A 1105792-nucleotide genomic window follows, 5' to 3' on the forward strand; every position below is an offset into this window, starting at 1 on the left:
TTGGCCTTCCGGAGTGGGTCCCGCGGAGGACTTCGCGTTTAGAGAGTAGTACTGCAGCCTTTAGCTCTGCATAGGTATTGTATACCCCTAGAGATAGGAGCTTGTCCGTGACTGTATGCTTGAGAAGACCAAGAGCAGCTCTGTAAGCATTCCTGAGAATGACTTCAGCATTATCCTCTTCCGTCTTGTTTGCATTGTGGTGCGAAAGGCTTTATCTGTCTCTGTTTAGCACTAGTACGTGAACGAGCCTAAGAGTGTCCTCTTCCTTTATGTCTGTCCGATGACTGGTTATCCTTTTGATCATTCTGGCAACTTGCTTCGTGATTGTGTTTAGCATGTCTAGAGTGTGCCTGGCGCATCCATGCGCTGGATCCAGAAACCCAGGTTGCGTATAAGATCCACTTTCTTGACTGTGTGTCCATCCACTTGGATATTGATGGGACCATTGCTTCCTATTGTCGGTTGTGGATGCGTATCACCTCCGACTTCTCTGCTGCGCATTGGAGCCCACTCCAATGGCCGACAGAGCATTTGATGCTTGTTGAAGAGTTTCTTTCTTGTACCCGAGGTCTTTCTTGTCTAGAGAATGATATCGTCAGCGTAGAGCGTGTAGCCTAGATCTTCTATTTGGTCCAAGTGTCTGGTTAGTCTTTTCATGGCTCTCTAGAATAGGAGTGCCTGAGATAATGGAGCCTTGAGGTGTACCCTTGTTGGGCATGTCGAACAGGTCCGATCTAGTTTGATGCAGTCCTATAGTCGCCGTTCTTCCATTCAAGAAGGATCTGACATCGTTATATATCCTCTATATAAATCTCGCCATATATGTGTGCGTGTGTGTGCGTGCGTGTGCGTGCGTGTGTGTGTGTGTGTGCGTGCGTGCGTGCGTGTGTGTGTGTGTGCATGCGTGTGCTTGCGTGCGTGTGTGTGTGTGCGTGCGTGCGTGCGTGTGTGTGTGTGTGCGTGTGTGCGCGTGTGTATGCGCGTGTGCGTGTGCGTGTGCGTGTGTGTGTGTGTGTGTGTGGCACATACCGAATGAACCATGTTGGCGGAAAAGAGGTTAATTAAAGGCAGTTACCTAACCAGTGACAAATCTCCAGTGACCCAAGTTGGTCCGACATTTGGTTTCAAACTGTACACTCAGAACAATAACTAAGTTTGTGGTAGTTTATCGCACGCGCGTTTATGTATATGTGTTTGTGCTTTTAATTTTATAGCGAAGCTATATTTGGCTAGCCGATTCGTCTGTGCGTCCATCTGTCTGTCGTCTGTACGCCGAAAGCTCCTCCGGCGTCATCTCATGCGCCTTTGCGAAAACGAAAAAGAAGGAGAGATGCGCAATTGGCTGTGCTAGTAGTGACGTTGTTGCTGCCCTTCGCAGCCGAGCGTGCGCGCAGCACTTTCTCTCCGGCTCCGAAATGGGTAGGCCACGCGTCATACGTAATCCGGAGGAGCAGGCAGCTTTCGATCAGCAACGTTATGAGCAGAACCGGGAACGAGCTCGTCTACGCCGTGCCTAGGCTGTAGCCCGGGCACAAACAGGATCGTGCAGCCGAGCGCAAGCAGCAACTGCGTGCCGATGATCCGGCAGCCTACCAAGCCGTTGTTTAATAAACCATTGGGATTACCCAGTGATAAACACCGGGGCCACAAATTTCAGCTTCGCTGGTTAACCATCTGTACCGAATGCTTGGGCGGTGATTTCTGTTTCTTTCGCTCTCGTTCTTTATCACTCACCATAACAGCTGGAGTAGCCATGGGAAGCCCACTGCTCTATCTGTCGCTAAGCTAACATCTCCAGATACCGTTGAAGTTTCTCCATGTCGCTCTTTCTGCCGGCTTTACAGTTTGCGAAGCAACTTCTAAAAATAAAGATAGGAATAGCTTTAGAAGTAAAGGCGAAGTCAGTAGAAGCGACCTCGTGGAGCAGTCACTAACCAGTGTGTGCGTTGCATGTCCTCCTGGCAAATCGATGGTGCTGCGGACGCACTACTTCTAACTAGGTCTGCTTCTGCCATGTTACTCCAGAATTCGGGGAAACCCATTACAGGAGCGGATATAGACCGGCATTTCCTGCGTTCAGCGACCGACGACGCCAAGAGCGCCGCAAACTCCCCCCTGTATAGTTCGGTGTGCCGAGTATCGCGCAAAGAAGCGCGTTTAAACCAACTCCAAGGAGCGTGGCTACACTGTAGCGTGGTGATCAGCTCTTGCCGCAGCGCGTGCGCACGGGAGTGCGACTAGCAAGAGCTTTATCGATAGATGAAGGCGATAAATTAAGCTCATCTCACTGTGGCAAACAACTTTAAAAGATTTAGTCATCCCATTCTGTGAAAGAGGATGACCAGCGAAGCTGTTTAGCGCACTAAACAGAGGTGACCCAGAATATTGAACAAAGGTACGAACATATTTATTGTCCTAATCTGTGGTCATCGAAGCGATATACCCCCTCAAGCGATGGCTCATACACACGTTAACGCGGGCTCCCCATTACGACGACAGAAGAGAAGTGAAATTCTAGGCTGGAATGATGAGCGGCAACGGAGCCAGCTATGGAAGACGAAGACGCTCGAGCCATTGCTGATGATTATAGTTTTTTGCACAACGGAGCCAGCTGTGGAAGAAGACGACGACGAACGCGTGAGCAGTGGCACTAGCGCATTTGTGCGGTTGGCGCCGAAAATTCTTCAAAAGTCCTTTTTGAAAAAGTGGTACGAAAAAATTTTTTTTCTTCAATTCATCTGTTCTTACCCTTGTGCCTGGGGCCTCTTTGGGTCCCACGTGTAACAAGGGTAGCTGAAGGGCACGTTACAGATCCCAGAGCCTACAGGGGTATGTGCCGTTGAGCTTGGACCCCTTTTGCACTATCACCATAATCGACCCACTTGATGATTTGTTTTCAACATCTCAGACACATTTTTTTCCCATATCCTAGCCATAGACAGCTTCGCTGTAAAAAAAAAGTTCCGGCACAAGCCATTTTACGATTAATGTGCACGTTAATACGATTAACTCTTCACCAATCTAGTGATAGACCGTACTGGAGCCACAGAAACCTGTCATGCATGAGGCGTGTATGTAGCTTTCTTCTATCTGAACGCGCTGTGCTAGATAGGATGCTAAATTAATCCGCAGGGACTCTATGAGCAGCGTAATATTGTTGCCATCATTGAGGGGCAGCAGCTACCGATGTAGATTGAAATATGTGCCGGAAAGTAATTATTTAAAAAGTTACTTGTTGTAATTATCTGACTTATTCAATTAAGCATTATTGATTTCTCGTAACAGGAATAACCTCCTCGTCGTGTAATTTAGCTCGAGTTAGAATCGTGCTATCTGCCACAGGCATTTTTCTTTAATTTGGTGCAGTTTAAAAAAAAAGAACGCCTGGTATACTCCCCCTCCTCCTTATCATCCTTTCTTGAGTGTTTCTTGCGAATTTGTGTGCACTTGCGTATATGTGAGTGTATTTGTTTTTCTTTTTTGTTGCTGTTGTTTCATGCTCATGAACTGTTCCTTTTGTGGGGCAAGTTCGCGCAATAAGCTCTCCATCTCTGAAGTCCTTCACACCCGCCACGGTGGCTTACCGGCTATAGTGTCGCCCTGCTAAGCATGAGGTCGCGGGATCAAATGCCTGCCACGCTGGCCGCATTTCGATGGGGGCGCGTGCAATGGGAGCACGTTAAAGATCCCATGATGGTCAAGCTTAAGCCGTAGTCACCCACTACACCGTGCCTCATAATCAAACTGTGGTTCTGGCACGTAAAACCCGAGAATTCAAGCTCTTCACGAACCCTACACGTCGGTACAGGCACCCATCACCTCCTCTGGAAATACCTATAGACAAAAATATCGGCAAGAAATTGCGCATATTTCACGCAATGTGCAAATCGATGTTGTGCCAAGCATTTTGCAGGTATCTGGCTACCCAGGCTTGCTTGGGTTCTGCAATGCAAGATTGACCAATGTGTCTGTGTAAGGCGGGAAAAATGTGTGTGACGCGATAGTCTGTCTAATGACTGTGGCAAGACGACAAAGATGACGACGGCGATGGCATGATGACTGATTTTGTATGAATATTTGATGTTTAATGGCGCAGGGCGCCAGGTATGGCCAAGGAGTGAGACGCTATGACCATTTATTGACTGATTTTATTCGCCATGACTGATTTTATTTACTCCGGTGAAGAACCGTTGAAAACCATTCCATTAAGACCAAGGCCGGACCCGAAGGCGGTACAGACTAACACAATGTCTCAAAGTGCTAACTGTCACATGACAAGAATGAGGGAAACGGGCACCATCTTGCTTTTATAAGCAGCGCGACGAGACGCATGCGAAAGCTAGCAGTAAGGTTGACTGTCATTCGCGTGTTTTATTGCTGCATCTGTAACCTAATAAAAATTGGCGTCTGTGCAGGTACTCGCGATTGCACTCACGTGCTTTCACACGTGCTTTACCATGTGATGACCTCGCCAACCATCTCAAAAAAGCTACCTACTTGGCGTTGGCGCAACAGAGGAATGCGCGTGGTTTTGGCGTAAAGGTCGCTAAATTAGCGCAATGGTTGGACTGCTCTGCTTGTAGAAAAAAGTTCGATCCCACCTTACTATAAACTTTTTTACAGCCAAGCTGTATACCTCTACCGTCCAAGGAAATTTTCGTGTCGTTGTAAGCAAAAACTCCCCATACGTGGGCCGATACCGAAGATAGTGCAATACTGGCTCGACCCGCGGCGGAGGTGAAGCAGGCGTTAAGCACTCCCCATGCGTGGGCCGATCCCGAAGAGAATTTCAATGAGAGACATGACATTCTCCTGTCGGATATTTCTGCGCGCGCAAGACTGTCAGAATGATTACATTGTTTTCAACTACGTCTTTTGTCATCACACGTCTAGTTAGAGCTCCATTGTCGGCCTCTGTAAACTTTTGTGAGGTCCTAACGGTAAAGGTATTACCACTGCGGCAAGAAAACACCCTTAAGACTGTAAACGTTTTTACATTATGCGGCCGTGCTCAAGATATGTCCAAATAGGCATCCTGATGGATAAAGCTGGTCACGATGGACCCTTAGTTCAACACTTAATGCAACTGCAAGATAACGTCAATCTGGTCGAATTGGTTATAAATGAGTAGTATGCACTATTTTATCATTTTTTGTTACGCGTGCCGGGTTGGTGATTGCTTAACTTGTTTTATTAAGAGCCTTTATATAGCACCTACGTAGACGACACGCGCACCTATAGTGATTAGCCGATATCATGGAAATCCCAGACCATGACTTCCGAGATTGTGAGCGCACCGCGAGCGCCGCCTGATCTCGAAGGTTGTGCCAAATTAAGGCACCACAATGGTTGCCAACGCTCTGGGTCTTGTGTAATTTTCAGTGAGCGGAATTGGCGACATTTCCTTTTATTACGATTGCAATTATATGGACACTCAAGGCGCATTTTTGCCGTCGCCGTCGCCGTCGCCGTGATATTCTGTATAAAGTGCAAGTGCGATAAGACGATCGCCGCGCGTCGTATGCTGTATGTGCAAGTGAGAACACGCGAGGGAAGCCGATGATCGCGGCTCAATCTGTCGCACGCGAAGGAAGAAAGCGGAGAGCAAACGCGCAGTCTTACGTCGCCCGAAAGGCCGTTGTGGAAGGAGAAGGAGAGAGAGATGGGGGGCGGGCAGTCGGCGTTGTTCTTCGACAGCACTTGCGCATTTCGCGACGGGGCGCAACGGGAACTGGCGATCACGGTTTAATCTCCCGCGCCATATATAGAGGAAAGCGGGGAGGCAGCACGGGAGGCACGTACTTTGCATCGCCGCTCTTGGTGGCACGCGCCGTATATTGAAAGGGATCTGCAGACGGTTAGAGGTGTGCGCCGATGATGATGATGCAAGGTTTACTCGGCCCGAAATAAACCGGTGGTGCACGCAGGCACCAGATGGGGTGGTTCCCTAGTTACGGGACCCGTATGTTCCCAGCCGCTCCTGGCCCCTGTCCGTCAATGCGAGCTGAATCGGTAGGGCGGGGCTGAACAACAAGGTCTCCCATCGCTGAAGGGGTTGGGGATTGGGGGTGTTGGTGGGAAGGGGAGGAGGGGGGGGGGGGTCTTGAGTTCTGTGCACTATGCCAAGACGTGCGGCAGGGTGCCCTTTTCTCTTCTGCAAAAAGGACAGAGCATATCGTATTCCACAGGGTACATGAGGTTCATCAGTACGGGATGCGCGAGCGATCCCGCCTGCGCTCGACACAGGATCCTCTGTTGTTGCCTGGTGAGTTTGGGGTGCGGTTCTGGCAGTCTGCACCTTTCCTCTCGGTACATCCGGGTAATGTCCCGAAAGCTGGTAACCGGGTGCGGTAGCTCTTCCGGCTTGTGCTCGGCCCGGATTGACATTTCTCGGGCATGGTAGTCGGCGATGGTGTTGCCTGCTACCTGCGAGTGAGCCGTGACCCACACGAGCTCTATGGCTCTTCCCGGAGGCTTGCGCTTGGATAGAATGGCTCGGGCCGCGGAGGAGATTACCCCCCTGCGGAAGCTTCTGTAGGTTGTCTTTGAGTCGGTGACTACGGTGTCTAGGCTCGGCTGTGCGAGTGCGAGGGCCACGGCCGCTTCTTCGGCAACTGCGGGGTCTGTTGTCTTCAGGGACGCGCTGACGATCAGCCTGTCTATTCACGTAACCACCACCGCTGCACGGTCACTGTGTTTTCGGAGCGAGGCGTCCGCGTAGAGGACCCTGCGGTTCTCTTCCAGCTTCCGGGCTATGGTTTTGGCTCGCGCGGTACGCCTCTCGTCGTCCTTGCCCTGCGTCATGTTCCGGGGAAGGGGATTGGTCTGAATGGTCGTCTTCCAGCCTTCCGGAAGGGCCGTCTTGATGGGTACTGGCTCGATCTGCCATCATATATTGCGTAGGACGGCTCGTCCGTGTTCTGTGTGACTGAACCGGATTCTCTGATTAGAGAGGTGGGCTTCGATGAGCTCCTCCACCATGTTGTGGGCGCCCATGTCTAGCAGTCCTTGCGTGGACGAGTATATGGGCATGCCAAGTGCTTGCTTCGCTGCCTTACGAAGCATCGTATTTAGGGTGTCCCTATTCGCCTTCGTCAGCTGGAGATACGGGGCGGAGTAGGTAACCCGTGACACGACGAACGCGCGTACCAGGCGCATGGCATCGTCCTCTTTAAGGTTTAGGTTTCTGTTAGATACCCTCTGAATCATACCAAGTATCTGTTCGGTTGTAGTCTTGATCTTTGTGATGTCGGCGTGTGCCTTCGCGTCGCTCTGAAGTAGTAGACCGAGAATCCTAATCTGCTGTGTTGGCTTGATGGTCGTTCCGGCGATGGTGATAATCACTTTCGGCGGCAGCTCCTTCTTGGGCTTTCACGGTTGGATAATGAGCAGCTCTGATTTCTGGGGAGCACAGCTCAGTCCGCACGACTTTGCGTACTCGTGCATGGTCGTTGCCGCCCGCTGCAAGACTTCCTCCATCCAGGCATCAGATCCGCCTCGGGCCGTCCACACCGTAATATCGTCGGCGTAGAACGCGTGGTCCACGCCTTCGATTTGCTTGAGTAGATCGGGAAGGGGGGGGGGGGGGGGGGGAGGCAGGAGGGCCACATTGAAAAGCAGGGGCGACAAGACCGATCCCTGAGGGGTGCCCCTATCGCCGAGCTCGACAGGGTCCGACTTCTCCTCCCCTATCCTGATGGTCACCGTTCAGTTTGACAGAAAATATTTTATGCAGCCGAATGTCTTTCGGCAACACCTGGTCTTGTTCAGATTGTGCAACACGCTCGCGTGGGACACGTTGTCAAACGCTCCCTTCAGGTCGAGGGCGAGTAACCCGCGCGGCGCGTGCCTCGTTGGCGGCTTGACGACCAGTTCGTGGAGTTGGATCATCACGTCTTGGGTGCTGAAATGTTGCCTGAAGCCGCACATCGCCTCCGGCATCTGATCCGTTTCTTCGCCGGCGAAGGACCATGCGCTCCATCGCATGGTCCTTCGCCGGCTGCAGAAGCGCCGAGACGTTGGCGGTGGTGGTGGTGGTGGTGGTGGTGGTGAAAACATTAATAAGTACTTGGAGCCTTATGTTTACATGCTAGTATTGGGCTGGCTCTTGGTCACATGGAGTGACCCGCAGTTGCTGGCGCTCGGCGACTTCTAAAGCCCAGCGCACCAGCTGTTTCTGGGCAGCTGGGTCGGAGCTGCACACCACAACCTCCCATCGATCTAGGTCGGTGAGTAGCCACTCGGAAGGTGGCTGGAGCTCAGGGCATTTATAAAGGATGTGGTGGAAATCTGCTTTTTAGGCTCCGTGCGGATAGCACTCAGGCGAGAACAGCCCCGTGTGTACAAGTGCTAAGTGGGCAGTGGAGAGAAAGGTGTGGGAATGTAGCTGGCGCCACGTCGCCCGCTCCAATTTACTTAAGGATTTACGAGGTGGTGGATAATGAAGTATTTGTTCCCTGAAATGGAGTGAGATTTCATGGTGCGCCGATGCCACCGAGGCAAACTGATCGGCGCACCGCTGCCGCCGCCGATGTTTCTTGTCGGCGAGATCGGCGCGCCATTTAAGTAGGAACAAAGATTTCTTTCTTATGTCACTCCAGCGTCGTTTGAGATTTTGTTTTGCCTTGTTTAGTTCTTTTGCCTCTCTCAAGTATAGAGTCATGTCAAGCAGGGGCGCAATGAACAACACAATACAAATAAAAGTAACCTGCTCTCCACGCGTCTGCGCATGCGTGTCGTCACAAGTCAGCGCAACGGGGGATTGTGAAACTTTTCCTTGAAAAGCGTAATATGGCGCAATGAGAAGAAACAGGGGCCTCGGAACGTCGGAATCATGGCTTGAGGGTCGTGGGCACTGTATTTGCGTGTAGAATCAGCGATATGTCTGATCGCAGCAGTAACGCGAGAGATGCAAGTGTCATTTGTTTGTTAGCTTCTTATGCTATGTAGCAAGATAGAAATTTCTGGCCCCGATGTGTTTAAGATGCCAGTTGGAAGTATTCGCATTATTCCGGCCGTTGCATTCGAAGGAGATATTCTGTGAGAGCAGCATTCCGGGCAAGTTGGTAATCCATTACTCAAGTGATATTGCACAACAAAAAACGACATGCACGTAATGGAAGAAGACACACCAAGCGCTTGGTGTGTCTTCTTCTCTAACGTCCGTGTCATTTTTTTGTTGCGCAATATCACTTGAGTAAAAGATATTCTATGTTTCGGCATGTAAAAAAATTTTTTTTACATGTTTATTTATTTATTTATTTATTTATTTATTTATTTATTTATTTATTACACCCTCAAAGTACGGTTGTACATTGCAGAGGGGAGGGGCAAGGTAAAAATCGAGGCAAATCACACAATAGTTGATTATAGGAAAAAAATAAGTACAAAGAAGCAGAAACTCTCGAAGAAAGCGCCAAAGCTAAACACGTGGAAGTCAATAATTAATATAAAGAACAAGGAAAAATAAGGAAGGAAGGCAACAACATGGCAAGAACATCGTATACAAAATAATAAAAATAAGAACATACGAACATACGAATAAGAACATACCATATAAAAATACAAGGCATAAATTAAAATTATGCCATAAGAGCAGTTATCATACAGAACAAGCAAACGAAACATTAATTTATGACATCAAACCTTTAAGTGTGGTTTTAAAGTTATTGGTGTCAGTTATGCTTGTAAGTAATGCGGGTAAGTTATTCCAATCTTTGCTCGTTTGGGGAAGAAATGAATATGAAAAGCCGACGGTGTTGCAGTGCGGAATGTTTACCTTTTGGCGGGGGTCAATTTAACTCCTACGGGGACGGTAGAGTATCCGTCTCCAGTGCAAGAGGACCCTGATTCAAATCCCGGTGCCGCGCTATTCTCCACCGGAAAATACAAAAAAAAAAAAACCGTGTGTTGAGAAAATTGCACAAACAGGCCTGGAGTGCGGCCTGATCCCGGTGACCAGAACCGGTAACGCACTCTCTCACCAGAGCAGGATTGGCCACCCTGGTGCAGTACTTGGCCACAACCTCCTATATGAATACAACAATCGAACCCCGGCCCTCAGTCCCCAGCAGCCGCGAAGCAACTGACCACGGCGGCGGTCAGATCTGTGACGCTGCAGAGGGTGCTAAGAATACCTGGCTCCGGACAGGCCGCCATTGGAATCTGAACCTGGCAACGTTTAACGTTAGAACGCTATCTAGTGAGGCGAGTCTAGCAGTGTTATTGGAGGAATTAGAGGGTAGTAAATGGGATATAATAGGACTCAGTGAGGTTAGGAGGACAAAAGAAGCATATACAGTGCTAAAAAGCGGGCATGTACTGTGTTACCGGGGCTTAGCGGAGAGACGAGAACTAGGAGTCGGATTCCTGATTAATAAGGAAATAGCTGGTAACATACAGGAATTCTATAGCATTAACGAGAGGGTGGCATGTCTTGTTGTGAAACTTAATAAGAGGTGCAAAATGAAGGTTGTACAGGTCTACGCTCCTACATCTAGTCATGATGACCAGGAAGTCGAAAGCTTTTATGAAGACGTAGAATCGGCGATGGGTAAAGTCAAAACAAAATACACTATACTGATGGGCGACTTCAATGCCAGGGTAGGCAAGAAGCAGGCTGGAGACAAGTCAGTGGGGGAATATGGCATAGGCTCTAGGAATAGCAGAGGAGAATTATTAGTAGAGTTTGCAGAACAGAATAATATGCGTATAATGAATACCTTTTTCCGCAAGCGGGTTAGCCGAAAGTGGACGTGGAGGAGCCCGAATGGTGAGACTAGAAATGAAATCGACTTCATACTCTGCGCGAACCCTGGCATCATTCAAGATGTAGACGTGCTCGGCAAGGTACGCTGCAGTGACCACAGGATGGTAAGAACTCGAATTAGCCTAGACTTGAGGAGGGAACGAAAGAAACTGGTACACAAGAAGCCAATCAATGAGTTAGCGGTAAGAGGGAAACTAGAGGAATTCCGGATCAAACTACAGAACAGGTATTCGGCTTTAACTCAGGAAGAGGACCTTAGTGTTGAAGCAATGAACGACAATCTCATGGGCATCATCAAGGAGTGCGCAATAGAAGTCGGTGGTAACGCCGTTAGACAGGAAACCAGTAAGCTATCGCAGGAGACGAAAGATCTGATCAAGAAACGCCAATGTATGAAAGCCTCTAATCCTACAGCTAGAATAGAACTGGCAGAACTTTCTAAGTTAATCAACAAGCGTAAGACAGCGGACATCAGGAACTATAATATGGATAGAATTGAACAGGCTCTCAGGAAAGGAGGAAGCCTAAAAACAGTGAAGAAGAAACTAGGAATAGGCAAGAATCAGATGTGTGCGTTAAGAGACAAAGCCGGCAATATCGTTACTAATATGGACGAGATAGTTCAAGTGGCTGAGGAGTTCTATAGAGATTTATACAGTACCAGTGGCACCCACGACGATAGTGGAAGAGAGAATAGCCTAGAGGAATTCGAAATCCCACAGGTAACGCCAGAAGAAGTAAAGAAAGCCTTAGGAGCTATGCAAAGGGGGAAGGCAGCTGGGGAGGATCAGGTAACAGCAGATTTGTTGAAGGATGGTGGTCAGATTGTTCTAGAGAAACTGGCCACCCTGTATACGCAATGCCTCATAACCTCGAGCGTACCGGAATCTTGGAAGAACGCTAACATAATCCTAATCCATAAGAAAGGGGACGCCAAAGACTTGAAAAATTATAGACCGATCAGCTTACTGTCCGCTGCCTACAAAGTATTTACTAAGGTAATCGCAAATAGAATCAGGAACACCTTAGACTTCTGTCAACCAAAGGACCAGGCAGGATTCCGTAAAGGCTACTCAACAATAGACCATATTCACACTATCAATCAAGTGATAGAGAAATGTGCAGAATATAACCAACCCTTATATATAGCTTTCATTGATTACGAGAAAGCGTTTGATTCAGTCGAAACCTCAGCAGTCATGGAGGCATTACGGAATCAGGGTGTAGATGAGCCATATGTAAGAATACTGGAAGATATCTATAGCGGCTCCACAGCCACCGTAGTCCTCCACAAAGAAAGCAACAAAATCCCTATAAAGAAAGGCGTCAGACAGGGAGATACGATATCTCCAATGCTATTCACAGCATGTTTACAGGAGGTATTCAGAGGCCTGGAGTGGGAAGAATTGGGGATAAAAGTTGATGGAGAATACCTTAGCAACTTGCGATTCGCTGATGATATTGCCTTGCTTAGTAACTCAGGAGACCAATTGCAATGCATGCTCACTGACCTGGAGAGACAAAGCAGAAGGGTGGGTCTGAAAATTAATCTGCAGAAAACTAAAGTACTGTTTAACAGTCTCGGAAGAGAACAGCAGTTTACGATAGGTAGCGAAACACTGGAAGTGGTAAGGGAATACATCTACTTAGGGCAGGTAGTGACCACGGATCCGGATCATGAGACTGAAATAACCAGAAGAATAAGAATGGGTTGGGGTGCGTTTGGCAGGCATTCTCAAATCATGAACAGTAGGTTGCCACTATCCCTCAAAAGGAAAGTGTACAACAGCTGTGTGTTACCAGTACTCACATATGGGGCAGAAACCTGGAGGCTTACGAAAAGGGTTCTGCTGAAATTGAGAACGACGCAACGAGCTATGGAAAGAAGAATGATGGGTGTAACGTTAAGGGATAAGAAAAGAGCAGATTGGGTGAGGCAACAAACGCGGGTAAACGACATCTTAGTTGAAATCAAGAAAAAGAAATGGGCATGGGCCGGACATGTAATGAGGAGGGAAGATAACCGATGGTCACTAAGAGCTACGGACTGGATTCCAAGAGAAGGGAAGCGTAGCAGGGGGCGGCAGAAAGTTAGGTGGGCAGATGACATTAAGACGTTTGCAGGGACAACATGGCCACAATTAGTACATGACCGGGGCAGTTGGAGAAGTATGGGAGAGGCCTTTGCCCTGCAGTGGGCGTAACTAGGCTGATGATGATGATGATGAATGCGAGATGAAATGTATGGTGGCGGTTGAACAAAGATAGAACGTAAATATGCGTTGTGGTAGTAGATGTTATGGAAAAGACATATGCGAGATAGTTTTCTACGGGTTGATAACAGCGGGAGGTGTAGGAGAGCTTTCATGTTAGTGACACTCGCAGTTCTTTGGTAGTTGGTGAGAATGAAACGAGCAGAGCGATTCTGTATTGCTTCTAGAGACTGTATGAGGGTGTCATGACCAGGGTCCCATACTGACGATGCGTACTCTAGCTGTGGACGAATGTAAGTTGTGTACAATAAGAGTTTTAGCGATGATGGTGCTAGAGAAAATTTCCGGCGAAAGTATCCCAGTGTACGAGTGGCTTTAGATGTTATGTGATCAATATGAGTTTTCCAGGATAAACTGCTGGCAATGTGAACCCCCAAGTATCGATATGACGTTACACATTCTAGTGGGATGTTATTTAGCGTATAGGTGGGGCAGATCACGTTAGTACGAGAAATTCTCATAGTCTTACACTTTCTAATGTTTAATTGCATGCGCCACGTACGACACCATTCATTTATGTTATTGAGATCCTCCTGAATTACTAGAATATCTGAGGAATTAGTTATTTTACGATACAAGACACAGTCATCCGCAAATAGACAAATGTTTGAGGAAACGTGAGTGGGCAAGTCAATATAAATTAGGAATAATAAAGGACCGAGCACGGACCCTTGCGGGACACCGGAGTCAACTGGAGCTAAAGGTGAGTTAGCGTCATTAGTGGTTACAAATTGAACACGTGATGTCAGAAACGCGCGAATCCAATCAATTACGGAGTGGTCTATGTTTAGAACGTTTAATTTATGAAGCAGCAATGCATGGCTCACTTTGTCAAACGCTTTGGAAAAGTCGAGAAATATACAGTCTGTTAAAAAACCAGAATAAGGCATGTAGGTCATTAGTGAAGAGGATGAGCTGAGTGTCACAGGAGAAGTTCTTACGGAAACCATGCTGCATAACTATGAAAAAGTTGTTATTTTCAAGAAAATTAATTAGATGGGTGTATATTATATGCTCCATAACTTTACATGGTATAGATGTAAGTGAAATGGGTCTATAGTTATGTGGATCATGGGTTGGTCCAGTTTTGTGAATGGGGATTACTTTGCCAATTTTCCAATCATACGGTAAGGTGCCAGAGTTGTAAGTTTGCGAGTAAATACACTCTAGTATGATTGAAGAGTATTCCACTGTGTTTTCTAAGAATATAGTATTGATTTCGTCTACCCCACATGATGATTTAGGTTTTAATTTCTGTACTATGGCTTTGATACCGGTTGAGTCGAAAACGATGGGATCCATGAAGTGGTAGTTAGTTGAATTTATCTCAGGCATCGGATCAGGGATCTGAGGTGATGAGAATGACTGAGTGAAGGTATTGTTAAGCACAGTAGAACACAATAAGTCAGGTACTGGGTCCCCAGAAGTTGTCAGCAATGATATTCCAGTTTTATGGCTATTTCCCCGTATGGTTTCCCAGAAGCGCTTTGGATTAGTCTTCAATAAATTTGGAAGTGTACAATTAAGGAATGAAAATTTGGCTGACCTTAGGGCCTTAGGATATGAAATTGCTGCGTGTTTATATGCTAGCCAATGTGTCTGTTTTGAGGAATGTTTCGCTGTACGGAATAAACGTTTTTTCTTGTTTGACAACCTATTCAGATATGTGCTGTACCATGGTGCTTTATTGTTAGCATAGACGGAACGAAGGGGCACGTGTTTGGTGATTAGCTCACTGATTTTATTTTTGAAAATAGACCAGTTCGTTTCTACGGAGCGTTACAGATGAAGGGGTAGGAAAGTATCTAGAAATATGCACAGTTCTCTGTTGATGGCTTGATAGTTAGCTTTTTTATAATCTCGGAACTTTTTCGCTGTCGGTATGTTTTTTGTTGTGCTGTTGTAAGTGTAAAATGCAAGATATCATGATCGCTCAGTCCGGGCATGTGTGTCACCGCTGAAAGGATATCGGGCGATGACGTTAGAATGAGGTCGAGGAGTGATGATGTGTTTTGTGCTACACGTGTTGGAAGTCTGATGATCTGCGATAAGCCGAAGTTAGAGCAAATGGAAATGAACCGATTGGCCTCGGCCGACGAAGGATTAGAAAAGGGATTAACATGTGACCAAACAATGTTGGGAAAATTAAAATCGCCTAATAGTATAATTTCAGTTCCAGGGTAACTCATGGTAATCTTAATTAAACAATCATATAAGTCATCGCAAAAGGATGAGTCGCTTGATGGAGATCGGGAGCACACACCTAGTATTATGTTTTTTAACCTAATAGTTATACAGCACCAAATTAGCTCTAAATTCGTATCAATGGTGACACAAAAACTGTTCATACATTCTTTAACGGCGAGCAAAACGCCACCACCAATTCTACCTGTTCGGTCACTTCGGTAAACAACGTATTGGTTCTCGCACTCAAACAGTTCGGGGTTTGTTATTTTGCTATTTAACCATGTTTCTGAGAGTACAATAATGTCAGCATTACAGTCATTAATAACCGCACATAATTCGCCTTTCTTAGAAAAAAAAACTACGAATGTTAGTAAAAAGAACTGAACACCTGCAATATTTTAAGGCACGTGCGTCCCCTCGGATGGCCCTAACTTGGCTCTAAGGTACGGCCAGAACGAAGAGTTGTGCCAGGTGTATGCGTTCTGCGTATTTCATAAATACTTTCATTGGCTTCGTCATATGCGTAGCATTTCCCATCCAACGTTAGTTTTTTATATCGTAGTTTGAAAAACGTGCTTTTTGATTTGCCATATTCTATTAATTTTTTTCTTATGTTACGAGTTGCTTGGCAGAAATATTCACTCATTGCTGTGTCCGTGTTTTTTAACAAACTTCGCTTTGAAGAGACGAGCTCCCTGGCTTTATATTTTTCAAATTTAGTTATTGGTGGTCGAGTTTTCGCCGAATTAAAGCGACCAATTCTGTGCGCCCGGCATATGTCAGAACCCGTGATGTCCACCTTCAAAGTATTATTCAGCAGGTTTAGTATCTTGCTTTCTGATTCTGATGAAGTTTCGTCTGCGGTGTCCGGTATTCCATAAAAGATCAGATTGTTTCTTCGAGATCAATCTTCTGCCTCATCAAGACGTGAGTGAAACGCACTCGTGTCTTTTTTGAGGCGCTCTACCGTGGCGTGCAACTCTTTCATATCTTTTTGGCACTGCTCGAAAACGGAAGTTTGGGTTTTAACTTTCGCTAGTCTGTCCTTTATTTCGGACGTCGCTTCTAAAACAGACTGCTGCTGTTGCTTTACTTCAGCTACTGTTTCCAATATTGTTTTTTGCGCTGATTCTATTCTCTTTGTACGCTCATTCAAGTCATTCATCGTTTTCAGAACTTCTGCAAGATTATCGGGGCCGGGGTTGCTTTCGACATCCCCACAAAGAAGAAGCAGCAAGGAGCAAAAAGGCAATATGACTGCTTCAGGGCACGGAAGCACGATAGTAAATGGATCATCTGATCTGAAGCTACGACAAGCTAATTTAGAAAGGTAACTAACCTGCAGGACGAAATAAAGAGGCGTGTAAGCCTTTGGTTCTTCCGCACATCGTGCCTCCGTGCGCACTGGAGCGATACTGTTCGATGCTTGGTCTTATCCTTTCCAGACGTGATGACGTTGACGTCGCAGCTGCTCACTGGCGGAATTGCAGATGGCGCTCGATGCGCTCTGTTGGGTCCACGTAAGCTGTTGCCAGCAGGTGTGGGTCCGGAGCAGAGGCGGCATCACAAGTTCCGTCCAAGGGTGGAAGGTTATCCCGAACGCCAACCACCGAGGCCGCGAGGACAACGATGAACTGCAGGACGAAAAAAGAGGTGTGTAAGCCTTTGGTTCTTCCGTACATCGGGCCTCCGAGCCCACTCTACCGCATACCGCATATGTCTCTACCCTCTACCGCATATACCGCATGTCTACCGCATAGCGCTGGTTTTTTTTTCTTTTTTTTTTTGTAGCATTCACATAAAAAATATTGAATGCGACTGACACCGATAGCCGCACTGAAATATAAGACATATATACTTTCGGCGTGCAGGTTAAAAAAGAACTCTCTCTCTTTTTTTTCGGAAGTACTTGTGCATCTGAGCAGTGCCTGAATTTCTACTAATCCACACTTCGTTCATTCAATCTGGTGATGAAGAGTTAACAAATTGAGCAAATTTGTTTTCTACCGCATCATAACATATCTTTTCGTTTGTCAGTTTCGTATGAAAACGCGTATCTATGCGATCTTCTGGTGCATGACGCATCCACTCGGGTTCCAAACCTAAGATTTTGCACGGAGACTGTCCTACATCTATACACAACCTAAAGCTAGGCTTATTACGCTGCCCGAAATTGCACTCTAATTGGTTTTTAACTGCTCCCTTCACCGTTACGCAAATGCGCTATAGTCTTTGCTGTCTACATGTACAAACAAAGATGGAACTATTTCTTTTGTTTTTTCATCTCTTCATTTGGGTATTTAATGATTTAATTTGTTTGATGTAAGAGACAGCGAAAAAGAAGGAGAATAACCAAGGCTATTGAATATATTAATGTACAAAATGTGCATCCATCTCGTCATAGCGGTCCATTAATAGCAGAACAAGGGTGCTGTGCAGGAATCTCCGAGTTCGGCGCGAGCCCAAGTTTCATTCGAATTTGCGCTAGGGTATTTACTGAACAAGGATAGCGCAGTGGCTACGATTAAATAACTACAATTAAATTAACAAAATGCGCAGGAAAAGGCACGTGGCCCTGTGCCAGGCTGAGCATACCTTACATGGACCGCCTGCTCTTTCTGAGCAGAGAGGGCAGGCGTTCATAGAGCTCTCCTTGGGACTCGGCGCCTTCCAACGTGAAAGCGCGGCTCAACCTCCTAAGCATAGTAAAGCGACAGCGCACTGCTTATATGCTGACTTGCCGAAAGTTCTTTGTCCCCCGTTCTCTGGGTTCTTTCTTTTCGAAATATATTTCGCTCTACTATGCATGGTGGATGGAAGCGTACATATTCAAAGGCAACACGTACACACTTGGTGCATTCTTTGGCTTCATTCGAAGGGGTTAAAACTTGACTGTCCAAGTTTTCAATAATTTCTTGAATGCAATCTGTTTATCCAGTTTCAAGTGTAGAGCACCTATTCTGAAGAGCGAAGTTTGTAGCAAAAATGCTAGCAAAATCCCAGCAAACTCCTAAAATGTCTGCAGTTTACGCCGCAAGCGCGCGTGTGTGTGTGCGTTCGTATGCTTGGTGTGTGTGTGCGTGTGTGCACGTGTGTCTGTTTGTGTCCGTGTGTCTGCATGTGTGTACACACGCACACAAGCGAACAAGAGTAAAAACCCCAGTGTTCCTAATTTTTTATTGACCAGAAAGTCGGGGTCGACTGCATCCCTCTAGGAAAAAAATAGGAAAATTAAAGCGATAATATAGCATCAAAAGAGTTCATAAATATGCCCACTTTCGCCCAATCCGTAGTATTAAATTTATAGCAGCTCTAACCCTCTCCAGCATGAGTCATGTGAAAACAAGAGAAGCGGGATAAACTTCAACAGCTGAAAAGATGAACTCCGCCCTTTTAAATCAACTTTCGCTGTGACTGGCTTTAAGTGTATGAGAGCGTTTATCGAATCAAAAAGGATCACGTTGAAAGGAAATGTACTGAACAAAAACATTTCTAGAATTTTCGAAATTAGTTGACAGGCAATTCTGATTTCGTAGTATGTTCGTTAAGGTCATGCAACACTACAATTTTTAAGCGATACAGCCAATAATCACCTATCGGGCCTTTTTATTTGTTACAATACTCCAAAAGTGATCGTGTGCATTTGTGCGACTGCGATCCTCAAAAGATTACCTCAGAAGATCTTCCATCTTTTCAGACTCTACTTTTCTCGCTGGTCATAGCAAAACCCCAGGCACGTTCTAAAATGAGCGAATCTTCGCCATAACACACTGCTTCATAAAGCTACATATGACGCAAGTTGCAAGAAGCTTCATTTATTAAACAACGTTGTGTATTAAATTATTTAGCGGTTTCGGATATTTGTTTCAACAGCCTGTTATCCATTATTAATATTCGTATTGTTCTGAATCTCGTAGTTGCACATTTGAACGAAAAGCCAGTGTGATAGAGCGATAGAGATAAAAGCTTTTTTTTTTTTTTCAGCTGCCGCGCAGTTGTTCTTTTCGTTTTGCGTGAAGGTTGTTCGCAACACTGGAGCGCTAAAGTGCTCGCTCGCCGCGTACCTGTGCGCACGTGCCGAGGCAAAAACTGATCGCCACGCTCTTTGGTGTTAGTAAATCCGCGCTCCTTTGGGACACGCTGGGCATGCCGAATCATGACGGGGGGGGGGAGTTTTTGCGCTCTCGGCGTCACCGGCCGCTGCTCGGCACGCCGGAAATGCCGGACTACATCCGCTGCTTGAAAAGATTTCCCCCGCAGTCTGGAGGAGCACGGCAGAGGCCGACGTAGTTAGACGTAGTGTGTCCGCAGCAACATCCATTTGCAAGAAAGACAGGCAACGCAAACTCTGGTTAATGACCCCCTCCACGAAATGGCCTTTCCTGGGGTCACCTTTACTTCTAGCGTTCTTCCTATCTTTATTTTTGTCATTTGCTTCACAAACCCGTGAACCCGGCATAAAGATAGAAGTTCAGAAAGCTTAAGGTACCTGGAATGTTTAGCCTAGCGACAGTCGTCGCATGCAATTCTAGGCGAGATGATGAGAGATGAAAGAAAGGAAGTGAGGAAAAAATAAAATAAAAAGTGCAACCGCATTATTACATGCGTGCGCGCGAAATAAACTTCCACAAACTTCCACAAACTCTCACTGAGGCCAGTATCCCGCAAGAATTTTTCTGCCTTTAAGTGCCTTACTGGGCCGAAGTTCCGAGCCAAGACCATGCCTCGTCCTGAGAAGGTCCCGCAGCTAAAGTCACGTGTCGTGTCTCAGGTGGTGAGCTTTCCTCAATACAGCCATTATGGTTGTAGAGTGCCTGCAAATGCAAATTTAGTGGTCCAAGTCCCCGACTACCCTGCAGGTAGGATGCTAGGCAAATAAATTTCAAATAAGTAGTGCCTCGCGTAAGCAACATTCAAGATGCGATGAAGGCCCGTTCGATCACGCCTATCACTGCCATATCATGAGGAGCCAACAAAGACACCAAAGACAGCATAGGGGAAATGAAATGTGCTTAATTATTGAATTAAAGAAATTATAAATTAATGGAAATGAAAGTGGATGAAAGAAACAACTGGCCGCAGGTGGGGCACGATTCCCACGTCTTCGCATTACGCGTGCGATGCTCTTACCTATTCAGCTACCACATGGGTTCGTGTTCCATTTGCCGCCAGTTGTTTTTTCATCAACTTTCATTTCCATTAATTTATCATTGCTGTATTTTCAATGAATAAGTCCACGCAATTCCCCCTAAGCTGTCCTTTGTGACATTGTTTGTGGGCTTCTCATGATATATATGACTAATAAAAAAATGACCAACCCTTCCCCCACACGAAAATGGGGGTAAGCGAAGCTTGTCTTGCGTGCACCTGACCTTTGTCACGGTTAATTAACCTACAGTTAACGGTACCGGATTACTTCGGCCTCCCGGTATCTCAGCTCTGGATCTTCTCGATGCTGTCGGATTGTCTGGGCTCCAGCGACTCTAAAGGTACGTTTATTGTTCAACGTTGTCGGCGCGCGGGCGCGCTGCTCGACGCAGGGTGCGCCAGAGCACGTTGGCCGCTTCCGGTTATGTTCGTTGCGCCAGTGCGTTTAACCATCGGTCGAACTATAGACGCTGTTGTTCTCGTCAACGTGACGTAACGTGTGCGCGCACTCACCCTACGTCGGACTATATTTAACCCTTAATGGCTGGACCAGCGCGCGAGCGCAGGCTGCCCGTTCCTCGGCGAACTCCCAACGGATGGCCGTCTCATCCGCTTCCCGAAACTGAACTAAGCGGGGGAAAATCCGGCAGAGCACGCGCGATACCCATTCCTGCCCTTTCCCTACCCGGCGGAAGCGAAACGGCTCTGATTGATTGCGCGCGTGGCGTAAGCGCGCGCCTATGCAGCTGGAATACTTGCTAATGACTCACGCTCCGGCACCGGCGCAGCTGTCAACTCATCAAACCACCCTTTCGCGCAGCTGCTCTGCTCTGGGAGCAACTGTTCTTTTTTTTTTTTCGTGACCACGACAACACCGCTTGTGAGCCAACACAAGCTTCGCTTGAAAATCGGGCCCTCTTTTTTTCTTTCTTCTCGTCTATCAAGGCCATGTGACACCTGAAAGTTACAGTTGAGGTCGAAACGATTATGTGGTCCGTATTTCCATTGTGCGTCACACCAGGCTAGGCTACGAACGTCACGCAACCGCTGAAACATGCACCACTGCTTGTCAATCTGATAGGAAGCATGTGCAGAGCAATGCGAACGTCACTTGGAGCGAAGAAAGAGTCTCTGTCGATGCATGTGCTCAAGAGCTACAGGCGCCGCGCTTCGACCACTGCGGTAACGTGCTTCACGAGATGAAACTTATTACAGATAACAGTTGAAGTCTGTCAGCGCCCAATACGAGTATATTATCTGGTCGCTTGCGCCCAGCTAAGTGTTCCATGTTGTGCCATAGTCGCTAATGTGCTCTGCTTTAAACGCACTATATTTAGGTTAAAGAAGGTGTCCCAGGGCGGGACACTTTCACTTATTTGCTCACCTTTTAATCAATATTCTATTGTTTAATTTCGAATTTGTAATTTAATTCTACTACCTTGTGCGCAAAATACCCTTTTTATTGAATATTATATATCACTTCCATTTTATACTGCCGAGTGCATGGTTTTGTTTTGTATATTCACCTTCAATTATCTATTCAAGCAGCTTAGAAAGTTCGCCTATTTTCGTGTTGCACTTATAAGTGTTTTATTATATTACTATTTATTTATTACTATTATATTACTAGCCTTCTTGGACAGTAATCACATTTTTCGGCCTTCACAACATGGTTTTCGCAAACGTTTCTCTTGCGAAACTCAATTAGCTCTTTCTGTTCATGGCTTGCATACTAACCTTGACATCAATGTACAAACTGACGCAATCTTTTTGGATATTGCAAAGGCATTCGCTACTAAAACTTCAACTGTTGAACTTGAACCCTAATGTTCTAATCTGGATAAAGGAATTTTTGTCTAATCGCACACAAATGGTTTTAGTCAACAATAACCTATCAAGTCCCCTCCCAGTAACCTCTGGCGTGCCCCAAGGATCTGTTCTTCGTCCCGTGTTATTTTTAATATATCTTAACAATTTATCTCAGTGTGTCTCCTGTAATATCCGCATGTTTGCAAACGACTGCGTCATCTACCGCTCTATCAATAACTCTTCTTACCATACTGTTCTCCAAAATGATCTTAGTAGTGTTTTAGAATGGTGCAGCAATTCGCTGATGACCCTTAACGCGAACAAATGTAAATTTGTGTCCTTCTCCCGCCGTCGCAACCCTTTCTTCTTCCCATATACAATTAATAACACACCATTAGAATCAGTACAATCCTACAAATATCTAGGTGTAACCCTATCTCACAATTTGTCTCTCCTCCTCCCCCCCCCCCCCCCCTCGCGCGCACATGTCACTAGCATTATTTCCGCAGCTAACAAAAACTTTAGGTTTTCTAAAACGGAATCTACGGCACGTCCCACCAGATGTAAAATTACTGGCATATAAGTGACTTGTCAAGCCGAAACTGGAATGCGCGTCAGCCATCTGGAACCCGCATCAAGCATATCTCACCGACGCATTAGAATCAGTTCAAAATCATGCTGTTAGATTCATTCATACCTCATACTCATACAACGTCAGCGTTTCATCTCTGAAATCAGAATCCGGCTTGTCAACGCTTTCATGTCGACGTCGCATTTCCAGTTTTTCCTCTGCCACAAGTTATTCTTTTCTTCCCTAAGAGCCTTACATCACAGCAGCAGGACGCATATCTCATTGCACCAGCCATCCACTTCAAACAGCGCGCCCACGTGCACGGACAACCACGTTCACAGCCTCCTTTTTCTTCCGTACCGCCACAGACTGGAACGGCCTTCCCACCAACATCGCTACTACCACTTGTCCATCTTCGTTCACCGAACTTCTAACCGACCATTTAGTTAAATGACTATTTCTCACGATGTTTTCGCTATTTTTATTAAAAAAACCACCCCTTATGTAATGCTCCTACGGGGGACTTTTAAGGTAATAAACTGAACTAAATTATCTGTGTAATTTTAGTTTTTGTTGCGGCTGTTGATGAGTGCTACCAGCCTGTATGTTTTGAAGTGGCTTGTTGTTTTCGTGTTCCCCCCCCCCCCCCTTCACTGTAATGCCATGAGGCGCTGTGGGTATGACGTAAATAAATAAATTAAATAAAGATGGTGCTGCTTCTCGCTCCTGTTCTTCTGGAATCACACACGTACTTGTGTGTTTCCTTGTGTCTTCGTGTTTTTGTGGCTCTCTAGTTTACGCGTTAGGAAGTCTTGTGCTTCGAATGTGACCCAGAGAGACCTCATTTGCAACTACCGAAGGACATTTATATTTTGTCTGCGCGAACATTAAAAATGATGCCACTCTGTTTTAAAGCAAAGCATTCTTTTACCGTAACTTTTCCCGCTGACTATACGTGGAAGAAGTGACCAGCTGTAATGTTTGATTACGTATAAACCTGTTCTTTTTGCCGCGGCGTAAAGACAAATCTTTTAATTTTCGTAGTGATTGGCTATGTTCATTTCTCATCATTTGTTGCAGCTTCATCTTATGGCATTTGAAATGTACTTCGCAAGCCTTTTTAATGACACGACGGCGTCATATATTGCATTATCAATGTACTTTTGAAAAAAAGATGCGACAAGATTACAATATTATTGATAAAATTGCACCGCGTACATCTAGCGTTATATTACTATAGAATTTTTTTGTTCATCGCATCTAGTATATCTTTTTTTAGTGTAGAAGACAATGTCCCTGAGCATGGACATACGCGTCCAGCCTTATTTATTTAGTAGGCTTTTATTAATAATTTTATTATTTATTTATAATCTGCGAAGGAGCCCTGCACTTTTCCTGTAAATTGCTCCTCACAAGGTAGCGACTGGTACGTTTAGACGAACCAGACACGACGCGCCATCTAGCACGCTGTTCCGCAACTGCAAATTTAAAGGTGGTCTGACGGCACGAACCTTACTCCTGGCGCATAACAGGGACGCTTCTAAACAGACTGTCCTCTTCAAAGCATGTGAAATGATATTGAGAAATGACGCCCACAGAAGCGGTCGGGCCCCTATATTGGCACGTGTACTTGTTTATCTGATTTCTTTTTTCCTTCAACGTGAACACAATATTTATGTGCTAGTTGAAGAAATACAAGCGATCAAAATTACTCTGGAACCCTCTACTCCAACGTTCCTCTTAGACAACTATGCAGTTACATTTCTATGAAAGTTATATCCGTATGAGATAACGTTGGACGACAATGTTTTCGTTTCGTACTCCCAATTCGTTCTCCCAGTTCGCTAATGACAGCGTGAGCCTTCGTATTTATCATAAATCTGCGCATTGTCGTACGAAACAACGCAAAATGTCTATATCCTTTTATGCAAATGCGTCGTCTTAGTTTGTTTGTCCTTGTGTTCCCTATCCTACATCTTCTCTGCCATTGATGAGCGAGCTCCTGGCAGATATGACAACCAAATGTTAGTTCATTAATGGAAACAATATTAGTCTACCGGCATCACTGGGGCTCGAGCCTTTCTCATCAAAGTAAGGGCTTTCTTGTTTTTGGTTTTTTGGTTTGTCTTGCCAGAATACTCATGGTATTTTCAATTCATCGTCGCATACCACTCCGTCGGCGCAAGAACAATCGTGCAATGGTAGCTCAACCACTAAACTATACTGGCTCGTACAGCGATAGCGGAGCTGAATTATTATAGTTAGGATGAGCTTATGCTTGCAGTAGAGTTTGAGTGCTGTTTGACACCACCTGTGCAGCGCTGCCGCATCGTTCCTAAACGACCACTTCAACAAATAAGTAAATAACAATAACTGTGTCCACGTTGAGTCTCGCTTTACTTATGTTCTAAAGCAAAGGGCTGGCTCACCCATTGCTACAGTGTATTTGCTTTGCGTGATAGGATACATTGGGCCCACTGCGCATGCAACACTTCTCCACGAACCGTTACACTTCCCGAGATATTAATTTTTCAGCCTAGCGTTTTCGCATGCGCTAGAGCGCAGAAATAACCGATTGTAATTATGAATTCAAGAATTATGCCACTAGAGCTTTCCGCAAAGCCAATGCGTCACAGTGCTGATGATGATGTCTATTGGCATCGTCTTCGAAACGATGCATAGCAGTCTAGCATTTTGCCTATCTCTTCTTGAACTTTTCTATCGTCATAAAAACCGCTATCACTATATCTCTATAGTGTATACCGTTACCTATGCTTGTAACGACTCTGGTTATATTAATCTATTCCCTGCATATTTTCCGCCAATACTCTAAATGTCTTTTGCTTCTGTCGAGTGCTGAGTTAATACTTCCATCCGCATTCAACTTCAGCGCTTCTCCAAGCGCACCCTTCCCTCCCCTTTTCCCCTCCCCCACTGTAGGTTAGCCAACCGGGCTCAGTACTGGTTAACTTCCCTGCCTCTAATTTATCATTCCTCTCTCTCTCTCTCTCTCTCTCTCTCCCTCTCTGGAAGGTGGACGTTTTCCACCAGCATTGATGGGTGAATATCTCTGCATTCCATTACGATGCGCTGAGCCGTTTGCGGACTTTCGCTGCAGCAGAAAAATGCCTCATATTCTTCCGAATCTTGGCTCCGGTATGTTTTTGTCCTGAGGCAGCCAGCTCGAGCCTCAAATCGCAAGGCGCTATTGTTACCCTTTGTGTTATCGGACAGATTTTACCTCCCGATTTTTTTTCTCACCGCATTTGTAAATCTCCATGGCCATCTTTGTTTCCACCCTTTGCATCCAATTAACCGTCTCTGTTTCCCTCACTTTATTTTTTATGACTCCAGCTTGTCAATGTAAACTTTCAAGTACCTTATACTTGGTTGCCAACATTATTTACCTCTTCCTACATTCCGTGTACACGCTTTTGCAGCACATATATCTGTGCACTTTTGCTGGCCATTTCCTTTCATGCACGTTCATTAGTCTTTCTTCAAAAGTATTTTTGCTCCGCGCTTCTCCGACTTCAAAACAGGCTATACCCATGTCCCCCTGCACTGCATAATTCATAGCTTTACTGTGGGCATCAATTCTAATTATCCCACCGGCCTTTAGTTAACTTCCAACTCGGACAAGATATCTCATTTTACGCACAGAACGCCATTTGCGAAAGTTCGCGCTGGCACCATTGCTCCTTTCAAAATTCCTCGTACCACCTCATGCTTATTGTAGGCCCAAATTGTTCTAAGTTTCGTTATTGGTGCATTGCGCTTCCCCTTCAATCTTAGATTATCTTTGTGGATGCTTGAGGTGGTTCTTTCTTTCGTTTATATATACACCCAGGTATTTATATTGCTTGACAATGGGCCTGACTTGCTGCTGAAATTATACATCGTCATTACTCGTATCTTAATTAAGGATCATAATTCCTGGGGGTTGAAGTAAAGATCGGTATGTGTCTCTTCATTACCGTAAGTATTCGCAAGTCTCTGCGAATTCCTTGCATTGTCCGCTAGCAGCACTATGTCATCTGCATACACAGTGATTCTTCACACACAGTGATCTACACAGCACAGTGATTCTTCGTTGCACCCTTTGCCTATTATGGATGTAAGATAATTCACTCTAATTCACAGTTTTCCTGTGGTCTTCTATGCGCTTAACATAAAGCTTGAACAAGAATGGCGAACAAAAAGGGCGTCCAGGCTTCAGTACTCAGTGAAATTCCACTAGTTCATTGCATTTCTGGCCATCCCACAATATTTGTATTCGGTTGTCCCTATATATATATATATATATATATATATATATATATATATATATATATATATATATATATATATATATATATATATAATATACCGTCTACGCTGCCATAAACTCCCTTAATATCTAGAAATGCTATCCCAAGAGGTCCAATCTGAGCTACTTTAATTTCAATGCACTGCGTTCGCATGAAAATATTATCTTCTATGCGTCGGCCTGCTCTGAAGCTATTACAATATGTCATTTTTCTCCAGCCCCATCGACAGCATTAATTTTCTGCTTTGCAACTCCACTCTATACTGGGTGTGTTTTTTAGACTATACAGTATTTTTACAAATCACATACGGCAGATAGCATAATAAAATATATATCGAAGTTTATTTGTAGCGCAAGAGAAATCAAGCATACACTATCAGCAGTACATTAGAAGGCCCCAAAGTAGAACTGTCCGGGGGACCTCCTGTTTCACAATGCATACATTTTAATGGTATAAACAGCCGTAAGATGCATTCAATAAACAATTATGCACAACAGATTGTTTTATAAGTACAAAATACCAAGATAAAACAATAAAATAAAGAACTGTGCTAATAAAGAAAGGCTATTTCACTATGATAAGCTAACAGAGGCATAAATACAGAATATCAAGATTGTTTATCAAGAATTTATAACAATACAACACGAAAGTATTTGCTTAAAACCAATATAAACAATAAGAGTGAGGAAATTTATACATAGTAGAAATTGCTACAAACATACTTAGAAAACGCGCGTTCGCAAAAAGAAAGAAATCGGCAACAACAAACAAAAAAAGACAGAAAAAAAAATAGAAAGATCACAGTGCAAGCTGCTCTCCTAACAATTTTATTTTTAATTTTCGTTTAAAGGAACAGAAAGAAGAGGTAATCTTAACGCCTCCAGGAATTTCATTCCAAACAGCTATGCCACCAAATCTGACGGTAAACTTTCCACAATTAGATGTGATTTTGGATAAAAGAAGGCTATTCTGTTCAGAAAACGAAGTGCTTTATGAGTTAACGATGTGACAGAAAGAAAAGACATCCGTAGGTATGTGAAGATACCTACAACATGAGAGGTGATAACTTATATTGAAATAAGTACCGAAGGGGTAGAATACGAAGATGTTGGAAATATGCAAGGAATAGAAGCATAGCAGCCTAAATGTCATGAGTTTCATTGCTTGGTTTTGAAGACGTTCTAAAGGCTTGGGGTGAGTAGGAGATCTGTCTCTCCTTGTAGATAAACAATATGTTAAATGGCTAACTATGTATGCATGATATATCGAAGTAGGAACAGGTGGCGCAAAGTATGCACGTGTTTTGGTGAGAACCTGAATACCAAATGACACATTGTGCAGCAATGAACTGACATGACACTGGTATTTTAGGTGCTTGTCAAGGATAACACCAAGAAATCTCACTGTTTCATATACTGGTAGTTCTCAATATTTCAAAGAAATTGTTATGCGAGTTACTATTATTTCTGGTGGACTATGGAACAGGACAAACGTTCTTTTAACTGGATTTATACGCAGTTCGTTTAAAGTGCACCACGTGTGGACGTTGGAGAGGTCAGTATTGAGTGTCGCTTGCAGAGCGGTTAGTGTGTGCTGAGACGAGTATAATGTTGTATCGTCGGCATATAATAGGCAGTCTGAATCGATCAGTTTATTAGGTAAGTCATTTATGAATAATAAGAAACGCAACGGTCCTAAAAGGGAACCTTGAGGAACGCCACCTGTAATTAGTTTATTGGCAGAGTAATAGTCGTTGATCTGGATTACTCAAAGAGGCGGACACTACTTGCGCGAGAAATGAAGATGTATAATTGGCTAATTATGAAAAACGACCTAATTACTGTTATAATTAATTACCTCACAACGTATATCGTAATTTACGAATTTACACCCGCCGTGGTTGCTCAGTGGCTATGGTGTTGGGCTGCTGAGCACGAGGTCACCGGATCGAATCCCGGCCGCGGCGGCCGCATTTCGATGGGGGCGAAATGCGAAAACACGTGTGGGTACTTAGATTTAGGTGCACGTTAAAGAACCCCAGGTGGTCTAAATATCCGGAGTCCTCCACTACGGCGTGCCTCATAATCAAGAAGTGGTTTTGGCACGTTAAACCCCATAATAAAAAAAATTACGAATTTACGAATTCACCAAGTTCACAAGTCGTATTCACCTGTGACGAATTTTAAGGATGACACCAGTTTCAAGATATTCCAAAAATGCGCGACGAAATACATGCGCGGTCCAGTTATTTTTGCGCTTTGTATATAGCCGCTAGTATGCCTTACGGCATAAACTAAATAAAAAGCTGTAGGTCTGTTTAAAAGCCCACGCGTCCAGCGCCAGTGCGAGCTTCGTGAAGGCCCGGACTAGTCCCCAGGAGGTGATCCAGCGTTGCCTCCGTGGCAGAGACAGTGTAGAAGGGGCAGACCAGTGGGAGAGGCCATACACCAGACGTACAAGTGGTCCGGATGACAGGAGTCAAGGCAGCGCCCACGTGGATTCTCCTGAGCGCAACCTCCTCTCGGCGAGGGATGAGTGCACGCGTGGAGCGCCGGAGTGATTCTTTGCGCAGCGGATAGGTGTGCTTTGGGGACACACAAAGTAGAGGCAGATGGTTTTGGACTTCCGCTGGATGCCAGGCGGCATCTGCGTCCAGTTGGGCAGCTTCAGATCGACGGATCCACAGTACCCTGGCAGAAAAGGTGCACGAGTCGATAAGGCGGTGCACGTCTGAGGCTATATCTAGGGAGCATGTCCCCTTTTGTAGCTCTAGAACAGCCTGCGTGGAGTTTGCCTATATAAGCACTCTATTGTTGTGTTTCAACGAATAAAACGAAGGTTTGTAAAAAAAATTACGTGTGACAACATGCAATTTTCACCGCAAGAATCACGGCGCATATCTCGAAGCCCACGCGATCCTTAGAATTCATTCATAGTGAACATGTTTTGCAAACTCATTGGCTTCAATTCGTAAGTTGCAATGTCCCATTGGGCCATCAACGTCCTACAGATGGCCAGCAGAGATCCGAATCGGGACATTCGAACGTCCCTAGGACATATGCAAGGAACATGCGGATCATTCTTGGATGTCCATGGGATCGTCCCATGCACGCGAATTGGCTTTCACAGAGACGTCCCACGAACGTCATAATGGCATATTCGGACGTCCAAGAGATGTTTAATTGTGGATTATTTTTATTACATAATCCCGTGTACGTCCTAGGGACATTTTTTCAGGATGTAGGCTGCTTCTGGGACATATCATGTTACCAATCGTCCAAAGTACGTTTGTTGGGACATTTGGTTGTGGATTTAAGATATCCACAGGGCGTCTATATTGATTATATATTACCATAATTAGGACTTTCCTCAGAATGTGCCCTAGCAGTGCAGCACGCCTGCTGCATTTTACATACCATTAACAAAGCTTGGCCTGGTTTTGTGTTGGCTTGTGGGGCAATGATTAAAAGAAACTGCACGGCTCTTGAATATCCATCCCAACGATCCAAAAGGCGACCAAATATTTTTAATGCAAAAGCTAAAGTACCAGGAGACAGGCCAGGAATACAGCCCACCGCATCTCAAAGCACGTTAAAAGAAGGCTGCAGTGCAGCTAAGCATTGTGCACATAATTCCCTGCTATGGTACGCTAATGCATTACCCGCCACGGTTGCTCAGTGGCTGTGGTGTTAGGGTGCTGAGCACAAGGTCGCGGGATCGAATCCCGGCCACGGCGGCCGCATTTCGATGGGGGCGAAATGCAAAAACACCCGTGTACTTAGATTTAAGTGCACGTTAAAGAACGCCAGGTGGTCGAAATTTCCGGAGTCCTCCACTACGGCATGCCTCATAATGAGAAAGTGGTTTTGGCACGTAAAACCCCATAACTTAATTTGAGCTAATGCATTACATACAACTTGATAAAAATGCATTGATTAAAACATATAGACATGCAAGCTATACTTTGTGCTAATAGGAACGAAGCTACAGAACTACGTTCTGCAGGCTGCTTAATCATTTGACAATCTCATTAAAAATACAGTATTTATTTCAATAAAACAGTTGCAGGAAGATCACGAGTTCTACTCTCAAACGCACTCAGCAGTTTCCAGTAAAGCGCATCAATGCAAACAAATAAAACTCAATAATTTCATCCCACAAGCTCAGACATTAGGAGTTATGACGCACCATGGTTAGTAAAAGTGCATATGAATGAAACCATTTACAAATGGACACTGGGTAGGAAGAAAATTTAAGTATTTGCAGTGGGGCCACTACGTAAGTTCTCACGAGGCTTGCGGTATGCTTCCTTCCGTGGCCGCAGGCAGATCAATGTAAAATTTGCTGAACAGTTCAGATATGTTAGCCATTTTAAGTTGCCAGAGCCTTTCCCTAGGTCATATTGAGTAGTTACACACACTAACATGAGTTATGCTGAAGATGTCACAGCTACATTAGGTACTAATGAAATTACTTGAGACTAGTTCAATGGTCATATATAGACACAAACAGCTGCTATATGATCATCCATTTATAGAGCAAATGTGCTATGCATCCATAACAAGTTCTGGTAAAGGTCACGACAACAAACGTTGACAATTTCGTGTAGTGACGAGACCATTTCAGTTGAGCTAATAATTTGCAGATGTAAATCGGCCAGTAAAAGAACTTTAAAAGGCCTCTGAAAGGGTGGGGGGTACAAAGGAAGTTAGTAGGAGGGATATACTGTGGGCTGGCTCACTTCAACGGTCGCAGGCAGATAAATAAAATATTTGCTGGAAAGTTCACAGGTGTCTTAGCAATGAAGGAAGCTACTCCAGACTTTCTGCAGGCTTGCTTCAGTGGTCGCACACAGTAAAAGTAGTAAATATTTTATAGACACACTGGGCATAAAAAAATTACTAAAGGATCACTTAAGCAGTTGCAAACACGAACATTACTGGAGAGTTCAGATACAAAAGCAGTTACAAGACACTTGCTTCAGCACAATACCAAACTGATTTCACAGGTACCAGAAGTTACAAGACACTTGCTGTACTGGAGTGGTCACAAACAGAAATTCACCATAAGTTTTCGTAGGCTTGAAGGCCTCTAAGCAAGTAAACAGAAGCTGAATGGGGCCTTTCCGGGGTCACAGCCAAATATTGTAGAAGCCGTCACAGGTACCTTGGTGATTACACAATTAACTGAAAGCTTGCAGCATGCTCGTTTCCGCAGTCATAGACAGAAAAATACAGTATAGGAGTTCACCGCTACCAAAAGCTAACAGAGGATTTGTGTGCGCTTGCTTCAGCGGCCACACACAAACACAAGCTCATCCTAAAAATTCACGGGTATTGGACAGCCTCGATGGAAGTTACCAGAGGCAGAGCGTGGCTGTTCTTCCATAGCAGCAGATACAAATACTTCTGAAAAGATCACAGGTATCTTGGCGACCAAACATTTTACTAAGGCTCACTGCAGGCTGGCTCAGCGATTGCAGACAACTACATTGCAGTTCACATGTACTAAGAAATTTAGTGGTGCATTTTTGTGGACTTGTTGAACAGTGACGGAGACAAAAATTAACCCAGAGTTCACAGGTACATCGGCCCATAAGGAAGTTACCACACACTGTGCGCAGCGGGTGGTAACTAACTCCCTGAGCTAACAGTTATCAGACAAGAAGCTGTAATGATTTCAACTCTGTGCAAAGATAAAAGAAATTCTCCTAGTCTATACGTCAGCATAGCTATGTCAAGCGAGCTCATAACAGTAAATAATGTCGCAGTTTCGTCCGAAAGGCGAAGCAGTGATTGCGACAGGAAATTACCAGTCAGCTATAATTAAGCAGCTGTACGTGCTGTCGCCACTGTAAATTACAGTAAACCTTCGCTTCCTTGTTAAATTAACTTCGTGTCGTGGCAAAGCGAAACATGAACACATCTCACTGACGGTAAACGTGCTGTAGGAACGCTGACGTGATGAAGCGAAGTAGCAGCGACAAGCGATCGCTTCTTGCAGCTTCCAGCCACAATTCATTTCCAGAGCCAAGTTTACGCGACCTTCGACACAACAGCTGCGCGGAAACAGCGCTCACCAAGCCATAACCCACCGCAGCGCACGTCCGCATCAGCGGAATTTGTGTCCCTACAATTTCTATGTCAATAAAAAAAATCAGGCGAATGTCGACTATACACTAAGAATACAAGGACAATATGGGGATGCAACAGTCTCGCAATCATGCCCAGCGCGTCGCGCACACATGTCAGCACACACGTGGCCCAAATGATAGCAAATGCGAGAATAAAACTGAAGCAGCGTGGTTGGTCAACCGCCCTGTGTGCGAGGCGCTGCCATTGAATTACAAATGCCTGAAATATAGTTCCGTTATTAGGAACTTCCGCGGTTGTACAATTGATCTTGCAATAATGGTTGTGCAAAGAAAACTCACAGTAGACGAAGCCTAAGCAACACGGTAAATCACCTGTCAGAAATTTAATTAACAGTCAACACACACAAACGTTGTCCATTACTAAAAAATTAAATTATTGGGTTTTACGGGCCAAAAACACGACCTGATTATGAAGCACGCCACAGTGGGGGACTCCAGAATAATTTGGACCACCTGGGGTTCTCAACGTGCGCCTAAATCTAAGTATGCGGGTGTTTTCGCATTTCGCCCTCATCGAAATGCGGGCGCCGTGACCGGGACGACATTACTGAAAATACGACAACGTGCGAATTCGGAGCAATAGTGTAATAAGCGTAAACGTTTCAATCGTTACAGACAGCTGAGACGTAGGCTTGACCTCACCAACATACTAGCATGCACCCGAGAACGTGCAAATAAGCATCATTTCACAAGAAGTCGCCCAAAGTTTCGTTATTCCTAGAACCGAAGGTGTACGGCATTGTTTGACAGAAACGCGTGGGAAAATTCAGCAGCGCGGCCGGCCAACCATCACGTGCAACAAGTGCTGCGATCGCGATACAAATGCCACAAATGTTTAGTTATTTCAACCATACGCCGTTTTAAGATCGCTATCGCAGTCGCGGTTACGCAAAAAAAAAAAAATAACTTAAACGGCAGACGAAGCTCAAGCGAGATGGTTATTCAGCGAGGGCGGGCGCGTCACACAACTTTAGTAGTCAACAAAGATTGACAAACGTTCCCCATTACTAATACGAAACAATACGACCACGTGCGAACGAGCTATGGTATAAGTAGCGTAAATGTGTCGATCACTACAGGAAGTTGAGACCTAAGCTTGATCTTATTACCATCATAATAGCATGCATCCGACCACATGCAAATAGGCAACAGCCTAACAAGTCGCCGACAAGTTTCGTTATTACGAAAAATGTGCTCGGTACTGTTCGGCCCGAATATATATATATATATATATATATATATATATATATATATATATATATATATATATATATATATATATATATATATATATATCGCGCGTTCGATACCGGACGCTGTGGTCGCATTTCGATGGGGAAGAGATGCAAATACACTCGTGTACTTAGATTTCGGTTCACATTAAAGAACCTCGGATGGTCAAAATTAATCATACAGTTTTTTTTAATCTGAAGTTTCCAAGTATTGTGGTCGCTCACCAGGCTTCGCGCCCCCTACTCGGCTGTCGACTACCTTGTCATGCCTCAGGAAACACTCTGTAAATTTTGATATTCCTGGCATTTGAAGGAAGGCTAACTTGCCGTGGGTAGCTCTGAAGCAAGTCATTTTACAGCACTTATTTAAGTCGTACTCACGATTACGTATTTGTGTAAAGATATGGTTGTAATACTGCAAAACAATTTGTGCGATGCTATGGTAATGCAATCAAGATTGGTGTCGAGCAGGCTTAAATTGTATACAGACTTGAAAAGACCAAGATGAAGAAGGAGTGCACAACACGAGCCGTAACACAACATCGACATGATCTTAACTTGCGGCTCTCAGAGGCGTTATTGGCTGCATCCACCAGCAGTGACCTAACCGGCGGATCATACCCTGATCTTAGGTAGCCCTCCAGACCTGCAGCCAGCCTTGCATCATGGTCCTCACACACAGCAGGCATGCAAAAATAAGAGAAGCTTACCACCTCGCTGTTGTAAATGTGCACACAATCAATTTCAGTGGATGTGTGCCATTGCGTTATCATCGGCAACTAAAGGGCCGAGACGAAGCCGCGTATTCCGCCCATCAAAAGGTTTACTGCTCCCAGTGCATTATAACAATGTAATTCAGGGGAATGTGCTAACTCGACACTGCAATCTCTTGACCCGTTACTGCGTCTGCGACAACAGCGTGGTCTATTTCGACCCGATACAAATTTACTGTGTCGCTTGTGGCAAGGAATCGCTTTACAAATACCCACTGCTTTTGCATCGGCATGATAGACAGCACCTCGTGCTACTTTTTTTTCTTCTAACTAGACAGTAGAACACATTATCTAATGCCCTTCTTTGATGACGAAAGACAGTCCTTGCGCGCTGCTTTGAGATGTCTAGATGATAGAACGTTCACAGAAGAAAATATATTCGTAGTATGAACTAGGCTGTCATGCGCAAAGAAAGCCAGGAGAGCCCTGCTGTACTTTATAAAGATGACTGGACTCAGTGTAGGATATCAAACCACGTGCAGCTTGCTAAACCACTATGTATTTGCTCCTCCATCTTTTCCTCTACATTTTAATATCATCATAATAATTCCGATCGGACGTGTTGATAAAGATAGCCTTCTAGGATTAAAATTTACAGTAGTTGAAGAAACACCATACGCCAACATATGTCTTGTCTCGCGCTGCACGGAACAAAAATCAAAAGATGTATAGCGAGGTTGATTGCGCATACAGTACAATGTCTCCACCTTTTGGTCTCCACAACTTGTTGCCTCACATCTTAGCAGAACCATGTTTTTTTTTTGTTCTTATGCGCATATTTGCTCATATTGCGGCATTCTCTCAGACAATGTCCTTCATGTAGCCATTTATGCTTTATCGGTATCTAGTGACACATTGCAATTTCTATGCACAAATTTTATTCTGAAGGGAGGCTGTTCTGATTATGACTTAAGTCCACGCAGAAGCACTATCAGCGAAGAATCCAACTCTCATCGCAGATCCAGTTGAAACAGCCCGAGTAAAACTTCCAATGGCTGCGAGAAAAAGATAAACAATACTCCGAACTTCGAGAAAGAAGCAGAGTTTGGCAAAGGTTAACCAATCTCAAAAGTTTTCCCCATGCCTGAATTACTTCAGAAGAAAAGATAGTCAAGTTCGCTTTGTCACCTTCCCATCTCATGTAGAGACCCCATATTGCCATTCTCACCATGGCTAACTGCCATGCCAGGCTTCAATTCAGTAAAAATAACACAAAAAAATAAAAAAGCCGGGATTTTATCAGCCAGAAGCATCATCTGATTATGAGGCACGGTATAAGGGGAGGGGAGGGGGTTAGGAATCAGTATAAATTTTCACCACCAGCTGTTCTCTAACAAGCACTCAAGCTGACATGGAGCTCCACGCATTTTTGTCGACATCGCGTTTTATCATTAATGGCTATAACTAGCACGAAGACACCTTCACCGCGTTATTCCAATAAAAGTATTAAAAAAAAGAACAGTAAGAATCGCGGGGAAAGGAACTGATGCACCATGCGCAGTATTGTTATTTTATCTCCTTCTTCGTCCCCGTCTTTTCTCACAGCCTGTATAGCCATTCGTGATGAATCAACGTGCCCAACAGCGGTCATTGTTGCAACCCATTCAATGGCGCAACTGATAATTTAAGAGGACGACGAAAGTATACCATAGAGTAACATAGTGAACGACAACAGTGGACACTCGAGCGTTTCGCGGGCGAGCTATGAAGATTCGCCCAATCCAGCAGGTGGCCTTATGTGTTTCCCGATGAGGTGGTTGCGGCAATGGCTACGGCTGCGGCCATAGCTGGCAGCTTGACAGGTGGCATGACCCAGCACGAGCGAAGCCCAGTCAGACCCCGTCGCCGGTCTTGCGACGTCGTTACTCTGTGAAATGTGCGCGAGGATCGTTGTTGGGTTCTTCTCCCAGCGTCTGACAGAACTGCTTCGCCGCCGTTTCATGGTAACGCCACAGGAAGTTCCTTTTGCACTTTGTTAAAGACATATTCTATTCGTATTTTGTTGTGTCACTGTTAGCCGCATGAACGAGTAACGCAGGGGGGCATGGCGGACTTGAAGCCATAAACGGCTGCTGCCCATTTGTACCGTTGAATGTCATTCTGCATTCTTGTTTTGTTTTTGTTTTTAATCATTCACAGCAATGAGTGGCAACGTCAGTGATAACAGCGACGCAGCAGCGTCCGAGCTGTGAGGCACGTTCGAAACAATGGCGAAGTTCAAAAAGAAAGGAAAATGAAATGGTTCGCTGATAAATGCGGCCAATGAACACATGCTGTTCGGTGCAGAGGGCTTTATGTTGATTTTTTCGACAAGGTTGACCGCAGCGGCTTCTGAAAAAGTATGGTGCGGCAGTTTTGCAAAAGAAATATGGCTGTTTATAAAGCCGTACACGTGAAACATTTGCAGTATGCCAATAATGCGCGCTGTCTCAACCTCTATACCATGCTATGTGCGCTCGAGTGTTGTTAGTTGCTTTGAAATGCGCTGAACGTACGTGTTTTCATGTTTTAATTGTGTATAGAGTCCTTACCATAGAAAGTCATGTGGCATTAAACCCTACATACATACCAACCTTACCATAGAAAGTTTCTTCTTTCTTAGCGTTTATAACAGTGCTCTCTACAGCCATCCTTTTGATGACATACATTAATACTAGAGACAGTCGTTGTGTTAGAACATAAAATTTGGCAGTCGCTTCAGCATACGCTAAAGATGATGAAGGCGAAAGCCTGCGCGCTCATGAGACATTAATTAAATTAAATTAAATTCATTAAATTCTCATTCCAATGCGTTGTTACTTCCTACTGCTTTCTTCCACCAAAGGTCGTCGGTTCGACTCTCGACCTTCCCGATGTCAATTTGAATACAACTTAGAGATAACACCTGTTCGCCCATATCTCCAAGTGGGTTCGACTCCAACCAAAGGTCGAGGGTTCGACTAACACCAAAGGTCGTGGGTACGAGTGCCTTAATTAACTCTATTTTATTTAGCTGTGCCTTAATTAACAGTGCCGTAATTAACACCAATGGTCATGTGCTCAATTCCCGCAAAACGTCGAGGGCTCAACCCCCAGTTTTGGTGCCATTGAATGTGGGTGCCATAACGCCGGACGGTCAAATTTTCGTCTCATGAGCCGTCATAGGCTTTCGCCTTAAGATATGCATTACACGAAGGCACAGAGCATCTACATTCGAAAGCTTTGAAGGATCCAGTATTGCTTACCTTCTACCTCTGTCAATCTACGTATTGCAGGAATCTCCACTATTCCTTTCTCAAAAATACTCTACTACCAAAGGACATTATGCATAATCATGGGAAAATTTCCAAGCATCAGAAGACAACTGCAAGGCTTCGAAAACAGCAGGTGTAGACCCCCCAGCACACTCGAAGTTCTTAATTGACTGAGATGGCAATATCTTGCAGCTGTTTAATGAGAGACTCACTGGATTGCACATTAGAGGGGATGATGTTGGTGCGTGTCCAATTGTTTGTGCAGCCATTTTATTTTGGCACGCAACCATTCACATAATATTGCTGCCTTAATTCGCCCTTCTTTGTAGAAGTACAAGAAACGGCGTCATATTTATTCGTTCTAAAACGATCCTCTTTTGAGTAAATTAATTGCTGGCTCAATTGCTTGCGTAGTTTTTTTTAATATCTGAATACTTGCAGCACGTCTTCTGGGTGTTATAGCCTGTGTAAAGTTTATTCCCATCACGCCATTCCTTTCCGAGTATTCTCCATTACTAGCATTTCGCAGTTTCTTCCCGTCTTCATGTGCCTGCCACATTTCTCACAATCTTGCTGCAATAAATTATTGTCTGCTATTTTTGTGTTCTTGGCTGTCCAGCAACTTGATTGATATTGAAGGAACTTGGCACATTTATCTACAATACTTCTTCTGGTATAAATTATTAGTACAATATCACAAACGGTAAAGTTCTAATTCCTCATTGACAGTTGACATGATTGTGGCGCTACCTTACAGCATGAAACTTAACGAATATTAATTTAAATAAAACTAACAGAAAGGGATACAGAAGGGTTAAAGTACGGGCCAGTTGTTACATAGTTGAAGGAAAAAAACCAGTCACAAAAGACAAAAGACAAGAAGAGAAGTTCACACCGCAATGACGGTCGTTGTGGTGTGAACCCTTCTTCTTGTCTTTTGTCTTTTGTGACTGGTTTTTTCCTTCAAGAAAGTGAAACAATAGCTTTGTGGGCTCGTCGTCGCAACATATTGACACCATGATGTGTGGCTCCCGCACCGCCGGACGGCGCGCGCAAAGGTCGCCGCCATGAAAGACGATGAAGCGCGTGAGCTGCGCGTTCTTCTCCTGGCCCGCCATTAAACAGAAGCGTCTATTTTGTAAGACTCCGTCTTCAATCTACGTTACATTTTTCTGGTGGAGGTGCAGGGTACGTGCTACCACATCCAGATCGAACACCGCCTACAAGCTCAATGCGAAGTCCGGTCGAGCTGACTCCAGTTCACATACGGACAAGCCGTCGACTTCAAGGACTGCCACCTGAGCACGAGCCTCTACCCATTCGAGTCATAAGGATGAGTACCTCAGTTCCGTCTTCTTCCTCAACCGCACCGACCGAGGTCGTTCTTAACCAGCCGCGAATCCCCACATCCTTATATGGGGACACCTTCGAAGATGTTCAGGACGGGCTCGATCACTTTGAGCGTGTCGCAGAATTCAACGGCTGGAATCCAAAGCGCAAGCTACGCAACGCCTACTTTGCCCTCGAGGACTATGCGCGGACATGGTTTGAGAACCGTGAGGCGGCCCTATCAACATGGGACGAATTCCGACGGCAGCTAATCAGCACATACGCCAGCCTCGATCGCAAGGAGAGAGCTTAATCTGCAATTCAGGCGAGAGTGCAGCGGCCGAACGAAAGCGTCGCAATGTTTGTGGAAGATATGTGCCAACTTTTCCGACGCGTGGATCCATCCATGCCGGAAGAAAAGTAGCTCAGGAACTTGATGCACGGTGTCAAGCAAGTGTTATTCTGAGGACTAATACACAGCCCACCAAAGACCGTTGCAGAGTTTCTCGCGGAAGCCATATCAATGGAAAAGGCACTGCAGCAGCGAACAAGGCAGTACAACCGCGACGTGTCGACACTATTGCGTGACCCTCTCTCTTTGGACAATACCGACGCCTTGCAGGAGCTCATTGCGACGCCTTGCGGCGCTGACCAAGCGCAATGTTTATCCATTGCCACGCATCGACGACGCATTGGATCGTCTACAACATGCTTTTTTTTTTCTTCGTTGGATCTTAAATCAGGGTATTGGCAAATCGAAGTCGATGAACAGGATCGTGAAAAAACAGCGTTTGTGACACCTGACGGGCTTTATGAGTTCAAAGTTCTCCCCTTCGGCTCTGTTCCGCACTTGCCACCTTTCAGCGGATGATGGATACCGTGCTTGCTGAACTCAAATGGCAAACCTGCCTCGTATACTTGGACGACGTCGTCGTGTTCTCGAGCACGTTTGACGAACATCTCGCATGACTCGAGAGTCTCCTCGCGGCGATCCGTACTGCCTGCCTCACCATCAAGCCTGAAAAATGCTACTTCGGGTTCCAAGAGCTCAAATTTGTTGTCCATGTCGTTGGTCCTAAAGGCGTCCGACCAGACCCCGACAAGTGAGCTGCCGTAGCCGAGTTTTCGCCACCCACAGAAGAGCAGGCTGTCCAACGCTTCCTTGGTTTGTGCGCATATTATAGGCGCTTCGTTGAGGGATTCTCGAGAATTGCTGAGCCTCTGACACGGCTCACATGCGACGATGTGCCTTTCATTTGGTCGGACGAGCAGCAGCAGTCGTTCAATGAACTGCGCAAGCGCTTGCAAGCGGCCCCAATACTTGCTCATTTCGACCAAGACGCTGACACTGAAATTCATACTGACGCCAGCAATACGGGTCTCGGCGTAGTTCTTGTGCAGTGGCAAGCTGGTGCGGAACGCCCCATTGCTTATGCAAGCCGCAATCTCACCAAGGCTGAGAAAAACTACTCAACCACTGAAAAAGAATGCTTAACGGTTGTGTGGGCAATTGGTAAATTGCGACCCTACTTGTACGGTAGACCCATTAAGGCTGTCAGTGATCACCATGCCCTGTGCTGGCTTGCAACCTCAAAGATCCTTCAGGCAGACTAGCCCATTGGAGCCTGCGCTTACAAGAATACGACATTACAGTTGTCTACAGATCTAGAAGGAAGCACAGCGACGCCGACTGTTTGTCACGCGCACCACTGTCCTCGGACCCTGATCATGACTTGCCATTTGTCGGCGTTATCGACGCCATAAAGATGGCTGAGCGCCAGTGCGCTGACCCTGAGCTGCTGCCGCTGATCGAGCACCTTCAAGGAGCGGAAGGTGTCTTACCTCGGTCGCTCGTGCACGACTTATCATCGTACTCTTTGCACAACAACATTCTTTACAGGAAAAAATGACTGTGGCTTAGCTAAGGTTAAGCCCAGGATGCGAAGCATACTAGCCTTTATTTTAGTTGTTGAACCACTGTTTAGCCTGGTGAACTGCTGTTGCTTGGCTATATTTGGTTCGGCTAGACGAAGAAACAACTCATGCGTTACTCTGCTTCGCCTTCAAGAGTGGAACGCGACAGCGTTCCCGTCGACCCGCCAAGGGGTGTAAGACAATGGGCTACGGCGCAGCGACTACGCGCCGCGCATTGGACGCGGTGAGCGTCGAGCAACGCAGCATTCGGCGCGGCAACGAAATGTGCGCCTGAGCAAGCGACGCACGCCTGAGCCTTAGAAACAGCTCGTTTCTAAGGCAACACCGCATTCACTAGAGGCGCTTTTGTACCGCTTTGAAGCATCGTACTCGTGGCTCAGTGGTAGCGTCTCCGTCTCACACTCCGGAGACCCTGGTTCGATTCCCACCCAGCCCATCTTGCAAGAGTTGAGCCAAAGCCACCTACAAACAAGCGCAGCTGCTTACATACCGCCGCGACGCCGCGAGTGACGGCGCGAGTTGGAGCCCCGTTTCTCCTCTGTCGTGACGTCACGGTGTCACGTGGTCAGCCTTGAAGGCGACGCCGCGAGCGACGGCGCGAGTTGGAGCCCCGTTTCTCCTCTGTCGTGACGTCACGGTGTCACGTGGTATGGCATGGGGTCAAAGGTCATTGAAGGCGACACCGCCGCGCCTGAGGAGCTGGGTTGAGCTCTAGTAATATGCTTCGCATAAAACTGCGGGAGCGGTTCAAATACGTACCTCCTTGTCATGCCGTCGGCGCTGCGGCAAGACATTTTGCAAGCCTGCCATGATGAGGCATGTGCGGGACACCTGGGATTCGCTAAGACATTAGCAAGGATACGCCAGAAGTATTACTGGCCCAGGCTTTTTTCTTCTGTGCAACGGTACGTGAAGACGTGCCGTGATTGTCAGCGCCGCAAGAAACCACCAGTTAAACCAGCTGGCTTTCTCCACCCTGTGGACCCTCCTCAAGCACCGTTCCAACAAATAGGAATGGATCTACTTGGGCCATTCCCAGTGACCTCTTCGCGCAACAAATGGATAGTCGTCGCTACCGACTACTTACCCCGGCACGCCGAAACCGAATCTATTCCGCAAGCAAACTAGTATGAAGTGGCCAAGTTCTTTGTACGCCACATCGTCCTACGACATGGTCCACCGTCTGTTCTCATCACCGACCGCGGTGCAGCATTTACAGCCGAGCTTATGCAGGACGTTCTCCAGCTGACGCATTGCTTTCGCCGCAAGAGCACTGCGTATCACCCTCAAACCAATGGATTAACTGAACGTCTGAACAGAACACTGGCTGATTGGCTCTCCATGTATAACGACGTAGAGCACAAGACGTGGGATGAGATATTACCCTATGTGACCTTCGCATATACCACTGCTCTACAGGAGACTACACAGTCTACGCCGTTCGAACTTTTATACGGGCGCCACGTCACGTCAACACTTGACGCCATGCTACCTCTGGTTGATAATAGCCCGACCAGCGAACACGCGGAAGAATTCGTACAAAGAGCCGAAGAAGCATGCTAGCTTGCTCGGCATCGTGTCTGGAGCCAACAGCATACCGACACCCTCGATACAAACAGGGTCGACGCGACGTCCATTGCAATACCGGCGCCTTCGTGTGGGTCTGAACACCCATCCGTCACCGTGGACTCTCGGAAAAGTTGCTCCGCCGGTATTTTGGTCCCTACAAGGTTACACGCCGCCTCAGTAGCGTGACCTACGATGTCGACCCTTGCAGTTCTGACTCCGGTTCGCTCCGTCGTCGTCCTCGCGCTGAAGTTGTTCATGTAGTGTGCATGAAACCATGCTATGCGCGTACGTGAACGCTGACATGCCCCTGAGGAGCTCCATTTCTTGTCGCCGAAAGAACTTTTTGACGCGACCGAGACGGTCGCTCTTCGCATAGGGGGGGGGGGACGCAATTGACGCAATGATGTCACCGCGGGACGGCGCGCGCAAGGATCGGCGCCATGAAAGACGGTGAGGCGCGTGAGCTGCACGTTCTTCTCCTGGCCCGCCATTAAACAGAAGCGTCTATTTTGTAAGACTCCGTCTTCAATCTACGTTACAATATAAACAGCGGTGCAAGCGCCTGCATAATCTCGCTCCATGATGCGAGCAGCGTTACTGGTCCCCCCCCCCCAAAAAAAAAAAGAAAAGAAGAAAGAAGATAAATAAAAACGAAATTGTGGCCTCCGAGATTCGGCGGTAGGCGGCAGTCATCTTGGAGGTTGCAGTGTTTCGCCGATTCCGCTAGGAGTACTGAGCGTATAAGTCGGCCCCTGGGGCCTACCGGTAGTGTCCACTCTTTACGTTTACTATATTACTCCATGAGTATACTACATACCCACAGGAAGAGTGCTCTTTCTCCCGTGCATGTGTCCTCCGTTTTTATCCCTCCGTCTCCTGATATGTGCGACGTCATATTAACATGCCCACTTGTTGCACGTCCTGACGGGGTGCAGGTGTACGTAACGATGGATAATGTTCTCTACCGGCCATGCTAAGGTGTCCTTTCTCGACAGCCCAGATGCGTGACAGCAGCGGTGCTGTTTTCGCGATCAGATTCCAATGTAAACCAGTGGAGCCAGAATAGAAGTGTATGTAAATGAACTTGCCATGTATAGGTCATAACCTGTACCATAAATACCTGCTCAAATTGTTCAGTTTTCCATCTGCAGCTTAAAAAGGCAGCTTAAAATGCAGCTTAAAAAGTGTTGACAGCAAAACCACAAAATTTGCAGTTAATCCTGTTCGCCTCCTGCCTCCTTTTCCCGTGTCTACCAATAATTTGTATCGTGAGGCAATATGCTGTGACAGCATATCACTCTCGGAGAAAAAAAAGATGTTCCGTTTTTCTGCGTGTACATTGTAATCAAGCTTGATTTTCCTGGCAATGCGCCGCGAAGTGCCTATAAATTTATGTCTGACGCATTGTAGCATCACATTTGTAGCCCTCGCCTATACTTCGTATTTCTTTATAACTGCATCATTTCTCGTAGTGCACTCAAGCTACCTACTGCATGGAACTTAATAGGGTGTATCTGTTTTCCATGAAACCAAGATACATTTAGAGGAGGAAGTGAAGAAAACCGGGACAAGTTCTAGAAGACAACAAATTTGGCCCGTATTGTGTCCTTGAACTTCTTCCCGTTTCCCCCCCCTTTTCTGCACTAAAAATAATTTCCTATTGCATGTGCTAGGATTACAGTTCCGTAACTAGTAAGTGCGAACTTAACCAGTGTATTAAAGTGTCTTTTGCCGTATCCTTTACACTACCATCGTTTTAAGCCAGAAGAAACTATTGCGCTGTTGTCATCGCCATTGATAGAGAATAGTAGGGATGTGGGGATAGTAATATTCGAGGCGGAAAATAATGCGAATAGTGCCGAAGCAGAATATAATCTAACTGAATACCGAATGCTTTCGAATAGCTTTTGAATAATCAGCAGCCGTTTTGACCATTCATATAAAGAGGTCTTTACAGCTTACTGTAGTAACAACGTTAGCCCGTTTCTGTCATTACATCGCACGTTATGAAGTGTTTGCTTCTTAAAAGCAGAAACGGAGCATCAGTAGCCAATGAGATTCTCATACTCAGACATCATTAGGGATTGTGCATGGTTTAGTCGGAAAAGTCGGGCTCCCTCAGCTTCGTAGCATATCCTACTACGTAACTTCTCGTGTTTTATGTCTACTATGGCCAGAGGGACTAAATCTGCTCGCACATTTGCTCCAGTTTTATGCTTCCTCGCGCACAGTTTGCAATTTCAAATATTCGAAAATTACTCAAAAGATGCTCGTGTCTACAAATAGTGACTATTCAATCCGAAGACCGAATCGAATTGACCAATATTTGATTCTTTATTCAAAAGTGTAAAATATCACCACACCCATAATAATGATCTAACCAGCAATGTACAAACTGACATATATAACACGCTTGTTCTGCAGGATGAAATAGACCAACGCGAGGAAATAAGTTCTGGATCAAGGGATGTGCGCCAGCACTTACAACCTTCAACTACTGTACACTGTAAACGGAAATGAGCCGAAAAAGGCATTTTAAGGGATGTGACCTCCCTTGAGACTACGTGCCTGAAAACCGTGCTCCCTTAGAGTGGTGTAGAAATGCTCAGCGTCCTCCATTTCTCTCCCTCGCAAAATGCGGATGAAAGAAGGAGACAGAACCTCAATTCTACATCCTTTTTAAGAGGGAGTTTAGAAGATACAGGCTTCCCTTTAGCGTAAACGGAGTTCTGTTTCTTATTTTATGCGTTATTTTCTTTTCTTTTACACATCTGTGAGAAGGAAACGAGAAAGGAGAGATATATTGTCCAAGTGGTTCTTCTTCTTTTTTTTTTCTTTCTGCAAATTTATACATTTCCGGAGTGCAAGCCAACTTATTTAGGGCGATATAATAGACGCTTTGTTCGTCTCGTCGACCACAATGTTCTGTCGCGCTGCCAGAACCCCCGGTCGGCATCTGACGAGCTGTCTTCGGAAGCGAGACCATGCAAAACTTCGACGGCTTAGGCCGCAGAATGTCCTCGCTTCTGTTCGTCTTCCCATCAACTAAAAGTGAAACTGAAGGCAAAGCTCGCAAAGCGCCACTGTCGTCGGCGCCGGTGACGGCACCTGTTTTGCTCATCGTAGTTCTGCGTGTGTGTCTATATGCGTGCTTACGAGGTAATTTTGGCGGCCGTCGGAGAGTGTTTCGTGTAGTGTGGAACCTCACAAGAAAGCTACCTGCCCCACTGCGCAGCACGGCGGTGATCGGCCACCGCGTAGTCATCGCTTTGACGTGATCTGTGTACTACAATACACTTTCGTGGTTCGCGCGGCCGTGCTCGGGTATTCCCTCCTGCGCCACGATATGACAGCGGTTAGTGAAACCTCACCCACAGTCCTCACAAAATCGGACCGCGTACGGTGTCGACTGCTTTTGGAAACGGCGCGTTTCGGATTACCGCTTGCCCAGTTGCCTCATGTTTGACGCGGCCTTTTCAAGCTGCGGTGGTGAGTACGGCGCGGAAGCATTGCGCTATGCGCATAATGCTCACACCTTTTATGTCGCGGTGTTGAGACTTACCGGTCCTCTCAATAAAACTCAAGAAGCCAGTGCCGCACAAAAAAGAGACGTTTCAACTTTTGTCTTTCTCTTTTTCAATTTAATTGTCGTGTTTTACGTGTCAGAACCATGATCTGTTCCTGTGACCTCGTGCTTAATACTAAGCACAACTCCAAGGACGCTTATAACAACCACGGCGGGTCAAAGAGTATTGGAGTTTCGTCATCAGGTGTGTTTGATAACCACTTCGCCTTAAGTGTCGATATAGGTTGTGACAGCCCACTTGAAAAACACAACAGGAAATTTTAGTCTGTCGTTCTGTTGTCCGTAGTGTGACGTCCTGTAGTTCTTGATCAATATTCAATTAAAAATTGACAGAGACCTCTTTAAGGCTATGTAAATTTGTTTGTAGAAAAAAGAAAAAAAAAATAAAGGAAAAAAAAATCTCCCTGCAGGGGATTCGAATTCCGGACTGAGGCATCCCGAGCCCAGCATCTTACCACTACGCCACGCCGTAAATGCATCCTGCAGCATATTTCAGCTATACAAACACTTTGCGTTTATGTTTACATTTGCATTTTAAGAGTCAACAGGCGCTTTCATTCCACCGCGTCAACTGCCACATCTCTAGAAAAGTAAAAGTGTTCTTACCATCGACAGGTACATTGTGTAGTGCTAGAACATCGATTTTGCTGTAGGATATCCATATTAAATAAGAAATACAGAAATAGACAACGGTGACCGGGGACACTGTTAGGTTGTTACTGCTAATTTCGACAGTTGTCTCTCGCTCTGCACTTTTGAGCGCGCATATAATTCTGTGTTCAATGCAAGATAGCTACATAAACATTCGTGGATGATTGTTCATTCTGACAGCATACTGGCATCTCTCGGCAGCGCTGTACCAGAATAATGAGACCCGAGCGAGACAGCTTTTCACGCAACTTTGTGGAACAACCCAAAACTTCTTTTTCGCTTTGTAAAAGCTTATGCAATATTTCTGGGAAGTTAACTGTGTCAGTGTAACGGCACATGTAAGTCCACAGGCCTGTGTGCCACATCTTACCAAATAACACAAAACGGATACGCAGCCATTCCCGCAGATGATATGATTTTCATCAGCGGCCGATTTTGAGGAGGCCGGTAGGGCATTTATGGTGCTTCGTCGTCACGGCACAATTATAACAATTGGCCACTTCGACTTTAATACCGGTGTCTGTGCTATCAGCATTGCCGGCTTCAGAGAAGCACGATTGAATACCGCGCAAGAGAAAAGTACACGGTACACCACCGATGCGAAATTGACATACAATTTTAAAGCGTCGCGACTGACAGCGCTTCTGTCGCGGCGTGAGAAATTATGTCGCTGCGACAGAAAGTGGCACATTTCTAACGCCACGACCGAAAATGTGTAGTCCCGACAGAGAGTTCCTGTTGCGACGTCAGAATCGCTGTTGCGATAGAAAGTTGCTGTTGCGACTTCAGAACTCTTGGTCTTCACGACAGGATGATTCTGTTGGGACATCAGAATTTCTGTCATAATGTCAGAAATGTCTGTCGCAACTACAGAAACATCAGGAACTTCTGTCGTACAACAGAAATTTCCGTAGTTGCGACAGGAACTCCTGTTGTCTTTTTCAACTGGGAGCGATTTGCGTCACAGCAACATTATTTTTAAGGCGGCAAATTACTGTTATGCAGCATGAACAATGCGAACAGCCAGCCTGTTTCTGTGTTAAATGGAGGCACGCAGTGTGTGCACACGATTACGCTCATTGTGTCAGTTTTGTGAAATAAGCTTCAAACTGCATGCATTTTCACTGGGAAATCTGTACCAGCACTTCCTTGTATCAAGTTGTCTATGCACAAAGGTTTGTGCATTAGAAATCACAGTTTCAGGCAGTTACAGCCTACAATTTCTTTTTTTTTTTTGTATACAGACACTAACTGTGTTTTCATAGTCATGTATTGCACGTTTGACCAGTGCTGAAAAGGACAAATGGAATAAATTCAAATAGGCCTGCGAATTTGTTTGCTTGGTCAGGATTTGATGTATTTTAGTAACGTGTTCATGTGCAGATGTCGTGTGAATGCATACTTGGACTTTAGTTACGTTTCACTGCATCAAAAGAAACCACCCAGCCAATCTCAATTTCCTTCCTTGTTTCTTGCCCTTGGTGTCCACATACCTGAATGTATTCTGAGTTTTTGTACCAAGACAACAGCAGGGCATCACACATGCTAGAAACATTAAGACAAAGAACAAGGAATGTGGCACAAATGATCCACAGAGTCACAAAACAAAAAAGAGGCTTCAAAGAAGCGGAGGCAGTCAGACTTGTGCGAGCATTAATTATTAGCAGGGTGACCTATAGCCTCCCCTTTCAGAAACTAAATAAGGCTGAAATGTCTAAAGTGAGCTCCATCATCAGGGCAGCTAGGGCTCCCAAAAACACATGTGCCAAAAAGCTGGAGGCTCTTGGTATTCACAACACATATGAAGAACATGACACGGCATGTGGTCATGCCTCAGAGAGAACATCTGAATTCTACAAAACAAGGAAAGGCTCTGTTACAAAAGGCAGGATATCCCCTGATAGCGCAGTATGGCTGAGAAAAAACAGTTTTGCTACCCAGACAAACAAGAGAGGAAATTCTAGTTTCACGAATCCCAAAGAATATGAGCACGGAACACCACCAAAGCAGAAGAAAAGTGCAATCAAAGGCTTTACAAAAGAAATGTGAAAGAAATCCAGACGTATACTACACAGATGCATGTAGAGTGGCAACAGACAAATTCAAAATAGTGGCCTTCAATTGGTCCACAGGGATAACAACTTCCATTCGGAACCCTTTAACCTGCACCGTGGAGGCAGCAGCCATAGCGCTGGCCTTTCGAGATGCAGAAGCAAAAGAAACAATCTGCATTGGCCATGATGGACTCTAAGGCAGCATGCTGTTCGTGCATGACGGGTACCGTCCCATACAAAATTCACAGAATTGCACCAGGTGGTAATTTGGTGCCCGGCGCACTCTGGACTCGAGGAAAATGAGAGGGTGAACCGAACTGCTCGAGCAATAAGCATCCGAGCACTAGTCAGTCCTTTCAAGGAACTCCCATTGACCCACACGACACTTCGAAAACCAGGAAAAGGAGAGACAAAAATACAGCCGCCCGCACTCCAACCTTATGAAAGAACAGGCCAGGGATTCGCGCTGTGTACAGACTAACACATATTTACACCTACATATACTCACTAAGGTACACCCTGCATTCTATGAAAGTATGTGTTCTTGGTGCGAGGAGCTGCCAACTCTTGCCCACGTAACATGAACGTATAAACTACAGCCTCCAAATTCCAATTCGCCCCTTATGGCGTAAGTGCCAAGTAACAGGCACTGGGATGTTTGGCTTGCTAGTGAAGATGTAGAGAGCCAGAGAGCTCTTCTCGATCAAGCCCAGCAAACCACAGAGATCAGTGGAGCCCTGGACTGAGGGACGCACCGACCGCCCAAACCACTAAGAGAAATAAACTTTATACTACTATTACTTGCCCTTAGTGCTATCAGCCATCAAGTTTACCTACAACTACAAATGAGCCACATGTCACTTGATTCATTCAGATTCCATTTCACTCTTTGTAGGAGGGCATGCATGACTGATTGCGTATGTGCAGCATTTTGTTGCCACAGAGGGGTATGTAATATGGAAACCAACATAAACATTAATACACTCTGTAGTAACTTGTTCTGAATTGAACTTTTAAAAATAAAGAGCAATTTCAATAAATGACAACATGTGTTTTTTTTTTTTTAGCTGGGTGAGTAGTGTGCTACCGTCTGGGATTTTTTTTATTCCACGTGGTAGAGGTGTGTGGCTGTCACTGTACTGCTTTCAAGCTTCTGCATCAAGTGTGCTTGTGGGACCTGGGACTAATTCTCAAAGCAAATATGCTTCAGGTAATTGTGAATTCTCATCAAACATGACATGCATATTGTATGCATATTGCTGTATTTGTCTTGGAAAATTTATTCAGAAAAGCAGCTTTTATAGCTTCAGTAAATTATTCATTGTGGCCAATTCAGGTGACCCTTTCCGAGATTGACCATTAATTTTACAGCAGTGGCTTTCTATCATTCAAGTATTCAGTGTGTATACTGCTTCTTTTCAGATATGTTAACATCATACAAGTCTGCATTCCTAAGAACATAAACAGCCAGAGGCCACATTTCAAAGACAGGGATCTGAGTATCAAGAAAAGAAATCAGTAATAAAGGTAGCAAGAAGTACTCACAAGCAAATGTTTGTTGTCAGAGGGATGCAAGAATAATACAGCCCATCCAGGGGGTGCGCGAAAGCCAGATAATGGCCACAAAAAACAAAGCCTACTCATATGTCACAGCCATTTTAATCAATATTGACATTTAACTCCAGGGTATGCATATTGAAGCCTTGCTAATTATGTAAATTTACTAGCACTACCGTCCAGTACTGCTGTGCTCCTGAATGGTGGCTCACATTTGCAGGCAGCAATAGGTGCAGCGACATCCATCATTCGTGCATCACTCATTTTGGACAATACACACCTTGCTGCAAGGAAAAGTAGCCACAATATAGCTTTCTAACAATTATTGGCAATTAGTTTGAGAAAGGCGTTTCCAACCACACCAGGCTAGACCGGCATTGCTTTGCAGCATGCTCTACACCGGGAACGTAACTCCTTGCCCCCGAACCCAACATGTCTGTTTACCTGGCATAGGACAATGTGCAGACAATGCTCACCCCCCCCCCCCCCCCCAACACATGCACCAATATATTCCTGGCTACCGGCACTGGTCCTTGTTACAAGAAATAGAAGTACGGATCCTTGGTCTCGATGTTCGCCAATCCGGAACAAGATCAAATTGGCTAGGCAAAATAAAGAAGACACCAATGTCAACCTTCCACCTGATATGAAGGATTGCATCTAAATGTGGAGAAGATTGTACCGAAATAGCCAGTAATGCTGTTTGGTCTGTACTCCAGCCACATATTATTTATCAGGCTCAGTTTTACTGGCCCTCACTGAAGCAGAGGGACCAGATTGAGATAATTATTCAGAACGTGATGAGGGCAATAGCTGCTCTCCCTCTGTTCGCTCAAGAACATGCCCAGGTGAACACCACGGCAGCATTGCTAATTCAATGTGAATGAGCATTTCAATTAAAGAGGTTGCATGTTGCAGTCACTTCTGATTGCTTGGGTGCAAGAACAGACTTAAGGCCATGGCACGGCTGTACACTGATGTTCCTTTGGACCAATGTACATATTTTGTACAGACGCTGCTATTACAAGAGATGGAAGCATAGTATCAGTCAGCCTTAAGTACTTCCCTCTTTATAAAAATCAGGAATCTACAATGGATGTCTGCAACTCTACTTGAGCTTCATACCATACATGACAAGAGTCTGCAGAACGGGGCTGGTACACGGTAAAGTCACACATGACACCAATGAGGCAGCCTCATTTTTATCAAACTTCACCCAAATACAGACACACCAATTCCTTGAGTGCCATTTAGCAGCTGAAGCAAGACAGTAAAGCCACATAGCTTTGTCAGAAGATAAACAAGCTTCACAACTACTCACTTTTAATGCTTGCTTACACTAGGTACAGGGACACATCTCTGGCCTTTTCAATGCCATGGCAGATAACAAGGAACACAACAACATCAAGAACATGTATCTACCCGCACCTCTTGTGCCAGGCTCACTTACCGTCTTTCTACCCTGAAAAGTTTGCTCTGATGCGACACATGCTTTTACGCTCAAGTTTGACAGCCATTGCTGCATCAATTTTGCAAGCACTGTCAAGGACGCAGTATTCTTAACTGCAATTTATTATCAGGAAATACGTAATTTTAATAATGTGAGCACAGGCATCTTGACTCACTTATTATGAATGGAAAGAAATGTCACTGCTGCCTGAATGAAAAGAGTAATCTTCTGCAGTTGTAGAGAGTCAGTGTAGCTTCATGCAGTACTGTTTCACAGCAAGTTTGTACAAAGTATCATTACAGGCAGGGAATTATAGGCCTAATTGTGCTTTTCACTTGCTCTGAATGTGACCTTAAACAAAGCATTGTGTGTAAAAAGGGCAAATGTTCTTTGATATGAAGCATCTATCAGGGAGTAGCATTTTGCCTTTTGAGACTTTTTAGCATCCATGGGGGAGAGATTAAATTGCCAGTGTATCTCTATAAGGCATGCCTCTAAAGATGCACATGGCGTTTAGGAAGGTAAATTTTTTTGAACCAGGGAGGGACGTACGGAAATAACTTTAATGAGAAAAGGATCTGCAAGGTTTCCAGCCCAGGCTCAGGCCACCCGGGCATTATGTGCGGTGAGGCATAGCCTTTCCACTGCTGCCCGGGCCCACTGGATAGCCCATAGTTGGTCGTGTAGTTCCGAGCTAGTCAGAGCGCTTAGCTATCGCTCCTCGAGAAGGTCCTGTTCTATCTTGTCCTCTAGATATATCGATCTGATCTGTGTGCACTTCCATGAGATCTGTGCATTGTATGCGGGTTCGTGCTTGCAGAGCTTGCAGCTCGCGTCTGGGTATTGTGTTGAATTTACTCTGTCTAAATGTACTGGGTTTCGGAATATTCTGGTTTGCAACCTCCTCCAATCTGTTTCTTGAAACCTGTCGAGTTGTTTGCGGGGTTGTGGGTATGTTTCTCCTCGTTTCGTATAGTGTGTCAGTATGTCGTGGTACGTGACCAGTCTGTGCCTGTTGTTTCGTATCGCTACTTCATTGTCGTTGCCTCCCCGCTGTCCTTCCCCTTTCCCCGGGGGTTGCGGGGTGTTGTGCCGTCACTGTCCGAGACGCGGTGGATTAGTTCTCGCGCGGCTCGGTCGGCCTTCTCATTGAGGTTGGGAGGGCAATTCATGGTTACTTCTCCCATATGTACTGGGATCCATTCGAGGTATTTGGGTCATGTCAGAGAAACACAAATGTATTGTTCCAAAATGGTACAGTGTTACTCCGCTGCTAGAAAGGTGATTTAGAAGAGCTCTCTAACTCCATTGACTAAATTTTCAGAGGTGATTGCAATGGGTGATTCCCCTGTTACTCTGGTATTGCTAGTCTGGTGCTTACTGTCAGTGATATACACAGCATGCCAGTCTTGGAGCTCAACTTTCAAGAGCCAATTAAGAGGCATGTCATGGGTGACTTAATAAGCTTATTAGGCTTCTTTTTAAACAAACAATTAATTTATTCTTTATTTTTGCTGTCATTTTGATGGCCTGTCTATGCTTTTTGTTTTCAAAGGCCATATTATTTTCATAATTATGGCCTTCAATGTTTAATTGTAATATCCCTTATAATCCACAGTGATTACTCGTAAAAGAGAAATCAATATAGAACAAACAGTAGATGTGGGTAAATGTATGTGCATTGACTTGAACAGTCACCTGCAAAAGTTTAAAGTCAGGTTGCTCAATGGATTGAATAATCTCAGTTGGAAAGCAGCACTAAGTGTGTTCATATGCCCCTCACTCATCCAGTATACGTAAATGTAACCAAATGTAGTATATGTAACCAACACACTCTCAGACTTTAGCGCAATAAGTTAATATGTTGTGTTATGCTGTTGAGTTGAGACTGTGAATGGAACGATTATTAAAATGAGCAAGCTAGAGACAACTATTGCAGTGTTTATAATTTGTGGTAATTGCAGCATGATATTGCAAAAGAACATAAATAATGCTCCTCTCAATGTTTCTATCTATGCCTTTCGTTCATCTCTTAGTCTCTCTGAAATTAAGCAGCGGAGCATGGCACAAGCACTGCTGCTTACGTTTATAATGGAGTCATCAGTGGGTTTCAGACAGAGGCAACTCCTGTCCCTTATGCACATATGTTTTGGTATTTTCAAGACTGTTCCTGTCATACCAAAGCCAAGGCTCACTGGCCCCTCATGGTATTGAAGCTTGCTCACCAATTACTCAGAGTGGATGATACATTTTCTGGATTTTGTCAGGTGCCATCTGTCTTGCCCTAATCATGGTATGAAAGGTAGGTCCTGCTGGTCCAATGCAGCTATCTTAATAAAAAAATATTATAATTTGCATGTTTCTTCTCTTGGCCACCGAAGTGCATCATCCAAACCAAACACAAACACTTTTTTTCCTAGGCGCACTCTTGAAAACAAAGGCTTGCAGCCACATTCAGAAGAAAGTACAAAACAAATTATGCAAATTAATGCTCTGCAGTGTGCAGATTATGCAATGTGTACAGTAACTAAGGCTGCACCTCTAATGCATTAACTGTATTCAAGATTATGAAAGCTTTTTGCTAATTAAGCCATGTTCTAAAATTGGATTGCATACCCTAGCTGCATATATGACTAAAAATGTGGTAGCTCAGTTGAAAAAGCTACAAGTGGCATTCCTGTGGGGTATGTTTGTTCACTTGAAAAGCAGATTTTACTCAGTTGGTCATATGACAAGAAATTTTGTTGTTGTGTTCTTAATACTTCATTCCTACATTGCATATTACACTACACCCTAAAGGTCCACACAGCCCACATATATCATCATTAAATTAATAAAATGTGAATACCATGTGCACATTTGTAATGTTCCTCTTCAGGCGAATATGTACTGTACCTATATGCCGCCCTCATCATTCGTCTACACGCTAATAGGAAGTTCGTTTACATAGTTGTGTGCGAGAAAAATACTAAACAGCACTTCATCGGCATGTCGTCGGCGAGCATATCTCATGAGAGCCTCTCAACTGTACGTGCCAATTCGACCGAGTCATACATACATACATACGGTGCGATTCGGCAAACATGAACCTATCTCCAGGGCCAGTATGTCAATGGATTCCTTTCTCGGGGTTATCGTTATTATTATTACCTACCGTCCATATAAACGACCTATCGTTGATAGTGTACGCGCAGCACGGCAAGGAAAGGCCCTAGCGAGTACGGCACCTCGATCCGGCCTGCCTGCTCTTCATTACATAGCATAACCGTCGGAATAAAGTGATCGCAATCGCACCTATTGTGTAACACAATAAGAAAAAAAGGCTAATGCCAACAGAGCTGTGATACGGAAGCGATCGACGTTTCACGTACCGTCAACACGCTAACTTAATTGTTGACAAAACACGATTTTACTACTAGCGCTGGCCAGACAGAAAGCGTTGTCGGCCGCATATGCCAAACTCGGTCCAAGGATGCTCGGGGCGGCCAAGCAATTGCTGACTCGGGCCCGGGCCGGGCTTGGACCTAGGAGCGTCTGGCCGGGGAACATTCATTGGCAACAGACGGGAAGTCAGCGAGTCGTGGAAAGTTCTTGCGCGAGCGAAACGCAAGCGAAATTAAAATATGTTACAATGTCCACCGTCTACAATCGGGCAGCGCGAAGCATTGGGCCGCGCAACAGCTACGCAGTTAATCTGAACCCTCGGGCTAATCACAGGTCACATACCGAACCCCGCGTCGTAAGAATGGGCTATTTTCCCATGCCCTTCACCTGCGGGGTGCCCTCACGCAGCGAGCGTACTACCATCCAAAAGTCAATCTATTATTGCCCGGCCGGCACCGCGTACGGCGGACGTGAGGTGGCACACAACGACGGGAGCTTTGCCCAAGCCGGATTAGCAAACGTTAAGAAACTGCCGTATTGTAATAAGTCGTGGTTATCAGCGCGTCAAATGACAAGGAAGAGCTCAATCATAAACTACGCTTATCCATGCCGGCCTGGTCGCTGTGGAAGCGGATATAACACATAGCGTTACAGAAAAGTGTTCACAAACCATTAACAGCCCTGCTCGTGTATTTAATAACGTTTTCTACTCATCGTACCTTTGCGCTAGCTGTTACCAAAACTAAGATAAATCCTAACCAATTCGCCCACCTTGCTGTCTTGCTGACATAATATGACTGGTGAAAGTTATTCTAGTGCATGCACATATATCGTATTCACATGTGCATATATTGATTGTTTACTTCAGCATAAAAAAAGAAGGATGCTCCATCTGTATAATTTCACAAAATTACATTTTCCTTGCTTTCTTTCCTTTTTTTTACTGTTGCAGTGAGTTGAGTACAATATGTACAAATAAAATATGTCACTTTCACACTACTCCATCACTTAGGAACAGCAAATCAGCAATCAGGATGACAGATATATTTATTTTCTTATTAATTTTTTAAAATTTGTAGTCAGTATGAGACAGCTCACACTAAGCTTGCTTGGTTTTTAACAAGCTCTTGGTCAACAACGACACATACGTTTGGGACTCGGAAATAAACTGTGCAGTGCGTCTGTCTCAGCATGCTTTAAGAATGACAAGCCAAACCTTCATCTTATGCAAGTGTGGAAACTGACAGTTTATGCAACCACACACCCATAACACGTCTACAAACCTGTCATTCTTATGCACTAGAGGTTGAAGTTTGATGTCAAAATATATGTCACTTTCATCACTCATTGATTCATGCGTGACATCTCTTCTTGTACTAATCAAGACGTGGCTAAACGATACCATCTCCTATAAAATTTTTCTTTTCACATCTGCATGCAACACTTTTTGTTGTGAATGATGCAACTGCATAGAAGGTGGCATGCTCATAGCTTTAAAAAAATAAATTCTTGCAGTTCCAACTGGCATTCGTTCATTCCTAGAGCACATTTTCATTTCACTTCAATGCTCAAGCAGAATGTTCTCATAAGTGCATACTACTGCCCTCCGGATGTAAATTGTGCATTTTCAAGCGAGTTTCAAAACATTCTAAATGAAGTGCATATGCTATTTTGGCATTCTACTGTGATCATTTATGGCAATTTTAATTTCTCCATTATTAACTGGACAACAGAATCTGTCACAGCTGCTCACGCTCAATGGCATATTTTCCTTCATTCCTGTCTACACTTCATGTTACCTCAACTCATTACTCTCCCAACCTGTTCATCATGTACACTGGCCAATATTCTAGATCTCATCAGAGGTAGAAAAAAATTAACATTCAAATATGCAAAGCCATCAAAACTGCCCTGGGCCTACCATCTACAGCTTTGACTATGAGACTTCTCAAGACGGGCATACACAACACCTGGCAAGAATTAGCCGAAGCTCGTAAAGCCAGTCAGTTAGAATGACTTAAGCTCATGCCCACCGGGAGATCAGTGCTGCAACGGCTGAGCTACAGTGAAACCTTTATAGGCCACCACGGACTGAAAAGAAAGAATTCCTCCAAACATCTGCAAATCCCTGTGCATAGCACCAATTGTACCACAAGGAAAGAAGACAAGCCCAAGTGGATGCCCTACGGCAAAGACACAGGCAAGGTCCGGATGCCAGATGCACCGACACAGTCAAATACCCGCAAAGAAATGCTTACGCCCTGAACGTCACAGATTCTAAGGGCAGAGAGCTAGCATCTGCCACAGTCCGTGCGCAAAGCTCTGAGACTGCAGAAGAGACAGCGATCGCCCTAGCAACTACCACGTGCAGACGCAGCTGTAGTTCTTTTCGATTCTGAAGCAGCTGTCAGGAACTATGCTAAGGGTCTAGTGTCGACAGAAGCACTAAAGATATTGAAGCACGACAGCGCTTCGATCCGCTACACCTGCGTGACCTGGGTTCCTGGGCATGACGGGCTGGAGGGGAACGAATCAGCACATGCCGTGGCCCGAGGCCACACCTGCCGGGCCAACCCTTCCTACTCTCAAGATGCCGGTCTGCGTCAGCAGGGGCAGAGACCGTACCCATCACCTACTCAGCGATCCTTCAATATCACAGGCTGGAACGCAGGCTGCACCCACCACCTCACCCAAAGCTCACCGAAGAAGAAAGTACCACACTCAGAAGACTACAGAGTAACACTTACACCCACGGAATACTCATGCACAGACTATACCAAATGCTACAAGGAAATACTCATGCACAGACTATGCCCAATGCTACAAGGATACCGCTGCCCAATGTGCGGCTTACCATACACCTTGGCGCACCTGATCCTCGAGTGTCCATGGCATCTAGATACAGACGCATCGCCTTCACCGAAAGAATATGACGCCAGACAAGAAAGCGAAGACCTCATTGAAACGTGAGAGGCCAAGCTCGTCTCCGAGGGCCTGGAGCAACAATGACACCTCGTCGCTAGGGCCAAGGAGGCAGTGAAGGCCAGAGGATTCCTGGAATGAGGAGACCTCCCACCTAGAGTAGAACTGGGGCTTAACCCGGGATACTGTTTCAAAAATAAATGTTTATTCCTCCTCCTCCTCATCTCGACCAGCGATCCTCTAATCTGTTCCGGCATTACTCGCCTGGACGGGCTGTCTGATCATGCAGTTATAGTAGGTCTGCTTAACTTCTCTTTAACAAAAAAGAAAGCACTACTAAACACATTAGGTGCTACAATAGGGCCAACATTACTCGGCATAATCGTTAATTAGCCACCTTTGCAGACACAGTCGAGCTATTGAAGAGAACTGGTTATGTTTAGAGCCACCTTTGGAAATCTTATCAAAATGTTCGTCCTTTTTCTCAGCATTAGATGCAACAAAACGTTCAATAAACGCCTGCAGCACCTCATAAATAAAATGAAGCGCTCTATAGAATGGCAAATAAAAAAAAAGCCAAGACATGGCAAAGATACATATTATGTGACAAAGCATGCCAGATGCTACTAAAATCCACACGTCAACAGGTTTACAGCTATGATTTATTATGAATAACAGTGATTATGGCACGTAATAAACCCCTATTCACAGCCTGACATAATCCTAATTCTGGTGGTGATGTAGTTCCTGAGTTATAGTGTGTGCAGTTACTAAATGACATGTTTTGTTGAGTGTCCAAATGTGAAGACATCACTGCATGCCCTGACTTCCCCATGCAATCTGACATGTCTGAAATTGTTATTAGTGGGTCGGGCATTTTTACCTTACTAAACAGATTAAAAACTTCATCTACAACAGGTCACAGCAAATTTAATAACAAGCTGCTCAAGAATGTGTCCCAGCTAGTGTCGCAACATACCCCCTGGGTTCATTCTTAAGACTGGTGAGTGGCTAAAGTCATCCCATTCTACAAATCCAGCGAGTGTTTATCACCCTCTAACTACCAATGAATATTGTTAACCAGTACAATTCGCAAACTTATGGAACACATTATTAATTCACAAGTCATCGACTATTTCGAAGATCCCAGTTTAACATTCAACTACCAGCACAGGTTTTCATTTACATTACGACTTAGCATGAAACCACCACATTTACTCCATCTTTGCAGCAGCTCACCACTCTCTTGGCATCATCAAATTAAACCTAAAGCATGCTTTTGTCAACATACATAAACTTGCTTACACTACACTAATCCACACAAAGCTCGAATACGCATCGCTAATATAGCACTCTGGCAGGTAAACATTGTTGACGAGATTGCATTTGTTCAAAACTGGGCTGCTCACCTTCATATTTTCCGACTATTCATCTTACACTTCCGTGTCATCATTAAAAGCACGTACTGATTTACAAGCACTATCCCTTCGCCACAAATCAGTGCGTCTTTGCCTGCTTGACAAACTTTATAATCGTACTTCTCTTCACAATGATTTCTTTCACTCACCACCTGTCGTATTTTCATGCCGGGATCACCACCTCATATTTAAGCGTACACCATCTCGCACGTTACAATATGCATGCTCCTTTATACCCTGCACCATCACTGAAGGGAACTGCTTTCCCTCTGATATTGCCACAGAATCTGACATTAAAATTTTACGACGTGCTACGCACTGTTAATTAGTTGCCTTTTTTATTACATTCTTGTTTAGTTGTTTTTGTGAGTTACTAATAAATACCTGTATTAATACCGTAGTTTATGTGTGCATGCATATTTTCAACATTTTATTTTGCTGTGTGCATAACGTTTGTTTTGCAATTCTTATGATTTCGTACATTCTGTTTCTTAATACCTAAACAATGTTAGCATACCTTTGTTCTGTACTTTGTCCTATTATTTGTTGTAACTATTTCTTTGTAATCTCATTTATGTTTGTACTCCCCCTGCCCCTGTTATGTGATGGGCGCAACTGATGCCTTTAAGGGCACCATTGAGCGCTGCAAAACTGCTACTTTGATGTAGCAGTGTTGTGAGGCATTTTGCTATCCTAGGTAAAGTCAAACTACTGCACTCCTCTCCACTCTAGCACCAAATTTAGGTGCACCATGTGAAGAATTTTAAGACACATTGTAAGGCATTATAGTAACTAATATGGGAAGAAAGTTGGTACACAGGTTTCCAGGCATCACTTCATTGTTCTTTCAAAAGTCAGTCATCCATAGTGCATTTGAAATTGGATATTTTACGGAATGCAACATTGTCCTTTGCCATTGTTGAAATGTAAATGTTAAAGGGGGGTGAGGAACGACTAGATGCGATGTGCCCATCTAGAGCTGCCAAATCTAAGTGGCCACTTGTTTTGCCTACAGCACAATATACCTCTGCTTGGTTGTGTTGCTGGTCAGAAATATACATACAAAATAACAGAAGGTGCTGCTGTGCCAATATATTCACAACAGTCTTACATGATTATACAGGTGCCATCCATTAGCATCAAAACATGGCCTGCACAACAAGCACAGTATCTTCAGCGGAAATTGTAGTGTTATATCTTGCATACAGAAATGCAGAAAAGTGTAAACAAGGTGCACTCTGCTAAAATTTGTCTTGTGAATGCCTACTGTGCCAACTGTGCAGATTGATGGCATATAGTTTGATCTGGGAGCTAGCCCAATGCACATGTACACAAAGGAAAATGATTCACCTCTTAAATATGTGAAATGATGCCCAGGTAGGCACAGTAAATTTTCAACTTTGTATGCTTCAGTGTTATGCTAGAAGAAAACGTTTTTTTAGTGTGTTGCTGATTCACAATTATATACCAACTATGCATATAGGAGAAGAATCTGCAATCTTTTAGGCTGCGTGTTAAAATACCATGTATACAAACCCAGGGAAAACATGGGGAAGGCAGGAAATGGAAATTCAAGACGATGAGCAAACCGAGAACAAGATGAAAGCAGGAGCCAACGTTTCAACAAGTGGACTTGTCTTCTTCAAGGCGACATATGCTTTCCTCGCCACAGTTACAGATATTAAGAATCAATTTGGTTGATGCCCAGCCTGATACTCCGTGATTATACTGATAGATATGCATACAATTGTTTATCCTTTTTCTGTGGATTGCATTTCACCTACTAACAATTGAAAGATATCAGTCAACGTGAGATGCAAATAGTGTTGTACTTTGCAGAAGGTATGTATATATATATATATATATATATATATATATATATATATATATATATATATATATATATATATATATATATAGCACCAGCAATTATGTTACGACCTTTGACGAGTCATGTGACGCGCTTGACACACCATGCTCGCCGCTGGGTTGTTGTGCTTTGAGTGCCACGTGTTTTTCTGAGCACAGGTTTGACCGATAAAGATTTAATGCTGTGAAGTGATGTTTCCAGTGATGTCACAACAACGCAACAATGCTCTGAAGTATATATTTATTGATTTGACAGCAAGAATTCCATAGACATTTTCTGTAGCATGAAGGAAGGAGATGCAGATATGGTAGCAGATCTGAATCATTATTATTATTATTATTATTATTATTATTATTATTATTATTATTATTATTATTATTATTATATACATAATATTACTGTATTAATCATTAATATACATCATTGTACTGTGTGGTAGTACAATATATAGTATACCACTCAACACAGTCAGTGCTCAAAGTTAGCCAGGGCTCGAGAGAGTTCGGCCTCTCTTCCATTTTCTAAGCAGGGGTTCGGCCCCGTCTTTGCAGGTCAACTGTAGCACTGCGGCACCCATTCGACAAGCACTGTAGGTGATTTTATTGCCAATAGTGCCTTGTGAGGGGAAATTCCAACTCTCCAATTTTTTGGAATAATGACTTAAATAAACAACAAATCGGTTTACTACCTCTGTCCAAGCGGCGTGATTATGAATGCCTTAAATTGTTGCATAATTCAAATAACACCCCACACTACTCATTAAAGAACAACTATCTGTCTCCTGATAATTTGAAACCTACTAGGAATAGCCACAAACTTAACCTTGCTCCATTTCAACTGCATACTAACCTGTTTAAGTATAGCTTTCCTCATACAATTGAAAAATGGAACTTACTCCCAGGTGAAACTAGGTAAATTAGAAAAATCATTGTATTTACTTGATTCATGCTGCGTTTATTATACTGATTGTATCTTTTATATTGAAGTTATCATGTTTTTTAAGGCATTGAAGTTGATTTGTGCAGAAAAATATTTTGTTATATGCAATGTACAAACCCACTCCTGCGATAGCCCAATTGGACTACAGTATGTGAAAATAAAAATAAATGTAATCAGTTGATAGGGCATGAGCAAAGACAGAGCAACAGCTATTGTCCTACTTCTGCATGCATTTCCCCAAGGCATTGCACATGACAGTCACCACCCTTAATTGCTCGACTAATTAAGATTCTTGGCACAGCTAGCATACTGTTTCATGAGTCAGTTGAGTGTGAACCTACCTGTTCGTGAATTATTGAAGGTTCACCTTGGTTTCTTAGTTTACAAATTAATTTTAATTCGTTTATTTTTGCATTACGAGTACAGTGCTATACCATGCATGTACTTTGTACACTTTTGCAGTAAGCAGGTGTGAAACCATGAAATATATTCTTGTAGTGCCCTGAGGTTCTAGGTCCTTTCGGCTCCCCTTATTACCACCGGTACCACTATAGCCGTTACCACCAGTGGTGCGGCCGGTATGTCGATCGATACCGCCGGAATGCTTTATTGAGCGATATATGTGTGAACGTGACACGCGCGGCTTGCCCGTAAATCCGTTTCACTTGCGCGTGCCGCGTCAACAGAAACACGCCGCTTTTCTTTCTTTCTTTTTCTGGTGGAAATGGGGCACAACATCGAATAAACGAAGCTTTGCACAACACGTTTACAAACGGACAAACACGAAATAACAACCACTCTGACTCATCATTAACATGTCTAATTGACCAACGATTTGGCGGCTGTCCATTGTATTTGTTAGGTTGTTAATTATGCTGTTTCTCACTGGTCAACCAAGCGAGACTGTACTAGTAATCATGCAAGCCGTTCGTTTTCTTGCATTTCGTGACTTGCTCGTCCGGCTCCTTTTGCCGACGAGAAGCAGCCTATATTTCTCGCTTTATCCCCAGCAGCAATACTCTACAAAACGAAATATTGTCCCTCCATTTAAACCCCATTCAACCAGGTTTAATGTCCTCGACATTGAGCCACAATATGTAAGGAATATCGTTTAAAGGCCGCAGGCCAGCTGACAATGGACATAAATCGGAGGGGCCGAGGGGCCAAAGAAACTAAACTGAAACATTGTTTGCCGTGAGTATTTTCTAAACAGCATGTGCCTTATATCTTAAATAAATAAATATAAAATAATCTAGACGGACATATGTTAGAACTTTGTTTTGTTTTGTCCATATTCAAACACTTCTAGGTGGCGCCCCAACAGCTCATCGAAATGCACGCAGCGCGAATTCGAATCCACAGCGAGATTTGAGCGCGGGAACCTGTTATGTGCCAGTATGCTGGGGTAGGCTTGACAACTCAAAATTTTCTATTTGTACTTACGAAGCAGCAGTATTTGACAGAAAAGAATAATACTTTGATGCTCTTCTCACGCCTACAAGCGAGGGCGGCGTGATTAACAACACAGCGTAATGCGCAACGGTGAACGCCAACGAACTGCGTGCCGCCACCAACCTGGACGAAGCATTTTGGTAAGCTCGTATTTTATTTCTTGTTTGCAAAGTTTGTTGCAGGCAAACAATTTCTTTATTTCTAGAAGGATCGCATTTGACTTCGCTATCGTGAGTCTCACGCCGTGAACAATGGCTTCTGCGATATCCAGAACGTATTGATGTGCTCAGTGCGCATGCATGATGTAAGACGATAGAATAAGCAGAACTGTGTAACCTCTATATCGTACAAGGGGGAGAAGGCGCGAAGATTATATGTCAGTTGAATAAAAAGGACACATCTCGTTTGTACGCGTCCTTTTGTTTTAGTTACTGTATATTTTGGTAATGTATCGTCATATGGGTTTACCAGTCATGGCCGGACTTGGTGCTCTCGTTCTCGCGTGCAAATGTGCCACTTGGCTGAGGTGGCACTGTGAACAGCGCCAGACAGGGCGCGATTCCCCCGGTTCTTGAGCCCCTGGCCAAAAACTTATTTCTGGTATAGGAAAAATTTTCACAGCTGTGCACTGTACCCACCGTGGTTGCTTAGGGGTTATGGTGTTGGGCTGCTAAGCACGAGGTCGTGGGATCGATTCCCGGCCACGGCGGCCGCATTTTGATGGGGGCAGAATGCGGAAACACCCGTGTACTTTGATTTAGGTGCACGTTAAAGAACCTCAGGTGGTCAAAATTATTTCGGAGTCCCCCCACTATGGCGTGCCTCATAATCAGATTGTAGTTTTGGCAAGTAAAACTCCATGATCTATTTTTTACCTCCGCACTATGTGTTTTGAAATGTTCTCCCTTGTTTAGGCGTGTTGGTACAAGCCTTTACCGTAGTTTTAGCTTTAAGATTTGACCATATTCTCTCGGTGCGTAATGCCTTTATATACAACAACCGCGGATAGAAGTTGCGACTGTTTGAGATCGTAGCGCCTTTCCTCTAAGTTGTAGTGATTAGATGTCATTGGAAATGTGTAAGGTTGGAAATGCTTGTTTTCATCCTTCACATTCTAGAATACAAATTTATACTAGGGTAATTAAAACTTGCAAAATGCAGTGTGAAACTTCATACTAAACTTTATTTATTCAAAGAAAATAAACAATATTTTCAATGTCCCTTTATAATAGCATCATTGTGCACTGTGGAGGTGAACTGGTTCGAAGGCACAAACTGACTGAATGGATTCTTGTCTTGCTTTAGCATAACTCAGTTTGAGTATGGAAGAAGAAGTACAGGTGACAGGATGAGCACTAACTTCTAACTGGTCTTATTCCACGACCCTACTGCACATTATATGCGCCGCTCATAGCACACATGAGAAAAACAACTGAAACAACAACCTTACAAGAAGCAGACGGCTGCAGTTCACTGAAAGCGTGCCGACCAACTTAGAAAGTAAAGTTCCTTGCCTGATAAAGATAAGGAGGGTGTACTCACGCACACCCTAACGTATTTGGCAATGGCATTAGCCTGATCAGTAATCTCGCGCATCAGTTGAATGTTACTGCATCCTATGATGACACATTCTTTAAAAAAACTAGTTTGCATCCACAAGTCTTGCAATGCATGGCAAGGGGCCTACTTCGTTAACTTTTATGAAGGTTGTAACTATGCTCGCCCAAGCAATCGTTGATACCGCATCAGAACGGCAAGTTGGGCCAGTTGGTTGGGATTCATACTAAGGTTTGTTACAGCACAACCTAAGACAAGGACAACAGAAGGTACAAAACAGCGCCGTGTCGTCATTTTGTACCTTCTGTTGTCCTTGTCTTAGGTTGCGCTGTAACGAACCTTATTATGAATCATTGATACCCCTTCCTGTCTGTCTAATGTAGACGCCCTTGCACAACAAGGGAAACTTGTATACCATAGCTCAAGTGCAATTAACATGCCCGTTCATGTCTTTTTTTCCAACCAGTGTGTCAAAACAGATATAAAATACTCGCAAACATGCAATGACCGCTACGTCACTTCACATTTATTCTGCGATATTCTGCTATCTCAACTGCAGGTTGCCAAGAATGAAAAATTACCAGAGTGCACTACTCGAATGGTGTTCACTGTATCTGATGAGTGTCTTGATTTACCTAATCGATGAGATGTCAGTGAAAAGCTTTGTATGATGGTTACCAATGGCCGGTAACAGCATTTAAGACAGCCTAGGATTTGTGAAGGCACGAGAATGAAAGCCCGTAAAATAAATAAAAGGTGAAAATAAACTGCCCTTACCATGACAATGCTTCTGCGCACTATTGCATCAATCTTTACAAAAACTTTGTCAAATAGGGGCACTGGGAAAGAGCAGCTGCAGTTTTTTCTCGACATGTCAGCAGTTTTGGCGTGCAAGTACAGTCCCTACCAAATGCGAAGTAGCGCGATCTTGGTAACAGTTCGCTTTGCGAACCTTTACAAGACTGTGCCCCAGGTTTGCACATTCATAATATATGCAGTGCACTGATGACACTGTTTCTGTCTGAGACCACTTATATTACTGATGCGGAGCGCATTGTCACGTGAATTTCTAAAGAAAAATTCGCTTGTTTGTTTGTTTGTTTTCGAAAAAAAAAAAAAAGACCACACATGAACTAGGTCGTTGTAATGCTGTTATCGGTCATTTCTCGGCGTATTCCACAACCTTTGCATTGGCACCATATTCGATAAGTAAGGAAATAAACATTCATTACAAGTACATATTAATTGCTTGTTCACAATGGAAAAAAAGAAACTTGAGTAGCACAAACATAAACCTATCAACATAGAGTGGGTGATGTTCACGGAAAGCACTCATTAATTTTTTTCTTGGCCACAGTTAGTTGTCACATCCAGTATGTAATTTAATGGTGGTTTCCGAGAAACCTGTACAGGTCTCCTTCGTAGCTTCATGCTAAAGTAGGGTGGGTGAAAATTTTTCCTGTCATGAATTTTACTTGCCTTGCAGGCTTCCACAGAACTGATCTGCCATAATCAGATAGTGCTCTGTAAAGTAAAATAAGGAACACCTTTTCTTCATATACCTGTATTTCACTCATTGACCTTTACCAAGCTACTCATGTAAACATGTATTTACTGCTCGAAAACGGGCAGTTCATGCTCCAGTGTGTCAAATTTGCCACCTCCCAGAGCTGCTCCAAAACTTCTTTGACTGCTTCCATCCCTGTATGAGTGGCCCATATAATGTTTAATGAAATTATCACTGGCATCCCAGAAACTTCAACATTTAACATCCGCCTGCCAAAGTGTCTACATCTCAACATTTTGGTTAGAACTGATCACTTTATTTGCTGCAGGACTGAAGCTGTCTTGATATCTACAATACATTGGACACTGCATGCAGGATTATGAATGGATACCTGAACACTGCTTGAAGGAGCAAGCTCTACAGCATCACTTATGCTCCTTTCCATGGGTTGGCAAGAGGAACCGTGGCACGCAACTCTACAGGCACCTGTGCTCTTCACTACCTTCGGAGGAGAGATGCATTGGTATGCTGTACATATATTTGACTGTGGGTTCCAGCTGCATCTCTTGCATTGTCATTCGATGTGCAGGTAGAGGAGTTACCTATTGGGCGCACATGTTGGTTAACGATACAAAAAGGAAGGTGCTTCTTTGAACACCGATGACCCTGTCCTCCACTTATTTATTTTAATTTTCTTGTAACCTTATTTTTGCTGATTATATAAAGGTCGCAGGCAATTAAGCCAAGAAAAGCGTTGGTGTAATTATCTGTGGTTGAAATTGAAATGTAGAAAATATTGAAAGAAAGTCATGAAAGCAGACGAAAGGACCTTGTCTGTGGTGGTGACTGAACCCACAACCTTTGCAGTACACACGCGATGCACTACCAATTGTGCTAACTTGGGTATTTATGGTATTTATGCCCTGGGAGTGTTAGCCAGCGCCATTTAGAGCCATGGTGGGCAGATGTGGAACATCTTTTTTTGCACGATGGTGTCGCGTAACACCTGAACTCAAGAGAGCAGGCATGTGGCTAATAAACCCATGCATGCTACCTAAAGGCATCAAAGCTGTGAGGTTTCAAACCCTCGCATGAATGAATGAGAAGGAAAACGGGCTTCATTTTTTTAAAATCACGACCATGTAAAGCCAGCAGGCAATGAAGCCAAGAAAAGCATAGGGGTAACTAGCTGTGGTTGAAACTGAAATGTTGAATTGGCTCTGCGGCCATCTATCAAATTTCACCGCAATGCATTATCATAACTCAATGGGCAGCACGTTTAAAAATTATAATTCAGAAGACTGCCAGAATTTCAACAAATGAGCAGTTAGCAAGAATGATAGTGTATGCCCTTCTAATATTCTTCGTATTTATGGCACTTATTCGTAACTTTTCCGCTGTGTTATATCAGTGTTTTAATTCGGACCAAAACTGTGCTATAATGTAGCAATGAGGTTATGGTCTAGTGGCGTAAATGTGCATGTTAATAAGAGGGCAAATCGCCTTAACGTTAACTGAGAGTTGTTTAAACTTGGGCAGCCTTCCGAAATATACTTTTTTTGAAGTTGCTGTCCATTGAGTTACACTGGTGCACCGTGTCATGCGAGCTACCGCAACGAGATGGCGCTGTGTACACGGTCATGTAAGATGCGGAACAACGCCTCTGGGAGAGCGGACCAGACCGTGTAAGCCGAGCCGGCATGTAGCCGTGCTTGTTTTGCATACACAACCTAGTAAACAGTTCCAGTTAACACTTACGTTTTGTCAATCACGTATGCTCGTCACCCGACCATGACATGGAGGCAACGGTGGGATACTCGACAACGCTGTGAGAAATGCACCACGCAAGTAGAAGTCTACATCACAGCGCACTGCGGTGAATACGAAACTTTGCTACCCATGGCTTCACCTACAGTGTCCACAGCACAGCACGCAGCTCCACTAGACTCGTTCGTCGTCAAACTGCCGGAAAAACTTGATTTTCGGCAGCCCGAGGAGTAGAAACAGTGGCTCACGAGAAGGGAGGGCTATAGAGCTATCTCCAGACTAAAGACGACGACGAGACGCAGGTGAACACACTCATTTATGCCATGGGTCGTGAAGCCAAAGACGTCCTAGCCTTGCTCAGGCTCTGTGATGCTGAGAAACTCGACTACAACACAGTAATGCAACTGTTCATAAAAAATTTCCTGACACGGATGAACATGATATACGAGTGTGCAAAGTTCAACAGCCAGAAGCAAGACGTGCATGAGACAGCCGATATGTTCCATCACTGAACTCTTCAGGCTCGCTGAAGCCTCTGAGTACAGCGCCCTGAAAGAGGAACTGATCTGTGATAGACTCGTGGTCGGTCCCACAGACACGTAGGTAAGTGAGAAGCTGCAACTTAATGCTGAGCTTACTCTGGAAGCCGCTGTCAACGCTGCTCGCAACATGGCGGCAACAATCAAACAGCAGCAAAAGGACCTACGGCCACAGCTACAATCACTTGAAGCTGTAGACACCATGCACAGCTTCTCGAAGAGCAAAGGAAAGTTAAATGATTCTAGTAAAAACCAGCGTGACCAAACTGCGCTGACATGCAAGTGGTATGGCTCAACAAGACACCTATGGTTCACCATCACACACTATGTGCACGGCGAATGGCAAAACATGCAGTGCCTGCAGTAAAAAGGAACACAGCTGCCATATGCTTTTCCGCTTCCAAAAAGCAGAACAAAATGCACATACCAAGCTGTTTTGAAAGAGGTTTACTTGGACAATTAACTGACCAACAGGATCCTGGGCCATGAAAAATCAATGTGATGGTCAATGGCTTCAAGGTAGACACTGGTGCAGATGTGACTGCCATGCCAACAAGCCTCTACGACGAACAAGTCACGGGAAACCTGAAGCAAGCAAAAGAACAGCTGCTCGGACCCGGCAGGACCAAAAAAAGCAACGGTTAGACTGCTACCGTGTGCTGAAATGGCTGGTTGTGTCAAGAACAAATTTATGTAATAGACAAGCTGCATGACGCACTTTTTGACGTCCCCCCGCAATCAAATCCTTCAATGTTCAACCAAGTCTCCTAGAAGTAGCGGAGTCAAAAGGCAAGGTCAGCGACCCAGCCAACATTTTATGCCACTACCTCTACCTGGCTACAGACCTGGGCCTACCTTCTCAGGACCGATTACAATATATCGCTACTCCCTGATGCCAAGCGGTGTGCTATTATGTACTCGGGGCGAGTACCTCTGCCCATGTTGCCGAGTGTCCAAATGTGAGTTGGAGAGAACGGAGAGCCTGGGTGTCATCATAAAGGTCGAAGAAACCACAGAGTGGCATGCACCTATGGTAGTGGCTAAAAATAAAGGAGGCGAGCTTCAAATATGCAGTGACTTTGGAGGGTTAAAATAGAACATTCTGTGAGAATGAGTCTTAGTGCCCACCATCAATGATTGCCTGGCCAAACTCACCGGAGCTGCCTGGTTTAGCAAACTTCATGCTATAGCCGGATATTGGTTACTGGTTACCCGAGTCCCAGAGGTACAACACTTTCCTGATGCCACTTGGCCATTTTAAGTTCCTCTGATTGTCCTTCAGAATTTCCACAGCAACTGAATTTTTCCACTGGGAAATGCTAAGACTGCTAGAAGGCCTGGACGGCCAAGCATGTCTGCAAGACGACATAATAGTGTTTGGCCGCACGAAGACAGAACATGATGCACGACTGCACAAAGTACTTCAGCACCTGCAAGAAGCTGGCATCACCCTAAACGCAGGAAAGTGTGTACTACACCAGCAGTAAAAAATCGGGCCCCTTGGTTAACCCCCTTCTCGTTCATTACATAACGAGGGTCTCGAATCCGGCAACATTGGTGCCTTCAGGTACTACGTGTGGGTTTATTGACCAGTTGCCTTCATCCAAAAAGATCACATACTCGTGATGCCTGCGACAGAAAGGATGCTCTACATATCGCCAAGGTTTGTGAGTGGTGGCACTGGCTAACAATCCCAGGGTTAGTTCTAGTAGTAACATAAATACCCCAGAAAATAGATGGGAAGACGGTGCTGTGTTAGCTCGATCGGTAGAGCATCACACACGTAATGCGTAGATGTGGAATCGTTCCCCACCTGCGGGAAGTTGTTTCTTCATCCACTTTCAGTTCCGTTAATTTTCCCTGTGTTGTCCTTGGTGCCTTTGTTTGTTGGCGTCTTATGATTAATAAAAATCGGGCCCCTCGGTTAACCTGCTTTCTTCTCGTTCATTACATAACAAGGGTCTCGATTCCGGCAACATTGATGCCTTCAGTTGGCATGTGGGGCTTTATTGATCAGTTGCCTTCACCCAAAAAGATCACGTACTTGTGATGCCTGCAGCAGAAAGGATGTTCCACATCCACCGCGTGTGTGCCATGTTTTCTAAGAAAGCAGGAACTATTCATATAATCTCTCTGGAAGTTCATAAAAGAGGGGGAGGGAGGAAAGATTGCAAAGAAGGGAACAGGGTCAAACAAATCGAGGTGTAGCAACCTGTGTAAACCGAAAGCAAAAAACATTCATACACATACTTGTGAGAAATAGAAAAAAAAAGAATAATTACACAGTCATTGTTTGATATTAAAAGAGCTTCTGATATCAGTTGTGAATTCATGTTTCTACTTCTGCCAAGAATGTATTTCAAGTTGTGGATGACAAGTGCATGTGTTACAATGCTCACCTACATTGGTCTTACTTTGTTTTTATATTCTGCAAATGTTCTCTTGCCCTTTCATCAGTGCAGCGTCCAATTTGGCTTGTGTAGAGCTTACCAGAAGTAAGAGGTTATTTGGTAAACCATTCCAATGGCACAATTCATGAACGGTGTTGCATGCCTTTTGTTAAAAGCAGCTGTATTTTTACACTCAAGCGTGGGAAAAAAGCTTAGATGGCTTCTTCGGAACCAGCAGCACGAATGGGGCCCCATATTTGTCATTAACCTTCTTCAGTGAGTGCAACTGCTGTGCTCATGAGGCAGTGCCTCTGGCTGCTTCAAACTGCGCACTGTTACCTTTGCTGCTTTCCACTCCTGAAGTTTTCGCAGTAGGGATTCTGAGATTCCGATGATGAGAGTGAGGGAGGCCAGCTGTTATGAACATGCCAATGTGAGCACAAAATCTATTGCGCCTTGTGTTAATACACATTTTTAGAGCCTATTCAAGGCACATTGGGCAATTGTGGGCTTAACATGGATTTAGGCTGGTTCATACAGTAGCTAACCTTTCTTTGCTCTTAGTTGGTAACTTCAGGAAACATGCGTTAGGGTGAGCATCAAATGTTTACCTAAGATATGCAGCATATTGTCAATGGGTTAATGAAGTTGAGTCTGACGAAGTCTTGTCCGGTTAGGAAGAGTCAAGGGAAAAAACAGAACTGACACCGACCAAAGTGAAAGATTATTTAAAGACACGTGGGAGCCTTGCTTACAATGCTTTCACCATGAGTGTCTCATGTGTAAAGGTTAGTCCTTTTCCGTGCCCATTAAAGACATTTCAAATGTTATCTACCGTATTCTCATGTGTCATATTAGAGTTAGGTTGTAAAAGAATCAAGATATCGATGTGTGTAAAAACACTTAGAACCACGGCGTTGTCAAATATCTAGTGATGTAATGTCACAAAGCACAGGAGCATTGCGATTATCACATCTCAAAACCCCTACTGCAAAAGCTTAAATTCCAAATGCAATGAAATTTCACTTTGGCTATATTGGTAATAAATTAGTAGTAAATACTACTAGTCATCTTGGCAAAGCTGCGGGGCTGGTATCTAATTTTCTTTTTGATATTCTTTTAATACTGTATTAGCAGACGACACATGAACCTGGTGGTTAGTGGCTATGACGAGAGTCCACATCGCCTTCAGGTTTTTATCACTGCAGGCAGCTGCAGGTGGTCCCTTATCTCGTAGGCCACACTAAGGTGCCCTGCAATCTGAGTCATGCCTCACTGCCAGTTACTGGTAATTGTGGCATTAATTTCAGTCTCGGTATCAAGATTGCTAGAATGCTGTTTTGTATTTACACTGTTTGAATCATTTTTTTATGCAGCCCTAACTTTTGTTGTGGTTGGGCTTTAAGGGCTGTAAAACAGCAAAAGCCAGCAGTGCGCACACTTTAAAGCAGCTGAAGCAGCTGGAAGTACTGCCTCATGAGCACCAAGTGATGCACTCACTGCAGAAGGTTGCTGACAAGCATGGGCTCTGAGTTGGGCTGTTTGGTGTTGCGCTGCCAAGCCTGATGGTGGATAAGCTGCATTTTGATAGGTGTGAAATGCAAAAATGCATGTGTGTTTTGCACTGTATGCACAGTAGAGTAACCAAGGGGGTCAAAATTATTCCAGAATCCCTCGTACTTCATGCCTCATAATCATATTGTGGTTTTGGCAAATAAAACTACAGAATTTGATTGAATATATTAGTTGGTGCCCTTTGATGTTCCAGTTCTCTAATTTTCTTGCTTATAAAAGCTCTGTTCTTGGTATAAATGATGAATTTGTTATTACAAAAGGCTAACCTTTAATCTAACTTAACTCATTAATTTCCTTTAGTGTCCCTTTTCCATGCATTAAAAGCATGGAACACTAATACATTTGCATTAATTTTTATTTGACTCGTGCTCAACAGCTAGATGCCATAGAAGAGAACTACTAATGTGGGCTTCAAGTTGATAGGTTGCCGTATAAAAGCTTGTCTTTTCTTTTAGAGATAAAAACACCTGAGCCTAGTTTTCTGTCTATATCGACTATTGAGATAGGCAAACACCACTTGCATGATAGATCAGTGATTAGTTATGTGTTCAGTTTTTGCCCCCACCCCAAAAAAAGAAAGTGAACTTGTGGGATCGTTCTCCACCTGTGGCAAGTTGTTTTTTCATCCACTTTCATTTCGATTAATTTATCATTTCGTTATTTCATTTATTAAGCTCAAGTAATTTCCCCTATGTTGTCCTTGGTGTTTGTTGGCTTCTTATGATATTACTAGTAAAAATTGGGCCCTCGGTTAACCCTCTTTCTTCTCATTTATTACATAACGAGTGTCTCGAATCAGGCAACATTGATGCCTTCAGGTAGCATGTGTGGGTTTATTGACCGGTTGCCTTCACTAAAAAAAGATCACGTTCTCGTGACGCCTGCGGCAGAAAGGATGTTCCATGTCCGCCGCCAAGGTCTGTGAGTGGTAACGCTGGCTAACACTCCCAGGGTTCTACAAGGAAACATAAATACCCAAGAAAGTGGATCGGTAAACGGCGCCGCGGTGCTCAATTGGTAGAGCATCGCATGCGAAATGCGAAGGTTGTGGGATCGTTCCCCACCTGTGGCAGGTTGTTTTTTCATCCACTTTCATTTCCATTAATTTATTGTTTCATTATTTCATTTATTAAGCTCAAGTAATTTCCCCTATGTTGTCCTTGGTGTCAGTGTTTGTTGGCTTCTTATGATATGAATAATAAAAATAGGGGCCCTCGGTTAACCACCTTTCTTCCTGCAATAACATTTTTCATGGAGGATAACAAAAGCACGCTTGACTTTCTTTAAAAAAATATGCTTCATGTAGACAGTTTCTACGTCCTTGTCTGTTTGCAACCTAAAAACATGAAAAACAGCTAGTAAAAGGCAGCAGAAAATTTTAAACGAACTGCTGATATTGCAGTAATAAAAACTCTTCACAAAGAATAGCTAATAAAAATATTTTAGAAATTTCAGTGGTTTTCTGAAAATAAAGTTGGCATGGAAAAGGTTAATCTTGTATGGGGCACTAAGAACAGTAGTCAAACAAATTAGTCACCTAACGCAATCTGTGTAATGAATTGAGGATAAATGCTCTATAAACAATTACATGTTTTCGATGAGAGATGGTGATTATTTTCCGACACATGTCGATCTTTATTTGCTAATGTGGAAAACCACAATCACTTCCCTCTCAGCTCTCTCGGGGCTCTGCAACTAACCTCATGTGCTGGAAGATAGGGAAACACCCACGGCTCATATGTTCAGCCATGTGGCTACTGTAGTTATTTGTGCAAGTTCTGGGTTCACCCACTCCCTCATTGAAACATTGTTAATGATTACGATTACTAATACTCGTTTCCATCCAGGAGCCAAATCAGCTTGTAGTTGATGCTAGTCCTGTTGACAGGTCTTTATCCTTGTTTCTTCCTGCTATCATACTCCTAAGAATAAATAATCTTGCATACTATTGCTGAAAGCTGGGAGAGTTGGTTACTGGCATTAGGAAACATAGTTACTACACTATAAGATGAAACACATGAAATGCACAGGATGAGCACTACACATGAACTTGTTTTAGTACATGAGTGCGATTATATGCATGCATGAAATGCTCAAATTTGCAGCAAAATTTGACTATACGTGACATATAACATACATCACTCATTCTATTTTGCATGTACCGTACATCTTTTTCAAGTAATCAATTTTTATATTCGAGATTTCAATAGAAGGTGTGCTATTGCATTTATCGGTTTGTCTGAGAAGGCCCTTATATATCAGTGTGGAATTTTAGCCTTACATTTTCTGAGTATGTTGTGCTGTTGTATTTTGCCATGTATTGACATCTTTTACAATGTCCTGCAAGTGTTTCAGGCCTTGCTGACATGCTAACCTGCGCAGAATGCTCAGCCTGTCTTTGAGGCACCTTTGAGTGCCTTTAATGCCTTCAGCAGCAAGTGTTATACCCGTCACACGAGCATGCCAAAGGTCCTTTGAAGTTAAGGAGCATTGAGCTTTCAAAGACATTAGTTAAACGGATATATGTCGGTGCTACATGGTCTCCAGGTAGTCTCCGTTGAAGCTTTTAACAGAGACCGCAATGTATCCTTAGCGCTACCATCACCTTGAAAGTAATAAAAAAATATAGCCCAATGCGTCTTATAATAAATTTGTCACATTTTTTTCAGCAACATTTATTTTTCCTAATACATAGAAACATCAAAACAAAATGCACACGTAGTAAAGGCATTACTTTATCACAAACAGATGTATTTATTGTAATGATGGCCACCATGTGTACCGCTTCGTACACCGCACATTGGCGTCGATTATTCATTGTTGCCTTTGCTTCAGCTGCTTTGTTTCATTCGTTGTGGCTAGGTAGCGGTAGGTACACGTAAACGCTGTAAAAACTAAAAAACAAAAGTGACAAGGAAAGATGTGCAGAAAAAAGCCAAGGAGACTGGGATGCCTAGCAGCCACTAACCAAAGAACCAAATCGCACATGGCAACCATGTTGTGTCGAGGTTGCTGCTGACGACAGGCCGTACCGGTGTTGCTGTACCGGCGCTTTCTTGATGGAGATTGCAGGTGTCCCGAAAGTGTTTAGTACTTTAGTAACAGTATTCAGTACTTATAAGCTTGTTCTGAAGAGGTAAAAATTGAACTTCCATATCTTTAGATTATTTTTTCTACTGTCAGACGCCCTCTAGGCTTGGGAGTATTCCCTTGAGGTTTCAAAGGACGAACGCGCACTCCTTTGACTCAAAGCCACCTTCCAGTAGGGCTCCTTTGCTGTGCCTGTGTGACAGTGCACATTCTCCCTTGAAGTAAAGAATCTTTGGTTCAAAGGACTTTGAAAGTGCCCGTGTGACTGGGGTATTATCTAGGATAGACCAGGATTTGTGGTAATGGCAGGCTGCAGGAGCATTGTGCACAGATGTAGGTGGTAACAGCATCTGGATATCTCACAAAACATTGCAAAACATGCCAAACTGTGACTGTACACATGCAGTTTGCAAATATAAGGCAGGGAAGTGCAGATTTGTATACTAGGTATTTTCCATCCAAGAAACCAATAACTGCATTAACAAACCTTCTACAGGGGTCTTGAATAAAGAAGTTGGTTACTTGAACAATATGATGTATGACATGGGTGCATCATGAATCACATAGTTTATATGTCGTGTATTGTGAAATTTCCTGCGAATGTGTCGTTTTTATGTATGTAATCATTGTTTAGTGAGGTTGCTTGATGTCCAGCACCCATTCTCTGCATATCATGTTGGTATTTTGTTTTGTCTTAGAACTGTAATTATGTTTCATAAAACCTTACATTGCTAAAATTAGACTTTGGGGCAGTTTGGTCTTTTCATCCACATTCTTGTTTTTGTCATTTCCCTTACCATGCAAGCATTTTTCTGGAGCACTTGCAGTATTTCGTCATGCTCTTGCGTTTACAAGCCAGATGTCTGTCTGTGAACAGCTCAAACCACTTGTAGCATGCAAATCTGATGCATCCTCAATAGAACTCCATAGTGAATGTATTGCTAAAAATATTTTTCAGGGTATGAAGCACTTCTATAACTACAGAGTTTTGCAGCAATAAAGAAGCAGAATGCTTGCATCTGTGTAATCTATATATAATATTTTCTTTGTATCATCTTTTATCTGACTGTCTGTCAGCATGGTAACATTGCATATTATCTTCTTAACATTCATGAGTTCCAAATAGCTACTATAATCTTTTTGTCCTCACATTTTCTGCAATATCCTTCACCGGAAGGACAACTAGCAGTTTACTTGATTTACCACTTACAGGCAACAAATTAATCATAATAGTAGTGTCATGCCTATTGCTTAAAAGCTCCTAAACGATTTTGCACATCTGAAAGTTCCTTGAATTCATGCAAGCAGGTGCTGCTTATATGATGGCTGAATGCTCATGTGATTGGTTTTTAGGCCAATGTGAAAGAAAAACGCCAGTACCTATGTGTTGCTTTATGATGTTGACCTGTATTTATTATTACGTTGGTGAACTGTGTGTGCACTCTGAAGATATGCACATTACTGCTGGTGTTTTGTATAATCTGTGTATAATAAAACAACATATATTATCAAGAACACATTCATTTTATTAGTTTTTGTAATATGTTGTCATGATTTCCTTTCATTGTCAGTGCTGCAAGGCGTCCTAATACCTAATTAAAGAGCTTCTGCAAACATAAAGAGTTGATTCAAAATTTCAGAAGCTTTTAATCACTGCAGCTATAGGTTTTTTTAATATAAGCTTTCTTCACTACAAAATGGGGGTTCCTAAATTGGTTATTTGCGCCTATAGACCACCCGAGCTGGATGAAAATACTTTTCAGAAATTGCTCGAAGGTCTATTATACTTAAGTCAGAATAAGAAGATACTCTTTGCAGATAAAAAACATTAATGGTCTATCTCACATAATGAAACATTCTGGAAGGCCTTGTGGTCATTCGTAGAAACACTTGTTTGTAGCTTTGTCAGTGCCGTGATGTTTCAACCTTAGCCTACAAGATAACGATACTCACACCATGTGAAATTTTCGCAAAGTAGTCTGTTTGTGCATTCTGCGACTTAAAAGGAAGAGGTCTGGACACTGACCAATATGGTTTAAAGTACTTATTTGAATTTTTGAAGTTATTTGAATTTATTTGAATTTGAAAATGTAAAAAACTATTTTAAACATTTTGGTCGGTGTCTGGACCTCTTCCTTTTAGTATGCATCATCCCGACCAGACGGGCTTTCGTCATACTCTCCACTTCATCCAGTCTGCAACTGTACAATGGGCTGTAATTTTTCCTAAAATCTGAGGTGGCCAAGATGCACTTGGAGTGGTAGCATTGAATGGCCCAGCACTGTTGAATAATTGGTGATGCTATGTTTAAATATTCATGCGGTGTCTGTTCGCAATACAATAGTACATAATCTATTTTGTTTGGTTTTCCAGAATGCTCCCTATCATGCACTGCCATCTCAACAGTACCATGGCTTTTTGTGTGGATTCCTTCCCTTTTGAAGGCCACCACTGTTTGCACAGCATCACAGCCTGCCTGCCTTGATCTTGCGGAAGAAGAAAATACAAAATGCCTATTTTTTGAAATGCATGCATGGCTTCATGCAACACCACCTGTCGTCGGGGTGTTAAGGCTTTTTGCAGAGAAAATGTAATGACGCCTTATGTGTGCCCTGGTGGCAAAGTGTTTGCCTCTTTGCCTGTGTAAAAATTTCACACTTATGGATACTGTTAAAGGTTCCTGTATCATATTTTCTTTCACATCCTAAGAAATTTTTGTTTCATTATAAAACTAAAAATTATAGTTGAATTGCTGCTTTGTGTGATATGCAATATTCAGCTGAAGGTGATCAGCAGAGGTCGAACAAGTGTTATGTCAGGTGGAGAAATTTTTTTGAGAAGTGGACTTCTTCGTTAGGGTAACAATCGTTTTCCTTGGCAGTATTTATATAGTTCACTTTTCTCCACTCCATGGATATCCAGCAAAATGAGTGAGTGCATAGAGAAGGTGAGGTAAGTTTAAATGCTCACCATGGGGGTTTAGTTGGGGTAGCAAGGTGTGTAGAAGTATGGGAGTTTGGCAGGTTGCTGGCACCAATTTCTATGAGTGATCTTGTTGTTTGTGTCTATGTCAGTTATATAATGCGAGGCGTCTTCTGATGCCAGAAATTTTGAAAAAAAAAAACTCCTTATATTTGTGGAAATTCAGTATGTGCCCCGGGGGCTACTACGAGCACTTGGGGCCACTGGGTAGATGCAGCTCTCCAATGAACTTTTTTGACACAAACTTGTGTATGTACGCTGGGTGTGTGCCACTGCATATGTGCCACTCTTTAATGAACCTCTTTGATGCTGACTTAGGTCATGGGGCATCACAACACAAACCTATGTAGCGACATCTGTGTATGCAAGTAAGTGTGAGCTGGAATTGTCTGCTTGGATTTTCTTTTCCTGATGACGACTAGTCCCCTTGTTGAATTAACTTCAGCCTGAGATATCACCTGTTTGTCTACTGTTATAACATTATGCCCATTTTGCTGTGAACTTGTCATGTTCTCTAGCTGGCAAGCTTGAATTTCAGGTGCTGCACGCTAAGGAAATTGATTCAGAGTGGGTGGTACCACTTCTGCTTTTTCTTTGCAGCTGTGTGTTACATGAGTTGTACGTAGATGTCTATTAGAAATAGCATAGTTATTCAAAGGTACTTTCATTATGTTCTAGGTCATTGGTGCTGTCTGGCCTCCTTTGCATCATTTTTTGTAGCATGCTTTTTACATGCAAAAACAAATGTGGCCTGTTCTAATGCATGCAAGGACTGCCCAATAGCTCATGATGTTTTGAGCCGCTGAATTTCAGTCTTGGCTGCACTTGTGGATTTTCAACTGTACTGAAGCTTGCAATATGCTTGAATTTCCTGTCAAACTGGTTTGCTTGTTTGTATCCAATTTATTGAATTATTTCACTTTCATTATGCTAATAGTCATTGATTGTACTATCATGCTGGCACATTTGATTCTGGAACTGCAATAAATTTCCAGACATTTTATTGCTTTGTCATGGTTTTTGCACTCGTCAGACACAATCTACTAAACACACACACAAAAAGAACTCCCTTCAACCTCGTAAAATTCCCAAAAAGTGCATAATAAACTCCCAGACCTACCTGTAGAAGCCCTAATAAGGAGCTAAAATGCACTCCCAAAACATCTGTTTAAAGCTCCTTTAGTAAAACAGCTCCCTAAAGCTGTAAAAATTCACTCCCAAGCATTCTCGTATATGTTCCCATAAAAAGCAAAAATCGAACTCTCAAAACTATCCATAAGCGCTCCCTTAAGCAGAGCTCCCAAAATATGGGAACGGTTGCTCCCAGGTTTACACCTAAGCACTCCTACAAGGAGGTAAAATAATTTCCCAAAGGTATCCTTCAAAACGCCCTTAAGAAGCCAAACGTTTCCGAAAATATGTACGTAAGAACTCCCATCGCTTCTCCTATAAATTCCTATAAGAATCAAAATAAAATACCCATGTCAACTTGTAAAAGCTCCCAAAGCTCCTCATAAGAACTTCCATAGTTCTGGTGTTCAAAAGAGGAATGAAAAACTCCCAACGTTCCCCATATAGACTCCTGCAACCACTCGGGGGTTGGTGTTCAAAGGAGAATTAAAAACCTCCCATAATTCTCCATATAGACTCCTGCAACCACTCAGGGGTTGGTGTTCAAAGGAGAATTAAAAAACTCCCATAATTCCCCTTAACACCACCAAACACAAGGGTGTGAAAAAAAACTCCGTTCGAATGGAGGATATTGTCCTCCCTTAAGGGCTGAAGTTATGCAACGAGGCCAAAACTCCCTAAAAGGGTCAAACCTGTTTACAGTGTAAGGATCTAACAAAAAAATGATCTAACGCCCTTGCTTTTCACTGTAAGAAATATTCGGTGATTGCATTTTGCACGCGCAGCCTTCAACTCAAGTTATGTTTCTCAGACGTACAAGAACTATTCTGCTGCACTTCTGAAAAAATTCACGTACGCTGCAGTTTATCCTTACAAACCGCACGCCTGAGCAAAGTCATTCGCAACATATCCAACAGATGAGCTCACACTACTGCCGCGCATAGCTCCCAAATCGACGATGCGCGCCGTTGTTCCATTCCCCACCACACATAGTTCGGTTTGTGTTTCTCATTGAGTGACATTTCGCCGTCAATAGTCGAATTCGACCTTACGCTAGGTTCATGTGCACACATGACAGAAAATGCACAGTAGACGACCCTTAAGCATGGCTTGAGCACTGAACGGCTTCCGTGGCACAGTTACGTAAGCACTAAATTATTAATTATGTGGTAATTATCGAACCTAGTTTTCCATTTAGCTCCAAGGCGAGTATTGCGAAACTGATGTCCATCGGTGCCATGAACCCTGGCTAGAAAAAATTATGGTTTCGAACTCCCAGGGTTAGTTCTAGTAACAACACATAAATACCCCGGAAAGTGGATGGGGAAACGGCGCCGCGGTAGCTTAATTGGTTAGAGCATCGCACGCGTAATGCGAAGGCGTGGGATCGTTCCCGCCTACGGCAAGTTGTTTTTTCATCCACTTTCAATTCCCTTAATTTATAATTTCTTGATTTGAATTAGTAAGTACAAGTAATTTCCCCTGTGTTGTCCTTGGTGTCTTTTTTTTTTGTTGGCTTCTTATGATATCATTAATAAAAAATCGGGCCCCTCGGTTAACCCCATTTATTCTCGGTTTCGTTATGAAAGAGAGACAGAGATAGATGAACGGCAGGGAGTTTAACCGTATGTTAGTTTCCGGTTTGCCCACCTGCACTGGTGCGGGAGAGATGGGAGTTGGAAAGAGGGCCGGAACAGAGAATATAAAATTAAAAAAAACGAAACAGGAAGGACGTTTAAATTATAGGCGTTCACATAGGCCGCTGGATTGCAATAAGTGCAATAACGCTTTTATGGCCATCTGATGTGATAGCAAGTCTCCTCAATGCTGTAGAATAATTTCTCCCCAGAACATGCACACGGAGCACCACAAGGAGCGACGAGAGGGAAAGAGCGCGCCACACTGAGCGCAAATACCATGATGCAGAGAGCGTGGCTTACGTAGACGCAGCGGAATATAGAGAACGCAAAGAGATGGTCGTCATAACGGTAGGCGTAGACGAAGAACCCCTAGCTAGCGGAAACGCGAAAACGGACAACCCCGAAGTAGCGGAGGAATCCGCAATAGCATTAGCAGTGGCCTCCACCAAAACTAGAATTATCATAAGCGACTAAAAGATCACAGTTCATAATTTAGCAAAAGGACGCATCTCGCCTGAGGCGCTCAAATTCAAAACAATAAGAGCGACCATCATCGCGGGACGATCCAAATTATTTGGGGGCCCGCGCACTCCTCTCTCCCCGGCAACTAGGCGGCTCACAACGTAGCTCGAGGGCTACTGGCCGAGCAAGTGAGCCAACCCAGCCGGGAACGAGAGGAGACCGTACAGTCAGCTACAAAGAAATCACCGATTACTATCGGCTGGGAAGGAACCGGTACCCATCACCTCATCCAGAGTTAACCAAGAAGCAGGCGGTATAGCCTGGCGCCTCCTGCAAACAAATATGTATCCTAACCCGGTGGCCTGCAGCAGATTCTGTCCAGGGCAATATAATGATCAATGTAAGTTATATATGGGTAGGGCGGCTCTGCTACATATTCTGTGGGCATGCTCGAAGGAGGCTCCTTTCGTGAGCTGCAAAATTCAAATCCGGCAGCAGTGGGTGACCCTGCTGCTCAGCTCAGACCAGCGAGACCAGGGGCGGCTTGCACGAACATTTAATAACGAAAATAATAACAAATTTAAGAACGCGTTCTTAGAGGTTCCATAGACAACACCTAGTCCGCACAAGAACGCGTTCTTAAATTCGGCATTACTTTCGTTATTAAATGTTCGTGCAAGCCGTGCTGGGCCGTCCAGCTAGCCGAAGCAGCCGCTGAGATCCAGGGGATCTCGGCCGTCTGCTAGGCGGAGGGAGGCTGCGTCCGCCCTCGTGATTGCTGACATCAATAAAAGTTGACTCACTCTCTCTCCCAACAGAATTTATTGATCTCCTATCTTTAATATGAGAGGTAACCGTTACTGAAATAACACGTATTTAACGAACACTTCCTTTTCGTGTTGCGTTTGCAAACCGTCGTTGTCAGGCCCCCTCCTCATCCTCGCCCTCAGTGCATTGGTCGAAGCAAAACAAAAGCCTGCGCACCACCGCCTCTTGCGATCTAATTTATGCCCAATGCGGTAATGTGCAGATGAGAGCCGGACGCGCTAACCTGCGAGCTATTGCACCAGATTCGCTCTTGGTAATATATGTACGGTGGGGCTAGTGCCCCGCGACATGTTTTTTTGTCTTTCGGCGGCTATCTTTCAGGTTGATAAAGAAATTGCAGAGAAAATTGTAGAGCAACATGAAAAAATCCCGATAAAGCTTTCTGTTGCTCAATATATCCTGCATAAAAGTGTTTTGCGAGCGTGAAAGAAGCCCGCAAATGCACGCAAGATTGCCGTGCGTCTTACCGCTTGAGGCACATTGCGTGTATTCGCGGGCTTCTTTCACGCTCGGATAAACGCTTTTATGTAGCACGTATTGAGCAAGAGAAAGCTGTATCGGGAGTTTTTCATGTTGCTCTACAATTTTCTCCTTGACATGTTTCATCTAACAATAATATTTCAGAAGTTGATTAATTAATTAAGACTAATACTCTAATTACGGGGCATGAAAAATAATCTGAGCATCTCCAAGCGACGGCAAACAACATTACTTTGGTTCTGCCCAGCTACGTGGCAGTTGTATATCTTTAGTGTTTGGCTGAAGTTACGTGGGACACCGTGTACACTACGATCGTGCCACTTTGTATAGTGCTCTTTGATTGTGCTGTCTTTTTTGCTATGCATAGAAGTGTTCTTTGTGCAAGTATGAAGACGCAAGAAACGCACTGCCCTCGATCGTTCCTTTCCTCTGGAAGTCCAAGCAGCAGAAGATCAACAACGGTGTTTAGCTCCGTTGATTAGGAGGTGTCTATAATACAACTCTACAAGCGTATTAGCCGTTGGCTTGACCTTACCCACTATTGTCAAAAGATGGAAGGCGACATATAATTTACGGAAATATTAGCGCAAGGTTGTCTTCGCGGGCAAGTTCCTTATCGCGTTCAGGTTCAGACGCCTTTGCCGCGTTTCTCGCTCCAGTATGAAGAAAGGTTTAATGAAGTGTTTGCTTCGTGAGCCTTAGTTCACTTGTGTGCGTCGCGGACGCCAGACACACATTTACCTAAGATAGAGAGAGAGAGAGAGAAGTGATAAGGGAAGGGCAGGGAAGTTATCCAGGTTGATCCCCGTTGGTTACCCTGCACTGGAAAATGGGGGACAAGCAGGTGAAAGTTGAGAAGAAAAGAGAAGAAATGTTCTCCAGTATTTGCGTACACCCATGAAAAACGTACAGCGCCAGTAAAGAAAAAAAAGGGACGACTGACGCAGTTGAGCTCTTTTCTTTTAATCAAACAGTTGATAATTTGATGGCGGCTGAGAAGTAAGCAATGAACCTAAACTTCAATATGTTTGATTAGAAGCTGCAGATAAGCTCATCGGCAAAAGTATGGCGCAATGCGTTTAGTCGATTGGTCAAGCATCACAGATTTGGTCCATTCTGCATCTCGTACGTCCCGCTAGGGCATCTAACACTTTTGCTTCGAGAAAGGCAGATAAGATTCTTTGGAGTGAATCTAGAATTGCAGAGGTGTTTTAGACATAAGTGCATTTCAATGCACTTGAATAAGCCATGCGGAGAAATGAAATAGTCAGCTGTCACGTCTATATGTTAAACGAAAAAACAAGAAATAAATGTGCACGGCAGTCGTCCTTTTCTTTTTTTTTTTTTTCGGCGCGAAGATTTCTTCTGCGTTGCGTCCTATGATGATTCCTTCATAAATGCAGTACTTATGGAAAACAGGAACATTTATTCAAACAAGAGTATTCACCGTCGGACAAGGTCCTTCATGCGACCACCAAAGATGGACCGGCCTCTTGTGACGCGTTATCTTTCGTGATATGCCCAAATTTCATTTCGAAGCGAGTTTGTTTTAAAAAGATGATTGAAGTCCGCTGACAGGCAGTGTTGGTGAAGAATCCAGCTCCTCTTTGTCCGTCGCAGACCCGGTAGGAGCAGGATGAGGCAAGCTACTATCCTAGGGAAAATAAAACGGGAAGAATCGCTTATTTACTGACACAGGCACACACAAAACAGGCACGAATTGTTTCAAGATACGTTATCAGGCAATGCTCATTCAGGTATTTAGCTACACTCTGGATAGCGCTTCTTGTATTTCTTAAAGATTATTTCCCTTTCCTAAGTGTAGGGCATACAACTATGCACGTCCTCGGTTAACCTCCCTTCCTTTCCCTCTTTGTTTTTCCTCTCTCTTAAAAATTGATATACACAGTTATTCAACATCATTTTCGGTATCACATCTGTAAGTGCATTTTTATTAACCAAGTGATAGAAAAAACTGCATATTCTGACAAAACTGTTTACGAATAAAGAATAAATGCAGCGGAAGCTTTCTAAGTACTTAGGTGACTAGGGCGTTACTTTATTTGCACTAAATGCCTATTTGAATTCCTTTGAATCCAGGCAACCATTCGCTAGACGTTCTGCTGCTCTGGCTGGATAGTCATGATTAAAACGCAATACTATCTGGCGCAGTTGAAGTTCAAATCTACGATCACCCTTATCACAAGTCAGGTAATTAAACACTATTAGGAATATCTGGATGTGCTGCAAGGTGCTCTTTTGATACGGTTTATCTTTTACCGTGCTTACGCACTTGCACATGTTCTCATAGATTGTTTTAGTCTAGTCTGTCAAGCAATAATTGGTTAATTGGCATTTTTATCTTAATAGTCTTCCAACGTACACAAACACATGTACGCACAACACATACAATGTAAAGGTGATAAGCTAACCGCAACACAGAGGACCACATTAGGGGACCCTATCTCTACAAATTTCAACATTCCGTATACATTTGAGTAGCATACGAACATATGGTGCCTTTTCAGACGCCCTAACCATCCGTATGACCATTTAAATTGGGCCTGTAAGTGACGAATAGCAAAATTTCCAACTTACTATGCGGGTGGTGGGTTTCAGACAACGAGGCCTCCGACGCCTGCGACGTGTTGGCCGCCGTACTGTCCGCCGACCGCTCCTCCTTCTTGGGCCGACTTCTCGTAGCCAGCTCCGCCAGCCTGGTGTCCCGCACCATACGCGCTGCCGGCGTTTGCCTGCAGTCCGTAAGTGGACGTCTGACCGTAGGTAGAAGTGTGGCCGTACACGCGCTTCTGGGCCTCGCCGCCGCCGTAGTTGAAGCCACCCTGGCCGTAACCGCGGCCGGCGCCGTAGTATCTGCCTCCGTAACCACCGTAGCCAGCACCACCGTAACCGAGGCCACCATAGCCCAGACCCCCATAGCCGACTCCGCCGTAGCCGAGACCACCGTAGCCGAGCCCACCGTAACCCAGACCGCCGTAGCCGGGACCTCCATAGCCGAGGCGTCCGTAGCCAAGACTTCCGTAGCCCACGCCGTATCCTGGTGCGTAGCCGAGACCACCGTAGCCAAGACCACCGCCGTAGCCGAGGCCTCCATAGCCGACACCAGGATAGCCGTAACCGCCGTAGCCAAGACCAGCGCCGTAGCCGAGGCCGCCGTATCCAATGCCTACGCCAGGTCCGTAGCCGCCAAACCCAGCTCCAAAGATGCCACCGCGACCCTCAACCTTCTCCTTGCCTTCGGTCTTCTTATCTTTGTCGTCGACAGCCGGCTCGGCGACCGGCTGTTCAGTGCTGGGCGCAGCCGGTGCCTCGGTGGAAGCGGTCTCCGGCTCGTCGGCGCACGACACGAGGGCCAGGGCGGCCAAGCTGACCGCGAGGACCAGCTGGAAGCAACGGACGAGACAGCGTTATAAGACTCCTGGCCAATTACATTTGCTTGCAATGCCCCTTCGAAACCTCGACTATATTACCCGCGATGGGCGGGTTTTTCAGTGCAAAAGGTATATCTCTTAAACTGACAAACTGGAACCTTTAACGCAGTGTGATATAATAGTCTTGTGCTCTACGCATTATTTCGACTACAGCAGCACTCGATGAAACGCCATCACACGACAGCTTCTTGCAGTATTGACCTTCCTTACACTTTCAGAAATGTGTTGCGTGTTGTTCTTCGACAAGTGTCCGTATTTTGTGCTTGGTGACTTCCTAAACACAGGTGATACGTTCATTAAAAAAATTATTTTGATTTTATTTGAAAGTACATTGCAGTGCCCATTATGAGGCATTTGGATTAGTGCTATCAGAGTGACTTAACATGGAGAATAACTGTGTAATTTGAGAATATAAAGCATATTAGCAGCATGCAATGCGGAAAATGGACCCATCTCGCGCAAATGAGAAATAAATTTATGAATAAAATAAAAGTAAACTAAAATACAACTAATGATGACTCCTCATGTCGAGAAGGCAATCTAGCTACACGAGATCAATAAGATAACTGGTTGTGACGCATTAGGTATTAATTTGAGGAGTTGTGTAAAAGTCATGCCAATCAATTCATAATACAAGATAGAGGGGTTCAATATGTAATATTATACTTCTTGCTTAGAACTCACGGTCGATTCGTAAAAAAGCAACGCAACTACGTATCCATACATATGACGCATGCATCGCAATGGTTACATAGGGATTATGTTCCTTCGCGTGTAAGCATGGCCTACAAAATGATGCTCAAGTGTAAGGCCCACCCTGGAATAAATTACATCTTGATGATGTATAATGGTTCCTGACCTGACTTATGCTCCTTTTTTCTCTACAAATTATAGCTTACACATTGGCATTTCTCTTCTCCAACAGCTTACTTATATAAGTTCCAGGATTCCACTTGACCCGCCTCATGCTGCCACTGGCCACTGTTAACCACCCAAAACGTCATCTAAATGAATGACAATAAGGAATATAAATGAACAACGCTTGGTGAAAGGCCAACATTTGGTTGCGTCTGTGCTCTGACCTACAACTCCCTTCTTCGGTTGGGGCGAATTTTGCCCATAATAGACTGCGGCGGCACTTATGTGACACGCGAGTGCCTGTGAGCAGCTCCTCAAGCATGTGTCACGTCACTGTGTTCAGTCAGTAAGGTGGTGGAACTACGTAAAATAATTTGCGTTTGACAAACAAGACAGCAGATGGAGACCTCAAGGGATCATCGGTGGCAGAACAAGGGATGTTTCATGAGCCATCGTCTTATCAAGGGTTCTTGTCTTCGTTACGGCAGAAATTGACGAGAACAAGACCCCTTGTCAAAACGTTGGCTCCAGAGACTTTGCTTATTCCACCGCTGTTGATAGCTTCCCTTTTGCCCGGCTTCGGGAAGTTCAATGTTATTTTTTTTCTTTGGAACATGGCTTCTGCTTCCAAATAGGCCTATAACTGTGTGCCATGAGCGGCCTTTTCGCTTAGTATAGGAAAGGAAAAGGTAAGATAAAAAAGAGGAAAACTGCAATGTCATGCGGCACGTTTTGACAGCTTTCAAAACTTGAACAACGTGAACGCGGCTCCCGAGATGTGTAATTATGGGTGCGATCTCGGAGGCGATTACGTGAACCCGAATGCTGCACTCGCTAAACGTAAAGAATTAGCAGTGGATTTCTCTAAATCTTTGCAGTCCCCGGAAATATAAATGATCAGCTACCATTTGCTGATTTTCAAAGATCTACGCTCCAAGTGAGAACATAAAGCGGCCATGGATTTGCGATCACCGTAGTAGCTCCCGGCATTCACTATTACGACGCCATCATCACTTAGGAAAGAAAACATTCCGGTCATTATTACATCAGAACTTCAAAAGGATTAAGGTCCTTCGTAACGTCAAACAGACGCCAATAGCTGTCTACAGCGTCCGATTCCATGTTTCATAACATTAACGTCGTGGAATGACCTTCGGTGTCCCATACTCTAAAGCGCGTGGGTGGGGTTATGGGAAGCGCGTTTAACGGTGTTTCGGATCATCAAATGAATCATCTTGGCGCACCAGCCAGAACGGCGTTAAGAAAACACTTCCTTTATGCGTGGCTTTCCGCTGGCGTTTCATCCAAGGCCGTTGGCGATGAACGAAGTGCGTTATTCGTTAGAAGCTGTAGCATTGCAATATCGCCCCATCACCAGCTCTTCGAAAATAGCATTACCGTGTCTTGAGGAAAAACAACAACAGTTCGAAGAATTTCCATGTTCCAGCTCCTAAGTCAAAAAAAGAAAACTCGCATTTACAAATAGCTGCGTCCATTCCCAGCGTACTATTTTTCAAAGTACTTACGAGTATCTTACGAGTATCTTACGAGTATTTTACGAGTAGAAAGTTCAAGCTAAGTATTTTTGGTCCTGTCTCCAATAAGAAAGGAATAAATGTTGTTGCTTGAACTTGCTGCCCGCGCATCCTTGTGAACAATTGTTATGACGTTGTGTTCCTGATTCTGAGCACAAAAGTCGGGGGTGGGGGGTGATTGACCTTACGTCGTGGTAGATGCGTTACGCTATGAACACAAGGCGAAAAACACTGTGAGAATAAGATTTCGCTGATGTGAAACTTAAAGAAGCCCTATAATAACCGCAGCCTTGCGTAGCAGCTTCTTTCCTATCCAAACGCAGCTTTTTCACATAAAGTTCCGTCAGTTATTATTACCGTTAAACAGGCAACACGCGTCACACGCAGACGCAGTTACTTTTTCGTGAACGTTGGCTATAATGTAATTCTGAATTGTTCGAGATGAACTGGTAGTTGTACTAACTGTGCTGATTGTTTTACTTGCTACTTCAGGATGGTGCTCTAGCATGGACGTCATAAAAAATGTAGGAAATTTTGCATTTGGTCAGAACACCTTCGTTTTTGCATGTTAGCATACAAGCGGTTGCCTGTTTTTCATGGAGACTGTTACTGCTATTATTCTTCGCGATTTACTTAAATTATTTATGTAATATTATCGCTCTGCTGGTGATAGTGTCTTACAATTGAGATGACTAAGCATTCGCGGTTGGTGCAGGAGAACTGAAGATTGCTGGGAAAAGCCTTCGTCCTGCAGTGGACATAAAATGGGCAGGTGGTGATGATGATAAATCAAATACTAATCCACAAGCGCCGGTCCCTGCTCGCTTGTTGTAGTTCCTACCCTGTTGCACTTGTAGTACCGTGAAAATAAGTGACTGCCTCCTCTTACAAATGTGTTATGGTGATTTACGATGGTTTAACAAACATTGCGCATAGCTGACATATGAAACTTGATGACAAAGTGTCCAAAACCCCCTGGGATGATATTTTGCACTCCGTATGATGAACGTTCACTGAAATATTCAGTGCTCTGTAGAGCTAAATGTTTCCGATAGGTGAATTAGAATTGAATGATCACTAAACAAACAGTACAGCATTTTGCTGTGTGGTAGTGCATTGTTGAAGCTGCTTATTTAATCACGTCGAGCAGTTGGACCTCAGTAACATTTTTAGCCTTCTTAACTCCTCCATCCAACGGCGATATACGGGACAAAGGTTCTGAACGCAAGGATAACTGGAGATGTTATTTTGACCAGAGGCTTTCCAACGAAGGATACACAAAAGAAAGCGAGATGCTGGCGATAGATATTTTTTCATAAACTGTCTTTAACGTTGCTGAAATATAAGGAGATTAAAGAAGCAAGTTAGGGATGACGAAATAAAATATCGTAAATTTCGTATGATACCCTGGCATACGAACTGGGAAGTTACATGTTAAATTAAGTGATTAAACTCTGAAAGCCGTGATCTGATTATGAGACTACGAAACAATTTTGACCAACCTGGGGTTCGCTAACGCGCCCCTAAATCTAAGTACATCAGCGTCTTTGCAGTTGGCCCCCATCGAAGTGCTGCCGCCGCGGCCTGCGACCTCGTGCTCAGCGGCGCGACGCCATAGCCACCGAGCTACCGCGGCAGGTCAAGAAACGCATCTTTTACCTGAAAACTTAGTCGAAAAAGTTCGCAATGGCTCAAAAGGAACCATTCTTCAGACCTTCGGCATTTATATTTCACGTCGACCAGCCTTGGTTGCTCGGGTGATACTTGTAGTGTAGAGGCTTCTAGCTGACGGCGCTGAGCTCTTTTTTTTCCACCAAGGTTCAAGAAAGCCCTGTTTAGGTTCTGAGACATGTTTGCGAACGCTAGCCATGGTATGGTTCAAGTTCTACCTCTAACATGGTGCGACTCTGACGTCTAGCCGCGGAGTACCACTGAACCGCACGAAGATCGCCTGCCTGCTATTGAATCACACGCTGCTATCGCGATGAATGGCCGTTCAAGCATTTCTGCTACTCGTTAGAGTATTTCAGGTTTTTTGTCATTCCTGGATGTAAGGCAATAAACGCGCCAATATTCGTGTTAAGTTTACGGCACTCCCCAAAGACAAAGTGAAATTCAACTTTCTAAGTAATTCTTTTACCTGCCCACAACGAACTAGTAGTTTGCTTTGAGCAGGTCCTTAAGCTGGCGTAAGACGACCGACCGCGACTCCTACTCTGACAGAGCTGTCGTTAAGTCATTCTTATCCAGCAAGGTAAAGCTCAGCTCGGCTGCTGAAATGAGCCTCGTAAACTGCAGCGGTGAAGGAACGGGTGCACGAACACGAAATTTTTCGCACCAGTGCGTTCCTTTACTTGTCCTGTCAGCTGCAGTGTACGAGACGTGCCCAGCAGTTCTAGAAGCGGGACGCGAACGCACATATAGCCAGCAATCCGCTGCGCTTACCGCTGCCTTCATCGCGTCGTCGGTCTGTGAGATCACACGAAGAAAGTCGACTTGACCGAGGGTGCCGCGTTGGGGTAGAGCAAAACCTTTCTCTTCGAACCGCTGGCCTGTGGTGTCCGCTCGGAGGTTACCCCGGCTCTTATATACAGCTCACGCCGCCTCATCGCACTCGCACGCACTCGTACGCGCACATGCACGCGCGCACGCACATACAAGGTGGCTTTCACCCGTTTCTTGTCTTTTTCATTCAAGGCTGCTGCCGGTGGAGGTGGCGGTGGTGCCGACGGACGCCGCCTCGCCTTTTCTTGCGCTCTCTCCTCCTCAGTGGAGTCGCTGTCCTCCTCGCTCCGATAGTATTGGCACGGCCAGCGCCATTGCACCGTGATCTCGTCGTCGGTTCGGGGGCCCCCCTCCACCTCGACGCACCTCGGCGCCGTTAATAACACTCGGAAGAGAGGAGGAGCAGTCGGGGATTGTCCCGACCGCTCGTTTCCAACTCGCGCGCTGCGATTCGGCGGCGCGGGCGCTGCCGAGCGGGTGCGCGGCACGAGAATTCGGTTGTGTTCCCTAGAAATGGGCAGGATGCGAATAATGACAATTGCGCGAAAGGCCCCGACCAACCGAAGTGCCGGAGCTGCTCTTCGGAGCCCGCCTGCGCAACGACCCTCGTAATGCGGTACACTTGCGTGATTAGCATTATTATCGCCTGCACGCAAAAAAAAAAAAAAAAAAAAACGTAACATATTTTTAATGTGGACGGAATTGTGTCTCTCGTATGCTTGGGCCTTCTTTACTTTTCCTAATGAAGTATTACTTTACTAAAAAGTCCTTTACGCTGTAAGCAAAACTTTACACTTTTAATTTGCATCCCATTTCTTATTTCTTTCATATAAATACGAACTGTTACCTTCCTTTATTTCCAAACAATTTTTTCAGCCTCCTCCCGTTTGCCTTTTCCTTATTTGCTTTTTTTTTACTTTTTAGTGACTCGCGAGACGTGCCAAACACTCAGAATATTTTTTAATTTTTTTTTAAGAATTTCTTGGTGCGTCGCATTAAATGAATGCGCTCTCTTATAAATATTTTTTTTTTGTTTATGAGCTATAAATTCATCTGCATAAAATCATAAGCGACTCGCATGTGTTTTCACTCTGAATGTCGCAGAAAAACGTTGACGCGTAAATGTAAGGCTGATTTGTAGCTCAAGGCTTCAGAAACCCGATGAGCTCAGTTGCATCTGTAGTACCGTTCATATCATTGTCCTCATACCTATAGCCTCTGTAGTTGGTATTATCAGCGTGTTATTAGCAGGTACAAAATGCTACATTTGAAGACATTTGTATGACAGCGACCATTAACGGAAGGAGACGTGCTACTCAGCGAAGACAGCCCAAACGATGCACAAAAGTTCTGAAACAACTGTCTCGTGAAATTTTACAATCTCCTAGAATAGCCCTAACTTACACACTACACAATACGCTCTTCACGAACGAGTTGTGTATATCCTTTGGTTCGTACACAGCACGAAACCATATGACTCCACTTCTAAGTACCTCTGGGATCATCCAACTTTCAAGAATCACCGCTTCTGGTGGTGGGGGTGGTTTCTAGCAACACGTGGGTTCAGCCTGGCGATCGAGGTGGGCAATATATCCACCCAGGCGACTCTTGCAGTGCCACTGGGGTATGTTACCACTCTTACAGTTGCGTTCAATAAGAGCTCCAACACGGGTGCTCGGGGTCGAAAGAGCTCCAAGACTGCACGGCGGCGCTTACGTGCGAAAAATTGGTTTAATAATACCAGTAATTGGAAATGCATCTTTTTCTGCAATTTTTTGTTTGTCAGCACCGTTGGCACTCTTGGAGCCCCTTAAGCCATGGACACAGGTGTTTCAGTTCATATTGAACGCAATAATACAGATAGCCAAACTCTCTTAGGAATGCAGTAAGAAGACGTGAAGCTTCGTCTCAAGTTATAAAGGACCCTTCGGGAAACACAAAGTGCTCCGACCATGGTTGTGAGAGACCTTTTTTTTTTTTGTAGGTCCTCAAGAAGAGCCTCTGGTAGATTGGGCGTTCGATGTTTCCTGTCTCGTTGCATGTAGTACAGTTCGGAGAATCGATATGCCCCGCCTTAAATAGCCATGCTGGCGTATTGGCAGATTCTGTTTTTATCCAATGCTTCCTTTCGACAAAGCTGCTTAGTTACGCCGGCAGCATGTGGCGGAATCAGAAAAATCGAAAGTTAACACGTATGTCTCATTTCGCTCTTTGGTACATTCGCATTAGGGGTATGCGAGAGCGTTGCTTCTGCAAGAGGCATCAGCTGCCTCAATGCCCAGCAATACCATTGCGGGAGGCGGGAGTCGAGTTCTTTCGGAGACTGTAATGACTTGCGCGAGAACTTGCTCGACGGTGCCTCATGGAGCTTACTGGACGGTGTCTCGAGATAAAGTTGCCGCTCTGCGCCCTTCAAGTAGGAGTACTACATTCTGAATATGCAAAGTCTTAAATTTGCGTAGAGCAACAGGTGTTGCTGCACCTTCGACACCGACATTTTCCTCCACCCTTGGCATCTGGGAACACAGTGCAGACAACATTTATTGCGTAGCGTCAAGTACGTGCATTGTACGCCAGTACTGCAGCTCTGAAGATGAAGGTACACGTTTCCAATCAATCGAGTGCTGCAAGCTCTACAGACGTCCAGGTGATTGGAATCGGGACCCTACGCATGCTCGATTCGCGTTGCCTTTTTGTTCAATCCCTTATGCTTACATCTTTCAAAATGAGCATACAGGAAAGCGACAAACATGTTGATACTGATTTGAGATGACAGATATGCACCGTATATGTGTCAATGCTGTTATAGCGCCATGTGTTACATCGATCAATCCATCAATTAATTTACTGAAGGAGTTTAACGTCCCGACGCAACAAGCGGGCTACGAGCCGATTTATTGGGGCCCACCGTTATAAGTTCGACCTCATGAGGTTCTTTAACGTGCACCCATATCGCCATTGTAAGTTCCTGAAATAATTCAGTTCTTTCAGCAGTGATCGTACTCAATATAATTTTATTGGCACCAGTCTTGCTCAACTTATGTAAACACATACTTTTTTAACTAATGTCAGTCACCAAAGGATAAATATGTTCTAATATTATTGAAAGATTATCCCTTCCTTTTCGCCCTACTTTTCTTTTAAGCTACCAACGAGCGAAATATTATTAGCTAGTAGAACTAACAAAAATTTGAAATACAAGAACCTGTGATGCAGGCAACCTACGCAAGGAAAAAAAGAAGCCTAGGGCCTTATACTACGATACAATCGCCGGCATGTTTCGTTATGCGGAAACTTTCGGAGATTTAGTACGACATTCGCGCTTATTCCCGGTCAGGCCCTCATAGTTTACAGCAACGTACAGCACAACATATAGCAGTACTGTAGCGATAGCAATCAGATAGTGTAAGACGACGCTCCGAAAGGCCGGCGTTGGTATGCTGTCATCCTTGCATTTATTTGTAAATACCAAGAGCGAGAACGGGAGCGCGTTACAATTGTTGCTCGCGACTCGAGCCACGCGAGATGCGCGGGACTGATGATGGCACATGATGATGCACGGTGATGACTATCACGCTACATTAGCGTACCCATCTCGTATTCTGTGCTTACTGAGTGTTACCCAAAGTTGTTTCACTAAGCGCAAGTGCGGTCGAAGGCCGTAGTTCTCCAGGAGGGAAGCACTTGACGAAGGCACTACGCTGTCTCCGACCGTTGTGTCATCCATTTGGTGAATAGTTCCGCAGACGACCAATTGGCGTATACCTCGGAAGCCATTTGAGCGCCCTTCATATTCCTTGGGTCCGCAAGTTCGTTGGCTTGTTGATCCTCAGGGAAATGGCAGCAAGTATTTTTTTAATCATGCAGCTTGCCCTCTGTGGGTATCTGCGTGGCTGGTTTTACCCGTGCAACTTTTTAATGTCCATTCATCCTGTCATTCTGGTCTTTTTTGAAATTATGGGGTTTTACGTGCCGAAACCACTTTCTGATTATTAGGAAGGCCGTAGTGGAGGACTCCTGAAATTTCGACCACCTGGAGTTCTTTAACGTGCACCTAAATCTAAGTACACGGGCGTTTTCTCATTTGGCCCCCATCGAAATGCGGGCTCCGTGGCCGGGATTCGATCCCGCGACTGGTCTTTTTTGCTTGTTTGTTTTTACGTACAACGTAAAAACATCTTGACATGTAGCCAAGCTAAAGCTATGCTCGCAGTTGATAACCTGCAGTCAATAAAACCCACACGATAATGCCTCTAAATGTTCCTTTATACCCCCTGGCCTCTACAGTGCGAGGAAGAGCTAAAGCCTGTGTTCTGTCGATGATCGTCACCGCTATATGAAAGATCGGACGCCTAATGGTACATCGACGAAATATGGACGCTCAATTGGTGCATGAATGTGCTTATTCGGTGGTGGCAGTGGCAGCGATATGTTAACTGCTCAAACGGAAAACAAAAACGTGGACAAGAAGTTCTTGCAGTATTTTATGTAATAAAACATGACGAAGGTTATATATTACTATCCCATCAATGTTCTCAGTGTGCAAAGACCTTGTTTATTGACATAACTTCGCACTTTTGTTTCACTTATGCGGAAGTGATAACCTTTAGCAAAGCTTATTTACCATGGTGTTATACTGCTAAGCACGACTTGTAGAATTTGACTTCCGACTTGCTGGCAATATTTTCACCATGGCGGAATGCCAGAAACCCCGTAGACTACAACTTCGGGTGCTGTAAAGAACGTCATGAAATCAAATTTCATCCCAAGAAGCCTCCCACTACGGCAGGCGAAGAGAGAGAGAAAACAAGGATAGGAAAGGCAGGGAGGTCAACCAGAAGAGCATCCGGTTTCGTACCCTACACGGGGGTGGGGCAAAGGGGAATAGAAAGAGGAAAAAAAAGGAGAGAGTAACCACTGAGTGCGTGGGGGAGGGACACTATGCACTATACAGCAGGCGAATCTGTGAATTATGTAGACGGGATCTTTGACTGTTGGTAAGAATCGGTGTTCATGCTTAAAGAATTTCAGGCAATGATACAATATGTAAGACGGGCACTCTATAGCAGTTATAAAGCTGTGTTCGGTCGCAAAGACATGTTTTGACAAGTGCCAGCGACATTCCTGAACACTGCTAGACAACTGCCCCATCAACCATGACAACATCTATATACGGAGCCTAATGGCGCCACTTTCTCCAGCCATGGAACGGAGTAGCGGATGTACCAAAGACCGAATATTGTTCGCGTAACACGAAATTTCATTTCCTTTCATTTCCTTTGCATTGACATTGTAGATTGTGTGCTACTACTGCAGTGCTTTTTTTCCCGTTGTGTTTACTAGCTGGAAATGCCTTTATTGTTGCTTTATTTTGCCTCTTTTGTCTATGACATGTACTTTTTTATTATCGTGCTGTTGTTAGAGCTTCAGAACTGAAGCCAATGAAACTTATGTTGAGTGTACCACCTGTTTTATGCCCCCTCCTCTAAGAATCCCAAAAGGGATTGACACTATTGCGAAATAAATAAATAAATAAATAAATAGATCAACAAGAGACAAACTTCAGGCATCTCGACTGCATTGAGAGGCTGTGGCATTAGACGCGTTCTGAAGCTCACAAAATGTCTACCTCAAGAAAAAAGAAAGAAGGGAGGGAGGGTTTCGCTTCTACCGCTGAAGAGCCATTGCGTGGAAAAGTTTTTTTTTTTCTTCTCTCATTTGAAGTGGGCAAATTTGTATTTTCTAAACTTCGTTCCAAGACGTTTTCGCTACGTACCCATGAAAGGCGAAGTACGCAACACATTTGGCGTTAGAGCAGTCCAGGCTTACTTTTGTTACCCGGCTCTGATAAAGGATGGTGGCGTGATGTGCGAGTTTACCTCAATAGTTGATTTATTTACTTTAGAGCTACGTTCATTCGCCTTGTTCTTTTTTTATGTGATGTGGAATAATGTATTTGGATTCATCTTCCTTGCTTTTCTTTCTTTTCTTTTTACTTTGAAGGCAATTCCAGTTTCACCAACCATTACCATAGTGAAGTTGGTGAACCAGACTACACTCCAAGTGTCTTAAGAGCACTGCCTTTTTGAGTCCTTCTTCTTGATTACTGCTTCTTCTTACTCCTTACTCCTTTCCTTCTTTTTTCCCTTAGAAATTTCTCCTTACACAGCACGTCTTAGCAGTGCCCCTTTGCGGAGTCCTATGGGAAGCAAATATCAGAAAACTTGGGCAACAAGTAGGAGCGTTAACGCGGTTCCGTCTCCGACATTGAGCTCTATTGGCGCGCTTGTTTCAGGGTAACTTCACGGTAACTTCATTTTGATGACTTGGGGCTTCTTTGGCTCTGTTTCTGCTAAGAAAACTTACCTCTTGGTGCGTTGCTCAAAATTTCAACACCTGCCCTGGCTCTTTGTTCATGCTCTTAAAGAAAAAGTAATAAAAAGCTACTTCATAAGTGAAAATCTTTCAGTAATGTTTCCGCATTTATTCTTGATTACAGAGAGCCCCGGGCAGTATGACTGAAAAAGAAAATTCCGGTGGAACCAATCTCACGATGAATGTCGACATTAATGCGATCAGCATTCAGTCAGTACAGCGGCACAACGTATTATCACCGCCGTGTACTGCCACCGGGCTCCTCTCTCGCTTTTCGATGATGATGATTTATTGGCATCGCCTTTGAAACGGGGTGGGGACAAATAGTCACCTAGCCTGCTTGATTTAATCAGGTATGCTATACACGCTTTTCATACTAGCATGTTTGTATAAATCTTAAACTTTTTTCTCTTACTCAAGCTTCTCTACATCCCTTGTATAGCTACCTATGCCAGAAACGGATCCGGTCGTTCCCTGCTATTTTTTACCACTACATACTCTAGACGTATCTTGCTTATATCGACTGCTGACCGGTTGATGCTTCTGGAATGTTCAAATCCAATCGCTTCTGGAAGGTGCACGTTACCTACGCATTCCACTGAGTGAATCCTTTCGCATTCCATTAGGATGTGCCGAGTCTCGACATTTTTGCTGCAGCATACAGATGCCTCCTGTCGTTGCGAGTATTTGATCCGGTATGTTCTGTCGAACCCCAAATAGCAAGGTACTGCTTTTTCTGTTATCGTGCAGATTTTCTCTTAATTCCTTTCTTCCCATTGCTGTAAATATCCATGGTCGTTTTTATTTCCTTTCTTTGTATTCAATTCGCTGTCACTGTTTCTCTCACTTTCTTTTTGATGACTTCGGGTTGTCAGTTTACACTTTTAATTACCCTGCACTTGGTTGCTAACTTTCTTGACCTCTTGCTTCATTCTGTTTCCATGCTTTTTAGGCACAGATACTTGTGCTCTATAGCCGCCCATTTATTTTGATCCATGTTTCGGAGCCTTCAAAACTAATCTTGCTCTGCGCTTCTCTGACTCCAAAACAGGCTAAACCCAAGTCACCGCGCACTGCCTCACGTGTGGTTTTACCGTGGGCTCCCAAAGCCAATTGGCCTACCGATCTTTGGTTAACTTGCAACCCCGACGAGATATCCGATCTTAAGCACAGAACGGCATTTGAGAATGTCTAGTGCTGACACCATTACTAATTTCTTGCCTTTTGCACACACCGCGCCATCCAGCAGCGCGCCTGCGAACTGTGCGAGAAGTCCCCGTCTTTTTGCGTGGCCACCGAGATGTGTGACATGCGCATGCGTGCTAACGCTAAGAATTAATTCCTTGCTGCTCGACGGCATTCGTGGCGCAGTGCTAAAGCGTCAGGCTGGTGTGCCTGAGGAATCCCTGTGACGCTGGTATACTTCCGGCCAGATGCGGAGAAATCATCTGGAGGATTGTTTTTCCATTCCAAGAGGCGCGTAATGAGACTATATATAGAAGGCTGTACAAATGTGTAGATTAACAATGCTATTTGCATTAAAAATTATGATCACCAGGTTAAACACTTTATTCTTGTAACATTAACCTCGTCGTTCTTTATATGTAGTATTTTCTATTCTCTTCTTCCTTCGTTTTCCTGTTCAGATTCATTTTCTTCTCTTTCGCACCCAAACGATGAAGGCATGCAAATGGCAGTGTAGCCATTTATTTCCATTTACTTAGACTAAACCAAGCACATGGTGATTCTTTTGCGTCTCATTTTATCTTTCTTTTTCGGGTTTTCTCGGTTGCGAAAATTATATATAGGCTATAAGAGCTACGGCAATGTTTATTTCTTCCAGAGCTGGTCTGTTCCGGCCCCGGGAAGTCCCGCTAGCAATAGGACAAGTAACGAAAGCACTCGTGCCCAGACTTCGTTTTCAGTTCCTGCGTGCGCTTTCTTTTATTCTTTCGAAGAGGGGATTTATTTATGCATGGCACAATTCTGCACTGCCACGCATGTGGGCGGTCATCGTCGCGCAGCTCCCGCAACTCCTTCCATCCCCGAGTTAGATCGTTTCGCATCTTCGCGTGCTCGCCAAGCCACGCCGCGGGAAGCAAGTGTTCTCGAAGTGATTAAAAGAAAGGATGAAGGAGGAGGACAAGTTGCGCGGTTGGCCCATTTGTCGTTTGCCCTGCGCGCGTCCGGTGGAGAAAAAAAAAACCCAGGGTGAAGTAACGTGGGTGCCGGTGCGCAGTGGGATGCGAGCATCGACTCGCACTGGTGACCGACCATGCATGGGGATGCGCTTTTAGAGAGCGGGAAGAATGATTAGCGCGACAAATAAAAACAGAAGGGGCCTCAACACTGCGACCCCCTGCATCGTCAATCAGCTCGCTCTCAATTCTGCGCAGACGCTCCCTGCGCAGCGTGAGAGCGCGATGAGACGTGATTTTTCAACGGCGCCGCTTTCAGCGTAGCCCCAAAGCGACATTATCTTTCTCTTCTTTCGCTTTATTCTTTTTTTTTATTGCGGCTTCGTGTCGGTAACCTAAACGTAACTTGTGCTTACACTGCAATTATTCGCGGACGCGGTTCGGAAAATACCGCAAATTCCCCGTAAATAATATCCCGCAGGAAGAAGGCACCTTTCATCTGAGTTCCTTTACTCACTGTGGTACCGAGGTGGCAGGTCCGCGGCCAGTGCCTGAGAGCATTTATATTTTGTTCAAGCTCATGTGAGTCATCGCTACATTGTATGATTTTTTTTTCCTTTCGCAAGCTTGAGACATTTATTGATATGACTATTTCTCATCAGAAGAGGAAGTTTCTAACGCTGAATCGTGAACACGGGTAACGCAGGGAAAACATAGTCAGTGCTACGTGCGTTCATGTCTGTGATTTTCCCCTAATTTTTCTTGCAGTACATATGTCCCATTTGTGTTATAACCACTGACCGCGACCACTATTCAATCGTGAACTATTGCGGAAGTAGAGCTCATGCTACAGAACCGATATCGTCGTTCAGGACTTCTTGCTTTTGAGGAAAACAAACGAAATGCCCTCTCCTTGGATGCCACTTTCGTTTAGATCTGCGGTAGAATCTTATCCTTTAGTTTCTGCATTATAAAAGGTTCGTAACTTCGTTTATATAACTGCAGGAATGTCTGAAGCGATCACCGCCGAATTCAATATCCGACTGGCCCCTTAGTGCTCTTGCTACAAAATTTCTTGAATCCGAACTTTTGTTTCATTTATGTGCTCTAACTTCTTTTTGCATTTCACCAGCCTACGGAACTAGATATTGATTATTGTACGTGAGTGAGTGAGTGAGTGAATAAACTTTTATTTGGTCCAGCGAAGCGCGATAAAACGAGCACCCGGCTAATCCCACGACGGGACTGACAGATCTAGTCTGCCGGCCCGATCGCGGGCGCGCTGGACGGCCAGGATTTGATCCTCAAAGACAGGACTTCGCAGGAGGGCGTCCCACTCTTCCTTGGTGAACTTCGGGCCCAGCGACCCGCACTCCCAGAGCATATGAGGCAACGTAGCTACCTCACCACAGGCCACGCAAGAACAATTCGGATAAATCTCTGGATATATGCCATTAAGGGACGCCGGATTTGGGTACGAGTTCGTTTGCAGAAGTCTTAGTGTGACCGCCTGCGGCCTGCTTAGCTTGAAGTGAGGCGGGGGGAAAATCCTTCTCTCTAAGTAAAAGAATTTCATGATTTCGTTGTGTGTGAGAGGAGCGTCTCTGTGTCCGGGGAGAGAGTCGCCCGATCCGAGGGCAGCGCGGTCGGTAAAGCCACGCGCAGCCTCGTGGGCAGACTCGTTGAGGTTCAGAGGAACCCCCTCAATCGCCCCGACGTGTGCAGGGAACCAAAGGATCGAGTGCATGGAGGTGTTGCCCTGTTTGGCGCCTTTCAGAATTTGAACTACCTGCCGGGCTACCCGGCCTTTCTGGAATGCCCTGATGGCGGCTTTCGAATCGCTATACACCCTGTCTCTCCGACCGTCTTGCATGGCGAGTGCAATGGCCACTTGCTCGGCCACCTCTGGCCACGATTATTGTACGTCACACACGTTCTTTCACATTTTGGTATGTTTTGCCATGACAGCTGCCAAGGTGATTTTCTTTCATCACCAGCTATTTTAGGTATCGTTGAGATTACCCTTAGAGCAAATGAATTCCCGGTTTCAGACATAAATGAGAAAAATCTTTCCCCAGTTATTGCCTGAAAACTAAGAGTAACCTGTCGCCGTTTCTCTCGAGTAAGTCGGGACAGTCGCACCACTTGTCCACGTCGTTTCTGTCGTCCGTGTTCTTACTGCGGCACCACATTTCTGTTCAAGAAACATGCATCAACTAGCCCAACAACATGTTTTATTAATTAACGAAGTTATGGTATTTCTCAGCGCTTCGATTCAGTAAACCTCTTTCTACTTATAAAAGCTGACCATCAAAGAATATTTGCGTCTTCTTCTACTCAAATCCAACATGAACCAAGAGACTGCTGATGTACACGTTCCAGCAGACTAGCCACAAGTTCTTATTATTTAATTAATTAACAAGTTCTCCGGAGTCACGCAGTGGCAGCCGAGGTTGTTGTCTAAAGTGTTTGCTCGGCCATGGAGGGATTTATCTTTACTGTGGCATACAACTGTGGCATACAACTGTGGCATGCAGTGTGGCATGCAGTTTCTGAAGTCGACGGACCTCCGTGGCCACCTTTAGTCTTAATATTGCGCTTATTATTTCTTTCTTTTCATCTTTCTTTCTTTTTCATCTTTCTTTCTTGCTTGCTTCCTTCCTTTCTTCCTTTCTTTCTTTCTTTCTTTCTTTCTTTCTTTTTTTCTTTCTTTTCACCCCATAATCCCCTAATGCGGGTAGCGAACCATACGCACGCCTGGTTGAACTGCCCGGCTTTCTTTCACCGTTCTCTCTCACTCTTTCTTTCGTTTCATGCTCCCCTATGTTTTCTCTTCTTCCGCCCATTTCCTCCTCCCCCGTATTTGTTTAGAAATGCGTGTTCACGTTGAGAGCGGTGAGGTTGTTGAATTAGCTGGCTCGCAGATGCTATTTCTTTGATTCATGTACTCATTTTCTCTATTCACCTGCGTACTCGCGCAGGCGAATAGTTTCGGGAGGACAACCGTCGCCTAGCTCAAATCGTAGAGCATCACTCGTGTAATGCTGAAATGTGCGTTCAGCTCCCATCGGCAGCAAGATTTTTTTTTTTCGTCCACTTTAATTTCCCTTTTCGTTATTACATGGACAGTCGAGCAAAAAAGTTTGCGGACTACAAGATCTCAGAAAACGTTGAATTTCTGAGTAGCTTGTATCAGCAGTTAGTAAAACCGTTTATCATAATGTTGTTAGCGTATACCAGTAGAGGCTGAAAATGCGAATACCAGGCTAGAATGTGAGGGTGCGGATATACTCAGCTCTTTCTCGATCACATGGTCCATAAACTTATTTGGTCGGCGGTACATTTATACTGAAACCGTCGTTAATTTCCTCTATGCTTTCCTTGGCTTCTTGTGACTGTGTCTAACAAAATATCGAGCCCCTCAGTTTCCCATTTTGTCGCTCACCACTACTAGAAGTGTTATGCACCCAGGCTTTGACAACCTGGCTAGAACTGACTTGGTGCGGTATTGCCACGGTGTTCCAGGAAAGCTGTTTTGGCGAGGCACTTAATAATCATGAAAGGTCGACAGGCACAATTATATAGGCACAATGCACAATTATATTCAAGAAATCCCTTATTAGTGCATAGACATTTCACGTCATCTGTTTGTAGTGGTCAACGCCCGAAATTTGACAAACTGAAGCTTTTGTGTTTGCTGTGACCATAGCGTAAAAGAAGTTTACGAACCTAATTTGAAGAGCGCTAACATGGACCAAGTTGCGAAAGTTGAAGTACGTTGGAAGGAAATGAAATCTCTGAATGGCTCAAAGATTCTGTATCAGTCACTATTCCAGTTTCCTCGCTAAGGACGGTGGTGAGGTGTTGCTTTGAAAAGTGCATTTAGATCGTGCTCCTATGGCCACAACAAGCCTGATTAAGGAAGGCAGGGGGCGATTGTATGTTTACAGGTAGATAAACTGCGCTGATGCACTGACCAGCCGGTAGCTAGGCACATCTGGAAGTTGTACAGTAGCATACTTACCCGAAGCAAAATATACCCCACACCGCGCGTCACCGACTGGTGCTGCTCGGTTTAGAGGCGTGTAGAACCCGAGAGCTCGCTGAGTGTTCCAGCTCGTCTCGAAAGAGCGATTATGACTCCTCGTGGACGATGTCTCTAGGGGTCACGCCCTGCCGCGTTTCGTCAAACTTTCGTTTATGAACTGCCCCCTCGCCTCTTTTTGCACGAGTGGCACGTAATCTATTCCTGGTTCGCGTTCCCACGTTGGGGTCATGCTTCCCAGTGGTAGACCATAATCAGAATCGTCGGAAGCAGCCGTGAAGCAAGTTTCAAAACACGAGACGCCGCGAGGACGGCCAATGGTCACTAAGGAGGAGTTAAAGGGCCGCGCTTGGCTGAGCTGCCGCAAAGAGGATCAGCTGTTACGGCTTTCATCGCTCTTGAACCGGTTTCCTCTTTCGGCATGCCCATGGTCTGCGCGGCCGCTTTCGTGACGAGAACTGCACGGACGCCGAAAGCAAGAAAGGGTTTCCTCTCCTTAAAGGATGAGCTTTGTTCTCCCGTGCACACACGCTCACTCTTGTGCCTGCGAGGAGAAAGCGGTTTGCGTCGGAGAGATCCGGACTGGGCGGGGGTATTTCGCACACGAGTCAGTGGCCTCGTGCAAGTTACATTGCCCCCTGGCATAATGCAGCAGACCATTTGTCCGAGCCGGCCGCTCTAGAGTGTCCTTTGTTTTTACGGCAAGTGAACTGGTTACTTGCGCTAGCGATTACGTTTGCTTATTCCGGCGGGAGCTATGCGAGATAAAGACCTCGTTTCTATGCTATGGCCGATGGTATCGGGCATATACGACGCGGAACACTGGCTGTTTGTCGCAGAAATCGGGCTAGCCGTATACGAGGCCAGAACCTTGTGCTGGCACCCCTTCTTCCGTCCCCTGCCTCTTTCCACAGTGCTAGCTGCGGCACTGGCAATATTCTCAAATCAAGTGTTTTCTGGAATGATTGGCCGGTACTGAAGGAATCGATTTATTTATTTCAACGGTTGCCACCATGGAATTCGCTAACTCACGCACCGACCTTCAATATACCGGTATTTCTACGATGATACCGCCGTTAAGTCGCGTTCTCCCTAAAGAGGCAAGTTCTCGTCACTTTCAATCATTATGTACTTTGCTGCGCCAGCCTAGTATTGTGAAGAGGCTTCACCACACAGCGGCCTACTAACAATGCCGAGTACAAAAAATATCGGCCTACTCTCCAGCATCGACGTTTAAGGTTGGGTGTGCCGCATCCTTATGTTGCACTGAGTACAACAAAATGTGCGGCGCGGAGCACTTCATCTGGACCTGCCAGTGCTTCCGCGCTTAAAGGAACAGACTGCTCGATAGAATATAGCTTCCTCGCGCATGTGCACAACTACTAGTTTTGCTGGAATTACCACGGACAGCGTGCAACGAAGTCTGGTGCCTTATATTTCTGCGATAGACTGAACTGGTGGACACATGATGACACATCGTGAAACCGAGATAGGCACTCAGCCGCAACATTTGCCGCCCTAGATTGCCAAGCCTACCCTGCCTCCTGAAGCCTTATCACCACCACCTTGCAAAGAGCAGTTGCTGTTAAAGCAAATTTGCACCCCCGCTTAACCAACTCGCAGAGGGACGCTGACCTTTAGGTGCTCCCCATGCGTGAGTGCACCTTCATATTTTACCGTTTATTGGTCCAACCACGCTTCGTTCCTGCACAAAGCGCCAACTTTTGAGTCATGAAATGCTTGTTCGAGTGACAGCTGCATGGGTAATAACAGGGTGTTACTCCGACACCAGAACTCGTTATGAGCTTATGTGACGTCCAGTTAACAGGGCGATGTCATGAAAGCAGTGTCGGTGCAATTTTGTATATGTCGCAAGAGCAATCCAATTATTCCGGCGCAGTGCGCCACACGCCATGCAGCATTTGTTTTTTCTTAAGATATTAGGATATTTCTTTTCAATGTCAAGAGTACGTGCTTCAACTGACGCTTCTCAAAAAGATGTTAAAAAATACAGGCACAATACAGGCAGCTATATGCTCGTTAGTCTAGTTAACACGCTGCTCACGCTTCACATTTACATAATATTTTTCTAGTAGCAATATTTCATTATCTTAGCTGTGAGAGTATTGGGATCAAAAGAAAGGACAAACCATGACACCATTCATTAAACCATTTTCATGGCACTAGATAATTATATTTTTGTAGTAACTTGAGGCAAGCGGACACATTGTGCTGTGATAAATCTGTATGTATACATATGTTCTTTTATTCATTCAAGAAATAAATTAGTGGTGTGACTGTTATCTGGGAGAGAAGGTCGGTGAAGTGTGGTCCCGCCGTCGGTAAATACGCGCTGAGTGTGAGTGGCGCGGTGTAACGAAAAAAAAAAAAAGGTGCTACAAAAGCGATCAACCACCGAGGTCCGTCCAGTGGCACTCCCAGTGATCGCCGAACTGTACATATGCGCTGCGATGACGAAGGTAAAGTGGCAGCAGGAAGCGATGCGAAGATGGTTTTGCAACTTGCACCACTCGAAGCTACTTCGAGCTTGATGAGACGTGAAGTGGGGCTCCAAACCAGCGGAACCTGTCCGAAGAAGGCGACACGGAAAACGTTGCTCAGTACTTTGAAGAAATCAATCAATTATAGTTTCTCGGCACACTTATTACCAGCCAAGAAATATCACGGTATGATTAACATGGCTCCGTCTCTCAGAACGGTGGTCGAGTGGTCCACAACACAGTGTCATTCCTTTGCATTGTCAACCACATCGGAGTGTTCGAGCGCCTCAGTTACACCGTTACTAAAAGAAGGGGGACGTATAACGCCATGGCATCAAGAGCAGGGAAGGGGATAACAGTCAGATTCACTGAGGGGAAAAACAAGGCAAGAGGTGACGCAGTAGTGTTGGAACGTGTTTTCTTCTATTGCGCAGTTAGCTGCACGCGCTCCAAAACGTGGCATCCAAGTTCGTTTTTTTTTTTTTCTTTATCACAACGAAGGGGAAAATGGTCTGATAGTGATCGGTACATAGTATATAGCTCCGGTCGCGCGCGGACGAAATCCGTTTCTCGTATTTTATTCCGCCCGTACACGAGGAGTGTGTGACTGTACCGCTGCTTCCGAGCAGGCAGATCCAACTGCCTTCGCCTGGCGCACGCGTAGTTTCGTTTCGTCATGGTACGCGCCGAAGGCCCCCCGCAGCTACACACCAGGAACCATGACGTGTGAACGTTCGGGAAGTCTCGGCCAGCGTGTACAAGGCTATTCTCTTCGTCGCAACGACGGGGGAAACCACCCCGTGTGTACGCGGTGTGTGTCCTCGTTCGATGGTTCTCGTTCTCTGTCAAGGACATCGCGTTCTCTTTCTTCTTGGCTTTGTTTTCGCGTCCGTTCCCCGTTGTTCGTTAACGGTGTCGTGCTCGTTCTACCGGGGAGGTCTGCTCGCGATCACCGGCTAATGCGTAGATCTGAGGAGAATAAACGGCTAAATTCTTTCCTGCGTGGCCCGAAATACTTTTGCCGAAGCCGGCCCACATAGTTTAAGCCGAACTTGGCCACTCTTGCGCAGATGACGCCTTCTACAGACATGACCCGCTTGCATGCCCCCGTTATGTTGTGCGCGGTTTCACTCACGATAAAAACGAAGCCGGAACTGAAAGACGCCGGCTGTGACCATGTCTCGCCGAGAGTACGTGACTTGCCTACATTCGTGGCACAATAAGGTGGTTATTTGCGCTAACGCCGGCGTGGGCGTGTTGGTTTCTCGAGTGATTAAAATGACGCACACATTTCAGCCCGTGATATTGAATGCACCGCGTCAACATTTCCAGAAACATTGCTCCCGCATGGGCAATGGTCGTGGAAAGAACAAAGCCTGGTAAACGGACTACGGAGAACGTTTACATTTGGGGGCGCTGGCATTTTTCTGTAGAAATAGTTTCTTGCTCTATTCCAAGGAATAAAATATGCACTCGAGATAGCCACCACTCGTTGATGACGCGCAGTTCAGTGTTGTTGGATGAAATCCTTACAGCGACATTGTCTGCGATAGTTTGTCCGGTACTCAACTTGCGTTGTTAGCCGATTATGTAATATACCCCACGCGGGGAGTACAGAAACGGTACTAAATATATTCTGACGTACCAGGAGTTTGAACAAAGGTTTTATCGCTCCACATCACTCTCGTATATTTGTACGGGCCCCACAAACATGCGACCACACCTCTGGAACCACAAAGACCAAGTTGTCTCATAAAACTTCCTTCCGCTAGTGCTCGAAAGCTTTATACAGTCATTTCGCGCTATGTTTCCCAGCTCCCCGGAAAGATTCCTCTTTACACCGAGCAGCATACCACAATACTTTCTTTAGTAATTAATGCAGTATACTGCTCCCCTCTCTGACGTTTACTGACACAGTAGGCAAACGCTCGAAACTTGGCTGGCTGTATGTCGGGCGCCCTTTCCGCTACACTGTCTCGTCCCAAACTACCTCCTCATTCTCAGCTTCAGTCTTGCCGTAAACGGCGACAGAAAACAAAACTTTGCCCGCCACTGGAGTTCCAACCCATGGAAACGTCCCGTTGGGAGCGGGACGCGATCACCGCTGAGCTGTCACGCAGCAGTGACACTTCGTAACTAGTGTGGTTTTTTACAAGCAACGTATACTCCCACAGTTGTGAGGTCCGTGCATGCATGTGCGTCAGAAGCCACAGCAGACAATACTGTAGCGGAAGACGACGACGTTGCGCACATTGCAAATAAATTTTTGAGAAAGTGGCAGTGTCCGTTGCGAGTGCTCTGTTGCTGTCACAGTAAATATGCTCATAGCCGGTGGAATCGTTCCAGTGATCATATTCTTTTCTTTAACTGTGTTGTCACAGCTCAGTGATACGCCATCAATGCTTACAGGTGCGAGCGGGGAAAATAAATGTACTACACGAGCTTAGTATATCTTTTTTTTTCCTGCGATGACTAATCATCTAATACGACAGGGATGCATACCTTGGTTATGATTTTGAAGGCAGCTTTCCGATATGTTTTCTGTTTTTGTTGTTGTCGTCTTTTCTTTAGAGGCGTTACTATTTTATTATTCCCGAACGATCGTACATACCATGCCTTTTGTTAACACTGTTACATACTATAAGACACAGCTTTAACTGTTGCCACCCGTATTCACTGACTCCCCCGGCTCGCTCATTCATTCATTCATTCATTCATTCATTCATTCATTCATTCATTCATTCATTCATTCATTTTAAAAGCATTTCAGGATGTAGAATAGCCCATGTTTAGCACGTCAGGCGCATCTTGTACGTATATTCATGTCAGGTGGGAGAGCAATCAAAACCCTCTCACGAGGCGCAGCAAATCAGTGGCCGCGGGAAAGTTGTTCCCTTACCTCACGGAATGCTGAAGAGTATACGACGCTTTCACACGCAGATGCCCGGCTATGCGTGTACGTGCGTCATTCCTCCAAGTTTTGGAAAGGTCGCCGGATGAGGCTTCCCAGGTTGGCGATGCCGGTGGCGATGACGGGCCGCAGGTTGAGAGCTGGCCGGATCATGCTCTGAATGGCCGGCCGCTGAAGCATGGGGCGCAGCACCTGCGCGCCAACGTTCAAGTTGTGGGTCACCGCATTGTGCCGCTGCTGGCCAGACCGTGTTGCGCGCACTGAGGCGTCAGAGCAGCGCAGCCTGCAGCTGCACTAGATCACAAGCTTGGAAACACAAATTCTCATCTTGTTGTTTTACAGCGAAGCTGTTAGCCTCTAGTTGGCCGAGATTTTTCTCGGCATTGTCCTCGTGAAAAAAAAAATACCTTCATCAAAGTGCATACATTCTTTGACATCACGTCTGCATCATACGGAAAAGGATTTGTTTCAACAAAAAACAAGCACGCGAACCACATCATTGATGATAAGGCGCTTTTGATAACAATGTGAAGCCCGTGCGCTGTAAATATTACTGTTGCGCAAGCTGCCACGGCGATGGCAGCTTGTGATATGGTAGGGACGTTACTAGCCTAACATATGTAAAAGAACCAGCCTAGCAACTGATTTCATTGTTGTTACAGCACCACTATGCGTAGGCAACGCATAGTTAGGAATCTCGAGGAACAGCGTGAATACGAGGCGCGAAAAGGGAAAAGAAACGGCAATACTACCAGCGGCGGCTTGCTGTAGCTGGTCGTATTGCCGTGGAATTACAGCACAGGGGAAGTCCGCAGGTCCACCATTTCCTGTGTCTGAATAATGCGCCGGAGTAGGAATTGAGCAACAAAGCATTGCATAGCTCCCTCAGCAGTTTTAGTGGTGGTCGTTAACAGCTTCGCTAGACATCCGCTTTTGCAGGGCCGGGATGGCGAGTCAATTTCATTTTCTTTTCTTTCTTTTTCCTTTTTTTACCAGGATGAAAGCAGTATATTCATAATATCGTTATTTGTTAGGCACTAGCAGCATACCTAGCGGTAAAGATGGTGTAAATGAGTAAATAAAAGGGAAAATATGGGACGGTGCACGGAAGCCAGCATGCGCTTGTAACGGAAATATTCCTGGATAAATTTGTTGCTGGTTACTACAGCTTGTACCGCGCTTCAGAACACGCTTCGACGGCACACAAAAAGCGAGCGGGATATGACAGTACTATTCGATGCCGCTGATATTCCACGCTCTTCCGTTTTGTCCTCTACCTAGCAGTGAACGCAAGTGGTGCCGCTTCGGTATAGCCGGCTGTTTAAGCCTGCGTTCGTAATTTCATCGCGTAATAAACAACGCCAACGATCAGTAGGTAACCTAGCATGATACAGCAGATGTGCCGTGTCGCACTGGTTTTATTTTAAATCCTTGTGAAATCATATGCTTAGAAATAAATCTGAGCAAGCTAAATGACAATGCGTGGCTTTCGCGAATAATTATGATGGTCCATGAGGATAAATGATGAAAACAGGCTTCGTTGACAGCGGCTATCATGAAGTACGACAGGTAAATTCAAGGCGAAGCTTTCTTCAGTTGTATTCGCCTGCATCATCGGACCTACTCACATGCCGCGGAATGCAACGCTAACGAATATATATTGTTCATGAGGCGTTTGAAACTTATAGCTTTTATTTATCGTGTCCCCAATGAACATTTCGAGTAACTATAGCAATGCACCAAAAGAAAAAAGGCTTCCTCTGTATTTAACACTTGTTCGAATTAGAGCTTCTGGCAGCCGCAGCCTGTACATACTCAACAAGCTTTGGGAGTTACATTATCTAGCCAGCTTTGTCGTCGTGCGCTGAAAGTCACCATGTTATCAATACTCGATGAAGCGAGCAAAATGGTCACGTAGGCCATTACTTACCGATGCAACTTGAAGACAAGCATCACCATAATTCCTATCAGCCTTCAGGAAAAATTGGTCACATTTTAGGAGGCTGCCATTACTCTACTTTGGGCATCATACTGAAAGCTGGCATACCTTTGCAAAGTTGGTGTTGGACCTGTCGAACTATTTGACATTGACCGCTCCTACGTATGCAGCGAGATACATCTATTGTGCGTTATTCGATGTTGCATTCAAGAGCGTCCTATAATTCAGGCGTATGATGACTTACAGGGCTGCAAGATAAATGCTGCGTCTTGGTTTCCAGCGAAGGGTCCGCCGGTTCACGCATAGTGGCTGCAGTAGAGTTCTCAGTTGATATAGGCCCCGGGTAAATGACTTCCGCTCATCGAATATTGGTCGCAGGCCTGGCATGCTGCCCCGGTTTACGGTTGAATGGTGAGGTGACACGCTCACCGGCTTTATGATTCTGCTATGCACCGCCGCCTAAGCACCTAAGATCATTAAGCAAATATCCTGACGTGCGGTCCAAGCCTTATTCCCTGGGTCTATGTCACTTGCCCTGTTTCATCAGGGCGATTACCACCCCAAATCTTTAACTTCAAAATTTTCCCGTTCGAGCGAACTGTCGCAAGAGTCAAGAGCGGTGCAGGTGCCCGCGGCCTAAGCTTTACGAGAAAACATCAGACGCAGAGCAATGAATTAAATCGTAGCTCAGGCTGCGGTCACTGCACTGCTGCAAAATCTTTGCTACGCCGATCAGAATAAGCTGCGTCAATTGCCGCCGGTCGCACAGCAGCTGCATGCGTCCAATTTTTAGCTCCAGTACGGGATATGTTAAATTAGTTGGACTGACTTAGTGCAACACAGCGATTCATCGTTGTCATCCTTGATTCGCGGATAAAAGTTTCACCCAAACAAGTGTTGATACCTTGAAATCAATGTCGGCAAATGTTCGCAAGAGATACTTGCGATATTTTAAAAGTTGCGTGCTCAGTTATTTATGCCCTAACCACCCAATCGCGGAGAAACGTAGTGTCACTCAAGTCATGCACCTGTTCTTTTTGCTTATGGTATGCGTCGCCATGCTTCCATTGCTTACGATCGTGAGACTCCTTGCGCTAGACATTCGCAAAGGCTTGTACGCGGGCTCCCCCAACACCCTTCGCTGCCCTTTTTCCCCAGTGTAGAGTAGCAGGCCCGAGCAAGCTATTGCACAGGCCGACCTCTCTGCCTTTCTGTAAATAAATCTCTCTCACACACTCTCTCCCGACACCCTGTTTGGTTCTCTTGCGTACCTGTTGCAGTCCTGGCCGCAGCCTGATGGCGTTAGCGCTGAGTGCCGGCAGGAAGTTCGGGCGTGTGAAAGTGAAGGTAGGTCGTCTGATCCATCCGCGCAGCGCTTCGAGCAACGGCGAGGTCCGGTACTGGTTCCAGGGCATGAGCAGCTGCTCGTCCTGGCCCATCACGCCGCTCTGGGCCGCCGCCAGCAGAACCACAAGGGCCAGTGCCAGGTAGAAGAACTGCGCACCGAATAAGCGAGGGCCGTCAGCTCACGCGAGAAATACGTCAACTAAGTTGTGGTTCAGTCCACTGGTTTGTCCTTCTTTTCATTGTACGCAGTACTTCAAGCTCCTCAACTGATGAAGGCTTTCAGTGTGAGGCAGAACATAAGAGAAAGCAGTAAAAGATTACCCTGACACACACCTGGTAGGCTGTCGGCAAAGTGGCGAGTGGAATAAAGTGAAGAAATGGCACTGAGAACATGCATGTATTCAGTCATATTTAAAGTATCTAACGACTTATGTTCTGGCTACTAGAATGCCTTGTCCATGAGGCTAAAACTACCAATAAGTGCAAGAACTTTTGCACTGGCATATGAGCTGTAGGCCAGTGTCACGATTATTTTTAGGCAGTGGTTCGTCTTTAAACGCCGTTTCTCAATGTGGCTATGATCAGATGTGTGATGCTGAATCTAATTAGCTCACCGAAGTTGACACAACGTACAGAAATAGAAAAGTTTACTTGTGGAGATGCATTTATTTATCTAATGCGAAATGAGCACTGAAAACGTTCAAGGTCGGAAGCGAAAAAAATCTGAGGACACCCAATCACGTTGTATGAGTTGTGAATGCGAAAGCATTAATGTCCAATTGAACGCCGCTGAGCTATCCTTCGAGTTATGAACACCTCGCGGGCAAGCCAGCGCATTGAGACGCTTGGCCAACGCCTCCTAGATAGCACAAGGCCGGCGCACGTCGATCCGTGACGTCATGCTACCGTGTCCGACTGCCATAGGATCTAATGGGGACGCTCTCGAGTAAGCCGCGGTGATTTTGACGTAATCACTTTCGTCACGCCGGGCTGGGCAATGGGCAATTCGCGTTCAAGGACCATGTTATAAAGCAGAGTGTATAAGCCTGCTATGTAGGAGGCGCTGGTTAAGCCCAGTAGGTAAGCCACTCGGCTTGTGAGCGTGGGGTCGTAGATTCGAAACTTACTACCGCCAACGTTTTTCCTTTCGAATTTATTGTGTTTTTATACATTAATTTCTCTATAGCGATTACCAAAGCGCAGTTAGAACACAGGCGAGAGCTTGCGCGGGCAAGGAACGCGCGGATAATACAGGCCTCCGAGAGAGAAGGTGACGTGGCGTCACGACGATGCCCTCACACCTCAGGCAACACCCAGCGCGCCAACGTAGCAGCAGGTGTTCCCTTTCGCCCGCTCTGCTCTGTCGAGGCGCGCATGTGACGTGGTGTTGCAGCCAATGGGAATTCAGGTGCCGTTTCGCTGCTACAGACGCCGGCTTTTTCGCTCAGTGGGCCGTTTGAAGCTTTCGCATCAAAATATGATCACGTGAATATCTAATCTATTTCCATAGTTGGCAAAGGTTCCTTGAAACGTTGTAATAGCGTTATGTGAGTGCTCCGTTTCTTATTCATGTATTGTGTGTGCCTTGGTGGGTTAAAGTGTATATAAATAACAATGCAGTGCAAGCTTCGAAAAAGTAATTCATAAGAACTGTCATGACATACATGGCAGCCAAAGGAACTCATCCTTAATCGCGGTGGAACCCCACGACGATGAAATGGCAAAAATTGAATGTTAAAAAAGTTACAAACACTCCAGCTATGCGATTAACAGCAAATAAATTAAAAACATTGAAACACACATCTCCTGTCTCTAGCTGAAGTACTCCTTTGATATTTTGGCTTAATAACACTGGAGTGGGCAGACCTGTGGTTGCATATATTGTAGTATTCATTTTAAACACTTTGTGTTTTGAGAGTTATCAGGTATCAGACCACTTTCGGATGGCAAGGTGCGCGCTCGTAAAAGTCGTATGTGCAAACGAATATCCAGGAGAGTCGGCCGAAAAATCACCGAGTGATGCGTCTTTCTTTTTACGCTCGCAGCCTTTTTACGCTGTCTTCCAGGTACGTGTACTGTGGGAAGCTAAACGCTGCTGGCGATTGATGGATGTGCCAACACGACACACACCGCTCCAACTTCCGCGGAGTCGCAATATTGTCGCACTCGGGCGCTTCGGAGACAGAACCAGTCTACAAGAGCGTTGCGCAATGGATGAGCCTGCGTACTAGCGCAGGGATTGATGGGGTGGGCGGCCGTACGTCGGTGCGGTTTCCTGTGCCATATACAGGTTCTCGCACGACTTCCAAGGTTCGAACGTCCCAGACATAACGAAAAGCTTGGGCTTGGTCTATCAGTTTCTTCATAACACGCGGATGTGCTCGCAAAGATAACCGTCGACAGATGGGGCTGCTATGCCACGGCGGCTTAGAACGGGTGCTCCAGATGGGCTGCCTACAATCCTCAAATGAAGCAATCCACTAAGTATATTTTAAGTTCGCTTTCTTTTCCACATGTACACATGGGCCGCATTTAATACCCTGTGCAACAGCACCGGCGTCACTCCGGCTGTGGCTGTGTGCAGTCAGCTGTATAGTATGAAAAATATGGCATGAGAAATAGGGGGGGAGAGGGGGGGGAGGATATGAACAAAACAAAACCTGAAATAGGATGACCACAAAACAAATACTGAAAACCCGAAGCATTTGCGCTGATAATTCTACGCGGCGCCACGACGTCCCCGTGATCCGTACTAAAACGCGTGACCCAAATTTAAGCGCACTTTCAGTGGAAGGCAGTAAAATTGTGAGGCGGTTTTCGCCTCACACACCGCTTACGTGCCACGTGAATGGTAACTGCTATTACAAGGGGAAGCATTCATGTTTCAGTACTGGCGCTCTTTGGCCATGTCTGACCCTTGCACCATAAAACCCTTTATGATCGCTATCATGTTTCCGTACAACATTCAGCGAGCATTTAATCAAGTAAAGACACATCAATATCTGTGACCTTTACGAGACTTATCTGGCAAGAGCCTTTCGCAGTGGCTCAGTAAGAATGCTCTGCTGCTGAGCACGAGTTCGTGGGTTCGATATTTGGCCGCGGTGGCCACATTTCGATGGGGGCGGAATGCACAAACGTTCGTGTGTACTGATTTATACGTATGCATCAAAGGTGGGTAAACTCAATTCGGGGCCTTCCATTCTCGCACCGTAATGCACAGTCTCGCACCGCAATGCAACCGCCAGTGTTGCGTTACGGCATAGAACTCCCATAACACCCCACCCCTCCTTTCTCTCCTTCTACGAAGTAACCAACAATTCGGCAGGTGGGAGTTTTTTATTGAAGCCTGCTGTAGCAACTAGTCGCTCTACCTACTATATAATTAGATAATGTTGTAGGGCTTGCCAACATATCACGATGTGATAACATTTCGCGTTGCTTAAAACTCGGAGTTATCTCTCTTCATTCGAATACGTTCAAAGCAAAAGAATCAGTCTGCACAAGTGTACATGCGGCGTTATTTTTTTTTTTTTCATCCATCCTCAGTATTTGCCGCCGCTGTAGCTATGTTAATTTCGTAACGTTTAACGTTGATCTTGGCTGATTTATATATTGCATATGAATGTCGAACCCGCTGTTCGGGGTGCATGGACGCTGAAGAAACATGAAATGGCAACTGTTTTCTATCTACTGTCCTCTCTCATATTTCAAAGCATGGGGTATTCACAAGAGGCGAGCCAACGCTGCGGGAATTGTACCTTACCAAAGTACGACATTCGGGTGTTTGTGAAATTGCCTCTGGCACGCACGATACACTCTCAGAGCAATTATCAGCCAAATGAAAGATGAAACTCTTACTTCGCATATGCTGTTACGTGCAATGTACTACAGACACTCACGCGCACTCAGCACAGTCAACCGTTTCGGCTACACGAAAAATGTGACCCCAGCAGACCAGTCCGAGTCCCAACATCTTTTACTGTCCTTGTCAAAGCAACTACGCATTAGACACAAATTTTCTTTTGTGGTCCTAAAAACTTGGCAGTTTCCTAAGAAGGACGAAGCATTGAAAGTGATAGCAACGTTCAGAGTAGCTCTGAAACTTCTCGGACGGGTGTTCTAACAATAAGCGGAGGCGACATGTTCGCGCGACACAACTGCTTCTGCGCCGGAGAAGCAACGCCCTGGTGTATAGATGCCCGTCGTCTCACAATGATAGGGGTATGGGGTAAGCGCCGCCAACGACATTGAAGATGTCGCATCTCGATGGTGCGCAAGATGAGACCGAAGAAAAAGAAAAAGTTCGCTTTGTTCGTACGTTGACGTTTACTGAATGTTCCACTGAGACTATAATGCATGCATGGTGTGGCGCATGCGCGCAGCTGCTCCGGAGGAACGCCAGCGTTGGCCTTCACAACGTTCATGCCACCAGCCGAAGGCGGAATGCTGCCCTGGCTCTGTTGCTTGAGCTTATTGAGCGATATCTGATGGTGCGTCCAGCCGGGCGCCTGCAGCCAAACGCAGTGCGCATCTCTCGCGTCTCTCAAGACCACCTAAACCTTCACACGCGCGCCGCGCATGCGACATAAGTTCCATGACAGTACGCCGACGGAGCACCTACGGCACGAATGCGCTTCCAGTGTCCGTATAATTGCTATCGCGGTAAAAGATGCGTTCTTGCCAAGAATTGGTGCTAGCAACTCATTGTCGGCTATTTCCGCTCACGAGAGCACACCCGTGAAACTTAGATGATGACCTATCAAGCTTCATTTACTTGAGGAAACGATCAAAATTCGGTGTAGCCTGGATCGGATGGCAACTTGTACAATTTTCCCCGGTTCTCGTAAACGTTGGGTTCTCATCTACAGAAAACATTATGTAATGTTTGATAGATGAGGGAATTGAATTGCTGAGTGGCCTACTTGAAGCAAGCTAATTCTGTAAGACCCTCAAACAGATTAGGTCACAAACGTTAATCTTCTTTTAGAGTGCGCTCAGAATACATGACACACAGGCCAGCTGCAACTGTACACAAGTGGGTAAATTGTAAGAGTCTACATATTCCACCACTCCCAAGTCATGTAGAATCACGCACTCTCGCTGTTCTCGGTCAGCTAGCGAAGGTCAGGGCGTGTAATTTTGTGAACGTAGTGTCAGGGATGAAGGTACCTGAGCCAGTCTGTGCATCAAGCCAACCTCTTCTCAAAATAATCACATGCCACAGTAGATATACATTCGAAATAGTGCCATCTTAGCCATTATTGTTCTAATAACACTGAAGATGCTTATCGCGAACTTTGCTTCTTTGGACCTCGTAAAGCCCGGCAGAAAGAATTTCTGTTAATAAACCTTTATTTCATCTCTCACTACGAAAAACGTATTGCCAGTCTACTAGCCAATCATATGCGTATATTTGGCTGGTCGCTTTAGTTGTCTGCATCGAAGCAGCAAAATGCGGAGCCACTCTCGGTCGCAGTCGAGCAGAATGCCCAGTCGAACATTATTGTGCTTTTTATAACACTGGGATAGTACGAGAAACTATACCACTGACAGGTAGCATCTGCAAGCACCCGGCCTCAACGTCACCAAAAAACACGCCTTCAAACGATGGCAATCATCGACAGCGTGTGACGACAGGCCAGATTTGAAACCAATGTCAGATCACATCGGAGTGTTCTCTCAAAGAGCTGACGGTGCAGACTGAAATATAGCCGTTTATATATACGTTTCAACCAAGCAAACGTCAAACCGTAATTTCGGAGCGCTGCGGAGCAGCTGAAAGCACTCGGCAGACGACACATTTAGTTAGTGCTGTTAGGAATGGCCGGCCGGGGTGGCAACGTGCCAGCTATTTCAGCCCGCTGCCCGTGCTTCGACCAACCCGCGGTGGCGGCGCCCTTCAGAGAACGAGCGAGGACGACAACCGACCACGCGCCGCGTTTGGAGGATCGGTGGCGACAGCAGGGCTGGCCACGTTTGGCGCCCCGTGCATTGTTGGTTAATTTGCCGGGTCGTCATGATCTCTCTGCGGCAGGGGGAGCTCCCTGGCAAAAGGGTGCTTTGCGGTACGGGGGCCCCCGGATTCGTCACAGTCTGCTGACACACGTGGCGACTACAGGAAAAAGGCAGCTCTGGAATTTAGCGGCGCCGGCTGGGGTCGGGCGTGACTAACTGACTACGGGGACGCCAGGCAATGGATAACACGACGACTGCGCTGCAAAGGTCGTCTGCCTATAGTGTACTAGAATAATGTCCTAGTGACGCGACCGGGAAGGAGCGCGCGTGCCCCTTTCCGTTGACGCCACCAGGTGTCGCCACTGCGACCTTTTCTAGCAGACCTGCTGCTCTCATAATCGCTACTTTTGAGGCGGTCCGCGTTTCTAAGCGTTTCTTACGGACATGATTCTTTCATTATGACAGACAACGATTGTATTTAAGAAAGTATTGTGTAAAGGAAGTTCTTGAAGGCCACATCGATACTGTAGCATTGACAACTTCGTCTGCTAGCGAAGTCCGGCGCTTTGATTACGCTCGTGGCATCGCATGTGCCAGCTGGCAATTCACCGAGCTTATTTTTGCTCACCTACTGCTTGAAAGCTAGTATATCTGAGCCTGTTTTGCTTCTATGCAGCTATATTTACTCCATTTAAGTCACGTGCTTATCACGAATGACACGAAAGTGCGTAGCGACTTCGGCGTTGTGCTGGTAAGTACGAGGGCGTTGAATTAAATAACGGTCTCGCTGGCTGCATTTTCATGGTGGCAAAATGCAAAAATATCCGTGTTGTTGCCAGTTATAAAACCCCACATGGCCAGAATTATTCAAGTGCCCCTCCCCCCTTTACTGCATGCTTAATAATTAGATTGTAGTGTGCTTTGCGCATTAAACGCCGGAATTTATTTTGGACTATACAATTGCGGGAGGGGGGGGGGGGGGCACATACAAACTCAAAATGTTCCCCGAAATTTGAGCTCCTAAGAAATGCGCCATCCGCCGCATCTTCAGCACATACTGTTAGAGCGACTCTTGGAAGAAAGCCAGGTTAGTGCTTTTTCTTTTATTCACAATGGAAATGGCACAGCTATAAAGGAACCCTAAAGTGCACCTTCCCTAGACACCGAGCATCTAATCACAGTATGACTATTACTGTTAAGACACAACCAAAAACACCTTGTAGCATGGAATTCTAGGTACATCGACTGAGCTTAATATATTTCGATGCCTGGCGCCTTCTTTCATTACACTTATTCACGCTCTTTGTGAAGAAATGTAGCCTGGTTGTTATGTAGAAGGCAGTGAGTTCTGCTGTCATAGATTCGCAGTGATCAGAGAAGCCAAGCTGATGCTGCCGCCTTGCTTTAACAACATCTAAAACATCTAAAACACTGTCTGCGTGCAACTCAAGAAGACTAAAACAAGTTGTGAAGTCTTTCTCCAAGTTGCCCACAAGCTGGTACAGACAGGAGGCAGGACATAACAAACCACCGTTGTCTTTCATATGGGTAAACTCTGCAAGCCTCAAATTTCCTGCTGTCTCTTTGGTGATCAGTAGCAAGTTCAGGCAGGCTTCGCAGCCTGTCTTTAAAACGAACACTGCCGCTTTCGGAGCACCCGGATAACCACTGTGGCAGCCCGGAGCGTAGCAATGGGAGTCCGTCTTCGTTTTTTGCATCGCGCCTCCTGTGGTGCAGTACATGCAGAGAGACGCCTTCTTTTTCAAAACATCCATTGTTTTTCACCAGAATGACCACGTTGAACGTAACACAGCTCGGCAAACACACGGAGCAAACAGCCGCGCACCGGCAGCTAGAAAAATAAAGCCCCTCAATCTCCCAAAGTAGCGCCATTCGCTTCCCTCCTCCTCCGCTCGGCGAGGCCTCGACGGTGGCGCCGCCGGTGGTGGGCCTGCCGTAGCAGACGACGGCTAACACGCTACGGGAGGAAATCCGCAGAAAAGTTCGTTCGAGCCCTGCGGAGCAGTTTTTTCAATCGAGATCTTTCTTCGTCAGTCGGTAACTGGCCTTTAGAATTTCGTGTTAGAATTGCGGAGGAAATAGAGAAAATGACCATTATTCAAGGCGTATTTAAGGCGTAAAGCGCGCGACGTTGAGAGTTCGTGTTGCTGAAACACGACGCAAGCACGCGGTGTACTCAAACACGCGCGTAATTACCAATGTTTCAGGTGTTGACAGCGTGAAAGTATGTGTACGTGGTTTCGTAGGTTCATTCACGTACCTGCAGGACACTTTTGTTCGGTCGGCGCGTGAGAGATTCCGGCTGTGTGCGGTCAGCAATGCCTGGCAACAGGGCCGTTTTTTCATTGCGGGGTGCTTTGGTAATCGTGGCGATATCTTGTTTTTTTTTTTACAAGTACTGCTGCAGGAGGGCACATGTAATGGCTAACGGAAGCCTCTGAGGAGCACGTAACATTACACTAATGCAGACGTCGCAGGGAGTGTTCGCATACAAAATTGGCTGTCCGCGATCTTATACCCCCTTGGCATGCACAGGCTTCGGCGAGCCCCATCCAACGCTGGTTCTAGCTTTGGTGTTGCCGTTGCCGCTTTGGTGCCCTGACGGCGCCGTCAATAACACGAAATAATGACAAGTTGTTACACTAGTAAATAAAATTTATTGAAGAAATACAATCGCACCGAGGCGCCAACTTCTAAAGCAGCACTAGCGCACGAGTATTATGAAACGCCAACGAGGAATTTACCGACCCACGTACGACTCTACGATCAAAGTGCACGTTAAACATCCCCAGGCGAGCTAGATAAAGTTATCCGGAGCCATCCACTACGACCTCCATCCTAGCTTTAGTCGCTTCGGAACGTTAAAAACTAAATTAATCACCACAAACCAAATCAATACATGCGGGCGTACATTCGAAGCTAAAAGACTGCATCGTAAGTCATAGTGAGCCTTGCAATAGCGTTGAGAATGGGCTAACTTCTGGTGAAGCTCAAAACACACCCTGAATAAAGTCGCTTTTATGTCACAGGCCAGCTGCAGATGCGTGCATTTCACCGCAAGACGATGCTACATGAAACAAAGAGAACACATTCGAAAAAAGAAAGTCAAACAACGCGCTAAAAACCACGCAGAGCATGAACACCCACTTTTTCGAAGCGGAAAGCGTTAACTAGGCTCAAAATAAGAGGTTGTGAGTAGCCGTGGCCCTTACTTCACTAAGCCGTGCGCTCTTTGCCACTCCCTCGAAGTCAGCCCGCCCGATCCTGCGAGTCCACACTTCTTGCGTTGCGCCCGCCGGACGGCAAAGCAAAAAGCTTTTTGCCCTCGCTGTGTCTGTTGCGGCAACCGAAGGTGCAGCAGCATGGCATCGCAATTAAGTTCTCGGCCCTGCACATTCTATTACGCTAACGCACTCCGTCAGTCCGCCTGCCGTACTTTCGTCGCGCAGGCCCAACAATGGAGGTCGGCGCGCGCTGGAAAGAAAAAATATACAAAAGCGCGGCGCCTGCTCCACGCTGGAAAGAAAAAAATATACAAAAGCGCGGCGCCCGCTTCCACGTGACACAGATTGGCCAATGGGGGAGCGGAGGAGGCTGGGGCGACAGGAGGCGTGGAGGAGGACGCGCCAGGGTGAGCGGGGTGGCGGAAAGATCTAAGAATGGCGCTACTTTTGAAAGATTGAGGGGCTTTATAGAAAAAGGCGCAGCAGCGCCACCGGCGGCGGCTACTGGCATTTGCTTCAACCGGCTCATTGCCTCTCCGTCTTGTTCGCGCCACTAGGACATTATTCTAGTACACTATACGTCTGCCCTCGAGAGAGCACTGAAACCTGTGCGGCACTGAAACCTGTGCGGCACGTGTGTGTGAGCCCTCGTCCTCCAAAAAGGCGTGTGGTCTGCGATAACGTCGAACGATGACGTCGAACGGAGTGCTTATAAGCAGCGATTGTCGGCTGCTAGGGGGTGCTCGTCGTCGTGCTCTGTGCTCGAAATGTACTCGTGAGCTGTGTGCTCGATTGCTGTATGCTTCGTCTTGCGGGCTCCATTTGGGAGCCACGCTAGACTGTCGATGTATGTCTTGTTTAAACTGTAAATAATGTAAATAAACCCTGTTCACCTAGTTCCTCCCAGGTTCCTCTCTACGACCTTCAACTCCTTCAAATGGTGGCAGCGGCGAGATCGTCCGACAACTCCTACATCTGGTTGACAGCGGTGGGATCGTCCGACGAATCTAATAGTGCCATCCACGCTAATAGTGGAGTTGTTAACGAATACATCGTTGTACGCTTCCTCTGCAAGGCGGCTACGTGGAGTTCGCGAGAGCGAAGCACCCCACGTGCGCTGACTGGCGGGAGGGAAACAATGACTGGATTTAATTGCACACATGAGTGAGAATTTCTTTGGTGAATAATTCTTTGACGAAATTCACCACACCAGAGCCAATTAGCAGGCCAACAGTATAAACACTTTAACGCCCTTGTGGGCGTATAAGGGTGTTTTGTTTGTCCCATGGCTAACACCCTCACCCTTAGAGGATAAGATTAAATCGTTCATGAAGGCAAATACAATTTTTATTTTTAGGTGATCTTTTCCGGCACGTAAACATCATGATAGGTGCAACAGACGATACGAAAACTACATGAAATAAATTTTATTGAGTGTCGCTGACACACTCTTGCGTCAGATATCTTGGTTCGCGCGAGGTGGTCAGAATCAGTAGACAGTTTTCAGCTATCGCTTCTCCAGTCACAGGTGTAGCTTGAGCTGGCTCTCCTGTACAATATATTTTTATACCTTTAAAGGTAAAGTTATATAACCATGGCACAAACTAGCACCCTTAATGGTGCAAAAGGTTTTGGTGTTTACTTCAGGCAACGCTACTTAGACAACAGAAAGCCGGCAGGGTTTGAGCCTTGACGCCACTAGGATAGCCGAGACTATTGTTACGTCTCAACACGGCCAAAGGCATTAATTAGACGTTTGACAGGAGGCAACGGCACCTATCCATCAGCGCCTACCAAGAAGTAAGCGCAGAGTTGACGCCGGCAGCTGACGGGCCCACAAAAGGAACCCTCCCCCACAGCCCACACGCACACATTGTTAGATATGGAGATGTTTCCTGCGCCTACTTCGAGTTCCCCGGACCACATCGAATCACAGCACATTCCAGAGGATCGCTCGAGCCAACAAGTTCACGTGCCAACAAGTTCGTACGCCGCGGTAGCTATTCAATGCTTGAGTTTTCCAGAAAACGAAGGGATCGCCCGGCATTGTTGCAAGGAAAGTGGGTCCCGAAACATGACGGCTGCGATGTTCCGGGAAGGCCTGGCAGCGTCGCACCGGTCGCCTTTGAAGAGGGCATTTGCCACCTCAGCGGGGTCGTACCACCGGGAGCAGGTGAGCCTCGGACAATGGAGCCCAATCGTGCCCCTTCTCCGCTTTTGAAGAGAGCATTGCACCACAGCAAGGCAAGACTGCGGGGAGCCGCCGGGTGTGACATCACCGCACGGGTGCCTACCATTGGCCGAAGGTGGCGTCATCTGAGCGGGCTCTCCCATTGGCCGAACTTGACGCGACTTCCAGTCCTCGAAGGGTTTAAAAGAAGCATTCCAGAGAGACCAGAGCCTTCCCTGATTCGTCTCTCGAACTTCCCGCCGCGGGCCGCAGCGTCCGAGTTGCTGCCGGCCCGTAATGACTGTACAACTGTTACTTGTCTCTCACCTCTCTGTATATAATGTAAAATAAACCCTCCCAAGTTTGTTTTTCATCCCGAAGTCCGTCCCTCAACCCCTACAACATACACTCCCTGACAGCCTGAACTAATGATGAAAAGGACCAACGTCAAATTATACCGAAGAACGGCGTCCACCTTGGATTTCCAGGTTGCCCCCATCCTGTCCCTTATTCCATACCATCGGATGTGCAGGTGCTGCGGGACGAGGCGATATCATGGACGTGGTATCGCAACCGATTCGCCGCGATACAATCATCAGATTCCCTAGTCGAATCTTCTAAGAAAGACGACGGCATTAAAAGCGGCGACTTTAAGTGCAGTGAGGCCGACGTGTCCTGATGTGAGCTGGGACGTTTAACATGCTCCTGCATGGAGTGGGGCTTCCGTAACTGGAGCCGTGTAACTAATGTCAAATAAACCCTTTTTACTTCATTCCTACTACCGGACGTATTCGTCGATGGGTGGATTCTTTGCCCTAACGCCACCTCGAGCAGCAACACTATACATTGAGTTAGCGGGGAAGGCGGGCGACGCTCCGTGATCCCCACTTTTTCAATGCTTTGCTTTGAGTGGAGTGTCGACCTTCCTAAACGACACCAAAATCACAGTACGACGACCTTCTCTTACATGTAGGATGTGTTGCTTCAGGGCAAGAATTGAAGTGAGAGTGGTAACTCTCTAAGTGCCCAAAGATAAAAACCGTTCTCGCTTCGAATGCAAAAAGTAACCGAACAAGTACGAACTGACATGAAAATACGAAGTTGAATCTCTATATATACGGGGGTGCCTGCAATGTCAATACCACTTGATTGCTTTTCTTCCCCTCCTTCTCCCCCTCCCTTCTCTCTAACCCCTTTTTCCCCACCCTATGTGCAGGGTAGCAGGGCATGCTTATGGTTAATCTCCATGCCTTTCCTCTCTGTATATATCTCGCTTTCCCTGCTAGCACATCATTATATATTTGGCAGGTTATATATTCTTTGTGACTGTCCGCGATACAAAGTACAGAGGCGATAGCTTGTGACTGTGATACTTCGCATTGATGACAGATCATTGTCAGTGCAAACAATTTTGGGTTGCCAACCTCAAAAGCCGTTGCAGCAGAGGACAACGAAGGCATTGTTACAATTCGTGAAGAGCAACAGGCCTGCACAAATGGCTTTAGCATTAATTGGCGTCAATTAAAATCCTTTGCTGTGCTCGTGAACGGCTGTGATCACGCACCGATGCTCGGAGTTTACTTCCTTCTTATCCTTCAACTTCCCTCGTCGGCCAGAGTGGGAAGTCAAAAAAAAATTTTATCTCTGGTTTCTCTTTCTCCATTCATTCGTCTCTTCTTGTTACGCTGGTACACTCTTAAGCAAAATTACACCCTTTTGCCACACAACAATACTCGTCATCTGTCTTGTCCGCATTTCCTTTGTTTAACGCGGCGAGCCCGGTACTTTCCAATAACGAACGGCATGCGCGTTATCAACATGACATAGCACTCCCGACATGAAAGTAGCGGGCGCGGCGTTTTCAAGAAAGGAAACGCAAGCAAGGCAGAAGAAGATCATTGTTGTGTGGCAGAGAGAAACGGCTGTTTCTGGCAATAAATTGACAAGCTGCTTGAGTGTAAACACCTAGGTGCCACTCTTATCACCGACCACTGCAAAGAAAAATAAAATATTATACTAGACAAGTGGTAGCTCGGGAGCTGTAATACGAAAATAATGTGTACCATGTTCTTTCCGACATAAAACACTAGGGGAAGTAGCAGCGGGCCACTGCATCTTATGACTCGTTGTTTGTATTGCCCTTGCTGAAAGCGTTCGCCAACTACTGGGTTGAATTTGGCGTCGGTCAGTTGCTAAACCGTGAGTGTATGCTCTAGCACTTACGTTTCATAACACAAGCCGCTACCATTTTTCGCATGCAACAACTACACCTAGCTTTTTTGTGACAGTCCAACTAGATTTTTTTATAGCATTGGATCGAAGTATCTATAATGCAAGCTATCAATTTTGTTACATCAATAGCTGGTACCATGTGATTAATATTGTTTGCGTATTTGAATATGTGTAGGTAGGTTGTGAGAAATGGGCATAAACAGTACTAGAATAATGCAAACAGTATTCATCAATCAGTCTTGGGCGCTGTGTTGTCCCGGCGTTATGACTGAAATAACCTGCCACCACACGGCATAGCTCTTCTGTTCCGCTAAGTGAAAGAAAAAATTGTGAACAGTGCTTCGGATGTTTCGAAAAGAAACTGACTTCGGTATCGCTGCGTAAAACTCATATAGAACATCAGGAAAGCTACACCATTTACGACCAGCGGCAAACGTATATATAGCGACGAAAGTCCGTGCGTCCAACGTGCAGGTTACGTCAGACAGCGGAGCCTTTACAAGAAGAATCGAGGGTGATTCTCCTAGCCAGCCATTCCACTGTAAACACGTTTTATAGTGCCCAGCACGAAGGCCGAAGTCTATTTTTGTTTCTGTGTTTTGTATGAGCGTGTCGCAAGCTCCTTTATTATTCGGTACCACCACATACGCAGAGTGCGAGAGAGCGCTCCGAATGACACATTTTCGGTCTCCCTCCACTGCGAGATGGCAGGGGCGATAATACGCTGTACCCCGATGCTTCCCCGCACATCCCGCGCGTGGTGCACCGGGGCGCACGCCCCGTAATTCGGGCCCTTTTAGCTTCTGGGTAACCTAACCTGCTCGCCACGCTGCTCCAGTATATAGGAGTTACGAACGAAAGGACGAGACGCGACAAAATAAAGAGAAGGGCCACGCAAGGAAAACCTGCTCTCTGAAAGGGTCGCTACATAGATGAACTGTATAGCCAAGGCGGCGATGGCCGGCTTTATCTGCAGTCCTCGTTCTTAAGTTTCCACTGGGTACAGTTACCGTGTTCCTTTTCTTTAAGGAAAAAAGAACACCTATCTATTTCTTGATACGAAGCGTTCAAGATCTCTTGACGGCTCCAGCTACAATGCGAAAGCAGCAACGCGAAATAACAAGCAAGAGAGAGAGATGCTTGCCACAGTTTCTTCCCGATTCGCGCTACCGTTTGGAGGTCTGACTACCACGCTAGCGCCGGTGCTGAGAGGATAAATAACGGAACGAACCTAACATAAGAATCCCTCGCCTGCCCTGGGGCCGGTCGAGGCGCCCGTTGGGCCATCGTTCCTATGCTCACCCCGGAGCGGATTCGCCGGCCACCCCGCTTGCTCCTCCCGCGCTGACCTTGCACTGAACTCCTTCGCACGCTCGCTATCGTTCGCAGTGCAGGCCTCCCGCGGGCTCGGAATGCGGTCACGGGTGGCGCGCGCTTCGCCGCGGTGCCTCCAAGATCGGTCTTTCCTTTTATACTTTCCGCGTTATTACGTACAACGGTTGGCCAAATTGCGTAATTACTGCACTGTCGCCGGCCTGCGCCGCTGCAGTGACGCACGGCCGAGATGCTTTGCTCGTCAAGTGCGAGTGTTTCTGAGAGAGGAACGCAAACGGCGACGGCCGGCGCAACGCGTAGCGCGCAAATGCCGCTTGTCGGTGAAGAGAGGGGCGCGGAGGCAAATAGAGCGCAGAGTGCCGTTAGCGCGCTGCAAGTGGAATGTGCCACCGATTGCTAAACGGTGTTGAGGGGAGGCGCTTCGGTGAAACGCCGTGCGTCTGTAATGTCTCAGGGACGAAACAAGACGAGACCAATATGCTAGTTAAATCCGATGGCAATCTACAGATACGGTCCACTCTATACAGGAACACCTGAATTCTGACACCTCTCCTACATAGTAAAGTCAACATAACTGCAATATGTCTTTAACGTGATAGGAAAAAGGTAGCTTCTATGATTGGTTAGAAAGGTGTGTGCTATTCATAAAACACTCCGCATGCTTTCATGTTATAAATGCGTCCTCCGAAGCAATGAAAGGGCAGTGCACAAAGGTATAACGAACTTCGACAGCGCAAGGGGGCGTTGATTCGTGCCGATCTATCCCTGCGAATATTTCTTTAGCTTTTGCAACAAATTTCTCTCGCGACTGTTGCGACATCTCCAACAAGTGACGTCCACATATTTGCGGTATGATAAAGACACGTGAATGGACGGGGGTGGCGACATCTACGTTATGTGCTTCTTTTACGACTATAGCTTGAACACGGTAACTGCAGAAGTGTATTTCCAGCTCCAACGCGTAAGACATTGCTGACAAATTTTATGCTGTAAGGTAGATTACTTTCCGTCTTTCTTTTGCTGCTGCCACATCCTAAGCCAAGTTGGAAATGATCGTCGCCGTCCCAGAGGCTACTAACTCCTAAATATGTTCCTTGCTGAGTAGATCAGTACGCTACCGTTAGGCGCAATACTCGAAACGAACTTGTTCAAAAAAATTAAATTATGGGGTTTTACATGGAAAACCACGATTTGATTGTGAGGCACGCCGCAGGGGACTCCGGGAATTTGTACCATCTGGGGTTCCTTTAACGTGCACCTAAATATAGGTACACGGGTGTTTTCGCATTTCGCCCCCATCGAAATGCGGCCGCCGTGCCATGGCCGGGATTCGATCCCGCGACCTCGTGCTTAGCGGCTCATAGCCTCTAAGCAATCGCGGCGGGTAAACGAACTCGTATTACGCTACCTTTCAGGATGTCCAGGGAACGACTTCACGAGCAGTCTCCTTTGTAGATCACAGAAGCCGACTTTTGTTCTATAATTGGCAAACGAGCGGCTAATGAATTCATGCATGCTCTCTTGCAGGCATGGTGCCCACAATAAATGGGCTTCCTCTCTCGAGGAGTTATTGTTTGCTCTTCCATGCGAGCGAACTGCGCCGCAGCCATGCGTAATATTGGCCTCGAAAGGGTGTCTACCCAACTGTGTTCTCTGAAGAACTCGGATGAGAACGAGCGCATACCGAAGACCTGTTCACGGTCGGCCGCTGACGCGTGTTGCTGTGCGCACGGGACTCCTCGAAGCAAAGTTGCCTTCTCTGTTTGGCCATAGCTTCAAACAGGTCTAATCTAAAATTCCACAAGTACGGTAGGCACAATTATACTTCCCGAATTTTAAATTAAGCTTTATGGTATACATTCGTGTCTTTTCGAGGTGAGACAGACGCCTGAAAAGTCGGAACAAAATGACAGGAAGCGGTCCCTGCGTCTTCTTTTGCCACCGCCCTAAGTCGTGCGAATCGCACCTAGCCGGACAATGACCCCTGCTAATGTGCATACGCGAAGTACGTTCGGCAGCACGTTTACCGCATGACTCGAGACGAGGCTTTGCCTTATCGTCCTCGACGGAGATGAGTCAGCTGGCAGCTTGGGGGTCCTGCACGAATACTGGAAGTCCTCAAAGAAGGCCATTTCTCACGCTGTTAGAAACAGCCGCTATTTATGCACGTTTACAGTGTTTCACAAGCATCTGGTGCAGGAAACAGCACGACAGCTTTCTACATTGTCGGTAAATAGTGTGCTGCGATACCACTGTCTTTTCGTGGTTTAGTGGTGCTAATCGGAACAATATTGTAATATCCGAACAATTCGCACAGTCTCTGCAAAGACTTTACGACGTATTTTTTGCACGTCTATAACTACCCGTCTTTGCTCTTGCTGCTCGTTGACATTGAAGACGGGAAGATTGGGAATCGTTTTTCGAGCTACCGGTTCACGTGAGAATGAGTGTGATACGGCTTGTGTTGAGGACAATCCACACGTCCTATCCGACACTCTTTCTTCACGCTTAGAACTACACGAAGAAGGCTACGCATTTTCGCCCGCAGCATCTCTCTAACGCCGCGACAGCAGAAACTACGCGCATGAGATATGTGCCTTGGACTAGACGCACTTGAAGCAACCCGACGCAGTGTTGCGTGCACGTGGATGCTGCCGGTCCCGTCCGAGACCACCCGGGCTGCATCGACTGTAGCCTCTACACGCGTCAAGAGGGCTGCGTCATCATTACCACCGTAATGTTCGCTCCAGCGCGCACCCGTCTCCATGCAGATTTGATTAGATGCGCATTACACACCCGCGTTTCTCCCCCCCCCCCCCCCCCCCCACTCTCACACCTAACGTACCGGAGCCTAATTATACGAGGCGCGTGCGCCATCGCGCATAACTTAGTGCGTTATCGTGGTGAAGCGCAATGACCGACGTATGGTTACAGCATCTTCATCCCTCCGCCTGCACACAAGCGCACACTCGCGCGCGAATAGTTGTCGAGCAAGCCCGTGCGTCGTGCGATTCTCAATTCGAAGCGCACTGTCGGCTTGTTTCCCGTTGGTTTCGAGAAAAGGCATGTTCTCAATCTCAAATCGCACCCGCCACGCTGCTTTAGAAGTATGCGGTTCAGGTGCGCCCATTAATATAAACGAGGCTGCAGCTTATGTTCTGCCATGCGCTCGCACTCTCACGACCGTTGTATCCCACCGTCGTGTGTATACTATACGGTCGCACGGGCGGGCGCCGCCGTATAATACATACGAAGCAGCACGCGGTGGGGCGCCAACTCTTTTGAGAGATCGCCGATGCGTGTCGGCGCAGTGAACGCGCGCGCTGAGGTGGCTTCTCCTGCTAACAGCCCACCTTCAGTTCTCCCCGGCCGCCGCCACACGCGTTCACCGCCGGCAAGCGTGGTCCGTGCGCAGACGGCGCTGCTCGTCTCCATCTTCTCCGTGTTTGGCGGCCGCCCCGGGGCGTCTCTCGGACCCCTCAAAAAGCGGTAGAAAAAGTAAGTAAATAAATAAAGGCGGCGGCGGCGGACCGCGAAATCGGGGCATTCCTCCGCCCGAGGGGCCTTGCAGCATGGAGTGACCGCCGCCCGCGATCTCTCATTGTCACCATCTCATTGCCCCTCCTTGTTTTACGACTTATGCTGAAAAAAATATCCTTAATTATGCTTAATTTTACCATTATCACATCGCTCCCGATTTGTATGGAATAGGAGAGCATAGACATCTGGCTCGTGCTGTTGCGCTTTCGCCTTGGGAGAAAAAAAGAAAGGAGAAAAAATTTTAGCCATAACCGTAAATATAGCTGTGGAAGTCAAGCTGCTTAAAGACATTCAAGTCGTAACACAACGCAACAACCTCGGGGGTGTAATTAACTTACGTTACCCCTAAACACGCAAGAAATAGAATTGGACTTCTGTGCCGCAATAATCTAAGAATTCTGTGAAAAATTGTTTTCTCGCTTCGTTAATGGTCCGAGTGGCGCCCTGCCTACGTTATTGCCAAGATAGGGTATCGAGAAGGATAAATTATAAGAAAGAGAAATGTAATAGACTGAAATTAATCGTTAAATTATACCGACGCTGTTCACTTCTTCTTTAAGAGAACGCTTTAGAACAAAAGCCGTCTATCTGATTTTGCAGTGTAGAAGCTCACGTACAAACACACCGACAGGACACTATGCGCAATTGAACGGAAGCTATTAGTAGTCTTATGAAAAGTTTTCATGTTCACGCGCTTCACCTAGCCTCGAAAAAAAAGAGAAAATAGCGGACGCTTCTTTCCTTCCTTTTCTTCGACGTTTTTATTTTTTCCTTGCTGCCTTAAGCACCAGTGCTAGAAGAGGCGATGGTTGCAAGTGATTGCTATCAGGGAGTCTTCTCAACAAAGGTTGCCCCTGCCTGTACTAAGTATAACTTATCTATCTAAGCAGAAATGCGAGTTATACTATACGTCAGAGGCAATAGCCTTATATAGGCGACATCGGTCACTAGGGTTTGCACTAGGGTCACTAGTTGATAACGTAGTGCGAACTTGGGATGCCTGCTGCTTCTGTTCCTTCCTCGTAAACGCACGCTGGAGCCGCGAGCACCGGTCGCGCGGCCGTCGTACGCCGGCAGCCCGGCATTTCACTCGCCCCGTTGCTCGGCGCCCGCGCACCAGGCAAGCGGGAGGATGCCCTCCTCCTGCGCGGCCATCTCGAGGCGCGACGTTCGCATAACGGAGCCAGGGGTGCCCCGAGGTACCCAGCTCTTTTCTCTATAGCATACACGGGAGCAGCGCGCCACAGCTGGCTACGTGCATGGTTGCGGGAAGGGGGGGGGACGTCGAATGCCATTGAGCTCCTTTGAGGTCGTTGGTCCGGCGGAGGGAAGGCGCGATTTTTTTTCGGGCGGCCCGCATAGCTTGCCGACGCAACTAACCTTCGGGGCACTCGGCGTGCCGATGCTCCTGATTGCGATGCTGCCTCGCCCGCGGAGCAGACCGCCTGGCGCCGCGGCACGTGCAGCTCCGCGCGCGCTCAGGATTCCCGGCCCCGATTAATGCCTCACCCGGCTCTCGCCCTTTCTTTTCCTAGCTGAGATTATTCGTGCGTTTGTTTTTTGTCGTTGAAAGGCGTTTGTTGAAGTATTTTGCACATCCACCTGACTTTTCCCGTTGGCTGAGTGGGCTATTACGCCCTTTGACATGCTATCTCGCTCGCCTCTGCATAGGCTCGTGCTCGATCACGCACACCTCATGTTTCCTTCGCACCCGCGATGGGACGCGTATTCCATCTTTGAAGCGTTCACTCGCCCTGTGGCACTTTGTTGCCGTTAACGCTTCGGTAAGAGACGCAACAGTAACTAAACGCTGAAAGCTAAAAACCGTATTAAGAAGGATATCGCTTGCATCCTTTGACTGCCATAGATGAGCTCAAATGCAATTATATACATTTATATTTCCGTTTGTGAAGTATGTGCTAAAATATTGGTAGATGTCCCGACTGACAGAAAAGAAAATAGTGAACAGGCAAGAAGAAGGTCCTTCTCTCCGCGGCTTGCAGCTCCACTTTTAGGCGGCGTTCTTATAAGAATTCTGAATGACAATGGCCCGTATTTGCAAACTTTTTTTCTCGCGTGAGTCTCGTCTGCGGGTGGTCATCGCTGTGGCGATCATCTCGTTATTGCGCCGGTCGCTAGCATCAGTGACGGGCATTTCATCACCCACCGGCCATTGAGTAAACTCAACTAGCGTTATGCAAGTGCTGCGAATACAGACCCTAGGCTCGTATTCAAAAGCAGTTCTTTCGCTAGAGCTTTTTGTAGAACAGGTGGCGACCAAGGGTAACAATGAAATGTTAGTGAAAGCGACCGGTCAATGACAACTATTCTTGCGAATGTAAGGGGCTCTTTTTCTTTTTTTCTTTCTTTTAGTTTCAGGTTATCTTAGAGCCAGCCTCAGTCGGCACACAGGTGACCGTCAATATGTCAAGCGTGATTGCTTATCAGTTTCTCCTGACCATTATTATCAACGTCGAAGAATATACCGTGTGTCCCTGTCAACGTTATCAATGCTGTTCATAAAAAACTATAAAATAAAATGGTGCAACATAGATTTTTAAGACCTACGGTGTTCAGTTGTCAGACCACTGACGACTGAACCTCGTAGGTCTTATGACTGTATCTTGCACCGTGTATTTTAAATCTTTTTTATGTTCGGTGAACAACTTGGCTAACGTTAGCTGAGGCACCCTTTAGATAGGTGCCTTAAGTGGGGTGTGTGCACGCGACAGCAGCTACCTACGAAGCCTGTCTACACGAAAGCCCTATACAAAACGCTGACTCGCAGTGAAACTATTGTTCGCTATCAATACGTTCAACTTAAGAGCCACTTGAAATGCCACTCAATGCTCTCAGCAGTGCTGAATTGAGCTGAACTGTCGCTCTTTCTTTGTGACGAAAAACTTGTGCTGCAGAACATACTAGCTGCAGGAATTTCTTTTGCTGAAGAATACCTTACCGTCATCTTATAGTGACTGTTTGCAGTAGCTTATAAAGCTAACGTTCACATAGACACGACGCGATGCAAGAAACGAAGGGCAGCATTCACATCATAGGAAAGATTTCTCCGCGAAGTCTGACCGGTAGCGAACGACGACAAGGACATCAACGGTAAAGTCCTTCAGGGGTAATCCTCCAGCAGCTCTGGGGTTACAACGGCGTCTCGAAGGGATGGTGCTTCGCACATGCGTGCATGTTTTCTGTTTTGGTTCCTGGTACGACAGAACAGACCACCTCTATGAATTCAAGACATAAGGGACTCCATATTTCAGAGAGTAACTCATGGATAATGTATTTGCAGGGGTTGTTAGTGTGAGTTTCTAGCGGAAGAACAGAAAAGCAATTCTTGCCAAGTGAACGACAGCGGCGCACCTACACGCAAGATACACCTGCCTGTGCAAGTGCGTTCGCTTTCGTTTGCGCTCGCTCAGAAACAATGCATTAGCCGGAACTACAGTTTTTGCATCTTTCGTACTTTTTCTTCACTCTTCACACTCATGATGCTAACGTAAAAAACAACCTTACTTAAGAAAAGTGTGCCCGTAGTACATTACCAAGTGCAAAGTCGATGGCTGGTTGTACACGTACAGCAAAGTTTCAGTTTGCAATGCTGTTTGCAAATACGGGCACTTTAGGACTACTTTACAAGAGCATGAAACAGTAACCTCACTTCATAGAATATAATTGGCGACTCATCAACGTAAGCTACTTTTTAATTCTGATGCTTTATCTGTACGTGTGTTCTTTTTTTTTTTTTTACCTTTTCCGTGAGAAACAAGTTCGGTAGAACGTGCATCATCTCTCGTCCGTCTAACACAGCAGTGTATAAGACCCACACAGAGAGGTTGACATGGATTATGTCGTTCCTCAAAAAAAAAATCATAAATAGACGTCTCTATTGAAATGACATGCCGTCATTTAAATAGTAGTAACACCCAGCAACATGATGCGTATAACTTAATGCCTTGATTTCTGTTTAGATCCTCGTTAGCGTGTAAGCAGTCGTTCTGGCTTACATAGGCGCTTGCAAACACCGTTTGCTGAGCTAGACGACCTGCTTAGTTCAGCAGCTTAAGGACCGACTCTTTATTACACCAATTTGAATGCGTGTGCGCTAGGAACGCCACAGACAAATACAGCGGCGGACATTCCACACAGTTCCTCGTCGCTAGAGAAAGTACGAGAGATTCCTCGTAAATAACGCCAGTGAAAAATGTTTCTTAGTTTCTTAAATATTACCAGGAGGTTCAGACGCCGTAGAAACATTTTTCAGTGGCTCGAAACAGGAGTAGAGCATCATACATCACTGTCCGCGCGCTCTTGGGCTTCAACCGTATTTTGACGCCTCTTTCCTCAATCTACATGTATTTCAAACTTAGGCAAAAATCATGGTGACTGCGACACACACTCGAATCACAGAAAGAGATCGCTCACCTTCATGTTGTTTCGAAGTCCAACGTTGCCCGTGTGCTTGATAAGGTGGAACAGGGAGCGGTATTCGTAGAAACGGTACCAGCAAAGGGAAGCACAGTCACGGTGAAAACAGAAGGCGATCTAGTCTGTCTATGGCGGAGTCCGTACAAGTCCCGGTAGTTATAGCTGCTCCAACTCACGCTGCTGAAACAGAAGTAGGCGTGCTTTTTTCCAAAGCTGGATAGGAAAGGCGGCTCGCAGTGTGAGCAGGCACACGTTGCTCGGCTGTCGTGTCGCGACTACGGCTGTGCAGACAAGCGGGGATGCCGGTGGGATGGGAGAGCCGTACAGCGATGGCGCAGCGGTGCGCCTGGTTTCGGACGTCGCCGCACCGGGGTGAGTCGAGGAGCACACGACAACGAAGAGCGCCGAGCACGGAGGAGCGATGAGCGGTGGTTGCAAGCTCTCTTGTTCTGCTCCGAAATAGGACGATACGCGCCCGTTTCATACCGGGCGAGAACGCCAGGGAAGGCGAATTTCTCTGCTGCGGCGCAGCTACGGCACCCTGAGGCAGGAGGAGGGAGGAGAAGCAGGGGGGGGGGGGGGGCGGTAAAGCAAATTACAAAGTGTGAGAGAAGCCAAGAAAATAAAACTCGTCAAAGAAAGATGCTGGGCGGCTAAAAAAAGAAAACTTGCCTCCCCCTCCTCCGACTCCGCTCTGGTGGAAGGGGATGCTGCATGCATGCTTCACGGCGGAGAGGCGGCCGCTGCGGCGGTTCAGATTTAGGGCAAGCTCGTTTATCGAAAACTCTCTCGTTCCCGACGCCGCCACTCGCTGCTGCTACTACTACTACTACTACTACTACTGCGCTTGGAGCGGGCGGCCGTGCACGCCAAGCCACAGGCAGGTGCTTCGCTGTGGCCGTCGGCCAGCGCTGGAACGAGAGAGAGAAAGAGAACGCGCGCGTGTGCGTAGCGTCGGCCTTCCTGCACGGCCCCGAGCCCGTTGTGAGCGACGTAACGGACGAGCCCAACGTACAGGGAGACATCGCCGCGCTTCTCACGGCAAACGTTTATTTCTTTCTTTGTTTCTTTTTTTTTTATCTTTAAACGAGAGGACAAATTACAACACCAATTCACGACGACCTGTAGGGAAATGCATTGCTGTCACATTCCAAGTGTTTCTTTCTTTCTTATTTTTGGTTTACTCCTCGGCGACAGGTGTCAATGCATGTGAATGCGTTATTGGAGATACCGACTACCTATTACTGTCTTAATTTTTCTACTTGCAGACACCTCTTGACGACAGCGGCCGTCTTGTAATTAAAGGACAAGTCGTCGAACGTGCTCTTGAAAAGAAAACGCCAATGTTTCTCTTTTGCTGTCGTTTTTTCTTTTTTTTTTTTGTAGTAATCTCGGTTTATGAGACGATAAAATCACAGCTGATGCCGGCTACGCCTTTTCACTTAGCCACGCAAAACATAGCAAACGAGTTATTTGTTCTGTTTGTTTTTTTCATTTCCGAAACAGAAAACAAATATTTCCAGAGAAGATACCTGAATTACCACATATAAAATTGGGGCGGTCTACTTCAGGAAGCAAACAAAGTCAAAGACCCGCCGCGGTGGCTTAGAGGCTATGGTGTTGCGCTCCTAAGCACGAGGTCGCGGAATCAAATTCCGGTCGCGCCGGCCCATTTCGGTGGAGGCGAAATGTAAAACGCCCGTGTCCCGCGTATTGGGGCCACGTTAAAGATCCCTTGATGGTCAAAATTAATCCGGGGTTCCCCACTACGGCGTGCCTCATTACCAAATCGTGGTTTTGTCACGTAATATCGCAGAATTCATTTATTTATTCATTCATTGATTCATTCATTCATTCATTCATTCATTCATTCATTCATTCATTCCAAGTCAAATAGTTCCAGAAAACTGGATAAAACAATTTTGATGCGAAAGCGTCAAATGACCCATTGAGCGAAAAAACCTCACGTCTGTCGTCTATAGCAGCAAAACGGCACCTAAGCTCCCATTGCCCTTGGCCTCGACGTCACGTCACGAGCGCGCCTCTACGGAGTTCCGATTGGCTGTGACGCCATGGTAAGAGCTCGCCTGGATGGAGCGGAGTGGACGAACGGGAACACCTGCTGCCGCAATAGCGCGCCAGGTGTTGCGTTAGAGGAGAGGGCATCGCCACGACGCCACGTCACCCTCATTCTTAGAGGCCTGTGTTATGCGCGCGTTGCTTGTCTGCGCAAGCTTTCGCTTGCGTTCTAACTGCGCCTCGATAAGGCCAAATCGAAACGCTCCAATCGCCTCAACGCGCTCGCTTGCCCGCGAGTTCATAACTAGAAAGGCCGCTCAGCGGCGTTTATACATTAATGCTTTCTCATGCTGCTGCTGCTTGCTGGCTCGGGCAGCACGTACCGCTATGGTACACTACTTGCAGCGCAAAACTCGAACGACTGCTCAGCGCCATTTAATTGGGCATTAATGCTTTCGCACTGACACCTCATAAGTTAGGTGCCTTCGAATTTTTTAGTTGTTATTACTAGCAGTTTAATATTACTATTTAAGCGGTGTGACGGTTCTCGCACTTAGTTTCCTCTCTAATATTAACTTTCTCGCTTCGCGCCATCCAGGGAAGCGTCGTGAACTCGACACGGTACGCACGGTTGTCGCCGTGTGCGACATGCTACACTCGCACTCCTCGAGCCACGTGAACCCTGGGAACGTGAACCCTCGATGTTGTCAACAAAGCTGAGCCTCAAGAGCGAGAAAAAAAAAACGACATGAAGTCCTGAGCGAGAAAGCGGAGCGAGACCGCAAAAGGAACGAGAGAAAAGGAACAATCAATAAAACAGAATATCACGTAGAATCATACGCCGTTGGAAGGAAAGAAGAAATAAAAACAAAGTTCTTAGCAAGACGGCACAGAATAAGTATCTAATGGTTTCACCGCGACAAATGGCCGGCATCTCCTGACTCGTTGGAACACCAAAAGGCATCCCCCCTCCCCCTGCACGCACACGCACACACAACCGCGAGAAAAAGCAGCAACAGGCGAGAGCAACCGGAGCGGCAAGCCTGTGCGTGGTGTGAGCGTGATTCGTGAGTTGAGGGCGCATGCGTAGGTGCACGTGCGCGATGCAGCGCGCAGTTCGTAGCAGAGAGAAAAAAGCGCGCGTTGGTTTCGGTTTCGCCCGTGCGCTGGCGGTGGCTGGCTTCACCGCAGTGGCGGCTGCCGGTTCGTTCACACCAAGACGCGCTCGCGAGCCGGCGCACGCCCTGCCAGTCGCCGGCGACGCAGAGATGTAGGTCGGCCGGGTTGCAGCTGGCCTGCCCCCATCCCCGGCTCCTCGGGAGGAGGGGGGGCGGAGGGCAGAGAAGCCTTTCCTGTTCTGTCGCGTTCGCCTCGTGTCGGCGTGCCTCGCGTGAATGCCGCGTGTCGCGAGCGAGAGAAGAGACGCATAAAAAAGAAAGAGCATAAAGAAAGAGGAGGAAACGAGACAGGGAGACTTGCGCGTATGTCGAAGTGTCACGTCTCCCAGGCGAAGAAAGGTTATCCAATATTTGCATGGAAAAGGCCGAGACCGTGACCTTGCCGACACGCAGCGCTTGCTTTATGAAGAACGCCCGGGCGTTCACGCGCCACCCTCTCCGCGCTTCTTTTCTGCAGGCGATGCGACTCGAGCTTGCACGACACGACAAAAAAAACTGAAATAAGGAAGGGAAAGGAAATACAAAAATGCCGCGAATCGTTCGTGAACAAGGAGGGAGTGTGTACGATAACGCGTCGACGTCTGATGTCGTTGCTCCGAAGAACACGCGATGCCCGCTCGAGTGCTTACATGCGACGAGTGGCCTCACTTCACCGCTTATAGTTATACGCTGGGTTCTTCGCTTGCCAGACGGTAACCGCCCCCCTAGCGCGTTTCACATTCACTTTCCTTCGTGCTTGGCAAATGTGTGGGGCCTTTCGCTTTGGAAGACAACACAGTGCGAGGAACGCGCTGTTTCGTGGTTATATACACAAATCACGCCGACTAGGGCGCATAGCCGTGGCAAGCGCTCCTCCAGTGTCGCATCAACCTTTATATCAGGAGTGCGCAGAAGGCTGGTTGTGAGCGACGCTAAGCTGCCCCATGCCGCCCTTATCAAGGCTACAAAAAATAGAGCTGTAATATTACGCATATGCATTTGACGCTATTCCGTGTGCGGCATTTATGAAATCCACAGACGCTACAGCAATTCGAATAAAGCTATATTCAATGAGCGATGTGGATCTGTTATGTAAATGCAACAATAAAGACGTTGGAAATAGCTGAAAAATAAGGTCTACATACATCAGCAATGCATAAAAAAAAAAGGACCAGGGCACGTATTAAATTAGAATTGAACGTATTATTAGAATTACTCGTAAGAGAAAACCTTAGCCAATTCTGATGCTGGATATATGATGAACGAAGGCGGCAGGTCAAAACCAAAGAGCAGTTATGAACGAACAACTTCGCTAATTCGACCCCCGACCTTTTCCTCCGATCGAAAAGTTAGATGTTGCGCTTGTTATTATGCTATTTGAATAATTATTCTTTAGAAATCTTAAAAAGAAGCGTATTCTGGAGCGGTACCCTCGCACGACGCTCCATTAGTAGTTTTCACTAAGATAATACGTATGGAAGCCACACTTTGTAATACTTTGAACTTATAGCTCCTCGTTATATTATCTGCCTGCATGAAGGCGTACTTTCATTCGTTATACCAAAGGAATCCTTTTCAATATTTATTTTGCAACGAGCTGCTGTTCACCAGGCTAGCGGTACTCCTTTCATTTTTATGCTTGTATATTAACTAAATGAAAAAATTCATAACAGTTTTCTGTTAATGTCCTCTGAAGGGAAAAATGCGAGCGAAAAAGAAAACGTAATGTATAAGAAAGAGATCCTCTAATCACTTTCACCGCAGTAATTTATTCAGATGTTATTGCTGCATACTTCCTTATATCCGCTACGTTTTCAGCTTCTTCCAAAACGATAAACCATAACACACTCACCTTGACTGCGCCAAGCACGCACATTCTCAATCTTCCTTGTCTCCGTACCAGTTCTGACACGTCATAAAAACTTCTTCCTTCCCTTTTGCACCCTCGAGCGTAGATTACGTATATACACAATGTCTGTTTTGTTTCCTCGTTTGTTTGTCTGGTTGCTTGTTTGTTTGGTGGGTTAGTTGTTTGTTTGTTGGTTCTTTTCTTTTATGGACATAATGCTATTCGGCCTGATTTATGGCAAAATAACATCTCATTGCGTACAAGACCTCATTATTTCCCGAAGTTATTTTTTTATATATTTATTTCTTCAGACCACCGAAACAAGTCTAGGCATCATCGCCGAGCAGGACAACATTACCTAAGTGAACAAGCCCTCTTTTTCTTTATTATCTTTTTTATCGAGTCAAACCGGGCCGGCGGGAACCAAAATGCTTGGTTGACCGGCTTCAGAGCTCCAGACAAGTAAAAGAAACATACAAGCCATGTCTTTCTTTTTAATATTTCACTGCAGACGCCTCTTCTTCTTCGTATTTTTTTTTTCTTTTTCTGCGTAAGAGCTACCTCTACTTCCAGTGGGACAACTCCTTGTCGTAGCAACTGATTTCAGCAACGGCAACTGAGGAAACGCGCTTTGCATCCTCCTTTTATTTACGTCAATGATTTGGCCTACTTACGTGATTTCCTGTAGAACGTTCGGTGACCTAATGTGGAGCATTTGACGAAGAGCTGCATGCGGACACGTGCCGGTGGTCCGGTCAATTCAATTCGACTCTCGGTAGACAGAAAACCAAAGCCACCGAGAAGATTGCGCCTGATTATCTCGCCCACTATATGCGAGCCGAAGCCGACAGATGTCCAACTTTCACTGAAATTATAATCGAAGCGTATTTGTCGCCGTAAGAAGCGTCGGTCGCTACTCTGGTCAACTTAAGATTTCGCACTAATAGTAAGTAATATTATGAAGAAGAATCAGAAGGAAAGCAGCGATGTCATAAAGCTGGAAAATTACGCAGGTGTCTAAATATGTAAAGATTGGCGATGAACGAACCGGAGGGAGCAGGCGCGAATTGGTGCTGCAAGCATTTTGTAATGCAAATGCGACTGATGAAGCCTGAAATTGGGGTAGTGAAAGGTTTGACGAAAGCTCGTTCTGTCGGTAGTAATCACAATTCAAAGGTTAAAACGAACTTGGACCACAAAAAGAAAGCGAAAATACAAGACAGATCCGCTGCAGACATGCGAGCTGGAACGTCTTGTATTTTTGTTGTGTGGTCGGGCGTTCATATTTACCTTTGAGTGAAATAACGAGTCAATGAGCTATTACACGCTGCACTATACGCACAACGCTTATCATTTCATGAGTGCTATATGTAATTCCATCATTGGCTCCCATTACTTGTCTGAGAATATGCGCATTGCACACGTAGGTGCAAGATCTCGTATGAAAAATTAAGTTCTCTAGTTTTACGTGCAGAAACCACGATATAATTATGACGCATGCCGCATTGTGGGGGTCTCTGGATTCATTTTGACCCCCATGGGGTTTTTTAACATGCATCCAATGCACGGTACATGGATGTTTTTGCATTTCGCCCCCATAGAAATGCGGCCACCACGGGCGGGATTTGATCCCGCATCTTCGGGTTTAGAAAACGGCTTCTGTATAGTAGCATATGCGTGGTGTACGTGGTCGGCACTGGCGGAATGAAAGAAGATCACTTTCTTTCACTTTTTTTTCAAGAAAAAGAAACTTACACTGCAGGTAACATTTCCTTTTGGCAATTTCTACAAATCACTCCATGAGTAATCGAAGAACGTTTTCATCGTCATTGATAATATGTATTGTTTCTTACTGCAACACACTCTTTGAAAAAGAATGGTCTATTCCGTATACAGAAGCCGGCGTAAGAATAAAAGGCTGAGTTAAATGACGTCATCAACGTACACGTTTTACTAAAATTATGAGGTTTTACGTGCCAAAACAACTTTCTGATTGTGAGGTACGCCGTAGTGGAGGACTCCGGAAATTTCGACCACCTGAGGTTCTTTAACGTGCACCTAAATCTAACTGCACGGGTGTTTTCGCATTTCGCCCCCATCGAAATGCGGCCGCCGTGGCCGGGGTTCGATACCGCGACCTCGTGCTCAGCAGCCCAACACCATAGCCACTGAGCTACCGCGGACGCGTTTTTCTACCCTCTCGTCCTACATCATGGCTATGATGTATATGTATATACGTACATCAAGTGTCTGTGCGAAATTGTGGTTGTGTAGGAAACAGGCGATGCTGTAACCGTCCGCTTCCTGCGTAGCATGGCACGCGACAGGCTCCGCTACCTCCCACTACCAGTTGTTACGGCGTTGCCCGGACGAGGAGGACCTCCCAGCCGCTGAGAGTCGCGTATCCCCCGGAGATGGCTGTTCACTTCGCGGAAGCGCCGGCTTATTCGTGTCTGTCAGTTAGCGGGCACTGCAGCAGGTAACTGCAGCTATTTCCGTCTTGTTTCGAAATGTAGTAATCACTTCGTCTTCCTCATTGGTAATTATTGGGGGTCGCTGTAATTTCACTACCTTCGGATAGCATCAGTCATGTATGTGAGAGCGTATGTCATTCGCCCATTGCCTCCTAAGTATGTACTTGCGTGACGCCGCACTCGGAAGCTGTGTCATGAACGCTCCCCGCACCACACATATATTTTCCAAGCACGTCTATCTACAGCTTTGGCGATAGCTCATGCATCCCTCTCTCAGCTATACGCCAGGGTGCAGAAGGCTGGCTTTTTGTTGTTGTTGTTGTTGTTGTTGTTGTTGTTTCAAAACACGGCGCTTACCAACGAGGGGAATTGGCCACACTTGATTGATTGCAAAGTACACCCAACAACGTACCAAAAGGGGTAAAGACAAACATTCAAAATCACGCATTGAGCAACTCAATGCTAACACAAATTTTGAGAGGATCTATACATAAAGTTAGGACAAAAATAAAATAAAGTGTCCCATGGTCGGTACCCCAGCAGCGTGACCTTCCGGACGCTTCAATGAGCTTGTGTAGAGCAGTAATCATCGACAAATGGCTTGTGCCTAATTGACAGGCACCAAAGGACAAAGTGTTTGGTGTTGCAAGTGCTAAACCCAGATTGCCTGTTAGAAATATGAGGAACATTCGGCGCAGAGGGGTGAAGCGGCGACAAGAAAGAAAGAAATTATCAATAATTTCTGGTTCATTAAAAGAAAAGCAGAGGTTTAGTTATAGATAAGCCAGATCTATGAAGGGAAAAATTTAGCCGGGGAACTCTACAGCGGAAGCTTGATAACGTCACCTCACATTGGCGTGAAAGGCATTTGCACGTGTTCCACCGAAATTTTAGATGTCAAAAATCATCTGCGAAAAGTAGGGATGATTCATTAGAATTTAGTAAGAAAGTTAAATCTAGCTCCTTTTATAAAAGCGAGATCATTAAGAACATTTAAGACTGAACCATTTAGCGACGATGATGCGAGTGAGTCAGCTGATTCATTTAAAAAGGTTCCACTGTGTCCGCGGACCCAGTCAAACAGTCCGGGGACCCAGTCAAACAGTCCGGACGAAGTGCCGAAAATATACTCAGCAGGTGTGACCGATTATTGTAAGTTAAATGTGTACAGACCTAAAGCACATCTGTAACAATTATTACTTTAGATTTTTGTATAGCCAGTTTTCTGAAGGCCAGGATAATTGCCTGATATTTTGCAACAAATATTTTGGTGTAATCAGTGAGAGGGAGCGCAAAAGACCAGTTAAGCGGATTGGAAAATATGCCAAGTCGGGTGTCCTCGCAAATTGTATTGCGTCCGCAGAAAAAACAAAGTGAAAAGTAAATTGTCTAAGATGACCTTGAAGGAGCCTTCAAGTATGCGCTCGAAGAAGTTATGCGTGTTTTGAAAAAACTATCATAAAACGTAAACTTAACCTTCAATGAATTTGTTTTTGGGGAAATTATATGAGGTCGACTGACTTGAAGTTTTGGTAATAGCGCCTGAACAAAAACAACCAAACGAAAATAATGCCACCAACATGCTCCGAAAAATGAAACAGTTGAAGTGATGAAAACGTGTGCGTTTGGGGGGGGGAGGGGGGGGAGTGGATGCACAAACTGGAGGGGGATGCATCGTAAAGCTTTAGGAAAGTCATGACAGTAAGTTATGTTGCAGCTTAGCGTGGCGCTAGGGCAATGAATTCCCCAAGCCCATCGACTGCTACGTCACGTTGGAAAAAAATGAAGGAAAAAGGGTTTATTGACTTAGTTACACGGCTCCAGTACGGAAGCCCACTCCATGCAGGGGCAAGTTAGACGTCCGAGTTCACACTAGGAACTTCTGTCCCCTGCTCGAAAAGTATCCGCTTTTAATACCGTCGTCTTCCCTAGGCGAGTCGACTAGGGGATCTGAAGACTGTCCAGCAGCAAATCACCATCGTCGACTCCGTTGCGATACCACGACCATGCTCGCAACACTCCGCGGTAACTCCGCCGCCGAAGCCCGGTGGTTTGGAATATGTGGCAAGAAAGCAACCTGAGAATTCAAGGTCGCCGTCGTTGTTTTCCCCTTGTCTTCGAGGTACTGGTGGGGTGATGAGCTTTCGTGGGACCGGTCAAGAGTCCGTGTCCACGCTGCGTTGACGCCTGGATAGGTGCTGATGCATTAGTGGTGGTTTGACTCGTTGGAGACGTCCAATTAACGCCTTAGTGGTGTGGCGACGTAACAGTTGCTTAAATCTAGGCTCAAGCGGAATAATTCCATCCTCCAGATAAAGCAAATCGTTCGCCACAAAACTTGGCAGCCCATGAAAAAGACGCAGTATTTGCCTCTCCAGTAGTATTAAAGATCTTAGCTTGTATGTTGCAACTCCTGAAAAAAAAAAGAGCTCAGTTGAATTCAAGAATGTGGTTGACGTTTAGAGATCATCAGTAACTTAGCCCTACGCATACCCGTGTTTTTATTACTGAATCAGCGCAACAATCCCACTGCACGTTCTCCTTTACTAACATTTGCTTCGATTTAGGGCTGCCAGTTTAGCTTACCGTCATATGTTATCCCTAAGTACTTCAAGCGCCAACTTGCGGTATCGGCTCGTTTCGATAATGAAGAGAAATAAAAAGGGGAGTTGACAATGGAAACACAAGTAACGAGCGTTTCTTGACGTGAAGAGAAACAGACAGGCCATCCAGCCAGGGCTAGAGTTCAGACAAATATGATTGTAAAATTTCGTATAACGTATTGATATACCGTGATGAGGAGAAGAATGCAATATCTTCAGCATAGAGATAGAGTTGCACATCCTGATGAACTGAGACAGAAGATAACAAGATATAAAAAAATCGGTGAAATAACTGATTGATCCCTGTGGTACGCCTCACGTCGGTTTATATGCACCCGATGTAACTCCATTCTTGAAACAAAATAATTGTCTACCGGGAAAGAACTCTTGTATCCAGACCACTAAATTATCTGGAACGGCACAGTTTGCTAATCTAGAAATTAAAATTTCATGTTCGACACTGTCATATATATCTCAAGTTACCAATGCTGATACCTCTCCTGATAGTACTGCGAGTCGAATTCAGCTTTCTAAATCAACGTGAGCTGACTATAAGGAACATTGAGGCATAAATCCTATTTGTCTAGACCACCTAATACCCTGACAAGAAGTAAATTCATTAAGCCGGGCATGGATTACTTTTTCTATTATTTGGCTAGATTTGATGGGAGAGCAATTGACCGAATATTGTCAAAGGCATATCCGAGGTTGTGATTTTTACGTAAAAGCACAATATTTGTAATTTTTCCAAGTGGTCGGAATCCATGTATATTGTTGTAAACGGTTAATTATATTCAAACGTTCATTAGGGACAGAGTAAAACAATAGTTTAATCATGGGGGAGGGGTGCAATTGTAATCCGGTCCAGCCCAGGGGCTAATTTATGAGTAGTTAAGAGGACATTGGATAATTCTGTCATGATAACGTCTGCAAACTCTGATGTTGAACGTTAAAACCTCTTAAGTCTAGGACACTGCGATGAAAAGCGTGCTTGAAGGCTTTTCGCGATATCACCTAGGGAATCCGCAGCTTCTTTGGGGGTTAGAACAATAGAATGTGAACGTCCGGACCCTTGAAGAGACTTTTTGCTCCGTAAAAACCTATATAGTGCTAATCTTCTTTCTAATTTTGATAAAAATTAATGCAGTCCGTTTTTTTTTTTCGGTTGTCCGTCTATAGCTATTGCAACAGTTCTTTTAAACACAGCTGCATAGAATCCATCCAAATTTTCGGTGAATTATTATGTTGGGGAATTTTCCATGCTACTTTTCTTCACCTATAATCCCGTGTACATGTTTCATTCCACCAAGATGAGTTTGACGGTAAGCTGCCAGACATGACCCTAAACTCAGCGGGCGCAATAGCAGAATGTAAAAGCGATACCACTGAGTCAACCCTCCGTTGTTCACCACAAGTGGTCAACGCTAATAACTTTGAATTTATAGCTGATTTATAAGTATTGTAAGTAATGATCCGCCTTTGCTGTACCAAAGGAGCCTGACTTGAAAGCACAATTTCAAATGTAATGAGTAAGTGATCGCTACTTGTTTCGTTGTCAAAGGTGCCCCATGATGCAATAGATATCTGAACAGAAGAGAAAGTCAGGTCTATTGCAGATGAGAACCGCCGACGTAGAAAAGTAATTCGACATGAATGGTGACACTGAAAATTGTTATCATGCACCTAATTCCACAACCTCTTTTCACAAACATCCGTTTTCACTTCCCAAGAAGTTTGATTAGAATTAAAATCTCCTGCTAGGAACATTGCATTTGAACAATTTTGACACAGCGAGTCCAGGTGATCAATGCACTTCACTCTGTTCGGGACGTACGCATTAACCACTATAAACGCAGCGCAACCAAACCTTGATCCTCGGCTTAGTTGTGGTTTGTTTTTCTCTTGAATCAGGGTTCATACCCACTATGGGAGATTGACTAAGGCTCGGGTGGATAAAGCTAATGATCGGAGAAATTAAATTCCACTAGCAAATATCAGAAAAAAAGAAAACTGCATGTGACGAATGCCAGGAAATTATGAACGCAACCTAAATTGAAATTTACTAAAGGTATTAATACCAAAAAGGAAGATCGCCGCCCCGCTTGGAAACCGAAGGTTTTTTTATTTCCTTGTCTTCTCGGTATAGTGAAAATATAACGTGCGTTGGATTTTATTGGCAACTCTACTTGGCGATTCTCATCGGAAGTTAGCTTGAGTTGGATGAGCATGTATGGAATGGCCCTGTAGAAACAAGCATTTTAAACTTTAAAGTTGCTATAGAGGAGCAGAGGAACAGCGAAGGAGTACGGCGAGTGAGGAAAAAAGAAGACCGACACAAGGCTGTACTTTCAACGAACATCTATTTTTCCCGTGCACTGGTTTCTTATACCTATCGCCATAGCAAAACAAGAAAAAAGAACAGGTATAAATTCTGTTCTTTTGTAGCGATCAAAAACCAGCCAGTTGAATTCAAAACGCTGCTAAACTTTAAAGTAAGTGCTGCAAAGGCTCGGATAAATACCGCAGCTGCACTTTTAATCTTGTTCCACTCTCATTTAAGCTAAATAAGCGGAAGACGTTTGAAAACGCAAGTATCGTGTCCGCGTGTAGAAAAAAATCCCGACTATAGTGCAATACCGGGCCGACCCGCGGCGGAGGTGAAGCAGGCGTTAAGCACTCCCCATACGTGGGCCGATCCCTAAGATAGCGCTGTATACCGGACCGACCAGCGGCGGAGGTTAAGCAGGCGTTAAGCGCCCACAAACACAGCTTCGCTGGTCATCCTTCTTCACAGAGTGGAAGGGCACTGAGCTTTTTTGTCTTCTCCCTCATTAATGAAATTGTAATTATCGATTGACTAACGATTTAATTACGGTATTTACGGCAGACATGTCAACATTAGGTGCTAGATCAACTTCGAAAGCATCAATTTCGATTGTTTGCGACATGCTATATTTTTCGCAGCTAATTTTTCCGCGTGTTTCGCGTATCACTTGGTATATTGTTATATCTTTGGCGGGCTTTTAGAAATTATTTAGAAAGAACGCATCAAAATAGAGACACTTCATCAGGTTGCTGCTAACGACATGCAATTAGTTTCATCCGCACGGAAGGCGTCCGATGTTCTTTTTAAAGAAAACTTGGGCGCAAGATAGCTGGGACACCTTATATATATATATATATATATATATATATATATATATATATATATATATATGTGTGTGTGTGTGTGTGCGTGCGCGTGCGCGTGCGCGTGCGTGCGCGTGCGTGCCTGTGTGTGTGTGTGTGTGTGTGTGTGTGTGTGTGTGTGTGTGTGTGTGTGTGTGTGTGTGTGTGTGTGTGTGTGTGTGTGTGTGTGTGTGTGTGTGTGTGTGTGCGTGTGCGTGCGTGCGTGCGTGCGTGCGTGCGTGCGTGCGTGCGTGCGTGCGTGCGTGCGTGCGTGCGTGCGTGCGTGCGTGCGTGCGTGCGTGCGTGCGTGCGTGCGTGCGTGCGTGCGTGCGTGCGTGCGTGCGTGCGTGCGTGCGCGCGTGCGCGCGTGTAGCAGTGTTAGTCATACTTATACCGGGTAGCAGGGGCTATTTCACTGGAATACAGGTCCATAAACGGGGCGAACCGGCCATACCTCTAAGTTGGATTCCCAGTGGCATTGTGAAAATCGAGAGAGGGACCCACCACTCGTGGTGTTAATTCAAGTAAAGTTGATTAAGGTACAATTAATTAAGATACAGTTCATTAATGCACTCGAACCCGCCACATTTGGTGTTAATCAGGGAGACTTTCAATGGGGCACAGGTAATTAAGGTAGAGTTAATTAAGACACTCGAAGCCACGGCCTTTGGTGGGAGATAACAAGTAATAGGAAGTAACGCATGCGAATGAAAATGTCACGTAATGTAATGCAGGTTCATTGCGCGCAGGCTTTTGCGTTCATTCTATTTAGCGTATGCTAAAGTGGCTGTCAACTTTTCTAAACAAATGCAAAATGAAAATTTAGGCAAGCATTGCCTAAAGCAAAGCGCTATGCTACGGAATTATGACGGTCAGGTTTTTATAATTTTTTATGCTACCTTAGTACACATTGAGCAAAACGAGAACAAGGTGAAAGCAGGAGCCAACGTTTCGACAAGTGGACTTGTCCACTTGTCCAAGTCCACTTGTCCAAGTCCACTTGTCAAGTGTGTCAAGCGGACTTGTACCAGTGGACAGGGACAGGGCGCCAACAAAGTAAGAGGCGCATATTTGAGTGTTCCCTTTAACAGTGTACCGCACTGTATATGTAGCCCACTGCTTTCCTCAGCTAGTGAAATCCTGTGGACAGGATCATGCCTCAATAGAGCTTGCGCTTTGCTCCAAGAAGTGCTAAACACTAAATATTTCGAGTTTCTGACCTAGCTAATCAAGAAGTTAATCCTCATTTGGGATTGGTGAACCCACGCACGTGCGTGCTCGAATAAGAAGCCGCGGTAAACTTGTGTACCGAAAACTTATTGTAACGGGTCAAGTAATCTTAGTTCACATCCGTACGAAAGCAATGTCGGTTTGACGTTCGGATTATTTCGAGTTGTACGCGTTCGAAAGATGCTCCTATATATGCCGCGCCACAGCTTCTGCCTTTCTATTACCCTTACGTGGTTGAATATTTACGAAAAAGGAAAAAGGAAAGCATCGCGGCACGTCCGCTATATCAAAGACGCTATTGCAAGCCACGAACAATATCAAACTCAGCTTTCTACAAACAAAGCTTTCATGACTTCTAATGTACGGGAACGCGGACGGTTTTCACAAAACGCCTCTGAAGGAAAATCCTTTCCTTATTAGCCGACGTTCCATCGCCCGCCACTAATGATAGCGATAGCGGTACTAACGATACGATCGTTTTGGCCAAGGCCAATCACTGTTAGCACTCACGTAAGTGAAAAGGATAAGATAAACAGAAGGGCTCGATTTTTTTACAAGTTGCAACCATATGAAACCATATCAAGCCAACGTAAAATCAAGGTGGGGAAAAATATTGGGGAAGTTAACTGTTACATTAAGCGTGGTGCCGTTAAGCCCAAGGGCACGGAATCAGATCTCTACCGCGATGGCTGCATTTCGATGGCGTCAGATTGCAAGAAACCTCTGTTTACCGTGTATTGGTTACAGGCTAAAGAACCCTATAGTTTGTCCAAATTATTCCGCAGTCCCCCATTGAGCCGTGCTTCATGATCATATCGTGGTTTTGGCACATAAAACTCAAAAATTTAACTGCTACTTTTAATTGAAATACAGGAATATTAAGGATAAGGAAAATGAAAGTGTCGGGAAAGCCAACTTGCCGTCTTTTCGTACATTGCGAATACAGGCCTTGCGAATAAAGGCGCAGGTTTCTGGGCAAGAATGTTTCGCCTATACCTACTTGAAGTGCAAGGCTCTTAACGTAAAATTATTTTCCTTTCAATGACTGATCATCGCTGTCTGAAAATTTGTTACGACGCAACTGAATTCGCGTGCGCTTGCCTAATTCTTGTCCCTTTGCCAGATGAATACCGTCGGCACTCAACAAAGCGTTCAAAACATTTTCTGACTCGGGAGTCAGCATTCACGGGCTGAAGTAGTTCGCCGTAAACTGAAAATGGTGCTATTCGTCTATACAGGACACACAGAAGGAGGTGGTGCGTTGAAATTTCGAAGAACGTGAAAAAAGGAGAGAGCGGTTCTCTATATGCGTCAAATTGGCCATATGTTAAAATCCTTAATTTTAACATGAAAAGAGCATTAAGTGTTGTTTTCGAAGTCAATTGTTAACATGGTGGACTGAGCGCAAATATTACGTCCGGTGCATCTTTATGCTTGGTGTGCAGATACGTACACCATATGGTTTGGTTTCTCAGGAAAATGTGCCACACAGTCTCGTTTGCATGGACATACACGTGGTATTATTATTATTATTTCTTTGACCGCGTTCACGCCGAACACAGCTGAAAGATCGCTGCTGAAGGTTTAGCTGACGCGGCCTCCTTTGTCACAGAAGATAGAAGATACACTTGCGCTAGCTTCCCCTGTCTTCGAAGCAGGCTGCGGAAACTGCCACTTTTTCTCTCTTTTTTTAAACCTTCCTAGTGCGGCCTTTATCTCGTGCTTCCCCTGAAATAACGATTGGGGAACCCGAAAGCTGAGAAAACGATTGTTTTCGGGTTGGTGCGTGCCGTGACGTTGATGACTATTATAGCGCTATCGAAATCGAGAAACAAAATGCGAGAAGTCCCATAACTTGTAATTCACAGCACTTAGCTGCTTGTGCTTTTGAACACTTGCTCAGTGTTATCTCAAGAATACCGTATAAGAAGGAAAGCAGTAGGCTAAAGACATGCGGCCTAAATTGATATAGCTATATTCCGTCAGAACTGAAGCTGCCCGAATCAAACAGGCTCTACGCGCTTCATTTAGACGACAGGCAAGAAACAGACGTGAAATTGCCAATAGAGATGTCATCCAAACCAAATCGTGTGGGTTATGCAACGAAGTGAAAGCATGTCACAAACCTGTTGAGCAACCTGGCCCTTCGCAATGGCCAACGTCAGCCCATGAACTGTAAACGAGAAGACAATTAAGTTTGGATCATTAAGGTTTCACAAGGTACATTAGTGGTCACAAGGGCCATTAAGATTTCACAAGGGCTGTGATTGCATTGCGAATTGTTCAGGATTAATGCTTTCGTTCTCTTATTCCTTTCTTTGTTTCTTTCTTTGTTTCTTTCTTTCTTTCATTCATTTATAATTTTTCTTACTTGCGTAGTTTCCGGCTTGGATGACAGCGACGGCTGGACGACCCTATCTATGCGGGCTAACTTTACGGCCGAGAAGTGTATGCGTGTACACTCTTCCTGAAACTTTATCCCAGGCAGACCAAACGGCGCATGCGCAACAACATAGTCAAATTGATTTCATTGTTTCCAAATATGAAGTCCATTGTAATTCCAGTACCCCACCTTCGACTCTGTCTCTGTGTTCCTATCGGTTTTTTCGTCTCCTCTGGCGTTCCTTTTTTTCTGCTTGTTTTTTTTTCTTTCTTACCATAGCTTATTTCTACCGGAAGCAAAATCCAAGTTCGCCTCGTTAAAGATTGACGTCACTTGTCAGCAACCCTGCTGCCTTGCACGGCTCACAACAGGGGCTCGAGCTCCCGGACGCGCACGCCTCAGCGCATCAGTCGGAATCCATTGGGACGCTGACCAAGAGGATAAACGAGCAGCGCCTCGCGGAACTGCCGCGCTAGGCATGCGGCCGCCGGTCGTTCGCGCGTGCTGCCTCCCCCTCCGTTAGGTTACGCCGTCCCACGCTTCATTTCTTCCGCGTACACACAAACGCACACGCTCACGCTAGCCAGCGCATCGTTGTGGATGCAAGCCTGTCTTGGCTAGTGATTTTGTTCTTCCTTTTCCTCAGCGGCCTAACGATGTCGTTCGCCTTCTTCTTTTTTTTCTTTTTTTTTGTCCTGTTGGGCACGTTCCTTATTTCTCTCTCCTGTTGAAGCTGGCTTATGCAATGTTCTTCACCGAGGCGTGCTTTGCACTGTTAGTCTTCTCTCGAATAGATGCAGGGGAGTGGCCCGAGAGCCACCACGCTCGCGCGGGCGAGGAAACTAGCGGCCAAATGGACCCGCACAAACGAAAGCACCGTCGTGAAAGGAAGACTTTCTCCGGCTTGTTCAATAGATCGGCCTTGGATATTAGCGTGCAAACGTCACCTCTCTCACATTCATGTATGCATCTCAAGATAGGCTTAGAAAAGATTACATAATAGCGTCCCACGAACCAAAATAAGTGGCCATAATAGAGTTGCTATTTAGAGTGGTCACATGAGCGACGTAAGCGGATGCAGACTTAAAGTTAGCTGCGGAGGCAACCGTCATTAACTGACTCTCTTGCGCCGCGAATGCAGATTGATTACGTCAACCAAGAGACGAACTCACTAACCCGGCCGTAAGCCTGGCCGTAAGCCTGGTCGTAAGCAATTGTTCATGCAAACAGGTCCCGGCTGAAAGTGAGTGCAAACAAGGAAATCGAGGGTTAGCGGCGGACGTCAAAAATTCCAAGGGAGTGAGCACGAAACAGCTATGACGGCAAAACGAATGATGAGGTTTAACGTCCCGAAGCTGTAGAGTGAGTTAGGAAAGATGCGATATTGTAATATTCCAAATTACCTTTGGTTAGTCGGGGTACCGTAACGTGCACCAAAAGCTGGGTATACGAGAGGTTGCGAATTCCGCTCCTACCGGAATGCAAACGCCACGGCGGGAAGTCGACGGGCGACCACTACACGGAAGCAGAGTGCCATGGCCACTGAGCGGGGTAGCGCAACTTACCGATATTGACACAAGGTTATTAGAATTTTTGTGTATGTCTCACACTTTAGTGGCACGATGGATAACCCAGTTCTTTGTATATGTCACCAACTCCCTAGCTATACTTTTCAAACCCCTCACTTCTCGCGACAACATTTATGACAAAGAAAAAGTAAATCTTTAGTATCGCAAACGAACAAAATCAGTAGTTGTAGTGTCGGTGGGCTCTGCAGCATTACCGCACAGTTATTACTCCCACAATATTATCGACACTCTTTCACTCGAACCGTTGAAACCGCCTCAAGAGATCAAAACTGAATTCATATTAATCGGAAAGCTGACGAACCGGGGGCGATGGCCATTCAAGATTAGTGTACGAATATATAGGCGAGATTCGCCATTTTTTTTACGTTCTACCTCATACATGAGCGTAAACAGAAGCACCGAATGTCACAAACCCCATGATCCCAGCTTCGCTGATAGCAATAGGCGCTCTTCGCGCGACAAACGCAGTAACCATTACCTATACCTGTATTACCCGACGGCGCAGCACACGTCTTTTAGGATTCCCTTGCGCTCTGACTTATCGACGAACCGGACGGAACGAGAGCCCTCGCTTTGAGTACGCTCGTGCATCTGCGTACACGTGCTGTGCACCACCAGGAGAGATGAAGTGCCCGCTTCCGTATATGTTGGCGTCTTTACTTCCGGAGCTGCCGATTTCGTTCGCGTAATCCCCACCGGTGCTCATCTCTGCTCGCTCCACATTGCGAGTGCTCCTGTTTCCGGTTTCCGGTTATACCAGCCGCCTGTTCGCGCGCGCATTTGTGTGCTCTCGATTCCAAGGAAAGTAGGAGCTGCGAATACGCGCTGATTTGCATCCTCTCACGATGCTCTGTCTTCTCATGCGGCTAGCTTTCTCTTTGCTACCGGCCGTCTTCCGCTTGAGATGGTAAACACCAGTTCACCTCTACATCTGGCCCATTATACGAAAGGAGAGAGAGAGTTCTAGGGCGGCAGCACAAACCACTCGTCGTGTTGCGGGTGCAAACAGGGACAGCGGATGCGCGCTGTATATCTCGAGGTGCCGTGCGCTCTATTTTGGCGCGATAATAAACTGTCGCTTTGTGGAGGGCACCGGAAGGCGACGGAGGAACACGTTACTCCGATAACAGCAGTCACTATTGCCTGTATGCGAAGCAGTGCAAAGTGAGAAGGTGTGCGTTTATAGGGTTAGGGCAAAGTTTACTTGCGCGCGCTGCTATTTTGAGCACGGCATCCAAAGCGCCTATTCGCTAACTACCTACGTTTAAGTGCCATTATTGCGCAAGTGGCAATTATGAAGTTCTTCTGCGCTTCAACTTTCTTTTATTGTTGGTCTGATTTTCTTCCTTTATTTCATCTTTTAGTGGATGCATGTCACTGCGTTGAGATACACTTCCTGTCTGCGAGCGAATTGTCCAGCATATCTGACGCTGTGTTTCCCACTCCTTGTGGCGCGAGTACGTAGGCAAGAAAACACGCTGCGGCAGCGGAGAAAGTAAAAAGCCGAGCGCCTTGCGGACATATTAGCAACGATAGCACTCATGCTGGAAACGCAACTTCAGCAGTTTAGGCAGACAAAGCGCTAAGAGGGAAGGGAGCCGAGGGAGATGTTCTTTATACTACCTTCCAGAAGTGCCCGCTTAGCCATGAACATGAACTTCCTTATGTCCCGCACACGAATATGATGCAATAAAACGTTGGCAGTAAGAGCGTGCGATTATTCATTGGTGTGCGGCCGCTAAAGTGGCACCTTAATATACTCCCTCCACCTCCACCTCTTCCTCCGCTCTGCGCGCTGGGTCACTGCACCCCCATTGGCCGAAACCATCTGTACCTGGCCTTGTGGTGAAGCATAGGAAAAATGAGCATTTACGGCTAAAACCAACGGACAAATATAAATATACAGAAGGTACGCTTCGCCGTTGCTAGGCGACAGCTGGCTGCGCAGAGCACACGCAAAACGGGCCCTTTCGGGAACGTACTGTAAAGAATTAACCTTTCCCGCCTAGCGAGCTTGTTCTTTAGTGTTGCTTGTATACCGTATCTACTCGAATATGCACCGATACCTTTTCTTTAAGTTAATGCATGCGAAAGTATAGGGTCGGTTTAGATTGGAGGATGTGGTTTGGCCGCAAGCGGCAGATAAACGGTCACCTTGCGGCCACAATATTATACTTGGCCGAAGAAAACTTAGCTTGAAGAAAACAGCGCAAGTGAGACTAGGACGAAAAGAAGACAGGTTACAACGGAATATTATAGCCCGTAGACGCTTTTCGGTGCGCTTCCGTGGGCGCCGCTATTTTTGGTCACGTGATGACGCTTTGATCGTTGCTTGTCTCAGCCTGCCTCCGTTGCCTCTGTTCACGGTGGCAGCGTTTGACGGTGGTGCGGGCAACAAGCAGCTGTTTCGGTGACTGTCGTCCACAGTGACTGGGTGAACGAAGCGAAACTTTTCTCTAAAATTCAGAGGATATGTAAATTTCGCATATCAATCTCTCCCTGCTCATTGCGCCTTCTACAAATGACACAAGGATTGTCGTACGACGTGCGTACTATGGAGAACAGAACAAGGCTAGAAGCTATTCTAAGACATAGCTGGTGCACACTTCCCATTTGTGAACTAAATCTGGATCTCTCTCTCTTCCTCTTTGTTTCTGTTTAATTTTTTTCATTTACCAATCATTTTGAAACCACAGCTTGTCATATTTTTGGATAAATAACCTTTTTGGGGGCGATGTCACCTGATTACTCATTTTCTACCTAATCACGCGCAAGTGCGCCCAGTTGCGGTAGATTTAATTGCCGCGCTCCAGGCTTGGAACATAAATGTCTTGAACTTCTTTAGCAGCTGGCAGAAAAGATGTAATATCCATCATCACTTGTTTACGTCGTGACGTAAACAATCGTTATGTAACTGATGCGAACAGCACATTTGTCGGCATATTCACACACGAGGGCGCTCATTTCAAATGTGCGAGAGTTTTAATGGGCGTCAGGGTGAGTCTCATTGAAATTGAGGGAGTGGGAGCGGACGGGAGAGAATACTCCCGCAAAGCAATATTGAATAGTTCTGCTTCGGCAAAACATTGGCCTAAAGTATGTGCATGGTTCAACATTTTATTCCGTGGTGTCGTGGCACAAAGAAACAAGCACGAAAAACACGCATCAGAGCAGGATATGCCATCAAGAAGAGTTAGAAATAGGCAACATTCACGAGTGGTCCTGAGGGATATACATCTTTCTTCACAGCTTTTCGATTGTGCTGCAACTGCCAGCCCACTAGTCAGGAAGCAGCGTTACTGCTGTATACATACGTGCAGGCACATTTACCAAATTACGTTAAGCAAGTTTATGTATGTTGAATTTAGGTTAAGCATTCGAACTAGTAAGGGCTACTACACGCGCTGCACTAAAGCCACTATTCACCTGTGTTTCAACTGTCCATGGTTATACAGGGTGTTTCAGCGAACACTTTCAAAATTTTTTGAATGTTGCCTGCGGCAGATATCACAATTCTTGATCGTTAGCTGGTCTACTCGAAGAGGCGGACATAACTTGCAAAAAAAAATTGAAAGGCATAATCGACTAATTGACAGAAATTCACAAATTAAGTTTATAACTAATTACATTATGGCCCATATTGCTATTTACAAATTCTTGCCGAGGAGTTCGCAAGGCGGCTCCACTTGGAACAAATTCTCAAGATGAGACCAGTTTTGAGACATTAATTCCTAAACTTTGCGCACAAATGCTTTGGTGTTCCAGGTACTTTTGTGTTTGAACGCATAAAAACGACGTTCTTTTTTTTAAAGGTAACTGGAACGCCAATGCATTTCTCCGCAATGTTCGGAAATTAATATCTCGAAACCGAGGTCATCCTGAGAATTCGGTCCAAGTGGATCCGCCTTGCGAACGCCACGGCTACAATTTGCAAATTGCATTTCATTATGGGCCATAATGTAATTATTAAAAAACATAATTAGTGAATTTCTGTTAATTAGTTGATTATGCATTTCAAGTTTTTCTGCAAGTTATGTGCGCCTCTTCGAGTAGACCAGCTAACGAACTAGAATTGTGATATCTGACGCAGGCAACGTTCAAAAATTTTTGAAGATGTTCGCTAAAACACCTTGTATAGTTACGTAGTGTCCACCAGCTCCACCAATGCAAGTCGTTCAGCAGTAGTGTGAAAACACATAGCTTTTCCTTATGCGGTGACGCGGTTTGGAGAATCATTTTGTCAGTGCCCGAGGGCGGGGTATGCAAAAGCTGTCGTTGTATAGGTGCACGAACGCCAGCTCATCTATGAAAACATAAGCGCAGTAACTTGTACCATGCATGTGTTTGGCTTTTCTTTTTTTTTCGAATTTCGTGCGCACATAGCGTGGCACGACCATTTGTCAACACCAGGCTACCTTGAGTTAACCAGATACCACTGCCAGGCGACACCACAAACACACGTTTTGACAGCGGTGACATTTCGGGCTCTCAATTAGACGTTGCATTTGGCCATACGCGTGAAATAAAAGAAGAAAAACAGAAACTGAAAAGGTTCGGCAGGGTGTTGCGCTCTCGTAACACAAGAAGGCGAAAGCCTGTTGCACATTTGGTAATACATTATGTTATACATTTGGGGTTAGACTTTTTGTAAGACATATTCGTAATGCATTAGGTTGTACAATCGGGGCTTGACGTCTTGCAAGACATAACGAGCCGCAATGGGCAAGTACACGTGTGGCGACCTCTTCACTCAGGGGCAGCGGCACGCGCTTCTTCCGCAGTGGCGTACTTGCGAGGCCGTGCTCGCCAGCTGCGAGCGCGCTGCTCCATCGTTCGCCGCCGACAACCGCCGCCGCTCCGACTGTGACGTCAAAACGCAGAGCGCGGGCGCCCGCTTTTCTGCGCAACAACACCTGGCGCTACAACAATTACTAAACTTAAAATTCGGCAGACACTTAAGACTGCTTGCGTGTGGGAATGCGAAAGCATAATACCGTTTGTAGACCTCGGAACGTCATCAACGCGCTCATTTTATGCCCTCATGACGTGGTGACACCACCTCCGTACTATCACGTGCGCCGCCCAATGAAGCGAGATGGCTGCGACGTGACGTGTGCAATCAGGCACGCACTAGGCACACCTTTAGTAAGCGAGAACCGTGGGGCAACCGTGGCTTCAGGGAAGTGTGGTCGTCTCACGCCCCGGAGGCCCGGGTCCGATTCCCGCCCAGACCATAATGTACCAACTTTTCGTTTCAAAGCCACTAATTTGCTTTGTTACAGGAACCTCCCTGAGAAACGTAACGTCAGTCCGAGCAATTTTTGTCGTGTTCTTACTCTCTGCGGCGTCGGCCATTTTTCGTCACGGCGCACTTTCGCCTAGGGCACCGCGAACATAGACACCTGAGGCTTTCGCCTTAAAAGTGAGCAGGACCCATGACTATCCTCTCTGTAAGGAAAAGAGTGAAATAAAAATTTGTTAGCAGACAGTATTCGGTCCATCGCGCGTTTTTATTGCGCACACGTCCGCCTACGCGCACATCGACAAAATACGTGCACGCGCACGCAGGAGCACACAAGCGATCTGCATCAGCTATCTCCACTCCCGTATCGACGTTCTGCAATACGCAATGGCCACCGTTTCAAGGTTCACGAATCATTTACGGTCGCCTTATCGCTATCAATTCTATCTATAGCAGCCACCCCCCAAAGGCGCGTCCGCGTGGTTTTATGCTTCGCCCTCTAATGATGCCTTCAGCGACAGGAAAGACGAGAAGCAGGTGATTTGATCTTTGGGCAAACTCACCTTCCGAATGCCAGATTAAAACGTAGGAACTGAGGTATCATTGTCTACGTCTGCGCCCATCGATCGCAGTGAATCAGGTTTAAGCAGGTTCTTAGATTTCTGTAAGAAGTTTCAGCATAGTATTCGAAAAGTCTCACTTGAATTGCAACGGTGACCTTATTTGAGGTAAACTTAGTTTGTACTCCTTCTCATTGCCCAACCTCTATCGCTAATTCCCTAAAGCTATTTACGAACCCACTCCTTGTTGAAACCGTGCAAACGCTCACTACTTCATTTATTTGCATGGTCATGGCTTCCTTGCAATTTTCAATATCACTGAAACGTTGATATTGCGAAGTCAAAATGAAAAACAAACTGTATAAATCCGCTGGACGAGGAGCAGGGGGAAAGTAAGGGACCAGTGCCAACTGCAGTGAATAGGGTGAGCGGCCTAACATGTGAAATCAGGGGCCTATCTGAAATCGACTTTTATTAGTCGGGCGCTTATGTTCAAAATTCGAGTTTACGCATTGATTAGAAAGTGATGCCTATTCTTAGTGATATTTTGCTAGGGAAAGTGGACAAAGCTATAGAAAGTTATTCGAACGCACTCGCAAAGAAAATTTTTTGGTACATAGACGACTATAATGTTTTTGTAGACGGGCTTAATGTTAGCAATAAATGATAAATATTTTGAAAACCTTCAAGGAACAGCGCCTCGGCTTAATGCTGACATGCGCAATGCCTTAAGGGTGTGTTAGAGTTCTTAAATTTAGGGCTGCTCTTTGGTAAAACACACAGTTGCTGGGAACACCACCCTCGTTTTTCAAAGCGCTGCTTTGCTTCAACTCTACCCACTGCAAGGTCATAAAGAATGACATCACCGCTTTAAACATAAGGTCGTTGATGGCCAAGTCGGGTGAGCACAAAATGGCCGACAACGTAAAAGCACGGATTTCAGACTCAAGGAAACCAGGTACCCAGCCAGTGTGCTATTGTTAGCTTCTGAGAAATTTGCCCTGGAGTGTAAGCTTGCCATGGAGGGTAAAAATGGAAATAGAAAGGAATATGGCTATTATACCCTACGTCCATTAGCTTTCACACAGGTTAAAAAAAGGTTTGAACCCGGCATGCCACCGACGTAGTTTCTTCTCCCCGGAAGAAAGTGGGTGGTGTCTCCGCAGCAGTCCCCCCGAGTGTAAAACAAGGCCTGGCGGCAAAATATACCTGCCCAGTAAGGCACGCTAAGTTTGTGAACTGCACCACTGCCGTAGTATACAGCATCCCTCTCACATGCGGCCGAGTGGGCGTAGGACAATCAGCGTGATGTTTAAACGTGCGCCTCAGCGAGCCCCAAAACGCGCTAAAATGCCCACTGTGTTCCTCACACTTGGCAATGCATTGCCGTGACTGCAGGTATACAGCGGAATTAGCGCGGACCAAAATTATGTTTCGCCATCCAGACCAATTGACGCGAGAAATTTGTGAGGCGTGTAACATACAGAAAGCAGGGCCAAGCTGTGCGAGTCAGCCCTCAGTAGCCCTACAGGCAAAGAAAGTTCTTTCCTAGATTACGCAAATCGATGATAGTCGAGCGCCACACTGATGTTGTTGTTTTGTAACGCCTTTCCTTTTTTCTTTCGTTGAGCAGGTATTTTGTGTTGACTGATTTAGCCATTATCTCTGTCATGTTCCTTCGGAGCCTCGCAAGCACATGCGCGATTGAAGTGCATATTAACTGGCTCGTTTGCTCAATAGATTTTCCAGTTGATAGTCAGTGTTTGTGTTGTGGGTGTACGCCATCTTTCTTCTTCGTTTTCAGTGCTCTGTGTTATTAGCCATGAATAAGACAACCGGTTGATCCTCTACCGGCACTTGATTGATATAAAGTTCACCGACGACTACGATACTCCCTAATGAGAAATTTCAACGCAGTTCTATTCGTGTTTTCATTTCGCGATATATTGACTGGCGCGGACAATCTGTCTCGTTCGGCACATTACAAACAGAGCGAAGTGTGGTGTGATTGCTTCTCTAATCGGGAGATCGTGAGAGGCAGCGCGTGGGTGACGTGTGGGCTCGATTCACAGCAGCCACCGCAGACAGACCTCCTCTCATGCGGCGCTTTCTTTCCATATATGGTATCGGTGGACGCGCTCGCCGCATGCCTTATCCATGGCGCCATCGGTGAACAGACAACAGCGCGCTAGTCTGGCACCATCTCGTAGCGGTGGTCGCTACAGGGCCCGTCTTGTGCGGCACTACGCTTTTTTTCTCACGCTGTCGTCATGCCCTCCTCCTGCGCTTTCGTTCTCGCGCTCTATTCGCTATCGCCGTCTTTCATCCCCCGCTACGCTCCGCGCTCGCTCTTTCATCCCTCGCTGGGCTCATTCGCTCGGTTATGCCGAGGACGCGGAGGGACGCCGATGCTCAACGCATGAACGGGCCCCTAAAAGCTGAGCTCTAATATTGAGGATTTTAAGAAAGTCTTGCCTACCCGCCCGAGTTCTGCGTGGCGTGGTGGCTGCTGCTTCTGCTGTTGCTACTGTTGCTGCCGATATCTCGGCGGATGCATTAAACCGAACAACAGACTTATGGTTGGTCGGTTTCACATTAGGGCAATGCAAAAAAAAAATCCTTAAACGGAACCAATTTTTTCAGCCTCAGGAAAACAGAACTAAAAATATTATGGAAACTGAAACTCAGCGGCGAATCTCAGCGGCATAGGCGACAGCCAGCACTGTTTGCGCCTTTTCGGATTTCCTCGCCAATTATCTACGTTATCGCGAAGCCGGCTTTTTCTGGCTTTTGTTACTGTTTTACTTAGTGTGGCTCGTATTGCTGGACGCCACTTCGCCGCTCGCCGAGCCGGGCGCAAGTGAAGCCAGCGGGAATGCGCCGTCGTGGGCGGCTCATCCCGGAAGTACAGAACGTATGCTACACTTACTAGTGCGATTGGTCGGATAATATTGCGACCGTAACAATTTTTCTTCATGGTTTTCTGCATTTTAAGGGTTGTTCCTGTCTCTACCTCTCCGATAAGAGCTTTTAAAATAATTTTAACCCGTATGCGATAGTTTTACATAAAGCGTTTTCTGAATCACCAGTGTTTCCAGCGCGCGCCACTGATTCAGCGACGATCTCGGCGATACGAGGTAATATTTTTGGCGTTTTTCCAAAAGGATTCTCCGGCCTGCATTGGTAGTTTACGGCGAAGAAAAGAAAAAATGCGCACTTCCCGTGCACGCGAAAAACCGCTACAAAGTCAGGAAGCGCCAACTTCCGGGACAAGGCTGGCTTCGGTCGAGGGCGCCGATGCGCTATCCAGTCCCCCATAGTAGAGATCCGTGGGCTCTACAGTTGTCGTGGCTAGCTGTGGTTTCTTTGTGTCAGAAATGCCGATGAGGTGTGAGTTTAGTTAGCGTTTCCGATGGCGGGACACAGTGCGCTGAAGCAAAGATGGAGATAAAAGTTATCAATGACTTCGAGAGTGACTGTTTCACTAAAATGACTACATTTTTACTAAATGGCTATTCTTCTTTCTGTAATTATGTGTTGTCCGGCAAGCTCTAATCCACGGTTGCAAAAGTTTCTATAAAGTAGAAACATTATAAGAAGAAGCGTTGTAATCGGATCTGTGGCACCTATTATCTGCTCTTGGCAATAAAGTAAATGTTGTTACGTTTCGCCTACAACGCGCGGTAATGCCGGCGCGGATGCAACGGACGCCGGGGCTTCGTTCAAAGCGGCGGACATTTTGGCCCGTTCGACGCCGCCGCAACGCCTCCCCGCCAAGCGTGTCCAGGCGTGTTTCAGTGCCACGTGTCTTCGTATGTGCGTGTGTGTGTGTGTGCCCACGCTTGTCAAAGCGCGGCAGCCGGGGAGCGGAGCTCCCCAAGTGAGGTGCCAGCAGGTCTCGTCGGCGGGTTGGCGATGCGATTCCGTCGGCGGGTTGGCGATGCGTCACTACACTCGGCTCGACCGTGCGCGCCGTCGTGGGCTCATGCTCCGCCGTCGCGTGGGCTCATCCCGTGACCTTCCTTCTGGCCCGCGACGCCGAGAGTATAAGAGCAGCTGCCCCCGGACGCCAGGAGAGAGGCTCCGATTTGTACTGTTGAGTTACGTGCTCTCCCGTCTCTCCACTTCGGTCGACCTGACCGGCCGCTCTTTTGCTATGTTAGAATAAACAAGTTGTTCTGTTACCAGTCTTCTCATGCTTTGCCGGGACCTTCGGATGCTTCCAGTGCCCCAGGCCGCCAGGCCAACGCTACCCTTGGGGCTTGCGACCCATTGGCAATAACGGGCGTCAGCACCGAGTCCCCCCCCCCCCCCCCCCCCCCCAACTGGTTGCCAGCGGTGAGATCGCGACAACGGAGGCCAGCAGCGAAGAGATGCGGCTGAATGTATGCTGAGCAGCACAACGACCATCCGGGAGCAGTGCAACGAGCCCTGTGTGATGACTGGTTGCCTGCAGCGGAGCGACTGCGCTGAATTCTTGGCTGCGAGGTTTGGTGAGTGCGGGACTTTCTTCTTCTGAGTTTTGCCAGGCTTTTGTTAGTGTCAGAAACAGAGCTGGTAATTGTGGTTGTCGTTGCTGCCGGGTTAGTTTGCGGCAAGACAATAGTAGGCAGTAGAGAAAGCAGCATTCAGAGCAGCCATGGATTTGAAGTCGTTGCGCAAACCGAAATTGCTGGAGCTTGCAAGAGAGTTGGGTCTGGATGTCTCAGACAAACTCAGAAAACCAGAACTGCTAAGGGCTATTCTTGAGTTAGAAGCTGAGGATGACGAGCTGTCGGAATGCCTTGAGACCATTGAGGAGAGGGAGACGGCAAAAAGACAGGAGCGCGAACTAAAAGAACAAAAAGAGAAAGAAAAAGAAGAGCGCGACCGTCAACACGCATTGGAAATGAAGCGTCTCGAGTTAGAGATGGAACGCGCTCGTAATGGAAGTCAGGCACACGGTGCAGGAGAACGAGTATTGTTCAAAATGACTGACCTGATGCGGCCGTTTAAGCTTGGAGAGGACATTGGTTTGTTCCTGGTTAACTTTGAGCGAACGTGCGAGAAGCAGGGGTTCTCTCGGGAAACGTGGCCACAGCGCTTGCTCACTTTGCTACCCGGCGAGGCGGCCGACGTAGTCGCTCGCTTGGAGAGAGAGGAGGCAGAGGATTTCGACAAAGTGAAATCGAGTCTGCTAAAAAAGTACCGGCTGTCAGCGGAGGCGTTCCGTCGGAAGTTTCGGGAAAATGAGAAAGGCAAAAGTGAGTCATATACAGAGTTTGCGTACAGGCTTATGTCAAACATGCAGGAGTGGCTCAAAGAAGAGAAAGCGTTTGGTGACCACGAGAAAGTTCTGCAGTGTTTCGGGCTAGAACAGTTTTATAGTCGGTTACCTGAGAACGTGCGGTACTGGGTCTTGGATAGGCCAGACGTTAGTACGGTGGCTCGAGCCGCTGAGCTAGCCGAGGAGTTTGTGACGCGTCGGGCTCGCGGAGCTAAGGACGGTCAAAAGGGTGAATTTGGCTCCAAGTTTGAGAGGCCGAAGTTCACGCCCATGAGAAAGCGGTTCGAGACGAGGCGAGCGCGCGTGTGTTATACGTGCCAGAAGCCGGGTCACTTTTCGGCGCAGTGTCCGACCGAACGTGAGGAGACGGCGGCAGCCGAAGCCGAACGCAGAAAGCGGTTCGAGATGAGGCAAGTGCGCGTGTGTTATACGTGTCAGAAGCCGGGTCACTTTTCGGCGCAGTGTCCAGAAACAAAAACACAAGTCGTGTTTTTGTCTTTATGCAGCACTGACGAGAACATGAAGCTTCTCGAGCCTTACATGCGAGACCTCCTCGTGAACGGGAAAGAGTGCCGAGTGCTTCGCGATTCCGCAGCTACAATGGATGTAGTTCACCCCTCTTACGTAGAACCCGATATGTTCACGGGCGAGTGCGCATGGATCAAGCAAGCAGTGGAAGCTCATAGCGTGTGTCTGCCGGTAGCAAAAGTGCTTATTGAAGGACCTTTCGGAGCACTTGAGACGGAGGCCGCAGTGTCATCTATGCTGCCCCCCCAGTACCCGTACCTATTTTCGAACAGGTCCGATCACCTCCTGCGCGAGAAGGGGCTTTTGTTTGGTGAGGCTAGCGTTCAGGCCTTAACCAGATCGAAGGTTCGGGAGCTCGCTGCAAAGGCGGTAGTTGCGGGACCGACATTGTTGAACGATGAGAAAGGGTCAGAGGCGCAGCAAGCTGGTATTCAGAGCACGCCCGAACGGAATAAAATTGAGCCTGTAGCGTTAAAGGCACCAGATACTGGAGAGGAAAATCCCGACACGGGAAAGTTAGAAGAGCTGTCTCCAGATTTGCTCATCGCGCCTACGTCAGACGGACTTAACAGGTTGCTAAAAGTCAGCCGGTCGGCTTTGATAGCCGAGCAAAAGAAGGATGGCAGCCTAGAAAACATACGCTGCATTGTCAAGGAAGGTATCGCCAAGAAAAATGCTCGCTTTGTGGAAAGAGGTGGGGTCCTGTACCGGAAGTATCTAGACCGCAGGGGAGTGGAGTTCGATCAGCTGATCGTGCCTCAATGCTATCGTCAGGATATGTTGCGCTTGTCGCATGGGGGTTCGTGGTCCGGACACCTAGGAGTTAAGAAAACTAAGGACCGTCTCTTGCAAGAGTACTATTGGCCAGGGTGTTTTCGGGACGCAGACCACTTTGTGAAGACATGCGACACCTGTCAGCGGGTGGGCAAGCCAGGGGACAAATCGAGGGCGCCGTTGAAGTTGGTACCTATCATTACGGAGCCTTTTAGACGGCTCGTTATTGATACAGTGGGACCTCTGCCGGTAACAGCCACGGGGTACCGACACATTTTGACTGTGATCTGCCCAGCGACAAAGTTCCCTGAAGCAGTGCCGCTTAAAGAACTCAGCTCAGTTGAGATAGTCAATGCACTACTGTCCATATTTGCGCGAGTTGGTTTTCCTGCAGAAATCCAGTCAGATCGGGGCACAGTGTTTACTAGCGCTTTGACGACAGCCTTTCTCGAAAGGTGCGGGGTAAAGCTGTTACACAGCTCAGTGCACCACCCCCAGTCGAATTCCGTTGAGAAGCTCCACTCCGTCATGAAGCGCGTGTTGAGCGCATTGTGTTTTGAACATCAAACTGACTGGGAGCTGTGTCTGCCTGGAGTGATGTTTGCATTAAGGACCGCGCCGCATGCGGCTACGGGGTTTTCGCCAGCTGAGCTGGTGTACGGTCGCTCGCTGCGATCTCCGCTTCGCATGCTTCGAGAATCATGGGAAGGCAGGGGCGACGACCCAGTCGTGGTAGAGTACGTGCTTAAGCTCCTCGAACGCTTAAGAAGGGCACAGGAGTTGTCAGGTGAAGCAATGGCAAAGGCCCAGCAGAGGGCCAAGGTTTATTATGATCGGACAGCCAGGACCCGTCGTTTTGAGGTGGGCGATGAGGTCATGATATTGCGCACATCGCTAAAGAACAAACTCGACGTGCAGTGGGAGGGCCCAGCACGGATTGTTCAAAAACTGTCGGACGTTAACTACGTGGTGAGTCTGCCAGGAAAACGGAAAGCACAGCAAGTTTACCACTGTAATCTGCTCAAACCCTATAAGCAACGGGAAGCAGTGGTGTGCATGATGGTAAACGTTCCCGAAGAGCTTCCGGTCGAGCTTCCGGGACTAGGCTCAGTGACGAACAGGAAAGACACCGATCAAGTCATTAGTGACTTAATAAGTAAAGCATCGCTGTCGCCTGAGCAGAAAACGGAACTACACCAGCTCTTACAAGAGTTTCAAGGTCTGTTCTCTGAGAGGCCTGGTAGGACTTCTGTCCTTACTCATGACATAGAACTTACCTCCCCAGAGCCAGTACGATCCAAGGCGTACCGGGTGTCACCCCGCCAGAGCGATATTATGGAGGCTGAGGTAAAGAAAATGCTACAGCTCGGTGTTATTGAAGCGGGTGAGAGTGATTATACCTCCCCTTTGATTTTAGTTGAGGTACCGGGCAAGGAACCTCGTCCTTGCGTCGACTACCGCAGGCTTAATTCCATCACTAAGGATCAAATTTATCCGATCCCTAACATCGAGGAGCGCCTTGAGAGAGTGAGTAGCGCTCAGTTTATTTCCACCCTAGATCTTGTCAGGGGTTATTGGCAGGTTCCACTTACAGAAGAGGCTAGTAGGTATGCGGCATTCATTTCACCAATGGGGACATTCCGTCCTAAAGTTTTGAGTTTTGGTTTGAAGAACGCGCCATACTGCTTTTCAAGCCTCATGGATAAAGTGTTGCGGGGACAGCAAGAATTCGCTTTACCGTATCTAGACGACGTAGCGATATTCTCCGCATCCTGGCCTGAGCATATGGCCCACTTGCGGGCAGTGCTAACCCGCCTGCGCGATGCGGGCTTGACAGTCAAGGCTCCCAAGTGCCAGTTAGCACAGGCCGAGGTTGTCTACCTCGGACACGTGATTGGTCGGGGTCGTCGCCGCCCCTCTGAAATAAAGGTGGCCGCTGTGCGAGACTTCCCGCAACCGCGCACGAAGACCGATATTCGGTCGTTCTTAGGTGTCGCCGGCTACTATCAGAGGTACATCCCCAGGTACTCTGATATCGCGTCTCCCCTAACGGATGCTCTAAGAAAGACAGAGCCGCAAACAGTCGTCTGGGATGAGACAAAGGAAAGAGCTTTTAGCGCCCTAAAGAGCGCCCTAACAAGCCAGCCTGTGCTACGATCGCCCGACTACACAAAAGGGTTCGTTGTTCAGTGTGATGCTAGTGAGCGAGGCATGGGCGTTGTACTGTGCCAACGGGAAAATGGAGGAGTAGAACACCCCGTCCTGTATGCTAGTCGTAAGCTGACGAGTCGTGAGCAGGCGTATAGCGCCACCGAGAAAGAGTGTGCGTGTATCGTGTGGGCCGTTCAGAAATTGTCATGTTACCTAGCTGGCTCGAGGTTTATCATTGAGACGGATCACTGCCCTCTCCAATGGCTGCAGACCATCTCTCCCAAAAATGGCCGCCTCCTGCGCTGGAGCCTCGCTTTGCAACAATATTCCTTTGAGGTGCGTTACAAAAAGGGGAGTCTCAACGGTAACGCCGATGGCTTAAGTCGAAGCCCCTAACGTGGGAATCAGCCTCAAAATTGCTTGTTACTGATGTTTTTCTTCCTGAGGCAGGATTTTTAACCTATTGCTTTCGTGTAGTGTTTCAAAGTGATGATGTGCTTTCTAGTGCAATTTTCCGATTTGTGGACGCGTTCTGAGTGCTGCTAAACTACTGTAAGGAACTAGGCAGCAGTATAAAAGGGGAAAGAGCCTGGCAGGGCTTAGTGAGGGTTGTGCCGTGCTTGCTGACTGAGCGGTTGACTTTCGGCGTAGTTCTAACGCTTGCCGGAAACGAGAACAAAAATGTCAACTCTCCCGAAGTCACTTTGCAGTGTCCTGTTTGCACCTGAACGTGAGAACGAGGCCTTCTCTGTGCGCTGCGCTCAAGAAACGCCAAAGGACGCCCGACTTCGGTTATGAGCATCATCGAGCGACATCCCTCCGGACAGCGGATGCAGTCCCCTGACCATCGGGATCTCCTTCCCCCGGCGGGGCGGTCTGTTACGTTTCGCCTACAACGCGCGGTAATGCCGGCGCGGATGCAACGGACGCCGGGGCTTCGTTCAAAGCGGCGGACATTTTGGCCCGTTCGACGCCGCCGCAACGCCTCCCCGCCAAGCGTGTCCAGGCGTGTTTCAGTGCCACGTGTCTTCGTATGTGCGTGTGTGTGTGTGTGCCCACGCTTGTCAAAGCGCGGCAGCCGGGGAGCGGAGCTCCCCAAGTGAGGTGCCAGGAGGTCTGTCCGTCGGCGGGTTGGCGATGCGTCACTACACTCGGCTCACCATGTCTCTCGGCTCGACCGTGCGCGCCGTCGTGGGCTCATGCTCCGCCGTCGCGTGGGCTCATCCCGTGACCTTCCTTCTGGCCCGCGACGCCGAGAGTATAAGAGCAGCTGCCCCCGGACGCCAGGAGAGAGGCTCCGATTTGTACTGTTGAGTTACGTGCTCTCCCGTCTCTCCACTTCGGTCGACCTGACCGGCCGCTCTTTTGCTATGTTAGAATAAACAAGTTGTTCCGTTACCAGTCTTCTCATGCTTTGCCGGGACCTTCGGATGCTTCCAGTGCCCCAGGCCGCCAGGCCAACGCTACCCTTGGGGCTTGCGACCCATTGGCAATAACGGGCGTCAGCACCGAGACTCCAACAATGTTCATTTGAAAAGAGCACCTAGCATATCCTCGAGCTCAATCTTTCACTAAGTGGGACTCCTGATAAACGTAATTTAATGAACTGCATGGTGTCTTGAGGTTCTGTTTAACGAACGAGAGAGACAGAAGAAAAAGGAAAGGCAGGGAGGTTAACCACAGGAGAATATCCGATTTGCTACCCTACACTCGGGAGAGAGGGGAGGGGGAGGCAAAGTGGCAGGAAAATAGAGAGACTGAAAGAATGGGAGCACAGGATACAGAGTCACAGTCGGTCACTGCCATCGCATGCTATCACCGTACGCCACAATAGCATTTACAGCAGTATAAACATCAGTCCACACTGCAGCCGCTTGTCCAAGTCTGTTGACCTTAAAAACCGAAACAGTGCCCTCGTCGCCCTCCGCGGCTATAGCTTGTAATGTCGGCATCCTAAATTTATTTGGTCAAAACGCACTATCACGATTGCGAGCGATCGTCTCTGTAAATTGTAGCGAGGGCAGTCACAGAGAAAGTTTTGAAGAGTCTCCTCGCTACCACAGTCATCACACGAGGCGTCATCAGCCCATCATATTCGGAATGCAAAACATTTCGTAAAGGCCACTCCTAGCCATATTCGACAAAGCAGGGTAGCTTCGCGTCGGCAGAGTCCAGCTAGGATGCGAAGGCGGAGAGAAGAAGAGTCTATGTAGCGCAGCTGGTTGCTGTTTAACGAGTCCACTGTAAGAATGTGTGTGTGTGTGTGTGTGTGTGCGTGTGTGTGCGTGTGTGCGTGTGTCTGTGTGTGCGTGTGCGCGCGCGCGTGTGTGTGCGCGTGCGTGCGTGTGTGCGCGTGCGCGTGTGTGCGTTTGTGCGTGTGTGCGCGCGTGCGTGCGTGCGCGCGTGTGCGTGCGCGTGTGCGTGCGCGTGTGCGCGTGCGCGTGCGTGCGTGTGTGTGTGTGTGTGTGTGTGTGTGTGTGTGTGTGTGTGTGTGTGTGTGCGCGTGCGCGTGTGTGCGTGTGTGCGTGTGTGTGTGTGTGTGTGTGTGTGCGCGCACGAAAGTGCTGTCATGCATTACTGACCGTGCTGTACAGTGCAAACTGGCGCCGAAATTTAATGCCAATCCAGACAGCCCGGAGCGGCATGTGATGTACGTAAGTGCCCCGACGTGAGCTCCTACACAGTTACGCCACTGTCTTCATTCGTCGTTATCATTTAATCACCTTCATTCCGTTGTGATCAGTCCTTCGTTGTCATGCCATCGTCATCTTTCCGCCATATTCACTCTGTCGTCCGCTGTGTTGTCAATTCGTCGTCATCACGCCGTCTTCGTCATTCCGTCGTCACAATTCGATCGTCATCATGCCGTCATTGTCACACAGTCGTCATACAGTCGTCATGCAAAAGTGAACTGGCGCCGTAATGCCATCGGCACCATTTTGACGTAATGCCATCGTGGTCATTCTACTATCGTCATTCCAGCTTCGTCATCACATTTTCATCGTGCCAGAGTCCTTATTCTAGCATCGTCACTCCATTGTCATCCTGACGTCGTTGTTACGTTGTCGTCATCCTGTTACGTTGTCGTCTTTCCATCGCCGTCACTCCTTCATCGTCATCCCATCGTCATCATTGCATCGTCGTCGTCATGCCATCGTAGTCGTTTCATCACCGTCATTCTATCGTAGTCATACCAGCGTCGTAATCGCGTTGTTCTAATGCGATTATCGTCATGCCATGGTCGTCCCGCGGTCGTCATTCTTCCCGCCATTTTCGTCATACGATCGTTGTCATGCCGTCGTGGTCGTTCAATCGTCGTCATTCCAGTGTCATCATGACATCGTCATCACGCCATCGCCTCCTGCCGTCGTCGTCATTCTTTCGTCTTCGTACGTGGGATCCGCATGTTACAGTGCCACAAGCTTATGTTGAGCGAGGAGTTTCCCGATGGAAATGCGTCTAACTTGATTGACAGAGATAGAACAAGGGGTGAAATGCAGAGAGGTTAACCAGAATAACTGTCCGGTTGGGTAATCAGCACAGGGGGTCGGGTAAGGGCAGAAAATATAAGGAGAAAAGAAGAGAAGGTTAAGAAATTTCTCTGCACAACTATAGTTTTTCAGAGTTCCGAAGCAGTTATGGCCGAGATCGGCTGGTATCAGGGTCCAAGAATTCTGGCTTCCGTAAGGGGATGGTTATCAATCTTGGGGTGCTGAGGCCTGTTATTTGTGCCCTGAAATGACGAAAATCGCACAGAAGTTGCCCATCGTCCCTTTGCACCCCCACACTCTAGCTATACACTCCATCTACGCACCAACCCCAGCTACTCCAAGCCACAGACGACAAATGATAATTACCTCCCGTCGTGGTAAACCGTGCGGAAGGTAGAGCTTTATTTTGGGTTCCAGGGAACAATAACGCTGGTTGGTAAAGTCTGAAGAATTCCACTCGACCAACGTAAGCTCGCGTGCAAGAGCACGGAGCTATCCCGCTGCATCTGTTCTTGACGTGGGGATAGCAACGCAATCACCACCGTCATGGGCAGATGGAGCGGCTGCATCTGCTCTCTCGTTTCCACCAATACCACAGTGACATGGCAACCATTGACAGGCAATGTCATGTCCTTTCTCAACTGCCCGATGGTAAATTTCTCTTGTTTCCCCGCAAGTTGTTCGTGGGGTCCATGGCGTGCTTATTTATGCTCATTCACCGTTTCAATAGAGAATAGCTGACAACAACAAGCGGGGCGCCTTCGATTACGCATCTGCGGAGCAAGATGCACCTCAATTTCAGAAGATCACCATACCGGACGCAAGAGAGAAAGAGTACACAGCTACCATTTTGCATAAATAAAAATGTTACCACTATTATCAACAGAGAAATGGCAGATATCAAAACTTGAATCTCAGACTCCGTTGCATACAACTTGAACAACACGCCGAAGTTCAGGGCCAATCACGCGATATAAGGGACAAAAGCAAAACAAAAAGATAAAAAAGAATGGGACCACGAATGGCAGCTCAATTAAACTATCAATTGCCGTTGAATACAGCGGCTGCAGTCCCGGTAGAGATAACTACCCCAGTGCGTGGGCTTCCCTGAATCTTGGCGGTGCCTTAGCCCATGCAAGATTTAATATTTATTTTACATTTGCCATGGCGATGTTGCTATGACCACATGGAGATATTCCAGAAGAGCATGCTGCTGGCCTAGTTACGTTCGCTAAAGGACGCAAGGAGCGCTAGAGAGACGAACTCGGAGAAGGAAATGCATTAGCATGCATTTCTTGCTCGATCACACATATGGACAGTAAGTTCTAACTGGTTCTTTAAGGTACCACAACCAGTGCTTATCGGCATAACATCCAGCAGGGCCCTTAAACGGATGCATTACCGATGAAAGAACCCATAACATATGTCGCTGGAAAGTCCATATAGCTTTGAGGAAACCTGCTTTTTCTATCGTATAGGGCAAATAGCTTCGAATTATGAGGTACACTGGTGTAGTCGCAGGCACAACTGCAGTGCACCTTCAGAAAAACAAGGGGGAGAGAGTTGCTGACTAGCACTACATATTTAACTTGTTTACAGCGTGACATACTACTCCCGGTACTGGGTGCAACTTATCATATTCACAGTGATCAAACAAACACCAAAATGGCACAAACACCCTCACACACGCACACACACTTAAAGTATTCATAAAGCCTCATTAAGGCCTTTACTTTTAAAAAATATTCAAAGCATTTCGCTGCGGCCATTAGCAAGCAGGGTTTCTCCACGGGCCAAGAATGTCCTACAGTTTCAAGCTCTAGTCGCGGAAATAATAGCGTAAGAACGCACACACATCACGGGCATACAGGTGCTGTGCGTTTTAATGTTATTGTGTTCCCGTCTGTCCTGCACTGCAGCCCAAGTAATGCTCAACCAACTAGCTCACCAACTCGAGGAAAAGTATCTACATAAACTGGTGCTGGAGTGCCGCAATTTTGTTGTTGTTGTTGTTGTTGTTGTTGTTGTTGTTGTTGTTGTTGTCTCGGCAGCCTTGAACGACACTGTAACAAAAGTTATCGTAAAAGCAGCGAGATATTGCAGTGTAACTTGCGAGTTATACAAAATTAAATTACTGCCAGCGCAAGTTGCAGTGCAGCATGGCCTAAACGAGGGCTTTTCGGCTGCATTAGACCACAGTAGCTCAGCGCGGAGATTGCGCCGCGGGAATGCGTGCACAAGGCGTGTACAATAACTATAGCAGCAATAAGTTTAGTCGTTGATTAATTGTAATGTAATTCACGGTGGATTAACGCATGCTGCGTTAGCAGTACGTCGTTTTCCAGGAGTCAGGTTTGCGCAAACACCAATCTCTGAACACCCCGTTTTCATCTTCAGGGCAGCAATTGGCTTTCTAGTTTTGTTTCTCTCTTTTTTTTTTAATCTTTCTCTTCTTCCTTATCATTTTTTTAATAGCGGCTATACCTCCGCTGCTCCTCGAAGTGGAGCAACGGGCCAAGTGCCAGTTCTTCTTTATCTGAATAGCCGCGGGCGTAAAACGTAAACAGTGGCCGGCTCTGTAGCTCTGGTATTGCGGCTGTGGCAGCGGCTTGGGGCCTGAGATAGCGTAACGCGCAGACGCCGTGGCCGCAACTGCAGGCGTACCGCGTCTATACGTCTCGTCTGGTGTTTTTTGTTTTTCTATGTCTTCTCTCCCGCAACTTCCTCCGTATCCTCGTCGTCGTATCGTTATTCTCGCGTCTTCTGAGAATCCCATGTTCCTCTGCTGAGCATATTCGATTCTGGCGGAAGAACCAATAACACTTCCTCAACCATCTTTCTTCGCTGCTTGCATCGGTATCTGCATAAAAAGAAGAGAGATCAAAAAAGAAAAGAAAAAAGAGAAGCTATATGAAATTTCTTGCTAAATTCCACTGTCTCTCCTTGCACAAAGCTTCTTCGACGACATTTTTCTTTCTGTTTTTTTTTTTTTGCTTTTTTTATCACTTGAGAACTGAACTTGACTCGTGCCGTGCATGAAGCGGAGGAAGAAGGCCATCGCACCCCAGACCACGACAAATTATCTGGGCCAAAATTGCAGGTCCCCTACGCTTAGGCAGAAGGTACCGAAACAACGTGTTTCACCGTGCATCCTGCATTGCTGTACTGTGTTGCTTTCGATGGCGTGACATGGAGACTGAAGGTCGCCTTCAGCACAAACTTCCTTTCCCGTCTCGTCCTCCTTTCTTCTTTCCTCTTTCATCGCAACCCCGCTGCGCACTTCATGCGTCTTCGTTCTGGCTGTGCTTATCCATGACAACGCATTTATATTCATCATTTTTACGTCAGCGCTTCTGCGGATGAAGCAGGATTTTTGTCTGCGTACATGTATAACCGTCCACTTTAATTTACTTGAGTGCGGCGCTACATGAAAGTTTGGCTTGTGTTATCCGATGTCGAAATTACGAGAAATGTTCGAATCCATTGGAGCATGTTGGAACCTGGAAATGCGATCCAGTTAAACGGGCGTTCATAATAACTGGTGTCGAACTAAGGGGAACATTTGAGTTCGTGAAGAACATGGCCGCCAATTCGCATCTTCGGACACTAAACGAGTACATAAAATTACATTGCTGTGGCAATGTCGTAGTTCCACAAGGGCCGGTTTGTCGTCGTTATAACGTCTTTTATTATCAGGTGTACGTATATGTTTTCCTTTATTTTTTTCTTTATTTGTGCTATTACTAAGGTAGAAATCTATTAGTGGCCGTTTGGATATCTCAAACATGGTCTCAAAATGTTTAAGCACCTCAGAAAAAAACCGGGAGTGAGTCTAATTTAATGCATATGTCTGTTTCTGTGTAAGTATATATTTCATAAGAAGCCAACAATGACACCAAGGACAACATAAGGGAAATCACTCGTACTTACTAATTGAATTAAAGAAATGATAAATTAATGGCAATGAAAGTGGATGACAAAAAAAAAACAACTTGCTGCCGGTGGGGAATGACACCACGTCTTCTTATTATGCGTGCGATGCTCTACAAACTGAGCTACCGCGGCGCCGTTTTCCCATCCACTTTCTTGGGTATTTACGTTTTACTATTATAACTAACCCTGGAAGTGTTAGCCAGCGCCACTACTCCCAAACCTTGGCGGCGGATGTGGAACATCCTTTCTGCCGCAGGCGTCGCGAGGACGTGATCTTTTTGGGTAAAGGCAACTCGTCAATAAACCCACACATGCTGCCTGAAGGCACATATATATATATATATATATATATGTGTGTGCGTGCGTGTGTGCGCGTGCGTGCGTGTGTGCGTGTGTGCGTGTGTGCGTGCGAGTGTGTGCGCGTGTGCGTGTGCGTGTGTGTGTGTGTGTGTGTGTGTGTGTGTGTGTGTGTGTGTGTGTGTGTGTGTGTGTGTGTGTGTGTGTGTGTGTGTGTGTGTGTGTGTGTGTGTGTGTGTGTGTGTGTGTGTGTGTGTGTGTGTGTGTGTGTGTGTGTGTGTGTGTGTGTGTGTGTGTGTGTGTGTGTCTTATTTGCTGATGAGATTTCATGGGAACAGTCACTTGTATCACTATTGCAAGGCTAATACCGCCTGTATCCGCCTGTATTTGCGCGGGTGTACCGCCTGTATCCGCCACACGCATAATTTGCGCGGGTGTCCCCTGCAACGCTACTTACTATCATTTCGTTGATGATAGTTGTGCGTCAGCATGCACGGAAGCATTACTGACGACATGTTGCATGCGTTGTCGCCACTGACGGACATCTTTCAGTGCTCCTCTTTTGCTAATAGTGGCATTCATTACAATCACCAAGTGCGAAAAACATTAAGAATGGTATTGTGGTATAAAATTTGTTCGCCCACAGTGCATTCTGCAAATGAATATGTGGTAGCGAACAATTGTTATAATATTAGTGATCCTCAAGTGAACTAGGCACAGTGCAGCCAAAAAGCTTTATGGGTTCGGAAGCCAGTTTTCGGATTCACGGCCGAGTCGGATCGAGTAAGCGACGTTGCGGGTCGGGTCAACTCGCGATGCAAGCAAAATGACAATGTGGGTGAATTTCATTAAATTTCTTTGATTTATTTATTTGAAATTAATAAATCATTACATAAACAAATAAATAAATAAATAGCGCCCGAAGGCACTATTGCATGAAAGGGGATGGGGGAGGACAGTGTTTGCGTGAAGCTGGCGTGGAGCAAATAACAAACTACCGCGCATGCCGTTATACATTCAAGAACAGAGCTCCAAACGAGACTTCAGTTCCCCATTCAGTAATTTGTTGTGGCGGTTGATTCCATTGACTGATGATGTACGGAAAAAATTAGTCATTATAGACATTCGTTCTACAATTAAATTACCTTATTTTCCATTGATAATCACGTATTTGCGATGTGAAATGTGGGGGTAAAAGGTTTTTTTTTTTTTTGTCTAATTTAACCACGGCGCAATAAATTTTGAAAAGCCTCGCTAAGTGGATGTTTTTTTTTTTCTGCGCCTGCTTAATAATTCTCATCCCACCCATGCTTAAGTGTGGTAACACTAAAAGTAAAGTTATAATTAGTAGAAACAAATCGAGCTGTGCAGTTTTGTACGAGTTCAAGCATATTGGAAAGTATTTTAGTTTGCGGGTCCCAGACTGCAGAGGCGTGCTCTAATATAAACCTTGCATTAATATGGACCTTGCATTCCAATTACCGTTGTTCTCTAATTTTGGGAGCCGCGATTCTGGAGTTACGTTTGACGAAATTCAGCATTCTGCAAGCTCTCGCTGTTACATGTTCAACCTGCTTAGTCCAAGGTAGTTCGGATGAAAAATAAACCCCAACGTATATATACTTACCCACGCGCCACAGCTGTGCAGTATCTAATGTACAATCAAACAAGTATGGATTGCGCTTACGAGTGAAGTAGATGAACTGACACTTATAGGGGTTCAGAGACATTTGCTACCGAAAACACCAGCGCTGTTTACAGTCCAAATTGTGTTGCAGATACTCGGCGCCAGCGGGACCCCTAAGGCAGTGATAAACCACGCAATCATCGGCATACAGATGTATTGTGCGTTGCACTTCCTGAGCAATATCATTGCTGTACACCAGAAACAGCAAGGGTCCCAAAACGGATCCCTGCAGCACTCCTGAAGTAATCATGACATAATTAGATTGTGAGCTATTAATTACAACACGGTCCATGTCATCCTGTAGATCACACTTAATCCAATCAATTAATGAAGGAGGCAGACCAAGGAAGGATATACTGTAACAGAATGGATAACTGTGCTAGTTCGTTTACTTGCATCTTGAAACTGTAGAAGCGGACAAAGACGAGAACGAAGAGAGTGGACAGGACGAAGCATTTACTCATACTCCGTTCTTGTGTGCATATATTTATTTCCTTTCAATAAAATTTTTCAGTTGTGGGTAAGCGCTTCGTCCTGTCCACTCTCTTCGTTCTCGTCTTTGGGCGCTTTTATATTTTCAAGATGCAAGGAACAATAATTCCAGGAATATGTCATCAATATATACACCAAGGTCAAATGAAAGAAAAAGATAATGGCTGAATTCTAAGAGCTGTGTCGAGCAATAATGTCCAGCCTTAAAACCATGCTAGAATTTCGTAAAAAAAGTTACGTTCTTTTAGATGTTTTATTACTGCGCTGTACACTATGTGCTCCATTGTTTTGCTACACAGTACTTGTTATAAAAATTGGTGTGTAATTGGAGACAGTATTTTTCTTTCCAGTTGTATGGATGGTAACTACGTTCGCAAGTTTCCATTCTCACGGCAAAGATGAAGAGCTCAGCGATTTTTCAAGTAAGTAAACAAGGTAGGGGGCAATTATGTCGGAACAAGACTTTAGCACATACGAAAGTATGCCATCAGGACCATTTCCAGAGGAGGCATTTATATTGTTCGGTATTTGAGTACATCACTGTATGTTACAGTAAGTTCGGGCATAGGTTCGAACACAACGTTACGGACATCCCGAAGTTCATGTAGGCAGGAAGTTGTGAAAGTAGACTGAAAATAGGGGTTAAAGCAGGAGGCCTCATCAAAGTCACCAGTAACAATTACATTGCCGTTGTTTATACTCGGAACGCCTGCAGATTCTGTGGTGTTTGTTTTTAAGCACTTCCACATTTCTTCAGGGTCGTTTTTTCACTTATGGCCCAGTGCTAAGAATTATTTTTCTTTAGCGACTTTGTTTCATACTTTTGTATTCTTTCCAAGACAATTTAGCATTCCAAGTATTGTAGGATTACGATGCTTTCTGTAAGCATTTAGGAGACGATGTCTCTTATGAATCGAGCGTTTGGTCTCCCGAGTCACCCACGGTTTGTCTCTACGTCTTTTTGCTGTCACAATTTTGTATGGAACGTGTGTGTCAATTGGTTGTTTTAAGGTGCAGCTAAATGTCTCCCATAGGCTACTGCAATAGAAGAACTGAGCTAAGTGGCTGAATTGCTGCAGATAATTAGCAAGCTCATTAGCTAACGAAGTATAATCACCCTTATAAAGATAAACCTTCCTTGGCTGATTATGTGGGCATGAGAAGGGGATGGTTCGAGCATGGGCTAGAACGCAGTCGTGGTCACTAATACCCGGAATGACGACGTTATCAGACACAAGCGACGACCGGTTTGAGAAAAACAGGTCTAGAGAAGAAGAGCTGTTAGGACCACGCCTATAGTAGACTCGGTAACAAATTGATAAAGATCATTTAGCACTATTCCCTGGCGAAAGGCCGGAGAAAGTGCAGGAATAATTACCAAGGACAGGTTTATTGTTCGACCCGCATGCATGTCGGACATAATGAAGTCACCGTCGATAAGACAGTCATGGTCAACTGTAGACAGAAAATCAGAAAGGGATCGAAATAATTCAGAAGTGAAAACGGGAGGGCGGTAATGAGAATCAGCTGTTCGTAACTTCCGATGGTCGAAACGGATATTGCACCAGACAGACTCGGGACGTTCAGTTGGAATCACCAGAGGAGACGATTGCAAGCTTGAATCAACAAGAAGAAAGATATTGCTACGGAACAGCCGCCACAGTGTGGCTGCACTGAGGAGGACGAAGACGACGTGTGTGCCGGTTTGATATAGCGTCGCCATTTTGGCCTCCGTGAGCTTACCTGTAAATAAATTGTAAATAGTATTCGGCTTCAGCTTCACGTAACATTAATTTGGTGGAGGTGGACGTTCCCCGTACCCGTCATGGAGCTTCGCAGCGGTCGCAACGGCGACAATGCAACTTCGGCTCCTGCTGGCGGCACTTCATGTGTATGGCGATCGGAACGGTATGGACGTGAAAACCTGGAAGAAAACTTCGGCACTTCCAGTAGATTCAGCTAGCCGAGACTCTATATCTATAATAAAATGGGGTTTAACTAAAGAGGCCAGAGTAGCGAAATCATCTGTTTTGTTTTTTTATGCTTCTGCAGTTCGCCACCAAAACGATAAGCTCTGAAATTCGGCGAGCCGAACGCCCTTTATGACTGCTTCAATTTAATGGTTCTAAACAACAGAAGTAGAAATGGACAGGACGCGCGCAGACTTATAACTGAATTTTATTGGGTGAAATATGACATATATATATATATATATATATATATATATATATATATATATATATATATATATATATATATATATATATATATATATATATATATACAATAATCAAAATGACGTCATCATACCGATAGGCCATTCAAAATCGCTGCCGTCACAATCTTGCGTCCAGAAATTGCACCCCACAATCAGCAAGTACATTGGAAGGATCGCTAACACATACACGCGCTTTCTTCTTTATAACGTAGGCCTCGAACAGCTCCCGTGTACGACGATCCCTATGACGGTATAAAATTTGAGTTTTTTCTAGACGCAGAAGGCACACCATCTTTGTGTCTTTTTCACAAGCCCTGCAATGTTTTGCTACGTGGGAATGCTCATGTCGCCTTTCAACCAATAAAATTCAGTTTTCAGTCTGCGCGCGTCCTGTCCATTCTACTTCGGTTGTCCGCGTGTTTGTAGCGTAGTAACCACCGTATTACAAGATGAAAGTGTCATTACCAGAGTTTTGTCACCCAGATCATTTGAGGTTTCTTTTGAGTTGCCTGTACCTTTTCACTTAAAATTTTATTGTGGCTAAAAGCTTACTGCACCATTGTTGGCGCGGACATGCACGGCATTTAATTCATACTTTCGCTTTATTTATGCACATTCTAACAAAAAGGAAAGTTTCATCATGTACTCGCTCACCATGGTTCAATAACATGTTAAAGCGCATGCGCAACAAAAAGAAGCGGATATCTCGACGCGCAAAATTCACAGCCAGAATAGACCACTGGTCTTGCTATCAAAAATTTAACAGAGAATTCTGTACTGCGCTCTCAAAAGCCAAGAAGGAATTCTTTGATAAAACTCTTCCTTTGCTACTTCGTTCTAATCCCCGTAAATTTTGGAGCATTATTAACGGTACTAAAACGACACACATTCAGTTAATCCAATCTGATGTCCCAGTAATTCAAAGCGAATGCTGCAATGTTCTGAACAATGTGTTTGTTACTCATTTTCATAAGAGCACTCCCACAGTATTTCCGCATATACCAAGAACCAACTTCTTCCCTATGGATTATATCGCTATTGATGCAGTTGGTGTCGAAAGGCTGATTGTCAACTTAAAAGTGTCTTCGTCGGCCGGTCCAGATTGTATTTCATCAAAAATGCTGAAGTGTACACAAGTTTATTCTGCACTGATATTGTCAAAGCTTTTTCAACAGTCATTACAGATGTCTACACTGCCCTCTGATTGGAAGATAGGGAAGGTGGTCCCTGTGCATAAATCTGGTGATGTACATTCCCCCAATAATTACCGCCCCATATCATTAACATCCATTCCAGTAAAAATCCTAGAGCATATAATATACTCGCACCTCATTGAATTCCTCGAGTCCAATTCCTTCTTCAGCATTTATCAGCATGGATTCCGTAAGGTAGTTTCGTGTGAAACGCAATTGTTATGTTTTACTAACGACTTGTTCATTAACGCGGATCATGACTTTGATACTGATTGCATATATTTAGATTTTGCTAAAGCATTTGACTCCGTTTCACACGATCTACTTATCTTCAAGCTTAATCAACTTAACATAGACCCCAATGTACTTGCATGGATTAAGGAATTTCTCTCTAACCGTAGTCAGTATGTGACGGCTAACGACTTCTCTTCACGTAATTCTGCCGTAACATCTGGTGTCCCGCAAGGGTCAGTTTTGAACCCTCTGCTCTTCTTGATTTATATTAATGATCTTCCTACTTGCCTTTCTTCCTCAACTGTCCGACTGTTTGCAGATGACTGCGTGGTTTATCAGAAAATTACTAACCATGACGATTATCTAAATCTGCAACGTGATCTAGATAGGGTATTTGAATGGTGCAGTCAATGGCTCATGACACTTAATACAACTAAATGTAAAAGTATGCAGGTTTCTCGCCACAGCACTAATCATTGTCCGCGTACTTACCGCCTCAATAATATTCCATTACCATCTGTTGACAGCTATAAATACCTTGGTGTTCACATTTCTTCTAATCTATCGTGGAATACGCATGTAGAATTTGTAACTAACAACGCCAATCGCATGCTTGGTTATCTGCGTCGAAACTTTTTTGATGCCCCATCGTCCCTGAAGTTAACACTTTACAAAACCTTGGTACGTTCTAAATTAGAGTACGCATGCGCCATATGGGATCCTACTCAGACTACACTCATTCAAACTCTTGAAGCCATTCAGAATCGCGGCGCACGTTTCATCTTGTCGAATTATTCACGTCATTCCAGTGTCGCATCTATGAAGAAAACCCTAAACTTGCCTGACCTTTCGTTGCGTCGAAAGTCCTCTCGCCTTAGCCTTTTTCATAAAATCTATTATTATAACAACGAGATGAAGGACGTTTTGTTCCATCCACCTCATTACATATCTTCAAGGACCGATGTCGCACAAAATTGTGTAATGACTCTTTTGTTCCTAGAACAAGTGTCGCATGGAACCACCTTCCCTCCACAATCGCCAGCATTGCTGATGACCACCAGTTCAAGATCGCTTTACAAGACGCCTTGTAATACTTCTGTTTGTTTGTTTGCTGCATGCCTTGCCATTTCTTCCCCACTCCTTTCTGTAGTGCCTTTGGGCCCTGAAAGTATTTTAAATAAATAAATAAATAAATAAATAAATAGGAGGACAAGCGCATTAGAAGCACCAGCGGCGGCTACCTTATCCGTATTTTCTCAGTTCAACATTGTTTTGAATTTCTACTGTAAACACTATGTGAATACATAATATATTTAAATATAAACACAGGACAAAGTTTATTATATTTTTGAAAGAGAAGGCTGTAGCCAGTTAACAATTATTCGTAAAGGTATGAATAGCCCATGCCTACAGAATGAATATGCTGCTGTATGTTTACCTTGCTTCAAATTGCTCTGCGTGTTTTTTAAACCCCGAAAAAAAAAAAACCTGCAGACTTGAGTGCCTCTTTTAACAACGGCATGTGAAATACACGTGAATGATATGTCTCAGTATTGCCTCTTTCCAGTAAGCAATACTAACGACTCAGGAAAAAAAAATTAAAATAGAAAGAAAAGCTCTTTTAATAATTTACAACATTTATTAGGCATGGGAACATCGCTACTTGCATGCGGAGTTCATAAATACATATAGAGGGTGTCCCAACCATCCTGAACTAAGCTTTTTAAAAAGAGATTTTTTTTATTGAAATGAATATTAGGAGAGGTTGGCGCCTTTATGGTGGCCCCGGCTACTCCTTGTTACTTGGCAAAGGAAAGAAATTTGTGTAAAAAGAGGGAATAATGACACAAAATATTACACTCAGTAGAACATTGGATGATTAAAAAATATACAGTCCAACAGTTCATGAGTCGCAAAGTTCTTTGCATTAGTTCAGTCCACGTACGCATATATAAAGGCAGATATTTTGAACAGCCAAAACACACAACACATGTAATACACTGCAAGTACAGAACAGAATCATACATATTGTGTAAAAGTTGCGATCACCACATAAATCAATTTTGAACCCAGAACAACATTTAAGTTACTCATTTAGCGTATTAGGATCACCTGAAACTTGATATTTTTACAAGATGTTGGTGTCCTCTAAAATCTTTTCCAGAGCAAGAAGTGCTCTTTTCTGAAGGCCCGCAATAGGCCATGGGCCAAGTATCTTTTTTAGAGTGAATGGTCTTCTGTCTAATATCAACAAATTTGCTCTCAGTACCCTTCTTTTTGGATCGTATTACGTGCACTCGAGGAAGAAATGATGCACATCTTCGTCTGGATGGCCACAAGAACAATGCGAACTAGAGACACGTTTTATCCTGTACAAGAAGTGTCTCGTAAATGCAGTACCAAGACACAGACGGTGTACCACTGTTTCAAATTTTCTGTTGTCTCTTAGATTTTCCGGCATTGATAAGTTTATACGTGGGTCTATAAAGTATAACTCCGCGTTCTTAGTTTGCTGATCAAGCCAGGTAGTTTTGCTGAGGCGGCAGGAAATCTGTCTCAGGATCAGACTGGCTTCACTACGCAACAGGGGAAGATTGGTTGTCTCAGCGTTATTGTGGGCCCGATTCACAGCTGCGTCCGCTGCAGTATTACCAGGAAGATTGCAGTGCCCCGGTATCCACTGAAATGGAATTACGTGGTTCATTGCGCTTGCTTTTGTAAGTTCTTTGAGCGTCTCATACAATAGCAAAGTGCTCAAAGAATTTGTCTCATTGCTCTGTAGTAAATTGAGTTACTCGAAGAAAGCCTAGCGCATATTATTTCCAGTAGAGCGGAGTAGCCACCAGTAATTATTTTGTTACTGAGATTTAATTAGGCCATTGAAACTAATTATCTAACTCGAGACGTACTGTCCTAATTATCAAAGTGTCAACGAGGTGTTCAGGTGTTTCTTTCACAAACGCCTACTCATTCCTAATGGGAGTGGCAGACAGTCCCAACCCCAGCAGATGTGATGTCGAAAGAACGACCAAACATCTCCCGTGTGACTGCCCTACATACGAAGACGAGAGGAGCTTCGTACAGCTTTGGGGCACTTAGACGACCGTCTTTTCACAGAGGAGAAGATCTTGGGCCCGTGGCCTCGTGCGTCTGCTATGCGCAAGGCCACAAAGGCGCTGGTGCGTTTCTTGAAATGCACCAGCTCGTATGACACCCGGTGACTGACTCAGTGGTGCACGCTTGTGTACGCAACAGTGGATACTGCGTCTTGTAGGCACAGCCAATGGATAGCTAACTGCGGCATTTTCAGCAATGTACTAATTGCGTACTGATTTTCTCCGACTGATAAATGAACGCAGCGAAATATGCAAAATACCACGTGACTGCTATATATTATATATATGGGATTCGTAATGCTTGTCGGGCCCCAGCCCCCCCCCTCCCCCCCTCCCGGAAAAATGAACACTTTCGGCCTATGGTCGGTATCGAACATAAGCCAGATATTGAGCCAGCAACTCAGCTTACGCCGAAGTCCCGAAGCGGTGCAACATACAGGAACATGCGACAGATGTAGCATAGAGTATAGAGTACTGTGAAGTACTACAGATGTACTCGTGTATATTGAAGCGTCCCTATAGAATCGGCTATAACGAAGGAGATGTAGCGTATATAGTGAAGCGCTTGCTAAGACTTGAGTAGAAGTTGGGCAGTGGCAAACTAGACCCGTATGATTTCCAAACTGCGTGAGAACTCCTTTATACAGCTTCCGCTATCTTTAATTCACGAGTCGCTCGGGTTTACACACATCGGCGACGGTTTTCGTACTTGCTCCGCCAAAACAACTCTTAAAATCCGCTGTAATCCACTAAGCAACCTTGTTAATCCGGTAAGTATTCGCCATGAAATATTTCACTGAGAAATGACGAAGAAAAAAAAAGGAGATGCAATTTTTTTAATCTTCTTCCTCTTCTCTTTTCCTTCTTATTTTCTTTCCTGTTGATTCAGGTCGGCGTGCTGTTCCTATCAGGATACAAGTGCAAGCCTGTTTCTCTTTATTATAATAATAATAATAATAATAATAATAATAATAATAATAATAATAATAATAATAATAATAATAATAATAATTATAATAATAATAATAATAATAATAATAATAATAATAACAACAACAACAACAACAACAACAACATTCACATATTGTATATCGGCAGCAGTGGCGCGAGGACGGTGACTGTGCCCTCTCCAGTAGTCATTGTTCGTTTTGTGCTGCGTCACATAAACGAAGCACTAGAGTACGTGCTTGGCAAAACTGGTTTCAGTCATTCCTAGATGCAGTAATGTGGCAGGGCGCTCACGGAAAAAGAATTTCACGACCAGTTAGAGGAAGCCGCGTGCTTCAAGTGACGAGGTTTCCGTGCGCGCTCTTAGCTCCAACCTTGCCAGGAAGTTCCAAAGTAAACTTCAACTCTGAGTGCGACAGTCGTATTCCGGTGCTATGCAATCGCTTGCTTCCAATCTGCGTGTGTTGAGTTTAATGCGGCGCTACAAGAGGGAACCTCCTTTGAGGTGGCTCAGTAGCTACCACGTCCGCTGAGTCGTGTGCAGTATTGCCTAATTTGTTGAAGCGCGTCGCTAAAGTGAAACGAAATGTTCGCGAAATTTCCGCTTAATTTTGCTGCAACGTCGCTAAAGTTGCCGCTATAACTTTAGAGTAAATTTTAGGTAACATAAGCGTTTTGAAACAATATAACATACGCTAGCATGGCGTAAATCAGCTACCGCAGTGTCTCACATTTGTCTTGGTCCGTGTGAGTCAGGAACAAGAAGTGAATTTACCAGCCGTGTGTAGTGGGCTTTTACTTTACTATTATACTTGCATAACGGCGTACGATGACAACTGAAGTTCGGTGCTTATTCTCAGATGATGACGTTCCAAATGTCGCACGATTCAAAAGAACGCAAACAATTTGATTATCCTAGCACGCAGGGGCATTTCGTCCCACATTATCCCCGAAAATTCTATATATCTCTCGGCGCTCCTGGAAGGACCGCGCAATTTTGCAAGACGCACGAGTTCGCATGTTAACACTGCGATGACAATTACGTGACCTTCATGCACGTCACATAGTATACGCTTCCGCCCCTTGGTCTACTTCAAGGCTTTTCGCAGTTCTAATTTGTCCAAAACTTGTGCGATAAGGAAGCAGTTCGTTAAGGCTATCGCGAACCAGCCCAGCAGTTGCTATGTGTACGCCTGTCTACAGTCGATCTATCTTATTATTCCCCTGCTACGTCCTAAATCTCCCAACAAAATTTGTAAATGTCCACTAACCGAGCGCATTCTTCTTCTCATCCATCTTCGTATCTGCTTTCGAAAGTGCAGTACCCGGAGCTTTACTGCCCATTCAAATCGGTTTCGTAAGGAATAAAAAAAAAGCATGCATTTTGTGAGCACACTGTCAATCCAGTGAACGCAATTATTACTTTATCATGGCCACAGAGCATACGCGCCATATACAGCCGATTTCGGCTGCTCACATCGGACTTTTTAATAATGAGGTGCGCTTTAGAAGGCTGTTTTCAAAGCAACTTTCCTAATTTCGAAGTCACTAAGGTGTCGCCAAGTGTTTTGTCACGTCGCTAAAATACAGTTGCCGGTCGTTAAATTGAAAAATTTGTCGCCAAACAAAAAAGCCACTAAATCTAGCGTCAAAAGTGCTAAAATGACAACACTGGTTGGATGTTTGATTATCGGCCGCGGCGGCCGCATTCTAGTACGTCAGTGTACGCTGAAATTTATATGCATACTTCAGAACCCCTGCATGGTGGCCAGAAGTAACCCGAAACGTTGTTCTACGGCATCCTCACAGTTAAGGTGCCCCTCGGAGACGTAGGACACTTAAACGATTAAAACCAAGTAGCGAATAATTGCTGCTCCCCGTTGTCGAAGTCTACTTCGAGGGAGAGCTTTCAACAAGGCGCACCATGATCTAAAACGAAATAAGCTCAGGATAGGTCTCAATATTACGAATACGGGTTGCCGAACTTTGTCAGCAGAAACGACACGGCCACGGAAGGTTCCCTCATTCTACGGCCGTTCGTTGGTCTCCGTTCTCTTCGAGGATGTAGCTCGCGAAACGTCGACACACGCACGCGCTCGCTCGGCAACCAATACGTGTCTGTGTGTATGTGTGTACGCGCTGCCTCTGGCGTGGGTTGCTTTATCAGAACGTTCTTTCCCGAAACCGAAAAGGACATAGCGACGAGCTAAAAGCGATGGCTTGAACTTTCACCTGTCTCGAGAAAAAAAGTCGAAAGTAATAGCCCCGCGCCGTTGTTTCTTGTCGGGCGTGCTCTGCGCCAAGGTGACCTCGTTTGCTCTTCATGCCTTTCACGTCTAAAAACAAAAACAGGGGGAAAGAAAACCAATTTTAAACGAAACCATCGCGGCGCTTTCTAGCTCGATGCGCTATGATTCATATTCATTTCTTTGCTCGCTTTTTTTTTTTCATCTTCTTTCTGTGGCAAATTTTTCACTGTCACTTTTTTTTTCTTTACTGGCCTTCACACGTATTCGCTTTTTCCGACAGTCTCTCAGTTTTTTTTTTTTTTCTCTTTCACTCAAGCTATCAGTTCGCCGTCTCGCAGCCTCGCCACAAGCTTTCCTCGAGTGGCAGCCGTGTGCCGCCCCTTGACTCAATAAACGACCCGTCATGTACACAAGGCAGCGGCGATGTTTCGAAGCAGCCCTGCAAAGTATCTTCTTTCGACCAAACCGCTCCCCTACACCGACCCAATCTTTCTTTTTTTTTTTTTTCAGCTCCTTTCTCCAGAAATAACGCGCCTCTCAATTTCGCGGTACGCTGCCGACGGTCGGTCTTGCACAGCGCTATATCGTATAAGGTCAAGAGACGACGCCTGTTGATGGCCCTTCTCTTTTCTTTCTGCCCATGCGCCAGCCACACCGGCAAAGAGAATGGCGCGTGTGTACGATGCTCAGTCGCGGCAGCGCATTGACGTTTCCAAGGTCAGCGTTCCGCATTACGGCAGAGAATATCCAGCGCCGCGGACAAGGACGCGACTCCGCGAGGTTTCCTTAAAAGTGGTGATTGCTGAGATCTCTTATATCGTTTTCTTTTATTCATTTTTGGCCAAGAAAATTTGTTCCTTATTCGCCTGCGGAGGAAATAGGTAAAAAAACTTGGCTTACACCTCCTGTCGAAGGGTGGTTGCGCCGTCGCGTGGCACGCACGAACTGTGTCGCGATTGGCAGCGTTGATAGCCTGAGTAGGGAGACTGTTACACTGCATGGCGGAGAGTATAGAGTCGGCATGTATTCCCATTTGTGGGCGAACGATCGCGTATACGATATGCAAGGGTCGCAGTGGTAGAGGCTCCTCGCTACGCGGAGGGAATTATTGAAATTGCAAACCGGTGGGACGTCGCCGCCTTACTTTTGCGTTTAGGGGTTACCTTGTGGATATCGGCGACCGAGCGCCATGTGAATGAGCCGCTCACTCAACAGCTCGTTGCTGTGCGAGCGCATTTATGCGACCCACTCCGCTTAATGTTGTCACGTTTGCCCTCAGAGGAACACCGAGCAGATTCGAGCGGCTGGCCTCACTGTGATGGCGACACAAGAGCCAGGAGCCGCTGCTGGGCGTTTTGCTTAGGGTGAAGCGGCACTCGTCGAGGTGGCTCACTAGCTATATGACATTCTCGTACTGGAATTAAGGTCGCCGGTTTGATTCCCGATTGCGAATACCGGGAACAAGAGTTCCGCGGAACGCAAATCCTGTTGTCTACCGAGCTTTCGGTGCGCGTGAAATAAAAGCCGCAGGGGAACGATATTGATGTGGAGCACTCCGCTGTGCCGTCTCTCATTGCCCCCTATGGAATGTTGAACTGCATCTACCAATCACTCAGAGCAAAGCGAGGATTCGTTCCTCTCGTTCGCGCCTTGCCCAGCGTTCTCCCCACGCCCAGTTAGTCGTTGAGCGCACTGAGCCTTTATGTAAAGCGCTAGGTTGAAGCAGCTAGATAGGCAGACTGGACTTTCCGCCTGCTCCGCTCATGTGCCGAACGAACGCTCAAATGCGCATGCTAAGAATGCTCACCCGACAACCTATATATATATATATATATATATATATATATATATATATATATATATATATATATATAAGCGCATATACGCCTTCTTGAGTATCTAGTATTTCAGTGTACACATACCTGTACACATAATTTCCTGCAATAATTACTAGAAGGGCCTCTGGCGCTGCGTTCGTTCAAACAACGTGGACATGATGGTTTGTAGATGGATTTGTCTTATCTTTGTGCTTTCGGCTTCAGACGTTGTTGTGGCTTCCTTCATTATGCTTTATCTTGGCCTAAATTACAAAGCAGGCTATACTTTTGTTTTAATGCAGACGGAAATAAGACTCTGGCGAACACGCATAATCGTAGCTAATTGCAGAGGTTCTGCTTGTCCATGCGTACCTAGCGTAGCTTCCTCCCGTTCCGAACGCTCCCGTTCCTGAGTGTCTTTCGCAGCTGGACGCTTGTTCTTGTTCGTCCGATTTGCACTGTAGCAAGTGTGCGTTTGTTTTTCGTGTGTATGCCTTAATGTAATGTAGACAACATTACTCATATTTCCATACAATAAAGAAAAAATTCGTCCGTAGCGTAATGGTTTCAATATCGGGCTTCTGTGCCAAAAGTCCTGTGTTTGAATCCTGCTGTTGAAATTTTTAATAATATTTGATGATTATTTCTAACGCAGTACTTTCTTGAAAATGATCAGTTTGGAAAGTCGCCAAGCTGTATAGAACCGGACGCATGAAGTTTAGGCAAATCCTTGTACTAAACATCATTTCCATGCTGGCTGAACCGCTCTGTCTGCGGTTCAGTATAGACACTAGCGGCCACAGTTCTCTCTAGTAACTGTATGAAACTGTACGCCTTTACAGCTCTTGTATCGATGCTCAAAACGCGTGTTGACGGCGGCCACATAGATAACTTGAGTCTGTGGTCGATCTATTCAATGTTTCATTCAGGCTTGTTATCAGTGAGTGGCAGTTTTAACTGGAACTGAGCAAGATGACTTCTGAATCAAAAGAAACACGTATAACGAAAACCTAACGCCTTTCTTTTTGTCCTGGTTCTTCTTTCCGTCTTTACTTCCCTTCTTCCTTTCCCTTGTGCAGGGTAGCAAACCAGAGGCTTTAACTCTGGTTAACCTTTCTGTCTTTCTCCCACTTGCATCTCTCTCTCTCTCTCTCTCTCTTTCTCTATAGGGTCCTCTGACGACCCAGCAAGGAGGGCAGCTTATCATGGTGGAGCCCTCGAGTACACAAGTGCTTGTTCTAGTGCCAAGCGCAAGTTATACGAAATTAACCCTGCCGTCATTGTTGGGGACTAACGCACGCAAATTTTGCCATGTCATCAATGGCGATAACGGAAAATGAATTCAACTAACACTTGGTAATAATAGAAGCGTACCCTGTGAAAAGGTTCGTACTATTCTTAATGCAACTTTCTCAGCTTCTTTTTCAATCATTTCATCTTTGCTACTAGATGTTACCGTGTGTGATTTCTTCTTAATAGAACTTCTTATTTTTGACTGGAGTGGCACATGCAACCTAATTAAAATTTTGAATGTGCATTCTTCTCCAGGTGAACATGCTGTAAGTCCGAAATGTTGGGAAAACACCGACACCTTTTAATTCTGTCTAAGCACATCTCGCCGTCCCTGGATTCCTGCGTGCTATATACCGGACGTCTGGAAGGTTAGAAAGCCTTTATTCCGTTGCACACAAGGAGGAGGAAAAATAGACGGAAAGACAGGGAGGTTAGCCATTTCTCAGACCGGCTGGCTACTCTGTGCTGGGGAAAAGGGGTAGGAGGAATAAAAGATAATGGAAAAGAGATGGTACAAAAAAAAAAAGAAAATAAGGTTCACACAAGTTACTACTTCTAAAACTGGGCCTGCTTGACACTGACCATCATGTCTTGAAATTGATCGAGTGCTTTCTTCCTAACCGCACGCAGTTCATAATAGCTAACGATAACTAATCGCCTTTGAACAAGGTAACATCTGCCGGGCCGGAAGGCTCGCTATTGGGAGCCTACCATTTCTTATCTACATTAGCGACCTTCTAAATAATATTTCCTTATGTATAAAACCTTTGGCAGACGACTACGGTATCTATCGCGAAATTTTAAACCACCCTAACCATCTTGCGCTTCAAGCTGATCTAAATAACGTTGCTGCTTGGTGCGATTGTAGTTTAATGCAATTTAACATAAATACATGTACGATGAGAGTTTCGCTTCGTATTTCCAACAATGAGCCTTGCATGTACTTTCTTGATAAAGCTAGTTTAACGCAAGTGAACAATTGTAAATATATCGGCGTGTATATCTCTGACAATGTTTCCCGGCAGACTAGAAATGGAGCGTGTTCAGTGACTCCAAGGCTGCTCTTCATTGTTTGGTTTCTGCCTTACGCCGAGGACCCCACGAACAACTAGTTCTAGAAACCAGACTGCTGCTTCACCAACTCGCAACCAACGAGCAAGGACACGACATCACGTTGCAGTGGATTCCAAGCCACTGTGGCATAATGGGCAATGAACATGCCGACGCAGCGGCACAGTCTGCACATGAGGAGGGCTTGCAAGACTCCGTTCCATTCTCAAGAACAGACGCTGCAATGAAAATTCGTGTGCTTGCAAACGAAGCCATCAAAACTTCATGGAACACACCAAGCTTGAAGCATACACGTCTACACCGACTGGACCCATCCCTTCGACTTCGACCCCCAGCTGGACTCTCTCGACTCGAAACAGCAGTACGTTGCCGACTGTGGCTTGGTGTCGCCTACACAAGATCTTTCGCCTTCCGAGTCGGTATGGACGACAGCGCGGCTTGCAGTCACTGCGGCGGCGAGGAGACTATCGAACACGTGCTTTGCCACTGTCCTCAATACAGCGTGCACCAGCTGTCACTAGCGACCATGTTGGCACGCCTTGACGACAGGCCACTTTCAGAATAGTCAGTTTCGGAATGCCGACATGAACTGTCGTCGCAGCGAAAGTCGGTCAAGGCTTTGTTGACTTTTTTACGTGACAGTGGCCTATTAGAAAGACTAATGACCCTATTCCGTTCTTTTTCATATTTTTTTTCACGATTTTATTTTTGTCGCGCTCTTCTTTCCGTCTTTACTTCCCCTTTCCCTTCCCCTAGTGCAGGGTAGCAAACTGGATGTTTTAACTCTGGTTAACCTCCCTGCTTTTCTCTCTTTTGCATCTCTCTCCCTCCCGGCAGACTCATATTGATTATGTAATCAGTAACGCTAACCGTGCTCTTGGCAACTTTCGGCGGAATTTCTTGTTTGCGCCCGCGAATCTTAAACTACTCTTATACAAAACACTCAGACGATCCAAACTTCAGTATGTTTCATCCATCTGGGACCCACATATTAACACGCAGATTATTAAGCTCTAAACCATTCAAAATCACGCTGCTCGCTTTATCTTATGTAACTATTTTCGCGCTGCTAGTGTTAGTCAACTGAAAGTAAATCTTAATCTATCTAACCTTTCACTGTGCCACAAAGTCTCATGCCTTTCTCTTTTTTATAAAGTTTATCCCTTTAACCTAAGTATAAGCGATTTTCTTTTGTGCCTTCACTGTACATGTAGGTTCGCAGTTACCGCCATTTCAAGGTTGTGCCCAACACTCGCACCAACATGAAATTTAATTCCTTCCTTCCAAATAATAGCACTGAATGGAACCACCCCCCAGCCTCCGTCGCCTCCATATCCGAGGTCAATGCCTTCAAGACAGCTGTTTTCGATCATTTTGTGTAAGTTTGTTTCCCTTCTTAGTAACCTGTGTTATGTACACGTTGCTAGTTTTTAATATATTTATGTACTTCTATGACCCCTACTCCTCTTAGTAATACTTCGGCCTTGAGAATAAATAAATGAAATGAAATGAAATGTCATGACACAAAGAGCTGTCGTAGCAACAAGAATCTTGTCAAGTATTTGCTTTTGTTTTGCGGAAGTTACCTCATGATCCATAACCGGATGGCGCCGATTGTTAAGAGGTACATCGCCTCCTAACTGTACGAAAGAAACTTTTGAAACATATTTGCTGTGTTGGTAATCTTGTGAGGCTGAGCTCAGGTTGAGCATAAGTGCAGTTAACCTCAGGAGATGTTCTGTGAAAACTGAGTATGTGTGTTATGGTTCTCTCCACTCAAAGTTAGTCCGCTAAGCTCAACAGAAAACACTATAGTTCAGGTTTCCTATAACTGTTTTTTGGGAAAACGCAAACGGAGCAGGGTCCGCCCATAAGCACAGTATGTATCTCTCTTCTCCTTTCATTTGCATTCCTTGTGAACTTTGACATTCACAAGTGCATGCCCAGAAAGGTTATCCTGAAGCACAACCGTAAATAAAAAAAAATATAAGCAAAGCTGCTGAGCACACCTTACCAACTGGCTCAGAGCAAGGACTGTAGCGAGCAATAAACTGCCCATAAGCAGCTTCATTTTTTCTTCACGTCACGGGGTTCTCGTTCTCAACGAACGCTGTCAAGCGTGCATCAGCCTCGCTAAGGTAAGGATGCACTTTATCAAGCGAGAGTTTCTCAAACTACGTTTCGGCACGCTTGTTTACACATCCGTACGCATGTTTATATATCTCAGCGGCCAAAACACGCACCGTCGTCTGGGAACGACGTACTTCAGTCAAGTGTATACAGCGGGCTAGATGCGAGCTCACATAACCCCTTTTCACACTATATAGTTTACCTTATATCTAAGCCGCCGACGCTATTCTTTCGCCACTAATGGCACGATAGGCTCGGTAAGAAAGGCCCGCCCGTCCAATCTGCTCTCCCTAAGAACTTCAGTGCAGATTTGACCTGACGGGATGCAAATTAACTCGAACCGTGGGCCATCCGCAGCCGATGTAATTTTGCCGTAGCATTTTTGTCATTTATAGGTAAAAAAATGCGCCGGTATTCGAACATATAGGAGAGTTATTGTTAAAAGTGAAGAAAACAAGAGCGAATGTGATTATTGTTGTACCTGCCGGCAAAACAAGACAGAATCTAGCCATCTTGATTTCTTCACTACTCATGCACAAAGCGGCCATGTGTGGCTAGGGCACACAGCACATGCGATTCAGTTTTAGCACAGTTAATTATGCGCAGAAGGGCACTGGTCTAAGCGTTATTCGACTGGAAATAATTTGTTATGATTCCTTTTTACAGATATGTGTCAATTTTTCCCTCCCGCCCGAAGCCACTGTCAACCTTCTGCATGCGATGATTCTTTTTTTTTTCTCTCGCAGCAAGCAGTTTGCAGGAGTAAACTTTTGCAAACGAACAGAGGTTACCTACACACGCGTGCGTATAACCTGGACTATATGCAGTTCAAGTATACTAACTGTACTTACTCTCCGTCGAATATTTCGGAGATAGGCTTAGTACATTCCATATAGCTATGGTCACTGAAACCTGCAAGCGTGCCGGCCGTTGTGTTGCCCATCTGCGCGCCGGAGGCCAGTACGTGCGCAAAAACCATGAGAGCCTGAACTTGACCTTCCTGACCGCGATTGTTTTGCTTTTTTGTGCAACTGCAGCTTTCACTCCCCTTTCGTTTTCTCTAGCTAGTAAAAGCCCTTCATACCTACCCCACCGCCGCTTGCTAACCTCCCCTCCCCCTTTTTGTTCTTAACTTTTGCATGTTACTTGCGTCAGCAATAACAGGAACGCGAGTAGTACCAGGGAACGGCAGGAGGTCGGTCGTTAACAGCGCGGGTGCCTGCCTAATTCAAATAGCGAGCGGCGAAGAGAGGCAGAGACGACGGAGGAGGGGAAGGGGGTGGGAGGCTATAGAAACACGGCTTTACAGCCATGTCCGTGGCTCTATGCGGCAAGCTGCGCTCATCTCTGGCTTTCTTGTTTATTTGCTGCTCATCTTACTGGGCTGTGAGTTCGGGAAACAACGCAAGAGGTTCTCTTTGCACCACGTGGCCACAACGCTCTCTCTGCTCTCGCCGCTGGCGGTCGCAAATGACCGGCAGTCTCTTCTCCTGACGGCCGCATATGTAATCAGGAACCCAGAAGGCAGCGAAGAGGCAACGAGCGTACTGCTGTGCAAAGCGGTTATCGAAAGGGAAAAAGAGAAATGGAAAATAATAAAATGCTTAGCTGCCTGTAGCGAAGCCCCTACTGCGACCCTCCCTCTGTTCACTTCGCTCTCGCTACTCTTTCCACGGGCCATATATTGCTATTGTTGTTGCTACAGTTGATTTCTTTATATCTTTCTGTTCTTTTTTTGTTTTCTTTCTGTGAAAGGTTCATTACGTTCCAAGAAACGAGCCCACTCTTGGCCGAACATTTTCCAAGCATGCATCGTGACAAGGGAACAAGGAACCTTAAAGATCGTGTTTTGTGCATTTACTTTAGCTCACAGCCATCTAGTTTGCGCATAAAGCGACTACCCGGAGGAGCACCGAACGTTTTCGGGCAGGCGACACTTAGAAAAGGCGAACGCACCAGCGCTGTGCATCGGCTGCAAGCGGTAGCTTGGCAGGAAAGAACGACGCACATGCGTGGGCTGCTTGCCCCCCTCCACTTCGGTCGTGCTTTGCGTCTGTTTTCTTACGCCCGCTCGTGGCGGTGCCCAAAGGGCCCGCAACTTTGTCCGACCTGAGGACACGCTGGGGGAAAAACCCTTGACCGCAAACCTGTTTCGTCCGCCAACAGAACCGAGGATGTGGTAGTTAGGATATACCATGTTTTTCGGGGTTTCCTCGCTGACTGCGGAGCCGGAGAAGCGCGCAATGTTTCACCATAAAAAGGTGCCTGCACAACCGGCATCGTATGCTTAGCGTGGATGAGTATGAACACAAAGCTGGTATCTTTTTCTCTCATTCATTTATTATTTGTGTACGACACAGTAAGGTAATCCGCGACACAGGTGCGACCGATAGCCTTATCGGTTAGTCCAGGATCCACAAAAGAATTTGCGTAAACACGGCAGACCTTGCATCACTAAATCAGTTCCCATGCAAAGTTAAGGCAAAATAGTGTGCTTAAATGCTTGAACATTGTTCGAGTTCACAGAGTGAGCTAAAAATAATGCGCGAGAGGTAAATGTACAACAATTACACCCTTATATAAAGAACTCAAAGATATTATCCAGGACAAAACGTTTCCAGTGACTCAAGCATAAATTTGATCGACGATAAAAAAAAATTCCTGAATTTTCGAATGAAATTTCTGGGCATTTCGTTCCAAATAATGGCTCCAGCAAATTATATACGCCTCCGTTTATACCCGTTGTGACGTGGCGCTAAGTTAGTCATGGACCGCAGCTCTGGTTTCACGAGTTGGGGGTCTAAATAGTGAAAGGGACAGTGGGTCATTGGGCATCATAATAGTGTTAACTGTATTAGCCAGCCTTATCTTATATAACTTACTGCTTTGTGGCGCAATCGGCACTTGTGTCGAATTATGTCCGTTCTATCGTTTCGACCTGGTTTGGGACTTAGTGATCACCAAGGGATACTACCTGTCTTTCCTTATTGTATATCTGTGCACTTTCGTGGCTATATTTCGCACTTGTCAGAGCCAAACTTGTCACCATTTCCTTTACTTGCATTCCACATTACGTGAGTACGAAGAATTGTTTCAGTCACCGAAGGTATCTTGTCATGGCATAAGCAGAAATGCATAGTGTCTTTTTTTTTAAATTCGAACACCTGCTTTAAAAAAAGCCAGCAAAGTTACTCTACTTACGTCACTACAGATTATCCACCACGTGCGCATCATTTACAAGATACCCCAATGCAATCAATTCGCTAGTTCAAATAATTAAATTAATCAGTGTCTTAGTTACAAACTTTACGGTACATGTTTATATTGGGACGTGGAATGGCGTCATTATAAAAGTCTAGTTACGTGTTTTGGAGCGCAGCTCTTAGGCGCCCGTTCCTGCGGCGAGCGTTGGCGTAACCGAGCGAACGAGCACAACAGCGAAGGATGAAAGAGTGAACGCGGAGCAGGCAATGAAAGACGTGAGCCGCGAACTGTCGAGACCAATGAGAGTGGCACCTTCAGTGGCGTGCGCACGGGAAACTGGTGTCATGCGGATCCACCCAACCGCTCGATGCGTACTCGTAATCGGCCTCAGCCGGACCGCGCGTTTCGTACGATCGTCTGCTCGCGTCTGCTCTCGCTCGCGCTTGTTTGGTTTGGTCTCGTTCGCGCTTGTTTAGACTGTCGTGGTTTGAGATTGTTCTTTTCAATGGTGAGTCTAAACCTAGATGTCCTGATGGCAAGGGTTTTGGAGACAAGGTGTCATATCTGATTCTGTACGACAAGCTGGACCCAAGGACGCGGAGGCGACACCCAGTACCTCATTCTCCCTGACTTTGGAACGCGGCGACGCCGCAGCAGAAGAGATCACACCAACATGATTATGATCGGTGACTTCGACGTCATCTTCATGAGACATGACTCGCGTTAAGAACGAAAGGCGAAGAACGTAAACACAGCGCCGACCTGTCAGCAGACGAAGGAAAAAGCGCACGACATCTCGCACCTACAGAGACGCGGCGAGATTTTCAGGCTGTCACGTGACTGCTGCAGCAGCTCGCCACCAGTTGGTGTGGCGGCGATGCCGCTGCTGCGTTTTAACGCCGGCGGCGCGCCGCGCGCGTTTTACGCTAGTACGTGTAAACTGCCACCTGGAGCGCAGCTTGCCGCTAGTGCGTGTTTTACCGCTAGCGCGTCGTCTATTCACCGACGACGCCATCGATGAGGCATGCGGTGAGCGCGTCAAAACAAACGCGCTGCATGAGCAGAGGTCTGCCTGCGGCGGCTGCTCTGAACCGCGCCCAGGCGTCACCCAAGTGCTGCCTCTTGCAATCTCGCGATTACCTAGGCAGTCGCGCCCCACTTCGCTTGTTTGCAGCGTGCCGCACGAGACAGATTGTCCGCGCCAGTCAATATATCGCGAAATGAAAACACGTATACAGCTACGCTCAAATTTCGCATTAGAGAGCATCGTTATCGTCGGTGAATTTTTTTTACATTTCAAAACGGCCATGTAAACCGGTATAACGGGCGTCAAATTATTCGTCCAAATTACCTTATAACGCACGCAGCCCTGCGAAACGTGGCTCGCAGTGCAACCCCACTGTGTCCGTAATGGGACAGCGTAAAATGCAGTTTCGCTGCGTGACAAAGAGGTCCCTTTCGCCCTTGCTCCTGAAGTGACAATGCAACTAATTGATAGTTGCGCACAGCGGAAATCGGAATAACATCGTCGGAAGAGACGGAAGTGCGACAGAGCTTCATCTTTCAAGCCATGCTTTCGCATCACACAGAGGTTGGACAGAGAGGTGCTTTTGGCGGGGTGGCGTGCGTAATAATGTAAATTCAACGAATAGTTCTACGCCAGTGACTCATTTTATTTTATTTCAGTTGTATTCTCTCAGGGCCGAGGCGTTACACAGAGGAGCGGGTGGTATCAAATATATATATATATATATATATATATATATATATATATATATATATATATATATATATATATTAGCAGCATAGTAGCGTTACAACGCGTTGTTAACAAGGGCTTTTTTGAATTCGTTGGCATTCACGATTGAAACAACAGAAGCGGGAAGGTGGTTCCAGTCGCCGCTTCTTGTGAGAATGAAGGAATTGAAATGAAGGTTAGTGTGGCAACATGGCACGTGACCCTTGAACTGAAGATCATTTCTGGAAGAAATGTACGATGGTGGTAACAAAAGTGAGTCGCTTACAGTGGGAATGTAGTGATATATTTTATGAAATAGAGAGACACGTGAAATTTTGCGACGAAGCGACCGGTTAGGCAAATCAAGATTGAATTTCATTGAAGTGACACTTGCTGTACGGAGAATAATTAGATAAAACAAAACGTGCGGCACGGTTCTGAATGGCTTCTACGCTGAGGTTAAGTGAACTGACATGAGGAGGTGGAGGAGGAGGAAATAAAGAGAGAAGGCAGGGACGTTAACCCGAAATGCGTCTGGATGGCTACCCTACTCTGGGGGACGGGAAAGAGGGAATAGAAAGATGGGATATAGAGAACTAAGGGAGGGGGAGGAAAGCCGCGGTGAGCTCGCGCACGCACGCGGAGGGCCTCAGCTATAGTCAAAGACGTTCACATAGGCCAGTCGCCCTCAAGAAAGACAAAAAGGCCTTCACAGTTTTGTGGGCCGACGAGCAATGGGGACGGTCTTCAAGTAGCACCTGCACAGACAACGGCCGATCGTCCAGTCGTCGCAATGCGATAGATAATGTCTGTCTTTCCGACTGAAATCAATTACAATGACACAATAAATGTTCGATGTTCTCTTCCACGCCGCAGACGTCGCATGCAGCACTGTTGGTCAATCCTATCAAAGTAGTGTACGCCTTCATGAAAGCCCCTTTCAATCACAGTCGGTATAGAAGTGATGCCTCACGTCGGTGAAGCCCAGGTGGAGGTCGGAGTTGTAGCGAAGGGTTCAGTTCGTACAAGCTGGTGTGCCTTATATTTGCGGTGTTCCACTCTGTTAAAGAGAGCTTACGTGCCAGGTGACGAAGCTGCCTTGCAGTGTCTGTCCTGGAAAGGGGAATGTAAACGACGTGTTGTCCTTGATGTGACTCTCGGGCAGCTTTGTCTGCTTGATCATTTCCAGTGATCCCGCAATGGCCAGCTAGCCCAATGAGAATCCTAAATGGAAGATGCTTATTCAAGCTTGGGCCTAAATAGTGTTTTATAAAGCAAGAGTTTTAAGTTGGTGGGAACTAAACTAAAATTATGTTTGAACCAAGAGTACGACTAGCATTACTCGTTATGTGATCAACATGAGTTTGCCAGGAAAGGTCCTGAGAAATATAAATACCAAGGTGTCTGTAAATGGAAACCTGAGTTAGGAGAACGGTATTAATAGAATAAGTACATGGTGTGTCTTGAGAAGTACGGCGAGTAACTCTCATTGCCTTACATTTATTAATATTCAGTTTCATTAACCAAGTCTCACACCATGCATTTATATTACTTAGGTCCGATTGTAGCGTTAAAGGGTCATTAGCGGTTAACATTTCACGATAAATAACCCAAACATCCGCGAACAGTTTTATGGACGAACAAATGTTGTTAGATAAGTCATTGATGTAAACAAGAGCAAGAGTCCTAGAACTGGTCATCTTGAAATGCATAAGCGTGGAACTAGACTATTATGCCGACTCCCTTCAACTTCTCAATATAAGGTGTGCCGTAAATTGCGTAATTAGGAAGATAATTAAATTAAGTAGCTTAATTGTCAGAATAGTGGCTAGCCGGGCTTGTTGGTATGAACACATTCTTTAGAAAACAGCGCCAATAACGGGACACAGAAAAGAGGCACACGACACAGGCGCTGACTTCCAACAAGTATGTTTATTGCGCGAGCGCAGAATATATAGGCAGAGAAGTAATAGTAAAAACATAAAAGGCGTGATAACATGAAAAGAATGACTTGAAATTGCAGGTGGGTGGAGATCGGTTAAATTTGCAGATAGGCGATTTCCTTGTCTAATAACTGGGTGGATGGTGAACAGGTGCATGAAAGACCCCGTTGGGTGATGGCAAATGCTTCGATAATTTCACACGTACGCTGGTCAGCGTGCTTTTGGACGACAGTGATTTTTCTAAAACAGGGGATGCATTTACACGCCCTTTTCACGCGTTTAAAGTTTTGCTAATACTTCTCTGTCTCTATATTTACCTGCGCTTGCGCAACAAACAGACGTGTTGTTTGAAGTCAGTACATGTGTCGTGTGCCTCTTTTCTGTGTCCCGTTATTCGCGCTGTTTGCTAAAGAATATTTATTGTCATGTTTCACTTCAGTTGGCAGTGAAGTTTGATGAGTAAAACGGGCTCAGCTGTGAAGTGTAGTGTACTGCAGACTTTGGACGATTTAATTAATTAATTATGGAGTTTTACATGCCAAAACCAGCTTCTGATTATGATCACCGTAGTGGGGGACTCCAGAAACTTGGACCACCTGGAGTTCTTTAACGTGCCCTTATATCTAAGTACCACGGGTGTTTTTGTATTGCGCCACTATCGAAAACAACGGCCGCCGTGGCCGGGATTCGATCCCGCGACCTCGTGCTTTGCAGCCCAACACCATAGCCACTAAGCAACCACGGCAGGTAGGCTTTAGAATAGTGAAATGCTCAGACTCCATACACTTTGTCAATGTCTGTTGCACACCTCATTGCTTCCGTCGATGAAAAGACTCTTCAAAAACAGCAGACGCTCCGGAGGTATCAAGTACGACGCCATATTGAAAAGGCCGCATGACGACGATTTTGTTTGTTTCTACGATTGGCTGGCGGAGTAACACAAGCCCGCATGGTCCGTGTGCCTTGGTTGCCAACTGCTGCTTTTTTTTTTAATTTGTATGCTACTATAGAAATCTTTATTTTACACTTTCGCTTGTTTACTTGTTCTTGGCAGTGTTCTTCCTGCGCGCTTTTTTCCTGCGTGAGTCCATGTGATGTGGTTCCTTGTTTGCCAAGTAAAGGAGAGGTGTATCTCAACGGCGTACCTGTGAGAAACACCTTATTTCATTTCTCTTTTGCGGGTTTACGCGTCCTTATGGCGAATGGCAGCCGTGATTCACATGTGTATAATAGTAAAGGTACCCCCCTCATTTGCATAGAAAAGTTACCTTGGGTTACCCCACCTCCCCCCGAAGAAATATCCTGGGTACGTGCCAGCTCTAAGCAATAATAAAGGTGACTCTGTATAAAAGCAAAGTAAAGTATCTGTAAAACTTGTGGGTCAAAACATTGACGGGCTTTTGAGAATACATGACAACCATACGCCAATTTGGAACATACCTTACCAATTTCATATTTCCAACGCATATCAGATTCGAACCAAACACCTAGATACCTGTAGCGGCATGCTCTGCTCAACAAGACATTATTCAAAAATATAGACAGGGAGTCACAATTCGTTTCCTTCCTCCTGGCCTGGAGGACTACAAAACTGGTTTTTGTCGATGTTCAGTGTAAGCTTATTCTGCGTGGACAATTTCGTGACACGACCTAGTTCTTGATTTATTTTGCCCTACAGTTCTTCAATAGTGTCCCCAATAAAAATTAAAACCCTATCACCCGCGTATAATAAAACTTCAGAGCACGTTAATTAACACCGACGGAAGATCATTGACGTATAGGGAGAAGAAGACGGGCCAAAGGACTGAGACTTGCGGAGTCCCCCTCAAAACACTGTGTGAGGCTGACATGAGGTTATAAATTACAACATACTGCTTCCTGTCAGAGAGATAACTATTTCGCAGATCCGATATTCGCCCCCTAAAAGCATAAAGTATACAAATTATGAAATAATATTATATGATTAACCGTATCAAATGATTTTTTTTCAAGTCTAGAAATACAACAACGGCAATCTTATTATCATGTGATGCTGTATTAATCAATTGTGTAAGTGCAAGAACTGCAAATGATGTGGATCTATGAGGAGGAAACCCATGCTGATTAAGAAAAATAATATTATGCTTACCTAAAAATTCCTGCATGCGTACACAAATTATTTTCTCAAACAAAGTATTAAATATGCTCAAAACAGATATTGGTCTATAGTTGCTGGGGGCAGAACGATCTCCTTCCTTATAAATTGGTACTACCTTTGCTATGTTGAGGGCGTCCAAGGAGGGATTAAACATCTGCAACAGATGAATACCTAATAAGTCTGTATTATCTTTCAATAACCTGAAGAGAACTCCATCTAGTCCCGCCGCCTTACTTGCAGAAAGGTTTTTCACTACCATTAATGTATCCACCAACTCTACACCATGCATCACGAAGCTATCACTAACAGACTGTATTGGTAAGGAGGGTTCATAAGCGAGAGGAAACTGCGCTGCTAGTGACGGCCCTATGTTAGAAAAGTAATCATTAAAAGCATCTATCGTAGCTTGATCGACTAGTTCGGGCAATACAGGCTGATTTGAGTGATTACCGATTACATCATTTACAATAGTACATATTTTGGCGTGTTTCCGTCGGCCTGCTGTACCATCGAGGAGTAATATTTTTTTTTCGTTTCCGCATAAGAGCTATTTCTTTATTCCTCACCATTTAAATTGGCTTCTGTATAGGAGTTAGGCCTGTGTTCCTTCCATTTGTGGTACCACTTATCTTTTTATTTCAACACAAATATAATTTCCTCGGTCATCCAGGGATAGATGGGCTTACTGTAATTATTACGCGTTATCGGGATGCTACCTAATATTTATCAGATTTCTAAGGATTTCTTCAAATTTCAGATATTCAGTGTAATAACCGATGGACGCAGCAGCAGCCTTTGCAAGCTTTCTTTATTGCACAAAAAACAAGGGTTTATGTAGGCACGGTGCATCGCTTATCGGCACACGTGCGATAGGTTTAACACGGAAGATATGCGCACAAGATAGCCAACTCAGTCACGTCGCTCTGTTATCACATTCAGTGTTAACGTCACTGTCATACAAGAGGTAAAAATCAGATTGTTCGAGGTTTCTGCGAAGAAGCTTATAATCAACCTTCGTACGTATATGTTCAACCGGCGACTTCTGTCTGGGTGGATTGGATTGTATAATGAGAAAAATAGGTAAATGATCAGCTATTACATTAGAGTAAGTTCCAGCAAACACCTCAGTATCTATACTGCATAGAGCGTGATCTAATAAGGTGCTAGACGTGTCAGTAAGGCGAGTAGGTTCTGTGATAAGACTGCGTAAGGCAAATGGCTGGAGAAGTAACGTATAGCTGTTCTGCGTATCACAAGCTAGATCAATGTTAAAATCACCTACCATAACGATATTTCTACAAGGCCCTCGAGATAGTTCTCCCAGAATAAACTCAAGCCTGCTCAGGAAAGGTGCCATCAACGAGTCAGGAGGTGGGTAAACCACATCTTCAATTAAACCGAAATCAAGTCTTATAAATAGCGCTTCCATATATTCATCAGTACTTGAGAGAGAAGGCAGAACTTGAAAATGGATGTTTTCTTTAACAAAAAATGCGACGCCTCCCCCTCGCGTACGAGAATCGCGGGGTTGCGACAAGAATTTGTATCTATGAATATAGATTCTTTCATTAGACTTAAGTCATGTTTCCGAGACAGCAATTAGGTCAAACAATGGTTTATTACGTGAAATACTTGCAACTAAGCAGTTTAAATTGTTATGAATACTGCGAACAATTACGTTAGCCCTCCAAGTAGAACAAAAGTTGAAAAAAGTCATTCTTATTCCATTCCCATTGGAGAGACAAGATGTTCTATTTCCAATTTCCTTATACTACCGACCGAAGAAATCAGCTAAATCTAGAATTATTCTGACCATGCCTTGCTAACCGTGCAAATCCCGACAGCAGAAGTCGCTGGCCCCCATGTGGTCCGATCAACTTACATAGCAGGACTTTTCCATTCCCACCCACGACGCGCTTACCCAAGTTTCGGCGAGGTTTCTTACAAACTGTGAGTTTCCAGGACAGATTAACCTCGTGCATGCGACTACTTCTTCCATACCTGGGCTGCGAGGATGGTTTCGAGGCTGCGCCTTGGCCACGGGCGACACGCAGGGGTGTAATTACGTCATGCCCTCATATCCTCTGGTACTTCAGGGGGTGGTTCATTGCTTAGCAGCTGCGCATCGCCTTTGCTGCCAACCCTTCCCTTTGAGTGAATGAGAGCGGGGACGCAAAGGCTAGCAAAGCGCGACGGTGCGATGCAACAAAACGAGAAGGCAGAAAACAATCCTAAGCTTTATTCTTTCGTTTTCCTTACCTCTTTCGTGTTCGCCTCACATTGCGCAATCTGGCGGACGGCAGATGCTACTACGGGACCGCTCCGTTCCATCCATCTCGCGAGGTCTAATTGCGGCTGGCAGGCCCCAGAAAGATCGCCGCCAGATACGGTGGCCGAGGAGAGGGTGAGCAGGCCCTCCAGCTGCGCCACACGGCGGCCATAGCCCGTGCGATTAAGACAACTGCGCGAACGGTGCTGCGTGGCTGCGTGCTCGAGCGCGCCCACCCCGACACCACGTAGCCAACGTCCTTCGGAGTTGGCCCACCTAAAGACAAAAACAAATGGGGCTGCGACCTCTGTGCACTTCACACTACGTCCCTTCCGAAAAATAAATCAAGAAAGAGTGAGGCAACGTTCCCATAACGGTACAAAACCAAAGCGAGTCCAACGGCGTCACAATGAACTGAATATAGCAGGTTAATTATTAAGGTAACAGGTTCTTTAAATGAATATACCAGCTCAACGTTTTCTTCCTTCTTACTTCTCATAATTAGTGTAAACAAATATACATGCAGAGGGCCACGTAAAGGCATGTCGTAAGAGCAACCCAGAACCGTGATAGGTGGCCCAACAAAAAACAAGTAATGCAAGATGACAACAAAAACGACGATGACGGACTGACAACGAGGATACCACATCATGGAGCTGCGATCTAATCCTGAGAGTGGACAGAGCTTTCCCTCTTTCTCTCTTTTTTCGCTTTTCCCCTCCCGCCTTCTTCCATGCAGGGCATTTTAATGTGGATATATAACGATACTATAACGACAGCCGCGACGAAAACCAAATTGAGTAAACTCAAGGAGTTAACTGTAACGCTGTAGAGTAACACTGTAGTTAATTGATTAAATGTTTATTGGTAGAGGATGGTAGACGGCCTAATAAAAGGCCACAGAAGAACTCAATGCCTCGCACCTATTTCCAGGTAGCCATCTGTGAGAGCTCACGTCACATCAGCTCATTTTATTTTCTGTTACAGTGCTTATAAGTATTTTCGTTCGTTCGAGAATAGCTGCGCACCGATTGATTCGCGAGCTGATCGTTGCGTGAGTATGTGCGTACTTGCGGGTGCATGTCTTTCGAGGAACACAGCGCTGTGGATTGATCGGCACGTTCTGTGCTTGGAAAGCAGTGGAAGCGTGAACAAAGTAATGATAGGCTGATTCCAACGCTTCGAAGCAAACAAGTCAAACATAGCAAAGGAAAGAGCACGCCCTTCTCCAATAACAACTGCTACATCCCGACGCCGCCGAGCAGCACGTCTTATTAAATGGGCCGCTGCACTTGTCTACTGTTTCTGATCGCGAGTATCATCCTGCACACGATCCCGTACTACACAATTCTTTTTTTTATTGTTTGCTTTCCTCGCAGAAGACGCACGCCGTTCAAAGTTAAATGAGTGATTGCTGTACAGAAAGCGAAGTCGAGGTTATTGTCCGGCCGGCTACAGAGTTCGTAACGCACGCTAAGAGAGTCTGAAGTAGCGAACGATCCAAGACCATTTTATTCCAAGGTTACTGAAGCGTATCGTTCGTAATTATGTGAACAATTTGCGTCGTGATCCGTATAGCAGCGCGTTTCGGGGTATCTTATTACATACGTATGACCCTCGTTTCGGGCGAGTCGGTGTTATCCCTTACGGCAATGCTGCTGACTCATTCGATAAGACTGTGAAAGAAGGGAGAGAGAGATACAAGCTTTAATTATATGCTGGAGATGTTAGCCTGGCTGTTCACCTGACATGCTACTCCAGGTGCTGGGTAACGATTATGATTATAAACACTTAACAGTACATACAGTCACACACACACATAGGTCACCATTATGACCGTATAGCATGCGTAGCGGCTAATGTTCTCTGTCCGTCGACAGCAACATAACAACAGGAAAGCATGCTTTCCCGCACGTAAGTATAAACGCGCAAGGTCAAAATAACTGAACATGCTCCCATCTTCCCAAGAGTGAAATCTATTCTCTTAAACGCATTGATGTCGAAGAGTTGACCTGTCTCCGATAGTCGTATACTGCAGCGCTTGACAGAAAGGACTGAATATTGCATTGCTGTCAACGTTCTCGCAGAGAGTAACGGTGAAAAACAAAAGCATGAGTGCAGATTGAAATATCCATGATATTCTGGGGTCATTTTTGCTGTTGACCTGACATATTTTCCAGCGTGATATTTTTCTTTCCACAGCCAAATGGCTATTGCATCACTGCATCGGCAAATGACATAATTAACAGACTAAATACTTAGACAGTTAAAAATTCCTTATGCATTATTTGTTCTAGAAGAAGAGCTGTTCTTTCCCGGGCCAAATCCACGGAAGAAAAACTGTGTTCTACCTAAACAAAGTTAAATTTATAACGACATGGTAGGGGACCGAAAGAGACTGGCCATGGACGTCTGAAGTCAAAGGGCAAGGCAGTTACGACGAGTAGCTTTGCAAAACTTAGCAATTTATTTACATGGTGCAGGTGAGAAGCAGTAGTGAGCAGAAATCTAAAGAGGGAGGGGGTGATTATATTAAAGGATGGATAGGTGGGGGGGGGGGGGGGGGGGGAGCTAGTTGGTAACCATAACGCTTTGCCACTAAGGTGTTCGGGTGGCATTTTCTGCACCACACAGGCTTAGTCGCATTTGCTCGATTGTGCACAGAAGGGCACAGATCACGTCAGTGGGGGATAGAGGGTGCAACTAGAAACATGTTAATTATTTTGTCGATTGTATCTCAGGAGTAGTAGACATAATTCCCTAACCTGGGGTCACATGTACATTGGCCAAACAGGCAGATGTGTCAACATACGCTAAGAGAACACAGAAATTCACTAAATGGCGTGCCATCCTCTCATCTCGCCTCACATTGTAAATAATGTCTGTGTAAAGCCATCTTCGAAAGCACAGTCATTCTGTTCTGTCATCCTAACCAAACCACACGAGAAATCTCGAAAGCTTATCATATCATTAAAAATGCCGCGCTGTGTGTAAGCCAACCATCCATATTACTACGTGACAAAGAATTCAATTTTATTAATCGATATTCACGCGTGCCTTAGATGCATGCTGTTTTTATGCTTCAACTTGACATGCGCGAGGCGTCCACTGTCTATATATGTATTTTTCCATACGTGCATTAAACATCAGTTGTGAGTGAGCGCGTGTGGCGTGTGTTTCTTTCTCTGCGTCTTTCGTGTTTTTAGCGCTCTAAGTTTTTATTAATAGGTGATTATTTTATAGCATTCGAGGTCCCCGAAATGTCCCCAGTCCTCTGAACAGAAAAATCACAATGTTCTCGGAATGCCTTTTCTTTCGTTGCAAGGTCGACAGTCCGGGCCAATCCCGCCGGAAGCGGCGCACACTCCACGGGCTGCTACAATGCCCTCAATGTTATCGGAACGACGGAGTGCAGCGCTTTGCGTGCGACCGCAACCATCAGCCTGCTGCAGGCGATGCCCATTCTTGCCTTCTTGAAACGCCAGGACGACGGAAGTATTTTGCACTGTTCAACACGGATGTCGTCACTGTCAGCGAAACGCCTGGCGAAGGGCGCACACAGCATAATTCACCACTGAAACTTCGTCATCTTTGGGGTGAGTGGTAGCAAATTGGATTTTCGCCGACTGCAAATACACTGCAAGGTGTCTCGTTTCTTGAGTATGGTCTGTGAAAACCAACCCTCAATATAACAAAAGAAACATTGCAATATCTTGGGCAAAATACACAGACTACTTGTCTGTGTCTGTGTTAGAATACTACACAGACACAGTCTGTGTTAGAATACTAACACAGACACAAAAACTTACAATAAGCAGGCTGTTTTCTCTCTCATTTGCACTAGTGCTACTTGGCTCGCGCTACCGGCACTATATGAGGTCATTCAAAAAATTAGCCGTATTACAAAAAAGCGTTTTGTGTTTCATTGCTAGTTTGTCGTATATAACGAGCCCACGTCGAAATTACGGTAAATATTGCGACTCATTATGAGCAACTCCTCTTGACAGCATTTCGATCAGAACTATTTCAAAATAGCCGCCACATGCGTGCTTCAAGAAATGTATTAATTAATCTCACGTCTCGCATAAGAAAATCTACAGAACATTCGCATATTTTTCATATTTGTACATCCACCTTACCCCGGAAAGGACAACATGGCCTCGATATCAATAAGTCATAAAAGAAGCACACTGCAAATATGAACTGCGGATGCATACATAAAAGGACTTACATTGACTTCTTCCCCCCGGTGTGATAAGTGACCGTCTCAGGTACAGGACTGCCGTTTCGGGAAGCATGGTGCCCGTAGAGACACTGTGTGCTAGTTGTTGCACGTCCGTGCGTGTATAGTGCTTGCGGATATTCTCGTTTTGCGTTCTCCTAATTTTTTTTTATTTACCCGACTAATGTACTTGGGACTTTGGGATAGCTAGCACTAACGAAGCCTACTTTCCCTTTTTTTTTCATTTTAAATTAGTTTTTAAATGATATATCTCACGTCCACGTATAGTGTGAATCCCACATGTCTATAGTGATCGAGCAGCCGGCTGCTGACTGCGATAGCAAGGTCTAGAGATAGCCAGTGCTGTCGAATACGAGTGCATGGAGCTCTTATGCCGGCATGGCCACGTGTAGACTACTAATAGCGTTGGTCAGTACTCATTCTCGCCATCGAGGGTGAACGAATCAACCTCTTGACCACTCTGTACGAGTGCGATTGATACTGTACTGACCATGACCTGCAATTGCTGTGGTCTTGTCTGCACAGCGTACTAAATGCTCGTAAGTTAAGTTGATGGACGGACGGCTGTGTTTCTTATTGACGAATTCCCTATTAGAAGTGGTGCCCTAAACTTGCTGTTCTTATGTATTCTTTTTTTTTGTACTTCCGGATCAGAAAATTGTACATTGTTTATAATCTGTGTAATCCACTGCGGATTCTTTTGTACCGTGTGCTTCATTGCTGCCTTTGTGGCCTGAGGGTGCCGGGTTAGCCAAGCTGCCAAAGCGCAGCTTTTTTCCGTTATCCAAACCACTAATGTGCGGCTTATTATGTAGTCATGTGGTCAAATAAACCGATTTACAATTCAATTCGCATAATGAGTCTTAAGAGAGCACTTACGAAAAACCTTAACCAAACTTCATTTAAGACTTGGGGAATTGCGACAAGGTCAGTCTTGCCGTGAGCGGAATGTTTGCGAGTCAGAAAGAACTCAAAAAGAAAAAGTGGGGAGGCCACCGTCTTGAAATCCACGCGCCAGCTTCGCGTTACGTTAGAGCTATTGGCAGCGTCTGTTCGGTTCTATATAACTGTTTAACAATAAAACAACCAATAAAAAAGCTGATGGCTTTCGACAGCAGGCATTGACGTAACCCGACAACTTTTGTGCAATAGTTAGGCGCAAATAGGTCATAACTACGTGAAAATGCTGTGAAATCTGGACATTAAACTGATATCACAGGTGCTGTGATAAGAGCGCGAAATTCAAGAAAGTGAAGTGCTTTTGTCTGGGTCTTCTTTTTTGCTTGGAATCAACCGTTGTTGTTCTTGTCGTCATAGCAGCAGCAGCAGCAGCAGCAGCAGCAGTAGGAGTAGTAGTAGTAGTAGTAGTAGTAGTAGTAGTAGTAGTAGTAGTAGTAGTAGTAGCAGCAGTAGTTGTAGCAGTTTTGATGCAGTGTTGTTGTTGTTGTTGTTGTTGTTGTTCAAAGTTGGAGGCTGTCCCGGAGCAGCAGCATACACCTAGCAGCATTTATGACCCATTGTGCCATTTTAAGATGACATGTGGACATGACAGGCGCGATCGCGCATGTATTCACCGTATTCGTCTGAACGCCGCCTATACAAAATACTTATTGTGTAAAATTAAGCGGGTCGGATTGCCGCTGTGCTATGCGTGCAATGTATGAGAGGACATAGTAAATTTAATCTGCAACTGCAACCGCTTTGCACTCTGAAGGACCATCTTATCGACGGCACTAAATGTACACTATAGCGTTCGCACCTCGAGCCACAACATGTAATTTAACCGTTGACTAGCCCCGCCTGTGAGTCCCGTGCTACGAAGGTGCTTTTATCTTATCTGGGAGACACTCCTCTCAACGAGACACTTTAATTCGGTATGTTGTGTTAGTGTGTGTTATATGTAGCATGCCCTGCGGGTATTATTTCATTTATCATCGCTGTCACGGGGAGTAGCACGCTAGTCGTACCGCCAAGCAAACCTCTCCTGTTTTCATTAAAGAGCCGCTCTGTCTACCAGTTCAAACTGGTTTAGTGTTTTTGTTTAGCATTGATGTAATATATTTCAAAAGTTATTAATGTTGGCTCTAAAAAATACAGTAATCAGACATTTCGTTTAAACGGCAGTAAAGTTAACTTCCAGGGCACCCTCTTCCCTGGTTTGTGCGTCTGCACCGACTCACGCTTGCCCATTACACACCTCTTCGAGGCATTGCCTAATAGCACGTCATTCGCGAACGAGATCGAAGGGCAGAGCGGGAAAATTTTCCCGGGGTAGGCATGCTACGGGCCCTTCTTTTGGAAATATTCCAACTATATTATCGGTAGCAAAGAAGGTCACGTATCATTCATTATTAACTAAAGTAAACAGATCTTATATCGTCTACAGGACTCGAATACAGGACCCCAGCTGTAAAGAATTATTGAATTCACCACTTGAAATCTTAATTTCCGCATCATTGAGCCATATAGAAACGATCGTACGACAGCCACGGGTGGCAATTCCTCATGCATAAGAGTGTACACTGGCTATAAGTCTAAATGTGTTTGCTAGAAAATAAGCATGGCACTTCATTTTCTTTAATGTTCTTATGCTAACCATCTGCAAAGCTTCACGTGTCAGCCTGTTTCGTTTGTGAACAGAAGCACTTACCGGTAAAACAAAGTGCCGGCGTTATTATTTATCCCGCCTGTTGACCCTGCTCAGCTAGCAAATCGGGTGAAGGTTATAAAGAGAGCTGACAGAAAGTTGATACCAATGGCTGTCGTCTTCAAAGATAGCTACATCGAGCGCTCGTTTAAGATTGCAGTCCACACTGTTAATGAATTTCCAGGACAAAGACCTTTCTGAACGTTCGATGCCGTTCCGACTGTTTTCGAACATTATCATCTGCAACTTGCCTCAAAAATAACCGAAAAAGCCTATGTGAACAGGAACCATCATATAAACAGAGGAAGCGTAACGAGGGATCCCAGTCTGACGAATCGTGTTCGCCTGCAGATGGAGAGTCACAGAGCCCTGAGGACACTTCGTTCTATTACTTCACCAGTACTGCACAGCGTGTGCTCTGCGTGCATTTTTCTGCTAGGTTAAAATATGCTCATGACTGTGTCCCCATCGCAGATTGTTTTCAAGATACGGCCATCGCGTATCGCTTCAACGCGAACTAAGCGGCGAGAACACAGCGCATACGAAGCTATCAGCATCAATACTTTTTTTGTGCGAGTTGGTTGTCTCTAAACATATGAGTAACAGCGCAAACAGACGTGTGTACGTGTCTCCCTTCTTGTGGTCGTCTGTTTGCACTGTTACTCATATGTTTCACGAAGCTATCAGCACTCTGCGCACTCTGCGCCAATCGCAGATCGCTTTCAAGATAGGGCCCGCGCGGCCGCGCCATGCCGCGTCATCCACAGCCACCGCCGGAGTACGGTTGATCACGGTTGATAAGGATTCGACGCGGATGGATAAGGCACTCAAGAGCGATAGCCGCTTATCGTGATCGGCTTATAGTGTAGTCACTCCTAGTAATCACCTTGTGCTTAGCAGTAATCGAATAGATATAACAGAAAGTTTTAAATCACTTGGAGTTGTTTTTGATTCCTCAATGAGATGGAAAAATCATACAGCTTGTATTGAAAATAAATCTTTGTCATTCGGCTGGTTTCCTTTCTAGTCGTCCATTTGATTTCCCTACGCGACTAAAGCGTTGTATCTATCATGCTGTTTTTAATATCCGGTTAATTACTCTCATTTTGTCTGGAACACGACATCAAAAACCAACCCTAATAGACTACTCCTATTGCAAATGAAAGCCGTGGGGCATATTGCTGGTATTAGTTACACAGAACACACCAGATATCTTTTTTGTTCAATATAATATTATTCTGATTACCACTACTCCTGAATATCGGCTACTCTATTACGTTACATTTTAACCATCTGCAGTGACTGAGTTTCTGAAATATATTGCTGTCTTAACTTTAAAGGATAACGTACGTTGTTCGTACTAGATGCGTTGAAGAGTGGACTGTTCCATGTACCAGAATGAACTATGGTAATCAAACTTTGCAATTCCTGATGACAACGATACCAAATACATGCGAAACGAATGAAAGTAATATATTTACCCTCACATTTAAAAAATTTAAACGATATTTTCTAATGTCCAGTATATAGGCTTTTCTTTTACGTAAATTGTTCACGAGGAACTTATAGAATGTTTCATTTATTGCAACTTGTATTCCGAAATTTTGGATTTTGTGATACTGTTTTCAGATGTTGAAACCTTTTAAATTCATGTACATGGTGTTTCATATAACTTGAACCAAGCATTTCGAAAAAGTGGTTAAACGCAGCTGAATGAAACCAACGACATATGGTATGCCGTCATGTGGTGCTCTTAGAGTATTCTTTATATTACGCTTAGTTAGTTAATGAACTAAGGTCAATTATGCAATTTTTTTTATATTCACGTAAGGTCCAAGTGCGTTTCGGTCTGTTGCAGATGAGGTTCAGAAACGACCGATCCAATTTCTTGTGGTAATGTATATGGCTGCGTGGCAATTTTTTTCGGTGTTTAAAGAAAGCCCGCGAAATATGAACTAAAACCACGCGACTGCGTTCGTGCGCTGTGGTATTGTAACGCTCTCAACCATGCGTCGAGCCTATGGCTTATCTGGGACGACGGCGCTTCCTTTCTGTGAGCCACCGCCAACGATGATGTCGCACTGTGAAGCCAATGCCTAGAGCCGTGGCCGCTCACTTCGCCACGGTGCGCTCGCACGGTCCTTTCGCACGAAGCGCGGTTGAGGGCGCTGCAATACGATAGCGCATGAGCGCAGTCGCGTGATTTTATTTCATATTTCACGGGCTTTCTTTAAACACCGAAAAAGATCGCCACGCAGCATGTACATTGCTACAAAAAATTGGATCGGTTGTTTTTGAATCCCCTCTACAATTAACGGACCGAAACACACTTGGCCCTAGAGTGAATATGAAAAACTTTGCATAATTCAACTAAATAAGCGGAATATAAAAGAAAATATTCTAAGGAGCGCCACGTGACGCCTAACCATAGGCCGTTGGTTTCATTCATCTGCGGCTAACCACTTTTTTTTTTTTAATTCTTGGTTCAAGTTATGTGAAACACCCTGTATATGAATGTTTGCTCTTTCAATTGCTATTCGTTTGAATATAATATTGTGCGTGTGTATTATGCTAAGACTTTTATTGTTTACTACATTTTTGCTTCTCTACCTTTTATTTGCTTATGTTGGGCCTCAGACACATTCAAGCTACACTTTTTTAGCTGTCAATCTGTGGTCATTTGCCCTATTCCGCTGTATGAAAAAAAAAATAAAGGCAATTTTCAATTTTCAATCTCCAGCGTCCTCAGCTCACTGGCGCCGCCACCTGTAGTAATTCACCTTGTGCCGCTGTCCGCAGCAGTTCATGTCACCGCAGCGCTGTCGTTTATACAGGTCGTATCACGTTTCATGACATTGATAACGACACCGGGCTGCGTGGAGATCAGCAAGTGGTACAGTGCGCACGCATACTTAGACAACGGCCAGAGGAGTTTCTGCGTGAATTTTTATTGCGATAGCAGTTATATGGACACTCCAGGTACATTTCTGCCATTGCCGTGATGTTCCATAAAAAGTCCAAGGGTGATAACATCGTCGCCACGTGCCGTATGCGTTATGTGCGAGTGAAAGCGTGCGAGGTTGCGCTGCCGATGGTCGCGCGTGCAAGAGAGGAAAGCGGCGAGGAAGTTCGCCGTCTTCCGTCGCGCTCAAGGCAACGGGGAGAAGGGAGGGAAGTGGAATTTATACTCCGGCGGCGGCTTAATGCGCGCGCCCTATCTCAAAAACGATTTGCTATGCATTAGGCAGTGTGCGTCGAGTGCTGATACCTTCGTATGCGCTGGGCTCTCGCCGCTTCGCGTTGAAGCGAGAGGCAGCACGAATGTCAGTTCGCTCGCTGCTGCTGCCACGCTTTCTCACTCTAGCGTTCTGACAGCGAGTGTATGCGCGGTCATCGAGTGAGATGTGTTCACTTTTGCTTGTGCGCGCGTGACACTATGATTGTTAATTTAGTTAGTAAGCGAATGTTTACAAGTTTACACTGCCGATAAACTACTGTCCTTACTTCGTACAGTTATGTACTAATTTGCTATCGCAATTGATGTTTCGCCTTCCGGGAGGAACTGTGACTTTTTCCAGATCCAAAAATTTACATCGCTTATCCGTGGGAAATCGCTTCGAATTCCCCATTAAGATGAGCCCACTGCTACTAAACGTTTATAAATTGATTAATGTAGTTTTTTGTAAATTAACGACTAATTACCTTGTGTCACCCGTCACCCCGTGGTCGCCACCACTAGCAGCATATCTCCGAAAGAACCGTCCTGTTATTTCAAAACATCGATTTTTAAATACTGCTTAAAGTCTTCGTAAAAACACCCTCTATAGCTCCTTAGGGCGTGGAACGGACGTTTGTGTTGTGTTGACGGCATCTCTTGAACAATCTGTAGAGAAAACCGGGAGTTTATTCATAACGGAACTCTGTCCAAGGTAGGGCATCGACACGAGCCGATAGCACGTGTCACGCGTTATGCGTGTATCTTGCGTCATTTTAACTTTCTCCAAGACTATCTAAGCAAGGGATACAAATTTACAAATTAGCCTTACGTCCACCCACTACAAAGCTGCCGCCATGTAGGCGTAAATACCACCCCGCAAATTTATCAGAAAATTATAACAGTGGTTGGACAATACTGGGATGTCACACGGATGTTGAAGGGATGTAAAGAGCTTAAAGGGGGTATAGCGAAGCGTATCAATGGCAATAAAACGCGTCAAAATTGGTACGTTCCAAAATTACGTTCCAAATACGTTCCAAAACGTGCCAAAATTTGTGCGTCTTGCCTTTGCTTCGAGTAGTTGGCAAATTCGACTTCGCCCTGCCATCTGCTAGCCGCCTGGTTAGCTCAGATGGTAGAGCGGGCTGCCCCGAAAAGGCGGTGGTCCCGGATTTGAGTACCGGACCATGACGAATGTTTCTTCAACTGCGAAGCTTTTCTTTCGAGGGACCCATATGGTTTTCCTTCGTAGCAATTGCTACGATTGGGTGGAGGCCTCATTTTTCCTTAATTAAAAAGATGTAGTTTACTTTTACTGTTTAATCGCGTAATTATGTGAACGAAGAAGAGCTGAACGTCCTCTTTGCATGGACATGTCATTCCGAACATGTGTAGCAGACCCACACGCTCCCGTACTACAGAACATAGAGTTCTATACAATAACTACCAGAGGGACCCTGGCGCTAGTGTCTACGGGAGCTGCAATGGGAGCGGTTGAGCCAGCATGGGCAGCACATGAATTTGCCTAAACTTCGTCCTTCTGGCTTCAAACGGCTTCGTGACTTTGTAAACTCGTCATTTTCAAGAATGTACTACGTAATAAATAGTTAAATAAACATTATTAAGATTGTTCGAGGGCAGGATTCGTGCACAGGACCTCTAGCGCAGAAGTCCATTATTCAAACCATTACGACGCGGACGCATGCGTCGACAAGCGATACGAAAGGACCTTATGAAGTTATCGCGGGCAAGCCAGTGCCTTGAGACGCTTGGCGCGTTTCTATTTGGCCACCACGACAAGCTGAACCATTGCAATTGCATGCGTGTTCGCAGCGTCTTCTGCACTTGGAAAAGTATAGCGTGCTCAGAAATCTACAACGATGAAGGCATACAAAGCGTAATGAACGAATCAGCAAGAACTTCTGAATCGACAAGCACGAAGATCAGACAAATACATGTACTTCGCATCATTCTCATGGTGGCTCAGATATTGCAGAGTCAGAGTTCCTTCTAGTATATTGTAGGAAACTATGCTGCAGCGCACCGTATGGCAGGCGTTACTCTCGATGCCACCACGGCGCTTGCGCTCAGCGCAATATAGGCAGTATTATTCGTTTCATCTGCTCCTGCTGCTCTCTGCTCTCGCCACTTTGGCGAGAGCATGTGGAATAATCTGTCGAATACGACACATGCTGCCCTCTAAAGTATAACTCACGTTATCTAACAGTATCTTCCTTTCACATTTAAGCTATTGTAACCTAGTGTGGCGTACGACATCCCAAGCAAACATTCGAAGCTTAAAAACATCACAAAAGAAAACTGTCCGATACATTTTTAACGCACCGTTTGATGCTCATACACTCGAGATATTTCGCGTTCTTAATGTGCTTCCTATTGAATATTTTTATGATTATAACCTAGTCTTAAAAATTAAAAAATGTTTTCGCTGTAACAACAAGGCTTTCATAAATTTGTGTAACTTGGTCAAACAAAGGAAGCGTTACATGAATTCAGAAAACGGAGCCAGTGAGTGTTTCCTTTCACAGGAACTAATTATGGTTTCAGGCGATTGCAGCACCAGGTGCCGAGAATATTAAACGTGATATGTGCTTCCCATGCCGAAATAAACGCTGTGACGCGAAAGGTACTCAAACTAAATTTGCTCCCCGAGGTGCAGAAACTGACTGAGCGAGCACTGCGCAGGCGTGAAAAGCACGGCGAGCGGGGTCTTCTACGGCGCCGGGCACCATGTGACGTTACGAAGTGAAAATTTCTTGCTCGTAAAGAAACAGCCTGCTTGTCTGCTCCCGCTTATCCGATGTTCAAGTGGCACGTTCGCGGGTGTTGATTATGAACTAAACAGCCGAGCAGCTTTTGCTAAGAAGCAGTGAATTTAGTCCCGCAGCAAATCGCACTGCGCTTGGTGCTGTATCTGACGGTACGGCGGAGGCAGTGCTTGCCGAGCTCTTCGTCCAATTCGTGCGAAGGTGCAAACGTCGGCGCCAGCATCTGGCGCTGAGCGAGCCACGCGTACCTTTGTCCCTACTAAGTTTTCTTCTCTCCGCACTGCACACAATCTTCTAGGGCAAGAAATGATGATGCACAGCTGCCCAGTAGCTTCAAGCTTTTCAAAGCTAGTCTTTCTGTAATGTGTATTCTGTAGTATGAAGAAGATAAAGAATGTTAGACAAACAAGTTCGATTGGAAAGTCACGGATCAAGATAATTTAGCTGTAAAAAAACTTATCCCAAGTACATATTCTCAGCCAGCAATACCAAACTTGCCACTTCAATATTTATTTGCTTACAGGTACTACCAGCGTTGTTACCAGGGGAGCTATTCTGTAAGAGTCCACCTAGTCGACATGTCCATTTCGTCTGCTGCTGAAGTGCTGATTGGCTGTGGCGCCTCGCTGCCGTGGATGCGCAGCCCTGCCCAGCCAATTAGAACTTCAACAGCAGAAGAAATGGACACTAGGTAAATTCTTACAGAACACCTTCGTAGGCCTTAGGTTTCGGGCCTAGTCAGCCTTAGGTAGCGGTTTGCACCGGCAGCCTTGACACCGTAGACTTGGCACAGGCAGCCTTGACATGTACGATCCTGAAACACTTTTGGAATTGAAACGCCTTGAGGACAAGTGGTCGAACGACTTGTCGGAAGTGACCGATTTTGACATGCAAAGGGATGGCGTCGCCCTTGAACACTATCTTCACGCAGCGGCTGTTTTCAAGGCGGCATACGTGCGTTACGACCACTCCTTCATACGCCGGTTCGATAAGAATAGGCAGGTCCGAGTTCGCGATTGCCAGGTCAATGTCGTAGATGACGCCGGCAGTACAGGTACCTTCAATTGGTATAACGTGGCGCACTTTGACGTCCCAATTCTGTAATCTGTCGGAGCTTGTCTAGCGCATTTCCACGGGTCGTGTCGACAGCCAAGACATTCTTCCACGTGTTTAGTCGTACCTCCTTAATTTCCTTTGGCGCTATTCCCTCAAGGAAAACGGAGAGAGCTTGCCTGCTTAATCCTCGCAGGCTGGTGGAAGAGTCCACAGGTATGAAGAGGATGGTGTGCGGCCAGCGCTCACGCTTTGCCTGCAGGATTGATATACTCCTAGGTGATGACATCTTGATAAGCCTCCTTTTGGCCTTTCGACTCATCACCTACACAAAGGTGTCATCAGACGAGTCATCGCCTGAGACTGAGTAAACGTCAGTACCTCGCTTCCTTGAAGAGCTTATCAAAGTAGACCTCTGGCCTGCCGGGTTGGCAAGCTCCACGTCCATGGCCACGAGAGCAGGAGCCTCAGTAGAGTCTTCACTGCTGGTGGACCAGGTGGCATGTGTCAATAAAGAGCTCGCTGTCGTAGTCCTCTGGCCGTTCGGGCCTGTGGGAGGCTTCGCAACCATAGCCGCAAGACAGGACGCATAGAGTGCCGCGGAAATCGTGTAAAATTGGACAAAATATAGCTAGCCGAGAGAGATAAGTTCCAGCAACGAGCAACTTTTCTGGATGCAGATAATCATTAAGGTTTAAATGTTATTGCTGCGGGTGCGCAAATGTTTCAGCGGGCTTTCAAAGTGAGCTTTCAGAAATTTTGCTACATCAAATCTGTGTCTTATTAGAAACAGTTGTGCAAACTTCAAAGGGCGCAGTTAAAATTTAATTTAGAACCTTTCAACTGTGAACGTTACTGCACAGCTACACCATGCTGCCGCAGGAAAACTGATAGGGGATGGCCACAGCTGTCACTTCTGATGCAACGCCATCCACCGCCAAAACCTCCTCACTCTTTACGCAGTCTGTAAACAGCGAAAACGCTTGAGCTTCAAGAGTTGCTCTGCGTTATTTATCGTATACCCCATGGCTCCGCTTGGTTCGTTGTTTCAACAGACACGGTGGGAAGTAACGAAAGATTGCTCTTTACCCTACGGAATGACGATTCATATTCACGAAAGACCGCACAATGGAACGCTCGTAGTAATGTTTTTGAACATCAACGAACGTCTTTGAGCACTTGCTGACTGGACATTTTCAGCAACAACTGCAAAGATGCTTTAGTTTCAGCCTAATTTCGGAATTCGCTAGAAAACAAACATTTGTCATCGATCAGAATGAAATCCTAGGTGTGCGACGTTGCCGCCGTTCTTTTTACCGTTGTTGTCGTGTCTTCTTGTGACATTGTCGTCGCCGTTGTCAGCGGTCCAACTACCATTGAATTAGGTGAAATGCAGGGTTTCTTTTGAATATGTTCTGAATTTTACGTTCTGCAAGCATTGCAGCAACGTTCGTTTGGTGCGCACGCCAGAATTCAATACCCGCGCAATCAAAGCATTCAAAAAGCTTAGTGCTCCGGCATTGCTTCAGCTGGCGTGTACGATTTAGATTAAAAATAAATCTAGTAAGCATAAATAGCTGGTCTTACATTGTGAAACATGGCGGCAAGGCGGGAAAAGGTGAAACTAGGAGAAAGTCTCAAATTTGTGCCGCAGAGAATCGGGACAATGTGTCGTAACAACAACATAGACAGTGACGACCTTGAGGCGAAGCGCAACAACCATTTGGAAGCCGTCTTTGCCCATTACCTTGAACGAAACAAGGTCGCCAAGCCAGATAATTGCCGCAAGTGTCTGCCGCTATAGCATTGCTCCCGAACTATGTTTTGTAGTTGCTGGCACCTGTAGAAGCAACTAGAGGGGCCTTCTTTCCGACTTCCATCGTTTCACGCTCTTCCCTCAGTTTCTTTTGCCACCGTCCTCCCCTCTCTTTTTTTACTCACCTCGTACAAAACGGTCCATCGTCTTGTTGCTTCTGCTGCGATTTCCTGCATGGAGATACAAGAAGAGAAAAAAAATCAATTTCCGGACGAGCAGGATCCGTTAGCGCAATGACGGAAGTCGACAATTTCCTTGGTGAATCGACCTTCCTGTGCTGGGCGGAGTAGAAAACAAGACGCGGGGGAACATCCGTTTTCCTGGGACGATATGTGTATACGCAGTCATCATTGCCACCTTACGCGAGTTTCCCGGACTCTGTCCCCCATTCTTTCTCCACCATTTGTCACAGTTACCAGTTCTTTGAGGAACATCACGAGCATATAGCGACCTTATATCCTTCCTGACAGCGCTGTCAGGAGTCCCTCTACTCGAGTGCACTTGATTCAAAGGAGCTCTTAGACTGTTCTCGCCGACATCGCTACAATATGCACTGGCCACGGGCATTGCGGTGAGGGAGAAGACAAAATTATTGTCTACGGTCATCATCATCATCATCATCATCATCAGCCTGGTTACACCCACTGCATGGCGAAGGCCTCTCCCATATTTCTCCAACAACCCCGGTCATGTACTAATTGTTGCCATGTCGTCCCTGCAAACTTCTTAATCTCATCCGCCCACCTAACTTTCTGCCGCCCCCTGCTACGCTTCCCTTCCCTTGGAATCCAATCCGTAACCCTTAATGACCATCGGTTATCTTCCCTCCTCATTACATGTCCGGCCCATGCCCATTTCTTTTTCTTGATTTCAACTAAAATGTCATTAACTCGCGTTTGTTCCCCTCATCCAATCTTCTCTCTTCTTATCCCCTTCACGTTACACTCATCATTCTTCTTTCCATAGCTCGTTGCGTCGTCCGCAATTTAAGTAGAACCCCTTTCGTAAGCCTCCAGGTTTCTGCCCCGCACGTGAATACTGGTAAGACACAGCTGTTATACACTTTTCTCTTGTGGAATAATGGTAACCTGCTGTTCATGATCTGAGAATGCCGGCCAAACGCACCCCAGCCCATTCTTATTCTTCTGATTATTTCAGTCTCATGATCCGGATCCGCAGTCACTACCTGCCCTAAGTAGATGTATTCCCTTACCACTTCCAGTGCCTCGCTACCTATCGTAAACTGCTGTTCTCTTCCGAGACTGTTAAACATTATTTTAGTTTTCTGCAGATTAATTTTCAGACCCACCCTTCTGCTTTGTCTGTCCAGGTCAGTGAGCATGCATTGCAATTGGTCGCCTGAGTTACTAAGGAAGGCAATATCATCAGCGAATCGCAAGTTACTAAGGTATTCTCCATCAACTTTTATCCCCAATTCTTCCCACTCCAGGTCTCTGAATACCTCCTGTAAACACGCCGTGAATAGCATTGGAGAGATTGTATCTCCCTGTCTGACGCGTTTCTTTATTGGGATTTTGTTGCTTTCTTAATGGAGGACTACGGTGGCTGTGGAGCCGCTATAGATATCTTTTAGTATTTTTACATATGGCTCGTCTATACCCCGATTCCGTAATGCCTCCATGACTGCTGAGGTTTCGACTGAATCAAAAGCTTTTTCGTAATCAATGAAAGCTATATATGAGGGTTGGTTATATTCCGCAAAGGGAACCAAGTGTATCTCGGACTGCAACTGTGCTGTCACGAAGCTAGCACCGTAGATCGCCGCAAGGAGCACCCTCTGTTCAGCGCGTGCCGACTGATCGGTGTGACAAGCATCGATCAACCAATCGGCGTGGGCCAGCTGTTGCCCTGGGTCTTTAAAAGCAGACGCACCCTCATCTGTCCTCTTAGTTGGCAGCAGTGCGCAGGCCGCGCGAGCATCTACTGAAAGTATTCTGCCTTTGCAGGTAAGCACCCACTAGTAGCAACTTCTTCTTTTTACGCACTGCGCACTGCTGCCACACTTACAGTTCCCACTTTTTTTGTTCAATTTGTCATTCTTCTTTTTCTAATATGTCTCAGGACTTAGCTAAAGCCTTCGACGATTTTAAGCGTGAAATGAGATTAGAACTTCGTTCTGTGAAAGACAGCATGAAATTCTGCAGCGACACTTGCGATGAGACGAAGAAGATCACCTCTGAGGTTAAGGCACTGAGAAAAGAAGTCAGCGAACTTGTTAAGTGTAATGAAGGTTTGAGGAGCGAGAACAAGCGGTTGACACGACAAGTTGAAGAGCTACAACAGTACACGAGGCTCAACAATTTGGAAGTAAAGGGTGTCAAGGGGAATTCAGAGCCTGTTGGTATCATAAAACAAATTGAAGTTGTTGGCGAGCCAGTCAGTGCATCGGACATCGATACATGTCACCGCATTCCCACTCGGAACTCGGACGAGACGAACATTATAGTTCGTTTTGTTCGACGAGAAAAAAGGAACACGTTCCTTTCTAAGGCAAGGAAACAGAGACTTAATAACAGTATGCTTGGTTCCTCGGATGGAGGGGCTGTCTATGTTAATGAGCACCTATCTCAGTTTAATAAGCAGTTGTTAGGTGCTGCCATTGCACGTAAGAAATTAGTGTCATGGAAATATGTCTGGACTATAGGGGGTAAGGTGTTCGCACGTCAAAGTGAACTGACTGACGCTCTGAGGATCACCGATCATGGTGATCTGGAAAAAATGACTAGGTAAGGTCTGTTTCCTAAGATGGACTGTCGCACCCCCATGAACTGCGAGCCAACTTGTGCTGGCTATAATGTTGAAGATTTCAAAACGAAGCTCGGCTCTCTAAAGAAAGGGGTCAGTGCTATTCACTTTAATGCTCGAAGTATTAAACACAAGGGTGACCATCTGAACTTGTTTTTTGCGTCCGTAAAGCATAAATTTGATTTTTTGGTGTTTACAGAAACATGGCTAACATCCCATGAGGATCATCCCCGCTTTGACAATTACACTTATAATGGATTATTAAGCCTTCACTGCAAGGGTGGTGGTCTTGCTGTGTACGTAAATAATTTGTACAAACATTCTGTAATAGATGAATTTTGCATAATAGATTCTAATGTGGAATGCATTACTGTATCTACTAGAAATGTAGTGGTCGTTGCAATATACAGACCTCCCACCGGTAACAAACAGCACTTCTTCGACTTCCTTGAAAATTTACTCGTGTATCTCACTTCTACTGGATGCGTATTTATTATTATGGGTGACATAAATATTAACTTATTGTCGAACGATTCATGTGCAACGCAATTGAATGATACCGTTGCATCATTTGCCTGCTGGAATTGCATATCTTTACCCACAAGGGTAACTGTGGAAACAAGTAGTCTACTAGACGTATGTATTACAAATCTGGTGTCTAACAACATTATCTCTGGTGTCCTGTCCCATGACCTCAGCGATCATTTGCCAATCTTTTGCTTCCTGCCTGTCATTCACGACACAGATGTGAAGGTCCCACGGTTATACAGAGTAATTAATGCTCACACGTTGAGTATGTTCAAAACATTAGTCGAAAGTTCAGATTGGGATAATGTGTACGATACAACTGACGTAAACAAAGCATATAATGCATTTATTAATCAGTTTCTTTGGTGCTACGACACTGCCTTTCCACTAAAGGAAACTAAAACTTGCAAAAAGTTTAAAAAGCCTTGGATGACTCGGGAACTATACAAAAGAATTAAAACGAAAAACCATTTGTATCACAAGTTTATCAAGAGCCGTGATGCCAATACCCTCATTGAATTTAAAAAATACAGAAATAAACTTAACCAGGACGTTAAGATAGCTAAATCTACTTACTATATTGATCGGTTTACCAAAGTACATTCTGACAGTAGAAAAGTTTGGCGTGAAATTGCCTTTTTAACTAATAAATGTAATCCGGATCCGCCCCTTACTATTATGACAGTCAATGGCGAACTTACAGGCTCTGATCTCGCAACCACCTTCAATGATTTTTTCATTAATGTAGCTGATTCTGTATGTGCGTCATCAGTACCAGACGCACATTCTAATCTAATCACTCCCTTACAAAATTCTATTGCGCTTATGCCAACTACTACTCATGAAATAGCTCCATTAATACATAAGGTAAAAAATCATGTTTCACCAGGGCATGATGGTATACTAGCGGTACCTTTGAAGCATGTATCTTCTTTAATATGTGACGTCTTGTGTTACATCGCAAATCGTATGTTAGAAAGCGGAGTGTACCCAGATCAGCTGAAGATAGCACGTGTATGTCCAGTTTACAAAAGTGGGGGAAAGAATGACATATCGAATTATAGACCCATTTCTGTTCTACCCGTCTTATCAAAAGTTTTTGAAGGTGTCATTAATACTCGTCTCGAGAATTTTTTCCATAAGTTCAGTGTTATTACTTCCTCGCAGTATGGATTTCTGAAAAACAAATCAACAGAGCAGGCGCTTTTAACAGTAAAAGAAAAAATTATTAAGAATATCGAAATGAAACAGTACACTCTTGGTCTTTTCTTAGATTTCCGAAAGGCATTCGATTGCGTTCATCACAACACCCTACTACGCAAGCTCAACAGTTATGGCATACGTGGTATTGCATCTGACTTGCTAAAGAACTATTTAAATAACAGATTACAGTATGTTCAAGTTAATGGCATACCCTCAGAGAAATTGGCAATTCAGCATGGTGTTCCTCAAGGATCTATATTAGGACCGTTATTGTTTTTAGTATACATAAATGATATCGCTAACATATCCGAATCGCCTAATCTGGTCATGTACGCTGACGATACGAATATATTTTTGTCATCCCACTCCTTGTCTCAAATGGAGGCTACGGCAAATGCATATTTAAGAAAATTACATAACTGGTTATTGACGAATCGGCTAAGCCTCAATTTATCAAAGACTAACTACATAATTTTTCAGCCTATTAATACAGTAGAAAGTATCACTCTGAAAATTTTCTACGAACATACTGAATTAAAACGTGTTTCAAACCAGAAATTTCTTGGTGTTTGGTTCAATGAGAATCTTTCTTGGAATTTTCATATCACCAAATTAATGTCTGATTTAAGTAAAACAGTCGGCTGTTTGTATAAGGTATCTCATTTGTTGCCCCCCTGGTTAAAGATATCCATGTATTACGCACTTCTCTACTCAAGGTTATCTTACTGTATCCTTGTATGGGGAACTACGACGTCCAACAATTACCTCAAATTAATTTCAATTCAGAAACGCGCTATGCGTGCCATTGAAGGGTTTCATGGCAGACCTTCAGATTTACCTACGTTACCGCTATTTCAGAAATATGGCATCCTTAAAGTAAAAGAAGTATATAACTTCTGTCTACTTAAGTACATCCATCATCATAGATTGTTCTTTTCATGCCCAGATAATTCCAACAGCCGTTATGCATTTCGTACGAAACGTAAGCTTGTTCCTATCACACGCAGCAATTATGGCAAGCAAACACTATGCTACCAGATTCCCACGGTAATAAATACCTTTCCCTTTGAAACTGAGTATTACCTTCCACAAAAACGCTTTAAATCTACAATTAAAAAATACCTATTGGAACAAACGGAATGATACATTTATTTAGTCGACATACTTTGTATTTATTTGTATTCAATTTACTACCTTTCAAATGTTTTTTTTTTCTATAACGCACATGTTGTAAGCTGTGATATTGTTTCTTTGTTTTAGGACTGATATTTTTATGTTTGTGTCAAAAAGATATTGTGTCTTTACACCACTAATACGATAAGTTGTGTATTCAATTTATTCTTTTCTTGTACAAATTTTGTGCATGTTAACTTACTGCTTCATGCTTTTACAATGCTTGAGAAATTCATTGTGTATTTGTTGTGAAGTGCTTATGCACAATGCCAGCTGTTTTACGGGTGACCGGGACCTTGTCAGGCTCTTGCCTTTTGTCTTGGCGCCCTCTTTTCGTTGAAAAGAAAATAAACTTTCACTTTCACTTTCACTTTCACATTTTTCTATCACCTGATTGATAGTGGGAATATGGTCTATCGTTGAGTAGCCTTTACGGAATCCGGCCTTGTCCTTTGCTTGACAGAAGTCTAAGGTGTTCCTGATTCTACGGTAATCTCAACAAAAACATTTAGCGTGGAAGCTTGGGCTTGTTGGGGATTCATAGAAAAAACACACAGCGCAAAAAAGACAAGGATAGATAAAAAGGTGATAAAATATTTTTCTCACTAAAGTAAAATCCGAAGCCAAGAGGTATTGCAATGCACATGGCCTTGACAAGAAGTCAGTCGAAAAATCAGCAAGGCTAAGTTTGTACTTTCTTTTTACCACCAAAACTCACAAGAATGACTGTCCTCTACGAATAATTGTAACCGAAAAAGGGACTTGGCAGAAATCTGTCCCCATATTTCTGCAGAATAAGCTTTATCTACTAACCATTGACGACCCCTATCTGATAAGAAACTCGGACGCTGTAATAAGGTTTTTAAAAGGAAACAATAAGGGTCTGAGGGCTTTTTCGATCGATGTAAAAGACCTGCATTACTCCCTGCCACATGATGAGATGCTAAGACGTGTAGATTGATGCATAGACAACCTTGGATTGCTAGCATTCCAGAACGAGACAGAAATTCCAGTTAGTGGGTTTTTAGAATTGTTGTCGTTTTATCTTAAATCTACCTTTGTCTCTAGGGAGGAAAGCCAGTACATTAAAAAAAGTTGAATTTGCATAAGTTCATGTCTTGCTCCTCTCATAGGCGATATTTACCTGGCACATAAAGACCGCATTATTCAAACTTTTCTTGATATGACCCTGGTTGCAAAACTGTGCAGATATCTAGACGACCTTTTAGTTCTCACTCAATATCCGGAGGAGGTGTCTGAGCAGGCTGCAGGAAAAGTATTAGATGTATTCAGTAAAAACCTGGCATCTGTTAGAGCTGACGCATGAGCTACCCGAAAATAACTGTTTAAGGTTTTTGGACGTCAGGCTGTGCATGTCTAGTAGACATTTGTGCTGGTCGTTCGAACCAAGGAGCGGGAAGCCGCTTCTCTCTTTCCAGTCAGCCCATTCGAAATTAGTCAAAAGAGAAATCGTTAATGTGTGCCTTGTCAAGGCCCTCACAAGGTCATGTCCATATTCTATGCAAAAATGTTTTGATGCCGAGGTTGACCGCTTGTTGTCTGCAGGATACACGAAGGGTATCAGCTGTCGCGGAAAAACTTTTTAAGCAAATCAAGTAGGGTGAAGCTGATCGAGCACCACATCCGCCAGTGGAAAAGAAAAACTTGCAGTGCTTCTGCATATACACGATCTGTCCCACAAACTGAAGAGGGTAGGGCAACGCGATGGTGTTGCGGTGGTTTCTTCCGCTCCAGAAAAACTAGCAAAGCTTTGCAATTTTGCTTCAAAAGCCAGGCGTGGCCATTGTATTGTGAAACACTGGAAGGGCTTAGTGCCCTGCATCACTGGCGTGGTGTATGTGATGCCTCTTTCTTGTGGAAAAAGCACGTGGAACAAACAGGAAGGTGCCTCAGGGAGCACCATAACAATGTATACAACATGGGACAGATCCATCTGGGCATTCATTGCCGCGACCACGGGTGTAAGCCCTACTTTGATAAAAGCGAAGTGCTGGCTAAACATAGTTCACAGCTGACACGAGAAATCATTGAGTCCGATTTGATTAGGAAGTTTGGTAGCTCGTGCGTCAGTTTCCCTTTAATTGCACTTTCATCTCGGGAAATGACGTATCTTGAAAGGGTTTGAATGGCAAGCATTCCGTGTTTTAAAAAAAATGCAACGCCGTGTGCGTGTCACTCTCTCGTGTCTTTGTCTTTTTTGTGCTGCGTCCTTTTTTTTCCTATAAAAACATTTACCCGGTTTTAACAGACGGAAGGAAATGTTAGTGTGCCAACTGCGGATAGGAGTTTATTTCACCAACGCCTACTCATTCCTAATTGGAATGGCGGACAGTGGCACTTGCAGCAGATGTGGTGTCGAAGAAACGACCAAACATATCCCGTGTGACTGCCCTACATAAGAATACCAGAGGAGTGCCTTTCGTGCAGCTTTGGAGCACTTAGACGACCGTTCTTTCACAGAGGAGAAGATATTGGGCCCGTTGCCTCGTGCGTCCGCTATGTGCAAGGCCACAAAGGCGCTGGTGCGTTTCTTGAAATGCACCGCCCTGTATCACCGCCTGTGACTGAGTCAGTGGTGTACGCTTGTGTGCGTAACAGTGGAGACTGTGACGTTCTTGCTTTCTTCTCCTCTTTCAATCCCCTGTCCCCCTTCCCCAGTGCAAGGTAGCCTGGCGGGCTCAGCCTGGTTAACACAATGGCAAGGTTAACGCAATGGCAAGCGCAATGGCAAGGTCGATTCACGCTGGTCGCGAAGCTTGCGTACGATAGGCGGTCCCGAACTACTACGACTCTGCAAAAAAAAGTGAATTTTGAAATAGACATTAGGTTGCGTTCCAGCTTAGACGGGAATTCCCAATAGTAATTTTATAGAGGCGTAGTTACCAGGTACTGGCGGTGTTATTTGAAAACAGTGTGTGCATACGCACGTGTGTGGTGGAGGGGAGAGAGAGCGGTTATATACACATATAATTAAATTTATGTACATGTATTTGTGTTACAAGGCTTTGTAATTTATTAAGCCTTCTAAATATAAAAATCTGGCATTCTGGCTGCACTGGCGAAAGAAAAAAGAGGTTGGCGAAAGTGATTCCTACTTTATTCTGCAATAGTTCAAAGTGTTCAACATACTATATGCTTTCTCAAATGACTGCTCAAGTACTTAGCAGGGACCAAAATTACTGGTGTCAAGTAAGACCATTTGACATCATTAAAACGGCCAGTGGGGCACAGATTGGTTTCTAAGACTTGTCATTGGGGCGTTGCAAAACTCTTATGGCGCAGCCTGTGTTTCTTCATCCCTGACTCGCTTTGTTTATACTTTTAGTTTCTGGTTATAATGTAATTTCAGCTACACATTTTTTCCGGAAAAGGCTGCTTAGGCACAGCCATGGCATCCTGTACACCGTAACCGGTACTATAGAGAACTCCACAGTCCAGATATATATCAAGGATATGATTGCTATAACCTAAACTATTCTGCGCGTAGCTTACAGGGGCGGGCAGAAGTAATTGTAACGCTGGAGCCAAAGCAGGCCAGTCGAACTGAATTTTCGTGTCCTAACTACACTTTGATAACGATCACCGCTGGACACGAATCCAACAGCTGAAGGCGCACCGTTGTTTCTTTATCGATAAATTCAATAATTCTGTAAAATAAAAGCTCGAAGCTTGATAAATACAGCTGGGGATAAAATGCAAGCAAAGTGTTAACATTCGAAATGTCCCTTTAACCGTAACCAGCAGTAACCATTAACACGGTTACTGCTGCTGGCTTTGCAATGACGCAGCGTCTACTCTCGCGAGCGGGGACTGCCACCGAGCTGTCTGCTCTCGCCGTGGCGTATCGTCTGCGTTAAACGCGAGATAATGCCGCAGGCCATAGAGGTTCATGCAATTACTGTAGGGAACTGTGGCGGTAGTGTGTCTAAGATGGCTGCAAGCAAGACAGCTTCAGCCAGCATGGGAATGATTACATAGATTTGCCTAAACTTCGTCATTGTGACTTTAGATGGCTTCGTGACTTTGTAAAGTGATCATTTTTAAGAAAGTACTGCCTTATAAATAATGAAATAACATTATAAAAATTGTTCGCCGGCAGTATTCGAGCACAGTACCGCTAGCACACAAGCCCGATACTGAAACCATTACAAACGGACGCATGGACAAGCGGAACCACTACAATTAGCAGCGGTTATGTGTGCTTCTAGAGTCTTACTACCCTCTGCATTCAAACAATGTATAAAGTGCATTGAAATTTAGGTCAATTTATGCTCAGATAAAGCGCAATAAACGAAGCTATAAGAACGTCTGAAGCATCAAGCACGAAGATCAGACAAATTTATGTACTACCCATGATTCCCATCGTGGCTGAACGATCGCAGCGCCAGAGTTACCTCTAAGGGTTATGGGAACCTCTGTGCAGCAGACAGCAGGAGTGGCGTGTATGCCGGTGTACTGTGGACAAGACAGTTTTGCGGCAACAACGGATCAGTAAACGACGTTTCTTTCTGTTCTGTTTTCTCTCTGTTACTCGCCGTTACCCTTTGTACGCAGCATTAATGGCCATAACTTATCCTCTGTTACAGAATATAAATACCTTGGTTTAGTAATTACGTCGGACCTTAGGTGGAATAGTCATGTAGCTCACATTAAAAAAGAAGCCACGAAGAAGCTCGGATACCTGAGGAGGACCTTGGCTAAATCTAGAAGTAATATAAGATTATTAGCATAAAAGACTTTCATCAGACCATTATTAGAGTACGCTACTCCTGTCTGGGACCCTTACACCCAAGCAAGCATAAATATTATTAAAAAAATTAAATTATAGGGTTTTACGTGCCAAAACCACTTTCTGATTATGAGGCACGCCGTAGTGGGGGACTCCGGAAATTTTGACCACCTGGGGTTCTTTAACGTGCACCTAAATCTAAGTACACGGGTGTTTTCGCATTTCGCCCCCATCGTAATGCTGCCACCGTGGCCGGGATTCGATCCCGCGACCTCGTGCTCAGCAGAAATATTATTGAAATGATACAGCGGAAATCATTTAGGTTTATTTTTAATTCCTACCGCCGTCATACATCAGTTAGCGCTCTTTTACAGGGGGCGAACTTGAAAACCCTAGAGGTAAGACAGTATCGAGAGGCTCAAAATGTTATATGTAATTCGTCAGAAGCATGTAAAGCTAGATAAAAAATTGTATATTACCCCTTGTAGCCGGCACCCAACGCGTTCGTCACATTCATTCAGGTTAGACGAGTATTCGCACCATACCACTTTATTTAAGCAGTCGTTTTTCCCACGAACCATCCATGACTGGAACGCCCTGTCTGAATGCGTTCTTCAAAGCTCAACCTTATCGTCCTTTGTGCATGCTCTCATTAATCTATGACCCGAAACGTTCCCCACAATCTCTGTCCTATTCCATATACTATGTGATATAGATCATATCATATTAAGGGCACCCGTATTTTTTTGTGTATAAGCCATTGTGTAAACATGCGCTGTATTGCAGAATTCTTTGATATTGTTGTTTCTTCTTTTTTTTTTTCATTGTAACAAGATGACGCTTTGCTTGTTTCCACCTTTTTTTTCTTGTGTTTCACATGTTATTAGGTTGTTAAACCCTTTATGTATATCCCACTCCTGCCTAGGGCCTCTAAAACAGGCTGGCAGTGCGAAATAAATAAAATAATAAAATAAATATATCTGGGCATGCAATTATCGGGAACTTCCTGCCTAGCCGTGAATTTTGGACTAATTCAACTATAACCACAAGAAGCCATTTCACCTGGCTTCTTCCGAATTTCTTCCGAATTTGAAAGAACGAAATGTATACATTATCTTATTCGTTGTAGAGTCGTCACTTAATTTGCATGCTAGAGCTATTAGCCTGTTGCGGTATAAGGCAAAGAATGAAATTATTTTGTCCAAGAAACAGAAGTATAAACAGTTCGAGATGCATTTTCTACGCAAGTGGCTGGATGCATCTGAAGGTATGCACCTACGTTTAAAGTCACGTTTCTGCTTTTTTTTTCGTTCTAACGCTTGCATCGACATCAGCTTGGTCAGTGAAAAGCTCCATGCACCATAACGTGCCGCGTTTTATGTTGTTGCAACGACTGGACGCTCAAAACAAATTTGAGCAATAGTCATGGGAAGTTAAAGCGTATCAAATTGTGTGACCTCAATTGTATGGTTTTGTTATGTGACAGCACCCTTCGATTTTTTTTTTTCTTACCGGTTATCTGAGTACACCTGCTCCACCTCAGCAGTTCCGTGCAGGGATGCGAAAGCTACAGGATAAACTCGCGACGAACATATTCAGAAGCCGCAGGAATGAATTACCGGCTTCTCTACGGACTCGTAGCAACGGCAGTGCGCAATGGGGGCGCCAGTTACGCATTGATACAAAGTTCTGAAGGATTCCTGGAGCTCCAAACACATTAAATGAAAACCCGAGAAACACGAACCAGCATACCGTTGAACCATGTGTGCTTCGCCTCTCTATATTAAGTATTTTTTTCACATCGATGTCAGCAATTTATTGCAAAGAGACTTTTGAATTCTTGCAAAGGTGTGCAGATATTCTCCTGTAAATGTTTCCTGTCATATTTATCAAAACAAACGAGAAATCATTTGCTGTTTTACTTACTCGTTTCTGTATCCGCCTGCTGGTATACAGAGCAAAATCCGAAAGGTGAAATAAAACGTTAAGTGAACGGTGACAAGAAACAGTTTGAATGTGGCACCTGCTTTCGCGTCTTCCTGCAGTCCCAAACGCGATGGCGTCGCCCGATGGGTATTAGCGCGCTGCCATGTTTGCTTCAATAGCCCCTACAAACACGAGGCCATGGGGTGCTGCGAACGCTGATCTCGGGGTCTATGAGAGTATAGAAATTTTCATCAGCTTGTTCGAACTGCATCCTAATTCCCTCTAGCAGCCGTGAGGCTGCTAGAGGGCCATTGGCATTCGCACTGAACTCCTATGGTCGCGGGCTTGTGCGCATGCGTAATTTAATTTATTTTTCCCCTTGAGGCTGCTAGAGAGAATTGGGATGTAGTTCGGTTGCAGCTCCCGTGTTCTAATTACTTTTGTCAGCACCTGTACATCTAGAAATCTCAAACGGATCACCGTGATGATTCTAAAAAATCGAAAAATTCTTAGTTCTTTTCTCTGCTGGCACCCGTCAAAAAGATTGTCGTTAACCAAAGTGTAACAAAAGCGCAGCAAAACTTTTTGCACGAGTATCGATACGATAAATAAAACATAGGCTCATTTGTTTTATCAAACGTGTAATTACTTGAATAATACCAGCAGTAGCGGCGGACATTCAAAGCTTTCCTTTATAGTTTGCCGCAAGAAACCTTAATCATTCCGGATTCTTAGTCAGTACTTCAATTTGTATTCTGCTGCCTCAGCTGCCATTGTAACTGTTGTTGCGTGTTGTTAACCTACCTTGACAATGACTGGATAACTTTATTCCTTTAAACGTGATCTTAAAGAAATTAGAGAAATGAAAGTTAGTACGCATTTCTTCAAGAAAGAGTTTGAATCTTTGAAAAATGAGGGCACTTAACTAAAAAATGAAAATGCGTCCCTGAGAGCAACGAAGGAAATGCTCTTGCAAGAACTTGAGGCACTGAAGAATAAAGTTAAAGAAAACGCCCTAAGTGTTACGCACGGGAACAATATTCTAGAAATAAAACATCGAGGTCAAGGTGGTTTCGCAGGAATTGAATGAGAACCTCCAAGGTATACTTGGCAAAGTGGGCGATATAATCGGTGAACCGATTAGGAAAGATGATATTGAAATTTGCCGCCGGTTTCCTGTGCGAGGTACTGATTCTGACCCGAACATTGTAGTCGTTTTCAACAGCCGCGCTAAACAAGATGCTATCATTCAAAGGGCAAGAAAAAGTAGGTTCACTACATCAGACATCCGCTATACAAGAAAAGTAGCCTGTCTATGTTAATGAGCATCTGTGCCCGCGGCTGGAGAAACTTCTCGGAATGACTATAGCAAAGAAAAGGGAGTTGATTTGGGCTAAATGTGGCAAAGTTTTGGAGCGCCAAACGGAAACATCCGCTACGTGCGGAATTGCACGTGAGGCTTACTTAGAAAGAATGTTTGACCAAACGGCTACTCGCTAATCGCGTCACTGTCGGTGCCACAATTTCTCAGATTTCTTGTGATAACTATGCTTCGTAAAATACAAATGGCAGACCGTGGCGACTATCTCAAATTTTTGCATTGCAATGGGCAGTCCGCGAGAAATAAATACGAGGAGTTGACTTTGTATTTTGACGGGTTTTCTTATAAATTTGATGTAGTAACGTTATCACAAACTTGATATAAATATGAAGTTGACGTACTTCGTGTCCTCGGTTATCAAACTTTAATTTTAAACAGAGCTACACGTCGCGGTGGGAGCTTGTGCAGTTGGTCTCGAATGAATTTTCATGCGCGATGATACCAGAATTATTCCTTATAACGCCAGACTATGACGTCTTAAGCATACAATGCAAAAAAAAAAAGGTTTTCATCGGGATGTACCTCCCACCATATGGGAATATGGATGCATGCCTTTTTTTCCTTTACTTGCTGCTAAGTTTCTTTTGCCTAAATGACCTACCTGTATATATCGCGATCGGTGGTGACTTCAACGTTAACCTTCTGGATACTGCTAAATACGCGCGTGATTTGCAAATTCTTCTTGAGTCATATTATTGTAGAAATGTGATGACAACACCCACACGCCTTAGCCACACTTGCGATAGCCTTTTTGACCTTTTTATAACAAACTGTTCTAACGTAGACGCAATATCGGGTACTAGCGTGGCTGATATTGGTGATCATTTATCCATTTATATATTCTGTCGGTTCGGTGCCGATTTTAAGGGTGCTCGTCACTCCGAGACGTTTCTTGTCCAGGAAATATACTGCGAAACACCAAGCATGTTCCGTGATCAAATCGCAAATGTAGATTGGGCACCTGTGTTTCAATGCCATATCAGATTATATAACACGTTCTTGCGCATTTCGAAAGATGTATATGAGAAGTGTTTTAAGTTTAAAACCTTTAAAAATTGTTCTAAAGTTCGTAAACTGTGGCTTACTAATGAATCCGTCGTCATGATAAGGAAATAGAATTCATTATGCAATAATTTTGTAAAAACAAGGGATCCAAGTGATCTTACAGTGTTCCTGATATATCGCAACAAGGTAACGAAGTATTTGAGAAATGCTAAAAAACTTGATTTTGAAAACCTTTTCAGTCAAATAAGAAATCGGAGTGACAGGCTATGGTGCCAAATTAACAAGGTATTATACCGCAATATTTGCCAGACTGATGAGCTTGAACTAATTCAAAATAGCAGGACCCTAAAAGGCGCAAAAATTGGACAAATTTGACGATTACCTTACCAATTTGGAGAAAAAAAAATGATCACAATGCGGCCGCAACTGCATTTCTAGGTCCGCGCAATGTACATACAGTTTCATTTTCGCCAACAACTTCAGATGAAGTCTCTTCCACTTTTATGTCCTTGAAGAATAACAAAGCATGTGACATAAATGGGTTAGAGATAAGGCCAATAAAGTTTTGTCCTTGACATCTCATCAACTGCTCTTGCCAACGTTTTTGGCATTTCAATATCTGCTCGAATCTTTCCTTAAGAAATGCAGTGTGTGAAAGTTAGCGTCAAATTCAAAGCTGGGGACAAAAATGTTTTCTGCAGTTATCGGCCAGTGTCCGTCCTACCCGTCATACCAAAAGAATTGGAAAAAAAATTATTTGGAAAAGAATAACGTCTTTTTGCGAAAAACACTCAATCATAATGGCGCAGTAGTTTGGCTTCCATGAAGAAATGTCAAGGGAACTGGCTTTACTAACACTAGAGGAGATAACGTTAAACAGTTTGGAAAACAAAGAAATTATGTTAGGTGTCTTTATTGACTATTCTGAAGAGTTCGATAGACTTAATCACCAAAACTTATTTCAAAAACTTGAGCATTACGGATTTCGTGGTGCGCCTCTTGAGTTGTTAATTTCATATTTAATTGTACAGAAAACAATGCGTTGTCATCAAGTCAGAACAGCCTGACGTGAGAGAAATAGCTCAGGGAGTACCACAAGGTAGCATACTATGGCCGATACTGTTTAATATCTACATCAATGATATACTCGTAATAAACATTTCTAAAGACGCCCACTACATAGTTTATGCAGATAACAGAGGCGTTTTTTTTACAACACGCGATATCAGCAGCCTTTCGGTCATCTCCGATACCATGCTAAAGCACTTAGCTGAATGGAGCACAGTTAACTCGCTAAAACTGAATACTACAAAAATTACAGCTAACCTTTTCCCCCCGCCACAGCGACATATCAATGAATAGTTGAGCTTGCAGCTTGGACCTGATAGTATAGAACTCGCATCAATTACCAAAACCTTGGGAGTTATTTTTACTGATCATCAGACCCAGAATGCTCACGTAGAACTTATCGCTACATGTTTAGCTAAAGCTTGCGGAATGCTCTGTAGATTGTGATACATTCTGCCACGTAACGTTAAACAAATTATTTACAACACCCCATTTTTTCCTCACTTAACGTATTGACACTTAGTATGGGGTAATATCTACAAAAGTCAATTTGCAGAAGTCTGACTGTGCTACAGAAGAGAGCAGTTCGCCATATAGCAAATTCCCAGTATGATACCCATACTCGAGAGCTGTTTTCCGCCCTTAAAATTTGCCCCCTGAAACATTTTTATAATCTTTAACCTTGCTCGAAAATGCCAAAAATATTTCCGCTGCAACAATCATACATTTTTGCAGTTGCGTAACTTTACTACACCCATAGGTATCTCGTATAACATTAGAGAGAGAGAGAAACGAAGAGCGAAAGACAGGGAGGTCAACCAAGGACGTGCCCGGTTGGTTACCCTACACTTGAGGAAGGGGAAAAGGGAAGAACAGATAAGGAGAGAAAAGAAAATAATAGTCATTCACTCACAGTCAGTCGCAGATGAATCTTCACTGTCACAAGCGTTCATACAATCCAGTGTCCTTCAAGAAGCGCAGAAGGGCTTTTGTGGCAATATTGCAATATTGCATAGGCCAGGGTCCAAGGAGCTTTTCTTCTGAGTGCTCTACACTCTAAGAACAGTTTACACCCTTTGGAGTGCCCCTTCTGCCACACAACGATAATCGTCATCTGCCTTGATGCGTTTCCTTTCTTTAACGCTGCGAGCCCGCTACTTTCCAGTAACGAACGGCATGCGCGTTATCAGCATGATAGCATTGCCGACAGGAAAGTAGCGGGCACGTCGTTTTCAAGAAAGGAAACGCATCAAGGCAGATGACGATTATTGTTGTGTGGCAGAAGGGGCACGCCAAAGGGTGTAAATTGTTCTTAGAGTGTATTATCTAGCAGGTTGAGTTTCGCTTGCAAAGTGCGTCGTTGAGTGTCAAAAGATGGGCAGTGACACAGAAGGTGCTCTAGAGTCTCATCGTACCCGCACAAATTGCACGCTGCACTGTTGACCGTTTCTATCAGTAATGAATAAAAATGTGTAAATGCTACGCTTAACCACATACGACATAGTAAAGCTGTTTCATGACGGGAGAGTCCTGGTGATAGGCGAAGACGCAAGTTAGGGTCGAGAGAGTGCAAGCGTGAGGTTGGCGAAAGGCGGTAAATTCCATCGTAGAAGTGTGATGTGGCGAGCAAGTGATTGAAGTGGTCGTGCAGCATCAGTTCTTGAAAGTGGTATAGGAACCCGCTGATGTTTTTGGTGATCGGAAGGCGCAGCTTCACGTGTGCTGTCGTTGCCGACAACTCCCCAATGGCTTGGCAACCACTGAAATAAAATGTCGTGGCTTTTCTATACGACGTCGACAGCAGTAGAACTTGCGGCTCTTCAAGGTTCTATCAATTACGTGCTCCAGCAGCCACCGAATCGTTGGGCCATTTTCTGCGATTCCAAAGCAGCCCTACAAACTCTGCAGTTTGCCCTACGTCATGGGTCACACGAGCAGCTAGTGTACGAAATAAGGCACGCTCATCATCACGCGCGTATAACATTAGAGAAAAAGCGAAATAGCTGTCACCTTTCTCACATATCAAATATAGGTTCAGTAGATTATCATATTGTGTATCAAGCTTGCTCAATAAAATTTATAGAATTGACATAGAAAAAACTTCAAGGAGTGCAATAAAACAGTATATTATTGAACACCTGCCTTAGAAACAATAACATGTATTTATTTGTATAAAAGGTAGTATGATGGATTGGCTGTAGTGTGCTTTGTCTTGAATCTTTTGAGTTTTCTTTTGAGTTTCTGAGATATAGGCTTTTGCATTTTTACATGTTTTCCGCTTGCGTAGTTATGGTGCTTCTGTATATAATAAAATAAAATCATCACCATTTACTATACATATGACAATCCTCGTAATGTATGTCAAACCTGCACTTAGATATTTGAAAAAAAAAATTAATGCATTTTTCATTCTAAGAAATTGTATATTCTTCCTTTGTTTGTGCAAAATTATAACCTTGTTTATATATTATGTGGGGCAACGTATTTTGTTAGAACAATGTGGGTATTGCTAATTGACATATATTTTTCGATGTACTTTCTTTTGTACCTTAATATTCTGGTTTTGCATGTACTTTAGTTGAGCCAAATTGGTATATATGTGAACTAAAACATGTGTACTTATGTAATGTATTTACGTGCGCTGCTGTTTTTGGCTGCTAACGGTAGGAGCAAGAGCCATGGGGAGCTGCCCCGTACAAAAAAAATTATTGAGAAGGCATTGAACTCTCGTTGGTCAATGTTGAGTTGTTTATTGAGGAATTATTGAGAGTTTGTTGGAGAATTGTTGGGTTGAGTGTTGAGGACTCTTGAATATTGGCCACTGAAATTTAATTGAAACACCATTGGGTACCTCAATGTTGAATAATTGTTAAGTTACATTGAAAGTCCATTGTGCTTAGACGGCCCGTTGTGTTCGTTTTGTTGAATGGTTCTTGAGTTACCATTGATTCTCCGTTGAACTGACGTGATAGTTCTGTTGACCTGTTGTTGAATTATTATTGCCACAGCACTGAAAAGCACATTGTGGCACAGTTGAGATGGCATTGAGATTGCAGAAGTCGCCATTGAAATGTGATTGACGTTTCGTTGGGCTAGTGTATTTTTATTCATATATTGAAATTGCTTCGCTGTTCACACTTGCATGCCCCGGTGCCTGCTCGTAACTTTCCCAAACACAAACAAAATCAAAGGAGAGACTGATCAACTTGAAGTACCTTTATTTACACTAAAGATGCGTGCACGTGAAACATTATTACAGTACATAAGGCACCACTACATCGAACCTGGAGACATAGGCTAGTACCTACAGCGCTCTAGCAGTGTAAATACACCTGAAAAAAACCTATACATATGAATTTAATCAAGGCGATCATTGTGGTCTTCACTTTCGAATTAAGTTTATGACTAGAAGGCAAAGCGACTCAAAAGGCAGGGCTTAAGCATACCCTTGTAACAACCAACTTTGAACACATGAACATTTGAAGCTGCTAGCGTGTGAATACACAAAATACATCTGAATATGTTACATTAAAATGTTTCGTGCACTAACACATCACAGGAAGAGCTACAGCTGACTGTGAGAAGGCAAAATAACTTGAAACAAATGACTTCACGTAAACATATACAAGCTTTATCACGTCTTTCACTGCGATTAAAACAACAGAGATGAGAGCTTGCTAGTGAATCAGCCACATATCAACGGGTGTCTCTTGCACGACGCCAAGGTGCTTTTGGCGTAGAACACTTTAGCACCTGGGAATTTGCTGCATGCGTGACCTGTGAGAAGTGAATGTGGACAGAAAATGAGATTACGCGGATTAAGAATCTGCCACATAATGCACATAACTAAGCACGAAATAGAAGTACACACTATACTGGCAAGTAAAAATTTGCGACTCTGTACGAGTGCCGTCGAGAAAAGGAAGAAATGGGTTGCTACGGTAAATGTTAACTAAAACACGCACAGCGATGTTTCCCAGCGGGGAAAAATATTCCCGGCTCTCTCGCAGAACCAAAGACCACGCGACAGTGCATAGCCGATACCAAGCAGATATGGAATCTTTGTGTAGAAGTCCAGCAGAAGGAATGACCTAAAGATACGCCGAGAGCGATTCGAGCGTGAGCGTGCCTGTACGAGTGAGAACATGTACCGCTTCTTTAAAGCTAGCCGCTCCGGCGTGGCTCCGATCATCCCGCGCGATTTGTGTGCAGAACGTCGCGTACACCCCCTTGCGCGTTTTGCGCGGTAGCGTCCGCGCAGTGAGCTAGCTTCATGCACGCGTCATTCTTCACCGCGCAAACGGTACTCGAGTGCGACGCTTAGCTCGAGGCGACAACGCGCCGACTGGCGCTCCTTTCGCTTCTGGAAGCAATGCACATTCGGATCGGTCCAACTCAAAGAGGCAGCAGAGAACGGTGGCATGTTTTGGTTATCGCCTATTAAAATTGTACAGTACGCCTTCAACGGCAACCCGCCGCGTTAGATAATGATGCTTACTGCGGTAGTTTTGGCGGTGATAGGCGATAAGGTGAGCCCGTCGGCGGCTGTGTTTCTTGCCGACGTCGTCACCACACCTCTGTTCATTTGCGCTGTGTATCCGTGTACAGTCACCGCGCGGAAGCTGTGACTAATCGGTTGGCCGTTCTCCGCAAATCCCAGAAAGGCGAAATATATTTCGCGGTGCGCCGCATCATTAGCCGCAACCTAAATCGAGGCGCGCTTAACCGCTACGGCACAAAAGGCGATCACACTAACCGTATGGTATACGATGAGCCACTACGAAAAAAAAAATTCTAATGTTCCACGTGCCAAATCAACGATCTGATTATGATGCACGTCGTAGTTGGGGACTCCGTATTAATTTTGACTTCCTGGAAATTTTTACGTGCATACAATGCACAATGCACGAGCGTTTCTGCATTCCGCTCCTTTGGAATGCGGCCGCTGGAGGGATCGTATCCACGACTCGAGCCCCAAATGGCCACGGCGGCCGCCATAGTTACGAAATCTATAAGCGTGAAGTGCAACACTGCCTTCCGGTACGAGTGTGGTACAAGCGCAGCACAGCTGCACACCTGCAGCACGATTATTTGTCGCGGTTCTCTTAAGCTCGTAGTACCTGCCTAAATACCTTGAAAGGCAGCGCGCCTCTCACGTATCGGAACGCGATAACAAGCGCTTAGACGGCCCACGTGAGCCCCCATGAAAAATGACGTGGCCACTGTACAAAATTATCACTGCGCAGAGAAGCCGATCCTTATGTTCCGATTGTGTTCTCTCATACAAATGAAGGAAACGTTATTAGACAGGAAGAAATGAAGCAAAGCAATTTTACGCACATGGGGCGCCGCTGCCTCTTCGCCTACCATTGTATCAAACGAAGTGACGGCGGCAGCGAGAGTTAATATCGCGCGCATTTGCTCCGGGGCATGCGGTTTGCTAGAAGAAAGTGAACGGTGTGCTTAACGCCTCACGCTCGTCAATGTCAAAATAGAAAAAGAGGCTACGTGCCCAAGAAAACGAGATTACTTACCTATCTTCAGAAGTGAGGCTGCGACTGTTTCGGGGTGCCTTCTCTCCAACAGGCATCAAGACCTCTGCCGCCCAACTCATCAAAACAACCAGGCTCGCACATCAGTAGAAGACTAGTAGCTGGGTGAGCCAACCACTTCAACGGATAAACGTCCCACGTATCGTCGTTAAAGCATTGCACTAAAATGTGCGTCATGATGTCCGAAAAGAAAAGAATACTTTCATCAAGAAGCACGAGGCGCGAACCACCGCACAACTGCAACCGAATAACTGAGTCCGAAAGCCGTTCACAGCTTCACTATCGTATTCAGTTATAAAAACCTTTCAAACACAACACAACGGCACTTAAAAACCGTCAATTAATTAGCGATAATTTTTCATCAACTAACCTCTATAAATTTTTAAGAACAACCTAATTTGTAGCGTAAACAACAAATACTACGACCAAAAACGCGACTACGAAACTAGCGGTAACCGTGTGTATTGTTGCAAAAGTGTGCGCAAAACAAAGCTCGGTTGCGCCCACTTGCGCGCACACATACACACCCGAACGCTATCTTGACGCTTGTCGCGCCACCTAAAAAGAAAGATTACTACTAGTTCTGCAATTTTTACAAAAATAAAGCTTCTAAAATAGTTTTTAATGCCTTTGGAGATGACGAGGTGACAAGTAGGGCTTGATAAGAGTCCGTTACCTGTATTTATTTCATTTCCCTTTGGTGTTATTAACTGAGCATACGAGACCTGCAGGCTTGGGAGACGAGACGACGACAGTTCGGCGAGGCTCAAATAAAACGCGTGCTTCTTGCAAGGCAAGAGACGGGAGCAGCCGCAGATACAGCGATTAGCTGTGATACTGTTGCGGCCGTTGCTGAATCTGAAGCTCTTTGAAGTCAATGGTTACAGCGGCTGCACGCTGCGATCTCAAAGCGCGTTCGTTCTTTGATCTCTAGTACCACGCACATTGGATAAAAAAACTATATTTCCTTTGCGGACAGAGGGTACGTCGTAGGAAATTCGAAGACCTCACCCGTGTATGTATGTAGCGTGTGTGCGCTTGCATCATACGGTTCCCACAGCGCGTCCGATGCTCGAAGGTAGCGTCGTCGCCTATCGGCACCTGTCTTATCGCCGGCCGCGCTGCCGCCGTGTCTACTTTTGGGGAACTCCAGATGCGCGTAGTCACCGTGTTTGAAGTGAATTTCGCATTCTTCTGCTCCCCGAAACGTGCTCATTTCGAATCGTACCAATGGTTATGTCATCTAGCGTATGTTAAAACGACGATGGCATTTGTACAGCGGCGAAGAAATAAATCGTTATGAACTTGGGCGGCCATGAATCTAGTCTAACGTTGCAGTTTTTACGTAGCGAAAATGGCTACGAAAGTGGGGCGGTCCCGGAGATAGGCGCTTCAAAGCGCCAGCTGTAGCGACAGCACCAGGAAGTGGCACGCGGCGCACGCGCCAAGCATTTCAGAGCTTACTGCCTTTCGAATGAGAGGAGTATGCGCGCGCTCGTGGCCTATTGGTTAGAGTACCGGGCTCGACGGCCGACCTTCGATTCCACCCCATCGGTCACACATTATTTTCTTTTAATGAAAGCGAGGCGAAAGACGAACCTACCTGCCGCAAAGTGACAGGAATGAAGTTGGAACGCATCGCAATAAATGTTTGGAATGTCTTCATATGCGAGTCCTAATTATTGTATACTGGACTCAACTGCTACACAACAAAAAAACAACTAGAAAAATCAACACCAATTACCCAATAAATTGTTTACTGAGAACACTCAACGGTAATATTGTTGTGCAAGGGTTGAGAGAATTCAATTGCTCTTGAAAATTTGTTGAAGTCCGTTGTTTCAACAATTCCCCAACAATATACCAATGGTTAATCAACAGTCATTTTTGTACGGGGCTACTGAGCAGATTTTTGCAGTTTTTTTTGTTTTTGTTTTTATGGGGTTTTACGTGCCAACTTTCCACTTTCTTATTATGAGGCACGCCGTAGTGGGGGACTCCGGAAATTTCGACCACCTGGGGTTCTTTAACGTGCACCTAAATCTAAGTACACGAGTGTTTTCGCATTTCGCCCCCATCGAAATGAGGCCGCCGTGGCGCTTTTTGCTGTAGCGGCTTTTTTATCCTCGCGTTCGTTATGTGCAGATGATGTGATGAATGCCTAATAAATTGATTGATTGATTGATTGATTGATTGATTGATTGATTGATTGATTGATTGATTGATTGATTGATTGATTGATTGATTGATTGATTGATTGATTGATTTTTTAACTCTTGCTACAGGTCATTTGTATCTAATAACATAAATTCAATTTGCTTGCTTCCGGTCAATTGCAGTTGCTGAGTTTTTCATGCTTAGTTTATGCTGCATATGTATTGTGCAATCATAAAATTGCTTATTGCCCGACCATAACTCCCTGCAGCGGTTTATTTTGTTCTCATATGCTTACCACGAGTAATGAGATTGTTTCACTAAAAACTTCAATTTCCCTATAATATTTCGGCGCCTAAACCAACAATGCTGAACCGTATATAAGTTAAACTAAATATGTACAACGAATCAACGAAATATAGACTGCTAAGCGTCCTGACATGCACGGTATTTCCATTAAATACGAGGTGCCCCAAGTACGGCGACACTATCACAAGACCGCCGTCGGCAGGGTCGAAATAAAACACTTTCGTCATGACGCGATTTCATTATGCGGCGCACTAAGCCCTCTGTAGCTGAAGCCGCAGTTTTCTGCCGCGACAGGCGCGAAGTGCATGTACTCCATATTTATGCGCGCAAGTGCCTTGTTCCAAGTACTTTATACCACCCCGGGCGACAAGCTCTACACACAGCGCCCTTGGCAATAAAGACGACAAGCCTTTTGCGGTTCGCCCAAGTTCCTGATACATGGCAAACTTCACAGTCTCGCTGCTTCGGGACAACAGCGCATCTTCTTAAACACAGAGACGTTCGCGTCTTCGCCAACAAGGGGGAAGCGCGTAGAAAGAAGCTGCAGAAAGACGGGCACCACTCGGTGAACCGCGAAGAGGAAACCAAAAGCAAGCGCACACGCGCGCGCGCGTGCGAGCCAAGCAAGATTGAGAGAGACCCCGTTCTGCCTCTTTACACGGTCGGCTGGACGCGCGATCCGCATCAAACGCGCCCGAGACGATGCGACGACCGACGTCTCGCGGGGCCACTTTCTCTCTCGGGTACAGCGCTCCGCAGCCGCACATCGCTCACTCGCGGTCAAGTGCGCCCGAGCGGTCGGGGTTGCGCACTTGAACGAGAAGGAAAGTCTCTACCTGCGACCGTGCTCGCCGTGCTATGCACACAGCGTGACGCGCATACGTCTCCGCGTTCCTCCTCCCTCGTCATCCCTTCATTCCCTTTTCGCTTTTGCTTGCTCGCCTATCTTGCGTTTCTCGGCCGCCTTTCTCGCTTTGTTTTTCACTGACGTCTCAATGCATTCTTGTACGTTTGCTCGTGCGCTTCAACTTTCTACTGTTAGAAACTCCTCTCTCTGGAAAGCCAAGGAGGCAAGTGAGTTCAGGCCAGCGGGGGCGGGTAGAAACCAGGGGGTGTGGGCAATTTTTCTGCACCACTGACGTAGACCATCGTTCGGGTGGGCAAATTCGCAATTCTGAACAAATGACGCGTTTGCTGGGACGTAATTAGTAGCGGTGAAGCTGTTCCGCCAGGGAATCGTGGCCCGGACAGAGTAACGTGACACTGACTCCTCGAGCTGCCTCCACTTACCAAAGCCGGGGACCCACAAATTCTTGTAGGCGTACATCTCTGCCATTCAACATTCCGGGAAACCCTTTGCATGATGCGAAAAGACTTACAGGAGAAGAGGGAGTATAGTATGCAGCGCATTGCTGTCATTTCTATCGTGGTAAAGCATAAAATGAATCTGGCTACGTTGAAATTACTCCAAGTATAATGAGTGGACGCTGTCACCCCGCATTGTGGTCGTATCGGTAATGTGAAAGCAATTATGAAGTGATCACGTACGAAGTGTCGAACGATATGCATGAGCACACTGCCATATGTATCGCTGTCAGTGCACCACTGCAGAGGGCACGTAGATTCGAGTACGAGCTTCAACGAATCCACACGATCAGCGTAATCCCTGTTTTGATTTCGGTGCGTCCCAGACCACCGTTCATCGTTCCCTCATTTATTGCCAGCTGCCCGTATTCATCGTTAGGAACAAGCCATAAAAAGACGGTGGGGTCTTTGGTAGAGGTTTAACAGAGTTCCAGCTGGAGAGATTTAAAGCAGCAACTACTCGCAATCGCTATTTAGCTTATCGGAAAATAGCAATTCCCGCTTATTCCCGTCGTAGACAGCATTCCGACTGCCCAACTCGCCGTTGTTCTAAAGGCCGCATGCATATTTTTTGGCTACGCGCTCGATGTTAAAGAAGTGCTAGGGTACAATGTTCTCCTTGCTTTCTCCTTGAAAAGAACCAAGGGAGGCACTGGTCATTCAGCCATTCCTTGGTTGGCTTAATTGTATCTTGACTTCTTATCATCTTCGTTACTACTGTTATTCCGGGAGAACTTTTGTAACTCATACTCTCGAAGCGTGCATTGACATCTATATATATATATATATATATATATATATATATATATATATATATATATATATATATATTATAGAAGAGCGCAGAGTGTCCCTCCAACGCGTCGTCTGAGGATTTCATATACGAATTGAGCCCGCGGTCCAAAATGTAATTCCGAAACGTCCCAAATTCCACATTTTCTATCAGAAGCTCGTTATCGGCTTTATGCTATCGTGTGCTGTGCTTCGGGAAACGGGGGGTCGTCGCCCCGGGTTTTTCGTTAAAACGGCACCGCCGTCTCTGTGCCGATGCACGGCACAGATCTAGGCAGGCAGCTATATAGGTACCATTATCAATTGTTCCTCGGTCGAAGTGCGGCCTTATGGCTGGCAGCCGGCACGGTACCCTGAAACATTCGGCCGAGCCAATTGCCCTTGAACTTTCTTGTAATATCATTTATCCTAATGCGCCCTACTTCTGTGCTCCAGCAGTTCTCTTTGTGCGCGCGCTCCCTCTCATGCAATTGACACTCTCTAGATTACAGCGTATAGTTAATCCACAGTTGCATTCTCGGCTGTGGTTTTTCTGCTCGGTGCACCGAACTCGTCGCGATGGCTGGATGCCGTTCCCCTGGATGAGAGAAGCCCCGCGCCCGCAGCGTCGCGCGCTTCTGGGAGGAGGAAGTAGCCCTTCTTCTAGGTCAGCATCCCGCACGGGGCGGCTGCCCGCCCCCGAAAGGTCGCGGGGCCTTGGCCTCGCACGGCGGCCGCAGAGCACGCCGCTGCCCTACGCGCTCTGCTCTCCGTGCCGCGTATATATTAGATAGACGCGCGCGCGCAAAGAGATGCGCCCAGATACGACGCGCGGGACCGAGCGCCTGTGGGCGCCCCTCCTCCTGGAGCAAAGGAGTGCGCGCGTCTTCCACGAGGCTCTGTGCGTTTTACGGGGAAGTGATGCTGCGTTGGGCTTTTCCTTACCGCATGGGCTCAGCTACAAGACGCTAAAAAAAAGTTGCAGCAGCCAACGAGAAGAAGAAAATATGCGTGAATCGATTGATAATAATGTGTCCAGGAGGACTTTGTAAGACCTCCCCTCCCGGGAAATAGGAATATGCAATGAAACTACTCGCACTAAAAGAATGTTTGAAACAGAGAACCATAAGCTGGTCGCTAGAAACAATACTCACGGGTATCGCGGTAAGGTAATGCTTGTGAAAATATCACCAAAAGACACTCCTGCGCCTCTTCCGGGGATGGCCATCGCCTACTTTAGACATACCCTGGCATAATGACGGTCTGCGAAAAGGCGCACATGGTTGGGAAGTTTAGAAATGATCATCATGAAGGCATAAGCGATGGCTCACGGGCAATGCATTTAATAAGGCTAATAGAAACAAAAGGTCAATAGAAATTTAGTCCAAAATAATGGAATTCGAACAATCGAACAAGTCCTCCGTTCAGCTTATGTCAAAGCGAACAAAAGCTTTACGAGAGAGAACACCAGCTCGAAGTGCTCGCCAGTGTAGCATATTGCTGAAGGGCAGTTCTTGTGCGTTGGCGCGGCGTGCGCGGCGTAATCTTAGATACTTGCATGAGATATATTTCAAAGCGTGAGGCGACAGCTAGTAGCGTACATAGGTTCAGGTGATGCATGAAGCATGTTACCATTACATAAAATGGGAGTTGTACATCTTTTGTCAATGTCGCCGCACTGAAGGAAGGCAATTGCACTTCTGCACTGACAATGAACAGAAGCAGCCGCTAAACCAACAAAAATGCTCGTATGTTTATACCCCCCACGTGCAAAACTACACCCACGAATCGATTTTTCATTCAGAAAAAATTATGATGCATACTATATTACTTTTCGTCTTTGTAACTGGCGCTCTTTGGCCATGATTGGCCCTTGCGACACAAGACATCACATTCATCAGCATCATCTGCGTATTTGTGTTATAGAGTCGTTATTGTTGTTTTTTTTCAACAGATATATTTTACAAAATGGGTATGACCGTGAGACACCTGTCAGCTTCCCAGACAAGCTCTACGGCGAAGCGGAAACACTTTGCCGCTGCTTAAGTTACTCTGAAAACTCCAATTAACAAAAACTTGTTAATTATTTTTTCATTGTTAACTTGAGGGCCGTTCTTTATAAGCAAGGATAATTAAGAAGGGTGTAAGATTGGGCTTGTTGGTAAAACATGCTTTAAAGTTCTATTAACAGCGCAAGGACAACAGAGGGGCGAGAAGAGAGAACAGAGCAGCTCTCTTTTGTCCCATAAGGCGTATTTGCGTTGTCAGTCGAACTTTCAAGCATGTTTATAAGGAAAACTTGGAGGGCGCCACAATTTATGGCATACGCATTTCTGTTTCGAAATCTAAGCTATCGCACGCAATTTGAGACATTCATCTTCGAAATTGGAGGCCAAATCGAGGAAATATGGGAGCAGAGCGCGCGGGGAGCGCAGAAAAGGCGGCGGCTTTGTTACGTCAGACGGAAACGCCCCGTGTTGAAGAGAGGGACGAAATGCGAATGAAGGCACGTCGCGACTGAATCTTGTCGGGTAAAACGGCGAGCCATCTGCGGTGCACAAGTGGACCGCGTATCCTTCGCACGCGATGTCTGGTGCTTATCTGATTCTCTCCGAACTGAAATATATAATAAGCGCAAGGCACTCTTTCTGGCTGCGTGCATGCAGGGGAAAACGCCGCAACGGCTACTACCCCTGGAAGCTTACGCTAGTCTGCGAAGGAAAAGATGGAAAGGGTCGTGGTGTGCACGGAAATGAACGGCAACTAGGCTCCCGGGTCCAGCCATCCCTGCGCAGGCCACAATTTCGTCTCTCTACAAGCACTTCCACCCTTCGTTGTTGCTTAGTGCCTTTGGCTTTCCGCTGCTAAGCACGAGGACGCGGGATCAAATCCCGGCAGCAGCATTTCGATGGGAGTGAAATGCGAAAACGCCCGTGCACCGTACATTCGGAGCCCGTTAAAGAAGTCCACGTAGTCAAAATTAATTCGGAGACCCCCACTACGACGTGCCTCATAATCAAATCTTCGTTTTGGCACGTAAAATTCAAGAATTTATTTGTTTATATATATATATATATATATATATATATATATATATATTTTACGTGCACTTCGTCAAAGTTCGCTCGATGTGCTACCGGAGGCGTCGGAAAGGTGTCGTCATGGATGAAAATTTTTGAGAATGCGGTTACGGAAAATAAGTTAATCTAGGAAAGTTTGGTATGGGTTATGTAGGGATTGTATAATTGCGTGTTTTTTCTCCGAGATCATATATATTTGATGTCGTTATACGTTAACGTGACCGCAGATTGAAGATTCGGGCTTTGATTTTGTAATCCATCATCATAGTATAGCGCTGTTTGCAACCAATGAGAAAATGTGTTCATTCAAACGCGCAGGCTGAACGACGTACTTTTCAAGAGGCTTTCTGGTAAAAGATAGCCGCTCTAGAGGTAAGAAGCAAGGACCCATTTCTGGCGCCGACACAAACTGGCGTACTTTATTTGCTATGCAATTTTAAGCAGTGAAAATATGGTCACATTCAATTCGAAACAAATGAAGAGAAAAGTGACTTTATAGAAAAATGCTCAATATACGTTCCTGCCCCGATACACAGCATGAGCCTTCTGTTCATTGAGTCCACAGCTCTGCGGATCATTTCTGGGCTAATATCGGCACATGCGGTGACGGTTCTTTGCTTCAGGTCCACAAGGCTATGTGGTTCTGTAAAGTTGGCTTTTAACATAGTCAAGCGGCATCAGGTGAGGAGATATTGTGGGCCAATACATACGACCTGAGTGGAGTGCCCGATCCAAGGGCCTGGAAATTTAGTGTCAAGTTACGCCCTATCGCGCCCCAGGAAAATGGGGAGACGTGCGCCACCATGCTGGAACTAGATTTCCGGGTAGTCTCCTAGTGGCACTTGGCTTGCAAATTTCTCAAAAGCCTCACTCAATATATCCGATATGAAGTCTTTCCAGGTGAGATTCCCATCGAAAAAGTAAGGTCCAATGATTAGGTCTATAAATATACCACACCATGCGTTCACAGACTAGCGTATTTGATGAGTGTGTTGTGTCAAACGCGCAGGGTTCTGCTCAGACCAGTAGTACGCGTTGTGGGTGTTGACATTGCGGTCCCGAAAGAATTTCGCCTCATTTGTCCAAAGAACCCTGTGGGAGAAGCTTTATTCGTCCTGTTCTTTCATATTGAAGGCCCGGTTACGAAATCCCGCTCTTTTCTCGAAGTCGGCATCCGTGAGATAAGGATGTCGGCAAACGGCGATAAGGGGCATGACTATGCTTTTTCAATACCTTCCACACGGTGTACGCGCTGAAATCTGAGTATCGGGCAGTACGGCGTACACTTGCTTGAGGGTGGGCTCCCACGCACGCACGCCACAACAGCAATGTCAAATTTTTAATCCACGACGACACCTTTCCGACGTCTGCGGTATATAGCAGACGCAGTCAGCTTTGAGGAAGTGCTTATAGAGAGATGAAATCGTGACACTACGGTCCTCCACTACGGTGTGCCTCATAATCAGAAAGTGGTTTTGGCACGTAAAACCCAATAATTTAATTTTAAATCCATCTTTTCCTTCGCTGAGTAGCGTAAACTTCCAGGGGTAGCCATTCCGGCGCTTTCTCCTGCATGCACGCAGCCCGAAAGAGTGCCTTGCGCTTATTATAAACTTCAGTTAGGATACAATCAGATAAGAACTAGACATCACGCGCGAAGGATACGTGGTCCACTTGTGCACAGCAGATGGCTTGCCGTTTTACCCGACAAGACTCTGCCGCGACGCGCGTTCATTCAAATTTCGTCCCTCCCTTCTTCACGGGGCGTTTCCATCTGACGTAACAAATCGGCCGCCTTTTCTGCGCTCCCAGCGCGCTCGGTTCCCTTATTGCCTGTATTTGGCGTTTAATTTCGATTATGAATATCAGAAATTACGTGCGATCTTTTCGATTTCTGAAAAATGGGTAAGCAAAAATTGTGACACGTCCTACAAGTTTTCCATATAAACAACTACCCTCAAGTTAGCAATAAGAAAGTTAATCAACAAATTGTCCTTAATCAGTCTTTTAGAATAACTTAAGCAGCTACAAAGTAATCCGCCTCGTTGTAGAGCTCGTCTACGAAGACAACAGGTGTCTTACAGCATTTTTATAAGTAAATCTGTATTGTCTAAAAAAAAATACACCCTTGTAGCTTGCGTACCATAGCATGTCAAAGGATTCTGGAGCCGTATTTTCTAACAATTCAGTTCATTTTTGACTTTTTTTTCCCTCTATGACCGACTCGGACACTGTCGCGTAGCCGTTATCACCATGATCGGCCACTCGTTGTGATGATTGAAGAGGGAAGAAGAATGGAAAGATGGAAAGTCAAATGGATCGTAACATATAGAAGCAAGAAGGAAAAAAAACCATGAGCATTAGAACAAAAGTCATGGTGAGTGCTATTCGTATCGCTATGGATATTTTTCTCCTCAAGGTGTTTCTCTCTTTACCGCACGTCGAAACAGAGGAGAAGCAACCGCCCTTACGAGGAGCCAACATCTCCCCTACATGTATCTAATAATAAAAAAGTGCGGCTGCATGCCTCAGCGACTAACATATGACGTCGTCCTTTACTGAAATTGTTATATGGTGCACTGCAGGCCTGTCAGAGAGGTGTCGAAGGGACAGCGGGTGGTGAAATAACGTCAAGGATAGGAACACCGACTAACCGGACGCGCGCCGTTCTGTCGCTCTGTGTTCCCTCGTCGTTTTGCACCACCTGTTACCCTTCGACATGAACGACGAATTAACCTGAAACAGCATTCTACTTATCGGAGAGGCTCGTATGCCTATATCAATATTGTTGCCATGTGGACCGTTTCGACGTCATCGCGGTGACATAGGCGACATGTTCCTTTGTGAAACCTTTTAATCCATTCACACCTTCACTTTTCTCTTTTTTTTTAGCGCGCAAAAAATTGTTCTTCCCGTTTTGTATTGCTTTCCCACCGCCAAGAAACTGAGATATAGTTACTATACTGGTGAGTATCCCAGCAGTATACGATATGACGTCATGTCCTATGACACTAGTGCTTAATGGTTGTAGAAAGCAATACAAAAAAAATCGAAGTTGCAAATCATTTTCCCAGCGAAGCTGTGTACCTTTACCGTCCAAGGAACCTTTCGTGTCGTTGTTGGCGTGGTAAACAAAAAACTCCCCACACGTGAGCCGATCCCGGAGATAGTGCAATACCGGCCCGACACGCGGCGGAGGTGAAGCTGGCGTTAAGCACTCCCCATACGTGGACCGATCGCGAAGGTAGTGCAAGGCGGGACCGACCCGCCGCGGAGGTGCAGTTCGCCATTAAGGGCCCACATACACTGCTTCGCTGGTAATCCTTCTTCACGGAGTGGGAGGGCACTGAGTTTTTTCAGCTTGTTCACAAATTTAAATTCTGTAAAACTAGCATGATTGTGAATAGACAGAGGTAAGTGCGCGTGAAAGCCTCTAAAGTAATTCTTTGCGCTCGTTATGCACACGTCTGCAGTACACTCGAACGGCCTCCTTGTACGTCGTACTTATTTTGGTCATACAAGTCCGTGGCCTGTAGATGGCCGATTTCTCATCCGCTGCGCCGTAATTACTGTCGCTCACGTCTGTAAGGGCAAGCTGTTTATCCTATCCTTCATCGTCGTCTTCTACCTCAGACACGCACTGTTCCAGAAGTGCAGCAAGCGTGTTTGGGTCCTTCGCAACGGACGTTTCGCTATAGCAGTACTCTTGCCGATTTTTCGCCTCTGTAGGATTTCCCGCCAGTGGCTGTCAGATCTCTGACAGCCACTGAGCCCTGGTCATGATCATCATCAGCGTGGTTACGCCCACTGCAGGGCAAAGGCCTCTCCCATACTTCTCCAACTACCCCGGTCAAGTACTAATTGTGGCCATGTTGTCCCTGCAAACTTCCTAATCTCATCAGCCCACCTAACTTTCTGCCACCCCCTGCTACGCTTTCCTTCCCTTGGAATCCAGTCCGTAACCCTTAATGACCACCGGTTATCTTCCCTCCTCATTACATGTCCTGCCCATGCCCATTTCTTTTTCTTTATTTCAACTAAGATGACATTAACTCGCGTTTGTTCCCTCACCCAATCTGCTCTTTTCTTATCTCTTAACGTTACACCCATCATTCTTCTTTCCATAGCTCGTTGCGTCGTCCTCAATTTAAGTAGAACCCTTTTCGTAAGCCTCCAGGTTTCTGCCCCGTACGTGAGTACTGGTAAGACATAGCTGTTATACACTTTTCTCTTGAGGGATAATGGCAACCTGCTGTTCATGATCTGACAATGCCTGCCAAACGCACCCCAGCCATTCTTATTCTTCTGATTTTTTCAGTCTCATGATCGGGATCCGCGGTCACTACCTGTCCTAAGTAGTTGTATTCCCTTACAACTTCCAGTGCCTCGCTACCTATCGCAAACTGCTGTTCTCTTCCGAGACTGCTAAACATTACTTTAGTTTTCTGCAGAATAATTTTTAGACCCACCCGTCTGTTTTGCCATTCCAGGTCAGTGAGCATGCATTGCAATTGGTCCCCTGAGTTAATAAGTAAAACAATATCATCAGCGAATCGCAAGTTACCATGGTATTCTCCGTTAACTCTTATCCCCAATTCCTCCCACTCCAGGTTTCTGAATACCTCGTGTAAACACGCTGTGAATAGCATTGGAGAGATCGTATCTCCCTGCCTGACGCCTTTCTTTATTGGGATTTTGTTGCTTTCTTTATGGAGGACTACGGTGGCTGTGGAGCCGCTATTGAAATCTTTCAGTATTTTTACATACGGTTCGTCTACACCCTGATTCCGTAGTGCATCCATGACTGCTGAGGTTTAGACTGAATCAAACGCTTTCTCGCCCTGGTACCCTATATTTAAGGCACGTAGATCTTGACGTGCTGCGGGCAATGCGTAAATGAGAGGCAAAACTTCCCGTTATACAGGAACCCTTGAGCATCTTGTAAAAAACAAAGAAACTTACGATTATTACCGAGACAGGAAATATTGAGTACACTATTATCAAAATATGCAGTTACTTCTGCTGTTGGCATACCGCCTTTTTGCTTTCACCACTACGGCTTTGTGAGGAAGACAAGGCTGAAGAAACTGCTGTCTGTGTTGGCGGAAATGCATTGCGATTAGCTCAAATTTTCATATAAGTATATATATATATATATATATATAGCTTTAATATATGCCTCTGCACTCTAAGACGACGGGACCAAATACATGTTACTCACTTTAGTATGTTGTGTCACGCAATTGTTTGTTTTTTGATTAATTAGATAATTAGTCAAGAATAATTAACCAACTTCTGAAGCAATGAAGCCAGGGAAAAGATCCAATTAGAAAGTTGCAGACCAGTTTGCAAAACGTCCGAATAAATGGTTTCTGTCTTTCTATCTATTAAGTATGTTTTTACGGCGGCCGCATTTCGATGGGGGCGAAATGCGAAAACACCCGTGTACTTAGATTCAGGTGCACGTTAAAGAACCTCAGGTGGTCGAAATTTCCGGAGACCTCCATTACGGCGTGCCATCTTAATCAGATAGTGGTTTTGGCACGTAACACCCCATAATAATAAATAATATTAGTGTTTTTCAGCTTACTGTGGAAGCCCGCAAAATACAAAAAGAAACGCCACGTGACATGCCCCCTTGCGCGTCGTGATTACGCGAACGAAGGATGAAGGACTGGAAACTATTTACAAAATACATTTACAAAGGATTATGCAGCGCTGGCCAGTTCAGCCGACAGCTCGAGAGCCAGAGAGCGTTCGTCGTCTTCGTCGGGGCGCCCGCGGGCATCGGCCATAAGAATATGCATGTATCATTATCCCCGGTGGCAGAAGCACCGTCCCGGTGCGTCTAAATATCGGTGAGAGCAGGAGAGTAATATGGCTTGAGGCGGGCGACATGCACAACGTCAGTGGAATTCGTGTGTGCGCGCGTGTGTGTGTGTGAAAATTATAAATACCTGCCGACACTTTTCCAGCTAAGTACAGCAGCATTCCCTTGAGTTTTCGATCTGCTACTGAGCTGACGATGCTGCACTCATAATATTTCTTTCCTTTGCCTCACGCGCCGTCTGCCTTCCTTCTCGGGCTGTATACCCGTGACTCCGGTCACGCGCTGGAGTGCTTTTGTTTTCTTCTTTTTTTTTCTTTTTTGAACCACTTATGTGTTCTCACCAAGGGTGCAAGAGGCGCCCAGATACCTTTGCAAATCAGTATAGGGTCCCTATTTCTTATATACTAAATTTGAGAGCAGTAAATTTGGAGAACGAATTGAACACAAATTATATAATGCCGCAAGCTTATCAAATCGAACAATTTTCAAATAGTTTTCTAATATTTAACGGACTTTTCCTGCGCTAATATAACACAATGTTCACGTCACACTATTCACGACGTTAGAAGGTTTCTGCCATTGTGCTGCGCATTATGAAACGTGGTTTATTGAAGCACAAATTAAACATTAGGTGCCAATAATAGATTCCAAATAACAAAGCATAGGATATTTGATTCGATATACAGAGGTCGATCCTCTTGAATATTCGCATTTGATTTGATTCGAGGATTTCACTATTTGAACACCTTTATGAATTTCCTAACTGAATAGTCCCGCTTCCTTGTCTTTTTTCGCCCCCTTTCCTTATCACATACAACTTTCGATTGCTATTTCACAGCACGAAATTTCTTCTTATGCACCCTGTAGGTACCAAATTACAGGCTTGCGTGCGCTTCGGGGAATTGCGCAAGGTAACTCCTTGAATGTGCAATTCACAAGGCTCCCTCCAAGCATTAGGTGTTTACTTCTGTAGTTGGGTTGCAGCTGTTGGATTATCGTGCCATACCGTGAGTTATTTCTAGCCACCATCGGTTCGGTATGACTTCCCCGCTGCCCTGCAGCAGGTGGCAAGCTTTCTGTTGCTTTGTCATTGTCGAATGGATGGCGTATGTTCATGTCTCTTTCAGTAGATTGTTGATTCCAATTTCAACCGACTCGGTTGCTTAGCGGCTATGTTGTTTCGCTGCTAAGCACGAGGTCGCGGGATTGAATCCCGACCACGGCGGCCGCATTTCGATGGGGGGCGAAATGCAAAAAACGTCCGTGTCTCTTGCACTTAGAGCACGTTAAAGATCCCCAGGTGGTCAAAAATTGTTCCGGAGCCTCCCACTACAGCGGCGTGCCGAATAATCAAATCGTTGTATAGGCGCGTAAAACCCCAGAATTCAGTCGATTCTAACGACCGAAGCCGCTCAATGGGTGGCGACGACGCATGCCGGCGCGTAAGGTATTTTGCGTTCTTTGCACTGATGTGATGGCTATAATATAAACGACACGTTGTGTCCCATAATAGGAGATTTTACGTGCCACGTCCACTATCTGATTATGAGACACGTCGTCAAGGACTCCGGATTGATTCTTGTACATTTCTCTCGCGGCGAAATGCGACTGCCGAGGTCGGCAGCGTGCCCACGACTTCGAGCTGCAGCAACGCAACACCATAGCCACTGCGCTACCACCCGCAGTGCGCTGTGTCTCTTGCAATGGAGATTGTCGCGGAACTGTATTGCAGAAATTAAAGAAATGTAATAAATGCACGAGAACAAGAAACGCGCGAAAGGCGAACACAGGCATAAGCTAACAATGAGGTTCTTCTTTTTTTACGAAGCATGCAGTCAAAGAATTCGTTGAACCTCCTCCCCGATGCTTTAGGTGCCAACGCTTTGGGCATGTAGCTAAAGTTTGCATCAAAGATCAACGTTGCAAACGACGCGGTGGCGCCCACGATTACAAAGCCTGCAAGGCAGATTTTGCTTGCGCTAATTGTGGTGGTGACCATCCAGCGAGTTTCGGTGGCTGCCCCTTCCGTGTAAGCGCCTTACACCGCCGAGTGTCCTTCATTAGTGGTCCCAAACCACAAGCTACTGAGAAGCGGATACCTGGAAGTGACGAGTTCCCGGCGTTAGATTCGGAAGTCGAGTTCCCTGCGTTAGAGTCGGAAGTTCGTAGCGTGGTAACAAGCAACGTCATGGAGCGACCTGAGCCTAGCAAGACGGCAAAGTCCTCTGTGGGTGAGTCGGTTGTTCGATCTGCTGCAGCAAAAAGTGTCCAAGTTTCTCAGCGACCAGATCACAGCCAGACTCGACAACATGGAGGACATTCCCTCGCCTCAAAAGAGATGAAGAAACCAGCTGCAGTGGCCAAGAGTGGGTCCCAGTCCGCAATCTTTGTTGAAGTTGTGAGGCAGTGCGTACAGCAAAATAAAAAGCTCAAAAATCAGGACCTGTCCGACCTTCTGCGAGTTTTGTTTGAAGTCCTACGTTCATATGTTCAAGCGATGCAGAATGGCACCCTGAAGAACTTTCTACAGCTCGTTCTTTCCTTTGAGCCCATGATAACCACCTTCGCAGCGACCTTTACCTTATAATATGGCTATTCTTCAACCTCGTGCAACAAAAAATCACCGAAAAGTGCCGTTTATTATGCAATGGAACTGCGCTGGGATTATAAGTCGATTCATCATCATCATCATCATCATCAGCCTAGTTACGCCCACTGCAGAACAAAGGCCTCTCCCATACTTCTCCAACTACCCCGGTCATGTACTAATTGTGGCCATGTTGTCCCTGCAAACTTCCTAATCTCATCCGCCCACCTAACTTTCTGCCGCCCCCTGCTACGCTTCCCTTCCCTTGGAATCCAGTCCGTAACCCTTAATGACCATCGGTTATCTTCCCTCCTCATTACATGTCCGGCCCATGCCCATTTCTTTTTCTTGATTTCAACTAAGATGTCATTTACCCGCGTTTGTTCCCTCACCCAATCTGCTCTTTTCTTATCCCTTAACGTTACACCCATCATTCTTGTTTCCATAGCTCGTTGCGTCGTCCTCAATTTCAGCAGAACCCTTTTCGTAAGCCTCCAGGTTTCTGCCCCGTAGGTGAGTACTGGTAAGACACAGCTGTTATACACTTTCCTCTTGAGGGATAGTGGCAACCTACTGTTCATGATTTGAGAATGCCTGCCGAACGCACCCCAGCCCATTCTTATTCTTCTGGTTATTTCAGTCTCATGATCCGGATCCGTGGTCACTACCTGCCCTAAGTAGATGTATTCCCTTACCACTTCCAGTGCCTCGCTACCTATCGTAAACTGCTGTTCTCTTCCGAGACTGTTAAACATTACTTTAGTTTTCTGTAGATTAATTTTCAGACCCACCCTTCTGCTTTGCCTCTCCAGGTCAGTGAGCATGCATTGCAATTGGTCTCCTGAGTTACTAAGCAAGGCAATATCATCAGCGAATCGCAAGTTGCTAAGGTATTCTCCATCAACTTTTATCCCCAATTCTTCCCACTCCAGGTCTCTGAAAACCTCCTGTAAACATGCTGTGAATAGCATTGGAGATATCGTATCTCCCTGTCTGACGCCTTTCTTTATTGGGATTTTGTTGCTTTCTTTGTGGAGGATTACGGTGGCTGTGGAACCACTATAGATAGCTTCCAGTATCTTTACATTTGGCTCATCTACACCCTGATTCCGTAGTGCCTTCATGACTGCTGAGGTTTCGACTGAATCAAATGCTTTTCCGTAATCAATGAAGGCAATATATAAGGGTTGGATATATTCCGCACATTTCTCTATCACCTGATTGATAGTGTGAATATGGTCTATTGTTGAGTAGCCTTTACGGAATCCTGCCTGGTCCTTTGGTTGACAGAAGTCTAAGGTATTCCTGATTCTATTTGCGATTACCTTAGTAAAAACTTTGTAGGCAACGGACAGTAAGCTGATCGGTCTATAATTTTTCAAGTCTTTGGCGTACCCTTTCTTATGGATTAGGATTATGTTAGCGTTCTTCCAAGATTCCGGTACGTTCGAGGTCATGAGGCATTGTGTATATAGGGCGGCCAATCTTTCTAGGACAGTGTTCCCACCATCCTTCAACAAATCTGCTGTTACCTGATCCTCCCCAGCTGCCTTCCCCCTTTGCATAGCTCCCAAGGTTGGTTTCTTATGTACCAGTTTCTTCCGTTCCCTCCTCAAGTCAAGGCTAATTCGAGTTCTTACCATCCTATGGTCACTGCAGCGCACCTTGCCGAGCACGTCTACATCTTGTATGATGCCAGGGTTCGCGCAGAGTATGAAGTCAATTTCATTTCTAGTCTCACCATTCGTGCTCCTCCACGTCCACTTTCGGCTAACCCGCTTGCGGAAAAAGGTATTCATTATCCGCATATTATTCTGTTCTGCAAACTCTACTAATAACTCTCCTCTGCTATTCCTAGAGCCTATGCCATATTCCCCCACTGACTTGTCTCCGGCCTGCTTCTTGCCTACCCTGGCATTGAAATCGCCCATCAGTATACTGTATTTTGCTTTGATTTTACCCATCGCCGATTCCACGTCTTCATAGAAGCTTTCGACTTCCTGGTCATCATGACTAGATGTAGGGGCGTAGACCTGTACAACCTTCATTTTGTACCTCTTATTAAGTTTCACAACAAGACATGCCACCCTCTCGTTAATGCTATAGAATTCCTGTATGTTACCAGCTATGTTCTTATTAATCAGGAACCCGACTCCTAGTTCTCGTCTCTCTGCTAAGCCCCGGTAGCACAGGACGTGCCCGCTTTTTAGCACTGTATATGCTTCTTTTGGCCTCCTAACTTCACTGAGCCCTATTATATCCCATTTACTGCCCTCTAATTCCTGCAATAGCACTGCTAGACTCGCCTCACTAGATAACGTTCTAGCGTTAAACGTTTCCAGGTTCATATTCCAATGGCGGCCTGTCCGGAGAACTGAACTTAAATTATTTCTGAAAGATACGTGTGTTCCGGTATTAGCCCTCTCGGAGGCTGGCTTACCAAGGGGGAGATCTTTGACTGGATATGTCGCCCATAAGAACTGCAGCATAAAGTCATTTCCCGCAGGAAGTGCCACCCTTTACATACGAAGAGAGATTCCTCATGTGGCTTTGAACGTCACCGATCTTTGCACCCATAGTATTGAGGTAGCGGCTGTGAGGATACGGCTTGGCTTCCGAACTCTTTCTGTTGCATCCGTATACGTGCCTCCGCGGAAGAAGGTAGCAATGGACTTGTTTTTCCAGCAGCTTTGTGACCGTTGCCCAGCGCCCCGAATTATCTGCGGGGACATCAACGCCCATCACTCTGTCTGGGGTGACAGGAACACAGATTCCCGCGGACGCAAACTTGTAGAAGTTATCGACAGTTTGGACCTGTGCGTGGCCAATGACGGAAGTCCCACTTTCTTCCGGCCTCCAGCCTCAGCCACATCCATAGACCTAACCTTGCATTCATCTGACGTCCGCGTGAAGTGGTCAACTGCACCTGACCGCATGGGAAGTGATCACTATCCAATTTTAGTGTTTACTGCCGACTTCCATATGCGCGGCTCTAAAATTAGCCATGTTGTTAATTGGGACAAATACAGGGAGCAACTTGCATGTGTTTCTGGTGATGTGATAGCCAAAATGATTTCTGGTAAGATGGCTGAAGTTACCTAATCATTTTCCGACTCCGGATTCAAAACTCAGGAACCTTTGCGCAGCGCGCAGAAGGGCGGAGCGACAACTGATGCGGAAGAAGGACGACAGATCCTTGAAGACGACCTTCAATAGGCTTAACTCTGCCATTCGACGCCATACGAACAAGCTCTGTAGGTCCCAGTGGGCGTCCTTCTGCGCTAGCTTGACGGTTTTCTCACCGATGACGAGAATTTGGCGAGTGATTGGCAGTCTTGCTGGAGATTCTCGTCCTAGTAAACCTTTCGAAGCGCTTGCACTGCACAAGCAAAAACCTCTCGTGTGCTTGGCAGAGGAATTTGCAGATGCATTTGTAAGTGTAAGTTCAGGAATTCATCCCTGCGCTCTGCCTGCAACATCTACGTCTGTGATGGACGCCCCGTTTACACTTCGAGAGCTACAGACAGCACTCAGCAGCCTGTGGCGTCGATGTGCACCAGGTCCTGACGGCATCACCAACCAGATGATGCAGAACCTACCTCTGGAACACCGAAAGATGCTCCTAAGCTATCTCAAACGAGTGTGGGAGACTGGCGACGTTCCTCCTTCATGGAAGGTGGCTTGCGTTGTCCCAGTGCTGAAGCCTGAAGCAGAGGATCTAGTGCAGCTGCTTTTCACATTCCCTCTTTGAAGTATGATTGGTCCGTTCGCTTCACTACAGTCGTGTCCTCCACAACGGCCGAAAGCGTTGCCATTGGGGCAGCTCTCAAAAAGCTACGGTTTTGTACGCCTTAACCTGTTGTCATTCTTACAGATTCGAAATCCGCCCTTCAAAGGTTAGAGCACGGGTTCCCTACTGATGCCTTATCTCTAAGCTCCCTATGTTCGGTGCAAAATCTCCGTGTCAAAGGCTTCTCCATACGATTCCAATGGTTGCCATCACACATAGGTATCATAGGCAACGAGATGGCGGACAGCCTCGCCCATAGAGCGCTGTATGGGAATCCTTTGAGGAAAGTGCCTCAAGAAGACAAGAGACTCTTCAGAGAAGCGGTGTCGGGCCACTTCAGTTCTTTGTGGAGCTCACCTCACAAGCCATGTGTGATCAAGGGTCTCAAAAGAAACCAAGCCACCTTACTGCTCCGCGTTCGCACGGGCTCTGCTCGTACCCCTGCGTGGATGTATAAGACTGGCCTGGCATTATCACCATTATGTTCAACGTGTGGTGTGTGCGGTGACATAGAACATTACCTAATGTGCTGTAGTGTGTATAACGCGGAAAGGAGGGTGTTAATCGGGTCCCTCAAGAACACAGGATTTCCTCACAGTTCTCTTCAGGACATTGGTTTCCGGCGCGGGAACCGGTTGTGTAGGAAGGAGGTCGCTCGTCTTCTGTTAAATTACCTACAGGACACGGATTTGGCTTCCACCTGGTGAACTCAGGAGTGACCATTTGTAATTGGGAGGTCTGTGTCTGATTATGCGATTTATTTATTTTAAGTGTCGCTACGGTGGAGCAATTGCCGGCAGAAACTACAAGGCTAATCCCACCAGTAGCCTACAACAACTCAACTCAACTCAACTTTTTTTTTTCATAAAATTTCACTTCTGTATACACTCTGTCCCAAAAACACTCCCAGGTGCATGTCAGAGAACATGTTCTTTTTTTCTCTCTTTTTTTTGCTAAGCCCGCCTGTCGCCTATATAATTGGAATGCATCATGTAACCGCGCAAACAACGAAGGACAAAGAAGGAAACACATAGGACAGGCGTGGAACTTCAACTGAGATTTACTCCGGGAAATCCCACATTTATACATGTATCATAATCACACTTGCTAATCATCAGACAACCATCACTCGACGTTGGCATGCGGGCGTGAGTGGCATAAATTTGCATGTAAATATTTGAATTCTTTATCACTCAGTGACACTGAAGAGCTGCTTACGCAGCTGCCAGATTGCATTTTTATACAGTAAGCTTCATAGATTTCTCGGCTCTTCAAGACATCTTCAAGACTTTAGTGTCGCGGAACCTAGGCGTGCAATTGCGACAGTGGCGACAATGGTCAGCCAATTTGCCACCCCCCGCCAATCCTTCTACCCCTGCGCGGTGCTCCTGCAGTCTCACGTTTAGAAACCGTCCCGTCTGCCCTATGTAGTTGTTGCCTCAAGAGAGGGGTATCTGGTACACTACCCCTATTCGGCATGGGACGAACCTGTCAACGTGCTTGATACCACATTCATTTCTTTTTTTCTTTCCCTGCACCATGTTGCACATGCCCGCCAGTTTCTTGGGCGCCGTGAAAACCACCGGTACTTCACATTTCTCACACATCTTCTTGAGACGGTGAGAGATTTGGTGGTAGTATACGGGATGGCAACAGGTCTACGGCGTTGCGGTTCTACGCTTGGGCGGAGCTCTGATGGACCCCGCGCTTCCTTGTCAAGGGTTTCTAGCACCGAGGTGACCATCTCATACTGAAATCCTGCGCTGTGCAATCTTTGCAACTGTAGTAACACGCTATGTTACATTTCATGCTGGCAGGACTTTCATGCTGGCAAGAGCAGCACGCAGGCAGTTTTTCGCAATTCCCCTTTTTACAAGCTTCGAATCAGCAGACTGGTAGTTTAAAATACCTTTTTTGATCGAGGCTGATACCTCCAGCCCGCATAGGATCCAGCAATAATAATGCAAATGTCCAGGAACTGCAGGCATCCATGCGAAGGCAACTCAAAAGTGAAACTCAACCCAAAGACGCTCTCTCGGAAAATTTCAAGAACACGGTTTACTGCAGTTGAACCGCCTCCCTCCCCTAGCCCTCTAAAAAAAATGGCATAATCGTCAACATATCTAAATATCTTAGCCGAGTAGGCTGTGTCAAGGCGTTCAGCAATTCGCTTGTCACCAATATGATAAAAATATATCACTTAATAAAGGGGCAATACAGGAACCAATGCACACTCCGCGCTTTTAGACGAAGTTCTTTCCCTGGAAATTGACGATCGTCGATGCCATATAAAAACGAAGAATTTCTAAAACGTCGTGCACACTTACGCCACATGCGTTCTGAAAGGCCACTGGGCCGTAGTCATCAATGGAATCCCTAATGGCGCATAGCAAGCTGGACTTTTGCCACGTCCTTCGAGGAGAAGCAAAGCGGCGAAAAGAATGAGGGTCGATCATGTTATGGTTTAACCATATTATTATTATTATTATTATTGTTGTTGTTGTTGTTGTTGTTGTTGTTTTTGTATTAATGTATTATTAGCTATATTAAGCATTAAAGATTAATGTCTGCCATATTACGCCGGAGGAATAGCGGGGACCGGCAGACCGCTTATCCTCCCACTACTCCGGTTACGAAAATACGACTCGCTCATCTAACGCCAAATGAAAAGTATCAAACGCAAGATATATTTAACGCATTTCTTTTCTGTATTATTACAACAAGAGAGAGAACAAGTATAAAAAAAGTAATACAGCACTTGATATTTGCTTTATCCACAAAGTGATAACATTGAAGGTGAAATTCTGTCACCTGAGTCTTCTCGAAGGAAGACCTGTCGGATAACGAGCAGCAAAATCAGTTAAACCGTATTTTTTTCTCATATAGTACTTGGTATCAATTTCACAGAAAAAAAACACCTAAGGAGGCGGCCTCGCCTCTGCATTACCGCCAGCCAAAGGTAAAACAGGAAGGGGCATTATAACCAGTCGCCAGATTGCACGAGCAGCCTTTGTAATTTGACCGCACTGATGTAAAATACAGGCATACTGAAGCTAATGATTAAAATACTGAAGCTGTTGATTTGTATAAATATTTACCACTCCTATCTGTAACGCCTCAACGGCTCTGATAGTAACCAAATAAATAAATAAATAAATAAATCGAAGGCATAGGGAAGGTTTTGTTTCTCTTGTTGTTCCATTATGTATAGGAATAGAAGTGTATCCGAAGGCACTTGCCTGAAGGGAAAAGTCCTAGGTGAGGCATGTAAGTGCTATAAATGCCGTCATATAACCATGTAGTGAACAAGAGCACGCGTGAATTAAATGTGCTGTAATATGACATTTGTTTCCGTCAGCAAACGGGAAATTAAATGGAGGAATTTAATACAGGCAATCAGCGCAATCACAACAAAAGCCACACCGAAGAAAACGTAGGCACAGTGCTGACATTCAGCCAAGCTTTACTTGAATTTTAACGGTTGCGCACTGGAAGATGTGTACGAATATAAAATATATATGTCTTTATTTTACTAGCACCGTGTCGTGGTCTCCTCATATAAATTATGTTAGCAACAAAGCACTGCAAAAGCTGGATTACTTACGGCGTACTTTGCGTACAGCTCCCCTAAATACTAAATTAGGCACTTTCAAATCAGTTATCCAGCCACTTCGGTAGTATGCGCAGTATGCGCTTTTAGTACGGAATCCATATAAAAAATTTGATGTTGAAAAGTTGGAAATTATTCAGAAAAAGCTATCCGTTCATCTACCGTCCTTATGATAGCAGCTTTTATCTGTCTCTTAAATTTTTTGCGTTAAATCTGACTACTCTCAGCACCTGTCGCTACATATAGAATCGCTAAACCTTTTGCACGCATTAATTAACTCACCGAAGTTTTCCTCTCTTAGCACATACATAAAATTCGCTGAACCTTCCTCATCTGGAACCCTACTGGTCACGAACTGAAGCGCTTAAATACAGTTTTTCAAGCGAAGCTTGTATTGCCTCACTTGTGTCGGCGTCGATGTTGGTGTGGCCATACAAAAAAAAAAAAAAAAACTCAGCCGCGCGAAAATAAAAAGCGCTTGGCGGGCTGCGAGACCACCACGCTTCAGCCACTGTCGGTTTTTTTTTTCTTTATTACATGAAAAACAAAACCGAAGATATATTACAGAGCGGCCACACCTACACACTCAAAACTCTAGCAAACACACACATGCGTCCAACAAGTGCATCCAGTCTGGCGGAAGTTCCCGCACAGCGTACACACTTCTCGGCTCGTCAACGTCACTTCTCGGCTGGTATTTCAGCTTCTCGGAAGCTGAAACACTTTTCGAAAAGAATGAGTTCCCTGCGGCATTCTACAGCTTTGAGTCCACTGAACACGAATATCTCGTTTAAAAGGGGCGGAAACAAACGCAGGCGGCTGTTTTTTGCAAGAAAACGCGCACCAGCACCTCAGGGCATCGCGCGAACGCCGCTGTTGTGTCATGTTGTGACCGCTGTGACGTCATTCACGGGGATCGCCGGTCGGCGCCGCCGTTTCAGATCGTAGCACGCTGTTCTGTTCTGGCTTCACAGCTGAGTTGTAAGCATTATTAAATGTTCTCGCTGTCTCGGAGAGCTTGTATTTTCGCCGTACATGTTCGAACCGACAGCCGATACAGAAAACGATGGCGGCAACGGGGGCAGCGACGATGCTGAATGTGCCAACAGCGAGAGCGATGTGTGCACCTTCTCGCGCGTTGGAAATCTTAGCTGGTACATATGTATTTTCATGTAGCTGCACGTTCCAATGACGGGAGAAAAAACGCGCTAAAGTGTCACTGGGAACTTGCTGCTGGAAGAATGCCGAAGCACTAACATCTCATTAGATTGTAAACACGGGTGCAATTCCGCGATGTCATGCACCTTGCCGCTGCTTGTCTAAAGTTCCGTGGTTTTTTTGCGTGTTGATACACGATCGCGAACATAAGTGCAGCGTTTGGCTACTTCAAACTCTTCGATTGGTGATGGTAGTGGAACAGGTTCATCAGGGGCTCGGTTCTCAAGGTGCTCTGCTAGAACCTGAAAGGGTGCAAGGCATGGATGTCATGAATCTCAGCATATCATGCATATCAGCAAACATGACAACAGTTGGATTAGTTACAGTGATCGAAATACTTTTTCAGTAATTTATGTGATGGATTAGTTGTCTAGTGATTTAGTAATGTCAATTAATTATTTGGCGTCTGTAATTTCATCGCTAAAGTAATTTATTAGTTGCGTTAAATATGCACCAGTAAGCTGCGTACGGCGCCAGAACGTTGGTAGTGTCGTGAGGTGTCGTGGAGGAACATGGGGGAGAGGGCATGAAATCTTGGCAAGTGTATGTTACCTTGAAGAAAGGTTGCCGTCCTTTTATACTTTGCTTTTTGCTTCTTGTATGCATGAAAACTTTTTGGAAGCAATCGTAAAGTAATACTATTACTTTTTTGAAAGCGGTAATTGGTAATGTAAATCAAATCAGTGAGCCTAATAAGAAAGTAATGAGTAATGTATTATATTTACTTTCAAATAATAATTTTCCCATGCGTGATGCATAGCTAGTTAAAGGCAAGAAAACATTTTTTGTCCAGCAGCGATTCCTGTATTTGGCTAGACCACGTCGAACGCTGACAAGTTCAATACCTCACAACGCTACTTCATTATTTGAGCCCGTTCGCCTTGCCACGGGCGCGGCTGTGCCGACGCTCATTTTTGCGGCATTTCGCTGCTAATAGCAAGCTGTGAGTGCGAAATCTACGGAACTAAGTTTTTACACGCCGAGTTCAACTACTCTAACGCGAGCATGAAAATATTGCCGTAACGCCTCATGTCGTGCGATTTGAACACGAATGCTGAACAGCTAAACCTGCGGGCACCGCGGGGTAGGACGAATAGCAAATGTCACTGAATGCGCAAGCGTACCCCCGGCCAGTTATTTCACCGTATAAAAACAGCGCCGAACAAACAACCGTAGTACAGTGTTCCGTGACAAAGCGGAATGGAAAAATAGGGTGAAAACGGCAAGCACTTTGCACGCATGTGCATATTCCCGGCTGTGCCTCCACCTCGCTTCGTCATAGGCCGCTGTAAGGCCGTTTGTTCGACACTCAGGTTATCATCTGTTTAAAAAATAGCCCTTGTGCACATTAAAACCCTTACCTCACCCTTTCTCCTCTTGGCAAAGGCCGCTCTTGGAAGTGGCGAGGTGTTTCTCTTGTGGGAGAATATAGACGAAATAACGCCGGGCTTCAGTCGCGCCGATTTGATTGCAATACCGATTGCCCGCATCGTTATCAAGCTCCGATGATAATCATTGTCGCGGAAATGGTCCGAACACAGCACAGTTAATTTATTCGGCAAGAATATATCTCTCCTCACCGCACGGACCCAGTGCGTCGCAGGTTTCTTGTACTTCGGGAACATGTGAAACACCACATCGTCTCGCCCGCCTGTGTTCGCACAGCCGAATGCTGCACAGAACGAGGGCATTTGGGCGCCCTTGGCTGTAGGCACTCACGCAGCACAGAAAGGAAGCACAGTTCACGAAAATCGCAAAAGAAACAAACGTGAGCGGCGGCAGATCTCTCGTAGCGTCGTTTAGTAAAGCGCAGAACGGAAAGAAACATGCCAGCACATGCCAGCACGCCGGTCCGGCAGTGCGGTCCCCGGGAATGACGTCACTTTCGCCGGTTCTCTCCTCCGGCTGCCTCCTCACCCGGCGCTCCGGGAAGCGACAGGGGCGTGTCCGCGGGGGGGAATTAGAAAGCGATTTCGGCCCCTTATATTAACAAAACAAACAAAAAAATTTTTGAACCGTAAATTAATAGGTCTGTTCTTCCCAACCCCAGCAAGTCATGTAAATTGAAAACCATTTCAGCTTCCCTTTTAAAGCGGGGTTTTGTATGCATGAAGAAGGAGACGCAGGGCAAGGCGCGCGCCAATCAAAGGCGTTCCCTCCCTCCGGAGGAGGGAACGGGTGTGATCGCGTGTTTTCTCGCCTCGCGCCCGACGTTTCCCGCCAATTCAGCCCCGGCAGACAGATGGGCGTGCCGCGTTTGGTTCGTTCTGCCGAAGAGCAGGCTGCGCTGAAGGAACGGCAGCGGGAGCAAACCGCGCGTCGTGAGTTCGGCCAAAGAACACGCAGCGTTTGATGAACGCCGCCGGGGACTCGCTCGAGAAATGGCTCGTCGTCGGCGTGCAGACCTCGCCGTGAGGGAGCGCGAAGCCGAGGCGTTACGACAACGAAGAGCCGCGGATCTCGAGCTTCGCTTGCACCCCTCTTCACAGTAGTGGAAGGGCGGTCAATTTTTGAACCTTGCTTACACGATATTGGACTATAGGCTTACTGTTTTTCCATATATTATTTAGAAAATTGATCTGTGCCTATTCGTTCATTTATCACGTAAATCGGCATCATCGCGTGCGTGGGGAGTGATGTATGCAAAGAAATTCAGCATTTGAGAGAACTTTTTGCCACTCTATTGAATATTGGAACTAATTGCTGCCTGGAGTCATTCGTTCTCATCCCTTAGACAATTTTCTGCTCAAACTTGCGTGTAACTCATCTTTTTTGGTTTATGTATTTCTCTGTAGCGCTATGTATACTTGTACCATGCTGCACAACTGTATAATTCCCCGCTCCTGTCATAGCCCTGAATAGGGCTGCAGTATGTAAAAATAAATAAATAAATAAGTTATGCATCACACTTATGCAAGTTATGAGTGTTGTAAGTTAAATCCTTTCTCATACCAAAGAAACGAAGCAAACAGTGCAAGAAAACGTTATCTTTCTAGATAACTACGGTCTGATAAGTGACCATGTGTGTCATATCCCTTCTACGCGTGCTTTAGCGTATCACTTTTTCTCCTTGTCTTTCTTTTTGTGTCTCTGCTACCTTGTTTTTTTTTACCTATTCATCACCGTATAGCATATAGTATAAGTGCGATGCATTATTCAAGTGAAGATTAGTTGAAAGACGGCGCTGTTTCTATGTCTTTTCTGTGAGGTTCTTGTAGTGTTTGCGCTTGTCTGTCATGGATTCGCCTATTCCAACTCGCCCAAATCAATACGATGTTCAAGCGGATAAAATTAGCGGGAGAAGACAACACGGCCGCAGGCTGAGGCCTCTGAACATCGCGTGCAGCGCGCTATACTGAATCGTTACGACGGCGGCGCTCCTCCTTAATGCGTTGCTCCATGATTTGTGCGCATGTATATGTAACCTATATCCCGGAGGGACGTATCTATAGCCTCGCTCCTGTTCATAGTAACGGACGCGAACCATCCTATTAGTGCGGCTTAATAAGATGTTCCACATATGCGCCACCCGATGGTCGGCAGTCATGGCCGTGATCGAGGCAACACGATCACGACCCCGACCGGACAGCACGCGGTAACAAATGTTTGATCTTCGAAAATGTAATGTGCTGCATAAATCAGAAGTGCGCGCCTCACGTGCAATTTGGATGAGGCTAAGCATGAAGGACGCGTCTCGCCTTACAAAGCACAATGGTTAGTGAGCCGCCGACTCAAATTTAACTAAATAACTCTTTCTTTGTTCAGTATGGTGCACACATTCAAGTGAGACAAACCATTCCCGATAAGAAGAGGTACTGCAACTATGGAAATTTGCCGCAAAGAACACCCATTTCCTGTCCCGAACTACAACCAAAATATTTCGGTATAGTTTCACCTAAAGCCTCTGAAAACGGACACGTGCCAAACATTCTTGCAGGCGAAAACAAAAAACATGGCCTCATTATTAATAAGATAATAATTCTGTGTTTCTTGATTATGTCTGTTCCCTGCTTGTTCTACTGGCGAAAAAAAACGACAGAAAAAGTTACTATTCCGATACCCGCCGCGGTGGCTCGGCGGTTATTTACAGCATTCTGCTGAAGCGAACGAGGTTCGCGCGTTCGATTCTCAACCAGAGCTGCCGCTTTACGCCACGGATGAAATGCGGAAATGCACCAATACTGAGCTGTAGGCGTATATTAGAGAGCCCCAGGTGGCGTCAAGAGCCCGCCAGTATGAGGTTTTCATAGCCTCTGTATCGCTCTATAAGACTCTAGAGCAAATCGATCAATCAATCAATCTCCATCGTGTTATTATTACACCTATACATTTTCTGAGCATGAACAAGGGGAGCCTCTAGCGACCGCCATCTGGAACTGGCGCGGCTTTTAAGAGAAGGCAGCTTCTTTGGCGTCTCACAGCCAACGGACTTGTATGAAATTGAGGAAATCTATTCCGCACTGGCACCCATCAATCGCGGAAGAAGCGGTGCCGAATTACGGAAGTCAAAGAAATCTTCAAATTTGGCTCAGATGAGTGGAACGTGAGAACTATGGACAGCATGGCACTGGAACTCAGAGAGAGGTATATATATATATAAGAAGGAAAGACATGGAGGGTAACCAAGTTCAAACCTGGATAGCTATTCTACACGTGGGGTGAGTGTAACGGGGAATGAAAGGTAAGAAGGAAGAAGGAGAAAAGGACAGTCACTGTGGCGTGCACCCGCAGATGAATGTTACAGCCACAAGCACTCGTCTAGCACGGTTGCCTTTGACGCACATCAAAGGATATATAAATGTAGTCGTTGACCTCGAATACTTTCTTGTACATTGTATATTTACTTTCCAAATAGTTGTAAAAAAGAAACGTTGATTTAGTTTCTAAAATGTCGTATTGCATCGATTTTCCACATGAAGTAAACCATATGCATACAGGTGTGCTTAGCAAAGTAGAATTCGCGAACTGCATGTATATGGCCACCGAGGAGGTTGGAGAAACACGAACGACATGTAATTACGACAGGAAGAGAAAATCTAGATTTCTTAGTCTAGATGTTTCTAAACACGAAATAGAGCTCTTAGATACCATTCTCCATGTAGATATGTGTAGATACTGCTCATTTGCGGACATTCTTTGTAATGTATATGTGCCTGAGCAGAACATACTGACGGGCCAGTCGAGCCACGCACTACGCGACGTGTAGCGCAAAAGGGGCACGCTTGGCAACAGTGAAGTCTACGTCTTTTCTTATGTGCCCCATATGCGCTATGCATTACGTTCATACTATATGTCTAAGTTTTAATCACCCTACGACCAATAGGGCAGCTGTTTTTGTTCTTGTTTTTGCAGTCGCATATGACATATGTAACGCCAGACTTCCCACGCTTAGCATACGCAGTGATGAGCCCAGCGTTGACCTGTATAACATGCGCCCACAATTCTATCGATTCAACGCAGTTGACGCGGTCTTGTGGTAAGGCATAACAGCAGTGACACGTATTGATTGACTGTCAGGTCCTCCTGGCTTAGCTGCAGCATATGAAGCCGTATAAAAGAAAGTGATTAGAGCATGTCACTCGGGAAAGCAAGGACAGGAGCTTTAATCCTGCTGTGGGGCTTTTTTTTTTTTTCAGCCGAGTGTCCTTTTTATGATCGCATGATATTGTGGATCGTTCTGATATAGATTAATTGCGATTGTTGATGTAGAATTTATTTGAAAACGTAAATAAAGAACCAAGAAGGTTTTCAAAATCTCCCTTCAAGAAGTTTTCTAAACCTCTAATAACGTGGGGTTAGCACAGCTACAGGAGGTTTTCAGGAAGGGTACAATCAAACAACGTTTAAACTGAGACTTCCTTTAAACGTTGCGCTTATCTTTTAAGGAAGTATTTTATACGTTCTTTAGCTCTTTCTGTGGGCCATTCGAAGCCAAGTACCCAAGCTAGGACACAACTCCATTGTTGTCCCTGTTCTTTTGTCACTGTCTGTATTGTTCGCCTTACATTCAGTGATTACCTATCTAGATTTTTCCAGCCCAGAACTTGCCGCAAATGCAGATTTCATTTTGAGCTTCTCGCGCTTGGAACTATGATCTGCCTATGTCAGTACGTGCTGTTTTCTTTGTAACGTTGTCACGCTCGTCAAATACTGATCTCAGAAGTCTCCTTTGAATAACATGAATTCCAAGCGCAGCTTACAGGCTAAGTAGGCGAAGACAGGCAAAGACAAGCGAAGACTAGGCGTTGCAGCGCCTCGAAAGCCTCACATGCCAGTAGATGACGATGGCCATGATGATTTACTGTGATTCCCTTCGAAACGGGGCAGTGGCAAAAGATCACTTAGCCTGCTTTAGCTAATCAAGTAAGCTTTACATGCTTATCAGTCTAGCCATTATGCCTACATATCTCATTAATCTTTTGTCTCTTCCTTAAAAACTATATAGATACCGTGTACAGTTACCTATGTTTGCAACTGATCCGGTCCTATCAGTCTCTTCCATGCTTTTTTTCCACCTACGCTAAATATATTTTGCTTATCTCGACTGCTGACTGTTGAATACTTCCATTAACTTTAACCCCAGCTCTTCAGGAAGGTAAGTGGAGGTTTCGCTGGTCTGGAGGTATGTACAGGTCTCGTTGGGTGAGTACATAGACATTCCATTAGGACGTGCTGTGTTGTCTCTGGAATTTTGCTGCAGCATACACATGCATCATCCCGATGAGAATATTTGATCCGGTATGTCTTTATCCTTAGGCAACCAGCTCGGGCCTCAAATACCAAGGTACTGCCCTTTGTGTTAGCGCACAGGTTTTCTTTTCTCATCTCTTTTTTGCCATACTTGTAAATCTCCATGGCCTTTTTTTTTGTTTTGTTTTATTTCCATCCTTTGCTTCCAATTTACTATCTCTGCGTGTATGTAAGCAGCGCCGTCTACAGGAAGACGCCAGCAAACTGCGCTAGCCTACTTCAACGCTGCCTCCAGAGATGGCGCAACAGCCGTCATCTTTCCGTGTCTAAAATGCCAATCGGGGCCAAGGCGCCAGACTTAAAAATCTCTGTTTGCGACGTGTTACTTCTCTTCTTTCTTTATTTGTAACGCCAGACGCCCTGTAACTTTTCGCCACCGATATAATGCAACACCGGGGCCCGAAAGCTTTGAGTGCATGGAGAGGAAGGTGTGAAATTTTTAAATCTTGTCACGGCTTCGCAAGCCAGCCTGAAGTACAAGGACTGGCATGTTTCATTTCTAGGGCGGATGCGTTGACTGTGGTGCAATTTGATGTTTATTTTGTATTCTTGCGGATGTCTTGCTCCGTAGACTTTTTTTGCGGTCAGGGTCGCAAGAACGTAGGAACGGGCGAGCGTGTCTTCCACTGCGGCCTTTGCAACACACAACAACGCGAAAGTGCAAACTGAGACAACGTTTACGTTTCCGATTGACGATCACAGCGCTTTGCGGCCGCTGTCATAGATTGGTCATTAGAGAACGGTCTAGTCGCTCTGATTATTACTTTATGTGACTGTTCTGACACACGTTTGATCAAAATAAAGTGACTGGCGATGATACGTACTCACATGTCGAAACATAGGTGCTCCATTTTCTGGTACACTAATTACCTTGCTTCAACTTCCCTTCCACTGTGTGCTCGCCTCCCCCCCCCCGTTCTATGGCCTGCCTTCCTGAATTTATTTATTGTGGTATTGGAAGGTGGCAGCAAATACACCGCCGTACGTCTCGACTTCAGACAAACAGTACATAGCAGTAAGCAGCAAATAAGTTTTAAATCGATGGCACAGACGCTCTTGGCGTTGCAGGAGTGCTTAACGCCCATCTGATACTCATAATTAAAATACTCATATTTATTACACTATGAGTATCGCAGTTTGAGCACTCAGTGGGAAAATAGTCGTGCACGCAGATAAAAATAGTTTGTGACGACTCTGCCAAGCGGTCTCCGTTAAGAGGCCGTGTTACACACATGTGCAACCTAACCATGAAGCTTCGCAGGCAGCAGGTGTAACCTTGCAGTTCTCCAAGTCATCGGAACTTTTACACACAAGATGATGAAGTATACTTGCAGACAGTGTAGTGTGTTGGAAGGGAAGGGAGTGATACTATGTAGATACAGGACTTTTCACAACATATATGCAAAATGGCATGACGAAACAAAGTTTTGCTGATGATCCGATAATTGTGCTATTGTGCGTTTAAACTCTGGCATTGCATATTTCTGCAGCAATTAGTTGGTGGCGCGATCACATGTAGGTTTCTGCACAGTGCGATGCTACTTTAAGGGGGAAGGTAATTTTTCTAAAAGGAACAAATCGACTCGTATGCTTACTACATTGAATTAAAATTTATTAGTCAGAGGAAAATATTGATAACCGCTAAATATAGAAACCAAGATGTCTAAATAAACAGCTACACAGTGCGTTAGATAAGGTTTTCCTCCCATCTGCAGTTTATCGCGGCCTTAATTACGCCGTTGACAAGCAAAACAGCAGCCGGTTTAAATGAGTAAACCTGAAGCACACTCCGTTTCCTTCTCGAGAAATGAAATAATTATCTCGAAGGACACCGGAAAATTGACGTGAGATAACTTTTGTGTACAAGTGAGCGTGTTTTGAAGAAATTATTCCCATCCACTGGCACTTTCCTTGCCTGATTTCTTCGCACTTCAAGAACCATAGTCGCAAACGCTTTACATGTGTTTTCGTATGCGTTTCGAGGTGGATACCTCGGGGAAAACATGCACGGTGTGAGCATCTTTTGCCGCGCGTCATCATAGCTGCTCGCGCGTCCCGCAACACATGTCTGCTCAGGCTTCGATATACAGGGCGATCATGTTTAAGTTTTATGGAATTTTAAAAATATCGCCTGTGACAGATAACATAATTCTTGACCTTGAGCTGGATCATTCGAAGAGGCGGACATTACCAGCACGAGAAGTCAGAACACATGTGCGGCTAATTAACACAAAATTTACTAATTTACCTCTTAATTAATTATTTTACAGCAAATATTGCAATTGACGGATTGTAGCCGGTGAGCTTGCAAGATGCATCCACTTCGAATGGATTTCCAGTATGACATAAGTTTCGAGAAATTATTTCTCAAAGTGGGGGGGGTGGGGGGGTGGAATGAAATACATCAGCGTTCCAGTTAATTTTGTGCTTCAATACACAAGAGAGCGTTTTGTTAAAAAGATAAGTGGAACAGTGCATTTTTACGGCCACTTTGTGTCTCATATCTGCAAACTGGTGTCATTCTTGAAGTTCATTCCAAGCGGATACGCTTTGCAACCTCACTGGCTACAATTCGTAAATTGTGATAAGTGCCATAAGGTAATTCGCGCGTTGTGCAAAAGCGAGGTCTGTGGGCCACGTCCAGTCGTAAACGTTGTAAATAAATTATGGGGTTTTACGTGCCAAAACCACTTTCTGATTATGAGGCACGCCGTAGTGGAGGGCTCCGGAAATTTCGACCACCTGGGGTTCTTTAACGTGCACCTAAATGTAAGTACACGGGTGTTTTTCGCATTTCGCCCCCATCGAAATGCGGCCGCCGTGGCCGGGATTCGATCCCGCGACCTCGTGCTCAGCAGCCCAACACCATAGCGTAAACGTTGTAGAAGATCCATTCGAGAATTTGATAAAGCATACGTCACACTGTGCAGCCTAATGACAGGAACTTGCTAATGTAGCAAAGGTATATCGATTCTGGGATGTCAAAACTGTTTATATTAATGGTAGACAAGGCTGTTCCTCATACGAAAGCTTTTCGAAAAGCATTGGATATTCAATACCAGTCGCTTTTGACACCATTTGATTCCTATTCGATTCGGTCTCCAAATTCCTATTCGCACACCCCTAGATACTTGCTGTCCACGCAACGACCTAGATCACACAACGAACTAGTGCTTAAAATTCAAGAGCTTCTATATCATCTCGCTGAGGTAGAATACGGCATCACTTTTCAGTGGCCCCCAGGAAACTGGCATCATGGGCAAGGAACATGCCGATGAAGCTGCGCGGTCTGCTAACGGAGAAGGAGTGTTGGAAACCATCCAGCTGTCAAGAACCGATAAAACAAGAACAAAAATTTTGGTACTCGCGCATGATGTTACATGATCCATGTACACACCGCCAAGTATCCGGCGTACCCGCCCCTATCCTGTGAATCCTTCCCTCCGATTCGGTCTCCCATCTTATTCCGAACCGAGACAACTGCTCTTCCCTGCAGTCTGTCGATTGGTTTAGCTTTAACTGAAAGTGGACGACCGTGACAGTGAGGAAATAATCGAACAGCGAGGAAATCTTGGTGGTCGTTGTCATCGCTGTAGCGCGCAGAGGTGGTCATTCGCGACCGTGCTAGCTCGCTTGGATGAGCGGCCGCTTTCGGAACAGGTAATGTTGGTGAGCTACATATTCAACACAACCGACGGTGATCATGACGCTTCTAAGCTTCTTACGGTCAAGCGACTTATGTAAAAGATTATGACACTCCCGCGATGTCATTAATTAACGTAATTGTTTTCTCCACGTTTCTTTTCTTGTTTTCCGTTTTATCATACCCCTCTCCCAGCGTAATGGTGCCAAGAAAACGTGCACTCGCTAAGAATAAAAGAAATTTTTTTCTTTTATTTTTCTTTTACTATTATTTTATTATTGGCGAGTGCACGTTATCTTGGTACCAATATGTTTCCTCGCCATACGAGTTTTCGTCGAACACTTGACTATCTCCCAGCGTAAGTTAGAAAGGTAGATGTTTCTATTCTGATTAACCTCCCTGCCTTTCCCATCTTAGTTATTTCAAAGAGTCAAAGAGTCAGAGAGTTTGTTCAGACAACGTGTGGTACAGTTGCCTAGGGCGCAGACCAAAAGGCAAGTGGTTGCCTGACAAGGAGTCTGTGCCCTTGCTCCCATTCGAGAGCACAAGACATTCAGCGCATAAAATAAACACTAAACGAGATGGAAATACAGAGTGGTTGGTAACATTGAAACGAGAGTTATTTCATATTGAATATTTATGTACAATTGGGGAAAATGCTGTAAGAAACAACAGAAAAAACAAAACAAAAGGAGTGGTTATGCCTGCAGTGACAATAGATACATAGTGATGCTATTTTTTAAAGCTTTGAGTGATTTACTTTCTTGGATAATGTTTACAGCAGGATGGTGATCGTTTAAAAAACTGGAAATTCTGTAGCTAAGTTTCTGGGTGCCGTAGTTTGTACGTATTTTTTCCTTATTGTAACATATGTGCCGGGTGTTGTAGGCAGTGGCGTAGCAACAGGGGGTAGCCGGGGGGCCGTGGGCCCCGGGTGCAAAGGGCCAGTGGGGGGGGGAGGGGGCTGTCATATACCTCTGAAGACACCCCTCTTTCCACCGGCTACATCCGGGGGGAGGGGTGACAGAAGATCAATGGGCCCCGGGTACCAGACGACCTAGCTACGCCACTGGTTGTAGGTGTGTGTTTTCGTTAGATATTGTTGAAAAAAAGCCGTAGGATCGGAATGCATTTGTAGGTAACTAGCTAACGCTATCTTTTTGTTTATAACATTCCACAGTGTAAGCAGTTGATGTTTTCTAAACAGTGGGGCAGTGTGGCTAAGGTACGGTGCATTATCTATTAGGCGCAAAAATTTCTTTTGTAATAAATATATGTTTTCTATGCTTGTTTTAGGTGCTGTGCCCCAGACAAGAAGGCAATAGTGGAAACGCGAATGTACCAGTGTGTAGTATAGTTGTTTTTTTAGCCAGATAGGCAAAAGGCTCTTCATTTTATACTTGATACCAATGGACCTAGATATACCAGTGCGAACTTTTTCAATGTGAGGTGACCAGTCAATTTGCTCGTGAAAGATGACACCAAGAAATTTATGTGCTGGTACACGTTCGATAAATTCATCGCGAAATTGGATAACTATTTCTTGTTTTATACACTTGTTACGAGCGCGGAATATAATGTACTTAGTTTTTTTAGTGTTTAACTCTAATTCATTACCGTAGAGCCACGTGGACAAATTTTCCAGCCATACATTGGTTTCTACTTGGAGGACTTTTAGGTCTTGTCCGCAGAAGAATACATTGGTATCATCAGCGTACATTATTATTTCTGGTGTAGAGGGCACGTTAATTATATCATTTATATAGAGCAGAAATAACAGCGGCCCAAGGATTGATCCTTGTGGAACTCCATAATGTATCTGACCTAAGCTGGATTTTGCATTCGTAATATTCGTGTACTGGTGACGATTTAGGAGGTAATTCTTTATTAATGTGAGAGCCGTTCCTCTAATGCCATATTTATATAACTTGTACAGTAAAACAGGGTGCTTAATGGAGTCGAATGCCTTTTTAAAGTCTAGGAAAACACCTATTGGTATATATTTTCTGCTCAAAGTTGTCTATTATCTTATCCTTAATTTTTATTAGCGCTATTTCAGTAGATTTCTCTTTCTGGAATCCGTATTGCTGCTCGGCGATGATATCGTTTCGCTTGCAGAAGTTTAGTAGCCTGATGTTTATAACTTGTTCAACTACTTTCGAGAAGATTGGTAGGACTGAAATTGGCCTATAATTATTTATGTCATTTCTATCACCTCCCTTGTGTATGACAGAGATTTTTGCAATTTTTAATTTATCTGGAAATATTCCGGTACTCAAAATCAGGTTGCATATATGCATAAGTGGCTGACTAATCATGTGACTGATGGATTTTATAGGTTGAACTTTAATATCATCAGCACCACATGCACTGTTATTTTTTAGGTTTTTGATTACTGTACAGATTTCTAATTCTGTAGTGGGAAACATGAAGATTGAGTTTTGGATGTTGGACGTGATATACGTTGTAAAATCACAATTACTTGCATGAGGTTTACTTGAAGCCCCTGATATAAGACAGTGCTCATTAAGTTTGTCAGCAAGCGACGCCCCTGTGTAAGGCACTCCATTTATAACGAGTTCAGAGATGCCGTCTCTTTTGTTGTTGGACATTAGCTGGTTTACTGTATTCCATACTTGTTTAGGGTTGTTGCAGATATCAGTAAACTTATGTTCGTAATAACTAGTCCTGGCTTTTTTAATATCAGAGCTTAATTTATTACGAATTTGTTTGTATTCAGTCAAACAGTCCATATTTTTCGTTCTGATAAAAGAGGCAAATAGTCTGTCACGTTCTCTAATTCTTTTTAGAAGGTCGGTATTTATCCATGGCCTTCTGGCTTTTTTACACTTATTGATTTCTACGGTAGGGAAGGCTTTATTGTAGAGCTCAGTAATTGTTTTAATAAAGACGTCATATCCTGCGACGGGGTCAGATAGTTGAAGAATATCTGCCCAGCTTGTTTCTGCTACTAAGTTTCTAAATATTGTGGTCTTAGCTTCATTAACGATTCTGTATGTAAAGGGTGCACATGTTTTGGAAAGACTCTGTGGTGTACAGTAGGGTTTAAAGAACATAAAGATAGGTAAGTGGTCACTAATATTAGCTATTAGTACACCTGCTTGCACATCATCTTTTTTGTAACTCGTAAAACACACATCTAGTAAAGTATGGCACATGTCTGTCACTCTAGTTGGCATATGTATTACATTTTCACAACCAAACGAGAAAAAAATATCAAGCATTCTTCGTTGATTACAATCAAGCAATAAAAGATCGATATTAAAATCACCACAAATAACTAAAGGCAACTTAAACTGCATGCACTGTTCTAGCATGTTTTCAAGAAATTCTAAAAAAGTAGCCTGTGATCCCGAAGGCGGCCTATATACAACGGCAAGTATGGTACCAGCGCACTTTAACATGAGACATTCAAAGTGTTGATTTATTATACAAAACTCTTCTATGGTGACATAATTTAGGTAGTTCATTATATAAATAGCCACACCTCCCCCTCTCTTACCACTCTTTGAAATTGATACGCATTTGTATCCTGGAAACCGTATAACATCATAATCGTTGGTGAACCAAGTTTCAGTGAAAGCTAAAATTTCAAATTTATGGTCTAATTCATTTAGGAAGATTTCCACAGAATCCTGTTTCTTCCGAAGGCTTTGAGCATTGAGATGCAATAAGGAAAATTTTTTTTCTCGTAGGTGCTTTGAATGTTTGAACGAATCAGCATCATGATAGGAATATGTGAACGGGACTGTCATTTTCAAGGGTGTCAGTGCTATCAGTTACCGCGATGCGCGTACCGCCCGTTTCTCAACGTATCTTGTCCAGATCGTTTGTCGTCCTAATCCTGATAGCTCGGCTGCGGGGGCCGCGACGAACAAAAATTTTTCCATTCTTTAGCCAGGCAAACGCATACTCTTTTTCTTTCGCCATTTTCTTCATTTTCCAGAAGAGCGTCTTGTTTTGTGCTGTCAGGTTTTCATTGAAGAAAATTTTAGATTTCGTTTTCTTTAGTTGTCTTTTTTTTGCAAGCCATGCGTCTCTGGTTGAACGGGATACGAAGCGAACAAGAACAGATGCAACCTTCTTAGCACTCTCTTTCTATCTCTTCTGAATGATGCTGACGTCTTGAGCGTTCTAGTAGCATGGTTCAGAGACAAGCACACGTCACCTTTTTTTTAAAGCCAGAGGCGTTTCTTGTAGTTCCACTTGACGAAAATAACGAACATGAACTAACATACATCGTGAGAGGACAAGCGTGGACAACCAGATGATGTCAGCGGCAAAGTTTCCTCTGCAGAAAGCTCTCTCTGTCTCTCTTTTAGTCCGCTGTATTAAAGTGAAGCTTTCTTTGCCTGACCCATCGGTGTTTGGTGAACGTAAGTGCGTAGGTAACGTTTTTCGCCGACCCGCCGCGGTTGCTCAGTGGCTATGGTGTTAGGCTGCTGAGCACGAGGTCGCGGGATCGAATCCCGGCCACGGCGGCCGCATTTAGATGGGGGCGAAATGCGAAAACACCCGTGTACTTAGATTTAGGTGCACGTTAAAGAACCCCAGGTGGCCGAAATTTCCGGAGTCCTCCACTACGGCGTGCCTCATAATCAGAAAGTGGTTTTGGCACGTAAAACCCCATAATTAACGTTTTTCACCGAACAGACTACGTATGTTAACTTAATGTCGACTGACCAAGTTGTGCCAGTGAGCACACTCACCGTGCTGCATAATCAAACAAGAAATCACGACATAAAACATGCACATATAATGTTGGCTCGTCAGTATTTCTGAAGCGCACAGACTTCGTAATGAAATAGTGCGTGATATTGAACTGCTTCCTTTATTATCGTTATATTTAGGCTACCAGTTTCTTAGTCAAATGGCCATTTGCCACCGGACGCTTCGGCTAATATAAAATATTGGCCCTCAGTGCTTACTCTCTCTTCTTTACCTCTTTATATTCCCCTTTCCTTCACCCTCAATGTAGAGCAGCAAGCCGGGTGCTCGTCTGGTTGACCTCCCTGCCTTTCCTGTCCTTACTCTCTCTCTCTCTCTCTTTTTTGACCGACAGGGTAGTGCCAGTGAGCACACCTTTCTTCGGCGGAATGAAGCAATACGTCACATAAAACCTATACATTATAATGTTGGTTGTATATCTAAAGCACACAGACTTCTGAATGAAATAACATATGATGTTCAACGGCTTCTTCGTTTTTCATGAGTTTTTTATACTTGGTCTACTCCCACATATCACAGAATGGTTATGTGGAACCGTGAGACAAGAGATATATAAGCCATAAATGTGTTTAGATATGTGTCGTATTTTTCTGCACACATCGCTCATCAACATTCTTCGCTTGACAAGCATCATACATTGTCTTCCTGCTCGTGACACTTAGCGCTGACAGCGACAGCTATAGGTGACAAGGCTGTCCGCGTGTCATCCGTTACTGATGCAACTTCGCTAACTCGACCATCCCTCGCGTCCGTTAGATTACAAAATTCTGTTCGATCTGCCTGGTTTTGTACAAATGAACTTAGTTTTCGTTCTTTGCAGAAAGGCAAACTAAATTTGGTCATTCACCCGTAAGTAGCACGAAGTTACAAAGGAAACCCCTTCGGGTTTCTCTAAAAAATGTAGCAGTGTTCTGATGGTTATCTGTGCAGGTAACGGTCGAGTCCGTGGTACCAACAGTTTTCTTCCTTGAACGCTCTGTCATCCAGTCGGCTTAAAGAGGCACGCAAAGACTGTCTTTTATCATCAAAAGAAGGTCAGTAGATGAGGACATATATTATGTGGTCTCGTCTTAACCACAAAAGTAGCACGAGGCACTGTCAATGATGCCGAGAGGACGACAGTAGGGGTTTGTAATATCCACGCCCAGCCACAAGTGAAGCAGTAAGGTTAAGTAAAAATGACTGGGCTCTGCGACCGTATTTTATTGCGTGAACGCTGTTATGTGTGCTCCGCGCATCACTTTTTATGCATTTTCATTGTCCCCTTCCTGCAGGGGTATAGCAAACCAGGTGCAACCTGATTAAATTCCATGCATTCCTTTTCTTTCTCTCTTTCTATCACACTGGTTTCTCAGAAAGAAAACTTCGCAGTTGAAGAGAAATTCGTCCTGGTCCAAGGATCGACATCTGAGCTGACCATGAAGCTAGCAGATGTCAGCGCGAGGCCGACCTGCTTCCATCACAGGAAGCGCGTGAACATTGAACAAAGAAAACAGTTCTGCGGAAATCCGCAAGGTGGGTCTGAGTTTCATGAAATGGAAAAAATTGCAGATTGCCGTGGAACTGATCTGCAAATTTTTTCTAATATTCTCTCATCGTATCCACTCCGATATTCTGCGTTTTGTCCAACGCCACCTACATTGACACTTCAGAGGCTACCTTGGACCTGTGGACGTTCACATCACATGCCGCAATTCCTTCATTCTTTTGTCTCAACACACACCTGGTAGTCTCATGCACGAATTAAAATATACTTTATAACATTCATTACACGCCTGAGCATGCATATGTGCTTTTTTTTTTTTTTGAGGCGCAAGGATTTCAGATTTAACTTTAAAAAGATGGGTATCAAGTTCGAGCATCAATGGACAAGCAGCATGCTGAAGATCAGAGTACAAAAAAGCTCGTTGTAACTTCAAGTGCGCCGCAGCATGCTCCCGGTAAGGCTTAACTTCTTAGGAATGAAACTGTACGGAAGAATTCGTGATTTTGTTTACACAGAGATGGGGCTCTCGCTACACACGCAACAAACAGAGAGGGCGAGAGAAAAGAAAAAGGAACGCCGCCCTAATTCTTTGCCACCATGCACGGCTTTAGACGCCGTGTGGAAACGAGCAATTATACCACGTATCCAAGCGCCCAGCAAATTGCCGTCATTAACCTTCAAAGTCTGCCTCCTCAATTCTCGCCATTGTGCCGAGAAGCGCGTTTTCACCTGGGCAGAGAGAAAGAAACGAGGTCTGTGTCGCGAATCAACGCATCGTCGCTATAGCCGTGGCACGCGTCGCGCGAGCATTTCAACAAATCGACTTCTCCGGTCTGCGAGGAGTAAACAGCGAAGGAAAAACGAACGAACGGAAAAGAAAGAGCCAAGAAGAACGGGACCCCGCGTTGGAAGCGGCAAGAAATTATGAGATATTTAGGACGCGCGCCCTAACGACGCCGTTAGCGCGTGAGCGTGTGCCAGGGATAGTGGCTTGGTATAAAAACCTTTCGCCAGACAGGTCGTCACTGTCAACGCGTCTTCGACAGCCCCCGGGATACGCGAGTTCGGTATGAGGCTGTTTTCGGTGAGTCGCCTCTCGCATATATTGGAGTTGCAGCCCGCACGTTACAATGCATGATCTCGGCAATTGGCATATTTGCACTGATTCTGCCCTTTAGGGTGTCGGTTTGAATGTTTCCTGCTAGTCCGTTCAACGAAATCCAGCCGGCTTTCTAAACCCTGGCGCCAGTCCGAAGGGTTCTTGAAAAACAGGCGGTTGAATTAACTTGCGCAATTCAGGCGCATGTGACACAAGCACGGCGTACCATTAAGCGCAGATTTACACTAGCATTCAATGTAATCGGTGCACAATTTGCCAAAGCCTTAGCCCACGGCGAGTCTGACACCGTCGACGCCGCGAGCTCGTTATCGATATGTTTTCGTGGTGATATTTTCGGGACTTATTAGCTCGTATTTTTTGTTCTTGTATCATTCTGGTGCTAAAATGCGTTACGATATATAGCAATAATATCGAGGAGTATCATTTTTAGAAATGCCACATGCGTTGTCTTTTCCAACAGGTTGCTCTACTGTGTTATTGTCGTAGTAGTTACTTCTGTGCACGTTATATATAACGTGCACAGAAGTAACTACTGTAATATATACTGAATACTGAATACTGTAACATATATGTTACAGTATTCACTTTTGGAATTTTTGGTAAATATAAAGAGATAGCTAACGACATAATAAATTTATGTGCTCCGACAAGCTTATTCATGATCAGAGCACAGTGGGCGCTATGCGTCGAAGTCCGCAAATAGTCTTAAGCTGCTATAATGGAAACACCGGAGTGTTTATTCTACGAAACGAAACGACGTGACCTGGGATATTGCCGACTCGTTTAGTCAAGCTTGCCATCGTAAAACGCCATATGAAAATATGCACATAAGCAGCAACAAAGGACAAGTGTATTCACAAGTTGGAAGATTAATAGGAGAGCAATTTTACTTATTTGGTGTGTTCGAGGAGAAATAGGTAACTCTGGGAGGCGCTGGTTAATCCTCTTATATGTGAAAGGAAGCTTAAAACCAATCTTACAAGCAAATTAAAAAAACGAGGAAGTCAAGCATACTGCTTCCTAAGTTCACAAATGTTCTCTGATAAGAAGCAAACGTGCTTTTGCATAAGCGTCACAACCTAAACAGATTATCTATGTGCAGGGAAAGAAGAAACGCAGTCTGTTGTCCCAACAGAAGCGTCGAAACATGTCACTCTGAACACTTTGCATAAAACAAATCATTGAAGACGTGCCCCTGACACATGTCACATAATAAATGCACCCACATAAACGTCACTACAAACGTGAAATCAAAAAGTTGAAGACTGTAATAGAGATTTATTAAGGGATAATATAATTCAAGGTTTATGTTACATATAACTTGTTACCAGCACATTTCAGACAGCCTTAACTATGAATTGGGTAGTGCATTGTGGGCTGTTGTCTTGTTCTGGTGGCACCGACTATCACTTACATAGGACGTCAATTTTCTAAGAGAGAGATAAAAGTAAAGACAGGGAGATTAACCAGATGATATATCCGGTTTATTAACCTTTACTTGGGAAGGAGTACGAAACATGAGGAAACATGGAAAAAAGAAGGGGAGATTAAACAACATGCGATTATATGTGTGGGCAGTTTCACATAGTCTATCAACTCTCCACATATTCACACACAGTGTCAGGGTCACATACGCAGACACGCAACTTATGTGACGCTGACAGAAGTCACAATTTGTCATATAAGTTATCGTTATATAGCGCAGTAGCGTGTTTGTAGTAGCTCGCGCTGATGTCCGTATAATTTATTCGACTGTTGGCCATTCCGATGATATATGAGTACGCGTTGGTAAGTGTTGCCCCAAGCCATAGGCGAGCTTTGAGCTTGAAGGGCGCATGCAGTCACGTCGTGAGAGGATGGACGGGGACTTATTACATAATGCAAAAAAACTATTTGAAATGTGTAAATTTATCAAATTTCTTACTGTGCTCCGGACATCTGGAACCAAGCATCATTCGCGAATTAATGGTGTATATGTATGCATGAACGTTAAATGTTCTTTTTTTGTTGCTGCCGCTCCGCAGTAAGATCTTGGTTGGAACAGTCGTATAGTACACTATTTTCTTTAACACTCTGGAAGCGGTGTTGAAATGTTATAACGCAATGCATTCACCAAAGAAAAGTATTCTACTTCCCTTGTAAAAAAAATTCAGCGACGATTACGATCATACTCCCTATCGCGCATTTCGAGCGCAGCTGTTTAGGTGTTTTGAATTCACGATATATTGTGGCAAAGAATTTGATTCTGAACGACAGGGTGTTCTCGGCGGCGGCGCTGAGCATCTGCTCAGGCAGCTGGTTTAGCAGCAGCGGCCGACGAAGCACTTTCACCGGTTGCATCGCTCGTTGTTCAGAAAGAAAGCTTGCACACGGGAACGCGTGGCTCGCGCGGAGCACATTCTGTGACGGCGGCGGCGGCGCCACAGGCGAAGTAGCGCATGCGCTGTGGGTCCGAAGCCCACGCCAGCGCTATGTGTGTGCTGTGTTATGTGATCTTTCTCTCTCCCTTCCCCATCTTTCCTCCCACCCATCCCGCTCCCATGGGTAGGGTAGCAAACCGGTTGAGCTAAACTGGTTAACTTCCCTGCCTTTCCTTCTCCACTTTTTCCTTCCTTCCTTCCTTGTTCCCTCCTTCCAGTGGTGACCGCACGGCTGGTCGCCACTGGCTGCACTGGCCCTTCGTTTTCCTCCTCACCCTTTCGCCATACCCTCCTCCGCTTTCCTGCTCATGTTTCCGCTGCACCATTCTCTCCGCTTTTCTCCTCGCGCCTCTTCTCTCTCAACGCATTTTTCATCCCCCGCTGCGCACCGCGTTCGCTCGCGTCTTTCGCTGTGCTCGTTCACTCGGCTACAAGTGACGCCGACGCTCGCTGTGGGAACGGGCGCCTAAGAGGTGCGCCCTGAAATAGTTTTCAAAAAAAAAACTCATCGGAGATACCTTTTACGCCTGCCTATAGACAAGGGTATTGCTTATTTTACGGCTACGCAGTTCTTGGTTGAGTTGTGCTATTGTTAAGAGACGAAGAAGCTTAATATGACCTAGACAAGGTAATCTGTGAGTTACTCTTAGCCTTGTCCTTCTCGGGCGAACTGACAAACCCATTTCGGCTTAAGTTGCAACGAGGTCGTCGTTGAGTAGTGTGAAATGCGTGCATGCGCTGTCACCGAATATTACCTCGCTAAAATAGTGTCGGAAATGTTTTGCATAAGGTAAGAGACGCTTAAATGAGATTTTTAGCTGTTCCTAACAACGTCGGTAGCACCCAATGGCAACGACCCCAGTGATGTTGTCTCACCCACTGACGCACGTCGATCGGCGGGTGATGATAAACCTGGTGAAGCGGCAAAGTTACTCTGGGGGCAAATAAAAGCTTGAGAAAGATGATGCGTACTAGTTTTGTCTGTTTCACGTGGTGCAAAAAAAAAAAGAAAACACTTTTTTTTTTATGTATACCATATATTCCATAATACTCATTTACTTCAGCTCTTTCGAGCCAAACCGAGTAATTCATGGTCGCGCTCGTTCCGTCACCCGTTCGCAGGTTGCTGTCAAGGCATTTCAATCTGTTTCTCTCGATGTTTCCTCGTCTTTTTGTGCGTGGTAGACCAAGTTCTGATACAAAAGCGTCGAATGGCCCATTGAGCGAAAAAGCCGCCGGCGTCTGTATCAGCGAGAAAACGGCACCTAACTTCCCATTGGCTCGCGATTACTGGTTCGGGCAGCACGTACCGCTGTGGGAGTCCGAAGCATCTACATCGTCGGCGGCCGCAGCCTCGGCAGTAGCGTAACATTCCCGTCCACGCCAGTACACCGCAGACGAAGGAAGGGAGCGGAGGAACGCAGCAAAACGAGCGAATTATTATTATTATTGCTATTATTATTATTATTATTATTATTATTATTATTATTATTATTATTATTATTATTGTTGTTGTTGTTGTTGTTGTTGTTGTTGTTGTTGTTGTTGTTTCAATGCCCAACGCGCGCGCCGCTGACCTGCGCACCTAATAGGCTTAGGAACGTTGGAATCCCCATGGCATATGTTAAGAAAGCAGGAATTTATTGTGCAAACGCCGTGGTAGAGGACCGGCGACGAAAATGTTTAGCGACATCAAGTTATTGTGAGCGCCACGCTAACTGCATGCGTGACAGACGAATGCGCATATTGTGACGCGAGTGGCTGGCACATATGAGCACCTCCGTGCATGTTCGCCACTTGACACAACCGGTTGGGAAGTTGCAGCTGACCGTAGGCACGTGAAGTATACTTTTCCGTCACAATAATGCCTATTGCTTGAATATAATACGGCAAACATGCGAGTAATGAACACCTAAATTTTCCTCTTCTATTTTTTTTTTTTTAATGCAAGCTTATCTCGAACTTGAACGTGCGTGAGGCTGTAAACAGCCAAGTGCTTCGGACATTGTTGGGGACACTTATGATTCTTTAGCTGCCTGATTTCCTTTTTCAATCATGAATAAAATTATCCACATACACAGATTTCTTTGACGATAGTTATAATTTTAGATTCTGGAGTTTTACGCGCCAAAAGTACAATCTGATTATGAGGCACGCTGTATATAGTGGGGGACTCCGGATTATTTTAACCACACGGGGTTCTTTAACATGAACCGAATGCACGGTACACGGGAGTCTTTGCATTTCACTCCCGTCAAAATGCATCCGCCGTGGCCGGGATTGCATCCCGCGACCTCATGCTTAGCAGCGTAACGCCATAGCAGCTGATGATGAATTCTTGTAGCAAGATATATGGCTCAGCTACAAAGTAGCTGAAAGCTACTTTGTAGCCTACAGCTACTGTGTTAAGTCCAGAAGGCTACAAAGTAGCCTTCTGGACGTAAACCTCAGAGGTGCGCACAACGCTATAGATACACATATTGTATTTCGCACATCTTTAAATTATCTTATCTGCCGCGGAATGCTATTCTTAGTCCACACCATGAGGACTTGGACTGCAAAGTGGCGCTAACGTCGTGGTCGCTTATACCGTGTGTCTCACGTAACTCGTGCCAATGTGTATATATATATATATATATATATATATATATATATATATATATATATATATATATATATATATATATATATATATATATATATATATATATATATATATATATATATATATATATGAGTGTGTGTGTGTGTGTGTGTGTGTGTGTGTGTGCGCGCCACGAAGCTGGACAGAGCCAAGATAATCTTGTTTGCCGTCGCTTGGAGCAAGTTACACTATTTATTGTATTTCACCTAATTACATAATCAGTGATTATTACTTAATCTTCTGAAATATATTCAGAGCAAAAGCCAGCGACATTTTTTTTTGTGTGTTTTGCGGGCTTTCTTTCTGGCTTGGAAGAATATTTCATGTAGCTTGTATCGAGCAAAAGAAAGCTGGATCTGGTGTTTTTCAGGATGGTCTGCAATGTTCTCATTAACACTTTAGCTCTGAATATAATATTTCCGAAGTTGGTTAATTAATAATAACTCATTATGCAATTAAGCGAAACACAAGAGACAGTCTGATCACTCGCTCCAAGCGACGGCAGACAATATTACCTTAGTCTAGCTACGAGGCACTTGCATATATATATATATATATATATATATATATATATATATATATATATATATATAATTTTGGCACGAGTTACGTGTGACGCGTATATACGCCTCGCTATAGTACATGCCGTAAATACCTCTGCTTACACTATTGTAATTATTCTGCTATCTCATCCAACTTCCAGCCATTTGTAAAATGAAGCCCCATCTCTATTTCCCTCCCTGCCTTCTAGGAATTCCTGCTGCTGGCCTCGTTTCTCGTTCGAGGCAGTCGCAGCCATCAGCCCGTCTTCCATGCTCCCCACGTCGTGAGCCTGGAGCCCATCGGCGCGGCCGCACCCGCCTGGCTTCATGGCAGTAATTACGCGCACACGCAGATACTGCCCTCGGGACCAAACTACGCGCTTCGGCGCATCTTCACCCACGGACCGCCGGTGATTCACTACCCCCAACAGGCACCAGCCATCGTCACCGTCCACAAAACTGGTGCAAGACCTCTTTTCTACAGTGGGTGGCAAGCGCCCATCGCGGCTTGCGTCAAGCCAGCCACCATCGAGACGCACGTTCCGGCGCCCGTCTTCACAGCCCTGGCATTCAAGCACCCGGTGACTGCCACCAAGTTGTTCCACACGCACCACCCCCACCACGTGGTGACGGCATCCCATGCCCAGACGTACGTGCCTCCGGTTCCCATCGGGCGCGCCATCGTTACTAGTTACTTCAATGTACCCGGTTCGGGTGTGTCGGGCGCTCCCGCAGGCTTCCCGTCGTTGGACACCAACGACCGTACCCCCACCTTTTCCAACGCCAATCCGCAAGCCGGTTCGGTGTCCATTGGTGACCGCAACGAAGATTACAGCCGCCGCGGCTGGATCAAACCTTCGGCACCTGTCTACAAATCGCTGAGGGGTGTACGCGCCGAAGACAACAGAGTTCGTGGCTGGACAGGACCGTCTGGCCCAGCGTACAAGCCGGGGAGAGCGCCTCCTTTTGCCGGACTAAACGACCAGGAACAGTCATCCATGAGGGAGCACCCGAATTTGGAGACGCCTTCGAGACAAGTGCCGAGCTATCCTGTGCCTACAAGGCTCGACGAGTCGTCGTCGTGGCCCGCATCCTTGCAAGACGATTCCCAACTGGCGCCATTCGGCTCCAGGGTGCCCCGCGGTGCGGCGAGACGACGCGGTGAAGGAGTGAGCCCCGGCTTTGAAGACCGCGGAAAACTGCGTTGGCCTTTCGAAATCGACTTCGACGCCCTTAACAAGCAAGCAGCAGAGGAAGCAGAGGCCCGTAACAAACCAGAAAAGGCAACCTCTGACAGGGACAGCGCAGAAAGTTCTGCGTAGTTCTTTTTGTTGTTCCAGTGCTGTAATTATCAGAGACGCTATAACGCGAACGAAGTAGGCGTTTAACATTGGCATATTACCGTGTCTCGTTAACTGTGGCAGCGAACGGAAAGAATGAGAATGCGTGGCGCAAAACATAAATGCAAACCCACTCGAATTAACCATGCAATTCAACCGCTTGAGTTTCCGGACGCTTTCCCTATAACTATCTTACGTGTAGTCTGTTACCGCTCCCTTTATCAGGCTTTGACGAGCCGATACAAACGTGAAGCTGAACCGGAGCCATCACTACCGTGATTGCTATAGCAGGATACAAATTTAAAAAAAAACAGCAGTTGGCAGCCAAGGCACATGGACTGCCCGGGGTTGTTACTCCGCCAACCAATCACAGAAGCAAACAGAGTAGTCGTCATGCGACCATTTCAAAATGGCGTCGTACTTGATACCTCTGGAGCGTCTGCTGTTCTTGAAGAGTCTTTTCATCGGGGGAAGCGATAAGATGTGCAACAGACATAGGCAAAGTGTGAGGAGCCTCAGCCTTTCACTCTCCAAAAGTCCGCCGTACAGTTCATTTCACTGCTGACCCCGTTTCACTCATGAAACTTCACGGCCAACTGAAGTGAAACTTGACTATAAATAGTTACAGCGAAGCAAGCATTTTATTTCAGTTCAATAAAGAATTAGGCTTTCACCGTTCCTCTATAATAGACGATAAAAACGCATAAACTTACACACTTATAATTTTATTTTTGTGCTTACCGCCTTATTGAGGTAACAGGGAAAGTTCCAAGTACGAACTATTTGCAGCATGGTGGAGGAACAGTGGCTGGCTGTTATAAGGGTGTGGGCGAGGTTTCACTGCAGACTTGAGTTGTACCCAACTATATATATAAAAAAAAAAAACTTGGGCTGATCAACCGAGTATGTTAGACGCAATACGCCCAGTCTCGCCTTGTGGTTCCTTTCTATACAGTTCACTAGCTGATAAGAATATTCAACAATTGCTTAGTTGTATGAGCTAATACGGTATTTGTATGTTCAGTTTAGCGTTAAGAACTATCGTGTCAGTTATTCTATAAGTTGACGCTTGCAACTCAGGAATCGTATATTTCGCCCCTTATTCATTTTATAAGAGAAGCCTATGAGCTCAGCGCGCAACAAAACTGGAGCTCAGAACTGTAGATGTTGCAATAGCCCACCTCGTTAATAAAAGAACAGAGAGAACTATGAAATGCATGAAAAACATTTTGCTTTTATCACTATAGGAACGCTGGATTGCACCAGCATGATAGACTATTCATAGCGTTCCGACTGGTCACAAGGTTTGCTCCATTCGTTGCCACGGGCACCTTACTTTACACCAACACTTTTTTTGTATGCGTCAAATAAACAATGAACTAATCCTACCTTGTATAGAAACGAGAGATAAAGGATGCATAAAAATGCAGGGAGGCTTAACCAGAGGTAGTTGCATCTGGAAGGATGAAAGTAAAAGAACGAAAAACTGTGCGGTCCTTCGAGGGAGGTCAGGGTTGGGAAGAAAGTGCTGTAACTATGCCTCACTTTAATTTCACATCCACTTTCTTCCCTATGTATCCATTCCTGATAATAATCGGATCATCTTGCTTTCTGGCTGTTTCATCGGCTCAGAAGGCAATGAAGGCACTTTTGTGCTTTCTGAGAACGTATGGCTTGTGCGTGCGTCTTTGACTATGTAGTGCGGTCCGTGCACATCTCTGTACCCCACTCTCTCTCCCGTCTTTCTTTCCCCCTCTCCCGTCCCCCAACGTAGGGTAGCCAACCAGACTCCTGACTGGTTAACATCCCTGCCTTCCTTTCATCTCTCTCTGAATGTTTTAAATCAATTTTCTACCATTATTTGCAGAAATTAAACGTTAATATCTATATACATTATCACCTACATAATTCATCTTTGCTGGTGATCTCCATCAACCTGATTTCAGATTTTGTTTTCACCATTCATTTATGATTTTCAAGTTGGACGTTTAAGCAGTGGTTACGACTTCTCTGTACTTCAATGTAACTTTGCTAAATAAATGAAATAAATATTCGTCGTCACTCGTGTTTCTTATTAAAAAAAAAAATATGTGACCACTTAGTGGTTCCTTCTTCTTAAGAGTTGAATTTCCATAAATGGTCTTCTCGGCACATTTACCTTCTGGCAATTAAAATTTTCACTCGATGACTTGAGTGCAGAAAAAAATTAAGACTGAATAGGCATTGGTATTTCCTTGTTCTTACCTAGAATGCCATAGTCACAAAATGAGTGGTGATCTCTACTAATGGGGCATTGACTTAAGCATTTCAAACACCCTAATCATCTTAGAAATTAACACATACGAATAGCCTCAGTGAACTTACCTGAAATCGACATCATAACACACATCAGTAGGTGAGCTTTATTCCCTTTCACCACAGTCTGCAGGTCTTCGGTGTTTCAGATGGAGACAACCTATCCAGGATGTAGTCACATTCTTCCAGTGAGTTCCTCCTAACGTTTACATACCTGTTGAACAAATTGATTTTGTAGGCACACACGAGGCTTCTTCAATTCACAATACCCACAACAATCGACAATTACGAAAGCGTTCACCAACGACAGCAAGCAGCGCGAAACTTAGCTCCGCTGAAAAGATTATCTTGCTCTACGCAAAAAAAAAAAAAAAAAAAAAAAAACCTTCTGGGGTTTTACGTGCCAAATCCCCAATATCATTATGAGGAACGCCGTAGTGATTCATTTCGGATTAATTTTGACCAGCTGGTGTTCCTTGTCATGACCCAATACACGATACCCCCAGGGGCGTTTTTGCATTTCACCCCTTTCGGAATGCGGCCGTCGCGGCCGGAATTCGCTACACGTAGAGTGTGCTCACGAAGACAGGGAATGAACTCGTCACACACTTGCCGTTCGTGAACAGGACGGCTGATCTATGTATTACAAGCAAAGAAGTTGACGCCCGCACGAAGGCGCTCCTCGATTTTCTCGCAGAATGTCATCGCATCGGCGGAATCCTGTTGGTATGCAAAGGCGGAGTGATCTGTGACGCGATGCTGTCAGCTCTAAAGACTTCGTGGCTTCCACACAGAGAACGTGATGTTTCGAGTCAGCACGAGAAGTATTCTGCCTTAGTTGCACCACGCTCTATCATGTTGCACAATCATCAAGCATGCTTTACGCTATTTTCTTGCAAGCAGATCTCATTACTGCAAAAATATTGCTTGTTTAGGTTAGCAGAGGACTATTTCTGTTCAACGCACTTTCATACTATACCGGAGACCACTCGGAAGACATGACTTTGTCAGCGTAGCAATAAAAATATTGTTACACATAAAAAAAGAAAACGCGGAAACGCCTGTGAACATTTTATTGCGCCTTTGTACGCATACCCTTCCCCCGCCCTCACTGCTCCTTTTTTTTTTTTCCTAGTGTGTTTCGCGCTCCAGCTACTTATTCGGTGAAGTACCAGCCAGCCTGAACTTCTCCACTTTCTTGTTTTAGTTTTAGATACATATGATGTGCTTACAGAACAAAGTATATTGAAAACGATGATCTAAGCAAAGGCTGTCGCCTGGTTTGTTCTTTAGCGCTAACTCTCATCGCTGGACGAACCTCGCCCGGAAAACGTGCTCGCTACCCATGGAAGGAGCAAAGAAAGAAAGAGTTACGCTGAACCGAATAACATGCAGGGGCGAGCTGTGTAACGATGGAAGTAATTAAGTTCAGTTAAACTGGATCTTGTGAAGTTCAGCACAGCAGCACAAGACTGCGTAATTTTGTTTGTCCCTCTAGTTTTTTCGGCCCTGCTATCAGACGACCTAGACCACATTTTGAGCCAATCCTGCTAAATCAGTGCATGCATTAACGCGGCGCAGCGACCACCTCGTTTTCTGATAATGGCATCGAACGTCTTTCGTGATTTGCTTAACACGTTGGGCAGCAATAAAAGTGGAATGTCTGTGGCCGACGGAGCGGGCAACAGAACACAAAGCGCGCTCTGGACAGACAAACACATGCAGTATTACAGCGCAGACGCAGTAGCTGAAGGCCAAGTGCTGCAGTTATCGTCGAAAAAAGGCCGACAAATCACTATGAGTGAGCCGCGACAAAGGAACACCAATGACGAGTAACCAACACCGTACACGCATGTATACACACTGATGACCATAGCAAACGGTGCCAGAAGCAACCGACACTAAGTGTGGTGACGACGGCGACTCCGCTCGATTTAGCAGGAAATAGTTCCTGGAACATTCCGTATATACCGTTCTACAAACCTGCAGACTCGCATTTCAAAAACTCGAGCAGAACAGGTCGGCCGACAGCGCCAAGTTGCCTCCACGCGGCAGCGGAGTACCCCTCGGACGTCACACGCGAGAGGGCGCCACTCAAAGTTCTCGAGGCTAATAAAGTCTACGAACAATAAGATCTCGGCCGCGCGCCATATGCAAAGGTGAGCCGAGAAGGATGGTGGCTTGATGCATGGCGTCTTTTCGCGCGCTCAACGGGGGCAGCGAGGAGATGAACGTGCGCGAGGGGGGGAAGGGGGGGAGGGGGCAGGCTAGCGCGCGTCTCCTCTTAAACTCCGGCCGCGGCTGCACATGACGTGGCTGAGCGCGCCCACGCGGCCCATCTTGGAGGTCATCTGCGGCGGGTGCAAAGATTGGCGACCCGAGATGGCTGATGCCTTCGTGTGCGATGTTCTCGCGCGCTCCTAGTTCGTGTTAAAGCGGGAGGCAGCACGAAGTGAAATTTGCTCGCCGCTGCTGTCGCTTTTCATCACTCCAGCGTTGTGACAGTAAGTGTTCGCGATTATCGTGTGAGACCTGTTCATGTTTGCCTGTGTGAGCCTGACACCTTGCTTGTTAAATTAATTAGTATAAGCGAATGTAATGTGCAATTTCCACGGTCTATAAAACTGCGAACCTTGTTTTGTGTAATTGTCTAATACTGTGCTATCGCTATCGATGTTCCACCTTTCGGGCGAAACTGCGACTTTCCCTAGTTTGTATTCACACGGGGCACAGCAATTTTTTCTAGACAAAGTAAGCAGAAAGATATCCCCTAGAAATTCTTGAAATGAGTAGAAAAATAATGCTTACATAGGGCATCAAATTTAAATTGTTACTCGACAAACAACATGTCACACCGATTGTACGTCTTTACAGAGGCATGCGTTTGTCTCCTGAAATCCTAGAAAAATGATTGGCCACGTTTTGCAGAAGTCGCATTTTATGGTCCGGGTCGTTCAGTATGACTTACTACAGTTACTTGCTTCGTTTGTCCAGAGAAAAACTGCCAATTTATCTTCGTCTGCACGCCTTTCAGTGAGTAATGTTTAAAATGCGGTTATGTCACTTCCGCCGTCTACAATACGGCAGAGCATGGCCCTCGGAATTCGCTTTCACTGATTGCTCAGGAGTGCATCCGAGAGGTGCAGATGAAGACATATACACAGTTTTTCACTGAAAAACTAGGCAAGTAGAAACACCAAGTGTTATGTTGAACAATTCGAGCCACAAATTGCGATCTTTCTGCAAAATTTGAGCAAGAAGAGAGCTACGGTGAACGCAAAATCGTTTTTCTATGATTGTATGCACATTGTGAAACTTCCAGTGGGACGCTTTGCGAAGTAGAAATGAGGTCATTAATCATCGCGCATTGCCTTCGCTCAGACAAATAGCCTTGAAACGAATGGCGCACTACAACTCTCAAGCCATACTTATATGTGTTTTTGCAGTAGTATTTAGTGATCAACAGTGTCCAAAGCTTTATGTCTAGAAAGGTTACGACGGCAATTTTATTATGACGTATCGCGGTATTAATAAGTTGTGCAAGTGCAATAACAGCAGAGTACATAGGTAAAACTCTTGCTTGGGCTAGTTGGTTCATGCTTGAATGAGTAAAGGCAAGGCGCAAAACACAAGGACTGAAGAAGGACACAAACGACAGGACCGTTGTTGGACTGGTGTTGCGGAAATAAACTTAGTTGTGAGTGGCGCCAGTCCTGTCGTTTGTGTCCTTCTTCAATCCTTGTCTTTTGCGCCTTGCCTTTACTCATTCAAGAGTACATAGATCTGCGTGGGCTGAATCCATGCTGATTTGTGCAAATATCAATGTGCTTTCTTAAAACGTACTCCACACGTTTGCAAAGTATATTTTCAAACAAGGTATTATTTACACTTAGAAGCGATATTGCTCTGTATATAGAGATTCGTCTCCATCTTCTTAGACGGGCACAACTTTTGCGCCCTTTGGCACCTCATATTCACATCTATACCTGGCATCCAGAAGAAAGTAGACTCGTCATCGCCAGCTCTCAAAAGTCTTACCATGCTCCTCTTATAAGAAATATATAGGAGTACATGCTCATTCATATACAGGATGTCTAACGTAGCTTGAGTCAAACATTAAATATATGCAAATGCCGTGTAGCTGGACAGAACCAAGGCAATGTTGTTTGCCGTGGCTTGGAGATACACGGATGATTTCTTTTTCATTCCGCCTTATGAGACAATTAGTTTTAAATAATTAATCACCTTCTCAAATATTATAATTAGGTGAAAGTGTCAATGAGAAAATTCTAGAGCAACATGAAAAACTCCCGATACAGCTTTCTGTTGCTCGATAATCACTACATAAAGGTTTTTCCGATCACGAAAGAAACCCGCGAAAGCACGCAAAGTGCCTCGAGTGGCGAGTCACGCGGCAATTTTGCGTGTATTGGCGGGCTTCTCGCGCCAATTGTATCAAAGAGCTAGTTGGCGCTGGCTCGAGAGAAGTGTACATAGGATTAGAGCATAGGGCTGTGAGTGCGGAAAGAGAAACTATTGTACAGAGGCAGGCATGAGCCAATCGAGTGCATGCATTCTCGAAAATGAAAGTCTAAGACAAGAACAGTAAAATAACATTTGCTTTGCGCCAAGCACGCTTGTATTACGAAAGAAACTGTTTGCATAAGGGCCAGCACCCAAGAATTGAAAGCTGGGACAGTTGGCAGTGGTTCATGATGTAGGAGAGAAAGAAACAGAGGGAAGGCAGGAAGGTAAACCAGATAAAAAGTCTGGTTTGCTACCCTGATCAGGGGGAAAAGGAAAATGGATTTAAAGACATAGGTAGGGAGAAGTTGAGCAGCCGATTACCCTTTCGTGACGTAGGGTTGTGCAAAACACACGGGGACACAAAAAAGAAGGCACGTACGACTTGAGCGTAACTTTGAACTGGTATTTCCATTTAAACGCACTAATGCAGATGACGGCAACGACGGCGATTTGAGCCAACCCCTTTGAAACGGAATGGGGGTGCACTTTGTAGCATGTGTGCTTACGTTTGTTGTTTACGCTCAAGAGATGCTACGTTCAGCATTTCATTCGCTCCCATTGAGGCAGTCACTTGTGCAAGAGATAGCCTTTTTAAGGTTTTAAGTTCAAAGAATAGCATGAGAAAAGAAAGAATAATTTGAATCCACGGCAAAGCTCAATGATTGCTCCCCTCTGGACTTTCATCTCCTTCACATGCCATGAATGAGGTATCATTTCCGTCTCATCAACCTCGCCTCAACGCCTCATCTTCGTTGGATTGACCTTCAGCTTGACCTTCATCTGCCCCTTCCACGCATATGAAGCTCGCAATTAATATCGCCTGTTCTTCTGCAGGGTAGAGTGTCTTGCACGTATATAGTCTAAAGTTTTTGTTTTTCTGCAACTACGTTGTTCAGAAAACAGAAGAAAAAAAACAGGCTTTATTAAAACACATTGGCTAAAATGGTGCCCTTCTGGGCAAGGAGGTCTATTTAGGGTGCCCTGCATGGCGCTAGCTCTAGCGTTAGAGCAAATCTTGGTCCCTGCATGGTCCTCAGCTTGAAAGTGCCTTTACACCATGCATGACGCGGTTTCTCGCTGATCGCTTTCACCCTGGCTTCATTATAAAGTGTGTGTCTCGGAGCGTATGATCGTATTTCTCCCACCTTGTTCTTAAAGAGGAAAGCAAAAAAGGGAGTGCATGTAAAAAGAAGGGGAAAAGGAAGAAAACGATCGTCTTTGAGTTTTAACGGAAAGTGTAATGTCCCCTGAATAAAATTATATTGACTTATTATGGTGTACCAGTGCGAATGGAGGACACATAAAGACGCATGACTAGCCCCTACGTCCTCTGCCCAAGTTTCTACGCTTCGATTTGCTATAAATTAACACTAACTCGCCTAAAGCTGCACCTTACTGATTTATTATTGTCATTATTTCGTATTCTGGAAGTCCACTTCGTTCCGTTCCCAGCCTGCTCCTTTCGGTGTTGTGACCGCCCGAATTACACACGCAGGTCAAGTACGCACTCTGGCGTCGCGCTACTATGCATGCGAGTGTTGCTTCGCACCGCGGGCACATGGCCGAATCGATACCATTCAGCCTGGCCCGCTCTGGTGCGATGACGCACGCTTGGTGCGTCAGCAACCGGGGCGAGTCGCACTTGACCTTCAGCTCGCCGCGGCCAGTTTACGCGACCTCCTGCAAGCGTTTCCTTTGGCGATTGCACTGCGAGCGTGAGCCTATCATATCCGCGGACTGCACGAACGAACCGCGCATGCCAATGCGCCAAGCGGAGACCTCCACCAACGCTCGGCCACGGGCCTCATCTCAAGCGGGCTACGCTCCGGCGACCGCCATGTCCTGTGGCCGCCCCTGTCGCGGTATAGCCGTACTGGTCGGTGGCCAACACGAAGGTGGAGTGGCGGTGCGACATTTAACTGACGTGCGCGTATCGCGGGAGCACTATTTGTTTTGTCTCCCACAAATCGTCGCGCGAAAGACTTCCCGGCTACCCGGTCATCACAAAACTAATTCAAAGTGCTGGTTAGAAAAGCTATCAGTTTTTAAGCGAACTTATTGGAATCGTACGAATCAAACTGTATAGTTCAACATGCCCGATTGCGTCTTTTCCACGAATTCACAATCATCAAAGCAATAAATGGGGCTAGTTGGTTGAGATGCTTCGTGGTGTTTCGGGGGAAAAGCGAACGTCAGGCCCTGGAAGAAAGAAACAAAAGCCGGTAATTATCCCATATATTCGCAACACAGCGCGTAGGCTCAAAAGATAGCTGGCAAACATGAGGCAACCGTCGCATTATCCGCGCCGCAAAAAATTGACAAGTTTGTGTAATAAGGTCAACGGTAAAAAAAAAACTGATAGGAGAAGGTAAAAGATGCACCGTTGAACATGCGAAGAAGTTTGGTGGGTGTCAAGTTGAAGTCGTATACAGCATACCACTAACATGTGAAAGGCAGTATATCAGACAAACGTCAAGATGCATCAACGCCGGAATTAGAGAGCATAGAAACAATTGTAAGCAGGTAACCCATCCCGGAACCCTACTCCCGCCCTGTAATCGATGCTAATGTGCACCGGAGTTTTCCAAAACAAAAATCGTTGATCGAATAAAAGACGACAAGGAAAGAATGATTTTCTAATCCGCAGTCAGGGGCTTCACCCGGGGGAACAAGAGATGTGCGAGTGCACCATCTATCTGCTCATCGCATGTGGAAATTGATTTGATTGCCGGAGTGCGCGGAAAGACAATATGGTGTGGGGGTGTGCAGTGATGTTCTATCGCTTTCTGCCCATCATGTACCAATATAAATTTCACAAACGTAGGAAAAATAAACAGTTGTTAGTCGTGCTTTGTCCTGTCTGACTGTGTTTCCGTCTTGTTTATTCGTGTAGTGTTTTTAAGTCAGCGCGTTATTAAAGGAAATCGCAATCACCACACGTTGACGAAACGACACATCGTGGGCTACAACGTTGTTTAGCGTACGCTTGCCTAGAATATGTAACCTGTTAACGTCAAATGGACATTCATGATTGAAGAAAAGATGGCACCACGTACCACAAAGCATCCATTCTTGACCGCTTTCACACTTGCGTATAAAATATAATTGATTATTACTTTCATAACGATCCTCGCATACACGGCCCGAGATTGTCGATGTAGTTTGCAAGGGCACTGCAACCATGCCAAATTGCAAAATCAAACGGGAGTTGGCATTGTTTAACGCTACGGACGCCTTTGTTGGGAGCTCGGTTTAGCGGAGGCAAGGAATGCACGTTTTGACTGCTTGAGAACGGAAAGTCTACTGGCTTTATTCAAAAGAAAAAAGCAGGTTTTCCGAGTGGCTGTGGCGGCGCCCTCGTCGGGCGAGCAAGGGGCAATGACCCCCCACGGCGAAGCAAACTGGATTTCCGAGGACCAGGGACGACGAAGTGACGAACGGTCACTATACATCGTTTGAACGCTGAATAAGTGTTTAATTAAAAAATTGTAGCTCGAGCAGGATTAATCAACATCAATGTGGCTTGGCCTACTCCTAATACTACGGCTCTTGGTAGAAATGGAGTCCGCGGGCAACGGGAATGGCCCGATACCAGATTTCCGTGGAGTTATTACTTTAATCCCGTGATGTTTAAGGTCTGCACAACAGTTGATTGCCACATAAAACTGAAATAATGTGAAATGCATAGGTCGGCGCACTCAGTCATGAGTCAGCTTACTCTGACTTACTTACTCAATGCCACCCGTGAGTCTGAGTCTGAATGAGCCCAATTAAATACGAGGGGGGGTGAGTATGAGACCGATGAGCCCGACTGAGTCTTAAGACGTACAAGTCGGAGTCTGGGTGAACCAAAGTGAGCCCAAGTGCCCATGTAAGTCGGTGAGTCGAGATAAACCGGAGTAATAATCTGAGTCATTATTTAATTAATTTTGATTTAGTAATAAATTTGCCCACCGGCTGCTCCGCAAACTATATATAAATTATTCAGGGGCGACAACAGTACAAACTGAGACATTCAAGTATGAGCGAAAGGACAAGCGCTACTTTTATAAATTATTCAAAGATCAAAGCATGATGACATGAGGTGAAATAAGCACATTCCGGCAATAAAGCAATTCTTACAAATGCGCATGGATAGTCAATTGAAAATGTAACAGAAAGAAATCGCAATGAAAAGCAAAAAAAAACATTCAGTGGCTTTACGTGAAAAAACCACGATCTGATTATGAGGCAGGCCGTAGTGGGCAGCTCCGGAAAAATGTACAACTAGTCGCAGACATCCGACTACTCCACCATCAGGCAATCAACAAGGGGCACAACATCATCTACCAGTGGATACCAGGTCACTGCGGAATTTCGAGAAATCACAGTGCGGATGACGCCGCCCGATCGGCCCACGATGTTGCCCATGTTATACCAATACCACTGTCACGAACAGATGCAGCCACAAGTCTTCGCTCCCTCGCCCGCGAGCTTACGCAGAATCTGTGGAACACCAGTGAATTCATGAACGCACGTCTCTACATATTGGATCCACGTCTGCAACTCCGTCTACCACCAGGGTTTCCACGAGTGGAAGCAACACTTCTGTGCCGCCTGTGGCTCGGCGTGGCATTCACGAACTCCTATTCATTCCGCATTGGAATGGTCGACAGCCCTACTTCCGACACCTGCAGCTGCAAGGAGACGATTGAGCACCTCCTTTGTGACTGTCCCCGTTACAAAGTGCCAAGAAAAGTGCTCGTGACCGCGCTCGAAAAACTGGACAATCGCCCCTTTACAGAGGAAAAAGCTCTAGGACACTGGTCCAGACGGGCTTCGGCACTCAAGGCCTTAAGGGCTTTGCTGAAGTTTTTAAGGACATGCGAATTATGCGACCGTCTTTGAGTGTTGTATACCGCGTAGTTTCGCGTTACTGTGTGAATTTTCCGGTTTCCTTCTTTTCCCCTCTTCTTCTTCTTTCTCCTTTGATTCCCTTTACCCCTTTCCCCAGCACAGGATAGCCAGCCAGTACTTACACTGGCAAACCTGCCTGTCTTTCCTCCACTTCGTCTCCCACCCTCCGGAAAAATGCTGACAACCTGGAGTTCTTTAACATGCGCGCAAGGCACGAGTGTTATTGCATTTCGCCCGCATCGAAATGAGGCTGCCGTAGCCGGGATTTGATCCGGCGACCTCGGACTTAGTAGCGCGACGCCAAATCCACTATACGCTACCGCGGCGGGTATCTTCATTACTAGAACAACATTAGAGTACGCATGGGAAGTTTGGGATCCGTTGACTGTTAAGACTAACATTGCTGCCTTGGGGATGATCCAATCAAGAGTTCTCCGATTCGACGTAATATTTCTGCGGAAACCCGCAAGGTGGAGAGTAGTAATTTTTTAAGGGAAAATTAGACATCCACTCATTCGTAGCAATCGCTACAAAGGAAACCTTTGTAGCGATTACCACGAATGGGTGGATGTCTCATTTTCCCTTAATTAATTACTATAGTCAATTTTTTATGCGAGTGCCCCCTGGCACGCTTCGGCCTCTGCGGCCCCAACCCAAAGGCCACCCTGTTTCCAGCTTTGTTTCCCCCGCTACCTCTTAGGTGCCCCGGAGATCCTGCGCCACCTGCTTTATTATAACCTCAGGTGCTCTGCTGGGGCCTCCGTTTGCCGGTTACATGCGCCCTCCTGGAGCAGTGCTTGTAACATATGCAACTATCGTCGCGACGAAAAAAGCGACCCACGACTTTATACAACACCAGTCAGAACCTTGCCCCTTCAGACACAGCGATGACCAAACGGGGCGTCTGTGCCCACTGCCTCACCGCAGGGGCAGCCAGCGGCGGAGCGTAAACAAACTCAACCGCACTCTGCAATGCCGGCATGTCTAGGGGACAAACGATACAACACGCGCTAAGAAACCTCCTCCGTAGTGCCTATGCAGAGTCACATATTCAAGGAGCAAAGGCCCCCAGATTTTCCTTCTCGCACCACTCTAACTCGCGCCTGAGCAGAAACGTCGAGCGCCGCGAAAAACGCCAGGCCCCGCTGTACCTACTAGCAATTGTAAAAATGCTCCCCGGTGGAGGTATCCGTGACCTCACACGAAGAGGTTCGCTCGGCTGCTTAGTCAGGTTGCGGTTTCGTTTTTGAGCTTTTTTGCTTATTTAAAATTATATTCGAATTTGCGGAACAATTCTACTATCAGGCGCGTGACAGGGGGGGGTCTCGGGAACCTAAATGGGCTATTACCTTGACATGGTCAAAAGATCGACGGACTTGCACTTTAAGAACACTTTGAGCAGAAGTCGGAATGCGTTCGCTGCAATAACGACAATGCGGCTAGACAGAGCAACATACGCGGTAAGTTTTCATTTTCCCGGGGAGGGGAAACTTTAAATTGCCGCACGACTGGCCACTCGAGGCACTTTGAGTGTATTCGCGGGCTTCTTTCACGCTCGGAAAAACACTTTTGTGTAGCACGTATAGAACAACATAAAACTGTATCGGGAGTTTGTAATGTTGCGCAACAATTTTCTCATGGACATTTTTCATCTAATTATAATATTTTAGAAGTTGATTAAGATAATTATCTAATTAGGCGGAATGAAAAATAATAATCTTGAGTATCTCCAAGTGGCGGCAAACATTACCTTGTTCTGTACAGCTACGGAGCATTTGCATGTCTTTAATGTTTTGCGCAAATTACGTGGGACGCCCCGTATATACGTATATATTACATTTAATAACAACTGCACTTGAAGGAAACTTCATGCGTGACCTCGCAGTATCGTTCCCTTTAGTTACGGCCTTGTATGAGTATTTGCAAGACCTCATAGTAGGATACAGTCCCCGTTCCCCGCCTGTATCTCCTCGCGCCACTAAGAGACTGGCATCTCTCGGATAAGCCATGGTACAAGCTGATTCACTTAAACACGTTAGGGAGATAGATGCGTTTTGTGCGGGTTAAGACGCACAAATTTACCGTCAACAGCAAAAGTTTACTGGGCGCAAGATCTGCCAAGAAGCTGAATTCTGGCGAAGCGTGGTCACACAGCTTCGAATTAAATGTTCGAGCATGGCTTTGCCACCTACACAGTGATTCATTAAATTAGAAGTGTCATGCCTTAACAGTGCAGAAATTCACATTTGCAGGGGAAACCGTATCCAGTAAACTTTTGCTGTTGGCTGTACATCAATGAAAAAAGCCATGTAACGCCTTGTTAAAGTTTTAATACGCAAAAATACAATCAAGAAATATTTTCCTCGCACCGAACGTGATTGCTTCGTGGTTGGATTTTTTTTTTTTTTTTCAATATTGGCTGTCAAGTTGGGGGTGCGTCCCTTACACTCATTTATACGGTAAGAACCCTCCTTCGGGTAACTTTTTCTTATACTTCGCTGTCACATTCGCGTTTCCGGCGAAACTGCAGCCTCTCTCTCTCTCTCGCTCTCTTCATTTTTTTCTGTGAGTCCGAGTATAAGTGCTACTGCGCGTGCTGCTGTTGATTCTGATTTCAAGTGAATCCGGCTTGGCCTCATTTCAGTTACTGAGTGAATAATATATATTTATGGCCTCTGCATGCAAGTGGCGATGTTTCCATCCCTAATAAATGTTGTAAATTATTAGATTATTTTTTCTGTTTTTGTTTTTCATGAGTCGTTAGCATTGACTACTGGAAACAGAAACAATGCTGATACACATATGATCCATGTGCATTTAAAACTCCGTTGATAAAAGGCTCTGCCGAAAACGCTCACTGAAGTCTGTACATCTTTTTTATTTTTCAGCGTAAAAAAAGCACGTAAAGCAATTAGAAGTGAGAGGTGAACACACAGCAACATATTCATTATCTAGGCATAGGCTATCTATACCATCAGAAATAACTGTTAGATGGTTCACTCCTTCTATTTAAAAAATATAATGAACTGTGTGCTGTATATATATATATATATATATATATATATATATATATATATATATATATATATATATATATATATATATGGCACTCACAGCGAAAATTAAAAAAAAAGTTGAAGGGAATATATACGGATGGAGGTAGCCGCCGCTGGTGCTTCTAATGAGCTTGTCCTCCTATTGTCAAGAATTCCTGAAATAAAGCGAAAGCATGAATTAAAATCTATGCATCTCCGCGCCAACAATGATGCAGTAATCGAAAACAGTATGTTTCCTTTAATGATCACTGTTCTCGCACAGTACCAGTTGAGTCTGGTGTCCCTCAGGGCTCTGTTATCGGACCCTTTTTGTTTCTTTTATTTATAAATGATATAATACAAGACATACCTGTAAAAGTAAGGTAGAAGGATGCACATGACTGCATCCTTTACTCGGAAATCGAAAGCCAACAAGATCAAATTAATTTGAATGAAGCACTTCAAATGGTCGTTCGTTGGTGTGATAAATGGCAAATATCTATTAATTTTGAAAATACTTGTTTCATGAAATTTCCCATTAATAGAATCCTCTTCATTACACATATTCAGCTTGTAACGTCTTTCTGTTGGAACGGGAACACTACAAGTATCTTGGTCTTTGGATTTCACATGCCCTTAGCTGAACGAAACACATAAACGCGGTAATCAGCTCATCTAGCTATAGATATAAACTCTTTTATCTAAGACGAGCTCTCAAACTTTCTGCTTCTGCTGTTCGCCTTACTGCGTTTAAGGCGATTGTTCAGCCAACTTTAGATTACGCATCTATGATTTGGTACCCGTACACTCAGAAATATGTTAACCAAATTGAAAAAAAAAAATGCAAAAGAGAGCGGTGAGATTTATTTATAACAGCCTTGGGCGAACTACGATCACATCATTATTAGTAAAAGGCGACCACCCAACGCTAACGCAAAGGAATCGCTTTTGAGATTGAAACTTTTGTTTCAGTTAGTTAAATTAAGGTTATTATAAGGTAGCTATATCGCAGACACTTTCTTTACTTTCTTTTTCTACAGGATATGTCATAAGGCAGAGACACACCTTGATCATAACTCCTTTTTCCACTCGAAATAACACTGTTAAGTATTCGTTTTTTCCTAGGACAATAACTGAATGGAATAAACTTACTAATGAACTCGTTTCAAACCATCCGTAAACGTTTTTGCTGTACACCTACAGCAGTGACTTGTCTCGCATGTCACACTAAGCTTATTATGTGCTCTTGTATGTTCCGGTACATCATTGTGTTTACATCGCCAAATTATGTGCTTCTTTCCCGTGCATTTCTTTTATTGTTAAAATTGTTTGCCAATTTGCAAAACCCACTGAACCACAACTCGGGGTTGCAGTATTTTTAAATAAAGAAATAAAATAAATAAAGATAGCAAGCTTTTAGCTACACTGAATTTTTTACTGAAAAGGTAGAGTCAACTTAAAAGAAACCTCAAATTATGTGGGTAACAGAACTCTGGTAATGAACGAGAAGAAAGGGAGTTAACCGAGGGGCCCGATTTTTATTAATCATATCATGAGAATCCAACAAACAAGGACACCATGGAACACATAGGGGAAATTACTTATACTTACAAATTGAATTAAAGAAATTATAAATTAATGGCAATGAAAGTGGATGAAAATCTACTTTAGGGGAAGGGGGGCAACGGCATCGCCGGAGGGGGGGAGGGGGCTCTGCTCCTTCCCGGAAAGCTTTGGAGGGTGCTCAGACCCCGCAGGCTTCTTTCACGCTCGGAAAAAACACTTTTATGTAGCACGTATCGAGCAACAGAAAGCTGTATTGGGCGTTTCTCATGTTGCTCTACAATTTTCTCACTGACACTTTTATCCAATTCTAACATTTTAGAAGTTGATTAATTAATTAAGAATAATTTTCCAATTAGGCGGAATGAAAAAAGAATAATCTCAGTATCTCCAAGTGACGGCAAACACCATTACCTTGGTTCTGTCCAGCTACGTGGCATTTGCATATTTTTAATGCTTGGCTCATGTTACGTGGGACACCCTGTATATGCGCAGACAGCTCGTTCAACGGCTACAGTTTCGCTCGTCGTCATTGTCGTCGTCATCTTCGTCTATGCGACGGCGCTGATACTTTTTTTCGACAGGTACGTAACACGTTATCCCCGATGGCCAAAGTACAGTCGCCCACTGTTGCGGATGCAGTCAGGAGATGCTTGTCTCCTCTCAGCCACAGAAGTCACATTTTTGCTGACAAGTCGAATGTTTCATGACCTATCTACTCCTAAGCGGCAGCGGAAATGGTGGATGTCGTTGTGTCGACAATGGCAGGCGGCTGCGTCACGTATGATGGACTGACCTGCCGTTAATCCCAAAGGGACGAGCTCTCTTGAGTTTCTCCGGTGATATCTTGAGCTCTTGTAACAGGCTTAACTCCTTCCTATGAAGACGACACCGCTAAAAATTCGGACTATGTCCATCTGCACCTTCCCCCTGCTCCTCCTCCGTTTTGCCACCTTCACACTCTCAATGAAAGAACATGCAGCATTCTCGCGACAAGCTCTCTGGGCATGTGCATATTCCGGTACGTCCGGTCCAGGCACGCTGATGAAAGTGAGAAAGCCCGCTCCTCAACGGCAAGAGAAGGCGGGTCCAAATAACAAGTAAACGATTCCCTTGTAGTGACGAGTTAAAACTGTGTTTTCTTCCTCTCCTTTTGGTTTCTGGCGGCCAGAACCACTGTTGCACTTCTTTTATATATATATATATATATATATATATGTGTGTGTGTGTGTGTGTGTATAACTGCGCGCCTACGCACAGATGTGGCTTTCCCATGGACTTCACGTCGACCGCAATCGCGCCTAATCTACTTCGCGCTCCGGGCTGCACGCGGACTCACGGTCCGGTCGCGCGCCCTGCTTGGCTTGTCATGCGCCCTGGGTCGATCCATTAGCGGAAATGGCGCAGCCAACGGACCCTGCACCGCTGCTGCCACGACCGCGGCTTTGCACTCCAGCGGTGAGCAGGTGTACGCTTCCACAGAGCCAGGAGAGACTGTTAGTTTGCCTCACTCGTTGTCCCTCAGGTGGAACGGTCACCTTGGCGCTGCTGGTGTTGCTGCTGTTGCTGCCGCGTGGCTGTACTCTCAGTCATTTTTTCTTTCTATCTATCTGTTCATCTTTCTTTCTTTCTTTCTTTCTTTCTTTCTTTCTTTCTTTCTTTCTTTCATTCTTTTTCCACCCGACCGTGTTGCGTTTTCTCGATTCGCCTAAACTGAGCCGCCACTGCGAACCCCGCCGTCCCCCATCTCTTCTATACCCTCGTCCTGCTCCGCCCCCCCCCCCCCCCGCCCCCTCTCACGCCCAGCTCGGCTCGCAAGCGGTTGTCGGAGAGTGCACAGTGAGAGGAGTACGTGAGCACACAGTTCATTTCGTGCACTGTCAAAAAGAAAATAGAGAAGCGGGCTCGCGCTACTGCTGGTTAAATGTGGAAGGGTGCCCTTAATGATGTTACAGCTGACTGACACGTTTGATCCCTTTAAAACAAGTGGGCTTAACGCTTACTTTGTTTTTAAGCTTTCTTTTAATTTTGGACTATCGTTTAGGCACATTTTTCGTCGTGCGTCGCTGCGTCACAATTATTCTCTTGATTCTCCCTCACGCCGTAGAAGAGGCCTTTCATTTGTGCTATTTAGTATAGAGGCTGGGTTCGCTTCGTGTAGTATTTCTCTCTTTCTTTCTTTCTTTCTTTCTTTCTTTGTCTATGTCAATATTGAAGTATTTTTCTTGTTCAGGGAAGAACGTTCAGGTCATAACCGTAAACATGCGGTTGCACATACATACATACATACATACATACATACATACATACATACATACATACATACATACATACATACATACATACATACATACATACATACATACATACATACATACATACATCTTTATTTCAGCAGCTCACAACTTATTACACATATCGTGCCCGCACAAGCGCAAGGCGCTTGTGGGCGGGTCACGGCAGATATGAGGTACTGCTAGCTCGCTACTAGCAATAGTACAACGTATATTATACATATCGCAACAGCTTGAAAAGAGCACTAAACATGAATATTTTACTGTGTTAGTAGCGTGAGAGAAAAAAAGACTGATTTGATAAAACAAATTTCCCGCTGTTTCTTCGAGAAAATGGTAAAGAAATACATATATAAAAAGAACACAATCTTTTTGTTTACAAGACAATAGTGAAAAATAATGATAGGAACTGTTTATCTTAAAAAAAGAAAAAATAATAACACGCATCACAAAAGCTTTTCAAGATTGTGTACGGATACAAGTGTACACGTGCGCTCTTGAAGTGTGGCTGACCGTCTGCCAGGAAATACCGTATTCTAGACCATACAACAAGCGCTGTCTTTCGTGCCGTCACAATACCTGGAAAAGTGAGTCCGCATTTACGAAGTATTTCTTAGGCCATTAGATCGGTTCGTGTAAACAGGCACCGATGAATCGTGATATAGCGAACGTGGCATATCAGCGGAGGCGCAACCGGCAGATGAAAAAAACACTTCTTATGACTGAAAAGATCTGTGAATTCGTCACTTTGCTTGCTTGTCTATTCCAAGAAACGAATAGTGAAAGTACGCTACCATACTCGCCGGCCCTCGTTCATGTTTTTTTTTTCCTTCTCTCAGAACCCCCAATTGGTCAAAATTAATACCGAGTCCCCCATTGTACGGCGTTTTGCCCGTAAAATCCAAAATTTGAATTTTTTTTTCTCTTGCCGCCCATGGCTCCCTCGTTGTCCACTCTGACTACCGGCACAGCCCGCTAATGCTTGAGCGAGAAAGCGACCATGCTTTGTCTCGGCCATCCCAGTATTCCGTTCGACGTTGCTTCATGCGGTTGTCACACTATTGCGGAGGTGCAACTTCCTATACACGAAATCACATCTCCTCCACTCAATGAGAATTGCCAATATTTGCTACCATTCAGCTAACAGGAAACGTATTCTCGGACGGTTGTTTTCGAAGACATCACTTTTCAGTGCACGCTGATTGACTGGTCGAGCCGCTCGAATCACACCGCTATAGAAATCATGCGACGCGCCGTGTACTACGTCACGCGAAAGTGATAGTATCGCCGAATGTGAATCGCCCGAGAATACGTTCCCAAGTGTTTGTGAGTTTCTCAGTGCAATACCGCCCCTGAAACGCCCGCGCGGCGGTGCACGGTATTATAGAAAACCAGACAGTGGATGAAATGGTTTCCCTATATAGCATCAATTATAAATTGTGGAGTTTGATACCCCAAAAATTGCACGCGGGTTATGAGTGACGCCATAGTGGAGGGATCTGAATTACTCTTGACCGTCTAGGTATTCTTCAATGGGCACCCAATGCACGGTACATGCGGGCGCCTCGGTGGCAAGAGGAGGACAGCGGGTGTGAAAGCATTGTATCGGGTATTTTATTTTTATTATCATTGAAACTAATCTGGTGCAACAAATAGAAAAAATGGCAATTTTGCTGCATCTTGCGCAATCTGTCCCACGAAAAATACAAACGTGGCAGCTTGGCGCCAATTCGAAAGAGCGCCTTTTTTCTTGACTGTTTCAATTATTTCGCAGCCATGGATGACCGCGTATGGGCCAGTTTTTGTTTTACTTTTTTTTTTTTGTTGGGAACCCATGTATTGCCCCACTAAAAAAATCGGCAGCATGTTACATTTCTGTAACACATGAAGGTGAAAGTCTGGTGCAAGAAATAGAAAAATTGGCAATTTTGCTGCATCTTGCGCAATCTGTCCCACGAAAAATACAAACGTGGCAGCTTGGCGCAAATTTGAAAGAGCGCTTTTTTTCTTGACTGTTTCAATTATTTCGCAGCCATTGATTGCTGCGTATGGGCCAGTTTTCGTGTTACTTTTTTTTTTTTTTGTGGGGAACCCATGTATTGCCTCACTAAAAAAAAATTCTGCAGCATGTTACATTTCTGTGCCGTCTCGCATTGTCGCGTTGTTGCTTTCGCAGTTCGGCTTCTTCGGTTCATTTTCGACGCTTAGCTGCGGCTTCGCGCGTTCGTATAGCGGGCTCAGACTCGCATCAATGACGTTTCTCTTGGACTTTACATTGCATGCTCTCAGCAGGGGACTGAAACGTATGCTGTTCTGTGTGTTGTATGGGTGATTTCAATGAATGTATGCACGGTTCACTTCACTTTTCTGAGCGCTTGTAGCCTCCGCCTTACGCGGGTATGAGCCATTGCATTTGTTTGCTTGCTGACGGGGGTATGAGCTATTGAGAAGGTCACGTGGATATTAAAGATCTTCTTTTTTTTTATCGCTCGACTAGATGCCGCGTTTCCGTACGGTGTATGAGTGATTCCAATGAATGTAAGCACTGTACGCTTCACTTTGATGAGTGCTTGTGGCCCCTGAATTACGAGGGATGAGCCATTGCATTTTTTGCTCGTTTAGGGGGTATGAGCAATTGCTGATGATGATAGTTTTTGTACTATTGGAATGGACGACGCGATTTTTAGGCCATCGGAGGTATGAGCTCCTTAAGGTTTGCGCCTTAAAGAATAAAAATAAAAATGTGTCGTTGCGACTATGTATGGTTGCGATGTATACGGGCAATCTAACCCTTTTTCTAGGAAAGGGCGGTATTGAAGAAAATTTTATTGTTTCGATACTTTCTATCTATAATTGCTTTACATTTTTTAAAGCTTTAAATTCGAGTTCTCCTTCAGACAGGCACTTTTAAGGTTACTGTTCCTGTTTTAATTCGATGTTATCGATAAAACGGTTGAATTTGTTGCTGAGCAACAGCCCCCACACGCTTTACGCATTCTCGGCGCGGAACTATTAAATCACTTCTTACAGTGGCTCAGTGTATCTGGCGTTCTGCTAGTGAGCCCGAGGTCTTCGGTTCGATTACAGGCCGAGGTGGCCGCATTCCGATTGGGACAGGACGCAAAAACGATCGTACACTGTGCCTCGAGGGAAGAAAGAGAGAGAGAGTTTAGGCTGTCCACTGAAAAATGAGTCTGTTACGATGCTCGTGGCCTTGCCCTTTCTTTTTTCTCTTCCTGTTTTCAATGTACTTGTGCGGCTGCTACAACAAATAATCCGGAGTTCCGCATTTCGTCGCCCTTCGTAGCCCATGAGTCGCTACGAGACCTAGAGGCCTGTAATTTAAATGTCGCAAATGAAATATGGACGCCTTTGAAGGAACACTTGTCATAAGTTCATAAATCAGGGTCGTTCGCTGCGATCAGCGAGGATTTGTTTGCGCGGCAGCAAAGTAGTTGCGCTTCTTCGCACCGGCGTCATACCGTTTCCAACAAAAACAAAACGAAGCGCAAGTAGCGTGACAGTACCTTTCCCCTCACTCAGCCGTGGAAACAACGGGGACAAGCCACAACCCACAACGTGCTGCCCTCGCACTTGACTAAATGGACCTCGGTCGTGATCCCACTCCTAACAAACACCGAGCCCCGCCAACCGCACTCTGGAGTGACGTCACCTCACTCCTGGCCAATCGCTCGTCGAGGGCAGCCAACCTCGAAGGAGCGAATGCTGGGCGCTCTCTACTTCTACATTTCGGTTTTCTGATTCAGCACTCTGCCACTCTTGTGACTCGATACGAGTTACGTCGCGCTGAGAGTTGGGTTTCGTCTACTACACGAAACGCGAGACAGTCTCGATCGCTGGGCATTTTCTCGTCGCAGGAGTTAAAACAGGGCATGAGCAACCCAGCAAGTAATTTGACCGACTCCTCTCGGCCGAACAGTGGACGGAGGCCGCGCAGCTCCGTCCGACCCACCAGCGCCGGTCGTCCGGCCTGGAACACGGCACAGCTCACGCGCGAAGAATCGCGAGACTTGGAAGCTTTCGGCGCGAACGACCAGTTCGAAATCGTCGACGACAGCGAAGTCGTTACCGTTCCCGAGCAGAAAGGATGCTTCGTAAGCTGCTTGAGAGGCCTTCGAGGTGAGTGCACGTTTGCCCACTCTCTTTCCCACGGCTGCCCGCATGCACGGCCACGAAGCAAACGATCGTTCGCTTCTTGACCTCTTTGCGCGGCGATAATGCGCTGACAAGTCGATGCAATGCCGCCTTCCGAAAGCTATGCGCAAGTCTGGCCAGAGCACAGTTCGAAGAAGCGCGCTGCCGTTTACGCGCGGTAGCGATTCAACGATTGGCTGGCGCCTGAGCCGCCGTATCGGTGACGCCTTGCGATAGCAAGTGGCGCGGACTTCGAAGGAGGAGAAGCACCTATATCGGCTGAAATGCGCGTCACTCGAAAGAGCTGCGGTCTGCAGTGATGCATTATCTGCTATTGCGCTCTGTACGGCTTCAAGAAGCGAGATAGGGGTTCTCATCGGGTGATGTGGTTGGTTGGTTGAAGGTTTATTTCCGCAACTGGTGTTGCGAGGACAGCCAGGGAAAAAAAAAAAAAAAAGTGGATTGTAATTGTAAGAAAATGATTCCCAGCAGGTGGTCCGTTCGCCTCAGTCACCATTGTCATGCTGCATCTAGTACAAGTACGACAGCGAGAAACCTGCCGATGTCGAATCGCCTTAGTGTTAAAATATCCTTGCGCATGCCAGCGGACATACTTGCACGAAGAGAGAGCAAATAAAGGAAATGCAGGAATGTTAAAGGGGTTAACTGGGCGTAGGTCTGCTTACCACTTTGGGAAATGGATAAAGGGGCAAGCGCGTGTCAAGCCTTCGTTTTTACACGCAAATTTATACGGGATCGTAAAGCTTGGCTGTATGATTAAGGAAGGATATGGTGATCAAGGAATGACGAACTGTTCATCACGACTTGAATGTGTTAGATAGATGGAGCATAATCTGGTCGCAGCATAATAATGAGCGCTCCATTTGCGCACACGCACTGCTGTCAACGTTCGCGAGAGATAGTAAAACTTTAGAGACACGACTTGCAGCATTGCAGAAAAAAAAAAAAAAAAAACGAAGCTTGACCTCTGGTTTGGGCCTCCACCAGATGCCAAAATTGTTTTTATTTTTAATTTTTGTGGTGACTGAAAGGAAGTCCCGTCAGTGGGCAAAGTACATTCGCATAATTGGAAGTCACAGCATGTGTGCGTGTGCGCGTGCGTGCGTGCCTGTTTGTGCGTGTTTGTTTAAATGTATAGTCTTCATGGGAGCTTACAGGTCTCTCTAATGCGCCATGATTCATCTGTAACATCAACAGCAACGATGTAACCTGTTACCGACCATAAGTACGTACAAATATTAATTAAACGCAATATTTAAATCGGCAGCCACCATCGAAAGCCGCGCATTTTGACAGGTGCTTTAAATTATTGCCGCAAGAAGTGGTGTCCTGTCGGGACCATTTTATCGTTTCGCGCGGTATAAGGGGAAATAATGGTAGCACCTGAGCACGACCTGAGCAAGAGCTTCGGAACTGCAAGACCAAACTGACAGACTCCTATATAGAGCAAGTCAGGCAGCTACCTTATACGTGAGGTTGCTTCGGATTTATTAATATCTTTTTTCAAATACGCTAAACAAAGACTAGAGATTCTTTGTAATCTCTAAGTGGCTTCACTTCGCGCTAGCATGGTAATTATTACAAATGGCTACATATTTATTCCCCAGTGAGACGGCATGTGCTCAACAAGATAGGTTGCTCAGCGTTGCCACATTTGCATAAGCCGGCAATAATTCTCGAAACCTTTAATATAGTAGTGTTTCGTAGCGGTGTTCAGAGAACCGAAGAAAACTTGCCAATATAACGGTATCTTTTCGGAAATGAAGTTCTGTAATTTGTACGTCTCGAAATACACTTGCTCTGTAATAATGCTTCATCCTACTTCGCTATTCACATGTAAAATAAAGAATACACAAATAACGAGCATGTTGTGTATTGGTGCCGGCAGCATTCACGAAATGCGAAGCGCGAATCTTTTTTTCAGATCGCACTATGAACGGAAGATGCATTCGTCGGCGTTTCAAACAGGTCTTCCCGTTGCTCTACAGAGTTTCTACCGGCAGCGACGTCGCTTGTATCACAGAATGCTTCTTGCTTCTTTGAGAATGTTTTTGTCTCCGCAGGCATTTTAGTTACGCGTTGGTAATCTCGTTTTCAGGTCCGATTTTCATTGCACAAAATCATTTTCGCCAATCAAAGGCGATGTGATGCGACCGCGGTAGCTGTGGCCTCCCATCACAGGCGCCGTGATGGAATGTTACGAGAGATGTATAAGATTCTAAAAGACCCCCATGTTAGGGCCTCTATCGCTGCTTTCGCCAGTGCCGATTCGAGGAACGCAGCTGAGTGCCGTTGATCTTGGCGGCCTGAGCCAGCCACCTGGCGGGGAAGTTGGGGTGGTGTTTTTGAGAAGAGGAATGCGCAGTACCGAAGTGTGTTCTCTGTGAGGGGCATTCTTTCGGCATTGCTTAAATTTAGGATGTGATGTGTACGCTGAGACGCGGATGTGGCGGAATCTATCAGGGGTATTGGGTTGTGCTTGTCTTATGAGGGTGCCCTGTCTGCGTTAGACAGGGGGCTGAGGCATTTTGTAAGTGTCCACTTAAGTGGACTGCCCATTTCAGCACGCGCTGAATGGATAGGGTTGAGAGCTGGCGTTGACGATTGGCGCCTGCCCAATTAACTCCGGGCTCCGTGCAGTCAGTGCGCGCTGAAATGGACAGACCACTTAGTGGATACTCACAGTCTCCATATTTATGGAAATACCCGTCTGGTCTCTCGATATTGCTTTAATGTGAGGCGCCAACAGACCTGTATGTTCTCTTTCTTGAGCGGTATTCTGTATTTGCCAGTGCAGACTGATTCACTGGGTTTATAACGTATTGTAGCGACACAGTTATGAGAGATTGCGTAGCGGCGGCGGACTATAGCTTAATTTTGACCACCTATAGGGGTTTTGTAACGAGCCCCCAGTGCTCGGTGCACAAGCGTTTTACAGATAGCCACAGAACCACCGCGGCGGGTTTTGAATTTAATTGAATTATGGGGTTTTGCGTGCTGAAACCACGATCTGATTACGAGGCACGCCATAGCAGGGGACTCCGGATTTATTTTGACCATCTGGGGTTCTCTAACGTGCGCCTAAACCTAAGTACACGTTGAAAGGTATCTGTATAGCGCAACAAAGCAAGGACACAAGAAGAAACGAAGACGAAGACAAGCGCTTTGTTGCGCTATATACAGATGCTTTTCAATGATGACCGACCAACAGGCCCATATCGCTACCCTTGTCTAAGTACACGGTAGTTTCTTTTTTTCTCCATTTCACCCCCATCAAAATGCGGCATCAGTGCACCGCGACAGATGATTGCAATTATACGACAATCGGGTTCATACATGGAATACATTACTTTGTAGGCTATATTATGAAGCGATATAAGAAGAAAAGGAAATCAGACGCACAATTTTTATCTGCAGTGACGACAGCGTTAGTTGGACCTTTTGTGTGCACAGTCGTAAATATTCGAAGCCTCCCTCCCGCCGCGGCGGCTGCATTCCCTTGGAGTCGTTGCGGAATGCAAAACAACTCTCGATCGTGTACTTAAATTTAGGTGCATATGTTAAAGACCCCTACGTATTGAAAGTTAATTCGGAATCATCCACTACAACGGCTCTTGAAAACAACATCTCCAAATATCAGTAAATGTTTGTTTATAAAAATTGCTTCCGAAAGAACTATAACTCGTAAAGTTATATATAGTGGTCAGCGTTGTCTCGATCTATCTTCAATTAATATTCGGTGAGAAGGTCGTGTTGGGAGGCAATGCTTGAAACTCCTTACCCCTCCCCTGTTTGTTACCCTGTCCGTCATCTAAAATCAAAGTATTATGGCGTGATCATAGGAGCCTTTCTTATGGACGAACCAAAGAGAATCAAAGCGTCCATTTTTATGCCCTTTAAATAACAGCAGAAGGTGGTTGAAACAGTTTTGAAACAATATAGTGTCCGGCTGGGTATAAAGGCCACAATGTGAAATTATTTCTAAGCTTTTCTTTGCGCTGCGTTGTCTTCTGAAGAAACACAAACGCGTCGCCCGAACTCGTACCGATGACACGAGTTGTCAAAAGTTGCTGTCCCGACATTCATTTTGGGGGTGAGTCAACACCGTGCCCCCTGGGTGGTGTTCGGTGAGGGGACGCCTGTTTGTCTATATACGTGCTTCGGTGAGACAGCGTCATTACAGCAGAAAAGCGCCAACTTGAAGGCGCAGATTTGCGGCATCTTTTTATTGATTTTTATCGTTTTTTTTTTTAAATATATGTGTGTTTTTGTGTGTGGGCGTGTGTGTGTGTGTTCCATTTCTCTGCTTGTTGGAACGTAGGCGGTGGGTAAATATAGACTGAAAGCTTTCACAAATTGCGCTAGACTACAATTTTTTTTTTGAAAAGTCCTTCGATTTTCCTTAGAGCCTCAATCATACATCTCCTCGCTGACAAAAAGGCGTTGTGGCACGTGTGGTTTCTGCTCATGCCGGCTCTCTCGTGGTGCGTTGTTGCGCGCGACCCCGAATGAGAGCCGCAGTAACGTGATGCTTCTTGTGGACCTGCCCATAAGTAGTGTGCCAGCATCCGCAAAGCTCCTTTTTCAGATGACGAAGTACACTTCTATAAGAGAAGTGTAGTTCATGAGCATTCAGTCGACATTTATAGTCTCAACCTTTTGTAATCGAAGGAAAGTTTTAAGGAAGCTATATACGTAAAAAATTACTGAAAAGGAGAATGTATGATCGGCCTCTTCCTTTTAATTAACTTCTCTCGTTTGCGTAAACATGCCAGATCTTGCTTCATGTAGCGTCGCCATCTCCATTTTTCGAACCTTCGTACAAAAATATATGTTGCATACTTTCAAGGCGGCGTGATCGACGGTGCTTTCATGCGACCACAGCGTTAAAAAGCTAAAATGCTCACCAACTGAAGTAAGGGTTAGCCCGATTTTATTGCACGTCCTGCACTGCGCACCTTAGGTGAAAATTATTTTTATTCGACAACGACGACGAGTTTTTGCTCTCTTCGATATCACAGTCTTGTTATTGTGCTCGATTGCAGAAACTTAATTATTTGCTAAAATAAAGTCATATCTTCTTTTTTTCTCCTTTTTAATTTGTTAGCTCGTAACAAGGCTGTTTTTATGAATCTCCTCCGAGACAATGCAGCCTGGAATTAAACATTTAGCACCGACTCGCATAACGTACGTGATAATTGGTTGGCACATCGTCTTTTCATTTATAGTTCGGCAAATCGCACCTCTGTTCAACATATAAACAAATTCTAGCTTTGTAAGCAACCTGGTAGAACGTACTTTCACGTGAAGTCAAGCGCTCTGGTAGCCGAATTCGCGAAGCCTTGGATGTGATAGAACGAGGCTTTGGTTTTGATTTCTGACACAATGCAAGAGTGGTGTGCTGGCCCACCTTACACGAGTGTCACATGGCGCACTTTCGATCGCAATTGAGCCCGACCGAGATGGAATTTCTCGGTGGCAATTGGCTCCTTTGCGCAAGCTGCGTGAGGGAGACAATCACGGTCGAGAATTTCGATCCCTATTGGGCCCGATCGCAATCGGAAGCTAAAGGCTGTGTGACACCGGTACTACACGCCAGTTTCGATCATCATTTGTTTTCCCCGTGCATCTGCGGCAGGGCTGCAGCAAGGAGGTTTAATTTGAAAAAAAGAAAAAAAAAGTTTTGAGTGGAGATGATGCCCGAAAAGTGAAGCCGACTGCCGCCATACAGCAACTGTAGACAAGTGCAATGATTTTCTTTTCGCTTCCTGCGGCTTTATTATGGCAAATTTTGCCGTATATATATTTCTTGATGTGTCTGTTTGTGCCGCTGGTTTTAAGATGAAACTTGCAAGAACGTCTTGGCGAACAATAGGGGAGATCGTGATATCGCTATTTATCAGTCAATGTTAATAGTTCAGCGCGAAAGACTGAACTTTAATTTCCCTGGAATTTGCACTAACGGAACAAGGGCAGTTAAAATGTGACCGATCGCGATAGTATGGGAGGCGGGGGAGGGGGCACGCTTTGAGGTGTGAAGTAGAGATAAGCGCGGGCTTTACCTCTGCTGGTAAGAGTCTGTGGGAATTTTATTTTAACCTTCTTGGGCTGCAGCTGTAGGCCAGGAACAAACCGGAGAAAAGTTCGATCATGTCCTCCTTTGTGACGCTCAGCAGGCTTCGTTCCAGTAAAATTATTTGAAATCTTTGGTAATCTTCAGTTGTAATTATTTGTTAAAGTCATAGCATACGAATGAGCCTTCCAGCATGGCGGTGTTTGATGACGTCAGACACAGTGCGCTTTTGCTGGTGGCTACTAAATGGATGGGTTGGATGGATGTTATGAGCGTCCCCTTTGGAACGGGGCGGTGGGTTGCGCCACCAAGCTCTTGCTATTATACTGCCTAATGTCCTGCCTAGATTATTAAACAATTAAAAAAAGAACACTATGAACTTCCACAACCAAATTTTCTGATCCCCTATTGCGAACTGTGCTTTTGTACGTCTCCGTTTTTTTGTCGTTTCCCTACTTTTCTTCCACCAATCCTCCAATCGCCTCTTACTAAAGCCCCTCCATCCACGCGCCAGTGACACGGCGGCACATTCGCATAAGTATTCTTGATGAGGCAGGACGATGAACTCAAAATTCCCGCGCAATGTCGTATTGACCACTCCGCTGAATTTGGCGAAGTTTGCGGTGGCGCACAGCTGAAGCCGTCAACATACACGGGTGCGCTGCCCTTCGCAACTTCACGCAACGCGATGGACGGCGCGTTTCTTGATTGCGTGGGAGTAGGGGCGCAGTCCGAAGAAGAGGAAAAGGAAACGCGGGATAAAATGCTAGGACCCAGCTTTATTGGAAACACAAAGCTTCAATTAGCTGTTCTACATGTACGGCCACAAATTATCCGTGGGAACGAGAGATCAAGTCTGGATCCAGTCCGGGATATGTAACGATGATCTATTTTCCAGTTCCTTTCCTTTTCGCACTTTGTGAGTGATCCGAACCGTACATAGTCCGAACAACACTCTACTTACATAATCACCAGGATCGGTTTGTCATAAGCGATGTAGGATAATGTGATACCCCAGTCCAATGCCTCTTTGCTCAGTCACACGGGCCATGTTCAATCATCTCGATCGCGATCAAGCTCGATTGAAAGTGCTCCGTAGGACGGGGAGTATCGAATCAAGTGAAAAGAATTGGCACTACTAGACGAGAGTGACAAAGGCAGCACATTAACAGAAAAACACAAGTTGCTGTGCAGATGAGCGACTCGAGAGCAATATTCCAATTTATTTTTGTAGTATATGATACTTTCCCGTTTGAATCGCTACACGTGACGAATTTGTTGCTTGTTTGTTTGTTTCCTTGCTTGCCACCACCAGGACCGCTAAAAACATCTGCAGCAACCGCCCGTCCACTCTCGCGATCGCTGTCACGGTTTTTGAACATTTCCACTTGCCTTAAATAACGTAGGCCGCAGCTTACATTTATAAGGCTATAAGCTCCTTGTCCTTGTGGGAGATGGAGCTGTATAAGTCCTTCCAAGGAAAACAGCCATGTGAACCCTTGCCAAGGCTAGTCAAGGCACTGATTCTCTTGTCAAAATTGCTGCCTGACTGACCGCTTGAGGCAGTTGGCGTGTGTTTGCGGGCTGCACTCACTTTTGGAAAAACACTTTTATGTAGCACGTATTAGCAACAGAAAGCGTATATCTAGTTTTTCATGTTGCTCTACAATTTTGTCATTGAAAATTTTCATGTAACTATAATATTTGATAAGTTGATTAATTAATTGAGACCAATTGTGTAATTGGGTGGAATGCAAACAAATCATCAGTTTCTCCAAGTGACGGCAAACAACATTACCTTGGTTCTGTCCAGCTAAGTGGCATTTGCATATTTTTAAAGTTTGGCTCAAGTTATGTGGGACACCCTAGATATATGTATATAGTAAGATACTCCAACTTGTTTATAGCACAGCTGTTTATTCTTATCACCAATTAAGGAAGGACTTCACTATTTTTGGACTAGTACAGCCTTTACCAGTATGATGTTTATCCTCAGGCTGTCCTTTATTTTATTGCAGGACTCTGGTCCACCCGTCAACTTGGAGGGGCCAAAGCAGATCGAGAATGGTACATTCGAACGACCCTGCGAGAACTATTGATTTATGTTGTCTTCCTCATAGTGCTCTGCATATGTAAGTTGTTACACTTATTGGATAATGGTTAAGATGTTGACAAGATATTTGCTGTACGCAAGAAGTGCTAATATGTGGTCAGTTTGCCAGAGGATATATTCTTTTAGTGTAAACACATAAAATTAAAACTTGTAGCCCCAGGCTGTCTCACCTTCATTGTAGCTGTTTTGATCACTGGACGATAGAAGCATTAATTCACATTTCAGTGAAACTTAAAGGGCCCCTTACCAGGCCCCATTGCAAATTTTGGTTATTCACTGGAAGATGTAAAAAGATATCTAAGAAGCATTTTAACGAAATAATTTTTTAGATCAGTTCATTATTAGGAGATAAAAGAAATTAACGGCCCTGTTACCATAGTGTCGGGAGGCTACGTCACTGCCAACAGAGACACTCTCTCTCTCTGCCTCTAGTAGCATTGCCAAGTGGTGTTCCTTCCATGCCTTCTCCCATACCGGAACCGAGGGACATACCGCAGTGTCGAGTCCCTTGTCTTTTCTTGCACCGTTGTGCCTTCCGCATTGGATGGCTAGTAATTGCAAGTGACGAAACACACACCGAGAAGAGGCGGGTGTGACCATAACTCTCTGGGCAGGGAGCAAACGCCCTCAAGAGGGAAGGAGCGCGGCGTTTGGTTTAACATATCAGCTGTCATTGCACCGTGCAGCATCATAATACTTTGCAGAAACAACTATCAGCACGTCATGTATACAGGGTCCTGAACATTTGGCTGCGCGTGTTCAAAAAAAGATTTTGCGCTCACCGCTGCACTGTTCTTGCTCAAATTTTGCAGAGCGGTCGCATTTTGGCGTCGACTTCGTTTAGTATAACACTTGGCACAGTTAATTGCCTGGTTTCTAAGAAAAAAAAAATTGAAATTTGCCTGCACTTATGGGGATGCAAGCTGCTGCTGCGACGGTGCAAGCATAAACTTGTGTCGCCAACTGTCGTCATCTGCAGAAAGCAGTGTTTCAGGGAGGGCAGTCGCCTGTTCCAAGAGTAGGCAACACGTGGCCCTCCCTAAAACGCTACTTTCTGCAGATGACAGCAGGTGACACAAGCAAGCGACAGGTGACTGCAGGTGACAAGCAGGTGACAGCAGGCAACACAAGTCTGTGCCAGGGCCGGCTTTTCAGATGCCATTTTTCCCATAGACGAAAACAGTTTCTCATATTTGTCTTAAAAAACAGGCGATTAATCGTGCCAAGTGTTATACTAAACGAAGTCGACGCCAAAATGCAACCGTTCTGCAAAATTTGAGCAATAACGGTGCAGCGGTGAGCGCAAAATCTTGCTAATGAACACGCGCAGCCAAATATTCAGGACCCTGTGCACTATGCTTGTTTGTTAAAGATGGGCAGACCTGGCGAGGAAGATTCGAGTAGCAGGGTTCCTTTGTAGCAGTTGCTACGAACCGGTGGATGTCTGATTTTCCCTTTATCAAAATTCCAGTGTTCACATTGGTTGTTCTCCTTCTGTTTAGGTACAATTTTTAGAGTCTGCAGTGGAACAGTTTCTTGTCAATACCTACTTATCTGTTCTGTCTTGTTGTAGTGTAGTAGTGTAGATAAATTTGGGTTGCGATAAAATGTTTAAATTCAATAGAAACACCTGCTTAATTATATCACATATCTGGTTCACAGTAACAGTGCACAATTTTATGTTCAGGAGTTTATTGCTAACTGCACTATGTGTAGTTGGCTGTCATCATTGTGTAATAGTTAGCAAATAAAAATTATAAATGTTGCAAGTGATACCTCAACTACAAAATTCGATTTAAGAACTTATTTAGTACTCTCATGGGTCTATAAAGTAAAGATCTATTGCTTCTAACTGGTTTGCCTTCTAACACAGGCCACTTCACTTCAAATCAGTGATACTGATTTTTGATTATTAAGCTACAGTTGCATAGTCTTTGTTTTTGTTTTTTTCTTTTGTTTTTTCTACCTGCAGGGAGGGCAGAAAAAATTGAAAAATGAAGAGAAATCTGCCAATGGCCATATCAACTTAAGGGAGCTATTAAATGTTGTTGTAAAGCTTAGAGATGTTGGCTTCATGTATCTCAAAAACATTTTTAAATGGGATCTCTATCAAGCACACTTGATATTTATGCACATTTTCTAACACCAAACAACCCAGCTTTTTACACTCATAAACGGGCTAAGTGTTCACGAAAGAACTAAGGTATGCCCATTCACTTTAAACAGTTTGGTCTCCATACCTTAGCTTCCAGTAGATTGCTTTGCACATCCTGTTAGTCAAAGGTGGCTTATTCATCCGTTTACTATTAGTGCAGGAGGAGGCCCTGGAGTGCCAAAACTGTCAGGGGGGACCTCATATGAGTATAAACTACATGTATAACATGTATATACGTGTAGCAATGTTCCGTGGTGCAGTGAACCATGTACCAATGCACTATGTTATACAGATGTGTATTATATCTCCTTACAGTGACCTTTGGCATGATGAGCCCTACTATGTACTACCAAACAAAGGTTATGAGCGACCTCTTTTTGGACTCTACCTACAAAGACAACACCAGCAACCTCAGGGGCTCGACTAGCCTTGATAATTTCTGGTCGGTATGTACATTTTTCTGCTGTTCACATCACCTTTCAGTTTATAAGGGATACCAGTTATATGCATGTAAGAAGAATGCTTCTGTATAGGGTGTGAAGTGGGCACAACGAAAAAAAAACCTAAGCAAATGCACCTCACTAAAAGGCGCATATAACCGTAGCACTCTTATGGCGCTGAAAACTGTGAGAGAAAAAACTCTGCAATTTTATTGACAGCTATTGCATGAACTTGTGAAACTCGTAAGTAGTATTTTTATTCCTAGAGGAGTACTGGTGCAAAATTTTGAGGTTCAGATATCAGTATTGTTCAATTTTTCCTTGTCCTAAAGTCTGTGTAGGTGGCTGTCTTCAGACTGCAGAACCTCATGATATGGACATGAACACAGCAACTTTAAGGCATCCTGTGATGTAGACAATGTAACTTCTGCAATTAGTTTATAGCGCGCTACTACATGCCACAATGGTCAGGTCACAAAAGATGACGAGGACATGCCCAGCACGGTGACGGTGCGCGAGCGATGGAATCGGCGGAATCAGGCTTCTGTCTGATTGAGCGGGTTTGGCTAAAAAATATAATTTGTGGACATGAGGCACCAGCGTCTGTCTGGTTTTTATTCACCTACAAATTGGTGACCTGGACGTGATTGCCTGGCATTCCAGTCAAGTTGAGGAAATGAATACTGAGCCGCCCGAGCTTGCCTGTCTGAACATCCACAATGAGGCTGCTGTGTGGCACAACCTCTGGCCTTCTACTGCACCTCCCACCAAATTCTGGTTCTCAAATCTGCATCGCTTGTTAAAACTTGTCTCGTCAATAAAGTAACTGGTTACATGTGTGATTTTATGGGTGAGAGGCAGGTAGGCAGAGTGGAGAGGATGCAGGTATGCATGGATGCTAGGGACAGCAGATTACCTGCTGCCATCATCTCCCACTCAGGCTACGCCTTTGCTTTGAACTTGGGCTGCCCCCTCACTTTCTCTTCCTTTAAAGGGGCCCTGAACCATCCCTTGGGCTTGGTGAAAAAATAGTCTGCAGATAGCATACTCTGCTGTGAACATCTCAGACAAATATTGCAGTCATGCGTGACACATGGATCTCACAAGTGGAGCACAAATTCACCTTTCTCTCAAAAGTTCTCTTTTCAACAGAAACCTGCTCCTTACTCTTTTCTGAATACTTTATTTCGTAATACATCAGATTCCCGTATACAGCTGCTATTGGCCAATAGCCGACGTCAATCAAGAAAGGTGTTTCGATCAGTGTGCTTCTTCCTACTGTTACTGTGTATATGTATTGGTGCAGTTTGATAAACAGGCTGCAGTAAGCGAAAATCTGCTTTTTAATTTTGATAATAATTACGTACTTCTGGGAGAAGCCCACTATCATCTGCTCACACTCGACCGCGGCCGTCCACATAGGAATTAAACTTTGGCCACCCTGCTTATCAGTGTTGTAGCCACCGGGTCGCACTAATTTTGACTAGTTTTGAACACTCGACTAGCTTCGAATCACATGAAACTTAAGGTCAGACCACACGCACACTTGCCAGCATGCGCTCACTCCTGGCCGTTCCTGATTAAATGCCTTGGCAGACTTTGCTCCGTAATGAGCGCTTCAAAATGCGCAAGTTGGATGTGGCTTCCATTCATCGGTCAAACTCGTGCAGGACAAAGCCGGTCCACACCACGTAGCACAGCCAAACAGTAGCATATGAGCGCGAGCGCGCCCTCTAGCCCTGTCATGTGCAAAGCAAACGCTTCCGTTCCACGGAGCTGTGGTCTGCTATGTAGCGTAGATACTGCGGCCGCCGCAGGGTGCCGTGACGAGTCCACTGGCTAGGCGCACTGCGGCTTGCTGAGGACAACAACCACATTTGGTGCGTCATAGGCGCCAAAATCGGAAATAGCACGGCATATACGTAAACATCAAAAATCAAATTTAAACTGCGCACCATGGTGACGTTTAGTAGGCGGAGCGTTATGGGCACACCCCGCTCCACCGTAGCCTTCACAGTGCAAATCATTGAAGAAGCAGTGGAAGCAGCGTAAACAGTATGTTTGATTGCCAGCAGCTCCACTTCTGCTGAATGCATTGAACTTTTTGTGGCAAAATATTTCTGAAATAGTCTAAAATTGTTGTAAAGTGACGTCATTCGCAATCAGACTGCCTTGCAAGCGCTGACGGCACGTGCGTTTATTATTTGATATCTTTCCCTTGTTCTCCCTTTCCCCTTCCCCCTCTCTGTTTCATACGCAACAGAGAGGGGGAACGCGGATGATCCTTGGTGCGTCTCATGCAAAAGGTATAAGATGCGACGTCACGCCTCCATCGGAACGACTACTCGCCGGCCCCAGTATAACAACCCGTGGGCCAAAGAAAGCTTCAATTTCTTGTCAGAAAAAGGTGCAACACTGGTGTTCAAGCCTTTCGTGCAGGGCGGCCAACCGTTCTTAGTAAATCGCATAACTTGACTCAGAGCAGGATCACCAGCAGTTAACTGCTTTAGCTCCTCAACTGACGCAGTTCCCTCATCGAACACAGTCAATGCCAGCAGATAATCTGGTGGGTCCGCTTCTGGTGGCTTCGACTCAGACATCCGTTATGGCAGTTTACTAAGGGCGTCAGCGTTGAGCAGTTGTTTACCAGGAGAGTATTGAAGCTGATAGCGGAATCCGCCTAAGTACAGCGCCCAGCACTGTATTCTGGCGGCTGGCAATGCTGGAGTTGGTCGATCCGCCTTCAGAAGGGCCACGAGCGGCTGGTGGTCGGTGACCAATACGAATTCTCGGCCTACGAGGTAATCACGGAATTTAGACACTCCAAACACAAGAGCAAGGGCTTCCCTTCCAAGCTGGGAATAATTTTTCTCAGCCCTTGTTAGCGTTCTGGAACGGAACCCGACAGGTTTGTTTATTTTTCCGAATGTATGGAAAAGCATGGCATCTATTCCGTCCTGTGAAGCGTCACACTCTAGCTTGAGGGGTCTCTCGGGATCACAGTGAGCCAGCACAGCCGCTTCCCGAAGGCATTCTTTTGCTTCACGAAACGTTGCTTCTTGCGCATGTCCCCAGAACCAACATGTGCTGTTCTCTAATAACTTGTACAGCGGTGCAAGTACGGAAGACATGTTGGGCACGAACTTCGAATAAAATGTAATCATGCCCAGAAACGACCTCAACTGCTGAACATTTTGTGGGTTGGGGGCTCGCGTGATTGCTTCAACATGCTTCTCTATTGGATGCAGACCCTCACGATCAACGTTATGACCCAGATATGTCACTGCCTCTTGGCGAAAGCTGCATTTCTCAAGTCTGAGCTTCACTCCATGCTCACAAAAACGCTGCAGTACTTGTCGTAACCTGTCGGTGTTACCAAGTTTTTCTGATACCAAAACGACGTCAAGGTAAGCCTGAACACCTGTCAGGCCCTGCAGAACTGCTTCTATTTTCCGCTGGAAGATGGCAGGCGCGGAAGCTATGCCGAACGGCAGTCAGTTGTAGCAAAACAAACCACGGTGTGTATTGGTTACGCACATCTTCCTTGAGTCCTCTTCGAGGGGGACTTGGTTATATGCATCTCTTAAATCCAGCGTGCTGAAGCAGTCCCCACCGTTCAGGCATGCGAAAATGTCATCAATAGCTGTCAACGGGTACTGCTCCAGTTCACAGACGGGATTCAAGGTCACCTTAAAATCAACACAGATTCTAACTGCGCCGTTTTTCTTCATTACAGGCACAATGGGAGTAGCCCACTCGACGTGCGTTAGAGGTGACAGTACTCCAAGGGTTACGAGCCTATCAATCTCTTTCGAAACTTTGTCGCGTAAAGCAAATGGAAGGGAACGGGCCTTACAAAATTTCGCATGGCGCCTTCCTTGAGCTTCAGATGCACAGGGTGTCCGTCGATTAGACCCAGCTCGGGGCTGAAGATGTCTTTGAACTCTGACAGGACGGCATGCATGGCGGTGGTACGGCTGCTTCCTGGACCACAGCTTTGTTGCACTGATACATTCAACACCGAAAATCCTGCGTCATTGAACTTGGAAATCAACTCTCATCCGCAGAGCCTTGGACCTGAACAGTTCAGGACCATCAAGGAACTCTTGACCTCCTTGTCGTTGTAGCACACTGACATGCTCAATTTCCCAAATACTCGAAGTTCTCCAAGATAACAGGACAGTTTAATGCATGCGGGTTCTAATTGTGGCCACTGTTCACGGTTTTTCTCAAAAATCTCTTTGGACACAACACAGATGGGTGAGCCGGTGTCCACAATCATAGGTACATCAATGCTACACCATGTGAAAGTACGAAGAATAGGTGGTGGTAGCCGACCATTGGAGGGTGCGGTTAGTGTCCAAATGTGTGCGCATCGTCTCCATTTTCCTCAGTGACATCCGCTGTTACTGCAAACGCTTCTCCTTGCCTGCATTGTCAACGTGCTTTTTGGCATCCTTTCCGCACGTCGCTTTGGCACATCTTTGCCAGATGGCCGTATCCACCACAGCGGTAACACCTCGCTTTCGCCCAGCTGCAGGCGTTTCTGTTGTGTTTCTTACTTCCGCAATGCCCACATACTGATACTAGTTCATCAGCTTGTCGTGCACTGACCTTGAGCACGGGTTCAATGTCAGATGACATCTTCTTTGCATCTTCTTCCGCTGCTTCAGCTGATATGGCAATTGTTTCAGCCTCCCTCAACGTCAAATCTGTTTTCGCTAATAGCTGCTTCTGAACGGCGCTTGACCTCAATCCACAGGCGATCCTGTCGCAAAGCATCCGGTCTAGCATGCCACCGAAATTACAGCCATCCGCAATCCGGCGAACTTCAATGATGAACTGTTAAATGGGCTCACCTTCCAACTGGCAGCAATTGAAGAACCAATAGCTCTCCGTTATTTCACGACGCTTGGGGTCGAAGTAGTAATCCAAAACTTCGACTGCTTCCTCGTACGTCAGCGAGTCTGGCTTCCTCGGTGCAACCTGTCCTGAGAGCACTTGCACGGTGCACGCACTTAATGCTGCTACCAGCAACGCCCTCTTGTTTCCCGAGTCGCTGACGCCAGTTGCCTCAAAATAAGCTTCTGCCTTCATGATGTAGGCCTTCCAGTTGCCGGACTGGTCATCGTATTCCAGTAGTTGATGATGAGCCATGGTCAGTATTTCCGCAGCTGCTGTTTCCTGCTTAACTGCCTGACTTAATTCGTTTTTCACCTCGAGGGTTCTGTCTGGCCTCGTCGCCACTGTTACATAGTTACGACACACGTGGCATGTCTTACCATATACGACAGCATGCCGTTCGAGGGTTGGAACATGAATCTTTCTTGCTTCCGTCTCGGAGCGTATATATACGAAACAGAGAGGGGAAAGGAAAAAGGGAGAACAAGGGAAAGATATCAAATGATAAACGCATGTGCCGTCAGCGCTTGCAAGGCAGTCTGATTGCGGCTGACGTCACTTTACAGCAAAATTAACTTCAAATTAATTTCTCAACTTCGATAAAAAGTGGTTCAGGGCCCCTTTTAAGGTGGCTTAGCATGTGTTTTCAAAATGCAAAGGAACTTGGAGTGAAGCATTTGGGTAACAATTACTTGTTCGTCTGTCAATGTGCTTTAAGGCCGATTGCAATGTAACTTTAAACCATGTAAAAAGCCTCATTTTAGATAGTATAGACATAGGGGAACTTCTATGCAAAATGTTATTTTTAAAATACAAGTTAATATACCAGCAGTCATAGAGGCATTACATAATCAAGGAGTACAGACCGCCTACGTATATGTCTTGGAAAATATCTACAGAGATTCCACAGCTAACTTAATTCTGTACAAGAAAAGTTGGAAGATACCTGTAAAGAAGGGGGTCAGACAAGGAGACACAATCTCTCCAATGCTATTCACTGCGTGCTTGGAAGAAGTATTCAAGCTGCTAAACTTGGAAGGCTTGGGAGTAAGGATCGATGGCGAATATCTCAGCAACCTTTGGTTTGCTGATGACATTGTTGTATTCAGCAATACTGCAGACGAGTTACAACAAATGATTGAGGACCTTAACAGAGAGAGTAGTGCAAGAGTTGGGTTGAAGATTAATACGCAGAAGACAAAGATAATGATGAATAGCCGGGCAAGGGAACAAGAGTTCAGGATCGCCAGTCAGCCTCTAGAGTCTCTGAAGAAGTACGTTTACCTAGGTCAATTAATCACAGGGAACCCTGATCATGAGAAGGAAATTCAAAGAATAATAAAAATGGGTTGGATCGCATAAGGCAGACATTGTCAGCTCCTGACTGAAAGCTTACCATTATCATTGTAAAGGAAGGTGTACAATCAATGCATTTTATCGGTGCTGACATATGGGGCAGAGACTTGGAGACTGACAAAGAAGCTTGAGAGCAAGTTAAGGACCGCACAAAGAGGGATGGAACGAAGAATGCTAGGCATAACGTAAAGAGACAGGAAGAGAGTGGTTTGGATCACAGAGCAAACGGGTATAGCCGATATTCTAATTGACATTAAGAGAAAAAAATGGAGCTGGGCGGGTCACGTAATGCGCAGGTTAGATAACCGTTGGACCATTAGGGTTACAGAATGGGTACCAAGAGAAGGGAAGCGCAGTAGAGGACGGCATAACACTAGGTGGGGCAATGAAATTAGAAAATTCATGGGCGCTAGTTGGAATTGATTGACACAGGACAGGCGTAATTGGAGATCGCAGGGAGAGGCCGTCATCCCGTAGTGCACAGAATGGGATGATGATGATGAGCTCATGGAAAACTAGCAAATATATATGTTCTTGGTTCTAAAACTACAGAAATACTTTTGCATGACATAATGATCTGTACAACACTGCAAAGGAGTTATGGGCATCATGTTTGCTGGTTATATCCGATGAGTGCACCCTGAAAGTGATTGACAGAATACAGCCCCTGTTGTACTATTAACCAGGTGCCCTGTGGTGTCATGCTGTTGTTAATCTTCAAAATCAAAACGAAGACTGGCTACAATGAAAGAGGATGTAAATAATCACTCATCATATGCAAGAGAAAATGAGGTGCCATGCAGTGATTACTGGTTTAATAGCTACAGATTGCAGCAGAAAAAAAAAAAAACTCTCTTGAACATTTGGGCTGGTACTCCTCTAAGGAAAACCCAGAGACATCGTTATGGAGATAGTACAGGCAGCAAGAGCTACTGGAGGGCTCCAGTGTTGTCTATAATTCAGCTAGAAATATCTTAGGTTGCACAAATTATATCTGTTTCAAGGTGCCAAAATAGTTGTTTGTTGCCTAGAATGAATACTTATGTCTCGAGATAAAGTGAGCAGTGCTGTACCGATAAAATAGCTCTGTGCAGCAGAACACACTCGCAGAATGAAAGAAACCGCCATTTTGAACAGGACCAAAAGTCAGATGACACACATGAGTGCTGGTGTTCTTTGTTTTATTGAAAAAACTAATTTGTTTCATTTTTGTCTATTTCTCAAATGCAGTTTGTAGAGGATGTGATGCTGGGTGCTCTGTACTGGGAGAACTGGTACAACAACCAGAGCACATTAGCTGATGACCGCAACATCCTGTATGAAAATCGGCTTCTGGGGAGCCCCCGTATTCGTCAGTTGCGTGTGCGCAATGACTCGTGCAATGTCCACTCGGACTTCAAGAAGGCCATCACCCAGTGCTTTGACAACTATTCCCCGCACTTTGAGGACAAGGGACCCTTTGGGCTTATGAATGGCACTGCGTACGTATCTCTGCATTTGACCTGGCACTTCTCTATATGGCTCTCTCCAGTACCTACTTCTGTAGGCCCAGTCATTCTTTGCAACCTTTGACAAGTACCTTATTAGAGACACTGATGCCATGGACTTCATCACGCTAAACTGGTTCAGTAATTCTTTAGAACTCCCACAGCATTTGTTCAGTGAGAAAATTTGACGTTGTCAGCAGAGAAATTTACACTTTAAGGCTGAACCTGCTAATATATGATGACAGTGATGTCATCATTTTGGCGCTTCCCATATTTTACAGTCTTTTTAGTGTTGAATGCTGTTTGTACATATGATGCATATTTTTTTTTTGCGTATTATTTGTGCATTATGATTGCTTCTCACAGCACCTGTCACATCTGTGGTTTCTGGGGATTATGTTGTGTGTGCACTTTATTACATACTTTCACATTCATCAAATTTCGAGCAGTAAAATGGGGCACTGATATATTGCAGTCGATAATGGAGGAGAGCTTTTATCTTTTTTTTCTAAAAGGTGTTCAATGATTTGTGTATTTTTTCGCATTAATTTTACAAGAAGAATCATTAGTAATAATAAAAGCTTACATTTTGTTCGATTTTATTTTCACGATTGACGTAGAAAATGTTAGTCCAAGAGAGTATTTTACAACTGACATGTCTTGCCTTTATTGCATCTTTTTTTTCCCCCCCAGCTTCTTCCGACACACATTATGAGTTCCCAGACAGGCCTGCGATCAGTGAATAGTTGGCTTTGGAGGTTTTATAAAGTCATACAGATTAACTGCTTGTTTTCATACCTTCAGATCATTTTTATCTTACTGTATGCCATTGTGTATCCTGGTTCGAAACTTAAATTTGCCCCAAAGTCCTTAAGCAAAGCTTACTGATGGCATGGCATGATTTGATAGCAGTGATGGGACAGCCTTGACCTTACTGTGTTTAGTCAGTTGTTTAGAGTTTGGGAATAGCTTCCTGGAGTTTAATGTTGATACGGTGGTCAAAGTGTGGCAGCAGAAATGTGCTATACCAGATTGTTGTTCATAATATTAAGATTGGCTGAATCACATCCCTGACCAAGACTTTGTAGGTTCAAGAGCTTTCATTCTTGGCAATTTAATGACTGTGTTCTCTGGGGCGCAGCTCCAGGGAAGAAATTGGGATTAAGCTGATTTGTATAGCATCGGGCTGGGCTGCAGTAGTTAGGAAGACATGTACTCTTACACCAAATGAAAGGGTCCACTCATGTCCATGCCTTTGTGCTGACCATTCTATTCTACTAAGGTCGATTGGAACTTTGGTAGTTGGTTTAGGATTTACCACACTCTTTAGGACACTGATCAGTATGCCAGAATACACACAAATTCTACTCAGTTCCTACAAAAGATTATCTTTTATGCGTCTTCCGTTCCGCTTGTGGTGATCATTTCAATATTGCCTGCTGGTTTCTGCTGAACGAGCATAGATGAGTGCGTATGGGGCATGTCACCAGGCCCCATTGGAAATGTTTATTATACACTGGAAGTTGTAAGGTGCCGTCTAGGAAGTGTTTTAAATAATTTTTCAAATAGGTTCATTGTAAGAGGAGTTGAATGTTGCATTGTATGCTGCCAGGACGCAAGCTTCACTGCCAACATAGGCACTCCGCCCATTCCCTTGACTAGGGCCCACAAGCGACTCTCTTTCCTTGCCTCCTCCTATACAGTAATACTGCAGCCAAGAGGCCACACTACTTTTACGTCACAAGTCGCGCCTCCTTTCTTTCTTTTCTTTTCTTTCTTCCCCCCCCCTCTTTCTTTTTGCTGTGCTGCGTACCTCTTGTTGCCGGTACTGCATGTCCTGCATTGAATGATTTACCAAACTCGCATGCCATAATCGGCGACAAAACAAGCAGTGCATTTTATGTACAGGCATTTGTGCATGTACTTGACTCTTTGGCTAGAAGTGGAGCTCCCTCGAGAGGAAGGATGTGCAGGTTGTGTTTGAAATTTTTTCAGCGGGTTTGACACCATGCAGCTTTTTGCAAGCTTTCTTTAAATGTCGGTAAAAGCACCACACAGGAGGTATGTTGGCACAGAAAATGGGATCGGTTGTTTCTAAACCCCCTCTTCTACAATGTAATGAAACACACTTGGCCCTAAAGTGAACATTAATTTTTTTTTCATAATTCATCTTAGCTAATTAACCAATTAAGTGTGATATAAAAAATACCCTGAAGAGCACCACATGATGGCAAGCAATATGTTGTTGCTTTCACCCAGCTGCAGTTTACCGCTTCTTTTTAAATCCTCGGCTCAAGTTACGTGGAACAACCGGCATACATTAGACTCCCATTAAGACGAACTCAAATTGACCATGAACATCTGCTCGTCTTAGCAGAAGTTTGTCTTAACAGAACTGATCCACAGAACTATAAATCTACTATTCTTGGTGTACCCAGATATACATGACATAATACAATAAATGAAACAGCATTATGACAAAAAAGGCAGATGTAAAAAGGGATGTTTATTTTAGTTGCATGATACAAGGCGCTGCTTCATGCACTCTTGTTTTGGCCATTGAGTAATTGTTGCTTGGTGGCACTGAGCAAACCTGTGCATTGAGACAAAATGCTGGCATTTCACCTAGTTTGCTGAAAAATTCTTCACTGCCCATCATGTTGCTAAAAGAAATGGACCAAAGTATTCAGGGCTTTTTCTGCATAATGTGTAAAGACCGCCAGTGGTTGTGACTCCTGTGCAGTGTCCTCACCATAATTACCAGCCTGCAGAGGCACATCGAAGACTTCCCCAATTATTGTTTATATGGTGTCTGCCCTGCAGGTTGCACATCATCATCGACAGTGGCATTGCCATTCGTGTCCACAGAAACACCATTTGCTTCTTGTGTAGCTAGCAGAGTCCCCTCCTCCAAATCTACCCATGGGGGCCTCTCTATGAGCTGAGTCGCAGGCATCAGTGACTGGAAGTTTGGCTTAGCCAAATTTACAGCTTGTGTTGGACAGAATTTAAATTTCGTTTTTTTAGCATTTTGTCTAAAACTAACCAAATAGATGTTCGCACAACGTTCCTCATAAATGGCTTATAGAAGTACTGGCATGATATTTTTGACTCTTCATTTTTTTGCATTAAGTAAAAATTCTAGGCCTATAAACCCTAGAAAAAATACGGGCAAGGCTCAGAGCATCCCTAGTAATTTAATGCACCATGTTTTCCGGACTATAGGCCACACACTATACAAGTTGGAAAGTTGGAATTTCACGTGGTACAGACTATACATTACTTTATTTCTTCAGATTGGAGATGCACTTGAAGATAATGAAGCCAGATTGTCCCTGTGAACATTTCCTGTGCTAAATCACCTAGTAAATAAGCTCTGCAATGGTCGTCGTTGCACACAAGCAATATTTCTTACTAATTCCGGCAGTATGAGATATTGTTAGGGTGTATAAGATATATGCCATAAAATATGGAACACCATGGCTATATTCAAGCGAATGCGCACTGTCACGGCATTGCTTAAGCTCAGTGTAATCAACCGTGTGCAAGAACTAAAGATTCTGAAGCCGATAACAACATGGAGGAGCTTTTCGTCAAATCCAACATGCTTGACTTGTTTTTTGTTCTGGCAGCCTCAACAAAAGTGGTTTTGGTGGCTTTTAGTATTGACTCCTATATGTACACAGTCTAATAAAGGAACCAGGTTTTCGCTAGTTGAAAATAAAATTTTTGTGTACCTACTGTTTATTTGTTGCACACGAGCTAAAACATTTAATGTCTGTCGAAGTTCGTCCTTGCGGACTATATAGTGGGCGCGGACTCATCATCAGCAGCAGCCTGTTTTACGTCCACTGCAGGACGAAGGCCTCTCCCTGCGATTTCCAATTACCCCTGTCCTGCGCCAGCCGATTCCAGCTAGCCCCCGCGAATTTCCTAATTTCATCGCTTCACCTAGTCTTCTGCCGTCCTCAACTGCGTTTCCCTTCTCTTGGTACCCATTCTGTAACCCTAATGGGCCAACGGTTATCTGACCGGCGCACTACATGACCTGCCCAGCTCCATTTTTTTCTCTTGATGTCAGTTAGAATACCGTCTATACCCGTTTGCTCTCTGATCCAAAATGATGCAACATAATGAATGCGGACTACCTAAGAGAAACATTTCATTTTAAGCCCTAATTGGCACTGGGTGCGGACTATAGTCCAGAAAATACAGCAATAGACAGTAATACAGTAACAGCTTTTCTACAGCCAGTTTCGGTTTCACTTGTCATGCCGTCATGATGCTGAAGGCTGTCACATGGAAGTGGGACATTGCGACATTTTGACACTTGGTGCGGCTCGCTCAGTCACCTCCTATGCTGCTACTCAATGTGAGGGCTGATGTGGCAGCATAGCAGACAACCGAGCAAGCCGGAGCGAGTGTCAAAACATAATCTTTATAGGATTTTAGAGATCCTGGGCCTTCATTTACTGCAAAAAGAAAAAAAAAACGAAGAGTCAAAAATATAATGTCAGTATTCCTTTAACCGGATTCTTCTTAACAGGAGTCTACTGTATTCTTTTGCCCCAGGATGTTGCCTGCACTCACTTTGTAGCCTGTACTGTGCTGAAAACAGCTTGCGAGACAAGAGTTTATAGAATGCATTTCTATTACTAAGGAATGCACCCATAAGTGAGTCACAGTTTAAATCCTTGTTTTTCTTTCTTCTCCCAGTTGGACATACCACACTGAAAAGTCGCTGAATGGGGCGGACCACTGGGGCCTACTATCATCTTACAGCGGGGCTGGCTACTATGCTGACCTGGGCATCACAAAAGAGGCAGCAACACAGGTCATGGCCGAGCTCAAGGAGAACCTCTGGATTGGACGTGCCACACGGGCTGTCTTTTTGGACTTCACTGTCTACAATGCGAATGTCAACCTCTTCTGTGTGATCAAGTACGCATCCTTTAGTTCCTTGTCTCACGAAGATAAAATGAACGCCTTTTTTGTTTGTTGAATCTCATGTTAATTTTGTACCCGCTGTGCTTGCATAGTGGCTTTGGTGTTGCACTGCTAAGACGAGGTCGTGGGATCGAATCCCGGCCATGGTGGCCGCATTTCGATGGGGGCGAAATGCAAAAACACCCGTGTACTTAGATTTAGGTGCACATTAAAGAACGCCAGGTGGTCAAAATTAATCCGGAGTCCCTTACTACGGCATGCCTCATAATCATATTGTAGTTTTAGTAGGTAAAACACCATAATTTAATTAATAGAAATTAATTTCATGATGCATAGCTTTTCTATCCAGCCTGTTTTCTGCACATTTTGATGAAAGAGCACTTCTGTGAAGATCTAACACTTTCGGTGAATGTGAATTAACTTTTAAATGTCAGCTAAAAATCCTAAAAAAGCATTCACAAAATGACATCTTTTGTAATTATTCATCTGGATAGCAAATTTTTTGCAGATTCGGAATATGTATACTATGGGGGTAGTCAATTCACAGCTTGTGCCTGAGGATGCGAAATAACAAGAACCATGTGTGGTGACTAGATGTCAGAGTTGATAGGGTTTAGGTTCCGTCGCAACTGCTCAATGCTACAAGTATATTTTAGAGCAAGCATTTGTTGAGAAAGACTTGCAAATGCGAAAAGTCAGAGTTCTCGAAGGGTGGTCATGGGGGATTAGAATGTTGCTTTCATATGATAGATGTCAAAACACGGTACGAGGCAAAGTTCCATACCACACTCCTTATGCCAGAAGCATGCTACTTTGCAGACTTTATTATCATTGTTGCTTTGGCTTTTCCAACAGACAATGCACCACCTTGTTGAACGTTCTTTGCCAGTAGTAGAAGAGATAAAGTCCACGAAGTGCTGTGCCGTCAGACGAGTAAGGCCAGCTACTGAAGAACAGGTGCAGCAACATGTGGCTGGCAGCTACTATATTTTAAACCTCTGTTGGATCAGTAAAGTCCGTAGGGGACTTAGCAGCCGAAGAAAGAACTCTCTAGAGCTTAAAAATGGATTGGAAAATCCCGATCCCTTTACCGGTACTTAGAAAAAGCACCCAAACCCAAAATTTCGGCCTTATCTGCACGGCCACCACTTTACGGTCGTTACTGACCACCACGCCTTGTGCTGGTTGGCGACGCTAAAGAATTTAGCGGGACGTCTCGGCTGTTAGATACTTTGTTTAAAAGAATACGACTTCGACGTCACCTACAAGACTGGAAAGAAACACCAGGATGCCGATGCTCTCTCTCGTTGTCCCCTACCACCGTCTTCAAACGCTGCTTGCTTACCACCTTTCGTGAGCAAACCGCAGGGCGCGTCGCCTGCATTCCCTTCGCTCGCTGCTCTCGACCGGCTCCCACCCAGCCATTCTCATACGTTTGCCTCTAGCCAATGTAATGACTCCTACTGCCACTCCGTTATGGAACGTATTCGCGGATCATCTTGCACACCTAACGCTCGGCTCCGTCGACAGTTGAAGAACTTCAAGATCGAAAATTCGATATTATACCGGTACGTGTTTCATCCCGAAGGACACCGTTGGGTTCCCCGATCACTTCGGCCCGAGATATTGGAGACCTTTCACGACGATCCCACTGCCGGTCACTTTGGTTTCCATAAAACCTACGAGCGAATTCGCAGCCGCTTCTCTTGGCCTGGACTTGCAACCAGCGTAGCGAAATACGTGGCTTCCTGTTCGCTCTGCCAACACCGCAAATGACTGACCTCACCTCCGGCTGGACTGCTCCAATCTGTCCCGTGTCCTGAAGCTCCTTTCGCAGTCGTTGGTATCGACCTCTATGGACCGCTACCCTTAACCACCGGCGGCAAATGATGGATCGTCACAGCTGTAGACCACTTGACATGGTATGCTGAAACAGCCGCACTGTCTTCGGGATCCGCAGCGCATGTTGCAGCCTTTTTCTTGGAAGCCATCTTTTTACGGCACGGAGCCCCATGTATCCTTTTGAGTGACCGCGGCAGGACCTTTCTCTCTAAACTTCTCGACGATGTTCTCCGTGCGTCCAATACCAGCCATAAAGCGACTTCCAGCTACCACCCTCAAACTAATGGTCTCACAGAGCGCTTTCATCGCACGCTGTCCGACATGATATTTATGTACATCAGCCCTGACCACACCAATTGGGATGTCATTCTACCATTCGTCACTTTCGCATACAACACGGCCGTCCAACGCACTACGGGGTACTCGCCCTTTTTCCTTGTGCATGGTCGCCAACCGCTCACTATCCTCGACGTTTCTTTCTTCGGTGTCCCCATGCCTTCATCCACATCAGTGGGTGAGCAGTTCGTTTCGCGCATTGCCCGGTGTCGCGAACGTGCCCGCCTCAACACCGACGCCAGTCAACAAGACCGCAAAATTCGCTATGATGCATCTCACCATGTTGTTTCCTTCCACCCAGGAGATGAAGTATTACTGTGGACCCCAGTTCGTGCTCCTGGATTGTGCGAGAAATTTCAGTCCCGTTTTATCATTGTTCGGGAACAGACTTCGCCAGTGAACTATCGTGTCACTCCAGTTGTTCCGCCTTTGGACGGCCGCTGCCGTGCCACAGAGATTGTGCATGTTTTGCATTTAAAGCCTTTCATACGGCATTTCCCGTCATAACCAGCAGCCAGGTTGGCCGCTGCCACACGCGGGGGAAATTGTGTGAGCATTATATTACCCCTTCATCTTCTTCATCTGTATATATTCATCATCATGGCCAGTGTCATCTTCTTCACCGCGCGAGCTGCGAAATAAACCGTTGAGGCTTAACAGCTGTCTCGCAATATGATTTGTCTGCTGCTTGATCTTGGCTGCAGACCATTGTGGGCCATGAAAACCACATGCATTTATCAAGTGAGTCATGTTGCTGGAATGCACAGCATGCCACAGGATGGTGAAAGCATAGAAAGTGCCCACAATGGGCAGTTGGTTGCTGGTCCCGTGGCAGCTCTTACAATTACCAGGTTCCTCCATTGATAGCACTTCAGCATTGGCCCTAATCGTTCCGACTAGGTAGGTAGTTGCAAGGTTGCCATCTGGATTGGTAAAGTTCATCTCATCTGCAAGCTAAGGTTCCTCTCAGTGTTTAATGGTCAAGGCTTGACCATGCTGCGGAAACTGTTGCCACTTGCTGAACACAGTTTGAGAGGTTGGCTGCATCGACACATCCCCACACTGTGGTGTCGAAAGGGACAGCATCTAACAGACTTGCCTTTACGATTCCATTCTTATAAATTTCTTCAAGGGGATGGAGCACAAAAAGCCCAGGTTAAATGAGGTGAATAAAATGCATTACAATGCCACTCTGAGCATTGCACAGACCAGTTATGACACCGACAGCATTGCCCATTGTGGTGGCTCACGAGCTTGGTCACTCATGTCACCACTTGCGGCCTGGTGAAATGTTGGTTTTGTAAATTGCCCATCATGCATTATGAATGTGAAATCTTGAAAATCTGTGCCTTTCTAAAATTTGTATCAGTATAATGATACAGTCAAGATTCTGCTTTATTGCTCGTCTGTCACATTCTCACAGCTAGATACCATTACTAAATCCTGATTTCACATTGTTGACCTTGTCAGCAATGGTCAGCCATTTATAAGCGTTCTTATACAAATGTAGTTTTCGCTGACTAACATCGAACCCTGGAACTTAGTAGCACTGATACAGAAGAATGTGCCTGCATCCATGGTCACAAGCGCGAATCTAGATAAAAAAATTTTTTTTTTTCAGCTGTCTTACCTTGATGTGAGCTGACACTGCCTTTTGTTCACAGGAGCTGCACTATTTTTCTTTTAAACCCTCTTTTAATTCTTTGCTTCTTTTTCTGTAGACACTGTGACTGAGACAGGTGATGTGGCTTGGGTTTCCAGAAATGTTTACGGCTGTAGTGTGAACAAAGTTTCTTTCTCTCTGTGTGCAGGCTGGTGTTTGAATTTCCCGCCACGGGAGGAATGATTCCATCGTGGAGCTTTCGCACAGTCAAGCTCCTACGATATGTGTCAGTTAGTGACTACTTCATCATGGCTTGCGAGTTCTTCTTCACGCTGTTCATTCTCTACTACATCGTCGAAGAAGTCCTTGAGGTGAGTGTCTTGCTGCTGAAGTTCGCACTTGGTCACTTGAGTATATATAGTTCAAAAAGTTTTTACAACGAATAGCGGTTAACAAGCAGTTTGCTTGTCCTGTTACATGGAAAATGTAGACTTGGCTGTCATGATGATGAAACCATGTGCAACAAACAAGCCTCAGCATGTGCAGTTAGCAGTTCATCTTCATTGAACCATGAGCATGGTGCAGCAATCCGCACCAGATCTGTCTAACCATACTCTTATGAAGAGATCTGATCAACATCATGTCATCCTGATGATAATAAAATATAAGACTTAAAAAAAGAGACTCCACCAAATCCAGTATCGAATGTGGGACCTTGTCCTCTTAAAATTGATGCCCAAGCTAATTACGCCACTACAGTATTGATGACACATCAGGGCTAAAAGACGATGAGCAAAACGAGAACAAGGTGAAAGCAGGAGCCAACGTTTCGCCAAGTTGACTTGTCTTCATGTCCACTTTCACCTTGTTCTCATTTTGCTCATCGTCTTGAATTTCCATCTCCCGCCTTCCCCGTGTTTTCCCTATGAGGGCTAAAAGTAATATAATGGGTCACAGGGTACCATTGTGGTACCCTGTGACCACAAATGCAGTGTAGCTGCTGTTCACGAATCCCTCAGCCTCTTTACTGAGGGTAAAGGGGAGCTGTAGTACAGCCCTTGCTCCTCGTTGCGTCACTGTGGTACCTGAGATGGTCATAACCAGCAACAAGGTGAAAGAAGTTTGGTGGTACTGGCAGCTGGGTTATGGTGTGTACGATGTGCAGCTTGTATGATGTGCAGCGGCTGCAAGCTGCACAGATAAATATTGAAGGCAATTTTGTCACATGCTAGGCCTTGGGCAACAGGCCCTTTTCAGAAATGTAAAGCTAGCTTTTTGCCGAGGCAGTTAGCCAATCTAGTGGTGGCTTAGTTTGTTCTTGCAGTAACTGTGTATAAGCAGTTTGCTTGTCCTGTTACATGGAAAATGTAGATGTGGCTGTCATGATGATGAAACCATGTGCAAGAAACAAGCCTCAGCATGTGCAGTTAGCAGTTCATCTTCATTGAACCATGAGCATGGTGCCACAATTAGTTGGGCAAATGTATAGCGCAAAGAAGTGCACTTGCAGATTAGGAAAAAGTATCTGTATTATTACTGCGAAAACTGCTCAAAAAGAGTGCAGCTATTTCATTCAATGCTAGGAAAATTAATTGGTGGGGTTTTACGTCTCAGAGCTGCACAGAGGGCTATTAGGGACACCTGTAGTGGAGGGCTTGAGATAAATTTCGACTGCTCGAGATTCACCTAAGTATGCTTAAAAGAGCTTTTTTGCACTCCACCCCCGTCAGAACTTGGCCATCATGGCTGAGAATCGAACCTGCATCTTCATGCTTAGCAACAGAATGCCATAACGAACCAAAAGAATAACTATTCATTCATGGACCCTTCAACAATTCATATTGGACTTCCTGCGTGAAACATATCTGTTTGGGTGCACTTGTAAACATTATCCCTACAGGTAAGCCCCTGAAGGAAAAATAAAAGAAAACTACGAGAAAGAAGGAAGAGGGCAATATGCTAGTTTGTGTGAGCCAAGCAGTTAGGCAGACCCTTAGCACTGTCTCCTGTTCCTCATCCTACCTATCTACAAGTTATTATTTATACCTTTGGCTCTTATGATTGTTGATGCCTTGTGTATCACTTGAGGTAGAAACAAGCTGGTACTGATTGTTGATTTATACTACTTATGACACACAAGGATGGAGTAGGTATAGTGCATTTTCTTGCATGCAGGTAATGTATTCTTTTGATACCTCTTGACAACCTAACCACCATTTGCACGCACAGCTATTTTACAGGAGCATCGTGCACTATGTCCACATGTATTTCTTGGGGATCTCTTTTTTTTTCAGATCAAGAGCAACAGGACTAGTTACTTCAAGTCTATATGGAACATCCTTGACATCCTTGTCATTCTGGTAAGCTTGAAGCAGCTGTTCAGCTTCATTTTAATTGCTGCATCTGGTAATATGCTCCAGGCCATGTATCAAAGCTCATTATCCTTAATTATAAGTACAAGGCCTGTCTGAAAAGTATCCAGTCATATTTATTCTAGAGAAAGCTATAGGGCATAATAATAATATTTGGGGTTTCACGTGCCAAAACCACTTTCTGATTATGAGGCACGCCGTAGTGGAGGACTCCGGAAATTTTGACCACCTGGGGTTCTTTAACGTGCACCTAAATCTAAGCACACGGGTGTTTTCGCATTTCGCCCCCATCGAAATGCGGCCGCCGTGGCCGGGATTCGATCCCGCGACCTCGTGCTCAGCAGCCCAACACCATAGCCACTGAGCAACCACGGCGGGTCTATAGGGCATAGGTTGGCCACACTGGGCAATGTAGAAGGAGGGTCCATGATGTCTCTAGCCTTCAGTTGTGTTGGCTATTGTATAGGAGCGCTTGTGTTGAGTACTGTCATGTCATCTTGGCATGATTTTGAGGGAGCGAAAATGGCAGAGTGAATTTAACAAAGATACTGCATAAATTTATGCGCAAAGCTTGGTCATTACCAAGCAGATGCAGTTTGGAAGGTCTAAACAGTGTTTGTAGATGATGGTATGGTTATGAATCAAATTAAAATGAGGTACAACTGCTTTAAGGAAGGCCAAACATCTGTGGAAAGTGAGCTGCACCGTGGGAGGTCTTCAACAAGCACTAATGATGCAATTCTTTATGAAGTGCAAGCCACAATCAGAAGAGATCATCGGCTTATTGTCAGAGAAATTGCTCGGCTGGGGATAGCAACAAAGATGCTATGGATGCCTTTTTAAAGACGAATTGCGTACAGAGCAGGTGCCAACAGAATTTTGCCAAAGATTTTGACCGAGGAATTAAAAGACCTGGCAACTGCACCAGGATATCGCCCCTGTTTGTGCGGCTCAAATTATTCCATCTCTTTTGGCATGGCACAGAATTTCGTTGTTTCATCAAACTTCCTAGCCTCTGGACATAAGCCCACGTGATGTTTGGCTCTTCACAAAAATCTAAAGGCAGCTGAAAGGAGCACACTTTCAAGCCCAAGAGGACATCAAGTACAACACGACGGCTGCCCTAGCAGCACTTCCTGAGGAAGGGCACCAGAACTGTTTTGAAAAAGGGAAAGGGGCCTGAAACTTGGTGTGTGGAAGCAGGAGTTTGAAGGGGATTAGGATGACGAGAACACGAAGTGATGCTTCTATTTTTTAGGTAGCATGGTCGGATACTTTTCAGACAGGCCTTGTATGTTTTCTTTGAACGCTTAAGAATTAATGTTGTGAGAGGTAGCAGTGCACATGGCCTTGTCTACTTGACACAGGCACATTTGGTTGGGGGTTCATCTTTTAGGGCACTGTAAATGTAAGATCCCTTGTTTTCAGGTAAAACTTGATTTACCCTGATTTGTGCACCCTCAGTGATCCTTGTAAGAACTAGGATAAACCGAATTCCTTGCTCAATGACCACCTTAATAAAGATGTAATTGTCAACAAGGAGACTTCCAGAAAAAATTGGCAGTTTTGCTAGAACGGTGAAGCACTGACTACAATGGCAAGGTTTAGCGTTGAGCTTGAACTTCTCGGACGATGTTCTAACTATACACCGGTCCGGCTAAAGCGGACACAACATAGAATGTCAGAGGCAGCTAATAGAATGTAACGCATGGTCGTAGAGGTCACAAAACATGTTTACAAGACACACATTAAAATGCTCTTCCTTGAACTTAGGCAAAGTACCCGTACACGAAATATTGCACAGACGTATCAAGGTCACATAGAGGCATGTCTTATGGAGCTTTCGGCCTATCCTTCTCTGAATCCGATGCTCTGCATCCAGAAATGAGTACCTTTACGGCTGAGGCCTATGCAGTTCTGTTAGCTGTGAAAAATATCAAGAAAAGAAAGATAGACAAAGTCATTATACTACACTTACTGACTCCTTAAGTGTTGTACAGTCTTTAATGTCTTTCTGTGAACTTAAAATCCCTGTACTAAATGACCTGTATTCTTTCTTGTGAACAACATACATGTCTAACCAGCGTGTCACAATATGCTGGATGCCTGGGCATGGAGGCATTGAGGGCAATATGCTTGCAGAAGAAACCGCGACATCAATAGTCATAAAAGCCAGCAACTTCTCTATAGCTGTCCCTGCCATAGACTTGAACTCTTTCCGATGGAAACGTCTTATAAGCATCTGGCAGCACTTGTGGAAACTGAAACATCTATTAAGCTGCATGTCATTAAGCCACATTTAAGAAATTGTCCACTCTTACTGAAAATATGACAAACTGAGGTCATCACCTGCTGACTTCGAATATGCCACACTTATAGCACACTCTTGTACCTGTTGACTGGTGATGAACCACCTGTCTGTGGACTGTGGTATCCATGGCAAAATGGTGACTGTCCTCCATGTGTTGCTGGGATGTTGTGAATTAGAAGATTACAGAAAAAAAGCACTTTCCTTTACCATACCGTCAGCAAATTTTCCTTCACCCAGCAATGTTCCTTGGAAATGACTCGCTTTTTGACAGTATTATGTAATTTAGTCATTGCTTTTTAAAATGATGTTCATGTATACTGCATGTTATACTACACCCAAGCAATCCATAGCACAGCCCCTCATCAGAGGTTGCTGCTGCGATAGTACTATTTACTTTTAAAGGGACCCTGAAACAATTTTTGAACGTAAAAAGAAAGCAGGCACGTACCCAGGGGGGGGGGGGGGGGGCAGGGAAATCCCCCCCCCATCTTGCCCACGACACTACTGCTCACACACATTCCTAAAGCGCCGCCAAATGAATCTTAGACTTGACAGCTATTCTGCGGTCAACATTTTGCTGCCTTTTTCACTCTTTTTGGATGGCAGTATTTGTCAGTATCTGGGGTGTGAAGGCCAGTTTTCTCATTGATATGGTGCCCGCACAATTAACTCGAGATGCGTTCAGTTGTCACAATCTATTCAACGGTCACATGCATCGCTGTTGCTTCGTTAGTTCAACCTTCTTTGTTTAACTGATCGAGGGACCAGGAAAGGGATTCAGTTCGTAGTCAGCTGGTCTGTAAGCTCGTGCAACGAGTTGCACGAGCTTACAACGAGTTGTGGCTGGTGAAAACGACAGTTGTGTTTAACTTTTCCTTTTGCTTTATTATTTCCTAGAGTGACAGCTCACCACGACGCTGGCAGATCCTCGAAGCTATACACCCGCGATAAGGGTTACATAAGGTGGAAAACAAAATAATGCGAAAAAGCGTCCATGATCAAACCTTGCAATAACCGTTAAACCCATAACCAATGTGACTGTCACCCGTTACCTTGTCTGGTTTTTCCCTAATTGTACAGCACTTTTCGTGCAAAATTGGCAACTGGAAACAAGAGTCCTAAGGAGTTGAAAAATTAAGTGATCTACTAAGGTAGAGAGCTAAGGCAACAGCCAAACGGGAAGAAAAAGTGCAAGTTAACAAATTTACCCATTATCTAAAAATATTAATGGATCAACATCTTTTTATTTAAAAAGAAAGTAGAGAAAACGCCACCAGAAGTGAAGAACAATTCCGTGTCTTTTGAATCACGCTTCTACAGTTATCAGTCAATCTGCTTGACGTAGCCACTTCTCTGCTGTGCTTACATGCGTGTTTTTCTTTTTTGTTTTAAATTATGGTGTTTTACGTGCCAAAACCACTTCCTGATTATGAGGCACGCCGTAGTGGGGGACTCCGGAAATTTGGACCACCTGGGGTTCTTTAACGTGCACCTAAATCTAAGTACACGGGTGTTTTCGCATTTCGCCCCCATCGAAATGTGGCCGCCGTGGCCGGGATTCGATCCCGCGACCTCGTGCTCAGCAGCCCAACACCATAGCCACTGAGCAACCACGGCGGGTGCGTGTTTTTCTAACCTTCTGCGGTGGGCGAAGTACGTCTAGACCGCAGCGTCCTGTGCTCTACGCGGTTGTATGGGACTGGCAGCCACGCATCATTACACAACTTCCCAAATAACAATACGAATCGGTTTTGGCGCTGGACTTGGTAGAGCAGTAAACGAGGGATCCAAAAGAACTGTGATTGTTCCGCAAATATATATTTCTCTATAATTCTTCCACAGCTAATTCAAAACACGCTACTAGAAACCTTTATTTTACACTTTCGCTTGTTTACTTGTTCGTGACAGTGTTCTTCCTGCGCTTCTTTCCTGCGCGAGTTCATTTGATGTGGTTCCTTGTTTGCCAAGTAAAGGAGAGGTGTATCTCACAGGCGTACCTGTGAGATATATACACCTTATTTCATTGCTGTTTTGCGCATTTACGCATATTAATGCCGAATGGTGGGCATTATTCACATTACAAATGTACTAGTGAAGGTACTCCCTCCCCTCATTTCCATAGAAATGTTACCTTGGGTTCCCCCCCCCCCCCCCCCTGAAAAAAAAATCCTGGGTAAGTGCCTGTAAGAAAGCATTGCCGATCAGTTAACGAGACTCCTGGGAACATGTGAGCCAAATGTTATTGCACTGAATGCAGCAGAGAATTTAGGATCTCGTGTCATAAGCAGTGAAATATTGCTTGCTCTCACTTCCGCAACGTCGTTATGCGGCGTCATCGCAAGCATCTAGACCCACAACAGCTATTGGCTGATTTTGTGATTGCAAGAACATTATCAGTAATACAATTATTGCTAATTTTAGTTAAATAAGTAAAAAATATATATGTCTCAAATCTCAAAAAGACAGAAAAGCCATTTCATCTTTGCATTGCCGGTCTAAACACGACAGTTGCTGCATCTGCTGTGTGTGGCCTCGGTGGTGAAAAGCGTAGCATAGATATTGTGGCTGCCAAGGGGTGCCGCCACGAGCTATCTCGCATTCAACCTTTGGACGGGGCCAGCGTGGCACTGCTCTCTTGTGCCCCTTTGCCATCTCCCCTATGTAGCTTTCCAGCATGCTAGTGAAAATGAAAGGAGACAGAAAACTGCTGATTGGTCTGATAAGTACGACTAACTTTGCTTGTGCATGAAGGATGAAAAAAATTTTTTGCCAGGAAATTCGTGAGGTCACGTAATCTATTAGTCATATCATTCCGTGATTAGTTATAAGCGTGCTTCAGGGCTCCTTTGAAGACAGCACCGGGAAATGGGACAAGAAAGCATTTGTGTGTGTCTCACTGTCTTGTCCTGTTTCCTGGCACTGTTTTTCAATTTCTAAATCATGTACCAACTAGCCCAACAGCAAACTCTCCCAAAGTAGCATTTAGAACATGTGCTTCTCACCCTTGCTTTTAATGTCCCGGGTGAGGCAATAATGCTACCAACAAACTTCTATGACTACCAAAGTTTTTAACTTACAATCATTTTGCAACATATCTTCTATGTCCATAGCACACCTCGCCTGTCATGGTCATGTTTTTAATGCATATATATTTGACACATTTATACAGGAACTGATTTTAGGTCTCTGTACAGCCATGTTACATCCACACTTCATGTACCATTGCCAATTCATTATTCTGCTTCTGGCACTCCTTATGCCAAGAAAACCCATTAATGAATAAAAAAGTGCCATTTGCTTGAAATTACTTTTTTTGTGCATAGAAATATTGTGCATTGCACTTGAAAGGCATTTGTCTTGTACTTGTCTAAGATTTGGTTGTGTGCCCATGAAAAAAATTCAGTGGCGCTCATTAGCCTTTGCCAAAGATCCACTTGTTTGCTGTTAAGTTCCTGTTTGTCTGAACTGGTTGCCATCAAATTTTTTACAAAAACTAATTGAACCCATGGCTCTAGTGTGCTCCATGATGCACATTGGTTTGTTGATATCGAGCAGTGCTTGTTGCACATTTTTCTTCTTTCTAAGACAGAAATGGGTAAAGGTGCATGAGACACACCTAGCTGCATGGAAATTTTGCCATCCCACAGCTGGCATACACAAACCATGTGCAAAAACGTGTCCCATGTCCAGTTTCGCCATAAGCAGGAACTAAAGTGTCGGGAGTTTCTCCATAAAATCTTGAGTGTTCCATGCAAATCTGTACATTTGTGCACTTATCTTATTTGCCTCTTGCCCATTCCAAATGTCAGTTTTAGAGCGCAGCTCTTACGCGCCCATTCCTGTGTTGAACGTTGCTGGTGCAATAGCTCGTAACTGAGCAAATGTGGAGCACAGCGGCAGATGAAAGAAGTGCACACGAGGAGGAAAGTGGAGGAAGTGGCTACAGTGAAAGTATGAGGCAGGAGCGGAGGAGAGACGGCCAGCAAACGCACTGAATTGCCGGTGGCTATGGCATCTTCAGCCATGTGGGCGATCTCATCTGCGCTTCCGACGGGGGGGGGGGGGGGGGGGGGGGGGTTGAAGGGTGGCGTGAAGTGGAGAGGGCTACGCTCATCCACGGCATCAGCTGCTGAAGTCAGTCCATGGTACCAGCGTGTGTGACGGGGATCACTGCTCCTGCCAGGGACGATGGCAAGCGGCTATGAGTAAGGCTCGATGTGACGCTCCCTTGGGTGTGGTCGCCGCTGACACTGGTGGCACGATTTCCCCACGATGAAGGGCCGCTCTCATCATTGGGGGAATGAAAGCGTGCGAAGAAAAATGTAGTGCCGCGCAAGATTGACTGTGCGATGACGATGGCTACGATGTGGCACCAGAGTAGCGTGCATTGTCTATATAGAAACAAAGCGCTGTATGAGCTGCATGGCGACTGCTGTGAATCACACCCAAGCGGCACCCACGCACTGCCTCTCCAGATTAGTGAGGTGGTCGCACCACACTTCACTCCGTTTCCAGTGTGCCGCATGAGACAGATTGTCTGCACCAGCTACGCTACTCACAGCGTTCTCTAATAAAAACTGTGTACTTATATAATCATAAGACAAAATATTGACACATGAAATGAAAACACATATGGAGCTGCGCTCAAATTTTTCATTAAGGAGTATCGTAATCGTCGGTGAATTTTTGGAATGGGAAACAGAGCTGCCAGAAAATACCAAAACCTTGTTTGGAGTGGTGGCGCAAGTTTTATAGTAGCTTTATTGAACTGTATTATGGCCATGACTTGCTCACAGGATCATGAGCTGTATGCTCATGTTAGATCACAGAAAAGACCATCAGCCTGCAAAATCCCTTATGAGTTTCTACGAGTAAGCTGAAAAGCCAATGCAGACCTAAGACCTAATTTCCTGAAACTAGTTTCAATTTTGCATGTGAAGTGAGAAGTTTAAATAGTATAGCAAGCATTGGCTTTACAGAGCACTGGCAATCACTGTCCGCATGTGTAGATGGCTCCCACTATTACTTTGCTAGGTGGTAAACCTTGCATCATTCAGTTGGAAAATCAAAATATTTTTGGGAGACCAGCTTGTGCTTCGTGCTCATGCTGCACACCGTTATTTGTTTTGAGGCAACATTACTCAGGAAGGGAGCAGAAACACAACTTGCCCTTTGAGGAGTAGAAATATGGAAATTTCACAAATTTACTGAAGGTCCTTACTGCTGCAGCATGGCCTTAGTTGCTTTTGCGCCATTAAACTCGAATTAACTAACTAGGGTCCTTGCATTCCATTAAATGTCTGCAGACATCCATAATGATCGCTGTCATTAAATATTGATTCCAATTACGTCATTCGTGAAAGTTTACCAAACACGTCTAGATTCAGCGAACACTGTGATCTTACAGAACCTTGCATCTTTTCTCGATATTTCTGACTGCCCCATGAATACAAGCTGTCTGCACTGCTGAGCACAAGTGCAATGTGTCTGCTGCCCAACATATGGCTCAGCAATGCATCTTCCTGGCCACTTTCGAGTGAGACGTTCTCGCATAATTGCTACATACACTTTGTTAACTTAAAATTGATGCAAAGTTACTTTACTAAATTGAAAGCAATAATATGTGGCCTTACATGGAATCATTGTAGGAGGATGAAAAAAAAATTTGATTGATAGTTATGTTAGACTAAAGCTCATTAAATCAACGTTTGACTGTATATCTATGAACGAAAACCTCAGCGAGGGCAGCACTGCAGCCATGCTGCTATTCAAGGTCGAGGCAGTGCTACAACCTGGTCATCTTGTCCCATTTTGAGGCACAATGAACTGTTGTTGCCAAACCTTAATTCAGTGATAACTGGAAAAGGTAATGATACAAGGTGTATTTTATCACTGATATGAAAGAGTGCCAGAGTATACAAAAACAGTGGCCTCTGAGAGTTCTGCTCTAAATCATGCATCAAATGGGCCTTTGTCACAGCATGTAGTGTGTACAATGAAAAAGAAAAATTCTCCCAAACTGTGGAAATAGTAAAGTGCATACCTGTCCTGATCCTAATTTAGGAATCTCTTCTGTCTGTCCTGGCACAATTTGAAGCCCTTTGGGATTAGTCAAGGCAGGAGTAGCTTCACTTTTAGGTGTGTTTGAAGTGTGACTATTGAAGCAAGTCTTCAAAAAGCAAAACCCTATGTTCCCCTTGATTATTTCTATTTATTTATTGTACTAATATTTTATTGGTGTAACTGCATTTTGCACCATGATATGTGAAGGATTACTGTTGTAAAGCTGTTCTATGTGTTATGTGGTAGCTCTGATAAGCTTTCTTTTTACTGCCAGTTCATTTTGTATCTAAAACCAACCCAAAGCCAGGTCTGGGACAGCTTATTGAAAAACTTGATTTTTCTGCAATCAGCTGGGAAAATGGTACTTAATATTTGCGATTTGAGTGTAAGGAAGTGTGGAACCTGGAAAATGAAGAAACCTTATGCCCTAAATGAAGATAGTTTGCATAAGCATCAACTCCCTCCATGCACAATAAACAACATGTCCCACTGCCTGCATTGATGTGTTATAACTGTAGAAGCTGCTCTAAGTTGTATGCAAATGAGCCCACGTGTGGTGCCTTTGCTTCAGTTGCATAGCGGCTAGCAATGATGTAATAGTGCCGATGTGCTTGTTGACTGTCGTACCTCATTAGGTTTCAGCATATCATTGGTGCATGAACAGCTGCTGTCAGACTTGACCCAAGCAATGAATATGCATCTATTGTGACTCAAATTTATTTACAAACATGTACTGTAAGAAGCAAACATCAAATGCTTTGGAAAGAAGATGAAGCTAGCACATTCCAAGCACCCGAACCATAAATCTCCAGCACCCTCCTCCTTTTTCATGATTTTGTGTTATAAAAATGTTTAGAATGTTTATTTCAGCGTAAAAATGTTTGGAATGTTTATTTCAGCATAAGCCTGCCAAATTATTGTTTTACTATTCATGTTGTTTACATGTGCCATTTTACATGCAAACCCCACCCCATATGTAATGCGATTGGAAGGTCTTTAAGAGAATAAAAACTGAAGTGAAATACTACTTTTTGTAGCAAAATCTCAAAAATATTTACCAATGTGACTGATAGCATGCCATGTTTGTTCTCTTCTTAGATCTCTCTGGTGTGCATCGGATTCAGCATCTATCGTACTGTTATGGTGAATAAGCTTCTGGCTGGCCTGCTGGACAAGCCGGATGAGTTCGCGGACTTTGGTCGTCTGGGTTTCTACCAGACACAGTTCAACAATGCTGTAGCATTGGCAGTTTTCTTTGCTTGGATTAAGGTCTTCAAGTACATCAGCTTTAACAAGACCATGACGCAGCTTTCATCCACCCTTTCTCGGGTAATGCTTTGGCCATTTCACAGCCTACCATGTTGGGCTTCTCACCTGTCTTTTGTGCCTCCTTTCCTTTTTCTTGGTATTTCGAAATGCAACCATTAGTCACACATGCGTTTATCTAAAATGTTCCTTAAATGTGCTTCACAAGTTGCCCATTATATGAAATAATATGTATACAATTTCAACTTTAATCTATGAAAGCATTTTATGTCAGCATACTCCCAGAAGCATCCTTGTAAAGCACCTGTAGCTTATCTTTAGCTACACTATACATTTTAGATACCTGTTTAAGCATTACAGTAGGATGAAGTTTTCCTAAAGCCTTGTTCTTTCTTTAAGCTATTATTATCCATAAGGCGAGCAATACTATTCATTATCGTCGTCATCAGCCCATTTTATGTCCACTACAGGATGAAGGCCTTTCCCTGCAATCTCCAATTACCGCTGTCCTGCACCAACCGATTCCAACTAGCGCCCGCGAATTTTCTAATTTCATCGCCCCACCTAGCCTTCTGCCTTCCTCGAATGCACTTCCCTTCTCTTGGTACCCATTCTGTAACCCTAATGGTCCAACGGTTATCTAACCTGCGCATTACATGACCTGTCCAGCTCAATTTTTTTCTCTTAATGTCAATTAGAATATCGGCTGTACCCGTTTCCTCTCTGATCTAAACCGCTCTATTCATGCACCCTGACAAATTGGCCTTGCAGTCATATTGACACACATACTCACAGTTTCATAAGTCTCTGTAACTCATTCATTACTCACAGTTCTACCACTGTCTGGTTCTTCACTGTCACTACAACATGACAATATACTGGTTGCATAAAATGTGTTTGGCACTTAGACTTTGGAATGTTGCAGAGAAAGAGAAGACTTGTGTTATATATTTTAATTCCAATTTTCGTAGTTCAGATAGACTTTCAAAACAAAATTTTTGTTGGGCAAATTACCTACTGTGAGTTAATCTAAAATCACTGGTTTTGTAATGCTGCCTCGTTCATATACAGTCTGCGCTCGTTACAACAGACCTGTGTACAACAGACTTTCGAATATAACGGACCAGATTTCAGCCTTAGTTTATTCTACCTATTTTATTAATGCAACGAAGTTCGCTTTTAACAGACCGTGCTACAACGGACTATCGACAGCTACAGCGGATGCAATTAGTGGTAATTTTCAAAATCGGGCGTATAAAACATACTTTTGCCGTGTCGACATGGGCTGACAATTGACTTGCAAGGGTCAGCTGATGATCACGGCTCAATATCGCATGCACTAGGCACGGGGGCGGGGGGTGGGGATGAGAGGGGGGTTCTACTCCGGCAGATGCTGCTTACAGTGTGGCCGCCATACCTTGAAAGCGATCTGCGATGTAAACAAAGTGCGCGCCCCTGTGGGCCTCATCTTCAAAGCAATCTGCGATGTGGACAACGTGCACCCAGTGCCAGTAGCTTCGTATGAGCTGTGCTTTCAACGTTTAGTTCGTGTTGAAGCGAGAGACAACACAAAGGTCAATTTGCTCGTTGCTGCTGCCAAGCTTATCGTGTTTAATTTGCTATTGCAATCGATGCTTCGCCTTTTGGACGAAACTGCAACTTTTTTTGTTTGTTTTTTTACTTTACGTTCGTCACTCACGCTTTGCAATAAAGTTGTAGACGTCGCAATGAAAGTTTCAGAAGTGAGGAGTTTCAGATATATTACAGACTTCGAATAAAACGGATGCTTTTTGTAGGATTGTCAGGGTCCGTTGTAACGAGAGTCGACTTATAAACAGAGGTTGTTGTAACTGCATGGATTGTTGAATATATCAACACACTGTAAAAGATTACAAGTGAAACAACTGTAGGAGTATGCTGCATAAATGTGTGAAATTGTTTTGTTACAGTAGAATCTGTTGAGCAAAACGAGAACAAGGTGAAAGCAGAAACAGACATGTGGCCTTGTCTTTTTCAAGGCCTTGAAAAAGACAAGTCCACTTGTTGAAACGTTGGGTCCTGCTTTCACCTTGTTCATATTTTGCTCATCATCTTGAATTTACATCTCCTGCCTTCCTCGTGTTTTCCCAGTAGGACCTGTTGTGTTACAGTAGTAGCAGTGAACTTTTAAAGGTCATATTGCTAAGAAAGGCAAACTAGCATACATATGCGAGACAGCATTTAACTATCATATAATTTAGAAGCTAATCCACATACTGTGAAAGAAGACAGAAATTTACCAGGTCAGCCAGTGTTATAGAATTTAAAATTGTACTTTTACGTCACCACTGGCCACATTTGAATCATCGTGCTCTTAGAGCTTATACACTATTATACTTTGAAATGCTTAGCAAGCGCTTATCACACATATTAGCTTTTACATTAATTTATTTTGACTTTGGAACTCAATAACCCTGCACTTTTTAAGTTGTTATTGTTCTTCAATAGTTGATCAAAATGTAGCATCCAGTGTAGATGAGATAAGCATGTCATTGTGTGCTGTAATGTACACCTTCACGAATTCTGACCAGTACAGACACATGAAAAGCAAATAAGTGATCATATCACATTGAACTTGAAAGATGAAAGAATCAAAGTTTACATCTTTCGTTTGGTATCAAAAGGTCACATTTAACAAGCGTTCAAGAATAGGATAAATCATTTCTTCTCTTTCTGTTGGCATGACTACTTAAACTGGCTCTCAAGCAGTATGTCTGTTCGCATTATTCGATATCCTTATACGAGTCTGTGAGAATTGGAAGCTGTCATCTTCCTTGTTTACATTCACAGTTTTGTGGTGAACACAACTGTGCATTTGCACTGAGAGTGCATTTGCATTCTTTCTTTACAGTGTTCCAAGGATGTGGCTGGCTTCAGCATTATGTTCTTCATTGTGTTCTTTGCTTTTGCCCAACTGGGCTACCTTCTGTTTGGAACTCAAATCCAAGGTTTCAGCTCCTTTGTAAATGCTGTGTAAGTGCAAAGCTTTGCTTATACTTTATCTTGCTAATCTTCATGTTTTCTATGTTATATTTCTTACACAAACCACTAAAGTACACTGGAGAACTAAACACCAATTCGTCTTTAGCTTACCTTTCTATTTTTGTTATTGCATGTGGTAAAAATTTGAAGCACTTTGCTCGTCCTTAATAATTGCTACATGAACATGGCAGTTGGTTGTAGGTGATGAGTTTCTTCATTATCTTGCCAGCGCACTTCTCAGTGTTTTTGAAAACTACACTTTTGTTGTTTAACAAAGAAATGTTGGCTTTTTATGTCTGCAGATTTTAGTATTGCAGTGTACTTTAGCAAACAGATAATGTATGACAATTATTCCCCTCTTTACTAGAGTGCTTTTATAGTAATGGTGGCAATAGCCCTAAAATATTGTCTGAACATGATAAATAAAGCAGCCTAGTTGTTCACCCATACCTGCATAAACATCTGAACCAATAGTAGTAGTGTTACCATACTAGCAAGGCAGCAAATCTTCAATATTTCTCTAAAGTTTGTTTGCTTTTATCCATGCCTCTAGAAATCCCTGTCATTACTTCCTACTTAAATCATTAAGCCTCTTTCTTGTGCTGACAGTTTTGATGTAGGGAATGAAATCTCTTGCATGTGGGTTTAATTCATCCACAGCAAAGTCAAGGAGACATCAGAATTTTTTCAGTAGCCAAGTTAGATGAAATCACTTAAATTCCAGGTTCTAGGTCTAGGTAAGCTTTCACCTGCATATCTGCATTTTATTTTAGCACTTGTAACACCCTAAAATTTTGTCACTATTAATAACAGAGAAGCAGAAGAATACATCGTCTGTTTAGGAATAATTTTGTTTGTGATACGGGAACAGATTCTTTGATTTGTAGAATGCTTGCTGTCATAATGAAATTTTCACTCTTTCTGCACATTTCACTCGCTTAACTTGCTTCTTGTACAGATTTAAGTGGGCATTTCTGAGCAGTGATTGGATTTTAGTGGCAGCATACCAATCAGCTCTCTCATGTTCTTTGATTAACCAAACAGGTTCACTCTTCTGCGCCTGATCCTGGGTGACTTCGATTTTGAGGAAATGGAAGCTGCCAACAGAGTTTTGGGCCCTATTTATTTCCTCAGCTACGTCTTCTTTGTCTTCTTCGTGCTCTTGGTTTGTACTTCTGCTTCTTTTTAAATTCTGAATATTTGCTGCAGTTTTTATTGCAAGCTAATGTTGTCTCCCTGAGCTTACTCAGTTTAAATGGAACACATATTATTATAACCTGGTCAGTGTGTATGCAAATAGTATTTTTATGACTTGCTTTTTCCTACCTTTTAATAAAAAATTGCCTTCATTTTGTGACCACCATGACTGAATGAATAATATTTCTGTAGCTATATAATTCTCCTGTATTGGATGCCTTAAAAGCTAGGCTGTGATAGCTAATCATAACACAAGCACAGCTCAAAAGACATGGAAAAGATAGAAAGTCACACAAGACACTGACTTCCAACCTGTTTGGGTTGGAAGTTAGTGCCATGCATGTCTTTCTGTCCTCTCCCTGTCTTTTGTGCTGTACTTGTGTTATGATAGATTATCAACATACCCAAGCCTCTACCCTTGTCATATAATTAAAGTTTGATATTCATGGTCCATTAATTAACTAATTATTCACTCATAACGTCTTGCTAAAATCACCAATACCTGTGTGCAGCTTGGGCCCTCTTTTTTTCTCTTTTATTTCCTTTCTTAGTTTGTGCGTGTGCGTGCGGGGGTGTGTGTAAAAACATATCAGGTGTTGTCTTATGTGGTGAAAATGAGCATAAGAGTTTGTGTATCAAATCTCTTGCTCTGTCTAGTACCTGTAGCCTAGTGCATTTAGTTTTACTGAAAGCTTGTAGATACTGTATTCATAATAACTGCAGTTCTTAAATGATATGGAATGAGAAATTTTCAGAAAACGAGCTATAAAAACTTTCTGTCATAAACTTGTTTACTCTAATGGAGATGTTATATTAAATTCTTGCCTTGTTTTTCTGTGATTGATGGGTTATTACTCTATATTTTTTATCCTCACAGAACATGTTCTTGGCTATCATTAACGACACCTATGCTGAAGTAAAATCGGAGATCTCGCAGCAGAAGAACGAGTTTGAGATTGTTGACTACTTTAAGAAGGTAAGCCTTTCACTTTTTCTCATTCTTTTCTTGTCTAGCCCAAACTTAACCCTTTCAGGGTCGATTCTTTTTGCCATATGCGACCGCCCAGGGTCGATTTTTTTATTGCAGATTTAAATTATTCAGAGGGACGTATTTCGAAAAAAAAAATTTTACTGTAATTTTTCTAGGGTGACCGTAACATGAGAAAAAAATAATTTGCATTGGTATATATGTACTGTTTATTCATGAATAACAACAATAAAGAAAGGAAATAAACTTGTAAGAATTAAACATTTGATGCATTGTTAAACACATAGTAGTTCAAGGCTTAGAAAATGCGCACACAAGAATATTTCGCAAGTCTCAAATGTTCCTGCTCTTACACTAATGTTTGTCTGTAGCGTACTCGAACTGCATAGGTAGCGCACTCAAGAAAAATGCAGCTGTATGCCTGTCAAAAATGCAAAACATGTGACAAACTTCCACTTATCTTCATCTTATATCACCAACCAGATGCAATTAGTTTTCGCGAGTCTCCAAGAAAAAAAAAAAAGAAATGCATGCATGGTGGCATCCTTCGTATGCACACCCCTCTAATCAATAAACGAGTAACAGGCGGTCGCCCTTGAGCGATTAGTAACAAGATAGCCATCAGTTTTGCGAGCACAAGCAGCCGAAACCGCCCGTGGAACAAAACCCAAACTATCTGCCGCCTGCCCGCGCGCGTGCCAATGCGCGAGCAGTAGTATATAGACGCGCCGGAGCAAACAAACTATGCAACGAAAACTGAGAGAGGGAGGCGCGAGAAATAAATTCCCTGTATTCCCGCATAGTGGCAGCACACGGCAGGAAAGAAAAAGTTAGGAAATTGGCGCGCTTTTTAAACGTGCAGACGCCGCCGTAAATATACGGCATCGACCATTTTGGACTTGTTCGTGGTGCCGTATATTTACTGTGGCAGCCATTCTCCCATTGTGATGGCAGTACTGCAGCCTCCTAGATCAGGCAGGCGTTGGAGGGTTGCGCTACACGATGTTGAGGTCATGTGGACTAAAGCTCAGCACAATGATAGGGGAAGCACAGCAAATATAGTCATTGACCCTGAAAGGGTTAAAGGGCCCTGCAACAATTTGTTGACATGGCACGTAGACTCGCTTAGTCATTAAACAATACTGTCATGAATATCTGAGCCAAATATTACTGTACTCGCAGCAGTAGGAAGCCTACAGTTTCACTGCAAGAAATGTCTGCTCTTTCCTTCTTGCTGAAATTCCTGCTATTTTTCATGTGTGTTCCTATGAACTTTTTTTTCAGGCATCATGACTAAGCAGTTCTTCCAGCAAAAGCATAAGTGAAAAATCTTGTCAACGATGGGACGATGGCACTGTTTGGCAGTAAAAAAAAATGATAGCACTATGACGATGAGTGTGATGAATAAGGGGATCTGAAGCACTTGGTTTTTTGTTGCATAGGGGAAGTTAAGTGTTACATTTAATTGAAGTGTAGAAATACTAATTAGGTAAAGGGAAATGAAAGTGAATGAAAAGAAGGGTGGGAAGACAGGTGGGCAGGTGGGAACTGAACCTACATCTTCCGCATTATGTGTTCGGTGCCTTACCAGTTAAGCTACTGTGACAGCCATCCCTCCATCCAGCCATCCAGTACTGTAGCCTCCTAGATCAGGCAGGTGTTGCGGAGGGTTGCGCTACACGATGTTGAGGTCATGTTGTCTAAAGCTCAGTGCAATGATAGGGGAAGCACAGCAAATATAGTTCAGTAGTATGGGAAGATGGTGCGCCACAGGTTCTAGTGTAGCTTGAACAACAAGGAGGAGAGAGGCAGGAGAATGTGGCAGTAACAGCATTTGAGTGCCAATAACTTTGTTCATAGGGGGCACATTCAAAACCTTTATGTTGGAAAAGATTCACAAAGAAATGCTGTTTAATGACGTGCAAGTTCCACTTCTCTCAGAAAAAGCATTTTTTTTGTGTCCTTTTCTTTGTGTTTAAAGAAGAGTCCGTGTATGTCTCATGCAGACATGGAGATATGGCTTGCCTCTGCAGTGAATAACAAGCACACCTCTATCAGGCATGTACAGCCAGAAGAGTAGGAAGGATAGTAGCTGGTGCCGCAGATGATAAGATTTGCTCCACAAAAGAATGTTCAAAGTGCTGATAACTGTTGCAGCGTCAAGTAGAGCTGGTGAAGAGACCACGCCCAGACATGCTGCTATGCTCGTGGACAACTTTCTGTGACAATGAAGGAATAGCTACAGGGTGGAGCTTGTGCACATGTATAAGTACAGTAGAATTTCGTTGATAAGATCACTTTACGCACGATTTCCTGGTGCCGATGCTTGCGATAGAGAACACAAAAAGATACCCAATACAGTTACGCTTATTTTTTACTGGTTCATATGTTCGCTGAAAACACAATCTTTCATGACCAATGTTCAGTACATCACCAAACTGCGATCGTATGATACGTCTTCCTGCTGCTAGATCACATTTAAAAGAGAAAATGGGCAAGGCGTGCACGATCAAGAAGAGTAGGTACCTGCCGCGGCGGCTTCACTGCAATACTCGCCCACCCGCCTCTTGTGAAAACGTCCACACGCATTCGGTTTCTTATTCCGGTACCAGCAAATCCCCTCCCGGGTTGTCGCACACCGCATTCACAGCTATCGCCACCGACCCTATATTGCAACAAGCATATTCAACTATGTTTCACAGCACATTGAGCCGTTAGAAGTGTACTGTGCGCTTTTAATAAGCCGTTACCCAAATGCACCATCGTTTCCTGCTGCAGACTGCGATCGTATGACACGTTTTCCAGCGGCTAGATTCCAGCGGCAAGAAAAGGTGCAAGGCGTGCCCGGTCGAGAACAGTAGCCACCTACCACATTAGCTTCCCTGCAATACTTGCCTGCCCGTCTCACGTGGAAACGCCGATGCGCACTCAGTTTCTTATTCCGGTACCAGCAAATCTCCTCATTCGTCATCGCACGCCGCATTCACAGCTATCACCGCTAACCCTATTGGGATAAACATCTTCACCTATCTGTTCTACATTCACGTGGGGCATCGTGCCATTGGAAGCGTGCTGCACGCTTTTAGTTGAAGATAACCTAAACACGCCGCCATTCCCTGCTGTAGGCGGCGCTATTAGAGCGTCACTTTCGCTCCAGCGGCATCTGGCGTTGCCTACCATCTCGATTTCTTTCCGGTTTCCTGATGCTATCTGAAAGCGCCACACAATAGGAAAACAACACGTGTCTCAGGCCACCAGAGCCCCACCACTTTGATGCATGTTGGCATCTCGTGCCGTAACATTTCGCGCAATGCTTCGCATTGTGCAGATGTCAACTACAGTCGAGTCTGTCATATGTTTTAGTTACTTCGGATCGTATGTTTCCTGGTTAGTACGTCTTCTTGCACATTTTTTTCCCCAGGACGTATGAACGAAGTTCTGCTGTATTCTAGCAGCGCTTGACAGTGTTCTTGGTTTCTTGGAACAGACACTAAGTCAGAGTAACGTCCATGTGCGATGGTTTTGCATTTGCCCAAACGGAAGGAAAAATGCAGAAAAAAAAGTCAGATTTAAAGCTAAGTGGTGTATTCTGCCTTATTTTTCCTGTTGTAATTAAGACGTTTATGTTTTCTCTACCCTGGCCTAAGGTAGTGTGGATAAGAATGTGGGACTATATTCAGGAGTGCACTTACTTGCACGTCCTTTGCCTCCGTATAGCTTCCCCTTCCTCGCTACAGATACTAGTGGTCTGTGAGTTTAGCCTGGCGTGGACGCTTAGCACCGAATAGATTACAAACATACGCACACAGAGGCAGTACACAGTGCTGGGCTGTGTGCCTTGAAAGAGGTAAGGAGTGCAATGAAAACTTCTTTCTCGTATTTGCCCAACCCAACAACTTCCCAGAGAGAAATCCGGTGATTCTTGCTGGGGAATTGAAATGTGCCTTTGCCTAAGTACTATGGAGGACGATGCATTTTGCTTCGCTTAATGGATGCCTAAACTAGCGTCCAAACGAGAGCATAGTAGCTGGTAGAGTCTGTAATGGCATAGTGTCACTTTTTTTTCGTCACTGTGTGGCCCACGTCACTGAGGCACAGATAACATAAGGTTTTACCGCTTTGCACTGTGTCTTCGGTGCTCTGCCAGTAGCACAGTAATCAGCAGCAGATGAGCACGCTCTGTATACGTGCCACCCAGCCATGAGCAAGAACTTCAGTATAACCTGCAGTTGAATATCTAACGCTAAAAATTTTTGCAATAACAGCGTGTTACCCGCCATGGTTGCTTAGTGGCTATGGTGTTGGGCAGCTAAGCACGAGGTTGTGGGAACGAATACCGGCCATGGGCAGCCGCATTTTAATGGGGGCGAAATGTGAGAACTCCCGTGTACTTAGATTTAGGTGCATGTTAAAGAACTCTAGGTGATCTAAACTTCCGGAGTCCCCACTACGGCGTGCCTCATAATCAGAAAAGTGTTTTTGGCATGTAAAACCCCATAATTTAATTTTTTTAACAGCGTGTCATTATTAATTGGTCTGCGGTCACTAAAGCGGCATCTACCTAAGTCCCCCCCACCTCTTCATTTTGCTCCCCTTGACAAGAATCCTCCGTGTCAGGTCTGGCAGTGAAGCACAAGAAAAGAACATCTACTGTGGAAGTCAAAAGGGGAAATGATATAACAATGCAAAAACAGAAAAAGGAAGTAAAACAAGTTTATAGAACATGCAATACTAACAGAGAACCTCCCTGTCACGAGTGCAATGCTTCCGTAGTATTTATACACTGTTGCATAGTGCAGCTCGGCTAGGGCCAAACTGAGCAAAGCCCATCCTTCTCGGTGGTGTAGTTCAGTAGTACATAGGGAAATGCAGATTTCGAGAAGCAAATCTGCACAGATGACTCTTGCACAACTCATGCATACGTACAATGGTCACGCAAATGCGAGGCAGAAGGTGTCATAGGAGTGTGCTTCCGCAGGGGTATTCTGTAAGAGTCCACCTTGTGGACTGCTCATTTCAACCATGGCTGATTGGCTGAAGCATTACGAGCAAGGAGGAAACTGGCTGGGAGCACCTCTTTCTCGCTAGTACAGCGCCTGCCAATCAGCAGTGGCCGAAATGGACAGTTCACCTGGTGGGCTCTTACAGAATAGCCCCCCAGATCTACCAGCAGAGGAAATACATGACAGGTCACTCTAGTAATTAAATGGGAACAAAAATGTGTGCACATGCTGGGAGATGGTAAATGAACAGATTACCTGGTCACTATTGTAGATTTTCCTAAATTTACCAACGTGACTTCTATTTGCTGTTTATTTTTCATGGTATCTCGGCACTTCTTTCCTTAACATGAAGGTTCCGCTGCACATCAGATTATTCTAGGTTAATGACAAGATGATTTCTCTGGTGGAAGTCTTTTGGTAGTCAACTCGAAAACTTTCATGTTAAAGGCATTTACCCGCTGATTCACCATTCAGGGAATTCAGCACATTATGTTATGCAGTGCACGTGTGGAGGTTGACAAACATTATTTGTTCATTTGTGCATTGATGCTTGTCACTGAAACTGTTTGCATGTTGCTGTAGTGATAAACTTATTCACTTCTCTTTTTATTACATGTCTGTGTCACATTCATCTAGCTTGTGCGGTACGCTGAGTTTACAAATGCACACCTGCTTAATACATGTGTGTTAGCAATAGAACAGTAATGTATTCGGTTAACATTAGATTCTAAAGTGTAATCTTAGACTGTCTCACTTTTCTTTTTCCTGAATTTATCTATTTTTTTGCATCATGTTACATTGTCAGTTTAAATGCTTTGCATTTTGTTTCCAGGGCTACAACAACATTCTTGGCAAGTTGGGCAAGCGTGATCAAATTGTGGACATTCAGAATGCACTCAAAATGGCAGACACCAACCATGACAACAAACTGACCTTTGATGAAGTCCGCAAGACACTCAAAGCGTAAGCCATTGTCTACTTGGGAAGTAGATAGGCTGGCATTCTGTTGTGCCTTCTTGAAGATAAAAAGTTATTAAATGAGAATGGGAATTTTAACTAGGTAATTAAATACACTTGCACAAAATGGTGTGAAATTTGGCTAGTTTGGCTTTGTCTCGAATGACAGGCATCTTGTACAAAAATTGGGCAAGCACAATATTTGGAAAAGGAAAGCAACACATCATTTTCAAATAAAGCTATGATAACAGCTAGTGGTGAGTTGAGCCTCTGGTCCGAGGAGTTCAGTGTACAAATTGTCTAACCAATTAATCACGGTAATAGAACATGTGATGTTATACCTGTGTCACGTAGCTCATGTAGCATCAGTAAAGTAGCAAGTGGATATGGAGACTGACTAACTGGTTTAAAGATGCTTTTGCAGGAACTAACCTAATCAAGTCTCTTCAGCAAAACATATATACCAATATGTGTGCTGACCAAATTCGTGAAATCTCTACACCTTTACATTTAACATCAAGTAAGCTGATGTACAAGCTGCAATAGGACATTGTTCATACGTTTTGGTAAAATATGCGAGAAGAAATATAATAGCCGGGAAAACGTATGACCTGCAGTCATAAAAAAAAATTGGCAGACTCTACAGTATTGACGTCTACGTAATGTGAAGCATTGTGCAAATTATTGCAGCAAGAAACGAGACGCCTACGCACACTGAGCTAGTGGGGCCCAAGTGGCCCAAAGCATGCATTGTTGATTTTGTGGACTTGGCAAGCTTACGTTTGCACTCCTCGAATTTGTCCTGGATCAGCAGCTTCTTCGGGCGGGGCATTTTGGCGGGAAGTTTTAACCTGCTCATTTGGCAAAAATTGTTGCAGCACATGGTGCTGACGCACATCGAGCTGGTGAGGCCCAAGCGACTCAAGACACACTTTGTTGTTTTCCTATTGCGTAGTGTTTTAAGAGAGCAATGAAGGGAAACCGAAACAAAATTGAGCCGGTGGGCAATGCCGAAATATGATGCCGCTAGAGTGAAACCTGATGCTTGGTTCATGCCGCCTGCAGCAGGTAACAGTGGTGCATTTGGTTTATCGCATTTTAAAAGCATGCAGTATGCTTCCAACGGCACTATGCCACATGCTCGGTGAAACAGGTGGGCAAAGGTGCTTATCGCAATAGGTTTGGTGGCGATAGCTGTGAATACAATGTGTGATGAACTGATAGGAGATTTGCTGGTGCAGGAAGAGGACTGAGTGAGTGCCAGCATTTTCATGTGACATGGGTGTACTGCGGGGAAGCTGTTGTGGTGGGTGCCTTTTCGTGTTCACATGGAATCTGGTGGCTGGAAAACGTATCATGCAATTGCAGTTTGTCGATTTACTGAACGTTGGGGCCGAAAGATTGGGTTTGCCTGGAATGTATTCACCACTAAAAGAGAAGTGCAGCTGTATAGGGTCATTTTTTGTGTTCTCGATCACGAATGTTGGTGCCAGGAAGTCGTATAAAACGGGATCGTATCCACGAGTTTCTACAGCACCATATTTTTCAAATCCTAAGTTCCTTCTATCTTAGGACAAAAGAGAAAGAAAAAAGCTTTTTCATGAACATAAGCACCTTTCTGTCCTCTAGTGTTGGCTATTAGTGCTTGATCCAATGTCATATGGTGACATATTACAGGCTTGTTGGAACAGGACAGTTTATTATGGAATACTGGTAAACAATTGAAACTTGAGAAATGGTACAAATAACTCTGTGCCAAGTGACAGTGCCAGTCAGCTGCCTTTAGATAAGTGTGGCGATGGCAAGCGAAGGGGGATTTACCTAGCCAGCCATGAATTTTCTTATGTTTGAAATGACATTGAGCTGTCTTACTGGAGTTTGTCTATGACAACATTATGTTTCTTGACCGGGCGTCACAACATTAGTTTATTTGCTTGAAATCTAAGCACTCTCCTTCACTCTGACCATTGTTGACTCAGTTTCAATTAAAAGAAAATGCACTCACCATAATTACTTTACCTGTGAGAAGGCTGCATCTATGAAACTGGTCCTCTAGTTTGAAAGAAAACGAAAAGGTCAAATCCATTGTGAGAGCAGGTGTATGTTTATGTATGTTTCTTGCCCTGCTCTCGTTACTGAAACTGAATATTGTCTGCATGCAGACAAAACTTCAGCGATATGGAGATTGAGATGCTGTTCTCCAAATATGATGTGGACGGCAACCGTGAGCTGAATGAGCAAGAAACAAAGGAAATGATGGCGCACCTTGAGGGACAGAAGGTTCTGCTTGACGAAGAGATTCAGCGTGAAAAGACCTCTGGCAATGACAGTGCTGGTGGTGGAGGTGGCAATGGTGGTGGTGGTGATGGGGGCGTCTCTTCTGACGAGTTTAACATGTAAGTATTGAGCATTATGCATTCCATTTGTTCTCAAGAGTAGTAGCAGTAGCAGAAATTGAGAAACCAAGTGATTGCAGAGAGGAAGAGGCGCTATATATTGCACCCCTTTAGGGAGCATGGCTCAGCACCTAGGGAGAGGGAAGAAGGGCATGTAGAGCACAAAAAGGAAGAAGAAAAAAAGGTTGTCGCTGTCGCAGAACTCGTGGCTGGCAGCAGCAGGCAGGTGGGACATTTAGAGCTTAGACACCAGTTCTGTGTCCTCCAGGAAACGAAAGAGGTGCCTGAAGGCAATGCTCTGGCTGGGGAAGAGAAGTTATGACACCAAATCTATAGGAAGGCCCAGGCATTGAAACAGTGCGGAAAGAGAAGCCCTTTTCATGGAGTAAGAGAGGCAGGAGCATAGCAGGGGCTCAATTGTCTTTGTCACACCACATGATGAACAGGAGGGAGATGGAGCGAGGCCCTTGTTGTATCTAGTAATTTATTGTTTTCCAGTAGAGAAAAAGCCAAAGGAAATAGAAAGGCAACGGGCATCCTAACTATCTCACTTTTCAGTGGACACCTGAACTGTCTCATGGCCATGGAGGAGATGCAGGGTAAAAAAAATGCAGGGTGAAACTATAAATTATACTAAAGCAATATAGTTTGTTCTCAATAGTTTGTCACTACATAGTTGGTCCATGACTGGAGAAAGAACATTAACTTCACAAAGGGATCGTGAAAAGATCAGCGAATGCATACAGCCTTAATTTCAGTGTCCCAGGCCAAAATAACACCACGGCCATATGGCCGTGGCGCACACCCATATGGGCTGGACCCGAACCATTGTGACTTATCGTGGAGGGCTAATGGCCGATTTGGAATAAAAAGAGATTGGAATAGTTCTACATTACACCGGCCCTGGTCCCATGTGCTTACATCTCCATCCATCTTTTATTTCCTCTGCATCTTGCCCAATCTGTGATAACATGCATTTGCTGTCTATTCACAATGTGGTACACCGATTCCCATGCAGTTTTTATTGCATTTTCTCAAGCTCTGTGAAGTTTGATTTAGGGAGGTCGTCAGCATTTCTAGTGATAAGTGAAATTTTAGCAGTTAAGTGGTAGAGAGCATGTTAGGTGGAGTATGCTGTTGATAGAAAGGAAGACATGATGCATAACTTTTAAATTAATTCAGCTCTTGTCATGTGGCAGTCTCATTCCTTTTCACATAATGCACTTTTGCATAGTTGTGGGCTGAATCCTCTTTTGAGAGTGTTAACTACAATAATTGGAGCCGTTTAGTACATAGCATGTTGCGTAAAAATTCTTAGCTCTAGTGTCTTTGTAGCTTTCTATGCGTGCCAGTAAAATTGACTTTCATTCTTTCATCCATAGTTTCCTCGAAGCAAAATATTGTTCTGCCTGTCTGCATTTTCTGTTTTCAAACTCATTGAACAGTAGAGAAATTTGCAGACCTTGCTGTGTTCTTCCTGTGTGATAGCATGCAGATGCATGCTATCACTAGCTTTAAAACTAGCTTTAATGAAAGCTGGGTGCCATGCTTCTACTTTTCTTCTCTCGTCTTTGGTCTATGTTGGAGACTTTACCAGAGAGATCACACAAGTCTACAAAAGTTTGCACGGACTTTGAGAATGCTCTCCACCGGCTACTTTGAGAAGGCCTTTGTGGTGTCCATTCGTTCTAACAAGGTCAATTAAAAATTTTGGCGATTAATTTTGGATTTTACCACACAATCTTTAGGGTGCTGACCAGTATGCCACTATGCACACAAGCTCTACTCAGTTCCTTTGAAAGTTTAGCTCTGATGTGTCTTCTCTTCTGCCTGTGGTGATCATTTCATTATTGCTCAACGGGCATAGATGAATGCTTAACAGCTGACACTGCCACATGAACATGCCTTGTATGTGCGACATGGCACCAACATAGTAGTAAAGCCAGACAGGAAAAGATAGGATGCGACTGGTTTAGGGATGGATGAGATGTCACAGCGCAGGTGGTCTTAAAAAATGATGTAAAACTTGTGCTCAACTGCTCCACCACAACGTCGACAAAGCATCAGCACTTTGTCAATGTTATGGCGACTTGGCAGCAGTGAATTAGAAATTAAGGCAATCATTGTGTTATATAATATTATGGAGCAGGTATAAACTGGCACCAAGGACACAGAAGTTAAACAAAGCTTCCAGAACAAAGCAAACAGGAGCCAAAAAAGTTGAAGGCAAAGTGATGTGTAGGGCAAGAAAGGGGAAAAGAAGCAAAAGCTGTTGTTCTCCACACATACATACAGTGCCTGACAATGATGCACAGCTTCTTTCTGTGCTGCTTCAAATGTTTTGTGCAACTTATGGTACATACGAAACACTATGAGTCTTACGTACTGCATGTGGGTCATTTCTGTGCTAGCTGTTGCTGTCGGCGCTTCTCTTTTGACAAAACTTCAACATTTTTTACATACCTGTATGTCATCAACTTGTGACAGCTCAAAGCCTATTTTTGACAGCATTCAAGCAGTGGAAAGGGTGATGGAAGGTTGTTAACATAGTAGATTTTTATAATTGCATTGCATGTGATCTCTATTTCTTTGAGGCTTGATGTATGTCCATGTTGTGTGCAGTCTGACCCGGCGTGTGGATCGCATGGAGCACTCCATTGGTAGCATCGTGTCCAAGATTGACGCGGTACTGGTCAAAATGGAAGCTATGGAGAAAGCCAAAGCCAATCGGCGAGACACTATGAGCAAGATCCTTGACACCATCTCAGAGGTCAGATAGCCCCCTTTGACTCTTCTTCCGATTGTGAACAGATGCCACTTGCACGTAAATTGGTGCCCCAAGCATACTGAAAAGCAAGTCTTATGATGCAGTCAAAATGAGATTAACATTGTAGTTCTTGCAATAGAATAGTTGATGTAGCTTAAAGCAAACTGCACTATGTCTGCTGGCCAGTGGATGGCATCAGCATGAATGTGGCAACATGCTCAAAAGCCTTTTCTCTTTTACTTGTGCCTTTATGCTACTCCGACTGGTGTCATTATGCTCATTATCTTACGTACTGTATGCAAGTGTAGCCCTACAAGGGCTATGGCAGGAGAGTCAAGCAGGATTCTTGTAACGAAGTAGTATGAATCAAGAGAAAAAGGAATCTGTGAATAGAAAAAGCACAGTAAAAAGAAGGGATGGGAACAAAGTCAAGAAGACACAGAGGTGACCTTGTGCTACTTATAGATTGCCAACTCGCCCAAAGATTTAACCTAACGAAATTTCATTTAGAGAGATGGGAAACCTCTTTATACTGAAGTTCAAGGGTGAGCCAAAATTACTTCATTAAAACCATTACTTCGTCGGAACTGTTGTCTGCTCTCATAGCCAACATTGCTTGCCAGAGTAAGGGAAGTTACAACTGAGTAAACTGAACCTCTTGTAGCATTCCGCTGCACACCACTGAAGGACCATGAAAGAAAGAAGAAAAAAGAAAAGAGTGCACATGTGTTAATTCATAATTCTAAATTGTGATACATGCTCTTCCTGACTGAGTGGCCACGATAAACTGCTGCATACGGGCAGTCAAGTCAATGTGCGGCTCGTTGCTTTGTGTCCTGCTCTTACATTCTAGCGGCTGATGACTCGGATTGTCAATGTTTCATGACTGGGCCGACAGAATGCTGCAATCCTCTGATTTCCTACTGAACTTATCATTGGATGCAAGCAGATGTTGCTAGTGACAACGAAAAAGCAAAATTTTTAACTGGCCTCTAGTGATGACCATTGTATGAGATCAGGGGCTTCCAGCACTCTATTGGCACATTCACAAAATGCTGGTGAGCTGAGTCATGGCCAGTAAAATATGACACAAAGGATGCAAACCCCTTAACTGTGCATGTGGAGCAGTTTATCGCAGCCATGGTTAGCAGTTAGACTACAAAGTATTACACTGCAAGCCGCATGCTTGGCTGTTTGTATTTCGTTCCATGATCTGGCATGATGGCGCACGACATTCAACCATGGTGCAGCATGTCGTGTGCACAGAGTGCGGCAGTCGGTGGTGTCAGTGGGGAGGCAGTAGCGGTGGAGTGTGGGAGTGGAAAGATTAGAGTGCATAAGTAATGTTTTAGCTAGCTTGAAACTGCAGCATGAGGCGATTAATTAGCAATGTCATGTGCTGCTTGATTTTGGACCTAATTAGCGTAGACCTATCAGCGAGTCTTAGTTATAGATTAAAGAAAGGTTCATTATGCCTATTAGTAGAAATTTTTTGCTTTGTTTTAATGGGAATCGAAATGCGTGACTTTCCATGAAAAATTCAACGGGAGTTACAATTACTTTGTTATATGGATCCATTAGTTCATTGTAATCCGTGTTATTGTAATGAGGTTTCACTACATGATGAGCAAGAAGGCTGGATAACACTGCAGTCAAAGCTGAACTGCTTTGCTGCAATGTTCTCTGGCACGGTGCCTACTGTCTGTGTCTGCTGTCATTGTAGTGGTGCCCAGTAATTTGCCTTGAATGTGCCTATTCGACATTCGACAGCATGGGAATGCATTTTTTACTACTGCTCCAATTACATCCAGATGTTCCATGGGACATAGATCAGATAGTGTTATGTAGGGCAGGATCACTCAAAAAGATGGCTAGTGATACAACACACGTTGCTGTACAGAGACCCAAAAGATGTAACTGTTGATCCTTTTCGCCTGTGCACTTATGAACTGGTGACTCACAGAACAGTCATCATTGCTTAGCACTACACATGTGAGATAAATCTCATCATTGTGAGTCATGTTACAATATGTGAAGTCTGGAATCTTGTTTTCCCAAGTATATTTGGCATGTGATCCAGATTATTCAAATCTTGAGTGCCTTCTGTTTATAATTGTGCCATGTGCTTGCTGGCTTGCAGAAGTCAGATCACAGACAGAGAAATAGAAATGTTGTCTCCTGGTGTGGTAGTTGATGAAATGTTGTTGTGATTTTATTGTTTGCCAATGCAGAATGAGGGTTTGGATGAGAAGGGCAAGCGTCAGCAGATGGAGAAACTGGTTCGCGAGGAGCTTCAGCATTGGGATTCTGATGCCTCATTGCACACTCCACGGAGGGTGAGTGTTTCCTTCACGATACAAAGCAATGATAGTGTACAGCAGTTCCCTTTTTGCATTTCTTTTTCTTATGATAATGTAATAAAATGATTGCCTCTAGTACCATGGCATTATGTATTACATAGCTTCCAACATACTACAGTACGACCTTGCTAATACATTCTTCGCAAATTATTTTTGCCAGAAATTCAATGTCAATAAACTCCACTCCTCATGACACTAACAGCATTTTCATGATTTTTCACACAAATGTAGATACAATATTTTTTTGTATAGCCTGCACCAAATACTACAAAAATTTAACCGTAAAGTCAGAATGCGGATCATATGCAAATTTGACCTTGAGGTGTGGCTTCACATCAGCGCTGGGCATGCTGCCGTGAAGTCGCATCTCATGACAAAATTCGCCGGCATCTAAAGTTTCGTTATCTCCTAGGGAACCCCACTCCTATGTGTTGAAGCTCCCCTTCCCCTCTTTCATGTTTGTCCATTCTCCATGTCTTTTCAGATCGTCATTTTGCGTCTTTGCTGTTTTAGCATTTGGCGAATAGTGCACGTGGTGCAGGTGAATCAGAACTAGAATTACTTGAGATGCACTCTACGAGAGTCCTTTACCGTGTAGCAGAATATTATCAGCATTGCAAAGAGGTGGGGAACAGAGCTGCTAGCCGAAGATATGACATGGAAGAGCTACACATCCGTGAGATTGTTATTATAAAGATTCAATTGAGTGTCGTTGTGTGCTGTTATTTCTGGTAGTTATATGCACGCATTATTTTTGTTTCTTTTCAGGGCGTTGTAATTGAGGGTGTGAGTTATATGAGGACGCAGGCTATCCATGGAAAAATACGGCGAAAATTGTGATATACTATAGGGGTTCAGACTTTCAGCTGAGTTTACTTTATAGCCATTGTGACATACATCAGCATAAGTTTAAACGCAAACAAGAAAGAAAAAAAAAACTAATGTGAACACTTCTTATGAGGTGTTAATATTCAAATTCCTATTACATTTGGAATGTAATGTGCAATCACTCCTTAGCCAGTTTCTAAGCATGGTGCAGTCCCAAGTATACAATTTGGAGCCTAAATTAAGCCAAGGCTACAAACACAAGCAAACCTGCAAGCACAGCAACGCACTCTAGTAGGGTAGTCTTCAACATTTTTGTGTTTGAGTTCATGCTGACATGGCACATAATGGACAGGTACAAAGATATCAATGGTAAGATACCTTACAAAAAAAAAAAAAAAAAACTGTGAAAGTGAAGTGTGTAAAACAGAAAAGCAGAAAATATGAAAGAGGCAGCACTATAGGAAACAATAACCACATGCTTCATTCTGTTTGATGCAGCCCTTGCGGAATAATCCTATTTTTATTTTTTTGCTGTATAGTACTAGTATTGGATTCGCACATACACAGCTGTCTTTCGAGCGGTTGATCTTCATAGCCTCTATGATTTTTCTGGTTGTCGGTTAAGGTGTTTAGTAGTAACCATGAACTTTTCAAAGGGGAGCTCCTGTCAGTGGATTCTTAGGTGTCCTTTGCTTTGCACAAATATGTCTGCATTGTATAGTAAAAGCCTTGTACCAAATGAACACACTAATACATTGAAAGCAGTCATTATATTACTAGTCCAATATACTATCAGGGCTTACTGCAGAAAACATGTAAAAAGCAAAGACAATGGAGCCACTAGCAGTTGCAGTGAGGCACCGCTTTATGGCAATAAAGGAGGGAGAACTGCTTCCTTTGGCACTGCAGCGCCTTGGGGAGTGTGTCCCAGGATATTCTGCTGGTCCCAATACTTCTCGGCAAATGTGAACACACAAGCATTTGTAAATAAGAGGTGTTTGCAATCTGTTATAAAAGCCTTGTGTCACCTTGAGTAAGCAGTATGGCATGAGATGTGGCACAAGGCAGCGCGAACTGTGGACTGGTGTGGGCACTCGTGGTTAGTGTGCCCCGAAGTGCATTCCATCATGCTGCGATACCCACGAAGCAGCTGCTTCCCAGCCGTTGTGTCAGCCAGTGTGCTCACAGACATACGGTTGGCTGGCCACGTAAACAGCTGTGGTGAGCCATGCTGCCATCGACATACATGTATGCCAGTGGTAGCACATTATTCGGCATGTTCACGTAATGTTTTCCTGGCTACTATGTTCTGTTTATATGCTTAAAAAAATGTGTCAAAGTGGTTCTGCTCTGTAATAAATGCTGCACCGCCATAAGAATGTGCTTAATAATAGCCAGTAAAGATGTTCATGTCCATAACTGGGCTGACATGCTAATGCTGTGATTTTCTTCTTGTTTTAGGAGAGGAGCAACACACCTTGAGGCTAGACTGCTTTCGTCAAGCTGAGCAGGCGTGAAGAGAGAGAGAGAGAGAAAGGCATCTGCCTTGTGCAGAGCGAACAGCAGATATTCGCACGAAGCATCAATCTCTCGTGAGCTTTGTTGTGGCAGGCTCTCTTTAGTACGCTACCTAACACTGTTGCTCACAAGCATAAATGCTTGCTTTGCCAGCTTGCAAATTACTATGTGAGAAAAGTTAACTGAAAGTTTACTTTTGGAAGAATGTATACTACCAGTTTATGTGTGCTATTGGCAGTTCCTCTATTACATAGTTCATCTGTTTCAGCCTAGCTGACAGACCTCCGGTGTTCTGCCATGGCATTATTGTCAATGGCCCAGTAGGGTGCCATTAGTACCATCAGTAACACATTTTGCCTGAAAGAGTTGTGGTAGCTTAGGGTTAAATCTGTACTCATTCAAAATGGGCTCTTGCTGCCCTTATTGTTGGCACTTTTACAGAGTTTACAGGTTTGATGCATCGTGCAATGGGGCTTTGGTCTGCCTCAAACTTCTGAACTTTCTTTCTGCTTTATTGAGAGAGCACCTGGATTTGCACTACTGAGCTGTACTGTTTGTTTGTATTTAACTAGTGTAGCTTGAGCCTTGGCAGGCTGCATTGCCAAGTGGTCGTAGTGCAAACCAGTCCCAACTTTAGTGTGTCCATCGTGTGCTTCTCACCTAGCTGATTGAAATATATGTCCCGTATATCACACAGCAACGTAAGTGAAGTTGGTGATAAAAAAAAAGAGATTTCTTCTTCTAAAGGACCTGCAAGTACAGTAAACATGAGTGAAAAAGCATATGCTAAACACCATCTACAGCATTTCAGCAATTATATGCATTCCTGTTTAGATGAGGCAGCTTTGCAGTCACAATTGCACATTGTTTTGGGAGCCTGAGTTTTTAGTAGATGCTGTTACCTGCTTTTGATGTGTGCTGGTTTTACTATAGAGGGACAAAAAGTACCATTCTCATTCTGGCTTTGCATGTATATTCCCATTTCCCCCACACATTTGCCTTGGCGCATTATAGCCTGCATGGCTGCTACGCCATAAAAATCCCAAATCATCATCACCCTCACATTTGCTGTCATTCACAATGCTAGCAAGTTACAACTGATAACTGTAGTTGTGGGAAGCCTGTTATTGGACAGCTTTTGCCTTGTAACATTGTTTGAAGTTGTTCATTGTTTGCTTTTATTAACCCCTGCTGACTGTTGCTGCTGTTGTCGCAGAAGCAAAAATCGGCCATCCCTTATTCGTCCAGTATTGGACTCAAAACTGCTGACCTTGAAGGTTCAGCAGGCACAACCACCTGACCCAATAATCACTACACCATCCTATTTATTTACTTACTCTTTTATTTACTTATTTACTTAATAATTTATTTATTTATTCTGCATGCTAAAGCTTCAAAGGGGCTATTAGAGGAGTAGAGAGCGTGAAGTGCAATGCATGAACAGATTACACAACCAGACATGACCGTGGAACCTGTTGGAACGTTGGTAAGGCTAGATACAGCCATATTTATTTCTATGGGGCCTCGCAACACTGTGCCACACAGGTGTAAATATTTAAGTCAAACTGGCTGACAAAACTGATTATTTTTGCATTTCCATTTGAAACAGTCAGCAACTACAAAAAAATTGCTCCCACACGGCAGTTAAGACAATTATCCAGATGCGTTAGTCAGTTAGTTTCACCTGAAGTAGTACTTGAGGCAGTTGTTGTGGATGAAAATTGAGGCAGATCGATGAGAGATATGAGCTACAATGTGTGCTATCCAGCTCATAAAAGAGATCATCGCCTTCTTCCAGTGGGCACATGCACATGCAAGTGTGCTCCCGTGTGTGAAAGTAACAGACCCCCTCCTTCGGTACTAATTTAATTTTTTCGTCAGCTAGAAAAGGTGTCATTATTTCAAGTTGAAAATGTCCTTCAAGCATGTGAATGTGTACAGCCTAAGCTAGAGTGGACAGTAGCCGTTTCATCAAGTGATGCCCAATCATGGCTTGAAAAATGTTGGAGGGTATTTTACTTTTGCTCACAATAGTACATCCTTATCAAATTTCTACCCTGCTCTACGGGACAGTGGTGTGATATGTCACCTTGGTTCGGGGCCAGTTACCTCTTTCCTTACCGCGCCATAGATGACCAGTCGATTTATTTGATGATTTTAATCATGCTGTGAAACAAGGTCAGAACGATTTGTGCACCACGTGCCGCCACGTGCATAACCTGAAGGCTACCATGTTTACTCGAAGATGGGCTGAACGCAAAGATGGGCAGACCCCTATACATTGAATTCGCCGAGAAATAAAAAAATTATAATTCAAATGTAGGTCGACCTATATCTTTTTAGAAAAACAAAAAATTTAGAGCATGACGCACCTTTACTTACCGCAAGCTCGGCTACTAAGTCTTGCTAGTCGATGCGACAAGCTGCATCCTCGTCAAAAGTGCCAGAGAAGTCATCCTCATCAGATGCTTCACCGGCATCCTCGACACAGCGAATGACGTCGCCCTCGGCGCATTTGTGTGTGTCGGGTATGCAGCATTTCCTAAAGCCAATCTGAATAATCTCCACACTGGTTCTATGGCGAGTGCTACAGAGAAGCTGCGTTAGCTCGCTACTTTTGCTTTGTTCACGAATGTAGGTCGATGCTAATTTTGGGTAACATTAAAAAAGAAAAAAAAAGGTCAGCCTATATTCAAATAGATATGGTACTCTCTTAGTTTTCGCATCATTTGTTATCTATAAGTACATGGAGGAGAGCAAAGAAAACTGCAGCTGGATGTAACCACTTTCGTGATGAGACAAGAGCCCGAAGTGTAGTTTCCGGTATAAAAAGAAACAGCACACACCCTGCACTTTGGATAACTGCTTCAGATGCAGCAATCCAGCATATTCTTTTGCTGGTCCTTTAGTGTGCGAAGATTCAGCAAACTATGTTTTTTTACCAAATTCACAGCTCCCGCTGCTATGCTTTACTTACCCTCTATGGGACAGCAATACATATACATTTAACTTATAGCCAGTAGTGGTATCGGGTTTTGCACAACTCGTAAAAGTATATAAAGCCTAATATGTCACGTTGCTATCTGCTGAATGCACAGTGCATCTATTGGTAGGGTATAGGACTTTTGCCTTTGATCAAGTCACATTGGACATGTATAGGCTCCTGAAGTATGAGCTTGTCCTTGGTTGGAGCAAACCAAACACTGTGCACCCTTGTTGAATGGCATGGCAGAAGAGTCAATAAGCATACAATAAGTATTTGTTGTTCTGCAAGTTTCTATGATGATGAAGAATTGCACATGTTAAAGGTGGCACTCAAATCCTGCAGCTGCCTTATGGTATTTACATTGTAGCAACATATATGAATTCACCTTTATCCCTTGCCAGTGTCCCTTCTTTCTCCAAGTTTGGCTTCTCAGTATATTATAGTGCTATTTAGGAAAAATTGATGGCTGAAGATGAGCTTACAAGCTCCCTTCAGCATTCGAAGTCATCAAGAAAGTGATGTGTGCAGCAAATACACTAAAAATCCATCTTCTGGACACATAATCCAGGAATTCCCAAAGTAGCTCATGGTGTCCAGCTAGACCAGCTTGCTTGCATAGAGATGCTGATCGAGTGGATCTTCAGTCATAAGACAGGCGCATGCTTTCGGACCTCGTAATCAGCGCATAACAAGCCTGAAGGAGGCAGAACAAATGGGACTGGAAGCTCTGCTACGCAGCAGTAAAAAATATATGCTGCACAATATTGCACAGAATGTTTCACAGTATTCTCTACAATGCTGCACAGCCTTGTGTTCTATGCCAATATTTCACGACTAAGAAATGGCTACTTGACCCAATGACACAGACATCGCATTGGTAAACTTGCCCACGAAAAATAAAATGGCATGATGTAAGCTGCATAAGGTAGAAACCATAGGCACACACACCCCATATCTGCACAAACACTTCCTTGCACAAGGTTACCACATTGCAAAAACAGCTCACACTATGTTTGAAGCCATGCTGCAAAGAGTATAATGCAAGGTGCTTTTCTTCTTTTTTTTTTTTGCCTTAAGATACAGGAAACTGAACTGCTAGTGACTGACGTCAGCGTGAGAGTCGACCTCTCGATTTCCTAGTGAGAATGAGGCTCGCATGCGCAGAGTGGAGTGTGGATTAGTGGAGAAGGGAAAGCACAACAAGGAGATAGGGGGAGGGGGAGGTAAGTGGCACAAAGCAGCCTTCGTGTGGTGGGTTTGAAGGTGTCGAACATTTTCACTTAGTATGATGTGCAACTTGTTATCGCAGTGTACCCTGCAAAATTCCCCAGTACATATGCAGGTGGCCTGTGTAGGTGCTCACACACACAATTCTGAAGTGTTCTAGTCTAAGCCCATGGCTTTTGTCACACTCAAATTGTTAGTTTGTGCTCTAATTTTGATACAATACTTTTTCTGAGTTGTCAAAAGCCCCCCCCTCCCCCTGCCCTGACATTCCAAATAATTGCTCAAAAAGATTTGACTGCTTCTGAATTGACTACATTTAACAGGCAAATGATTAATTTACGCTTTGATATGTCACATAACATGTTCTGGCTAGCATTTTTTGAAATACTACTACTAATAAAGTAAAATTTAAACCCTCTGAAAATCAGCATCTTTGACTGTGGTAAGGAAAGAGTTAACCATACAGTCCAACCAGGTGTTTGTTTCGTGTGCTTTTGTTCTGTAGCTTGCTTACTGTGGCCTGTGTACTTCAAGTTGTGGTGTAAACATGATTATGGTACTTGTGGAATTTAAACTGCATATACTTAACTGCCACTGAGAGACCATCGCTTCCAATTTTTTAAATATATCGAACAGAGGTTGGGTTTGCATGCGGCATATGCACAAATTTGTAGCATCTGAGAACCAAACAAGAACTTATTGGAGCACAATGTATTGGAATGTGGTTGTCTAATGGAAGCATTTTTTTCATTTTGTACAGTATTTATTCCATATTTATTGCTCTGTTTGTAGAGTTGACAGCACATCAATGACGTGTAAGGAAATCAGTCCCTGTGGAAAGCAGTATAGAAGAGCGTTTTCACACTGCTTGATTGACCAAGTTTTCTGCATAATGTTGAAAATGTGTTTTGTTGCATGTTTCATTCCTCACAAGATCTAGGCAATATTGTACAATGCTATAGTATTGCCATTAGCTGCTGGTTTGGTTCATTTCTGCCACTGACACGGTATATAATATCTAGTGCTTTCATGTCAAAATACGTAGACCAGTGCAGGAATGCATACTACAGAGCCCACAGTCGGGCATTAAAGTTGACACATATGGCATAACATGGCACGTCTTCCTTTTTCGGGAGCATAATCTTTTTTTCTTTTTTTCTTTCCGTAAACCAGCTCCAAAGAGGCATGGTGACACATAGCGTAAGCAAAAACCGGTTGACTAAGCTGGCACTTAATTTCATTGCTGTACACCAGTTCGAACAGTGAACTTTTCTGATTAACTTTGCGAAAGTTGCCCAAGTATTAATCTTGCCTTAGTATTAAGTAGTATTAAGCATTAAGCTTGTCAGAAGTCTGTTTTGCTTATGCTGAAATGCGGCCACTTGTTCGTGACAATACGTAGATCCACAGCTTGCCTGTAGCACTCATTAATGGGGTCACTGCATGAAAGCAGCTCACATGGGACTGTATATATTCGTCAGTGCCATGAACCATTTGTAGTAAGGCTGCTGCTTCTAACGGATAGAGTTTGAACTTTCTGGCATATATTATGTCATAAATAGCCAGTTCAAGTCTATCTGCCTTAATTGCTTGCAGTGATACTGTTATTTATTGTGCCATCTTTGACATGATGACACAGACTGTTCCAGGCATCACATATTGTACTGGAATTGTTTTTAGTCGTATAAGAGAGTTTTAGCCTGTCTGTACATGCATTGCATTTTACGGAAATAGGAGTACGTCAGGCACCTGATAATGGCAGCTGTAGCACTGGTAGTGACCTGTGGTTCAACCACAAAGCATCAAAAATGTTTTTGTATTTCATGCTGTTCTCACTAAAGGAAAAGAAAAGAACCACTCTACATTCACGATTGTGTTGCTTCTAATGTCTCTATGCCAGCAGTCAAGTAACACAGGCCTGTCATTGCAGTAACAGTTTCATCGCAAAATGGTGCCACTAACACCACTGCTGATAATGTATTGGTGCCTTTCCTTTTGCAATGAGTGATTGTCAGATAAATTTTAGATTTGGCAAATACAAAATGTCCTCAAAGTCACTGGTGGCAAGGTACTATAGACTGGGTGTGCCTGACCCTGCAAGTCTCTTGCACGCCACCAGTGTTCCAGTCTTCTTCTGGATTTCTCTGCTGCATCCCAGTACAGTTTTTATGTGGGCTGCATCCCAGTGTCATATTGAATCCCAGTACAGATGTTTTTTATGTCAGCTCCTGGAAACCCTGCATCACCGCTAGCAACCACTGCTTCATCAGGCAGGTTCATGTTCCCATGCTTAGGCATGTCCCCGGTGAAGCCGTGCAGTTTGAGTGCTGAGTGATGGAGTATAACATGTGGTATAGACTCCTCAACCAGGCCGCAGAGCAGGCACATAGCGTCAAAGTTGTGTGTGTACATTGCTCACAGCACTCAAGTGTACAGAATTCTGGATGTGGCTTCATATGGGAGCTTGCTTCTTTTTGAGTTTTTGTATAGCGGTTTTCATTCAATTTTTGGTTTGACCTTATATGTATAGGGACTCAAAGCGAGTCTCCTTGCTGCTGTCACCTTCCTTTTCCTTTTCAACATTGACGCAGTCCCGCACTTTGCCTTGCCTATCTTTTTGCGGTGGTTCCATGAGGTGGCTTGGTAGAACTCCATACGGCTCAGCAAGACGATCCATTTGGTGTTTCTGCATTTCAGGTGGATACATTTTAACGCTTCACGCACCCAGCACCTGTCCGGTATCTGGCTTAGCCTTGGCGCATACCTGAGCTTTGAGACTGTATCATGTGCCTCAAAAGAGGACCATTCCATGTCTCCTCTGTATCGCTTCCTTAAGTACCCCACCATAAACTTCTAGGGCCGTCATACCCGCTTCTCTCTATCGTGTTTCTAGTCATTGGCTTGTCACATAAGACAGGCACAGCACAGAGTTCACGAACGTCAAAGCTGGTGCTGCAACTGCCTTCCAGAGCTCTCTGGCGACTTCAAGTTTGTTGGAGGGCCAGAGTGGCCCTGGAGCTCAGAAAGGTACACTTTGAGATAGCTTTTTATGTCAGCTCAGTTTGATAGTGTCGACCGTAGTTCATTGCTGGAGACAGTGTCACTCCCATGCGTTTGTGGCAGGTCGTACATTTATCAGTGTTGCCCTGGAGTATGAGCTTCGTTTTTGTACATTGAGTGGTCCTTTCGTGATTCATCACCATGCATGCTGACTTAGCACAGCTGAAGAGTAGGCCAAGGAATTGTGCCTCCTCTGAACACATGTCCAACAACCGCTGCAGGTTTTTTGCATTGCTGGCCAGAAGCACGGATGTCACAAGCATAGAAGAGGGCAGGTAGGCAATGAGGGCAAACAGTTCCCTGATCACAGTAGCTGAAAGCAAGACCCATGTCACATTCCATCAGCTTCTCCATGCCAGCAACAAAAAGCATAAAGAGCAGAAGCAAAAGAGGGCACCTCTGGCACAGCCCTTTGAGTAATTGTACTGGTTACATCCTTTTGCCTTCTCAGTGGATTACAGCTTCATTACTCCTGTATAGTGCTTCTAGGATTTTCTATAAGTTTGCAGGTATAGCTTGTTCCTTTAGCAGTGCCCACAGCAGGTAATGCTCCACTGAGTCATAGGCACGTGAGATATCCAGGAAAGCTGGTAGTACAAGATCCCTTTCCTCTTTCGCCACGATCTCAATAGCTTGTGCCACCACAAACACATTATCTTCCAGGCAGTCTCCCTGTCAAAAGCCATTTTGGAACTCGCCAAGAACCCCTTCACCACAGATGCCCATACATCTCCACATGATATGGCAAAGGAGCTTGTACAGCGCCAATGTAACAGCAATTGGTCAGTAGCTGTCCTCTTGGTTCTTATCGCTACTTTTCTTCAAGATAAGCCTAATATGGGAGCACTTCCAGCTTTTGTGGATTTCACCATTCATCAGAACCATGCCACCAGTGTTCTGTAAATGGTAATGCATATATGGACAAGCTAAAACTCTCTATAGTTAGCACATGGTATTTACACAGGTTGTAGGTTTCTTAGAACAGTATATTTGATGAGAGATTATATGTGTGTCTTGAAGTTGAAAACACAGGAAGAACAGTCTGTTACCAGCAGTTAAAGTTTGTATGTAAAAGGTCATATTCACAACAGAATGTTGGTTTCCTCCAGCTCCAGCTTTAACCAAATTTTCCTTCATTTTCGTTTCATGCAGAGGTGGAGGTGCAGTAATCGTTTTCAGTAAAAATTTGTCTTAATGGCAACTTTAAAACATCACAGCATCTGTGCACTTGTTTCAATATGCCATTTATGATCAAAAGGAGCAGGCATATTGATGATACCGCATTTTCTTTCCCAGCGTGTATTCACTCGTCATTCATTAATGTGACCGTGCTTTTAATATGACTTGTTGCACTGCTGAGAATGAGGTTTTGGGTTTGATCGAGACTATGGCAGCTGCATTTCGATGGGGGCAAAATGCAAAAATGCATGTATACTGTGCATTGAGTGCACTTCAAGAAAAACCTCAGCTGGCCAAAATTAATACGGAGCCTTCCACTACGGCGTCCTTCTAACCCACTGTGAGGTTTCAGAATTTTAAACCCCACAATTTTTTTTTTCTATTTAACCATGTTTGAAGCATTACATAAAACTAAAGCCCCCTAATACTTTTACTTTGAACTCTGGATCGTTTGGACCTGCTTTGCATGCTGTGCATGTTGTAGGAGATTGATAGTGCTATAACTGGTGCTTCAAATTTGATTGTGCTTTTGAAGTAAGAACTGGAGAACTTGATGTTTTTGTTGTACCTATTGTTCCTTGATCTGTGCATGCTTTTTAAAAGCAAACTTGCATTATTTTCATATATATGAGGCAGCTTTATTCTTGCAAACATCACTGACTGCTCACAATGTAATAAGAGAAAAACATTTGAAAGTGTCATGCCGCATTCTTTCTTGAAAATAGAGCTGTATTGAAACACCCACTGAGCAGCATGTTCCTTTGGCTAAAGGGGCATGACACAGTTATCCTACTATTCTCAGTTTATCATTGTAACTGTTGTAACTGAGAGTAGAGGGGCCAATATGGCTACACACGCACAAAAAAACTGAGCTTTCAGTGCACATTTAAACTTGAAAATTTCAATTTCAAATCGCTGCCTTGTAGCCCCTCCAACCGACAGGGATCACCATTTTGGCCTATTGACTGTGTGATGTTCGGAAGTGTGGGCCCACCGCTGTGTTGTCTGCTCCGAAACAGTCCAAAATCACATCAGCCATCTTGCACCGAACGCTCTTGCACACAATGGTGCAGCAAGGGCAACACCGTTGAATTGTGGCCACTATTATTTCACTTTTGTGATAAAAGCAGCATAAACTAGAGAATTCATGCAGGAACTATCTGGGCTGATTGTGGAGATGCACATGTGAGAACAAAAGGATGCATGGCAACCATGATGTATTTCTGGCTCCTACAATCAATTCTGGCACTTGCAATACAATATAAACATGGCTTTTGAGATTGGCTGCCATTACTTCGAGGAAGCCATTACTGGGGATGAATTTTCATTTCATCACCAGTTAGTGTTGCCAGACTGCTGTGTGATTGAACTGTGGTATAAAAAATTTCAAATATAAACTTTCTGCTGCACTGAATGCACATAAATTATGCCAGTTGCTGTGCGACTCATACAGTTTAACGTGCAATGCATAATTTAAGCTAGAAAATTTGGTGTGATGGCCCCTTTTGTTACCCAATTCCTGTGTTACCCACTCGTTTTATATGCCTTTTTTGTGTGAGGGTCATAGTTTAATGTGCCTGCATGCTGATATCACAGATATGTTCTTGCTATTGAAGCCTGGACAAATTGAAATGTTTGTGATTTACATTACTGTGATCATTGTTGTTTTATGTACGAGTGATGCAGCTACATGCCCTAGATGCTTGACCAGTGCTCAGCACTTTATGGTCTTGTAGCTGCACATGCTTGAAAAACACTAGTCTACTGCACATGAACATTCTCACTCAGAAATATAGCTCAGACTTGTGTCCCTCTGTACATAGTGTTGATTTCATAGCCATGAGCAACCATTTTACACTAGCTGTATATGTAGATACAAATCGCATCACTGACAAATAAAGTGGTTCTTCACTGCAGCCTTCATTGATTGCTCTAAGTGCTCTTGTGTGTGGGCATTCTCCGACACTTACTGTAATAGCTGCATCAGCGACATTTTTCATTTTTGCTATACTACTAATGCAGATTGTGCACCATAACCTACATAGTACCCGCAAGATTCATACTCAAGTCCTGCAAACTGGAATGCTGGCCTGGCCACTTGACTAGGCCAAATTGAGGCCCTTTGCAGCAATTAGCGAGATTATCCTCGTGTGCCTTACTGGCAATAGCTTAGGTGAAGGGAGTGCAGAGTCTCTGGCGAGCTGACAGTGGCATGCGCCCACTCTAGACAAGTTCACGTGCATAGTTATAAAGCACATGCAGAAAAAAAAAAAAGCAAAAGCTTGTGTGCTGCTGTAAGGCTTCCGATTTAATTTCCAGAGCAGAACACTGGGCCATATTTGGTAACGATTCTTTCTGTGTAGTTGCCCCCCATGTGACTGCTTTGTATGCCACTGCACCACGGCCACATGCTGCAACAGATGGTAAGAATGTGCCGTATTTACTCGCATAACGAGCACACTTTTTTCCCCCAAAACATGCAGAAAGCTGGGGGATGCGTTCATTATGCGGGGTAAAATTTTGAGTGATTTCTTTTTCCGTGGCCACCTTTAAGAACCTCAGTTTCGCCTGAAATGCAAACCATTGATTGCTATAGCAAATGTGTAGATAGCTACATGAAGTAAGGATAGTATTTTTATCAGCCGTATAACTTGCAAACATTCACTTCGATGCAAACTGATTGGCGAGAACGCAGCATGCACAAAGGTATGAGGCACCATCATGGAGGAAGGAAACTGAGGAGAGGCCCTACCCCTTCCGCACGCTAGGAGAAAAGTGTGGAGGAAATGACATAGTAGGTTCTCCTTTGTTTTGCTGTTTTTTTTTTCTTTGCTGTAGTGGCCCCGCCTTTCGGGCCACAATGGTGGCTTTGTTATTGTTCTGTGCGCTCACACGTGTTGCTCCGTAGGTTTCGTACCGTGGCAAAGGCGCCGTGCGGGCAGGTTTGCGTTGGTCTCCGTGTTTTGTTGCGCTGCGTTACCTGGACCATGCTCTACCGGATGTTGCTGTGGCCAGATGGGACAGGAGGAACTAAAGTTCGTGAAATGAACGCGCATGCAACGCTTTACGCAATGTACCGCGCCACGGCAATGGCAACGGACGAAGGAATATCCGCGGGGAATTTTGCCCTCTTTGGCGGAATCATGCTAACGTGCTAACAATTGTTTAGTATTGCTGCGGAGCGCGCGAGTCCAAGCAGCACGGTTGCGCGAGAAATGTAAACAAGAGAGGAGAGCTGGCCCGATAGGCGGAGCAACGCCATGAGCAACGCCAACTTCCGGCTTCACTTTCGCTTCACAAAGAGTGACGTCAGGGCCTCTCCTGAGTTTCCTTCCTCCGTGGTACGCAAGAACTAGGGGCGACGGTACTGCGCATGCGCAGTACCGTGGCCCCCAGTTCTTGCCTACGCAAGCCGCTTGCGTCCCCTAATCTAAAACTCTCTATTGCATTTTACATGGAAGAAAAATCTTGGTGTTTGGTGTCAACATATCCGTGTTAGAAGGACACTGCCCAGCGAAGCTGTCATCATTATTCTTATTACTCTGGTAAGTTGTTCTAGTCAAATGTGGCCACTTTATTAATGCGTAAAAGAAATAGGCGCGCATTTTGTATGAGAAAGTTAGCTGTTACTTTCACCGCTTTCTGAAACAGGCCCCCTTAAAACGAATTGCTCTTGGCTTCTAACACGACAGCGCGTCATATATAGAGTATTTACATATATAATTAATTCACAAATACCATAGTAGCAATCACGTGAAAGAAAAGTTTCGTGGTTAAGATCGAGAGCCAATCAATTGCAAGCAATGAAATGTTTCATGGTGGCCCTCAGCAGGATTTATCGAAAATATGGCACACCCCTCACGCAACGGTATAGCAACTGACTGTCGTTATGGCGAGGCACGCATTCTTTGCAAAACCCATCAGTACACTACAACTTTGATTTGAAACCACGAAGCAGTTTTTTACAGCGCCAATTCAATGCCTAAAGTATAGTCGAGGTACTACAGCGCAGCTTAGGGTGCCTAGAAAAGAAAAATTCAAGCACCTTCTTCCTCACTATGTCTCGATCCAGCATCGTTTAATTATAAACTGAGAACTATTCGCTTCGTCAGTACATAAAAGAAAACCTCGCGAACCTTCATAGAGGGTATTCTGTAAAAGTCCACCTAAAAAGCTGTACGAGCGAGGAGGAGACGAGCGGCCCCAGCCAATCAGCGCGGCCGAAATGGACAGTCCACTGGGTAGACTCCTACAGAATACCCCTACAGGAAGACACCCCAAGCCTTACATATTTCACTTGATTTTTTAGCTCTTCAGCAGTGAATTATAACATCTTCAATATGTCCCATACTACTAATGAATGACGCTTCAGCTTCTTTCTGGCTGCAGCCATACGGCCCATAAGGCATATTTCACTAAAATATTTGGGCCGAGCAGCCTGTGTCAGTTCGCCAAACAGATTCGTCATGTATATTCCTCAAGCAACAAACACCAGTAAATTGGTCAAGTCAGCTGAACGTGTAGCACGGAAAAGGAATTTTATATTGGTACATTCCTTTCCGTATTCTGCGAGCAGCTGTAAGCCTCAATTAGCTTTACTTCAAATTACCGCCACTTGAAATAAACACGTGAAGAGCCGCCTAATTTTGAGAAGCAGTTAAAGAAGCAAGTGGTGCGGGTAGAATTTAAACCGCAGTGCTAAGTGCTCTTGTTACTGCCGAGCGTTTCTGTGAAGAAATGCAAAAATTCGATATATCATGAACTACTCGTCGTCAGCAAAGCTGTTTTAGCGGATAAAAGTCAAGGTAACTGTTGTCGAAGTCATATATAGCCAGCGTTTGTGGCATACTTGTCGCACCGCGCCAGGTGTGGTATCATAACTGGATTCTTATATGCTATGTTCTTGCGGTTGTCGATGCGCTCGTGAAAAACCCGCAATGCATGGGCTGGTCTGCGCTCCTTCGGCTGGCGCTGTAGCGTTGCCTTTGAGAACAGTATTGTCTAAGAAATAGGCTCTTTGAATAAATTTTCGCGAACGAAGACGTCTTAAAAATATATTTGAGACGACCGCCATAAGTATACAAGCAGAGGGAACGAGAGCGAACAAACGAAAACACTGCAGAAGGCGCCCGGACGCGTTTTTACAATTGCTGGTAGGTACAGCGGGGTGTGGCGCTTTTTACGGCGCTCGGCGTTTCTGCGCAGGCGCGAGTAAGAGCTGGCGCGAGAGAAAATCTGGGGGCTTTTGCTCCTTGAATATATGACTCAGCCTAGGCACTACGGAGGAGGTTTCTTAGCGCGCGTTGTATTCGTTTGTCCCCTAGTCATGCCGGCATTGCGGAGTGCGGTCGAGTTTGTTTAGGCTCCGCCGCTGACTGCCCGCGCTGTGAGGCAGTGGGCGCGGACGCCGCTTGGTGATCGCTGTGTCCGTAGGGGCAATGTTCTGAATGGCGTTGTATAAGTCGGGGGTCGCTTTTTTCGTCGGGACGATAGATCGGATTTTTTACAAGCACTGCTCCAGGAGGGCACATGTAACCGGCCAACGGCGTTTTTCCGCGCATGCGCGAGTAAGAGCGGGTGCGAGAGAGGAAATTTGGGGACTTTTGCTCCTTGAAAATATACTCTGCCTAGGTACTACGGAGGTGTTTCTTGGCGCGCGTTGTATGCGCTTGTCCCTAGGCGTGCCGGCAGAAGTCGCGGGGCACGGTAGTGCTGAACTTAGCATCGCAAGTTGGCGGCTCGACGCAATTTATATTTATTGAATCATGTTTTTACTAATGAAAACAACGCGTCATTTCGCATTATTGGCGGCGCCTCCAGGACACCAAAGCGGCAACGGGGACATCAAAGCTAGAAGCTGGACTGGCCCGTGGGTTGGGGCTCGCAGAGGCGTGCGCGTGCCAGGGGGTGTTCGCATACGCCAGGGGAGTATAAGATCAGGGGAGTATAAGAGTGCAAGGGGAGTATAAGATCGGCTGTCCGCTATCGCGGACAGCCAATTTTTTATGCGAACACCCCCTGGCACGTGCAGGCCTCTGCGAGCCCCAACCCACGGGCCGCCCTGCTTCCAGCTTTGATCCCCCCGCTACCGCTTGGGTGCCCCGGAGATCCTGCGCCACCTGCTTTAATATAACCTCAGGTGCTCTCCTGAGGCCGCCGTTGGCCGGTTACATGTGCCCTCCTGGAGCAGTGCTTGTAACAAATCCGATCTATCGTCGCGACGAAAAAAGCGACCCCCGACTTATACAACACCATTCAGAACATTGCCCCTTCAGACACAGCGATCACCAAGCGGCGTCCGCGCCCACTGCCTCACTGCGCGGGCAGTCAGCGGCGGAGCCTAAACAAACTCGACCGCACTCCGCAATGCCGGCATGCCTAGGGGACAAACGAATACAACGCGCGCTAAGAAGCCTCCTCCGTAGTGCCTAGGCCGAGTCATATATTCAAGGAGCAAAAGCCCACAGATTTTCTCTCTCGCGCCCGCTCTTACTCGCGCCTGCGCAGAAGCGTCGAGCGCCGTAAAAAGCGCCACGCCCCGCTGTACCTACTAGCAATTGTAAAAACGCGTCCCGGGCCCGTCCTCTCTACGGCAAGGAAATCTCGCCGTTCGCGAGCAAAACCGCCTCTCTACGGCAAGGAAATCTCGCCGTTCGCGAGCAAAACCGCCGTCGCCTGAGAACGGCAAGCGGCGTGCGGCGAATTTCCGTGCCGGTAACGTGGACGGGCCTTCACATTCAGAAAGGCCAAGCGAACGAGAGACCGCTCCGAGCTGCCGAACTATGCGACTATGCGAGGAGATAAGCGGACAACACGAACGCCGCATATCCTGGGTCCCTTTCGGAGCCGGCCGGACACTCAACGGGTCGCAACTCGCCGCACGCAGTTTGCCGTTCGCGGGCCGCCGTGCGGCGTTCGTGTTGTCCACTTCTCTCCTCCTGTGTCCGTGTCTGCACGCCTTACGCCTTCTTTGCATTAAGAAAGGATTTCTATATGCCTGTAGCTCGGTCATAGTGGGGGCTATGCTCGGTCGCTCGTATCAGCAGGCTAAGTAATCGGCATTTCATCGCTACTCATCATACGTCACGTTTTTGTGCTAGTGTGCTATGACTTCAATATTTTCGTTCCTCCTCTGTGACGTCATAACTGCCGCGCTAGCGATGGCTCTCAACCACGAGAAGGAGCTTTTAATGACTTTTGGAGCTGAATTAAAATTATTTTGAAATGTTTGCAGCGTCCAATACCTCGTTGTGGGTGTCCTTGCATACGGAAGCAGCCTACAACATACTTTCTATAGCCTCAAGATTTGGTGTTCCAACCCCTTTAACTTGCAGGTCATGAAGATATGGGTTTAAATGTTCCATATTCTCGTATTTTTCATCCACGTAGGAGAAAACTACGCTAGGCTTCCCGCAGTTTACAGCGATATGTCCGAGTCTGTAGCACTTATAGCAGCGGATCGGTCTAAAAGATTCGAATTTTCTTTTCTGCTCTATTTGTACAGTTTCCCGTTTGATTTCTCCTCGCTCTTTTCTGAGGGCTTTTCCTCCACGTCTACAGGCTCCGATCGTCTAGTCTGCGAACCCTTCTTGAACGGAAATGGTTTCCGCGGTCCATTTCGACCGTCCCAATTTCCGTCCTCGGCGTTCAGCTTTCTACGTGTTGCATACTCTTCGGCTAATTCAGCCGCCCTTTTCGCAGTGTTTACATTTCCTCTGTCTTGCACCCACAGCTTCACAGATTGTGGGATGCTTCTGTAAAACTGCTCTAGACACATGCATTCAATAATCATGTCTCTGCTCTCGTACGCTTCTGCGCTTTTCAACCACTCGACTAGGTTCGCCTTTAAGCTATATGCAAACTCTGGATGTCCCTCACTATCCTTCTTGTCTGTGCTTCTAAACCTTTGCCGAAAAGCTTCGGCTGAAAGGCGGTACTTCTTCAAAAGGCTAGCCTTAACTTTCGCATAATCATATGCCTCCTGTGCACTGAGTCTGGCGATTACTTCCGCAGCCTCACATGGCAACGTAGACAGCATCTGCTGTGGCCGAAGCCTCACTCGGACCGAAGTTCTTCTTCTAGCAAATCCTTTCAAAATTTCCTAGGAACAAGCCTATGTCGTTCCCGACCTCAAATGGCTTTAACAGCCTGTCCATGCGGTATGATTCTGCCTCACTTGATCATCCCAGAGCCCCTTTACTTCCTTGAGACAACTCCAAACGTTTTCTTTTAAGCTCAAGTTGCATTTTTCTCAACTCGCGTTCCTCTCTGTCCGGTTCTTCTCTCTCTCTCTCTGTCCCGTTTCTCTCTTTTTGTAAGAAGTTGAAGCCCAATTTCAATGTCCTCCTCACTGGCCTTTTCGGAAATCAGCTTCAATAATTCCCATTTTAGCATTTCCTTGTGTAACTCTAGACGCAGTTCCTCACCAACAATCAACAATTCGTCTCTCAGCAGTGTCTTTAACTCCATGATTGCTGCTTTGCTGCCTTGGTCCTGCTCACTAAACTTACCTAGGTAAACACAACCTAGCTAACAATTAACAATCCAGCTTCGCTACTGTTCTAAACAGAACAACCACAAAATGAAGCCTAGAGAGTCAAAGCAAGAACCAAGCACTCACCGCAGACACAGCACCACGTTGCAAAGTCCGTCTCACCGCTGTCAGCCAGTTGTAAGGCTTGGGGTCTGGCATGAAATAGATGGTAACTTGCCCATGCCTTCGTCCAACACATCCACGCTGAGGACGTTGTTGAAGGGAGAGACTTGTTCTCATCGATAACAAGAAATATGGGATTTATTTACAGTATCTACATGAGAACGTTGCAGTTCATCAGTCTAGCATGACTGAAAGAGAATGCACACTCAGCAGCCGCGCCACGGCTGCTTACAAACACTCTGTCCTCCCTAGATCCCTAGGTGAGGGAAAAAGGTCGTTCAACCATCAACCAATTCGGAGCTTCCAAAGTCATCGTAGCTGACCCGCCTTTGAGGGGGAGGGTTCACACACTCATTTCAGCACAGGTTTCACTGAACACACCAAGGTGAGAGGGTTTTCGCAGACACGGATCTTGCCCTGAGCAGGCGCCTCTTGGTGCCAGAGTTGACCCCGCAGACAGTGGCCGCCGCGTCTGTCCATTGACTGTGACGACGTGTGGGGCCCGCGAGAAAGCACCGCAAAACATCCTTTTCTAGGACTTCTCTTGCTCCAAGCAAACCGTGAAGGCGAAAGCGAATCAACTAACAATACTCGGTCCGCCGAACGTGGCTAGACATGCCGGCGCCATTGAGAAGGCGCATTGTTGTCTTTACAAAGCGCGTCGTTGCAGCGGGCCGGGAAAATTTCGCAGGTCGGTACTCCTGCAGGCCGATCGTAACAGCGCATGCCTCGCAGATAGTGAACCGAACCATTATTGCGAGGGGTGGGTTGGCTTATTTTCATTTGACTCGCCCTCGTGCATTAGCAATGCGAGGATACAATGGAATATACAAATGCAAAGATACAGCTTGATAAAGGGCAAAAAAGTATCACTGAAAGCAAAGTTCACTGCACGTATACACAAAACCTAGCAACAAGATATTTAAATATACGTATAAGTCTCCAATTAATCTGGGACCTCCCAGCCTTCATCTGAGGCGGCGGCACCCGCCCCCTGGCCTGCGTGTCGGGGGGTGGGTAGATCCCCTTATCCGTTGAAAAATAAAGTTTATTCTATCTATCCATCTGGTGGGCGGGGGCTAAAGCCCCATAAGCGCTCCCCCCCCCCCCCCCCTGGCTACGCCCCTGATGACTACCGGAAGCTGAACTCCGTAATGGTGCTCGACCTCTAACTCATTCCGCGAGTTTACAATGTTCTTGACCAATTAAGAAATGCAACATTTCTTACTACATTGGATGTAACTTACGGACGCTGCCATGTCCGAATGCATCCAGATGACATTCAGAAAATCACTAGTCATGTCTAATTGACATTATGAATGGCTGGTTATGTCGTTTGGGTTAAAGAACACTCCAGCTACATTTGAAAAAGCCATGAAGTCAATAATTTCAAAACATCAGCTCAATATAGTAATCAACTGCTTTGATCTTATCGTGTACAAATAGCCATTCGACGACCATCTGCGAAATCTCAAACGACTGCTGAAAGCTTTCAGTGTCAAGAATGTAAAATTAGAAATGCTGGAAGTGTCAATTTTCCAAGTCCAGCATTGAGTATATGGGCCGAAAAATAACGCAATGAACTGCGACAACTAATCAAAGCAACGTTGTTGCGATAATCAATTTCGCAACACCCAAACGAAAGAAAGACTCCCACCGTTTTCTTGGCCCCACTACCATCAGTAAATCCTTCATTTCAGCGTTATCGTTCTTCCACTCACAAAACTGCTCTACAAAACCACCAAATGGGCATGGACAGAAGCATGCAAACAAGCCTTTCTGGAACTTAACAAATACGTAACTAAAGAACCAGTGCTTTGCATATAATAACCCTTGTTTTGGGGTTTTATATATTTTTTAATTTTCATAGAGGGGGAAAGAGGTTAGAATCGGGCGTTATTTTTAAAGAGAAAAGCTTCGCAGAAGCCGAGCGTTTTGTTGAATGGCAGCCCAAAGTTTGAGATTTTAATTGTAACATTAACAAACTATTTATACAAGCATTTCTCTACTTTTCGACATGAAGATTCTATTTAAACAAGCAAAATCACTAGTAGTAGTATGTAGTGACAACGAGACCTGCTCATAAATCTTAAGACGAACTAATCAATTTAAATCGTTGTTGGCAGGCATTATTAATACTCTTTAGATAAAGCACAATAATGAAAACAATAAATAAAGGAGTATTTGACAATCCCTTCTTCGTTATCTGCACATTTTAACAAAGGAAAAGGTACAAAGAATAGTGCACACAGGCATGTTTTGCAGGATGTGTGATGCTTTTCCATATCTTACAAGCCTTTGTAGATGTGCATTATCATTATCATTGTAAGGATTTCTGTGTCCGTGCTAGACCTGATGAGTCTTTGCTCCTCGTCTATTATCGTCCCATTTTACTGGTTCCCACTATGGTTCCCGCGTTTGATTACAGCTGCTAGTATATATAGGGTGATTACAGTGATGCAAGCAGGCTTTATCCGAAAATTCGTGCAACGAACACAAGCCGCGATGCATATAAGTCCCCTGAGTTTTCACAGAGCGCCAAGGCACCCCGTCACAGCGATTGACACAACGTTCATAAACAGACATAACAGAAGAGGTCGTGATACAGTGATATTTGGAGCACACTATCCTAAAGGACGCGACAGCAAACGTTCTTGGTTCTTTGTTTTGGTTCTTATGAGCTGTATTCACGGCAGTATCTTTTTTCTTTTTGTTTATTTATCTTTTTTTTTGGTTGGGAGGGAGCACAGAAATCGTAGTATCGCCTGAAATGCGAAGCATCGATTGTGATATCAAATTATTAGACAGCTATACCAAATAAACATAGTAGTTTTAACGGCCATATAATCTTGAAAACGTTCGCGTACTAACTACATTAACAAGCATTATCTCCCGCGCGCACAGACAAAAAATAAACGCATCTGACTCGATGACCACGGATAGTTAAACGTGAGGACGAGCGGCAGCAGCAACGAGCGATTTGGCATTCGTGCTGTCTTTCGCTTCAACGCGAACTAAGTATCGAGAACACAGCGCACACAAAGCTATCAACCCTCCGTGCGCCTAGACCCTATACTCATTGCAGATAGCTTTCAAGATAGGGCCCGCGCGGCCGCGTCATACGCAACCGCTGCCGGAAGGTGGGGGGGGGAGCTCCACCACTGGTAAAACTGGCGCCGCCGTCGGCGTGACGTGGTATGAGGGATCACCTGGACACAGCGGCAGCGTCGGTTGCTTCGAAACCGCCGAAGCGACCTTAAAACAAAATTTTAAAGTCCCACATGCGCTGCGGTTCTGATTAAGTGGGGAGGTTTTCCCGCTTAGGGGCGTGTTCTTGACAACATTTGAAAGTCATATTATAGGTAGTGACTGCCTTTGAAGGCGTCCAACATGGTAGGCTACTGCTCGGTGCCACAGGGCCGGAGGTACGCAACGGGGCCTGGTGTCAGCCTTCACACGTATTCGCAGGACAAGAAGCTGCGTGAAGCTTGGATCGCGAAAAAAAGGCAGCCATTGGCGGCTTTTTTCGGTTGTGCAACTCGGTTGTGCAGCAAGCAGTTCCGCGAGGAAAATTTCTGACACGGCATCGGTGCTGCGATGTTCGGTGACTTCATTGTAAAATTCGTAACAGCGCAACACAAGACATGAACAAAAAACGACGACATGGCGCTGACTCTCAACTGTTTAGAACCAGCGCCGTGTCGTCCTTTGTTTCCTTACTTTTTGTCGGTGTCTTGTGTTGCGCTGTTACGAACCTTACAATGAATCCTCACCAACTGGCCCAACATGCCGTCTTGATGTTCGGTGTGCAGCAGAAAGCGCGCACTGGGGACGCTCGCTCGCCCGCGCTGCACGGTTAATGTCAAGAAGCTTTAGTCTATGAACTTGTTGATGCTAGATACCCCTAAGTTCGCTGGAATGGAAAGCATATTAAATAAAGGCATGGCATATGCCCGTGTTTGTGTAGCACCAAACAATGAAATGTACTGTATTATTTGAAAGAGAAGCAGCGGGCTGTAATTGCTCGCAGAGAGGACCGATAAACATAGTGCGACGCAACTTGAGAAATAATATTGAAAAGTCCAAGACTTTAGAAGAAAAGAAGAAGAAAAGGCTGAATTGTTGCGACAGGGCATCAGTCGCCGTCGTAGGCGTCGAAGTCCCTATAGTTGTAACGAAATTATTTTTCAACAGCTCTGATAGTGTCCACGCAACAGTGGTTGCTTGGGTACTGTCATATGCTCATATACTGCGGCCTAAAGCTCACGGCACTGTACGAAAACGCGCTCGCAACGAAAGCGAAACATTGTGTGCGGACATGCATGCAGACGCGCAATGGGTCGCCGTGAACACGTGCGATCGCTGCATTGAGGCTTCCCCCTGTTATGCTCCATATGACTATACAGACAGCCCACTAAGAATACATCTCACGTAGTTCGCTCTCAGCGATTGCCGACTTTTCAAGCAAGAAGCCGGTTCGGGTGACTCCATCATGGCGGCTGCGCGCAGTGGGCGTTCACTGTACGTATTCGGTAAAGAGAGTGTGTGTAAACCATTCTGTGCTTTCTGTTTGCCCAAGATTATTAATCTCACAGTAAAAATCTTCCTTCGTTTCGAAAGTATTTACAGAAATGCCCAGGAGCTAAAGCTCCCGCGTGGGTGTTTTATTGAGTGCCGACAGCCAAACCTACGAGAAGCACGCCGCGTTATCCCTCATAGTACGGAAGCGATGCGCTTTCGACAGATGGTGACTCCCCAAGTCCTCGCCCCCAATCGGACGCCCCCCGGTGCCTTGCGCGCGATGGTAGACGGTGCACTTTATCCCCGCCTTCCTCCCTAGCGCGCGCGAGATCGAGCCCCATCTTCGGCTCGATCTAGTACTAGTGCGCTCTACCCACAGCATATGGCGCGCGGTCACAATGTTATCGCACTTGGACTTTGTACAGAACATCATGGCGACGCCAACGATGACGTCGAAAATGTGCCTGGAGTGTCCATATATATGCTATCGAAATAAAACTGGACAAGAACTTGCGTCGATCTAGTTGCCATCGCTGCGGGTACAACAGGGGCCTGTACTAAAGGCCTTACGCGTAGCACACTCGACAAAGGAAAAAGAGCGACGCAGAGCACACACATACACGGTGCTAACTTTCAACGAGTTTATTTCTGGGATCGGAGCAAACATATACACCTCACTAGGTGCGTAACAGAACACGTGCTCTGAGCATACTGACAAAGCAATATCACGACATGCATTATTCCTATTCTATGACTAACATTCATAGTATGCTCAGAAATTTCAACTATATTGTTGATAATAAGCTTAATGATTCGCTGATACATGCATCACTATATACTGCTGTGTGTTGTGCAATAGCCAGGACAAATCGTTCGCGAGTTAGCCCACAACAAAGGGACCCTGAAACGATTTTGGCGACTTTCTACAAACTTACTGAGTCGTTAGAGTAGGTCCTTCTGATCATTAATTTACGCATCTAAGTGCTCCGCGTAAAGCGTGTAATTTATTATAAGGGTTTAAAAATGCACATCGCTGCCGATCGCAGTACACTGCTCGGCGGAATTTTTAGCCGACCCTACTCATATGATGTAAATCACCCATATGACGTCATGTGGGCGAGCTATCCGATTGGCTGCCCAGTGCGCGCCATCTATAATTTTTCCACCTTTATGGTGAACAAATGATGTTCGTAATAGTTTGAATGTTAGTTAACTTGTTTCTATAAAAAGAAAGTAACTGAAAGAGAATGCACAAGAACAATTTCTCACTACACTTAAACACTTCTGGCACAAAGCAAGTGTCGTCTGCTTGTGTTACAACGTGCTCCATTTTGACGTGAGCTCCGCCGTCAGAGAAGGTCTCAGTATTTTCACGAGCACTATGATTCGACTTTGTTGCGTTGTGGATTGCAAACGTAGCGATGGCAATATGTCAAGCTGCGACATCTTGTCACTCTGCAAGGCAGCAGACGAGCGGACTGGCTGCAGCGCATCGGACTGCCGCTATCCGATCGGCGCCAGGATTTGCGCGTTTGCGGTCGTCACTTTACACCGGAAGATTACTAACGCATAGCGTTTCGCGAGTCCGGTGTTAGGGTAAACGCAAGCGCAAGGGGACAGGGCCTGACCGTGTCCCCTTGCGTGTTTTTCACGGGATGAGCAGAAGCGCAAATGTGAATGGTCTTCATGGTGCAGCCACCAGGTGGCACAGAGCTCAACCACACACAGTCGAAGTAAAAAAATGTATTCTTCTTTGCTGCTGGTGTTAATTTTTCGCAGGAGTGTAATCGTAACACGTTGTTCTTGTAAATGTTTAAAAATGTTTTACACTTGGTTAGAGCAATATTAGCTCTTTGTTTGGCTGGTTAAGCTCTGTGCCAGCGGGTGGCTGGACCGTGGAGACCGATCAGGCCACTCACGTACGTCTACGCTAAAGTTCCTTCATTTATGCCGCCACCGTTCCGTCGAAACGCCCGGCTAGCCTGTGGTTACTGGAATACCAGACACGTTCGGCGCTGCGACAGAATGCTCGCAACGCACGCTACTTCGATGGCTCTCGCTTGGGGTCGACTGCCAAGCAGCTGCCGGAGAGCTTGGAGAGGCTTCGCGCGCTCGCTCCTAGAGAACCGGAAGTCGACGACACGACGTGCCATCATGACGCATGGCCAGTGAAGACGAAGCTTAGCCCCGATCACTCGCCGAACGAGTTGAGGGGAAAATGCATGTCTGTGGAGGAGGGTAACTTGTAGTTGTCCGTAGCTCTCTTAATATGAGACGTTTCACACAAATTGTGGTGCGAATGATTAACTTTAGCTGTACCCTACGCGTCTACAAAATTTGTCCGAACCGTTTCAGGGGCCCTGTAAAGAGAGATCGGCAGGTGCATTTCTTGCAGTGAGGAGGATGAGTAAATTTTAATGAAGAGAAATGTAGGACAAACTTGGGTTGAGCAGGCATCAAGCAAGATACATTGTAGCATCCTCTTGCGCTTCCACTCGCTCCACTCTCTTGCCCACAGCGCTTGCCTCTTGTCCACGCTTAAGCCCCCAGCCTACTTTCAGCAAGCGCGGAGAACTACCCATTTTTCTTATCAAATCAAATCATGGCGTTAAGCATACAGAAGCAACAGAAGGTCCATAGTGTGGGGCCCCAGATAATTTCGACAATCCTGCGGTTAAGGTTATAGAGGTATGACTCAAGTTCGCGCGTGCGCACCTGACCCTTTTCTAGATCACAACGTGCCGGCAGAGCGGCAGTCGCTCGTTAGCACTTTCACAGCAGCCCTAACCGTTAGAGCTGTCACCCCTAACCCGCGCGTCGCAGTGAGTTACGTCCACGGCGGGTTCAGGCCCGGGGGTCAGGGTGAGTCTTTGACTTAAGGTGTTTATTCACTTTATAGTTACATGCGTACCAACAAAGGCAACACCAGCAAACACAAACAATACAAAATCACAGCGTCGGAGCGTTCCGAACGTCTGAGGCGAAAAACCGCACAATGTGGAAACCATAAAAGAGGCTGATAAGTGTTCAGTTCACCCAGAGTGGATCCGCGCTCGGGCCCTGGGGCGGTCAGTCGCTTACGAAGGCCGAGCACTGCAGGGGGACGGCTGAATTGAGATGCGGCCAGTCGCAAGCTCCTCAGCCGAAAGACGAAGACGTATGAGGGGAATCGCGCTTCTTCCCGCGCGGCGGAGAGGGAGTCGCCCTCATTCCCCGGTTCATCATGTCAAATTATGTTTTTTGCTTCGGATTGTTGCTTCCCACTCCTGTATTGTAAAACAAGTTTGTAAGGGCTGTTTTTGTCTGTTGATGTCTTAATCGCTGAATGCCAAATCTCTTTTAATAGATCTGTGCAACTTATTAAATTGAATAGTGAACTATGCGTGTAAGTGTTGTTATTGTATTATTATTTGCTCTAATGCGAATTTTTTTTACATAGATCTGTATAATTTAAGTAGCCTCTATTTAGAGGGAACACGGGCCTTTGTGAAGCCGCGCTCCTTCGGCTTTTTACCCATGTTCCTGACATTGTGTGATCATGATGTCGAATAAATCTATCTGTCTGTCAAGAAGGGGGAAGGGAGGGAACGGAGTGCCTGGGCTGCGTCGTCGCGGCCAGGCGCTAAGAGCAGCGGGAGCGAAATGTGCCCTCTCCCCGCTACCCTCCGCGAGCAAGCACGTGATTATCGCGTGATAATCACGCGGCCGCTCCGGAGATATCGGGATGCGCATGCGATCCCACAAGGTGCACCTCAATCCAGAAGTACAGAAGTGTGTTTGCATTTTGCGCACATCAAAACACGGCTGCCGTGAATCAAACCTCCGACCCAGCGCACAGCAACAACCCGCCGCTGTCACTGGACCACCGCGGCGCATCTTCTTCATACAGTCACGATGATTGTGATAATAGTCAAGTTAGTCAGGTATCCCGGCTGCTGCATTGTTTACCCCTATATTCAGATGGCACAACGTTTCAATTTGCGTCATCGCATTCGCCAAAACTTTGCCCCCAGTGATGGTTTATGACTTGTTGCACAGCAGTGCGGGCAACAAGGCTTCCCTCGAGAAGTATTGCTGCTCTTTATGCCTTGAACTTTTCCGTAGCACTTAATACACACAGTTCATTTGAGCGTAAGCTGACAGAGATTTGAGCGTAAGTGATAGACAGGCGCGAAGACGGTGATGCGAATTTTCAGGTAATTTATTTATATATCAACTATTATTATTCAACGAAACCACGAAATAGCTTTATCGAAGACCTGTCTAGAGGCGCACTCATGCTCTCCCACAAAGTCCCGAGCGGGTCGAAAATGCTGCTTTACATGCCTGTTGTTCAGAGCAGATCAATACGCGACACACACCGCGTTGGGCTCAAGTGCTCGAAATTCCGAGACTGGGCCCATCTCCATGATGGGCTACAGGACGGGAGTTGTGCACAGGACGTCCTTATATCTCGTTGGACAACTGCCACCACCAGTGCGCTCCTGAGCTTGCAGCAGGGCGTCTTGGTTACCAGACCCGTTTTCCAGCTCTCGCACCTCAGCCTCGACTACAGCCTTCCACATTTCCACCTTCTAAGGCTTACGCTAAAGGCCTTCCACCTTCTCATTTTACTCCTCTAAGAGCGCACTCTCTGTGCATAGACATGCGCACGTTCACATTGAGCACAGTCTTCTTGGCCCGCAGCTCGATCTTCATGGCCCGCTCAGCATATACTACAGGGTGTTATACGTTTCCGTGAAGCTGAGCTTCAACGCCGTCGCTGTCCCAATCAAGAGGGTTTTGCCCGAGGCACCGAGCGAGTCCTTGAGGATGTGGGTCAGCTTGGAGTCCTGGTGCGGCACTTGCTGCGTCCAGTTCTTCGAGCAGGCGTTGATGCAGTTGCCGAGGCCCAGGAGCGACAGGTTGAGCTTGGTATCCTCGCGCATCTGATCCTTTATGTTCCTACTGGCCGCAGCTGCGCCCTCCAAGCTGGCAAGGTCACTAGAGCACATCGAGGCGCGAATGTCTTTGCTCGGGCTCGTCACATACTCCGCCAATTCGACGTAGCTTTGGAAGATGGCGTGCGACCATGCAGATTCAGCATTCGCATCGGTGACATGATGCGTCCGGCTCTTGTTTCCTTTCAAGAGCAGCTGGAGGAGGGTGCCAGCGTCCTTCACCTTGTGTTTGGTGAGGTTCAATATGGCAATGGTCTTGGCCGGGTCAAGGTACAGCAGGTCTCGAACAACCTTGTTGTAGACTTCCAGATAGGCGACTGCTACGTCGCATGTCTGGCCCTCTGACCGGAGCTTGTCCACGCGCTGGTACAACTCGCTGGCTATGAAGGAGACCACTCTGGGGCATTTCTCGGAGCCCAGCATTGCGAAAGTTTTGCTGGTGACGGTCGAAATGCGCGTGTATACAGAGCAATCGCACTCTTCAATGAGCATCGTCAGCATGTCCTTGGTGGTGCTCTCAAACGCACATACATTGTATTTTGGTTCATCAACGAACTGACCAAACATGAAGCCTTGGCCTTCATTGGGCTTGACGAGATCCCCACATGTCCGCTGTTCTTGAAATTGGAAAGACTCCGCCTCGCCCCTGAGGCCGAACACATGGCACCTGCCGTCCACGACGCGGACGATGCTGGCGATCTCAGAGGCACGATCGCTCAGTAGGCGCACGCGCACTGCCACGTTCGCCCGTGCCCACGGGGATGGCGGGTCTTTGTTCGATTGGCGACGTTTCAGGCCTGACGACTGCGCAGTCTCGTTAGAACGCCGGTTTGGCGCCACCATTGTAGATTCCTGCGTGGTAGCGTACCTCGATGTTGCGGGAGTCGGCCTGACCATGGACGCGGGCGTGATGACCACGCAGACGATGCTGGCGGTTTCAGAGTCACGATCGCTCGGCAGGCCCACACGTACTGCCTGTGTCCAGGATGGCGGTGGGTCCTTGTCCGAGCGGCGGCGTTTCGGGGCTGACGACTGCACCGTCTCCATATAGAACGCCTCTTGAGGTTTGGCGGCACCAGTGTAGATTCCTCTGTGGTAGAGTGCCTCGATGTTGAGGGATCCGGCCTGACCAAAGACGTGGACGTGGGGATATAAGATGGCGATCGTCCAGTCGGGCGCGGGCGCGTTCTCTACCACGCGTGCTCGGCTAACTTCGTCCTCCTCATCACCGTTGGATCAGTGGCACTACAGACGGGCATCCCAAGCCCGCCGTGCCTTTCAGGGTGGCAACGATCACATCGTTTGCTACTGCGTCGGTCATATTAGTGCACAGCGCATGGGTGACGCTCGGATATAAGGTTTTCATAGCAAAGAAAAATATTTTGTGCGCAGAACAATGGCAGTAAACTGAACAGGCAAACGTTAGCAGGTAAGGAGTTCAATTGTTGGCAGTGCTACAATTTTACAAAAATTGTGAAACAACAGAATTAAATTTTTCATTGCATATCTAAGGAATCCTCGTGCTCACAGTCCACAGCCTACTTCCACCCCTCTTTTGGTTTTACTACGTAGTTTTAAGTGAACGCAAAGCAACGCGGTGAAGTACTCTAGTTACCCACTCTTTAAATAAAGAATAATGGAACTAAGCACCAGCATTTCCGGTACTAAATGAACATTCTTGTACCGCTCTATTTATTGCAAAGATGGCGGCGCATCCATCTTTTGGAGATAAATGGCGAATTGAATGGGATTAGGGCGTGAAAAGGGAGATGAAATATATTTCATGCAATGATTTTTCTCAGCAGTGGTGATTAATTACGAGGGAAAATGCACGACGAGCGCTACAGTCAACATGCCACACGTAGAAACAGCAGAGGAAATAGCTCCCGCGCTAGCCATGGCACAAACACAAGCGGACATAATCATCAGTGATTGCCAGACTGCATTACGAAACTTCGCCAACAGTCGAATCTCCGCAGAGGCACAACGACTCCTAAAATTAGGTAATAACCACGACAAAAGTGTGCATCTCATCTGGACACCCGCTCGCACACTCCCAGAAGGTAGCAATGAGGCGGCGTACTGCATGGCTCGAGGGCTTACGGACCGAGCCTCGGTTAGCCCCGCCTCACCGACAACCGCTGAGTGGGAGTGGAAGTGGGAAGATCGAATCACCAGATTTTATGAAATTACACAACACCATAGATTGCAGAGGCACATATTCCCGCCGCCGCACCCAAAATTATGCAAAAATTAGTCTGTCGAATGGCGGCAGTTACAAACCAGATCCTATCCCAGTCCAGCCCATCATGCACCTAATACACCCAGATTTACACATGACTGACAAGTGCATACATTTCGACTCTAGAACCACCCTAGAGCATATCTTATGAGGATGTAGGGGTATAATACGCAATAACTGTGATGCAGCCTCAAACAGCGACAGCCTCCACGCAATCGAAGTCTGCGTTGCTCAGCTCGGACTTGCAGCAACACCCTCCGCCATCCAGCGAGCCGAGGAAGTAGCCAAGGGCCAAGAACCCTTGGCTGAAACCTAGGTGGTGTCTATGCCCACCCCGTCAAATCACAGGGCACTCAATATATTCAGTTATTTGAATTAATTAATGATTATTCTGAAAAGCGGCACAAACCCAGTGAACCAAGTTGTGAAAGAGGTTAGGCGCGGACATAATACATACATACATACATACATACATACATACATACATACATACATACATACATACATACATACATACATACATACATACATACATACATACATACATACATACTCTAAGGATTTGGGTCGGGCATGAGATAGATGGTAGCTGGCCCATGCCGTCGTCCAACTCATCCACGCTGAGGACGTTGTTGAAGGGAGAGACTTGTTCTCATCGAGAACGAGGAATATGGGATTTATTTACAGTATCTACATGAGAACGTTACAGTTAATCAGTCTAGCATGACTGAAAGAGAATGCACACTCAGCAGCCGCGCCACGGCTGCTTATAAACACACTGTCCAGTCTAGATCCCTAGTTGAGAGAAAACGGCCGTTCAACCGTCGACCAATTCGGAGCGTCCAAAGTTATTGTAGCCGACCCGCCTTTGAGGGGGAGGGTTTACACACTCGCTTCTGCACAGGTTTCACTGACCACACCAATGTGAGAGGGGTTTCGCAAACACGGGTCTTGCCCTGAGCAGGCGCCTCTTGGTCCCAGAGTTGACCCCGCAGACAATGACCGCCGCGTTTGTCCATTGACTGACGACTTCTATAAGACCCGTGAGACGGCGCCGCAAAACACCTCCTTGCAGGAGTTCCCCCGCTCCAAACAAACCGTGACGGTGACGGCGATTCCATCAACAATACTTGGTCCGCCGACTGCGTCTAGACATCCCAGCGCCGCTCGCTTGGGGACGCGGCGTAATGTCGTCCTTACAAAGCGAGTCGCCGCAGCAGACCTGCCGGCGCCAACGGGTTGTTGACGAGGTGCATTCTTGTTTTCACAAAGCGAGTCATTGCAGCAGGCCGGGCAGAGTTCGACGGTCGCTTCCGCGAAGATTGCCAGCCACCGCAGGCCGAACGTAACAGCTCCTCCATGGCCCGGAAAATCTCGACTGGCCAGTGCTGATGACCGCTGGGCAGGAAGATATTGGCCGGGGGCAAGGGGGGATGCCTTGGCTTGCAGCGAGCAGCTGTGAAATGATGACACCACCCGAAAACATCCAACAAGGACAGGCAACTGCAAAGCAAACCTCACAACACGGCTCTGCGCTGAGATGACGTATCGTGGATCTAACTTTAGACCCGCTAGGCTACAAAGAAAACACAAGTGCAGAAACAAAAAATGCTGCATTTCGCTACGCCAATTTTTGAAGCAATTTCGTGCTGACAAATTCAGCAATCATGGATGGAGTCCTGCTAAATGAGAGGGGATCTTCTTGGCTTGACAAAATTAGCAATAACAACCCCAAAATTTAAGCGGGATCCTTAAACGCAGAATTCAAATGAGCTTGCTCAAACCATCCGCGTTGCTATGCAACTTTCCCTTCTTATATCTAACGGAGAAGTTGTGCTCTTGGAGAGTGATGCTCCATCGGAGCAAGCGGCCATTTTTGTGTGACATTTGATTGAGCCACGTCAGAGGACAGTGGTTCGGCTGCCCAAACGAAACAAGCCCATTCCTCTCTGAAGCGCTTTAGGCTTCCTCTCTTACAGCTAGTTTACGGCTGGCATAGAAGATACGATGTTCCTCATTATCGTCGCTGATCTGACTAAGTACCACGCCCATATTCCTGCCGCTTGCATCGCACTGAACTATGAATTCCTTTGTGTAGTCTGGCGCGCGAAGCACAGGACGAGAAACAAATAGCGTTTTCAAACCTTGGAAAGCGTTCTCTTTGTCCTTATCCCAGTGCACGTTACTCGGTGCTCCCTTTCGGAGGGCGTCTGTTAAAGGACTTGCTATTTGTGAGTAATTCTGAATGTACCGTTGATAATACCCCACAAGTCCCAAAACTGAACGAATGTCTGTTTTCATGCGCGGCTGAGAAAAATCTCCAGTCGTAGCTATTTTCAGCTGGGCCGGCCGTCTCGTGTCCTGACAGACAACATGGCCCAGATAAATAACCTGCGAACAGCCAAACCTACACTTTTCCGCCTTCATCGTTAGGCCGGCTTCCCTCAACCATGAGAACACCTGTTTGAGGTGCGATACGTGCTGTTCGCAGCTGTTTGAAAAAATTGCTACATCATCAAGATATGGCAAGGAGAACTCCTGCAAGTCTTTTTGAACAATATCCATTAACGTAAACAAGCTAAACGGCGCCTTCTTCAGCCCGAAGCTGAGGGCGAGAGGGCGGAAAGTGCCTACAGGTGAGATAAATGCGGCATAGCGGCTGGCACTTTCTGAAAGGGGAAATTGCCAGTATCCCCGCACCAGATCTATAGTTGAAATTTATTTAGCGGCGCTAACTCTTTCAATTCGTTCTTCATTGTTGGGTATCGGGTACAGCTGATTCCTAGCGATGGCATTTACCTTCCTGTAATCAATACACGAACGAGGGTCCTTATTAGGAGTTTCTACAAGTATTAGCGGTGACATGTAGTCACTCTCAGCGGGTTCAATAACTCCCAACTCTAGCATGCGCTGTATCTCTGCCTCCATAATTTCTCTCTGTCGTGGAGACACCCTGTAAGGCTTTGATCTTACGGGTTCGGTTGATGTCAGCTGTATTTCATGCGTTATTATAGTTCGGTTCTACCTGGCCGAACGCTTAATCTGTCGAGATATTCCCCTAACAGTCCTCTTACCTCATCTAGCTGCTCGGGTTCAAGAGTGTGCGAGCTTACCGAATGTTTTTCTACTTCTTCTAGGCTGATTTCAGAGTTGGAGGTGGCCTTATACTCCTTAAACTTGGTACTATATAGTGTCATCCTGCTCTTTGATGGTATAGTTAACGACTCCGCTCCGCTCTACATACGGCTTCAGCAAATTGCAGTGGTATATCCTCACCTTCTTCCTGCCACCGGGCATTTTCAGAGCATAGTTAGTATCTGAAAGTTTGTGCAACACTTTAACGGGCCCGTCCCAGTGAAGTTCAAGCTTGTTCTTTCTTGAAGGTTTGAGGATCATTACCTGGTCTCCGGCGTTAAACGTACGAAGCCTCGCATTCTTGTCGTAATAGAACTTGGCGTTCTTTTGAGTTACTCCCATGTTCTTTTCGACTAGTTCTTAGGTTGCACTTAGTCGTTACAGCAGATTTTGCACGTATTCAACCACTGTTGGACTCTCTCCTCTTTCCTCCCACATCTCTCTTAACATTCTCAGTGGAGAACGGAGTGTCCTCCCATACGCTAGTTTTGCTGGCGAGAACCCTGTAGCCTCATGAGGAACCGTTCGCAAAGCAAACAAAGTGGCCGGAAGACAATTCTCCTAGTCCTCCTTGTGCTCGTAACAGAGGGTTCGCAAAACTCGCTTAAACACTGAATGCCACCTCTCTAGGCTATTTGACTGAGGGTGATAGACGGAACTGTGTATCAACTTTACCTTGCACTTTTGTAAGAATGTGGAAGTCAGTGCGCTGGTGAATACTGACCCTTGATGCGCCTGAATTTCGGCTGGAAACACAACTCGTGCGAATACTGTCAAAAGCGCGTTTACTACTTTGGTGGAGCTGATCTCTTTCAGAGGGATTGCTTCTCGAAACTTTGTAGCCGGACACAGCATGGTAAACAAGTACCTGTAACCCGACTTTATCATTGGTAGAGGCCCTACCGTGTCTATCACAAGTCGTCTGAAAGGTTCTGATATTAATGGCACTACTTTTAGTGGGGCTTTCCGTGTTTCTCCTGGTTTACCCGAGCGCTTGCAGGCGTGACATGATCTTACAAAGTTTTCTACGTCTTTGAAACAACCAGGCCAGTAGTATTCCATAAGCAATCTATCCTTCGATTTGTTTATGCCTAGGTGGCCAGACCACCTATTTCCATGACAGAGACTCAAAAGGCCCTCCATGTACTTAGTAGGTATGACTAACTGATCTAGAATCCTACCCTTTCGGTCTCTGTAGTGCCGATACAACAATCCTCCTCTGTCTTGTATCGTCACGTTGCGCATAGCAATGCCTTTTTAGCTGTGTGATGGAATTGAGCTAAGCTGTCATCATTGTTTTGCTCGGCTGCTAGTGACTTTCTGTCCACACGTAAGTGCTGATCAAAGTTATTTGAGGCCGGTGATAGTAACGGTGCTGTCTCGCTTGCGAGTGCATCAGCTGGCTCTTCCTGCAGGCGTAAACTTTGACACCCTAGTGATACGCTCTGATTGAGCTGGTCAGCTGGCAGTGTTTCCTCAACCGTTTATTCGTCCCTCGAGCCTAGCTCAGTAACCGAGCCTAGCTCGGTTACTGAAGTTACCTCTTTTGCTACTTCCGCTGGAGCAGCTTTTGCATTTTCAGCCGAAAGCGACGCGATTTTACGAGCTTGGCGTACACACACACACATATATATATATATATATATATATATATATATAATTCTTCCAGAGCTAATTCAAAAAACGCTACTAGAAACCTTTATTTTACATTTTCGCTTGTTTACTTCTTGGAAGTGTTCTTCCTGTGCTTCTGTCATGCACGAGTGCATTTGATGTGGTTCCTTGTTTGCCAAGTAAAGGATAGGTGTATCTCACAGACGTACCTGTGAGGTACACCTTATTTCATTTCTCTTTTGCGGGTTTACGCGTTTTTATTGCGTATGGTGGGCATTATTCACAGTTGTACTAGTAAAGGTACCTCCCGCCCCCCTCATTTTCATAGAAATGTTACCTTGGGTTGCCCCCCCCCCCCCCCTCCGAAAACAAATCCTGGGTATATGCCCGGCTTACCCCCTTCCCTTATTGTGCACGTCGTCGTTGCACGGAACATGTGATGGGAGCTTTCAGCAAAGAAGCTACCCTAAAGTTGGTAATCATTGAGAACTCTTCAGACTGAAGAAGACTGCACTTGGAGTCGAAAGCTAGAGCGATATTACGGACAAAGAAAAGTATGAAAAGACGGAAACGCAAACACGCTGTGCAGTCTGTGGAATGAGACTCCTTGTAATGTTGTGTTTGATGAGTGCCGTATACTTGGGCTTTCAAGACTAAATGTGATTCTACGTGACAGTCGGTTTCGTCACAACTGTCACAGGCCACAGAAGTTGTGTTTTGGATATTTTCGTTTTGTTTACTTCATCGGTGCTGAAAAAGCTAACTTCAAGCAGTGTAATGAAGCCAACTTTCTCTAAAATTAAACAAACGTTTATGGATGCTCTGCAAATAAATATATTATTCTGAGTGTATTTCATCCATTTATTTATTTTGCCGATTCAGTCAGGCACTTCGAAAAAAAAAGGCATTTTGGAAACGTTTTCTTGAAAAATAAATAGCTAAGTAAAGGATTATAGATGTGTGAACTTAAACCAAATAAGTCTAGCTGCAACACAGATTAGTTGCCTTGCTTCATTGACAACCTCAGAGACTACAACAATATGTTTCATGGTTTTACACCTGCTTACTTACAAAAGTGGACAAAATGCATGAGTCCTTGGTATAACGCAGCGCTCATAATTCACAATTAAACAAACGAAAATTAACTGGTAACCTAAAGAAGTCAAGATGAACCTTCAGTAATTCACGAACACTAGCTTCACGCTAAGGTGGCTCATGAAACAGTATGCTTTGTACGAAGAAACTTAGTTGAAAAAAGGTGTTGACTGCCATATACAGTGCCTCGGGGAAATGTATGCAGCAGTACGACGATACCTGCTTTCCATTCTTTGCTCCTGCCACAACAACCGATTGATCATGATAAAATCACTAATCGAAAATTCGAGTGTTAAAATAGCCCCGCACAAGGCACGACTGGCATGACTGGCACCCCCAACGCTTGTCGAATGGGTGTCGCAGTGCTACAGTTGACGTGCCGAGATGGGGCCGAGCCCCTCAAGAAATGAGGGAGGAGGCGGCCCCCCTCCGACTTTAAGCACTGATGTATGCCTCCCTCCTTATGTAATACCCAAACAGGGGCCTTGATGGCGATGAGCGGTGGCAGATTTAGTGGAAAGCAGTATTGAAAACCTAGTAGATTTTGCTATTGTATTTCTGGAAGACGTTAGAAAAATCAATAAATTGCGGAGATTTATCACTGAATCACTAAAGATATGAAAAAAACATATATAAGCAGACCTACTGATAAATCAGTAGCTGTGTCCACAATGCAACCAGCTCTTTGAGACGCATTGTCGCGCGAGAGTTTTGTGGCGCCCGAAGGTTTAGATGCTGTGTTAGAACGTTCGGGAAGGACGGCCTCGCACTTCTCCCGCCGCCTCCTCCCCCAGGCCGGCGGCCGCTGAAAACATCACACATATCGGCTTATAAGTATAGCTATACCTCTACATATGTTCTGCATGGTTAAACGCTCTCTTATCCACGGAACTGCGCAATGAAGCAAGAAGCGCTGCCTAAATATCTACACTGCAACGAATGTACACCTGCAAGCGCATCATACTCCTTATAAATCGAATAGCTTTCTAGATCCGTTCGGCTTTTCGCTAATATTGAGAATCTTCATTGATGGTTACTGAAACCTCTTTTGTCTTTGTCGAGGACCAGACGACAGTTTTTGCAGCTCGAAGCACATGCAAATCTTCATTGCTTTTCCTTCGACAAAGCTGTGTTGTATTACATTTGTCGAAAACCGATTTTACGGCTTCATTAACCTTATTTTTATAGGTATCCCGTGGCATATATCACGAAAAAGCCCCCACTTTATTGGAAGCGACGCTAATGAATTAGCTCTTAGGTATTGCCTCTGGTTAATGCGCAGTGTTTCCGGAGCCCTGTCTACTCCAAGCGGGCTGTCGGAATTAAGATTGGTTACGAATCAATCAACAGTATGCATTCCTTTTTCATCACAGCCACATTTTTCTTTTTGTAAACAATGCCACGTGAGTTCCTCAGAACCCCAATATGCAAATTAAAGCAATGTGGCCGGTTAGGAACCCGGCTTCAAAATTTTACCTTAACCATCCCTGGACTCGAAAACAGATAGCTATGAAGTACCCCAACGTTACAGCAAATAACAGTGGAGCCATGACTTAGTGCCCAGCGATTGAAACGCGATACTCGGAGCGTGTGGCGGCCGGGCCTTTTTTGCTCCACCGGTGGGCTCTGGGGTCAAATATTTGATGTTTGGTATCAAATGAAAGCCTTCGTGATGCATTGTGAGTGCAATCGGCCTCTCAGCGATCCCCTAGCGTTCACCGGAGGCCAAAAAGCGCGGGCCGCCTAGCCGTCCGAGCATCGCGTTTCAGTTGCTGAGCACTGCACATCATGGTATTCACTCGGAAGGGAAAACAGTCGGATGAAATCTGTATCCGTGGTTCACCATCCACGATTTCATCGTGCACCAAATTGGGCACAGCTGCAGCCAGGCACGTACCCAGGGGGCGGGGGGGAAGTGTTGGTGCCCCCCCCCCCCCCCGAAGTTGAGCGGCTCATCGGAAGTCATCATTTTCATGCCTATTTCACTCCTTTTGGATGGCGGTAGTTACGGAATCTCCTGAGGTGTGAAGGCAGGCTTTCTTATCTATTCGGTGCCCGCGCAAATTACTCGAGATACGTTCAGTTGTCACCATCTATTGCAAAGGTCAGGCGCATCGCTGTTGCTTCGTTAGTTAAACCTTCTTTTTTCTGATTGACCCAGGAACGAGGAAAGGGATTCAGTTCATAATAAGCCGGTCTGTATCCTCTAGGAACGAGTTGCGGCCGAAGAAAACGCCAGTTGCGTTTAACTTTTCCTTTTGCTTCATTATTTCCTCGAGTGACTGCTCGACTGCTCGCTGCGACGCTGGCAGATCCTCGGAACCACATACCCGCGATATGGGTTACATAAAGTGGAAAATAAAACGATGCGAAACGGTGTCCATCATGCAAGCCCATAAGCAATATGACTGTCACCCGCTACGTCGTCTGGTTTTTCCCTAATTGTACAGCACTTTTCGTGCAAAACTGGCAACTGGAAACAAAAGTCGCAAAGAGTTGAGAAATTAAGCGATCTACAAAAGGAGAGGGCGGAGGCAAAAGCCAAACAGGAAGGAAAAGCGAAAATTAACAAATTTAACCGTTGTTTGTCAATCAACTTCTTTTCATTTAAAGAGTCACCGCCCCTTCCAGTTCGTGAAGGTGGCCGAACAGCAAATCTGTGTTAGTTACACGTGTTACACCATACAAGTCAAAGTTCGCAAGAGGCATGCCGTGGTTGCTCAGTGGCTTTGGTGTTCGGCTGCTGAGCACTAGGTCGTGGGATCGAATCCCGGCCACAGCGGCCGCGTTTCGATGGGGGCGAAATGCGAAAACACCCGTGTGCTTACGTTTCGGCGCACGTTACAGAACCCCAGTTGGTCGAAATTTCCGGAGTCTTCCACTACGGCGTGCCTCATAATCTGAAAGTGGTTTTGGCACGTAAAAACCCCCCAATTTTTTTTAAAAAACTTCCCAAGCAGTATATATTGTAAATATTTTGTTTCACCATTCTTTCAACTCATTTTCGCCTTTGCGGTAGGCAGCTTCTTCCTCAGGAGTACGCACTACTCGTGGTCTCTCCATACTTGTAGCTTGGATCGGATGTGCGGAACCACTAATCCAAAGCTCCGTATATTTGGCACAAGACCCACCACTGGAGATGCGAGCGCTGCAATCGTTTTGACGATTGGCTGGATTGGTCTGACGATTGGCGCGGCTGCCCGCACTTCTTGCTGGCGCAAGAAGTGCCAGCAGCCACGCGCTTCTAGTATCGCGTTTCAATCGATGGACACTGTTCATTGGCCGCAAACCGCCAGCATAACATGTGTTTCTTTCGCGGCAGGGTGGAATCAACCGTCGATAAATTCGATGCCGATCTGGCTCGATCGCCGAAAATGCACCGTGTGGCAACCGTATAAGATTCGCATTTAATATAGCATTCTCACAGGGGGAAAGGAGTCACTCTAACCCTTTTGCCCCTGTTGCGCTCTTCTTTTCCTCTCCCGCTCGGTCACGCGGCCCCGTTTTAGCGAAGTCCGGCAACGACTGTACAGGGCCGCATAAACAGCTTCGCTGCAAAAGGAAGTAGAGAAAACGCCGCCGGAAGCGGAGAATAATTCCGTGTGTTTTGAATGACGCTTCTGCAGTTATCAGTCGAGCCGCCTGACGTAGCCACTCCCCTGCTTCCGTGGTGGGCGCAGTACGTCTAGAACCGTGGCGCCCTGCGCTCTGCGCGGTTGTACGGGACTTGCGGCAGCGCATCGTTACGCAACTTCCCAAATAACAATACGAGTCGGCGTTGGCACTTAGTAGAGCCGTAAACTAAGGATCCGAAAGAACTGTGATTGTCCCTCAAGTATATATTTCTCTATAACTCTTCCAGAGCTTATTAAAACAACGCTACTAGAAATCTTTATTTTACACTTCCGCTTGTTTTCTTGTTCTTGGCAGTGTTCTTATTGCACTTCTTTCTTGCGCGAGTCCATTTGATGTGGTTCCTTGTTTGCCAAGTAAAGGAGACGCGTATCTCAGAGGCCTACCTGTGAGATACACCTTATTAACGCGACAACGTTAAGGAGCCCGTGTCACAGAAAATCCGGCGCCGGCGTCCCGCGTCGGCCTCCTGTGTCGGACGTCGCCGTGGCAAGAAGAATGTCGAACCAAATTTTGAACCACGCCTACCAAAACACTTCTCATGCCTTGTCTTTCATTCTTTACAAAGTTATTCCTCGGAATTTTGAGAACGGCAGCCGGCAAACAAACGTAATGGGAAAAAACACCGACAGCACATGTCCGTTTATGTTAGCTCTTCTCAGACTGAAATATTAAAAGTGCAAAGAGATAATAGGAGTTCGACCCAAGCAAGAGGCCACGTTTCTGCCAGAAAGCTCGCCTTCGTGCATAGCGTTCGCAACCAGCGTTTCGCGGTAAACGTTACGGTTGCATAAGCTGCAGTTGCCCGGAAACATGAAAAGTAGTAAGGGGTCTTTGAACGCTATCACGTTCCACTCTTAAAGGCGAAGCTTAAGCGTCTTCCAAATTTTTTTTCATTTCTCTTTTGCGTGTTTTCTGCTCTTTATGGCGAACGGTAGGCATTATTCACATTTGCACTAGTAAAAGTAACCCCCCGCCATTTTTCACAGAAAGTAACCTTGGGTTGCCCCCCCCCCTGAAGAACAATCCTGGGTACGTGCATTCCCCAGTGCCCAAGCAGCCTAGCAAAACAAACGTGCCTACTATAAATAGAGAGCGAGCACGATTGTGAAATTAGACGGTGAGACCCCTCGAGCTGTTACATAAGCTAGGCATGCGAGTTTTCTAATGCGTGTAATTTGTGTATTTGGTTACGTTATTTCTACGCTATAGTGTCCCTACACCCCCTGCAGCACACGCAAGACGTTTCCCGTACCACTTGCGGCTGCGTCTCTGATACAGCCTACCCAATATTTTATTTTGTATTAAAATATGATGAAACATCCACACGAACAAGGATAAAAAGCAACAGGGGACGGTTTAAGGGTGTATGTAGGATCATAAAAAATTCTAGAGTATTACGCGCTGAACCACGTTCTCATTATGAGGCACGACGAATACATATATAGTCGGTAACTGCGGATTAACTTCGACAACCTGGGGTTGTCATCCTGTTGTAAAAGTTGACAACCTTGGGCAACCTGGGCTAAATATAATTGCGCTAGCATTTGTGCATTTCGCCCCCTATTGAAGTTCGGCCGCCGCGGCCGGGATCGCAACCGCCAGCTCGAGCTCTGCAGCCCAACGCCATAGGCTGCGGCAGCGGATGTGCATCATTACGCGACTAGTAATTTTTGCGGAAGTATGTCCAACACACTCAGAAAAAAAAATTGCACCCGTTGGCGCTTACGCTGTCGCCTATCAACAGTAGTTATCAGTCTTGCGTGTATTTTCTTTAGGACTTAGAAGTTGCGCCCCTGGTGTTGGCACGCACGTATCAATGCGACAGAAGGATCCAGACAAGAAAGTGGCATGGGTAGTGGGTCAAGTGATTGAATTGCACATAAGACAGACAACGATTATTGCTGGGGCACAGGATCAGTAGCAAAGGGTGCTAAAGGTTTTAGAACGAAGTTAAACTGTATTTCACAGATCGACACAACCAAGTAACTTTGACATTTTCTTCGCGAACGGCGGTACGTACTTACAGTATAGCGCTGCAAATAGCGTTATGTGACTTGTAAAGCGTCTGTAGAATGAGAGTTATTGCTACGGGCCTCAACATGAGTTGACAGAAAATCTAAGAAACATGGCCGGATAATTTGAATAAAGCACTTTTTGCCAGTGAAACAAAAGCTGAATTTATTATCTCACACGCGGGCCGCAGCGGCTGCTCAAGGAGTTCCAAAAATTGGTGACGAAAGCTGCGTCGAGTTTTAAGAGGATCCTTTACACCATTAGCGTGTGCAGGTAACATTTGCTCCATAAGAAAGTGAAAGAACGACCGACTCCTCAAAATGTTGCCAGTGTGTTGGAACTAGTCTGGAATGTTTCATACGCCGCAAAGAAAGTACAACACAGGCCAACTCGGTGACTTGTCGAAATTTAGTCACAATTTCGACAACCTGCCGCAAAATGCTCTTTCTCCGGGCATTTCAGCTAAGGATTTTGGGTGTGCGATTGTTCACAGAATTAACATTGTTCACGAAATTAAAGGAGTACTGACATAAAAATGTTCGATCTTATTTTATCTCCTGCAATAAGTAGCTAATGACCCAGTAATCACGGCAAGAAACATCATTGGCTTCAGAGCGCGACAGGTAATTATTTGGAGCCTTGTTTGTAGCACGTTGTAAAACCGTGGTTTGTGGCGACCATTCCAAGTTTCGGTTTGAGAGAGCAACGAGATGGCCAAAGAAGGAATGTAAATACAGCTGGACACGTGACAACGCAAAACTAACGTACACACGCTGGCGTGCGAGCCATCGCGAGCTTCGTGTTGCCAGTTAGTCTGCTACGCCTGCACGTGCATCATCGCGCTCGTTTTCGTCCTCCAGCGGCGTCTATTTCTTGCTTGCGGTAGTCGACGTCGAAGTAGCCGTGGCCAACCACATTTGATCCACTAGAAAGCAGCTACTCGGAAAGTGCGGCTAGCGACAGCTGTTAACGTGCGTACGCTCCTGTACAAGTGGTACGAGCCATTCGTCGAAGGCGCTTTGGGAATGAAGCATATTTCGGAGCAGGACACAAGGCGAGGTAAAAGTAGACACAGCATCAGGCTTGGGGATGCGTAGTCTTGGCGGAAGATCATCGGACTGCTCTAAGCTCGGCCAGTTTTGTTTATATATAAACTATGGGCACGCTCGAAATGAAACGAGGAAATTTGGCTGCTCTTGAGTGGGGTCCATTCTAAGCGTCCAGCGGCGCGCACGAACTCGGACCCCTTCTGCCGCTTATCGACGCCAACGAGCAAGCCAAGCGGGCTGACGATCGCTGGGAAACGCTCGCTGGCCGTCGGATTCGAGGCCGACGGCCCTTGCCACCCGTCCGCAGCTGGTAATAAAGTATCTATATTCGTCAACACAAACAACGTCTCCACATTTATGTCACTCATTAGTGACAATACAATTAGTCTTCACGACGCCGTTGGTAGCGATGAGAAAACACATTAACCAGGCGAGCCGCTTCGCAGAGACGATTGCAGCTGCGGCTGCGCTGACCGCTTGCGAGTCAAAATCACGCCACCGATCTACTATAAAAAAAAAAAAAGAAAACCGGCACGATTGGAGGGGTGAGTAACTTGCTCGCAGCGCCCGCCCAGACAGCAGCGCAAACTCGTGACGTAGCGTCTTCTCGGTTGTTTACATTCCTTTCCTGATGTCGATGTCACGAGGTGCGGCGTTTCGCGGTTGGCTGCGCGCACATAATTTAAAATTGATTTTAAATATGCTCTAAGCTGCATTCGCCATTGATATATTGCAGACGATGTGTGCATGCCCACATAAATTGATCTCACACGTTAACTCGACTTCGAAATTTTGTGTCAGTACTCCTTTAACATTGTTCACGAAATTAACACGCTCAAATGTTTTCTTATGACTACCTACGACACTTCGTACCACTGTGTCTACTTGTGTCGTCTGTAAAAACATTAAAATAAAAGAAATGCGCGCTCCGAAAATTTGCAGCTGAATATATTCCAGTGAAATTAATTGACCGGTAAGTAATAAATACAGAAGAATGTACAACGCTCTCTAACAGGAAATTTTGAATGGTCATTTTTGCGTCAACTGCGTTGCCAAATGCATTTGATTTACTAATGCATACACAGTACATTGCATACACTAATGCATACACAGTACACAGTACATACCCAAGAAAGAGGATGGGGAAACGGCGCCGCGGTAGTTCAATTGGTAGAGCATCGCACGCGAAATGCGAAGGTTGTGGGATCGTCCCCACCATCGGCAAGTTGTTTCTTCATCCACTTTCATTTCCAACAATTCATCGTTTCTTTATTTCATTTATTATGCAGAAGTAATTTTCCCTATGTTGTCCTTGGTGTCAGTGTTTGTTGGCTTCTCACGATATCACCCTGTATAGCAGTTCAAAACGCTTTTTAAGCCTGCTTCTCAAGAAACCATCCGTGAAAATCCGCCGGAATTGAGGACGGGCAGTCAAACTCGGCAAAGGCCAGTTGTTTGAATGTTTTCGCGTCCAATACCACCAGAGCGAGCTTCTTCTCGTTCTCCTCGTGCAGAAGGGAGCTCAGGACGACACCATCGTCTTCCTCAACAGCGCCTGGACGCGCTACAAAGACAGGTTCTGAGGGGAGCCATCTTTGCCTTTCCCAGCGCAGCCAATCGCCCGTAGTGACGTCAAGCTTGGAGACGAATGCTATGTGTTCTTCGCCTTCGATGTTGCTGAGGTTGTAGCTATACTTGTATGGTTTCCCATTGCGGCCTTGGTTGATTCTAGGAACTTCCCCCCGCAGCTTGCCCTTTGCTAGTTCCCGGGACTCGATGATCACATGCTCGCCCGGCCCTCGCTTCAGAGGCAACGAAAAACGACGCATTTTTCCCATCTTGAACACGACGGGCTTTTCCAGCGTGTAGTCGAGGGACCTGATGATGCTTTCGTCGTCGAAGCATATTAGGTCGACCACTAGCTCGTCGCCCTGCTCAAAGGCGTTGATGTGGTGGAAAGTGCAAAATGCGGCGGACTCAAACACGGCGGGGTGAAGCTCCCCCGTTTTCTTGTTCATCACGTGAAAGCGGACGTTCTTCTCGGCATCGAAATTCAGGGAGTTCATGTACGCCTTGTAGCCCAGGTACTTCGTCGCTAACATGCAAGGCAGGTGCATGGAAAGAGACTGCTCGAGCACGACCACCCACTTTTCGGTCATTCCGAAACTGTGGATGTACGGCAGGGATATGCGAGATTGCAACGGTACCCTGCCCACGGCTCTGACACGGTCCACCGAGCTTTCGGATCCGCCGGGGGGAAAGTGCACAAGCACGAAGGAATGACGCGCACCTACGTGTGTACCGATATTGTACGTAGCGCCGTCGTCGGGGTCCAAATGTGGGTGGGCGGTGGCACTGTGCACAGCCACCATTCTACTCAAGGTTTTCTTCTCCATAGTCTCCAACGACGCAGGGTCTACTCGAGTCATGTGAGGTGCCTCCGTCATGGCGTACACTTCGTCGCCCACGGGCATCACGTTCACCAGAGCGTTGTCGGTGGCGTCCATGGAGAAATACGACGCCACCCGTTCGAATACGGTGGCACAAGGGTCAGGGTGCGCCGCGGTTCCAAACTCGGAGACGACGATTCTGTTGGCCCTCCGGTTGCGTACGTATGCTTCGCTCCGCAGGAAGCGGTTCTGGTAAATCACTCGGCCATTCTCTATGGTGAACTGCCTCAACAGAGCGGGACCGTCGAATACATGGTTGTAGTGGTCTGGGCCGATCGAAGACATTCCCGGACCGTTCCGTAAAAGCCTACCTCGAAGCCAAGTTGGCAGCTCTCCGCGTAGCAGGCCCGTGACCGGCTGCGAAACTTCGGGCACGCACGAGCGCCTGTAAATCTTTCTCGCGTCGATGCCTGGAGCCGATGCTTCTTCTCTTGCGGCCATCGCTTGCTGTCGCCCGCTCCTAGTCGGAGAGAAGCACTCCCCTGTCTTTGTACCAAAGCTATATGGAGAGAATCGTATTAGGGCTTCTAAGGGCGCGCCAATCAGATTATGCGGGCGAGAGGGTTGTCAAGAGCTCAATGTCCTCCCTTCTCTAGTGGATCCGCTAACCAGGCTGTACCGTGTCAGCTCAGCGACAGCGGGCAACGGTTGCGACTGAAATAGAAACTCCTCCTCACTCCGTTATCGACTCTGCGCTAGAACCGGTCTGGAGATAAAGCCTCATTGTTAGGCCGCTCATCTTTCGAGCATGCAGAATGGACGGTGTAGGGCTGCATGATTGTTTTGTATATACTTTTGCAGTGTCGCGAGTTGCCCATGTGTTTTGTGAATAGGGAGGCGTCCACCCACAGCGCGTCGGGCAGCAACCGTTTCTGTTGCTGAGGGGCCGGACCGCCCGCGTGGTGTCGGGTGACGAGCCGCGGCGCGCGCCGGGGGGGGGGGGGGGGGGGGGGGCGGATGCGAAAAACGGATTCGGAGAACGTGCCCTTACGCGCGCTGTGTTGGCATTCCGCCGATGGTCATAATAGGTCCACGCAGACAAACCTCGAGTGGGACGGCGGTATACGCGGCGTTGTGGCGCCGGCTCCTGAGTCCCCTGCTGGTTAGAGACGCAGCCGAGGTTTAGGGGCACCTAGCAATGTTGACCACGTGTTGCGCGTATGGAGCGGGGGTCCACGCCCCTACGCATCCGGGCGGCAACCACGTGCATCTTGTTTTGAGCGCTGAGGAGAGCCCGCTTGGTGTCGAGTGACAACTTGGAGTGCGCGCCGTAGAGAGAGGCGCGGCGCGTATGCGGAGGCCGCGTTCGGAGAACGTCGTTTAAGAACACCGAGTCCGGATGCCGCCAGCGGTCATTATTTTTCTACGAGGAAAGACCTTGAGGGGGACTGCGGTACGCGGTGTTGGGACACCAGCGCCCGAGCCCCCTGCTGGCTAGAAACGCCGCTGAGGTGCGAGATGGCCTCAATAAATCGTGCGTGCCTGGCGTGTTTGCCGAGGCCGTCACTGACCACGTGGAAATAAGAGAGGGAAACGAAGTTGTGGGAAGAAGGAAAACAGGGTTGTTTTCCAATGCATTTACTTTTGAGAGTAAGGCCATCCCCTTGGGTTGTGGCTTAAGCAGACTTTCAACTCTCATTGGCAACTGCTTCCGTGGGATGGGCTAACGACTTTACCGCCCTTTTTCTTTGTCTCTTCCGACTATAACAATCGAAACGAGGCGCTTGTTCCTCAGTCTAGGCTGTAATCACTAAACCTGATCGAACAGTAAGACTCCGTACGATGCAATGCTAGTCTGCGCCGTAACCACTTAGTGGAAGAACAGTGAGACTCGGTTGGTCGTATGTAGTGATAGCTGTCCTAGGCTCTAACTTAAGAAAAAGTAGAAGAGTAAGGCGCTGTTTACTTGTGTGTTTTGTATCAGTGTTCTTTTGCTAACTCTGTATTTGACTGTGTAAATATTTCCGTTTCAATATATCGTCAAGTTTTGTTACCTACAACCTGCCTCCTGCTTCATCAACGCCGATAATCACCTTGAAGAGACATTGGTCGATTTCAAGGAGAAAAGAACTAAAACTTAAGTACCGTGATAATTTGAAAGTAGCGACACTGTCCTCCTCGCGGCGCTTTCCTTCCTCGCCTTTTCACCTTTGCTCCCGCGGAGGGGCCGCAGCATTCTATGGAGGCGCGTTATTTTGGGTCAGTAGCACGGCCCAGTAGCGCTGAAAATTTTGGAAAATGCTGATAACCACATCGTTAATGCTCAAGGCAACGTTTCTCAGGAGGTTGGTTTTTTCCTAACACCGTATGAGCGGGGCATACTGATGTAAAAGGAGCTTTGAGGCGAGTTCAATACTGCAGAAATTTTTTCTGCCACATGATGAGATGCTTTACTTTGTACGTCTAAACTAGTATTGCTTGTGGCCCATCCCTCTGTGTGTGGCTTATTAAACCAAAGCCCTAAATCTCTGATTCAAGGTCGCGTTGTGAGATATTCAAAATATCACGTGACCTAAGGAATGCCGGAAACGCACCAAAGCATGTCGAGACGTGTATAAGAGATGATTACTGATTAGCAAAGTTAATTAATCATTGATTAGTGATTGTATTAATATAGATTAAGGTTATTAAGGAGGAATTAGTCGTGTTAAGGAGAATGAAGGTCGATGAAGGTGCATTAAGCAGGATTAGGGAGGATTACGGTGGATGAAGGAGGATGAAGGTGGATTAAGATGGAATCTATGAAATACGTTGAGGTGCTAAACATTATTGCGTGCAGAATATTTCTTGCATTACTACTTCATGACCACAATCACGATTGATTGCTCAACTTTCGTAATCAAGGCGCATGGATGCAATGATTTCGGCTCGTGTTAAATCAAAAGAAAAAGTTTCCCTACAGAACAAAACCGCAGAAAGGTCTTTTTAAACATTCGCTATTAAAGCGAAGATTTCCGGCCTCCGCCTAGAAGACCCTGCGATGAGGTCGTTTAATTCTGCATTCATTCCTGGCCAAAAGACACATTCACGAGCGCGTCTTAGACAGCTCTCAATCCCAAGATGTGATGAGTGAAGCGTTGCTTTGATCTCACCTCTCAGAGAAATTGGGACGATTAGATGTAATCTCTTGAAGATGAGGTTGTCTTCAACTGTAAGCTCATCTCTGTATGTGAAGTACATGCGCGTGTCTTGGGGTAGTTGACGCTTATCTTGTGGCCAACCTGACAAGATGATAGCTTTCAACCTTTGCAATGATTCATCTCTCTCAGTCACAGACCGAATCTTTTCCAGTGTTTCTTTTCTCACAGGAAGGTAGTGCAATACGTTGATGTTTTCAAGTTCTTGTTCATTGCTTTCGTTAGGAAGGAACGCAATTGACATTGTATCAGCCAAAAGAAATTCTTTGCCTGGTCTGTGCTCGATGACAATGCTGTACCTTTGCGTCTGAAGAATCACGCCTTGTTGTCGCCTTGGAACTTGATCCAATCGTTTTTTCATGATCGCTTGCAGTGGCCTGTGATCGCTGATGATCTCTGTTTCTCTTCCGAATGTGTACTGGTGGAACTTGTTTAATGCGAAGACGATAGCCAACATTTCCTTTTCAATTTGTGCATAGCGGATTTCTTCCGGTGTAAATGCTCTGCTGGCGAACGAGATTGGCTGTCTGTCTTGAAGAGCTACTCCGAGTCCAAGATCGCTTGCATCACATTGAATTACTAACTGCTTTCGTGAGTCGCAGTAGGCCAAAATTGGAGCTTTTGTCACAGCGTCCTTTGCCTGCTGAAATGCTTCTTCTTGCGGTTTTCCCCAGTGGCACGGTGTATCCTTGACAGTGAGTTTTCTCAATGGCTCTAATACACGCGAAATTTTCGGCAAGAATCTGGAGAGATAGTTGATCATTCCGCAGAAGGGTTGTATTCTTTAGACATCGACTGGCTTTGGCATGTGTTCTATTGCCTTGACTTTATTTGGATAAACTTTTAGTCCTTATTTTATCAGCACGTGTTCTAGGAAGACAGTTGATGAGGGTCTGAGTTGAGTTTTTTCTTTGTTGAGACAAATTATAATTTGTCTGCATCTCTGGAGTAGACTCTCTAATTTCTTGTCATGATCGTCGACAGCATCTTTTTCATTTTCGCCCACTCCGTAGACAACAATGTCGTCTGCAACGCAGAGAACTCCGCTAAATCCTTCAAGTGCCACTTGAAGCCTTTTCTGGAATATTTCGCTGCTTACCGCAAGTCCAAGCGGCAGGCGGAGCCATCGATAACGACCGTATGGTGTTTGAAATGTGGTCATAAAGCTTGACTCATTATCGAGAGAACATTGCCAATAGCATTCTCGCAAGTCTAGTTTATAGAAGATTTTTGCTTTGACAAGATCGGGTAGCAGATCATCGAGGATGGGCAATGTGTGACGTTCTCGTTCGAGAGCCTCATTCAGTGCTTGTGGGGCAATGCATATTCCCATTTCACCATTCTTCTTGGTTGCGACAACCAATCTGCTCACCCACTGCGTTGGCTCTGCTACACTTTTAATGATATCTCTTCTTTTGCAGGCTTGCCAATGTTTCTTTTAATTGCGGTATAATGCTGACAGGCACTGTGCAACTTGTTATCGCTTTCGGAAGCGTATCTGGCTCAGTCACCAAGTGTACATTTCCCGGGAGTATTTCTAGAGTGTCTCCAAAAACATCTGGGTATTTTTACACTCTGTGAGGAATGAAACTTTCTTCTGGAATTTCGTCGATTTCAGCCACAAGGTTGTAGTCTATGATTATCAGACCCATTTTCTCAGCTGTCGATCTTCCAATGAGAGGAGTCAAGTCGTCTTTAACCACTATGAATTCCACAGAATGCGTCTGTCCGTTTGCAGTTGTAACTTCTAGTTGCGCCTTGCCTGAACAGTGAACTTTGCTTCCATTCCACGTTCGCAGTGTTGCTGTGCACGGTTGTATTTGCTGTTGCTTGACGTGTCTGCCCGGGATGACGTCAACAGCTGCACCGCTGTCCACTTGAAAAATTACTACTGTTCCGTTCACTCTCAGAAACGTGTGGACTGAGCTTAGTTTGGGGCTTTGAAGTGCCAGTATGTTTTCATCCTCGCTATCTACTGCCAGGCCAGCAATTACCTTGCTGCGTTTACAAACTGCCGCGAAGTGATTTCGTTTTTTGCACTTGCTGCATGTTTGTTTCCAAGCTGGGCAGACTTCTCTTTTGCGCTCGTGGCTCCCACTGCAATACCTGCATTTTGGTACGTCAGATTCTTGTGGTTTTCATTTTGCGCTTTTCGAGTTGGCATTGGTGCGATGGACTAATTTCTTCCCTGCGTGCACGGTCTCGCTGTTTGATGGACTACCCTCTTTAAATGCCTTCATTTTAATTTTCGTTTCTTCGTGTGCTCGACACACCTTTTCAACCTTCTCTAGGGTCGGATCTTCTAACTTGAGAATGTCTGCACGGGCTTTTTTGTCATAGATATCACAGAGGATCTGGTCGCGGATCATTTTTTTTCTTTCATTTCTGAATCCGAAATCGCGCGCTTTGACCTTAAAATCTCTTACGAAGCTGTCGAATTTGCTCTTCCTCCCGTTGCATGTGAGTTCCTAAGACGTATCACGAGTACAGCTCGTTGTGCTTCGTTAAGAAATGCGCGTCGAGGAGGTTGATGACATATGCATAGTTAAATTCTGGATTTGGTCTTTCCTCAGTCGGTCCCCCGAAGTCCAAAGTTTTGTAGATATCAAGCAGTGAAGAACCACTGACGGTGAAAAGAAGTGCTACTTGAAAGTCAGATGGTTCTCTCGCTGTGTTAGATGCTTTGAGGTAAAGCGTGAAGCTCTACTTGAAGGCTCGCCATTGTTTCGCAGCGTTTCCTCTGGAGTCGAATTTTGCAGGTGCAGGAATCTTCTGCATTGCTGATGCGCTGACGTTAGAACTAGTTCACTTCTGACACCATGTCTCGTTATGCCTCGTACAGGGGACGATAGAACACTGGACTTTTGTTAACGGAGGTTAACTGGGTTTATTAAGCATGGAGTACACAGGAATGGGTGTGGTTACATGGAGGTACAGTGAATAGAGAGTTTTGAGACGGGGCGGCCGACCAGCAGGAGAAGAGCGGGAGTGCCAGACGCAACTTTCTATGCCGTCTGCTCAGAGTTTATAGAGGAGGGGGGCTGCCACGATGGCGAGAGCGGAAATTTCAGAAGGGGTGCGTGGCCAGTGTGTAACACTGCATGGATGGATGGATGTTATGAGGGTCCCCTTTGGAGCGGGGTGGTCGGTTGTGCCACCAAGTTCTTGCTATTATACTGCCTAATGTACTACCTAGGTTAAACAATAAAAAACAAGAAAAAAGAACACGATGAACTCCCACAACCAAATTTTCTGATCTCCTATTGCAAACTGTGCTTTTGTACGTCTCCGTTTTTTGTCATTTCCGTACTTTTCTTCCGTCAATACTCCAATCGGCTCTTACTAATCCCTATTGCGGACATGTTTACTTTTCCACTGCACTCGCTGAACCCATGGGCTTCAAGGACGCCAGTGGTGCCTAAATCGACCGGTGGACAGACGTCTTCACATTCCAATAAAACAGGTTCCATAATTTCCCTAGCTTTACCGTAGCAAGCACATAATTCTTCGTTCTTATATCTCGCTTTATAGGTGCGCGTTCTAAGGCATCCTGATCTCGCTTCGAAAAGTAATGAGGTTCCCTTTAAGTTATCATAAATTCTTTCTTTCCTGATTTCGTTTTTTCCTCTTAAGTAGTTGCTCAAGGCAGGTTTCTTTTCCATTGCCGCCACCCATGAGATTATTTCAGCCTCTCTGACTTTCCGCTTGACATTCATTGTTGCTGTGTTGCCCACCCTAAAGGCCGCATACTTGCTGGTAAGCTTCCTAGTTCTTTTCCTCCACTGTGAATAAATGTTTTTCCTGTACAGCTACCTCAACACTCTCCGAGCCCATTCACTTTCTTCCATATTCCTTAGTCGTTCTTCATAGACAATTTTACTGCGAGCTTCCCTCACTTCAATACTAGTTCAGCCCGTATCACCCTGCACAGCTTCATTTGTAGTCTTCCCGTGAGCGCCCAATGCGAGGCGACCCACTGACCTTTGGTGCCCATCGAGTCCTGATTATACCCCTGATTTAAAGCAAACAACCGCATTTCCAAAAGTAAGTCCTGGAACCATTACACCTTTTTACATACCTCCGAGCACCTCGTACCTATTGTATCCCCAAGCGCTCTGTGCTTCATTATGGCTGCCATTTCTATTCGCCTTCACTGTTATGATTTTTTCCTGTGTTTCGATATATCTATTGCCTTCATTTATCCATTTACCAAGGTATTTATATTCTGTTAAACCGATCGGGACGAATAATGTACCACGCGAGCAGCACGCGACACATAGAGCAGGTGGAATATATGCACTGGAATTATTGTGTACATATCCTGATGCGAGCGCAGGCGCATGAAACAATGCACATTAGAGTAGTACTTTTTGCGAATGTGAAGAAACCCAAGTGTCGTGCACAACCATGTGCTGCGCGTCAACTCAAATCGCCTGACGGAAAGTTCGGACGCGTGCTCACTGTGAGTGAGTGAGTGAGTGAGTGAAGAAACTTTATTGCAGGTCCAGCGAGGACGCGAACTCGTTGCGCACCCGGCTAGTCCCACGTCGGGACCGGTAGGTCTAGGCCAACAGCCCGGTCGCGGGCACGCCGGACAGCCAGGATTTGCTTTTCTAGAGCGGGGCTACGCAGGAGCGTGTCCCACTCGTCCTTGGGGTAAGCCTCGTCGGGGTAAGCCTCGTGGAGAACGGACAGACACGGGTATGTGCTGGTCTGTAGAAGTCTAAGCGAAACGGCTTGCGCCCTATTCAACTTGAGGTGGGGGGGGGGGGGGTGGAAAGACCCTTCTAGACATGTAGAAGAATTTAATAACCTAGTTGTGAGTAGTGGGAGCGTCTCGGTGTCCATAGGGAGGACGGTAGTCGGCGCTCCTTACAGAGGAAGCGCGATCGGTGAGGTCACGCGCAGCTTCGTGAGCAGACTCATTCAGGTTCAGGGGAGCACCCTCGACTGACCCTACGTGAGCGGGAAACCAGTGGATTGAATGATGCGTGAGAGCATAGGGACTCGAGCTGCTAAGAAGACGAGCAGCTGGCTTGGCGATGCAACCCTTTTGAAAAGCCCTAAAAGCCCTAACACAGGCGGGCGAGACGATGTGGTGTTTCACATGTTCCCGAAGGACAAGAAGCTTGCAGCGCAGTGGGTACGTGCTGTGAGGAGAGAGAATATTGTGCCGACGAAATCAACTGTGCTGTGCTCGAACCATTTCCGCGACAGTGATTATCATCGGAGCTTGACAACGATGCGGGCAATCGGTATTCCAATTCCGGTGTTCCGGTGCCCACATCGATGCACTCGAGAAATGCGAACATTTGCAGCCATGAACGTCTGGTAACACCGTTTTAGCGTAGCCGGATAGCCTTATAACCAATGCGGAAACGTGTTGTTGCTAGCGTTGCTAGGCTTGCCTAGCGACATTCGACGTACGGTTGCAGTTACCGTAAGGTTACCGTGTTTACCACACGGCGGTGCTAAAACTTCCTAATATCTGTATGTCAGCACTAGCATGCAGTCCGCATACCGATTCTTGATCGAGCCACAATCGCAAAGTCGTGGAACCATAGTCTGAATATTGCACATATAATCCCCCTGGCCATCTCGATCTGGATGTGTATGATAAGCAACTTCCATGACTGTACCTCGCAGCACTCTATGTTGTTCGAGTTGTAGGACGCTCCCAGCGCTGACATCCAGTTGTTGGATCTGGAGGACAATCCCAGTTGCTGTCCCCCAGATTTTGGACCTTGCCGTTGGGTGCCGGAGTTGGCCGAGGTTGAGGATGACTTTGCAATGAAAACTAGAGGTTATTTACATTATTTATAGTGAGAGTACAAAGAAATTAACAGTCATAAAGTCATTACGGGCCGGCAGCAACTCGGACTCTGCGGCCCGTGGCAACAAGCTCGAAAGAGACGAATGCAGGAATGCTCCCTTGCTGCTCCCGGTCTGTGTCTTTTAAGCCCTTCGGTGTCTCGAAGTCACGTCACGTTCGGCCAATCGGCGAGCCCGCTCAGGTGACGCCATTTTCGGCCAATCGGCGAGCCCGCTCAGGTGTCGTCATTTTCGGCCAATGGCAGGCGCCCGTGCGAGTGTACATCACATTCGGCTCAGAGGGTCGCTCCTTGGGCCCAATTGTCCGAGGGATTACTTGTCTGCGGTATTGCCTTCCTAGTCTGCAACTGCCGTCACAATAGGCGGATGGGGGGAGACGGTTTGTCTTTGCGCGACCTTTCAGAGCTGCAAAGCAGCTTCGCTCGGGACCCACGTTACTTGGAATCGTGGTAGGCTCCCCTTTCACTTTCAGGAAAAGTCAAGCAGTGGGACAATAGCTCCCCGTGCAGCGCACGATGTGGGGGACGTCAACCTGCTTGGACGTGCTGCGCCTCGGGCACGTGGTAGATGTGCTTCTGCGCTCCTTAATTAGGTGTGACGCGATTCGAAGTGGTCTGGTGAACTCGAACGAGGCTCAGGAAAAGGTCCCGTATCTAACAATGTGCGCGCTTTGAAGCGCGGTACTGATGTTCGCGATCGTGTATCAACACGCAAAAAACCACCGAACTTTAGACAAGCAGCGGCAAGGCGCTTGACATCGCGGAATTGGACCCGTGTTTACAATATAATGAGAAGTTAGTGCTTCGGCATTCTTCCAGCAGCAAGTTCCCAGTGACACTTTAGTGCGTTTTTTCTCCTGTCATTGCAATGTGCAGCTACATGAAAAAAACATACGTATCAGCTAATATTTCCAATGTGCGAGAAGGTGCACACATCGTTCTCGCTGTTGGCACACTCAACATCGTCGTTGCCGCCATCGCTTTCTGTATCGGCTGTCGGTTAGAACATGTAAGGCGAAAATACAAGCTGTCCGAGACATCAAGAACGTTCTATAATGTTTACAACTCATATGTGAAGCCAGACCAGAACAACGTGCTACGCTCTGAAACAGCGGCGCCAACCGGTGATCCCCGTGAATGACGTCACAGCGGTCCCGACTAATCACGAGCAACAGCGGCGTTCGCGCGATGCCCTGAGGCGCTGGTGCGCGTTTTCTTGCAAAAAACAGCCGCTTGCGTTTGTTTCCACCATTTTTAATCTAGATATTCGCGTTCAATGGCATAAAAACTGTAGAATGCTGCAGGGAACTCATTTCTTTTTCGGAAAGTGTTTCAGCTTCGTTTAAGAGGAAGCTTCAGCTCGGGCCGAACTCTGACGCGGCCTATTCGAATTGTTAGATGCGGGCCTTTTTTCCTAGCATCCTTCGAGTTCACCAGACCACATCGAATCGGCGTCGCAGCTAATTAAGGTGCGCAGAAGCTCATCTACCACGTTCCCGAGGCGCAGCACGTCCAGACAAGTTGGCGACCCCGACCCACCTCGTGCGCCGCACGTAGAGCTATTGTTCAACTGCTTGACTCTTCCCGGAAGTGCAACGGGAGCCTGGCACGGTTCCAGGTAACCTGGGTCCCGAGCAAAGTTGCTTTGCAGCTCGGGAAGGTCGCTTGAAAAGAACCCGTCTCCCCCCGCTGAGCGCTTGCAAACCCGGAGGGAACGCCGGCTGTAAGTCACCGTGAAGCCCTCTGAGCCACACCATCTGCCGATTGTGAAGGCAGTGGCAGACCTGGAGGCAATACCGGTGGCAAGTCATCCCTCCGACAGTGAAGCCCATGGAGCGATCCCCTAAGCCGAATACGACTGCACTTCCACGGGCGCCTACCATTGGCTGAAAATGACGACACCACAGCGGGCTCGACGATTGGCCGAAAATGACGTGACCCTGAGACACCGAAGGGGTTAAAAGCCAGAGACTGGGAGCAGAGAGAGCATTCCTTCAGCCATTCATCTCTTTAGGGTTTCTTGCCACGGGCCGCAGCGTCCGACTCGCTGCCGGCCATCAATGACTTTATTACTCTTGATTCCTTTGTATTCTTACTGTAAATAATATAAATAAACCTTCCGTTTCATGTCAAAATCCTCCTCAACGTCGGCCAACTCCCGCACTCAACGCCGGGATCCAACAAAATACACGTAAATCGCAAAAATGTTTTTCAGAAATAACCACTGCATCGATTTTGATCCAATTTGTTGCACTTGAGAGAGAAAGTTAAATTGTAGTGACTGTTGCAAGCGGAATTTCGATGTAAGGCCTCAATTTTGTTAAAGAGATTTTCAAAAATTCGAAAGCTTGAAAAAAATAGAAGCTCGAAGTTTATAAATTAATAGCTATGCATCAAAACCAAATATCGCGGTTCTGTAAACGGTATCTATTAGAACATTCAAAACGGACAAATCCGATATGTCAATTTATGTCTTACGTGAATTTGTTACGTTGTGCACAAGGGTTCCGCAAAAGCTGTATCTCCATAAAACAAAATTTTTTGAGATTCACAAGTAACATATCAATTTTGTCCACTTTAGATGTACTATTAGGTGCAATTCACAGAATTCTGATATAGTTTTTCATTGCTGAGTTACAGAGTTGTAATCTTGATAGCTTCGTCTTCTGAAAATTTTTGATTTTCGCCAATTTTTAATAAAAATTGACGATATAAATGAAAAATTCGAAACGAACAATCACTAGATTTTAAGTTTTTCTTTTATATGCAACAAACCTCGCCAAATGTGATGCAGTGGTTGCCGAGAAAAACGAATTATCCTTTTATAACTATTTAGATTGGAGCACCCGAGCTAAAGCTTCCTCTTAAAGGCGAAGCTTAAAGGGACACTAAAGGTTAATTTTAAGTCAACGTGGACTGTTGGAATACCATCCCAGAAACCTCGAAACGCTTGTTTCATGCGAATAAGAGACTTATATTAAGAGAAAATGCGTTCTGTAGCGTCCGCGTACCTCTAGCGCAGTTCAAATCGCCCGCCCTCCGATCGAGGAGTGGTGACGTCATGGTCTCATATTGACGTTGCGCCGTCGGTGAGTAAAACGGCGCCCGCAGACGGCGCTACGGCTTTTCTGCGCAAAACGCAAACGCGCGGCCAGAAAGAGCCAAGACAGAGCCGACAGCAGCGCGAAAGCGCAACTATGGTGGCTAGCGGAAGGGAAAGCGCGTGACGATAAGCTGGTTCTTTATTTTATGACGCCAACTTTGACGCTTGTTGCAATGGACGACCCTAACAACGACACATTGGCTCTCTATGCTGGGCTCGACTTCAGTGATTTAAGCACTGATGAACGTTACCTGCTACTGAGGGCTCGCGCTGCCGGTGTCGTTGCATACTACTACGACGGCAACTGCATGTCATGGCTGTACATATTCGCACATTTGTAGCTTTTCCTTCGTGAAAACCAAATGCTGCACTCACCGCCCCGTCTTCTACCTGCAGTTGTTCTTGCGCTTCGGAGAATGCAGGCAAGACCGACGGAACAGCGCTACGGGAAAGCATTGCTTTGAAAGGCATGCACTCCACACGACTTCAGTAAGTCGGCGTTGAACTCGTAATCCTCTGGACGAAAGTGCAACGAGTACACTATGCGATTTTTCGGTTCTTTGCCAGCGCGCTGTGGCAGAGGTACGGCACTTAACCACTTCGAACCGAGAGGTTCACTCGTTGGCACACAGTGATAAGTAACGTTGAATTCGCCGCTGCAACTGCCCTTGGCCAAGATCCCCGGACCGTTCGCGCATCCCACGACATCCCATGGACGTGGCATTTTCGCTGCTTGTTCCAAATGCAAGTGTCGCGAGCCAGCACGACGCGATAACGAAACAGCTGAAACTCCAAAGCTCGCGCGGCGCAGAGTCGAGCGCGCAGAGTCGAGCGAAAACGAAACCTTTCGACCACCCATACTACTCAAGGGTAAAGTCAAATTTTCCATAGAATCGAACAGAAATAGACAAGCGGCATTTTCTTCCGTCTTATAACCTAATGAAATGATCTTTTTAATACGAGTAGTTGAGTACTAGTGACATAAATTATGATGACGAGTGCCTTCGTCATCCGGCTAGTACCGGAATGTCGTTGGGGGCTCTCAAATCGTGCAATGTATTTACTACAATTTCTCGGTTACTAAAGCTCTGTTCGCGATTATATTGACGCCTTAGACGTTCTAGAGCATTGCTTAATCACTTTATCTTGACTTCATAGTAACCTTTAGTGTCCCTTTAAGCGTCCTCCATTTTTTTTCATTCCTCTTTTGCGGGTTTACGGGTCTATATGGCGAACGGTGGGTATTATTCACATTTGCACTAGTAAAGGTACCCTCCCCCCTACCCAATTTTGATAGAAAAGTTACCTTAACTTGCCCCCCCCCCCCCCCCAAAAAAAAAGAAAAAAGAATCCTGGGTACGTGCATGCCCTAGTGCCCAAACAGACTTGCAATACAAACGCGCCTACTATAAATAGAGAGCGAGCATGATTGTGAAATTAGACGGTGAGACCCCTCGAGCTGTTACATAAGTTAGGCATGCCAGTTTTCTAACGCGTGCCACTTGTGCATTTTGTTACGTGATTTCTACGCTATAGTGTCCATACGCCCTTTGCAGCACGCGCAAGACGTTTTCCGTACCACCTGCGGCTGCATCTCTGATACAGCCTACCCAATTTTTTAATTTTGTATTAAAATATGATGAAACATCTACACGAACAAAGACAAGAAGCAAGATGGGACTGTTAAAGGGGGTATGCAGTATCATAAAAAATTCTAGAGTTTTACGCGCAGAACCACGTTCTCATTATGAGGCACGCCGTAGTGGGGAACTGCGGATTAACTTTGACAACCTGGGGTTGTCATCCTGTTGTCAAAGTTGCCAACCTTGGGCAAACTGGGCTAAATCTAAATGCGCTAGCATTTGTGCATTTTGCCCCCTATTGAAGTTCGGCCGCCGCGGCCGGGATCGCAACCGTCAGCTCGAGCTCAGCAGCCCAACGCCATAGGCTGCGGCAGCGGATGTGCATGATTATGCGACTAGTCATTTTTGCGGAAGTATGTCCAACACACTCAGAAAAAAAAATGCACCCGTTGGCACTTACGCTGTCGCCTATCAACAATCGTTATCAGTCTAGCGTGTATTTTCTTTAGGCCTTAGAAGTTGCGCCCCTGGTGTTGGCACGCACGTATCAATGCGACAGAAGGATCCAGACAAGAAAGTGGCATGGGTAGTGGGTCAAGTGATTGAATTGCACATAAGACCAACAACGATTATTGTTGGGGGACCGGATCAGTAGCAAAGGGTGCTAAAAACAAAATCTGAATTTATTATGTCGCACGCGGGCCGCAGCGGCTGCTCAAGCAGTTCCAAAAATTGGTGATGAAAGCTGTGTCGAGTTTTAAGGGAATCCTTTTCACCATCAGTGTGTGCAGATAACATTTGCTCTATAAAAAAGTGAAAGAATGACCGACTCCTCAAAATGTTGCCAGTGTGTCGGAACTAGTCTGGAACGTTTCATACGCCGCAGAGAAACTACAACACAGGCCAACTCGGGGACTTGTCGAAATTTAGTCACAATTTAGACAACCTGCCGCAAAATGCTCGTTCTCCGGGGATTTCAGCTAAGGATTTGGGGTGTGCGATTGTTCACAGAATTAGCATTGTTCACGAAATTAAAGGAGTACTGACATAAAAATTTTCTATCTTGTTTTTTCTCCTGCAATAAGTAGCTAATGAGCCAGTAATCACGGCACGGAACATCATTGGCTTCAGAGCGCGACAGGTAATTATTTGGAGCCTTGTTTGTAGCACGTTGTAAAACCGTGGTTTGTGGCGACCATTCCAAGTTTCGGTTTGAGAGAGCGACGAGATGGGCCAAATAAGGAATGTAAACAAAGGTGGACACGTGACCGCGCAAAACTGTGACGTACACACGCCGGCGTGCGAGCCATCGCGAGCTTCGTGTTGCCAGTTCGTCTGCTACGCCTGCACGTGCTTTTCAATGTCCTCGCCATCATCGTCGATCGTGCTCGTTTTCGTCCTCCAGCGGCGACTATTTCCTGCTTGTGGTAGTCGACGTCGAAGTAGCCGTGGCCAACCACATTTGATCCACTAGAAAGCAGCTACTCGGAAAGTGCGGCTAGCGACAGCTGTTAACGTGCGTACGCACCTGTACAAGTAGTACGAGCCATTCGTCGAAGGCGCTTTGGGAATGAAGCATATTTCGGAGCATGACACAAGGCGAGGTGAAAGTAGACACAGCATCAGGCTTGGGGATGCGTAGTCTTGGCGGAAGATCATCGGACTGCTCTAAGCTCGGCCAGTTTTGTTTATATATAAACTATGGGCATGCTCGAAATGAAACGAGGAAATTTGGCTGCTCATGAGTGGGGTCCATTCTAAGCGTCCAGCGGCGCGCGCGAACTCGGACCCCTTCTGCCGCTTATCGACGCCAACGAGCAAGCCAAGCGGGCTGACGATCGCTGGGAAACGCTCGCTGGCCGTCGGATTCGAGGCCGACGGCCCTTGCGACACGTCCGCAGCTGGTAATAAAGTATCTATATTCGTCAACACAAACAACGTCTCCACATTTATGTCACTCATTAGTGACAATACAATTAGTCTTCACGACGCCGTTCGTAGCGATGAGAAAACACATTAGCCAGGCGAGCCGCTTCGCAGAGACGATTGCAGCTGCGGCTGCACTGACCGCTTGCGAGTCAAAATCACGCCACCGATCTACTATATATATATATAAAAAAAAGACCGGCACGATCGGAGCGGTGAGTAACTTGCTCGCAGGGCCCGCCCCAACAGCAGCGCAAACTCGTGACGTAGCGTCTTCTCGGTTGTTTACATTTCTTTCTTGATGTCGATGTCACGAGGTGCGGCGTTTCGCGGTTGGCTGCGCGCACATAATTTAAAATTGATATTAAATATGTTCTAAGCCGCATTCGCCATTGATATATTGCAGACGATGTGTGCATGCCCACATAAATTGATCTCACACGTTAACTCGACTTCGAAATTTTGTGTCAGTACTCCTTTAACATTGTTCACGAAATTAACACGCTCAAATGTTTTCTTATGACTACCTACGACACTTCGTACCACTGTGTCTACTTGTGTCGTCTGTAAAAACATTAAAATAAAAGAAATGCGCGCTCCGAAAATTTGCAGCTGAATATATTCCAGTGAAATTAATTGACCGGTAAGTAATAAATACAAAAGAATGTACAACACTCTTTAACAGGAAATTTTGAATGGTCATTTTTGCGTCAACTGCGTTGCCAAATGCATTTGATTTACTAATGCATACACAGTACATTGCATACACTATTGCATACACAGTACACAGTACATACCCAAGAAAGTGGATGGGGAAACGGCGCCGCGGTAGTTCAATTGGTAGAGCATCGCACGCGAAATGCGAAGGCTGTGGGATCGTCCCCACCATCGGCAAGTTGTTTCTTCATCCACTTTCATTTCCAACAATTCATCGTTTCTTTATTTCATTTATTATGCAGAAGTAATTTTCCCTATGTTGTCCTTGGTGTCAGTGTTTGTTGGCTTCTCACGATATCACCCTGTATAGCAGTTCAAAACGCTTTTTAAGCCTGCTTCTCAAGAAACCATCCGTGAAAATCCGCCGGAATTGAGGACGGGCAGTCAAACTCGGCAAAGGCCAGTTGTTTGAATGCTTTCGCGTCCAATACCACCAGAGCGAGCTTCTTCTCGTTCTCCTCGTGCAGAAGGGAGCTCAGGACGACACCATCGTCTTCCTCAACAGCGCCTGGACGCGCTACAAAGACAGGTTCTGAGGGGAACCATCCTTGCCATTCCCAGCGCAGCCAATCGCCCGTAGTGACGTCAAGCTTGGAGAGGAATGCTATGTGTTCTTCGCCTTCGATGTTGCTGAGGTTGTAGCTATACTTGTATGGTTTCCCATTGCGGCCTTGGTTGATTCTAGGAACTTCCCCCCGCAGCTTGCCCTTTGCTAGTTCCCGGGACTCGATGATCACATGCTCGCCCGGCCCTCGCTTCAGAGGCAACGAAAAACGACGCATTTTTCCCATCTTGAACACGACGGGCTTTTCCAGCGTGTAGTCGAGGGACCTGATGATGCTTTCGTCGTCGAAGCATATTAGGTCGACCACTAGCTCGTCGCCCTGCTCAAAGGCGTTGATGTGGTGGAAAGTGCAAAATGCGGCGGACTCAAACACGGCGGGGTGAAGCTCCCCCGTTTTCTTGTTCATCACGTGAAAGCGGACGTTCTTCTGGGCATCGAAATTCAGGGAGTTCATGAGCGCCTTGTAGCCCAGGTACTTCGTCGCTAACATGCAAGGCAGGTGCATGGAAAGAGACTGCTCGAGCACGACCACCCACTTTTCGGTCATTCCGAAACTGTGGATATACGGCAGGGATATGCGAGATTGCAACGGTACCCTGCCCACGGCTCTGACACGGTCCACCGAGCTTTCGGATCCGCCGGGGGGAAAGTGCACAAGCACGAAGGAATGACGCGCACCTACGTGTGTACCGATATTGTACGTAGCGCCGTCGTCGGGGTCCAAATGTGGGTGGGCGGTGGCACTGTGCACAGCCACCATTCTACTCAAGGTTTTCTTCTCCATAGTCTCCAACGACGCAGGGTCTACTCGAGTCATGTGAGGTGCCTCCGTCATGGCGTACACTTCGTCGCCCACGGGCATCACGTTCACCAGAGCGTTGTCCGTGGCGTCCATGGAGAAATACGACGCCACCCGTTCGAATACGGTGGCACAAGGGTCAGGGTGCGCCGCGGTTCCAAACTCGGAGACGACGATTCTGTTGGCCCTCCGGTTGCGTGCGTATGCTTCGCTCCGCAGGAAGCGGTTCTGGTAAATCACTCGGCCATTCTCTATGGTGAACTGCCTCAACAGAGCGGGACCGTCGAATACATGGTTGTAGTGGTCTGGGCCGATCGAAGACATTCCCGGACCGTTCCGTAAAAGCCTACCTCGAAGCCAAGTTGGCAGCTCTCCGCGTAGCAGGCCCGTGACCGGCTGCGATACTTCGGGCACGCACGAGCGCCTGTAAAGCTTTCTCGCGTCGATGCCTGGAGCCGATGCTTCTTCTCTTGCGGCCATCGCTTGCTGTCGCCCGCTCCTAGTCGGAGAGAAGCACTCCCCTGTCTTTGTACCAAAGCTATATGGAGAGAATCGTATTAGGGCGTCTAAGGGAGCGCCAATCAGATTATGCGGGCGAGAGGGTTGTCAAGAGCTCAATGTCTTCCCTTCTCTAGTGGATCCGCTAACCAGGCTGTTCCGTGTCAGCTGAGCGACAGCGGGCAACGGCCGCGACTGAAATAGAAACTCCTGCTCACTCTGTTATCGACTCTGCGCTAGAACCGGTCTGGAGATAAAGCCCCGTTGTTAGGCCGCTCATCTCTCGAGCATGCAGAATGGACGGTGTAGGGCTGCATGATTGTTTTGTATATACTTTTGCAGTGTCGCGAGTTGCCCATGTGTTTTGTGAATAGGCAGGCGTCCACCCCACAGCGCGTCGGGCAGCAACCGTTTCTGTTTCTGAGGGGCCGGATGGCCCGCGTGGTGTCGGGTGACGAGCCGCGGCGCGCGCCTGGGGGGTGGGGGGGCGGTGCGGATGCGAAAAATGGATTCGGAGAACGTGCTCTTACGCGCGCTGTGTTGGCATTCCGCCGATGGTCATAATAGGTCCACGCAGACAAACCTCGAGTGGGACGGCGGTATACGCGGCGTTGTGGCGCCGGCTCCTGAGTCCCCTGCTGGTTAGAGACGCAGCCGAGGTTTAGGGGCACCTAGCAATGTTGACCACGTGTTGCGCGTACGGAGCGGGGGTCCACGCCCCTACGCATCCGGGCGGCAGCCACGTGCATCTTGTTTTGAGCGCTGAGGAGAGCCCGCTTGGTGTCGAGTTACAACTTGCAGTGCGCGCCGTAGAGAGAGGCGCGGCGCGCATGCGGAGGCCGCGTTCGGAGAACGTCGTTTAAGAACACCGAGTCCGGATGCCGCCAGCGGTCATTATTTTTCTACGAGGAAAGACCTTGAGGGGGACTGCGGTACGCGGTGTTGGGACACCAGCGCCCGAGCCCCCTGCTGGCTAGAAACGCCGCTGAGGTGCGAGATGGCCTCAATAAATCGTGCGTGCCTGGCGTGTTTGCTAAGGCCGTCACTGACCACGTGGAAATAAGAGAGGGAAACGAAGTTGTGGGAAGAAGGAAAACAGGGTTGTTTTCCAATGCATTTACTTTTGAGAGTAAGGCCATTCCCTTGGGTTGTGGCTTAAGCAGACTTTCAACTCCCATTGGCTCCCATTCAACTCCCTTTTTCTTTGTCTCTTCCGACTATAACAATCGAGACGAGGCGCCTGTTCCTCAGTCTAGGCTGTAATCACTAAACCTGATAGAACAGTAAGACTCCGTACGATGCAATGCTAGTCTGGGCCGTAACCACATAGTGGTAGAACAGTGAGACTCGGTTGGTCGTATGTAGTGACAGCTGTCCTAGGCTCTAACTTAAGAAAAAGTACAAGAGTAAGGCGCTGTTTACTTGTGTGTTTTGTATCAGTGTTCTTTTGCTAACTCTGTATTTGACTGTGCAAATATTTCCGTTTCAATATATCTTCAAGTTTTGTTACCTCCAACCTGCCTCCTGCTTGATCAACGCCGATAATCACCTTGAAGAGACTTTGGTCGATTTCAAGGAGAAAAGAACTAAAACTTAACTACCGTGATAATTTGAAAGTAGCGACACTGTCCTCCTCGCGGCGCTTTCCTTCCTCGCCTTTTCACCTTGGCTCCCGCGGACGGGCCGCAGCATTCTATGGAGGCGCGTTATTTTGGGTCAGTAGCACGGCCCAGTGGCGCTGAAAATTTTGGAAAATGCTGATAACTACATCGTTAATGCTCAAGGCAACGTTTCTCAGGAGGTTGGTTTTTTCCTAACGCCGTATGAGCGGGGCATACTGATGTAAAAGGAGCTTTGAGGCGAGTTCAATACTGCAGACATTTTTTCTGCCACATGATGAGATGCTTTACTTTGTACGTCTAAACTAGTATTGCTTGTGGCCCATCCCTCTGTGTGTGGCTTATTAAACCAAAGCCCTAAATCTCTGATTCAAGGTCGCGTTGTGAGATATTCAATATATCACGTGACCTAAGGAATGCCGGAAACGCACCAAAGCATGTCCAGACGTGTATAAGAGATGATTACTCATTAGCAAAGTTAATTAATCATTGATTAGTGATTGTATTAATATATATTAAGGTTATTAAGGAGGAATTGGTTGTGTTAAGGAGAATGAAGGTCGATGAAGGTGCATTAAGCAGGATTAGGGAGGATTACGGTGGATGAAGGAGGATGAAGGTAGATTACGGTGGAATCGGATGAAATACGTTGAGGTGCTAAACATTATTGCCTGCAGAATATTTCTTGCATTACTACTTCATGACCACAATCACGATTGATTGCTCAACCTTCGTAATCAAAGCGCAATGCAATGCAATGATAATCATGCAATGATTTCGGCTCGTGTTAAATCAAAAGAAAAAGTTTCCCTACAGAACAAAACCGCAGAAAGGTGTTTTTAAACATTCGCTATTAAAGCGAAGATTTCCGGCCTCCGCCTAGAAGATCCTGCGATGAGGTCGTTTAATTCTGCATTCATTCCTGGCCGAAAGACACATTCACGAGCGCGTCTTAGACAGCTCTCAATCCCAAGATGTGATGAGTGAAGCGTTGCTTTGATCTCACCTCTCAGAGAAATTGGGACGATTAGACGTAATCTCTTGAAGATGAGGTTGTCTTCAACTGTAAGCTCATCTCTGTATGTGAAGTACATGCGCGTGCCTTGGGGTAGTTGACGCTTATCTTGTGGCCAACCTGACAAGATGATAGCTTTCAACCTTTGCAATGATTCATCTCTCTCAGTCACAGACCGAATCTTTTCCAGTGTTTCTTTTCTCACAGGAAGGTAGTGCAAGACGTTGATGTTTTCAAGTTCTTGTTCATTGCTTTCGTTGGGAAGGAACGCAATTGACATTGTATCAGCCAAAAGAAATTCTTTGCCTGGTCTGTGCTCGATGACAATGCTGTACCTTTGCGTCTGAAGAATCACGCCTTGTTGTCGCCTTGGAACTTGATCCAATCGTTTTTTCATGATCGCTTGCAGTGGCCTGTGATCGCTGATGATCTTTGTTTCTCTTCCGAATGTGTACTGGTGGAACTTGTTTAATGCGAAGACGATAGCCAAAATTTCCTTTTCAATTTGTGCATAGCGGATTTCTTCCGGTGTAAGTGTTCTGCTGGCGAACGAGATTGGCTGTCTGTCTTGAAGAGCTACTCCGAGTCCAAGATCGCTTGCATCACACTGAATTACTAACTGCTTTCGTGAGTCGCAGTAGGCCAAAATTGGAGCTCTTGTCACAGCGTCCTTTTCCTGCTGAAATGCTTCTTCTTGCGGTTTTCCCCAGTGGCATGGTGTATCCTTGACAGTGAATTTTCTCAATGGCTCTAATACATGCGAAATTTTCTGCAAGATTCTGGAGAGATAGTTGATCATTCCGCAGAAGCGTTGTATTCCTTAGACGTCGACTGGCTTTGGCATGTGTTCTATTGCCTTGACTTTATTTGGATAAACCTTTAGTCCTTATTTTATCGGCACGTGTTCTAGGAAGACAGTTGATGAGGCTCTGAGTTGAGTTTTTTCTTTCTTGAGACAAATTCCAATTTGTCGGCATCTTTGGAGTAGACTCTCTAATTTCTTGTCATGATCGTCGACAGCATCTTTTTCATTTTCGCCCACTACATAGACAACAATGTCGTCTGCAACGCAGAGAACTCCGCTAAATCCTTCAAGTGCCACTTGAAGTCTTTTCTATAATATTTCGCTGCTTACCGCAAGTCCAAGCGGCAGGCGGAGCCATCGATAACGACCGTATGGTGTTTGAAATGTGGTCATAAAGCTTGACTCATTATCGAGAGAACATGGCCAGTAGCATTCTCGCAAGTCTAGTTTTGAGGAGATTTTTGCTTTGACAAGATCGGGTAGCAGATCATCGAGGATGGGCAATGTGTGACGTTCTCGTTCGAGAGCCTCGTGCAGTGCTTGTGGGGCAATGCATATTCCCATTTCACCATTCTTCTTGGTTGCGACAACCAATCTGCTCACCCACTGCGTTGGCTCCGCTACACTTTTAATGATACCTCTTCTTTTGCAGGCTTGCCAATGTTTGTTCTAATTGAGGTTTAATGCTGACAGGCACTCTGCAACTTGTCGCTTTCGGAAGCGTATATGGCTTAGTAACCAAGTTTACATTTCCCTGGAGTATTCCTAGTGTGTCTCCAAAAATATCTGGGTATTTTTCCACTATGTGAGGAGTGAAACCTTTTTCTGGAATTTCGTTGACTCCAGCCACAAGGTTGTAGTCTTTGATTATCAGACCCATTTTCTCAGCTGTTGATCTTGCAATGACAGGAGTGAAGTCGTCTTTAACCACTATGAATTCCACAGAATGCCTCTGTCCGTCTGCGGTTGTAACTTCTAGCTGCGCCTTGCCTGAACAGTGAACTTTGCTTCCGTTCCACGTTCGCAGTGTTGATGTGCACGGCTGTATTTGGTATTGCTTGACGTGTCTAGCCGGGATGACGTCAACAGCTGCACCGCTGTCCACTTGAAACATTACTACTGTTCCGTTCACTCTCAGAAACGTGTGGACTGAACTTAGTTTGGGGCTTTGAAGTGCCAGTATGTTTTCATCCTCGCTATCTACTGCCAGGCCAGCAATTACCTTGCTGCGTTTACAAACTGCCGCGAAGTGATTTCGTTTTTTGCACTTGCTGCATGTTTATTTCCAAGCTGGGCAGACTTCTCTTTTGCGCTCATGGCTCCCACTGCAATACCTGCATTTTGGTACGTCAGATTCTTGTGGTTTTCATTTTGCGCTTTTCGAGTTGGCATTGGTGCGATGGACTAATTTCTTCACTGCGTGCACGGTCTCGCTGTTTGATGGACTACCCTCTTTAAATGCCTTCATTTGAATTTTCGGCTCTTCGTGTGCTCGGCACACCTTTTCAACCTTCTCTATAGGGTCGGATCTTCTAACTTGAGAATGTCTGCACGGGCTTTTTCGTCATAGATATCACAGAGGATCTGGTCGCGGATCATTTTTGTTCTTTCATTTCTGAATCCAAAATCGCGCGCTTTGACCTTAAAATCTCTTACGAAGCTGTCGAATTTGCTCGTCCTCCCGTTGTATGCGAGTTCCTAAGACGTATCGCGAGTACAGCTCGTTGTGCTTCGTTAAGAAATGCCCGTCGAGGAGGTTGATGACATATGCATAGTTAAATTCTGGATTTGGTCTTTCCTCAGTCGTTCCCCCGAAGTCCAAAGTTTTGTAGATATCAAGCAGTGAAGAACCACTGACGGTGAAAAGAAGTGCTACTTGCCGGTCAGATGGTTCTCTCGCTGTGTTAGATGCTTTGAAGTAAAGCATGAAGCTCTACTTGAAGGCTCGCCATTGTTTCGCAGCGTTTCCTCTGGAGTCGAATTTCGCAGGTGCAGGAATCTTCTCCATTGCTGATGCGCTGACGTTAAAACTAGTTAAAAAATTAAATTATGGGGTTTTACGTGCCAAAACCACTTTCTGATTATGAGGCACGCCGTAGTGGGGGACTCCGGAAATTTCGACCACCTGGGGTTCTTTAACGTGCACCTAAATCTAAGTACACGGGTGTTTTCGCATTTCGCCCCCATCGAAATGCGGCCGCCGTGGCCGGGATTGTTAAAGCTAGTTCACTTCTGACACCATGTCTCGTTATGCCTCGTACAGGGGACGATAGAACACTGGACTTTTGTTAACGGAGGTTAACTGGGTTTATTAAGCATGGAGTACACAGGAATGGGTGTGGCTACATGGAGGTACAGTGAATAGAGAGTTTTGAGACGGGGCGGCCGACCAGCAGGAGAGGAGCGAGAGTGCCAGACGCAACTTGCTATGCCGTCTGCTCGGAGTTTATAGAGGAGGGGGGCTGCCGCGATGGTGAGAGCGGAAATTTCAGAAGGGGCGTGTGGCCAGTGTGTAACACTGCATGGATGGATGGATGTTATGAGGGTCCCCTTTGGAGCGGGGCGGTCGGTTGTGCCACCAAGTTCTTGCTATTATACTGCCTAATGTACTACCTGGGTTAAACAATTAAAAACAAGAAAAAAGAACACGATGAACTCCCACAACCAAATTTTCTGATCTCCTATTGCAAACTGTGCTTTTGTACGTCTCCGTTTTTTGTCATTTCCGTACTTTTCTTCCGTCAATACTCCAATCGGCTCTTACTAATCCCTATTGCGGACATGTTTACTTTTCCACTGCACTCGCTGAACCCATGGGCTTCAAGGACGCCAGTGGTGCCTAAATCGACCGGTGGACAGACGTCTTCACATTCCAATAAAACAGGTTCCATAATTTCCCTAGCTTTACCGTAGCAAGCACATAATTCTTCGTTCTTATATCTCGCTTTATAGGTGCGCGTTCTAAGGCATCCTGATCTCGCTTCGAAAAGTAATGAGGTTCCCTTTAAGTTATCATAAATTCTTTCTTTCCTGATTTCGTTTTTTCCTCTTAAGTAGTTGCTCAAAGCAGGTTTCTTTTCCATTGCCGCCACCCATGAGATTATTTCAGCCTCTCTGACTTTCCGCTTGACATTCATTGTTGCTGTGTTGCCCCCCCTACAGGCCGCGGATACTTGCTGGTAAGCTTCCTAGTTCTTTTCCTCCACTGTGAATAAATGTTTTTCCTGTACAGCTACCTCAACACTCTCCGAGCCCATTCACTTTCTTCCATATTCCTTAGTCGTTCTTCATAGTCAATTTTACTGCGAGCTTCCCTCACTTCAAAACTAGTCCAGCCCGTATCACCCTGCACAGCTTCATTTGTAGTCTTCCCGTGAGCGCCCAATGCGAGGCGACCCACTGACCTCTGGTGCCCATCGAGTCCTGATTATATCCCTGATTTAAAGCAAACAACCGCATTTCCAAAAGTAAGTCCTGGAACCATTACACCTTTTTACATACCTCGGAGCACCTTGTACCTATTGTATCCCCATAGCGCTCTGTGCTTCATTATGGCTGCCATTTCTCTTCGCCTTCACTGTTATGATTTTTTCCTGTGTTTCCATATATCTATTGCCTTCATTTATCCATATACCAAGGTATTTATATTCTGTTACCCGAGGTATTTCCTGGTCCTGTATCGCCACTGTCTGTTCACTATTTTCATTGAATACCATAACATATGATTTTATAACACTAAATTTTAAACCTAAATTGTTGCCTTCCTGTCCGCAGATATTAGCCAGACGTTGCAAATCACTTTGCTTGTTAGCTAGCAACAGAATGTCGTCCGCATAAAATAAACCTGGAAGCTCCTGCTCTACTACTCTACCCGCCTGTTTGTATGAGAGATTAAAGCCGATATTACTTTGTTTTAGCGCCCTCTCCATCCTCACCATGTGCATCATAAACAGCAGTGGGGATAAATGGCACCCCTGCCTCAGTCCCTTGTTGATATGAACTTGCTCATTGCTCCTCATCGCTTCCGATTAAACGAAAATGGTATTTTCTAGGTAAATCTCTCTCAAAAGCTGTAGACAATCGTCACCTAAGCCTTCCCCTTCCAGAATATCCCACAAAATGTTGCGGTCTACGTTGTCATAGGCTCCTGTAATGTCTAGAAAGGCCACCTATAATGGTCTGCTTTCTACTTTTGATATTTCAATACACTGAGTAAGAAGAAATATGTGATCATCTAAACGCCTACCTATTCTGAAGCCATTCAGAAGTTCTCCCAAAATGCCATTATTCTCTGCCCATGCTTGCAGCTTTAATTTGATTGCCTGCATTGCTAGCCTGTATATTACCGATGTAATGCTCAACGGTCTATACGAGTGAATTCTATCTTTCTCCCCCTTACCTTTGTGAATATAAATTCATTCTACTTTGTCGCCAACTCTCTGGTATTCGTCTATCTTTTAAAGTTTCTTCCAGTGCTTTCACCAGAGCTACCTTACTTTTTGGTTCTAGTTCATTTATCAGCCTAACGGGAACCTCGTCTAGCCCTGTGGCTGTGCGCTTAGGAATTTCTCTTCGGCTTTCGTCCAGTTGAAATTTGTCAGCACCAGCTCCTTTTCCACCTGGGTCTCTTTTATGCAATTTTTTTCTTGAAGTACAACCTCGTCATTGCCTTGAAGAGATTCGGCTGTTATTTTTCGGATTTAATTTATTACTCCACGTGCAGGACGGTGGCGCCATCTTTTGAGCCTTCTTGTAAGCATCAGCGACCTTAAAAACCAAAAAGCAGTAGGCCCTGATGATATCCCCAACGAATTCCTAAAAGCACTAAAGACAAAAACAAGAGAGGTACTACTAGACTACTTCAACAGCATCCTCGATTCGGGCCAAATTCCACCAGCTTGGAAAGAGGCAAAAGTGATCCTCATACACAAGGGCAAAGGAAAACCAATTGAACAACTAAATTCATATCGCCCGATATCTATACTGAGCAACGTACAAAAGCTGTTCAGCGCAATCCTCAACAGAAGACTACAAAAGTTCTGTGAATCAAATAGCATATTCACAGAGTCTCAAAACGGCTTCAGACTAAACCGCAGGACAAGTGACCATATATTCACTCTCACCCAGGCTATGGAGATGAAACATAAGGAAAAATCAACGCTTTATCTGGCTTTCCTTGATATGGAAAGAGCTTATGACGGTGTGCCCCACTCGAGGCTTTGGCAAAAACTACTGAGCAATGGAATAGATTGTAAAAGCATAGACCTGCTCAAGAACCTATACGCGGATTGCACAGCAGTGTACACACTACATGAACTAAGGTCGAAGAAAATCGAGCAAAAGATAGGACTAAAACAAGGATGCCCGTTGTCCCCAACATTATTCAACATATACATCACACAACTACTCCAAACATTAGACAATGAAGGACCAGGCCTCCGCCTATCCACGATAACAACTGACAAACAAGAAGAATACACCAAAATTTCATGTCTGGCATTCGCGGACGATATTGTGCTGCTAGCAGAATCAGCAGCTGACCTCCAACACCAGCTCGACATCTGCTCCCAAGTCACAGGAACCGACCAGCTAAGGTTTAACACTGAGAAAACACAGTGGATGGGGATAAATACAAGCAACACTAACAATGAATTCACCCTCCAAGGAAACCTCGTCAAAAAAACATCGGAATACAAATACCTCGGCATAACTCTCAGTGACCAACCAAACTTTCTGGATCCGCATCAAAAAGCACTAGTAAATAAATCTAATCGCCTCAAAGGCCGCATCTGGCACTTGGCCAGACATTCATATAACCCATACACTGTCGGACGCACACTGTGGAAGGGAGTAGCAGTACCAGCGACAACATACGCAGACGATGTGCTGGCCTACTCCAGTGAAACCATAAAATGCCTGGATCGTCACCAAACAGAACTAGGCCGTTGGCTGCTAGGGGGCAGCATAGCCACTGCAAATGCAGCAGTAAGCGGTGAAATGAGCTGGTCCTCGTACGAGGCAAGGGAGGCGCGGTCCAAATTACAATATGCCGGCAGACTCAAATTTATGGCAAACACAAATTACAGTCGCAGAATGTACCTACACCTAAGATACAAAAACATCAAGACGGCTTGGATTCGGAAATACACATCCCTAAACACGAAATACAGCGAAAATTCAAAACAACACGACACTAAGACGGAGGCAGATTGGCGCAAGGCAGTCATCAAGGACATCAATGAGGCTGAAAAAACGATTTGGCGCACGACAGTGGCAAAAAAGCAAAGCCTGGCACTATATTACCACCACAAGCCGGAACCGTGCCCATCACCAGACTACCGAGGAGATAGAGGCAGCGCCCTGCTGTTTCAAGCCCGCACTGGCGCTCTCCTCACCAACCAACGCCGCCACGAAGTATTCGGCGTGGATCCGACGTGCCGCTTGTGCGGTGCACCAAAAGAAACCCTTCTCCACGTGCTACAACAGTGTCCGAGACTTCCCGCAGTTTCCCGATCGTGCCCCCTGGCTGAGAGCCTGGCGCTGACTGGTCTCACCGAGGAGGACCGAACAGCACGCGCCGAGACTACGAAGATCCGGCTAGAACAGTGGGAACGGCTGAGCAGGCGAGCCGAATAGGTGAAGGAAACCCCCACACAGATATCGCCCGGCTAGAGCCGCCCAGTCACAGCGAGTGGCCGCTGAAGCCGACCTCCTCAGCTACACGAACTCCAGAATAAAGACGGCCGACCAAGCAGCGACGCAAATGGGACGCCATAGGACGCGCTGACTTGAACCGGCAGCGCTGGCGGATTGGATTGTCGTGGCTTTAGTGAAATCCGAGGCGACTGGAGCCTAGAATACAACAAACCGGACCAACCAGACGGACTCGTAGACTGTGACAAAACTGTGTTTTAAGTTCTTTTATGTGTTTTCTCTCCTTACTTTCTTTCCTTCTTGTACTCTGAACATCTCCTGTGGCGTTGACAAACGCCTGCCCTGAGTCAAAAGGGATCAGGACCACTTACTTACTTACTACTTACTAACATTTGCTATGCTGCGATCCGCGACGTTTCAGGGGCATTTTCAAGCGCTCAGGGTCATTTTTCGAGTGGTCCCCTTTGAGTGAAATAAACACACAGCGCCTCAGCAACCGCTGGTCAATGCCACTGCCTGATGTCACGCTGTGAGCGCCCACGTGCGTTAAGTTAGGTTAGCATATGTTTAGGTTACCTTAGGTTAGGTTACGTTAGCGTAAAAGGCGTTAGGGTGGCGTGGCCTATTCTCACAGCGGTTACGCCGTGCGGATTTTTGTCTTTGCGTCTCGGCCACGTTAGGTTAGGTTAACGCTACGATAGGTTAGGTTAGCGTAAAAGGCGATGGGGTGGCATGGCGTATTCTCACAGCGGTTACGCCGTGAGGATTATTGTTTTTTCGTCCAGGCCACGTTTGCTTATGTTAACGTTTGGTTAAGTTAGCGTAACAGGCGTTTGGGTAGCGCGACGTATTCTCATAGCGGTTGCAGGGGCGTCGAGTGTCACCGTCAGCCTTTCAGAAACTTGCGTTCAAACGCGCTTGCTAAGGCGCTCTCACTTCTAGATTTTCAATATATGCGGTCCGGCCTCGGCTACGGTCCCTACTGCTCGCACAGAAACATCTGTGATGTTATTTGCAAGGCACATCGCCATAAGGCGCGAGAAAGCTATGGTCCGACGCGAATGACTTAGCACGAGCGCCGCAGGTGCGAGACAGTCTGTCCGACACAGCGGTCGCGAAATGTGGCGTCAGTGTCCGCTGCTTCACCTATTTCACCGCGCGGGCAGCCAGTGTCCGAGCGTAAACAAACTCGACCCCACTCCGCAATGCCGGCACGCCTAGTTTAGCGGAGCCTACGAGCTTCACCCTCTCTGTTGAATAAAAGTTTTCACCACCACCACCTAGGGACAAACGCATACAAAGCGCGCTCAAATCCCTCAAATGAACGTCTCGTCCCGCGACGCTGTTCTCAAATCATGCGGTGAACAATGTCCGGACGTTTGGCGCGACCGCCCCGTAAACAACTTCGCCACGCAGCCTTGACATTGTGCTGTTTACCTTTTTTTTCTTTCTGCTGTGCATTAACACATGAACGCGAATATGAACGGGCTAGCAGGTCATGCTTTGAAATAATAAACGATAGGTTACCTATACAATTCATTTATACTCTGTTTGGTATTTAAAAGAAGTAACTAAATCACCGTTGATCACATTCGAAACTATTTGAAAGATGTGCGACGAAAGATGAAGCAGAAAAATATCCATTCCGTAACCGTATTTTGCGCCTGCTCGAGGAAAAGTATGAACCACCACGAAGCCGGCCAACCTTTATTCCCGCTGTAACTGCAGTCACTTTAACCTTCTTTTAACGCATCCGCGTGTTCCCACGTGCTTCCTGCGTAATAAAAATGCAGGGTGTAACAATAGTAAGATTCCACAATCTTTTTTCTTGTTACATTTTGCCAAAAGAGAGATAGAGAAGCAAGAACAGGCAGGGAGGTTAATTACAAGCACGTCTGGTATGCTATCTTGCATTTGGGGAAGAGTATACATGGGGCAAAAATTATACAAAGTACTGGTAGAAGAAAAGTAGCTGTCTTGAAATACAAGAATTAAGCACTCGTATTAAGAAGACACGCATGCACACACATTGAATTATTGGGGTGTATATCTATAAGGTTACTTTCAACTGTGACTTACAGTGTAGAATCTCGATAAACGGAATCGCCGCTTGTACTGAAAAGCCTCATGGTTGGTTTGTTTTGCCTTAAGGAAATGCACACAAAAAAAGTTCGTTATGCGGAACCACTTTTTTTTCCAACTCCGGGCAAACGCTAGTAAAACCATCAATGAAAACGGAACTGAGCGGCAAATCCCAACGGCGTCGCGATACGCGTCACTGTTGGCGCCGTTCCAGCCTTTCCATTTCAAGTTTTCTTGGCAGTTCTCCACGTTATTGCCACGGCGGCTTTCGTAAAGGGCCACTGAAATGGTTATGACAAATTTGGTAGACGCGTAGTGTACAGTTAAAGTTAATCATTTGCACCACAATTTGTGTGAAACGTCTCATATTAGAGTTTTAGAGTAGGGGCCCCAAACGTTTTGGGGCCCCAAAGAAGTAGCGTCGAAGCCATTGCGCATGCGCGAGGCGCGCACTGCCGTTTGGGTTTTGCGTTGGAAACGCAATTTCACCGATTGAGCGGGAGCCCAAATAGCAGCCCCAAAAGCTTTGCGTCAGCAAACATGGCGGCACCCATCGAAGCGACGGCTCTAACCTAGCACCAAACTGGGTTCGATTCGTGGTAACGCGTGAAGTTCGCAATCTAGAAGTGACTGCGGTTATCGCTTTCTCTAAACTAGCATGTGTTATGAAGATTCATTCATTAGACGCCGCTGATTCCGAATTCGATTGTGGCTTTTATGGCTCGTAGGCCTAAAACGGCTAAGCTTAGCTGGTGAAGGCACGTAAAGTTCGTTCGCTCAAAACTAAGCGCAACTAATTGTTTGCTGCTTACAGAAGAACCTCTAAATTGTAATTAAACGCGACTATCCGCAAGTCAAAATTACTATTCTTTTCATAAAATTGTATATTTTATTTAATTATTTCTCATAGCTTTTCTTTGACGCCGTAGTGGCGCTGTCAGCGCAAGACGTTATCCGCAAACGCAAAGCCCTATTCTAAAAATCTTCACTTCTGCGCGCCTCAACGCTAACACCCGCAAAGCTGTTTGTGGCCCCAAAATATTGGGGCCCCTATTCTAAAACTCTCTATTAAGAGAGCTACTGACGACTACAAGTTTCCTCAACTCGTTCGCCGAGTGATCGGGGCTAAGCTCCGCCTTCTCTGGCTCTGCGTCATGATGGCACGTCGTGTCGTCGACTTCTGGTTTTCTAGGAGCGAGTGCGCGAAGCCTCTCCAAACTCTCCGCCAGCTGCCTGGCAGTCGACCTCAAACGAGAGCTATCGAAGCAGTGTGCGTTGCGAGCATTCTGTCGCAACGCCGAGCGTGTCTGGTATTCCGGCAACCACAGGCGAGCTGGGCATTTCGACGGAACGGTGGAGGCATAAACTCAAGCTGATGAAGGAACTTTAGCGTAGACGTACGTGAGCTGCCTGATCAGTCTCCACGGTCCAGCCACCCGTTGGCGCAGAGCTTAACCCTTTGTGGTACAGTGGTACAAATATGTGCCACTTTTTGGGCACGTTTCAAATGCCCGTAATGAAACAACTGTTCAAATTGGAGCCAATTTTACTTGTGCTGCCATTTACCAAGGCATTTAGAAAGCTTTATGGGCGTTTTTATTTTATTCCGTCATGTCGCGCGAAGAGTAACTTAGTTTTTGCAAATGTCTTCATTGCGGTTCAGTACGTGCTGCTGTGGCGTGGGAAAAACTCACTCAAAACGCTGCTTCAACATGCCTACTGTTAAGAATGGCGAGCTGCAAGGAAAAATTGCCACCCAATTACGACTGGGGGACAAGGCGCGCATCCCCCACTCTCCGTCGCTGCAGCTAGACTGCGTTCGAAGAAGCGGGCTTTGTGCTGAAAACCGCCTCCATCCACCAGCCCCATCGCCGTTGTGACGAAACGGGTTCGACGGACGAACTATTGACACGTGTACTTATATTGATCGGGCGACCACGTTTCGCCGCCTAACAAATCTTATCGCACAGCGCGGGACGCGTCTGCATGTATCCGAAGTTTCTAGAAAGTTATCGATGCTTCTATCCGCTGTCTGTTGTCGCCGAGCCTTGTCTTATCTGATTTCATCGCGTGACTCGAATGTTGTAGAACTTTGTGGAAGGCATGCGGGTCCTAACGATTAGTCTGGAACATTCGATGACTGCTGTATAAAAGCCGACGCACTTGACCCGCTGATCAGATTTTCGACGATCGCCGACAGTGTTCGCCGCTATCGTTGTGCTATAAGTGTAGCCTGTTTTTGTGGGCACAGGTTCGCCCAATAAAATCTAGTTTTGTTCTTCACAGTATTGCTACTGTGTTCTTGAACGTCACCACCACGTGACATCTGGTGGAGGTGCTTTTCGTTCATGTACCGGACGCCCCCGACAAGCCGTGATCCAAGCCCGGACCGCAAAGAGAACACCAACGTAGTCCCGGAGCATCGAGCAAGCCGCCGTCTTCAACAGCTGCCCCCGGAGCACGGACTTCTACCTGGGAAGACCAAGAAGATTGCGGACAAGGCAACCCCAATGGCAGCCCCAGCGTCCCCCGTCGTGCTGCAGCAGCCCAGGGAACCTCCGACGTTCCGCGGATCAACATTTGAGGACCCGGAAACCTGGCTCGAGACGTATGAGAGGGTCGCTAGGTTTAACAGTTGGGACAGCGACGACAAGCTGCGGCATGTCTATTTCGCACTGGAAGACGCCGCCAGGACCTGGTTCGAGAATCGAGAAGCCACCTTAACGACGTGGGACCTGTTCCGAAGTGGCTTCTTGCAAACGTTTACAAGCGTCGTGCGAAAAGAGCGAGCCCAAGCACTACTAGAAACCAGAGTGCAGCTGCCAAACGAGACGATCGCGATCTTCACGGAAGAGATGGCCCGTCTTTTCCGGCACGCCGACCCGGAAATGTCAGAAGAGAAAAAAGTCCGCTTCCTGATGCGGGGCGTCAAGCAAGAACTTTTCGCAGGACTTATTCGTAACCCGCCGAAGACCGTAGCTGAGTTTTCGGCAGAGGCATCGACGATCGAGAAAACTCTGGAGATGCGCACCCGGCAATATAACCGCCAGGGGCTCACGCCGCAGTACGCCATCCAAGGACTGGATTCCGGCGACCTTCAGGAGACCATCAGGGCCATTGTGCGCGAAGGACTGCGCAAGGTCCTGCCTTCGTCGCAGCCCCAAGTGGCTTCGATCGCCGACATCGTCAAAGAAGAGGTGCACCGGTCGCTTGGAGTTCCCGAGCTGCAACCACAATTACCGCAGCCCCAGCCCGAAGCGATGACATACGCCGCCGTCGCACGCCGTCAAGGTCCCCCTCCGCGATCACGCCAGGGCCCTGCAACGACGCAATTCCGTCGTCCGCCGCCGCCACCGCCAGCACGCCCACCCGTCGCCCAGCGTACCTACGCGAGGAAGACGGACATTTGGCGAGCCCCCGACCACCGCCCGCTCTGCTATCACTGCGGAGAAGCCGGCCATGTGTACCGCCGATGCCCATACCGCGACATGGGATTGCGAGGGTTCGCCGTCGACGCACCGCGCCCTCGGGAAGGTGAACGCCCTCGTGACATCGCCGACTACCTCGCCGCTACTCAGTGGAGCCCTCGACGACCGTCCCGTTCGCCGTCACCAGGCCGCTACCTGTCGCCACAGCGCCGACCATACACTGGCCCAGCCCGGGGTCGGTCCGTCAGCCCATATCCGGAAAACTAAAAGCAGCAACCGATGGAGGTGCGGTTGCTGTTCGTCGAACTGACGAAGATCCTCCGCCGCCGACGAAGACGCCGAAAAGACTACCTCAACGACATAACAACGACGTCACACCGCCGTTCCGACGAAGTCTGGCAGGAAAGAACACGCCGACGAAAGACCACCTGACGACGCCACGTACCAACGACAGGTCAACTCGACGCAGCCGTGATCCGACGCCGAGGCCTAACTGTAACGCAAGACAAAGAACCACCGACCTCGACGTGCTTCTCGACGGCCACGCAGTTACCGCCTTAGTAGACACAGGAGCCGATTACTCCGTCATGAGTGGACCCATCGCAGCCCAATTGAAGAAAGTTAAGACTGCATGGGAAGGCCCTTTAATTCGGACCGCTGGAGGACACCTCATCACGCCGAGTGGAATCTGCACAGCAAGAATTACCATTCATGACCGGACTTACCCTGCCACCTTCGTAATCCTGCAACAGTGTTCACGAGACGTCATTCTCGGCATGGACTTCCTGAACCAACACGGCGCAATCATCGACCTGAAGTCGAAGTCAATAACGCTGTCGGAAGATCAAGCGATACCGCCGGAGAGCCCTCGTAGTCACCACGCCTTGAGTGTGCTCGAAGATCAAGTGAGCATCCCGCCTCGCTCCAGCATTGTTATTTCGGTCGGCACCGAAACACCTGCTGACGTAGAAGGCGTCATCGAAGGCGACCAACGTTTACTGCTCGACCGTGAAATTTGCGTCGCAAGAGGGATCGCTCGACTGCACGGAGGAAACACGAAAGTGTTGCTGACAAACTTCAGCCAGGAGTTCAAGCACATCAACAAGGGCACGACGATCGCATACATCGAGGAAATTCAGGAAACCAGCGATGCCTTTGTCCTCTCGGATTCTGTTGCATCTACCCCGACGACCGTAGTTCCCGAGCCAGACTTCGACATAAATCCAAGTCTCCCCGTGATTAAACAGCAACAGCTCAGAAGTCTGCTTCGACGGTACAAAGACTGCTTTTCGACGTCATCGAGGATTCGACAAACACCAGTCGCAAAGCATCGCATAATAACCGAAGAGTGCGCTCGACCACTACGCCAGAGCCCTTACCGAGTTTCGACGCGAGAACGCGAAGCTATAAGACAACAAGTCGACGAAATGCTGCGCGACGACATCATCCAGCCGTCGAAAAGCCCGTGGGCGTCTCCAGTTGTTTTAGTGAAGAAAAAGGACGGAACCCTACGTTTCTGCGTCGATTATCGTCGACTGAACAAAATCACGAAGAAAGACGTATACCCCCTCCCACGGATAGACGACGCATTGGATCGGCTCTGCAATGCTAAATACTTCTCATCGATGGACCTCAAGTCTGGCTACTGGCAAATAGAAGTCGACGAAAGGGATCGCGAAAAGACCGCCTTCATCACGCCAGACGGCCTCTATGAATTCAAGGTTATGCCATTTGGACTGTGCTCGGCGCCTGCAACGTTCCAGCGCGTGATGGACACAGTTCTAGCAGGATTGAAGTGGCAGACCTGTCTTGTTTACTTGGATGACGTCGTCGTCTTCGCCGGAAATTTCGACGATCACCTCAAGCGGCTTGCGACAGTATTAGAGGCCATCAAGTCATCAGGGCTCACTCTGAAGCCGGAAAAGTGTCGCTTCGCTTACGATGAGCTTCTATTCCTAGGCCACGTCATCAGCAAATCTGGAGTACGCCCCGACCCGCAGAAGACAGCTGCCATCGCAAAGTTCCCGCAGCCAATCGACAAGAAGGCAGTGCGCAGATTCCTTGGCATGTGTGCCTACTATAGGCGCTTTGTCAAGGACTTTTCACGCATCGCGGAGCCGCTAACACATCTAACGAAATGTGATGTCGAGTTCAAGTGGGAAACGCCGCAGGCCGACGCATTTCAAGAACTCAAACGACGCATGCAGTCGCCGCCGGTGCTTGCACACTTCGACGAGGACGCCGATACTGAAATCCACACTGACGCCAGTAGCCTAGGCCTCGGTGCCGTCCTAGTCCAGAGGAAAGACGGACTTGAACGGGTGATATCTTATGCTAGTCGGTCGCTGTCAAAAGCGGAAGGCAATTATTCTACGACTGAAAAGGAATGCCTCGCCATCATTTGGGCTACAGCAAAATTCCGCCCTTACCTCTATGGCAGGCCATTCAAGGTCGTCAGCGACCATCACGCGTTGTGTTGGCTAGCTAACTTAAAGGACCCTTCAGGACGGCTGGCCCGGTGGAGCCTCAGACTACAAGAATATGACGTCACGGTAATATACAAGTCCGGAAGAAAACACTCCGACGCCGACTGCTTATCACGTGCCCCCATCGATCCCCCGCCACAAGACGACGAGGACAACGACGCCTTCCTTGGAATAATAAGCGCGGAAGACTTCACTAAACAGCAGCGAGCAGACCCGGAGTTAAAAGGCCTCGTCGAGTACTTGGAAGGGAACACCGATGTTGTCCCTAGGGCATTTAAGCGCGGGTTGTCTTCGTTCACGCTACAAAACAACCTGCTCGTGAAGAAGAACTTCTCACCAGTCCGCGCCAGCTACCTTCTTGTTGTACCGTCAGCGCTGCGTCCAGAAGTACTGCACGCCTTACACGACGACCCAACCGCTGGGCACCTCGGATTCTCCCGGACGCTGTCGAGGATACAGGAAAGGTATTACTGGCCGCGCCTCACCGCCGACGTCGCCCGTTACGTCAAGACATGCCGAGACTGTCAGCGGCGCAAGACACCACTGACAAGGCCAGCAGGATTACTACAGCCGATCAAACCTCCTCGTCGACCATTCCAGCAGATTGGGATGGATTTGTTGGGGCCGTTTCCGACGTCAACATCTGGGAATAAGTGGATCGTCGTGGCAACGGACTATCTCACCCGCTTTGCTGAAACTAAAGCTCTACCAAAAGGCAGCGCAGCCGAAGTGGCGAAATTTTTCGTCGAGAACATCCTGCTGCGACATGGTGCCCCAGAAATCCTCATCACCGACAGAGGAACGGCTTTTACAGCAGAGCTCACCCAAGCCATTCTGCTGTACAGCCAGACAAGTCACAGGAGGACGACTGCCTACCATCCGCAGACGAATGGTCTCACGGAGCGCCTGAACAAGACCCTCGCCGACATGCTAGCAATGTACGTCGACGTCGAACACAAGACCTAGGATGCCGTCTTGCCGTACGTAACATTCGCTTACAACACGGCGGTGCAAGAAACAACACAGATCACGCCGTTTAAGCTGGTTTACGGCAGGAATCCGACGACGACGCTCGACGCCATGCTGCCGCACGTCACTGACGAGGAAAATCTTGACGTCGCTAGCTATCTCCAGCGCGCCGAAGAAGCGCGACAGCTCGCCCGCCTGCGGATCAAGAACCAGCAGAGGACCGACAGCCGACATTACAACCTCCGACGACGCTTTGTCGAGTACCAGCCCGGTGACCGTGTTTGGGTTTGGACCCCTATACGCCGACGAGGACTGAGCGAGAAGCTCTTGCGTCGCTATTTCGGACCGTACAAGATCATCCGACGTATTGGCGCACTGGACTATGAGGTCGTGCCAGACGGCATTTCGCTGTCACAGCGGCGCCGCTCACGGCCTGAAATTGTCCACGTTGTGCGACTCAAGCCGTACCACCAGCGTTGACGAACTTTGGGACTTCGCGTAACTGACCTTCGGACTTGATTGCTTTTCGTTGTTTTGTTACTTATGTTTAATAAGCGTCCTTTTGTGTTTCGCTCTCTTATATTTGTAGCATCGGGACGATGCTTTTTAAGAGGGGGGTATTGACACGTGTACTTATATTGATCGGGCGACCACGTTTCGCCGCCTAACAAATCTTATCGCACAGCGCGGGACGCGTCTGCATGTATCCGAAGTTTCTAGAAAGTTATCGATGCTTCTATCCGCTGTCTGTTGTCGCCGAGCCTTGTCTTATCTGATTTCATCGCGTGACTCGAATGTTGTAGAACTTTGTGGAAGGCATGCGGGTCCTAACGATTAGTCTGGAACATTCGATGACTGCTGTATAAAAGCCGACGCACTTGACCCGCTGATCAGATTTTCGACGATCGCCGACAGTGTTCGCCGCTATCGTTGTGCTATAAGTGTAGCCTGTTTTTGTGGGCACAGGTTCGCCCAATAAAATCTAGTTTTGTTCTTCACAGTATTGCTACTGTGTTCTTGAACGTCACCACCACGTGACACTATTGTACCCGAGGTCCCCGGCGCGAACCTGATTTTGCTACGCATGAGCAAGCCGCAGCGGGACAACGAGCTACCCAGAATGTCTCCGAGCTTCCCGGAACGACTCCCCTCTGTCGTCGGCTCCAGTCCTTCGCACCTGTGTGTTTGCGTGTGTGTGTGCGTCACCTTGTCGCGGGAGGCGGCTAGTTTTGCGATGACGAAACGAACATTCGCTGCCTTGTATCGTCGAAGGACCGAGCGTTTAAAAACGGCTGTTGGGCGGAGGCTCGACACACTTCTCTCGTGCAGTCAGGTTGGACTGACACACTTTTTCTTGAGCAGTCATGTTGGACTGACACTCTTTTTCTTAAGCAGTCATGTTAGACTGATTTAATTTCTGTAAATAAACCCATTTTCCTCGTTCTCGATGAGAAGCAGTTCTTCCCTTCATCAACGTCCTCAGCGTGTTTAAGTTGGACGACGGCATGGGCCAGCTACCTTCGAATTCATGCCGGACTCCAATCTTGGCAACGGATCTCGTGCGATGGGATTGAGCCCCCAATCCTGACAACTGGCTGACAGCGGTGAGATGGACTTTGCGACATGGTGCTGTATCTGCGGTGAGTGCTTGATTCTTGCTTTGACTCTCTAGGCTTCATTTTGTGGTTGTTCTGTTTAGAACTGTAGGGAAGCTAGATTGTTGTGTGTTAGCTAGGTTGTGTTTTCCTAGCTAGATTTAGAGAGCAGAATCAAGGCAGTAAAGCAGCAGTCATGGGGTTAAGGACACTGCTGAGAGACGAGTTGTTGATTGTTGGTGAGGAACTGGGCCTAGATGTACGCGAGGAAATGCTAAGATCAGAATTATTGCATATCATTTCCGAACAGGCCAGTGAGGAAGATATTGAAATGGGATTGGAACTTCTCAAAAAGAGAGCAGAACGGGAAAGAGAAAGAGAAGAACGGGAAAGAGAAAGAGAAAGAGAAGAACGGGAAAGAGAAGAACGCGATAAAGATCGCGAGTTAAGAAAAATGCAACTTGAACTTGAAAGCAAACGTTTGGAGTTGTCTCAAGGAAGTGAAGGCGCTCTGGGACGATCAAGTGAGGCAGAATCGTACCGCATGGACAGGCTATTAAAGCCATTTGAGGTCGGGACCGACATAGGCTTGTTCCTAAGCAATTTTGAAAGGACTTGCGAAAAGATGAACTTCGGCCCGAATACATGGCCACAGCGGTTGCTGTCTATGTTGCCATGTGAGGCGGCGGAAGTAATCGCCAGACGGAGTGCACAGGATGCATATGATTATGCAAAAGTTAAGGCTAGTCTCCTGAAGAAATACCGCCTTTCAGCCGAAGCTTTTCGGCAAAGGTTTAGGAGCACAGGCAAGAAAGATAGCGAGGGATATCCGGAGTTTGCATATAGCTTAAAGGCCAACCTAGTCGAGTGGCTTAAAAGCGCGGAAGCGTACGACAGCAGAGACATGATCATTGAATGCATGTGTCTAGAACAGTTTTACAAAACCATCCCCCAAGCTGTGAAACTGTGGGTGCAAGACAGAGGTAATGTAAACACTGTGGAAAGGGCGGCTGAATTAGCCGAAGAGTACGCAACCCGTAGAAAGTTGAACGCCGAGGAGGGAAACTGGGATGGTCGAAATGGGCCGCGGAAACCATTTCCGTTCAAAAAGGGTGCGCAGACTAGACGATCGGAGCCTGTAGACATGGCGGAAAAGCCCGCAGAAAAGAGCGAGGAGAAACTTAACGGAGAAACCGCACAAAAAGAACAGAAAAGAAACTTCGAATCTTTTAGACCAATGCGCTGTTACAAATGCCACAAACTGGGACATATAGCTGTAAACTGCGAGAAGTCCAGCGTAGTTTTCTCCTACGTGGAGGAAAAGGATGAGAATATGGAACTTTTAAGTCCATATCTTCACGACCTGCAAGTTAATGGAAAACCATGCCGAGTGCTAAGAGACAGTGCCGCCACAATGGACATTGTCCATCCGTCTTACGTGACGGTAGATGACTTCACCGGAGAAGTGGCATGGATAAAACAGGTTGTAGAAAAACACAGCGTGTGTCTGCCCATGGCCAAAGTCAAAATCAATGGACCATTCGGGGAGCTAGAGACTGAGGCTGCAGTTTCCAAATTTTTGTCACTGCAGTATCCTTACATCTTTTCGAATCGTTCGAATCAGTTACTGTGTGACAAAGGGCTCAAACTGGGAGAGGGCATAGTACAAGCATTGACCCGAGGCCAAGCTCGTAAGATCGCGGCGCTTTCGGTGGAAAATGCACAAGCTCCTCCAGCGGAAGCAGAAAAGTGGATAACTTCAATACCCGAATCCGAGCTAGGCCCGAGGGACAAACGAACAGTTGAGGAGAGCCTGCCAGCTGACCAGCTCAATGAGAGCGTAGCACTTGAGTGTCAAAGTTCTAGCCTGCAGGAAGAGCACGCTGACGCACTCACAAGCGAGACAGGGTCGTTATTATCACCGGCCTCAAAGAACTTTGATCAGCTCTTACGTGTGGATAAAGAGTCACTGGCAGCTGAGCAAAAGAATGATGAGAGCTTAGCTAAATTACATGACACAGCTAAAGAAGGCATTGCTAGGCGCAACGTGACGATACATGAGAGAGGAGGTTTGTTGTATCGGCACTACAGAGATCGAAAGGGTAGGATTTTAGATCAGTTAGTCGTACCTACTAAGTATAGGGAGGACCTTTTGAGTCTCTGTCATGGAAATGGGTGGTCCGGCCACCTAGGCATAAACAAATCAAAAGAAAGATTGCTTATGGAATACTACTGGCCTGGCTGTTTCAAAGACGTAGAAAACTTTGTAAGATCATGCGACGCCTGCCAGCGTTCTGGTAAACCAGGAGAGACATGGAAAGCTCCACTGAAGGTAGTGCCCTTAATAACAGAGCCTTTTAGACGACTTGTAATAGACACGGTAGGGCCTCTTCCAAAAACAAAATCGGGCTACAGGTACTTGTTTACCATGCTGTGTCCGGCTATCAAGTTTCCAGAAGCAATCCCTTTGAAAGAGCTCAGTTCCACCGAAGTAGTAAACGCGCTTTTAACAGTGTTTACACGAGTTGGGTTTCCAGCCGAAATTCAGGCAGATCAAGGGTCAGTACTCACGAGCGCACTGACTTCCACATTCTTGCAGAAGTGCGGGGTAAAGTTAATACAAAGTTCTGTCTATCACCCTCAGTCAAACAGTGTAGAGAGGTGGCATTCGGTGCTTAAGCGAGTTTTGCGTGCGCTCTGTTACGAGCACAAGGAGGACTGGGAGAACTGTCTGCCGGCAACCTTGTTTGCTTTGCGAACGGTTCCACATGAAGCGACAGGGTTCTCACCAGCAGAACTAGTGTATGGGAGGACACTCCGTTCTCCACTGAGAATGTTAAGAGAGATGTGGGAGGAAAGAGGTGAGAGTCCAACAGTGGTTGAATACGTGCTAAATTTACTGGAACGGCTAAGCGCAACCCAAGAACTAGTCGGAAAGAGCATGGGAGTAGCTCAAAAGAACGCCAAATTCTATTACGACAAGAATGCGAGGCTTCGTACGTTTAACGCCGGAGACCAGGTAATGATCCTCAAACCTTCAAGAAAGAACAAGCTTGAAGTTCACTGGGACGGGCCCGTTAAAGTGTTGCACAAGCTTTCAGATACTAACTATGCTTTGAGAATACCCGGTCGCAGGAAGGAAGTGAGGATATATCACTGTAATTTGATGAAGCCGTATGTAGAGCGGAGCGGAGTCGTTAACTATACCATCAAAGAGCAGGATGGCACTAGCACCAAGTTTAAGGAGTATAGGGCGACCTCCAACTCTGAAATCGGTCTAGAAGAAGTAGTCGAGCACTCGGTAAGCTCGCACGGTCTAAGACCCGAGCAGCTAGATGAGCTAAAAGAGGTGTTAGAGGAATATCTCGACAGATTTAGCGATCGGCCGGGTAGAACCGAACTGATAACGCATGAAATTGAGCTGACATCGACCGAACCAGTAAGATCAAAGCCTTACCGGGTGTCTCCAAGACAGAGAGAGATTATGGAGGCAGAGATACAGCGCATGCTAGAGTTGGGAGTTATTGAGCCCGCTGAGAGTGACTACACGTCACCGCTAATACTGGTAGAAACCCCTAACAAGGACCCTCGTCCGTGTGTTGACTACAGGAAGTTAAATGCCATCACTAGGGATCAGCTCTACCCGATACCCAACATTGAGGAACGAATTGAAAGAGTTAGCGCTGCTAAATACATTTCAACTATAGATCTCGTGCGGGGGTACTGGCAAGTTCCCCTTTCAGAAAGTGCCAGCCGTTATGCCGCATTCATCTCGCCTGTAGGCACTTTTCGCCCTCTCGCACTCAGCTTCGGGCTGAAGAACGCGCCGTTTAGCTTCTCTAAGCTAATGGATATTGTCCTAAAAGACTTGCAGGAGTTCGCCTTGCCCTATCTTGATGATGTGGCCATTTTTTCGGACAGCTGGGAACAACACGTATCGCACCTCAAACAGGTGTTCTCACGGTTGAGGGAAGCCGGCTTGACGATGAAAGCGGAAAAGTGTAGGTTTGGTTGTTCGCAGGTTACTTATCTGGGCCATGTTGTCGGTCAGGGCATGAGACGGCCGGCGGAGCTGAAAATAGCTACGATTGGAGGATTTTCTCAGCCGCGCACGAAAACGGACCTTCGTTCATTTTTGGGACTTGTGGGGTACTATCAACGGTACATTCCGAATTACTCGCAAATGGCAAGTCCATTAACGGACGCCCTCCGAAAGGGAGCACCGAGTAACGTACACTGGGATAAGGACAAAGAGAACGCTTTCCAAAGTTTGAAAACGCTATTGGTTTCTCGCCCTGTGCTTCGCGCGCCAGACTACACAAAGGAATTCATAGTTCAATGCGACGCAAGCGACAGAGGTATGGGCGTGGTACTTAGTCAGGTCGGCGACGATAACGAGGAGCATCCTATCCTCTATGCCAGCCGTAAACTAAATGTAAGAGAGGAAGCCTACAGCGCTTCAGAGAAGGAATGTGCTTGTTTAGTTTGGGCCGCCCAGAAGTTGTCGTGTTACTTGTACGGAGCGAAGTTCATCTTCGAGACCGACCACTGTCCTCTGACGTGGCTCAATCAAATGTCACACAAAAATGGCCGCTTGCTCCGATGGAGCCTCACTCTCCAAGAGTACAACTTCTCCGTTAGATATAAGAAGGGAAAGTTGCATAGCAATGCGGATGGTTTGAGCAGGCTAATTTGAATTCTGCGTTTGAGGGTCCCGCCTAAATTTTAGGGTTACTAGTGCTAATTTTATTAAGCGAAGAAGATACCCTCTCATTTAGCAGGATTCCCTCCATGATTGCTGAATTTGTCAGAAGGAATTTGCTTCAGAAATAGGCATAGCGAAATGCAGCATTTTTTTGTTTCTGCACTTCTGTTTTTTTTTTTTGAAGCCTAGCGAGTCTAAAGTGAGAGCCAATGCACGTCATCTCGGCGCAGAGCCGTGTTGTGGGGTTCATTTTGCAGTTGCCTGTCCTTGTTGGATGTTTTGGGGCGGTGACATCAATACACAAGTGGTCGCTGCGAGCCAAGACATTAGTCCCCCCCTGACCACCTGCCGTTCTCTTCCTGCCTAGCGGTTGTCAGCGCTAGACAGTCGAGATTTTTCGGGCCATGGAGGCGCTGTTAAGAATGGCGAGCTGCAAGGAAAAATATCCACCCAATTACGACTGGGGGACAAGGCGCGCATCCCCCACTCTCCGTCGCTGCAGCTAGACTGCGTTCGAAGAAGCGGGCTTTGTGCTGAAAACCGCCTCCATCCACCAGCCCCATCGCCGTTGTGACGAAACGGGTTCGACGGACGAACTATTGTACCCGAGGTCCCCGACGTGAACCTGATTTTGCTACGCATGAGCAAGCCGCAGCGGGACAACGAGCTACCCAGAATGTCTCTGAGCTTCCCGGAACGACTCCCCTCTGTCGTCGGCTCCAGTCCTTCGCACCTGTGTGTTTGCGTGTGTGTGTGCGTCACCTTGTCGCTGGAGGCGGCTAGTTCTGCGATGACGAAACGAACATTCGCTGCCTTGTATCGCCGAAGGACCGAGCGTTTAAAAACGGCTGTTGGGCGGAGGCTCGACACACTTCTCTCGTGCAGTCAGGTTGGACTGACACACTTTCTCTTGAGCAGTCATGTTGGACTGACACTCTTTTTCTTAAGCAGTCATGTTAGACTGATTTAATTTCTGTAAATAAACCCATTTTCCTCGTTCTCGATGAGAAGCAGTTCTTCCCTTCATCAACGTCCTCAGCGTGTTTAGGTTGGACGACGGCATGGGCCAGCTACCTTCGAATTCATGCCGGACTCCAATCTTGGCAACGGATCTCGAGCGATGGGATTGAGCCCCCAATCCTGACACTACTAAGTGTATCCTTTTATCCGTTTACTAAATGGAACCTAGTGATTCATCTGCAACCATATACATACATTGAGGGCGCCCTAATTGTTCACCGTTTTGAATTGTCTGTTCTGGGCTTGCTTTTGACTGGGGTTGTTAGGCCTAAGTGGACGGCTATCGCACCGGTCAAATCGCACAGGCCGTGCATTTGCATTCTTTCTGAAAGCGGAGGTAATAGCAAAGGATTGTCGCCCGTAAAAGCAAGAAGGGGACGGCAAGCATATGGTAGGAGTTCCTGACGCCATCAGACTTCTCAGCCGAGATCGTCAGCCGTAGCGGTCGGCCTGTCGACATAGGTGTAGGTGGGGCTCCACGACACAGCAGCAAGTTCGAACGAGCTTTCTGTGCAGCAAATGCCAAGTTCCGCTATGTGTCGAATGTTTTTAGCCATTCCACAAGTGAACAGCAGCATTGACTTTGTAAATATCGTTCCTGTTACACATTGTCTCTTCATTTTAAACCGCCTGCGGACAGCGGTACAAATGTGTACCACATTTCATTTCTTCTAGTAAAGTCAGTGGTACATATATGTACCACTTTTCTTTCGAGAACTGCTGCACCATGTTTCTTGAAAAACTTGTCAAACATTTTCTTTTGCCCTGCTGAATGCTATTCTTCAGATTTTATGAACGAAATTTCAAGAAAAAAGTAGCACCTCACAAAGGGTTAACCAGCAAAACAAAGAGATAATATTGCTCTAACCAAGTGCAAAACGTCTTAAACATTTGCAATAACAACGTGTTAGCGATCACACTCCTGCGAAATATGTACATCAGCAGCAAAAAAGAATGCATTTCGTTACTGCTACTGTGTGTGGTTGAGCTCTGTGCCACCAGGTGGTTGCAGCGTGCAGACCATTCACATTTGCGCTTCTGTTCATCCCCTGAAACGACACGCAAGGGGACATGGCCAGGCCCTGTCCCCTTGCGCTTGCATTTGCCCAAATACCGGACTCGCGAAACGCTATTGCGTTAGTAATCATCCGGTGTAAAGTGACGGCCGCAGACGCGCAAATCCTGGCGCCGATCGGATAGCGGCAGTCCGATGTGCTGCAGCCAGTCCGCTCGTCTGCTGCCTTGCACAGTGACAAGATGTCGCAGCTTGACATATTGCCATCGCTACGTTTGCAGTTCACAACGCAACAAAGTCGAATTATAGTGCTCGTGAAAATACTGAGACCTTCCCTGACGGCGGAGCTCACGTCAAAACGGAGCACGTTGTAACACAAGCAGACGACGCTTGCTTTGTGCCGGAAGTGTTTAAGTGTGGTGAGAAATTGTTATTGTGCATTCTCTTTCTGTCACTTTCTTTTTATAAAAACGAATTAAGTAACATTCCAACTATTACGAACATCGTTTGTTCACCATAATGGTGGAAGAATAATAGACGACTCGCCCTGGGCAGCCAATCAGATAGCTCGCCCACATGACGTCAATTGGGTGATTTACGTCATATGGGTAGGGCGCCTGAAAATTCCGCCGAGCAGTGTGCTGCGATCGGCAGCGATGTACTTTTTAAAACCTTATAATAAATTACACGCTTTACGCGGAGCACTTAGATGCGTCAATTAATGACCGGAAGGATCTACTCTAACGACTCAGAACGTTTGTACAAAATCGTCAAAATCGTTTCAGGGTCCCTTTAATACCATGTTTACGTGGTTAGTGTGGCGACAGGGGCTATAGTGTCGCTTTACCGTGGTCATGGCTAGCGGTGTTTTCTTTCTGTTGGTAATGTCGATGAGCTGCGAGTTTGCTTAGTGTTTCCGATGGTGGCACAGAGACACCGGCACAGTGCCTGACGCTAGAGACGAAGGTCCGTGTTACCGATGACCTTGACAGTGGTTGCTTCACTGAAACCGCTATTTTGTTTTCGACATGACTGTTTCTTTATTTATATTTCGTGCTGCTAGCTTTAGACAGCGGCTGCGTACTAGCAGAAACTTTGCAAGAAGAAGCTTGTACTCAAATCTGCTGCATCTACTATCTGCTGTCGACAATGCAAAAGCAGAGAAGTGGCCTGACGTGGGTGTTTTTCTAACCTTCCGCGGTGGGCGCAGCACGTCTCGAACCTCAGCGTCCTGCGCTACGCGGTTGTACGGGACTGGTGCAACTTCGCAAATAACAATACGAGTTGGTTTTGGCCCTTAACTTGGTAGAGCAGTAAACGAGGGATCCAAAAGAGCTATGATTGGTCAGCAAATGTATATTTCTCTAAATTTCTTCCAGAGCTAATTCAAAAAACGCTACTAGAAATCTTTATTTTACACTTTCGCGTGTTTACTTGTTTTTGGCAGTGTTCTTCCCGCGCTTCTTCCTGCGCGAGTCCATTTGATGTGGTTCCTTGTTTGCCAAATAAAGGAGAGGTGTATCTCGCAAGCGTATACCTGTGAGATACACCTTACTTCATATCTCTTTGGCGGGTTCACGCGTCTTTATGGCGAATAGGGGGCATTATTCACATTTGTACTAGTAAAGGTACCCCCCCCCCCCATTCATTTCCATAAAAAAGTTACCTTGTGTTGCCCCCCCCCCCCCTACACACACACACAGAAAAAAACATCCTGGGTACGTGCCTGGCTGCAGCGGAATAACCTTAACAATATTGCAGCTAGTGTCTCTTAGGTCGCGTGACAAAACAGTATGCAGGCGCCCATGGAGGCGTACGACGGCGGCGAATGTACGACTGCGGCGAACGGAATCAATCCAAAAATGGGCGCTGACCGCAAACAACAAAACATATAAGGTATTTCGCTACCATACAGAAGTCTTGTCTCTAACTATGATTAAATCCGACCAGACGAGCTTCGTCATTCACCACCCTCTCGCTTCCCTTCTTTACTTCAAAATAAATGAAATAAAACATTGCTGTTTAGTACCTGCTCTTCCAGCTTCGAATTCCATTAAGGAGCGTTTGCCTCTTAAAATTATAAAATAAGATAATTTTTTCCAGAGACTGGGAGATTTTGCTACGAAAGCAGTTATTAAGAGAGCATAGCAACGGGTGTACAGGTGTTTACGCATGTAATAAGGCCGATAAACGGCAGTATCTCCGTATTAGTTGCTGATCGACTATGGAGTGCTTATATGTGCTGACACTTGAGAAAACCAGCGTAAAAATTTAGACGCGAAACACGACAGAAAGAAGACACCACAACGCTGGACTAGCAACTTCCAGCGTTGTGGCGTCTCTTCTTTCTGTCGTGTTTTGCGTCTCATTTTTTTCGCTGCTTTTCTCAAGTGTAAGCATGAACAAACTGGGCCAGCAAGCAGCACTTCTACAGCTTATGTGCTGCCACGACGAGGCTTGTCGTGTTTACGCGTTCCCTTGCAAGCATCCGCCAAGTTCGCCGCTATTAATTGCCTATAAGACGGTCGCGCGCGTGGGGAAGAAAAGAAGTAGGAGGGATAATAACGTAACAAAATTGAACCAAGAAAAAGTCATCCCAACACTCGATCACGTCATGCTAAGTTTTAGTGTCGCCCACTGCTACGCTCGGCGCACGTTCTTCCGGAAAGACAAGTCGCCACAGCAACGTACGGCAGTCGCACTCGCACGTCGCAAATTATACATGTATATGTTGCAATAGGTTACCGAAGTTGCACAAGCAAAAATCGCTAGGGAATCACCCGTCGTGGTTGCTTAGTGGCTATGGTTTTGGGCTGCCAAGCACGAGGTCCCGAGATCGAAACCCGGCTTTGGCGGCCGCATATCGTTCGGGGCGAAATGCGAAAATACCCACGTGCTTATATTTACGTGCACGTTAAAAAACCCTAGTTGTCAAAATTATTCCATAGCCCCGCAGTACGGCGAGCCTCATAATCAGATCGCGGTTTTGGCATCTAAAAAGCCATAATCTTTTTCTTTAACATTGAGAGGGAAATGTGCGTGGAACGGCTGGCAAAGCACCCGAACAAGTGCGCGTCCATTAGATCCTACCGGAGACCAAAAAAGAGTGAGCTGAGTCCGCCGGGCGCTGTGGTGCGGTGTCATAGATGTTCTTGGGGGTCGTTTGCGTTGGCCCGGCTCTCTTGAGAGAGAAAAGGCGAAGGGGATGACTTCACAGAGAGTTGGCTTGCGATGGCAGGCTGCGTGACGTAATTATTCCACGTAGTTTATTTGTTTACTCGGGCCATGGCCGTGCTGGACGCGTTCGTTCGCCGCCGGGATGTGCTCCGCGAGATGCGAGGAAAGACGGCGCCGTGTCTCGTATAATCTTGCGCTGCGTCTTGCCTGCTCAGCGTGTGCGTCCTGTTGGCAGATGCACCCCACCCGCCTCCAACATTGTGTTTGTCGTGCGCCCGCGTCGCAAGTCACCAAATTCTGCTCATTTTATTTATTATTATTTATTTACAGAATACTGCAGGCCAACTTGTGACCCAGGCAGGAGGGAATATGTTCATACAGTAATGTAATTAAATGCGTTCAAAGAAAAGAAGTGCATATGAAATATGAAAGACATGGAATCATATGAGGTACATTTAAGGATGATATAAATACATAAAAAAACACATTCTACAAGCATACAATGCAATGCAAAGAAGAATTGCAAGAAGGAAATGATTGGTTCAAGTCCTTCCGTGCGTCTACAATTTGTGTGCCTTCGATGAGCGATACATCAATCAATCAATCAATCAATCAATCAATCAATCAATCAATCAATCAATCAATCAATCAATCAATCAATCAATCAATCAATCAATCAATCAATCAATCAATCAAAGTGGAACTTTATTATACGGGTTTTGAATTTGCATACAAGAATATGTGAACCAATGATCTACAGGATATGCTAATGGATTTAACACAGAAAAGAAAACTAAATTGGGTCAAGCATGGCACTGAATGTGAAGCGGTCAGAATAAGGTTTCGCGGCATTGTTTTGGCTAAATAGTTTGGCTTACAATTGACTAGACTCATTTTTATCGGCACATAAGAAAACAATAATTTGCATCAAGAAGAAAGAAAAATGAACTAAAGTCGGTAGCTGCTTTCTACGTCGGAGCAGTCCAAGTCGAGTGCCGACCCTGCCCGTCGTGATCGCAGATGTGCAAACTCTAACTTCTGCTTTCTCAGTGTCGTGTTCGCGACAGTGTCTTTATTTATCGATACGGGAGTAGCAGAAACTATAGTCACAGCCCCGTAGACCGTGCAAACAGACTTACACTACAGAAGGGGGAGAAAAGGGAGAAGGGAAAAAGGAAAGGCAGGGAGGTTAACCAGACTTATTCCAGTCTACTACCCTACACGTGGGGAGCTAGGGGAATGGGGAGTGAAAGAGAGAGAGAAAACATGAGTCTATAGCGCACTTGCACATGTACTAAGCTAGGTGCATCGTGTCTACAGTCGGGCACTCAAGTCTGTTGCCTTCAGGTAGTGAAGAAGCGCTCGAACTGCTTTCTGGGCTAATGAACTGTGTGGCCAGGCTCCCAAGATCTTTGATTCTGTAAATGGCCTGTCATCCAGTCTATTCAAGGCACACTGGAGAGCCTGACGTTGGTTGTCAAAGCGAGAACAGTGACCCACAAGATGACTGATGGTGTCTTCACACTTGCACTTAGCGCACTATTTGCACTATGTACACTATTTGCGTGGTAACGCTTGGCTTCCGCGCACATATACGCACCATCATGTGGATCGAAAAAGATAGAGAATGACAAGCGTAATCCACGCTAAGAAAAAAAAAGAATGTTTTGCAAGCGGGCTATATGGAGCGTCGGGCCTTAAATATATATATATATATGTGTGTGTGTGTGTGTGTTTGTTGTCTCGATGCATTTTCGGTAAAGTGAATGATTTAGCTTTTATTGATTACAGTCGCTATATTTAGGCCAGCAGTTTATCAGGAGTACTATAGTAGATGAAATGATGAAGGACCCGGATGTTTCCTTTTCATAAACAGGCTAATCTGCTTTGAGATGATCGGCTTGAAATGATTCTGTAGATGCCGGAAAGAAACAGGACGCTTACTTCCTGTGCTATACAACCGACACATTCTCGATGTATATGCATATATTAAGGTCGTAGAACTTGTCGTGTGCGAATTGTCGCGATGCTGCATCAGTTTGCAGGCTCATCGCTCTGGTTCCGTTGTATCACAATATAAAAAAAAAAAAATATCAGAAATAGTGGTCGATATAATTGACCAAACATTGACCAAACATTCAGCAACTTGCACTTTTTTTGTGCGCGCTTTCGTAGGCCTCGGCTATTGCAGTAAACGCGCGTTGTCTCTGTACCACTTTACTTCTAATGCATGGTGCCTCGGAGCTCAGGTGTTCAAGCATGCATAAGACGCGTTTTTGACACGAACGTCCCTGTAAATTTTTATGTTTCGATTGCTGTGTGTACAGCGTGCAATGTATGTGGGATTAAGGGCCACAGCCATTTATAGGCTCCGACAAACAGAAATGATTACATGGATGTAAACATGGAAACCCCGAAGCGGCGTAACTCTTACTCAACATCACATCTACTGTACGCCTGAGCGCTGTAATTGGAAAGGATAGAGATGCAGACGCATACTTAGTAGCAGCATATCATATGGCGGGGAGGATATTCTAACATGCATGCATAAACAGTATATGACTACTTACCTGTCAGGGCATGAGTGGCGGAGATAAAAGCGGGTATGTATCACTCATACTTCCATACAATATTGCAACTGAAGTGCCGCAATAATTTCGTCTTTTGATGTCGGTGAGTGCAGCGCGCGTGACGCCAATGGCGTCGCATTTGTTTTCTTTCGCTCTAATTTATGCGATAAACCAGCTGACGCACATACGCGGTGGCCACTCCCTCGCCTCAGTCGGTGGGCCATGCATGCAGCGCTTCATTTCTCGCTCCTGCATTACTCCAGCTATTCGAAATGAACAAACTGGAGCACTATGATGCCATACGTCACGATGGCACCCAGCACGCGGATAAGAAAGCCGCGCGTGAGGTCGAACACCTTCCAGGCGGTCAGCCGGGCGTAAGGTCTCGAGAAACGAGACAGCAGCGAGAGTACCCGCAAGTGTGCCTCGCAACTGTCGGCGTCCTCCGCGTCAAGCGTCAGTCTCTCGACCTCCGACAGCGCCAGCTCTCCCTCCTCGTTTACCGCTGCCGCCGACGCCGAGAAGAGAACGAACAGAAGCACGCCAAAGCCAAAACGGGCGTAGACCGCCCAGCGCCGGAGCCAGTACACGCGGTGAGTGGGGCTAGCGAAGCTGTTCAGGTTGTGGTCGAAGAAGTTGTACACATTATTACAGATGTCTGCCACGCAGGCCACACAAATCCAGAATGCCATGGGCGAGAAGAGGTCCTCGAAGCGCCCTGTAGCTTGAGCGAGACGCGATTGCAGCCGCTCCACGCGACGCAGCTCATTACAGAGGGCTTCGAATCCTCTGCAGTTGGTGGCCCAGCGAAGACGGCGCCACTGCAGAGACATCCGAAAGTCGCGCAGCCGGGCCTTGAAAAGCGCACAGCAGACGGCGTACAGCACGGCCACGTTAAAGATGTAAACGTCCGCACTGACAGTGTACACGACCGATTCAGCGGCCCACAGTATGTCTGCTCCCGCTGGCTGCAACCGATTGGCCTTCAGGCCAAACCATAATTCGGCGAAGTACGCTTCCCGTGCCCTGGCGTTCATATCCGGCAGGAAGCTGTGGATGGCAGCGAAGAGCACGTTGCAGAAGGAGAACAACCTGGCAATCCACATGAGTACGTTTAGCCTCCGTGGCCGCAGGCTCGGAGGGCCCAACTGCGGGAAAGATCGGTAGAGGGATGCTAATTGACACTTTGTTGCTGTGACCGAGGTGTCTCGGCGGAACATGATCGACGCGACGACAACGCTGCAGCCTACACGGAGGCATGCCAGAGCCCGGCGGATCGCGGAGTGTTCCTTACGCTCAATAATGGTTAGGAACAAGAGAGCCACGTGGTGCGCCAGGACTGCCGCCAGCAAAACTACCACGGCGCAGGCCTTGATCTTCCGTTTGAGGTTGTGCGTAGAGTCCATGGACGAGAGTCGCTGTAGCGTGCTGGAGTTGCAGATAACGGAGTTCAGTAGCGACTCGATGTTTGGTGGCAGTATGGCTTCTTGATCCCTGTGAGGCAGTCTTATTGCTGGTCGTGGCTTCATGACTGCGTGCGGATCCCCCGTATTTTTTTTCTGTCTATAGCGCTCTGAAATTGGACTTTATGAATGGTCTTACAAATAAAAACGTAAGTCGTCGATCGGTATTACAACACTGATAGCTCCGTGCGAGTGAGAACTTACGCAGAAGTGTGATCGCGAACTAGAATGCTTGATGGTTGCTTGGGGTTACATATGAGACTAAAGAGTTGACAGGTGGGTGGGACGGCCATAATGACGTCCAGCAAGCAGGCTGGTCGATTGGCATCGTTTATTCATACCGCAGCCTCGTATTGATTACGGCTTGTAGAATGGACGAACGGTAAGCGAAGTTGACAGGAGAGCCATGATTGGCAGGAGCCCATAAGCAAATGGCCAGAAACGTTGCGCAGAATGAAAGCACCGGTGGCTTTTCTCTAGTTAGTTGAGGTCGAGAATAGCGGAAGTGCAAGACGGCTAAACTACCCATTGGGCGAGGTGTTAAACTTCAAAAATGAAACGTTGTTGTGGGGATTGGAGGTAGGGCGGAAGAGCAGGAAAGAAAGGGAGAAGGAACGGATGTTAACTAGAAATGCGTCTGGTTGGCTACCCTACATTGGGAGAAGGAAAAGGGGGAATAGAAATATGAGATTGAAAGAGAGGGAGGACGAAAGACAGGGTGAGGCTAGGGGCTTAAATGCTATTAGTGCTCGTAAACCAAATAGTAGCATAAGTTCCATCTGCTTTCGTCATAAACCTCGTCAAATGGGGCGGTGGACGCTTTTCATCACCGTATCGAAGCTGCTCATGTGGGATCTGTAGCTACAGCGTAAGCCCAGACCAGGTTGTTTCTTTGCGACCAGCATGTAGGCGAGAACGCTGTCACCTGCATGGGTCCCTTTACGGCAGGCTCACTCCGTCTCTCTACTTTCTCCAACCCGCCTCCATCTTCGTGTTTTTTGGTTGCTATACCATTCACACCTTCCTCGATCGATAATGGTCGATAAGTTACATGCTAACATCTGCGATATGGCAGTTGCGTAGTTTCATTAATATACCCATGAAGTGGCGTCTGAGAGTACTTTGTGTTCAGAATTTTTCTGACGTGTGTATCGATAGCACAGCTTATGACAATTTGTTAAATAGACTTTGCACCTTTTTTATGGTTAAGCACTAGTAATGAAACACTACAACGTGAAGGCACGTTAGGCTAAACCGATCGGGACGAATCATGTAGCACGCGAGCAGCACGCGACACGTAGAGCAGGTGGAAAATACGCACTGGATTTATTGTGTACATATCCTGATGCGAGCGCATGAAACAATGAACATTAGGTTATTACTTTTTGCGAATGTGAAGAAACCCAAGTGTCCTGCACAACCATGTGCTTCGCGTCAACTCAAATCGCCTCACGGAAAGTTCGGACGCGTGCTCACTAACACGTTCTTCATGGTGCAAGGAGTGTCAAACCGCGCAGTCAACTTTAGAGGTCAATCATGTGATCTCTAGTGCGGAAACGCTCGAGTCTCTCGCGTCTCCTGACGATCGTCTTCCTAACATGACTCTCGCATCTCCTGGAATTCGGCTTCACCGTAAGACACACGTGTCGGCGGGAGTCGGTGTTGTAGTTACGCAACTACGACGAGATATGGCGCGATTAACAAAAAAATTAAATTATATTATGGGGTTTTGCCTGCCAAAACCAAGATCTGGTAATTAGGCACGCCGTAATGGGGGACTCCGGAAAATTGGACCACCTGGGGTTATTTAAAGGGACACTAAAGGGCAAATACTAAGTCAAGCTAAAGTGATAGATTAATGCTCCAGAATCTCTAAGGTGTCCATATTATCGCGAACAGATCCTTAATAATGGAGAAATTGAGGTAAATGCAGGACTTGATTAGAGACTCCCCCAGGACATTCAAGCTCTTGCCCGATGACGAAAGCATTCCTCAGTTCAATTCAGTCTTTAGTACTCAACTACTCGCTGCACAAATATCCTCGTATTGTATTATAAGATGAAGTAAAATGCCACTTGTCCCGTTCCATTTCATGTTTAGAAAAAAGAACTTATTGAAATTACCGTTGACAACGACGAGGGCGGTCGAAAGGTTTCGTTTTCGCTCGACTCTGCGCTGCCCACGCTTTCGCGTTTCAGTACTTTCCTGACCGCGTACTGCTGCGCTAGTTTTGCTGGCTCGCGAAAATCCAAGTAGGAGAGAATTCAACTTCAATTTGGTGTCGCAGGATGCCCAGACGGTCTACGCCACTTGACCAAAAAGCAGTTGCAGCGGCGAATCCACCGCTCTGTCTTTGCTCAGTGCCGCCGTCTGTCGGGCGGCGTTTAACTCACCGACGGCAGAAAAGGGCGGTGATGGCGTAGACATCGTCACCACTCCCCCGGTTGTGTGGCGGGAGATTTGAATTTCGAAATAGGTATTCGGACCCTTCAGATACAATTTTCGCGTAAAATAAGTCTTTTCATGGCACGAAACAAACGTTGCGCTCAAGGTTTCTTGGAAGGTATTTAAACAGTCCACGTCGACTTAGTATTTGCCTTTAATGTCCCTTTAACGTGCACCTAAATCTAAGTACACTGGTGTTCTCGCATTTCGCCCCCATCGAAATGCGGCCGCCGTGGCCGGGATTCGATCCCGCGACCTCGTCCTTAGCAGCCCAACATCCTAGCCACTAAGCACTAACGGCGGGTGAGATATGGCGCGATGATGAGGATAATTTTTATCGGCATCCCCTGCGAAACGCGGCGGCGGCAAACAGATAACCTACACCCTGCTTGGAACCATTCTGCCAGTGTTCCGATGCAAGCACCTACTGACAGCGCGGATAATTCGGGGCTGAGAGGAGCTAGTTTCCTCTTGATTGGCTGCGGGACGTTGGCGAGTGTGCAGGTGCGCGTCGCGGGACTGTTGTGCCGTAAGGCTTCACGTTCGGACGGGCTTTCGTTGCGATTTCGCTTCATTTTCATTTATTTGTTTATTATTATTATTATTATTATTATTATTATTATTATTATTATTATTATTATTATTATTATTATTATTATTATTATTATTATTATTATTCTGTAGAACACAGCAAAATACACTAGACAATATCTCCACAACAACCGATGTGTGACAGAACAGAGTCAAAACACGTTGGCGGGCTATTTCATTTCAATCCATGATAGAGTGTGTAAGCGCGACTGAACGAGGACGTAGAAAGAAACATACGCAGAGACAGCGCTGTCTCTGTGTATCTGTTTCTTTCGACGTCCTCGTTCAGTCGCGCTTACACACTCTATCATGGACAGAACAGACTTATCTTCGGTGGTGATACGGAATTTCATCGACTCCTCAACGTGTTCCACTGAGGAATTATTCCCTATGTGCATATATTGGCTATAGCTGGCCATGTTGTAGGAGAAGAACAATAAATGCCTTTTTCTTTTGGGTGTTCTCACTACTGCGTGCTGTGTCTATTGTCACCAAGAGTATTTTCGAGACCACTCGTACAGCACATAATCGGATTCACATGTCGTCAACCCAGTCGTTGTCTATTTACTGGGTCTTCCGGCACTCGCTGCTCTGTTGTGTGCTGTGTTGTGCGGTCGCTTTTCAAGCTTAATGCCGCTCAAGGCGACGCGTCCACGTGGTAAAATATGGCCGCGCCTCCGTGCCACAGTGGTGCAAAGCGTCTATATAATGAAATGTCTCCGCGCTCTGAATGTGGCGTCACCTAGGGAGGCGAACACTCCCCTTTTGTTTTTAATACATGATATTTAGGAGATGCTGGCGCGTTTAGGCGGGCACCGGCTACTCCTGTTCTAATTGAAAACCATGCTTTTGAAAGATAACCACGCATCGTTCGCGTCTTGTATTGGAATATGGGGTTATCGGCCTCCCCACGTGACGTCTCAATGAGCGCAAGCCCACTTCTTTTATTTAGGCAGTCTTATCTAGCCAATTCAGTCCACACCTAACGCGCACCTATCCACACCTGACGCACAATCAGGGCAGTTGGAGATGGATAGGAGAGCTTCGTTCTGCAGTGGGCATAAACAGCCTGTTTCTGATGATGATGCTGATTATGTGTTATTACCATGGAGGAAGGAAATAATAGGAGGGAGCATGCCGCAACGCGATTGAATCCGTTGTGACGGCCCAACACGTGATAAAAACGTCAGAGCGCGCGGTAGGCTTTAGTACTGCCGGTTATTATTATTTTTTTGTGATACACATTCTAAACCATTTGAAGCTCTTCAAATAAACAAAAGCATGGCTACCACCACGGCCCTTTCGCTTAGTGCCGCGCTCAAGTTTCTGGAATGCGGCATCGAATCGCGGTGTTGCGCTATGTGTGTCCGTTCGGCGAGCCGCATCAGAGAGAATGCCTCTCAATTGCGTGCCGGAAGTTTAAGGCAAATGTTGCAGGCCTTTCCGAAAGGTGCGCGGCGTTGCTGCACTGCTGACTGCTCTTGAGGTACGTGTGCGCTGCGGTTCGTGTTGCAGTAAATTACGTAGTAATGTCTGTTGTCATTTCAGAAGCTAAGCACGCATATCCTTCACTTGTAAAGGGAGGCTAAAAATTGTTTCGTAAGCTGGTCAGTTCTCGTGTGAGGATTAAAGCAAAGCTTAGTTTGAGTTGGAGTGCACCTTTCTCTTTCGTTCACCGATGCATGTTATGTTTTACCCGCCCTGGCTGCTTAGTGGCTATGGTGTTGGGCTGCTAAGCACGAGATCGCGAAATCGAATCCCGACCACGGCGGCCACATTTCGACGGGGGCGAAATGCGAAAGCAGCCGTGTACTTAAATTATTCCATAGTCCTCCTCTGCGGCTTGCCTCATAATGAGATCGTGGTTTTGGCACGTAAAACCCCACAATTTTTTGTAATAAGATCGTATGCGTCCGATGACCTACCGCTTGTTCGCATTCGCACTGTTCGAAGCAGGGCCAGTGCTTGGGAGCATAGCGGTGACCGCATGACCCGGCCGTATATCGGTCTCAAACGCCAAAAGCTGGAACAAGCGCGGTTTGCAGTTGACTTAGGCTATAGAGTAAAAGCGGACAACTTTCTTTTGTCCGCTTTTGTTAACTTTCTGGAAATATACGCGCGCGGAGCTTCTGCACGCGTGTTACTGGGCCAAGTATTCCGGCAGCGTTTGACAGCGCTTTTGGTTTCTTTAATCATATACTGAACATCGTATCTTACACGTGCGCTGGTTTCGCATTTTTGCAAACACGGAAGAACAAAAGTGAAAAAGCAAGTCAAACCTGACACCCAGTGTTGTATCTTGTTTGCTATTGTAAACAGTATGTTTGCGTTTCCTATTCCCCAGCTTAAGCTAATGCGGGTAAGATTGTAGGACGTTTTTCAGGAGCGCTCCTGTGTGAGTTTTGCTTCCAAAATGTTTGCCTTCATTGTCGCAGGAGGTTGTCCGCGAGTATAGCATGTATACTTCTCGGGACTATGGAGCTATGGATATAGTTTGCAGGTGACGTCACGTACAAAACTTCGCACCGTGTGAGTCCGCAAACATGGCGGCCACGATGACGTCAGTGCACCGTATCATCCCGCGTACATCGTTTTTCTTATTTCACAGTGACCGTTTTTCACAAGCATTAACACTGATATCGATATATCGGTCGGTGCAAAACGCACCTGTCGTGCTGTCACGCTTCTTTTATGTTTGCACAGCTTCTCGATGAGCTAGTACCTTCTGATGACAATCACGATGATGTCAACAATATATGCAAATCACCTATGCTGTTATAGGATCCGCTTAGTGGCTATGGCGTTGCGCGCTGCTAAGCACGGGGTCGTGGGATTCCATCCCCGCCAAGGTGGCCGCATTTCGGTGGGCGGGAAATGCAAAAACGCCCATGTACCTTGCATTGGGTGCACCTCAAAGAACCCTAGGTGGTAAAAATTAATCTGGAGTCTCCCATTATGGCGTGTCTCATAATCAGATCGTGGTTCCGACACGTAAAATTCCAGAACTTAAATTTATTAAAGCTGTTATAGCAAATAGGGTTACCTCTTGTTCGCGCAGGTTGTCAGCGAACCAGTACCCTGTGATGGCGGCCACGATGACGTCAATCATTTATGCAAACCACCTACCAAATTAAAATTAAACACTTGGGCTTTACGTGCCAAAAGCAAGAGTTGATTACGAGGCACGCCGCAGTTGGGGACTCCGGGTTAATTTCAACTACCTGGGGTTCTTTAACGGGCACCCAACTCGCGATAAACGGGCGTTTTTGCATTTCACCCTCATGGAAATGCGGCCACTTTATACCCCCCTCCCCACCACCCCCCAAGCCCAACACACTCCCAGGATGAGCCAAACATCTCCCAAAATTCCTCCAACATCCCTTCCCGTCTCTCTTCCTCCTGCGCAAGACGTATGTTGCCAAATGCCGGATAGGCTGCACAGACATAAGGACAGACAAACAAAAGAAAAAAGGAATGTCCTTGCGCCTGTTGTCCATTGACCAATGGTTCACCAGCTTGCCTAGTCAGAACCTCTTCAAAGAAAGAAGTCAGCGAGCACGAGTCTATGGCGGCCACCTCAGCGGGAAGAGCGTGCAGCTCGTCGTATACGAAGAGCTTCTCGAGCTTGCCCAACACAAGAAAAAAAGAATGGTTCCGTTCGACTACCTCGACCTGCGCTTATGCTTTGCAGAAACGTTTCCATATGTTAGCAGGCCTGGAGAGTATGCACGCTGTCGGCTAGGACGATGGGCCACTCGGGGACAATATTGGAGGTCGGCGCGCCGATAGCCGTTTACCTCACGTGTAGTTTGTTTTCAACCGCACAGTTGTGGCCGATACTCTTAACTCCTTCACAGAGGAACACGCCAGTGGCCATATGTGTGGAAGTATATTGTAGGAGGTGCGGATGCCGACCTGAATTCGAAAAATGTGAAGTGTTAGCAGTAAAACAGCAACAAAGTAACCCGGGAAATAAGCGATTAAGTTTAATCAAATTACAGACTTTTTCTGTGCCAAACCCACAATCTGATAATGAGGCACGCGGCTCCGGATTACTATTGACCACCTGAAGTTCATTATCGTGCACCGGAATGCGGCCGCCGACGGCGGGATCGAACCCGCGACCTTAAGCCCAGCAGCGCACCGGGCTGCCGCGGTGGGTGGGAAGTGATCGAAGCCAATAGAGTACATATTGACAGACAAATGTGTCAGTACGCCATCTGTTTCGATATCTGACGAGGAAATTGCATGTTTATTTGCTAAATTAACCAATATAATTATGACCAGACGTAGTTACCGTGCGGATGAACCATTGTGTAACGATAATCAAGCAGCTTCTTCCTTTTATGTTTGTCTTGTGTTTTTATGCTTTTGACGATGCGTTCTAGCGTATTTGGCTGTTTGTCTGTCGCAACAATAAGTAAGTTGTTAGCGCTACGTGTCGTTTTCCATTATGCATGCATCTGTGCTCGTGTCGTTAGCGCTGTTCCCGCCTAAATATATATAATAGACTCGCATGTGCTGTCACGGTAATTAGCCCCATATAGCCATTTCCGCCTCACGATATATACTGGGGAAATAGTTCGTACAGCCTTTTATTCGGACCGAGGGACACGGTGAAGACATAGCGCAGCTCACGATGATGATGATCACACACACAGGCGATAAGAGGAAATACATTCGGCTGATCACGATGTACACATAAGAAGGAAGTGGCATAATAAATTCTCTCTCCCCCAACAACTCCCCCCCGCTCCCCCCAACCCCGTCTTGGTTGCACTCCCCCCTTCCGTAGCTGTCGTGGAAACCATGCCCCGTAAAGTTTTGTGGCCGATGGTAAATTCTGTAGGAGGGGGGGGGGGGGCAGCACTAAGCCAATAGTGAAATAAAACACGTGTTAAAAACTTAACGTAAGGTGTATCAAAATGTTTTATTGTACACATGGAAACATGATACATAGTCAGTACATGATATGATAATATCTCTCAATCTCACTCTATCGGAGGGTGGCCAAAAATAGTCATTTAGGTAGCACAAGGCAAAAGTCGACACATGCTTGGTGTGAAAAAATGCAGCGCACAAAGCGCCGGGTCTGCCGTCGACATGCAGACTCTCACGCACAGGAATATATGCTTACTACGTCTATTGCGCGCGCGCACACACACAGACACACCCACCCACCCACCGAGCTCCGCATAACAAGCGATCAACTGCATGCCCATCACATATGTAGCTCAATTGTCTCAGAACCTTCGCGATCCGAAACGTCTGGTCCGTTGATGGTTCGTTCACAGTCAAGATCCAAAGGATTATACCATACCGTGCTCATATTGTGAGCTTCCATCTAGTTCAACGAATAAACCAGAATCATTCATTCGTGTATACAGTAGTGCGATGCCCTGCAAGGAAATATAAAATCTGCAGGTACCACACACAGCAACTTCCATGACGTTTATTTTTTTTCAACGCGTAATAAAAACAACTCGAAAACGTCTTTTTTACAACTTCTCATTAGCCTATCAGCATCGTAGGTAAGTATGTGAAGATGACGGGCATAATGGTACCATGCTGCAGGTATCAGGCTAATTTGCAGAGCGTTAATCTGAAACTGCAATTCAGCAATACCACGACGACTGACGCAAAAATTATCGCGACAGCTAAGCTTACGGTACCTTCGACTACAAGGTATGTTGGATGGGTTTCCACGGCAATTTTTGTGCGTATTATCGTGAACCATTGGCAGTTACTGTACACGCATCAACGCTGAAGATCAGAATACAGGGGGCACTCAAACGAATCATCAGAGTGGCACTACCAGTGTCCATTTAGCGTTTTTTTCATCGCCCTCGTTTGTGCTGTGCTGCCTTTCTCACGATGCCATCAAATACCAACGTGCCCTGACATCGGTTCTTTTGACAGAAACGAATCTCAGGTAACAAGTGAACAGGCAGAAAGACTTCCGGCTCTGACGATCGATTTCAAATATCACAACTATCCAGACTAGAACGCAGCCGACCAAGCAATCACTCAGTCAGTGAACAACATTCCACTAACGTGCAGATATAGTTACTATAGCGCACTGCGGCCTTAACGCAATGAGAACACAACAGGCAGTGAGAGTACGAGAAAGAGCGGGTTCGCTGAGGTAGTGGGTACACAATAATAAATATATAATTAATTTCTTAACTGAAGGCAAAACGGCTTCTTATGTCTAAAAGTATCAGGAAACTTTCAAGAATGCTTTTGGGACGCGGATATTTTTTATTTTTTTTGGCGAAATGAAATCTACGCCGTCTCACGGTGGAACGTTGCAGCACTGTGACAGCTGAGCCATGCCAATTGCAGGACTGCTGTACCACTGCACACCTTCTATATATGAATTCAAAGCCTGCGGGTCACATAACACGTCGTTCCTTAGATTACGCTAATGCCCCTACAGGAAGCTATGCTTCGCAGAAAAAAAAATGAAAGGGAAGTGCGGCAGGCATAGCCTGTGTCTAGCATTGGATGCTGTTTATGTAGAATCAAGCACCACGTTGTGTGTTTGATTCTATAACAGGACGTGCGAATTGCGGCGTCACATTGGAGTGCGCACAGCGGGTCGTGGAGCTTGCTTAACATCATCATTTCTGAACAGCAGTGGGTTGGCATGTAGAAAAGCTCGTCATAATTTGGTCGGCATAAACAACTGAACGAATGCAGAAAATGCGCACATAACTGAAATTGAACACTGCCTTAAACAAAACAACTCAGAACCTGCTCCCTGAAGTGCCTGGCATGCTAAGCTCATTTGTAGTAGACGGCAATATTTTAACAATGATCTAAAACTGGTACAGCGCAAGATGGAAAGAAAGAAACAAGCCGAGCCGGCCAGAAGAAGGAATAGAGCGCTGTTCCTTCTGTCTAGCTCGGCTTGGTTGTTCCTTTCCCTCTTGCGCTGTATAAGTTTTAGAATGCAATACCAACTCGCCGAATCCTCAACCCAAGTTAGCAATTATCGACTCGGATTAAAAAATACACATAAAAAGAAGAAGAAGAGAAAGGAGAAAGGAACAAAGAAATCAAAGGCGAAAAAGTTAAATCCTGACAATATGAGCACCATACTCATTCGTGTACCTTCTTTGTACAGAGTGCTTGCCACGCTAAAAACTCTATCCCCGTCACATGATCTTATCCAGCCGTATTATGACGTTGTTCATTCTGTTTATGTTTACCTCAGTGCACAAACAGTCGGAGCAACGAAAGTGACAGAGAACTTGTCGCTCTTCCTATGCACCTTTCTCATTCAGTACGTAAATAATAAGCGCTTCGTTAAGAGTATTTCACAATATCCCTTGCCCTGAGAAACAATAGGCACGAGAAAGTACAAAAGGGGGTGTGTTTCGAACGCGGCTTTCAAAAATGAGCGTGGGGTGTTTTGATTACGCACGGTAAAGTAAAGCGTGGATAACTTAAATAGGGACTAACTTATGCCGTGTGACGTAGTACCTAGAAGTCAACGTAATAGTGCGCTGACTTTCTGTGAACACTTTATATTAAAAGAACACATCAGAACAACGCGATGACGGCGACACCGATAACTAAAGGAAACGCGCGTGCGCGCATCCTAAAGATATATGGTTTTTTTTTTTTTTGCAGAAAGAAACTTCGTAATGGTTGATTGTTCCCTTCACCTGCCTTAAGTATACCTTCAGACCACAGCTTAAGCCCTGACCCTTTGACTAACGGATATTTAACAAGCGTTCACCTTTCTAGACTCGTGATCATCGCCTCTGCCCGATATGGTTATTGACTTCGCTCAAAGAATTAATTACCTGGCTTCGCACAGTGCCATAAGGCTATCATGATAGAGAAGGGTATGAGGAGCATGAAGGTTAATAAAAAGTAGTACCAGTACAAGGGTGTGACCATAAGTGGATGCGTGAGATTTGTTAGACACTATAGCATACACGTCGTCTACGTGTGCTTAAATACTAAGAGGATGTCTGTACGAAAACGCGATGTGTCGGATAATTTTTAGAGAAAGAATAAAGCCTTTCTGCGGCTAGAAGAATGCATGAACACGCGGGAAAGCGAACACTTTAAGTTTTTGACTATCGTCTACAGATGCGTACCGTAGTCTTGAAGAACGTCTTAGAATGCACGTTTGAAAAAACACGAGGGGGATTGCTGCTTCGTGCAGACTCGCGTGGCGCTGCAGCGGCAAAAGCGCAAAGGACAACGCTGGTTCGCATCGCCAGGAAATGCGAACGAGGAAAACGCGGGATAGAAAATACGCGTCAACTGCAGGCTGGGCAGTCAGCGTGTTTCGAAGTGATGACAAGTGTCCTCGTAAGTGTCGTGCGTGTGCAGTTGGAAAGGTATGTGAGAAGTGATGCGGGCGCACACAGCTAGGTGCTTTGTTCTGAGGCTGAACTTCTCCACTTCCTCTCCAGGGTACCGAAATTCACGACACCATTGCACAACAGTTTGCACCGCAAGTCTGAAACTTGGGTTTTTGGGTGACGAGAAAGGAGTAATAAAATCACACAAGAAATGCTTCCCGTCACATACTAGTCATTCGAACAGGTTGTCTCTTCGGACCTAAAAAATCGACGTATGTTAAATTTTGTAAAACTGTTTTACGCTACCAGGAGAATGGAAGATATCGTGTGTTATAAGAGTTAGGGTGGGTCTGTTGAGTTCAAAATTTTTTTCGGCAAGCTGAATGAGCGTGAATTGAAAGAAAATTTACAGGACCAGGTGCAAGTCACGATGTCTACAACTGTGCGCGCGGAAAACTCAGGACATAATTTTATGTCGTGAAGCATTGTACTTTAAATTCGGAGCATAATATTAGCGGTGCCTGAACTAATGCAGGAAGATCATCGAGACCACGTTTGCTTGGACGCAGAAGATTGTTTCACTCTCGTCATGAAAGTAAGGTATTCAACAATTCACCGCCCAGCCAAATGGTGAAAGCAACATCCCGCAGGCAGGGATCAGCGTGACGGAAAAAGAATATGACTTCATTCGCAAATATTGTTTCTCGAGCCGTGGGTGCTAAAGAAGGGGAACTGGTGAGATTTTCGGTCTCTCAGAAGAAGTTGGTCAAAGTATATTCGTAGGTTCTTTCCGGCGCTGCAAAACAATTCCACTCCTCTTAATTTAAAACAGGCACATCCCTGCTTCGGCGCAAAGAAGTTCAGCAAACCGTTACAAAACATTTTCTTAAAGAAACCAATTAATTTCAGTACAAGATGCAGCAAACTTCTTTGTGCCTCGCTTCTCGACTGCTTCATTTACGTCGAGGAAAGCGCATACAATCAAAACGCGGCGGCATTACAGTACGTAGGCAAGATGAACGTCTGCCGTTTTGTGCTGGCAATGTCCATGAAAAAATGAATGTTCGGGCGAACAGGTTTTGTTTTCACAGCATGACTACAGCTAAGATGGCATCTTAGGAACAGTGTAAACAAGGAGCTGAAATACAACGCGAGCACAAGATGCAACAACAAATACGGATTTGTCACTACACGTTTCGCTCCAGCAAGCACCGAGTAACTGTATCACTTATACACAAGGCAGGCTGAGTGACGCTATCGAAAGATGCAAAGGCTGTGCGTAACATAACGTTTCATTCACTGGCTACCTTTGTATCGAACAACGCGTATATTTACAGAAGGACTCATCACATCAGCATGTTTTAGCATTTTTACCCTCACAAGCCACATATCACAAAGGCGCCATTTAATTGCGTAACATAAATAGCGGCGGCAAGAAAAGGCGCTCACACATGTGGTTTGCGTCGCGTATAGACAACGACACTGCAGCATAATTCGCTGGTGTATTTAGCAACAACCATCCTACTCGTCCCATTAAGTCCCAAAACGGCTGTGAATATACAAGCGGGCTCTCATATGCGGCACAAAGGAGGTAATGTCTCGATCACAACTGCTCTCTACCAGAGGAACGCGACAATGCAGAGGGCTTAAAAACAAAGCCAATACCTCGGCATCACAAGTAAGCACACGATGAAGTGGTCAGAATCTGAAGTGGCTAGTCTAACCACAGTTGGGCAGGCATACTCGCAGCAGAATTTAGCGTGGTTGCCTTGATGAGCGACATTTTCTGTCGGATGACGCTTGTGAAGCAGCCATGTTTTACTCTGTTGCGAGCGTCACCACTGACAAGTAAACGCTACTGTGAAATCTCTTGCAACTCGTGAATGGTGGTTGACGCAGCGGTACGAATGCAGCCATATTTCATGTGTAAGCAGCGTCTTTCTTCGCGTGCCTCCCCTCTCCCCTCTACTTTCTTCTCCAAATGTCTGCGCCTGCTCGAAGTACTGAGTACAGATGGCACAAAAGAAAAGTAGAAGACGTGCTATCGTATTTTCCAACACAAATTATCACCAAAGCTGGCCCTTCACGCATAAAGTACTGCAGTGTTTTGTGATGGCCAGAGAGAATGTCCCAACTCCCGTTCAAGCTTAAAACAATCAAAGAAGCCATGTACATAGGCACACAGAATAAAACAAAATGTTCCATTGCTCCATTAAGCATATCTGTATGATAACGGTCAATGAACCATTACGTTGCAAAGGCCAGGTATGGCGATAAAGCACCTCCCTTCCGAAGAGTAGGCAGGCGTTGTGCCCCTTCCGGTGGCAGTTGCCAGCCTCCTCCTAGCTTTCCCTTTCCTGTTAAATGTATATGTGTGTTCAAATAAAGCACTAGAGCAATGTATATTGTTCTATACAATGTAGTGTCTGCTGAAACAATTTCTGGAGATCTTGAAACAATCTTCACTCGGCAACTTGAGGTTAATCACGAGTATTTTCAGTCCAACGCTCATTACGATCAAAGCCACGAGATATCACGTAAGACTTGACGCTGACACAATAGCTAAATAGAAGTCTCAGGGATATGACGTCGCGCAGAGATACAACATGCAACTTCTCTGCTGAGAGTGAAGTACTTTTGAAGAAAGTCGTTCATTTTTGATTAAGGTATTCCATACAGCATTCAAATTACATTCGCTGAAGTCGCGACCAATCACAGTTGAAAACGTCACAGGTGGCGGAAGTGCACAAAGTGCATGCTTACAGCGTTGTCTTATGTGCGTTTATTTTAATGGGATTGCTTATCTCGCCTTGCCTCAAGAAATGGCTGATGTTTGAACTCGATGCCATGCCCCAAATTTTTCGCTAGTGGCCAGAGAAGCTGCGATCTCGCCCTAGACAACGCAGCGCTGAAGCACAGTAGAGTCGGGTGGTGGGACGGGAGCTTTAGGCCTCCCATGGTGCAAAGAAGGCATCGCAAAGGTTCTCACTGAAGCTCACCCGTCTTGAAACAACGGCGCCGGCAGGCCGCACCATAATGCTGGCGCTAGGATATGGCACTCTGGTCAACAAGCGCGCGCGGTGCCTCAGCAAACGCGCCTCTCGCGGGCGGCAAAGCAAAGTGAAGACTGCTGAAAACGTACGCGTACCAGACAAAAGTGCCCGACAAGAGGTTTTGAGTTCGGCTGGCACGCACGGTTCCAGTGTCACACTGGTGCTGTCCCTGCCGTCAGGCTCAGGAAGAACAGTACAAGCAAAGGACCTGCGGAGCGCTTGGAAACGCTCAGAAGCTCCTTGAAAACCACATCATCGACGCCTTAGGGCGCATGCGCTGATTTTCGCGTGCGTGTTTCTGGAATTAGGGGCTTGCGCTCGACTGGTTATGGCCATGCGCAGAGCGCAACTCAAGCGCGCTAGACCGTGGCAGGCGCGCGGCGTCTCGCGCACTGCCGAAGGCGGCGTTCGTCGAACTTGCGACATGCGACGCGGTTGCTCTGCGAGCCCGCCTGCAGCTTGAAGTTCAGCTGCGGCGTGCACGGCTGGTGGACGCGCGTCTTGTTCCTGCGACGAGGGGTGAAGCTCTTCAGTTGACCCTGTGGCGTGCCCTCCATGCCAGAGGGAACCTCAGCTGGCGTCATACGATCGTCCCTTGGCCCGTCGACGAAGGAGTCGCGGCCGTCACGTGGACACTGCATTCCGACTGCTGAGAGAGACGGAGAGAAGAGAATAACAGAGCAAGCGCGTTAGCCCAAGAGTAAGAAAAATTACGAGACGATTCGCTCTTGAGAGCGAACAAGATGTAAATACTTTTTTTCTTTAAAGGGTCCCTGAACCACATTTTATCGAAGTGGAGAAAGCCATTTGAAGTGAAAATAGGCTACTTCAGAAAAACTTCGCCTCAAAAAGTACTTCAATGCGTTCAGCAGAAGCGGAGTTATCGGCAATCAAACACGACCTCCGCTGTGCTCCCGCTTCTTCAATGCCTTGCTCTGCGAAGGCTACGGCGCAGTGGGGCGTGCCCACAACGCTCGATCCACCGCGGCGCCCAGTTCAAATTTAATTTCGGATGTTACCGTAGACGCCACGACTCCCGCCTTTGGTGCCTACGACGCGCCAAACATAAGCCAAATGCGGTTGTCCTCAGCGAGCCGCAGTGCGTTTAGCCAGTGGACTCGTGGTGGCATCTCGCTGCGGCCGCCGTCTCTACGCCATGTAGCCGACCGCAGCTTGATGTCAGCTATTGGCCAATAAAGGGAATGACGAAATAGCGCGTCCTATGACGAAATAGAGCATCTAGAAGAGAGCGAGGACAGCACCGTCCGTTGAAAAGAGAGCGTTTGAGAGAAAGGTGACTTCGCGATCCACTTGCGAGCTCCACACACCGCGTACGACACCAAAACTTGGGTGAGATGTTCACAGCAGCGTATGCTACCCGCATACTGCGTTATTTCTCCAAGCTCGAGGAATGGTTCAGGGCCTCTTTAATAAGTGCAGATAGATGCGAAGGTAGGCTAGAATAGATTCGGCTATGTCAATACACAGTTGAGAAATTAAACTACCCATTTCTCCATACATACTCACACACATGCCACAAACAAACACACTAAGTCAAAATTTTCAGATATTAATGTTAGCAATGATAACACTTTAGGTGTCATGAGATTGCATGTGGTTAATATCTACTAAAGACGTTCAGGATAACGGTCTCACTTGTTGGACAGAGAAACACTGTCATGGACGCTGGAGATATTTGCCTGGCCATGCTATCATGTTACACCATGAGTAGCATGATAGCATGAATACCATGAGTAACATGAATGGCCATGCTACTGCTAGCATGATACCCCATGATGACGAGGGTGACATATAAAATGGCACATTCATACATCGTACGCACACAACATACGCAATCGCACAGTGTACCAGTAAATGAAGTGTCTGGTCGCGGCCAGTGTCTCCAAGAAAGGCTAGGAGTGCCTTCGTTGCTCGCGAAGCACTACCAGCGCTGTTAGGGCTCAGGTATAGATGGTGCAACTCAAGGAGCTGCCACGTAACGTTAAGACACGTACGTCTGCCCCTGCTATGTGGCATCAAGGGCTACTTTGATGTAATTTGCTGCAGCGCACACATACATGTCGTAGAGGGCGGTTGTGCTTAATATACATCCGAATAATAGCGAATTGGAGATATAGCCACTGATACTGCAGGCTTGTCTCCGCCAATCAAAAAGAAGAAAGACAAGCCTCTGGAGAGGCGTGCACCAACCTCGAATGCAGTCTCCTGTGGTGGTTTCGGTGGGCTGAGGCCACCGTTCTCTTGGACAGGCAGCGAGTCCGACTTGTGCGCGCTGAAGTTGAGCCGGAATGAGGGCTTGGAGCGGCCGCGCGTCGACGGGTTCTCCCGGCGGCTGGGCCTCGGCGTCTTGATGCGCACTGAGCCGTGCTTGAGGAAGATGCGCTTGCCCGAGATGGGGCTCGGGCGGATGAGAAAGCTGCAGCCGCGGAAGAGACAAAGACCGATTAAGGCGCGTGTGAAAGGCGACGAAATGAACTAGTTCTTCCCCCTAAGCTTGACACCCAGGTCGTTATGTTATAGTGAGAGATGGCTGGTTTCCTGAACTTGATGTAAGAATTCCTTGGCCAGGTCGAAAGATACTGAACGCTTACAACTAAGCAGAACTGAAACTAAATCCTTGCCTTGATCTGATGAAATGTAGTAGTGCTTTCGTGAAAAAAAAGTTATGAGAACAAAAGGTCGAACAGTATCATTAGGACGCCACTTTGTCATCCGGCATCAACCATTATGTACAGAAAAGTTACTGTTAAACGGAACACACAGTTTACCCCCACGACTTGTGTTTAAGCCGACTATGTTTTATAAGGAGAAATTTAGATGTAGTCTTCTATGACCGGCAACCATTACGTTCTTGCACTATTTATTGGAATAAGAGAAGTATGGGATTGCAGCCGCGCAGTGCTCAGGGCCAGTACTCACAAAAGCCTCTTAAGCTGGAATTCTTCGTAAGAGAATTCTAGCCAATCCTGATGCTGGACATATATTTAGCGAAAGCGGCCGACCAACGCAAAGGGCACTTACGAAAAAAAAAAAACCCTTTGTGAATACAGGCTCTGACGTCTTGAGAGCTTATGTAAGCAAACACATGAACATGCTATACTATCTAAGCATATACCATTGGTCATGTGCAAGTCGAACAAATAGTCAAACAAAGGTATGACTTACATGATGTCACCTTCTTCGAGCGGTAGGTCACAGTTTGGGTTGATTATCACATACGACAAACTGTGCCGCTTGTCCGATACCTCATCTGAAAACAAAAAAAGTTCATTCAGTCACTAGGATGATTTACCCAGAGTCAGACGTATTTGTACTAAACTGAGTGAGATGCACATTGCAGGCATTCAAAAGTGTTCTTTTCGGTTTATATTGTCTTTTCTTTACTATTATTAGTTTAACACACGTTCATATTTTCACTGCAAGCGAAGTGCAGTGGCCCGAAGAATGCTGATTCCATCTTGTAAATTTGGACATTGGTTAACCCTGCCGTTCTTTCTGATGCAGCATTTTGTAAGGACTTTTTCCTGTTCGATTCTATACGTCGCAGATCCTCCGTCCCACCGAGTGACCGATCCCTGCGAGAGTGTGGGCGTGGTTCGTCTGGACCAATGGCGAAGGGCAAAAGAGGTGATGCACTTATGATCTGAACTGTGTGCTTGGACCTAGCATCCATTTAGCACGAGGAGGGCTCTCGCACTAATATATGAGAACTGCAAAGTGTGTACAACATTCGGTTCGCGTCATGGACTGACATCGAGGGAACTCTCCGTTGCGGCGTTATCTTTATTAGTTTCATTGTCACTTTTTCATGTCTATATTTATTTTAAAGTTGTTCATTTTTTAACTGTTTCCTGTATAACATAAAAAAATTTGGAGGACGCTTAAGCTTCGGCTTTAAAAGTGGAACGCGATAGCATTCAAATATCCCTGACTGCTTCTCACGCTTCCCGGCAACTGGAGCGTATGTAACCGTAATGTTTACCGGGAAACGCTGGCCGCGAACGCTATGCACGAAGACGGGCTTTGTGGTGGAAACGCGACCTCTTGCGTGGGCCGCGATGCGGCGGAGGCGAGCGCCAGATGGAGGTATTGCAAGCAACCGAACGCGCCGCTCCGTGGCTCCTAAGACACCCACCCGCGCCCCGGCGCGCGCCAATGGTGGACGCCGCGGCCGGTCTGGTAATTGTAGAAAGGCTGGAAAAGGGGTTTCTTTGGTTTTCGCGTAACAGAATTATGTTTTCTCGTATAGTCAAATTACAATCCGAGAGCTATCATGTCTGTAGGTTGTCTGTAAGTCGTAGGTTACGATTTTCCACGTATTTTAGCTTGAAAAAATATGATTATTTCTGTAAATTTTTTGCGCCACATGGAGGGCATGGGTATGTGTGGTTTGAAGATTTGTTTACCGAAACGACGTCCGACGCCGACGCCGGATTTTGTGCGACACGGGCTCCTAACGCTATCGCGTTAAAATGGTGTAGTCGAGTACTCCCTACCTCAATTTCTCTACAGTAACCGATGTATAACAGAACAAAAGACATCGAAAAAGTGGTTGCAAATTACGGCCCCTGTATTAGAATACGTTTGCGCGCGTATAGGAACCAGTAATTATTTTTTAACGCAACGGTCCAATGTTCTTGCCCTTGATGCGTTGAATAATTTGCCCAATTAAAACATCCCAGGGGACGGTAAATATAATTTTTATCTTCTGTCGCAAAAAGGAGACGCTAAAACTGCTGAAAGAAAGATAGCCCCCGGCTACGCCCAGCCGCATTTAGAAAAAGCGCGCGTGCATCTTTCGAAAGTTGATTCATGAGCTGGCAGAGTCGTTAATCTTTCGTTTTCACGAGCCTGACGCGAGCGGGTTGAGTCGCAAATTATTTTAGAAGTGAAATAACTGACACACACCAGTCGGGGGAACAAGCGAAAGAAGAAAACGACAGCACAGCGGTCTCTTGTTTTGTTACCACTCTTTGTGTGTGTGTCAGCTGTAGCGTTTCGAAAAACATGCTTCACGACTGACATCAACCAACTGGCCCGTCTTGTCATCTTGCGGGTTGAGTAAAAAAAAAAAAAAGCCAGGCTTCCCCCGGATCGTTTTTGCATTAGCTCGTTTCTGTTGGGCTGGTGTCGCAACGACGTTGAATGTCGAGGCAAGGAAACAGCTTGCGAACAGAGCTTCATGTTAGCCTACCGAAACTATATGCAAGCTCTCAGTGTTTAAAAGCGTCCGGTGCGTCTAGACTGCGTTTGCATGTACCTCTTAAAAGGCGACACAATCTACCTCTCGAGGTGGGTTGACTCAACCTGACAACGCACCCGCTCAGCCTTGCTCACCAGCGTTCAGGTGAACCCTGCAGCAAATTCTAGCAGGCCGAGTAGACCCGCTTTTGCCGAGTTCGTGTGAATGCTCAGGGGAAAGAAATATTACGCAAACGTTTTCTGCGATAACCACCTGGGCTATAATATATATCCAGTGCAGCCTATTAATAGGCGATGACGTATTTGCTTAACTTCTGGCGTGGGCTTCGTTGAACGAAGCTGCATGTCTGAGCGCCACATTCGCTCAGACATACAGCTTCGTATCTATGAGCGAATACTCGCGGGCAAATCAAAACGGCATGAAGCCTCGAAGGCATGTGCACGCACCATAATCTTGAACGGGCAGGCCCAGATCCTGCATACGCGTGCGCACCAAAGTGCCGATCTCCTGGCGCTCGATGTTCTCGTTGAACGTGGCCTTGTCGTCTAGGAGGTCCAGAGAGACCTACCGTCGAACAGAGAGGCATTCTGTTAGACAGGGAAGCACTTATCTTCAAGTCACAGGTCCCAAACTCTGAACTCTGGAGGTCTCAACAGCACCAAGAGTTTTCAGGTAGGAGTCGTTCTCGTCAAATCTTCTGAATTCGTTGATGCCGAAGAAATCCGCGTTCGTAACACTGTTCAAAGATAGGACCTGGTTTACATGGGGGTTGGCAAAAAGCGCAACGCTGAAACGCAGGGACACGCGCTGTGACGCACGCTTATAGCGACATCTCTTGTAACTTAAACGACAACCATTATACACCGGTTGTAAATCGGTACAGTACCACACGTATACTGACGCCTTGCGTTGGACACAACCCTTGATCGAGAACACGTGCCTGATGGTGTCCTTTCACTAATTTCCAGTGTTCGCCAAAGAATGGCTCCTGTGATGTCGCAGTTCGTTCCAAGGCGGCGGTGGGACACATGCACGGCGCTCTCGACTGCGAGCGCTCCTAAATATTGAGATTTATTTTGTGCCACTTAACGCTGCACTGCGAAAATCGTAAGATACTCATTTAACAAATCTAGTCTTTCCATGCTTCTGTCTCCCCTTACCCCTCTCCCAGTGCAGGGAAGCAAACCGAATCTTTCTCTTCCTGTGAACCTTCCCTGTCACTCACATTTCTTTTCTCTCTTTCTCTCCCAGTCTCATATAGCTTCATTCAAATAATCCTGCAAGAATTATTATTTGTTTTGAAAACATATAAGCACTAGACAGGAAAGGGGAAGCGAGGAGCAAGCTGGCAACTGCCACCGGAAAGGGCACAACGCCTGCCTATGCCCTCCAGAAAGGAAGAGACAGAAACATAGAAATGGAAGATAGGAAGAAGGAGAGCAAAATTCTCCGTTTCATGCACACCAAGAAAATGTAACTTCAGAAAGGAGCATTGCGTTTGTGTCACAAAAATTGCAGGGTAGTAGGTAAGTAAGCGCCTGTGAAGGGCAAATTGAAAGTGACTAAAATGGGCACTGAACTCGAACTGCGGGGAGACATAGGTGCATGTTACATGCATCATTCATCCGTTAACGGGAGGTGCACAATAAAAAAGAGCACAATGCACGATTCCAGCAGGTGACCGAGTTAGACTGCTATTTTTACATCCAGAAAATCGAAACAGTGACTTGCTAACAATATGACACAACATGCGGTCACTGTTCATGCTTCATAAGTGACGTTGTGAAATACTAATGAAATGAACCGATTGCTTGCACAAGTACAGTATGCTTTTGTGAGTGTTCCTTTGGCTTTATTTGACCCTGGCCTGTTTTAAGGTACGTGTTAACATATTCCAGTGACATTGCAAGTGACACACGGGCTGAGCCATTGCGGGCGTCGATCGCCAGCCTAAACCCGTCTGTAGCTACAATTCACCACCACCTGCTTTAAAGATGCGATGGGTGCTGTCAGAATGTATAGGAAAGTATACACAACTACTGACGCTACATCTCTTTGTTGCGGATGGAACGTTGAAGGGTTGGATATTATTTTTTGCGCTTAGGACATGGCTATAGTATATGTACGTGAAGCGGTCTTCCGTCGCATTACATAAGTTATCCGCTGTGAATTACTGTACTCTGTAGCTTTTTTTATCTGTTCTACCTCGATACCACTGGCGCTTCCTGTGGAAAAATGGAAGACCTAGATAAAAAGACTAAGAAGTACGGTGAACGCGTAAATAAAAATAAATACTAGTTGTAATACAGTACCGTGAACGCGCACATGCTGCTGCTGTCCGCGGTATGGAGCTTAATTACAGTATATGGCATACTTCAACTGCATAAAACCACAAAAGCATATGATTTCTGGGGCCAGGCACAACTGTCGTACTTATAAGGTGAGCTTTAGTTAATGTCGGTTATTGCACAGCTCCATCGCTGTACAAGGCCAACCAGGTGATTCCCAGCCACCGGTCAACGGTTTGCATGAGCGGCAATTCATTTTTCACCGGGGTCGCGTGTTTGGGCGACAGATCGTCCTCCTACTTTGCGAATTTCACTACTAGAACTTGTCATCCTTTATCTTAGGTGGCTCGCGTCGCAATCTCTTGGCTCATTAATAAAAAAAAAAGTGTGTACTTCTCGAGTAAAAAAAAAGAAAAGAGGCTCGCATATGTTTCAGACAGGCAGGCTTCGTTTCAGTGGTCGAAATTTAGCAAGATGCGCACTGAATTCCAGAATTAAAGAAATAAATCAGTTAGTGTAATAAAATCATGTCTTGCCAGCAGAGTATCGTATAAATGCTGATACGCAAATGTTAATATCTTGGGTGATGTCCTCTGTAAACAAAATTCGTTGCTTTGTCGCAGAGGTACGTACACCTATATAGGAGTGGCTGTGGAGACCGCACAATCGACGTTGTAGTTGTGTGTGCGCCCGTCTCTACCTAAATCACTTGACTGTGAACTTTAAGTGTATATTACATATTATATGTATATGTAATAATACATGTAATGTATTATGTATATGCGTTACATGTATATTACAGTACTGGCCCTAACAGAAGACCTGAAAACTAAGCAATACAAAAAATTAAGCGTGTGGTGACAGCGTTGTTGTGGTCTAGCTTGAGTACTTTTCTCTCTATTTCTTTCAGTATATATATATATATATATATATATATATATATATTTAGTGTATATATAAGTGTTGCAGTGCTGGAGTGCGTTTCTCTCGTGGTATGTAATGCAGCGTTAGATCGAGAGAACATGGCCATAAGAACAAATTCATGTTCGTCATTGTATGGTTTCCTCGTGGCACAAAACTGCCCATAACGCTCGCTTAGATAGAGCAACTGTAAAAAAGGCTGAGGTATGCCTTGTTTTCTTAGAAACGAAGAAGTGAAGATAACTTTGAAAGAAAAAAAAAATGACATTTTACTGTGTTTCATCTCACTGCTTTATACCGGCGTACTTTTTTCCCGCGTATCACGTGGCAACGAATACGCTGTCGCGTGCAATAGAGAGATCTAACGTGGAGCATCACTGAAGTTCATCCAACTTCAGTGAATACAGGTTACATAAATAACTATTTCGCCATCAATGTACAGGCATTACAACATTTGTGTGACCACTACTGTCATCAGATCAAAAAGAAACACAACGTCAGATTCAAGTGGGTACCGGTGTATTTTGGCATCTCCGTCATTAGAATAGTCATAAGCCATGCTCGCGACATATTATGTGGATGCGATGAGATAATCAGACACGTGATAGGGTTCTGTCATCGTTACAGAGTGGAAAGAAAAGTGGAATTAACCGCATTAGACCAACAGGGCAATCGGCCCTTATAAAGGGAAATGATTTTGGGATATCTGACGTCTGCACAGACGGTTTTAAACATTCTTTTGCTCTTCTTGACGACGTGCTGATTGCGTGATAGGCCATAACTTGTCGTGCGCTCTCTCTTGAGTTCATGCCGGGGATTTTTTTATATATTTGCATTCGTTTGTCTATACGTTGTCATTAAGTTCGCTTGCCTCCTTTTTCCAATAAAGCATATAGCCAGCGTTTACTCTGGCTCGCCTTGCTGCCTTTTTTCTGGTTATTATCTCTCTCTAATCGGGAACGACAGCGATGTTTAAGCTGCTAAAGGAGTCCATGGTTAATCTCCTTGCCATTCCTCTATTACCTTGTCAATGTGTGTGTGTGTGTGTGTGTCGTGTTTTCAAGCATAAAAGTGATAAGACGGCAAGCCAAACTTGGCTTGACATCGCTTTATAGTCATAAAAGGCTGACAGGCGCGCAAACAGCAAGCGCGTTACGCTTTGGCTTTACGCACCACAACACGCCCTTACTACTTAGTGGTAATGTATTATCGAGCAGAAGTTTGAACGATTGCCCACGTCGTTATTTGTGAGACATCTCCCATGACACTGGGACGTTGCTCCTCCCACCTTGGGCGGCGCTCGTGATGTGAGTGCTCTGAAGAGGCAAACGTTGTCTAGTGCTCAGGCTGGGGGAGGGAAGTGGGGCAGGCCCTTCAGGAGCGAGCTGTGACGGTGTGGTGCTGGTGGTAATTGTGAAAATTGTCATCACGTGAACAAAAAAACATGTATTATTGCTTGTTAAGGCTGAGGAGAAGGGGAACTCTGTGCGGACACCGTAACTTTCTCGCCCAAGGCGGACACCTGAACTATACTGCGCTGCGAGGGCAGCCATCGAAACCCCGCTTATTCAGCATGACCGTCATTACGTGAGCGGCACACTCGGGACCACGTGACATCTTTATTCCTCTAGTTGTGCTTCTGTGAACGGGCTCGACATGGGAGAAACTTGCTCGGTGTTGTCGTATATGTTCAGACACGTTGTATTGCACATAAGTCTCACCGATGGCAAACACTTTGATCGTCAACTGTCTGCAGTAGCAGCAACCTTCACCAGGAATGTTTACCGGGTCGAGTACTAACAACTCTTGAGACTGAATAGCGGCGGCGGAGTGCATAAGAACAGGAATGGGTCCCTCGAAAAGCAGAAGATTTCGCTGTGACCAACAAGGAAGGAACTAAAATACAAGTGCCCACCTGAATCTGAACAAATAACCAACAGAACTTCTCCACTGGGCAAATTAGATTCCTAGAAGTATAATAAATCTACATGTAGGCTTTGACTTAAGCTGCGATCGAGCTACGAAGTGTGCATTTAGCCTCGTGCCAGTGCTTAGAAAGACGTATAGAAATACATTAATGGCGCGCACGTTCAAACACATGTCGAACAGTTCCTGCGAGCGCGTGCCTTAGAATGGAACAACCTGACAGAGACCGCATTTTTACACAGTCCAACCATATGACCTAATCGTAGGAAGGAGACGACACAAAGGAGCATGCGAGGGCCTCTTGGAGCAGTCTACCGATCGCGGTATGCACAGTTTCAGTAGGGTTGCTGATAAAGTTTCGAAGAAGAGGAACCGCGAGAGCATGGTGCCGGTGGTTTCGTTGTCCCGTGATCGGTGCGGTGCGCCACATGCTCGCATTCCTCCGCTGTGTGCCGTCCGGCGGTGCACGGCGTGTGTGTGTACGCGGGCGGCTCACCTCCTCGGCCGAGTGGACAAGGATCGGCGGAGGATACTGGGGCAGGTAGGGCTTTCGTCTCACCGAGCCTCCCAGCAGCGGATGGAGCTCGTCGGGGCAGACGCAAGGCAGCCCCGCCGCAACGCCTGGCGCACCGGCCGGGTACGGGGTGCGCGGGTCGAAAGGGCGGCGCAGCTGCGGGCTGCCGCTGCCCCCTTTGGACGCTGCCTCGCCCTGGCAACACAACGCCGTTCGCACCAGCTGCTTGGTCGCTCGAGTCGCGGTTTTGGGCCCGACTGCTCTCGAGCGTCAAGCGCGTTTATTTGTTAGCACATGAGCGATGCAGAGTCGGCACACATACGCTCGCAGATGGATTTGCCGATGCGCGTCACTAATTGCTCTACGCTGGGATCTCTAGGCCCACGCTCGCGGAAAGCATCCAGCTCCTCAGCATCTCCTCTTCGCATGAATATCATTTAAAGTACAGCGTCGTTGAGGCGTCTTCTTGTGGGATAATTAACTTGCAGGATAATTGCGTACAGAAATGACAATTTTGTTTCGCGTATCGTTAACGCACATGCATGGCTCGTGGCATGAACTAATTGCAGACTGAATTCATAAATGGTCGCGTGAGCGATGACTCACCATATATGTAGGCACGCTGCTCTGACGGTAGCCTCTCAGTGAAGCGATTGGTTCTCGTGTTTTCATTTGCGGGAGCGCACAATATCCCAAATAAAGGGACTTCACAGGCCGCCGTGTTTAAGAGTGAGACATGGAACAGATTTCCAACCTGTTCTCGCTACCAGCCATGCAAAAAACGGACGCAGAAACGTCAGCCAGATGGGTTATTAAGGGCCCCAGTACAGTTTATTAGTTGACTATTGAACGTGTTTGGTTTATGTGGGATGAAAAACAGACGTAGGACTACGCGGCAGAATAACGATTTCCGCAAGTTTCTCCTCTTGTATTTTTGCGTCTAACGGCAGGAATTGTAATTTTTGCATAACTAAGCGATCAATAACTTTGAGGTCAAACTTTTTGTCTTCGAGAGTGAATTTTCTTTCGCTACGATAAAAAACGAGAAAACATACAGCTATAGTAACTAAGAAGCTGCGCGCGCCACGCATACCTGAAGCAGCATTAAACGGCAGTGTAACTGCAGCCGCAGGTTGCTGCGATTGGCCGCAGTCCAATGCAAGTTTAGGTATTTTGTGCGCTGCTCGATCGACCTGCGGGCTGTTTCGAGGAAAAAGCTGGAGCCCATCGACTTAAGGGTTAACGACAGCGCCTTGTTGAAACTAATGACCTGCAGCTCTTGTACTGCACGCAGGCCTTCTAATGCATGTCTGCCAGACCGGGATATAAAGTTGTAGTGAAGCACGCTTTTCTAACCGGGCTTCACTACAACTTTAAGTGAGCTAATTTGCGTCAAGGAATATGTTATTATTCTTTCCACCTGAACGATCCCTGTTACGCGCACTTCGATTCTTCGTCGGCAACGATGTGATGTCCAAGTTATTTATCGCTTCATACCGAAACTATGGCTTTCTGTAAGGCAGATAAGGAACACAGCAAGCTGGTTGCTAATATTAAATATAAAAGCTTCAGCTGCCGATGACGACCGAAACGCTTCATGCAGATGACACGTAGGCAACCAGAATTTGGAGGCAGAACGCACTAGGTTCCTTCGGGAGGAACAGCACTAGTCACTGGCACAAGCAAAGGAGTCCAAATGAACTTGCAAAGGAAAGAGTGAAATGTATTTCACTGAATGCTAGAATGTAGATGCTGAAATTACAAGCGGCTTTGCAGCAGAACAAAGCTCGGTCAGGAGCGTTAAAACCATACGGTGAATTTTCGCAAATTGAAAGACGCCAAGCCCCAAATTCATGCTCATTCACAACGCTCGTACGTCGTCTCATTTACCGCTTTAAAAAATAAAAGAGAAGCACTATATCCCCTCCATCTCTCTTTGCCCTTGATGTAATAGTGAAAGAAACAGATTTAGTCACCCGAAATGCTGACGGCTACTACTTTTGACATAACAGAATCAATCAATCAATCAATCAATCAATCAATCAATCAATCAATCAATCAATCAATGTGTCCAGGAAAAACACTGAGGTCTGGGTGCTGGTGCGCAATAATAATAATAATAATAATAATAATAATAATAATAATAATAATAATAATAATAATAATAATAATAATAATAATAATAATCATTATCATCATCATCATCGCCTTATGCCTAGTAAGCTGCCTCATGAAATGAGAAATGCATCCTGATAAGTACTCACGGTGGATCCTTCGGGGTTTGTTGTGCTTTGTGTCCTGTAGATGCCGATGGGAATTTCACATGTGGTTGAGCAAAGTTTCTGGTATAGACGTCCGTATGTCCTGATCCACAAGTCGTCCTTAGTAATTCGCATCTAGGTGAATGGAGTGAAAGGGGAGAAAGAAAGAGAGAGAGAGAGAGAATTATGACTGTGTCATTGGCATTCGCTGACAGCTTCAGCAATGTCATGTGCTATAGTAACAGTGCAGAGCACTATGCAATAAGATCGTAAAATGAGCGACATTATGCGCGTAAATAAAAAGAAAACTTCGTGTGCGCAGTTATTGTTGCTGTTGTTGTTTATTTCTAATAGGATGGGCTTGCAGGCCTAAGGAGGTGGAAAGAGGGATTAAAACAGGACGGGTAAGCCGGCGGCATGTACGATGTCCAGGGGGCTCCGGCCAGAGGATTTAGGTTGCCAAACACAATCTGTACTCAATGAATCGAACGCCGCAGTATTAGACTCTTGGCTACTTATTACTATCAGCATTGCGTATTCCAGTAAAATTGTCAGACTTTTATGTCACGTCGTGACGATGCTGCTTGCATGAAGGCGCGTAGACAATGTATTGTGACAAGCACTCATTGCGCTGAAACAAACAAAATAACTTGCCAAGGGCATACGTGTTCGCAGCGATTAAAAGGAAAACAATCCTCATGCATATATAAAGTTCAGCCAAGCTTTAAGCACGGAGGGATTAACCAGTCGAATTCACTTACATGATCAAACTTTAAGAACAAAGTAAATCTGCGCATGGGAACTACATATTTTATCTACATATATTTATGTCTGAGATTAAATACCCACTTAAGTTTTGCGCGCATGTACGGTACGACACATGCGTTTAACTTTTGCGCACTCCCTACAGCCATTTGCTTGTGGAACAATCTGCCTGATCACATTGCTTCCGAGTCAGATCAAGAAACATTTCATCTCTTACACGAGCATTTTTCATAACAGCACTTACAAATAATTTTATCTTGTTTCTTGCACTTGGAAATGTGCTTCGAACTTCTTGCGATGTTTTTTTTTTTTTCTAATGATGCGCTGCTATGTCGCTCTTATAAATTGGTACCTTATGCTGCGTCACGTGTTCACTTGTATGCCATGTATATGTTATTGCTTTTTTGCGTCTTTTTCCCGAAATATCCCTGGATTACTATATTCCTTGATCTGTTAATTTTTCCTGTATTGTACTTTCTAGTATTAGTACCTTACTTTAATTTTACTCGTGTTTTTTCCTTAAAGTGTACCTTTGTGGCATTTTATTAGTTCAGTTTTTCCTTTTTCATGTTTTGATCTTTCTAGCAATGTTGATGAGCACTGCATTGGGACGTATCTTTTGTACCAGACTTCAGAAGGCTGCTTACTCTTTTTTTATGCCTTTTATTTGGTAACGCCCCCCCCCCCCCTCCCCCTACACAATGCCCCCATAGGGCCTGTAAGGTATTCTAAATAAAATGAACAAAAATATACCGGGTGTTTCTTCAGAAGGTCCAAATATTTTTTAAAAAGTTCCCTGTGGCAGAGAGCACAATTCTAACCCTTAATCTATATTCCTCGATCAGGCGGCGTAACGTTATGCTGCCTGAACCTGTCGATATGCACCAATTAACTCCGAAAAATACCGAGTTACTGTGTGCATGTAGCGTGCAGATATATTGCAAACAGTTTAGAAACATTCCTTAAAGGACAGCAGCCGAAGAGGCAACGTATAGCTCGCACGCAAGCGTGGTTCGTAAGAGCTGGCGCCCCCTAGACGCGGTAGGGAACGACACGATGACTAACGACAGTTTTTGCGACCAAAGAACTTTGGGATTGGGAATTCGACCTCGCACGCAGCGTGTCACCTCTTGAACACCACAAGGAAATGGTTTTCAAAATGGCCGCATAGACCTTGTGACGCAGCAATGCGTTATTCGAAGTCGTGTTTAGGCTGAACACGTTCTATTGCACTCTGAAGGTTCCAGGAAAGCCCACACGCCGCCCACGTCTGCGTCCTGATGATGTATGGGGGGTTTTTTGGCGCAAGGGCCAGGTATGGCCAAAGAGCGCCATGTCTGTGCTAATGGGTTTGCAATGTACTTATGATTACTATGAGGTTGGTGTGACGTGGCTGTAAAGGGGCCTTAAAATATACGCAATAAAGTGCGTAAAATCGGTATAATAAAATTATGGCGATGACGTATGACTTGTACGATGAACATTTAGATGCATTTAAAAAGAATGATACGATAGTTAAAATATAGCAGATTATAAGAAATGCTAGAGCACTACTGCCTCCATATGGCCCTTGAAAACACAAGGGCCTGGAGGCATGTGCTATTCAGAACAATTATCGCAGCGGCATCCTCAGGAGCGAGGATGCTCTACGAATTGATTGGGCTTATAACGTGTAGAACTACATCCTTTAAGAAGTCGAGAACTGCCTTGGTGTTGAAAAGCGGTTCCTTACCAAGAAACATTGCTGGGTGAAGAGGTATGCAATGACGTTATGCAAGAGGAAAATGCTTCTTTCTTTCAGGTTCGGCTTCGCGACACTCCAAGAGGACGTGGAGGACGGTCAGCCTCTCACCACATCGACCACAGGTTGGCGGTTCGTTTCCAGTAAGAAGAAAATTGTGTGTACCAAATGTGTGCCCTATTCTGAGGCGGCAGAATAGGACATCTGTTCGCCGTGATTTGGATGGGAAGGGCCAAAAACCTAGCTGTGGCTTTATAACGTGCAGTTTATTGTTTATTTCTGCGTTCCACATGCGTTGCCAGTGTTGTCGCAGTTTCTTACGCAAGAAAGGCTTCAGATCTGTGAACGGGACAGCAACTGCAGAAGAGGTGTTTAGTGATGTGAGTGATGTGGCCATTTTATCAGCCAGTACATTGCCCTCGATACCTCTATGGCCAGGTACCCAGCATATTATGATGTTCTGGTTAGATGAGTACGCTTTACACAATACCGAATACAGTTCATTGAATACGGGATTCGCGGGAATACGGGATACGCGTCCTGGACATGAGGACCACATGGCAAAAAGTTAAGACATTAAATGTCTACGGCCACAATTTTATATTTGCTGCACGATTGTAGCGCATATAGACGATGACGCAAGGAGGCACACGAAAGATACAGACAAGGCGCTACTTATTGCTTACTATTGCTGTTGCCTTTGGAGTCAGTAGACACGTGTCTTCCCCGTCTTCTTTCTGATTTTCTTTTGCCATCAAATGCCAGGATGCGATAAGAACGGCGGACTATGCGTTCAGTGATTTTATTAGACTATTTCAAAGTCGTAGTCTTCATCAATAAAAATGTGCATTTTAAACGTGCGAACAATATTAATAATACAGTCTTAATAGGCCTATCGCCTGTAATTTTTTTTTTCTTGTGGAAAAGCGTCATGCACTGTGAACTGCTGTCAAAATGCTTATATGAAGCGGCCGAAGCAGGATATCGCCTACAGCTTTTCGAATGCAGACAGAAAATCTGAGCAGCCCTAATGTTACCTCGACTTTCACCAAAAACGCACGGTTACAATAACTGCCTCGTAACAGACCCATGTAGCGTCACCTAATTGTTCTGCTCAACACAACTACTCGCAGTGAGGATCGGCATTCAATGGCCCAACGAGCAACAGGAAATTCCTAAACGGCAAATGACATAAAGTTGCCTTGTCACAGTATTTATCCATCTGACAGCTCGCAAATAGCATTCACGCTGAATTCATTTGTCACTTACGCTTAATGGAATCTGCTGTGCTCGTGCGGCATTCAAATATAGGTATCACATACAAAATTCACTGATTTCAACATGTACGGCTCCTGGAGACCGACTGGATCAACGCTGCATGCTGAACGAAAATCACTTTGCGACACAAGTTGGATATTTTCTGAATATTCTTCGTGCAGGCTAAGAATGCTATTAATAGACAATCCAGCGCCAACGACGCTGCATGTCGACAGCGAGGTCATTTTTTTTCTTTATTGCTTAGCATCTTGCGAGGGCAAGGCGCTGTCACATCAGTGCGTAGAGCTACCGAGTTCGCGTTGGAAAAATGTAATCACTTTACAGTCTTAACCAGAGTGCCGTAATAAAGCAACTTACCGAAGACAAAAATCCTGATCCTGGTGCTTGGTCAACGCCCAGAAGCAAACGCACAAATGTTATCACATAGTCTTTGACAAAGGCCTAGAAAGCATAAAAGGTTAAAGAAAAAAAAAACATTTGAGTTAACGCTTTACTTGAAAAGTGGCCTGTGCACACATGTAAATGCATTCTGTACACATATATGTATATATGGTGTGATTCACTTTGCACACTTCAATGGAACAACATACTCGAGACAGAAAAACTGGCCAGTAAATAACACGCAGCGAGTTTTCAAGCGCGCTTAGATTTGACAGTGTTCCCAATGAAGTTCGGAAACTTCAAGTCTGAGCAATGTTTTAAAGAAAAAGCAAAGATACCGACCTTCAAAAGTTATCCGAGGGTGTGAAGGTCGTGTACGAAAATGTACGAATCACACTCGGGCAGTGATTCTCTCTACGTCATAAAATTTCATTACGCAGACCCAAAGCCCTTGCAGAAATTCTTCGTAAACTAGCTTTGCTTTCCATAATATTGCAAGATGTTTTTTATTCAGAAGTTGCATCCAAACAGCGTGCTTCATTTGCCTTCGTAGAGCCTGAACAGTCATGCCTTTTTGTTCACGTTACGTTGTGCCATGTGTATCTATACAGTTGTGTCAATTATCTTACTCTTCGTATTTTCTAAAAAAAAATCTGATTTACTTTGTCAGCTGTGGGTTTATTGTTGAAGACGCTGCTACAGCGGCCTCTTGCGATGTCAGTTATTACAGGATTTCATAATTTAATATAAAGAACGTCCCGTGTTGCAGTTTAACGTGTTAACGAAAAAAACATCTTATTAGAGTCCATGCTAATCGTTCCCTAAAATTGCGCAATAATTAAATTTATGCCGCAGATGTGATGCACTCGAATAAAACTTAATAATTCGATTACCGTGAGCCTAAATGCAAGTACAGTTGTGCGTTATCAAACGTGGTTACAGCGCTAAGGAAGACTAAGCCAAACACGAACTGCCCAGATATGGCGCTGGAGAACCTGCCGCGGTAGCTTAGTGGCTAAGTGGTGATGCGCTACTGAGGTCGCGGGTTCGTGGATTCCCGGCAGCGGCGGCCGCATTTCAATAGGGGTGGAATGCAAAAACACTTGTTTACTTAGATTTAGGTGCCCGTTAAATAACTCAAGTGGTCAAAATTATTCTGAAGTCCCCCAATGCGGCTCATCTCATAATAATGACATCGTATGTTCGGCGCGTAAAGTTCCAGAATTTAATTAAAAATCTGGCGCTGTGGGTCGACTGATTTTATTGAAACCAACGCTTGCATGCGTGAAAGGCACACAACAAATAGCTTTCGATGCAGTGAAATACTCTTTTTTTTATTAGCGCGGACAATTGCTCGAAATACTAAGAACGAGCTCACACATTGTTTGCCTGTTTAATGTGTTAGTGTTTCTACGTGCAAAACTGTCATTCTGTTTTGCTTTGAACTTATTTGTTGTTTGAAACAAATTTATATTTTTGCATAGAATGACAACATATAATGACATTACGAAACACTATAGGTTACAGAGGGGCATATTCCCGCGACCTCACCCAAAATTGACAAAAAAGCAGTCTGTCGCATGGCGGCAGTTACAAACTAGGACGTATCCGAATCCTGCGCTCTTGCACATCATATATCCGGATATATGTCAAACGGACAAATGCAACACATGCGAATCCAGAGTCACTCTGGAGTATATATTATGGGAATGCCGAGGGATACATAACGAGAACGCGGCCTCTAGCAACAGCCTTCGCACGCGCTGGGAAGCCGCGCTGCTCAGCCCAGCGGGCCGAGGGTGCCGCCAGGACCCACGAACTCCTGGCCGTCACCTAGGCGGGGCCTTTGGCCCTCCCCACCAACTCGCAGGACACGCAATAAAGTTATTTGTTCCTCCTCCATACAAGTCAAATGAAGCCGCCCAAGGTCTACTGCTTTCGGTCTTTCCTGTGCGACCCCACCTAACGATAACTATACTCAAGAAGCCCTGCCGCCCGCACTGACTTACCTGATACAAGAGGGTGTCCAGCATGCTCGCGCTGAACACATTGCCGGCGGCAAAGGGAAGCCGAAACATGTAAGAAATGTGTGAGCCACGGTCCCTTTCTCGCTGCGTGGTAAGAAGAGGGGGAAAAAAAGAGAGAAGAGAGACAGATAACATGTTGACAAGGGTTTGTGAACACCACTGAGTATAGGTATTACGTGCAAAAAAGCGTGCGGCACGAAAACTAACAAGTGTATATAGGGGTAGGAATCATTGTAGACACAGCTAGCTTAACGCAACCTAATCGTATGCCACACAATACTCTATTACCGAGTGATAGTGCATTGCGCAGGCGAAAGAAATAAAGTTGCGGAACTCTTCTACTTTGTTTTCTTGCATACGTGCGCAGACGGAAGAGTGAAATTGATTCGATAAGTGTGATGGTCTTTACAAAAAGTCAAAAATATGGAAACTTTAAGCCAGAAAAAGAAACAGAGCTTAATTAGCGCCAGCTAATTACACTACGAAACGGCTAGATATAAATACTGCGAAGTACAACATTGTCTATAAGGGACTAAAGAAAAAAAAACGTCTTATACTTGCATGGCTGGCAGTTTTTTTGTCACGGTGACTGACGCCGATGGTTTGCGCCGAGTTAAGCCGAAATGCTAAAGAAAATGAGTCGAAAGCGGTAGTAGCAGAAATCCGACGTAGAAAAGTAATTCGCTTTGGCCGAGAAGGCCTGAGAATAAGGTGTAAAGTACAAGAAAGAGACGGAGCAGGCTCCCATGGCATCAGTAGCATCCAAGAAGCAGTTAAACAAATGATAAAGAGCAGGGTGTCATCTCCAGTCTCCCTCGTTGAAAAAAAGTAAGAATGCTGAGCGAGCGCTGGCGCCTAGAAAAAAAGAAGTTATAATTGAAAACGATACGCTGCAAGCAGGAGGGGCGCTAACGAGACCATAACCGTTTAGCCACGGTGTAGCCACTGCGTTAGCTGCCAGCCAGATGTGCTACTTAAGCTAAAATTCTCTGCAAACTAAATAAAATTGTTGCACCGTCAGCCGCTCCTGAAGTGCATGGTTACACGCGTGCAACTGGAATATTACACAAATGCGGCGCGCATGCTTGTGCAACTGAAGTGCGAAGCATGCAGCAGCACTTGGCACCTTCCATTGGCATCGAAGGGGACGCGCTAGGCAGCGCTTGCGAGATTAACCAGATTAGGTCTGAACTCATTCTTGCTTTCGTGACACCTGAAGAGAAACAGAAAAACTGAGCGCAGTTCGTTTCCAGCCCTGCAGCCCACGTCGGTGGTTTCGAAAGTACTGAATATGCTCGTTACTCTGAGCGTTTGGTATTTCTCCCTGCTGCTGGTAACACAAACCGTTTGTTTTATTTTTGCAGAACTGCAGTACGCTAAACGCATTCTAAAGGAAAAGAAGTTGCACTCTGTGCAGAATTGTGGTAGCCGGCGTCGAGTAATCAGGGGCCGAATTAACGCGGATGTCTGAACACGCGTAACCAACCGGCTCACGACCGACGAATCAGGGATAAACAACCATACTGTACTTTGGTTAATCACAAATATTTTTATACCCGAACTCACTCCGTTCATTCATGCCCTATAATGATGATTCGTATGCCTCATAAACCTCATATCCAACAATCGCTTACGATCATACACGTTTTGTATAGGATACATACGAACATTTGAGATTAATTAATAATAACGTTATAGAACATATGATTTCTTTCTCCAACGGAATTAATATTTTTATGGTGCGCAAAGTACATTGATTGGACATGTACATGGCTAACAGATATTTTCCTTTTTCTTTCAAAATTTTCTAATATACGGGACGTGACCTTCGCTGAACGCAATCTTTTCTATTCAGGTGTCTGTTGTTAGTAGAAAGAAAAGGGCTTGCGTTGGTCAGTTATAGCGTTAAGTTAGCTTTAAGCGCCAAGCCGGAACAAAGCGAGCGTTGGGAAAGACAAGCGGCAGGCGTCCCGTGTCCGAATGGAAGGCGCCATGGACGTAAGCATAGGAGCCTGCCACATTACCTGGTTGAGCAGGCTCACCTTCTCCATCTTGGAAAGGTGAAGCGCGTACGTGTCGAACGCCCGAAACTGCATGAAGCGCATGTTGCTGCTCTGACTCAGCTCGGTGATGATGCGCACGCTCGGGAAGAATCTGCCACAAGGTATGCGAGAGGAGAAAGGAAGTCGAGAGGGAGAGAAAAATAACAGATTAGAAGAAAAGTAGGACTCGCTTTGAGAGTTTCTTTGTAATGCTGTATTGAGTTAGACTGGTTTGCATAATACCAAACGCTATATCTGTGAATTTTACATGTATCTGTGAATTTTACATGAATACAGCCTGTGTGAAAAATTTTTTCTCGAGATTAAAACAAAACACAAAATGGGGAAGATACGATAACGACGCGATTTCCGCTGGATGGTTGTTACCACTGAGGCATACATTTTAATATTACACCAATTTTGTGGTTAGATGGGTAATTAGGAATATTACACTACTGGCATTTAAACTGAAAGAGTCAGACGATTGATCCTAATGTAAAACTTGAGGCCAGTCATTCTAGGAGTAGATAATTAGCTCCGGACATGTAAAAAGCTAATTCTGAATTTCTGAAGCGTAATAAATTCCTGTCAATTGCACCCTAAAGACCGAAACTGGACTGCCAAAGAGCGCAACTGTCACGTCCTTAGCAGACGCCCGCGAGTGTCGTAACTGCTTGCGCCTTACCTTCGGGCGAGCATGAAACTGTCGTGGTTGGATTAGGGCACTGACACAAATAAATAAATAAATAAATAAATAAATAAATAAATAAATAAATAAATAAATAAATAAATAAATAAATAAATAAATAAACAAGAACATTCATGGCACTTCGTTTTTACCGAAAAAAAGTTTGCTGGCAGCTTCAACTGCTGCAACAATGTTAGTTCGGGAAGTAAGAGTGACAAACTGGCTTGAGAACAGGAGACGTTCTCGCAAGTTATACCCTGTTCAGAATCTACTCGATGCATATATTGGCAGCCCTGAGTGGGAAGGAATAGAAATAACCAATAGTTTAGATCATAAGAAGCCAACAAACAAAGACACCAAGGATAACAAAGGGGAAATCACTTGTACATACTTGTACTGTTTAGAGTTATTCCAAACGAACATGAAGTAACTTAAGTAAATGAAGAAGTAAATAAATGAAGTAATTTAAGTTGAGCATGTAATTTTCACACTGTTAGCCTATAAACAGGGTTAGCTTAATGGGTACGCTAAAAGCATGGTATTTCGTCTCCTTTTCTTTACCTTAATTCGAGCCTCATTACTGTACTTTATGCTGTAGCGTGATAGTGCAGAACGTAGACAACAGTGGGTGTGACAGTACAGCTGCAATGACTTGGGAGAATTCCATCGGGGGTCAAGTACGGCGCCATTCCCGACCACTCGGAGCGCGTGTTCATATGATCACGCGCTCCGAGCGGTAGTCAATGATTCCGTATTTGCAACCTCCGATGGAATTCTAATAAGTGGACCGGGCTCGGTTCAGGAAGAAAGGCATGAACCGAATTCACGAAGTATTTCTTTTGTAACAACAATTTGTTAGTGCCCCGGTCAGCTTTACCAATAACATGTTCGCTATCATGGTTGACAGGCTCATGTCCTAACAACTTCTTAGTACGAAATGCTTTATGAAAACAGGCCTGCATGCCCAGTTGTACAGCTCGAAGAAACGGCAAACAGTAGGTGAAAGCGGTATGAATTTTACAGCATTTCGAGAATGTAGCAAAGAAAGAAAGAAAGAAAGAAAGAAAGAACGAAAGAAAGACATACTCGGCGGACAAGGCTGACACCTAAGACGTGAGGAGAAAGTTGTCGTTGGCAACTACAGCAGCGCGGTTTCCGTGCAGCTAATCTCAGCAAGACTGACGAAACCGGCTCTTTCAATAAGTTTTATGTAATACCGCCCAAAGCTTTCACCAAATTTACGCTACTCAGATGCGGGGCGATTTGCTTTGCGCACAGTGCACAAATATTTAAAATGGGTAATGCAAAAAAAAAGGACACGAATAAGAGGAAGACCACACAGGACAGACCCCCCAAATGGTTAGCGCAAAGCAAGTTCCGTCTTCTATTCCTCCTGTGCGTGTCGCTGTTCGCACAGATAATATTAGACGTTACGGATCAACTAACCCAACGTCATATCGTGCTGAAGGCACAGGCATAACAGAACTGGATGGCGTCATTTGTCCCCCCTCTTTTCTTTTTTGCCATGGCAACCACACAGGCGCGTCTTTCTTTCCCCAGATGGGGAAGATAACTACGTCTGCTCACGCTGCCGCGCTGTAATAAAAGCCACAGCGGCCACATTATTTCAGCACCACTTGTCGCGCGAGATAACTTGTGCAGCCTTACTTGAACATCGTTTGCACTGCCACGATGGTGTTGCAGTCAGCCAGGTAGTCTTCTTCAGCTGAATTGGACGACTCCTTGTTCACTACTACCACGCTGTCAGCTAGGTTGATGCCTGCCCGAAGCAGGTCGTCCAGGCTGCAATGTAGGTGGTACCAGTAGCCGTGAATGTCGCGTTAGGCGAGTAATGTGGCCGTGCACTGACCCCATTGCACCTGTCTAGCGCACCGAAGTTGTGCCATCAGAGCTACGGCTTCGCTATCTGGCAGAAGTCATTGGTTAAAGACAGCCTGTTCTGGACTTCGCGCTGACAGATAAGCAGGACATTACGAGCCGCGGCTCGTGTGTAATGTTTTACGCAGTTCCTAGTTGACCAATGATTCTACACATTGACACTGATGCACTGACACTGATACCCTGACAGTCTGCTACACGTACGGTAGTGGACTGTCAGTTGCCAACTACAGCGGCCATCCTTGATGCATAAGAAGCACATGTAGTGGCGGCCTGGCCATTTAGCCCCCCCATGCTGAGGAGTGAGATATATTGAGCCAGTGGATGCGAGCATATTCTAGAGCGCACATATACTTAGCGTTCTAGACAGCTTTGTTGAAGGCTATGCGTTTGGTCAGGCACGGACAGCGATAAATTAGTGAAAAGATGACTCACTCGTCTATAGAACCCTGCATCCAGTAGACCAATGGGAAACATGAAATCGCATCTAGGAACGCCGCGTGAGGTCTGAAAAATAAACAGAACAGAAGCAGTTATCAACGGCAGGAAACTATATGGTCGCGACGAGCAAGCTTGCAAAATTCTGCTGCTCATGGCAGCTTATGAAAAAATATTTAACATAATGACCTAACGAAACAAACGGTTCGCTTTCATGAGAAAAGCAATGAACCACTTCGTCAAGGGTAATGGCTACCGGACTTGCAAGCCAAATTCAAGCCCTGCACACTATGTCATCCATGATCGCGAAAGAGACGCCAAGAGCGTACACACGTGGTGTTTCAGCGAACACTTACAAAAAGTTTTGAAGGTTGCCTGTGGCAGATAGCACAATTCTAGTCCATGGGCTGGTCTACTCGAAGGGACGAACATTACTTGCACAAAAAGTTGAAATGCAAAATCGACTAATGAAAAAAAATTCACGAATTAAGTTTTAACTAATTGCCTTACGGCACATATTCAATTTACAAATTTAGCGGGTGAGACTGCAAGGCACATTCACTCGAAAATAATTGTGTAGATGACGCCATTTACGAGATATGCGCCATCAAACTTTAACAGCATGTCATCAGCATGGCTTCAGAGCTGGCTTGTCATGTGTGACCCAACTTGTTGAATTTTCACATGATATTTTCTTATCTTTTGACAATGGTAAACAGGTTGATTGCCAATTGCTGGACTTTAAAAAAGCGTTTGACACGGTATCATATTCGATGCTGTTGTTTAAGCTTTCTTGCCTAAGTTTATCGGGTAATATCTTACACTGGATAAAAAAAAGACTACTTTCATGACCGCACTCAAAAAGTCGTCATCAACGGCACACAATCACACTCCGTAACGGTAACATCTGGCGTGCCGCAGGGATCCGTCCTCGGCCTACTTTTGTTTTTAATCTTTATAAATGATATTGGCTCAGGCGTGACATGAAAAATTAGTCTATATGCAGATGATTGCGTACTGTATCGAGATATAGAAAACGAGGACGATACAGCTGTTTTACAAATGGACCTCAATCGGATTATTGCATGGTGCAGCAAATGGAATATGACTCTAAATCCTAAAAAATGCTGCCACAATATCTTTAGTAGAAAAAAGGTAAATATACTCAGTAGCTTCTTTTTACATAACCATCAAATAGCCACATATAAGGATGTTAAATACTTAGGTGTGTATTTCTCCTATAATCTAACCTGGAACAAGCATGTCGAATATATAGCTTTGAAGGCTGGTCGCGTTTTAAACTTTATTAAAAGAAATTTTCGCAATGGGGGGGGGGGGGGGTGCCTAGTGACGTGAAAGAAATTCTGTATATCTCCAACGTACGCTCAATATTAGAGTACGCATAAACAGTGTAAGATCCACCCACTAAAATGCTAATAAAGAAACTTGAAGCGATACAAAACCATGCGGCGCGTTTTATTTTAAAGTCACATGACCATCACAGCAGTGTCAGCGCGTTAAAAAAGCAGCTAGGCTGGGACTCCCCTGCAGCTTCGTCGTGTGTCTTTCCGAATAAATCTCTTAAACGACATTATGAACAAAAAAATTCGCATTGACCACGGGGCTTACGTAGAACCTCCCACGTATATTTCCCGAAGACCGTAGCCGTAAAATACGCGAAATTTCCTGTCGGACATCTGTATTTAAATCAGCTTTTTTTCCACGCACGATATCCGAATGGAACAGCCTACCAAACGCAATAGTTATATTAAATGACAATAACTTCTTGGCCGCGCTCAAATCGCTTTTACGAGGACAAAGTGACGCGTATTTGTGCACTGTACTATCTCATCATATACCATTGTCTACTGTACTAATTTGAGTGATGTCTGTGATTTACCTGTTATCCACATGTTAAACTTTTTTTTTCATACATCATTTAGGTATTTGTTCATGTTTTTAGCTGCAGTGATGCTGGGTCCTGTCGACCTTACTTGTGATCCCAGTGCTTTCGCTTATTCCTTTGTGCGCCTCCCGTATGGGCTATCTGTTCGTACAAAAATAAATAAATAAATAAATAAATAAATAAATAAAAAACTTGCGGTAAAAATGCATTGTGGTTCCACTTACTTTCTTAGCAAATCGTCGTTTTATGTATTGAAACAGAAATGTAACTGGAACGCCAATGCATTTCTCCGTGAAGTTCGAGAATTATTATCTCGGAACTGGTATCATTCTGAGAATTCGTTCCAAGTGGATCCGCCTTGCGAACTCCCCGGCTAGAATTTGTAAATTGCAATATGTACCAGAAGGTAACTAATTAAAAGCTTATTAGTCATACCGTCTTAATTAGTTGATTATGCATTTCAATTTTTTGTGGAAGTGATGTCCGCCACTTCGAGTAGACCAGCTCATGCGCTAGAATTGTGCTATCTGCGACAGGCTATAGTTAAAAAGTTTTGAAAATGTTCGCTGAAACATCCGGTATAACTAAAGCAAGCGCTACTGGCAGTAGTTTCTCTAATTGTACTTTATTGGAAGTATAATTCTTGATGTGTCTGAACAGAAAGTTACTTTGGTTAACATATCTTCCTTTCTTATTCTCTTGATGTGTCAGTGACTTGTGCACGGAAAACTATTTCACAATTTTTTCGTCTGGATGCCTGTGCTTACAAATAAAAAAAAATATTGTGCACATCTGCAGGCTACGATTGGTGCGTATACGAGAGTTTGCGTCACTCATAGTTATTTAAGCTAGACCAAACGTGAACTGCGCGGCAGCTATACATATGATGATGATAATGAGCATTCCCTTCGAAACGGGGTGGGTGCACAGGCCACCAAGCTCACGCTCTTTAAAACTTTCTGCCGTATTTAAATGTTTAAATATCTTTATACACTAAGCTATAACATTCACTGTTAGAAGGCTCACTTTATTGTGTATTATTACTCCCTTTGCACCAGTGAGGTTCCAGCGGTACTATTACTTGTCTCTACAGTCCCAGTTTCATTTATGTTTCCCTACTGTCCTTAAAACCTATGGTGCCTCGGTAAAGTGTACGCTGCTTGTACATTTATCGCTGCATGGATACTCTGACATCCCAACAGAATATGCTCAGTGGTTTCTGCAGCGCTCCTGGTTCATGTACAATGCCATCTGACGGCTCTTTGCTAACTGATGGTGAGATGTGGAGCGGACACTGATAAATTTTCGCTTCTAAAGCGACAAAGAAAAGAGATAGGAATGAAAACCGTCTCTTTACTTCTTCTCCAGGAGTAGCACGATGGGTCTGAGGCTGTTGGGGCTGTGGAAGTGTGCCCGAAGGGGCACGATAAAGTTGTAGATGCCTTTGCTGGCGAAGTCGGCCGCCAGGATAACGCATCGGTTGGGCCAGTTGTACTGCTTCGCGTTGTGGAACTCGCAGTGGTCGCATTGCTGCGCGGCAGTAGATAAAAATGGAGCACATGATAACGAGAAGGCAAGCACTTGGCTGATGTCTCCCAATATTTCCCAAATGTTTAGAAAAACTTCTTGCAAAGCAGTTGTACTCGTTTCTTTCGAAATACCAACTCATCTCAAGGGCTCAGTAGGATTAAAAAAAAAACAAAAAAAGCTCCGTCACCGGAGTTCGCACTTTCCTACCAAAAACAATTAATCCTCCGCAACGTTGAACTCAAACTTTTGACCATTAGCATATTTGCAGACTTTACCCAGGCTTCCGATTTTATTAATTCCCAAATATTATTTCAAGAAATTGAAAGGTACGGTATAAGAGGCCTCGCACTATAAATTTTCAAGTCCTACTTCACAAACAGACAATAGTTTGTGTCAATAAATAAAGTCACATTTAAAGGAAATACTATCAGGCGTCCTTCAAGGGAGAATACTCGGCCCGTTGCTCTTCAACCTCTACGTGAATGATCTTGCATATATCCATGAAGAGGCAAAGCTCATAATGTAGGCGGACGACATTAGCATATTAATATCCTCCTCCTGTTTCAGCATGTTAATTCGCCAAGCAAATGTATTTCTTCAAAAGCTTAGCACATGGTCCATGCAGAACTTCCTTAAAGTTAATGTCACCAAAACAAAATCCGTTATTTTCCACACTAAAGGTATACGTATTCCATCAAACCTAAACGTAACATTTAATTCAGCACAGATTCAAATAGTTGGTACTGTTAAGATTGTTGGTGTTTATTTTTTTTTTTGCCATATCTATTGTGGGATGGCCAAGTTAAGTTCATCGTTCAGAAAGTTAGCCGTACTGTAGGCCTATTAAGTCGAAATAGATATACTTTTCCTGCGTCAGTAAACTCTTAATATACAGTGCATTATTCGCCTCCAATATAAAGTACTACCATTTGATATCGGGTTCGAGAACTGAACTGAACATTACGAAACTGTTACTACTGAAAAAAAAAATCTTGCGTATTTTTGAAAACTTACCTTATACAATAAGTATAATCTTACTAAACTTAGACAAATATATACCCAAAGGCTATTAAAGCAATTTTATCTCAATCATCGCAGACATTGCAAGACATTCGCTGAAGTAGCAAGTTTAGAACAGTATCAGCCTGCACCACTTACTCGACACACAGAAATATGTAAAGTTCCCCTGTCCCAAACTAATTATGGTGATCAGATGCTTCAGTGTCCCTTACCAAAACTTCTGAATAGTTTCTGCGATAGAGGCACAGAAATTCGCAACCTAACTCCGTCAGAATTCAAGTTGCTCACGAACTGCCACCTATAGTCAGTATGTTCTACTGTCACAAAAGTCGCGTTATTTCTTCAATTCTCCGCCCCCGCATCCTATGTATACACGCCTATTAAGCATCGCTGCTTAAAGAATGGGCCGCAAGCCTACGTGCCGCACAGTTTCGCAAACGGTGGAGAACGTGATCTTGGGTGCATCCAGAGCACGTTGAGCTACGCGTGTTCGTGACTGCTGTAATGTGTGTGATTAATTTGTTCATCGGAGAAGGTGACCGCTGGTAGGGTTCAAACCTTGGTGGCTACACACCCGGGCTACGTGAGGCTGGGTGCATCCGTGGCTGTTGTTTTGTGTGTTATTAAATTGCTTGCCAGTGAAGGTGACCGCAAGCAGAGTCTAAACCACGGTGGAAGCAAGCCCGGCCTACGTGAAGCCGTCTTCGTCCGCAGCTATTATTTTGTGTGTGATTAAATTGACTGCCGGTGAAGGTGACCGCCAGTGGAGCCCGAACTACGGCGAGGACCAGTGTGCGCGTGTGTGATCCATGTCTAGACGACAAGAGGTGAACGCTGGCGCCTCGAGAGGTTTATAAAAACGCGCCGATCCTACACTTCACCAGTCTGCTCCGGGGACGATAAACGAACGCCGAGCAACTACCGGGCAAATAAGCTGCCGACATCACGCCCCGACACCGAACACCGCCAGCCGCCGTGGAAGCCAGCCGCCGACGTCGAGGCGCCGACTTCGAGGGTCACTTACGGGCCGCATCGGTTGGGACGGACTGCCGGCGCGCCCGGTTGACTGTATGTCGCTTTTGATTTTGTGGACTGTGGACTCTAAACATTTGCCTTCTCGATTACTGTTTAGAAATCTAGTTGGAACTGATGTTCATTGTTCCTGTTGCGATTGCACATAGTAATTGTTTAACTTGGTTACACCTGTTCTTTGGAATTGTAACTTTACTGTTTCCGTCTAACATATTCATATCCATTACTTAATAACGTCAGTTTATTTTGTTGCTGAGCAATCACATTAAATCACTGCTTTTGCTTGATTTCATCAGGCCTTTGTCTCGTTCACGACGGTAATTGGCGAAAGCCAGGCACCAGACTCCACCCCTTATGCCACCACTCAGGAAGAGCTAACGCATCGACGCTGAGTCGTGACATCTACCACTCGCTAACACATTTTAATGCTGCATTTAGCTGACCACATTATTTGACCTATTTCTGAATTGTTTGATTTTGAAGCTACATATCATCTCGAAGTTAGGAGTCGGTGGCAGAAATTTGGCCCGATTTAACTGTCACTTTTGCTGCAGGTGAAGCGCCAAATTGCAATTTTCATTGTTAACCATTGTTTTTGTTTGCCACCGACTGCACTTTGCTGCATTGCGTATGTCCTGTGCGTGAATCATGACGTCTGAGTCCAATTGCGCGAAATGTATGAAAGCGTTGCCTGCTGCAGGGCAATTTTTGATCTGCACAGAATGTGATGTTGGATTTCATTGGGCAAGAACTGTGCTGGTGTAGCTGAAAATGCCATGTCAGACAAGGGAGCTGCCAAGCGTGAGACATGGCTTTGCCGGGACTGTCGCTCCCAAAATCGTTCGCCAGTCGAGGGTGATGCGGCGCAAAACTGCCATTCGCTCTCAAAGCTGGCCGCTAAAATTGAAATTCTTCTTCCAATAAAGGACGCTATCAGCTCCTTTGTACTCAAAGTTGATGAGCTTTTGCAACTCAAATCGACTGTAGTAGTTCTTCACCAATCGGTTGATTCCGTTCAAGGATCAATTAACTTTCTTTCAAAAAAGTATGATTAGGTCATCCCTACTGCTGCTGCGCGACAAACCGCAGTGGAACAATTGCAAAAAGAAGTTCATGCCTTAAAATCCACTGCATCAGATCAATCAGAAGAACTGGCGAGCCTTCGCAAAGAATTAAATGACGTCGAACAATACAGCAGAAAGCCGAACTTAGAAATTCATGGTCTGCCGCAAAAGAAAGGTGAAAAGCTTCTGTCTATCGTCTCTGAATTGGCACACAAGTTGGAGGGAAAATACGCGGAATCTGACATCGAGGCTATCCATCGCCTTACTGCCAACTGAGATCGCCCACCAGTTCTGCTCGTTAGATTCACTTCTGTTGCGCTGAAAGAATCGTGGTGGTGCTGTAGGGGCAATTTAAGGGCACTTGCGGAACAGGACGTGATCCCTCAGCTTTATTTTGCAGAGGACTTGACCACACATAACAGAGCACTGTTCTGGGCAGCTCGCCAAAAAGGAAAAGAAAAACTGTACAAGTTCGTCTGGGCTAAGCACGGCAAAATTTTCGCCAAGAAATCTGAGGGATCGTCTCTTGTCCGCATATCGTAGCATTCTGACCTTGATAAGCTTGTTTAAAAATGAACAATTCCATTGACCTTAACTAATTCCACAAAATGAACAATGCATTTAATAATATCGAGAGCTTGAACGGCTTCATCAGTTTACCAAGTCAAGGGAGACGGTTCTTCACGGTTTTACATGTTAACATCCGCAGTATCCGTAGGCACTGGAATGAATTCCTTGGCATCACACAAAATACCGATGCTATCGTTGATGTGTTTGTACTAACCAAAATTAACATTCATGAAGAGCTCATTTCTTCTTTCAAACTACTCAATTATTCTACTTTTGCGCTAACGCGTCGCGTCAGAAGGGGTGGTGGTGTCATGGCTTTCGTACATGAATGATATGTGACGTCATCTGTCCTATCAAGGTTCACCTCAGCCGAATGCCTGGCATTGCATATTTCCTTGCGAGATACAGATATAACCCTAATTGGAATTTATAGACCACCCTCCGAAAATGCAAACATTTTTGTAAATGAACTGGATTCGTTTTTACTGTCTTTGCCTTCAAGCTCACTCTTTGGTTTGGAAGGCGATGTTAACATAAACACTTTATCTCTGTCGCGCCCGATTGTTTGCGATTATTTAAATGTATTAGCTAAATCCGGGGTTTTTCCGACTATCTCTTCCTGCACAAGAGAAGAATATCTTGGAACCAAGCTTGTGACGTCATGGATCGATCACATCAACCTTTTCTTTAAATTATGGGGCTTTACGTACCAAAACCATATTCAGAATATGAGGCACGCCGTAGTGGAGGACTCCGGAAATTTCGGCCCCCGGGGGTTCTTTAACGTGCACCTAAATATAAGCACACGGATGTTTTCGCATTTAGCCCCCATCGAAATGCGGCCGCCGTGGCCGGGATTCGATCGCGCGACCTCGTGCTCAGCAGCCCAACACCATAGCCACTGCGCAACCACGGCGGGTCACATCAACGTTAGAACTCCGTTTTATCATGTTGAATCGGCTGTAATCAAGCACAAACTGGCTGACGACTATTTTGTGAGCTGCCATATTTATTTGCCCGTGCTTAAAAAGGTATCTTCCGAGCACTTTCAGGCATCAATCCTCGACATAGCCAAATTCGATAGTTTGGTTAATGACTTTGACTGGAATACACTTATGGAACGGGCAACCGTACAAGATGTTTGCACCAAATTTGTTACTGTTCTTGACACATTTAAATACAGGGCACGAAAAACCATAAAAATAAAAAAAACGCAATACTAACTTGCCTTGGCTTACACCGGGGATTCTTAAGGCGATAAAAGAGAGATAAACTTTGGGAAAAATGTAAGAACTCGCCTAGCAACAACGCTCTGAGCAATTTATAAAAAGTTAATAGAAATAGGGTAACTGCGTTGCTTCGATCTGAGAAGCGCTCATATTACAGTAAATCATTTTACGAAAATAGGCAGAACTCTCGAAAACTGTGGTCGACGTATAATCAAATATTCGGTCCCCATCCAGGCCAATCAGCCGACGTTTTCGGCAAACATTTCGATAATTTGGAATCTGCCGTTACTGATTTCAATGTTCACTTCGCTAAAGCATAGTCGATTACTCAGCCAGCTCACACTCATGATTCCGATAATATTATCAGCTCAGAGTCTTCTGCATTTCTTCATTTCATCACTGCTTGCGATCTGCGCAGCATATTATCCAGCTTTAAACAAAAGAAGGCACCTGGTTTAGATGGCATATCTATGTACGAGCTGCAACGTAACTTTCCCGTTCTAGAAAATATACTTTTATTTATGCTGAACGGTTATATTGAACTCGGTTTTCTTCCAGATGAGCTAAAAATTGCAGTTGTTAAACCATTACACAAAAACGGCTCTTGTAAACAAGTTGGCAACTACAGGCCGATTTCAATTTTACCCACAATTAGTCAAATTCTGGAAAAACACTTATCCAGAGTGATGACTGGCTTTCAGCAAAAACACAATTTATTATCAACTTCTCAATTTGGCTTCGTTCCTGGGAAGGGGACTTTAGTACCCTTGGAACAATTAGCTGATTTAATCTTCTCCGCTTTCGATAACAACGAGGTAGTAACGGCTCTTTTCCTGGATGCAAGCAAAGCTTTTGACTCCGTAGTGTACACATTACTTTTGTGCAACCTACATCTCTTGGGATTTCGAGGACCTTTTAACAAATCATTAACTAACTCTTTTTTAATCGTTCACAGGTATTCAAGATAGGGGATCACGTTAGTTCGAAGGTTTTCTTAAAATCTGGTGCCTCGCAGGGATCCATGTTATCTACACTACTATTTAACGTTTATGTAAATGACCTGTCTAAAGATGTCAAATGTCAAATGTTTCAACACGCCGATGACACTGTTCTTCTTGCCACCCCCTCTGTTTTCACACATCGGTTGCAATGCTACAAAGTGACATTGTGTCTGTCATGGACTGGTTTCCCATAAACTCGATCACTGATAACAAATAAAAAACAAATCTGCTTTATTTTCAGAATCCACATAGACGAATTGGTCACACTATCCCAATCTTCCTTCATAGCTCACGATGTACCAATTGTCAAAGCTCTCCTCTTCTACCATCGCCGAATGTAAAGTACATGGGAATTACCTTCGAATCCGATATGACATGGAATAGTCACCTATCCATTCTCTGTAATAAACTCTGGGCGTTATCATCTACTATTTACAATAGCCGCTTCATCCTCCCTTTTTCTGTGCGCAAGCTAATCATTCATGTCCTTGGTTACAGTATCCTGAGATACGGTATGACAGTATTTTATCATTGTTGTTTCACATGGCGTTCAAAAATAAACTGTATATTAAAATCACTGCTACGAAATGTGGCCTATAATGTTAACATTCCAGGTGGTACTAGCTTGTTTTCTGCTTTACAGTTGCCTTCCTTTGATGCATTATTTTTTCAAACTGTTATTTGCCGTCATCTCTGAAATAGTGATTTTCTGTTTCCTTTTGTGCCCACAAGACCACTCAGGCGTCATCCCATGTTTTGTACACCCCGATGTTACATGCGATTTGGACGTTTTGTGCGAAATTATTATGTTCCTGATACATTTAATTCCTGGCCCACGGAAATTATGAAATTTTTCCATTTCATCGAAACGTGCTCTGAAATTGTATTTAAGGGAAAACTCATCTGACACTGTTTGATGTCTGTTTGTTTTCAGTATTTTTTCATGTAGCATTGGATCCAAATTTACGGTCTTCTCTTTTTTTTTGTGTGTGCTTTCATCCTTTTCTTTTTTCCCCCTCACTCCTGTAGTTTATTGCATCCCTGAAACTGATTGCCGGGTACAGCCCGACAAGCTTCATTGGCTTGGGCTGACCCGTTTTGTATCTGGTGCTTTTACGACAAATAAAGCGTTTATTATTATTATTATTATTATTATTATTATTATTTTTATTATTATTATTATTATTATTATATACAATTCTGTTTTCCGCATATTGTAATCCATATTGGTCTGTTACCCTGTGAAAGTGCTCCAGAATTATGTAACCGTGGGAGTATGACTCACTATTGCTGCTGGTGCGGAAGTCGAGGGCTCCTCCAGCTACTTGCATGCAGCTTTTACCTCGACCTCATCCATTCAGGAGAATGGGAAATAAAGAATAAAGAATGAAAAGAATGTACCGCGCCAAATGACACAGCCACCCTGTGAGCTATAGACGTGGTATTGAGGGTTAATGTTTTATTGAAACAGGTGACTTTCCTCTCACTTTTCCTCGCTCTTTCCACACTCTGGTTATTAGTTGAGAAGGAAAGAGTTTCGACGTCGCTGAGAGTCACTCTTCAATGGGAAACCTCTTATCTAGCTTCAATGAGGAAAAGAAAAAAGTCTGTTTGTAGGCAAAAAACTTCTGGTCACAGTAAGTTCATACAGCAGTGCTGCAAGTACTACTGTGCTGTGCGGTGACAGTATGCGGCGACAGTGATCGACTGTGATTGTATGTCTGTGCTCTTTTCTTTGTTTATCTCAACTTTGTTATCACTTTACCTCCCCCTCCCCTCTTTCCCCAGCGTAGGGTAGCAAACCGGATCTTCCCCTCTGGTTAACCTCCCTGCCTTTCCCCTTCCTCTCTCTCTCTCTCTCTCATACAGCAGTGGACCGCGAATGCATAGAAGCTTTGAAGAACCTTGAAGAAGCTTTGAATGCATAGAAGCTACAGGATGCTGCATCTGTACACGTGATATGTGTTATCTTTCGCATTTTCTGTCGATATACAGCATCCTCTGTCACTCTTATTGCATGCCACTTAGCGGAGATGACTTTTGCAGCATGTGTAGAATGGGTCACTGGAGAAAGATTAACGGATTTGACATTGTGGAGCAAGTCAGCACTTACCTGAGCGAGCTGCATGCAGCAGAGCGGCTTTTTGTCTCTAAGTAAGTAGCAAAGCTTGGGACTGACGCCAATGTACGGAGTCACTGGAGGGAAGCCTTTTACAATCCTGACAAAGAAAAGAAAAACAAAAAAAGTCAGTATTGCACGTTCACTCCAAGAGTATGCTCAAAACACAGCTTTTGTACTAACTGCATTTGGTAAAGTCTGCTGCAGAAAGCCAACACTGATGCCAAAACTTATTCACTGCACTCTTGACAGTTCTCTCTTTCCTCTCTCTCTCTCTCTCTCTCTCTCTCTCTCTCACAACGCTTGTGTTGCGTTTTCTGTCGACCAGCCGGTTGCGCGTGGCTGGCCGATCAACGAGGGCAATGCACGTGCGGTGCAGTTGCCACGAATAACATATTCAAACAGCTTGCAACGACCGAGAAGCGAGGAAGCCTCGGATACACAAAAACGACCCCGTTAACGGAAAACATTTGAAGGCGCATTTCACAATTCCATGACTGTTCTTACGAAATTTTGCGCCTATGGTCTACTTATGCACGTTACCTTTGAGCGACAAACATTTCCCCCCCGTACGACCGGCAACTTTTTTCTCGTGCAAAGCTATCATCCACGTCTCGGCGACACTCACTCGGACTCCTCGGCGGGCGTGTTCCAGGAGTTCTCGAGGTACTTCTCTTCCTCGATGCCCAGAGCATCGTCCTCGCTGTCGAGCTGCGCGCCCTCTTCGCTCTGGCCTAGGTCGGGCACGGGCGCGATGCTGGGTCGCCGACCGCGCGCCTCCTCGGGCTTCGGAACCTCCAGGTGCTGCTTGCGGCTCCGAAAGTCGAACCGCGATTTGCCGCTTTCTGCCGTGGGAAGTATGGCAAGAGAAAAGGACGGAACAAAATACAATTGCAGGCATTTGCCGCAACCGCGAGTAAACGCGTGGGCCACGAAATTCTTCTCTGACGCCCACTTCAAATGTGTCACAAACGGTAATGGACCAAGGGGTATGTGTACTGCTGGCACGAGTGCATTGGTGCTGCCCTGCAGCTATACAGTCATACCCGGTGCGCAGGAAGCTCAAGCTGCCTTTAATTTTCCACCTCGTGAATTGGCCGCCTGATCACGCAAACGCATACCGTGTCAGATGGGTTTGACTGCAGTATACTTGACTCGCAAATACTCTGCCTTTGCTGCCGCTTTACGGAAGCATGACCGCCACTTTCGGTAACCTTACTGTCTGCCGTTGGTGAAACAGACCAAGCGAAACACTGATCATGAGTCCTGAAATTCTATTTCGTGCACTTCAGGTGCTCCAGGCAGAATTAAATAGGCACCGATCTTGCTAGCGGGCCGGAGCGGCCATGGCACAAGAGCTATGCTACCAGGCTTCTAGCAACGTGTTTTGTACTTAAAAGGTAACCAAACTTCAGCGGTTCCTGTGGCGTTCACTAATTTCCTGCAGCAAGTTTTCACTGCGGACACCGCAATATTTCCTGCAACTGCTTTGTGGTGCGCGCAACGCGTCGTGCTCGTGCGCTGCAGTATGTCACTTTACGGCCTCTGAAATGCATGCCCGGACTCGAGCGCTCTTGGTGTCTCCGTGGAGCGCAAACAATACGTAGCCTGAATGTTGTGCGGTAGCACAGTAGGCAGCGCGTCTGGGTACCAAGGGGACATTGCCGCAAGGGCTTCAATTTCATCCCAATGACGGTGGTAAGGTATAGGTTTGCTCGGTTGCAACCGTTTACATCGAGCGTGTGCTGACAGGTGGGCAACAACAACTACTCAGGCTTCGATGTGCGGCGATAAAGGTCCCTATACAGCAGGCGCGCGTGGCGATAGAAAACAGGTTCGTTCAGAAGCCGAGTAACTGCTAAACAACTTGTGGCGGTGGGTGGAGCCGATAATAATGATGAGTTGCAGTCGCCATTGGACGGCAAGATGCGTCAGTAAACATATCTGTTTACAATATTATCGTAAATGTGTAATGCCGTGAACCCGTTATGACGGGCAATAAAGAAGGTAATTTCCATGCGTTCATTTTCCGTGATGATGGAGCCTTATCTATGCAAACCTGAACCTGCTCGCACCAAAAGCGAGTTGTTGATATCGTGAGCTCTCTCTCTATATAGTATATTGGCGGTATAGCACCGAGCCATACACGCAACAGCGAATCGATACGACGAGCGATACGTTCGCCTCCACCACTCCGCGCGTCAGATCACGCAGTGAGTTATAAGCTCTCACGCGAATCGCGAAGCTTCGAGCCGTCATCATATTAATATTTAGAACGCGAACATGTGCGGACACCGACCTGTCCTGGCCTTGGCATCGGCGGCGGCCTTGTCAGCGGCGTCCTGAGGCTTGGCGTCGTCGCCGGCGGCGGGCAGGAAGGCGCTGTTCTCCTCCTTGGTGATGTTCATGTAAAAGCAGATGTCCGATCCTTTCATGATGTAGGCCGGCCCCGGGTTCAGCAGCACGGGCCACTGGCCGTGCACGTCTGTCTGCACGCCCACCAGCGCCACACCGTACCTGCAGAAAGGCGATGTGGTTGTTGAGACATTTGTACTCACTGGTGTTACTGTGTTCGCCTGGTTCTTTTGTTTGTATCGTGAATTGAGATACTCCAGATGCGCTGCCATCAGAACGGAACGGCGCTTCCCTCCGCCGACCGCTTCTCCGTAACCCGAGATTCTGCTAAAATTTACGACTTTGGTTGGGCTTGCTGGCGGCTATGCCTCGGCTGGGGAGGCGGGGCTTTAAGAAGCTGGGAGAGTGGACGGAGGCACAACGACTCGGAGGAGCTGGTGCGCAAGCACTTTGTAGTACGGCCGCTATGACGAGATCTTAAGATGGTAAAGGAAGTGCTCGTATTTGTATAACTAACTTGAAGAATAAACGACAGTATTGCATCAAACGGCAATGCGTTCCTGAACGATCATCAACGACAACAACGATTAAGTATTACAACAGTGGTCAATGGAGCGCGCGAAAGTGAGAGGAGACGCCGAGCTGCGCTTTTGAAAGCTGCCACTGAGAATATTCCTGTGCCACGGATGACGACGGTTACACGCGGTGAGATATTCCAGAGATTACGGATTTGGTGGCTGAGCACATAGCCTCACCGTCATGGCGAAAAGACGGTCTACTAAGGCTCAGGACTCGTTATGAAACAAAGCATAACCTTAGCTCAAGCGCATGTCGAAGGCCACTCTTGCAGATCGTTTCTTGTTTTTTTTTAGAATAAAACAAGCTCAGGGCTCGTATTCACAAAGCATTTCTCACGCAATAACGGTTCGAAAAAAGGAGAAGCCAGTCAATCTTGATGCTGGACATATTATTAAGAAAAGCGGCTGGCCAGTGGCGAAGGGCACTTTCGAACAAAAAGCTTTATAAATTGGGCTCCCAATTCCTTAAGAAAAAAAAAATTCTTTAGTCGCTAGTCGCGAATTCAATGAAAGACGCACACCACGCACACACACACACACACACACACACACACACACACACACACACACACACACACACACACACACACACATGTATATATATATATATATATATATATGGCGATAATGTTGACAACAGCCTACCCTATACCTTTTAATTCATCACCTTTTGAGAGCCTTCTAAATAGCTGGTAAGCTCTCGCAAGTAGTAAGCCAAATAGCTTACTAAATATAATCTTTCCGCAGCTCTTTAGATCTTTTTACTTACCGTATGCGTGCCTGTTTTTATCATAAAACTTATACGCCTATAATTTCCTCCTTAACTCACATAAGCGTTAACTTTCTCAAGCGAGCCGAGAAGGTATTCCTTGTAATACACTCTAAGAAAAGTTTACACCCTTTGGAGTGCCCCTTCTGCCACACAACGATAATCGTCATCTGCCTTGATGCGTTTCCTTTCTTTAACGTTGCGAGCGCGGTACTTGCCAGTAACGAACGGCATGAGCATGATAGCATTCCCGACAGGAAAGTAGCGGGCGCGGCGTTTTCAAGAAAGGAAACGCATCAAGGCAGATGACGATTATCGTTGTGTGGCAGAAGGGGCACTCAAAAGGGTGTAAACGTTTCTTGGAGTGTACACTCTAAGACAAAGGTACACCCCGTTGGGGTGTATATCTGCCACACAACGATAATTGACATCTGCCTCGCTTGCATTTCCTTTCTTGAAAACGCCGCGCCCGCTACTCTCCGGTCAGGAATGCTATGTCATGCTGATAACGCGCATGCTGTTCGTTACTGGAAAGTACTGGGCTCGCAGCGTTAAAGAAAGGAAATGCGGACAAGACAGATGACGTTTATCGTTGTGTGGCAAGATACGACCGAAAGGGTGTAATTTTGGTTTAGAGTGTACACGAGACGTTCGCCTTCTAAGCCTTGTACGCTCTTGGGCAAAGTTACACCCTTTTGAGTGCCTCTTCAGCCACACAACAATAATCGTCATCTGCCTTGATGTGTTTCCTTTCTTTAACGCTGCTAGCCCGGTACTTTCCAGTAACGAACGGCATGCGCGTTATCAGCATGATAGCATTCCCGACAGGAAAGTAGCGGGCGCGGCGTTTTCAAGAAAGGAAACGCATCAAGGCAGATGACGATTATAGTTGTGTGGCAGAAGGGGCACTCAAAAGGGTGTAACTTTGCCTAATAGTGTACTCGGATGGTCGTACTGTTCGTTCTTCGCGACGATAACATAACTTTGCGAGCGCCAGACAACTGCACCTCGCACATGCGTCACGTCGTAAAATAAGTGCAAAAGATAGCAAGCATACACCGGCGCTCCACTTGTACAGCGGTATATCCTGTCAACGCAACAACGCTTCCTTTCCCTTCCCTCCTCCATGCCTATAAGCTCTCGGAAGACGTGGGCAGGCTATAGCAGATGCCACCTTTATCGGTGATTCGCTCTCGCCGGCAGTGAGAAATGCAATAAATTTTCACGTGCTTGGGCGCTACGATCGGAATCTGACGGATTAGGCACTCCTGCAATGCGCTGTTTATGGTGTGGCGCCTGTCAAAACAATGTCTTTTGTTGCGCACGATTTAAGGGGGTTTAAGGATTTAACTTAGAAGGGTGATGGTTTGGGCTAGTTGGTTTGCCATTAGCTCAGTATTTCACTTATATACCGGTGTGAACTTATCAAAAGTGAAGACTAAGGCGAAGCAACTTTGCCGGGATTTAGATTTACACGCCTTGGAAAAACGAATCGAGAAAAGCAAGAAGGCGGGTTTGGAGATGTTCTTTTCAGCAAAAACTCATAAATCTGATGTTCCCTTCCGCTGCATCGTTTCAGAAAGAGGAGCGTGGCAGAAATAATTGAAGTTGTTCCAGCAACAAAATCTGAAGTCGTTGTCTGCAGAATACCCGTTTTTGATTAGTAACTCCCAAGAGATGATTGATTTCCTTAAGCTTAATGAATGTCGTAAGCTTGCCGCATTCTCGATCGACATTACGGACCTTTATTACTCGCTCCCTCACAATAGGTTGTTGGAATGCATCAACGAATGCATTGAAGATTTAGGTGAGGTCGACTTTCAAAACCGAGCAGGGTTAAGCTCGGGAAATTTCCTCAATTTGGTACAGGTTTACCTTGAATCCCCATACGTGCAATGTGACGACGAAATCTAGCTTCAGACCAAAGGAGTGTCCATCGGGTCTTGTATTACGTATTTGTTGAGCGACCTGTTTTTGGCAAAATCAGACAGAGCCTAGCAGCAATTATTAGAAGGAACCAAGTTTCTGAGAACCTTGAGGTACGTGGACGACTTATTGATAGTTTTACAGCGTGGTGTCTCGGAGCTGTTTTTCGCTTCCACACTACTAGTCGGTATACTTGAAGAATATCTATCCCCCCTTGTCTTAACACATGAAATAGCACAAAATGATTCTCTCCGTTTCCTCGACCTCCAGCTCGTGTTTTATAATGATCATGTCCGCTGGACATATGAACCCCGTGCGCAGAAACCACTCCTGCGCTTCCCATCAGCACACAATAAACTAGTAAAGAGGGCTATTGCTCAGGCTTGCTTCTCTAACTCTTTAAACCGGTCCTGCCACCAAAGACTAAATGGCAGGTTTCAAGCACAAGTTACACGCCTAAACACCTCGGGTTATCCTGACGGATTATTCGTCTCAGTAGCTGAGGCAATCCGCAGAAAAAGAAGAAAACTTAACAGCGAAGCCATGGTCACCGAAGAGCTCATACAAAAGGACCGTAAGGTCACGGTGATTCCATACAAGCATCAAATCGCCTATCGACTTAAAAAAACTGGTGAGCGGGTTGGTGTACCTGTAATGTTTTCTGCCCCACACAAGCTTTGTTCGATATAAAGGGAAAGCACCCCTACCATGAAACAAAAGCACAGTGTGAAGTCAGGCACCGCAACCGTTACGTGGATTGTGTGCAGGGGGTTGTGTACAGAATCCCCTTGAAATGCTACGCATGCTACGTAGGTCAGACAGGCAGGTGCCTGAACGATCGTCTGCGTGAACATGAGAATAATGTTAAGAATGGAAAGGAAGGTTTCTTAGCCCCGCATTGTAGCGCATGCGGATGTACCTCTCTGTTTGGAAAAACAAAAGCAATGTTCGCACACAGGGCTGATCGAACGCGCATCATCGTTGAATCGGCTATAGCATAGCACGTGAAGAATGCCTGTGCATAAGTAAGCCATCCCTGGCCTTATCACGAAAGGAGACGGCATTCTTAGACAATGGCAGTGCGAACAGTGAGCGGTGATGGCATCTTTATAATGTCTTTCTTCTTGTTTTTTTTTCGTCTTTATTGTTTGTTTTTTACATATATATTCTTTATGTGGTTTTCTCTCTGTTTTTTTCTATATAACACCTTACATCAGGCAATAATATTTCAGTTGGCAGTAAGTGCTTGTTCTAGTTTTCTCCTGTGTCCCCTCGCTTGGCGCTGTACCACAGCCTAAACTGCACGTATTGCGTGCGAGAGAACAATCGCGGGCTCGCGCTGCGAGCTGCATGTTAATTCTCCACAAGCGCGCTCCCAACCAACACTTCGCTTCCGGCACGCAAGCGTCCGTCAGACACTTTCCTCCGCACGAAATCGTCTAACGGGAACAAACCATCCGCGAGGCGCCCCAGCCGCACAGAACCGGACTGTTTGAAGCTCGCGCACATGTTATACCAAAAGGCTGCGAAAACGTGCCCTACTCTCTCGTGCGCAGGGGAAACATGCAAATCGGAAGCGAGAAGAGACGCGCTTACTTTCTGTGCGAGTGGAAGGATGCGTAGGTGAAGCTCTTTCCCTCGTACTCGCCAAAGAAGCGGCTGTCGGCCAGCCGGATGTGGTAGATCTCGTTGCCCGAGCACTTGCCGTACAGTCGGTGCCACTCTTCGGCCGACGTCTGGCCCTCCCTGTAGGACAGTGCAGGCGGGTGAGTTAACGCCGCTGCGAGACACGCAGGTGGGAACGCGACGCATTGCTGAACCGAAGTTTTAGTGATGCTCGTAATGGTATAAATCAGGACTCCATGACAAAAACACACAAAAAATGCTGATACAGAGCGAGAGAAGGCTATTTAACGAAATGCAGATAATCCTGCCGGCGTATATCTAGGCGCCCAGATGCTATTCTTTATAGGGAAGTCGACTGAAGACAAGGAGGCCCCAGAAGGATGAGGGCAGGAAGAGAGAGAGAGAATAAAAAGGCAAGATAATATATGATCAGCGTATGTACACGTACAGGTGAAACAAAGGTGTTGATGTAAACACGCTAGAGCTTGTAAATTAAGACAGTGTCTGGAAGGAATTAGATTACAAAATGTAAAGCATCACGTACTTGCCAAGCAACGTTGCTTTGAAGGAGAAGGGATATGACCTAGAATGTTTCTTAGATACGCGCGTTTATGTTCGCTGTTGTCCAATATTGCTATGAAGATTTTCTTTTCCCTTTTTCATCAGTGGTATGGACGGAACACTGAAGCAATTGTGGACGTTTTCCTCGATGTTGAAGACTTCTATAGTATCCATCTTGTAACTTCATCACAGGTCTTATATATTAAACGCATGCCATTAAAATGTGGGCTGCATGCTCATTTGGCAGAGAAATGGCAGATGGAAGGCATAAAAGTAGTCTCCCCCAATTTTTTTATTTTTCTGTGGGGGAGGGGGTTTGTGCTGTCCAAACAAGTGTCTCCTAAATTCCCGTGAAGTATGAGCCAAGTAGCTCAGATGAAAACCATCATACTGGCGGAGCTACCACGTCACTGAATGCCGGATATAAACCAGCTGGATGGTTGCGCTGCGTTCACTTACATAAAATAAAGGCGGCTGAAGAAAAGATGCCGTTCGTGCTATTGGTCACATTATACATCGCCGCAAACTTCGAAGCAAAAATACTATTTTCTTTACTTACTCGTGCCGAGAGCATAGACTCAATGCGCGGGACACGTGTTTGCTAAACTTATGAACGAAACTTGCTTGATGGATTTTGCTCGTAAGCACAGGGTCGCAATTTACGCGCCTTGTGCGCCTTTGAGTTCCACAGAGACACAGCGCCTATACAACGAGAATTACATTCAATACTGTATACTTTACGCGTCAAAAATATAGCCGCAACTACAAAACTGTCCTAAGGTGGAGAAATTGCTTCGTTACACTCTCATTGCTTATAACTATTTAATATTAATGCATTTAATTTTAATGCTGACGCAAGTGCGCGGGTCACGCGACGACACCCTGGGGGTGACAAGTAGATAAGGCGCGAATGCGCCGCACTGCTGCAGAAAGTCGTTTTTCTTTCTTCTATTATTTGCTTATAACTAGTTTAATATGCGACTCGCTTTAAAGCTATGAAAAAAACTAGTGAGAACCAAAGCTTCACCTTGGTAAGTGCGAACTCGGAAAGATTGCTCCTGCACTTCTAACAGTACACCAGACAGGCTATAGTTATTGTATTCCATGTTTGAGGCCCGCCGACTATAGCTCTTTCGGAGTTGTCAAGCTAGACCTAAACATAATTTTTTTTAATTTCTCTCTCTTTTTTTATATCTTACAATATATGTTACTTTGGCTGGAGTATCTTATCGAATGATATCGCATTCAGATAGGGATATCTGTATCTTATGGGTGCCAGAGAATGCCTGCGAGTATGTGCTAAAATGAAAACAATATAAAACAAACAAACAAGCAAAGAAGGGAACCCTTCCGTGAGAGCAAAAAAGCGGGTTTATGGTTAAGAGTCGCGGGTTCACCCTTTTATTTTACTCAACCTCGCCTTCTCCTGCCATGTCGCATTGCGAACTGACGCAAAATGAAGACGCGGTAAAACCACCTTACTTTCAGCTGCGTTCGACGATTGCGCTTGCGGTTTACTTGGTTATTTATACCGCAAGCCAAGTTTCGCCGAAGCAGGAGTGGATTACGAAGTTCACAAATAGTGACAGCAAAAGACTTTATAGAGTACAATAACTGTATAGAGGCAGTGTTCACTCCGAAGTAGGCGATAGTAAGTTCTCAAGCAGACGACTTCGAAAGAAGCTTTATCAAGTGGAGAAAGGCCAGCTGGCACCTCATTTTGATGTAGTATATGTATATCACGCGATACGACGTCTGCTCACATCTTGCTTATCCGAGCCCATGTGGGCTAACAGCAAAACATGTTTCAAGGCATGTCATTGCAACAAGCCTCGTCGCATAAGAAGGACAACTGAGCACGTCTCTCCTTGTTATGCTCATGCTTATTATATTGGATACTGGCTTGTTCTAGTTATAAATATGTACTGACTGCCCCATCAATTCACTTTGTGAACTGCGTTGCGCCTCATTATTTCCAGGGCCCGATTTAACCAGTATTAATGGGACATGCCAAACGCCATTACTGTTTACTTTTTTCTGACCCACACCTCGCCGCATGTTACACTTTGATATTCCTGCTCTGTACACTAAAGTGGCTCGGAAAATACAGGAACAAACCGTATGACTTGAACGTTTTAGTGCACGCGCACTCATTCTCGGCCGTTATAAAAGGGGTGAATTCAGATAGCGCCTCGTAAAGCAGAAAGGAGTGCGTAGATTTTTGCGTAAGTTACCTAAAGACACTTGCCTCATGAGCTATATGTGAGGTTTATGAGCAGACGCTAATAACTCTTCACCAATTTATTGTTCACTCCCCTATTTCTGAAGGGAACTTATTGCATATTTGCTACAGCATCTTACATCATTGGGTGCCATAAGCCGTTACATCGACAAATTCGCCTTTTTAGTAGAATACTTTTCACCATAATTTTTTTCTTTTTCTTTTGTTTTTTTAAAAGGGAGCGTGGATCCGTCGGTGTAGAGGAGGCGGGCGTTTTTTGTTTCTTTCGCCTTCTAAAGAGGGTTGCTTTTGGTCAATAATAACGGATAGTTCCTTTTCTTACTCAAGTGACTGGCAGTTACGTGCTTAAGTATCAGCATTAGGTTGACTTCGTAAGCTTCTTCTAGAATCGATGAACCAACATTTGATTGAAGAACAGAACCAAGATATACTGCCTGGCAAAAACAATCTGTTTGAAAAACGCCTACTTTACAGGACGGCAAAGGTTCGCCCACTTCACCACACACTGGGCTGCGAACAGCGTGCGATCCATGTTATAGGCATTTCGTCATTATACATGAGAATTCGCGACACGTGAGGAACCGATAATATTGCCTTTGTAATTCCCAAGCAACAAAATAAATAACTCAAATGCTCTAGGATACTACAAGGCAGCCTGCGACCGAAACCAAAAAAAAAAAAAAATGTATTAGACCAAAAAGAAACTCAAATACAAATGTCGCAGCCTGTCGCGTTTGGGGGAGTGATGTCTGTGCTTGTTATTGGCATCTATACTCTAGCCAACAGACCACGCATACGCAAGTTTCTGCTTAAATATTAAAAAAAAAAGCACGACCGCTGAAAGGCGTAAACACTCTTAGCAAGCGGTTGTGCTTAGGCAAGAGTGCCCCGCGACAACAGCCCAGCAGGGCGCATTTGTTACGCGTAGGTGGGCTTCATGCCGAGAACATTGTGGCTAAATGAGCCCCATTGCGGGCATCGCACACGCAAACTTGTCTGCGCCTGGCGCTTCTCATAATGACAGCCTCATGTTTTGTGGTACGGCGAGTGGGTATATGCACTTTGTTTTCGGTCCATCTCATCAGACAAGCATACCGCTGTTTTGCTCTTGCAAAGTTTACCGAAGTGCTTTTTCAGTTTCTGTTTCATTGCTTTTTTTTGTTTCATTATGCCATATAACGAACTCCCATTGAAACCGAAAGGAATGAAAAAAAAAGAAGGCTGATTGATATGTTACATCTGTCATGAAAGGCGCTTCTACTGCTAAACGAGCATGCAGCCGCTAAAGAAAGCTCAGTGTGCAAAAGACGAGAGATGTATCTGAAACAGCCGCAAAGCCTGCACCGGAAAGAGAAACCACGCTTATGGGAGAGGTTAAGAAAGGCTGCATCAGCGGGATCGCTTTAAAAATAAATTTACCTGAGCAAACAGAAAGCTAAATGATTAATCGGGAAACTAGCTTGCAAATTATCGACGTTTGCTCGCGTGTCACATACGTGAAAGCAAAATGCAATCCCACCCCAAATACCCTGATGTAGCAAGTCTGTTGCTTGAATAAAAAGAGATAAAAGAAAAAGTGCTGCTGTGAGGCATAGTTGTGTAACTTATAGCAAAACCTAGATTACACCGAAACTATGCTTGCAGTAGCTGCTATTTTAGAGCGCAGTTCTTAGGCGCCCGTTTTTGCGGTGAACGTCGGCGTCGGCGGCGTAACCGAGCGAACGAGCTCAGCGGAAGATGAAAGAGCGAACGCGGAGTGGGATATGAAAGACGCAAGCCGCGAACGGCGGAGACCAATGAGAGCGGCCCCTTAAGTGACGTGCGCACGGGAAACTGTTGTCATGCGGACCCGCCCAACCGCTCGATGCGTACTCGTAACTGCTCGTTTCGGACCGCTCGTTTCGTACTATCGTCTGCTCTCGTCAGCTCTCGCTCGCACTTGTTTGGTTTGGTCTCGTTCGCGCTTGTTTTGATTGCTACGGTTTGCGATTGTATTGTAATCTGAATGTATAAGCGCGGTTGTATGTGTAGTACTTTCTGGAAGCTATGCGGGCACCGGCGATTACACAGGAGCCTTCATCGAGTCATGTATAAAAGCTGACGCGCTTGACCCGCAGATAAAATTTTCCACGATCGCCGACTCTGCTACTTGGCTCCCTCAAATTATTTGCCTCAGCATGCCACGAAATGAAAACACGTATAGAGCTGCGCTCAAATTTCACATTAGGAAGTATGGTAACCGTCTGTGAATTAAAAAAAAATATATTACTCATGTCACTTCCAGGAAACATCGACCGAACGCTTCGCCGTCATCTTGGTTACATTGCACAGTCAACATTCATGCAAAAAAAAAAAAAAAAACTAAGAATTTTTGCTGCCAGCCTCAGCCGATATTATTATGAGTGGTTGCGGTGCATCACGATGAACCGTTAACAATGCTATTAAGACGTTAATTCAGTTTAATCAACGGGTTGCACTGACCACTGAGCGGCTGCCACGAGGGGATAAAACGTCGATTCTGTTCTGATGTTTCATTGTCTAACCATATCGCTCGCTGGTTGAATTGTCTCATGCTCTGCAATGGTGGTGATTGCTCTCGCGCATCTGACAGCAATCATCACGGACTTCTTTTCTTTTCTTTTTTGCAAATGAGTATTTGCGGTACAGACAGATATCAGGGAAACCACTTCCTGTATCGTCAACGCAAAGGCTGCAGTTGCGTGACAACTATGTGGCTCGCATTTAAAAGAAGATTGTATCAGCCCTAATCGTCGTCGCTCTCTCGATGCTCCTCGTAGGGCGGCAGTCCTTCCTTTGAATGACCTTCTACAGATGTGTTTTTTTTTCTCTTCTTTTTTTATTGCTGACAACTGATTGTTGCAGAACATGTTTATGAATAGAGCTTTAGAGAATGTAAACCTCACACAAGCGAAGAATGCGTCCAAGGGCAAATGGGTCATGCAGTGGAAGTCCATTACTGCTACCACGAGCAGAAATTTTCTTTACAGCTTTCAATATTTTTAACGGCCGTTCCGTACAACACCCCATGGTAAGTGCAGTTCAAAGTAGGCCACCGTTGTTGCTTCAAATCACAGGCTTACCATTTGCGTCAGTATGTGTGCTCACTAACCATGCTCACAAGTGGAAGGGCATAATTGTGTCACAGAAACAAGAAATATATGACAGGAAATGAATCGGACGACAGGAAAGATGGTTGATTCAGCGTCTTCAGCACGATCAATGTACACTTTCAGATACGATTAAAGTTCCCCTGCAAAAAATTCCGTAGATTCCGTCGCTTTCAAATACTGCGCAGGAGCTTTTACTGTAGGTGCTGGTATATAAGCGCCCAATTCAATACGAATTGAAAGCGAAGTTCTCTGTCTTAGACTTGCCGATGGAGATTAAATGCCCATGTTGAAAACATTTTCTCGCAACTCGTCCAAAACCGACAAAGTTGGACGGGCTTTGAATGGAAATTTTAATTTAAAATACACCACATGCCAGTGAAGCTGCACTGCGCGACTCTGTCTGTCTGACGCTGTCCAGAAGAATGGAAGAAATTTAATTAAGAAGGAAAGAAGTTTAATTTAGCCTTGGAAATAAGCGTCATCTTGCGAGCCTCGTGGTCTAGTGAAATCCCCGTGATGGCGGCTAGATAAACAAAAGCTACGGGAGAAAATGCTCAGCCAGTCGAAAGAAAAAGCTTATTTTCGCGTGACCTCGCTTCTTCTTTCCACTGACTTCGTACAGGGAATCCACAATGTTTCTTTTGGCCCATAAACCACGGTCTCCAGAATTTGAGCGAAAGCGACGCGTTTTAAGCTATTCATCAAGGAGCGAGCCAGTTTCACCCAACTTATTTAAGTCATCCGGATATTGAACAACAGTCTGAATACGCGCGTGTGCCCTACGTAAAGCGAGATATAAAAAGATCAAGACAGACTGAGGGATCAGCCGAAGCTATAGTATACTCGGGCAGTGAGCCAGGGAGAAGCGAGCAAAAGGAGTCACCTAAATCGGCATGAAGGAGAAGAAAGGGAACCGAGGGGCCCGATCTTTATTTATCATATCATAAGAAGCCAACAAACATAGACGCCAAGGACAATATAGGGGCGATTACTTGTACATACTAACTGAATAAAAGAAATGATAAATTAATGGAAATGAAAGTGGATGAAAAACACAACTGACCACAAGTGGGATACGAATCCACGTCTTCGCATTTCCATTTCCACGTCTTCCACGTCTCGAATCCATTTGAGCTACCGCGGCGCACTTTACCCGCCCACTTTCTGGGGTATTTATGTTTTACTACTAGAACGAACCCTGGGAGTGTTAGCTACAAACCTAGGTGACGGATGTGGAACATCCTTTCCGCAGCAGGTATCACGAGTACGTGATCGGCGCAGTGAACAAATCGGCTTGGTGCGTCTTGTGACATTCGTATGACACCAGCGCTGAATCACTGTTCGGCGTTAATTAAAGTCACTCGAAATAGACGTGGAAAAAGAAACGAAGGCCCCGAGAGCAGCCGGCAAGCAGCGCTGGCCCAAGCTGACAAATCACTGAGACGAAGTTGCTCCAACACACTAATGGTAAGCACGTGCATGATGTCACAACGGTAGAATAACACGCTTTCATATAAGTGACGCTTGGTCTGAGCAAACTTTAGCAGTTTTTTGGCTTTCTTGAATCATATCTTAGTCTCTATGATTCTAGCGTGCTTTCTTTTCTAGCCGCTAACCAGGCCCTTTTCGCGGAAAACACGACGATCGCTGACGGGCGAAGAAAGAGGTCTATCACACATTCTGATAAATAGCTTGGAAATATTAATAGAAACAGTGAATGCGGCTAAACGCACAAACACAACTGCCTTCTCGGCCGCACGCGTACATAGCACCGAGCTGGAAAGAAAGAAATCAAGAAGATCGCCGCGACATGTAAAGAAACAATGAGAAGTAAGCACGCAGGGAATAAAACAAAAAAATTTACACCGTCTTGGATGTAGCAATGTGTCCATTGTAGCTTAAGTGCTGTGATGCAATGGGCGCCAGGCAAGTTTGACTACATAGAAAGAAGCTCCTCGACGAAAATAGGAAATGCGAAAAGAAGGCAAGCGACGGACGCCAACAGTGTGGCAAGCACACCGTTGGAGCCCCCACCGTGACACTTGTCCCAATAGACTTGACAGCAAATTATAACCCCCCTCCCTCTTTTTTTTTTCGCTCCTAAGTCTTCGGCTCTTCGCTCCTTTCGCGTGCTGCATGTTCTGTTCACCTTTGGTGAATAGCTTTTAGAAGACAAAAATAATAAAAAGAGAAGCCTCGAACTAAAATATGCACAAACAAATGAAAGGCTACAATTAAGAAAACATCTGGGGCGACCATGCGATCTCGTCTTATTTACGCGATCATTAAAAGGACGAACGGTGGAGATGCCACTTCGAGAACCCATGTCGATGCTCTTCCACGCACATTCCGCATTGCCTCGTCCCGCACGCGACACAGCCGGCAGCTTTGCGTCCCTCAAGCATTCGCAATCTGCACCTGTGCTGTGACGTAACACTGCTATCAGTGACGTTAAGTACACCGGTCTTAGCGGCCGTTCTTTGAGTTCTAAAAAGAAGTTCGAGCTGTCAATGAATTATTTATTGAGTGTTGGCGAATTCTGCGTTGTGATACAGGATGCCAGTGTTCGCGCATATGGCAGTTCTAGAGAAGATGAGCGCAAGCAAAACGTTGGATGCACGAATCACTTGCTTCGAGTGCACGAGCGAGAGCGCCACGCCGTCGTGAAATGGCGCTCGTGGTGAAAGCGTGTACTCACTGCCCGCGCGACGTGTGCAGCAGGAGCGTTACTAGGGTGGAGGCACCGGGGCAGAGGCAGTTGTTGGCCAGCAGGGCGTACTTGAACTCGTCCTCGCAAACCACATGTTCTGCGTGGAAGCAACAGCGATGTCACAGTTTCTGCGGGCTTATACGATATGCGTGCATGTTAGCTCCACAGCGATACCGTGGAAACCTACACAAAAGACCCCCATTCTCATGGTTACGTGCGTTCATATGATATTATTGCATATTAATGATTGTAGGGCATATGGGTCTTTTAAAGGTACCTTCGTCGCTGGGCTATAAGCAGCCCTTAAACGCCAGTACGCTTATACAATGTATACATACATACATATATATATATATATATATATTGGTTGCTCAGGTGGACATCTCTTGCAAGTAAAACGGCCTCAATTCATTTACTAATTCATATAATTACGTTAATCAAGTTAGTTACAACCTCTACGGCGTTGGAGAGTTGAAGGAAATCGGCATAAATGTCTAGTCCTGTGTTTCTACATTTCAAGATAGCCATGTAGGCAGCAATCATCATCATCATACTATTTTCTTTTTTTTGATCCATTGCAGGACGACGTGCCACTTCCAGCGACATCCAATTAACCCTTTCTTGTGTTAGCTGATTCCAACTTGTGCCTGCGAATTTCCTCATTTCATCACCCTACCTAATTTTCTGCCGTCCTCGACTTCGCTTCCATTCCCTTGGCACCCATTGTGTAACTCTAATGATCCACCAGTTATCTACGCTACACATTACATGGCCTGCCCAGCTCTATTGTTTTCTTTTAATGTCAACTAGAATATCGGCTATGCCCGTTTTCTCTCTGATCCACACCGCTCGCTTCCGGTCTCTTAATGTTACACCTAACGTTTTTCGTTCCATCGTCATTTGCGTGGTCCTTAATTTGGTTCTCGAGCTCTTGTGTTGACCTCGAAGTCTCCGCCGCATATGTTAGCACCGGTAGAATGCACTGATTGTACACTTTTCTTTTCAACGACAGTGGTAAGCTCCCAGTCAGGATTTGGTATACTGCTTGCGGTATGCACTCCAACCCATTTTTATTCTTCTGTAAATTTCCTTCTCGTGAGCAGGGTCGCCTGTGAGTAATTGACCCAGATAAAAGTACTCATGTTCATGCTCTAGAGGCTGACTGGTAATCCTGAACTGCTGTTCCCTTGCCAGGCTATTGATCGTTATTTTTGTTTTCTGCATGCAGGCAGCAATATTGTGGCGTCAAATTATTCCTTCAATTTCCCTGATTGTGCACGCGGCACCACGAGGCGCGGCTCTCCGTCTGAACCTATGCGTAATGTAAAAAGCATGGTCTATAATGAAGCTGCCGTCGCACTTCCCGCTCTTAGCAGCAGGAGCGAGACAGACCGCTTTCTCGCGCCGTATGGCCAAGCTTTATTTTACGCCACATCACTACGTCACGGCGCAGTTGCACCGCGAGCAGCGCTTCGCGGTGAAACCAATATTATTTACAGTGTAAAGATGTGCCGTAAGTTTGCAATTAGAATTTTTTATTCATGCAATTAGGTTAAGTTGTCAATTGACTGCTTTGGTTTACTGTATTTCTTTTTGCATGTGATGTCCATCTGGGCAGATCATTCATCTTTAGTAACGTGATTCGAGTAAATTTTATAAGAATTAAAAAAAAGTTTTCGAATTAAAAAAGAAAGGAAAAAAAAAACACTGTATCTGTGCACCATCGGGACCCACTGAGACGAGTCAGAATCAGACAAGCACTTATTGTGCAGTCAGATGTACAGAGCGGCAGAAGTTGAACTGATCAAGCTGCGTGTTTGGCCCTGCCATGCATGCAAGTAGGTGGGGGACTCCAACACCAGCTGCTGCTTTTGGTAGCATTTGGTAGCGGCGCGGACAAATGTTAGATGTCGAATGATCTCTCCTCTTGCGGGACCGTTCTTATGATTAGTTTCATTGTCATCTTTTATTTACTATTTGATTACTATTAATTGGTGTCTCTATTTTTTGCTGTTTAATGTAGAGAAATAGAGTAGCCGAGATACTCTCTACCTCAATATTTCTACAGCCACTATCTGTTCGCCAGTGCTTGGGAAACTTGCGCGATTTGGTGTATGGAATTTCGGGCGCTGTTCCATGCTAAGAAACAGGCAGCAGAGCGGATGCGCATCGCAACTTTGAAGTGATTGCAGCATCACATTTTTTTTTCTTTCTTTCCCGATTACGTTTACACTAACAGTACCTGCACGCTCCCACGTAATAACTCGTTACTTAAAGCGAGGTACGAAAAAGGAAAATGAAGCACCGCTTACGGTGATTTAGAGCGATGTCAAGATGGTAACAAAAAAGGGGGCCTTCTCGGAAATGCCGCTCAACACGTCGAATTGTTTCCCTTGATGTATTATAGCGCTCAGTATGAGATACAACGCATCACCGCTTTGAGCTAGCTGCACGCTACCGCGTTGTATGTAGCTCATACTGACCTCGATAGTACAGCAGGAATGCGATTGCGAGTGACTATAGCAACAACCTGCATACTCATGATTCATTTTCATGTACTTGAAGAACTTCCCCTGTTGAGGAGGAGTTATGCGAGCACCGCCCTTTACATATCTGTCGTCATCGCGGTAACAACATTTGAACACAATAATAATAATAAAAAAAGATTGTGATTTGCAATATTGCATCGTACACTTATTTCTCTCTTTCGCGATGACGCTCTTCTTGCAAGTTGTGCATTCATTGCGCACGCAAATCGGGGGTTCCAGCAGAAACATGCAGACGCAGGCATGCAGGCGAGCGTATAGGCGCATGCAGTAAGCCCGGCGAGTCTCCGGTGCCAACACTTACCCGCGAAGGCCACGTGCACTTTATTTTCTGGACGGAATATTTGAATGTACTGGGGAACAGTTGGTGCGAAGTCGCGTACTGCCCACGACCGCAAGATGGTGTGCTGGTCCTGAAAGGAGCGACCCAGAGAGAATACGATACTCACCAACAGCCCCACTTCGCTGCTCGTCACCATCATCGTCATCATAATGTCCTCAGCTTCAGAACAATAATCACAGACCACGTTATGTATCTCCCCGTGAGTGCTTCGCTAGACATCCGTACAAACCTCAATTATTCTAACGACGCACTAAATGAAATGCTTGCTTCGTTTCTTGTATGATGAGAATAATATACCGCATATTGGTTTTTCTGTCTTCATTTGTCTCTCTCTGTTTCTTTTTGTGTATTTTTTTTTTTGCACACTTGGGAAAACGAAATTTTCCTCTGCTCTTTGCGGACACACGAATTTTTAGCGCGTGAATCGTGGGCGCAGTTGGAGTTCTCGGCAAGCAGTAACTGAAGACAGCAGGAGCAAGTGAAAAAAAAAATGAAAGAGAAAAAATGGATCTTACGGCGGCTGCGAGGTCGGCGTAATTTCGGGCTGCCAGCATGAAGCACGCCTCGGCTGCATTCATTCTACGCGGCGGCGAGCGTGAGAAGAAAAAAGAGCGAAAGAAAATACCGAAGAGTTAGGACATGTCACAAACACTGTTCGAAAGTGAAAAGCAAAACAAATGACAACACTTTTTTGAGCAGCTCTTAGTACTCAGTAGTGCTAGAAAAAGAAAAGACGACGTGAGAATACATTTTCTATTGTTTCGCTGTGGACTGACTTCCCAGGAAGTGAGAACACAAAAATCGGCCCTCAGTAAATGCGTGTATATATATATACATTGCGCCGTTTTCTTGCGCTGGAGACCTCTGTAGCAAACGAACCGAAACATTCGCCTCCGTCATTAAAAGCAAAATGAATTCTTACAAAATAAAGAAAAAAGAAGTAAAAGGAATAAGCCTGAAAATCCACTTGTACGAAATTTCCCAGAGGTGCTCGCAACGCGCACACACTAAATAATAAAAAGAAAGAAAACGAACTTGGCTGAAGCGTTTTGCTAAACTGAAAGATGTGAACACTGCATCTGCAAAAATGAAAAGTCTGTTCTTGAAACTTATTCTGCATTGCAGTTATTTTTTAGTCTCTTGTCCGGTCATGTGTCCGGTACAGTGCCCGTGCTTTCGCTTAGCTTTTCTGAGATGTGCGGTAAGAAAATGCGTCTTGTCATTACGTCAAGCTGCCCGGAGAAATTAAGCATTCGGAACACATTTATGCGCAGCGTCAGTGTCAGTAATGATGAAGCTGGCAAAGGTGCATACGCCATCTCTCTATGCCCCGCATTTATACGAGATACTTTCATCGGAAATGGTCACATTTTCGTGTACGTGTGCCAGACACCGCGAGTTTTAATGCTTACGGCGCGGTAAAAATATTTCTATTCGGGCAAGAAGTAACGTACACGCGGATATTTCCGCTCAGGAGAAGGAACGTGGCATGGCCTACTGTACTGATAGGAACAGGTCAAGCGCGCTATATACCGCTTTGGTTACTGGCGCTCTTGCACAGAGCAGTCGCTGTAAGCATAGTGTATAAAGTAACACTAAAGAAAGAAACACTAAATCAGTTTAGATTGGTAAAGTTTTTTTTTTCAACACTAGTATATTTTTCGTCAATTTCGCGGCAAGAGGTTGGTTACTATAACATAAAATCAAGGCCAAGCTTTCACATATGTATATTTTTTTACTTCGCGCCGGAGCGTCAGTTTGAGATTTCGTCACACTGACGAACCGCGCCGGCACGTCAGTGTGACGTCACAAATTTCAGGGTATCTTGTTTTCGTATTTGGGTGGTTGTGCCGCGGCAAAAGTTGTAAAACTCTCTAAGTTGGGCCTTTGGCTCCTTTAGAATACGATATAATCCATCGTTATCAATAACAAGTTAACTAGGCCCAATCAGACATCGTCCAATTGCATGACGTCACGGTTAGTGGGTGTGTAAACTTCCAAGGCGGCGTCGCCGCCCATCTTTCGTTTTTTTTTTAAATAGTCTTTTTTTCTTCTGCCCCATAAGATCCTCTCTCAAGGTAGAAGTGACTTTTATGTATTGTAGAAGCGTAATTTAATAATAGAGCTAAACTGATTTTGCTCATTAGTGTCACTTTAATAGTATCAGAAATATTAGACGCAACATAGTTCTCAGCATCTACCAGTTCACGGTGTATGAGAAGAACGAAATGTGAACTTTGCAAGTGCACAAAGCAACGGGCTGCATTTCTTATTTGAAGCTTGCCTCGTGGTATAAATGTTTATTTAAATAAAAGCGTGGATGCACACTTCATCGTGAATAAATTGCAGGTGTGGCTTAGCGAGCTCACGCACACGAACGCTTTCGTTCACTTGGCATGCGCGGGAAACGAATGCTTTGAACCAAGGCGCGTGCAAACCACCGGCGTACCTGGCCCTAGTGAGGTCGGTGTCCTTGAGCGCAGAGCCCTGAATGTAGATGACCCTCTGCGCCCACATCGGTATTTGAAGAATCATCTTCATCGTCGCGTCCACTTCGCATGGCGACAGAAGTACGACGTAATAGTCCTGCGCGTAGTGTCGGCGAAGGAAAAAAAGAGAAAAGATGCGCATTACTGAACTAAAGAAAGGCGCAGCTACTAAACTTGTAGTACACAATAACCTGTACTATACATGAACTTGTATTACGAGATCTTTCAATTCTTGCTAAAGAAAATCGCAGGTTATCGCAAGGAATTCCCTCCCTTGTCAATGCCCCGTCAGCTTTATCACATATACAGTTCTTCGCTATCTCAGCAAAAAGACGCTAATGCATAAGCTGAGTTGTTTTCAGTTGACAGTGCTCCCCATGGTGTTTTTAACTTGCCGAAACAAAGCAAACAGTGCGGTGGCTAATTATTACAAGGTTAACTTCATACACACACTTCACAAGAAGTCAAACTCGTCAACAGATGTACAGAGTATAGAAAATTTGACATGTCTGCAGGCTACAATAACGAGTGCAATTGTGATAACGAAGCAAAGTAAACAAAAAAGCCCCATGAAAGGTTCAAAACATACGGCTAACACGTGCAGCATGCTTTACTGGCATCTAAAAAATCGTTCTGCCTGGTAAGTCCAACACGAGTACCTAGTGACCACTGTGTTGCATGCAACACAGCGGTCGCAAGCCAGGGAGCAAGATTTCGCTTATCGACCCATCCGATGGAAAAGAGAGAGAGAGAGCGTGGCAGACAACTACGCCAAGCTGTGCGTTTTTCGGCTGCACCTGTAGGAGCGGGTGCGCGTAGAACTCGTTGAGGAAGTCCATGACGGTGTCGGCGCGCAGCGTGGTGGAGCAGACTACCACGTGGCGCTCGCTCTGGGCTCGATGCATGCTGTAAGTGCCGCCCAGCTTCTGACGCTCCATCCAGGTGTAGGCGAGCTGCTCGAACTGCGTCGGCAGCACTATGAGCGCCGCGCAGATCATGGCCACCATGAAAAGCTGCGACGGCCAAACGTCTGGCTTGAAGTCGCCGTAGCCCACCGTGGACAGCGTCACCACCACGAAGTAGAAGCTCTCAAACAGGTCCACGTGCTCCACGCCGGCCCTCTGAAAGTGCTGGAACCCGCACACGCTGCAACGAATGCAAGATCGCATTTAACGCCGATGCGTCAACCATCGTTTGTTTCCACCGTGAACGATGGAATAAAATTCTCCTAATCTGCCGTCGTTATAACAACTCTTCAGCTTCGTCGTCACTATTGGGTGTTTCAAACTTAACAGCACCACAATGCCTAACCTCATACTCGTGTGGATTCGTCTTATCTTTTGCGAGTCCATTTTGTGCGTTTGCTTTGTTCATCTACCACAATGATATTTTGATTGAGCTCTTATGGGAAGTTCTCTAAGCCTCACTCAACCCAGTTGTAACGATCGAATACTTGCGGTTATGCCTTGCGGTATTATTTTCTGCCGAATACAGAACGATGGGGCTCTTTACGTAACACCATTCGTTCGTGGTGAGTTAAGGTATGCTTACTCACTAGAGGATGCTGCTGACTTTAGTTTATCTGTGAATTATCTTTAACGCCCTCTCCTGTCACAGTTTGCAATGGGTATGCATGACGTAAAAGCTAAGATACAAAATAGTAAGAGCCAAATACTGAGCATATCATCGATCTTTCTTTTACACCTTCGAGATTAGTCTCTAGCTTCGAAATTTTAATGAGTGGTTTCCGTTTTTGGATGCTTGGCGCAAGACGCGCACGCATGAAATTATGGCGACAGGTCTGGTGTTAATTGTGCCGTATGCATGACTAATGACTAATGTATGCATTTCAGCTCATATATTCGTGCGCTTATCAATCTGTCATCCACGCTATCTGGTGACGTCACGCACGACATCAGAAAGTTTTCGCGCATATTGTAAAGCTTCTTCTCCAATATTACGGCATGCTTCTTCTGCCTAGGTTTGATCATCTTGGAAATGCTCCAAGTTACGCTGGAATAAAAATAGAAATATTAAATTGTGGGGTTTAACGTCCAGAAACTGCACAGTGGGCTATTATAAGTGGAGGGCTCCGGCGTGTTCACTTTGACCACTAAAGGGTCTTTAACGTGCACCAAAAAGAACGGTACACAAGCGTTTTACTATTCCGCCCCCATCAGAATCCTGCCGCCGTGGCCGGAAATCGGGAAAATAACGTTTACAAATATACTGACCCCGTCATTGCTCACAATCAGTGATTGCATGCGCAGCAAGTAAGCAAGAATTGTCCTCACAAAGCACGCGCTACATTTTCACCACCACCTATGTAGCAGCACTTTTACAGCAATGGATGTTATGGGCTCTTAACGGATTTGAATATGTTCGGAGAAGTGCAGGTACGTAGTCGTCGTGCTACGTAACACGTCGCGCAGGTTTCCTAAAAACAGCAGCGATTTCGCGAGGAAAGTACTCTGCAACACCTTATATCGGTTCGCACCGGTATACTATAGGGCCTAACGCTATGAGCAGTGTGCCTTTAGGTACACGACTGATGCGTCATTACTTGTACGCAATGGCTTGGGCCTGAAACTTGTGCGCGATACATTCGCTCACCTAGTGAATATGAGGCAGAGTAAGGTGGCGGTGAGGATGAGCAGCCGCTGTGAGAGTGCGGACTGGGACTTCTGAAGGGCTCGATGTAAATCGTTCTGGAAAGACAAGCGGGAAAACTGCGGCACTTGCACTCACGAGCACTCACGCGTCGCGAGGTGTCAGTCCGTCGCACATAGGCCGTCTTTTGGGGCCACAGCGTGGTCAACGACCGACTATATGGAGCGACGCCACGTCACAGCCTCAAGCAATTGTATGCAGATTAGAGGTGCTCCCGTTTAACTTCGCATTTCAGGTCATGCTAGTAACGTATCATTAAACACACTGATAAAAGATATTGGAGCTTAGAGAACGCGTCATTTTTACTACTGCTTGGGAAAAAGTTAAAAGGAAAACTCTAGAGGGCATGCGCATCGGGCTAAGAGATTGTTTTTCAGGCACAATTAGAGAGCAGTGTGACGAAAAGCTCCATGAAAGCGCAAGCCCGAGTTGTTTATAATGCGTACCGAGAGTTACATGTCCTCATAAAAAAGCCTCGCGGCGGCGTTTCTTAACGGTTTTCTTTTTTTCTTTTTGCCAGCCCATATTACACAGGTTGACTCGCGAACTGAATGCGAGTTTACATTAGCTTCCACCGTGGCTACCGTCTATACATGTTTGATTAGACGAGAACAAACTGCAAATAAGAGAGAATGTCGTATATACTTACAAACATGTTTTCCAGTACAAACTTCGCAAGCCAACAGTTAAGAAACACTGGTATAAATACATTCCGTAAAGGTGCATAAAATATCTGGAATAAAACAACAAAAGGACGACGAATGAGATGATGGTGACATTTTTTGTAAGCAAAGCACGGACATCGCTTTCTGGCACAGGCACAGAAAGCATCACTCCGCGAATGTCCAGACTCCGTTACAAACATAAATTCATAATTTGTATGTGGACCAGTGTCGCCAATTTGAAAACACGAACCTAGCAGAGTAAATGAACACACGTGCACGCGTATACGTTGCTGCTGCGTAAACTAACAAATATAAGAGCTACCGGAACCTACGATGGCACACGTCAATGGATGCACTTAAAAGTGAAGCGGGAGAATTATTAGTGTGTGTCTTTCTGACTGTTCCTGATTAATAGAAAAATGAATAGATAACGTGCTACCAGCAGAATACGAACACGCGGTGTGATCGTGGGGTGTGCGGTGCGATACCATTTAAGGGCTGTCATCTCGTCAACCTTTGCACATGAATATGTACTTAATGGGGCTTAAGGTTGTTCACTAGCGCCGCTCCTACCAGCGCACCACCGCCGGTAGGTGTTAAAGCAGAATGTTAAAGCATGTAATGGTATTACATTGAATGTGCCCCGTAGAACGCAGTAGAAACTCTGAGCAGGTACATAAGCTTTCAATGGCTTGCAGGACATTGCAGCAGCAACGGGAATGACCACGCCGACGAAGCCGCCCGATCTGCAAATGAAAGTGGTCTACGTGTCTTGATTCCGCTTTCGCGAACAGACGCTGCGGCTTGGTTTGATGTCCCGTGAATCTACTTTGCCCCTGAGGGACTCGAACATTTTTACCATGTGTCGTTTGCGTTCGTTGTCTCCAGACATACGGATTAACCTACCGCCTGGGTTACCATGTACGACGTGAACAGACCATGCTGTACCACCTGTGGCTATGTGTTGTATTTACGAATTCATATATTTCCCTTATTGGAATAGCCAACAGCCCCACGTGCGACACATGCAAGAGCAATGAGACGCTCGCACACATTATGTATGTCTGCCCGCGATATAGTGCCCACAGACAAGTGCTGTGCAGAGTACTGGACCAGTTGGACAATCGTCCACCATCAGAACTCAAAGCTTTAGGTCAGTACTCCACAGAAAATCCGCGCTGAAGGCCTTACTCGCGTTATTAAGGTTCCTGCGGTCTACAGGGCTTCACGATAGACTTTAAGAACGCCGCCACCTACCGCTCTCTAGCGTACGCGGTTTGTTCGTGCTCGTCTCTATTTCTCTATATCTCCCCCTTCCACTCTCTTTCTATTTTTATCCCCCTTCACCCTTCCCCCCGTGCAGGGTAGCCAACCGGAACTGCCTCTAGTTAACCTCACTGCCTTTCTATGCGTCCTTTTCTTACTCTCTCTGTGAACACGTGGTCTGAGGCTAATAAATAGAAAAATCCAAGAATGATTGAGCCGAAGTATTCGGCTAAGCGCAACTGCAGCACTTAAAGTGGTGATTAATTTTTAGATTTTTAACATTGTGGTTTGTAGAAAGAACGACATGTTGCATAACATGGTCACTGTACATTGTAGCAACCTAACCTTAGGCAACAGAAAGGAAATTCAAACCACGTATGCATGAGCAACATGCTCCCTCATTGTGTGTGCATGCTTGCGCGTGGATGTGTGCACGTGTTCTCTACAGTTACACTCTTTCAAATCCGAATGCGCATGAAAGTACAATAACGTTAGCCGGTGTGGAAGAATGCTTAATTTATATATATATATATGTATGAACAAGTGTGTCATCGCCGTTTTTTTTTCACATAGCTGGGAATTCATAACGATGACGCCTGCATATGTGTGTGTCTCTTTTTCTCTCTGATCATTGGCAGAACTGCTTTATGATCTCCTTTGATCTCCTATTTCCACCAAATAGTTTTGAGCGAGAGAGAAAAGGATAAGTGAAAGGCAAGGCGGCTAAGCAGGACTGAATGCGATTTGCAACCCTGAACTGGGACAAATGGAGGAAAAGGTTATCAGAAGTCACCAATGTAGTGCACATTGTTAGTGCTGTGTCAAAATAGTTTCGAAGAAGCTGCCATATTACATACGCGTCACCGAAAGCAGAAAGAAATACACACGCAAAGAGAATGTATTTGTCTCTGTTAGATGGATACGAGCGGAACATTTCTCAGTGATAAGAGATTCAAGCATCGGTGTTGCAGAAGCAAAATGGTCACTAGCTCTAGGCCAACGCAAGAACAAATGCGAATCTGACCACGAAGTGCTCAGCTGTCCAAAGAAGCAGCAGTAAAAATAAGAATAACCACCCCATGAATTCGCCGAATCTCCTCTGTATTCTTCCAAGCCTACAACGATGGTGATGCCTCAAGAGGCACAGGCCAGACTGGTTGGACAGAGGAGACCACGGCGTTATAGGGACAAAGTTTTAGGAATGATTAGTCGCATCGTTGTAAAGTCAAATCTCCCCTGCTTCGTTCACTGCTAGTCACGGCCAAAGCGAAATTGCATTCAACTTGCAGTACGTTATACCAGACAATGTATGCGCATTCGGCCGGTTCTGGGGAGCCGGAAGAAAAATGGCTTTTTGCTCCATTAGCATTCTTTGAGTTGCCGAGCGCTTCGCGTCTCGAGTACCACGAGATACGCTGACCACAAAAGGTCGCACTATATCAGGCAAGTGAGCAACTAAAAGGCGATCATCTGGGCGCGTTGGAAACTTATGCGATGTTTGCGCGTCCTCTCGTAAATGTGCTCCACTTGAGCGATGTTGCATGCGATGTCCGTTATGTGGTGTGGGCGGGATCATACTCTTAGGCAGACAAAGCAACGAAACAGGGATTGGGAGAGAAGTGCAGTTACTCACAGTGACTATAAATGGTACATTGTTGACAATTTCCAGAAGGAAGCGGAAAGACAGGAGTTGTCTCCAAATGTTTCCCTGAAAAGTAAAGTGAACAGCAGAGATGAGAACTCATGAAGCTGAAAGCGTCAGAAGAAGCGAAAAACACATAAAGCTATCTACACACACACTCTTCCCTTCGATTGATTCGCGGTCGATTACAAGTTCGTGCATCGTCCTTATACACAACTGCTACTTGTGAACAACTAGTTACGAAACATTTTGACTGTAGGCTGTGGTAACAAGCAGCGGGGTGAAGGCTGACTCAGTACCAGCATTATTACGCTACGACACTGGCCTGCTATGCGATGTTCCGTTGTTGATCAGGAAAGTATGAAGATTAGTCAGGCTGTTTACGTCTCCAGTGTTTACGTTCCTTCAGTGAATGTGGTCCTTACGGTGGCCTCATTTCTGCATTTTGGCAGTGTGCAAATTTTCGCGACAGTGTCACTCATAGGTTACACAGACCCTTCGACTGCGCATTCTTTTCTTTTCTTCGTTCTTTTAGTGGTGAACTCAAAGGATAGTCGATACCACATTTGTCTACCTAATTTTGCGCCATATGGTTCGTTATGGTTCAGAATTAAACACGATCTATTTGCCTCGTCCGTACACACACCGCTGTAATAAGACGTTGCGACTAGGTCAAGCGATTCTCAGAAAGTACCGAGAAACTGTCATCAAACGCCTTCGACTATTTGTGCTGGAGGAACTCAGAAAAGTCGCTGGTCGGCATGTTCTTTCGTCTAAAGTTGCTGTGCATTACGCGAGTGCTGCACCGTTATGTTGTGGCACAGCTCAAGCCATGTTTCGACGCGTGAAATGTGGCCAGACACCGAAAACAAACGGAGATGTCTGGGCGTAAGGGTGATTACCCGAATAAGGGCCCAGGACTGACGATGCCAAGAGATGAGTCCGAGCCAAACAAACAAAACAAAAGGAACCAAGAAAGCAGAAGCATCTTGGGCTCTTTTTTGTCGCTGTGAGACCCCCATATCATGTCCAGCAATCTCTGCGTTTATTTTTAGATTGTTTCTTGAACAAAACTGCTCCGTTCTCAGGGCATGTGCAATTATTATATTTAGGGCTATGTGCGAATCCCCTCTCTGGCTCACCACTGCATTAATTCAACGCCATAAATACAAAAAATACTTACACACAACGCCGAAAGTGCCTGCTAATACTGGCCGTCACCTCTCACCAGTCGTATATTGACTGCGACTGACCCAATGACAATTGTTATAGCGACTTTCCATTGGCTTTCGAGGCGTCTCCAGCGGTCGTCGCCGTTTCACCTCCCACGTAATTATCATCATCACGTCGTCATGTCATGCATAAGATGTGAAGATTGAAGAAAGAAGGCATAACAGCCAGTATGGAACTGGGGGACTTCACTCTCGAAAATTAACGCTCCAGCGCACTGCGCAACAATGACATCGGAGGAAAGCAAGCGTGCTAAGTGTTACCATTGGTTTACGAGTAGCTGGTTGAGTTACGCACCGCGGTGCGCAAACATAATAAAGCAGCACCGAGCTGAAAGAAGTTAAGCTATACTGGCGACAGGAGACATATTGTTAAGAAACAAGAACAACAACACAACAGGAAACAAAAGACCGGATAGGAAAGAGAGGGAAGCAAGAAGCCGCGGTTCTGCAAAAGCAGATTGTTTGCGCGCCGCTGCCAATGTCTTCTGCAGCTGGTACATTGCGCCAAATTTAGCAAAGGTTGGTGCGCGTAATAATGCGTTAACCATTGTTGTTATGATTAGTAGTTTGCACAAAACTACACTGTTTTTTCTAGTCACGGCTCTAAGTAATGGCATCCTTCCACTGCACTTCTGTAACAGCGCAAGGAGAATCTTTCGCAGTCGGCCAATTCGTATGGCCTCTTTTGTTTCGAGAGCTCCTGTCTTTTAATCTCGGCTCCATGAGCTGTGCGCTCTTTTAATCTAGCATTGTGCAAGGGCGTCTTTTTGCTGTTTTATTCAGTCTGTACTACTGTGATCAGTTAGGTCTCTCGCGAGAGATTTTGTCGGCTTTATGCAGTATTTCAGCACGGTGGCGTGCTTCATTTGATGAGTATCCAAAGGTACTATACACACTACGTCTCTCGCCGACGGGTGCTTCGTTATTTCCCCTGAATTCCCTGTTTCTCTCCCTAATCGCAAGAGAGCCGGATTTAGGCCTGACGTATCCCGTACAACGCCTGTGGATCTTCGGTGCCTCCTACGATAATTTTCTGTTTGCTTGCTTAGAGTTGCTCTGAGCAGCGTGGTTCGTTCTCCCCTCCGCGAAACCCTATACTGATGACGTCTTTGATCTTGAATGACGCATATTTGCATACACTGGCGCCTAATATCATAGGGTAACATTGATTGCAGTGCCTGAATTGGCGAAGAGGGGAGCTTGTTGACTTACTGAAAGTGTAAGAGTTCCGCTGACGCAATGCAAGTTCGGAAATTATGCAGCTCTTCTGCGCTCCCTAATCCGTCGTAGCATCCCCAGCATCCCTCACTCAGTTAGCGAAGAGTCACGACGCCGCGACGCGTAACTTCGCTTAAGAATGCACAAAATATTTATTATTGTTTCAAGAAACTCAATGCATGTCATTATTGCTATTTATTTACCACCGCCATTTATACCCGTATCGATTTGTTTTCTTTTTCTTTCTTTTTTCTCGTTATTGGGCTCATGCTGGCGGTATACCTTAATACCGTAGTTCACTTCCCGAGTCCACCTCAAGGCGCCCCCATTAGGCATCCCGTTAGGCGAACCGTCATGAACGGATCAACTGTACGCCCTCTGCTGAGGCCCATTTCTCGCTCTAATGCTGCAGTAAAGAATGTGAGAGGGGTCGCAGAAGCATAGCTGTTATGCTGCAAGTACCGCTTCTTCGATGAAACTTTCAGGTAACAAAAAAAAAAAAAAAAAAAGAAGTCTGTAGCGTTACGTGCCAAAACCTCCGGTCTGGTTATCAGGCATGCCGTAGTGGAGGACTCTAGATTGATTTTGACCACCTGGAGTACTTTAATGCGCACCCAATGCACGGTACTTGAGTGTTCTCGCATTTTTCTCTTCATCGAAATGAGGCCGCCGCAGTTTGAGATCGAACACACTCATATGTGTATAAGCATACCACCGTAATCGAGAATATCCGAGAGAAGTGCCCAAATATCTGAGAGAAGTGCCCAAGCACGTTCGCCTTACTCTAACAAACTTGGCACGCGAACCCATGCAATCTTTTCTTTTAGCATTCTCGTGAACAGAGCCTTCCCACAAAACGCATTCAATCTTGCGCGCTTCAATTTCCTTCCTTCCAAGAGCGCCCGCGAGAAGTTCACGCAGCTGTGCAAACCAGAAGTTGCTATTGCTCATCTCAGATTCTCAGATTCTCAGAAGTATCTTAGTCTTTTTTGTCGGGCGCGGTGCGTGGTCTTTGGAGGCACGCTCGCTTTCGGCGACGTGAGCCATTAATTATGATGGAAATTAAGCGACGAGAAATCTAATTAAACGAGAGCTCACGCAAGAGAACTACATTATCTCCGATGAGAAGAACACGACGAAGGAAGAAGATACAACTTTAAAAGATATATATAGTTTAACGAAATGCGGCGGTTGTCTCCTTCACGCACCATGAACATGGTTAGATGCGAATAGTATAAAAGGCCATCCGAGAATCAATATTGAATTCAATTTGCAAAGACTTTGTTTTCCATGCGTCTGGAACTTAGTTAAAAAAAAAATCACTAGGAGAGTCCTTGTGGCTGTATGCTGGCGATGGCTACTCGATCTGTAATAAAATATACAAAATAATACAATATGCGGGGTGCTTATTTAGAATATACATATTTCTTTTAATAAAAAAGCCATGAGCGTAGCGAGTGTGGCGTTTTTCCAGAGGAGTTCCCAAGTGAGGCAGACAGACATTGTCGCTAATAGCGTGAATTCCCGAAGACTAAAGAAGAAAAGATTTGCTAATTATCTTTTTACTAGAACCTTGAGGGCAGTTGTTTATATGGCAAATTTGGAGACAATCACATTTTAATGCACCCCCATTTTTTTTTAATCTTGAAAATCCCGCCTAATTTAAAATGTTCATCATCAAATCCGGGCAATAACGAAACCGAGCGCGCCGGGAGCGCATAAATGACCACCCCACTGTCATACGAGACGAAATGCCCCGTGACGAAAAGCAGGACGAAATTTTAAACTGAACGTCACCACCAGTCGCTGCACATACTGATGCATCAAGTTTTGCCTGGCAATAATCTGCCGCAACGGCCCATCAATATTTACCGCGACATGCGATCATTCAAACATCGTCACACACTACGTGCTGCATGTTATACCTGGACCGAGCAGCCAGGCGCCGTGAGTCCTTATGTTGAAATTCAATAATGAATATCGCGAATTAGATGCGATATTCAAAATTGTGGCACATTAAAACGTGACTGCCTCCAAATTTGACATAAGGAACTGCTGCCAAAAACTCTAATAAAAAACTTAATTTGCTAATTCTTGTTGATTAGTCTTCTAAAGCCTACGTTATTAGAGGAAAAGTATGTCCGCCTCGCCTGGTAACACCTCGGCAAGTACGCCACGTTCACTCGTAGCTTTTCTTATAAAAAGGTTCTGTATTCTGAGAAACACCACATTACATTATATATATATATATATATTGTGAGACAAGGTTTAGGCAGTCAGTCTCCTCTTTATTCTCCCGAGTGAGAGCCCCCAAAACGGTGATGATGTGTATGTGCAGATGAGAATATGAGGCGTATGCATGATGCTCAGACTAATTTCTCCGCGCGCGACTTAGCCAGGAAGGAAACGCCGAACGAATCGTCTGAGACGCGAAACGTGAACGATCTCCAAACCATGATAACGATGGTCCGAGCAAACGTCTACGGGAGTAACGCGATAGTTCACGGGGGATGTTTGTTCATTAATAATGTAGGGTCCAAGGAAGCGGGATTCAAACTTCTCACACAAACTGGGTGTACGAATGGCCGTCCAAAGGAGCACCTCTCCAGAAAGAAAGGAGACGTCGCGACGAAAAATGTCATAACGTTGCTTGTGATCTAGTTGACTGACTTCTGTGTTGAAGCGAGCACGTTGACGGCATTACTCAAGTCTCGAGACGAACTGTTCTGGTATACTGGCCGAGGTGTTGGGGCATTGAAGAAAGCGGCGTCCATGGTGAATGTCGGTGAACGGCCGTAAACTAGGTAGAAAGGTGAGGACCCCGTAGTTCGTCGGATAGCGGTGTTGTGAGCAAACGTCACAAAAGGTAAAAGTTTGTCCCAGTTGTTGTGGTTTGGCCCGATATACATTGATATCATATCTGTTAGTGTGCGATGAAATCGCTCTGTTAAGCCATTTGTTTGAGGGTGACACGCGGATGTCTTCTTATGAACTGTGCCACAAGCTCCGAGTACTTCTTCGATCATTGTTGACATGAAAGTCTTGCCGCGGACACTTAACAGTACACGAGGTGCACCATGACGCAGCACAATGGCATCCAGAAAGAAGGCGGCAACGTCTGAGGCTGAACTAGAGCGTAGGAGAGCGGTCTCTGCCTAACGTGTGAGCTGGTCAATAGCTGCCACGATCCATCGATGACCTGCCGGCGTCATGGGCAGTGGGCCGACTAGGTCTATCCCAACGATGGCAAAGGGTGTCTCGGGACATGGGATGGGCTGTAAAAGGCCAGCAGAAGGCGAAGTCGGTCGTTTTCGCTGTTGACACTGGACGCAAGAAGCGACGTACTTAGCCATGCCTGGCCAAAAGAAACGGCTCCTAACGCGGTGGTATGTTTTCTGAAAACCCAAATGGCCAGCAGATGGGTCTTCGTGAAAGGCTTCAAGGAGTTGTGTGCGCAGCGAACGTGGAAGAACAGGCACCCAGCGGTGTCCGTCGGAGTTGTAAATGTAGCGGTGCAGCACATCGTTGTCGAGCTTAAATAGTCGCAGTTGTCGACGTAATTTGGCATTTGGTGCAGAAGTAGTTCCGCACAGGCGTTGCATAATGCTGTTGCAGTAGGGATCAGAACGTTGACACGAGACGAGTTGAGGGACGCGATTGGAAGATAACGTGCCAGTAACCGCTAGAGGTAATAACGGGAATGGAGACTTAGTCTCATCATCAAGTGGCGAGCGATGGAGAGATGTACTCGAGGAAAATAGGATAGTGGATAGTGGCAGGGGGCAGCGAGAGAGAGCGTCGGTATCTTGATGCTTTTTCCCAGACTTGTAGAAAACGTCAGAATCATGCTTTTGCAAGCGGACCACCCAGCGACCAATGCGTCTAGACAAAGTTTTCATTGACGACAACCAGCATAGAGGCGTGGTGGTCGGTTATGACCGTGAAGTGGCGCCCATAATGATATGGCCGAAATTTTTGTATGGCCCAAACTACTGCGAGGCATTCCTGCTCTGTGATCGAGTAGTTCTTTTCGACAGCCGTTAATGTGCGACTGGCATAGGCAACAACTCTCTCTCGTGTGGTGGCATCACGCTGTAGAAGGACAGCACCGATCCCATGACCACTAGCGTCGGTGTGCAAACAAGTTGGTGCGTTCTCATCGAAGTGACAGAGGACAGGGTCGGTGGTTAATGCTTGCTTGAGGGCTTGAAAAGAAAGTTCGCATTCGTCTGTCCAAGGGAAGGCAGTGCCCGACGTGAGCAACTTGTGCAGCGGCGACGACATGGCAGCAAAATTTTGGCTGAAGAAGCGGCGGAAGTAGGATGCCAGGCCCAAGAAACTTCTCAATTGTTTTTTGATTTTCAGGGCGAGGGAAGCGAAGCACGGCAGCAACCTTGTCGGGATCTGGTCGAACACCATCTTTACTGATAAGGTGGCCGTCCAAGAAGGGGTTCCCGAAGGAGCAGGCAAGTTGGATGTCGTGGTATTGGCCTGCTGGTCTTGGGACGTGGTTGAGTGCAGTTGGTAGAGGTGGCGACCTGAGCAGAGCTCCAGAGATGTAGCGTAGGTGAAGCTGGAGAGAGACCGGGAGCGAGAGGACGAAGGAACCGGCAGCACACTCCACCACTTGCGAGACAAGGTTTAGGCAGTCAGTGTCTTCTTTATTCACCCGCGTGAGAGCCCCACCACCAGACCTCAAAAGGGTGATGATGAGTGTCTACAGGTGAGCATATGAAACGTATTAATAACGCTCACAATATATATATATATATATATATATATATATATATATATATATATATATAGAAAGAGAGAGAGAGAGAGAGAGAGACAGCAATTATACAAGCGGTTGCGCGAAATAACACATCTATAGCCCTCGAAATAAGGCTAAATATCTTCCACGAAGGCATCCAAATAAACAATCCTCGAATAAAATCTTCCCTGTGCGCTATTGGTCGGTCCGCAATTTGTGTAGGGTTCATGGAATACCGTGAGTTTTGATCGCATTTTAAGAGTATACGTTCCTCGAACCACCCAAGTTATTGCAGGGGTGCACTGTAATTGAAGCTTTTAACTCTGAATGCTAGCTTTGGTGGCAGAAATACGACTAGAAAGTGATACGGGGACTGACTGTCCACCTCCTGGATTGATAAGAAAACGACATAGCATATGTTGCTTTTTTAGGCTATATATAATTTAAAAAGAAATTGCCGGTGGCTGCAAGCACAATTTGAATCGTTAAACTGTATTGCTAGAAGAGACGGAAATAAATTTCGCGATAAATGAAATTCGGAATTGAATAATTAACGAACTTTCACTAATTATGCTATACTTAATTACTTTGCGGCACAAATTGCAATAATTTTAACTGATGAGCTGGTGGAGCATATCCACTTGGAACAAATTATGAGAATGTCGCCAGTTTCGAAATATGCGCCGTCAAACTTACAGTAAGAATGCACTGTTGTTCCACCTAATTTCTTTTAACAAAACACCGTTTTATGCATTTACGAACAAAAATAACCCGGACGCCAATGTATTTCATCACACACTTTGGAAATGAATATATCTCAAAACTACAGCGTCACTTTCGGAATTCGTATCAAGTGGATAAGCGCTTGTGTTGTCTTCTCCCTTCGCACCGTCGTCCTGCTGTGCTGTTTCGCACTTCGGAAGCCATGCAACACCAATTAGGCCAACGTTGCGCGCTGTTGTTGTACCCATCTCACAGCAGGCTAGAGAGACCTTGACGAGCACACACCCGCAGCCGACACAGCCGTAAGGAAGGCGGAAATTAGAGAGCTTCAGCCTGTCCATATACCCGTTACCCTTTATGGAATGGGTGGTGTCGAAATCCACGCCCCTGTGACAGCTGTCACTGAGTAATAAAAATAGACCTTGAAGGCTATGCTTTTGCTGGCTGCATGTACCGGAAGCAACTACGGGAGCCGGAACCACGTCATAGACGCTATATATTGGACACCACTTCTATTGAGATATAAAAGGAGACGTGGACCTGAGCAGCCGCGCCATCGGCGCTATCTTGTTGCACCGGAATCAACCAATGTACAATTATTTGTTGAAACAATCGACTATGTTTCACTAGGAAGCTGCAGTAATGTCTCTGGTGGCAAAAGAATTACTATTTATATAAAGTGGCGCTTTTCTTCAAAATTTTCCTTCGGCGAGAACACTCGTGCAAGACGAAGTCATTTGTAAGTGTTTGAAGTTGAATAAAGCGTCGAAAGATGTAGCTGCCAGTACTACTGCTGGTGGAACAGGAAGATACAAGAAGCGATCGCCGAACGACAGAAAGCACCCCGACAGCACAGGAAGGCAAAAACGCAGTTGTCGCAGGATGAAGTAGCCCGAAAATGTGAAATATAACGGGAGAAAATATCTGTGGTTCAAATACTGATGCAAGCAAAGATAAAAGGTGAAAGTGAACGTTGGTTGTCAGAAATACGTGAGAAAAAGTAGGCCACACCTAGAATATTTCGGAGTCACATAAGATCATTAAGCAGGAAGTCTGAAACAATACAAGAACATATCCTAGACGAACGCGGAAACAAACTGGAAGGGGACCCGGCATTAAATTACATCCGAAAAATAAAAGCAAAATCATTCCTAGGCAATGACGAGGTTTTATTTGAAGAAAAAAAGAGCATGAAAGAGAACCAGATGGAAAAGGAGCTGATGCTGACAAATTTCAACTGGAAGAAAGCCGAAGACAAAATTCCTAAGCGCACAGCCAAAGGGCTAGACGAGGTTCCCGTTAGGCTGATTGATGAACTAGGACCAAAAAGTAAGGAAGCTCTGGTGAAACCAGTGGAAAAAACTTTAAAAGATAGACGAATACCAGACAGTTGGCGACAAAGTAGAATTCAATTCAATTCATTTCAAAATCAGTTTATTCAAACGACTAATAAGAAGTACATGTGAATCATCTGGGCCCTTAGCCTTCTCGGCTAGACTTGGGCCCATGCAGGAAGTGCGAAAAAATAATTGTAGCGAGACAACTCAGTATTTCACACGAGATTCATGTAACAGCAGTTATGCGACAGTTATACACAAAGGAAGGCGAAATGCTCAAGAAATTATACAATAGTTAGGAGGACAAAATAAAAGGAAGAATGCATGAAGGAAAAAACACAGACTTATAGTGGAATCGAATATTGCTGGCTCCGGAAAAATTGTTTTATAATCGGCGATTGAGAATTGACCTACTTTTAAGTTAGCAGGCAGTTGGTTCCAAATTTTAGCAGTGGCATAGGCGATAGTTCTTTTACCGTGCACATTATTAACAGCTGGAAGGTTAAAACGACAACTGAAAAAATTTCTAGTTGGACGAGATGGATATACAAAAACAGATGATGATAGTGGGATGTTATGGTTTAGTATATGTATAACCACACAAGCTAGTTTGAAATCCCGCATAGCAAAGGAAGGTGTAATGTCTAAGTGACGAAAGAGCGGTGCGGATCTATCTGTGTGTTTACTATGTGTTATTATTCGAAGTGCTCTTTTTTGTAAAATTCCTATTTGATTTAAGTACGTGTTATACGTAAGTCCCCAAAACTCCACACAGTAAGTCACATTGTTTTGAAAAAGGCAATAATAAAAAATTTTTAATGTGCGAAGCGAGAACTTTCTAGCTTTTATTAGGACAAAGCAAGCCCGTCTCAATTTGCTGCTTACTCGAATTATGTGAGGATTAAAATTGAAAGCTGAATCTAGAGTTATACCAAGATATACCTGTTGATCGACTCGTTCGAGGGGGTTTACGCCTATTCGTAACTCATTTAAGCTATGTGAATTTTTATATGGACTAGAGAACACAATGTATTTAGTATTTGAGGTGTGTATTGTTAATTTATTTTGTAAAAACCACTGGCACATCTCAGAAAGATCACTATTAGCGTGCCTTTCGAGCATATTAGGGTCATGACTAGAGAAGAGAAGGGCTGTGTCATCAGCATACATAATAGTTTGGGCATAATTCAAAGCATCTGGCAGATCATTTATGTACAAGGAAAAGAGTAATGGTCCCAATACCGAGCCTTGAGGCACGACACAAAGGATGGAATGAACGCTTGATACGGATTGGTCGATTTTAACACATTGCTTGTGACCAGAAAGATAGCTTTCGAAAAACTGCTTCGCTTGACCTCTGAATCCATACCGATGTAGTTTTGATAGTAGTATATCATGGTTCACAGTGTCAAACGCTTTTTTAATATCAACAAAAATGCCAATTACATACTCTTTGTTATTTAATGCTTTGTTAATAAATTCACTTAAACACTGTACAGCCGTGGAAGTAGACCTGTTTTTCCTAAAACCGTGCTGGTTGTCTACCAGTACGTTATATTTATCTAGAAAATGGGTAAAACGTTTCATCAATAACTTCTCAAATACTGTGTTAAGGGCGCTAAGTATTGATATTGGCCGGTAGTTCTGGATGTCATCCTTACTACCAGACTTGTATATTGGTGTGACTTGCGCTATTTTAAATGCGTCTGGATATGTGGTCATGTAGAAGGATGCATTAAATAATTTTTCTAAATGCCCACTCAGTTCCTCGATGTGCTGTTTAATGACGAGTAAGGGGATCTTATCTTTACCTGGTGTTCTACCTCCAGTCATTGTTTTAACGGTAGAAATGATTTCATCATGAGTAATGTCATCAAAAACAAAAGAATTAAGTACAGGTGCTGGGAGCTCAGGGGCTTCGTGCGTACTTAGTTGTTTCGCAAGAGTTGGACCTATATTACAAAAGTATTGATTGAAGTCTTACGCAAGGCTTTCTGTGGTTCTAGTAGGTGGGGATAATTTCTGGCAATATATGATCCTTCTCTCGAAGTGTAATGATCGAGTTAACTATTTTCCACATGTACTAATTTAATTTATAAAGGTAAGGGGGAAAAAGATAGAATTCACTCGTATAGACCGTTGACCATTATATCGGGAATATACAGGCTAGCAATGCATGCAATCAAATTAAAGCTACAAGCATGGGCAGAGAATAACGGAATTTGAGGAGAATTTCAGAATGGCTTTAGAATAGGTAGGCGTTTGGATGATAACTGATTTGTTCTTACTCAGTGTATTGATATATCAAGTGTAGAAAGCAGACCGTTATATGTGGCCTTTTTAGACATTACAGAAGCGTATGACAACGTAGACCGCAACATCTTGTGGGTTATTCTAGAAGGGTAATGCTTAGGCGACGATTGTCTACAGCTTTTAAGAGAGATTTGCTTGGAAAATACCGTTTGCGTTGAATGGGAAGTGATGAGGAGTGAGGAGAAAGTTGATATCAACAAGGGGCTGAGGCAGGGGTGCCCTTTATCCACACTCCCGTTTACGATGTACATGGTGACGATTGAGAGGGCGCTGAAAGGAAGTAATATCGGGTTTAATCTCTTATACAAACAGGCGGTTGCAGTAGTAGAGCAGCAGCTTCCAGGTCGATGGCGCAGCCATCTATACCTAAACCTGCTTTAGTCACGACTCCCGTCACGAACGGTAACGACAGTGCGGGCCACCCGCAAAGAAACGCGCGGCGGCCGGTTCCGAGTCTCAACAGCTCGACAAGCTTGACAAGCTCGAATCGGCAGTAAGTGATTGGCGCAAGGCACATGTCACGATAAATGACTGGCGGAAAGAACAAGAAGAAGTGAGGAAGCTGCTTTCTGAAATTCAAACCGGGATCCGCAACATCGGCGTTGCGGTCAATAACCTCACTGCTCGAACAGACAGGGTTGAAACCCACATAGACAAAATCGAGACTCACATAGGCCTTCGCCCAGGCATGGAAATGATTCCCACCACGGGCTCTACAGTCACTCACACTAGTCCTATCTCAGGTAACGCACAAGTACAGCACCACGATGGCCAGCCCCACTAACGAGCTCGTTGTGTGGCAGTGGAACTGTCGGGGCTTCACTAAGAAGCAACCACTGCTGCAACAATACCTCCGACACACGCAACCCAAACCCGACGTCATAATGATACAAGAAACAGTAGGTACCATACCAAAGCTTCCAGGTTACACTGCGCATGCCTCGCCGATTCCCGTTGATCGCGGACTTGCAATTTTAATTCGGAAACGGATAGTAGTGCAAGAACAGAGCATACAGGGCACACATGCGGAACACATGCTTGTAGAGCTCCTTCCCAATAGGACACGCAAACACAGTGTATTTCTCCTCAACGTATATAGTAATCGGGCTCACTCGCGGGGTCGTTTCCTCTATCTGTTTCGAGGGGCGCTTGCCTTGGCGGGCGCAAGCGCGTTTCTGGTGGGGGGATACTTTAACACCCCGAACGAGGCCTGGGGCTATGGCTACACTACAGCCAAAGGTCGACGCCTGTGGCAGGACCTGCATGATGCCGAATTAACTCTTATTACTGATCCCGCGGCGCCGATCCGAACGGGCACATCAACGGCACGGGACACGACACCGGACCTGACGGCGGTCCGAAACATCCCTCAAGCAACGTGGTGCAATACCTTTGAACATCTCGGTAGTAACCCCATGATCATAGAAACACGAATTCCTCAGGCGGGTACACCCCCTCCTCCTAAGCTATTCAAATGGACGGACTGGGACGAGTTCCGAAAGCAGAGAGTCGAGCAGAGAGATGAAGAGAACATCGATGACATCGAGGCATGGATGAAGACGCTCAATGACGACAAGAACAAGGCGACACAGATGGTCGCACCCGAAGTCCAAGTTGACAAGATCGACAGCCGACTAGCCCATCTCTGGGAAGCCAAGACATCACTTCATGCAAGGTGGAAGAAGCGAAGGCACAACCGAAAGCTTCGTAAGAAGATCGCACACATCAATCGCCAGCTAGAACATTGCCGGACCTTAAGCCGCCCACAGTGGTATGACATCTGCAACGCAGTCGATGGGCAGCTCCACAATGGCAGCACGTGGCGTCTCCTTCATCACCTCTTGGGGGAGATGCAGGGCAAGTCTGCTCAGTGAGCAAACCTGCAACACCTTTTGCACAAGGAACGGGCTACCACGAGTGATCAACAGCTCGTGACACGCCTGCTAGACAAGTACTTCCCTCAACAACCCGATGTTCAACACGGAGATTACACTGGAGAGACAAATGCTACAGTCGATGGAGAATTTCACGAGTCAGAGATCCGCGCAGCTCTCCACGACCTTAATGGCAAATCAGCACCTGGTCCCGACGAGGTTACGAACAAGACTCTACGAAACCTCGATGATGCCTCGATAACCGGTCTTACGGCATACGTCAACAAATGTTGGCGAGCAGGTCACATCCCAGAGGCGTGGAAACGCTCTAAGGCAGTCCTGATACCGAAGCCAGGCAAGCCGCCTAGCCTCGATCACTTGCGGCCCATTTCCCTCACATCCTGTGTTGGCAAGGTGATGGAGCACGCGTTCCTCTCCCGCATCAACCGCCAGCTCGAGGACACTGGAGCCTACCCACCCCTATGGTGGGCTTCCCGGTCACACCTGTCCACTCAAGACGCCATGCTCCAGCTCTACCACCAGATTATCAACGATCCAACTAGCGGCAGCCGGGCCATCCTCTAGATCTGGAAAAGGCATTTGACAATGTAGCACATGTAGCAGTCCTGAGCCGAATAAACAAGCTCAACATGGGCGAGCGAAGCTATAACTACATCAGAGACTTCCTGTCGCGCCGCACAGTCACCCTCGCGATCGACAGCATGACATCCGACAAACATGCACTAGGAAGCACCGGCACTCCTCAAGGGTCGGTCATATCTCCGCTCCTTTTCAACCTGGTGATGCTGGGTCTCCCGGCCTACCTCGACGAGATTGACGGCCTCCATCACGCCTTCTATGCAGATGACATTACCCTATGGGTCGACAAAGGCAGTGACGGTCAGATAGAATCCACCTTACAAGCAGCGGTCTCTGCAGTCGAAACCTACCTCCAAGGCACAGGTCTCCGACTATCTCCACTCAAATCGTAGCTGCTCGTCTACCGCCCGCGCCGCCGGCACAAGCCTACAGGCGAGTCGCGCCAGTGTGACGAAACAATCCTCTATACGCAAGACGGCTCCTGTATTCTCCGAGTCCCGAAGATACGCATCCTCGGCATGCATATAGCAGCCAACGGGTCAAACATAGAAGCTATCCGCAAAATCGAAGGCAAGGTCACAGCGGCTACGCACCTGATCAAACGCATTACAAACAAGCACACGGGCATGAAGGAGGACCGCGTCATGCCCATCTTATACTCTTTCACAATCAGTCACATTGCTTATGTGGCTGCCTTCCACAACTGGAACGTTACCGAAAGCGAGAAAATCAACACCCTTATACGCAAGACTTAAAAAATCGCCCTTGGCCTACCGGAGTCCACAAGCACTGCTCGTCTGCTACAGCTGGGGGTATACAACACACTCAAGGAAATAGTGGATTCGCAAAGAGCTTCGCAACTCGGACGCATGTTCCTGACAGCCGCGGGCCGGTACATCCTGCAGAAACTCGGCTTCAGTTACCACGTCCAACACGGTCAGAAACAGGTCATTCCACCCGACCTCAGCGACACGCTGATCGTCGCCCCTATGCCTCGAAACATGCTCTCCGAATATAATCGGGGCCGACGCTAGGCCCGTGCCAAGGCATTGCTGCGCTCCTTCGGAGGAAAGAGGACTACGCGCTTCGTAGACGCGGCAGAATACACACGAGAACACCGGTTCATGGCGGTAGTCGTGGACGTTAACTCCCGGCTTACGCACGCGTGTAGTGTCGCAACGGAATACCCAGAAACAGCGGAAGAGGTAGCGATTGCGCTTGCGCTTACCGACCCCTTCTGCGAGGTAGTTCTTAGCGACTCACAATCCGCAGTTCGCAACTACGCGCGGGGGTTCATTTCCTCCGAAGCTCTCCAGATCCTAAGGAAAGCTGGTCGACAGCACTTCAATAGCACTGCGATCACGTGGTTCCCGGCGCACGTCGCCCACCCCCCGTTCCAACTCCCCCCACTGACAAGGGCCACTCTAACTTGAACGAGGTAGCACACCGCTCTGCGCGAGAACTGACCCGCCGCGCAGAATAGGAGACCGCCTCTTCGAGTTCGGAACTCCTGGTTCAAAACACGCGAGAACGCTTTGTCAAATACAATGACATCACTAAACACTACCAGCTAGGCAAGCGGTTATTGCCCCAACCTCACCCCAAACTGAAACGTCGCCAGGCAGTCGTCTGGCGACAACTACAGACACATAATACCTTCCCCAGTCCGGTGCGATTGCGGCACATTTTCCCCGCTCAATACCCGAGTGCTCTTTGCAAGTTATGTCAGGAAACTAGAGCGACGCTCTCACACATGTTGTGGGAGTGCCGTGTTATATCAGCTACAATGGCAGTAGCTCCGGAGGCTCTTGCGCCGAAGTGGGCCGTGTTAAGAACGGCCTGCTGCAGTGCAAGTTTTGCCGGCCAGTTTCGACAGTGGCGGCAGCCTTCCTTGGCGTTACGCTCTAGCCTCGTCGCCGTTGTGACTGAATGAGTTCGGCGGGCCAACTATTGTTACCGAACTCCCCAACGCGTACCTGATCTGCTATGAGTGGGGGAGTTGCCGCGGGTACGTCGTCGGACACCCCTTCCCACGCACCGACCAAGACGCAAGACAAAGGCTACCCGGGCGCACTGCGGGGGTCGGCTCCGAGTTCTACGAAGCCCCTCTGACGTCGACTCCGGACCGTGCACCTGTGTGTGTGTAAACCGTCCCGCGGAGAGGCGGCGTGTTTACGATGACTGGACGAACGTTTCCGCCACCTTGGAATCGTGGGAGGACCGAATGTTTATAAACGGCTGTTGTGCGGATGCTCAGGACACTTTCTTAAGCAGTCGTGTTAGACTGACGTACTTTCTCTCGAAGTCATGCTAGACTGATGAACTGCATGTAAATACTGTAAGTAAACCCTTATTCCTCGTTCTCGATGAGAAGCAGTCCTTCCCTTCATCAACGTCCTCAGCGTGGATAAGTTGGACGACGGCATGGGCCAGCTACCTTCGAATTCATGCCGGACTCCAATCTTGACAACGGGTTACGAGCGATGGGATTGAGCCCTCAATCCTGGCAGCTGCCGCTCTGCACAGCTCCAACCTCAAGACGCAAGAGTGGGCAGTCCAGCAGGCCCGAGAGGCGGACGAGGCAAGGCCTCGAGGTCCCCTCATGCGAGACCTGAGCCCGGGTCGTTAAACTTTGCCGGATTTAAAATAAATTTATTTCCACCCATCCATCTCGGTTTATTTTATGCGGACGACATTGCGCTGCTAGCTAACAAGCGAAGTGATTTGCAACGTCTGGCTAATATCTGTGGACAGGAAGGTGAGAATATAGGTTTGAAATTTAGCGTTAGAAAATCAGGTGTTATGGTATTCAGTGAAAACAGTGAACAGACAGTGGCAATACAGGGCCAGGAAATACCTCGGGTAAAAGAATATAAATACCTTGGTATATGGATAAACGAAGGCAATATATGTATGGAAACACAAGAAAAAGCAATAAAAGTAAAGGGGAAGAGAAATGCAGCCATAATGAAGCACAGAGCGCTATGGGGATGCAACACGTACGAGGTGCTCCGGGGTATGTGGAAAGGTGTAATGGTTCCAGGACTTACTTTTGGAAATGCGGTTGTTTGCTTGAAATCAGGGGTACAATCAGGACTCGATGGGAACCAGAGGCCAGTACGTGGGACGCATCGCAATGGGCGCTCACGGGAAGACTTACAAATGATGCTGTGCAGGGCGATATGGGCTGGACTTGTTTTGAAGTGAGGGAAGCTCACAGTAAAATTGATTATGAAGAACAACTGAGGAATATGGAAGAAAGTAAATGCGCTGAGAGGGTGTTGAGGTATCTGTACAGGAAAAACATTGATTCACAGTGGAGCAAAAGAACTAGGAAGCTTACCAGCAAGTATGCGGCCTTCAGGGTGAGCAACACAGCTACAAAATGTCAAGCGGAAAGTCAGAGAGGCCGAAATAATCTCATGGGTGGCGGCAGTGGAAAAAGAACCTGCCATGAGTAACTACTTAAGAGGAAAAAACGAAATCAGGAAAGAAACAATTTATGATATCTCAAAGGGAAGCTGATTACTTTTCGAAGCGAGATCCGGATGCCTTTGAAGAAGGACCTATAAAGCGAGATATAAGAAGGAAGAAGCATGTGCTCGCTGCGGTGGAGCTAGGGAAACGACGGAGCATGTTGTATTAGAATGTGAAGATATCTGCCCAGCGGTCGATTTAGGAATCACTGGCCTCCTTGAAGCCTTTGGGTTCAGATAGAGTAGGCGGAAAATAAACAGGTTCGTAATAGAGATTACTAAGAGGCGATTGAAAGATTGGTGGACGAAAAGTAGGGAAACGACACAGGGGCGTAGAAAGGGGGGGGGGGGGGGGGGGGGCTTATGGGGTTTCTGCCCCCTCCGAAATTTTTTCGTTCTGTCCATGCACCGCCGACCAAAGCAAGCCCCGGCGCCGGAAATCATTCTGGATTTTGTCTAGAACGTCTTTTTCACTCTTGAAAAAGCCATTTCACCGCAAAAATTGCGAACTCGGGCTGGATTTCGCGGCAACGCCCATGCACCGGGAGTCACATAACGCAAGCAGCCCCATCCGAGCGCAAAGTTTCAAGGACGTTTTGATGGCGAACGGGCTCGCCGGCGCATCTCGCGGAGGCCGCGGAATCTACACTCTATCATGGAATCTACGGAGCGCTCGGATGTCAATTCCGAAACTTTATGGGTATAAAGTTCTCATAAACTTTTGATGTGGAAGGTGCATTGACATTTCCAAACGTGTGCTTTAGATTTTCAATTGCGGAACTTTGTGAGTTTAAGGTTCCCATAAATATTTGACGCCAAAGGTTCATTAACTTTTCCAAAGTCATACATCGGGCCATACAACGAGGCAAGCCAAATCAACGCACTATCAAACAAGTTGACAAAGCCCGTAGCGAGGCCCGATGAGACGAAGCGTTGTGGGGGTTCTTTCGTGCCGTTATGTCACATAAAAATATGAACATTTTTTTTTCACCTGCGCCAAAGCATCCAGTGAAGACACTAAAGCCAGCCAAGGTAACTACGTTCCTATTTATTTTTTCTACTTTGACTTTTAATCGCGAGGACACATTGAGCCTCTTCAATTTTTTCGTTCTCGCTCCCCAACCCGCGGGCTGCCAGAGCCAACCAGAGCGCATGCGTTTTTCTCGTGTTGCCGCGACCACCGCGCGGCGCACTTCGGTGCGCGTTCGGTTTTCTCTGGCCGAGTGCATTTTCGCCTGACAGAGTTTGGACGCTTTCTAGCTAGAAGACGAGAAAAAGAAACAATGGTCGCTCGCCGCCATCACTGTGGGGGCTCGATGGATTGCACCGCGTTCGCCTGAGCGCAACCTCTCCAGAAAGTCTTGTCTAGCCAGTGTAGGATACGGAGCAGTATGCGTATGGTTCTCGGTGGACCAAACGTCTCACGATTTCTTCGATATTCTTTCGGTAGCCAAATTAGGTGCCCAAAGTAGGCATTCGATTGTGGAGATACTTTCGTTTGCGTTTCTGCATTTCGGTGCCCCCGCCCCACAAAAGGAAAAAAAAAAGGACATTGTTGTGGCACAGCGAATTGTCGCATGGTGAAAGTTCAATTTTGTTGCTTCTTCTTTTGCGGAAAGTAATGGGCCATGGGACGCTTTAGCTGCCGGATACTCTTATTATATTATTGCGATAGCAATTATATGGACAGGCGCATTCCGGCCGTTGTCGTCGCCCTCATGTTCCCCATGAAGTCCAAGGGCGATAACATCATGACCGCGCGCCGCATGCTGTATGTGCGAGTGAAAGCGTAGGGAGGGGGATGGGGGGCTGGAATTGGTGAGACGACGATGGTGGCTCAATCTTGTGTGCGCGAGGGAGAGAACAGGAGCAAGCGCGCCGCTTTCCGTCGCGCGCGATACACCGGGGGGAGTGGATGGAATGGGGGAGTTGATCTAGGATTCTGTGAATCTGTGGTTGCGCAACATGTTTATTTGCCTTGTTTGACCCATTATATACCGTGACTTTTTCTTGATGTGATGTGATGTGATAACTTTATTTGGAATCCGGCGATTGGGAGGCCCGGGCCTGGGGCCGCCTAGATGGCCACTGGGAGCTGCTGCTCCCGTGCGGCTTCCTTGGCTCGCTGGACGGCCCAAAGTTGGTCTTGGAGTTCTGAGCTGAGCAGCACGGCCGACCACCGCGCCCGTAGATTTTCTGGGGAGACTGCCATTTTATTTTGGTATATTTCACAACCCCACAACATATGTTGAAGGGTGGCTCTAACAGACTTGCAGAGCTTGCACATATCGCTCTCGTATATATCGGGGTAGAAAGTTTTTAGTTGCACGGGACTCGTATAAGTTTCTGTTTGTAGTCGCCTCCAAGTAACGGACTCAGCTCTGTTCAGTTTAGTGTGAGGCGGTGGTATTACGCGCCTCCGATTTTGATAGAATTTGGTAATATCGCTAAATCTTGTTAATATATCTTTTTCTCTCCAGATTTCCTCCTCCGCGTTCTCCTGACCGATGGAAGTCACTCTTTGCTCAGCTCGGCGAGTGAGACCTCGAGCTTCGCGGTGTGCTACCTCGTTGAGGTTGATTGCGGGAATGTCTAAAGTCGTATGCGCTGGGAACCAGAGCAATTGCCTGCCGTTCTGCTCTGCATTGGAGAACTTTGCTTCATTGACTCTGATGATGTGCCATGCCTCAGGAGAGATCCTACCTTTTGCATAATTTCTAATGGCCGCTTGAGAATCACTAATGATGTACTGAGCATTCGTGGAGACCAATGCTAGTGCAATGGCTACCTCCTCTGCGGTCTGGGAATGTTTGGTATTAACTGATACGCTTGTAAGGAGTTTTTGGGTGTGATCTACGATTACTGCTACATAGCTATTTCTGTCTGGGTATTCAGCAGCGTCTACGAAGGTTGCTCTGTCGTCTGACCCAAAGCTTCGGATAATTTTCTCTGCTCTACTCTTGCGTCTGCCGTCGTTGTAACCTGGATGCATGTTCTTGGGTATATTTGGTACTAGGAGTTTGTCACGAATTTCTCTCGTTATCGTCCTCTTTTCCCCGTATAAATTGTGGTAATTCATTCCTAGTTTGCTTAGTATATGCCGTCCCGTTTTGGTTTTGGTTAGTCGCTCTGCTTGAGATGTTTGTTGTGCTTCTATGAGTTCGTCCAGTGTGTTGTGGAGTCCTAACCTTAGCAAGAGATCCGTGCTCGTACTGATGGGAATACCTAGTGCTAGTTTGTATGCTTTTTTTATCATGTTGTTAATTTTACGCTTTTCAGCTGCAAACCAATTGTGGAAGGCTGCTATGTATGTGATCTGACTGATTACGAATGATTGTATCAACCGTATGATACTTTCTTCCTTCATACCTTGGTGCTTGTTAGTAATTCGTTTGATTAATCTCATGGTGTTTGTTACCTTTGTGTCTAACTTCTTTACGGTTTCCCTATTTGTGCCTTTGTTCTCGATTACCAGACCCAGCACTTTGAGCTGGTTGACTATTGGGATATGCCGCCCGTTCTTGGTGTGTAGCTTGATGTCCTCATGAGCCTTGTTTCTGTCGTATCCTTTGGGAGGCCTGCCTCTAAGTGTGGGGCGGTACAATAGAAGTTCAGATTTCTCTGCAGAGCATGTGAGGCCTGTTCCTATGAGGTGTTCCTCTACTGTGTTAATTGCAGTCTGGAGTCGTTGTTCTATTGATCCGTCGCTGCCATCACAGGTCCAGATAGTAATATCGTCCGCGTAGATTGTGTGATTCAGGGACTCTATGTGATTTAATTTTTCGGGGAGTCCCATCAAGACGAGATTAAACAGCATCGGCGAGATAACAGCGCCTTGCGGCGTGCCGGCCCCCCCCCCCTATGTCGATCTCGGGCGACTTGAGCCCTCCGACGGAGATGACTGCTTTCCTATCTGATAGGAAGCTCTTGATGTAGTTATACGTCCGTTGCCCTAGTCCTATTCGTTCGATGTTTTCCAATATGGTTGCGTGGTTGGCATTATCGAAAGCTTTTTTAAGATCAAGGCCCAAGATGGCCCTTGTCGAGCGCGTTTTATAATCGATTATCTGATGCTTAAGTTGGAGCATAGCATCTTCTGTCGAAAGATTTTTGCGAAATCCTATCATTGTATCTGGGTATATGTTATTATCCTCTAAGAAGTTGTCTACTCTGTTTAAAATTACATGTTCCATTAATTTTCCGACGCAGGATGTTAGGGAGATTGGTCTGAGGTTGTCGATCTCAAGCTTCTTACCAGGTTTTGGAATAAGCGTTATCGTCGCTTTCTTCCATTGAGCTGGCACTTCTCCCTTTACCCAACACTCGTTTATGTATTCTGTTAGTTTGGCTATCGATTCATCATCGAGGTTCCTGAGAGTCTTGTTGGTTATACCGTCCGGGCCTGGGGCGGATTTGGTGTTTAACTTTTGTAGGGCCGCGCGGATTTCTGCCTCCGTGAGTTCCTCGTCTAATTTTGCGTTTGTATTCCCGTTGTAGCTAGGATAGATGCAAGGGGGTGCCTGGTTTAAGTATTTCTGCTGTAATTCATTGAGAAATTCCTCTTCTGTACCCTCATATGCGTGTATTAACTTATTAATGGCTTGCATGTGATTTTTCTTGTTATTGTCATGGTCAAGCAGGAACCTGAGCAGGTGCCAGGTTTTGCCGGTGCTTAATTGTCCGTCCATGGAATTACATATCTCGTCCCATTGTTGTTTGGTCAATTGCTTAGCATGTTCTTCTATTTTTTTGTTGAGGAGTGCTATGCGCTTTCTTAACTTTCTGTTATGCTTCTGACCGCTAAGTCTATTCTGAAGCGAGTGCTTAGCTTCCCACATGTGGAGAAGTCTGCTGTCGCATTTATCCAAGTTAGATTCAGGTGGTGCTATTTTTGTGGCAGCTTTGACGTCATCACTGAGCTCCTTAGTCCATTGTTCTATGTCTGCGATTGATCGTTGCTGTTTCGTCTCTCGCGTTCTACGAAATAGTTCCCAGTCTACTAATTTTATCTGTCGTTCCTTGGGTCTATTCGGCCCTTCTCTGACGTGTAACTCCAATATGCGGTGGTCACTACCCAAATCTTCCAGTGTGTTGTGCCACGTCGCCTTTTCAATATTCTTGGTAAAGGTTAGGTCTGGGGTTGTGTCCCTGTTTAGCGCCGTGCCTACTCTGGTCGGAGTGGCGGGGTCTGTGACGAGCGTGAGGCCTAATTCTTGCGAGTCGTTCCATAAGTCCCTTCCTTTTGCTCTGGTATATAAGTATCCCCACGTGGTGTGCGGGGCATTAAAGTCTCCTCCTATAACTACCGGATTTTCTCCAGCAAGTCTGAGTGTTTTCTGGAATAGGTTCTTGAATTTGTGTTTATGTAGCATGGGGTTGCTATAAATGTTGAGAATAAATAAGCTACGTCCTGTCTCTTTTTGTGGGATGAGTTCCAATAGAATATTGTCAATGTGCGTTATGCCTGTGTTGTGCTGCACGCAAGTTATGTTTCTTTTTACCAGCGTAGTTAATGCCCTGGTGTCCCCTTCGGCATAGCCAAAAGATCTGTATCCTGCTAGCTTTGCAATACCGTGTGTTTCCTGCAGAATTATGACGTCTGGTGTATCCTTGTCTTTTAAATACTGCTGCAAAACTGACTTTTTGTTTTCGTAACTTCTACAATTCCACTGCCATATCCTGAACCCTTTTTTAGCGCGCTTCATTTCGGGTGCGACCATGGGAGGGAGACGGGAGGTTGCAGAGAAGCTGATCTTATATAGTTATGTGGTTGTGAAGTGGGTAATGATTGTGATGGTTCGGAGGCAACGGAGGGGAGTCCGTTACCTGGTGACTGGTTTGCCTCTAGGATGTCTAATCTACTCATAATTGCTGCTATTGCCTTAGCCATTTGATTCATCAATTCGTCCCGTTTTTCATTTGACTTTTGTATTTCTGCTAGGGTCTTTTGAATATCGGCTAATGCTTTATCTACCACTGCGGTATCTTGTTTATCACTGATGGCTTGGGCCTTGCGTTTGAGTGGAGGGGGGTCATCCCCTTCGTCCATCTTATTGTCCGGGATTTCAGATGGCTCTTTCGTGCTCGCGTGTGGAGTGGGAGTTACCTGATTTATTTGGCTTTTTCCTTCCTTCAGAATTTTGATTTCATCGCTCATACGTGCTAGCAAAATCCTCAACTGCACGTTCTCGTGTTTTAGTTGCTTGATCTCGTTATTAATGGCAGTCTCCCCACCAGCACCCGGGCGCACGCCATCGACCACGTCTGCCCAGCTCACCGTGTTAGTCTGGTTTGCTGAAGAGGATGGCCTAGTTCTGGACCTGGATCGGGATCGTGTCCCCGGTTGCCTGGAGCCGGACCGGGATAATGATCTGGTGGTGGATGGAGACCTTGTTCTCGATCTGGAGCGTCGTTCCCTGGCGTTTAGGAGGCCAGGCGTTCCGCGAGACTCTGCTCTGTCTTCTGTTGAGATAGCGTCTTCATGTTCTTCTTGTCGTTCTCGTTGCAGTCTGTGCCATTGTCTCTGTTTAACGATGAAGGGTTTTTTGAATTTGGCTTTGCACGTCTTGTCTGCGGTCGGATGGTCCTCGCCGCATAACTGACATTTAGGTTGGCACCTGTGGTCTTTATCTGGGTTTGATGTTCCACATCCCGCACAAATCTTGTTGTCAGGGTTGGGACATACATCTCCTCTGTGTCCAAGTCTGTTGCACTGATGACAGAAATCCACTTGTTTCCTGTACAGGGAGCAAGGGAGTAGCGCTGCCCTGTATCGGACGTACGCGGGCACTTTGTGTCCTTCAAAGAGCACAATCACTGTGGTAGTATTACTCAGTCTCTTTGCTGCTATCGCCGTTGGGTTTTTACTCGTAACCACCGCTGCTGTGATGTCTCTTGGGCCCTCGTCGAGTGGGATTCCTCTGATGACTCCTTTGGCCGTCATGTCAGGCGCTGTCTCGTAAGCATTGGCCTCGTAAAACGTGTCTTGAATCTTGATACGTGCTACTTCCTGATATTTGTTTGCACGCTCTTGATCCGATGTACTGACGATGAGGATATTTTGATAATTGTTGGGGCAGACAATGTCCTCCTCCCTTTCGTCTCGAGGAATGCCTGCCGCATCTTGTACCGCAGCTGTGAGCGGAACTATACCGTGCTCGGATATCTTGAGTCCTCCACGCGGTCTGATCACAATCTTGTAATCCCCTCTTGGCAAATGTGGCATTCTGCTTGCCTTGCGTATTTGCTCTAGCCTGCCTTTCCATGGGTTAGTGTTGCGCTTGTCGAGCCGCGTCGGCGACAAGGTGCTCTCGCGATGTTGGGAGGTTCGCCGGTCTGATCTTCTGTGTCTGACCTCCTTCCATCCCTTGCTTGTATCCACTTCTTCCTGGGATATGCTGCACCCCTCTACGGTGACTTCCATCATTGAGAAAATGATCGGCAATTGTTGAGGAAGCCGGCTCCGGCGCGTGGCTTCGCGGCTCTCCCGCTACGAGGTCCGGCCAAAATATTGTCGTAGAGGCTTGAAAAATGGGAATCCCACCTGGTTTTCGGTATCCACTTGTTCCTGGGAACGAGCTGAGTCCGTTGGCGTGCAATAGCGGGTGGCTTTTTGGCGATTTGCGCTACAAGAACATTCGTGGAATACGGAGCCGACGTGATGTGCATCCGCTCCCTCCGGCTTCTTCTTCTTCTTCTTCTTAGATACGTAGATTTATTTGAGACTTATACGTATGTTTAGATGTCTTGTTGCGAGGTTTTGTGCATACGTGCAGTGAACTTTGTTTCTAGTGGCGCTTTCTTGCCCTTTATCAAGCTGTATCTTGCCATTTGTATATTTCATTGTATCTTCGCGTTTCTAATGTACGAAGGCGAGTGAAATGAAAGTGAGCCCACCCATCCAGCGCAATTATGGTTCTGTTCATTATCTGCAAGGCCTGTGCGTAGCACACAGGCATCTCTCATTTACAAAGTGACACGCAGGTGTGAGGATAAATGTTCTTTAATGCGCTCATACACTGGGTTGAACATGGTTGCGAGACGTAATGGACGCTCCAGAAATTGAGCAGCGTGGTGCCGTGAGGTTTTTGACAGCTGAAGGTGTTTCCCAAAAAGAAATTAGTGACCGTATGGCTGCCGTGTACATTGCAAGCAAGCAAGCAAGCAAGCAAGCAAGCAAGCAAGCAAGCAAGCAAGCAAGCAAGTAAAGTAAGTAAAGTAAGTAAGTAACTAAGTAAGTAAAGTAAGTAAGTAAGTAAAGTAAGTAAGTAAGTAAGTAAGTAAGTAAGTAAGTAAGTAAGTAAGTAAGTAAGTAAGTAAGTAAGTAAGTAAGTAAATAAGTGCTTTATTTCCCGTATACAATATACATTTGAATATGGACAGGTCTTGAAGAAAAAAGCTGCATCAGCAGCTTGACTAAATCCTGTTGAACATTGAACAATGCATTGCAGAAGGACGTGAAAGTTGCAAAGACGATCCCAGACCGCACCAAAGCCATCGTGCAATCACCCATAACAAAATTGCAAAGGTTGATGAGCTGATGACACAAGAACGGAGGATAAGCATCGATGAACTGGCAGAGCGTGTGAACATCAGCCACGGTTCGGTTCACCGTCACCATTCACGCCATAATTCATGAACATCTCGGTTATCGGCTCTTGTGTGCGCTATGGATGCCCAAGATTTTGAACCACCACCAGAGTACGGAGAAGTTCGGCGCTGCCTTTACTCATCTGATCCGGTATCACAATAAGGGTGACGATTTCATGTCTGCAATTGTGATCGGAGACGAACCATCATGCCACTACTACGAGCCTGAAACACGACGGCAAAGCTTACAATGGAAACATTCGAATTCACCACCCCCAAAGAAAGCAAAGGCCGTTATTTCCGCCGGAATGTTGTTGTTGACTTCTATTTTTCGATCGTCAGGGGCCATTACTGATAGAATTTGCTAAATCTTGAGAGACTATCAATTGTTTCCGATATTGTGAAACGCCGGATCGGCTGCATGTCGCAATCAAGAACGAACTACGTGAAAAATTGACGAATGGGGTCATCTTGCTCCACGACAATGCCCGTGCACACGTCGCTGATGTGGTTAACACAAAACTGGCAAAGTTCAAGCGGGAAACGCTGCAACATCCGCCACACAGCTCAGACCTGTTGCCTTACGACTTCCACATTTTGGGGCAACCCAAAAAACAGCTCAAGGGAACCAGATTCGTCAGTTGCAGAAAGTCAGTTGCAGACGTTTTGGAGCAACAACCCAAGGAGCTTTATGAGACGTGAATTACACGACTCGTTAGTCAATGGTACAAATGTCTAAATGTTCATGGAGGCTACTTTTAAATAAAGTACCCCGTTTGTCATATATTCGCATTGGCTCACTTTCATTTCACTGGCCCTCGTAAATTCTGCAGAACTCCTGCTTTTTATACGTGCTTTCTGTTGCGACTCAAATTTCGGTGCAATTACTCACGATACACGACCGGTGACAGCTGCTCCTGGGTAATACATTGGAACAAATGACAGCGTCATTGAGATTTATCACTGGCCGTTGCATACGTACAAGAATATAAACAAGGATCTTCAATGACAAAGTTTCATTAACGTATTTGTCCTCAACTTGTTCATTTCATGGCCTTTACATTTTTCATATCAGCGGCAAGCACTGCTTTGCTGGTTTCGAATTGATGTAGTTCTAAAGCTCGTGTGATATTTTCTTTACTTAGTAAATAGACAAAAACATGGAAGCATTGACATCAGTTATGTTGGGCACAATTTTTGGCACATACGAGTATAATATTCTATGAAAAAATACATATTTTGCTTGTATTGACAGTGCGTAGCGTTCAAGAATTCGTTTGTAGCATCTTTGGCAATGACAATACAGTTATTATTCATGTATTTGATCCCTAGGCAAATTGTTTAAGAGGAAGCTTTAGCTCGGGCCCAACTACGACGCCGCCTATTCAGATACATGTAAAACGCAGAAACGCTTTTCTGAGATAACTCCTGAATCATTTTAATGAAATTTGTTGCATTTGAGAGAGTAAGTAAAATTCTAGTGTCTGTTGGAAGCGGAATTTCGATTTAGGGCCCGAACTTTGTTTAAAATATTTTGAAAAATTCGAAACTCCGAAATAGAATAGAAGCACGAAGTTTACAAATTAATAGCTCTTCATCAAGAACAGATATCATGGTTCTGTAAACGGCATCCATTACACCATTCAAAGCGGACAAATTCGATATGTCTATTTGAATTGGTTATGTTATGTACAAGGGTTCTGCGAAAGCCTTATTTCCCTAATAGTTAATTTTTTTGAGACTCATGTGTAACATCAATATTGTACGCTGTAGATGTACTATTATGTGCAATTTACAGAATTGTGATATCAATTTTCATTGCTGATTTGCAGAGTTGTAAACTTCATTGCTTCTTTTTCTGAAAATTTTTGATGTTTGCCACTTTTTAATAAAATATTGACGACCTAAATGGAAAATTCGAAACAAACAATCACTAGAATTTAAGTTTTGCTTTCAAATGCAACAAACCTCATCAAATTTGGTAAAGTGCTTGCCGAGAAAAACGAATTTTCCTCCTATATGTATTTAGATAGGAGCATCCAACCTAATGTTTCCTCTTAGGAGGTGGCCGAGCTGCATTGTGAGCCCCCCCCCCCGAACGAAATTTCTGGCTACGCCACTGTAACCAGAAACAACGGAGGCAAACAAAAATAAAGTTCACAATAGGGGTTCAGAAACTTCGGTTATGGGAATTCATCGCAGGTTGTTTCTTTTTTCTTTTTTAACATAGGTATGGCATTAGGCGATAAAATAACGAGAGCTTGGTGGCGCAACCCACCATTCCGTTCTAAAGAGGACGCTCATAGCATTCATCCATCCATCCTGCCGTCTATTGCTTGGTGTTTCAGTATTTATGGATGGCGGCAACACATATTCAGCAAGACTCAAAATCTAATGAGTCGGCTTGCGCACTGCGCAAACGTCGCTTTCAAAACCACCTCATGTGCTCTTTATAAGAGAAACAGCGTTCCGCCCTCAGCGCTTCACCGCTTGCCTCCACTTGAAGCGGAAATCTCTATCTTTGCTAATTGTGCTAAATACGCGATAGAATTGCAAAGTTTCCACGCAGACAAGGTAACTCTATCGGTTTATCGTGGCATTCTTAATACAGCCTCCTCTTCAACTCCTCCTCTGGTGGTTGCTGGTCGCTAGCGATGCGGCTCGCCGCAAGTATTTACTACGTTTCGTAGAAATTGAGAAACTATATAGTGAAACTTGACACATGCGCGGGATCGAAATTATGCTATCATGTTTTTCCTCTGCGGTCTTGCCCATACTATTACTGTAGGAAAATGAAACACATCGGAGTTCACCAACCGGCGCCTATTTATGCCATGGACCCGCATATGACTTTGGAACTTTTACCTGGTTATAACCCACGGGAAGAAAACTCTACTGTGCCGCTTGCGAGTAAAAGTTTCGCAAACGCCTAGTCATTCCTAATGGGAATGGCGGACAGCCCCAACTGCAGCAAATGTGGTGTCGAAGGAACGACCAAACATATCCCGTGTGACTGCCTTACATACGAAGACGAGAGGAGTGTGATTGGTACAGCTTTGGAGCACTGAGACGACCGTCTTTTCACAGAGGAGAAGATCTTGAGCCGGTGGCCTCGTGCGTCTGCTATGTGCAAGGCCACGAAAGTGCTGGTGCGTTTCTTGAGATGCACCAACCTGTATGACCACCTGGGACTTGACTCGGCGATTAACGCTTGTGTGTGTAACAGTGCAAACGGTGAACTTCTTTCTTCGTTCTCCTCTTTCAATCGCCTGTCCCCCTTCGCCAATGCAGGGTAGCCTACCGGGCTCAACCTGGTTAACCTCCCTGCCTTTCCTTTACGAATCCTCTCTGTCTCTCTTCCTCCTTATCGAGACGCGACTTCCACAGACAGAAGTGACATTCGCGGCCACCTTTCTGACCGAGAGCAGCTTAGCCAGAGCTCCGAAGAGCTACAAGCGTACGGAATTTTACATTGGGTACTCGACATTTCGTAGTTAGTTTCTGCACCTGTATTACGTACGATCGACATAGTCAAGTCTACAACGAGAAAATGCACAAAACGAGACAAACGAAAGGCGAGCACGGGGGAAAGGGAGAATATATTTTTAGACGGTCGACGAACAAATTCGAAATGGCCAGGAAACACGCATAAGCCATTCAAGAGCAAGCACGAGGGAAACGGAGCAAAACCGAAAGCTTTCGAGATGGCCCGGACAAGGCTCCGGTAAAAAAATGTTACTGGGACAAGGAGCAAGCAAAGGAGAGTGTAAAATGCTGTGTTCTATTACGCGATATGCCGAGTTTATAGGCCGACAATTGTATGGCGTCATCACGAATTCCACGAAAGTTTGGAGCGCGCACTGAAGGCACTTTGTCGAGAGCGCTCGCGAAATGAGGAAATAAAGTAAGGAGAAGCAAAGAAAAAGAAGTTACGTAGTGAACGGAGCATTCTTTTCCTCACAACAATGCCGGCCGGCGCACATCGACCGCGGCCTTGCGCAAGCGAGGGGCCGAGCGCGCGCGCTCGATCGCGCGAGGACGCCATTCGTCACCGTCCCCGTCAGCCGTTCGCCGTCCTCTTCCTTGTCCCGTAGACGCGCGTAGATCGCACGTGTCACGTGCACAGCGTCGCTCTTTGAGACGATATGCGCCCGCGTCCACCCACTTGGCGATGGCGGCGAGAGGCCGGCTTGTCACGCCTGCACGCGAGTCTGTCACGCCTGCACGCAAGCGAAGGCGATCGCGACAAGGGCGCCCGCTTCGCGCCCCCGTAGCGGTGCCTCAAGTTTTGTTGTTGTTGTTTATGACATTGGAAAAAAAGACAAAAGAAAAAAATAAGAAAAACACATTTAAGGACGGACCGCGTACCATAAAATAAATCGATAGGTCGAAGTCCTCGCTGAATAATTCACGAAGTAAAAAAATAAGAAAAAGATAAGAAATAATAGTAATAAGAATAATAAAAGAAAGACAGACATAGGAGAATATGGAAATGTACGTAAGAGGAGAACAAACTATTCCGTGTGGAGTAAGTACATATATACACTGTGTATTCTCACGCAAGAGCCAGCAATAATGAGCCTTCGCGGCGCAACGTAGACACACGACGGGCTTTCTAAAAGTTCAAGTACGAGAAGTGCAAGTACAGTTTATCCGGTCCGGAAGCCTATTAATTGCGACACCAATGCAATTCGGTGGAGATATACGGCGCACTTATCGAAGCTGGTGCGAGGTATTGGGTCTCTAGTAAGAGCTTAACAAATTGTGGACGCTTTCAGTTTATGCAATCCCCACACGCTCAATAAATTCGTTGAATAAAAATGGTATTAGTAAATTTTCTTGACTTCTGTGCCGAGATTACCGTGCCACTTTTTTTTATTGATACGGTATAAGGAGATGTTGACGCACAATTTAAGGCGCCGGCTACTCCTTATCTCTTGAATGGTTCCATCATACAAGAGTCAGGGTTCAAGATTGCATATCAAATAATATTTTCACACAAGCACCAGGACTTATTACGCAACGTTTTCACAGGAAGACTATGACGTAAGAAACATGTGGTACATACAATCTACAAGGTAAATGTCTCCACAGTTATGTAGATAAAAGTCTCAAAAATACAAACGATACCGTCACCTAATAAGAAACACTCTAGTCAGCGGGTGGTACATACATCGTGTAAATGCATGATCGCATATAGTCATAACAGAACAGTCAACATAACATAATTTACAAACACATGCATATATACAGCTACATTGAAATGAAAGGAACAATAAAAGCATTAATAACGTCCAACAATGCCGCTGTCTTCAAGAAAAGTCTTAAAGCGCTCTTCTGCAAGGACGTTGTTGGCCAAGGTCCCAAAAGTTTCTTTAAGCTGAAAGGCCTGCGGTCTCATTTAGTTAGGGTTGATTTAAGTCGGCATCTTGGTGTGTCGTGATGTGGGTAATCTAGAAGGAGGTGATATATATCTTCGTCTACAAATCCACAATCACATTCGGAGTTTCCGCACGGCCAATTCTGTGTAAGAAATGCTTTGTGTAGGCAGTGCCTAGCCTTAATCGATGAATAAGGGTTTCCATAGTTCTGTCTAATGACAATGAACATTTGAATTCAATAAACGGATCAATATGGTATAAGTCAGAGCTCTTATAATTCTGGTCAAACCAAGTGTTTCTACCCATTTTGAAAGACATTGTCCTTATAATGCAGCGTAATCCATTCTTTGATATTGGAGCGGAACCGCATCATCTTTGAGGTGTGCTTGTCGTGCTGCTTCATCAGTTGCTGTGTTGCCAGGAATGTTGCAATGCTCTGGTATCCACTGGAATGTTGTTGCATGTTTCGCTTCGCTTGCCTTGTGACGTTTTTAAGTGTTTCGTATATTACACTATCACTGAATCCCTTTTGTGGTGCAGATTGATGTTAGAGCCACCTGTGAATCGCTGAAAATTACCCATTTTTGCGCATCTCTTACTGACAAAATAACTTTTATCGCACATAGGATTGCGAACAGTTAGGCCGTTGTGGACGAAGTCGCACGAGATAACTTAAATGATTCATGTCTGAGGTGCGGTATAATGAATGACGAAGTTCAAGAGGTCGCTGTACTGGAGCGATCTGTATAGACGTGCGTGTATCCTGAATACCGCATATATATCTGGCAAAGTGCTAGTTGTCGAGCAGCTTGACTGAACATGTCCCCTTTTCTGAATATCCCGTCTACTGACAATTCGATTTTTGGAAGTGTAAGCAGCCATGGAGGATATTCGACATCTGAGTTCCAAAATTCATTTCTTGGCAATATCTGAAGATTTTCTCGAATTTCTGTATGAACATAACTTTTATCTCGTTTCATTATGTCTAGAGCCAATAGGTGGCTTTTATGCTGTGTTTGAAGACGGAAATAATGTCCGCATGTTTCTGTAGTTCGCATAACTAGAAATGGTGATTGGCGAGCCTCAGCTATTACAAGAGAGCTAGAAGTCGCTCGTGGAACTCCTAGAGATATGCCTAAAAGTCTTTGAAGTCGCTCTTCTGACGTGTGAGAAAGTCCGTGTAAGATGGGCGCGGAATACAGAATTTTTTGTCGTAATAATGCATCGTAAACAGTCAGCTTGGACGATACTGATACGCCCCATGATGTGCCTGCAAGTCTGCGAAGTACAGTCACTGTGGCATTGACCTCGTTTTCGAGTTTAATTATGTGGGGTGCCCAGGATAGCTGTCTATCAAGTATTATGCCTAGAAATCGATGCTGTGTGACAATCATTAGAGGGTGTCCTTCCAAATTAAGAGTGAAATTTTTCAACTGCCTCCGAGTGAAGGGTAATACAGCTGTCTTTGTGTGTGATAGAACCATTCCTCTCTCCCTCAAAAATTGGTTAATGATATTTAGGCCGTCTTGCAATGCCATCTGAAGTAGTTGAGCATTAGACACAAATCTCCAAATACACACATCATCTGCATACAGTGAAACCTTTAACTGTGATGGCAGTCTTCTTGTTAAATCAGTCATGACGCAGTTAAAAAGAAAGGGGCTGAGTACGCTTCCCTGTGGTACTCCCTGTTTGACAACATGTTCAGCACTCTTTCCTTTACCCGTCTGAACAAATATTTTGCTACCTGATAAAAATTCAGAAATCCATCGCCCGACAGTCCAAATTCCAACATACTTAGCAGAACATGAACGTGACTAACAGTGTCAAATGCCTTCTTAATGTATATCAATACTGCTATCGTCATGTTTCCACGTGCTCGCCCGTGTTGCACACAGGTTACTATATGTAATATTGCATCCATTGTGCATCTATGTTTTCTAAAACCTACTAAGTAGTTGGACAACACATTCGTTTCATTACACCACCAATGAAACCGCGCGTCAATCATTTTCTCCGTTACTTTGCATATACAACTTGTCAAACTAACTGGACGGAAGAATTCAAGGCAATCATTATTAAAGCGCCCAATCATTATTAAATTAGCTCATTTTAAAACAAAAGAAAACGTTCTGTCGTGTGGGCCCAAACTTAAAGAAACGGTCTACGCAATCAGAGAAGATTTTGCCCCTGAAACTCGCCTTGCTCGTTCCAAACTTCTGCAGTTCATCCGCCCCAAAAAATGTGCCTTCAAACTACGACTTGATAAGCTGCATGTTGGAAAACAATGCTTTACGTACAACCCCACTACTGACACGGTGACGGAATGTACGGCACGTGTTCCCAACGCTGACAGTAGTGAATGAAGCGCAACGAATCATGTTCACAACAGACGTCCTCCATCTTACCTCGACATCCATATCGCATTTACCAACATAAGGAGCGTAATTCCAAAGCGTGACCAGCTTCTTAGCTTCATCGACGACATTGACGCGCACCTTATCATTCTAACTGAAACCTGGCTAACTGAAGATATCCTCGATAACGAAGTCGTTCCCGCTAATCTTAATTTCACCATGTACCGTCGCGATCGCAGCAACCGTAGAGGGGGCGGTGTTCTAATAGCTGTAAGAAATACATTGTCATCATCCTTAGTATACCACGACGACGTACTAGAATTATCATGGGTTTGTGTTCATACCTCATCTGTGAAAGCTATAATTGGCATTTGTTACCGGCCACCCGATTGTGGGACATTTTTCATCAACTCACTCTACCGTAGTTTAGCATATATCAGGGATAACTTCCCCAAATCACCTCTTTTTCTATTTGGCGATTTTAATTTCCCCCAGATTAACTGGCCTCTACTTAGCGTACCTGGTAAATCGCAGTCCAGTGAGCCCAAGCAATTCCTCGATCTAACCCTTGATTTCAGTCTCCATCAAGGCATAACACTTCCGACGAGAGGGAATAACACCCTTGATCTCTTGCTGACGTGCAGTCCTGAAGACATTAAAGGTGTAACGGCTCTTCCTGGACTAAGTGACTATGCACTTCTACACATTTCCATATCATTACTGCTGAAAGTTAGATCAACCGCTGAAAAGATAATGTTCGATTACAATAAAGCGAACTTCGATGCCATCAACGCGGAACTTACACGGTTTTATGAGCATTTCCGCGAGTCTTATCTATCCAGAACAGTTAACCATAACTGGGAATTGTACAAAACAGCAATGATAAACCTCAGAAACAAATACATTCCAAAAATAAATATTAGGTCCGATCATAGCAATGAGTGGTTTACCGTAAGCCTGAAACGTCTCCTAAACAAGAAAAAGCGCCTTTATCGATCAGCAAAGAAGTCTAACTCCCCTACTACATGGGACCGATATCATCAATGTACAAAAACGTACATTGAAAACTTAGCTGCTGCAAAAAATAAATTCTTTTCCGTCGATCTACATAGAATCCTACAGTCGAATCCCAACAAATTCTGGCGCATTTTATCCCCTAGGTCTCGCCCGAACCAAATAGCGCTTATGGGAACTAATGGAGAACCAGTCGAACCAGATCAGTGTGCCAGCGTTTTGAACCGCTATTTCGTCTCGGTGTTTTCTCCAGTAAGCAACTCTACCGCCATAACTTCACCAGAATCCTCATCAGTGGCGATGCCTATGATCCAGGTTGATACTAACGGTATCAGCAACCTTATTGCTTCTCTAAAACTGTCGTCGTCAGCAGGCTGTGATCATATCAATAGTAAACTACTAAAAAAACATCAACGACTTCGGCTCAGATACTACAATTGATCTTTACCCAGTCTTTACAATCCGAGGAAGTTCCGGATGATTGGAAAATTGCCCAAATCATCCCAGTCTTTAAATCCGGTGACCGCAAATTAGCCTCTAATTACCGTCCTATTTCCCTAACCAGTGTGCCATCAAAATTACTCGAACACATTATATCCACAAATCTAATGCTACATCTTGATTCTAACAACTTTTTTTATTCGCACCAGCATGGTTTTAGGAAACACCTTTCATGTGAAACCCAGCTTGCAGAGTTCATACACGATTTGCTCGAATCCATGGATGCCAACCTCCAAATAGATGCTATATTCCTCGATTACTCCAAAGCATTTGATCGGGTCCCACACAATCATTTACTACAAAAACTTTCATCACTAGGAATACCCGTCAACCTAATCCGTTGGATCGAAAATTTTCTTTCAGGGCGCAAGCAGTTCACTTCTGCAAATGATAGCCACTCTCCTCTTTCCAATGTAACATCGGGAGTCCCGCAGGGCGCCGGCCTGTCACCACTACTATTCCTAATTTACATTAATGACCTCCCTTGCAATATAAAATCGAAAGTACGGCTTTTTGCCGATGATTGCGTCATATACAGAGTGATTAGGGCAACCAGCGATTCATCTTTTCTTCAGTCCGATCTTGACACTGTCTCCTCTTGGTGCGATAAATCCCTCCTCTCCTTAAACATTAACAAATGCAAATCCATGTCTTTCACCAGAAAACGCACCATGAATCTGCACCAATACAGTATTGGCTCATTTTCCATTGATTCCGCATTATCCTACAGATATCTTGGCCTCCATCTAACACCATCGCTATCATGGGTAACTCACGTTCAAAACATCTGCGCTGCAGCCTCTCGCACACTCGGATACCTGCGCCGTAACTTGAAGGCCGCATCCCCCGACATAAAAAAACTAGCATATATAACATTCATTCGCCCAAAACTAGAATATGCCTCATCCATTTGGCACCCATCACAAGCGTACCTCGCCGCTGACCTTGAAGCCGTGCAGAATCGCGCCGTCCGATTTATATCATGCTATACAAGAAAAACCAGTATTACCGCGCTGAAACACTCCCTGGCCATCCCATCACTCGAGTCACGCCGCATTATATCTCGCCTCTGTCTTCTTCATCATTTCTACTATAACCCACACACGAGACACGAAAAGCTGCAACCCCCGCACAGGACGTCTAGCCGCCTAAGCCATGATCATAGCATCGCACGCATCAACTGTCGCACCTTAGCTCTAAAGTCATCATTTTTTCCGGACGCGATAGCACTATCGAATGGCCTGCCAAATACCATCGCATCATGCACTAACCGCAAATCATTCCGGGATAAACTAAACGACCATTTTTCATGAGGGCAAAAGGTTCCTGTCATATTCGATTCGGCACTCTGAACAGCTGATTTTTTATTTTTACTTGTTTTCCGTGTGATGCCTTTTTCACTGTATTTTGCTCGTGTATTAATTGAGTGTTTCATATATATATGTATATTTTTTTTTTCGTGTTTCAATCCCGTGAATTTTACATTGCGTTGTATACGCGTGACAAGAACATTTAACTGTTACATACTCTTTGTTTTTTGTTATTGTTCTCTTTTGTCAATTTATTCTTTCTCTTTGACCTTGATTTTGCTCCCCCCTTATGTAATGCCTTCGGGCCTTTAAGGGAAAAATAAATGAAATGAAATGAAATGAAACAAGGGCGTCTTACCCAGTTTCAAAATTGGTATGATTCGAGCGACTTTCCAAGAGTCAGATACAGTTTCTTCTATCCATAAGTTATTGTAGATGTCTAAGAGAGCATTTCTACCTGTCGGTCCGAGATTTCTTAGCATATTGTACGTAATGCCCTCCGGCCCAGCAGCGGACTTTTGGCGACATGATGCAATTGCACATTGAAGCTCGCTTAATGTGAAAGTATGATCTAATTGAGGATGTTGGGGCCAGTAGCAAGCAGTAATTTTTTGCTTAGCTAACACTACTGAAATATCAAATTCTGCACATTGCGATGAAAAAGCAGGTCTGGAAATAAGCTCACAAAATTCATCTGCAACTATTATCAACAGTGAGAGCTCGGAATGGGAAGCTCTGTGTTACAGGTCCGCTTAAAGAACGAATTAATAGAAAAATTCGTGGCACAGACGTGTGAGGAGACAGCCTGCCGCAGAAATCGCGCTAGCGCCGTTTGCCTAAATTTTCCATGCGTCTGCGCATTAAATAGTGTACTTTCTGAGCGTTTCTGTATGCTTCTAAACGTCCGCTCCGTCTGTACGCTCTTTCGGATCGGCGTCTGGTGGGTCTTAGGTGTTCATACTCTCCGTCAACTGCAGCATAATCGTTTGGAATTGAGACCCTCTTTGTGCATATGTTCATATTATCATGCGAAATTTCTGTAAATCTTTCCACTGTTGCATGTTGATTAATTTGATCCGTTAGGCGTTACCGAAAAGCTTGCCAGTTGGTTAATCTGCTGTAACGCCTGATACCATAGTGCATGCTAGGGTGATTTACAAGGATGGGAAAATGATCACTTCCGCGCGTTTCCATATCTGTTGTCCATCCCACACCATTCACTAGATGATGTGGACACAGGGTAACATCTATGCAGCTTTAATAATTATATCCAGGAAGAAATGTTGGCGACCCATCGTTTAAAACAGTCAAGTTGCATTTATCTATGGCGCACTCAATAGCGTTACCACGTGCATCACAATGATCACTGCTCCAGATAATGTTGTGTGCATTGTAGTCTCCACATATAGGTACATTAGAAGGAGCTATTTTGAAAATATCCAGTAGCGCTTCTACTGAAATCCGGTTTGAAGGTTGTACTTATATATTAATCACTGTTATGCAGAGCTTACCAAAGGATACCTTACATGCGATGAATTCTGGAAAGTCAGAATCACTGGACTGAATTTGATAGGATGATAAGACCTTTCTGGCGCACAGGAGCACTCTGCTAACAGCACCTTGACGAGACGTCTTGTATATCACATAATTCGAGAGGCGAAAATCGTCACTGATTCCCGCCTCTTGAATGCAAAGTATTGGAAAGTTGTATCGTACAAGCAGTTTACGAAAGTCAGCACACTTCCATCTTAGACTGTTGGCATTCCACTGAAATATGGACACATTTTTGTAGCGGTTATTCATGTACTGCTTGCCGCAGTTTTGGCCCGGATTGTTGGCACAATAGTGCTTCCAGAGGCAACAAGGCTTTCACTTCTGGTAGGTTATTTGCTTCCGGCAGAGCAGATAGGATTGCCTTAAGAGCTGCGAAAAGCAATGGCAAAATCAGTTGCGTCATCGATGCGGTGGTATACAGTCGCTATTAATTGGCGTTACTTCTGCAGTAGGTGCGTAAGCTCGCTGAGAATAATGTGTGCGAATATTGGAGCTTTCTGGTGTATTACTTTCTGCCTGTTGTCGTGTGGGTTTCCGTAGCAATGACGCATGAGACCATGGGCGCTTGACTGTGATCCTCTTGATTGGTCTCTTGATTGCACTGTTGGTTGTTCTCTTGAGGAGGAATAGCTTGTTGGTTGTCTTGGCTTTGGTGGTTCCGGTGCCCGCTGAGGTGAGTGATCTTGCACTGGATGAACAATCTCAAGGTTCGGGGCGGGTTCATTGCGTCGTGGTTGTCTGTCGTGGATTAGTTCATGTCGACGCATTTGTGCCGCTGCCTTTTTCTGAGGGCAGCCTGAGAAGGAGGCGGCATGGTTCCCTGCACAGTTTGCACACTTAGGTTGAAGAAGTGACTTGCACTCCTTGTGGTCATGATCTTCTGAGCAGATTTTGCATCGACGTGTGCTGTGGCAGATTTTTGCCATGCGCCCAAATCTCTGGCAATTATAGCAGCGAAGTGCTGGTCCTAGGTATTCCTCAACAGGGTAACTGGTGAAACCCAAGCAAATTCTTCCTGGAATAGGGCGATCGTCTCGGAAAGTCACAATTACCGTGTGAAGTGGATATGACTTTACTCCTACATCTTCTTGGCGTGAATACCTTATCTGTCGGCGTGCCGATATAACTCCTGCGTCTTTCAAGAAGTCTAGGAGCTGTTCGTTTATATACTGCAGAGGCACATGTCTTACTATCCCTACGTTTCGCGTGCGTGACTCTGGGATGAAGGGCTTGACTTGCAGGCCGTGTACACTTGAGAGCATCAAAAGGCGTTTTGTGGATGCTAAGGAAGCAACGCTGACACTGAAACTTCCATCTCTGGTCGCCCTGAAAGACTGTACTTTTTCTTTGGCAGCGGAAACTATTTCGGCAGACATTCGGTTTGGATTTACTTGCCAAAAAATAGTACCTTCACTTGTTGGGCGAAAGACAACCGGAATGCCTTCGGCTCGCTTTTTCATATACGTGACCAAAGTAAATTGTGCATCTTCACACATCTCTTCTTCATCACTTAGCTCATAATTCGATGTTGTATCATCATAGTTGCTGTCCTCTAAGCGAGGTTTCTTGCTCTCGGCTTCACCGTCAGCCATTATTCCTGAATTCGCCGAAGTTGATTCCGAGATTTGGAGAACAAAACGTGCCGGCTTTATAGAGCTTTGTGACGATTGCAAGGCCCCAGGATTTTCATTACGGCCCGTAGCATCATTCATCTGGCTTGTTACGTTTGGACGAGCATAAGGCTCATGACGATGTTCTCGGCTTCCGACCACCGTAGTGGCAGGGTAATAGCCAGGTCCTCAAAAAAAAAAAAATGAAAATGGCGTACCTGTAAGGTGCCTGGCTCGCTTAAAATGCACCCGACGTCTTGTTAATCAATTGTCGTCAATGGTAACCGTAAGTATCCAAAAAAAACAGAAAAATCAGAGCACCACACAAAGACAACGACCGAACTGATACCACCATGCCACTTGTAGTATGTGTTTGTTCCATTTGAAAAGGAGTAGCCAGTTTCTAGTTTCTTTTCTAATAATAATAATAATAATAATAATAATAATAATAATAATAATAATAATAATTATTATTATTATTAAACAAGAAAACTAGAAGCTAGAAATCGTATTGGCGATTATCGTGCCGATCCCGAAGACCACGCTGCTTTTTCTATGCTCGGTCAAGAAAGCTTATCATTTTGCCTCTCATCCCCTATTTTTTTTTTATATAATTTGAGACACTCGTCGCCAGAAAGCGCGGTATTTCCCCTGTTTTGATGCAAGACGTCTGTAAACTCCTGTCGTTCAAGTTACTTTCCATGTGGCGCTTCCTAGCTTGGAAATTGGACCAGCACTCACTGCGGTAGCTCAATAAACGCACATAGCGGTGCGCTGCTGAACGCTAAGTCACGGGCGCGATTGCCGGCCACGGTGGCTGCGTTCCGATAGGGGCGAAATGCAAGAATGCTTGCGTGCTTATTATGCGTAATACATATACGGCGTGCCGCATTAACGCATTCGCAATTTGTGGACGTTAACGCTTACAATTTCATAAATTGGACAAGAAAGGTCGGCGCAATGAATACGCCTGCTTTTTTTTTTCCCCAAACTTTGTTAGCTAAGTTTTTGTGTGATTGCCCTGTATCTCTCTCTCTCTCTCTTTTACGTTTTCTGTAACGGATTGAAAGCGCAGATGTATAGTAAAACTACCGCGTATAACAAAATAAGTCTTCACACAATCTCTGCGATCGAATTTCCACGGATTAGTAATCGCAGTGTATTGTGCTTCGACGCGGATTATTCGATGCGCAATGACAATCTTATGTGCTAGATATGTGAAAGATGTACAGCTGCGCCTTTTTCCTAAGCCTACAGCAGGACGACGCGACCGTTTCGCTGTTTACACACTTAGGTCCTAGACGGCTTCCAGTTTTGCCTACTGACATAGCCCGCTAAATTTAGCGCGGGCAAAGAAAGACAAGTGCTAGCAGAAGGAGTGCATTAGTCATAACATTCGTAACATAACACAACTAAAATTTTAGAAGCCATGTTTGGTTTGTGTTATACGCAAGTTTCAAAGTATGGGACTTGAGGCGTTACACGTCATCTTTTCTTTCGCCTGAAAACGTAAAAACAGGCTTTCGGTACATCAAAATACTTAAAAGAAAACCATACGTAATAGACTCGTAAAAGTCGGGACCGGAAGTGCCTCGGGGCCACAGACTCGCTGCTGTTATCGCGCGCTGGAAACTGTACGCGTTTTCTTCAATTTATAAGTGCTGCCGTGACCGGCCTTATAATGTATGTGACCTGTACTGTGTGCTATACTTTATTCTTTGACAGTTGTCGTCTTGCTCTTTCTTTCCTCTTTCCTCCCCTCCTTCCTATCTTCCATTTATGTGTTTCTGCCTCCTCCCTTCCGAAGCGTAGGCAGGCCTTGTGCCCCTTCCGGTGGCAGTTGGCAGCCTGCTCCTCGCTTTCCCTTCCCTGTCAAATATATATATATATTTTCAAAACAAATAATAATAGTAAGCACTGAGGCAAACATTGTCGTGTAGACTGCCTTCCAACAACGCTGTTTGTGTGGAAAGTGGGTTCTTGAGTGGTCAGTCTACAACGCATGTGCGCCTTGCATTCGCGAGAACCAGTGATACTAGCAAGTTTGTGATCAATGACGAAATAGATACACGCATAGACAACATTTAAAACGTCAATTCTATTAACAAATTCTGGGGTTTTATTTGCCAAAAATAAGTTATAATTACGAGGTACGCCGTGAGGAGGGGCTCCGAATCATATTGATCATCAGGTGTTCTCTAGCGTGCTCTAAATGTTAGTTGAGTACACGAGCGTTTGTGGATTTTCTCCCGCCGAAATGCGGCCGCCGCGATCGGGAGCGAGCTCGCGATTAGGGGAGGTATTCTGTAAGAGTCGGCCTAGTGGACACGTTCATTTAGTCTGCTGTTGAAGTTCTGATTGGCTGGGCTGGGCTGCGCGTCTGCAGCAACCAGGTGCCACAGCCAATCAGCACTTCAGCAGCAGACGAAATAGACATGTCCACTTGGTGGACTCTTACAGAATACCTCTCCAGGTGTGAAGGATATCCAGGCCGAGCTGTAATGATAAGTGAAGCAGCCGGACGCACGTTGACATGCGTGTGGCATTCCGTCAGAGTGCTTGTGATCTAACGTACTTAGGCTTCCTCTTGTTTTCTTAATCTTTCCTTCCCCTTTCCCCTCCCCCAGTGCAGGGTAGCCAACTGGGATCAGTCCTGGTTAACCTCCCTGCCTTTCAATCATTTTCTCTCTCTTTCTTCTTCTAGGCTGAACGAAGACGATCATTCGTGAGTTCGGGATACGCCACAGATGGCTTTGTAGGAAATCACGCAGGAAATCCTCACAGCTCATGAGAAATAGAGAGGGAGGAAATCACAAATGGAAGGACGGCGCGAAACGCAGCGGCTCGGGCAATTGATGGCGAGGATGGACCGGTTGGTTTATGATTACAAAAGAACAGCGCGACCTAAAATTAAATTAAATTATGGGGTACGTTTTACGTGCCAAAACCACGATCCGATTATGAGGCACGCCGTAGTGGGATACTCCAGAAATTTCGACCACCTGGGGTCATTTAAGCTGCATCTAAATCTAAGTAGACGGGTGTTTGCGCATTTCGCCCCCATGGAAATGCGGCCGCCGTGGCAGGGATTCAATCCCGCGACCTCGTGCTCAGCAGCCCAACACCATAGCCACTAAGCAACCACGGCGGGTCCACAGCACTAGCTACCTGTCGGGACAGTGCAAGAAGGAGCACAGAGACACAGCGTTTGTAATTTGGAAATGAACTGCGCAATGCATCCGACAACTCGAGACATGGCTGATTAAATTACGGTATACTTCCTTTTTAGACGAATGCGAACAGATCATGAAAATTTCTTCGTCTTATCAGAAGAATAATTGGCAACATGACCAGGTGCATCCAAACACCTTACTTCCAAAGGTTAAATGAAGTAGACTTAAAAAGTGGGCAAATGACATGAAAAGCATTTATTTAGATGAATTTGATAGAAAACTTAATAGACTATGGAGAAACGAGGCGAAGCTTAGCGGAGGAGGAAGGTGGGCGGAGGCGAACTGGGCTGACCTCCTCTAGCAGTTTCTACAGGTTTTGTTTACGATACGGACGTACAGGCTTCGTCTACACCATGCTTGTTAATTTATCTACTAAGCGAATGTTTACAAGGGACTGTCGTATTCCGGCGGCTGCTGCGTATGGCGCAGCCACGCGAGCCCTGTCTTGAGTACGGTTTGCGATGCAGAGACAGTGTAGGCATCTAAGCACACCGAGGGCCGATAGCTTCGTGTGCGCTATAGCGCCCATATGCTTGCGCTTCACCCGCGTTCACGAAGTGAAACTTCATTGTAACTTTTTTCCTTCCCCCTCTTGTTTTCGTCTCTGTCTAAGGGCGACGTGCGACTTAGGCCTCCAGGCGCCAAGGCCCCCGCCCCGGGCGCGGCGCCGCGAGGCACCTTAGCCTTCAGATCCGTAGCGGTGGCGGTCACTGCGAATGTTCGTCTTCACCGAAGAGTACGTCTCAGGTCGTTCGTCTTAAGCGGATTTTTTTTGCCATTGAGTCTATGGAAAACCAAACAAACGTTCTCATGTTGTTCGTTATATGCGAGAATTCTGCTTAACCGAATTCGTCTAAATGAGAGTTCACTGTATTTAAATTTTCTCTAGGAGATGCATTCAAGTGCTTGCTTACTGTTCTTGAACACCCTTATGTTTGCTGCACAGCCTTTTTTTTTTTAGACGACGAAGCGCACTGCCCATTGGAGTACGACTGCTTCGCTATTTTTTTAAATAATTTCTCCTGCTGTTCTGCGGCCGCAGAATGACAGCTGTCTGATTCTTCAGCCGCAGTTAAAGAAAGGGTACATAACAGGTCCGTTCGCTTGCACCCCGCTTAACTTAGCAGAGCTAGGCTATCGCGGCTGTATTTAAGTTATATTTTTAGGTGCTCTAAAACGTTTAGATAGTCGCATTAGAACAAGATTGCCAGTTCCACATTAGTTACCCAGCACTGTCGCGCTTAATAGGGGACATACGAAATACCATAAGCAGGCCTTCCTACACAGTGGACTTGCCCTAAACAAGATGGCCGCATTCCAACTAGTAATACTGTTAAACCTGAGACAGTTTTTAAAGTCTGGATGGTGCGAGGGAGGGAAGGCGGCAGGATTGGTGTCAGCAGCCCGCATGTTGACACCCTCAATTGCGATTCTAACCCGAAGTCCGCTCTCCTCTTTAGGCCAAAGTAGGTGTGCGGGAAAGGCCGTTTACAGAATTTTGCACATCCCCTATTGGGCGTTGCGAAACAATTTGCTGCCACGTTGAGGCCACCAGCGAGCACCTGTCGCATCTGCGCTCGCGGATAAATTTCCGTGGCAATGAAGTTTTTTTAGGTCACTGATATTGCGCACAAACACTGAGTTTCGCTTGGTGAAAATGCGTACTGCACGTATGCGCATTGCACTTATGTGTACTGTATGCATTTTTCTCTCATGTGACATATTGTGCATCTGTATTGCAATTGTAGCGTTTGCAACATTTATAATGGTTAATTTTAGTATGTACCTTTATCGTTTGCACCATTTGTGCATTTGTACTGTTTCTGCGAGGTTCCAAGCATTAACGTGAGTCAGTTTATAATGTGCCATTTTATAATGTACTTTTTTTTTAATCTTGTGAAATTACGTAATATTATGTGGTATTTGTGATATTATGTAACTGTATTTGATTCTTGTCCCCCATGTCAAAAGGAGTAGCCAGCACCATATTTTGGTGCCAACATCTCCTTATTTATTCATAGCAAAAAAAAAAAAAAGAAATAACGGGGAGGGGGAGCTACAGGGGTGGAGCTTTTGCATACGTGCTACCGAGCCCACGTGTCCGGCAGCATTCAACAACGCTTTTGTTAGTTTTTTCATACAAATGCTGAAGTCTCTACGTGTGACGATCTTGCATTTGCCCAGATGCGAAAGAGAAAAGCAGGGACATGAGTGAAAATTAACATTCATGCGGTGTGTTTTGGCTTAATTTGCTGTTATAAATAAACTGTTTACGTTTTGTCTTCCGCAGCCCAACCTAACGCGGATGCAAATGTAGAACTTTATTTCTGAAGCGCTCTCGCTTGTGCGCGCTTTGCCTCCGTATAGCTTTGCCTTCGTTGCCCCAGAAAGTTGTCCGCGAGTGTGGGATGCCCCTTTTTCTTCGCACATACGAAAATTCACAAACCAAAACAAGCGTCAATTTTAGGTTGCGGTAATATATTTTATGGAACAGGTGAGCCGTACAACCGATATACAGCGGTCGTTGTTAATAGATGTACTGAAGCGTAAAATATTTGAGTTGGAGCACACCGACCTGTTCAATGCGTGAGAAAACAGAGAGAGAATGCCGATATCAAAGTAAAAAATAATAATAATAAAGCGCCGCTACGTGTGCAATGAACAATTACGTAGACAGAAATATCTTGCAATAGAAAAATACAGAAAGCGACTCTCGAAACACTCTGGATCGGCCGTGGTTCAGAAAGATTGAACAACGCTGCTTTAAGACCCCTGAAAGTGACAGCGCACTCAGTCAAACCAAGCGCCTGCGTAGCAGGTTCCCATCCAAAGCTTTCCGAGGGGGTGCCATAAGACGTAGTCGCACGCACGCCGAGCGGCAGTCTAAATAGAGAGGAAAGGAACAATATATATATATATATATATATATATATATATATATATATATATATATATATAAAACGCACATTCCCGAAACACTAAGTCTACAGAGCTTAACGCGCAATACCATGAGCTCCTTTCGATAAGACTCGGAGCAACAATGCTTCATATTTACACGGAACCGTGGACGCACGCTAAGGTTATGCAATGCCGCGTTTTTTTGTATTTTGTTTATTGCGATGAGATGTTAAGTGCCGGTTTCTTTCTTCCTTCTTAAATAAGGAACAAAATATAGCGTGCTCTTTCTGCAAAAAGCAACCAACCGTACCAAAACCGAAAGCAACGGTAGAAGTATTTTGTGCGGCGATAAGTGACTGTGCCACGAAATCGGAGCGCGCTATAAAAAAAAAAGAAAAACATAGAAAGGCGGGCTAATAAAAAGAGCCGTATACACAAACCGTGATGAAGCGTTGCGGTCAGTGTTGCCGTGGGCTCAGACAAAATGTACGCGGAAGTTCTCCTGGCGTTCTAGAAGTGTCGGTAAAAATGTACATATTAAAGCAAATACTGACCATTTTTTCTAAAAATCCACACCATCTGCTGCTCGAGCGCTCCGAATTCACATAATTTTTTTTTCGCATGTCAAAAGTAGCGACTATTTGTTTTAGAACGTCTTATGCTGCGGCGGTGCAAGTTCCAATCTCCATGCGAATACTGGACCAGGGGCTGGTAATTAGCAACTATTCAGTTGCTCGGACTGCTCTCAACACTGGACAAGATCGTGAGAAGAGAGTAGGTTGCGCGGTCTAGGCGTTGGTTCAGCAGTCACTTCCTTTTCGCGTTCAGCCCCTTGAAATGACGGTCCAGCCTAGGAAAGCTTTAGTACGGTTCTAAAGAGATGCCTCAAAAGAAAACCAAAGACCTCGTCTTCAGGCAGTTATCCTTATACGGGACAGAAACTTTGCAGGGAGTGACAGGTGTAGATGGTTCAATGACGAGCCTCGGGCAAAGCGCGCACAACTTAGCGTGTTCCTGTGCGGGCAACTACCACCAGTTATTTGCGAGTTGAAAGCGTGTCCTCCGCTGTAGGGTGAATGTACAGCCTCTCGCATTTTTTAGCTATATCGCTCGAGAACACTACTATAACATTCTCGTGCGTCGTCCTGAAGGGAACATCGTATTAGACGACCCTTGCACAGGAGAGTGCTTAGTGGGCCTGAGAGTACTTCTGCCGTTCTCGCTGATTATCACCGTTTTAAGGCCTTAAAATGACGCGCGATGGACGCTCACGTCATAGAGCTAAAGATTCGGGAGGCTGTACATAGCATGAGTAGCGTGATGTGCGCTCCGCGCTACACGCGGCAGCTGCCATCTTCACATATATGGCAATTGCTGCTCAAGAAGCGAGCATCAAAAGAGAGGAAGCGAGTTTCGTCCGAAACATTGAAAAGAAAAGAAAGAAAGAGAGAGGGAGAAAAGACCTGGAGACAGATTTCTCGGGAGATCCGCCATAAATCTGTAAACGTGGCAACACTACGACATTTCCCCTCCATGCATCTGCACTCCAGCGGAGATTACGTAACATCTGCTCGGATTGTGCGATGTTATCTTCGGCCGCATGGGGATACGCTTCGCAGCCTCTCAAACGCCCATGACACAAGTTGCCCAATAGTCGTTCCCGGCTGTTGCCTCGCACTTGAGCGTTCTACTTGAAGGAACAGACACATCTGGACTCATTTTTGCTTGCGAAGTGAGTCCACTCGTGAAACTGCGCGCATCAATTATCACTCTGAAAGTGGGAAATATCGGTTCCACTTCTATTGCTTTCTTTCTTCTTCGATCATACACTTTTCAAGCATAGCGGTATAAGCTTCCGCCTTCTAATACAAAGGCACGTCCAGGCACCCCCGCCATCGGCACACCGGACGGTGGTGGTGCTGCACATGCGGCTGTTCAGAAGGACATTTCGCAAGACGCTATACCCTTGGTCTGATCACCGTCCTCACGTACACACTTGCTGTGACTCGTGCATAAGCGAGAACACTGATCAAAGCCGCTCACGCAAGAGCGCTTCTATATTGGCCGGCGTACATGGTGCCAGCCCCTATTGATATCGATTGGTGTGATAACGGGACGATACGCGTGGCGATGACCAATAGCGGGCGGTAATTTCGCAAGAAAAGTTCTGTGGGCCTAGGAGCAGGTTTTCGCGAAGCACCCACACACATACAGCAGCTTATTCACTGAGCGTTTGTCTCAATGTTGTATTAGGTTGCAGCTCGTGTGCGATCAATGAGTGAATGCTCTTCTTTCAATAATTACGTGAATTATATGCATAGACTGAGACGAGAGCGAGGATATATTCCTCTTAGTCGAGACGGTCCCAGAAAATAAGTTCGTGGTTAGCCGACCCTATGACTTCAGTATAGCAGGCTACAACGACTGACCAGAGTACCGACGGCGCGGCCAATCGCCGATCGTTATTATGAACGATCTGCATGAACCCTTCTCCACTTCCTACGGGATGCAAGAGCTCGTCCCCAGGTTGGCCAACGCAAACTTTAGGTTCTACGGTGCTGTTGATTTTAATGGTAAGTGAGCACAGTGATTTGGCGTGTGTGAAGGCAGAATCATACAAAAGTGGGACAATCAAACCCGATAAAGGTCAATTATAGTGACCAGAGATCAATGATACAAATGCCCGAATCCTGAATAAGTACGCCACATGAATATGTATGTTACATTTTCACACAGCAAAGCAGATTTTTACGAAGCCTATTAAGAAACCGCAACTTTCAAGGACGTATATCTTAATCATCTGCCCAACTTCTTTTATTTCTTGCTTATAGCCCTAACAAGGGGTCACACGTTGTTTGACACATAACATTTTTCAAACTGCCATTTAGCAGAGCTGGGTACATCTTAAGTGCACTTTGTTATTTATATTGTTTTGCTGCACGGGTTCATGTCTTCAGGGCACCGCCATGCATACAGTTGCTGCAATTGTAAGCGTAGCACTGCCTGCTCGTGATACTTCTTGCTTTGCCCGTGCCTTCCAAATATTTTTGTAAGTTATCTTGAATAAGCCAATGAATAATAAAATAAGGATACAAACTGCTATCTTTTTCTTTTCTTGTGCAATTGCCCAAGATAGCTTTAGTTTGAGTGTGCACAGAACACTTTCCAGGGTGGCGGACCGGGATATAAGAAAGAACTGTGCAAATATGTCGCGCCCACAGTGATGCAGCCTCTTGGCACATTGTTATTATGATTACCAGTAACTGAAAAATTTTCTCTGTCATTTTGTACTCTCGTTCGCTTTCTGTATGTACACGGTAGCAAATAGGATGTGTGTCCAGATGACCCCTTTCTTTCCCCATTTCTCTTACTGCCACTTCAGCTGACATAATTGAGACCACTGCGCTTGTATTACATAGGGAACACTGTAGCATGCTCACGTCACACCTGTGATTATGAAGTCTCAGTCATATACTCAACAAAAAACCCCAGTGGGGTCACTGATCGTGCAATAGACACGTACACACTAAATACAGACCGCGAAAGAGGCATAAAAATATATATATAACGCAGTTCGCAGTTTTGTTGAGACACCAGTCGCAAATCTTAGTAATCAAAACAGTCGCAGAAAAAGAGCGATTTGTTGACGGCTAACAGAAGGGTTTAAAAATTAAAAAAAGCAAATTTGTTCCATCGTTGACAGTGTGACTGCGACTGACAATTGGCTAGAGCTGATTGCTTTTATACAACTTTAAACTTATGGTGCGATGATGGAGACGTCAACGAACCCGCACGTTGTTTACCTAAAGTTGACCATCGTAAATAAGTTGTCTGAGTTGGTAAATGCACGATGAATATATCACCTAGCGAAGCCGCACGTACGAGGGAGGCGTTAGTTTTTTCTTGAAAGGCCTCGTTAGAACGGTATTATTATTGCTTCATGAGTGCATAAGCAGATAGCGTTGTGCTGTTAGGAAGACTGTGACAGCGCGTTAACCCTTCAGTGTTTTCTGTTTTTGTAGGATATATTCACTGCTCGCAATAGTATATCGTTGTATTCCTATATATATATATACACGGAGAAAAAAGTAAAGGGAATGATTCCGACCACTTCGGGTCACTTCCATCACAATGAGCAGCTAAAGCCAATTAGAATGTATCTATAATAAGTACCTAAGCAAATAAAGTTTATTAGGAAATTGGGTAAAATTGAAACAAGAACATCAGAAAGAAAGAAAATTCCTAAGAAAAATAAAGACACAGGTGCAAACACCGATGATATTCTGCTGGCCCCACCAGAACCGCAAAGCTTCAAAACAGAGTATAATTCACATTGCCTGCGCAGTTCAATACATTACTCATGGTGGGTACACGTTACTGCCTTTCAGGTTCCCACTACCATCATCATCGTCATCCTCATTATCAAGAACAACAACAACGACGACGACAACAAGAACAGAGCATCATTTTCTCAGTCACTGAAATATTTCACAAGAAATATGTCTTACGTTTGACCTCGTCAAAAAGTCTACTGTCGCTACTTGAGTCTATAAACAACTATATGTATGGAATGCATTCGAACAGACACTGAGTGTTATCTCTCGATGGGACCGGCACGCACAGCCGGCCGCCAAAAGTTTACTCAGTACAGGACTGCTTTAAAAATCTGAATTTTCTTGTAGTTTCCTACAACCAGCAAAATTGAAACGAAGGTGAAGGAGGGACGACAGACCGATGTGCTGCCATATTTTTAGTGCCATCTAAGCTACGCTTGTTTGCACACTTGAAGTTGAACTAAGTGACCCCATACCACACACCATTTTTTCCTAGACATGCATACTGAAACGTTGTAGGCTTAACCTGCTTGTGCAACTAACCCAGTGCGTCCATTAGTTCCGGGCTGCCCACTCCGCCCTACTAAAGAACCCGTATTTCCCATAAGTCATATACACGATACCACCATATGACATATGCGAGGAGCGGATTTCCATATGGGATCCTATATGCTTCATATCGGGTTATTGAATTTGGGAGGTTTTTCAATGGGGCGGTTAAGATAACATTCGCTTTGAGTTAATTAATTAATTACGTGCTTCATCCGCAGTCAGTGCAGCGTGGCCATTTATGCTGTTGCTTTTGTTAGTAAATTATTTTAACGAAATTATATGTGACCTCTTATAACAGCTATAATCACTAAATTATTTTTACATTGTAGAGACATGAAGAACCAAGCGCTGTCAAAACTGCGAGTTCATATCACGCGGTGAGGACTCTTTATAGGGCGAAACTAGTGCCAAAAAAGGCATTTAAATCACAACAATAGGTCAAGTCCGCCAGGTATTTATGTATGCATCATCGTACATTCCCCAGTAATCAGTTGCGCTAGAGTATATTCTAGAGTGTACAGCAGTATATTCGCGTCTCGTATGAAATCTGATCAGAAAAAGGCTCTTTTGCTATAGAATCGGCGTCAACATTAAAAAAAATTCGGAGACAGTAGACGCGTCTTGCATCCGGCGGTAACTTGATACGAATAATAATCCGATGAGAAACGGTCACCGGCAGAAAGCAAAACAGTGTACGCGTGGTGCTATGAATCGGTAGCCTTACCTTGTAGGTGAGATATACAACCAGACAGGCCTCGGAGAAACTTATGATGGCCAGTATAGTCTGAAAGCAAGAGAAAGAGGGAAAGAGAAAGGTGAAGTTGATAAACGGCATGAAAGACAGATTACTGGTAAGCCAAAATTCAGCTTAATAGACAGCTGACACAATATTTCTGACTTGAGGTCACCATGACTGTTTGGTTCCTCTCTGTTGATGTATTCAGCTCACTAGGAGAAGGAGGAGGGGGGTTGCTTGCTGCAGGCGCATCTAGCCTTGCACAAGTTGCTGGCGATCGCACCGCCTGAACGCAACTATATATATATATATATATATATATGTATAGATACCGTATTTACTTGATTCTAAGCACCCCCTTTTTTTCATGATCGTGATGCCCAAAGTGAGGGCGGGTGCTTAGATTCGAAAAATCTAGAATGACCCCCCCCCCCCCTCCCTCTTCGCTGCGACATCACGACGAGACGGGTGCGAGAAATAACACTTTATTTCGCAAACATTCAAAAGAAAAATCGGTGCAGACAGTGAACCCATCGCTTCTGTCGGATGATCAGTTACTATCACTGCCACTCGAGTTCGTCGCAGCGCTTGAACCGCCGCTCTCGGTATCCCACAGCAGGTCGTCTTCCGTTCCGTCGAAGTGGTTTGTGATTGAGCATTTCTTAAATTATTTGAACACAACGTCTACTTGGACCCGCTTGCAAGCGTCCGAAATCCACTTTGCGATGGTTGATAGGGACGCTTTCTGTAGCTTTCCCCGTACAGCCGTACAGTCCGCTTGTACGGCGTACTCGCGCCGCGGACGCCGTGCCACCTCGGGACTCCGGCGGCTCTGGCTTGATGATAGAGTGAAAGCGCGCTCCGCGGCCTTGGCTCCGCGCTCTTCCTAACAAATAGGGGGGTGCTTACAATCGCGAAAATACGGTATATATATGTATATATATATATATATATATATATATATATATATCTATATATATATATATATATATAAAGTTGGCAACAGGCTCATTAAGTTGCGCGCTTCCCAAACCACGACAACCCACGCGGCTCCCACAATTCACTTCCATTCACTTCCCAACCCTGTACCACGGAGGAATTTTAGGAGGAGCCGAAGCACCTCCCTCCTAAATCAGTAATGTCCTCGCGGGAACAAAATATTTATTATATTATGGGGTTTTACGTGCCAACACCCCTTTATGATTATGAGGCACGCCGTGGTGGCGGAATCCGGAAATTTCGACCACCTGGGGTTCTTTAACGTGCACCTAAATGGGAACAAAATATGACTGGCATTTCAGTGTAGTGCCGTCTTGAGATTAAGTTTAGCTAATAATTTCTTACATTCTGCGTCAAATTCAGGACACTATAGTCTGTAATGTTCAATGTCATCAAGCGTTCGACAATGTACACACGACGATGATGAGACAAGTCTTGTCTTGCACTGCCAAGCTGGAGTTTGCGCTGACCGCGTACGGATGCGACATATGAGGGCGGCATCAGTTCTGTTAAGACCTTTAATCACACATGGCTGATGCGGTGGAGACAACAGCGAACCGAAGTGGCCTTCTTCATGCCTCCTTTTGCGTCTTGGGGAGCCTTCTTCTTTGGTTTGAATTGCAGCGCTTTGCGCGCCAGATTATAAGCGGCCTCGTTACTTGCTAAGCCGATAGGGGAAGGTACCCACTGAAACACGATGGTAAACCCAAATTTGTTTAATTATTTAACAGCATGTTATACACGCTGAATGCTCTTAAAAATAAATTATGGGGTTTTACGTTTTTCACTTCCATTCACTTCCCAGCCCTGTACCACGGAGAAATTTTAGGAGGAGCCGAAGCACCTCCCTCCTAAATCAGTAATATCCTCGCGGGAACAAAATATTTATTATATTATGGGGTTTTACGTGCCAACACCACTTTATGATTATGAGGCACGCCGTAGTGGAGGAATCCGGAAATTTCGACCACCTGGGGTTCTTTAACGTGCACCTAAATGGGAACAAAATATGACTGGCATTTCAGTGTAGTGCCGTCTTGAGATTAAGTTTAGCTAATAATTTCTTACATTCTGCGTCAAATTCAGGACACTTTAGTATATAATGTTCAATGTCATCAAGAGTTCGACAATGTACACACGACGATGATGAGACAAGTCTTGTCTTGCACCGCCAAGCTGGAGTTTGCGCTGACCGCGTACGGATGCGACATATGAGAGCGGCATCAGTTCTGTTAAGACCTTTAATCACACATGGCGGATGCGGTGGAGACAACAGCGAACCGAAGTGGCCTTCTTCATGCCTCCTTTTGCGTCTTGGGGAGCCTTCTTCTTTGGTTTGAATTGCAGCGCTTTGCGCGCCAGATTATAAGCGGCCTCGTTACTTGCTAAGCCGATAGGGGAAGGTACCCACTGAAACACGATGGTAAACCCAAATTTGTTTAATTATTTAACAGCATGTTATACACGCTGAATGCTCTTAAAAATAAATTATGGGGTTTTACGTTTTTCACTTCCATTCACTTCCCAACCCTGTACCACGGAGAAATTTTAGGAGGAGCCGAAGCACCTCCCTCCTAAATCTGTAAAGTCCTCGCGGGAACAAAATATTTATTGAATTATGGGGTTTTACGTGCCAAAACCACTTTATGATTATGAGGCACGCCGTATTGGAGGAATCCGGAAATTTCGACCACCTGGGGTTCTTTAACGTGCACCTAAATCTAAGTACACGGGTGTTTTCGCATTTCGCCCCCATCGAAACGTGGCCGCCGTGGCCGGGATTCGATCCCGCGACCTCGTGCTCAGCAGCCTAACACCATAGCCACTGAGCAACCACGGCGGGTCGCTGAATGCTCTTGTAAAGGGGGAACCCGCGCAATTATAGTTGCAGCGCAGCCCCTCTGTCTGAAACAAGAACCATTGAGCAAATGCGTCCTTTATTACATCATTAAAGATCGCGCGAGCGACTGATTTTGATGTAGCCAGGGGACGAATTCTGTAGCTTGTACGCAGCTGGCGCGTCACTCGTCTGCGTGCCCACGTGATCATTAGCTGTGAGCTCATCAACGGTGTTTTGGCCAACAACTTCACGGTGTAGGAGGTGGCGCTTGTTTCAAATCAAACATAGCACTGCTTGCAATACATTATGCGTTAGAGGAAGTGAGGCTTTATTTGGGCGAATAATTGTCATGATGATAATCATATTCTTTAAATTGATTGCAGGCTAGAGTTCTTCCCAGGGATCATTAGTTGTTCCTGTGCATCGCGGTGCATGGTCGGAGTGTTCTCCCCGAGCGCAGACTCTATTAAACAGTTGTGAGTGTAACGTTTGTCTTTGTCTTTTTTTCCCTCTGTGTGAGTTGCCTTTTTGTTTGCGCAAATTTTTCTAGTCAGTGCGTAGCAAACACGCGGTATGCGAATTGGAACTTTGTGGGGCCTGCTCACACGAGCTGCGCATAAGCGCCTCGGAATTTACCTCTCTATTTGGCGATGCTAACTAGCTAACACGACATAACGTATAGCCGATGCAAGCCAAAAGCACTTCGTTCGCGCTTGACAGCTGCTTATACGTCATCATGAGCGCGACAAGTACTGCTTTCTAAAGTTACCTTTTTTCGTGACATAAACGCGCTCAATGAGGATGAAATTCGTGAAATGTGCTGCAGGGACACAGGACCCAAATTCTAGGAAGCTAATAAACAAAGTACAGCATTGTGTCGTGCGCCACTTGAAGTTGGTGAACGATCATTTCGGAAATCCGGTGTTAAGCAGCCCCTTCAGTGAAATAAGGGCGTATAGGTGGATGGGTAGGATGCGGCTGTGCGCAAGGCGGTGACAGGCAGTACAGATAACAAACTACTAACCAGTATATGGTTAGTAGAAGATCGGCTTTTTCCCCCCAGAACTGTAGAAGTCACGAAGTTCAGCTCTTCAACTAGAAATCAGCGTAAGCGGCTCTATGCGGCAAGGGACGTTCGCGGGAAGTATTTATGGTTCCCTAAATATTGGAAGCGTGCTATTTGGTATTGCATATTGAGTAGCGTTGCAGTGCAAAAGAAAGACGGGGATGCCATGCAAGGACACACACAGGCAAATACTGCGAGAGAAATGGTAGAGTCGGCAATAATGTCACGCCGGCGATATATCTGTGTGTCAGTATGGGGTCAGTCCACCCACTTCAGAAGGAATTGGCCATTCTCCGATCTTTCACGTGCCGTGCAGCACGTAGTGTTGAGTTGTGCTCACATTATTGGTTGTCTTCCTAATGTTTTTGTAGCAATTCCCGTGTATGTACAATCGTTCTGTACCGCTGAGTATAATTTAGTTGGAAGTGTTAAGAACGGCCCAGCTGAGGTGCAAGTGTTGTCAGCCAGTTGCGACGACGGCGGCGTCAACTTTCAAGGAACGCCACCGTTACGCTCTAGCCTTGTCGCCGTTGTGACTGAATGACTTCGACGAAGCAGGCTTTGTGCCGCAACACGGCACCGCCAACCGGGTCGGCCGCGAGAGGGAGAGTTGCCGCGGGAACGTCGTCGGGGACCCCTTCCCACGCGCCGACCAAGACGCAGGACAATGGCTACCCGGACGCGCTGCGAGGGTCATATCCGTGTTCTACGAAGTCTGTGTGACGTCGGTTCCGGACCGGACCGTGAACCTGTGCGTGCGTGCGTGCGTGCGTGTGTGTGTGTGTGTGTGTGTGTGTGTGTTGTGTGTGTGTGTGTGTGTGTGTGTGTGTGTGTGTGTGTGTGCGTGTGTGTGTGTGTGTGTGTGTGTGTGTGTGTGTGTGTGTGTGTGTGTGTGTGTAAGCCGTCCCAGAGAGAGGCGGCGTGTTTACAATGACTGGACGAACGTTTCCGTCCCCTTGGAATCAAGGGGGGGCCGAGTGTTTATAAACCGCTGTTGTGCGGATGCTCGACACACTTTCTTAAGCAGTCATGTTAGACTGAGACACTCTCTCAAGCAGTCGTGTTAGACTGATGTACTTTCTCTCGCTGTCATGCTAGACTGATGAACTGCATGTAATTACTCTAAATAAACCCATATTCCTCCTTGTCGATGAAAAGCAGGCCTTTCCTTCATGAACATCCTCAGCGTGGATAAGTTGGACGACGGCATAGGCCAGCTACTTGGTGTCTCTGCTATGAGTTGCTAAACTCAATCAATCAACTGAAGAGGCTTCCTGCGCAACCGTCGGTGATTCAGTGGCGTGTCGCACGTTTTTTTTACATATATAACTATGACCGCGCAAGCTGCGTAGCATCAACGGATCGTCATTATTATCCAGTGGCACTACTTTGAGGTCATTTAATTCAATTGAGTGCTAAATTGAGGTACTTTAAGAGTGCTGTTTCTTGTGCGAGTTGGAATTGCGTACTGAGTTTTGCTTTCTAAAACATGGTCGCACTAAGACACACGGATAAAACAAACGGGCTTGAATTTTCATCAGCTGATAGTGACACACGGGCGTTGTTTATCTTGACGGCCTCTACAACGTGGCAATATGCAACTCAGGAACACGTTGATTATTTCGAGTTACTTTAAAAGGATAAGACTGGGGGGGGGGGGGGGGCGATAAATTGGCCACGAGTTCTTTTATTTAGCTAACGTAGGGTGTCACTGAACCCGGAAGTGAAAGGCCGATAGGTCTGCAAGGCTTCCCTTGGGCCCGGTGGCGCTTTAGGGCTTGAAAGAGCGAGACCACCGCAATGATGTTACCCTGGAGGCGTATAACACGTCAAGATTCGCCACACTGCGTTATGGTCGGCTCGTGGGAACTCGATAACTGCCCCCCCCCCCCCAAGGGATGGTTCGCATATGCAGCTTTCAATAGCTTTCTCGCCAGAATCGCCAGTCTTTGAATCGGAGAGATCAAGCAGCTCGGAAAACACGGGAGCATTGCTTGACCTGACGTCATAAAAGATTACAAGGGAGACTGCGTCGCTTTCTACATAATGTGACAGAAGTCAATGAAACTCTTTTTCTTGACATAGTCATGCCCATTCACGGCTCGTTTCAGTCCAAAATATTGGCAAGAACCTCTGAGACTGACATTTTTTTCGGCATTCTTCGAAAAATAATAAAAGGTCGCGCTAGGATCGCTATTTAATGTGCTCGAACTACACATGAAGAAAGAAAAAAAAAGAAGAGAAAATGATAGGACAGGTATCCGCCAGATCAATTGAGGGATTCGTGTGAAAGAAAATGAAAATGCTACAAGTGGCTGGCGTCTCATTTTTCACGCTAAAAAATAGATGTAACTAGGGGGCCAACTGTTCGAAAAAAAATTTGCTTGCTCCGTGCTGTCACTCGCAAGACGTAAGCATCCGAGCGCTTAGACTCAGCGAAAGTGATTGATAGAAAAATAAAGACACGCACGCTGACATTCACAGAGATAGAGCTATAAGCGTGGAAGGTAGAAGGCACGTGACTGTGGTAAAAAAAAAAAAGAAAACGAAAACGCGTCACGGTCAAATGAAGTCAATTGTAGAAGAAGCATGTGGGTTGTAGAAGAATCATGTATTTTAGCAAAGTAGCAACTGCGGAAGAAATTAATGTCGACGATCCTTTACCGATTTACTAGCTGCTCAAGTTCCCAAGCGAAGTAGGTAGACGCAGAAGCTGCGACTAACGAATCCTTCAGGACCACTGCGGTTAAATCGATATCAGTGAGTCGCAAAAGGTATTATTTATAATACAGTAGCCACAAAAACTGTTTCTTCCACATAATAGTACTGCGGAGTTTGGCCTGGTGCTCTTCATCCTGGTGCTCTTCATCGTCATCCGCATCGACTTCTAGAATGTGCACAAACGTAATAATACTTGCACTGCCTGTCCATGTCTAGCGGGTGTTAAACGTCATCAGCCAACTATTCTCCACATTGATTGATTGATTCATTGATTGATTGATTGATTGATTGATTGATTGATTGATTGATATTCTAGGTACGAATGACACAAATGACGACTCTATGATGCGTATACTGTCAGGCACAGGCGTCCTTGCCGGGCACTTTTCAATGACAACCTTGACAACGCCAGGTTTAATAATTGTATTAGTAAGCGAATGTTTACTAGCTGCAATTTATACAGTCGATAAAACTACGAACCTCACTTCGCGTGGATGTCCAATACTTTGCTAGTGGTATCAATGCCTTTCATGCGAAACTGCAAGTTTTTTTTTTTTTTTTATGACCTCGAGTGAGTAAATCACTTTACCAGCAGACGGTTTTCGTCGGTTACAGCACACCGGACCACTCCCATAAAGATCGCCCCCTCCATCTCACGCACTTACAATTCAGGCACACACACACACGTGCACGCCTTGAAGCCTTCAAATAGGGAAATCTCGGTTGCGGCTACGCAAAAATAACTGATGCATAATAAGGACGCTCAGCGTTAAAGATATATGGACAGAAGTCTGTCGGTAAGCTATCGTTGCACCAAGATTCGACGAATAACTCACGAAATTGAACCCGCTTTTGCCTTTCCGCGCATACCAAAGTATTTGCTGATGATGAAGAGCCCACGTCTGCGCTTGCTTCATCGTAACGCCATGAAAAAATGTTAAGATTATGACTAAGTATGAAACGACACCATGGACAACATTAACAAGAAGTTGGGCATAATTTATATGCAAATATCAGAAAACAACAGCAAACAAACAAATATACAAAAAATAATATGGTCGTGATGGGCGGAGGGTCGCACTGAGCTCCTCGGCAGAGATGAATAAGTTGACATAAGACATTGACATAAGTCAACGAGGCCAATTCATTGTGTGGATGGTTCATTACGATCAGGAAAGCACTTTGTAGGTTATAATGTTTTTATTTAGATGTAGAAACATGGAAAGGTAGGTCACAATTGTGCTAACAAAGTTCTAAACATAAATTATAAAAACACCTTTCAGTGTTTGCAATGCGAATGGCGGAACCATTACTTTCAATTTTCCATATTTAAAAATATACGCCGACACGCGCAAAAATAAAAAAAAGCGTTTGAAGTTTCAAGAAAACGAAAGCCAACAAACACCTGAAGCGTAGAAGACAAAACATGCTTCTCCAAAAACGTGTTTTGCTTTGCTTCCATTACATTTTCGCGGCACGAAATCTTTAAGGTGGATCGGGTGCCGCTTCTGTGAGATTCCGCAAAGATATCATTTCACGCATGTCCTGACGTCAGTGATTTGGGCATGCATTACAAGAATACTAGGCACGGGAAACACGGGGATGGCTTAGAAGGAAAGAAAGAAAGCCACGTGTTATTATAAAACTAAAAGAAATCACAACTGCGTCACAATTCTCTGACTAGCATTTTCGATTACAGAATTGACACCGTCAAAATAGGCGACGTAGAATAAAAGAAATGTCAACAATGTAGGTGACGATGCAGTATAAAATACAAAATTTATAACATGTCACAAAATAAAAATAAGAAAAAGCAATACTCAGTTACAGTGCCTAAAGAAATGTAACATGGTTAGAAAGGATATAGTGAGTAAAATTCCGGTAAACACTACTGACATTTCATAAACAACGTAAATTTTAACAGCCAGTTCGATATGTCTGCACATGTGTTCTCTATAACAATCACTAGCGCTGCACAATGCGATGTGATCGGGTGCGGTCCTGGTTCCTGGTTTAATCGATTTCATCTAAGCGAAATTGGTCTCGTTTACCACAGAAGAGGTGAGAAAATAAAGTGCACCGCCCTGGATTAAGCGATCCATTATACCAGAGAATACGCTAAAGCGACCTAACAGCGGTTCGCTGAGGTAATCAGCACCGGGTAAACTCTCGCCGAGTTATTTCAGGAACTGTTTTCGCGGCTATAATAAACTAGCAAATAAGTACGGACAGAAAGGGAAATTTCTCGAAATGTAGAGTGGGGTCTTTCAGGGACCACAGCAATTAGCTGGACCCGTTTGCTGAGGTAGCCGGCTTAGGCGAAGGTACAATTACGTGTGCCGCTGTCGGAACAATGACGCTGAAGGAGAGAGAAAGAGAGAGAGCAAGGAGAGGAAATGCAGGGTGGTCAGCAAGACGAGCTCCCGGTTTGCTACCCTACAGTGGGTGTGGGGGAAATGGGAAGAGAAAGACGAACAAAAGGGAGAGAGTAAGCACTGAGTGCGTGTGGGAGGATGCACAGGGACACTATAAACGGTCTCTTAAGCCGGTGCACTTCAAGTATTGTACTAGTGCACGAATCGCTTTTCGTGCCAGTGACGGGTGTGTGGCCACGGTACGAGTAAATTTGACTTGCAGAATGGTATTGAGTCCAGTCGGTTTAAAATTGCCCGCAGAGCGAGAGGCGTTGTACATCGTAGCGAGGGAAGGTACACAATAGATGCTCGATGGTTTCCTCGCACCTACAGCTCGATGGTTTCCTCGCACCTACAGCTAGGAGTTGCACATCGGGCTCTCGGCCATTCCGATACGATAGGAGTAGGCGTTCGTGAACGCCACTCCCAGCCACAAGCGGCACAGCAAGGTTGTTTCACCGCAGGAAAGGCTAGATGGCAGTTGTAGCCGTAGCGTGGGGTCCAGTTTATGCAATCGTCAGTTGAAGGCACTTGAACTCCAGAGATCTTGTGACTTCTTGCATGCGTGCAAGTAAGCGAGGTTCCCTGGCAGCGTCCAGCCTCGCCAAAGGTGTTAGGCGCGTCTGGGTGTCTTCCTGGGCAGAACGGGCAGCCCTGTCAGCAAGGTTGTTGCCAAGAATGCCACAGTGAGCAGGAATCCATTCAAAGATAATGTTGTGCCCTCTTTCCAGAGCGTGGCGGTGCACTTCCCTGATGTCAAATATCATCTGCTCGTAAGTTCTGTGATGTTATGCAGACTAGATACTGTGAAGAAATGCCTTATAGCCACAAAATACGACCCATTTCTCTGTCGGCTCTTCGGTGACGTACGTCATAGCGGCATGGAGAGCTGCAAGTTCTGCCGACGTAGATGTAGTCATGTGTGACAATTTGAATTTAACTATAGCCTGCTTACCTGGAACGACGAATGCGGCAGTTGAGCTGGTAGGTGAGGTTTAACCGTCGGTATAGATATGTATGTGGTCATGATACGTCTGGTGCAGTAATAGGAGCGTAAGTTGACTCAGAGCCGCCGATGGATGATTGGCCTTCTTTGTAATTCCGGGAATAACAAAATTCACTTGAGGTTTTCGCAGGCACCACAGGGAAGATGGAGGCTTCGCCACCGGTGTATAAGATGACGGTATGCACTCTTGACGAGCACTAATTACTCTTGAAAAGGTCGCTTGAGGTCTCTCGGCTGGTAGGGAGGCTAAATGATGCTCGGGGATCCTTGACAGATGGCGAATATGTGCTCTGAGAAAGTCGATAGCTACGTGTGTCTGGATCATATGGTCTCCCGCGATGGCAATTGTTGCTCCTATTGAGGTGCACCGAGGCAGCCCTAAACACGTGGGCAGGGCTTGACCTTGTATGCTCTCCAAAGCGCATATGTTCGTCTTGCATGTATTTGACAAAGCTGGTAGAGTGTAACGTAGGAGTCCGAGAAACATTACCCTGTACAGCTGCATCATAGAATAGACTGGTGTGCCTCAGTTCTTCCCACAGAGAAATTCAAGGACCTGAGCAATGGCAAATAACTTCTTCTTCAGGTAAATGAAGTGAGGGCTCCACGAGAGGTCGCGGTCAATGATGACACCCAGAAAGCGATCCGTCTTAACATAGGACACAGCTTGACCATTGATTGAAACAGGATATAATGACATTTGTTTCCGCGTAGAGCCAACCAATGCGCACTTTTCAATAGACACAGTGATGCCTTGTACTCGAAGATAAGACGCTGTCATGGTTGCCGCCCGCTGAAGCCTGGCTCGTACCTGAGGGCGAGTCACCGCGGAGGCCCATATGCAAATGTCGTCGGCGTATATTAAGACACGAACTGTCCGCGGTAAGTACTCCGCTATCCTAACAGGACGAGGTTGAACAATATGAAGCTCAACACTCCACCCTGAGGCACACCACCGCAGATGTAATGTTCCGAAGTTGGGCCGTCTTCAGTGTGTAACAGAAAGCACCTCTCAGTCAAATAGTCCCGAATCTATTGATACATCCGGCCACCAACTCCCACAGCCTCAAGTGAGTTCAGTATGGCCTCATGGGCGACGTTGTCGTATGCTCCTTGATATCTAGAAAGAGTGTCACTGATAGGCGCTTGAGGCTTTTTTGATTTTGAACCCAGGTTACGATGTCAATAACGTTGTCAATGGACGATGGACCTCGACGAAAGCTCGTCATGGCGTCCGGATAGATGTTGAATCGCTCTAGATGCCATTCCAAGCGAGTAAGAGTCATTGTTTCCATCACTTTGCCTACGCAGCTCGAAAGCGCCATCGGACGAAATGATGACAGATCAAGCGGAGAGTTTCCAGGTTTCAGAATGGGGATCCAGCGGCTCGATTTCCATTGTTTACGAACGGCGCAGTTCTGCCAAGACTCATTGTAGTAGTTGAGTAGCTCACCACGTGCGCCTTGTGCAAGGTGGCATAGGGCAGCTTACGTCATGCCATCTGGTGCTGGTGACGAAGAACGCCTGCAGGTCGCCAACGCAGCGTCGAGTTCTTCGAATGAAAATAGCACGCTCATTTCTGGTACACGTGCCTCAGTGATGTCATTCAGTGCGACGTCAGTAATGATGACCACGGACCCAGACACCCGTGCAGAGGGCTCTTCAGCCACTTCAAGTTCCGAGCGGAGTTGGTAGAGGGCCAGAGATGAGCGGAGATGAGCGGAGACCCCTAACCGTTCTCCATATGTGCGAGAGCGATTTTCAGGAATCAAGCGACTGACAGAAAGTGTTCCATCGCTTGTCTTCCAATTTATCCATACGACGTCGGACTTTCTTTTTTATGCGCCGTGAAGCCCTCAGATCTATGACGGACTTGGTGCGCCGATACCTCCTCTCCGCCAGTCGGCGTGCCGCACGCAGCCTCTCCAGTTCCATGTCCAAGTCTGTTCGCCTTGCTGACCTTTTAAGCGAGCAGATGGATGTTTTCAATGCCTCTGTGATTGCATCTTTGATAGTGGGTGAAAGGCCTTCCGACATGCGTTATCAATATCCTTCTTAAACTTTGACCAATCAACTGTACGCAAGACTGTAGAGGAGCGTTGCTCAACTGCTCTAATCTTTATGTATGTTGCAATATGGTCGCTTCCATGTGTTTCTATGTCCGTAAACCATTGGACGCTCGAGGCAAAGCGCCGTGACACCAAAGTTAAGTCCAAGCAGCGACTTTATATTTGTGCCTCGCAGAAATGTAGGGCTTCCGTCATTCACACAGCACATGTCATAATCGGCAGCAAAGGAGACAAGACTCCTGCCACTGGAGTCAACTTTAGTGGTTCCCCATAGCTCGTGATGCGCGTTGAAGTCACCTGTGATAACCCAGGGGCCATTGTTCCTTAGTAATATTTTCTTAAGTCATTTGTCGTCAAAGTGACTCGCTGAGGATATGTAGGCTCCAATTAGAGTAAATGACACATCCTTTTTTTTTTGCGTGTAGGCAGACATGAGGCTTTACGGCGTTAGCGACATATGTAAAGTCCGTGCGGATGTAGATGATTACTTTCGCTCTCGCACCGCATGTGGACGAGGCGAAAGATTCGTAACCGCACAGTCTGAGTGAAGTTGATGTATTTGGTCCACCAATGACCCGTATGGGGAAGCGATTTGCAAAAATGAATTGGCGAAAGTCTGCTATACGGGTCCTTAGACTTCTGGCATTCCATTGGAAGATCGACGCACTTTTAACTTCAGTGCAGAAGGGGACTACCGGTCGAGCCATGATGCTTAAACGATGCTAGCAAGCACTGAATTTAGTGCATGCGGTATTTGCAGAGCACTTCCAGCTGCTGGTGTTTGCAGCTTGTTCAGTATGATGCGTATTGTATTAATTAGCTATTGCAGCATTACAGCCACCTGCCTGTCTTGGTCGCACAAATCACCGACAGTAGACGCCGGGGGTTGTCCAGCAAAAGTTTGCAGTGATTCTGTTGGTGAATGCTGTCGTTTTGGTAGGGCCGGCCAAGATTCCGCAGATGTGGTCTTCTCAGTAGTCTTGTTCTTCGCGGTCCTCTCCACAGTGTGTGGCCTGGGCGGTAGAGGAGAAGGTGGTGTTGTAGGAAGTGGCATGCGCGTCGCAGAGGCAATAGCTTTCCTTGAGGAGCGCTGGCAACGGGAACGTCACTTCCTGGTTTTATCGGCGGCTTCGCGATGAGATGAATCATCTCTCGCCATCTCTTTCAAGATGGCCATTTCCTTCTTAATACGTGGGTAATTCTTCGATGAAGCTTTATGCGGCCCTCCGCAGTTCGAACACTTCATTACAGTTACGCCACGTTTATCTGCAGCGTGGGGCTCGGCGCAGCGGAGGCATGCTGCCTGATTTTCGCAGACACTGCTCACGTGCTCCAATAGCATGCATTTGCGGCACTGAAGAGGTTTCGCAATGAAAGGCCGCACTGCATGTCTGAAGTGTCCCACCTTAGCGTGCGAGGTTATATATTTACCCTTGAACGCAATCTTCACGCAGCGTGAACTGCCTAGCCGCTTAACATCAACAATGACCTCATCATGTACTGGCTTCATAACAATCGGCAAGTCGTTATTAAGGATGGGAACGTCTGCGTCGTAGATAACGCAGGTGACTACGTCGGACCACAGAGGGCTGTAAGAGCGCACCTGGATGCCATCGAGGCCCGTTACGCTGCGTAGAGTGGTCATAGCCGCCGCATGCTGGACATCAACCGCTAGTAGATTTTTCGGGTGTTCACTCGAATGTCCGATATTTCGTTTGGCACCAGGGCTTCCAGTGACGTCGACACAGATTGCCTGTTAAGTAGCTCCATGTTGACGGTGGGAAGCACGGGCACAAATATGATAATAACGGTGTCCGGCCTCTGCGTGTGTATTACTGTTTGCGTGCTTGACGATGAAGACGTCCTGGTGTTCCTTCTCTTCGCTCTGCGGCTCTGCATAAGGTGGAAGTGGTCATCGGAAGGTTCCTCACTGCTGAGAGAGTAAACATGCGTGTCATCGCTGTCGCTGTCGCTGTGTTGACCGATGCGCTTCCTGAAGGCGTGTGCACCGCTGACGCCGCCAGCAGACTTGCGGGGTGGTCCACTTACATCACGACCGAGCAGGGAGCGAGGACCAGTGCATGCACTTTGATTTTCACATAAATAAACCGAAGCTAGAAAGAGCGGCACTGTATAAAAAAAAAAAAACTTCGTAGGACGCGCACAAACACAATATGGCGTGATGGATTAAATTTTGATGTGCTTTTGCGTATTCATATTGTGTCGCAGTTCAAATATAGACGGTTATAAACGTGCAAAGGATGCGCGCAGATTTCTCTTTATTCGAATCCAATTGTCACTTAAATGTTAACGCGACAAAACGGAATGATAGTCTGTCAAACGAACCCGCTTTTCTGGCTTGGTATATTAGTTAGACGGAGTAACTTGCGACCGCCTGTAATGGAAGCACCCGTACCTTATTTGACAGTGTAATCAAATGGCATCTATAGGACACGGAAACAGCGTTCATGTGAGCGTGCATGTGCGTATATGTGCGTCTAAGCTACACGCTAAGTAAAATTGCACCCTTAAGGGTGTTTTCTCGTGTCTATAACTTACTCCCTTACACCAAAGGAAAAGGGTGTTTATGCGAAATAATATGCCCATTTGAAAGGGTGAATTTTTTTTGAATTGAACCCTTTCCTCCAATGTGTGCTTTACCAATATGCACACTACGTTATAATTTTACGGAGAAAACTTTTACTCTTTCGGTCGTCCACCGAACTAATCCCGGAGAGTTTTCCGTGGCGTTTTAGAAAAATAAAGCGAAGAATAAAAAAACAAAGCCGGACAGCCCGCATTGGAATTGTGGACCTACAGATTGCCAGTCGGAAGCGTGACCTCTGGACCACACCGCTTCTTCTTTCTTTTTTTGTATACCCGGCAACTGTGTAGGCGGACTAGTCGAGAGGCTGCATGTGATCGTGGACACTTGACCACTCCACCTACACAATCGCAAAGAATAACACAGCACCTTAGGAATTCAGTAGCACTTCTAGCTGTTCTGATAGGCTGGCGCCAGGCTCTTCATTGCTTCAGTGTACCTATGATTCATCACCAAGGCGAAACAACTGAAGCGAAGCCAGCAGTAATATGTGAAAGGCAGGCAGGAGAGAAGAGGACAGAGTAGTTGTGCCTTTCCACTTTACTGCCGGGGTGCGCCACCTCCACGATAAATACCGCGTCCTTATCGGTAGCAGATTGTTCCGCATGCACTTGCGAATGTTTTTCCCAACAGATATTGCATGAAATTGCGCAATATTTAATGCGTATAATATTGCTATATTATGCTATATTAGACAGAACGTGTGCCTGAAAATTGTGATTGGCTGACGCGCTATGATTCGCTGGCGATTGGCAGCTGATTGATAAAACAACACCGAGCTGAAATAACTTAAAGCCTGTGATAAAAAGCGAATGCCAAGGTAGAAATACGAGAAAAAAGATGTGTTTCCACGCAACCGCCGAGGACGCCATCCACGCGAAGCAGTGCATGGGTTGACATCCATAGCTTACTGTGATCATATGACGTCCTCGAACAACAAACTTGGCGCAAACCACTGGGAAATATATAGACACTTTTGGCTTTTTACTAGTTTCACATATTATGTGTATGTGTATTCACTCGTGTATGTTTTGCCCGAAACATCCTTTTAGCACCCTGAAATTATTGAAAGGGCACGCTAAGGGTTTTTCTGCTAACGAATGCACCCATTTTCGAAATTTTCAGAGTAAGAGTACAGGAAGGGTGTTTCGACATCTAATTCGCCCTCGAGGGCGTATTTTTCCCGAGTGGGAAGCAGCGTGCGCATGTTTCTGTATGTACGTGCGAATGTGTCCAAAGACGGCCGCGGCCTCTCGCTTACGGGTAAAATTAACCATGCGCGCTACTAAAACCGGCCGCCGACCGCCATCACATTCGTGCGCCGCATACCGAGCCGGCGGTCGGATTGCATCCGAAATTGGCAGTTCGTTCATGCAGGAAATTAATGTTTCAGCACTGGAGGTTTAGCGAGGCTAATTTATTCGCACGTGTGAGGCACCTTCGCGGTCCCACGCTTTTGCGCAAAGCAATTTCGCGCGCAATGCGCTTTGACACTGAACGAGGGTTCGTCAAAAGGCTGCCCGCTAACCAAGAACTTTGCGATGTTCTCTTATCGCGTCTCTCAAGAAACGTCTAGAGAGAAAAGTAAATGCCTCACGTCAGTGACCTACTTGCAATACGAGAACAAAGAGACAATACTTTTTTCTTATTCGTTTATTCATAGGTCCACTTGAGTACGCTGCTTTTTTTTCAACCGTCGCCAAATGCAGACACGTCGTTCTTTTTGAGCACACATATGCGACGCAAAATGAGTGGCTGGCAAAGTTAAACTCATCGAAATCAGCACTCAGCAATTATATGTTAATGTACTTGATCTCCTTGCTGCTTGGATGGACCGTAAGCAGAAATATTGGACTCGGGACAAGAAAAAGAAAAGATCCCTAGGCTTCGTGAAAAAGCAGCGGTAGATAACGCTATGTCTGAAGAATTTGTTCCGTGGCGAGTTTTCGCACGCCTCCGTCGTGCCCATTCGATTGTATTTAATTAGTACTCTTATTTATTTAGTGAAAACGTCGATTAAGGAATGGGGACAAAGTGGTGGTGAAATTTTTCATTTCATTTCGTCAAGTTTTTGTGCATTTCACGAAAGGAAAAAGTGGCATCGTTATGTAGGTAGCACGGAGTAAAACACCAAACACGTGCATGAAAGGAAACATGCATATGGTTTCTTGCAAACAAAATTTTGACGTATACTATAGTTCTGTCCTGATCAGAACTTTTCTTTTTGTTTTTCCTTCAAACGCGCTGCTTTGTTTTTCAAGGATCATGCATAGGTTTCCTTTGTAGCATCGTGTTATGTACCCACTAGATAGTAACTCTTCCTTATAAGAATCCACATGCACCTATAGCAGATCTCCATTCGTCATTTTGTTTGCCTTCTTTTTTCATGACATCTTAGCTAACCCGGCTCAATTAGGGCGGGTAATAATTACTTAGTTAGCATATTAGCCGTAGTTTCTCCTTCTTTATTTTCGAGTGCCTCTAAACCCTCGAAGCAGACAAAGAAACTGTTGCTGTAGCTCCACGCAGTTCTGCGCCTTTCTACCAGCGGGATGGAGCAGGACTTGGCTGAAACCCAGCGGAGGTGTTACGGTTTGAAATTCGACTTTCAACGATCCAACTTTCGCGTGCTTAACGGATATTTCAGCCATGCTAATTATACCGCCCGGCTGCTTGCGTGCACACACCAGAGACGTTAAGGTGGCGACGTGAAAGGCAAATACTCCTCAAAAGAGCGGGAAAAGAGGATCGCGAAACAAGAGAAGAGCGGCAGTTTGTCGCCATAATTTGCGACACGTACCTGGATGCACCAAAGCACGAAAGGACGCTCCACCCAAAATATGGCATCCCTGAAATAGACAGAAAACAAAAACAAAAATAAAGACAATGTATTAAACATAAAACAACATGCTGACACAAAGAAAGAGTTTATGAAGCATACCTTATTGTGTTTATTTAGTCACTCTTTCTCAAAAGCTGAACTGTCTGTGACACGTCGGAGTCGCGTGAACTATTTATTAAAAGCTTAGATACAGAAAGCGTAAGCGACGAGTGCGCCGAGCCGCGGAGCGCTGCTCCCCTTGTCTCTCTCTCCTTCCACACTCCACATTCACGCCCGCACATCAGGACAGAGAGAGAGAGAGAGAGACGGGTGTCTAATAAGAAATATGAAGAACTTCCACCGTTGAGGGTCTTCGACATAAACCAACAAGCCGATGTACGACACTCTTCAGCATTCTTTACAAAATTTATCTTTCTAACCCCAATCCCCCATCCCCAGTGTAGGGTAGCAAACCGGAGACTCATATCTGGTTAACCTCCCTGCCTTTCCTCTTCATTCTCTCTCTCTCTCTCTTTTGTTATGACTGGCTCTTGTTCCGAGATATATGGGAGTCTTCCATAGATATGTGTTGTGTTGTGATATGTGTTGGATAGTTATAACTACAGATCGAGGCCATAATATATATAAATATATATATATATACTTGTTGCATTCATACCCAACGCGCATTTATTTGTTTTCCTGCTAAGAAGAATGTGCTGAACTTTCACTTGATGTGTTGTTCTGTCGGCTCTTAGAGTCCACTTGACCGCTAAAGCTGATCCTTCATCCTCTCCTATCTCCGGCAACCAACCAGTTGTGAAGAGAGTACAAACACCGACCAAGGTGAAGAAATTATTGGAAAACTTGACGTTTCGGCCCCCACACGGTAACCTTTGCAATCGTGAACGAGACTCCCGCGCGGGGGCCGAAACGTCAAGTTTTAGTATAATTTATTCACATTGGTCGTCGTCTGTTCTTTTTTCTTGATGGCTCTTATCGACCAGCCGAGATTTCCTCAGACTCTCCATTTATTAACCGAACCGGTAAACCACGATACACATATTCCCAGTTTCTAAGGTTATTTTTTTTCTTCTCATTATTTTAGTAATACTCAGGCGTTCCTGTACCTATCTGCTTTCACACACCGAGTAGCGGGTACGTAATTATGCGCACGTTGCCTTAGCTGTATTTAATTTTCAGTGCAAAGATATAAAGTGGTTTTTATTCTCTTCGTCTAGAGGTAGCAGCTAAGCAGCTATCCCAGTGAGAGCTCATCGTTCATATGGTAATTGCCACGTGCAGTGTGCTATTACCACTTGCCGAAAACCTGCAATACGTCTGCAACCGTCTTGATAAGCTCTAGAGTAACGTGCCACGACAAGTAAAATAATTATCATGCAAACGGATCGATATCTGCGAGGACGCAATTTTAAGAACGGCACGCTGTACGTTCCCCCTTGTTGTAGGAAGAAGTAATTGGGTCTGCGCAGCGGCTTAAGCCCTGCGTTCGAGAATTTCTTATCCTTTGTGGAAACGCCCCTATTCCTCTCGCGAAATTGTGCTTTCGAATAAGCCCCATATGGCCCCTATTTTTTTTTTATCCCAAAATAAACGCTAGCACCCAACCATTTCAGGGCAAGATAGTTCAGGCTGTAGCTGTAAGAAAATAAAACGCGGACAGCTCTCTCACTACAGTGCTGTTATAAGAACCTTGCGCACTAAAAGAGTTGCATGCAGAAGCAAGATGTTTTTTTTTTTTGAAGCTGCCATTTTGTACCACTCTACTCCAGTAATTAATTCACGATCATTACAAAATTATATTGACAGTATAATAATAGACTGCGCTTTCCCTAGTGAAAAAAAAAGGTAGGGGACGGGGGAGGGGGGTGATGAAGCACCGTATATGTTGTTGCTCCATAGATTAGGTTTTTTAAGCTCAACCTCAAAAAAAAAAAAAAAAAAAGGTTCTTAACTGGATTCGCAACTACTTTCAGGGCCGGACGCAAAGCGTTTCGGTAAATTGCTTTAATTCTGAGCATGTTGCTGACATGTACGGCGTGTCAAATGGGCGTGTCCTGGAGTCTACAGTGATCATTTGGTATATGCAAATTTAATTGTGCAGAAGCTGACGCGCAACGAACGATGGGCTATACGCCCGGCGGTCGCTTCCCTTATTGTAGTGTACAAAATGTCCCTCACATTTAAAAACTTCAACTAGACTGAAGTGACACTGAGATCTGGTCTACGAAGTAGTCATACTTGAAATTGGCAACGGCGCTGAAAGAGACGGGACGAACAAGGCCTTCACTCCGTGAGTTAGGCAATTTTTCACTCAACATGTACACTCACTAAGCAGTGCTCAATTACTACGCATGCTCAGTGAGCGTACGTTCTCTAATTGTCCGCCGTGTCCCGTTCCTTGGGGGCACTTTTAAGATATCCTCGTGGTCAAAAGTAGACTGGGGCGCTATAACGTAAAGCTGTACCAGACTTTCCCAGTTCTGCAATAAACCCTCCACGATTGGTCAAAAAATTTCGATTCATCACCCACTGCGTCTGTATGTCACGCGACGTCACGATAACGGCGAAAACGCCCCATCTAATATGATATGTGCGCACTGATTATGCACGATTAAATGGAACGAAAGAAGCGTAATAATTTCTGATTCAACCCCTTTTTCGCCATGAGCGAAAAAAGCATCGTTTGACCAATTGCTATTGGTCAAACGTGTTAGCGCTACGCCCACGCTACCTTTCTGTCACGCCGCGTCACAAAACCATGAAAACTCACCACGTCAAAGTGACGTGTACGCGTTAAAGACGCATTAATATGCCGAACAAAACTGCTTTTCTGAATAGCCGGAAACTGCCCCGTTCCAAAAGGAATAGAAGATGGCTGCCACCGATCGCTGCGGCACTGGATACTTGGAGCTTCCGGGGAGCATTAAATTTATTTGCGTATAAGATTTTGCGTGTCAGTATAACGTTATCGAGACCTTTCGACACGTATACGACATCGCTCTGCCAACTCTACTTTGCTGAGGATCCGCTTTAACGGCATTTTTAACCTTCCGTCGCATGCCGTCGCGTTTTTCAACCAGCCACCTAGCATTAGACTAGCCACCTAGCATTAGCCTAGCACTAGCCACCTAACCAAGTAAGGGGAAGCTACCAATCGCAGACGCCGGCACCACCCTCCTCATCCGGTTATCTAGTTTCAATGCGCTGGCTCCGCCCCACCGAAACTCTCTCCATTCGAGCGTGCTCCTCGCCTCTTCTCAGCCAATTTGGCAAGAAAAACTGCTGAATGTAACCAATGCTATTCGCTTTGAAAGCAAACGAAAGTGACATCCTATAAACGAGAAGCGCGTTTGATTGGGCTTTTCAAACAATGCTGCGGGTTACCGCCCGACGCTTGCGGAGGTGGTTACCTAACTTTGACGTCAGGAGATCGGAATAAAAACAGATTGGAATCAAATCGTGGTTTTGGCGCGTAAAACCTCGGAATTCAATTCAATTTTGTTCATCCCCTAATTTAACGCGGTTCCCCTTAAAGGGACACTAAAAGGCAAATATTAAGTCAAGCTAAAGTGATAGATTAGTGCTCGAGAATTTCTAAGGCGTCAATATTATCACGAACAGAGCCCTACTAACCGAGAAATCGAGCTAAGTGCAGGGTGTGGTGAGAGACTGCCCCGGGACAATGAAGTACTTGCCCGATGACGAAAGCACTCCTCAGTTCAATTCTGTCACTAGTACTCAACCATTTGTTGCAAAAAAACATCCTTGTATTGTACTATAAAACGAAAAAAAAATGCTACTTGTCTGGTTCTAGTTCATTTTTAGAAAAAATAACTAATTGAAATTACCCTTGACAACGACGCGGGTGCTCGAAACGTTTCAATTTCGCTCGACTCCGTGCCGCCAACGCTTTCGCGTTTCACTAGTTTCGTTATCGCTTAGTGCTGCGCGGGTTTTGCTGGCTCGCGAAACTCGCACAAACTGCAAGTAGCAGAGAATTCAAATTCCATGTGATGTCGCGGGATGCCCAAACGGTCTACGCCACTTCACCAAAAAGCAGCTGCAGCGGCGAATCCACCGATCTGTGTTGGCTCGGTACCCCTGTCGGTCGGGCGCCGTTTTACTCACCGACGGCAGCAAAGGGTGGTAACGGCGTATGCAACGTCACCACTCCCCCGGTTGGGTGGCGGGAGATTTGAATGAAAAAAAATAAGGCATTCGGACCCTTCAGATGCAATTTTCTCGTAAACTAAGCATTTTCTTGGCGGGAAACAGGCGCTACGAAGTTTCTCGAATGGTATTTCAAAAGTCCACATCGACTGATCATTTGCCTTTAGTGTCCATTTAAGTGCTTCACCAACTACCTTCGTTTCCGACTTGAGCATGAAATGGAATATTTTTTTAACTGCGGGAAGCATCGCTGTGTATCTTTTACGCTTAGGTGCACTACGCTTGTGGCATTGGACTTGTTAGATGGGCTCCCTAAAGAGAGTTAACAAGTACAAATAGTACAGCTATTAAAGACTGGTAATGCTAAGTGCTTCTAATAAGTAAATGAAGCAGGCAGCGTGGTCTGCTCACGATAATGTAAGAGTTGAATCGCGGTGCTGCAGCTGGCCCGCTAAGCCTTCTACAAGCGCCAACTGAAAAGGAAAAGCTGTGCCTCGGCAAAGCAGAAATCGAAATAGGTTCGGTGCGTACCAGTTGATTGCGCCGTTCCGCACGGCTTCGTCGGTGTAGCGCGAGGTGTTCTCGACGCGCAGGGGACACTGGTAGCAAGTGGCGTACCGGGGCCCTCTGTCCAACGCCACTCGGCCCACGTAGAGAAGGCAGGCCACGATTTTCACCACGAGCCGGATCACCCGGATTCGGAGGCCTGTGGAAGGTGCAAACACGGGGCGCAAAGCGGTGAGAACAAGGGCGACTTCGCGGTCATTCGCAACTGCGAAACCGCAAGTACATAAAAACACGAGAAATGCGGCAGCACCAAGGGGAAAAAAAAAAAAGGAAGACGCAGAAAATGAAAGGGAATTTAAGTTCCGGTAGACACATACCGTGAACATCTATGCCGAAGAAATTGCAGCCTTTTGGTTGAAACTAGTACTTTAAGTGAAATGTGTGCCTATAGGAGTGCGTTTGATTTCGGCCTACTTAGAACAAGCGCGTATTAACCTGAGGCGGTGCTGCTACCATATATCTTGCCGTTGGCACCCTCAATACTTGCAATTTCCTTCTTTCCTTCCCTCCGCTCTCTCCCTGTTATCTTTGTTTTCCCCCTTTCCCATTCCCCCCGTTGTAGGGTAGCCAACCGGACGTTATTCTAGTTAACCTCCCTGCCTTCTACTTATCTCTTTCCCCCCTCCCACCCTCAATAGTTTGGAGAACACGTAGACAGTTTCAAGCAAGTCGTTGAGAGAAAGGACTGCGTACTTGATGGTGCAGAAAATCACAAGCCCCGAGCTCAGGTCCCTTAAGCGACCACCTACGAGAGACTGATGAACTGGATTGCGTGCAAGTACGTGCCTTTTAACTACTTGTCTTATTTTATTATTTTGTGATCCTCCTGCTTCTGACAAACCTTTCCATTTCTCTCATTTTCTCGTCGCCAACCGGGCGCCATTGTGGTTAAATTAATTGCAAGTATTGAACAATCTCCCCAGCTAACTTAAGGAACAATCTCTGTCACCTGATGCTCTGCGCGTGCCTGTATAGGACGCACAATGGGACACGCACGTCGCTAATAAACGTCGCGTTAATCCCAAGTTTGCGAACAATAAGGCAATAATACTACGTTAAGCTAGGTCTGTTTTGCACCTAAGCTGCGACAGGCCGCCGGCACTACTGTTTTTTTTTTTTACCCCCTCTTCCACTGCGGTACATATTTTCTTTCTTATCGTCGAGAGCAGCTGGTGAGACGTCAGACAGATTAGTAAATCTTTGTTCCCCATGTTGACGGTCTCGTGGCTATTCAAGCATATGAATAGCATTACGATGGCTTGGTGAGCTTTCGGTGTGTTTGGCTTTGCTATAGGCCGCCGTCCGCCCGTAAGCCATCCCCCCCCCCCCTTTTTTTTAGGCGGCAATATTCGTCGGCGTACGTGTTGGCGTTAAAGCGATGCTCTGAGCAACTAATGCCGGCGCGCTCCTTTGTTCTGTCTCCAGGAATAGTAATGTGAATAAAACGACGGATAAATGCCCCCGTGAAGTGCGGCTTCTCCCGCATAACACATTTATCATGTGGCAAGGCTGATGAAGACTTAGATCCACTTGTATTACACTGCAAAAGATATAATACTAAGCGCAAGAGCATTTCCGCGAACCTACGCTCTCTGCGTGGGAGACCACTACATATATACTGTACCTTTCATCCCGATAAATGCTGCATCGATAGACGTACGTTTTCCTTCTGGAATTGCGCATATTCTTGGTTCTTGTGTGCGTTTTCGCACACATAAACTGAGGCAGCTGTTATTTTTTATCTTCGTTTCTATAATTTGCATCGTTTCGCGTCCGTCTATGAAGTCAGAAAATATTAGGGGCGCTATAACGTAAAGCTATTCCAAACTTTCCCAATTATGCAATCAACCCTCCACGATTGGTCAAAAAATTTCCGAGTCATCACCCACTGCGTCCGTTTGTCACGCGACGTCACGAAAACGGCGAAAACGCCCCATCTAATATGATATGTGCGCACTGATTATGCGCGATTAGATGGAACGAAAGAAGCATAATAATTTCTGATTCAACCCCTTTTTCGCCATGAGCGAAAAAAGCATCGTTTGACCAATTGCTATTGGTCAAACGTGTTAGCGCTACGCCCACGCTACCTTTCTGTGACGCCACGTCACAAAACAATGAAAACTCACCACGTCAAAATGACGTGTACGCGTTAAAGACGCATTAATATGCCGAACAAAACTGCTTTTCAGAATAGCCGGAAACTGCCCCGTTCCAAAAGGAAGATGGCTGCCACCGATCGCTGTGGCACTGGATACTCGGAGCTTCCGGGGAGCATTAATTTATTTGCGTATAAGATTTTGCGTGTCACTATAACGTTATCGAGACCTTTCGACACGTATACGACATCGCTCTGCCAACTCTACTTTGCTGAGGATCCGCTTTAACGGAATTTTCAACCTTCCGTTGCATGCCGCCGCGATTTTCAACCAGCCACCTAGCATTAGCCTAGGCACCTAGCATTAGCCTAGCACTAGCCACCTAACCAAGTAAGGGGAAGCTACCAATCGCAGACGCCGGCACCACCCTCCTCATCCGGTTATCTAGTTTCAATGCGCTGGCTCCACCCCATCGAAACTCTCTCCATTTGAGCGTGCTCCTCGCCTCTTCTTGAGCCAATTTGATAAGACAAGCCGCTCACTGTAGGTAATGTTATTTGTTTTTAAAGCAAACAAAAGTGTCTTCCTATAAACAAGGCGAGCGTTTGATTGGACTGTTCAAACAAGGGTGCGGTTTAAAGCCCGATGCTTGCATCGGTGATTACGTAAATTTGACCTCAGGGGATTGGAATAAAAACAGATTGGAATAGCTTTACGTATAGGGCCCTAGTACACGGCTTCGCCTACAGGTGTCACCACCTCTTTAAACACAGCTAAATGAAAGTGTTGTCCAACACTTATACGAACCGCAAGTTTACAAACCAACGGCCTTAGTACAGGCATAAAGTACTGACGACTACGTTCACACTCCTTTTCTTTGCTGCTTACCACTTCAAACAATTATATTTGCTAAGTAAATTTTGTAAACTTGGCCGCGTCTATTAATCTTGCTTGCCGAGAAAATTACTGTCATTAGAGTTTCTCATCATTATTTTTTCCCCTGAGCAGAATGCGACAGCCGCGTCGTCGCAGCGTGTTGGTTACGCAACGCTCTGCAGCTTGTCTATGGGAAATAAATAAATAAATAAATAAACAAATAAATAAATAAATAAATAGTCATTGCGTAACGCTTAGCAAATAGTTTTCACTTCATGCTTCCTCTTTGATTAGAGGAGAGCATCCCTTATAAAGCCAAATTTTAAGATATTGCGAATTGGTGCTGCTTGCTCCATTGCAAGCTGACATTCTTAAGGAAATTTTGATGGTGCACAGAGGCACTTGGTTTTTAGACACAGGAAGCCGCGTGTACACTCGCCGCGGTGGCTTAGCAGCGATGGTGCGCTGCTAAGCACGAGGTCGCGGGATCAAATCCCGCGCCGCATTTCGATCAGGGCGAAATGCAAAAGCGCCCGTGTCCCGTGCATTGGGGGCACGTTAAAGATCCCCTGATGGTCAAACTTAATTCCGAATCCCCCACTATACGGCGTGCCTCATAATAAAATCGTGGTTTTGGCACGTAAATCCCCAGAATTCAAGAAAGCCGCATGTGGCTAGCATTGTGCTCCCTACCGCTTATTTCAGTGCAGTGGAAAGGCACATGCCACAGTTTTATTTCCGATCATGATGGAGCTTGTTGATAGCGTTGTGGAAAGATGTACTGACAAGCAGGAGAATGTGTCGTCACATAGAGGTGGCGGCGCTGCTGTTGGTTGGTGTGTATAGGCATACGAACAAGATGGTGGCCGTCCCGCGAATTGAGATGAGGCGTGCTGATGAGCCTGCGGGAATATCCTTGGGGGAAAGCCTTTGAAAGGTATCCTGCTGAAAATTCTTGTCAAAAGCGACGGACAGCGAGGAAACTGAGAATCAATGGATTCGCGTGTTCTCTCTTCTCCCGCGTGTGGTACTCTATTCATCGTGTCAGGCGGAGGTCGTGGGCTTGGCTAACTCTGGCAGCAAAACGTGCGTGCGCGCGCGCGCGCGCGTGTGTGTGTGTGTGTGTGTGTGTGTGTGTGTGTGTGTGTGTGTGTGTGTGTGTGTGTGTGTGTGTGTGTGTGTGTGTGTGTGTGTGTGTGTGTGTCTCATAATAACAACGAATGTTCCCCATTACGTCAGTCTGTGAAGTTGTAAGTACATTTTTAGAGGAAACACAGAACCCGTACTTAGCGAAAATAATGGAAGCACCATCTTAAGGTGTTGCATGCTTTGGATAAAGAAAATGAGGAGCTACGTTCAGCATCGAAAAGCATATGCGCTGAGAACACAACGATAGTTTGTCAGAGAAGTGAGAACGTCTTGTAATATGGCAGATTCGCAATCACCTAAAAAGTCAGTTCAAATTAGCGTGAGTCATAAAAATGAGTGAAAAGGATCAACACTTTGCATACGTTGTTTAAATTATAGCGCCTTCATTTCCCGCTTAGCGTCGCAGCTAAGCTCTCTTCGCGCGTGCACTGAAGTTAATGAAAAAATTTAATTTATTTCGGAAGAGATGCCTCCGCGACTTATACTGGAGTGCGAGAAGATGGAAAGTGGTGCATAGAGAAAAGGGGCGGGTGAACTTTACCGCCGCTGCCCAAGACTGAATGGTCCGAAGAACGTCGCCGCCTCCAATGGCGACGCAACGATCCGCCCGGTGTCTAAAGGCCCAGATCCAGGTGGCTATACAAGTATCCAGGACGAAGTACCAGAGGGACAGAAATAAAGTACCTATAAGTAAGTTGTTCTGATTTCTACATTTTCTGCTATGAAGTACACCTAGGTAAATTTAATGGCTGAGAGAGAGAGAGAGAAAGCAAAGACAGGAAAGGCAGGAAGGACAACCAGACGAGCACCCGGTTTGCTACCCTAAACTGAAGTTGGGGGAAAGGGGAATAGAAAGAGGAACAAAAGGGAGAGAGCAACCACTGAGTGCATGTGGGAGGATGCACACGGACACTATAAACGGTCTCTTAAGCCGGTGCACTTCAAGTATTGCACTAGTGCACGAATCGCTTTTCTTGCCAGTGACGGGTGTGGCCACGGTCCGAGTATCGTTGAGTGGGAGAACAGTCCTGAGTCCAGTCGGTTTAAAGTTGTCCTCAGAGAGAGGCGTTGTACGTCGGAGCGAGGCCAGGTACACAATAGGTGCTCGATGGTTTCCTCGCACCTACAGGAGTCACACATCGGACTGTCGGCCATTCCGATACGATAGGCGTAGGCGTTCGTGAAAGCCACTCCCAGCCACAAGCGGCACAGCAAGGTTGTTTCGCCGCGGGAAAAGCTAGATGGCAGTTGTAGCCGCATGGGATCTAGTTTGCGCAATCGGCAATTGAAGCCACTTGAACTCCAGAAATCTTGCGACTTTTTGCGTGCAAGCAGGCGAAGTTCCTTGGCAGTGTCCGACATCGCCAAGGGTACTGGACGCGTCTGGGAGCTTTCGTGGGCAGACCGGGCATCCCTGTCAGCAGAGTTGTTGCCGACTGTGCCACAGTGAGCAGGAATCCGCTGAAAGATAGTGTTGTGCCCTGTTTCAAGAGCACGGTGGTGTACTTTCCTGATCATCTGCTCGTAAGTTCTGTGATGTAATGCAGACTTGATGCTGTGAAGAGCTGCCTTAGAGTCACAAAATACAACCCATTTCTCGGTCGGCTCTTCGGTGACGTACGTCTCAGCGGCATCAAGAGCTCCAAGCTCTGCCGACGTAGATGTAGTCAATGTGGGACAATTTGAATTTACCTGCAACCTGCTTAGCTGGAACGACGAATGCGGCAGTTGAGCTGGTAGGTGTGGTCCAACCGTCGATATATATATATATATATATATATATATATATATATATATATATATATATATATATATATATATATATATATATGTGCTCATGATAATACGTCTGGTGCAGTAATAAGAGCGTAGGTTGATTCAGAGATGGATGATTGGCCATCTTTGTAATTCCGGGATTAACAAAATTCACTTGAGGGTGTCGCAGGTACCGCAGGGAAGATGGAGGCTTCGCCGCTGGTGTATAAGATGACGGTATGCACTCTTGAAAAGGTCGCTTGAGGTCTCTTGGCTGGTGGGGACGCTAAATGATGCTGGGGGATCCTTGACAGATGGCGAATGTGCGCTCTGAGAAAGTCGATAGCTACGTGTGTCTGGATCATATGGTCTCCCGCGATGGCAATTGTTGCTGCTGTTGAGGTGCACCGAGTCAGTCCTAAACACGTGCGTAGGGCTTGACATTGTATGCTCTCGAAAGCGCGAATGTTCGTCTTGCGTGTATTTAACAAAAGTGGTAGACTGTAACGTAGGAGTCCGAGAAACAGTACCCTGTACAGCTGCAACATCGAATAGACTGGTGTATACCCCAGTTTTTCCCGCAGAGAAATTCAAAGACCTGAGCAATGGCAACTAACTTTTTCTTCAGATAGATGCAGTGAGGGCTCCACGAAAGGTTGCGGTCAATGATGACACCCAGACAGCGATGCGTCTTAACATAGGACACAACTTGACCATTGATTGAAACGGGATACAATGACATTTGTTTTCGCGTAAAGCCAACCATTGCGGACTTTTCGGGAGACACACTGAGGTCTTGTTCTCAGATATAAGATGCCGTCATGGTGGCCACCCGCTGAAGCCTGGCTCGTACATGAGGGCGGGTAAGCACAGAGGCCCAGATGCAAATGTCGTCGGCGTATATTGAGACATTAACTTTCCGCGGTAAGTACTCCGCTAGTCCTACCGGGATGAAGTTGAACAATATGGGGCTCAACACTCCATCCTACGGTAATACAACGTAATACAGGGTAATGCAACTTAATACAGGTTAATACAAGTAATACAAGGTAAGAAACCGAGTGCTCTTGGCGCAGAGCGGCACGCTATGAGCGGCAGTAAACAATGCGCGCACGAGAATCCCTTTATCTCTGTCGAGTGTTTCCAGATTGTCGTCGTTCCTATGGAAATAGAACAAATGGTGGCTCTCACGACGTTTCATTGTGCAGAGAACGCTGGGAGTAGTTACCACCACTCGTGCTTATTTTGATTCTTTTATTTTTTTCTTTAATGGCTTATTTTATTTTTCACTGCACTATGCCTTCGACACTTAGTTCAATGACTTCAGCGTTCATGGCCGTCGTTATGAGACGACCGTAAGCGCGTACTAATAGAGAACCACGCGAAAGTGCTTGCGCCGCCTTAATGCCGCGTCCTTATTGACGCCGCGCAATTTCCCTGCTCTGAAGCTAAAGGGGCCGTGAGTTTTAAATGCTTCTGCCAACCACGCGTCGAGCATTTCAGTCGTGTAATAACCACGGCGTGTGATAGACGCACCGGAACGCAGGCTGGAAATACGTTGGAAATATGCGTTACGTGCGGTTGGCACGCTGATTATGTGATAATAGTAATAGAGCAGGCCTAACATTCTAAAGCAATACTGTGAACTTCTGTGTGTGTTATAACACTCTTTTTACTTTTACTTTTATACAGAATTGTCTATGTCTGCACGTGTTCTTGTATTCTTACTCCTGTGCGAAACTTCGCATGTGTTTCTCCTCTCAGATTGTCTTGAGCGTGTTTCAGTGCTTTTTGTGCTTTCAGTTATTTGTCTTCCCAGTGGCATAGAATAGCCGGCGTGAAACTCCCCTTCAATGTTGAAAACTGGACGAGTTGGTATGGCATACGTGCCGACTGATGGCGCAATAATTAACACAACACAATATAAGAGCCTGTGGGCAGCGCTGTGTGCGTTTATATGCCTATTCTTTCAAAGCAGAGCTTTCTTTGCCTCTTCTTTAGACCTTTCCACTACTGCTACTAGTGCTGCTGCTGTCTTGCACGCAGCGTCGGGAGGTGGTTCAGAGCGTGCACATACATGTTAGAGGCGAGGCAGAGAGGAAAGGCGGCGCGAGAAACTCGTATGGACCTTTCCACTGCGTCGAATGTGCATAGTGTCCGCTGGAGTTCCCTGGGCGTGGCCACAATACCACGTTGACAGCTGTAACTATCCGTAACCACCCGCAAAAGCATTGCAGAATTCTACTAACGTACAACAGTCCAAAGGGGACGTAGATAGAATGGTAGAGAAGAGGTAGGGAGAGGAGACCGAGAACGGGAGAACCGACGCCGTCACGAAACGAATGAATGACAGCCTTGCCACTCCGCTCGCACTTTCCATACATGTGGGGCGTGCAGGAGAGGGAAAAGGCGACGTGAGAAGGCGAGGAAAAGCTACTATACTAGACACGACAGAGGTTTCGACAAACTGGATAAATTTAAGTTCAAGGTAGGGTACGGTACGTTTCTGCTATTTCTGAAAAATAAAGGCCATGCAAATTTGTCAAGTGGGCAACTGACGCCCGGCCCTGCCTTCACGATGAGAATGCTTCTCATCGTGAAATGAGTTCCGCATAGTGCTCCTTCGTCGTGAGCACATGGTGACTACGGTACAACACGTGCAACAGTTGGGCTTTAACTGTAGCTCGAGAAGACGGTGATCAAAACGCCTCGAGTAAATATAATCACGCCAATTCACTTCGCGTCTATGTCCACAGGTAAGTCGAAAAAGGTGCAAGTTTCATTCCTCCATAAGGGCTGGAGTGGTGACCATAGCATAGAATGAAACCCGTGTGCTGGATATGGAAAGAGCCAAGTCCGTGCACCGCGCGCAGGGGACAAAATAACGTCACGTTTTCGGCAACGCATCACTGCGGCGGTGGTCGTTAGCGATATATGCTACAATCCTACATAACTATAAAAGTAACTAAGGCTTGATAATTATCATTTATGTAGTTGCTTAGGGCACATGTTGCAATTTCGCAATTGAGGTAATGTACTTATTACTGCAATGATATAATAGTAAACTGAAACTGAATCGAAGCCGGTCAGTCGCAATAGGTCGCGAAGCTTCGGGCGAAGACAGGTTCAGAAGAAATTGGCACCGATACCAGCAAGGGTGGTTATGGGACCAGCGATTGAAGCGCGACTATGTTTGGAGGGAACAAACATTGGGAAAGAAAAAAAAGTTTTTTTTAATTAAAGCGGGACACATTTCGATTCATTTAACTAAAATAAAATTCCAGATCATTTTATATATGCGTGATGAGTAAAGAAAAGACAAGTTTATTTTATTACTAGCAATAAATACATTTTTCAGCGCCCATTGTAAGATTGGGCGTTGACGCCGCTATCACTTGCAATGCAATGCATTTATTGAAGTGTGCAGAAAGGCGCGCTCGTAAAGTTAACCTGTTACAATACGCCCCCATAACACTGATAGAGTGTGTAAGCGCGACTGAACGAGGACATAGAAAGAAACAGACACACAAAGACTGTGTATTCATTGATCAAACCAATCATGGATTCAAACCAACAGGCCCGCTAACGTGTTTTAACCCCCCTAATACGTTGTGCTGTTTTGCTTGTCGAAGTTTGAGTGAATTTGGTGACGCGGGTAGCTTCACCCTTTCTTAACCTGTTCAGTCAAAAGTAGTGAGTTACGACCACCAGACAGTTGTTTACTTTAGTTGTTTTCGTGCAACTGCGCTGGCCGACGGGCTTGGCGTCAGACGATAGGACCAGCACTCCACAACTAAAGCTTTCGTCGTCCTCCAAAGAAAGTATGCTCTGTGCAGGGGTGCGATTTCGTCACCCGTACGGATGGCCTTTTCCTGCATTGCTTTCCGCGCTGACAAATCGAAACGCTCATCAAGTCGAATGGCGGGGCATTTGAGTATACAGCTCTAATGGCAGGTCACCAAATAATTTTTTCTTCCGCCGGAAGTGTTCCCTCGTCGCACAGATGGCGCTAAGCCCCATGAACTGCCGATGAACCGCCATGTTTTGAACGTATGGAACCCGTAGGTTCACAACATGGTGTAAATAACACAGCTTCGCTGTTCAACCATCTTCACAGACGGGAAGGGGTGGCGATTATTTTTTCTTACATCGAACGCTTGTTTTTAAAGGGCCTCTCACCAGGTCTGGCCATACTGAGCTGACAAGCGCAGAGCATACAATGCGCACCAACGATCATGTTTGCAAATAATTACATCGCTACGCACCGCGGAAAGGCCTGAAATTTCAATCTGAACGCCGTTTCCCTCTTCACTCGCGGCAAATCCGCCCAGAGAGGGACGGTGACGTAATGGTGCCCCTGCGCCTACGTAATCGTGTCCGCAGTGTGACGTCGCTCAAGGTAACACGTGGCTTCGGGAATTATTCAAGACAACATCTGTTATCTGTGTGATATGTTGCCTGAATTGACGAATTGAAGTTTATGAGAAATAATAAAACACATAAAGGGAATGTCTGCGTGTTTTTTGTTTTACTTGGCGCCGAAGCAAGAGAGACGGGGGGGGGGGGGGGGGGTACTTCCGCTTCGTCTGCTTGTTCCCACGGTCGTGCGGTCACGTGCGCAGGTACCGAAACTATGCCATTTTCTACAGTGTTCCAGCGCGTGATCACGCTCTGCGATCTGTTTGTTCTGCCTCAGTATTTGTGCAGCACTGAATTATACCGCTAGTCATGTTTCCTTGTGCACAGCGCGCATAATCGTGCGCTGCGCGAACGAGACAACAGCTCGCAGCGGAAACGCGTAGTACCGAAAAAAAAAAAAAATGCGAGGAGAAACAAAATGAAGGCGGTGCCTGTGACGTATGCGTCACGCGATCCTCGAGGTCTGGTATGGGAGAACGCAAGGAAGGAATTTAGTTTGCGTAGGCTAGACGGGGCGAGTGGAGAGACCGTCTTGCTTGGCAGTGGAGCCCGCCTGCTGAAATCATGGGCTCGCGGCACTGAAATATTTCTATCTCGGCTATTAATGAGGCCATTTGAAAAGTTTTTACGGAAGAACGCTCCCTAGAGGACACGTAACAACTTCCAGCGTATAACCAAAATTTGCTATGGGGCCTGCGGAGGGGCTTTTAAGGAAATCTCTAAATTAGCTAGAATCACGTCACTAGAGATGAATTATCTGCCCAGGCGGGCATCATTAGCAAGAAAAACCAAATAAATTATGTTCATAATTAAATTAATTGCATCAATAAATTCGTAGTTAGAATATCTACGGCACAGGCTTGTATTGGAAAGTTAGAGGGAACCGCAACAAAAGTCTAGTTACGTCTTTCTGCATTTAGAATGGTCACGTATATCGAAATAATTGGCGTCAAATTATTCGTCCAATTACCTACTTAGGCACGCAGCCCCGTGGAGCGCCGCTCTTCGTCCAACCCATCTGTGACCTAAAAGCATGGCGTCAAATGAAGCTGCCGTCGCACTTCGCTGTCTTCCCACCAGCCGATTCCGATTAGAGCTTCGTGCAACTCCTGATTGAACGCATAGGAAATATAGTAGCAGGAGCGAGACTGACCGCTTTATCGCGCGGTGTGGTGAAGCTTCCTATTAGGACCCTTTCCCCCTTTCCCCCCCACACGTAACACGGGAGGGGGGGGGGGGGGTGCCGTGTGCGTAATCAGGTAAATTGAATGCGTAATTTGACCGCCGCTATTTAGATCTGCGTGACCATTTTGAAATGTAGAAACAAATAACTAGTCTTTTATGACAATTGCCCCCAACTTCTCGATATCAACATGGGCCGTAATGTTTGCGACTAAAAAGTTAATCATTGTAATTACGGTGATTCGTGGCATTATTGCTTTGTTTTTTCTCGCAAATGATGCCCACCTGGGCAGATAATTCATCCGCAGTGACGCGACTCACCTAAATTTATAGCAGGCCTTTCTTAAAAAAAAAGAAAAAAAGAGAAGAACATGTTCAAAGTAAAAACAACGCACACACATATAATAGCGTTGTTTACTCCCTCTAACAATGTCATGACCTTGACATTATTGGGTTTCCATTCTAATTTAGAGCTACTAAGTAAGGTTTCGCCTTTATTTTCGTTTTTCCTTCAGTTTATACGAAGAAAAGCATACTACGGAGTTTGCTTCGTACGTATATTTAAAAGTCGGAAGCCCATAACCATTGTTTACAAACTTATCTAAAAGTGTGGATCGCAATTCAGGAGACGTGAGCTATAAAATAACACTGCTGCTCATGCAGCCAGCCTCCTTGCCAAAAGTAATAACGCTCGGGATGGCTGACACGCTCCGCGCAAAACGTGATGAAATTGAGACCTATATTAAGCGGAAGCGTATAGGCCTATAAATAGAGAGAGAGAGATTATTATCTCGGGCCTGGCGCCAAAATGCCCAAGCCTTAGAGGTTCGAAGAAGGCGTGTTTTCATCTTGAGAGTATGACATGTGGGTGGTTTTCATCATCGTATTTCCCACCTAACGTCCGCGGGCACGAACGCTGCGACAGTTTTTTTTTTAGTTTTTTTTTTCATTGTTGTTTCTGCTTATACCTTTACATGTGTGAGCTATCTCTAGGGCGCCGCCATAGGGTTTTGTTGAGCTCGGAGCCGCACACGTGCTTCACGTTGCTTCGGCGCACTCGGGTCATATGCAGAGCAAAACGCCATATGCATATCGCGTTCGATAGCACCCTTCCGCTGCCCTCCGTTAGTCCGCAGGCATCTGTCAGGAACGGAGGGCCGCGTGGGTCCCCTTTTCTCATTTGTTTTCTCAGAGCACAATGGACGAAGGCGTCCTCGTTATCGACCGCGCCGGTGCACCACACCATGTAGTGTAGTAACGCCTGTATTGACAAAGCGATCGGCAACAAATAATAGCCCGAAGCTAAAAGACAAAAAAAAAAAAAAAATAGAGTGGCATGCCGCTAACAGCCGCCGTATCGACCGTGGCCGAGTTCGTTATTAGTCGCGGGACGCTTATGGAGCGGTTGCTAAACGCCCCCTCCCCCTGCCAGTCTGCTATATAGCACCGGCCGGGGCACGTTACAACCGGAGGCGTTTATTGTTTGCAGGAATCGCAATGAGAGAGAGAGAGAGAGAGAGAGGCATCACGAGACGGCGGCGAGACATTCTTGGCGGTGTAGCTGTCTCGGAGACCGCAAAGAATAGGACTGCGATTAGCCCGAAAGTCCACCTGACGAGACGGAAGCGGGATAGGACGGAGCGGGAGTTTCTCGCGGGAAAAGACGATGAATATAAAAACATTGCTCCGGCCAAAGACGGTGATGGGTCTCGTAATCAAGAGCTATAGACTGGAATTCGTGGCACCGAATGAACGCTCCATCGATCCTCGACGATTCGAAGCCAGTGGTATATACCGAATTGCTGCCGTTTGCTTAGAAGCGAACTGTGCCTCAATGAGTTGCTTTATGTCAGGCTTGTTCCCACAGAGCTTGCGCCGACATGTATTTATGTTACTTGCGATTTATGATCAGGCCACATCAATTTGACCGCACGGTCTCTCATCGCGAATATGCATACTACCGTACCGTTCACCCGTTCTGACTCCCACATGCGCAGCATGGCTGTATAAGCTTCTATCGCTGGCTGATTGGACGTTGACGAGTCTCGAAATCTGACAGGATATGACAAACACAAAGAGAGAGAGAGAGAGAGAGAAATAACGCACAAACTCTTGGAGGGAGGGCGGGTTCTCTGGCCAGTGGAATAGCTGATTTCCTACGCGGCGTGTTTTAGTTTGTGAACGAGTCGTGCGAACACGTCGTTCGTGGTAAACTTTATTCTATTATTTCTAACATATTTTTTGAACATGTAACTCTCTCTTCCTTTCTCGTAGAGCAAGGCGCATGTTTCTTGCGTCCCCCCGGACTTACGGGACACGCTTCACCAGCCAATTCGCATCAACTCTGCGGGATTACTGCTTTTCTTGCACCGCCGAGCGGGTGTAGATTGAACGACGAGCCTCTCTATAAGAAAAGTGTTCGCGTCCGCATATTGAGGAACGCATGTTCCCATCCTCATAGGGCTTTGGGGAAGGTCGTTGAGTGCCTTCGCCGCGCGAGAACTTTGGTTTCTGCTATCGCGAACACACTTTAGGCCACGACGCACACTCCAGGAGCGCATGAAAGCAGAATTTTGCTGACGCGGGAACTGCTCTTCACACGAAAACCAAGGTAGCCATAGTAACGCGTGAACGGCTTAAGTGAGATGTCACTGCGGTACGTAGTGTCGCATATCGGGCTCCGCTGTGCCACAGTTCTGAACATTTTTTGTTGAGCAGCAGCTGCAGGACGTCTTTTAAATATCTGCCTCTTCCACTGCAGACCAGTGCTGACGACTGCGTGGTTCCTGCTGTCACTGTCTTGCGCAGCCTTCTTCGGCGTGCAGCTGCACTCCTTCCTGCACGTGCTGCCTCATTGCGCCTCCCCCTGAGGCCCAGTGCACCTGCGCTGCCTGGCTTCAAAGGGATGTAAAAAGAATCCACTGAGGCACTCGGTCCACTTGTGAGCAGCAGCGGCAGGAATCAGGACGTATTTTAAATAACTGCCTTTTCCATTGCAGGTTCTTTTGTTTGTGTTATTTTTTCCCACTTTGTGCATCTACCTGAGGCTGTATGAGGCTGCACTTATACTGCTCACTAGTGTTTCCTTGGGTTATTGCTTGTGCTATAACACGCCTTCAAATGCCGAATCGGCTAAAGAAATGAACAACTTGAATCGCTGCTTAATAATAAACTCGATAACGTTGGTGAAGACCTAGCTTCTAAAATTGCGAAACAGCTTGATGACCAGTTGTCTTGGTAAGCTTACGTGTCTGGCCGACAGTGTACGTTACATGAGTGACCAATACGATAAAGCGGGGACGGCTATCGATGAATTGGTAAATCCAAACAGAGATTTGAGGGCCGAGAATGAAGCGCTCGCCAGGAGGACTGCAGACATCGAGCAATACAGCCGGTTAAATAACATTGAAATCAAAGGCATCCCCTGCACACCATGGCGAGGACTGCACTGTCATCTTGAAAACAATTGCTGAAGTTGTTGAATGCCCCATTTCATCGACAGGCAACGACGCAGTTCACCGTGTCGCCAGCGAGACAGCAGAAAAGAACATCATCGCTCGTTTTTGCTCGCGTGACAGGAAAAATGAATTCCTTCGGAAAACTCGTAAAGGACGTTTGCGTACGTCTCAGATATGTCTGACTTGAAGTAAGGATAGCGCTGTTTACGTCAATGAACACCTTACCATTGACAACAAACGACTATTCGGCAAAGCACTTGCTCTCAGAAAGGAAATGAAATGGCGTTACCTTTGGACCGAGAACTGCCATATCAAAGCGTGCAAGACTGATGACAGCAAAGTCTTCAAGATAAGTGCCGAGTCAGATCTGTGCATCTCCACGTAGATATCAATCCCAACATTTGCCATTCTCCTAATCTGTTCCTGACAACCTCTCTGTATGGCATTGCTCCCAACGGTGGAAACAAAATCGTTGCTCGTTAATTCTAAGTGCTCATTACTACACATCAATGCGCGAAGTTTATGCAAAAACCAAGATAACATTACTGCCTTTATTGATTCACTTGGTCATTCATTTTCATTTCTGTGCATTTCCGAAACGTGGCTTAGCTCTTATGATGGCAACTTATATGGTTTTCGGTCGTTCCATTCCGAATACTGTCACCACATTTCCGATCGGCATGATGGTTCGGCTATTTTTCTATAATCGAAAATCAAGTACGAACGTAGGCTTGGCCTGTGCTTAAACGTATCTAACGGTCAATCAGTGTGTATCTAAACTGGCTTGTCACCTTGTAGTAATCGCAATGGTTTAATCATTGGTTGGATTTATTGCTCCCCATCTTCACCTATTCCTGATTTCTTGCACCTTTCCACAATTCTCCATAACATATCAGCTGTAAATAAACAGATTTTAATAGTTTGTGATATTAACATTAATTTAATGGATACTGATAATAGTTCAGTAATATCATATAGCGATTGTTTTGTTGGACTTGGGCTTGAGTCCTTAATTACTTCTCCTATTCGACTTTCCGCTTCTGGAACTAACACTCTTCTTGATCACGCCTTAAGCAATATCACACCGTCTCCAAGTGCAGGTGCCATTGACATGCCTACCGCAGATCTTCCCATTTTTATTACCTTCGCCACAGAAGAACCTCATTATGACACTAGTTATTTTATTTCCAGCTTCGACCGGGATAACTTTGTTAATACAATAAGTGGTACCAACTAAGCATCAATTAGTACTCTGTCTGATCGTGAAAAGGCGCTCGAAAAATTATCCTCGTTATTTTTGAAAGCTGTGTACCCTAGCACTACAACTGTCAAATGCAAAAAAAAGTTGGTTTCTCCGTGACCCTTGGAAAACAAAATGTTTGTTAACCAGCAAGCGTAAACGATATAATCTTAACAGGAAGGCTAAAAAACAGCCGTTCAATGTAAGTCTAGCACATCGCTACCCGCTGTGGTTGCTCAGTGGCTATGGTGCTGGGCTGCTAAGCACGAGGTCGCGGTATCGTATCCCGGCCCACGTGGCCGCATTTCAATGGGGGCGAAATGCGAAAACACCAGTACACTTTGATTTAGGTGCACGTCAAAGAACCCCAGGTGGTCCAAATTTCCGGAGTCCTCCACTACGGCGTGCCTGATAACCAGATCGCGGTTTTGGCACGAAAAACCCCATAATTTTATAAAAGCCTATCATATCGCTATAAAAAATGCAATACCATGTTGAACAATCAACTGAAGAAATCGAAACGGCTTTATTATGAGAAAGAATTCTACAGGGCTAAAAAATAATCCTAAGAAACAATGGCAACCTTTTAACGACGTTTTGAATACACTCCAGGCTAGTAAAATCATTGATAAAATAACTTATAAACGTGAAACCTGCACTTGATCATCTTGTATAGCCAACGCATTTAGTAATTACTTCTATGAAGTGTACAGTAATAGCCCGATAGCCTCTTCCTATCCGTGTAACAGTTGCAATTATATATTCTTTCTTTTTCCCGTCTGAGCCCATGACGTTTGTTGTGCTATATTAAATCTTAAAAAAAAAAAAAACACTTGCCCGGGTCTAGATAATGCATCTGCCTATCATTAAAACTTGTTGCCCCTTGTATTGCGAAAGCACTGAGCAACATAATTATTCTAATTTTTGAATGCGGTACCTTTCCTAGTTCGCTTAAGAAGGCAAACTTAATTCCTGTCGTGAAAAAAGGTGATAAATCTCTGATGTCTAATTATCACCCGATCTTTATCTTGTCATCCATTAGTAAACTTATCGAGAAATTATTTCTGAAAAGCATAAACAGTTACCTAACAAAGTTTAAATTGTTGAAATCTTGCCAATTCGGTTTCCATCCTGTCAATTCGATCAGCTTAGCTTTTACCGATTACATAAGGTGTTCAATTGACTGCGGTAAATTTGTTGGCTCAGTATTTTCAGATTTTATTAAATCTTTTAAAACTGTTAATTATACTCTTTTATTTATCAAACTGGCATCTTTATATTACAGGTCCAGCTTTAACTTTTCTAAAAAATTACTGACGTGATCGTGAGCAAACGATCTGTGCAAAGGGCGCTTATTTCGAGTCGAAACTTATTTTTCAAGGGGGACCACAAGGCTCAATACTGGGATCCTTGTTGTTTTGCATTTACAACTTACCTTTTGTTCTTAATTTTTCTAATGCTATTCTGTATGCTGATGACACTATTTCATTTCAATGTCAGGTAAGTATTTAACAACTTTACCCTTCAAACTGAACAATAAACTAGCGAAAGTTGTCGAATGGTGTCAGTTAAATCATTTAATTTTAAACACTCTCAAAACTACGTTCATGAAATTTAAAACAAAGCAGAGGACGGTGCCGTGTTTCCGCCAAGTAACCCTCGACAGTCACCTTATTCTTGCAGCGGACTGTGTGTCGTTCCTTGCCAGAAGATTAGATCCTGGTTTGAACTTACTAATCATATTGTATTTGTCAAAAAAAAAAAACACAGCTTCCGGGATAAAAGCACTCATTAAATCACGTGAATTTTTTTCTCAGAACACGCATGATTCTATTGATACTTTGCGTTCATTCACAGTCATATCACCTACGGTGTTGCTTCCTGCGGAAACGCACTAACTGTCACCTCTCGTCTGTTGAACACATACAGAACCAGGATATTCTCATAATCACCAACAGTTCATTTTACTCAAATGCTCTCCCGCTACTCCAAGCTAACTTTATACTACCTGTATCTGGCATGTTTAAGAATCATTTAAGTATTCTCCTTTTTAGATTGCTTAAAAGGCCCCTAACCAGGTCTGGCTATTTTGAGCTGACAAGCGCAGAGCACACATTGCGCGATAACGATCGTGTTTGCAAAGTATTACATTGCTACGCGCCGTGGAAAGACCTGAAATTTCAAACCGAACGCCGTTTTTTCTTCTCCTCGCGGCCGCCGCGGTCCAAGCCTGAGGATGACGTACACCGTACTAGTGCGCCTACGTACGCGTGTTTGCATTGTGACGTCGCTCGTAGTGGCACGTGACTTCCAGAATTATTCAAGGTAACATCTGTTATTTGTGTAATGCATTGCTTGAATAGACGAATCAAAGCTTATAGAAATAATAAAACACACAAACCGAATGTCTGCATGTTTTGTTTTACTTCGCACCGCAGCAAGAGAGATTTACTTCCGTTTCGTCTGCTTGTTCCCACGTCGTGCAGTCGTGCGCGCAGAGACCGAAACTATGTCATTTTCTAACGTGTTCCCGCGCGGGATCATGCTCTGTGATCCGCTTGTGTCTGCCTCAGTATTCGTGTAGCGTAGACTTATATCGCTTGTCAGGTGTCCTCGTGCACAGCGCGCAAAATCGTGCGATGCGCGAAACAATACAATCACAACAGCTCGCGCTCGACGCCGTCAGCGGAAGTGAGCCGCGACGCAAAAAAGCGAGGAGAAAAAAAAAGAATGAAGGCAGGCCCGTGACGTATGCGACACGCGGTCCTCGAGGTCCGGTATGGGAGAAGGCAGGGAAGGAATTTCGCTTGCGGAGGTAAGACGGGTGAGTGGAGAGAGTGTTTCGCTTGGCTGTGTAGCCCGCCTGGTGCAATCATGGTTTCGCGGCACTGAAATATTTCAATCTCGGCTATTAATGAGCGGACTTGAATTTTCTTTTTTTTTTTGCGGCAGAACGCTCCCTAGAGGACACGTAACAACTTCCAGCGTATAACCAAACTTTGTTATGGGGCCTGGTGAAGGGCCCTTTAAGAAACAGCTTGTTTATGAATTTGTGGGCTACAGATTACTCACTAATACCAATCACACTAAGTTTGCCCATGTCTTCAACTTTTTACTACCTAAATTTAACACAAACTATGGAAAAATTACGTCCTCGTTTTCTGCATCAAAAATATGGAATGACCTACCACATTCAGCTTAACTAACGTCATCTTTGAATGTATTCAAACATGAGTTAAAATGCTTGATTTTGTGTAAATAGTATAATCATGCTTTTTGTTATACCTACTTTTTTGTTTCTCTTACAATGTATTGTATTACGTGCATTCATTTGTTTCCCTTGTACTTTTTTAATTTTGCTGCTTTAACCCACGTTTTGCATACATTTTTCTTTTTAAAACCAAGGATCCGTTGCAGTGATTGACTTTGGGACCTTCGTCTGCGCACTATCTGTTACTTATTCATTGTTATTGAATTGAAAATAAACTGAAACTGAAACTGGTGTTGTTGGGTGTGGAGGAGGGGAGGGGAAGGGGGTCACCGGCACTGTGACAGGAGGGGCATATTTAGTCCTCGCTCACACTCAAATTGCTACTCCGCATGCTTTTGGCGCACGTAGAGAAATGAGTCGCTGCGCTGACACTGCCTGGAAGTTATAAAGATAAAGATAGTGCGGCACTCGCGAATAGACGAATAAAAACTTACCTGCAGCTAATACACCCCCAGCGGAAATTGCGCTGGCGGTATGCTAACTCTGCGTCACGGGAAACATTTCTGAAGGAACGAACGGGAACTCAAGATCATCAAAAAAAAAAATGTTGCCTCTGTACAAATCACTTCAAAATATTCATAGACAGCTAATGAAAACTGCTATCTGACAGCCACCGGAGGGCACAGTCGGAGCTTCATAAAGCTGCTCTTAACCCTCTAGGAAAGAGAGAGAGAGAGAGAGTGAAGTTTAATGAGCACCAGCAGTTTAGTCGTCTGGGCCTAGGCCTCCCACGATGGGACGTCGAGGTCTTGCCTCTTCGCCGCTTCGTAGGCCTCCTGGGTAGCCCAGAGTTGGTCGTCGAGATGGGAGCTGCGCAGGGCGGCGTGCCATCTCGATGAGAGGGTCATGGGATTGAGGTCTGGGTATTGATGTTTGCACTCCCATAGCATGTGGGGGAGTGTTGCTGATTGAGTTTTACAGACCTTGCACGTCTGGCTCGGGTAGATGTCGGGGTATAGGGTGTGATAGCATGTGAAGGAGGGGTGTGTATTGGTCTGTAACAGGCGAAGGGTGGTTGCCTGTGCTCTGTTTAACTTGCGGTGAGGGGTGGGGAAGGTTCTTCTTGCGAGGTAAAATGACTTCACAAGGTCGTTGTATCTTGTAATGCCCCAACCACTGGCACGCGTCGGCAAGCTTCGGCGCGCGCCGACAAGCGAACGCTTCGCTTCGCGTTGGTGGGAGGAAGAGGGCACGCAACCACTAGACAGAAGCTCCGACGCGCGCCGAAGCTCGCTCCTCGGCTGCGGCGCACTGTTGCTGGACTATTCCGTCTTCATCCGTCAAAGTCCGGCCTAAAACAGCCTGCTGTAAACTAAGCTTAAAACAATAAGTTGGTGATCTGTATGTGCTTTTAGATATAAAAAACACGTTTGAATAATGAATATACGCCTGCCGCAACAGTTTGTTTTTATTTTTGAAGTAACAATAGTGCACAAAATATCGACATCAACGCTCGCGCGTCGTCTGTCTGCAAGATCGCCTTGCAAACACCTGCACGACGATGCCATATATCAAAAACTGTTGTACCATTTCATTTTTTGGTAGCTTATTGCACAGCCAAATATGTAAGAATTAGGCGTGCAATGTATAACTGAAAAAATCTGTGTTGGAATTTTGCCACGTAGTAGTGACGGTAAATAAATAGTGCCGACTCAATCGCAATGATAGCGGCGAGCAATGTCGGCAATCGTCGAAAATCTCATCTGCGGGTCAAGCGCGTCGGTTTGCATACGTCAGTCGACGAAAGTTACAGCCTATTCGCTGGTGACCGCACGCCTTCCAGTAACTACTACACAATTCGTTTCGCGTATGCAATCAGATTAGCAAGGTTCGTCGACAACAGACACAACCATCGATAACATTGGCGAAACTTCCGATACGTTCAGGCGCATCCTGCACCGAGCGATAACGTTTAACATCTTTTAGCCGGTGAAATACGGTAACCGGATACAGATAAAGCATCCGTGTCAATATAATTATGCTTGTTGGTGCATGAAAGAAACGTGAAAAAGTGGGTTCTGAGAAAATCAGCAAGAAAGAATTGAAACACCTGTAGCACTCACAAAAAATAACTAGAATAGCTAAAATGTATGCAATTCGTATCTTGTCTCCCCCCAATTCTTGGTTCTGTCAAATCTAACCCATGGAGCACCTCTATTATTCTAGGTTGTTTTGATACATCAACACCACATCCGGAGGCCTTCGCATTGAGTGTATTGCTACAAAACATTTTCACAGTGTAAGGGGCATGTTCTATTGTAACTGGTTTCCACATATCAAGTTTGTCTTTCTTTACATTAATGAAATGACATACCGTCAGATAATACAAGCTTGAGAATTAGAGGGCTTTAATAGGAGTATTTCGTTGCCCTTTGCCAAGTCGTACTATTGAAGCGCTTATTCGAATGTATGGGAGCAGCTCATTTGCATAGTATAAGAAATATATAAACAGGTTATTTTCACAATTTATACACTTCATCACCACAAAAAGAAAAATTACAGCTTATTCTTTTCAGCCTGCTATGATGTTTTGACTGAGAAAGATATGTTTAATTTGTTCTGCGAGGCACGCAATAATTGCTGTGGCATATTATTTTATTGCACAACACTGCATAAAGTAGCCAGCCATTATTAAAACTCAAAAGAAATTAATAGCACAATGCATATGATCAGGCACATAGCATATTATTATTGCACTTTCTTAATTCATGCCATTTTTTTAACTGCACAAAAGCTACTGCACTGAAATAGTATACTAGTACATACTTAAAAAGCATGATTTTACACTACAATAATAATCAATCATTCAAATTTTTATTGTAGTGCCCAGGAACAGCTAGAGAGCCTTTGTACTGGTACACTTAACGAGCACTATGTGAGACAAAATGTACAGAAAACATGAATGTAGTAGACAAAAAAATGCAAGATAGAGAAACAAATAGGGAAAAAAGGAAACGAGGAAAAGTAAAAGGGAGTTAATCCTACGTGATTATCTACAGATACACAAAACACAGGAAATGAACTCTGAAGTATGTTTTGGAGTCGAGTCTTATTAGCACAATCTTGTAACAAGCCCAGTGTTACGTTTCGCCTACGACGCGCGGTATAGCCGGCGCGGATGCAACGGACGCCGGGGCTTCGTTCAAAGCGGCGGACATTTTGGCCCGTTCAGCGCTGCCGCAACGCCTCCCCGCCAAGCGCGTCCAGGCATGTTTCAATGCCACGTGTATTTGTGTGTGCGTGTGTGTGTGTGTGCATGTTGGTGCCCACGCTTGTCAAGGCGCGGCAGCCGGGGAGAGGAGCTCCCCAAGTGTGAAGCGAGGAGGTCTGACCGGCGCCGGCCCGGCGGATGCGTCACTACACTCGTCTCAACGTGTCTCTCAGCGTGTCCGTGCCCCGCCATGACGTGCGCCTCTGACGACGCGTTCCTTCTTGCCCTCGACTCCGAGAGTATAAAAGCAGCTGCCCCCGGACGCCGAGAGAGAGGCTCCGATTTCTTCCGTTGAGTAACGTGCTCTCCCGTCTCTCCGCTTCGGTCGACCTGACCGGCCGCTCTTTTGCCATGCTAGAATAAACAAGTTGTTCTGTTAGCAGTCGACTCATGCTTTGCCAGGACCTTCGGATGCTTCCAGTTGTGCCCCAGGCCACCAGGCCAACGCTACCCTTGGGGCTTGCGACCCAGTTCCGGGGACGTCGACCGACAACTTGAACTGGTGGACTGGGCGGAAAAGGCCAAGCAGGCCCAGGGCCTTACTTGAGCCCTAACCCTCAGCCACGTCCCTCTTTACCCTTCCCCCTTTCAATAAAGTTCATCACCACCACCCAGATGCAACAACTCGTGCCAGCGGTGCGATTGCAACAACCGGTGCCAGCGCTGGGATTGCAACACCAGGCAACGAATGTGGAATGCTACCTGGTATACTGTTGCGGCACGAACAAATGCATATGATCAAGAAGCTTTAAGGAATGTATAATGTCATAGACCACCTTATACAGGAACAAATGGTGTGATAAATTAAGTCTTGAATATAGAGGTGCGAGTTGAAGTATATTTGAGAAGGCTCAACTGTGGTCGCCAGAATGGCAAAAGTGGTGCTTTAAGATAGATATAAATTTATTCTGGATGCGTTCAATGAGGTCAGAATTAGATTTGCTCATTGCACCCCCTCCTACAGAGGCATACTCTAGTAGTTGCAGGCACACAGCAGAATTTCAGAAACACAACAGGTGAGTGGAAATCATGCAATACACGGCATGCAATTCCAAGAGCGCGAAGGGCATGTTGTGTAATTATCTATGTGAAGGGAAGCTTAGCATTTTGTCGAAGTACACACGAAGATCTTTCATTTCATTGACCCTAAGGAGTGGAGCATCACGTAGGGTGTATCAAAATTTCACATGGTGCGTTTTCTGCATATAACTTATGCCATAGTATTGGAAGCATTTAAGAGTACTTATTGTTTCTGCACCAGTTTGAGAGTGAAAAAATGTCTTTTTCGAAGTCGATGCAGTGGTGAACACTGTTGACAGTCTGAAATAGCTTTAAGTTGTCGGCACACAAAGTCATGCTGTTCATTTATTAAAATGCTCTTAGCACTAACAGAAAGCGAGGAATCCCATATCGATTCAAACACCTGACGCACTGAAGAGGATAGATATAGGTCGGCAGTTAGTAACTGCACATCTAGCACCTGATTTGTGCATGGGCAATGTTCATGCTACCTTCCGAGTGCTAGAAAAGGTACTAGACTTTAGGAAACTATTGAAGATGCTTGTGAGAACGGGGAACAAGTATGCCTCCATACGTCTTAACCCTTTCAGACACCACTTTATCCCGTTGATTGAAAAGTTGCTTTCACCACATCTCTTGCATCCTCAGAATCGTAGAAAGTGTACAGCTGCAGCAAATATTAAGAATTTTCAATTGTTTAGCGAGTTTTGTCAAGTTTACAAAATTTGGACTCCATGCGAAAACTCACTACAGGAACACAAAATATGAGAACATGTACTAGTTCGTGTTCTGAAAAGCTTGAAAAGCACTTATCCAGCCACTTGAAAATTATGCCTGGTGCACGACATTATAAAAAACAATGAAAGAAGTGAACCCGCTACATACAACATACTGACACAGAGTAAAAACACCCAGCCGTCTACCTTCCCACTCATTTTGTTAAAACATTCTGCACGTTATTCAAAATTGCAGCACAGTTCCAATAATAAGTGTTTCAAGATGTATGAAACACATTTTAAATACCATTACTTTCATCAGTGCTTTTGCTATTGATGCACGCTCCTGCTGTGCACAATTGTGTAGGCAGCGTCTCAAAGGGTTAAGCTCTGCGGAGGAAATACCATCACCACCACAAGAAAGGGAAAGTTTAAGGCAAAGTTTAAGGCACTTCATATATTTGGAAACAAGGTTTTCATTTACTGATAGCATACATTGTGCCAGACTGAGAAGGAAGGTTACTTGAAGCATTTTTCACACCATATAGCAAACAGAAATGTTCTGCAAAGGCATCAGCAGTGTTCGAGACAACACCACTACTTTCATGAAGAAGACATACATCTTTGGCACTCTTTCTAGAAGAGAGAGCCCACAAAGCTCCAGAAATATTTTGAATTATGTGTCACGCTGGCTTCAACACAATCAATGTGGTCGTAGTGATGATTCTAATAATAATAATAATAATAATAATAATAATAATAATAATAATAATATAATAATAATACTAATAATAATCTTAGTGGTAACTTGGCACACTAGACTAAAAAGAAGGCTGATGCCTGTATGTTAGAGCATCTGATAACCACCCATCTAGAGCAGGAATTTGCAGGATGCAGAAGACACTTCCTTCCCCTCCACGTGCACACACACTTGCTCAATAACACAGCACGGCACACACGCACACATTCGACAGGTGCACAACACACAGGAGTGCCAATTCAGTCTGGTTCCAAGAAAGGAGAATCGAAATCGCCAGGGGGGAGGAGAGAAAGCTCTCCATGCCAGATATAATCATGGAGTTGTGGTGTCGGGCCATAGAGGCGCGATGAGGGCTCAGGCTGTGCTGACCACTTGTTCTGACGAACTGAAGAAAGATGAGTGCTGTCCAGAGAGTCGTCAAGCACCCTGCAGTATAGACCAGTGCAATGTTGCGCTGGTATTGCAGGGTGTGCTACTTCAGGGGTTTGAGGCAATCTTCGAAGGCTGGCATGAGCTTGTGACAACCGAAACGACGTGAGTAAAGGGTGCGTATTGTCCGGCGCTGAACAAGCTGAAGTTTGTTAGCGTCGCGAGTTTGGTATGGGAACTATACTGATGAGCAGTACTCAAGTCGTGACAGAATGATAGAAGTGTAGAGTGCTCGGAAAACCTTAGGTCATCAGGGAAGGGAGACACGGCACACAAACCCAAGAATGGGCCGGGACTTACATACAGTGCTGGTGACATATGCGGAAAAGTTGAGAGAAGAGCTAAATGTTACACCCAGAATGGGAAGGACCCGAACAGTATTTATAGAGGTGCCTCCAAGGAAGAAGGTTGGACGTGCAGCAGTTTCGTTGTGGCTGATACGCATGGCAGCACTTTTACGGGGCTACTACAAAGTTTGATATTGTAGGCCCAGTCGTTCACCTTTACGGAATGTATTTATTGTAAGCACATATGCTGTGTATCGGCATATTGTTGTTGTGGAAGTGTTAACTTGTTAATCAAACACATTCTGGGCAGATGCATTAGTAACTTGGTTTTGAGTAGATATTTGTCCTGACTACAATTTATAGTATCGCAGCAAGAAACATTTTAGTAGAAGCTGAAGGGATTCCAGCAGTTTAAGCATACCGACTGCACAAAACACTGATGACACCTTGTCACCTTCCCCCACAATGCACTCACACCATCTACACTTTCCATAAGCAAAAAGTGAGATAAAAAATCAATTACAGTTTCATGGACTCAGTACTTGCTGCTTCTGAAGCGGGCATCGAAGCAGTCGTGGTATACGCTGCTACATGCGTAGGTCTTGCATGATGCAGGTCCTGCTATGCACTGCACACAGGGCACACGTTGCAAACAGATAATTTATTTTTGCAGTGCTCAACTATAAGGACACACTGACTCAAACATGACTGCGTTGTCACGTATGCTTCAGTGCGTCAGTGTTCTTGATTGCTACACGAGCGATTTATCCCCATCTAGCCCAAAAGATGGACGCACTTGAAATAAGTGAGTGAATGAGTACAGTGAACTTGTACTCAACTGGATTCACATGCCGAATAGAAGAGCGCAGTGTCAGCTGAAACAGGCGGCACGGCTGATTATGTAAGTGCTTCCAATAGTTCGGCTACTAGTATATTTCGCTTTCGGAAGTTATCTTTACCGCTGGAAACAGCGCAGAGCTTGCCCCTTAAACTTGAGTCAACCAACACCACAAGAAACACGCCGCGGTTGACCAACCCAACTTCCACACGGTTCATTCACCACATCACACATCACACGAAGTCAGGAGTGCCATATTTTAAATCACTGCAGCACCAAACAAACCTGAAAATTCATTTCCTTCGACAGAGTTCCTCAGGTGAGTTCGTTCACTCACCAGTTACGAACTCGATGGACGCGCTAGGCCTACGCGTAACGTAAACAACATCGGCGATAGGCGAGTGTTGATTATCCAGACTTCGGAGCTCGTAAACATGTTTCCATTCGTTTTGAGCACAACAAAATACACATACAACAAGCACAGACGTTGCGGCAATCATGATTCGGTTGGCTGTTTTAGCAGACGATCGCACTGAGCCCGGCGGAACCCAGCGGGCAAGTTGGATTAGTCGGCGTCGTTCGAAGTCGCTTCGGATCCACGTCGCACTGCCACAACCCACGGTCGTCGGTCGGTCGGTCGTGTCGTTGTCGGCCTACTATTACAACACTGTCTTTCAGGAACACTGTCGCGCGCGTCGTGCGTCCAAAAAACTCGGACGATCGTTGGTGCCGGCGCCTTCGCTTGGGCGGCCATTATAGGCAAAGCAGCCGGAGGCTGCGCAGCCTTCGATTGGTTGACGCCTGCGACGCGTCGCAGCCTCTCATTGGTGCACGCCGGCGCAGCTTGGCCGCGCGTCGGCAAACTTTTAGCATCGGCAGTAGACATAATCGCTGCGCGTCGTTACGCTTCGCCGTGTTCCCGACCGACGCTTTTGACGCTTTTGACGCTTCGGCGCGTGCCGAAGCTTTCTGACGCGTGCCAGTGGTTGGGGCATAAGGCGGTCGCGCCCTGCGGGTGCACCTGCATCGGCTCCGGCACGGTTGACTAGTCCTCGCGCTACGGAGTGTGTAACCTCGTTGAGTTTGGTGAGGTGCGGGTGGACAACGCCGGCGTATGCTTGGATCCCGACGAGGGTGCTTTGATTTTCAGACGAGTGCGGGCTTGTTGTAAGATACGGAGTGCTTGCTGAGAAATACGACCCTTTATGTATTTGTTGATTTCTGCGCGAGAATCGCTCAGTATGGTGCGACAGGCTGGGTCAAGAGTGGCCAGCGCGATGACCACTTCCTCAGCCGTCTCGGCATTTTGGGTAACGATGCTGGCAGCATGTCGGAGCAAGCCGCCTGATGTTGTAACCGCCGCAAAGCGCCGTCCATCTTGCTACTCAGCTGCGTCGACGAAGGTGACGCCCGCGGTGTTGGCATAAACTTTGATGAGGGAGGTAGCTCGTGCCTTCCTGCGTTCTTTGTTGTGGTCTGGGTGCATGTTTTTCGGAATAGGGTCGGCGTGTATCCATTGCTGAATGTCGCGTGGTATTGGGTGTTTGTCTCCGTGTTGACGGTGGTAGATGATATCAAGCTTGGTTAGAATGCTGCGGCCCGTTTCCGTGAGGGTAAGTCGCTCTAGTTGAGATCGACGTTGGGCTTCGATTAACTCGTCTAGCGCGTTGTAGATACCTAATTGTAGTAGAAGTTCCGTGCTGGTGTAGTTGGGTAGTCCTAAGGCCTGCTTATAGGCTCCTCTAATGATGATGCCCAGTTTAGCCTTTTCAGCTTTGTACCAGTTGAGAAAGGGTGCAACGTATTTAATCTGACAGATGATAAAAGATTGGACAAGGCGGATAGGGCTTTCTTCCTTCATACCCCCTCGTCGGTTGGTCACTCGTTTCAGCAGTCTGGATGTATTAGCGGTGTGTCGAAGGATCTTGGAGATAGCCGTAGAGTTAGCTCCGTTGGCTTCTACGGTCATACCAAGAACGCGGATGCTAGGGACCACGGGTATGGGTCTGCCATCCCTCAGCTTGAGCTCTATTTCCTCGTATTGGCGTTTATTTGTGGAGCCCCGTGGGGGGCGTCCACGGAGTGTGGGGCGGTATAGGAGAGGCTCTGACTTTTTAGGTGAACAGCGGAGTCCCGTGCCTTCAAGATAATTTTCGACGACGTCAATGGCGTCTTGTAGGGCAGTTTCGATTTGGCCGTCACTGCCCTTTGCAGCCCAGATTGTAATGTCGTCGGCGTATATGGTGTGTTCAATGCCGTCGAGTTTTTGTAGTTCTTGTGCTAATCCGAGCATAACCAGATTAAACAGTATTGGAGAAATGACAGAGCCTTGCGGTGAGCCCGTGCTGCCGAGGGAGAGTTCCTCCGATCGAATGTCTCCGACCGACAGGAAGGCCTTCCGATTGGATAGAAAGTCTCTTACGTAGTTGTAAGTGTGTTCTCCAAGGTTGAGCAAGGAGATGCGTTCGAGGATGGTGGAATGCCTTATGTTATCGAAGGCGCGCTCGATGTCGAGGCCCAAGATCGCCTTCGTGTGACGGGATTTGCCATCTAGGATTTGATGCTGCAGTTGGAGCATAGCGTCTTGGGTGGAAAGATGCTGTCTAAAGCCAATTATCGAGTGGGGGTAAGCAGATGTGTCTTCGAGGTGAGTGTTTACACGGGTTAGGAGTGCGTGCTCCATGACCTTGCCTACACATAAAATTAGCGATATGGGCCGGAGATTGGCGAGGCTAGATGGTTTACCGGGTTTGGGGATGAGAATTACTTTGGCCGTTTTCCATGTCGGAGGAATCAATCTTTGGCGTCAGCAGTTATTGATGTATTCGGTAAGTTGTTGCATCGAGGGGTCATCTAGATTTCTTAGTGTTTTATTCGTAACACCATCTGGGCCTGGCGCCAAACGGCTGTTCAGCTTGTGCAGGGCCGCATGAATCTCTGCCACGCTCAAATCTTCATCAAGGGCAGCGTTGGAGGTCCCTGTCTATGGCCCGTGAGGTTGAGTGGGCCCAGATGGGATGTACTTTTGACATGAGCTATTTTTAACGTGGTCCTGGTCATGCGTCTTGCTTTCTGTGAATAAAAGCTTGGTGAGGCGAGCTTGTTGATATGAGCGGCTGATGGTGCTATCTATCAAATGTTTGAGAATTTTCCACGAGCGAAGGTGGTGGAGCTGCCCGTCTAGAGAGTGACAGAGCTCTGTCCATTGCTGTTGACTTAGAACGCGGCAGAGTGCTTCAATTTCCTCGTTGAGAAGTGCGACCTTCCATCTGAGTCTTCTATTGAGCCGTTGTCCCTTCCACCTAGAGAGGATGGATGATTTGGCCTAGATAAGGTGGGCGAGTCTGCTGTCCATGCGCTCAGTCGGGGTATCTGTTGTTATAATGCGGGTGGCCGATTTAGTATCAGACAGTAGATCGCATGACCATGATTCTATGTCGGTAATGGGAGTGTCCGTCGTTGCTGTTACACGGCGTTTACGGAACGCACCCCAGTCCGTCCAAGTAAAGTCCCTTGTTCTTCTCATAACGGCTGTTAGGTGTGGGAGAGTAATTTCGATGACAGAGTGATCACTCCCGAGGTCGTGTTGGGTGTTGCGCCAATGGGCGTTGTCTGCGTTTTTTGGTGAAAGTGAGGTCTGGTGTCGTGTCTCGATCAGTAGAAGTTCCGAGGCGAGTGGGGAAAGCTGGGTCAGTAATGAGTGTAAACCCGAGATCATGGGAGTCTTGCCATAAGTTAGGACCTGTAGCAGAGCTGTGTCTGTAACCCCATCCTGTGTGCGGGAGATTGAAGTCGCCTCCGAAGATAAGGGGGCTGCTGCCTGCGATGTTAAGGGCCTTTTTGAAGAGGGTTAGAAATCGGCTATGGCGTTGAGATGGAGTAGTGTAGATATTGAGGATAAATATTCCTTCCCTTCCCTTCGTTTTCTGTGCGGGATGAGCTTAATAAAGAGGTGTTCGATACGCCGATCGTGGAGATCATGTTCCATTGCGGTAATTCTTTTTTGAACGAGTGTGGAGACTCCGTGTGGAGCGTTGTTCGCGGTGAAAAGTTGATATCCTGGAAGGTTGACCGGAGTGTCGTGCGTTTCCTGGAGTAAGATTACGTCGGGTAGACATGAAGTAGTGCGGATGTGTTGACGGAGAACGGGTTGTTTATGGAGGTAGCCTCGGCAGTTCCACTGCCACAATGTTGTGCCACTGTTAGTGTGGGCCATGATGAAGGATAGGGGATGCCACAGGTGGCAGGGTGGCGGCGACGGTTCCTGTGGTGTCCATGGCTACGGCTTGAGCGGTGGAAGCCGTTTGTGTGAAAAGGGTTTGAATATTAGCTTTCATGGCGGTGACTATGTGCATAAGGGCGATTAGAGAATTGTGTAAAGTTTCCACCGTACTTGGGAGCGTTACGAGCATGTCCTTGACTTGAGAGCGTACTTGGCCTTGAGCTCCTTCTTGGAGGGCTCGCTTTTTTGGGGCTGGTCTTGAGAGTTCTTCGTGATGGCTGTTGGTAGCGGGTTCTGGGGTGTTGGGTGTGGGTTGGGTTTTGGTTTGTTTGAGGCTGTGAACCTCCTGGGTAAGCTTTTGGATTAAATCACGCATAACTGCGTTTTCTTTCTTAAGGTGTTCGATATATGTGTTGGGTTTAGGCAGTGGAGGGGATTTTACGTGCCCCTCTCGCGAGACGCCCGTCAGGCCTCTGCGAAGCTCACCTTTTCTGAGGTATATCTGGCTCCTGGAGTCGACGTGGATCTTGATCTGGAACGGCCCGCCCTCAGTCTGGAGAAGGAGCGGAACCGGGAGCGGTGCTTGGTCTCCATGGACGGGAAATCGTCTGATTGAAGGGCTGAATGCTGTGCTACTCGGCGTTCTCCGAGGCGTCTTCGTATAACGTACGGCGTTTTGTATCTGGCAGTACAAGCTTTGTCCGCTGTGGGGTGGGGTCCACCACACAACGTGCACTTGGGTGTACACTGATGATCTTGATCTGGGTTGCGAGCTCCGCAGCCCCGGCAGATTTTGTTATTAGGGAACGGGGAAACGTCCATGCGGTGCCCGAGACGGCCGCAGTAGTAACAGATATCGATCTGCTTGCGGTACAGGGAGCATGGGATTAGTGTTGCGCCATACCGAACCATGTATGGTACGTCAGGTCTGTCGAAGGCAACGACGATGGTCGTGGTGGAACCGATTCGCTTTGCGGCCAGCGCTAGAGGATTACGATCATTTATGATGTTAGCGTCGACTTCTCTGGCGTTATCGGTGAGAGGGATGCCTCTGATGACTCCTTTGGTAGTATTATCTGGGGCGGCTTCGTACGCGCTGACCTCGTGGGTCACCCCGTTGACTTGGATGGACTTGATTCTTACGTACCGGTCCGCATTTTGCGGGCTGGGCGTGCTGATGACCATGATTTTTTGCTGGTTGTTCGAGCAGATTGTGTCGTTTTGACTGTCTTCTGAGCTAAGTTGCGTTGCTTGAAGAATAGCTGCAGTCACTGTAGGGTTTCCAACCTTGGAAATATTGAGTGCTCCGTTGGGTCTGACGATGATCTTGATCCCATTTGCTCGTAGTGGGAGCATGCGCCCGGCCTTGCAAACCTAAGTTCTAACTTGCTGCCTGAGTCTATAGCGAGAGCGAGAGTCTTACGTCCTAGGTTGTTGTTCTTGGGATAGTTTTCGGCCCCGCTGCTCGTCTGGGCGACGGGCGGTACACCGACGGGAACGGGCGGTACACGAGCCCATCTCGACGGTTAGCTCTTCTGGGGAAATATCTTTGCCACATGCTTGGACTTCCATGCTTCGCGGATTCGGCCAGGGGTTTGTGCGTTGTAGCAAAGCTCGCACGGACACGCGCGCGAACGCGCCAGGTAGCCTGGTAGGCCGAGCACCTGGCGCACGCGTTTAGCCGTAGCGCGGCGACGGCGTGCTTGTAACACAAAAGTGGTCGCAGTCTCGGAAAAGTAAATATCCCACCTGGCAACTTTGTATCTACAGAGTCCTGGTGGTCTCACGGTTCGAATGGTACAAAAGTCGGGCTCGTATTCACAGAAAATCGCGACGAAAATATTTCAAGAAGACAGTGCCGATGCGAACTTAAGCTATGGACGTTGCACTTCTTCTCCCCTCTAGGAAAGAAGGAAAAATTAAATCTGCGGTTCCTTTTTTTAAATGAGAAGGCTTTCTGGCTATACTTCTGCTAAATCAGATGAGGTAGATAAATGTAAGCGGTCACACAGGCGGTGACGAAGCTGCTGAGGGCAGCCCCAGTGCACTACAGGATCCCCACTTTTATGAGCTAGCTCAAAGCAATGCCTATATACCGTGTCTAGCCTCGAAAGTAGTGAAAACTAAATATACAGGCGGTTCGTGGCATGGTCCACAACTACGTGCTTGACACCCTGACAGGCACACATGTATTTTGGTTTCATGCAGCCTTGTCTTGCTTCATACCGTGGCGAAAACTACATGTGAGTTGTGATGTATATCAATCTCGTCTGTGGGAAATAGAGCGTATGCTATTATTTTTCTCTTCGCCCTAATTCTAGCGGTAGCACGCTACGCTCGTACACAAAAGCAGAAGCAAAGCAGCTTTCATTCCTTACCATATAACCTGGACTAGCATGCCAAGCCAGTTGCTAGGCTAACCTGTCCCGATACCATAAATCTTTCTTTTTCTCTAAAGCAACTTCCGAAGCTCCCGCGAGATAATAAAGTCCCAGTAACGTGGTTGGCCTGGATACCTTTCATTTTCCAAGGCTGCATGCTCATGGAAATCAGCCAGCTTGTCATGCGGTTCCCATGTAATGTTTTGCCCATCGCCTGGACAGTCACTCGACAACGTGGCGGTGCCACATCCAAAACTTTCGCGGCAACCGAATTAACTCTTTCCATCATGCCATTCCGACACACGACCACGGGACACGGCGTCCTGCCTAGTAAACCATAACGACCAGTGCGAAGGTTCCTGCTGATTATTTCTCTAAGCGTGCGCAAAGCACGATGCTCTTTCATAGCTTAATATGGAAAGCACGGTGGAATAACATCAGTACGTATACGATTGGACTTTCGCAGAATGAGATCACGTTTCACGTTTTCTATAGCTTTACTGAGGAAAGAAGAACAGGGTTTCGGTTTGGCACGCCCCATAAAACGACTTCCTTCCTGCCTGTGATAAAAGAACATAGCAACAGATCCGGAAACGTATTGTGAGACTGCGAAATATCTGCCTGACTTCTCCAGCGGCAGGTATCTATTGTATACGCTCAGGGCAAAGCACGGCGGTGTTTTCAAACCTCGACGTTTTGTGTTTTTCGTGGGTTATAGCTGTACACTGTGCGAGAAAAAAAAATCGAGAACTCCAGTTTGCTTGGCGAAACGACTTTTACGGCTTTGGAGGCCTGTCGTGAAATATTGCCCTGTTGGCGTTGGTTGAAGTGCCACGGTCAAAGACGGAAATAATGACAAGCACAGTCGAGCGTCGTTGCATCCGTACGGTCATGGTGTCCGATTCAAGAGGCCAGTCATATACGACAATTTTTTTTACATTGTCAGCGACGCGTGTGGCGTAGTGCGTAAAGTTAGCTATCATTTTGTTGAATAGCGTTATTTAAAAACACGCAGATCCAACCTTGAAATCTAAATGGCTGAAAAGTCCTTAAAATTGGTCTAAGGGGGTGACTGTCTAAGGGGGTGATCGCATGTCACGGAAACATGCTATAGTATTATCGCTCACGTCCTTGCAACCGTACTACTCACGTGCCTTACTTAGGTATCATTGCGTAGGGGAAAAAGCCATGATTCGGTCATAGCCCTAAGATCCCCGCTAGATGTAACATATACAAGGGAGGCATGTAAGCTTTCTTATCCGTGAACAAATGCAACTTGCGTAGTTACTTATGTCATGTTTTTTATCTTATTGCCCATACACCCTCTGCAACACGCACAAGACGTTTCAAGTACCCCACGTATATGGCTGAGTACCTGATACAGCCTACCCATATTTTTTTCTTTTTTTTTTTTTTGCTGGAATGAGAATAGGAGAGATGCAGTCACCTTATAATGGTGACGGCCACTCATCTTACCATAAAATTATTGATAAAAGTATCGAATAAGAAGTGTCACAGGTTCGGACCGTCTAGAGCGGAGTGAGCTAAAGAGAGTAAACGAAGTCTGCATACTATAGTCCGTTGGCACGCTGGAACATAGAGAGAACACAAACCACAGACAAAACCTAAGAAAACATATAGAAAGAAAATAGGAACACAAACCGCAATCCCTCCTCGAGTACTGTATGCGGCCACCTTGAGTGTTAGCTGTGCCGGATACCACCAGACGAAGTCTCTGCAGGCGTATCTATCTGTACACCCTTGCGTTGTATGTGTTGCCGGCCCGGAATCTGCCGCCTAGTTCGATGGCCCAAATGGAACGTAACCGTCGCGTTGCCCGCTGACTGACTCTTGCTTTACTCCGTGATGCGCACTCTGTTACAGTACTGACCAAATCACGCCAATTGCCCCTGATTCTGCAAGCAGACCAGAAAGCTCTGTATCATATCGAGCGTCTGCACCGCACACCGAATGGCCGAACTCCCTCTAATCGGCTCGTTCACAGCCAGTTCGCTGGGACAAAATGGCGCCAATGTTTATAACCCTTGCTGGCAGTTTTGAAATGCCGGCTTCAGTTACTCTTCCGAAAAATACCAACAAATGTGTATTCCCCATTTATCTATCAATTTCTGAAATAAACAAACAGTCTTCACTGCCTGTTTCGGCGCTATTCCGATCGGACGAGTCACACTTATTCTAGACACTCGGAGATTACCTTCATGTATTCAAAGACCCATTTGTACCTAGCGAAGGCCAAGGCTCTTCTGCCTCTTTTTTTTTGTCATACCATAAAAATCCAATGGCTGTTGCACATACTGCACACAGCCTCATCAACGATTGCCGAGCTGGCAGTGATTGATGGTGGACTGTAGTGCATACAAGAGAAGCTAACAACACCGAAGATTGCCGTTCTTAGTGGTTCTCACGTTGCCCCCAACATACTACAGAGAAGTGACGTTGATGATCCAGTATTGCGCAGCTTTACTGACCCTGCCAGCAAAATCACGTCTCGCGGGGTACCCTTCGTTGGCCTGTGGATATCTTCGCACGTAGAGATCGCCGGAAATGAAGAGGCTGATTGACTGCCTTCCACTTGTGCTCACGACTGTAACTTACCGGAAATTTCGTTTAAGCTTCACGACGCTCGTCTGCTGATTCTTCGCTACCTCCCCGAGCATCACCCCGACCAGTGTGTCGTAAATGAGTCGTTTACTCCCCGTGTTCGTGGGCGAGGCTTGCCTCGTCGCGCTATAGAGAGCTGCTACTCAAGTTAATGTTTGGTTGTGCCCTGGATTGTGAACTTTTACACCAAGAAGAACGTGCGGATCATCCATCGTGTACTGCTTGCTGTTCCTGCGAAACCCTCGAGCAGCTGATAGAGGAGTGTCCTGCTTTCCCTACATGCCGCACGCCGCTGCTGAGAAATTATATTGCCTTCTCAACCTGCGGTGTGCGACCCTCGATGAACACTTCTTTTCGAGAGGTCGTGCAGCGTGACCAGGCTCATCCCACCCTTCTTGCTAGAGTAAACTGACTCAGCTTGCCGGTTGTAGCGTTTTTTCGTTTGTTTGCAAGTTGTACACCTAATAAGTACACCTAATTAACCCACAATCAAGCGGTGCATGAACCCCTAGTGTGCCTGAGGGCCTTGGGTTCTAGGCGCTTTTTATTTTTAGTCAACATGTGTCTGCTCCAGCATACCCTTGTGACTGTGGCGAAATGGATCTTAATAATACCTTCGCCAAACGACGTCGTCGTGCCACGACATTTGCGGCCAGGACGTATGATGCCTGCCTCTCGTGTGTGCCAAGCACACTTCACAGAGACAGCTTATACACCCACGGAAGTGCATGCACGCATTAGAGGTCTTCGTCGTATCGCAGGTTACGATCGGCCAGCGGGGGTAGCGACTTTCTAGCCTCTCCTAGCCCGCTGCGACGAATCGCTTCGTGAAGCCAACAATGCGTCTCCCTCGGACAGACTACCGGCGCCGCAAAGCGAGACACGCTTGGTGGATCGACTGTTGTTAGCTGGTTCGCCGTCGCCTTCACGGACCAATTGCAGCAAAAAAATTCTGGAAAAGGGTGTTCTTCGGCGTTCCCCCACAGACTCCGGTAATCGTCGCGGTCATTTGACAGACGCGGCAGCTAACTGCGGAGTCAGCTCAAGAAACTAGACGTCCCAGCTTGAGTCAAGCGTTACAACCCCTGTCTACGAGGCCCCTCTCCTTTCGGTGTGTTCAGTGAAACAAAAGTGCGGGAGTGAGTGTGTGAACCCTTGCCTTCAAAGGTGGGTTCCTTCGACGACTTTGGACGCTCCGATTGGACAAAGCTTGGACGGCAGTTTCCTGGCCTAGGGTTCCAGGGAAGACAGAGCAGCCGTTTTCGGCTCCTCGGTGTGCTTCGTTTTCAGTCATACTAGACTGATGCAGAGCTTGTGGCTATTCGGGAAGCGATTCGCCACATCTGCGGGGAAAGACCTCAAGAGTGGTGCATTTTCACGGACTCAAAACCCGCGCTGCAAATTTTGGGATGCTTCCTGCGCCACACCGCATATGAGGTTCTGGCACTGCAGATCACCGAGCTACTTTCATGCGCTCAAAAAAAACACCAACGCATAGTGTTCCAATGGATCCCGGGACACTGTGGGCTCAACGGTAATGAGATGGCCGATGCTGCAGCAAGGCGCGCTCTCAGCAATGGCCTGCGAACTGTAGTGCCATTCTCCAGACCGGACATCACATGCCTCCTGTCGGAATTAATGAGGAGTGCGACAAAAAGATACTGAGCCCAGCCAGACGCTCGTCACGTCCGCCTTAAAAGGCTTGATCCCGATATGAAATTTCCTATTCTGCGTGAAATTCCACGCCCTCATACATGCCTGATAGACAGACTGCGATTAGGCGTCGCCTTTACGCGCAAATATTTGCACACTATTGGACGGACAGACTCCCCGGACTGTTCAGTGTGTGGCGCTGTAGAGACTATAGAACATGTGCTCGTGGTCTTCCCTGAGTATGCGCGCGAAAGACTGACAATGGCAGATACCTTGAGACATTTACACAATGGACCACTGTCGGAGTACCTCTTGCTAGGCGCATGGCCACAGAGTTGGCAGACGACAGAGACAATGCGTGCTCTTTCACGTTTCCTAGGTGACACGGGCCTGGACTCACGCCTGTGATACCAGTTGTGTAATGTGTCGTTCAACTCGTTCCTCCCATTATCATCCCCCATTGTGACCTTTTTTCTTCCCCTCTTCCCCTTCACTTACGTAGAGTAGCAGGCCAGATGCTCCATTATCCGGCCGACCTCTCTACATTTTCCAGTCATTAAAATACTTCTTCTCTTAGACTGATGAAATGTAATGTTCTCCACTCTTCAAGTAAATATTGGAAATAAATCCAGTACTCCTCGTTCTCGATGAGAACAAGTTCTTCCCTTCAACAACATCCTTAGCGTGGATTAGTCGGACGGCGGCATGGGCCAGCTACCCCTTTTGACATGCCCGACTCCAAATCTTACACTTATGAAGTCAAGTAGTTTTAAAAAATGCTAGAAGTCATTTCGTTGTGCGCAATGCGCCAGCAGTGTTTCTCCACGGGCCAAAAATGTTCCGCCCTTCCAAGCTCCAGTCGTGGTAGGTACAAGTGCAGCGCAGCCTTCAGAGATTGTCAGGCTGATGAGTAACGACGGCAGTCCCATGAAACATTCTGCAAGACCTTAGGAGCATCGCACAACGAGCACGTCGGTGAGCGCAATAACTGAAGTTTGCATTTGATATAGTTGGTTCGGGCCCCGCTGAGCCGGATGAGGCGAAGGCATGTTTTGTCTGTCCGTAAGCCAGGCAGCTATTCCTGCTTTTCATTAAAGCCAGCAAGTATCCCTCTCTCAATGACAGGTATTAGTAAAAATATTTTCCAGTGCCGCAGAAATGCTGTCGCGAAAAAAATGCGTCCCACCAGTACTTGTCTTACATCCACTACTCATAACAGCCATGCAATACTTTGAACAAACAAACAAACAAACAAGTAATAATAAGTGGATAAATAAATAAGCAATCAAACAAGCAATGCAGCACAATAGTCACGTGCACTCTTCCAGTGCTGCTAAATGTCAGTCCTGCAGATAAACCACTGCGTTTCCACTTACTCTTTCGAAGAGCATTAGATCTTTCATTTCGTAAATTATGCTACATCTGTTACACTGATGTCAGCTACGTTGCTCTTGTATTTTCATCCTCCGCCACCTGGACTAACCCGACCCGAGACAACAGTACTTGTCCGATTGTGGCTTGGCGTCGCATTTACGAAGTCGTTCGCTTTCCGCATCGGACGGAAGAACAGTTCTAAGTGTGGCCACTGAAGCGACGAGGAAGCTATCGAACACGTTCTTTGTCGTTATCACTGAATCAGCGCACACAAGCATTCACTCGCGACAACGCTGGCGCGTTTTGACGACCGGCCACTTTCGAAACAGACAGTCCTGGAACGCCGACCTACACAATCGTCACACCACAAGACAGTGAAGGTACTGTTGAAATTTTCACATTCGCGTAGCCTGTTGGAGAGACTGTAGTTGTCGTGGACTTTCACAACCATCCCTATCCATTTTTTCGTTTCTTTGTTTTTTCTCTCCGCCGTTCTTTCCGTCTTTCATTTGTCCTTCCCTTCCCCTAGCGCAGGGTAGCAAACCAGAATCTTAACCGGCTAACCGCCCTGTCTTTCCCATCCCGTTATTATACATACATACATACATACATACATACATACATACATACATACATACATACATACATACATACATACATACATACATACATACATACATACATACATACATACATATTCTCACATTGCACATGATCTGATTCGTTGTATATGTGGAAAAAGAAAAGCGATGCGCTACGCGCGAACGACGTTGTACACTGTTGCTACCGTGAAAGAAGGCAGCTACATGGCTATGCTGCTGATCTAAGTTGTTTTTGTTTTATGGCCGCTGCTTCCCTGCAGCTTCTATACGAAGTTAACAAGTTCAATATCAAGATTTTAAAAATATAATAATTCAGCCGTCACAAAACTATGAAATGATGACATCATGCAACTGACATTCACGCGAACAATTGTGTACTGTGTTCCAAAGGCGAGCATTAAACTATATTTATGCAGAAAAGCGATGTCTGTTGCTGCAGGTTTTGCGAGTTGTGCAGCAACCACGTCTACATTTTCTTTAGCAATTTGTCGCCTTTCCCCCACCCCCAGTGTAGGGTAGCAAACCGGATGCTGTTGTGGTTGACCTCCCTGCCTTTCCTACCCTTGTTTTCTCTTTCTCTCTTTCTTGTCGCCTTTGTAGTGTTAGAAAAATCTGATCTCATTTCACAGCATATCTCAGATGCCCATGCGAAAAGCTGCTGACAGGCTTGAATCAACGAGAGATGATTTATGTGTCGATGTCGCATACTTCTCCGTAAATGTACGTTCACATGCGTATAGGTCAATACAGTCGAACTCCAATTGTACGAAACCTTACTTTAAGGAATTCTCAATTTTAAGAAATAATAAAAATTCCCAAGATTTTCGAATTGGGTACAATGCATTTACCAATTCGATTACACGCATCTACACGCGAATGGACGGAAAATTGCTTACGCAACAAAGTGCCGTTTCCTTGGAGTCATCAAAGACCGTGATTTGTCTTGGACGCCAAATATTTCATAAATGGAAAAGAGGTTGACTGCAATAGTCCATGTATTCAAGTTTGTCGGCGGAAAGTCTTGGAGCGCATCTGTGCAATCGACGCTACAGCTGTACCGTGCATTATTTATGGGTTTCCTATAAGATACAGCCTGCCAGTGCTGGGAAGCACCAATAAAACGAAGCTTCGCACACTACAGAGTATACAAGCCCACGGTTCTACGGACGTGCCTCGGCCTTCCTAAGTGTGCATCCACAACAGCCGCAATCGCCATAGCGCGTGACCACCCTTTAGCAACGTACATTGCAGTCGACGCACTAAGAGTGCACATTCGACATGTCGCAAGGACGCCATTACACCATCTTGCCTGCCTGCCACCAACTAGGCCGCATACGAGTTTCAGCCGTCTAGTCACTCACGGAGCATCGCTGCCATTGAATTACGTCCGAGCAGCATGGCCTTCGCTGCCACTGTGGTCTCTGCATTCACCTTGAGTATGCCTTACCATTCCAGGCACCAAGAAGAAAACACAAATGCCATTAGCAGCATTGAAACAGGCGGTATTATTGCTGTTAGATGAGGACCGCAGTGACCGCTTACATGTTTACGCCGATGGGTCGGTCATGCACTCCAGTTCAGCTGCTGCAGCATTTGTCTCAGCAAAATCTACAGTGAGAAAATTCGGGATATCGCACTTGGTATCAACGACGTCTGTCGAACTTGCAAGTCTGCGTGCAGCAATTCGATCGATTGATCAGGAAACGCACCAGATTCCAAGGCTGCACTCCATAGTTTGCTCTCTGCATTACACCGAGGACACCACGAACTACTTGTCGTAGACACACGTGAAATTTACAATCGGGCAGTTGAGAAAGGACATGACATTGTATTTCAATGGTTGCCAAGTCATTGTGGTATTCTTGAAAACGAGCAAGCAGATGAAGTCGCTCGATCTTCACATACCGGTGTCGATTGTGTCGCTATCCCGCTGTCATAACCGACGCAGCGGGAAAGCTCCATGCCCTAGCTTGCCCGTGAGCTTACGTTGGTCTAGTGGAATTCGGCAGACATTAAAAACCTACTCCTTTGTTCCCTGGATTCTGATTTGAAGCTCCACCTTCCACATGGCTTATTTCGACGGGAGGTAACTCTCATCTGTAGCCTATGGCTTGGAGTAGCGTTTACCAATGCGTACTTTTACCTCATCGGTATGGCCACAAGTCCGTATTGCGAAGTTTAAGGGTGCAAAGAGACGATAGCGCACCTTCTGTGTGATTCTAGTTGCTTCAATGCACAAAGAAATTTCCTCGGCACCACGCTCGACAAGATTGACAACTGTCCCCTTACGAAAGGCAGAATTTTTAGACCCTGGTCCGAGCCGTCGTCGGCACGAATTGCTTAAAAAGGGCTAGTGTGCTTTTTAAAGGTAACGGGACTAATTGAAATACTATATAATGTGCAAATTGATGCGTTTTTCGTTTTTCCCCTTCTTTTGCTTCACTTGTTTTTTTTAATCTTTTCAGCCCTTAGCCCATCCCCCTGTACAGAGTAGTCAACCGGACACTTAATCTGGTTAATATCTCTGCTTTTCACCTCTCTTCACCTCTTTTCAGCTCTTTTCACCCTTTTCATTCCTTCCTTCCAATTCGATCTTACAAAAGAAAATTGACCATCGGTCCCGCTTTTACGAAGCTTCTCCAAAGTAACTTCTCCAAAATGCACAGTGGGTTATGAGAGATACCCTAGTGGAGGACTTTGGATTAATTTTTTTTCGACCTGGGTGGCTTTCACTACACCCAAAGTGCTGTGCATAAGCGTTTTAACATTCGGTGCTCATCAAAACGCGGTCGTTGTGGGTGAGAACTGAACCCACGACCTCTTTCTCAGCAGCACAACACCATAGTCACTGAGTAACCGTGGCACGTTGCATGAAATGCAATACCTATACCACATTCGGTCACACGGAGTTCTGGCATATCTTTGGAATTGGTCCTGCAAAACTTCTCCATACTCGCTCATGCAGAACGGTCACACGAATCACTTTCCACGGAATAAGTCAATTTACAGCGACCTGGTACTCCATCTGACATTATCAACATATTGTAGCTCATATTTCTCCAGAGACACTGTATGCAATTCACCTATGTCTGCTATAGAGCAAATGATGAGGTAAATTTATATGCTTTCTTATTAAAACCTGTAGACGGTAGACAGGGTTACGAAAACGTTCTCGTCAACGTATGCGAGCCCTGAAATAAATGCAACTAAACTATCCCATATTCAAAGCAGGGACACCGCTTTTACTGGGTAAAGTTAAGCTGCAGAAGAATTTCATTTCGCCCTTAATGGAGGCTGATTAAGATACTTGGCGTCGACAGAGAGCAATGCGTATCGACGAAAGTGCCGTTGAGGGTGCCGAGGCCACTACGAACGAGCTGAACAACAGAAATTACTAAAGCATACTAGCTATTTTCAATTGACGTCACACAGGAATACGGTTAAAGCTCACAAGCTTAACCGATGCACAGAACTGTTCTTACGGTACGTAAGTCTCCTCTGTGCTGCGACCTACCAGAAAATCTTTGCACACAGTCATTCGGAAAACTTTTCCTTGCTCCAATAACGGCAGTATAGCCTTCCGCCAGGTTCTAACTCTGAAATGAGATTACTTCAGAACGACACGCAATCAAGTTTTTAGGCTCGTCCGCTGCTGTAACTCCGTCCATTCCAGAAAAAAAAAAAGTGCCGCATTTGCGGCACTATAAACGTGGCATGCGCATAACGGACCTTCCTGTACTTGATCGCAGGCCGAAAAAAAGCATTTCCCTTTTTCTAGCTCACACAAGTGCGTGCCCAGACATAGTTATCCTGCGCTAAGGCCGCGCAGAGACTGGTTAAAACGCTGCTCCAGCGCTGGCAGGACGACCGATTCGCCGGCACGGTTGGGTTGCTTCGCACTATTTTGGCCAGGCTCTGATCGCAGTCGATGTTGCCGAACCGCGTACAATGGTGGAAAAAGTAGACACACAAACGGGCGAAGGCGAACGAAAAGCAGTTGACGAAATGTCGTAAACAGCTAAAGGCTGTACACGCTCTGTGCGTAGATCGATTCAACGATTTTTCCCGAATCGACTAACCGAGTGGGGAAAACTGACGAGGAGGAGTGGCGTTGCAGCAGAAAGCTACAAACCACGCGTCGTCGATCGCACCATAGCGAAAATGACCAACTCGGCAATATACAGGCGGTGTACGGAATGCAGGATGGGTTCCCGCAGGCACACTGTCTTTCATAATTTTTTGCTTAATTTTCTTTATGCTTTTTTTAATTTTTTGCTTAAGACTCGATGTTACAAGCGTTGCAAGGGCACATTAAAGTCTTTCTTGCCTATTTACCACGTTCTTGTTCTTTGGCGTTTCTAAAATGAACGGCGCCATCTTAGATGAACCAACTAGCTCAATGTCGCACCCTGTCGCTAAGAAACGCATTGAGTTCTGCATGACTAATATGACGTAGAAACATGCGACGCCAGTAGCACGTTGAGTTCACTTGAGAATTGCTGCAAAAGCACAGTGAAAGACAATACGCGAAGTCTAGTGTGCTCTTCGAAATTCATTGAATTTGATATAGAATTAGAGCGACTTCAAGCAATCCGGCGACGTGTCGAACGTAGATACCAACGCACGAAGTCAGTGAACGATCCACGGACTGCTAGACGCCTACAAAAGAACATCCAGCGCCGGTTAGATAAACTGGAGTCACAACGCTGGACTGCTTTCTGTGAATCGAGAGACCCTCGTAAGCCCCTATCGCACTTATTGAGGACGGTGCTAGGGCTTAGGACACCACCCTTACAGCGGTCTCCATTCAAGGCTTTGGTCCTCTTCCAACAGCGACCAGATACTGATGTCGCAGAAGACTTCTGTGCCACGTTATCCGGGCAACTCACAGCTTCCAAAAACTTATCACGTTCCATCAGCTTCCCGCCACCACGTGACCCCTACATGGATCTAATATTTTCCACCCACGAACTCAAGGCGGCGTTAGCTTTGTGCAGACGCACGTCTTCACCAGGACCTGAGGGAATTCCTTACAGAGCTCTGAATCATTTGGGTGAGCAGGCGAAGAGTGTTCTGCTTGAAATGTACAATGAATCCTGGCTAATTGGCACACTTTCCACAAGCTGGAAGACTAGTCGCGTAGTTCCGCTACTGAAGCCTGGCAAGTCTCCGTTGGACTTTTTATCGTATCGCCCGATGGCAATGGCGAGCTGTGTGGGCAAAGTGATGGAGAAGATGATCCTCAGACGCCGAGAGTGGCGCTTGGAATACTACAACGTCTATCCAGATGCTATGGCAGGCTTCTGACGTGGCAGCTCGTCGAGCGATAACGTCGTTGACCTGGTTACCTACGTTCAGCTCTAAAAAGGATGTAGACGTCTCTGCTCTTCTTTGTTTTTGGACGTCAAAGGGGCGTACGACAACGTCACACATGAAGCCATCCTCGCCGCTCTCGAAGAGGTAAGCCTCGGTGGTTGGATGTTTAGATGGATACATAGCTATCTCTCTATGCGATCTTCTTAAAGTGTTCTTAGACAACTAACTCTGCTCCTTTTGCACGAGAGGTACGCCGGCCACGTACATATTTATACTGATGGATCGGCAACTCTCCAGTGTTCCTCTGGAGCCGTGGTTTTCCCAGCGAAGGCCACCACCATCAGTTTCAAGACATGTCACCCAACGACACCGATGGCTGCGGAACTTGCAGCTCTTCGCGCTTCACTTCGTATCGTCAGCCAAGAACAACCTAGAGGATGGTCGATATTCAGTGACTCGAAGGCAGCACTGCAGTCTTTGCTATAAGCCCTGTGGCGCGGACCACACGAACAACTGGTATTCAAGATCAGAGAGCTAATCCATATACCTTGACTGAGAAATGACACCACGTGACATTTCATTGGCTTACAAGTCACTGTGGGGTCATAGGGAACGAACACGCCGATAACGCTGCTCGGTCGGCTCTTCAAGGGGACGAAGAGGAGCCGATACCATTATCAAGGACAGATGCCGCTAGAAAACTTCGAATGCTCAGCCGTGATACCACGTTCTCCTTTTGGAAAGCAGGAAGTTTTCAAAGCAACCGGCTGCACAACCTAGACTCCTCTCTACGCCTTTGCATTCCAGCTGGACTCTGCCGTCGAGAAGCTACCCTGTTTTGTCGAATATGGCTAGGGGTGGCCTTCACCAAGTCTTTTGCTTTCCGAATCGGATGGGCCGACGATGCCTCGTGTGATGACTGTGGTAACGAGGAGACTCTTCAACACCTTCTCTGTGACTGTCCTCGCTATAATTTACAGAGACGATCGCTCGCAATCGCGATAGCGCGCTTTGACCGAACACCTGTAACAGAGGAACGTATTTTAAAATGCCGCCGTCACAAGGGGGGGGGGGGGGGGGCGATCGCAGTAGAGGGCGACGAGGGCATTGTTGCAGTTTTGAAAGGCCAAAAAATTGGACAAGCGGCTGTAGCCTGAACAGATGTTTATAGTGCTGCAAGTGCTACTGTGCTGGGCTGTGACAGTATGCGGCGACAGTGACCGACTGTGATTGTATGTCTATGCTCCTTCCTTTCTTTATCTCTACTCTGCTATACTTTACCTGCCCCTCCTCTCTCTCCCCAGCGTAGGGTAGCAAACCGGATCTTCCCCTCTGTTTAACCCCCCTGCCTTTCCTCTCTCTCTCTCTCTCCGTGAGCACCGAGGAGGGCTACACTCCTATACATTACACCTACCGTGGCGTCCGCCAAAGCGGCGTACTGAGCCCTACGTTGCTTAACCTCACGCAGATCGGTCTCCTTGATCACCTTCCAAACAGAGTTAAATTATCAGTGTGTGCGGAAGACATATGCGTTTGAGCGTCTGGTGTGACACGCTTACAGCTGCGCGAAAGGCTCCAGAAAGCTGCCACTCAGACTATACTCTACCTTCGCAATCAAGGCCTGGCGATTTCATCGTATAAATCTGCACTTGTGGCATTTACGCGTCAGCCCATGACGCACTACAGTGTATTAATCAATGGGCAGATGATACCATTTGTACGTTCTTAAAAATTTTGGGTGTCATAATTGACAGACATATCTCACGGAGCCCCCATGTATTGTACATGAACAAGCTGTTGACAAGCATATGTCACCTTCTGAATTTCTTCGCTGGAAAGACCTGAGGTATCTCTAGAAGCGCTATGCTGCAACAATATAGGGAACTTTTTCTCAGCTTTCTGCGGTACAGCATGCCAGCATTGACTAACGTAAGTAAAACAAGCATACGTACTACCCATAGCGTTCAGGCTGAGGCGCTCAGTATTTGTCTAGGTCTTCCTCGAATTGCGTCAATAGCGGCAAATGCTGCAATCGCCAGAGAGAACCTCATCAAGACCCACACCACAGTTGAAGCACTCAGAGTGCACGTAAGGCACTTTGCCCACACTCCTTACCACCATCTACCTTCTCTACCTACGGAGAGACGACGTACCTCGTTCTGCCGAACGATAACCATCTTGCTTCATACCTGCCGTGAGACCTTCGACTTCTCCTTGGTGCCTCATTCAAACAAAGACCACCCTGACAACACCTGGTGTTCGGATAAAAGCAGATATGTAATCGCTGGCTCTTAAACAGCTTACTTTACTCCTATTAAATGAGAAGTACCGGTATTACACCCACATATACACCGACGGCTTCGTCCTGCTGAAGAGCTATACCGTAGCTGTCATCATTCCTGCAAAAGCCACCACTATAAAGTAGAAAACCTCCCACTTGACAACGTCGACGCCAGTAGAAGTCGCAGCGCTTTGAATCACACTACAATTTATCAATGACGAACCAACAAACAAATGGTCGATTTTTGCGACTCGAAGGCTCCACTAAAGTGTTTAATGTGAGCCTTACGGCGCGGTCTGCATGAACAGTTGGCATTTGAAATCACAGAGGCCATACACCACCTGACTGAGAAAGGGGATGAAATAATTTTTCAGTGGCTACCAAGTCACTGTGCTATCATCGGCAATGAACGTTCTGCTCAAGCTGCTCGCTCACCTCATGCAGAAGGCAACCACCTATCGATCCCGCTGTCTAGGACAGATGCTGCAAGGATGTTCCGCCTACTTGTACACCAATGTACTACATCAGAGTGGAATGAACCACATTTTATCTACGCCCGTTTGTACACCCTGGATCCAACCTTAAGCCTCCGACTTCCACCGAGACTTCCCCGAAGAGATGCGAACGTTTTGTGTAGGCTATGGTTGGGTGTCGCGTTTACCAACGCCTACGTGTTTCGCATAGTGATGGCCGACACCGCAGCATGTGGCTAAGCGGCGACGCGGAAACAATTCGTCACGTTCTTTGTCAGTGTCCGCAGTACAGTGTGCATAGACGAAATCGCTTTCCGTCGTGCTGAACCAGTTGGATGACCAGCTTCTATCGGACGAATTTTGAAACATCGATGCGACTTAACATCGCATCAGAAAGCCGGCAAGCGCTACTGCGCTTCTTGAGAACGACCGGCCTGTGTGAACGCCTGTGAGTGGAGCGCCTTTTCTGTTACCTGTTTTCTTTTTCTTTTCTTTCTTTTCCTTTCTTCTTCTTGTTCATTTTTTTCTACTCTCGCTCTTTGTCGTCTTTAAAACCCCTATATCCCCCATCCCAGTGCAACTCGCATCTGGTTAAATTCCCTGCCTTTCCCGTCTTTCTCTCTCTCTTTCTCTCCACAGCAAAAGAGCGAGCTAAATTTTCGGCGCGCGTGCTACTCAACGCCCACAACTTTGCTGGTGGAAAAAAAGACATAAGTTCCGCACACTTTGATGCGTAATCAAGCACGCGTCCTATACAAAGTCGAAGACATATAATACGCAACGCTACGCCGAAAGAAAGCAGTCGAGAAACACACAGTAACGCGGATATTTATAATGTATTTTCGGCCACGCTACTGAATAGAACTCATCGTTGGGTGGCTCCAAAACACCCGCGATAGACACTGTGAAATTCCACCATCCGTATTCATGCGCAATTGCAATGGTTTCGGATGTTTATGCACATCGTGGTAGCCATAGGCAAACCGTAAGCGCCTGGGCCTGAGCACTTTCGAGTGCACGAATGTTAGTTCTGCACGTATTGGTCAGCACTGCCAAGCTGTACCTCAGATACCCGAGAAAGAGCCACTTAGCACGTGCTGGTGCGCGAGTTGGTTATACATGATTACAACGAAGGCGCCAAATAAAACAACGGACGAAGGAAGGTGACACGGGACAACCACATAGGGACAACCACAACACACACGATTGTGGCTTGTTTTATTTGGCGCCTTCGTTGTAACCTAGAAACGGCATACGGTACAGTTGCATCATCCCGTGTACTGAAGTACCCCAGGTTTTCCCGCGAGCCGCGATCGCCAGTGGGAGCCCTGTTCCCCCAGGAATAAACCGCGCAACGATTTCTGCAATAATAAAGTACCTCCTCCTACTCCTCCTCCTCCTCCTCCTCCTCCTCCTCCAAGAAACATGAAAAGATGAGAGATGGCTGTCAGGCGCTTCTTTAGGTAGCCTACATGGGGACTCCAACAGAGGTCGCGGTCGACAATTGCCCCTAGAAACCTGTGCGTCCTTAGATAAGAGATAGTTTGTCCCTCGATAGATATGGCGTACGAAGTCATTGGCTTCCGGCTAAATGCCACCAATGCACATTTATCTGCCCAGCCAAGATTCACATTGTTATGGAAGCGCTCAGAGCACACGTCAGGCACCTTGCTCGCGCCCCTCTCCACCATCTCGCCTCACTGCCAGAAGACCGCCCACGTGCCTCTTTTTGTCAGACGATACTGCCTTATCCTGTATGCCTTCCATCAGATTACACAGCTGAAGCGAGAGTTTTGCTTCCCCCTTGGTGCTTGGCTCAGCCACAAGTTCGACTGGCAGTACCGGGGATTCAAATGAAGGCACAACTCTCATCGCCAGCTCCCAAGCAACTTTCGTTGCTCTTGCTGTACGAACAATACAACGATCATACCAATATATACACTGATGGTTCAACCACCGTGGACGTTTCTGCAGGATCAGTAATTTTTTTCCTGCGAAAGTCACCACCTTGATGTTCAAGACATGGCATCAAACTATATCGACAGCCACGGAGCTTGCTCCTCTTCGTGGCGCACTACGCATAATTCAAGAGGAGCCACCTCAAAAGCGGAGCATTTTAAGCGACTTTAAGGCAGTTCTACATTGATTGCTTTCCGCCTTACGCCTTGGACGCTACGAACAACTAGTGCTACAAATCCGAGAACTCCTTCATCGCCTCGTTGAGCAAGGACACGACGTCACATTTCAGTGGACCCGCCGTGGTTGCTCAGTGGCTATCGTGTTGGGCCGCTGAGCACGAGGTCGCGGGATCGAATCCCCGCCACGGCGGCCGCATTTCTATGGGGGCGAAATGCGAAAACACCTCTTCTCTTGGCCCTGCGGTGTACCACTCTTTCAAAGACTTCGTCATCTGAGGCGTCATCGCTTGAGCAGGAGTACAACACAGTGTCCACGCTGTCAGCTTGACTAGGAGGGAAATTTCTCTTCCTCGGGCCGGTACCTGCCGAAACAGTCACGTCGCGTCGGCATTCTGCCGACTCCACTTCCATTGCCGTGGCAATGGGAGCGGGGTCTCCCAGTAAAACACGGGAAAAAGCCGAAAATACTGCAGCGCGAAGAAACAGCGGTCTCTGCATGAATCACTTCGTCTTCCTCCAAAAGAACGCAAATAGTATACGAAAGAACGCAAAAGGTACGCAAAGCCGTTCGGAGATTCTATTTCTAAAACTTCCCAATATGGTATACTGTATACATGCGTGCATCGCTATATTCTTTCAGCGTCGATTTCACGCACGTGTAAATATTCGTGGCGCGCGATGCTTATGATATCAGGAAGAACAAGAAGACTTTAAAAGTAAATTATTCGCATAACATAGTCCTTAATTACAAGCAATTTACATTAAACACAACACAAAAGGATATGCTTTAGGTCCCTATTAATGGGTAGCAGTTGCGCGGGCGTATGCCTTTTGTCTATTTTTCAGGCTGTGTTTTATATAAAGAGAGAAAAACGATGCATAGAAAGGCAGGCAGGTTAACGAGAGGTAGTTTCCGTTGGTCACCCAGTACGGGGGGAAGGAGTAAGAGTTCGTAAATGAGATGCCTAGCCACAAACAGTACATCATGGTCCTTTACCCTTGTGGTAACTCAGGCGGTAAATGTATCTGTATAATCGCAGACAACGAAGATAAAGGCTACATGGGGAAAACTTTCTCAGTCCCACAAGAAACTCGTACATTCACGGGACATCAATCGTAACCGAGCCTCAGCGTCTGTTCGCGAAAGCGGCATCAAAACAAATTGACCCCTTTCATGTGCAGATCGGGCGGCTTCATCGGCGTGGTCATTTCCGCAGATGTCGCAGTGTTCCGAAAGCAATAAAAATATCATGTCATGTTCCTTGTCATGGCTGCGATGATGTGCCTGTCGAATTTTTGAGGTGTGCTGTATAAACTTGCAGCAATGTAAGTCCCCAATAGCTGCGGAGCACCTCACCAAGGCGGCGGTACGACCTGGAACGGAGCAGAGAGTGCTAAGAAACTCTAGGTCCGAACAGGCCGCCAATAAAAACTGACCCTTTCAACCTTTAACAGCCGAACTCTGTCGAGTGAGGCTAGCTTAGCAGGACTCTTTGAGGAAATATCAGACATTGTTTGGGATATCATCGGCCTTAGTGAGATTAGAAGAACTGGTGAGGCTAAAACATAGTCAATAACGGTCCCGTCCTCTGCTATAGAGGCCTCCCAGATAAGAATCAATACGGGGTGATATTCCTCATCTATAAAGACATAGCGGGCAACATTGACAAATTCTGCAGCATTATTGGGAGGGTAGTAGTAGTAATCAAACTTAAAAAGAGGTATAGATTAAAGGTAGTACAAGCCTACCCTCCAACACCCAGTCACGATGATGAGGAAGTAGATCAGTTTTATGAAAACGTTGAATTAGCGATGAGAAAAGTGCAAACGCAGTATACAGTAGTAATGGAGGACTTCAATGCAAAAGTGGGGAAAAAGCAGGCTGGTGAACAAGCAATTGGCAACTACGGCGTCGATTCTAGGAAGTTATATGAGAGATGCTGGTAAATTCTCAGAAAGGAATAAGCTTCGAAATATCAACACCTTTTTCAGGAAGCGTAGCAACAGAAAGTGGACCTGGAAAAGCCCTAATAGTGAAACAATAAATGAAATTAATTTCATACTTCCTGTCGATCCCAGCATAGTTCAGGATGTAGAAGTGATAGGTAGGGTAAAGTGCATTGATCATAGGCTAGTGAGGGCTAGGATTCACCTCGATTTGAAGACAGAAAGAGTAAAATTGGTCAAGAAGAAGCAGGTCAACCTAGAGGCAGTAAGGGTAAAATCATACGAATTCAGGCTGATACTTGGAAACAAATACGCAGCCTTAGAACCGAGAGATGAAGATGACATAGAGGTAATGAATGAAACCCTAACTAGACTGGCTTCAGAAGCAGCAATTGAAGTGGAAGGCAAGTCACCAAGGAAACCAGTAGGCAAGCTCTCCCAAATGACAAAAAATGAAAGTGTTCAACTGAAGAGATAAGATAGAATTCGCGGAGCTGTCGAAACTGATCAATAAGGCGAAAATAAGTGATATTCGAAATTGTAACGTGAGAAAGACTGAAGAAGCCGTAAAAAATGGACGCAGCCTAAAATAGTGAGAAGGAAGCTTGGCATAGGACAAACCAACATGTATACTCTGAAAGATAAGCAGGGTAATATCATCACCAATCTCGAAGGTATAGCAAAAGCAGCGGAAAAATTCTATACTGACCTGTACAGTACCCAGAGGAGTCAGAATACCTCCATTAGAAATAGTAATGAACAAGATACAGAACTTGCTCCTATATCTAGCGATGAGGACAGAAGGGCCTTGTAAGACATGAAACGAGGAAGAGCGGCAGGAGAAGATGGAATAACAGGCGATTTAATCAAAGATGAAGGAGACATACTGCTTGGAAAACTGGCGGCTATATATAGGAAGTGTCTATCGACTGCAAAGGTCCCAGAAAACTGGAAGAATGCAAACATTATACTAATCGACAAAAAGGACGACGTTAAAGAATTGAAGTAATATAGGCCCATTAGCTTACTCCCAGTATTATATAAAATATTCACCAAAATATTCTCCAATAAAGTAAGGGCAACGCTGGACTTTAATACACCAAGGGAACAGGCTGGCTTCAGGAAGGGATACTCTACAATAGATCACATCCATGTCATTAATCAGGTAATCGACAAATCCGCAGAGTACAATAAGCCTCTCTATGGTTTTCACAGATTACGAAAAGGTATTTGATTCAGTAGAGATACCAGCAGTCATAGAGCTATTACGTAATCAAGGAGTACAGATAACTTACGTTAATACCTTGAAAAATATCAACAGAGATTCCACAGCTACCTTAATTCTAAACACGAAAAGTAGGAACACACCTATAAAGAAAAGGCTCAGACAGGGAGACACAATCTCTGCAATGCTATTCACTGTGTTGTTTATGTGTTCTCTTCCGCTGTCGCCGTCTTTATTTGCGGTCAATATGATATGTATTCACTGTGTGCTTGGAATAAGTATTCAAGCAATTAAACTGCGAAGGCTTAGGAGTAAGGATCCCCGGCGAATATCTCAGGAACCTTCGGTTTGCCTGTTCTATTCGGCAACACTGCAGACGAGTTACAACAAATCAGTGATGACCTTAACATAGATAATGTAAGAGTGGGGTTAGATTAATATGCAGAAGACAAAGATTATGATGTATAGATTGGCAAGGGAACAAGAGCTCAGGATCGCCAGCCAGCCTCTAGAGTATGTTAAGGGGTACGTTTACCTAGGTCAATTAATGACAGGGAACCATGATCATGAGAAGGAAATTCATAGAAGAATAAAAATGATTTGGATCGCATACGGCAGGCATTGTGAGCTCCTGACTGAAAGCTTACCATTATCATTGAAAAAGAAAGTGTACAATCAGTGCATTTTACCGGTGCTGACATATTGGGCAGAGACTTGGAGATTGGCAAAGAAGCTTGAGACCAAGTTAAGGACCGTGCAAAGAGAGATGGAACGAAGAATGCTAGGCACAACGTTAAGAGACAGAATGGGAGCGGTTTGGATCAGAGAGCAAACGGGCATAGCCGATATTCTAATTGACGTTAAGAGAAAAAATGGAGCTGGACAGGTCATGTAGCACGCAGGTTAGATACCTGTTGGACCATTAGGCTTAAAAAATGGGTACCAAGAGAGGGGAAGCGCAGTCGAGGACGGCAGAAGACTAGGAAATTAGGAAATTCGCGGGTGCTAGTTGGAATCAGTTGGCGCAGAACAGGGGTAATTGGAGATCGCAGGGAGAGGCCTTCGTGCTGCAGTGGACAGAAAATAGGCTGATGGTGATGATGAATTAAAATTCAGTAAGTCAATTTACTAGCCATTCAAGCGTTACTTTAATCACCCAGAGATATCCCTCTCTGGGGGGCAGGGGCGTAGCCAGGGGGGGGGGGGGGAGGGGGGCTTATCGGGCTTGAGCCCCGCCCCCCCCGAAATTTTTTAGTTTTGTCTATGCACCGCCGACCAATGCAACCCCCGGCGCCGGAAATCATTCTGAATTTTGTCTAGAATGTCTTTTTCACTCTCGAAAAGACATTTCACCGCGAACATTGCGAACTCGGGCTGGATTTCGCGGCAACGCCCATGTACCGGGAATCACATAACCCCAATTAGCCCCATACGAGCACAAAGTTTCAAGGGTGTTTTGATGGCGAACGGGCTAGCCGCGGCACCTCGCGGAGGCCGCGAAATCTACGGAGCGCATGGATGTAAATTCCGAAACTTTATGGGTATTTTCAGTTGCGGAATTTTGTGGGTTTAATGCTGTTATAAACATTTGACGCCAAAGGCGCATTGACTTTTCTAAAGCCTTACATCGGAACATACAACGAGACAAGCCAAATCAACACAATATCAGACAAGTTGACAAAGCACGCAGCGAGGTCCGATGAGACGAAGCGTTGTGGTGGTTCATTTGTGCCGTCATGCCACATATAAAAATACCAACATTCTTTTTCACCTAAGCCAAAGCATCCATGTCAAGACACTAAAGCCAGCCAAGGTAACTACGTTCTTTATTATTTTTTCTGCTTTGAGTTTTATTTGCGCGTAACCATTGAGCCTCTTCAATTTTTTTGTTCTCGTTACCCTACCCGCCGGCTGCCAGAGCCAGCCAGAGCGCATACGTTTTTCTCGAGTTGCTCAGACCACCCCGCGGCGCACTTTAGGGCGCGTTCGGTTTGTTCTGGCCGAGTGGATTTTCACCTGGCAGTGTTTTGGACGCTTTCTGGCTAGCACACGAGAAAAAGAAACAATGGTCACTCGCCGCCATCACTGTGGGGACTCGACAGATTGCACCGCGCTCGCTTGAGCGCAACCTGTCCGGAAAGTCTTTTCTCGCCGGTGTAGGATACCGAGCAGTATGCGTATGGTTTTCGGTGGACCAAGCGTCTCACGTTTTCTTCGATATTCCTTCGGTAGCCACATTAGGCGCCCAAAGTAGGCATTGGATTGTGGCCAACATGCTTTCCTTTGTGTATTGTTTTTTTTTTCATTTCAGTGCTCCGGCCCCACAAAAAAGAACTACATTGTTGCGGCGCAGCGAATGGTCTCATGATGAAAGTTCGATTTCATTACTTCTTTTCCGGAAAGTAAAGGCCCATGGGACGGCTCAGTTGCCGGATACTCTTATTATATTATTGCGATAGCAGTTATATGGACACTCCAGGCGCATTCCTGCCGTCGCCGTCGCCCTCCTGTTCCGTATAAAGTCGAAGGGCGATAACATCGCGACGGCACGCCGCATGCAGCATGTGCGAGTGATTGCGTAAGGGCGGGGGGGGGGGGGGGGGGGGAGGGATGGCGTGGTATGGGTGAGCCGACGATGGTGACTCAGTCTTGTGTGGCCTGTCGCGCGCGATACATCTGGGAGAGGGGAGGGAGGGGGTGCTAGGATCTGTGAATGTATGGTTGCACAACATGTTTATTTGCCTTGTTTGATGCATTATATATAGTGACTTTTTCTTAGACACGTATATTTATTGGAGACTTATACGTATACTTAAATATCTTGTTGCGAGCTATTGTGTATACGTGCAGTGAAGTTTCTTTCAAGTGACACTTTCTATTTATTTTATTTACATCATAGTGCAGGCCATGTGGCCCAACCAGGAGGGGCGAGGTATAAAACTTAGGAAATGAAACATTATAGCAAAAAAACAGCAATGTTGCTCAGGAAATCCTAATGAGTCTGAATTGATTCAGGGGAGTTCAGATGACCGAAAGAGATGAGGTTCCATTCTTCTATAGTTAGAGGAAAGAATAAAATTTAAAGAGGTTTGTCCTGGCAACGTCCCCTTTATCACTTTATCAAGCTGTATCTTCGCGTTTGTATATTTAATTGTATCTTCGCATTATAATGTCCGAGGACAAGTCAAGTGAAAGTGAGCCAACCCACCCGCGCAATAATAGTTCGGTTCATTATGTGCGAGGCATGCGCGTAGCACACGGGCATCTCTAATTTACAAAAGTGACACACAGGTTTGAGGATAAAGGTTGTTTAATGCTCTCATACACTGTGGTGAACATGGTTGCGTGACATAATGGACACTCCAAAAGTTGAACAGCGTGGTGTCGTGAGGTTTTTGACACCTGAAGGTGTTTCCTAAAAAGAAAGTAGTTGTCGTATGGCTGCCATGTACGTTGAACATTGCATATTATTGGCCACTGTGAAGCGTTAGAGCAAACGGTTCGAAGAAGGACGTGAAAGTTGTAAAGACGCTCCAAGACCGGGCCAAAGCAATCGTGCAATCACCCCCAACAAAATTGCAAAGGTTCATGAGCTGATGAGACAAAAACGGAGGATAAGCATAGATGAACTTGCAGAGCATGTGAACATCAGTCACGGTTCGGTTCACGCCATCATTCATGAACATCTCGGTTATCGGCTTTTTTGTGCGCAATGAATGCCCAAGATTTTGAACCACCGCCAGAAGACGGAGAAGTTCGGCGTTGCATTGTCTAATCTGATCCGGTATCACAATGAGTGTGACGACTTCTTGTCTGCAATTGCGATTGGGGAGGAACCATGGTGCCACTACTACGAGCCTGACATACGACGGCAAAGTTTACAGCGGGAACATTCGAATTCACCACACCCAAAGAAAGCAAAGGCCGCCATTTCCGACGGAAAGCAGTTGTTGATTTTTTTTCAATCATCAGTGGCCATTACTGATAGAATTTGCTGAATCTTGAGAGGCTATCAATTGTTTCCGATATGGTGAAGCGCCGGAACGGCTGCGTGTCGCAATCAAGAACAAGCGATGTGGAAAATTTAGTAATGGAGTCATCTTACTCCACGACAATGCCCGTGCCCACGTCGCTGATCTGGTTAATACAAGACTGGTAAAGTTCAAGTGGAAAACGATGCAACATCTGCCTTGCAGCTCAGATCTGTTGCCTTGCGACTTCCACATTTTGGGGCAACCGAAAATACAGCTCAAGGGAAGCCGATTCGTGTGGGTCGATGACGTGAAAGAGTCAGTCGTCGACTTTTTGAAGCAGCAACCCAATGAGACGGGAATCACGCGACGGGTTAGTCAATGGGACAAACGTCTAAATGCTCATGGAGACTACTTTTAAATAAAGTACCCCATTTCTCATATATTCGCATTGGCTCACCTTCATTTTACTTGCCCTCGTATATTTTGCAGAACTCCTGCTTTTTATACGTGCTCTCTGTTGCGACTATAATTTCGGTGCAATTACTCACGATACACGACCGGTGACAGCTGCTCCTGCGTAATACATTGGAACAAATGATAGCGTCATTGAGATTTTTCATTGGCCGTTGCACATGAACAACAACGTAAACACGGTTCTTGAATGACAAAGTTTCATTAACGTATTTGTCCTCAACTTGTTCATTTTAGGGCCTTCACATTTTTCATATCAACGGCATGCACTCCTTTGCTGGTTTCGAACTGATATAGTTCTAAAGTTCGGGTGATGTTTTCTTTATTTATTAAATGGAGAAAAAACATGGAAGCATTGATATCAGTTATATCGGGCAAAATTTTTGGCACATACGGGTATATTCTTTTATGAAAAAATACATATTTTACTTGTTTGGACAGTGCGTAGCATTCAAGAATTCGTTTGCAGCATCTTTGGCAATGCCAATTCAATTATTATTCATGTATTTGATCCCTCGACAAATTGTTTAAGAGGAAGCTTTAGCTCGGGCCCAACTCTAACGCGGCTTATCCAAATACATGTAAAACGAAGAAACGCTTTTCTGAGATAACCCTTGGATCGCTTTTAATGAAATTCATTGTATTTGAGAGAGAAAGTGAAATTCTAGTGTCAGTTGGAAGCGGAATTTCGATTTAGGGCCTGAGTTTTGTTTAAAATAGTTCGAAAAATTCCAAAGCTCAAAAAAAAAAATAGAAGCACGACATTTACAACAATATTATGGCTCTGTATCAAGAACAGATATCGCGGTTCTGTAAACGGCCTCTATTATAACAGTCAAAGCGGACAAATTTAGTATGTTCAATTTTTATCTTACATGAATTGGTTACGTTGTGTACAAGGCTTCAGCAAAAGCCGTATTTCTATAATACTATATTTTTTTTAGATTCATGTGTAACATATCAATTTTGTACGCTATAGATGTACTATTAGATGCAACTCACAGAATTATGATATCATTTTTCATTGTTGAGTTAGAGTTCTAAACTTGATAGTTTCGTTTTCTGAAAATTTGCGATTTTGGCCAATTTTTTTATAAAATATTGACAGCGTAAATGAAAGATTCGAAGCCAGCAGTCACTACAATTTAGGTTTTTCTTTTAAATGCAACAAATATCGTCAAGCTTGGTGCAGCGGTTGCCGAGAAAAACGAATTCTCCTTCTACATGTATTTACCAGATGTGAGCCACCCCCGAACGAAATTTCTGGCTACGCCACTGCTGGGGGAATCAAGGGGAGAGGTTGGATACATTGACTCCCTGCTACTACATCTGAGCCATTTGAGCCATTCCAGCCATTTGAGAGTACATTTGAGACATTTGGCTTGTGCGACTGCAATTGCGATGAAGGCAGGAAGAGAGAAAGAAGAAAAACGACGAAAAGAAAGAAAGCTTTCTTTTTTTTGAACTCTTCCTCATCAACACATTGCTCTTCTCCTTTTCACATGACGGAAAAAGAAGCCTAAAATATGCCGTCTTCGCAGTATTTTTACTGCGATCATTAATTATGACGCGCACTTTAACATCTCAGACCGGTAACTAACAGAATCTAAAATGTTGTGGTTTTTGAATCTTAATTTTTCGTGGAGTCCAATGTTTACCGGACCGGTCGTAAACATTACCATCCAACTTCTAATCCCGAGGTAAACAAAGAAAATGCGGAGGAGTTGGCACCTGTACGTAAGAAAATGCAACAATAAAGAAAAAAAACAGTAAGAAACGTTGTACAGTGTCTCAAGACACATTTTCTTGCTTGACCGCAAGACCGTCTCCTGATATCGAAGGTTGCCCATCTCATTTTCTCGTTCAAGAAAGGAAATTATCGAAGAGAGAAACTATCAGTGCTATTTGCGTTTCTTTATAGTTATTTTTTTTTTTTTGCTTCTATGGGAGGTCTCAGACGCAAGCGATGAGCATACAGTAAATAATGGGAAAAGGCGCAACTACTGCGTATTATCGGCAAAGTGCTTTTCGCCATTAGCTAATGACAATAAGGAGCGGGGAAGACGACGAGCGAACGAATTAGATGAAGTGTCGCCGCAGCGCATGCGGCCTCGAGGTTCCGCTAATTTGAGGCTCTTGAGGGAAAAGGAACACAACATTTTCAATCACCTCAGTGCTTCCGTATAGTATACTATATAACCCACTGCCTCATCCACCTTATCGCCGCCCTCAGTATGTTGCTCACTATATAGCAGGAAACCAAATACGGCATCCTAGCCGATTATCCTATGGTATATAGTTTCCTGCCTTGCACTGCCGCCTAATTATCTCTTTTCCCCGGCTTTCGATTACCCATCATAACCAAGATCATCTACTCAGAGCAGGACCACGGGAGCTCGATAAAGAAGGGATGCTGCAGATGATGCGAAGTACGTGGCTAAATATGGAAACGCGGTGTGCGCTGCGCATACGAATGAAGCGAAAAGGTTTTAGTAAGAAAACCGGGATGAAATCATTCAAATAAACAAAAAAGAGCCCTTTTCCAAAACTCGATCGTTTACCCAGAGAAATACGTGGCCACCAGATTTAATCACGGCGGGGATGGATGCTGTCAAGCCTGAAAATCTAGACTGCCTCATGCGGCGGCATTAGCTCAACCAAATTGACCAAGTAAATGGCAGCGAGGGCGTCATATTCACGCTTCAGTCAGCTGAAAGGCTGACGCTTCACGCTATAAAGCGTAGGCTTTAGCCTCTTTCTTTCTTTCTTAATATAGAAACGGGAGAGCAAGCACCATGCGTCATTGGCACATCAAACATCAAACGCCAGCTGTTGCAAGGCCGAAGAAGGAATTTCCAACAGTGCGCTCCTGCCTCCTTATATTCGAAATTCGTAGAAGATGGGTTTAATTTATCGGACGAGTGAATATCAGTCGCACAGAGGAAAATATCTGTGGCGTGTCACGAAAATCGATGGGAATGGAAATCAGCTGCCTTGAGTAGACGTTATACATTAAGCGGAAAAACATCCAAGTAGTGTTCCTGTACTGGAACTATATTTAACTGGGGCGCTCTTTGCAATATTTCCTTCTCTTTCGGCTGAAATTTTCCCACTTGTGTTTACTCTGGGAAGAAAGATGAACTGAAAAATGCCATAACCTTCAGTTCTTGAGTGAAAGTGGGCATATCCGACAATGGGCTTCTGTCGCTTCTCTAGCCGGAAATACCTCTGGCACTGATTGCAGGGCTATTGTTTAGCGTGTAAAAGCTAAAGGAATATTGTCAATGTAGGTTTACGTAGTGCAAATAGAATACAAGCATCTGGCGTTGCCTGAGCATTTTTTGTTTGTAAGAACTACCAGAAACGTGACAGTTCCAGCTGATGCAGCCCTCAGTGGTTGTGTTTTGCATAACGAAATTGAAATTATCAGCAACAAAAGTAGCTAGCCCCTGCTAAGCGATAAATTCGTGAAAACTTAATTAAAAGGGATGTGATATGGATTTAACTTATTGCACAGTTAAATGAGCAGCGCGGACAGCAACGATCCCGTAGCGTTCACTTCACCACGATTCGTACCTATCTTGCCTGGAGACTGAGGACGATGCGATAATACCTTCAGCTGTAGTAGCTTATATACTGCACTAAAACAAACATATAAGTTTTCGACCATATAACAGATTTCACGAGGGATATACAGGGTATTTTATTTAACGTTAGCAAAATTTTTATAGATTGCTAGTGGCATTTATCACAACTCTATTTATTGAACTAGAATACGCGAAGAACTATACATTAATTGCACTGCAAATCAATAAGCATAAATGACTAATTAAGAAAACCTTACTAATTGACTTTGCAACTAAATATTTTAGTACGTATATTGCAACACACGAATTGAAGCCAGTGATTTCACAAGGCACATCCACTTGGAACGCATTTTGAATCTAACACCAGTTTTCAGATAAGCACAGTCAAACTTGCCGTAAAAATGAACAGTTCCACTTATCCAATGCGTTTTGTCGCGAACACTCTGAACGCATATTTTGAAACTGGTTTCATTCTCAGAATTCGTTCCAAATAGATATGACTTTAAATGTCAACGGCTACAATATGAAAATTGCAGTATGGGACGTAAAGTAATTAGTCTAAAATATAATTAGCAATAATGTGTTAATTAGTCAAATTCTTATGCCTTTTATATCTGCCTCTCAGAATAATTTAGCTCAAGAAGTAGAATTGTACTATATGTCAAAGGTGATTCTTAATAGTTCTGTTAACGATAAAATTAAACACCCTGTATATCTGATGACGGTTATCAAGCAAACGACACAAAGCTTCATCGACCGGTCTTCCGCACACAAACATTTCATTGTATTGATGTTTTCCTACATTATAATAGTGTTGCGTGCACAAAGGCAGTTATAAAAGCATCGGGTCATTTTCAGCACCACTCTGCACAAATGACATTACCACGGGTAGCTTGCGTGTATGTAAGGCATTCACTCGCACCTGCAATTCACAGTTCAAGGTATGCATGTTTCATGAAAAATGAAATTGCTCGGAGCCTCACAACTGCTTTTATACGCGTATCAAATGCATTTCCGATAACCGGATTAGTTTTGAGCCATATATGGATGGTTACTGACAAACTAATTATTGTAGCTCTGCGTATGTCATCCCAGAATGGAACCAAAAACAAACTTAAAGCTGCCTCACACAACATCGTCCACCACAGCGGAACATTTTCCCACGTTATCGCTGCAACGATTAATAAATTATGTATGGAAAGCGAGTGAAATGGTAATCGTCTGCGATTGCCAAGCAGCATGATCGCCTCTAGATAATATGAAAAAAAAGGCCACATAATTCAGCGTTTAATGTAAAATGCAATGAAGTAACTCTCAAAAGCAAGCGAAGCGCATCACATAATAATGTCGCAGATATTCATTGCAGTATAATATATGAACACATTGCAGCTCTGAGGCATCACTAAAACATCATAACATCGGGTCTTTCTACATCGAAACACAATTTGAGCCGCACATTAAGGAGGAAATAAGCCGGGAATGCGCATAGACATGGTGGAATCAAAGTTACACACACACACACACACACACACACACACACACACACACACACACACACACACACGCACGCACGCACGCACGAAGCCTCAATTTGCCGCTTTAGGCTTGGTTCACCATCTTTGTACAATATTTGCTGTGTTAATTGTCCGTATTGCACTTGCGGCCACACGGTTCCGAAAGGCGATTCTGAAACGGTTCTGAAAGATGTCGAAAGGGGTCTAATGGCATCAGACGGAAGGCCCCTCATCGTCCACAGGTCTATGGAAAATTCGAGCGTTAATGCATGGCCCTTTAGACACTTCTTGAATGGACACCAAAGGAAAACAATAAACCAATTTTTACTGAAAAAGTGTTCTTTGAAAACTCTGTTGCCGTGAAATGCACGATAATAGGTCGATTATTAAAAGAGAAAATAAAGCTCAAAGTTTCATTTTTTTTTCATTTTGCGCCGTAACCGCAACGCCAGTACGTCACTGAGACATCACTGATTTCAAAGTATTATTGCAATAGCAATTATATGGACACTCCAGGCGCATTTGTGCTGTCGCCGTTGCCGTGATGTTCCGTGTAAAGTCCAAGGGCGATAAAATCATCGCCAGGCGCCCTACGCTGTCTGTGTCAGTGAAAGTGTACGAGGAGAGCCGACGATCGCGGCTCAATCTAGCACATGTGAAAGGAAGCGAAGCAGGGAGGAAGCGCGCCGTCTTCCGTCGCGCGCGAGGCACCCAACGTTGCGAAGCACCGAGGGGAGGGAGGAGGGCGGCGTTCTACTCCGGCTTCAACTGCGCATGTGGCAGCTGCGTGCGGTCGTGCGGCCATATGTTGAGAGCGATCTGCGTTGGGGGCAGTCTAGGTGCGTTGGCGGCACGCAGCTTTGTGCGCGAAGTGTGTTCTGATACCACCTAGATTAGCTAATCTAGGTGGTATTGTGTGTTCTCGGCGCTCAGTTTGCGTTGAAGCGGTAAACTGCACGAAGGTCACTTCGCTCGCTGCTGCTGCCGCGTTTCCTCACGCCAGCGTTTTGAGAGCGAGTGTCCGCGGTCACCGAGCGTGATCTGTTCATATCTGCTGGGCGCGCCAACACCATGCTTGTTAATTTAGTTAACAACAATATGTTTACAAGTTGATACGGCCGATAAAAGTACTATGTATACTTCGTATCCCTGTCTGCTAATTTGATATTGCAATCGATATCAAATTAGCCTTTCGGGCGAACCCACTACCTTCATTTTTAGTTGAGCCGCGTTGGCTCAGTAAAGGTTCGCGCAACTTGCCATATTCAGTCTTTGGCTCCTTTAGAACTCAATGCAGTCGATCTTTGCCGTTACGGGATCAACTAGGACTTAGCAGACGCCGTCAAAATGCATGACGTCACGGTAAGTTGGTGCGTGAGCTTCAAGGCAGCGTCGCCACCAGTATTTTGTGCGTTTCGTTTTTACTGACTTACCAAGTGAATTGTGGCGGTAAGAGTGGTGCTTTTGGTATTCTGTAAGAGCAATTTACTGATACAGAAGAAAACATTTTCCTTTTTAGTTCCCCTTTAAAGTGGTAAATATTGTCGAAAAAGGGTTGTGGTGTAAATGATTCATTGTAAAATGACTTTATGTGCTTAGGTTTTATTCTGATCTAACTCGGTGTGCACGTTTGTGGCTTCCATTCTCTTCATTGCTGGCTTGCGCTATTTTTAAGCACCGACATCTCGGAGCAACAAACAAACAAACAAATAAACAAACAAATAATAAGTAAAAAATAAACGAATAAGTAAATAAATAAATAAATAAATAAATAAAAGGCGGGTACACGAACATGTCCAGGATTTTGGCATATATAAGCGCACGGTGTCTTCGAAGAGTTGCTTAGTTCCAACAACCATCATCTGAACGTGTTGGCCGAAAACACTATACCATGGCATTGCATCGCTTCAGCCATTACACAATGCCTGCGCAGTCACTGCGCAAGAGGTTTCTGTATTTTTCATATGCGAAACTTCCTCAATGAAGCTGGAAACGAAAGGTATGCGACCACAAATCACGAGCAAATAGAAAATTCAATATGACACAGCTTCTGTAGTTCCTCTCAATATTTATGACGTGCAAGGCTGCTTTGGATTTGGTATATCGAACTTCTATATGGTTTTCTGATACACCTACGCTGACGGATTCCAACCAAATCACAAAATTCTTTCTCAGCCGCAAAGACCCGTAGTGCCAAGTCGTGGCATCGTTCTCTACCTGCGGCAAGTTGTTTTTTTTTTTTCATCCACTTTTTGGAGGACGCTTATGCTTGGCCTTTAAAGTGGAACGCGATAGCATTTAAAGATCCCTGACTGCTTCTCACGTTTCCCGGCAACTGCAGCTTATGTAACCGCAATGTTTACCGGGAGACGCTGGTGGGGAACGCTATGCACGAAGGCGAACTTCCTGGTAGAAACGCGGCCTCTTGCATGTGCCGATCCCTGAGGCTGTGCACAGACGGACCAAAAAAATAAAAATAAAACATTATTTTCAGGTTTCTGGTATTGTTTCGGATTTTTAATATTTCAGCCTGAGAAGATTTAACATAAAAGGCATGCGCTGCCGGTGTTTTGTTTCATTACATTTGTTTGTGGGCTGTCGTTCTCAAAATTCCGAGGAATAACTTTGTCAAGAACATAAAACAAGGTACGAACAACTTTAGTGAAAGAATGCATACGGCGGGCATTACCAAATCCTGAGTGGGAGCTTACCACTGTAGTTGAAAAGATAAGTACACAATCATTGCATTGCACAATCATTGCAACGTATGGGGCAGAAACTGGGATGTTAACAAAGCCCCCAAGACACTACCTTAGGGCAGTCCTGATGTGACTGGGAGAGTGTCCGAGCTATGTTCACCAGTTGTAACGTACTGAGTGCGTTTGGTTAGTTAAGCAATAGTACAGTTTATGAAAATGTCAGGTATGCCAATAATTCTAAGTTTGAAGATTAATTTGTCGTGCGGAACCTTATCGAAGGCTTTTCTGAAATCTAAAAAAATTACATCCATTTGGCCATTATTGTCGAGAGATAAAGCAAACGAATGAATCACTGATGCCAATGGCGTTACAGTCGAATAATCCTTTCTGAAACCATGCTGAAGCTCCGTGAGCACATTGCTTTAAGCCAAGAATTCCTTTATATAGTTTGTCACGATGTGCTCCAAGAGCTTGCAGCATTGTGATGTCAGAGAAATGGGACGATAATTTTGTAATCTTAATCGATCCCTCTTTTCAAATATTGGAACAACTCGGGCCACTTTCCATTCATCGGGCAGTTGTGCCGACAGCAGAGAAACAGAAACAAATCTTACAAGGAAGCTGGCAATAAGTTCAGGATAGCGTTTTACAAAGATGTTTGGGATTTCGTCAGGGCCACAAGAAGCTTTGGTTTTCAGGTTTACCAACATGCTGACAATTCGAGCATAAGAAATATAATCCACATCAAATACCTGTTTCACAGGAAGCATAGTAATGCAACCATCTGACACTGCAAAGAAACTTTGAAAGTACTCATTAAAATGCTGTGTTATGTCGTCGTCATTAGTTATTGGTGTGCCCTCAATTATTATCTGTGAAATCGGTTTCTTTTTTTTTCCTTCGTATCGTTCCAGAATTTTGTGGGATCATTTTTAATAAAGTTAGGCAGAGAGTAATTATAATAGTAACTCTTTGCAGCAGTCACCTTCTGTTCCAAAGAGTTCTGCGCCTCCTTTATTTTAACAGGATTCCCATGCTTCCTTTTTAACCTTTTTACCTTGCGTTTAATATGAATAACATCGCATGTCATCCAAGGTGTATGTTTGCGAACTTTCTTATTTTTACCCCCAGCTCCTCTCCAACGTTACCGAAAGCCTGCAGGAAGCTCGCGCAAACTCGGTTCGCAATTCCCTAGCATATCACGAGAAAAACAAACTCATATATGGCAAGAGATTTCTTCCTTCAGAGCTTCAAGTGGGGGACTGCGTTCTATACGAGACACCCTGGCACCCCAACCGCGGTAAACTCAGTGCAGTAATGGAAGGACCATATGCGATTATACGCAAAATATCTGCTGTAAACTACGAGATCGACCGCAGCGTGACCCCATTTGGTCGCCAGACTGACATCGTTTATGTGGGGAGATTAAGGCGATATCATCCGCCTTTACACCTACGATTTTCTAGGGGGGGAACAGCACCAACACGGTGCGGCGCAATAGTGGTGAAGGAGGAAGACGAGGTTTGCAACAAACAGAGCTTCGCACGACCGCCATGCTTCCTGCGTTAGATATATACGTACATATATATATATATATATATATGTATGTATGTAACGCAGGAAACATGGCGGTCGTGCGAAGCTTTGTTTATATATATATATATATATATATATATATATATATATATATATATATATATATATATATATATACACGTGAAATGTCCCGTCCATTGACCTGTTTACGAGCTGTTCACAGCGCCCATTCAACACGCGAGAACAATGAACTAGCCAGCTCAAAAGCACATGGCACGTCTAGGATGTGTCGAAATCAGTCAGAAAAATATATTAACTATCCGGTGCGGATATATCTGCGGCCAGAATGCAATATACCCGGTCCGGAATAAATTTGCGCGTAGCCTTGGGACCTATAGTCACAAAAATTGTATTACGCACGTGTAATATGCACGACTGACCATTTTTGCGCGGGTCCTTTAATTATAATTGATACTAGTTGATGACATTAGTGGCTAGAGCCATGCAGAACGACAGCCAATGAGGTAATCATCTTACTTGAGAGACGCATTCTGAACGCTCGGCCTCATACCTTTAGCCCCGAAAGCGTGCGCGAAAGTGTCGTACTACTTGGGCATGGTTAAAGCCCGCCAGGTGCAAAAATGTCTTGTTAAAACAACCATGCACTTGTGTATGATCGCATCGGCCCCGGCTATTCATTCGGACCGGGTCAATGTTGCACTGTGTATTATAGGTATGTAAGGTGTCACATAAATTAATAAGCAATTTATTGGGGGATTTTAACGCCAAAATGCAACCCAGGCCGCTATAACGTAAAACTATTCCAAAATTTTCTATTCCAATTCTGCTATCAGCCCTCCACGATTGGTCAAAAACTTTTTTCGACCACCCCCACTTCATCTGTCTGTCACGCGACGTCACGAAAACCGCGATAGCTCCCCATCTGATATGATGTGTACACACTGATTATGCATGATTTGACAGAAAAAAGAAAAACAGTTATTTCTGATTCGACCCCTTTTCGCCATTAGCCCTCGGCTATTGGTAAAATGTTTTCGGGCTGCACCCACTTGACCTGCCTGTCACGCGACGTCACAAAACCGCACAAACTCACCGCGTCAAAGTGACGTGTACGCGATAAAGATGCATTAATATGCCCAACAAAACTGAATTTTCTTCAGAATAGCCGCAGGCTGCCCCGTTCCGAAAGGAATAAAAGATGGCTGCCGCCGATCGCTGAGACGCTGGCTACTCGCACCTGCCGGAGAGCATGGGTGTATTTGCGTATAATAAAACTTCTTGCGTGGCCGTGTAACGCTTTCGAGCACTTTCGGCACGTTTACCACCTCTTTCTGCCAACTCTTCTTTGCTAAGGGTCAGTTTTAGCGTCATTCTTAAGCTTCCGTTGCATGCCGCAGTGATTTTCGACCAGCCACCACAAGCTAAGTAAGGGAAAGTCGACCAATCGCAGACGCCGCCACCACCCTCTGCATCCGGTTATCGATTTTCAGTGCCCTGGCTCGGTCCCATCGAATCCCTCTCCACTTGAGCGTGCTCCACGCCTTTCATCAGCCAATTAGATAAGACAAGCCGCTCAGTGTAGGCAATGCTATTCGGGTTTAAAGCAAACAGAACTGACCTCCTATGGACGAGGAGAGTGTTTGATTGGTCTGTACAGACAACCCTGCGGGTGACGGCCCGGTGCTTGCGTCGGTGGTAACGCAAATTTGACGTCAGGAGATTGGAATAGAAACATATTAGAATAGTTTTACGTTATAGGGCCCCAAGTGGCTATAGCATACTCCTCAGTGGAGAGCTTCGGATTGATTTTGACCTCCTAGGGTTCTTTCACGTGCACGCAATGCTCAGTATACGTGCGTTTTCGTATTCGCAATCCTGCTGCCGTGAGTGAGACTAGAACTCGCGACCTCGTGCTCAGCGGCAAAACGCTATAACCGTTGAACCACCGCGCCATGTGAATAAACAAACCCGCTTTTACTTCCTTTCCTATAACTAGAGGGAGCTTCTAGTATTTGGTTAGCCTGTCGTCTGTTCTTTTGAACACTGGGTACCACGCGCCGTTCTGCATACATTACGTAGTAATAGGTTGTGTATACGAGGGGCTAATAACATGGTAGTGTACTCTACCACCTTACAACGGTAGATCCATTTTTATAACAGATACTGCATGGTTTGTTTACACTGACGTCTTACGTCTTCCTTTTTTTTTTTGTAACACTCCGTAAACGACAGTACGTTATACTATGCGAAGTTGCAATTAACAGAAAGGTACTGCGTCATAGGAGTTTTCCGGACGTTTGTTACGGTTGGTCTGCACAACAGGCAGTGAACGTGGTTCATTAACTTCTCTATGGCCGATGCACTATCATCATTATGTACACTTTGTCGTATTCGCAGGCCAAACTGATTACAGGTCCACTCGAATGTTTACAGCAGCGTTCTTTTTCCTTAGAAGGGCATCATAACTAAGACGAGCAGTCTAAGCGCAAGATCGAAACAACGTGCATTACAGTCCAAGAAATGTGCAAGTTGTCATCTTCGCAGGAGCGCGCATTAAATCGTACGCAAGGAAATTAAAAGAATAAGACACTTACTGGATCGCTGGTTCTTGATAAAGTAGAGGTGAAGCCGCTCCTTTAGCGTGTTCTCGTTCACATAGAACTCTACACGAACCCTGGGAAAGGAGAAACAAAGATGCAGATTCCGTCTTAGTGCATAGTTTTATGTGGAAGTAGGATAAACAGCTCCGATTTGAATTGCGAGATAAACGGAAATACAAAAGCACAAACGCACACGCGCGCAAGCGTTGCCAACATCAATGCCTGTCAAAAGTGTTGGATTTGTTTGCCGTAGAGCAACAGAGGTGACGATTGAGCGAAGCTCTTGGGTTTCAGAGACAATGCTCATGTCCACGGGTATTGCACCGTGCCATACCAAGCAGCAGTTCTCAAATTGCAAATGTCTTCAAAGTACGCCTGTCTTACGTCAACGTTCCACTCAAGCGTGTGTCTATGGACAGATGTGACGGAGATTCTACAATGAGGGACATCTCAGCCGTTGCCACAAGCTTTTCCTGCTTGGGAGACGTTCGAGACCTGTTACTTCGCCATCACCTCAATTTTTTCGTATTACTGATGTGAATTTAAAGAATAGGCGGGTGCCTTTAGTGGAGTAATCTACTCCTCGTCGCAGGGCACACACACACACACAAAAAAAGAAAACGTAGAGAAAGTATTAGGCCCAAACAATGAAATCCTCCTTACGTCAGTAAGGAAGCCTTCATTGCTGTGCGGCCCACCTTATGTCACTCTAAAAGCTTCCCTACTAAGGGGCCCTCTGTGAAGGTTTCCTTGGTGCTTCCTCAGCCTAAGGTTCCTTCGAAGCTACCTTCATGCGTGCTTATGCTGCTCCTGGCTCTGAACTAGCGCGTCACCTCACCGCTGGCCCATGAGATGTTTGCTTGCGCATGCGCGTTGTCGCCCGCCTGCGGAGAAGCGCGAACACGATGCCAGTAGGGTTATTAATAGCCAAATTGGGCTACTTTTTATGCGGGTTGGCGTCGAAAATTTTGGGCTGGCTACATGGCTACATTTGGGCTATTTTCGTCTTAAGGACTTCCGAGTCCCGAGGATCACGTCAACACAGACAAAATTCAGGAACGGTGGTTTATGAAAACGCAAAGCTCATCACTGCTAGAAAGATATGTAGGCAATCTCGAAGGCTGTGTTGATAGGTAATGCCGGCAATCGGAGGATGGCGGTACGTCATGGCTGCCATATTTATACGTCATTCCAGCACTACGCTCTTCTCTTTTTACTTTGGTTTCGGCGACATCTGCTGCCGGTTCATGCGTGGTTCAGTAAGTAAAACATTGAGGCTGCCAGCTGTCGAGTACATGTTCCGTGCCGGCTGCCATACAGCAAACTATTATGTAGACTTGCACAACAGCTCAAGTATTCGCACGCACGCCGTGACGCGTCATTTTCGCCTATTGGTCCTTCAATGTTTATCAAGGGCTCCTTGAAGCCTACTGTTTGGTTATCCCGCAAATCCCACAAATCTCGCATAGTTGCAGCGCGCCCTAGACGATAAAGGATTAAATGTTCTGTTTAACCACACAAAAATCCAAATACCATACCACATCGAACAGAATTATTACTTGTTTCCATTTAGTTCTGGTGAGGGAGAGAGTACACCTGTACGAAAATTAAAAAAAATAATAAAGAAATGAGAATGTGAAGCGAAAATTGAGCGAGAATTATTGGTTAACGTAATTAAATAATTAATTAAGTAATTATTGGTTTGCTGAACTACCCAGAACTATATACTCCCTGCAGCGTACCAAGAACGGTACCACGGGCTTTGCGTAAAGTTTACTGCGCTTAAATCAAATCATGGAAGTCCAAAATCAAGAAAAGGGCTGACAGAAGGAATAGCACACTGTGGTATAAAGTTGGTAAACAGGGATAAGGTGCCTCAGAAAGGCTGGCCAACGTTTCGATAGGACTATCGAAACGTTGGCGAGCCTTTCTGAGGCACATTATCCCTGTTTACAAACTTAATTTCAGGGCATGAAATTCAGTGTATCAGAAATGGTACCTTGGAACTTGTGGGGTCAAAAGCAAAATGATGGGATTGAGATATTAGAAAAATGAAGCGTAGTATAATCACCCAGCGTCGTTATAAATACTGTGCACAGGATGAAAACAAACAAACAAACAAACGAACAAACAAACAAACAAACGAACAAACAAAGAAGCAAACAAACTTCTGAAAACTACTGACAGCGCGAAACGACACGAACGACACAGAAAAGATACACGGGCAAGCCCAGTGTCCTCTCTGTGTCATCCGAGTCGCTTCACGCTGTCAGTAGCTTTCAGTATGGTTCACCAACGTGCCCAACGTACCGTCCTTTTGAAACAAACTTCGCAACCAGACAAATGTTTGCACGAGTTTCGCGTTTAGTCAGTGCATGTGGTAAAACTGGGCTCATCCGAAATCATTCGCGAGAAATCATTCGAAAACTATCAGCATGATAGTTTCGAATAGTTGATAGTTTTGATAGCTTGATTCGCGGAAATATCGGGGGCGTTCGCGCAGCAGGGCAGATGCGAACGACAGGCGCAAACATCGCGCGAGAAAACATCAATATCGGCTCATGCAATGCGAAACGGCTTTTTTGTCTATATTCTGGTCGCAATTCTTGGGAAGCAGCCGTGCCGAGGCACATTAAGACGGGCCACAGAATTCAGAGGGGATGAAATACATGCGCCCTGTAAACGTCAACTTCTTTCGTGGGATCGAATCCCAGCCACGGCAGCCGCATTTCGATGGAGGCCAAATGCGAAAACACCCGTGTACTTAGATTTAGTTGCACGTTAAAGAACCTCAGGTGGTCGAAATTTTCGCAGTTCCCCACTATGGCGTGCCTCATAATCAGCTCATGGTTCTGGCACGTAAAACCCCATAATTTAATTTTGAATTTTAACGTCAACTTCTGAAGAAGCGGGTAAGAAGCCCGTCACTGCGGGAAAGGAAAAGAAGAAAAAAAAGGAAAAATTAAAGGGACTTTCTTCAGCAGCTATCCAATTATAAAAAGCAGACTGCATGTTTCGCTACTCGCTGGGCAGATACAGGTGATCGCAACTACTATCTGTGCTCCCCTGAGGCGTTTCTCGGTGACGCACAAGTACCGCGAAGGATCGCGAATTTTTTTGCTCTCAGTAGTGAACGGCCCGTCCCTGACTACACCTGTTCACCTTTACCTAACACTGCGCTAGTTCCATGTTTTGTTTTATATAATGACTTTCTTCTTGTGCCACTATTCTATTAGAGAAGATTGACGATGCTAAGGACTTTTTCGAAGTATAATTCTATGCAGAGACGCTGAGCACGCGCGATATTCTTTCGTCTCACTTTTTATCTCTTATTCGTTAGAAGTAAGGCGTCAGGGTAAGAAGAGCTTTGCGACTTGAACTGCTTGAATAAAGTACCTCTGTAAAAGCATAACAAAGCAGACTTATAGTGAAAGGCACGACGTCATCAAGTCAACGTCATCGATTCGCGACGCTTAAAAGAAGTCACAATTTTGTATTTCGCAACATAACTTTGGAAGAAGAATGTTGCAGCAAAGAAAGAAGGTAGGGAAGTTAAACTGAAAAGCGCCTGGTTGCCTACACTATACGCTGGAGGGAGGGAACAGAAAGATGATAAGAAGAGAGCAAGGAAGGACGAGGTATATGCGTGAACGGGGGCGGACAGCGCCACGCAGAAACCACAAAAGTATATCCACCGCCTTCTGGGCCGACGATCAGCGGCAGCTGTGTTCCAGTAGCGTATGTATACGGGCAATGGATGAGCGCGTCCAGTCATCCCAATTTATTGGATATAGTGGCTGTATTCGTAAATCAATTCGAGGACGTGGCACAATGTCCTCTTCGCAGTTACAGACCTCGCACGACGCATTGTCCGCCATTCTAATTAGTGCGGAATATAAACTTTCGTGAAGGCAACTTCCAACCACAACCAACCCAGAAAAGGTGCCTCGCGTCGGAATAGCGAAAGGTTTAGTTAGGAGTTAGGAGATCGTGCACTCTGGGGTGCTATGCATCTACAGTACGCCACTCGGCTAACTAGAATGCAAGTGCCAGATGGCGAAGCTGCCTCGCCGCGTCTGTCGCATAAAGTGTAATCGGTACGCAGTGGCATCCTTCACGTGATTTATTTAAACGTCCTGACACTCCCGATGCTCGAACAGCGGGAGTATGAGAGTCGTTTAATTAAGTCACGTGAATGTAGGGAGCTTGCATTCCTGCTGAAACATGAGGACGTCCGGACCCTGGGTGAGACAGCTGCAGCCACTCGGGCGTCTTTTGTTTTTGTTTTTTTTTTTCGCTTTGTTCGCTTTTTTTAAAGAGAGAGAGAGAGAGAGAGAGAAATAACTTTGTGAAACGGACAAAGCTAACCGAGACTAAGAACACACAAACCGAGAGCTTTCAGAGCTGCGGGTGATTAGCCTTCTCGTGAAGGGGCTCACTCCGCTATCAAACTTGACGTTGGGCGCGGCTAGGTGCTTTGCACGGTTCTGCCTAGAACAAGTTCTGAACTACAGAAAACAGACAGGCGTGTTTTCTTCGGCGACTCTATACTTATCTTCGTTGCCTGTTTGTTCGTCTGTAATATCATAATGCTTATTTTATAAAGCGAGAGCACCCAACCAGAAGGCGTGCGATGGTGCCGAAACTGCGATCTTTTATTCTTAGTTAATGCTTGTAGAATGTGAACGTACAACGTGGTCGACTTAGTATTTTTCTAACTTTCCTCAATTTCTTGCAGCTTGTCCCATGACATGCTATTAGAAAATGACAAACGAAAGGTTGTAGACACGCTTCCTAAAGGGGCAATGCTAAACAGTGCACCGCAATAGATGTTGCCAACCACACAGTGCTGTCAGTTCGTAATCCCAGCCAGTTCGTAGTCAGTTTGTAATAGTCTCTCAGTTCATAATCGCACGCTCGTCTGTGCATCCTCGTCCCGGCTGTCTTTCTCTGCAGGGAGTTACCGTAGCAGACGGTGAGGATTTGATAGAGGCCCAATGCTTGTCCTGTATGAGCCGTTTTTACTGCGTGACAGACTGAACGTTGTAAAGTGTCTCATGGCGTGTAGGTGGTTCTTTCTTTCTTTCTTTCTTTCTTTTTTTTTTTTTTTTTTATTGAAGTGAATGTTAGGAGAGGTTGGCGCCTTTATGTGGTGGCACCGGCTACTCCTTGTCACTTGGCAGACGAAACAAATTTGCGCAAAAAGGGAGATAGCGACACTAAATATAACACTCAGTAGAACACCGGATCAGTAAAAAATATACAGTCCAACAGTACATGAGTCGCAAAGTTCTGTGCATGAGTTCAGTCCACGTACGCATATATGAAGTCCGATGTTTTGAACAGCCAAAACACACAACAACACTTGTAATACACTTCAAGTACAGGACAGAATTATACGTATTGCGTAAAAGTTGCGATCACCACATAAACCAACTATGCACCACGAACAACGTTTATGTAACTCATTTAGCGTATTCGGATCATCCAATGCTTAATATTTTCCCAAAATGTTGGTCTCCTCTAAAAACTTTTTCAGAGCAAGAAGCGCTCTTTTTTGAAGGCCCGCAGTTGGCCATGGGCCAAGTATCTTTTTCAGAGTGAAAGGTCTTCTGTCTAATATAAACAAATTAGCTTGCAGTACCGCTCTTTGTGTATCGTATTTCGAGCACTCGAGAAGAAGATGATGCACATCTTCGTCTGGATGTCCACAAGAACACTGCGGACTAGAGACACGTTTTATTCTGTACAAGAAGTGTCTCGTAAATGCAGTACCAAGACGCAGCCGGTGTACTAAAGTTTCAAATTTTCTGTTGTCTCTTAGAGTTTCCGGCATTGTTAAGTTTATATATGGGTCTATTGAGTACAACTCCGAGTTCTTAGTTTGCTGGTCAAACCAGGTAGTTTTGCTGAGACGACAAGAAATCTGTCTCAGGATCAGACGGACTTCACTACGCAATAGGGGAAGATTGGTTGTCTCTGCGTTATTGTGCGCTCGATTCGCAGCTGCGTCCGCTGCAGTATTACCAGGAATATTGCAGTGCCCAGGAATCCACTGAAATGCAATTACGTGGTTCATTGCGCTTGCTTTTGTAAGTTCTTTGAGCGTCTCATACAATATCGAAGTGTTCAAAGAATTTTTCTTATTGCTCTGTAGTAATGTGAGAGCGGCTTGCGAATCGCTAAAGATAACCCATTTTTGCGAATGTTTTTCTAAAGTTATGAAACGCAAAGCACACAGGATTGCAAATAGTTCTGCCATGGTGGAAGATGTCTCCCGGGATAATTTAAATGTTTGCTCTAGCGCTAAGTGTGGAATGACGAATGCTGAAGTCGAGGAATTTTTATGACACGAACCATCTGTATAAACGTGGATGTACTGGGGATATAATGAGTAAATTTGGTAGAGTGCCAGTTGCTGTGCGGCTACTATGAACATGTCTCTCTTAGATATAATCCCGTCAACCGATAACTCTATTTCAGGGTATGTTAACATCCAGGGAGGGTAACTAACATCCACTTTGCATAATTCAAATCTTGGTAATAATGTTTTATGTTCTCGAACAACATCGTGAATTTTGCTTTTGTTTCTTTCGGTGAGCGCGAGGTTTAATGGATGCTTCTCGTGTTGGGTTAAGATGCGATAAATATGTCGGCATGTTTCAACCGTTCGTATGACTGGAAATGGGGGGTGACGAGCTTCAGCAATTACTAAAGAACTCGAGGTAGCCTGCGGAACCCCAAGACACACTCGCAGCCCCCTTGCTAGTAAACGTTGAAGACGTTCCTCAGAAGTTTGCGATAAACCATGGAGAATAGGTGCCGAGTAAGCAATTTTTTGTTTTATGAGTGCGTTATGAACTTGTAGTAGCGAAGAGACTGATCCCCCCCACGTTGTGCCTGCGAGTCGCCGAAGTACGTTTATTACTGCATTGGTCTGTTTTTCAATTGCGCGGATGTGTGAAGCCCATGTAAGTTGGCGGTCAAGAATAACTCCAAGAAATTTATGCTCTTTCACAAACATCAAAGCTTGCCCGTTAAGCCTAAGTTGGAAATTAATCAACTGTCGTCTAGTGAAAGGAAGTACGGCTGTCTTTGCGTATGAAAGACTCATGCCTCTTTCTTTTAAAAAGGTGTCGATGCTATCAAGGCCCTCTTGCAGCGTTGTTTGAATGTCTTGTATATTAGAACCAGAGGCCCATATGCAGATGTCATCTGCGTACAGAGAATACCGTAGACCAGACGGGAGCTTTTGTGGCAAGGCTGCCATGACACAATTGAATAAAAACGGACTAAGAACACTGCCCTGCGGAACGCCCTGCGTGATGCTGTGATAATTACTTTCTCCTTCTATTGTTTCCATAAATATTTTTCTATCTTTCAAGAAGTTTGACACCCATCGCAGCGTTCGACCGTGTAGGCCAAGCTCTAACATACCAGCAAGGACGTGTATGTGACTTACAGTGTCGAATGCTCTTTGAATGTCTAAGAATACTGCTATTGTCACATTTCCGCAGCTTCGTTCATGTTCGACGTATGTGGCAATATCTAATACTGCATCCATTGTACAACGATTTTGTCGAAAACCGGTCATGTGGTCGGAAAACACATGTGTGTGTTCACACCACCATTGCAGTCGACTGTCTATCATCTTCTCCATTAGCTTGGAAAAACAGCTTGTGAGACTGACGGGTCGGTAGGAGTCAAGACAAAGTGGAGTCTTTCCTGGTTTTAGCACTGGAATTACCCGAGCTAATTTCCATGAATCCGGTAGAGTCTCTCTTATCCAGATATCATTAAATATCTCCAAAAGAGTCATTCTTCCTACTGGACCTAGGTTCTTTAACATCACATACGTTACACCATCTGGGCCTGCGGTTGTCTTTGTACGGCATGACGAAAGAGCACTTTTCAATTCATTTAAACTAAACTCATAATCAAGTTGTGGATGTTGTGACATAAAGCACGCACGAAGCTTCTGTTCTGCTAGTGTTGTCGAACTCGCAAATTGTAGGCAAGTAAACGGAATTCCTGGTCTGGATATAAGTTGACAAAATTCGTCAGCAACAGATGTTTCCGGAGTGCTTCGAGCTACGGCAAGGGCTCGAAAGGGATGGCTCTGGGTAACTGGACCACCAAAAGATCGGACAACGGACCATATTCTGGGAACTGGAGTAAACGGAGACAACGACGCGCAGTATTCTCGCCATTTTCTTGTGCCTAATTTTTGTAAGCGTCTGCGCGAAGTTGACTGAACTTTCTGTGCTATCTTGTAGTCGTCCAGCTTTCCACTGCGGCGGTAAGCCCGTTCTGCGCGCCTTCTAATTGCTCTTAGGCATTCATATTCGCCGTCGACTGCAGCGTATTCATTTGGAACAATGACTTGCTTTGTGCAGTTCTTGTAGGACTCATACAATGTATTTGCAAAACTTTGAAAGTTCGGATTTTCACCTAATGAATTACTTAAATGGTGCCGAAAACTTTGCCAATTAGTATACTTTGAGTAGCGGCGGGTCCCTTTACTCCGTATGAGGCGATGTTTGACCAGGATCGGAAAATGATCACTACCGTGCGTTTCTATGTCCGTTGACCATTCAACACCATCAAGAAGGTCTTGGGAGCAGAGCGTAACATCTATACAGCTTGAGTAACGAAACCCCCGCAAGAACGTTGGAGAGCTGTCATTTAACACAATCAGATTACTTTTTTCTGCGGCAGACTCTATAATGCTTCCACGGGAATCATTATATTCACTGCCCCAGATGACGTTATGTGCGTTGAAGTCCCCACAAACCAGCACATGTGAGTTTGCGATACCAAACACATTCACCAAGCTGTCTACTGATATTTTGCTAGAACATTGTAGATAAATACTGATCACTGTGACGCTTGTATTTCTAAAAGATATCTTGCATGCTACGAACTCCGGTATGTTTGAATCGCTCGACTGTATTAAATAGGACGGCAGGTCTTTTCTCACGCATAACATCGCTCTACTACTTCCAGCAATGCGCGATGATTTATATATAACATAGTTCGAAAGACGAAAGTCATCTCGTACGCCTGCTTCCTGTATGCATAAAACAGGAAAGTTATGTTGAGCTAGTAGTTTGCGAAAATCAGCTGACTTATTTCGAAGGCTATTAGCATTCCACTGAAATATGAAAACATTGTTATAACGATTATTCATTGTAAGCCTGCAGTGGAGCTGTTGGTGGTTGTGGAAGCACCAACGATTCCTTTCTTCTTTATTGAAATTAATATTAGGAGAGGTCGGCGCCTTTATGGTGGCACCGGCTACTCCTTGTCACTTGGCAAAGGAAACAAATTTGTGTAAAAAGGGAGAATAGCGACACAAAATATGGCACTCAGTAGAACACCGAATACCCTTTCCCTCACTACAAGGTAAACAATTGGGCACCTTTTTCAAGTTAATCTCACTCCTTCTTTCCTATTCCTCCCTTCTCTTGGTGGTCAGGCTTGTAGCCTTTAAATTGGTGTTTGTAGGTGAAGTCTGCCTGATAAAAGTTTGAGTGCTGGCGTGAATGCCGGTGCTATCATATTTCGAAGTTGTTGGCAGTCAATCAGATCAAAGCCACAATCAAGTGTCTTTGTTAATTGTATTACCACTTTTCATCTTATTACTTGTTTAGGATGCCGCGGTGCGAAATACATAAATCACACAATTCTATTCCCATTGCATTACCACAGCAATTTCAGTCTGCGCAATTTCTCGAAAAGATAGGCCTGTTCCAGTTCTGAGAACCGAAGAGACCAGTTAGAATCAGAGTATAGTGTGAAAGAGACAGTAACAGCAATCTATTAGAAAATATTGCGCGATCATTTGATGGCCGCCGCAAGACGTCGGAGACTGTCTTCATGCAGTGACGGAAGCGGAGTCCGCCGTGGCTAAAACAGGCGCTGGTGTTTTTAAACCGTGCACTACGAACGTATTGGTGTAAAAAATACTGTTGTTATCTCTATAGATGCAATAAATAATAATAATAATAATAATAATAATAATAATAATAATAATAATAATAATAATAGAGAGAATAGCGGCGGTCGATAGAGAGCCGCTACCAATACGAGCTGAAGTGAAATCTATCGCCGTTAATCAGAGTGGCAACGCGTAGCAGCCATCGTGGGAAAGAAGAATGAGAAAGGATAGGGGAGAGAAAAAAAATAACGAATGAGACAGCCAAAAGAAAAGGAAGAACAAAGGCACAGTTTGTTTCTGTGCCTCAGTTCTTTGCGTGCTGCCAACAAAAGCCTTTTCCGTGCTTCGATTGAAGTTTCCAGTCGTGCCTGTATCCTTGCTTGAAGCTTTGTTTTCTTGTTCCTTCCAAATTTGGTCGAGAGGTGGTTCTTTCCTAATTTCCGTCCGCGCAAGAGACAATTCCTGCGGGACCTTAATCTTCAGCCGGGGTTTGCGCGCGGGCAGACGGTAAATCCCGTTTGTTTTTTAACATGAACGTGGGCAAGGAGCGGTGCTCTATAAGCCCTCGTAAAAGGTGACGGAGCAGTGGGCACTGTGCCCGCTCAAGATGACTTTCACTCCCGAGTTTTTGCTCTGGCTGTCTAGAACTACTTTCATTTTTGTCTCTTTCAGCATCTACGTATGCGCGCACGAGAACGCCGCTTGAGCGTCGTATACTTCTTTCACGGCGTTCTTGAGTGGAGATATCGAGCGATACTCTCCTTTCCTCCTGGCTAGTCTTAATTATCAGGGGAACCCGTAAGACACATTACATTTCAAAAATTGTAAGTCATGCATGGATTTAGCGTCCGTAATTCTCTACATTACACGCTACGCAATGGTATACTTAGTTTAGGCTTGACAGACGCGCTTACGTGTTCGCAAACTGACCGGATACATTTATCAAGCGCCAGGTTTCGTTCTTGCGTCTTCATCGCTCAAGACGCAAGTCCTATTTTTTGATGAAACGGAGCCTTGTAATAGCAATACAATTGGCGTGATATAATGTCCCAGGGTGGCAAAAAAGGCCTATGAGGGAGGAAGTAGTCGAAGGCTGAATATTTTTACCACCTGGTGTTGTTTCGTGTGCATTTACACTTAAATGCGCCGACTTCCTTACAGACGGCTCCCATTCTAATGTCAACGCTGCGGCCGAGGATCGACTGGTACCCACACGTAGCAGTGCAACGCAGTAGGCACTGAACTGCTGCGACGGATTAACTGTAAAGTAATTTACACCCCTAAATATGAATAACGGTGTAGATGTGCCTATAACACACATCCTAGACCCAAAAAAGGATATGAAGGCGTGAGTTATAGATACATTTACACCATTATTCACCTTTAAGGGTGTAACTTATTTTACATTGATAGCACGATCTTAACACTTGTGTGTAACGTAATTAATCTTCGCTGTCTTAGAAAGAGAAAAGTGTTCATATTCCTTTTATGAAAAGGAGGCATTAAAGTGTCAACACTGCAGTACACAAAAAGAGAACTACGGATCTCTTGTGCAACAAGTAGTACACAGTTTCATTTCGCTGTTCTGATATTCACGAACAAAAAAAAAAGTGGGCACTTAACATCTTGGAGTCATAATTAGGCTAACAATACCCAAGCGCTTTCCACTTCTGTTGTGCAACCATACACAAACATGATTATAGGTAAGCGACAGCGTGTAATCCAAATTGAATCATCCGTTATAATGCGCCTTTAGCAGGATTTTTTTTTTCTTGTCACTTCCAGCTCTGGCGGTGAGTGGGAGACACTCACACAACCACACAATAACACGCAGAAGTTCATTTATTCATTGAACTTTTCTTAAACAGAGACATGACCAATAGTCACTTTATAAGTTGCTCCTATTCCGGATGAGCGACCTTATTTTTTCGCTTTCAGACAAACAACTGGCGATCTTCGTTGGCGCATGGCTGCAAGTTCTGCCACTGCACGACGCCTCGCTCAATCGCGCTTACACACTCTATATCATGAATTTTAACGAAGTACCCGCCAACGTGTATTAGTCATGCAACCTTCTTCCGCCAAGTACTCGCACTCTAACCAGCCAAATAACCAACCCTTCATTTTTACGCTCACTGCGGTTTGCTTACGATTTGTTTGTTTTACAGCGAAGCTGTATACCTCGACCGTCCAAGGAAATTTTAGTGTCGTTGGGGGAAGAAACAAAAACTCCCCCTACATGGGCCGATCCCGGGCCGACCCGCGGCGGAGGTGAAGCAGGTGTTAAGCACTCCCCATATACGTCGGCCGATCCCGAAGATAGTGCAATGCGGGGCCGACCCGCGGCGGAGGTAAAGCAGGCGTTAAGCACTCCCCATACGTGGGCCGATCCCGAAGATAGTGCAATGCGGGGCCGACCCGCGGCGGAGGTGAAGCAGGCGTTAAGCAGTCCCCATACGTGGGCCGATCCCGAAGATGGTGCAATGCCGGGCCAACCCGCGGCGGAGGTTAAGTAGGCGTTACGCACTCCCCATACGTGGGCCGATTCCGAAGATAGTGCAATGCGGGGCCGACCTGCGGCGGAGGTGAAGCAGGCGTTAAGCACTCCCCATACGTGGGCCGATCCCGAAGATGGTGCAATGCCGGGCCAACCCGCGGCGGAGGTTAAGTAGGCGTTACGCACTCCCCATACGTGGGCCGATCCCGAAGATAGTGCAATGCGGGGCCGACCTGCGGCGGAGGTGAAGCAGGCGTTAAGCACTCCCCATACGTGGGCCGATCCCGAAGATAGTGCAATGCGGGGCCGACCTGCGGCGGAGGTGAAGCAGGCGTTAAGCACTCCCCATACGTGGGCCGATCCCGAAGATGGTGCAATGCCGGGCCAACCCGCGGCGGAGGTTAAGTAGGCGTTACGCACTCCCCATACGTGGGCCGATCCCGAAGATAGTGCAATGCGGGGCCGACCTGCGGCGGAGGTGAAGCAGGCGTTAAGCACTCCCCATACGTGGGCCGATCCCGAAGATAGTGCAATGCGGGGCCGACCTGCGGCGGAGGTGAAGCAGGCGTTAAGCACTCCCCATACGTGGGCCGATCCCGAAGATGGTGCAATGCCGGGCCAACCCGCGGCGGAGGTTAAGTAGGCGTTACGCACTCCCCATACGTGGGCCGATCCCGAAGATAGTGCAATGCGGGGCCGACCTGCGGCGGAGGTGAAGCAGGCGTTAAGCACTCCCCATACGTGGGCCGATCCCGAAATTGGTGCAATGCCGGGCCGACCCGCGGCGGAGGTGAAGCAGGCGTTAAGCACTCCCCATACGCGGGCCGATCCCAAATATGGTGCAATGCCGGGCCGAGGCGCGGTGGAGGTGCGGTTCGCCATTAAGGGGCCCACATACACACCTCCGCTTGTCATCCTTCTTCAGAGAGTTGAAGGGCACTGAGATTTTTTTCCCTCCAGTTTCCATGAAGGCGTCCTCTTTTTCCTCTTTTTCCCTCTTTTCCTCTTTTCTCTATCCCTCTTTTTCTCTTTTTCCGAGTAACCTGCTTGCTCTCTCGCCTTTCTATATCTATACTTTGCAGCCTCCACAACTTCAAGGCAAGGAAAGAGGGCCATTGGTCTGCCTCATTCTTCATGATTCCGGTTCTTTGCTGACACGTATGCCGGCCGGAGAAGCTTCGGTTTCTCCTTCCCGTTGGACACCTAGGCCTTACAGGGTTTTTTTGGTTGTCTGTTTATGTGTTTGTTTGTTTGTTTTGTTTTGTTTTCATTTGCTTCGGTAAGCGAGTTCTCCTATAGGGCCCCCAATCTTAGCTCGAGCGACGTTCTGCGGCCGCACGTGGCTTTTGTCGCACGTCCCGCGAGGGCCGTGCATCTCGGAAAACACGACAAGCCGGACGCCGTTCCTCGAGACCAACCGGGGTCTCTCCAAACGCAGTCATTCGCCTTCTTACGGCCCAGGAAGGCCCTACCGTATATATATAGCGGCAATATCTTTCTGCGACGTTCCGCTGTCGCTTTGCTGCTTATTATTGCATGCTGTGCGGCGAAAGCATGTATATAGCAAGACGAGTCCTGTTTGCTTGCAGAAGTTCCTGAGGTATATGTCATGCTTTATTTGCGCACTTTTCGTTCCCGTGTTTGCACTGAGGGAGCGCAGGGTGGAAGTATGGAGGAAAAAGAAGAAAAAGAAGAAAAATAACCAAATCGCCGAACTACTACAAGGTAAACACTATACCAAATAGACAGTAACGCCATACTTTTGGACAGACAGAATGATACCCGCTGCTCGGGGCTATATAATGGGTCGCATAGTATGCGACGTATATAGCACGTGACGTAAAAGACGAGTGCCTGTTTCAATGAACGCCTCCTGCGGGCTATTATACGCTTGTTCTCACCACGTGCGCGTCGTGTTCAGTGCGGGACTTTACATAATGGCTGAGAAACATTAGAAACCGAACGTGGAGTCCTGTGCATAGCAAATGTTCGGACGCAATCAAAAGGGGAGACTGCCTCGTAACCAACTGGCCTTGAATTGAGAGACGCTCAAGTGCAATTGAATTTATTCAGAAAGGAGAAAAAGAAAGAATGCTAAAATATGGACTAAAGTTCTCGGCTCTTTGTTATCGGCGACAATTAAAAAATATACTCAGGAGTCTGTCATTCCGTGGAACATGTCTGGGCCCGTGGGGTCCTTGTTCCCTTATAACTTTACCGCAGTCACTGCTGCAAGAAGCATGCATCGATGCTATTCCACCACTTGTGACGTAGCTGTTAGGGTCGGCCCTTTATTGGACCTGAGAGACACGGCGAAACCCCAACCCACGCTGATGCGTCCACGCAGGCGATGAAGATGAAGGGAACACTTATGCTGATGATAATATACAAATGAGGAAAAAGTGCATAAGCATGCCTACAATATATATATATATATATATATATATATATATATATATATATATATATATATATATATATATATATATATCACTGTATTATTTTAAGGTAATGAAACTTGAAATCATCTGACGAAAGGGGTTAACCGAGGGGCCCGATTTTTCATTAGTCCTATCATAGGAAGCCAACAAACACTGACACCGAGGACAACATAGGGGAAATTACTTGTGCATAACAAATGAAATAAAGAAACTATAAATTAATGGAAATGAAAGTGGATGAAAAAACAACTTGACGCAGGTGGAGAACGATCCCACTACTTTCGCATTTCGTGTGCGATGCTCTACCAATTGAGCAACCGCGGCGCCATTTCCCCATCCACTTTCTTGGGTATTTATGTTTCCTAGTAGAACCCTGGGAGCATTAGCCAGCGCCACCACTCACAGACCTTGGCGGCGGATGTGGAACATCCTTTCTGCCGCAGGCGTCACGAGGACGTGATCTTTTTTGGGTGAAGGCAACCGGTGAAACCAAGAAAGTGGATGGGGAAACGGTGCCACGGTTGCTGAATTGGTAGAGCATCGCACGCGAAATGCGAAGGTTGTGGGATCGTTCCCCACATGCGGCAAGCTGTTTTTTTTCATCCACATTCATTTCCATTTATTTCTCGCTTCTTCATTTCATTTGTTAAGCACAAGTAATTTCCCCTATGTTGTCCTCGGTGTCAGTGTTTGTTGGCTTCCTATGATATGACTTTTAAAATCACGTGTGTCATATAGCGCAAATCTACTCAACGAGCTCGATTATTCTCTGAAATTTAAAATCCATAATTGACTAATTACCAAAATTTCACTAATAAGTTGTTTTAGCTATTTACTTTCGCACAGATATTTCAATACACCATTCAATACATACGTCAGTGATTTCACCAGGCACACCAACATGGAACCAATTATGTTTAGAACGACAGAAAGCTGAGCTAGTTAAAGGATTCATAATGCAAAGACGGTGTAAGGCGTGACGACATGGGCACAAAGGAAGAGAAGTGGACAACGCGAACGCCGACTATCAGCTGAAGGAAGCACTGAGGCGAAAAAAAGAACTAAGACACAAAACTCCACTGTCCACTTCTCTTCTCTTGTGTCTGTGTCTGCACGCTTTATCCTTTTTTTTGCATTATGAACCAATTCTGTACCTAGCACCAGTTCTGAAATAAGCGCTGTCAAATTTGTAGTATAAATGCATTGTCATTCCAATTACTTTTTTCAGAAAATGTCTTTTTATGCATTGAAGATAAAAAAAAAAGTGAGAAACTTGAAGGACGCCTAAGCCTCGTCTTTAGAAATCGAACGAGATAGCATTTAAAGATCCCTGACTGCTTTTCACGCTTCCCGACAAGTGCAGCTTATGTAACCGTAATGTTTACCGGGAAACGCTGGCGGCGAACGCTGTGCAAGAAGGCAAGCTTTCTAGTAGAAAGGAGGCCTCTTGCGTGGGCCGATCCCGGAGGTATTGCACAGCCGCGCCAAACAAATGACATAATTTTCAGGTTTCTGTTACTGTTTCGCAGTTTTAATATTTATGTCTGGTATTTGTTTGTGGTTTGTCATTCTCAAAATTGTGAGGAATTACTTTGTCAGGAATATAAGACAAGGTATGAGCAGCTTTAGTGATAGAATTGTGTGACAATATAATCCGCATATACCACATGTCAATAGCAAGGCGTGGCACTTACATATATCTAAATATACACGGAAGTTTTTTGCTCACAGACAACTCCGCCGACGCCGACGCGGGTGACAACACCGGATTTTCTGCCACACGGGGACCTTAACGCTATCGTGTTAAAATTACTGGGTCACCAATGCATGTTGCGGAAGCATTGGGGGCGCATATCTCGAAACTGGTGTCGTCCTTAGAATTCATTCGTCGTGGGCAGGGCATTTGAACTCACCGGTATCAATTCATACATAATTAGCTTCGAAAATAATTAGGGATGCTGTTAGTCAATTATTGATATTGACTTCTATGCAAATAACGTGCACCTGAAGAGTAATGCCGCTGAAGAAATAAAATTGTGCAACATGCAACACAGGTAAGCTTTAAAATTCTGTCAACAAGAAAAAAAAAACTTGGAGGACGCCTTTAAGAGCGGAACGCGACAGCATTGTCGGGCCCCGTTCGCGTCGCCTTCTCATTCGCTTGCCATGATCTTGAGTCACATAACTACGTAATTACTAACGAGCACGCGCTCCGGCGCTTTATGCCCTAGCGTTGACGTCATCGCTCCTTCTAGCGGCTTCCGCGAGGAGTGCAAGCGTTCCGGTCGTGTCTCAATATCACGCGCACCGGCGTTCCTTTCCTCACGGCACGGTTGCGGTCTCCACCGAGAAGCGAGACGGTTACTTTGCCTTCCCTTTCCTCCAAAATCGAATTTTTGTGCAATACAAACGCACCCGATTGTTCAAATACAGTAAAATATCACAATCGCCATTAATTTCGCATAATTACCTCATTTATAATTAGGGTATTCGTAATTACTCATTTGAACATCAGTACACGGCTCTAACACACTTCATTAAGTTAAAGACAGCAACCCACTCTCTTGGTCCCCCTAGTAACCACACCTATAGCGTCCGCGGCCACTAAAACAGACCTCAAACGGCAGCTGGAAAAGGGGTTTGTGTTTGAGTTTCCGTGTGACAGAATTATGTTTTTCTCGTATATTCAAATTACAATCCGACACTATTGTGTCTGTAGGTTGTGTGTACGTCGTACTTTACAAACTTTCTCACACATTTTACTTTGAGAAATTCAATTAGTTCAGCAAAGCCTCTGCGCCACGCGGAGGGCCTGCGTAGTTCGGGATGCGTACATGGCTCGGGATGACTTTTCTCTAACGGACAACGCCGCAAACGCCGACGCATGATTTTCTACGACACGGGGCCCTTAACGGTTAAAAATAACCCCATATATATTATGTAATGCGCACGCACACTGAGACGCGAGAATTGGCAATTACGGTGAAAAAAGAAAAAGGTTGCTTGAGATATGTTTGTTCCACTCAATTCCTTTCTGTGTACGTTCAGAGTTACGGATTACGAATTACAGCTCAAGAATCTCCGAGGAGCGTTTATTTAAAGCGCAGCGACTGCTTCAATCTAGTGCTGGCGCCGTCCTCGTTGGAATCGATAAAAACCAGAGGTTCGAGAAATGTTGCTGAGACACGTGCACACCATAGCGCATAGCACCAGCGCATAGCTCATCCCAAGCGAAGGGCCCAGCAAACAAAATACAAGCACGACTTACATTGTGCCCGCGTCCCAGCGCATGCGCGTGACGCCCGAGTCCTGCGATTTGGGCACGTAAGCCGCCAAGTGCCCTCGCTGCTTCTGTGCCTGGCGCGACATTTGTGAGGGCGATGACATCTCGGTGCATAATGTGGATGTGCGACGCCTGCCAGCCGATCAGCGAGGCTATAGGCAAGTGCCCGTCGAAATGAGAGCGGAAATGGCAGCCCTACTCTGATGCTACCCAATGCAAACAATAGAAACAGCCGAGGTAGCCGTCATTCGAGCAAATGACGGCATCTGATAACATTATCGGAATCGCAGATTTCCGAGAGCATTCACGCAGCTGGAATCAACAGAGGGGTTCTTGCGAGAAGTAGGGCGGTACAGAATATCGAAGGCGCCATCATCGTGCGGATAAGAGAGGGGGAAAAAGCAACCTCTAGGTTATCTTTGACAGTCGTACTTGAACATGAGGAAAGTTGCTTTTGGTGGCATCTTCGCTCTGCATGTGATTGACCAGAAATTAACTGACAACAGTTGAAGTGAAAGATAAACTACACTTCTGCACGCAATAGCGGACACGTATACCTTTATTGCCTTTAGCGCAGAAGACGATGTAGTTACTTCCACGACATCTCGATGTCAACGCCTCATCGCTAACTCCAAGCTGCAGCGAACCGCATAACCTAATTTTCCTCACCAGGAAACAGTTTTCACAGGCTGCTTTGTCCAGTGCACTTTCCTGACTCAATAAGCTGCTTAAAAAAAGTATGCGTGGCTCTGCTATCGCAAGCACCAGAGAACAGCGGAGCTGGGGGAAGTTAAGGCTTCAGAAAAATCCATGCCGTCTTCCTCTGTGGGGGTTTCGGTTGGGGCGGCGCGCCATTTGAGGCGCCCACCGCAACAGAAGCGATTTGTTGAGACGCTATATGCGTCGGTGTCGTGTGCCAAACGCTGCACCGACGCGACGCGGCAGCAACCGCCGAGCCTTAGCTCTGATGCTTGCTAACTCCAACGCCGAGTACCTGGTAGCTTCTTAAAATCCGCCGAAGCGAGCGCGCGGGTTTTTATCGGAGAGCAATGACGTCACACCACACGTGTCCCTACCGCGCCGCTCCTTCTCCCCCGGTAGGCTCCATTCACCCTCGCCGCGTCGCTATGCTGCGCGATGCAACTTTTATACTCTGCTGTCACTCGCTTTCAGCTTTCTCTCTCCCAGCTCGGCGAAGCTGCGAACGTCAAGAGAAACCCAGCGAAGTTCTAACAGCTCCACTGTAATAATAAAAAAAAAAATTCTTGCTTCTTTTTACCTTCATCCAACTCCCCCACCTATAGCTACAGTTGCTTCACTATACACTTTGGAAGTAACGTGGTCCGAAATATCGTTGCAGTTGACCCATACGCTAAACCATATTATCGGCTTACCGCAGTTCAGCTAATGGTGCGCGTGAGATCAAAGCGGAGTTACTCCTTTGGATATGTTTAAGTGCGCATACAAGTGTGCTGAAACATCGCGCGCCAATAGCATTGCCGTAGCACACAGCCCAGCGAGGAGTATGCATACTATATGCATACTCTGGCACTAAGAAACATAAGAAGCACAAAACAAAGTAGCTTTCCATCGCAAGGAAAGTGTTACAGTAAAGCTGAATATTACCTGAAATGAAGCCTAGCGTTCCTGCAGTAATAAAGTTGTAATTTACGCATAACATTACGGGATTTACGTATAGCTTAAGTCTTAATTTTAGTATAGTTAAAGGTATAACAGAATATTGTAGTTTACAGGCATTACTTGCCGTACTAACACACATTGACACGTAAAATATATTCCATGCTATCTCCAAGGACTGCTAAAACGACCGAAGAAAGAACAAGAAACGGTATGGCGCCGTCATCGTAATTTCACTCCATGGACGTTAGTGCAATTTCGACGAAGCATCCGAGACAGCTACGACATATGACCATATAGCATATACCGCTCGGAACGTACAAAAAAAGAAAACACAAAGAAAAACAAGAAAAAAAACACGAGGCGCCGACCTAGATATCCTATCGTTCTTTGCTCACGCCTTTTAGACGGGGAGCTTTGCTCGCTGTCGCCGACTGTTCGTCGGCGGTGCCCTTGAGAAATTCGTGAAGAGGCAGCCGACTTATTCGAGGGCGTAAACCGTAAATCGTTTGTCATCGTCCTTCTCATCATTCACTCGACTGTTCAGGGCGAAAGGCGGTTATATCGCGGTGCCCTAAAGCATTACTGAAGAATGCTCGTGCGCCTCGGTCCTCATTACGTTGCTCCCCAACCATTCTTTGCCGTTTTCATTGTTTCTGCTGTTTTTGAAAGAGTTTCGGCGACGACAGGGAGGGGTGCGCTGCTCTACTTCTGGTGAGGATTTAACATGCACCGTCAACTTGTGATACACCGCATATCGGGTGGTTCTTTGCCGTGTACGTAATGAATACAACAGCGGACCGATGGCGGCACCTTAAGCTAAGCTAAAGAACATTGTGCTCCCCGAGTTCCTTGATTCATCCCACATCCCCAGCACTGTTGGTGGCTTTTAAGGCAGGGGGTCTCAAAACTCGCATCAAACATCGTGCCGTATGATATATGGCTCGTCGCGTGCCGGAACTGCTGCACTCTGGGCTAAAGGAGAGAGAATTCTAAAGCTTGGCTATATTGAAAAGAAGTCTGAGCACTGAGGAGGGAGAGCGGGCCGCGCGGATTAGCTCTGTGGGCCTCACCTGGCTTGTAGGCCGTGTGGTGAGACGCGAGAGCGTGGTAAATGCGCACAAAATATCAATTTCTTAAATACAACTTATGCGCTTGCAAGTAACAATATAAAATAAAACAGAGTGTGAAAAATACAACTGCTCTGATGCGAGGCTTTCCAGCACTCAGAAGGTGCATCAGTGCGCTCGTGCAGAAGCCCGGCGTTTCTTATTATTTATTTCCGACGAGTCCGCCTGTTAATGAATAGAGAACTCAGTCCGATTGACTCCTTGATGGGGTTCAATTTCCCACAGCAACGCAGCTGCTATAACGACGCTGCAGTGTAGGCATAGCGATTAAGCCGTGAGTGGCTGTCGTTCTTTAACACGCCACCAATGCTCGGCACACTGGCTCCTTCCCATTTCGCCGCCATCGGAATGCGGCCGCCACCGCCAGGGATTAAACCCGTGACCTCGTGCTTAGCAACGCAACATCCTGAATATCCGCTGAGCCACATGTCAAGGCGGCGTTTCGCTTCGGTTTCACTTGGCTTCCATTCGTGACGCAATGTTTTCTGCATCGAAGTTAACAAAGCAAGCGCTGACTGATGCGTCGTGCAAGTTTTGTTGTCAGCACAAAATGGCTGCCTGCGGCTTGCAAAACAACCACCAAAAGAGTGCTCCCAGATGAAGCCTAAGTGGAAGCGGGGTAATAGCTGAATTTATAGCGTCAGCCTCCTGATCAACGTTAACTCTCGAATAAGGCTTATTTAATAACAGCGGAGAGTAAAATTAACTCCAGCTGACTGAAAATTCAGGATTACTGCGTCTTCATGAAGAAATCACAGTTTCGGCGCTTCGCTACCATATTCGCACATGTTAGTTGCTCGTTTATCTCTGACCTGTAGGGGTGGGGGAACCATAAAAAAAAAAAGAAAGAGAGAGCATGCCAGCGTCTGTAAAGGAACAGGTATTCAACGTCTACCGTTTCAATATAGACCAGACGTGGTTACTCTCCTCGTGTTGCTAACTCCGACTTTGTATAAAGAAAAGGAAATGTGGGGAATTGCTCGGCGAGAAGGTATAGAAGAGGAGAGCGAAATGCTTAGTGAACGGACAAAAAGACACCTGCTACGCACATGTCCGGACAGCGCTGTAACAAACATATTTGATTTATTACACCCGGAAGCACAACGAGGCGCAACGGTGAGAGCACTGCAAAGAGAAATAAAAAAGCCGATATACACGTTCGCATTGTCTAACAACCAGGCCAGCACTACGAGGGATATTCAGCACCGGGAACGCAAGAAACACACACACACAAACAGCTAACTCACGAACTCGCGAACACGCAACGCAGACGCGCAAGCTTTGCCAAGCGAAAAGGGCAAGATGGCAAATCCCACTGAGAATTTCCGGGTGCACAAGAATAAATAATAGTGAATGGCCTGAGAAAAAGTAAAGAAGCAACCGACGCTAGGAGAAAAAGAAGGGGAAGAAGAAAAAGAGAAACGCCTCTGAAAAGCTGAATTTATTTGGGTCAATGGGCATGAGAGAAAATGAAACGCGAAAGGCACGATACCTGCGAGCGTGCGCACGCTGATAAAGCCGTTGACGAAGTATAAAGTTAAGGATTACCACCGGTCACCCGCTAGAAGTTTGCACAACACTAATTACTCGCGTCTTCGTCGTTCCTTAGAAAGATTTCAAGAGTGAAATGAGAAAATATGAAAGGTGCGCCTTCAGACGGTGTAAACAGACGGATGCTGTAGCACGGACTAGCAGCTTGGTGCTTCAGTGAAAAATAAATCGGGAAGGAGGAAGGCAGTACCTGTAGTGACGCTCCGTGTAGCCATATCATCGCTTGCGTGAAAGGAAGAACGCGAAACAGCGTGGTCGGTGCAGTGAGAAGAAAAAGAAAAAAAAAAAGAAATAGAGAAATATAACATATAAACAAAAGAGAAAACGCTGGGAAAACACGAAGGATAGGGGACAGTCGCGTCGGTTGCGTAGCGCTGTCGAGGTGACATAGGCGGGGAGGGGAGAGCGTAAACCGAAGAAGCAGCAATGCCGGTTGCCCAGGCAACCACGGAACGTGTGGAGGCGTCAGCCAGACGACGACGAGGGCGACGACAGAGTCGTTACGAGCGAGCCCGCGAAATTAAGGCCGCGCGGAGGGCCCACCCTGCTGGCCAAGGGGCGCACTACTATAACTACTACGCACTGGCGAGAGAAAAGCGCGTGCGCGAGAAAGAGGCGCATCGTATACACGGCTTTCGGCAACACTGCACACACGGAGCGAGAAGATTGCGGTTCATGCCTCCGCTATAGTATAATATGCTCCCTTCTCTGCGCGCTCTTTTTCTTGGCGCACTTCGTTTTGTGCCTGCTTATGTCCCAGCCGTTGAAGATAGCGCACGTGCCTGGCTCTCGGCTTGCTATTACTCACAGTGCTTAGAAAATGAGAGAGAGAGAGAGAGAGAGAGAGAGAGGTGAAGAAAAAAGAAGAGTGACACAGCACGGACATTCGCTTTCTCTCGCAATGTTTACGCTCTCACTCACTCCTTTTTCTATTACGTCTGCGGTCTGCCCTGCGGCACCTCGAATCCACGATTCTTTGTTTTCGCTCTTTTCTTCGATGTCCCAAGATAAAAGCCCGTCTCTTTCTTCCTTCTGTCTTTCGCTCGCGAACTTCGCCCTTTCGGTTGTCTGTCACGTCGCTTCTGCGCTACAGTGCGGAAGGACGTAAAAGGGAGCGACGGCGTGATGGGGGAGGCGGGGGCGGGGGGGGGGGGGGTGGCAGGGCAAAGCGTGACCGCGCGCGAGTGCCTCTTGCCACGCTGTCACTGCGGCGTTTTAAGCTGACAGGCTCTTCCATCGTCGCGCGAGAAAGGTGGAACTGCCTTAAGCATTGCAGTTGCCGTATAATTGTCCCCCAGTACACGTTTCGAAGACAGAAATGAGTCTTTCTTTCTTCGACCCACCATCCATGTTCCGAGTTATCGGTCTCGTGTTAGCTTATGCCGCGGAGTGGCCAATACCGTACTTAGGTCTGAAACTCTGCCTTTTTATCTTGTCCGTGGTGTTACTGCTTTATCTGTCGCAAATATCGACTGGCTGAGACGCAATAGTGACACATATTGCATCTTAATAATCCTGTTCGCAAACAGGCGCAGAACAGAACAGAAAGTCGAATCTGGTCCAATTAACTCACTGATAAATTTGATGCTTATCCGACCGCTTCTGAAGGATTGGTTAGTTATCGTCAAAAAATTCATGCTGAAATATACGCTGCAGAGCCGCTGTCAGCACAGTTGTTAACTAAGACGCCTCTCTCTAATGAATCACAAGAACACTCAATATTAAAATACAGGCGCGTCTAAAAAGAATATAAAGAAAAAATATTATATGAAGGCTCAATGCATCGGTTTAACATGCTCACTGCTTTCCACGTGGGCATGCCATGTACACAGCACTGCATGACATCTGGGAAATTTGCGTGAGCCAGAGCGTTCGAGTTAAATTACTTCGATGCAAAATGACTGATAACGTTTAAGTATATATATAGGCAAAATCATAGACTTTTTGCTACTTCTCGGCAAATAACCGGGTTGGCTTTCAACATACACAAGAAACACGAGCGTTCTCGTCTTCGCGCATTTCTTGCGCTGCTTTTCTTTCCTTCTTTGCCTTAGGCGCTATGGTAGCCCTGTGCCTACGGCGTTTTTCTACTGAGCCCTAGGTAGCGGGTTCGGTTACTCGCAGTGAGGGCCACGTTCCGATGGCGGTAGAATGCAAGAAGGCTCGCGTACCGAGCGTTTGGTGCACGTTGACGAAGATCAGGTGGTCAAAGTTAATGCGGAGCCCTTGATGCCACCACGGGATTGTTCATAGTTTCTGAGTTTCTTTGGAGTGCTAAAGTCAATCAATCAATCAATCAATCAATCAATCAATCAATCAATCAATCAATCAATCAATCAATCAATCAATCAATCAATCAATCAATCAATCAATCAATCAATCAATCTCACCTTCCTTCTCCGAAAGCTAGTTAACAGGCTATCAAAACGTGAATTATGAAATGGACCTCTTGGCTCTCCTCTCATTGATGCCTCCCTCTCACTCCCAAAGCGGTTAATCGTACTAGTCAACATTAGAAAACCGGCACCTCGTTTAGCCTGTTCTTGCGAGCATATTTCTTGCCGTTCTGCTATAAATAAGGCGTCTACTATCTGACTTGCTCTGACCCGATCGATGTTGACCCCCTTTTGAACATATTTCCGTTTCCTTCGTGGCCGTCATCCACCCAGGCTCGCAAGACGATATGTGCCTTTCATCCTATATTTCTTCTGTTCTTCTTAACTTGTCAACAAGGCGCATTTTCATGGTCATAACGCCTCAATATTCCGGTCTCGCAGAATGGATGGCGCTGGATGGTGCTGCAGACAGTGTTCGTGCGCGGGCGGCATGGCTTGCATTCCGCGGCTTGCAGACGAACCACTCTGTCACGCTGACTTCCCTTTTTTCAAGCGAAGCTTTTCTTGCCTATTCTTTCGGCTTTTCTACTACTGCTGCTGGTGCTGCTGCTGTCTTGCATGCAGTGTCGGGAGGTGGTTCAGACCGTGAATATACATGATGGGAGCGTGGCAGAGAGGAAAGGCGACGCGAGAAGCTCGTTTGAATATTTCCACCCAAACACATGTGCACATCGCCCTCTGGAGCTCCCTGGGCGTCGCCACAATATCCTCTTGACTGCTGCAATTATCCCTGACCCCCGAAAAACAATTGTAGAAAATGTAGCGCTTACCTTTCTACAACGTGCAACCGTCCAGAAGGGAGGTGGATATAATGGTAGAGAGGAGGTAGGGAAGAGCAGGCAGAGAATGGGTAGAACCGACGTAGTCGCGAAACGACTGAATGACAGCACTCTTCTCTCACCATTAGCATATATGGGAGAAGGGCGGGAGAGGGAAAAGGCGACCTGACAAGGCGAAGAAACGCTACTACTAGACACGAAAGCTGTTGCGAATAAACTGGATAAATTTAAGTTAAGTACGGTACGGCACGTTTCTGCTATTACTGAAAAATAAACACCATGGAAATTCGTCAAGCGTACAACTGACGCACGGCGTGCAGACTCGAAGCCGCATAAAAGCACCGCAGCGTCTAGGAGACATTGTAGCGCCGTCCCATCTAGGCGTCGCACGTCACTTCAACACTTCTGTGCCCACCATGGTAGCGTTGCGGTTATGGCATTGCTAGAGGTCGCGGGTTCAATTCCGACCGCGGCAGCCACATTTCAACTGTGGCGAAATACAATAACGCTCGTGTACTTAAATTTAGGCGCCCGTAAAAGAACCGCCGGGGGTGAAAATTAATCCGTATTCTGCCACTACGGCGTGCGTCATAATTCGATTGTGGTTTTGGCACGTACAGCCTCATAATTCAATTAAAGTTTAACACTTCTGCCACGATGCGATGTTTTGTCTGAGGGAACGACAATACCAGCCTTTTCAGAGATTTTGAACAATGGCGCACAGCAATGATTCAAGCAAACATGTCTCACTTTGTGTTCTGCGTACTACGCAGACAAACAGCAGTGGTTTGTAACAGGTAACGTTTAACATCAGCTCACCACTCTCGTATTGAACTAAACGTTCAATAAATTAAGCATTCGCCATCAACATCACCGCTACTTATCGTCAATCAAAGCAAACAGTGCAGTAAGCTTCGTTTACATCTATTGCCACAGTGCGTGAGATCCGCATAATTGCTTTTCTTTGTTATTATTTTTTTTAAGGAAACGAAATGGGAGGTTCTACGCAAGAGAAGATGTTTCTCGGGAAATAAAAGAGAGTTAGGCGTTATTGTGCAGACGCAGTGAATGTTCTTTAAGCTTTTCGTTAACGAGGCATAATTTATGCGCATAGTTTACCACGAGAACTTACGACAGCGGCGGGAACATTCAACAGGAGCCGCACTAACTCGCAAGTCAACTATATGAAACCCTGTCAAGAACGATTCGCGAACGCCAAATGTTCAAAGAAGCGCCGTCTCGTGCCACGCACGTCCCGCCGCCTAATGAAGAGCTCAAGCTGTCGGCATTCGGACGCTTGTCTCACTGCGCGAGGGTCGAAATGCGGGGCGAGGACCTGACACGTTGGCGGCCTGAGATTAGCGCATTTGTGCCGCGATGCAAATCATCGTCGGCTGCAAACTAATTCGAGTGTTCGCCGCTGCGGCGCAGACTTCCGCAGACTTCCCCTTTTCTGCAACAAAAGCGGCGTAAGGTCACGGCGGGTATACTGTTTCGGAGTCGTAAAAGGGCAAGCCTCCCTTTGCTTGCAGCTATGTGACTCGTTGCGCTGCCATGGCACCTCTCATGGCTCCTCTTGTGTATCCTTAGCGCAAAGCTCTTGATAACAATGCTGAATAATTTTGTAGTTCTGGCTTCTGTGGCTTCGTGGGGGGCTCTAACGACACAAACACGAAAGAAGGACCGCTAACAGTTGTCATGCGGCAGAATTCAATGAGGACGCATGCAGACCGATAGCTTTAGATAGCGGATCAGGTGAAGAGGTTGAAAGCAAGGGCCTCCTGCTACCCCATTTCACTTAAGCTATATAGGCTTAGGCGCTATGAGTGATGAGACTGACTCGAGAAGATACTGATCAACATGTAAAATAAATAAATAAATAAACAAACAAATAAATAAAAATAAATGTGCAGATCCAAAGAACTTGTTGGAATATATGTGAAGCAAATCTTTAGCGTAGCTGGCACATAAATTATTTGCAACTAACGGCGATGAGTACAATATTATTTACTTTCATTTAGTGCGACGGTTATTCGCATGCAGCGTTTATGTAAATCCACCACAAAGGTCAAGACTTTATTGTCATGTAATTCTTTATGTCTATGCACTACATCACTCACAAGCTATATGCCGAAATGGAAGCATGAAATCAGGTGGATGTTGTTGGGGTTGACGTCTGACACCACGTGTTGAAAGGAATTTCAACCGCCCATCTCACCCTGCCTCGTCGAAATGAGGCGTAACTTCGCCTGCTATTGTGGGCGTCCTGATCCACGTGTAGAAAGAACTTTCTCTCACCCGTCCTTTTACCAGGCCTCGTCGAAATGAAGCGTGACTTTCTAATTCGCCATGACCGTTTCGAGTGTCTACCTGTCTGCCGCAAGCCCCGCAGTGTACAGGCCTCTTTTGTGTGTGTGTGTGCGAGTTTTGAGAGGCCCTTTCCTCGAATTGGATCTAGAAGAGAACTTCCACGAACCCGCAACGCGCAGAAGAGGCGGACAGGCGTCTACAATTCCAGGAGGCGGGACGACTTCTTCCTTTCAGCCGGCTCGGTATAACCAGAGGAGGAGGGGCCCTCTTTCTGTGCCGGTGACGTGACAGCCACGGAAGCAAGGTCCCGGCTACGATTGTAGAGAGCCTATTTAAGGGGCTCGGAAATGTACTTTTAAGGACTTCATGCTCTTCTCATTTTCTTTCATCTACCTTTGAGTAAACCGTGCAAGTTTCGCACAAGCAATCGTCTCGCCCTTGCTTGGTCGCCATGGTCTGCCGGATGCCTGCAGCCCGCCGACAACGCCACGCTACCCACTAAGTAAGGTCGGTCGAGCGTCGATAGGCAGGCGCCGCTACTTCTCGGCAGCAGTACGATGCGCTACCCTGGAGTACGCAACGATGCACAGTGTGAGACGTACACGCAGCGACGTCGCAACAACGAAGGCGATGTATGATGCTTGACGAGGGAAAAATGGTGATGAAAAATGTATGCACGGAAAAGTACGACACGCATCCGGCAACATTTAGGGATTCTGCACCTCTTGTGTCATAGTGGGATGTGTCCATTCCGCAGGATTGGCCAAGAACGGGCACACACCCAGTGACAACTATGCAATGGCTAAATGAAAGAAAATGCAGTAAGCCAAACAATCCGTTAAATATAGTTCGCCATTCCATTGCTAAATTGGTGTGCTTTAAGATGCCTGTGAGCCGACATTACATGTTCAGGTTTTATGTGGGAAGTTATTACTTATTTATTTATTTTTGTTACGCCGTATAAATGTGGGCATACTTGGTCAGCAAAGGTTACGTGATCCACTTAACGTGGGTACATTGATATAACCTTTCTATATACAAGCTGCCCCCCGTAACTTGAGCCAAACACTAAAAATATGCAAGTGCCGCGTAGCCGGACAGAACCAAGATAATTTTGTTTGCCATCGCTTGGAGAAACTCCGATTAATTATTTCAGACAGCCTAATTATATAATTAGTGTTAATTAATTATTCTGCTTCTCAAATATTATAGTTAGATCAAAAGTGTCAATGGAAAAAATTGTAGAGCAACACCAAAAACTCCCGATACAGCTTTCTGTTGCTCAATACATGCTACATAAAAGTGTTTTTCCGAGCGTGAATAGTAAGAATGTCATGTACGTACGGCCTCGAAGACTTCCAACGTTATCCTATTCCCAAAGTCTGGCAAACCATCTAGCCTCAACAACCTAAGGCCCATCTGCCTCACTTCATGCGTAGGCAAGGTGATGGAACACGCCTTCTTAGCACGCATCAACACTCACCTCGAAGGCAACTCTCTCTATCCCCACAGCATGCTGTGTAGGAAAGATAATGGAACGGATGATCCTTGGCCGCCTGGAATGGTACCTTGAATTTTACAAGATTTATCCGCTTTCCATGGCTGGTTTCCGACGTGACCGCTCTTCCATCGACAGTGTAGTTGATCTCGTTTCATATGTCCAGCACGAAAGGTCCCGTAAGCGTTTATCTGCAGCTTTATTCTTAGATGTGAAAGGGGCATATGATAACGTATTACATGAGGCCATTCTCGACGCTCTTGCGACGGTTGGCCTAGGTGGTCGAGTTTTCTTGTGGATTGCAAGTTACCTGTCTGCAAGATCATTCTATGTGTTAACTGACGATGGCCCAACTACGCGACGCTATACCAACAGGGGCGTTCCTCAAGGCGGTGCTCTCAGCCCGACGCTATTCAACCTCGCTCTTGTTGGACTTGCTGAATGCTTGCCAACTACCATCAAGATTTCAACATACGCTGACGACATCTGTGTCTGGACTTCGGCAGTCACACGTCCTCAGATACGTGCGCGACTTCAAAGAGCGGCCACTTTGACAGCGAACTACTTGTGTAAACAGGGTCTCAGCATTTCACCTGAAAAATGCGCACTAGTCGCATTTACTCGGAAACCGATGACGCCTTATGTCATCTCAATCAATGGGCGGACCATTTCCTATGTCCGAAACCACAGATTCCTTGGCGTCATTATTGACCGAGACCTCTGTTGGAGCCCACACGTGGCCTACATGAAACGGCGCCTGACAGCTACTTCCCAGTTGTTCAAATACTTGACAGGGAAGACGTGGGGGATGTCAGTAGACGCAATGCTTAAACTCTACAGAGCTCTCTTTCTCGGTTTTTTAAGATACAGTCTACCTGTACTGAACAACACCTGCAAGACAAATATTCGTGTTCTGCAGGCAGTACAAGCTCAAGCACTCAGAGTCTGCCTTGGTTTGCCCAGATGTACGTCAACAGAGGCGACTCTTGCGATTGCTCGGGACCATCCAATGCGAACTCACATTACGGTGGAAGCCCTGAGAACGCACATCAGACATTTTGCACGTGCCCCCTATCACCACCTTGCAGCACTACCTTCGGACAGGCACCAATCATCATTCTCTAAAACTATCAACAAGTATAACGACAAACTTCCCTCGGGCTTCACCGCTGCATCTAAACCATCGATACCCCCTTGGTGTCTTATCAGCCCCACAGTACATCTCAGTGTACCAGGAATCGGAAAAAAGTCTGAACTGTCGTCGCCTGTCCTCAAACAACTGTCTCTGCTTCTTCTGCACGAGAGGTACGCGGACAGTGAACACATTTATACTGATGGTTCCACAAACACCCAGTGTTCGTCCGGTGCTGTGGTTGTCCCAGCAAAAGCTATTACCATCAGCTTCAGGACTGACCACCCGACAACGTCGACATCTGCTGAACTAGCTGCTCTTCGCGCTGCACTCCGTTTCGTCAGTCGGGAGCCACCTCGACAATGGTCCATCTTCAGCGACTCAAAGGCAGCCCTACAATCTGTACTATCAGCTCTGCGTCGCGGGCCATTCGAACAGCTCGTATTCGATATTAGATGCCTACTCCATACATCACAGGAGAAAGGACACCACGTGACGTTTCAGTGGCTGCCAAGTCACTGCGGCGTCACTGGAAACGAAGACGCCGATAATACCGCTCGGGCAGCTCTTGAAGACGCACAAGAAGAGGCCATACCGCTTTCACGATCCGACGCAGCTAGCAGACTTCGAGTGCTTGCACAGGAGATGACGCTCTCTTCATGGTGCACACCAAACAGCCAGACCAACCAGAGCAACCGTCAATACCACCTGCCCTCTTTGATGCATCTCTATATGCCAACTGGACTCCGCCGAAGCGAGGCGACTCTGCTTTATCGCTTATGGTTAGGGGTGGCTTTCACGAAATCTTACTCATTCCGCATTGGAATGGCCGACAACGCTCTCTGCAATGCCTGTCTTTGCGAGGAGACGCTGCAACACATTCTGTGCGACTGTCCTGAATATAATGTTCAGCGACAGTCCCTGGCATCCGTTCTCGCGCACCTTGACACTAGACCATTGTCCCTCGACACGATTTTCACATGCCGCCGACAGAAGACATCGCAGGTGAAGGCGACGAAGGGACTACTTCAGTTTTTGAAAGAGACGGGATTGGACAAGCGGCTCTGACAGTGTTATCACGTACAATGCCAGATTGATGGACTCTACCGGACGATGTTTGTGTGCTGTGCTATGTGCTCTCTCTCTCTCTCCCCCTTCCCCATCTTTCATCGCCCCCATCCCTCTCCCATGTGTAGGGTAGCAAGCCGGTTACGCTAAACTGGTTAACCTCCCTGCCTTTCCTTCTCTACTTTTTCCTTCCTTCCTTTTTTTCCTTCCCACAGCATCATTGGATTTCGCCCTCACCTTTCTACTCAAGAAGCTATGTTGCAGCTCAAACATCAAGTGCTAAACGATCGTTCCCGTAACATGAAAGCCATCCTGGGACTCGACCTCACTCAAGCCTTTGACAGCATTTTCCCATGCAGCTATCCTTGACCAGGTCTCCCACCTCCACCTAGGAGAGCGAGCCTACAATTACATCCGTGACTTCCTCTGCAATCGTACGGCCACCCTCTCGGCCGGGGATTTACAATCAGACCAGCAGCAAAGACACCCCGCAAGGTTCAGTTATCTGTCCCATGCTCTTTAACTTAGTCCTGATTGGCCTTGCCCAGCAACTACAACCAGTCGACAATATCAACCATACCATCTATGCCAACGACATTACAATCTGGGCGTACCGAGGCAGTGATGGTCAAGTGGAGTCAGCCCTCCAAACGGCGATTGACACGGTTGAAGCCTATCTCCAAGGAACCGGACTGCGCTGTTCGCCGGCTAAATCGGAGCTTCTTCTCTACAAGTCCATTCAGCGGGGTCGCCCTCCCAAACGCCAATCTGATCACCGGCCCTGTGACGCCATCACCCTACGCCTTCAAGATGGGAGCCCTATCCCATACGTCCCTAGTATCCGGGTCCTTGGTCTCACCATCTCTACCAACGGCTTCAACGCCTTGGCTCTCAACAAGATCTGTGCCCAATCTCAAAACACCCTACGCCTTCTTAAACGTATCTCTAACCAACGAAGGGGACTCAAATAAGAAAGCCTTCTCTGCCTCGTGCAATCCGTTGTCATATGTCACATTACCTACGTGGCTGCGTACCTCAACTGGTCCCGGGCTGAGCAAAACAAGCTCGACACCCTCATACGAGGGGTCTACAAGCAAGCACTTCGCCTCCCGCTTTGCACCAGCACTGAAGTCTTCAACCAACTGGGAGATCACAACACCCTTGCCGAACTCATCGAAGCCCAACAACGCTCTCAGCTTGAACGACTCACCCTTACTGAAACGGGACGCTTTATTCTATCCACGCTGGGCTTCCCCTACCATCAGCAACAGGGCCCCAAACAACTGATCCCGACTGACATCCGTAGCTGGATCTACACAGACCCTATCTCTAGAAACATGCACCCTGAATATAACAGGGCCCGGCGCCAAGCTCGGGCCGGAGCTATCATAAAAGCCCTTGCTCACGTACCTGGCGTCACATTTCTTGATGCAGCCCAATATTCCCCATGGCACACTATTTGTGGCCGTCGCCACACGCGATGGAGTCCTACATCATGCCTCCAGCGTCACTACCCCCACTGCCGAGACGGCTGAAGAAGTGGCCATTGCCCTGGACACTCAGATCCCACCTGTCACACCATCGTGTGTGACTCTCGCTGAGCCATCACTAACTTAAGCAAAGGGCGCATTTCTCCCCAAGCTCTTAGCATCCTCTGCCAGGCACCACACTCTAAAGACAGCGTGATCTCCCTGACATGGGTCCCGGCCTATGCGGGCCCTGTCCACCCACACCTCTCCAATCTCAACGATGTCACCCACTCCATTGCGCGAGGCCTAGTCAACCGCGCCAGAGTCACTGGAGACGAGTTGGACGCCAGGGACAATCTGACCACTTATAACGATCTCGTTAAGGCCTTTTACCTCAGTCGCCGAACCTTCCCCCCATCTCACCCCAAGTTCAGCCGGGCGCAGGCTACCACCCTGCGTCTGCTACAAACAAGCACGCACCCTTAACCCGCTCGCCTCCACCTTATATTCCCAGACGTTTACACTACCCCCAACTCCCGGTGCTGTGGCATTCACCCGACTACGCTTCCGCATATGCTGTGGGAGTGCCCAGCACAGTACACACACATTAACACCACGACCCTCTAGTCAAGGTTGTATGAGGCTCTGCGGAGCTCCGCCCTCGACGACCAAACCTGTGCGACCCAGCACACCCGTGAGGCGGCGGCGAGGCAAGCCCTCGACGTCCCCTCATGGGAGGCTTAGGCCCGGCCATCATAAAGTGCTGGTTGTACAATAAAAGTTTATTCCTCCCCCCCCCCCCCCCCCTCCCCGCGAGCGTGAAAGAGGTCCGCGAATACACGCAAAGTGTCTCGAGCGGCCACTCGCGCGGCAATATTGAGCGTATTCGAGGGCTTATTTGGAGAGACACACGAAGTACAGAAATGACTAATTATGTAGCTTAGACGCCTTATATAGCGGGGAACAACGTCCTCAGTAAAGAGTTCTATCCACAAAACAACAACTGTTATTTATGAAGTTTACTAACCTTCTGCGGCAGATATATGACAGAACTGCCAAGCTTTTGAAACGCCTTTTTCAGAACAACATATGGAACTCGAGGAAAGGTGGGAACGCAGAATAATAAAAGAAGAGTTGGGGCACCGTCCAGGACATTGTTGCTGAATTAAGTTTCGGAAATGAGCTAAATTGAGCAAAGACGGCGAAGGAGAACCCGGAGAAGAAAAGTAGAAAACTGGGCGTTTGTAAAAATGGGCACGTGCAGGCATTTTGATCGCTGCCGTGCTCTGAACAGGATTGTGCCAGACTAAACGAACTTCCTGGAAAGTTGAAACTGTTTAACCTGAGTTTTGCCCTCTTGCCATTTTTCACGGATGATCTCGCTAATACTTTTTACCTTTGGACGTTCGACGTGTCACTGTGCGTGGTGCGCAGAGAGCTTATAAAAGCTGCACCGCAACGAACGCTTTCACAAACGCCGTACGCGAACTCGGAAACGGCGCCTTGGAAGCAGCGCCAGCCCGTGATTTCTAATTAGGCTGTCGGAGTGTCGACGCGCTTAATGAAAATTACCTTGACTGAATGGCAAAGGGAGGGGAACGTAAAAACAGAAAGTATATATATGTGGGGAGCATACAGGCTAACATTATAACGCTCGCAGTGCGTGCATGCAGCGGGTGCGGCCAAGGAGAAATGTGTATAATTGAAGCCGACATGGTCCATATAGCTTCCATCTTTATAAAATTTCACTCTCATGCAATGCGTGCGTATGTGCGTTACTTTTGTTTCCGCGTATGGCTGGAACCAGGGGCTTAAATCGACTCAACGTTTTCCGCACGTCTGATCCTTTTTTACAAAAGCTGTCTCTTTAATCGCAAAATCTTTACCACCTGTGCCGCCCCCGGAATAAAACGGAATCAAAACAAAGAAGCCAATTAACTCTGCGAAGAAAGCTCTTTTTTCGAAGCGATATTTTCAGAGAAGGCTTAGACGCTCGCTTGAATTGTTAGGTGTAGCCAGGAGATGACAGGAAGTAACGGTTTCAGAAGGAAGGATAAAAATCGCAGCGAGGTCGTTGGCAGCGTATTTATTTTAGATCATTCAGGCGCTGAAGTGTATGTGCTTGTATGTGCGTGCATGTGCGTCTGTGTATTTAGGTGCGTTTGTCTTGTTTGTTCTTTTGCAGGGGCGGATCGCACTTCTGTCCCTCCATTTATCTATTTCCTCTTATTTTCTCTGCGACATGCAGGACGAGAAAATTATTAACATGCACTAACTAGCTCCATTTATTGCATTGCTGTATACGCACGAGGCTGAAGATCGCCAGAAACCCGTGTAGGTCTGCATTCAATCAGATGCACAAATTTTGAGGTGGCCGAATTGGTGCACTAATTGGAATAGGAACGCCTCGTATGATGCATTCTACAATGCGTCATAAGACGCAAGGGAAAAATACGTGACTGCAGAAGAAAAAAAATGAATGTAAATGGTTTTCGCCACATGCCTGTCTTTGGTTTTCTCCACAGAGCCATAAAGGTCTTCCATTAGGGCTACAAATGGCTTTAAAATAATGTTGGACGCTGTCCCCAACATGCAAATACATTGAACTTAAATTGGGATATCTTTTTTATTTCGCGCAAATGATTCGGGCTATAAGAGGTGAAATATACTGTTTTCTTGACGTTGCTAAGTACGCCCACATACTGGAAAATATTACGCATGGGTAGTAAGAAAACTGCGGGCGTCGTTTACGATATTACGAGACGTTTATGCTCTCTGAGAGTCCACTCGGCCGTCTCTTGGAGCCTGAAAATGCTGAGCAAAATACGAGAGTGGCCGCAAGAACGCGGTCGCAAGAAACAGCCGCAAGACATCTCGACATGTGCGCTCGTCCAGACATAGTATACATTACCTCTCCCCCAAGAGCAGGTTAGCAAACCAGGTGCAACCCTGGCTAACCTCCCCCTGCCTTCTTGTATTTCACTCTCTCTCTCTTTCTCTTTATTTTATATATATATATATATATATATATATATATATATATATATGTGTGTGTGTGTGTGTGTGTGTGTGTGTGTGTCAGTTTCTTCAAGATCTTCTAGGGAGCTCTAAATCTCGAGATCTCAAGATCTAAAGCTGGAACCACAGAAGAAATGATGGTCCGCAATAAATGAAGTTATGCCAAATCAGAGTTTGACCACGCGTATTTAGCGCCTAAGCTCAATTTAAAGAAATAAAGCATCGAAGGTAAAACCGAAATATCGCGCTTCCGTTGCGACGCAATTCACTTTTCGAATGCGTCAAACAGAAAGTTAAGATGCGCATTCGAGCTTTGTCGGTCAGAAACAACAACTCAGCATTGAGAAGAGAGAGAGACAGAGAGAGAACGAAAGCCCTTTATTAAGAAACTAGAGATTTTGTACCGTGCTGTCAATACATGATCACATATATGCAGCTCTGCGTGGGGAAGGGGATGCACGATTGAAAGACCCTAGGAGACAGATAAGGTACCCCCAGTTACCTCGGCAACTGTGCCTACCAAAGTGAACGAATGAATTAAACGAATTAATGCCACCGTTAGGAGACCTTTTATCGCCTCCTTTCGCGTTTAATGGCTAACATTCATTGCGCAAGGAGAAAAGACTCAAACCTTATTCGAAAGACTATATATATACAGCCGGAGATAATTGATTTTAAAGAGAACCATTATCTATCACGTGAGTTATGGTGCTAATTGGCGACTGTCATTGAGGGGAGAGTGTGGCACTTTGTCTAGTTCTTACATACAGGCAATAAAAAAAAAGTTTGACAGCATCGAAGACTAATGATGCGAGTCGCTCTACGAAGCAACACGCGTTTTGGCCGAGCGTATAAGTAGATCCAACTCGCCCAAAAGTCGGTGCTCTTGAGCGTGTAAGATCTCCCAGTAATGAATTTGACCAAAATAAACGACAAAACGGCTAGACGTTTTTCGATCTGCACGGCGTGTAATTTGCTTTTGGAGTGTAATTTGTAAATTGCATTGAACGAAGGAGTAATCTCACAGCATTGCCTCCTGTCAAAACGACCTTCTCGCTTTGTTTTCCCGCTACCCATTGTCGTCTTGTTTTCACAACCATTTTCCTTCCAGTCTTTCAATGACTATGGCCATGTCCCTATAGACGAGAAACGTTTGTAACTCTAGAAAAATGAAAGAAGAAAGCTCGTTTCACTAACACTTTTCAATATTTCAGAAAAAGCAATTGTCTATTGTGTCTCTGAGTTTTTAACTCGTGGCATGACGGGACCACGGCCATTATTCACGAAAAAAAGTTATTACGCTAGAATTGTTCATAAGAGAAAATATCAGTCATTCCTGATAGTGGACATACTAGCGAAAGCAGCCAGCAATGGCGAAAATGACACAAGCGAAAAGCTCGATGAATTCACGAAGCTTTTTGTTCGTGAGTGCTCCTTTACACTGGCCCGCTACGGTCGCTAATATTATGTTTACCATCAGGATTTTGTGGTATTTGTTATTACGAATAATTTGACCGTAAGTGCCTTTTTGTGAACACGGGCCTTCCTCTTTCTGCGTCTCCAACGATTCTACCCGTCTCATCACCGGAGAGCTAAAATAAAGATAATAAGCAAAACGAGGTTATAAATAAAAGCAGGTTCAAGTAATGCGGATTTGACGCCCCAACTATCCCAACAATAGAAGGACGAGGAAAAATAAAATTCACCAACGATACTCCCTAATGCGAAATTTGAGCGCAGTTCTATGCTTGTTTTTATGTCCCGATATAGTGTGGCAAAGAACTTGAGAGAGAAATGAAGCGAAGTCGGCGATCTGCGGGTCGCATCAGCTTTTAAACACGATTCGTCGCGGATTCCAGTGTAATCGCTGGTGACGCGTGGCTTCCAGAAAGTACTACACAATTCGCGTCGCACATACAATCAGATCACAAAACACTCGCAAACATTACAATCGAAACATGCGCGAACGAGACCAAACCAAGCAAACCAAACAAACGCGAGCGAGAACTAACGCGGGCAGACGATAGTACGAAACGAGCGGTCCGGCTGAGACCAGTTACGAGTACGCATCGAACGGTTGCGCGGGTCCGCATGACACCAGTTTCCCGCACGCATGTCACTGAAGGGGCAGCTCTCATTGATATCCATCGTTCGCGGCTCGCGTACTTTCATATCCCGCTCCGCGTTCGCTCTTTCATCTTTCGCTGTGCTCGTTCGCTCAATTACGCCGCCGACGCCGCCAACCCTCGCCGAAGGAGCGGGCGCCTAAGAGCTGCTCTCTAAAACAAGCAGAATTCTTCTTAAATCAAGAACAGTGAAAGAGACAGGGACAAACTAAGAAAGACGCATACACATTGCTGTACGTCAAGTGCCAGAAAGAAAGACCAAGGCTACAAATTCGACAAATAAGCTCTCGAGCGAATCAGGAAGAACAGCCAGAAAAGAATATTGAATGGGAGAAATGCAAGAATATATATATTAGCTGGCCCGTGACGCCGGCATGGGCAAAGCGAGGCAGGCACGCGACGCTCAGGGGAAGCCGCGGGCGATGATAAAGCAAGTGCTGTGCAGAGCCGGCGTGTCGTAAATCCCTTTTATACGCTGTGCTAACCATGGAATCAACCATATAAGTCAGCGGCACAGGGCCATGTCATGTGTAGAACAGCGAAGTCCTGAGAGAATGAGACCTAGGGAACATAGACGCGTTCTAAAAGCAGAGACCTTGGGCGCGTGCATGCACCTACGACAGCTCTGCGTGGAACGCTCCTGGTGGACTGCGTGTGCTGTTAGAGGCAACGACCATATATATATGCATATATATATATATATATATATATATATATAGAGAGAGAGAGAGAGAGAGAGAGAGTGAGAGAGTGACCAGGAGCCCCAATTGCTCATCCCGGCTAGTGCAAAGACCTCACGGGGCAACCATTATACACGCCGTGCCACTCTCGCTTGTGAAACGAGTGAACGCTTTGTTCGGTTATGTTACTAACGTCCTTTATTTTTTTCTGTGTAGAGAGAGAACAAAATAAGAAAAAGATGAGAAACTTCAGGGCTATATAGGGTGTCGTAGAAGGCGCGTTCCCAAGAAATATGTTAACGCTTGAGGCAGTTTGAATTCCCCTCTTTTTTTTTATTTCCCGTGAATTTCAAGTTTACAGGTTTCATTCAGGACATGGTTCCCGCGCTCTCGGGCCTCTGAAGCCTGCCTCATAGCTTCTTGTTCGTTCTTGGAATCCTGAGCTGTGCACAACGAGTGCTGCCTTGCGTTCGCACGAACAGCGGTCCGTCTCTGTGGCTTTGAGGCATTAGCCTCTTTAACCTCGCCATGTTGTTGGTTACATTTTTATCTTTTGCTTCCTCTTTGCCCAGCATCTAAAGTAGAGCATCTAAAAGTGGAGGTCAAGAAAACGCTTATGGACGTTCCCCTGCAATAACCGCGCTTAGTTCGCTGTACGCAGCTGCCCTTGGCGGTGGAAAGAAACGAAAAATTCAGGTTGCAGCCGCATATTTTTCAAAGCTACAGTGGGCGCGATGTCGATAACGAAGAGGTGAGAGAGAGAGAAAAGCACTAGCGACGCTGCTGACGATAATGCATGCATGACAAGGCGCGTCACTACCATTATTTGATGCTTGTAAATCAAGTGCATTCAACCACAAAGTTGGTTTTAAACTTTGTAGTGGCGCAACATAGAACCCAAGAGGTTTCCCAAATATTTTAGCACGTTGACTTTCCGTTGGCGTCACTTGAGTTATCCCGCAACCATGACTCTCTTCCAAGGTTCAAGCTATATGCACGGGCATGAATTATTGTCCATGAGTGTCAGTTACAGTAAGGTTAAAATTTGCTTTCTCAAACGTAGAACGAATTTTATTTTAAAGGGCCACTCACCAGACCTGTCCATCTTGAGCTGACAAGCGCAGAGCATACAATGCGCGTGGACGATCGTGTTTGCAAAAAATTACATCGCTACATGCCGCGGAAAGGGCTGAAATTTCAATCCGAACACCGTTTTCCATTTCTTTTGCGGCTACCGCGCTCCAAGCCGGACCGTGACGTAGTCGTGTCCCAGCGCCTACGTAGTCGTGTCCGCAGTGTGACGTCGCTCGTGGTGACACGTGACTTCGAGAATTATTCAAGTTATTTGTGTGACCTGTTGCTTGAATTGACGAATTGAAGTTTAGAGAAATAAACAAACACGAAAACGGAATGTCTGCATGGTTTTGTTTTACTTCGCACCGAAGCAAGATAGATGTGCATCTGTTTCGTCTGCTTGTTCCCACGGTCATGCAGTCACGTGCGCAGGTACCGAAACTATGCCATTTTCAACCGTGTTCCATCGCGTGATCATGCTCTGCGAGCCACTTGTTCTGCCTCAGTATTCGTGTAGCACTTAATTATACCGCTAATCATCCGTCCTTGTGCAAAGCGCGCGAAATCGCGCGCTGCGCGAAACGAGGCAACACAACAGTTCGCGCGCAACGCCGTCAGCGGAAATGTGCAGCGCCGCAAAAAAAAAAGTTAGGAGAAAAAAAATGAAGGCGCGGCCCGTGACGTATGCGTTACGCGATCCTCTAGTTCCGGTATGGGAGAACGCAGGGAAGGAATTTCGCTTGCAGAGGCTAGACGGGGCGAGTGGTGAGAGTGTTTGTCTCGCTATGCAGTGGAGCTCGCCTTCTGAAATCATGGGTTCGTGGCCCTGAAATATTTCTATCTCGGCTATTAATAGCCGATTTCAGTATTTTTTTTTTACGGCAGAACGCTCGATAGAGGACACGTAACAACTTCCAGAGTGTAACTGAAATTTGCTATGGGGCCTGGTGAGGGGCCCATAGCAAATTTGAAGCGGAACTTTCCTTGCTCCTTTCTTCGACTCTCCCACTGCTGCAGATGCTCCTGCTGCTGCCGCTGCTGTCTGGCACTATGCGTCTGGGGGTGGTCCAAAGCGTGTGTATACAGGGAAGGAGCGTGGCAGAGAGGCAAGACAACGCGAGAAACTTGTTGGCACCTTTTCACCGCGTCGAATGTGCACATTGCCCTATGGAGCTCCCTGGGTGTCGCCACTATACCCTCTTGACGGTTGTAATTATCCCGGAACTCCCGCAAAACCAGTGCAAAACACTGCAGCGCTTACCTTTCTACAAGGTGCAACTGTCCAGAGTGGAGTGGATATAATAGTAGAGATGAAGGGGCGGGAGGAGGAACAAAATTGGTAGAACCGACGCAGTCGCAAAACGAATGGCTAACAGTCTTGCCACTCTTAGCTCGCAGTTCCGATACAAGCAGGGGATGGGGTGATAGGGAAATAGTGACGTGAGGTCCCGACAACAACTGCGGGCAAACTGGATATATTTAAGTTCAGGCACGGTATGGTACGTTTCTGCTATTTCTGAAAAATAAACACCATGAAAGTTTCTCAAGTGGACAACGTACACAGGCCGTGCAGAAGCACAACCGTAGTAAAGCGCACCGTAGGGTGACACTACGGAAGCGGCCACACGTCAAATCAACACTTCTGTGCCTGCCGCGGTATATTTGTGGCCCTGGCATCGCTCGAGATCGCGGGTTTGATCTCGACCACGGCAGCCGCATTTCGACGGGGGCGAAAGAAAAGAAAAAAGCTTGTGCACGATTTAGGGACACATTGAAGAACAGCACGGTGTCACAATTAACCCTGAATCCACCCCTACGATGGGCCTCATAATCTAATTGTGCTTTTGGTAAGTCCAGCCCCATAAATCATCATCATCACCATCAGCCTGGCTACGCTCAATGCAGGGCCAAGGTCTCTCCCATACTTCTCCAACTACCCCGGTCATGTGCTAATTGTGGCCATGTTGTCCCTGCAAACTTCTTAATCTCAACCGTCCACCTAACTTTCTGCCGCCCCCTGCTACGCTTCCCTTCTCTTGGATTCCAGTCCGTAACCCTTAATGACCACCGGTTACCTTCCCTCTTAATTACATGCCCTGCCCATGCTCATTTCTTTTTCTTGATTTCAACTAAGATGTCATTAACTCGCGTTTGTTCCCTCACCCAATCTGCTTTCTTCTCATCTCCCCCCCCTCCCTTAGCATTACACCTATCATTCTTCTTTTCATAGCTCGTTGCGTCGCCCTCAATTTAAGTAGAAACCTTTTCGTAAGTCTCCAGGTTTCTGCCCCGTAGTACTGGTAAGACTAGCTATTATACACTCTTCGCTTGAGGGATAATGGCAACCTGCTGTTCATGATCTGAGAATGCCTGCCAAACGCACCCCAGCCCATTCTTATTCTTCTGATTATTTTCGTCTCATGATCCGGATCCGCCGTCACTACCTGCCCTAAGTAGATGTATTCCCTTACCACTTCCAGTGCCTCGCTACCTATTGTAAATTGCTGTTCTCTTCCGAGACTGTTAAACATTACTTTAGTTTTCTGCAGATTAATTTTTAGACCCACTCTGCTGCTTTGCCTCTCCAGGTCAGTGAGCATGCATTGCAATTGGTCCCCGGAGTTACTAAGCAAGGCAATATCATCAGCGAATTGCAAGTTAGTAAGGTATTCTCCATTAACTTTTATCCCCAATTCTTCCCAATCCAGGTCTCTGAATACCTCCTGTAAACACGCTGTGAATAACATTGGAGAAATCGTATCTCCCTGCCTGACGCCTTTCTTTACTTGGATTTTGTCAAAATTATTCCGGAATCCTCTACTACGGCATGCCTCATAATCTGATTGTGGTTTTCGCACGTACAGCACCATAATCCAATTCAAGTTTAATACTTCTGCTACGATGCGATGTGCCATATGAAGGAAGGAAAAAGTGGAGAAGGAAGGCAGGGAGGTTAACCAGTTTTGCCTAACCGGTTTGCTACCCTACACATGGGAGGGGGATGGGGGGGGTGAAAGATGGGGAGAAGAGATAGAGGGCACATAACACGGCACACACATCGTTGGTTACAGTCTCACTCTTGTGTGGTACGTGACATCACTGTCACAGTCGCTTGTCCAAGCCCGTATCCTTCATAAACCGAAGTAGTCCCTTCGTCGCCTTCAGCTGCGATGTCTTCAGTCGGCGATATGTGAAAATGGTTGCAACTGACAATGGTCTACTCTCAAGGTGCGCTAGAACGGACGCCATGGACTGTCTCTGAACATTATATTCAGGACAGTCGCACAGAATGTGTTCCAGCGTCTCCTCGCAAAGACAGGCATTGCAGAGAGCGTTGTCGGCCATTCCAATGCGAAACGAGTAAGATTTCGTGAAGGCCACCCCTAGCCATAAGCGATAAAGCAAGGTGGCCTCACTTCGGCGGAGTCCGGTTGGCATACAGAGATGCATCAAGGAGGGCAGGTCGTGTTGATGATCGCTGCGGTTGGTCTGGCTGCTTGGTGTGCACCATAGAGAGAGCGTGATCTCCTGTGCAAGCACTTGAAGTCTGCTGGCTGCGTCGGAACGTGAAAGTGGTATGGCCTCTTCCTGTGTGTCTTCAAGAGCTGTCCGAGCGGCTTTATCGGCGTCTTCATTTCCGATGACGCCGCAGTGACTTGGCAGCCACTGAAACGTCACGTGATGTCCTTTCTCATGTGATGTATGAAGTAGGCATCTAATATCGAATACGAGCTGTTCAGATGGCCCGCGACGCAGAGCTGATAGTACAGATTGTAGGGCTGCCTTTGAGTCGCTGAAAATTGACCATTGTCGAGGTGGTTCCCGATTGACAAAACAAAGTGCAGCTCGAAGAGCAGCTAGTTCCGCAGATGTAGATGTCGTTGGGTGGTCAGTCCTAAAGCTGATGGTAATACCTCTTTCTGGGACGACTGCAGCACCGGACGAACACTGGATGTTTGTGGAACCGTCAGTATAAATATGTGCACTGTCTGCGTACCTCTCGTGCAGAAGAAGCAGAGACAGTTGTTTCAGCACAGGCGACGACAGCTCAGACTTTTTCCCGATTCCTGGCACGTTGAGATGGACTGTGGGGCTGACAAGGCACCAAGGGGGCATCGATGGTTTAGATGCAGCGGTGAAGCCCGAGGGAAGTTTGTCGTTGTACTTGACAATAGTTTTTGAGAATGATGCTTGGTGCCTGTCTGAAGGTAGTGTTGCAAGGTGGTGATAGGGGGCCCGTGCCAAATGTCTGATATGCGTTCTCAGGGTTTCCACCGTGATGTGAGTCTGCATTGGATGGTCCCGAGCAATCGCAATAGTTGCCTCAGTTGACGTGCATCTCGGCAAACCAAGACAAACTCTGAGTGCTTGAGCTTGCGCTGCTTGCAGAACACGAATATTTGTCTTGCAGGTGTTGTTCAGTACAGGTAGACTGTATCTTAAAAAACCGAGAAAGAGAGCTCTGTAGAGTCTCAGCATTGCGTCTACTGACATCCCCCACGTCTTTCCTGTCAGGTATTTAAACAACTGGGAGGTTGCTGTTAGGCGTCGTTTCATGTAAGCCACGTGCGGGCTCCAACAGAGGTCTCGGTCGATAATTACGCCTAGAAATCTGTAGGTTCTGACATAGGAAATGGTCCGCCCGTTGATTGAGATGACATAAGGCGTCATTGGTTTGCGAGTAAACGCCACTAGGGCGCATTTTTCTGGCGATATGCTGAGACCTTGTTCACACAAGTAGCTCGCTGTCAAAGTAGCCGCTCTCTGAAGCCGTGCACGTATCTGAGGACGTGTGACTGCCGAAGTCCAGAGACAGATGTCGTCTGCGTATACTGAAATTTTGGTGGTAGTTGGCAAGTGTTCAGCAAGCCCAATAAGAGCGAGGTTGAATAGCGTCGGGTTGAGAGCACCGCCTTGAGGAACGCCCTTGCTGGTATAGCGTCGCGTAGTTGGGCCATCATCAGTTAATACATAGAATGATCTTGCAGATAGGTAACTTGCAATCCATAAAAATACTCGGCCACCTAGGCCAACCGTCACAAGAGCGTCGAGAATAGCCTCATGCAATACGTTATCGTATGCCCCTTTCACATCTAAGAATAAAGCTGCAGATAAACGTTTACGGGACCTTTCGTGCTGGACATATGAAACGAGATCAACTACATTGTCGATGGAAGAGCGGTCACGTCGGAAACCAGCCATGGAACTCGGATAAATCTTGTAGTGTTCAAGGTACCATTCCAGGCGGCCAAGGATCATCCGTTCCATTATCTTTCCTACACAGCTGGCCAACGCTATCGGGCGGTAAGAGCTGAGCTCTAGTGGGGATTTGCCCTGCTTCAATATTGGCACCAGGCGGCTCACTTTCCATTCGTCAGGAACATTTCCCTCCTGCCATGAGGTGTTGTAGAGACTCAATAGTGCTGTCCGTGCGGATTCTCCGAGATAGCACAAGGCTCGGTATGATATACCATCTGGACCCGGAGATGATGAGCGCCTGCAGAGAGCTAGTGCCGCCTCGAGCTCCTCCATTGTAAAAGGAAGGTCCATGCGGCAATCTCGGGAATGGGGGACATCATCTCGGGCTGGAGGATCTGGGCGTGTCGCTTGGTCTGCCATTCGCACACAAAAGTCTTCTGCGACATCGATGTCTTGCCGCCCTTGGAAAAGCGCGAGTGCCTTGAATGGAAAACGCTGTTCCGGAAGGCAACGCAGACCTTGCACCGTTTTCCAAATGTGAGACAGCGGCTTGCGGGGGTCGAGTGTTTGGCAAAACGTTGCCCAACGTTCCGACGCTAATCTATTCATTCGACGCTGAATCTTCTTTTGTATCCTCCTGGCTGCCCTAAGGTCATGGATTGATCTTGTACGCCGATATCGACGTTCCGCCCGGCGACGAAGTGCGCGAAGTCGCTCTAATTCTATGTCGAAGTCGTTTCGCGTGTGAGAGATCGTCAGTATGCGAGTGGCGTTCCGCATCGTATTTTTAATTGTTTGTTCTAACCCAGAGGGCAGGCCCTCGCTGCAGGCATCTTCCATATCAGATTTGAAGTTGGCCCATTGAATCGTCCGAATGGTATTCCGTGGGCCAGATCTAGACATCAAGCCTTTGATGTTCAGATAGGTGGGAATGTGATCACTCCCATGGGTCTCAATATCTGGAAACCACTTCACATATCTGGCGAGAGAGTTGGAGACAAAAGCAAGGTCGAGGCAGCTGCCGTATGTCACGCCTCGAAGAAAGGTGGGGCTACCATCGTTCAAGAGAGTAAGGCCATAGTTGTAGGCGATGCTTGATAATCTTCGTCCTCTTGCATTTGTCTTTGTACTTCCCCATGCTGGATGGTGTGCATTGAAATCTCCTATGATGACCCATGGAGCGGGGCAAACACTCAAGATATCCGCTAATCTTTTAGTGTCGAAATTGTTGGAAGGCGATATATACACGCCTATGAGAGTAAACAAGAGTTTGTTCTTTTTAACTGTGACGCATATATACTGATTGTCGTCGTGGGGCGCAATCGGTTGCAAAACATAGGTGAGTTCCCGACGAACAAAAATGATGATTTTGCTGCATGCACTATTTGTTGATGACATGAAACATTCGTACCCTGACAGTCTGATTGGTTTCGACAAGTTGGGCTCACAAATGACGATGAGTGGAAACACATTGGTGTACACATACTGACGGAAATCTGAAATTCGTGATTTTAGCCCTCTGGCGTTCCACTGCATGACGGACGCTGCCTTGACTTCTTTTCGGAAGGATGGGGTATGGGTAGCCATCTTTCTAGTTGAGGGATTCAAGCACTGGGCTTAAGGCGTCCAGCACTTTAAGTGCGCTTCGAGCAGACGGTGTCCCCATCTCAACTAAAATCGTTCGGATGGCCTCCATGAGGGAACGTAGCACCGAGATGACTTGATCTGTTTTAGGTGAATCATCAATGGCCGGAGAAGGCTCCGGTGGCGCCGTTACCTTCTGAGGTTCCTTAGCAAGGGAGCGGCTCGGTAGCGTAGGCCATTCCTCTAAAGAAAGAGTCTTATCTGATGCCCTCGTGGAAGTGGTGGGCCCTATCGCGTCGCGACTAAGTGGTACCGTAGTGGAGCGGGTACTATCGCTTCGCTCATGCGCCTTCTTTGAAGACTTACGACGGTGCCGACGTCGACGCCGACGCCGGACTACTTCGGCTGCCTCCCTGTGGGCCGAATTGTCTCTGGCCATTTGCTTCAGAACCGCGCGCTCCCTCTTGATGCGGGGGCAGTCTTTCGACGAGGCTGCGTGAGGGCCGCTACAGTTGGCGCACTTCAGAACTGTGGCACCGCAGGTCACTTCTGCATGAGGTTCAGCGCAACGGGGACACAGAAGCGAGTTCGGACACACGCCCTTTACGTGTCCTAGCCTGAAGCACTGATGGCATTGAAGCGGCTTCTGGATGAATGGTCGAACTGGATGTCGAAAATGTCCGACTTTAACGTGGGAGGGTATGCAATCCCCCTTGAAGATTACTTTTACGCAGCGCGTATTCCCAAGACGGCGCACTTGCGTAATGATCGTGCCCTCGTTTGCCGGCTTGATGAGGCTAGGTAAATCTTCATTGGAAATGGCAATGTCAATGTCGTAAATTACACCGGCTATCGATGTGTCGTCGATCGGGATGAAGGGGCGCATTTTGATTCCGCCAAGCTCCGTGATTTCTTGAAGTGTTCCAAGCGCACTCGCGTTGTACACGTCTATGGCGAGTATATTCTTGCGTGGGTTTATTCTGATGTCTTTAATTTGATCCGGCACCGCACGTTCCAGAAAAATGGATAGGGCTTGCCTGTTCAGCAACCGTAGGTTGCTTGACGGTTCTTCCGGCATAAAGATGATGACGTGTGGCCAGCGCGCAGGCCTTGACTTCATAGTCGTAGTGCTCGCAGGAGGTGACGGCGCTGTGTTGGCGATCTTTCTCTTCGCCCTCTTACTCCGGACGGGTATGAAGCCGTCGTCGGATGAGTCGTCTTCCGACATAGAGTACAGCTCGGTGTCCTCGGTGTCGCTGGGGGAGCCAACTCGCTTCCTTGCGGTTGACAGCCGTGATGACTTCTGGCCAGGAGGGCCTGTGGCATGCTCCGCGTCCATGGTCGCAAGACGGGGAGGTAAGGCACCCCGAAAGGCAAAGAGTTCACCAAAAATGCAGAGAGCACAGAAACAAGCGTTCTGTCAAGAATGTGCCATATGAGGCAATGAGAATGCTCAATATTCTCTGAGGTTATGCAATATAGCGGACAAGAACGCCTCAGGCAAACACCTCCCCCTACGTGTGCTGTGTGCAGCGCAGACAAACAGCAGTGGTGCACACAAGGCAACGGTTAACATCAAATCACCACTCTCGTGTTGCGCTAAACGTTGAAGAAATTAAACATTCGCCGTCAATATCACCGCTAATTATCGTCAATCAAAGCAAACAGTACAGAAAGCTCCGCTTACCCCGATTCCCACAGTGCGTGGGATCTAAATAAGTTTAATTAATTAATTGATTGATTGATTGATTGATTGATTAATTTAGTGTAAGGTTCCTGCTCAACGCTAGGGCCAAGAAACACGTTGCATAGAAGGGCACCAGTTTACCCTTCCCCATGTGGGCTTTTTTAATGTGTATCTAAGTCTATCTGCACGGTCGCTTATTTATTTTGCCGCCAAGGAAGTGCGTCCTCCGGGACTGTGAATCGAGCACGCGACATTGTGTTCAGCAACAAAACTCCTTAGTTACGCGGAAGCACTACACGGCAGCGCATCTGGAAATGGCGGTCGACAGCCGAAAAATCGAACGCTACAGCCCACGTATCACACAGCATGAAGCCGGCCAATCAATGGCTCTATTGGCGTCGCTGTTGGCATGTTGAAATGCGTTCTGCGTAGCTCAACTTATATATATATATATATATATATATATATATATATATATATATATATATATATATATATATATATATATGTATCAGTGGCGTAGCCAGAAATATCGTTCGGGGGGGGGGGGGGGTCTCACGTTGCAGGTGGGCCTCCTCCTTAAGAGGAAACATTAGGTCGGATGCTCGTATCCAAATACATGTAGAAGGAGAATTCGTTTTTCTCGGCAACCACTGCACCAAATTTGACGAGGTTTGTTACATTAAAAAAAAAACCTAAATTCTAGTGACTGTTTGTTTCGAATTTTATATTTAGGTCGTCAATATTTTATTGAAAAGTGGCAAAATTCGGAAATTTTCAGAAAACGAAGCAATTAAGTTTACAACTCTGTAAATCCGCAATGAAAATTGATATCACAATGCTGTGAATTGTACATAATAGTACATCTACAGCGGACAAAATTGATATGTTACACATGAGACTCAAAAAATTAAGTGTTATGGAAATACGGCTTTTGCAGAATCCTTGTACATAACATAACCAATTCACGTAAGATACAAATTGACATATAGAATTTGTCCTCTTTGAATGGTGTAATGGATGCCGTTTACAGAACCGCGATATCTGTTCTTGATGCAGAGCTATTAATTTGTAAACTTCGTGCTCCTATTTTTTTTTTTCGAACTTTGGAATTTTTAAAAATATTTTAAACAGAGTTCAGGCCCTAAATCGAAATTCCGCTTCCAACAGACACTAGAATTTAACTTACTCTCCCAAACGCAACAAATTTCATTAAAAGCTATTCAGGAGTTATCTCAGAAAATCGTTTCTGCGTTTTACATGTATCCGTATAGCCCGCGTCGGAGTTGGGCCCGACCTAGAGCTTCCTCTTAAACAATTTGCCTAGGGATCAAATACACGAATAGTAACTGCATTGCCATTGCCAAAGACACTGCAAACGAATTGTTGAACGCTAAGCACTGTCAATACAAGTAAACTATATATTTTTTCATAAAAGAATAAGCTCGTATGTGCCAAACATTGTGCCCAACATAACTGATGTCAATGCTTCCATGTATTTTGTCTATTTAATAAGTAAAGAATATATAACACGAACTTTAGAACTACATCAGTTCGAAGCCAGCAAAGCAGTGCATGCCGCTGATATGAAAAATGTAAAGGCTACAGGTCTGAGCTGTGTGGCGGATGTTGCAGCGTTTCCCGCTTGAACTTTGCCAGTTTTGTATTAACCACATCAGCGACGTGGGAACGGGCATTGTCGTAGAACAACATGACCCCATTCGTCAATTTTCCACGTAGTTTGTTCTTGATCGCGACACGCAGCCGATCCGGCGTTTCACAATATCGGAATCAATTGATAGTCTCTCAAGATTTAGCAAATTCTATCAGTAATGGCCCCTGACGATCGAAAAATAAAAGTCAACAGCACCTTTCTGGCGGAAATGACTGCCTTTGCTTTCTTTGGGGGAGGTGAATTTGAATGTTTCCATTGTAAGCTTTGCCGTCGTGTATCAGGCTCGTAGTAGTGACATGATGGTTCGTCTCCGATCACAATTGCAGACAAGAAATCGTCACCTTTATTGTGATACTGGATCAGATGAGTAAAGGCAGCGCCGATCTTCTCCTTATTCTGGCGGTGGTTCAAAATCTTGCGCCTCCATTGCGCACACAAGAGCCGATAACCGAGATGTTCATGAATTATGGCGTGAACCAAACCGTGACTGATGTTCACACACTCTGCCAGTTTATCGATGCTTATCCTCCGTTCTTGTCTCATCAGCTCATCAACCTTTGCAATATTGTTAGGGGTGCACGATGGCTTTGGTCCGGTCTGGGATCGTTTTGCAACTTTCACGTCCTTCTTTGAACCGTTTGTTCCAACACTTCACAGTGGCCAATGAAATGCAATGTTCCATGTACACGGCAGCCATACGGCGACTAATTTCTTTTTGGGAAACACCTTCAGCTGTCAAAAACCTGACGGCACCACGCTGCTCAACTTCTGGAGAGTCCATTACGGCACGCAACCACGTTCAACCTAGTGTATGAGAGCATTAAAGAACATTTATCCTCACACCTGCGGGTCACTGTTGTTAATGAGAGATGCCTGTGTGCTACGCGCAGGCCTTGCAGATAATGAACAGAACCATAATTGCGCGGGGTGGGTAGGCTCACTTTAATTTGACTCGCCTACGTACATTAGAATTGCGAGTATACAATGGAACATACAAATGCGAAGATACAGCTTGAAAAAGGGCAAAAAAGTGCCACTGGAAACGAAGGTCACTGCACGTATACACAAAATCTCGCAACAAGACATTGAAACATACGTATAAGTAAGTCTCCAATAAATCTACGTGTCTAAGAAAAAGTAACGGTATATAATGCGTCAAACAAGGCAAATAAACATGTTGCGCAATCACAGATTCACAGAATCCTAGATCCTGCCCCCATTCCATCCACTCCCCCCGATGTATCGCGCGCGACGGAAGGCGGCGTGCTTGCTCCTCACTTTTCTCCCTTGCGCACACAAGACTGAGCCACTATCGTCGGCCCCCCCACCCCCCATACGCTTTCACTCGCACATACACCATGCGGCGCGGGGTCACGATGTTATCGCACTTGGACTTTATGCGGAATATGAGGGCGACGGCGACGGCAGGAATGCGCATAGAGCGTCCATATAATTGCTGTCGCAATAATATAATAAGAGTATCCGGCTGCTGAAGCGTCCCATGGCCCACTACTTTCCACAAAGGAAGTAACAAAATACCACTTTCACCATGCGACAATTCGCTGCACTACCACAACGTCTCAATGTCTCAACAGAGACCTTTGAGGAAATGAATAAATAAAACGCTTCTTTTTTCCTTTTGTGGAGCGGGGGCACCGTAATGAACAAAAAAAAAAACGCAAGGTATGTTGGTCACAATCGAATGCCTACTTTGGGCAACTAATATGGCTATTAAAGGAATATCGAAGAAAACACGAGACGCTTGGTCCTCCAAGAACCATGCGCATACTGCTCGGTATCCTATACCGGCGAGACAAGACTTTCTGGAGAGGTTGCGCTCAAGCGAACGCGCTGCAATCCGTCGAGTCCCCACAGTGATGGTGGCTAGCGACCATTGTTTCTTTTCCTCGTCGGCTAGCTAGATAGCGTCCAAAGCTCTGCCGGGCGAAAATGCACTCGGCCAGAGAAAATAGGACGCCCACCGAAGTGCGCCGCGCGGTGGTCGGGTCAACGCGAGAAAAACGCATGCGCTCTGGCTGGCTCTGGCAGCGCGCGGGTAGGGAAGCGAGAACAAAAAAATTCAAGAGGCTGAATGTGTCCTCGTGATTAAAAGTCAAAGTAGAAAAAATAAATAAGAACGTAGTTGCGTTGGCTGGCTTTAGTCTCATCACTGGATGCTTTGGCGCAGGTGAAAAAAAAATGATATTTTTTTATGTGACATGACGGCACGAATGAACCACCACAACGCTTCGTCTCATCCGGCTTCGCTGCGGGCTCTGTCAACTTGTCTGATAGCGTGTTGATTTGGCTTGTCTCGTTGTATGGCCCGATGTGCGACTTTGGAAAAGTCAATGCACCTTTGGCGTCAAATATTTATGGGAGCATTAAACCTACAAAGTTCCGCGATCGAAAATCTAAAGCACACGTTTGGAAATGTCAATGCACCTTTCACATCTAAAGTTTATGAGAACTTTATGCACCTAAAGTTTCGGAATTGATATCCACGCGCTCCGTAAATTCCATGACAGAGTGTAGATTCCGCGGCCTCCGCGAGATTCCGCGGCGAGCCCGTTCGCCATGAAAACATCCTTGAAACTTTGTGCTCGGATGGGGCTGCTTGCGTTATGTGACTCCCGGTGCATGGGTGTTGCCGCGAAATTCAGCCAGAGTTCGCAATTTTCCCGGTGAAATGGCTTTTCGAGCGTGAAAAACACGCCCTAGACAAAATCCAGAAGGATTTCCGGCGCCGGGGGTTACTTTTGTCGGCGATGCATGGACAGCACGAAAATATTTCGGGTGGGGCTGAAGCCCCATAAGTTCCCCCCCCCCCCCTGGCTACGCCCCTGATATATATATATATATATATATATATATATATATATATATATATGGAAGTTGGCATGTTGAAATGCTTTGCGCGTAGCCCAACAGCGGCGGCAACAGAGCCATTGATTGGCCGGCTTGGCCTATGAGCCAGACGCGAAGGCCTATACTCCCCTAAAGTGAAGGTATACCGACGTATCGTGAATGCCTCCAACGCATGACCGACGTCGTGAATCTGGCTTCGGAATGGTTGACGCCACTCCTAGATTTCAAGATGGTGGCAGTCAGAATACGAGGCTGTAATTGGGTAATTTCGTCGGGGTGTACGAACAGTGATTTCTGAGACCGACTCGAATAGCCCCAGAAACGAAGCGAATCCAATCTCGAATACTTATGGAAAAGTTTGCGAATAACGAAAAGCCATTATTAAAATTAATATAAAACCATGTTCACATCTCGGTATTTTTAAAGCTGAAAAATTTCTTTTATTACGCAGTACCTTATGGAGCGTTGTTGGTTAGAAACAGAAATGGAGCATTAGGAGCAGCCAAGTAGTTTCGTCACATTCACAGGGTTCTTCAGAGAATGTTAATGATCGTTGTGCAGCTTGTACAGTATAGCTACCTAAGTGATGTAGCCTGCTCGACTACGCAAGCTACTGACCCATCCTTCGAGTAACAATATTTTATGTCTATACTATGCCTCTGGGGGGGGGGGGGGGGGGGGATTTACCGTACTTGTGCTCCAATTTTAGGTTTATTTGGAAGCATTTCACGTTTTAAAATATTCCCAAAATATTCGAAAAATATTTGTATTCACGAACAGTAACTATTCGATTCGTTATTCGAAAGTTTCGACTATTCGTACACTCCTAGTAATTTGATTTTCGGGAGAAAACTTTTTAGTAGCAACAAGCTATCAATTCAATGCATGGCGCCTGGGGCGCGAATTCGAACAGAAAAAAAAAAAAAACGTGCATGCACAACATATGTGCACCGTCGGTTTAATACTGAATAAAACAGATGTGCCGCCACAGTAATAACAATTTGACATGAAAAAAAAAAAGTTTGTTTCGAAAATAGAAATTCCATGACGTGTTCTGTGGATTTTTTTTTTTCGGAACTCGGCTAACAGTGGAGTTTGCATAGAGAGACTCACTCAGAGCGCACGCAAACCTAGACATACACTGCCATGTTGGAGGCTCAATTTTCCATAATTTACACACTATCGATGAAACGGGCATGTCCGCATAAAGCGAAGTTCAATTTTGCACGGCGCTAGTGTTTTTGGTAATTTTCAGTGAAAGTAGTAAGCGGCGAATAAGACGACGCATTAGAACGGGCACGACTCGCGGTCTTATCGTCCCTGTTTGAACGTATCCCCTTGCGTGCGCTTGACATTTTCAGTCTAAATTGAAATTTCTTTTCGCCTCATTCATTTAAATCAACAAGGCTGCTTGGAAGACAGGAATGACATGGTACAACTTAAAAAAAAAAGAATAAAAAAATAGACGCCTGAGGTTATCTCAGTAATTGCGAAGCGAACTAGCTAATAAAGGGGTCTTGCAGCGACTAGCATCTAAAAAAAATCAGCACCCTTTCACTTCAGTCTTTAAAAACATTGCCTCTATGGATGCTGGACACGCACGGAGCATTGCTTCTAAAGCTGAGGGTGTACGTCGCAAAAGAACGAGAAGGCTGGATACGCAGGTTTCCGAAGCATGCAGACAACACGGGAAGGCGGCAACAGCCAGAAGGAGTAGAAGAAAGAAATGAAATGCGTAGGGTACGACGACACTCTGCCGCTCGAGAAGAAAGCCAGTGGCGTCCCTCGAGCACGTGCGGGAGCAGTAATAAAAGAGCAGGACGATGCTCCCCTCGGCCCGGAGAGGGCAAATTGGGCTCTTCGTCTGCGAGGAATTACATGGCTCCTTGAATGAAGGGCGCCAAGCTCTCTATAAGGCTAGTCGGCACACACAGATTCCCTTAAAGTTTAAGCGCTTTCACTTCCGATTTTAACTTCGTTGAACTTGGCACACGTTCATCTTCTTGCGTCCAAGAAATTCACCGCTAAAAGTGTCAAAGAAAAAAAAGGCATCGCCTCGGATATTACAATAAGGGGGAAAAAGTGATCATAGGCTTTTCTTCGTATTTTTTTTTTTCTGTGACACGAATGTCAAGGAGATGTTGGGCCCTCGGAGCTCCCCTGGCTACTTCTCGTGTGAGATTGTAAGTGAAGTACATGTAGATACTATAAAAGTGACGTCGCTAATACACACTAACAACACCTACGTACTACACCAACGTTGTGAAGTAGGCACACAGAGAGGCTTAGTTCTGACACTCAAGATATGCGCCTTTAATTGGTCACCTCTGCCACTTTTCTTTTTAGTTGTGTCTGAATGAGGCAGTGAGAGGCAGAGAGCACGAACTGCATTGATTTATGTAGCTACAGCGTTGTACTGGACTCTTTTCTGCTTAGTTCCACCTATAGGAGCAGCTATTCTCTAGCCATGATCACACAAAAAAAGAACTTCTCTGAAAAAAAAAAATACGATATACGAAAAGCACTTCAGAAATGCATATAGTGGCCAAAGGAAGCGCGTTCGCTATTATAAGATACGAAAATACGAAGAACAATGCGCACTTACTGTTATGCCCCAAGTAAGTATACGTGTGTAGCGCAGAGAGTAAAAGCCATTATTATTATTATTTTATTTTCCTGTTTGCTGGCAAAACGCGACGCCACAAAAGAAGCGTTTGGCTTCAACGCCTCGCAAGTGTTCCCCGTGTTCTGTTGCCCTGAAGGCCTGATGCGTCCAGCGTTTCTATTGTTCGCTTAGCTACGTAACGTTAACGCGGGTATTCTCTGTGGGAGCATATAAAGCTACCGTAAATGTATCTCTTTCGCAGTCATTGTATAGGGCACACTCTGTATGAGGCAGTACGCTCACTGTCACAGTATGCTATAGCTAGCTTCACTATACGTAATCTCTCTCTTAACACGATAGCGTTAAGGACGACGTGTTGCGAAAAAAAAAATCTGCTGTCGGTGTCGGACGTCGTTTCGCGAAAAGCCAATCGGAGCCTCAGCCGCGCAGGCTCTCCCCTTGGCACCGAGGCATTACGGAACTAATTGAATTCCTCAAAGTAAAATGTGTAAAAAAAAATAGCAAAGTACGGCCTAAACACAACCGGCAGACATGACAGCGTCGCAGTTTAATTTAAATATATGAGAAAACATAATTCTGTTACGCGGAAACTCAAACGCAAACCCCTTTTCCAGCGTTTCTATGATTTATAGAGCGGCGCGGCCCGCTCGGTTCCTTGCAACGCCACCATCGCGCTTTGCCTCCTCGCATCCGCACGAAACCAGTTTTTTTTTTTTTTTTTTTTTTTTTTTTACGCGTTAATTTGTATTGCGATCATTCATTACGGCGTCGTGTCGTGCGTCATGAGCCTGCTATTGCCTCGTGAGCATGGGGAGCTCTTTAATAAATACAAATGTATTTGTTAGAGCAAGCACGCGCATTTGATGGTATAGTGAAGCCGCGGCTGAAGATCTCAGATTCAAAATTTCCTCAGTGCACTTTACTTGCCGCTGGAGACGTCCAGTGTATATTCACGGCACGTTTAAGGTATACGCATTTGCAAGAACCCGCTAAAGTTGGGTGGAGACGACTTGTCGAGCCGAAGTTCGGTCGTCGGATTCGTGTAAACGCTAGCGTGTCGGGCCAAGCAAGCGTGGTTTGGCCCGAGAGCGAGAGTGAACACGCGGAGGGGGTGGGTTAACTCGCCCAACCGGCTTTGCAAGATGCACGTAAACGCGCTCCGTTCACAAACTTTTAGTAAATAGCCGCGCGATGTTCTTGAGATCAAACGTTAAAAAAATAAATTATGAGGTTTTACGTGCCAAAACCACTTTCTGATTATGACGCACGCCGTAGTGGAGGACTCCGGAAATTTCGACCACCTGGAGTTCTTTAACGTGCACCTAAAATCTAAGTGCACGGGTGGTTTCGCATTTCGCCCCCATCGAGATGCGGCCGCCGTGGCCGGGGTTCGATTTCACGACCTCGTGCTCAGCAGCCCAACACCATAGCCACTGAGCAACCACGGCGGGTTCGAGATCAAACGTCAAAGTAGCGAAGATGCCTTAAGCACAAAGCTGCTAAAGGCTGTAATTTGTATTCCTCGATTCAGACCGTGCTGAACGGAGGATAAATGAGGCAATAGGCATAATAATGAAGCAAGCTACAATAAAGAAACCAAATGGCTTCAAAAACTAAAGAAGGAATAATCTCGAACAAATTCCTAATACCATTTGCCGTTTCTCGCGCCACGATTATCGCAGTTTCTTCGTCTAACATGTTATTTTTCTTGTCAGAAAAAGATAGCAGACATATGTTTCATGTGAATAGATCGAACTATCAGTACTTGTCTAGTCCAGCGCCGAAGAACACAGCACCGTGGGTAGAATTTCTATCGCCGCTTATGCAAACATATCGTAAGCCAGTGGCCCTATAACATGAAACTATTACAATATTTTTTTATTCCAATCTCCTGACGTCAAATTTGCGTAACCGCCGACGCAAGCATCGAGCAGTGACCAGCATGCGTTGCCTGAACAGCCCAACAAAATGCTCTCCTAGTTTATGAGAGGTCACTTTCTTTGGTTTCAAAATGAATAATATTGCCAACGTTGAGCGGTTTTTCGTTTGTAATTGGCTGTCTGGAGGCGAGGAACACGCTCAAGTGGAGAGGGTTTCGATGGGGCCGAGCCAGCTCACTGAAAATAGATAACCGGATGAAGAGGGTGGTGTCGGTGTCTGCGATTGGTCCGTTTTCGCATACTTAGCTTGCGGTGGCTGGTAGAAAATCGCGGTGGCGTGCAACGGAAGGTTCAAAATGCCGTTAAAGCGGATCCTCAGCAGAGTTGGCAGAGTGAGGTCGTATACGTGCCGAAAGTGCTCCAAAAGGTTACCCGGCCGCGCAGAAAAAGATTTATTATACGCAAATAAATCCAAGCTCTCCGGCAGGTGCGAGTAGCCAGTGCCTCAGTGATCGGCGGCAGCCAGCTTTTATTCCTTTCAGAACGGGGCAGCCTCCGGCTACTCAGAAAAAAATTCAGTTTTGTTCGGCATATTAATGCATTTTTAACGCGTACACGTCACTTTGACGCGGTGAGCTTTCACGGTTTTGCGACAACGCGTGACAGGCACGTAAAGTGGGTGCAGCCCGAAAACTTTTGACAAATACGCGAGGGTTAATGGCTAAAAGGTGTCGAATCAGAAATTAAAAAAACATATTTTTTTTTTGGTCCAATGATGCATAATCAGTGTGTACGCGTCATAGGAAATGGGGAGTTATCGCGGTTTTCGTGACGTCGCGAGACAGACAGTCGAACTGAGGGTGACCCAAAAAAGTTTTTGACCAATCGCGGAGGGCCGATTGCAGAATTGGAATAGAAAAGTTTGGAATAAGTTTACGTAATAGCGCCCGAGGGAATAATTTCGTGTGCGAATAAAAAAATAACCAAGTTACATTTACAAGCACTGAGTTACATTACAAGGACTGATTTTTTTCTTTTAACATCAGTCAAATACATTCAGCAGTTCATAACGATTTTAGACAATTGTAGTCTTTAGCTGCTGTCAGAATAGTAGTCGCCTCTTTTATTTCACTCACTTTCTTTACGACATGCCCGCGGAATCATGGTTTTGGAGACCGGTTGCGATCCAACCCAAGGTACGATCGCTCGTACGTAATTCTTTTCAAATTGCTCAAACGCTTCGTGACTTAGGTACACGACTTAGATACTCGCTGTAGCCGAACATACAACACAGAGCTGTGGTCTAGTAAACCCGGCTACATGTCTCAAGGCAAGAACTCAGTGGCAGTCTTTCCGACTATTCCATTCCTCCTCCTGCAACGCAAACCGATGCTAGCCACCAATGGCACATGGAACTTTTTTTGTGCCTACTTTTATATAAAGCGTCGCTCCGAATGCATGTCACGCTTCGCGCCTGGACGGAACAATGACTTCGTAATCCCAGCCTCATCGGCCAAAGCACCTCACATAAAAACACCGACAACGGAAGCGGCAAAAGCCAGGCGCCTTCTCTGGGGTATGCGAGACAGTTTCAGCTGTTCTATTTCTCTTACCTTTTTGCGGCTAATAAGAGAAGAACAGTGCCCGATACTGGGAAAGTTCCGGCTTAGTCCATAACGAAAGCGGCCGGGTCGCGGCAACGGTCTTTCTTCCGGCGGATGTGGCCTTGCATGGTACAGAAACTAATGCGTAAAAAGCACTTTGTCCTGTCGTCTTTCTTGTGTCCGTTGTTTTGCGCTAAACAAAGTAATTATGGATTCACACCAACTAGTCCGCCAACGCATTGTACAGAAACCAAGTCGTAAAGCAATCTACGCCGTCGATAGATTTATTTATTTATTTATTTATTTATTTATTTATTTACTTATTTATTTATTTATTTTTGAGACCTGTTTACGTAGGAAGGTAAGCATCATGCTCCTTGCCCCTTCATTCTGTGTGTCATCACTTGATGTCAGCGTTGCAGAAGCTTCTTGCATTCAGTTAACAGACGTTTTGCGATAGGATTTCTGCGTCCGGATCAGGTAGCCGTTCAAGCAGTGACGGCTGCATCGGAGGCGACTGCAGACGCCCAGCCATAATATACTGCAGCCCGTTGCTGATGCACATGTAACTGTGCATCACATCACACTGCACAGTTATTATTATTATTATTATTATTATTATTATTATTATTATTATTATTATTATTATTATTATTATTATTATTATTATTATTATTATTATCATTCAATGTCCCCACCCTCGCTTCCACTCAAGAATACCGCTCAGGTCGCATTTATAGCTTTTTTGATGTTGTTGTTGTTGCTTTTCAACTACATGCAGGGTCAACAAAATGTGCCCCCCCGTCTTCCACAGGAATATACGTGAGGGCTCTGGAAACGTACTTTTCTCCCTATGAAAAAAAGAAGATTCAACTAAATAAAGCGTGGAAGAACTTCTTTAAAATTTTTTTTCTAGTTCATTCCACATCGAATCAGAATATATTCCGAGCGCTCGTGTATATTTATAGCTGAGGAATGCATAGAACGGGTTCGCGCCTCTGAAGCAAAACCACGCCCTTTTTCATCTCAACCTGCGAAAGTTCGCGAACATTTTCGCGAACAGTCTCGGGAAGTCGTAAACAAAGGAACAGAGAAAGCAGAAAATAAGAAAGAGAAGGCATCAGGCGTGAAGAAAAAAAAAATCTTCAGAAAGAAACGAAAAACAAACAAACAAAATAAATACAGGCGTTTATATTGTATAGCGTAAGCTAGTTCTTATATATTCAGGCGCGAATAGGGTAAGCACCGCGTGCTCGACCGAAAACCACTTCCGCTCGCTTTCCATCGGTATCGTTTTTTTTTTCTTTTCCCTGGCTATAGACAAGCGATCAGCAGGAGTGTGGTTCGGCACAACAGAATTGCTTTTGCTGGGGAAGTATGGGCCTTGGCTATAGGCATAGAAAGTGTAGAAAAGAAAGAAAGACAGAAAGAAAGAAAGAAAGAAAGAAATAGTGAAACAGGAAGAAAGAGAATATTACGGTTGCATCGAGCTCTCCACATAAGGGAAACAGTACCGCGTCTATTCTCAGTTTTGGAGGTAGCAGAAGGAAAGGAAGCTTCACCTAGTCACCTGCAAATGCCGCGAAAAAAGAAGGAAAGAAAGAAAGAAAGAAAGAAAGAAAGGAAAAAGAAACAAACCAAGAAAAACAGTACATATAAAGAGACGTTTACGGGTCGTGTTATTCTTTTTGCTTCTGGTGGTCTGCCGATTTTTCTTTACTCGCCAGACAAATTGGCAAGACGAAAATTCGACTAGGTTCAGAAAAAAAGAAGCATGCAAGAATTGTGCCAAGAGACAATACGATGGAGTATAGGAATGATGTGTTTATATTTGTACTGGTGGAGGGAAGTGCAGCAAGGCGTCAAAACCGTGACTGTGATCGAATGCTTGAATGCGGTCTCGATTTTGGTTGTAGTTTTGTTTTCGAGCCTCTGGGAAGGGCTTTGCACGAAACCAACACGATGTCATGGTTCATTGACAGCGGCAAGTATATATGATGAAATTAACTTTCAGACACATCAGCCAACCTTTCTTGACGCCTCACATGGTTACAAAGTTATTTACCCATCTTATATGATGCGTGACGCAACATTCTAGCGCTAAAAGTGCTCTCTTCTGTTCCAAACCGGCTGCTGTGGAGAGATTGAGGTAGAGAGTGCGCCGACTACTCTATTTCTCTTCCCTCGATGTTAACTCAAATATATAGTTTTGCGAGAATACCTTATCAGTCTAAACTGAGTGCCCATTTGTGCTTTTTTATTCGGTGGCACACCATGCAGCCTTCGTCCCTCGGGGAAGCTGCCGTGCTAACTTGGTACCTTTTCACAGAATTAGGGAAAGAAATGAACCAGGAAGCAACTTTTTCTTCACGCACGATGCCCCAAGCAGAAAGAGCGCAGCGTGAATGCGCGCGAAGTGCGTGCGCTACACACGCCGACAGGCGGAGCTTCGTGTTTTCTGCCTCTTCCTTGCGGTGATATCGTTACTGTCTTTTTTTTTCTATGCTTTTCTCTCTCGCTGCGAGAGATAATATGTAGCGCTGCTTTATGTTTCGTTTTGTCCGTGTGATAAAACGCAGACAGTGCCGTGTCCGGTCTTTTATATTTAGTACTGCTGTAAAAGGAAACAAATGTAGGAAAACAAACAAACAAACAAACAAACAAACAAACAAACAAACAAGAGGAGGCAAGGCGGAATGTACTGCAATAACCAGTGCGACTACCGGCGAATCTTAACACATGCTGAACCGTAAAAATGTATGACTACAAGCTGCGTCGGAATCGTGGTAGAGAAATGTGCACTCCAAGCAACGAAATTGTATAAAACGGCAGGTGACAGAGTGCAGGACCGGTATTTTCGTGAGCTCCAGCTGCCCTGGAACCCGTCACGAGGGCGGTTGTTTTTTTGTCCCATAGGCGCGTTTTCGCCTGCCAGCGCGAACACCCCTTCCTCTTTCATTGGCCGTCGACGATCAGACCCTAGTTGCTGCCGAGAGGCACTACAATTGCGCAATTGCTCAATTCTTGCGAGCACTTTAGGGCCTGGCGGCCTCGTAACTCGTGCGTGGACAGTTCTGAGGCATAGCATGCGGTATATGCGTAAACAATGATCATATTATATACGACGTCCCCGCCTGTTCTTGCAGAGCTCTCGAACGGCACGTTGCGAAGCACGGAAAGCGATATTTTTCCATACTGAAAACAGCACTAAAGGCAAGGACGAGTGAGAAGAGGACGAGGCGAGTCTTAATATATATACCGGGTGTTTTTGCGAAGACTAATGCATTTTTAAACATCACCTGTGGCAAATAGCATAATTCTGATCTTTGCAAACATCACTTACAGCGCGTACACAGACAGAGGGACCAAATGTACGCGCTGTAAGGGATGTTTGCAATGGAATACCAACTAGCCCGTACCAAAACTCTGATCTTTGAGCTGGATTGCTCAAACGGTAGGACATTTGCACGAAAAATCAAACTACATAATGCAGTAATTACCGAAAATTAATTAATTAATAGGGGTGGGCGAATATTCCAAGTTTAGAACACGAATACTAATAGTTAGGGTGTAGCACTCGATTCGTATTCGAAAAGGAACTACCGTATTGATTTACTCGATTCTAAGCACCCCCTTTTTTTTACGATCGTGATGCCCAAAGTGAGGGGGGGTGCTTAGATTCGAAAAATCTAGAATGACCCCTCCCTCTTTTCGCTGCGACATCACGACGAGACGGGTGCGAGAAATAAAATTTTATTTTGCAAACATCCAAAAGAAAAATCGGTGCAGACAGTGAACCCACCGCTTGTGTCGGATGCTCAGTTACTATCACTGCCACTCGAGCTCGTCGCACCGCTTGAACCGCCGCTCTCGGTGTCCCACAGCGTGCCGTCTTTCGTTCCGTCGAAGTGGTTTGTGATCGAGCACTTCTTAAATGATTTGACCACAACCTCCACTTGGACCCGCTTCCAAGCATCCGAAATCCACTTTGCGATGGTTGATGGGGACGCTTTCTGCAGCTTTCGCCGTACAGCCGTACGGTCCGGTTGTACGGCGTACTCGCGCCGCGGACGCCGTGCCACCTCGGGACTCGGACTATCCGACGGCTCCGGCTCGATGACAGAGTGAGCAAGCGCGCTTGGCAGCCTTGGCTACGCGCTCCTCCTAACAAATAGGGCGGTGCTTAGATTCGCATGCAAACTTCTTTCCGAATTTTTTCGCGAAAATAGAGGGGGGTGCTTAGAATCGGGGGCTGCTTAGAATCGCGAAAATACGGTATTCGGTGTTTTCGAAAATTTCAAGCTAACCAAACATTTCGCAAGAATCGACCGTTTAAATTTGCTTACGGTTCTCAGTATGCTACGCAAAGTATTTTTAATTATCAAAAGTGTCACAGCAACAAAATTTTTTAAAGCAATGCAGAAAGAAAATGGGTTTCGCGGCGAAAGCGCACATGACAACCTGCGCTTTTTGATTGTGCGCTGTCATTTTGTGCTCTTGGCAGTCTACCTATGTAGAAGTTTTATATTCTATGTTATAACTATGTGATGTTTTCCTTGCAACTGGCCCTTTTACATCTGTCTACGACGCACAAGTCCATCTGCACCTTTTCTTTCCCCGCGGCTCCTGATATTTGTTTAGCCAATCATCTATTTAGCGCTTTTTGAAAGCTATTCATTCAGCGGCCATTCCTTATTGGAGAAGCCATCGTTTCCTCCATGGTGTTTGGCTCGACCTGCAGTGCACCTCACCGTACCATGAATCAGAAAAAAAATCTGGGCTGTCATCACCTGCTCTGAAAAACTGCTGCAGAAGGGCTTTCTTGTTGGAATACCCCCTGCAGTTCCATTGCGAAAGGCGAAAGCTCTCTTTGGATCTATTCATTATTGCGCTGACCGGACGTACAACCGCCTAACGGAGCCGCTATATGCGCAAGGACTGGGACCGCCGGTCGCCGCACTGGTGGAATACTGAAGTTTAGCTTCCTTCAGTATGGCGGGAACGGTTAGCGGTTGTACGACGGTGGCGGGTGAAGCCAGGCGCGCCTCAATGGCCTCGATGCAATCTGCGACGGCTCCGAGGCCCCTGCTGGGGTCCCCAGGCGCAACCACGTGACATTTCAGTGGCTTCCAAGTGACTGCGGCGTCATAGGTAACGAACATGCCGATAACACTGCTCGGTAGGCTCTTCAAGGTGACGAAGAGGAGTCGATACCGTTATCAAGGACAGATGCCGCTAGAATACTTGCGCCGAAAACAAGAATGCTTCAAAGCAACTGGCTGCACCACATAGACTCTTCTCTCCGCCTTCGCATCCCAGCTGTACTCTGCCGACACGAAACTTGGTCGAATATGGTTAGGAGTTGCCTTTACGAAGTCTTTTGCATTCTGAGTCAGATGGGCCGACGACGCCTCGTTTGATGGCTGTGGTAGTGAGGAGACTCTTCAACACCTTCCCTGTGACTGTCCTCGCTACTATTTACAGAGGCGATCGCCCGCAATCGTGGTAGCGCGCTTTGAACAACGACCTTTAACTGAGGAAATAATTTTATAATGCCGACATCACAAGCCATCGCTGCGGAGCGCGGCGAGGGCACTGTTGCAGTTTTTAAGAACAACAGACTCGGACAAGCAGCTGTAGCCTGAACTGATGTTTCATGATCATCATCATCAGCCTGGCTAATCATGATGTTTATAGTGCTATAAATGCTACTATGCTGTGTGGTGATTGTACGCGCTGACAGTGACCGACTGTGAGTGTGTATCGGTGCTCCCTTTCTCTCTCTCTCTCTCTCTCTCTCTCTCTCTCTCTCTCTCTCTCTCTCTCTCTCTCTCTCTCTCTCTAATTTCCTGTCACTTTGCCTCACCTCCCTCATCCCAGCGCAGGGTAGCAATATAGTGCACGCAGAACAACAACAACAACAACAAAAATTAAAGCGTTGCGTGTCTTCCTCTCGAGGAAGGCGCTCAGCGTTTGGTTTGACATTTCAGCTGTTGTCGCGGGGCAGCGGCGGCCGTATTATTTTACAGTCACGATCGTCAGCGCTTCGTGTATGAAGCTGTGCTTGTTTAGAATGATCAAATCTGGTGTGGGGGCCCTTTAAGCGCGACGGTTACCGCTCTCAGAGATACCGTAGCGGAGGACCCCAAAATCGCGCTACATGAGTGGTATTTTATTGAACTCTTCTGCTAATGCAGCCACCCCCGGGGCCGGGAGTCGAGCTTCTACCTCATGCTCCGCAGCAGAACGCCATGGCCGCTGAGACGTCACCAGCGTGAAAGAAACACTATGCGCTAGAAGCGCGGCATCGGAATGCCAAATAGCTAGACATTACACACAAACTATACTTCGCGTAATTACCTTGTTCATCTATCATGCGTAGCCAGTACGAAACAAGAAGAAGAAGAGAAAAAAATATGCTCTGGGAGCGAATGCTCACGCCAGCGACAGGTAGCGCGGTGCCCCGAACAGCTGGACCCACACACAACGTCCTCGCCGGGCGGCGCGATGCACGCACTGCTGGCAGCGATCGTTTGTTCCGTATACCACAGAGCAGCGACCGCGCGACACATAGCCATTAACGACGACCGTACTGGGTGCACCAAGTGTGAGGACACAGCGCCCACGCTGCGCCCCATATGGAAAGGTGCGCGTCGCATCGTGGCCTCTGCCGAGACACAGCCCCGGAGCGACACAGCCGCAGGAGCGGCACGCCACTGCGGCCGCCGCCGCCATCGCTAAAACCCCTCGTTATTCGGAACAGAGGGGCTTTACGCTAAATGTATGTTGGGGGTGGCGGTGAGTAAGGAGAACCAGGGTGCCATCACCCACGAAACAGCCAGAGCTAACTTGAAATCTCAGGCAGAGTCCCAGCTACGGCATGCCTACTTTTTCGTTTCTGTTTAGCAAGAGGCAAGAAAGAATACTTATAACCACAGTACACGCGTCGGCAACGCAAGCTATTTCTTTCTTTTTTTCGCTTACGAGCATGCAAACAATAAGGCGACCGATCGAATTTATACATAATGTCGCGACAAACTTGGTGACATTCAAGTTGCGCGCCCTTTGTATTGGACACTGTGCACGCCGTACCGTGGTGTTGTTCCGCAACAACAGGCAGCGATCAAATGTGATAAGCTGACTTAAGTGCGAATTTACGCCTTAGATCTCGAGCATGAAGGAGCTGTTAATCGTGTTCTTCGCTGCGGTGCGCTTAGAAGTGCGTTAAAGTAAATAAATATAGGTGCGCCTACCTACAATCAGCAAACATCGCATAAACTCAGACACACACAAACACGTATACAAGCGCACAATCATCAGACGCGCAAAACCATGAGAGCAGCGGCAGTCGGCTAAATTTCGTAAAATGGTACAGAATGCTATGCGTGTAGTGGCAAAACTTTTCGACAATTACCCGCGAATTTTTACTGTATGAACGCGCCGCTGAGGTGGTGAGGAGTACGTACTGATGCCCTTTTTCATTAGGAAAAATAATTATGGGCTTTTACGTGCCAAATCCTCTTTCATCCGAGCGGGTTCGTATTACGGCATGATGGTCAGCACGTTAACTATGATAGATTACGGCCGCGTTTTGTCTGAGGACATTTAGGAGAGAAAAGTAAACGAGAAGTGCACGATGTTAGGTGTGGGGCTCTTATTCGCACTCGTGATTTTCTTCGCACTGCTTTTAAGGAAGAAACAAGAAGGCAGGAAATTCCGCACTCATAAAAACCGGCAACCTCCTCTTCCGAAGCATACCCACCTGAAAGACACGTAAGCATGGCTACGTCGTCGTTAGGCGTGCAAGATAGCTCGGCCTGTTTTCCACCTAAAGTTTCAATTTCCCGCCTGAAAGAAACCAAGATTCATTGCAGCGGGGAAGCTTCGTGCGCTTGCTCGCGAGCTTACTTGCCCCGTCTAGCCTAGCCCAGCCGGAGCCGGAGGATCGCGTGACGAATACGTCATGGGCCCGGCCTTGGTTTGTGTGTGTGTGTGTGTGTGTGTGTGTGTGTGTGTGTGTGTGTGCGTGCGTGCGTGCGTGTGTCTGTGTGTGTGTGCGTGTGTGTGTGTGTGCGTGTGTGTGTGCGTGCGTGCGTGCGTGTGTGTGTGCGTGTGTGTGTGTGTGTGCGTGTGTGTGTGTGTGTGCGTGTGTGTGTGTGCGTGTGTGTGTGTGTGTGTGTGCGCGCGTGCGTGCGTGTGTGTGCGTGTGCGTGTGTGTGTGCGTGTGTGTGTGTGTTTGGTACACATCCGGTAATAGTCTTGCGCTCGAGCTGTTGCGTTTGTCTCGTTTCGCGCAGCGGACAATTTTGCGCGCTCTGCGCGAGAACATCTGATCAGTGCCACATTCACTAGCAATGGGGCAGGAGTGAGAAGGGCATGATCGCGGCGCTGTAACGCGGTAGAAATTGAGGTAGTTTCGTTCTCTGCGAGGGCGACTGCACGACGTGGAAACAAGCAGATGGAACGGAAGTACATCTCTGTTGCTACGATACGAAGTAAAAGAAAAACACGCAGACATTCGGTTTGTACGTTTTATTACTTCTCTAAACTTTAATTAGTCTATCGAAACAACATATTAAACAAATAGCTGATGTTGCCTTGAATAATTCTCGAAGTTAAGCGTCACTATGAGCGACGTCACAGCACTGCCATGTAGGTAGGCGCACTTGTTCGATATACGTACACTCTCCGAGCGGGAGCGCGGCGCCCGCGAGGAGAAGGACAGACGGCGTTTGGTTTGAAATTTAAGCTCTTTCCGCGGTGCCTAGGAATGTAATACTTTGCAGACAGGATCGTCATCACGCATTGTACACACTGCGCTTGTCAGCTCAAAATGGCCAGACCTGGTGAGAGGCCCCTTAAGAATGCCGCGCCCCCTATCGCTCTAAAGTGTACGCGGTTTGTTCGTGCTCGTCTCTCTTTATCTCTATCTCCTCCTTCCGCCCTTTTTCTCTTTTTATCCCTCTACTCATTCTCCCCATGCAGGGTTAACCTCCCTGCCTTTCTTTGCATCCTTTCTCTCTGTCTATCTCTTGGACCCCGCTCCCAGCCGACATCAACGCGAAGTGTTTTAAAAGCGCTAGGGCGCTATAACGTAAAGCTATTCCAAACTTTTCTATTCCAATTCTGCAATCAGCCCTCCGCGATTGGCCAAAAAAACATTTTTGGACCACGCCCACTTCGCCTGTCTGTCATGCGACGCCACGAAAACCGCGACAGCTCCCAATCTGACATAACGTATACACACTGATTATGCATGATTCGACCGAACAAAAGAAAAATAATTATTTCTGATTCGACTCTTTTTTTCGCCATTAACCCTCTGCTATCGGTCAAAAGATTTCAGGCTGCACGCACTTCACCTGTCTGTCACTCGAGGTCACAAAAACTCATTTCGTCAAAGTGACATGAACGCGTTAAAGATGCATCAATATGCCGAACAAAACTGGATTTTTGTTCGGAATAGTCGGAGACTGCTCCGTTCCGAAAGGAATAGAAAATGGCTGTCACCGATCGCTCAGGATCTGGCTACTCGCACCTGTCCGAGAGCATGGGTTTACTTGCGTATAACAAAACTTCTTGCGTGGCCATATAGCGTTATACAGCCCTTTCGGCACGTGTACGACATTGCTGTGCAAGCTACTCTTTGCTGAGGATTCGTTTTAGCTATATTTTTAACTATCCGTTGCACGCCGCCGCGAATTTAGACAAGTCACCGCAAGCTAAGTAAGGGGAAGCGGACAAATCGCAGACGCCGGCACCACCCTCTTCATCCGGTTATCGATTTTCAGTGCACTGGCTCGGCCCCATCGAAACCCTCTCCACTTGAGCGTGCTCCTCGCCTCTTGTCAGCCAATTCGATAAGAAGAACCACTCAATGTAGGCAGTGTTATTCGTTTTGAAAGCAAACAAAAGTGACCTCCTATAAACCAGGAGAGTGTTTGATTGGGCTGTTCAGGCAAAGCTGCGGATCACCGTCCGATGCTTGCGTCGGCGGTTACGTGAATTTGACGTCAGGAGATTGGAATAAAAACATATTGGAATAGCTTTACATTATAGAGCCCCTAAAAAGCAATGGGACTGATCGAAAAACTATAGTGTGTGCGAACTGATGCGATCATTTTTTTTTAAATCTATTTCTGTTTTCTTCTCATTTTTCCTCCCCTTACACCATCCCCGTGTGCAGAGTATAGCCAAGCGGACACTTAATTTCGTCAAACTCTTTGCCTTTCACCCCTTGTTCTCTCTGTCTCTCTCTCGAAGATTCATTGCGCTGTAGCATATATAGGGGAATCGCCGTTATTGTATTCGAGAAATAGCTCGTGAAGATGTTCAGCCGGGCATACAGATTTCAAATTATGATAAGCCGCTTAAGTGAGATAGTAAAAAAGTATAACTACACTAGTTTGGCAAATTAGTTCACTAGTCAGTACACTGATGCATTTTCACAACGTCTTAAAACCTTATGAATGTGTTCACGGACATCATGAACGCCATTAACAGACGCATATTTCGAATGCGCCAGTTGAATGCTGAACTATGTAATAGATAGTCAGAACTGTTGTCAAGTCACTGTTGCGGTGTTTAGTCCAGTTTCCTTCTTTTTGAGTTAATTAATTAATTAATTAATTAATTAATTAATTAATTAATTAATTAATTGGTTAATTGGTCAGTAAATAGTGCGCAGGCAACAGCGTGACAAGGCTGCTGCTAGGAAACCACCAGGTCAGTGTTTAAGCCCGTCCTTCGCATTAATTGCTGTTCTTGAAGCATTATAGGGGTTGAAAGATTCCTTCGGTAACGTTTATCATAATTATTAGGCGCCACTATTTCCACGCAGCGCGCACAGGTACACACAAACACGGAGTCACAAATAGGCAAGTAGAGAAGCCCGACAGCCAACATTGTGTTTAGAGAGCGTCGACGACTTTCAGCTCATAGAAAAAAAGTTGCACCGTATGTCCGTCCTGTCACAAAGCGATAGCGTGCAAATAGTGCTTGGTGCTTTCTTTGTAATGACTTTCGCGGTTATCACCTGCTCATCTTCACCTAAGGTAAATATCAGTCCTCATTACTCCAGCTCTTGACTGATGAGGAAATCATCGTCCACACACTCAGCGGCATTCCGATCGATCGATCGATCAATCGCAAGAAGGGCAAAGATAAGGAAACAAGGATATTTGAAAGACAGAAAAAAAGGACATAGCTTTAACGACCGTGAACACAATGACAAGATACCGGTCGATGAGAAATTTCGAAGAAAATGTTCCTCCTTCATACCGATCCTTGAAGCCTTGACGTCAGAATAAAGCATACGCGACGTACGTCTTATTGCTTCTATAGGATGGAACTTCTTGTGTATGTGCGCGAATTTGGGAGGGGATAATAAATACAAGCGCGTGAAAACCTTACGAGCCGATGTAGAAGATAATTCAAGACAAGAACACATATTTAAACGTTCTTGATTAGGGGAAGCTAGAGGCTGTCAAGAAAGACAGCCTAAGCTCACCGCCTTTTCCAGAGAAAGTACCTTTTACCTTGTAGAAAATCAATCAGAGCACATAAAAGAAGAATGGAGAATATAAGTGCGGCTTAATGGCAGAGAAGTGAACAGACTTGTTCTGAGAACAAATGGAAAAACAAAGAAAAGGGTAGGAATAGGACCTTGTGCCTCCACGTCGGTGCAGGGCCAGAAGAGTGAACGTTCTGTCAGGCTTGTGTTTACTTTCCTGCACAGTTTCTCTCGTGTTTCCCACTTACAACTCAAGCTTTCTCAATAATTTCTAAATCGGTGAAGGAACGAGTTTGTTAGTTTTGTGCTACGAACGTGCGTACAAAGTTTCCGATACCCAGAACGCCTTTCAAGGCCACTCCGCAAGACAGCGCAAAAGCATGTATCGCTGACTTCGAAGCAAGTCTGGAAAGAGTAGGACGTGAGGGAAGGGATGTGTGCAGAAACTACGCGCGCCATAACGAACGCAGTGCCTTGTGCTATAGACAATGCATTGTGGCACCAGTTCTAAGAGACAACAGTTCTCACGAAGGCGGGCAACGTAGTAGGCCTATCTGGGGCAGTGTATAAGTAGCGCAAATATATAGAGTATTACCAATACAGTTCAGACAAACACCTATATTTGCACAGAAATTACCACAACGGAGTGAGACTGTCAAGCAGCAGCTGGCTCGTGCTTTTGAGTTAATTTTAACAGCGCGTCCCGAAGTGTACGAGTTATTCCAGCGAATACTTTCAATTTTTTTTAATTGCCTGAGGCAGATAGCACAATTCCTGTCCATGAGCTAGTCTACTTGAACAGACGGAAATGAACCGGAACTACCTCTGGTTCACCTCCCGGCCTTTCTCTGCATTATCTTATCTCTCTCTCTCTCTCTCTGCAGAAGGAATTGAAATGCATAATCGTCAAATTAACAGAAATCCAAAAATAAATTTTTAAACTGATTACCTAATGGCAATATTGTAATTTACAAATTCTAGTGGGCGAGACTGCAAGGTATATCCACTTGAAAATGATTTTGTGAATGACACCATTTACGAGATAGGCGCCGTCAAAGTTGCGGTAAACATGCACGGTCGTTCCACGTTCTTTCTTAACAAAACGTCGTTTTATGCATTGAAGCACAAAATTAACTGGAACGCCGATGCATTTCCCCGCAAAGTTCGGGAATGAATATCTCGAAACGGGTGTCATACTGAGAATTCGTTCCAAGTGGATCAGCCTTGCGAACTCCCTGCTAGAATTTTTAAATTCCAATATGTGCCCTAAGGTAATTAGGTAACGTTAATTAGGGTATTTTTGTTAATTAGTTTATTATGTATTTCAATTTTTTTTTGCTAGTAATGTCCGCCTCTTCGAGTAGACTAGCTCATGGACTACCATTGTGCTATCTGCCACAGGCAATTTTTAAAAATAGTTGAAAGTGTTCGCTGAAACGCCCGGTATGATCGCTCTTCTCAAATAGCAGTATTCAAGGCATCACGCTATCTACCGGAAGTGTAATCCGTAAGCGTGTCAGCGCCAAGAAATACGCGCGCTATCGGGGTGGCTGAACGAAATTTCGTGCATTTAGGTTTACGAATTTGATTCCGTCGCTACTTTCCTCGCTAATTATTTTCACCAATAGGAAAAACGAAGTGGTTTACGTCTCTGCTTGCATCGTCACAGGAAGTTCGAATACTGTTTGAAATTCTGCTTAGTGCTAGTGAAGTTACCCGCACCACATGAGAGCGGCGCGAGCAAACTGAATTTATAAGGCCCTTAGATAACACATGTTTTATCTAGGGACCATAACTGCACCGAATATTCAAAATTTCTGTGCATAGACTTTAATTCTCCGGTGAGATTTACTTCACAGGTAGGCTCACTACTTGTTAGGTTGCCCGCTTAACCAAACTAAACGAACAGATGGATGTACGGCGGCAATGTGCGTTTGCGTGCGTGCACTGCTCTTGTTATCGCTTTCCATTCGCGTAGCCTTGTATTTTCCAGCCAATAAGTCATATGTGATCTAGATCATAACTCGTCCACCACGCAATAGATCGTCTAATTCAACAGCGCCTCGTCTGGGTCACAGATTTCTATGAAACCACGGCCGACTGATTTCGTTCATATTAATGTAATTTGGAAGTTGACTGCATTCGCCGTGGGCGTATCGTTTGAATAATTCGTCCATGGTCCGAAGCAGTTCACATTGTTGTCTCGTGCATCCTCCCATAAGAAACGCTATCGTCACCGCGCAAAATAGACACAACCACCACTGAGCACCTAGCTAGCGCCTCTCATGAAAAGACGATGGAATGAGTGGAGCGGAGTCGCGATTGTTTTACTTTCCACTACTCAGTAGGCTGCCTATGTGCTGCCTATGTGGCACCGTAACGTAATGAGCACGCGCGCGAAATGATCAATCAATCAATCAATCAATCAATCAATCAATCAATCAATCAATCAATCAATCAATCAATCAATCGCCAGAACACTGCAACTATACAAAATTAAGGCACACAGGCCATGAATGTGCGAGTTCGAAGTTCGGGTTCAAAAGTGTGCCTTTGGATCGGTACGACTATCTTGGACACATACGTGCGAACGATTGCATACTCAAGCAACACGCAGGAAACGCCAGCCCGGCGGAATATATTAATACCAATAAACGACTCTGAAAACATTGCTTCAGTTAAACTATCTGCTTCGGAGCGTTATTCATGTATAGTAGGAGCCGCTGCCACGAATTCAACGAGGCATGCATGCGGCGCTGGCTCAGACGGCTGCATGACGCTTGACGCGATCGTTCGTTTCAAGAATGATCTTTAAAAATGGCTGCGCGGACGTTCTGGATATTGGATTTCCGTAGAAAATTGAAAACAGCGGTAAAGGCACACCAGCTGGAAGCACAGCACTGGATGAAAAGGAATTCGACCGGTGACTCGAGGCGAAAGAGACATATGACTCGTTCCATATTCCTACCTGGATTTTCTTTCGTTTCTTTCTGAACCGTGCCCCCTTTGAGAAATTCCAGCAATATCGTGCAGTCGGGCTACCAGATCGAAGGTAAAACACCTGCAGATTTGTTTACGACAGTGTCTTCTTTTCTTTCTTTTTTTTCCACTCGAACGCAAGATTCCGTTTTGTGAAAAATACTTTAGGCACTGGGCGTTCTTATCAGTGTTTACTGCTGCTCCATATGATGAAAACATCTCGACATCAACGTCGGTATCGGGCCCTGTAATCGCAACAAAGGTTCTTAGTTCACAGCTGTTGACAAGAGTAAATGCCAGTCAAACGTGATGTTGAACATATTAAGGGAGGTGGCTGGCCAATGGGAAAAAGCGCTTACGAACTAAAGGCTTCATAAGTTCGGACCCTGTTCTTTGTATTGTTTACGACTTGGCCACTTTAAAGCCTTCATGCGTTACGTGAAGCGACATTGAGTTGATTATTTTCTGACGCGTGAACTCCACGGATAATAGCGTGACCCCGATTGTGGCAAAATGCTTGCAGCATATTCTGGCATCTGGTTTATGCGGCCTCATACCCCGCAAGAACTTATTTCATGTACGTTGCCACGGGCCCAATCTAATAAACGCCGCGCACCGAAAATGTAATACATAGCGTCCACAAAGCTCGCACGTAAGACGAGCTTACTGCGGGAAGCCGCACGCAAGCTTCGAAGCAAAACAAGGGCTAGTCTGCAGAGGGCGTTCACCCGTTTATCGGCCTGCGCCTTAAATCTTTTGATGCCCGATGGTTTCTCACAATTTTAGAGAGACGTCAAAAGTGCTCTGCGCTCCGCCTGGCCGGCTATGCTGCGGCGGACAAGAAAAGCGGCTACCGGGTCAAATTATGCCCGCTCATTGCGTTCATGTGTGAAGCACTCGACGTGTAGCCGTAAAGCACTGAGCTGTGCTCGACATTGCACACTCAGCCACCATGGCGGGATCATAATGACTGCCTGTCGCTGCGCTCACTCTGCATACCTGGACAGCTCACTAATGGTCAAGTGAACGCTGATGGCGCTTCTCCCATTATTATTATTATTATTATTATTATTATTATTATTATTATTATTATTATTATTATTATTATTATTGTTGTTGTTGTTGTTGTTGTTATATTTTGCGTCATTGTGCGCTGAGAACAAGTTCGTCATAAATGCATCAAAAAGGAAAGTAATGTTCACGCGGAAGACTTAACAGGACTTTATTTCCCTATAGCCTTAAATATGTTCTGCCAAGAGCTGAGGGAACGAAGGACCTTGGAGTGTGCTTCGATAGCTCTCCGAGTTTCTAGCCCCACGCTCAACAGACGAGGCAGCGTGCCCTTCGAACGCTCGGCACAGTATGCCGGGTGACCAGAGACTTCAAACCTGGGTCACTTGTAAATTTATATAAGAGCGTATGCCTTCCAGTTCTTGAGTACGCCTCCATGCTTTGGGGCGGCACTTGTAGGTCAAATTGTAAACTTCTCGAAAATGTGCACAAAAAAAAGTTCACATCTATATTTAAACACTGATTCTGTTAAAAGCCTTCCATCTCCACAGAGGTAACACAGACACTCACGTTACCTACCCTCACCTGTAGACGCAACAAATCGGATGTTATTTTTCTTCACAAATTAATACATGCAAGATTTGGTGATCGCACTTTCTTTCTAATATACGCTTTTACATTCCGCAGCAAAGCACAAAGAAATAGCGCCCCTTTCAGCCTTCACACTTTTGTGTCCCTCTATCTAGAGTGCAAGCGACGTATAACGCCCATTCAGAGTGCCTGGATACCTTCAAGCCTAATTTTAATATTTTCCTCAAATGAGTTGCAGAGGAATTTCAATAACTGAATAAAAACTTTCGTATCTTTCTGTGTTCCGTCATTCTGTAGGCCTTTTTTCTGTTTCTCCAGTATTGCTTTATATTCTCTTCGTGTACACGTATTCACGAAATTATTATTCTTTTTTTATTGTGCGCGCGTGTGTATGTGTGTGTGTGAGCTAGCATTGTTCTTCTTGTGCATTGTTTTACCGAGTGCGCCTGCACCAAGACCCTTGAGGTTGTTCCTGGGCACGTTAATAAACACATTAGATTGATTGATTGATTGATTGATTGATTGATTGATTGATTGATTGATTGATTGATTGATTGATTGATTGATTGATTGATTGATTGATTGATTGATTGATTGATTGATTGATTGATTGTAACAACCTAGAACTGTTGGATTGTCATTGCCATTACTTCGCTCCCGACGTAATCGCGCTGAGCTTCTGCTTCTTTTCAAACTCCTTTCCTCATCTGTCCCGAACTCCTCAGTTATAACATGCTTCGTATTCCGCGCAAGATCACCAGAGACCTTTCCGTGTCCCTAGCTGTCATCAACAACACACAACCGTCCACAGAATACAGTGTCCTTATAACGCTGATTTTCACAATCTTGATATTTTCCATAACTCGCTGTCGTCATTCCTTTCCGAGCTTTGCCTTGTTGTGTCATAGTTTCATGCATTGTTAAACTGCCCTTCTCATCCTTTTCCTTTTGTATTTACATTACGCTTTGTTGTATCTACTCACTTCTTTTCGAAACTGTTTTTTTTATTCATTGCTTTTTAGTGGCACGAGTATCGAGTGACACTCTTGTTTCTTGCGTAGCACATCCGGTTTACCTCCTGAGACGACCGGGGAGGACATTCAAAATAAATGAGAAAAAAAAAAGTACAGTACAAAATTCATGGGTTTCATTAATAGATATGATATCAGAGCATAAGTTTAGTTACAGGTTGAGTTGTCAAAGTGTCTGGAATAATTAGAGTTCATTAGAAATCACTGATTACCGCGCACCAAAGCACAGAATCGCTGACTTATATGTACAGGGTGCTGGCGAACACTTTCAAAAATTTTTAAAGGTTGCCTGTGGCAGATAGCTCAATTCTAGTTTATGAGTCGGTCTGCTCGAAGCGGCGGACACTACTCGCAAGAAAAATGCAAAGTGGATTAATTACCAAGAATTCCCTAATTAACATTTAGCTAATTATCGTATGCCCCATATTGCAATTTACAAATTCTAGCAGTGGACTTTGCAACGCGGATCCATTGGAAGGAATTCTCAGGAAGACACCAGTTTCGAGATATAAAATCCCGAACTTTGCGGAGAAATGCATTGGCGTTACAGCTACTTGTGTGCTTCAGTGCAAGAAACGACGTTTTGTTAACAAATCAACTGGAACGCCAATGCATTTCTCCGCAAAGTTCAGAAATTTATATCTCAAAACTGGTGTCATCTTGAAAATTCGTTCTAAGTGGATCCGCCTTGCGAACTCCACGGGTATAATTCGTAAATTGCTATATGGGCCATAATGTAATTAGTTACAAACTTAATTAGTGCATTTTTATTCATTTTCAATTTTGCATCTCTATTTTATGCAAGTATTGCCGGCCGTTTCATGTAGACCAGCTCATGAAGTAGAATTGTGATATCTGCCACAGGCAACATTTAAAGATTTTTTGGAAATGTTCGCTTAAACACCCTGTATATACCGATGCAGCGCCTTCTGGGCCCGTATTCAGAAGCAGATCTCACGCTGGAGTTGTTCGCTAGAGGAAAATGCCAGCCAATCATGAGGCTGGACATGTTACCGAAGGCGGCCAGCGAGTAGTAAAGATCGCTCAGGAACGATATATTTTGTGAAGTCGCAGCTGTCGAAGAAAGCTAGTACGGATGCTGTCGCAGAGTGTAACTGTAACGTTCCGTCACATTTAATTTATTCCGCGCCAGGAACGCGGCCCGACGGTCACGAACACAGCACCGTAGAAGACCGGCGCGAGAGTCATAAGCGAACGAGCGCGATTCGCAGCGCAGCTAACGAGCGCGGCGCATCACGCAACGCGCACTATAATGCAAGCCCCCCCCCCCCCCGTTCCCCCCTCACCCCCCGGCCACGCGCAGCCCCCGGCGCCTCTCAAATAGCGCCCGCAGTGAGGAGTTGAGCCCGCGGCACACGTATACACAGGCACGTGAAATTTTTTCGCCCATTAGCCGGGAGGCTAGCGCGAAAACAGTCGGCGCGATATCGGGTGTGCAATTTAGACGGGCTGCAGGCGTCGCCATTAAACAGGCTTCACTGTCAGCGCTCCCTGATCCAGGCTTCCTTGCACATCCCCCGCGCGGTGCGGCACGTGCCACGAGGCACATCCTAGCTCACTCCCCTGTGCTCTGCAAGTTGGCACGATGCAACAGGACGACACATCCGGCGCCGATTTCGCCCCCAGCTTAGATTCTTTTAACCTTTTTAACTGTGTACTGTTATTAAGGCAAACTCGTTTGTTAATAGACATAATAAATAAATAAATAAATAAATAAATAAATAAATAAATAAATAAATAAATAAATAATCAGTGCGTTCGGACGTTGACGTGTGGTGGCCAAAGACGACGCAGAATGGAGACGTCGCGTTTGTAGCCGGCGCAAAATTAGCCACTGTGAGTGCGGTGTGAAGGTATTGGATCGAGAGCGAGTCAACGAGCCTGACAAACAATTCGTGCGCGTCCACTTGATCATGCGGAGAGGGAAGGGGAAGGAAGGGGGGCTTAAACGGGTACCCGGCAGATTGCGTGTATACGGCTGGATCATCGCAACACACCGTCTTTTATATAGACATGTTACGTTAGGCGTGTGTTCCGTCATTACTTTCTACCTTCTCCATCGAACCACAGCCTTCACCCCCTGCCTACATTTTTCATACAGAAGTGGAAGTTAAGCTCTTTGGCGATAGGAACTAACGTTCTGCGAGTGATGAACGTCGAAGAATTGATACATATTGAATTGATACTTAAGTTACGTGCGCACGGCGATCCGCACGTAACTCCGACGAACAAGCACTTCAGTTCGGATCGAGTGCGCAAAACGTTCACAAACACGAGGCATCCCGTGTCCTTCTGTGTTATACGAGACTCGAAATGCGCCAATTTCACTACCGCGGCGATACCAAGCGTCCGCCAGTGCTCGTCCGCATTCTGCGCGGTAATTAGTTCGCGCTAAACCTTCCTTTTTTTTTTTTTTTGCAGTGCAACGCAACGTCTCTTCCGAACCGTGGCGAACGTGGTTAAAGCGCGAACACCGCGATTCGATCAAAACCGCATCGGTCCACAGGAACTGAAATGCCCTCATGCGCATAAAAGTGCATCGGCACCCGGAGAAAAATCAGGAATTCATGCCGCACCCTCGGTCTAGGCAGAACGCTGCTATTCCCGGTTTTCAGTTGTTCCCCACGTTTACCGACGCTTTCGTGACGCGCTCGAAACTTCGATCGGAGCCTCCACCAACATTTTACCCGCCCTCTCTTTCTCCTGATGGCTTCATCAGTCAAAGGAGCAGCCGTCGTCGCTGTACATCGCGTTAGAAGGGAGGAGCCGTGGAATTGAAGTGAGGGGGGACTCGTGTTGCAGGGCAGGCCCGCGAGAGCGTGTGCGGAAGCGTAGACGACGTACACGCGAATCCGCTGCGCCTACGTGGCTCGTTTGCGCAGTAGGCGCCGAGAGAGAACCAAACACCGTATCTCAAGTAGGCACCAATTAGGAGTAGTTCGTCTTGTGTTTGCCAGGAGAGAGCCTCTCTTCATGAGTATAGCTGCGCGCAGTAAAAGAGAGCCCCGGTGGCCAAGGGGATCGTGAGAGTGAAGCGCAAAATAGTGAGCATTGAAGATGGCAGATGTATGCGGGTGAGGGCAAAACCTGTGACGCGAACCCGTATGTTCAAAACGGAACGTCGCTGTGGCGACACAAGCGCGCAAAGAGCGGCGGGTCGCCAATGATTAATTAGCGATAACTTTGGACCGCATCTTCTTGTGCCAAATGAGAGCCCATAGTAGGAAAGCCTTCATTTGAGAATGTATTTTACTAGACTCTGCTGCATCGGGCACGAATGCAGGGAGATGTGCAGCACGCGTGCGCACATTACTTGTTCCACTCAAATCTGCACGGTGCAGCCCAGTGGTGCAGCCATGTAACATGGTTCGTGACACTTATGCAGCGTAGCAAGTCGAAGTGCTGCCCTGCGAGCAGCACTTCAATTCATCAATCAGGAAACGCTCCAGCAACAGTTTATTCATACTTGCGATTCTAACGCAGCCCCACCCCCTTTCCTCCCCGCTCTCCCATTCAGAGTTCCCTCTCTGCATTACGTCATAGATCCCACGAATAACTTGTCGCAGACGTAATACAGTGTTTACCATCGGGCAGTTGAGAAAGGCCACGGCATCCTTTCAATGGCTGCCAAGTCACTGCGGTGTCGTATGAGATGACCAAGCAGATGCAGCCACACGATCTGCCCATGACAGAGTTGACTGCGCTGTTATGCCCACGTAAAGCGCAGATGCAGGAGGAAAGCTCTGCGCGCTTGCACGCGAGCTTAACGCTAGCCCAATAGAATGTGGCGGACTTGACAAACTAGCGCCTTTGTTCCCTGAATCCCCACCTAAAGCTCTGCCTTCCGCAGGGCTTACAACATCGTGACGTAACTGTCGTGGTAAACAATCTGTTAGTGTAATATGGAGTAGCATTCACTATTGCCTACTCCTTTTTGATGGGAATGTCCCGAAGGTAACGTTTGTGGATGCAACGAGACTATTTCGCTCCTTCTGTCCTCGCTTCAGCGCACAAAGAAAAGCGCTGTACACCACGCTCAAAAAGCTTGACAACCATGCACTTACAGTCAGTCCTAATTGCTCTAAATGAGCTAGTGTGTGTTTTAAAAGCATCGGGACTGAATGAATAAGTGAAGCCGTTATCAGTAGTCTTCTCGGTGCTCGTGCGGACAGATTTTAGTGATGTCTTATCTTTTTTTCTCGTATTTTCTAGTGTTTATCTTTCTCAAGTGCAGAGTAGTGATCCGGACAGTTAATCTGGCTAACCTATATATCTGCCTTTCATCTCTTATTTTCTCTCTCTCGCAAGTTAGCAGTGCAAGAAATATGTACGCTGGGAAGGCGGGACGCGGGAGGTCTTGATAAGCCGAGCTGCCGCGTCGGGTGCGGCAAAACTGACACTCCTGAATGTGGGCAATGTATGGCGCACGGATACGTGCGATATAGTTTAACTTTTGAACGAAAGTGGAAACAATGTGGCCGTTTGTACGCTTTGCCCTTTCGCAGAAGAGAACAGCAAATGAATAAAGGGCTAGGTGAGCCAATTTATTTAAAACGTACGGAACAGATTATTATGCAAACGAAGAAACATACACTGAGCGCGCACGCTCTCGTAGAGCCGTGCGCTCGGATAACATATATCGGATCGAATCCTTCTGACCATCAGGCATCGTAGCAGCGAAGAAGCGATGGAATAAAAACAGGGTCAACCGGAGAGTCATCGTCGTTCTGGAAACACGGTTGCGTTAAAATCTGCGAGGTATCAATTTACATTCGCTGCTGCAGACTATAACCCCCCGCCTGCACCAACCAACCAAATAATCGCTTATATATAACGTCGCGCCAGTGTGCTTCTTGTTTTAAGCTGCGTGTTGAATGGGGCTTTCTCACTCACTGCGTTTTATGAATGTTGCCATTCAAGAGCTGGCTCTCAAAACGCGAACGAGGGTATGCTATGACTGGAACCTGACAGGATCTCGAACAGCGTGTCCCATTCTCCGTCGTATAATCGTTTTGTTGGAGAGATACACGAGTAGTTGACGGCTCTCGCAACCATGTCCTTTCACTCGCATCATAGCCGGTCTTCCACAAAGAGACAGCTCACCCGCAACGCGACTGAAGAATAGGTTTCGAAGATAACGGGATTTTGTTGTTCTCAAATTCGTTCTTCCATTCTGTGCCCTGAATGTCTTTTATATAGTCTTTCGCTGCCTATTGCGTTCGAAGTTTACTTATATATATTTATACACATTCGGATTGTTATGCCGTTGGATATGTTACTTTATGGGCGAGGTTCTGCGAGAACTCGATTTGTAACCCTGCTATTGCAACATATAAACATTTTATGTGCCTGCTGAAGCGCATATTGCTTACGCCATGAAAAAAATAAAGGAAAGCCAAGCATAAGTTCAAGAGAGGATTACACCTTATGTGAACGCTGAAATTTTCTGTACCCTGAATCGTGGCCAAGAAGGAACTTCGAAATCAAAACAATTCAAGCTAACTTTAACATAGTTCATGGCTTTGGGCAGACGGCGATATATTTATTGCCAACTTTTTTAAAGGATGAGACACCACTTATTACCAAGGCACTATGAACGGTCAAAATGCTTGTCAGAAAGAGCCTTGTAAATTCCTTACTGAAGCAACTCTAAGGTGGCAATGCGCACTTATGATAAAATTTCTAATTTTCCCCAGATGACAGGTTCCTTTATACAAAGAAAAAGAGACATATACATGTATGCATATATAAGGAATAGCGCATGCCGTGTGAAGAACGCAAAATTATAGTTGCAAAATATGTACAAGTTGCTACTCACAAAATCTTCCAGCCAAGAAATACATTTGTGAAGCAGGCAGCATCGGTGAGCGATAAATGATAAGAGCAGAGCGCCGACGAGATGATCATCTCTAACGTTTTTCCGTCACTTGACGTCAGACGCATACGGCTCACACGTAAATAGCGATAAGACAAACGCAAGGGAAGTTACAAAGGCGAACGCGATTGTCGAAGAGGCGGTGACATCTGCTTACGTGTTCATTTCATGCTTCCCTAAAAAAAATATGCAGATCCAGCCCACGTGCTGCAATCTGAGAAGCACCTTGAACTTGACGTCCTGACAGTTTTTAAAGCGCACTTATACCTCAGTGCAACACAAATGGCGCACACTCTTTCTGTATTGGCATTTCTACCTGCCGTTTTGGTTATATATATATATATATATATATATATATATATATATATATATATATATATATATATATATATATATATATATATATATATATATGATCACATATACATATACATATACATATATACATACGTACATATAAGATCACGCAGTGACCAACTTCAAGTCAGTCACTCGGACTCTCACCTCGTAACCCGCGCCGCGCTCGTTATTAACCCTTTTCACGCGATCCCGTGGGTGCAGCCACGTTTGATCACGTGGTTACGCGCCCATTGCTTGCCTCAGCTGCCTCCATTGCCTCTGTGTTGACAATGGATGTACATGACGCCGGTGTGGCTCTGCGAGCCTCTGTTTCGACGGATATTGTAGACGGTAACTAGGTGGACGACACGCGAAGCTTCTACTACAGCTTCAAAGGACACATACGCGCTTTCAGAGCTCATTACGCTTTGTCCAAACAACGCGAGCGGCATATACGGTGCCTGTAATAAAAGCGGGACTAAAGATGTATTCCAAGCTAAACTTCCCGCTTATGAATTCAATCAGTACCAGTATGTATAGCTCTTCGTTCTTTATTTAGCAAATATTTGTATTCAGCGGCTTGTCACGTTTGTGACTCAGTAAATTTCACCGGACGCTCACTACCTGATTGTTTATTTTCTGCCTGATCGTTCGCATGTGTTCTTGCTGGGCATACAGCTTGTAACGTAGATGTTCTGTACGTTGTAATAGCTTGTAGCAAATACGTATTATCGCTAGTCACTCGCTTACTGTGCGGTCCGTTACGAAACGTTCAGCTTCAAATATTAGTGTGCTGTCGTCGCCGTCACCCATGCTTCGGCGCATTCTAATGTGCGCCCGTTAATTTATTCTTGATACGTTGGCGATAGAACGGGCGGAAATTTGAGTGTGAGTTAAGGCGGATGTGTGTAGATAACGTGAGATAAACTTGTTATATGTCAAGAATTGGCACTACTCTTTTTGTCAAAGTAAAACCAGCGGCACTCAATCTTGCAATCTTCCGGGGTTGAAGTCCTTTCCTTGGAGGTTGGCGCTACAACGTTGGCGGATAAGCGAATTTTTTTTTATTCCCGAGGCTGAAGCCGTACATCGCGGTGAGTCGGCAGCACAGGCAGCCCTTATGTAGCGGCGGTCCGTGAACTTGGACACCCAGATTCATTCCATTATTTAGCATGGCAGTCACAATTTTTGCAGCCAACTACTACACACGTCTTCGCTCCACCGCTCCGTATTTTGCAGCATGAATGGAACACGGCGTGTTAGCGAAAACCCAGCTGAATTTCCGACAGCTGATCGCACTGTAGCAGGGCGGAAGAGGTAACGGCTTCGTATTCGTGCGCTTTCGCTGAGGCAACGTGCGGCGCACCGCCCAAAGTTCCATGTCGTTTCTCTAGAGCAAACCGTTGCGCGAAAAGGGTCAATAAAAAGCCCGCATATACGGTCAATTATGCTGCTGTACTTGGAGGCTATATAACTCGATAAATTCAAGTTGTTCCCCAAGGTTCACCGTATAAATGTGGCGATGCCCACTAGCATGCTTCTTCTCTATTCAAGGAGGAGCACTTTAAAGGACACTTTTCGCGTTCATACTCCGAGTTAAATGCGAAATGCAATATGTAGGGCATTATTAGAGAGAGAGAGCACGCAGAAGTTTCAGGGTCCCAGATGCTCATATCTTCTTCGGACTTCTCCTCACCCTGGCCCTCGCACCGATGGAATGGTTTTGCGGAGGTTACAGCAGCAGTGCACTTGCACAAGAGCCTACAGAGCACCCAGCGAAACTCATTATATCACTTGTATGGCAGCGAGCTTTGAATAATGCGTTGCGGTCACAACTGTATGTTAAGCATTCAGTGTGCGAGGTGCATAATTAAGGGCGCTCGTCTCGGAAAGAATTCTCGAAAAGTATAACGAAAAAGGAAGAATAAATAAGGAGGGGCTCCTTCATTCTAGAGTGCTTAATTATTCGAACAGTGGGTCCGTAAAGCTCTAAAAAAAGTGTACCTTTTGTATCGGGAGTCTGCCTCGATACGGAGGGTAGACAGGAACGTTAACCAAATTGAAACCCATTCCGCACGACAGTCGAATTAGTCACGCCGAATAAATTTTACGCGAATTCTCCAGATTATTGCGCAAAGCAAAACTGACAGTCATCGCTCGCTTACTGTAAAAAAAAAAACAAATTTCTTGGCTCTTATTTTTATAGACGCTTCTCAGTGTGAAGAGGTTTTGCTAGAACTGTAAAAGAACCAAAAAATTAAGATGTTGTTTTTGTAGGAAAGCCTAAATCAACGGTAGCAAGAAAAACTGCTCATTGGTTGCAGTATGGAAACAGATCTCTGTTGCCGCAACAAACGAATATTCCAGTGGACGCGGTTACTTTTTTTCTTCTTCCTTTTATTCCTTTTGCTAAACTGTCGCCCCTTGAACAATTCTTTCTCAACAGTACACCTGGTGTAACTTCAAGAGGTATTGCAGAATCAAAATGGATGGGCCGTTGAACCTTTGCGATTGCTATAGTGCGCTGAGCCGTTGTTTATGCCACTGTACAGCGGTGATTGCCAAGATTTGGTATCTTTTTAATTACTGAAAGGATAAAAAAATTTCATTTTATATTGATGACGGCTAGTATATTAATTGCATTAACAACCACTGAAAATATTTGAAAATAAGAAACTGAGCGTGAGAGTGAACGGAGAGTGAACGAGGTTATCATTAATTCAGAGGCACTCTGGAACATTCGTGAAGTGCCTAGGATGCAGCTGCAGATGGCAGACAGCTCCTCTAATGCGCATGCGACAAGGACCTCGTTCCCTCTCAGTTTCTTATTTTCAAATATTTTCACGCAAATTCAGGTTGATACTCAGTGCATTGCGGCACGTTTGTCTGACCGATAAAACAAAAATGTGCTTTTTGCTCAAAGTTCGAACCAGTGATAGCTAGGGCAATATTACTCGCAGCACGGCTCTCAGAATGACCGGGCATCATCATTTGCAGCAAACATTATTAGTAATGAGCGCGGTGTCTTTAAGTGTCGTGTGGAATGGCAGGGGCGGTATTGGGCAGAGGAAATGCTGGGTAACGTGTGCGAATTTCGTGCGCATCAAGACGCACGGCGAGGCTCACATTTCCGCTCTTATGGAGGAGGTTAGCGTACACATAAATTTTAGCTTTTTACAACTCTGCTAAAAGGCGGCCCTCTGGGACATCCACCGTGGGAAAGTCACAGCGGAAAAGAATTGGAGCAGTAGCGTTAAATTGCCCCGGCTATGACGCTCAAAAGCCAGCACAAGAAGATGGCAGCAGAGAGAGCTAGAGAGCAACGCTGTGGTCACTCGGTGCGTAACTGTGGCGTTAAATTGTTCTGCTGTTGTGACGAAGTCGCGGGTTCGATTTACTGGTGCGGCAGCTGCATTCCAATAGAGGAGGAGAGCGAAAAACGCTCGTGTACGTACATTTAGCTGTACGCTAAGGATCCCCAGGTTGTCAAGATTAATCCGGACTCCATCCGCTACACGCCATCCCCCATATCCCTCACGGCATGCATCACTGTGTAGTTTAGGGGACATCAAACCACACAAGCTCATTTTTTCTAACAGAAAAAAAAGAACAAAACAAAAATTAAGAAAGGGAACACATGCACGCAACACGAGTTATAACTGAAGACAAACTAGAAGGCGGAAAAGATACACCGACGATTACGATACTCCCTAATGCGAAATTTGAGCGCAGCTCTATAGATGTTTTCGCGTTACTTTAGCTGGCGCGGACAATCTGTGTCGTGCGAGACATTCATACTTTCATCCATTCATCTTCATCCTTTCATGCATTAAATCATGCCTTTAAGCTTTTTTACATGTATAACTAATTTTACATCATTCATTGCACTACATTTGCCATTTGTGTGTATTGACAGTTCTTTATGGACTATAGGCTTGTATACTGACAATTGCTTTCATTTATTAAATTTTTCTATGTTGTATTTCTTGCGATTGTGTTTGTTTCTTTTACCTAGCTTGCTCATCTTTAATATGTGTTTCCAGTATTATTGCTAACCGAGGGCCCCGTTGCCGTTTTTGACTTTGGGACCCTCGTGTGTATATTGTCCCTTACCCATTTATTATATTTAAAGAATAATAAACTGAAACTGAAGTGTGGCGTGACTGCCTCCCTAATCTGGAGATCGCGAGAGGCAGCGCGTGGGTGACCCGTGTGCGCGATTCACAACAGCCGCCGCTGACAGACCTCCACTCATGCAGCCGCTTTGTTTCCATATGTGGTATCGGTGCACGCGCTCGGTTCATGCCATCGATGAATTGACGACGGCGTGCTACTCTGGCGCCATCTCGTAGCGGTCGTCGCCGCAGAGCCGCCCCCCCCCCCCCCCCCTCCGTCTGGCGCGGCACTTCACGTCTCACGCTTTCGCCACACCCTCCTCCTTCGCTATCCGCGCCTTTCATCCCCCGCTGAGCTCCGCGTTCGCTCTTTCATCCTTCGATATGCACGTTTGCTCAGTTACGCCGAGGGAGGACGCTGACGGACGATTCCGACGCGAAACGTAGGAACGGGCGCCTAAGAGCTGCGCTCTAAAAATTACAAAGACGAAACGTAAAACCTGCGCACGATTAATCGAAACGCCACTGCAGCCATGTCACGTGCGAGTAATCAGAGCGGTTGACGTACGCTATCTCCTCGCTGCGCAGCATGGCAGTAGGCTGACTGGTCCAAACGCGGAACCTGCCGGCAATAATCTGCCGCGCTTGTCGGTAGGTGGCAGCCGTCTTTTGAAGGGTCTGCGGGAAATGGCGGAACTAACGGCCGTGACAGCCCTCAGCCTGTTCTCATCGCATGACCTTGCGTGGGCCATGCCGACAGATGGTGACGAAGATCTAGATTAGGAGCGCTTGCTCTAAACGCAGGTGCGACAGGTTTAATATCCGATGTGCTTCTGTCAACAAGCGCGCTTCTTCATCATTGCGCGTGTACAAAATACCCCAGTCATCTAAATATGAAGTCCACACTCGCTAAAGTGTTCTTATGTAAACTGCTCTTATGTCCTTGCAATCGCACTTGTGAAGGCATTCTTGTCTGTACTTTATTGGCCTCGAGGGCCGCCACTGGAGACACCGGCGTTACTATCGCTATTACGTATAAAGTGACATCTCGTGACTCGCATTCCCGCCTTTGCGCATTTGCCGCCGCCAACGCAGCTCCCTCGCTGGGCGTTTAAGCTTTGATTGTAGGGTTGTCGACAAGGAGTTTGTTTCCCGCTCTTACAGCATGATTTACTGCTTGATGCCTCAGTGCCGGAAGTATTCGACCGAGCCCAGTGTGAATTTTCGCGTCTACCACAAAACGAAGCGTCATATACAGCGAGATGCTTGGCTGATAAAGTCACTGAAAACTAAATAATATGGTGATCGTAAGAGTCGAGCGAACGATGCACACAGGGCTCGTGGCGTGCTCGCTGTATACATCAATCAAAATACCCTGGGCCGAGAAGCATGCGACTTGTGAAAGTGACACGATGGAAGAGCAGGTACAGGAGGCAAAAATATAACCGGTTGAAGTTGCACGTATTATAATAGACCAGTGATAAATCATCGTTCCGCGATAATTCTGGCGAAAGTGGCAAGCCGCACTTCTCGCGACGAATGGTATGAATACTGTTTTTGCAGCAGAAGTGCGTATAACTACTTTTATGAAAGATCAGGCGAACCAATGTGAAAGTATCAGGTTGCTCGCTGGCTAAAAGCCTTTGCTCCCCTACACGTCAGACTGGAATGCACGCGCTAGGTTGTTTTGAAGCCGAGACGCCATACATACAACGCTTCAAACATGCAAACACTGGGAATTAACCATGGCTGAACCGCTGGAGATGCCGAACGCTTCGCAGTCGGTATCAAGTGGTGTCGCTTTGTACGTCACGGATCAATTCTCGCAGATGGTGCCACGGTATGTCCTCGAGGCCAATACGAATGGCCGAAACTTATAGAACCATATTCGCTGTACACCTGGAACTTGAGGAAGCGGAAACGCATTGCATGCATTTAGTATTCTTGTCTCTTCGGCGCACGTCAGGGGCAAGCAAAAAAATAAAATAAATATTGATGATGATGATAATGATTGGAGTTTTTTATTTATAATGATGTAGCCAGAGGGAGCTAAAATATATTATTTCTCTTTAAAAAAATTTTGGCGGGCGCCTGTTACAACAGGGAGTGCACCAGCACCATACGTAACGTAGTACGTATGCCAGGTATGCATAATGCGAAATAACATCAAAATATCTTACTAATTTCATATTTCTTAACGCTGAAGCGATACAGTCAGGTGCAATACACGAAGAAGCTCACGAAAATCACACCAGTAGATAACAGTGATAGGATGCCACCCTGCCACAGTGCAATTTATTTCGCATTGATAAGTTGAAGCTACTTGCAAGGCGGTGTGACTGTAGTCTTTAAGCATGCGATCAACGCTCTACAACTTGAGCGAAGAAGTATCGGCTCACTTTTAACCTTGTTGTTAGTGATGTATTGTGCTCCTCGTACACTGAAGCAATCGAAAGAACATAAAAAACCTCAGTTGAAAGCAAACATTCCATTGAAACGTTCAGCACAAGAACCCTTAATTCCATATGCTGCGTATACTTTCTGCAGAAATGACTTTGAATCGCTATCAGTCCCGTAGGAGTACTACGGAAAAGATATGAGACTAGTAGATGGCCTAGGCAAGCATACGAGAGCGTAGGCAAAGACAGAGAACCTAAATTTGATAAAAATTGCATCCCTACTCGGTGAAGTAGTAAAACAAGCCTATAAATGATGAGCACGTAATTAAGAACGTCAGCGCTCGCTGTCTTCTTTCCTCGCTTAAGCTGCTGATACTTCACAGTATAGCTTTCCTGAGCGCCGTTAGTCCGGCTGCAGTAGGCGCAACGATTTTCTCTTCAGACGTAATCACTAGTTTTTCTTTAATTACGTACTCCTAATTCCGTACAAGGAAAATTAATTCGTCACTATTTTAGCTCGCAGAATGAGCCTTTTGGGGGGTTGCGATGTCAGCGTCAGCAGAAAGGTACCAGGCCAGTGTGCGCAAGACGCCCTTTCTACACATTAGGTCGCGTCACTTTACCCATTACAATTTCACTCTGGTATAAAAATAATTACCTCCGCTTCTTTCTTATCGACTGAGTGGTAGTATATCGCAGAAACTAAGCTAATCAGCCAAAACCTAAAAAAAAAGCTCATAAAAGTGCTGTTTGGTGGCATGAGTATATATGACTGAACTCGGGAAACAATGGCAAAGAACTGAGCGATAAATCTCACTGCTTAGTAATCAAGTTTTCATCGTGACACTTATATCCTAGGAAATAAAATATTTGTTGAAACAACAAAACGTACTTAATGTAATAGCACATGAAGACTTTGTTTCAACAAAGTTGGAACGACTACGCAGAGAATGGCCAATAATAAAAAAAAATCCTTTACGTTATGGCGGCTCCCAGTAGCCCGCTTTTTCGTATGCGCTATCTCTTAATAGGCAATTGTGATAACTACAAAGATTGTTATTGTCTCATAATTGCAAGAATATTCATATTTAGTGGGTATAGAGAAATGATAAAAAGAAAGATTGTGCAGAAAACACAGGCGAATAAGTGTAAGCTTAGTGACAAGATTACGCTTACGTTTATAGAAAGCGTAAGCGAATAGCCGAACGCTTCAAAAACAAAAAGCTATTTCCTTTATTAAAGGAATGATGCGCTTGATGACGTATATTTGTTACGGTGAGGAGATAGGTATATTTAGGCAGTGCTTGTTGTGTCATTGCGTAATACCGTACTGTAATACCTTAACAAGCCTTTAACCACCGCATCTGCAACGGTATAGCGTAGGTGGCGCTTCACACACCAGCCGATTCAACATATGCGTGTTATCTCTAGCGGCGCGAGCGCTGGCGTGAAAGGCAACTGCCATTATTTCTCTCCGGCTGGAGCAATGTCCCGCAGCTGCCGCGAAGGGAGAGAGCGGCGGGAGGAGAGGAGGGCTGCTGTTCCTGCGCGCTGCAGTGGAAACATCAGACTCCCTTTGCATCAGCGCCTTTGTATCGGAAGTGAAAATCCGACCTCCGACCACCAACTACCGACCACGAAAACGGCCGACAGAGACGAAGAAAGCTTTCTGCGTACTGAGCAACAGAAAGCTGTATCGGGAGTTTTTAATGTTGCCCCACAATTTTCTCATTCACACAAAGAGAGGGAGGTTAGCAAGAGTAAAAACCCTGCGGCGGGCTCGCTCCTCCCACAGCCAGTGGTAGCACGAAACTAGGACATACACACACGCACGCACATAGAGGCACACAAATCCTCTCTCTTGTCCTATATACTCTACGATCTCCGCGAATCACTCACCAGGAAATATATTCACCACTGGTAGATATTAAAACAACGACTTAACCGTCATTGTGCCTCTATGGGAGCACAAAAGAGCACCTCTCGACGCTTGTGTGGTTCATAAAGTAAATAAACTTGACGTTCCGACTTCACCAGAGCCCCCTTTTTTTTTACCTTTCTTATTTCGCTGACGTCTCGCGCAACATCGCCGAGAGGACAAGAGGAATGCTCGACCACACGATCGGAATGATTTGTCTTTGACAGAGAACACTACGCTGCAGAAAATACAACGGCCTTGTCTATCGTCTATATACCACGTCGCGCGATGACAATACACCACGTTACAGCGTAAGTAGATGAAGAAATGACTAAGAAGTAGTGTAAGAATGATGCAATTGAAAAGAAGCTTTATAAAAAAAACACGAGAAGAGCGTGATCGGAGGGACTTCCCTGTATTCTTTCTTTCTTTGAGCGTCTCTGCTGCAGCGGGAAGACGACGGCGAACCATTGGTGTCTGTACGGTGTGTCCGTGATTGATTTATTGGGTTCTTCGTCGGAGTGTTCTCCAGCGAAACGTTGTCAGACGGATCAGAACAAGCGCGGACGGCATGCCCCTTCGTTGTAACGCCCTTGGACGAAGGAGCTCCGGCATCTCGATGTCCTTTCGATCAGTTCGCCTTTCAGTCCGTCCATGGAGCGTCTCGCTCTGTCGGTGTCTCGCGTGTAAGTGCCTTGCCAGCATGCCTCTCCTCACCCTTTACCCTTCTTCATCTACCCCTGCGCGCACACCATTGTATTGCGCTCTTGGCGTTTCTACTCTCTCTTTGTCCCGTCTCGTTAAAGGCCGTGTGCAAATGCAGTGTTGCAGACTGCTGTTCGCGAATGGTCGCGTCCACATGCGTCTGCACTAGTCGGAATGATGTCGAGGTTGTGACGCTTCGCAGACTCCGTCTATCTATCTACCGCAAAGCACCAATTCTTCAAGACCCACGAGGGCATTTTCCGTAATTCATGTGCATTCAATTATAACCGTGGCCTCTTACTAAAAAAAAAAAAAACAAACAATCAAGAAAGCCCGAATAAACAAAACAGAAAGTAAGACAGACAGAAAAAAACACACAAGTAAATATGTTTGCATACCTAAAGATGACTCCTACTTTGCATACAAGTCCACCTTTTGCGTCTTGTGGATCTGAAATACAATTCAGCACCTGATACTGGAGTGTCCTGCATTCCCTGCGCAGTGCACGTCGCTATGAAGGACTATCCTCTTCTTGGCCTGCGGTGTACGACTCTCGATGAATGCCTGTATCCCAGTGGCTGCGTATCTTGACGCGACCAGACTCATCGCGCCCTCATTACTTTTATAGAGGAAAATAACACGGCTTCCCTATTGCAGCATTTTACAGCGTAAGCTGTTGAGCTCATTCCGATAGCCGTTTAGGTTGGCGATGGTGTCCGCGGCCGCCGGTGTCCGTCGCAGACGGCGCCACGAATGAAAAAAAAAAATGCCCAGTTCCCGCCGGGACCAAACCCTGTCCTTCTGCGCGGGAATCAGCTACTCTACCACTGCGCCACGCCAGCGCTTGCTACAGCGGAAACATGACCTATACAAGCGTCCTAGCGCGCGTGGAGTCAAGCGATGTAAGACGCGCTGCGTAGTGTCGATACGTGCACACTTTGCATTGCAGTTGGATATTATTGCCCCAGGTGGCACGCCATGTGACAGTTGTATAGGTAGCCGTAGCACTGGCTGGTGGTTAGGGCGTGATCTTTGATACAGAGGCCATCAGAACGCAAACCATACTCGAACATGAAAAGGTTGCTATCGCTCAAGGCACCAACATGCCGGTACATGTTATATAGTGTCGGATTCAATGACATCCATTAAAAATTACCGCACAGGATGTGTTAGTCGCGCAGCCCTGCAAAAACTCTGAGAGCCAGAGGCGACCATCACACTTCTCTGGGTCCCAAGCCACGAAGGAAACCCGGGTAATGAAGCTGCACACCCCCGCTCACACTCCTAACCGCTAGCACATGAACCGGGGTAGGAGCAGCTCGCCCGGGTGGTCATGAAGAGGCCTCAAAAAGCTATGGGGACAGGCTTAGACAACAGCGCCAGGAGTGATGCGCTCATCTACCTCCATGTAACACTCTGGAACGATACCAAGCCGTCGCCATCCGGTGGGCTCAGACACACAGTGTTCTGACTACCCGCACGCTGGCGGCATTCTCAAAGATGACAGCGCGTCCGGTTTCACGCATTGTTGCTTGACGGTGGCAGGGCAGGAGCATATAACGTGGGGGTGCACCCGTAACCCATCCCAGGTGACGTCATGCGATCGGCCCCCTCTATGGAGGTCTGGGAGCGCGTGTTCCGAACTTAAAACCATCTACTCCAAGCCAGGCTGGCAGAGTGGGTGGCGAAAGTTGCGGCCTCATGAGCCCCGACCTAGCCCTCCCTGCGGCCCTGCCCCCCCTCCTCCCCTTTCGGCTACAGTAATGTTGCTATCAGCACCGCCAGCAGTACAAGGTAGATCGAGAAGTTTTCAGGGAGAAAAGATTAAGGAAATGAATACAAAAATGCTAGAATCAATAACATGTATATTAGTACCTGATTAAATCTGGCATGCTAGGTTACTTTTGTCACTGTCCCGTTTCAAAGGGGATGCCAATAAATTATCATCATCATCATCATCATCATCATTAGCATCATATCGTGCCACTTGTCACATGATGTGAGATGCGCGCCGCGTAGCGTCGATACGTGCAAACTTTGCATTGCAGTTGCGTTGTATTCTACTAGGTGTAGCAGTTGCACGTAGCATTTGCATGCTGCATGCAGCTGGACCTGATTAACTCAAGCAGGCTAGGGAATGCCAATAAATGATCATCATCATCAGCAGCAGCATCATATGCCACGTGTCAAGGGATGTGACATGTGCGCCGCGTGGTCCCTATACCAGTGTTTACTCTTCGGTACACGTTACCCATGGCGCCTCCTCGAAAGGTACGAACAGCTACTGAAGAAGCGAATCATAGAGCTACACGCGCGGCTGTAACCAGGCACCGTCGGACTCAACAGACCGCTGTAGAGAGAGCAGCACAAGCCGCAGCTCGCCGTCGACGCCTTGAGGACTGCTCAATTCATTCTCGTGAAAACGACGCAAAGAGACCCCACCGCGAAGACCCTCTAGTGCGTGGTGCCGAAATTGGAGCTCCTATGGAGCCGCATCTCACTGTGGCTGTACTGCGTGTGCCGCTCAGGCCTGTGACTTTTTTTATTTATTGCGATAGCAATTATATGGAAACTCCAGGCGCATTTCTGCCATCGTCGTCATCGTCACCGTCGCCGCAAGGCTGCGTATAAAGTCCAAGGACGATAAAATCGTCGCCCCGCGCCCTATGCTGTATGTGCGAGTGAAAGCCTGCGAGGGTGAATCGGGGATCGCGGCTCAATATTGCGCATTCAAGCGGGGAAAGCGGGGAAGTAGCGCGCCGTCTTCCGTCGGGCGCAAAGCTCCGAGGGGTGGCTACGGAGCTGGGTGGCACATTCTACTCCGGGTCGCTGTCTATGGAAAACCATCTGCGACGGGGACAGAGTCGGCCGAGCGCTGTGCTTTCGCGTCTTAGTGCGAAGGTCAATTCGCTCGCTGCTGCTGCCGCGCTTCCTCATTCCAGCGTTTTGATGTCGATTTTCCGAGGTTGTTGAGTCAGATGTGTTCATGTTTGCTCGTGCGCGCGTGACACCTTGCTTGTTAATTTAGTTAGTATGCCTATGTTTACAAGTTTATACGTCCGGTAAAACGACTATCCTTACTTCGTATAGCTAACCGTCCACTAATCTGCTGTCGCAATCGATGCTTCGCCTTTCGGGTGAAACTTCGACTTCTTTATTTTGGCGACTGACGAGACCTCAGACATCATTCCTTCTATTTCTTGCCATCCTTTAAGTAAAAAAAGTGACCTACAGTCACTTTTTCTGTTCCTACTGCCGTACATTATACTTTGTCACTGATCTATTTAGTCTTCTTTTTTAGTGCAGCTTGTCCGTGTGCGCCGTCCTTATTCGACTCCAAATAACCAACCAGCCCAGAATTTCACATTAGAAAAAGATTGAAAATAAAGACAAAAGTCATTTTCGTCGGGATATCCGGTCTTTGCGTTATATGTAACAAGCATAATGAGCTTTATGAAGCGCAATATCGCAGTGAGACAAAAAATTCCACGCGAGTGTTGTGGACTGCATACGTTTTTCATGAACTGAAAAAAGAAATAAAGAATGACAGACGTTTAACTGCTTGACCCGTCTTTTAATTTGACGTCGGTATAGCCACCAGGGCTTCCGGCGTGATTTTGACGTATGTTACAAATTTGTGTTAGTGCCATCGTCACTTTGACAACCCTGTTAAGGTCATATATTTCCGGAAGGATAAGTGGGAAACATGTTATGCATTTTATATGTGCGAAAATATGACCACAATAGCTTAGACGCCCAATATAATATTCGAAATGCCTGCTAATGAAACTCGGTTTCCCGCCTCTTTGTTCTTAAGCGATAAAATATTTGCTTCGGGCTATCACTGGCTCTATCAGGGGACGCGCATCGAACACTTCATTTTAACGCCAGTTTTCATTTATACATTTGTGTGTGCAACAACGAAATATGTCCCCTGTCGCCGAGAGAAATCCTACAGCCGCTGCCACTGGCAATTTTTCAGTTCCGGATTTCCTAAATGTTTCGATAACCACACGGCAACCCATCTTCCTAAAGCAGCATCGAGTCGCAGTATACTAAGGAATGCTACAAAATCTCTTAAATCAGAGATATAGAGCATACAGGAACGAAGTATGGATCACGCCGTTCATATCATGACTTCAATGCATTCCGTTGCTACGCTAGCGTTTTAAATTAAACTGAGGAATGACTTATTCCTGCCGGAGACGTGTATTTCAGATTTCGGGATGGCCGGCCCTAAAGAAGCTTACACAATTCTTTTAGGTTTAAAATAAACAACGACAACAACACGCGAAACGAGAAACGATCTACAATTCGCTAACGGAGTGCTCAAATATAGAGACTAATATTGAAAAGAAAAGCTTCATCCGAAACGTGCCACGACATTAAACTCTGAAACTCCAAGTGCGTATACGTCGCTTATGCAACACGTATACAACGCATATAGCTCGCCAACGCGTATACGTCGAAGCGACAGAAGCATCCAAGAGGTGAGATAACTTGTCTAGTCTTCTACCCCCTGTGCGCTTTCGTCTTTGTGGTCGGGATTTTATTTTGTCGCAAATTATATTCCGCACGCGAAATAAAGTTCGACAGCAAAACACAGAAGGGGCCTTGCGCGACGTGTGTATACAACAAAGTATTTCTCGGGATGCCTGGTTATATTTTCTCTCTGCTCGACTCCCCCATCAACAGACGAATAAACTGCATGGACGGAAATGACAAGGCAGTAGGGAAGGATCCGCGCAGATATCAAACACGCCTAGTGATCCATTCGCACTTGAATCTTTAATCACAGATCACGGCAGCACGCCACAACACGAGCCACGAAGAGGGTGTCGGCTGGCTCGTGTTTCATTAAACATGCATTCGACGCGCCAATCTGTACGCCTTCCTGTAGCAGAGCTGCTTTCGTGAGTATTTCTTCGGAGCACGTCCTTTCTTTTTCTCCCCGTTTCAGGCGAGCACACGGTGAACGCCAATTAGAAACGACAGCTACGTTCGTTTCTTTAGGGCTTATTTTGTGCGAACCAGTTTCTGGCCTGTCATGACCTAATTTCCAGAGGTGTCCTCTTTCCGGACAAAACAAACAAGTTCGGAGAAAGCGAACCTACGTTGGCGGAGCTCGCCTGCAGGGTCAGGAACGGAGAACGCGGATTCGAAGCGATCTCGTTCTGTTTGGGCTTGAGGGGTCATCGCAGCTACACACGTGGCCTCAATTCTTTCCTTGCACAACGGAGGCTGAGCTTGAACGTTGAAGCCGTACACTGTTGTCGTCTTTCACTTTAAACAGCTCCATTTATTTTCTCCGTAATTATACCCAGCTTTCTTGTCTTCTAGGTAATTTATAATTATTTTGCAAATGAGCACCTATGGAGTTGTTCTGAATATCCACCAACGCCTATCGAGTGATTCTGCAGCCGCACAACAGCGTCTGAAATGAATCACATAAGCTCAATCAATCTTGTCATCCCATATTACATCGGCTACGGAGCAACAAGACCGAACGTTTCATTTTAATACTGTATCACACTACGAGCCACGGGTTAGTGCACACGCGCGCAGGCACAAAACGTGCTTGCGTTCGTGCGCAGACAATGAATTAAATATGTGAGAACGCCCCACAATCATTACTTGGTCACTTATGGCATCTTCAAGGGTGCACTTCTACAGCGAGGCTGTATGCCTCTACCGTTCAAGGAAATTTTCGTGTCGTTGGCGTGGCAAGCAAAAAACTCCCCACACGTGGGTCAATCCCGGAGCTAGTGCAATGCCAGACCGACCTGCGGCGGATGTGAAGCACACGTTAAGCACTCCCCATACGCGGGCCGATCCCGAAGGTAGTGCAAAGAGGGCCAACCCGCGGCGGAGGTGAAGCAGGCGTTAAGCACTCCCCATGCGTGGGCCGATCCCGAAGGCAGTGCAATGCCGGCGCGACGCGTGGTGGAGGTGAAGCAGGCGTTAAGCACTCCCCATATGTGGGCCGATCCCGAAGGCAGTGCAATGCCGGCGCGACGCGCGGTAGAGGTGGAGCAGGCGTTATGCACTCCCCATACGTGGGCCGATCCCGAAGGCAGTGCAATGCCGGCGCGACGCGTGGTGGAGGTGACGCAGGCGTTAAGCAATCCCCATATGTGGGCCGATCGCGTAGGCAGTGCAATGGAGGCGCGACGCGCGGTGGAGGTGAAGCAGGCGTTAAGCACTCCCCATACGTGGAACGATCCCGAAGATAGTGCAATGCCGGGCTGACCCACGGCAGAGGTGCAGTTTGCCATTAAGGGGCGCACATACACAGCTTCACTGGTCATTCTTCTTCACAAAGTGGAAGGGGACTGTTTTTTTTTTGTGTGTGTATGAAAGGCTTCATAAATACAGCACGGCTTTAAAAACAAAGTAGAAAAAAGAAATAATAATAGCGGAAGAAATAATGCAGGCGTTGAAGTTAACAATGCTCGAATATTGCCGCGCTAAGAGGTCAGGATTCTGATTCAGCACACAGCCTTATTTTGCCGCCCAACAAGGAACACACACACAAAAAAGACGGCGAAAGGACGGCTTAAACTGAAGCGATTTTAGCTCTTGCTTCTTTGACAGAAATGGGAAACATCGATATAGATCACTGTGACCCAGAGCTGTGTTTCAGTAGCACGAACATATAAGCAATGCCTGCAGTTTTCCAATGCATTTAGTGCGCCAAAGAGAAAGACGTAATGAGCTCGCCCCCCCCCCCCCCTGCCTCTCCAGAGAACGGGGCTCCGAATTTGCACGCCGACATTTCCGAATCTAAAATTGTAGTCCGAGGCTACGACACATGCCGTGTGCCAAAGCGAATGGAAAGAGTCCGTCTCGATGCAATTTCGCGCTGTGGAATCTATGCGCTATAGTCGTAAAGCAATGCAAGCAACACCCCCTGCTTTTTACGGTCACTTATTTACGACGGTAGCCAGAGGCTGCAACGATTAAGTTTATATCGCGTGATTTCAGTTCATATACCATAGGGTCGTCTGCTCAGTTTCAGTTCTATTGCCTTTTATGCGCGCGAGTAATTCTAGCTGAAGATAGTGGGATGCGGAAGCAGTAAAGGACGCGGCAATCGCCCGTCGGTTTTCCCTAATACATTCAGTGAAGAAATCGCTCTCTAGGGACACGGCCGCTTTACTGCTGCAGGACAGTTTTACGTCTGATTTAGAAAAGCGATGCGCGACGTGAGCAGGTAGCGTCTGCCTAATATTCTGGAACCTTGAATTTCAGTATGCGTACGAAGTTCAAAAAGAAGTTCGAGATGCCTAAGCGAACACGGCCCGTGTCTAGGATGCTGTGTAACACATATCGTGTAGCAAAAAAAAAAAGACCTAACTAAATACAAAATATAGAAAGAACGCTCCTATTTTAGTCATTTTTTTCTTGCCCTAATTATCGTGTTATGCAAGTGTGAGCGAACGCCAGCGCTGCAGTGCCGGTAAGCACCACCAAGGCGTTTGTTGTCAATGAGAAGGTCTCAAGGTCGCCCAACGAGACTCGCCAGAAGAGGATTCGGTTATTAGCGGTACTCTAAAATATCTCTCCCATGAATGCGGATATATATGCATTCATATGCATAGTAAGTATTCAAGCTATTAAACTAGGAAGGCTTAGGAGTAAGAATCAACGGCGAATATCTCAGCAACCTTCAGTTTGCCGATGACATTATTATATTAAGCAACAATGCAGACGAATTACAACAAACGATTGAGGACATCAACAGATAGAGAGTGAGAGTGGGGTTGAAGATTAAAATGCAGAACAGAAAGATAATGATGAATAGCTGGGCAAGGGAACAAGACTTCAAGATCGCCAGTCAGCCTCTAGTCAGCGTCTAGAGTCTGTGAAGGAGTACGTTTACCTAGGTCAATTAATCACAGGGAACCCTGATCATGAGAAGGGAATTCATAGAAGAATAAAAATGGGCTGGATCGCATACGGCAGGCATTGTCAGCTCTTGACTGGAAGCTTACCATTATCATTGAAAAGGAAGGTGTACAATCAGTGCATTTTATGGGTGCTGACATATGGGTCAGAGACTTGGAGGCTGACAAAGAAGCTTGAGAACAAGTTAAGGACCGCGCAAAGAGCGATGGAACGAAGATTCCTAGGCATAACGTTAAGGGACAGAAAGAGAGCGGTTTGGATCAGAGAGCAAACGGGTATAGCCGATATTAAGAGAAATTGACATTAGGAGAAAAAATGGAGCTGAGCAGGTCATGTAATGCGCCGGTTAGATAACCGTTGGACCATTAGGGTTACAGAATGGGTGTCAAGAGAAGGGAAACGCAGTCGAGGACGGTACAAGACAAAGTGGAGCGATGAAATTAGGAAATTCGCGCTCGCTAGTTGGTATCGGTTGGCGCAGGACAGGGGTGATTAGATGGTGGTGGTGGTGGTGGTGGTGATGTTGAAGCAGGCGGGGTTAGCCTGGCATACATAGCCGGCAGACAGGGGTGATTAGAGATCGCAGGGAGAGGCCTTCGTCCTACAGTGGACATAAAACAGGCTGATGATGAGGATGATGCAAAGATCTCTCCCACGAATGCAGATATATATATATATATATATATATATATATATATATATATATATATATATATATTTAAAATCAACGTAAGAAGCCAACACACGGTCTCGAAGGACGGCATAGGGGATAGTGCTGGCAATAAAATTAATGGAAATAAAAGTGGATGAAAAAACAACTCGCCGCAGGTGGGGAACGAACCCAGGTCTTCGCATTACGCGTGCGATGCTCTAACCACCTGACCTACTACGGCGCCATTTTCCCATCCAAGTTCTCGGGTTCTTATGTTAAAAAATTATAAGGTTTTACGTGACAAAACCACTTTCTGATCATGAGGCACGCCGTGGTGGAGGACTCCGGAAATTTCGACCACCTGGGGTTCTTTAACGTGTACCTAAATCTAAGTACACGGGTGTTTTCGCATTGCGCCCCCATCGAATTGCGGCCGCCGTGGCTGCTGTGGCCGTGGGGTTTTCATGTTTATCTCCTAGAACTAAACCGGGGAGTATTAGCCAGTGCCACAACCGACGGCCTCGACGACGGATGCGGAACATCATTTCGGCCGCAGGCGTCACGTGTACGTGATATACAGGGCGTTCCAGCTAACTTTAGCCACAGTTTAATAATATGCAAATGCCAATTAGCTGGACAGAACAAAGGTTAGGTTGTTTGCCGTCGCTAGGAGATACACAATCTAATTTTTCGTTTCGCCTAATTAAATAATTAGTCTTACTTCAATTAAAAACTTCTCGAATACAATAATCTATGAAAAGTGTTAATAAAAAAATTGTGGAGTGACATGAAAAACTGCCGATACAGCTTTATGCTCCTCAATACGTGCTACATAAAACTGTTTTTCCGAGCGTGAAAGAAGCCCGCGAATAAACGCAAAGTGCCTCGAGCTGCCAGTGCCACGGCAAATTGCGGCCCAAGTGAGCCCCATGGCTCACATGGGAAATGAGCTCACAAGAGCTCATTTCCGTTTAAAAAAACAAGGAAAACAAGGTAAATATATTTCTGCCTTTTTGAAACAGTGCAGGCTTCTACTTGGCACTTCAGTCTCACGTGTTTCTCATGCATCAGTTCTCGTGCATCACTTCCCGTCCGAGGGATGCATCGGCGTAGTGTCCCCATTTCTTCCCTAAAATTTTCGCACGCATTTATATTTCGCGACATTTATTTAATCACGAAATTCACCTAATAGTGGGTGAATATAAAGGGTTTTACGCTATCGGGGAAAAATATTATTTCCATAAAATATACTCATTTTCGTTTGTTGAAAGAAAGAGAAAGGAAGAGAAAAGGAAGAAAAAAGAAAACCCAGAAGCTGGAACCTTAGAGATCGAAGCTTCTAGCATTTACAGGTCCTCGCTGAATGCGGAAATTCTTTTCCTATTTATTTCAGAAAGAAACGGACACTGGTATTTCCTGGGCCTGTTCGACGTAGCAAAAAAAATAAATAAAAAAAAGATCACACGAAACACGAAATAAAAAGCATTTTACAAAGATAGTTGATGCCAATAACAAGGATGGCTCATGTGGCCTAAGCTGGGGTGATGGTCAGCGGTGGGGATCATAAAGTAAATAATGGAGCAAAGAAATATATAAAAGAGACACGATTATAACCTTCCCGCAAAGCACAGATCCGCAGGAAGTTGGCCTGATGGGGCGGGGCGGATCTATGCCTAAAGTAATGCCACGTCCTTTGCGCTTCTGCCTTACTATCGCGGGTCCGAAAGTATAAGCGGAGTGTACAGCAACACTTGTGCGGACTTAGCGCGAAAATTCCGCCGCGAAATAACCAGTCCAACAGAGCTGCGATTGCCGCGCGACGTTTAGCAATCGCGCCGAAGCGAAAGTGCCGGAGAAGGGGAAGCATGGGGCTAAGGTGCGCGCGAATCACCCGGAAGCAAAAGCAGGCAAGAGAAATGTCGCCGTGGCTTTCTTTCATCCTCTCAACTTCTCGCTGCCTGTTTCGCAAGCTTTGCTTTGTTCTGCAACAGCGCGCCTCAATCGGCAACAGTCCGTGTAGAGCTTTCCGCGGCGGGCCGTCACGGCGCTTCGCAATAACCTGACGAGAAAAAACGAACGCGAAGTACGAACGCCACATAGGAAACGGAAATAAGGTTCCTAGTGTTTCGCCTTCGGCCGCGCCAGCCTGCTCAGCGCTTGGCAGAAAGAGCGAGCTGCTGGGAAAACAGACGGCCGCCTGTCACCGACCATGCGCGCAGTGGATCTAAACCATCGCATTTCGGGCGAGCTATGGCCTCCGGTACAGCGACGACTCGGATTGGCGCTTTGTTGCTACGATACACGTTATCGAACAGTGATTTCACCCGCGCGCGTAGGAAGCGGTAAACATGGCGATGTGCCTGGTATATATACTGCGTGGGCCCCACGCCCGTTTGGCGGCTGCGATGAATTTCCGTTCCGCCCCTCGAAGCGAGTTTGGGCAACATTTTGTTAATCTAGTTGTTACGCTCAATTGCCTCGAATAGTTAAGGTCTGAGCGAGTGTTGTTGTTGTTGTTGTTGATAATAATAATAATAATAATAATAATAATAATAATAATAATAATAATAATAATAATAATAATAATAATAATAATAATAATAATAATAATAATAATAATATTAATAATAATATTAATAATAATTTTTTGTTTTTTTTTTTTGTTTTTTTTTTTATTGCCACAATATATACAAAATAACACAAGCAGGCCGGTCTAAGCCTCAGTTGGCTTGTAGGACCGTGCCTATGAATGTAATAGACAAAGCAAAAAAATATATATATATGCATAAATTGATGAGAGATGAATAAAAAAAAAGAAAAAAAAATGAAAGGCAAAAAATTGAAAAGAACAAGATAACATTTGGTTATCTACATATAACAAAAGTTATAATAATAATAATAATAATAATAATAATAATAATAATAATAATAATAATAATAATAATAATAATAATAATGTTTATTAACATCCTAGAAATGCAGAACAACAGGAACAGGCTGGTTTAAGCCTCAGTTGGCTTGTAGGACCGTGCCTAGAATACGATACATATGGCGAATGAAATACAGACGTCGATGACACATGGAGAACAAAGAAAATAAATGACAAGAAATGGAAAAGAAGAACAAGACAACATCTAGTTATTCTACTTGAAACAAAAGAAATTGAAGCAGTAAATATTACGATGCCAAAGTGTTCTGGAAGTTAACTAATTTCCCCATAGCTTCTTCAATAATTCTTTCAGCGTGCTTTTAGAAGTCGCGTTAAAGGTTTCAGCGGGTGATTTGTTAAAAATGTCCGGCACAGATGCACAACGTCGGGCCGCACCATACCTTGTAGATGAACGAGGAACTACATAACGGATGTGTTTTCGAAGTTCTCTTGTGGCGATATATCTTTTTTTTTTTTGAAGGCGGATTTCTAATAATGCTTGACCACAACTGTTTCGATGATCAAGGCTTGAAAATTCGGTAGAACAGGTTGACAAAAGATATTTGCAGCTGTTGCTATTTGAGAATTGTAGGCAACATTTTAAAGAATATTTTGTATGATCTAGTCTACCCTGCATCTCCAACGATCCGAACTGAAGCCAAAGACTGTAACTCCGTATCTCAACACACTGCAATACAAGGTATGTACAATCATTTATTTTTACAGACAGGGGCGCAAAACTTTTGATACTAAGCAACATTCAAGCGACTGACCTCAGTTTTGAACAAATAAGTGACAAGTGATGCTGCCAAGATAGGTTACTATCGAAAGCTATTCCAAGATAGTTAACACAATCCACGTATGGAATAGGCACACATTTACAAAAAATGCAGTTCAACTTATGTAAGTAGAGAGGGATTTTAATTACAGTAGCCTTCAGTGGAGCGTGAAAACCTCTGTTGTTTTTTTTTTTTTTTGGGGGGGGGGTGCATTGGGCAACAATTCTATTGTTAGTGACCTGAAGCATTGCACACGTCATTTTGTAACATTTCAGTGGACATTTTATAAGAAATATGTTTTGCCCGTAACACAGTGTTGTTAGCATACTGAAACACTGAACCTTTGGAAATGGCCAAAGGAAAGTCATTCACGAAGATGTTAAACAAAAGTGGTGAAAAAATTGAGCCCTGCGGACTACTAGTATTCAGGCGACAACTTATAACTCAAAACGCTCTTATCATCCGTAGAGACCACTTGAAATCTGTCGCTCAAGTAATTTTCGAGAATTTTGAGAAAGGCCCACGAAATCCCCCCAAAAATATAGTTTACTTAACAAGATTTGATGGTTCAGGGTGTCAAACGCTTTCGCTAGATATAGCAAGAGAGCACACGTGAAATGATTCTGATCGAATGCTGAGAACAGTTCATCTGAAAATTCCTCAAGCAGTGCAATAGTACCACGCCCAGAAACAAAGCCAAGCTGCCGATAAGTCAGGATAGAAAATTTGCTAAGAAAGGAAGACATAGTGTGGAAGAGAATTTTTTCTAATAACTGGTAAGATAGAAATTCGCCGATATATTGCGATCTTTCTTCCCTGACTTCTGTAGGGGTACAACTGCAGTTTTTAAGCATCCTGTAATTTCGTCACCTTCCAAAAACCATTCAGTATATGAAGTATAATGCCTGACAGCGCATTGAAATTGCTTCCGATGATATGTAGTAATATTCCATCATATTCAGGGGCCTTGTTAGGACGGAAACTGAACATAATTTCTTCCAGATCCCCCCCCCCCCCCCCCCCCTCAAAATTCTCGGAAGAAAAGCCGACGCAGATACGGAATGCCCTAACGGCGGAGTGCTTGTATATGGAGAGGCGGCCCTTTGGGACGCTTTAACAAAGTGCCTGTTGAAAGCATCAGCCACTTCTGTGGGAGGTTGTTGAAAAGCACTGAAAATAGACCGGTTATTGTAACTCACTCCTCAGAGATGATTTACGATAGACCAAGTTTTGCTCACATTATTTGAAGATTCTTGGAATTTATTAAAAAAGGTAACGGCGTTTGGCGCCACACAGAAGGGCAACAACACTATTTTTTGCCGACTTGCATTCTAATCGCAGTCTTTGGTTTCTGGGATTTCTGTTGCAGCGTTTCCACAAGTTGTCTCGATACGAAATGGAAGCAAGAATTTCCGTGTTCATCCAGCAGTGACTATATCGGCTATATAGCATATAGCATAAGCGATATAGCATATCGGCTAAGCTATCAGCCGTGTGCAACGCAATTCAAAAATTTTTCATTTGCATACAGAACCTTTCATATACTTTGCCCGAAGAATCGTCTTTGGTTAAGGTTGCCCAGTCAAACGAAACGATAAGGTTATCAAGCTTGGATCGATTAACAGTAGGGACAAGGCATTTACGCTGCCCAGATCCAGTTTCCACCGATGACGTTCCAGACTACATCTCCAATAATAATAATAATAATAATAATAATAATAATAATAATAATAATAATAATAATAATAATAATAATAATAGAGGCATAAAATATGCCCGACCTATGGCTCCTAAAATTCAGTACACTATGTCTATAGACCATGTGGGTTGCGCGCGATACCCAATACGTACACAGCCTATTCATGTATTAACTAACCCTAGGGTCAAAAAATGCAGCATGAAGAGTGAGGTCACAGGCTAATATATTTCCCACCAATTAAATAGAAATATTGCTTCACACTTTCTCCGCAGATTTACAAAAAAAAAAGAAACTTGGATAAATAAAATTCCGTATAAAAACTATGAAGTTGCTATGGACAGCGCGTCTTCAAACATGTGGATGCGTTATACGTGTGTGGCGCGCATAGGTCGATAGGGCGCCTGCATGCCTCCTTTCCCGTCTCCATTTGAAAGCAGCCGCTTCAGCAGTAAATTGATTTCGGTACTGTAGCATATTACTCGTGATATTGTACCATCCCACCAATTAGCACTCGTCTTCGATTACCAGGCCCGGTTGCAGCGGTGTGCCGAATGTAAACGAATCTCTCTCACATGAGCTTGTTAACATGGCGTTACCGCTGCCGTGTCCGGTGTCATCCGCGCATAACCAGCGCGATTCAAAGAGCTCCGGCGCAGCAGCTACATTCTAGATGAGGCGGTAACAATTATCCTAGGGTGGCAGAGCCATGTTGAAGCGCGAGAACGTGTCACTAAAGAAAAGTAAAATCTTTAAATTCATATCTCAATCTTACCAAAGTAGCTCCCGCCGGTCATTTGGATATTGCATTGCACAGCGCACATTTGTGACGAATCATTCATCCTTTTCGTGAAACGAAGTTCCTGCCCACCGTTTCACACGAGGAGGTGGAGGAGGAGAAAAAACGTTTATTGGAAAAAAAAAAAGTATAAGCAGGTGTCTTTCTGCTTGTGCGGGGAGGCGCCCTCAGTCCAGGGCCCCTGCGGCTCTTGCTGTCTCTCAGGCCCACCGCACCAGTTGCTGCTAGTTACGAGGGTCAGCACGGCCTCCCACTGCTCAGGTGTGGCGTTGGGTATTCGCGGGGCTTCCTTTACGTCAGGGCACGCCTACACGAGAAACTTGCCAACAAAATGATATTGTAACGTATGCTCTGCCACATTGTTGTTGCAACGAAGGAGAAGCTTATCTTCAGTGTTCACGCTCATTTCGTTGGTACACGCCCACTTCAGTCCACTTCACTGAATATTCTGCATAAAATGAAAGTAAGTATATAACGTAGTTTACGACGAGAATGAGTAGAGAGGACTGTGCGTGAGCAAAGCAAGAATAGACAAGTGAAAGTTTTGTTAACGTGGATGTGTATACAATTACAGAAGTTCGTTCAGCTTTTCCCAGGATATGGAGCATGTGTGTGAGTTTTAGAGCATGTGCTACAATGTCGACATCTTTCTTTCATTCTTTCTTCTTTTTTTTATTTATATAGCTCGATACGTGTAAAATACTGCGATGACCTCGGCCTTCTGTAGGGAAATTGCAAGAAGAACGATTTCAGTGACATAACAAATTAATATTCGAGAAGAGACCATTACTTCTATAAATTTAACCCTGCCTATTACACCGACAGTAATCTGTTCCAAGGTTCTTTCTCCAACTTTATTCAACCTCGCTAGATTCATTCCCCGGGGTAGGATAAAAGAAGACCCTCTGGTATTCACATTTTGTTTCCAAAGGAATTACAATATCAGCATAGAATACAGCCTGCCCCTGTCTGCGGTACCTTCAGGTTTGATAAAGACTGCTGGTGGCGGCCTGTCAACTGAAATCGTGTCGCCTTTGAACGTCGCTCAGACAGTTGGAGAAGTGTCACTTTCTCCGACCAACTTTAAGGACGATCGAAGCGAGGACAGCTAAAATTGACTCGGTACAGCTTAATCTACGCGGAACCCGAGCTCTCCTTGAAAGGACGGCAAGAGGAATAAGGAAGGATAATGTAACGAACGTAAGTTCGTGCTCAGCTATGTATTGAACAGTTAACTTTCGCTAGTTCCAAGCCCATATCTCACTTTTTCTACTTCCCGACAAACCTGTAATTTCCACCTCCTGATTGCTTATTTTAGCCGGACTAGCATTTTTAAGTTTTCATTCGTTCCAAAACGCATCGAAGAATGGAATGCCATAACTTTCGACTACATTGACTGCATCGCATCACCGGAAGCTTACGGTCGCATAGGTTTATTCTGTGTCAAACTGAGGCGTCTGTTTTGTGCTGTCTTATAGTTTTCTTATTGTTCATTTCCATTGTGCTATGATACGAGTGTTTTACTCTTTTGTATTGTGTTTTTATATTGTTACTTTGACTTTTCTGATTGGCCCACAAGGCCTGCCGAATTTTGTAACTAAAGAAATGTAAAGCAAATAAATAAATGATGCGAGGGAATGCAAAGAATGAACGGATAAAGTAGAAGAAATACAAACTGTCAGACGAGCAATGCACACGACGTAATAGTGTAGCTTGCGTGAAACCCGCGGATGACCATCAAGATGTCTCGTCATTTTCCTTTCCATTCAATAGCTACGCAGTATAGTGAACATGTGCTGTTTTGGCGCGCTGAAACAAGATGTAGCGATGCCCTTTTCCTTGTGCCGGCTGCCAAGTTATTCTTTTGTTATATCGTGAGGCCGAGCCCATCTGACTGTTCACCTCCAGTAGCGATATTTATCTAAGGGCTAAAATAAATAAATAAATAAATAAATAAATAAATAAATAAATAAATAAATAAATAACCTTTTTGTACTCTCTACGCATCCAGCGCATCAATAATTCCTTCTTGTTATTTCTTTAAAGAAAATGAGCCTTCGTACAAAGAACGACGTCCTGATCCCCTCTATCTCAGCCTAGTCTGGGTTTGTCCTTCCTCGATAGCTGCCCTTTATTTCCAGTATCCGTAACCCTTCATCTCTTAGGCTAGGGCATTGCTAGTCTCAGTGTTGGCAGTCAACATATTAGGGCAATTACATAAACGTACGCAAAAAAAAAAAAAACAGGGGGGGGGGGGTGTGAGTGAGTTGAATGTCTGAAATATGTTCGTTCATTCTATAAAACAAAAACAAAAAACACTAAGTCGGTGAATAATTTCTTTTTCATGTGCTGAATGAGCTTATGATCTTTGTCACCACTTGGCACACTATGGAAGCCTCTATTTTAATCACGGTGACCTTTATAAATACATAAATTTTCACATTTAGTGGCAGGAGACATACTCGTTTTCATGTTGTGCCTAAATTTCATCAGGCCTAAGTGCAATATCAACCGAGGTAAAGCTTAGAATATATGCTCATAGTAAATTTTGGCTTCATGCATCATGCATTAGTTATTTTAAATAACCTCTGATGCCACAGTAACTTGGGTCTAGTGTTGCAATAAGCATCTTAATTAGAAAATCTAAGTCAAATACGCGTGCATATCTGAACAGCTATGCCACAGCGTCCCGCAGTTGACCAGTGCGCCTCAGGAAAAAAATGGCGAAGCTCCCAAATTAAGCTAGTATATTAAGAAAAGATCCATCTATCTATCTATCTATCTATCTATCTATCTATCTATCTATCTATCTATCTATCTATCTATCTATCTATCTATCTATCTATCTATCTATCTGTCTATCTATCTATCTATCTATCTATCTATCTATCTATCTATCTATCTATCTATCTATCTATGTATCTATGTATCTATGTATCTATCTATGTATCTATCTATCTATCTATCTATCTATCTATCTATCTATCTATCTATCTATCTATCTATCTATCTATCTATCTATCTATCTATCTATCTATCTATCTATCTATCTATCTATCTATCTATCTATCTATCTATCTATCTATCTATCTGTACGTCTATGTGACTTGTCCCAGTGTTAAATGTGTTTCTATAAAGGACAAAAAAGGGATGCTGGTACAGAAATTCGGTGCCAACTACTCCTTGTCTCGTTAAGAAATCGGGTTTTACACATATGCTGCAGTGCACTCCGAGAAATAGCTCTGTTACTCTTGTTATAACGCGTAAATGTAACATACTGTCTGTATGTATATATATATTCTTAGGTTTATAACATTCGCCTCTTATGAAGTATTCGAAACAATACAAGATTAAAAAGAAGCTCTCCATGTCATAGTACTCTTGGAACTTTGCTCATTACTGGAATGTAGAGGCGGAGGTGATGTTCTTGTGTTGACACATGCACTTCCTACATCCATTATTTTTGATCGCAAGGCATTAACTTTGCACGTCACGACTAGTTGTGCCTAAATTAATAGACAGACAGACTAATCAGTACGAGAGCGAGCGGCCACTCATTTAGCAGCCAACGAAGGGTGATAAGCGGCAGCGCAGCATAGCGAATCCTTTCGTTTTCAGGAAGCAATTCTTTCACAATTGACGAAAAAAAGAAAAAGAAAGCAAAACTGTTGAAGTAGTAGACGCATCTAGTAAACGTAGCTGTTTTCTAGTTTTCGATTGAAAAGGTGCAATAAGCCGTCCCCTGCATTATACAGAGCGCTCGGAGAGCCGACCAACATACTGTGGTTTCAAGCGAACAGAAAACTAAGGCGCGCTCGGTGAACGAAGAGGGCGAATAAGAAATTCACGCTGGTCAAAGGGGAGCAAACCCCACGCCGTGGAAGGACTCAATCATTTCAGGGGAAAAGTATACAGTACTTCCGGATTTCTCGATTCTCAGCGTTGGTCATGAATAAACCAGGCTGGAAAAAGAGGGGCGGTTACAAAAATTGGGCGCGTCTGCCTTTTGTTTGGCTCTGAAAGCATAAGTGTTCAGAGAAAAGAAAAACGAAGAAAAATACAACAAATAAAGCCGCGACTGCGCCTACATAATTGCTTTGAAGTTCAGCTTTCAATTTTTGAAAGCGCAAGAGCAGTCACGTATTGTGTGCGCTCGCCATCCTGACAACTGAAGAGAAATGAAACGCGCGTCTTTGTCGTGGTTGGGCCTCGTGACCACTGCGGAATTGCATCTCGGCCCCTTTCGTAAAGCTCAAGCTCGGTCGCTAGCTCGATTTCATGTTCGATTCGTCATTTCTTTCTCCCATTAGAAACCAGCCACAATTGTCCGTATGTAACACGAAGCCTTGTTCAGCGCTCCTCGCCACCACTGACCCTGGTTGATGGGAAGCGAGGGATGGACACAGGTGACCATGCCCGGTGGTCGGCATTCATGGCCACTTGTTTTTACCGGATAGGCCAGCAACTCCGAGGACACTCTAGATGGCGGAGCAATCTTTCCTAAGTGCCCGGAGCATCCTATTCTGCGAAAACAAGATTGCCCCCCCCCCTTCCCCCCATCTGCCCTCAATCTGCCACGAGGCGAAGTGCAGCGCACGCGATTGCATTACACATAGCGAGCTGCTTCGTCCCTTCTAGCGGAGTACAGGATCGTCCCAGCAGCGGACTACATGCGCCTGCGACAAAATTGCTGAACCCGCATAGCAGCCACGGGAAGTTGGAAGTGCCGGATGGGCCGACGCATCTGCGCTTTCCTGTAGGCGAAATAAGAACCAAGCTTGGCAAAGAAACAAGATGCAGCTCGAGATTGGGTGTTCGACGAAACGGTCGAAAGTAAACGCCCTGCTTCACATGCCGCGAGAGACAGTCGGCACGTAGAGTTTAAATACATTATTCACGACGATGTTTTCAAACAACCACGGTATACGGACAAAGAAACATGTCTGTACGTGAAATACGTTTGTCTCGAGAAAGTAAGGTTAGGGCTCAGCGCGCCGTTGATTGTTTACACGAAAGACTTTAATTAGGCCTATGATTACTTTCAAACCAATTCCGGCTGAACCCATTTCACGATGAATGTCGACGTTAAAGCATTAGCAGCGAAATGTAGTTCTTCCTTTCTTTCTTTCTTTCTTTCTTTCTTTTCATTTCGCCTTCATTTATCGCGCCGCCGCATCAGCGCTCGTCACCGCCTCTGCCTCATGCTTACCTTTCAGACAAAATTATTTTCCCAGTTGAAGATGTTGTTTTGTTTTGCCACATATTTTTTGTTTTTGGTTTGTATCTCAAGTCCACAAGTGCATTCCAAAAATTTTGAGCTACATGAGCAGGATCAATTGTTTGCGAACGTAGCCAGCGACAACTTCGACCTATTTTTTAGTAACATGGGGCGCTATAACGTAAAACTATTCCAAACTTTTCTATTCCAATTCTGCTATCAGCCCTACACGATTGGTCAAAAACTTTTTTCGACCACCCCCCCTTCACCTGTCTGTCATGCGACGTCACGAAAACCGCGATAGCTCCCCATCTGATATGATGCGTACATACTAATTATACATGATTTGACAGAAAAAGAAAAACAGTTATTCATGATTCGACCCCTTTTCGCCATTAGTCCTCGGCTATTGGTAAAAAGCTTTCGGGCTGCACCCACTTCACCTGCCTGTCACGCGACGTCACAAAACCGCACAAACTCACCGCGTCAAAGTGACGTGTACGCGATAAAGATGCATTAATATCCCGAACAAAACTGAATTTTTTTCGGAATAGCCGCAGGCTGCCCCGTTCCGTAAGGAATAAAAGATAGCTGCCGCCGATCGCTGAGACGCTGGCTACTCGCACCTGCCGGAGAGCATGGGTGTATTTGCGTATAATAAAACTTCTTGCGTGGCCGTGTAACGTTTTCGAGCACTTTCGGCACGTTTACCACCTCATTCTGCCAACTCTTCTTTGCTGAGGGTCAGTTTTAGCGTCATTCTTAAGCTTCCGTTGCATGCCGCCGCGGTTTTCGACCAGCCACCACAAGCTAAGTAAGGGAAAGCCGACCAATCGCAGACGCCGGCACCACCCTCTTCATCCGGTTATTGATTTTTCAGTGCACTGGCTCTGCCCCAGCGGATCCCTCTCCACTTGAGCGTTCTCCTCGCCTCTTGTCAGCCAATCAGATACGACAAGCCGCTCAGTGTAGGCGATGTTATTCGTTTTTCAAGCGAACAAAAGTGACCTCCTATGAACGAGGAGAGTGTTTGATTGGTCTGTACAGACAACCCTGTGGGTGACCGCCCGGTGCTTGCGTCGGTGGTTACGCAAGTTTGACGTCAGGAGATTGCAATAGAAACACATTGGAATAGTTTTACGTTATAGGGCCCTTGATCGTGCCCACAATAAAATAATAAGTTTACTTTGCCCCGTTAAAGCTACAATAAAATACAATTTACCTTGGGTTCCCCAAGCTAGTTGATGACAAATTGAATTTGTCATCAACTGGTCTACAAGACTAACCAGACATCACCACCCTGAATCTTTAACTACCTATTAAACAAGAACTAACTCTTTTAAATTTTCCCTTTTCCCCCGTACTGTTGAAGAATTGTTGGGATAAGAAAATAGCAGATTGGGTGAGGGAACAAACGCGATTTAATGACATCTTAGTTGAAATCAAGAAAAAGAAATGGGCATGGGCAGGACATATAATGAGGAGGGAAGATAACCGATGGTCATTAAGGGTTACGGACTGGATTCCAAGGGAAAGGAATCGTAGTAGGTAGCGGCAGAAAGTTAGGTGGGCGGATGAGATAAAGAAATTTGCAGGGACAACATGGCCACAATTAGCACATAGCGGGGTAGTTGGAGAAGTATGGGAGATGCCTTTGCCCTACAGTGGGCTGCCCAGGCTGATGATGGTGATGATGATGCCGTTGAAGAATTCAACGCACTACCATTGTCATTGTCAGAGATGTGAGTCCTTTGTTTGTTTTCTTCTGAATGGTTGTATGATTAATTTTGGTTATTTCACCCTCCTGCTTGGGCCCACAGTATTTTGTAATTAAAATAATATAAAACTAAATAAATAAAGAAAAGAAACGCAACTGCAGCGTTGCGGAATGCCATCGCACGAAGGCATTCCAAGTATATTAAAGAAGAAGAACAAGAAGTAAAATACGCTATACGGTGTATACTCCTGCAGAAATGACAAATGTTGCAAAAGTTTATCTTGGCCGTTTACAAAAGGAGAACACGGATGATAGTAACTTCGCAGCATTTAAAACGTTGTTAAAAGAAGAAGAAATGAAGAAACCAAGACAGTTTAAACAGAAGACTATTTGAGCGTGGTCCTGCGATACAGTGCAATTGTCTGGCAAGAATAAAAAATAACGACCGACGCTATGTCGCGGGCGTGCGTGCCATAATTCCTCAGCCGGGCGTATGAAGGAAGCCTTGAGTTTGGTTTTTTCTTTGTGCGAGAGCGTGTTCAGCAATATCTAACAGCTATACGAACTAACAAAGGCTCCGTGTTGCCAAAGCGGAAGGCAGAGCCACGCTTTCTCCAGCCATTTCCGGCAGTGGCGCGGCCAGGACACAGCCTCTGCGGTGACATTATTGTCCCAGAAGCTTTTACGTTACGCGCGTCAGACTCGGGTTTTGCAGGCCATCCATCAAATAGCTGGCCCGAGTTTACCATCTCCGTTTTGAAGAGAAATAACAGTTTTCTTGACGGTCTTGTTATTCTTCTTAGTTCTTTTGCCAGACAGGCAATAACGGCAAGTAATCTGGTCGCCGCGGTTATCAATGATCGTAAAATGGGCTCCCGCAATGAAGGCTTAATGTGACCGCGCTCTGCAGCAGAGCGTGTTCCTTCAATGGTGCGTCGTCGCCATTTGAGTCGAGATTACGAGCATACATGGTAATGACGACACTGTCGCATTCGGACGCCGTGCCTCTCGTCAACTTTTAATGAACTCGGTGTCTCTCGTCGTCGACGAAAAAGTTTAAACTGAGTCGGTGGTACGAAGCCACCATTATGAGCGACGTCGAGCACTGCTGCCATATCGTGGCTATAAGTCTATACCGCAAAGTTCGTGTAGAAGCGCGGTCAGTATACGTGTGCGGGTGAAGAAACATAAAAAAATTCACCCTTCTCCACCCGACTCGTTTCAGTGTCCTCTGCATAACTTGTTCCCTAACTGCGAGCGTAAGTATTGGTGGCCCAGCCACAACACGCCTTCATTGTTTGCGTCGGCACATCGTGTTTGCAACGTGTTTCCTCGGGTAACTCGTTTAGGCTTCCCTCTATGGGGGGAGGGGGGGGGAGGGCAGGGCACTCCCTTCCGGATGCAACTGCGCATGTGGCGGCTGTGCGCGGTCGCGCTGCTGCATGTTGAGAGCGATCTGCGTTGGGGGCAGAGTCTGTCGGTGGCTTGGTACTCGCGTAGCGTAGTGTGGCTCGGCGCTCATTTTGCTTGAAGCGATAGACAGCACGAGTGCCACTTTGCTCGCTGCTGCTATTGTGTTTCCTCACGCCAGTGTTTTGACAGCCAGTTGTCTGCGCTGATCGAGTGAGATGTGTTTATGTTTGCTTGTGCGCGCGTGACACCATGCTGGTTAATTTAGTTAGTAAGCGAGCATTTACAAGTTTATGCCGCCGATAAAAGTACTAGCCTTACTTCGTATTGCTGTCCATTAATTTGCTATCGCAATCGATGCTTCGCCTTTCGGGCGAAGCTGCGACTTTTCTTAGTTTAGCAACTCCTCCTCCCGCGCCGGACGCGACCTGTCCCTGGTAAAACTGCGAAGGCGATGCGGTCGAGCGTTTGTCATGGTTGTTTGAGTTGCGTCTCGCTTTATAGCCGATATTATTTCCGCACTGTGTGTAACTCGTCCCTGTCAGCGCGGATGTTGCCAGTTGTCGAAGCCTTTTGCGCACGATCCAAGTCCTGCGCTCACGAAGACCCTCGAGTACCTGCTACGTACGGGTTACCCAGTGTTGATATCATGCGCACGCCTTCATCTGTAGACGCCCTTTTCTTCGCCTCCTGAGATAAGCTTTACTACTGCTTGCATATCCTGCATCATGGTACAGAAGTTCGCCACAATATCAAGACTTGGTTCATGCCCGTTTACACCATGAGGTACAGAAAATCTCCTATAAATGATACATAATTGCTACCGCCGCCAGACCCGCTTTGTTACTTTAGAAGTGGCCATTTCTTGCTTGAGGAAAGGTTTGGGGGAAATCATGCAACGTTTTTGATATACAACTGCAGGAAGGTGACATAACCAAGTCGCATGAGGCGAGGTCGTCGAAAGTGAACGCAATGAATGGGCGTACATAAGGTGTACAGTTACTTGCTTGTTTCCGAACCTTACAGTGCGCTTTTGTTCCCACCGAAAAGTTCGAAGGTCGCCAAGATAAAGGGAATCGAGAAAGTAGTAGAATCCGGTTGCGTCCTGTCCGGAAAATCTCAGCAAGAGTTCGGACGTACCTGTTCAGTTCAGAACGAGCCAAATTGGACAAAACGAGCTCTGCCCTCCGGCTTTCCTGAAATTCGTGGTCGATGAATTGCAGATCTTTTTCCATTTTGTAGCACTCATGCATTTTTCACAGGAATGAAAAATACCACGAAAATTGCCGTGCGATTAAAGCGCTGCGGCAGCGTAAGAAGGCCAAGTGAGAGAGAGAGAGAGAGAGAGCAAGGACAGGAAAGGCAGGAAGGTAAACAAGACGAGCACCCGGCTTGCTACCCTTCAATTGGGGTGGGGGAAAGGGGAATAGAAATAGGAAAAAAGGGAAAGAGTAAGCACTGAGTGCCTATGGGAGGATTCTCAGGGACGCTATAAACGGGCTCTTAAGCCGGTGCACTTCAAGTATTGGGCTAGTGCACGAATCGCTTTTCGGTGCCAGTGACGGGTATGGCCACCGTCCGAGTATCTTTGACTCGGAGAATGGTCATGAGTCCAGTCGGTTTAAAGAGAGAGAGGCGTTGTACATCGCAGCGAGGGCAGGTACACAATAGGTGCTCGATGGTTTCCTCGCACCCACAGGACTTACACATCGGGCTCTCGATCATGCCCATACGACAAGAACACGCGTTCGTGAACGCCACCCCCAGCTACAAGGGGCACAGCAAGGTTGTTTCGCCGCGGGAAAGGCTAGATGGCAGTTGTAGCCGTAGCGTGGGGTCCAGTTTACGCAAGTGGCAATTGAAGGCACTTGGAACTCCAGAGATCTTGTGGCTTTTAGCGTGCAAGTAGGCGAAGTTCCCTAGCAGCGTCCGACCTCGCCAACGGTGTTGGACGCGTATTTGTGTCTTCGTGGGCAGACCGGGCAGCCTTGTCAGTCAGGTTGTTGCCGACGATGCCACAGTGAGCCGGAAGCCATTAAGAAATAATGTTGTTCCCTCTTGCCAGAGCATGGCGGAGCACTTCTCTGATGACAGATATCATTTGTTCGTAAGTTCTGTGATGTAATGCAGACTTGATACTGTGAAGAGTTGCGTTAGAGTCACAAAATACGACCCATTTCTCTGTTAGCTCTTCGGTGACGTATGCCATAGCGGCATGGAGAGTTGCATGTTCTGCCGACGTAGATGTAGTCGTGTGTGACAATTTGAATCTAACTGTAAGCTGCTTAGCTGGAACGACGAATGCGGCAGTTGAGCTGGTAGGTGCGGTTGAACCATCGGTATCTATATGTATGTGGTCATGATACATCTGGTGCAGTAATAGGGGCGTAGGTTACTTCAGAGCCGGCAATGGATGATTCGTCTTCTTTTGAATTCCGGGAATAGCAATATTCATTTGAGGCTGTCGCACGCACCACAGGGGAGACGAAGGCTTCGCCGCCGGTGTATAAAATGACGGTATGCACTCTTGATGAGCAGTAATAACTCTTGAAAAGGTCACTTGAGGTCTCTCGGCTGGTAGGGAGAACAAGTGATGGTCGGGGATCCTTGACAGATGGAGAATGTGCGCTCTGAGAGAGTCGACAGCTACGTATGTCTGGATTATATGGTCTCCCGTGATGGCAACTGTTGCTGCTGTTGAGGTGCACTGAGGCAGCCCTAAACACGTGCGTAGGGCCTGACCTTGTATGCTCTCCAAAGCGCGAATGTTCGTCTTGCATGTATTCGAAAAAACTTGTAGACTGTAACGTAGGAGTCCGAGAAACAGTATCCTGTACAGCTGCGTCACAGAATGGACTAGTGTACCAAAGTTTTTCCCGCAGAGAAATTTGAAGACCTGAGCAATGGCAACTAACTTCTTCAGATAGACGCAGTGAGGGCTCCACGAGAGGTTGCGATCAATGATGACACCCACAAAGCGATGCGTTTTAACATACGACACAGCTTGTCAATTTATTGAAACAGGCTACAATGGCATTCACGTAAATGACATCGCACGTAAAGCCAACCAATGCGCACATTTCAGTAGACACACTGAGGCCTTGTTCTCGGAGGTAAGACGCCGTCATGGTTGCCGCCTGCTGAAGCCTGGCTCGTGCCTGAGGGCGAGTCACCGCAGGGGCCCAGATGCAAATGTCATCGCCATACATTGAGACACGGACTGTCCGCGATAAGTACTCCGCTAGTCCTACCAGTACAAGGTTGAACAACATGGGGCTCAACACTCCACCCTGCGGCACAGCACAGCAGGTGTAATGTTCCGATCTTGGGCAGTCTTCGATCCGTAAGAAAAAGCACCTCTCGGTTAAATAGCCCCGAATCCATTGATACACCCGGCCAAAAACTCCCACAGCCTCAAGTGAGTTTAGTATGGCCTCATGGCGACGTTGTCGTATGCTCCTTTGATATCTAGAAAAAGGGCCACTGATAGGCGCTTGAGGTTATTTTTATTGTGAACCCAGGTTACAATGTCATTGACGTTGTCGATGGACGAGCGACCTCGACCAAAGCCCGTCATGGCGTCCGGATAGATGTTGAATCACTCTAGGTACCATTCCAAGCGAGCAAGAATCATTCTTTCCATCACTTTGCCGATGCAGCTCGAAAGCACAATCGGACGATATGGTGATAGATCAAGCGGATACTTTTAGGTTTCAGAATGGGGATCATTGTTTAGAAACGGCGCCGTTCTGCCAAGACTCATTGTAGTAGTTGAGCAGCTCACCCCGTGCGTCATATCCAAGGTAGCATACGGCAGCGTACGTGATGCCATATGGTCCTGGTGACGAAGAACGCCTGCAGGTGCCAACACAGCGTCGAGCTCTTCGAGTGAAAATAGCACGTTCATTTATGGTACACCTGCCTCAGGGATGTCATTCAGTGCTGCGTCAGTAATGATGACCACGGAAACAGCAACCTGTGCACAGAACTCTTTAGCCACTTCAATTTGGAGCGGAGTTGGTAGAGGGCCAAAGCAGCAAGGGGCTTCCTTTGATGCAGACATACCGTTCTCCATACGTGCGAGAGCGAATTTCGGGGCTCAAGCGACTGACAGAACGTGTTTTCCCGCGCTTGTCTTCTAATTTATCCATACGACAACGGACTTTCTTTTGTATGCGTCGTGAAGCCCTCAGATCCAAGACCGACATCGTGCGACGATACCTTCTTTCCGACTGTCGGCGTGCCACACTCAGCCTCTCCAGTTCAATGTCCAAGTCTGCTCGACTTGCTGACCTTTTAAGCGAGCAGATGGATGTTTTCAATGCTTCTGCAATTGCATCTTCGATAGTGTGTGAAAGGCTTTCCCGACATGCGTCATCCATATCCTTCTTAGACCTTGACCAATCAACTGTGCGCAAGACAGTACAGGAGCGTTGCTCAACTCCTCTAATGTTCTAATGTAATGTAATCCAGGGGCCATTGTTCATTAGTAATATTTTCTTTAGTCGTTAGCTGGCAAAGTGACCCACTGGGGTGATCTGAAGACTCCAATTAGTGTAAATGACACATCCTTTTTTTTTTTACATGCAGGCAGACATATTGGTTGTCTTCATGAGGCTCTACCACGTTAGCGCCATATGTAAAGTCCATGCGGAGTAGATGATTACTTTCGTGTTCGCACCGCCTGTAGACGAGACGAAAGATTTGTAACCGGACAGTCTGAGTGGAGTTTAGGTATTTGTTTCGCCAGTGACCAGTATGGGAAGCGATTTGTAAAAATGAATTTGCGAAAGTCTGTGCTATACGGGTCCTTAGACCTCTGGCATGCCATTGAAAAATGGACGGACTTATGACTTCATTGCGGAAAGGGACTAATGGTCGAGTCATGATGCTTAAAGGATGCTAGCAAGCACTGGATTTATTGCAGCCAGTATTTGCAGAGCACTTCGAGCTGTTGGTGTTTGCAGCTTGTTCAGTAGGATGCGCATTGTAATAAGTAGCGATTGCAGCATTACAGCCACCTGCCTGTCTTGGTCACACAAATCGCTGACAGTAGACGTCAGGGGTTGTCCAGCAAAAGTTTGCTGTGATTCTGTTGCTGAACGCTGTCGTTTTGGCAGGGCCGGCCAAGATTCGGCAGATGTGGTCTTCTCAGTTGCCTTGTTCTTCATGGTCCCTTCCACAGTGCCTGGCCTGGACGGCACAGCAGGAGGTGGATGGGAGGCCCTTCTCTCCAGCACCGACCAAGACATCCAAACACGGGTCCTGGCACGAGCTGAAGACTCCATCGTGAAGCACAGCCTGGAAGCCTACGTAGCTTAGCCACGCTTATCCCTTACCCCTTCTAATAATAAAGTTGACACTCACTCACTCACTGTTGTAGGAAGTGGCATGCGCGTCGCAGAGGCAACAGCCTTCCTTGAGGAGCGCGGGCGACGGGAACGTTGCTTTCTGATTTTATCGGCGGCTTCGCGATGAGATGAATGATCTCTCGCCATCTCTCTCAAGATGGCTATTTCTTTTTTAATATGTGGGCAATTCTTCGATGAAGCTTCATGTAACCCGCCGCAGTTGGAACACTACATTGCAGTCGCGCCACATTTATCTGCAGCGTGGGGCTCGGCGCAGCGGGGGCTTGCTGCCTGATTTTCGCAGACACTGTTCCCGTGTCCTAGTTTCATGCATTAGCGGCACTGAAGAGGTTTCGTAATGAAAGGCCACACTGCATGTCTGAAGTGTCCCACCTTAACATGCGAGGTTATATATTTACCGTTGAATGCAATCTTCACGCAGCGTGAACTGCCTAGCCGCTTAACATCAACAATGACCTCATCATGTGCTGGCTTCATAAGAATCAGCAAGTCGTTATTAAGGATGGGGACGTCTACGTCGTAGATAACGCAGGTGACTACGTCGGACCCCAGAGGGATGTAAGAGCGCACCTGAATGCCATCGAGGCTCGTTACGCTGCGTAGAGTGGTCATAGCAGCCGCATGCTGGACATCAACCGCTAGTAGATTTTTCGGGTGTTCACTCGAATGTCCGATATTTCGCTTGGCACCAGGGTTTCCAGTGACATCGACACAGATTGCCTGTTAAGTAGCTTCATTTTGACGGTGGGAAGCACGGGCACAAATATGATGGTAGTGGCGTCCGGCCTCTGCTTGTGTCTTACTGTTCGCGTGCTTGACAATGAAGACGTCCTGGTGTTCCTTCTCTTCGCCCTGCGGCTCTGCACAAGCTGGAAGTCGTCATCGGAAGGGTCCTCACTGCTGAGAGAGTAAACATGGGTGTCATCGCTGTCGCTGTCGCTGTGTTGACCGATCCGCTTATTGAAGGTGGCCGCCGCTGACGCCGCCAGCAGACGTGCGGGGTGGTCCACTTACATCACGACCGAGCAAGGAGCGAGGACCAGCGCATGCACATTGATTTTTACAGAAATAAACCGGAGCTAGAAAGAACAGCCATTGACTGCTGTATGCTGGTGACGAGCGCTTTGTTTTATTAAAGATGACATATTTTACATCAGGAATGCTCCTTAACACGTACGCGAATGGTAAAGGTGGGATGGTTTTTTTCTTTCTTCAACGTGAACTTGGTATGCTGTTCAACGAAGAGCTAGCTACTAGACGTGTCGTTGGCGCATGAAGGGTATCTACGTGAAGTTTAAAGAGTCTGAAGCATATTCTGATCGCGTGGTTAACTTTTATAGTATGTCACGACAGGTGAGTACACGAAGGATACCTGGCACATTTGCCAGCCTTCGAATTTCGACAGTAAAATGCACAGCTCCAGTGCTTGGATAGCTAGTTGCTGTCCGAACAGGGCAATATTGTTCGGCGTGTGTGGACATTGATTCTTTTAAGACAAGGTCGTGTTTTGATCAGAAATGAGCTGCTTATAAGCGTGAACACAAGTTTCCAAGATGCTGCATTCGTTGAGGACATTGGTAAACGAAAGTACAGGAGAAATATGCGAACCTGGAGCGCTCCTCAAGCCGTTCTGCCCGTGGATAGCGATGACGTAACGCTTCTGGTGCGTAGTCTATTGAACGGCAATTAATTACAGCTGTACGTGACTGCGCCTCTACATATGCCCAGTTTCAACAGCCATATACGATGGCAAGCTGAGATGTTTATCCGTCGCACAGGGTTCATCCGCGCAGCGTCGAATATCTCTCCCGGAAACGGCTTTCATTTCTCTTAAAAGGAGGACGCTAACAAAGCACGCCGCTTTCATTGGGACTTAACGAGGCACAGCTCGTGTATCTAGCCTCCCATTTGGGTTCTTCGTGTCTAAGGGAATAAATACTTGCGGAACAAGACGGCTCCTTTAATCAGTGAGCGCCACGTAAACGCCGAGCGCCGCGATGAACTACCACAACCGCGCGAGGCTCCAGCAGACGACGCTCGCACACTTGGTGCAAAGGTCGACCGCTAGCGCTGCGGTGGCGGGGACGGCAGCGGGCCGCGCCTGCTTCCCAGGCGAGGAGTTCGGGAAGTGAAGACGCGTCGACAAACATTGCTGCAGCGAGTGTTTAAGAGGGTCTGCTTCCGGCGCGTGACGCAGTCTATAGGAAAATTACACTGCACACGGCGACATAGGAGCGAAAGCAAGTAATAAGACCTTAAATCGGACGAGGGGAGAAAGAAAGCAAACGGATGAAGGGACGGGGCATCGCGCGGAATGTCCCTAAAGGACGCACTGGAGGACGCTCGATTTGCTGCTCCTTTGTCCCTCTCCATGGTGGGAGACAAGTCCCCGTCGCCCTCTTAGGGTAAGCAAGGAAGGTGTCTGCGGATCTGAGCCATGCCATAATTTCCTTTTTCTTCTTTCTGAAGCAAAGAAGCAGTACTATACCACAATTGCGACAGTATAACAGTACATATTACATAACGTTAACCTATTATAACAGTGATCCGTTGCCGGTCTGCCGAACTGGTTTACTTATTACAATTTGTCGCTTCAGCATTTTAACTAGCGATGAGTGATAATCTGAGCGCGTTTCGATGAACCAAATCATGAACCGAAAACATAAAGTTTTATTTGAAAGAAGGTTACGAGAAGTGCCGGCAAAAGTGGCTTTCTTTCCGGTTTGGAAAGGAAAAGCTTTTATGTAGCACGTATAAAGCAATAAAAAGACGGATCGGGAATTTTGCACGATGGCCTACAATTCTGCTCTGATTGAAGAAAAGAGCGCTAAGAAGACGCGGACTAAAAGAAGAACATGTACGATGGACAAGGCGCTACTTCCAACTCAGAGTTGGAAGTAGCGCCTTGTCCATCGTACATGTTCTTCTTTTAGTCCGTGTCTTCTTAGCGCTCTTTTCTTCAAGTATGAAAAACCAACTCGCCCCCATCAAGCTTCTGCTGCTTCAGGTCTGCTCTGATAATATTATTTGAAAATTTCATTTAATAATAATACCTAATTATGTAATTAGGTTAAATACAAAAAAAGATAGTCTGGCTTACTCCAAGCGACTGCAAACAATATTACCTTTGTTCTGTCGAGCTACGTGGCACTCGTACATTTCTAAATGTTGGCAAATGTTACGCGGCACGCCCTACAGTCACCAATATTTCCAATTCAAACCAAATAAATCAATTCACAAGTCGCCAGGCTCCAAGTGGCCACGAGTGGCCCATAGCACGCATACTAAGAAGGGAGGACCAGGTGCCTAAGCGACGCGGCAAGACCCGCACATCTCTCTCGGGGAGCCGTGGAACAAAGCGCACAGGGCCGCTGAGTAGAATTAACGACCGTTGCCATGAGCCCACGTATGGCAGGGGGGGGGCGGCAGTCGTCTATTTGCAGCAGCCGGCGCCGCTTTCGCCGCGCCGTCTTTCTCTCCCCGTAATCGTCTTAAGGCTCACCCAGCAAAGAACTGCCAAGAGGTTGGCCCCAGTTAATTATGAACACGGCCTGTCCCCGCGTGTCTTTAATGCGCGACCTATTCGTAATGGCCGTGGGCGGCAGAAGCGACCGACTTCGAGTCAATATACTATAGTGGATCACTAAACATGAAAGTCGAGATCAAAGAAAAACCTGCATACGCGGAAGTGCACGTGCTGATTCTATATTATGCTAACTTCTATTCGACTGTCTGGATGATAATAATAATAATAATAATAATAATAATAATAATAATTAGTAGTAGTAGTAGTAGTTGTTGTTGTTGTTGTACGTAGCAGTAGCAGCTTGGCCACTTTATAGGGTTTCCACGCTAAACCTAGGCTACGAGGAACATCAGTAAAGGACTCGAGATTACTTTTTGCCACTTGTTTCATCATAGTGTCGAGGAACGTCAGAGGAAGAATCAAATTTCAAGAGATGAAGCAAAGCGGCGATGACCCTTAATTAAACAATTAAATTCTAGCGTTTTACGTGCCAAAACCACGATATGATTACGAGGCACGCCGCATTGGGGGATTCCGGAATAATTTTGGCCACTTGGGGTCCTTTAACCTGCACCCAAATGTAAGTACCCGAGTGTTTTCGCATTTCGCCCCTATCAGAAATGCGGCCGCCGCGCGGTCGATTCCGACCCGCTGCTTCAAGCTCAGCTGCGCAACGCCGGCGAGCGCCATAAACAATGGAGACGGGAGATGAACAAAGGTAGGACGGTGCGAGGAACACACTGCTCGCCTTTGCAGCGGCTCACGACCAGTTTCGCGTGACACTGAGAAACGACGAGTTTGACGAGTTTCTGCATATTTTTTTTCCCCCATTTCACTTCCTAAGCACAAAGCTTAGCTACTGTTCGGCACCCCCTCTACTGATCCGCACTATGGTGCGGGATTTCTTGTAAATTATGTCTCAGACAGGGCTAACAACGCGACAGTCGTCCTGTATACGCAACTTGCCGTAATAAATGAGACCCACCGTCCTGTGACCAACTGCGATATAGATTTAGGCGCGCGTTAAGGAACTCCAGGTGGTCCAAATTTTCGGAGTTCCCCACTACAGCGTGCCTCATAATCAGAAAGTGGTTTTGGCACATAAAACCTCGTAATTTAATTTTAAATTAAACCAACTACGATATGGTCAAAACAAGGTTTACATATTAGTTTCGGTATCAAAGTTCTTTATATCCCATTCCACACTCTGTTTCTTCTACTGAAAATTGTTCTTCCTTGGCTTTTCATTTTTCTTTCAGAATAAATGGAGAGCTCTTTGGCACGCTTGGACGACGGGCCACTTTCTGAAAGCCTTTTAGGTCCATGGCCAAAATACTCCGCGTGCCATGCCATCAAGGCCATTGAGGATTTTGCTGCGAGACAGTAAAAGTGATATACGACTCTAGTAAGTGGCTCTGGTTAATTTTCCTTTTTTTATTCATGCTTTTCTTCATTCAGCAACATCACAATCACTTTGTCCCCTTTCTTTTGTCGCCCCTACCCCAATGACGAATAACAGCCTAGAACACACTGGTTCAGGCGCACCTATGATGTTTTTTCTTATAATAAATCTTTCTCTCGCTCCTTGTTTCTCATTCAGCACACCAAACTTTTGGTCTGTCAGCGCCTAAGTTTTCTTTTCCTTTTTTCCCCTTTTTTTTTTACTGCTCTGGCTACCACATGCTGTTACAGCAGGCTGCGCGCAGACAGAAAAGGCGGCAGCCCTAAACAACGTTGTGAAAATTACGATGCTTCGGTGAGGCATTTTTGTTGTGTCTGTAACCAGTATACTGAAACTGAAGTGGCATAAACGATGTGGCTAGTAAATCGGTGCCAAGGCAGGTCGCCTATTACAGCCGATTGTTTCGCGATATTTGATGACAAGTATACAGTCAATAAATAGTGAAAGAAAATGCAGGGCAAGTTAGCGCGTCTAAGGGCCGGCTGGCTACTCTGTATCGAGATAAGGGTGTAAAAGGATCGAAAGATGAGAGGAAAGACAAGATTACAAAAAAAAAAAAAAAAAAGACGTCCCCTCGTAGGCGCCACTAAGAGCGCAATAACTCGACGTGTATAAGGCTCTGTCCGTATCTCCTCAAGATGCGAAATAACGCGTTTGCAGCTCTATGTTGTGATGAGGATCAGGCACAAAGTCCCTGGGATTCTTTTCTCCTACAAGAGCAAATTTTCGCCGACAAAAGCCGTCGGAGCTATCTTGAGCAGTCAAGTTTTTTTTATGCACATTATGGGCATCACAGCCTAGCGACTATTGCCTTATAGTGGTTAAAAAAATAAAATTATGGGATTTTACGTGCCAAAACCACTTTCTGATTACGAGGCACGCCGTAGTGGAGGACTCCGGAAATTTTGACCACCTGGGGTTCTTTAACGTGCACCTAAATCTAAGTACCACGGGTGTTTTCGCATTCCGCCCCCATCAAAATGCGGCCGCCGTGGCCGGGATTCGATCCCGCGACCTCGTGCTCAGCAGTCTAACACCATAGCCACTAAGCAACCACGGCGGGTCCTTATAGTGGCGAACACTCTAAGTCGTGGGATCAGAGGCCCTTCCCCAGCACCCCTATATTAGTGGGGGCTAAGTGAAAAAAAAAACAGAAAATAAATAAAGAAAATGAAAAAAAAGTCCTCGTCTCCACAAATTTAGGAATGCATTAATTAATTAAACGAGGTTAAAACTAATCTAGAGCCCTCTGCAATGCCGTCTCTCACGGCACGCAATGCAAGATGCTGAGAGCCAGAGCACGCTTGCCTGTCCTGCACATTTCCTCGCGCTCGTGTTGTCTCATATGAAACGAAGTATCCTAACTTTAAATCGTTCCTCACGGCGCACGGTTTGAGTTCTCAGACGCCAAATTCTAACAGCGATTCCTGTTTAATGTCTAGAAAATATTTCCACATGTGCTGTCAGAGAGAGAGAGACAGAGAGAGCCAGCCTCTCCATTTGACTCGCCAAGTAAACCCACCCACGTGTCTTGTAATAAAAAAAAAAAAAACAGATATAGACCAACTAGTGTGAAACAGTGCGAAATGAAAAACTTTCCGGCAAGCTAAGCGGTGCAAGAAATTTACAAAAACGCTTTACGGCCCAGACCATTACCCCATTCTATCTCTGTTAGATCACCCTTAGAGAGAGAGAGAGAGAGAGAGAGAGAGAGAGAGAAGGGAAGACGGAAAGGCAGGGAGGTTAACCAGACTGAGTCCAGTTTGCTACCCTACACGTGGGGAGGGGAATGGGATGACAGGCCATTTACGGAAGCGAAGATCTTGGGAGCCTGGCCTCAGAGTTCATTGGCCCAGAAAGCAGTTCGAGCGCTTTTTCGCTACCTGAGGGCAACAGACTTGAGTGCCCGACTATAGACGTCCTACACCTAAGTTCTCTCTCTCCCTCTTTCACTCCTTCAGATCACCCTTACTTTTGTATCAAAACAACGGCCATAACGAAAACGGGGCAAAGCCAGCGCATCCATGCAATCACACAGCTAGAGCCCATTCTGAAGAAAAACCGCAGATAACTTGTGAAAATGACAGTCATCTGCTGCAGAAGCAATATTTTTATTAATGTTCTCATGCTTGCCTCGTAAAAGAGGCAGTGAAAGCAGTAAAGGCTGGTTCAAGAAGGCAAGAGTCGCTTTAAACCGCCATGAAGGAACCAAAGAGAAAGTAGACGACACGGAGAGAAGGAATACATGTTTTAAATAAGCTGCACCATGAGACACTCATATCACGCGAAGCTGGCTTAAATCCAACGAACTTTAAAAAATAGATGAAGAAGAAGCCGGGAGTGAAAAACGAGAGCACTTTTATCAGTGAAAACTCGGTGTGCTTGCGTGGCCGTGAATCGTCGTCTCGTCAACGTCAACTTGTAAACACTAGCGCCTCACGAAATACAGGCATCTGATACAGCTATGTAGTATAACACGAACTATAACGGGTGGTAGAGACAAGACTGGAAAACTGATTAGCTAGCTAGACAATAGGGAGTCCAGCGCTCTCTTTAGGAACTATTCTTGGACCGTGGTTTTCTCCAGGCACTGCTATAGAAGGGTATTATGTGTTGTGCAGATGTTCTCTCTTTCTTGTTAGCGATACCTTGCTTCAAAGTACTGACAGTGTGTCCCTGTTCGAACCTTTTTTTTTTTTTTGTACTGAGTGTGCGTCCATTTGAACTTTATTTCCATCTATTTTTTTCAACCTCGAGCCTTTAAACTTCGTCTGACATCACCTCATCAACAATTTCTTTTTTTCATTTTTTCCTTGTTGATCAGTACCTTCATTTTTTTATACTCTACATTAATTTTTATACTCTACATTAATTGGACAGACTGACAGTGGAGCATGCGAGGTCTGTGGCACGGAAGAAAACATCGACCACCTGCTGTGCCACTGTCCACGATACACCCCTGAGAGACAAGAACTTGCCAAAGCTTTTCATAAACTGGACAATCGGCCGCTTTCTGTGCAGGTGCTGCTGGAACACCGCCCCTATCGCCCGTCGGCCCATAAAGCGGTGAAGGCACTTTTGTGCTTCTTAAGGACGACGGGCTTGTGCGACCAACTGTGACTATTAATGCAATTTCTGTAAGGCCACACACGTCAGCGAACTCACTGCAATTTCCTTCTTTCCTTCCCTCCTCTCTCTCCTTGTTATCTTTGTTTCCCCCTTTCCCTTTCCCCCGGTGTAGGGTAGCCAACCGGACATGATTCTGGTTAACCTCCCTGCCTTCTTCTTATCTCTTTTCCTCCTCCTCCTTCATGACACATAGCACATTCGGCCAGATACGTTATATAGTGTGGAGTGGCAGGGAGAAATTGCTTAGAAACTCTCCCTTTGATCCCCTATCTAAATCTATTCATCTATATACAATTTTAAGCACATGACGTGTGAAATGTCCTTTACACAGTCCAAATTTTGACATCTGTGGCGATCGGGTGGAGGGGTTGGCAGCTCCGCCTACAGCTACTCAATTTCACTTGTTTGTGAGCATAAGCTACAAATGCAACATCTAGCTGCATGCTACACGTGATTAAACTGGTGAGTGACGCAGCTCAATAACAATCGGTTACAACGGTGGGCCAAATCGTTAATACTAGCGACTGCATGCTGTCGCTCCAGCAGCACGCACATTATTGCTATATATACGCAGCGTCGCGAATTTCACTCTGGCCCATAGTGCATGCTCAGATGGGGAGTCTGTTATAAAGCCAAATGAGAACGCGAATTCTCGGTGCCTCAAAACTTGCATAGAGAGACAGAAATTCGCTTGTTCTCATCGCTGTCGTTGTGATCGATGTTGTTGCTGTCGTTTTTGTTATTTAATAACCGTAAGTAAATGGAAAAGTGTATATATATATATATATATATATATATATACCTATATAGGGACAAAAATTTGGGTGAAGTGGTTGTCCAAGAGGAGTTTGGTTGGCTACCTTGCGTTGGTGAAGGGGAGTGAAAAATGAGCAGAAAGAGGGAAGTTCACAGTATTTACAGTCAACAGCAAAAGTTTACGGCATACGGCTTCCCCTATAAATGTGAATTCCTGGAACGTTAAGACATGACACATCTAATTTAATGAATCACTGTGCAGGTGGCGAAGGCTACTACGTGGTGGAACATTTAATTCGAGGCTGTGTGACCACGCTTCGCCAGAATTCATCTTGTTGGCAGATCCTGCGTACCGTAAGCTTTTGCGGTTGACGGTACGTACGCACACGCAATGAAACGCTCATAGTTCAGTCCATGACAAGCGTTTTGAACTTTCCGACTCGGTTCCGCATCAGAAAGTGGGACGAACAAAAAAAAAAAGTTTGGTATACCGGGCAAATAAAGAACACAAAGGCGACGACACCGTGCTAGATTGGTCGTAAGATAGCGTCTCGATTGGTCGCAAAATATATTAACCCCCGCATCCTGGCAAGAAAGGACAGAAACAAACCCTTTTATCATCCCTTTTTTGTTACTTCAGAGGCACTTTACATATGAGTTGATCTACAATTCCGTGTATCTTTTCTATTGCCTCGTGCCCTCTTCCTGTTCAAGCAGCACCTATAACAGCTACTCGCGCACTCGAGTAGCGTAGCCACATATCTGTATATCATAAGTTTTTCGGTCGATACTGTACAGTCTGTATTATGCACAATCTCTCTTCGGCTCCAGCTTTCTTGCCAATACACTAATGTGCAGGCCCTTCATTCCCTCCCCGTCTACGTCTTTTTCGCACACATTTCCACGCGTTCAGGTGCTTTCGCCAAAGCTGGCCATTTGCCGGCAAAGAGCGACAGACGACTGGTGCTTGGTGGAAGGCATTACGATCAGGCTTCCAGGTCGACGAGATGTGAACGAGGATACCAGATGCGCGCAAAATGAACGGAGGAGAGATGAATTCAAATGCACCAAGTCGTTAGCAGACAAGAAAACAACATCGTAGGAAAAGATTAAGTAAAAATGGGCGACTAACGCGGGTTAGGCGACGTTCCACGACTGAAGTGAAAAAGAAGACAAAGAGAAATTGAGGGAGAAACAGCGACGGCAGTTTGATTGGGAGTGTAAATGATCTGGGGGCGTGCATTGCCTCGCCTCTGCGAAAGGCCCTGCCGGTAAACGTTCACAGAGTTCCAAGTTATTGTAAGACGCCGTTCTCTACGAAAGTAAAAGCAAGGGGACAGACTTTACCGCATGCGAGGGCAGCGGAGGAAAATCCCAGAACCTCTCCCCACCCTTTTCATTTCCACCCTAGCTCCCTTATGTTCTAACGATTACTCCACAGCGCCGCAGCAAACAAAATAACCTAGTAATAAAGTTAAGAAGCTGCGAATGCCCTATCATTGTGAGAAAGCACCTGAACAGACGGATAACACGAAGGACGACATAAAACATCACGAGCCATGAAATGCGCTTGCTGATAAAAAAGGCTGGAGATGAGGCAACATCATGAGTGCTCGGTGATGACGGTAAATTCAGACGAGCCGAATCAAAACGGGGAAAAAACGAAAAGGTGGGGAAGCGACACTCTGCAGGATTTGGAACGAGCGTCTTCATGCCTGCCACAAGAAGAGATTGTAGAAATCCCAATGATGCGCGCGTGGGCGGCTATCTCTGGCCCGCAGGAACGAGAAAGATCTCCTTCTGGACATCAAGCCCATTTTGTGCAAATTCTGCCGTGAGCATCTCTCAAAGCTGCAAAGCGAGAGATAGAGAGGCAGGGCAAAAAGAGTGCTTTTCGGTGGTTACAGATAAGAAACGGCGGCTCGTGATGTCCCTTAGCCCCTCAGACACCACCCTAAATCTACGCGGCAGCGTACAGCGCTGGCGTTGAGGCCGCTACGCTCGACTGCTTCGATAGCATGTCTGCGACGCAAGAGCTGCCGCTCGAATGGGCGCAATTCCTTGCATCCATTTGATGCAATCACTTCGATGATGGACCACATGACCTTGATGTGGCTTTCGGCAAAGGCGACACCGTTTGGCCGCTCACAGAACTTGAAGGGCATCATACAGTTAGAAAATGTTCAGCGCACTCGCAAAACAGCACACCCCACAACGACGAATCCCCTCATGGCTTCTTTCTCTTCGTTGAGCTCATTTGAAGCAGGTCTTCATACAGCACCATAATGCTGGGCACAGATTTTACACATGGAACCAAAATGCATAGGCACACGTCGGCGTAGATGAAATTGACGATAACTTTTCTCAAAACTAACGATGTTTTTTTTAGCAAAGGGCAGCGTTTTCTAAGTTGTGTATTAGCTCCTAACTGGCATAACTTAGAGTTGAAGGCGGCTGCCCAATGTGCACTGTGCGTCGCATTCATTGTGCGAAGTCACTGCACCGCTCGATTTGCCCATGCAATCGTCCATGCAATCTCATCAAGCGCATGTGGTGTAACGCCAGCATAACGCTACACGTCACGGAGCGCGCGTGGGAATTGAAAGGCTTAACGCGTAACTTCATTTGTCATCCGAAAATTCGGCTGGCACGCTATTTATTAGAGAACCTTAAGCAAGGACACACTTCTGCAAAAACACAAAACAAAAGCTTAGCGAAGCTGCGTGTATACAGCTGGAGGAAACGTTTCGGAGTAGCTCGAGCACGATAGAGAGGTAGGAAATGACCCGAGGACTAATCAACCCAGTTCATGTCTCCATATAGACGAGGCTGAAGAATGAAATAAGAAAGAAAGATGGGGAAACACTAATCTCGGCAGCTGTAGAAGACAACAAACACGGCACAAGCGCGGTTGCGAAAACCGCCCTCATAATGGCTGCAGCTCCTGCTGCCACTGAGGCCGATGTAGCGCACGTTTCCCAAGCGCCGGCAGCTTCGCAACTAAGTTCTGTAAACAAGTAGTCAAGACCGACTCGCGCCAAGGCTGCATAATTCCTCGTCCCAAGGTCGCATGGTCACTGGACCCCCTCCTTAGCCACGTAATCCCAGCAATCTCAAGGTCTGCCGAGCGCTTTGCTCCCGCGTTTCGCGGTAATAAGCGGTGGTTTTTGCGGTAAAGCCGAAGACTGATCGCAACCCACTGACGCTGATCGGCTAGGCTCTCACAAAACGGTACGAACATGGCCTCAGTCTAGCGAACGATAAGCAAGTCCCAGAGACGACAACAGACTCGCTTGTCTCTCGTAATGGAGTATATATACCAGAGGGCGTGCAATGGACGATTAAACGGGTCATTATTGGGTATCCGAAACAGGCTCTTGGTCCTCACGGTCTGGTGCATTCTTTCATTCGAATGACTTGTCTAATAAGAGAGAGCTAAGCGACTCTTCTCGATGTTTAACTAATCGGAACGAAACTCTGGTCACCATGGTCCTCGCCTCCGGCCGTCCCCATTTTCGCATGCACATTGCATTTTACAATTTTACTTTAAGGAAAAGCAATTACAAAGTCGCTGCAGTGGTTTTCGTACTGGCCATCTACGTCGCTTGAAAAGTTATATACCGTCAAGGGTATACGATTAGATAGATGAGTATCTAGGGTAGAAACACAGCTGACTGTGGAGGTATGCAGCAGAGGCATTGGCAGAAAAGGAAACCGTACAAAAGTTATGTGTGGCCGAAATATCCCTTGACTTCAGACGCCAGAAGACGAGGCGCAGGTAGTCACATTAGTATATGCTTATATATTATCGATCTTTCCCGCGTATAGATGGGAAAGCCCCGCTGTCCTCGGAGAAGGCGTATTGGTTATGCAGATTACATATACGCCACAAAATCATGCTCTAGGTGCGAAAATGGAAGTTTGATATCAAGCATATGGTGATGTTCGAGAAATATTGTATTACAAAACAAAACACAAATTTGTAATTTTCTGTACGTTATGAAATGTGTTTTGATAACAGGTAGCGGTATGCTTCTGGCGTTATCACACATAAAGGCGCTACTTTGAGCGCTGAACGGCTGGCTAAAAGATATCAGCCAGCACAGCGTGTTCCTTTTCGCCCTCCTTTACTGTTAGCGTGGGGAGAGTGCTTGTTCTGTCAGGTATTACGGGTGTTGCATTCGGTGTATGTGAGTGGAGTGTATGTACGAGGAAAAGTTTACCCATTTTATTTTAAACACGCCTTAAGGGAAAAGCCTTTCCTGTCGATGCACGGCTTTGCTGAGGTAGACGTTAATGCAGAGTACCGCCGCCATGCATCCTCGTGTCGCGGTGGGGCTGCGATTGTTTCAAGCGGTATTAGCTACAAACGTAGACGAGACCTGATTCTTGAGGTGCCCGATTGAAAGGCAGTTTGGATCAACATCGATAGTCCTGACTTCAAACTGTAATACACGAAAAACTGTATTCGCTTGCCTATATCGCTCCCTTAGCTCTTTCCATGAACAACGTTTGCTCTTCTCTCGAACACACGCGGACGAACATAGAAATTTAATTATCATTGGAGACATAAGTATTAACACCATGGATGATACATGCTGAAGCAGTAATCAATGCAAAAATACTTTCCTTGAATAAGGCCTCCATTTATTGGACGAAACAGCTCGCTGCGTTGGTAACTCCTCTGGTTGATTATGCTTTAACGAACCTACTTACTCCTCCTGAGGCTTTTATTGTCCGTGCAGGTGTAACTGACCACTTCATGGTGGCACTTCGGTTTCGACGCAGTAGCTCACCTACTAACCTGCTCACTTTTCTAAATCGGTGTTTGACAAAAAAAAAAAAAAAGAAACACTGTTTATTGAATCGATTGTAAAGATCGACTGGTCACATGCCACTTACTGCACAGATCCGGAATCCGGCCTACAGAAAGTTTTATTCTCTCATATTTGATTCTATATGCTCATGAATTTCTATTCTTCTGCGCCGAAAGGAAAATGTTCCCCGCCCCTCCCTACCTAATCTCTTGGCTAAATTCAGGACTAAACAATCGTTCGCGTAAGAAAGACAACCTTTATATATATATATATATATATATATATATATATATATATATATATATATATATATATATATATATATATATATATAAATGATCATCCATTTAATCTGCCACTGAAATAACGATGCAAGAAAGATAGCCATACAATGACGGTGGTATTAAAAAGAGCAAAAAGGGATTATTATCATTATTAAAAAGCGATTATTATAACATTTCCTATATGAAACCGGGAACAACTCAGGAAAGCAGTGGTGCGCACTAAATTCGTTTCTCAATAAAGATAGCATAGTCAGCAACATTACTGAAATTTCTCACGAGACAAATACATTTCACGTCCCTAATGACATTGATGATGCATTCAGTCGATTTTTTTATAGTCTGCCAACAACGCCCGTTCAACATTGCATTGGTAACACTTGCCGTCTGCCGCACTCTTTTCAGCTTTTTCCGACCACTCCAAGCGAGGTACCCAATACTACAGGGACGTGGATATGCTGCTTCACGTGTTCGAAAAATGATTTTACGCTTACTGCTGCGTTGCTCTTGCTCAAATTTTACTGAAATATATCATATTTTGGAGTCCGCGTCGTTAAGTGTAACGCTTCCCCCCCCCCCCCACCCCCACCCCCCATAGCTAATTACTGACTACTTATTCAATCGTAATTGGGCTGTTTCCGTTTCAGGCGTGTTGTCTCACACCAAAACTATGAGAACATAGGAGTTGCACAAGGATCTATAATAGGACCGCTGTTATTTCTCATCTATATAAATGATCTTCGATAAATGGTCTCCATGCACAGGAACATTGCTTTACTCGGATGGCATCACCATTTTCACTTCCCATAATTTCATTGCCGCCCTGGCGACACAGCTAAACAGTCAACTTCACAGCGTTATTATGTGGTGTAATAAAAATAAGCTACTCGGTCAACCCCTCAAAAACTCAGTTCGTTATCAGCTCACGGTCCAAAAATCGTAGTAGCTTACCTCCGGTATATGTCAATAACTATGCAACATTCCCCTCTGACCAAAGCACATTTCTCGGTGTCGGACTTGACAGTTTTTTTTAGGTTTAATGCTCATAATAATAATAAAAAAAACATTTGGTTTACAAAGCCGACTCATATATTAGCCTCCCTACTCTAGTTACACACTATTATGCGTTCCTTCATAGTCATTTTAACTATTGCGTCGAATAATGAGGTATCACGTACCAAACTTACTAAGGCCCACTACAGCACGTCCATAAACAGACACTCCGTATTATGACGTACAACATTTATCACGCTCACTTTGCTCCACTCTTTCATCTATTGAACATTTTGGCTATTACAAAACTTAATTCCTAAAATCAAAGTATGGTTGCTTATCTCGTAGTACATAACCCGAATAGCCTTCATATTAGAGGAAAAAAATCATGGCAAATTCTGGTGACAAACGTTTCTCCTTACAAAACAATACTTTACTGACAAAAGTACGCACTACTTCCGGACAAAAAACTAAGTTTCGCTGTCGTTAAGGTGTGGAACACTATACCCTTAGGGGCTAAGAATTTGTCTTCATTAATATATTGTAAGCCTGCAGTTCGCTCATTTACGAACAGTTTATAAAGTTGTACGCTTCCTTTTTATCGCTTTCCTAATGACCACCACATCTCATTGTAACTCGTGCGCCCCATGTTGAATGAAATATAGTATGATTATAACAACGACACTGATTATTTCATGTGACTTGCGCTAGCCTTTAAAGCTTTTTTTTTTTTGCTTACGTTTAATATATTCCAGTTCTTAATTCTCTTGTTTCTTTGTTATGTATCCGTCATGTCATGTTATCTTCCCTCCCTCTTGTGTATGAACATTTGTTGTGCATTTTTCAGTTATATGTGAAGTGTACCTGTAAAACAGGTCCTTTAGTAATTTAGGTTTTATAATAGTAGTCGGTTTTGTATAGTCTCACCCAGGTTCTTCTTTCTATTTTTTTTTTTTTACTTCGCGAACATAGAGAGGCTCTTTTACCCGTTCATCTTTTTTCTTCTTTGTTGTTCTTATCGTCGCATGTTCTGTCGTACTACCAGAAAGCGACTGATGTACTTTTTATGTTTCGCAGTTGCTTCTGTTATTTTTTTTTCGTTTTTGATGCACGCTGTTTTTTTTTTTGTAACTTTGTGCAATAAAGTATCATTATTAAGTGTTATAATGCATACTATAACAACAGGGTTCATCGCAGTGTTTACACTAAGGGACCTCTTTCGGTATATTCTATTCCATCTGTAATCGTACAAGTTTATGATCAATAAACTCGAACTCACACAGAAAAGAATAACACGAAAACTGAGTAGTGCGATTGAAAACCTCGCGGACATGTAACGACCACGACGACAAAAATAAAGCGCATTCGTAACTTCAATCTCACGCTGTACCAGGACTAATCTGACTTTGAGAAAACATCGCATCGCAGGACAATTAGGGATACTGTATCGGGGAAATAACGCAAAGATGGAACAACAGTTTATAACGAAAGAGGACACAGCGCTGACTGCCAAAGGCAATTTGTTCGAGAGACTGCAATATATCCACTTATCTACTCATTGAAAGCCAGCGGTCGCGTGGAAGAAATCGTCAGTCGGTATTCTAAGCTGTCCTGTGTCCTTAAGCTCGTTTCCTACTTTAGCACTATTTTTTCGTCATGATATTTACGCAACTAGCTCGCATTTATACTTTGCTGCAATTTAGTTAGACATACCTGAGCATGGCACTATTATGTCACAAGGCGCGACAAAAAGGCGATGCCGAAATGTCTGGGAAAAAAAAAGATCTGCACACGTACAGTGGAATACGGAACTGATTAATTATGACCGAGTACTAAGCCCATTGCTTAAGAGAAATGAGATGTTACCATCTGCACAACCTCTTACTCACAAAAGCTGGTCCCAATTTGGCGCAGCAGGCGAGCTTTCAGAATAACTCATTTTCTGTTTCATGGTACGACACTTTAAAAATTCCGCAACGCAAAGGTTAAGTAAAAGCACCTGTCAGTGTAACATTAAACCGCTTAAAGAATAGATGTTGCACTATCGAATCCACGTCAATATCATTTAGCGATAAAAGCTCCTCCCGGGATTTTCACGACATATTGTTCGTGTGGAGGCAGAATTTTGTTAACAACGATGGCTTTAAACACTTTGTAGTGGTATCGGTGAGGACTAGCGTCCTAGGACTATTTTCCCGGGGCGATCGTTAGGCACTTATAGGACGACCAAGAGAGTTTTTGTATTTGTTCCACACTGTGAAATTACAATAACAAAAAAGATGCCTGACTTTCTTCTCAGAGCCGCAGCTATCATAAACACTGTTCTCGGCTATTCCAGTGCGTATTAAACGAGCATTCTAGAATGTCACATCAAACCGCGGATGACACAGAAGTTCGTGGTACCCCAGGGAAAGGACGCAGCTGCAGGCGAACATTCGTTCAGAGAGAAGAGAGAGAACAAGGGTAGGAAAGGCAGGGAGGTCAACCAGAACACCATCCGGTTTGCTACCCTACACTGGGGGTGGGGGAAAGGGGAATAGAAAGAGGAAGAAAGGAAGAGAGGAAGCACTGAGTACGTGTGGGAGTGACACCATACACAAGGACACTATAAACGGTCTGTTAAGCCCGTGCACTTCAAGTACCGCACTAGTGCACGAATCGCTTTTCGAGCTAGTGACGTTCGTTCAAGTTTTAGGAGAATTACGCACCTCCTCACTTTTAATGGATATCTTCTTTTTTTGCGTTTCTCTTTCTGATATTATTAAATCCCTCCGGCCCCTAACCTGAACACAGGCTAGCCAGCTGGACCCTACACTGGCTAAGCTCGCTGCGTTTCACGTGTGCGTATCGTCCCGGGGTTTCGAGGAGGGAAGTTAGCCCCATCAGTGCAAGAACAGAGAAACCTGCATCACTCTCATACCACCTAGGTGCCTTACCCGGACAACCCATTTCTCATTCCCTGGAAACAAATAGCCCAGAAGGGAAGTATTCTAAAAAAGAACATGACAAAAACGTTTTCAAACAAACAAACAAAGTGCGTTTTCTTCGCTCTCTCTCGCATATGTGTAAGTAGCATCTGTGTCTTGTTACAAGCTCTTTATTTGAGAGGATAACATAAATATTTAGCTAATAACAATAACGATGACCTTAAAATTAATGTACCATGTACAGCGTCGGCAAAACCGCGCTGATGAAATTGTAGCTCCGGAAGCCTATGCAGTGACTAAGCAGAAAGAAGAGAGAGACCCAGCAGACCATTATCGCTCTGTGACTGACTTTCGTTAAAAACAAAATGGAACGGGGGCGCCCAGGGTAATGTTCGGACGAAGAAATGCACCGTAAAAGTCACACGACCCATAGTACCATAGCAGCCCGACCACCATGCTACTATCCTAAGCATTTTATATAAATCCGCCTTCATGTTAAGGCGATGTGCGTGTATATATATATATATATATATATATATATATATATATATATATATATATATATATATATATATATATATATATATATATATATATCGACTTAAAATTTTGTGAGGCATACAGAATCATCGCGGCGCCCAGACTGAAACCGCGGAAGCACCGTGCTGACGGTGCGATACACTTTCCCATTTCCAGCTGGATCCGTGTGCCATTTCGCGCGTACCCATCACATGACGCCCTTCTACCCCGGCCACAAGAACACAAGAAGATGTAGAGGAAAACTGCCCTTCGTATTTTGTATCAGCAGGAATACAGCAGGTAGTGAACCCTGACTCAAATTCATGTTTTGACGAGGGGCAGTATATCAAAGAAATCGGAGGAATATTTGAGCGTATTGCCATCGAAGTTCGTTCTTTTTTTTTTTTTTTGCAAACAAACCCGAGGGAGAAATTCCCGCACACCTACAGACACGCACACACATATAAACACACAGATAGAGACAGCAAATAAGAACTCCAAGTCTCCAACAAAGAAATCGAGGGGGGATGAGGTGACCACTGGATTTTCAGGATGGAGTCACGCTTCAAGATTTTGTGTCATTTGGGCACTGAACTGGCCGTTCTGTTCCCATCTAGGAGCGGGACATTATTCGCGGATCATTTTTCAAAACCTTAATGCACTTCCTTCGCGCCTGGTGATTTAAAATCGTTACGTGTTTACTTGTTTCTTGTTTATTTTCGATCTGAGTTTCCCTGCTTTCCTATGTACATTTCTGCAGCGAAGATTGAAACAACCAACTTGACCAATGAAGGAATAGGTAGATAGGGATGAATTCTTAGTTCGGTGCTTTATTTTTTCCACTAAGCCTATATTTTGCGCTGCCCCGCTCGCTATGTGTTGCTGCTTCCATATCCCGCGCAAATAAGAAAAAAGAAGGAAAAATAAAATAAACGGCTTGAAATGGTGGCACAGCTTCGGAAAAGGCTTTGCGTGAGGTTACTGCATTTTCGTGGGAAATTATGTGACCATAAAGCAGAAAAAAGAAATGATGTGAACGCTGGCAGTCACCTAGCTGGGAGGAACATGATACGAGGAACTGCTATTGGGCATTGAAGAGGCGTGTGGTGAACAGCGGAAGCCCCTACGTTCACTCAGGACTTCGAGGCATGATGAAAGAGACGATCACCTGCAGAGCCAGCCACCTGACCAAGTTTACAGAGGGCGTTTCCGGCGTTGCCTGCGTCGTTCCGCTCAGCTACTGTAAGGAACACATCTGCCAAACTGGCCGATGCATCAATGAAAGGGCACGTCGACGTAGAACTCACATGAAGAACAGCTACGATAGCAACATGGCTGCTGTGGGTGCTTCCCTATATTCCGGCATTCGAGGTTCATTGCTAAAAGCCATTTTAGGACGGAGGAGGAATTGACTAGGCATTTCCACATAAGGGGCGCTATAACGTAAAACTATACCAACCTTTCTATTCCAATTCTGCAATCAGCCCTCCGCGATTGGTCAAAAACGTTTTTGGACCACCCCCACTTCGCCTATTTGTCACGCGACGTCACGTAAACCGCGATAGCTCCCCATCTGATCTGACTTGTACACACTGATTATGCATCATTGTACCAACCGAAAGAAAAATAGTTATTCGATGCCTTTTCGTCATTAGCCTTCGGATACTGGTCAAAAGTTTTCGGGCTGCGCCCACTTCACCTGCCTGTCAGACGACGTCACAAAACAGCGAAAACTCACGGCGTCAAAGTGACGTGTACGCGTTAAGGATGCATTAATATGCCGAACAAAACTGAATTTCCTTCTGAGTAGCCGCAGGCTGCCCCGTTCCGAAAGGAATAAAAGATGGCTGCCGCCGATCGCTGAGGCACTGGCTACTCGCACCTGCCGGAGAGCATGGGTTTATTTGCGTGCAATAAAACTTTTTGAGTGGCCGTGTAACGTTTTGGAGAACTTTCGGCACGTTTACGAATTCATTCTGCCAAATCCTCTTTGCGGATGATTCGTTTTAGCGTCATTCTTAAGCTTCCGTTGCATGCCGCCGCGATTGTTGACGAGCCACCGCAAGCTAAGTAAGAAAGATGACCAATCGCAGACGCCGGCCCCACACTTTTCATCCGGTTATCTATATTCAGTGCACTGGCTCGGCCCCACCGAATACCTCTCCACTTGAGCGTGCTCCTCGCCTCTTGTGAACCAATTAGTTGAGATAAGCCGCTCAGTGTAGGCAACATTATTCGTTTTTAAAACAAACAAAATTGACCTCCTATGAACGAGGAGAGCGTTTGATTGGTTTGTTCAGACAACTCTGCGGGCGACTGCGCGATGCTTGCGTCGGCGGTTACGCAAATTTGACGTCAGGAGATTGGAATAAAAACATATCGGAATAGTTTTACGTTATACGGCCCCAGGCAACGTGGATCGACATATGTCAGCAATATTTCATTCTCTTTACTTAATAAACAGGTGTCGGTTTTGGTAGGGCGTTTGGCCTTGTCGTATATAACGCGCTCATTGTCGAGAGATGCATTTATGTTTCTTTGCTGCTCGTGCGCATAATGTACTGATAGCAATTGCAGTATCAATGCTCGTTTTCCTTAAGGAATACAATCAGTTGGTGGTCTAGCACACGTCCTGTCGATTGTTTCTTTGTCTTTGTTTTTGCGCGCCATATTATAAATGTGAGATAGCCAAATGGTTCATTATATGAAATATGGATGTATGGTACGCTAAAAATTGATAAAAGAAAGAAATAAGGAGGTTTTGGTGATTACTCTGATTTAACTAACTGATGCAGCCGCAGCCTCTTTACGCATAAACAAACGACACGAACATGTTCTCTTTCTTTCTTCGTTTTATATTAGGCACATAAGTTTTTGCAACGGAGTAAGCCCATCAATTCGTCCAAACTGTTATTCGATAACAAAGAAAATCTACAATTTCTGAACTCTCGCGCAGCACTTGTAAATAATTGTCTAAAGCTGGGTGTACAAAGTGCAGCCAGTACTTATAGCATAGGCTTGGTTTCGTTACACCAATTGGCTTGCAGGGTTAGGTTAGAAGCCAGCCGAAATGAGCGCCGCCTTCTACAACATTTCTGCCACTGAGAAAACACAGTCCCCAAACTGCTCACCCTTGTTGGCTATCGCATTAACCAGTCGGGATGCCGCCATAAAACGGTTGTACTGACGGTAACCATGTTGAAAACACACGTGAGCAGTCCATGTTGTAGATTGATAATTACAAGAACAAAGACAGAATGTGGTATGTCAATCTAATAAAAAAGAATGTTCTCTTAAAGACTATAAAAATAGGAAGAGAAGACACTGATCTTTGTATTCGATCGGCTCAGCTCTAATACTAATGCGACCACCCAAGAAAATGCGGTGTCTATGGAGAACGCCAAAAAAAAACAAAAACTAAACAAAATCGTCAAAACGAGAAAAAAAGATAAGGAGAACGGCCAAGATCTCATTTTTGTTTGTTAACTTTTGTTTTTGTTAGCTGAGGGTTGAGGCCGCATAAATCACAACGTTCCCATCGTCGTGCGCCATGCACCATCAAGTAAGTCTCTCCTCGTTCCGTTTCTTTATCAGGCACGTAGTGCGGACAGCGGAAAATGTATTTGAAAGTGAACACACAGGATTCGAATCTCACGGCGCACTTGAGAATCGTGAGAGTCGAATTCACGAACGTGTTTTCCATCTGAACGCTGACGGTCGCATGCACACAATAGACGCAGCTACATGCATCCAGTGTCTTATTCATGATGACGCCCGATAGCAGACGGGATTAGCATTCAGGCTGAATGTCTGCACAAAAGAAGCACGCGCGAACCGAAGAAGGTAAAGAGCACTGCCAAGCCTGGTACTATTTCTTTAATGGAACTGATAAGCCACCGAGAGCAGAGAACTTGTTGCTGCGATCCGAGCTACACCTGCCAGAAGGCTCACAACCTCATCCCGAGTTCGCCCGTACTCCGAGTATCGCAAAAGAGCGCGGAACGTGATAATTTGGTTTTGTCAAAGCAAGCGGAAAACGCAACCGACATCAGCAGATAAACATCGTAAACCGACAACATAAGTGAAACGCCCACCGAAAATGAATTTGTGACCTGGGGCTTGCTAATTTTCCAGGCGAGGAGAGAAGGGGAAAAAAATCGATACGTAAAAGTGGCGACGTTATGGAGAGCTCGTTTCGTACAGAACTGGCCAACTACCATGGGCGAGCATGTCTGGAACGCAAGCTTAGCGACGGCGAACTGGCTGAGACGCCGAAGTTCGATGCTGCAGCGCCCTTGAGGCCGTTTCTACCTGCATGACTCTCCAAGGACCACTTTGGTGCCCCAGTTTCCGCTTCGTACGGCGATACTTATTGATCGCGGCGGCAAGGCGCAATCACTTCCGTTCCACCTTTGCGCTCGTCTTTTTCCTGTGGGCTGCCTCTCTTGCAACGTGCGTTCCACTGATGTTCACACACTTCGTGCAGGCTAAACACAGAGAAATGTTGCGCATGCACTTTGCTTGCTTTCGCTCACGGGAGGGAGAAAGAGAGGTCTTGCTCGAGTTGCACTTATCATTCGTACCTTACGGTATCATTCGGCTAGCCTCTGACGAAGAAAAGCAAGCGCGAGACGCCTTTTGCCTTCCCCCTGCGGCTCTCACCAGTGCTTCTTCTCTGTTCTTATCTTTTGGGCTTTGCTTTCACTGTTGACCGATACCTCAACGTCAGCAACTGCCTCTGCGGAAACGTGACGTTTCAAAGCTGTTTTAATTTAATTGTGGGGTTTTACGTGCCAAAACCACTTTCTGATTATGAGGCACGCCGTAGTGGGGGACTCCGGAAATTTCGACCACCAGGGGTTCTTTAACGTGCACCTAAATCTAAGTACACGGGTGTTTTCGCATTTCGCCCCCATCGAAATACGGCCGCCATGGCCGGGATTCGATCCCGCGACCTCGTGCTTAGCAGCCTAACACCATAGCCACTGAGCAACCACGGCGGGTTGTTAAAGCTGTTTCGTGATACGGGTCAACGCGAAAACGCTTAAAGCGTGGGTCACTCCTAACGAGGAAACGATGTAATAGACAGGACGGACAGGGGGTAGTTGTAGCTTAACAACGTCAGTGCTTTATGCTGGTGAAATAAAGGTAGAATCGTTTAGCACTGGTGTGCTAAACAAATCTGTAGGTAAAGAATATCACGGAAGATCCCTGCGTTTTTTCGCAGAGAGACCGGTGTATATAGAGTGAGCGTACATGATGTGTCCCTCTGCCTCCCTGCCTATTTCCCTTTTTCTCTCTCTCAGGCGCGCACGCACAGTAGTCACTAGATTTATACACCGGTATTTACCGGAAACCCAGTTTAGCTTAGGGCCGGACCTCACTCTTAAACACGTCTACTGTTATTGCATCGCCATAATCGACATTGCCTCGGACAACTTTTGGGATTTCGACGCATATTCTTATGTAATGCTCTTTCGAGAATTAAATACATGCTTTGCGTGCCGCTTTAGGCATATGGGACCGCAGAGTGTTCACGACAAAAATAAAAATATTGGCGCCATGGACTCAACCGTCATTTGCAAAGAAAGCCACCAGAGATCTGCTGCACGTTTTAAAGACGACTGGGCTCAGCGACCGCCTTTGAATACGCGTGCATCACTTGTCATTCCTAGTCCTTATCCTTTACTTTTTTATGCTTTCTTCCCGCTTCCCCTCTACCAGCTTGCACTTGGCAAGCAGTTGCAACCTGGTTACCCTCCTGCTTTTCCTTTTTTCTCTCTCTCTCTTTCTGTGAATCGATGTAACACTGGGTGATTACGGTAGACCCATGCTTTAAAGAAGTTCCTTCAAGGAACTTCTTTGGTGCTCGAGGCCCATTTGGTGCTCGAGGCCCATAGAAATGGCACTGAAGCATATATCATAGTTCCACATTGTACATGTTCGCAAATTATGCCACCTGAATATTTTTAGACGACAGATGATGTGCACGTTTGGCACAAACAAAACGGCATAACTACTTTGTTCTGTTCTACTTAAAAGCGACAAAGAAAATAGAAACATCAATTTTACGCAAGCAAGAAGGAAGGGGCCTTGATGTACCAGTCATGACGGGGCCATATGAAGACGCAAAACAAACGAAAAAATATAAACAATACCGAATTGTACTCTCAAAGCTCTGACAAAATTTCGCGTAGACGAGTGCGCGAGGCCGCTGACATAAGCGTCCTTTGCCACAGAACACGTCTTGTCATCCATTCCTACAGATTTAATTTCTGCGAAAGAATGCATTCAAATTGTGTACCTGCACATAAATCACAACAGCGACGAAAAGAACCAGCGGAAAAAAATATAAAAAACGGTATAGATTGAAATTCAGCAAAGGTTCCGATACCTTCTGAAAAAAAAAAAGGAAACAGCAACAAAAAAGAGAGAGAAGGTTTATTGCGCAAAGAAGGCGCAAGCCCGACCAATGCGCAGATGGACGAGCGCATGCAAAGACACAAAGAAGCACCTACGCAAACACAAGGGACGCCGGAAGATGTTGTAGACGGTTCGCCACCGCATGCTTCTTTATCCCCTTGTACGCTTCTCTCCAGGCCGGCACGGGCATCTTGGCATCGGCCCGCGCTTTTTCTTCGTTCTCTGGCAGCATCAGAAGAGGGCAAGAGCGAACCGCAGGGCCTTTTCTTTGTGGAGGGAGCAGGGAACAAAGCCGCTCAGTTACTTATTCAAACGGCAAGCATCCTCGACGAAGCAGAGGAACCGATCCTCAGCGGTAAAGCGAAGAGTGTGTGCCACGTCAGAGAAAAGCGCCGCCGCCGCCGGCTGCAGCAGCAGCACGAAGCTGCCAGACGAAGAAGACACAGCGACAGATACAGGGCGGCACAGAGGCCAGATTCTCGGCGCGTATCTCAACAGGGCAGCACCGCTAGCACTGCGTGCACGCGCTGAGGTGGGAATTTGCGCCTTACAAAGGTGTCGTGGTATGCCTGTCGACATCTATGCACCCACATTTCTACCGCGTACATGTCGGAAGCAAACATTCTAGACTATAGGCAGCCCGTGCTTTCTCCGATGCGTTAAAACGTTAAAGCAAATTAAGAAGAAACTAGAAAAAGAAAAAAAAAACAGACAAAGACTGCAAACCCATGTTGTAATTTATGCTAAAGGAACCTTTGCTGAAACATTATATTTAAGTGCTATGCAAGGAGACACGTGATGTTTGTGATTGTATTTGATATGCAAGTACGGCGCAACGAAAGTTAATTTTCTTCTCTCATCCCACAAGTTCTGTATCGTTGGGCTTTGCGGTGACGGGAATACTTGCTTTTCGCAACGAGTTTCGCAGCACAGCCAATGAGTAGCTGCCTGGCAAGACGCTTCATCCCTTTGAACATGATCTTCGGCCCAATGACGCAGGTACAAATGCCACACTGCTACAACCGGACGTCGGCGTTATTGAATTGCTCACGAGTTACAGCATTCCTGCCGCAGGCCGCGTCTTCGTTACTCAACCGACTCACCCGCGCCGTCATTGTGGAACGCGACCGACGATAAGTGTTTGCTTTAAAAAGAAAATACGTCAGGTTAGTTGTGCCACATAAGGCGATGCTGCGACAGAGTGGTTCGTTTCTAGAGTGGTTGATGATCATATCCTGCCTCGGCCATGATGTATGGATGAAGCTGGTGGCAGCTTGCAATTCGGTGCCTTATTTCTACTGCCAATGTTCGCAAACCTCGTGCATACTAGTGATCTATCTTGTATGACTTTGTAACATAAACTTGAAGGAGCTCCTTGTGGTGGCGCCGGCTACTTCTGCTCGCACACTGTGTGGATAAGCGGGATATGGGGAAAAGAGGCTCCAACAGTGGACTCGCACACGTATAATATTCTTACAGTTTCCTTTTCAGTTGCCATCCATGTAGTGGAGTCGCCCTGCTGCGACCCGAAAGAACTTGCGCAGCTGCGGACGATAAAAGGCCCCGGTACTTTTAGCGAGGCCCCGTTGCGCTGTGGATAGCACCGCATGTGCATCTGTGCACTAGGGAAGTAGCACCATCGGAGCATTAACTACCGTATCAGAACTCAAAACAAGAAAGCGAAAATATCGAGACGTGTATAAAAACTACTGGCGAGGGGCGGGCGGATCTTGAAGGTATCGTCAGCGTATTGACAAGTATACATGCATGGATAGACGGATGCTATGAGCGTCCCCTTTGAAACAGGATGGTGGGTTGCACTACCAAAATTTTCTTATTTTGCCTGATGCCCTACCAACTTTTAAAGAAGAAAGCAAAAAAAAAATCCCGCATCAAACTTTTTGAACCACTATTGTGAACTTTGTTTTTGTGCGCCTCCGTTGTTTGTGGTCTCCCTACTTTTCTGCCACCAAACCTCCAATCTCCTTTTTCTAATCTCTACTGCGGACATGTTTACTTTCACGCTGCTATTCCTGAACTCAGGGGACCCTAGGAGACCAGCGCAGCCTAAACCGACAGCTGGATAGAAGCTTCACATTCTGATAAAACATGTTCCATCGTTTCTCTAGCTTTACCGCAGCAAGCACATGCTGCACAGTACAGTTCTTGTTTGTATAAGCGCTGTAGCGGTCAGTTCCAGCACAGTTTAAATAAAGGAGGCATGCAGCGCATTACGATGCAGCCGACCAAGGACATTTACCACCTCTAAAATGCGGTCCTCTTTCTTTTCACACAGCAAATGGAGATGTTCTTCTCGAGTTCATTTTCCTGATGAGGAGAGACCAGCGTATCGATGACTTCTACAGGCTGAGAAAAGTGCACTAGTGTTGCACAATACTTCAGCTGTCTCATATGGAGTTTTTGCTCGTTTATTCGATTACATATTTTACGCTGTGTTCAGGCATTTGTATATGCCGGGGATTGGTGGTGCCGAAAAGTGTGGCAGAAAAATCTTCGCGGGTTCATGGGCGTTTGCGTGGATACAACACCACCGTGCGAAGAACACATTCACTATTTCGCCTTCATGGACTAGTCGTGAAACTTAATATCTTAAATGTCACCCTAATTCTGCATGTTTTGATTGTAAAGCACCAAGCAGAACGCGTTATTCTCGAAAGGAACACGTTTTACTTTTATTATTGACGTACTTCTTAGGAAGGTAAACGCGGGCGCGAAATACACTACATAACCCAAATTATCGACATCAGTTTCAGAGAGTACGTATCAGAACCATAACGTATGAGTCGTACGAATGAGCAGAGGTGCTGAATAAATGATGAGACTCTAGAGCACCTTCTGTGTCACTGCCCATCCTTTGAAGCTCAACGACGTGCTCTACAAGCTAAACTCAGCCTGTTATATCACAGAGCGCTCCCGGAGGAAAAGACCCTCGGACCGTGGCCTATGCTTTCTTGCATGCAAAAGGCCACAAAGGAATTTCTGCACTTCTTGAAGGCTGCTAGACTGTACGATCACTTGCGACAGTGGAAATTCATCTTCGAATGTGTTTACGATGATTGACTCTTTAATAATTTTCTTCTCTTTCATTCTTATCTATTCTTCTCCGCTCCCCAGGTCCACGGTAGCCAACCGGGTATGTCGTTGGTTAACCTCCCTACCTTTCTTCCCTTTAGCCCTTTCCCCAGCACAGGGTAGCCAGCCGGTATTTACACTGACTAACCTCCCTGTCTTTCCTTGCCTTTTGTCTCTCTCTCTCTCTCCCTACATTTCCATCTTCGTTTCTTTCTTTCTCTCTGAACAAATCTTGGTAATGGTCGCCATGTGAGCACTCTATATATATGGATACCTCGAACAGCCGTTAATCACCGTTGTTGATTCCATCGCATGCATCAGGACCAAACGTAAGTGAACAGAGCCGTTCACAGGCTACGTTGGTGCACGAATAGAGCCAGCAGGCTAATCAAGGCGAAAAGTGTAATGGAAGCCTGTCCATGACAAGTTGCGCCCCATACAATTAAAATACATGTTCTGGAAGTCCAGCTGCCGCATTTTAAGGACTAGTTTCCGCGAACACTTGTGAACGTGGGAAACCGTGCGTTGTTTTAGTGACTTTCCTTTAGTGTTTATCTCGTTAGCTATTTCGCTGCATGGTATGTGTTTCTACTAATAACGTCAGCGCATTTGCGCGGCGAAGTATCCGGTGCTAGGCTACGCGTCGGTACACGCAAAGGAATATTTCTATTTGTATGCCTAATATAAATGGTGCAACATCCGTCCATCAGATACGTTTAATATTCAATCTAGCGTACTTGAGAGGTCGATATAAAGCGGTCTGAACGTGCGCTTATCGCTTGCATCATGTCCATAATGGCTCCTGCATGCAGTAACTATACAAGCCGTGGTTCATTTGGCGCTTGAGGTTGCGGACCTCTGCACATCTCTGCAGTTGGCGTATACTGTTTCAGCGCGTACTCTACCTGTTCATCGTCACTGAACTTTCAAGAACAATGTGTCTAGCGTGCCTGTGATAATTAGCTAGCCTGGGCGCCGAATGCGAACAACTTCATAAGGAGCCCACCTAAATTAATCCAGCCGTGCATTGGCCTTCCTCGGCCGACGTGAAGGCCCAATTGATGTACGTGTCGTGCTACGCTAAGCAATTAGTTTTTCAGAAACGAGTTTCTTAGGTAAGATGCTTATTCAAACTTGGATAAACTTTTCCTTGTAGAGTTAGGTATTTACCCTCACGCAGTAAACTTACGTAGCTGGTTTGACGATAACACACATCCGAAGAAAACACCATTCAATGTTCCTCTCTATAACCTCCACTAAAAGTAGTTAGTGCCCATAAAAGGACGGGTGTATGGTAACGCTTTGTAATAGCGCGCGCATGCAAATAGTAATAGAAAAGAATCTCACAGCGTGCATTCCTCTCACATTGACGCCGCACGTTACGAAACGGCCGACTGACGGATTCAGTGATGGCAATTAACGCCACGAAGCCGCAGCAGGCCTTTGAGAAACGCTGTACAGTATAGGGTTGTGGCTTAATTTCGACCACCTGTAGTTCCTTAGTGCACACCTAAATACTAGTCACGCGCTTATTTACACTTCGCCGCCATCGGAAACGCTCCCATCTCCCACATGGCAGCGTCCGGCGATGTGAGCGCTTCGCATTAACGCACTTCGAGCAACTGAGAGCGCCGTTGGGGAACCCACGGTTGCCCGTGCTTTCAGGCAGGTCCGCTTTGAGTGCCGGTGGCCACTTTCGGCGTCGTCGCTGAATCCACTTTTCTCGGCGATTGACCGGAGTGTCACCACCCGGTAAGATGCCGGTTCATCGTATGTTGCGCTAAAAAAGCAGCAGCGCAGAGAGCGTCAGGCACTTGACAGGCTGAAAGGAAAGGGAGGCACACAATGCGCTTCGTCGCGCTCTTTAATGCGTCTTCTCAGGAATGGAGTCACAAATGAGACGAAGGGGAAGACCGCGACGGACAACGAAGGAGTCTCGGAGTGAGTATCTGTTTACAGTGGCTGGGCGGAAATGTCCACTGATTGTTAGCGCAAGGCCTATACTTCGAGTCTGCCGGCTCACAAAAAAATATCCATCGCCGCAGGCACCGGGTTCTAGCTGTTCGAGAATCTATATCTGAACAAGAAAATTGAAACAGAATTATCAGGTTTAGCGCGAGGTATGAATTCACGGGATATGAGATGTTTTGTGCTTCATTGCGTAAAACGACGTTTTGTTAAGAAAGTACGTGGAACGACCGTGCACATTTACCGCAAGTTTGACGCCGGATATGTCGACACAAAATTAATTTCAAGTGGGTATGCCTTGCAGCCTCACCCATTAGAATATTTAAATTGCAATGTGTGCAATAATTAAGTAGTTATAAACTTAATTAGCAAAGTGAAGTGATATAGTGAAATAATATATATAGTTCTTTAACGTTTACAGATTTAAAAAATATCGCCTGTCACATCACACTTTTAGACAATACTTGCACTGCAAATCAAAATGAATAAGTTATTAATTAGCTAAATTTTCCTAACAAACCTTTCAGTTAATTACTTTAGCGCACATATCGATATACACCAATTATAATCATAATCCCATGGCACTTTTGCTTAGAATGAATTTTGAAACGAACACCAGTTTTGAGATAAACTCTGTCAAATTTGCGATAAAAGCGCACTCTTGTTCAACTACCTTTCTTTTTTTTAGACGCTTAAGGATTGCAGCTCAAAAATTATTGGAACACGAATGCACTTCGTCGGAAACTTTCGAAGCGCAAATTTTTAAACTGCTGTCACCTTGGGAATTTGTTCCATATGATATGACTTTCGATGACACCGGCTGCAATTCGTAAATTGCAATAAGTGCACATGGCGTAAATTAATTTAAGAGTAATTAACTAAACTTAGTTAGTACATGTTTATTTTTATTCCTGGTGAAAATAATGTCTGCCCCTTAGAGTAATCTAGCTCAAGAAGTACCATTCTGCTACATGCCGCGGGTGAATATTAAAAATCCCGTTCAAGGGTAAAAAAGAATGCCCAATTTACAGAAAAAGAAAGAAGGGGACTGACGTACAATGAAAAAGGTTTGCTTAACAAACACACGCTTCGGCCGTGGGCCCGGCCTTCGTCTGAGCACACTATAGTAATACAGAAAATGTAAGTATGCTAGAGCAATATCTTGAATTGGGGGGGGGGGGGGGGGGGGCTAGTTGGTCAAACATATCGAAAACACTTGGCAGCGCTAGAGAAGGGAACGAAACGCGTACAACAACACGGGATTCGACAATGCTATAAGTTCCCAACAACGCTAAAACAACGCCAATTTACAGAAAGAGAAAGAAGGGGACTGACGTACAATGAAAAAGGTTTGCTTAACAAACACACGCTGCGGCCGTGGGCCCGGCCTTCGTCTGAGCACACTATAGTAATACAGGAAATCTAAGTATGCTAGAGCCATATCTTGAATTGGGGGGGGGGGGGGCTAGTTGGTCAAACATATCGAAAACACTTGGCAGCGCTAGAGAAGGGAACGAAACGCGTACAACAACACGGGATTCGACAATGCTATAAGTTCCAAACAACGCTAAAACAACGCCAATTTACAGAAAGAGAAAGAAGGGGACTGACGTACAATGAAAAAGGTTTGCTTAACAAACACACGCTTCGGCCGTGGGCCCGGCCTTCGTCTGAGCACACTATAGTAATACAGAAAATGTAAGTATGCTAGAGCAATATCTTGAATTGGGGGGGGGGGGGGGGGGGGGGGCTAGTTGGTCAAACATATCGAAAACACTTGGCAGCGCTAGAGAAGGGAACGAAACGCGTACAACAACACGGGATTCGACAATGCTATAAGTTCCCAACAACGCTAAAACAACGCCAATTTACAGAAAGAGAAAGAAGGGGACTGACGTACAATGAAAAAGGTTTGCTTAACAAACACACGCTGCGGCCGTGGGCCCGGCCTTCGTCTGAGCACACTATAGTAATACAGGAAATCTAAGTATGCTAGAGCCATATCTTGAATTGGGGGGGGGGGGGGGGGGGGGGCTAGTTGGTCAAACATATCGAAAACACTTGGCAGCGCTAGAGAAGGGAACGAAACGCGTACAACAACACGGGATTCGACAATGCTATAAGTTCCAAACAACGCTAAAACAACGCCAATTTACAGAAAGAGAAAGAAGGGGACTGACGTACAATGAAAAAGGTTTGCTTAACAAACACACGCTTCGGCCGTGGGCCCGGCCTTCGTCTGAGCACACTATAGTAATACAGGAAATCTAAGTATGCTAGAGCCATATCTTGAATTGGGGGGGGGGGAGCTAGTTGGTCAAACATATCGAAAACACTTGGCAGCGCTAGAGAAGGGAACGAAACGCGTACAACAACACGGGCTTCGACAATGCTATAAGTTCCAAACAACGCTAAAACAACGCCAATTTACAGAAAGAGAAAGAAGGGGACTGACGTACAATGAAAAAGGTTTGCTTAACAAACACACGCTTCGGCCGTGGGCCCGGCCTTCGTCTGAGCACACTATAGTAATACAGGAAATCTAAGTATGCTAGAGCCATATCTTGAATTGGGGGGGGGGGGGGGGGGGGGGGGCTAGTTGGTCAAACATATCGAAAACACTTGGCAGCGCTAGAGAAGGGAACGAAACGCGTACAACAACACGGGATTCGACAATGCTATAAGTTCCCAACAACGCTAAAACAACGCCAATTTACAGAAAGAGAAAGAAGGGGACTGACGTACAATGAAAAAGGTTTGCTTAACAAACACACGCTGCGGCCGTGGGCCCGGCCTTCGTCTGAGCACACTATAGTAATACAGGAAATCTAAGTATGCTAGAGCCATATCTTGAATTGGGGGGGGGGGGGGGGGGGCTAGTTGGTCAAACATATCGAAAACACTTGGCAGCGCTAGAGAAGGGAACGAAACGCGTACAACAACACGGGATTCGACAATGCTATAAGTTCCAAACAACGCTAAAACAACGCCAATTTACAGAAAGAGAAAGAAGGGGACTGACGTACAATGAAAAAGGTTTGCTTAACAAACACACGCTTCGGCCGTGGGCCCGGCCTTCGTCTGAGCACACTATAGTAATACAGGAAATCTAAGTATGCTAGAGCCATATCTTGAATTGGGGGGGGGGGGAGCTAGTTGGTCAAACATATCGAAAACACTTGGCAGCGCTAGAGAAGGGAACGAAACGCGTACAACAACACGGGCTTCGACAATGCTATAAGTTCCCAACAACGCTAAAACAACGCCAATTTACAGAAAGAGAAAGAAGGGGACTGACGTACAATGAAAAAGGTTTGCTTAACAAACACACGCTGCGGCCGTGGGCCCGGCCTTCGTCTGAGCACACTATAGTAATACAGGAAATCTAAGTATGCTAGAGCCATATCTTGAATTGGGGGGGGGGGGGGGGGGGGGCTAGTTGGTCAAACATATCGAAAACACTTGGCAGCGCTAGAGAAGGGAACGAAACGCGTACAACAACACGGGATTCGACAATGCTATAAGTTCCAAACAACGCTAAAACAACGCCAATTTACAGAAAGAGAAAGAAGGGGACTGACGTACAATGAAAAAGGTTTGCTTAACAAACACACGCTTCGGCCGTGGGCCCGGCCTTCGTCTGAGCACACTATAGTAATACAGAAAATGTAAGTATGCTAGAGCAATATCTTGAATTGGGGGGGGGGGGGGGGGGGGGGCTAGTTGGTCAAACATATCGAAAACACTTGGCAGCGCTAGAGAAGGGAACGAAACGCGTACAACAACACGGGATTCGACAATGCTATAAGTTCCCAACAACGCTAAAACAACGCCAATTTACAGAAAGAGAAAGAAGGGGACTGACGTACAATGAAAAAGGTTTGCTTAACAAACACACGCTGCGGCCGTGGGCCCGGCCTTCGTCTGAGCACACTATAGTAATACAGGAAATCTAAGTATGCTAGAGCCATATCTTGAATTGGGGGGGGGGGGGGGGGGGCTAGTTGGTCAAACATATCGAAAACACTTGGCAGCGCTAGAGAAGGGAACGAAACGCGTACAACAACACGGGATTCGACAATGCTATAAGTTCCAAACAACGCTAAAACAACGCCAATTTACAGAAAGAGAAAGAAGGGGACTGACGTACAATGAAAAAGGTTTGCTTAACAAACACACGCTTCGGCCGTGGGCCCGGCCTTCGTCTGAGCACACTATAGTAATACAGGAAATCTAAGTATGCTAGAGCCATATCTTGAATTGGGGGGGGGGGGAGCTAGTTGGTCAAACATATCGAAAACACTTGGCAGCGCTAGAGAAGGGAACGAAACGCGTACAACAACACGGGCTTCGACAATGCTATAAGTTCCAAACAACGCTAAAACAACGCCAATTTACAGAAAGAGAAAGAAGGGGACTGACGTACAATGAAAAAGGTTTGCTTAACAAACACACGCTTCGGCCGTGGGCCCGGCCTTCGTCTGAGCACACTATAGTAATACAGGAAATCTAAGTATGCTAGAGCCATATCTTGAATTGGGGGGGGGGGGGGGAGCTAGTTGGTCAAACATATCGAAAACACTTGGCAGCGCTAGAGAAGGGAACGAAACGCGTACAACAACACGGGATTCGACAATGCTATAAGTTCCAAACAACGCTAAAACAACGCCAATTTACAGAAAGAGAAAGAAGGGGACTGACGTACAATGAAAAAGGTTTGCTTAACAAACACACGCTTCGGCCGTGGGCCCGGCCTTCGTCTGAGCACACTATAGTAATACAGGAAATCTAAGTATGCTAGAGCCATATCTTGAATTGGGGGGGGGGGGGGGAGCTAGTTGGTCAAACATATCGAAAACACTTGGCAGCGCTAGAGAAGGGAACGAAACGCGTACAACAACACGGGCTTCGACAATGCTATAAGTTCCAAACAACGCTAAAACAACGCCAATTTACAGAAAAAGAAAGAAGGGGACTGACGTACAATGAAAAAGGTTTGCTTAACAAACACACGCTGCGGCCGTGGGCCCGGCCTTCGTCTGAGCACACTATAGTAATACAGGAAATCTAAGTATGCTAGAGCCATATCTTGAATTGGGGGGGGGGGGGGGGGGAGCTAGTTGGTCAAACATATCGAAAACACTTGGCAGCGCTAGAGAAGGGAACGAAACGCGTACAACAACACGGGATTCGACAATGCTATAAGTTCCAAACAACGCTAAAACAACGCCAATTTACAGAAAAAGAAAGAAGGGGACTGACGTACAATGAAAAAGGTTTGCTTAACAAACACACGCTTCGGCCGTGGGCCCGGCCTTCGTCTGAGCACACTATAGTAATACAGGAAATCTAAGTATGCTAGAGCCATATCTTGAATTGGGGGGGGGGGAGCTAGTTGGTCAAACATATCGAAAAGACTTGGCAGCGCTAGAGAAGGGAACGAAACGCGTACAACAACACGGGATTCGACAATGCTATAAGTTCCAAACAACGCTAAAACAACGCCAATTTACAGAAAAAGAAAGAAGGGGACTGACGTACAATGAAAAAGGTTTGCTTAACAAACACACGCTTCGGCCGTGGGCCCGGCCTTCGTCTGAGCACACTATAGTAATACAGGAAATCTAAGTATGCTAGAGCCATATCTTGAATTGGGGGGGGGGGAGCTAGTTGGTCAAACATATCGAAAAGACTTGGCAGCGCTAGAGAAGGGAACGAAACGCGTACAACAACACGGGCTTCGACAATGCTATAAGTTCCAAACAACGCTAAAACAACGCCAATTTACAGAAAAAGAAAGAAGGGGACTGACGTACAATGAAAAAGGTTTGCTTAACAAACACACGCTTCGGCCGTGGGCCCGGCCTTCGTCTGAGCACACTATAGTAATACAGGAAATCTAAGTATGCTAGAGCCATATCTTGAATTGGGGGGGGGGGGGGGAGCTAGTTGGTCAAACATATCGAAAACACTTGGCAGCGCTAGAGAAGGGAACGAAACGCGTACAACAACACGGGATTCGACAATGCTATAAGTTCCAAACAACGCTAAAACAACGCCAATTTACAGAAAGAGAAAGAAGGGGACTGACGTACAATGAAAAAGGTTTGCTTAACAAACACACGCTTCGGCCGTGGGCCCGGCCTTCGTCTGAGCACACTATAGTAATACAGGAAATCTAAGTATGCTAGAGCCATATCTTGAATTGGGGGGGGGGGGGGGGAGCTGGTTGGTCAAACATATCGAAAAGACTTGGCAGCGCTAGAGAAGGGAACGAAACGCGTACAACAACACGGGCTTCGACAATGCTATAAGTTCCAAACAACGCTAAAACAACGCCAATTTACAGAAAAAGAAAGAAGGGGACTGACGTACAATGAAAAAGGTTTGCTTAACAAACACACGCTGCGGCCGTGGGCCCGGCCTTCGTCTGAGCACACTATAGTAATACAGGAAATCTAAGTATGCTAGAGCCATATCTTGAATTGGGGGGGGGGGGGGGGGGGGAGCTAGTTGGTCAAACATATCGAAAACACTTGGCAGCGCTAGAGAAGGGAACGAAACGCGTACAACAACACGGGATTCGACAATGCTATAAGTTCCAAACAACGCTAAAACAACGCCAATTTACAGAAAAAGAAAGAAGGGGACTGACGTACAATGAAAAAGGTTTGGTTAACAAACACACGCTGCGGCCGTGGGCCCGGCCTTCGTCTGAGCACACTATAGTAATACAGGAAATCTAAGTATGCTAGAGCCATATCTTGAATTGGGGGGGGGGGGGGGGGGAGCTAGTTGGTCAAACATATCGAAAACACTTGGCAGCGCTAGAGAAGGGAACGAAACGCGTACAACAACACGGGATTCGACAATGCTATAAGTTCCAAACAACGCTAAAACAACGCCAATTTACAGAAAAAGAAAGAAGGGGACTGACGTACAATGAAAAAGGTTTGCTTAACAAACACACGCTGCGGCCGTGGGCCCGGCCTTCGTCTGAGCACACTATAGTAATACAGGAAATCTAAGTATGCTAGAGCCATATCTTGAATTGGGGGAGGGGGGGGGGGAGCTAGTTGGTCAAACATATCGAAAACACTTGGCAGCGCTAGAGAAGGGAACGAAACGCGTACAACAACACGGGCTTCGACAATGCTATAAGTTCCAAACAACGCTAAATGGACGAAACAAACATGGGAACGCGAGTAGCGAGAACGTCCCGTCGACTATGGTCTGGCTTCTCTGGCCGAAAGCGCCGCTCCCGCGTCTCGCTGTGAGCCGAGACAACAGCGCATTTATGCTATACGCACGGTGTTTTTTTTTTTTTTTTTCCAATCCCGTTTTCGATTTCCGGTTTCGTTTCCGCAGCACGATTGCGATTACTTTCGTTATTGTCGAAATGGATTGATCGCTGCTTCGTTCCGCTACATCGCAGGACCGCTGTACTAATTCCACGTGATACAGATGGCGTGCAACCTCGTATTCCCCTCCCCCTAAACGCACCTGCACGCACGCACTTTTTGTCCGTCGCTTTCTCCTGCCCGGTCTCCGTGATGAACACAGCCCGATGATGACATATAGGCACCTTTTCACTGCTTTCCAAATCCTGTCGATGTCCCTGTGCCGCACACCACCGCCACGGGAGACGAAATACTCAAGTACCGGGGCCCCGCTGACACGCACTCAGCGCAATGTTTACACTCCGGCGCTGCCCCGAGATTCTCCGGAGAGGCGTAAGACCACGCATCTCCTGAAATTTTCGGCACTCTACATGTCGCTTACAGACTGGTGTCACGTGGAGACAAAGGGAATAAAAGACACCGTTTTAGTTCTAATTGATTACTTAAAAATTGTGTCCAGCATTCAGGCAGATTTCCCGAAGAAGCGGACGTAACCTGCACGATAAATTCTGATGTCCAGGCGGCTAATCAGGAAGAGTTGCTGATTAAAAATTTCAAATATTCTCTTTGAGGCACGCATTGAAATTGCGAACCTTAAGCTTAGCAGTGGTAAAAGTCACGTCCACTCGCCAGAAATCCTGACAAGCGTTATATTTCGAGACATCCGTCATTAAGATGTACTACGAAATAGAATGATGTTCCACTAAATGTTTTCCATGGCCTAGTTAGAAGGGTTAAATGGTGACTAACTGGAGACTATGGAATCTATGAGCCTACGGCTACTACATTACACTTCTATACGCGTGTAAGACGGACTTGCAACAGAAAGTGGCTATGTCCATTTTTTGCGCTACTTTCTTGCGCTACCTTTTATTTATTTATTTATTTATTTATTATTTATTATTACCTCAAAGGCCCCAACGTGGGGTATTACATGAGGGATGGGTGGCCACTTCAGTGGAATATGGACTCAATGGCAGCCTTGAAATGATGTGGATTGGAGTGGTGCACGGCGTCGGCGGGAAGGTCATTCCAGTCCCGGGCAGTCTTCACAAAGAAAGAATGTAGGTGCGCAGTGGTCCGGGCAGGCGAAGGATACACAGATTTTTCATGACATAATCGGCAAGACTGACGGTGTGCTGGAATGATGGCTGAAGCACTAGGAGCAGAATGATAAAATTTGTGATAAAGACACAGTCTGAAGACATGACGCCTTATATCTAGATTGGAAATTAGTACGAGAAATAGATTGGAAATAGTACGAGAATAGCGTTCCAGCTAACAGTTTCCCAAAAGGCTCTCTCTAGCAGTTCGAGACAGTCTTTCGGCAGCCACATCACGCCTTCGCCGTCCACTCAGCGAATGAAGTGTAGCGTCTAGGGCCTCTATTATTAGCAGTGCTTCCCTGATGAAAAGTGGGAAGGGAGGGCAAGAACAAAAGACGAGAACGACGGTTCGAACATTCATATTTGTTAAAGGAGTTTCTTCCTTTCGTTCCCCCCTTTGTTCAGGCCACCCCAACTAAGGCGCGTGGGACGGCGCTTGTTTTCACATCTGCCCAAGAATTGGGACACACTGGTGTATGATGACCCCGAGGGGAGTCATTAATCGAATCTTGTGTCAATATTTGTGGAACAGCGCCAGATTGTATGAGTGCCTGCGTCCATCCGCGTCTCATTATATCTATCTCCTGTAATGCGGGAGGTTTTTTCTTTCTTTCAGCGTTTCTCAAAACTGGCCTCTATAATTTCAACAGGCGTATAGACCGGTATCGAGAAAAAAAAAACAGGGACACCAAGCAGAAATTTTTGTATAAAAACGCAATTATGGCAATTAATGGTGCTGACTCACATTATAGAACAGTCTAAATGAACCTATCGAAAATGCAGCTACTTTCCCAAGAAATGCGTATTATCAGACACAAAAAAGAAAGTATAACTCTTGCAATGCCCCCCCCCGCTGTGGTTCAATCTGGCATCTACGGTCGATGCCGCCCCATTTATACGTAACTGCCCACCAGGTTCATCCTTGCTGCTTATCTGCATCTAGTGTGGGCTACTGGTACTAAAGAATCATTGCACAATTTAGCAATATTGCAAAAAAAAAAAAGATACATTTCTTTGTATTACGAGTCTACAGTAAAATGCACATACGTCCGACTTATTTATCAAATTTATTGTTTTAAACATTACAACCTTATGCTAGTGTCACATTTTAACAACCTTTAGGTCCGAATTAATTCACAATAGCCCCCCCCCCCCCTACCCACCATAGCAAATTCTACTCTTAATCCCTCCTCACGCTAAACAAAACACACCGACCATTGGCACATCACAAACATGAACCAATTATATAGATTGAAAATACAACATTATTGTTTCCCTAGCGTGTTAAATAAGTAAAAAAATTTCTTGAAAGTTTACGGGCATTATCGAAGAATTATATTGTCAATATGGTATGGTGAATAAGGGAATAAAAACAGAGCGAAAGACAGGACCAAAGTAGAGACGACGCACACAGCGCTAACATCCACTTTTTATTGCATTTTCTTTTGCAATGTATACGAACCCGTATGCGCACAAAGGTACAAAAATATATATTCGACATGCCACTGTTATCTGCAGTTTACATTTGATAAGTAGCGAATTTCGCTGCAATGTAAGGGTACACAGAGGGCACGCTTACACATGAATCACCACGTTCGTGTATTAGGGAAGCTTCACATACGGATGCACCTACCGCCTGGGTTACCACGACGTGAGCAGACCATGCTGTACCGTCTGTGGCTAGGCGTTGCATTTACGAACTCGTATACTTTCCTTATTGGAATGGCCAACAGCCCCCCGTGCGCCACATGCAACATCGATGAGATGCTCGCACATATTATCTGTGTCTGCCCGCGATATGGTGCCCAGAGACAAGTGCTGTGGCAGAGTACTGAACCAGTTGGACAATCGTCCACTATCAGAACTGAAAGCTTTAGGTCAGCACTCCCACAGAACATCCACGCTGAAGGCCTTACTCGTGTTATTAAGGTTCCTGCGGTCGGCAGGGTTTCACGATAGACTGTGAGAACGCCGCCCCCTACCGCTCTGTAGTGTACGCGGTTTGTTCGTGCTCGTCTCTATTTCTCTCCATCTCCCCAGGCCTCCCGCTCTCTTTCTCTTTTTAGCCCCCTTCACTCTTCCCCCCGTGCAGGGTAGCCAACCAGAACTGCCTCTGGTTAACCTCCCTGCCTTTCTATGCATCTTTCTCTCTCTCTCTCTCTCTCTCTCTCTCTTCACGTATTTCACAACCACGTTGTTCTCGGTAGCATCCCAGGAGCGGACATTTCTTAAGATATGGCGTGCAGTCACAGTTTCTGCAGTGATCTGCCAGGAGACTTGCGACTGAGCCCATGAGCGAGTATGCGCGTTCACGGAAACGATGATTAATACATCGCCCAGTTTGCTCTATGTAGCAGTGCCCACATGAAAACGGTATCTTATATTCGAATTTACATGCGCAGTTTATGAGTAATTGTGCATTTTTATTATCACATTCCAGCATTTTGCAATTATCTTTGTTCGATTTACTGCAAAGAGCGGAAAGTTTAATGCGTGCAGTGAATACAACTTTTATTCCAATTTTCATGCAATATTCTTTAACCTATAGGAAACGTCATGCATTTATGGAATCGAAGCAACACTGTGATATAAATTGTTTGGATGTTCTCATTCACACTACCTATTTGCCGTCTCATAAAGTCTAACAGCCGTTCCGCTATGGAGGTTAACAACGGTGTCGGGTAGCCAGCGTTCTGTAGTCGCTGCACTTGGTGTAGAAAGCTACTTGTCATTTGATGATGACATGGCCAGTTTTGATGAGTGACATGGCCTTTGAGACAGGATTGAGCGATGCTTCCCTTAAAGAGTTTTGAAAGAGCGTACGATTAAGATAAGATGCTTTTGCAGGAGCGAGATTCATAACGCCAGCACACGTGGTCCAACCGAAATTTCAATTGCACGTCCAAGAACCGCAACATATTGTCAGATATTAGCTCAGATGTCAGTACTAAACGCATCATCTCAAAACGAAATACATGAAAGATATCATCTACAGATAACTGTTTCTCAGTTTGGCTATTTCGGTGAAAAACTAGGAAGTAATCAACAAAGCGGAACACTTTAACTGCCCTTGTCTTTTGGAGGCTAGCCATAAGGCACGTACCTGTCATATCACGCTAATAAATCATCGCTGAGTACCGGTGCTAGACATGATTTAATGCAAATGCCTTCGTGTTGAATGTAAAAAGTACCCTTATAGCTGACGAAAGTTGGGGTGAAGGTAAAAACTAAGCAATTCAAGAAACCTGTCTACATGAATGCCGCACGTGTTTTGAAAATTTGTCCCCCTAAACCGTTCCATGCACTTGCTAACTTCATCGCTTACGAGCTCATGCGGCAAAGAATAATATAGGTCCTTAACGTCTACTGAGAAGGCGCTTACTCGCTCTGAGCACTAAGGCCGGAGGTACTCCGTAACGGCTGCTGGGCTTCCTTAGCAACTTCAGCAGCTTTCTACGCCAAGAGCTGCGGCTACAGAATGCTGGCTATCCGACACTGTTGTTAACTTCCATAGCGGAACCGTTGTTAGCCATTATGAGACGGTAAAAAGATAGTGAAGAACGATCCAAACAACGTATATTCTAGTATGGCGGCGATTCCATACGTACATGACGTTTTCCGTAGGTTAAAAGAGATTGCAGAAAAAGTCAGAATACAAAATGTATTGGAAATTGTATTAAGTTCCGGGGTTTTACGTGCCAAAGCCACGACTTGATTATAAGGCATGCCGTAGTGGGGGACTCCGGATTAATTATTGACCACCTGGGTTTCATTAATATGCAGTTGCATTCCCTGGACGCCCTAAACTTTCCGCTCTTTGTGAAAGAGTGAACGAAGACTATTAAAAAAAAGCGCGAACGTGACAAGAAACATGCACGATTATTGTTACGGCTTTCCATTTCAGATACTGTTTTCAAGCGGGCGCTGCTACATAGGGCAGACAGGCCGATGTATTACTGATCCTTTACTAGAAAGAGAGAGAGAGAGAGATGTAGAAGAAAGGCAGAGAGGTTAACCAGATATTAGTCTTCGGTTTGCTACCCTACACTGGGATTGGGAGATAGAGGTTAGAAAGAGGAGAGAGAGGAAAGGGTTCAAATAATGCACACGCAGAGAACGCGCATACTCGCTAAGGGGCTCATTCGCAAGTCACCTGGCAGATAACTGCAGAAACTGTGGGTGCACGCCATATCTTTAAAAAAATGTACGCTCCTGGGACGCCACCCAGAACAACGTGCTTGTGAAATACGCGAAGCTTTCCTAATACGCGAACATCGCGATTCATGTGCAAGCGCGCCCTCTGTATCCTTACACTGAACTGAAATGCACTACTTGTCAAACGTATGATAAACTGCAGACAAGCGAAGCATGTCAGATATATATTTTTTGTACCTTTCTGCGCATAGGGATTTCCTATACATTGCAAGTTAAAATGCAATAAAGAGTGTTTGTCAGTCAGCGCTGTCAGTCAGTACGTCGTCTATATTTTGGTCCTGTCCTTCGCGCTGTTTTTATTCCCGTGGTCATGAATCAGCCAGCTCAATTTGGCACGCTCCGGTATCTTGGATGCTTTTTCCCGTACCTTGTCACGTAATCATTGTGCGAATTATATAGTTTAATAAGGCTATTACTTTGAATTGTTCTGTATCACCTGTTTTCGTTGCTGCCTTTGTAACTAGGGCGTGGCGGGATTAGTCAAGCTCCTGAAATGAAGCTTTTTCCTGCTATCCTCGACATTTATTTACATTCTGTTCTTTACTGATGTACGGATTTGGAGAAATAAACCAAATCTCGAAATCTCAAAGTTAGTGCGCAAAGAAAAAAAAAATCAAGAGGTATTGTGCAGCCTGCCCATGGACTGCGAAGGACACCGGTGTTTTCTTTACGCTTAATCGCTTCATAATGTTCGTTGCTCTGGTCTTCAAACATATGCACCGGTTGTTTCAGGGAGGATTTTAAGTGACACACACCAACAGAGAACACAATACAAGAGACAAGATCAAGGCATTATACGCGGTGCGGGCGTCAGGATCTCTAAGATAATCACTGAATAAAGGTAGAATTAGCTAATACGCACTAATTAACGTTTTCATTACAACATAAGCGGTCACGTAATTGCGAAACTGACATAAGCTAGGACGCAAAACACGCACCATTCGCTGGGAAAACGGTTGCAGGCACCAGATCCGATAAATATGTCCTCTATATATGATGGGTGTTTCATGTAACTTGAAACATGGTTTTTCTTTCTTTTTTTAAATAAAGAGTGGCACATTTTTAGGCAATTGAGATTAGTGGCGCACTGCTCGTAGTCGTCATGAGTTACTCTGATTATTTTTACCCCTTTCCCCAGCACAGGGTAGCCAGCCGGTTCTTACACTGGCTAACCTCCCTGTCCTTCCTCCCCTTTGTCTCCGCCCCCTGAATATTTTTTAAAACACGATCACATAGCTAACTATAGTCGGGTACAACTTTAGGAAGCAGCGGCATATGTCCCTCAAAGGCAGATGCACACGAGCCTCCTCCAATGCGCAATGCACTTTAGACTGACGTCATGAGCCGGAAACCGGTCACCCCGCCAACGACATGGCAGCCCGCGCTTCGAACTTGGCCGAGTCGCATCAGCGGGACTATTTCTTTAGTCGCCGAGGCAATCGGCTGCCGTGCTTCGGTCATCTGGGCGGGGCCTCTCCTGCCTTCTTAAGTTGTACCCGACTTTATTTAAGCTCAGTTACGCAAAGTCGCAAATATTCGTTTTAGATCACTACTTCCTATGGGAAATGTTGTACAGCATACTCAGGAGCACACAATAATTTGTCTCTAATCCGTTGTCTTTTACGTTTACGTTTTTACGTTTTCCTGTTCCAGGCTACGTAGAAAAGCCTGCAAAATGTGGAATAAATGAAATCATGTCATCTGAGAATATATATATATATATATATATATATATATATATATATATATATATATATATATATATATATATATATATAGAACGAAGTGTGAGTGAGCAAGAAGGTGAGGCAAACAGATTAAATAGGCTTGTGCACTTTGGAGTTAAATATCGCGTAATTCGGTGGATCCTTTCGGCTCTTCCATATTTTTGTTCGTCTGTTTTTTGTTCGGCGTCGCGTCTTCTTCACGACCTTGAGGGGTTGCTCAGGAATCGCCACGATAACGTGCTCGTTCTCCCCCCCCCCATTCCCCCACATTCTCTGCGGTAGAAGCGCGCGCAACCAGCCACTCGAGACACAGACTGCCCGTTCCCGAAGCACGTTTGTCCCTCGCACTCGCAACGAGAACTGTGCCTATTCGGGAGATCATTAATCGTCCGCGTCGTCTAGAGCTCCTAGGCGCGAACATTAGGAAGGAAGCTTACAGAGCGAATATTTTTCAGAATTACGGGGCCCATCGCAAATATTGAAAGATGGACGTATGTAGTGTTAGTGCTGCACTTCGTTACCCAACTTCGCCTGACCGATCGTACTTCCAAAAACGCAAAAAAAAAAAACGATATTTGAGCGAGAGAAACGTGGAATGTAAAGCCGCGCACGGGGTGCGGCTCTCACAGGGGAGCAATTAGGCCAGGGTACTCTCAAAGAAGAATAACTTTGGTTTAATGCGCTCGTACGACGTAGACTCTTCTGCGTGCAAAGTTATGGCGGTATATGAGTTTCCGATTGATAAGAAGCTATCGCAGTTTCTTTTCTTTTTGTGGCCTTCTTTCAATTACATAAACTTGAAGATGTCGGCATTTTGTACTGACCGGAGACGGCGGGCAGTGGGATAGTGATATCTACATAGGTGGGTATAAGCAGCTGGCGTGCGCAGAAGATGCAGAGGCAGCTAGGAACTCGAGGCGAGAGGGGAGTGAGACGAAAGCGAAGGACACCCCGTGGAATGCACCGAAGCTAGAATGTGCAGAAAATGTTGCGGAACAGCTGGGAAGAGAACATTGGGGGCGTGGCACTGGATGACGAGAAGCGGTGGTAAGCACATTTACGTGGCGTTCGAGGCTATCACTCCCCGTATACCCTCGCACCATCGCGCAGTTCTGAACTCGATGGAACGGGCAGAAGAGACGATGGACACGTGAGCGTCGAGACAAAGTGGGGAGTAGGGGGCAGGAATAACGGGGCGGGTGCTCAGCAGGGGCTGGAACTCTGCACGTAAACACACGCACGCACGCATGCACGCATAGGCATGGCCAGGTAGAGAAATATCATGGTGCTACAGAGCAACCAGAGCTAGTATTGGTTGCCAGGATCTCCAGAGTAAACATGAAGCCGAAAGAATAAAACGCCCTTTTAAGGAGCGTTTCAAAGGGCCTGCGCTTCAGAGACGCAATAACGAAAAGAAGCCTTTTCTTTTTAAGCTTTCGTGCTAGATACATTACATTTGAATATCATTCCAACTGACTGACGTTAGCGGACGCCTAAAACGCCCACCTGATAAGAACAGTTGTTCAACGGTAGCAGCAAGAACGCAAATATTAGTGATTTCCTGTCAAGCTTCTACCATTTTAAAAGTGGCCATCTAGCATATACAGAAAGTGCCCATGAAGTACCTTGAAAGAGCGCTCAGCGGGGAACGTGTCTTCTGAGGCGCTCCTTCCTACGCCATTCTTGTTTTGCGCATGGCTGTTTCGCCATAAAAAATTACGTTTTGTATTAACAGAATCCATGCTTCCTAGTCAGCCTTCTGGTGAGAAGCCTACCAACCTATGGAAGTTTCCGCCAGCTTTCACGGATTCGGAACGATGCCAATGCCTTTCCCTAACGAGAAATGCCCTCACGCAGTCGCAAAGTATACGTCCGCCTCGCCTAGGAACTTCTCTGCAGGATTGCCACGTATAAAGTTCAAGGGCGATAAAATCGTCGTCTCGCGCCGTATGCTGTATGTGCGAGTGAAAGCGTACGAGGGTGAGCCGGCGAACGCGGCTCAATCTCGCGTGTGCGAGCGAGGTAGGCGGGCCGGAAGCCCTCTCCTGTCGCGCGCAAGGCACGGGGGTGAGGCGAGGGATGCTCTTCTCCGGCGGCTGCTGCTTGAAAGCGATGTGCGAGGTGGCCAAAGTGTGTGCCCGCGCGGGCCTCATCTTCAATGTGATCTGCGATGTTTGTAGAGTGCACGTAGTGCCGGTAGCTTCGTATGTGCTGTGCTTTCGATGTTTCGCTCCCGTTAAAGCGATAGATGCACGAAGTTCAATTCGCTGCCGGGATTCCTCGCTCCAGCATTTTGTCAGCGAGTTTCCGCGGTCATCGAGCGAGATGCGTTCATGTTTACCTGTGCGCGCGTGCCACCGTATTTGTTAATTTAGTTGAAACACGTTGCGGGCTAGTTGGTTTGAATCCATGATAGAATGCGTAAGCGCGACTGAACGAGGACGTAGAAAGAAGCAGACACACAGAGACACATAACAGACACACGCTGTCTCTCTCTGTCTGTTGCTTTCTACGTTCTCGTTCAGTAGCGCTTACACATTATATCATCGTTAATTTAGTAAGTGAATGTTTACAAGTTTATACGGCCGGTAAAACTACTATCCTTACTTCGTATATTTATCTACTAATCTGCTATCGCAATCGATGCTTCGCCTTCCGGGAGAAGCTGTGACATTTTTCTTTGTTTTTTTTATGACAGTTTAAAAGGCCCGCGCGGGGGACAGACCTTTTGTGCAGCGCAAGACATTCTCAGTCACGGAAGAGCTGTTGTCTGTGCGGCCAAACTGGCAAATGCAGCTCAGTATCACAGGTTTTTTCAATACGTGTTAGATGTACAAAAGGGCGGACTCGACGATGATAATGGTATAGTATTGTGTGGTCTATATGGTTTAGAAACACGTAGAAAATATATATAGAGTAAAGGTGCTTTTTCAAGTAATTCAAGGTAAATAAAAATTGGATCGGTACATATACCGCAAGCTCCAGGCAAAATAAATCCGCAAATTAACCCCGACTAGGTCATATTGGGCTACAGAGATGCCAGGGCCACATTCCGCTGCTCCTGATTTCAGGATACGATTGAAATGTGGAATGAACTTGCAAACGCAGTTGCTGTACTGAAAGGCGTCGGTGAATTTGAACGTGCTGTGGAAGTGTATACTTAGGTAAATATGGTAATGTGCCGATAGATTTGCATAATTTCGCTTTGTCTTCCCTGCTATGACGCTTAGTCAAAGGCAAGCAAAGCCAAGACAGGGAGGTGAACCAGAGAATATTTCAGGTTGCCTACCCTGTACCGTGTAGCCGGCCCAGTAAACCAAAGGGGTGCGAGAGATGAGAGAAAAGGAAGAAACGAAAAATAAAGCACTACAGGTATATAACTGTCTCCGTGGGCACTGTCACAAAGTCTGCGAAGGCGCCGCATTGTCATACTCGGTGTCAACGTCCCACTAACACATTCAATGTCACAGAGTGCACAGTCGCAACTTGTGACACAGACTAAGTATGCAACTAAAATAAATTACGGCGCAGGTGAAGCAAGGCATAAACGCTTCCCCACCTCTCAGAAAAAAAGTCGAGCTCGGATAACACGTAACAAGGGCGAATCAAGTAATTGACACAGCTAACCTAAAATAGTAATGAAATGACCCCGCAATGGCGGTTCGTCTCTTCTCTCTGCTGGTCACGGCAATCCATGCCAGTGACCTGGCCATAAACTAGTAGAAATGCACCATGACCATCGCTCCATGCGTCAATAACCGCGGAAATAGAAAAGCGAAATAGGCTAAAGGTACACCCAGTAAGCGTCCTCTAGGAAGAAGCTATCGCAACGTCTTTGTCGCTATTCGTTTAGCCCGCAAGGTTTGGCTGCCAGAGATTTACTACAGTGTTAGCCCCATCGGCAGCATAAAAATTCATGGAGGACCTGTCGTGACCCCCGAAAAGCCGTTTCGTTTCACCTAGCTAATATTTTGTCTTTTTTTTTTCTCATAATTGTGTCCGAAAAGGAAGTCAACGAAAGGGAAAAAACTATATAGTATATACAACGCGCAAATTTCGATGGCATTTCCATTCTGCTGAGCCCAGGGAACTCCACTTCGTGTCCACATAGAATGCGCCCAGAACGAGCAGCAGCAAAAACGAAAGAAACGAAAGCTCGCAACGCCGGAGAGCACGCTTGTTCCGCTTCGCGCGTCAGCGACCTGGCTAATACATCCCGCAGGGCTTTCGTATTCGCCGCATCGTACAACGATGCAATCGATAAAGGCTGCTGGATGTACCCAACTCTCGCTGCTTTGGATACGGTCTCGTCAGTTACCCCTTGAGGCGTGACATTAAACAATTATAAGCGTGAACGCAGAGAAGAGTCTCGCATACAGGTGACAAGACGCCATTTCGTGCTGGCGCTTTTTCTTACTTCTTTCTTTCGTTTTCTTTTCTTTTTTTTTCATCTGAGGAGCGACCATGCTAGAAAAGTCCTTACTGTTATGTTATTGCTAAACGAGGTACCGACGAGAAGTTAAGGTAGAAAATATACAAGACTTTCAGACTTTTTTTCTTGTGAGTGGTGGCTGAAAAACCGAAACTTGAAAATACCGGTGTGCTTGTGCAATGACTCTGCGACGTGTACCTACCGCATTCTATGATAGTACCAAGTAGATGGCGGCTACGAGTGCAAACGCACCGAGTAACGTAAAGCTTTTTCGTTTTCTTGTTTCCATTACTCTGTTCTCCCCAGTCATAACCAGATCAAATTCAATATGTACACTTTAGAAATACAGCCAATACTTCAGCGGTGAATACTAAACGTAACAATAAAGCATTTGCAATTTTGCGTTTCAGAAGGGTCACCGTTTGTTGTCGCTCCCTCAGAGTCGCTGTGACATACGTCTCAACCACTATTGAATGCCAAATTTTCAACAGAACCTCCTCATAAGCAGGCACCAAGCTTTTCTTCATCGTGTTTGCCAGTGAACAGGTGTATGTTAAGGTCACTTTGATATAGATATTTACCACAATATAAAACCCTAACTATTGACGGTTTTCGCATTTCCCTTCTTGAACAGTGCGTCCTTGAACAGGCCCTCCTATTTTTATTGTTTATAAGCCCCGCTATTGACGGTCGTCTGTATTATGTAGTCGGCCGTGCAGGTCAGTCGTGCCTCGCACAAGACGGCCATGCCTGACCACCTCCTGCGCAACATCGTTCCGAGGCTCAAACAAAACAAACAAAAACAAGGAAGGCGCGAAACTGGGCGGCATTACTTGAATCAACCTGTATAGGGCGTTTCTGCTAATTAGCCTAGCCGTTAAGAAAAAAAAAAGAAAAAGAAATGGAAGAAACATGGGACAAAATACGATTTTAAGACCTACCATGTTAGGTTGTGAGACCTCTGACGACCGAAAATCGTATCTTGCCTCGTGTTTTTGTTTACCTTCTTTTTTCGTTAAGCCACTTGGCTGAGGTTAGCTGAGACACACGGTATAGCTTCTGCTAGGAAAAAAAAAAAAAAAGAACGCAGTAGTGATCGCACGTGGTGACGACAGTTGATGTTTCTTGTGCCGTACATTTCCTCGTGTCTAACCAAGGACCAAACAAAATAAAGGGATCTTTTACCAGAAAAAAAAAAAAAAGGAAGGCGGGCAACGGAAGAAAGAGCTGCCAAGTATCAAGGACGCGGCGCAGTGCATCGCGAGATAACGACATACTCGTCCGAGTGCGCCTTAACACGCGAGAGTGTGTGGAAACCAGCAGTGAGTACACACACACGTGAAAGAGCAGCTGCTCGCCAGGTCTCGCACCTGGAGGATGGCGGGGAGGCCGGGCACGCGGCGCCTGAACAAGCAAAACGGGAATGCGCAGCTCCCCGAGGCGATGCGACAGACCGACGCTCCTGGCGCTACGCCACGCGCCGCTGCCGCCCACAGTGCCACACAAAGCGACGGGACAGCCGCCGCGCACGTTGCTCTTATGGCCCCAGCCGTGACTCCAGCGTGTACGACCCGACGGATGCTTGTCTGGCGCGCACTCCACAACGCAGGCTGGGAACTCGCGCGCTGCGTTACGCACTGTTGTGCCCCGCCAAAGCTCGGGCGGCCGCAACGCTGCTTCTGAGTGCACGAGCGCGCACGCATCAGACGGCGACATCGCCCGACCGTGCACGCTCCGTTTCACACTTGGCGGACCGCGCAGCGGAACGCACTTTTTCGCCTTGCCTGCGTGTTGGCACGTTCCACTGTGGTATAAGCCTGAGCGCCCTGCTCGGGTATCTTTTTTTTTCTTCATATATTTAAGTTATCCGTAGTTACGTTAGTTATTTGCAGGCTGTTGCCTCGGCTTCAACAGGGGTAATGAAAAAAAAATTGCTCTCCGTGAGGTTCTTGGTTGTATCTCACCATCGTGTCTCGGCTCATGGAATGCGTTTGAACAGCGTGCACGGCATTGCTCTGGCAGCTCACTGCGCACGCGCAGTGCGATGCAATTTCTTGGGCGCCCTCACTACATGCACTGCCTATGGCGCATGTAAAAACAAAAAAGAACGAGCAAAACCGAATTCCACACGCTCAATGCTGTGACACGTACTCGCCTATAGTGGTCGTAGTACGGGCACCAAGCGGGCGGAAAGCTAATGGCATAAAACCACTGCGGACCATAGCATGCGTGAAATGTTGCGCGTTGCGGCAGCACTGGGGTTGTCGCAACAGCAAAAGGGGTGCAAGAGCATAAAATACCCTAACTTTATTTCGTCGGAGTACCATCCTTACACACCTCGCTGATTCTTGCGGGTGCGGGACGAAACTATACAAATCGCATTTTGTTTTACTCACTGCCCTTCCTTCGACGGCCAACGAGATTATCTGCGTGCTCTTCTCTGCTGCTTACATGACAGACCATTCTCGGAAGCAAAGATCCCGGGACCTAGGTCGGAGACCTATTTATGCATAAGGTATTCAAACACAAATGGGTTCCTAAAGGCAACTGAACTGTGCCAGTATACTTTTACGCAAGTGAATATTCATCCGAGGGTGTGCGCGCACTGACTCTCCTTCTTACATTTGTTTCCCCTTTTCTCCTATCCCTACCTATAGGGCAGCCAACAGGGCCTCAATCTTTGTTAACTTGCCTGCCTTTACTCCTGCTCCTTTCATTCATTCATTCATTCATTTCAGGATTTATTTTTTTATAAAGAGAAGAGTACAAATGCCTTCTTCTCGCCCTCGTTCTACTCTTCTGCGTATATGTAGAAAGCTAGCAGCTTTCGTTAGTAACGGCTGCTGTCGGGCTCGGGGGTGCATGGCTAGAAATGGTGTTAGGCGCCAAATCAGACACGGGCAAAGAATAGACATGGACAGGTGCACAGTCGCAACCGATTTTTATTTTTCCCGATGCTTGCTTCATAGACTGATACTTCATATACTGTATACTTCATATTACAGAAATGGGACAGGCTCGCATTTGCCATATCGTGGTAAGGTGTGCACGTGTGAACCTCTGCTGGTAAACGCATGCGTACGACGGGAAAGTAGAGATAGGTGACAGGGGAACAAGCAGAGGGTTTGTATATTATAAAATTTGGAGACTAGTATATCAGCGTTCCGTCGTTATCTTCTTACGCGATTGAGTTTAGTTTTCTTGCTGATAGGATGTGATTAAGGCTGGTATCATTATCGTGTAAACTCATTTGTTTATGTTCTTGTGCGCATGCCTGAGGGTGTATGAAGCGAAGCATCGGGAAAAATAAAAATCAATTGCGAGTGCGAGACCTGTTCGTGTCTACAGTCTCTTGTACGTGCCTTATTTGGCGCATAAAATCATTTCTAGCGGCTTTTTTTTAGTTTACTGCATGCGTATACTACTGACTTGTTACGTGAAAGAAAATCTACAGCCCCATCCAAGCTTTACTGAAGTTGGAACTACTGCACTATCTACGTATGACTGTGTGAGTGCAATTCAAATAAACGAACTCAGTCGCTATGAATGAGCGTGTAATTCCGTAGCTCGCAGATTCGTCGCTTCCTAAGATGCACGTGGCGCAAGCAGCACAGAGAGATTTAATGGCCTTGTTAGCGCAAGTGATCAAACTTGTGAACCCGGGGGAGCTTACCGGCGGGATTACTGTAACCTGCTGTACCATCCAACGTGGGCGAGCTACAGAGAACGCTACGATGGCGCAACCTAATGTCAAACGCTATTCCGTGCCGTGAATTGTACTTTTCATAATGGTCGCTTTCGTGAGTCGCCGCCTACCAAGCGTAACTTGTATGTCCGCGGTGCTCGTGGCACTTCGCCAAGTCGTATTCTCGTCCCTGGGAGAGCGACTACTGACGAGACGTCACGATTAGTCGGTACACCATTATTCGAAGTCAGACCACACATCGAACATCTGCTTTCGGGTTATGCTGCCCCACAGGACACAGGAGAGAAATTCACCGCAGCAGGTGGCGCCACCACCTACGAATAGTGGATGTCCTCAACGCCTCATCTCCCTCTTGACACACAGAAACGTCGTCTGCTATATTTATGGAAATTCGCCACAGATACCAACCTCAGCGAACTGACCTGACGTTAGAAACCTACAGTGCAACCGCCTCCACAACGCCGCCCAACGACCCCCATACTATATTCAGGCCATAGAGCCATCGCTTTCGCAAGCTGTACGGCTCGCAACTGAGATAGTGGCAATTCATTTCAACTTGAAATTATTCGAGCGAGCTGGAAAATTCGAAATGGGCTAAGACGAATGCGACAGTTTACATACGACTGAACTGGCGCTATAGAGCCTCTTGTAGGAAACACTTTTGGCAGCAATGATTTGGTTTGGGCGAGTTGATTCATCTTGACTGTTTTCATAAAAACGCGCTAAAGACGAAGACGACACATACGACAGGACTGGCGCTTATCGTATGTGTTCATTTCGTCTTCGTCTTTAGCGCGTTTTTATGAATACCGTCAAGATGAACCAACTCGCCCAAACCAATGTATTGTTGCAAGAATGCGACGCGACATTTGTTGGAACCTAGAAGGGAGAAAATTAAATTAAATTATGGGGTTTTACGTGCCAAGACCATGAGGCACGCCGTAGTGGGGGACTCCAGAAATTTGGACCACCTGGGGTTCTTTAACGTGCACCTAAATCTAAGTACACGGATGTTTTCGCACTTCGCCCCCATGGAGATTCGGCCGCCAGGAGATAACGCCCGAAAATCGTGGAACGAGAAGACAGGAGCATCAGGATGCATAAGGCAGGATAAAATGAAGTGCAGAGAAACGAGCTGCGCCAGGCAGAAAAAAAAAGCGAGGAAGGTGGCGTAAACATGTCCAGCTGCTGGAATCGAGCTGCGAGACTGCTGGTTTACGAGAACAAATGGTAAGTAGGGGAAGGGGTGTCTGTTGCCGGGGGACTGTAAGAGTCGTGAAGAGCGCTTGCTGCAAAACCTGCTTCCTGGATGGGTCGATAAAAAGCTTGAAATAGCCGGCACGTGGTACTAGAGCGCCGTCGCATAGCGCTGAATAAAGCCACGAGCGAAAGGAAACTGCGTCAGTAAGCATATTTACATACCGTGTAAGCGCCGAAAGTCCGAAGACTGCTTTACAGGGCTGCGCTCCGCGAAAACTCTAACCTAATTTTCCGAGTACGCTGGGTTTGCATTTGCTCTTCTTCTTTTTTTTTAACTGTAGATTTCTTTCAGGCAATGCACAATGCTGAAATTGCGCACTGACTACATGCTGCAGAATAGCATTAACGAAAAAGAGCCACTCCCCCCCCCCCCCCCCCTCCCCCACCCTCTTTCCAAATGTAGCGAGAAATACACCTTTCCTATTTTTCAAGTGGACTTCCCTGCATTTGTACTTTTTCCAAGCTAATGGCAACATTTGTCATGGTTAAAATGTGGACAAAGCGTTAACTGAGAATGTGGATAAAGTGGTAACTGAGGAAAAAGCGCCACTTATACCATATTCCATGTCATAAGACAAGCAAACTCTGCTCGTACCACCCGACTGAAAAAAGTGACTAGGCCGAAATTAGCGTAGCAAACTGCCCGGCGGGATAGCTAACTTTGATATTAAGAAAATGGTCCGTTCCTGGTGCCGCAGTCATGTGCAATTAACTTGAAGGATTAGCATTAAGTCGAGAGAGAAAATGTTTAAGCCATGGTTAGAAGAATAATTTATATAAAATGTCTGACGTGCTTCCGAGAGCTTTCTTAGTAGATAAACATATCAGTATGCATCTTTCTCATCTCTGTGAAGATAGCTTCGTCAAGCTGCCTAACAGCACTTTCTTTCTCTCGCTTCTCATATTCTGAACAGTGCACGAAATAAACTATACTATATCCAATTCCATCAAAATGGGGTATTAGCATATCCTGATTTTCGTTGTAGGCATGTCGACTACACTCTAAAAAATTCCACACTTAATCTCGCGCTATAATGTAAGTTTAACCGTGACGCGCATGTAAGTCAGTAAATGAGCATGTAAGTTTCAAGCACCACGTGACCGAAAAAAAGGTGTGACATTCCTTCATGTAAGCGTGAGGGCAAGACTGCTGGCCATGGTGGCTCTGTCTTGCGGGAGCGGGAGCAAGCCGCGTACGCGCGAGAAACGCACATCACGCGCTCAACATCCCGCGGAGCGCTCGCGCGGGAGCTCTCCATCACGCTTATAAACATCCCAATAAGAGATCTGTGATATATCACGTGGTCTTCGCGGAGCGTGGACGTGGGAGAACAACGCTCCGCGTCTTCTCACTGCCCTGCCAGGAATGTGAAACTTTTTTTGGGTAGGCTGAAGGAGGTCGTGGCGTGTTGAAGGCTGTGCTCGGCCATTTTCGGTGTGGATTTTCCGGCAGACTGCCACGAGTGACGTTCGTTCATTCCATCACAGAGCTTCCGGTCTAATTGTCAGAGTTGGTGTGTATCGCCATGTTCACTTCTGCAGGCATTCATGGCGTACAACGCGGGTGGTGCATGCATACATTGTGCACTGTGCCGAGTTTACGAGAGTTTACGAGAGAGAATCCACCGCGGTCTGACGGCTCCAGAGCAGCATTTCCATATGGATAATGGATATGTTGCGGCCCCTCGCCTGCTATTTATGGACGATTAAAATATACAGGTAAGAACAATAGTTATTGTTCGCCTTTATTAATAGCGGCTAACTGCCAATTTGTGATGATTTCCGGTATGTGGTCGTATGATGTGTGACGCAAAATTTGCCGTAATGGTACATTTATTGGAAAGCGCGAACCTTTATCGCGAGCAGTAGCGTTGATCGAAATAGAGGCAAGCGAGCGTCGTGCTTTTTTAACAAGTTTTAACATCGGGCTGTTGATTTCCTCTGAATTGTTCAGTTCATTGTGCTGAAGTACAATTCCCACGATTTCTGTTGTTTTTATTTTATATTTGCCAGCTCACCGTTCTCTCTGTGCCCGCTGCCATTTCTCCTCGGGAAAGGGTGGCGAGCTGGGAGTTGCCACTCCGCATTTTGCACCGTGCTTCTTCTCATTATTTAGAACTCCGTTAGTGGTGCATCAATGTGGTATGCCGTGTAGTTGCCGCGTATGCCGCTCATAGTATGCCGGTGCCTATAAAGTGAAAATTCATAATTTTGTGACCTATTTGTCGACTGACAGTAACCAGCATCTCCGACGCGCTGCTTGCGAAGTTGTAACCACACGGGCTACTTAATTTGCAACCTGAATTGCACTCTGTATTAGGATATATATCTTGTGTAGCTCCGCATATTTTACATTTTGGGCTTTAAAGAGAGGAATGGTGACTGTGTTCAATGAACATGAATATATTCTGCCCGTTGCAGCTCTTGATTTCCAGCTGCAAACCCATCTATGCCTGCAGTGAGAGTTGACGTGTGATAAGTTCATGTAGAATGTCATTCTTGTCGAAATTTTTATCTCCATTGGGTTGGGAATTAAGCGTAACTACGTTTTTCTAGCTCATGTTTTCTTAGGTATTAAAAGCTTTTATCGAAAGCGTTGCCCAGTTGTGTTCAAGTTTTTAAATTTTATTTTTTGAAGAGCATGATGGAATAAAATCAGTTACAGCTATGTGTCTCACCTAAATGCGTTTTGCACATTGTTCTTTTGTTTTTCAGGTCATATTTGAAAACTAATAACGGTTTGGATGTAGGATTGATGAAAATAATCAAAAATGGAAAAAGTTCCTTCTGATCTTCTCAAAAATACTGAAATTTTCGGAGCCTGAATACGTCGCTTTAGAAGTGTGCCTGCGACCCAGGCTTGCAATGCATGCGCTCATTACTGCGGTCATTTGACCATATTTCCTCTATCGCCTGCTTATAAAAACTTCCAAACCGCAATATTTTAAGAGTAGTCATTAGGAGAAATGTCAGAAGAAGTGCAATCAGTGTTAAAGCAGTGAAAAAGCAAGCGGTCTTCATTACCACATTTAGTCTAAAAGAAACGTGTTTTCACCTCTAAAGTATTATACTTTGGGTATTAGGACATCTTTTTTTTTTTTTCAGATCGCGCTAAGTGACCTTATAAGACCACGCATTGTCTGAGGGGAAACAAGGCTCCTCATCTGCGGTTGTGAGCAGGAAAGCATTGAGAACAGCGACGAGACATCCCTAGAAAAGGCAGTAGTGATGTGCCTATGCCTTTATGGTATGTAATATATAACATATCCGGCGGCATATGGCCAATTTTCGTGCAACCAACTTAAAGCCAAGAACAAGCAAAGAAATATCATCGACGCAAACAAGATTAAAGGATTTGTTCACTGTGTTGCACATTTAAGCCAAACTCATATAAAGACTTGAGCTTTGTCAGTGATCTTAAAACGCTTTAAGTCCGTAAGTTTTGTTTTTAGCATCAACGTTTCATTCTATCATATTTTCTGGGAATGAATATTATGAATAAAAGATTTACCCCAGGAAGAAATATGTGTCTAACACTTTTTTTGCTGCCTAGAATACTCGTCTTTCTCAGAGAAAGAGGCCAGTGAAAAATAATTTGATCAGGTTGTTTGTGCCAACAATGAGAGACAGAGTGCAATAGCACGATGATTTTAATGCGCGAAATTCTGTCCTGACGTCCCTATCCTACACAGGGCTTGCTATCTTCGAACGCGCGGTGCCACAGAGCTTGGTTGAAGGACATTCGTTCTTTTGTGCAAGAAGACACCGGCGGGCTTATTTACGTTTTACATTCCTTGGCGTCATTGAAATGTGCGAGGGCTTTGCAAAGCCCCTTCTTAGTGGATTAGTTACAGTGTCAGCGGCGGAAGCGTCTTGCGCCATCTCTCTGCAGCATACTCATCTTCTACTTCACCGGCATGCTGTCACGGTCACATCGTCTTGGTTCGTCACAGTCTGCGCCGTCGAAGCAGAAGTTAAAAGAAGAGGACTGCGAAGAGCTTGATGAGCACCGTGTTGGTGAGCAAAGCTCGCTTCAGAGAAGCGACCCAAGCGCCCACGCCGATATGGGCCGGTGCTTCTTCGTTGCTTTCAACGCATGCAGAGAAGGGTCGAGCGGGAACTGGGAATGCTCCTCACTCCATCACTCTTGCCCCCTCGGGAACCCTCTGTAAGCGTGGAGATTGGTCACGCCATAATAAGAGTGGGAACAGGGGTACTTATCACGCCTGCTAAGCGTGAAGAGGGGTTACTGATCACCCCTAGCAGGCGTGATCGGTAAGCGTGGAGAAATATCACGATCAGATTAAGCGTGTAAAAAAACTGTAAACGCACGCTTAGATAAGCGTGGATTTTTTTACAGCGTATCCTTGAAGTGAGGCTGTATGAAGGGAATGTGTATCGTTTGCATTTACACAACCGTGATAGGTGAGAACAGAACCTATAGGGACAGGCTACTTGGCAGACATTTATACCAGCCGTTCGCCCAGTCTTTTTACGGAGAAAATTGGATTACTGCTGGCAAATTACTTGGTTGCACGCTATATACGAGGTGTGACACAAGAAAACCAGACTGGTCCAATAACTTATTGTACTTACTGAATCAGTTCTCTGTGACATTATCACCTTCAAAGTAGTCCCCTTCAGAATCCACACACTTCTGCATTCGGCGCTGCCATTGCTGGTAACAGTTCTGGAACGAGGTTTTCGGAAGGCCCTTCAGGAGATTCTCCGTTTTTGCCTGAACCTCTTCAACTGAGGAAAAATGGGTTCCCTTTAAGCAAGATTTAACTTTAGGAAGGAAAACAAAGTCGCATGGAGCCAAATCAGGTGAATAAGGAGGATGTCCCATCACAGTAATGTTTTTGTTGGTCAGAAACTGTTTGACAGATAGGGCCGTGTGAGCGGGTGCATTGTCCTGGTGCAACAGCCATCCATCACTCCACAACTGTGACCTCTTTTTCCTAATTTTTTCACGAAGTCTTTTTAGTACATCAATATAGTAGTGTTTATTAACAGTTTGACCACTGGGAACCCACTCAATCATTACAATTCCATTAATGTTGAAGAAGACAATTCACATTGCCTTGAAGTTTGATTTTGACATGCATGCTTTTTTGGGTCTTGGGGATCCTGGAGACTTCCACTGCATTGACTGGCACTTACCTTCTGGGTCATAGGTAAAAATACATGTCTCATCACATGTTACAACAGATTCCAACAAATTTGGCTCGTTAGCAATGCATTCTAACATGTCCACACACGTCTTTACGGCACAATTTTTGGTCAACAGACAAAACTTTTGGAACAATCTTCGCACAATTCTTCCTCATGTGTAATTCGTCCGTTAATATGCGTCGAATAGCTTCCATATCCAAGTGAACCAACTCCGCCACTGCACGAACAGTTAATCTTTGGTCACCACTGATCACATCACGAACTTTGGCAATGTTTTGGTCTGTAATCGCTGACCTTGGGCGCCCAGCACGTTGATCATCTTCCCCACTGTCCCTTCCCCCTGAAAACCGCTTGTGCCATTCAAACACACGTGCACGAGACAAAGTTACATCTCCATAAGCCTCGGTTATTATTTGAAATGTTTTCGTGGCTGATTTCTTAAGTTCTACAAGAACCTTGATGTTGATTCGCTGTTCGCATTTTACATCAGACATTTTTCCGGCAGAATGCAGTTGCACATGTGCACTCAATGACGCAGCACTCCCAACTGGCGTGATCGGTTCCGTCGAAACTGGGCGCATGAATAGAGGATGTGTGTGGGATTACGTCAGCAAAACAGTTGTTGCCAACTCCACTCTTATTTCAAGCTACACACTTAGTCTCGTTTCTTTTGTGTCACACCTCGTATGCAGCTGCGTCCGTATGTAGCAGGCCCGTTATTTTCTTTTTCTGTAGCTGTAGAACGCAGGAACAGGAAGTAACCTAGTCCGGTGGAGTTCCTACTATTTTCAGGAATATTAAACTAAATAGAGCATGCTTGCACTAGGGAGGTCTGCTTTATTCCGACAAATGATGTTTCACAAGATAGGGCTTGCGTCTATAAAGCACTACAAAAATGTTCACGCCGGTCTACGCATTGTATTTGCCTTTTGTGCGCACCACTTCAGGGAATCTGAACCCGCCCTTCGTTTATGAAGAACAAAACTGAAAGACTTCTCGAAACATTCCTTCTATTTCGCCTCATAAGAAGCTCCGTGACCTTGCTCCATCTTCGCCGAGCGAACAGCGCTCGAAGTATACGACGCGTTCAAGTGTAAGAGCCTGGTCCCCACACGCACTATCTTTTCTTTTCCCGCAATGCAAATACATGCGTGAGACGGGAGCGCGAGAGGCAAGTTCTGGCGATGTACACTAAGCTGTCTATTTTCCCTTTATTTGCCGCGCTGACAACGCAATCGCTCGCTGTCCCAGCTGACAAATCACGCACGCTATAGACTTGAGCGGCGCAGCCTGCTGACGCGGCTGTCCGTCCCCTCCTTTTACCTCGCGCAACAGGAAGCGTGCCGAGTCTGCGTTTTTTTCCTGCGGCCCCCACGGTGTAGACACCCTCGTCCCGACGTCCCTCTGCCTCTCGATCTTGGGGAGCGCTGCGCGTCAAAACTGTTGTCCTTTGCCCCCTTGAGCAGGTGCCCTCAGCGCTGTTTAACTGTTTCGTTCCGCGCCGTTCTGGTGCCGTTACTTTCTGTGCTGGTGTCGCGGTGTAAACGTTACACATTTACTACACCAGTCATGACAGCGCTTTTACGACCACGTCATTAAACGTTGACGTTTCTAGTACGTGCAAGCGAGATTTACACGGAAGTTAAGGTAAGCGGGCCTAAAGAAGGTACGCCAGTTTGCCCGTCATTAAAAATAAGACCCACGCGCGCAGGGGGATACGCGATGATTCGTGTTATGAGGAGCGCCTCGCTGCTATGTTGCTATGCATTTGCCGACGCTGTCACTGCGAAAGGGCGCAATCGAGCGAAAAATGTGTCGCGTCTCTCGGGCCATGTGTGTGTGTGATGGGCCTTAGCCTCGTTCACTCCAGGGAACGAAGCGTTGGGAGGGGTTGGAGGGCGAAACCTATTAGCAAGCACGTCGTCCAGCAAGGCAATATGCCCTGTGGGGAAGCCTTGATAGATCTTTTTTTTTTTTCTTGACTGGAAAACATCAAAACCCGAATTGCAATTGGACTCCGCGCTTTGGACTCCATCTCGCACGTCACCGCAATATGACTCAACGTCCCGCGGTTTCATTGTATCGCGAGTGTGTATTAAAAATTAAAAATGAAATTAACTTCAGAAGTTTTTACGTGCAGCAGCCACAATCTGATTATGGGAAACGTCGTAGTGGGGTGACGCTGGAATAATTTTGGCCACGCGGGGCTCTCTAACGTGCACCAAATGCACGGTATGTACGAGCGTCTTTGCATTCTGCTCCCATCGAAATGCTGTCGCAGAGCTCGGGATTCGATCTTGCGACTAGGCTACCGCGGCCAGTCGCCAGTGTGATTTCGGTACATTTTCTAGGCAACTATAGAAAGAATCAATCTGAAATATTGGCGACAGTTCCTCCATGGTAGGCGACTGTTCAGCGGCCGAATTCCCGAAACTTTCCTTCGACGCAATAACCGTCGCCCGACAGGAGAGGAGTTGATGGGTTTCCTGTTTAACTGTTTTCTTTTTATTGTCATAGCAGCTTATATAAACGAGAAGAAAGTGGTCTTAATTTGCCTGGACATGCACCGCCCGCCAGCTGCTTAGTGAATTCATCAAATAGGCACTTCACTTCTGTTTTTCATCCTTGTCCGTTTACACAAATGCTACCCCAACTGCCCCCTATAAAATGAAACAGGAAACTTTGAAAGAAAGAGTTTCAGATAAGATAATGCCTTTGAAATCTCTTCTGCACTTTTATAATCCTAATGCTGCTATTCTTCCATACAATTCTAAATCCACCGAGACATGCTATAATGCCTGATGCTGAAAAAACGAGACATGAAACATCAGTATTTTTAGATGGAGAGGCAGCACGACATTTACGTACTATAGTGACGCGTCGAACAAGAAACGCGAAGAAGGAAGCAAGTCCAAATTAAAATAAGAAACGCACGCACCGACAACAAAACGAAATAGAACACGAACAACGCTATCTGCGCGAAGTAGCGTGAAAAATGCGCATTTGCATCCACTCTGACGAATGCCCCCCCCTGCACTCCCCCCCGTCTGAAACCAGGATTTTTATAATCCAATCACACTGGCTTGATGTGTCAACAAAAGCACCTCTTTCTCTTTATCTCTCTCTCTCTCTGTGATACTCCTAATTCTACGCTGGAACGATGGCATAATTCTGTGCGCGCATTTTTGCGCCGCATACCACCGACTCCGAAAGGGGATTTCACGAACAAATCGCCGCCGAAAAGCCTCTCAGGTGTTTTGCTTTTCTCTAGCTGCTGCTCGCGCTTTGACGAGTGAATTCCGGCGGGGCTGCTAAGCGTTTGCGCAGGCCCCTGCAACTGAGGTCCCGAGTTCGTTGTCGTGTTCGTGACATTAAGCAATCATTGTTCACACAAAGTGCCCAGGCGAGCTTTCCAGCCTCTCTTACCCCCCTCCATCAGTACAGCGTGGCATCTTACCATCTACGTTACTCGGTAGAAAAGATATTAATAACAATAAATAAACAAATAATAAAATAAGAATAAGCACAAGCGGCTGTATTCTAAAAAATAACAATTGGCTATGGCCACTGGCTTAGCACATGCAATGCATTGTCAAAGAAAAAAAAAAAAAACTGAGCCTGGATGTTTTGGCAAACGTATGCAGCTCGGCACTGCATGATGAGGTTTAATGGCGGGCATTCAAAGAACATGTTTTAAAAGCAGACGAATATTACATTTTCCGGGACGTCTGATCAACACGATGTGCTTCTTTGTCTGGGCAGCGCATAGCCAGTGATCTTATTAAAACAAATGCTACAGAAATTGTGCGAATTCTCTACTAATGCCTACGCATTCTTTGGCTCGGCTGCTACTTCGCTTTTGCTTACTAATTTAGCTACCTCATGCATGTCTACTCATCGCTACCAATCGTCTACTATTACACTATTATAACGATTAGATATGTTAACTTGATGAATTAGGCATTTATTTTGCAGATATGTCGCATAAACTGAGCCGAAACGCCGTCACAACCGGTTTCTTTTGGCTACACCACAGCCTTTTCTTTCTTTCTTTTCTTTCCTTTTTTTTGTTACTACGGTGATGCGGCGATGGCAAGGTCACCAGTTTTTCTTCTGACGCTGCAAATGAACTACTATTACACTATTACAATGATTACATATGTTAACGTCTTTATTTTCCTTTTTTGTTACGACTTCGACGCGGTGACCGGTGACATAAGTAGTCTTTCTTTTTTTGTTATTCTAACACTGCCAAAAATGTACTATTACACTATTATAAAGATTTCATGTGTTAACTTGACCGTTTCTGTTTATTTTGCAGATATGAGGAGTCACTGGACGAGCAAGTTTTTCTGGGGTACTCGCCGAAGAATGCTTATGTATTAAATACATATGGCCCATATCCGCATGTCATATCCCACGGGGTCTGCACAAAACCCATATCTATCGGATCGCTAATATGAGGCACACATGTGTTTTTTTTTTCTTTTTTCGAAACAGGGAGGGCACTGAGAAGCACCATGATGTTTTTAACGCGGCGCGAGACTTTATAGCAACTACGGAGATAGGTGTGACAAACGGCAACTATATCTGAAAAAAAAGAAAGGAATGTCGATATCATGTTTATCCGCTCATTCCCAAGGCGAAAAAAAATTCACGGTTCGAATTAAAATTTCAGATATATGCGTAGTCATGCACATCTTCAGCGGCCGTCGATAAATCGATAAGCTCGAGGCACCCGTGCTACGAGTCCCGACGTCGCGCTCGCTAGTAAAGATGTCACGGATTGCACGTGGTCAAGCTAAGAAAATAAGTTTAGGCCAAAGATGTGCTCCACAAATAAGGAATTGGCGGCAACAAAAAACCACTGGTCATATCCACCGTATTGCCCTTATTTGTATGGAAGAAAACGAGACAAAATTTAGTCATGGCAGCGTGTATTCAGAATACTAATCCTGTTATGTTTGACTCTCCCTTCAGAGTTCCGAGTCTCTCGTAGTCTGTGCACCCCCACCCCTCCTCCTCCGCTCCTCCTTCCCCCCACCGACCACCTGACTTTTTTCTAACACGCTTTCGTTGTCCTGCTTGGCGCTTCTCTGGCTTCTGTTTTCCTTGATATATATATATATATATATATATATATATATATATATATATATAGAGAGAGAGAGAGAGAGAAAGAGAGAGAGAGAGACTTCAGCATGCGTGGAATGGCGACAGCATAATAAATATCAGAATGCTATATCACGTTAGGTTACGCATGGCTGGTTAATATATAGCTATAGTATACCACGAAGGCCAACTTCCAGCCAGTTGGAAAGAAACATTTCTGCAGCGCTTTGAAGTGGGGCGACATTATTTTTCGAAGGTGTAGGTTATGCGTTTCAGCGCGCCGTATTCAAATTGCAATGGAAGATAAGGGAGAGAAATTGGACGCCTGAAAGGAAAATCAAATCGGGCACAGCAATATTTCAGTCCGTTTCCTGCTTCTAGAGATCACAGCATGCGGAAATGATCTTTAAGTTCATTCCTATATGAAGACGCCGGTGTTAGAAAGGTTTATTAGGATGCTATAGTTACGTTCATTGTGCATCGAAAAAAAGCACATCACATCAACGACTTCCTCCCGAGGCGTTAAATCAATCAATCAATCAATCAATCAATCAATCAAGCAATCAATCATTCGAGCGATGCTTATTATTATTATTTTTAACTTGTGCTGTGAAGAACCGCTGCCTCTTCCCCTGTACACGACGCGCCACTGCTATCAGTATTTCGAAGACACACGGTGGGGAGATGAGAAATAGAACGGAACGGCACCGAGCTTCCAATGCTGCAGATGTAAGAAACAAAGTCGCAAGTCGAGCCAGAATTTCCGAAGGATTAAACGAAACGACTTGCTGGTGTATCGTAATTCAAGGAAGAAGTAAGACCATTACTAAATTGACAGCTAGGGCAAAAAAAAATTAAAAAAGAAAAGCAAAAATAAAACACAAGAGAAAACACTAAGCAGCAGCTCGCATCGACTTCAGATGAAGACGAGCGTTTTATTCCTCGTTTACTTCTTCTTTTGTGTGTGCCATGTGACTAGAAAATCCGCAGAATTGAGCGTCATAGCAGAGAAATCTGTTATAAAGGCTGCGGTTATTTAACACAAAGCAACTTGTCGTTCTCTAGTGCCCGGGTTCTCAGGCGATTGCACGGTACTCACCATCTGCGCATTTTAATTAGAGCAACTAGTTTCGTCTATGCTTTCCGTGGCGTCATAGTCTGTTGGCTTCACATGGTTCTGACTAAACACAAATCAGGCCCCTTAGTTCCCATGTGTTCCTTCACACACACACACACACACACACACACACACACACACACACACACACACACACACACACACACACACACACACACACACACACACACACACACACACACACACACACACACACACACACACACACACACACACACACACACACACACACACATATATATATATATATATTGTAATGACAATATGTAATGACACCTGGGCTACACTTTCTCTCTCTCTTGCTCTCAACGTTTGCTGCCAATATGGACACTCGCTCTTTCTCCTCCCGTCGCTCCAAAGCAGATGGTCGCGGTGTCGACTTATTGCGTGTAACAACGAGTGCTCTAGCTTAATAATTTCCCGTTCAAGCTGCGTTTGTGCATGATAAGACCTCAGGCGGACTACTAGATGCCCTTTTAATACTGCACTTTCTCTGGCCTTCTTAAAAAAAAAAGAAAAAAGAAACGCAACACTCCGCTCTTGGTTTCAAGAGATCGCACGAGCTGTGCGCCGTGCAAATACATGTACTTGCTCGTCACCAGCACCATTCAACATACCGTTCGTTGCCAACGAAGTTTCCATTCGCTGAAGTCGTTTTACGCGTGTGAAAAAAAAAGCTAATTGTGTGGTTCCGAAACTTCATAGTGGGTCCTGAGGAATGTCTGTTAATGTAGTGGCGGGAGAAGGGGGAGGAGGGGTCGCCAGAATAACTTAGACCACATGGGGTACTTTGACGTGTTACCTAAATGAAAGTGCACGAAGGTTTTGCATAACGACCCTATCGGAATGCGTCTGGCACGACCATGAATCAAACCCACGACCTCGTGCTCAACGGCAGTGCGCCATAGCCACTTTGACAACGCGGCAGTACAGAACGCGTATGTGGCCGAAGTTCAGCGCCTGCGGCCGACTGTATTATTTTTTACATGTCCACTGACGACCTCACAACAGTCTTCGCATCATTGTTAAAGGAAGAAACGTAAATACAAAGCGGTCAGTACAGGCCCGGCCCCCTCCCCGTAATTAAGCGGCATACCCCCTCTCCCCGCCCACGTCACCACTCCTCACACATATTCCTAAAGCTCCGCCAAATCAAAGTTGAGACTTCACAGCTATTAGGCGGTCAACATTTTGCTGCCCTTTTCGCTCCTTTTGGATGGCGGTAGTTATCGGCATCTCCTGGGGTGTGAAGGCCGGTTTTCTCATCGATCTGGTGCCCGCGCGATTAACTCGAGATGACTTCAGTTGTCACCATCTATTCAACAATCACGCGCATCGCTGTTGCTTCGTTAGTTCAACCTTCTTTGTTTAGGCTGATCGAGGGACCAGCAAAGGGATTCGGTTCGTAGCCAGCTGGTCTGTATGCTCGTGGAACGAGTTGCAGCCGGAGAAAACGCCAGTTGCGTTTAACTTTTTCTTTTGCTTGATAATTTCCTCGAGTTACGGCTCGCCGCGACGCTGGCAGATCTTCGGAATCCCGCGATATGAGTTAGGTAAGGTGGAAAATAAAACAATGCGAAACAACGCCCATAATCAGACCCTGCAACAACCGTCAAGCCCATAAGCAATATTACTGTCACCCCTTACATCTTCTGGCTTTTCCCTAATTGTACAGTACTTTTCGTGCAAAATTGGCAACTGGAAACAACAGCCGCAAGGAGTTGAGAAATTAAGCGATCTACTAAGGGAGAGAGCCAAGGCAACAGCCAAACAGGAAGGAAAAACGAAAATTAAGAACTTTAACCGTTGTTTGTGAGAATATTTATGGATCAACATCTTTTTACTTCAAAAGGAAGTAGAGGAAACGCTGCCGGAAGCGGAGAATAATTCCGTGTGTCTGGAATGACGCTTCTACAGTTATCAGTCGAGCCGCCTGACCTAGCCACTCCTCTGCTGTGCTGATGTGGGTGTTTTTCTAACCTTCCGTGGTGGGCACAGTACGTGTAGAACCGCGGCGCCCTGCGCTCTACGCGGTTGTACGGGACTGGCGGCGGCGCATCGTTACGCAACTTCCCGAATAACAACACGAGTTGGTTTTGGCACTTAAATTGGTAGAGCAGTGCAGGAGAGATCCAAAAGAACTGTGATTGTGCCGCAAATATATATTTCTCTATAATTCTTCGAAAGCTAATTCAAGAAACGCTACTATAGTCGGATACAACTTACGTCCGCAGTAAAGCCCCGCTCACGCCCTCATAACCGCCAGCCACTGTGCCTCCGCGAGGCTGCAAATAATTCGTACGTCAAACTTTTCCTGTTACCCAAATAAGGCGGCAACTACAAAAATAAAATTATTAGCGCGTAATTTTATACGTTTTCCCTCGCCTATCATAGTGGAATGACGAAAGCCTAATTCTTTATTGAGCTGAAATAAAGGGCTTGCTTCGCTGCAGCTATTTATTGTCAAGTTTCACTTCAGTTGGAAGTGAAGTTTCATGAGTAAAACGGGTTCAGCAGTGAAATGAACTGTACCGCAGACTTTTGAAGAGTGATATGCTCAGACTCCATACACTTTGTACATGTTTGTTGCACACCTCCTTGCTTCCGCCGATGAAAAGGCACTTCAAGAACAGCAGACGCTGCGGAGGTATCAAGTACGAAGCCATTTTCAAACGGCCGCATGACGGCGATTTTGTTTGCTTCTGTGATTGGCTGGCAGAGTAATACAACCCCGCGCTGTTTTTTAAGTTGTATTCTACTATAGTAATCTTTTACGCTTCATTTCTGCGTGAGTCCATGTCACGTGGTTTCTTATTCACCAAGTAAAGCACAATGAGTGAGTGAGTAAAGTAAGGTGCATCACACAGGCGTGCCTGTGACATGCACCTTCTTCGTTTCTCTTATGCGCGTTTACGCGTCTTTATGGCGAATGGTGGGCGTTATTCACGTTTGTACTAGTAAAGGTACCCCCCCCCCCCACCTCATTTCCTTATTTGCATAGATAAGTTACCTTGGGTTGGGCTCCACCCGAAAAAAAGTCCGTAAACATAGCCTCGAAGTAATCGTGATGACGGACATTATTCCGAAAAAGAAAATGTTATCCGGTAGGCTGCGTAGGAGACCCAGCCGCAGTGGGGTACGTGAAACGTTTTCTGTCTGCTGCCGATGGTGTGTGGACATTGGGGTACAGAAATGACGTAACCAAATGCACATGTGGCATTTATTCACCCAGTACAAGGCTTACACGCTTAAGTTATGGTACGGATAGTGTGGGTCCTACAGTCTAACCTTGCAATCATGCTCGCTTCCTATTAGTAGAGAGCCCGTCGTGGTCAAAGGTGATGGGCGCGAATTGGCATCTCTCTATTTTGCTGCTCGAGTCTCTTCTCGCCCTTTCTGGACCCTACTTGTTGAACGCGGAGGGTGCCATAAGTGAGGAACCGTAAAATTTCTGCAACAAATTGCACATGTGTAAGCCTTATGACTCCTGATGAGCACCGGTTTGAGTATGATGGATTATACCTCCTATGACTGGAGTGAGCTATCTCAAACGTGAGCTACCGCTCGGATCGGCAAACGCATATCATGCCTCTCTGAACGCCGAGCGAGAGGCTAAATTTAGCTTAGATTGCTTCATGCGACGCGCGACAGCGGCACTAGCACCATCTGTGCAGGCGCCTCATGCATGATCGAGTAATGGCATCTCTCCTCTATTCAACGGTACCAAACTAAGGCGCGTGGGTATACTGCGGTCGCAAAGATATAAGCGATAATAGTATAACATTATTCCGTGACATGCGATTTTATGCTATGCTGGCGAAACTTAAAGACGTTTCACGTGAAAAGAGAAAAGAAATTCTTAAATTAGATTAAAGAACATATTGAACTCGCATCGCCTCCATGCATGCACACGTTCATATGCACAGAATGCTCGTGTGGACGTGCAACGTTGCACAAGTCGGAACGGTGGCCAAAATCGAATTAAACATGCGCAGCCACCACTTTATTAGTGGTTGCATTTAGAGAAGGAAAAACTATAAAGAAAAGCCAATCATGTTGCCGTATTTCGGTGGCAAATTTGTACAATAGTTCCAGCAGCGCGGATTTACGAACCAGAAATGCAATCTGAATAATAGCGAAAACATCGTTTTGTATAAATGCGGGAGATGAGGTCATGTTTCAATTACGAAGGAAGAGAGGGAGAGAACTAAGCAGACATTGCAGCTGCGATGTGCAGTATATTGAGAACTGAACCCGTTAGCTACTCACCACGGACGCAGGGAGAGCACAGGGCTCTGCAATCGCTGCGTTTCGCTCTCCCAAAGACAGTCTATACGCGAATCACGCCGGCCACTCTAAGCAACGTTGCTCCTCAATGTGCGCTGACGAAAGAGGAAACTGACCACTAGGTACGCTCGCGTCGACACACTGTGTCGCAGAGATTGCGTGATTCACGCACCGAAGAGCCCCACAATGTTCTCCAGCGCGACAGACACGCACCGGGTCCCCGTGCAAATTGGTCGCCTGTCGGACAAAACTCCCCGCGCTGTCAGCGCGCAAAGGCACGCGCGACTGACGGCCCAGCGCGGTTGGTCCCGACAGGATCGGACGGTCCTGGGAGTCCAAGAAGGAGCCTTGTACGGTAGTCGAGCACGGAATTATTTCGTTGCCGTCTTTTTTTACCTAATTATTAAGCCGACGTCATTGCGTGCCCATGGGAAATTATGTAGATACAATGCTGCTGGTGGTTGCGGATTGTAACAACACGGGGGCGATCGATGCCGGCAATCACTCCGCATGAGCGTGTCTTGCAGTGTCTTCGGGGTATATTACCACACGTCCCGTGAACCTGTCTCCCTTGGGAATGCAAGAACCCGTGAAGCTTCCTTGCGGGTTATAATTATGCCCTTCTGAAAACACGAGGCGTACGCATGCGGAAGGTCTAATTCCTTCTCTAAGCTATCAAGGAAAGCGCCACTATTATGACAGTAGCTTGGGCAGAACCGCGATGCGGAAGCTTTACGTATACCGCTACAAGAAAGCACATGCAGCTAGCGGCCATGCGCGCCCATCTGCTGGCACTCTTTCGTTCAAGGGTCGCTAGAGCCCAAGCACGTAATTAAAATGTCGTTACTAAAGAGAACGAAAGGAAGTAAAGAACTCTCAGCAAACTTATGCTAGCTTGCAGAATCAGTGATCACAGACCAGCAAAGGCGCCACAGTTCGCCGCCAAGGAGAATCATCATGTCATTGTAACGCACCGCGCAGTATGGACACTACTTTATTTCTATTGGTAATTGCAATTAGCGAGATTTGGTGATTTATCGTGACTTGCATAATTAGCTCAAATCTGTAAAATTTGCTCTGTCCTCGGTGTTCCTCGGTGTCTAGCAAAGCATCTAGCGCTTAGCGTCTTCGGTGTTCGTACGAAGCTTGATCGGGATCCGAGTGATAGTTTATTTGAAATAGTGCGAACGTTCTGCAGTCGCACATTTCTTTGTACAACATTTCCTGCGCACGCTTTTCACGCTCGTGAAAGGTGATTCTAGTAACTCCAAATGCTTTCGAGTTCTATTCTTTCCAGCTTTCCCGCGCGTGTAAAGTTGTTTTCCTAAATCCACACAACGTGATCCGAATTCAGTGACGTTCAGCCAAATTTTTTCGAGGGTATCAAAGCGTATATTGTGTCATACCATATAGCGTGGTTCTGCGGAATGACCCAAGTATGTGAATGTGAGAGATCTATAAAGTGTAAACATAGCGCCAGAACGCATATATGACTGGGAAAATTAAGGTACTTTATAATGCTCAGTTTTTTTTACAAGAATGTTTCCAGTGCGTAATCACTAGCTAGAGTAGCCTTCTTGTCAAGCAACCATAGCGAGATGTCTTCCTTGCATATTTCAGATAATTTCTTTATATTTCCACTCAGCAGCGGGGCAGAGAAGTAATGTCTCTGGCCTTTTCATTGTATTGCAGACCAATCGCTTTGTCAGGTTACCTTCGTCTGATTGCTTCAATCCACTGGATATATATATATATATAGCTACGGTCTAAGCCGCAGGCAGGGAGGCAGAGCCGAACGCTGGACAGTATATTTCTTAGCAGTGATCACATTCCAACTGAATGTGAGAGCCCATATCCTAACTAAATGTAACGATTGCGGGGTACTCACTATCCGGGAAGAAAGCAACGGACTCGAGAGCAGCCATATGTGGAGACGCGCACGTTAATTCTCACCACCAGGGGTTTCTTCGGCGTTCATGTACTGCTCGGTTCACGGGTGTTATTTCATCCCACTTGAACTAAACAAGCATCACAGTCGTATCTCTCGGAGCCGATAAAGTCTACAGGGAATCTGGCGGGTGCCATTCACAGCAAACAGCCAGCAACAGTCTCCTTTCTCAACAGCCCCACAAATGGAGCGGAATTGCGCTGCACGTCAGAACGCTCTAAAGTGACCACACCAGGACAGCATTACGAACCGAGTTCCGTAGCGTTTCACCAGCACTGCATCAAAAAAAATAATAATAAATAAACAGCGCTAGGCAACGGTAAATTATGTGTGCAGCGTACATACAGTAATACCACGCTATTCGGCCGTGGAAATATGGCACACGTCGATTTATGTGAAGTTGCAACGAAAGTTGCGCTATACATAAACGCAGAATCGGGGAAAAATAATACGCGGTGGGTGGCTGTAGCAAAAAAATTTCCACAAGAGTGCGACGATGAACGAGGCAGAGACTGCGCATATGTGTGAGCCCGACATCCGGGCTCTGATTAAGTACAGGAGCAGCCCACCGCACTATAGTCCCGCGCTCACCCGTTCAGGCCACAGAGGGGTGGCCTGAACGCCGTTCAAAACAAGTGACTTTGACAGCAAGTCGTCGCAGCAGGCTTACAGCGCGAGGGCCCTTTGATCAATTATGCGGGCGCACTTTCGCCCTAATCGGTTCGCCTAAGCGACCTAGCGTCGGAGGCCGTTAGGAATGCCGCGATCAAGCTCGTAATACCGCGCCGCTAGTGGCACGCTCCTTGTTCGAATTATTTCTTCTTTAAGGCCCGTCTCAGGTGCAAGAGTTGATGAGAGTCATGCGCGACCTTCGGCGGCATACACACGCACAAAAAAAAAGTTAAGAAGAAAAGAAACCATGTAAAGTAAGGGCGTCCTTTTAATTTCGCCCACAGTCGAATTGGAGGTTCATATCGTACCGCCTTACGGCGATCCCGCGGACGACGAGGGCTACAAAGTTAATTGCGTACCATTTTGAGGCTGAAATTCAATTCAGCTGAATATGTTGACACGCCACATAGGCTGCATGCGGAAACTGCGCTCGGAAATGCGGGCCCGTCTCCCACGCAGCGTTCGCCTTTAAGGACGCGGAATCGAATTACGCGATACTCCGTGGAAGAGAGACTCGTGTTCTTGAGCTGCTTAAGAATGATGTTTTCAATTTCTCCTATTTTGGCCGAAGGTAAGAAATTGGCATTGTGGAATTTCTTTACTTTGCCCCCTCCCCCCTCCACCCTACTTTCTTTATATATAATGACAGGAAAAAATGAGGCGCCAGCTACTGTACTCATCTAATAAAATTATGGTGTTTCACAAATATGCTGCTATGCATTCTTACACATAACTCTAATGCTCTTCTTGTAAGATTCCTTTAAAATGCGGAATACCTGTGGCGAACAATTCGAATAGGCTTTATGACGCATAATTTGCTTTTCCGTCGTTCCACCATTTGTAATAATAATAATAATAATAATAATAATAATAATAATAATAATAATAATAATAATAATAATAATCTTTATTACAAATAATCAAATTGTACATATAATTTTGCTAGGTCTGCCGAAGCCTTCTGTGGGCTTGTATGGTAGAATCCTGGCAGTCAGGGCAATGCATTATGTACCTTATTACAGACAAACCAAATGTCAAAAAAAAAAAAAAAATTAGAAAAAACGTATCACAGGTTTTTCAGGTAAACATGCCCAGTAAACAACACTTAATGTTCAAATAAAAACACGTAGCACTCAACAACCATGAAAATTGAGTAAACAAAGCACAATATGTAAACAAACTTGCAACCTATCGAGAACGAAAAAACAAAAAAAAAAAAAAACAAATCGTGAAAACAGCGGAAACAGTCTGACATTCATTTCGGTTAAGATCACACTACAACAACAGAGACTTTATACATGTGAAATCTATTCTATCATTGCCTTGAGGGCCTTTTTTAATCCCGACAAAGTTGTCTGATCCAGTACAGCACTGGGAAGGTTATTAAACAGGTGGGGGATATAGTACCTTCTTTGTCCTTTTCCATAACGAGTTCTTGTCCGAGGAACTACATATCTGGGATGACTACGCAAAGCAACACTTTTATGGACAGGTTCTCGGAAAGTATTGCTCCAGAAATAACGCATCACAATTGTTGAACGAAACAGAGACTCGAAATCGGGCATTTCTAAATCTCGAAATAAGTTATCTGTGGTTTGGTTGTACGCGACACTTTTTAGTATGCTTTTTAATAGGTTGTCAATTTTATGTTTCCAAAATCCGCTGCAATTAAAAAAACAGGGAATGCCGTACCTTATATGCGAGTAGCCTAAAGCATGCACTATCACTTTTTTAATCTTGGTAGGTGCATAACTCCTTATACGGTAAAGGACACATGCAACATTACGTAATCGCGCACAAACTTGAGCCATTTGAATATTCCATGATAATTCAGTCTCAAAGTATACTCCAAGGTACTTGACACTATCCGCATATTGTACTGGGGCACAAACACAGTCTAAGCAATCAGAACCGTCGGTTAAATTGCGCTGTCGCTCCGCCTCCCGTAGAGCGCCGCGCGCTGCTGCTGACGCTGACATGCGAGCGGAGACCGGAAACTGCGGCGTAGTGACGTCGGCAGTGGTGTTCTGTTCCTTCGCAGTCTCCGCGACCATGCCTGATCATGCTTGTTTCTGCGTGCGTGCTGTCATAATCTGCTTCGCTCGACCCTGCATTCCTTTGTTTGTATGTAGAGTGGTAGTTGACTTGCGCAGCATCAATTGAAGTGGTGGGCCGATCATGCCGGCGTTCTGTGCAGCCTGCGGTTGCACGAACACAAGCGGCCGCGACGATGTTCCGATGTTCCATTACTTCCCGCAAGACAAGAAGCTTTCAGCTAAGTGGGAGGCTGCTGTGAATCGAAAGAATTTCAAGCGCTCAAGAACAACAGTGTGCTCTAACCACTTCCGTGACGACAATTACTACCAGAGTTTATCAATAGTGCGTGAATGAGTGAGAGTACGACTTGCTGCTAACAGGCTTTCTAAACGCAGCGCGAGAAGGTCGGGGCAACGAACACACGAAGACGGGACGTGTGCGGGCGGACGGATGGTAAGTGGTCCTGGAAGACCTTATAAATACACGAACTCATCCAGACCTGGATTTTCATGTACTGCTAGCTCCTTCGTGTTAGCACGCTGAACGGAAGGTGCCTAATTATCTCCCACCCTTGACGCAGGTTTCGTTGCAAACCGCCGTTAATTTTCTATTCGCACGTGTGTTGTGAAACAGCCTACATGCAACTACCATAACGCAGTGCAAGTGTAAACCTTGCATGTGTTTGAAAGCCGGCCCACGCCAGGACGCTGCGCTCCCCCTTCTCTCGCGCACAGAGAGAAACCGGCCGTCTCAAGTAGCCGACGGAATTCGCCGCCTTTATGGCTCCGGTTACGAGTAGCGTGCGGATGGCGCGCTGATGAAGGTCACTACACGTGCTACAAGGGCCGGAAAACTTTTTCCGCATGCAAACCGTCTGTGTAGATTGCCGACAGCTTTGGAGCAGCGCACAAATGCCGACAATGGCATCCCCGCTTACGTTACACGAGGAGGCATGCAGGAACATAACAGTACAGTTGTTTGACCCTAAATGAGCTCACTGGATCGCTGAATGCAGCTTTGCAAAAAACATACTCACCAAAGAACATTTCTCACACGAGGACATGCTAACACTTCGCTTTTGTTTACGTCTAAAGCACTGTTTGCTACCTGCATGTTTTGCTTCTTTGAGAGGCCGGCTCCTCGCAATCGGCTCGTACATGTAGGGAGCAACACCGAACTCCTCAGAGAAACGCAAGCTCTCGAAATTTACCATTACCGTCTCAGCAAAACAACAGCGCCAAACCACCTTGCACCGTGCTTCATTTCTAGTGGCAGCGGTCGCTCCGGACGAACACCATTGTTGACGTCACGAGACGACCGACCAATCACAGGCGGAAACGAGGCGCACGAGCTGCCCCGAGTCTGCTGCTGCACTTTTCGTCAAAATAAAATTTGTTTGCGCTTTCTTTCGCTCAATTTCGATGTGATATTCGTATTCGGAGGGTTGAAGACCATTACGTAAAGCTATTCACTCATTTTTCCTGGAAAACCGTTCAGCTTCCCTTTAAGATAGTAACTGGGACGCCAATGCATTTCTCCGCAAAGTCCCCGAATTAATATCGCGAAACTGCTGTCATCTTGAGAATTCGTTCCAAGTGGATCCACCTTGCGAACTCCACGGCTAGAATTTGTAACTCGCAATATCGCATAATGCAAATAGTTAAAAACATAATTGAAAAATTTTCAATAACTATAATATTAAGCATTTCAGCTTCTTGTGCGAGTAATGTCCGCCTCTTCGAGTAGACAACCTTATGGACTAAAATTGTGCTATCTGTCACAAGCAAGCTTTAAGAAATTCTTTAAAGTGTTCGCTGAAACACCCTGTATTTTATATATAGAGAACAACTTTATACGCATATACACTCGAACGGTGAACATAAACGAGGCGACATGCCGGATGCATTGCGCGCACCTCGATAAGTATCCCCCTGCTTCGTGCGACCTGTCATCAAATAGAATACGACGAACTTACTGTATATGACGCTCTTCAAATGCGCCCGACTTCTCTAATACGCCACGAGTATCTGCACGCTCTACGCTGCGCGATCGATTTCGCCAAGTGAAGCGTCTTTTCCACATGTTGTGCACGTCGCCGGCCATGCGGCTGGCGCTCGAAGAATCTATGTGAAACGTGTGCGATGGCAACACCACTCGAGTCGCGCAATCCCGTTCTAGTGCATATACGTGTTAGTGCTCGCATAAGCCCGTGTGCACGCACGCGTGTGAGCACTCGTGCGTGAGCGGCGCTTGCGCACGCTCACCAGTTGATAAATATGAGCCTGTCACATGACATCGCGTATGAGTGCTGCGTTCCCGTATACTTTTCGGCTAAGCACCGCTGCTATTGACGCTCTTTAGTTTACAGAGTACTTTTTATTTTAGCTCGGACTGGTTTTCAGTGCACATCTTAAACTTATACGGTAAACATCGTGACTCCGTGACATACGCTTTTGAGGCGTGAAAGAAAAGAGAGAGAGAGAGAGAAAGTAAGAAAGAAAAATGCGTGAGCGTGCACTTCGGAGCAAGCAGAAAGACCTTATTGCGGCTGAAGCGTCAGCTATTCCTGGATTGTTTAAACAAAGACTTTCTTTATTGCAGGCCGCGCCTTTCGGCTCAGAAAAGTAAAGAAACTGCAGCCGCAAAGTGAGTGCAGAAATGAGGCACTTTGAGTTGTCACTCTCAATCGAGCTCCATGGTCAAAACGGCGTTGCGCCGCTTGGCTTGCATCTCACTTTCTGTTCGAAGAACCGGAATATAAGAAATCCGTCCATGGACCGCTGAGGTTAGGCTGCAGCGCTAGAGCTGTATTGCTTTGGAGAGCAAACTTTATGAGGTATATTCCGTAATAGCCGTACACGAAAACAAATAAAAGTAAGCAAAAAAATATTATTTCCTTCCTCCGTGTTGACGATCGCGAAACTTTGGAGTGCATTTAATAATGAGCTCCTGGCGGGAAAAAGTGAACTGTTGTTATCAAAAATGTTGTTATCCTGTTTCACGTCCGATGGTAAAGAGTGTCCGTGAGCGGCGCGCAAGGTCTCCAAAGCGGTGTTTCAAACCATCGTTAGCGGGCTAACGATGCCCAATGGGCGTGCTATGGAAAGAGTTAATTCGTGCTTGATAGCAGGGACACCACGTATACAGGAGCTAATAAATTAGATTTTCATAGAAACGACCGTATTTTCTTCGATGATTGAGACTAGAATTAAAGCGCAAAGAAAAAAAAGAGCGCACGAAAAGAAAGAAAGAAAGAGACAAGAGAAAAGAAATAAAGCGCCAAGCGCTAACGATAGAACCATAAAAAGACCGCTGCGGCTGCCAGCTGTTTTGTCACATTTATTACGCACTTGCGCACAATGCAAGCATGAAGTACGTAGCGGGATTTAAGCTTCTTCAACACGGTACAGCTTACGCAAATGACCCTGTGGTTTAAAAAAAAAAGAAGAGGAAAACAAGCAGTTTAGAAGAACGCTCGTGATCCCTTTCTTGCTTTTTATTTTCAATGAGTAAGCATTCTTTGTCGAGTACCCCAGCAAGATCTGTCCGTGGTGCGACGCCTTACATTTGCAAAATAAATGCTGAATTTCTCAAGTTAACACATGTAATCATTATATTAGTGTAATAGTAGATCATTGGTAGCGTTAGTGAAAAAAATAAAAAGAATAACAAAAAATCTGGTTACGTCTCCGTCGCCGCGTCTATCTCGTAGCAAAAAATGAAAGTAAAAAGTTAACACATGTAATCGAGATAATAATGCAATGGTAGATGATTGATAGCATTAGAAAAAAAACGAGAAAAAGAATTGGTCACGTCACCGTCACGCGTTAAGATCATAAAAAAAAAAAAATAGCATAAGAAAAGTTGCGGTGTGGCAAAAAAAAAAATGGTTGTGACGACGTTCCGGCTCAGTTGATACGATATATCTGCAAAACAAATGCATAACTGCTTAACTTAACACATGTAATTGTTATATTAGTGTAATAGTATATGATTGGTAGCGATGGGTAGACATGCATAAGCTAGCTATATACATATGCAAAAGCGAAGTAGCAGCCGAGCCAAAGAATGCTTAGGCATTAGTAGAGAATTCGGAATTTCCATTGGCATCTTTTAGCACAACACCGCAGATGGAGTGCGTGAGCACGTTTTATGGCTGTAGGCGAATTGCTGACGCAAGCAGAGCGCCATGGAAAATATATGGTCTTCGTTTTGAATACACCGACAAATGCGACAAGCGCATAAGCACATGCGCCGGGCATTTCAGCCGATAGAAGCAAACGGCCAGTTTGAATTTTAGTGAACGTCATTGCATAAGCCGCTGTCGTCTGCGCATGAAAGATGTACGGCCCACGGCGGTCGGTGCGCATGGCTGTCACGCATAAAACATTTTCGCAGGGTGAGCGAAGCGATCGCATTTGAATTTCGATCTACAAACCTTCGTTTACCCTTGTAGGTCGGTATGGAGCGGTTCGATCGCACGAGTGAATCCTATAGGAAACGAAGCGCCGACATGACCGCGAAACACAATTTATTCTATTGGCAAAGCTCTTCAGAAGAAGGCTATGGAGTCGATGTGTCGAGAAAGGCAGCAAAAAAGAAGTGTTTTGGCGTGGTATAAATAAGAAAAAGTAAAAAAAAAACCCAGCACGCTTTGTTTACGTATGACTGTTACACAGGCATGCTACACCAATACTAATTGAAGAAGCATCGAACTACACAAATTTACAGCAGCAAGTTGGGAATACGTTTTGTAGCCCTTACGGGCTCATTGACCCCTACTAAGTAGCATACTTGCTACTTGGTCACTACTATAGGAGATGACCCAATATCACTGTGCAAGTCAAGTTGTGAAGAGAGGAGGATAAGAGCCCATACGGGTTCTTTAGTTACTGGGATAGTTAAATTATGACACCCGATCAGTCAAACCTTCGTTGGTCCCGTCGGGTGCCAGACGACAGCGCCTGAGCGAGTTGTGTTGAAGAAGTGAAACGCTTTGCTATGTCTACGCTGAAGCCAACAATATGGGAGAAGTGCAATATGAAAGCGCAGTAATTTGTGGAGATCTAACAGCCCACTGTCACCTCGGAGTACCGCACTTGTGAGGTACATATGCACGATGTATACGTTGTTCTCACCAACGTTGTCTTCCTTACCAAAACTCGTTATACTACCGCATGTATATTTCTATTGTGCGCAGGGTTTTATGGAACCTCCGAGTGGTTTATGAGTGATCTTCGCCTAGGAAACTCGGGACGTTCTTTATTGAAAATAAGGGATTGACTGAATGGTTGCATGAGTGATTCGCTTGATGCTTTAACTGAGGAGAAAAAAAGAAAGTCATGTCGTTTAGCCGCGCTGGTCATCACATTTGCCGCCCTCCGACCCTATTTATTTATTTATTTATTTATTTATTTATTTACCTGACTACCCTCAAGGTCACAAAACGTTACAGAGGGGGCGGGTTACATTGCAATGAAATAGTATAAAACAAAACAGAAAAAGAAAGATTACATCCAAATATACATCCTAATATAGGTCATTATATACATGAAATAGTGGAACAAATACTCAGATAGTAGAATAAACAAAAAAATGCAACAAAGAAAGATAAAAACATCTAACTATATCTATACATATTACAGAATAATATGTAATACAGAATCATTATTCGTAAGGCCTTTTCTTCTTCCCGAGTACATATGCCCCTCTTTTCGCATCCTTTTCAATATTCTTCGTGAAACACATTTCCAGTTCATTTATTTCAATTGGCATATCATCCTAGAGCACGGTACTACAAGTGGTAACATCAAATTTTTAGCCGATTTCCTGTAAATTATCCTTATCATGGTCTCTTCTATTAATACTATATAACGAGACTGATTTGGCCGGGCGATCCTTCCTCTGACACATTTTAGAAATTGAAAAAATAAGGTAAAGAAAAGCAGGGTGGTGAAACAGAAATGACTTGCGTTGACTGAAATGTTATAACAATAGGAACAGCAGTGTTATTCAAAGTATGAAATACTGATAGCAATAGCTCCTGAAACTTTACGTGCGGCGTGAACTGCTGTAAGCCTTATGTGCATCGTTCTTAAACGGACGTCGAGCTTTAGATGGCCGGCACATAGGGTACGGACATGGTAATTTTTGGGTGTGTGCTTTCGGTTCTGCCCTAGTTCGTGCAGCGACTGTGTCTACATGTTGAAAAACAGTCGTCGAACTACCACGCAGCAGCTCGTTCACTGTGCCAAAGCTGCAGTTGCTAACTCTGTAGCATCTCCCGATACAGTGCAACATTGCTCTACCGCCAACGGTTTACAGTGGCATTTACGAACGCGTATTCTTACCGTATTGTAATGGCCGATACACCAATGTGCGACTCTCGTGGATCTGAAGAAATCACCGAACGCCTGTCGTGCAACTTCCCTCGATACGACGTGCAGTGTATTCCTCTACGCACCGCCATTATCACCGCCGGACTGCAAAGCAGACAGAAATACTTGGACCGGGGCCACAACCGTCGCTGAGGCGGAAAGCTATCCGTGCGCAGTGTTTGAATGGTGCCAGTCTCAGTGACCCTTTGTAGCCCTCGTTTGCACCTCCCGTGCTGCGCGCAGTGCTCACTCTACTGCTCTGTTGCCATTCCTACTTTCCCTAGTTCCCCATGTAGGGTAGCAAACAGGACGCTCCTTAAGTTTCCTCCCCTTGCTTTTCCCCCTCCCTCTATTTGCGCACCATCAATGTTGCATGTGTTCTGTGAAATTTCGTTATTAAAAAAGTATTTCTGCAGTAAATGTGAGAAGCGCGAAGAACGTGCAACATTCACAACGCATTTCATTTGATTCTACAGAAAACCGTAAATTTGTATAGCGGCAGGCTTCTTTTTTTCTTTGAACAGACGATGACATCTCAGAGTTTTCGGAAAAACACGACGCCGACAACAACGTTAATCCCGTATACCAAAAGAGGGATATAGTTATAAAAAAAAAGTAAGAAAACAAAAGGTGAATAGGAAGAACGTAAAGCGCACAGAAAAATGTTAGACACAACCATAAAGCGTACGGTTCGGGATTATTTAACACACAGGGAGGCTACTGCTATGCTTAGGCGGCGACGGTATCGCCTTCGAAGGGCGCAACCAAAAGCCGCGCCAAGGGACACGGCGTCGTCCACCAAAGCGGCTGTTGCATCAATGCGCAGCGCCACCCTGAAAGATAATGTGAAAACTGAGAAAAGGGCAAGGCTCGATCATCCTGAAGCGTGGCCCGCACTTCCAAGCGCACAACCTGCCACGAAAACACCTCGAATACCACCGCCATCCACACCCTCACCAACCGCTGTTGCGACGACATCTGATGAACGCCAGATTATAATAATGTTGCGATCACTGATGTATGATATGCGTGTTCTACTCAGCAACATGAAAACCGCGTCGGTGAAGAGCGCGCTGCAGGTGCTGGAACTGGACTCAAGGTGTCCAGCATCGTTTAAATGAACTTCGCAGGTAAAGATGTATTTAACTATGAAGGAGAGCAAGGTCGCTTTCACAATTTTGGGAGCCTAGTTATCACCATCAAGTCGTCTAAACTGCGAGCGCATGCGAGAAATATTGACGACTCCACAGCCGTGGGCGATCACTAGGAATTTCAATCCCCGCGATTATTTCTGGGGAAGCTCTAAGGTTAACTCGAGGGGCAGGTTTCTGTCTATTGCCTTTGAACGACAACTTTTTTGTTAAACGATGGAAGCCCCACCTATCTGCGATAGATAGATAGATTAGATAGATTAGATAGATAGATAGATAGATAGATAGATAGATAGATAGATAGATAGATAGATAGATAGATAGATAGATAGATAGATAGATAGATAGATAGATAGATAGATAGATAGATAGATAGATAGATAGATAGATAGATAGATAGATAGATAGATAGATAGATAGATAGATAGATAGATAGATAGATAGATAGATAGATAGATAGATAGATAGATAGATAGATAGATAGATAGATAGATAGATAGATAGATAGATAGATAGATAGATAGATAGATAGATAGATAGATAGATAGATAGATAGATAGATAGATAGATAGATAGATAGATAGATAGATAGATAGATAGATAGATAGATAGATAGATAGATAGATAGATAGATAGATAGATAGATAGATAGATAGATAGATAGATAGATAGATAGATAGATAGATAGATAGATAGATAGATAGATAGATAGATAGATAGATAGATAGATACAAAAGAAAGACAAGGAGGTTAACCAGGAATTATCTCTGGTTGGCTACTCTGTACCGGGGGAGGGGCAAAGGGATGCGATAGGTAAGAGAGAAAAGAATTTAAAAAAAAGACACACACACGCACACGCACACACACACACACACACACACACACACACATAATACAGAACTGTTTCTGTGGGCACTGTCACGCAGTCTACGAAGGCGTCCCTAGTATTACGCAGTGTCACCGTCCAATCCTATGTCACACAGTATACAGTCGCAATTTGTCACAAAGTCCCGCGTCTTTTAAGTAACGCAGCAGCACCTTCATAGCGGATTGCGCTGATGTTCGCGTAGGCCAATTTCCAAGGATGTTGTTTTCCGCTGTTGGGCGCTTGTCCAGTTGGTCTAGCGTTGCTGCTCTTTGCGGGTTGAAACGAGGGCACTCACAAAAGTGTGCGATTGTTTCGTTGCACCCGCAGAAGTCACAAAGTGGGCGGTTGGCCACTCCGATAAGAAAGGAGTACGCATTCGAAGATGCTTCTCCAAGCCATAGACGGACTAGAAGGGTGCAGTTATGTGGTGGAAGGTCGGGTGGAATACGGAGCTGTAAATTGGGGTCCAGGGTATGTATCTGCGAGGAACACCGTATAGTAGCTGCCTAGACCTTCACTTTGTTTCGCACTCCTTTAACAGAAGGGTTCAATGGCTCTAGCACTTGGAAGCGCAGGGAAGTGACCCCCATCCCGAATTATCTGATGACTGAGGAGCTGACTAGCTCCAAGTTGTCCGGAGCCATCCAATGCATCGACTGGCCGAAGTTGAAATAAATCCTTGAAGACCGCTGTCGAGATGACTTACCATCCACCCTAGGGGACGCAAGAAAGGTGTCTTGCAGGTTGCTACCCATTCGATTTTGAAGAGCTCTGCACGCACCTACTTCTACTTTGAGCTAGAGCAACTTCGCGCACTTCGCCGCCGATCGGAACGGAGAGTTAGACGCAAAAAGTTCAATAATGATTTGATATTTCCCAGACGCACGCAGAAGAATATGCCGCGTCGTATGAATAAGCTGGCTTCACAACGATGGGTGTCATTTTGCGAGTCTCAGGATGCCCCAAAGCCTTTGTCTTTTATATGGAGAAATGTTCATGGCCTCCGTGCAACCCTTGGACAGTGCCACCCATTGAATTCCCTGGATCTTGCAGATAGATTTAAGCCGCAGAATCCTTCTGTAGGAGGATTGCCGGTGAAGCAAGTTCCTCTGGAAAGCAGACTCCCGACCACTCACCCTTTCTACGGGATCCCCGTATAGAGTGACCTTTTTCTCTGGACGAACAAGAAGCTGCGCTTGCTTTATGCTGTCGTTCCTCAGCACCAGGACCAGATGGAATTACACAGCGCGCTTTGCGCAACTTTGGTGAATGAGCTTGAAAAACACTTCTGCTGCCGTACAATGACTCCTGGAAGACTGGCGCGGTTCCCCAGGAATGGATGTCAAGTCGCCTAATTTCGCTCCTCAAAATTGGCAAGTCGCCTTTGGAAATTGCGCCATACCCTCCGATCGCACTTGCTAATTGTGTAGGAAAAGTAATGGAACGGATGGTTCTAAAGCATCTAGAGTGGTACCTAGAGCACTAAGCAATTTATCCAGAAAAGATGACAGAATTTCAGGCGCGGCTGCTCATCTATAGACAACGTTATCCTCTTGGTAACGTACGTCGAATACCAGAAGGCCTGTAAACGCTTGTATTCTGCCTTGTTTCTAGACGTCAAAGGGTCATACGATAGTGTCACCCGCGAAGCTATCTTTAAAGCGCTAGAAGTAATAGGACTTGGCGGCAAGATATATCTCTGGGTTCGTAGCTGCCTACAGATCAGATCATTCTACATGCTTTCCGGGGATGGCTCGACATCAAAGTATTAGAGTAGCCCCGGAGCCCCTGAGGGCGGTGTACTAACTCGAACGCTTCTTAATTTGGCTCTCATTGGACTAATCGAGAAACTACCAAGAACGGTTGGACTCTCTATCTTCGCCAACATTTGTATCTGGACGTCGGGGGTGACACAGCTTCAGCTTCGCGCTCAGCTTCACAAGGCGGCCTCATTGACATCCTTCGTAACCTTCGTAACCAAGGACTGGAGGTCACGTGGGAAAAGTGCGCAGTGAAGGCGTTTACTCGGAAGCCAATGTCTGCATGCGGCACATCAATGAACGGACAAGTGATATCACCGAGCAGATGTTACAGGTTCTTGGGGGTTGTGATTGACAGAGACCTGCCCTGGACTCCTCACGTGAACCATGTGAAAAGCGACTGATCTCTATTTGTCATCTGTTAAGGTTCGTTGCAGGAAAGAACTGGGGGGTGTCCACACAATCTATGTTACAGCTGTACAGGGTGTTGTTTGTTGGGTTCTTTCGGTACAGCCTACCTGTTATATCTAAAACCTGCAAAACCAATTTGCGTGCAATTCACAGCACTCAAGCCCAAGCTCTGAGAATATGCCTTGGCTTACCACAGAGTGCGTCAACGGCTGAAACAATTGCCATTGCTCAAGATTACTCAATCACGACGCACATCTCCGTCGAGACAATGCGTGCACATGTCAGGCACATTGCCCGTACCCCTTGCGACCACCTCGCCGCACTGACCTTGGAAAGACCCCGCACGTCATAAAGCACAACTGTCAGTGCATATTGTGCCTCGCTTGCATCGGGGCACACACCTGCGGCCAGGTCGGTGTCCTCCCCATGGTGTTTGTGCCATCCTGAAGTACATCTCAGAATTCCAGGACTTCAGAAACAGTCAGATCTACCATCGTTTGCACTAAAGCAATTGAGGTTACTCATGTTGTACGAGAGGTACAGTAACCAGTTCTGGCGGTGCTGTGTTTATGCCGACGAGAGGAATAACACTGCTATTCAAGACGTCACATATCACGACGCCCAAGGCTGCAGAACTCACGGCTTTGCGTAGTGCTCTTCAATTTATTGACACAGAGAGTCCTGGTACATGGGTCGTGTTTTCCCACTCGAGACCGGCTTTACACAGCATGCAGTCAGTTCTCCGACGTGACGCTCACGAACAGCTAACATACGAGATTGTCAAACTTCACCACGACGTCAAACAGAGAGGCCACGATATTATTTTCCAGTGGCTACCTGGCTATTACGGGATCAGTGGAAATGCTCAAGCAGACAAAGCTGACCGAGAGGCACATCAAGAGCAACACAGCGTACTCATTCCTCTTTCCAGGACATGCGCTGCCTGGCAGTGCATGTTGCACTACCTGGCACGCAAGCTCGCTTTAACAGAGTGGAACACTCCAAATATAAGGCGCACCAGGTTGCACGCTTCGCTCCAGCTCCCACCTCCACCCGGGCTGCACCTATGTGAGCGATCGCTTCTATACCGGCTGTGCTTGCGATGGCCTTCAGGAAGGCGTGCACTACTTTGAGTGGAATGACCGAAAGTGCTGCGTCTGACTTCTGCGGCGGCAAAGAGAACATCGAACATTTATTGTGCCACTGTCATCGATTTCAGTCGGAAAGACAAACATTATTTATCGCATTGCGACGGCTGGACGATCAGCCGTTGTCCGTGCAGGTGGTACTTAAAGACCGTCCCCATCGCTCGTCAGCCCACAAAGCTGTAAAGGTACTTTTTTCTTCCTCGAGGGCGACTGGCCTATCTGAACGCCTTTGACTTGCTCAGGCCCTCCGCGTGCGTGTGCGAGCTCTCAGCGGCTTTCTTGCTCCTCCCCTACCTCTCTCTATCTCATCTTTCTATTCCCACTTTTCTATCCCCCAATGTAGGATAGCCAACCAGAAGCATTTCTGGTTAACATCCCTGCCTTCTCTCTTTCTTTCTCCTCCTTTCCGTAGCTGAATAGTTCACATTAGATGTCTTACATAAGCGTTATTTTTCAGATGTCAATAAAATTCCAAATGTAGACCAATAAACCATACATCTAGTTGAATGTTTTTTAATTACCAGACCATATTTTAATTACGGAAAGAGAACTTTAGCTTTTTGTGCGCCATTTATTTTTTGTATGTTAACTGTGGACTCCACACTAAGTACATTGAAACAATTACGCTTTACTTAATGTCGTGTATTACAGCAAGCTAGTAACACAAATATGTCCCTTGCCTTCAACACTACATAATTCTCTATTACATAATTTTTACGTATATTCTCACCATGTTAAATTTGTTTTTTCGTCTTAGCTCTTTCTTCCTTGCCTTTTTTTTCTTTATTCTCTTAATGACACGTCTGACAAGATTGAGAGGTCTTAAAGCTTATGTATTGTGCCTTTACGAAATTTTGTATCGTCCAGCGAGGCACACAAGCACTTGTGCTTATGCTAGCTGATTATTACTTGGTACAAATGGTATGGGAAACAGTAAACTTGAAACTTCATTTAAATAACCACTTCACTTAAGCTTACATCTACATAGGGTCCAACATGTGCGTTGGATTCGCATATATATATTTTTTTCTCTCTGCTGACCACTCATTCTTTCAATAATACGATACATCCTTAGAAGAGAAAGTGTTTTTCCTAGCATAACACGATTACGTTTCCTGAGGCTCTGTCAACGAGCTGGTAGATGATATTTCTTGAACTTTCGATCCTCCTGGCAGTATTCCAGATTTCTCGTTATTCACATCTCCCGTTTCCACAACCCTTCTGATCGAGATCTTTGCCTTTTTTCACTGCTTACGACACCTCAGTTCCTTACGAAACCTATCTCTAGATGAGTGTTGTTCATCTGTGATAGGGTGGTTCGGGACTGCATCAAATATTTGCCGAGGCCTGAATGGGACCATCTCGCAGGCCTATAATGGAACGGCCATTGCTTAGTTTTCTTGAGGTTCTTGCTTTGAACTTGATGTTGTAATACAAGTGGCAACGCCAACGCTTTATGTCCGGCGTCACGTCTATCTTCCAACTTGCGACTATACTTGAGACCGCAGACACTTCCATTACGAATTTTTTTGCGTCTCCACTTTAAAGCAGCAGACAGCAAAGTCGCCTGCACATAATTCCGCTGGTCCGTACTCGAGAAAACTTTGACAAAGTTTCAATAAAAATGGAGCTGTTGAAAACTGAACGACACGTCTTTAAACCGCAAGTTGGTTCACATAAAGGTGTTTTATAAAGCACTTGACGGCCACTCTTGCGAGGCTAGGTCTCTCTAGAGCCAGAAGCTTTCTCTTTATCCTGCTTCATTTAAAAATAGAAAGAAAGAATGTGTCTGGAGAACAGGTCGGAATCGTGAGTGATGCCGGAACTATTCTTACTAGCTTAGCTACGAACGAAAGTTAGGCCTCAAGCAAAAGCAAACAAAAGATAATATTGAAATAAAATATAAATAGAAGTTGTAATGCGCTAACGCACATTTGTCAGAAAGTTCTAATTTATTAGGTCTTCCATTGTGCCGGACTTTCGAGCAGTAATAAATATTTTGCGCTTGGAACACATCTCAAACAAACGAGTGAGAAGAGCACTCAATAATTCTATTCGCTTGCCAGAAGACCGAAAGCGACGCATTTTCTTAGTTACTAATTGGTTTCTGCTTAAAAAATTGAGCACAAGCAGGCCTGATAATAATAACTGGTGAGCTATTAGCTTCTAGAAATAGTGTGATGAAGTTCATGTGAACACAAGAAACATCGACTCTCGCATGCAGGTTTCGAAAAGTAAAGCCTTACGCAGAACTATACCTTAAAGTTGAGGGGCACTTTTTGCATTACTTTTTTTGCCCATTTTATTTTGCGCAACGCGTCTAGCAGTAGCATTCTAGTTTTCCGCTTTCAAATTTCTGAACAGAAAAACAAAAACAAAACAAATGTGCCTCTTCCGTTTTGATCACCCATGCCAAGTTCAGTACTTGAAATTACAGTGACGCATTACCACTGTAGATATCTTTACCAGCAAAGGGCCCGTGCAAAAAAATGAAGTAAATATTTAATTCTTTTTTAGAATAAAATGTAAGTGCCCACGCGCTTTATGAACGGCTGACGTAGGCGAAACACGTGTAAAGGCATTCAGAACGAGAACCTTAGGCCTTGCACAACTGTTCCTACTGAACATGATTAAGTAGGAATCAACGGCTTATCGGTTCGAAAAACTTTGTGCGAAGAGTCGAAGACTGGTATCCCGATAATCAAAGTTTCACTGAGCAATGTTTTCCGTGTTATCATGAAGATTAGCATTTTTGTGAGACCATTATAAATATAGCTGCTATGCACTGCATACCATTTTCGTGTTTTCAAGCACATACCAATGCCATACGCGAAAGTGCTCGGAACCTTGACCTATTGAAGTGTCCAGTGCAAGCAGACGTTCTGTGCTGCCAAGAATTAATGAGTCGAAATCGCTACAGCGCGCACTCTGCAACCACGGGTTTCATGTAACGCGCCCCAACCATTGCCTACAGTACCGGGGCTCTACAAGAGGATCAGTAATAAACTGTAATTTTCATTACTGCAAAGAAGAAACTGCGTGTATAGCGTGCGACATTTTATCGTTATGTGACCGTTTGTTAGAGATAGACATCGAGAAAGGCAAGGAGGCCTACGGGAGTCATACTTCCTTATCTCTAAACTTTCACAATTTTGTTTTCTTTCTTTCATGAGTATTTAGGCGACGACAACAACAACCCTCGTCGTTCCGTGGGATATGTGAAGGTCTGTAAATATCTTGAATTCATTTTTTAGAAGAATCAGCTGCAACGAGCAAGTTTGTTTCTGAGACCCGACAACGTTCACACTCTGCCGATGGTTCTTGAGTCATTCTACTGCTCAGATACATATTGTCCTTCCGCACTGGAAGCATTTGATGAAGAATACAGCGGCCGCGACAACTGTCGCGCACCCGTCACGTGCATTCAGGGTGCGGTCAGAAACCGCGGTGCTTCAGTGGCCGATGAAACACCGCGGCTGCAGGCGGCAGCCCTAGAGCAGATGAAATTCGGCGCTTACCTTTCCTCAGAACGTGCGATGGCCCTTAATCCCACGCCATCTTGGGACATGCTGCGATCCACAGTGCCCATGATCTCCGGTGGTCACAGCTTCTCGCACTCAAGATAAACCAAAACAAAGTGGTCCCCGACGACGATCAGTTCGTAAACAGGAACGACAAGCTGCGGACAAAGCTCAACTATTTTTTTAGGCTTTAACTAAGACGCTCTGCAGCGACACCTACGTCGATGGTCGCTTGTGAACCAGTGTTCTTGCTTACAGTGAAAGAGAAGGAACGAATAACGCGGCGCTGCCTGAAGTTCTTGTTTCACGAGGCAGACGGAAATGATAAGATCACCAAGCGGGTGCGAAGACGGAGGTAATGAACAGGCTATATCAGAGCAGACGAGCAGCTGACTCTGCAGACTTCCGAAAAATTTAGGAGTCGGCCAGACGGAGGATGCGCCTTGAACGCGTTAAGCTGCTTCCGAGGCAGGGGCTGGCTTGATCGAAGTCGTGACGACGGACGAGCCGTGAGCAGGTGTTACGAAAGAAAGAGGCTGCAAAACAAGAACAAAGTGCCGGTAGCACTACCTTTTATCACTCGTCCGACCGAGTTAGCATGTCGATGGAGACGCACACGAGAAAAGTGACGTCGGATGCGCGCACGGAGAGAGTCGCTCGAGAGGCGCTGTACTGAAAAAGAAAATGATACGTAGAGGTATGCAAACGTGTGAATGTATAGAGACGCGCGTGTGTGAATGGTCCCTGTAGTGAAGGGGGCGTCGGACACCTGACAAGCGGGGCCGCGCGCGAGCGAAGCCGGCACCCCGGCGGACCCGGGTTGAGTGCGAGACGCGGACTGGCACCCGGAACGACGGCAGAAGCGCTGCCTCGTGTCCTCCTTTCTTTCTTTTTCTCTCCCCCTCCGGCTTTCATGTTAGCGCCTCCTATTCCCCCCTCTCACGCCCTCTTGCCATTCGGAGCCCGGACCCGGGCTTCTCGGGCGCGCGCGCGCTGTGGGCCCAGGAGTGGAAGTGCGCTCCCTCTCGCTTACCTCCCCCCTCTCAGATACCACCACCCTCTCCGTACTCTAACGTTGATGCGAGCAGGGCGCGCCTAGCGACGCGCGCCGGAAAGCGTCCTGGAACCCGCATCCGCCCGCATTCTGCAAAACTTCTGCCGGCACGCTGCCGGTGGGCACTAATAGATCCCTACTTACTACGTTTCCGCTGTACGACGTGCACTCAACGCGGCGGCAGCCCCACCCACCGCATTGGCGAGGCACTCGAATGCGGCAAAGTGCTAAGTAGTACAGAACCGTTACTGGCAAGCGCACAGCAAAGAATTGCAGCTGTCGGTGGTGCAAGGTTTACTGACGCACACTTATCTACCGATTCATTCAAAAGATCTGAAATCTGTTGACGCCTACCGCGTCAGTAGAGGCACACGGAAGGAAGACCCCTCTAGTTCCGAGTCTATAGCAATGTAATAGAGGCTCAGAATAGATTATTAAAGGGGCCCTCAACCAACCCTCGGGTTTGGTGAAAAAACACAGTGGTGCAAAAACACAGATAGCATGCGCTGCTGTGAACAACGTAGACAAATTTTGTAGTCGCGCGCGGCACGTGGATCTCACAAGCGAAGCGCCAAGTCATCTTTCTCACAAACGCTCTCTTTTTTCCTAACTCTTTTATGGACGCTTTATTTCGTAATATAGCAGATTCCCATACGCAGCTGCTATTGACCAATAGCTGGCGTCAATCAAGAAGGATGCATCAGAGCGCGTTTTCCTACTGTTACTGTGTATATTTGTTGACGCATTTCCATAAACAGGCTGAAGCAAGCGAAAATCTGCTTTGCGATTTTGATAATAATTACGTACTTCCCGAAGTATAGCCGACTATCTTCTGCTCACGCTTGGCCGCGGACGCCCGCGTAGGAATTAAACTTTGGCCCCCCTGCTTATCGGTGTCCCTGCCATCGGGTCTCGCTAATTTCGACTAGTTATAAACACTCAACTAGCACCGAACCACGCGAAACGTAAGGTCAGACCACGCGCACGCTTGCCGCGGCGCGCGCTCACTCCTGGCCGCTGCTGGTTAGACGCCTTGGCAAACTTCGCTTCGTATTGGTCTACTGAAATGGTCAAGTTGGATGTGGCTACTGTCCGTCGGTCAAGCTGATGCAGTACAAAGCCAGCCCGCACCAGGTGGCACAGCCAGAATGGAGCATATGAGCGTGAGCGCACATTCTAGCGCCGTCGTGCGCAAAGCAAACCCTACAGTTGCATGTAGCTGCGGTCTGCTACGTAGCGCAGATACCGTGGCCACCGCGCGGGGCCGCGACGAGTCCACTGGCTGAGTGCACTGCGGCTCGCTGAGGACAACCATGTTTGGCAGGTTTGGCGCGTCGTAGGCGCCAAAATCGAAAATAGTGGCGCCTACGCGTGAAGATCCAAATTCCAATTTGAACTGCGCGTCATGGTGACGTTGAGTAGCCGGAGCGTTGTGGGTACACCGCGCTCCGCCGTAGCCTTCGCAGTGCAAATCATTGAAGAAGGAGCGGAAGCATCGCGAACGCTTTGTTGCCAATATTTACGCTTCTGCTGAACGCACTAAAAAACTTTTTGCAGCAAAGTATTTCTGAAATAGTCTGATTTAACTGCAAGTACATTTCTGGACTTCTATAAAAAGTGGTTCAGGGCCCCTTTAAGTATTCTGTCGGAACGGAAACCAAAACACGTGTTATAGGTCGCCCAAGGTGCGCCCTTTGCAACTGTAGCTTGTTCGTCCTTACTCTACTGTATTCATCTGCTCGTTCGATCATAGTTCGCGTTTGTGTGCGGCCATACTCCACGATATTTCATTTGATCATCCGCTGGCGATTCGACACGCACTTGAAAATACGCTTCCATTTGGCTTTTTCTTGTTCCACCTACACATAGCAGTGAGCTTGGATAAAACAGGTAGACAGTACATCCAGTTATAGGCATGCATCTTCTTAGAAGTATGCGTAGAAGAACAAAATGGAGTGAGAGAGAGGCCTTCAGCACTTGAAGAGGGGTCTTCAAGAGAAAGGAAAGTTTTCGGCTTTTGTGGCGCACACAAGCCCGTATTCACAAAACGTCCCTACGCTTGAATTGTTCGTATAAGAGCAGATACAACAATCGCGATGTCGGGCACTTTATTAGCCTAAGCTGCTAGCCAATGCAGAAATAGCCTTTACGAACGATAAAATGTGTGAACTCTGCCGGTCTATTCGTCCATAGTACTAATGAGCACGAATAGAGAGCGACATAACGGATCCGTATCATTGGAACTTACTGAACAACTACGATTTCTACGTTCAATTTCTCTATATACAATTCCGTTTTGAGTTTAGGAGGGGCGTCGAAGTAGGATCAATCACTTCAACGATTCTGGAAAATACTGTCGCAGCAGTGCATAAGCTGGCAGATGGGACACGTATATCAAGCTGGAGCTAACTGAATGCGCCGGCTTGGAAACCCAAATTGTTTGGGAAATTTAACACGTCCATGTAAAGGCCGTATTTGTGACGATTCACGACATGAACATCAATCGATTCGAGCAACACACCTCTCTCTAGGAAATGTGTATAAAACTCTGTATGCGAATGCCTTACGGCACAATCACGTTGCATAGCGCCGCATCACGCAGTCTAAAATATTTCGTTTGCCTTAATTTAGCAAACGTCGTCAATAAAGAACTCTAGAATAAAGTCAATTAATGTAAAAGAGGGTCTATTATTTGGGCAATAATTTTCTGAAAAATTCCGGTGAACTGTTGGCTCTCTTCTATTGCAGCAGGCCTTCCTCAGAAACCCCAAGTCCAGCACTAAATGCACATGCGTAAAATGCAAATCTTGCAGACAACTATAGTTGAAGCGTCAAGACTTTCGTACCATGTAGCACAAAGAAAGCCTTGCACCAAAATGATATGTGAGGCATTAAGGGGTTCCCGCCATATATGTTTTAGGTGGAGCATCTTCATTATTGTGCTAGTCTCGCAAGTAAAACTAGATGGTCAAACCAATGAGCATCTATCTGCATTATTCCACAATTGCGACATATGCTTTAACTTAAACAGATAAATGTTATAGTTTAGTGAATTTCATCATTGGGGCTAATCGCTGAAGGTCTGTCGTCCACTGCAACAAATGATTGTTTTGTAGAAAAACAACTTCTTCATTTATAGCACACTTCTTTTAAGAAATACTAAGTCTTTAAAACACCCGCTGTGCGTGTGTGTCTCTGGGTGCGCAAGTGGGTATGTATGTATGTATGTATGTATGTATGTATGTATGTATGTATGTATGTATGTATGTATGTATGTATGTATGTATGTATGTATGTATGTATGTATGTATGTATGTATGTATGTATGTATGTATGTATGTATGTATGTATGTATGTATGTATGTATGTATGTATGTATGTATGTATGTATGTATGTATGTATGTATGTATGTACGCGCGTGCGTGGAAGACTAAAGTTTATTTCAGAACCAACCATTGGCACCGAAACAGCTGTGTTGTGATATACAAGTAGACGGGTACGCTGTGATCACCTTCAAAAGGAAGCAATGAGAGCCAATTCCACGGCGAGAAACATGAGTAGCGGAGACCACCCCACCAGGCAACGCATACTTAAAGCAAGCTATTCCTCGGGCGATGGACCCCTGGCAGCCAACCCCCGGGCACCAACAGCAATAACCTTTGGACAAATAAAGTTCATTCCTATCCGTTCCTATCCAAAACCAGCGGTCTACGCTAGAGTACACAAACACACTTGTGAACGCGCCACCCTCACAGTCTAGGCAAGTGTGACAGGGATCGATTGTTCAGTTGTACATGCGATCGATTCCTGGTCAGGGCCACTATTTACAAGTATGCTATTACGATAAACTGAGCACGTTCCATCCAATTGTGGTTTTAGATATACAAGGTGTTTCAGCGAACATTTTCAAAATTTTGCAAAGCTGCCTGAGGCACATAGCTCAATTCTAGTTCATGAGGAGACCTACTCGAAGCGGCGGAAACTACTTGCACAAAAAATTGAAATGCATAATCGACTCATTAACAAAAAATCGCTAATTACCTATTTAACTATTTATCTTGTAGCCCATATTGCAATTTACAAATCCTAGCCGTAGAGTTTGCAAGGCGGATCCACTTGGCACGAATTCTCAGGAATGCACCAGTTTCGATATATAAATTCTCGAACTTTGCGGAGAAATGCATTGGCGTTCCAGTTACTTGTGTGCTTCAGTGCATGAAACGACGTTTTGTTAACAAATTAAGTGGAACGCCATTGCATTTCTCCGCAAAGCTCGGGAATATATATCACGAAACTGCTCGCGTCCTGAGAATTCATTCAAGTGGATCCGCATTGCGAAGTCCACTGCTGCAATTTGTAAATGGCAATATGGGTCATAAGTCAATTAGGTGCAAAGTTAATTAGTGATTTTTTTATTAATTAGTCCATTTTGCATCTCAATATCTTGTGCAAGTATTGTCCGCCGCTTCGAGTAGACCAGCTCACAAACTGGAATTGTGATACGTGCCACAGGCAACTTTTAAAGGTTTTTTTAAAGTGTTCGCTGAAACACCCGGTATAAATAACGGAGGTGGTGGGCCCGTGCTAAATAGTCCTTACGAACAAACGCCTTTGTGAATTCACCCCCTCATAATTACTTGACCCAAGTCCTTAACAAGTTTTCTGTTTTGCCATCATTTCTTTATACTGAGAGCCACATTTATATCTCCCGCTTTGGCTTTGCTTCCCACCTTTCCGTGAGAGCGTGATAGAGAGCACGGTGGCGCCGAAAGAATGCGTTTCGCTGAAAATCATCTGCTTTTTGCTGCGCAGTTCTGCCTCCTGCGCACTGCATATTGCCTGGGGCACACTGTGGTCACTGCGGCTAGGTACGAGCACGGCGATCTCAACTGCCATCGAGCTGCTGATCAGCTTTTGATGCCACTCATAAGACCACCGCATCATACAATGACAACAAGCGCAGAAGGCTGCACGCAGCTTTTACAAGTAGCGACACCATGCGGGACGAGTATAAAGGGCCACCCTTTGGAATACACGAGCACTGGCCACGGTGCCCCCGAAAGAATGCGATTCGCTGAAAATCCTCTGCTTTTTGCTGTGCAGGTGAGAAAATATTACGGCAAGTGCTGCCATTCAAGCGATCCTTTTCTGCTAGTGCTGCCGTGCCGATGGCTGTGTTGCTTGCTTGTTTTTTGTCTCCGGAAGTTACTGCTTTTACGAGGGGACATTGAAAAAAAAATTATGGGGTTTTGCGTGCCAAAACCACTTTCTGATTATGAGGCACGCCGCAGTGGAGGACTCCGGAAATTTCGACCACCTGGGGTTCTTTTACGTGCACCTAAATCTAAGTACACGGGTGTTTTCGCATCTCGTTCCCATCGAAATGCGGCCGCCGTGGCCGGGATTCGATCCCGCGACCTCGTGCTCAGCAGCCCAACACCATAGCCACTGAGCAACCACGGCGGGTAGAGGACATTGAAGCTAACCCCGGTCCCGACAATGCTCAAATATTAAAGCATGTTAAGGAAATCGCACCTGATATTAAGGATATCAAAGAAAACCGCCTGGTAGAAATTGAAAAAAAAAAGGTAGACGCTTTATCGAAACTTCTAGACAAAGTCACTTTGCGTCAAGATCGGCTTTCACATATTAACAAAGTTGTTCTGACGCTTGAAAAGAAAATAGACCAATTAGAGAACCACAGTAAAAGACCTAATTTGATTATTTTTAGGCTAACAGAACCAGAGGGTGAACACGGCGAATCACTGGAAACAGCCGTAAGTAAAGGTATCTTTCAAGAACTTCTTGACCTGAACCCGATAGCTATTGAACGAATACATAGACTAGCTCGACCATCCACAAATAAGAAATGACCAATTATCCTAAGATTGATCAATACTAGAGAAATAGCGTTAATCTTTAAACAATGCCACAAGCTGAAGAACACTGCTATATCAGTAAGTGAAGACTATTCGCGAAAGGTTCGAGAAGTTAGGAGGAAGCTGTGGGCAAGTATGAAAGAAAACCGCAAGAAGGGGGACAAGGTTTCCTTGGCCTTTGACAAATTTTACATCAATAGCATACGTTATATTCGGAGCGATGAAAAAAATGAAAGAATTCCTGTTAAAAAAACGACGCAGAGAAACCGCACCGTCCATTGACCCGTCGTCAGGCGCAAGCGCATAAATAGGCACTAAAATCGACGATGTTCAAGACAATGTTTCAGATCTTTCATGTTAAAAAATTTTTGAACCTCCCTTCCACGCAAATCCAGTTTCAGCTAAGGATAAACGCCTTCGTATCGTGAATTTCAATGGACGTAGCGTGGTGAACAAGACCGATTTCCTGGAAATTCACTCGCTGCAACACGATCCGCACATCGCGGTCATAATGGAAACCGTTAACCATATAACAAATTAACTTGTCTTTCCACCCCATTACAAAGTTTTTCGTAAGAACAGAATGCGCAGAGGCGGAGGTGTAGCCGTTCTAGTTAAAGATCAGATAGGAGCTACGCTTGTCGGTGATACTCCCGACCTGGAGTGCATATGCCTTAGGTTATCGTGCTGGGGTCATTGATATGTGTTGTACGCATGTTACAGACCACCTGACGCTACACCAGGTTGCTTGATTAAACTTCAAGAGCCCATATCTCACTACCAAAACAAGAAAATTTTTTTTATCGACGATCTTCACTTGCCTTGTCAATTGGGAGCTCCTCCAGGCAAACAATAAGGCTGATGTAAACGCTAACATCATTTTTGACATTATGCTAACATATGATCTAATCCAAGTGGTTAATGAACCCACGGTTATACAAGGGTCATCATGTTCTATATTCGATGTTATATTTTTGAACCCATATTCTTTTCTGAGCATAACGTGACAATCGAAGATGGTTTATCTGATCATTACCTTGTTGCGATTTTCTTGCCATTGTCAAGACTACATCTCTTAAAATTGCCAAAACCAAATCTTTTAAAGATTACTCCAGAGTTGATGACGCCAGCGTCATTGGCTACATGGAAACCTGCCTTACGGGTTTTGCAGGTAGCGGTGGTGATGTGTGTACACTATGGACAGGCTTTACTACAATGTGCAGAAATTACATAGATACATTCTTACCTACTAAAACTAAGAAAGTCAATAATAGTACGCCTTGGATGACGCGTGGTATAGTACAACTAAAGCGCAAAATCAAATGGAATAAAAATAAGCATCCACGCACGGTCGTTATCACTCAACTACAAAAAAAGCTGTGCGGCGCATGTGAGTCAAAAGATTTATATTTTACCACAACATTGCCTAACTTTATAAAGAAAGCGCTGGAGAAGGTTTGGGGTTACCTAGGCGATAGCAAGAGAGCTGTCAGGGAAATTGCAATTGATGGAACCATTGTTAACGACTTGAATGCCATCGCAGAACATTTTAACAATTACTTTCATAGCGTATTCTCCTGCGCAAGTTCAGGCCCGTCTTTAAGCTCTGCAGTGTTTGAACAGCATGAGGCAAATTCTATCTCTTACCGTGGCATTGTGTCTATGTTACTCAATTTAAAAACCAAAACAAATCCTGGTCCCGACATAGTTTCCGAATGTGTTTCTTAGGCGATACGCCGAAAGTGTTGCCAAGTTGTTAGTTCTATTATTATTCAGAGCATCTTTGTTATGTGCGAAGGTGCCTAAAAATTGGAAGATGGCTGGAGTTGTTCCGGTCTTCAGAAAGGATATCGATTATTGCTCAGAAATTACCACCCCATATCACTGACATCATACCGCTGCAAAATTTTCGAGCACATAAACAGAACTCGCATTAATTAATTCTTACAAGATAAATGAATACTAACATGTGCTCAACATGGCTTCAGAAAGGGCTGTTCCACTGTCACGCAATTAGTAATAGTAATCGATTAAATTGCCAGAGCTTTGGATGCTAACGGTCAAGTTGGTGCTGTGTTTCTGAACTTCAGTAAAGATGTAGATAGGTTATTCACTAAAAACTAATTTTAAAATGAAAAAACGTTAACCTTCCACAGATCACGATTACTTGGCTTACAGAGTATCTGGATAAACGCCAACAGTACGTTTCAGTTGATGATCACAACTCGGGATATCTACCAGTCACTTCAGGTGTTTCCCCGGGTAGTGCCCTGGGTCGATTGCTCTTTCTGTTGTATATTAATGACATTGTTACCGTCGTCAAATCTGGAACACAAATACGATTGTTTTCACATGACTGCGTTGTATTTCGTACTGTTAAGTCAGCGGAACATAATAATCATCATCATAATCATAATCATCATCATCAGCCTGGTTACGCCCACTGCAGAGCAAAGGCCTCTCCCATACTTCTCCAACTACCCTGGTCATGTACTAATTGTGGCCATGTCGTCCTTGCAAACTTCTCATCCGCCCACCTAACTTTCTGCCGCCCCCTGCTACGCTTCCCTTCCCTTGGAATCCAGTCCGTAACCATTAATGACCATCGGTGATCTTCTCTTCTCTATACACGCCCTGCCAATGCCCATTTCTTTTTCTTGATTTCAACTAAGATGTCATTAACTCACGTTTGTTCCCTCACCCAATCTGCTCTTTTCTTATCCCTTAATGTTACACCTATCATTCTTCTTTCCATAGCTCGTTGCGACGTCCTGAATTTAAGTACGGAACATCGCAGGGGACTTAACTCTAGCTTGAATAATGTATTTTTGTGGTGCAAAGAACGCGGCATGGGCTTCAAACACAGATAAAAGTGTCTCTCTTCGCATAACGTATAAAAAGAACCCCATGGAGTACGCGTATCAAGTGGGATCTGTTCCATTAAAGCATGTTAAGAGTTACAAGCATCTTGGCGTAACTTTCAGTAAGAATTTTTCATGGAACTTTCACATTGACAACACATGTATTTCTGCCTTCCGCAAGCTAACTCATCTGCGACACAAACTTAGAAATGCCCCCTCAGACGTTAAGTTGCTCACTTGCCTAACCTATATCCGACCAAAACTTGAATATGCTTGCGTCGCATGGGATCCCTATACTAAAGTCAATATTAGCAAACTCGAGAGAATACAGAGAAAGTCTGTTCGTTTTATTTATTCCAAATTCAAAAGTTTGGACTTGCCGTCAGAGTCGATGTTGACCAACGACATTGCTTCGCTTGAACAAAGAAGACAAAAATACCGGCTAGATTTTTTATATAATTTACCTACCACAACTTGGCTCGGGACCCTTCAGTATATGTAAGCTCTCTTTCCACAAGAAATACATGACACCATCGTCCTGATACACGCACTTAAAGCTGTCTATGATTGGACAGACAGCTTAAAGTTCTCCTTCTTTCGACGGACTATTTTCGAATGGAATTCTCTGCCTGCACCATACAACATGCGACTGTCTTTTTTGAATATGTACATTCCTTTTGACCTTAGTATTTCCGTTGCACTTGGGAGTGTGTCTGCATAAATTTGTTCTCTTTGCGTTGAATGATCACGGCAAGTCCTCGTCTCTCAAACACCCGTGCCTTTGGTGTGCAACGCTGAACTGCCTATTGTTACTGATATGCCTTTTTTTTTTTTAGTTTACATCGCTCTGTTCCTCCCCCTTCTGCTTTCCGTAATCGACCGGGAAGAATGGATTGATTAAAGCTTCGTGTTTTGATATTTTCATGAATTGTTTTGTGAGCAATATGTCATATAAAAGTGTATGTTTTTTTTCTGTATGTATATGAATATATCTATGCATCTTTGTATTTTTATGTCTAGCCTTGCAGTTAATTAAGTGTGCCCGTCCTGCAAGGACCACAATGTAGCATGTGCTAAATAAAATAAAATAAATAAATAACAGGAGCATAAATGTACTTTTGCAGAGTACCCCGTATTCACGAAGGGGGAAAACGTTGTTTGATAAAAAACTCACAGCAAGAATTTCGATTTTAATTGAATACAGCACACGCCACGTTGACGTCGCATTTTACAAAGCCCCCGTTAAGTGACCCTTACCCTCTTGCAAAAACTTACGACATTTCACTTCCTCTTCAGTCAAAAAGAAAGAAAGAAAGCACGTCTATAAACCGGATTATAATATCACTGACTCAAGTCTACGACGCACCATGATACATTTTTCTCAATCAAATTGCTCTTATTGTCTCTATTTTCCACCCACACGGCCGTATATCTATGCCCAAAGACCTGCTCAGATAAACCAGCTTCCGAAACCAGCCACCTCAATTTTCCTTAAGCGAATCATTAAGGAGAAATAGTCGCTTTTAAGGTACCCCCTTTCCCCCCCTCCCCCCCCCCCCAAAATAAAGGCGCCATTGCTGAGTTTTGCAGCAATCTTGTCCAAAAAGAAAACGCTAACAAAGTCCCATAAAGTCTACTTAAAATCAGTACTGATTTAGACAACGACGGCGCTGATCTTGCTTTTCTGTACAATGACTATTCATCGAATTTGTCCTATACTCCCACACCCCACCCTGCCCATCTCTGAGTTAAGCTGTCTACTACACTTACCAGGACGATGCCGCTTGTAGTGGCGTCTGGGGTCCTAAACACCGTTTTTTCCTCCGCTCCTATATTAGTATACCACCGGTGGATAAATGATTCGCTTCAGCAACTGTCCTTGGGCACTATCGAAATAAGAACTCGCAGCTGTGTTCTTGCACACCTACGTAGATGTGCTTGCGCTTCGCACAGCGTGTATCCCGAGGCTAATTCGCTTAGGACGAACTTAGAATCAAGAAAGAAGTTCGGCCATCATTTGGGTTCGCCATAGGCAGGCGTGATAGTGGTTGTACACACAACTGTCGAAACAACTTAACCGGTCTTTCCTCTCTCACGACAGGAGATGAGGATCCCCATTTCGTTAGCCGTTCTTCGCATGCAAATAGGGAGCTCGCCGCCATAGATCTTCATTTACTATCGTCCCTGCGGGAGTAGTTGGCGCCGTAGGCATCGATGCTCAGTGTATTAAGCAAAACCGCGCAGGATTGCGGGCTCCGCAACGCGTGTCAGCTAATAGGAAGCTGAGTTCCGGAAACAGTTCGCTCGTTGACTGATTTGTGATAGGGCGCCGCTCGCCAATGGTGACATTGATCTACGAAAGCAGCGAGCAATCACGGCGCTTTTACGTGCAGCCGACTTTGCGAATACATTCGGCTCCTGCATACAGCAGAAGCAGCAGCTGAGCTACTCACGGCTCTGCGTAACCGTAGTGGGATGGCTAAGTATGGACAGCTGGGCTAGTTGGTTATGATTAGCATTATGAAACATCGTTCCAGCGCACATTTGGACAAGGACGAGGAGAGAAAGACAACACGAACGCCGGACTTCAACTGAATTTTATTCATGGAAAACAGGGCTTTATGTACACAGGGGGAGGGGGTGGGGGACTGCTAGTGCGCAGTAGTCCGCAGTAGTCCAGTAGCTAGTACTGCTACTGCTAGTACGTATGCTGCCAAAGGAGCTGGTTCCAGTGACTCACAATTTCTTTTCTTAAAGGATGAGATCCTATAGGGTTGGGAACACCGACAGGTCAACGTAGGGACGCCTATTCGCGAGCTAGATAGGAAAAGGACAATACCACGGAGAATGAGCACGGCTAACAAGAAACGGCGTAAATCACGGGACTTAATGTCAGCCTGCAAACGTTTAAATACAAAAAACAGGCATATCAATTAGCGCTAGAATGGAGGAGCATACGAGGAAACGATAATGAACGAAGCACCAGACCTGACTTACGGATTCTATACAGTCTATCTGCAATGTAAAAAAAAGAAAATAACCGAGAGAGGGATATATAGAGAGAGAAAAAGAAGAGAATGTTTTCATTACAAAGTTGGAGGGACTATATTTTCCTGTGAATCAAGGCCTTATTAGGCATTGTAATACAAAAGAAAGCACAGTGCCATTAGGCACTTTCTTTAAGGAGATTAACCAACGCCAGTGCTTAATCCGCCAGGGCATGGGTGGCCACATGCACCTATCCTAACACGTGTATGTGTGTATGTCTGCGTGTGCGTGCGTGCGTGTCACCCACCCCTCTTCCCTAGCCGCAACTATCTACCGAACTGCCCTAGAATGGAAGGACTGGGGACGCGGCGGAACTTTTTCTACCAGCTCGCCGTCAGCTGCAGCGCCACGTATCGGTATTCCGCCGCTTAGATCACTGGTCACTAGTGCTATTCTTTCCCCTTGTCATTATACTTCGGCATTTCAAGCTGAACTTTAACGCCAACTATTACTGTTTTTACTTGGACAACCTTTCACAAGATGGACCTTTAAGTGCTAAATTAAGGGTGAATAAAGTCATCGAGAGCGTTAGTAATCAAAAACATTGTTTAGTTTGTCCATTTGTTTCCTCCCTACGCTACTGTCGAAGCTTACTAGAATCAGGATTCACACGAAAGAACAAAGAGTAGGTCAGAAGAAACACATATTGTACTCGCACCTTCGCTTAGGTCTGTGCGTCACTTAAAGCAGCAGCTGCGTGAAACCAGACGCTATCGAACGATTTGCTCCTGTACACGAGTGCAGAAACACGATAACATCACTAGACGACCACGGTGAAATCACCTGATCTCTTCTTGCTCTCAGCGCGTTAAAGGACACGAGAGTCCCCAGACTGAGCATGTATTCCATTTACTGAGAAACCTTCGCAGTTCTCAATCGCCAGACCCATTTTATATCGAAAAAAAAAGGAATATCACGCAGGAGAGCCATATGTGAGACAAAGTGGCACCGCCGGCTGTGTAATAGACGTGAAATAGAGAGCGCGTATCTAACTGGTCGTTACAGTTTCTGGCTATTGTTGTATCCGAGCAAGTGGCCAGCGGCTGAGCTAGGATCTTCTGAAGCTTTTCTCAGGTTTATATTAGCTAGAAGGCGCTAGGCGACTCGGTTATTTTTTAGACAGACGACTTCGAACGTGACGTCTTGTGCAATACCCGTATCTTATTTGCCCCTCTCTCTCAGTGCAGAAATGAAAGCATGACAATAAATCTACATGGTCTTACAGGGTAAACACCATAGGCTTACTGGGGTACGAAGTTAAGAGGGGGCTCAACCTACCTGCCCTTGTATACTAACTTAGCGCCTTTACGGCAACCTAAGAATTGCATATATTGTTGTTTTTTTATTCAAGGCACCACTTACTGCGTGTAAGCGGTGCCTTGAATGGCAGTGCCTTGAATGCCTTGAAGTTCTCCAAAAGGACGGAGCGGGCTCGGCCACCCTACAAAAGCTTCAAAGTACCATCACTCAAGTCACACACGTGATGAAACGAGTGGCGAGCAAACGACGCGGGCTCAAGGAAGAAGACGTCGTAAAACTAACACAAGCCCTAGCTACCAGCCGCATCATGTACGGCACCCCGTATTTGGGACTGAACAAGGCGGAAAAGAAGTTGAACATTCTCATCCGCCTGGCACATAAAGTTGCATTGGGGCCCCCGGCAAAAACATCAATTGAGAAGCTACTCCAACTGGATGTTCACAATACCTGGGCGGGGTTAGCGGAAGCTCACAGAATCAACCAAATCGAGCGACTCAAACTAACGGAACCTGGTAGAGCCACCGTGCGCCGACTTGAATACAGAGAAGGGCTGGATCGATGCAATCAACACAAACGCATAACTTTTCAACTCGGAGAGCGTATTATAGTTTCTAATATACCCAGAAACATGCGCAGGTGTATCACAAGAGCATACGAGAGGCAAGAATCAGAGCCTTCAAGAAGGCATACGAGAAACATGCCGCAACAAGGTACGTTGACGCCGCCCAATAGCTGAGCAAGACGGCGCACGCGGTGAGCATCACAGACAGAACCGGAAAATAGATTAGTGCAGCAATATTCCTTCTGAGCGACCCCGACTCGGCAGAAGAGGCAGCGATTGCCCTCGCTACAAGAACCTGTCAGGGGAAAAATAACAATTTTTACAGACTCACAAGGAGCATGCAGAAATATTCAGAAAGGCCGTATCTCCACAGTGGCACTTAACATATTACTCAAGCTGCCCAACCCACAAGACATTCATATCGTGCGGACGCCTGGACAAGGCTCTTTTGCGCGGAACATAGCAGCTGATGCTGCAGCACGAGGTCGTACCAACCGGGCATACCTGAGAGGCGATCATACTCCGACGCCCATCTCAAAACGATGCAGAGACATTTTAGAACAATGCAGATTACACAGAAGAAAATACCCACCACCTCATCCCAGGCTTCGTAGTGAGGAAGCCGTACACCAACGACGACTCCGAACAAGTTCTTTCCCACAAGCCACATTATTATATAAGATACATCCCACACTATACCAATACAACTTTCAGTTCTGCGGAAAACCTAATACACTCTATCATATGGTTTAGCACTGCAATGGTGTCACGGAGGTGCCAGAAAACAAAGCGCCACCTGAAGAGCAGTGGGAGGACCTGCTGACCACCGTTGACCCGGAGGACCAGAGACGACTGGTAGGCCGCGCAAGGCGGACAGCCGAGGGCCATGGTATTCTGGGCTAAGGAAACCACTCACCTCAGGGCGACATGTAGAAAATCACCAGTTATATATATTTTTAAAATAAAGTTTATTTCATGAAGGAATCGCTTAACAGCAGTGTAATAAAAGTGAGATTTATTATTGCGTTGCTCCGACGCCTCCAGCGTCGCGCTTCCTGCGGCGCCAGGTCCGATGCCCCATCTCTTGCAACTCCCGAGACGTGGCTGCATATTTATTTCTACCTTGCTGCCACACTTCCATGCTTATGCTAAACTGCGAGAACACAGAGCTTCGTGGGAAATTCATACGGGTCCCTCAAAAACAGAGCTTTGCAGATGAAGTGAAATTTTTTCCCTACTCCAGGACGAATCTTTATTCTATTGTCGAAGCCTAATTTCCGAGAAGCTTGCGTGGGTTTTCTTTCTTGCTTCGTGCCACTTTCAAGTGGACCTGTCCATTCTTCACCTTTCATTAGATTTCATCCACTTTGCAGCCTTCTGAAAAAGTCATTTTGTTGACTCGCATTTGTAAGTGAATTGGCCTTACCGCGGCTCGTGTGCTCTGTTGTCTACTGCGCAGCTTGTTCGTTATCTATATTAGAAGAGATAGGCAACAGCTGTGAGTCTGCTGCTGACAAAAAAATATGCTTGGGCAGGCGAGAAAACCACGGAAGGAGACGATAAATATTAAGTTAACTTCATTAGTTCTAAGCAGACTGCATGCAATTACGCTACTTTATTCGTAAAATTGAGCGCTTGCACTGGAGCCACTAAGCGTATTTATTGGTGGTTCTCCTGAATACGTTTCCGAGTTACCAGAGTCATAGTATGTAAACAGGTTATCTCGATCAGCATAAGTTGTGGAGCAGTCGAGCCGGCTCCCGATCGCGCTACGGGGTAAGTCCACCACCAGCACATAACGCGTCTACAGTAAAAGTCTGTACTGTTCTGACATTTGAAACATGCATATCACACCGTCAGAGGGGCTACGGCCAACTGCCATAGGGATAAGACGGAAAGGTTCTGAAATGAAAATTTACCACATCTCTAAAACTCCAAGTCCCGCCTCCCACGCGATTTTGGCGTCTTCCGTGTGCCAGTGCTCTAGGATATTGGCAGACTGTTGCCGATGGGCGCAGTATCTTTAAATAAAGAATGGAAAGATATACAACGACTCAGATATGAGGTGCACCAATAGCATGGAAAGGTGCAACTAACTTTTGGCGCGTCGTGCTCAGGGATCACTAGACTAGCTTTCCGCGGAGCGGGCACAGGTCGTAACTCATAATTATCGCGTAAGTATGTATAGAAAGCAGACCTAATATGCTATGTAACTCTTCGAAGTACATCAATTCAGGGAGGATTACTTGAGCTGACTTACATGTCACAACGACGTCTGCAAAAAAAAGGCAATTAACGCATTAAACGGCTTCATGATCTGGACTCGCATTTACCATATTTGTAACATTTATCTCCGCGAGTTTTTGACTGCTTTCACAGGAGAATTTCGTTACTATAATGGATGGGAGGGCCTTCAAGCTTCGATAACAAAGATATAGTTAAATATTTTTTCCCTGTAAAGCGTGCTCCGCCCTACTAGTCGCCTCATGTAGGAGAAGCACACATTTTTACCGTAATGGACAATAATATACTTATATATATTTAGCTTATTTTCTGTCCATGTTGTATTTACTAATTTCATTTACAAATCTGGGACTAGTTCCAGAGAATATTGACACTCCTCTCGTTTACAAAAAGGAGCTAGTGATGGGAATGCGCAGGATAAACCATGGTCCGTCTACGTACATTTATTTTCTCACGCGTTTAGCACCTTAAAGAAATCCTTCTTGACATGCTATATATTCCCTATCGAGTTTCTGTAGCTTTCCAAGAACCTAATTTACTAAACCTGTTCAATTAAATTTTCATGTTTCGAGCTAGTTCGTACTTCCATACAGGAAGTCACCTGGCTCATGAGGCGACTTTGGTTTTCCGTACCCGGAAGCCCCTAAAAACTAAGCGTCTTCTTTTTCTCCTGGATGGACAAACTTCGACCAGGAATTCCAAAGCCGTTCGCACGCGCAACAATGATTCACAACAACGGGGGCACCGACCCGCAACAGCAGCAACGGAAATGCCTTCTGCGAACCCGGTCCCCGATTTCCTGACCTGTGATGCTTAACGCTAGTGTACTACATTCTCCTGCGCCACGAGACGCTCCACGTGCCCACCATAGACGCTGCGCCGTCGCAGCGGAGCGCTAATGACGCGCTCCCATTCGCCGTAATCACAACTCAAGCGCCGCGTGAATGGGGAGGGTGAGCGGACGGATGAGCGGCAGCCGTCGCTGCTGGCGGCGGATCCAGCCGGCATTCCGTCTGTCGGATTACCGATCTCGCGGGCGTGCGCGGGGGCGTCCGCCTGGGCGGGTTCATTATTCACGAAGCAACTTGCAATGCCGCCAGCGCTCGCTAATGCCGCAGGCGATTTCGACTATGCGGAGAGCGTGCGCGTGCCTTCCTGCTGCCGCAGGGATGGACGGACGTCGCCTTCCTGCGGGCCTTTCGTGTCGGGCGCGGCCGCGTGATTCCGATGTGGCCGCCGCGTTTTGTGCTCGTGACACCGGCGTAATGCATACGTGTGCGCTCCTCCAGCGTTTGCCACGTCGCGCGTCAGCCCTTTCTCGGGCGTCCTAGGCAGCACGTTTTTTATTACGTGATATCTAGGAGATCTTGGCCCCATTGGGCGGTGCTGGCCTCTCATATTCAAATAGAACGAACATATAATAAATATGGAATAACAAACCGACTCTGAACACGCGCTCAGTATCTACAAAGTGGGTCGTCAGCTTTCCCGCCCAAGTGCAGCGTGGTGTCCTCGCCCCTCAATGCTATTTTTCTGCGCAACCTCTATGAGTCAGGAGTATGAGCTGACTCCAGTGCTCTTACGTATAACGCGTAGCTGCGGTGCAGCTGCCGTGTGTTCTCTACAGGGCTGTGTGTGTGTGTATGTCGTTACTACACTGACGAAAATGCGCGCATGCTTTTGCAAATAAATGGCCGGTAAAGCAAAACAGCGGTCGTTTCCTTAATACAAACATATGTAAAAGGATTCGACGACCCTCCACGGTGGCTTAGCGGCTATGGTGTTGTGCTGCTAAGCATGAGGTCACGGAATCAAATCCCGGCCGCGGCGGCCACATTTCGACGGGGGTGAAATGCCAGAACCCCCGCCTATCGTTCAATGGGGGCGCTTTGAAGATACCCTGATGGTCAAAATTAATGCGGGGTACCTCACTACGGCATGCCTCATAATCGAAACGTGCTTTTGGTACGTAAAACTCCAGAATTCATTCAAGCATTAGACGATAATGTAAAGAAAAAAATTCGCTTTGTACACATGTAGAATACCAGTCGTACCTTGGGTCATAAGTCGTTTTGCATTTAGCATTTGTTTTTCAGCTCAATAGCTACATTGAAGGGGTTACTAAATCTCCGAAATGCACTGAATTTTTTTATGCGGTTTCAAACGGCCTTTCCCAAGAAGGCCTCTCAACCACTACTTCCGCGCTATTCGTTCACTGATTGCTCCGCTTATAGCAGTTCGCTTTCCGGTCCTGTGCTTCCATCAGCTTCCTCCAACATCGAGTTACAGATCCAGTAGCTTTTGTAGCTGCTTGTCGTCGCCTGCGCTTTGAGCAGGTCGAGTGTTTTCGAGCAATTGTGGCTTTCCTCAATAAAAGCAGACATTTTAGATAAACCGAACAAGACAAGAGGACCTATAACTTCGTTTCTCCACTCTCATTTTGAAAATTTACCGTTTTTTTCTTTCCTATAATCACCCGCGGCCTTTGGCGCCGTGCAATGTTGATAGTTGACTGCAATGCTAGAACCTCAGTGGCCGACGGGAACCAGCCACTGTGAGGGCAGTCTTCTTGGTCTTTGCGTCACCTTTAAATATAATAAAAACTAACAATGTCGCTTGCGCTTACATTTTCTCATTATAAATAAAAGTGCGTGCGTGTGCGTGTGCGCGTGTGTGTGTGTGTGTGTGTGTGTGTGTGTGCGTGCGTGCGTGCGTGCGTGCGTGCGCGTGCGTGTGCGTGTGCGTGTGCGTGTGTGTGTGTGTGTGTGTGTGTGTGTGTGTGTGTGTGTGTGTGTGCGCGCGTGCGTGCGTGTGTGTGTGTGTGTGTGTGTGTGTGTGTGTGTGTGTGTGTGTGTGTGTGTGTGTGTGTGTGTGTGTGTGTGTGTGTGTGTGTGTGTGTGTGTGTGTGTGTGTGTGTGTGTGTGTGTGTGTGTGTGTGTGTGTGTGTGTGTGTGTGTGTGTGTGTGTGTGTGTGTGTGTGTGTGTGTGTGTGTGTGTGTGTGTGTGTGTGTGTGTGTGTGTGTGTGTGTGTGTGTGTGTGTGTGTGTGTGTGTGTGTGTGTGTGTGTGTGTGTGTGTGTGTGTGTGTGTGTGTGTGTGTGTGTGTGTGTGTGTGTGTGTGTGTGTGTGTGTGTGTGTGTGTGTGTGTGTGTGTGTGTGTGTGTGTGTGTGTGTGTGTGTGTGTGTGTGTGTGTGTGTGTGTGTGTGTGTGTGTGTGTGTGTGTGTGTGTGTGTGTGTGTGTGTGTGTGTGTGTGTGTGTGTGTGTGTGTGTGTGTGTGTGTGTGTGTGTGTGTGTGTGTGTGTGTGTGTGTGTGTGTGTGTGTGTGTGTGTGTGTGTGTGTGTGTGTGTGTGTGTGTGTGTGTGTGTGTGTGTGTGTGTGTGTGTGTGTGTGTGTGTGTGTGTGTGTGTGTGTGTGTGTGTGTGTGTGTGTGTGTGTGTGTGTGTGTGTGTGTGTGTGTGTGTGTGTGTGTGTGTGTGTGTGTGTGTGTGTGTGTGTGTGTGTGTGTGTGTGTGTGTGTGTGTGTGTGTGTGTGTGTGTGTGTGTGTGTGTGTGTGTGTGTGTGTGTGTGTGTGTTAATTGAGAAGCCTCAAGAATGTATACGTCACACACAGGGAGATTATATTGCAGCACAGGGCCGCAGTATTCATTTTAGGATTGCACATTTATTTTACAACAGCGAATGTTTCATGGGTTCTTTACTTGCTTTGAAATGATTCTAGAGTATCTTTTACATTTCTTTTTCATTCGTCGCCTTGTAAGAGTAAAAATAAAATTTCGCCTTTGAAGTTGCAACCGCAAAAGTGATATCAAGATTCAGACGACAGAGGCGCCCGTATTTCAAGCCTGCTGGGTTCAATAAGCCGCGCTTTAATTTGCGTAAAAAAAAGTAAATCACCCTTGCTTCAAGCTTGCATAAACTTAAACTGAGATGTACCTTCCCGCATAGCCATTACTGAGAATGTAAATGCTCGAGTTAGTCCCGGAGCCACCTCAGAGGGCTGTGGTGGACGCCGTAGTGGTTGGCTCGAAATTTATTTTTGACCAGCTGGGGTAATTCCTTTACGTGCACCCAAGGCACTGCATACGAGCGTTTTTGCATTTCTCCACCCGTTGGAATGCGGCTATCGAGGCCGGTTCTCGAAGCCGCGACGTCGGCGGAGTATCAGACAGGCATTACTGATCTACCCAATTTGAGTACGCTTCCGGAATGTACTATTTAAGTAAAAAATCGTGAAATGTTGCGTGCCATTCATCTACATAGTCACCAATATTGTGGGCTCAATAAAAGAAAAGTGAACAAAGTAGATTATATGAACCCTATTCGTACAAGAAGCTATACATGACACGGTAAGTACGCTCCTTATCGTCACGCATTTCTCACACTAAAAGCGCTATTGACTCACTAACTAAACTAAGCGGGAAGGGTTGCAATTAGCTCAGAAACACACACACACACACACACACACACACACACACACACACACACACACACACACACACACACACACACACACACACACACACACACACACACACACACACACACACACACACACACACACACACACACACACACACACACACACACACACACACAAGAAAGTGCAGAGCTACCTGAACTGGCTTCTTTCCTCCGGCACAAAAATGTCTTTTCGGAACCTGGTTTAGGCCGATAAACTGTTGCTAATTACTACTGATAATTACCTAGCGCTTCCGATCTTTTTCTTCTTTTTATCCTTATATACTACTCATTACTCTATCGCGCGCCTTTCCACAGCGGCTCCATCACAGTTTTATTTTCTTTCTTTTTTTCGAGAACTCGTCCTAAATTGCCCCCCATTGACTTCATCCTACATTTATTCGGTAATGTGCTTTCTATATATACATTCTCCCGTTTTTTTTACTTCGCAAAGTATTATTACGCGTTCTTTCTTTCTTTCTTTCTTTCTTTCTTTCTTTCTTTCTTTCTTTCTTTCTTTCTTTCTTTCTCTGCTATTTCGTCGGCGCGAGCCGAATGGAACTTGTTCGCAGGTAGCAGGAGCTCGAGCAAATGAAACCGAAACGAGTTTGCAAGGCGCGCGAACGGCAAGAATTCGTTGGGAAGCATATAAGAAGGAAACGGTCGAAGGAAATGGAAGTCGCCTACACGGACGGGCATTAATGCTTGGCGCCCGCGCGCTCATCGGTAGCCCACCAGGCGGCAGCAATGAGCCAACCTTTCATATTTTCGCCGGGCACAAAGGACCGCCGCCCGTGTGAAGGTGCGCGCGTGACGCGGGAACCACGCGGCCCCCGATAAGCGTGCTCCGGTGGCTCGATTGAGTCGCGGTCGATGCAGCGGGACTTTCTCCGGCTGCCGCGGGGCTTGCGCTCTCCCCCCCTCGCCACTCGAATCTTTGTTTCTCCCTTTTATTTCTCTGCTTCTTCCATCTTCGGTTATGTGTTTCCCCTTACCCACGATTACAGCCCAGCGAACTTCTTTTGTGCCCGCTCCAACGAATCAGCGGCCGGCTCATTTTCTGTTGGTGTACTATCTGTTGTACGTAGCCTCGACCCCTTTCTTTCCCAAATCCCTTTCCGACCTTGCCCTTGGTTCGTCGCTCCTTCACACGACCGAGAAAACGGAAAGAATGGCACACCTTATTAGAAGAGGACCCTGTGCGGTCGCGCGCGACAGCTCCCGTGCGCGGTTATCAGCGTTCACGCTCACCGAACGGAGCCAGTCGCTAATTTCTAAGAATGAAGTAATAATAACAATAAAGAAAAAAGAGACGAAATTGTCGGAAAGAGGCTGGGTGAATAAAGGCGAGACGAATAGGCAAAGCTAGAACGAGAAAGAAACGACAACAAAGAAAGCAGTCGGATCCATACGTGATTGGCCACCACCTTTTGCCGCGGCGTGTCAGGAAGAAAGACAGAAGATCCATTGTGATGGTTGCGCGCGGAAGTGATTCGCTGGTCAGGCGGCTGACCGGTGGACGACACGCAGAGACATCACAACCGCACAACGAATGAAATAGGAAAAAGCGATATCACTGTGCGAGTCACAGGCACCACACGATTCCCATTGATTTCCAATATTTCGTTACCATTCCCTTTTTTTCTTAATTGGCTAAAAATTTAGGATAGCCAGTCCTTTCAGTGACCAATCTTTTCATATGTCGCAGCTATTTGTGACACTAAAGAAGAAGAAGCATATGAAGAAGAAGAAATTGTTTTTAATTGCTCATTCTATCAACGTGGCTTCATTTCATCGTAGCGGGACGCCTACTGGACTAGAACTCATATATCTGCAATCAGCTTTTCCGTAGTTACTTTCTTAATAATTCACCTTATTATGTTGCTACAGAATGCAGGAAGCTGCCTATAGATATGCGTTCTTGATTCGCATAACTAAATTGGCGTGGGTGAGGCCATAGTCAGACAGAACCAAGTTCAAGAGATACGCCCAGATGTCAAGCTTAACCATACCTCGTTGTCAATGTTGCCCCGATTTGCCCACAAGCTGCTCGTAATAGCCCTCACGTCGTGTCAACATTTGACGGTATCGCCGTGGGTGGTGGCCGCAGTGCGCGGGCATCACCCGCGGATCTGCCAGCTACTAACTTCCCCACCAGAAAAGGGACGCCGTCGCGGGCGGCATTTACGCGGTAGCGGCGGTGAAAACACTTCGTGCCCAGACGCTCTTAGGGATACGGCTGCACTCTCGAGAGGAACGATCAAGTTGCACGCGGCGTCGCCCACGCCAGGAAGACGCCGTGAAAAGTAGCTGCTCAACTCACAGTCGCTTCGTCCTTCAAAAGTTGATGCCGGGCGCAAGGATGCGGGCGGATCTGTGACAAGCAGAGTCGCAAGCACTTTTTGCTGCGTCCGTGCATGTGCCAGCAACAGCGGTCTGTTGATTGCGGCAAAAGCTCAGTAGAATGCCTAAAATGCAATTTGAGTGTTCATCTGTCAGCCGCTGTAATTTTTCCCAACGTATACGGTTTTCCTGGACGGTTTTAGACAGGAAAGTTTGAGTGAGCACCACTATTTCTGATTATTAAATATAGCTTGTAGAGCTCACAGTAGCGCTGTCACACATAAGTAGTTGTGCAAGATCAACAATGAGCATTCTATAGATCCAATTTCAGTGGCTACATTTTATCAATAGCTGTAGCTCACGTGTTTCAATTGAGGAACCGAAGCTGCGGCCAGTCTTCTAGGCATGTCTATGGAGCAGGAAGTACGACACTAGCGCAAATATCCATATATTCGTCCTGAAAATCTGGCACGAAATACACTAACGCTCCACATAATGTCATTTCCCACATTGTTTTAAGGAAGGAATTTCGGGAAAATAAATTGAACGCCAGCGTGTGCGGCGGTGGCGTAGAGGTAGAACACCCGCCTCGCGTGCAAGAGGTCCGTGGTTCGAATCCCGGTGCCGCGCAATTTTCCACCGGATTAAAAAAAAAATCCGCGTGTTGGTAAAATTGCATAAACAGGCCTGGAGTGTGGCCTGATCCCGGTGACCAGAACCGGTAACGCACTCCCTCACCAGAGCAGGATTGGCCACCCTGGTGCAGTACTTGGCCACAGCCTCCTATATGAACACAACAATCAAACCCCGGCCCTCAGTCCCCAGCAGCTGCGAAGCAACTGACAACGGCGGCGGTCAGACCTGCGACGCTGCAGAGGGTGCTAAGAATCCCTGGCTCCGGACAGGCTGCCATTGGAATATGAACCTGGCAACGTTTAACGCTAGAACGTCATCTAGTGAGGCGAGTCTAGCAGTGCTATTGGAGGAATTAGAGGGCAGTAAATGGGATATAATAGGGCTCAGTGAAGTTAGGAGGCCAAAAGAAGCATATACAGTGCTAAAAAGCGGGCATGTACTGTGTTACCGGGGCTTAGCGGAGAGACGAGAACTAGGAGTCGGATTCCTGATTAATAAGAACATAGCTGGTAACATACAGGAATTCTATAGCATTAACGAGAGGGTGGCGGCAGGTCTTGTGAAACTTAATAAGAGGTACAAAATGAAGGTTATACAGGTCTACGCCCCTACATCCAGTCATGATGACCAGGAAGTCGACAGCTTCTATGAAGACGTGGAATCGGCGATGGGTAAAGTCAAAACAAGATACAGTATACTGATGGGCGACCTCAATGCCAAGGTAGGCAAGAAGCAGGCTGGAGACAAGGCAGTGGGGGAATATGGCATAGGCACTAGTAATAGCAGGGGAGAGTTATTAATACAGTTTGCGGAACAGAACAATATGCGGATAATGCATACCTTCTTCCGCAAGCGAGAGAGCCGGAAGTGGACGTGAAGGAGCCCGAACGGCGAGACTAGAAGTGAAGTAGACCTCATACTCTGCGCTAACCCTGGCATCATACAAGATGTGGACGTGCTCAGCAAGGTGCGCTGCAGTGACCATAGGATGGTAAGAACTCGAATTAGCCTAGACCTGAGGAGGGAACGGAAGCAACTGGTACATAAGAAGTCGATCAATGAGTTAGCGGTAAGAGGGAAAATAGAGAAATTCCACATCAAGCTACAGAACAGGTATTCTGCTTTGACTCAGTAAGAGGACCTTAGTATTGAAGCAATGAACGACAATCTTGTGGGCATCATTAAGGAGTGTGCAATAGAAGTCGGTGGCAACTCCGTTAGACAGGATACCAGTAAGCTATCGCAGGAGACGAAAGATCTGATCAGGAAACGCCAATGTATGAAAGCCTCTAACCCTACAGCTAGAATAGAACTGGCAGAACTTTCGAAGTTAATCAACAAGCGTAAGACAGCTGACATAAGGAAGCATAATATGGATAGAATTGAACATGCTCTCAGGAACGGAGGAAGCCTAAAAGCAGTGAAGAAGAAACTAGGAATTGGCAAGAATCAGATGTATGCGTTAAGAGACAAAGCCGGCACTATCATTACTAATATGGATGAGATAGTTCAAGTGGCTGAGGAGTTCTATAGAGATTTATACAGTACCAGTGGCACCCACGACGATAATGGAAGAGAGAATAGTCTAGAGGAATTCGAAATCCCACAGGTAACACCGGAAGAAGTAAAGAAAGCCTTGGGAGCTATGCAAAGGGCGAAGGCAGCTGGGGAGGATCAGGTAACAGCAGATTTCTTGAAGGATGGTGGGCAGATTGTTCTAGAGAAACTGGCCACCCTGTATACGCAATGCCTCAGGACTTCGAGCGTACCGGAATCTTGGAAAAACGCTAACATAATCCTAATCCATAAGGAAGGGGACGCCAAAGACTTGAAAAATTATAGACCGATTAGTTTACTGTCCGTTGCCTACAAAGTCTTTACTAAGGTAATTGCAAATAGAATCAGGAACACCTTAGACTTCCATCAACCAAAGGACCAGGCAGGATTCCGTAAAGGCTACTCAACAATAGACCATATTCAAACTATCAATCAGGTGATAGAAAAATGTGCGGAATACAACCAACCTTTATATATAGCTTTCATTGATTACGAGAAAGCGTTTGATTCTGTCGAAACCTCAGCAGTCATGGAGGCATTGCGGAATCAGGGTGTAGACGAGCCGTATGTAAAAATACTATATCTATAGCGGCTCCACAGCCACCGTAGTCCTCGATAAAGAAACCAACAAAATCCCAATAAAGAAAGGCGTCAGGCAGGGAGATACGATCTCTCCGATGCTATTCACAGCGTGTTTACAGGAGGTATTCAGAGACCTAGATTGGGAAGAATTGGGGATAAGAGTTAATGGAGAATACCTTAGTAACTTGCGATTCGCTGATATTGCCTTGCTTAGTAACTCAGGGGACCAACTGCAATGCATGCTCACTGACCTGGAGAGGCAAAGCCGCAGGGTGGGTCCAAAAATTAATCTGCAGAAAACTAAAGTAATGTTTAACAGTCTCGGAAGGGAACAGCAGTTTACAATAGGTAGTGAGGCACTGGAAGTGGTAAGGGAATACATCTACTTAGGACAGGTAGTGACTGCGGATCCGGATCATGGGACTGAAATAATCAGAAGAATAAGAATGGGCTGGGGTGCGTTTGGCAGGCATTCTCAGATCATGAACAGCAGGTTGCCATTATCCCTCAAGAGAAAAGTTTATAACAGCTGTGTCTTACCAGTACTCACGTACGGGGCAGAAACCTGGAGGCTTACGAAAAGGGTTCTACTTAAATTGAGGACGACGCAACGAGCTATGGAAAGAAGAATGATAGGTGTAACGTTAAGGGATAAGAAAAGAGCAGATTGGGTGAGGGAACAAACGCGTGTTAATGATATCTTTGTTGAAATCAAGAAAAAGAAATGGGCATGGACAGGACACGTAATGAGGAGGGAAGATAACCGATGGTCATTAAGAGTTACGGAATGGATTCCAAGGGAAGGAAAGCGTAGCAGAGAGCGGCAGAAAGTTAGGTGGGCGGATGAGATTAAGAAATTTGCAGGGACAAGATGGCCACAATTAGTACATGACCGGGGTAGTTGGAGAAGTATGGGAGAGGCCTTTGCCCTGCAGTGGGCATAACCAGGCTGAAGATGATAAAGATGAAGATGATGTGTACCTTCGCAGCGTTGGAGACGCATATCTCGAGATTACCACTAATTGCAGCGTGAACAAAGCGCACAGGCCTTAAGCACTCACCAGCTTAAATTCCCCATTTGTGTGCGCAAGAATGTTAATAATTACACCATAATTAACAAGCATGTGTGAGTTAAAAAATTCATATGCGATGATCGCATGGTTTCTGTTGCACGCCACTGCTCTGAACCTCGTACCCACTACTCTGAACTCGAATCCCGCATATTTTATGACATTGATTATTGAAACAACCAGTTGGCCCACTTTACACCGTTATACGTTCTCATTATCTTTCTGGAGTACATGTGCAATGTATCAAATACTGTGACGTCCTTGCAGCACGTGTTGAAGAGTTTCATAGAGTTAGATGTGTGTCGCTACTAGCAGTATTCCGTCCCGATCTTTGAGAAAACGGACATCTCGTGCGAAGTCCATTCGCTTTTAATCAGGAGCCGCACCTCTGAAAGCAATTTTCATAGCTAATTTTTTTCCCTCTCGTACTCTTATCATTAATAAAGTTCTTTGTCTGTCTCTCGTACTCTTATCGCGTATTTGAAAGGGTAAATGAATCTCGAAATCAAGATGGGGATAAGGGCCTTGACTCTAAAGCATTTTGCGTGCAGCAGCAGCGAATGTACTGACAGACGTGCAAATGGGCCCTTACATAAACGAATATCCCGGAAAATGGTAAAGTACAGCCGTCTGCAAGGTTTCTTACCGAGCGTAATTTTAATGTGAAATCCCCGAAAGCACAGTATGATCCAGTTTTGAAGCGGACAACTATAGCTGGTTTAGTAGTGAATGCATTAAAGACGTGACGGCGCCTAGCAGCCTCACGCTGAAGACAGGTCAGAAATGCTTCCTACGTGAACGATTGCCACCATCATCCGTCCTGGTGGCGTAGTGGCTACTGCGTTGCGCTGTCAGCCCGAGGGCGCGGGATCGAAACCCGGCGCGCGCCGGCCGCATTTCGATGGGGGCGAAACGCAAAAACGTCCGTGCACCGTGCATTGGGTGCATGTTAGAGAACCGCACGTGGTCGAAATTAACCTGTAGTGCCCCACGACGGCGTGCGTCAATAATTATATCGTGGTTCTGACACGCAAAACCCAAGAATTTTTTTCCTGCCAGAGACTTGGGAGGCCATATTTGCAGCACGTTCCAAAAGGACGCGCTCTGCGTGTGCTCCGACCAGCAATCGTGTCGTCTAGCAACTGGAACACACCTTTTCTGTATATATGTATATCAGTTTTTCCCTTTGGCTTCTGTAGTGAATATTATTTTTTTTTTCCTGTGCTTGCCGCCAGGCGATCGGGGAGAATTTCAGCCAAGGAGAGCAGAGCGACCCATCGTGCAGCACGGGAAGGAGTTTAGATAGATGCCATTTTAAAGACCGCAGACCAATAAATAATGAACAGCTAATAATCGCTGCCATTTTTTTTAAACACATCCATCTGGGAGCTAGTCTATGCGGAAGTTCCTGTTCATGGTTGGTAGGAGCATACGCAGAGCGCGCCCTGTTTAAACGCACTGCAGAGAGTGCCTCCCTGGGAATGATAGTTAGTACTCCATCGATTTGTCTAAACTTCGTCCTTCTGCCTTTAAACGTCTTCGTGACTTTGCAAACTGATCATTCTTCAACAAAGTACCGCGTTATAAAATAAACATAAATAAATCAATTGAATTGTCGCACGGTCGGATTCGAACAGAGGATCTCCAGCCGAGAAACCCGATATTGAAACCATTACGCCATGTTCCAATGTGTCGGCAAGCGGCATACAACACCCTTAAGAATTTCCCGCGGGCAAGCTGGCGCGTTCAGGCGTTTTCTGCGTCTGGCCACCTCGACAGGCGGAACCACTGCAATTTGTAGCTGTTATGCATGTTTGCAGAGTCTTAGTGCCTTCTGCATTTAGAAAAGTATACATCGATTTGATATTTAGGCCAATACAGGCAGATAAAGCATAGTAAACAAAGACACAAGAACGTTTGGAGCTGCAAGCACGGATATTATCGACGAATCGTTGCCACGGTGGGTGAACGATCGCAACGCCAGAGTTCCCTCTAGCAAGTTTTGTAGGAAACCCTATGGTTGCAGGTGAATGGAGCCGCATCATATACATTATGCACGACGCTTCTTTGTGCATAGCTTTCGATTGGGCGGTCTGGTCGTTAAATAACAACACGATGACACTGCACAAATTATACACATATACCAAGCATAAGAACGTTAGGCCTAACGCCAGAACACTCACCAAGTCACCGCAACACGCGTTCATATAGAACGGCTTTCATTTACTTGTTTTCTTTGTTTTGGCAGTCGCAGGTTCTAGTGACCAGAGCTTCCAGAAACTAGTCCGAAAGTTCTATGTACTGTCGGGCCAAAATAAGATGCGGCCACAAGAAGAAATAATAAAGAAACATATACATATGCAATCATTATTATTAATGATAACCTATAATGTACGTGTTTCTGCACTGTTATAAGTTTTACGCTTCCACGTGCCTTCGGCATCAGCGCCGCTAATTCTCGAACGCTATGTAGACGTGTTTACCAGCCGGCTACATCGCGATGCCGAGCCGCGCTTTCAAGCAGTCACGAGTGTCAGGTGTCCAGATTGCATTACACACGTTCGCATTTCATTCTGGCCGCATAGTAAAACAGGTATGCGTGAATAATGTTTTGTCGATACCCTTGGTTACATGCCTCAGTTACATGCCTCCAAGACGTTTGCGTGATTTCCTAGCCCAAGCTTTCTTTGCTGCATTGACTTACGTACGTTTAACATGCGTTCATTAATGTAACACATGGGTCATTGCACACGTTTATTTTGCATTTGTGACACTATATGGCAAAAGTAAGCAATGAAAGAGCATCCATGTTTATTTGTGTCTTGCGCGATTTATAGTTTAGAGGGACACTAAACAGAAAAATTATCTCTCCCGTATTAGTAAATCACCCTTCTACAATAACCGAAACGCCAACTCTTACCGCGAGAGCAACCTTGGTGAGCCAGAAAAGGAGCACAAAGAAGAGACGAGTGGCGACGCCGCCGTCAAGTTCTCACACCAGCTTGCCGTGACGTCATCGATTTTGACGCCGTTTTCTAGGGCTTGGTTAATTGTTTATCGTTAAAGGTGGACTACGTTGCGTTTTAAAGAGGCGCAAGATTGAGAATTGCACGTTTTGATAATTTTTGCTGAGCCCCAACGTCAGGCCCAAATAAAAAAAAAGAAAAGGTATACTTTAAAATTCGTTACGCAACACTGACGTACCGGCGCCGGGAATTCGTAATTAAAAATAAATAAATTAAACTTCCACGTTTATTTTCTCTTCCAATAATCAACTTATTATCGCGCAATTACCGAAAATAAGAGTTTTCGAACAATACTTTATCTGCCTAAACTGATCTAATGTTTGACTTGCGTTTAGTTCACGTGCCATGGCTTGTCTAGTAGCCGGGCCACGACGCATACCTTGCATAGCGCACGCATTGCGAGAAATGAGGGGCCCAATTCACGAAGATCCTTTTATCGTATAACAGGTTTGTGACTGGCTGACAGCTTTTGCATTTCATATCTCGAACATCAAGATCGACTGGTAGCTGCTCTTATAGATAGTTTGCGTACGTTTGCAAATAATTTATTGTGAGCAAACTTTTTGTGAGTTGTTACGAGTGCAGAAGTCTAGGCGCGACTAAGGCGATGCTTGTATTCTGTGGCAAACAGATGGCTTAACACACAGTTATAGTCTTTCCTTTTTTCTTTTTCTTCCTTTACTTAGGGCTCACCACGCGTCAATGTAAGCCAAAACATGTACTGTCGGCGCAGCAGACTGTAAAAGAGAAAGGCAACACTTATCTAACACAGAAACACGAGCATCCATAACTAAACATTTGTCTTCGGCACGAAAGGAAATTATACGGTACGGTGCGCCAAAAATTTTACAAAAGACCAACATAAGCGAGGGTAGGCGCGGTCACTTTAAGCATGCTTGGGCCCTACATGGATGAAAGAACAGCTGGAAACACTCAAAGAGTCGCGGGCCACAGAAAATTTCCACATCGTCCGCGTATGTATCATATACATATACATACGATGTCTCGCGAAGGGCCGTATATCAGATTATGCTGCACGAAAATCAAACGGTAGAGTGCGGCGCAAATACTGTACGCATCAGGGCCAACGCGCTGTTTACGTGCTCCGGCGTGTTAGTGCGCATGACTTAGATTAAGTTTTTGGGGGCACTAACTCAGGTTCTTGAAATGGCCTGCTAGCAGCAGACGTGGTGCAGGGGAGTAGGAAGAAGGAGAGGGGACGTGTTGCTCGAGACTTGTTCGTTAAACGTGGTGTGAAATGGCCGAGTCAGTGCGGGCGCCGCTTTAGCCGACACGTTCGTGAAATGTTCGCAAGCTTATAACAGCAGAACTTGCGAAATCGCGAGGGACGACGACAGCACGTAATAAATGGGCGCGTGGATTAGGACGATATTGTTGCCTCCCCGTCGCGCTGGCGGCCGCGGAAAACGCGCCCGCCTAGCGGGAAGAACGCGGAGATATGCACCACTGCGCCTTGATTTGTGTGCGACAGCTTCGTAAACTTTTAAGCTACACTTTTATAGGTTAGCGGCAAACCTATCAAAAGCAGCCTCATAATTTATCAGCTATGGCTCTCATTTTCTCGCGTTTACTGTGCCCATTCACGCATCGAAGCAATGCATGTCGAAAAGGCCCAAATTTGTGTCCACTATGCCTTGCATAAAACATTACGCATTCAGCTAGCACATTTCCGAATCCGTTAATTTCCTTAGGCCACCTGCTAAGTGCCGCTGCTCGGCTTCGATTGAGCATGCGTCAGAACTACGAGTGACAGGAGCCATCGGCTTGTTCCAGCAGCACTTTTCGTCATGTAGTATGCGTGAAATTGGTATAGGTATTAAGCGAGGTTCATTTCATTAAGCCTCCCCCTACAGCTGCCATTTCCATAGCTTACTGGCCCTTCGTGCATAGAGTTTCTAAATAAATACCCTAGAGGGAAATGCGGCGCTAGTATCTACGGGGGCTTTCATGAGCGTTGCCTCAACCTACATGGGAATGATGGGAAGTACAGGCTTCGGATTGACTTCGATCTTTAGACTAGTGACATTTGCTTACGGAGCAGTAAAGGAACCTACACTCAAATATTATCGCGTAAAATCTAATTTTATTTCTGAAGTAGCTTACATAATGTACAACGTGTTACATAAACTTTGTATGACTTTGAGATTGAAGCACGGTTGTCTATGCTTTATCAATATGGCACACCAGGGTATGCATTCTTGTGCGATTCTGTTCCTGATTCAACGCAAGAGACTAATTATTTGTTTATTTTTACGACAGCAATAACAACCGCGCATGTACTTATATAAAAATACTCATCAAGTATTTATGGAAATAAAAATGTTGTATTGTGAGAAAGTGTTGCGCCCTTGAGAGGAATGCTACAAGAGTCGTGTGCTATACAACCCCTGCTCGCTGCAAACGCGAGATTTTTCTCGCAGACGACAGGCACTTGCGAACTCTTTCATTCTTTTGAAAGGCTGCATCGGCTGTCACGATTGCTGAGTGTCTAGGTACTTTTAAGCACATCTGCTGCAGTGCTAACTAGGACGCTTGTGGCCTCCTACGAGTATGCTTCATTATATATTATATTGATGTACCGCTTCCGAAGCGTTATGGCGTGGCTTTGCACTTTCCCATTTTGCGACACTAGACTACAGCCAGGAAGCAACAACCTTTCCTACCCAAGTAAGTTTGTGTTCTCAAAGTCCTAAAACACGAACTTCAATGAGCACACAAACGAGCAATGCATAATGAAGCCCTCAATAAAATTTGATTGTCAAGCCACTAGAAGTACAACTGTCTATATCTTGTATCAGTAGTACCTTCTTTTTCGTATTCGGAAGTTTCATAAAGCACGTAACGCTACAGCGCCAACCTAACTCACTTAACAATTAAACCAAGGTCCAAACGCTCGAAACATGTTCTTTCAACGTTTACGATGCCGTCACTTTCTCGTCAGAGATTCAACACCACAAAGCGACACAAACATCGTCCCAGCCACTGGCCCAGCGCACTATCGCCACTTTGAGCAACAGAACAAAGGCAGAGAGCTTTGTGTTGCCGTGTCCCACTGCAGGTTATAGCAATTGCTCTTGAACCGAAACCAAAACTGCCAAAAAAATACTTGTAGACTAGTTCGCCAGTCAACAGAATGACAATCCGTAGCCTGTACTTCCCATCATTCCCATGATGGTTAAACAATCGCAGCGCCAGATTTCCCTCTAGTTATAGCAACAAACGCGGGTAAACGACGTCTTAGTTGAAATCAAGAAAAAGAAATGGGCATGGGCCGGACATGTAATGAGGAGGGAAGATAACCGATGGTCACTAAGAGTTACGGACTGGATTCCAAGGGAAGGGAAGCGTAGCAGGGGGCGGCAGAAAGTTAGGTGGGCGGATGACATTAAGACGTTTGCAGGGACAACATGGCCACAATTAGTACATGACCGGGGTAGTTGGAGAAGTATGGGAGAGGCCTTTGCCCTGCAGTGGGCGTAACTAGGCTGATGATGATGATGATGATGATGATGATGATGATGGTGATGATGATGATGATACTAATGTGAAACTCTATGCCCTCGTGTGATGGAATTTTACGTGACCTCTAGTGAGCACTCTTTACGTTTGATGGTTTCTTACGTTTCTCCCCCCCCCCCCCCAGCCCCCCTAAATGCGGTGTCATTCAGACAATTACTGGCAAAACCTTTGAGGTGTAATGAAGCTATTTGCATCACTTCAGGCATTCGGAATGCTTAAATGCTTCATTTTCTGAGGGACTTGGAACTTCTGCGACGGAGGGACCATTATACCGACATACTTCGCACTAGTGCTAAATGGCTTCTACATTATAATTCGAGCCGACCTGCCAGTTCCATCAATATGGTGGCTTCGGAAGGGAACCTCAAGCTTTCTTAAGGGGCTTCGCCTAACGGATCCTTTACGCCCGTACGAACGATGCTTTCCTCGTTCAGGTATCAAATGATTCTCATCATCATTGATTCTCATCGTCATTGATTCTCATTATGATCATCACCAGCCTATTTCTTTTATGTCCACTGCAGGACGAAGGCTTCTTCCAGCGATCTCCAATTATCTTCGTCTTGCACCAACCAGTTCCATCATATGCCATGCAAATTTCCTAATTTCATCACACCCTCTAAACGTCTGCCGTCTTCGACTGCATTTCCCATACATTGGCATCCCCCCATCTGCCCCGGTTATCTCCCCTGCTCATTACATGTCTTGCCCAACTCCATTTCTTCCGTTTATTCTAAACTAGAAAATCGATTACGGCGTCTGCTCTCTAATTCATACCTCCGTGCTACCGTCTCTTAGCGCTACGCCTGCCGTTTTCTTTTTTTCTCTCCATCACTTGTTGAGCGGTCGTTAGCTTCTTCCCAAGCTTCTTTGTTAACCGCCTAGTTTGAGCACCGTAGGTTAGCATTCTTCGTTCGTTTATCGATACCGTCAGTCCAAGAGTCGTTACATATTGGTAAGGCGCCGTTCCTGATTTGAGAATGCTTTACCATAACCTGACCTGACATATGCTCTCTAATCCATTTTTATGCGTCTAGAAATTTCCTTCTCATGATTCAACTTTCGCGTGACTACTTGGACATGCAAATAATGCTGACTGTTGCGTGTCTTTACTCATGAGACTTTTATCCATGTGTTGTGCGTGTGCCTCCGGTATGAGACTGAGTGGAGCGCACTTCTAGTGAGTGTGCATTCCGAGTAAGCTCATCTAGGACCGTGGGAAGATGCGGCGAATGAACTACATGTAGGAAAACTGTGTTAGACTTTTTACGTCAAGCCGGTCTGTACGGATGGCTGTAATTTACTGATGCGAAATCTGTCATTGATTACTAAACGAGTTCAGCTTTTTGCAGCCATAATATTTGCGGATAGTCCACATATATACAGTTTTATCATTTTATGTGCACACATATTGCATTGTGTGTGTAGATAGTGTATTTGAATTCATATAGTTGGTGTCTTCGTGTGAAGTTGCGCGTAGGGGGAGGGGTTAGGGACACTGATCAAGTACGTTATTGGACAGTAGGTGTTTATCTTATTGTATGATTACATCATAGCTCTTCATCATCTTCTACTTTGCTGTGGTTTCTACTTCCCCTTTACCGCAGCGTGGAGTAGCAGGTTGGAAGTACGTGCCTCCAACCAACGCTTCTCCGCTTTTCTGTTCTTTAACTTTACTTCTCTCTTTTGGCATAGATAATTGTTCTGCATAGTTTCAAGAATCTGAGCACCAATTACTTTTCCTTGCGAGGCTAATAAAGTTACCCGACTTTTTTCGCACGTCAACTCTCTAACCTACTCTCAATCGTTTGTTGTAAGTACACTTAAGCGTCGATGAAAAGGACAATGTCACCTGCCAACCGCCAGGTTGATTAAATATTCGCTGTTTATTACTACGCATATTCCTTCCTAATCAAGCATGTTTAATACTTCTGCCGAGCGTGCCACTGATTAACGTTCGATAAATTGTGTTTCATTGCCTGACATCCTCCTTAACCGGTATTTTCCCATTTTTCGTGCGAAGAATAGCGGCACGTGTGGAATCTCTGCTGATATTGCTTATGGTATTCCGTATGCTTCCTCTACTGCTTGACTACGCAAGGCTTTCATGATTGTCAGTATCTCTATGCTGAACCAAACGCATTTGCATAATTTACAAAGGCCACATAGAAGGGTTCGCCAGAAATTGTTGAACATGGGTTAAACAGGTTGCAGCCACGGTCTCGAATTGATATCTAAATCCCAGTGATCAAGTAAAGACAGCTAACATTATGTGCCCCTAGAGGAGTCGTAAATTAAACCCGGAACCTTTCTTTTGCCACGTTGTAGTGACGGTGAAGAAACCAAGCACGGTCAAACGAAGAGCCGAGAATTAAAAAAAAAATGATAGCAGCGACCTCAGTCGTCGGTCTTCAAAATCGGATCCACGGGTCAAGCGCGTCCGCTGTTTATGCATGAATCACAAATCACAAATCTATGTAGTCATGTAAGGAGCGGCCACTGTCAAAAATAAAACAATGTACGCGTCATAGTAATGCGAGACCGACCGTCCGCCAACTGAGCCTATTAAAAGGAGGAGTGTCGTAAGCGCTTAGCGACTGAAATAAAAAAAAATGAAAAAAAGAAAGACATGGGTCAGCGGGGAGGAAACGGAATATCGCCGCTTCCCGCTTCTTCCCACCACATTGCTGATAAGCCCAAATGCGTCAGCAAGAAGTTGGAGCAGTAGAAGCTTCGAAATGGAGCGGCGCATTTCGAAAGCAAAAGATGGAAGGGACAACGGAGCCGGGTAGGAAGAGCAAGACACGATTAATTTAGCACTGAGGCTCCGCAGTCATTACGAAGGAGGTGACAGTGGTGACGAACATACGAGAAAGCGTGCCACACCAACAGCGGACGAAACAGGAGGTTACGGCGCATCTCATAGCTGCGAACGTCTTCGCCGTGAGAAACAACCAGTGCCTGCGAGATACGTGAAGCTGCGGTGTCTAATGCTTACATCAAGATCACATTCATCTCCTGAGAACAAGGTCGCGCGTTTAGTCCTCACAGCGGTGGCCACATCTTTACGGGGGCAAAGTGCGAAAACGCTCGGGTACTTAGACTTAGGTGCACGTTAAAGAACCCCAGGTGGTCAAAATTAATCCGTAGTCTAACACTACGGCGTGTCTCATAATCAGATCGTGGTCGTAAAACGTCAAACCCCAGAACATAATTTTAATATTTAAAGATCGCAGGCTCAATTCATGAAGCTTTTCGTTCCTAACAATGCTCTTTGCCCTTGGCTGGTCCGCTTCGCTAATAATCTGTCCTACATCAGAATTGGCTGGAACTTGCTCTGACGGGCAAATTTAGCACAAGCACTTTTTATGAACACGGGCCCACGTTCTTACGCCGATATCTTGCTGTAGCAGAATCAGTGTGCGGCACAATCATATGGTTTATTGTTCATCAATACGCTTGTGCACGCGTACAGGTACGTATTGTCTGCTTTCAAAAAGTAAAATGTAATTGGGAGTGAGCGCTTGTCCTCGATTACGTTCTGGTCGTCCTTGTAAATTGTTCCACTGCAATTTTCATCATAGATCACCGAACGATCCTGGTCACATACTTTGCTGAAGAAGAAAGGGCACGGTTTAGACGAATCTATTGCTAAATTATATATATATATATCGTGTCTCAACTATCATGCACCATTCGCAACTATTCGCGGGCTTCTTTCATGCTCGAAAAAACACTTTTGTTTAACATGCGTTCAGCAACGAAAACTTGTATCGTGAGTTTTTCATGTTGCTCTACACTATTCTCATTCATATCTTTTATGTAATTATAATATTCGAGAAGTTAATCACCAATTAATACAAAATTAATCAATCAATTAATAAGGTATACCGATGTGATTAGTCGGAATGCAAAAAAATATTCCGAGTATCTCCAAGCAACGGCAAACATAATTACCTTGGTTCTGTCCAGCTACGTGGCATTTCCATATTTGTAAAACGTGGTGCATGATAGTTGGGACACCATATATATATATATATATATATATATATATATATATATATATATATATATATATATATATATCGACCTTGCGCTAGAATTTTTTATAACACCAAATTCAAGCCCATCCTTATGCTAGACATATTATCAGCGAAGATGACTAGCCAATGGCGAACAGCACTTACGGAAGAAAAGCTTTTCGAATTCGGTCCAAGGGTTCGTTTTCACAAAAAGCTCTTACGCTAGATCTCTTCGTAAAGGGAACTTCCAGTCGATTCTGATGATGGGCATATTATTAGCGAAGGCGACATGCCAGTTTCAAAAAAACATTTACGAACGAAAAGCCTTGTGAATTCGGCTCCGGATCTTTTGCCGATCCACTAGCTTCGCGTTCATTAGTTTATTAGTCATCAATGACGATGGCTTTCATAGACCGCCAGGGACCATGGCTGCATGCTTCGGGGGAGCAAAAAAGCTATCCACGCACTAGCGCAGCTCTTGAAGTTCAACGTGCCTGAGTGACCACTTATAGTCCTCTCGTTCAGCTTCCGCCATGCGCGCACTCTATCCCTCTTTTTCTCTTTCCATTCTCCCCCTCTTCCTTACCCCCTGTGTAGGGTAGAAAACCGGACGCTCGTCTCGTAGACCTCCCTGCCCTCTCCTCTCCTTGCTTTCTTTCTTTCTCTCTCTAGAACAGTGAGGCAAAACAAAGCAATGATAAGAATGACAAAACAACACACCAAATTTGATGGACGGCGCACTCCCACTCTCAGGCACTGTCAGTACCTTTTGCGGCTAAAAGGACATACTTTCTCAGTCTGCAGTCACCTCGCTGTGGACATGTTGTTGCACGCCTGTGTACGAATGGGAGGCTCGTCTCACGGCCAGCTGTCACCCGTCGTGACCCGGTCTTCTTTCCGGACAGCTCAGCAAAGGAAGTTTGACGCATGACAGTGGGACGAAACTGGCCAGTGCAATCGGCTGCATGACGCTTGTACACGGCCCACAGGCGCCGATCTATATATGTGCTTCACTGGAGCTGCTGCTGGCACGTGTAGAGGTGTCGCCAGCCGCTGACGCACCGCGTCATCGGTGATTAATGGCTCCCGAGGCGCCCGCGCTTCGGCAATCCGGCGGAAGAGAAGCTGATTCATATCTGTGATGCCAGATCGGAAAGTATGCGTTCAGTACAAATGGAAATGATAAGCGAATGTCCCGAATCTCGTAGTGTTTCCCTTCGTAATGAATTGGACTCGCTGGAATCTATCGAAAAGCTTTGGTTAAAAAAAAAAAAGATGCAATAAAAGAACAAAGCAAAACTAAAAACAATAACATGATATTACAAAAAATTCAACCTTATATGCAAGAGTGATGGGGATTGTTTGAATCTCTTCAATGAAAATATACGCTCAAAATTGATGACTCAGGGGTAGTTGCGCTCCTTCAATAATTATTCCTATATAAGGCATAATATAATATATATTAGCCATTATATAAGACAGGTGTATATATATTTCGAAATTGCAAATGAAACGCCAAATTCACACACTGTTCCTCTAATTCAGCCGACAATGTTTTTCTCACAGCTGCTGTTTGTTCTGAAGACATTCCGCGATGCTCGCTCAACCGAACGGCGCCAGGGACGGCTTTATCTTGACTGCAACGGTTAAGGCTGTGCGGCTGTCGCTGACGTGAAGGACGAAGGAGAGAACAACAAGGACCTATCGAGAGCCGGTCCAAGGCCAAGCTATAGCAGGGAAAGAGTGACGTGACTGACACGTGGCGGCCTAAGTCAAGGTCTATACGACTAATGGAGATCCTGGTTACACCGAACAAACAATTAAAGGCCACGGTGTATTGACCAAGGACTGCGCAAACATCCCCTAAGGAAGCAAGGTCACTGAGCTCTAAGCCACGTAATCACGACTGATCGATTGATGGCGTGCAACGTTCGAGCCCCGCACGGGCCGTTTATTCTGACCGGGCCCTGCACGAGCACGAAAGTGCCACGCGCTGGCCCGACCCGCTGGTTTCAAACCTGGCGCTATAACGTAAAACTATTCCAATATATTTTTATTCCATCTCCTGACGTCAAATTTGCTTAACCGCCGACGCAACCATCGGGCGGTGACCCACAGGGTTTTCTGAACAGACCAATCAAAAGCTCTCCTCCTTTATAGGGGGTCACTTTTGTTTGCTTTAAGAAAGAATAACTTTGTTTGCACTGAGCGGCTTGTCTTATCTAATTGCCTGACAAGAGGCGAGGAGCACGCTCGAGTGGAGAGGGATTCGATGGGGCCGAGATAGTGCACTGAAAATCGATGGCCGAATGAAGAGGGTGGTGCCGGCGTCTGCGATTGGTCCGCTTTCCCTTACTTACCTTGCGGTGGCTCGTCGAAAATCGCGGTGGCATGAAACGGAAGGTTAAGAAGGCCGCTGAAACGGATCCTCAGCAAAGAAGGTTTGGCAGATCGTGGTTATAAACGTGCTCAAAGTGCTCGATAACGTTACACGGCCACGCAAAAAGTTTTATTATACGCAAATAAAAAAAAATTATGGGGTTTTACGTGCCAAAACCACTTTCTGATTATGAGGCACGCCCTAGTGGAGGGCTCCGGAAATTTCGACCACCTGGGGTTCTTTAACGTGCACCTAAATCTAAGTACACGGGTGTTTTCGCCCCCATCGAAATGCGGCCGCCGTGGCCGGGATTCGATCCCGCGACCTCGTGCTCAGCAGCCTAACACCATAGCCACTGAGCAACCACGGCGGGTTACGCAAATAAACCCATGCTCTCCGGCAGATGCGAGTAGCCAGTGCCTGAGCTATCGGTGGCAGCCATCTTTTATTCCTTTTGAAACGGGGCAGCCTGCGGCTATTCAGAAAAACAATCCAGTTTTGTTCGGCATATTAATGCATCTTTAACTCGTACACGTCACTTTGACACGGTGAGTTTTCGCGGTTTTGTCACGTCGCGTGACAGGCAGGTGAAGTGGGTGCAGCCCGAAAACTTTTTCCCAATAGCCGAGGGCTAATGGCGAAAAGGCGTCGAATCAGAAATAACTACGTTTCTTTTGTTCGGTCCAATCATGCATAATCAATGTGTACGCATCATATCAGACGGAGAGTTATGGCGGTTTTCGTGACGTTGCTTGACAGACAGGCGAAGTGGGGGTGGTTCGAAAAAGTTTTTGACCAATAGCGGAAGGCTGATTTTACAATTGTAATAGAAAAGTTTGGAATAGCTTTACGTTATAGCGCCCAAATTCTGCAATCAGCCCGGTTAATCCGGTTATCGATTTTCAGTGCACTGACTCGGCCCTATCGAATCCCTCTCCACTTGAGCGTACTCCTCGCCTCTTGTTAACCAATTAGATAAGACAAGCCGCTCACTGTAGGAAATGTTATTCCTTTTTAAAGAAAACGAAAGTAACCTCCTATGAACGAGGAGAGCGTTTCATTGGTCTGTTCTGACGACCCTGCGGGTGGCCGCCCAGTGCTTGCGCCGGTGGTTACGCAAATTTGACGTCAGGAGATTGGAATAAAAACATATTGGAATAGCTTTACGTTATAGGGCCCCTGGCCCGTACCCGGCCTTAACCGACCCGGCCCAGTCTGGTTCGGTCCGTTAGCCCTTGAATAATTCAGGACTAACTAGCCGAACCAGGCCGAAGAAATAGTTAAATTCTTGGTTACTACAAAGTTACCAGCCACACACACAGTATTATATAGAGACAGGCCTGACTGTGTCAAGATTTTCACTGGCGTTGTTGCTGACAAATGAACGGACAAAACAGAAAGAAAAATTATACATTCGGGTCACTAAACTCGTGAGTTTGCGCTTGATGTGAACGGCTGTACAACAGTTATCAAATGGTTATACTGCAAGTTATAGCGAAGGTATAGGTGACTACTCATGTACGTACCACTAACCACTTGAACTGAATATTCTTTTTCAAAGAACCACTGCGACGTACAATGCTGGAACTCGAGCCAATAATGCTACCGGGAAAGTTATAGCTTCATAAATTGTATATTTATTTGTGACACCGCAAGTGTGACGCTTATGTGCAACTCCAATTCACATGGAACAAGTAAATCTTTTTTTGCTTTATACTGCTTCTAATTCTAATGATGGCCACCTTTCACTCAGCAATTTATATAGGTACCCTGTTTCGTAATATGAGTGAACTTGTACTCTCTCCCTTTTTGTTTCAGCAGTAGAGTGTTAAGCATATCGATGTTACAGCACAGTGACTTTGAAAATGCGGCTGTGTTGGGCTGCTAAGCAGAAGGTCGCGGGATCTAATCCCGGTCACGGCGGCAGCATTTCGATGGGGGCGAAATGCGAAGACACCCGTGTACTTAGATTTAGGTGCACGTTAAAGAACCCCATGTGGTCCAAATCTCCGGAGTCCCTCACTACGGCGTGCCTAATAATCAGATGGTGGTTCTGGCGCGTAAGACCCTATAATTTAAAATGCAGCGCGCAGCTTGATGTTGTGGTGTCGCCAACACGAACAGTGGCAGTGCAATCCTTCGCCTGGTCCTTCTTTAAAGTGAAGCTGCTAGTAACTAGTTGGTCGGGGTTTTGAGTCGGCTCGTGCTTATCCAAAAAGAGTACCACCGCCTAGCTACCGCGACCACTCACACAGACCTCAAATGGCGGCTGGAAAGGGCTTTGTCTTTGAGTTGTCGCGTAACATAATTGTTTTTCTCGTATATTATTTGAAAATTCAATTAGTTCAATTAAGCACTTGCGCTTGGCGGAGAGCCTAGAAGAATGACGATGTACGCTTCACTTTCGCCCACGTGCGCGCGCGCGAGACGTACGAGTGCGCACAATGTATCTGTCCTCGATGCGTGGGCGCTGTGCCCGTTGCATCTGTCGCACAGGTTGTGCTGCGACCATAATCGAAATTATGGCAAACACTGTTAAAAAACAGCATCGCCTCCTAGCGGCCGCGACCTCTCAGGCAGACTTCAAACAGCAGCGCGGAATACATCAACAGTATACAGTATATGAAAAATCAACCCAGGCACAGGCAAAACAGATATCGAAAGCTTCCCGAAAAAACACTTTGCCTGGGTTAAACAGGAAAAGACACACGGGTTGTACGAGGCGTGGTGTCTTCGAATCGTGCCCTCGGACAGTTTTAATGGTGTGTATTTAGTCGTTTATAAAACAGTACTTTGTATAAAATTATGAGCTTACGAAGCCGGTTGTAGCTAGAAGGACAAAGTCTAGGCAAATATATGTGTTAACAATCACTCCTATGGCAACTGACAAAATATTGCGTCGGAGGTTCGTGCGCCCACAAGTAGGTGACGGTAAGCGTGCAGAAGTTCTAAAACCCCTTAAACTTCGTAAAATAGTGCCACGCTTTGAAGAATGCCGCCTCCTCCTCGCGCGCTCTGGCCGAGGCCGACGCCGCGTCGCTATTGGCCTAATAGCATCACGTGGGCCCTCGCGCCGTGCATCAGCGCCATTTTTGCTCGAGAAGCGTCTACGCAGTATCGAGGAGCGCATGTTGGCGCCGTTGCTACGCGTGAGCAGTGTAGGCGCGGCCACGGTCGAGGAGTGAGCGCGAAAGAGAGGAGAAACGAGGAGGAGTGAAGGCGGAGGAGGAGAGTGTCGCTACTTTACGAAGTTCAAGGGGCTTTAAGAAGTTCCTGTATTAACAGGAATTCACTTATTCAAGCTTAGATGGCCGTACGGGTCTTTTGGGACGCGATACGTAAGGATGAATGGAACAGAGCAGAAAATGACCCCGCGAATCTAGCAAAGGAATGCTATGGATTAAAAGGAAAATTTCCACAAGGCTCAATATTGTGAGGGAACGCGATGCCAAACACGTAGTCGCTTTTGCAGCGATTGCGAAAATCTAGGTCGCTTTTCCGTTTACAAACGCTGCACTGCACACAGGGATGATAGCGCAGGTAACATATTTAACAGGGAGAGGCGGGCTAGTTGGTGGTCGATATTGGAATGCATTATGTAACCGCGCAACGACAACGGGATCCGCGCTTGTCCTGTGTGCTTCCTTCTTCGTCCGCTGTCGCTTGCGCGGTTACATAATGCATTCCAATAGCGTAGTTATAACCGCGCTACCCGTATGCAGCAACACAAATGCAGTAGGAGTAAATCTGAACAACGAAGCAACAGAGGCCACGGAGGCTGGCAAATTCAATGACCACTGAAGTAGCATTGATCCTGACGAATGGGTTCCGTGCGCTAAAGTGCCGCAGCGTATGCAAAACACGCCAAAGGTGGCGCCGCAACGCCAGAAGTTCTACGCGGGATCAGCAGTGGCCGCGAGAGAGGAGAATCGGTGCCTTCCTCAAACCACAACAAACGGAGCACTCCATGCTTTCGAGAATTTTTGGGACCGCGCCGTTCTTTAGATTCCGCTGTCTATGAAAAACAAAAACAAATTCAAAGCAGAAAGGCGAGACATTTTGCCCAAATAACCTACAGAGCTCGACGTAAAGCTGGACTTACTGCCTAAACGTGTTTACTGCACTTTCACTGGGATGCGCCCAGCATTCGTTAGGGAAAGATATGCAGAGAGGTCTGAAGTACCTTGAGATCTGTGCTTCTAAGGTGAAGCACAAAAAAAAAAGAAGATCCACCATGTATGCGCCCTCATCACCACTAGGAAAACCGCCGAAGCCGACATTTCGAGCACCAGATCAAATATATTAAAGATACATAAAGATACGTTAAAGCTTCTTACACTTATGATACTATCATAAACGCATTCCATGACGGCAGGCTTTGGCGAATGAACTAGGGGACCCTGACAAGAGACGAGAAAGACACAAGTGAAGCAAAAACGTTCAACTGAATTTTTATTGCCGAGCAGGGTGCAATTTTTTGCAAAGACGAGGTATAGCGTGCATGTGGTTGGTACCAAGAAAACAGCAAAGAGACTCTAAGGAAACAAGTCAGTTGTAAGAATGCCGATACGTGCGGCACGTACCAAGAAACCTTCTACATGAAACACGGGCTGAAAAGTGTTAGTTTGCAGCCACAGGCATGACGATGGATAACCTAGCTTTTTTTTTTTTTGTATTACCTCTACTGGTGCAGTACTGAGGCATTTGATTTTCAGGTGATTAATCTCCCGTGCTTCAATAATTTATCCTGCTGTTTGTTTCGGGGGCTCGACAACCACTAACCTGAATGCGTCTTTAAAAACATTTATACTATACTCAGAAAAATAATCAATATATCAGTTTTGCACAACTGCATAGAAAGCAATTCACAAAAGATGTGGATGAAATGATGATCTGTTTGCTGCAATGGGTGCCGATCTTTTGCACGCTCTGTCGGCGCCTTGAACGCCGCTCACGCTACTGGCAATAAAAACACATCGTAGTCAGGTGCACCCCATGCAGCGAACGTGCCGCAGTTAATGCCCCACACATTTCGTGGCACTGCCTCGCACAGTGCTGAGTTGCGGGCGTTATGGCGCGTGATGCGCCATAACACTTTCGAGGAGAGCACGTCGCCCATGCAGCGGAGACAGGTACGCAGCAGAAGCTTATTAGTCTTCCTTTCGGACTTTGTTTAAGAAGGGGACTTCCCTATCCATTTCTGACTGATCGCTCGTTCTCAACATCCCCAATTTCCCTATCCCTTTTTACTACATATGACAGCAATGAAGACTGGAATGCCAGCAAGGTGCTTCGCGTGAAGTAAACCGCTTGTGATTTCTATACGCCAATACCTCCGGCGCGCACAATTGTGTTCGTTCCTGAGACGCCCGCAGACAATCTGAACCGCACCAATAGACAGGGAATTACTGTTCATATTGGAACGCATCGTTCCAGGCGAGATAAGGGACGTCAGAATTAGTAATCGCAAGAACGTACTCGCTATCGACGTGAGTAACTGAAGCGCGCCGTGGGTCCGTTGAAGAAGATTTCGCCAGTTGGACATCAAAGCAGACTAGCGTATTCAACAGAGCCGTGAAATCATTGCAGATGTGGCTTACAACATTGGTTAGTTCATCTGCCACAATTACCTTCTTATTTACGATCGACACGAGGCGAGATAATATTTCCATATTGAAAGCTCGTCATATTTGGCAGTTCGAGTTGTGGCGTGAAACACTTCTTTAAAGGTGCGTGCATGTGACAACATGTGGAGGTTGAAACCCAAGCAAATAAAGGCGCTTGCGTCTCGAAAGCCATTTGCCCTTCAGAAACCTCTTTTCGCCCTCCCTTCCCACGTTCCTCTCCCCCGTCTTCACTCAAGTTCGGGAGAACTGCAACACTCGTCCTTGGCCGCGCCACGGTGCACGAGACATGCAGGCATAAGCAACGACCTAGAAACGGTGAAACGACAGCGACAGTAGTGTTTTCGGCAGCCCGCGGAACAGCCCTGGCAATTGCAACCTGACTTCATCCTTGTGAAAAGAAGATTTCATAATGCACGAAGAAACACAAATGCAAGCACGTATATGTTCACGCAAGCAAGCTCGCTTGCGTCGGCCAAACGTCGGCAAACATGGCGGTGCCTTCATGAAATGTTAAGTGAGCATGACTACCAATGCGGAAAATAAAAACGATGGCCACCTGGCCATTCAGTGTAAGGATCGTTCACGCAAACCAAAATTGGGCGCGTGTTCAATCGTAGACCAGAGCGAGCATAAAATTACGGGAGAAGTCAGTGAAGGTGTCCATTGTGCCTCCGCCATACCTCTATATGACAAGCAAATTGGTTTCATCAAATGTTCAGGGGTGCTATAACGTAAAGCTATTGCAAACTTTTATATTCCGATTCTGCAACCAGCCCTCAGCGATTGGTCAAAAGCTTTTGTGGACCACCCCCACTTCGCCTGTCTATCACGCGCCGTCACGAAAACGGCGATAGCTCGCCATTTGATATGACGTGTACACACTGATTATGCATGATTGGACCGAACAAAAGAAAAGAAAGGTGTTTCTGGTTCGACGCCTTTTCGCCATTAACCCTCGGGTATTGGTAAAAAATTTTCGGGCTGCACTCACTTCACCTGCCTGTCACGCGACGTCACAAAACCGCGAAAACTCACCGGGTCAATGTGACGTGTACGCGTTAGAGATGCAGTAATATGCCGAACGAAACAGAATTTTTTCTTAATAGCCGCAGGCTGCCCCGTTCTGAAAGGAATAAAAGATGGCTGCCGCCGATCGCTCAGGCACTGGCTACTCGCACCTGCCGAAGAGCATGGGTTTATTTGCGTACAATAAACCTTTTTGCGTGGCCTGTAACGTTTTGAAGCCCTTTCGGCACGTTTACAATCTCGCTCTGCCAACTCTTGTTTGCTGAGGATCCGTTTTAGCGGCATTCTTAACCTTCCGTTGCATGCCGCCGCGATTTTCGACCAGCGACCTCAAGCCAAGTAAGTGAAAGCGGACCAATCGCAGACGCTGGCACCACCCTCTGCATCCGGTGATCGATTTTCAGTGCCCTGGCTCGGCCCCATCGAAATCCTCTCCACTTTTTGTTGTTACCGACCATTGTATATGTAACGACTGCTCCCCCGCCCCTTATGTAATGCCCTAAGCCAAGGGCCTTTAAGGGTAAATAAATGATGATGATGATGATGACTTGAGCGTGCTCCATGCCTATTGTCAGCCAATTAGATAAGACAAGCCGCTTACTGTAGGCGATGCTATTCGATTTTAAAGCAAACAGAAGTGACCTCCTATAAACGAGGAGAGCGTTTGATTGGTATGTCCAGACTACCCTGCGGATCACCACCCGATGCTTGCGTCGGCGGTTACGCAAACTTGACGTCAAGAGTTTGGAATAAAACATGTTGGAATAGTTTTACGTTATAGGGCCCCAGGGCACTGCAAGCAGCGCATGGTATATGCAACTGTGTCAGTCTGTTTTCTTTTTCGTAATAAGTTACCTGTAAGTAGTGCTTCGTGTGCCCGCATCTTTTTCTTCTGTATTGGCCCGTTAGTGCGAAGAAACATTCAAACATGACTATGCAGTATACAATACAATATATGCACTACTCATGTCAAATTCTTCAATAGTGCGCAAGATCGTAATCTGGAGCCGAATTCACAGAGCTTTTCGTTCGTAAGTGCTTTTTGCCATTGGCCTTTGCTAATGATATGTCCAGCATTAGGTTTGGCTGAAACTTTCCATTAGGAAAAATTCTAGAGTAAGAGTTTTTTGTGAATACGGACCCCGTTTCTACTAAGATCTTGTAGGAATTTCCGGCAGCTAAGGAAACCTGTTGTACTTATTCCTTTCACAAAATGTTACCCTGCACATAGCTCTTCACTATGCCCTGGTACTTCACTCGCAAGGGCGCTTACGATGGCGCTTGACTATGCAAAAAAAAAAAAGAAAGCAGGGATGAAATTGAAGTAGGACCGGATCCGTTACAGGCATGGGTATAACTACACATTGCCGACACCTAAGCTTTAAGAAAGGGAGAAACGATTAAGGAGACGTAGACAAAATGCTAGACTGATAAATCTCTAAAGATTACTTGATTAGCTCAAGTAGGCTAGGTGACTATCTTTCACCGCACCTTTTCGAATGGGATGCCGATAAGCCATCATCATTAATAGAAAAAGCGCGCAGGCTGAGCAACGAGAGGTCACAGGTGGCTGCAGGACGAACGTGGCGCACGGGAAACAGTCGCCGCGGTTGGCCGAAGGAAGGCTTGGCGGTTGATTTGCATATGCCGTGACGGTGTGGTGCCACTTCTTACAATGTTCACGTAAATATTCACTCTGTCTGATTCCGAATGGCATTTGATTTTGCTATCAAAATAATAGTCTCGCTTTACGTTTGCTTTATCTCCGGAATCCACGTGCCTAATAGGCAGAACCCGTATTAAAAAGCTCGTACGTGAATTAGGTCCCAGTTCAATACAATGCGGGCAGAGCGTGGGACGCAAGATTACACAACGCTTCAGCGCTGCTTTCAAATTAATAATATCGCCTGGTGCAGCCGGCCGAATTTGGCATTTGGTCGAGTCCGAGGCGCCGTTCCTGCGATCGTACATAATCCGAAACAATGCTGTTAACCGCCGCGTTCCGAACCTTGTGCGAACACCGCAAGCTTCCCTGCGTACTTTGAGTTTGTTGCTCGGTAAGTGTATCCTTCAGAAAACAGTTTCGCAACGCCGTTCTCAATTTGGTCCACTTGAGCGGAAACGATATTTATACTTAGCCGCATATTCCTTCCAGTGTCACTACCGCCGGAGGCTTCATTTGCATAGAGAGGAAGTTGGTCAAAGAAGCTTGTTACCACTAAATTTAATTAGCGTAGAAAAACGTTGCTCGCTATCTCTCTCTAACTGGGCGCCGTATAGCGGAGCCATGATGGGTGACCAGCAAGCTCGTCGCAAGAAATTACGCGCAACCTTTATTTCTTTGCTCTCCTTTCTTTTTTTCTCTCGAGAGTTTTAAAGTGTGCTTTCGAATGAAGCAAACGCTAACGGATAATTAGTTTCCGAGGGCGCCTAACCTGAAGACACCGGGGCGCGCTGCTAACAAGCGTAAGGATAGAGAAAAAAAAACAAGAAAGAAACATTCCGTTTGAAGCGCGGACTCGGCACCTCATATGCAAACGATTTTCCTCACGCGGCGTACAGTATAATAAGCACGCGCCAACGAGTTCTCGCGCCATGTGCACGCGAAGGAGAGGATGTTGTTCCGCTCCCGAGGGCGACGGAATTTTCGCGAAGGCAGCACCGCGAATTCTTGCGTTTCCGGATTGCGTCGTCGTTGGTGCTGCTGCGATTGTCTTCGTCGTCATCGATCGCGTGTTTTTCACTTCACATTTCTTCCGGGAATCTTCCTCCTCTTTGGATTTCACAGCTCCTCAATCGATACTACGTCATTCTTCCCACAAGCCCTGGGTCTACTGGCCGTGTTCGTAGTGACATGCGGCGTCCTGATACTGGTCGTCGTTCCAGATACGTAGCGTCTTTATCGCGACCGCACACACTACTCTTTGTAGCCAATTATTTGTGAGGTACGAATTTAGCGCTACACTCCGCTGAATTATGCAACACGTTTAAACTTATAACGAATACCACTGTGTGTATGGATTACACTGAGGGATATCTTATAACCCTGCACGTCATAATAATGATGATGACGATGTTTGCTCCAAAAATGGCATAAAGCCATTGTGAGCGATCTGACCAAGCCGGGTGCTATTCTGATAAGAAAACACAAATCAATATATGAACTAAACCAATAACGAATTTAACAACAAAATTGTGATGCAGTAGTGACTCTTACATAAACAAGCATTGATAAAAAAGAACCAATAATAATAATAATAATAATAATAATAATAATCAATCGATCAAATATTTATCGTAGTGCCTAGGAACACCTATGATGCACTTAAACGCACAACAAATTGTACAGACAAGACATATGTGGTAGACAAAACAATGGGAGATGGAGAAACAAATTGGTAAACACAAAACGAGGAGGCGAGTGTAAAAGGGAGCCAATAATAGAACATGATTATCTACACTTCTACAAAACACAGGAGATGAACCCTGAAATATGGCCTTATGTTATATACTGTTACATAAACACTAGAGCACGTGAGAAAAAAGAACAACGTGTGCGACAGTACAAATGTGGTACGTACTCATTTAGCAAGTGACGCGAGCATAAATGAGCGAAGGTTAGTTTTGAAGCTAAGAAATGGCTGTGGTGCTGTCAGACCTGTTGGTAATGTCTTCCAGACATGCGATGTGGCATGCGAGAATAAATGATCCATAATTAGTGCGAGATTTGGAACTGTTAGCGTTTGCGAGGTGACATTGTAATGGGTATGTGGTATTTTGATAATTAATTTTAACCAAAGGACATAGTATAATGTTGTGCATGATTCTGTAGAGCAAAACGAGAACGTGGTAATGAACGCAATGTTTCACGGGTAGTGTATTAAGTAATTGGTACACAAATTTGATTGAGTCCGATCTTTTTAGGAAAAAAAAAATAGCTCGAAGCGCTTTATCTTGTGATGCAATAATTGATAATAAAATGGTGGGGTACGTGAGTCCGTATATGGTAATAGCATACATAAAATTCGAATGTATAAAACTGATATAAAGAGTACGGAGTGTGTTGAAAGTAAAATTTTACGCAGTTCATACAGTACTGGGATTTTCTTACAGCGGGTGTTCAAAATTAAGGTTTATCGTCTTCTTAAATTTAGGCACTGGGAGGCACGCGAAGACCACCTGTGCAAACAAGTTATGCGGCCAGGGAAGCATAAAGTGAGATTATAATTATCGCTGTCAACAGCCCAATTAGCTAAAATTGAATAATTAACTTTTTGATGACTGCAGTAAGCGGATATGTTTGTGCTGAAGAGTTAGAAGCAGTCGTGTATCTACACTGCATTAGTTGGAAGAATTATTCTAGCGTGCCTGAGCTCCGAGATATCCGACTCCGAATTGTCGCTCACATGATTACGCATGCAAGAGAGGGAGGATGGGCGCAAAGCTCCTCCCTAACTTGACGCGGCTGTTGCGTGCGGCGTTTAGTCTGACAACAGGGCGGAGGCATAGGCAAAGATGATAACTGTTCCACTTCCCCCCTCGGCTGCCGAAATCAAGATATGACAGCGCGGTGTGCCGTGCAGTTGCTGTTCTTGATTTCAATAAAACTTACAAAACTTGGAAATCAGCAGTCACATTATTTGCGTAGCCTAGGCAAGGACGATGCCCGCTTGTCTAGTCACCATTACGCACGCGCGCTTCCATCCTGCTTCTCAGGTCGCGCCATTATATCGGGGCACGGCAGCTGCCGCCATCGCTACAGGCTGCGCGGCCGCCGTGCTACGACAGCGGTTCCGAGTTCTTCGATTTCTCATTTCGCCAGCCGAGAGGGGAAGGGGGACAGTTATCCTTTCTGCCAATGCCTCCACCCAATAATAATAATAATAATAATAATAATAATAATAATAATAATAATAATAATAATAATAATAATAATAATAATAATAATTTTCTCTTCTTTTTTTATTCCCAAATTCGTGCAAGCTCTCCTGCACAGCTATGAGGGTTTACGTATTTACACTTGTAGCCTTCTTAAGGCCCGGCTCTATTCGTTCTCTTCTGGGCACTGTCCGTCGGCGAACACCCGGAGGAGACTACTTTGAATCTCGGATTTGCGAGCGCCATTGTCACCGGATTTTGGAGTCCTACGCGTGCGTTTGGTGTCCACATCCCTTCTTCCATCGGCTCTCCAATTCTTGTATGCAAATCACTGCTAAAAAGCGATATATAATACAGTTCTCATGTCCTTTGGTCTCCCATTTTTTATGGATATATAGCAAGATTTCTGCGGAACTTTTCATTTTGAGCAGTATATCTATCAAAGCTTTGCAGCGTCTCTTTTTCTTTGTTCAGGCTGTCGCTACCTGAGGGCACTAAATTCACTTTTTCAGTGAAAAGGAGTCAAACATTTCCTTTATGCCAAGAGGGAGAGAGGGAGAAAAGAAGTCGTTCTGCCACCGACAGGATCAATTCCGAATAGGCCGCCACTAAGGAATGAACGCTTCTTCGTCCACAGAAATCGCGGTGCCAGTTGGGAATGGCATGTAGCCCTAGGGTTTAGCAAAAAGTATTATAGCTAAGACTACAAGAACGAAATCTGGCGCTACGCCAGGTATGATTGAGCTGCGCCAAGGTTTTTTTTTTTTTTTTAATGCCTGTGGCAGATAGTAAAATTCTAACCCTTGAGCTAAATTACGTGATGAGGCAGTCATTACTTCTGCGAGGCATCAAAATGGTTAGTTACTAATTAACATGATTGCGCTAATAACGCTTTTAATTAACTATTGTACAGCGCATACTCCAACTTACGAATTGTAGCCGGTGAGTTCTCAAGGCGTCTTCGCTTGGAGCGAATTCTCGGGGAAACACCGGTTTTGAGATACTAATTGCCAAAGTGTCCGACGACATACACTGGCACTCCAGTTACTTTTGTGCGTCAATGCATAAAACAGCAGTTTCTTACCCGCATTTTTACCGCAAGTTTGATGGTGCATATCTCAAAACCAGTGCCATCCTCAGAATTTATTCCAAGTCGATATGCCTTGCAAACTCACTAACTACAATTCGTAGATTGCAATATCTGTAAATTGATTAGTCAGAAAAGTTAATTAGTCATGTATAGTTAATTACTTCATTTCTCGTTTCATTACTCGTGCAAGTAATGTCTGCAGGCCGAGTAATTTAGTTCAAGGGTTATAATTGTGTTATGTGTGACATGCGATTTTAAAAAAAAATTTTGTGCAGCAAGAAAAAGAAAAGAAAGAACACCTTATATGGAGTCGACGAGGACAGCTATAGGGGCTTGTTGGTACGGTAAGTTATCCTATATGGTGTTTGCATGCGGCCATCTTTTTCATCTTTTTTTCATAGAAATGAAAATCAAATAAATAGATAAATTGGCGACGGCTACTCCTTTTTACCGTAACAGTAATATTGGGAATAAAAAATATTGTAAAGTAAGAAGCAACGCCACTAGATTCGGAAAGAGTAGAGCGAAGTTAGATCAGGGAGTAAATGAAGTTCGCGTACAGTCATAGACACACCGGACGCACAGATACAAAAGATGAGGACACCTTGCACCACACACAATACTGTACAATCTACTGTGACCATTACACTGGTCACTCTACAGCCAACACTATACTATACGAAGGCGTATAGTGAATTCCGACCGCATACACGAGGCCGTGGTGCCGTCCAACATGAACAGGCATGGAGATGCGGCAGATGCGCAGATACACACTTCCGTCATTAGTTATGTCTGCGATATTTGTCTAACATGTGTAGAATACTCGTTTCTGTGCGCCGTGAGTGATGAAGCCCGAATTTGGCTGTTGTGTCTGTGTGCTATGTGTTATGCTATCGTGCGGACGTCGGTTTCGCTGTTCAGCCAGCATGACAATTATGGGCTGAGTGCAGGGTTTTGCCTACACTTTGCCTTTCTATCTTCGAATGACCTTGCCGGGACCTTCACATTAACCATCCCCAAGTTAATTTTTCATCGCAACTTTGTTGTATGCCAAAAGTTATTCGCATATAGTTTCGAAATTCTACGATTCGATCATCTTCGGAATATTACGAATACAATTAACCATTTAGATTGTAGAAAAAATGAACCTTTATGTACAGCGAGTGTCACTGGAAAGCGTCGCAGTTTGTTTAAACGCTCAAGTTACATAACAAAATCAATAAGCTATGGGCGTAAAGCACCCAACTGCTTAACTTAACCACGTCAACCACGGCGCAGGCTAACACTCCGAGTGCTAATGTTGCACGCATGCACAAATAGCAAAGATAGTGGGCGGGAGGATGGCTGCCCCAGTAGTTTAATGGTAAAAACCAGGGCCAGTATCGACAAAAAGTTATTGCGCTAGAATTTTTCGTATGAGCAGGGGCCCTATTGGCAACTCCAGAATCGGTGACTTGTGCTGGAAACACTGTCCCAATAAACAAGGATGGCTAGAACATCCAGGTTCATGGCGGTTTTGTCGCTTGATACTGTGCTCGCGTTTTTTTTTTTTTTTTTTTGGGGGGGGGGGGGGGAGGGGCATCGAGTCGAGGTTTTTCGTGGAAGCCGAAGGGGTCCTTGCTTCCGATCACCTTATGTAGATCTGTCTCAAGTATTTCAGCGACGAAATCGCTGAAATAGGTGCGCTGTCCATGCAAACGTCTGGCCTGCCCAGCGAGCCACATCGGATTTTTTTAAAGACAGAGAGCCTTTCAAACGAGCCGGGGCTTAAAGAAAAGGAAGTGTTTGTGCTTAGCAAGCATCTCCGAAAGGCGCAAGCACTTGTTAGCGGCGTTAATCCACTGCTACAGGTACAACACGACTGTTTTCGACCTACAGAGGCAACTCCGCCCTGCGACTCGTGTTGCAGTTAATCACATATCACATTTCACAATGTACAGGCAGTAACGCTGTCGTGCTTTCAGAAGCTAAATAAGCATATTCTGCACTGATAGAACGAGGCTAAATACTGTAAGTTTAGCTGGTCACAATGCCATTGGATAAAAAACAATGAGCATTCCGTTTGCGAGTCGGGGTGCACCTTCTTTTTATAGTTAGCTAATACCTGTGATAAGATGGTCTGCGTCCGAAGACTGACGCTTGCTCATGCTCGCAGTACTCACTGTTCAAGGCAGGCCCTTGGTTTAGGAACACAGCAGACGCCTTCCACACACAGAAATTCTCAAACCCAGTAAAACGTGAGAAGTTAATAACAACCAATCGGGCCAAGTTGAGTTTCTTCCAACATGTTTCCAAAATTTAGCGAAGTCTTTCTTTTGGCAAAGTCAGCTGTATTAGTGTAAATGCATGACTTGGAAACGAACTGAACCAGTTGTAATGAAATTAAGCTGTGTGCAAAGCGTCAGAAAGCAAGCTAGCGGTGCTGTGCGCAGGTCAAACGCTCCGAAGCTGGAAAACGAGCGCTGTTTGCGGATGCCTCTAAATTTCAGGCGAGCTAATAAGCTGACAACTCCCCGCGTTGAATGAGAAAACAGCATATTCCGCTTGCACCGCTACACTAAAGCCTGCTATGAAAACGATGTCGCCTCGCGGCATAATATGTGTCATGATCAACATTCGAACTTCCGAGGTATAGTTATCATTCCGGCTGCCGTGCATTTAGACAAAAGTACATTAACGATAATATTCCTGCTGCTTAACACTACTGATGCGGCAGAAAACTATAAGCGAACAAAACCAAATTATGCTTAAGCGTACATCACTATAATTTATCAAAGCTCCTGTCTGAAAAAGTGCACTCCACGATTTGAAACGTCAGCAAGATAGCTAAAATAAATGAAAAGAAGGCAACTGTCTACTAACCGGCAAAAAAGACCACATCCCGAGACAAGATTTTCGAAAAAAATGGTATTGTATAAGTGGCCTTTTCCCAATTCGGAAGTTCCTTACCCATGTGGCTCTCCGATGCGCGCCGTCTGCTGCTTTCTAGAAACTGCGAAATCATACATTGCTGTCTTTCCACCGCGACGACATGCATAATAGCATAGAACAAGTATTCCAACATCCGCCTTTTTTTTAATTTTCGGACTCGTGCACGGCTGTATCACGACGATTTGAGAATTACGCCTCTTCTAGGCTCTGGTGATCAGCAGAGTAACGTATAGCCTGCCGTATTGCTACCACTCGCTAAACAAATGCGACCAAGAACAAGTCGATGCCATCATCAGAGGCGCGTACAAAACGGCCCTGGGTCTCCCTGTCATCACCTCAAACGAGAAATTAGCGGCCCTCGGAATCCCCGACACCTTCGCTGAGCTGTCGGGCGCGGTTATGGCTTCGCAAAAAGCCAGACTACAGAACACGGCGGCGGGCAGAGCCATCCTCCACCGGACCGGAACGGCAACGGAGCTCCGTTCCCTCAATGGGCAACGATCACTCCCACCTGAGGTCAGAGGCAAGATCAAGGCGAACCCCATACCGAAGCACATGAGTCATGAACCCCCTGAAGGACGACGCAAGGCTCGCGTCGACAGACAGCGCCGACAATTCAAGGGTGACCCGTACGTAACGTACCTGGACGTGGCGTCGTACGCTATAGGGGGCCTCTTCGCAGTAGCCGCCGTGAAAGGGAGAGACAACTCCTTGACCCTCGCGGCCTCCATCAGGGCGGAGACCCCAGCTGCGGCTGAGACCAAAGCCGCGGCGCTAGTAATAAAGCAAGAAGAAAGGGTAGGCAGGGAAGTTCATGTCGTTACCGACTGGCAACAGGCCTGCCGTAACTTTACTAACGGACGAACACCGCTGCTGGCGGCTCAGATTCTAGGCCCGAGGCTGCAAGAATCCCATCAAATGACGCGGACGCCGGGCCACGCGGGTCTGGAGGGGAACGAAAGGGTGAACGACTTAGCTCGAGCACTAATCAACTGAGCGGGGCAAAACCAATCGTTTCATAAATCCTCACCCTTTACCTTCGTGCCCTTGCCATCCAATTACTGCGACCGACTCGACATCCAGCGGTTCAAGAGCAGCATTTATCCTCCCCCTCACAGAAAGCTCAGCATTGAAGAGGCAGTAGCTCTCAGATTTATTCAGAGCAACACATTCCCAAACCTACACAGATACAGCAAAATGTTCCCACACACATATCGCGGCATCTGCCCCTGGTGCGGCGACACACGCCCTACGCTCTTTCACATCTCGTTGGGGTGCGGGGGCAAACCTCAACACTTAAAGCACGTTATTTGAGCGGTGGAAGGTACAGCTGACCGGCGATACCCTAGTGGGACAAGAAGCTCTCGTCCAGCAAGTACGTCGAGCAGCCATGACCAGTGGATTCCTGGAATGAGGACACCACCCACTCGACCTCAAGAGCAACGACCTCGATGGTCCAACTGAATGCTCTCTCTCTCTCTCTCTCTCTAGGTATCAAGCATTTACTTGGAGTCGCGAATAATGTAAACTATTCCAATCTGTTTTATACCAATCTCCTGACGTTAACTTTACATAACCATCGAAGCAAGCATCGGACGGTGACCCGCAGCGCTGTTTGAAAAGCCCAATCGAACGCTCTTCTCGTTAAAAGGAGGTCACTTTTGTTTCGTTTCAAAGCGAATGGCATATGCCTACCTTCAAAGGCTTTCATCTACTCATCTACTCGGCTGACAAGAGGCGAGGAACACGCAGAAGTGTAGAGGGCTTCGCTGGAGCCGAGCTAGCAGAAGTAGATAACCGGATGAGGAGGGTGCTGTCGACGTCTGCGATTGGCCAGCTTCCCCTTAGCTTGGGGTGGCTCCTCAGCGAAAAACGGATCCTCAGCGAAGAAGAGTTGGCAGAGCGATGTCGTATACGTATAGAAAGAGCTCTACAACGGTATACTGCAGAGCAAAAATGTTTATTGCGCCAAAACAAATCCGTTCTCTTCGGCAGCTCCGAGTAGCCAGTGCCAGAGTGATCGGCGAGCAGCGATCTTCCATTCTTTTGGAACGGGCAGTCTCGACTATTCCAAAAAAAAAAAACTCGCTTTCGTTTGGTAATATTGTTGCATCTTTAATGCGTAAACACCACTCTGACGTGGTGAGCTTTCGGGGTTTTGTGAAGTCGCGTGACAGACAGGCGAAGTGAACGCAGCCCGAAAACCTTCGACCAATGGCGGACGGCTAAAGCGAAAAATGCGAAAAATTGGAAATAATAATTTTTCTTTTGTGTGGTTTAATCATGCATAATCTGTGTGTACACGTCATAGCAGATGGGGAGTTCTCGCAGTTTTCATGACGTTGCGTGACAGACAGGCGAAGGTGGGCCGAAAAAGTTTTGACGGATCGTGGAGGGTGACTGCAGAATTGGAGTGGAAACATTTGGAACAGCTTTATGTTATAGCGCACCAAGTATCGTCCAATCCTGATGTTGGACGTATCTAAGGCAGCCGGTCAATGGCAAGCAGCACTTACGAACGGAAAGCTCTGTGAACTCGGCCCCGCACGCTTAATGCAGATGTTGTCTATTCGCCCACTTTTATTTCCCTTGCCGTTATAATTTCCATATTGCAATTAAAGATAACATTTTATTTACCACATACTTTCTCTGGCTTCAGTGCCTGTTTGCTTCATATTGTTGTAACTGATGTGCTGCCAGACAGCCACAATTATTCCAGAACCTCTGGGTTAAGGGTACAGTCCCAAATAAGAGAAATTAGAATCGGCATGTAACGAAACTATGACAGCCTGTAAGAAGATGTCAACACCGCCACCGCTGTCAGGACACTTGTGAACTGAGAACAGTTTCTGGCGAATTTGCCGAGCCGGCATTCTGCTCGTTGCGACATCTTTTATCTTTCTTTAGCGGCTCTTATTAGCAGAATAGGAAAATGTTACGAGTTGTCACTCACTGTTACTATATCGGTATACTTTTCTTCAAGCTGACATACAGAGCGAAACCAAACTTGCTTCTTTGCCTGTAATAATCTCTAAATACGATTCGAGAGAAATTACGAACAATATAATCATTCGTTGAAGGCATCGCACCAGCCTTTGTATGTTGTTGTTTTTTTCATTGTTCAGGCATTCTGTACTCTATTGTATATATATGAAACGTGTCTTGAGCCTCCTTGACTCCGAGATTTTTATCCTTAGACGGAGTTAACCACCTACTTATGGCTACACTCTCGAAGCAACAAGATTCACGCCAAGCTCCATCTAGTTGGAGAAGGGCGTGACATCTAGTGTGGAACAATACCTGTAACATAAAAAAACACCCGAGAACAATGCGTCTCAGACACGACATTTCCCAACCGCCTGCTACAACAGCTTCTTGCCAGAATATCCCTCTAATTGACTTCTCTTCTGCAAAATAGTACATCTAATTCTAAATACGGACAATGTAAACCTATTATTTCCCGCCGCCCTTTAATATGGAGTTGTCACCTTTATGTGCTCAGCGGAGGCGTTTAGAGCAGATTGCAAAAGTTTGAAAGATTTTTTTACGTAAGGTTTTCGTCCTTCGCATATTGAGATGAAGAAACTTAAGCGAATGCACGGACGCACGTACGCAAAGACAAGCCACCAAGTGCTTGGACGTGTCGTACAATAACTGAAAAGCGAAAGTTATTGAAACAGTCAAGCTTCTTCGGATGTCATCCACATACTCACAGGTATAATCTCAGGATTAAGCTATTGCACATTTTTGTTTTAAACAAAATAAATAAATACCAAAGAAAAATAGGAATGAACACCATAGCCTTTTTATGGCAAGCTAAGCGCTGTTCCCTGTTTCGTGGAGCTCGTCGTCTGCCAAAACAAAACATTTACTGTGCGTCATAGCAGAAATGTTCGTTTAATGCCGAGTTTTCTCGTTGTGGAGGAACGAAAGCAGCAATCTTATTTTTAAAGCAAAGCTCGATGTTCATGTACACATCTGTGCGATTCTCGCTACTACGGTTGAGTAAACAAACTGAGGGCAACGTTGGGGTATACTCGCTGGGGCCACTCTTTGGAAAATTGGTCATGCAAACAAACAGCGGAGCTTAAGGGGGCAAGCGAGCCGGCTATTCGCGTACGCAACTCACATCAAGGGCGCCCCGCACCGCTTGCATTCAGGAATGCTAATTGCGCCACCGCGCCATCCATCGTCGGTGGGGGATTACCGTGTGCCTCGACTCAGTCCCCTCCACCCGCCCAGCAGCGAGCCCTCTCCGTGCGGCTGCTCTTCCTATGTGCGTGACTCGACAAACTTTCTTCAAACGCTAGCGAGGCATGCTGCAGTATAGAAGCGTAAAATGCGGCCGGCCAGGCGCGCTTTTCATGGCATCGGCCGTATCAGAGTTTGAGGGAAGCGAGTGCGCTGCTTCTCGCGGCAAAGCGATAGTGTTAAGACATTGCGCCGTGCTCCGTTTCGACCACGTCCTCGTCCATCCCGCCAATCCTTTTTCCTAAGCCCATCTTAAGTCCTGCTTGGCGGACTCTGACGCTGAAAATGACTCGTAAGACTCGCTCAGTAGTAAGTTAAGAGGGCTTTTAGTATAGCAAGGTTCGCGATCCGTTGCAATGAGGGGCCGGACAGACTGGCCGGGTCGTCTGCGCATGCGTAGTGACTCCTCACGCGAGCGAATGTCAGTAGCGCGGCACTTTGGGTTTCAGTGATGTCATACCATTAGGGTTGAGCGCTTACGCTCCGTTTCTTTATTTTAAATATTTGACGTACTTTTCCGGCGTCTCTACGAGTTCTGCGAGAAACAATGCCCACTAAATATCACTTTGCATCAACGACAACGCTCCAGGTACCGAGAAAGGAAAGAACAGGTATTGAGAAAGAAAAGGAAAGGGGTCGAGTTTTGTTTGTCCCAACAATAACAGATTGCATGACCTTATCGAAAGAAGCTTCAGTAATGCGCGCCAGGTTTAATACACCATGCAGAACACGCGACGTCTCGAAACGCAGCTTATAGTGGTGATTCGCTGGTCTATAGCCGGATATCTACTTATAGTATCAGTTTAAAGTTTACAAAACGAGTTATTTTCCGATATTTTGGGGTGGCATATACAAGCCTTGATAGCCCATGCACAAAATTAATAAACAATTTGTTCCTATGCGAACCGATAAAAGAGCTTAGCTGAAGCCAACAACTAGCTCCATAGCAATGTTTTTCAGATACCGGGACCGCTGTAACCAATCCTCTTGGAAACGTTACTGCTGATGCGGAAGCGCTGCCAGCACGCAAGGGAAGCGCAACGTGCGGCCTCCTACATTCATATTAAGTCAGGCCTTGTCTTGAAGTCTCACCTACTCGCACTACAGGGACATTGTTCCACTTCTATTCGAGCACTTTCTTCCCCTTTCTTTATTTAGTAGCATTCGCATTGGTAAGGAGCAGTCGGCTCCATTCACTTCTGGCAACATCTCCTTATGTTTCACTTGTCGATAAAGAAACAAAAAAGCGCCGTGTTGCAATAGAACAGAATAAACAATACATCCTTAAAATAATCTGGAGACAAATTAACAGTTTCTCTCTTTAGTGCGAAAGCACTACTTGGTCCATTGGGCGTTTTGCGGGTGTCGGGCGGTGGTGGTAAATTTAATGGTAGGAACGCTAAAATGTACTTATAGTATGTATAAGATCGATGTAGAGTATAGAAAAATGCCATAATGTATGGCAGGTGGTTATGTAGACATTTCCAGGTATAGTAAACCAAGAGAGTTGAAGAGACGATTCCGAATGCGTTTGTCCGTAGGCGGATTCGAACCCAGGCCATCCCTAGGAAGCTTTGCAATGAGAGCCACAGATGTTAGCTCTACTCCACACCAGAAGGTGTTATTGGCGAGACGAAGGAGCGCCTAGTTGGCGCGGCGCGCCTAGTGGTTCGTGACGTCATGGGACAGGGCCCGCCACTTGTATATATAGAAGGACGCGCACGTTGGTTTGTCTTCATTGCGTGTTACAAAATGGATCCAGGAGCATCTACCTCGGCGACGCCTACACAAGGAAACAGAAGTGAATCTTAATAGTTTCCTGATGTAGTCCCCCTATGTGTTCCCTATAGCGTTCTATCAGTAGCCCCCGTAAGTGTTGCGGGCTCCCCAATTCTTTTTCTTTATGCTTGTAAGAACTGGCTGTCATTGGCAGATGCAGTCGTTGTTATATGTTCACCATCAGTATCACAGAGAATGTTGTGTCGAACCAGAAGTAGGATTTACTATACACGAAGTCGAAAAGCCAAGTTTGCTTTCTCAGGGATCACGTAACGGCAGATGGCAAGCAGTGCACGTTTAGTTAACTCAGCAAGACGGGTAGTTATCTCGTAATGTTCAGCTTTTCGAAAACAGCCTCGACTGCCGCTTGTCCTTAGGAATAATGACTTTCTTAACCTAATAATATATCCTTGCTTGAAACAGGTTATCTGGACTCGTAAGCTGACTTGCTAAACTAGGACAACAATTGTTGGACAACAGTTTCTTCAAAAGCTTGATCACCATTGACGAAGGATTCGTAGTCATAATTTTCAACACGTTATCCTGCATTAGTGTGACAGCATTTGGACTGTTTCTCGCATTTATCACTGGAGGGATGGATTCAGAGTGCACTTAAGACACGTGAAAACGTAATCTGGGAGAGTAAATTCACAAAAGCGATTGAAAATAAAATTATATTTTAAAAACATCCACGCGCAACACCAAACTATCAGTTTCGTCCAACGCACATGAACGCCCCCGTGTACAGGGCAAACAGAATATATCGGGTCTTTCACGCCGTAGTTAAAGGCGTGATGATGCAAGGCCGCGATAATGTAACGATTTTATTCCGATGTTAATTCTTGCTAACTTTCATCAGTGGTACGAGCGGTGCTCCGAATACTTTATCACAGGGATCATACGGCAATGAACAGTGGAAGATAAGAATGGGACGAGATAAACCAAAATCAGAGGAGGTGAGGGGAAAAGAAAGAAAGAAGGCAGAGATGCTAACCAGAAGAGCGCCTTGTCGGATACCCTACGCTGGGGTAAAGAGAACAGGGGAGCAGAAAAATTTGAGAGATGGCAAGGAAAGATGTGGCGAGCATTTGCATGCGCGCGGACGGCGCCACGCAGTCAAAGGTGCTCGTATGTGCCAGTTTTCCTCAAGAAGCCCAAAAGTGCTTCACTGTCTTGTGGGCCGACGAGCCTTTGAGATTCAAATCGAGAACAGTGGCCCAATAAATTCTCCATGTTCTCTTCGCAGCCGCAAGTCATTCCCATTTAGATGTAAAGGAATCCTTACTTTATACAAGCCCCGAATTCTAATGACAGATTAGGAGAGCTTCCGCAGCAAATTTTTGTGCTCCTTTTTGGGAGCATGTCTGTTCCAGCGGCCCCTCGGGAGCAGATCTTAAGCCGAGATATGCCTGCAGAGCAGTCTAGAACTCTCGATTTGAGACTGGAAGTCTGTGTGACGTAGTTCCTTCAGCCGCCGTCTACGGGGAACGTTCGTATATCAGGCGTACAAAACCTTAAGCAAGGCCTTCGATGTTGGGCTGCAGCATTGAGTAATGAATCGCAGCTGATGTAGCTTTTTTGTCTTGAGAAAGTTACGAGTCGGAAAGCACGCCTCTGGGGTGTCGGCTGCCATTACGTTGCTGGCTTAGTACTTACAGGATTGTTATTCTATCATACGTACAGAGAAAACCATGTAGTAGTTTCTTTCCTCACACATCCTTGGTCGCCATTAGGTCTCTACTTAGTTTGTGTAATATTAATTTGGCGCACTGCATTTCAAGCGCAAATGAAAAAAGTAATGAACACGCTGAAACGAGCACCTTACAGAGGAAAGAAAAGGATGACGCCATGCTACACAACATGACAGATATCAATAACACAGTTTTATTTCCAACTCTGGTGCACTCAGACTCCAGTTGTTTGTCCTCGCTATATATGCATTTCCGTTTTGTCTTGTTTTGGTGTTTTTCTACAGTAAATGTGTTAAATCATGTGCCAGCCCTCTGTAACACCCATCGGCTTGGCCGCTTTCGACGCAGCGACCTGATAGGTCTCCCTTGCATATTTCATGTAAAGCTATGGTCATGCCTTAACTATTTGTTTTCACAATACTTATACATTCACCGCTACGAAGTACTTTAAAAGAAATCACTAGCGATATTGGAACTGTTTGATATTCAACAATCAATCGAAGCCAGGCCCTCCACAGTAAGGCAACACGATGACCGCTTCGGCCAACGACAAGCGCTATACTGTGTGCTGCTATGACAAAAAAAAAAAAAATGACGAGTTTAACGAAAAAAAGAAGAAAACGACAGAAACACAACTGAAGCGAAGCGCCGAGCGGCAAAAAATCCGTCATGGTATTTCCTAGTGGCACCATAACGTCGGACATTGTTGATAGTGCTTCCCTAGGAAACACGTGCGAGAGACTATATTTTGATGCGAAATAATAGCATTCAAACAATTCAAATTACAGGCAGAGCACTCGTCGAAGCAAAACTGAAAAAAGGCGTGGCGAGTGGACTAGAATTTTACGATCACAAAAAAAAAAAAACAAAAAAAAAAGAACTTGCACACACTAGCGGCGGCACGAAAGAGCGCGAGCAATATCGGTCACATAGCAGCTTGAAAACATGCTGGTCGCGCTCCACGTGACAACCATGCGCGCGCTATCGGTTACAGGCGCTGCTGACAGCCTGGCTCCGAGCTCGGAGTCAGCCAAGACAGAGGGCCACTGCGTGCCGCATTGGACCGAGCTGCTCGGAAGAGCGAGATTACACGAGATTCCGGCGGGAGACGCGCTATGCCATAGTTGTGATGGACGTGCTATTCACTCATCGAGATTGGGTGGGCGCGCGACGACACCCGTCTCTTATAGCTCGCGGTTTCAGACAGCGCGCGAGAAAAGCGGGAAACAGCGAGGCGACACTGCGGCAACGCACCTTGCCACGCTGTGGGCGTCCGAGAGTTTCTTCATCGCGCTGATCCTTGGAGAGGCAATGCCCGAGGGACGACCACGGAGGAGGTGGCGGCGGCCAGGACGCGCAGCTTGCGAAGACAGCAGCCGACGAACGACGACACTTTGGAGAACACGACGACGAGGACGAGCCGCGCGAGCACGCCGCCTACACGGCCCGGGAGCTGGCGAGAACCCGGCCGTCCTCCGAGGCCGCCCTGTCTGCTCGCTCAACTTTGGCAGCCGCCGAAAAAAAATAAAGGAAGCTGAAAAAAAAGTGGGAAGCGTAGCATGCGCCAGCACAGACGCCCAAGTGACTTGCGCGAACGGGAGGGAGGGGAATTGCGGAGGAAAAGTGCACTGCCAGCGCGGGATAGCCTGAGGGAGGAGGGGGGAGCGGGAGCGCTACCGAAAATTCGGCAGAATGGAGCTTCGTTCCTCTCACCCGCCGCCTGGTCCTAACATCCAGAAACACGTCGATACCGCAGCGGGATCCGTGCCTGTGGCGCCAACCGTCGTACGAGGCCGAAAGCAGCGCCGCCAAGGAAATTTTCTTTTTTTACCCCCCCCCCCCCCCCCCGATTGCGTCAGTGCTGTGACAGTTTACACGGTTTCGTTGCGTGGTTGTAGAGTGAACGATGTGAGTTGGTGTATATTTTTACCGAGTCGGTCCGGCGCTCCGCCATGACGTTTACTGCGTCACGTGATCCACTTGAGACAGAAACAAAGATGCATAAAAGAAGGCCAAGGACGCTCCAACGCCGGTGCCCATTCGTAACTGTGTCATCGACCGGCTCAAGGCTTTGGCGCGGAAGGCATCCTCGTTTACGGGCGTCTCGTCTTATATATATATATATATATATATATATATATATATATATATATATATATAGTGTTGCCGAAATGAAATTATATAGACTGATATAGATCCCGTCGAGCGCTCTTGATTCCTATTTTTTATAAATTCAGTGAGCGTTTTCTCTGTTCTTCTGTTCTTATCCGAAGGATTCGATAGTTTCAGTTCTCGCTTTGAGATTTCCTGATTATTTGTTTTCTCATAACTATTTTATTCCCATGTTTCCGTATAATGCGGGTTTGCTTCATCTTCAAAAAAGTACACAATACTTCAAGTGGGCATTACGGGCGCAGCCCACACTCTGCTTCTTTTCATCAGCGAGAAATTGATGCACTAGCAAACGATGTAAGGATGCGGCCTTTCTGTCAGAGACACAAGCGAGGGCGATGTCGGCGGGGCATGGGGTATGCGTAGCGTCGGTGAACTAACCCTAACACGACATTGCGCCTTTTTCGTTTCCATTACAAACGTAAGCGAAGGCCATGCTTCCGGGAGCAATGCATAGGCGGCGCGGCCACTTTTCTTTCCCCAATACCCACCATATGGGGTCTGTTACAACGGCTGCGTCGATTAAGCAATGCAGCACAGATTGCAACGCAACTGTCCGACAGCGGCTGTACTGATAATGAAACAAAGTGTATGCGCCTAAAATGTATCGACAAACGCAGGGAAAATCGTGGCGTGTTAACATCGGTAAGATGAGATGCTCAAATGTTTTGTCAAATGAACATAAAATTATTAATGTATAACAAATAGAGCTACAGGCTTCAAACTGCAGTTCATCTATAATTATAACGCAGGTGACTTTTGCTTTGATTCTTATTCGTTAAAAGGCATGTTCTCTGCACGATTAATCTTAGTAATATTCATTAGAACTTCAATGTTGGAGAGTTTCTAATAATTGTCTGCACATTCGTTATGATTATTATTTTATGGCTGTGTCATACTGCACTCCAATGTTGATTGTTAGCGATGAAAACACGGTCTTTGAAAGTGAACTTTGCGTATGCCTTTCATTAGGTGTATCGTTTGTCGCAACTCAAGTTGTTTAATCCTATATACCATGCGTTTTGCGCAAGAGCACTCTCGCTGCAGTCGGTCACCATAATAGCAGGCAGTTTAAGGGCATATACTGTTGGTGTTAGGAGGCCACAAAAAAGAATTAAAAAAAAAAGAGAAACAGCTTGGCATGATACGTATGCACAGTTGCGCAAGTCTGCGTTAGCTTTTAACTCTAAGTTAGTGAGACAGTGTGTGACACTGTAAAGCCGTGTAGCATGCGTGAAGAGTCCGGCGCGCGTCAAGAAGACTTGCTTCACGATGAATGGGCCATTATTCCAGTATTGAATCACGCTCGCAGCAAGCAAAGCGTGCGAGAAGGTTTAAATGTTTCTCGTCTTTACTCGACGGCGAATTCTTGCGAAAGCTCGTCACTTTGTTCATTTTTTTTTATTATTGTACATTTCAAGCTTCTCTTAGCCGGTCGCCAAGCACTGACACTGTCAAGATGAGCGCCACATAAATGCCGCATTTGTTGTTTCGACCGTTTGACTGCTTCCGTTAGCGCTTGTTTCGGGATCGGAACCAGGTGGCTCAACCAGGGCAACCTGCCTCCGTATTTGTCGCGCAGGTTTCGTCATTTGCAGACGCTGACTGCAAGAGTGAATACAGATGGAGAGTTTTAGACAAGGTTTTACATTATTATCCTCTTCACAAGGTAATAGCGACGTAGTTTTGACGGCTGTTTCTTGATTTCGCTTCCTGGGCTGCATTTCTTTTTTTTTTATAACGTAATGTGCGTGTAAACATTTCATATGCACTACACTACTCTACATTGAAGCACAAGAAATGTTCCCCATCATGCAAAGACAGCTACAGACGATCTGATTCAAGCGCTGGAACCGAGCTCTCCGTTGACTAACACCATTCAGTTACCTGCGAAGGTCTGTGACATCTTGCAAGCCCCTCTTTTACGTCTAAGCAAGCCTTACATTTTCGCGCGTTGTCACTGTCAGGTGCAATAGATTAGGTTACAGTAGCAGGGGAATTTTGAGCACTCCTTGCACGGCCAAGTTCTGTTGCCAACACGTAATAATTTGAGGATTCATTCGGACTAACTGTAATTGTGGTTGAAAATGGGCAACAGTAAGACTCCACAGATTTCGACATAGATTTGCTGTTAGAGAAGCTCGCAAGTGGTTTTTCCGCTGCGAAGGAAGGAACAGCTCCAGGCCCGGATGGGGTGACTTATGCGGCCTAATAAAAGTTTTGTGTTTGGAACAAAATCTAGAGAAGTAGAAAGACGCTAACCTCATGAAATATATTAAAAACGGACCCTGTGTTGAAGCCAGGAAAGAAGCTCTTGAATCATTCCCGCCAACATGCCTCAAAAGCTTCATCTTAACAATAATTGGAAAATGGCCAGTGAACGTGTGCTGTAGAGGAACGAAGCCCACGGTTTGTTTCACCAAAACTTGCCTCTCCGATGGAAAGTCAGTGGTGCTGCCTTTTACTATGAAGAGGCTTAAAAGAGTTCAAGTTATGCCTCAAAAACATCCTTCGGACATTGTCAAAAACCATCGTTTTCTTGCAGTAGCCCTGAATAGGTGCATTTCGTGGACAATACAGTTAGAACTGATGGAGACGAAAGTAAACAACGTGGTACGTGTTTTGCGCATTTAGCGGGTGTACGATAGGGGAGATATACAGAAACGTTGTTCATACTCCATATGACTTTGGTACAGTCAGTACGCGGGTACTCGTTACCAGAATACTGCAAGGAAAATCTCATTCGAAAGAGAAGAAGATGCGCTTGATAAATGGCAAGGAGCTATCGTGTAGGCCTTGTTGTACCGAAGGCGAAGTCAAAGTACAGTAGCTGTGGCAGAGGCAAGATAGTCACCTATTACCGTGCTACAACCACTAGAAGCTTATGGCCACATCCCTAGGCATCACAACTGGCATCCTCTATCGACAACGCTACCTTCAAGAAGTGGGTCTCATGTGCTTGTTCGGTTACGAAGACGACAGGCAAGCATTCCCGGATATAAACGTTGCAAGGATCGCCAGCTACGACGGATTCACCCGCAGCCACAAATGTAGGTAGAAGTCGAAGATATTAAGAAGAAATGCGAAGTTCCTCCCTCGGTGGCAGTCCAGCTTGTTTTGATGGAACTTCACGAGAAACATGCAAGAATAAAACAGATACGTATACGTATAGGTTCTGTATTCAGCATATCTCAGCGTGCGCTATTGTAAGTCCAGCCTCGGGTGAACAGCTTCAATTTAAGATCTCTCGCTTGAAATCATACATTACATCTGAGTTATGTACCATACTGGCAACAACGAAGTTCATTGCCCAATGTGACGCATCTGAGAACTGGATGGTTCGTTCGAACTTGAAGTCGTCGCTAGAGCTCCTGAGTAATATCCACGCCACGGCATCACACAGTGAAATTATTGTTTCAGTTGCGTAATATGTGCTCAGCAAGGCATCTTGCGGACATTATGCATTTCAATTTGTGCCAAGCCACATTGGATAATTCAGGAACCACCGGTCTCACTAAATGGCAAAACTGGCTCATGAACAAGGTGAAATGTGCGTTATAACTATCTTCGCTCATGGCGTAAAACACATTATGAAGAAACTCTATGCGTAATGGCCTTTGACAACGTGGTTCGATAACGTAGTGAAAAGATCGCTTCTTCGTGCAGTGGACCCTGAAGTAAAAGTTCAATTTTCTTTCAACTTACCGAGAGATGTAGAAACTTCGTTTCATCAACTTACGCTAGGTAGGAGCTTCAGGACCCACTGATCATACATAAAATAGCACGAGCTGAATGGGCATCATGTGCCGTTAACTTATCTGCTTTATGCCTAGCAAAGGCAAGAAGTGCGTATCAAGTTTAAAGCAACGGGGAGTCGTGCACTCATTAAGGGACCATTGTTGGACTGTGGCCTTCTCCAGACACTACAAAGAGGGCATTAGGTGATGTGCGAAATTTTTTAGTGGCACGCACATCGAGTGACACTCTTATATCTTGCGCAGCACTTTCGGTTCACCTCCTGAGACGACCGGGGACGAAATTCAAAATCCACCAGAAAAAAAAAAGAAAGACACAGTACAGTACAATATCGATGGGCGTCATATAGATGTGATATCCGAGCATAATTTTAGTTACAAGTTGAGTTACTGAAGTGCCTGTAATAATTAGAATTAATTGGAAATCACTAATAACCGCACACCAAAGCACAGAATCGTAAACTTTAGAGACCCGTCACGTGAGCAAGACTTTCGCGAAATTCCTGGAAACACGGAAGTAGAAAGCGGAAGTAATGACGTCACTAATGGCGAGTAGAGGGCAATGTAGAGGGCAGTATAACCCTACTGAAGGCAACCCGCCGTGGTGGCCTAGTGGCTTTGGCGTTGCGTTGCCATGCCCGCGGGCGCGGAGACAAATCCAGGCCGCGGCGGCCACATTGCGATGGGGGCGAAATGCAAAAAACACTAGTGCACCATGCATTTGGTGTACGTTAAAGAACCCTAGGTAGTCAAAATTAATTCGGAGTCCCTCGCAACCATGTGCCCCATAATCGTATCGCGGTTCTGGCACGTAAAACCGCAGATTTTGATTAAAGAAACTACCGAGGACGTTACAGGCAAATATGTCGTTCAGTAAGTTTTCTCTTCGGTCTGAAATCGGTGCTTAGTTTTGTTTTTCACATAACACTTCTTGGAAACATTGTTGTGCCAAAAAAGTCAAATTCGCAGTTCTAAGAACGTATTGAAAGTACAAGCTCATCAGGCATTGTGCTCCCTTCTTGTACAACGTGCTAGTGCTGGGTTTAAGCTCTGACTTAACACTCTCATTATTAGGACGGTGACCAAGTGTAGTTACCTGCAGTGAGCTGCAGCCAGCATATTTTGAACGTCTGCAACCCGATCGCAGAAATTCTTTCAGGGCTTCGCCTTTAAAATTCAAGCATGTCGATACCGTCTGTTTCAATGCAGCAAGTATGCGATGCGTTCTGGAACATATGAATTGTATGTGCCTCTCCTCTGGATCCCATCGTGTGGCTGGGCACGCTACAAACTGTGCACAAGAATTCAGACAACACTTATTTTCGTCGCGGAGCTTTAGTTTAGCAGATATTTGAATAGTTTGGACATACACTAATGGATGAAGACCAAGCTCAGTGCAACGAAGAAGGCAGGAAATCGCATAATAAGAGGTGTGGGATCCTACGTTCACTGTAAGCAAGGTTTGATGAAAGTATAGATGAGTTCCCTATATATGAGAATAACAGTACAAGCATGGCGTTGTCCAAGTTGCGACTGAGCATAGCCGTCTTCATCACCAAGATGTTCCTAAAGAACACAGAAAGCTGGGCAAAAAACGTTCGTGTTTCATCGATGGGCCCCGTAATGATTTATTCTGCAAGTCAGGAAAATATGCGCAGTATAAAAATCGTTACCGTTACATCAAGCAATGTGCGTCGGGCACATGTTGACTTCTGGATGCCTCGGTGACGGTGTAGAATTACGAAACATGAACTTTCGCATTTCACCCGAGCCATAGCATTCAGAGTAAACAATATACATATGTGCCAATACTCGAGTGCTAGTGATGTCGATATGCTAGAGTCGCATATGCGGCACGTTTTCTCGTGTCTCCGTGTTGCCCTTCCATTCGTGACACTTTATATGTTACAGTTCCCGAGCGTTCTTAAGGATGTTTGAAAATTGTTGCAGCATCGAAGATGAATCCCAAAAAAAGAAAGACAAAATAACCGAGGCCACCGAGGTACACGAGGTTGAAAGTTCACCACAGTAGATGATTTGCAACAGATTTAACATGCAGCTGCAAAAAAAAAAAAAAAAAAAAATCACGGCAAAACGGTGATCAATATGACATCACGCTGTTAAGAAGGCGAACCACGTACGCGACGACAAATAAACTCTGCTTTTATGCAGAGTCTTCAAACCTATAGGAAACAATTCGGATGAGCTCAAGTACCCGCCACCCCCCAAGTGCAGACAGTTCTTTGAAGTGCAGGAGTTTTTGGAAGCTCAGTGTATGCGTTGGCACGTCCGGTAAACTCAAAACGAGCAAAAATGAAAAAAAAAAGGCTTAAAAAAAAGAGCGCTGCCCTTTCTCAGAAGCAGCGAGACGGTCGAGAACCAAACTGTGCCGCCTGTAGTGTCAAGTTTGGATGCCGGGGTGCGAACCGGTCGTCTTAAACGCAGAGTTGGAGTGGTCAGCTTGCTCAAAATAGCCCCGTTCGAAAACAAATAGAGTGAGTTACGACGGCTCACTCAGTCATGCAAGCACGCTTTCAGCCTGAGGAGCAAGTAGTGAGGAGGGCTTTGCTTTTCCCGAGCACATGCAGGATGTGTATAATTAGCAGAGTGCGGAGGGCCAATGAACAACGGAAGGGGCGCGCTACATTGTATCAATATAAAAACGTAATTGCAGCTTGCTGGCAAATAGCTGTCTCATTCAGCCTGTTCTCCCCTTCAGTTACGACTCATTCGTTTCTTTAAAACCGTTTAGGCTCGTAATTACAAGTAACGGTAATAAATGTTTTCATTACTCCGTAGAAAACCTGTCAGCCGCTGATAGGAAATGGCAATAAACAGCGCTTCGTTTTAATAGCAAGCATTATTGGCCTCTTACAGCGACCTTTCAGCCAGTAGCTTAGTATCTGGGTGTCTGTCATGCGCTGTGCGGCGCGCCTGTAGGCAGTAGGCCCTGGCTGTCTAACACGTCATCGCCGTCATTTAGTCGTTGTCGCGCCGTCGACTTGTCGCTTTCATCACACTCACAACTGCACGCCATCTGGTAACACTTTGCGGAACGCGAAACGAAACTGATAGCCAACTACCAGCAAAATGCTTCGCATAACATTGATTGCTACCAATGCGTGTACGCCACACATTTTTTAAAAATAATCTTTTAAAGAATATTGACAGTGCGCTGGTTAGCTTTGTCTGAAGGACAAATCAAAGCACCTACACAATTATAGGCTACAAATTAGGTCATGCGTTTTGGGCTGTTTGTGGTCAAAAGTGTGAGCGCACTTCCGAAGGAATATAACCATATCGATTTCCACGTGCTTGACCAAATGGCCAAATGCGATTCGTATGTTTCATTATCAGGCTCCAAGCCATATCCCAACAAATGAAGGAGATACCACACTATGGGGGAATTGATGTTATGCGAAGCGTTTTCCTCGTAGCTGACTACCCAGCATCGTTTGGCATTGCACAAAGCGTTACTAGGTGGAGCCATGTGCCTGACGCGAGCGTGTGACGCCGATGGCCTGATTTCTGCTCCGGCCGTTCGACGCGAGTTTACGAAGTACACATTGTGGGGTTCTACATAGGTACTGGACGAGTGTAAGCGATAGAAAACGGGATTGTGACATCATCAGCGACAACGTGTTATGGAATCGTATGTACCAATGGCTGTGTCATGTGGTGTATGTTAAAACGACGATGGCATTAGTGCTCCGGCGATGAAACGTTAAAATCTGTTCGACCTGAGTCGATTATTAAGGTGGTACAGCGTCGCACAGTTTCTACGTAGCCTTGGTAGCTACGAGAGTAGTGCTGGGGCCTGTAGGCCCATGCTCGAGCTGTTGCAGTCTAGGATAGCGTCTCAAAGCCCGAGCAATCGCAAGGAAAGGACACGCACGCGCCAAAGGTCTCAAAGAACGAGTCGGCTTTGGCACGAGAGAATCATGCGTGCGATTGTGGTCTAATGTAATAAACAAACAAATAAATCGATCGTTGCCTAATGGTTAGAGCATTCAGCTGCATTGCTCGAAGATACAGGTTTGATTCGACTGTCTGCAATGCATTTCTTCTTACTACAGAGGTCCGAAGCTTAGTGCGCCAGATAATACCTACCTACTTCCAGCAAGGTGCCTGGAATGAGGCAAAGAATGCTTAGCATTAAATATATATGTTAAGAGGGGAACAGGAAAGCAGTATCTGCACTGTACATATTATATTGTTACGCATGAAGAAAACGAAGACCGGTGAACGTGCTTTTGCGGACCCGAATGGGGAAGGAAGAAGAGAACGACGCTCAGTTGATCAACCAGCTGACCGCTCTTGCGCTCACCTTCGCGACTTAAGTAAATGGTCCCCCTTCATCCCTAAGGGTTATAAACGGTCTCCTTCACGCGTAACAAAGTTCCTCTCGTCGCAGACGAAGCCCGCCGGTAGAGTCAATCCATTTGTGGTGATGTGAACAATTTCAAGCGGGCGACATGGACCACTTGTGTCTTGGCCGCTCTTCTACCACTCGCGGTGAGGCGAGCTATGTTATACGTGACTTCGGTGACTCTGTTAATAATAACATACGGTCCATCGTAGGTGGCCAAAAGCTTTTGGCATAATCCGCGTTTCCGTACTGGAGTCCACAGCCAGACTAAATCACCAGGGCGATAGGGTACCGGACGGTGACGAATGTCGTAGCGTGCTTTTGATCTGTCCTGCGATGCCAAAGTGCGCAAACGAGCAATACGACGAGCTTCTTCGGCAAGGCAGATAGTCTCGGCGACAGTGGGATTTTCATGACTACAGAAAGGGAGAACAGTGTCGATTGTGTACCGGGGTGGCCGTGCGTACAGCAGGAAGAAAGGGCTATAGCCGGTAGTCTCGTGCTTGGCAGTGTTGAACGCGTACGTGATAAAAGGCAGTACGTCATCCCAGTTCTTGTGCTCGGATGAAACATACACAGATAGCATGTTTACAATTGTTCGGTTGGTACGCTCCGCAAGCCCATTCGTTTGTGGATGGTATGGTGTCGAGTGACGCAAGTGGGAATCACATAAACGAAGCAACTCCTCTACGACGTCCGCTGTGAATTGTCGTCCACGGTCGCTAATGATCACGCGGGGCGGATCATGTCGCAGGATCACATATTGCAGCAGGAATGTTGAAACGTCAGTGGCAGTTGCGGAGGGCACTACCGCCGTCTCGCAGTAGCGTGTGAGGTAGTCGACGCAAACAATTATCCAACGGTTTCCCTTGGCTGATTTTCGAAATGGGCCTACGAAGTCAATGCCCACTTGTTGGAAAGGCGTGCTTGGAGGCGGGATCGGCGGCAGGAGACCTGCTGGAGCAGTAGATGGCCGTTTGTGGCGCTGACACTGCAGGCAGCTGGCCACATACGTCTCAACAGACTGTCGCATTCCAGGCCAATAAAAGCGTTCCTGAATCCGGTAGAGCGTCCTCGCCGAACCTAGATGGCCAGACGTAGGGTCGTCGTGTATAGCACTCAGAATCGCTGTGCGAAGGCTCTCCGGTACCACTAGGAGAAAACGTGCGCCAGTGCTGGAAAAGTTCTTATAGAGGAGTCCATCACGTACACAGAAATGGTTTGCTGTCGTCGAGGCGGTCGTAGCGGTGAAGAGCAGTGTTAATTTATCGTCTTTTCGCTGTTCGGTTTTGAAGCAGTCGAAGTCTGGAAATCGCGGCGACACAGAAGCCACGAGGTGATCGAAGTCGTCGGCGTCACAGTCTGTAGTGCTAAGTGGCATACGCGAGAGGCAGTCCGCATCAGCGTGTCGTCAACCACTCTTATAAGAGACGGTGAAGCTGTATTCTTGCAGTCGGAGCGCCCAGCGCGCAAGGCGGCCACAAGGGTTACGAAGATTGACAAGCCAACACAATGAGTGGTGGTCGGTGACCACTGTAAAGGGACGTCCATACAGGTAAGAACGAAACCGCTGAACCGCAAATATTACCGCGAGGCATTCTTGTTCCGTGACAGTGTAATTCTGCTCGGGTCTACTTAATGAGCGGCTTGCATATGCGATCACGTGTTCACGGTCACCGTAGCGTTGAACTAGGACGGCACCAATACCTATGCCACTGGTATGGAGTTCCGTCAGAGCTGAAGGACTGAAGTGCTGAAGAACCGGTCGTGACGTCAGCAGAAACTTCAACTGACGAAAAGAAGAGTCGCACTCCGGAGTCCACTCAAAGGGGTAGTCCTTTCGTAGCAGGCATGTCAGCGGATACGCAACGTCGGCGAATTTAGGAATAAATCGGCGGAAATAGGAACAAAGCCCCAGAAAACTACGGAGCTCCTTGACAGAGCGCGGCGCACTGAACGCTTCAACGGCTGCTGTTTTCTGGGGATCAGGTCGGATGCCATCCTTGTCGACGAGGTGCCCAAGCACAAGGGTTTGGCGGTCTCCGAAGTGGCATTTCTTAGAGTTTAAAACTAGACCAGCGTTTCTGATGCAGTTCAGGACAATATCCAGACGCGAGTTGTGTTCGCTGAAGGTGCGGCCAAAGATGACGACGTCGTCGAGGTAGCACATGCAGATGTTCCACTTCAGGCCGCGCAATACAGTGTCCATAAATCTCTCGAAAGTTGCCGGAGCGTTGCACAATCCAAATGGCATCACATTAAACTCGAAGAGCCCGTCAGGGGTTACAAAGGCAGTTTTCTCCTTGTCGTCAGGATGCATCGGAATTTGCCAATAGCCGGATCGTAAATCTACTGAGGAAAAGTAAGAGGCGGAATGAAGGCAGTCTATTGCGTCATCAATACGTGGGAGTGGGTACACGTCCTTTTTTGTTACAGCATTTAAACGGCGATAGTCGACGCAAAATCTCCAAGATCCATCTTTTTTTTTTTTTTTAACAAGAATCACTGGAGCTGCCCACGGACTTGCTGACTCTTGTACGACTCCCTTTTTCATCAGTTTGTGCACTTGTTCGTTGATAATCTGGCGCTCTGATGGTGAAACACGATATGGCTTTTGTCTAATCGGATTTGCCGAACCCGTGTTGATGGTATGGCGCGTTCGAGACGCAGGGATTGCAGGTATTTTGTCCTTCTGCGCAAAGTCGAATACCGAAACGTGCTTCGAAAGCACACCCACTAACGTACGGCGTTCACTCGTGCTGAGCGATTTATTTACCATCGACAAAAGGGCCGTTTCCGAACTGTGGCCATCAGGTTCTTCCGGCACATCTGTAAGTTCAGCCACTGATAACGAGGCGTGTTCCCTGGCGAAGGCTAATTTCATGCCGTCTGATAGTATAACGGGCTCCTTAGAACAGTTTACGGTCCATAAGCCAGAGCGTCCGCCTTTGATTGACACCAGACAATGTGGCACCAACACATTCTTCGATATATGTTGTGCATGTCTCACCTGGTAGCCGCGCCCATTGCGACAGTGTCTGCGCCGCACGCTTCTTTTTGGCGACTGAGTCCCCAAAACACGCCTTTAACTCGTCAACAAAATGCTCCCACGTCGTAAGCGCGTCCTCGTGGTTCTCATACCACACGAGGGCGGTATCGGTCAGGGACAACACCAAATTGGTGAGCTGAGCGGTTGCATCCCACCCGTTGGATTTGCTCACTCGCTTGTAGTGGACGAGCCACTCGTCGGCATCTTCCCCCGCTTTGCCTCCGAAGGTGGGTGGAACTCGGTAGTATGGCAGTGGACTGCTAGGCGCTGGCCTCGGAGTGGCTCCTTCTTCTGGCATCTCGAAGACGGTCACGGCTGATGGCGGGAGGCCGGCAAGTCGACGGCTTCGACGAAGCTGCGGCAGTGGTGGTTCCGTTGTGAGCGGTACCCAGCACCTCCACCACTTTGTTACGCGTGAAGGAGACCGTTTATAACCCTTAGGGATGAAGGGGGACCATTTATTTAAGTCGCGAAGGTGAGCGCAAGAGCGGTCAGCTGGTTGATGAACTGAGCGTCGTTCTCTTCTTCCTTCCCCACTCGGGTCCGGAAGCACGTTCACCGGTCTTCGTTTTCTTCATGCGTAACATTATGTAGAAGGAAAGAGTGTGCTGCTGCTTAACTATATTCCAACCTTAGCTCAATATTTCTGCGTAAAAATCTGTTCCAGACCCTACTGCGTTTTGTTGTCCCGTTATAAAAAAAATCTGTATGAATGAAACATGTACTTTTTTGTAAAAAAAAATACAAAATTCCTCATGTAATGATATCTCGAATATAATACAGGCGTCCGGTCGAACTCAGTAAAATAAGGGGGCAAGAAATTTTATCCACGTACATACGACCAAGATGCGACCAAAACAATATAAAACCGAGAAACACTTAAATATCGAGAAACTGTGAAACCTAATGCCTGAGACGGAATCCAATAAAACATGTACGAGTAAAATCAGCAAATGCCACCTCGCTGAATCACAACCCTAAATAAGTGAAGGAGGTCATAGAACGACGACGCAAAGTGGAATGGCACGCAAATCCTTCAGTGAGCCACATTGCCGCGAAATATGCACGACACACGCCGCAACTACCTGCAGCTGTAGACCGACAGGTAAGAGAATAACACGACATCTGCTGGCCCTCGCCTACGATGCATGTCCTTCTCACGCTACTGGCACATAATCTTGTGACTCCAACAACGTTGTTATAGTTGCGCATGTGTCGCACGTTGTCTTTGCCGGCACCCTGGTAAACAGGTGGGAGCTCTGGGTGGGCCCGAATATAACGATCGTCGGAGTGACGGAAGGCACATGTAGAGCTAATCCAGTTTCAAGCTTTTCTTTTGTTAACTCTTTTGAACTTGGTGTCCCTTAGTCTTGGAAGAAAGAGGCCCGCATAATTCAATACCAGCCCTAATCTTTCGTAGGAGCCATTTCTGGGCTTTGTATAGTGCATCGTATCCGTGGACACTTTATTTATTTATTTATTTATTTATTTATTTATTTATTTATTTATTACGGTACTGCAACGTTTCGCAGATATCCTTGGCCTCTCCACAACGTTAAACTATTGCATGCATGAAAGCATGACGTGACGCGAAATGATTCGTTGAAGAAATTACGGAGTTCACTGATTCTTTCCAGCTTCTACACAGCGAGACAGAGGGAGAAGAAAACCCAGAGAAAACGAATGCAGGCTAACCATAAAAAAAGTCAGGTTTGCTAGCGCGCACAGCGGAAAAGGGAAAATAGATTTGAAGAAATAAGAAGGGAGCAGGATGAGTAGCAATACGGAAATGGGCGCACAGAGTTACGAGACGGCACACGTCGCTATCACACACTACCTCGCCGGCCCGTAGACCGCAGGAGAGGCAGGTACTGTGCACCGCGTTAAAAGTGCTGAATAGGTGGCCACTGTCAGAGCAAAAGAAAGAGGGACAATGCTCACAATTGACACATGCGCTGAAGGCAGCCAGAGCGCTACTTGGCTTCTATACAGCTTTCTTATGCAGCTTCTATGGAACAAGAACAGAAATGTTATTGACATATTATTTCATTGTTTTTTTTTTTTTTATTCATGTTTGCGTAAACGTTTGCGCATAAGCCACTGTATTTTCATGTGGCGCGAAACACGATGCCGTTCAGTGTAGCTAATCTAGCTCCCTCCACCATTTCCACAAGGAAGGGAACAATTACCACGAGTCACCGCACGATGATCCTTAATCAAACGAAATGCGTCGTAGAACGTAAAAATGCGAAGAACAAGATGTCAGTAGGCTAAATCCGCTCGCAGTTGTGTTCTTGAAGGTGCCATGACCACGTGATGCATGAATGGTACCGACATATGCACGTTGTCCGCCCGCGTCAAAACAATCTACGTAAACAGCCACAGCAGCGTCACCTTGTGTAAGGTGGCTTCCGAGTGTAAGGTGGCTTCCGGAACGCGCTCGTCGTTGAGGAACATGTTGAGGAAGAACAGTGCGCCGCCATGTCGGAGGCCATTTTCTGAGAGAACAGAGACGCCGTTTCCTGAAGCCGAGTGCGCCGCCTCATCTGGTGGCGAAATAACGCACCGGTGGGCTCGCATCGATCGAAAAAGCTCATTCGCAGTTCCACAGATGGCGCGACGCGAAGCGCGTCCATCATGCCTCTTAGCGGCACGCTCTCGCCACTTCATTATTAAAATTTTAGTCCACGCGTTTTCAGACGGCTCAACACTTGAAGCAAAGCGAAGTTACGGGGAATGTTTGAACAGCTGTGAGCCAAACTTTTCGCTCTCGTCATTCCCGCATGCGAACGAACTGCGAACGCACTGAGTCTGCAAGCCCAGTTTGTTTCGTTTTATAAACAATTTCTTTTTCCATCTTTGCGCCCCATTTGCTTTCTCGGCCTTGTTCGGTAGTTCTGCAGCGGCGGAGGGTATAAATATGCGCACGGCTGCCCTCCTTACGGTGTGTTTGCTCGCAGGAGCGCGCCTCTGCAGCGGGAGCTTTGAACATGCGCTTTATTTAACCACCCGCAGTAAGGGCGTTCCTATTCTTCGCGCTTACACAATGCCGCTGAATTGAAAAGAAGAAAAAAGACGCAGCAATGCTTTCACAGCCTTCTTGTGAAATGGTGACTCCCTTCAATGCTGTAGAATTATTTGCAACCCATTTAGAACTTTATTTGCAACCCATTTTCCCCTAGCGCAGTGCATTGGAGCAAACCGGAAACACAACTACCTGCATTTCCTCTTTTTTCATTTTGACCTCTTCACCACCTGCACGAAGCGCGAAGAGACGTGATGCTCACGCGAGCCAGAGATGGGGCGCTATGTAGGTTCAGTAAAGCACTTGCCTGTAGATAATAAAAACTCTTTGAGCGAGGTCGACACGTCAACTATGAGCGAGCTTGTTTACCTGGCGGTCCAGCGAATTTTGTGAATATCCACATGTTTCCTAGTTTTACTTGGCAGAATAAATATGTGCCAGAAAACAGGTGCACTGCACGACTTGCGACTTTCTAGTTTGTGTTGTGGAAACCACATGTTAACGACTCAGTGGCAACTCGGCAGGAGAGAGAGAGAGTAAAACATCTTTATTAATAATATTTGAATGGCGAGAGCAGTGTGGGAGGAACCCTCAGTCCAGGGTCCCTAAGATGATTCCGGCGATGTTTCGAGCCCGTTGTATCACAGCTCGGAGGACCTCGGGAGGTCCGTCGCGGAGGGCATCGTCCCACAGCTCTTTGTTGCGTAGGGGGTAAAGGAGAGTTGGCAAGGGAGGAAAGAGGTTTGCAGTGCACTCAATCGTGACGTGGAAGATTGTGCGCGAGCTGCCACAGCCAGGGCAACGATTTGCATAACAGTGTGGGTAGAATTTGTTGAGAGAGACAATATTTGGAAAAGTTGCGGTTTGTAACTGGCGTAATGCCACTGTTTCCTCCCGCGAGAAGGACGGCGGTGGTGCGGCGTGGGTGCGACGAATGCGTGTATAATGACGGAGTATGTCTTTGTAACGGAGCAAGGGATCCCCCCACTCTGAACTAGTCGCCTCACCACGCCGAGTCGCCCGGAGGGAAATTTCTCGGGCAACCGCATGTGCGCGTTCGTTACCCGGCAGTGAGGTATGACCAGGGGTCCAGAGTAAGTGGATGCAGGGAGGTGTGGTTGGTGTATTTTGCGGGATCTATTTGAGAATTTGGTGCGCCGCTCTCGGGATGCCATGTCCTGATAGGAACGCCCGACATGCCTGTTGCGAGTCCGTCAATATATACACTTCCTCAGGAACACGGGTGGCGTATCGAATTGCAAGAGCAACACCGAGAATTTCTCCGTAAGCGGCATTTGTTGCGCGCATTGCAGCAGAGTCTCTCAGGGATTCGGTGTCATTCAAAACTACCGAGGTATAGCCCTCTTGAGTGCGTGATGTGTCCGTGTATAAAGTATGTGTTTCCGGGATGTTTGCAAGCATGCGGCCAACGTATCGTACACGGGCTTTGCGCCGCCCTTTGTCATGCTCGGGGTGCATATTACGTGGCAATGGATGAATACTTAGTGCTTGGCGTATTGCTGACAACAAGATCGTTAGACGGGTTTCAGACTCAAGGGGTGGGACAGAGTATCCTAGCCGTGTGAGAAGATGGCGGCCAGTAGGAGTGAGTAGGAGGCGCTGGCGATGGCTGACCCAATGTGCCTCTAGCAGCTCGCCTAGTGTGTTATGTGTCCCTAAGTTAAGGAGACGGCGTGTGGAAGTATAATTCGGGAGGCCATGGGCCAGCTTCGTCGCTTTGCGAATCATTGCGTCTATGCGAAGTTGTTGCGCTTGGGTCAACCGCTGAAATGGGAGATGGTATGTAAGGCGGCTGATCACGCATGCCTCCACCAAGCGCAGCAGGTCCTCTTCTCGAAGGCCCGAGCGCCTGTTGGAGACCCTCCGGATCATGGCCGGAATTTGCTCAATCTGTCTGGATAGAAGGGAAACAGTGTAGTTTGACCTGCCATCCGCTTGGACGTGTAGGCCGAGGATACGAGCACGATTAACCTGTGGTATCGGTGTGCCATCCACGTGCACACTGATAGGGGGAGTAGAGAAACGGCTCCGGGGACGCATGATTATGAGCTCCGACTTTTCTGGAGCACATATTAAGCCGCATTTTCTCGCGTACTCGGAAACTGTATCGACTGCTTGCTGCAGTCGGTCCCGGATGGCTCCGTCGGAACCCCGTGTCGACCAGATAGTAATGTCCGCATAAATAGCGTGGGCGACATCAGGGATCTGGTCGAGTAGCCGGGGGAGCCCTGCGAGCGCGATATTGAATAGAGTAGGGGAAAGAACTGAGCCCTGGGGTGTCCCACGTCCTACAAGGCGAATCGTACCGGATCGATGCGGTCCCATTCCTACGGTGGCTGTGCGATCTCGAAGAAATGCGCGGATATAGTTGTACATACGAATTCCACAGTGTGACTGTGCAACATTGCGAAGACTGAGGTCATGTTCAACGTTATCGAATGCCCCTTTTAGGTCTAAGGCGATGAGTGCTCTCGTTTGGACGGACGACGGAGGTCCTATGACTTCCTCCCGCAATTGTAAAAGCACATCTTTGGCAGACAGATTAGCCCGACATCCGAATTGAGAGTTAGAAAAGAATAATTTTATAGAGGAAGGGCTGCAGACGCCAGCTTACCAATGCAGGATGTTAGAGAGATGGGTCGTAAGTTTTCAACCTTAACAGGCTTGCCCGGTTTGGGGATCAGTGTGGTGTCGGCGTGTCGCCATGCTTGGGGAAGCATGCCCTTGCGCCAGCAATCATTGAAGATATGGGTGAGGTGGTTAATATCCGCGTCACTGAGGTTACGAAGGGTGGCGAATCGGATGTGGTCGGCTCCCGGTGCCGTGTTGCGGTGTAGGTCTTGTAGGACCACCAGCACCACGTCAGATGTGATGTCTGCATCGAGCAATTCGTTCGTCTCGCCTACATAAGGATAGTCAGGGTACTGCGGCGGTGGGCCTGTGGGTATGAAATGCTTGTCTAGCTCTCTGAGGAGTGTCGAGACATCGTCCCTGTACTCGTGCATTAGGATGTGCAGCTGTTGAAATGTTTTTCCGTTTGTTGTAGTGGGATCTGTGAGTGAGCGAAGAATCGACCATGTTTTTGCTGTGCTCAATGTGCCTGGGAGGCGATCGCAAAATCCTCGCCAGTTATTCCATGTAAGGATCTCTGCATACTCCTGAGATTCCCGTGTAATTTGATCTATACGTTTCCTAAGTTTGCGGTTGAGGCGTTGTCGTTTCCATCGTCGTGTCAACCTTCTGCGGGCGTTCCGAAGATGAAGTAAATGTGGGTCTATGTCTGGTGTCTCGGTTGTGGTGCGCAGTGTGCTCGTGGTGGCCTCTAGATCTTGTGCGAGAGGGAGTACCCTTGGTGCTCAGGTGGGTCCTGGCGACGTTCCCTGAATTTCGTCCAATCCGTTATACGCACATTTCGCTCGGGCCTGCGCGCACCCCGTAATGACAAGGTGGTCGCCACAATGTAGTGGTCACTACCAAGGTGCTCCTCTAAAGGCCCGTGCGCAACGACTGGGCCACTATTGCGCACGAAGGTAAGGTCAGGGCAGGTGTCACGAGATACGCTGTTGCCTATCTGAGTGGGGTGCTCTGGGTCGGTGAGCAGTGTGTATCTCATGTTACAGATGGCATTCCATAAGCGGGTCCCTTTAGCCTGCGATTTAACGTAACCTCATGCAGTATGCGGAGCGTTAAAGTCGCCGGCCACCACACAAACTCGTCCAAACCTACTAAATTCTGTTCGTAGGTGCTGAAAAGAGTGCGTTCGCGAACGGGGGGAACTGTATGCATTGAGTATAAACAGACTCTCGCTGCGTATACCTTGCGTAATTATTTCCAATATTTGGTGAGGAATGTCAATGTTAGTGGTATGCATGCGACATGTAACATGTTTCGAAACTAAGGCTCCCACAAGAGGAGAGACACCCGAGAGCGTGCTGTAGCCGGATAAAGAAGGGGTGCAATTGACTTCCTGTGAGAGGATGACATCGGGAGGGTTCGTGGATGTGGCGATATACTGCTGTAGGGAACCTCGTTTTCGGCGGAATCCCCTACAATTCCACTGCCACACCACTAGTTGCTCCGCGTTACGCGGCGCCATCATCATCGCGAGAGGAAGCAAGCGGTTGTGCATAGGGATGCGGGCGCCGGGTGCCCACATTTGAAGGTTGCGGCCGAGAGCCTTGGTCGGAAAGCGCGCTTTCGTTGTTACCGCTAAGCTCAGGAACTTGCATGCGTGCGAAAGTACACTCTATACATGATTTCACTTGCTCCGTAATCCCTATTTGAAGGGCCTCCATTTGGCGTTCTATCCTGTCCAGAGCCGCCTGCATACTGGTGCTCATGTCTGCCACCAGCGCGTCCATTTGTTTTTGCAGGCGCTCACAGCGCGCCTCCATGTCACGACGTAGGCGGGATATTTCTATTAGAGGATCGGGATTTGATAACGAATTGGTAATAAGGGAAGGGGTAGGGAGAGATTTACGGGGCGGAGCGAGCTGTGGGGGACCCTCTGCCCGACCTACCTCCCGAGGCGCCTCCATTGCTGTTTTCTTCTCCGGGGTCCGCTGCACCCCTGAAGGGACCAGGGCCACCTTGGCTGGGGCGTTGGTCTGCAGGGCCTTCTTGTAGGGTTGTTGGGAAGATGGGGAAGGAGGGCGCCTCTCTGGCAGGCGCACCGATGCCTCGCGGGATCGGGACCGAGACTTGGAGCGGGTCTGGAACTTGCGACGGGATCTCGAACGGGTCTCCGACCGGACTTGTCTGGTCTCCTTCATTGGGGCGCGCGACGTTCGGGTCTCCGCCGTATCTGTGGCAGTGATCGGGTCGCTGGAGGGTTGGAGTTCACGCTGCTCTTTCTCGAGAGCTTTCCGCACCCAAGCTTTGTTCAGTGACTGCCTAGCACGCCGCGGGCAGTTTAGATCCGCTGTAGGGTGGGTCCCGTCAAAGGATCTGCAGTGTGGGGTGCACGGATGTGACGGGGTGGGGTTGTGAGTCCCGCACGTCGCGCAAATGACCACGTGCGGCGTAGGACAGTAATCAGCCCAGTGGCCAGCTTGTGACATATCTTGCAGACCAGTTGGCGGGGTCGATGGGGGTAGCAGCGGAGTTCTGCACCATAGAAACGCACGTAGCGAGGCACTTTAAGTCCTTCAAATGTTACCAACGCAACGTTGGTTTCACCCATCATTCGTGCTTGAAGTATTTCAATTCCAGGAGCCAAAAGCTCATCCACTAGCTTGGAAGACGGTGTACGGGCAAAAGACCAGGAACAATTCCCTTGCATGAGTTGTCTGGGGCCGCAAAATATGTGGTGATGGGATAGACCCGCTGACCACGGTTCAGCTCCCTCACCTTGTACAATGCGTCGGCTACGTGTGAATGGGGTGTGCTGATGATTTCCAAGTTCTGCTGAGGTCGCAGTCGGAATATGATGTCCTGACGATCGTCGGTGGTCAAGCCGGCTGCACTCCATAGAGCACTGGCGAGTTCTGGGCGCGTCCACTTATCGAGGCAGAGTCCTCCGTGAGGCCGCAGAATTATCTCTTCATCGTGCAAAGGAAGTTGAGGCAGGTTCTGATTCCGACTGCGCTTGCGTACGGTAGGCTGGGAGGCGCCCGGAATGCCCAAGATGTTCTCGAAGGGTTGCGTCTTAGCGTGCGTTTGACGGATGCGTCGCTTATGTATGACTGTCTTCCAACAGCCACTTGTGTCGTCGTCAGTTTTGTTGTCGTAAATGTTCAGGGTAGCATCTTCCTCCATCCTTTCCCCGGTCGGAGTATCTACCTCTCGTTGTTGGGAGGGAAAATTGGCGACGATGGGATCGGCGGCCACTCCGCGGGTATCCACCTCGGGCGTCTTCGTTGTTGTCGAGGAACGCGCGGCGGCGTTCTCCGTCGCCGATTGCGTGTTCTGCTCGTTGGAAAATGACGTTGCGGTAGATAAATGCTCCATCGAAACAGAGCGGTGAATTGGCCGAAGGCCCTTTGCGCGCCCGTTTGGAACATGGGCCTCAGAAGAGCTGGTCGCTTGGCGCTCTTAGTTCATGGTGTAGAAAACACACCAAGGCAGCTATGGCCCCGGCAGGGGCAGCCGCGTTGGAACTGCTTCAGAGCTGTAGAGGCGCGGGGAGCGGCAAAAAGTCCCGCAAAAAAAAGGCGGTCGGTGGGAAACGGCGAGAAAGCCGCTTCCCATATGACTCCCGGCGAAAGTGGCCCGGGCAAGGGCGGTCAAGGGCGGTCGGTGAAGGTCGCGTAGTCTCGGTGGTTGCGGAGCGCGCCGACGACACGTCCGTTCACTTCGGCCGACTCTCGGCAGGAGCTTTCTTGCTTGCCTCCACTCGGATCAAACGAGATCGGCGCCTGTAAAGCTGGCTTCCTTAAACAAAGAAGTGTAAAAGAAGCAGCCGCCTTAACTGGGAGCTGCTACTCGTTGCGAAAGAGTGCCGAGAAGTTTCTTGAAATAAAAAAGTGACGCTGACACGCTGCGCCATGCTAACTTAACTTCCTCAAAATGCTTCAATTATAAAAGTAGGAGGGCTGCGACTTCAAATTGGGCATCTAAAGCTGTTCCGTGTCCCGTACATTAATTACTTTGATTACTATGGACATTTTTTAGTCTCAACATGAGAGTGCGCAAGTGTTTCCACTGTCTTCCCCCTCTTTACGTATGTTCTTCTTAGCTGAAATTCTTCGCCTTCGTTTAGTCTTGGACGAGCTGCATGAACTAATGAACTAACTCTGCCTAGAGGCTCTTATTTTAGCAGATCACATATATCTCGCTGTCATTGCGCGCGCGCGCGCGCGTGTGTGTGTGTGTGTGTGTGTGTGTGTGTGTGTGTGTGTGTGTGTGTGTGTGTGTGTGTGTGTGTGTGTGTGTGTGTGTGTGTGTGTGTGTGTGTGTGTGTGTGTGTGTGTGTGTGTGTGTGTGTGTGTGTGTGTGTGCGTGTGCGTGTGCGTGCTTGCGTTCGTGCGCGCTTGTCTACTGAAACTAGTAACCTACGAGGGAACAAAAATATTGAAGCCTGCACTGAGCCTCGTATCTTAGAATCTCCGTAAGGGTGACTTGTTGTGACAGCATTGCTGACGCTTATTATAGGCACATAGAAGGAGGATATTGAAGACCATTTTCTAAATAAAAACACCATGCGCACAAAAAATGGGGGAGGGGAGAAAAAAGAAGTCGGAAGGGGAAGTCGCCGTTTTATCGCGGCGGCTGAAGTAAGTAGCACATCTCTGTGCTACAATCAAGCTACAAACGTATCTTCCATGACCCGGTATCCATTAGAAACACAACTCGTGCGTGCCTTGTTACGATGCAGCACACGATCACAGGCTGCAGCGTTTGCACGTCAGTCTATCTGCCCCCTTCTGTGATGGGCATTTCACTACACTGAAAGGAATGAGAAAAGGGTGCCGTAGAAACTCCCCACAATGTGCCCCGCTGGCAAATCGAATGCTTTTTCATGCTTTCCTGTAGCAGGTATGAAAGGGCGACTCCAAAGGCTATTTTTAGGTGCGGTTATGGACGAAATTTCAAACATATTGTACCAAAAATCACGCATGCAGGTAGTGTAATTTTCCTACAAATCAGTTTTAAGTGCACGCTTGCCCACTCGCGACGACCCACGCCTTTAAAGGGAACACTTCTACTAGCTACCCTGTTCTTTCCTTTTGCGATGGAAGCACTGAAGCAGAACCAGTAGTGCCGAACAACGTGTTGAGGACTCTTATTGCCTGGAGGGGCTGTAATAAACTGGCCTAAACGCTTCGGTAGCAAGAATTTCTTCAAAAAGCAACCCTTTTTTATTTATTTTGTTGCGTCAAGAAGAGTCTTGTGGCATAATAGTGTTTATTTTTTTTTTTTGTAGTTCAGCCCTATAACCTACAGTGTAGCTACTGGTGCCCCTGTTCCCGATGCGTTCATGCTCTAACGCCACCACTGACGACAGGAAAGGCAGCCCGTCTGGCTGCCTTGTCCAGTTTCGATTTAAACGTGATGCTTCTTTCATGCTCTTTAAAATTATTTCAGGGCCTTTATACCATACAGACTATATTAAGCATGACAGGAGGTGCTGATAAATCTAAAAGAGCCACTCTAAAAGAGCCACCCAATGGAAACATCGCCGAAGTTTCGCTTTAAGGTACGGTAAGAAGGGGTTTGGACGAACTTCGGTAAAATAATCAGCAGCGTGGCCAAACAACGAATAAAAAAAAATTATGCAGACCCCACGCACTGTGGGAATCGATGTAAGCGAAGCTTTCTGTGCTGCTTCCTTTGACTGACGATAATTAGCGGTGATGTTGACGACGAATGTTTAATTTCTTCAGCGTTCAGTCCAGCATGAGAGTGGTGACTTGATGTTAAACGTTACCTTGCGTGCACCACTGCTGTTTGTCTGTTTAGCACACCGAACACACAGGAAGATGTGTTTGCTTGAGGCATTGTTGTGCGCCATATTTCATAACTTCTGACACATTCTACGCGGTGCAAAGGTCAAATGAGTTTCTCGCGTCTCCTTTCTTCTATGCCACGCTCCTGCGATGTATATACACATTCTGAACCACCCCCTATGCTGCATGCAAGGCGGCGGCGGCGGCGGCGGCGCTGCTGCTGCTGCCTGCTGCTGCTGCTGCAGCAGCAGCAGCGGGAAAGTCGAAGAGGCAAAGAAAGCTTCGCTTTAAAAAGCAAATACGAACGTGTGATTGGACAATGGTGGAAGATACAGAGGTGTGTCGAGTCGCCTATCTTGCAATGAATTTAGCGCATCGAACTATGGACGCACAGAAACGTACACCTGTTACGTGTAGCCGCCAAGTTTTTCATCATGCTTTGCCTCTAATCGGTTCTTCGCTTCCTCAAGCCTTTGTAATTCGGTCACTCCCCTTTCTTTGTTCACTAGTTGTCAGCACTAAATGTACGGGCTGCCGTGCGTATAGGAAGTAAAGTGAAGGAACTAAAAATTACCAGATGCGAGAATGAACGGTGCTTGTGGGCCAGTTGGTTCATGCCAAGGTGGCAAAACGCGATGGCCTTTGGCAAAATGTGCGTCATCGAAGCGCATTTGTCACTTGTTATCTGTAGCTTGGAGACACTGTGACATGCCTATTGACACACTTCAGAGCCCACGGATGTTATTGGTGCTCTGAGAGGGCGGAGACGGCGCGCTGCGCGGCAACTGCAAGCGCGAGTGCTACATTCTGGCACCATCTGTGCGTTACTCTACAAAGCTATAATCGGCTAGACGTTGTTGAGCCGTCTCATCGTGGAAGCTGGCGCTCCTGCCCGTCTTGCTCCGTTGTGCAAACGGAATTAATGAATTCGCCTTACGCGAACTTTTTTTTTTTTGAGCGACAAAGGGAAATGATTTGCCACGATTCGTTAACGCTTACCCAGCATCTTAGGTCCAATGCCCCGGCCCTTCAAAACCGCGGCGGGTTTTGGATTTACTGTTCAAATACCTGTCAGGAATTGGTCTAATCGGAAAGCTTTCAAGATTCAACATTTCGTATAGAAAAGCCTAAGTCTACCCGCCATCTCACCTGTAAGTATTAGTATCAGATCCACTTGCTCATTTCATATTTATTTGTATTCTTTTTTCACTCTCCTCTGGAATGTTTTGATCCCATTCCCCATCCCTGTTCAGACTAGCATGCCTGCAAAGGTCTATTTTTCTAGTAGAGGGCCTGCCTCTCTCTCTCTCTCTCTCTCTCTTTATGCGTTATTAAAAACTTGGGTGTGCGATCACCAAAGCACTCACTCGACGCGTGCTCGCGCTGTTCATGGCACAGATAGGTTTATATGTAAGTTTCTACGTGACTTTATTACTATGTTCTGGAAACTTGCAATGTGTAATCATTTTTACGCGGTTTGGGAATGAGTCTTTTTTTTAAGGAAATAAAAACAGTCACTTCACCATACGTATAACCACTTCTACATTGAAATCCATTCAGTAATTTGTTTTTCAGCCTTTCTGTCCTCTGGAAAATGTAAGATTATCTATAGTAGTACAAATATTGAGTCATCGCATGTGTTTGGATGAATACTTCCCCCTGTATTCTAGAAGGTTCCGCCGCTCAGCCTTCCATCTCGACTCGATGGAGATTATGATGACGATTATGTTTATTGGCAACTCCCCCGTTGAAACGGGGCGCAGAGAAATAATTCCCTAGCCTGCTCGATTTATTTAGGTTCTGTTACATCTCTCGCTCTCTAGCATATTGCCTATCGAATTTCGATCTTAACATATCCCACATCTCATTAAAGCTTGTTTCTCTCTCTCTCTCTCTCTCTCTCGATGTTTACTTTTGTTTTTAAAACCTCTATCAGTATACTATACCATTATATAAACTTGCAATGACTGCGGTTCTATCAATCTCTTTCGTGCATTTTTTCCATCAATACTCATATCATCTCTTACTTATCTCGATTGCTGAGCCGTTAATCCTTCCATTTTCGATAAATCCCAGTGCTTCTGGAAGTCGGGACACCGTCTACGGTGTCTACGGGTCTCTTTGGTTTAATATCTTGGTATTCCATTGCGATATGCCGAGTCGTTTCCTTTATTTCTTTTTCTTTTGTTTTTCAGCACACACATGTCTCATCCTGTGGTGCATATTTGCTCTGGTATGTTTTTAGAGGAAGAGGATGTCAGCGCTACCCCTAGACAGAAGTAATCACTGCTCGTCATTGCCGCTTCACGGCATTTCTACAGAAGCGTAGCACCATTTGCCATCGAGTGGCGGCGCTGAGCTCAGCTCAGCTTTCTTTTCTTCCTTTTTAACCGAGGTAGGACATTAGGCAGTATAATAGCAAGAGCTTGGTGGCGTGAGTCCGTCCGTCCATCCGTCCGTCCGTCCGTCCGTCCGTCCGTCCGTCCGTCCGTCCGTCCGTCCGTCCATCCATCCATCCATCCATCCATCCATCCATCCATCCATCCATCCATCCATCCATCCATCCATCCATCCATCCATCCATCCATCCATCCATAAATCCATTGAGTGGAGGACGAGCTTCGCGTGGAGGATCATTTGAAAATACAGGGGTTCAACCGCAAGAGAGATAGAGTGATCACAACAGCGGTGCATGCGAGGCGTTTTCTATCTTCTCGAATAGATTCAACTTTGCGATTTCTGTGATTGGACATTAAGAGAAAACAGTGTTTCAGGATCCATTTCAAGTTCTCGCACGCTATAGATGCTCCTCATTCATACCCGCAATTTCTGCCCCCTACTGGCGCTGCAAACGAAGTTCCGCTACCCGGCACTTCGCAACGTTTCTCGAGTTTGTTCATAATACGCAAAGGTAACTAGAACAACAGCGAAACAAGAAATTCTTGATTATAACTTCAAAGCTACGTACACAGTTATGTATAACTGGTCCATGTCAGTATAACTTTCTGAGATCTTAACCCCAGCTTCGAAGCTCTAAGTATGTACGTTTCGCATGTATGCTTTAAGTGCACCGTAAAATTTGAAATGCGTTTTCTGTTATGTTTGGCAGAGGATACACCGTTACAGACACGTTGAAATTTAACCGTCATTCTCAGCACGGCTTTGGCCTCCACGAATACGCGACTCCGGGAAGCTGTTCTTTCTGATTTGCCTCAGGCTATGCGCCAAACTTCTGTTCAAGTTCTGTTGTATGTTTTATGAGCAGCGGCTGTGCGGCAACTGACAGCCGCTAGACGTACGCAGAGATTTCAGATCAAAGTTCCAGCGGCACGTGTAAGATTAAAGGCACCGTATAAAAGGGCGCCCGACAGATGAAGGATCCGCCTAGGTACGCAGTCGGCCACGCATTACGGCACATGCACAAGCTGGCATTACGGGGAACGGAAATGGGTGCGTGGAAAAGCGGACATCAAAGTCGAGGAATGGCGGAACCTGCGCAGTGACTTTGCCGTTGGTTACCCGATGGCTCATCGGTTAATATTTTTACAGCGAAGCTGTATACGGCTAGGGTCCCATGTATTTTTAGTGTCCGTGCGTCAACATTAAAAAAGGTGAGCGGGGGCCGATCCCGGAGATAGTCAAACACCGGGCCGACCCGCGGCGGAAGTGAAGCAGGCTTCAAGCACTACTCCCCTAATAATAATAATAAATAATAATCAAAAGAAATTAAATAAATAAATAAATCAAGATGCGTTGTTTCAAGTCGATGGGCATACTGGAATCGTTTGTGAACGGCACATGGACTCACGAGCAGGAGGCGTTGCCATATAAGCAAAGGACAAAATCTATGTACAACCATGCACCCTTGACTCGTAATAGGACAATGGCACCGAAAAAGGGGATGTCCGTGCCGTACAAAAGAAAGACGGAATTGTGATATGCACTGTGTATCTATCTCCACGCACACCCAAGTGTGATACTGAGAAGTTCATGACCACGCACTTTGCATGGGTTAGCTCTGATTATACTACACCTGTGATCATCGTTGGAGACTTCAAAACCAGACAAGTGGTTCACCGACTGTGTACTAGAAGAGTTTGGTTTGAAGTGCCATCCAAATCCAAGTCACTCAACCACTCAACAAACGTCCTGTATAGATTTAACTTTGTCCAAAGAACTGTCTAAGGTTGTAACCGAACCAATCAGTGTGTATCACAGTAATTACAAAACTGCCGTCACTACCATTACCAAATTATAAAAATAAATACATGTACCCTTGTCTAACCCTGTGTGATGTGCTACAGCTTCGCTGGCCATCCACCTTCTCAGAGTGGAATGGCTCCTCAATTTTTTGACCACATGTGCTTTATTCTCTATCGTTCACCATTGGCGCATTTTGGTTAAGTATTGGGTTTTCGCTATTAATTCGCTTGTTTATAACATGCATGTGTCAGAAGCTACACATGCATTCATCATTCATCACAATAAACAAAAACACACGTTAAACCTTGCTATAACCTTGCTTGTTATACGCAGTAAGAACCTTGCTGCAGCAAGGTTTTTACGTATATACATAAATACGGCTGCAGTTCCCGTGGCCTCCGCAGGGCGCTCGGAAGGTGTCCTCGCCGCCACATCACAAAAATATGTATGCACATCTATGAGACGCAGTAGTGAAGGGCTCCGGATGAAATTTCAAAACAATGACTTTCTTAATGTGCGCGCAAAGCTCGTTATTACGAGCGCGGTTGCTTCCTTCCCACCTAAAAAGTTGACGCCCCCAAGCCGCGAATCGAATCTGCAAACTCATACTCAACGGCACAAGGACTTAGACCCATAATATGTACAAAATTGCCACCGATGGCCCCGGAACTCACAATTAATTACGTGTTATTCTAAACGCCTGATCGATGAGTTTGCAACTAAAGAAAATATGAAATCGCATAATGGCAACCACGTGGCTCCACTAAATCTATGATATACGTGATTAAAATACATACGGCGTGCCGTGACACAAACTTAGAGCGTACCATTTTACTCTGAAGAGACCGGCATGATTTGCCTGAGCCCGATTGTATTAAGATGAGTGGTACGAGTTCGGCGTGAGAATGAGTAAACTGTACGGCTTGTATATTCGATAACTGAGGTGGTAAGGCTAAGTGCAGGCTCGGGCATGGCATTTGAAATACAATATAAGATTAGGGAAGAAAGAGAGTGGGAGAAAAGACACGCACACACGCACGCACCCACATAGAGAGAGAGAGAGAGAGAGAGAGACTGAGAGGCACCTCACTTGCTCGAGAAATCTCTATCCAACTCCCAATTCACTACCTCCACCATCAATACCTTAACCTCAGTTTCTGTTTATTAAAAATTCAACACATAATAGGTGATTACAAAATTCGTACAGGCGAGAACCCCCAAATCAAAGAAGTTACTTGCCGCTATTAAGCCAAAATTGGAAGTGAATGTGCTTCTTCTGTACAGAAAAAGAAAGAAAGAAAGAAAGAAAGAAAGAAAGAAAGAAAGAAAGAAAGAAAGAAAGAAAGAAAGAAAGAATGCATAAACAAGGCAATATTAAGAAAAATCAGAACACTTCAGCTATATTTAAGGCTCTGAACTCATCTACAGCGATAGAAGCATCCTCTGATCGTGGACTCTGCCAAATTATCAAAGTGATTTATCTTCTTGCGATACGGTAAAACGTTGCTTTATCGGCTACGCTTTACAGCTTGCTGTGGCCTCAGAAATACGTGCACAGACGCCACCATTTCCAGAGTCTGCGTGGCGCGCAATAACCCGCGCAAGTTGCCAAAATGAAAGTTGCGCGACAACTCAGTGGTTACTGCTTCTGCCTCCCAAATGCGCAATGCCACAGGGACACGGGTCCGTTTCCTAAAGCGATGGCGAGCAAAGTTTCCTTTTTCCTTTCCATGTTGTGAGGATGAAGATGAGCAAGTGGCCTGACGACGAAGAGCGGATAGTGACGACGGTGTAACCCAAAGGGCCACACGGGCGGATTCAGCAAAGCCGTTTTCCAGCTCTTAACTGCTGTCGCAGTAAAAGAAAAAAAAAGAGATAAAGAAAAAAGCGGAGAAGTAGGCAGGAACGCATGTGGTCGCAATTTAGGCAGCGACGTGCACGCAAGATTGCCGTCTCTCTGCGAATCGTTCGTGAACAAAGTAAAATGCACGTAGCCATTTCGGGGGAAAACCTAAAATAGTTGTATCGAAAGTGATGGCTGAACGAGTTTGCCTGCGTGCAGAAGTGCCCGAGAGCTCATCGGTAGATTACATCAATCCGTCAAGTATAAAAGTAATGGGACACGAGACCAGCCCAGAATGCTTCTAAGATTGCATGTTTTTTTTTTTATTGTCCTGTGCCCCTATAGCTATGCTACTAATGACTGAAGCAGAAGAGCGCAGATGGACGGATAAGTGTAACGAAGCGCTCGGCTTAACGGACGACGAGTGCCCATGCAGCTAAGCACCAACAGGAGCAGGAGAATACAAAGTTTCTGATCATTATTTCGTATTTTTCTGTTCGAATGACACAGAAGGAATGCACGTCGGCTTTGACTGGTTAATTCCTTCCAACGTTTCACTTGGAAAGACTGCATGTGCGTGCGCGTGTGCTCACTGCGATCGGCTTACGTGAGCGTATTCACACACACACACACACACACACACACACACACACACACACACACACACACACACACACACACACACACACACACACACACACACACACACACACACACACACACACACACACACACACACACACACACACAAAAAAAAAAAAAAACAATAGTAAGAAGGAACACTCTTGCATTTCAATCACACCGAATAAACGATGACGACCGGCTCATCCGCCATCTAATCCTTGCAGAAGCGCAGCAGTTGGGGAACGAAAGGAAATAAATAAATAAAAAAATTCGAGGTTGTACGTGCCGAAAGGCTCTGTTCTTTCGCTACACTTTTGCGTGATGCATATAAATTCACACCATGCTCCACCCATAAGCACTGTTAATATAGGAAGGGTCAATTAAAAACAAAATGACGACACTTTATATCAGATCTTTTAGGGGCTGTTGTCAGGCCCCAGTTGCCCTGTATATCCGAGTTTATTCTTTGAGACGAGTTTATGCAAAGACGTTGGATCGCACGCGTAATGCGAAAACGTAGGATCGTTCCCCACCTGCGGCAAGTTGTTTTTTCATCCACTTTCATTTCCATTCATTTATGATTGCTTTTCTTCAATTAGTAAACACAAGTAATTTCCCCAATATCGTCCTTCGTGTCTTTGTTTGTTGGCTTCTTATGATATGATTTATATATATATATATATATATATATATATATATATATATATATATATATATATATATATATATATTCAATATAAACAATCAAACAATACACTGGAGTCAAGAATTGGGCACCGCAACCCGCGAAGAATCGACATAAAAATTTGCAGGAAACAACAGCCGGAAACATTACAACTGGGTTTGACGGTGGTTATTTTAATTCCACTGCTTTAATAAAAAGTAAAAAGTTGATGTGGTAAGACTTTAGCGTCGCTTCTCTAAAGTCGCTGCCTAACTCGAATCATTGGTGCGACGATGCTACAGGTAGACGTATGAAATAGCTGCTGTAGAGTTCTTCTACGATACGTGCAGGAACGGATGCTGCGCGTCTTCAGGAGAAGGTTATCTCAGTCAACCGCGCGCTCCAGTGAGTTTGACGCTAAATATTATATTGAGCTTGTTACTATATAGTGTACGGGGCTTTCCGCCATGTCAGAGGTTTATTGTAGTGACGTCACCTGACCTGGTTATTTAGCCCCCTTTTTTATTCGCTTTTACTTAAAGGTACTCTTCGCGTGCACTTAAGGAACTCGTTGGCGGGACTCGAAAATTTCGTGCAAGGCATTGCAGTGCAAGGAGATGGCAGTGCTGACTTTGTCATCTACTTGCATTGTAACCTCGTCCATTCCGACAGCCCACGTATAGGCGATGTACGTTACGCGACCTTAGCCGTTGTCGCCTTCATGTTGACGCTTAGTTTTGTTTATTGAACGTGGCAGCTTGCCCACCAAAACTTGAACTTTTTGTGTCCTTGTTTATCTACAAGTATAGTTTGAACAAGAGAGGAGCGGAAACGTCGTTCCTTATGTCTTCATACGCGAAAGTAAAAAAACAAAACAGCTATCAATTAAAATTAATTTCAAGCGCACTGTACACACCTTCGCTGAGTGAAAAGCCGAGCGACGCTTATGGAATCGCTGTCGTGCCTGTCTTTCGCTTGGCAGCGACACAACATACGAACGACGGCTGCAGGTGACGCGAGGAGGCAGCACCGGGCAGCGGCATACGCTTGGACGTGTGCTTCAGCGCTTTTTGATAGCAAATGTGTCGCAACGGCGGGCTCGAACTTTCCCCTCCAATTTGTCGTGAATATGCTAACTACTGCCGACAGTTGCGCAGGATTTGTTCAAATTTTGCCTCAGGTTGTACAAGATGCACAGGCAAAGGGCACGAGAAACACCCTGAGGTGCGCCAACCGAGAAGACGTGCTCCACAACAGCACACGAAGTAAACCAGTCGGTGTCTTAGTGCCATTGGCTATATAGTCGCTCAAAGTGCTTCCGGGCGACGAGGGACGGATCCTAAAATTCCATCACCCAACGATCGACCGACTATAACAGGTGGTCTGGGGAGGTATTCTGTAAGAGTACACCTAGTGGACATGTCCATTTGATCTGCTTTTGAAGTTCTGATTGGCTGTGGCGCCTAGCTGCTGTGTACGCGTAGCCCAGCCGAGCCAATCAGAACTTCAGTAGCAGACGAAATGGACATGCCCACTAGGTGTGCCCTTACAGAATACCTCCCCTGGTCACGCGACAACTCATCTTGTCGCTCGTCACCGTCGCATAGTCATGTCGAGTGCAGAATCGCTTAAATGGTGTTCCAGCTTAACACTGAGCGCAAAAGAAAAAAGAGCTGTAAGAAATCTACACAACACTACGCTTGTTGCTAAGTATATATATATATATATATATATATATATATATATATACTTAGCAACAAGCGAGGTGTTGCGTAGATTGTTGTGTTGTGTAGAAATAATTTACGTCTCGCACGAAAATGTTTGCTGCAGCTCAGTTTTGAAATCTACGAATCTTACCCTTACAACGCAGCCTGCGAAGGTTCCGTGCCATGTGGATACCCTTCATGGCTATAGCGGATGTGAAATTCCGGGAACATACCTGCAAGGGACAGAAAAACAAATACATTAGGGAGACATGAATCTTCATTGTGTGACTGTAGGGTGCAAACCTAAATATATTACGAGTTGTAGAAAGAAGAAAAAATAAAACAATGCAGATTTTTTATGTGAAAGTTAAGTTCTACACGTACTGCGCGAATCAAATCAAATCTACTAATGTATCAAAATAATATTCACATGTGACGCACATGTTGGAATCTATGTGTAGCGACGCTTAATCAAATGCTATACAGCTCAGTGGGATGCGTGCAATGGCGTTGATTTTCATCCTATGCAACGCGTGATTTCATGCAATATTAATGTTTATGTACCAGATAGGTAACAACATTAATCTCATGCAATTTTTATGCAATACACCATTCAAAAGCTAGAGGGAAAGAGAGAGAGGGAAGAGGAAGGGAAGAGGAGAAAGTACAGAAAGGCCCTAGAAGAAGAGGGGCAGAAGAAAGTGAAAAAGATAATAAAGACTAAAAGAAAAGAACTACGCTAGAATTTAGCACTGCTAACTCTCTAAGGAAGTGATAATGCGCATACGTAGCAAGCTTCTCTCGTGCCAAAATCGCTCTTTGAAACGTCTGGCGCGTTCGTCATGCACCAATTTCTCGTATTCGTCATCCCTTGCGACAGCTAGCTTTTTGAGAGGCTGTGTTGGCCGATCCCGAAGTATGTGCGGTCCAATATCTTGCGTACGTAGAAAGTGAGTGAGGTCCACCTATAATAATATCACGTTAAATTAGCAACGCCACTCGATATTTCGATTCGCCTTTGGCTAACTTAACTGCTAGTCACCTGAGTCCGCCGTGTGATCTTGATAAGAGCTAGCAGCTCTTATGGAGATGTATATTTAAAGTCCGAATGAAAGTTACAATTTTCAAAGGGAGGAAGTTTATTCAAGGTAAAAAACAAGAAATCGAGCGATTGACGTTGCATTGATGGTGAGTGCCAGGAGCCTAACATGCACCTAAACGTCTAAAGGGATTGGCAGTTTGTAGCCATAATTTTCTTGTACGTATATGGCCCTTTCTTCACTGTTCACTGCACGCTATACAGTCTAGTAGACTGTTTCTACGTATTCCACATAGTCACAATCGTTTCAACAGGGTCTTGTAATTTGGCCAAAACACTAGGGTACGGGGGCGACATTAAGTCGTAGCCAATGGTAGAGTGTGTTTGAACCCAGGGTAGTCGTGGTCTAGAGTCTTGACCGAAGTTCAAGGTCAATATAGTAAAGAAACTCATAGCGCCCGAGTTAGGAAGACGAAAGTTCCTTAAGAAGACACCGCTCTGCCGATGCGGATGCATCAGTCTTTTTGGAAATTATATCGTGAGCTTCTGTGCTTGTTCAAAAGCTATGCCAAAATGCAAAAATCGCATCAGGCGAATGCATAGTGTGAGACTTCAAAGCAGCGATGTTATGAGGAAGAAGGCGACGTGTGATGCTTGTTGAGTGAATCGAGAAGTACATGTTGCTGGGCTAGTCGGTTCATATAGCTGAGTAGACCGAAGAATGGTGATCTCATCACAACCTCTCATGCACAGAGGAGTTCGACACATTTCTAGCTACATTTAAAGGTCCTCTACCCCTTGTGTCGCAGTAGCACGTGTACATTGTGGAGGAAGGCGAGGAAATAACTTTTATTTCAGTGAAAGAATATTCTTCAACACGCAATGTACGCAACACTATACTCACATAAAAGGCTACACTGTGACGAGTACGCGTTACAGAAGTGCCGCATGACTAGTGCCGAATTTACCAGGATGATCTACAATTTTCTCGTTGACGCTTTTGCTATCGTATAATATTTAATGAAGTTCATTAATTAATCCTAACTAATTATGTAGTAAGGCGAAATACAAAAATGAGTCTGACTTGCTCCTACCGACGGCAAGCAATACTATCTTGGTTCTGCCCAGCTACGTGGCAATTGCGTATTTTTAATCTTTGGCGCAAATTACGCGGGGTTCACATGATATATAAATCGATAAAGTGTTTAAGGTGGTAGGCCACTAAAAGAAGTTTTTTTTAAAAAGGAGCTAGGGTTTATATAAGCTTTTCTTCAGAATAAGCATGGTTTATTTACCTTACCCAGCTGTTTAGAGAGCAAAATATTGTTTATTTAGTTTTTGGCCGGTAATGTTTGTCAAAAAATGGGCTAAAAGTGGTAGTCACGCCAGCCGTGATAACTTACTAATGAAAGGCTTAATTGAGTAAAACTTTGGAATTTGTGTAGCGAAATGTTGGGGCTTTGCAGTGAACCAGGATAAATATTGTACAATAAATATTAATGAGGTATTGTTCAAAAAAATAAAAACAAAATGGCAATTTTTATTAAACCTCTTTGCAAAATGAGCTCTGAATTCAAACAAACGTATTGCGTCATTTTCATTTATTCTGGTTCATTGCGCAGGCATATATGCTGTATATGAGCATATAAAATTTCAGTTCAAAATACACACCCAGAAAAAGGTTATAAAAGTTTCCGTCACATGAGCTGGAGAAAAATCTTGCTTTGAGAAAAACGTAAACAAAGTTTTCAGACCTAGCGAAACATGTGCAAAACACGACATAGAGACCTAAAATGCACCAGTTTCATAGCTGGGTCCCTCGCGAGATGCATTAGAGTCTCCTTTAGCTCGTGTAGCTTCTCGTCTTTTCTTCTTGGCCTGTTTTGTCTCGTCAGTTGACTTGCGCTGAGCATTCTGGATGCGCTGCTGATCTCTGGCGATGAGAGCTATTGCCTTGTAGTATTCTGGTTCGATGCCAGCCTTCCTGAAGACTTCCAGGGCGCTAACACTGTCATTATTAAAGTGTGCCACAGCGTCATTCAAGGCAAACAATAGTGTAGGCAAGGTTACGTAGACCTCCTTGGGAGCCCGCTGACACATGAGATAATTGAAGCATTCATTTGAATTTTGTGCCTTTCCATGCAGACACTTCATCAGAAGTTCATCCGAACACAAATCATTGTACAATGCTTTCACTTTGTTAAGCACGTCGATTGGAAGCCCTCCTTTGTGCACATACTTCCCTGGGCCGACTGCTTGCGCAAACTTGCGCTTCCTTGTTCTGCGTGCTCTGAATTTCGTCATGCTGGTCCGAATGTGATCTAGATGGTCTGAACACACTGCCATAGTTGCACTAGCACTTGGGAAATTCGCGACACGAAGCCTGACGTAGCCACCAAGGTAAAGAAAACAGATATTCTACGAGCAATGCGACGAGTGTCGTTCGCCCCCCTTGTGGCCGATTCTGGAGTTAAATATAATGAGAAACGCAAAACTATGTTTTACGACATCAATTAAGCTTTCAATCATAATAAGATTTAGAAAGTATTTTGAATAATAATAATACAGAAGAAAAAACGCTTACTTTCTGAACCCATGCAATGTGGTTTTGGTTTCGGTTTTGGAAGACGAGGGCGTGGCATGGAAAACGTACTGTAACTCTGGAACTAAAGACGATAGGAGAATAGTTTTTGTTGCTACATATTCTTGAACGTTTGGGCATACAGAAACCACCAAAAGCAACAAATCGATCTCCTGCAAAAAAATTGACTTTTTATGTGGCCTACCGACTTAAAGATAACCAGTAGTTACCCAAATCTTGCTAAATAAATTTGTGATTACCCACTTTAGGGCGCATGTTGTAATATCGGAATTGAAGTAGACGTGAAGTCATGCCTGCTGAGCAGAAATCCAAGCACTAGCACAACTTTCGAGACATGAGACCTTAAATTGTGCTAAGAAATGCATAGGTGTTCCTGTTAAGATCAGAAGGGTTCTGAGCTGGGCTGGTTGATTTACGTTTATTATGGAGAAACAGGGCAGACGCCGCGACGGATGAAACAGACAACACAATCAGCGCATTGTGATGTCTGTTTCACCCGTCCCATCGCCTGCGCTCGCTCGCCGTAATTGCTGTTAGCAATTTCCCAAAAGCGCGCCTCAAAGTATTTGTAGACGATCTTAACTGGAATACTGAGACACTTCTCACCAGATTTTCGGGGCGGATATCTCTAAAGTGGTGCTAGCCTTCTGGTAAGCAGGCATGACTTGACTACTCTGTGGCTTCAATTTAGCAACTGCAACATTTGGCCTTAAGTAAGAAATTACAAATGCATTTAAGACAGTCCAGGTATTTAGGGAAGTCATCGTGGAAAATTTTCTTGCTGCCACTATCCGCCTAACTACGTAGCCTGTATGAAAATATCAAAGGGGTCCAGATTATGACAGTTGCTTTTTTTAAATAAAGTGGCCCACGCAGAACGAAACACGTAATATATATATATATATATATATATATATATATATTCAAACACAACATGGAACGAGCTTTGGGTGTAGAGGCAAAACTTGTTCAATGACACTCATCATACGAACAAAAAATTCACCGACGATTACGATACTTTCTAATGCGAAATTTGAGCGCAGCTCTAAATGTGCTTTCATTTCGCGATATATTGGCTAGCGCGGACAATCTGTATCGTGCGGCACGTTGCAAACGAGCGAAGTGTAGCGCGACTGTCTCGCTAATCACGATATCGCGAGAGGCTGCACGTGGGTGACGCGGAGGCGCGGTTCACGGCAGCCGCCGCAGACAGGCCTCCGCTCATGCAGCGCTTTGTTTCCATATATGGCATCGGTGGCGTCATCGGTGAACAGACGACGCGCGCTACTCTGGCGCTTTCTCGGAGCGATGGCCGCCGCAGAAAGCCCTATACGCACTAGCGGTGGATGGATGGATGGATGGATGGATGGATGTTGTGAGCGTCCCCTTTGGAACGGGGCGCTGGGTTGCGCCACCAAGCTCTTGCTATTATACTGCCTAATGTCCTACCTAGGTTGAACAATGAAAAAAGAAAAAAAAAAAACCCTATGAACTACCACGCCCAAATTTTTTGATCCCCTATATTGCGAACTGTGCTTTTGTACGTCTCCGTCTTTTGTCGTTTCCCTACTTTTCTTCCACCAATCCTCCAATCGCCTCTTACTAATGCCTATTGCGGACATGTTTGCTTTACCACTGCTCCCGCTGAATGCCTAAATCGACCGCTGCGTAGACGTCTTCACATTCTAATAAAACATGCTCCATAGTTTCCCTAGCTTTACCGCAGCAAGCAAATGCTTCTTCTTCTTTCTTATATCTCGCTTTATAGGTGCGTGCTCTAAGGCATCCCGATCTCGCTTCGAAAAGTAATGAGCTTCCCTTTGAGTTATCATAAATGGTTTCTTTCCTGATTTCGTTTTTTTCCTCTTAAGTAGTTACTCATGGCAGGTGTCTTTTCCATTGCCGCCACCCATGAGATTATTTCAACCTCTCTGACTTTCCGCTTGACCTTCTTTGTTGCTGTGTTGCACACCCTACAGGCCGCATACTTGCTGGTAAGCTTCCTAGTTATTTTCCTCCACTGTGAATCAATGTTTTTCCTGTACAGATACCTGAACACTCTCCCAGCCCGTTAACTTTCTTCCATATTCCTCAGCCGTTCTTCATACCCAATTTTACTGCGAGCTTCCCTCACTAGTCCTGCCCATATCACCCTGCACAGCTTCATTTGTAGTCTTCCCGCGAGCGCCCAATGCGAGCCGACCCACTGACCTTTGGTTTCCGTCGAGTCCTGATTGCACCCCTGATTTAAAGCAAACAACCGCATTTCCAAAAGTAAGTCCTGGAACCATTACACCTTTCCACATACCTCGGAGGACCTCGTACTTATTGTATCCCCATAGCGCTCTGTGCTTCATTATGGCTGAATTTCTCTTCCCTTTTACTGTTATGGTTTTTTCCTGTGTTTCCATATATCTATTGCCTTCGTTTATCCATATACCAAGGTATTTATATTCTGTTACCCGAGGTATTTCCTGGCCCTGTATCTCCACTGTCTCTTCACTGTTTTCATTGAATACCATAACACCTGATTTTCTAACGCCAAATTTCAAACCTAAATTGTTGCCTTCCTGTCGACAGATATTATCCAGACGTTGCAAATCACTTTGCTTGTTAGCTAGCAACACAATATCGTCCGCATAAAATAAACCTGAGAGTTTCTGCTCTACTACTGTACCCGCCTGTTTGTATGAGAGATTAAACCCGATATTACTTCTTTCTAGCGCCTCTCCATCCTCACCATGTACATCATAAACAGCAGCAGGGATAAAGGGCACCCCTGGCTCAGTCCCTTGTTGTTATGAGCTTTCTCCTTGAACTTTCTATGAACTTTCTCATGCGGTAAAACGCGTGCGGCGCACCACTGCCGTTAAAACGGTGCTGCGGCAGTGCCGGCACACTAACTGGCGCCGAGTCACTGCGGCAGTCACGTGACAACATGAAAATCTCGCCTCGTCTCTGTAAGTGCGAGATGTAGCGCGATTTTTCCTTCGTCTGCTGACAGGTCGGCTCTGTGTTTACATTGCTCAGAGACAAGTGCTGTGCAGAGTACTGGACCAGTTGGACAATCGTCCACTATCAGAACTGAATGCTTTAGGTCAGTACTCCCACAGAACATCCACGCTAAAGGCCTTACTCGCGTTATTAACGTTCCTACGGTCTGCGGGCTTCACGATAGACTAAGAACGCCGTCCCCTGCCGCTCTGTAGTGTACGGGGTTTGGTCGTGCTCATCTCTATTTCTTTCCATCTCCCCCTTCCGCTCTCTTTCTCTTTTTATCCCCCCTTCACCCTTCCCCCCGTGCAGGGTAGCCAACCGGAACTGCCTCTGGTTAACCTCCTTGCCTTTCTATGCATCCTTTTCTCTCTCTCTCTCTCTCTCTTCGCCCTTCGTTCTTAACACGAGTCATGTCCTGTCTTATGAAGATAACGATGCCGCTGCCACTGATCATAATCATCTTGGTGCGATCTCTTCTGTGCTGCGTCGCCACGTTCCAAAGTCAAGGAGAATGAGGTATTGGGTGTCGCCTGCGCGTCCTTGTATTTGGAGTACGTCTTGTACAGAATCGGATATGGCACACTGTAACCAAAAACCTTTCCATTATGACGTCCCGGTTTAGACTCATCATGGTAAAAAAAAAACAATCTCAAACTATGACAATAGAAACAAGTGCGAACATGAGCAAATCAAGCAAACCAAACAAGCGCGAGCGAGAGCTGACGTGAGCAGACGATAGTAGGAATTTAGTCCTGCTGAGGTCAGATATCAGTACGTATCGAGTGGTCGGGTGGGTCTGCATGAGACCAGCTTCCAGCGCGCACGTCACTGAAGGGGCCTCTTTCATTGATCTCCGTCTTTCGCGGCTCGCGTCTTTCAATTGCCGCTCCGCGTTCGCTTTTTCATCCTTCACCCTTCGGTTACGCCGAGGCTGACGCCGACGCTCGGCGCAGGAACGGGCACATAAGAGCTGCACTCTAAAAACTCAACACAACAAAGCACAGGGTGACAAAGTGAAATGCCAAATCGTTCGCTAACAAATTTTACGTTAAATGAAAGATAGAAAGAGAACCATATATCTTCAAAGTGACAATAACAGCCCACAATATCCATAATAATGCCGGTTGAGTAGGCGGCTCTGCATATCATAGTCTTCTGTCTACAATGCTCTCGTAACTTGCAATTGAAATTGAAATTTAAGTTTATTCAAAATAGGAAAGTACACAGGAAATGTTGTACAGGACATCTGAATCCCTAGCTCAAGGCTAGTTGGGATCCATGCTAGTTATTATTCACAATCTTAACATCAATACGAAGAAGTATAAATAAATCATATATATATATAAACATTCATTTAAAACACAAGGCAGGGTACGTGTATTAGCTACGAGAAACCCACAGAAAGGAATTTGTATTTAGTAAATTATACACTGCAAGTGAAAAAGGTAAACATGTGTACACCATCCAGATGAAAACTATGCAGATAATAGTAATGAGTGATAATGGGCTTTCACTGATAGTGAAAAAAATTTTGCTCGTTTTACTTCCGATGGTCAGCTGTTCCATAGGAGTGCTCCAGTGTTGCTTAACCTTCGCCTTCCATATACATTATGCATTTTTGGCAAGAGAAAATTTCCCTTAAGTGCGCTGCGTGTATTGCTTCTGGAATGTAAAAAATTTGATACACTCAAAGGACAGTTAGTGGTTATGCTGTTATGAGTATGCAATATAGTTTTAAGATTCAGTAATAAATTAAAAGGCAGTATATTTAAACTTTGAAACAGCGGCATTGATTTAGCATTGTAATCCGAAAAAGTCATATATGGTGTCGGGCTGCTGAGCACGAGGTCGCGGGATCGAATCCCGGCCACGGCGGCCGCATTTCGATGGGGGCGAAATGCGAAAACACCCGTGTACTTAGATTTACGTGCACGTTAAAGAACCCCAGGTGGTCAAAATTTCCGGAGTCCTCCACTACGGCGTGCCTCATAATCAGGAAGTGGTTTTGGCACATAAAACCCCATAATTTAATTTTTTTTAAAGTCATAAATCGCAAGGCCCTTTTCTGAAGAAGTGCAATAGGTTCAACATACGAAACGTACGTATTACCCCAAGATGCAATACAGTAGGATAGATGGCTATGGAATATGCTAAAGTAAATTGTTCTCAGAGTGGCAGGGTCGAAGTAATAGCGGCATTTATACAGCATAAAACAAGCCTTGCTCAATTTTTTACGCAGCAATGCAATGTGAGGCTTCCAATGAAGATGCTCGTCTAGTGTGACACCCAAGTATAGAATTGAACTCACCCGCTCAAGTATATTATGGTTTAGAGAAAGCGAATGACAGTCTCTTAGTGGTGCTTTCCACGAAGAAGTAAAGAGAATATATTTAGTTTTCTTGATATTCAGAGTTAGCTTATTTGACGTGAACCACTGGTTAACACTCCGAAGTTCATTATTAGCCACTTGAAATGTTTTGTCCAAGGAGTCTAGCGCACAAAGTAGAACAGTGTCATCTGCATACATCACAGCAGAGAAGTTTTCTAAGGTATCAGGAAGATCGTTTACAAATAAAGAAAAAAAAATTGGCCCTAGTACTGAGCCTTGTGGGACCCCTGTAACAATGTCAGAAACTTCGGATTTGGTATCTGCAATGGAAACTAGTTCTTTTCTGTTATTGAGATAGCTGCGGAAAAATTGAAGAGTTAGACCTCGGAAACAATAGCATTCTAACTTATTTAGCAGTATGTCATGATACACAGTGTCAAACGCTTTTCTCATGTCTAGAAATATGCCTAGGACACTTTTGTTGTTGTTCAAGTTAAAATTTATTTAGTCAGACAGAGCTAATACTGCTGTGCTTGTCGATCTTTTAGCTCGAAAACCATGCTGGCAATAAGATAAAATGGATTCACGTTCAAGAAATGAAGTGATTCATTGGGCGATAAGTTTTTCAAAGACGGTGTTTAAGCAACTTAAGACAGACATAGGACGGTAGTTCTCTAATAAGTTATGGTCCCCATTTTTGTAAATTGGAATAACCTTAGCGATCTTTAGTAAATCTGGATAGGTAGCAGTATAGAAAGAGGCATGCACAGGCGTTCTAATGGCATGCACAGAATATCAATACAATGCTTTAAGGCCACTGTGGATATTCCATCGTGACCAGCCGAATGTTTGAATGGCATGCCGTTAACTAAGGACGCTATCTCCTCCGCTGTAATGTCCACAAAACCAAATGAGTTTGTCGTCCTTTCTGGGTAAGTAATGGATGAAAGAAGAGGTACATTATTAGATATTGCGTGACCAATCATACAGAAGTACGAGTTGAACGACGAGACTAAGGATTGCATAGATATTCCTAAGATTTTCAAGTCTGGCATTGTATATTCGGTAACCGATGGCTTAATTACCGAGTTGATAATGCGCCATGTAGCCTTTGAATTACCACAATTACGGACTAATAAATTTGTGTAATACTCTCTTTTACGAATACGTATAGCGCTAGTTACTACATTTAGAGCTATCCGAAATTTTTCTTCATAATATTTGTTACCCCTGTGTGACTTTACTTTAGTGTGCCAAAAGTCTTTATCTTTAATTAATTTTAGCAGTCCTTTCGTCATCCAGGGACAGATAGGAGTGCTATAATATCTTTTTTCTAAGGTGCTTGACGATTGCGCTAATGCATCACACAACGCTTTGCTGAAACTATCAAATTGCTGATTTGAATTTTTCTGCGCATCTATAGCTAAACAGCAAAGGCATTCACGTAATGCTGGATAGTTAACTCGATGAGACTGACTTTCCCTACTAGCAGGCTAAGCAAAATGACATGAAAACCAGGTCAGAGGGAGAGGAGAATTCGCAAAATTCTACAGTGAAAACAGGGTAAAGCCGACGACGCAGAAACTGCACAAGTGATTTTAATGGAGCCAATGTCAGACTTGTCACTGACAATAACCGGAATTCTTGAAAGGCGGCTTTTAGTTTGGCGCTGTCAAGGTGATAGCACTGACTCTTGATAGTGCATGGGTAAGTAAAAAGGAGGGTCATTGTTTATTTGCTTGCCATCTCGCTTGACGGGCGGGATCAAACGTCGTTTCACCGGCGTGTTACAAGGCAAAGATCGGCAATGTCTGCTGGCCCATATCTCCAACCCCCCTTGTCGTTTCCTGAAGTATGACTTCATTACGTTAGTTAAGACACGTAGACCTACCATGAGGTCAAATTACCTTTGCAAGAGGCTTCCATTGGATTGTAATAGATCCACACACTGTGTTCCTATGCAGCACTCTGAAGAGGGTAAACACAGAAACTGACTATGGAATTGACTGCCGTATGGACATCGCAGCCGATACGCTGATGTCAACAAGAACATGCCTCTCATCCCGCCCCGCGTACCAGAGCGTAACAACCTCTTATCGGAAGTCCGCATTACCTTCCAATTGCAGCTTCACGACCAGGAATTATAATATAAAATGCTAAGAACTTTTATCTAGACTGTGAAAAAAACTTAGTGAGGCCAAGCGATTTGACTATCAGGCAAGGTTTTCTCTCCTATTCAGGATTCACCCACTTTTGCACTTCAGAGTATACCAAAGCACTGATCGAACATTTAACGCACTGATACATCGATTCCGCCTGGACGCGGCCTACAATGCCACGTCCAGGCGCAGTCGATGTATGGATGATGTATGAATGATGCATGAGTAATGTATGAGTCAACATCTTGAATCAAGATGTCCGCTGTTTTCACCCACTGTAACGCCACGGATGCGTCGTTAGGACATGTGCTCATCGATTGTCCACAGTACTAGCAGCAGTGAGAATCCATGCGCAGCTACTAACAGCAGCGAGAGTCCATGCGCATTGAAAGGTATCTTTATAGCGCAACAAAACAAAGACACAAGAAGAAGAAACGAGGACGAAGACAAGCGTCGTTTCTTCTTCTTGTGTCTTTGTTTGTTGCGCTATACAGATACCTTTCAATGATGACCGACCAACAAGCCCATATCGCCACCCTCGTCCATGCGCAGTCGCTTCAACTGCAGCTAGATAGGCATCTTGCATCTGTGAACAAGGCTCTTGGTTCCCGCTCGTGCCAAAGCAAACGAAGACACGCTATCGCAGCTCTTTGTCACTTGCTGATAGAAAATTATCCTATGCAGTCTCGTTTGAAGATGATCCATTGTGAGTTCGCTGGGTATCTGACTTCGTAGAAGCTTATGTGAACTTGCACTAATTTTGTATGTATGTGCTTTACTGTTCGCTGTGTGCAAGGTTATTTTTTTGATACCGTGATTCTACAGATAATGGCTGTTCCGGTAACGCATACTGTGACTGGACATTCGCATGTTGCTGATACAGCGCGCTCTGACTATGCCTATTGCACAGAGCCTCTCGCCCAGACGACGTTAACCAAGCCGTTGTAAAGAACTACTACAATATACGAGTTTGAGACGTACGGTGTTCGATCATCAGCCCTCCTGCGCCACCAGGGTAACTTGTTGTGTACTAATTGCCTCGGTAATTAGGGAAAATTAATTATTTAGCTTTAGAAAGATTACTAAAGGCGTGATTTCTGATGGGAAAGCTACTATTGCGTCTCAAAAGATTAGTCACTCGTTCTCAGCGCCTTATGCCATGCGTGAGTATTTTTTCAGCGCTTTAGTCGTAGTTGCGTGAAATACGAAAATTGCCGCATGATTATGCGTCTACGCGCCGCTGCACCAGCGGCCCCAGAAGTGATTCGAAGGAACTAACTCCGCTCATAGCTTGGCTCGGCAACCGCGCCTGGAAGCAACAAGCTGTGCGTGTTGCAAGTGTCCGCGTTGCCAGCTTAACCTGATTCCTCGTCTGCGTGTGCACGTTGGCGCCTGTTACAGGCGGGTGGTGAGAAGCGAGCGGACAACTTGAAAGAAAGAAAGGCGTTTCACAAGAGGTTGCGCAAAATGTTCGTTAGCGGGAGATGCAACGCTAACGCTACGCTGCAGAGCGCGCCACAAACTGGCATTTTAGAACAGTACAGAACTAAGGAGAACGCTAGCAAAAATGTATACCGTTGCGGCGCCAGCTAGATGTAGAAGTTCACAAAGTAAAAGTAAACCAAATGCACACCAAATGTCAATTTATTCCAATGTTTTATCCCCATTACCAGCAGGCACCCTTCAAGGTGGTAAACGGGGGCACCGATTTTGCTGTTCCCCGAATGATGACGATTACCATGCATGTTGTGGCGACCTCTATACTAAATAATAAGTACAAGCACACATCGCAGGTGTGCCTTCGGGGGAAGCACGCATGGCTTGCCGCACGCGCTGCCAAATCTCGGAGGCCAATGTATGGCTAGTACAATCTCTCGTTAACCTATACACCGGCAAAAATTGAGAACGGATCACAGTAACAGCACCCAACTGACACGAATACATTTCGCCCGAAGCGTCATGACAGACATCTGAAGCAAATGCAACCACCAGTTCGGAATGAATGTGCCAAGCACTACAGGACAACTACATTGTAGATCCGAAGCGGGAGGCCTACCCTCCGACGGTCGCCATGATCCTCAGCGCATGTGTCCTTAGATGCGGCGCTACGGGGGATGTGAGAGGGGGGGAGGGGGGAGCGCTTCATCCAGCAAAAGCGCACGCGTGCGTATATGAACAATTCAATATAAAAAGTAACATTCCAGGAACCTTCCTAAATGAAGGCGTAAGCTTGAGACTTATATCAGACGCGCCATTTGAACCCAGACGCGTGGAATCCTTTCCTTGAGTTAAAAAAAAAAGTAAAAGAAGATTCTTTCTGTATAAGGCCGGATGAAGGGCGCTTTCAAAGTACACTTGCTTTCTCTATCCACTCATAATTCTGGGGTTTTACGTGCCAAAACCACGACTTGATAACGAGGCATGCCGTAGTGGAGGACACCAGATTAATTTGGGCCACCAGAGGATCTTTAACGTTCACCCAATTCGCGGGACACGGGTATTTTTGCTTTTCGCCCCCATCGAAATGCGGCCGCCGCGGCCGCAATTTGATCGCGCGACCTCGCGCTTAGCAGCGCAACACCATAGCCGCTGAGTCACCGCGGTGGGTGCCGTCTGTCCATACTTCGAGGTAAGGAGGTATGAAGGACTCCTCTCATGAGGTTATGGAAAATGGCCCAAGGAAATGAAGGCTTTGGAATTTGGTCCATAGGCTTGCTTTTTCTCTCTTTCTCTCTAAAATAATGGAGGGCAAGGTAGTCAATTATGCTGGAGGAACTGCTGTTCACCATTATCATCTACAATTTCGATAGTTGTAGTCTCCCGAAATAGCGCGTTTACTTTGTTTTTGCAGATGCAATAGGAGTAAAATTACTCGTTACATGGTTAATAGAATGCCTGCAATTCAAATTAAATGCGCAACCAGCCGTTACTACCTCGAACAGGGCTGTCAATGCTACCTTTGTTCTTAGAGCATAGGGATGTCATGCGTAAGGACTTCAGAGCTATGGTATTCAGCCTGAATGTATGAACAGATTTGTGCATCGACACCGTGGCAAGAACAAAAACAATGCATGTTTACAGAGCCAGTTGCACGAATATTTATCAGCATAGATATCTTGTAGTGAAGCAGTCCTCAATTATTCCACTGGTAAAGACGGAATCACTCCGTGCGCAACTCCTAAAGTTTCGAACAGCTTTGCAAGTCCGAGTCTTCGAAACGCAGGAGCGTGACAGTATGACAATAAACGATACCTTATATAACATTAAAAAGATCATTTTGGCAATAACAATATTGTTAAAAGCCAGGAATCGTGGAAACAAACAAGCAATCAATTCTTCGTATGATCTTTGCTAATTTTCTTTTATTTTTCTTTGTGTAGCGGTGGACTTGTGGCTCTTTCCCTGCACGCGTGGCGCCCTAATAATGACGTCCACCACATGTCGAGCCGTGGGGACGTCTTTCAAGTGGGCTGGGGTCGAGAAAGGTATACCCGTCCCCTGACTGCAGATGGCGGAAGGTCGACTGCTCAGTGCCCAGAGCGATTTCCTCCTAGTATGGGAAGCCTTTCAATGCACGTCTCTTGAGCAGCCTCGTCGAAAGGAACACCGCCCCGAGCAAATTCGTGGTGTTTACCCGCTCCGTGTTTTCCTTTCATCTGCCGCCGCACGGAAGCAGGAAGCCAAGCAGGATAAGCTGCAGCCTTCCAAGAACAAGGAGGCGCCACCCACTCGCTGACTTGTGAGCTGGCGCAAAACATGGTATCCCAGTTCTTCATTTACCGGAACCTCCGGCGGAAGTTCCGAAGAGGGTGAACATGCGTCACAAGAGTCGGCTTTAGTACACGTACAGGAATTCCAACGACATGCATGACCCAGCTTGATTCAACTGATCCGGCTTAAAAATGAGCTTGCTTAGCCTAATCCGCAGCGGGCGCAATAAATAAATAAATAAATAAATAAATAAATAAATAAATAAATAAATAAATAACAAAAGAACAAAAAGGAAACAAATAAATATACGTGTTTTCATTTCGCGATATATTGGCTGGCGCGGACAACCTTTCTCGTGCGGCACGTTCCAAACGGAAAGAAGTGCGGCGCGGCTTCCTCGCTAATCGGGAGATCGCGAGAGGCAGCATTTGGGGGACACGTGGGTGCCATTCACAGCAGCCACCACAGACAGATCTCCGCTCATGCAGCGTTTTGTTTCCATATATGTATGGTATGATGACCAGTCATGATGACCAGGAAGTCGAAAGCTTCTATGAAGACGTGGAATCGGCGATGGATAAAGTCAAAACAAAATACGCTATACTAATGGGCGACTTCAATGCCAGGGTAGGCAAGAAGCAGGCTGGAGACAAGTCAGTGGGGGAATATGGCATAGGCTCTAGGAATAGAGGGGGAGAGTTATTAGTAGAGTTTGCAGAACAGAATAATATGCGGATAATGAATACCTTCTTCCGCAAGCGGGATAGCCGAAAGTGGACGTGGAGGAGCCCGAATGGCGAAACTAGAAATGAAATAGACTTAATGCTCTGCGCTAACCATGGCATCATACAAGATGTGGACGTGCTCGGCAAGGTGCGCTGCAGCGACCATAGGATGGTAAGAACTCGAATTAGCCTAGACTTGAGGAGGGAACGGAAGAAACTAGTACATAAGAAGCAGATCAATGAGTGTGCGGTAAGAGGGAAAATAGAGGAATTCCGGATCAAGCTACAGAATAGGTATTCGGCTTTAACTGAGGAAGATAACCTTAGTGCTGAAGCAATGAACGACAATCTTATGGGCATCATTAAGGAGTGTGCAATAGAAGCCGGTGGTAACTCCGTTAGACAGGATACCAGTACGCTATCGCAGGAGACGAAAGATCTGATCATGAAACGCCAATGTATGAAAGCCTCTAACCCTACCGCTAGAATAGAACTGGCAGAACTTTCCAAGTTAATCAACAAGCGTAAGTCAGCTGACTTAAGGAAGTATAATATGGATAGAATTGAGCATGCTCTCAGGAACGGGGGAAGCCTAAAAGCAGTGAAGAAGAAACTAGGAATAGGCAAGAATCAGATGTATGCGTTAAGAGACAAAGCCGGCAATATCATTACTAATATGGATGAGATAGTTCAAGTGGCTGAGGAGTTCTATAGAGATTTATACAGTACCAGTGGTACCCATGACAATAATGGAAGAGAGAATGGTCTAGAGAAATTTGAAATCCCACAAGTAATGCCGGAAGAAGTAAAGAAAGCCTTGGGAGCTCTGCAAAGGGGGAAGGCAGCTGGGGAGGATCAGGTAACAGCAAATTTGTTGAAGGATGGTGGGCAGATTGTTCTAGAAAAACTGGCCACCCTGTATACGCAATTCCTCATGACCTCGAGCGTACCGGAATCTGGGAAGAACACTAACATAATCCTAATCCATAAGAAAGGGGACGCCAAAGACTTGAAAAATTATAGACCCATCAGCTTACTGTCCGTTGCCTGCAAAGTATTTACTAATGTAATCGCAAATAGAACCAGGAACACCTTAGACTTCTGTCGACCAAAGGACCAGGCAGGATTTCGGAAAGGCAGCTCAACAATAGACCATATTCACACTATCCCTCAGGTGATATAGAAATGTGCGGAATATAACCAACCCTTATATATAGCTTTCATTGATTACGAGAAAGCGTTTGATTATGTCGAAACCTCAGCAGTCATGCAGGCACTACAGAATCAGGATGGAGACGAGGCGTATGTAAAAATAATGAAAGATTTCTATAGCAGCTCCACAGACACTGTAGTCCTCCATAAAGAAAGCATGAAAACCCCAATAAAGAAAGGCGTCAGGCAGGGAGATACGAGCTCTCTAATGCTAATCACAGCGTGTTTACAATAGGTATTCAGAGACCTGAATTGGGAAGAATTGGGGAAAAGAGTTCATGGAGAATACCTTAGTAACTTGCGATTCGCTGTTGATATTGCCTTGCTTAGTAACTCAGGGGACCAACTGCAATGCATGCTCACTGACCTGGAGAGGCAACGCAGAAGGGTCGGTCTAAAAATTAATCTACAGAAAACTAAAGTAATGTTTAACAGTCTCGGAAGAGAACAGCAGTTTACGATAGGTAGCGAGGCACTGGAAGTGGTAACGGAATACATCTACTTAGGGCAGGTAGTGACCGCGATCCAGATCATGAGACTGAAATAATCAGAAGAATAAGAATGGGCTGGGGTGCGTTTGGCAGGCATTCTCAGATCATGAACAGCAGGTTGCCATTATCCCTCAAGAGAAAAGTGTATAACAGCTGTGTCTTACCAGCACTCACGTACGGGGAAGAAACCTGGAGGCTTACGAAAAGGGTTCTACTTAAATTGAGGGCGACGCAACGAGCTGTGGAAAGAAGAACGATGGGTGTAACGTTAAGGGATAAGAAAAGAGCAGACTGGTTGAGGGAACAAACGGGAGTTAATGACATCTTAGCTGAAATAAAAAAAGAGATATGGGCATGAGCAGGACATGTAATGAGAAGGGAAGATAACCGATGGTAATTAAAGGTTACGGACTGGATTCCAAGGGAAGGGAAGCGTAGCAGGGGCTGGCAGAAAGTTAGGTGGGCGGATGAGATTAAAAAGTTTGCAAGGACAACATGGCCACAATTAGTACATGACCGGGGTAGTTGGAGAGGTATGGGAGAGGCCTTTGCCCTGCAGAGGGCGTAACCAGGCTGATGATGATGATGATGATGATGATGATGATGATGATGATGATGATGATGATGATGATGATGATGTATGGTATCGGTGGCGTCATTGGTGAACAGACGACGCGCGCTATCCTGACGCCATATTTGAGCGATCGTCGCCGCAGAGCCCATCTTGCGCGGCACTACGCTGTTCTTCTCACGCTTTCGCCATACCCTCGATCCTGCGCTTTCCGCCTCATGGTTCAAATAAATTCAATACGTCAAATAAACCATACGTGACCGAACCCTACAAGAGGAAAAGAAACGCGTCATGAAATGACACATGCACAAAAGATCGTCAAAAGCGCAATATTTCTACAACCTCTTTGGGCATAGGTATTCCTTAAAGCATAATTAAATGAGTTCAAAAGAAATCGTCGAGTTTATAGTGCAGAGTGCGAATTCACAGCCATTGTCAGTTACGCTCGTGCGGCAAGACTTGCAAGCCAGGAAGCAACACCCGCTCCCCAAGGAAAGAAAAAAAAAAGAAAAAGAACAGACGTTGAATTGCATCTCCTTGTGTGTAATTATCACGGGTAAGCCGAGATTCAGCAATGACGAGTACCGCGAGGAGCATCCCTCTGGGAAAAGTGTTTCGATCTCGACATAACAGAAACAGCGCGAGAATGGGAGAAAAGCAACCAATATGGGAGGTATACACGAAGCAGCCCGCTGACATAAGACAAATACCGGCTAGTGTTGACAAAAACGGCATCGAAGATTGCGCAAATGTTGTCTTTGCAAGGTGCGCAAACTAATCTGTCATCCTTCCCATGGCCCGCAAAACTTGTTTTGCTAAACTCAAGCAAGCGTTATTCGCGGAATGTTCGCGCTTGCAGAGTTTGCGCGCTTTCGCATGCACAAGAATTCTTGGTGCGATGACTTTTTTTGTCGCTCTCTAGAAGAAGCAATGCAACCGAGAGAACATTCTTTCAGTCATATTAACAGCAACGAACTTCGCGGGTAAATTATGTTTGTTCATACCGCAATATGTAATTGCGGTGTCGGTTTGACTTTCATTGGCGGTTTACTTCGATCCCACCATTGCAGTGACAGCGGCATATATATTCAATCAAAAAAGACGTTGTAATCAGCAGTTATCGTACAAAAGTTTGTGCGAGGCGTACATGAAACACTGGCACAGGAAAAGTTGACGTCACGTTATTATATTACTGCCAAGGCCTTTAATGAAGTACGGCCAGTTGTGGGCACAGCGGGACTGACCCCAAGTCGGTGCTATCCGCTGCGTGATTTATAACGGTGCACTCAACCGGATTTGTGCGACTATGTTCAATTGAAGACGTGTTATTAGGAGACGTATACATACCATCGGCGTCAAACATTTCAGGGCGCGGCTCCCATCTGCTTAAAATATCTGGGGTGCGATCTTGTACGCGTTCGAAAATAGAACGGAGGCGGTTCGTTCCACCGAGCCAAATACGATTCGTCAATTCGAACCATGCCGAACGCCATGACGTCAATTGTGACGTGATATCTGCTGTCAATCATTCCGTGTCGTCTGCTATCGGACAAACGGAACGGAACATACCGCCTATTTCGTGACGTAAAGAACGAACCGCCTCCGTTCTATTTTGGAACGCGTACAAGATCGCACCCCAGTTGCACCAAAGCCTGGGCAATCGGCTTGGAATATAGAATTTCAACCTTGCAACCAGCAGTGTTTTGTACTAGGTGCGGTCAGCCAGACCGGTTTATTGGTAAAGAAAGTTCAAGACTAAACAGCGCTGTGAACCAGTACACGCAAACGTTTCGCACCAAACGCACATATAGTGTACGGGAATACTGAAATATAGTTACGGCACCGAAAAAAAATATTTTTTTAATTTCTCATCTTCATCTTGCTTGTACTCATCTTCCCTTGCATGTATTGACATCGTCTTGAGGAGGGAATGCAGGTATATGTTGTTTAAATTTCAGCTATTTCTAAACTGATTCTGCGTTTTGTCAGCAAGAAGGCGGTAAAGTAGCGTGGCATATGGTAAGCAAATACAATGGACGATATTCCCAGATCAACGTTCAACGTAGCTTTTAGCTGGATCATACCGCCAACATAGCCAGATCAAAGGCAAGCAACGTAAAAAAGTTAAGGCAACGCACCCTATGCGCCCGCCAGCCGAATTGTTTTCGAAGAACAGCCCACAACCAGCACGTCGAGTTTTATTCTGTTTTGGGCTGTTCTCACGACAACTTGAGGGAAAAAGCGCGCCGTTTCGGCACTGCCAATTCGAAGCAGAGAAAATTTTCAGGGCGACCGTTGCAAAACAGAGAAAAGGGAATGCGCCAGTAATATCTCTGTACGCGGTTGCCCGGTATCAAAAGCTCGAACAGGCTGTATGGTCTAACTCAGCTCTCCGATATAGCAAAAGGAAGAAATAAGACCAAACTTCCGTGACCATTGACCGCCTTTTCCTGTTACTATTATACGCTGATATTAAGTACTGTTTTCACCCAGGCTGGGAAATAAACACTGCATATAAAGGGACTCTCAGCAGGCTTGTAAATTTTGGGTAAGTAAGCCCGGAGCATACATAGGTTATGCTGTGGCCATTGTGCCTGCAAAATAATAAACCTATATGTACGCCGCAAGAAAAGAGCTAAAAATTCGAACATTAGCCCGTAAGTGCAGCCGGTGTCTTCGCCAGAACATAAACAACGTCACAAGTCTCCCTTCCTCGTCCTGGCGCCCGCATGCAACGTCAGGGGCCAGGAAGCGGCGCAGCTCACAAATAGTCAGCAACAACGCGACGAACATGGACTTCCCATAAAACGCAGAGCGGTGCAACGCTGCGTCGGGAAATACGTCGCACTGCAGTAATTCAAAGTAAAAAGAACGACGACGGGACATGAGACAGGGCTCGTAACACGTGAAGGCTCTGAAGAAAGACGAGGAGGCAGTGGAGGAAAATCACTTACGGACGCTGGTCGAGGCAGCGGGCACGAGTCTCTGCTCGGTAGAGGGTAGCCCGCCTCGTCACACTGCCGGCTATAGCAACATTTCATTTGCTTCTACCTCCGCTATGCTATACTAATTTTTTTCCCCAAGAATTCTCGCGGTAAGACGCGCACTGGGGTGGTGCTTTGTAACTTTCAGCGCGTAACAAATACTTGCCATGGGGCCCGGTGAGGGGCCATTCAATACCGGATATGATTGAAAGTATTTGGTCAGGCAGGCAAAATAAATAGTACCCGCGCAACGCCCACGCTCGTCGCTATACACACGTACGACACTCGGAGATATGAGAACGCTGCCACGACGGCAGACGCTGTAGCTATTTATAGTCGTGTGTGCACACTAGCGTGGTTGTGGTCCCACGGTTGGAAAGTGAGTGCTCCCCGTCATGGTGCTCACGAACGTGTCGCCAACGCAGAGCTCGTGGGTGGAGATGAGGCGAACACTAGCGCACACCAATGATCCTTGTAATGATCGATTGGATTTCTTGCTGACCCGCTAAGTAGCAGTGATCCATTTGTAGACACTGTGTCGTATGTCGTTTCCTAATTTTGCCTTTGTAGCAATAAATATTGACACTCTAGTACTGCCTTGCGCAAACAACTAAATTTAGCCTGTATTCCAACTGCATAAAGGTTCACGCCGGTGCTCTTCCTCCTCAGAAAAAAAAAAAGAAATAACTTATTGTGCTCGAAGGGTAAAGAAAAGATTGATGTTAACCTGTCCATAAACCTCTTAGCAAAGTTTAATTCCGCCTATGAGCAGGCCGCAGTGAAACATTGGCATAGCGGTTGTTCAATGTCTTCGTGTCGGTGTATGCACGCATGTCCGATCTTATACTGAAGTCGCAGGCTATGACTCAGCAGATGTTGTCGTCAACGATAAAATCCTTAGTCCACTTGTCCAGTCTATCAGAAACGTGGAATTATCACGTCGGATCACTACGAATCACTCGCCGACTCACGGGGTAAAGGTCTCTGTAACGAGTGAGTAGCGTGCACAATTCTTGAGGAGAAACGAGAAATCTGCTGCACTCTCGAAGCACGAGGAGTTTGTACTTTCGGCTTTACAAATATCTCTCTTGGGTGGTGCCGCCTGATCTGATGCTGCTTATAGTGCTGTAGTAATCGGGCATCTACTCGAGGTATACTCGTGCCAAGGGTTCCGATACACTCGGTAAAACGTTTGTAACTGTGGCCACATATCATAACACGACAATTGCGTTGTATTTTTTTTCGGAATATCAGATCCCAAATATGAGTACCACTTATAGACTGAGGACAATTGTCGTGAGCTGTAGACATCTAAACGATGCACAATCTCCAAGCACACTCGCTATGAAAACGGATTCTTGAAAATCGGTATACGTCCGTGGCGTTGGATAACCGCACCAATGCAGTTAATCTCATATGTAAGCCGGAGTATGAAGGATTGGGCATTTTCGGCCACGTGCTGTGCATGGTGGCTGAGGCTTAAAAGAGACAGAAACGAAGAGGGAAGTGCTGGGACGTTAAACAAGGACGTGCGCGGTTGGCTACGCAACGCTTGGGGAAGGAGAAACCCCTTGCTGCCGTATGGCATGCTACACTGCCGGCATCTAAAGTGCCCTTGTTGTCATCGATATTGGCCATTTACTCTAATTGCATGCAGAAAAAAAATTGTAGTTATCGATTGTGTACGGTGCACCAAGGTATACCTGTCCGGCCCCGACGTTTCTCACCCCCTTCCGCCGTGCACCCTTCGCAGGCGTTTCTGTCTGGCTGGCAGCGTGCGAACGCTCTCTCGTGCCCAGGGGCACGCGCAGTAAATTTAGTTAGCCACACAGTGTCTCACTGGCGCACACCCGACCTGTAGCCTTACGCGTGCAATTCTGCCCTAGGGACGAGCCCAGAGGCTGGGGAAAAGTACCAATTGTGTTAGGGAGCCCGCCTGCTCTCTTTTAGTTGCTCCGCTCCGCTGATCCCCGCTTCTCGCTTATCGTGGATAGGTCTATCCAGGAGGGGGGGGAAATGCGAGCGGTGACGCAAAACTAAATGTTGCTTGCCCTTACTTTGGATAATGCCTAGTCTGGTCTGGTTGCAATGAAGTGACAGGGACTAACCCACATTCTCTTGTCATTCTGGCGGAGAGCATTGCGTCTAAATGCTACAAGTCGTGTGCTTGAATTATAAGCCATACAAACTTCACTTGCATTATCCATGTCTGCTATTCGGTCAACAACACGTTTTTATCGGTGCAGCGGGAGTCTGCGTAATCTAATTCTCATGGTGCTTGAAAGGTGTGAAAGCTGTAAACTACGCCTGCGTTCTGATGGGCGCCTGATAGTATGTGCTCGAGATTATTTTCTCAACTTAGAATTCTATAAAGAACGCCTCGATATCAGTACACCAGAATTTCCCCCCTCATTCGCAATGTGCATGTGTGCACGAATCGCTGCATTTCTATCTTTATATTTATTTAAATTTATTTCTTCTTCTTTTTATACTTTCAATGGGCTTAGGCAAAATAGAATAGCCATTGTCGCTATAATGTAACTGAATCTCCAGCAGCATATTTAACTGAAAAAAAATGCGTATGTGTGCGTGGTGTGCGAGTGTGCGTGTATTTGTCATAGAGACATGAAAAGCGCCATTGAAAATGTTGCAACAGCATCAATGATGTGATACGCGCTCCACATCTCGGCTGGGACAGCTTGTGTAGAATTGGCAGAACATAAAATGTTATATGTTTGTTGTGTGTTTAGAAAGAGGAATGTTCTGATGTAATAAGCTACTTCAAGAATAGGTGACAGCCTGGAATGCCCCCACGATATAGCGAATACTAAGATGGCATGCACAGCGAACGCACACATATAACATACAGTCAGCATAAAGACACATGGACGCACATAGACGTTAACCCTATTTACAGAGTTTTGTTCAGATCTGTAGCCCTCAGAAAGGGCAAAAGCGTCTTCATAGTGCACGACGCGAAGGCAATTCTTCTCTCTGGCTGATTATTAACGTTTGTTTTGAAGGTATACCGTATTTACTCGCGTATAACCCGCCCCTGCGTATAACCCGCATCCCTAACTTTGAACTTCACAAAAAAAAAAAAAAAACTCGCGTATAACCCGCACATTTACATGAAAAAAAAAAAAAAAAAGAGCGCTAGAAAGGTAAAACTGCAGACTCAGTGATCATTTCGTTTTCAGAACATTTATTCAAACGACCACCACCACGTCACTGGTTATCCGATTCTCAATCGTCGCCGCTCTCACTGCTGCCATCCGAGGCTTCATCGCCACTCTCAAAGACGTAGTCGTCCTCGGAACCTTCCAAGCTGTTACTGATGGCACATTTGTAAAGCTTTCACGCACCAAGTCGGCCGGTATCGCTTTTCACGCATCCAAGATCCACTGGCACAGCAATGGAATATCGGGCCTTCGCACGTGTCCCGTCGCTGTGAGGGCGTAAAGGCCGTCGGCCATCCACTGGACATACAGGCGCTTCACGTGTGCCTTGAACGGTTTGCTCAGGCACACGTCGAGTGGCTATAGCATGGACGTCATGCCACCAGGTATCATAACGAGGTCGGTGCCGGTCTCGGCGAGGCGAGCCTTCACCGCATCAGTGCAGTGGCCTCGGAAGGAATCCAGTACGAGCATCGACCGGCGTGCCAGCAAGGCACCTGGTCTTCGTTCCCAGATTACTCGAAGCCAGTCACCGACTAGGCCACTGTTCATACAGGAATTTTTCTTCCGCACGTACCCGCCGTGGTTGCTCAGTGGCTATGGTGTTGGGCTGCCGAGCATGAGGTCGCGGGATCGAATCCCGGCCACGGCGGCCGCATTTTTATGGGGCGAAAACACCCGTGTACTTAGATTTAGGTGCACGTTAAAGAACCCCAGGTGGTCGAAATTTCCGGAGTCCTCCACTACGGCGTGCCTCATAATCTGAAAGTGGTTTCGGCACGTAAAACCCCGTAATTTTTTTTTTCTTTCGTACGCACAACAATTCCTGGGGGCAGTGGGGTGCTAGGTAGCGTCTTGCGTCTGAAAATGACATACGGGCGCAGTTTCGTGCCGCCAGCCAAAGCACATGACATGAATGTGCAGCGCAGCTTAGCATTTCCGGAGGTCAGCACGCTGACGGATTTGGAACTCTACTTTTCCATGGTCATGTCCATCGGTATCTCAAAGTACACAAGTGTCTGATCAGCATTTCCCCGCTGAGACAGCAAATAGCTGTGCTCCTTCCGAAGTGCGATGACATATCGGTGAAAGTTCAACAATTATGCCTCGTAGGCATCAGGAAGCCGCTGGCACATGGTTGTTCGTCGCCGCATAGAAAATCCATGTCTTCGCATGAAGCGCTCAAGCCATCCACGGCTTGCACGAAACTCGCGTGGAATGTTCATTTCCCGGGCCAACTTCAGGGCTTCCATTTGCACCATCTCAGTCGAAACAGCATGGCCACGACTTCTCTGCTCCTGAATGAACTTGGCAAGCTGCGTCTCGAGGGGAGGAAGGGGGGGGGGGGGGGGTTACGCGCGCCAGTCTTCGCAGGCAACGCTTGCCCGCTTGTTTCAAGATTCTCTTTTTTCTTTCTCCAGTGGCGAATGCACGACTCGTCGACGTCATGCTGCCTCGCAGCAGCTCTGTTGACGATTTCTTCGGCAGTGGCTATAATCTTTAGCTTCTCTTTCGCTGTGAAAGATTGCCGCCGAGTCGCACTCATGACGCCAAAACAAAGCAGGCAAACAGTGCAAACTGGGGAGTAGTACACGAAACAGCGCCTGACACTAGGCTCAACAACGCTGGCTGAAAAAAACGTGGCCAATGGCGTGGGCAAGAATAAACGGACTATGAATGTGGATTTGGCTGTGCCTTTCGTTGGCCTCTCATCGGCTTGACAAGCGTCGATGACGATGGGGATGGCGGACTACACGGGGGAGGCCGCCGCGGATTGCCGAGAAGCCGACCCCCCACCCTTCCCCCAAAGAAAAAATTCGCAGATAACCCGCACCCCCACTTTTTAAACGCGTTTTCTCTTCAAATTTTGGAGCGGGTTATACGCGAATAAATACGGTATATACACATGGCAAAAAAAGGGAAAGCGAGGAGCAGGCTGGCAACTGCCACCGGAAGGGGCACAACGCCTGCCCACTCTTCAGAAAGGAAGAGGAGACAGAAACATGAAAATGGAAGATGGGAAGTAGTGGAAGAAATAGGAAAGGAAAAGAAAGATGACAAATCTTAAAGAATAAAGCAGAACACACACAGTACAGGTCACGCAAAGCACAGGCCTGACGCAGTAGGACCTGTCACTGCAGGTCACGCTGTTAAAAAGCGTTAAAATAGAACAGTGTATAAGGTATTTTCATTTGAAAAATAGAAATAGGCTACACACCTGAACCTAAATTAGTTACGTCTAGTAAAGTAAGGAGATCGCGATGACCCTCATCACGTCCAGACGCACAACCATTGGCGTACAAACATTCGTCGAGTGTCGTACACCGCAGGCCAAGGAGATGATAGTCACTCACTAAAGACGTGTGTACACTGAAGGCGGGACACTCCAATATCAGGTGCTGAAGGGTCTCGCAGCAACCGCAAGACGTATACGATGGACTGGCCACGCGTCCTTGCCTGTATAAATGTTCGCCCACGTTCACACAGTCAACCCTCAGCTTGAGTAGTTGCGCTCTTGCGCGACGAGCCAAGCCTCGACCGCGAACACAGGGCGGGAACGTTCCATTTACGACGCGCTGGTCTGGATGCTGCTTGAGCAGGTGGCGACGAATCAGCAAACGAGCGTCATCAAGCTTCCACAAAATTTCAGGGCAGACGCAGTCGCTATGAGCGTAAGTTGAAGCCAGGCGATCAGCCTCTTCATTTCCGGCGATCCTTGCGTGTGATCGGTATCCATTTTATCCATTGCCCTTATATCGCTGCCCAATGTATCCATTGGGCAACAAGAGATACACCATTTGATGCAATTTTGTTGGCAGAGTCAGTAATGCTACGCACAACTGGACAATCAATTTGACTGCGTTGTATTCTGCTAATAGCAACGCGGGAGTTCGTAAAGACGACAATCTTCGATGCGAATAACTCCTCTTGTACATATTTCAGTGTAACATCATTCGCTGCTAGCTCCGCAGCTGTTAACGAGGCTGGATGGCTTATATAAAATACACATCGTACTTGAGTCGAAGGTCAGAATACTTCGAGATAATATGGAAATCTTTAAAACGTGTACGACTGAGTCAATTGGGATATTGCCGCAACAGGCGTAACTGATCGATAGCAGCATTTCCAGAAATGCCAGCAATGTTCATACATAATGTCGCAATTTTCCGCATGCGGGAAAACGGGCGGGCGGTAAATCAGTCGATCAAGGAGCGATTGAGCATTCAATGGGCGGTGCAGACGCTTAGTCTGATATAGAACTCTCTGGTCTACCTGAAGCCTCAAGGTATAACTGATGCGCTTCAGTGAGTAATGCAACAGATTGCGTCTCACAATGTAATCCAAGCATTAGTCGAAGGGCAACGCGACGATCTCGTTTCAGTAGGGCCATCAAGTTAATTGGCACATTCAGAGAGAGAGAGAGAAAGGCAAAGGAAAGACAGGGAGGTTAACCAGAGATTATCTCCGGTTGGCTACCCTGTACTGGGGGAGGGGCAAGGGGATGCAATAGGTGACAGAGAGAAGGATAAAAAAAAGAAAAGAAAAACCTAAGCATACACACGCACGTATACACGAACTGTTTCTGTAGGCACTGTCAGGCAGCCCGCTTGGCGTTCCTAGTCTTACGCAGTGTCACCGTGCAGTCCTGCGTCCCATACTTTGCAGTCACAATTTGTACGACACCGCCTTTGCGCAGAGGCGGTGTCGTACCCTATGAAGGCACATTCAGGACTCGTAACGCATACATCATGCCTGAGAGTACAGAGGACTGCTACACCTGCAGAGCCGTTACTTAGTCGCAGTAGGCTCCTCTCGCAGTCAAGGCGGTCACATACTTGAAGAGGGATTGCGATTTGTGTCGTACAAATTTAACTGCAGGATGTCGAGATGCGATCATCCACAATTATGCCTAAATGATACCGAGACCTGTGATAACCAGAATATTGCGGAAGCGTTCAACGAGCTCTTTGCTTCGGTATTTCTACGCGGTACTGAAGACGATAGTCTAGAATTTTCAGGTTCTGGCTGCGAACTTACGGACCTTTTTGTTTCCGAAGAAGGTATTCTTTCGTCCCTATTAAACATAGACATAAAGAAATCTCTTGGTCCTGATGACATATCAAATAATTTTCTTTTTAGGTACGCGGAGTGGTGCGCAATGTATCTGTTTAAAATATTTAACGAAAGTCTAAAGCAAGGTGTCCTTCCTAACGATTGGAAAGCAGCAAAGATAATTCCCATTCATACGTCCGGAGATAAACTCAGTATTACTAATTACAGACCCGTCTCGCTTCTCTGCACCGCTGCTAAGGTGATGGAGCACTTCGTTTTTAAGCACTTGAGCAACTTTCTGGAAAACAATAGTTTCTTCTCGGAAAAACAGCATGGATTTCGGCGTGGCCTATCTACAGTTACTCAGCTTCTGCATATTACCAATGAAATCATGGCAGCGCTGGACCGCGGCGGGCAAATAGATGTGCTTTTTCTTGATTTTCAGAAAGCATTTGACCGTGTTTGTCAAAGAAGACCAAAACTGAAGCTACAATGTGCGCTGAAAAATGAACAAATTCTTCGCTGGCTTGACTCTTACTTAACTAATCGAACACAATATGTCCGAATAGGAAACTCGATTTCTTCACCTGCTCCCGTACTTTCCGGTGTACCGCAAGGTTCAGTACTTGGTCCTCTTCTCTTTTTGATTTATCTGAATGATTTGTCCTTTGATTCCCAGGTACGATGCCGGTTCTTCGCTGATAATTGCATTGTGTGCCACAACGTTCAATCACTCCATGATCAGACTGCTATACAGGATTACCTTAATGCAATCGATAATTGGTGTCAGTCCTGGCGTATGAACTTAAATGCCTCAAAATGTACTCAAATGATGATTACAAGAATGAAAGCACCATCAATTTGTACATATAAAATCAATAATGTAGCAATTAAGACGGTTGACAAATTTAAGTATCTGGGTGTAGTCATTGACTCAAATTAACCTGGAACGCTCATGTCCAATACGTCATTTCGGCGTCGCTAAGGAAGCTACGGCTAATTAAATACCGGCTCAAACATTGCACTAGTAGGACTAAACTCGCTGCCTACACGACACTCATTAGACCATTGCTTGAATAAGCCGATGCTGTGTGGGATCCCCACACAAAGACCGCTGTCAACAACATTGAAAGCGTGCAAAAGAAAGCTCTTAGATTTGTTTATAATTTTTATAGTAGACGAGTCTTGATCACTGATCTCACAACACGGTCCGGCCTCCCATCGCTAGAATTTCGGCGCAGGCTGCATCGCGTACAAGCTTTGTTTAATATCGTTAATAAACAAACAAAAATGGATCCCGACATCTACATCAATTTTAATACAACAAGAGAAACCAGACGCAAGCACAGAAAAACGATTGTGATGCCACAGACTAAAGCTACTGCTTACCGCTACTCGTTTTTCCCTCGAACTATAGCAGAGTGGAATGCTCTACCGTAAGAAGTCGCTTGTATGTCCTCGATCGATTCCTTTGTGTCTGCCGTGAAATCTTTGCAATGAAGCGTGTTAGGTTTAGAATCACCAATTTCCTATTTTTGTAACTTTGTAGACGCAATAGTCTGTATTTTTAAGCGTTTTTTTCATGGTTCCTTGTAACTCATGTTTTTGTTAATTTGACTTGCAGTGCCGACTTTGTACTCACTCGCTCCTGCCTGGACTCCCAAGAGGCAGTTGGCAGTATCTAATGAATAAAATAAATAAAAAAGTAAAATAAATAACCTTGCTGTCCCACCCAGCTTATCGGAGTCTCGTCAAGGTACACTCAGTTCATTGTTCGACGAGGGCCTTCTTTAAGATGACATGCTATTGCAGCCGTCTTGGCAGCTGATATCTGCAGACCAACTTCACCCAAGTACTCTAAGAGTGTGAAGAATGTTACGCACTTCAAGACACGAGTTACTGTGAAGAATCTGCACTACCTTCATAGACTGTGTCTGAGAATGTCTTAGATAATGCAAAAGGAAAGTTTCTGGTAATGCGACTACTTCAATCTTATCATGAGAAGCCAACAAACAAAGACATCAAGGATAACATAGGGGAAATTACTTGTACTTACTAATTGAAGTAAAGAAATGATAAATTAATGGCAATGAAACTGGACGAAAAAGCACCTTGCAGAAGGTGGGGAGCGATCCCACGTCTTCGCATTATGCGTGCGATGCTCTAACCAATTGAGCTACCGCGGCGCCGTTTCCCCCTCCACGTTCTTGGGTATTTATGTTTTACTTCTACAACTAACCTAGGGAGTGTTAGCCACTGCCACCACTCGCAAACCTTGGTGACGGATGTGGAACGTCCTTTCTGCCGCAGGAGTCACGAGTACGTGATCTTTTTGGGTGAAGGCAACTGGTCAATAAAGCGCACATGCTACCTGACGGCATCAATGTTGTCAGATTCGAGACTTTCTTTTAAATCATTTCTTCTCCCCTTCGCCCTTCCCCAGTGCAGGGTAACAAACTGGATATCTATCTTCCGGTTAACCTCCCAGCCTTTCTCATATCTTTTATCCTTCTTTCTATCTTATCTTTCTATTCCCTCTTTCCCGTTCCCCAGAATACGGTATCCAACCAGACGCATTTCTGGTTAACAATCCTGCGTTCTCTCTTTATTTCTTCCACCTCCCCTTTATCTCTCTCGCTCACTCGCTATGCAAGATAAAAAGGTGTCCACGTGTCCCGTTGCAAGCCTGACGACGAGCACCGTCTTTCATTGAACCACCCTATCCTACATCCCGGAACCGGGCTTCCGCGATCGTATGAACGCCATGCCCTTGCGAGATTTCTACCGGCCATGTCAACGTTTCACTTCTTTCGGGACATGACAGCTGCCCTTTAATTACTCCAGCCGACGACGAGAAGTGTCTCGCGTGTATTTTTAGCGCGCATATTGCCGCGGTCCCATCCTCCTTCGAGCCTAGGTGGAGGGGAAACTGCGGAGTAGGTGGTGTGGAAGGTATCTCACACCTTCTTCCCTTCAGCTATGGTCTTCCCCAGCGAAATGCCCCCAGCAAAGTGGATTAAGACCAACTGACCGATGCCGCCTAGTCGCTGCATGGCCCCCCGAAGCGACGTCTCTGTGCGTAGCAGAGAAGAGCCGAGCCGAGGTACAAGGCGATATCGTAAAAAGGGCCGCACGGCCTTTGTTTTCACTGCGATGACGGAACCCTGCGCTTTGAGTACGGTGGGCTTAGGGCAGGTTCGCGGAAAGAATAAAAGAAACGCGTGTCAGTCGGAAAGGTTGAAGGTTTAATTGCTGGCTTCCTCCGACGCCTCCATCTGCGCCACGTAAAATGACGCAGTGTTTAAAGAGGCGCGTCAAACGCCTCACTTCAAATTGAATACGAGTGCGGCAGTCGTCGTACCGTGTTAGGGGAACCACTTTCGAGCCGCCAGGTGTCAATGCGCGCAGCCTTCCAGGTAAACTCGCTTCACGCATATTGAAATTTCTTGTTGCGCCAGTGCGGACGGTAACGATAAAATGAACAAAGAGTACTGCTCGTTCAATTACAAGAAACAGCAACCAAAGAAAAAACAAAGAAAGGAATGTGTTTGAACGAACAATGCAGTGAATTGCGCGTACACGGGGTTCCACTCTTCATGCTCTATACTTTGAAAAAGTAGGATAAGCTTGCACGAACGTTGTTGCTTAGTCGGCTTCACTCGTGTTACGTAAGGCTCATCGTGCCCGCGTGCTGCGTTATTTGCGAATACCAAGGACGTATATTTCTTAAACTAAGATCTTGTTGTCTTGTTCTCTCTCTTTCTTTTTTCTTTTTTTTTTCCTTTTTGCATGTAACCGCTTTGCGCATTACAGACTGAAGATAAGTCTCGCACAGCATTCTCCTTAAATAAGTCAGCGGAAACTGCTTCTTCATATTGTGTTCGGGGCCCGTCTTTTTTTAACTCTTCATTTCACTTTCCCTTCCTATCTTATCATACGTCGCACTTAGTGCCGGACCACAAGGACAGCGCAGACGCAGCGGCGTTCGGATCGCGGAAGGAGGGCGAAAACAATGGAAAAATCACATGCATTGTAGCAAAATACAGCGCTTGACATGCTTTATTCCGCACAGTGAATGAGCAAAAATAAATTAATAGAAGAAACACAAATCTCAGACTTTCTGTCACAATGTTTTCTAGGAAGATTTACACTGAAAACCCTTGGACCAGTGGATACGACCTGAATCATACGTGCAATATAGAATCGTTTCAGGCTTATTCCAGAAATAATTACGTACCGGAAGAAAAATGACAGTTTGAGCAGGTTTTCGTCGTTGGTGCATTTACCGAACTTGGTCTGCGCAAAGCGCACTCCTTCTGTCAACATTTCTATGCAACGCGCAGGCAGCATTGAATGTCGTGTGTACAGCATAGACGGCGAAAGAAAAGTTAGTTTCTTCGGTTCGACATTCTTAACAGCACTGTTTAGGGGAAAAAAAAAGAAAAGGTATGGGAACGAGAAAAGTTTCGTAATGTACGGCTTCGGGAGAGAACAAACGAAAACAATTAAGAGACCCGGTGTTGGACAATTGAATTAAAAACGGGAGTTCCAAGATCGCTCTCGCGCGCACCTAAAAAGTCAACCCTGCAGCTGCAGAAGACCGCTGTCTTGAGAAAGCTTCGTGCTATGCAAAACGGAGTCTTGTGAAATTGCTAATATGGTTACCGTTGACCTTTTCCTTCGCAATGGAGTCGGCCAATTTTCTTAGAAACGTCATGGCGGCTCCCGCCATCGGCTCTCAACTCCGCCCCTGTAGCGCACGAAAAAGCAGTCGAGAGGATTTTTTTTTTCACTGGGAATCAGCCTGTGCCCGTGCTGTTCCTTTTTTATATCACTCGCTTTTTGCTTAATCACGGAATATCTCCTTATATCATATCAATAAAAGAAAGGAAGCAGTCGAGCGTCCAATTCGTTACTGCGAGTGTGCCAAGTAACGTCCGCACTGGTAGCACAAATGATCTCCCCGATTTACTTCTCAAGGTGCACGAACAAAATCAACATTCACGCTATTTTATTTTCACAGCAAATATACGGACGCTCCAGTCGCATTCACGCGGCCGGGTGAGGATTGAAAAGTTTCCAGAGACGCGCAGTGCGTTTTGCTGCAAAAACGACACAGCGAAGTGGACGCATCGACACGTTCCGCTCAATGGGCTCGGTGCCAGGGCAGCGCTCTGCCCTGCGCTGCTGGCATAAGCGTTGCGCGCAGGCAGCCGACCAGCGTTCCGGCTGAGCTGCTGTGTGTATGAACTGGTATGAGTGGAACAGACAGTAAACGTCAAGCTAACGTTATCTAATCTTTAACCGGGCGCTGACAGACGCTGACAGTTTCCCGTCGGCGTCACCTCGAGCATTATCGAGGTGCGCCGCGTCTGCAACGTCACTGGCGGCGCTCATCGCCATGCCAGCGTTGTGCGCCGCCTGGTTGGCGCTAGGGCGCTGTTTCTGCTGCCCCCCCCCCCCTCCCCCCCCCCCCAGGAGTTGTTTTGCGTGCTGCGTCGTGCCAACATGTCGCATCCGCGTATTTAGTTGGAACATTTGTCCAAGCAAGTCAAGCGCATCGCTAAACCTTGTCATCGCTGTCAATGCTTCGTCGTTCGGCGAAACTGCCACCAGATTACCTCACGAAAGGTCGAAAGTCACCATTGTCTGGTGGCGTCGGAAAGCCTATGGAACAGTATCCCTACCGCATTTCTTGGAGTACAGTCGGCAGAGTATACATGCACGAATGTTCAATTTCTACGGTACGTGAATTCTACAGTAAAGGTGCACACTGCGCAGACATTTTGTTTCGAAAATCAATCGCTATACGCCTGAACATCGGCCCTGCTAGTGGGTCCCATATTTAAATATACCCCTCATGTATATCTTGCACGAAACGAAAAAGCGCGGAAATGATAATCGGCAGCTGACTGCCGCAACTATCGCGCGGTTCTTTGCTGATAAGTAAATGCCAAGACAATGCATATCTCGTTCATTCCTTGAAGGAAATTAGTGTTCGCTTCTATTGACGTAGCGAGCCTTGCGTGACTTAACATCAAAGCTCTCATTAGCAAGTTACCTTACAGGTGATATGTGGCGTCAAATGTTATTCCGAATGTTGAGAGATAGTTCCTTTGAAAACGACGTCGCGCGAAGCTCCGTTCTATTTCAGAGTGATCCAAAAATACAATTCAATATTTTAGTAGCGGTCAGTCGTTCTGTCGAAACACCAATACGCAGATTGCGTCTAGGCATTGAGTACACAAAATGTATCTTATATTGAATAGGTCGAGCCAAAAGTGCGATGCCTCAAGAGAATCAGGAGATATTAGCACCTCTTGTTGCACTGCAGTATTAATGCTCCCCATCGAAAGAAACAAAGAGATAAATTGCTCGCTATGGACAATAAGGATCTCTGAGAAAAAAATATTGGGGCTATATCCAATAGTTGAACTGAAAAAGCGTGCAGTTAGAACATCAAAATAATTTTTCGGAGTGCCAATAATTGCGGAGAATTAGTAGAGCGATCTAACGTGTTTTCCATGAAAAATATTTTGCGGAAATATCCCTGTGCTGCAGTTTAATGTTTCTGGGATGTGTTAGTTGATCTTGATGTTGTTACAACCTGTGGTGTTACCTTGCATATATTGTATTGCAGACTGTGCTTCATTGAAACACAAATGAACTGAAAGGAACTGCTCTGTAATCTTGATTGACATTACTTGCTCTGCAAATTCTGTGCGCTGTGACGTACAATGTGCTAACTTGAAATTGGTTTGAACTGTGAGTTAGCACGTTCCGACCTTTATTTCAATTTTATCTCAATATTCTATCACGTTTGTTTGTTTGTTTGCTTGCTTGTTTGCCCGTTTGTTTGTTTTCGTGACCTCAACCTCCCATATAAATGGACTTCTTTAAAAATAACAAGCACATCTAAGCAATTCTTATGAGTTGTGAGTGCCAAAGCGTTAAAGTGCAATTGAACGTCGCTGAGCGGTCTTTGAAGTTATGAACGCCTCGCGGCCAAGCGCGCACGTTGAGGCGCTTGGCCAACGCCGCCTAGATAGCAGCTAGGCGCGTTTTGATTTGGTTTTACCGAGGCGCAGTTGAAACGCAGGCGAGACCTTGCGCGGCCAAGAAACGGGTGGATAACACAGGCTTCCGAGAGCGAGGGCGACGCGGTGTCGCGGCAAAGCCCTCTCCCCTTCACGCAATACCTGGCGCGATATCGTCGCAGCAAGTTTTCCCTTTCACCCATCCTGCTGCGTCGAGGCGTGCTCGTGACGTGGCGTCGCAGCCAATGGGAATTCAGATGCCGTTTTTAGCTTTTCCTGACGACAGACGCTGGCTTTTTCGCTCAATGGACCATTTGATGCTTTCGCACACACACACAAAAAGCATGTTCAGGAGTAAATCTGCAAGAACAAAGTCATCAGAATTTACAAACCAAAGTTAGAACCTGCCAATCATAAATTGCGTATTGGAGACTTCGGATGAATCTTAACCGTTTGGGATTCTTTGTGCGTTGAATGTTCGACACACGGCCGTTTTGATGAGTGCGGCGGCCGCCGTCATGGAATGCGGCCGCCGCATCCGGGAATAGAATCTTTTGCCGCGTAATTAAAATTAAATTATGGGCTTTTACGGGCCAAGAACATGATCTCATTATGAGGCACGCCTTAGTGGGCGACTCCGTAAATTTCGGCCACCTGTGGTTCTTTAACGTGCAGCTAAATCTAGGCCCTCAGACTTCTTGGGGGCAAGGCAATCACGCACCACTTCATTTATTGGTTTCCCGCAGATCAGGGTCAGATAAAGGGTGCTCCTCCCAACCTCAACGAGTCGGCCCACGGGGCTGCGCGTAAACTTGCTCAGTGCGCTACGCTCGACCAATCGGAAGCCGACTCCCCAGAGAACAGGGACAGGCCCTCTACCTACAATCAGATTGAAACACTACTAAACACTACTATCTCAGCCGTAGAACCTACTTCGTTCCTCATCCGCGGGTCAATAGAGCTCAAGCATTAATGCTCCGTCTACTACAATCGAATACGTATCCCAGTCCGTCACTCTTACATAAAATTGATCTGGATACTTACACCAATGGTTGCCGCGATTGTGGAGAAATAGCCACGCTAGAACACATGCTCTGGCGGTGTGCCCGGTCACGCTCTATCATCGATAACAGCTCGACCAGATGGGAGGCGATTCCCCGCAGCCCTCTTCTGGCTGACCAACTCTGGGCTGTCCAGCAGGCCCACGATGCGGCCAAGAGGCTCGGCCTCCCGGTTCCCACGTGGGAACGGCCCGCTTCGTGAAGACTCACGATCTGCAGGACTTCAATAAAGTTTTACCATACCATACCATACCATACCATACCATACCATACCTAAATCTAAGTACACGGGTGTTTTCGCATTTCGGCCCGATGGAAATGCGGCCGCCGAGGCCGGGATTCGATCCTGTGACCTCGTGCGTAGCAGCCCAATGCCATAGCCACTAATCAACCACGGCGGGTCTTTTGCCCCTTAATGACCTTGGTGACTCATCGCGCTCTCAGGAGACGAGTCCTTTTCCTCATTCCTTCCGGGAAGCGAATGTGTGCCTGGGCTATTAATCTATTTCTAAGGAGGATTCGTATCTTGAATTCCGCAGAACACCTTTCACCCACGCAAAGTAGTCAGAGGGGACCCTGCAAACTCCCAAAGCAGACCGCTTCTTAGTGAGATGTCGTCAATATGGAATTTTTTCTTCTTTTTTTGCATGGGAAAGTAACCTGACAACCAACACCACTCTTGCTACTCCGCAAGGTTGGGACAGGCAGCCAAAGATTTCGAAGGTATAAGGCCATACCGGCCCACTGTTAACGAGAGAAAATCAAGACAGTCGCGGAGAGAGACAGACAGCCCCGTTGGCCCCAGCTGTCGGCTCGCTCGCTGTTATTTGTGGAAGTGCGGATCCAGAGCTTGTTGGTACGGCTTCAGGGTGGAAAAAATATAAGGTAGCGCCAAGAACGGGTCAACCAACGCGGTAGCCCAGAGGCGATATCATCATCATCATCATCATGATTTTTATTTTCACCACTGGATACAAGGTGAAAAAGGGAGAGTCAGAAAGAAAGCCGAAATTTCTTTGGCTTGACAAAGCTCCGGTCTCCCAGACAGGCACGGTAGCGGCTGGTGTAGCAATACAATCACGCATAAAGTGTGGATATAACAGTATTTTAAACACAAATACATGTAGATACTTTCATGTTATAGAAACTAGTTATAATATAGTTGTGTAAAGTAACTCCCAGTATAGAATTACAATCTATTATCTTCCATATTATTATTTAACACAGACTCAATCTAACATATCATAAGAATGCAAAAGCAACATATATATATATATATATATATATATATATATATATACATAAGTATAACAAATTTCATAGAAGTGTACAATAAACACAAGTTACCACCAGCAAACGTTCCTTCTTTTTTAGAAAATTTTTTTACATACTTGCAAATACATATGTGCATCTATGTTAAAAAAATAGAAAGAGTAAATCTGCATGTAGGCTACTGCTTTCGCGACAGACACCCCGGCAACGTAGCTCAGGGCGTCATCACATCCTTGAATTTTAAAAACGCGAAGACGCCCTTTGCAGTATCCAGTTTACAACGCAAACACTGCCACGTGGTCCGGGCACAATCACTGCAGCGGAAACCTGGATTCTAGGAATATTAGTTACAAGTTTTTTTTTTAATTATGGGGTTTTACGTGCCAAAACCACTTTCTGATTATGAGGCACGCCGTAGTGGAGGACTCCGGAAATTTCGACCACCTGGGGTTCTTTAACGTGCACCTAAATCTAAGTCTAATCTAAATCTAACTCTAATCTTGGTTACAGAGGCACTAAAGTGCCTCTGTAACCAAGTTAATTTTGGGAGAGGCACATTAGTGCCTCTGTATTGAACGTGGTTCAACCCAATTTTCGAATTGGCAAAGTCAATTTTGTGGGTGGGCCACCTACTTTTTGGGGGTGGGCCAAGTAACTTTTGGGATTTGGCGAGGTCGGTTTTGAACGTGGGTCAACTCAATTTTCGAATTGGGCAAAGCAAATTTGTTGGATGTGGGCCACGGCGTCCGTCCGACGCCGTGGCTGTTCATCGTGGGATTTGGCAGTGCGAGCCGCAGCAGGTACAGCGCCGGGAGCGTGACGCCACCACTTGGTCGCGTGAATTTGGGGCTCCCTGATGTTAACGGCGGACGCTCGCCGGAATATTCCGCTGCATGGGCCATATAATGATTTCGCATTACAATATATATATATATATATATATATATATATATATATATATAACTCTCAAGATGCGTAGAGTGCAGACGGCGAGTTCTGTTCGTTATTGGTAGGCTTTTATGCTACATCGAATGCAACGATATATATTATTTTCACGAACAGGTACGCAAAATACGCTTACTGCAGCGAACACCATTATAGCCCTTGCGACGATGCAATGCCCATTGGCCCTGCCCAGCAACTTTAGCACTGCATGACTGCAAATTCTATTGGGTCGCATGATTCTATTGGTCGCACCATGAAAAGGAAATTCACAGAAGAATAAAAATGGGTTGGATCGCATACGGCAGACATCGGGAGCTCCTGAATGGGAGCTTACCGTTATCATTGAAAAGGAAAGTATACAATCAGTGCATTTTACCGGTGCTGACATACGGCGCAGAGACTTGGAGGCTGACAAAGAAGCTTGAGAACAAGTTAAGGACCGCGCAAAGAGCGATGGAACGAAGAATGCTAGGCATAACTTTAAGAGACAGAAAGAGAGCAGTTTGGATCAGAGAGCAAACGGGCATAGACGATATTCTAATAGACACTAACAGAAAAAAAATGGCGCTGGGCAGGTCATGTAATGCGCAGACTAGATAACCGTTGGACCATTAGGGTAACAGAATGGCTACCAAGAGAAGGGAAGCGCAGTAGAGGACGACAGAAGACTAGATGGAGTGACGAAATTAGGAAATTTGCGGGTGCAAGTTGGAATCGTTTGGCGCAGGACAGGGGCAATCGGAGATCGCAGGGAGAGGCCTTCGTCCTGCAGTGGACATGAGTAGGATGATGATGATGATGATAATGATGATGATGATTCTTTCTATTGCATTTTGGTGTATTTCTCGCCGTTGAATAAAGCCGATGGTGGCTGTAGTATTACCAAGGTCGATCCAAATTGGTCACGAAGTTTGGGGTGAAAAGCTATTCAGAACAAATTGTCACCGACATCACCAAGGGTGGTTATGGGAGCAGCGATTGAAGCGCGACTATGTTTGGAGAGGACTAACATTGGGAAATAAAAAAGGGTTTTTAATTGAAGCGAAACACAGTTAGATTATTTCAACGAAAATAAAATTCCAAATCAATTCTATATATGCGTGACGAGTACAGAAAAAACACATCTTTTATTTTATCATTATCAATAAATACCTTTTTTTCCCGCGCCCACTTGCAATGCATCTCTTGCAGTGTGCAGAAAGGCGCACTCGTGAAGTTCACCTATTACAATACGCACCCCTCACACGTTGTGCTGTTTTGCTTGTCGACGTTTGTGTGAATTTGGTGATGTGTTTCTTGACCGGTTCAGTCAAAAGTGGTGAGTTACGACCGCCAGATAATTGTTTACTTTAGTTGTTCTCGTGCGACTGCGCAGGCCGACGGGCTTGGCGTCCGGCGATAGGATCAGCCCTCTACACCTAAAGCTTTCGGCGGACTCCGAAAAAAACATTTTCTGTGGAGAGACGCGATTTCGACACCCCTACGGCGGACCTTTTCCCGCACCGCCGAATGGCGGAGCATTTGAACACACAGCCCTAATGGCAGGCCACCAAAACAAGTTTCGTGCCTTTGCGAACAAGATGTCGTCACTTGAGTTTTCAACAGATATTTCTTCCGCCGGAAGTGTTCCCTCGTCACACAAATGGCGCTATGCCCGATGAACCGCTAAAATTACTGGAACCGCCGATGAACCACCACGTTTTGAACGTATGGGCTTCTATGGAAGCTTCGCTACCAGGTGTATTTACTTCGGTACTAATGCGTTCGCATGTACGATAAAAAAATTAAAAAAACGTAGGAGGCAACAACGTATAAATATGAACGAAAGAGGAAGATGTAGGAATGGCTGTCACACCCTCCCATGGTTCATCAAGTGTTCTTGATACGATTTCCCTGCTTATGCAGCGAAACTACCTATGGCTCTTTTGTGTTACATGGTACTCTGTAGCAAGCTATGTACAGCGTGCTTTATGTTACATCGCGCGTGCACGTGTGAAGTTTCGCATAATCTTAGCTACGTTGAACTAACGAGCCGTTTTAGGGCAGCAACTGTACACGTGTAGCTAAGCGCCGATATTGTGACCTTTATATGGCTGCGTGGCATTTGCTGTTCTTGAACGTATCACAACAGCGCATGTTCCGATCTCTTACTTTCGTTAGTAGTGACTATCCTAGATAGAAAAGCGCACGTGGCAAAGAAGGTGGTTTATCGAGGCCTTTCAGTTTTGCTAGCTGAAAAATTTAAAGTATTAGGGAATAATCTCCTCGACAACAAGAGCGAGCGCGTGCGATTGCACGAGCAAAAACAACCACTTGGAGTTCACATTTCTGATGCCTGCACTTTACGGCTGTGTCAGCGTTCCATTTTTGCCCCGTCTTCTGCTATGTGCCATATTTTACAGTGGCCAGAAGTTCAGGTCTCTTAAGTGGTTTACAACTCGTCCGGGCCTGTCGTAAAACTGTTTTCTATAGGTTTTCTTTAAAATAAAGTCTCACCAGTTCGGCACACGGACCACAGTTCATCACATGCGCTGTTGCTAAGCTCTGTTCTTTCTTTTACAAGTCTTGCGCGTCATTAAAATTTGTTCACTCAATATTAATTGCGTGCTACGGTTTTTGTTCTACAGCTGACCTGTAGTCAGTAAACGTGGCATAGGTAGCATGAGCGTAGCAACTTTTAAGTAGCGATAAAGGCAGGAGGACCTGCCGCGTGAACTTATTTCCTCCATGCCGAGCAATACATTCGGCCCGAAGAGTGGCTGCAATAATGACCCTATGAAACTCTACAATTGAAGCCTTGTCATTATCACTAAGTCTGAATTAGCATAAACTTCATGGAATTATACACATTATTCTAGAAGAATATGCTGGGAATGCACGAACATAGGCCCTTCTCCGGCACTTTCGAATACCAATGCCCCACAAGCTCCATAAAAAGAGCATAAATGCTTGATACCTTAAGGTTTGATGTCATTCACGGGGGTACCACCCGCTCATACCTTATAGCATTAAAACGTAATGTCGTTTGAGGCTTATTGCGTTCTCACAACTCATTCCGGCTGTAGAATGCATACTCTCGCTCCAAATATTAGCTGTTAGGCGTCATTTGAAAGATACACTACTGAAGTAAGCTAAAATAGTGATACATAAAAGAAGCCTAATAATACTTTAGTGGTCATTTCTTGAACTTTTGCGCGCTAAATATATTTGATATTAGGATTCTCAAGCAAACTGGAGTTATTGTCATCGCGTCGTTTGATGTCAATAATAGTGTGCGTGTAGCAGCAAACTAGTATAAAATGGCATTAAGAAACTTAAGCGGCTAGACACTTAATATCATTAAATTCGCACGTGTGGCACGGTTATAGGCTTAAATTTGACCCCATTTTTATGAACAAGAAAAACTTGAGGTAAAATACAAAATGTTGCAGTGAACATGAACTAAAATGCAGTTTCCGTTCCTAACGCGCAGGCAATTCGCGGTTGTTGCGTTAAATATGAGTAAAAAAGGAAGCTTACGACTTCACAAAAAGTAAGAGACAAAAGAGTGTGCCAGAATATGCGTAATCAGCCAGGTGAGAACATGTAACTTTCCAACGTGTACCACATTAGAGGCTGTGACATCATTTTATTAGTGTAATGTTTTTCATTTACTAATTTTGGCTGTAAAACACAGAAAGCAATAGGATATTTTCTACCTAACCTTGTCAACAGAAACTTGTTTACAACACAGGAGGGGCCAAACTCCCGAATCTTTTCGTTCGTAGGTGCTGTCTGCAACTGAACGGCTGCCTTCGCTCATGAATTTCCACCATCACAATTTGTTGGAAGCTGCTCTTACGAATAGCAGCATCTTAAAAACTACATTGTATATACAGAACGAGAAACTTACGAATGACATGTGTAAAAATTGCACTGTGCAAAGTGAAACATAAAGTAAAGAAAATAAATAAATATTTAAAATTAAGCTCGTGAGTGTTCCCATTGGCTCCCAAACCCGGTAATTCACTGCATAGTATTAGCAGCCGGAGAATTCAAGATCAGGAGTCAAATCTACAAAGCTTTTCATTCGTATGTGCTCTTCGCCGTTGACCGGTCGCGCCTAAGCTCATGTGTGCGGCATTAGGACTAGCTGGAATTTTCTCTTACGGACAATTCTATCGTAAGAGCACATTGTGAATACGGGGCCCTGCAATGAACTGGCTGGCCCACGATCCACCGCCACAACCTGCTATCCCCGCGCCAACCCTCCCCCTCATTGTTCAATTAATGTGCAGGTCAGGTAATTACTTTTGAAAAGCAGAGTCTACTTAAGTGAGGGCCAGGAGCATGTACGTACCGAGCATCAGGGCCCTCTGTCATCCGGAATGCAACTTCTTTTTTTTTTACTCGTGGGATGGTACCTGTTGAACTAAATTTCCCCGTCGATCAATGGGCAGGACAATGACGATCAGTTTCATATATGAAACTGGTAATGCTTCTCTGAAAACGGAGAATTGCTTTCCAGTGAAACTATGAAATAGTGTATGTTCTACATATGTCGTGGGCTGTCTCGTTGAGACCGCCAGGTACTCCCTGTCGGTCTCTGCGTGGGCGACGCCTACTGCGCGCTGACGTGCGTCCTGCAAGACCTTTATTAAAGTTTGTCCACCCGCCGTGGTTGCTCAGTGGCTATGGTGTTGGGCTGCTGAGCACGAGGTCGCGGGATCGAATCCCGGCCACGGCGGCCGCATTTCGATGGGGGCGAAATGCGAAAACACCCGTGTACTTAGATTTAGGTGCACGTTAAAGAACCCCAGGTGGTCGAAATTTCCGGAGTCCTCCACTACGGCGTGCCTCATAATCAGAAAGTGGTTTTGGCACGTAAAACCCCATAATTTAATTAAAGTTTGTCCAATCCAATCTACATGTGTCGAAATTCCAGTGCAAATCTTAAGTTGTGTTAGCACTGTATAAAGATGTATATGCCAACGTTTTCAATGACAACTGACTGCTTTATGACCGATTTGTGCTGTTTCATTACACTTATTGCTTGTATACTTAGCTAAGTGCAGTATGACTCCTCCTATGTAGGTTTATGGAGCATGGACTTGTATTTCCAGAACTTCTCGTACGTAAGCACGAATGACCATTGTAGTTGCGATTGTCTCGTTATTATGTCAATCCCTTTCACGACTGGCGGACACTCAAACACTGGCCAAAGAGGCAGCACTCTTATAAGTTGTGCGAATACGAGCCCGTGTCTTTCGACAATGTCCTCCGTTGCCGAAGAGAATTGTGGGCTAACCACGTGGCTGTTCACATATTATACAAGACCATGTGTCCCATCGTCGTTAGAATCAGTTGTTCGAACGGGGCCGCATTATGTAACCATTCTTCTCATTTTGTATTCTTTTTTTGGCCTTCGTCCTTTCTCACAGGAAGCCAGACCCGCCTACTACTGTATGAACTGGCTGCTCGGAGAGACAGTTAACAAGAAATGAATAGAATGTAAGGGAAAAAAATCCTTACGAAGTACGGCCCCCCCACTATGCAGCAAACTAAACATAAATAAAATGAAGTTGAAGCTACGCCACTGATGAACTATTCCGAGCGTGAGACTCGTTTGATTACTTTTCTTGTCTTCGACTCCACCAGACAGAGAACGACGTTCGTTTGTGCTGATCACAACTTGGGACGGCGCTGACAAGGTAGCAATAAAATAAATTAAGGAAAGAGACAATTGCCTGAACAGCAACGTGCACAAGGAGGTTACTCCTTGTTTTCGCGATCACGCACTAAACAAAACAAAACAAAGATACTAGAAAACCAAAGCGCTGAAATATGAGTCGGGTGCCAGGAATTTTTATTGACGCAAAGTCCTCTCTGCTGATAACGCCAGAGAACACGCCCATGCATGGTCTGTAAACGTGCACCTGGATATTGTAGACTTGTATAATCAGTCGTGAAGCATTTTACTGTCCGAAGTGAAGTTCGTGTTCCTATATTGACTAAAGATTAAGAGGTAGAGCCCCGAATAAGTAAAATATCTCCTTTTTGTTATACAATTCCCTGCATCAATATGTGCGCGCGAATACGTTTGATGGGTTGTTTCTGTTTTCTGTTCTTTAATGATTATATGCCAATGGAGCCGTTGTGTGAAGTGAGGCCCTTATGGCGAGATGCCTTACGTGCCTAGCCGACACGCCAATCCTTTAACATTTGCAGCTCTGCACGCCGCGAGGGCGTCTCGTATACTGACTTGAACAGGCATCAAGGGACACAGCGTTAAGTCGGTAACGCGGACCAACGTTGCCTTGCTCACCGATTGCGACCGTTGCAAAACTATATAATGGGAGAAATTCGAGCGCAACTACATCGCACTGCTATATTGGCCCTTGTTGCGCAAGTACAAATTACACAGCACCTGCTGCAACAAGTGTCCGCAGACTGGCTTGCTCACGGCATGTCTGCTGCACGCGTTCATGCATGGATGAAAAAAAGAAAACGCTCAATCTTTAGTTTACGATTAATAGAGCTTGTGATCGCCATGCAGGATCGTCGAACTGCCAGTGCCTGAATCCAAGACTCCAACTGCTACTGACGTGGCCAATGGAATACTTCTTACACTAGCTCTTTTGCAACGCACAGCCAACGCACACGCGCACACTTAAAAAATAAAAGAGAAGAAAAAGAAGTAGAAATGGAAAACAAATTAAGTGGATCTGTTGCAACAGCTGTAGAAGGTAGCTAAAAGAAGAGGCACATAAAACTACATCGACAGAGAATAAAATAATACTAATACATAAATGGGGTGGTTAAGTCTAGGGTTTGACGAAAACTCGTCTGGCGAGGAAATAACATGGCTGAATAAACGTACACTCGCCAACTGAAAAAATTCAAAACACGGATTGACGTTTCGGCGCCCAATACGGGTGCCTTGTTCACAATGAGCGAATGCATGGTGGTCTTTATTATATATGCGTCGGAAGACGTAATGCGCTTGCGTATAACTCAGGGAGGGGTCCCCGTGTCCGGTTTATCGTGTTAGTAGTAGATTGTATGCAGAATGATTCAAGGAGCAATCGGGATGATAATTTTTTCTCTCTTTCGATGATAGAAGCCGAATTCCAGTTAATACTGTGTCCAGTTTTTTCGTGGTGCTCTGCCAGGGCGCTGGAGACCGTGTGTCCTTTGGCTACATCATTGCGATGCTGCTGTAGCCTTCTTTTAAAGTTCCCCGTCTCGCCTACGTAGCACGCATGGCAGTCCTGGCAAGGAATTTTGTAGATGACGCCCGGAAATTTTTCTTTTTCGAGGCGGTCTTTCACTCGGACGAGTTGTTGTTTTAGCTTGCTTGAAGGGACGTGGCAGATTTGTACATCATAATCTCTGAAAATTCTTGATAATGACTCGCTCACGCCTCGTGCATAGGGGAGAGACGCCCGTTTTCCTGTTCTCATCGGCCTTACAGGGGGTTCAGCTGCACGCTTTTTTTCAGTCTTTATAATCTGGCCGGGGTAGCCATTGCTGACCAAATCCTGCGTCACTCTCTTCAACTCAGCTCTGCGTGCGTCAGTAGTCGAGCATAATCGGAATGCACGGGTGAACAATGTGGAGGCAACAGATCGTTTTTGTCCAAGGGGGTGGGCCGAATCAAAGTGGAGATATTTCCCTGTGTGTGTAGGCTTTCGGTAAACACTCGTGGAAAGGCCGGATGCAGTGCGCATGACTTCAACGTCAAGGAAGGCCAAGCGACCATTAACTTCTTCTTCAACGGTGAATTCTATTGTGCTTTGGAAAGAGTTCAGGTGCTGCAGAAAAGGTACGACGTCTTGGCGGCGGATAATAGAAAAACAGTCGTCGACATACCGCAGGAACAATTTTGGGGTGGGCTGAAACGTCGTGAGGGCTTTATCTTCGAGGGCTTCCAAAGCAATGTTGGCACATGACACTGACACCGATGCTCCCATTGCCGTTCCAAAGACCTGCCTGTAGAATGATCCATTAAATGAAAAATATGTGTTGCGCAAGCAAAAATCCAAGAGGCTGCACACGTCGTCGACTTCGAATGGAGTGCGCAAAGGCAGAGATGTGTCGTTTTGTAATGCTGTTCGGCAGCAGTCAACAGCATAATCCACAGGTATGCGTGTGAACATAGACTTGACGTCAAAGGAAACCATGACGTCTTCGCTCCCTAAAGTCACGTTCCTGACCTTGTCGACAAAATCAGCGGAGTCCTTTACGTATGTCGGCGTTCGTCCAACGAGGGGTCGGAGCACACCATGAAGATAGGTAGAGAGACGGTGCAACGGAGAGCGAGTGTAGTCTACTATAGGCCGCAGCGGGACATTAGGTTTGTGAACCTTAGGCAGGCCGTATATTGCAGGAGCTGAGCCGTTGTGGCACAGCAGCTGGTTATACAGATGCTTCTTTTCGGGAGGCACAAACTTGAAAACGTCAGTCAGTAGCTGCTGAAGTTCTGACTCGGTCTTTTTTGTGGGGTCCCGGTTGACCTTTGAATACGTGGTCAGGTCCTGGAGATGTTCCGTCATCTTTGAAACGTAGTCATCCCGATTCATGACAACCGCGGCATTCCCCTTGTCCGCAGGCAAGATGACAATGACTTTGTTATTTTGCAGTCGTTTCATGGCTACTTTATCGAGGTGGCTGATACTTGAGGTCCTAGCATTACGAAGCTTCGTAAGAGCGCCAACAGCGCGGGTACGTGCTTCGTTTTGCAGAGACGGCTCGACATGGCGTACTGCCTCCTCAACTGCACAAGCCATTTTTCGCATACTTGGCGTGGTACCAATGTTGAAATTCAGGCCGCGGTTTAGTAGATGAAGCTCTGCGGTATCAAGGTCGTGCGACGACAAGTTGCAAACACCAGCTTGGTTGTCAGGGGCCGGACGTTTGTCCAGCAGAGACGAAAACTTCTTTTCCTGGCACCTTTCTCTTTTCTGTCGAGTCGCCATAGCTGCCCCGTTAGAGTAGAGTAAAATCTCGTGGAATTCCGTGGGAACGGTGCGCTCAAGCGTGCGTTGGCTAAAGAAAACATCGTTCTCCAAGCGCTTTATGGTAGCCTTCGTTTCAAGGATACGTGCTTGTAAAAGGAGCTTCTCGCACCGTGAGATAGCATGCTTTCCAAACGGCGTACGAACCAAGACGGGTAGGTGAAGCGACTTCGGGATGATGCTGTGGGCTTTACAGCGCAGGTTGAATTGCAGGTGGCATTGAAAAGATGCCAACTTCGACTTGAGGGACGCAAACTGTCGAATCTTCGTTACGGCGGACCGTCCATGCTTTTCGCGAAGGGCAATGAAGTCTAGGGTTTGACGAAAACTCGTCTGGCGAGGAAATAACATGGCTGAATAAACGTACACTCGCCAACTGAAAAAATTCAAAACACGGATTGACGTTTCGGCGCCCAATACGGGTGCCTTGTTCACAATGAGCGAATGCATGGTGGTCTTTATTATATATGCGTCGGAAGACGTAATGCGCTTGCGTATAACTCAGGGAGGGGTCCCCGTGTCCGGTTTATCGTGTTAATAGTAGATTGTATGCAGAATGATTCAAGGAGCAATCGGGATGATAATTTTTTCTCTCTTTCGATGATAGAAGCCGAATTCCAGTTAATACTGTGTCCAGTTTTTTCGTGGTGCTCTGCCAGGGCGCTGGAGACCGTGTGTCCTTTGGCTACATCATTGCGATGCTGCTGTAGCCTTCTTTTAAAGTTCCCCGTCTCGCCTACGTAGCACGCATGGCAGTCCTGGCAAGGAATTTTGTAGATGACGCCCGGAAATTTTTCTTTTTCGAGGCGGTCTTTCACTCGGACGAGTTGTTGTTTTAGCTTGCTTGAAGGGACGTGGCAGATTTGTACATCATAATCTCTGAAAATTCTTGATAATGACTCGCTCACGCCTCGTGCATAGGGGAGAGACGCCCGTCATGGTTTCCTTTGACGTCAAGTCTATGTTCACACGCATACCTGTGGATTATGCTGTTGACTGCTGCCGAACAGCATTACAAAACGACACATCTCTGCCTTTGCGCACTCCATTCGAAGTCGACGACGTGTGCAGCCTCTTGGATTTTTGCTTGCGCAACACATATTTTTCATTTAATGGATCATTCTACAGGCAGGTCTTTGGAACGGCAATGGGAGCATCGGTGTCAGTGTCATGTGCCAACATTGCTTTGGAAGCCCTCGAAGATAAAGCCCTCACGACGTTTCAGCCCACCCCAAAATTGTTCCTGCGGTATGTCGACGACTGTTTTTCTATTATCCGCCGCCAAGACGTCGTACCTTTTCTGCAGCACCTGAACTCTTTCCAAAGCACAATAGAATTCACCGTTGAAGAAGAAGTTAATGGTCGCTTGGCCTTCCTTGACGTTGAAGTCATGCGCACTGCATCCGGCCTTTCCACGAGTGTTTACCGAAAGCCTACACACACAGGGAAATATCTCCACTTTGATTCGGCCCACCCCCTTGGACAAAAACGATCTGTTGCCTCCACATTGTTCACCCGTGCATTCCGATTATGCTCGACTACTGACGCACGCAGAGCTGAGTTGAAGAGAGTGACGCAGGATTTGGTCAGCAATGGCTACCCCGGCCAGATTATAAAGACTGAAAAAAAGCGTGCAGCTGAACCCCCTGTAAGGCCGATGAGAACAGGAAAACGGGCGTCTCTCCCCTATGCACGAGGCGTGAGCGAGTCATTATCAAGAATTTTCAGAGATTATGATGTACAAATCTGCCACGTCCCTTCAAGCAAGCTAAAACAACAACTCGTCCGAGTGAAAGACCGCCTCGAAAAAGAAAAATTTCCGGGCGTCATCTACAAAATTCCTTGCCAGGACTGCCATGCGTGCTACGTAGGCGAGACGGGGAACTTTAAAAGAAGGCTACAGCAGCATCGCAATGATGTAGCCAAAGGACACACGGTCTCCAGCGCCCTGGCAGAGCACCACGAAAAAACTGGACACAGTATTAACTGGAATTCGGCTTCTATCATCGAAAGAGAGAAAAAATTATCATCCCGATTGCTCCTTGAATCATTCTGCATACAATCTACTACTAACACGATAAACCGGACACGGGGACCCCTCCCTGAGTTATACGCAAGCGCATTACGTCTTCCGACGCATATATAATAACGACCACCATGCATTCGCTCATTGTGAACAAGGCACCCGTATTGGGCGCCGAAACGTCAATCCGTGTTTTGAATTTTTTCAGTTGGCGAGTGTACGTTTATTCAGCCAAATTGGGTGGTTATGCGGGAAATTGCGCAACTGAGTCTTTTGATAAGGTGCGCTCAGAGCTTCCGCGGCGAGCGCCGTCTTATAAGCGTTTCAAAGATTGGCGATACGGAAAAGTAAATGCAATTGGAGAGACAAGCATGGAGACATCGGGTGCAGGCTTGCGACTGTCAGAAGCAGAGGCTACGCGCCGAAATCAAGCATTATTTACACAAAATGTGAAGAGACTGCAGCTGACAGGTTGCCGGCACAGGCTAGCCTCTATGCCCAATTTATACATGAAAATTGGCTTTGTATTCTGCGAGCATGTAGCTCACTAGAGCAAAGCCGTTCTTGAAGGCACTGTAGGGTGCCGCATTTTGTAAGCGTTCTTTTGAGCAACCTTATTCGAAACGAGCGTTGTAAGGGTGATTTTATCCACTTAGGTACAGTTGAGGAAAGCACTTGCTAATATTTCTTTCACTGCAGTCTTTCAGTTAATCATGTTGTTTCCAGAATAAAACTCTAGGTGCGAATAAGCGCTCTTGCCGCCGTCTTCTATAGCTCATTGCCCGTGTGTATATAGCTGCCTATGTTTTTAATCGAAGAGGCAATGTAGAAGTAGTTTTTGCCAGTAAGAATAAATAAATAAATAAATAAGTAAATAAATAAAGATCAATAGTTGGGCGGAGGTAATGTAAAGATACTATTCAACTTCTTTTCCTTTTTGCGCTTCATCAGTGGTCTGAGCAGCGTTCCGCCTGCGCTATCAGCAGGATTGGTTTGTCTTGAGCGATGTGTGATCGGAAAAGAATAACATCGTGCGAAGGGAATCCTTACGTTACACTGACGCTAAGGCCTTTTACCTAGTCTGATACAGAAGGTAAAGGCAAGTAGGACGAAAAAGTTCCCATGCAAGGTCTCCAGATTCATAGCACTCCGTGCTCTAATTAGCGTGGTATGAGTAGGGTTGCCAACAGTCTCGAATTTACTGGGACAATCCTGACTTTTGAGTAAACGTCCCGAGTCCCGACTTGACCCAGTCGGGACGGCCAAATGTCCTGACTTTTGCTATTTTTTTATGCTGAATAACAATGAATACACCAAATTTCCTTTTTATAATGCATGTCAGCTCACTTGCACATTCTTCACTCTTGTGTTCTGTTACATTGCCATAAACATAAAGACGGTTTCGTTTTTTGCTGCGGTCTTATATTTGTGTTGTTGGCCCTCACCGTTCGCAATACCTCACTCTGTATGGATAGCTGTGTCAGCCAGGCAAGTACTGCACATCTCTTGTTGTAAATCGCGACATGGTAGGTTTGAAAAACAAAAATTATACAACTCCATTTGTACGTATATATACTGGCGCTTCCTGATACTTATAGGGTCGACCCTTGCTAGCTGCCCCCACACCCCGACTTCGTCCAATAAAGAGTTGGTAACTCTAAGTATGATGTTTGCCAACCCTATTGGGCTTTTCTTGCGCCTAGAGCTCTTCTGATAACAGGTGTTCCTGACCGTAGGCCAGCGGTTTCTAACAGCGTCTAACGCATTGTCCCTGTGTAATAGTTGAGCAGCGATACGGACGCCTATCAAGGATAGATCATATTCACACTATCAATCAGGTGATAGAGAAATGTGCGGAATATAACCAACCCATATATATAGCTTTCATTGATTATGAGAAAGCGTTTGATTCTGTCGAAACCTCAGCAGTCATGGAGGCATTAAGGAATCAGGGTGTAGACGAGCCGTATGTAAAAATACTGAAAAATATCTATAGCGGCTCCACAGCCACCGTAGTCCTCCATAAAGAAAGCAACAAAATCCCAATAAAGAAAGGCGTCAGGCAGGGAGATACGATCTCTCCAATGCTATTCACAGCGTGTTTACAGGAGGTATTCAGAGACCTGGATTGGGAAGAATTGGGGATAAAAATTAATGGAGAATACCTTAGTAACTTGCGATTCGCTGATGATATTGCCTTGCTTAGTAACTCAGGGGACCAATTGCAATGCATGCTCACTGACCTGGAGAGGCAAAGCAGAAGAGTGGGTCTAAAAATTAATCTGCAGAAAACTAAAGTAATGTTTAACAGTCTCGGGAGAGAACAGCAATTTACAATAGGCAGCGAGGCACTGGAAGTCGTAAGGGAATACATCTACTTAGGGCAGGTAGTGACGGCGGATCCGGATCATGAGACGGAAATAATCAGAAGAATAAGAATGGGCTGGGGTGCGTTTGGCAGGCATTCTCAGATCATGAACAGCAGGTTGCCATTATCCCTCAAGAGAAAAGTGTATAATAGCTGTGTCTTACCAGTACTCACCTACGGGGCAGAAACCTGGAGGCTTACGAAAAAGGTTCTACTCAAATTGAGGACGACGCAACGAGCTATGGAAAGAAGAATGATAGGTGTAACGTTAAGGGATAAGAAAAGAGCAGATTGGGTGAGGGAACAAACGCGAGTTAATGACATCTTAGTTGAAATCAAGAAAAAGAAATGGGCATGGGCAGGACATGTAATGAGGAGGGAAGATAACCGATGGTCATTAAGGGTTACGGACTGGATCCCAAGGGAAGGGAAGCGTAGCAGGGGGCGGCAGAAAGTTAGGTGGGCGGATGAGATTAAGAAGTTTGCAGGGACGGCATGGCCGCAATTAGTACATGACCGGGGTTGTTGGAGAAGTATGGGAGAGGCCTTTGCCCTGCAGTGGGCGTAACCAGGCTGATGATGATGATGATGATGATGATCAAGGAGCACCTTAACTAACGTACTTTTAAAGCATCACGCACTTTCTGTACTCACTCTGCACCTCAGTCAACAATCTGGCCCACACGAAAAAGAAAAGGGAGACAGGATATGAAGCGATTGTAGAGTAGAAGGAATGAAAGAAACCAGACGTTTCGTAGCTCTATAGCGTGTCAGCCCCGCCTATACAGGTTATATGGCCGAGATGTTTAGTGACCAAAACGTAGGTGGTGCCGTATTACTTTGGCCTTTCTCCTGTTTACGTGTCATTAGTCATTCTTCGGCATTGATAACTTAGCGAGAACCTTACTAAATTTAGGAAGATTTTACAGCTAAGCTGTTAAGGGGACTTCCAGGACCGTTTTTAAAGCTTTGGCAAGTTCTTGTCTCTCTGGAGTGTCTCTTGTCTCTCTGGAATGTCTCTTGTGTCTCTGGAGCAGGTGCTGCTGGTACACCGCCCCCATCGCCCGTCGGCCCATAAAGCGGTGAAGGCGCTTTTGTGCTTCTTAAGGACGACGGGCTTGTGCGACCATCTGTGACTTTTAATGCAATTTCTGTTGGACCACACACGTCAGCGAATTCACCGCAATTACCTTCTTTCCTTCCCTCCTCTCTCTCTCCCTGTTTTCTTTGTTTCCCCTTTCCCATTCCCCCGGTGTAGGGTAGCCAACCGGACGTTATTCTGGTTAACCTCCCTGCCTTCTACTTATCTCTTTCCTCCCTTCCTCCAGGACCGTTTTCCTGCGACTGCGGTGAAGGCTGACGGCGCCCGGCGACACGCTCGGCCTCAAATGCCAGTCAAAAAAGAGAAAATAAGAGACCCGAATTACCTCTGAAATATAATTATCAACAGTCACAGAAGAAAGGTGACCTCGCGTATGCTATACAGGGTGTCTCAACTATCATGCACCAAGATTTAAAAATATGCAATGCCATGTAGCTGGACAGAACTAAGGTAATGTTGTTTGCCATCGCTTGGTGATATTAATTTTTTTTGCGCTAAGACTAATCGCATAATTAATCTTAATTAATTAATAAAAGTTAATTAATCACCTTCTCATGTATTATAATTCGAATAAAAGTGTCACTGAGAACATTGTAGAGCGACATGGAAAACTTCCGATACAGCTTTCTGTTGCTCGATACGTGCTACATAAAAGTGTTTTTCCGAGCTTGAAAGAAGCCCGCGAATACACGCAATGTGCCTCGAGCGGCCAGGCGCGCGGCAATTTCGCTCTACAATTTTCACGCTGACACTTCGAATTTAACTATAATATTTGAGAAATTGATTAATTAATCAATACTAATTATCACATTCGGCGGAATGAAAAATGATTTGAGTATCTCCAAGCGACGGCCAATAATATTACGTTGTTTCTGTCCAGCTACGTGGCCTTTGCATATTTTTAAATCTTGCTGCATGATAGTTGGGACACCCTGCGTGCATCACTACAACAGAAAACGTTTTAGCCGGTGTTTATCTTAGCTAATATTTCACTTTTGTTTCTCACATCTCGTTTCACTAAGGGCTCCACTTATGAGGTTAGCTATGGGAGGGGCCCAAGTGAACAAACATTTTGCGCGTGTGACGTCGGACCTTCTAGCTAAGATTTGGGCGGATATGCCAAACATCTCGGGGCACTCGTGTTCCCGCGCTCGAGATCAGCGTCTACGGCTCTGCCGAGGATCCTGCCTGATGCCAGTCTAGGGGGCCTCCGTTCATCATCGCCGGCTCTTCCGGTGGGGGTCCTGCGAGGATGGCGTCGAGACCTCTGGGTGGGGATGCTGCACATAGCTCGAACAGCTCAGGGGTTCAATTCACAACACTCTTCTTTCGTAAGTGATCTTCGCCATTGGCGTACCGCCCTCGACAATAATACACCCAGCAACAGGACTGGCTGAAATCATAGCTTACGAACGATTCTATATCGTAAGAGCTTTTTGTGAATACGGACCCAGAACCTTAACAGTGTTTTTCTTTACCCCCACCTTTGCTTCAGCTGGTACGTGTCCTCGTCTGTGGTACTTTTCTTCAGGACACAAGCACTGGCCTGACCCTGTATATCGCCTCAAGTTCACTTATTTGTGTAAGTTTATGCGCACGCGTGCATTTGTTGTCAGTATTTATTGCCTTTTCTTCGTGTTCATCGATCTTCCACTGCAGACATTCATAGATAGCGCACTGGGCGCGTAGCTATACAGCCCTGACACCTCTCCCGTTCTGATTAACTTTCTTCCTGCCACGCCGTAGAACTCAATCAATTTGATCGATTGTGTGCGACGCGATGCCAAACATTGACGTCGGCGATATTCGCCGAGCAGTGCCATATATCGCAGAGCTTGAAGGCTATTTTCACATCTTAGGTATTGTTTATCGTTTTCAGGCTGTTTAGGACGCTTTCCGAGGCCACAAGAAATGTCCGCTGGCGGGCGCCTTTGTTTTTAAAACTGGTGTCTGTGGAGCCCGCGTCATGCTTTATGACACCAACGTCACCAGTCGTGCGCTTCCGCAACACTGACCGTGCTTCTAATAGGCCAAGCATCAGCGAACACCGAGCCACGTAAACCGATTTTCAGGACTATTACGCTTGCACCAACAACTGCTGAGTCTCAGTCAGCGACGCACGCTGAAGGGTGCGAAAGCTTTTGCATTTCATGCGATCGCCGTTCTGTTGCGCGGTCGGGGCGCTGGAGAACGGCCTTCTGTAGCACCGAGGGCTTGCATACACGATGCGCACGAGGCTGTATTGCTTGAGAATCGCTAACATGTAGCAGTTTGAAGAATGCAACCATTTCGTGTCGCCCCTGGTATTTTTAAACCGGGTTCCTCTGCCTGGTTTGGAAGCAAGTGCCGGGCTAATGTAAAAACATTTATTCCATTCATTTTCCTTTTCGGCGCTATTTCCACTTGTCCAAGCGAAGCGGGTCTCCCCCTGCGTTGTTGCAGTATCCGCCGGTCATCAGCGTTGAATGATAAGAAAAGAACAGATTCGAGCGAGAGGAATCGTTACATCACACCTGCCCAGCGCACTTACCAGTCCATCGCGACACCAGTAAAGGGACCATATAGGCCGACTTCACAACAATATTTGTTCATATAGGAACTCTTTGTGATTGGCTAGCCACGTTCAATAATGATAGTTTCGCGCACGATTAGCCAGTGCCTGTATTTACGAACCGACAAAGCGTACGAACTGCTTTGTGAATACAGGCCCAGCTTCCTAAGGCCCAATTCTTATGTACCACGAATTGGAATATAATTTTTAAAAAAGGTAGCACACTGATGCATTTAACTGGGGGAACAGGAGGAAATGTTGGATGCATGTGCTTCTACTCCATATCACTTCTATATCGGCTGTAGCCTATATCAGTGATAAAAATTACTCGAAAAAAATAACAAGAAAGCTTGTTTCTTGTGACAGAATGCAGCAAGATTAGTAAAAATGATGACTAAGAAAGCAGAATCTGACTAATGCTATAAAGGCTAAAATGAAAAAAAAAGGAATTGAGCAGTTTGACTACTGTCGCCATTTGCATTTTTAGAGAAATTAGAATAGCAACGTAAGTCCAGCTCGTGAGGAGCAACTGCATACGCGTTTGATATTGATTGCTTGCTTGATGTTGAGCCCCTGCAATTACAAAACTTGGGTTTACTGCTTTGCGCATGCAGAAATACGGAATGGAAAAGTATACGCAAGATCGAAGTGGTTGCGTCTGTATTGGTCGAATCTGCACGTAATAACCAGTATTGCGCCTGTCAGTGAGCTGTCGCCGCAATCATGCTCCGTTCCCGCACCCACTGCCCTACGAAAACAAGCCTAGAACCTCGCATCATGACATCAAGACATTTTGCTATGAGGGAATGTTGATTTCAATTCCCAGCTCCTTCAGCTATGTCTGCCGAGGATCCTCTGGTAAAAACTTACCAAATTTGGTTATATGTATGAAGTTATCCACAGCTCTTTTAGTTCGCTAAAGATCTGCTATAGGAGCATTTATATTGCCCTGAAAGCTTCACAGCAGTTAAATGAACTAGAAATTCTATGTAATAATTTACATTGCTTTAATAGCACTAATAATTATCGATAGTAATAGAAAAGCTGCTAAACAATTCGCTTAGCACGATGGATGGATGAATGGACGGACGGACGGACGGACGCACGGATGGATGGATGGATGGATGGATGGATTGATGGATGGATGGACAGACGAACGGACGGACGGACGCACGGATGGACGGACGGACGGACGGACGGACGGACGGACGGACGGACGGGTGGATGGATGGATGGATGGATGGATGGATGGATGGATGGATGGATGGATGGATGGATGGATGGATGGATGGATGGATGGATGGATGGATGGATGTAATTTTATTGTACGTCCGGCAAGGTTTAACGCGACCCAGGCTCAGGCCTCCCATGGGGGAACGACAAGGCTCTGCCTCAACGCCGCCTCACGGGCTTGCTCGACTGCCCACGTCTGGATTCCGAGGTCTGAGCTGCGAGGTCAGAAGTGTAGCTCCACACCCTCTAAAATGGCAGATTTGGCTTTGACTATATTGCCCCGTGAATTTTACTCACTCTCACCGCATGGCTATGTTATCACGCTTCTATAGTGTAGCGCGAGAACGCGCTCGGGATATTAGATCACACACGATTCTAGAACGTATAGTAGTTCAAGAAAGACGGGCTCGGCGTTTAGCCATTCGCAGGCTCGCTAACAGATGATTGTGGCACATTAGGGCCACAATCATCTGTTAGAAGGCTTTACTCCCATTTAGAAGGCTTTCCTTCCGTTTGAGTCAAGCCATTCTAAGTTGGTAAAAAGAAGTATAGCCACTTTATGTTTCCGGTGTGCGCTACAGAAAAGCTGTTGTCACGTCTTCCAGGAAAGCCTTGACTGTCAAATTCCGAGGATAACTACAGCGGGTTTTCCTGCACAGGTGCTTAAGGCGGTAGCTGAGAGCTTACGTGTAAAGCTTAAAAGATAAAGCAAAGGCGACCGAAAATATGACACAAACAAGGAAGCAAGAAAACCTCATGTAATGCCTCATATCTGTAAAGTGTCGCACAATATCAAGAAAGTCGCTGGGCGACATGGTGTGCAATTAATGTTTTCCGCTCCGTGTAAGCTGTAAGGAGTGTGCACGTGCATTAAAAATGCTGGAAGGAAGAAGGAAGCCTGCAAATCGAAGCATGTGAACAAATACGTTAAGTGCGCGACACATGTTATCTACCAAACCCCATTGAAGTGTTTCAATTTTTTGAAAATGTGACGATTCTTGGCACGGGCAGAACAAAAACCGAAAGAGAAATGCTTGAGACATTTTGTATCAGTACACAAGAGGAAGGAAAATGGATCAATGTTCCTTCTGTCTGTCTGAGCGATAAAGAGATAGCTTTTCTAAAAGGCTGAATTTAAAGATGTGGTAGTTAGGTCAAAATGGTGTGTTCATCAATTTAAATACTTTGTACCTTGCTAAGAGAATTTCGCATGCGTCGGCGGCATGATGTTCGAGGGTTGGCCTGTGTTTTCAAGTATGTCAGTCACTAGTACAGCGTTGTGGTGTCTCTTCATTCTGTCATGTTTGCGCCCCAATTTTTTTCGCTGGTTTTCTCAAGTGTCACCATGAACCAACTGGCCCAGAAAGCAGCACTTCTACAGTACAGGACAGTATATTTATCGGCTGTATAAATTGGTAAACATTCGCTTATTAACTTAATTAACAAGCACGGTGTCGCGCGCGCGCACAGGTGAACATGAACACATTTCGCTCGATGACCGCGGAAACTCCCTGTCAAAACGCTGGAGCGAGGAAGCGCGGCAGCAGCAGCGAGCGCATTGGCCTTCGTACTGCGTCTCCCTTGAGCGCGAACAAAGGATCGAAAGCACAGCGCATACGAAGCTACCAGCCCTCGGCGCACTGTGTACGCATCGCTGATCTCTTTGATGATGAGGAACACGCACCGCGCCGTAGGTCCGCCGGAGTAAAACTAAGGTCTCTTAGATCTTAAGTAAAAACTCTAAAGGTAAAGATCTTAAGTAAAACGCCCCGCCCCTCGTACCTGCCCTCCCCCCGGTGCCTCTCGCGCTACGCAAAACGGTGCGCTTCCTCCCCCTTTACCTCTTCTGCGCGCGCGAGATTGAGCCTCAATCGTCGGCTGACCCTCGCAAGGTTTCACTCGCACACACAGCGTAATGCGTGCGCGGACGGTGTAATCACCCTTGGACTTCATACAGAACATCACGGCGACGCCAATGCCGACGGTAAAATGTGTCTGGAGTGTCCGTATAGTTGCTATCGCAATAAAAACCGGAAGCAGATGCTATATAACATAAGGTTCGTACATCATTATTACACATTTTTCTTGTTCTTAATAACACCTGTAGTAATGGTAAGGTACGTTAAAATGACAAAGCCAGCAAGCTCGTTGCACTTAGTGGTAACTTAGTGGCTATAGCATTGTGCTGCTAATGCCGAGGTCGGAGGTTCGATCCTGACTACGGCCGTCGCATTTCGATGGGGGCGTAGTGTGAAAACGCTCGTGTACCACGCGCATTTGGTGGACGGTAAAGAAACCGAGGTTGTCAAAGTTAATCCGTAGTCCCACACTACGACGTGCCCCGTAATCAGATCGTGGGTTCGGCACGTCAATTGGCATCATTTAACTAAATTTTACTAAAGCTCGCTGCACAACAGAGAATCGACATCGCCAAAACTCGCATCATGCGCTAAGTGTCTCTTGAGTGTGCAGTTTTCCATAATGCGCTCTCTGGGTCACGCGCAGTACGAGAAACACGACACACACCATCTCAATAAGTCAACATCCTTCTTCACAGCAAAAAGCACAGCACGGTTGCAACTCCTTGGGGTGGTGGGAGTGCCACGTATCGCACATTATAGCCGTCATTTATAAACATACCAATTGAAGCAGAGAGCAAGCAAAGTGTTTCGCGCAGATACCGAACGTTGGGTATTGCACATGTCGAACGAAGAGTCAACGATGATATACTCAGGAAGGTGACACAGCAAAGTTAATTTGCATCTTTACAGCCATGGTACGTCGTAGCGATCAATAGCAATATTCCGTGCCATCACACGGAATATTGGACCACAGATTGAATGGACCGGTTTGTTGCATTTGGTAATAAACTTCCACGTCGATTGCGCGTCTCTCTAACAGACTAGTATAACCTCAGTAGCGGTGCAAAGATTAGGCAAATAAATAAATCAGTTACTAACTTTTTTACTAACCTTTTTTTTATAGGGAATCTACGGTATTCTTAGAGCCGCTAACGTGTGCCCTGCCGAAACACGTCATAGCCCTTAAGCCGCTGTTATTTAGGAAGCTCGCATAGATATCAGAAGACAGCCGGATTAGACATAGCCTAGTACAGTCTGCACTGGTACTCAGCGCTCAACCTAATTGGCACTATAGCAGCCAAAATAGAAAGCAATTGGCGCTAAGAATAACTCTAATTAGTTGACCCAAAACCCGGGCAGAACCATCAACTCCCACCAGCTCCAAAAGTTGCCCGTGGTCGTCACGACAGAAGCAAACATGTCGAACGGGATGCAAGAGCGTAATGTCAAAGGCGGAAGTTTTATATAGCTATGAGTGAGTGTATAAAAGGTGCCATAAATTGACACGTTCGTTATTTCGTATTAGCGGCTGTGACCTTTCCCCACGCGTAGGGGAAATCAACTTTGTTGATACCGAAGTTTCGTATCGGCGAAGGAGTCGATCGCTCGGTGCCCGCATTGCCTGTGGTCTCTCTTTTTTGTATAGCGAGAACGAGACTGTTCTGCCTGCTAATCAGATTAAGCCAGCAGCTTACGATAAAGGACACGAGACGGGCAAAAGAACGCAGATTAATCCTTATTGCTGACGCAGCACGTCTGTGGCGGCAGCAGTCGTTGTGCGGAGCTTGTTTTTCTTTCTTTTTTTTTTTCAGGAGTAGCCGAGTAATTACACCCGGACGATGACTAGCCATTTCAGTTCCTTGTCTTTCATGTACAAAATAACGTGCACTGCTTGAATTTCAAACAAAAATAATTAGGAATCCTCGATTATTACCTCAGTGCCGGCTAGGCACTGAGGTAATAGCGCTTTTGTCAGTAACAGTTGTGAAAAAATGATTTCGGAGAGTTGTAAGCCATCGCGACTTGGTCGACTCGCCGTTAGAATTATGCTTGCGTTGCACTTAGGCGTGACACTATTCTTCGGGCATTTTCAAATGATTCCACATGTTCTAGCAAAGACGACATATTAAATAGCCAGGCAACGGGCAGTTGGTAAATTTGGTCTCATTTTGATTACTGCAATACCAAGCGGTCACAAAAAATGTCGCAGAGTCGCTGGCCTGTTCATAAGCTTGCATGGAGTGGGGGTTTGCTGGCAGGTATGACAACGAAACAGACGTATCTAAGCCGTGATACGAACACCGGGCAATTGAGCTAAGTGAGAACGAGGGCACCAGACACGATATGTCACTTATTTACTTCTAAACGTCCAAGTAATGTGAATGAAAGGACTATTTTACAGCTATCAGACTGACGCGTTGTGTGGTTTACGATCATGCGATATGGTCATGCAGGGCTTAACGTGTATCGTCACACTGCCTGCATTTTAAAGGCACAAAGAAGCAAAACATCTGTTATAAGACGACCAAGTTTTCGACAGGTTGGAATGACAGTTTTATAACCATTACACCTTTCCACCAACGTAACTCGCTCTATAAATGTTAAGTATTTGTATGTCGCACGTAAAGAATTTCGTGGGACTGGTGACAAATTACCAGCGCCAGGGAAAGACGAGAACGTATGTATAGAAAGCGAAAGGACGTCTGTGACACATCAGCTTCAACGAATCTCTAAACCGAGGCTCTCTTCAAAAAAAAAGAGAGAAAATAAACAATAATTATTGTAGTAAGCGATTCGATCTTAAACCGGCAATCTGTGACTGTTATTTGTAAATTACATAAAAAGAAGCAGAAGGTGCTGCCAGCAAGTGATAAAAATTAAAAAACAAAAGAAATGGCAACGATCGAGAGGACGAAGTACACAGTTGTACCATTTTTACAGCGCCTCTGTACGCAACTATAAAAACGCAGAATAACAAAGGGAAACATTTTCCAAACGTGTAAAGTTTTTTACGTAATGCTATATGTAAGTAATATTATGCGAAGAGCCAGTCAGGATATTCAGGATCGCCAGTCAACCCTAGAATTTGTACAAGAAAACGCTTACCTAGGTAAATGACTCACAGTCGACCCTGTTCATGAGAATAATACTTACAGAAGAATAAAAAGGGGTTGGAGCGCATACAGCAGGCATTACCACCCGCCGTGGTTGTTCAGTGGCTATGGTGTTGGGCTGCTGAGCACGAGGTCGCGGGATCGAATCCCGCCCACGGCGGTCGCATTTCGATGGGGGCGCAATGCGAAAACACCCGTGTACTTAGATTTAGGTGCACGTTAAAGAACCCCAGGTGGTCGAAATTTCCGGAGTCCTCCACTACGGCGTGCCTCATAATCAGAAAATGGTTTTGGCACGTTAAACCCCATATTTTTTTTTTTTTACAGCAGGCATTACCAAACCCTAACTGGAAGCTTACCGCTGTCTTTGAAAAGAAGCGTACAATCATTGCATTCTACCGGTGCAAAGCTATGGGGTAGAAACTTGGAGGTTAACAAAGGTGATCGAGAACAAGTTAAGGACCGCGCAAAGAGCGATGGAACGAAAACTGTTAGGCGTAACGTTAATAGACAGGAAGAGAGTGGTGTGGATCAGAGGGCAAACGAGGATAGCCGATATTTTAGCTGACAGTATGAGCGAAAATGGAGCTAGGCAGCGCATGTAATACTCAAGCAAAACTCTTGCTTGGGCTAGTTGGTTCATGCTTGAATTAGTAAAGGCAAGGCGCAGAAGACGAGGACTCAAGAAGAAGAACACAAACGACAGGACCGGCGCCTTCTGTCGCCGGTCCTGTCGTTTGTGTTCTTCTTCTTGAGTTCTGGTCTTCTGCGCCTTGCCTTTACTAATTCAAACATGTAATACGTAGGGTAGATAACCGGTGGACCATTACAGTGACAGAATGGGTGCCAAGGGAAGGGACGCGCAATCAAGGACGGCAGAAAATTAGGTGGAGTGATGAAATCAGGAAATTTGTAGGTACAAATTGGAATCACCTAGCGCAAGACAGAGGTGATTCGATATCACTGGGAGAGGCTGTCGTCCGGTAATAGACATAAAGATATACTATTGCTGCTGCTGCTGCTCATTCTGGTGATGATGATGATGACTACGATGATGATGATGTTAAGAGCATAGCCGTCACCCTTATAAGGTACATAAATATCTTTATTTTGCAAGAACGTTGATACAGTAGCGCTATTTTCCATCGCAAACACAAGCACGCACCGACTAAACATCCCGTTGCCTTGTTTTGTCTAATCGGCCGTCTCGCAGTTGTACTTGGAAATAGCCCTACCATATCAATTGAATAAAAATAAAGAATTTCAAGCACCAGTTCTCCACCAGTTCTCCACCGGGGTTCACACACACACACACACGCACACACACACACACACACACACACACACACACACACACACACACACACACACACACACACACACACACACACACACACACACACACACACGCACGCACGCACGCACGCACGCACGCACGCACGCACACACACACACATTCACACTAAACTCGCGCGTAAAAACAATGTGAAAAAACGGGGAAAACATACCTCTCCACCCTGCAAACGGATGAGTGTCTGGCGCGCATGTCTTGCTGCCATGCACATTCGAAAAGATTGAAGAGCGAAGTTACGGTGGAAGGAAGCTAAAATGATGTAAAACTGTTCGCAAGAAGCGCAGAAACGAACATTCGCTGAAGAAGAAGCGCGTGCGTGCGTGCGTGCGTGCGTGCGTGCGTGCGTGCGTGCGTGCGTGCGTGCGTGCGTGCGTGCGTGCGCGCGAGTGCGCATGTGTGTGTGAGAGAGCCCGAAACAAGGAGGTAAATTTAAAGAGCACTGAAAGAACGTTGCAAAACTCCTAACGCCTAACCTGCTCCGTCTTCGTAGTGGTGCTGTGGACGGGCCGCGATTACGTATTTGAGAATTCGCCTAAGCGCATCGATGCCCTGTTTGCTTCCTGCGCTTTCATCGTCATTATCGTTTATTAACGCTGTAGTCTTTTTCTAATTGCTGCGCGCTTATCAGTATACGTTTCTAAGGATTTGAGGAGCAAGGTGATGTCTCGAAAATCCTTTTTGAGGATAACGTTAAGCTGCCGGTCACGATTTAGTAATACCTACTGTATGTGCCGCAACCCCATATTATTCTGCAAATTTTCTTTCTCTGAATTTGGGTCCCCTATTACTAACCGGTCTCGACAAATGGACATTTCTAGATAGCTTTAGTGATTTTAGTGCTCTTAAACAATGTTCCACTGGTTGCAATACCTTAAATAAATCGTTTCTCCATTAGGCTGGAGTCGCAGTTGTGTATTTTATTATTACATATTTTTTTCTTGCGATACATATGTGACCATCTCATCCTCAGAAAACGAGATACAGCCTATCGGTACTATTGGGAATTCATTTCAGACTTGAAACGAAACTCAGTCTGTGGTAGCGAGGGTTTGTCCACTAAATGGTACTACGTTTCAAAAACAAAGTAGCTTCCGTCTATTAGTTTTATATCTTTACGACCGCATAACTTGAACCACATTGATAATGACCTCTTTATTCGTATTGACGGAGTAACGAGGTCTCACATCACATGTTTGAAAACGGAACACGGTTGCACGCAACATAGGAATGTAAATTTACAGGATGTCCCAGCTAACTTTAGCCGGAGTTTAAAAATATGCAAATGTCACGTAGCTGAATAGAACAAAGTTAATGTTGTTTGCTGTCGTTTGGAGATACTCAAATTATTTTTTCATTCCGCCTAACTAGATAACTAGTCTTAATTGATTAACTTCTGAAATATTATAATTAGATTAAAAGAGTCGATGAGTCGCATTCGCATATTTTTAAACTCTGGCTAAAGTTAGCTGCAGGGGACACCCTGTATACAACATACAATATAAAAAAAAATTCGACTTGGAAATTCTTGTTTCACGAGTATTGGAGTTAAATGCATTGTATTTTATGAGTTCCTTTGATTGTGATGATTGCAAGGTATTGAGTGCAATACTATTTTCAACTAAACTATTTGGAATAAAGTTTACTGCATTATTCTGCTTCACGGCTCAGCTATCACAGCATTCGCAGGTTAAGTCCTCAAAAAATGGCACCCGCACTCCCCCTCTGCGGAGACGGAATGCAAAAAACGCTTGTGCATTGAGACTTACGTGCACGCTCAAGAACCCCAGGTGGCTGAAATAAACGCGATTTTCAGAACTATGAAACTACCACTAGCTAAACAGAAGCTGCGGCACCTTCAGGACTACTTTACGAATATGAAAAGCACAAGTGCCCGGAGATGCGAAGTCAGTGTTCGAAGCAAACCTATTTGGACAAGAGTTATGTATTACCGGAAGGCAAATTACGGTGTACATAATAACCTACGCAAAAGGATCCTACGCTTATCCTCGAGAGCGCGTATAATCTACAAGGAAGCTGGACCCTTGCACAGGAAATCACTTGCCCCCACCTTTCAAGTTCTTAGAGGTGAAGCTCCATACCCATCGAGATACATAAGGAGATAGGAAGGGAAATATTGCCATCCACCCAACAGCTGCAACAATATGTTGCAGCGGTGAACTCAAGTCAGAAAATACCCCGGTATCTCTGTTCTGCAGTAAAAACAAAACAAAGACTATTTTTATCTATACATCAGTCACCTTCATCTGAAGTAGAAAGCACTGCATGCACGTGCCTGGACCCGACATTTTTTTATTTCTTTAAGCTCTCCCTCCCCCCTCGCTCTCTCTCTCTCCTTTCAATTTATATGACCCACTGTGCTTCACCGCGCGCTCTGACAGGTGTTTCTTGGGTCTCTTGGTATATTTATCTTCTATTTTAAAACACTGTAACACTGGGTGAAATAGCTATAGTAACAAACGCAGAGGGCAACAACGCTTTCCTTTACCAATGCTTTTACTCACATCTCTTATCAGTTGCTTTTTTAGTTTTTTACTAGAGCTATAACACCCGCACGGGAAGACAAATTGACGCACCCCGAGCGAATGCTTCTGTTGCGACTTCGTTGCGGACGGGAAATACGCAGCCGACGCGCAGTTCGCGCCAGCTCTATTTCGGGCTATCGCCGCTTTCTTCAGCGCAGTTGCTATACGGTAGCAGCGCCGTCAAATCAAGCGTGTCTCGTAGCCAATAACCGCGTCGCCACACTCTCTCTTTGTTTGTCTATAGTATGCCGCTGCAGTAGTGCGCCGCGCGCAGCCCGTCCACTCGCGGTCGAACAGGCGAACAGTTTCGGTGCGGTGCCGGCCGCGTCACGCTGCCTGCCGGGCTGTCTGGCCTAGTCGGTATGGCGTCGAGGCAGTTTACCAGCGCCGACAGTGCTGCATACATAACTAATTGCGGATGATAATTAGACAAGCTGGCACATTGGCAAGCGCTACAGAAACAACGAAGAGCGCCGTAAGCGCGAGGATGGAGTGTCGGTGAGGTGGGTTGAGGAGGAGAACGAAGAAAGAAGAAGAGGCCACGCGGATTCCCGGGTGTATTGCCCGCCCTAATAGCGCTATGCGTACTGCTCATGATTATTCACGAGGCGAGCTCAGATTTGGTCGGCGCGGTTACGCGTGAGCTCGCTCCTTCTAACTCGCAGCGCTGTTTTCCCGTCTTTTTCATTGCAGCTGCGCGCTTTCTAGCACGCGACGTAGCAGGAGAAGACTTTCGTGCGTTTCTATTTTTTTTTTTTTTTTTTGTGTGTGTGGCTGTGTGTTTTCTCATTCCTTGCGGCGAATATGGTGCACGCCTTGCTGTCTCACACCCTGCCCACTCTTGATTCCACCCCCCAACACCCGACGTGGGAACCGCTGCTGGGGAACCGCTTTCTTTAGCACTCGCACGCGCGCTGCTGCCTGCCCCGCTGGTCTCGGCAATGCTATAGTGGTGATCATTGTTTACCTGGCGGACAGTCCCTGATTGTTTGAATAGAGAGCGCATCCGCGAAAACTTCTTTCTTGCCACGTTTACGGGGACAAAAAAATTGTGCGGTGGCAATTTTGTTTTGTTTTTGTTCTTGGCTTGTTTCAGGGGTCAACTCGCGCAAGCAGTGAATGCAGCCGGTGCTAACGTGGACTACTTTGGGAATGAGAATACGATTTGCCACAGGGTAAAAATTAGCTCCCAGCGCCAGTCCTTGGGTGCGTCTGCTTGATAGTTTTTCGCCGAGGCTGGGTTACACGTTCTCAACATTTGAACCTTCCTCGGTTTACACCCAAGTGCAAAGACTTTCGCGCGCTCTACCCCGCTTTCACCTCCCCCCCCCCCCCTCCCCGTCCATGAGTCCACAAAGTCAGCCGCAAACCAAACACTCAAAGCAAGCGTAATAGTGCCGCGTTCTTGGGTTTATAAATGTGCAGAAAGGAAAATACAGTCGTTTGTTTATTATAGCAGCACATATTAATCTTTCCGCGACTACTTAACTTGAACACACTGTTGGCCATCTTTTCCGTCTTTATATACGCGATGTAGAGTCCGACAAAACGGAAAATTGTGCAGCTATCTTTCTATCTCTAGTGGTAAAGCACTGAACGCGCCATCTGTACATGGTGTGCTTGACTCAGACAGGTGTTCCCGTTGTTCCTTTTTTTCTTTTGCCCTTCCCTCCCTCCCTCTCAATATGAGACGCATAAATCTAAACGACAAGAATGAGCACTCCACGTCCTTATGCAATAAAAAAAAAACGTACATACATTCCCTCAAGCTTTCCCTGTATGTAGTGACTGTGGGTTTTTTTTTTTTTTGGGGGGGGGGGGGGGGCACTTACCGTGCTCGGCTAATATGCTCGTTTACCCTGAATCAACTTTAAAAGGACCCTCACAACGATTTTCCACGGTAACAAAAAAGGCCACGGGCACGTACATGAAATAAAATAAATAACATTATATAACATGGCGTAGCATAACATAACAGATAAATAAATTTATACCTGTTAGTGTGCGACATGGGGTTTAGCGTCTTATAGGCATAAATTTCGCGAATACGGAGAAGCATCGGTAATTTGTCCCACTCTTTGGCCCACTCATCAGGTCATTATACATTTCTCGTCAACTCTCTGTTTTTTGTAACGTTTATTTACACTTTGAATATAACGTCTCACTATGTCCTTGGTTGACGTCCTCCATATTCTTGAAGCTTTTACAGCGAAGCTCTATATATACCACCCGGCGGTAGTCGATGTCCATCCGTCTACGCATCGCGTCTACACGAAAAAATTTTGTCTCCACTTTCTCGCGAATGCTCTGTAGCTCTCAATCTAATGTAGGTATCTTGGAAAAAAATACACTGAAATTGGCTGCTAAGACGACTCTGTCATTATGCCAAATTTCATTTACTTGTATTAACTATTTAGTTCACAGTGAAGCTGTAAACTTTACAGAATCTCCGTCTGGTGTCAATACATGAGCGTCTACGAAGGGATTAGGATTACAGAAAACTGCCATAACTCTTGTTTTATTGAAACTATCCAGAAACACATTCTATGACAATTAGCAGCTAAGACGACTCTAACATTCCGCCGAGTTTTATCTAATCTTAGTAATTACGTAGTTCACAGTGAAGTTGTAGATATTGTGACACGCTGACGAAGATGTCAGGTTGGTCGGAAGAAGACGACGCTCTGGACTTCGCGCGCTGTCTACCATCTTGTCAGCCGCTACGATTATTGTAAATATCCTGTAAATATAGGTCTGACTGTTTTTAACCCCGTAACATTTTTGGTGGAGGTTGCGGGATCATTATCAATATTGTGGAGAGGGAGAGGGGATAAGTCATGAGGGGAAGGTAGAGAGGTTAACCAGGCTAAGCTCGGTAGGCTACTCTGCACTGTGGAAGCGGGAAAGGAGATTGAAAGAGGAGAAGAGAGCAAGAACCTCACAGTCTCCACTGTTACGCACACAAGCGTGCACCACTGAGTCAATCACAGGCGGTGATACAGGACGGTGCATTTCAAGAAACGCACCAGCGCCTTTGTGGCCTTGCACATAGCAGACGTTCGAGGAAACGGGCCCAGGATCTTCTCTTTGAAAGGACGGTCGTCTAAGTGCTCCAAAGCTGTACGAAGGGCACTCCTCTCGTCTTCGTATGTACGGTAGTCACACATGATACGTTTGGTCGTTCCTTCGACACGGCATCTGCTGCAGTTGAAGCTGTCAGCCATTCCAATTAGGGATGAGTAAGCGTTTGTGTAAGAAACACCTACTCGCAGTGGCACAGTAGCGTTTCTTCCTGTCGCTTATAATCAGGTAAAAGATGCAATGTCATATGTGGGTTCATGGCATATAGTAATAATATGGGCAAGACTGCAGAGGTGGCGCGCTGCATCCGTTCTCGACAATGATATCGAGGTGCTTTGTATCATGTATATAATGTATCATGTGCCTCACGGGCAGCTTTGTCAGCACTTTCATTGCCGATAATGTTGCAATGCTCAGGTAGCCACTAGAATAGAATGTCGTGGTCTCCGTCCAACGCTTGATGGTAGGGTAATCGTATCTCTGCTACCAATTATTCATGTAAATATTGTGGAATTCCCGTCCGCCATGCGGCTATACTTGCACACGTCGCTACTTCATAAAGGAATAAGAATAAATTAATCCACAGTCAAAACATATATTCGTTGTCTATCGATGTCCTTCGATTATATATATATATATATGCGTCGAATGAGGTAAAATACACGACAGCTTCGCTGCTCGTCGTTCACCGAGTGGAAGGGCTGAGGAATTTTTTTTCCCTTTCTTTCTTAAGCTGTTTGGCTCCATGCTTTAATCTATAGAGGCTACGTCAGTTTTTTTCACGTGTTTGCTTAACCAAGTACTACCTGCTGCCAGTGTGCACTCCTTCGTAGTAGTGCAGGGCGGCAAGCTGCCATATGGGACCCGCTCTGTATGATCCGTGTTTTATCCTTTATACATATAAAGTAGAAAGCAAGTACTTGTACAACTACAATGTCGCACAAATTTCTATTTTCATCCCTTTCAAGAAAGGAGGGAGAAAAAATTGTAGGACTCTTAAGCATCGCCTTCAGGAGTGGAACACGATAGCATTCGAATATCCCTGACTGCTATCCCTGCCAGTCCAGACGTATTCCCGGCAACTGCAGCGTATGTAACCGTAATGTTTACCGGGAAACTCTGGCGGCGAACGTTATGCCCGAAGGCTGGCTTTCTGGTAGAAACGCGGCCTCTTGCGTGGGCCGCGATGCGGCGGAGGCGAGCGCCAGCTGGAGATGTTGCAAGGAACCGGGCGCGCCGCTCCGTTGCCTCCAAGATATTCGCGCGCCGGCGCGCGCAAACGGCGGACGCCGTGGCCGGTCTATGCGTGGGAGAAACGCTGGAAAGGGGTTTGTTTGAGCTTTTTCGTAACAGAATTACGTTTTCTCGTATATTCAAATTACAATCTGACGTTATCATGTCTATAGGTTATGTGTAAGCCGTACTTTATGATTTTTCTACGCATTTTAGCTTAAGAAATTCAATTAGTTTACTAACTTCCTTGCCCCACATGGGCCTAGGTATGTGCGGTTCGAAAGTCTTTCTGCTGAAACGGCGTCTCACGTGGGACGCCAGATTTTCTGCGACACGGGGTTAAAAATGAAGACAGCTCTACCGCCGCATAACCCGCAATGTTGGCTGAAGCATCAGCAAGCGCCCCGAATCCTATGAACAAAAATAACATGAAAAAGTTGTTCCTTCCTCGCCGTAAGGTTTTCCATTTTCGCGCCCTTGTGGCTTAGCAAAAAAGAAAAATCAATTGGGCGATTTCGGTTTCCACTAACATGATGTGTGGCCGTTTGGTCCGCACCATGACGCAAAAAATACCAAAAGATAAAGGTAAAACGATGTATTAGGAAAGAAGAATTGGGATAAAAATATCCGTGACGGGTTTTATTGCGTTCCTGTTTACACCACTCGCCTCCAGGGATAATAAAGGTGAGTCTCAAGATATCTGGTCGCTTCGAAGAACGGAAATGCGGCTTGATATTAAAGTGCTGGCACTGGACGTCTTCTTTCTTCCTGGCTCTCTCTAACTTTTTGTTCATTCGTTTACAAGCCTTCGCTTGAACGGCAACCCCTTCGCAAGATCAAGGAAGCGCACACACTTCCGTGTTCGACAAACCCACCATCTAACGCTATACGGCTGCCAGGAACAAGGAACATTTTATAGCCGTGGAATTCATTTTTTCTTGCGCCAAGGGCTGTAAGACGCAATGCATGAGGACGAAACGAACAATAGATTGCGTCTTACAGTACTTAGCGCAAGAAAAATGAATACACGCCAACTAGCCCAATTCACAGCTCTTCTGTATAGCCGTGGAAAAGCTGGCGCCAGGCAGACGCAGTGGCACCGACGCTGGCGCGCTGCCCTTCCGTCGTAACTGGCAATAAGGAATTATCTGCCTTGTTGCAAATGGGGAAACACAGGGTGCTTTCCCGCCTGTCAGTTGTGGTGCTTTGGACCCCGCGATGCCCATATGTTAGCCCATTCCTTTAAGGTTAGTTGCATCTTTAAAAAATAGAATGAAAAATATAAATGTTCGTGTTCCGTTGCGCTACAATGGACTCGAAACATATCAACCAACTCGCTCAAGAAGTTTTATAACACCCATAAAGTATGAGTATTGGCGCACGCATATACTTAAAGAAAAGACAGAACTGCAGGGAAAAAAAATAAAAAACAGTGCAAAGCTCCGAAAAGAATAATGATAATAAAATGAATGATGAATAATAAAATACCGATATCATTAAAATAAACGTTATAAAGAATCAGCATTCTGTAGAAGCTTGAGTGATGGTGATGACAGGCGGGAACATGGAAAGGCCTATGTTCTCTGGTGACTTTGCGCGGAGTACGAAACTTTATACAAATGAGGAGTTCGGAGCAGGTGAGGATACCGTGAAGGAGTTTGAAAAGAAACAGAATGTCAGAGCGATTACGTTCGCAGCGAAGTAAAGGTACTGACAATTGTCCAACAATGCTAGAACGAGGTCCAGTGTCCATGTTAGCAAAGCGGTGATGATATATGCTTAGAAACTTTTTACTAGACCCGATTTCTAATGTCACGCTTCTACCTAGAAATGCCAGTCCAGACGTATTCGAGTTAAGGAAGACAGATTGTTGTGTACAACTTGCGAAACAGTGTAGCAGAACTGAAATTCCTTGATAGTCTGCATATGGACCCAAGAGCGTGCATACTCCTCATGACAACGAGTTTAGTGTGAGCAGAAAGGTGTAAGGTTGTATAAAAAAATCATGAGCCATTCCACTCTGTGAAGGCGGTTGACCAGCAAAGCCGTTTAGCACACGACACCGAGGTCACACATAATTTTGAACAAAGGTACGAACTCATTTATTGTCTTGATGGGTGGTTATTATTTCGCTCGCAACTTAACATGCACTTACGCTGCTGGGTGGTCTGTTGGGCGGGATCAATGTGGCATCGCAAGGGATGTGTCTACAACACGGAACGCGTACACCACTCCCTTTTCGGCACCGACACATCCACGTTGAATATCACTGACAACGACAATAGGAGTTGTTAGAAATGGCCTACCGAGATGCGTACCTGCAAGTTTTCTCAACCAGCTGCAGCTGCGAGCGTTGCGAGTTTCCCCGACGAGAACCATGGAAGCCTACCACAATTGCTACGTTGACTCATTTCGTAGGCACCTCGAGGTACCGCTTCAACACCCCCTCGGCGCCGTTATGACTGAACGCGATCGGCGGACCAACTATTGTTACTTAACCCGCCACCGCCGACCTGGTCTGCTGTGAGCAAGGGAGTTACCGAAGGAATGTATCTGACGGCAATGTCGCACGCGCCTTTCAAGAAGCAAGACAATGGAGAACCGGGGGCCACGCGACGGAGGTCAGCTTGGGGAATAAGAGGCGCCTCCTTTGGTCAAGACGTAAGCCCCGAGTTCTACGAAGCTCGTCTGGCCTCGGGGGGGGGGGGGGGGGGGCACTGAATGCTGTGCGTGCGTGTGTGTGTAAGCCCTCCCGCTCAAACAAAGGCGGCTCGGTTGCGATGACTGGAACGTTTTTCCCTCACCTAGGGATCTAGGGAGCACGGAGTGCTTATAAGCAGCTGTTTTTCGCTGCTAGGGTGTGCTCGTCAGCGTGCTCGTCATCGTGCTCGTGAGCGTGCTCGTAAGCTGTGTGCTGTATGCTCGTCTTGCGTGCTCCATTTGGGAGCCACGCTAGACTGTCTAATGTATCTGTTGTTTAAAATGTAAATACTGTAAATAAATCCTGCTCGCCTAGTCCTGTCTTCCCAAGTTCCTCCCTACGTCCAACAACTCTTACAGGGTCGTGTCATAGCAGCTAATTAACGCAAAGTGAGTATCCATGAACCTTACAGGACTATGAGTCATTGCATTTTTTTGCTTGCGTACGTATGAGCCATTGCTCACGGGGTTATGACTCATTGATGATGACATTTTTCGACATGCTGTTCTGTATGTTGTACGTGTGATCAGAAAAAAAATTTAAGCACTGTTCGCTTCACTTTACCGAATTCTTATGGGGCTACGAGATATTGCATCTTTTGCTTAATTACGGGAGTATGAATGCTTACGGGGGTATGGTGATGATAGTTTTTGTTCACGGAGAACAAAAATGCACGGCACCCTAGCCATATCCAGCTTCGCTGTAAAAGTACACCGAAATCATTGATCTCACAGACCTTACACCATGGTATACAGGTTCTACAGAATAAGAAAACGAAATGATTGATGTTTTGCGTGTGAAAGTCGTGACTTTGGTTTTAGCAACATTCAAGCTGACGTTGTTAGCTTTGCACCATTTATAAAAACAAGACAAGTCGGACTGCAGAATGCGACAATAATCAACAGTATGAATTTCCCTAAAACTCTTGATGTCATCGGCATATGGAAGAAACAAAGAATTCCGAATAGCGGAAAGAACGTCATTAAAAAAAATTGTCTCCAATCCCCGCTGTGGAGGTGGTTGGCCAGTGAAGCTGTGGTATCGCCTGATCCGATAGACCAATGTGACGTAGCCTTGAACGACTGAACCATGAACGAAATGAAATTATTGACACCAAGACAATTAAATGCACTTCGTCGCTTGGCGCTTGCGCTGAGCCTCTTCGGCACGAATCAGCGGGTCCTTACGAGCTTGAGTGCGACGCCGTTGTGCATATTGACTTTGTTGTTACCTTCGTCGCTCTTCCTATTCGCGCTGCTTTTCAACCGTCCTAACTGTGCGTGGCTTGCTTTGGGCAGGAACCGCGGCCTCCTGGCTAACCTGAGCTCGGCACCGTTGTGCATATCGACTTTGCTGTTCCCGTCACCGCTCATCGCGTTCACGCTGCTCTTCGGGAGTCCTAACTATGCGCGACTTTCCCATAGAGCTATCAAAGACAAATGAAATCAGTTCCTAGGCAGGTTCTTCTTTTACATATGAAATTGTAGTAATGAAACTCCCTTCTTTGTATGCTGCAGCTGCCGCTTCCCGGCAACTGCAGCTTATGCAAGCGTAATCTTTACCGGGAAACGCATGCAGCGAACTGTGCGTCCTTAGTATTGTTCGAACGCACCTTATCATTTATAATGTGGCTCTGACACTCGTTTTGTGCTTTTCTTTACTGAAAATACTGGGGTGTATCTTGCATGCGTAATTCCAAATGGAGATAGGCAGTTTTCGCTTCGATTCGTGGAATGCTTTTCTGTCGACTGTTCTGTCGACGGAGATGAAGAAATCCCGGGATTTGAGTCATATAAAGGTTCGCTGTCCAAAAAAAAAGAAAGAAAGGAGTGGTCCTATAATGCTCGTCCTTGAGCGACGCCGCAAGCTGCCATGTAAAAAGAAGACATTTGGCCATTGAAGTTAATATAACATGATCTATCAACAAGATAACTGCACAAGAGATTGACAATCGACGAGTCCATACCATAGTCCGTAAGCTTGATCAGAAACATTGAGTGGCTGACTACACTACACTTCGCTGGGGTCATGGTAAATGGTGTCAACTTGCCCCCTTTGAAGTAGCGGCGCGGAGATCAGTGTCATAAAACTTGCGAGATTTGTGATAGTGCAGCGACTGGTGAGAAATGCACGCTGATTCGGAATTAATGAGTTCTTCACAGAAAAAAAAATATGTTGAAAAAAGCAACCTCAAAAACCTTAGACGAGGCACAGAGGAGAGAAAGTGGGCGATTATTCGAGGCATCGGCTTTAAAGCCACACTTAAATACAGAAAAAAAAACACAAGCAGTTTCACACATGTGAGGGGAAGTGGCACTATTCAAAGAGTTATTAAATACAGATGTCAATACTGAGGCAAATATACTGCTGTAAACATTTAGAATTGCGAAGGGGATGCCATCAGGGCGGCATAATAGGGAAGGCTTCAAGCGTTTAAGGCATTCGCTGACGAGCTTGTCATCAAACCGAACAGCACCAGATCTAGCAACCGTCATCTGCTGCGAATTGGCACCAGCGTTGGAGCCTGAAGCTTTATAGTTTAAGCATGACAAAATGGCAGCAGAACATTCCGCGACTGGTTAGACTTCTCCGCTGGAGTCGAAACAAGCGAGAACCCTCTTCACCTTTACTAGGAGTGCTTGCGGATATACTTCCAAAATTTTGCCGGCCGATTCGAGGCGCTCTTTTCGAAGAAAGCAATATATGAGTCGTCATCCCGCTTATAGAGACATTTGCAGAGTCTGAAAACAAGCGGAACTCTTCTTTCCAGTCATAAGGCACAGGAGTTGTGGATTTTTGGTGCTGCGCGATCTTTATACCTTAGGGGAGTTATAAGTTCATATGAGATCCAGTGGCGATATATTTAGAGAATTTAGGTCTGTTCTGGGGAATGTACTTACGCATACTGCTCAATTTAAGCTCCATAAACTGATCTACTTGGCCATCAACATTGGTTTTGTCTATAACCAGTGACCAATCGGTGGTGGACAAGAAATTATATAAACCAACGTAATCATCAGCCTTGAAAGCAAAGCGAGACGATTCATTTATGCCACTGTAGGAACTCTGCCTCAGGCCTGACACAGAGGCAGTTATATCTTTAGTCACGGGTGAAACTTATCGGAACGAACAAGGGAAATGTCCGAACGAGAGACATCTATAACTTGAGCATTCGAGAGACAAAGATAGACGTTGCCACTGGAATGGACGATCAAGTTATGTTGCTGAAGGGAATAGAAGGACAGAAAGTCCAACCGCAGGCTGCATTTGTTCTCTATTTAATTATTGTAATGTGAATATTTAAGCATGCTGGAATCAATTTCAGGTGTAATAATATCATCAAGGAGCATTACCCTGTGCTTGCTATGGGAAGATATTACAGTTTCAATACAAGAGATGACTTCATCAAATGAGACCGGGGAAATATTAGGTGGTGCATAGAAAGAACCAATTAGTAATTTTTCGTTGCAGACTATAGGCTGACTTCTAGCCAAACTGACTCCTGTACACTTTATGTGTCGTTGCGTTGAATACATCTCAGTGAACTGTGAATAATAATAATAATAATAATAATAATAATAATAATAATAATAATGATGATGATGATGATGATGATGATGATGATGCTCACGACACATTTCTTCAGGAACAGCGGACCCATTTAAGAACGAGGCACAAAAGAAAAAAGGCCAAAGCGCTGCTTGTCGCACTTCACGAGAAAAACGAGTGAAAAAAAAATACAGTCCACGAGAATCAACAGAGTGGGCGTCCAGCTCACATATCAGACGGGAAAGAGCAATACTGCTGACAGTGCATTGCCTGCGGTGCACCGCCAACGCCCAGCAGCAGCAGCGTTCTACTTATCGCTTCCTGGCTGCACAGCCAGCAGCTTGGTCAAAATGGCGGGGGCGATATGTTTTCGCTTGTTCGGCGCTACGCGCGTAAACATTTTCGATTAGGCCCCGATCGAGCTTCCTCCCATAAGCGCTACGTCGCGCGCCGCTCTTCCACCTGGTATTGAGCAGGAGGGAGCTTCACTTTTCGTACTTGTACGCCCATTCGTCTGCGGCAAGCTATCGCTCTGGTTATGATGCCCGATATTTACCTGCTTTCGCAGCTTGACAGGAGGAAAGAGAGAGAAACAGTCGAGCACAGATGCAAAAAAAAAAAAGAAAGAAAATGAGAAAGCACAGTTCAGATGGCTCGGTCAGCGACGTCGTTAGCCAGTATATGCGATCACCCGCCTCACCACTTCGTGCCTCGACAAAACGGTTTTCGCATTTACGTTCCCGTTGTCAATCGTTGCGATGCGTTTTGCTTCTCGTCGTTGACGCAGCTTCGTACTGCTGTAACGAACGTGCCTCTACCGAGGGGAAAGCCCGTCAACCTGCAGTGTCTGCGCACATACGTTCATCAAACTCTGCACAATAAGGCACATTTTGCTGACAAAAGTGCATGCTATTGCGAGAACCCCGGAACGTCTAAAAGATAGCATGCTAGGTGTTCGCAATGTAGTGAAAGAAGTTTTCACCGCACCGATGTATACGGCCTTTCAGGCACTGAATTCTAGCTTGAGTGCGTAGGACATGCGTTCGGCCTTTCACTGTCACAAAACGGCCTGAAGCGTGAAATTCATGTGGAGAGTGCCTGGGCAATTTCATCCTATTTCTTTGTTTTCTATTCAGCGTTGGAGCGTCTGGTAACGTATACACTATGAGTACAAAAGCTGCATATTCACAAGGTTGGGCTCCTATAATTTAATGTTGGTAAAGTAATGTAATATTAGTAATTTATAATTATAATCATATTATATTATAATTCATATTAGTAATTCATTACGTCAATATTAGTAATGTTCTAGACTGTAATGCACTAATAGTAAAGCATTTATATTATCGTAAACGAGCGTAAGAACTGAGAGTACAAATGTCTGGAACGTCCAATTTTTCATAGCGGTCCCTATTCTGTATATTATACTGTTTTGCACAATGACAGTCTCTCGAGGTATGTCCAACACGCATTCATGGGCGATTTACTGTGTAGTCACCACAAGTTTGACGAAACGGAAGCTTTTTTATGCGCAATATTTCCGCCAGGTTTCATACACTCGCTTTGGGATGTTTACCAGATTTCGAACCTCCAGCGCCTTCTGGGTATTGATTGAAGAAGGAATTTGGCTTGCCTTGACATCACCATCAATACAGAGGGAAGGAGGCCTAAGGGAAATGCCAGAACGTTATCATCGAGCGTGAAATACGCTCAAGACATTTAATGCACGCAGCACAGCACACTTATGCCCACCAAGCAATTAGAGGCTGTTCTATAAAGTGGCAGTACTCTGGCATCGTTCTACATGGATGACGCCTGAGGACCATATTCCACGACATTTAAGTATTTAATGAATAATTCTTCGTATAGCCGTGACAAAAGAAACTAAATAAATTATCTGGTCTTGAACAGAAGGGAAATAAAGTCGTCAACCAAGTTTAAAAAAAAAAAAAAAAACCCGGCGCTCTACAGTTTCGTAGTCCAAACTACAGATGAAGACGATGGCCTATATAGAATGCTTCGCTTCGATTCGTTTTAGTACAAAACACCGCGATCACGTTCGACCATATCTCGCAGTAGACGACACGGATCTTTTAAAACAAATGACACTTGGCTTTAGGACGGGCACACATTTAGATGGCGTGAGGATCAGTTAAATCAAACCATAATCATTTCCTAAACCCTAATTCCGAAAGGATTGTAGGGCGAAGGTTCAGGAAGGGGAGCGAAGGCTGTCAAGCGGAGGTAATGCACCGCCGTTGGAAGTCCATCACAACGTTATCGTACGTTCTCATAACATATTTGAATGCCCCCCCCCCCCCCCCCCCCGCCCCACGTTCTCTGTTCCTTTTTTTTTCTCTTCTCATTATTATCCCTTACTGCTCAAGACTGGTCAGCGAAAGCCCTGAACGCCGACGTGCTGGTAAGTTATTAAGCCTGACTTGCCACTTACCTGCGCCGACACCTCTACCCAGCGCGTAAAAGGGTGGCTCAATAACTGCACGCGACAGTGGGCGCCAGAGCGCGCTGGAGAGGACGAGAAGTCGGAGCAAAAGGGGCGGAGAGAAAGGAAAAAAGCTGGCGATGCGAAACGACAATCGTCCCGACGAAAGGAAGGCACGCGTCGCGCTAATGCGCCGGCTTTCATTAGGGAGAGGCGCATGGCGCGTCTCATTCGTTTAGCCGTCGGGCGGCTCTCTGGCACGCGACGCAGGACAACTGCGACCGCCGGCATTTAGCAGTGAAGCAGAAGGGCAGCGCCTGTGAGATCGTTCAATGAGAGGCACACGGCTGGGGAGGTCGCTTCGATGAAGGCGCGTACGAGTTAACCCTCGATAGAAGATAACACGTTTACTGTCACGTGGCTAACACACGAGCTACAGTTGTGGGCCGAACACACGTCTGGGACGAACATCGGGACGGAGGTTTGTCTGCAAGCATAAACATAAACACCGGGCAGAATTTAAAAAAAAAAAGAAACGCTGTCCCATGCTGGCGCGTTCTACAAACACGAATGATTTGCGTCAAAATCCTGTCATTCTAAATACATCAGGAACACCAACGGAACTGAGTGTTTTTAAACGAATGGGTAGAAGCGGGTGCTTGTTAAAGAGCTGACTCACGCAGCGACACGTCGGCTCCTTTATTATCAGCTGTTTGTACCATCGGCGGGAAACTGCCGAATGTGCGTTCTCGGTTTTTTTTTTGTTCGGCAAACACATATACACGTATGCACGTATATCAAGAAATAAGATCCGATCATACTTGAAGATAGCCTCTATTCTCTAAATTCCCGTTCATTTGACCCTGCAATACTTTCGTCTTCTATCGCTGATATACATGTGGTCGGCGTCGTCAACAATATGCTAAGTCAATAATATAATCACTTTCGGTCATACATGTATGGGCTGCTCAACGAACGAAGGGTCAGGTAAAACAGAAAGTAGGTAAGAAGATAAAGATGACGGCGGCAACATGAAAGAGTTGCTCCAACGTTAGTCTGCAAAAGAACGTAAGACAGAAAAGAGCTGCAAAACTGCGCTAGCGCAGTGATACTATTTTGCAGCTTGTCTGTCATGTCATATATGTGCGCGCCGATGGATCATCGAGAACAAACGTGGGAGGAAGCAATACGCGGAATTTATTTTACGCAGGGCCTGGTTGCCTACAGTGCCTTTCGTGCACAAAGGGCGTCGATAGTCAGGAGTGCAGCTTGAGAGTTTCACAAGATATTGTCAAAACTTTATTTTGCACTCCAGATAGTTCGCGGCGAAGACGACACATCACGCAGAATTGCAACTAAATAAAATTTTGCGGTCTTTCTGGGCTGGGGTATTCTTTGCTTAAAAATATTTCAGTGGCTTACCATTCTGAAGTAACTTAATTCACAAAAATTGGAAGTCCGTTATATAGACGGAAGTTTGCGACTACATGCTGTATACCGCCTGACTAGCCTATAGTAACAAGCTTAGTAAAGATTTTCGCTGACGTTCGCAAAGGCAGTCAATTAAAGAGCAGCAGGCTCCTGGAAGCCTTACTGAGGCCGCGGACTTACGCAGACATTCGAAGCCGCAGGCTTCCAATACAGAAAAAAAAACAGTTGGAAAAAATAGTAGTCATCGTAAGAAGAAATGGTGGCTACCTTGGATTTGTAATTATTTGTCCTTTCTTTCGTTAATGAAAGGCATGAATATAAGTAACTTGACAAACCCACCCATAACAAATAAACTTGATGCTCCAGTTACTCCTGCGTTCCGCAGTTAAAGCCCGAACACTTTCACAATAAGGTATGATATCCACCAACTATATATATGTCAGGCTTTTTGTGCACCCTTTGGCTGAGGAAGGCGAAGTGATTCTTTCCAGAACGCTTGTACTTTTGTCTCCGCTTTTTCGCTTTGTTTCCCAGAATTTCTGGTGGCTACCGCTCCCCCCTTGCGGCAATGGATGAAGAAATATCCGAGGACCTTCCTGTTGCACAGCGATCAGGTCGGATAGTGTCCAGGAAATGTGGGAGTGCGTGAAGCGATACAGAGAGCGAGGCCACTGAGTTATGCTCGGACAGCTACGACTCCACAGACGATGAATACAAAGTCGTGATGAGTACGTCAGCAAAAAAAAAAAAAAAGAAGACTACTGCAGGCATCTTCGTCGCCGAGTGCTTCTTTCATGAAGAGTGCACCGCAGCGCTGGCCGCATGCTGTGCTCTTCGTGCCCGTGGACCCGGCGACCAATTTGCGGCTCCTAAACAGGCAGGTCCTCTCTTGGTTACTCGAGAGAATCGCACCAAATTAGATTAAAGACGTGCGAATAAACTCGCGGAAAACTGTCCTGGCAGTTGATGTGCTAGATCGCAGCGCCCTACAAGGCCTACGTAATATAACTGAGATCGACAAGGTAAAGGTGGGATCAATGATCCCTACAGGCGGCGATTGTACTGCGGGCGTCATTTATGACATCGACGTTGCCATCCCGAACGACGACTTGCCAATACTGATCAAACCAACGGCAGAAAGCATTTTCATTACGAGGATTTTCAGACAGGGAAACACGCGCTGCGTGAAGATTTTCTTTGAAGGAGGCAGCCTTCCATCCCACGTCAAAGTAGGACACGTCCGCCATCCAGTACGACCATTCGTGCCGAAGCCTCTCCAGTGTTTCAAGTGTTGCAAGATTGGACATGTAAACGATGTCTGCGTGAAGAACGCCGAGTGCCCGTGGTGCTCTGAGTCCCATTCAGAAGACGCCTGCAGTACAGATGTTCTAAAATGCCCTAACTGCAGTGCTGCTCACAAGACCTCATCAAAGGATTGCCCGCGGGTGCGGAAAGAATTTGCGATCCTCAAACGAATGGTTAGCGATAATTTAATGCATCGAGAGGCTGCTGCCGGTCTTCGGCGACGTCGGCATCTACACCGAAAACGTTCACGAAATTCCGCAACTGCAGATAGGAACTCGTCAAAAGGATTGCCGCATCACCGCACAGCGCCACCAAGACAGATACAAGGAAAGAAAACAAAGCGGAGAGGCTCGTCCACCCTGAAGAATGGCCTGAGGCACTGAGGGCACAACGCCCTGCTAAGTTACCTCGAAACGCACAAACCGTGCACGACGGCTTCGGCAACTGTTGAAGCGACGCTGGCTGATGATCTCCAGGTCATCAAGATTCTGCGGTCGCTCATTAATGCCACTCACGTTATAATTTACAAGATGAAATAATCTTTTCCGCAAAGCGCGCTACAGGTTCTGGACACTTTGAGTCCAGTACTTGCAGCATTTCGGTGAAATCATGGTTCTAGAGAAGCCATCGTTTCGTGACGAGGTCCGAAACACGTCGATATTTCAGTGGAACGTCAAAGGACTTAAGTCACACATGTCGGACTTTCGACAGTTTCTGTTCATGAATAAGTTCCCCATCATCATCCGCCACCCACGGAGAATGCAGCAAGATCATGGTTTTCATACGACGCGATCTTAAGTATGTCCATCATCCAGTGCCACCTGACCAAGAAAACCAGTACGTATGTCTGACAGTGAAGGAAGACAAGCTCACTTTCACAGTAGTTCGAGCCTACATATAGCGTTCAAGTCGGTTGGACTGCGAGCGGTTACGACGAATAACGACAGCGACACCGCAGTCTTTGGTGATGACTGGAGATTTTAATGCCCACCATTATCTCTAGGGAAGTTCTAAGATAGACTCGAGGGGCAGAAGATTATTGTCATTTGCCTCCAAACGAGAACTGTGCTTGGTAAATAATGGAAGCCCACCTTTCTGCGTGGAACTGTCTACTGTAGCTGCCTGGACCTCACCTTCGTTTCACGTTTCTTCACTAGAAAGGTGAGGTGATTTCCAGATATTGAAACGTGGGGAAATGACCACCTACCCCCTTATCTTAGGGTTGAAGGGTTGACGGGCTCCAAGTTATCCGGCGTCACTCAATGTATCGTCTGGCCGATGTTCATATCAATTGTCGAAGACGGCTGTCGTGATTCCTTGTCCTTCAGCCTAGAGGACACCATAAAGGGTGCCCTAGAGGCTACCATGCATTCGCTTCCGAAAACGTCTACACGCACGGAATACGACATTGAACCGGAGAAGGTTCGTGCAATTCGTCGCCGTGCAGATCGAAGATACAGGCGCACAAAATCTGTACATGATTTGAGGATGGCCAGAAGAACTCCAAAGAAAATTCAGCGTCGCATGGACAAACCTGCATAGCAAAAGTGGATGTCATGGATCCACGAAAGCCTTTGTCTCACATATGGAGAACTGTTCGCGGTCTCCGTGGAACCCCTCAGCAGCACCACCCTTTCAAGTATTTGGCCCTTCATCAACAATGCAGAGAGATTGACGTTGCTGACGATTAATGAAGGAGGATTGCTGGCGAAACTAGATCCGCTGGAATATCGACGCTCGACCACTCGCCGATTTCACGCGACCCCCGCATGGACAGTCCTTTCACCATGGACGAACTCAGAACTTCACTTGCCTTGTGCAAGCGTTCATCATCACCAGGATCCGGCGGCACAACGTTCCGTGCCCTATGTAATCTTCGCAAAGAGGCTCGGAAAGGGCTCCTGCTCTTGTTCAATAGCTCCTTCCACACAAGTACGGTTCCCCAGAAATGGAAGACCAGCCTCCTAATTCTACTGCTCAAGCCTGGCAAGTCTCCTGTAGACATTGCATTATACCGACCAAATGCGCTTGCCTGTTGCACCGGCAAACTTGCGGAGAGGATGGTTCTAACACGGCTAGAATGGTACATCGAATATCATCAGGTATATCTGGTATCTGCAATGTCCGGTTGCAGGCGTGGTCGTTCTTCCAAAGACGGTGTTAGCGGCTTGGTGACTTACGTCGAGCATCATAAGTCCCGCAAAAGATTATCTGCTGCCTTGTTTCTGGATGTTAAAGGAGAATACGATAACGTAACGCACGAAGTGATTTTCAACGCGAAAGAGACAGCAGGACTTGGTGCCAAGGCCTATTTCTGGATTAGTAGCTTTCTACATAAGAGATCATTTTCCTTGTTACCGAGGATGGCCAAACCTCTCAGCATTACCGTAACCGTGAGGTCCCTCGGGCGGAGTACTGAACCCAACGCTCTTCAATCTAACATTCATTGGACTCGCCGACATCCTTCCATGCAGCGTTCGGGTCTCCATCTATGCCGATGACATTTATAATTGGACGTCGGGTGTGACGCGACTGCAGCTTTGCATGCGGCTTAAGAAGGCAGCTACTTTGACATCATCCTACCTTCGAGAACAAGGACTTCAAATATCACGTGAAAAGTGTGCAGTGGTGGAATTTCCCAGGAAACCAATGACTCCAAACGTGATATCCGTCGACGGACAGCTGATCTCATTCAGCGCAAGTCACAGATTTTTGTCAGTGGTTATTGACAGAAATCTCTCCTGGACTCCTTATGTGAATTATCTGAGAAAGCCCCTGAGGGAAATTTCATCATCATCATCATCATCAGCCTGGTTACGCCCACTGCAGGTCAAACGCCTCTCCCATACTTCTCCAACTGCCCCGGTCATGTACTAATTGTGGCCATGTTGACCCTCCAAACTTCCTAATCTCATCTGCCCACCTAACTTTCTGTCGCCCCCTGCTACGCTTCCCTTCCCTCGGAATCCAGTCCGTAACCCTTAATGACCATCACCCACCGTGGTTGCTCAGTGGCTATGGTGTTAGGCTGCTGAGCACGAGGTCGCGGGATCGAATCCCGGCCACGGCGGCCGCATTTCGATGGGGGCGAAATGCGAAAACACCCGTGTACTTAGATTTAGGTGCACGTTAAAGAACCCCAGGTGGTCGAAATTTCCGGAGTCCTCCACTACGGCGTGCCTCATAATCAGAAAGTGGTTTTGGCACGTAAAACCCAAATAAAATAAAAAAATTAATGACCATCGGTTATCTTCCCTCCTCATTACATGTCCTGCCCATGCCCATTTCTTTTTCTTGATTTCAACTAAGATGTCATTAACGCGCGTTTGTTCCCTCACCCAATCTGCTCTTTTCTTATCCCTTAATGTTACACCTATCATTCTTCTTTCCATAGCTCGTTGCATCGCCCTCAATTTAAGTAGAACCCTTTTCGTAAGCCTCCAGGTTTCTGCCCCGTACGTGAGCACTGGTAAGACACAGCTGTTATAAACTTTTCTCTTGAGGGATAATGGCAACCTGCTGTTCATGATCTCAGAATGCCTGCCAAACGCACCCCAGCCGATTCTTATTCTTCTGATTATTTCACTCTCATGATCCGGATCAGCAGTCACTACCTGTCCTAAGCAGATGTATTCCCTTACCACTTCCAGTGCCTCGCTACCTATCGTAAACTGCTGTTCCCTTCCGAGACTGTTAAACATTACTTTAGTTTTCTGCAGATTAATTTTTAGTCCCACCCTTCTGCTCTGCCTCTCCAGGTCAGTGAGCATGCATTGCAGTTGGTCCCCTGAGTTACTAAGCAAGGCAATATCATCAGCGAAGCGCAAGTTACTAAGGTATTCTCCATTTACTCTTATCCCCAATTCTTCCCAATCCAGGTCTCTGAATACCTCCTGTAAACATGCTGTGAATAGCATTGGAGAGATCGTATCTCCCTGCCTGACGCCTTTCTTTATAGGGATTTTGTTGCTTTCTTTATGGAGGACTACAGTGGCTGTGGAGCCGCTATAGATATCTTTCAGTATTTTTACGTACGGCTCGTCTACACCCTGATTCCGCAATGCCTCCATGACTGCTGAGGTTTCGACTGAATCAAACGCTTTCTCATAATCAATGAAAGCTATATAGGGAAATTTGCTATATGTTTAAGTTTCTAGCAGGAAAAACCCGGGGAGTGTCAATACAGTGTATGTTGCGACTGTATAGGGTCCTCTTTATTGGATTCCTGCGGTACAGCCTGCCGCTCATCTCCAACACCTGCAGAACTAACCTGAATACAATCCAAGGCATCCAAGCCCAAGCCGTCAAGATTTGCCTTCGGCTACCGCGCAGTACATCAATGACTGAAGTTATTGCCGTCGCTCAAGATGACACTGTCAGAACGCACATTACCATTGTAACAATGCGTGTGCACATAAGACACTTCGCCTGGACCGCTACCCGCCACCTCGCAATTCTCACAGTAGAAAGGCTCCACACAACATTCAGTGCAACTGTCTTCCCGCGCCGTGCCTCCCTCAGGTCAGGTTACGCACCTGCGGCAAGACCTTCGCTTCGATTCCTCCATGGTGTGTGAGCCGTACTCAAGTGAACATAACAATCCCAGGACTTCAGAAAAAATCGGATTTACCACCATCTGCACTCAACCAACTTAGTTTATTCCTCCTGTACGAGAAAAAATTGAAGGATGCTTAAGCTTCGCCTTCAAGAGTAGAACGCGATAGCGTTATCCTACCCCGTTCGCACCGCCCACTCATTCGCTCGGCACGCTCTTGACGAGACGAAGGGGAGAAGCGGGCGAGTGGCGCGTCACCTGTCGGGGCAGCGCTGTACATTGCGAGGAGGGGGTCTTCTGTGTTTGCCGCAAGATGGCTCTGCGTGTGCGCCAAGCGCAGAAGAAATGTAGCGGAAACGTACTTCGCTACACGTTTAACTGCGACTTCTGTAATTTACATGCTCATAATTACCGATATACACCGCAGTGTAACTTTCTACGGCACGTTTCTAAGGCAACACCGCATTCACTAGAGGCGGTTTTGTGCCGCTTTGAACCATCGAACTCATGGCTGAGTGGTAGCGTCTCCGTCTCACACTCCGGAGACCCTGGTTCGATTCCCACTCAGCCCATCTTGCAAGTTGTTTTTATTTACGAATTGTCTTTTGGGATTTTTCACTCACGGCCAACGCCGCCGACACCGGCTTTTCTGCGACACGAGCTCCTTAACGCTGTCGCGTTAATACAGTGGCTACACACACGTCGATACTGTGACAGATCAACTGCATCAACCAGTTCCAGTGACGCTATAGTTATACCAACAATGGGAAAAACCCAGCACTTCAAGACTTCCGCGCCTACAGTTGCAGAGCTCGCGTCTCTTCGCGACTTGCTTCATATGATAACTGCTGAAAGTGCTAGAAAATGGGCAGTCTTCTGCGATTCAAGGCCGGCCTTGCAATGTGTGCCGTCATTTCTCCGGCATGGAACTCACGATCAGCTCACAAGCGAAATCGTGCAATTTGTCCATCACTTGAGAGAAAAGGCCATGATATCTCTTTTCAATGGATACCAGGTCACTGCGGTATCATTGGAAATGATGACGCAGATAAGGCAGCTCGGACGTCAAACAAAGAAGAACGCTGCGTCCCCATTCCTCTCTCAAGGACCAACGCTGCAAGACAACTTCGCATTCTAGTACGCACGTTCTCCTTAGCAGAGTGGAATACCGCACATGCAAGGCGCATCAGACTGCACAGACGAAACCCTTCACTGCAACACAGCCCTGTGACCGGACTGCACCGACGCGAAGCGTCTCTTCTGTGTCGGTTGTGCCTAGGAGTTGCCTTCACGGAAGTTTACTCAGCAGTTATTGGAATGGCTGATAGTCCTGCATGTGATGTTTGCGGACGCGAGAACATTGTCCACCTTATTGCGCCCCTGCCCCCAATCTTAAGCCGAAAGACAATCTTTGTCCAACGCATTGAGGCAACTAGACGATCGTCCTCTGAGTGAACAGACCGCACTAGAGCACTGTCCCCACCGATTATCGGCTCAGAAAGCAGTGAAAGCACTTTTGTGTTTTCTGAGATCACCTGGTTTGCACGAGCGGCTTTCACTTAAGTACTGTACTGTCTCTATACCCTCTCTATCCCTTGAACAACTGGCCTCAGAAATTCGACACATGTATCATCGCAGCCATGACAAGGGACACAACATGATCTTTCAATGGCTTCCAGGACATTGCACCATCAGCGGGAATGACCACGCCGACGAAGTCGCCTGATCTGCACATGAAATTGGTCAACGTCATGATTCCACTTTCGCGAACAGACGCTGCGGCGGGGCTGCGGTTGATGTCCCGTGAATGCACTTTCCCTCTGTTGGACTTGAACGCTTTCAGCATGTGTCGTTTGCGTTCGTTGTCTCCGGACATACGGATGCATCTACCGCCTTGGTTACCACGACGTGAACAGACCATGCTGTACCGTATGTGGCTAGGCGTTGCATTTACGAACTCATATGCTTTCTTTATTGGAATGGACAACAGCCCCACATGCGACACACGCAACAGCGATGAGACGCTCGCACATATCTGTGTCTGCTGGCGATATGGTGCCGAGAGGCAAGTGCTGTGCAAAGTACTGGACCAGTTGGACAATCTTCCACTCTCAGAACTCAAAGCTTTAGGTCAGTACTCCCACAGGACATCCGTGCTGAAGGCCCTACTCGCGTCATTAAGGTTCCTGCTGTCTACGGGGCTTCACGATAGACTGTAAGATCACCGCCCCCTACCGCTCTATAGTGTACGCGGTTTGTCCGTGCTCGTCTCCATTTCTCTCTCTCCCCCTTCCGCTACCTTTCTCTTTTTATCCTCCTTCACCTTTCCCCCCGTGCAGGGTAGCCAGCCGGAACTACCTATGGTTAACATCCCTGCCTTTCTATGCACCCTTTTCTCTCTGTCGTCTCTCTCTTCCCCATCTGACTTCCCCCAGCGTAGTTGCTGGGGGAAGGGGAAGTTGCTTGCACAAAAGGCAAGCTCTAAAAGACGTCAGTCGCGCCACTCCATGCGGAGCATTCACTCATCTCTGCCCCCACCCTTCGCCTGCCTTTCTTCCTGAGTATGATTCGTAGCAAAATACGCAATTTATATGCGCAGTTTAGATATAACAGCACAAAGAGGACGGAAAGCCAGAACATGACTGTACGTATGGCAACAGCAGTCTGTAGTCAGGATGCATAAAATTACAGAAAACAAATTTCATTCTTCGGTGGTATGATTTCACTGCAATTGCGACTTAAAGCTTATGCAACCCAAAGCTGACCGTGTTGATTCCATACTACCATAAAAAAAATCTCTAATGGCTATACCAAATGCTGGATAAAGTAACAGTCACAGAATTCGTGAGTGTGTTTGGTTTTCGTCCATTGAGACTAAAATATTTCCAGTTTAGGGAGAGAGAAAGAAAGAAGTGGAAAGGCAGGGAGCTCGACAACACGTACTTCCGGTGATCTACTATACGTGGGAAGAAAAACTATAAAGAAACAAAGCATAACAAGCAGTGAGCAAGCGAGAACTATAGCCGCGCATACACAGTGCGTGCCCCCCACGTCCACCGCGAATGATCAGATGGCCCAATCAATGACACGAACTACACCAATGCCAGCGTTGCTGCCTTTAACGGAAGGTGATGGACGTTGCAAAACGACGGGGATCAGGTAGACGCGAATCACTGCAGTGTACATGATCCCGACAATGCAGCTTTCACAAACCTACGACACCAGTAATGGTCATGGAAGACTCAGGAGTAAACAAAAACGCGACGGACCTCAAACAGCCGCAAAGCTTACCAACGTCAAATAAAAAAGCTCAACTACAGAAGTAGCCACGGCAATATATATTTCGTGGCGTATTTTACGACCTTGTACGAGGAGACAATGATTAAAAAAAGAAAGAAAGGAATACAAAAATAAGAATTCGGTCGCCAGAAAACGGCGGCAGTCGTATAACCTATACGTGCGCAGACGACGCGAGATGCCCGGTAGCATTTCATCAGAACAACAAACAGCTCAGCTATGAGCACTGCGTTCTGGCAAGTGGACGGCACCGCGCTTCCCATTTCCAGAACAGCGGGGCTTCAGCTGAGATGATCGCAGCGTAGAATGATTGCAAAGTGATTTGTGGCCAGCGAGCCTCGCCTAACATTACACAGATGTCCGTGACGCCACAGGACAGTCGCACACGCATCTCGGACTGTACAACGCGTCAGAGCTACTACCCGAAGTTGGAGCATTCGCTTTATCGAGCCGCGTGCGTAATGCCTTCTGCGAAGAACGCTTAGGAAAAGCCAGCGGACATACCCCTCAGCTATCGTGGTCGCCATCGGCAATGTATCATTACGCCCCTCTTTTACCTATTTGCTCTCGCCAAGTACACGCGAGTCATTTTTTGTGGCTTTGTTTTTCTTTACTTACTATTTCAGGGGGGGGGGGGGGGGGGGCACTTGGGTACTCAGTCGCAACTGAAAAATACTTTTCGTGAAAAAACGAGTTTGATGTTGCTTAAACAGAACTTATGCCCGAGTGATTCAATACATTTGTTTTGGCCAGTGTGGTGCCAGAACTTTGCGGATTTTCCTGGCATATTATAAAGATGGGGCAAGGCGAAGATGATACCGGCGACGTGACCCTGGAATTAAGCTGATGCCTCATGGCCATTGCAAGTCCTACTGTACTTCTACGGTAGTAGTTTGCTTTATGGTTGTGCTTCGGGCTTCTTTGTTTTGTTTTCTCCTTTCACAGGTTGTGACTTGAACACATTATGGGTTCTCACCCGCTGCGGTGGCTTAGCGGCTATGGTGTTGTTAGGCTAAGCACGAGGTCGCGGGATCAAATCCCGGCCGCGGCGGCTGCATTTCGATGGGAGCGAAATGCAAAAACGCGCGTGTCCCGTGCATTGTGGGCACGTTAAGATCCTCTGGTGGTCAAAATTAATCTGGGGCCCCCCACTCAGGCTTGCCTCATAATCAAATCGTGGTTTTGGCACGTAAAACCCCAGAATTCAATTCTATTCAACGTTATGGGTCCAGGAGAAACCGTCTATCGTGGACACACATTGAAAGTTAATGTAAGCATTAGCATATTTCAACACCGAATATGCTTCCGGTACACTCAGGCCGCTGAATTTAGGCGAAATCTACCAAAAGCTTGACTGTGTACCTACAGTTTTGTGCTTAAGGAGGAGAAGCCACCGACGCCTTGTCATGTGTCTCCGGCATTTTCGAATTCGCTTAGTAAAAATATCTCATCATTAAACAATAGGAGGTGATTCTCATTGTAGAAAATTTATTTTTCTTCCCGTATGGCTAGTAAGAAAGCGCCATTATAATTATATAAGTTATACGCGTGTCACACGAGCACACAGAATCTCCTTTAGGATAAGGGAGCGCGAGATTTCTTAAGGGAGTTCGACCTAAAGCAAGTTGTGGTCGTGTCACACGGTCATAATGAGTTTTCAAAAGGCGCCAGAGGCGCATTCGGTGGGGTTTGGTTTTTGTACAAATACAAGAACGTAACTTCTAATTGCGGCCGTAGCTATTATAATTAACGCTCCTTTCATAAAAATATTTTTCGATATACTTGCCGCAAAAAACCTACAGCTTGTTAAAAATCAAAGTGTGCTCGCTAAATGTAGAGTGCTGACAGCAACGCTAGCCACCCTGTGCTTCTCTGTGTTTTCCTTTGTGAAGTGGCGAATAGGCTCTGCGTTCTGCTACCGAACTGCTGCAAACTATACAGGAAACACAACTTTTCATGCCCGGTCACCTCGTGAACTTTCATTTTCTGTACTGTGCCGGTGTCAGTTATGACTGACCACCCCGACGACTGCACGACTAGCACGACAAAGACGAGAAAACCAAGGCGCCAAGCGGCCTATAGGTCACGATTATTGCGCCGCAACAATTATAACTGCTCCTGAATTGTGCTTGAACTGCTTTTTTTTATTTACTAGAAACGTTGTAAACGCAAACAACATCAATATCAATGTAAACAATAATTAAATTCTCAATTTTACAACAGTAAGTATGGGCACGAGAGTACTCCTTTAAGCCACCGAGGGAGATTGCCGATCGCCCTTGACCAAACGCTCCAATAAACTCCCTTAGCGGAAGAGCGGCCGCGTGACACCGAGTGCATCTCTCTCGACGTAAAGACGACGCAGTTAAACGGGTGCCCGGGTGACAGGAGTGCCAGGCACTTCCCCACTTGAGGCAATCACTAAGTACAAATACTTAGGATGCACTCTCACTTACAACCTGTACTGGGACCTTCTTGTCAGTAAGGTATTTGTCTATGCGTTTCGCAAATTGTGTTTCATTAAATGTGAACTTAAGAAAGGTACACCAAATGTTAAGCTTCTAGCTTATTCTTATCAACTCAACCCAGCCTCGAATATCCTCGTATTGTGCGAGACTCCTATACTCAGTACAATATCAGCAACCATGAACGAAACCGAAAACAGGTTGACCGGTTTGAGTACAAGAAATTTTCGGCTTTCAGCACTCCTACTGAACTAATAAAATGTAATACCATTCCATTGCTCGAATTACGTGGAAAAAAATTACGGTTGGAATTCTATTCCCGATTATTTGGTAACAGGCTAGCACTCGACCGCACACTTTATATATAGCCACTAATGACGAGTCACACTCAGCACAACCATCAAAGTACTTTAACCCCATATTGTGCGCGAACTAACACATTTAAATAGGTTTTCTTTTTTATAATTGTTTGCATGCAGTATTGCTGAATGGGATTGCTTGGTTCCTTAACTGCATCACATCACTCAGTGTCCACCACATGCCCGTTCTAACACAAATTTTTCAATCAAGAAGGCATCGACACCTTTAAAACAAGTCAGTACATCTCTAGAAGACTTAGCGGCAAGATTCCTGTTAGAATTTTAAAATTTCTTTCTGTTAAATGTTTTTTTATGTTTATTACCAGTTAGCTAAGTTCACTCCAGTTGTTTAGCAGAGCAAGTACATTATTACGTCTAGTAACATGCTTTCGCAGGCCAGAATCTGCACTAAATCGCATCTATCTTATTCTTTCCTATAGTCCTAGTATCTTTTTCACTGCTTTTAGGCTTCTTCCGTTTCTGAGAGCATGTTCAATTCTATCCATGTTATAGTTCCTTATGTCAGTTATCTTACGCTTGTTGATTAAATTGGAAAGTTCTGCCAGTTCTATTCTAGCTGTAGGGCTAGAGGCTTTCATACATTGCCGTTTCTTAATCAGATCTTTCGTCTCCTGAGACAGCTTACCGGTATCTTGTCTGACGAAGTTACCACCGACTTCTATTGCACACTCCTTAATGATTCCCATAAGATTGTCGTTCATTGCTTCAACACTAAGGTGCTCTTCCTGAGTTGAAGCCGAATACCTGTTCTGCAGCTTGATCCCAAATTCCTCCATTTTCCCTCTTACCGCTACCTCATTGATCGGCTTCTTAGTACCAGTTTCTACCGTTCCCTCCTCAAGTCTAGGCTTATTCGAGATCTTACCATCCTATGGTCGCTGCAGCGCACCTTGCCGAGCACGTCCACATCTTGTATGATGCCAGGGTTAGCACAGAGTATGAAGTCTATTTATTTCTAGTCTTGAATACGGGTTCCTCCACGTTCACTTTCGGTTATCCTGCTTGCGGGAGAAGGTATTCATTATCCGCAAGTTATTCCGTTCTGCCAATTCTACTAATAACTCTCCCCTGCTATTCCTATAAGCTATGCCATATAAATGTACTACTCGTATCCAGCCTGCTTCTTGTCTACCCTGGCATTGAAGTCGCCCATCAGTATAGTGTATTTTGTTTTGGCTTTACCAATCGCCGATTCCACGTCTTCATAGACGCTTTCGACTTCCTGGTCATCATGACTGGATGTAAGCGCGTTAGCATGCCAATTGCTGTAGTGATTATCCGGAGCTTGACCACTGGCCGATGACGAAACACTCTTAAGAGGTGTTTTGGCATACGCATTCTGCGCCTTAACACTAAGTCGTTTGCAGGCGTTGCAGTAATGCCAGGGCAAGATAATTAATTTGTGCCGTTGGTAATCAATTCGTCAATCGTGGGCGTTATTTATTCGCAACTTAGGGCACTACTAACAAATAGCAAGGTCCCGCCTGATCTGTTTTGACATCGGTCGAGAACTCAGGTGCGTAGCCAGGTATGTTGAGCAAGTCATATCAGTCGCGACACTTAGTTTCTGGCTTAGTTGATAGGTGGAAGAAAATTCAAAGCCATCAAGAAACATAGTGCTCTCAGCTTGTGTTTCGGGCAGACTTAGCGTTGTCATGAAGATAATAAACGTACTTCTTCGTCATTGACGTGGGTAAAATGAGCTCACGAGGTGCTGACAGACCTGTATCAGTCGTTATATAAGCAGCAGAAGCGGAAAATAAATGTAGCAATTTCTGCCTAACATTAATCAATTGGTCTTACGAAGTATTGGAAGACCTATATTTGTCGCTATGTATAAGCAACTCTATCGTTCATTATGCGCATGCTGTGGTACTCCTCTTTTCAATATCTTTGACAATAGTGATGTGCAACACAAAAACTGGACATGTTCCAGTTTTACGTGCAAATACATCTGCTCCGTTGGACCACGCGAAACGCCAGTTTCTTCATCTTGGCGAATGTCATGACTATCATTTCCAGCTGCCAAAGAGAATGATCCATTATTATAAATAGCTGCTAGATTTTCACGGCGAAAGTCAGCAGCTGAGAAGCGCATTTTCCGTGCCTTGTCAAGAAGAGCGTTCCGTTCTGTCAGACAGGGGAACAAGAAGTTGGACAACAATAGGCGGCAGACTCCCAGCGATTGCACGAGATCACGCATCTACGCCGTATAGCGTGACAGGCTCATCTTCGGGCGTCCCAATTTTCTTCCCAAGGACCTAGGGTAGGCCGCCATTTGGAAGTACAGAGACGTTTTCTCCTTGAGTGTTCTTCCCTCGAGAAGACTGCCTGCTGGCCGCAGTTCTGTCTTCGTTCTCGTCTACAAAGTCACTTCTGTTGTCCACATTCATAAGAAAGTATTGCACTGCTTTCTGGCGGACACCAACTTTTCATTTTACGAAACTTCCTCAACCTTGTGGTCTAATTCTGCACACTCCGTCTCCACTTTGAGGGCGCTTCCGCTTTCGGCTTTAGTTACCCGCCGACGTAGCTCTGTGGTTATGGCATTGCGCTGCTGACCTCGAGCTCACGGGTCCCTCAAAATCCGCTGTACTTTTTCTGGAGGTTAAACTTGCAATTTAATTCAATTCGACCTTTAGTTATACCTTTAATTTTTCAAGACGCGTGCGGTGAAAAGTAATATCGAAGAGTTTAATGACATTGTTAAGCCTGGATGTCATATCGCTGCGTTTATTTTGCAGTTACCTTTCAAGGTTTGTAGCACACAACAAGCAGTTTTTCATGATGGATAAGTAGCACGAGGGAGACGCTTAATACAAGGGGAAGAAATGACAAAACAAGGCGTGGCGTAATTTGTCCAAGGCTCCTTGAAAAGAAAACAAGAACACCTGGCTACTTTAGTCGGTGGCATACCAGCCGACTGCGCTATAGCATGGTCGAGCAATGATAGCTTTGAGATGACGTAAAAATAATTGTCGTAGGTCAGACAAATATCAATATTTCGCATATGCATGTTTCAGTGCAAATACAGACGAATCTGACACCGCTCACAAAGTGTGACGGAAAACGCAAAACGCAGCTCGCAGACGCCACGAGGGTTTGTCTGCAATAGCACGCCGAGACGCTATATTGCAATTTCGTCGGTGGCCGCCAGATTGCGAAGAAAAACATTTCAGAGATGTAGACTTCCAGTACAAGTTCTTACAGTACTGCTGCCTCTGCTAACTAGGGTTTTAAGTTTGTAACTGCAACTCCAGCCGTTACCGCGGCGTCATCACGCCGATCGTTACCAGTGGCGAGCACTTGACCTGCGCGCAGTAACGAATAACGGCATAACTTAGAAACAAAATTGTGAATATAGACGCTGATTATTTCCGACATCACCAGATAGTGTTGTGCTCCCGCAGTGTATTCATGTGAAACTGATAATGCGAATGACCATCGAAGCAGGTTGTTCATCCCCTGGTCTGCGGCGCTATAACGTAAAACTATTCCAAACTTTTCTATTCCAATTCTGCTATCAGCCCTCCACAATTGGTGCAAAACTTTTTTCGACCATCCCCACTTCACCTGTCTGCCACGCGACGTCACGAAAACCGCGATAGCTCCCCATCTGATATGATGTGTACACACTGATTATGCATGATTTGACAGAAAAAAGAAAAACAGTTATTTCTGATCGACCCCTTTTCGCCATTAGCCCTCGGCTATTGGTAAAATGTTTTCGGGCTGCACCCACTTCACCTGCCTGTCACGCGACGTCACAAAACCGCAAGAACTCACCGCGTCAAGGTGGTGTGTACGCGATAAAGATGCATTAATATGCCGAACAAAACTGAATTTTCTTCGGAATAGCCGCAGGCTGCCCCGTTCCGAAAGGAATAAAAGATGGCTGCCGCCGATCGCTCAGACGCTGGCTACTCGCACCTGCCGGAGAGCATGGATGTATTTGCGTATAATAAAACTTCTTGCGTTGCCGTGTAACGTTTTCGAGCACTTTCGGCACGTTTACCCCCTCATTCTGCCAACTCTTCTTTGCTGAGGGTCCGTTTTAGCGTCATTCTTGAGCTTCCGTTGCATGCCGCCGCGATTTTCGACCAGCCACCGCAAGCTAAGTAAGGGAAAGCCGACCAATCGTAGACGCCGGCACCATCCTCTTCATCCTGTTATCGACTTTCAGCGCAGTGGCTCGGCCCCATCGAATCCCTCTCCACTTGAGCGTTCTCCTCGCCTCTTGTCAGCCAATTAGATACGACAAGCCGCTTAGTGTAGGGAATGTTATTTGTTTTTCAAGCAAACAAAAGTGACCTCCTATGAACGAGGAGAGCGTTTGATTGGTCTGTTCAGGCAACCCTGCGGGTGACTGCCCGGTGCTTGCGTTGGTGGTTACGCAAATTTGACGTCGGAGATTGGAATAGAAACATAATGGAGTAGTTTTACGTTACAGGGCCCCTGGTTGTGTAAACGTCTTTAATTTCGCCATCGTATAATGGCGGCGCGTGCTCCAGCTGACGGCTTATCACGGCTTTTCTGCTTCAAGACAGCCTTTCCCCCCGTGTCGGTGCTCAAGTTCCAGAATACTGCAGCTCAAAGTGCCATAAAGCAAGACAAAATAAACAATAACGTTATGTACGAGAAAGCAAATATGGAAGTAAAATATTGACACGTGTATTTGTTTATCTTTCTCGGGTGATGGCGTTTTCAGCTGCTAACAAAGGTTAAACGTTATCGCTCAGCACAGGACGCGCCTACATGTATCGGAAGTTTCCCGAATGTTTTCGATGATTCTATCCGTTGTGTGTTGTCACCGAACCTTGTGTAACTGTGTATTACTTTCTGGAAGACACGCGGGCACCAGCGATCATAGTGGAAGCTTCGATGACCCACATATAAAAAACCGACGCGCTTGCCCCGCAGATCTGATTTCGACGATCGCCGAGTGTGTTCACTGCCAGCGTTGTACTTTGAGTGTAACTTGCTCTTGTGGGCAGAGGTTCGCGATATAAAAGTTATTTTCGTCATTCACAGTTTTGGGACTGTTTTCTTCATCGTCACTACAACGTGACGATATGAAAGTAAGTAAACCTTGCACACGATCTCGCATGAGATTGAGTCAACGGCTGGTGGACAGCTGTAGTGGCTATATAATTCAAAGTACGATACCTTCAGCGACATCCTTCTTTCCTTTTATGCCTAGCGCCGGCAAGAAATGTCTACACATAAGTATGGTACTCGGTTATCTACTGCGTCACATGCGTAAACACGATTGGCACTATGCTTTCTGCTGAATTATAGTTATATAATGTTTAATGTTCTTTTCTGAGAATCGATATCACTATTACGTTTTACTTAGTTCGGTGTCACAGAAGTTTGTTAAAGGAGATTCGACGTGGAAAAAACATCACTAAGCATTAAAAGTAACCGAACCAAGCAGCTTTCCTGTTGCCGCTACGTTGCTGCTAAGTAAAAGAAAATGTAATTTCTCGCAAAAAATTTTGAGAACCTCTGAGCCGAACCACCTGAAGATTTCATATGGGACTGACGTTATTGCGTTAACACGCGATTCTTAATGGCGACACGTCCTTGTTTCTTCACACATCTCTTTAGCATTATCAGTACTGTGGTTCTTTGAACAGAAACGCGTGCAGTGTACTGGATCCGAAGCTGGACATCGCAAAGACTAGGCGCGGTGGCTCAGTGACTGCGGCGTTGCACTGCTATGTTCGAGTTCACGGCATCAAAGCCGCCTTTCGATGGGGGCGAAATGCAAAAACGCAGGTGGTGCCGTGCCTTAGGCCATTGTCACCTAGCACAAGGCCAGTGCACTCTGCCTTATGACGTGATGCTACTGTGCCCGAAATTTCTATTGCCAAACCTGGTGTGACGAAAGCGGTGCCATCAATATCACCGCGGCTTACTCGTAAGCATCCCCATTAGATGCTATGGCCGTTGGGCCAGGTAGCATGACGTCCTATATCGGAGTGCATAGGCCGTGTGCTATCTAGGAATCGTTGATTGGGCGCGCGTTAAAGACACCCAGGTGCTTGGTCCCAATTATTACGGAGTCCCCAACTGCGGCGTTCCTCATAATCATTTGATAGTGGTTTCGGCACGTAAAACCTCAGAAATTAAATTATTAATTACCAAGGAAGCACCAGAAAACGAATTCCTAAAGCTTTTCGTCCGCAAATACTGTTAGTGATTGGCCGGCTACCTCTCCTAATAATATATATCCAGCATCACGATTGTCTGGCATTCACTCTTTAAAATATTCAAAGAAACTTTTATAGAAGCCCATGGATTTCTGTATGCTCAGTGCAAGTTCTGACACAAACACACAGTACTGTATGCATGTAGTCAGAATACCTTCGCAGAGGTAGCGCAAGCTCAGCTGAGCCCGGTGCTATCACGGAAGCGGCGCCCGCTTCAGCGCACACGCTGTGTTTGGGTCTTGACCTGAATCAGAACCTCTCAATCTCGCAAAATTCACACCAGAAAGAAAAAAAAAACTGATTTCAGGGACTCCATGTTTTCGGTAGTTTTTCCTGCTCTCAGCATAATAAAGAACAGTGTTCTCTACTTTACCCTCCCCAGAAGCCGTCATTCTTTAGGTACTGCGCTATTTGTTTTGCTTGCCGAGATTCCAAACTAAGAACCATTCGATCGAGGCCAAAATAGCCATTTTGTGAACAAATAGACGATTTCTCCTAGCGAAAACTGAATGAAATAAATGGTCGCCTGTTTTAAGACACGCAGCAGGTTCATGTAGCAGGCGAGGAACAAAGCACCGCTATTTGCCCGGCAAGGACCGCGTTGAAATGGCCACTATAGTGAAACAACCAGGAGCGTTGAGAAACATTTCGGCATCAATGTGTTTGTACTGCCCCGTGCACCGACTTAATGGTCCATTAACGTCCGATAGTCGAGACGACGGAAGATAGCGGAGAAAAATGCTTCGTCGTCGCTCCTAAGTGCGCTACGCGTGTATCCGTCAATACAAAGTAGAGAATGGTCAGGGGAAGCAGGTGAAGCACATGCGTCTCCGCTTGACAACACGCGGCATGTGTGTACCTATGCATGCGCGCTCACGCGCTGTTTTGATGGCGCTGCGGAGCAAGAACTAATCCGCGTTGTTTCAGCGAACATCACCGAGGTTCACGTGATACTGCTCTTTAAAGCCAAAGTTTATTGTCAAGCGAAACTTTCTTTGCCTTTTCCTTCGACTTTTGCACTGCTGCTGATCGATGCTGTCGCCTCGCACGCCCTGTCGAGGGGGGGGGGGGGGGGGGGGGGGTTCAGAGCTTGTATATACATGGCAGGAGCATGGTAGAGAGGAAAATCGACGCAATAAACTCGTTTTGACCTTTACGTCGCGTCGCATGGGCACAATGTTCTCTGAAGTTCACTGCGTGTCGCCACATTAGCCTATTGACAGCTGTAATTATCCGTGACCTCCCTCAAAAGCATTGCAGAAACTGCAGCGCTTACCTTTATATTAACGTGCAAGCCGAGAGGGGACATGGATAGAACTGTATAATGAACGGGGGGCGAGGAGATAGAGAGTAGGTAGAACCGACGCAGTCGCGAAACGAGTGAATAGCAGCCTTGCTACACTGGCAGTTCCCATACAGGGGGAGAAGACGGGAAAGGAAAAAGAAGGCGTGAGTAGACAAGGAAACAGCTGTTAAGAGCAAAGTGAAGGTACGGTACGGTACGCTTTTGTTATTTCTGAAAAATAAACACCATGCAAACTTGTCAAGGAAGGAAGGAAGGAAGGAAAACAAAAGGTGAAAGGCATAGAGGTTAACCAGAATAAGTGTCCAGTTGGCTACTAACACTTGTCAAGCGGACAACTGACGCAGGGCATGCAGACGCAAAGCCACATTAAAACAACGTAGGGTCCAGGAGACACTACGGAAGCGGTCGACCGTCAAATCCACACTTCTGTGCCCGCCGCGGCAGCTTGACGGCTGTTGCATTGCTCGAGGTCGCGGGTTCAATCCCGACTATGGCAGCCGCATTTCGACGGGAGCGAAATACAAAAACGCTAGTGCGCTTAGATTTAGGTGCACGTTAAAGAACACTAGGGTGACAAAATTAATCCGGAGTGCGTCACTATGGCTTGCCTCCTGATCCGATCGTAGTTTTAGCAAGTACAGCTCCATAATTAAGTCAAGTTTAACACTTCTGCCACGACGCGATGTGCCATTTGAGGCAAATATAATGCTCAACGCTCTGAGAGATTATGAACAATGGCACACAACAACGCCTCAAGCAAACACGTGTCCCTCTGTGTTCTTTGTACTAGGCAGACAAACACCAGTGGTGCACGAAAGGTAACGTTTAACATCAACTCACCACTCCCGTATTGGACTAAACGCTGAAGAAATCACACATTAGCCGCCAACATCATTGCTAATCATTGTCAATCAAAACAAGCAAAATAGAAAGCTTCGCTTACACCGATTCGCACAGTGCGTGCGACCCGCATATATGCATATATTTCTTTTTTTTTTTCGAGCGGGTTCAGAAATCTAATCATGAAATGAATGCGGAGGTCTCACTTTCCTTGTAGTAAACGGAAACGAAAAGATGAAGAAATACAGACACTTCGGGAACGACAGCAAAATTCGAAAATTAATTTCCGGGGTTTCACGTGCTGAGAGGGAGAGAGAGAAAGCAAAGAGAGGAAAGGCAGGGAGGTCAACCAGACGAGCGACCGTATTGCTACCCAGCGATCTGATCACGAGGCCTGGCCTGGTCGGGGTCACTACGGATTAATGTTGATCCCATATTGAACCCGCGACCTCAAGCTCAGGAGCGTGACCCCACAGACACTGTCGCTATACTGCCGCGGGTGTGGGAACGAAAGGCAGAAAGAGAGACGAAGAAAGAAATGCGGGGATGTTAACAATGTGTGTCGGTTGCCTAGCACACAGATGCGGAAGAGGAAAGGAGAAATATATGTATAAGAAAATGGAAAGTGGTCGGGCTTGTATGCTACGGAGTGCGCGGAGGATGTCACACATGCAAGAGAGACAGGAAAATATTTCGTATACTCATTCAAGATGGCGAAATGTGTTATTAGCGTTAACTGCGGCGTTCTGATGTAAAGGTCTACGTCGGTAGTAAAGGCACATCCCAATGACTACCTTAACTGCCGGTCAGCACATTATAATTTAGCAATTGTAAAGGCATGAAATGGTTTCGAAGTGTTCCCAGCAACTAACGCATTATCCAGAAATGTTTGCTTGATTCTAGAAAGTTAAAGAAAAAAACGAAACAATGTTAAGCTTTAAAACAGCAAAATATTTCGGATGACCCCTTTTCTTAAAGTTCACTTACCGCCATTTTCTATCATGTAAGCTTTACCTTTTCTGAAACAAATGCCGCATAAAACTAAGCAAACCCTATAAACACTAAACAGTGCCTGAACAGCGCATGTCGCCACAGTCCTTCAGGAATGTGTTCATATTACTCCAATTCTGGAGTTGGGAGTGTGAGCTCGTGTAAAGTGTCTTTGACTATGCGTGGAAGTGTCAGTGCGAGTCAGTCATCTTGGTTAGGGCGAATGAAGGCGAGAAGTCAACGGGCGAATGAAGACAGCTACAGCCAGTCAAATCTTTAGCATGGGCTGTGCAGCCACCGAGTTTTCTTTCTTGCAGCGCCTAACGGCAGAAATAACTTGCGAGACATTGGATACGTTAAGCATGGGCTCTGTGGGCATGAGTGCAAAACCTGCCGTCTAGCAAATTCTCTCCGTAGTCAGGTGCTGGTTGACAGAAAACTCGCCGACTGCGTGTTTTCTGTCCGTGCAATATTTAGCTGCCCAGCTAAATATTGCACGGGCTGCACATGCGTCATAAGTTGCCACAGTCGCCCACGCTCGTTGAAGAACAGTGAGTGATGAGAAGGCAAGTGAGTTTCACTGAATGTGAGTGGGCGTGTACCTGAATGATGATTGAGTGTGAATGCGTGTAATCTAATTTTGCCGACGTGGTCTGAAGGAACGCGCAGGTGTTGCGAGCACCACCGAGTGGGCTGGATATATTCTACCCATCTCGAGCACCTGTCATTACATTGCCTTCACCGCTTCACGAGCTTCTCTCGTAAACAGGTCGTGAAACATGGTCTGTTCTCGTGAGAAACTTCGCGTAGTGTGTTTTTGTCTGTTTGAACAAACTTCCTCAATAGCATCGCCTTTGAATCCTACAGACTGCGGTCATGCATAGCTCTCACAATATTTGCGCCAAAGAAGCGAGCGGCCAGGAGTAGCACGACACGCGTCAGAAGTGGGCTTGGTTCGATGCGGGTTTATATTTACTCGGATCAGGAAGCAGCCGGTGTGCGAGATTACGCAGCTGTTGAGAAAAATTCTCGCGTAGCATGTTCCTCTACACGATCTCCGACTCTTTTCACACTCAAGAACATTTCTCCCTGCAGCTTCGCTTATTCCAATTTTCTTTCCCGCTCTTTCCGTCCTCCCCCGCGACGTTTTTTGCGGCTTCCTTACCTCGCCGGCGTACCTGGCCCCATTCGCAATACTCCGCGTTTGTTTCTTTGATGTTTTCGCATTGGATACAGCATTGCACATCTCCATCAAGCATGTAACTGCTCTCGGTCACTATGATAAGTAACAATATAAGGTTTGACTTCTCTGCCTTTCTGTAAATAAATCTCTCTTTCTCTAGTATAAATTTTCAAAGTAAAATTTGACGTTTTACGTGCCAAAACCACAATCCGATTATGAGGCACGCTGAATAGTGGACGAGCCCGGATGAATCGTGACCACCTGAAGTTCTTAAATGTGCACCTAAATCTAAGTATACGAATGTTCTTGCATTTCGCCCCCATCGTAATGCAGCCGCCGCGGCCGGGATTTAACCAGCGACGTTGTGCTCAGCGGCCCTATAATCTACTAAGCTAACGCGGCCGGCTGACAAAGGAGCTGTGCCATTATTCATCCCTATACCTCCCACACTCTTGTTATGAGTCCTCTAACTACATTTGTAACATGCGCAACCTTTCCTTCTTTTAGCCGCAACACGGCCTCCGACATCGGTCATAAACGACATCATAATCCTTCAGCATTTGAGAAGACTTTTCAAACAAGGCGGCGTGTAGCCTATAAGCCAAGAACCGACCACCCATTATTCGTCGGCTACGCACGACACACTAAAATGGGATCGATATTTTGCTCGAATATGGGAATGGAAAGTGGAACACAAAAAGGAGCATAGTCTCAGGAACACGAAAAGGGGCATGATCTGAGTAGACAGGCGTGCCTGTGTGAAATTGGGATGGGGGAGTGTGTGTGTGGGGGGGGGGGGGGGTAGTAGCAGTATTCGCACATGGAAGTTTGCGCCCGGATCACGCCACTCGCCTCCGAAAGCGCGACCCCTTTTGCTCCGCGGTCGAAGCACTCGGCATTGCGTGCGGCGCACATGGAGGAATATCGACCGCTTTCTTTATCTTCTTGAAACAAATGTCGCGACAGCTCGTTTTGTGCTGGCGATAGCGCGAACGCGATTGAGAATGCCGCCACCAGGCAAGGTTCTCTAACAAACCGATGCATTCCTGTAACCTCAAAATCTGAACAGTGGCAGCTTGTTCAGTTTTTGGCGTCGCAACGCACTTCTCCGGTCTAAACATGTGCCCCACGCTGAATCAAGTCGGCCGTACAAATTTCCGTAGTGATGTTCGCAGCCACAGCCTCTATCAGTGAAATTGCGTGGTGCTGTGAAAGTTACTGGCGGCGTCAGCTAATCCAGAACAAAACACACGAAGCCTTTACTATGTAATGAACGTAGAATTCGACATTGAACAGTGCATGCGGGCTCTCCGATCACGGGAGCCAACAATAAAGTATGTAACTGGGGGAGGGGAGGAGGGGGGGCGTATTTTGCAACATTTCTCTTCGTTTTTCATTCTTCGTTTTTCAGAAAGCTGTATCGGAAGTTTTTCATGTCGCTTTACAATTTTCTCCCCTACAATTTTAATCTAAATGTAATATTCGAGAAGTGTATTAATTAATA

At 45.8% G+C, this 1105792-nt stretch overlaps 7 protein-coding genes and 3 long non-coding RNA genes across 14 annotated transcripts; 3 read left to right on the forward strand and 7 right to left on the reverse strand.

Moving 5' to 3' along the window:
* Positions 1 to 54659: 54659 nt before the first annotated feature.
* Positions 54660 to 62116, forward strand: LOC129381069 (uncharacterized). Its single transcript, XR_008609295.2, has 3 exons — positions 54660 to 54891; positions 59814 to 59898; positions 61854 to 62116. It is a non-coding gene; the product is annotated as an uncharacterized lncRNA (long non-coding RNA).
* Positions 62117 to 67774: 5658 nt separating this feature from the next.
* LOC129380915 (uncharacterized) lies at positions 67775 to 80984 on the forward strand. Its single transcript, XR_008609117.1, has 2 exons — positions 67775 to 68161; positions 79373 to 80984. It is a non-coding gene; the product is annotated as an uncharacterized lncRNA (long non-coding RNA).
* A 4944-nt stretch (positions 80985 to 85928) lies between these two features.
* LOC126547874 (uncharacterized) lies at positions 85929 to 92932 on the reverse strand. Its single transcript, XM_050195899.3, has 3 exons — positions 92813 to 92932; positions 87121 to 87926; positions 85929 to 86176 (listed from the first exon to the last, which is right to left on the reverse strand). The coding sequence occupies exons 1-2, from the start codon at positions 92822 to 92824 to the stop codon at positions 87138 to 87140; spliced, it is 801 nt and encodes a 266-aa protein (XP_050051856.1). The 5' UTR covers positions 92825 to 92932; the 3' UTR covers positions 85929 to 86176; positions 87121 to 87137.
* Positions 92933 to 107657: 14725 nt separating this feature from the next.
* Positions 107658 to 137508, reverse strand: LOC126547880 (uncharacterized). The gene is made up of 4 exons (XM_050195906.3): positions 137043 to 137508; positions 114053 to 114277; positions 110831 to 111034; positions 107658 to 108016 (listed from the first exon to the last, which is right to left on the reverse strand). The coding sequence occupies exons 1-3, from the start codon at positions 137046 to 137048 to the stop codon at positions 110897 to 110899; spliced, it is 369 nt and encodes a 122-aa protein (XP_050051863.1). The 5' UTR covers positions 137049 to 137508; the 3' UTR covers positions 107658 to 108016; positions 110831 to 110896.
* A 104753-nt stretch (positions 137509 to 242261) lies between these two features.
* LOC129381070 (uncharacterized) lies at positions 242262 to 244841 on the reverse strand. The gene is made up of 2 exons (XR_008609296.2): positions 244595 to 244841; positions 242262 to 242837 (listed from the first exon to the last, which is right to left on the reverse strand). It is a non-coding gene; the product is annotated as an uncharacterized lncRNA (long non-coding RNA).
* Positions 244842 to 311734: 66893 nt separating this feature from the next.
* Positions 311735 to 387475, forward strand: LOC126547871 (polycystin-2-like). The gene is made up of 16 exons (XM_055063492.1): positions 311735 to 311794; positions 324876 to 325011; positions 327463 to 327593; positions 335076 to 335326; positions 340049 to 340273; positions 344269 to 344431; positions 346355 to 346420; positions 355905 to 356135; positions 358963 to 359084; positions 360138 to 360258; positions 361168 to 361266; positions 367114 to 367244; positions 369401 to 369634; positions 372257 to 372404; positions 374633 to 374737; positions 377051 to 387475. Exons 1-16 carry the CDS (start codon positions 311735 to 311737, stop codon positions 377069 to 377071), a joined length of 2244 nt encoding a protein of 747 aa, XP_054919467.1. The 3' UTR covers positions 377072 to 387475.
* Positions 387476 to 403451: 15976 nt separating this feature from the next.
* LOC126548549 (kinesin-like protein KIF18A) lies at positions 403452 to 404723 on the reverse strand. Its single transcript, XM_050196776.3, has one exon. The coding sequence runs from the start codon at positions 404721 to 404723 to the stop codon at positions 403452 to 403454; it is 1272 nt and encodes a 423-aa protein (XP_050052733.1).
* A 14754-nt stretch (positions 404724 to 419477) lies between these two features.
* Positions 419478 to 421497, reverse strand: LOC126548546 (beta,beta-carotene 15,15'-dioxygenase-like). The gene has a single exon (XM_050196775.3). The coding sequence runs from the start codon at positions 421349 to 421351 to the stop codon at positions 419834 to 419836; it is 1518 nt and encodes a 505-aa protein (XP_050052732.1). The 5' UTR covers positions 421352 to 421497; the 3' UTR covers positions 419478 to 419833.
* A 15594-nt stretch (positions 421498 to 437091) lies between these two features.
* LOC126548545 (carotenoid isomerooxygenase-like) lies at positions 437092 to 439110 on the reverse strand. Its single transcript, XM_050196774.2, has one exon. It carries the CDS (start codon positions 439049 to 439051, stop codon positions 437534 to 437536), a length of 1518 nt encoding a protein of 505 aa, XP_050052731.1. The 5' UTR covers positions 439052 to 439110; the 3' UTR covers positions 437092 to 437533.
* A 42509-nt stretch (positions 439111 to 481619) lies between these two features.
* On the reverse strand, positions 481620 to 969782 carry SLO2 (slowpoke 2). 5 transcript variants are annotated; one of them, XM_055063162.2, is made up of 28 exons: positions 969239 to 969782; positions 694706 to 694785; positions 625330 to 625504; positions 620584 to 620632; positions 603052 to 603111; positions 551460 to 551534; positions 548545 to 548628; positions 547839 to 547933; positions 546023 to 546371; positions 545186 to 545322; positions 543252 to 543315; positions 542698 to 542806; positions 539836 to 539944; positions 531174 to 531323; positions 526249 to 526466; positions 524578 to 524794; positions 523944 to 524049; positions 515742 to 515914; positions 512476 to 512547; positions 511810 to 511944; positions 509436 to 509565; positions 507394 to 507495; positions 505361 to 505444; positions 501223 to 501354; positions 493756 to 493873; positions 491272 to 491356; positions 490297 to 490522; positions 481620 to 488734 (listed from the first exon to the last, which is right to left on the reverse strand). In XM_055063162.2, the coding sequence occupies exons 1-28, from the start codon at positions 969271 to 969273 to the stop codon at positions 488666 to 488668; spliced, it is 3438 nt and encodes a 1145-aa protein (XP_054919137.1). In that variant the 5' UTR covers positions 969274 to 969782; the 3' UTR covers positions 481620 to 488665. The 5 variants fall into 5 exon arrangements, with proteins under 5 accessions (XP_054919137.1, XP_054919138.1, XP_054919136.1 ...); XM_055063163.2 differs by lacking the exon at positions 969239 to 969782 and adding an exon at positions 904183 to 904463 and having other exon boundaries at positions 509454 to 509565; XM_055063161.2 differs by lacking the exon at positions 969239 to 969782 and adding an exon at positions 904183 to 904463.
* Positions 969783 to 1105792: the final 136010 nt, after the last annotated feature.

The sequence above is a fragment of the Dermacentor andersoni genome, chromosome 1 (genome assembly GCF_023375885.2).
Source record: "Dermacentor andersoni chromosome 1, qqDerAnde1_hic_scaffold, whole genome shotgun sequence".
In the NCBI taxonomy this organism is placed as follows: Eukaryota; Metazoa; Arthropoda; class Arachnida; order Ixodida; family Ixodidae; genus Dermacentor; species Dermacentor andersoni.

Coding starts and splice junctions, on each gene's coding strand:
- LOC126547880 (XM_050195906.3), bottom strand. Junction 111,035..114,052: donor TGCGGCCAGGACTGCAACAG/GTACGCAAGAGA, acceptor GTTGGCGCGCAG/GTGCTGCGCCCCATGCTTCA.
- SLO2 (XM_050196458.3), bottom strand. CDS start 625,691: ATGTTCACGGTATGTGTCTACCGGAACTTAAATTCCCTTTCATTTTCT. Junction 545,323..546,022: donor ACGCGCACCCGCTCCTACAG/GTGCAGCCGAAA, acceptor CACTACGCGCAG/GACTATTACGTCGTACTTCT. Junction 511,945..512,475: donor ATGCAGGGTTCTATAGACGA/GTGAGTCATCTT, acceptor CCTACATTGCAG/CCTGGACGACCTGCTTCGGG.
- LOC126547871 (XM_055063492.1), top strand. CDS start 311,735: ATGGCGCAGCCAACGGACCCTGCACCGCTGCTGCCACGACCGCGGCTT. Junction 369,635..372,256: donor TCTTCTGACGAGTTTAACAT/GTAAGTATTGAG, acceptor TGTTGTGTGCAG/TCTGACCCGGCGTGTGGATC. Junction 372,405..374,632: donor TCCTTGACACCATCTCAGAG/GTCAGATAGCCC, acceptor TTGCCAATGCAG/AATGAGGGTTTGGATGAGAA.
- LOC126548549 (XM_050196776.3), bottom strand. CDS start 404,723: ATGGAGACGGTGCAGTCGTCAGCCCCGAAACGCCGCCGCTCGGACAAG.
- LOC126548546 (XM_050196775.3), bottom strand. CDS start 421,351: ATGGCCGCAAGAGAAGAAGCATCGGCTCCAGGCATCGACGCGAGAAAG.
- LOC126548545 (XM_050196774.2), bottom strand. CDS start 439,051: ATGGCCGCAAGAGAAGAAGCATCGGCTCCAGGCATCGACGCGAGAAAG.